This window comes from Bombus huntii, chromosome 3 (genome assembly GCF_024542735.1).
Source record: "Bombus huntii isolate Logan2020A chromosome 3, iyBomHunt1.1, whole genome shotgun sequence".
Lineage (NCBI taxonomy): Eukaryota > Metazoa > Arthropoda > Insecta > Hymenoptera > Apidae > Bombus > Bombus huntii.
In genome coordinates, this window is record NC_066240.1 from 16,361,511 (window position 1) to 17,514,943 (window position 1,153,433).

The 1,153,433-nt window shown below is 36.0% G+C and overlaps 32 protein-coding genes and 2 long non-coding RNA genes across 80 annotated transcripts in view; 16 read left to right on the plus strand and 18 right to left on the minus strand.

Annotated features, from left to right (window-relative positions):
- Positions 1-1,206: 1,206 nt before the first annotated feature.
- Positions 1,207-2,310, minus strand: LOC126863977 (rRNA methyltransferase 2, mitochondrial). The gene has a single exon (XM_050614791.1). The coding sequence runs from the start codon at positions 2,091-2,093 to the stop codon at positions 1,338-1,340; it is 756 nt and encodes a 251-aa protein (XP_050470748.1). The 5' UTR covers positions 2,094-2,310; the 3' UTR covers positions 1,207-1,337.
- A 42-nt stretch (positions 2,311-2,352) lies between these two features.
- On the plus strand, positions 2,353-5,493 carry LOC126863974 (WD repeat domain phosphoinositide-interacting protein 3). 5 transcript variants are annotated; one of them, XR_007689036.1, is made up of 8 exons: positions 2,353-2,553; positions 3,276-3,449; positions 3,530-3,787; positions 3,862-4,063; positions 4,142-4,365; positions 4,455-4,579; positions 4,659-4,699; positions 4,792-5,493. XR_007689036.1 is itself a non-coding variant. In XM_050614785.1 (8 exons), exons 2-7 carry the CDS (start codon positions 3,277-3,279, stop codon positions 4,559-4,561), a joined length of 900 nt encoding a protein of 299 aa, XP_050470742.1. In that variant the 5' UTR covers positions 2,387-2,553; position 3,276; the 3' UTR covers positions 4,562-4,579; positions 4,659-5,493. The 5 variants fall into 5 exon arrangements, 4 of the variants coding, with proteins under 4 accessions (XP_050470739.1, XP_050470742.1, XP_050470740.1 ...); XM_050614785.1 differs by having other exon boundaries at positions 2,387-2,553; positions 3,276-3,290; positions 3,355-3,449; positions 4,659-5,493; XM_050614784.1 differs by lacking the exon at positions 2,353-2,553 and adding an exon at positions 3,205-3,221 and having other exon boundaries at positions 3,276-3,290; positions 3,355-3,449; positions 4,659-5,493.
- On the minus strand, positions 5,271-8,780 carry LOC126863975 (uncharacterized). 3 transcript variants are annotated; one of them, XM_050614789.1, is made up of 6 exons: positions 8,506-8,775; positions 7,693-7,816; positions 7,418-7,592; positions 7,212-7,297; positions 7,008-7,143; positions 5,271-6,512 (listed from the first exon to the last, which is right to left on the minus strand). In XM_050614789.1, the coding sequence occupies exons 2-6, from the start codon at positions 7,771-7,773 to the stop codon at positions 6,322-6,324; spliced, it is 669 nt and encodes a 222-aa protein (XP_050470746.1). In that variant the 5' UTR covers positions 7,774-7,816; positions 8,506-8,775; the 3' UTR covers positions 5,271-6,321. The 3 variants fall into 3 exon arrangements, with proteins under 3 accessions (XP_050470746.1, XP_050470744.1, XP_050470745.1); XM_050614787.1 differs by having other exon boundaries at positions 7,212-7,592; positions 8,506-8,780; XM_050614788.1 differs by lacking the exon at positions 8,506-8,775 and adding an exon at positions 8,033-8,499 and having other exon boundaries at positions 7,212-7,592.
- A 76-nt stretch (positions 8,781-8,856) lies between these two features.
- LOC126863978 (UPF0193 protein EVG1 homolog) lies at positions 8,857-11,437 on the plus strand. Of its 3 annotated transcripts, none has more exons than XM_050614794.1 (6): positions 8,857-9,005; positions 9,737-9,844; positions 10,204-10,256; positions 10,323-10,419; positions 10,600-10,743; positions 10,810-11,437. In XM_050614794.1, exons 2-6 carry the CDS (start codon positions 9,748-9,750, stop codon positions 11,028-11,030), a joined length of 612 nt encoding a protein of 203 aa, XP_050470751.1. In that variant the 5' UTR covers positions 8,857-9,005; positions 9,737-9,747; the 3' UTR covers positions 11,031-11,437. The 3 variants fall into 3 exon arrangements, with proteins under 3 accessions (XP_050470751.1, XP_050470749.1, XP_050470750.1); XM_050614792.1 differs by having other exon boundaries at positions 8,970-9,421; positions 10,123-10,256; XM_050614793.1 differs by having other exon boundaries at positions 8,970-9,421.
- Positions 11,438-11,615: 178 nt separating this feature from the next.
- LOC126863973 (sorting nexin-8-like) lies at positions 11,616-29,975 on the plus strand. Of its 3 annotated transcripts, none has more exons than XM_050614779.1 (9): positions 11,616-11,959; positions 12,468-12,637; positions 25,409-25,541; positions 26,676-26,869; positions 27,181-27,298; positions 27,508-27,967; positions 28,103-28,319; positions 28,860-29,048; positions 29,294-29,975. In XM_050614779.1, the coding sequence occupies exons 2-9, from the start codon at positions 12,470-12,472 to the stop codon at positions 29,378-29,380; spliced, it is 1,566 nt and encodes a 521-aa protein (XP_050470736.1). In that variant the 5' UTR covers positions 11,616-11,959; positions 12,468-12,469; the 3' UTR covers positions 29,381-29,975. The 3 variants fall into 3 exon arrangements, with proteins under 3 accessions (XP_050470736.1, XP_050470737.1, XP_050470735.1); XM_050614780.1 differs by having other exon boundaries at positions 11,616-11,883; positions 12,510-12,637; XM_050614778.1 differs by having other exon boundaries at positions 11,616-12,637.
- Positions 29,976-30,099: 124 nt separating this feature from the next.
- Positions 30,100-31,792, minus strand: LOC126863976 (U6 snRNA phosphodiesterase 1). Its single transcript, XM_050614790.1, has 4 exons — positions 31,408-31,792; positions 30,936-31,078; positions 30,527-30,864; positions 30,100-30,378 (listed from the first exon to the last, which is right to left on the minus strand). The coding sequence occupies exons 1-4, from the start codon at positions 31,497-31,499 to the stop codon at positions 30,190-30,192; spliced, it is 762 nt and encodes a 253-aa protein (XP_050470747.1). The 5' UTR covers positions 31,500-31,792; the 3' UTR covers positions 30,100-30,189.
- Positions 31,793-31,917: 125 nt separating this feature from the next.
- LOC126863980 (zinc finger CCHC-type and RNA-binding motif-containing protein 1-like) lies at positions 31,918-34,846 on the minus strand. 3 transcript variants are annotated; one of them, XM_050614796.1, is made up of 5 exons: positions 34,702-34,846; positions 33,103-33,267; positions 32,655-32,766; positions 32,277-32,585; positions 31,918-32,211 (listed from the first exon to the last, which is right to left on the minus strand). In XM_050614796.1, exons 2-5 carry the CDS (start codon positions 33,213-33,215, stop codon positions 32,074-32,076), a joined length of 672 nt encoding a protein of 223 aa, XP_050470753.1. In that variant the 5' UTR covers positions 33,216-33,267; positions 34,702-34,846; the 3' UTR covers positions 31,918-32,073. The 3 variants fall into 3 exon arrangements, with proteins under 3 accessions (XP_050470753.1, XP_050470752.1, XP_050470754.1); XM_050614795.1 differs by lacking the exon at positions 34,702-34,846 and adding an exon at positions 33,634-33,775; XM_050614797.1 differs by lacking the exon at positions 34,702-34,846 and having other exon boundaries at positions 33,103-33,122; positions 33,194-33,617.
- LOC126863972 (D-glucuronyl C5-epimerase B) lies at positions 34,124-37,716 on the minus strand. The gene is made up of 8 exons (XM_050614777.1): positions 37,519-37,716; positions 37,014-37,229; positions 36,829-36,923; positions 36,582-36,729; positions 36,325-36,453; positions 35,545-36,258; positions 35,287-35,474; positions 34,124-35,210 (listed from the first exon to the last, which is right to left on the minus strand). The coding sequence occupies exons 4-8, from the start codon at positions 36,720-36,722 to the stop codon at positions 34,679-34,681; spliced, it is 1,704 nt and encodes a 567-aa protein (XP_050470734.1). The 5' UTR covers positions 36,723-36,729; positions 36,829-36,923; positions 37,014-37,229; positions 37,519-37,716; the 3' UTR covers positions 34,124-34,678.
- A 5-nt stretch (positions 37,717-37,721) lies between these two features.
- LOC126863969 (centrosome-associated zinc finger protein CP190) lies at positions 37,722-42,651 on the plus strand. Of its 5 annotated transcripts, none has more exons than XM_050614770.1 (7): positions 37,728-37,867; positions 37,987-38,176; positions 38,264-38,375; positions 38,980-39,151; positions 39,273-39,412; positions 39,478-39,738; positions 39,865-42,651. In XM_050614770.1, coding segments are annotated over exons 3-7 (2,574 nt in total). In that variant the 5' UTR covers positions 37,728-37,867; positions 37,987-38,176; positions 38,264-38,373; the 3' UTR covers positions 41,864-42,651. The 5 variants fall into 5 exon arrangements, with proteins under 5 accessions (XP_050470729.1, XP_050470727.1, XP_050470728.1 ...); XM_050614771.1 differs by lacking the exon at positions 37,728-37,867 and adding an exon at positions 38,618-38,682 and having other exon boundaries at positions 37,874-38,176; XM_050614773.1 differs by lacking the exon at positions 37,728-37,867 and adding an exon at positions 38,618-38,682 and having other exon boundaries at positions 37,874-38,176; positions 38,264-38,350.
- A 2,174-nt stretch (positions 42,652-44,825) lies between these two features.
- Positions 44,826-46,552, minus strand: LOC126863983 (uncharacterized). Its single transcript, XR_007689037.1, has 2 exons — positions 46,414-46,552; positions 44,826-46,323 (listed from the first exon to the last, which is right to left on the minus strand). It is a non-coding gene; the product is annotated as an uncharacterized LOC126863983 (long non-coding RNA).
- LOC126863982 (PAS domain-containing protein cky-1) lies at positions 46,511-54,702 on the plus strand. Its single transcript, XM_050614800.1, has 9 exons — positions 46,511-46,703; positions 47,245-47,426; positions 51,282-51,343; positions 51,435-51,524; positions 51,725-51,901; positions 52,129-52,313; positions 52,411-52,517; positions 52,707-52,860; positions 53,112-54,702. The coding sequence occupies exons 1-9, from the start codon at positions 46,693-46,695 to the stop codon at positions 54,028-54,030; spliced, it is 1,887 nt and encodes a 628-aa protein (XP_050470757.1). The 5' UTR covers positions 46,511-46,692; the 3' UTR covers positions 54,031-54,702.
- An 828-nt stretch (positions 54,703-55,530) lies between these two features.
- Positions 55,531-65,628, plus strand: LOC126864202 (mediator of RNA polymerase II transcription subunit 1-like). Of its 4 annotated transcripts, none has more exons than XM_050615270.1 (9): positions 55,535-55,819; positions 56,143-56,288; positions 56,359-56,492; positions 56,574-56,712; positions 56,794-57,013; positions 57,094-57,319; positions 57,398-57,629; positions 57,703-61,896; positions 62,056-65,628. In XM_050615270.1, the coding sequence occupies exons 1-9, from the start codon at positions 55,789-55,791 to the stop codon at positions 62,104-62,106; spliced, it is 5,373 nt and encodes a 1,790-aa protein (XP_050471227.1). In that variant the 5' UTR covers positions 55,535-55,788; the 3' UTR covers positions 62,107-65,628. The 4 variants fall into 4 exon arrangements, with proteins under 4 accessions (XP_050471224.1, XP_050471227.1, XP_050471225.1 ...); XM_050615268.1 differs by having other exon boundaries at positions 55,535-55,646; positions 55,732-55,819; positions 57,703-65,628; XM_050615267.1 differs by having other exon boundaries at positions 55,531-55,819; positions 57,703-65,628.
- Positions 65,629-66,813: 1,185 nt separating this feature from the next.
- LOC126864203 (sterol O-acyltransferase 1) lies at positions 66,814-74,067 on the minus strand. Of its 3 annotated transcripts, none has more exons than XM_050615272.1 (10): positions 73,903-74,067; positions 73,155-73,419; positions 72,884-72,957; positions 72,244-72,371; positions 70,998-71,168; positions 70,336-70,484; positions 70,116-70,255; positions 69,620-69,783; positions 68,694-68,967; positions 66,814-68,289 (listed from the first exon to the last, which is right to left on the minus strand). In XM_050615272.1, exons 2-10 carry the CDS (start codon positions 73,222-73,224, stop codon positions 67,870-67,872), a joined length of 1,590 nt encoding a protein of 529 aa, XP_050471229.1. In that variant the 5' UTR covers positions 73,225-73,419; positions 73,903-74,067; the 3' UTR covers positions 66,814-67,869. The 3 variants fall into 3 exon arrangements, with proteins under 3 accessions (XP_050471229.1, XP_050471231.1, XP_050471228.1); XM_050615274.1 differs by lacking the exon at positions 73,903-74,067 and adding an exon at positions 73,552-73,862; XM_050615271.1 differs by lacking the exon at positions 73,903-74,067 and having other exon boundaries at positions 73,155-73,862.
- Positions 74,068-92,291: 18,224 nt separating this feature from the next.
- Positions 92,292-112,943, plus strand: LOC126864105 (chitin synthase chs-2). Of its 5 annotated transcripts, XM_050615060.1 has the most exons (20): positions 92,316-92,428; positions 92,885-93,129; positions 95,431-95,724; positions 96,121-96,330; positions 96,657-97,001; positions 97,494-97,885; positions 99,384-99,651; positions 99,757-100,019; positions 100,554-100,764; positions 100,845-101,092; positions 101,249-101,441; positions 101,606-101,760; positions 102,254-102,559; positions 104,453-104,700; positions 105,271-105,583; positions 106,403-106,579; positions 110,383-110,550; positions 110,843-111,071; positions 111,630-111,990; positions 112,065-112,943. In XM_050615060.1, exons 1-19 carry the CDS (start codon positions 92,316-92,318, stop codon positions 111,947-111,949), a joined length of 4,698 nt encoding a protein of 1,565 aa, XP_050471017.1. In that variant the 3' UTR covers positions 111,950-111,990; positions 112,065-112,943. The 5 variants fall into 5 exon arrangements, with proteins under 5 accessions (XP_050471021.1, XP_050471017.1, XP_050471023.1 ...); XM_050615064.1 differs by having other exon boundaries at positions 92,292-92,428; positions 111,630-112,943; XM_050615066.1 differs by lacking the exon at positions 106,403-106,579 and adding an exon at positions 107,195-107,371 and having other exon boundaries at positions 111,630-112,943.
- Positions 112,944-113,064: 121 nt separating this feature from the next.
- Positions 113,065-114,923, minus strand: LOC126864122 (uncharacterized). The gene is made up of 4 exons (XM_050615104.1): positions 114,728-114,923; positions 114,443-114,654; positions 114,105-114,208; positions 113,065-114,006 (listed from the first exon to the last, which is right to left on the minus strand). The coding sequence occupies exons 1-4, from the start codon at positions 114,921-114,923 to the stop codon at positions 113,826-113,828; spliced, it is 693 nt and encodes a 230-aa protein (XP_050471061.1). The 3' UTR covers positions 113,065-113,825.
- Positions 114,924-115,531: 608 nt separating this feature from the next.
- LOC126863696 (uncharacterized) lies at positions 115,532-135,186 on the plus strand. The gene is made up of 5 exons (XM_050614107.1): positions 115,532-115,651; positions 115,861-125,680; positions 125,762-126,045; positions 126,207-134,463; positions 134,750-135,186. Exons 1-5 carry the CDS (start codon positions 115,532-115,534, stop codon positions 135,064-135,066), a joined length of 18,798 nt encoding a protein of 6,265 aa, XP_050470064.1. The 3' UTR covers positions 135,067-135,186.
- Positions 135,187-137,905: 2,719 nt separating this feature from the next.
- Positions 137,906-140,539, plus strand: LOC126863697 (protein spaetzle-like). Its single transcript, XM_050614108.1, has 6 exons — positions 137,906-137,962; positions 138,018-138,128; positions 139,314-139,475; positions 139,703-139,768; positions 139,826-139,929; positions 140,308-140,539. Exons 1-6 carry the CDS (start codon positions 137,906-137,908, stop codon positions 140,537-140,539), a joined length of 732 nt encoding a protein of 243 aa, XP_050470065.1.
- Positions 140,540-142,045: 1,506 nt separating this feature from the next.
- Positions 142,046-146,083, plus strand: LOC126864107 (uncharacterized transmembrane protein DDB_G0289901-like). Its single transcript, XM_050615080.1, has 2 exons — positions 142,046-144,626; positions 144,945-146,083. Exons 1-2 carry the CDS (start codon positions 142,853-142,855, stop codon positions 145,790-145,792), a joined length of 2,622 nt encoding a protein of 873 aa, XP_050471037.1. The 5' UTR covers positions 142,046-142,852; the 3' UTR covers positions 145,793-146,083.
- Positions 146,084-155,136: 9,053 nt separating this feature from the next.
- On the plus strand, positions 155,137-201,697 carry LOC126864112 (RYamide receptor-like). The gene is made up of 7 exons (XM_050615090.1): positions 155,137-155,343; positions 180,896-181,299; positions 185,593-185,843; positions 186,849-187,008; positions 200,071-200,139; positions 200,686-200,929; positions 201,422-201,697. The coding sequence occupies exons 2-7, from the start codon at positions 180,925-180,927 to the stop codon at positions 201,619-201,621; spliced, it is 1,299 nt and encodes a 432-aa protein (XP_050471047.1). The 5' UTR covers positions 155,137-155,343; positions 180,896-180,924; the 3' UTR covers positions 201,622-201,697.
- LOC126864116 (pancreatic triacylglycerol lipase-like) lies at positions 192,494-195,934 on the minus strand. The gene is made up of 8 exons (XM_050615093.1): positions 195,787-195,934; positions 195,163-195,250; positions 194,856-194,901; positions 194,526-194,674; positions 194,201-194,443; positions 193,924-194,124; positions 193,080-193,212; positions 192,494-192,728 (listed from the first exon to the last, which is right to left on the minus strand). The coding sequence occupies exons 2-8, from the start codon at positions 195,215-195,217 to the stop codon at positions 192,662-192,664; spliced, it is 894 nt and encodes a 297-aa protein (XP_050471050.1). The 5' UTR covers positions 195,218-195,250; positions 195,787-195,934; the 3' UTR covers positions 192,494-192,661.
- A 2,786-nt stretch (positions 201,698-204,483) lies between the features above and the next one.
- Positions 204,484-207,531, minus strand: LOC126864113 (inositol polyphosphate 1-phosphatase). Its single transcript, XM_050615091.1, has 6 exons — positions 207,381-207,531; positions 206,899-206,952; positions 206,556-206,801; positions 206,114-206,384; positions 205,550-205,718; positions 204,484-205,477 (listed from the first exon to the last, which is right to left on the minus strand). The coding sequence occupies exons 1-6, from the start codon at positions 207,420-207,422 to the stop codon at positions 205,033-205,035; spliced, it is 1,227 nt and encodes a 408-aa protein (XP_050471048.1). The 5' UTR covers positions 207,423-207,531; the 3' UTR covers positions 204,484-205,032.
- A 273-nt stretch (positions 207,532-207,804) lies between these two features.
- On the plus strand, positions 207,805-209,868 carry LOC126864110 (protoporphyrinogen oxidase). Its single transcript, XM_050615088.1, has 2 exons — positions 207,805-208,942; positions 209,120-209,868. The coding sequence occupies exons 1-2, from the start codon at positions 207,812-207,814 to the stop codon at positions 209,450-209,452; spliced, it is 1,464 nt and encodes a 487-aa protein (XP_050471045.1). The 5' UTR covers positions 207,805-207,811; the 3' UTR covers positions 209,453-209,868.
- On the minus strand, positions 208,948-211,467 carry LOC126864121 (transcription initiation factor TFIID subunit 13). Of its 2 annotated transcripts, XM_050615102.1 has the most exons (5): positions 211,267-211,463; positions 210,819-211,056; positions 210,613-210,714; positions 209,352-209,404; positions 208,948-209,266 (listed from the first exon to the last, which is right to left on the minus strand). In XM_050615102.1, the coding sequence occupies exons 1-4, from the start codon at positions 211,291-211,293 to the stop codon at positions 209,400-209,402; spliced, it is 372 nt and encodes a 123-aa protein (XP_050471059.1). In that variant the 5' UTR covers positions 211,294-211,463; the 3' UTR covers positions 208,948-209,266; positions 209,352-209,399. The 2 variants fall into 2 exon arrangements, 1 of the variants encoding a protein (XP_050471059.1); XR_007689073.1 differs by having other exon boundaries at positions 209,352-210,714; positions 211,267-211,467.
- LOC126864118 (ribulose-phosphate 3-epimerase) lies at positions 210,920-213,907 on the minus strand. Of its 2 annotated transcripts, XM_050615098.1 has the most exons (5): positions 213,519-213,907; positions 213,297-213,404; positions 212,995-213,216; positions 212,792-212,917; positions 210,920-211,056 (listed from the first exon to the last, which is right to left on the minus strand). In XM_050615098.1, exons 1-4 carry the CDS (start codon positions 213,753-213,755, stop codon positions 212,801-212,803), a joined length of 684 nt encoding a protein of 227 aa, XP_050471055.1. In that variant the 5' UTR covers positions 213,756-213,907; the 3' UTR covers positions 210,920-211,056; positions 212,792-212,800. The 2 variants fall into 2 exon arrangements, with proteins under 2 accessions (XP_050471055.1, XP_050471054.1); XM_050615097.1 differs by lacking the exon at positions 210,920-211,056 and having other exon boundaries at positions 212,673-212,917.
- LOC126864115 (putative methyltransferase C9orf114 homolog) lies at positions 211,499-212,771 on the plus strand. The gene has a single exon (XM_050615092.1). The coding sequence runs from the start codon at positions 211,499-211,501 to the stop codon at positions 212,633-212,635; it is 1,137 nt and encodes a 378-aa protein (XP_050471049.1). The 3' UTR covers positions 212,636-212,771.
- Positions 213,908-213,964: 57 nt separating the features above from the next.
- Positions 213,965-219,908, minus strand: LOC126864117 (neural/ectodermal development factor IMP-L2). 2 transcript variants are annotated; one of them, XM_050615094.1, is made up of 7 exons: positions 219,783-219,908; positions 216,303-216,503; positions 215,975-216,036; positions 215,822-215,906; positions 215,543-215,732; positions 214,820-215,133; positions 213,965-214,699 (listed from the first exon to the last, which is right to left on the minus strand). In XM_050615094.1, the coding sequence occupies exons 1-7, from the start codon at positions 219,783-219,785 to the stop codon at positions 214,667-214,669; spliced, it is 888 nt and encodes a 295-aa protein (XP_050471051.1). In that variant the 5' UTR covers positions 219,786-219,908; the 3' UTR covers positions 213,965-214,666. The 2 variants fall into 2 exon arrangements, with proteins under 2 accessions (XP_050471051.1, XP_050471053.1); XM_050615096.1 differs by lacking the exon at positions 219,783-219,908 and adding an exon at positions 218,842-219,009.
- A 2,600-nt stretch (positions 219,909-222,508) lies between these two features.
- LOC126864120 (transmembrane protein 170A) lies at positions 222,509-224,130 on the plus strand. Of its 2 annotated transcripts, none has more exons than XM_050615101.1 (4): positions 222,509-222,860; positions 223,099-223,282; positions 223,377-223,482; positions 223,685-224,130. In XM_050615101.1, exons 2-4 carry the CDS (start codon positions 223,183-223,185, stop codon positions 223,878-223,880), a joined length of 402 nt encoding a protein of 133 aa, XP_050471058.1. In that variant the 5' UTR covers positions 222,509-222,860; positions 223,099-223,182; the 3' UTR covers positions 223,881-224,130. The 2 variants fall into 2 exon arrangements, with proteins under 2 accessions (XP_050471058.1, XP_050471057.1); XM_050615100.1 differs by having other exon boundaries at positions 223,178-223,282.
- On the minus strand, positions 224,126-227,260 carry LOC126864108 (E3 UFM1-protein ligase 1 homolog). Its single transcript, XM_050615081.1, has 5 exons — positions 227,071-227,260; positions 226,229-226,806; positions 225,997-226,143; positions 224,551-225,909; positions 224,126-224,457 (listed from the first exon to the last, which is right to left on the minus strand). Exons 1-5 carry the CDS (start codon positions 227,148-227,150, stop codon positions 224,315-224,317), a joined length of 2,307 nt encoding a protein of 768 aa, XP_050471038.1. The 5' UTR covers positions 227,151-227,260; the 3' UTR covers positions 224,126-224,314.
- A 341-nt stretch (positions 227,261-227,601) lies between these two features.
- On the plus strand, positions 227,602-249,083 carry LOC126864109 (monocarboxylate transporter 10). 6 transcript variants are annotated; one of them, XR_007689072.1, is made up of 10 exons: positions 231,284-231,447; positions 236,617-237,105; positions 240,961-241,112; positions 241,688-241,961; positions 242,353-242,488; positions 242,888-243,053; positions 243,585-243,831; positions 244,162-244,302; positions 244,409-244,490; positions 246,503-246,651. XR_007689072.1 is itself a non-coding variant. In XM_050615084.1 (9 exons), the coding sequence occupies exons 2-9, from the start codon at positions 236,661-236,663 to the stop codon at positions 246,772-246,774; spliced, it is 1,833 nt and encodes a 610-aa protein (XP_050471041.1). In that variant the 5' UTR covers positions 227,602-227,815; positions 236,617-236,660; the 3' UTR covers positions 246,775-249,083. The 6 variants fall into 6 exon arrangements, 5 of the variants coding, with proteins under 5 accessions (XP_050471041.1, XP_050471042.1, XP_050471039.1 ...); XM_050615084.1 differs by lacking the exons at positions 231,284-231,447; positions 244,409-244,490 and adding an exon at positions 227,602-227,815 and having other exon boundaries at positions 246,503-249,083; XM_050615085.1 differs by lacking the exons at positions 231,284-231,447; positions 244,409-244,490 and adding an exon at positions 227,822-227,968 and having other exon boundaries at positions 246,503-249,083.
- LOC126864123 (uncharacterized) lies at positions 229,428-231,143 on the minus strand. The gene is made up of 2 exons (XR_007689074.1): positions 230,997-231,143; positions 229,428-230,891 (listed from the first exon to the last, which is right to left on the minus strand). It is a non-coding gene; the product is annotated as an uncharacterized LOC126864123 (long non-coding RNA).
- Positions 249,084-258,434: 9,351 nt separating the features above from the next.
- LOC126864111 (feline leukemia virus subgroup C receptor-related protein 2-like) lies at positions 258,435-267,420 on the minus strand. Its single transcript, XM_050615089.1, has 7 exons — positions 265,627-267,420; positions 264,743-264,974; positions 263,107-263,344; positions 262,665-262,876; positions 262,413-262,516; positions 261,491-261,601; positions 258,435-260,757 (listed from the first exon to the last, which is right to left on the minus strand). The coding sequence occupies exons 1-7, from the start codon at positions 265,836-265,838 to the stop codon at positions 260,430-260,432; spliced, it is 1,437 nt and encodes a 478-aa protein (XP_050471046.1). The 5' UTR covers positions 265,839-267,420; the 3' UTR covers positions 258,435-260,429.
- A 153-nt stretch (positions 267,421-267,573) lies between these two features.
- Positions 267,574-702,429, minus strand: LOC126864106 (hemicentin-1). Of its 12 annotated transcripts, XM_050615072.1 has the most exons (21): positions 701,493-702,429; positions 701,332-701,408; positions 401,568-401,757; positions 385,049-385,203; positions 371,320-371,490; positions 370,745-370,906; positions 356,473-356,657; positions 350,132-350,282; positions 345,084-345,195; positions 339,393-339,571; positions 332,625-332,969; positions 332,010-332,276; positions 329,721-330,077; positions 329,129-329,389; positions 327,659-327,916; positions 324,916-324,933; positions 323,323-323,463; positions 305,462-305,583; positions 284,174-284,920; positions 281,016-281,079; positions 274,833-277,676 (listed from the first exon to the last, which is right to left on the minus strand). In XM_050615072.1, the coding sequence occupies exons 1-19, from the start codon at positions 701,495-701,497 to the stop codon at positions 284,177-284,179; spliced, it is 3,900 nt and encodes a 1,299-aa protein (XP_050471029.1). In that variant the 5' UTR covers positions 701,498-702,429; the 3' UTR covers positions 274,833-277,676; positions 281,016-281,079; positions 284,174-284,176. The 12 variants fall into 12 exon arrangements, with proteins under 12 accessions (XP_050471032.1, XP_050471030.1, XP_050471033.1 ...); XM_050615068.1 differs by lacking the exon at positions 274,833-277,676 and adding an exon at positions 274,747-274,826 and having other exon boundaries at positions 701,332-702,428; XM_050615067.1 differs by having other exon boundaries at positions 701,332-702,429.
- On the minus strand, positions 287,179-292,010 carry LOC126864119 (uncharacterized). Its single transcript, XM_050615099.1, has one exon. It carries the CDS (start codon positions 289,232-289,234, stop codon positions 288,551-288,553), a length of 684 nt encoding a protein of 227 aa, XP_050471056.1. The 5' UTR covers positions 289,235-292,010; the 3' UTR covers positions 287,179-288,550.
- Positions 702,430-790,628: 88,199 nt separating the features above from the next.
- Positions 790,629-1,153,433, plus strand: part of LOC126863897 (uncharacterized) — a 537,956-nt gene continuing 175,151 nt past the window's right edge. The window contains exon 1 of one of the 2 annotated variants that reach the window (XM_050614604.1): positions 790,629-790,971. In XM_050614604.1, the coding sequence (XP_050470561.1) occupies positions 790,911-790,971 (61 nt within the window). In that variant the 5' untranslated portion in view covers positions 790,629-790,910. The remainder of the gene's footprint in view (positions 790,972-1,153,433) is intronic. The other variant, XM_050614603.1, reaches the window with a different exon arrangement.

Sequence of the window (1,153,433 nt, forward strand, 5' to 3'; positions counted from 1 at the left end):
GAGAGAGGGAGAGAGAGAGAAAGAAGAGAATTGTAGAACACGTGCTTTGGAATTTTGATATAGAACGTAAAGAAAAGATATTGTGATGTAAAAAAAAACGAATCTCTATCTTATCTTGACACAAATCTTTTTAAAATTTGTTTAGTTTAGGCGTATACGCGGTATTATTTCTTTTAGGATATTATAATTGAACAAAATTAATGAAAATTACTTTATGTACAAATTAGTGACAGTTTCACTATGAAAACGTATCTACTAGTAATGTGACATTTTCCTATAAGAATATTAATAAATAAGTAAAAAATTCGTTTCGCTTAAGAAACTTAAATATTTGTTACCTTCTTTTAATTTAATTTTTAAATTCCAAATTGCAACTGCGTGTATCAACCAAGATCGAATGTAGTGATATTTAATTTTCATCGAGATGTGATTGACCATAACTGAAGGAAATCGTCATATTAAATTCTATGAAGAACAATGAACACTTGCATCTGCAAAAATCGCAACACTCTATGTCTCTCCAGTGTAATTGAGTCGAAGCTTACACCTACATTGTATAGCGAAAATACGTATCTATGTAGTATGAATGTTTTCGGTATGCGATTTGATCATTGTTCTATGAAAGCACAGCGCTCCGAAGATAATGCTCGGAACAGTGTGAATCGGAATCACCTCGTCGTTTAGCTTTACGACCGTTGTTACGATAATTCTTTTCCACTTTTTACACGTACGATAACTTTTTTGTACGAAAATACGCGGTAGAATGCATGCAATTACGGAAAAAAAAAAATGCTTATTATCAGCATTCATCAGATACCATTCGAATTTTTGACGAAATGAAATTATATCTAATTACGTGTGATTATCACGTAGGTACGAAACGAAAGTTACGAATCTGACATCGCGGCCAGTAAATCTTTTTTACTGCTCTACGTATGCTTCGATGTGGTGTGTAATCTCTCTTTCTCATCTATTTGAATGTTGGTTCGTGTACATATTAATTTTATTAAGAGAAATTGTATATACAACGCATAATTAAGAAGCGTCATCGGCGTTTTAAATGTGTATTAATTGTAACTGTATAAAAATATTATTGTATTATTTATAGCTAAATATATCGATGTATATTACACATTGTCGTGTCGTGTCGTGTAGGAGTCGTTAGATCGCAGAATGGAAGAACTTATAAAAATCACTCGATGTTGGTCCTGTACCAAAATATCATGCTTCGTTATTATTTACAACCTTCCAGGCATGATAAGCGATTATGTTACAAATCATTTTATTCATTAAGCATTTTTTATTGTACATAACTTAATTGTTAAAGAAACTGCATGTTACGTTGTATTACTGGATGTACTTTTTATTCCTTTGAATCCCCTAGCTATGAAAAACTTCTCTGTAGACTCGTCTCTCGTTGCCTCCGGTCTTATGGATTTTACATATTTATAAAATTTTATCAAATCTTTCTCAAATTGTTGAGATTTTCCACCGTCCCATATTTTACAGACAAATGTTCCATTTCTTTCACTAACTTGTAAAGCAAATTTCAAAGCAATATATGCGAGTTGTATTATCATCTCATGATCTAAGTCTCTTATGCCAGACGCATTTGGTGCCATATCCGATAAAACTACATTAGGTTTTTTACCATTTAAATGTTTTAGAAGTAGATTTCGAGATGCTGGATCAGTAAAGTCCATGCCACTCAATAATGTTGCACCTTCGATCGGATATATAGGTTGCTTGTCTATTCCAAAAACAGTTCCAACATCGCCACCTTCCTTAGCATTTGCATTTGTTGCTTTAATAGCAACTTGTGTCCAACTGCCAGGAGCAGCCCCACAATCAATTACGATATGACCTGGCTGCAATATTTTAAATTTATCATTGATTTCTAACAGTTTGTATGCACTTCTACATCTATAGTTTTCTTTTCGAGCCATCTCCACGTAAGGATCTTTTAACTGTCTTACAAGCCATAATTGCGAGCTATGCTTCTTCCCTTTTAAATCTTTTGGTACTTCTCGAAATAATGTAGTACAACTATGCAAGTCCCTTAATATCAAAAAATTTCGAGAAAAACGCTTCATGATATAACCTAGCTAAATGCTGGCAATGTTTAAAAAAGAACTTCATATGCAAAATATATATACACAAATGAATCGTCTTCTTATTTTTATAATTCAGTTACTATTCGATCATTCATTACACAAAATTACTCATACAAATTAAACATCGTCTAAATAATATTGTAACACTTAATGTGGTCGAATATAATATCTTGTATAGTTGTAAACTACGATTCGGCTCAAGCACATATCAGCTGATTAATACAAATGAATACGCATGCGTAGAGATTCTATGATGGTGACGGAACTTCGTAGTTACAAAAAATATCTCATGTGCTTGCCGGCGAAGATGTGATAGAATTCCACGGGTAATGATCGTTTGAACGAATGTTGCGATTAAAATAGTGATTTACAATGAACCTAACCACAGGGAATCCTCACGGAAACGGTTTGCTTTACGCTGGTTTCAATCAGGATCAAGGTACGTGACCGAGTGTGCTACATTTGACAGTCCAGTCATGTACTGTCAAATTTATTTTTTTACTCCTAACCTTTGCATCTAACACCTGTCGAATAAATTTATCGTAATTTCACTTTTCTATACGATTAATATCAATTTAACCTGAAAAAATATGTTTCCATCAAACTCTGTTCGCTTAAAATGGCTAAAATGAAAGAATTTATTATCACTTTCTTCTTTTTAACCTCATTCGTGTACAATTATTCCAAATTTTTGATAATAGCTTTGCATTGAACATATTTTATAAAGTTATTTATAAATCATTCGTATGACCCATTATGTTTTAATTATTTAAATTTCTTTTTCAATTATATTATTAGAATTTCCTTTTAATTGTTTATAATGAATTGTTTTAAAACTCATTGGTTTTATTTGAATTATTAGAAAATCTATTTTTATATTTCATTTCTATCTCTCTTATACGTTTCTCACTCTTTTACATATATCGTATAATCGTACAATATGATATTATTCCATAAAGAGTACCATGATAATCATTCAACTGTGGTGGTTTATCTTCTTAGTGTTCTATGTGTCAAATAAGGAATATATATATATATATATACATATATATCGAATACCATATTGTGATTTTAAAGGGAAAAGACCGTGTAATGTAACTGTGTAATGTAAGAGAATAGATAACAATATCTTAATTGTTTGTATAATCTTTCCATTTGTAGGATGTTTCGCTTGTGGTATGGAAAATGGCTTCAGAGTATATAATTGTGATCCTTTAAAAGAAAAAGTACGTCATTTCAGTGATGGAGGCCTTGGTTATGTGGAAATGCTATTCAGATGTAACTATTTAGCATTAGTTGGTAGTGGAGCAAAACCTATGTATCCAACAAATAAAGGTAACATATTTTATATATTTTCTCTATCTTAAAATAAATAAAGCGGATTATTTGTGATTTATTTTATATAAATCTTGCAGTTATGATATGGGATGACCTTAAAAAATTACCAGCAATTACTTTAGAGTTCAATGCTCCTGTAAGGGGTGTTAAATTAAGAAGAGATAGGATAGTAGTAATTTTAGAAGGAGTTATAAAAGTATATACGTTTACGCAAAATCCTCAGCAACTTCACGTGTTTGAGACTAATCCAAATCCCAGAGGTCTATGTGTCTTATGTCCAAATAGTAGTAATTCCTTGCTTGCTTTTCCTGGTAGAAAAAATGGACACGTTCAAGGTAAATTTTAAGCAAGAAACTTTGGTCTTCTACATTCTTTCAATTTATAAAATAACTTGTTTTCATTATTACAGTGATAGATTTGGCTAATACAGAGAAGCAGCCATTAAATATTGAAGCGCATGAAACACCTTTATCATGTATAGCTTTAAACTTACAAGGTACTAGACTAGCTACAGCTTCAGAAAAAGGAACCTTAATAAGAGTATTCGAAACACAGACTGGAAATATGATTAACGAGTTAAGAAGGGGAGCTAATCATGCAAATATTTACTGGTAATTAAAACGAAATATTTTATAAACAGTTAAATATTACTAAAGTAATATTAATCATTTAAATTTATATTATTATAGCATTAATTTCAACCATGATTCAACTTGGTTGTGTGTAGCAAGTGATCATGGAACTGTACACGTTTTTGCTGTAGAAGATCAAAAATTAAATCGTCAGTCTAGTTTAGCATCTGCTACTTTCCTGCCAAAATACTTTAGTTCTAGCTGGAGCTTTTGTAAATTTCAAGTTCCAGGTGGTCCACAATGTATGTGTGCATTTGGAACTGATAACAATAGTATTATAGGTCAGTATTATAAAGTAATATATTCAGAAATGTACATATATAGCGTGGTAATGATTTCTTACATAACAATGGCTTTTTTGTTGTTACAGTAATATGTGCAGATGGTAGTTATTATAAATTTGTGTTTAACAATAAAGGTGAATGTACGAAAGATTTTTATGCACAGTTCCTCGAATTAACAGATGACAAAATGTGATTGGAAAATAAGGAAGAGGTAAACTATACACTGATTAGTATATACTGATTATGAAGTGATTAAATAAAAATGTATATCTTTAACATTATGTCTTCAGTATTCATTGGATGAGATCACATGGAATAGTTTATATGGAAAGTGAGTACTGTGTTGTTATTTGAAGTCGTATTATATGGTAGAGGACCAAATGAAAAGTACTATTGTTTGTTGGTGTTATGTCCACTGTGCAGAACTGTGCTAACTATATGATATAAAAAGAACTTTAAGGAGCGCTAGAAGGCCTATTTCTGAGATGTTTACTTATGGAACTATACGTTCTTAGATGTTACACGCAAAAAGAAGAACTCGATGTTTATGAGCTTTGCTTAATATATCAGTGTAAAAGGCAATTTTCTTACACATAAATTGAACAATCTTTTAACTAACGCTGATGCAAATATATAAAGAATATCATTCAGAAAGTAATTCAACAATTTTTAATTCGTTATGCTCGGCAATTAAATCATACGTATTTTTTTATATTTATTTTATAGAATTACAAATGTCTAATTTAACATAACAGAAAATATATGATGTTCAAATATATTCCGTATTTTTCGTATTTTGTATCATAAATGTTGACGAATTACCGTAAAACTATGAAATTTGGCTACTTGTCGATCGTATTCGATAATTAACCAACTAAAAAAATGAGACGTGTATAACGTAATCGAGTTTTATAAGCTTTATTTTTATTTTTATCATTTCATACATTTAATATACATATACACAAGAAATACCTACATTCAGTTATTGTTATTGAAATATTACCACAAAATGTGAAGTTTGTAGTGTCACAAAGAAGTTGGGATCGAATATAAAATAAAAATGATCATGAGACGAAACGCTGTATTTGTTTATAATAAAATATAAATAATATTGATCAGTTGCAAGCATGTATTTTATTTCTTTTTTTTTGTTTTGTAATATATATATATGTATATATACATATATGTATATATTATGCGAAATTTGATAAAAAGTCTTACGCAACATTAGTAATTAAAATTCAGTCTTACAGAAAGAGAATACACGTTGCTAAACCAAAGCTTTTTAACCTAGAGTCGTTGTTAAATTGAAAAATTTTTACAATTTGTTATGGTATCGGGTTTGAAATGAAAGAAAAAATATATATATATAATATATATATATATTATATTACGATATATGCGTCATCGCATTTCGATATGCAGTTTAGATTTACATTAGGAATATTGTAATTATTCATCTCTGTGCGTTGTTCGAAATTTCAAGATATCATTAAAAAACAACGCGAAGCTCTTAACAATTAATCATAACATATGAACAATAACACGTATAATAATACGAAGCAGGCTTTTTGTACTGCAGATTTATTTTGAGCTTTTGTAAAATGGAACATCTCCATCGTGTTATGTATAGAAATAAGATGCACAGTGTTTTTCTAACATAAATTTACCGCACCTTTCTCATTCGTCTTTCCTTCCTTTTGTTCAATTATCGTCAAAGACGGAACACGTTGACATTTTTGACTAGATTACAAAATTTTACATGACAAGATTGAATCCGTAGGCCTTGTTGGCAGACCGAGGGTGATCTTAAAATTTGTTTAAAAAACACTGTCATTTGAAAGGTACTTCCCGATAACGAGAGCTCTTGCCATCGAACGCAACCTTTCTCATTCATTGTAACGAATAAATCCGACTTTCTGTCGCTATCTCTATATCTTTGTTTAATAATCTTTAAACCTCGAAAGGTTTATTCGCGCCCGCCTTAACGGCTTTCGATTTTTTCACGACTGGAACTGCAGGCTTTTTCTTCACGCCATGAAGAACGTGGGTCAGTCCTTTCTTAGTCTCGAGACTCTTGTAAGCGCTGTACACGACGAGCCACACGTAAGAATTACTGATTGCGACGAGCAGAACGATTATGCCTGGAAAAGAAACAACTTTCGATAACGATATAAATCAGAAATTTCCGAAATGGTAGAAATTTTTGGTCGATGATAGATATGTCATGAATATACTAAATTGGTGCATATGAAATTTCGTCTTTCAAAAGTTTCATATTAACAAGTGAACGCATGTCTTAAAGTCTATATAGGAAATAATAAAATAAAATTTTGCCGTATCGCTCATATATAATTCTTATACATCCAATCTTGCACTTATGGATTATTTCGTTATCATTTCGTTAGATATTTAAATGAATTATTCCAGAATAAAGAAAGTATAAAAGTAGCATTGGAATAATTTTATAACCTAAAGTTGACAGTTCATACGAACACAGAATATTGAGATTAGGTAATTGGTAGAAAGATTATATACATACAATTACGTAGAAGTTATTTGAAGGTTTCATACGCACCGATATAACAATTTAGTATTTGTTATAATAATTTGCTCGCTTCGTTCGTTTATCAACTTACGTTCACAAATATCAGCATTGCCTCCGAGCGTAGCAATAAACGGGCAGCCTTGTTCTACCACGAACACAGAAATTGTCAACGCCGATATTATCGTCATCATGACCACCAACCAGGGCGCCATGAAGTGGCGATTGTTCTACGGAAAGAAACAACTTGTCTTACCACGAAATTATTCTCGAGAATGACTACGTAAACTGTAATTACCGCCAGCACACCGTACAACAGCAGGATAGTGGAAATAAAATGTATCACTGTGATCACCAGACCGCAATATATCGAGTACACCGTTTCTAAACACGTGTAAAAGATTTTGAAAATTGATGTATAATGAGCGAATAGCAGAGATAAACAGTTAAATGAATGCGAAAGTATTACAATATAAAATATTTGTAAGATTATATTGTAAGCACCAGTTGCATTATGGTGCGCCATATCCATTTTCTTAGTATTTAGATGATTAGACGATATATCTTCTAAGGCTTCTCTCTCGAGAGCATCCTCTGTGTCCCTTACTACCATTTCTTGAATTCCCATTGTGTGTACTAGTGCCAGCACGAAGAATGTCATATTGAATCCTGATATAAGCTGTGTTAAAAAATGAAGTAATTTAATATAATTTAATGCATGCTAATTTCTTATGTGTTTCTTACACAGTGGTAATAATTAAATGATAGATCATATTTACCAATTGAAATACTGCTATTAACACTGTACCCTCTTCCAGGTTAAAATAATGCACGAAATTCTTTAACAATCCCACCTTCATTTTGCCTATTTTTTTTTAACAGAACGCTGTACAATTATTATTCCTGAAAATATATAGAAATAATAAAAATTTACATCCAACGATTGAAGCGATTCCTGTGATAAAGAGACAGTTCCACTTTCCACAAATTTGAGAACATTCAAAGAAATCAGCACACAATCAATTAGAACCAAATCATTATTTGGAACGTGCCATCAATTCAGTGTCAACTAATATTCGTAGTAATAAATTTGTGTACTTTTGATTGTGAAATCTATACCTTTCTTTCTCTTCCAATAAATGCAATTTAAATATTGGAGCTGCCTTCTATCGCTGAAAATCTTTCAATCTTTATCAGATCCAAGCATCAATGAAGGAAAACAACAATAGAAACACCGTTCAAAATTTGTATACCGATTTGTGTACCGTGTGATGAAGGATTCACACCAAAGTCTCCAATTATCAAGCGGAGCATCAAATATATCGACTATCGTACAAAATACAAAAGTTCGCTGTAATGATCGCAGCAGTCCTTTGAATTAATATTCTAAATAAAAAATCGCAACCCCCGGAGGTTACAAACAAGGTCACTATTATGTACCGTGGTGTACATACAACGATAACAATAATACAAAAATAAAGAAGAAACAGAAAAAGGAAGTGTGAGGCTCGATGGAGAATGCAGTCGCGCTTCAGGTTGAAGATTCGTCGCTTTCGAATGGAAAGCGAGTGACGCGATATATCGTTACTCACCTCGCGGAAAAAGGAGCACGGAATATCACTGGAACGTAGTTCACAATGAGAATCAATAACTTTCACTGTCTCTCGCTTGGACGAAAGCGAAAGATGCGATTGTCAAATGAAATGGAATCACACGAAGAATAGAGAACTTGCCATGAAAATATGTTGCTCCAGTTTTGGTAGCCTCTTTAAGAGGCTATCGAGAGCGAACGATAATTCAGAGGGATGACCGTTTGTCTGCGTTCGACGCACAAAGCGCGAGTTTACCTCGTCCAAGGGATTGAAACGTAACCCCTAGCGGTAGATTAAACGACATGCGCACCACACACCGATCCTCTGCCGCATCCTTCAAGATGCATCCGTTCTCAATTGATCATTGATTGCTAGTTCCGCAAAATGATTAATTCTCGACCCGATAGATCTGAGTTATTCGAAAGCTTGTTTTCAGTTTTATTGATCCGCGATTAAGATTGAAAGTGTTTTAAATGGGGTGTGGTTTATCAGGGTTTGTGGTATGGTTTATTATTGATTTACTGATTATGTGGGTGTTCTGTGCAAAGAGATATTAATATATACATATATATTGCGCTTCATACAAAACAGATAAATTGATGTTAAATGTGGAGGATGTTTATTTTTTACCCAAATACAATTAGTTGGACATCTGTATTTTATTCTATACATTTATATATATTATGTTATATTATATAATTTATATTTTATTTCATCTATATTTTATAAGGAATTTGTTTATTATTTAGTCGGTTTTCCTTAAAATAGATTATTAAACCGATATTTTGAAACAATCGTATTTTAACAAATTATTATGCCTTACAACGTATTGTGCCTTAACTTTTGTTTTATCGCGTATAGTTATTTTAACTTCGATAAATCTCTTTGCATACGGTACAATTCCTATTATCGAAAGGTAGTATGATTGTTTTAAAATATCCATAAATGCTTCAATTTCGTTGAAATCGTTTATGTTCCATTACTACGTTGAAACGAATGCCATATGATTGTTTTATTGTCAACGTGTATCGTGGAAGTTTGAATCACAGTTCAAAAGTTGGTTCGATCGAGATTGAATCATTTTCAAAGTAGTCATAGAAACGCGACACGGACGCGGCCCTCCATACTCGTATCGTGGTTGTCTTTTGAACGTAACACGAATTGTGACAGTTCGTTCGTAGCTTTTAAACTATGTTAACGTGCTGATAGCCTCGATATACGATCTTTCCAGGAGGTTAAAAAATGGATCAGAAATATCAGAGAGTGGAGATGGGGGTGGGTGCGTTTCATCACCCACCGAGAGCAAAATACAGCGAGGAGACGAAGAATTTGATCAAACGTAAGCAAATTCACCGAAAACTTAATCAAACAGTTTTTAAATTCCTTACTTGAAATAATTTTTGTATTTCATTTTTCTTGTATTTATATCGAATTAAGAATACGATAGTGTTGCAACAAACAGGAACCCATTAAATATTTTCTTATTGTTTAATAGAATCATTAATGTCTTCGCAAGAACATATTAATAGGTTTAATTTTTCTCTTATAAAGTACTTAATATTGATTTACGTTATTTTTCTTGTCGAAATGAACATTTTGACAAATCTGTGATCTTAGTTCTAATGGAAGAATCCAAAGTGAGTATGATGAAAAGAAAATCTATTCAAGAAGCGATTAACAAAGGTGAATCCTTGCCAGCTGCTGTGGAAAGATCGGAAACAGGATCGAATAAGCATAATTTAGGATATCAGGTAGAATTAATAAGTTCAGATTAACGGGCAACAAGAAAATGAAATTAATAAAATCTATCTATGTAGGTTTTAATGCCTACCGTTTGGAAAAAACGATCGCAAGATACGATTATTAAAAGCGGCGCGTATGAGAGGGAACAATATAGAAGAACGTCTCCTTTACGTAAGTTTATATCGGTCTTTTACATAATGATTGGACTGTACAAATATTTATTGCAATAATAAAATACTTATTTGCATCAAATAAGATTAGAAGTTAATAGCTTCCTGATTTGAGACCAAGTTTTGTAATAGATTTTTATCTAAATTTACGTGTATTTATATTCTCATTATTAACATTCAGGTAATACAGAAAAGCAAAAGCGTCATTTAGCATGCATGATGGCGTATGGAAAGGACATGCCAGAAACTCCTCGTGGTCCAAGGATTCTTCATAAAGCGAGACGAGAACCACACTTTCCTGATACCAGTGATCCCATCGATGATTGTATATAACTAAAATAAATAGCTATATTATGTTCTTGTTCTAATATACTTTCTCTTATTTTTTTAGTGGTTCGTGGAATTCAAGAAAGAATGGAGTTTTTAAGCGACATGGAATGTCTTGGAATGGGGAAAAAATATCGTCTTACAATACAACAAGAAATAGCGCATAAATTACGATTGATCGAATCTGTAGACAAGCAGAGATCGAAGGAAATTCGAAAAGAGATCAGAGAACTTGAAAGACCATTGCCAAAACCATTTCCTTTAGGACAGCTAGATGACAATTAATAATTTTTATAATTCACGGCCTTTTATACTTAACCAATTTATATTTTTTATAAAGTTTACAGAACATATATTATACAGTATTTTAGATAAACCAAGCGATAGGTATAATAAAATAACAAAACGTCAATATATACAATATATTATTCTACTTATATAAAACTGTCAGAGGACAAGCAATTCGTATAACTAGAATTCACATTTTTTGTTCATATAATGGACAGTATGTTCATATAATTAGACACTAACTAAAATTTCACTTAAATAAATGGAGTTTTACGATGTTTTTACACAAGTTTTTCATATTTCGATAATTTACAATTTCAATTGATACGTATATACGTACATATTCGATACACAGAATATTTATATACGACGATGTAATAATAATGGCATAATAAATACAATTTATGCATATAACACATAACATTTATATATAATAGATTTTTAGTATTATATAATATTAAATAATTCTTTGGAACGCAAAACTTCAGAGTTACGAATTTGCCGCGCTCGAATCGTACACAATGGCTAGTGTAAGTAGGACGTGTGAGAGGGCGCATGCGCGGCGGGAGAAATAAGAACGGTCCTGCCGGAGAAATCGCGGTAGCTCGTCAGTTTTGCGCCACACGGCAATGGCGTATGTTGTTGGTGTTTTTGTGTTGTCGTTGGTATCTTGCCGACAGGTCATATTGTCATTCCATCAAAATAAGCAACGCGAGTGCTCATAAAACATCGTACGAAAAATAATCCGTGGAACGTGACTGTATTTTCGAAAAGCCGCGGCGCAACCATCTCGCAGGATCCCGGATGATCTACAAGTGATCCAATATGGCGTCGACCGATCTGTCGTTCGGTAAATGATAAACCCGTGTACCGTACGCACCTTTGACAAGGTCTTCCCGAGGTCGTCCGGTTTTTAAGATCAACGTGTATCCCTTTTAACGTTGTCGAGCGTCACTAACTCCATCTTTCTTTCTCTTCCCTTCTTTCCTTCTCTTAATAGCATCATATTTGCGCGTTGTGCTTTGTTTGTACAACTTTTTTTTTCACTGTTTGTGAATTAAACGTTTCATTATTTATATTCGATCGCGTCGTAAACACATTTTCAGATATTACACGTTGGATGTATTTTTAGAATATCAACAAAATATTCACGATTAACGCTCACATTCCATCGTAAAATACGTATTGATATTACGTATACGTTAAAGAAACGGTTAGGCAAAATTTAATCGGACGAATTTATTGAAACTCCAGTTTCGAAACATTGATCATCGATATACGCTATTGCATTCGCTATCTAAAGTTGGCACATGTTTACGCAATAATAATTCTCATTAACATCTCTGGGGTTTTTCCTAATTGGTAAATAACGCGTTTGTATCGGTCTCTACGTAATGCTAATTTTTCTGAAGAAAAGTGAGATTTCTCGTGAAGTGATGTCCTTTTATTTTGGTTCTCGTCGCGGCACCAAACCAGGCTGCATACCGGCGTTCTACAGAGAAGTCTACGAGAAGATCTGCTCTCCCACAAGTGGAAATGTAGAACGAGAGGTGTTTAAATCCCTTCTTGTCAAGTCTCAGCTGAGCAGCTCCGTTCTCAGCCAGGTATGTTTCCTTTTTGTCTCGTTCTTGTCTCTTTCTCCGTGTCGCTGAGCCTGTGCCTGTGCCAGCCACTGCCAGATAGAAAGAAGAGAGAGTACCGTGCCTTTAACTTTGTAATTTCTTCGCACGCCGCGCTTAGGTTAATGCCACCGTTAATGCTATAGCTGCGCGTTAACTCTTCTTCCGTATCGTATCACGGTTAAATCGTTCATGCATACTAGATGAGAAACGCGTTTTCAACTTATTACATTTGTCGCAATTAATAAAGTTATTAGATTTAATACATTCTTACGTATAATAAATAAAAAAATTATGATAATGAAAGTTAGTAAATTTAATATTAAATTCTTTGAATTAATTTTTAAGGTAAATCGTGTAACTAAATTTTTAAACTAATATTCCAAGCGATTTAAAAGGTTCGCTACCAGCGTCACATATGTGCGTTATTTTAATTTTAACTGCTAAACAAATGGATGTACTTATCACAGAAAGCATTTACATATACGTCGTAGATACACGACTGTCATAATTCAAATTACAAAGAAACAAAATATTTAGCAAATATATATTTAGTACAAATTAGAATTCTGCATAAATAGCGATCTGTAATATATAATGCGTATTAAAAATGATCTCATTGAATATTAAGGCTCATTAATAATACAAAGTATAACGTGTACAGTACGAGGATCAAAACATGAACTTTAATGGACATTTTGCGTCAATTTCCTGTGATAACGAACGTGGTAATTAATATCTTGAACTTCAATATTTGAAAAATATTTTGAGTATAATTTAGGATATTTTTTATTCATATTTTGCTTTTATCGCAATTAAATTTATCGCAACAAAATTATTATGATAAGTAGAGTTGTTAAAACGTTGTTTTAGTATTCTTTATTTTGATGCAAAGTATGCATGGTTGTTTTGTGTGCATACAGCATGGGATTATGCAATCTTTTACCGTTAGTGAATAGCAATGATTCAATGACGCATAATGAATATTATAGCAAATGCGCGTTTCTAATCAAGTTTTTGTAAAATTTATATTTTCCTGAGTAAATTAGAAACTGTATACATCTAAAGGACGATGACTCATTGGAAGTTGAGAGATCTTTCTTATTAGTAAGCAGCTACTTTTAAGTTTAAGAAACAGTTATTGTCAGATCGTCCGTATAAAAATCGACCATGCTTCGTTAATATTAAACAATAATCGTCCTTTGTCGGTAACAAGAACAGTTCAACGTCCTGATTTTGAAACACGAATATTTTAATATACTTAAACATATTATTCTTTGCATTGCAGATAATTTAATATAAAATATAATATTTTAAGATAACAAGATAAAACTACCACACGGAAATGGTAATTACCATCTTTATCTATTTCTCCTTTAATTTATTTGATGGTAACTATAGTGGATAATAAATATACCTTACATAGATATAATAGATTGTATCTAATATAATGAATTATTTCAGTATTTATTTTCAACATTTACATTAATAAAGTAAATCTTAAGAATTACACGGTTTATTATTACTCGAAAAGCTACGGCATATGGTCTGTATCGTGATTCGTTTAGCCACGATACTAGTCGAGTGCACGCGTACTCGGAGGAAATTCAAAGTCGATTTTCTCAAAAACAAAGCGTCAAATGAAAAAAATGTATTCCATATTTTCGACTTACTTTTTCACGTACGATCACCAGCTCCGAGTTACGTCGTCATCGACACTGGGACATTCTGTATATATTATACTACATATATTTCACGGAACAATGCGATTGTAAGTGGTAAAAATGACATTTTTTCTGTCAATGAAAATCTGGATTTAACGAGAAATATTTGCGTTGCTATCTGTTTACATTCTTCTTTAACACGAAAGCTTTGTATACTCAGGGTTCCTATATTTACATTTCTGGTTTATTCTGGACCGATTATCAAAATATTCGGTGCTTAGTTCGATAAAGATGTTATTGAACGTCTGGCTGGTGCAACGAAACGATCGTAATTCCATTCGAATCGAATTCGAAGACCGAAAGACCAACCGAAGCTGCCTTTCCCAATTAAATCTACTTTGACCAATTTGTAGTTCGTGCACAACGGTAAACGCGCTAAACGATCATTAATACGTCACTGTCAGCGCAAACGCATCGCATGACACGAATTACATATATACATCGACACGGTTAGATAACGAAATCGTACAACGGTATACGAACTACGTGCCCGAAACAGATAATACTGCGTGAATAAATTTCTCGAGTAGCGGTAGCGGTTTCCATTGTGGAAAACCCGTTTCAGAATTTCTTTTACGATTATTATTCGACGATTAAACGCCGGAGAACGTTCTTCTTGTCGATTCTACGTATTTGCGGTCTCGTGTTATCCTTCCGAATGGACGAAAACAGAAGAAAAACGAATGGCGGAAAAGAAGAGGATCAAATACATATTCAAGCCGTGCCATATGGTATTTGACTCGAGTCATACGGTATTTGGAACTAGTATTCGGTACTAGTATTCTGAACGGTGTGTCTGAATCACTGAGGTCACACGAAACATGCATATTTAATGATATGATTCAACGTTTCGCTTATACGTAATCCTATTTAGTTGTCTATCGAGGCAAAGATCGGTTTTAAAAGAAAAAATTGTACATTTTTCCTATCTACAGGGAGAGATTGTTTTTTTCTTTTAGAATTAATCGTAGAAACAAAGGAGACCTGTGTCATTATTTTCTACTTCGAAGATTCCCCTCTCCCCTCCTCAATAATTTCCTGAAACAACGTTGGACAAATGTTCTTTTTAATCCTATCTCTCATATTTATAGATATATTTTATATAAAATTAATTCTTTTCTTTTTGATATTAATAAGGATGGAGGAACATCTGTGCTAATTAAATTACACGCGTCGAATTTGCTTGTTTTAGAAGGATCGGTATTGTAACGTTTGTTTTATGCGATTATGCAATTTCAAGGCTATCGTCTATTATACCGTCGTAAGTTTCACAAATTTATCCTTGTTTGAAACTTCCTTTATCGTTGAGAGATATTATTTTACGTTGCAAAGCATGTGCCTGTGTATACAAAATGTCATTATCAGAAAAATAAGGATCTACGCGAAGTTCTAGTTACTTCTAGAATCCTCGAAATTATCATTCGTACAGGCAACTCGTGATCGTTGACAATCGCTTTGCGGTCGTTGAATAAAATTTCTTTCCATAACGATTATATTGTCCTGTGTCTGCTGTGACGGTATCATTATTTTATCATTAACACGCCCGCTCACGATAGTCTGCACGGGACGCCCCTTTATAATAGTGGAAGATTACGTAGCAGGGTCAGCTACAAACGCTTTACAATGAATGCATCTTACAAATCTCAGTGTTTTCATATTTACAACGAAGATCACAGGGAGAAAATAGTAATTATAAAATTGTAGATATCTTTGGACCTAACAAGTTATTTCTATTTCTGACTATGCTACGTTAATCTATTTTTTATTTTTTATTTTTTTTTTTTTTTAGCAGTGTTTTTTATTTTCTACGGAAGATCACTTGGACATTTTCACGACAAGGATACAAAAGTTAAAAATTTTAAGGTTTTACATCTGCTTATACTTGCGTATTCGTTCAAATAATCGCTGCATCGAAAGTCCACGTTGCGTCAATATATTGGATTGTGGCAACCATGTGATTGTGGATTTTGTCATTACCATCTAATGACGAAATAACTGACCAACCCAATAACTTTTCATTTTGAAATTTTCAAGTCGTTTACATCTTCGTGTCCCCGAGTCTTCTATGTTTAGGTTTTCAAATTTCCGAATTTTTCTAATCGTTCGATTCTGGAATTTCTTATTGCACAATAATTTTCCCCTTACTTTTACATTATTCCACACTTCTTTTCCGATAACATAAAAATCAGAAAATTTATCGAAATTGACTGCACGTTTCACAATTGCGGTTTTCGTACGTTATAATTTTCATCGTATTTATGTTCGGCAGATTACTCGTGTCAATCGAAAAATTAATTTCTATAAAACTATAAATATTTTCAATCGGTATGACGAGCTTTTTTCTCTGCAATGTACGTTGCAAAATCACTTATGTTCCATTCGTAATTACTAGATTACGTCAAGTATCTGCTTACAGTTGTGAAGCTTATATTTATGAATGAAAGCACTATTCGTGTAGGATAGTTTCTTGAACTACATTAAGACGATCATACAGCAGAAAGCAACTCGCTATTTTCATAATCGTGTGTGTAATACGATCATCTTATATCTGTGCGATATTACATTTTCCTAAATCGAACAAAAAGTTTCTCAAACTTATCGTTAAAATCTTGCGCGGTCTAAAAGTTGACAAAACGTTCGAAATTCGACGTGTTGCGAATCGACGTACCTGTTATGACTCTATTTGCAAGCAAACTTTCTTTCAACGATATTTAAATATAATCATTAACGTTCCGCTTGAAAACGTAGATTGAGTTTTATAATCTTCAGAGAAGATCACGTCCTTTTAAAAATTTGATCGCGTTGTTGTAACGTTCCAAATTTTCACGCTATACCTTAACACAGGACAAACAAAGAAAATGTAACTACGTTTCTATAAAAATGTTCCTTCGTTGATCTCGAAATTTCACAAAATACGATATAAAATTTATTTAAAAAAACATTCTACTACGCGCTACTTTGTCGCGTTAGATTATCATCGTTAGACGATCATCGGCACTTGTTTTTGAAAAATCTGCCGAGCACGATTGTTGGGGTAATTAGAAACGACAGGGCGACACGACATGACACAACACGTCGCGATAGGACGTAACAGGGATTGAACGTCGCGTCTCGTTCATTGACTAACGACACAATCAAAATAACGTTACGTGGGTCGCTGCTTTATCGCTAGTCATCGCGGGTCACTATAAATAGGCCGATTCAGAAGATGATGCAAAGTGCCAAAGTGTCCCTTTGCTTTCGTGCTTGTTTACACGTATATTCAACCCTTTACGGACATTCCACGAAACTTTTATAGACGATACTCTTTCAATATTCGTGCTCCTTTCATCTTATTTTCTACTTTTTCCATGATTATAGCCATCTCGTTAATTATCTAAATTCTGTGCTATCGTATACTAATCACGCAGCGAGTAACGGTAAAAAAGTCGTTGAATTATTGTTAACATTAATTTTGTTAATTATGATTCTTAATAGATATCTGCGAGTGAATAGTTTTAGAATTAAATAAATATGAGCGTAAGAGCTTTCATAACAGGATGGTGAAATCTTCGAGATGTGAAACGTGGAATAGTAAAATTTTCACTCACGGTGACGTAATGGCATATCTTTTGATGTGTAATTAACGAAAGTTGCACAGATTCGTGTTTACACGTATTGGCTTGGCAACTAAGTGATTGCGGATTTTGTCATTGCCACCTAATGACAAAGGCGGCAATCACTTAGTTGCCAAGCCAATACGTATAACAGCGGAGGAATCGAATAAAAAGAAAAAGATACTGTTCGATCGTCGGATCTTCCTAGTTGGCGAGTCGATCTAGTTTAATTATCGACATTTTACGCATTTCTCTTGAGAATACGCTTAAAATAAAGAATACGACAGATTTATATCCAAGTTGTTTAAAGAGCTCTGTTCCTTCTTTTCTTTTATGGAAATCGACAAATAGCTCGATTCTTTGTATTTAATTTTAGTCGAAAGTTGGAAACGAAGTACATTTATATTTCTACGCGAAGAACAAAGGACTCAAAACTCAAGGCTGTACGCTCTGAAACGGAGGGAAAATCCTATCAAGCATCGCAATAAGAGAAAACTATCGAACGTAGTGAAACATCGTGCGCTACATGTGCAATCCTCTTCGACGAAACAGGTTTTAAATGTTAATGCATTTAGTCTTCCTCGTAATATCGTACGAAAAGACGTGTTCCTCCTATTAATAATTAATAAAAACGTAATTTTCCCTCGCGGATTACGAAAGATTAAATTACTATTAATCGTAGTTGACACTGTACAAGTTTCGTTCAAAAAAAAAAAAAGTGAAATTTTCATTAAAATAATACGATAATCTGAAAATAATATAATAAAATAAATTTTAAATTAGAAAACAGAAGAACGATATTAACAGGAAGTTTAGTAGATCAGGTTATAGGATCCTCGCACGCGTACCATGCGACGATCGACACGAACGTAGTATGCACGTGAGATAAAGCCATCGTGATAGCCATAGTCATGAGTCGATCTCCCTTCCCTCTGATTTTCTTCCGTCGCGGACGAGACTAATTTTGTTTAATGACATTCCAGTTGTTTCGCGCTTTATACGATACACACGCGTTCGTCTTCCCTCTTCCTGCTTATCGATGCTTCTTTACTCCTATTTTCTTTTTTATTTCGTTTCGTTCGTTCGACTTGTATTTATTTCTCCTTTCTCGTTGCCAATAATTTCGTCTAATTTCTTTCTTTTTTTTTTTTTTTTTTTTACATATAAAACTTAATACGTCCTTGGTACGAGATTGACGTTGATCGAACGTTAGAAAGTTTTCCAACGTTCGGAGCTGGAAGATGTCGTATATCTACGCTCGTATCATTTCCTCTTCCTGTTTACCGCTATACACATACATGTACTACTATCTAGTGTTCCTGCCAACTTTTTCGTTTATTTTCTCCTTCGTTATTACGTCCACTTATATTATCATAGTATCAGGTACAGTTCTCGCTTTATTTCGTTTACTCTCGTTTAGTATTAGAAGAGAGCCTCGAAACATTAATCGATTAATTAAACGATATAAAGCTGCAGACGTAATATAAAGCCGCAAGAATTTTCAAATCAAACCTATGAACGATAGCTTGGATCTTGGATCTCCTTAAACAGTAAATACCTTGACCTTTCCTAAGACCAGGCTGATCATTTACGTTCTTTTATACACTCACATGCACTCTTCTTTCTCTATAAAAGGAAGACGTTTGATCGTCGGTCCGAATACCTAATCGATCGAGAATACAAGATAAACATAACGATGAACAAAAGCGTTTTAACACCGCACCGTGTACAATTCGCAACGTTCAACGCCGATTAAACTACCACACGAGTAACGCAACTTTCAAAAGAACGCACGAAATCGGTAACTTTCCTCTCGACGTTCGATGTTCCGTGAAAATCGTCTGAAAAGAAGATTTTAAGAGACTATTCGTGCAAATTGCGGTCGTCCATGCTTCGCAATGCCGTGTAAACGCAAACGGAGAATAAAATAGGAAAACGGTTGTTTCGTCGGGTCACGGGCAATCGTATTTCAGAGGAGAATTCCTCGGCGCGATTCGAATGCAGCGGAGGTAAAAAGGGAGAAAAAGAGAGAAACAGCGAAAGAGAGGGATTATTGAAATTGAAAAGACGAGCTGTCGTGACGCGCACACTGCCAGCTTTCGCGGCGATTGTTCAGCGACCAGGTTCGCACGTACCGCGAACAAGGGACTTATTTTCATTGTAGTTTCCTTTACCGGTGAACTTGATCAACGATTAAGGTTTAATAATGCTCGTGAAACCGACTAGAGAAGAAGGAGTGCGACGCTTTCCAGCAGCGAGAACAACCACCGGAACACACTGCACTCTCTGTCCACTTTTGTATTTGCCCGTATTTCACGTTCGAACGCACTCGCTTTTCCTTCTTTTTCCATTCTTCCGTCTCTGCCACGGCCCCATTCGCACGTTCTTTATTCGCTTCCTAAATCTTTCGTCGTTTCTTACAATGGAAATCGCCCAGATGTTAAATTAGTCTTGTAAAGAGAACACGTGGCTATCGCGGCCACTTTACAGGATTTGACTTGTTAAGGAACGAAATAACTGTTAGTGAAAATTGATCGTAGGTATTAGGTTGTCCGAAAAGTTTCTTTCGTTTCATAAGGTGATAATGGATGAACAACAATTTCTGTTTTATATTGTTTCATCGAATTAGCTATGATCCATTTCTATCGTTATGTTCGTGCATAATTCAATAAACTAATGTAAAACAAAAAAACATTGTGCTTCTATTATTTCCTTATAAAACGAAAGAAACTTTTCGGACAACCTGATAGCTCTGAGAATGCGTATAAATAATTTCCCCTTTACGATCTTGTAGTAATTTCTTAGATTTATCGGAGTATCCTTTTATTTCCTGAGTTTCGAAAGTTTGTATCGCTTTTGGATTGTTTTAGTTCATAATTTTCTAGTTTTCTTAACATAACATTGTATATAGATATAATATTAATGCATTGTAATAAGCAAAATCTTCCTTAAAAATAGCTTCGCTTTTCGCCTCCTTTTTTTCTCTCTCGTTCGACCCTGTTCTACGTTGAAATTCGTCTTTGCTCGTGTTACGTCGAAAACACGGGGAGTGGTGAAATTAAAAAAATCACTGGTCGTTTCCTAGCGTCGTTCGAATCATTTCGCGTAAGTTTAAACGTTTTACGAGCAAGGTAAAAAAGAGTCATACTGGCAGAATTTATTATGCGAATCCAACAGTGAGACAGTTAAAAATGTTAGAACAGAGAATGTCGAGAGCTGATTTTAGGAACGTTTATACAGGGTGGTTGGTAACTGGTGGTACAAGCGGAAAGGGGGTGATTCTAAAGAATCTAAAAATTAGAAAAATAGATTCTAAAAAAAGAAGTCGAAAATATAGAATAAAAATTTTTCGTTCGAGGCTTCGTTTTCGAGAAAATCGACTTTGAATTTTGGCTCGGTACGCGTGCACTTTATCGCGTCTCGTTATAACGGATCTCACTGTAGATCGTTGTCTCGATGGAAAGATTAAAAACAAAAATTTGTATTCTATATTTTCGACTTCTTTTTTCGCATAGAATCACCCCCTTTCCGCTCGTACCACCAGTTACCAACCACCCTGTATACTATGAGTTTGGCTCCTATGGAAGGGTTTCAGGTCAGAGATGGTCATACTCTTACCATTTTCTGACACTGGAACACCCTCTACGTTGTTGTTTCGATGGCTTGCGGCATGTTCGTTAGACCCTCTTGGTTTTTCTATCGCTAATTTATGGCTCTGTGACACTCGCAAATCAGCGACTGACATCTTTACGTCTTATCAGATGATCAGCGATGCGACGATGGATATGCCTGTGTCACACGCTCAAAAACGGTAATAGGATAGACTAAACATAACCAGATAGCAACAGAATAGCCGCGTCTGATATACACTCGACGATAAAACCCCTCCAGAGGGATCAAACCTTGGTATAACAACCCTCCGAAATCAGCTCTCAACATCTTTTTCGTTATAACGCTCTGAACCGTCACTCTGTTTGATTCGTACAATAAATTTTACTACCATATTTAACACTAGAACTACCGATAGTTAACACGAAGCTATTTCTACCAAAATCAGTGAAAATGACTGGTCTTTAAAAAATACGTAACAATAGAATATTTGTATATTCATTGATTTATTACTTTCTTATAGAAGAAATTCCATGTTATGTAGTATGTTTTTGGTATTATTAATCCATTTGGGACCATCATCCCTAAACGAGGGTCGACACATTTACAAGATTGTAGAACCAGTCGTTTCGACTGATGTGGTGTTTCTAGCGTTAGCATCTGACGATCTAGCGATCGACCCGCAATTGTCCTGATAACTGATATCGTCGTGTCGAATGATACGCGGTAAAAGTTTAACAAAGTTTTGTAGAAAACAAGGAAACTGGTTAATTGGGATTGGATAAACAGATTGCAGGATCCTTTTACACTTTGACAAGTACCGGTCGTTTCGACTGGCCTTGATACAAAATTATTTTCAGTTTGAATACATAAAAAACAACAAAATAAAATTCATTATATTATTCTTTTAGTTATCGTTGCAAAAGTGATTACATCGTCGCGGGAAAAAATATAACACGAAGTAGGAATTTGAAAATAAATTTGTAAAACCAGTCTATTCGACTGGTGCGGTAATTCTAGTGTTAAAGTACAATTTTTTAGCTTATTTATGAAACGTTCGGAAGTAGGACGCGAGGAGATCACCGGTGATCTGTCAATTTCGTGATTTCTTGTGTCTTCTACGTAACATCTACATTCTGACGAAAACACGGCAGAGAAGTAGGTAGGTTCGATACGTGACAATAAGTCGTTATTCTTGTAGAGACAAGTTTAATCGCATCCTGCTGTCGTATGCCAAGAAATTGTGATTTGAATACATTGCGTTGTTAAAGCTCGTCTTACAAAGAATCATTTGCATTCTACAGTCATTTGTATCTTGAATAGGAGATATGTTGAAGTTCATTCGTATTCTACTAACTTATTTCCCTACTACCGTCGTAACATTCAAAACTAACGCAACCTCTTGGAAACTACTTCTCTCCTCGAATCTATCCGTCGAATGTTCGATTAATGGAGAAACTTTTCGAAAAAAGCAACAGAGAATGTAACTTACGAGCGTCTTTCTCGTTCACGCTTAGGAAAATCTGCGTTATCACGTTTTGGTAAAAATGCTCGATTACAGAATGACACGGACGATGGGTTATCGTGAATGTCGGAGCAGAAATCTAGATGCGCGTAACGTGCGGTCTGCGCCTATTCTGCCAGATCGTGGAAAGACAGAGAGCCAGTGGGAATGATAGAAGGAGAGGTAAAATGGCAGAGCAAAGTTATAAAAATTCTTGGAATGCAGTTACTTTCATTTATGGCCTAATCCTTCGGACTCGTTCGCAGTGTTAACCGAGGTTGCACCGTTAGTCGAGTGTATCGCGCGAATTACGTGGAATTAAACCGTTTTTAAATAAAATCACGACTCTCGTCTGTTTCTCGTGTTGTAAATATGTACTCGGCTTGCTTTTAGTTCAATCCCATACAACTCGCTGCGTATACATATACACGCGATACATAGTGATAAAAATTAGGTATATTTGTAAGTTATAAGAAAGATTAGTTACTGGTATCTCATCCGGTTTCGATTAACCTCGCAAGTGAAAATAACGATGAAATGGCAAATGGAAATTAAGGATGAGACGAAACCAGTTACATTTGTTAACGAACATACCTTCTTTTAGTTTTCGATAAATACAAATTTGGTATAGAGTGGCAAATTCTAACTGCGACTGTTCACTGATTCGAGACGTACAAGTTTCGCGTTTTCGTTATTTAAGTAACGTTATTTATTAGTATTCTTCTTCGATTTCCGTTCGTACGGAAAATTAAATTGGTTCGTATAGAGATACGAAGCGGCGAATAAGTCGTTGCCAGGATTGTTTCGATAAAATTTTAGGTGACGATTTTGCGTTTGGGTTACTTGGTAACTCGAATCTCTTCGTCTTCTCCTCTTGAAATATGTCGGAATCGTTTTTGAATCTTTAAACGCGAGATTATTTTTCCTCTTCTCTTCTTTTCACGGCCACCTGTTTACACGACGCAAATCGTTTCGTGGTGTTTTTCCAAGCACTGTTGGATTTAGGCGATAAGAAACAAAGGGAGGAATTATTTCGTACAACCCTGAACTTTTATCGGTCACGCAGCGTCGAGAAAGTCGTCTCCGCACGGAATAAGGCTGATATTCTTCCTTCTTTCTCATGGTTTTCATCGCAAACCTGTTCCATAATTTTCCCGCGCGCGCCTTTTGCGCAACCGTGTTATTTTCTACTAGGCGTACCTTTCAAATTTCAGGTTGCGGTTATCGTGCTATTTTGAATAGAAAAAAAATCCAATGCATAGGCGTGAAAAGAATTTTTAAAGGACTGGGAATTGATGGAAAGGAACTGGCTGTGATATTTGAATAATCGAACACTTTTATGCACCGAAACTTTTTCTTCTTTTTTTCCTATCGATTACAAGATTCTCGAAAATCCATGATAGATAACAAAATGATAAATAATGAAAGATAATCGTAGAATCGATCTGTTCTTGAATACGTTAAAAATCTTTAACGGTTTAAGAAATAATAATTTCTTGAAGCTACAATTTCCACGCTTGTTTCAACCTATGCGAACTTCCGTAGAACCTGCTGCGTGAATAAAGATAATACATCTTCGTTACGTTCTTTACGAATTATATAACGAGAGAAAAAATACACGCTATTGTCAGATAGGAATGCAAAGGACAAGACTCAGCGATGAAAGATTCGTTGCTATTAAATTCGACCTTGATTGAATTTCGTCTCGGCAATGCCTCGTTGTGAGAATCGTATCGACGGTAAAAGAAAAAATCGTCGATGTGGGACTTTCCTGAGCCGGAATAACAGAACGATTACCAAATGGAGACGAAGTTCGAGAAAAAAATGTTTTATACGAAACTACGATCTTCTTTAATTTTCATAAAAATGCCGGATTCATTATACAACATTTCTACGAACGTTTCCATTAAAAATTAAAGCTACTGAACGAACGAATCTGACTATGCCCATCTACGAATTTACCAATATCGTTTAGTTGATAAAACGTGTAATTAAATAAGTGTAACAAATTAGTTTTACGCCGTGAACATAACGATTCTAATAAATCTGCTTTAATGCGTGCGATTAATTTTTTTAAGGATATAAGTATCTAGATCTCGTATTTGTTTAGTTAAATATTATTTTAATATAACTCGTAGGACGCGTGTAAAAATTCATCGCCGTAGCAGAATTAAATGCGTACATTGTGCGTGTATTCTGACGTTAATGTTACGTTAAAAGTCTATATTCCATCTTGGAAATTCTTGGGAAAAAGAAAGCACCGAACTTCCTCGTGGATATTGTTTTGGATTTTAGCAATTTTTTCTCTTTTCCTTGCAATTAGATATGGGAACTCGTGGACAGCAAGACGGGTTATCTGACCAGGAGCGGATTGTACAAGGGTCTTGCTCTAGTCGCGTTTGCTCAGCAAGGGAAACACCCGAGCGACAAACTTCTGGAGAATTCCGAATCTCAAGGTACGTTACTCGCTTTTTTCGTTCGAACGTAAACTTGACGCGATTAAGGATAATAGAAAAGTTTGTATAAATTGATTTTATCGTATATACATTTGCATATATAGAATCTTTTACTTGCTGTAAATTAACGAACCAAACGAACGACTTTCTTTTCCTTTTCGAAAGATTCTAAATCGACGTAAACACTCAAAAATACTCTGACGAAGAAGCAAGCATACTTTTGCTACTGTCCATTCGACGGATAACGGAGTGCACGCTACTAAAAGCAACGCTGTAATTAGCCGCTTAGCACACAGTGATTTCTGATAATAGAAAGAATAGTATCGTGATTAACATCCATGCAAAGAAACCTGGTTTTTATTGATGTCACTGACCAACACAATCAGTCGTTTCCCTTATCGCGAAGAAAACGTTGCTTCGTCACGAACGAAAGCTGTTCACCGGAAGTGCACCGTTCTTTCGATAATCTTTCCCGCTGTGACTCTGTCGTCCACAGTAAAAAATTCAAATCGAACAAAATAAATTGGTAGACGAGTTTCATTTTCAAATGAACAAATAACCGATTGCGCAACTCGTCCAATTTTTCGTACGATTAATTTTCCCAAGTTCTCACCGATTCATTCTCAAAGATCGCGTGTCGAAGGTCTTCTCTTTGCAATTGTTCTACGTTGTATTCTATACTATTCGACGTAACAAGAAGCGAAACGACGAACAAGCAATCAAGGATGAGCATCGGATCTTATCACGAACAGGCAACAAAGTGTCGTAGGTCTGAAAAGCCTTTTCCAGTATCGAGGTTGCGGCTACGACGATGATTACCTTTCACATTGGTGGAGCGACAATGCTTCAAGAAGTTACTTGCTTGTGACTATATAGGAGAATAATTATAATAAACTACACGCGATCTAACCGTACCGTAGATTTTATCGATACGATCCACGTTGTCGCCATAAATTATTCGTCACCTAAAACGAACAGACAAAGGAATAAAAAGCGAGCTAACGTGGTACGATATTATCGACTATATCCTTGCTGATTTTTCAGAGTCTTGTTAAATTATAGTCTTGTCGCGACTGGTCCGTTTCATTCCATCCAACGCTTTAAAATCTTTCTTAATGTTTGTTTTTTCCATAGAGTTACCTGTTCCTGTTCTGGGCGATCTCTCCGAGGTAACACTTTTGGCTCAAAGATTGCACAAAGGCAGCAATCCAGCCAAATTGAATCTCACTTATTCCGATATATGCAATCTGGATACGATAGAGGTGAACTTAGTGCCTGAGAAAAAAGGAATCTTTTTGAAACACGTGGAGTATCAAGTGACCAGCAAAGTACGTGTTCTTCTTTTTCTTTTTTTTTTTTTTTTAATTTTCTATACTTGCAAAAATACATTTTTAACGTTACTCTCAATTTTAGTTTTTGATATTTAATTTCGATTTCAATTCTTATTATAATAATATATTATAATCAACTTGTATAATAAGATAATAAATTCCTATTATATAAGTTTCAATTCTTATTATATAAGTTAGTCTCATTTTTTCGAAACGTAATGCATTCGCCTTGAGGCTGGAATTAATAAAATATCTATGATACGTGCGATTATGGAAGTATGGTTGAAAACAGTTTCCTCTATTTGCAGAGATTCAATTCCGTCGTTTATAGACGTTACAACGACTTCGTGTCGTTGCACGAACTTCTCTTGGCGAGATTTCCCTACAGGTTGATACCGAAATTACCACCGAAGAAAATCGTTGGAGGTAAAGTCTTGGTTTCTTCGTGTATTCTATAGTGGTAGATGCTATGAATGTCGATATCGAAGAAAATAAAAATAATACTAATAGACTATTAATAGACTATTAATTTACTACTTGAAATACTGCAAGATATATTATTCTGATTATAACAGATACGTTCTAATATACGATTAACGATACACGATTACTAACTGTAACATAAATATTTACAGCGGATTCTCAATTTCTCGAAGAAAGAAGACGATCTTTGCTAAGATTTCTCACCGTGATCGCTCGTCACCCTGTAGTGAGCAAAGACCACATTGTACAATTCTTCTTTACTTACACCGGTGAAGAAACGCAACACAAGATTCGAGAAGTATTTAGGCGAGTACCCGATGAGTTCGCGACGTCAGAATTATCGTCGAGGGCAAAGGAACTGGTGCCACCGGAAACATTAACCGAATTTGCAAACAGCCGCGACCAAATCAGAGTAATACTTCTTGGAATTTCTCGACTGAAGAATATCGCTGATTGTCTGGCAATCAGATCGCATAGTTACGCGGTAGATATGGCAGAACTGGGTACGCAACTAAGCAATTTGGCCTCAGAACCTCATGGCACTACGGCATGGGCCACCGGTGGTTCCACTATTTGGCAAGAGATGAAGAAGGGCTTCCACATAATTTCAAAGTAAGCGTCCACGCGAGATAACGCGAGACTTCGTTCGATATTGAATCTAATTTATCACCAAGCTACTAATTACTTTGTTATTTTACTATATATTTATTCTGTTCTAAAGGAATTCTCATGTATTCGTAATTTCAGAGAATTTAATCTACTTTCAACGAGAGCTCTACAACAAGCAGTCAGAGAGGAAACGAGAGTATGTGAAAGGCTGAATCTCCTGTTGGACGTGCTAGTGGCGCATAGAATCCTATGCGAAAGGCACGAGCGTGGTGTCAGCGCTGATCATCAGCGCGCTTTATCTACGATGTTGTCCTTAAAGAAGAGACAAATGCAGGGCGTTATACGCGGAACTGACGTAAGTGATCCTTCGAGATGGACGAACGGCAAACGATGATTTACAGCCTTAAGAAAAGTATATTTATCCAGTGACTTAACTCGACTCACTGTAACCGCGTGCGCCGTCATTACGTGATTATTCGGAAATTGCTCAAGGTCTTTTATGTTAATGTCAGAGGAAAAATGTGATAATATATAATCTCGAGCTTGTATCGTCTTACATAATTCGTCCCAATTGAAAACAGGCTGATGTGTGCAGCTGTTGCATTTCCACAAGTTCCCTTACTCCTTTGTATTGATTATTATACCATTCATGTTTCACTTCAAAAGTCTGTGACATATTATTACCTATAGCTTCAGAATGAGTTTGGATCGATACTAATAGCAAAAGCAAAATAATGTGCCATTTCCTCGTATTAGTATTATTAGATATTATGACTTTATTTTGTAATAGTGCTTAATATCGTGTAATAGTATATCTTATGACAGAGTATAAATTATCAAAAGTAAAACATTCTTATTAACTGCTTTAATGTCTCAAATTTCTTTTTATTTACAGAGTGACACCGTCGAATACCTGGAAAATAAGATGGTTGCTCAAGAATCGGTGATTGCAAACGTCGAGTTGCGAAATTGCTTTTCGTTACACTGTTTACACATGGAGACGCAGCTCGTTCACGCTCATTTGGAAATACTCGCCACGGTTCTACAAAGTCTTGTCAATGTTCAAATACGCGGCCATTCCGAGGTAAGATTCCTTCACGATACCTACATATTTTATGATATACTTTATTACGATAATTTTTACCGTGTTTATGCTATCAAAAATAAACAAAAGCAAAAAAAACTGAGAATTTGGTAAGTGTTATTCATAAATGTAAGAAAGAGAAAAATATTTTTATTGCAATCTTTCGTAAATATATCAGGATGAAAATGATCGAAGTAGTATTTTTACCAAATATTTAAATAAATAACATTTAAAATGCGCCATAGCTCGCTGAGGTGTGGAAGTTGATAGAGCCAACAATTATGAAGTGTTTACCAGAGAAATCAACCAGTGGGTCAAATGGAATTTCATAGCGAGGAACGAAAACCTAGGTAAAGGTAAGCCTTATTATTAAGGAAGAAAAATGTCGCGAAATAATTATAACCGTTATAAGATGCTCATATTAAAAACATTTAAAAGACAAATATATCTAATTGCGCCATATATCATTATTAGTAATAAACACTGATCATTTAAAAAGAAGAATCCAGATACATTACGTAATTAAACGTTTGCAATTAGATTTATAAAAATATGTACAATGCTATTATATTTTAAACATATACAATTCGAAGACTTTTGTAATACATTCCTTGTTGTGTACTTAATATATTTTATGAGGTAACCGATACTCGTTAGACGAGCATATAATATTGTATATACAATAAATGACGCTTTCTTTTGTAAAGATGAATAATTAGATAAAACTCCTGTATAAAAATACTAAAAACTTGTAAATAATTTGTTTACCGACATATTGTGTTTTTTATACGATTTAGAAGTCTGACGAGAATTAATGTAATTTCCGTACATCACGTTGATCGTGGATACGCGGTATATTTTACACACATTTATATACGATACCCGCCTTTGTATACTGGCAACAAAATATATATTGTTATTGAATAATCGCATTTATTTACTTTTATATTCCTATTAAACTACGAATTACTTGAATTCAATCTTAAATGTAAAGATTTTTAGGTATACTAACACAGGGAAAAAGAACACGTAAAGTAAAGTTTTAAAAAAGTAAAGTTTTCAAAAAATTGTCATTATATTATAGTGTAACTTTTTTATTATCAGTATTTTACATTTAATTCGTATCAATTATTATTATTTGTTACCTCAGTTTAAATACATATAACTTGTTTCCAATCTTAAGATATATTTTATTGACATTTATATATCTCGCCTCTGCATGTTCAATCAAAAATTGATTTAATTTAATAGTCAAAAAGCGTGCTTGATCGTCTAGAACTGACAGTTTGTTGCCAAGACACCATAAAAAACTTACATGATAAGAAGAATCCTAAATGTGGAAAATGATAATTTATTATCATTATTATCGTATTATAATTGCTTATGTTATAAAGCAATAAATATAAAACTTTCATCAAAAAGAACTTGTTGCACTTTTGTATAACATATATAATCATTGTTTAAAATACATTACTTACTTCATAAAAAGCTGGTAAATCATATTCGGCAAGCAACTTATTAACATTTTTCACAAAATGACCAAGGACTCCTTTACAATCGATACATTCTATCCCAAGAAAAGTTCGAGTTTTTTCCTCGTTAGTATATGCCCGTACGTTTAGAAGCTCCAAATTAAACTGATCTGTCTGCTCACATAACTTCTTGGTCTCCTCTACGAAGGATTCAATCCAATGAAACTTTAAAATTAAAGTTCTTGATAGACTAATATGAAATTGCTCAGAAAATATATTACATTTAACTGGCACTTCTCCCAAAACTGAAAACATCCATGAGAGCATGTCCTCGCTGGGTTCATCTGGAATTTAAAGTAGCTATAATGATTTTATTCTTGTAATTAAAATATATATACCTTTATTAAATACTAACAGTCAATATAAATTAACGTGGCCCAGTTACCACGTTCGTGTTTAAAACTTCTTACTCTTCCCTCATGTTGTAATGGATTATCATCTACTTCTTCATGATGAGGAACACCTTTCCATGCTGTAATGCTTCTAGGCAAAGGTAATCTATAAAATAAAAGTTATTTTCTACGATTTTTTTTAGTACAAATATTTACTTTACTAGAACTTTTTTTTAACTATTTATTTCGAATTTAAATCTGCCAAGTCTAAACATAGATAATGAACGCGCATGTGATACCTTCGTATAAATCGTTAAATCTGTTTATAAAAGTTAAAAAATAAATTTATCAAATATACATTTCTCAATACATGCATACTATAAAAATGAATAGTTATTCCAATTATAAACATACCTAACAATTTATTAAAATGTATTTGAATACTTAGAAGAAATCGTAAGTATAATAATTATAAAAACCAAAGAAGACAGATACCGTTTAGAATTTTCCTCAGATTTACTGTTATCATTAATTTCATCTTCTTCAGAATCAGAAGCGTACGTACTTAACAAATCTAAACCTGACATAGTATATAATATTTGTAATTAACTTAAATCTTTCATCCTTTGAGGTTATATTTTGAAATTATTTATAACTAATTGTTCGATTTTTTATTTTTTCAAAATACAGTCATGTTTCGGTAATATTTAATCTTTGTTGTTCGAAATACATTGAGTTTAAAGATTATAAATATAAAGAAAATAGTAATATTAAAATTTCTTTTAATGACTTTCGAATGGCATTTGTAAGGTTAAGTTTTCCAATCTACTAAGCTACAAATGCGAACAGAACATAACGCAAAATAAAATAACATGTATAGTATATACTATGTTAATATATACATACGTATATACACATGATTTATTGTAAAAATTAATTAAATAACTTTTGTTGCTTTTAATTACTGAATATAAAACAAAATAAAATTTCAATTAAAAACTGAAGTTGATGTTATAAATTTATTTCAATTTCTACACAAGTCAATGAGTTGTCAATTTACAAATCTATATACAAACAATATTTTACAAACTTAATATTAAACATTCTTTAAACTTTATTATATCATAATTTTTTATTCTTATATTATTTTATTACATTTACTTATTCACTAAAATCTTCTTCATCGCTAAAATATTGGTTCTTTTTATATCTTTTGCCAGATTTATGAACTGATTTACTTTCCTCCTCATATCCCTTATTCCCTAATCGGTGATTATTTTCTAATTCTTTTTGTCTTTGCTATAATGTACATATAAATAATAAATACAAATATTTATTACATTTGGATCACATTAATACATTACCTCTAACGCAATAGCAGCGCTTAATGTTTCTACTTCTTCATCCCAATTATCCTCTGCTGATTCATTGTCACTATTTTTATTAAAATCGCTTGTTTGGTGAGTATTAGCTTTATGTTTTTTTCTAATTCTAATCTTTTTTAATGGTGGATTTCTTGGTCCTAATGTATTGTTCCTACAATTGTATGATAAGTGTCCTTCTTCACCACATTCATAACATTGAGATTTATCTGGATAATCTCTGCGACGTATAAATTCAGTACTCCTTCCATTATCTACTGCTATGGAACTTTTTATTGTACGACCACCTATCTGTTAAAAAGTAATGTATGAAAAATAAGTTAGGATGAATATTATTACATAAGAAAAATTACAGTTTACCTCTGTGTTATTTAAGTTTTTCGCGCAACTAATAGCATCCTCTGGATTAAGAAACAATACAAATGCAACACCTCGACTTCTTCTTGTAATTCTGTTTTTCATTACTGTCACTCTAAAGATAAAAAAGGTTATACTTCAAATATGTATAAAATTATACTTTAAATTATTTGATGTACATGTAATGTAAAAAACTTCTTTTATTCTCTAAGTATTGAAAATTTTTATATTTTATAAAAATTAAGATATATAAGAAAATTTAATCTGAAAATATGTGAGGATTAAGAATGTAGTAAACAATAATTTTTATACAATTTTTGATGAAAGGATAAAGGTAGAATACCACGATAAATGAAATATATAAAATATTTAAATAATATATTTCTACAAATATATATTTAACAAACTAATAAAGAATTAAAAAGTTAGCTACCTAAATTTCATAACTTACTTTACAATTTTGCCATAACTCTGTAAAAGTTGATGTATATCATTATTTGTTAATGAAAAAGGTAAATTTGAAATATAAACTGTTGATTTACTTGGAACTACTCCACCGCTCATTTTTACATATTAAATTTCGATTATTATTTATGACGCTTATGTTTAATTTAACCTGAAATATAAGAATAGAAAAAATGATAATTATAAAGTTAAAATGTTATAAAATGTTTGTCATGCATTGCATTTCACTTATTTTCTCTTATAGAAATTTTTATATTCAGTGACGCATTCAATAATTATAATTTTATACTAATACTTATCTTCTTGCAAGTAAAACAGCTTTTTTGTTCCATTTAAAAAACTATTTATTATATTAGCAATTAAGTCATAAATGCAATTAACAATAATATAATACGTTTCGTAAATCGAATTTAAAAATCTTTTTCTGTAGTTCAAAACGTATATAATTCGATATGACATATTTCAGTAATATTTCAATTTTATATTAAACAACAATAACTACGTTAAAAATACTCACAAAAATCGTTATAATTACTTATACGCTATGTAATATTAATTCTTGCATACATATTGGAATAACTGTCTTGTAAACTATAAGAACATATACCATAAACTAAGCTATCAGTAGTACCAACATGTAACAGACCATACACATTCACAAGCATACATTCAAATTAAATGAAATAAGTTTCATTCTTTGTTAAATTATATATATTTAGGAGAAAATTAGGTAAAAAACTTATTTATCAACAGGTAAAAAAAATTTATAAATAAAATAATTTCATTTTATTTGTTAAATTGGTGTCACACATGTATAAGTTCTAATAAAATTTCATATAAAAGTAGTATAATATACAAAAAAAAACTTCAAAATGTATTACATTTTTACTCGAAACAACTTCTTATTTAATTTAAATAATTTGCATTAAAGGTATGAAATTTATCTTAATCTATACATTTGTTAAAAATAAAACGTTCAAATTCTCAAAGGAATGTAATACATAACATTGAAATTAAAAAATGTATATTTATAAAATAGTTTAAATGTTGAGTTTAATTCTTTAAGTACAAAATTTACATGTAACGCAATTACATATATCATTCCATTATATCTACAAATTAAGTTTCATAAGTCATGTTCAGGGATGGCTTTTTCTAAATATTAATTTAAAATATCTGAAATACTCTAAATAGGCATTTTATTTGTTATAATTAAATGGAATAAATTACTTCTAAATATAATAATACAATTGTCTTTTTAAATATATGTAGTTTTAACTATCAAATACTAAATTTGATATTTTGCTATGATGGGATAGCCAAGTACATACGCAGCATCCATTAATAACGAACAAATGTCACGAATTTGATTGTTACTGTTTCCATGTAACAACAATTACATAAAAAGATAAGTATAGTTTGGTCCACTTTATTCTGTGACTATTTTTTTTATTTACAAAATGTATGATACAAAATACAGCAGACGGAACGAAATATTAAATATCAATAAATTAAAAATAAAAATGAACGCAAAAATCAATTGATCGCTAAAGGATAGTATGTTAATTGTGTGCGGCTCTCTTACCATTCATGTAACCTATCCATCGTTCTGCTGTAGTAGTAAAAATCGGATCATTGTCAATTGAATTTAAAAGAAGAAGTTGATTAACATGAGTAGAATGATAATCCCACCTAGCTAAATTTGGAGCCGTTTTTAATGTAAAATGACGTAAATCATATGTAGTACCAGAACCTGTATCGTATAGCGTTAACATGTTTTTCAAGGATGTCATACCCTGATTAAAAAGACGAGATGCTTCTACCGCATCCTTACCTGTTGCTATGCTTTTTAGATCATACAAACCAATTAAAGAATAAATAAATCCATTAAGTATAAATGAAGAGGGTGTCGTAGGGTATTCTTCGTACCACACGTATTTGCTTAGAAATATTGCAGCTACGCCGCCTTTGCTAGAGGATACCTTAAAAGGTTGCAAACCTCTAATAGCAGCTTGCAAATATTTTTCTTCGCCCGAATGATAATATGCTCGTGCTAATACAGAAATTGCATGTCCTTGACCCATACTAGAATACCTGTGAAAGCATGCATTTAAATAAATATATCGTGATAACATATACATAAATTAAATAATTTATTAAAATAAAATACCATCCAGGTTCAAGAGTAGCCATTCCTGGGGCTACTTTTCTTCTGACAGGATTTGCCCATCCACCAGAACTAATGTTCTGGTTACTAACAAACCATCTAGCTGCATCATAGAATTGTTCCATGTGTTCACTTGTAGATAATGTTATATTATCAATCATCCCAGATCCATACAACGTCATTTTCACAATCTGTAAAATAGATCATTCTTAACATTTATTTTTTTATTATCTTATAGCAGTTGTTAAGTATATACATTACCTTTAATTTCGAGCGAGACATTTTCTTTTTATTTTTATCATTTAAGTATAAACCTTTTTGCAAATCTATTACTAGGTCTCTAGTGAATCTTCTCCATTGATGATTAATTTGACCAATTCCATAGTAAACGTGATTGTTATATATATGCAATACTATGTTACTAGTAACATAATGAAGGTAATACGTTTCTTTTCTTTCTCTAGATTGCAATGTGATCATAATGCTTCCATTATCTTTAATATTAAAATCCCATTTCAATACAAAATCAAGTACATGATCTAATTGTAAGGTAATACCAGATGTACTAGTTTCTGGTGTTGCAAATCTCATTACATGACTGTTAACATGTTTATCAAATATTCTAGATGCAATAGATCCTTGAGGTGTAATCCATTCTCTTTTAACTTTATCAGAGTCTTCTATCACTTTCCTGTGAGGTTCTGGTTCTGTCAAATTTTTGCTATAATGTGATAATCCAAATTGAGCAATTTGAGTAGGATAATAATATCCTTGACTCTCCCATTGAGTAGATATTGGTACTCCGTCATTTCCACTAATACATTTAACACGTTCTCGAACTTCAACATTATAATTTTCAAATGTCATAAACACTCCTCTGGGATCATATTTTCCTTTAGGATTAACGATTTTGGAATAACTGTGTAACCATTCAAATCTTTCTAAGCCATCATACGTGGCTAATTTTCCATAAATCTGACGTATTTTAAACATATTAGTATTTTCTTGTGATTAATCATTTACTTTACTTTTACTACTTACCTCAAAATATTTATGAATAAATGAAAATGGTATGTAAACTTCATCTCCTTCTTTACGACATCCAATAGAATAATCACCATTTATATGACAATCTATCTCCTGATATCCAGTTTCTAAGTTTACTCGATCCTTTATACATATAAAAAAAATAATAGTAAATAATAAATATTATTATTGTATAAAATTTCTATACCAAATAATTTTATAGAAATAGTAATGTATGTTAAATTTATATATTTGACTCAAATTATGCTTACTTTATGCTGAAATTTTGATTTCCAATCAGTGTTTTTAAAAAACGATGGGCTATCACAATTATTCCATGATGTCAATAGTGAACTTAATACTGCAACTATTAGTACAAGTAATAATGTTTTAAAGTTCAACCTCATCATCATATAAAACCTGTTTTTGAATGAAAATGATTTTTTATAAATAATATCAATACATAGGAAGATTAATTTTATAAAGTATAAATAATATTGCTATGCAATGCTTACTTACAAGATGTTATTAAAATTCTTGCCTTCCTATCTGTTAAAAACAGCTTCGATTAAAGGTAAATATTTTTTCCCCCATTTTTTTTAAATTGTACAATTCTGAAAGGAGATAAAATCATTTCTTCAAAAACAACAAGAAACAAATGGTAACAGCCGATGACAACTTTTAAAATGCATATATGTGTTCACCTTTTTATGGATATTCCCTTTACATTTTCCATCAAGGACTTTATACGTTTAATCACCGATGGTTATCGATGTTAGCTATTGTTTCATACATTCCATTCATAATATCGTCTGCAGTAACCAAAATGTTATATCTGTTCTCGTTAATCACATTGTCTATTTTATAAAGAAAGTTGCATGCATTCTTGATTATAGTGTCAGTAGCATTGCATAAATTCCCTAGAATTCGTTTGCGAAATATTAACTATGGGTAAAGTTTCAGTGGTTTTAAGAAATCTCGATTATATTGAAGAAATTTGAAGAACAGATTGTATATTTGCATGTGTATCAATTTTTAACATTTTGCATGAATTTTGTATATTATAATATACATTGTGAAGAAATATTTTTAAATACTCTAAATTTTAATGTGATATAAATAATAAAAATCTTTCGTTTACAAATTCAATTGATTATTGATAATATTTAAAACTATTAACAGCCATTCTTCGCCATAAGTTCGTATTACCCATTCTCGTAGTTCATTCGTTATCTTCCACCTAAATTTATAAAATTAATTATATTTTTTCCATGTAAATTCTCTTTGCTTTCATCGTATGAAATCATACACAATAACACAAAAATATCTTTTTTCTGCATTATGCAGATTACACAAAATATGAGCAATCATAGTTTATAGTAGCGATTCATAATTCTATGGTTGAAGGTTTCTTTATATCCTGTTACTGTGTGATCAGTTGATACGTATAACTCCATCTGTGAGTCGTGATATACAATGGAATGTTCAATATTACTTGTGTACTAAGGAAATTTATAAGAGATGGAGCTGAGAGGAATATTGAAATATTGTTAAATAGGTATGTGCAATACATCCACGGGGTATTTTGAATTTGTATATATTCGAAATAACCATTAATATGCTCGACTTTGATCGTGAAAGGAAGATGTGCATCATTATTAAACTTCCATTTTTCAGCGTTCCGCAAAGTATGCGCTGATACTTTCGTCAGAAGCCTCTTTTACTTCTTTTCGTTTGCATAGCATTCTTCTTTTTGCAATATTTTAGTCTAATTGAATTTCGAAGCGATCGCAGCAATGTATATATGGTGATATACATGCTAAAGAATTTTTACGTTAGCATACTTCGCTTGCTACTAGTCGCTACTGTAAGTCACACAACCATATTCCGATGTCAATGGACCCCGCTGATGCACTATTATTATAATGTTAGATATGAAACTTTTGATTTTTAGAAGCCAGTCAGGTTAAGTTACTACTAAGTAATTAGTTGGGGAATAATTTCCCTTTGTAACATGGATTATATGGCATTTGAGTCACAAGTACGAAGAGATTATTCTCAAGAATGTTAAGTAATATTTGTAGCCTTTGAAATAGCATGTGTGGTGTAAATAATTTCTTTTCATATGATACTATATAATCTTGTAATTAATAGTTAACTTCTAACATTTGTGAGTAATGTAATCGAAAAGATTTGAAATTTCTCTTCATATATTTTTTTTGTTAGAAAATAAACTCATAGTGTAGTATCTTATAATTTAATTTTAAAGATTAAGATCATGATATCTTTTATTCTTCTTTTATTACAGGATTTGGTCCATGTGGGTTGTCAGCATAAGTAGATATAATAAATAATTAAACTTTATAATATCAGGTAAAGAAATGTAATATAGTTTATCAGATTAATATAAAATATTAATCTAATAATTTAATTTTCTTATAAACAGCATATTGTAGTAAAAGAAATTATTTATTTTGTACTACAGTGTATATGTATTTTCTAATACTTAATTTTTATTACTAATTTTATTAATTTATCTTGAAGATAATATTGAACAGCTATATTTTAATTAATTTTTCCATAAAAAATATTAGTGGAAGATTTATTAAGTAGTGATGAATCTTTCAAAAAGAATCCTTCAAAAGCTTTTTTTTATCTAATAACATACAGGTGTACAATGGAAACAGCGAATCAGGAAAAACAACTTCCTTCACGGGGATTGAAGCAAGTGAAGGTAGATAACTGGGGGACTTTCTTTCTTCAAAGACTTCAACAGCTTTATTTTGAAGAAGAATTGCTTGATCTTACAATCAAGTTTCCCACCAGTGATATCACTGTTCAGGTATTAATCTTGTACATTCCTTATTTATATTTAAAAATTGTTATTAAATATTTAAAATTAAATATTTCTTCACTATTTATTGTTATATTTAGTTCAAAGAACTTCTTCATTAATATTTCAGGCTCATCGTTTAGTCATAACAACATGCACAGATTATTTTATGCAACTTGAACGTGAACAAAAAGAAAAAGATGAAAATTTTGATGGAGTAATTATCATGCCACCAGATATGCCATATGAATGTGTGAAGTCAATTATAAGGTAAATTTTAACACAGTTTGTATAGCAAATAAAGTTATCACACTTTTAATATAATACTTTTATAGTTTTATGTACACTGGACAATTAGAGTATTGGACTTCTGAGCAACATGCTTTGTATCGTACAGCACAGAAAATGAACATGACTGTTCTAACTAAATTACTTGATGCACAATTTAATACTGCTTCTCTGCAAAATGAACAAACAGTGAAATGCAATACCCGACCCATAATAGCAGTTTCAAAGCCTTCAACATCTAGCACAAAAGCAACAACTACTTCCACTTCATCTTCAGGGTTGTCAAATCAGCCATTACCAGGTAGAAAGTAAGTATGTTTGCACATAGATTAGAGATTCAAATACTCATTCTAGTTACAAATAATTTAGTTACGTATATAAATCTTACTCTTCAATTTTACATGTACAAAAAAATTTTCTTTTTATTATGTTAGACTCCCTATATGGAAAAGGAAATTAGATACACCACAAAGTATGCCATCGCTTAATTATGAAATGCGAACATTCCACGGGATGCCGTCGACAAATAGGCCTACAGAGGTAACTCCTGGACCTTCCCGATTTGATCTCCCCGAAGCGGAAGAGTTTGCGCTCGGGGTGTTCTCGTCATTCGATGACATTACGTACAATACAAAGCCTATCGTTCAAGCGCCAGACAAATATAAAAGAGATAATTCGCCTAGTGGTAAATGTTCCCCAGACAGAGATAGTAAAAATGATACAACCGAAGATGAGGAAGATGACTGTCATACAAACGAGAAGAGTCTGAAGGAAATGAATTCCGACGATGATTGGTCCGTGACTAGATGTTTCCAAAGGGGTCAAGATATGCAGCCATCGCCATCTAAGAGAGTGCGATTTGATCTCGAAGAAAAAGAAAATATGGAAAAGGGGAAACGAACGAACTCAGAAGACTCGATCAATAATCACGCAAAGATCATTCGAGAAGTATTGAAGAAATACCCTCATTTAGTGAAAAATAACAAGAACATACGTTTGAAAATCATGCAAAAAGAAGCAAAGTCTTCAGATAGTAATTCAGCATGCAAGACAAAAGTCTCTTACGTAGTTTTGAAGTCTGATCACTTGATGTCAAGCAATAACACCGATGAAACCGAGGCAAAGAGTAACGGAAGCGTAGATGGTGGCGAGACTGGACCTTGGAAATGTAACAAGTGTGATTTAGAAGAGGAGTATACAAACTACTATATGTACAGAAGACACATGCAAGATGTACACGATGAAAAATTTGATATGCGAGTTTGCGAACACTGTGGTTATAAAGCAATCAAACGAAACATCCTGATGTATCATCTTTATACAAAACACAATGTGCCTCCTCCGAAAAGCATGAGTTTTCCAAAATGTCAAGCATGTTCTTACGTGGCACTATCGGAAGCGTTTTTGGTGAGGCATCAAATCAACCATAATCATCGACCAACGTCGCGTCAACATTCGTCATCCATCGAAGAGATTCAGTGCATGCAATGTTCACAAACGTTTAAAGACGTTACCGAATTGACGACCCATGAAATTAATACGGGCCATGGAAACTTGCCGGATGGCAAAAAGAAGGGACATCGTTGCACTCATTGTGGTAAAGTTTTTGTACAAGCTACGAATTTGCAAGTTCATATCGATTGCGTACACAAGGATCTGCGGGATTCGGATGCAGCTTCAGTCTCTATGCCAACAATTTCTTTAGAACCTTCTTCAGAAGCGGAAGCCTTGAGTCACGTGGCTAGTGGTATAGCGGCATCCTTAGGTGTTGGAGATAGCGTTTCCTCGGAACCTCAGGATGGAGCTTCGAACGTATCGGGATATATTGTACCGGAGATGCAATTAAATAATATTTCTCACGAAATGACTTACAATGCGCACGAACTGGACGGGCAACATATGATAATGTTGATTGACAATGACAACTACCAACAGCAGGAAAATGATCAACAGCAGCAGCCACAACAGCTAAACATTACCGATAACGAACAAATTGTAATGCAAGGTACGGAGGATGGGATGATCGTTTACATTCATGGAAACGAAGATGTAGAACGACAAACATACGATAATTACCACTCGGAAGAACTTACCGAAGAAACTGAGGAGATAGTGGAGGAAGTGGTTGAAGAAGTTGAGGAAAAGGTGATGGAGGAGGAAATGCAAGTTGAACAGTCGGAAATATTGGAGGAATGCAGTTCTGATCAGGTAGAAGAAGTTATACAATACGTGGAAGAACAGACAGAAATAGTGGAATATGATGAACAATGCAGCGAACAGAGTAACAGTGTAGGCGAATCGCAGGAATCGGTTATGATCATTGAAGAGGAGCATCTTGAGGGAGAACAAGAGGTGGAAAAAAATGATAAGCAAACTAAAGCGAATAGCTTTACAGAATGGGATGATGATAGTAGAGAATTAGCTGATTCATAAATAATAATATTATTATTATATTAACTTTGTCACACCTTATGTTTGATCAATATCCGTGACTAACAAAACGGCATGTTTGAATTGCATTTCATTTTGCTTTTTTCTTCATTCTCTACATAGTAAATGATTGAAGATTACTATACAGGACATTTTCTACTTTTCTGGCAAGATTGTAGATTATGCTCCACAATCCTGCCGGAAAAGTAGGAAACACCTTGTATATACAGATACAAAAGAAGCAATGTAAATGAATTATTTCATTTTTAGAAGATATGTAGAGTCATAAGCTTCAATTAATTCGTGCAAATTGATTTTAACTTCAACATTTATCCTAAAACAAATGTTTGTATATACAGCTTAAAGCTGATATATATATATATATATATATATATCGTTAGAGATTTAATTTGATCACATCTGCAAAGGAACGGAAGAAGAAAAGTGGAAAAATTGTTTATGAACTTTTCTTAATTGCAATTTTCAATTCCTTTGAACATATAGTTGCACAAACGTGTGGCAGTGGGTGAATATGTAATGCAGAAAATGAAGGAACATGAATGTCGAATTTCTGATTAATTCCTGACTGCACATGTTCAATGCAAATATTTAAAAATAAAGAGATTAAAAGTAATACGTTTCTTTCAGAAATTCTTTCTTAGACTTTATAATGTTGAATTTGATGATTATTCATGATAATTGGTATATATCTTTCGTATTTATCGTTGCGTTCGGATAAACATGATACATCAAAATAAAAGATCGTAGTCAATTAAGCGTTAATGACAAAATGTTATTTTACATTTCTTTCATTATTTCAAGTCCATTAATAAAATTTTTTTGCCGGAATTGATATAATAAAAGAAATAAAATTCAATCACTTTTTCCTTACCAAATTATACATTTTATTATTTCTTTCATTACATGATTTGGAGAATTTTAAGACATATAGTTTCAAATATTTAAAATTTTATACAAACATTTGAATAAAGCAGATCGAATATAATTCATTAACTTATTTATATAAAAAAATATGCTTTGTATTGTCATATATTCTCTATTTTCCGGAAGGAATAATATGATTTTATCGAAGAGATATCAATAATTTAAAAAATTCTTGAAATCAAATCCCATTATACATCATTTGCAATTAAATACATGATGCCTGTTTCATATTAAAAAATAGAAAATAAAACATTCAAAAAATTGAATACAGAAGATAATATATTTTTAATAAAGTCGAACAGAATATCTTGTATATGTACAGCGTGAGTCACTTAACGCGTTTTATTTAGTCAATTCTCTTTCTCATAAGTAACCAGCACTTGTTTAGTTTTCGAGCATAATATTTTGAATTAGAGTAATATCATCGTAAATTCAGTAAAAGTTTCGAAGATGGTATTTAGAGTTAATACAATCTAAGCTATATATAGAAGAATATTTGAGTTAGTAAGGTTCAACGAATAATACATGTAAATGCAGATCACGATAAAGTAGATAAAATATGCTAGAAACATTTGTATTTTTAACACACGCGTTCAATTTTGCCGTAAATCAAACACATAAATTTAGTTTAGTTATTTTGCTCCGTCTAGTATATTTAACTTCAAATGTTTCTTTTTTGACTTATACATGTCTATGCATATGTATAAAATTGTTTCTATCGATCAAATGGATACAAGATTAAAATTGAAATTTTTGTACTTATAAGTAAATGGGAAATCATTTGATATGAAGAAAATTCAAATAGAGTAATGTGTCAAAGAATCATTTTATTTTTAACTTGGAAATGTGATGAATTCAATATATACGATAAATTTCTCTGTTTTAAAGAAAAATACTAATCACGGCGCGCGCGTATTAAGTGCCTCGTTTTATATATACATGCATTATGGAAAATACTGATTTACGTCAATATGTAATTTCTGAGTTCTCATTTACTACAACCTACGCACGATTAACAAATTATAACGTCGAAGAATTTTATCTGAAATATACATTAGTCAAATACTAACATAACTTCATCACTTGTTACTGGTCCAGTAACAATCTTTCGTTTCAGTATTTTCAGAGTTATAGAAATTGAAGAAAAAATTAAGATTAAAATTTTTCAAGATTCGTAGGAACTCTTGGATCAAAAGATATTTTATTTGTATATCTAATTTAGTATCATTTGCTAGATTGGAAAGGATTTATCTTGTCCATATCGTGCAATTTTGGTTAAGTGTACTTTGTATTAATTTTCATATTATTAATTGTATCATTTTTTTGTATTAATTTTTATATTATTAATGTATAATTGAAATGTATATTAATTTTTAGCAAATGTCTATTTTTTCCGCAAAATACGATATCTGCTTATCGTTAGTAAAGAAATAGTATGTTATAGATAAAGTTCGAAAACCGTTCTATATATTGTATCGACGATATTAATAATTTGAACAGCAATTAATTATATTAGGATATATCAAAGAGTTCGATCTTGTCGAACGTTCAATAGTAACGAAAATTTTATATGTAAAATCGACCAAAGTTTGATTTAAATTGTTTTGGGTTTGGATCTCTGATTATTGCAAATAAGGACAGAAAGACTGGAGGAACAAGAAAACTAGATTTAGAATGCATGCAAAATAGAAGGAAATTAACTGCGATAGTTCGGTTATGGCCATTATCAAATTATTAGTAACTACTTTATACAATATTTTTAAAAATAGTTGGCAGTGTTACATAAAAATCGTTACATTAGACTCGGTACGATACGATATCATTAAGTTACGCATACACACACCTACTTAAGCTTATCTTCTTGCATTGTATAAGATTCCTTTACCACTTTCTTCATAATTTAGTTATGCGACGTATGGAAACGTACAGGGTGCTTCCTTAGATTTTTTTAATTACTTAGACAATTAATTAGAAACGAGAAATTTCTGAGATAAAAATAATATGATTCTTAGTGCGATCATTTTTTAGTGCACATCGATTTTTTAATTTATTGAAAACCGACATAATAATTTTGTCAATCCTAGAGATGCATAATATTTTGTTTTCTTGATGTATCAATTTTACATGTCTGCAAAATTGTTTAATATTTTCGTCTTAAAATATTTTTAAAAATCTCGAAAAGCGACACATCATATCGTCTGTAATTTGGAAAATGGATAAACAAATGTTGGTAAAATCGATTAAAAAATTTCACAATTCGATATTTCGTTCTGAGTATAATTTTAAGCTAAACGAACGAACGTTGGCTGTCGAATCGATTAATATAAAAAGACCGATATCTGTAGTACTTTTACGTGTGCTGCTCAAAATAATTAAGAGATAATCTCCTAAATTATACAATTAAATAAATACATAAGCTTAATTAGTCCAATTATTTCGAGCAGCGTAATTTCTTACAAGAAATATGCTTATGAAGTAAGATAAATAAATGAAATTCGATGTACTGATTCAATTTATGTGCAGTAACGTGATTTACAGTAAAAGGAAAAAGAACAATGTCAAGAAATATCTCTATACGAATAAAATCGAGAAAATAGGTGATAATAAAATTATCCGATATTGAAGTGAAGATAATTTTAATGCAAATTAAGTATTAATATTGTAAGAAGGGGAGAAAATTCGTTCGATCAATAGTTTATCACAATGTAATCGTTAATGATTGACACAAAGCTGCCTCTGATGCCAATAATCTCGTAAAACGATATTTTAAATAGGAAATATGTATAAGATATTTGACGAAAAATGTGTAATAAAGTAACGAATATATAAATGAAAAAAGGAAATATCAAATAATTTCATTCTTCTCTTCATTTGATGATTAACAAGAGTAACATTAAAAAATATCACGTAAGAATATATCATAGGAAATAACGTAAAAAATAACAAGTCCTTCGTTCTTTCTACAAATTCGATAATACTTTGACTGCCTTTGTACGTTACATTGTTTCAACTCAAAGAACAAATTATTCAAAAGAATTTCCGAATATCTGCAAATTACGTAAAGAAAGTATAAATATTCTATAAATTCAGTAACATTTAACGCTACTGTATTTCACACTGTTTTAATTTAAAGATAATAAATTATTCGAAATAATTAAAAATTGTTAGCAAAGAACCAGAGAAAAGGTTAAAAAGAAAAAAAAAATTTTGAAATCGGAAATCTACAGGTTGTTTTACGAACATTTACCTTGTCTGAAAGATTGGCTCCGTTCGGAAAAATCCCAACCTTACCCGAGTACTGTGATGGTGTACCCCTGGCGCACGCTCTCAACCAGTACCGAAAAGTTCTCGAGGCGGGACTTTGCGCAAATGATTCGGACAAAACCGCATGTACAGGAAACGTAACCAGTAGCCGGTGGTAGTGGCGAGGATGGCGATGATGGCGGTGGTAGAGGGACACGATTGCCCGATCGTGACCGTAGTAGCAACATGGGGTAAAGGTGCGAGCGAGCGAAAAACTGGAGAAAGGGAATAAACGAGTGAGATAAATTGACGAGTGGGAGCGACCAAGAAATATAAACAGCGAAACAGGGAAGAAAATATCATACCATTTGCGTGTTGGAAGAGGATGGCCTGAGCTCGAGGTAGATGGAAAGGGAGGTAAAGGTGGGTGGCGGTGGTGGTGGCGGCAAAGGAGAAAAAGGGGGGCTGCGGAGGTGAGAAGGTAGGAGAACCAGCCTCTGCCAGTATCCACGTGTTCAGTGTAGTAGCGCGTTATGACCCGGATGTTAGATCGTAGCTGCAGTTTTGCGAGAACCTGCCGACCCGGATGTCTCGTTCGTCGTCTACAAGTGATCCGCTACTAATGTCCTCCTGGTTACCGAAATATGTTCAATCGGTAAGTAATGCTCGGTCACGTGATCGACGTGGCGAACGATACATTTAACGCATTCGCTTATCTCTCGACCATTGACCGTCGATTCTGATTCCTACCCCTTTAGCGCCTTCGACAGTGGCATTCGTCACACTGTAGATTGTATTCGATCAGTTCGCAGAAATTTAAATTTCGATGTACCTTTTTTTTTCGATCGAAACGATGGGGGATTAACTGTTATCCTTCTCTTATACAGTATTGTATTATATTTTATTTTATAATGGTTTAATTTTCCGTCAGTGATATAAAAACAGTCGCTCGAGCATATCTTTACATATCTTTAATAATTAATGTAAGTTTGTAGAGATTAATGTTAGTTTCCATTTGCATGAATGTAAACAATTCTTACATATATATATGTATGCATTGTGTGCGTATGTTCTGTTATCTGCAAGGAATCGGTTAGAAGTAGTAGAAATGTCCGTTGAACGCGCGTCAATTTCGTAAGTAGATTCAACCGTCCGGCAAAGTATAGCGTATCGGTAACATCTGAGTGTGCTTGAAGGATAGATGCGAGCAAATCAACGAAAGGTGCCAGCAAACTTCGAAGGGACCTGATAAATGCCGAAATCGCCAACTTACGTGATTTACTGCCATTACCGCCCTCGACTCGTCAGAGGCTTTCCCAGTTACAGCTTATGGCCTTGGTCTGCGTATTTCTTCGAAAAGCCAATTACTTTCAACAAGGTAAGCATCAAAGGATAAATTTAATTGAGTTGTTTAACTAAAGAGTCCGAAAAATTTGGAAACCGGAAGATTTTTAGGTATATACGTTAACGATATCCTTATCGTGATCGCGCGTTATGTTTGTTCTCATCGAGTCGATCATCTTGGTATTCGGTTAATGCGTAAAAGACCATGGTTATTACGCGAGTGACTATGTTTTTGTGGTATTCGAGTGATTTTTTTTTAAACGGTACTCGGCAACCGCCATGTTTGATTCCGGAAAACTCTATACCGCGAAAACAAATATTACTCGCTTACTTTAACATAATTTCGATATTTTGATTTTGTTACTATTATTTATATAAAATTCGATAGAAAAGGAGTCGTTTGATATAGATACAGTTACATTTTGCATAAATATTTCTGGATAGATACGAGTAAGCTATGTAATTACCATGCTTTAAAAAAATCTACGACCATCGGCACGAGAAAGTTGCGAAGTACAATTAGAAGTAGAAAGAAATGCTTTTCATAGACTGACTGGTTTGTTTAGTTTAATAATTTGTTGAATACACGCGATGCGAGTCGGAGAAGAGGCACATGGTTCGTTTCTGATTATCGCATACGTATGTTGTTTCATCGATTTTCAGCGGTTCTTGTATCCGAAAGCCTAAAATTAAATATTTAACTGGCCCACAGTCGCTTCCCTGATTCTATAACTTAGTAATTTATAAAGAAACGACTAATACTGTATTCTCGATCCTAAGTAATTACACTTTTACTTTATAATAATACATCGTAGAAAACTTTGTCGAAGAATTATCTATATCTATAACTTACGAAGTTAAAATCTAAATGTAAAATCAAAAGTGAGGATTTTATGGATCTTCGCTATGTATAACATTCTTAAATGCTTTATAAATCGTTATAAATCATCATCAGTTTACGAAGCATAGATTTCAGTGTACAATCTGCGTAAGAAAATACTGTATTGTTTTTCATAATTAAATGAATAAAGCGAAATTTGTAGAATATGACAAAGAAACACTAGATGTTGTAATAATTTTCATTGTGCATAGACAACGGTTGTTATTCATGAATATATAATATATTAATTGTTAATTTTCCTAATACTACAAAGAATTTCGTTGTGCATAAAATAACTGACTTTATAATAGATATGAAAAACTGTTGAGATGCAAAGATAAAAAATTGCGAATGCTTTTGCGCATACTTGCTGCACGGTGAACGCTATGCCTTTGTTTCATGGCGAGACGCTTGTCGTTTTAATTTTTACATTCTCCGTCTTCCAGTAGACTTGTACGTCACCGCAAAAACCAATATCAAAATATCAGTAACTGTATTAGTTATTTCAAGGTGGTAAGTGGTAGATAATCGTAGTGACCAAAATAGCATTATCGATTATTGCAGTTGTTTTTAAGAATATAAATATTATAGGAACAGCGATACTGATTATTTTCAACTTTTAATGCTCGAATAATAAATGTACGAATATGTTGATCTAATACCACGAAACAAACAAGTTAATGCAGTGGTATGTTATACATTAATGTCCATAACAAAATGATCTTTAAAATGAATTATTAACGACTCAGGCCACTAAATTATAACTACATTGTTCATAAAGTTACATCGTTCGACATGACATATAAGTAATTTCACGAGTCAAGTTCTGTATTATCTAAATAATTGTTCACCCTTTGCGTCTCCATAATTTCACAGCTATACCACTTTTTCATTACTTTTGAGACAATTCCTTGATAATGTACAGTGTTAAAAATAGAAGAAGTAAAAAACTATCGATATGTTATCAAGTTACAAAAGTGGATTAACATAGAAAGTTTTCGAGGTTCTCTGTTTGTTTGTCTAGACTTCGACTTTTCAAACTCGGATCGTACAAACTCTTGCACATTACCGAATCTTGCTTTTCGTCTATTATACTTTAAAAAATTCTGTTCTATTTGCAACTCTTGTTTCACTCATAATATCGTAAACATGTATGGTCCAACGATCTCTTGAACCGAAACAACAAAATTACATTATCGACAATTCAAACACATTTCAAACGGAAATTTAAAGATGCAAAAATATACAGAAGGCACATAATACGGAGAAGTATAGAAAATGTCCAACCTAAATATTCGTTCCAGACTGCGAATATTTATAGAAAAGTACATATCTCCATAGATACAATGAAGGAAGTAGAACATAAACGAGCTTTTTAATATTAATTCTTTGAGTATCACATAATTTTACATATTATATACATTCTGAACATTTTTGTACTTTCAAATTTTCCATAAACACGTAAAGATCCGCAGTCTAGCTACGATATCCACAGGGCGAAGCAAATCTCCGCTTAAATATCGTTTCAATGTATTCAGAAATACTTCAACGAACATTCTTGGTGAATAATGATAAGTATTTATAATTTCTAACAGGGAAGTTACTGGTATTTTAATAATCCTAATGTCGATCGAACGTTTCGTAGGAATAAGGATCGATCGTTTGACAAGAATATTAAACGGTCGTTCGAGCATCAAAAACTTCGGGCATCTCCGTTGTGCAAGCGTAGAGAGTAATATATAGGTAAAAGGTAGGGAGGTAGGTAAGGCAAGAAGGTAAGATCGGCGTACATTCAAACTCAGCGGAGTCTAAGCGCGAGTTCCGGGTGATCCGCTGACCTGTCGGCCTTTGCAACAACACTCTCACGCTCCTGTAACCCATACTCCCTCTGTATCGTCTCTCCACTCTCCGTCGTTCTTTCTTTCTCTCCTACATACTCATTGTTTCACAGTATTCGATACTATAGTCCCGTGTAGCGCCGTTTGTAAACGTACCCGTACTGCATTAGCATACGCTTCTTTCCCTCTCCTCTTTCTCGCTCCTTTTTTCTTTCCCTAGGTCTCTTTCCCCGGGACAATCATGGAAAATGCGCAGACCCAACGAATTTTCTGTCGTTACTCTTTGGTTTCCTTGCATTTCAATCGCTTATGCCCCTTTTTCATGGCGGACGAAGGAAGATTTCGATAGAGGGGAGGGGATTTGATTATATTTCCATCAAACTCGATGTGCTTTGAGAAATATCGCTTTGGTTATATCTTGGTTGAGCGATCCCGAGGAAAAGTAGCACATATGTATTCAATTTGAAGAAATTACGGATAGAGTTAAACTCTGAAAGCTTTCGGTACCGAAATCTTTTGGACAAAGGAATTTTGAAACAACGCGCTATTCTAATTACTTTAATCGAACTATTTATATCGACGACGTTATCGAAGCTTTATCACTTAATTTATATTTATTATTTTTCTCGTTATCCTATGTTTACATACGAGATGTTATCCATAAAGCTATTTTATAGTTATTGAGATAAACAGGATCTTATCTGGAAAAGTTTTAAGCTGGAATGTTTATGAATAATAAAAGCAACGGTAACGATAAGATCCTAGCAATACAGACGTTGCTTTCATACACCATTTTTGAACATCGTAATAACTTTATGTTATCATACGCGAAGCTTAAGTTTTATAACGTATTGTATAACAGTCATAAACGTTTCTAATCCATCAATTTTGATGATGTTACGCGAGTAACTTCAATTTTAATTCACGAACATGCATTTATGTACCATTAACATTTGTAGATTTATTACAGAGTGATCCATAACTGATATTAATTATAAAAATGTCAATAACGAAATGAAAACTGTTTTTATCTTAATCCTTGATCGATCTATTTTCCTAAATCTAACATTTCGTACGAAAATTAAAAAAATATATTGGATGAGACCATCCTCAGATCTTTAATTAATTACCGAACGTTGAATAATACATTGATTGTATTTTTTTGTTTCAGCCTTGAAAAACTGTCCGTCCGACTCTTCGAATATCCCGACCCCTAACATTGGATTTTCAAAAGTAATATTGTTTATCATGATATCGCATTGTATTTTTGACCGTTAGTTGCTGCGGTACAAATGTTGGCCATACAATGCATGCAATTTTTCAGGCCATGTCCGGATTTATAATGATGATGACCCAGCAAGGGAAACTGTTGTATATATCGGAAAATGCGGCAGAATATCTTGGACACTCTATGGTAAAGTAATTGCAAAGACACAACAATTATGGTAATCGAACATATTAAGAATTCACTAAGACAAACATAAAATAATTGCTTCTAAATGTTTCGTTGTTCATGACAAAACGAAAGATGTGATACTACATATAATATACGTACATAATTTGTCAGAGAAATTAAATTTAATTCAATGTTCTACATTGCACAATGTATTTTAGGAGGATTTGCTTATCCACGGGGATAGTGTTTACGACGTAATAGACAAGCAAGATCACATGGTTGTACAAAATCAATTATCTAGAAATAGTCCAATTCCAAGCGATAGAAGATTGTTTCTTTGTCGGATCAACGTATCCAGGAATTCTCGAAGGCAACTTCGTTTCGGTGATCAAAAAGTAAGTTTTGTATTTAGTCGAAATAATAATATTTTTTTTTTTTAAATTCAATAAACTTCTCTTTGTCCCTTCCTTAACGTCGAATAAGAAATTCTTGTTTTAATTTTATTTCACGTTATGCTTGCAATTATATATTCTGAATGTTTATTTTTTGTTTCCTAATGTTATCTTTTTGGCAGTGTATAGTATATTATTTGTGCGTTTAGTTTTATCGTTATTTTTTATAGGTGGTTTTAGTTGAAGGCCATTTTTTACCTTTCGTTCCTGTTTGTAATCGAAATGAGTTTGTTTTCCTTGCTTCCTGTACACCCGTTGTTTTGCCAGAAACTAGAGAAAGTATCGTGCAGGGCGCGACAAATATTTTCACCACCATTCACTCTATGGATATGAAATACCTTCATATCGATAAAACGTAACATTTTTATTTCTTTGTTTGAAAAATATAAAAGATTCCAATGATCTTGGAAAGTAGAATACATTTTTGTTGAATGATTTTGTTGAATTTTCAGTGCTGAAAGCCATTTGGAATACACCCGTAACGAATTAGTAAATATGTCATGGTATAATTTATTACACTGGGATTCGATACGAACAGCATATTGCAAACATCAGACTGGTACGTTCATAGAAATTTAAAATAGTTCAACTTTCCAGTTTATCTTTAATCGAAAACAAATGTAAATACATTTTACTATGTTTTTCTTCAATTTCAAAAATATGAAATAGAGACTCATTTAAAAATGAAACGATACGTCTTAATATTTAAAACATTTGAAAGTTTCGATATCATCCACGGTTGTTTCAGTTATTCAATCTGATCAAGAACGGTCAGCAACTGCATTGTTGAGACTGCAAAGCCGTTCCGGACGGTGGTTCTGGGTGCACTGCGTTTTACAAGTCAAAGATACTTCCGAAGAATGTCAACATCCTATCATTGTGTGCACGAATCAAGTTCTGAGGTGCGTTTCCATATATCTAATTTTCATTTCCGAATATTTCTCGCTTTCTTCTTTTCATATTGGAGAGTAATGAATTTCGTATCCGCTAAATAGAATGTTCAAGATCGTGTACAAAATATATCCATCCTTTTCTTATAAATTAAATAGATAATACGAGGGTAATTATTAATAATTATTTTAGTAATTATTAGTTAAATAAAGGTGGTAACGGTTATAACAAAAAGCGTGTTCGGTGTAATGCACTATTACAGTGACAGGGAGGCGGAAGTCATGCGTTCAAGTTCCTGGCTGTACCAGTATTCATCCCAAACTAAATTTACTTACACCATCTGCTCCGGGAGTCAGAACCGCGGTGTGCCATATGCTACCGGGAGCCAAAGTAATCAGCAACAAGATTACAGTCGTTCCTTATCCCACGCACATAACAACGACACGCAACATTCTCCTGATATACGAAATTCAGAGCAAGATCCGCACAATTCGTCGAAGACACAGTTAAAGGATTACGCAACTAGAAATCCACGAGAGGATGCAGAACCGGTTGATATGTCGATCAGTAGTAGCGAGCATGAGAATAGGAACGTACACATGAATATTCAACATGGTCACTATGCGCTTGGTCAATTCACCGATAGGTACAAAGCGCATCATAAAAATTCATTAAATTTGAGCGGTTATCGCGCAAAATTTATGCAATGTCACAGCCAATACAGTATGGACACGTTGTCGCCCAAGTACTATATCACGGACTTAGATAAGGAGTACTGTTGTAACGAGAGGAATAGCAGCCATAAACGACTTCCGGGTAAAGCGTTATCCACGACGACAGGATCGACAGCAGATCCATCGGAGTTACCCATGGAACATTGGAATTCGAGTCCAGTTTGGTCGGACACTTTGCAAAGGGTACCGGATGTCGTTCACCAGGAACTTAGCCCATACGTAGCGACGCCAACTACGCCGGTCGACACTCCAGACTCCGAGCTACATCCGGAAACTCCAATTTTTAATTTCGATTGGGCGGCCGAACAGCATGTGCCCAATTTAAAGATCACGTTTCGTAGCTCGAATCAGGGGCCCAGGAAAGTCCAGGATGTTCAACCCATCACGTTGCAGTTACCACGGAAAAAGGGCCAGTCCATGAATGATTCTAAAGACTTTCCTAAATAAGACTGTGCACTTGTTTAATTGGTGCTTTACAGTTAGATAGGCAAATATTTGTTTTTTCTTTAAGTAGGTATAACTTTGTAAGTTTGAGAGTTCGAGTCTGTGAGTAGGATGAAAGTTGGTATAGATCAGTTAAAGGTTACATTAGAAGAATTTGTAAAAAATTGAAAGAAGGAAAGATCAATTTTGAATTGGTGACAGTCGATCCATTAAATTAGTTCCTAATATAATAATATTGAGAGATTTAAGATTGACTGGTATCATACAAGATTGGAATTGATTTTTTAATCAGATTATTTTTCAATTAGAGTAAAAATGATGCATATAGTAATTTCGTAATTTTTATTAAAAAGAAACTTGTTTTCTCGTTGGATTGAAAGCTATCATCAGTATTAATTAAAATCTGCTTGCTGGTAACAGAGATTTATGGGTAAGATGCCATAAAGTATTAGGGTAATTAATAAAAGGTAGACGTGGAAATTTTGTCATATACGTAGAAATATCGATCGCAAGAGTACCTAATTTTTTTAGTGGTAAAAAAAGTACTTTAACTAGCGTTTAAAGGTTTTATAGAAGAAATTTTAGGAAAAATGTTGAAATACAGCTTTTTAGAATCAGTTTTAGCCGAAGTTCAAGAAGAAGGAATGTCCATTAATAAAGAATATTTTCAATGTTCATTGAAGTTATTAAACTGCAACCAATGTCCTTTCTCAGATTTCCTCCTTTCTTTTTCCTAACCTTCAAAAATAAATTAATATCTACGTAGCAGATTTTTGATTTAAATGTTATTAAACATTTACATACAATAAAGAGAAGACAAAATATGTTTTAGAAAGGACATTTTATTCAATTCATTATTTAATTTTAATTTTTAGTATTAACATTATTTTATATTGTACTTTCAATATATAATCCTACAGTAATTAGTATTCTCTGGTACTGATTTAAATTTGTAGAATTTAATAGAAATTTTATGGTAATTAGACTCAGTTTGTTTTAATTACTTGTCAATGCATATGTACATATTTCGAGTGTACATTTACATATCTACCTGCATTAACTAGGGATATTTTTTTTCTTTCTTAGATACACCAGAAGATGTCGCTTCGTTCAACGCTTCGATATCGTTCTCAAACGCATTAAAACGTTACAGTTTGAAAATACATATTATCTGCAATATCGTTTGAATTATAAATGAAATATTTTTCATTACTTGTCAATATATTTGTCTTGTTATGATTCTAGATATACATAATATTACATGAGTATAATAATTTATATAGAAATGTATTTCATTTTACGATGTTTTAACGTTTTAATTATACGATGTATTATTATATTACATTCATATCAAATTAGGAAACAAAATTTTTTCCAAAAACATAATTAATTATTTGTTATGAATAAAGTATGAAATATTTTAATGAACATTCATTTGCTAAATGTAACTAGAGAGGGCGTAAAAGAATGAAACTTAATAAACCGTTATAGTATTCCCCCTCTTGAGGCATACTGTGGATGAAAACCACGGTGTGTACGATCGTGATGAAAACGCCTATACGAAGAAACGTATGGCTTCTAAGTATAGTTAGTATATTGTGCGTGAAGGTTAGGAGCAGGTAAGCGATCAAACGTGGGTTAGGTGAAAATAACAGCTCCTATCACAATGTAGCGTATAATAATGTTTTTGTGATATTACAATAGTAAACGTATATCGATATACGCGTAGATAAAACGTCCGTGTGATTCACCACGGAATACATGGATGTTGCGAACGGACAAAAGCCCCTCAGTGAGTGTAATTTACAATTTATTCAATGTAATTTATGAAATTTTATTTTATTTCGAAATAAATTAAATATTTTAATCCGTCGAATAAAATATTTGTATAGAAATCATTTTTAAAAATTTGAACGTTTATTAAAGCGTCGTCTTGTATTTATTCATACATATACAAAAAGTTAATTACTCTTTCAATGATATAACTACATACGATTATGGAAATTTGTTCACCTTATTTATTGAAACTAGTTTTTTTTATTTGCTATTCATTTAATATTTATTTCGTATTTTATGACGAATTACACAATTTATTGGATAAATTTTATAATTTAGGTGGGCAACCTTCTGCCACTGGTGGTTCAGGGATGGATAAGGGAAAAGAGTGGCAGATGGAATTGCTTATGGAAAAATTACGTTCCAAAGCTTCTACATTCAAACCCTTGGTGGAAACCGCCAAAAATTTACGAATGGCTATGTTGGTAAGCGACTTGTAATATTTTGACAAATTGTATTTGGGTAAACATTAATATTTTTTATTATTTTTAATAGGACAAAAGGTTTGCAATTGATAGTGCAGAGAAAAGCCAACTACAAAAATGTTTGGATACTTTGCAACATTCCATTAAAGTAACGTCTTTACAATCCATGGTAGAACGTTTGGAGAGTTTAACTAGACAATTAGGGTAAATATTTGTGAACAATCTATTTTAAGAAAACTTAAATTAGATAATTTGGTCAACATTTGTATTGTAATTGCGTTACAGCTTAAAGTTTATGATGTCTGGTCCACCAGGCACAGAATTGTTTATCTCCTCTGATATGTTCTTTTTGGAAGTTCTTTTGGAGCCATCAGGTGTAGTTAAAGATGTTAAAATTCATCACGAAGGGAAAAACGAACAGCAAGTATGGATTATTAGTTTTTGTAAGAAAATAATGTTTTAAATATATTTTATTATATAATAATTCTTAATGAAATTTTTGCAGAGCTGTGATGTATTGGTGTCTTGTTTGTCAAGAGGAGATTTCCTTGATTTTACAGTACAATTAGAAGGTTTAGCTTCAATATATCAATTAAATGCTGATAAGAAGGTAAAATGTAAAGCATTTAGTGCTTTACAGTCACTGGAGGCTGATCTGGGTATCTTAGCTCAATTGCAAACATTTATAAAAGAACCTTTTAATCTTGTTCATAAAAGCCCAGTTGGTTAGTGTCAAATCATATTTATTTTTATAAGATTAAGGAGATACAAATTTCCATGGTAAGACAATGATTTTTTATTCCAGGAATCCTTGAACGAAGAAGAGGTGGTCATGCTATGAAGCTAACATACTTTGTTTCTCCTTACGATTTAATAGATCAGGAGAATCGTACCTGTGATGCATTGAATTCGGAGGTAGTTATCAAGCGAAAGATTGGTCATTCCGTTACTGTTTGTATGGAAGGTTCGACTGCTCACAAGTTGCCTACATCTAGTATCATAACTGTAAATAGAAGTCCTACAGGAAAAAGGTTTGTAGTTTTTTACGAAATACATACATTGCATTGGTCTTAATGATCAATTTCTAATTGATAACTAATATTTTGTAGTACTCCATCATATGCTCCGTTAACTGGTACAAATTCGTCGGTATTACCCGCTTGCTTTGTATTGAAGCTCGCCAAGAAAATGCCGATGTGCATGGAACTAGTGCGTAGGATACAGAAAGTAACAGAATTAGAATGTGGAGACATATCTGCTCCCCATCCATTACTTAGTTTAATTATTCAGCATGCCAGTGAGGGACAACAGGATTGTCGGAATAACAGAGGACTTTATGTTGTATGTGAAACATTTTATGTGATATTTGATAATTAAAATCTTATGATATTTTAAACGTTACTTTCTATTACAGACTTTACCGGATCAACAGCACTGTTATTTCATGACAGAGAACAAAAATATGGAAGGTGTGTTAGTGTGTAGTATTCCTTTCACTCATCCGGCGCATGTCCCACAAATCTTGGTATACTTGCGTCAACAAGCGCTCTTTAATACGTTAATCGCTAGTTGCGTTAGACCTATGGCTCGGCAAGATCCAGAACATGCAACTATATTCGAAGTAAGCGCTTTATCATGGCAACACATATCGGTAAGTTTGGAGCATCCTTTCGAGGAGACAATGGCAACAGCAGAATTGGATTTGACGGATATCTCTGCGCTCAAGTGCAAATTGTATGGCATAAGTATAACGAACACGGAACAAACGTCAGATCTGACGGGAAAAGTTTTGCAGAAGTGTTTAAGTATACCTCTGACAATGAGAATTCTCATGAAGTCGTGGGAGAGTCGTGACTCTTTAAATGCGATGAACAATCTGAATAGCGGAAATGGAAGCTATAATGTAAATCTCGGTTCCGGAAAAGATCAAAACAGTCAGAATGGTTCCGGGATGCCCGACTTCACTAATGGAGAAACGAAAATCAAACAGGAACCTGGGTTGAATAATGGAAATGGAACAATGGGGAGGCAACAGTTGTCGCAACAGCAGCAGCAACAACAGCAACAGCAACAACAGCAGTCTTTTTTAGATGCCGGAACGGAGAATAGTATCGGGTTTCCGTCGTATTCCGGCCAATCCGATACCGCGACTACTGCTATGTTAAATCCATTACAATTGGGAGCGTTACTTGGACAGGCAAAAAACTCTATGACCAATCCAATGAATGAACGTACAAAAAAAACACGTAAAAGAAAAACCGCGGATGGTATTTGGCGAAGTCCCAAAAGAAAGGGAGACGAGAGTGCTGAAATATTATTGGAAAGTTCTAGTTCAGATTCTACGCCCCTAGGTACACCAACCGGTGGTAGAGAAAATTTAAACGAGACAAGAACGTCTACGCCAACATCAGCTACGAGCTTAACCAGTGGTTTGGATTTTTCTAATTTGGATCCAACGGATATTTTAGGAACGGATAAGAGCTCCGATTATGATATTGACAACGAGAGCGAGATAACGGAAGTTCACGATTTACAAGATGTGGAAGAATTGATCAAACGCGATCGCAAATCGAGGAAGAGAGAGGAGAAAAAGAGTCCGATTATTTTTGAAGAGAACAAAAATCTGGTGCCGCCATCCGTAAGTATAACGCCAATTTCAAGCAGTAGTTTGGGTCAGACTACGAACTATAACTCTGTACTTACGGGGATGGGTTTGGAAAGGAGGCCAGGCATTGAAATAATACCAATAGCATCGTCACCGCAAACCACTTTACCGAGCTCTATTACTATAACCCCAATAGCTGGGCCGACACAGTCGAAAAGTTTGACGGATGAACGTAGAGAACGAAAAAGTTCCAAGGGCAAGTCGACAGAGGATAAGGGGAAGTTGGAAAAAAGACGTAAGCGTAAGAGGGAGGACAGCCCTATGGGACCGCCGCCGGATAAAATACCATCTAAACAAGATCCTTTGTCGAAACCAGTTTCAGTGAGCATAAAACCGACTGAATCGCCGCCAAATTTGAGTTCACGACCGTCATCACCTGCCGCGACATTGCGAAAATTTAGTCCGTCTCCGACGCACACCAGTCCACTTGCTCTCGTAGGTAAGTCCAGTCCTACATTGAAACAGTCAACAAACAAGCCAGTGCAAAGTCCAAAGCACTCTCCGGTCTACAGCAGTAGTCCCAAACATACGCCAGTACCTGCGAGTGTGAGTCCGAAACACGGCACTTCGTCACCAAAGCACGGCAGTTCAGCGAGCACTGGTAAACCGAGTATGTCTGCGCTGAAATCTGCGGCGAATTCACCATCCAGTAAAACCACTGATTCTGGTCAATCAAAAATAAAATCTTCGTCGTCGTCGAGCAAAGACTCCAATCGAGAGAAGGAGAGAAAAACATCGTCTTTAGCCTTCGGTGGATCGAGTGGTCATCAGAGTCCGAAGACAAAGTCTTCCAGTGGTAAGTTAAAACAACTGGAATTAATTCCTAGCGGGGAAACGCAATCTACTTTGCCTAGCAGTGGAGGCAGTACACCACCATCGGGCAATTCTGAACTTGGAAAGTCAGCCATCGCTCAACAAGCGAGAAATAGAAAGGGCTCGTTGAGTGCCGTTATCGATAAGCTGAAGAACGCTCAGCATTGTACGGATGATGGTGGCAACGGTGGGACGAAGTCAGCAACTAGTGGAAGTGGTAATTCAGGCGGTCAGAAAGAAAGAAATGTTGGAAGCTCCTCGAATAAGACCGCAGAAGGAAAGTGTATTAGTAAAAATTCATCTATGGATACGAAAAATCCTGCAGAGTATATGGTAAAGCATAGTTCCGATGGAATGAAGATAACAATTAATAAAACTCGCACGAAAGATTCCAAGTCTGGTACGAATCTTAAATTGTCTTCTTCCTCGACGTCTGTCGCTACTGGAACGTCTTCGAGTTCGTCCACATCGTCGACAGCCATATCAGGTAATGGTTCTCCGAAAACGCACACTGGTTTGAAGCCAGGGGTAAGTTCCGGTCCTGCATCAAAGAAACCACCGTCTCAAACATCCCCAAAGCTATCTGGATCCTCCTCTTCCGGTTCTGGCGGTAGTAGTGGAAACAAAGCAAATCTCATAGGACAAAAGATGTTGTCTGCCTTGAAGTCTATTTCTGGGTCGAATTCTGGAAGCGGTAACGGAGCTGGAGGAATCAGTGTTGGGAGTAGCGGTAGTAGTGGATTACTTTCTAAAAATGTGATGTCATCTAAATCTTCTTCGAGTTCTCCGAAAACAGCAAGTTCCGGTGTGACGGATCTCAGTCGAAATCGTGATAAATCCCGATTATCAAAGTCTAGCGACAAAAGTATATTTCCCTCAAAAGGAATCGGGGATACTAGAAAATCAAGTCCGTCGGGATTACGAGAGGAGAGTGAGAGCGAAAGAGCGTTCAAGCTGCTGGCTGCTCACGCTTCCATGTCGAATTTATCGAATTTACCCAATTTACCGCCGCAGTTAGTCGTCGAAGGTCTCATGAAACAGCTGGATACTAAATTTCAAATACCCAAATTGTCCGCTAGAGCTAACGCAGACTCTAGCGACAAGAAATCAGAGAAACTATCCATGCTTCCCGATAGTGGGAAAACGTTGGACAATCTTGCCACAAAACAGACGTCGGAACAGGGGAAACTACAAACTTTATCGAACACGTCGAGCACCGCTTCTAAGACAGCTTCAGAGGATCAATCGAGCCAGGGTAGAAGAGACCATGTACAAACGAAACCTGACAATCTTTCCATGACAAGCGCTGCCTCGGTAATAAATCTCGGTACGGACAGCACCAGTAACCTTCTACTTCCTAGTTTATCTAGTGGAAGCTCGCACGATTTGGACGTTCCTACGAATCTCTCGATGCAGTCAACCGAGAACGAATCCCGCGACAAGGAGCCACCGATGAGTAGGACTAGCACGCAATTTCTGAGTAGCAGTTTAAATTCCACTGTTGTTGGTAAAGACGATACTAGTGGTCCGGTAATGGCCGTTCTATCCAAAGCATCTGATTCACAGCCTAATAGTAAATCCGTCTACCCCACGATGATGACGACAGGCACGATAACTAGCGGAAACGGTACAGCTACAACGAGTTCCGGTAGCGGAACCTCAGAAAGCTTGAATCTAAGTATCAAGCCAGTGGACGTTACGATGACAAAGTACAAATCCGACGAGAAGAAGCAACAACCATCGCAGCAGTCTCAGCAGCAGCAACAGCCTCAGCCACCTCCGCCGCAACAGCAACAATCTCAACAACAAACGTCACAGTCACAACAGTCTCAGCAGCAACAAATACAAACACCGCAAGTTCCGTCTTCCGGAGGATCTTCCTCTTCGTCTTCGTTGGGAACAACGGTGTCTTCGGAGGGTTCCTCGAGTACGATGAAGCCTCCTGGCACCGAGATACCCACAACGACGTCTCAAGAAGCTGCTGAAATGCTTCTGGACTTTTCTACGCCGAAGGAGGTAGCTAAGAGCCTGAACTTCACCAGTATCCCCGAGCGGGCCATGACCCAGGCAGCTTCGGTTCGCAGGAATACGCCACCACCTCCACCGCCTGCCTTTCCAGCGAGTCCTTCCGTGAGTGTGCACATCGTGAAAAGTCCTGCACCCTCGCCGAGGGTCATCCCGCCCTCGCCTCACTCCGCTTCGCCGTGCATCACCGATGACGAGTTGATGGACGAGGCGCTGGTGGGAATGGGCAAATGAAGGTTACTGAAACTGTAGATTTAATTTTAGCCGCGACTGGTACAGGGTGTCCTGAAAGGCTGGCTGACTGGCTGCTGTTGAATTAGTCGGTCCTGCTCCGCTGTGCTCCACGTTTTCGACCGTTCTTTCTCAAATATGATATCGTGGTGCACAGCCTGGAATTGTCGTCGAGTTAATTGGCGCTCCTCGAGTTTTTGAAACATTGGGTGAAGGAATGTCTTTATGAGATGATCTTTAACAATTTGGTATCTTTGTTGTATCTACCTTTTAATTTCTTTTTGGTTGCTTGATCAGTAGAAAGTAGAGATAAAGAATGAAGCTCACAGGCGAAAAATATGGTAAGATATTTCTCGTTTTTTTTATAGAGGAGCAATTTTGAAATTCAATTTCTTGACATCTAATTCTACATCAAAGCTATCTTTGTGCATTTGACTTTGAGATTAAGTATATGGATTTCTCACCATCTTGAGTGTATAAAAGTATTAATAACGTTAGTTAGTTAGTTAGTATAGACTATTATTAATTAAATTAAATTAACATAGAGTTTATATCTCTTCGAATTTATCAGGTTACGCCCTTTTTTAGTTCGTCCATATCAAAAAATTTCTTTTTAGTTATCGACTGATAAAAAAATCAGGAAATCAATAAAAGTAAAGTCATATCTTTTTTGTGTAGTCTTCAAATGCCATGGAAATATAATTGTTTTATATGTTTGGTAGTTTTTGTTCAATCTTATCTTTCACGATTTTAAGCGAAAATGTATGCGTTTGTATTTGAGTGTTTATTACTGCATGTTATTTACAAAGATATGAAAGATTATTGTATCCAAATTTAGTATTCAACATCGTTTCGTATTAATTATTAGTATTGATCGATCCTGCCCAATCTACAGTTACGGTTCTTACACTTTCCTGATGATATCCAAATAAATTTATGAAACTGGCTAATCACAATAAAGAAAACATGCTGTTTTAAGAATCAGATGTGAACAAAGCAGATCGTTCGGATCTTAGATTATTTAAATCTTTTAAATAATTAATTTTATCTAATCTGTAGGCTACGAGAGATTGAAGAACAATTTGATTTGATCGAGCCTGTTATCAATTCCAGAATTGAGTACGTGTAAAAGAAAATATCTTTTTTTACCATATTTTGTTTTCTTTAACTAGACAAATATCTTTGTAAATTAATATTCATTTACACAAACATTTTCGCTCAAATTATGTACGTTTTGTAAATTATGGAAATATTATCTCAGATCTTACGAATGTTAGAAGAATTTGTATGTTCGAAGATATATCTTCCTACGAGTTATGCGTTAAGAATTCTCAGACGAGCGCATTACTTATGTTTCTCAAAGGTTAAGTAATTGATAAATGTCAGAAGGGGACACCCTGTATATAGCAGAGAATTTTCACTTCTCCTGAAATGTCCTGCCGAATATAAATATAGTTTACGTCCCCGTATGCGAATCTCGAGCAAGTTCAATTTTCTTATCCATATGTACATATATATATATAAATATATATATAATATAACTATATGAAAGAAAGCATACAGAAAAAAAAGAAGAAGGAGAAATGAAAAAGAGAAATTGGGAGAAAGAGAAAAACAAGCGGTCCCTTTGTAAAGATACTTTACAGATATAGAAACGAAGATTTAACCAGCGTGTATATCAAAGTGATTTATTATTATAAATAAAATTCATATGCCGTGATTGACTCTAGGCTAGCAATAAAACAATTGTTTATAGATTTCTAAGAGAGAGAAAGATAGCGTGTGTGAAAAAGAGTGAACGCCGTACTAAATGATTGCGACATACGAGGAATAATATAGACAAGGACATAACGAGTTATTTTCGATAGAAATCCATGTTGGACAATATTTATAAGGGCACCATAGAATGGGCATATGGTATTAAATATATTGACAGGATATTTCTCGATTGGCGTATTTCATATATCTGGAATTTTTACTAGTCACAAAATATAAACGTTTCAAAGATAATAATAATTTTACGGAAAATTTATTTATATTTGAAATTATGGAGATATTTGAAGAAACGGAAGAATGATTGATTATATCAAATACTATGTTGTTATGGACATAAATTTTGCCCGTTTTTCATCAGAAATTTCTCAAGTTATATGGAATACACTATTTTGAAAATATCATGGATACGGAGAAATTTTGTTCGACGAGGAGCCGTGAGAAAGGTAGATTATATAGCCAATTTATCGAGTCCTTTATCTTTACCTTCCTGTTCTTGTACTTGCTTCAATTGTCCTTCCTCGTAACGGTGTCCTTCGGCAGTTTACAACGAAGAAAAGTCAGTGCTTCGATATTGCAAAAGTTGTTTCCACAGTTCAAGCAATTCTCGTTTGACAAATTGTATGAATATTTATGAAGAAGAAAAAAGAGACAGAAAAGGAAAGAAAAATAAATCAACGTTTGTTAACGAAAAATGATCTTTGTCACGTATTAACGATAAAACTTTGTATCGACAGTGAGAATTAATCGCATAGTTTCGTTTAACACGATGTTTCGTTTTCACAAAAAAAAATAAAGATATTTCAGAACGAATGGGTTTCTGACGAAAGAAAGTCACGAAGCATCGAAGGACACGTCGCGATGATGAAAATTGAGCTTGTAAACAATTTTCTGTAAACGAGTTTACAAAATTTTTACGGAATATTATTGGAATCAATACGTTTTGATTAGAATATTTTTCAAGTGTCCTCAGTGTTTCAGCTGCGTGGTGGAAAATTGTGAATCGAAGAAATAAACGGAAGGGAAGAGATAGTAGGTACCAAGTGCCAAGTAGAGGTAAAAAAGAAGAAAGGAAGAACGACAATTTTTGAGGATGGAGTTTTAATCCTTTGTGCTTTGATGCTTCCTACTATCTTCGTTTCAATATGGAATTGATTATCTCACGAAATTAATGTTTCCAAATAAACTAATTTTTATTTAATTTCCAAATCGTCAGATTTGTTTCACTTAAATTTGGCTAATAATTAATATTATTTTTCAGGATATTGTGTTTTTCAAAGGATTGAAATTCTGATCTTAAGAAAATGACGTTGTCTTTGTACAAATTAGGCAAAAATGTTTCGGTTTAAAGATTGAATAAACGTCAGATGTATCAATCTGTGTTGCATTTATTCGATGTTTGAACCAAAGATTAAAACAAGAGAACAGACACAGAAGTTATATGAATAAAGTAAGCGAGTTATATGTCTGTTGCGGATAATTAAGAGATATTAGAGAAAAAGCGAGAGTAAGAGAGAGAAGATTAGAAGTGAATTAAAATAACGACGTACAGATCATTTTCCATGTGTAAATTTAATGAAAATTGTATTTTCGAGCGGGAGTACCGTACCGTAGACAATACTTTGCTCCGATGGATAAAAGAAAAAAAAAGAAGAAGATAAGATGAGAGGAATAAAGAAATTCTTGAAGAGGAAATTGTCCGGTGCTCCCGAGGGAAAAATATGGTTTATTTTTTCAATACTCACGATGGTGTACATAGACCTAGGAGGCGTTTGCGCCGCGTAAACGGTGCTGTAATAAAATAAAAAATATACAAATACGATAACTGATAAATATTGAATTTAATTAATTCAACGTGAACGAAAGGAAGAAAGATATGAGAATGTGAAAGATGCTCAGTTAGCGACCATTTGATTATTTCTATAATTATTTATTTGAACACAGGTACAAATAATGCAATTTTGTTTTTATTATTTATCCCTCTTCTCCGAGATATTCCGAATGAAATATATCCTGGCAAAACTTACCAAATTGTGCATCAGCTGTGAAGAAGAAAAAAGAGGAGTAAGAATGCAAGCGATATAAGTTCAATTTTGAAAGTTTGAAATCTTTTATCACCTGTTTCTTCAATCTTCCACCAAAGTGTTAAACCTAATTTCATTTCGCAACACTTGTTATTAAAGTTCTTTCGGTTTAAGAACTGCAACGTTTTCGCTTTCCTTGAAAGCGAACGAATTTTCTGTTAGAAAATTGAAGATGTTACGACTGTAAAATTTCAGATGTAATTTAACGTACCGTGAAAACGTCGCGTGAAACTTGGAAGAATTTTATGGAATGTACATATGGAATATGTTTATTTCTCTATGATACACGTGCGTGAAATATGTTCCTCTGGTTCAGAATGAGTATCGGTAATGCAGTGCCGGTTAGTTTATGCTGTATGGAATATTTCGTCAGGATCAATAGTCCTGTGGTTTCAGACGATTTCTGGATCGTCCTATTTCCAGAAGGACGTGTACCTTTAAGCGAGAAACTGTGAATGTTTCGAATTTGATTGATCGGATTATGGATACATGTACTTATGTTCTGGTATTGATAGTAATCGTTGTTGTGAATATGAATAACTGGTTTTTGTAAAGAGTTTTCATTAAGGAGTTTAAGTTTAGTTGAATTGTTGAAAGAGAAGAAAACGGAAATACAAATCTGTGAAGGAGCCTCTGTATAAATATAATTGTATTAGCGCGTGCATGTACATTTAAGCATCGACCTGTATAGAGAAAAAGAAGATATATACATACAATTATAAAGTATATATATATATATATAATTATCTTTATCGACGAGTGTCTTCGAATACACGCTGAATTCTCGGGACACGTATGTAAGCCTTGATAATAAAGACTATGTCTTTTTTGGAAATTCGCGCGTTTCTTCAACTTTGGTTCTATCAGAAGTTGCTAAAGAAAAAAAAAAAAAAAAAAAAGAGGAAAGGGGAAGGAGAAAAGAGTAAATATAACATGAGAAAACAAATAAGTCGTTTATTTCATTGCTTTATGCATATACGTATACACCTCTGTCCATAACTATTTGGACTTATAATAAAATTCATAAGTATTACGTGTTTGCAGATTTCGCATGAAAATTTTACAAAGGACAATTTAACGAATCTATCATGTTACTATAATCATGTTACTGTAATTATGATATTATTCTTAGATAGTATAAATAGTATCTGTTAACAACTAAATTCTATTAAAAATTAATTGATAAATTAATATAAAATGGTTGATACCATCTAAAGATATCTGAAGATATAGAAATACCGAATTTCACAAGAAATAAACATATCAAATAGATCGTATCGTGAAGAAACAGACGGAAGAGAAACTTGTGTGAAACTTTCTTTTATCATTTCGATAATTTCACGTTAACCGTGTATGTATGTCTTCTTTTAGCTATGTTTATAATAATTTTATCGATACTATATGTTAATAAATATTATTCAATTTCGCCTAGAAATAACATCAAGATTTTAGGATAACGCAATAAATCTGTAAAAGAAATAGAAATCTATGTGAAATCCGCAAATGTGTAAATGCTCGAAAGCTTATGGATGGGAGCATTACATCATACATCTATACATTGATATCTAGCATACAAACATTACCATTCAAACATTATTATTTTTATTTTTCTAATTAAAAGATTATGATTGCTTTCTTAGTTTCAATTCCCTGGCTTTTATTCCTGGGTCATCTCTCTAAAATTGAAGAGATGGTATTTTCATATTTTTATATTCATTTTTATATTCATAAGATACAACATCTTAGATGTATATATGTATATATATATATATATCTATTAATATAGCTTTACGCAATGCTTTGTGTTTAATTTCTTCTGCTTCAGATAATTCACGATTTATCTATACTAATTTATACTGCTTCTGTTATACCGTTCTTTTAAGTCATTGAATTCAAGTCTAGAATTCAATAACCACTGGCAAACATCCTTACACAAACACTTTCACAACATATTCAGAGTGTCTATTCGAATAAAACTTAAAAAATTTGCTCATTTAAAGATACACGTCCAACTTCTGGGGATGAAAACGTCCCAGAAATCGTCTCGAACCGGAGGACAATTGATCCTGGCGAAATATTCCATGCAGTATAAGCTAACCATTACTCCATTACCTACGCTCAAGCTGAACCATAGGAAGACGTTTCCAGCAGTCTTCAATACAAACACGACCGTAAGGCCAATAACACCGAAAAGAATCAACATAACTGGATAAAAGAAATGGGTGGTGAAGCTAAGGATGTATTCGTGAATGATCGCCGAGATAGCGAAGACCGCACAAGTAGATATAGTCCTGTTTCTTGGAGTCAGGATCTCGTACATGTCCTTGTAAATGTAAGTGTATAACCAATCGTGTACCACGATGTTCCAGGTTCGATAATAAGTGCTGAAGCAGATCGAGTTCCACCAATCCTGCAATTGAAATGGTATAACATAAATTTACTGGTATTTTGTCATTGTGTTATGCGTGTATAAATAATCTATAAAGGGAGAATCCATGAATCGATGAACGTCCCATAAGAAAGTTGCGATAGATCGGAAGGAGTAGATAGATTGGAAAGAACGATGACGAAGCATCCACATGAACACGATAGATTTGATGCAACGATCTCGATGACTCAGGTAGGCTGTTAGGAAATTCGAGATGCCAGAAGCATTTAGAGTATATTGTGTGGTTTTGTGAATGGAATTTGGAGGCTGTGATGATATTTTTCTTTTTTTTTTTTGCTGACTGTTCATTGGTTTCCAGGATGTATGTGTCATGCGCTGAGATAATCTTTCATTGAGCGTGACGTCGAAGATGTTTAGAAACTTACTTTATAAAACATCTTATCTGCGAATCGTAACAGTTCAGCGGTAGCATTCATCCAACAATGCAGGAGAAGATAAAAACCGCAAACGAACATTAAAATGCCAGGCAGCATCGAGCTGAGAATATTCAGCATCACTTTTCCCACCTCGACTGGATGTTTCCCAAAATCCCGATAGTTTGGATACAACAATCGCTCGTAGAGAAGCGCAACGAAAATGATGATCGTTATTACTTCGACGAAATTGGACAGAACGATGTTCCATCGAATGCGCTTCAACCTAAACAGTGGAATATTTCATATGTTACATGTAAATGTTTATTTCAAATAATATGTCGATCTTCTTCTATACGTACTTGTCTTATTTATACATGAGATTGAAATTTAAGATTGGAGTGTGTATTTTTGATATTCAAAATTTGTTTCTCGCACGATTCTTCCATTTCTTAACAAAGTACAAAATCTAAGATTGAAATATATTTATAGAAAAGTTTATTTTCGAGCGTATCTAAATTTTTGATCGTATCTTTCGATATTTGCAATTTTTATCTCTTGTAGAGGGATAAGAAGAATCAAAACACCGATTGTTCTTTTGATAGAATAATTATCAAGTGCTCGAAATCTCCATTGAAACTGGAAAAGATCATTCAGCGACGCAGATAGTCATTTTTAAAGACATAATAATACATTTTGAAAAGCTTTCTCATATCTTAAGGCGTAATATTTGCTCGTGTCGTTTCTTGAATTTCGATTTTGACACGGCAGGATGATAGATTTAAGGAATACTTTGATTCAATATACGTAAATTTTATTGTTATAGAAAGAGAAGAAAATATTCTAGATATTTTGGAGAACGTTAAATTTCAGCTCACGTATAACAACGTATAACGATAATCATTGAATTTAAGTATAATCCTAAGTTTTCGACTTACCTAGGATATCTGTCTTGGTAAATGAGAGTTGGCGCGAACAAGAAATAGAGATACTTGGAAAAATCAGGTGGCTGTGGTGTTGGTGTATCTGAATGAGGTTTAAAGGACAAAAATTTTGGTGCGACACTTCTTATGAATGCATGAATCTTCATGACTAACCGGACCTATGAAATGCATAAGAAGGTATATTTTTATCTTGCAATTTTACGATGTAATTTAACGAGTATTAATTTATCACTAATTTACATTACAAATACCTATTCTCAATTCTCAATTGTAAAAAGATTTTTCTCCGGGAATTATAAGTATAGGAATATATTCCTTACATAAATTTTACAAAAAAATAAATTAGGCAAATGTTAGTAAATAATTGCATGATATTTTCTTTCCACTATCGATAGAAATTATTCATTCGTAATTAAATAAGATTTCGGGAAAACGATTTAACCTCGCATGATTTGATTAGTCAATGACAATTGCTATAAAATATACTTACTTGCTCCATGAGAATGATCATACTAGATGCAAAGGGCAAATCGTTGTCAAGTAAAGCTTTGGTAGGAAATATAAATAAGAAAGTCAGATATAGAATGATGCTTGCTAGCCATACGTAATCCCAAACTTTTTTGGCGAAAGCTGCAAAAAAAAAAATTTGTAAGCATCAGTAGCTCGAAGTTGATTAAAATCTGAAGATAACTGAATCGAAATTAACTTACAATTTGGCTCGTATTTGAGGCGACGAGTGGCCCAACAACAGAAAGTAGGGTATACTCCTAGAACCGATAACTTCATAAGGGTCCAAATGAGCAATACTATTGGAAATTTGGCAAAACCAGCTCGCACTGTGTCGATGCCGAGATTAGGCCTGAAAGAATAAATTATGTGGACGATCGAAGATTTTTGCATGTATTATATTCCATAGTACTTTTCTATCTTATTATTCTCAAATACATTTTATTTTATTAAGATACTTCGTCGTAACTCTGTTATGTTTCTTGGGTCACTTATCGTCTAATCGTATTTTTCTATCGTTGCTAAGAAATTGCTTAAAGTTGTGGAAAACACGATAGATAATTCGATACGTCTCACTTCTTATTTCAATCTTATGGCAAAATTTTATCTAAAACGTCAAGGTATTTTTTGCCTCATCGAAAGAAAAGTGAAATTGAGACACAAAAATTCAAAGACTCTAATAGTATCAATTAATTTCAATTTAAAGATTTCTCTTTCTATTACTTCCAATACGACGATTTTTACTGTTTACATCGAGCTCGATTTTACATAACGATCGATTCGAGTAAATATTTTCTCGAGTGTTGATTCTTTTTGGTAAAGAAATATTAAGATAAATGAGTGCAAGGAGTACGCGTGTACTTACGAGCCTATGTGACGGATATCGTACGCAGCGGTGTGTATTAAGAGAATTATCAACATTGCTACGATGGCATTATAAAGGGTACGAATATGTTTAATCTCGTACAGGTCGGTCAATAGAGAATTTCTTTGAAGAAATTGTTTGGTAGGTAACATGTTCTCCTTTGTTGGTTTCCTATAGTAAAATGACAATGAAACGATCAGTATTTAACAAATTAGATTTAACATTCAATTACTTGCGACAAAAATATCAATTGATATCAATTGATAAATTAAATTTTTTTTTTTAACGTGGATCATGAAAAAAAAAAAGAAAAGAAATGGACTGAAATTGCGAAATTATCTAATTCGCGAAAACAGCTTTGGATATGTATGTACTTAAGTTCAATGTATCTTGCTTTATATTTTTATCATGTTTTTATAGCACGTATACAAAATTATGATAGCACGAAAGAATGTCATTTTATCGTTCATGTATTGGTTCCTTTGCTTATTAATCTTTACAAACACAGTATACAATTCTTTTCTTTCTTCTCTCTAATATAATGTAGCTTCGTTTTTAGCTTTCTGACCGCAATATTATTCTTTATAATTTTACTATTGTTATTAGTTTTTGAACGTTGTACATATACATATGTTGTGTACAAACAATAGAATACACTAAAGTTTGTCGAATCAGGTCAAAGCAGTCAAACGCGTGGTCAAATCTTTGTTTCACAGTTAAACGTTGGCGTGAATTATTTACTCGAAAATTGCCACCTATATCTTCCAAGAGAAAAATTGTTCTCCTTTCTTTGCCATTGTCAGTTGGCTACCATAGTGTTGTACTCGTATGAACCATGGACAAATAAATAATTTTGGATGCAATTTAAACGAAATATGAAATTGAAATTTTCGTTCCGAATCTAAAAAAACGGATATGAAATGAATCTTTTGACTTCAAGGGGTTAAATTCCTTTTTTCTACGTTCAAGAATTCTTTTTCGAAAAAATATTTGATATTTTCTTAATTTTGATTAAATACAGCGAAGCAATCGGTTTAATTAACTTGCGATAATGCACAGGAGCAATATAATTTGTCAATTTAAAAAATAATTGATATCGAATAGTTGCTCCTGAAGGATGGAAGTGAAGCATAAGGAAAAGTCGCATATATGTATAAAATCGGCAGCGAATGCAATAGTGTAAGTCGAAAGTAATGTGAGCATAGAAGAGTGTAATATCAAGGTTTAAGTGCGATTATGCAATTACGTTCTGTTAGAGTATTTCTCGGACTCCGTTAGATCTTTCAACTCCGTTGAATTGAATCTGCTCATTATTTCCGATATCATATCGTTCATTTGGCTGTTAATGATCTCCAAAATGTCTTGCCTAATTTCCTGTAGAAAAAAAGATAATTATATTTTATTACCGCCTTTAACAAGTTTATTTTATAAAGTCAATTTTAACTTTTAACAAGCCCATAGCGTCCAGTAATCGATCAATGCGCCCGTATAATAACGTTTCCAATTTATCCTTTAGTGCTTTTACAATCATCGTGTAATCGTACGCTTTCATTATTAATTAATTTCACTTAATCGAATCAAACGAATCAGTGGTAATGAACATACGCAAATTTACAATTTCCTGTATTTTACAATAGTTCCAAAAATTAATTAGATCGATCGTGTATGTGTTTGATCAATTACTTAAACAAAGAATTAATTATATTTATTAGATTCCTCTATTAAAATTAAACGAGTTTGTGAATTAGCAAGATACGAACATCTGGCGTTACCATCTGTTCTCGAATTTTATTGGATTCTATTAAGAAGACAACATTCAGATGAATTAATATAAATCGATTATACTATACGCGAATTATTATAAATTACAGTTTGATTTTTCACACCTGCATTTGTCCTTGCACTTCATTGATAATTATATCACGCACTGCACGTTGCTTGAATTTGATGGACTCCATGTCTGCAATAAAGTAATAAAAACATACAATGCTTGCAAGATATTCAAAACTTCGCTTTAATCGTACTCTCATCTGTCAATTGCAATTATTTGCCTGTCGTTTTAAAGAAATTTTCGAAAAGTACGTATCTGTATCGAGTACAATCTCCTCTTTAAAGGTAATAATGTCAATATCGCTATAAAATCAATTCAGCACGTACTTTGTGTCTTCGGATCCTCCTGCGTCTCACTGGTATTCTCACTGATATTCTTACTGGTAACGTGTTCCATTATAGTTCGTTATTCGTTTTCCCTTATCTGCGATTCAACGATTCATTATTTTATATTCAATGAACCTCGGAGGACCTCGATACCGGTCAGGTTTCACAAAAATGCCATATGGTTGGCAATTCACCCCGGAAATATTGAAATAATCTGCGCCAAGTATCCCGAGATCTGTACAGATATCGCTAAATCGTGACAAACCTGTGGACCAACCAAGTGAATATTACTGAAATCGTAGGCACTCGATCCGAAGGAAATAATATTTTGCTTGATGTTGTGAATTAATTTATTGTTCGTAGAGCTTCGAAGACGAGTTGATTCAAAAACACATACGACGATTCGAACAGCTAATATGCCTAATGGCCACTTCAACGGCAATGATGTTTAAAAAACAGATCGATTTCGAGATGTCGATGATAGAAAAAGAAATCGTTTCGGAAACGTCGACGATTTAAAATCAGTTCGAGCACTGTGATAATTCGAATCCATTCAATTTGCTCTCTTTAACCGATAACCGACTTAGCCGATTTTCACGACTGAAAAGGTTCGAAAACGAATCGACTGAACGACGTTAGAAGTTAGGGAAGCGTTTACACTATACGAGGCGCAAACCGCTACTGATTCATCGGCCGGATCGGGAAGAGCACAAGCATATAGAACGTACAAGAATACAGGCGACCGTACCAACGATTATCGAATTTTTCAGCTGATCGCGTGGCAGTAGAATCACCCGCGTTTCTTTCGTCTAGGCGTCGATATCGTCCTTTCATTCTTCGTCGAGTACACGCGCACTCGTCACTCGTTTCTATGTCCTCGTCTCTTCTGATTAAGTAATTGCAATAGCGGTTTGCGGCTTGCCTGGACGTTTACTGAATCTGTCGCGTTCACAGCGCGAAACAACGCCGAACCAAGAGATACGGACAATACGCAGTGTAAATTACAGGCTGAAAAATATTCGGAACTCGTTGCACGTTGTGCATACCCGAGAAATTTTATTGCTTCTTAGGATAGTTTCACGACCCGGTGCTTGTTTTCGCAAGTCTGTTTCTAGGAACGAAATAATAGGAATTAGGAGCGTTCTTGCTACAATAAGATCTTTTTCAATTTTTATTTCAATTCTTTATTCGTTGTTTTAGAAGAAAATTTGTTCGTTAATTATCTTTTCTAGATTTTATATCCTGTACTCTACAGTTTGCATTTTTATCCTAGATTCTATAATCTACGTTTTTTTATTGTAAATGTTAAATGTTAAAGTTAATCTAATTCGAAGTAATCGTTGCTTTGACTTTATACCGAAGAATAAATTCGTCTTACTGTTTCCCGTTTATATTTTACGAGGGGAAAGTTGTTCTTCCGCGAAACTCGAGAAACGTTAGTAAGATATCAAATAAAATATTCTTGTTACCATAAAGAGAAATCTTTAAACTGATTTTCTAAGAAGAATGAAAATTGTCTAAAATAAAGTATTTAACTCCGTGTTATTAGTAATTCGATATAATTGCAACAACTTATTTACGCGATTTAAGCTAGCCAACAAACAGATTGTATAATTGCAGAATTATTGACGAATAACGTCAATTATTAATTACGACTGTAAGCAAATTTCATTTTTTAATTATCCAGAACGAATTGTATTTGGTAGAATTTTTGATAAGATTGATTAATAGATTTAGCACAGTTTTGGGTTAGGCTAAAGATCATACGATAAGCCTGTGAGTGTTTATAAATATCATATACAATTTCGCGTTAGGGTCACTTTTATCATATTGAATGTTATGTTTTGACGTGTATCTACGTATTTTAATTTCAAAATATGGAAATAAGGTCAAATTATATAATTTCACTTACAGTGTCAGTCTCATTTTATTATTATTTACGGAATTTAATACACGTAACAAAAAATCTTTAATTTGCAAGCATTAATTAACTTAAGATTTGATACAGAAACTCTTATGCTTCCAATAATTAAACCACTTTACTATACGTAGCCATGAAACTTGGAAGTTCGTAACGAAACTCTCTTTGCATTTATATGCAGGACGGCGAATATTTATATTAAACGATAAAAGCAAAAAAGCAAGCAAATCACGGTGATTTGCGAAATTGCTCCTATCGATAATTTGACTTATTAATAGCTACAAAAGATTTACTCGAAAAACAAAAGAATTATACGTATCGTTGGACCAATTATTATTCTACTGATACGTAAAATGATATTTGTTATTCGCATCATATAGGAACGATTATTTATACAAATTACACAGTTTATTAAATGTTAGGGTGTCAAGAACCTCGTAGATCGAACGAATCCCTTAGCGATTACATTTCCTAACCAGTTTTATCTCGAAACCGATTACCTAACCCCAACCTAGACCTAACCTAACCACCATAACAAAAACTGATATTGACGTCGATCGTATAAAGATATACCAAATTTCCTTAAAATTTATTCTAAATTTCTCACAAATACATGAATATTCTCAGTTTAATTATAAAAAGAGAAAGAATATTTATTTTTCTTCCTTTAATATTATATTATATTTTATATTAGAAATTAGAAATTTTTCGTACTCGTAATGTATCACATCATGAAGACGTTAGTCCATTTTGCTCTTTGGTCGCCTCTCCTACTCGACTCGCATAGAAAAGATAACAGGCCAACAATGGGAATAATGGCCTTTATATCTGTTTTCCCTGTAATAAAAGCACACGGTGGTTGCAGTTATCGTATCCTTAGGAATAAGTATCAAGCAAATTCGTGTACAAGTTTTCGATGTTTTCATGTTATTTTAAGAATAAATCATCATTGATTCATGAAAGAAATAGCTGAAGCCAATGCCCAAGTTATCGCATCGTATTTTCCGTTCTCTTTATCACCCCTTCGATTTTCTCGTATCTTCCCTAAGATACTTTCGTTTACAATTTACTGATATTATAATATTTGTATAGTTTACTGTAGGTACCTGGGTTTCCTTTCGTTTCATTTCCTTCCTTCTTAGTCATCACAAATAAAACGTTGAGAGTTTCATTTTGAGATAGAGGACAGGAAAAATTACTGACTGTTATAAACCCAAATATATATTTTTCATTAGAACTTTTAGTAATCGAAACATATTTTTGTTTCTTTTTATTTTTACATCGTTTCATGCTTTATCGAGCATTGTGAAACAAGTATTTTATTATTAAATATCGAAATAACATATGCAGAGTAAATATATACGTACGAAATTAGAAAATTTGTTGATTCGGATGATTAAACGTTCCTTTAAAATTTTTATCCATATCGTTGGCAATTTTATTTTTCAAATTTCCAACGTGATTCGAAAATCTTTATTCTGGGAAAAATTGAATCGATGAGACACGGAATATCGAAGATACGTTGATGCAACGAAACTGAATGAATAATATTTTACATTGACCAAAGATACTAACAGACGATTATCAATAGTAACTTTCAATACTAGAAAAAGTAAATTGAAATTAATTCAATTGAAATAGAAGAAATGCTCAAAATTCGAAAGTGGCTATGATAGATACCGAGAAAATAGGATGACGTAATGATATTAAATAAAAAGATATGACATACGAATTCTGAAATTGTGAATTGAATAGCTACTTTAAAAAGAATGGAAGTATGAGGCAGTGATAGATAACGAAACAAAACATTTATGTATACTTACTTACTCACTGTTTACTTACTGAACTACCGTCATATCGATAATGTTCTGCCATCTGTTGGTAGATGTTGACATAATAAAGCTGCAGTTGCACAGAGGATATCATCGCAACTCCACGTTGGAGAACTTTGATTTTTGTGATCTTTGCTGCGATAATTTACAATATTGTTTTAACATTGTACATGTACTTTCTAAATCAACTAATAATCTGTTTATTTCTTTATTTAAGTAGGAAATTTTAGCTTTATTATCGAAATTTCATAAATCTATGTTAATTATCATATTTTTTCTCTATTAGGTATTTATATTTACGCACATATCGTTTCATATTAAATTCAAACTATCTTTCGATAATTTATCCGGTGCGCATTTATGTATTTGAATTTGGCAGTGTTTGGTAAAATTAAAAGCGTTATTATATTTGTAGAATTAGTACGAAAGATTATTTTTGGGGATGAAAATTAGAATTTAACGTTCATCTCAACCGCATACTGTGATCTTTTTCAAAATGTTGGAGACATCGATGCCTCGTAGAACGTGCGTCACGCCACGGATGTATTCAGTACACGTTTAAATTATCCCTTCTATCTTGCGATTAGTCGTTTAAAATGTGTGTAACAATTAGAAATGTAAATACGAAGAGGCATTTTCCTGTATATTCATCTTTCCATTCTTTTAGTATCTGTAAAGTTCGTTGAATTTACGCCAACTGAAAGGGAAATAATTTTACGTCTACGATAAATAAACACGAAGAGTTATTAAAAAGTCGTTAATGAGAGCTGCGAGTGAATGAAGCGCGCCTTTCCACAATAAACAGTATCCTCGGTTCTCATCATTGTAATCAATCTCGTGCTCGACACTATACTTATGACATCTTCGTATAATTTAAAGGAAACAAACAAACAGGCAATATACATAATTAATATTGAAAATTAAAAGTTCCAAGTCAGGAAAGACTATTCGCTGACTATATTATATCGTTTTCTTAAATATCTTCGATCAAGCCATCTATCCAGACAGAACGGATATCCGCGAATCTTCGCAAGATGTCCAAATACGACCTTCTGGATAAATGCAACGCTCGGAAACAGCGAAGGTGTTTAGTTCGGGTCGAGTGCAATTTAAGCGGACGCGTTCGTTGCACGCACAATTAATTACGCGGCCGTAACTGATATCGCAATATGCAAATTCATCGAGATTATTGCTAAACGTTCGATGGAACCGTTAAAGAAAAATTCATCGTAAAAGCGACGTATCTCAATCGGTTTACAGGGCATTTCCTTATCAAATAATTGGCTCGGAGGAGCCACTTTTTCAAATTTCAATCTTTCTTTGTTAACATAAATTAGAAATTTTCTATCGTTAGTTGGAACTAAATTAATCAATTCGAGCATACTAGAACGGATAAAGATATCAGAGATCGATCAAATATCTGATAACGATAACATCTTCAGGCGATGATAGTGAGTGACGTAAGCCCAAGGACGTTGATACAGCAATCGGATCGGCTATTCGAATCGTTTCAGTCATTTCGATATTCTATATGAACGCGTTTCTCGAACGTCATAGTCGCAATTTCGCAAGAACGTTCTCATGACACGAACCTCGACACCATGTGTTTCTAACTCTTTATAGAACAACCGAGCCAAGGTGAGAAGCAAAAGTACCGTCCTGATAAACTATCAAATTCTGGATCGAATCACCAAGCGTCATAACTCTCGATCGTACTTAGCAAAAATTTAAAAATATAGTTATCAGCAAGAAGTTACCGTAGGGAAGCTTCGTACTCGGAAAGAAATCCTCATTCTCGAGGATTCTCTTCCGGTTCTTCGGTATCTTCGATATATTTCTTGGTATCGTAAAATTTCGTAATGAGCCTGAATTCCAAGCGATAGATTGCCCGTTGTTGCACGTGTCCCCAAGCATCGGTCAACCGGGTTTGACATAAAAAATCGTCGAAGGGGCAGCGGGTCTGGGATTTGCGAGACGAAGAAGGGGCGACGGAGAGGAGGCTTTGAAAAATCGTGAGAGGAAGGAAAGAGAGAAAGAGAGACTCGCTCTCTAGCCTCGTGTATGCCGTGAAAGTTATAGCGAAGAGAGGCAAGCAAGGGGGGATTCTGAATCGCTTCTGGTACCTCTGGTAGATCGTGGCTAAGCCAGTCGCTCGCTCGCCGCTCACCTAAACGGCTTTCACCTGGGCGATTACGAAGATCCTTGGTCGTCGACCGCCTTCGAACGATCGTGTTCAACGGACAACCGTTCTCTCAATCTGCGCGGATGCACACGAAAATCCCGTGGTTCCGTGGCCGGTGATCGGTGATCGACCCAACAGTCGACATGTCTTCTGGATGGTGAATGGTGTATTTACTTGGTAGAAATAGTGTCTTTATACGATCAAGAGGAAACGAGGGATTTTGTTGTTCGCCAGGAAGTTAAAGAGCCTGTCAAAAGCATCGTTGACGATCGGTTGACGGCTTTGCTCCGCTGATCCCGTTGGACGAATCGGTCTGATCGGTTTCTGTTTCGACTGTAAGAGGAGATTTCACTTTCGTCTAGCAGGTACGTGGTGTTCTGTGCTTGTGTTTTCATCGACGATGCGACGCGGAGAAAGTGCGGTATCGCCGTGTTCTCGAGACGAATCGCGCGGTACAACGTGATCTTCGATGCGCGAATATTATTATTTTTATTTTTATCGTCGTATTTCGTTTTGTTGTATCGCTTATGCGGTTGAGTTTTGCTTCCATCGAACGCGCGGGACCAGGCGAATTCCAATCGGTTCGAAATCGTGGTCCCGTGGCCAGAGTACGTGACCCGTTTCTTTCTTTCTGGGGAACGTTTCTCTGGCGCGACTGTTGACTTTCTATTGTACATCGAAGCCATGAGGTTTCGTAATTTCGTGAATGATCCGATCGCTTCCGACCGTCTTGCCAACCGATGACAGCTGTTTTACTTGGAATCACGGGATTACTGAACCACTTGGCAATGCGTTTGACGCTTTATGGTCGTTGGTAGAAGGCGATGAACCCTGACGAACCGGATAAATTATGGAAATGCTTGTCATCTGCAGTGTCGACTTACATCGATTTCGTCGGGTTACATCAAATTACGTTTCGTTTGTTTAAAGTCTCTTCATGGAAGACGTATGATTCATCTATGAATATACATCTAAATTCTCTTTCATCTTTTCTTCCATTTCTATAATACTATCTATTTATAGTTTTACATAGTTTTATAACTCTTTCGCTTCTTCCATCAATCCACTGGTTTGATGGCATTAATTAATCGTTGCCTTTACTAAAGAGACGCAGAATGATGATTTTCTATAAAATATCCATAATATGAATTATGAATTTATTTATTATCATATCAGTTGTATTTAACGTTTAACGTTAGCTTCGTGGTAACAGATTTGTAATTCTATTTGTTTGTTAATTATTGTGTTATGATTATTCGTAGAATATTTGTTACGAACCTCTGTCGATATTTACCCCTGCCGTTAAATTTTGTCAGATTAAATTATATTTTTCATTACGTATGAGTTTAAACTTTAAATATGCAAATGTCACTTAAAAATTTTCAAATTTTTGTAGCCTAGAATTTCATAGAAAAATGATAGGAGAGTTTATTTCTGGGTAACAAAAATTCCTTCTTAGGAAATATGTGGTTTCTCCACTAACCATTTAGCATGTAACACCTGATTTGCAAGTTTGCAGCTTGTCGGAAGTTCGAGTTTCAATCGAATCGAGTCGAATTTCAATTTCAGCAGAGAAATGAGACTTAAATTTTAGCAGACGATCGATCTTGTCATTGTACCTAATACCAGTTCCTAGTCACTTGTCACGAAATTGTGATAAATGTGACAAGTGTCGCGCGTCTCGTTTGTCATCGCATTAGAAAACGCGGCAAAGTTTCTGATCATCGAGACAGAACGAAAAATATTCTGCGAAATATTGTAATTTTATTAAGTACGCGAATTTTTTGCCACTTATGGGAAATTTAAAAGTGTCATAGTACACAAAATACATAAGATATGCAAATATACATAACATAGAATGTTATATTTACAGTATTGGGTAATTGGGAAAAATCTTTGTTTAAATTCCATTTTCTCGATTGTACTTAGCAAGGTATTAATTTGTATAAATATTCATAGTCTATTTATAACTAAGCAGCAATTTGTATTGTAGCATTTCTATAAATGTACAATTTAATGTACAATGTAATAAACAATTTAATGTACAAGTTTCTAAATTGATAAATATAATTTAATAGTAATGTTAATAATTACTAAATTTAGGAAAATAAAGGAACAAGTTATTCGTGTCAGCCGTCGCGTACGGTACCGCTGTCTAATTATGAGAATGCATGATTTCCATATCAGTACTAGTGATTGAGATTTCATTGATCATTTTGCAAGACAACACGCTAACGTATAACGGTATTGCAAAAGAGCGACGAGGGCGTGAGGTGGAAATTAGATATTTATAGGACGGTCTGACGTGTTGCCGATGCCGTCTCTTTCTCTCTTTCTCTCTCTCTCTCCCTCTCTCTCTCTCTCTCTCTCTTTCCTACTGTTCTCACTTTCGTTGATTATTCTCCTTTTTTTCCTCGTTTCGAGATACTAATTTGTCGAGGATCGAAGCGATCGTCTAGAAAGTATGGTGCGCTTCTTGTTCGACTCTTTAATCGCGGTGCGTTGCGTGATCGATGTTATATGTTTTCGATTGCATGTTGCATAATTGGCAAGAAAGTGGTTCCCTTTGAGTTTCCGTTGATAGAATGGTTTAAATAGGAATACATACTTCTATGCAAATTATTTGTATCAAACAACAGTTTCTAATTTACTAATTTCTTTCCGATTTTTTTCTGTTTCCAATTCGTTTCAACTTATTTTTAATTTATTTACAAAGTAAGGTGTCTCCAAAGTTTCGTTACGTAGGATTTTCTGTGCTAAATTCGCATATCGATTAAGTGTCAAGTGTATAAGATGAATATCAACGAAGTCTGATAATACGTTGATATTGGATAAGGCGATATTATAATCGACATTAATCAAGATTCGAGTAATTATTAAATAATTTGAGAGGCTACTTTATCTTGATACGCCTCTTTGTATCTCAGGATGTTCTATAAAATGGTCGATCAAATAATGGATGACATATCCTGTAATGATACATCGTCGTCATAGGTGTCTTTGTCAACCTAATATCCATGTAATATCTAAATTTTTACATCGAGAACCTGAGAGTACTCTTTACACGCTTGTACAGTGTTCAATTAACGAGTTGTAATGTGTCGTTTGAACAGGTGAATCTTTGATTGTAAATATGTATTTTAAAGATAGATTGAAACAACAAAAAATGATATGAGAAGTAAATCAACGAAAGTATCAAGTCAATCCATAAATTCGTGTCACAAGTTAATTTTAATCCGTCCGTAAGTTATTTTTTACTTACAAAAAATTACATTTGCTTTCTATAATACTGTAGAATTTAGAAATGACATATCTCTATATCCATACCTTGAAAATTTTATTTTCTTTGTTTATTACTCAATGGTTGTACTTTATCAATATACCATTGTACTGCTACTAAACGATTCATTTGTAAGGTCTGTCAATCCGTAGATTTCTGACTGAAGCGAGAAACTATGGTCAACTATAACCTTTTCCTCTTATAGCCAAACAATATTTAAACAGATACTGTTTAATGAATCTGTTTAATAAACTGAATTCTTACTATCTCAACTATAGCGTTTTAATATCATCCTTGTACAATTTTCACCCATTACGTGTTTTTAAGAAGTTAAAGAAAAATTATTCCAGCACCTGTAGACTTACTAGATATTCCAAGTAATAACATTTCTGAACCGCGTGATGAAAAATGATTCAGTTCCTTGAATTTAGAAAAATGTCTTATCTTCCGATGAAAATCTTCCCTTTGTAATAAAATTCGCTATTATCTCTCTTGAATCATCGAGGAACAATAAGCCACGATGTTCTGAACTTTGAAGCTTCTAAATTGTAAATCGGCACGCAACTGTTTTTTGCTACAGTCATCGATTAAAAATGGGATCCGTCAAGGAGAAAAAAATCATGCGATTGCTATCGATATGTTCGCGATAGACGGGTTTAATTTTTACTTCTAATAAAAATGATTTTCCTTTTAATACTTTTCTAAGGTCGATCAACATAGACATTGACCCATATATGTGTAAATAGCATTATGATGATCGTTATCGGTTTTATTATCTTTTACATGTCCACTACATGTGGCAACTGAAATTGCGCAAACAGACCGGATTAAAGATTGAAAGAACGGTGATCGATAAAGATAATGCAGTTTGCAATTAAGTGCAATTGTAGAATCTATTTCAATTTTCATCGTTCTAGTTAAAATCTGTTGTAATTAATAGATTCGAAAAGATATGATATTACAGGTATGATAGAAATAAATTAATGACAGGAAGTAATTGAATAAATACACGTACAAATACTAGTTAATATTATCGATAGCCCAGCATATTTTAATTTTTAATTCCTGTCACAAAGTTTACGTTACAATTCCTTGAATGTCGTAGCAACGGAAGATAAAATACGACAAAGAAAATGATAATGATGCAACGTTATCGAGATTAAGAAATTATTGTTAAACTCATACATAGCAGATTTCAGTGTGACTTATATCTTAGAATCGCATTGTCTCTCGTCATTGAGGTTTATTAGTTCCTGAGCTATCAAGGTAATTATTTTCTTCAAATTATGTCGAATTACATCGAATCATTCGAAAGAAATACGATTCTTTTACACGTGCGTATCGATAATATTTTTCAAAAAGATTTCAATATTCACGCCATATCGATCGATACGATGTAACTTTGAAAGTTGCTTCGATCAAACGTTCACTGCAATATCATATATCAGGGGACATTATTATCTTTCTGTCACTCGTTCAAGAATCTTATTTTTCTTTTTCGTTATTCCAAGAAAATAAACTAGCTCGAATAAGTAGAAATAATCCGTGGTAATTGAACAGAGAAATCTAATTTAGATAAATATCAAATATTCGATCGTAATATACATTGACAAGTGTATTAGTACAAAAGTGCATTGATAAAATATATTTATTCCGTTATCTTACAATAATTTATAACACAATTTTACACGTTATTTGATCGTAAGAAAGCAATTCCAAATCTTACACTTTTATTTACTTAACGTTACATTACCATACGATTTGTCTTTAAAATATATTTTAATAGTACATATAAAGAAATGCATTTATATAGATACGATACATATAGGTGAAGAGAAGATCCTTTCTCACGATTAAACAACTAAGTACATACATAGTATTTGACGTGCAATCCAATAATAGATTACGCTGTTACTGGTGTTGCATCGAATTAGTATTCACTCATCTGGCTATCTTCTCATAGCGAGTTTCGAAATTGTTGCGACGCTGTTAATGTCAAAGACAGACGAACGTAAAATGCTTAAATTATTATTTTCAAAATGTTGAAATTTTGTCTAATTATATAACGATTTACAAGTTTAGAAAATGATGCCCATTCAAGAGATATTACATTATGAATATTATGGTAGAATTCCATCCGACATATATTAATCTATCATTATTTCAATATTCAAATATTAATTTAATTAATCAATTATATGCATATATACCTACTATTTAAACGGATATCCCTTCTATTATTTTAGTATGAAATTGATGTAATTCACAAACGAAACGATATGTAGTTAAAAAGCAAAGAAACAATACAGTTACAACAATGTGCAACTTTCAGAATGTTCTCGTTCTGAAGTATGTATGTACTTGCAGTACGAGGCAAAATACATTTATGGAGGCATTTACGTTCAGCCTAACGTATGAAAGAATTTAACGGTACGAAAGGTATACGATTACTCTTAGAATATTCAGTGAGACAAATCCCTATTTAGGATTCATTTCTCTAGTTATGCTCGTATAATTTATACATACAATATATCGTGGTTCGTCGTTAAAATAATCGTTCTAACATTTAGCGAACGAAACAAACTTTCGTTCAAGCTCTATTTCATTATTAACGTTGATAAAAATTTGTATTTTTACGCACAAACATCCGCAGTCTAATCATCACCTTTCTCTCTACTTCCCGGGCATCAAAGCGGCTACTAAGTGGCGCATTTTTCATTTTCCCTCGATTGTAAATCTCACCATTCATCAGAAACGTGCAATATCCACAGCGTAGTAATCATTATAATTTTTACTGAGTGAAACAAATCTTCGCTTAAGGTCCGTTGCCTTAACAATCTTTAAAAAAATTCCAATTTGCCTACGTATCTATACTTTCTACGTTTCTCCGTAATCTAATCGTCCAAATTCCACACCATCCATTATGAACACGCCACGACCTCGGCAGATTCACTCAGACACGATGTAATATTTCTCCCGCGTTGAGTTTTTCCTGCGGCAAACTTTCGAAGAACTCGCGTGTGGCATTAAGAAAGCGATCGAAGATGACAAAGTCAAGTGAATCACACGCGTCGCGTGGGAATCACACGTTGCGCCTAGAGACACAGTAACCCATCGGCGACACTAGGATATAAAAGAGGAAGCGGGTTACCGGATACGCGGGAAAACTGTTGATTCACAAAGAATTCACAGCGAGGGGAACTGGTTAATCGTCGCTCGCGTCTTTGTACGTGTACTATCCGTGTAATCGATTCGAAATATCCTCCATTGCAAGGTCATTCCTTTCTCCCTAGGCTCGCGTTCTTCTGCGAAAGTGTCTCCCTTTTCTTAATCCCGTGATTCATTCGCACGCGATACCGTTTTCGTAAATTCCTTCTCGATTCGAATCATCGATCGTTTCCCTTCGTCTTCTTTTCGTCATTCTGCGAAACGAAAGGGGCAAGATTGCGGGATCCGCTTGTTTGCTGAAAAATGAATCCGTGTGTCAGTTCTTTTGCCTTGTCTTTAGACAAGATGAATTTTAAAGTGATTTGTTTTAGGGTTATCCTGTTTCAGAGATAGTCATTAAGAGACCGTTTATTAAGGAAATCTTAGTTTTTAATGTAATTGTTGTTATATGTAAGTTAATCTATGGAGGTCAGTTTTTAAGTGTTCATTGTTTAAGATATGTTGTTTCTCTTGCACCATATGGTGGCATCTAGATAGGAGTTGTAGTTGAAAATGAAGCGCGATTATAGCGTAGAAGTTGTAAAATAGTATGGAGGAACATATGGGAAATTTATTAAAAATGAATATATATATATATTTATTTATTTATTTTATAAATTATTTTAAAATATAACGATAGCTTTATCAAATTTTTGTCGAAATTATCAACATCTTTGGGAAATAGTGTTTCTTCTGCAGGTATTAATTAAACGAAAAGAGTAGTCGAATCATTGTTATCAGGTCTAATCGCTAGAACGGGAATGGTGATCGAAATGTGTTTTATGGTAGCAATAAAATTTCTGTTGAATCAATAACTTCTTCGGTATAAGCCATTGAAATTTACTTTTGTCATTCGGTTGCAACTCGAGGATTAATACGTTAGCCACTATGATCACCGGATTTAACTCACAGATTTTTTATTGATTTATTATTTAAATCTAAATTATTCAAAAAATACGTATTCGTATTATGTATATTTCCATATTTTTTATAACAGTAACTCAAATGGCTTTGTTCAATTTTATGAAACATCCTGTAGTCTGTCACGCGTATGGAATCACGTTCCACGCAGTCGATTCGATCGGTAGATGTAGCGCGACATTTGAATCTCTGTCATCGGTGTCACGGCTACAAGGAAGCGTTACCGTTATCTCCTTCTGTCGAATAATCGAGTGACTCGTGTTAGTATGCGCGATTCAATCGACTGAAAATGTACGACGTCCAGTGAAGAAAGTTTTCCACTTAATCAAGCTTTTATTTACAAACGATCACGTCTAGTCGATTATGAAAGAGAAACTATTAGAGAAATTATTAGATGTTCTAGCAAAAGAAGAATTGGAGCAGAGAAGTAAAATGTATAATATTAAGTTGTTATATCGACGTTGGTATGGGATGAGAATGGAAACTAGGACGTTCGTGTTAACAGCAAAACGAAACAGTTAAGTGAACGTTTTTGGAGAAATCGCTGAAAATAGTAGCGTCCGACATTTAGAATTTTTTCATCGACGCGGTATGTAATCGGTAGAAAGTGGTACGTTTGATTTTGTACTTTTTTCATTTCCAAGGGAGATCGCAAATTGCATATTTCTACAAAGTTTCGATGTGTTCATTAAAAATTTAAACTTCAAAAACGCTTACTCGTCCTTAATATCTACAAGGAGACGAACAAGCTTTTGATCAGACATTTTGTACCAAAATATTTAAATCTCTAACAATACAGTCTTATAAATCTGTGAAACTTCTACGAAATAAAACTAAATATGACTTAAAACTAAAAAATAGACAAACTAAGTGGTAAAATAAATTAAACAAAAATCACAAATCGCTAATTTTGATGGTAATTCTAGTACCCGTTAAAGATCATATTAACTCAACTTCCATTTACCACTACTACCGCAATCATATCCGTACTGCTTGAACGCTTCCATAACGTTCCCTTCTACGCAACGCACACACATGTACGATCCAAAAAAGGAAATACCGTGACCGGATAGCATTCGAAGTTAACAGTCGAGAAAATGGAAAGTTCGCGCATATAAAAGTAATCGTAGGTATACGGTATACACGTTTGTTGAATTCCACGTTAAATGCAGGGACAAGTGGTCGCGAGAGCCAAGCGAGGTTGGCTGGACCGCGACAAGGGTTAAAGCATCGAGGGGAAGGCGAACAATTCCATGGTGGACAATGACTCATAGGACAACGGCCTTAAGACGACGAAAAGTGGTAGTCTAGGGAGTAGAGACACGCGCTATAACCGTGCATAACCTCACGATGTTTCTATGGTCGTGCTCGCTTGACGTTTATGCATGCGAGCATAACTTATGATCGGAATAAAATACAAGAAGAATAGACTATATACGAAGCCTGATAAGCTTCACGCAGACATTCCATCGTATTTTTTCATGTTTCCCGCGAGACCAACATCTCGTTGGTTCAAACACGATTTCTTCGATATCGAATCGAAGACACATTTTGCGAACATAAGGAAACTGTTAACTTCGATTGGGTATTTCGAAGTTTTTATTTTTAACGTCCGACTTGCTTCGTATGTTTGATAGATTCTTTGTCTCGTAAAATTGTTGCGCTCAAAATTGAGGGATCTGTACGTAACAAAGATGATCCGTGTCAAATTTTCAGGCTTCTCGAACAATGACGTATTGTAGCAGTTAGAAGATAGAACGACAACGTGATATCGATGTTATAGAAAATCTTCTATATCTTGTTTTATTGCCGAACGAAGATTCTTCCTATTTAAAAATTCTATAATAATTTTTAAAATTAAATATACCTACGAAATAGAATTTTTATTGAGAATGTTTGAGAATGTCAAGTTATTAAAAGATGTAATTTTAGTATACAGTATAGTAATAGAAAAATATCTGATATACTCGAGGAACTCTTGCCTTCGATATTGAACTGCTGGTGGATGAAGCCTCGGTGGAAATCTTCAGACTGAAGCTCTATTTTCTGCAAAGTAATTTCTATTTTCTATAGAGGACGTAGAATCGTTCTATTTTATTCGTTGTGTAACGATTTAGTTATTCAAGCACGCGAATTCAGTATTAACCGAGGCGTAATTGTTTCATTCGCGATGAAGATTAATCAACGATCAGCGGTTACTGCTGAGATTACTTAGGCAAGAAAGTAGAAGAAGACGGTTAGAAAGACGAGCATCGGTTAAACGGTGGATTGTTAGTCAAATGATAAATTAGAAGCGATTCTTCGGGATTGGACGCAACGAGTCCCTATTATTTATATATTACATGATTACGTTGTTAGTAATAAGCATGATTGATCATCGGTGTTAGCTAAATAGGAAATTTGAGATTTCTAGTAGCAAAAGGGAATTTGCGTGACTAATTATTTATTGTTTCTATGTTTGATAAATGTTTCTAAGATTACAATCGTTCTACTGTAATTTAGTGACTATAAAAAGATTTAGCACGCGGTTGTATTTATGATGGCAGTTATATACTAATCAATTAGGTTCAAGTATATTAAATTTCGTATTTAATATTTTCTTCTTTAATACTTTGTTATTGGCTACTTTACTCTCACCACTGTAGAATTATAGAGTATGATAGTATTAACAAAGAAAGAAAAAAAAAGAAAAAATCACATTTTTAATGACACTTTTTGAACTTTAACATTTCATTCTCTATCGCGAACAATATAAAACCTGAATCGTTTAATTATTCCGAATAGAGCACGAAATATTCAAAATTCCATAGCGAGTAGAGGCCTCGTCGAAGCCACAAAAATGACCTTCCACGAGAGCCAGAATAGAATAAAACCAGCATAAAAAGGAGCTCAGGTAATGTCGAAGACTGACGAAAGCACCGTAGCAACTTACAAAAAACTTTGAAAACCCGATCATATCGTATTGCCATTATAATTTCAAATCCTTGTCTGATCAGAACAAGACGAATCTCCTTTAACACATGTAACTTTCCTTCGAACTTAAATAACAACCGATCGAGTTGTTGATCGAACATCGATCGACATCCCTGAATCAAGAACCGCGAGAAACAAGCCAGGGAACAAAGGAGGGTGAGGTAGAAAAGAACGTCGAGTCGGTGAACAGAAGATACGTGGAGCCTGGTGAGCGGCGTCGAGGGGGTGAAACCGAGGAACGAACGAATCCGTGACGTGCCTCGAGGGCAGCAACCGACACGGCGAGTTGCAGTGGACGTCCTTGCTATGTTATCTTTCACGGTTCGTTCCCTTTCACTTTCAGTGTCCAGGAACCAGAAAGCCCAGACCTCCACGAACAAAGATACGCCTCCGCCTTCGCGTTGTCCGTGTGAGATTGAAACGCGCCACGAACGATCGCGAGGAGCACGAGCCAGATCTCGTTCTACTCCGCCTCCGACGTTCTACCTACCTTCTTTTCTTTATTCTGCCCTATTTCGCCACTTAATAGCAGTTGCCTCTTTTGGCAAAACCGATAATTAGATCTCGAGGAAACGGTACCAGGTAAGGTACACTTGGCAAATGACGTGTGACAGGACCACCGATTTTCCATGATTCTTCGAGAGTTTCGTAACATATGTCAGGCGATATCTCGATGATGGCGGAACTCAGAATGCAGAAAGAATAGTGTTTCTGTTTGGTGCAATGAATCGAGTGTGAATATGATCTTTGTTGATCGGCCAACGTTTATAATCCTACGACGATCGTACCCACTTGGGTCGTGTTCGATAAAATCGTATTTTGTCGTTCGTTGAGAGATTTCGTTTCAACTTTGAAGAAGATATAGGAGATTGTCATTAACCAGCAGGAAAGATGTTATAAGAAATATTATGTTAACTCTTAACTGTTACGTACTGTATTAGATTTTCCTTACGTCAATCTGAATCTCTAGGAATCCTGTGAAAAATACTTTCGTTTCTGTTAATAAAAGTCTTTTCATTCGTTCATTGAACGCTAGAACTTGCGACCAATACCGCTTGTATCGAAGAGAACGCGAGAAGGAAAGCCAACCTTGACCCATATATTTAATCCAAAAATTCATCGTTTTAAATCCGTAAGATTCGATAAAAAATTGGAAATTGGTCCTTTCGATAGAAATATACGTTATAAGACCAGGAAGATCGAAATTAGTACATCTTTGCAAGAGTTCAATCGCCTGTCTTTTTATGGTATACGTAACTACTTAATAACTAGCAGACAACGTATGAGTGATACACATTCCATCGAAGTAATAAAGCGGATAGTTGCAGAAACCAGCAACTTCTTATTCCGCTTTCGATGAATCACTAATTAGTTCAACGAGGAGGCCCTTTCGCGAGCGTGCTCGTGCATACAGTTCATACAGAGCGATTTTTCTCGCAAAAAACGCAGTTATAGTAGAATCGGTATGTAGAATAAAACTCATAAAACATGACGGGAAGTAAAGAAAGTCGGTTACCTACTGATCCGTTACACACCGTTTATTTCTTCGCCCATTTTTATTTCAATAATATTTGATATTTGATCGGTGAATTTATACGTCGATAAACTACAGAATACTGCGACAATTCGTCTCGTTTCACCGACAATTCCTACTTTTTCCATTTTCCAATCATTATGTGGTGCTTACAGCGGCGAGGTTCCTTTTCATCGACCAACTTTCTTTTTTAATACGCGTGTTCTACATGCTAGCTTTCTTTATCTTTCCTCTTCTTTATAAGCTTCTTTTCGATATATATTTTCAGAATTACTTCAAACACTATCAATATAATGTAATCTCGTACAATACGTATAATATATTTATAAAAGGTGTTATATTTTGTCTTTGATAATCTTACCGAGTTTCTACTACAGTCTAAAGAATGAAGCAAGACGATCGTTGCGAAATCTAGGAAATAGGGCCGTCGGTGTATTCGCTTGTTTTTTAATTAGTAGTAATATCGTGCGATGAATAATATCCCGAATATTTTCTTACGATCAAAATATTAAGTCATGCGGTTCAAAAAGTAGGATGTAACAGTTTGTTCAGTTGTTCGATATAATCGGTAAACATTTGTTCTGAAATGGTTAAGCTTTCTAACATGCAGAAACCAATTTTTGATGTACAGTTCGCGCTTCCTGGTTCACTTGTTATTATTCGAAACAATTCAGCGGTTCACGCTTCATGTGAAATTATTCATAGAGGCGGAGGCGTTCAAGATACCGAAGTTACGTTAGCTTAGAACTTCAACTGACCAGACGAATAATCATAAATTATATCTCTACTTTCTCTAAACGACAAATAACACTGGATGACAGATTAAATAATGCTTCAAATCTATCTTTTCTTTTTAAAATAAAAACATGTTATGAAATCATATATTTAATATCTTCGTTAGGACAAAGTTTTTGCTTCATAGCGTCTTGTAACGCGACAATTAAAATCGATAGCTTTCAATTACGTATACCTCAAATCGTATATCTTTGGTTTTATAATTTTGCTCTACAATGATGGATAATTTGTGTATTACGTTCCGCTAAATTTCCATCTTGAATTGTTATTTGTATATAAGAAATAAAATATATTTTTAGTTGGTGGTATTGAAATTTTTGAATTGTAATTTCAGTGGTTTGGCATTTACGAAATAGTTGAGAATCTATTTATAAGATGTCGACATTCTAAAACTTAAAATTCGTTGATCACAATTATTTAACTTGCAAAGTTACAGCTGCTACTTAAGCAAAGTTATATCGCCATTCTTCGTTTCTTTTAAAAAACATTTTGGTAAAAGAAACGTTTTTTTACAGAATGTCAAAAAGTCAGCAACAGAATGGAATGATAGGAGGCGGAGGACCGGTCGCTGACACTGACGATTTTTCGGATGGTGAGAGTACTCCATTGACTCAGGACTATGGCGACAGGTATGTGGCAAATGTGTCCTTAACCAAGCAGCTATGGTATTCGCAAACGTCGCTCGTTTTATTTTTAAACGGAGAGGGGAAAAAAGCAAACGAGATTTGCTTTTGTTCTTTGCGTCAGTCGAGCCATCTCGTTTTTCGAGAAAAATCGCAGTTATTGCCTCGATTTAATTTTCTTTTAATGGATATTTATATGAAATTTAGGAGTTAATCCAGCCGACTTTTTTAATTAAAGTTTAAAACTGTCACTGTATAATTGGAATAACTAAATCACGAATTTTTATGCGTTTATGGGAAATTTGAAGGTGAAAAGTTAGTTATGTTAATAACAATACGAAACTGCGTACGAAAATTTTATTGAGAAGACAGTCAGAATTAACGTATCGGCTCCATCTGTTTTAATTAAGAACTCGAGTGTAGCTGTATAATTTAATTACGTCTGTTTGTTTCGTTTTCTAGTCAAAGAACTGTCGTGGAAACGAAAGGATGGGACGTGTTTCGGAATCCACCGCCAAAGATCGATTCCGGTTCGATGGCGAATCAAAGATGCCTCGAGATGACGGTACAGATCACGAAGGTGATCGTCTACCTACTAGTATTTGTGATAGTATTAGGAAGCGGCGTAGTAGCCAAAGGAACAATTCTATTTATGACGTCGCAGTTAAGAGCTAATCGAACGATCGCTTACTGCAACAAGAAATTAGGTGAGTGATAGTCAAACTCCCGTACATATCATCGCTATCATCGGATATTATTAATTAATCCTAGGACTTTTGACGCCTCTTGTAGCTCTGGGCAATTCGATACTATTCGTATCTTGATTGACTTTATTCTATTCTTAAAACCTTTACATTGTTACGTTAGACTAATGACATAAATTATTGCTTAAATATTCTTTCTAGTAAAATCGATATTCACTGTCGTTTTATTATTTTCTTGATTTCACTTTCATTTTTACTTTGGTCACAGAACTATCTAGCATGTCCTCTGTCCAGTAATATCAGTCCAATGAAAATAACGCAATAAAGTAACTTAATATATAAAGCCATTAACCCAACACAAAACTAATAAAACTAAAATCTACACTATGAATTATATGAACTATGATTATAGTTTTAAAATCAAAGCATTCTATATATTTATTCGTGCAATAAATGGAATTAAAATAATAGTACTATAAAATGTACCGTTCATACGTTCAAATTCTCATTCGTATTTCCATGCAAATCGAACGTTCGATGACCGCTTTGCAAACTATAGTGCGTTTGTGTAGTGAATTTTCTACAAATTACGCCTATGTTGAATTCGGTGCTTGATGCAACACGTAATCCGTTCGATGCATGTAATCCAGATTCGTAGTACAATAACAATACGTTATCTGCGGTTCATTATTACGCGATTTTCCTTTCTTATATTTGATAAGCCAATTAACGTTTGCGAAATGATCGCTTTATAGGATTATACGCTAATCCACTTTGTGGGTCTGTAAGGATACTATAGTGGGGCACAACGTGAAATTAAGTGCCTGCAGGATATATCTTGGAGACGTTTATGAGCTTAATTCTTATTTGTTCTTTCTATATAAAATATAACACGTTTATTTTAACCGTTTGACAGTGTAATAAAACGACGAAGAATTTAAAATGAATGACTTGGGAGATAATCGAAAAGCTTGCTGGAATAAAGGTTCGTATGGTAAAATAACGAATCGATGAAATCGCGTTAGAAATTTTAATTATAATTTTTCAATATTAGCAACGTTTGAATAGGTAATCAGATTTTTACGTATTTATGGCAAAATTTGAAGATACGAAAATACACAAAATGTACATAATACGAAAAAAATATATAAAACGCGTCACTGATGCAAAATCCAAATCGCACTTCTTGAGTTTCAGAACGGTAAAACATTCATGGAAACCGTCGCGGAGTAACGTAAAAAGTGGATCGTGCTCGCAACATAGTTACAACGGAATTTTTTCGCTATGTATAACCGCGGTGCGAGCAAAGGAGAGAAAGTACGTGAAACCAGGTTGAAGCATTACATACGCGAGGCTACCTTCTACAAAATCGTTCGATTCTATATAATAAAAGTTAATTAAAAAAATCTTGTGAACCCAGTGGCCTGGTCGCTTTTCTATACGGTGGTTGATGGTTTCTTTTGACGCAAATTTCGCTGTCGTAGCATGGTATTCGAGGAATTATTCTGGAATGAACGACACGAAAGAACTGAGAGTAATTATATAAGCAAAAATAAGCCATTAAAGAAAGAATACAATTATTCTTTTCGAAGCTTTATTTTGGCGAAAATCAAGTTTGAAAATCTGTCGAATACAGGTGCACTTTTCTGGCTGGCTCCCGATCAAACGCGTTTACTGTTCGATGATAAAGAATGGCTCTCTGCTATAAACTTGCTTTTCCAAATAAGCATTTTTGGGCGGTATTAGAAAATTATATTTAACGAAAAAGAAGAACTGTATTAATCTTAATCACTGTTCCAATTTTCATTATTTGTAGTTATTTGTCGCTTTCCCAATCATTACGTGCAGATTTTTCTAGGCTTTCGATATATTTTTGTATTAAATCTTCAAAGTACAGAAAATAATTTTAATTCATCGATAACAAGTACTTCTTTATGTTGCGACATTTTGCACTTTTCGCTAATATTTCATTGGCGTAAACCTGCTTTACAAATTGAATATCGATTTTTCTTTTGAATCGAAACGAGTGCATGATTAGTATGTAATTGTGAAACAATGTCTGTCAAAGTATGTCATTTTTATTAAAAAATACCTAAAGAGGATACGATTTTCATGTTATTTTAAATCTTATTATTAGGTAGAAAACTAATTGTAGGCATGCTGATAACAGTTATACTGATAATTTATGTAATATGAAAAAGTGGGCTTTCTTCTTCCTGTTCTCTTTTCAGATAAGCTTTGAAAACATATTTGTTGTTTCGTGAATCCAATTTCAGAAGACGTATTTCTTTCTATCTGTTACAGGCCGGGACAGGCAATGGACAGTAACGTTACCAGAAGAGGAGAGAATAGCGTGGATCTGGTGCATCATAATCGCGTTCGCGGTGCCAGAATTCGGCACGTTAATCCGCAGCACTAGGATATGTATTTTCAAATCGTGGAAGAAACCACCGGCTTCTCACTTCCTGCTTGTCTTTCTCATGGAGACATTCCACGTGACCGGTCTGGCTCTGATGTTTATGGCAGTACTTCCTGAATTGGACGTGGTTAAAGGTGCGATGCTGACGAACTGCGTGTGCTTCGTACCTGGTTTACTAGGTAAGATACGCCATGTTTCACAACATGTTTTGAACTTCAATTTTTAACGCGTTTCTCTTATTTACGTCGAAACTGGTAAAACAGCATGTTTGTTACGTAATTAGCGGAACGAGGTCGATTTGACTGAAAGATGCAAGAGAAAGGTGAATTATGTATTTGGATTAATACTAGAAATAATCGTGATTTTACATAGAAATTTTATTTTACAACATTTTTGGGCGATTTGATAGTATTACGGAGCTTTAAGAATTATTTATGAGCCCTTGGGATTTTAAGAGGCTAACCTACTAGAGTTTCGAGAGTTCTTCGTTAAAAGAAGACATCACGAAGTTCGATTTATCGATAACGAGGGAACTTGTACTGGATTAAGACGAAGATTTCTTTCGATTGTTCAAGGACTGCTCTCTCGCAATAAGAACAAAGACGAGTCGAAGAGATTTGTTTTGGTGCTGATAGATATTGCCGCGCTCGCTGCTCAAGGAACAAGTTTCTTCCTCTGGCCTTTGCTGGATAGTTCTCGACCCTCGTTATGGCTCATACCACCATCTTTATTCCTGGTTTCGTGCGGCTGGTGGGAAAATTATGTTTCGATACAGAGTCCGATCGGTAAGTATTACGATATCGATGAGACACCATTAAGAAGAAACTGTTATCGGGAGTAAAAGAAAAGCAGAATTTATTCAATTTATTCAGGTATTCAATATGAAATTGAAATTTTCGGAAGAAGCTTCTTTTTTACTGTCGATTTTTTTTTATAATCGATATCGAGTCATTGATCTGAATCAACTCTTCCTGCTTAATTCTATCCAAATATTACTACAAATAATATATTTACTTTTAATATGATTATACTTTATTATTATAAATTATATATTACAATAATAAAAAGAAAATATTCCGATATTCAGGATAATTGTAATCTTCCTTGGTAGGATTTGTTCGAGCTCTGGGGAGGGTGAAGAAAGAAATGCGGTTGACGAGATACTTCACTTATATGTTCATCTCGGTTTGGAAGATCGTGGCATTTTTTATTAGCACCTTGCTGATACTCCACGTCAAAGGCGAAACAGTTGGCCATTTGTTCACGATGCTGAGTGACGCTTTCGGAAGCCATGACATTATGGCATGGACCCAACGGGCTGAAGCCACTGATAAAATCACTGATGTCGCTGATATCCTGGATATTGGCGACACAGTGCCTGTACCAGGAAGCGTAGATACCCCTATATACGTTCTACTGCTGCAAATATTTGGTGCTTACTTCACATACATATTTGGTAAGTATTTGTATTTCCTTTATTATATTTATATCTTCAATTAGATTAAGTAATTTTTTAAATACCAAACTAGAGTATGTATCTAGCCTATGGATCTTTATAAAACTTACAGTTTGGCAAAGGCAACGTTGGCAAAGGCAAAGTTTAATGTTGTTAAAAAAAATTGTTATTAAAGACAAGTTGTTTAAATTAGAAAATTTTATAGCAAAATCATGACATGGGACATGACATTATGACAGTCAATATTTCCCAAACATTCTTCAACATTGTGTGGTTAAAATACATATTTAATTTACAAATCGGACAAAGAGTCCGATATAAATTTTGACAATTTGATTTAATTGACACATCCACTTATTGGATTTTTAAACATTGGTCGCCTGAAAAAAGGAAAAACGAAAAATACAATTTATTACGTTTTTCCCTAGTCACATGTTGCAAAAAAAAGTATCAGAAGAGAACAGAAAATGAATGGTATTTCGCTTGTTTCAGGTAAATTCGCGTGCAAAATTCTGATACAAGGATTCAGTTATGCTTTCCCGGTAAATCTAACAATTCCAGTGTCAATCTCTTTATTAATTGCTGCTTGTGGCCTGAGGAACACCGATCCTTGCATATTTCAAGGAACGATTCCGGATTATCTGTTCTACGAGTCACCGCCAACCCATTTCATCAATGATTTCGTGTCGAAGCAATATGCTTGGGTATGGTTGTTGTGGTTGCTGTCACAAACTTGGATTACATTGCACGTTTGGACACCGAAATGCGAGCGTCTCGCCGCCACTGAGAAACTGTTCGTCGTTCCTATGTACAATTCTCTGTTAATCGATCAATCGATGGGTCTAAACAGAAAGAGGGACGACCAACCGGAAGTGAAAGTCGAGGTAATTTACTATAAAACAATTTCAAGCCATGGCAAAATTTTTACTTGTCTTCTTTAAGCAAAGCTTTATATTAATTTTTTACAAAGTTATGCTCTGAGCAGATACTAAATGTAGTTCCCAGTTAGGCGATTATGAAATTTTTATGCAGATTTAAGAAAACAGAGTTCTTTAAAGTATTAAAAGGCCATAATTAAAACTTCCAACGTAATTTTACTCGCCGCCATTCTATCTTATACACTTTTTTTCAATGAAAAACTCGGTAATTATTTCCTTATTTCTATTATTCTTTCTCTGGTAATACTAACTATAAAGCTGCATTTTTCTTTGAAAAAATTAATTTTAAATCTTATATAATCCCTTGTCTATAATTAAGGACGAAAAGATTTTTTGGCACTTGCAATGAGTGTATAGAAAACCATAAAAATCTTGTGTACAGTATTTCCAGTGCTTTTCGCGAGTTTCCATCACCATTAGATTCTATACTTGATTGGGTTTAATTTCTTAAAGGAAATCCCTTGTCTCAACGCTTAATGTCTCTTCATTCACAGAGAGAGCCACTAAGTAACTAGTATACTTTTATCTCCTTACTTTGTCTTTATCTGGAACAGTTTTTCGTCCGTCATAATCCTTAAAAGAATGTTCAACCCTTTTAAAATTAAAACCGTATGCTTCATTTTAGTCTCGTTAAAAATAAGAACGAAGTCAACGGAGTAAAAGTATCCTGGTATAAATACAATTTAACAATTTTTATAATTGTAAAATGAGAGGAAGCATAAATATCCGATATATTCGGCATCTTAAAATAGAGAACGCGCTAAACGAGATCTGTCTTCTTATTATTCATCGGTCGACTGTCAAGTTTTATCGCGAACAAGTGTTTCTTAATTAAAAAAATACCAAGAAAGATAGAAGGATACATTGACGTAAAAAGATTTGATAAGGAAAATCTATTTAATAAAAATAAAATTCGTACAAAAAATAGAATTCAAATAAATTCACACATAATAAAAATATTAATCGTAATAACAGTATTAGTTATAATGATAGTTTCGTATTCACCAAATCTCTTTCTTCGAACAAGAAAATATGTTAAGTGCTAAAACAAGATTCCAGTCTTGAAATTTACTTTCTGTCTTATGGGCTACATGTACAAACGACATAAAGCTGCACGGTACGACTTTATTTAGAAAGGAAAATTTCCACAGACGCTCTTAACATAGACAATTTCACTTTATTCGTTGTTTTGAATCATAATGCTGCTTTGAACAACATTTTGTGTTGTGTTGTTCGCGGAAATATTATGAGGAGATGCTTCTGTTACGAAATGTGCAGAATTAAATTAATTCGCTAAAAGTTTCTAGTGTAAGTCTTGTATTTAAAAAAAATATATATATATATATCTTTTTCACGCATAGCAAGACAAAGTTTTCTATAAGCTCGATTGTTATCGAAGGCACGGTCGTTTATATAAAAATATAAGAATTGTATTTTCGGGTAGGATCTGGCAGAGATAGAGAAAGAAAAGGGAGATGGAGATTATGAGACCATATACGAACAGACGGATGGCACGACTACACCTCCGTCGGCTGTAAAGAGCAGCGATCACGTAACAAGAATATACGCCTGCGCGACTATGTGGCATGAAAACAAGGAGGAAATGATGGAATTTTTGAAAAGTATCTTACGTTTGGACGAAGATCAGTGTGCTAGACGTGTAGCCCAAAAGTACTTGAAGGTTGTCGATCCGGACTACTATGAATTCGAAAGTAGGTATCCATATGCGCTTTCTGGTGTAGTCTGGTGGATTAGCATTGTAGTCTGCAAGATCTCGATCATTCAAGCACGTTGAGAGACGTTGTTTATTCTTTCAGCTCACATCTTTTTCGATGATGCGTTCGAGTTATCGGATCACGATGAGAACGAACAGCAAGTGAATAGATTCGTAAAATTGTTGGTGGGCACTCTAGATGAGGCAGCGTCGGACGTTCATCAAACTCGGATGCACGTCAGAGCACCGAAGAAGTATCCGACGCCATACGGTGGCCGATTAGTCTGGACTCTTCCTGGAAAAACGAAGATGATCGCACATTTGAAGGACAAGAGCAAGATTCGTCACCGAAAACGTTGGAGCCAGGTAGGAATTAAAGTCGAACGAAGTTGTAAACGAACCTCTTTGCTTTGAGATTCCCATACAACTTTGAAGATTTAATATTTTTCAAGAATTTATGACTAAAAATTTGTATAGCAGAAGATCCATTAATAATATGCAAAAATATGCATAGCTTTTAAAATGAGCGAAATTCCAGTAATTCTGATATTTTACAATCTATTAATATTTCTAGAAACGTATAGCATTGAGAAGGAGTAGGAAGCGAGTGATAGTTTTAATAATTATAAAGCAATCTGGCATCTTACGATTTGTTAATATTTTCAACCCTTAATCCGACTCTTGTGTCAATTTGACGCACTGGTATAGATGTAAAAGAATCAGCATTTTTTCAGCATTTGCAAATTTAAAGGGTTAAAAATATACACAGTACTCAATAGTAATTCAGAATACTCATAGCCATAGTAGTTCGTACTTATTACTCGTAGTAGTTCAAAATACATTTATATTTTTAAATTTTTCACAACATTGAATAATATTACTTCGAAACTTGCGTTCCAGGTTATGTACATGTATTATTTATTGGGACATCGATTAATGGAATTGCCAATTAGCGTAGATCGCAAGGAAGTGATCGCAGAAAATACTTACTTATTAACTCTTGACGGTGATATCGATTTTCAACCAGCCGCTGTGAAACTGCTCGTGGATTTGATGAAGAAGAACAAAAATCTTGGCGCAGCCTGTGGCCGTATTCATCCAGTCGGTTCAGGTAATCTTCGTCAAACAACTTTCAACCTGTGACAAATTTTAATAATAAAGTTTTATGTACAACTTTTTTTATGATATTAGGTCCTATGGTTTGGTATCAGATGTTCGAGTACGCTATCGGACATTGGCTGCAAAAAGCAACCGAGCATATGATCGGCTGTGTACTTTGTAGCCCTGGTTGCTTCTCGTTGTTCAGAGGAAAAGCTTTGATGGACGATAACGTGATGAAGAAGTACACAACGAGATCTGATGAGGCTAGACATTACGTTCAATACGATCAAGGAGAGGATCGATGGCTTTGTACGCTTCTTTTGCAACGTGGGTACAGGGTAAGTATCCAGAAAAGTTTCCGAAACTATTATTACTTGACCTAGATACTAAATTTATACAGGAGGACAGTGATCGAAGTCTTTATTCAAATTCAATATTTGATGAAATATTTTATGATGTCACTTATTCACATTCTTCACCGTTTAATCTTACAGGTAGAATATTCAGCAGCCAGCGATGCTTACACTCATGCACCCGAAGGTTTTAACGAGTTTTACAATCAGCGGCGTCGATGGGTACCATCTACCATTGCCAATATCATGGATCTTCTGATGGACGCAAAACGAACGATTAAAATCAACGATAACATTTCTCTTCCTTACATCTCTTATCAAATCTTACTCATGGGTCAGTCAAACTCTCGTTCTACTTTTATTTTTCTATTAATTAATTGCCTTTCTCGGCACTGAAACTTCCATGTAGTTTCTACAATCCCATTATATTAATTTCATTCTTCGTGCTTTGAGATTTATCAATTATGAATTAAAAAATCGTCTAAATCCTTCTTACAGGTGGAACCATTTTAGGACCAGGCACGATTTTCCTCATGTTGGTCGGTGCTTTCGTCGCAGCCTTTAAGATCGATAATTGGACCAGCTTCTACTATAATATTATTCCTATTCTGTTCTTCATGCTTGTATGTTTCACTTGTAAAGCGAGCATTCAGGTACATCCACTTATAATTAATACTTGTTATACGTGCTTATCGTAAACGAAGAACACAGGAAAAGGACATGATAAACAATTTGAAAATTCAACGTTACCAAAATTGTCTCTTTAATTCGTTATGAGATCACGTACAATGGCTGTAAATGTCATTTGTACACCTTGGTATTTATTATAGCATTTGCATGCTAGTTAATTACGTCCAAGTATATCAAATTTCGTATCATTTAGTAATACTTTCATATAACTACGAACGATCGATGGAGACAAACTAAACATGAAGACTACAAAAAGAAAACAATATATATAGAATCGGATAAACAAGTACTTCATTGAAAAATGAGGACGCATGTAAATATCTTTTATTGGTGATCTTGGTGAGATTAAGAGATCAGTGATAAAGTGATCTGTCATGTTCCTTTTACCTGCTCTTCAAATACTTGTCGCTTTGATTGTTCTTGCAATTCTTTTTTTTTCGTGTTGTTGTCTTTCAGCTTCTGTGCGCGCAGATATTGTCGACAGGATATGCGATGATAATGATGGCTGTGATCGTAGGTACGGCCCTCCAACTTGGGGAGGATGGTATCGGTTCACCTTCCGCGATATTCTTAATATCATTATCCAGCTCCTTTTTCATAGCCGCCTGTTTACATCCTCAAGAGTTTTGGTGTATTGTTCCTGGTATAATATACCTCCTTTCAATCCCCTCGATGTACCTTCTTTTGATCCTCTACTCGATTATAAACTTGAACGTCGTCTCGTGGGGAACTCGTGAGGTCCAAGTGAAAAAAACCAAGAAGGTTCGTTCCTTTGTATTGGCTTTACCCGACTCTTTCTTTTTTCTTTTTTCCCCTTGTTCAACTAACTGGACAGTATTTGGTTGGATCATGTTTGTCAATTTTGAGGGATTGTACATTTACCATTATTCTGTAAAACCATCGTAGGAAACATATGGTGGTGGTAAATCAAGATGGCAAGTGCTTTTGGACAATTTCACGCGAGCTGCAAGCATTTTTGTCTGCATGTGTACGTTCTAACTTGTTTATAATGACGCAGATACTGAGAGTGACATTATGCTGAGGATACGAGAATTTTAATTCAATAATTCGATATTTAACACTTCTAAAACTGAATGTTTCTTGGCCAGTTGGAAAAAGATTCGTTTATCAATTATTAGTAGCAATATATAAAAAACGAAAAAAAAAAATAGTATACGTACAAACGTATAGCGTAAAAAAATTATTATGCCTAAGATTAGTATGAATTAGATTCAGAAAGGTTAATTCAGTATCCTCAACGTATTACCACTATTTTATACAAGACCAAACAAAAATTGGTTTACACGCCTGAGCATCGATAACTGCTAATAATAACAACGGTGTGCCAGGTTTTCGTGGCGGCGATAATAAGTACTCTGTACGGCATGGTGATGATCGCCGTGATCGTTGGGACTGCGATTAACATCGTTCAGGACGGGATAATGTCGCCATCCGCGATGTTCCTATTTTTAGTAATATCTCAGATGATAATAACCGCACTATTGCACCCCGAAGAAATGTATTGCTTACTATACAGCATCATATACTTCATCACCGTCCCATCGATGTACGTGTTGCTTATTTTTTATTCGATCTGTAATCTGAACAACATCACATGGGGTACGAGAGAGGTGGCTACTAAGAAAACTGCTGCGGTAACTATCAGCTCAATCTTAATTGAATAATCGATTCTAATTTTAATCATGTCCTTCTTTTCTGTTATTTTATCAAGTATCATTAATAATTATGCACCTTGAAGCAAACAGCAGTTGGAGACATCTAACTTATCAAGCTTTAGCACAATCCATTTGAAAATTATTGGCTCATAATAGTGATTCCTATCACAAGAATTAAATTATTAAATTCAAATCCGCCACTATGTCAGCATGATTGACATCTATATTACGGCTAAATCTCACTATTCGACCTATGTATTTTACGTAGATATATACGGCAATAGAGTAAACTGAGCGAGTAAATCCACTTAATTCGACTAAACTATGTAAATGCACTACATTGGATGGATGCTCAGTATTGCTCAGGTGGGATTACAAAATTAGATTCTGCAAGAACAGTTCCTATCGAGAAACTATTTAAGAAGTTATATAGAAACAGCGAGGAAACAATTTAATTTGTACAACGTTCGAAACATTTTATCGACTTCGATTTTTCAAATGGATGACGTGAATGCTTCTTTCCTTTACTTAGAAAAATAGAATAATTTTAAATTTTAAAAAGATTTATTTGAAGCATATGTTTTTTAATTTGCGCGGACGTATAATACTATAAATCATTGTCTTCTTCAGAACTTATATCAAGCTCTCTGTCTCTCTCAATAATCTTTCTATTCATATATTAATAATTAGGGAGTGAGAAGCGACATGAGTGAAAAGTACTTGAATTTCCAATGAACGTTCGACTGAAAAATTTGTTTCAAGGTGTAATGCTTTTTAGTATTTGATATTACGTTTGTAGATATAACGATAATCACAACTAATAAATTAATAACACGCAATTAATAATTTTTTAATACGTTTCCTACTGTCTCATATATTTCTTTAGAAACAGTATTTACTATAATAGCATTTATGTACTTACCTTTTATGTATATGATCAAAATTAAAATATGTTACATATTTCTCGCTGAATCGGTAGGAACTTGAACAAGAGAAAAAGGAAGCCGAGGAAGCAAAACGGAAAGCGAAACAGAAATCTCTGTTAGGGTTTCTTCAAAGTGGCGTAGGCTCGAACGACGATGAAGAAGGATCGATAGAAATTTCTTTGTCGGGATTGTTCAAGTGCATGTTCTGCACTCATGGACAGACCTCGAATGAGAAACAGCAGTTGGTCGCTATTGCTGAATCTTTGGAGCAAGTTAGCAAACGCCTGGAAGTTATCGAAAGGTTTTTTGATTTTATATTATTCTAAAAATATCTTTTACTCTGCGCTTTATAAATGCAAATGTTTATTGACTTGGTCGATTATTTCAACACAAGGCTCTGCAAATCTGTTAATATTCGTTTATTTTTTATTGATTGCCTTGCTATAACCATAACAGTAGTAATTAAATTTCCATCATATCTATTAACATGCAAAACTAAACAATCAATTTCAATTTATACGACGAGTTGAAATGAATTTTTAATGAAATTCCAAATGAGACCTCTCGAATGATCTATGATTATGGCTTATTATGATTTATTTTACATAATCCTTGTCATCTGGTTATACCGGTTAAATATAATCTATTATACTAAACTAAATGTAATATCACTAGCATGATACTGAATTAGACGCAATAAAAGGTCGTACAAAATGCGTTTCTTTTTGCGTTTTCTGCATCGAAAATTTCAGAGCTCAAACCGGAAGTATCTTTTAACAAAGCAAAGCTTCTCTAATTCTAAATAATGAGATCTAAATAATGAGACCGACGATTATATTCAACTTGAATTTAATATAAATCCATTTATCAGAGCCGTGGATCCTCATGGGGTGACAAGTCGACGTCGTGCATCCTCCGTGGGTTCTCGAACAGCCGATCATTTAGGGGCCATTGGCGAAGATCCAGCAGAGGATCAGGATTGTCATAGTGAAGCTGAAACGGTGACTAGTCAGAATACGGAAGGGAATCGCGAAGCTAACAACTTCCTAAGCAGACCTTACTGGTTGAGCGACGAAGGACTTAAAAAAGGTGAAATCGATGTCCTGTCGCTGCAGGAGGAACTATTTTGGAAGGATCTCCTGGAGAAGTATCTGTATCCTATAGACGAAGACAAGGCAGAAAAGGTAAGAAGTTTTAATCAAGCTGTAGTCATTCGTAGTTTTTGTCTTTTTTTATTTCTTAAAATTTCTTAAAATTTGAGAAGAATTTTTGTCTATCTTTTCTTTCTTCTATACTCGAGTTAAATTTATATTTTTCGTAATTTTGAAAAACTTTTTATTCTAAAATTTTGTTCAATGTTTAGAGTAATTGTTTTGGATAAAAAATAAGGTTTCCGAAGTACTTATTGTGCGTAGAATTTACAGATTATTTATAAAATTTGTTATTTTATCATTTGTGTATATATATCGTTATCAGTCAAGTTTTTAGTACTATTTGTTAATTGAATATGTATAACTAGCGTCGAGGATGTTGCTCGATCGTAGAACTATTAATTCTATTTTATTTATTTCAGTATCTCTCGTGTAAAATTCAACGAATTCGAAATAGATTAAAAAAGATAGATATTATTTAGAAATTGCGAAGTATGAAACTAAAAAATTCCGTAAAATATTTGAATCAAATAACTTCGCGAATAACAGAATGAAAATAACTGTTTCAACATTTTTTTAAATTTCTTAATCGATTATTTTTACAGTATTTTTAATTGTTATTTCACATAGCTTATATAATAACGTTAAGATTTTCAAACATTTTGGAACTTTGCTCGATTAAGATAAAAAAAATGAAAAGTAGTTTGCAACAAAATCTAAAGAATCTAAAGAAATCTTACTGGAAAGAACTGAAAGAGTAAACGATTAATAATTGTATGTACGAAATAACGGTTGTTTAAATTTGTCAATAATCGAAGAATATAAATAATCGATCCATGCTACTTACGTCAGGCACGAATCGCCAAAGATCTAAAGGACCTACGTGACCAGAGCGTTTTCGCGTTTTTCATGATGAACGCCCTCTTCGTCCTGATCGTCTTTCTGCTGCAATTAAACAAAGATTTGTTGCACGTGAAGTGGCCCTTTGGTATCAAGACCAACATCACCTATGATGATCACTCCCAGGAGGTAAAGACCGCTCCGTCCACGTCGTGTTGTCCTGCTTCTTAAATCATATTCCCTTTCCCCTAAAACAGCAAACAAAAAAAAAAAAAAAATAATATAGATAATTAGTAGGATCTATCCCACGAGCCATATAGCCGTCTTATTAATTCTTTGTTTAGCTTGTTGTAGCAAAACATTTCAAATGCTAAAAGCGTATACTTTACCCAAAATACTAGATTCAAGCAATTAATGATATATCAGTTAAAAACACAAATGAAAGGAGTGTCATATATAATAATAAATATCATAATGGAAGAAAATATTTTCGTAAAACCACAGGAAAAAGTAAAAAAGGAAGGTAATTTAGAAGTATACAAAATTTATACACGATGATTCAAGTTAAGCATTCAAATTGTTTTGCAGCAAATACTCGTAGTAGCGATTTTTATATTTTTCCTTATCGCTTGTTAAGAAGCTTTTTAGAGGATGTGAGTTTGCTTGAAGACCTAAATGATCACGGAGAGGATCCTCCCTCGAAAGGAGCCGATGGATCAACGATTCGACCGGACGGAGCGTATTTTTTTTCATATCTTTGCTAATCTGTGCTTTTTCTTTTGTTTCTTCCCTGGTCCACGACAGACTCGCATTGCCGCCGACCTAATTGAGCTGCGGAACAAGAGCGTGTTCGCGTTTTTTATGTTCAATGCGTTGTTCGTTCTGATCGTATTCTTGCTCCAGCTGAACAAAGATCAGCTGCACGTTGTCTGGCCACTCGGCGTCAAGACGAATATCACCTTCATCGAAGAGACCTCGGAGGTATCTGGTAGTGTTCTAAACGAAAAACAGAGATGCTGTCTCACTGATGCCTCGGGAGACTAACACATCCGTGTGCTCCGTTGCTCGTATTTATATCTTTTCTGTTTTCTCTCAATTTTCTTTCTTCTCGTTTTATTCCTACGTCTTCACTTTTCTGACAATGACGTTTAAATTAGGGGCCACTATTTTAAATTATTATAATTAAATTATTTCCAATCCACGTAGTTTTTAATACGCACGTACCCATACAATTAATATTTTCCTGTTTTAATCTGTGTAGGTTTTAGTATACACGTACGCGTATATTAAAAATTATGCGAATTAAAACACGAATATATTAATTACACGTGTGACTTTGATACATGTTCAAAATCTTCAATCTACATTCGTCGTTATTTGTCGATTTGATAGCGGCAATGAGTCAGAATCGAACAATTTTGCGCGAGGACGGAGTCACGTAGAGGAAGAAGAGTAAGGGTCGATTGAATCGCCAGATTGAAATTCGAGCGTGGATCCTTCGTTTTTTCAAATGATTGTTTCATTCTCATTTCAGAGATATTTTTTTTTGTAATTTTAGATACGTTTAGAATGAAAGTTTAGAGCTTCTATTTAGTTCTAATAGAATCGAGCTTGCGGTTGCGATACTTTTAATATTTTCTCCTTTGCCTTTTCTAGTTTAGATTTCAGGCATAGAGTATTTACTTCGTGAACTGCTTCTTTTGTCAATTTAGATATTTAGCAATTTCTGGTTTTATTATTCACATGTGATCGATTTCATATTTTTCATTGCCCTAAAATTAAACACTTATTTAATGAAAAATTTGAATAAAACAAAATATTTGCATTCAGTATCTATAATTAAATTCAATTCCGGTCTAAAAATTCTTATATTTGGTTTCTTTTTAAAAATTACAATTTTCCTTCATCTGAATTCAACTCAGTCTAATCGAAATTCAAGCGGTGGAATTGCCTGAATAAATTCTGCGTTCAAGAAACATAGAAACAAACTTCGAATGAATTTTCATTTTTTCTCGAAGAGGAATAAAGAAATTGCTAAAAATCATGAGAAAGAACGACACAACTAGTATACAGAGAAAGGGATCGCAGTTCAATAGTGAGCATCGGAGCACGCTGGAAATGGTATACCCGGTGATAATGTTGCACTTGCTGGGACATGTCTGTGTTTTGTCAATAACGTGGATCATGAGCACGTGGCGAATTACCATTAACATGTTTGCACAGGTACTCCCGAAGCGTATGGAAAAGCTGGGGGCACTATCAATCAACTGACTCGAAACTAGTTAGCTAAGTCACAAATAACATCGATGCCTTGTTATTTCAAATCCCATTATCCTTCCTCGTTATGTGTACGTCTACTTTCTTTTAGTATCCGTAAAAAGTAAAACGATATGGTGGCCATCGAGCGTGATCACTCAGATCACTCGCACCATCAAGTTTCCACCTTGACTAACATCGATATACTTCTTGATTAACGTTATCGAAGTCCAGAGAACAAATGTAAAATCACACGTTACTTTTATTTTGGATATTAATAGATTACTGGATAGAATATTAATAGATTGGAAAATTAAATTGAAAAGAATTCTAATAAGTAACGTGTTGAATAGAAACAATATTTTTGAATTTAAGTAACATTCGAATATTATCTTTTATTCAGTTAAATAAAATTCCTATAATTTTCCTAATTATTTTTTCAATGTTCTCTTAGCTTCTGTACACCTTTTGGCTCTCTCGTGATTGTCTACTTTCTCAAGGCTCGAGTTAGAAGTTTTCTTTCCTGTCTTTCAATGGACAGTAGCACGTGCACGATTTGTGGGTCACGAAAGAGTCGAAAAAGCACCTTTGAACATGTCTCATTTTTTTCCGCTCACCTGGTTGAATATGAACGAGGGAGAAATTGTTAAGCAGATTTTCACGTTTTTTATGTGTCTAATTTTGATAACGCACTGCTAGGTATGGCAGCAGAGGAGCACCACTAACGAGTTACCGTCAATGTAACTAAACGGTGGCTTATATGTGTATACATATGTGTCTCGAAAAGTGATTTTTAAACTGTATTTCCCGCGGTGATCCTGATCGTACGAACGAATAGCTGACATAAAAATGATTGAAAAATGGAACGGTAGAAATTTTCCAATTAGTACCTTCACAAATTTTCCAATAAATATTTTTCAACGCTATTTAATAGAAATATTGAAATTAAGATTAAAAAATTGGAAAGCGTGACAGAGTTTTCATTAACACTTGCTTCCTAACAGCTATCGCTATGTACGTTCAGGAAATTAATAATTGTTATTTCATTACGAATTGCCAGTCGTAATTACATTTTGTATTTTACCGTATAAGTGACTGAAAAGTATATGAAGGCCTGAGAATCATAGAATTATACGTTAATTCCGCTATTTTGCATTAAAATAGTGTTCTGTGTTTATTGTTAGAAAAGATTCATTATGCTTCGTCGAGTCATGAAAACTTATCGCAGTAAAGAACAAAATTATAATCAGATTGTGAATGTTCGTGCACGTTTAAATTAACGTCGTTAAAAAAATAGAAATTAAATAGAAATTTCTTTCGTCCTTTCAATATTATAAACACACTTATGATATTATAAATAGCCTTATTTGGATACTTCGTGTATTCTTGGATATTATATCTATTCTGTACATTATTATTTATTTAAATTACCCGTAGATGCATAAAAATCCTCAATTTAAATGTAACTTAATTATTAAGAACCTAAATGGATGATATCCTTAAAAATCAGGAATATGTGATTAAATCCAAATTTCCAAAATCTTCACATACATCACTATGATTTTTAGTTCGCTATACATATATTCGTAATGAGGTAACAACGAAATACACGTTAATGAAAATTGTAACAATTGTGAATCGTTTTATGTGTTCTCTGTTTGCGATTTTATTTATATTTTGGCTTGTATTACGACTAATTTATTAATGTCTTCTCTAACAATGAACGTATTTCGTAGGTACACATTACGAAGGAGTATCTACAACTCGAGCCTATCGGTTTGGTGTTCGTGTTCTTCTTCGCATTGATATTAGTTATTCAATTCACCGCGATGCTGTTCCATCGATTTGGCACGTTCGCTCATATTCTAGCCAGCACCAGCTTAGATTGGTACTGTTGCAAGAAGGTTAGTGTTATCTACAATTGTTGGTGATAAAATTTTACTACAATTAGTTAGTATCAAAGATTTTCATTGTTCACATTATTCACGTCATTCTTTTCTATTAGTAATTAGTAATAGCTCCTATACAATTTTCCATTTTATCTTTTCTTTTTATTCTCATTTTCATAATGTTACAGTTAAATAGCGATTTGTTATAGTTATAGAATAATTATAGTCATTAATACAACCTTTAATACAATCTGTGTTTGTAATCGTAGTATAATCGTTTTTAAATCTTTTCTGTTTAATTCACCAGACCAAGGATCTATCGGAAGAAGCGTTATTATCAAAACACGCGGTAGAAATAGTCAGGGATTTACAGAGATTAGATGGCATGGAGGGTGATTACGAGGAAGGCAGTGGCAGCGGCCCAGGCAGAAGGAAAACCATAAGAAATCTTGAAAAAAGCCGAAGAAAAACGCAGGCAATCAATACGCTCGATGTCGCTTTTAGACAGCGATTCTTCAGTATGTCAGAGGGCAATGGTGTGTAAGATGTTTGTGCGAAATTTTTGCATTTATCATAAGAAGCTGATGGATTGGAAATTTAAATCGCGAAATACTTTACGACCTTCTCATAGATACAAAGATGCAAGAAATGAAATAGTAAACTAAGTACTTAATACTCGTTTGTGATCTGAAACCTCGTTTTATGAGTCCAAGGCCAAATTTAAATTAGAAAAAGAAATGAAGAAAAATGAAATTGTAATATAATTATTTATTTTAGTTTTTTTATTTTCTTTTTTTTTTGTTTCTTATTTCGAGTAAAACGTATCTAACTCTGGTCTTAAATGGAACAATGTCTCAGTTTATAATAGGTGGATGAATATTTTTCGATTATGCGTATACTTTTATTTACATACTTTTATATATACAAATATTTTAATATTTGTATATCTAATGTTATATATATATCTTAATATTTCCACATGTTTCCGTCTCTTCAGCAACTTTAAAATATGCCATGTAATATATTAAGGAAATTGTGCTGGTAATGTCTCGATTTTAGGATGAGAATATTCGTTGATTAATGTTTCAATTTAGGTCTGCCGAGGAACATGTCGACTAGAAGATCTGCGAAGGCTTTTAAGGCATTTGAAGGGCGCAGGAACAGCATAATGGCGATGAGGAGGAAGTCGCAGATGCAAACGTTGGGAGCCAATAACATTTACGGTGTGGCGGGCAATCCTTTAGGGATACAAGGTCGTCCCTCGAGAAGCAGTCAGATTTCTGTAAAAGACGTGTTCGAAGGACACGCTGGTCACACGAATTCAGCCTATGAACCTGACGAAAATACCGGAAGCAGCCTCAGACTTCATAATCTAGGTCAGAGCACGTGGAGAGATGCGAATACCAATATTTAATTGAAACGAATGAACGTAATTCGAACAAATTCTTCACGGACGTACGTAATTGTTGGAAAATATTAAAACTGACGAATTTTTTTACTTTATATCCTTATATAAAAATATTTGTTAGATGTTCAACGACGATAACCATCACATACGTTTCCCGAGAAACGAGAAATGGCTACGCCTCCTTTGCTAAACATTACAAGCAATAAAATCGATTCCCATTTAAATTATAATATCATCACGCATTTAAGCGCTTCGTCTAGCAATTGTCTGTTAATTATCTGACTCTATATGACGTAAGAGCGAATAGAAAAGTACGAAAAGACTGCCTTCGAGTAGACTAATTTATGATGAAGTGAAATGGAACAGGGCCGTCTTTAAACTCTTTATTTATTTATTCGAAGAAAAAAGTGAACAAAGTTCCCTTCTTCTCTGAACGATAAAGAACAACGAAGAACAAAAGAAAAAAAAGATTACATAAGAATAGAAACTAGAAATTTAAATATAATAAGTTAGGAACTTTAATAGAATTAGATATAAATATTTGTTAAACTTGAACGAGTTAAAGACAGTCCTGAGGAAGAAAACGTTTTTTGTCTTCATTTTTATTCTTTTTATTTTATTTCTCTTTTTTTTATTCGCGCTTAGATATTTAAGATAAACGAACTGACCGGCGAATAACGATATTTGTTAGTACAGCTACTGCCGTACGATGATTAAACGGTTTTAGAGAATAATTCTCTGTTTAGGTGTTAATTGAACGTAATAGCCTTGTTAGCTGATGTCGTATCAAACGAGTGTGACAGTAATCACAACGACGACAACGCTTACACTTCTTTCGTTCTTGTAAACGTGATATACCGCCGTTTATATAAATATACTTATTGTATTTAATAGATATACAATTCTTTTTGTACATATCGCGTGCGTACGTGTAACGTTAAGCCTGTAGAAAAATCGTGTTGGTATAAACATAAACGAAATAAAATTCGAACAATCAGCATTCAACTTCGAATTCATTTCATCCAATCGTTCTTCCATAGCATAATTCTACATTCTTTCCTGTACTTGAATAAATTACATGCTACATATACATGTATCTTTGGTTGGTGATTTAAAAGTAGAAGATGGATTATGGGATAAATGAAATCATAAAAGTATTCAAAATTATTGATCACATGACAAATTTTATTTCTTATAATAAAATAGATTTACCTTATACAGTTTGTTAGCGTTTATACATTTCTAAAGTTATTCTCCAACGGTTTAACAGTGATTTCTTATAAAACATGAGAAACGATTAGTCGGTTAGAATTTTGTATTCAAGTCAGATAACAATCTAAAACATACACAAAGTTCGTAGAGAATACTTTACAATGATTAACGATTATGTTGAAAATATGAATAAAAATTGTCTATTTTGAATTTCATTGAAAAAATACTATTGTGTGTTTTAAAGAAAAAAATACGCAATTTCAAAGGCATATACGGATAGTACGAGACAAATTTGGGACGAGTTTGGTGTCGCCTCGGGGCGAGCCCGATTTGTCGGTTTTTTTGGCAAGATTAAAGATGCTCACAGATTCTATCTCACTTGGTTTGGACGCATACTGAACAACTTTGTCGAAAACTTCCCCTCGCTTGCTCGCCTAGCGTACTTTATTCATGACGCAAGACAGCAGTCTCGCGGATAAATCTCGCGGGTTAGCTTCGTATTGTCTCTACATAACTTTGAAAAAATTATTAAGCAGAAAGAGAGAGGAATTATTAATTTCATATACAACGTAGCAACATTTTAAATAATTACAAGAAATGTATACGTTGCAATAAATGTATATGTAAATTAAGCAGATAGGAACAGAGAGGGAGAGAGAGAGAAACATTTTTATGACGTGCCAGCTTGTCGTAAAGCTTCCGTCATGCACATGACGTAAGTTGCCATCAAGTAATCGTTAATGGTACGTCGCATGGTCCATCCTTGATAAAATCCTTCCGGAGATAGCGCCCAATTCGCCAGGAGCAGAGGATAATTTGCTACTACAGCGTAATTATTACCTACCGTATACCTGAATATCATGTCGAGAACTATGAATTAATCGTCTATTTATATACACTGAACAGTGTAATAATATAATTTGCAATTAAAGAAAACTGCTGCACTTACGCGAAACTCCCACCAAGAATTACCCAATTGAATATGTTAAGCCTTGATTCGTAGGTTGCTTTTGTTTCACTTGAATTATCGTAGAAACGCGACATTTCCATTTCCTGGAATTAAAATTCCAACACACGGTTCAATCTTGAAATATACTTTATATATAACCTGCAATCTTTTATTTAAAAAAAGTGTCTTTAAGTTAAACGAAATTTGTCGAAATAAAAAATTAACACATTCAAATAATCCATCGTGGATCGACGGGATCCACGGGATCTTTCAAACGACGAGTTAACGCGAACCTTTAAATTGCCGAAGAAATTTCGTGTAATATTTTACGAAACTACCTCTGTCTGTTTCTTCTTTATTCTGTACAGTTTGAACAAGTCTAAAATTGATAAGCTGGTTACAACACAGGCGCCGAGCGCGTAATATCCATGACAGGAGTACAAAGAATAAATTAAGCCGGCCATGCTCAAGGTTCGAAAGATCTCGTCTATAATATTGAATCGTTCTTTGTTCCTTTCTTCCTCCAGCTGCATCATAAACGGATCAAACGCTGAAAGATACAAATTTATTGATTTTCGATTAATTGACTGTAAAACAATACACGAAATTGTTAAGCTACTTACTATAATCCTTAAAGAAAAGTTTGTACACAAGAACGATCAATGATCGAGAACCAATCATAGCGATACTGGCACAGGCACACGCAACGTGTGTTAATAATTTCGAATACTGAGCGTAAGAGTGTCTTATCAAGATGTAAATTGACGAACCGCATGTTAGCGTTAGATTCGTGCACGAAAAAATGGATTCCAATATCATAGCATAGCTTGCATAAAATAGAAGCAAGGATTAATTGATACATCTGTACATATGCTAATATATGGTGCGGTTAAATATTTAAAAAAGTTCAAACATATTGAACGATGAAAAGTAGCACAAATAATTGTCATTAACCGATGATATTCGTATTGACATCGAAACACGATTAAAGGTAAATGTCACTTTTGTTTTTTATTACATAAGCTCTCTGTTATTAACCTTAATTGCTCATTACTCGAATGAGAATAATTTAAACAGCAATAAAAAAGTATTCCCTATTATCTCACATACCATTCAATTTTTTATCGTTCGTTGAAAATCGCTACTACATTTCGTATCATGGACTGTGTATTATTTTTAAAAGAGTATCGATACATGCAACGAAACTAATTTATTCAGGAATCGAAAATAATCGATGGCACACGCGATCGAACTGTACCATGACGAAATTACTTACAATACTACGTTCGCGTGACAGTTCGTTTGACACGATGATACGCGACAGGATTGATAAGCATGCGTTAGAAAAGTGCGAGAATATCAATGAACGTGCGTGATATGACGCTATGCAAAATATATTTCTCATTGTGATTTGTAAGTTGATTGCGATGTACATGACAATAGCAGCAGAGAAAGTACGTGCAACTGTCAACATCACTGGAAATATTGATAACCATCCGGTTTACAGTAACAGTAACAATAGAGCTATTATAATGGAAGATAATACTGTAAGTACATGCAAAAAGTTTCGTCGAACAATTCAAAAGCGTTGCCATTAATATTTAACAAAATAAAACGTTATAATTTTTTATTTGGTAATTTCGAGAATACTTAATACGTCACGATCATAACCAATTGGCAACCGCTGTTAAAGATTACTGTCACGATCGAATCGCTACTGTCACTAAGAATATTAATTATAGAATGTTGATTATAGAACGTTAATTTTTATGCTACGGAAACAGTAAAAATATTGCAAGAAGATATTATAGTAAATAACGAACGAGTGACCTCGTATCATGCTGAGTGTACCGATTTATCAGCGATCCTCGAACAATGGCGGAGAAATATTAATTTACGGAACAATAGCAGTACAGTAGAAAAAAATTTCATTCGGATATCATCTAAGAACGATTTAGATTTAGTAAATATCGAAGAGACACGGTACAAATCGAAGTCTGTTCCTATGAAGGATCACGAAGTCAGTTATCCTTATCCTTTCACAGATTATATTCATCCCCGATTTTGCGCCGATTTTTCACCTATAAGTACTTATAGAAAGCCACACCATCGGCTTGTCAGGAATCTGAAATCAATTCCGGTCAATCATGAATCGAATTTAAGAGACGATCGTGAAAGAACAAAAAGGGCAAGAAGATGGTTAAACTCGTTCTTTCGTGGCAAGCGGAAAAAACTGAATCAGAGTTCTTCGATCGACGAATATTTTAAGTTAGAAGATCAATGGAATAAAACGCATTTATTGCCGAGATTGGTAGAAGCATCGCAGGCGCAACGAATTATCAATGAAACGACATCCGGCTCACCCACCACAAGTCAAAATTTAAATCTATATCAAATATTGAGATTACATTTGATCCCTAAGAAAACTACAGCTTTCGTTAAGAAAAGGAGAAAAAGGAATGTTAGGAATAGAAAAGACATAGGTGAGAAAACAACGGATATTTATGAAAAAGAAATCCATGCGTACTCGGATATTATGCAGCTGATACATACGACCAAATCGGATATTGAATCTCAGTTAACTTATAACACTGAACACCAAAGCGAAATAGATAGGTTACAGACAACTTTGAGCTGGTTAGATCAAATAGGAACTACAACTGTGTCTATTATAGATACGCATGGTGCGTATGAGAAAGAAAGTACTAAAGGGACTTCTATGTGGCACGGATATGATGATTATATTGGAACAATGGCAATAACGCCGAAAGAAACAATCAGCCTGTCCGAATCACAAATAACTACACGTACAACGACATATACGATAGGAAACATCCCCATTACCAACATGACTACGATGCCGTCGCCAGTGTTTGAAACAACTCCTACCAAGTCTATCATTACTCCAACGACAATGCCGCCATCGGCAACCGTGGAAACTACTATGCATGAAATTACTGATATTACAATACCATTACCAACGACAACCACAACCTTCCAACCAACAATTGCGAAAAAGGCTACAGAAAAAACTATAATTGCGATGACATCGACACTTGAAACAACAACTATCACTCACGTAACTGTTAAAATGTCGTTACCAACGTCAGTGGAAACCACTACAAAAGAACAAATTGTTACAACGACACTCTTACGCGACATAACAACTACCATTCCCCTATATACCACTGCCATAACGTTGCCAACAACAATGACTAAAACCACTGCGGAAGAAACAACTATTACTACGACGGTATCAACATCTATATTTCCCATCATTACGAAGTTTACAATGTCGGATTACACAACTGTGGAAGCCACCGTAAAAGACACTTCTATTACTACAAAACCAGTACCTGAAACAACATCTAGCTTTCCTATTACCACCATGTCTACAATGTTGCCACTAACATCTGTGGAAACGATTGTGGAAGAATCTGCTGATACTACTACAGCAACCAGGCCCGAAATAACTACTATGATCGATACAACTACAACTACACAGTCGCTACCAACAAGTGTGGAAACCACAGAGTCAGAAAGTACTGCGACTGCATCGCAGGCCTCTACGGCAACAATTATATCCTCAATTACAGCCATTACTACAATGTCCCCTTCACCGACTGTGGAAACAACTATTGAAGTAACTGCAGTTATTACAAAACCTAGGATTGAAACAACTACACTCACACTGTCGCCCCCAACAACTGCGGAAACCACCGAGACAGAGATTACAATGGTTATACAACCGGCACCTGAAACGACAACTATCTCCCCCACTACCATCACCACCACGACGTTCCCTCCAACAACTGTAGAAACAATTACGCAGGAAATACCTGCTACTACGACATCCAGAATTGCAACAACTACAACTCCAGCTGCGGTTACAACAACATTGTCGAGTCTGAAAGCTGCCGAAACAATTACCGAAAGAACACCTGCTACTACAACAACCAGCACTGCAACTCCCATTACGATTACAACCACACAGTCGCAACCAACACCTGCGAAAACAACCGAGAGAGAGACTGCAAGGACCACACAAACGGTTCCTGAAACGACAAATATCACACCCATTACTACAACCTCCACAAGAACTGAGGAAACAACAACGGAGAAAACTCCAGCCACTACAACACACAGGAGTGTAACAATTACAACTACCGCTACGACTATAACAGCACCGCCGCCTTCTACAACTGTGGAAACAAGAGTGGGAGGAACTACTGTTTCTATAATAGCCACACCTAAAACAACTACGACTGCTCTCACGACTATAGATACACCGAAGCAACCTACAACTCTGAAAACAACAACGGAGAAAACTGTCGTTACTACAACACCCTGGATTGAGACAGCTACCACTCCCGTCACGACGACAGCCGAACCGTCACCTCCTACAAAGGTGGAGGAAACTACTATTTCCGCAATAGCCACGCCTGAAACAACTAGCACATCTGTCACACCGTCGACGCCTACTACTGTGGAAACAACCATAGAGGAAACTGCGGTTACTATAACACCCTGGAAAGAGACAGCTACAACTCCCGCCACGACAACAGCCGCACCGTCGCCTCCTACAACTGTGGAAACAACTGTGGAAGAAACTACTATTTCTACAATAGCCAGGGCTGAAACAAAAACTACTGCCGTCACGACTACAGCCATACCGTCGCCTTCTACAACTCTGAAAACAACAATAGAGGAAACTGTCGTTACTACAATACCCTGGATAGAGACAGCTACTACTCCCGCCACGACTACAGCCACACCGTCACCACCTACAACTGCGGAGGAAACTACTATTACTACAATAGCCAGGCCTCAAACAATTAGCACTTCGGTCGTGACTACAGCCACACCGTCGTCTCCTACAACTGTGGAAACAACAATGGAGGCAACTGTCGTTACTACAACACCCTGGATTGAGACAGCTACTACTCCCGCCACGACTTCAGCCACACCGTCACCACCTACAACTACGGAGGAAACTACTATTTCCGCAATAGCCACGCCTGAAACAACTAGCACATCTGTCAAGACAACAGCCACACCGTCGTCGCCTATTACTGTGGCAACAACCATACTGGAAACTGTGGTTACTACAACACCCTGGATAGGGACAACTACCACACCCCTCACGACTGCAGTCACAACATCGCCTCCTACAACTGTGGAATCAACTGTGGCGGAAACTACTGTCTCTACAATAGCGACGCCTGAAACAACTACCACTGCCGTCACGACGATAGCCACACCGTCGCATCCTACAACTGTGGAAACAACCATAGATGAAACTGTGGTTACTACAACACCCTGGATAGAGACAACTACCACACCCATCACGACTGCAGTAACAACATCGCCTCCTACAACTGTGGAAACAACCATAGAGGAAACTGTGGTTACTACAACACCCGGGATAGAGACAACAACCACGCCCACCACGACTGCAGTCACAACTTCGCCTCCTTCAACTGTGGAATCAATTGTGAAGGAAACTACTGTTTCTACAACAGCCAAGCCTGAAACAACTACCACTGCCGTCACGACCATAGCCACGCCGTCGCCTCCTACAACTGTGGAAACAACCATAGAGGAAACTGTGGTTACTACAACACCCTGGATAGAGACAACTACCACACCCATCACGACTGCAGTCACAACATCGCCTCCTACAACTGTGGAATCAACTGTGGAGAAAACTACTGTTTCTACAATAGCCACGCTTGAAGCAACTACCACTGCCCTCACGACAATATCCACTCCGTCGCCACCTACAACTGTGGAAACAACCATAGAAGAAACTGTGGTTACTACAACACCCGGGATAGCGACAACAACCATACCCCCCACGACTGCAGTCACAACTTCGCCTCCTACAACTGTGGAATCAACTGTGAAGGAAACTACTGTTTCTACAACAGCCACGCCTGAAACAACTACCACTGCCGTCACGACCATAGCCACACCGTCGCCTCCTACAACTCTGGAAACAACCATAGAGGAAACTGTGGTTACTACAACACCCGGGATAGAGACAAAAACCACGCCCTCCACGACTGCAGTCACAACTTCGCCTCCTTCAACTGTGGAATCAATTGTGAAGGAAACTACTGTTTCTACAACAGCCAAGCCTGAAACAACTACCACTGCCGTCACGACCATAGCCACGCCGTCGCCACCTACAACTGTGGAAACAATCATAGAGGAAACTGTGGTTACTACAACACCCGGGATAGAGACAACAACCACGCCCTCCACGACTGCAGTCACAACTTCGCCTCCTTCAACTGTGGAATCAACTGTGAAGGAAACTACTGTTTCTACAACAGCCACACCTGAAACAACTACCACTGCCGTCACGACCATAGCCACGCCGTCGCCTCCTACAACTGTGAAAACAACCATAGAGGAAACTGTGGTTACTACAACACCCTGGATAGAGACAACTACCACACCCATCACGACTGCAGTCACAACATCGCCTCCTACAACTGAAGAATCAACTGTGGAGAAAACTACTGTTTCTACCATAGCCACGCCTGAGACAACTACCATTGCCGTCACGACCATAGCCACTCCGTCGCCTCCTACAACTGTGGAAACAACCATAGAGGAAACTGTGGTTACTACAACACCCTGGATAGAGACAACTATCACACCACTCACGACTGCAGTCACAACATGGCCTCCTACAACTGTGGAATCAACTGTGGAGGAAACTACTGTCTCTACAATAGCGACGCCTGAAACAACTGCCACTGCCGTCACGACAATAGCCACACCGTCGCCTCCTACAACTGTGGAAACAACCATAGAGGAAACTGTGGTTACTACAACACCCGGGATAGCGACAACAACCATACCCCCTACGACTGCAGTCACAACTTCGCCTCCTACAACTGTGGAATCAACTGTGAAGGAAACTACTGTTTCTACAACAGCCACGCCTGAAACAACTACCACTGCCGTCACGGCCATAGCCATACCGTCGCATCCTACAACTGTGGAAACAACCATAGAGGAAACTGTGGTTACTACAACACCCTGGATAGAGACAACTACCACACCCATCACCACTGCAGTAACAACATCGCCTCCTACAACTGTGGAAACAACCATAGAGGAAACTGTGGTTACTACAACACCCTGGATAGAGACAACTACCACACCCATCACGACTGCAGTCACAACATCGCCTCCTACAACTGAAGAATCAACTGTGGAGAAAACTACTGTTTCTACCATAGCCACGCCTGAGACAACTACCATTGCCGTCACGACCATAGCCACTCCGTCGCCTCCTACAACTGTGGAAACAACCATAGAGGAAACTGTGGTTACTACAACACCCTGGATAGAGACAACTACCACACCCATGACGACTGCAGTCACAACATCGCCTCCTACAACTCTGGAATCAACTGTGGAGGAAACTACTGTTTCTACAATAGCCACGCCTGAAACAACTGCCACTGCCGTCACGACAATAGCCACACCGTCGCCACCTACAACTGTGGAAACAACCATAGAGGAAACTGTCGTTACTACAACACCCTGGATAGAGACAACTACCACACCCATTACGACTGCAGTCACAACATCGCCTCCTACAACTGTGGAATCAACTGTGGAGGAAACTACTGTTTCTACAATAGCCACGCCTGAAACAACTACCACTGCCGTCACGACAATAGCCACACCGTCGCCTCCTACAACTGTGGAAACAACCATAGAGGAAACTGTGGTTACTACAACACCCGGGATAGCGACAACAACCATACCCCCCACGACTGCAGTCACAACTTCGCCTCCTACAACTGTGGAATCAACTGTGAAGGAAACTACTGTTTCTACAACAGCCACGCCTGAAACAACTACCACTGCCGTCACGACCATAGCCACACCGTCGCCTCCTACAACTCTGGAAACAACCATAGAGGAAACTGTGGTTACTACAACACCCGGGATAGAGACAACAACCACGCCCTCCACGACTGCAGTCACAACTTCGCCTCCTTCAACTGTGGAATCAACTGTGAAGGAAACTACTGTTTCTACAACAGCCAAGCCTGAAACAACTACCACTGCCGTCACGACCATAGCCACGCCGTCGCCTCCTACAACTGTGGAAACAACCATAGAGGAAACTGTGGTTACTACAACACCCTGGATAGAGACAACTACCACACCCATCACGACTGCAGTCACAACATCGCCTCCTACAACTGTGGAATCAACTGTGGAGGAAACTACTGTTTCTACAATAGCCACGCTTGAAGCAACTACCACTGCCCTCACGACAATATCCACTCCGTCGCCACCTACAACTGTGGAAACAACCATAGAGGAAACTGTGGTTACTACAACACCCGGGATAGAGACAACAACCACGCCCGCCACGACTGCAGTCACAACTTCGCCTCCTTCAACTGTGGAATCAACTGTGAAGGAAACTACTGTTTCTACAACAGCCACACCTGAAACAACTACCACTGCCGTCACGACCATAGCCACGCCGTCGCCTCCTACAACTGTGAAAACAACCATAGAGGAAACTGTGGTTACTACAACACCCTGGATAGAGACAACTACCATACCCATCACGACTGCAGTCACAACATCGCCTCCTACAACTGTGGAATCAACTGTGGAGGAAACTACTGTTTCTACAATAGCCACGCTTGAAGCAACTACCACTGCCCACACGACAATAGCAACATCGTCGCCACCTACAACTGTGGAAACAACCATAGAGGAAACTGTGGTTACTACAACACCCTGGATAGAGACAACTACCACACCCATCACGACTGCAGTCACAACATCGCCTCCTACAACTGTGGAATCAACTGTGGAGGAAACTACTGTTTCTACAATAGCCACGCTTGAAGCAACTACCACTGCCCTCACGACAATATCCACTCCGTCGCCACCTACAACTGTGGAAACAACCATAGAGGAAACTGTGGTTACTACAACACCCGGGATAGAGACAACAACCACGCCCTCCACGACTGCAGTCACAACTTCGCCTCCTTCAACTGTGGAATCAAGTGTGAAGAAAACTACTGTTTCTACAACAGCCACACCTGAAACAACTACCACTGCCGTCACGACCATAGCCACGCCGTCGCCTCCTACAACTGTGAAAACAACCATAGAGGAAACTGTGGTTACTACAACACCCTGGATAGAGACAACTACCATACCCATCACGACTGCAGTCACAACATCGCCTCCTACAACTGTGGAATCAACTGTGGAGGAAACTACTGTTTCTACAATAGCCACGCTTGAAGCAACTACCACTGCCCACACGACAATAGCAACATCGTCGCCACCTACAACTGTGGAAACAACCATAGAGGAAACTGTGGTTACTACAACACCCTGGATAGAGACAACTACCACACCCATCACGACTGCAGTCACAACATCGCCTCCTACAACTGAAGAATCAACTGTGGAGAAAACTACTGTTTCTACCATAGCCACGCCTGAGACAACTACCATTGCCGTCACGACCATAGCCACTCCGTCGCCTCCTACAACTGTGGAAACAACCATAGAGGAAACTGTGGTTACTACAACACCCTGGATAGAGACAACTACCACACCCATTACGACTGCAGTCACAACATCGCCTCCTACAACTGTGGAATCAACTGTGGAGGAAACTACTGTTTCTACAATAGCCACGCCTGAAACAACTACCACTGCCGTCACGACCATAGCCACTCCGTCGCCTCCTACAACTGTGGAAACAACCATAGAGGAAACTGTGGTTACTACAACACCCTGGATAGAGACAACTACCACACCCATGACGACTGCAGTCACAACATCGCCTCCTACAACTCTGGAATCAACTGTGGAGGAAACTACTGTTTCTACAATAGCCACGCCTGAAACAACTACCATTTCCGTCACGACCATAGCCACACCGTCGCCACCTACAACTGTGGAAACAACCATAGAGGAAACTGTCGTTACTACAACACCCTGGATAGAGACAACTACCACACCCATTACGACTGCAGTCACAACATCGCCTCCTACAACTGTGGAATCAACTGTGGAGGAAACTACTGTTTCTACAATAGCCACGCCTGAAACAACTACCACTGCCGTCACGACAATAGCCACACCGTCGCCTCCTACAACTGTGGAAACAACCATAGAGGAAACTGTGTTTACTACAACACCCTGGATAGAGACAACTACCACACCCATTACGACTGCAGTCACAACATCGCCTCCTACAACTGTGGAATCAACTGTGGAGGAAACTACTGTTTCTACAATAGCCACGCCTGAAACCACTACCATTGCCGTCATGACGATAGCCACACCGTCGCCTCCTACAACTGTGGAAACAACTATAGAGGAAACTGTGGTTACTGCAACACCCTGGATAGAGACAACTACCACACCCATTACGACTGCAGTCACAACATCGCCTCCTACAACTGTGGAATCAACTGTGGAGGAAACTACTGTTTCTACAATAGCCACGCTTGAAGCAACTACCACTGCCCTCACGACAATAGCAACACCGTCGACACCTACAACTGTGGAAACAGCCATTGAGGAAATTGTGGTTACTACAACACCCGGGATAGCGACAACAACCACACCCCCCACGACTGCAGTCACAACTTCGCCTCCTACAACTGTGGAATCAACTGTGAAGGAAACTACTGTTTCTACAACAGCCACGCCTGAAACAACTACCACTGCCGTCACGACCATAACCACAACGTCGCCTCCTACAACTCTGGAAACAACCATAGAGGAAATTGTGGTTACTACAACACCCTGGATAGAGACAACTACCACACCCATGACGACTGCAGTCACAACATCGCCTCCTACAACTCTGGAATCAACTGTGGAGGAAACTACTGTTTCTACAATAGCCACGCCTGAAACAACTACCATTTCCGTCACGACCATAGCCACACCGTCGCCACCTACAACTGTGGAAACAACCATAGAGGAAACTGTCGTTACTACAACACCCTGGATAGAGACAACTACCACACCCATTACGACTGCAGTCACAACATTGCCTCCTACAACTGTGGAATCAACTGTGGAGGAAACTACTGTTTCTACAATAGCCACGCCTGAAATCACTACCATTGCCGTCACGGCCATAGCCACACCGTCGCCTCCTACAACTGTGGAAACAACCATAGAGGAAACTGTGGTTACTACAACAGCCTGGATAGAGACAACTACCATACCCCTCACGACTGCAGTCACAACATCGCCTCCTACAACTGTGGAATCAGCTGTGGAGGAAACTACTGTTTCTACAATAGCCACGTCTGAAACAACTTCCACTGCCGTCACGACAGTACCCACACCGTCGCCTCCTGCAACTGTGGAAACAACCGTAGAGGAAACTGTGGTTACTACAACACCCTGGATAGAGACAACTACCACACCCCTCACGACTGCAGTCACATCATCGCCTCCTACAACTGTGGAAACAACTGTAGAAGAAACTGCTGTTACTACAACACTCGTTCCCGGAACATCTACTACTGTAATAGTTACTGGTATGTTAGTAATTAAATCTTTTAAGTTTGTACAACTTTCGAAAGGAGTGCTTCTAAATGAAATTCTAAATGAATTTTCAGTTTCTGCAACTGCGGAATTTATTAGTGGGATCTTAATTTCAGCGGTCCCAATAGTATTGACGACAATAACTGAACGAAAAATACCAATAACTGCAGAGTTTTCTACTGAAAGTGTTTCATCCGTTATGGAAATACCACTAACTGCGGAAACTTTGTTAGAATTTACCACAGAGCCTTATCCCGAGACTTCCGAGATTTATGTATTTTCTTCTACCACAATATTTACACTTCCTTCATTGCCGACCGCATCAGAAGTTATAACATTATTCACTACAACTGAAATAGTAAGTTGGAAATGAATTTTATTTTATTTCTAAGACATCCAATATCCGGTGTGATGGCATTAGACAGGCAATCGTATTTATATTTTTCTAATGAAACTTTTTGTGTGTGTTCTCTAACTACTAAAGTTAGTTTATGTAACGATTTTAAACTATCTATGTAGGCTACGCCAATGGAGACATTTGTACTTACAACACCATCTGAAGAGACATTGCCAGTAACTGAACTTGTTAGTATGTTCGAAACTTATCATGAATTAGAATATGAAGAGGAATATAAAGAAGAAGAAGAAAAAGAAGGAGAGAAGGAAACTGCAAAGCCGGAATGGTACGAGTACGAAGAGACCACGAAGTTACTAATTATAACATCATCTTCTCTGTCTTGGTATAAAATCACAACTGCACCAATTACAACAATTACAACAGCATTTACGACAGCAAGTACAACTGAAACAACTATGATAACTTCAGAATTTACCACGATATTAAAGGTTACAGCTACGAAATTACCTACAACTAAAATTACTCCTACTGAAAGTACAGTCATTACTACGGAAAGTGTACGGCTCACTACTGAGAGCTCTATCACCGAGAATACTACTACTGCGGTTGAGACCACTACCAGGGTACTTTTACCAGTTACTACGAAGAGTACTGCTACAGAAATTTTACCAATTACAACTAAGCGTATTGCTACAGAAATAGTTCCAACAGCGACTGAAAGTATCACCGCAATTTATGTAACCACGACATCAATAGAAACAACAACTATACCTATCACAACACTAAAAATGATTACAAGATCGTCCACTACTGAAACTGAAACGACATACCATGCTTTAGTTGAAATTACAACACCAATTACTAAAATTACAAATATTACAACCCCATACATTACTACGGAAAGTACTACAACGAAATCTACTATTGTAACAGTAGAGACAACGCCTGTCGTTGTAACAACTGTAATAACCGTTCCTCCATCAACTGTTACTACAATTACTTTGCCCACTACTCAAGTAACAAATATTACCACGGAAACACAATATATCACAACTGAAACTATCACAGTTGAAATTCCTGTAACAGCAACAACTGTACCAACCGTAACAAAGCTAATAACGGAAACCATCCCGTCTATTACGATACAATTTACGTTTCCTACGATTGAAGTTACCAAAATTACTACGAAAACACCATTCATCTCTACTGAAACACCATCGATAACAATAACAGAAATGACTCCAATTACTGTAACTACAAAGACAACTGAAACAACATTTCTTGTCCAAGTTGAAATTATTACGCCTACAGTCCGAGTCACAAATGTTACCAGAGAGTTCGTGCCCACTACCACAGAAACACCTGTGGTGACAACAACTGAAACGACTCCGATTTCTATTACTACCGAGACAACTGAAACAACATTTGCCCTTGAAGTTGAAATCACGTCGCCTACAATAAAAGTCACAAATGTCACCACAAAGGCCGTGCCCACTACCACTGAAACACCTGTGGTGACAACAACTGAAACGACTCGAATACCTATTACTACCGAAACAACTGAAACAACATTTACTGCTGAAGTTGAAATTTCCTCGCCTACAGTTGAAGTCACAAATGTCACCACAGAAGCCCTGCCCACTACCACTGAAACACCGGTGCCGACAACAACTGAAGCGATTCCAATTCCTGCCACTACAGAGACAACAGAAACGACATTTGCCCTTGAAGTTGAAATTACCTCGCCTACAATCCGAGTCACAAATGTTACCACAGAAGCCCTGCCCACTACCACTGAAACAACTGTGGTGACAACAACTGAAACGACTCCGATTTCTATTACTACCGAGACAACGGAAACAACACTTGTTGTTGAAGTTGAAATCACGTCGCCTACAATCGAAGTCACAAATGTCACCACAAAGGCCGTGTCCTCTACCACTGAAACACCTGTGGTGACAACAACTGAAACGACTCGAATACCTATTACTACCGAGACAACGGAAACAACACTTGTTGTTGAAGTTGAAATCACGTCGCCTACAATAAAAGTCACAAATATCACCACAGAGGCCGTGCCCACTACCACTGAAACAGCTGTGGTGACAACAACTGAAGCGATTCCAATTCCTGCCACTACAGAGACAACAGAAACGACATTTGCCCTTGAAGTTGAAATTACCTCGCCTACAATCCGAGTCACAAATGTTACCACAGAAGCCCTGCCCACTACCACTGAAACAACTGTGGTGACAACAACTGAAACGACTCGAATACCTATTACTACCGAGACAACTGAAACAACATTTACTGCTGAAGTTGAAATTTCCTCGCCTACAGTTGAAGTCACAAATGTCACCACAGAAGCCCTGCCCACTACCACTGAAACACCGGTGCCGACAACAACTGAAGCGATTCCAATTCCTGCCACTACAGAGACAACAGAAACGACATTTGCCCTTGAAGTTGAAATTACCTCGCCTACAATCCGAGTCACAAATGTTACCACAGAAGCCCTGCCCACTACCACTGAAACAACTGTGGTGACAACAACTGAAACGACTCCGATTTCTATTACTACCGAGACAACGGAAACAACACTTGTTGTTGAAGTTGAAATCACGTCGCCTACAATCGAAGTCACAAATGTCACCACAAAGGCCGTGTCCTCTACCACTGAAACACCTGTGGTGACGACAACTGAAACGACTCCAATTTCTATTACTACCGAGACAACGGAAACAACACTTGTTGTTGAAGTTGAAATCACGTCGCCTACAATAAAAGTCACAAATATCACCACAGAGGCCGTGCCCACTACCACTGAAACAGCTGTGGTGACAACAACTGAAACGACTCGAATACCTATTACTACCGAGACAACTGAAACAACATTTACTGCTGAAGTTGAAATTTCCTCGCCTACAGTTGAAGTCACAAATGTCACCACAGAAGCCCTGCCCACTACCACTGAAACAACTGTGGTGACAACAACTGAAACGACTCCGATTTCTATTACTACCGAGACAACGGAAACAACACTTGTTGTTGAAGTTGAAATCACGTCGCCTACAATCGAAGTCACAAATGTCACCACAAAGGCCGTGTCCTCTACCACTGAAACACCTGTGGTGACAACAACTGAAACGACTCGAATACCTATTACTACCGAGACAACGGAAACAACACTTGTTGTTGAAGTTGAAATCACGTCGCCTACAATAAAAGTCACAAATATCACCACAGAGGCCGTGCCCACTACCACTGAAACAGCTGTGGTGACAACAACTGAAGCGATTCCAATTCCTGCCACTACAGAGACAACAGAAACGACATTTGCCCTTGAAGTTGAAATTACCTCGCCTACAATCCGAGTCACAAATGTTACCACAGAAGCCCTGCCCACTACCACTGAAACAACTGTGGTGACAACAACTGAAACGACTCGAATACCTATTACTACCGAGACAACTGAAACAACATTTACTGCTGAAGTTGAAATTTCCTCGCCTACAGTTGAAGTCACAAATGTCACCACAAAAGCCCTGCCCACTACCACTGAAACACCGGTGCCGACAACAACTGAAGCGATTCCAATTCCTGCCACTACAGAGACAACAGAAACGACATTTGCCCTTGAAGTTGAAATTACCTCGCCTACAATCCGAGTCACAAATGTTACCACAGAAGCCCTGCCCACTACCACTGAAACAACTGTGGTGACAACAACTGAAACGACTCCGATTTCTATTACTACCGAGACAACGGAAACAACACTTGTTGTTGAAGTTGAAATCACGTCGCCTACAATCGAAGTCACAAATGTCACCACAAAGGCCGTGTCCTCTACCACTGAAACACCTGTGGTGACAACAACTGAAACGACTCCAATTTCTATTACTACCGAGACAACGGAAACAACACTTGTTGTTGAAGTTGAAATCACGTCGCCTACAATAAAAGTCACAAATATCACCACAGAGGCCGTGCCCACTACCACTGAAACAGCTGTGGTGACAACAACTGAAACGACTCGAATACCTATTACTACCGAGACAACTGAAACAACATTTACTGCTGAAGTTGAAATTTCCTCGCCTACAGTTGAAGTCACAAATGTCACCACAGAAGCCCTGCCCACTACCACTGAAACAACTGTGGTGACAACAACTGAAACGACTCCGATTTCTATTACTACCGAGACAACGGAAACAACACTTGTTGTTGAAGTTGAAATCACGTCGCCTACAATCGAAGTCACAAATGTCACCACAAAGGCCGTGTCCTCTACCACTGAAACACCTGTGGTGACAACAACTGAAACGACTCGAATACCTATTACTACCGAGACAACGGAAACAACACTTGTTGTTGAAGTTGAAATCACGTCGCCTACAATAAAAGTCACAAATATCACCACAGAGGCCGTGCCCACTACCACTGAAACAGCTGTGGTGACAACAACTGAAACGACTCGAATACCTATTACTATCGAGACAACTGAAACAACATTTACTGCTGAAGTTGAAATTTCCTCGCCTACAGTTGAAGTCACAAATGTCACCACAGAAGCCCTGCCCACTACCACTGAAACACCGGTGCCGACAACAACTGAAGCGATTCCAATTCCTGCCACTACAGAGACAACAGAAACGACATTTGCCCTTGAAGTTGAAATTACCTCGCCTACAATCCGAGTCACAAATGTTACCACAGAGTCCGTGCCCACTACCACTGAAACAACTGTGGTGACAACAACTGAAACGACTCCGATTTCTATTACTACCGAGACAACTGAAACAACATTTACTGCTGAAGTTGAAATTTCCACGCCTTCGGTCGAAATCACAAATGTAGCCACAGAGACCCTGCCTACTACCACTGAAACAATTCCTATCACCGTTACTACAGAGACAACTGAAACAACATTTGCTGTTGAAGTTGAAATTACGTCGCCTTCGGTCGAAATCACAAATGTCACCACGGAAACCTTGTCCATTACCACTGAAACGCCGATGCTGACTACAACTGAAACGATTCCAATTCCTGTCACTACAGAGACAACTGAAACAACATTTGGCGCTGAAGTTGAAATTACATCGCCTACAGTCGAAGTCACAAATGTCACCACAGAGGCCCTGCCTACTACCACTGAAACAATTCCAATTCCTGTCACTATAGAGACAACTGAAACAACATTTGCCGTTGAAGTTGAAATTACCTCGCCTTCCGTCGAAGTCACAAATGTCACCACAGCGACCCTGCCCACTACCACTGAAACAATTCCAATTCCTGTCACTACAGAGACAACTGAAACAACATTTGCCATTGAAGTTGAAATTACATCGCCTACAATCGAAGTCACAAATGTAACCACAGAGACCCTGCCCACTACCACTGAAACAATTCCAATTTCTGTCACTACAGAGACAACTGAAACAACATTTGCCGTTGAAGTTGAAATTACATCGCCTTCGGTCGAAGTCACAAATGTAACCACGAAGACCCTGCCCACTACCACTGAAACAATTCCAATTCCCGTTACTACAGAGACAACTGAAACAACATTTGCCGTTGAAGTTGAAATTACGTCACCTTCGGTCGAAATCACAAATGTCACCACAGCGACCCTGCCCACTACCACTGAAACAATTCCAATTCCTGTCACTACAGAGACAACTGAAACAACATTTGCCATTGAAGTTGAAATTACATCGCCTACAATCGAAGTCACAAATGTCACCACAGCGACCCTGCCCACTACCACTGAAACAATTCCAATTCCTGTCACTACAGAGACAACTGAAACAACATTTGCCGTTGAAGTTGAAATTACATCGCCTTCGGTCGAAGTCACAAATGTAACCACGAAGACCCTGCCCACTACCACTGAAACAATTCCAATTCCTGTTACTACAGAGACAACTGAAACAACATTTGCCGTTGAAGTTGAAATTACGTCGCCTTCGGTCGAAGTCACAAATGTAACCACGGAAACCTTGCCCATTACCACTGAAACGCCGATGCTGACTACAACTGAAACGATTCCAATTCCTGTCACTACAGAGACAACTATTACAGTAATATATCCTGTTACAACCGAGGCACCCACACTTGTGAAAGTAACAGAGGCCTTATCACCGATAACGGGTCATTGGGAAGTTAATATTACTAGCCCTTATGTAAATGAAACAATTGAAATTTTGACCACTGAGTTGACTGTAGAAACAGCTAAAACGACTGAATTTACTATAACATCAATCGTGTCCCCTATCGTTACTACGACCGAAGCAGAAGTATATGAAATATATGAGGAAACAGTTCCTAAAGAAGAATACGAAGAAAAGGATGAAGAGGCGGAGGAGGAGGAAGAAGAAGAGACATTCAGTCCACCTTGGTACGACTATGTAGAAGAGAATATAACGACGACGACGCCAAAAATTGAAACACCTACGAAAGAAATTATACGAATAGAAGTTACAATTATCAAAGAAGAACTAAATATTACAACTCCCTTTGTGACTATTCCTGAAATTGTATCTACTACTTTAACTCTATTATTTACTGAGGAAACAACATTGAAAAGTCCAGCTATTGAAACAACGACAGAGGAATCCATTGGGATAGAAATAACTAAAAAGTCTAATATCACTACTTTGAAGTATACGCTGCCTCCAACTTTGAAATTCACTACGGAATATTTGCCAATCGATTATTTGGAAGAAAATATTACGAGACCGGCGAAAGTTACAACACTCATACCCATAACTTCTACAAAGGTATCGAATATTACTAAAGAAAAAGTTAGCAAGCTACCTATTTCTCCTGCATCAACAACACCTATGGTGACACGTACGACGAATCAAGAACAAAAGAAACAACGCCAAGAGGAAAAGAAAGAAGAGTTGATAGAAGAACTGAAACAATTAGAACAAACTGCGGAAATAATTATAGATAGAGAGAAAAAGCTGGATACAGAAGAGAAAGAATGGGAAATGAATAAGGCAAGACGAATGCACGAAATCTTCCAAAAGCAAAAAGAAATGAAAAGCGCTTATGAAACCAAGTCTTCTTCAACAACAGGAACTGAACGTGTCAATGGAGAACCGCCAGTTTTACCCGAAGCAACACCTCCGGTTAATGCTACGGCCCTCCAAACTGATGTTGTTCCAATGAAACCAGAAATGACAATACATCCTGCAATGACGACAGAAGATGAACTCGAGGCAGAAGTTGAAGACCTGAAGAAGAAATATTCCGAAAAAGAGAAATGGCTGGAGGTACGAGAGAAGAAATTATTAGAAAGAGAAAAGAAGCTTCAGAAGGAGAAAGAAGAATTCGAGAAGAAAATAAAGGAAATGGAGGAGAAATTAGCGAGGGGGGAAGAAATTTCATTCACCACGGAACCCTATTATGAAGAACCAATGCGTACGACGCCATCTTTCTCGCAGGTACCACCTACAGAGAAAACGACAATTGAAATTCGAGAAACAACAGTAGCGGAACCTATAAAAGAGACTAGTGTGAGAAAAATCATCACACAGTCTCAGGAAGAAGAAGAGGAAGAAGAAGAACACGAAGAACGGGTGAAAGTAAAAGACACGACGAAGATGTGTTTGAATGTTTTAAAGTCAAAACCTTTGGAAGAACAAGCTGAAGGTTTAGTGACGGGAAAACTTTGCTTACCGTTCAGTCCAGATAAAGAGCAGAGAACAAAGATCAGTGGACTGCACCTTAAAGAACACGAATGGACTGAAAGTGCATTTACGAAGGGTCATGAAGAATCGCAGACAGAATTGGAGAAGCAGGAGAATCGATTTAAACGAAACATTCCTCAGAGAGAGAATGTTTGTCCTGAATTCCTGATTAATCAATTTACTAATGAAAATGAAGATATAAAGACGCAGATAGAGCAGCCATTTTCCAAATATGGAAATCGTAGCTTTCGGCTTACGAATATTTTCATGATCACCGAAGCGTCAAAGACTACTGAGAAGAGTTATTGGAAAATTAGTAGTAACAGATATAAGGTTAGATCTATGTTGCAAATTATTGAAGTTGAAGATAAAGAGAATGAGGAAGACGATGAAATAATTGTGAAAAGAGATGAAACAGGTGTTGAAAGTTGTTATTACGAGGATCAAGTCGAAAGAAATCCGAGACAAGACGAAAGCACTTCCCCAGGTACAACGGAAAGTACAGATGATGAAATCGAGGAGGAGACTGTAAAATCCGAGATTGAATCGAGCGAAGATAATTCGTTCAAGAATGATGCAGATAGAAAAACAGAATCTGTTCCGGAGAAGGAAACGTATAGTAAGGAAGATGAAGTGGAGGAAGTAACTGAAAGCCAACGTATTAAGGAAAAACCAAGTGAAAGAAAGTACAAAGATAAAGATAAAGAAAAAGACGGTAAAGGTGAGATAATTTAGCAGACCAAAAATGTAATAGACTAAGCAGTTTTAATATATTTCATTAAATTAAACGGAATATTTTCAAATTAAGTCACATAACAAATATATGTATTTAGGAAAAGAAGAATTTTTCTAAATATCCCTCTCCAAATTTTCGTTTTACATGCCAAGAAAACGCAAAACATTTACTTACTGATAATATCGTTATATTTCCATTATTATTTATAATAAGGCTAGTACGAGTTTGTGCACATTTATCTTGTTCAAACATTATTCACTCTGATTTTCAGGTAAAGAAAAATCGAGACAGACACCTGGTCCGGAATGGCCAACGGAAGCTTTAACCGCTTATCACGTAGGTGGTACTAAAATCTGGATGTTAGAGTATCCAGAACGCGAGTTTTCGGAATTGAAGGAAGGCGAGCAAGATGTGGAAAACGTCGGAGAACGACCACTCGAGGCAACGACTTGCTACTATGTTATTCTTGAGAACGAGGAGGGCAGTATCGAAAATCCCGAGAAAGATTACGATAAAGAAAATAGCTTTGAATCATCCTTGAAAGAGTATATTCCAAATGCAAACGACCAATATCCCAGGTACAGATAAATCCTGACGCAAAAAATCAGCAAGAAAGATACATAAATTTCACGATAAAAAAATCTGCTGTTAGGGAAGAAGTGAAGAATTACCATTTTTTTAACTACAATTCTCGATAAAATACATACAGTGACTCACAAAAATATTTGAGTATCGACATAATATGTTGAGAGCAAGTTTCTATAAGTTTTCAGATACTTTCATGTGCCACTGTACATAATATGTATTTATCAGAAGCACCAAAAAAGAATAACGAAAAAGCATAAATCAGTAAAATAGCAGTAAGATGTAGCACGTAATGCTAACAAGTTGTAAAATTTGTATATATGTATATATATGTAAAAGAGTATATTAATAAATTTAATTAGAAAATTCATTTTAAACAGATAGCAATTTCAATCGATTAATGACGGAATTTGCAATGGCACCATCGCTATTAATTCGTTAAGCAATCAGTTTGATTAATTTTTTGGTAGCAACCGCACTGGCCGCAGATCTCTAACCGGAAGTTCACAGTGGTTCGTAAATACTCGGACTGACAATGGAGTATCTTCGTCAAAAGTTTACCTTTGGATCGTTTCGTCGACCGTTTTATTTTTTAGTGGAATCAAAAAAAGATTTTATGAAATAACATTGTACAAATAACAAGTCTGACACTAACGTAATCTATTCTTTTTGCATTGGAAAGAAATTCCCCTAATATTAAATCGAATTTATAATTTATCGATATATTGTAAACGTGGAATTTATACTTATTTAAAGAAAGTTCTAATACGACGAAGAAGAATTAAGAAGCGTCAATGGCAAATTTATCTCTATTTGATAGTACCCCTACACTCCTATAATATTCCTACGATATTACGTACATTGTACATTCATCAGAGATCATTTTGATGCTACATGGTAAAGGTATCGCATTAAGTATTCGCGTGGCCATACAAGAAGTCTATTACTGAATTTAGATCTAGTTACTACAAATGAGGAAATTGGGGAATATATTGGGTTGGCAACTAAATAATTGCGGATTTTGTCAATACCATCTAATGACAAAATCCGCAATCACTTAGTTGCCAACCCAATAGTATTAATTTTACGAGAATGTAAAATCGGAGAATACCTTTTATTTTTGGATAATTGTTTTTAAGCTCAGAAACGATACGAATTCAATTTCCATCAATTTCTCTATTTCAATGTTCGATATTGGAAATGCGATCTCTTTTATTTGCGGACACATCGTTTCACTCAAAAATCTAAATTTTATTTTCAAATACATTTACAGCGTGTACTATACATATATTATAATATCGTATTGAAAATTATTTGTACAATTTTGTGATAAATAACTACAAAATTAAAAAGTGTCAAATTAATAGAATACTTCCTTTCAAAAATACGTGATATTGAAGTAAAACAGAAAACAAACACCGCGTTCAATCCTCGCTATCCATTTTTGACAGGAAACGATAGTTCAGGAAGGATTATCGAGGCTTTCTCGCGGTCGAATAATTAGATCCGCTGAAACTCAATCAATCTTTCGTTAGGCGTGCCTTGTAAGACGATTTCGTTAAATTCAATTTGCCAGCAGTAAGTATTGCCGATATTTCATCGGCAATGAAACGCCCATATATCGCTGATATCGCGATCAATAAAATTTATCGATAAAACTTGATGGAAAAAATCGGAATTGTCATATAAATACGAACGGCATGACGAAACTATCCAGAGTGCTTATACACGACGAATTTTTGTAGTTGTGCGTAACTTGTTTTTCAAAGTAAAATATTGATCGAAATTTATTTCCTATAATTTAGGTATGTATGGGACTAATTATCATATGTACAGTTTGACACAGAAATATCGCTATCGACCTGGAAAGTTCTTCATTAAAAATGTCAGAGAATGCTCGAATTGGGAACGAGAAATATTTTTTCACGATATGATCGTATAAAACCTCGGAATCAGTCATTAAGAAGTCGTTCGAGGTACTAGTTTCTTGACACTGACAATCACCAGACGTTGTTTACGCCAGAGTCTAGTGACTAGACTAAAAACACACCTTGTTGAGTGGTGCGCAAGTCGAATGTTTCATCCGAAAGAACAAAAAACGTGAGGATTTTCGTGAGTAATTTTATGACGTACTATTTCCACTACTTTTCAGAAGAATATTTTTCAATCGAAACACTAACATTTACAATGGCTTTCTTTCAGCGATAGTGGCGATGCTTTCATTTTACACGTTCATCGTGTTCTCAGTAACCGAGCGTATTATAAACGTCTGTTACTTCCGAAAGATCATTAGCCACTCGTATCGGTCGAGGACCGTCTAAAAGAATTTCCGCGATCTTTGCCTAATTGATTCGAAGCTTCACGTTCGTCCAGGTATCGCTCATCCTTTTCTCATTAAGCGTCTGCCGCGATTCACGCGCACGGAAGTGCATGAATAAACGAACAAGCATGCTGATGGACCTTTGGCCTTGTTAAACGCTCGATCAAGTCAAGATCGAGTCAAGAGTCAAGACCGTTCTCGTGCGAGTGCTATACGTATTCGTGAACCTTATCTCAATAGCCGGAAATTAGAAACTTTCGAAACCTTGTCATCGTTCGGAGAAAAACACCCCTTACATTAGTGGAGTTGACAATCATCGCTCGAACATCCACTACTCTCTCTCGTGAATAAGTTAGCCAAAATTAATTGCAAACATGAACCTGCAAACATACACAGTTGAACTTAGTGAAACAGTCATTGAAATTAAAATATCGTGTTCTAGCGAAAAGGGAAGAAAAGAAATCATTTAGGAAAAAGGAACAAGCTGTTATCGTAGTGTGGAACACTGATCACTGAAACACGATGAAGGAATCTCAAAGCATAATTTCTGTATTCAATGTTGCAATCGGTTTGTTACTGGTAAGTAATATGAAAAAGTCTTAATTATATTTTAATAAGTTACTATTTAACTTAGCATTGGACTCTTGATATCTTTTTTACAAAAGCATCCAATGAGTTTAAGAAATCCAATAATTTAAGAAATAATATTTATTCGGCTCTGAATGATAAGCCTTTCACGCTGCAAGTAATTAATTATTATATTTGTTCTCGATAAAACCATTCTCAAATTTTAGTGCATTGTCTCTTCTTTACAAAACCACCCGAAGAAAGTGTGTTTCTAGCATTAATAATTAATAAAAAACAATTTTTCTCAAAGACTAAAAATATTAGGTTCTGAATTTTATCAGTTGTAAATCTGATACTATCAGGTCTGATAGTTTGGATTTAATTGCAGTAATAATATTCATGGTAGTTTCGACTAAAAAGTGTTTCTCAGTTACTAATGAACTGTCTTAAGTTTGAAGAAAATACGAATGAATCGTTATTGACATGCATAAATTTTTGTTCCAATTTTTTGTTAATGTTTTTTTAAAATCTACGAAATGATAGTTCGTACATAAATAAAATACAAGTAAAATACATAACATATATTTCTAAGTCTTTTTGCTTGATAAAGCAAGAATGTAGAATGTAAAATAGTAGAATACCATAATTCAAGGACTGTAGCAAAGATAATACAGTAATCTTTGAGTTAACCATTTAACCATTTTCAAGCTTGAAGCCGAATAATCGCGTTAACCCAAATGAAGATTAAACGAAATTCATTTATCGGATAGTTTGATTACAAGGCCGTTGTTTGAAACAATACGCTGAAACGATAAACTACTCGTAGAACTTAAACCAACGACCGTCTTTGCAGTTGACTGATCGTGGTCCACAGACTTGTCAGAAGTCTCAAAGGGACAGTCAGCTTTTGATTACAGAGTAGTTCTGAGTCTCGGCGAAATTAGATGCCATTTGAATTAAAAATAATAATTATTTTACGTTCGTTTTCTTTATTTCTCGTGTATCTTATTAGAATCCCTCGCGTTGAAAGTTGAAAATATGTATTAACGCAATCTACCAACAACAAAGAAGACAATCTGTCAGCTTTTTTGAACGAAGTTGAGTATATTAGAAAGCTGATATATAAAAATAAGTATACAAGAAATTATTTGTCGAAGATTGGTACGTAGAAATTTTAATAAATTTCAAGGTATACATCCCAATGATTAATTCCGAATCAACCAAAGGTTTCATAATATTAAAAAGAATGAAAATTTGTAAGGAGTATCTCAATATTTTAAGACACACAATTAAATATATTTTTCTATTTTTGATTCAAAGTATCAGAAACATTAGGATCTTAACGAATCGTATCTTTTGAAAGGTCTTCAACAACGTCCACAGTGATTCTCAATGGCAAAATGAAACAATACCTTCTTGTAAAGGACAAACTTTCTGCGAGAATGTTGCGAATTATCCCTTTGATGTGGTGAAGAAAATAATTAGCAAACATTCACTTCTTAAAAATTATAGTAATCTCGATATGGTTAGTATTCATTTTTATAAAAGTATTTTCATTTCCTAATGAAAGAAATGCGACTTATCATGTTCTTCTCTTGATATCCAATCTTTTTTCTCTAATTTCTTATTTTTATTGATCAATTTATGGATTACTTCATTCTTTTACTTTTCTATGACATATTTATATATAATATCTGTAAATGATAGATATGTTGCATTTTATTTTTCAAATTTTGTTGATTTTACTTTTAGGTAGAACCACTTAAACCCACTCTACCGATGCACTCAGAATATGGAACGAAACTCTGTCAGTCAATCGTAAGTACGTATAATTTAGTACTTGATTTCTATCTATATCATTCAAAATAATTTCAGGAGAAAATTATCTTTCCAAAAACGGCGGAAAATATGAATAACGAGTGGTCGTACGTCCTTAACACTGATGATGTGGTACAGGGAGTACACATAGAGAAATGCGTGTATGTAAAATACATACATTGTCTATATAAAAGAAATTAATCCCTATCGTCTCTGTTTGTTTCGCGTCATAAAATACCAGCAGCTTTTTATATTTATATTACTGCTACCTATATACATAGGAAGAAGCAATAACTAATATATTATCGTTGTCAATTTTATCGTTAAATATCCTAGATCAGTGGTCCTCAACCTAAAGTTCGCGTATTCCTAATTGTAAGGATAAAGACTTATAAGAGTATGTCAGGATTTGTTATTAAAATTTTCATAATTTTATAAAATTTGTTAAATGTTTGTGTCATCTCTCCATATATATATAGTCTATATATGTATATGTTTTATTTTATTAAAACAATCTTAGAATCATTATTTTTTTATAGCAACGAAGGCAAACGTTGTAGCTCGATAAATGGGCTCGCAAGAGGTTACATAACCGTATGTAAACAAAGGTACGTTCATAATCAACTCCTAGGACTTCAGAAGGGTGGCTCGTATACCTATCAGCAATTCCGATTCCCATCCAATTGCTACTGTTACATTGAATACGTCGGCCCTGACATACGGCTCGTCGAAGTAGCAGACTTCCAAAACAAATCAAGCGATATCAATTGACCTTATTGAATTCATCTAAAACGGATGTCTATATTATATAGAAGAATGGAGTACTTAAGAGGAAATTCCATTACTCTGTGATTTTTCTTTTTTCATAACATTGTTATTGATTATCTATACGCGATATAGTCGCTATGTCAGATATAAAATTGTGCATATAAAGCTTCATAAAAGGATAAAGAGAAGTGTTTATTGCTGTAAGAAATTTTTGCAGGGCGTTATTAGGTAATAAATAACTGAACAATTATATTTTAATCTTTTTTATCTTTGTTAATATAGATGAATTTTTAAAGGAACGAATTGTGTTCTTTTATGTTTTTATCCTATTGTTTCATGTTTAATGTTTATCGTTTAATGATCAGACATTTATTATATTTCATTTATGCATGTAAGTACATATTCTTCGAATAAGAAAAGTGACAAAGTATATAGATATAAATATAATAAAATTTGAATATCACGAGAGGACGACGTAATAAAGTGTTACATATGTAAAGTGCAGTGAAATAAATAAAAGCAATAACTCTGCAAAAATATGTCTTCAATTTTTTCATTTCATCAGAAATTGTATGAATGACGGAATATTTCCAAGCATTAGACTTCCATTTTATTTCCCATTAAATTTTGTTAAATAAAAATAAAAATATAGTTAATTTTCTAAAATCCGACTTCTTTCGCTTACATAAGAAAAGATTGTAATTAACTGCAGTTTTTATTTTGATGCAAAATTTAAGAATTAATAATTGTTAACTATAAAAAGATAATTTGGTGGCGACGCAATCTGTATATTAAAAATGGTAACTAATAAAATACAGTAGCATAGTAGCAACGAAATAAAAAAATTTTTCTTGATATATTTATTTTATTTCACGTTTCGGTCGTTATTTTCAACAGCTGAACATATTGTGATTCAATAATACGTCACCATATCGTAACACCTGTTAAACTGATAAATATGATATCTGGAAAATAATATGGGAGACAAAGCTACATACAGAACGAAAAAAATTGGAATTTTTTGATTTCTTGGCAACATATTTCGATAATATTTTCAACGTTATTTTACAATAAAATTTATTTATATTTTATTACCTTCAATGGGATTTGTTCCAATTGTATATTTCTTGTTCAATAATCTTGCTTGCAACGTTTTAATCCTCTCAAAAAGTTTTACATTTATTACCAAATTAAAGATCATCTTCCTTTTTATAAAATCAATTTGTTTTAATTATATTTCTTTGGATTGTACATTAGAATTTCTATAATTTAAAGGCAATTCTTTATATATAACACCCTGAATACAAAAAAGTATTTAGATTAATAAATTGTTAACAAATTTTCTTAAGATATCAGTTGGTTTTAGAATAACTAAGGAACGGAAAAGCACGAATAATTAATAAAAAACGAATTAAAAAATTGAATTTCTGTTCTGCGGAACAATAAAAATTTCCATTTATTTATTTTTCTCAAGATGTAACCAACATTGCTTCCACTTGTCAAAGCACAATATTTGTCCTTTCATTTCTAAGCTGATATTTTATTTAATACTGTTTGAAACAAATAAATAAAATTTACAATAAATTGTCGTTAATTATGTATATCTAAAGTCATACATGTGTCTTCTTAATATGTCTTTAATACATTTTCTCAGAACAAGTTACTTGCGCGCAATAGTAACAATATTTAAACAAGTGACATTAATGATATTAGTATAACTCCGTCACTTATAATAAAAATAACTTGCATAATTTACATAAGTACTTTTATATCCGATATCTTCTTTTTATTTATTACCATGTTGCTCTGATATCTCGATGTTTCTTAACTGACTGTAACGTTCGAAAATGATAGAATAATAAGACGAAACTCTCGTATCTTGTTATAAAAATATTATAACAATAACATTAATGAATAATTATGTGAAAATAACCATAAATATCCAAAAATACAATACGATTAACGTTCTAGCTAAATGCGAAACGAACAAACACAATTTGTTATTACACGTAACTCGTCTACTTTGCGTTTCGTTATATGTAAATACGAAACATTTAAGTATTAAAATATCGTTTGCGCAGAATAACAATGCAAGTATAATTGGGATATTTTAAAATTCGAAATAACATCAACTTGAATAAAGCACAAAACTTTTGACAAGTTGTAAAAACACAGCAGGATACACTAATTACGAGAGCTTCCGCGAACGAATGTCAATACCTATGGCCACATTGGAAATTGACGACCATCATATCGCGCAAAGAAAATAAACGGAAATAAAAATATGTCTGCGGAAAGAAATATTCGCCGTTGCAGATGTCGATGTTTAATTTTCATTCAAGTATAAAAGCAACGACTCCGTCACCGTACTGCAGCAGTCCGAAAAGGAAACAGCTAACCATGAAGATCACGTTGTTGTTGTTGGCAGTATTCGTCTGCGTGCAGTTAGCGATCGCAGGCGTGAATATAGAAGCCAGAAAGGAAGCGGATGCGTCTGCAGAAAGCTCCGGATCGAAGAGTTCCCAAGTGGAGAAAAAGGAAGAAGCATCGCAAAGCTCTTCGGCTTCTAAATCGTCAAATGAAAAAGAAAGTTCGAAAAGCGGCGGAGGCATAGAAATCAGCGGAGGCGTAGAAAGCGGCGGAAATTGGAAAAACGGTGGAAGCTCGGGAAGCGGCGAGAAATGGAAAAACGGTGAAAGCTCGGAAAACGGCGGCAAATGGAATAACGGTGCAAACTCGGAAAGCGGCGAAAAATGGAATAACGGCGGAAATTCGGAAAACGGCGCAAAGTGGAATAACGGTGCAAGCTCGGAAAACGGAGAAAAATGGAAGAACGGTGGAAGCTCAGAAAGCGGCAAAAATTGGAAGAACGGCGGAAGCTCGGAAAGCGACAAAAATTGGAAGAACGGTGAAAGCTCCGAAAGTGGCAAAAATTGGAAGAACGGTGGAAGCTCGGGAAGCGGTGAGAAATGGAAAAACAGTGAAAGCTCGGAAAACGGCGGAAAATGGAATAACGGTGCAAGCTCGGAAAGCGGCGAAAAATGGAATAACGGCGGAAATTCGGAAAACGGCGCAAAGTGGAATAACGGTGCAAACTCGGAAAGCGGAGAAAAATGGAAGAACAATGGAAGCTCGGAAAACGGCAAAAAATGGAATAACGGTGGAAATTCCGAAAGTGGCGAAAATTGGAATAACGGTGGAAGCTCCGAAAGCGGCAAAGATTGGAAGAACGGTGGAAGTTCGGAAAGCGGCGAAAATTGGAAGAACGATGGAAGCTCGGAAAGCGGCAAAAATTGGAAGAACGATGGAAGCTCGGAAAGCGGAAAAAATTGGAAGAACGATGGAAGCTCGGAAAGCGGCAAAAATTGGAAGAACGATGGAAGCTCGGAAAGCGGCAAAAATTGGAAGAACGATGGAAGCTCGGAAAGCGGCAAAAATTGGAAGAACGATGGAAGCTCGGAAAGCGGCAAAAATTGGAAGAACGATGGAAGCTCGGAAAGCGGCAAAAATTGGAAGAACGATGGAAGCTCGGAAAGCGGCAAAAATTGGAAGAACGGTGGAAACTCGGAAAGCGGCAAAAATTGGAAGAACGGTGGGAACTCGGAAAGCGGCGGAAAATGGAATAAAGGTGGAAACTCGGGCAGCGGCGAAAATTCGAAGAACGGTGGAAGCTCCGAAAGCGGCAAAAATTGGAAGAACGACGGAAGCTCGGAAAGCGACAAAAATTGGAAGAACGGTGGAAGTTCGGAAAGCGGCAAAAATTGGAAGAACGACGGAAGCTCGGAAAGCGACAAAAATTGGAAGAACGGTGGAAGTTCGGAAAGCGGCGAAAATTGGAAGAACGATGGAAACTCGGAAAGCGGCAAAAATTGGAAGAACAGTGGAAACTCGGAAAGCGGCAAAAATTGGAAGAACAGCGGAAGCTCGGAGAGCGGCAAAAATTGGAAGAACGGCGGAAGCTCGGAGAGCAACGAGGGCTGGAAAAACAGTGAAAGCGGAAAGAAAGACGAAAACTCGAAAAACAGCGAAAGTTGGAAGAGCAACGAAAGCTCGAAGAACGATGGCAGCTGGAAGAGCAGTGGAGAATCAGGTAGGATTAATAAATTATCAAACGAATATACAGAAATTTACTACACTATAAAATTTAGAGAATTTAGCGAAATTAAACCCCTATGAATTATTTACTCTTGTTCAGTACGGAAGTAGTCAGTTTAAAGTACAGTTGTCAAATCTTTAAAGTCGATTTTCTTGAAAACGGAGCCTCAGATGGAAAAATGTTATAGTAAATTTTTTTCTTCTTTTTTTTTCACGTAGAATTATCCCGTATACGAATATAGATCTGTAAATACTAGAAACCATAAAACAAAAAGATTCCTTTAATCCATAAACCAATAAATTTATTTTACAGAGAAGTGGAAAGATGGTAAAGTAGTGGTGGAAGGCAGCGTTAGTATAAACTGGGCAGATATCAAAGAGCAGGTTAGCAACATTGCTACATCCTTAGAAGAGGGTGGTAACCTCAAGGCTGTATTGAAAATAAAGAAAGGAGAAAAGAAAATTTCAAGTTTGGAGGAAATCAAGGAGAAAATCCGTATATTACTGAAATGGATTGAAGAAGGCAAAGATACTAACAGCCTATTAGATTTGAAAGAGGGTAGCAAGGATATTGCGTCGTTGGAAAAAATCAAAGAAAAGATCCTTTTGATCGTTAAGTTAGTGAATGAAGGAAAAGACACTAGTGGTCTTTTAGATTTAGAAGCAAGTGGCAAAGTAATTCTAGAATTGCAAAGCGCCATAGAAGAGGTTCTCGCAAAGTCAGAAAAGATAACCAAAGTATCTGAAGCTCTTTCCGGTTTACTAAAAAGCAAAACTGTCTCGGACATAAAACCGCTTCAAGCAGTAATTCCTTTAATCCTTGAATTGCAAAAATCAGGCGTTAACCTTAGTACTTTAAACAAGTGGTCCGCCACTAGCGTAAGTGCTATAGACATAGAACGCGTCACGAAAACGGTTCCAGTGCTCCTTCAATCCATGAAAGGAGGCGTAGATGTTCAGAGCCTTTTGAGTGCGAAAGATGCAAAGAAACTTGGCATTAGTGCTTTGGACTTGCAGGCTGTTCAAGGAGCTCTCGGCGTGATTGGAAAACTAAGTTCAGGTGGTGCGTTGAACCTAAATGGCTTGTTGAACTTGAAAGGTGGCGCTAGTGTGTTAGGTGCAGGAAAGGTCGGAGGATTAATTTCTTTACCGAAACTTTAAGAGATAAACCGATAAAGGCAGATATATTCTCGGAATATTTTTTTTGGAAGTTGAATAGTCCATAAAACAATTATTTCTGATAATTATAATTTAGCCTAAAATATTAAATAAAATGGAGAAATATATGAGAAATAAGGTTCAAATATATAAATAATAAGTTTTAATTTATATGTAATGTGTTGGGAAGAAATTTCTCTAATAACAAGTTGAATTTATAATTTATCGATATATTGTAAACACGGAACTTGTACTTGTTCAAAGAAAGTTCTAATATAATACAGAAGAATTAAGCATCAGTAGTATATTTATTTCTATATAATAACATCCCTACGCCTCTATAATATTTCCACGATACTAAGTACATTATACATTCATCACGTAATTTTGATGCTACGTAGTAAAGGCAAAAAGTAAAGGTAAGTATTCACAGATGCATACAGGGGGTCGATTAATGAATTTAGATCTAGTTACTACAATATGACGAAGTCGAAGATTATAGTATTAATTTGAAGAAAATTTCAATTCTACGAATACTTTTTATTTTTGGATAATTTTTTTAAGCTCAGAAACGATACGAATTCAGTTTTCATTAACTTTTCTATTTCAATACTCTGCTAAAATGCACTTTTTCTTCTTTGTGGGCGAATAGTTTAATTAAAAAACCTGAACTTTATTTTCAAATTCATTTATAGCGTGCATTACACAGTACTATTATGATATGTTCGTCATTTGCATTGAAAACTACCGGTAAAACTTTGCGATAAATAATTATGAAATTAACGAGTGTTTGATTGATGGATCAGTTTCTTTAAAAAATACGTGATATTTCTATAATATAAATTTGAGGGAAATTTAGAGACAACTCAAAACGGAGGCCACATTCAAACCTCGCGATGCATTTTTAACGGTAAACAATGGTTCAGCAAGCAAACAAAAGGTAAGGGAATGCTCTAATGAATTTTCCAAAAGACTGTATTTATGTATGTAAATAAGTTGAATATGTGCATATAAGTAAATTTGTTACGCACGAGTCTTAATTTTTGAAACACTTACATTTTAGATATGGTTCAGGCTTGGATATTATTTAAATAAAAAATAATCAATCTGTCGAATACCTCCTACATCCTCGACGATTTCGATGCCCCTGAAATACGTTGTCATCAATTTTTACAACTTTTATCTGCACATATAATGAGTGCCCGATGCTAATTTTTGCAAATAATCATCTTAAGAACGATTATTTACATAACATGGTATCTTATTTGGCTCGCAATTATTCTGAAATAATTATGCATTAATGCATTTAAATGAGAAAATAATACTTCTTTAAATTATTTTATTACTTCGCCAGTATAAACGATTAGTTTGCAAGAACGTGACCTTCGTGTTATTACATAAGACAAAGTTATTGTTCTAAAATTATCTTGAAAAATCAAAGTAATAAATTATCTGAATATTTTTGTTTCAAATAAAGTGTATCCGCATCTGCTACTGTTTTGAAAAATATTCAACCTTATTACTAATTTTACAGATCGATAAAAGAGATTGGTGTTCCAAATTTCCGGCATGCTTTCCATCAATATTACGTAAATTGAATTTTTTAGCGATTAATAACAATTGATAAATTCTATCGAAATTTTTGTCACGAAAATGTTCGACCTCTATATTTGTTGGTTTTACACATATCCTATTAATTTAGAGATACTTGGAGAATATAACTTGAAATGAACAGATTATTGTTTCGCTATAATCACGTTGAACATTGTTGAACTCACTGAATAATTTCACTCTTAAAATTTGCAATGGAAATTCTCTTTTAACTTGCCTTCATATTTAACGATATTAACGACACATGTCATTCACGGTAATTAAAATGTTTCAAACTAATACGAAGCGACATAGTATTATTTAAAGAGGTTTCAGAACACGTCTTTAGAACATACCTAACAAAATATGTTTGCTTCATTATGGTGATTTGTTCGCGTGAAATTCCTTACTTATATCATTTTGAAGTTTTCAAAAACAGTTTCTATAAAGTCCTCTACGCCTTGCGTCTAGTTCGTAATTCTCATTAGCGTGAAACGAGACTTTAATTATTCAGCTCCCTTTCAACCATTATGTTAATGCATTTTCAAAAACTATTTACATAATTTGAAGAAACGAAAATTGTTACATGGACTTTAATAATCATTATAGAGTCAAATTTGTAATTGTTTGCAGAAAATATATACTCACATTGGAATCTTCCCAAGAATATGATTGTTTTATTGAAAGGATATATCAGACGTCGATATCCCGCTCTGTGACTTGACGATCCCGTACCTATATTGAAGTGAAGTCTATAGAGTCATATCGAAATTTAATCGATCCTTTGATACAGTAATTTTGTATTTTTTGAGACTTCTTTTTTCGCGTAGAATCACCCCCTTTCCGCTGTACCACCAGTTACCAACCACCCTGTATAATTAGTTAAAGAAGAAATAAATAAAACAATAGACAAATATTCTGTGAGGAAAGGAAGCTGGAAATGCCTTTCTGTTATATACTGAAGATTAGATTATTATGTACTGAAGACAAATAATAAGTTTAATGTCATTAATTAATCACGTTCGTTAAATTTTATTTTATTAATTCGTTTACGTGATCTTACTTTTCACGCAGCTTTTGTTAACTCTTTGTCTCTACTTCACCTATTTTCCTATATTTCTCGTAGCAGAAAATATGCAATAAGTAACTTAGTTTTATATTGTTTCTATCATACAAAAGTGACTCGAGAGAATCAATTAAAATTCTACCCATCATAAGTCTCGTGACTTAGAAACTAGGTTATACTCCAGGGAACGTGGCTAATTTAATCCAGAACATCAGTGAAAGGAGCGAGTCGAGGCTGAAAACAATTTTGAATTATTAACGCCGTGGATACGACTTCGTTTCTGCTTCCATTGACGCGAATACTTGTAAGAGTGTTAGCCGTATCACCTTCAAACCGACACGACGTCAGATTTGAAGTGGCAAATCTTGGAAGGCATAGATCTCAGAATATTCGCTCACGGCCAAGAATTTCATAGATAATGTATTCCACGAGAAAGCCAAACGTTTGTCTTCATCGCGTGCCATTCTCTCGAAGGATCAAATAATTTTGCACGGATAAAGCTTCGAATTTCAACGTGCTACATCTTTTACTCAGCCTTTCTTAACTTTTCGCTCTTTGCCAATAATTGAAGTTAAGTTAAATTAATTTAAAGGAATATACTCTGAATATATTAATTTAAATTAAAAATTACATTATATACTTTATTAAGTCTTATTTTAAATCACAAACATTACTAGAATGCACAGAAAACAACAGAAAATCTCGAAAAAATGTCTTTTATTAAATACAATCTTACTATATTACTAACAATATGCTAATTAGCATCTAATTCCACACAAGTAGAAAATTATTTACCATATTTAAATTCCATATCATTTTCTAGTATATTACAAAATTATTATTAGTTTACATATAAACGTTTCCTAAACGTAATATTCTATTGGATAAACCATCGTTTTATAACATATGTAACATTACCTCCATACAGCTACAAATCACACCGGAATCAATCTTAATACTTGAATATAGAGGTTCAATGTACCAACGTTAAAGCTTGCCAGTTTACCACCTTTGTCATCGATTCTGGTATTCTCTTTGCCGACGCTTTATTCATCAAAGCATTGATACCTCTGACAATTTTGACTGATATCACGAACATTATGATACTCCTAACCAGATCTTTGGGTTCTGTTCTAGGATGAATAATTTTCAATTGGATACCATTAAAGAGACAAACGTCAATTTTCTAATGTTGCTCCGTCTATGTCTGAAGCTGATTAGTATCCATTTTAGCTCTTGCTTTGTCGAGTTGACGTTGTATTATACTATTATCATTTTCCTGCGTATGATTATGAAATTTCATATTATATAAATTTTTATACCGTTTCGTAGGTTTGAAAAATTTAACAGACAATACCTTCATATAAAACTATTATTATGTTATACAAAACTACTACTATTATGACAATTTATAGACGAAAGTTTTCTATCTTTTTATGGTAATGAATAATCAATATCTCAAATTTTTTAACTTTCGCAAGACTTTAATGCACTCAATTCCTTGTTTTCTTTCATTTTATAAAAATCAAGCGCTAATGTTCTTTCGTAAAATTTTGTAAAGTTTCGTAAAGATTGAAGTAAACGATAATTGAACTGTACTAGTACAGATGGATAGGATAAGTGAACCAAAATCGACTTCAGTGATACGTAAAACTAACATTGTCTTGTTGCAAAACGTATCTTTTATTGATAAATTTTGAATGTTTCTTTTTCATCGTTGTATTTGAGTTGTTCATGTCAAATATTAAGAGTAGTACTCGTCCAGATTGAAATTCTGTTATATAAATAGCAGTTCTTTTCTACATCCATACTTAAATTACATGTAATTGTCTTATATCATCATTTAAGAAATATTCTTTTTATTTGACTTTTTACAGTTGCAATTACTATAATAAGTCATCAGTTAAAAATATCAAATATTGCTTTTATCGAGGATTCCAATAATCGATATTACCATTTTCTCAAAATATTTCTTAAAATTTATTTCAAAATATATCAATGGCAATTGAAAAAGCTACTAAACAACAAAATTTTACATAAAATTTACAGTTTTATTAGAAATAATCGATTAATCGTAAATAGACAGAAATCTGAAAGACGATAAAGGAACATTATTTATCAAAGTCAATCCACATTAATATCACGTGTCTGCTCCTTATAATCGCCCGCTTGGAACACAATTTACACGTAAATGAATTTATGCAAAAACCGAAGCAGGTTCTTAAAGCAAAAATTCCAGTAATGTAAAAGTAGATTGAAGGGGCAGTCAGTATTCTGTGTAATGTTTTAAATGCAAATTGTAGCCTTTTACAAAATCTACGTCCACATCTTTGTGTCCACATTTTGTCTACAAAACGTGTAACATTTTAACTTATACTTTAAAGCTTCAAAGAAATTCAAGTAATGAAATCTGGTCTCTCGAGACTTTTGAATTAAATTATTAGATTTTAACATGTACAAAGTTATTACATAAATTGGCCATTTAGTAAAACTCTCCTTTGATCTTTAAAAGGAGCTTCAAGTGTAGCTTCAACGTGAATGAAGCATGAAATATGTATGGCTAATTAAGAAGCAATTTTAATATAATAATTAGAGAACTACAAAACTTAAATAACAGCGACATATGGTGTATTTAACAATTATATACTTGATGCATCGATTCTTTGAGAATTTCGCGTATTAGGAGGATTTTAGAGATTTAAATTTTTCCTACCAGTTTCAATATTATTCTATATTTTATCTCGTTTAATAACTGTTCATTAATTGGTACTGCGAAAGATCTCGTAAAACAGGAAATCGAAATTAATAGAACTTAAATGAACTCAATGAGACCAATTTGATACGGAAATACCAAACTGTGACGTGGCAAATTCAAAACAAAGTATTCCTCCATTCTAAATTTTTCCATTCTTAAATTCTCGATATCGCGCAAAACAATTCTTAGTACTTCGAATTGCTAATTGCTTGACTGACGGAATTTTCTATCTTCTTACCAAATCTTCGTCCACCAGCGACCAACTTCTTCACTTCCATTCACAGTTTAATTATAATTTAGCTTAACTCATTGTCAGTCAAGTCAGTCACTCATCAACGCTTAGAGTTTAGCATCAACAACGAATCAGGTACAGTTTAACAATTAGTCAGATCAATCAAGATACAAGTGCTATATTTTGACATATATATCTTATACCAGATATATTGTGATTGTTAAGTCAAGTTCAGGACAGTTAACTCTCTCTCTCTCTCTCTCTTTCTTTCTCTCTTTTAATCTAACAAATACTATAAAACAGTATCCATATAAATCAGTTCCAATCATTCTTTCTCGTGCTAATGGGTGGACCTTCGGCAAGATTAGACGGCACCAAACGCAATATTCCAATATACTGGGTGAATAAGCATTCGGGTATTAAACATGAATAGTATTCTTGAAAGGGTGAAAACATCGAGAAAATATAAAAACTTTATCAGTAACACCACCAAGCATCTATCACCTTCGAAGTGAACCTCTAAATATAACGTCCAGGTCTGTACACGTGGCAAATAATAGTCCTCATGCATATCGTGTAAACCATTAGCATTATTCGACGTTCCCAATAGATCGTACAGAAGCTCGTAGATTCGTTCACGTGGCTCATCAGAACGCTATCTCTATCATTTGAACCAAATTAAACTGGTTCTTTCTTATAACAAACAACTTTGTCAATCAAACCGTTTTCTGTTTGAACAAAGGAGCTTTTGCCAGCGAAGTATACAAAGCTTCTGCATCAGCTTCTGCATGTTTATAGAATTCTTTACATTGTGACGTAAGGCACTGTGAGTTTTAATACATTTTCGTCGATAGGTGTTTGGGACGTCTTAAAAAATTATTCAAATTCCAACATAAAAGCAGCTCGATGATGAACCTGAAAAATATTACAGCGAACGTGATAAAATTTTTTAGCCGAGGAGTATAATATTCTACGTGAGATGTTTGATTATCAGTATGGGGTGGAATGAAGATCATTTTCTTATATGACATGCCTTTTTATGTCGATGTAGATATGTATTATGAATAAGTAATGCTTCGTAGATATTCGTAAATGATGTCATTCGATAATAACTAAGAGTTACTCCATTAATTTCACTTTTATTAAAGAACAAGTCTTTATATTAATTTTACTCTTTTCGTTTCTTACTTATAAATACGAATTTATCATCGTTAGGTTAATTATGATTTTTAACAGTTGATTTTCAAACTTATTAAAGTCAAACATGAGAAATAACATCAACTAATTTAAAATCATATTTGAAATTTCGATCTGTCGACTTATAGTCACCGAAAGATCCGAAAACCTTATCGAGAAATTTGTCAAATTATCAAAAGGGTAAAATAATGACAATCGAAAAAATGATCAGATTTAATTTTCTGTACACTGATAACATTTCTTTGTATTCTTTTTGTTCGCTAACAAATGGAACGGCTCCCCTGAAATTCCTCGACAAGACTAATTGTCTTATTCGAACCATTCAGGGTTCCTTTTTCCTTTCCGGATCGAACAAATGAGAAATCGCATGTAGGAAACAAGCAGAAATCCAGTGTCTAGTTTATTCCATTTGGATGTTAACCCTGACCGTAACATCTCTAGAACGGTCATCCTAAGAATAACGATCGCACTGATCTTCTGCCCGAGTCTTTTCGAAAGTGGAATCTCGCGTGATCAAATCTGTAGCCAGAGTCGTGTTCATAAGCTATTCAGTGTTTCGCTCAATATTCATCAATATCTCGCTCATAATAATGACTTGACGTTGGCACACGATATACAGTATGTTCAGACGGTTGTCTGACCACGAAAATGTCATAGGACGTCACGCAGACTGACATCATTTAACGCTTATCTATTCTACTTACTATTTATTACTTGTACTTATTTTTTCACGTAAAATCATTTTCTTAGAAGAAATCCGGGATAATTCATAAACAGCTACCAGTTATGGCATAATATAATAAGTATATTGCGGATTTTTATATATTTTTATATTTATATGAACATAACTAGAGATATAGATCCTAAATACAAATTTGTCATCTATCAAATATTACTAATCTACCAATATTATATAAATATTTTCTATGAAAAGCAATTTAAAATATAGAACTGTGTTTGATAACAATATTTTGTTGAGTAAATAGTTAAAGAAAACCAGAAGAATATTTGTTTTTTAAGTCGACAGTTTATTCATCGTCAAACTTTATTATATTACAACGAATACGTTTTCTTATTACTGGAAAGAAATTGTTCTCGTCGTACGAAACACCCTTCGTCTGATCGTTTTGTATCAGTTGAAATGACGTATCTTTTGTCATTTCTTTTAATACTTTGTAACAAGTCATACAAGTTCCCCTTGAAATCGTGTAGAGCGTCCGAGATCGATACCATTTACAGTAAAATGGTAAAACGTGTTTTTAAAAAAACGCATAATCGTAACCAAAACATGTTAAATAAACCGTGTAGCAATTAATAACGCGCGTTTAAAACGCGAATAAACCGTGTAACGAAATGACCATATAAAAATGAATTGCGTAGAAAGGCACCATGTAAAAAGAATTACAAGTGTATTCTGCTTTGAATATTTATATATTTTTGCATATTGTACGCATTGTGTGCAGTTTTGTACCTTCGAGTTTTCCATCAATACATAAAAATCCGCCGTTTAATAATAACTAAAATAGTTAAACAATAAGCGATCTTAAAAAGAAGAAATAATTAACTAACGAAAAGCGTTGCAAAATGTAATATTTGATTTGTACGAAAACCAGAGAACTGAACAAAGATATAAGATAGCAGTGAAATTTTAACCGATCCGTACCAATCTATATAATTTTATAGAGAAATCCAAATTACATGCATTTGAAAATTAACTATTCTCAACATGTTACAATAGGTCGAATAAATATTATCGCGAGAAAATGTATATGGAATATCGTGTTTACGATAGGGGTGCGCAGTAAGGGTGCGCGTTTTCTAGCCGCCGTCTGGTCCTTTGTGCAAAGTTCGCAGTCTGCCTGCGGCCGCGCTTGATGAAACTTTATTTCGCATCACCCTTACCTTAGAAAAAACAATTTTCTCCACGTATTTCGGATATTATTCTTCGGTGGTCCAACAAGCTGTCAATATATTTTTCTTTTCTATCTTCTCTTCCTTTTTTCCTTTTCTCATATAGTTGGTAGATGTCGGCGTGAAATTAATCAGTGATGTAAGATGGAACGGACAGGACTGGCGCGATGATCGAGGATCGATGACAACCGTTACGAAAAATATAAATGGAAAATTGTCTCGAACAATGCGTGGGTGAATTCTAATTGCAAATCGTTGATTTCTTATTAATATGAAACAGTTAAGGGGAGGTGATGATCGTACCTCGATGACGCTTAAATGGATGGTGTTAACGAAGAAAATGTATCCGAAACGTTTAGACTGTGATTTGCAAGTAATTGTGACGAATGAATATTTGTTGAGTAATAAAATTGAGTAATAAAATAAAATAAAAACTGACCGCTCAAGTTGTTTGTGTAAATGAGAATAATATAAAATAGAAGCTCTAATAAATGGAAGATTATTGAAATTCTTCGATACTAGTCCGAAAAATGAACTTTAAAACGACGATTTCAAAAGTTTCGTAAAATAGTGCTATACGTTGTCTTACTTACAAAGATAAAAAGAAATGGTGATAAAAACGAAAACTTATATGGAAGAATGAGGAACTGATGCATGGTGGAAATCGATCGAAAGTTTTTTGAAGAGTTTTTACGTGACACTATGAAACTTTAACCGGAAGATGAGGAAATGACAAGCGACAGATCGATTAGGAAATGATATGCTTGTGGACGGGGGTCGTGTAAGTTCATCGTCGTAGCAAGGTAGGATAACTCGACAACTTTTTCCCCATCTCGTCATATCTCCTGCAAACTTTTACTGTCCTTTGCGTTGAGATGCACAGAGGTGTACAAAATTTTGCTCGAGTAACACTGAATCAAACCATCTGGTAATAAATTCACCAACTTCAAAGAATAATCATACGAGATATTACATTTTCATTATTTTCAATTCAGTTCAATTCAATAAAAAAATATCAAATTATATATGTATATATAAAAACATGATATTTCTTTTTTTTAATATTAATTTGATTTATTTACAATCTTCAATTTATATTCGCAATATAATGATAATTAAGCCGCGAGTACAGAAGAACTTACTAAGAAATATTCAAATTTACGAAAATTCTATTCTTTCTAACAAAATAAAAACATCCTGCGTTAAATTATCAAGTGCTGATAATTCTGATAACAAAATGGATTTTCTAACATCATTTCGTATAAATTCATCGTCGGTATTTATCTCGTATTTGTCAGTTCTTCCATTAAATGAACGTAATCAAGATTAAATTGTATTACTCGAAGAAGTGCTGCGAACCATGGTGCAATTTTATATTAAAATTGAATTAAGTGAAGGCACAGTGTCATAATTACCGCACATAAGATAGAACCACGCTGTCGCAGTCGTGCTCATTTAAATACATCGAGCACGCATTCATGCCCTCAAGAAAATTCAACAATCTCGTGAACCATATCTACATTTTTTTTTAATCTGCATGTATGCAAAATACCTTAGGAATAAATCTCAATTTCGATACATCAACGTATTCTTTATATTACAGTTTTATGAAAATAATTGTATCAAATAATGAAATCAGGTATTTTATATTTAACGAAATATTTAATATTACGAGAAATTCAAATATTAAAGCTACATAGAAATCCAATTTATGGATATGTAAATGTAAATTACGTTGGAACTTTATAAAGTTCGGAACAGGAAATTCGGAATTCAGAATACGTGACGAAAGGGCCGTTATTATTAACTATAAACTTCTGGAATCTCTCCAATTGGAGAAAAAGAAATATAAAATTTGTTCTGAAAAGAATTAAATGATACAACATTCGTATAAAAATTATAATGGAATGCCGAGAAATATTTTCCAAGAGAAGTTTCGCTTATTACAGAAGACGTAAAAATATTTTTCACGTGCCACGAATAACGAAATATTCCTTCCTATTCCAACAGAGATACATTTAAGTCGAAATAATTATTTTATATAAAAATGTTTCGTACTAATTCACTTAACTTTTTTATCTTCAAATTCATATAATCTTCATTCTCAAAAGGGATCTGGCTTCGTCATTTTCCGAACTCGGACCGGATCATCTGAAAAGTCCACTTCATTACCGATTACTCATTCCAGAACCAGTCGCTTTATAAATCGAACATGAAAGTAGCTAAATGGAAAAAATGAAGGTACGCCTAAAGAACGAAAAGTAGGATTATACGAGAGAAATCTACAAAAGTGACGACAGCTAATTCTCCTTTTTCATACTTTTCTCCATTCTTTTATCGTCCTTTAACGTACACAATCGCAGTGATCGTATTCTAAAAATTTTCCGTACTGAAAATGGCACAAAAGGGAAGCTCGTAACTGTTTTATTGGCGTGCATTTAACGAACAATTCGCGAGATCGTTGTTTCAGCTCGGAAGATCTGTTAACGATATCGAGACTGTAGGATTCTTAGCATTATCGTTGAAATCATTTTCTTTATGATATTCGTAAAACCGGATTATTTTTTTCTGCCTGTGAATTGAATGACCACTGGATAGATTTTATACGAATACTAGAGGAAATTTTACGCTTTAAATGTTTTCTTATCGCGTTGCAACATAGATCACGATTTATTCTTGGATACTCAAGTTCATGCTTATAGAAGTTAAATATATAACTAAATCAACCTTCAAGGAGAACTGTATACTTTTGATTTTTGACTTATGGAATTTCATTTTTTACATTTTCGTCCTTACATTTGATTGACTTTCTAATGGTTGATAAAAGTAAGTTTGAAAATGATAAATTTCGTAACACTATAATTTGATTTCTATGTAAAGATATTTGGCTTAAGGAATCTTGTAGAAGATGAAAATGGATTAAATCTGACATAAATACATCATTGTGATAAACAAAACGTAAACAAGACATACATATACATAGGAATTGAGATAGAGTTATTAAGATTTAAGATAAGGAATTAAGATTAAGTTTAGAGATAGATAGATAGATAAGCTTCAAGATAAGTTAAATTAAAATTTAAGATTTAAAATATTGTTTTGTCAGGATACCAACCAACTACGCGTATCATAGACATAAACAAAATTTGTATGGTTCCAAAGAAATAGTTTAGTATAACTAAGATTGTAATATCTAGATGGAAGATGTAGTTACGAACACTAAGCTATTCCTTAAAATTCCCTTTCGTAATAATTTAATATGATAAACAAAATGTTGTAACATAAAACAAAACAATTACATAAGCCAAGCGAAAAAAGTTGCAAATAGCGTTGTACAAACGCAATGTTGAACTGTCATAATACTCAGGAAGAAAAAGAGGAAGAGAAAGAAGATGATCGAATAAAATTCCTTATTTATATAAAACAACAACCAAAAAAACGAACGACATGTCCAGTTTAATCGTATTCACGTCATTTTTATATTTCATCTGCAATGAAACATTCAACAGAAGTTAAATCTCTTTTGCCATTAAATCCAACCTTACGGATTACTTGAGATAAATGCTTCTGAAACGAAGATAAGACTTATTCTATTATTATAAAAGCGCCCTCGAGATAATACGTGGCATTTAACAGTTGCTAGGTTAATAGGTAAGAATAATGTTGTGATAGAAAATAAATGAATGCATATGGGATTCATATATCTATAGTACAAATTTATTTTTTAATATTTTAAAGATGGAGACAAATATTTTGTATTAGGTTGTCCGAAAAGTTTCTTTCGTTTTATAAGCAAATAATAGACGCACAATGTTCTTTGTTTTATATTAGTTTATTGAATTATGCACGAACATAATAATAGAAATAGAACGCAATGAATCATACCTAATTCAATAAAATAATCTAAAACACAAATTGTTGTTCATCTATTATCACCATTGAAACGAAGGAAACTTTTAGACAACCTAATAATTCTCTTTTATTGAGAAGGAAGAAACGTCACTATCACGAAAGATAATTCGTAAATGATTAGCAAATCTTAATCTTATCTGAAATAATTTTTAGCCAGATCCTGTGTTCGTGGCTGTAAACGACACGCAACTATAAGACTCAAAATAAAATAAAATTGTACATTAATCTTTCTATAGACTGTTCTCTCTCTCTCTCTCTCTCTCTCATTTTCTCTTTTTTCTTCATTATAAAATCAGTCAATCTTTAGAAAGCACCGAAGTAATTTCGTGGTTCTTTGTGTTCACGTATTGCCGAGATATCCGGTTTTTTCGATCGTGAATGCGTAAGCGATTAGCCGTGATAAAACAAAGAATTAGATGTACGATTCTGATAATGTAAAAACAAATAATAATTTTTCCGCAAGATTGCTCATTAATTATTGATCGTAACAAATTACGCAATAAAAGTGTCTTAAATGGGTTTATTTTATGAGGCGGAAATGAATTCTGTAAAATTGTAGATTCTTGTAGAAGACATGAATGAGATGAACGCTAAAATTTAGTGGAATATTTGCGGACTATTTCTAAAGAGAAATTTTTCCTAGAAATCATACGCGAAGACGATGAGTGTTAAAATGGAAGAAAAAAATGTCTGCGAAGTTGAATATCTCAGTTTTAAATGTAAATGGGGAAAAATTTGCAAAAAATAATGAAAATTTATTTTTGGCTAACTAATTTCGAAAAGTCAAGCTACACGCATACGTGTGTGTTGTGACAAAAAAGCACGCGAATTTTATGCGAAAATTTTGCAAGAGAATTAAGAATAAAAGTTTTGTAAAATTCCATTTTAGCTGACATTTTCTAAGGATGTTCTACTTTTGTAAACAAATTTTTTCCGTGCTTGTGTCGTGATAGACGAATTTTTTTTAAAGAATTTCATTTTATTTCTTTTAATTACGTCTTCATATATTACGTTCCAAATTACGTTCTCCTTGCTGACAACAAAAAGTACGATTAAAATTATTTTTTTAATTAATATAAGAGGAAAAGGAAGATTCAAAATTCTACATATACAGGTATGCAAAATATATATAATTTCAATGTTTTCGTTCTTAAATAAAATATCAAAAAATCTTCAGTAAATAAAATATTTATTCGCTTAAAAAAGTCATTGTCCTTTTTGAAATCCTGAAATATTTCAGAAATCAGAATCGATACATTTATTCAACACTTGAAAGGACAAAAAACTAAAATCGCGTATTTCGACAAATGTAGCTTAAACAGTTATTTTCATTGTAACTGTGTTAAAATTCCTGCACGGTATATCGCGTGCTAGGACATGAAATATCTACGGTGATTGCTTTGTACATACGTATATAACGAATGTACACCGGTTCTGATCGATTGATTTAAATCGCGTGTGTTTATTTTGGACTTGCTTTGATAAGTGGCGTACGGACACGCGCATCTTCGCCATATACCAAGTAATCAACAATGTTCCTAAAAAATAATACGTTTTCAACGTGGAATTTTGAATATTTTTAATTGTTACAATCATTGATTAATGAATTAGTATCGAAAAGAAAATAATTAAAAATTTTGTAAATAATTAAAATGGTTTCATAAGAATATTAAATCATGCAATTGATCCTTTTTTAGATGTATGTAATAAAAATAATGCAGCTTGTGTGTAAAGAATTTTAGTTTAGAATTTAAAGGTATGAGAACGGAGAAATTACGTGAATTCAGTTCACTGAATTCTATGCGAAGTTTCAAAATACACATATGGAACATTTCTCTGTCAACGTAGGAGGTATAATTATATAATTAAAATAATATCTTCAGTATTTAAGTTACGACACATGCATATCTGAAGGATACTTGTACTCAACTTCTGCACACTCAACTTTCCTATACTACATTTAACAAGGTAATTCACATGCAAAAAAGATAAAAATCCACTAGAGGGATGTACTATAAAACCGAGAAAAAGCATAAAAAATGAATCGTAGATTTATTAGGAAAATATCTTTCCTCGAAACCCTTTAAATCAACTCCAGCACATGCGACACATCTTCCAATTTATATTTCTCAAGCTCCATCTCTCGAGCTCTGAAAAAAAGGAATTAACGCTCTCTATCATCCTCTATCCTCATCAACACGCCATTCTCCTCAAACCACACGCTGTTATATGTGGTCGTATATAGAATCCTATATATGGTCAGACAAGTAATCTATATACCTTAAGATCCATCCCTCAAATTCTGAAAAAGATCAATTCTCTCCATCATAGTCTCTCCATTACATCCTATTACATACCACGCTACTCTCATACCTCATAAAGTTCAACACACTCATTACGCACGTCACGAATCCGAGTCAGAATCCTCAAAGAAATACAAACGTGCGCTGCTATAGCTAGCATATATAGTGATAATTTACTGATTTTTCTTCACTTTTTCTCCGTATTGATGAGTGAAATTTTGCTCCTTTTCTCGCATGTTTCAAACAAAGTTTGTATTCAAGTATTCGAGAGTATTTGATATTACACAATATTTTAGAGTCCTCTTGCACGACTGAATTAATATCGTTAGTGAAGTACAATTTACAAACTACAAATTATTAATATCAATTCAGATGCTGATAACAGAAAGTTATCATGAAGTCGGTTATCATGAAGTCCACAATTTCACGACTTAATTAAGTGCGATATTTTTGCGATATAATTACAGATATGCTCGCAACAGATCTATGACACGATGAATATTTTGCTGAAATTAAAGATGCTAGGGTGTTCTTTTGTTTTCTTGGAAAAGAACACGAATAAAACTTGTTTTTATTATCAGCGTTTGAAATGCCTTTCTTCTGCAAAAATTTCATAATGAAACGAAGAAAATGTTACAAGTGAATTTTACGACTTGCCATTTATAGATTCACGAATATTATAAATTATAATATAATAATATTATAATTATAAATTACAGCGCAAAAGGACCTAGATATGTAATGAAACTTGGATCCACAGCAATCGAATTTCACGCATATTCATCTATTTATCATCCATATATTTATTTATACATACATCTAGGTTTTCTTGCACAATAATTTACTAATTAATAAAGTAAGTGAATTGACGAATGGTAAACTGTAAGCCACAGACCTTTTTTTATATCAATTTACCACTCGTCAATTCACTTACTTTATTAATTAGTAAATTATTATGCAAGAAAACCTAGGTATTGAAACTTAATTGGCAGCAAACACGTTTCATACACACATACACGTACACACGCACATCTATTGGCAAAGAAACGTGCGTGTTACCAAAGTAGTATACTTACTAGTCAGAACACGCGTGATAGATCGAGGATGTTGCATATTCATCTAGATAAGACGGTTCCTCGTGATCTTCGAGCAGTTTACACGCTCTTCGAAAATATCTACTATCACCAGGGTAGCTCAGATTGCGTCAAGAATAATGTTACACTATGAGAAGCATTAGCAAATATCGATCGTTTATCCTGGTTAGCCATCCCCGGTGTAATTTAGCGGCACGCGATATCTCGAGTGTTATGGTTACGCGTTAATGCCTGTCACGTTGCCGAGGTTTATGCAGTAGGTGCACGGATAATGCGGCGTGTAAAATTCACGAACTACCTGAACACGCGTGGAATCGATCACGTGTTGCGTTCAGCATTGTCCCTGAACTTAGGGCGGGTTCCATTAATTTGCATTAACTAAATTTCCATTAACTAAAAGCAGCAAGAAGTCACTCGAACTATCACTATGAAAATCATAGTGGTGTAAGACGGGAAATTCGGAAAATTTGAATTTAGTCACGTACTTCAGACCTCATAAGTATCATCCCTTCAGTTTCATAATTAATTAAGTGCTAGCTTTATTCTTTACCGCGATACGTTTCCTTAACTTCAAAAAATAAATTTTTGTAACGATAAACACAGAACACTGTTTCATGAATTATAATGCTAGACTGTCTTACGTATTACATATGCTATGATTCTCTGACCTATATTTTTCATAAAAATCAATAGTTATTAAACAAAAAGAGACTTAATATTATATAAATTTAATGGACGGTTCTAAACAGAATATTAATTTGTAAATTGTCTCTACGAATCATGTCAAGTGTTGGATAAAGTTACATCAATGCATGTCTTTTCTTAATGCTTTAATTTATGATCATGCTATATCGTTTCCACCTACTATAAGTATGACGAGGATGATTTCGTCTCACGCAATGATTCTGAGTAAAATCCTAACGGGAAGTGAGGCAAAGAACGGCATCGTAGCTTGTATTGAAATTTTTTATTATATGAACATGGAATGTAAATGAACGAACGTAGGATGAAGAGACTTGCCGTAATAGAATGAAAAGCTCTGAGGTGCCGCCGCTAGTATGAAAGAAGCTGCGTTCTTTCTTAGATTTGAAAGTGTCTATATGGAAGTAGCGTGGCTGCACGAAGTGTATCTATTAAAGACTACTTCTTTACTTTCTGTCGATCATTGTTAAAGATACTGTTTTTTATGCAAAGTATAATGATCGGTGAAAATTTAGAAAAACTAGGGAAAGAATGTAGAACTTAGGTGTGACGCAAAGGTGATGTGACAAATGACACTTTGTGATGCAAAATCAGCATATAGTTATTTTTCATCCACGATAAAATTTAGTTATCAGTGTTATAAAGTGTAAAACATTATGTCCAGCGTTTGAAAAATGCATTAATCTCCCGTTTCAGCTCGTCGATATATTGTGAGACGTTTAAAACCTAAAAATTCTATCTCAGATACTGTACAGACGAGTAATCGATCTCGCTAGAAACTCAGTACATTTTATAATCTAATGATTTTTAAATGAAATAGAATGAAAAATTGTATTTTATGAATTAAATGTGAAATACACAGGCGATTGTACACTTTTATAAAAAAAAAATGGTAATTACTGAAATATTTTACATTTATTATTTGATGCAAATAATATACAAAATATTATGTGTAAGTATATGTATGTGGCATGTAATGTATCATGTTATCAGTTTTTAAAATGTATCTACGTAATGTATGACGTAATGATGCTAAAACATATTACATCCATAGAACTTTCCTTATATGTATACCAAAAGAGGATTACATCTTGCTTTTCATTATTAATAATTCCCATCGTTAAGGATACTTGCAACTTTCATCGTAGATTAAATTCGTACAAAGTTATGTAGGTAAATAGCTTCTGTAAATTCTGGTCTACGTTGCAGTATGTTTAAGTAGATCTAGCCATTCGTTAATAAACTAGTTAGACAAGTGTTCTCTGTTCTGGGAGATTTTAGTCTTTTAATTCACTTGTATTAAGAATTATTTGAAAAATATTACATTATTTTATACCTTTCTACAACAGAAGAAAATTAAAGGTTTGTTTAATTTCGTAACAAAATTCTGGAAATTCTGCAGTCTATCTGTCATTAACTGTTGTTGTGAAATTACTCATCGAAAATGTCACACTATCACATATCATAACACGTCGGCTTTGAAACGTCGGACAAAGCTATTGCTGATAGTTACATATCATCCAGTCGCAAAATTTCAGTTCAGTAAACGAAGTAAAATTATTTCGAAACTTCCCTTGCCATTTCTAATTATAAATTTCGTTGCAAGTAAATTAACCAAAATTCTTATTAAAAATACTTTGTCGTCTCTATGTATAAATTTCTGCAAACGAATAAAGATTATGTTAGAATAAAATCGTGTGACTGAGTGAAATGAAAATTTTGTCAAAATTTGTCTACTTTCCTCTGATTGCAAATTTTAACTGAATAAAGTGAAATTGTTAACATTGTTAAAAATAACCTTTCCATCTCTAACTGCGAATTTCAATACGAGTTGAAGCAAAGCTCTTGTTGAAAAATATCTTGCCATTTCTAACTACTACATACGCTTAGACAGATAATATATGTACTCTAGTAACCATTATTTTTTCTTTATTCTACTTCGGAATTCAGAAGTTGTAGTTCGGAGTCGGATTTACCTTAGATTTTGGTAGAGGCGGTAAGTGCGAGAAGTACAAGTGAAAATCACTCACTAAAGTAGACTGACCAAGACGAGACTTTGGAAACTTCCAAGCACTGAATAGAGAGAAGCGTCTAATCGACAGACGAAGACAGTTGAAGCAACTTTATATGACAATGTGAAATTTATATGGAGCACATTTATATGATAATATGAAATTTATATGGAGCAAATTTATATGACAATGTATTTTCAATGTGTTCTAGTTTCGTGATGGTACAAATAATCGCGCACGTTTTACAATCGTTCCGAAACAAAATATTAATTCATACGCTTGTCCTGACGATACAATAATTACGCTATCCTACAACTATAGCGATCTTGTGTCATACCCACGCTTTATAGTGATCTACGATAACCCTACATCTTCCTACTCGTATTTAAGGTGGAAGTTGCAATAAGTATAGGCACGAGCTAGGAATAGCACCTGATAAATAAAATAATACGGTGATTCGACGTTCGACCCCGCCGAAATCAATCCGAACGAAAACACACACAACGTCTTGGTCCATCGCAACATCTAAGAGTTTATGGCGAGGGTTTAGACCGAGAACTTGCCCCTGTATCGAATGTTAGATCTCAACAGTGTTCGGTTTCATCGCAAACGTTAAGTTACGAGCTCGTACCGTTTTTCTGAAAATCAAGCAACGAATGCTGATACTTTTTCCGATAAAATTTATATGATCCAGGACGTGGCCAGAAAATATGAACGGTCGACTACGTATTCGTGTCGTAAAATCGTTACAGACCAACCGATAATAACCTGCTATATATATGGGACGAGACATCAGATGCTGGACGATTCTGTAACATTCTACTTCACACATATATTAAGGATAGAGAAGACAGTAAGAGGCAATTCACACCCTTCAGTACGTGACCAGAGGATGGAACGAACGGCTGTCTGAGTTCCTCTCACAAAATGATTACGGAGAAGCCAGTGGTATCACGTCGCTTGTGCGGAACAGTATCCCAGATGCCGGAACCACTCGGTAAAATCCAAACGCAATTTACGATCAACGGTGTTCTACTAAAATAACCGCAACTTAATTTTAAACTTCTAACGTTAGGCGAAACTGTTATATAACGAAATTTTACGCTACAATAGACCGAAATTATACAAAAACTGATATGGTAGCTACCTCGAGCAAAGAAGCTACAAGAATATCGCATCGTGTCTTGTCTAAGATTTTGAACAGTTCTCCGCTTTAATTTTAACTTGAACTATTATACTATACCGTTCACTGTGCGCCATAGATATTCGCACGGCGCATGTGAAGATCTGGTCTTGACAGTGCCACGGTTTGTGCTTGTGACTCCTCGGTTCAAGGCGCGTACACAGCAAGCAGACGGAAGGCGTTTCGACTTCCGTACCACATCGATTGTAACTTCCCGTCTATGCACCGTATTTCCCCTGGCGGATTCTTGAACTAGTGCTCCTATCGAGATCGTTTCCAGCGTGTTCGCGTCAGGCTCGCATCGAACTCCTCGGAACGGTATAGCTAACCGCATCCTTCTCGTCACCTCTTCGATTCTTCTGAAGGATCGTGCGAATTATTATCGTGGTGAGGCAGCCGACATGAGTACGACACATTAACGATCGATGGATCTTTACCTGTAACTGGTACGATTATACGCTCTTAGGAAAAAAGACGAAAACGTAAATCAAAAATGTGAAATTACTCGAATCGCAGTTACAAAATCGACGGAGTTATCATACGATTGCTGAATTTACGATAAGAATTTACGAAACAATTTATGCAAAACTATTTTTTCGAATCGCATTATAGATATTTCCAGTCAAACTGTTATTTTATTCTTGGAAATAAAACGATACATAAATTTAGCATTCATTGTAATTTTTAAGTTCCTTGAATATTTAAAACAAACCGAAAATAATAATAAGTATAATAATAAGTTAAATTTGCAATTTTCTAGTCACTGATATATAATTTGCTATAATGTCTAGCATTATTCCGTTTGTTTCGCTTCATAGTTAATTCTACCACTTATCGTAATATATTCCAGCTGCTTGTAAAACTTGTGATAATGTGCAAGCTAATAAACATTCCATTCTGACCAATATACTAATGAAACCGATACATGCATAGTTGCTGATTTCTCTAGTTCAGGAATCCTTTGAACTACGTCTCGTTGAATGGTAAAAGCACGGCGCTTAATGCACAAAGCATTCTTGTTCCGAGCCAAAGATATAGAAACAAAGTATCTGGTAGACTTCTCGCGAATGTTGGTCCATAGCTGCCAAAAGTATCGGAAAGTTACCAGTTCGCCCGAGTTTCGAAGAGGATGTATAAACACGACGAGCAAGAAATACGCTTCAACGTGGAGAATGCGGAAATTTTTCAAGATCGTGTCAGCGAGACATGGACTCGTCCGCGAAGCTTTTGTTTTCTGGAAGGATATTTTAGCGATCGTTACTAAAAAAAAAAAAAATCGAGTCTAAAATAATGTCGAGTACAATATGCTGAAAAATTCACGTTTAACGCGAAGATAAATCGTCTTCGTTCTCGTGCCAGAGCTTCGGCCAAGAATTTGAAGATTAAATATATTGTAACAGTTTGTTGCTGGCGTTTCATAAAATAAAAAGGAAGAGAGGTTAAGTTAAAGCTTACATTTTCTTGATAAATTTATAATGCCTGTTCATTCGTGCTAACGTTGTTCAAGTAGAATGCAGCTTGTTGAGCACTCGTGTACGGTTTACAGATTAAAGTTCAGTATTTCAAATGAATGTTTTATCATTGAAGTTACAAAAAAACAAGTAAATATTTAGAAATAAGTTCCTATCAATTTCCCAGTTTTTAATTTATTTTATTAATTTAATACATAATGCTATAATGTTATACTACATAAATTGTAATATAAAATATGATTTCAGATATACAAAAATAAAATTTCATTAGTTAGTGGTAGTTTGGTTAAATAGAGTTTTAATATCTTTTCGACTTGTCTTTAATGAATAAACACAAAAAATTTAATAACATACTGTAAACTTTTAATAATCTCAGGATTATAATATCTATTCAATCATTAGCTAACGTCGAATACAAAAGCACAATGTATAAAGAAAGGCCATGAAACATTTTTGTGTAAATCTATTTGTTTTTCCTATATACTTCTTCGCAATTTCTTAAATAAAACCATCTATCCTAATTCACCAATAATAGTAATGTTTATCAAAATAACTAAACGAACCAATGTTACTAATGTTACTAATGTTATCAAACTTACTAATGTACTAGAAATCAATAGAAAGAGCCAGCATGGAAAGAAAACTTTACACGTGTCGAAAAATGACGAATCCCTTCTTTCTGGCTGGAAATGCAGGAAAACTGTGGGAATTATGTGAGGCGATATTTCGTCCGACATGTGGGGAATGAAAAGGACAAAAGTGTTAGGAAGAACAGCCCCTGTCTGCGTCTCATTAACTATGTAGATCTGTCGGCTGTTTAAACTACCATGGATTTCAGTATCGTTCTATAGAAACGGCACAAAAATATCCGAATTTCGTAGCACGTGGGATTAAAGCGTCGAGGGTGGTTAGCAGAGCTGTCACTGTCGCCCAGTTATACGTGTACCGTTATTTGAATTCAGCTTTTCTTTAGCTACTTCATTGTACAATGCTTTACATGAATAGAAAACACGATATGTATTTCAAAGTATTATCTCTTTTATTCCATTTGATGATACGTGTACCTTAAAAAATGATTAATAAATTCTCTACTATTGTATCGCTATCCTTTACATTTTATTAATTGCAAATATAACAGAAACACCCTTTGTCGTTATTTTTGTGACATCGTAATATTTTATCATCTATATTTATTATAGACATTTTAATCTCTTACCAGAAAGATCTTTGTTTTACATAGAAATTTTTTGCGACATTCCGATTACCGTTTTGTTTCTCTACTCTCTGACCTTTTTATCGAAACGCATAAATTCCGGAATAAAATAATTACGGCAGCAACGTTACTTCTAATTAGAATTAAGTCGATAATAACAGCTAAACGATAAATATATTTATTTTCGGTACAGCTGGACCTAAAATCTAATTTATTATGCCTTTGTTTCTCGAAAACATCGGAACAGAATCTACTTTCATTATTAATAATTAATAAAATAATACTTCCCTGTCAAAAATTTACAATTCGTTCCTAGAAGAATAATTTTTAGATAGAGAAGAAAATTTTTAAATAATTAGAAACTGAAAATTTTCTAACAATTTGATGTCTCTCTTTTCTCATTAATTTCATGTTTCTCGCGGTAAACAGGTCGGAAAATTACATTTCATTGGAATTTCAGAAATCCAAGAACGGTGAACTGGTAAAATACAATAAGTAGATGTAAATCCACTCAACGATTTAATACGACCACACCGGTGTACGTACCATTTTCTCGACCGGACTAATAGGCGCTAGTTCCGAATGAAAATTGAATTTATGTGGAAAGTTCCACCGCAACGAATGTAATTCGCGCACCTCGAGTCATCTTAACCGATCGTTTCCTCTGGAATTCAATAACACGCTACCCCGGATCGATATACATGAACAAAAGGGAAAAGTATTGTGTATAAAAATGTTAAAAATTCTTTACTGACACGATCAATTTTACGAAGAATAATTGATATTTGATTTACGAACGTGTAACCTAATTCTTATATCCATTGAAATAAGTTTAAAGGTAATAATAATTTTTAAGAAAGAAACGAAATGATATGGTTCAGTAAAAAAATGATACAAACCCACTTGTTCCAAAAATGAATGGTTATGATAATGTGCTTGTTAAAGTAATTACGTAATTGAACAGATATCGAAATATTGAAAAGTTTACAATATTTAAAAAGGAACAAGAAAAAGAGCAAAGGACGAACAAGAATGTATCTAATAGAAACGCAAAAATATAATTTCAGTAAGAAAGTACTTTAATCGTACGGTTTCTCTGCATTAATTTTAAAACGTCATTTGACTGGAAGACGTTGCAGGTAGAAAGAACTTTTGTCCCACTTCATCTCATTTTTAGTTCCATTTAATGGAATGTCATGTCAGACGACAAATAATTCCTCTGAAACAATAGAATAAATCTACTTGAGCACAATCTGAGAAAGAATTTGAATCACTTGTGGTAACTAGAACGACTTTGTCTAAAATTGGAACAACGTTATAGACACAGTGGAGATTAGTTTCTCTTATCTAAAATAGTATAATTATTCACATACTTATAAAAATTAATACTATTTCTTGCCTTTTATATTAATAAAAGTCATTGGAATTATTCTTATATAATTCTCAGACGTTGTCTGGTAAAATAATTACGCAATAATTATTTAATATAAAAAATTAGTAACTAATAAAAATGAGCTGATAATAATAGTTTGTAAATTTTCCAAAAGCTTAATTAAATTGTAAAGAAATTATACTTAAACGTGAAAAGATTCCCCTCGCATTTTCATACATGTCATGGAAAAGTGAAACTTGATAACATCTAAGTGAAACAATCAACCTTATAGTTGAGTTAAGTGTACACTTTTATAACGCAGTAGGAAATTGGCGAGATAGTTTCTTTGAACGAGATCGGTTTTCAAATTGCGAACATGTAATCCTCGAGAATTTGCGTTTCAAATACCAGGGAAAAAGAGATCGTTCTATATCCGTAGTGGAAAAGTTACAAAAGTATTCCCGTAACTACGAATACGTTGAGTTAGATCAGTCGAAATTGAAATTAAACTCTCACTTAACATTATTTCCGGTGGACGATGAAATTGTAATTTTGATCCGATAGCGAGCAAGTTCGAATTTGCGGTATCCATATCGGCCTATAATAAATCCCATTGAAACGTTCTATCATTTTCGAAGAGGGATTAATAAAGTTTGCGAGGATATTTCTTGACGGCGGAAACTTCTCTTTCTTCGTACAAATACGATCTTTCTTTCACCTTAGGAAATTACATTCACTTGATATTTCCTATATAAAATGAAAGATATATCGCTCTAGTTGATTATATTTATTTTTATATTCTAGCTAATTATGAATGCGTTAAGTAGTTGCATCCTTTTTTGTCTTTCCGTAATATCAAAAGTTATAATTGACGAGTATTCATGAGAAATAAAAAATAACGAGTAGTGCAAAACTTTTCTTTTGTACACCTTACGTTACACATCCGTACGATTAACAAGGGAATATAAGAGGCAAACTTTACCAAGAAAGCATACGTTTTATTGGAATATTATACGTAATGCGAAGTAGAAATTTCGCTTCTCCACGAGTTTAGCAACAGCTTACGAATTCTTTTTCCCCCTTAACAACTTTTTCCTACAAAATTTCTATCATCGAAGGATAATGAGCTTACATGTAACTATGTCAGACAACCACTGCCTGGATTTCGTTGCTTTCAAAGTTTCGCAGGAATTACATAGGATTAAATAACAAAATTCTTAAATTAATTAAGGAAGTAGTATTTATTCATAAATTAATACTGCACACAATAAATTAATTAAATTAATACGAACACAATAAATTAATATGAAATCGTTTATATTATAAGACAACAAGGGAAAAGTATCCATTGTTGCCATGTTGTTACCAAATATTTTGGATAATAATGATAAAATGATAGAAAGATGTTCCTATTATTGGACATTTACAATTATGCCAATTATTACGGCGAATATCGCTGAATGAACCTTTAGCTTGTCATTCACGTTATTCGGCTGAAAATCTTTGACGCAGAACTATTATTGAAATGTCTAAACGCAAACAGATGATTCTAAAAGCATGTTCAAACGTCTATCAGGAAATCGATATGACTGCTCCATCGAAATGTACTTTCGCGTTCGACATACTGTAGATGTGTATCACTGGAACTCTTTCCATTGATTTATCAAAGTGTATTTTACAAAGTGAACTATATATGTATCTACGGTAAAATATCTTATATGATGTTCTCGCATGGCTTATTTTTGACGAAATAAGTATTGTTTCAGACTCTCGTTTGCCCTTCTTTCTGACAGAATGAAAAGAATACTGAATATAGAGACGTTTAAATTTCTATTCATTTTTAGCGTGGAAATAAAAAGATTCGATATATTTAATTTATCCACTGCATTTGGAAACGAAGCGTTATCTATATTTAAATTCTGGCTTATTATTATTGAAAATTTATGGCTGGTATAAAAATAATTCTCTTAAAAACTTACCATTTCGAAATTTTCTTCTCGCGAAAAGAAAGAGAAATCTTTTTACTGAATTTCGTAAAATAATATTAAAAACTTGCAGATTATCGAAAATCCTGAAAATGGAAAAGAAAGTTTCGAGAGGAATGCGTTTAAAGTTTGCAGATTTAGCTTTCATTTCAAAGATTTCATTCACTTTATCAAGAAACTTTGCATGTACACTTGCAATTTTAATTATAACTTCATTAGTTTTCGGAATTTTCTGATGAAACCTATCGAGAATATTCTTCATACTGCAGAGATTACATTATACTATAGAATACTCTTTATATTATATTTAAACTAATCTTATGCTCTATATAATTAAATAAATAAAAAAAAATAAAAAAAATCAACTTTTCAGACTTTATAAAAAGACTAAGTAGAATCTATTACATATCTATTACAGTAGAAATATCGCTCCAAAAATACCATATAAATGGGGAGTAAAAAGAAATTCATATAATTTAAACTGACGCAATTGTATGATACAAATTCTGCGCAAATGCAGTTAAAGCGATAAAGGATGGTCCCATTAGTCGAATCTCGATGGAATTTGTTCGTCGGTACAGTACGAATGATGATACTTTCCAACTCATCGGTTGTACAAATATTTGCTAAATAAGTTTCCATGAATGCTAATCGAACCTGCCTCGTCCCGACGAAATCAAAATCGACTGCATGAAATTATATCAAGCAGAAGGTAAATTGACTAACTGGAGAAGTTTAAACGAATATTTTTCCACGATGAGAATACAATGAAGAAAAATCTATGATCGTTTTGAAGATCTCGTGAAAAAAGTCAGAGGGAAAAATTTGGCATTGCTACAAAAAGAAGATTTAGTGAAATGTTGCTTTCGTCTTATCTGCTTGTCGTTATAGGCAAGTTTTAAGCTTAGACAGTGATGGATTCGAAGGAGGTCGATTCAAGATTTGTTCACAGATCTGTCTTTTCCATGCTGTGATATTTCTTACGATATAAGGAAAAATTCGATCTTTTTACATGCTAATACCCGTGTTTCGATGATAAACGATATATTGCGCATATCGAGATCAGAAATGTCTGCTGGATTTTCCAATTAAATCATTCGGGTCAAATGTTGATATTTAGTGATTTATCGTGTACATACAAGTAACAAAAAGTATTTTTTACATACAAGGAACATACGTTACGTAACTATAGCGATTGATAAACGATAATTGATTTTTAATCTAGGTATAAGAAAATGCAATAAATTTTTCGAGAAGATATCAAATATTTCTGTATATAAGTATGTACATATAGATGATAATAATAAATGAGTAACATTAATAATAAAAAGAAGTTTGCAATAATAAATATAAAATATAATTGAATTTTTACTGATTTCATTTCATTGGAGAATTAATAATTTATGATAAAAATACAACTACTTTATTTAGATTCATAAAATTTGCACACGTTAGAAAAAGGATGCTTGATACTGATATTAAGCTATCGAATAGAATATTTTCAATCTTAACCATAAGCATAGAAATGGACAAGTCAAAAATTCAGAAAATTGCTGATACATATATCGGAAATAGTATTGGGTCGCCCGAAAAGTTCGTTCCGATTTACATTTCGATTCGATATACATTTACTGAATTATATATGTACCACTTTGTTCCACAACCACTCTCCATCCTTCGCGCAACTTAAATATTCCATTCCTCCAGAACCTTTTCCTTCGGAAGGATTTTTAACAAAAAACTTTTCAATACGATCTTTCGTGTCGACCAAATTCCTTAAAAATCGGAACGAACTTTCCAGGCAACCTAATATATGCAAAAATTCGCAGTAATTAAAGTGAGTGTCATAATGAAATTTACAAAATAATATGCACGCAAGTAAGTGGTACGCTCATTTTATACTCCGAATTAAGTCCGATAAAATCGAAATTGATATCAAAGAGAATATACAGGTGTAATATTTTTATATAATATTGTTTATCAGATAATATCATTTCTTTATTTATTGTTACGAAACGATACTTGAAAATATATAAGAGTTAGAAGTAAAAATTGCTCGTTTAAGATGTAAATTTATATTACATACGGGATGGAAAAATAGAGTAAAAAATTTAAAAGTTATTTTGCAAGCCAAATTTTGTCGGTTTTCACGGAGAATGAACTTTCACGTAGGAATAAAAACACCAGCGCTAGTGGCGCGGTTATAATAAATTCGATTGACGTGTAAAAATATTGAAAAATCCTAGAATAAAGCAAAAAGCCATAATAATCTAATGTCAAAAATTAATTTGATCGAACGAATTCGTAATGCTGACTTTAAAGCGTTTCATCCACGATATTACATTGATTCGGGATTGTAACGTTCAGAATATTTCAGAATGTTATGAAAGAAAGCGATTATTTTTACCGGTTTTAACTTGAATGTAAGTCACCGTGTAGATCGTTAGATGGTTTCCTCGTGTGATAAAGCGATAGAAGAAAAATTCTCAGGAGAAAGTTGTAATTGACTCCCCAGTCAATTTATCTGAACATAGCGTGAGTATGCGTACAAGCTTAAGAATCAACAAATGCTCAATATTTGCAAACTACATACATTTTAACAAAAAGTATACCGTCAACAAGACAGATTGAAATTGAAACGGCCCTACCTCCTAGTATCGTATATCTTCGGTGTATGTACGTAGAACATTTGACCTTTGATCCTTGACACCTCGAGATACATGCATTTAGCACGTTCATCGTTATCTACCATGTTTATGGAGCGATATTTTATCCTAAAATTGCGACAGTGAACACGTAACCTTCATCGATTCATTCGTAACAAGCTCATGAAATTCAGGGGTAGTTTTACATTCCGTCATATACAGGTTGCTCATTGCAACAATTATCACTGCACTACGGATGTTTAAGAAGTTAAACGTTTGACTAAATTTAATTCTCATTTGATAAAAAATTTCATTTCGATATAAATAAATTTCGCTTTAAATTTAATTGACAATTGATATCGTGATAGTTGTATCATGAATTCTATAAGAGAATTCCCAAGAGAAAAAGTGAGTAAGCAAGTAAGTAAATAATTTATTGCACCATTTGTATTAATTATATTTCATTGTTTTCGAATATAATGCATTAATCCCAAGATGAAATATAATGGTAAAATAAGATAACAAGAAACAGATATGTGTGACGATATAAAAGACATAGAACTGCGAAGAATAAGTAGGAAGACAAACGAATAAGAGAGTAATAAATAATGAACGAGTCTATGGAAGAAATGGAAATCGTATATGTGTAGAATTTCGAATAAATCGAGTGTCAACATAAAGAATGTACTATACTTTTATACTTTTACATTTTTAGGTGGCGATTTACCATATTCAATCATTCTCGTGTAAAACAAATCAAGCAGTCCCTGAAAATACCTTCGGTAGGTGGTACAGCACAAAAACGTAAATATCGCATGAAAATGTGTCATCGTTTCCATTTCCGGATCTCTCAGGAAAAAAATCCTCTGACCTATCGAATATAGCCATCGACGAGTTTGATCCAACTATCCAGGGCATTGACTAATTTTTGCTTCGTTAATTTTTCATAGCTATTCCTTCAAACTTAGCCCCTTTAACGAGAAATGGAAATTTCGATTTTACGTGAAGCACCTTCAACACCTTGCCTTACCTTCTTTTTAATAAGTGCTCGAGTAAACAATTAATTATTGCAATCTGTAACAGCGTATCTTTTTTAAAATATTCAAACCTTGACTTAATTCAAGGTAGAAATATTCGAAACTTGACTCGATATTACAAGATAAATGGTTAACCAAAGATGGAAATTTAGATTTTGGATAAATGTTGATACGATTGATCGTATTTCTATCTGTGTTTCGACTCATAGATTACTGGCTTATGAAAGATACATACTGACCCAACACCAATGAAACGAAAATTTGCACATCAAACGCAAGATTAACTGGTATTATCTCTTCGCACAGAGCCTGGTAGAATTTATAGAGTGGCGAAATGCATCAGGTGAATAATCCGAAACAAGATAACATTTATTCGATAAAATTAACCTTCAGCTGCCATAGTTGATATATCGATCACGTTACATTCTTCTGTAAATATTTTGACAAATTACTGTCGTGTGTTATATCGTTCGTCTTAATATAATTTTAAGAGTAATTTTAGAAATCGTAAGTGATGTTAACTGGTTATAAATTGATACACAGTGCGCATATGCGATCGATTATGCTAAAATTTCTGGAACGACAGAACTTCTTACCAAAAGATATCGTTTTTCACCGAATATGCAAAAAGAATGTACACCTGAATAAACACGAATGTAACTTGTAGAAGGTTTAGAAAACGAGGAAAAAGTACATGCCTGGTATTATTACGAACCGAAGGTGTATAATGTGGAAACGTAATCTACGATAGGACTGAAAACATGTTATTTAGAAATAACATTTTGTTAAATTGTACGTATATAACATGTAAGGCGATATGAGATAGTATGACACATACGGCGACGATTTTGTAATATTTATCGCGTTTACGACAAATTTGCATACAAATGTGATTATTCAACTTCGTATAGTATACAGAGGGTATCAGGGAATACTATATCAACTCGACATTTTTAGAGACAAGATACAATCATGATAAATGGATTGGTTTTTTAATCGAAAAAAGAAGAACTTGATAAGTACACGTCTTAGCAAAATATGAAAAAATTCTTACTCTAAATCTATTTTGATATGAAAATCCTAAAAGAAGATATCAGTACATCCTTGTTGATTTTTTATTTTAATGTCGTTTTATCAAAAGGAATATTTTAATATTCAGACCAAAAATGAATATTCTACTCTAAAATAACTAAAAACGGAAAAAAGCATAAAGTAAACAATATTTTAATATCTTCAATATTTTAACGAGTTTCGCTATTTTAATTTTAATATCATGACAAGCAATATTTTTTAAATTAGAAGAGAGTGGAAAAATATATGTTTTGCCTCAAAATTAAATAAAAGCATATTTTTTGTAACGAGATTAATTGACAATGTACTGAATTTTCAAACTATTGTCCTGTAAGAAAATAGAAAATGTAATTTATTTTCCCCTTGTAGTCTTGATATACAATAGATTATTTAGACATCTTTATTTCAGAAAATGCGAAGAAAATATATTTATATTTGAATACATGATTAAATACTTCTAAACTAGGAGGTCTCTGTTTTTAACCAAAAATATTTCTCTACAAAATATTAAATCTTAATCCTTCAATGCGACGGGTGCATGTACTTTAAAACCGTAATTTTTTATTGTTTTCATTTTTTTAATATCTGAAAATCCAGTTTCCAGCGATAGTCGCAACTAACGAAGGAAAATAAATCTTACGGATCAAACTATAGAACTCCAACATTCGTAATACTGGTAATCCTTTATTTTTCACTCTTCCATCAATTGATTTTTTTAACTTCGTAATGGCTTTCGGCTTACGCCTTCACGCATAAAGTTTTCACTTTTCCTTCTCATTTTAGCTTTTAGCGCCTGTCATATTTGTAAATAGATGATTCTTCACATTTTTATTCGGTACAAAATGCGTGTCGAGAGCTGACAACTTGACAAATGAGTGTTTTTTACCCAATAAGAATGGGAATAGGAAGAAAGTATGAAAATCATTTCAATTACGGTTGCTTTTGTTCGTAATGTTTCGATTGCAAATCACAGTTCATGAGAAATTACTTGACCCATCTAGCTTATGTATTCTTTAAACATCTTCATTTATCATAAATACGAATACTTTCTTTTTTATTATTAAGAACACGATGAAAAGAATTGAAAGTTGACTAAACTGCACAGAAATAGCAAAAACATGAGTTCTCCATAAATTTATATAGCTACAAATTTTTGATAAATTACGTATTTAATAATAATTATCAAGTAATTACTTTAATTATAATTTATTAATAAATTTAATTATAACTTAATTTAATTAAAAATTTTCATTTCAAAATAAATTCGAATATTATTAATAATGTTTATCCTGAAGCAACATCCATAATGAAATAATCTAATAATTACTATAACTTTACACGTGTTATTTTCAAACAATAAACGATGCATTTGATATTTTAATTACTCTCTAGTTTTTAACTTTTTTATTATTTTATTAACTTTATTATTTATATTATTGGTTGCCTTTTGACCCTCCCTTATAAATTTTGTGCAAATTAAAATATATCCACACGACGACTTCGCTATTGTTGCTTTTTTAACCTTTTCAAAATGCAAATCTGTAATATTCGTGGTGGCTTTTTAACAAACAAACGCTGAAATGAATTATCAAATCTCTCTCAATACTTTTTTAAAAATAATAAAAAATGCGGGTACTTTCTATTTTCGAACAATTATGTACGTTTTATAAAGTAAATATTTTTTCAATCTTCGATGGCGTTTTCGGTTCAATGTGATATTCAAGCCTTTGTTTCTCTCTCTCTCTCTCTCTCTCTCTCTTCTTCTTCTTCTTCTTCTTCTTCTTCTTCTCTCTCTCTCTCTCTCTTTCTGCTTGATTAATTCAAAATACACGGAATTACATATTTGACTAACAAACAGTTGCATTTCTTTGCAGAATTTTATTTGACGAACGAAACGGGACCGGAGACATGGAACAGATGGTTAAATCTACACGCTACACGCGAATGAAATTCCGGTATTAACGAAGAAGGTGAAATCACATTCGAATCGGATTCGTTAATTCCTGATATTTCGTATTTTTATTATTACGATGAATTACTCGTCCACAAAACGAGCGTTGGCTCGAGTTTCGCTCAATTAACTAAAACCTCGGTTAAACAGAAACAGAATCTGACCATTTTTTTCTGCAATATAATTGAATACCTAATTCACTGGTAAATGAGATTTTCCACCGATAAAGTCTTCTTCATCGAGTAGAATGCTGCATTGAATTTTTCACGTTTCGATAAAAAGGTAAGCAGGCGTGAAAGAGATAAGCTTTCTGGTGTTCACGCAACAAATACCTAAAAAGAAAAGCCGATTGGCTTTGACTAGAAAATAGTAAAATAATAGAAAATAGTCGTGTTCCATTTACAATCACGGAAGAGCGTGTAGGTTGTTCTGTTCGTCATGGAGAAACAGAAAATAAAGGTACTCTGCGGCCCAATTTAACTAACATTTAAACTTCTGTCCTTTGATATGTCAAACCCTTTGATGTCAAAGCTATGAAAGTACCTACAACATGTAGCGTTATCGGAGTTTTGTTTGTTCATTTCTCATTTTGTTTCTAGTTTAGTTACCATTCGTTGTGGTATTAATAAAATTTTTAATGCCAGATGTTAATGCAATTGCTGAATGCATGATATAAGTCTTTATATTGTTATATTGTATTTAACATAATAATTATGCAAACTGTAACATATATATATATATTTGGCAATAAAATAGTTTATAAATGAACGTAATTTTTTCAGTAAAAATGGCGATTTTTTCAGATATATCGAATTTTTTCTCCGATAATAGATAAATTCAGAAGAGTATTCGATGAATTCGTTTTCTTTTTCTTAATCCATCGATTGCCCATATATAACAGGGTTAAATCGAGAAAGAGTAAGAATATTCCTTCTTTCCAGAGAATGATGGATAAATTTTCATTTTTTTTCGACTCGTGAAAACATCCCTTAAATTTTTTGCTACATTATCTACCAAATAGCAAGAATAATGATCTGTGTCAGCTTCTATAGAAGCAAACAAACGAACGAAATAATTTCCACGTTGCTCTGGCTTGTTCGGAAGTTAACTTTAATTAATCTGCAACGGTGAAGTTTCTGATATTTCGTGGAATAGGCTAGTAGAAACTAGACAAATTAACCAAATAGTTTTCCGCGAAAGATATTCGGTAGAAACTGTGCCATTAGTTAACGTTTCTATAATATGCCTCGTAAACTAGAAATCCCATCAACCACATTCACATTGGTTTTGTGGTATATCGACTGCAACAACCTCAATACCTTGAGTTACGCCATTTAAATTTCGAAATGCGACGCAGCTAGAAATTCATGTCGTGTGGCAAGTTTTAACTGGTTGCACAGTTTCCTCCCTATCGATATTGGTTTTATCGAGTAAATTGTTGGAAAAGTAGTCAGTTAATTCATTCGTAATATCTGAATAATTTTCCAACGTTTATTCTTGAATTAATTGTCAACTCTTGGTCGATTTATATATTTTGGGATGATTAAACGTAGAGACGATTATAAACAACGAACGCGATGAAATAAAAGCATCGTAATCGAGAGAATTTGTAATTTGTACGAAAGCAACAGATGTCATACGATATAGATACAAGTTTACTAGGCACAATTCAATTTAATTTTCGAATATTTAACTCGGACAAATATCTAAATTGGGTCGAAAATGATGCAAAGGATTAAAGAACACTGTAACGATTGGCTACAATATTTGATAACCATACGTAACTAAACTGCGGATATTTATATACACTTATGGGAAATTTCAAGGTACAAAATGCATGGACGTGTAATATACAGGGTGGTTGGTAACTGGTGGTACAAGCGGAAAGGAGGTGATTCTAAGCGAAAAAAGAAGTGGAAAATATAGAATAAAAATTTTTCGTTCGAGGCTTTGTTTTCGAGAAAATCGACTTTGAATTTTCGCTCGGTACGCGTGCATTTTATCACGTCTCGTTATAACGGATCTCACTGTAGATTTTTATTCTATATTTTCGACTTCTTTTTTCGCGTAGAATCACCCCCTTTCCGCTTGTATCACCAGTTACCAACCACTCTGTATAAAAATATATAACACATTCCTAGTATCTGTGGTAATATTTGATAGATGAAAAAATCCTTTACCTTTTTTCCCTTTTCTCAATTATATTTATAAAAACGTGAATTTCCATGAATATTCACAGTCCACTCGTTAACGATAAACACATCAGCGTTGTTTATTTCCAACATTGTAGATACGTAATTCGAAAATTTTCGCATCAACGAACAGACAATCGAATGAAATCATTTATTTAAATCTACCCTGTGCCGAAATCGTTACCTAACTTGCCGAATAATCTTTTTCCAGGTCGGAATGTTCCACATAAACGGGTCACGATGAATACGGACTTACAAGTAAATCGTTCGCTAGAGAGACTTCAAGACTTCGAGGCGTGGAACGTAACGAATCCGGAGGATTGCAACTATTTCTCCGAATCGCAGAGCATATTTTCAACAAAATGGTTTCGTAGCATTATCTGCTTCCTGTATAGCACCGTTTTTGTGGTCGCGTTAACTGGAAACGGTCTGGTCTGCTACGTAGTACACAGCAGTCCCCGAATGAAAACTGTTACGAACTTCTTCATCGTGAACCTTGCTTTCGGGGATATTCTGATGGCACTCTTCTGTGTACCAACTAGCTCCATCAGCACCCTGATACTACAATATTGGCCATTCGGCCCAGAAGTTTGTCTCACCGTAATTTACTTGCAGGTGCGCTTGATAGTCTTTCTGTTCTTGTACCTAAGGTATGAATCGGTGAGAAAAGATCGTAAAATCGTCCTGCAGGATGGATTATTGCGGACGGTGGTACTAAAGTAGAAAAAAAGATCCAACAGATCTTTAATGATATAACGCCCGAATTTTCAAGAATAAAATAAAAATAGGAGCGTCATATTCCTTTCGGTTGCTGAAGCTTAAGAAAAACTTTATTTCGAAGTTCTAGCTTTTCGATATCATCTTGAAAACTATGGAAGATGTACAAAAGCTTCGCCGATGAACCTTCCACTTCGTGTTCTATTCGAAATAAATCTTCACACCGAGAGAATGAATCTTTAGTGAAAAGCGAATGTAAGACATTGAGATATTTCTTATAACATTTTAAAGGAATATTGCTTTGCTGACGTAAAACTAAGTAATCCACATTGTGAAAGGTTCCTCGAATTTTCAGTTAACCATCGATAAATACAAATCAGTGATTCCATCGCAATTGTCCTCTAATAACACTGGTCAACAAACTTTGCATAATAATTTACATTTATTATTGTTATTATTTACTACTGTTTTAAAAATACAATGATATTGAAGGACATTTCAAGCTTATTATAGCAGAGAAACAATATTCTCCAGTTCAATCAGCGAATAATAAACCTTCAGTCAACTGTTAACGAAATGAATATCCCTAATAATGGCACAATCCCTAAATCTGATTCTTCTATATTCAATGATCCTCGCGAATTAATAATATATCTATCATATTAACCACGTTATTTTCACCGTTACATCAAATTAACTGATGCTTTTACGTGAAAAATCGAAATCGACGAACAGCGAAACGATCCGTTGATTTTGATCGAATTAAGCAAAAGCATTTATTCGGTTGTCCAAGTCAGAGTAGCCACACGCGTGAACATGGAAATCCAGTTCCAGTTACGATGTCGACATTAACAAGTGTCGTTATTCACCATTCGGAGACGCGATGTTCAACCATCGAGAGGAACAATTTATTAGTCGACAAGCTTCGTGTAACTATGAAGAAATGACCGGACCTGTTCGCATATCAGTGCCGACCTAACCGTTTAATATCGATTTCTCATTAATCACACGCGAATTCCGCGCCGATTTTAATAAACTGCTCGTATGAAAAAATTATATTTTTCCCATTTTCATTCTTTTTCCTCTTGAAACTGTTCCACTGTTCGAATATACTCTTGCGCGAACGTTCTATTATTCAGACAGGTTACCAGCTCACATGTACCAGCTCCGTGCACAAGTAGTGGAACACTTACAGAAACCGAGGAAAAAAGAGAAAAAATCGCTAGGAATTTATAGAAAACTCTAGAGTTATTATTCCATTTAGAATCTCGAAATACGAAGAACACGTATGTTTCATCAGTTATAAATAATACAATGAATATTCTTCTTTCTTCAGGATCGATAAATAAACGTTTCGTTGTTCTTTCGTTCCATGCATTTCTCATGAATGACTTCATGAACTTGATTCAAACCAAACTTCTCTAAATTTCCTTAAAAATATCGTTGTCTGATATTTACAAACGGGGGTGTATAGCCATTTTATTGTCAGAGTCCACTTTGTTTGTCAAAAGGTCACTTGAAAATATTGATCTAGAGAGGCTAACGATCGCCTGTTGCTCGTATCTATCACTTGTTTGAGTAGAGTTTACTTAAATATTCTAGGAGTTCGATAACACCGTAAAAACCAATCTGGAAGAAGACATTCGACGAGAGAGAATAAATTTTGTTGTATGTTCGTAGGATTTTTATTATAAATTTCTGTGCCTTAAGTTCGTACAGATATTGTTCTTACAAATCGATTGGGTACAATGTTACGTCGCGCAAGATGATCCGTGCGACGTCCTTCATTGTCCTTAGGTTTATTAGACGTTCTTAAAAATTACGGAGACAGCGGGTAGTGACCTAACGGAAAAAGTGGATATTTATCTAACGGAAAATCCGGTTTTTCCTGTAAACAATGACACCCCCTGGCAAGGTTGGTAGGAGGTTTCCTTCCCCTCTCACCACTCATTAACATGACTAGAACCAATAGGCATCACATATCGTTACCCTCACCTTACTAACGAAAAATTTGAGCAACGAATCCGCTTTCTTCGTTCAAGAAAACACACCCACATCGAGCTTTCCTCTGTAATTATATAAGAGCGGAACATCAGTCTCCTCTATTGCTAGTTCAACTACAACAAGAAACTCAACTGTAAGGGCCTTGCTCTATCGCATCTTCATACGCCAAATCATCGTCTACGACATATATCATACGCAACGGCGTAAGTTCATTGTATCAATTTGTTGAAATTATATGGTTTATAACCCTGTTAATCGCAGCGTTATACCACTTCAACCACACCTATTATCTCAACGGAAATCAGGGGATCGATTTATTCGCGGCGTCGATTATTATAATAGTAACGAGAATTTACGACTCCCGTTGACGTGTTTCCTCGCGGTTGCGTCTCCCCGCGATTGGTCGAAAACACATACAATCTTTAGACAAAAATTTCGGACTTTGATCGAAATGAAATTTTATTTACCTCAGTCACTTGATGTTTACATAATTGTTTATCGTAATCCTTACAAAACAGTTTAATTAAAATTTAAACGATTTAATTTAAACAATAAATTGAGTATTATAGGAAACCCTAAAAATCCCTCAAAGGAATTCGTTACTAAAGAATTTTTAAAAGATACATTACCAAAGAAAACTTTCCGAAAATAGCTTCTCCGGTAAAATTGTGAATGCATAATACATCGGCATTAAATTTTTCTCAACTCTCATCACAAATTATCCTAACGATGTAATATTTCCTATGTGTATTCTTACCCTCTTGAAACTTTTATGAAATTTCACCTCATTATACGACAATACTAAACCTCCGTGAAAATTATTTCCATAATTCCAATAATGAGTTCCCAAGAAATTCATAAATTAAGAGACTCGATAAGCCATAAATAAAGTTTAATTAAAGATTAAACCAGTTTCATGAAAAGCTATGTATATGTAATCGACCAACGTACGTTTGTTGGTTTCAATCAACTCGATCGTATTCGATTACGCGTATCATTTCGTATTCAGCTATAATACGCATAAAATCTCATCCGTAATTCCAGTTCCCTTGGAATATTAGGATCATTAGGACCAGGTCGCCAGGTCAACCAAAAACCATGACTAAACTCGGCGTCCAAGTGCGAATGGGCTCATATAACCCAATGAATTCGGTGGTCGCGGGCGACTAGTGAACAGTGTGTAACCTTATACTCAACATACTCGAGAATATTCGTGTAACTACATTCAGGTAACACTGACAGAAATTTCCTTTGCTGAAAATAGAGCCTCGAAACTTGTCTATAACCATTGATTTCGCGAATCAGCGGATCGTAACATCGCTTCGCAGACAAAGCTGCCACTAAATGACAAAGGGATAGCTCGTTAGTAACAAGTTGTTACCTTCTGATAGACCTGTCCTTTCACGCGCTTTCGAAAATCAAATTCGAGATGTACTGAGATCTGTAGCATCGCAACTCCATCCACGTATAGAATTTCATTTTGTTTTGATAAAAGCTGCTTTTTATTGATCACGTGCGATGGGAATATTCATTTTCTCGGACGGTTTCGTAAAGATGATACGATACATTGAAATTTGAGATTGATCTTACTGAAAGGAGAACATTATTTATTGTTTAATTAATTAGTAACTTATGAAAGTAACGTGGAACGTGGAACGGTCCTCGACAGAAATCCTTCTTTTCACACTGAAAATACCAATGGCCAAAATGACAAATTCGTAGGTTTTAAGTAAATGAATAATTTTATAACTGTATGTTACAACCGTATGACGAAGGATTGAGCTTTGGAGCTAACAAAAAATGTTTGATGAAGTATAGACAAAAACTTGTTTTTTTTTTTAATTTATATACCTTTCTTATAGATTCTATTAAGGTAAATAATAATATAAATTGTATCTTCTATCAATATAAATTTTATACTTTTATCGTCGGTGGTTCTAGCGTTAAACTGTAGATCCAAGATGTGAAATACAAATAAAAACGACAGAAAAAAGATATTTCCGATTAATCTCGAGAAAGAATGTGAAAATTCTCAAGTGAGGATTAACTGTCTTCTTCTTGCACAATTTAGAAATTATGTAAATATTATGTGAATATTTTACCTAAAGAATGTCTTACCTAAAGTTTAAATTTCGAAGTAGTAATGGCAAAGAGATGATTCGTTAATACAGAAATATTTATTTTCAGGCGGTATCAGTATTGGTGAGCGCATACACACTTGTTGCGATTAGTATAGATCGCTATATTGCCATTATGTGGCCTCTGAAACCCAGATTGAGCAAACGTCAAGCTCAATTTCTGATTCTAACTGTTTGGATGCTTGCTATGATAATATCTCTTCCTATCGCTATTGTTTCAAAGCTATCTCAACCGTCGAAGAAATATGAAAGATGCAATCAATACATTTGCGCGGAAGTTTGGCCGTCGATGGAGAACAAGTAATTATCCCCATATTCATCCATATCTATTTACCTATATACTTGAACTATATGGAAGTCAAATTCATCAATTCCAACGTTAATAATCATTTGGACCTTAAAAACAGACGTCAGGTTAGACACTAATTACGTATCTTCGTCAATGACAAAGTTAAATATTTATTAGAAAAATAAAGTTGATTAGTTTGACTATTGCAAGGACAAAATTAAGCTTGAACATAAATAACTCAGGTTTACTACGAGTTATGAAAAATATATTTACATAACAGTCAAGGTTAAAGTATCCACCAGAACTTTAAAATTGGAGCAGTAAATTATCTCGAGGCATTTAACTATTGACAAAGAATAAGTGAAAGTTTTAATTTAGAAATAAGAGTGTCTTTATTTACTCAACGAAAGAATAAAAGAGAAAACTAAAAAGATAAAAGAAGCGAGATATATGTGTTTCACTTTAATCGTCATTGTAACCATTCTTTATCGATGTGGGTGACATTTTTAAGTACTGTTTGTTTGTAAATTCGAGAATTATATCGGTTACTTAAAGATATCTGAACATGTACCTCGTATTTCTGAGCGAAACATATACGTTTTGCTTTCTTTATTTTTCTGCGTAGTTGGATATAATATTTTTCAAATATTTATCTCTTGATAATAAGAAATATAAATTTAAATAAATATCCTTAATCTATCGATAATTCACGTAGCACGAAATGTGTTGAATTTGAAGAAATGAAATACCTAGACTCTCTTTTAAATACATCCCTTCGTGTTAATTTCTTCTTTAGAATTCCATATTTTTCCCCTTTAATCGGATAAACTTTCATCGAAAGTTTCACAACACGGAAAAAAGTGGGGAGCCGGAAACAAGAGTAACTGCTTCAGTTGCTCTTAAAATCTCCTCAGAGAACCATTAATGTCTAACCAGTCGAATTTATGGAAGCATAATAGCTTCTAATAACATTGTTGAATCGGATTTTTATTCAAGCCCGTGTTTGTGTGCTACAGGTATTATTACTCAATAGCGTTATTGGTTCTTCAGTACGTGATACCGATAACAGTTCTGGTGTTTACATACACCAGCATCGCTGTTATGGTATGGGGAAAGAGACCTCCAGGAGAAGCCGAAAATGTCAGAGACCAGAGAATGGCACGATCAAAAAGGAAGGTAAAGTATTAAAAAAGCATCGCATCGCATTAGACAAATTTCTCTGTGATATAACAGGGAGGTTATTGCTTACGACGCTTTCAATTAACATACCTTTTTTCTTCCCTTTTTCTTTCTTCCTTTAGAATCTCCTCTCAGAATGTTTGATTGTCTACTTAGACATAAAAAGAAGCACGCAGGGGGAACACGTAGACTAATCCACGTATTCTGACCTCTCCGTGATATTGTGCTTCTATACTTGGCTCGTGCAAACGTTTCAAAGCTTCAGGATAAATAATAATTGCCAAAACAAACAAGAGATATTAGGTAGCACGTGTTCTAGACGAAAGAAAAAATGGTTGTTTTTTTCTTTTTCCATTGAGTAGATTATTTTTGTTAAATTATTTGCTATTAAATAAATTATTATTAAATTTTATAAATGCGTCAGAAAAATATTTCTGTCCTCTTCGGTTAAAACGTCTGAAGAGTAGATATTTATTGTAAAGTCTTTTATATCTAAAGAATACTAACAATTTTCTATATTTCGATCGTGTCTCTTGCTTTGCAAAAGAACCTTTTTTCTTTTATTCAAATTTATTTTTCCTTATACGTATGATATGACTTGATATATGAAAACAATATATATTCTCATTATAGAAATCATTCGTCGAAGTAGCAAATAAAGATTGGTCAAGTATAACGAGATTCGTTTGAACAATTTCGATAGCACAAGGTAGTTTTATCGAACTCGATTTTAATCGAGTCATGAAACAAAGCGAGGCTAATTATATTTGCTAATTATATTTGTGAGAAGGTTGCTCGCTCTAACAAAATCAGCCAAAGTACAACACGTGCAATTTATCGTCTATATGATGAGACAGTTTTAATTAACATTGATTGCGTAAAGGCAATGAAGTGCTAGCAAAATCACTCTGCATCAAACGACTGTGTCAAACAACTGCTAACAAACAAAAAAATACATCTAAACAGCGTCGTATGATCTGCTTAGAACAACAGTGTATTTTGGATTTTTTATATGTATGTACTTACTTGAACGTATCCAGACTTTGATATTTCGAGTTATAAGAAAGGATCACGCACATATACATTGTTTATCTATGTTAAAACAAATATAATACATATTTAAATTGGAAATTAAAAAATATCGAATGTAACTTGACATAGCCGTAGCTGTAAACAAAATTGATATCGACTCACACTCGACAAAGAAATCCAAAGGGTTAATTAATAGTAATAATTAATTAATTATTCTCTATTATTACGAAACTAATAACTAAAATTTTATTACAACAGCTCAACTCTCTACTTGTAGCGAAGTGCGTTCGTATATTAATCTGCGTCTCTGCAATTAATGCTGGACGATTAACGATATATCACTAAAATAATCTATGTTTGTCAATAGCTTGGTTAATAACTGTTGATTATATGAGTTATAACCGTTCTATTGCATAAGTTCCTTTAATTGTTCAAGTGAAACGATATTACGAGGAAAACAAAGCAATTTGAAAGTATACAATTTCATTTAAAAATAAGTATATTAGAGATAGAGATGTTTATACCGCTGCAATTATCACACAATGTCACAGTAACGGAGTTTAATGCCATAGAAGTTAAACAATACTCGATAATTATCATAACGTTCCATAATCCACTAAAAGTAATGCAAACGAATGATCAAAATATTTATAATAATGTGACACAAGTAAACAAACTCTGCAAAAGTAAAGACTGTTCTAAACTCTCAATGATACGTGAAATATTTGTAGAATTTTTTTATTTGTTTAGGATGGATTAAACAGGGAACGATGGTTATTTAACGTGAACTAAATACACTAATGTGTTATAACTAAGATAACTAAATAGTTAATTTACAACTCTTGTCACCACGGTTTCAACGCTCTCTTCTGACAACACTCTCTGACGACGACTCTGACTGATCAACTAACTACTCACCGTTAATTCTTCTTTCTCCCTTAACACATTGACTGCCACGCGTGTTTTCAAAGAAATCTCCGTCAGGCCACGCGTACAACAGTACCAAGCGTTCTCTGCTCCCATCGATATTTTAGTAATGCGAGTCGCTCAAGCGGTGGTCTCAAAAATGATCTTTTGTTTTATTTGTACGCAACGTTAAAACCACTAGCTGTTGTTGAATATAACGAAGGAAAGTGTGGTATAGATTATTCCGACCAAATGGTTTCTTATGCCACCATAATTAGAAAAGAAGTCAAATGGTACGGAAAACTTGGCATTTAATCCTTTCTGGGAATTTCTGTTGTAAACGCTTTGACGGTTTACAAAATTGCAACAAGAAAAAATATAAATATCAGAATATTTAGACAATTATTAGTTGCAAAATTATTAGGGTTGTCTGAAAATACAAAAAATCCTTGTCTTCGACGGAGTCAGCGTAATATCGCCGTTCGGAAAAACGATTCCGGAAGAAGCATTAGACGCGTATGCTAACTATGTTATGCAAATAAAAGACGTCGAATGGACCGAACAAAGGCAGAAAAGAATTTGAAGAAAACAACAACTTATTGTCCAAATTGTCCCGACCAACCTCAGCTATGTATAGAATGCGTTAAAGTTTTACATTCTAAATAATTTTTTTAATAAACCATTTTCGTATTTTTATTTTATAACAATTCAACAGTTTTATTATTATGGAATATCTTTTCAAATACCTACGACGATTCTTCGCAAGTAGTCAAATAAGCGACACCCGAATATGGGTTAGACGGCCTGACCCATACTTTGCTTAAGAAACTTTGCTGACACCCGAATACGGGTGTTGTGTTAAACATCCCCTTGTTTTTTCTCATAGCCTCACCACATACGTGTTCCGCAACCGTCCGTGGCCATGGTCACGTAGACCTTTTTTTTGCGTAATTATTCGACTGAAGGATCGATGACACATTGACGGATCTGTCGGCACTTTCTCGCAACATTGTTTATGGTTCACCCGATATTTCTTAGGCAATCTGTCCATGATACTACATATTTTTTTCTTTAATATTTAATATTTTTATACAAATACAAATCCTTAGTTTATTACCCTTTCTCACATTTTGTGAATGAATATTTGACGATTGAATCACACCTTGGTTGTGATTCTATTTAAAAAGAAATGTTATAAGAAATGAATAATCTAAAGAAGACTACCTTTCCAAAGCCATATTTTAAATATTATATATTTTTTAATAACATTTTTAATTCAATATTACATACCTACATTGTTATCGTCAACCATTTACTAATATTCAAGTTTGAGATATCAATTCTTACTAATAGAGCACATAGATTCTATTAACCCTTTGCACTTGTCACACGCTCAGGAAGACCACCCGCTCAAAAACAGTAATAGGATAGGCTAGACATTCTGCATACCACAGCCATCGAAACAATAACCAAATAGTAACGGAATAGGTGCTTCTGAAATACACCGGACGACAACCCCTCCAGAGGGACTAAAACCTCAGTATAAAAACCCTCCAAAATAAACGCTCGCCCCAGTCTGTTAAAACATTTTGACCCAATCTCTCGTAATACTTTGAACCGTCACTCTGTTACATTTGCATAATAAATTCTATTGTCATATATAAAGTTCAATTTCTTCACCTTATTCGTGAAACGTTCGAACTGCGACGCGGGGAGATCACCGGCGATCTATCGATTTCGTGATTTCTTGTGTCCCCGATGTGACACACTCGAGGACTTTTTCGGTCGGGCGTAGCAGCTACTCCGGATGATTTAGTGTATATGTGTATATGTTACGACTTTATATAAAAATTAACTTAAAAAAAATATATTATAATAATTTATCTATATTTACATCTTTGAAAATATGGTTTTGTAATATTAATTTCTGTATTTTTTTATGATAATTTACATAGCATTTACCAGGATGCATTCTTGAATATAATTGATCTCATTTTTCAATAGCTTAAAATCAAGTTCATCTTCATTTAAGCTAATTTCACTTCCGAAAACCATATCTTCAGGATTTCTAAACTATAATACTTTTGCAACGATCGTCAAATCCGAACTAACGTTGGAGACGTTGTCAGAACCATAGTTTCGAAGGGATATGAGATTAAATATTTTATCTCCATTTTAAAGTCAAACACTTTACACTTCCTAACAAAGAACACAAAGAACTAAGGAATTAATTTACGAACCAATATTGCACTCTCATCAATTGAAGATGTCGAAATCTAACATAAACAGGGACTGTTGCCTCTTGCTCGCCACTGAAGTTGCAGCACGGAACGCCGTGGTGACTGAGAGTCGCGTCTCGAGTGCAAAGAGTTAAAAGCAGAATATGCGCCGAACGATGTTGCACACTTATCATTGGGATTCTAAACTATTTCTAATACGAACATGTATCGTACGACCATGAAAGAATGACTAAACATAATAAAAATACGGTGTATGTCTAAAGTGACAAATGATTTCCTTTGCAAAGTGTGTATTGTTATCAATGTACCGAAGACACGAACTTCATATCGATTCTTTCATATCAGAGAATTAATCGTTGAACTTAGTATAAATTACAAGTAACTGCGTAACGACAAAACTTGCAAGCTGATAGTTAGCCTATTTAACAAATTTTCAAAAACTATTTTTCGAAAAGAACTTTTCTCTTTATGTTCATAACATATTCCGCCCGAAGGAAAAAATATAACAAGTTTTTTAAATAATTCTATGACGCAAATTTTCGAAGATAAGAGGCTACTTTTAAGGAAATATTACCATTTAGACGAATTTTTTTCAGCAATGGTAACAATGCTTCTCATTTTTCATGCCTATCGTCTTATCAATAGCCGAACATGATTAATTAAGCCTTGAACATGATTAATTCTAGTAGAAGGTTACTTTTAATTCTTTTGCATTCGGTAACCAACTAATCAGCATGCACATTTTCCATCTTCCGCCTAGACTTTGCCCGAACTCTCGATCGAGTCCAAAAAGACAGAATCGCTCTGTCTTTCGAACAAAACATATCTCTGAATGTTTCACAAAGAATATAGAATCCCTTTCGAACAACACGCATCTCTGATTGTTCCGGAGAGAGATCAGAATCGCTTTATTTCATACCGAGAAGATCAAATTCGTTGATCACCAACGCTTATATTTTATTCAAGAACCACCTCGAGAAGCGAGCTTTTCGGGTTTCTGCTTCTTTTCTCGAACGGCCGAGCCACGAATATTTCGAAGCTTCGCGACGTAGTTTCTAGTTTTCATTTCGTAGTTTCGCACGTTTTGTACGTTTTTCTGTGGATAGACCATCATCGTTTCGGGGCTATGAGGCTATAATCAGCCTATAATCAGCCTATAATCAGCCTATAATCAGCCTATAATCAGCCTACAATCAGCCAACCAATATTAATTCGGAGGGTGACAAGCGTAGCGCATCGAGTAAAATTCACGAACACATGCATACGATAATGTTCATGTTAGGTAGGAGTTAATACGAGACAAATATTATAATGAAAAATTTATTTTCAAATGGATATCATATATATTATATATTTACATATTTCCAAATATATTTTCCAGATTAATTAACTGTTTATTGGTTGCATAACGCACGAATAAAACGTATGACTTTTATTTAAATTAAATCGCCTCATATATGGAAACCTTTTAACTACACTCCTTTCATACCTAGACCGAAAGGACTCTCCGCATTTGTTGTCAAAGAATATACACCCCTCCTAAAAGAAGAAGAATAATTAATTAGAGAATAGAAAAATTAATACAAATGTAAGAAGGAACAGCCAAAGAGATTTGCTTCTCTTCTTCGTGATGAAATGATAATTTGAAAATTTGCACGTTAAAAGTTAACAATCTGATATTTTGAAAATATGAGGCTTTAAAAAGCATAGAAATTTGAATGTTTGGTTGAATGTTTACACCAAAATAAAAGAAAATTTAAAGGTCTGGAAGTTTGAAGATTTAGGAGTGAAATGTTCGATTAACCTTCATCACTAGCGTAATAGATTAAAAATAGTAGAAAAAACAATCAAGTAACGAATTAAAAATAAATTACAGAAAATGATACTAACGTATTATTTGGCGTAATAAAACCCATTGGCACGAGATCGCTGCTACAGTCCTCTTGACATTTACCAATGAAAGCCTTATGATTTTTAACTGATTCTGAATAGAATATGTAGGACCTCTGGTGACTGCAGAAATCTGTAATGCAATGAATGGGAAGAGTTGAATGTTGGTTACGGAAAGAAGAAGAAACCTTTCCTTTTATCTGTATATAAAATATCATTTTCTACTTTCTCTCGGTAAATAAACGTCCGAGAGCATTCTTAATGTAGATATTGTGTATAATCTTCGTGGGTTTCTCGAAAATACCTGCGAATACCTGAACATTTGCTGAGACAGAAATTCCGATAACGATCGTTAATTACTCGAAAGATATTAACGAAACTATTATATCGCATGTTTGGCTATTGTTGTATAACCTACTTTTATGAAAGAATGAACCAGAAATTTTATATAAAAATTAATATCGAATATTAATCGTTTGATGTTTCGAATGTACAGTATTAAAAAGCACGTAATACAATACATAGTTTTCTGATCATAATGTTTTTTCTTAACTTGTATCACTTTGAATTTAAATTCGTTGAACATAGATCCTTCCAAACGTATTTTTCCTTTAATCTGCAAACAACTTCGAACTGAAATCTTGTTATCTTCGTAAGTCTGATCTCTTTTTAATTCTGATGTGTAAACAATCGATGATCAACGGGTAGAATCTAATAATTAAACTATAGACCACGCTCTTTCGTGTATCTTTGCCTCAGGGCGTATGCGAGTATTCGCGTATTATACTTGTCACCAAAATTGTCATTTTTTAAATAAAATATTTCAGAATAAAAAAATCCAAACCTGGTGCCGACAAAGGTATGTTGATTAAGGAGCAACCTGGTTGTGGCCTGTGACCACCGTTCGGATAGAAATCCACGTGACCACTGTTCAATGCTATTCCGTAAACGCCCGCGTCAGTGTGGATAATATCTACAAAGTCAGCATCCTCAGAGGTCAATCGATGATTTAAAACGTAGAATAAGGGACCGGCGGGATCCAAGCCTGTAAACAAAATACAAATTTCTTACACTGTCCTATTAATCTCAAAACTTAATCTCCTTAGCTTCCTAAACGACACCTGTTATCCTGGTAAGTCTAAAGTTTATGTTTTCTGGAAGAACTCCTGCTATCTGAGCACCCAGTGAATGTCCAATTACATGTAACGTTTTCGAATTCATACCAGAACTCGCTAAAATATTCAAAGCTCCGCCAACAGCTTTTGCGACTACCTCGATCATTGTCACGCCAGTTACGTACGGGAGTCCAGCAATTTGTTGATAATCGACTGCAAGGACATTATCATTCGTGGCCTGTAAATACGCTGCAATAATTTGCAAAGGGAAATTAATTTTCCATTGAAATTTATCTTTTACGGTATCGCGAAATTTCAAATCCTAACATACTATTCGTTACAATAACCACATCGTTGCTATTTATACTCTCTGTAAAGCCATGTATGAAGAATACCGTGTTCCTATTTCTTCGTAGATGCTTTCCCATTGTTACCAATTCAGTTCTATTTAATATATTTGCATCAAGATAAGAGCCATCCCTGAAATAAAAAAATCTTTTGAATTGAAAGTCAAGAAAAATAAACAAGCGGGCAAAAATACATGAAATTGAGCAGATAAATTACGGTAAATAAAGAAACGGTATTATATTTAAATAATAAATTGTAATTATAAAATACACAAGTCGGAATTAATTGATTTTGCATGCACATAAATGATTACCTTTTGAATAAACGTATGAAAATTGTACTAACATTGTCATCAGCACCTGTGAAAAAACAACAAACAGTCACAAATGTGTATTGCTACTTTTATGAATAACGAATTTATAATTTATTCTACAGCTGTTCTCATTTAAAAAAGAAAATATGAAGATATTCACGTATGTACTCTTAATAATAAGATGAGAAATGTTTTCAACGATTGGAGATAATATTCTTAAAGTTAATAATGCAACGAAAAATTCTCTCCTTATTCTGAATATTGCCCCTCCATTTCTGACTTAAATTAAAATCCTTAGAATACTCGCCTGCTATCAAAATGTTGAGTAAAACGAAGAAAATGTAAGAAGAAAGTTTCTTCATCGTGTAGAACGAATCCCCGGATGTTTTTGGCCGCTTATGAAGTTGAAAATTAATTTGAAAAAATTGAAATTATTTTGTTAGTAGGTCATACCATGTACGATCATGAGTTATATTCTATATGATCACTTGTACAAAACATGAAAAGATGAAATCTAACAATTTTTTAATCTTGCTCTTATATACTATATAGTTTTATACTATATACTAGATAGTTTGAGTGTTAACCCCTTAACCTACAACTTCGGGCATAGCCCGTAGTACGATGATCGGGCCAAATATAATATATAATATAATATAATATATAATAGCTTGTTTACGTTTTCAGCCCAAAATTCTCGAACGTAAATCGTAGGTTAAGGGATTAAGAAAACCCTTAATGCAGTGGAAGCGGCTTAAGACAAAACTTAAGGCTATAACAGAATTTATATGATATTAAAATGATGCTAACTTCTTTCGATATCAAATATATCGATTTTATTAATATTTTTTCGTATCTATGATAAAATCAAGAAGATATGTCTATCACACAGAATTATGGTTTGACAGTTTGAATGGTTCCCCTCGCTTACCAGAAACGTCGATAATTCCTCCGCTTCAGAAACAAACTATGGCGATTTCAACAATTTTCCTCTTTATATACCTACACGTTATCTAAATTCATTAGTTTTGTTTCCACTATTGATAGTTGAAAAATGTTGCTCTTAACAATAACCAACGATACTTGCAATCACACCTATAATTAACAACAATTGTAGTTACGCATATAATTAACAAAAATTATGGTTGAGCAAATAATTAAAATTTTAAATGTCAAAAAAAAACAGAAAACAATAAATAAGTTATATACTGTCGTAAGTATTTGACAAAATCGCATGAAAAGAGATTGTATATTTATTGTTAAATTTATAAATAATCTACGAAAATTTATAGTCTTATATTTTTATGAATATGATTAAAAATAGAAAATCAAAACAGAAATTTGTCTTACCTGTACTCTACATTCGATACTTCATATTACTTTTCATTTAAATTAAACAATTTGTATTTTGAAAATTTCTTCATCTTTAAATATCGCATGACTGCGCTAATATCCACAGTCTGCTTATAAATATCAAGCTATCAAATAATGTAAGTTGAAAATTTATGACACGGAATCGCATAAAATGAATAGCATATCAAGCGACGTAAAGCTTATATGGTAGCGTTACAACGTTATAAAATTTCTAATACGAAATCTATCTTTATTATCTATCAAAAATTGCAGAATAAACAAGCGAGTCGTTTTAGTACAACATCTTTGAAAAACCCGTAAATTCGACGCAAAATGAAAATATCCTAGTTGACACACGATTTACAGGTCGACCGTTAAGAGTCGAAGAACGGGGATGAATTTATGGAAATTTTGCTGCGCTATGTTACAGCCTATACATCTCACCAGTAACAGTGTCAAGATGGAGAAATTACTATTCGAATCTTTCTTCGAATACCTAAAATTTCCTTTCCTTTAAAAATCAAATTGAATGTGAAATACGCTCAAAAGTTTGGACAACTATGTGGTAAAATGAAAATGTAGGATATCTACTGTTACGTAATAAAAGCTTTTAAATTTCGAGCAAAATTAGTCACATCTTTCTAGAACTATTTAAATAAATTAAATTACAGTATTTTCTCTGTCGTGCAATGTAAATTCCTTTTCTGGAGTTAAAATTAAATCAGCTTAGATTTTCCGTTTCTGTTTCCTTTTTCTCATTGTCTTTCTTCGATGGCAGCCGCCTCTTGAGCATCGACTAACATATAGCGAGAATACATTTCGTGTGTTTCAAACATAGAGAGTCGTAATACTTCTTCCTATAAAATTCATGAATCGTGCTTTTCACTGAGGGAACGGTAGCAATGTTCTTTAGAGTCCCGGTAAACTCGGTTTATTGAAATCGTAGCGGATCTCGAGGTATCGTTTGGAAACAAGCGCACGAAGATCGATATGGAACAATTATTCCTTGAGTAGATTTTTTCCTCAAAAGGAAAAAGAAACTGTTCATCTAAGTTTCCTTCGTGAAATCGAATAACAAAGCGCATTGAAAGAAACCTCATTAGCTTACACGTAACACAGTCCAGTTTGTTAAACGCTGCGGCATTTGCAATGAAATATTCTAAACATAAATCTTTGTCTTGGAACGATGCCATATCTTTCAAGGGTAACATTTATGCAACTAGTTATTATGCTCGTTGTTTCGATTGTCAAATTTGCCTGTGAAATTTGCATCAAAACTATCTAAGCATTGCGCCATCGAATTCCATTCATCCGTAGAAGCACACTTTTTTCTAACTTTATCAAGATCTTTACAGACCATCGTAGAAACCTGGATACCTTTAATAAAATACAGTACTGCAAATTATAAATAACTTTTAAATCATCACCGCTGTTGTAGAAACAACATGTGCAGTAAAAAGTGTGATATTTCACAAATGGAGTACATAATGCTTTGTATCATACGCTTAACACGAATATTTCATACGTTTCAGTTATCTTGCTTGAGAAAGTCCTCAAGATCAATAAAATTCATTTCATTTCAAGAAGTTTCAATAAAACAAATACATAGAATCGAAAATACGATTCGCTGACTTGCAATATTAAATTAGATGAAATAAAATACAATTTTACCTGTATTAAGCGAAACAGGAAGATTTTCAATACAACTTAACAGAGGACTGTGATGATAAATCTGTAAAAGCAAACGAGTTGGGTAAATCTAAATACACTTACGTCACTAATCTTCTTACAAGAGTAACCTTTACTCAGATTTTTTTGTAGATCGTCACGTTAGAATACGAAAAGCGACGTGCAGGATTGCGCGAAATATCAGCAATAAACGCGATAACAGAAACGCTCGTATTTATCGAGAAAAGCAAAGACCTTATCTGAAAAGCGGGCAGCGAAGATTGGAATGTCAATGAGATAAACAGAAAAAGAACGAAGATGGAAATGAAGGGCAGGAAAAATCAGAAAAATAGTACATTCCCAGCTTGACAACTGAAACATTTGAGATTTTCAGTATGTATTGTTGCTAAATTCTTTGACAAATTATTATGCTCTTCAACCCTGTTTTGGGTCATTTTTCAATGAATCATATTTTTCTATAGAATTTGTACTAAATACAATCTATAAGATTTCTTCTTGTTTGGGGACAATATAAAATTATCAGTGATAGAATTGATATTAGTTTGAAGTATGTTTACAATACGATTAACACTTACGTTTTTATTCATACGAAATACAGTAGCCAACAACGAATATTCAAATAACGATATTACCACTTAGTAACCAGGGATGTTCGAAAAATGATGATGCTTTTATAATGGGAAGATTATATACTTAGTTATATACGTAATTTAACTCGTGTCTAAACAGTAACTTATTACGTAACAGAACAAAAATATTGAATAAATATTATATTTGAATCAGGAAGTGAAAACCCGTTATTCTTGTCAGTTTACCTTATACGCTTATTTTCGTATTTATAAAGCTAAATGTACCGAAAAAAGAAATACCTATGGACATACTTATGGTGGTATATGTAGATATGAAAATGAAAAAAAAACGAAAAAAAAAGAGGCAAAAGTAAAAATATAGAACGGATCTTTCGAAAATCCAGAAACCATAATATACACCTGCCAAATTCATAAATATTTATTATAAAAACACAACGACCAAAATTGAGTAAGAGTGCAAGATACATACTTATCAGCGAGATGAAGAAAATGCCTGCTTCTTAAGAATTTTATCTATAGAAATGAACAAGAGAAAAGAACATAATATCTCGTTTCATAATTCCGTTTCTAGGTGGAAAAATAGTGACAGCGATTTTGAACGTCTGTAACGTAGGAAAGAATCACATTATTGGAATTCGCTGGAAAATAGAAACTATATATATATCAGCTGACATTGAGTTTTATATGATACATACATATACTCGATGATACTAAAAAAAAGAACAACATAAAGTTCTCAGATTTTACGACTATACATACGAAAAAAAACATTTTTCATAACTTTGCGATTTGCAATATAGATGTACTAGAATAATAAAACTTTCTATAAAATAATTTGATTTCCTGTCAAATGGTAAATCTATAAATATTTTACTGATATAAAATTCTCTTCAGTTCTTGTCTTTTCCTTTCTCTTTTATTATTTCTTATTTCATTAAGTTTCTTAATCATCTATAAGGCTGGAAAATGAAGGTCCATTTTCAATTTCCAAAATAACATGGTTGTAAAAGAAATCAAAATAAATTGAATCGTAATTCACAGTTGCGATCATGATAGAGAAAACAATGTTGTTTATAATAATGTATAACGCCATTTGTATTTACTGGCTACAGCACATAAATAAAATAAACCAGCACTGGACAGACCATGAAAATTAACGATACTTCTAACCTAAGAAAAAATAATTGTCGTGTGTGATTTACGAGTGTGTCCTGATTAAATTCTGGCTAGCTACGTGTTTCTCCCATAATTTAACTAAATATCCACTGCCTATTAACACAAAAAATATCATAAAATTCACAGAAAAGACTACTGTGTAACAAGTGCGTTAACACTTCTATCTCTGTAAACCTTCTATTTTAATCGTTCCCTAAGTTCCTATCGTTTAATGAAATTTTTAAACGATATGTTTATCATAGATCTTTATAAAAAATATTTTTCTTAAATGAACGTCTATCGAAAAAAATAATAAATTTTATATTACTCAAGTACTATTTCGTTTCATACTCTTCGTTTGAGCAGAAACTTTTCTATTTTCTGTTATAAGAAAATAATCATAATTGTATATTTTACATTTGTTTTAGATGATTAAAATGATGGTAACGGTCGTAATAGTGTTCACTATTTGTTGGCTTCCACTCAATATATTAAACGTAAGTGATAAAGATCCAATAAACCTTAATAACTGAACCGGTAAATTTTTTTCTACAGCAGTATATACTGGAACTGCGTTTATATGAATTCCATTTATATGAAGTAGTACACGATTAACTGAACTTTTTAGCTCAGCTCTTATTATTATTTAAACTACTACCGAGCGTCGATCCACTTATATGAACGTCTAGCAGTAAGATGTAAATAGTAGAGGCACGCGTTACGTGACATACTCTCACGCTCCGCAGTGGTTACAAATTTGTAACATTATTACATACTTAAGAGAAAATGTTCCGTGGATTCCTCTTATATGAACGTGAACCCCTCTTAATTGAACGACAAATCATAGGTAGCAGAGAGAAATATGTGGATTCCTGTTATATGAACGACTTGGTTATATGAACCAACTTATCCCCCGACAGGTTCATATAAACGGAGTTTCTACTGTAGTAACGTGATATACACTATAGATTCATACTTAAGCGAAATAATTAAATTCTATTAAGAAAATATATTTAAGTAAAACGGTATTATCAAATTTTTAGCTACTAATGGATAATAACGAGACTCTGGAAAGTTGGGCTGGACTTCCGTTCGTATGGATGGTTCTCCATTGGCTAGCCATGTCACACTCCTGTTACAATCCAGTAATTTATTGCTGGATGAACGCGAGATTTCGAACTGGTTTCGTAACTGCGATCGGACGTTTGCCTGGTGCACATCGAATGCTTCGTAGAGAGAGACAACGTGATAACTATAATGCTAGTACGATGGGCATTCCCTTAACAGGTGCATATCGTAATATCAAACTTTACAAAAGGTCGGATAGAATATTTCGAATAGTATAAATTTTATGGAAGTGTAACATTCAACTAACGACTTTATCTAAGTAAGATACATTTTTAATAAGTGCATTTAGTTAGTTTACGCTTTAAAGATTCGATGAAAATTTTAAATAATTCCTTAGCTGTCTTAATTAATATAAAACGTTAGGAATAAAATATTCTTTAGTATGTAATGTGTAAGTAATCAATATTAGGCTTCTAATATTCACGGTTCATTCCATATCAAGTTGACAATTTTTTAATGTTGACACCAGAGATTCCTTTCGATGTGAAATATAATGAATTCGATGTAAAATTAGGGAGAGTTTAAGTTATCATTTTGCTGGTTTCGAGTTTATTTAAGAAATACGAAACTTCGAATTCTACGATTTTTACCACTAATGTAGGGAGACCAATGTATTTAACTATACTAAAAATATGGTTTTTTGAATTGCAGGTATCAATGATTCGGGCCATTCCGTTTTGCGACGTATGAACACATGCACAACCTACATCAGTGTCCGCCGCAAAACAAACGGAAACCATACTGCACCCGTACGAAGCGCTAGCATCCGGAATGACTCGTTTCGACCAGTGAATCAACCACTACAACGACAACTCGTTTATCTTGAATCCCACACAGAAGAACAACTGTAAAAGGACTTTTTAATCAAATTACATGTGATTCCGTGTTAAATAAATAAATATGGAAATAGAAAGTACAATACAAGAATACTTAAATGATGCAAATGTTTATAAGGAAAGAAGTACGTAATATGTATAAGAATAATGTATAAGAATATAAGAAATATTGGAAGAACTTCAACGAAAAAATTGAATAAGTTCTACAAAGAAATTTGTGACTATAAATATAATAACGATTTGCGAGAAATCATAAAATGAGCGTAACGTGGGTTTGGGTGGATTTAAGAGAAGAATATTTTCAATTAAGATACTATCATAGGTTTTGTCCTTTTCGTACTTAATATTCGTAGACCAAAAAATATTCGGCCAATCATGTTGCTAGACCCGAATTCGATCGAACACTTGCCGGACGGGTGCTTTCCCAATTAAACTGCTCAGGCCAATACCTGGCGAATACTTTCTCCCCAATTCTTAAGAAGTCACGATGGTTGCCACCTATAATTCTAAGCTTTTTTATACAAAGTATGTAAAAGAAAAATAATATAGGTAGATGAGAGTTCTATACATATATATATTTATGTTTTATTTAGTTACAATATTTCGTCCCTTTTGCAACAAAATTAGGTTTGTTCGATTGATGAGATAATGATATATTAAAAATTGAATAAAATATTAAGTAGAACTCGAAAACTAAAATACAATTTAACATATTTTGTCTATCTATTCGTGTAAATAGCAATATAACATTGATGAAGGTTCACTAATTTAGATTCAGAGTTGTACCATATTGTAAACAAAAACTGTTAAACAAAAAGAGATTTCTAACATATTACAAATATGTGAAACATCTTCTTCGTTTTTCCTTTTCTACTTCCTTAGAATTTTTTTTAAACCTTTTAAATCTGTATACTATCTATGCGCTATTTTTATTTAAGTATTGCACATTGTTACATTGCTTAAACATTAGTTCTTATTCTAGGTATGATTATATGTACATTTTTATATATGCTTATATACAACCGGTAGTATAAGAAAAAGGATATATACATATATATATAAACTATATAAAAATAAAGAAAAGAGATATTTGAGAAAAAAAAAACAAAAGTTATGTATATAATTTCAGTCTCTTAACTTCTAATCATTCTTTCATTTGTACCTCTGTTCCTTTATGTTGTTTCTTAAGAGATGGCTTGTTTATTAAGTTGTCAATGATCTTCAGTTCTTTAATTCTTGAACTCTTTAGCAGCTTGCTGGTGGAGTGTAGTAATTTGAGTGTTAGAAATATTGCCATAATACAGATCTTGATAGTTGTGCTCGCAGTTGCAAGACTTGCAAGCTGTATCCTGAATCAGATCAAGTCTGAACAGGCTGAATGTCAAGTTCTCCTTGGCCTGCTCTTCCTCTGTCGACCCATATTACCATTCGTTTGGAGGCTTACCAACAATCTGATCGAGAGACAGGAAGAAATTGCTTATTTGTACTTTCAACCGCTGCCTTCTATATTTCGTTATCTTCAATCCTCGTGTATGACGAGACATATATTTTTCATGTTTAAATTGTGTTGATTTATCGCAGCTTTAAGGGAGTAGATTTTTAGACTCTGTAAAATGTTCTGCGAATCTGCATAAATCAGATATAATTTGGTGAAGGCTGTGTTGATAAATCCTACGGCTAATTCGACCGCCGCGCATTCTACCATGAAGACTGAAGCTATTTTGAAGCATTTGTGGATAACTGATAAGATTACCTTGATTTTCTATAATTGTAGGCTATTCCACTGCAGTTGTGCATTCTGCAATGTTGCAGATTACGGCCACAGTCGCTGGGCTTTCATACGGAGTACCATGAGAATTTCCAGACTTATTACGCAGCGCGATCTTGTGTCTGCAACCTACGATATTATTGGATTATGTCGGTAAATCCATGCATATACGCTCGGTTAGTAAACTGCAGCGTGGCTGCGACGGCTTGCCTAAGAATCCCGCGAAAGAACAAAAGAAGTCGACTTGGAACGATGCTTTTTTTTAACAGAAAGAAGTTTTAATTTAAAGCGCAACGTGGTACGTTGATATCGCAACAATACAGCATAATTATAATTAAAACGAATATATTATAATCGTAATTGTAATGAAAAACGGGAATCTTCGTATATCTATTTACTTCGAAATAAATTGTGAAAAATTATGAAAAGTAAGAGTTACCCATAAAAAGTAGTTTTCAGCGTAGGATGGTGTTAAATGCAAAATCCTAACAAATACATTGAGACGTTATGACAGCGGCCAATTTAAAAATCTTACAGTCCCCACAGGAGTTTCCAGACCTGTGTATACGACCGTCATGCATCTAAACACAAGATACATATAATTCCTGCATCCGCCGTAGCAAATTGCAGAGGGCGTGAAAATTTTCAAATCTTCTTCGAGTGTGAATTGCAAATTTGAAAAAAATTTTGATTCATTAGACACAATGTAATTGAAAAAAATACGTATTTCTTTAATAACTCGTGAAATTAAAAAATTCAAGCTATAGATCGTAATTTTTTTATTAATAATTACGTAACAGTGCCTATTATAAAAATTCATAACGAATTTTGACCGATTTGTGTGAAGTTAGTTACGGATAAATATATACTGAAACTATCGAAGCAAGTAAAATGCGTTTAAACGTTTAAAATATTGAAATTTCCGATAAACGCGAATGAGTATATGAATATTGTCATATTGTATACGTTGTATAAAATATGTACTATGAATTAATTTTTTAAGTGCGTTATACATATATTTAATCGTTAGTGCTTAGTGTTATATTTGAAGAAATATGTGAAAGCTGGAATATAACAACGTAATAGAATGCAGGATAAAAAATCGTAAGTGAAACATAAACCATTTTTATTGTTTAGTTGTGATATTATATAACATTCTTTAACATTTTATATAATTTAACATTTATGATTTTAAATAACAACATTAGTCATATTTAAAAACGATAAATACTTAGTATGCAAAAAAATCAGATAGATTTAAAAATATTCCATATACTCGATGCAAATTCCAATTTCTAAAATTTTTGCTTAAAATTGTATTTATTAAATTTAAACTAAAATATATATTTGCATAAAATCAAAAACAGAACTTCTATTAGAGTTAGCCTACATACACACCATAGAGGCATGATTGATTTGTAGAAGTACTATTAAAAATTAAATTAAATTAAATTAATAATAAAATATATATCGAATACAATAAACATTTGTTACCGAATAATTAAAAAGTTAAAAAAATAAAATTAATATTAAATAAATAAAATTGCATTTAATAAATGCAGCATGAATTAAATCCTTTCTAAAGTACTTTCAAATATATATATGTAATACGTACCATTAGCACTCAATAAATAAAATAAGTACATAACATAATACCATTATTTGCATAAAATCGACTTTAATGTTTGCAAAGTTTCAATGTTTCGGTACGCTATCAAACCATTGCTATTTGACAAATTGGTAGACATCGGTAAATATTTTACATCCATATAGTCAGAATCAGGATTACTTATAAAACTTTGGAATTCAATAATACCACCATCTAAAGAACGTAGAAGAGCTTGTGGGCCACAAGTATCCCACTTGTATGTAGATCCTTTAGATAAAATATAAGCATCGACTTGTCCAAGGGCAACGCTTAATATTTTATAACCAGCCCCAGCTGCTTCCACTAAAGTGAAACCAGCGCCTAAGAGTTTAGATTTCACATTTTCATCCTCAACTCTACTCAGGACAATTATTTTTTTGTTGGTAGTTTCTTTCACTATAGAACATGTCCCAACATCTTTTTTCATAAATCCCCAGTAGCAATTGCCTTTCCATCTATGAAATGAAGTGTAAAACTCATTGACTATTGATATTGTACAAGTATAAATTAAATTTTGATCCATTTACCGTAAATCCACATTTGTATAAAAAGGCTGATTAATTACTCCCACAATTGGTATGCCTGTGCTTTTCAAGAATACTCCAATCAAGACAGTGACACATCGTAAACCACTCATATGTACGCCAGTGACTTCATCTATCTTTTCACTCCCATTTATATAATCAGCAGTTGAATCTACAAAAGTTCCATGAATTGCCCCTCGGGCATGCTTTATTAAACTAAAAAAAAAAATAAAAAAAATAGAGGATTTAACATACTCATACAACATGACAGAATACCATTAGTATGTATTATAATAAAGTAGAATGAAAATATACATAACAAAAAATAGAATAAAAAGAGAAATATATAGTAGATACAGAAAAATATGCAAAATTTGAAGCTACTTTGGATAATACTAGTACTTAAAACAATAAAGAATAAATTATATGAAAATGAAGATATTTACCATATAAATTTCCCAGACATCGTTTTAATAAAAATAGCAGTATTAATATTATTTTATATCTGTTACATATATAGTAAATCTTTATTTTAGAGCATTTAAATTATACTGTTATGTTTCTTACCAATTGGATCTATCCATATACCAAGATCATAAATATCAATATCAAAATCAAAAGGTAGTTCTACTACCATTGGAATATCTAAGAATTGGACATCCTTATGAACTTCAGTGGCTAATAATTCAGCAGTTGCAATATCACTACCCATCACTTTGGCTAATAGTTTAGTGGTTTCTTCAACAGTCGGACATACTTCAACCACTATAGATTCACCCATGGCATTGCTGAATGTATTAGTTTCCTCTCCTTGCACTACCTTAGCCAGTTCTGGAAACTAATTTTCTATAAATAACCTTTGTTTTATATTCTTCTTTTTGGGAAGATATATCTAATATAATATATTGATATAGTTGTTCTGAACCAATTATACATATGTTTTCTGTCATCGTTTATATGTGGGTGTTTATGAACAAAACAATGAACTAAATATATACTAGCAATTTACCTCTAATCCTATGTCATGTTTGATCGTTTCTTGAATAAGAACATCTGCTAAGGTTTTGAAATCTTGGAAGAAGCGTGGATTCTTTTCTTCCTCTGATTTTTCTTGTACAAGTAATTTAAATAGAGCGTCATTATGCCTGCAAGCTCTTGCAATATTTGCTGCTTTTTCTGAAGCTTTCAGAAGAATAGACAACAATCTGCTTCCGTCTTTCATTGCAACAGTTAATGATTTTCCAAATTTTAATAACTATAAAATTAATGATTTGTTAAAAAGTTGAATTTTTAAATAAGCACTAAGTATTAAAAATTTATAGACAATATTTTTCAAAACATGAAATACATACGTTTTCTTGCACCGAATCTGTTAAAGAATCGTTTGGCGGGAACCCGTGCAAATTCTATTATATAATCGCAGATTATTGATACAGCAGATGTAGCATGAAAACGTAACAAGTAATATAAATGCGTTTGCAATTCAAGCTCAGAATATCTGAATATTAAAATAGTCATTCATGCATTATAATTTCAATGACGCAAGCGGAAATTTCCATTTTTATCCTAATCAACTCAGTACAGTCTCATCAAAATAAGATAGTTAAAGATATAATTAAACGTGTTTAATAAAAATGATTATATGACAATTATTATATGATGATAGATAAATTTGTCACCATATTATTTGATTAAATTTTTAACTAATGTTAAATCGATATTTCTAAAATATTTGGTTATCTTATTGCTTATAATCATTCGAGCAATTAAAGAAATAGATATAAAACAATAATGTACAATTCAATAAAAATACAAAATTAAGAAATTTGTTTACATTGGTGTTTATTTCCAAATAGAAAGTGTCACTCTTACACATTGAATTTTTATTTCATGTGCATACATAACATGCAATGATTCAAACAATGTATATAACCTTTCCTAAGCATGAAATGCACTAATATAATTAGCTTGTGAAACAATAACATTGACAGTGCATTTGTAATTACTCAATTATTTGATTTTTTAAAAGTTTCTTTTTAAATTATTGACTTAATGAAAAGAAGTCTGAATTAGTGTAGTACATATAATGTAAAATTGCTATAGAATTTAACAAAGAATAATTCATTTTAATAGCAGAAAAGGAGAAACATAAGTATTATTTAATTTATTTTAAACAGGATAATACGAATATATTAATTTGTGTACATATTTTATCCAAAATAGATTTAATATTTATTAAACATTTGAATATTTATGTAATTGAACATGACAGCTATACTAGGTGGTGGTATATCAGGTTTATCAGCTGCATATTATGCTCTTGAAAATCCAAAACTGGCTCCACCAGTTATATTAGAAGTTTCAAATCGTGTAGGTGGTTGGATACGTTCTGTAAAACAACCTGATGGAACAATCTTTGAAACAGGTCCACGAGTTATTAGAGCTAACTCACATGATTTATTGAAATTAATAGAAGAATTGAAATTATCATCTAAAGTCATTCCAATTAAAGCTGAACATCCTGCTGCTAAAAACCGATATATTTATGCAGACAATGTATTGCATTGTTTACCTAATTCCCTAAAAGGAATTATAACAAAAAATACGCTGTTAAATCATTCTTTAGCTAGGCTTCTGTGGAATGATTTTAAAGCAGCAAAAGTTCTTAAAGATGACGAAAGCATATATAATTTCGTAGAAAGGAGATTTGGCAAAGATGTATCTGAAAAGATGGTTGCACCAATATTATGTGGAATTTGTGGTGGTGACATACATCAATTAAGTGCAAAATCTTTTATGACAAATATATTTGAAACAGAACAAAAATATGGTTCTGTATTTATGGGTCTTGTACAGAAAAAATTTTCAGATATATTAAATAAAAAAGAAAAAAAAGAAGTTACATTGGAAAACACAAATGAGACTCAAAAATTAGTAAAATCAAATAACATATCTTCACTTTTAGTACAGAAAGCTAAAAGAGAATTATGGAGTACATGGGGACTAGAAGGAGGTTTTGAACAATTGCCTCAAACACTGGCTGAAAATATTACTAAACGTGGAGTGAATATAAAAATGAAACATAACTGTGAACAAATAATATTTAACGAAGATTGTGTAGAATTAATTGTAAATGGAAAAGTTGAAAAATATTCTCATATCATATCAAGTTTACCTGCTAAAAATTTAGCTAATTTAATTCAAAAGCAACACCCAGAACTATCTAAAGAATTATATAGTATACCTACAGTAACGATAGCTGTAGTTAATCTCCAGTTTTCTGAAAATGTTTTACCAATAAATGCCTTTGGGGTTCTCATTCCACCAAAAGAAGAAATTCCAATTTTGGGTATAATATTTGATTCATGTGCCCTTCCTCAAAATTCCAAAATGACAGTATGTATAAATATAAATATTTATTACACCAGCTTAATGCTTTTTACAATAAATTTTTATAAAGTAACTTTGCGGTGACATAAAATGATTTTTGACTTTTAAATAATCTTTCACAAATATATAATGGACTAGAAACATTTCTTATTCAATATATACAATTTTTGTTTTCAAATCCAGGTACTGACAGTAATGATGGGTGGGGCATGGTTTGAAAAATACTTTGGTAGATGCTCATCTGAAGAACATTTAAAAATGGTAGCAGTTAAATATGCAAACAAACTTTTATGCATTAATGAAGATCCCAAGGCATGTAATGTTTCCATTCTGAAAGATTGTATTCCACAATATATAATAGGTCACGCACAACGCTTAACTCGCATCCACGATTACATCTCCACGCATAAAATACCTTTAGCATTGTGTGGCTCTTCATATCACGGTGTAGGAGTCTCTCATGTTATTCTGTCAGCAAAAGAAGCTGTTTCTAGTATCAATCAGTGTATGATATAGCTTTGTGAAATTTAATTAATCAATTTTCTTTGTTTTAAGAATGAAACAATATATATACATGCAAGAAATTAAGCCAAAATAATTTTTTAAAAACTAAACTGTAATTTAACTTGAACTAAAAACATGCATTGTTCATGCTGCTTAATGAAAATAAACAGAGCAATTTACACAATAAAATAGAAATAATACAAAAATTAAGAGAGATATCATAATATAAAAATTGAAGAATGAATGAAAGTATAAAAAGTAAATAGGACATAAAATAATTATTCCAAACCAGCATTTTATTATACTAGAGCTGTGAAAAGATTTTATAGCTATTAAAATAAAACATAGGTATAAAATATTTTTTATTATAAAAGTGTAAAATATATATATATTGTGCATGAAATAAAATATAGAACATTTAGTACAGATATAGATTTTTGTTTTATACTCTATTTTACATATACAATACTACTAACACTACATAAAAAAAGAAATAGCACTCATATGATAATTATCGTATTTTATAATAGATCTAAGTATTACTATTAGGTTGTCCGGAAAGTGTCTTTCCTTTACAGATATGTCTTTTACAACGATGCATCTTTATACAAACATAAAACCTAATCTGTCAAATGTTGTGATCTTTATTTTGATAGAACAAAATGGATCATACGTAATTCGATACAATAATACAAAACAGAAAATGTTGTGCATCCATTATTTCCTTATGAAGCGAAAGAAACTTTTTGGACGACCTATACTTACATAAACCCCCAAATATATATGTTTATGCATATTTTTTTTATGTAACAAAAACATTTAAGCAATCTTAAGTATACTATAATCTTCCAATTATGTAGATAAGCAAGCATGAAGTATCATAAAAATGCAGCACACAAGCATGTAGCATTCCGTTCTTGTAAAAACTGTGCAACTACTATAATGCAGTACTTAGATCATTTATGTTCAAACTCTATCTGAGCTTTCTCAAAATCATAAAAATAACTGTTTATACGAAAGAGCTTTTTATAAAAAAAAATATATGAATATAAATATATATATATATATATATATATATATGATTCTCTAATAAAATAATAAATTCAGGCAGAATAAAAGTATTTTGTTATATGCTTTGATATTGATAAATTAAATTTACTGACTAACAGTACCTGCATATTTAACTTCATCGAATGCTTTTCTAGCTTTCTTTAATTCTTCATTCATTGTTAGGAGATCTTTAACTCTTGCATATTTCCTTGGGTCTTTCCTAACTGTAAAAGAAAATTTTCAATTTAACAAGCCAATTTAAAATTTATGGAAAGATAATAATTTATAAGACATTATGCAGAAATCAATATACATATCTTATTACTACCTAAAAATACGATATCCTCTACTTGCACACGACCGGTACGACCAATTTCCATAGCTCTATGTGTCATTTCGGTAATAAATTCAATAACAAGATCTTCTAACAAATCTACACTTTCTGTATAAGGATTTTGATCATCACCAAAACCATACATCATACACCGTAATTCTTTCGAAAATAATCGTTTCCTACCACCGGGTAAAGTCCCGCCAATCGGAATTTCTGCCTCTTCATCTTCGAACTGTGAAAACACAATTTTTTTTATATAATTTTCATGAATAATCTTGTTTATTAATTTCAAAGACACATACTTATTAAACTAATTTTAAACATGTTTGAAATAAACATAATTAAGGTTAGACATTTTGCCTTAGAAGTAATATTAAATATCTCACTTTATTAAATTAACTATCATAAGACAAAATTTTATAAAATCAAATTTCATAAGAACCTGTTCGAAACCTTCTTCCGTGGCCATAATTTGATGTAATCGTACGAATTTAACAAAAGTTCGAGAATTCTCTTACTCAATGAAAAGATATGTACAAACAAAAACACTGCCTGTCACGTTCACACCAAATGTTCAACGGTTTTATTAATCTGTGAAATTTTCTGCAAGATTATTGTGGTAAATGATAAATATCTTAAAGTTTAAAGGAAGTGTTTGAAGAAATTAAAAAATTATGCCACCAGTAATTCCTACACCGAAAACTTGGAAAGAAACCAATCGTTTACACAAAGAACAGCGAAAGAAATGGAAGGAAGAGAGGTTAGCAAAAAAGCTTAAGAAAGGAGAAACTAAAAAAGAATTACAGAACGAAGTAGCTAAACCTGTTGAAAGTCATTTCGAAAAAAAAGACATTTCGACTTTGAGTATCGCAGTTCCTGGTTCAATTTTAGATAATGCTCAGTCACCAGAATTACGAACATATTTGGCAGGACAAATAGCACGTGCCGCATGTATTTATAAAATAAACGAAATCGTCGTTTTTGACGATAAAGGAGAGATAACTGAAAGTGAAAAGAAGAAAATAAGAAATGACGAATTCTTAGGTGAAAGACGAGTTGGATGTTTGCAATTAGCTAGAATATTGCAGTATCTTGAATGTCCACAATATTTAAGGAAGTATTTCTTTCCAATTCATAAAGATTTGCAGTATGCTGGAGTATTAAATCCTTTGGATGCTCCACACCACTTACGTCAGCAAGATATATCTTTGTATAGAGAAGGAGTAGTTACAAATAAGCCAGTTAAACCTGGCAAAGGTTCTCATGTGAATGTGGGATTATTAAATGATGTTTCTGTGGATAAAGTATTAACGGATGGATTAAGGGTTACAGTGAAGATACCCAAAGACCAACCAAATCCGAAAAAAATAAAAGGCTTCATTGTTCCACCTGATGTTCCCAGATCAGATACTGGAATATATTGGGGATATACTGTGAGATTAGCTAATAATCTTACAGAGGTGTTAACTCAATGTCCTTATAAGAATGGATATGATTTGACCATTGGTACTTCAGATAAAGGAAATTCTATTGATGATGTGGAATCAAAAAGTATTAAATACCATCATGCTTTAATAATATTTGGAGGATTGTGTGGATTGGAAGCAGCAGTAGACAGTGACCCTAATTTGAATGTGGATGATGCTTCTTTGGTGTTTGATCAATATTTAAATACTTGTCCTCAACAAGGATCAAGAACTATTAGGACAGAAGAAGCTATTCTAATCACTTTAGCAGAATTAAGAACAAAAATATTTCCTAAAGTCTCTTTGTTGCCAAATCCCCAGTTTGACAGTTTTACAAATATATAACTATCAGTGAATATAAGTGACTGTAATGACACCAAAATAGAAAATAATAATTTGCCTTCTTATTTTGGTAAAAAATTCTAAACAGAATTTTATATTTGCAAAATTTGTAACATATAAGTACAACATATCAATCTTATATGTAGAAAAGATACTTTCCTTTCCTTCTTATTTACAGTTATTTTGCAATGCACAATTTACTGTGTCTCTTAGAGTTTTGATAACTTTGGCTTGATCAGAAGAACCTATGACAGCTGTTCCAGAAACGATCATGTTTGCACCAGCCTAAAAAAGAATATATATAATGTTCTTTTTGTTATAATATATGTTAAAATATATATCTACTAAATTTAAATACATACCTTTGCACATGCACCAATAGTTTCTGGTCCAACACCTCCATCAACTTCTATATCCAATGTAGGATAATTTTTCCTAAGCCATGATACCTTTTTCATCATTGGTTCCATAAACTTTTGACCACCAAAACCTGGTTCTACAGTCATAATTAATACCATATCTGCTAATTCAACATAATCCTCGACTACATTTACTGGAGTCTGTGGTTTAAGTGCTACCCCAACCTTTCATTTAAAGAAATAACGTATTTAGTATAATTTTTAACCAAGCAGGTTTAATTTCATTGAAAATATGAGGTACGTACTTTCATTCCTGTTTCTCTTACTTTTCTGCAAACTAGTGGAACATCGTTTACTGCTTCAACATGAAATGTATATTGGTTGACACCAGCATCAGCCATTGGCTCTATCCACTAAGGTAAAGGAAAAGTGTTCAATTTATAGATAACATTTCTTCAAATAAAATGTAAATAGAAATGATATACAACTGAAAATTTAAATTAAAGAAAAAGCAAGGTAAAATATACCAGATTGGGATTAGAAACCATCATATGCGTTTCAAAAAAAGCATCTGTTACTTTATTTCGAAGACACTTTACTAATGGGTGACCAAAACTAAGGTTAGGTACAAAGTGTCCATCCATAACATCTAAATGTAAATAATCAGCACCACTATTAATTAATTTTTGTGATTCTTCTGAAAGTTGTGACAAATCGGCGTTTAGAATCGAAGGTCCAATCTTTGCAGTCAATTTTTTTGCCATTTTTTAATTAGATTGCTACGAACAAGTGACACGTGTCTTCAGTTATAACAATATAGCATTATCAACTGGACTAATGATCTTTCATACAAGGTCATTTTTTTCTTCTCCGATTCGTTGTATTAGTTAAGAAATGTAACGAATTGAACATACATTTAAAAATCTAACTCAATCGAGGAAAGTCAAGTGGGGAAAAATAAATATAACACGAATTTATAAACATTGTACGAAATGAAATACACTTATTTATACATAAAAATATAGCAGTTCACAATAGACAATAGATTATGATAATTTCGTACGAATAAGTGACTAAAATAATAAAAACAAGTAAAAATTACTAATTAATACTAATAAGTATGCAGTAAGCGAAATAAGAATCGATGTCAAATGATCGGCCATCGTTTCCTTTCCATCGAGTTTTCTAGAATTTAGCAATTGATCTTCGCTTTAACCAAAGTATCTTTCGTTATGCTTGCCTATTGACTCGACTTCCAATGTACATATATAATAAATAAATAATTCGTTTAAATACGAAACGTCGTCGCAGTATAAACAATAATTAAATATTGCAATAGCTTAAAAAAGATCGCTACTTTAAAATTGCTAACGTCATTATCATAATCAAATACAAAAACTCTTTGGCACCTTAAAATCTATTATAAAACTTTAAGTAAAATAGTGACTGCATTTTAATTAATATTAACTAAATGTAGCGTTGTTGATTCTTAAACGCATTGTCATGTCTTCAGTACCGTAATATGTATAATCTTATATATAGTGCTTATACTGAAAAAACAATACCATTTGAACGCTAACGAACACCGAAATTTAGCGCGAGAAGACTGTGGCATGTCATACAATACAATGATAGCCGGAGATCGGATTGATTGGGTTCGTTTTTCAATAATTGTTTAGTTGACTGTTCGAGCCACTTCCTTTTCGGGCTGAAAAATAAAGTCGAAATATATTTAAATTACTTTAAATAAATTTAGAGTACTTTTTCTATGTGATCAATCGAACCAAATACTAAATCATCAAATTTAGGTAAAATTATAGAAACTTACACGCAAAGGATAGAGGAACGTGCTGATGACTTGTTGACGATTTTTAGACTTGGCTTGGCAAGTGTAGCCACCCATGTCTTCCCATAAAAGTTCTTCTATTATTAGGTCACCGTTGTCCAATACTCTGTGTCGCAAGTTAGTTGACAGAGTTAGAGGTATGTTGTAGTTATCCACCCAAGTGATTTGTGGTGTTGGTTTTCCACTTGCTCTGCAAGGCAACACAACTGTTGCTCCAATAGTGGCTACCAGAGTAGGCGAGTAAAGAGTAATTACTGGGTCGCTTTCAGAACTGCAGTTACTGGCACCACCTTCGTCTGTAAAGAAATCGTTGAATGAGAAATTTTTATGTCTCGAACTGTTCGAGATTTCGTCAGTGTTGGAATGTTACAGCTGAGTCTTCTTATGAAAGAATCACGATTTATAATTAGAAATCTGGAAAATTAGTTGATGCGAGTAAATCGATGTTGGTACTTGACGAAAATCAAATAGTTTTATTATTATAATCATATAAAAAATGATAAACTATCTGATGTCGAATTCAATTGGCGAAATAATGCATGGGAAAGAGTGAAGAGAAAGAGCGAAGAGTTTCATGAATCACTCATTAGTGAAATATACGAATGTATTATGAAAGATAAGAGGCTTGCGTGACAGTTGGTCAAAGCTTCATGTTAATGTAGTTCCAGATGATTGACAGTTAATTGTTAATTGTATTCCACTTACTGTTAACCAGCAGCACCGTAGGAGTGGAGATCTTCACCTCTCTCGCAGAAACCGACGCACAGTAGATCAATCCAGCATCATCCGGAGTAACGCATTCTATCACGAGTTTCGAATTAATTCTGGCCACTCCTTTCCACTCTTCGGATGGATCGTACAAAGAATGCGTACTGGTTTTCACATATTCGATCAGCTATCACAAAGGACAATATCGGAAATTAATATTCTCTTCTTTCCTCTTGATCGTATGATATAAGAATCGTGTTTGATCGGACTACTTACTTGTTCGTTACTACCGCTTCCTGTAAACCAGAGAATTTCTGGTGGAGGACTGCCGCTAGCTTTGCATTCCAATTCCACTTTGCTTCTGTAATAACAGAAGAAATACAGTATTATCGGTTTACGCATCTATTCTCTTCGATGTGTGATATTTACCCCACAATGGTTTCGATGCCGTTTACTGGATTCTGTGTGATTTTAGTCCATGGCTCTACAGGCTGAAAATCGAAACGTTGAATGTTATCTTTTGGAATTTATTTGTACTGAGATTTTCCTAATCCCTAGGACAAAAAGTCCCATTTTTCGCAAATATATTTTCAAAGTTAAATTTTTAGAGAACAACGATTTAAATGCCATCTTATATTCATTACATTCAGCGTCCAGTGATCATACTTATTGCAAATTTTTTTTTTTTTTGCCTAGGTTTGGCCCATTTCCTAAATTCGTGAAAGTTTATTTAATTAATGAATTATGTTTACGTTACCTTCGATTCAGTTCGTGTCCCATATTCCGACAATGGTGTTAGGAAATTGGAATTGTGCTCTATCATTTGCCTGTTTATGCTTCTACGTTCGGCAGCTCGTTCAACGGCATGCCGCGGCAGGAATGAAAAAGGGTGTCCCGAAACCGTATACGATACGGTGATAACGCAAACGAGATTAATCAGTATTGAACAAGATCGCATCTGAAAGCATAAAATGAGGCCGTGAAAGGCAAAGTCGATATATCATTGGCAATTACGATCGGCAATGTTACCGGCTAACGATGTTACATGAAAGAAACTAATTTGATGAATGTGAAAGGACATTGTGCAATGATTGAATCAGAATGAACACTAACGTCATGCTCCTTTCGCAGAAATTGGACCGATTGAATATAACAATGCGGATTTAATTGCCGGGTTAGGTGCGCGATTTATAATATCGATTCATTCGACCTTCCTTCGAGGATACGAATAAACACAATTGGCAACAATGAAATTAAACTCTTGAGGACGCGACGATAATTAAATATCTCCGATAACAACCAGAATACACATTCCATTCTTTCTTTTTTCCTGCTTTCCTCTTTATAGCACCGTATTAATACTAGCTAGTTTCGTTTAATAATTTCGCTGAAAACGAGTTAATGATATTATGATTAATCCTTCATCGTTTTAACACACTTTCTCTTCCATAACGTTCTTTCTCAACTCATTCGATGTCCTTGCTATTGTAGTCGTACGAATAGATATCTCTAATAGTGGACGAAATTACGATCTACAGATAATGATGGATCACGTGGCGACAATTTTGAAACAATCTCGTGTTGAAACTAACATAAAATTTATGATACAGCCGGAGGAACCGTTCGCTCGGATCAGTCGCATGGCCTGCTTGTTAATGTGAGCATCGAAATCACCAAATTAAAGAGATTTCCTTATCTACCGTATTTTATTATCGTGATATAGACAAGACAAGACGCTCGATACCTTGGCCGCGTATCCTTCTGACGGTAGACTGACAACGTGTCGCACGAGGAATGCACGGTTTCCGAATGACATCTCTCGCTTCGACTTAAATCTGTATCTCTCACGGTTCCTCCACTTCGACACGTTCGGTTAGGATTTTAGAGGCGTGTACGTGCTGGCCGCGTCGTTTACCGTGACTTTCAGGCGTTCCCTCGGCGGAACGTTGTTCTCACGAAGTTCACGAACAAAATTTAGATGCTACCGCATCATTTTATCTTTGGTGTTCTCGTCCCGCGTTTCTCCCCTTTTTCTTCCTCTCAGTCACTCAGTCAGAGAGTCTTTGTGAGAGGAAGAAGGAAGGTCACGCGTACCGTTTAAAGAAGATTAAGTAACTCGGCTGTTAACAAGACAAGATGTTTGGAAATGAATTCGCGCGAGCGTTAATGAACACACATGCGGTGCAAAAAAATAAGGGAGAATCTGGAGACGATACGGTGCGACGTGGTGTGTGCGTGAGCGTGTGTGTCTCTCTTTTTTATTTTATTTTTTCTCCTTCTTCTTTTACTGGAAACACTTGCATGCAGCGTGTCCCGAGAACAGTTAAAAGTGGCTAAAACTTCCGAGGTTTACGACGGTTTTATAGTTTCGTAATGAGGATCGGTACTTAATTTCTTCGATGTTTCGATGGGCACCAGATCCATATACATTATATTTAACCGTTTATGGGAAGGACTATTTAACTTATCTAGACAATAATTAGTTACTTAGGCAGAAAATGTTACGAATATTATATAAACAATGTTGTTCGAAATATTTAATGAATACGCGTTAATTAAACGCGATTATATTGGAGCAAAGAAAAGAATATATCTTAAAATATGAATAATTGAACATTTCAATGTTTTATGTTTTTGAAACATGTTAAATGTATGTTAAAGTAATTTGAAATTGTGAAAAAAGTTGATAATAATCGAAAATTGTAAGTTGAATTTATATTTAGTTCAGACTCGATTGTATGATGAAAGCAATTAGTTACTTTGCGTTAGTGTAATTCTGCGGTCGAAAATTACGATGTATATATATAGGTAACGTTGTTGAAGTGTAATCAAAAACTGATATGACCACAGGTAGATGATGTTATCATCAGCTAGTATTTAGACATCTTTAAATTTCCTCGAGAACGTCATGATGAAATTAATCGAAAAGTGTCAAATAATTTGATGCGGAAAAAAGGATAAAATAGACTGTTCTATTAAAAATTGGGAAAATTGTTCGAAAATTTGCTTATTAAGATATATGTAACTAAAAATAGAATTCAGTTCTCCATGTGTTATCTACTTTCAAGGGACTGAGAAATATAAACTGTAAAATCTATATTTTAATCAGAAATCTTCCTTTCTATAAGAATTTGCCTTACAGTTATCTGTCCTATTTATATAAAGTTTATCTACATGTATCTCGTACTTCTCACTTTTTCACATAGAATCTATTTACACGTGGTTTAAACTCGGAAATTTTCAAATCGATATATATATGTGTATTCTGTTTAAAAAATTTCTTTCCTTTTTCTTACCTTGGAACTTATGAATCACGACGGATAATTGTCACAGGTAGATAAAGTCCGTAGGAATATCGAATCTGGTACTGCTATGAGATAGAACTTTTTATAAAGATACTCGCGCCGGAGATGCTTTCTAGGAGCGCACATCACGGGAGGAGGTTTCGAACCGAATGATGCAACTTCTTATACAATCTTCGCATCTTCCCTATCTCGCGCCCTCTTTCCGCGGAGCCCTTTAACGTATCGTAATCTAGATATGATATTAGCTAGCCCGTAAACTGCGATAAGGAAATATGCAGTGTGAAACACCAATCACGAAACGAATAAAAACTTTCGTCCTTTTCTCCTATTTTGTTCCTGTCTGTTTCTTTTTTTCTTTTTTTTTTTTAATTATATGTATAAGAGTATGTTACATACTTAGAAAAAAAGAAAATAAAATAAAATCAAATGAAAAAGAAAGAAATTCTTTTCTTCTAGTTCATTTCGTTTTTCTTTTTTCTTTTTCTATATGTTTGTAAAAATATATTATATTCTTGTCCAAAAAGTAAAAAAAGAAGAAACAGAAGGCAAAGAGAATTCCCTTTCACTCTGTTGCATTCTTTTGTCCTCTCTTCAAGATATATCGTGTTCATTCAAGTCATGTTCTTAAACGAAAAATCGAAAGAAATGAAAGAATAAGCCTAAATGATTATCAGATTTCACCAAAGAATTTCTCTTTCCTTTTCAAAAGAATAAGCAACGTACAAAGGAACTGGTGAAGATCAATTATTATAATCTGACAAAAAGTGTTAACATTAACTACGGTTCACTGACGGTCCAAGAAACTAGTCGATAATTTCTACTTTTATAGTAGTCTATCACTCGTGTAACGGCGCGAAACAGCGTAAAAGAGGGTAAAAAGGTGGCTATAAAACTAACCAATCGAGGATCCACGTTAGAAAAGTCAAACTTACCATTATTTCGTTAACTTTCTCTTGAAGTTCGAAAACGATTCAAGGTTTACTATTTAATCGACAGTTTGGCAGCGACGAATAAAAATACTGACTGAGCGTAGTCGAACAGATATTGACACATTTATATATTTCGAATATGGCAATGGACGCCCTCGCTTATACCTGATTGGACGAGACAGCGAAGAGTAGGGAGGGTACCAACATGTCAAACAATTGAATTCATTACCCGCGCGTCTCGTTTGTGCACGCGTAGGTAATAGTCGTACAATTTACTTCCACCCTCATCTATGCTCATCATCGATTTTTACTTCGAAACAGCCACTGCGATAATTACTTTTATTGAAACTGATCGTACCAAGAACGAGGCGTTCATAATTACCCCCAACTAGCTTCTTCTCGGTCGGATCCAAACGGTACGAAAGACTATCGAAACTTTTGTACGGGTACCCTTCAATTTGTCGGGATGTAGAGTTAATGTTAAAACACGTGAACTACTGTGAATGAGCTATGACGAATAATTGTATGGGTCTCTGATTAATTGATAGAATATCGTAAAACGAATTGATCTTATTGAATTGTCCACGCCAATGACTTATTAGCGATGGATTGTAAGCTCTAAATCATCTGCTTCTTTTCCAAGTCGTTAAGCGACTTCTGAACTTTTACTAATGGATTTACTTATTTGCATAAAAGAATAAGTTAATTTTTATTTAATGTGTTTGTTTTTGCTAATAATTAGCTTCGAAAATCTTTATTTTCTCATTTATTTTCCCATTTATAAGTTTATAAATTTATTTATAATTTTACAAGATTATATGATTTCAGTATGTAACCAGTGATTTTATTTATATGTGTTATATATATTTACCTATATGAAACCTAATGGTAAAAATGTATCACTTTGTATCCTTCGGTTCTTCGTAAACCGAATTCTTCGAACAGATAGCATGTCGGCATCTGATGAATAGGAGGGGGGTTAGTTAAAACATTTCTTATGGCGTGGTGTTATATCATGTTTATATACACATGTAATTTAGTACGTAATTTAAACAATTTAAAAGAAGATTGGAATTGAAAATTTTTGGGACTAAGCTATTACGAAAAATTTAAATATGTACACAAATATGTATAGAAATATGTATACAATCTTTGTTTACATAAGTGTACATTTAGTAGAATTTCGTTTGCTTCTTAATATGTTATATCTATCTATTATATATTGCAGGAAAAATGTAAATATACATAAATATATAGAACAAATTACTTGAAGCTGAAAAATAAAAAATTATCATAAATGTTATATATATATATATTTATTTGTATTTATATTTATACTTCTTATATTTTATACATCCTACGAAATTATGTATTAATTTAAACTTAAGTAAAAATATTGTGTATGAAAATATTATCCTCTTATAATATGAAAAGAAACGCATAGCACTACTTTAACTTAAAATAAATAGAAGAATAGAAGATAAGGAACGGTAAAAAAATATAATTTCTTTTACTGAAGAAAGTATAATTAATTTAATCGCAGAAAATTAAAAAATAAAATAAGATTATAATTTGTATTGGAAAAGATTTATTTTATAATATGTATCATATCTTTCTCAATTGATCATATATATTTCGATTTCCGGCCATTATTTTCATTAGTTCACGTTTGATCAATTTGATTACCTACTGCGATAATCTGAAATCGCGAATTACAATCAATGGATATTTTGTCGTCAAGGATGACCAAAAAGAAATGATAGTATCATCGAACTATTGCGTTGTGCTATTTTAAGAGAAATAATTTTAATTAGTCATATATATAAGATATTTAAATATTCATAAAAAAATTATTGCAATTAAATTTTTAGGAGAAAAAAATAGGTTTGGATATTTCATATATGTGTTATAGATGCATAGAAATTGTAATTATGTTGATTTATTTATTTTTACATTATTTAACATTGGAATAACTTTATTTATTTTTACATTATTTAACATTGGAATAAAATTACTTTTCATTTGACGTTGATTCTATTTCAATTGCGTTTAGTAATTTAGCCGTACTAACGATATCTTCTTCTATATTTTTCAAATTTGTATCAACTTCGTTTATTCCTTTCAATACATCTTGCAAAACCTGCAAATTAAAAAGAAAGAATTACTATATACCATATTGTAACACATTGCAGTTTGTTTAAAGAAAAATATTCCTAGTTATATTTTCTATGAAACTAAATAATAAACATTTATCTTATTCTACGAAAGGTATGATAAGAAATACGATAAAACAATTTCTATATACAAAATTTTATTTTTATTCATAAATATAACCTCTAACCATTCTTATGTTTTGATAAAGTAACGTAACGTCTTCTTCTTTATATTGAAAGGGAGGTTCATAAAAAGATGCTGAAGATACTGATCTATTGGTCATGTTCAGTTTATTATCCTATTATTACTTGAAACTTTTGTTACTTTTGTTATTTTTTAACTTAACTAACGCTGTCAAATTTTGTTTACATATATTAATTTTAAATTCCCTAGCGATCCTACTGAGGAGTATTTGTCATTTGTAGTTTGCATGGACATAGGAACGTGGAATAGGAATGATAATAAGAATAGGAATGTTCCCATGTCCATGGTAGTTTAATGTATCGTGTAGACGCATCATAAACATTTTAGATTCTATGGTGAGAAGGATTCTACAAGGAAACGAATTAATTGTTATATTTAAAATCGTCATAATTTGCATATTATATAAAAAGTAGTTCCATCTCTAGAATTTCTTACTTAATTTTTGTTGATCTATGATATTGATTTTATGATATTGGTTTCACATAAATTCAAAAGAGTGCGCTGATAGTTCTATATACTTTGTGTTTGCCTTTCTTTGTAAGATATAATAAGTTCAAACTGTTATTATGCTGACAATTATTAAAAAAATGTTAAAATAGATTACGCGAGAAATGACATTAAACGCGTATAACATTTGCTATTAAATGCAAAAGTAACTTAACAACATGGAAATGTATGTATTGATGTGACGTATAATGCACAAAAACAATTTATGATGAAGATGTAAGTTAAAATAGATTTCTCGATATTTTGTTTCTATTTCATAGTAAATTATACAATTTTTTAAGAAGGAATCTTGAATTTTAATGTATTTAAAAGTATAAAATAAAATTTTAAAAATTTATTTACATCATACAGAGTATTTTACACCATTGCGGAGTTTAAGAATATTTTTCTTAGATGTTGATTTGATTGTCATTATGTATAAAATGTTCTTTCATAAAAATGTGTTCAATTATAGTTACAAATGCATATTACTGAAGTTATAACTTTTCTTAATGCTGATATAAAAAGTATATCTTAAAATATTTCTAAAACAGTTACAATGGAAGCACAAACAGATAGTTCTGTTTTGCGACCACCAGTTAATTTAAGAAATATTAACACTGGCAATGTTTTTTATACACCTTTAACTTCATTTGCTGGTATGTAAATATTCATAAAAATAATTAGTTTTTCTAAATATTTTAAATTTCTTCTAAATTCAAATATCGTTTTTGGTCTTTATAACTTTTGCAGAAATGTGGTATCAAATATTCTTATGGGCTCTATTTTCTTCCGTTTTTGTTCACACTATAGCTGGTGCTATTTGTTTTGCTACATTAAGACAACATAAATATGGAAAGTAGGTATACATTTATTAATTATGTTTGAGTAATAAGAAATTTATAATGTAATGGATAATATATTATACTGATATTTATATCAGAAACCATATTAGTTAACAAATCAGATACTAAGTGCCAATTATAAAAAAATGTTAAATTTTTTTTATATGTATAATGCATTTAGAATAATAAAATAACTTAGTAAATTTTCATTTAAAGATTCTTCCCATTGCTGATTATAATAATGGGTGTATTATTGCCATTAACATCAGGAGTTCTTAGTTCTGCTGCCGTTGCTTTTGTATACAGAGCATCTCGATATCCACTGCCACCGTTATATGCATTATTTTGGGGTATTGGTCAGACTGTTGTAGCAGGATGTGTTGGATTTACAAGGATATTAGCAACTTTATAATGTGAATCAAAGTTTGTAAATGAATGGTGCACAAGACATTGTTATTCAGGAATGTTGGATAAAACATATAATAAGGAGTTTTAAGATTTGAAAACAAATGAATAGTATTCTATTAGTATTAGTAATAGTAATTATATAGTATTAGCAATAGATAATAGAGAAATAAAATTTGTACATATATAATTGTATAATATTGTACAGATGTATTAAAAACTAGGTTTAAAATAATTATAAGATTTTCAAAGTAAAATATTAAAGAATATTATTTATTACTTATATAAAAATGAACAATCGTTTTAATAAAATTCCAATTATTTTATATTTTTTTTACAATTTGTTGCAATTCAGTGCAAAACATAGTATAAAACTCTTGAATACATTTTTATACAAATTAATAATATTCATATTTACATACAATTATGTGTATTTATTCTCTATTCTTGTAGTTTATCACTTTTTAAATGTTGTTTATAATTATTTGCAATATTTTTAATTTCTACCAACCCAGCTTCTAATTCCTTCTGAGTATTAAGTTTTACTTCTTCATCTAAAGAAGTTAAATTTTTCAGCACCATATCTGTAATATAAATATAAGTATTGCACAAATAAATATACATTAATGGTGTAAATGTTAAAGATAAATTGATAAAAGTCATTAAATATTTCATACCATGGTATTTAAATAATATTTCCATCGTTGAAAGTTGCAATTGTTTTTGAAGAAATGAAAGAACTGTTGATACATGTCTTCCAGACATATGTAATACACTTTGTGTTGCTGCAATAAATAATATACTTGTGACTAAATGTAGTGCTAATGCAGGATCTTGTGTTGCATTAAGCTTTTCTAATAAAGCTTCTTTGTGGCCCAAGATAAATGGTCTTTCTTTCCTTTTATCATATTTTTTTAGCACTAAACAACAAATCGCCATTGCTGCATCTATAAAATTCAAAAAATCATCTATGGAATTTCCAGCAATAGATTTGTGTATATTAGTTAAGGGTTCATTCACATCCTCTGGCAAATCAAGTAGCAGTTTTTGCCTTGTTTCAGTGGTAATATTGTCAGGGAATCGGAGCATACTTTGCTGCGCAGCTAATTTAAATATCTCGTTGACAAAATCAGTACCAAGAGATTTTAGTAAGTACTTTGTTAAAGCAGCTTGATCCGCTTTATCTATATGCTTAATACCTTTGTCAAATATTTTAATGTTTGTTACTAGAACATTTAAACGTTCTTCAATTTCACTTAAATTTGTAGTTTTATTGTTTTGTGCTAACTGTTCTGCAATAGATATAGCATAATTGTTTACTTTTTGTTCTAAGCATGATGCTAATTCATCTACCAGGTCATCAATTATTACTAAATTATCATCTTTTGCAATTTCATTTTTAATATCTTCCAAAGATACTATTTTAAGTCCAGTTTTAGTCGATGGGACTTCTATATTTTCATCGTCGGATTCAGGATCGCGATTTTTTCCTTGTAGATACTTCCTTTTAGTAGATTTTGTTTTTGTTTCTCGCCCTTGCATACCACCACCTGCTTTGCCGGTTGTAGCTTTCTTCCGACGTTCTTCTTTTTTATTTCCTTTATTTTCAAATATTAAGTCCGCTGATTTAGATTTAATCCTATTCTCTGCTATCGTTTGGAACCATTGTCCACTAACTAATGCTTCTCTAGCCTTTGCATCTGCCATTGGCTCAAGAGACTTACTTAAAGATTGTAAGAATGCATCAGACATTACTACAGTTTTCGCAAATACGTACGTATTATACATATTTATTTTATTCTTCGCGATTTTAAGAAGCATTTCCATATCTTTATCAGAAAATACAGATGGTAAAAGAGGACTTATATCAACAAAAGATCCAGTTGCAATAGCTTCTTCAATATTTGCATCTATTTGATCTCTAATATTTGCACCTACTGCAACAGAATCTAAGAAGACTAAATCTTCATTTGGAAAATGGCGCTTTACAAAATTTGGTGGATCTGATATCCCAAAACGAGTAAGTGCATCATATTCTGAAAAATCATATTTGTATAAAACATTATATTTTATACTCGCTATTATTTTATCAACATTATTTCATAACAAAATATAATACAAACCTAAATAACCATTTTGTTTATAAAAATTATTTAACCATTCATTTTGACTTTTAGAATATATAGTTGGTATATATACACTATTTGTTCCTTGTTTTCCTGCTACTACACCAGGAATTTGTTTCATTTCCTGTAAGTTATCTAGGATTGCTATAAATTAGAAATATAGAGATATTAAATTATATCATACATTAGTATATTTCACTTACATTTCACTTATATTACATGTACTCACAAAAAAATATTCTTTCTGAAACAGAACACTGTCCTAAGATTCCTGATAGCGGTGTAGGCTTTGTGATTGCACATAAGGCTCCTCTTATTTTTGCTTTATTTCTAGCTATAAAACTTTCCGTATAAAAGACTTTAGAATCTTGGGGGTCTTGCTTACCATATATGTTTCTTCCTAATTCTTTTTCAATTACTGACTGTAAGAAATCAGCTGGTAAGTCATAATCTATTGTCAATTCTGACACATTGATAATCCCATGTTGGATTAATCTGTCATTGATTTCTTCTGCAATCTTCTTTATATAAGTTTTATCAATAAGCTGCCCAAGTATTATCTTTAATCCTTTGTTATGTTTTTCTAAATCATTTGCTACTTTGGATACTTGAGACAAATTAACATTGAGGATTTGTGATAAATCAACCATGTTGATTCTTCCACCATGAACGTACAATTCATCTTTAATTTCTTTGCCAAGATGTTGAGGTGTAACATATTCTTTACCATCGTTGGTGAATATTACTTCTAATAATTTACTCTCTATTAGCTTCGTTACAATTTCCACACAATTACGTTCTGATAATCTATGTAGAATATTAAAAGTATTATAGAGAGATATATACAAAATAAAAAATATGATAAAATAAATATATTAGTTCTAATCAATTTCTTGAAATAGATTAGATAGAATTAGATGTATGAAAGTTTACTATATTTCTGAGTTATATCAGAAATTCAATTCAATTGCATCCTACAGCTATTTAAAATTACTCTGTAGTAAATATTGCTAATAATGTATGAGTAGTGAAAAAATAGAGATATCCATGTTTCATAAAAATAAATCATACTTTTGTAGCGTAGAACTTAGTTGAGCTTTCTGAAAATCAGCTGCTAGTCTTTTAACTTCATCCCAGTCTACAGTACTCATTTTAAATACTTGTAATTAAATTGCCAGGTTGTACAATTAAACACTTGACACCCTTTAACGTTGATCATACAATTGATAGAAGTACTAATGTATGTCAATTTCATATTTTATTGTGACATCTAGTGTAAATTGAGAGAAGTACAGCGTAAGTTAAATTAATTTCAAAAATTTGAAATTTTTGTTATAAATTATTGCTACTATCTACTATCATGAATAGAAAAAAAATGTGTTTGAAGAATCGATTCAAAAAATTTTAAAGTATTAAGTATCAAATGTAAATATGGAAAGTAAAACTAGTGTATTAGCATATTCAAATAAAAATTCTTGTGTATTTTCTGTAATGCAAATTTTGTATAAGGTAAAGAAAATTTATTAACGTATTTATAAGAAATAATTTGACATTTAATGCTGTCTAATAAAAATATAGAGTAGAATCTCTTTATGTCTAGACAATATCAGGGATTTTTCGTGGAGGATGTCTTTAGGACAATTTTTAAGTTTTGGATATGCACGTGTATTTGAATATATTGCTACTTCCGGATCAGGTTCAAAAATATTTAAGTTAAATAGAATGAAATTTTTTACAACAAAAAATTTATTCTAAAGACTATTTTGTTAGAGACCATACTATGAGATAGGAATACGAAACTGTGACGAAATATAAGGTTAGACGGTGCATGTCATTTTATCGATTAGATTTCCTATTCTGTTTTGTTCATGTAATATCACTTGTCTCAAACATATTGTGTGATTAATAATGTGCAATCATTGAAATTAATTGAAAGTATTAATAACTTTCTATTACAAAATTCCTGAAGGTGTGTGGTTAGTGAATGAATTGTTCATATAATTGTTTGAAACTTTATTTATCAGTAATTTGTTGTATAACGTTATAGTGAAATTATAAAACAATAAATTGTATTAAAAAATAATTACATGTATGACTGAACAGTGTGGCCTCAATAAATGTGCTTTTTTGTTATTACTTGTCACATGTAACAAAAATAGTGAATCAATTATGTCTTTGATTTAACTATCATCTTTACATTGATCTTTTTGTGATGTTATATTTTATTATATTTCATAATTAAAGTTAATATAAGAAACCGTAATATAAAATCATAGAGGATTTAGGTCATTAATCACATATAATATATTCACAACTACTTATTTTTCTTGAACTCTCAGCGTTAACAATTATTGTATTATTGCAATATTTTTTATAATGCAACAATGTCACAAAATGAGTAATTTTTATATACGCATACATTTTATCTACTAAATTGATATAATAGTATATAAGTGAAAGTAATTAAAGTTAGATTATAGTTATTTTATAGTTATACATAAGACTTCTATAAGCATTAGTGTAGAAATAATATAAATACTTTTATAAGACTTATTTTGTTATCCTAGTTATAAGTAACAATAAAATCATGTTTAAATCATGTTGATATTAGTATAGTGTTTTTTTATAGATTTATATTATCGTATATTGTCACATATAAGGTTGTTATTATCATTAAGTAAAAATATTTAATGAAATTATGAAATTACAAATTTCATATTTAAGATATTATACACTAAGTAGGATTATAACTTTTCACTATTCAGTAAACTCATGTTATGAATTAAACTTGGGTTTTTCTTTCATTGATAATTGTCTTACCCTTTATGAATCATACATTATGTATTCATTGTGAATTCCTTTTTACTTACTTATTGAGGCCACTAAAGTTTTTTTTGTTATAGTTATTTACAGGAATCTAAAATGTATATATATATAACAATGTTATATTATCTGTTTAGAATTATTAATTAGATTATTGTATTATAAATTTGCAGTGAATTTTGTGTTATAATTATGAACTGTTATGTATGTTATAATTATAATTATGAAGCTGATGAAAATGAGATGAATGAAAATCAGGTATACAATAATTTTTAAATATATTAGTTTTGCATTTTTGAAGATATATTCTGCATTTTTAAAGAAAAAAGCTACATCAGTACTACAGGAATATTTTACTAAGCGTTAAATTAAAAAAATGATGCATAAAATTATAGTACAGTTTTCTTATTTTTAGATAAATTATTATTTATGTGTTTAAGAAATAAATTGCATGATTGGATCAAAATGCTGCATGAACTTTATTTGCAAAATGTAGGATTGAATTTTTTCATGACTCGAAAATTACCGGAATAAAATTTAAACGCTAAAATGCTACAGAGTAGAAATAAAAATAAGGTACAGGTAAAAGTAAGATGTTTCACAGCTTCTTAATAATAAATATATTATTAATTAAAGGTGTAAAGTAAAGTACATAGTCCATTCATATTTTCAAACTTTGCCTCATTGTGTTTAAAAATTGTACGAGATGCATCACTACTTGTGCTTGCTTTGAAAATCCAAAGATACTAACCGTACTTTTAATCAGCTTTTAAATTTCGCTTCTTGCATATTTATGTCAGCTGCTTTTCGTTTAGATTCTTGTAATTTGGAATATTTATCGAATTATAGTGGAAGTTAAAAAAAGTTGTAAGCTAAACTTTGTTTCAAACTGGATAATTATTGAATTTTATGTAAACATTTTGTTTTTACGGTGTCTGTTACAAAATGTAAATTATTGTTAGTCATTTTTTGTATTGTAAACTATAGTTTAATATTTCCTGAGATAATCGCATAATACGTGAAAGAACACTTTCAGAAAATTCTATGGTTGTGGCAAGATTGGAGATACGATCTTTTTATATTGGTATATATTTCTTCATGATATCATATAAAGTGAATAATCCCTAGTTCTTGCTGATGTATAACAGTATTTTTATATTTGCAGAAAAGGTCTTTCGGTGGTTTCCAAATATTTATAACTTTGGACAATTTAAGAATTTATAAAGATTTAAATCATATATTTCTTTTTAGTTACTCAGCAAAAAATGCAATTATTTCGAAGATAAAAATATTTACGATACAGTAACAGAAACAAATAATTTTTTTTTATCAATTATTTCTATGAAAATAATTGTACAAATTGTTTAGTCAGATTTATTTTATTATTAGATAATACATATAATAGGTGCATAAAATAAATTGCTTGATTCAAAATTGGAGAGACAGAGACGTTCTAGTTTTATGATGCAATATCGAACCATGTTGAGCTATGACTTTATGTATACATACATAGTTCTATCTATTCTATCTATCCGCAGTCTCGTTGTTGCTGTATGAGAAAGTTCACTACTTTAGAATGTTGTAACAAAATTTCTTTACATTTGGTTACAAATAAAATGAAAGATTGTAAAACATGTGAAACTTTGGGCACGCATAAAGAAAAATTTAAGTGTCTCCTTATTATACAATTAGTCTTTACAGTTTAATGTTTGTACTTTCAGAAGGATGCATCATCTGCTTATAAATCCAGTTTATCTTTTTTTAGTTTTCTAGAAAATAGTCCCTGATTTATTCAGCGCAATATATTTTATTTTATCATCATGTATAAGCAAAATTTTATAGTTATCTTTAAAATAGTACTTGTAATAATCGTTACTTATTTTGTGAATCACAATTTTCACAAAACACAAGTTAGAAATATCTTTCCTTGTTTCCTGTCCTACAGATACCTTAATATCCAATATTAACTACAATGTTTCGATCTTTCAATTTTCTTTCTACACAATTTTTCGTGTTTTAAAAATATTTAATTTCCCATTCGATCGATTGAAGCCAGATAGATTTCTTTCCTACAGAAACACAATTTCATATATTTTGTTAAATTATATATTTCTAGAATTTCTAGGGTTCGATTCATTGTCTCTTAAACAGTCAGTAGTGCCTAAAACTATTACCATATCGCGTAGCTATTCAATTCCATTGACTAGGCATCGAACGAGGCCGTGGATCTCGATCAGTCATACATATTCCCCTGGTATCCCGTTTAGACCGGAAGAAGTATCGAGGTGGACGCGTTTAGGGAACTATATAGAATCATTTGGTAATACACGTTATATCGGCATGTGAAATTATCAAGTCTACGCGCAGTTGAGATACATGTCTTCGTTCATCGTTTTCGCGTTCGCTCGCTAGTTACTAGCGCGTTAGTCCTCTCTTCTTAACACGGAACTTTCGACCACTCGTACGGTCGACGAATAACGCTGGTTACTTCAGTTTATGCTCGGCTCTGTCGTTGGTTGGATCGTGGAGAGAGAGTGGTCGTCGACAAAGAAGACGATCGACGCGACGAGACGCGCGCTCACGCGTTATCTTCGCCGGAAGCCCACTGAGCAAACGAAAAATTTGGTAAACTCAATCGACGCTACTTTCGAATTCCCTCCGTTTTCTATCTAGTTAACTGGCCCGTGTATTTTTCTTTCCTATGCTCTTTTGCCCGTTTGTTCTCTTGTCTCTCTTGTCGTTCTTTCCGGCTACCATCTAGCCTCCACTGGCCTTTTCTATTCTCAGTCGTTCGCTCTGTGTTACTTTCCAATCGTGCTACGTTCCGATTTACGAGGAACAAAATAGGGACTGACACACGTCCGTCAATCGTGAATTCAAGCTCGATGGAGGAGGCACTTTTCGGCGATGATTCATTGCATCGCGGTTGCGTCGTGTTGTGGTCTTAGTCCATGCGACCCATCAGAATCGTAGTGTTGACAGAAATTAGAAGCGAAGAGATTGGGAAGACGACCAGAGGCAACGTGTGTGATCCTGTGCAACATTCGGTGTCGTGCGTCGTGCTTTGTTGATTCAGAATTTGAAAACTCGTCGCTCTTCTTTCTTTTTCTTTCCTCGTATTTCCTTTCTTTATTTCCGTGTATGCACATTTTTGCTTATCGAGAATGCCACGCATGTACATGTCATATCGATAACGTTAAAATACTAGTATAGTATTAGTAATAATTTTCCATCGTTTCAATGTTGTGCAAAATAAGTTCTTTATGGTCATCTTAATTGATGGATGTTACAATTTGCGTTTTAGTTGCTCGTTTTTCGAAATTCAATATTGTAGGAAGATTAGCTGACGGCAGGGAAGTTAGTTTATTCGTCAGTAAATTTTTATTGGTGTTATTTTGTGTTTGTTGTAATTAGTTATTTAAGAGAGAATTTTCCTTTGTTGATTGAGTATCGAATTAGACAACTTGCATATCTGATTGTCTTCGCGCATTAATGTGATTATTTATAATTTGGTACTTGTAACATGTTCAGTTAAGACGAATTTTTTGGATAGTTAAATGGAGCTCATTATGGAGTTGATTAACGGAGGCTTCAAGTCGCCCAGCTTTCCTCAATTGACTGTCCTAACTACGTAGTGTAAAATATAATTAATTTTCATTTAGTAGTCAACTTTACTTAGTTTTTTTAATTTCATTGAGATAATTCCATTTATTTCGTTTATTACAATTTATGGTAATTGGTTTAGTAGATGTCAGCATAAAAGTGAACTCTAACAAATGTAGAAAAAGTTTGTCATTTTTAATTATAACTATTATTTTTTCTCCAGTCTTATTCTAAATTCTATTTTAATACTATTTTAACAAAAATTATTTGTTTTTACATTATCTTTCTGTTGCGATTTCTAGACTCATTTCTTATGTATATATATATATACTGTATATATGTATATATATACTACTCAGATTAGTAAAAATCATTGGTTTAGGCCTATTCTTTTTATACAAATAGTATTTGTTACCAATTATGTTCTGTGTGGAATGTGTGAGGAGGTTAATCGGCCAATAATTGACATGGGAGTCGAAGTATGATATACATACTTTACATGCTTGATCCACTCAATTCGAATGCAGATTAGCGTCAAGGTCAAAAGAAGCAGATTTGATGGTTTTCAGCAAGGAGTTCATGTATGTACATTATTGATAAAACAGTTGGGCATTTTAAGAAATAGCAGTTGTCATATGTAAATTTGTACAAATGATACGAAACATTTAATGTTATAATTTTTGCGAATATTACCCGTGGTAAAAAATAAAAAAATTTTTAATTAAAATTTTTACAACTTCAATAAGATGACATTTTAATTTCATCCTTTTTATATACACGATGAATAGCGCAATTTAATTTATGAACTTAATTATGAAGAAAATTACTTTGATTATTTAAAGCATCCGTGGGAATATTTTTTTTTATGTATCTTTTAGTCATATTAGAATCACCGAAGCAAAACGAATATAACGAATATTTTTTAATAAGAAAAAAATTTCACTTCTTCTTAAAGCTCTATTTATTATATTAAAAATTGTTCTGTTATAAACATACAAACTATATATTAAAGTTTTCATTAAATTCTACAGAATCGGTAAAGTAAGTTTCTTTTTGCATTTAAATAGTTTAAAAAGTAAAGTTTGAGACGAACGTTGGAAGAAAGTTTCTGCTTCGGTAACAAACAACGAAAAGAATTTAATGTTTTGTTGTTTATAAAACGCTGCTTGCCACGCGCTTGTACATGCGCTAAAATGTACACAGAAGTTTCTCCGCTATATAGATTTACTTTTCAAGTTCGAGTGAACGCGTAGAGTAATCTTCTCGAATTTACTAATTTTGAGTAACAAAGTGCACTGGTAGCATAAACGAGGACGTGGTTCGTTCTTCAGGTCGCATTATGCCGTGTCGGAAATTCGTAATTATGTTTTATACACTAAGCAAACTGAACTCGCCATCTTCTTCGAAGAACTTGGCGGAAGGTTCACCCGTTTCTTTGTATGCAATCGTTACTTTTCCCTTCCGACCAACAACTCTATTGTATTATCGTTGCTTCGAGGCTTCTCTTCAACTAGAATCGACCGTTTAATTTTAATTGGTTCGTGCTGTTTGACCCTTTCCTCTCTCTTTGTTATCGCAAGTGATTTTAATGTTATCCTTTGTCAGTGTAAATTCGATGATTAATTAACGTTCACGGAATAGTAATTATAGGATTATCTTTTATCTAGCGTTCGTACCACAGTTTCAGCGAACGTTCTTAGCCGTGAAAGAAAAAGTCTCTGGTAAAAAGTGGCTCCAGTTGTAGCAACAGACGATATTCCTCTTTTCGAAAGTTAACATTTTTTTAGCAAAACAAATTTTCCTCTCTCTTTAAACACGGCCATAATGGTGTACGCCTTCTACGTTTAGAATTAAACAGGCACACATATACGCGCCACTTTTGATCATTATAAATTAGAATACAAATACCAAGCAACTCCCGACCGTTTAATGTTCTTAGAAAGTAGTTTAACACTTTGTTACTACGATTACATGTGTCTCGTCTTGGTATGGTGTGCGTCATTCGAAATTTGTAACGTTTTCAACATGTTGTCCCTTGTACTTGGTAGCAGTTTTTATTGTATAAGAAAGACGCACATCAAGACAAATCGTATTCACACGAATTGGAGTGATCATGTTTTATTAAACCTTGGCGTAACGCGGAATGGAAACTGCGACTTTCTACCTTCACATTGTAGATCGCCTCTTCTTGACAACTCATTTTTATATCTTTTTTATCACGTTTCTTTCTCCCTTGTTATAAACTTTTTTTTATATATTTACGCGAATAAAAGGAATATATAGATTCGATAAAGTGGAATACTTTGTCAAAAACTATAATTTATAATAATTTAACACGTGTATTACACTATTGATAACGATAGGATTAAATCAAAATCAAACTAGTAATATTTAAACTTTGTCGGTAGATGAAATTCCATATCGGTAATAGATATATTTCTTGGTATCAAGTTGCACATTATTTGAGGACGGAAGAGTCCGTAGGATAAAAATCTTTTACCTATAACACATAATGATTCGCGTAAAACAATTATGAAATTTCTATGGATTATTTTAAATGTTTAGTTATTACTTTGAATTCTTTCGTCAGAATATTCTTTATTATTTTTTAATGTTTCAATAACGTAAAATATATATTTCACGATTTAGTCCATCGCTACTTACGCCATTGGTTTTGATATATAGACTGTTATCGTCGTATTAAATACACGTATGCATACGTTCAAGCTTGATGCACATTTATCAACACGTGATAAAGCGTGCGAATTGTTTAATACTATGTGTACACCGTTTTAAGATATAATTATTTTAATTTTTTCTTTGCTTTCCATATTATTCTTTTCTTCGATTTTGATGATTTAGTTTAAGTAAATCCATCAATAATTAGTGTTACTCGCAGACGAAGTTATAAATAATATAACGAATTTAGTTTGAATAATTTTTGAAAATCATCTTTACTGAAAACTAAAGTCAAATATATCCCCAGAAAATCTAATTACGCTAACTTTCTTTTAAGATTTCTGAATTTTCTTCAATTTAAAATATACGTTCTATTTTGCCTAATGTACATTGCCTAATGCATTACCGAAGTACGTGTGTAATAATTTTTATCAGACAAAGCAATATTTATTTATATACAATATTTTGCATAAACACTCTCACCAATCAGACAAAAGATTATTATGTTTTCCAGTATTTGCTACTAAATAGACTAAATTTTCAAGTTAATTCTAATAAACGATAAAATTGAATTCATTCTCAATCTGAGAAGATTTTTTGATTGTAGGTTTTTATATAATACGAATTGAAAGGTGTTTGAATTATGTAAGCAACGTTACAACGACATTTTTTAATTATGCGAGATCTAAATATAACGTTTAAAATTAAATTTCATGTTTTGTTTATACCAGGACGTATTTTTGACGTGACTTTTTGTAGTGGAGATGGTAATTCAACGACAACAAGAGTACGTTTGTAATGAATTACAGAAATATCAAGGTATACAAGAATTTGTGCAGAAAGTAATATTTTATAGTTGTTACTTTCGTACATAAATTGATTGCAGAAAGCATTTATCTGAATTCCTTTGTCAACGGTTTTTCGGTTTTTTTCAACGGAAATTATCTACAAAAGTCCGTGTCACAGAAGCATCGTAAAGAAAAATTTGCAAATTGTTTAAGTATTTCTTAAGTACAACTCTATCTTACTTATCTAGATATCTGTATTTATGATAACCTGCGAGACAAAAGTATATATATTATTTTTATAATGCCAAATATTTAGATTTTAATAAATATTTTCTTTATGTTGCACGAAATATGTTTAATAATAAAACTACCAATCTATAGTATAATACTATAGATGATTATAATTAATTTGGCATAATAAAAATGAATCAATAATGAATACAACCCTGCTTCTATCTTAATAGAAATGAAAATTCATTTTCCCAGAAATACTTCTATATTTTTAATAATTTTAATGCCGTAACAAAAATTCCTCCAGACGTCCACGACCAACAGCGATGCCCTATTCTTTTTTCTAATCTATGTCAAATTATTTTTCCATCATCTTATTCTTATTTAACTTTATAATCGCCTTACTAACTAAGAACGCCACGAATTAATCCCTCCGTTCGTTCATTCTTCTTCACGAAGTAGTTTTAACCTTTTTTTTTCTTTATTTTCCTAGAAATCATCGATATCCATCGGAAGAAGCGTACAAGAAGCTGAACAATGACGATCGCGGAGAATACAGAGTCGAAGCGGACGGATTCGACGAACGTTTCTAATATCAATAACGAGATCCTCGAACGAAGTTCTCTGAACGAGGATTCGCAACGACCGGAGGAGGCCTCGAATTCGAGCACCGAAGGCAACCCTCTTTTGGAAACCGACGGTAAGAACTTATCGGTGAAGATCGACGTGTCGATCGCGAAATCGAACAGGACGGATAAGGACGAGGATGATCGAGCGTCGATGAACGCCTCGAGGAAGGATGCTGATGACCGTAACGTGATCGTTCCACCGGATGGTGGTCTGCGAGCGTGGATGGTCATGATAGGCAGTTTCATCATCAACGGTGTTCTATTCAGCGTCATAAACACGTACTCGTCGATCTACCTCGAGTTACAGAGGAGACTGTTAGAGTCTGGAGAAACAGGAGCATCTTCGAAGGCAGGTAAGTTCTCTGATTGTTCATCACTGACTGTTTATCACTAGCGAGAATATGATAGATATGGGACGATGTAACTTGTAGTAGTTCTAATATATTATTTATCATTAGACCGTGAGCATTTATGCAAATACATATTTTTATGAATATCGTTAAAGAAATAGAACTTAAACAGAAATTTATTTCACTCGCTGATCATGCACTCTATTACGACGACTATACTATCGTGTTTTTACATTTTTAAATTTCCGATATATAAAAATCCACAGCCTATTTATCGTTAAAGATTTAGATTACGTAGAATATTGAAATTTGTGTGGAAGGCAGCAGAATACATGATCTGTGGGGAAGAATATACCGTGTACGTATAACATACATATGTCGACTGTGGTCGAGGAGAAGATAAATAGGAATATGTGAGTATACGCGGTTGCATAAATAAGGACATTCATATATTCAGTGTCTTCTGGTTCGCGTCATCCTTTTGCGTTATCTTTTTGATATACGCGATCGAAGACTGACAATATCGTTCATTAGTTCGAAGAAAAAATTAGTTTTACAGTGATCGTATGTCGTTTATTAATTACAAATAAAAACTTAGTTTTGTATTGATAGTTTAGTATCGATAGTGCTTTTACTTTATGGTTATTACTGGAAGCATGACATTGCGAATAAGGATGTTTATAATAAATAAAAAATGGATAAATTGTAAACATTTTCTATATATATATATATTACGAATATGCATGAGAAGTCGTTTAAGCAATCATTAACGTAGACAATTTTTAAAAAATGTTAAGATAATAAGCTTTTATCTCTTTATCTTCTTACCTTGAGTATAGTACAAGATATTTTCGATAAAATTATCTCTTTTTTATTTGTGATTGATGATTTCTAATAATGGGATATCTTTATCAATAAGTGCACTGCATATGCTCGTGTAAATGCATTTTTCCTTCGTTTCGGTGCATTAGTCACAAAGCAACGAACAGTGACATAAAATAACTGACATAGTAATAATTTTTGAGCACTTATAATATAAGATAAATAACGTGAAATCCTTCAGAGATCAATATTCCAGGTTTTGACTTCTTCAGTGATTGGTTAAATGATGATTAGATCATGTTTTATTGAAAAACTAGACTATGTTCAGTCTACTAATTAAAAGATGTAAATTGATTCATATTGAAAACTATTATTTTTATTAACGAGTATCATAAAGTGTAAAGACACTGATTCAAATGAAATTGAGTATATCGCATAGACTGTAACATTTGTAAATGTTATTGTACCGTGAATCGTTTTCTTTTTTACTTTATATTATTCGATAAAAGGAAAAGAAGTTAAGATTAGAGTTGTGAAAAAAAAAAACAGAAAATCGTGTTCTTTTATATCCACTGCGGTTAATCATTGTCCCAATCACTCGCTCAGTGCAGTCAATGAACTGCGCGTTATCTTACCATTTTTATTATTTACCAATTTTTATATTGATATCGCCATTTCTAATAGTTTCATTCGCGGATCAGTGAACTGCAAGCGATTATCATAATACTATAAGTTGATAATATATTTTTCCAATAATATTTTTCAGTAACTATCTTACTCGCGTCGCGTCTGATTCAGTTATTAGGTTATAACCCTTTACGAGGGTTAATCTATTATTAGCATATTATTATCAACTTTGTGCAAGAGATCATAAAAATAGGAAAATTAATGCTAGTTGAATCATAATGAAAATTAAGCTAATATATCGCAGTATGTATGTATTAGGTTGCCCGAAAAGTGTCTTTCCTTTACAGACACGTCTTTTACAACGATGCATCTTTATACAAACATGAAACCTAATCTGTCGAACGTTGTTATCTTTATTTTGATAGAACAAAATGGATCATACGTAATTCGGTAAAATAAGATAAGACGGAAAACGTTGTGCGTCCATTATTTTCTTATAAAACGAAAGAAACTTTTCGGACGACCTAATACGTATCTTTGGTATATGTATGAATGTGTGTCGATGTATGCAAATGTTTATACATATATAGGTACGATATATGAAGTAGATTTCAATAATCTCGTTTGTAATAGGCTGTGAGCCTGAAATACAAATAAACATACTATACTATACTACACTGTACTGCAGTATTAAGTTTATCTCAATAACTGTTTATGGAATTAATAAATTTTGAATTTTTCTTGTCAACTTTCACAAGTTGTTAACTTTTTACTGTTCTTTTTATTTTTTTTTCACAAATGAAAGGATTTGCAGCAATAAAAAGCTATAGTATTGAAATTCTGTTTATTAGAAGAAAAAGAAAGGTGTAGGTTTCACGCTCAAAAATTTAATATTTAATGTAAATGCTTATTACTACAAATATTAGTTGAGTATTTACAGTACTGGATCTTTCGTCGATCTCTGTCGGTTTACTCAAATTACCTTGGTTACAAAACGAAAGAAGCACCGCTACATCCCTCTCGTTTACTTTATGAACCTAATATGCATTTATAGCATGAATTTATAAATAATTGAAGTCAAGCAACAATCAATGAACATTCTAATAAGAATACGAAGGATACATGGCGTAATTGAACCGTTAATTGGTTCGTGGCCTAAATCCGACATTTCAAAAGTACTGATGCTTCCTAAGATTTAATCGTCGTTAAGTGAAGCATGGAATAATTAATTCGGGTAGCGTATCAATTAAACCGATCGATCAGGCTAATCATCCGCGGAGTCAATGCACTGGACAACCTGGATCTGAATTAATCGACAATTACATGGGTATTAATAGTAACGAGGGTCAAATAATATTAATCTGGGGGTAGTTACTCTTTAAAGTAGAACTAGGTCTTTACTAAACAATACGAACTTTAAACGACATCTAAGATCGTGGATAAATGGTCGTTCTTGTTTATTATTATTAATATCATACTTATTTGCGTTCATTTAGTCGATATTCTTGTGAATATATATATTTTCGTTTCGATCTAATTAAGCATATGTACTTTGACATATCCTAAATTTCGACAAACTTTACGTACTTTTTGATATTTTCTTTTTAAACGAATCATTTGTTATCACGATCGATTATATTATTTTTTATTTATTGTAATCTTGAGCTTTCGGTTTAGGATGGTTGCCGGCTTATCACCATGTTATATGCGACTCACTGGCAACTATGAATTAAGTTTTGTAATTTTTGGGCAATGATTTGCCTAATCTGAGAAAAATATTTTCTTTTAGCAATTGTAACGTTTCATTAACGTTTAATACGTTCTGTTGTACTTTATAGAATTTAGTGGCGAGTTACTGGAGCTTGAAGTTACTAACCGATATCAAGATCAAAGTAAACGTTTCGTTGTATATTGATAGCGTGATAGAACTTCTGTTATCAGAATTTCCATCGTTCCAATACTCTACGAATATCGGGACATTCTGCTATCTGAATATTCTATTATACATACAACGCCTTTTTGGTAACGTTTTGTATTCTGTTTCCTTTTCATACTATTCTCTACAAACAGAATTACAATACATAGCGTAATACATATGTACACTATTCCATGCAGAAAAAATAACTTCAAACAAGTATTAATTTAAAAATAAAGAGTATATGAAATCTAAGTTTCTGTATTGTTTTTAAAAAATATACGTCTAAAAAATAAATAGAAAAATTCGTTATCCTAAAAAATTGCGTTGAAATGGAATTTCTATCATATAGTTTGAGTAATGGAAGTTTCATCGGACGTTCAAACATTTTTACGCATATGCCCGCAGTAGATTAGACATATTGTCGCAGATAAATTGTCGAAATTGTCAAAAATTGTCAGAAATTGTGGAAAGCGGTCGTGCCTTTGTTCCAGCTTTGGTAGGGTCGTTAACCATTGGTACCACGTTCTTTTTATCGCCAATTTCTGGCATTCTCACCGATAAAATTGGGATTCAGATGACCACATTTTTGGGCGGTGCTATTGCGTCCAGCGGTATGCTTCTATCCTCGATATTTTCTAGCAAGGTAAATTATTTCTTTCTTTTTTTCATTTCATTTCCGTGTAATCATTTAACGAAACAACTTCCCTACATCGATCGCGTTAATTTCATTTTTATTTCGAGAATCAGTATCAATATAGAACGCATAGTGTAAAATTTCAGTTTGACAGGTGTTTACAACCGATTCTTACATTTTGCTCTTCTCCTTTGTTGTCATTATTATTCAATCCTAAATTATCTGTTTGTTAATTATAAATTACACTCACGTTCATCATTTTCGTTATATTTATAAAATTATCACACGTATCGTTTGAATGATTTATACCAAACTTTACGTTTCGAACAGCTAACCGATTTTTCTTGCACCATACTGAATGATCGAAATTTGTATTCCATCAACGCATATACAATTCATCTAAACGAGTCATTTAGACGAAATGAGTCATTAACTATATTTAATTGAAAAAGCTGATCACGATAAGAATAAAAAGATAACACCGTAAAACAATTTGCACGAAGATACGTTATCCACCGTGTTACATCCTCTTCTTCTCGTTGTCATAATCGACTCGAGTTATTTTTAGAATCGCTGTGCTTCAGGTGACATTATTATATTTGACTTATGGAGTGATGTACGGACTTGGTGCTAGTCTTGCCTATACACCGAGTCTAGCGATCTTGGGCCATTATTTTAAAAGATACTTGGGTGTGGTCAATGGTATCGTCACGGCTGGAAGCTCTGTATTTACCACGCTTATGCCATACTTAATCGAAGTCATACTTCTCCTTTTCGGTTTGGAAGGGACGTTAAGATTTTTAGCTATGCTCACTGCGATTGTCATGGCTTGCGCTATTCTCTTCAAACCGATTCCACGTAAGTCTTAATTCCTGCCATTCTTTATATTTTCGTCTTCGTATTTCATACTTGTATTACACTTGCGTTATACTTTTAACGTCTTCGGAATGGAAATTTTCTTATCGATTCTGCCATTCTTAGTTAAGATGTCCTGTCTAAAATTTTTCATTCTTTGAGATACGTTGAAATGTTTGAAGTTCTTCCACGCGTTCTTTCAATCTCTCAAGCAATGTTTTATCATAGAGGCTATTACGAAATAGCGAGTAGATATACTAAATCGAAGGAGAACAACGATGGCGCAAGGAGAATGATAACAAAATTTCAGTTTCCCTCGATTTCAAAAGTGGCGTAGCTAAATTAATCGAAAATCGAAGATCATCGTAACTCTTCCATATCACGATTCTTCCAGTTACCTCGGTGCCGCGGGATCAACTAAATTCCAAATCGGGCTTCAAAAACTGTCTGAAGCAAGTTGTGAACGTCTCGATTTGGAAGAGAAAACGATACGTGGTATGGGCTACTTCGATCCCTCTCGCTTTGTTCGGGTTAGTATATTAGATCAACGAGGAATTATTTGAATATGTACGAACACTTTCGCCGTAACGCAAGCAGCGATCCTTGATCGGCTTAGCTCGCGTGTCTTTTGTCGGCGGCTTCGTTCTTTTCCTCGTTGTTAAACCATTAGCTTTGATTATTGATACGCGACCACTCGTTAACATTGAGACGATCGAGGTTGTCAGTTAAATTGCAGCCGGCGCGGAAAACCGACGACAAGTTGGTTAACGAACGCGTTTGCGAAAGGAAACTTGTTTCCTGGCGACAGTCAAGTTACATGTGGCTTGTAATTCAAGCCATCGTCGAAAGAAACGACCACGGCGAAAGCGTATAAAGTGACGAGTATTAAGTGACACGAGTAGCCTGATCAATGAGAACGTTCCTTTCAGATATTTCGTCCCATATGTTCACATTGGGAAATTTGTCGAGACGGTGTTTAAGGGCTCGGATAAAAAGCTGCCGATTATGTGCATCGGTATTACTTCAGGTATAGGCCGACTTGTCTTCGGATATATCGCTGATTTGCCCAAGGTGAACAGAATATTGTTGCAACAGGTAAATCGTTCACTCCTTTTCAATTACTTGAACAAATGGTTTCTGGAGAAAAATTTTTATAAATGAAAATATATATATATACATACATAAATGAATTATTACATATATGTATAATATATCGCACATGTATTTGAACATAAAGGTGTGTGGAATTGAAACAATTCAGTTAAAAGAACATGAAAACAGTCAAAGAGGGATTTAAAGGACTAAAAATGGGAAATTATTTAGTATCTGTCTAAATGATTTTTCATGTAATTCTAAAGATAAAATTCTAAATAATGTCTTTGTAAGGTTTCAAATATTTTTCCCTTTTCTTGAAAAGATTTGTTCAAGTTGTGTCAGTTTTTAAATGCATGTGTACAAGTACAAATATATATATATATATACACCTAATGTTTTTCAGAATATTAAACTATCGAGTATCTTTTCATGTGAAGAAGTTTTACTTGAAGTTTTTATCGATTCGGGAATTAAAAAGCTTCATTCGTTTTATTTACTTTAATGTTTTTCATTTGTTTTGAATGATTTTAGATATCGTTCCTTAGTATCGGTGTTCTTACAATGCTTCTCCCCGTTACGAATTCGTACATGGTTTTACTAATTATCTCTTTGGCCATGGGATTATTCGATGGCTGCTTCATATCCCTTTTGGGTCCTATTGCATTTGATATATGCGGTCGAGAAGAAGCGACACAAGCCATTGGATTCCTATTAGGCATGTGTTCTATACCTTTGACTGTGGGACCGCCCATTGCTGGTCTTCTGTATGATCATACCGGTAATTAATTACGTCACATAATTAATTAAGATTTCATACTATCTGTTACTTTGTCGGAATTTCGAACTAGTGATTTAGAGTTCGTTTTGTTAACGAAATTCCAAATTAATATTTCAATCTGAAATCGATTTGATTTCTATTTTTGAGATTTTTGTATAGAAAGTAATTTAAGTCGACTTTAAAAATATAACGAAGGCTTGACAATAGAATAAATATTTCACAAAATAATTGTCGAGATGTTAAATTTTGTAATATAAATGTTTAAAAAATTCTTTTACTTATTTACTAAAAAATATATCTAATTTGCTTTTTATTTTTTGGTTTACGTAGGTAGCTATGACATACCCTTTTTCTTAGCGGGTATTCCACCAATAGTAGGGGCACTCACGATGTTCCTGATAAAATTCGTGAAAGACGAAGAGCAGACCACCATTAACGGAAACACAGGGGATAAAACCACTTGTCAAAATGGTCGGTAAACAGGTATTTGTGCATTATTCACATCTAACTAACAGAGTTTGTTTCTCCATGTGGTATCGAAACACGTGCGTGTCGGTTTGTAACTGTTTTCATCAAGACGATTGAAACTTTCCACGGAAAGCTTTTCGGATAATATAGAATACGAATCACGTCTGCTGTCGAGGGGGACAAAGCACTTGGTAAAATAAATTCAATATTTCGAGAAATTATGTCTGCACATTTTGCTCAGACTTTGTTGCTCTCTATTTACTTCATGCCATTTTCTTTACTTTAATCTCTATTTACTGATACTGCATCCTTTGCGAAAATTCATTGCATGCTTGTGTAACATAATACATAAATCATAAAATCGCACTGATCCTTTTTGCATGTCACATTTCTGCACCAATGGATTTAACAAAATTTGGGGCGTCACAGCGATCAATGGACGATGCTTGAAATTGTTGCTAAGATTTAAGAGTTTCTGACAAATCCTACAAACGAAGAGAAGCTATTATCGAACTATTCTTTCTTTAACAGAATCTTCTTTGCGAAACGTATATGAAAAGCAAATAATATTCTTCAACATTTTTCTGTATTTCTAATCTCCTTTTTGTGGATGGAATCTTTTGGTATTTTAGCATCGATAATGAATGCATTTTATGCAACACATGTTCTTGCTTTTTGTTTATTTATCTACGTATATGTAACGAGGGCTAATGCGGTAATTCGAATTAATCATGGTAATGCAGCCTTGCAACAATTAATTACTTATTGCACCCTGCGTTGACAGTTTAATTACGTGTCGGCTCGTTGCGATATGACAACAACTCTGTCATCCATTATGCGCTATTCATAGTCAGTGTTTACTTTCTCATAGAGGTAATCCTTCTACTTTTCCGCGAATATCTTATCTCCACGTATTAAAAGCGAAATTGGAGTCAATTACACTTCTTGGGAAGTGTAGTTAATTTTATCGTAAGAAAACCACACTTCTATGTGTAAGAAACTTTTGTTCGGGTATTAAGCTGAGAATAAAAATTCCATTTAAAATTTAATTTTCGTTTATATGATAAATACGCTATATCATATATATTATTGTCGTAAAATGGTTGAAAAATGATAATTATATAAATTGTATATTACGAGAACATCGTCCGTTTGAGAAACACTGACACAGATGAGTAGAACGTCTGCAGTAGTAATAACCAGTTTGGGTCAGACACTGGTTCCACTGACCCGAACGTTGTGCTTTCTATATGGAACGTGTTAATAAAAAGTAGCGATATTCTCTTTTTTTTTTTACAATCGATACTATACATCAAAACCATGAAAAAGGTTTCATATTTGCTTCTATTTACAGATTTAACATCATAGTTCAATCATTTTTACTTCATATTTATTTATCGCTCACAAATTTCCGGCGTCTATAGAATTTATTGTTATATTTTTTTCGCTGTATCTCGTATAATTAACAAATAAGTATTATCCTTGAATGATGATTTAAACATCGGAAATAGATCCTTTTACTTGTGGTTTTATTTTCTATATCCTAGCTCTTCAATCTCACCAAATTTTCTCTGTTCTCATTTTCCCTTCTATATTTTGTACATTTCATAAATTTAAAAAGGAAAAGCTATTGGCAATGAAAAAACAAAATTTTTTTACGCGCCAATCTATTTTCATTGTTCCGACGAATAGAATCGATTCTTCAAACAAGCATTTCTCCGCTTACTTCTATTTTTCGTTATTACTGTATAAAAATATGGCAGGATACGTGGTACGAGTACACAGTGTACATTCTACGATTAAAAATAAGTAAAAAATACAAAATACAATTTTTTCGTTTAAAAGCTGCCGCTTTGTGGAGTACATCGATTCGAGAAGTATCATTTGCTTGAAAATGAGGTTCCAAATGAAAGAAACCGAACTTCCTTCCATTATTTGTACCATGCGTTCTGCCATGCCTTCTATGAATGTCCCTTAAGTCTTCGTTAAAAAATCATTCGCATTTTTTAATTAGCATCAAAGTGAACGTACTTACCTTTATTATCAATTAACATCTTGCACATCCGCAACTCCTCACTTCGCCATACTTCAATTAGCATTCTTTCTTTTGTAAATACTTCCGCAAACTTGCTCCGAATTGTCGATCGCATTCAACCGTTAATTTCTTTTATGTTTGCAACAATTTCTCACTTACGATCCACAGGCAGCTCGGGCATCCGCTTTCTATCCCCGTATCTCGTGACAACTCTCAAACACGAGCAGTCAAGCTGGAAGATGACGCGTTCAGGCGTCCACAGCCATCGTTCGTCGGAGTGTTACGGATTTCACGAGGACACAGTGTGCCAGGATCACGAGATCGGATATCTCGGTCGTTACGAACGCTCAGAGAGTATGCCATTGCTCCACCGTGAGAATCGGCCAGCTTCCGGTCGCTTCCAAAGGATGCTGCAATCGTCGATTCTTATAACGTGTTAGCTTGCAGATAAACGTCGCTGTTTCGAGATTCTTCGCGTCGATTTCATCGTGATATTCTCGCATTACGATTCTTTTATCATTATCATTTTCTTTCGATAAATTGTCTTTTCATAGTTCTTTTAATAATTATTCGACGGTTAACGATTCGTAGTTTTAATATTGAGATGAAAAAATAAATTGCGAGATTTCATGTGCATAACTTGCTTCAAATAATCTTACATTTTCTAAGATACAACTAAACTTGATGTTACGTCTTTTCTTGATCAAGATTATTTGGAATATAAAATTTGCACTTTATAACACAGACAATAAAGAAAATAAAGGGTTGAGTATATTCGCGAAGCAGCGACGATCGATAGATGCGAAAATCATTGTGAATAATAATCTTTGACGCTTTGTTAACGTTTAAATGTCATATCATCGGTGTTTCTCGGTGAATACGAGCAACGAATGTTTCTAGTTTTTGTAGCGATTGAAGAATCATAGGAGTTAGAATTTTTAGCATATTCACGTCGAATAGAACAGGAAATTCAACTAGAGACGAGGTTTATTTTTTTTTTTTTAACTCGTTCTCTGTGGAGTTTTTAATCTCTGCTCAACAAGCAATACCGATCAAGTCAATATTTTTCGGACGACAGAGTAAGAAGAAATAAGAATCGCGTTTTTGAATCGAATCGAACGAAATAAGATAGTTGCCTCGGTATTTTTAGATCAACGTACTCTATCACGTATTCGAAATCAGATCGCGTGTGCTGCTTAAATTTATTAGATTCTGTTTCTTTTTTTATTTCTATGTTACGTGGCTCATGCAAATAGACCTACACAAAAGACACAGAGATAAAAGTTTAAACTGGTCTATCGATAGAAATGTTTTTAGGATCGATTGATCTAGAAAGAATCAAAACGTTCAACGTTTACTTTTACCTGCCAATTACGATATGCTGACGTTTCAAGTTAATGATCATTATCTTATTCTACACTAGGAATTTGACAATTTCTTTTTATTTTAAAATTTGACTTTATTAACGATCGATAAAACTACTGTGTATCATGTTTCTTCGCATGATACTATCTTTGCTTCATCTACAGTTCTTAATATTTTCCTTTTTCGTCGTAAGACGAGTAGATTTCCTTGAAAAGAAATTTCGTTTTATTTGTCGTTAATAAGTGTCGGTGACAAATGTTGTTATGAAAAGTATAGAAATATCATTGTTACACGAAAAGACGACAGTTTTAATAGTCTCTAAGTAAAAGTGTTTTTAAATGTTACCACGATTACGATTTTATATCAATTGAAAATTTTGCCATTTCTTTGTATCGTATCCGAGAAAAGATTTTAATACCGTGCGTAGTAAATTTTTCCTTATGAAACATGACTTTATGATTATGATTAATGACTTAGGCAATTAATGAATCGGTCAATGTTAGAGAATCTTACATGTTTTGTAATCTAATAGTTATTCTTGGCGTATACTTGAAAAATAGGCTCATTCTCTCTCTGTTCAACAATTACAACTAAACGTAATCTGTAAGGTTCCATTTAGTTTGTAGATTTCCTTTTGATACGTAGTAGTTTGCCGGCCATAATATAATTAACGATACAGAATACTCTATTTTCCTAGTGTTGACAGAGCAAGAATGTTATTTTTCTCGAAATGTTGTACATAAAATAGTTAGAATATTGTGAAATCGCGCAAGAATAAATGACAGAAATAAAGAAATAAGAATGTTATAAAGATACTAGTTTGGAATAATCGAACCTCTGTGAAATATTATTTAATTTATTAAGCGGATTATTGCTTAATTTCCAACGATTGATTTACTTAATTGTAATTATTTTTAACGATAGGAAAATTCCATAATCGTTAAGATTAGTAACAATTAGAGAATCGTAAATTTCAATATGACGTAATTTATTTTTGATAAACAAAGATCGATAGGTAAAAAAGTGGGAGATGTCTAAATAAAGAAATTATTAAGAGATTAATATTTAAAGAAATGGACAATCTGAAGCGTTAACTCGTGTTCCACGATTAACGAGTTAATTCGCTGTATCTTTTACGTTTATCTACAATTCTTTTTCTTTTCTTACCATGAAGAGATTTCGTTTTCACGAAGGATGTTGTTCCTTCAAATATACAGCAAAATGTTATAGCGTGTAGGAAGAGAATAGTGTACAGTACGTCGATTCTGCTACATTTTATATATACTCCTTGCTAAGAGGATATACGATGTGCTATTTCCGTCTTTTCAGAAAACTGTCAGATCATTGTATTCTTTCGCGTAAGAATAAATGTAACTGCCGCATGCCGGTCTGTTTTCCTGGAAATGTATTAGGTGGTTACTCCTTCAGGATGCATTTTCGATTTTTAGGTGTGACGTGGTTTTATGTCAGACTGATAAAGATTTAACGAAAAACGAGTGAAAGATATATCAAAGACTTTAATCATTCTTATTGCTTAATTTTTGTTAATCAATTCAAACTTATTTAATTTTTTTTTAATGTTTTTATACGATTTTTCTGTTTTTTCGCTCTGTCGTATTTTTTAAAAGAATTCCAAGGAAAATTCATTTATGAAACATTTTGTAGGAGATTTGAAATAAAAGATATTGATATATTCTTTAATAAGTGATATTTAATTTATTAATTAAGGACGATGAATTGAAACGTTCCACGAATTATCGATTAGGCGTTTCATTTTTACAGACTAGCTCTTAAAATGAACGTCAAAGTAAAGTCTTCGTTAACATTTTTCAATTTCGCGTTGACTTTTTTAATCCTTTTAACTTTGAGTCAAATTACTTATATTTCGATTAAATCATGTAGTTTCGGATAACAATAGTATACTATTCGAGTAGTGTCTAGTATATAGTAATAATATATTTGTTCGAATTTGAAAAAAATCTGTCTAAAATTATTGGCAAAGATTTCCGTTGCAATAAAACAAATTTTATTTCTGTCACATAAAGAGTATCACATTTTCCCATGTTTTGTTTCTCTTTGGTATTTGTTGTTCTTTCCAATACCTCTTTTAGCTTCGTACAGTTTTATCAGGTTTTTACAATCTTATTTAGTCTCCTGCTATCTTTTTTCCTTCAGCCGTTTCAAATCCTCCGTAGTATTTTTTGCTTATATTTAAGTTCCCTCAGTTTCTTTTAATATCCCGCAATTTTCTATATACGTTTCTTAACTTTCTTTAATCCTTTTTACCTTTTACAGATACTCTTTCGTGTCTTTTGGTCTATTTTTACTTTCCTTCATTTTTTTCATCTTTTCTTAATCTTTCCCAGATTTCACGACCTCTCATTTCCATTCACTTTCTTTTTATTCATCCCGGCCCTCTCTCTCGATGTTTCTGATCCTTTCGAAGCTTCCTTCGTTATTTTTGCTTATTATTGCCTATTATGCATACTCGAGAATTTTTCCAATAGAGAAAACAATTTTCATTGCTTCCAATTTCAAAATAATCGATAAATATAGTCCATGGTATTAGGCAAAAAAGAAAAAAAAATAATAATACGATATCAAAGATACTGAAGGTAAAAACACTTTAATTATATATTAATCAGATATAATCAGTTAACTTTACCTACTCTTTGTACTGTTGGATGCCACAAAATAAAACAGAAATATCTTCCCAATGAAAATCTCCGGGGGAATTAGTATTGAAATTAAAATCTGTACCGCGATGCCATTTAATTTGCATTCAAAGCTTCCTACGTTCTGTTTAAACGACACGACGTCGATTCTCTCTGTTTTCAACGCATCGTTGCCGTTTTTATTCGGCGTTGCTGTTATCGTCGATGCAACGTGAAACGAATCGTTATTCGTGTCACGGATTCGAGTCGTCTAAATTCCCAATTTAATTGCCTAAATTTACAGGGAGCGTGACGCATTAGGCGAAGTGAAAGTTTACTGCAACTACAGTTTAATCGCTGTTGATCCTTTTATCTCGCGTTCATACCTTTCAATTTCCTTTTGTATAGAGCAAGTGCGAAAGGGACAGAGTTTTCTGCATAGGATATCGACATACAGTTTATTCCCTTTTCTTCCTAGCTAATTTCTATTTGTATCGATCTTTTTCAGACACGCCGTCAGCCAGATACATTAAATTCGAAATTACACGCGCGACTATTTCTTCGGATAAACCACAATTCAGAACACTGGCGCTTTCGAGGTATATTTGGAACAACGATAAATCAGCACGCTCTAAATCCGCTCGCATTGTACGCTAGATACAATTTCGACCTGAATCAGAAAGTGATGTACATTGTGGTGACATATTAATGGTTTTATTTAAATCGACCATTATTGTGAGCTTATCATTTTTTTCTCTTTAGTTATATGAATATCGGAGAGTTTAGAGAATTAAGAATATTCAATTCCACGATCTTCTTTGGATTCATTGTGATTTCAACGTATCATACATGTTATACGCTATGTGTCTATTGTTTATGGTTGATGACTATACAAAACTCAGGAAAAGAGAACTTTAAGTTGGTGCATATAAAAAAAGATAAGAAACATGGTATGAAAAAAGAAAGGATCGAGTTTTCAAAAGTTCATTTAATCCTCCGTAGCCAGAACTTCGTCAATTTATAAAAAAAAAAGGTGTTGTAATTGGTTACAATTTTGTAATTTAATCTGAAATTTAGGAACCAATACCTAATCGTTAATGATAAGACGAACGAATAAAACAACATTTTTTAGATGTAAATATATTGGCAACTTGTTATTTATTTATTATTTTACTACTATCATCGATTCTGTATCATTGGATAATTATGATAATAGGATGAAAGAAACAAATCCAATATTTTAACGATATTAGTAGACGAAAGACGCATCTTGTGTTCCTTCTTTGAGCTAAAAATTAAAGTTCAAAACTAAAGTAATATTTCACGATTCTATCGCTTAAATTCTTATTTTGCCATCGATCTCGATACGCAGATCTCGTATACTAATGCCAAATATACCGTGTTTAAGGTAAAATCTGTATTATAGATAGCCTTAATCATGCATTTACTAAGTAGGGATCAAAGATCTTCATAATTTATTCATGTTAATCTCTGTCGTTCTTCTCTTTACTATTTATTCCCTTTGATATTCTACAATTCTTTTTATTCTTTTTTACTTCACTCTGTTTTCTTTTCTATCTTCGCCAGAGAAAGCATAAAAACGTGAAGCATAATAGCTTAGTTTAAATAATACACGTTAGTGATAGTCTGGAAGTTCCATTAGAACAAAAATTGTTTGATTATGAGCGTAGTAGCTTCAGGAAAGAGATATTCATTTTTTGTAGCTTTCTTTTGTCCTTGTTTCACCTTACATTTCGTTTTTTTTTAATTAGAGATTATTCAAGGATTTTTAATACGTGCTTAGTTTTACAATCATTCAAGGATGTGTATATAGAATTGATTAGCGAAAGTAGAACTATATTCTGATTAATTCTCTCTAGTAGACGTTTGCGTCAGACTGAACAACTCGCATAGTAAATAAGTAGAAATTAATCTTGTTGCATTGCGATAGACATTATAGATGTCAGAAGAATTATGAAAATCAAAATTTAATATTCCAGTCATCCGTACCTTGTGTAGTTAACATTTTGGTATTTTTTTTTTTATTATCTTACGCAAACTGTTCCTAAATGAACAGAGTCTATGAAGAAGGATAAGGAAACGATGTAATTGTCGGTTGATTAAAACAAAATATAATAAATCACTTTAATTAAAAACACGGTTTACTTTACCGAATAAAAAAAGCTTACATCCCATTTAACTTAAAATCCAGTATAAAAAAGGAATAATAGTTTATATGCACCAACCTACGTTTACTACTACGATCGCCCAAAACAATATTCTTATCTCTAACCATTAGGAATAACACTTCCCATAGTCTACGATCTACACCTTGTTTTAATTTTATTATTACCTACGATGTTTCACAACTATCTAATCATTTGATATGAAAAAAGCAAGCGGAATATTAATGTATACATATAAGATAATAATTCCTCGAATGTGTTCTTGTTGTGATCTTGCGATCGGTTCGTCAGAGGAGTCAAATTGCAAATTGAGATATCCGCAGAAATCGACTTTAAAAGTGAACCACTTATTAGGACAGTAGCGTCATAATCGTCCAATAAAAAACTACAAAGTCACGCTATTTTTAATAACAACGTCAGAGTTCTGAAAAATTGTTCGTTGCCTCTTTAAATGGTGGAAAACGAATACTTTCATTGTTGAATGATCGAGTAACTAATTATTAACAATAATTTTCCATTTCAAATCTATTGCCGGACAAATGTACGCTTCTCAACAGTGTTACTCTATTGTACTATACAGCGAACCAACAACTCGTACATTCGTCATTCTCGTTATCGTAGAACAATCCACTGATAAGTTACAAACGATGCTACGTAATCATTCATTTGACCAATACGTGCCCAGGTAAGAAGGGGAATGTATTGTAGATGTAAACAGGTCGATTAAAGGCGAAGGAATTAGCGATGGCCAGAGCTGGATTCGTATCGAAATCTTCCTCCGGAATGGTAGAGGGCGTCGTTGGCTCTCTGGTTCGCGGGGTCGTTGTGGTTTTCATCGTCGTCGTGGTTGTTGTCGGCGGTACGGTGGTGGTAGTGGTGGTGGTGGTGGTGAAAATTGGGGGGTGGCTTGTCGAGTACGGAGGTTCATAGGCTGGTAATCCAGGGGGCCCGTAATACGCATGCAATCGATTGTTGGTGGGATTAAAGCGTTGACCATTAGGACGCCATCCCCTTGGTTTATATGGCGATAAATCTGACGTTGCTAGTCCGATACAGAGAAGCACGAGGGTCAGCTGGAAAATGGAAAAGCAATTAATGGCTTAGCTGTCGCGTGCTTTTCCTGCTGTCCTTTCGGTGGCCGCGTTCTGAAATACGGAACGAAGGAAACGTTACTGGCAGACGGCCATTGTTATCACCAAACGAGTTTGGAACGATGGTTTCGTTCGATCGTGATTGTCTAAATTGATTGGGGTGCCTCCAGTGTTCCATGATTAGGAGAAATAAAAGGTTGCAGAGTCGGTAGATAGTTTTTCCTGGCCTGCGCGGATGTTTTAATGTTTGCGAAAATATTGCATCGAGCAATAAGTTTGTCCTTCTTTCGCTGATGTATGTATTTTCATAACATTTTGCAGAATGATAGAGCTTTTTTTTGTGAAATGTTAAGGTATATGTATCTGGATTTGTTTAGCGAATATAAAATGTGACACGAATTTATTATTCGATTCAACGGTTTCGATTAGTTTGTTCGTAACTATAAAAGCGAGAATGGAAGTGTGTGATTTATTGTGATATTTTTTTATATTAGTATAATAGATATTCGTTGCTTATTGAAAAAATTAATTTTAGTTTTACTTTGCACTTTCCATTCCTCTCAATAATCGTTACGACTTGTTAAAGCTTTAAACTATTATTTTTTTAACGAACAGTGTAATGTAAATTAATTAGGTCCTCTTTTCTCAATGATCTTAATAAGACGTTTTTATCGAGTTCCACCGAGTTCATATTTTATATTTCAATTTATAGGTTTTATAAATTTATGTATTCATACATTCAGTTTTCGAATCGAAGAGTACTATTGATTTATGTATGCGTATATAAAACAGCATATTTCAGTTTGCTCATAAATAAAGATCATCTTGTCCGTAAAAACTTTTGTATTGCTGTTAAGGCAGAGATTTAATGTTACAGCGTAAAAACCGGTGTGTTCTGAGAATTATAAAAATATTCAGAAGATTACTCTCTTCTTATCAGAATTACGTACGTTCTATCGAAAGTATAAAATTTATTTATTTTTTTATATTATTTATACTCGATTTCGATCAATATAATCGAATTGGAAAATTCGTCAGGGAAAATCTAAACGATCGTACTCTTCCATTTCTTTGGATCGAAATAAACCCACTGTTATATTGATTTTATTCTTTCAAAAGAAAAGAGAAATATTTAGCTGAATTATAAAAAATATTACAAAAGTGTTACTTTACCACCTCATAAAAATCGCTTCGTTCAATTAATTTCCTTTACAACTTGATTGTTTCTGTATTCACATGACAACAGATTACGATTTCCTACGCTTTTCCATCCCAATAAAAGTAATAATTCCGAAATTATTAATCACTGTCGACGAATAGATGGCACAATGACAAAGCTATAAATTATAAAAAAGAACTTCAAAAATACGTATATGGTTAATCGATATGCAAATGTCAAGTCACCGCGTTGTTGTAAAGGATTAATGACGCGAAGTGTAAATACGCGATCGGCTCGAACGTTCAATGAGATCAAAGTACGATTAATGGTTAATCGTTCCTCGCGTGCATAATAAATCCATTGTCTCGTTACCGTTCTCCACATTATTGCTGGCCAAAAACACTGTTAACTCCACTTGGAAAATTTTGACTGGCTTTTGCCCGTGTCTTTCATCCGTCTTTATATGCGACCACACGTTTATGAGATGGCGTCCAAGTACCGTGAATACGAAACGATTTCATTGGTTATTGCTCACCGTTTCGTAACTATACGCCAGACCTATATTACGTGTCATGAATGGTCATTCATTCGTAAGAAGTATCACGATGGCTACATGACTTTCTTGCGATGCTTTTTGCCAATTTCTTGTAGATTTCAACGAATTTACTTAGTCGACGATGGGTGATAGATATGTGTTTTAAACAATGACGATATTAACATGTTATTAGAAAGTTATGATTCTGGAATATTCTTGGAAAATAGATTAGAATCTCTTTAATTCTACTTAAATCTCCCCTAATTTTTATCTTATTCCTTTATATTCCGTTTCATTTTATTTTTACTCTGTACACAAACTAAAAGAAAAAAGAAGGTATTTTACTATCTCTACGCGTTTAAACTCAAAATGCAGAGTTAATAAAAAAAAAAAAAAGAAAGAAATGCAAAGTAAATCAAATAGATTAAAATTAATCCTCGTATGCATAGTTTTAATGATAACGTTGTAAGCATACTTATAGAGCGGAGTTTCAAATCTATTACAATATAATGAAGTAATATGAAAGTACTACTAAATGATATGAAATTTAATATACTTGAACCTAACTAATTAGTATGCAAGCGTCATGATAAATAATAGTATGCAAATACTTCTTTTAGTCATACTCAAAAACATTCTGTGGAAAGCGTTCAAATATTCTCACGGGACACTGTGTAAATCTTTGGAAACCAACGTTCCTCTCCCATCATAGAACTATTATATTCACAGAACACACTGTTATTTGTAAAACGGTTATCGCTATTCTGTACGAAGTTTCGGTACGAAGCGTGAGTATCTCAGCGATAGGTAATTTCCTCCTTGGTCCAGCCGGGATCGATTTAAAACGCACCGGCGAAAGCAGCCGTTGTAGTACATAATTTTGTCACGGCTTACGTGAGCGGTACACGTGCTCGGAATGCGGGATCCATTATGAATTCGCAAGATCAGGTCGGACGTCGTCCCGGTGCTCTTACGCGTACGAATTCGATCGGACTCGCCGCTCGAAAAACGTGGCATGCAAGTTAATTATCGGATTGACAGTGAAGCTCACCCGATTCCGATCTGGATTCCGGCTGCGGATCGCTTAGAACCTGCCGGCTGCCCGATGCCTGCGAAGAATCCTGTGTGCAACATCCAGAGAATAAGTTCGACTTTTCTATAGTAGCCAGACAGCAGGGTTTTCGCTAGCGTTCCGGTAATTCTTTCCAGTTAACTAGTCTCGAGGCTAGCGAGTCGCTTGCAGAACTGACGGATTTATTTTCTACTCTCTCTGGCTTTATATTTCTCGTATGTTTCGTATTTTTCGTGCGTTTTACCAAAGGATTTTGGAATATTTTTGTTAGGTCGATCGGGCAATTTTCGATAAGATTTTTTCTCGAGTTTCTCATCTTCCTTTCATTTCGCGACCAAGTACATTTCGATAAACTGCTCGCCAGTGGAAGAATTAAACATCAACAAATGAAAAGTAAAAATCACGTTCTAGTAGAAAGTAAATTTTTATCGTACACCTCGAAGAGATCTAGATATACGATGGTGGTTATTAGCCATGTTACGTGGAAGCAAATGAACGAGCCAATATTCACGAGCTGCTTCGTAGACTAGGATAGAATATTTATACGAAATTTTCCATTTATCTTCGTTGACGAAGCGCCGTGCTCAAATGAATTAAATGGAATCTATCGATCTACCTTCCAATCGCGTCCACTCGAGTCCATTTGTGGTGACCTGTCGTTTCCGCTTTTCATTCTCGCCCGTTATCGATAATCCATAAGTCCCTTTGTGATAATCGCAATCTCGACGGATACGGCGGAGGCCCGACTCTCCTATTTGAACGCGTTTGTGCTGTCAATAGATCAATATCTTTTTCAGCGGATGTGTTTGACATCGGCTGCCGTCTGCTTAGAAGAGAGCGAAAGACTTTACGACCTCTTCCTATAATATCCGATCATTTCGGAAAATTGTGTCTAATTGTCGAGACATAAAAAAATCAACATCGAGGATCAAACTTTTATAACGAACGATTAACAATTTTTTAACCCGTTAACAGGTTACCTTTGATAATTATTTAATATGATAGTGTCAGTTTCAGTACCGTGGATCTTGGCACATTAAACCGAACCAACATCTTAAATTTAACCTGCACCTTAAAGTTAACTGGATTGCGCACTTTTATTCGTTTACGGGAAATTTCAATGTATGAAAACGTAGAGAATGAACGTAACATACAAAATATGCAAGGCAAAGTATCCTATAAGTATCCTATAAGCTTTCATTCCAATTGTGAAACTATTTTTATTTTGTTCCGTCAGTTCTGTAAAAATGGAAGTTTTATTAATTTCCATGCGTTTGCTTTTATAGTATTTACATGAATCTGTTCGCGAATTTCCCTAGATTTATTAATGTTAATTCATGGGCGGTATATCGAAAAGTCGTGAAATTCAGTGCTATAATTAATTACTTTCATCAGCAGTTTAATTAAAAGGGAACCATATGTTACGTTAATGTGGAACAGTAAAAAGATATTTAAGGTACAACTTGTATTATTTATCACAATGTTCGTTACGTTAGGTTAGTCTTTTCGAATAGATTCGCAGAAAAAGTGTATGCAGGTTCTACTTCATTATACTAACGACGATATTTTATCTGCGTCGAATTAAATGGGAATGTTTCCTGTTTGAATGTTGCAACGATGATCTCAGTTTCCCTGTATGGAATTTTGCAATATTCACCTTTCGTCATTTTAACGAACACCGAAACTCGATTCCAACAGAATGTTGTTTCACCATCGTAATTAGAATTTATACAGAATGACGATCCGTTTATAGAAACTAATTTCGAAATCGTTGTTCGTCGTTTAAATAAATAAACCATAGTCACGTATCAAATATATCTCGATAAATTCTTCAAGTGAAATTTAAGTGTTTTCCATTTTCTATCGGAGGATAGCTCAATACGCTGTTAATCAGTTTTGTGTTATTAAATTGTCTTTTCATTTGGTTTTCGGATTAAATATACGTTTTTGTTACTGTTTTAAATATTTCAAAGATATCGATCGCCGTAATATTAGTACGAAATTTCGTCGATCTTCATAGAAGCCTATGAAACGCAATTGCGTACAACTGTAGTCGCTAACGATCCTCAGAGGTGGATTCAACTCCAAATAAATAAATTGAAAAAGAAGGAATATACTGTACTTGCAAGTTAAATATTTATTTATTCAATAATAAGTAAGTAAATATTCGTGAAAAATCTTATACATTTACTCGAAGGTAAATTGCATGGTATCGGTCGTAAAAATATTTTCGGAACGATAATATTGATTCGCGATAGAAGATGTCCTTCTTTTCTCGCTGGATCTCGATAATTCTTCGCGCGGCCATAGTAAAAATAAACGAAGAATGAATAATGTCTAGCCCGAGCGTCAAGATGAAATCTACGTAACGTTCTGCGCCCGACAGATAGAAGTGCCAGTTTGATCGAAAGCGCAAAATATAATACTCCGCATTGGGTACTTTTGTTCTCTGATCGAGTATATCAAGTATTCTGGTCGAGTAACAAGTGGTGCACGCGTCATGTCACTTGTCAGACGCAGTGCACACTACACACTCAGGCCTGGTCCCTGGTGCCTTTTACCTGAAAACAAGAATGAATATTCCTTGTCGATAAAAGTCCAGCCTCTTCGTACCTGTCTCTTCGCCAATCCATTCGTTTTCTTCCTTCGTATCGAGAAATTTCTTCTTTAAATTTCCACTTTTCTAATCCGTTGGTTGTTTGTTATTTATTATATTACTTGTTATTTACTCCGGAAAGTGTTTTGTGAACGATGCAGACTTTATCAGCGTATGATATATGTTTCCCCTGTGAGAATGGCTTATTCTATGTATTTTAGTTTATTATTTTCATAGAAGAATGATTGCAAAACAATATTTTATTCTGTGATTTTTAGCAACGTTCGCGGTTATCCTTTGGTTCGAACAGTTGGGTTGATAAATAAACGATAAACAGTAATACACGCAAATCTAATTAATACATTCAATGAAAATTCTAAATAGGAAGTGGATATAGCTGAGATTATTCGATACTTTTTCTATTTTTTCGTCCAGTTTATTCTAGAAGTTTTTCAATAGTACATATTAATATCGAACGACCTGGATTCATTCTTTTGTATTTTTATTTTTATTCTAAAAAGTCTGCTTTAATGAACTCGCTCGATATTGAACATATGTTTTTAAATGCACGTAATAGGATAAACAGGAATAAAGTTGTACGATTTAAACAATTTCTATCATACAATTAAAGTTTGCCAAAACAAGGAAGCATCCTAATCTTAAAGACATTCGCGCGGCAATGTAAATCCGCGGCGATGTAAATTTAAATTGAAAAATGTTTAGCGTTCTTCGGCAGACCAGCAGACGTTTATTAAATTTCAGTCCACTGCAAACGCTGTCTGCAGAAGATTAAACAATTTCATTTCTAGCACCGAGCGTCTTTTTGCGACGATTCACGGATCAATTAGAACGGATTCTCGTAGTATTTTTTTTAATCGTAGGTTTATCGTGTTTGTATTTCCTCCGATGAATATGGAGTATGGAATTAAAATTGAATTCAGAATATAAATCGAACAAATATTTGTGTTATCAGACCGCTCCGTTGTTTTTTATTATCAGGATCAATAATAAATTACTTTATAGTACAAATTATTTTAAATTAATATTCTATACACCCTAAATTTTGTTTATAATCGGAAGTTTATTTCGATACACGAATTAAATTAGATTAAGACCATCTACTACTGTAGTACATTCGTTCGTGTTTATTATTATTTATTTGAATTTTTATCTTCTTACTCACTGCTGCTTTCTTTCGATACAGTCACTTATAATTGCTAATTATAGTTTATTATCTTATCTCCTCTTCAAATTTCCGTACAATCACGCATTAATTCACAAAACATATCTCACTCGAGCATCTCTTGACACGTCTACGTCTCGGTGTTGTCTGTATATAGAAACGTAGGAAAACAGAACTATACATATTACACGAGAATAATCCAGGAAAGGATTAAATGTAAATTTACGTCGATATTAGAAATCATTACGATCCAATTATTGTTTCTCGCGTCCATTGCACTCGTTGTTTTTCTCACTTTGTTTAACTCCTACGTAATGCACGCCCTTTCTGGCATCCTGACGCCTTTGCACGTCCTTCGTCAACACGGTCATGATGAAACCGACGAGCAGCGCCGTACAAAGTCCCACGTGCACCGGAATATCCCCGTATACTTCCAGCAATCGGCCCATTATCAGAATGAGAACAATTCCGTAAACGTTATTAGCCACGTTCAAAATTCCCGCCGTTATCTCCTCGGACTCTGGGTACGTGTATTCCGCGCACATTTCGTATCCTAAGGCTACGTAACCGACTAGGAAGTACCTACAGAAAGTAGGTAATTGCACTTTAGAGTTGCACTAGAATCAATTTCGAGTGAATGAGTTGCACGGTGAATCGTGGAAGAAAATTTCGATGACGATCACTGTCACAATTTATGGTAATGCCGTAAAAGCCATAGTTCAAGTAAAGAAAGTGTGAAAAAGAATTTGATATTCCTGTCGTATATTTCGATGATGATCAGACAGATGACTGACGTATTCTGATTTTTACTCAATTCTGTCGTTATAGTCGATTTTTAATAAAAAAAAAAGAAATAGAGAAAGGTGAAAGAAAATTTGAACGATGGTCGGTGCTACGAATTTTGACGCGGTAACAACGATTCAGGAGTTATGGCAAAGTATGACAAAATTTTTCATTTCTGACAGACGTGAGATAATTTTTTGATAATCAGAGGGACGACATTTTATAACATCCTAGCATATTTTAATTCGAATTTATTTATTTTGCAAGTTGAGAAGCTTCAATACGATAAGCAAGAAACCGGTAATATCCTCCTGTAGTTAAATAAATCGAACGAGGTTGAACTATGCTTCATTTCATCGATTACGAGATAACTGAAAGATCGAAGGAACTTTGTATTTTTGCGTAAAGTAATTAACAAGGTAATTAACGACGCGATTAACGACGTAGTTTTCTATAGGTATTTGAACATGAAGTTGTTAATTGAAATGATCTGATGTTAATAAAACGTGGTGTGTGCACGTGTATACAGTACCCGAGAAAAATAGCCGATAGGTATACCATCCATTTCATTTCGAGCCACATGAACGTAGAAAAGAATAGCTGTCCACACAGTGCGAGAAAATACACGATTACGGTTGTTTCCCTGAAAGTACATATGTCCAGTTTTGTTATAAAATATTAAAAAAAGAGAGACACGCGTTGGCGAGGTACATGTTAAAAAATATGAACACCGACAGAAACGTACGATATATCAGGAATTTGATTTAACACTGTCCAGGTTGATCCATTTTTCACAAAATGAATACATTTAGAGTACTATGTTGGATTTAGAAATAGCGAATTCTGTTGGATACACATATACACACGCATTCAGGCACACTTATATTCTTCTATATGATACGCAGAATATTTTTTATATCTCGAAAAAAATCGTTTATAATCCGATATTGTATCTTGGCGATAGAGTTTCAATTAAGATAAATTATAGAAAATGCCATTGGATTAAAAAATTAAACGATCTCGAAGAATTTTCTTTGCTTTTATCGTTTTGTCTTTCAATGATCTTTCAGTTTATTATCTGAAATTTAACTTACTGGCATACTAATTTTTTCACGCTTACACGCTCCTGTGCATATTATCTTTTCCGAAAGAAAATTGCTATTTCTCGTTCTTAATAATCGATAACGAAATTCTCGCCAACAATCAAAATGTACTCAATCACGAAAGTGTTAGAGCTTGAACTGTTGAATTACTAAAAACTGAATTATAGCAGATGAGTTAAATGAAAAAGATGGATCATCTGACACGGTAATTTCTGTTTGCTAATAAGCGTCAAAGATAGAAACAATAGAATAAAATTCATGCAAAAGAAAATAGAGCTGCGAAGATAGAGGGAGAATTTACGTGATAATCTTCGAAAGATAGACGAAGAAATTTGAATAAAATTTTCTTACTTGTATTTATGTGTCTTATCGAGAATCACTCCAAAAGTGACAGCACCTATCATTCCTGTAATGATCATGGCCAAACCGATTTTACCCGCGTCTTCCTCACCGTGCTGCAAAATGTTCAACGTTTCATAATTAGACCTGTATAATCGACGTGTGTAACGTGAGCATATTCAGGTTCTCCCTAGAATTCGAATTTCCTGAAATCGAAAAATTAGAAATATCTATGGGAAATAATTTCTTTGTTGATCAGCTCACCTCGAAGTGTGCAAGATATATTTGATTTAGTAACGTTCCTACGACGTTCAACACACCGATGCTCAAACCGTACGAATTGCAGAGAATCAAGTAACTTTTGTTTCTGAACAATCTCTTAATGGGTTGCATAATATTTTCTTCAAGTTCCATTCGATTTAACTTTTGTAGAGCCCGTGTTTTGCTCGGCGGTAATTTTGGATCGTCCTCGAATACTGTATGAAGTAATATTTTTTTTTAGATATCAGATGTTCCAGACTGAACAATATAATATTTAGTAATTAAATTGTTAAATATAATTTTCGATTTTTTGCAATTTTCCTTTGTGTATATTACTTTCAACAATTTTTTCTGATTTAAAAAAAATTCTTTAATTCACGATATACTTAGGAATTGTTACTAAATTTTATTAATGTTCATTGAAAAGTGACAAGAAATTGCTTACACGTTATAACTAATATGAACGCAATCGTCATGATGATAGCTACGGTCCAGAAAAGGTGCGACAAGCTCGTGCCAATATCGTCGAGATTTTCATGATTCTTCACGATTATCGGTGTAATTAAGAAACTTAAGGCTATCCCCATCTGGGTACCAAAAATGCTTAATGACGTAGCTGTGGAAAGTTCATTGGCGGCAAACCATTGCGCTGCCAGACGTCCAGGTAATGTTAGAATTATCGTCTGATACGAAAAAAATGCGATATAAAATTATATTATATATTATTAAAGTACTACAAATTTTTAAGTTGTAGTTGAAAAATATTCAATTGTCAGATGTAGTTGTTACGTTGTATTCTATATTTTATATGGATTATTGTGAAATACTGTTATTTGTTTATTATATTTTTGTAAAAGAATCATTTCCCAGAAAACATTTTAAATTGTTAAAAGTAATTTTAATAATTATTTAAGTTTCATTTGAAAAACTGTTATTTCAGTAATATAATACGGGCCAGCAAAGTTTTAAAAGTCATAATTACAGCATAGACACACAGACAAAAATTCTTACGATACTTTTATAAACAAGTTTTGTTCTGTTCAAAATGATAAAATTGTAAGTTGTATTCTTCCATAGAATTTCGAAACTCGAACTGGATTTTCCTTTTCCATTTTGTTTTTTTTTTTTTTTTTTTTTTTTTGAACGAGAACAAGATTTCTGTAGACATTGAAATTACAATGTATTCCGAAACAGAAGTTACAAATTACAAAGGTTTCATTAAGCTTGAAATGCAGTCACTGAACGAGCATAAATCTTTCTACGAGATAGTGTTTCGGGGTTAAGGCCTGGTACATAAAGTTCGACTAGACTTGTAATGCCTTGCATTAGCAAAAATTTATGACACGTTTTCAGAATTTGCTTCACGTACCTGAGTTTATAACTCACGCGATTTTCACAAACGCAACGTCGTCAAATTTGTAAATATAATCTTCCGACAATGTGAAAACCTGTTTTTAATTATTTTGGTCGAAAATTACAGGTGTAGACAGATTATAGTGTGTGCGAAATAATAATAATTGCCGTAAGTATAATCGATCGCGTTCCAAGTTGTGTACTATGCCCGTTGATTAGGATTGATTTATTGCATCGCTTATTTTGTTTTATACAACTTTTAACTGGATCAGTCTGACACGAACCGTACCATACTACTTACAGCGACGCGTGAGCAAAGTTCTTAGCTTCGAACCTTTCGAATTCGAGGACGGCTTGAAAACATATTTTTGCAAACAAATTCAATATTAATAAATTTCTCATTGCTTTTATCAATCTTTATTGATTTTTATTTACTTGAAAAATTGAAAAATTCAATTCAGTTTCATAGTAGCAAACATTTAAATTCTGAATTGTGGCATCAATGAATTGGAATATTTTTGAAGTATCTCGTTTTATTTAGCGTTCTATATTTTACACAATGATTTATCTCCTATAAAGTATAGAATACTAAATAACACCGCCAATATTTTAAAATTAAGTATTTCAATCCACATTTTTATGAGCCTATTTTTATTCGTTGGCATGTCGATCGAGAATTAAATTACCATTAATGGAGACAAATAAAAAACGAGGAATTGATTTCTAACCTGTGTAGAAGCAACTAGAGACTGTCCAATGAAGGTGACGTAAAATCTGTCAGGACTGACGGACAAAACTTTGATCCACGAACCAAGACAGGTAGCACCGCAGCCTATAATGTTAGTCCATCTAAATCCGACTCGATCCACCATATATGTAGCAGGAAAAATGAAAATCACGTAATAGCCCATGAACGTCATTGCTGTCCAATCGACAGTCAATGAAGAAACGCCATAGTACCTGAGAAACGTGTTTATTCAAATGTCTAATATTCCTTCTCACGAGTATTACTTGTAATTATAGTTCATTGAATTCTAAAAAATTTTCAATTTTTCTCTTATTATATATTACTTATAATTCAATGAGTTTTTTAAAAATTCAACCGAAAAGTAATTTAAAATTATTATTATACCGATGATTTCAGAATGTAAATTCAACGATGATTCACAGATATTTTCACATGTTTTGGAATAATCAACGCAATTGTCGGAATTAATGTTATCTTTGTCTTCTGATTCGCAAAAAACAAGAAGTCATTCCACCGTGTTTGTATTTATATTTCTCGTATGTGGTCTGTTTGCATTTTTTGAGATTTTCAAATAAACAAGATTTGAGGCATTTACAAAATTGATTATCACTGTCTTTGAACGTACGTGTTGCTCGAAAAATTAGCAGCATTTATCAATAAATATCTCAATAAATGCTAATACAATATTTCAACGAGTAAATATATATTTCTGAGTGAATCTATTTATTCATATAAGTATTATTCGATATATCGAACATTATTACCAAACAAAGATTACCAGTAATGAAACAATTTACGGTATAAAATAACTAGTCACGTACAAATTGTCATAATTCGATTCCTGAATAACACAAGTTCAAATACCTGCTAACTATGTTGCTGATTATAGAATATTGAATCCACTGAAAGTTGCTCATTCCCGTGTACAGAATAAACAAACCCAACATCAGCCATCGTCTCTTGTACACTTTCGTTTCCAGTGGATTACTGTTGTGCTTTTCATTGCCATTTACTACCTTCACCAAATTATTCACGCACAATACTTCGTTCAGATCCTTTTCCTCTGTCATCCTCATATTATTCCTTCGACAATATTCCAATTTTCTTTCTAATTTAATCGAAACAACAGCTTATGCGACGACCCAACACCCGAACAAAATCTTCAACAACAAAATTCCGAATACTTTAACAAGGTGACTCTATCCGTTAAAATTGTTCCATATTCGTCTTCTGTAAATTTTTCTCCTGCAAATTCGCTTCACGACCAATACCTTCTATCCTCGTCAGTTGCGAAACCTATGGAACTTCGATTTTCTCCTTGCCATTAGCGAGGAACGTGCACTCTCTGTTTACGTTCGACGATCCTCCCTGGCCGATTCTTCTTTCTCAAACGAAGTTAGGAATTTAGTTAGAAAGTTAGTTAGGTTGCTGATCGCGCCAACTCTCCTTCTCTTCGACACTTGACAAACGAATTCTCTATACTGAAGGAATTCTCTGAACTCAAAACGATCATGTATCCCGCGTGATCGTCTTCATCGCGATCACGGACGAATTCCGTCTACAAAATGCCATTGCTTGACGTTTTATCTCGACTCACGATTAAACAATCGTATTTGCCACCAAGCTACCTTCCGTATTCGCTGTTATCGTGATTTTTATCGCGTTTGTTAGGTCTTAGGCCACCGTCGAATCTAATTGATCCTTTCTTTCGTTAGTGTTTTTCCATCTTGATCTAATCTCGATCTCTTATCCATCGTTGTCAATTTTTTTCTTTCCTATCTCTGTTAAATAACGTTTGTTGTAATCTTTAATCTCGATGAAAAAGCAGATTTTTCGTAAATCTTTGGAAGCTGTAACCGCAGCCAGGTTTCACAAGGTACACGACAAAGAATTAAGATACTTTTATGACTTCTATCAGGCGCATGATTTCGAAAGTAAACAGTTGATAGAATGCATAGTAATCTCGGTATTCGTGTTGAACGGCGAGATGTTTGTGAGGAGAAAACCTCTGGCGCCGTTCTGTAGTCTTTAGGGTTTAGTCAATGTTGCAATTTACAAGTATAAGCGACTATAGTCTTCCTGCTGCGACGCCAAATGGGAATAGGGCGTCTCTATGAATCAATTCAACGTCTCCTTTTCGAATAATTCCTAAAGATATTACGTTCGTAGGTATATTTCTTTCGTTTAAAGATTCCTTTGAAATAAATCTTCAAATAATTAACGAAAAAAGTATCAATTGTGATCAATCGTAAGATATACATTTGGTAAATATAACTTTGGTAAGAGAGAGATCGCTGAATTTCTTTTCTCTGTTTCTTTCTTTTTTAGTTTAAGTTTTATTCGTAGTTTCTTTCGAAACTGAAAAAGCTTAGTGACGTTTGGAATTTAAATTAAATAGTCGTATTTGTATTAACTAAATAGATATAGAATCTTATTGTAATTTTTATTAGGAGATATAGAACTTAACTTAAGAATTATATTCTTTTTTCTAAATTAAAAGTTTGAAAATTAATCTCGTTACGTTTTTTCTATTAATTGTATCCACATTTCTAATTGGTATTATATATAGAATTCCTGATACGCGTTATCTAACTTACTCATACTTATCGTCGATATCTAATTTAGGCTTTTGTTTTGTGTTTCATCATTATCTTCAAACCTTGAGGAAACTCATTCAGAAGTATAATAAATAATAACAAAATGCTAATTATATACTGTTCCGTGTAATTCAAAGTATTTTTAATTTAATTTTCGTTGGAAAATATAGAATATTTGAACGTTCGATCGTAACATAAGTAAAGAAATATCGTGTAATGAATATAACAGAAGTTTATTAGATATTACATTTTAACAATAAAGATAATGCAAATCTGAGGCTCTCTGAGTTACATAAGTTCATAATTTATTACAAAATTAAACATCTCCGACACAATTCTCTTCATAAACTCCGTGACACTCTTAAATGCATTAACATCAATGGTAACATTAAAAAACGTCGGAAAAACTATGACTGACTGAGTGGTGCACCCGGAAATTTTCTTCCATTTGTAAAAATATGTGACAATCGAGTATGGTACAGTACCAAAATTTCGTCCTGCAATTAGGTGAATCTTCCATAGGCGATTTATTGCCAAACAAACGCTTCGTTTGAGAAAATATTCGAATAATTATCAACGATTATTAAAAACGATTAAACGCTGGAAATTGTTACGGCGTTGAGTCTCGTAAGTAATAAATCAAAGAAATTATAACGATATAAATTTCCTATCTTATTAAACAATCGTTTTCGTATAATATCCTTATACGGGGAAATCTTTACAAAACAAAGTAAAACAAGTATTTCTATTTTTATCAGACTTCTAATAACGTTACGTTATTCTATTTATAATACTCTTTATAATATTTCAAATAAAGATCTTTTACTCTCATCTTTGCAATAATGTGAGTTCAATTTAATCTCGTTCGATCATACCGAAATCAAAATTTTCTTCAATTTATTATTTACTGTCGACATAAAACCACGAATGATGCACCTTCTTTCGCATAATCCATTAACAGCATTACAATCTCGCGTTTCGTTTGATTCTCTCTCGATTATTTACATAACTAACCGACTCAACAGTTCGCCATTAAGTCTCTAACTAATGTTTTACAAAAAAATATACTATCCACTGTAAGTATCGGTTTCACCTCTTTCATTGCACGCAAGAACACGGTATAATGAATACCAAACGAATCAGGCACGCAATGTCGGTACTTTACCACACCGTGACGCGGATACCTTACATTATACGCAACGTCATTTTCTTTTCTTTCTTTTTTTGTTTTTAAATCCTTGTCTCCCGAGAATCAGACGCACACACACGTGTCCCGGTTTGAAATCCTCGAAAAATCATCTGTCTCTCATTTGAAACGAGTCCTCGAAAATATATTACAAATGACGGATCGTTATCGTTACGAAGTTGAAAGAACAATTATCTTTATTTCTTTATTTCGTACGGATTAATATTAAAGTGTCTCGTTTTTATATTTATATTTATATTTGCATTTATATTTATATTTATATCTATACACATAGTCTAACGATTACTCGTATTGTATACAATTTATTGTTTAATAATTACTATGTAACGTTTTGGGACCGTAATCCGGTACAATTGATATTTAACGTGTTAACGTACTGTATACATTATGTATTACAAACTATTCAATTCACCGAGCAACAGTTCACACAGGGCGACTCTTTGAATGTAAAAACACGTGGAAAAGATTACTTTTTAATTACGTTTTCTTACTTCCTCCCTTTCTTCTATTTTTCTCTTTTTCTTTTTTCTTTGCTTTTGCTTGTTTTATTACAATGTTCTCGTTGAACACGCGAGCTACGTTCGCGATATCGCGTTATCTTTGACTAGCTAGCGTTCTTTTACGGTAGCTCGTATATTCTCATCCTAAATCGACCATCCTGACGAATATAGGTTCTTCTTGGTCGAGAACTCAACTTTCGTTCGAACTTCACACACACACACGCACGCACACACACACACACACACACACACACACACACACACACACACACACACACACACACACACACACACACACACACACACACACGCACACACGCATACAAATTTTTGTTCCACACTGGAGAATGAAAAATTACGGTTCCATTATGAAATGAAATATAAGTTTCAACGTGCAAGTTCACGGTGTTCGATAATCCTCCTACGTAACGTACGAAATGTCCAATGTTTTAACGATTTATACTTTACGATATAAGTTTTAGAAAGAGCATTTTTATATACGTAAACGAAAGAATAAGAGTAAACAACGAATTAAAGTGACGAAAGAAAAAGATTCCGACTTTTAAAATGGCACATCCTAGAAGGATAAAAAGACTGATTGACAGAAGAATTTAGAAAACTGATAGAACTAAAAACGGGGCATTTCGTATGTTACAAACTGATTAGTTTAACTGTACAATAGAGGCCAGGAATCGAACACCCACGTAACAATCACGCGATTACTGGTGCTCTCTTGCACAATTATTCACAAATTGATGATATTAGCGAATCGATGAGCGACAAATTGTAGATTATAAACCTCTGTCGCACGAACAATCTTTACAGTTTTTCGTCGAATAGGACAATCAATGTAGCCTTTCGAAATGTATCCTTCTAAGATTCACTTGTAAAATTTGATTCATTTCATTTTTATACAGAAGAATTTATTAAGCATTCATAACTCGTAGCTCGTGATTTTTTAAACTGTTTCGAATTTGCCCAATTGTGCAAGGAGGCCTCGAAAATATATAAATATTCATCACTTCGGAGGGTCTCAAAGTCTGTCGAAGAACGACGAAGAGGAAGAACGTGGAATGAAGTATGGTAACGCGTGTCATCACGCGGAAATCAAGTTCCGGTTTCCTCGACGAAAGCATCGAGAGTTGCGATTTCACGTCGAAAATGTTCTCATCGTTTCGATCACGATTAAAACTGATCGAACGAACAGACCAGATCGCCCTTCGTAATATAATTTGGCACGGTTCAACGTGTTTCTTGTGCATTCTCGTGATAATTCTTCCGCTCGAAGAAAGACAATACCAACGCAACACTCCATTTATCTGAACTCTTCGTGGGGCAATCACAGTTCATATAATAAGAGGACATCGGTTCTCCCTACGATTTATGATTTCTCATTCGTGTGCTGGATCGTTGAATAATCGATTTACAATGTGTACTTTCAAGAGGCTTATACTTTCGGGGTAATGATCTGTTTTCATTCTTCAATTTCAATTTCAATTTAGTTAAAACTCTACTTTCTATCTGTAAAGCGACATCAAACACAGAAAAATGTACTTATCCTTATTTCCTTTCGAATATCTTTAATTACGAACGAAACGCATGTTCTAACATCTCGTATTGTATATATGTTTTGTAAGGAAAAGATAACAACAATCGAACGATAAATTGAAGATATTATATCGTCCTATATCTGTACAAAATCATTGTAATCTATTGGACGAAATAAAATGTTTACCAATTCGAGGAGTATTTACAACCTCGAATATTCGAAAATCACATTGCAAGCGATATACCACGAACGAAATGGAAATAGTATGAAAGTTTGCAACACCTAAATAACGGAGAAAAATAAATATCACGAATATATTAAACGATTTAACAATAAGAACTCACATTCGGATAATAATGGATTTAATTGACAGGAGTTGAAATTAAAACACACACGGAGGTAAAACTAAAACGAATGAAATTCAAATAAATGGAGGTTGTAGACTATGTTCGTAAAACTTTGGTTCCGCGGCGTAATTTCTGTTTCTGTGAATTTTAACAATACCAAACACTATGTTTTGCCGTTACTGACGGGGCCAGCGGATATCTAGATAGTTACAGCGACACATTCCCGGTTTCCCAGACAACCAGAAGGGAATCAACGAATGGAAACTGTGTTGGTCGAAGGTGTCTCGAACTTGCTGAAATTCGACGCGATTTTCCATTAGAAAGTTGAGATGTCTCGACGAACGGATGGATGGACGATAAGTTCACGCGAGATACTTCCGACTAGACATCTATTCGATTTTGTAAATTTACCATCGGCGAAACTAGTTGAACGACGAAACCAGTACGGTTTCTCAAAGATCTACCGCAAGATTCATCATGGCTTCCGTGCTGAGTAATATTTGAATTTGTTCCGCGCACGTGAATGTTAGTTTTCTTTCTAGAAGAACGATTGAATCGTATGAAATGGTTTACTATGGTTTGTTGCGCGTATTCGATGAGAAATTGAAGGAAGCAAAGTTTTTTAACCTTTACCGATATCGTTTGATTATGGGTGGTGGTAACTGTGTGGATATTACTTTTAAGTTAGATGATTTGATCTTCTTTATTCTAATTTGTATTATATATTTTGCGAAATAGATAACATGGATGATATTTATCATATAAAATGCAGGATAAAATTAGAACAAAGTACTTTGAAATTAAGCAACTTGGTAACATTGTGTACGTATCGTACCAAAAACGTGAACGCAACATCGTGTACAACTATGGAAATTCACGTATGAATTATGGTATTTGGATCTATCCGTGAACCTCAGTAGCAAAGGTATCGATAAATTAGACGATTAATCTTTTTATTGATAATTTCTCCAATAAGAAACAACGGTATAAGTATACAAACGATAATATAACAATGTTCATTGAATCAATTCTCAGCATCTACAAAATTCGATTCTCATCCTCATTTAACCAAACTCTTCGCTTGATCAAATTCACGATACGATCAATTATAGAATGAACACGAGTTAATCTTTGTCCAACTATCGTCCAACTTCATATCGGTCGACAGTTAAATAGGAAGAAAAATGAGAAAAATTAATAACCGTGGCGCATGACGCAGCTTCCGGTAGAAGCACGTCAACGATTCGGCCAGAATTGTTTGGAGGATCCAATTTTTCCTCGAACGAATCCTGCGGCGAACCGTTGCGTCGCAGTTGGCGGGAGGTCGGTTTCCCTCGGCAAAAATACGATTTCACGGAGGTCCACCATCGATCTAACGATAAACCGCTGTTCCCTGGCTGTCTGGTTGCTTCCGTCTCGGTGTCACATGTTACCATACGCGACTCTGCCATGGCAGCACGAAGAAGACATTGTTACAAGAACGATATGTGAGACAGAGTTTCGTTCGTTAAGCGCCAGAAATCGGACGAAAACTTGCTCGAGACGATGACGATAGTTGCGTTCTCGACGTGTTCTTGTGTCATTTTCTTCTATTCTCTTTCCTATTTTTATCCTTTTCTTTTCTCTTTCTTATTTGTTCTTTTTTTTTTGGAGGGGATTTTCCTCGTGGATTTTTCTTGGAAACTTCGTTTCCTCGCATAATGTACAAACTTACAAACGGTGGGACATAGTTGGGGAGAGAATTTATGTTACAAAAAATTGAAAGGAGCAAGAAGCGAGGAGAATTACACTAATTATAGCCGGCAATCTCGCGAGGATCGCGGATTCGAGGAGACACGCGCGAGAGCTCGACAATGGCTGCGATATGTCTCAATTTTTCTTCTTCTTCTTCTTCTTTTAACATTTAACAAGATACTGTATATATATATATGTATATATACTATATGTATATATTTGTATATTTAATATTTAACGTTTATCGATCGTTCGCCCCTTTAGCCGCTTGTTAATTAGACAATTTGATCCCAGAACACATGGTAATAGCTTATAAACGTACCATTTATTTATAATTTCGCGTACGAATTCTTTTATGTATAAATTTACAGGTATCGTAACTCGCTAGTCCTTCTCGTGGATCGTACCGACTATCTAAATCGCGTCCTTCGGGCTATAGTTATCGATTGATCATATCGATTTTGTATAGATCGTTGGTCGTTTGTACGAAAGTCCCGCAACAAGGAAATCCAATTACCTTTCTTAAGATGTTAAGATGGAAGAGAGGTTATTTTAGGCGTATAAGATTATCGAGATAATTAGCTTTGTAAAAGGATGCAAAGGAAGACGCGATTTGGTGATCAGTTGATTTGGGAGGACGTTAGATCGGTTTAGTCCTTGGTGCAAGTCTTTCGAGACACGACTGAAGCAAGTAACTGTTTCTTTGGCTTTGAGATGTAGGCGCATCGATGAACTCGCTGTGAAATGTTTACTAAACTTTGCATTGGTAATGCAATGGTAACATATTTTTCATATGTTAAAAGAATCGACGAAAATAATTGTTTTTGAATATCTTTTGAATTATCAACATTTTAAAATAATGTTCGATTTTAAGATGCGAATGTTGGAATTTTTACTTAGTCTTCTGAAGATCGTAAGATTAAAAAAATCGAAGTACATGAAAATTTGGAAATTAAAAAATTTCGAAATACGAATAATTGAAAAGGTGGAGATTCGATGAATCAAGGACTAACGTTTAAAAATGAGAAAATTTCGAGGTTGGTAAATTTAAGACTTGAACGTTAATGAATCGATTCGAAACGAAAATATATTTCCATTCCAAGTGCACTCGCAGCGAGTTCGTCAAAACGACTGAACTATGATAGAAACGAGGTATACACTCATCCGTAATAACATTAAAGCTCGCAAGAGAAGCTTACGTAATCAACACTAAACGTTAATCACAATTCTTACACACGTTACGATATTATTATGGCCACAAGGTAATTTTCACGTAACATCGCGTTAAAAAAAGAGAAACTTAACTTTCAACCAATACAGTTGGATCATAGTTGAGCAGGAAAATTTGTATTAAATTTAAGCTTGGTTACGTAATTCTAGAAAGTTTAATTTTTATTTGTCTCTCTCTTTCTTTCTCTCTATTCGATATTTTACACGATAAATTAAGATTGACACGAAGTATTAACAGTCACACTATAATGAACTTATCAAGCACCAAGTAACGAAACGATTATGAATACAAGCTACGTTGATTCATCGTTATTGCAAAAGCTAGATAAATTAATATACTCCTCTGTGTAATAAATAAAACACATTACGAATAATGAGTATTTTAGATAATTTCACTAAACAAACAAAAACTTTCATTACTCGACATGCAATAGGTTTCATAGAATTGTAGGATATACAAAGGAAAAGTGTCAGCGAAGAGAAATGTGAAGCAAATATCTGTGAATTGCGAAAGACGGAATTCAATGATGCGAATTGACCTAAAAATAATCCCAAATGAGGTATACTGCATTCGTGCATAGTTTGCCCTTAACGAATTAAATAACCTGACTTAAATTCTTCTGAATTATCTACAATCCAATAATATCAATTAAGAGTTAAATGAACAAAAAGGAAGACAAATTGGAGATAACGAAAACGAAAAACAAATTAAAGAAGATCTTCGTTTTCGTCTGTGACACCATACATCTGCGGCCGTCGTCCTTGAAGCTGTTGCTGTTGCTTCTGTGCTTGTTGCTGTTTTTGGAGGAGCGCGATGCTGGCAGCTTTGTAGTTGATCGGCCCATAGGAGCGGTAGTCCACGTCCGCGTAGTCGAGATCCGAAAATTCCGGCTTGAAGGGCTGCGTAAACAGAACATTACAACGAACACCTTAGTCTAATGTTCTCTTCGGCTACGCAAACAGTGGAGCGTGTGTCGGCTCGCACGTTGCACGCTCGAATCCTCCTGCATTCGAGCTCGGAGGGATATTTCGAAGCCAATGTAAGTTTCATGGAAACAGCAGAGAGAAAAAAGTAAAAGCGTTCTTCGTTAGACTGTGTTTCTCGTCGAATGAATCGTTTTTATGTTATGCTGGGTGCGTTCGAAAGTTTTAAGGACCGTAGATACAAGCGAGCAATCGGTGATTTCTTATGTAAAAATAAACGAGAAGCGTGAAATGAAGTTTCTTCTGAAAGTTAAAATTAATTCATAGAAGTTGCAATATTTAATATTGGATCTAGCAGGAAAACATTGTCTTTTATTAAAATATTCCTTCTTTGTCTCTTTTGCCGTTTATCATTCGAACTTCCCAATTATAGCGTTTCTCAATTCCACGATAATGGGTTTATATTGAATTATTGAATCGAACTAGAAGAGAAATATTCTTGGTATTTTATTATTGTAACACTATGGTAGAATCTCGACTATGTTTCGTGTAATGACGAATGGCAGAAGTTGGAGTATCGCTAGCCGTATTGTTAGCGCGTTAGCGTAGATAATTGAAAGTACTTTGTGCAGATACAATCGCAAACGAACGAGAATCTCCTGGTTTGGTAGTATGCAAGAATATATATTTTTGCGTATCATGTGTATATTGTTACATATTTAAATTTCCTGTAAATGCATAAATAATCCAATTACCTGTCCATTAGTTAATTAGTTTAGATATTCGAGATTCTACTCTGTTCGCAATATCTCTTCCAGATATGGATTCGTCTTCCTCTGCATTACCAAGAGATAGAAATCGCAGGTGGTCGGCAAGTTATAATCACGATATTAGCTTTCTGACTAACGAAGCTGAATCTAATCCGAATCTAGTTTAGAATCTTGAACTTTGAACTTTAAAGTTTATACATCACCGATATATATTTTTCGTAGTTTTATGTTATTCGAAATGTTTTGCATTTAAAGAATCAATTGATTCATAACAGATTAATACAGCTTTAAACAATATCATATATCTTCATATATTTTTAAAGAACATACCTTTAATGCCATGCATATGTATTAAAATTTAAATCGCTTTACTTTGTAAGAGAGGTGTCCTAAAGAATATTTTATCTATGCCATATTATCTTTTCAAGTTTTAATCCCGAAACTTTACTCATCTCATTTCCTTATCCTTTTATTCATCATCTTTTTGCTTCTTCTTCATTTTCTACCACTAGCCTCTATGTGATTAAACATCAGGTATAAAATAGTTTCACAGTATGGTTGGAATGTGGTTCTTTGATATTCTTTCTAAAAGAAACACTTCTGTTAATTTTTTTTTTTACAAGATTTTGGTATCTCCTTTTTAGGACCTTCTTGGAAGATCTAATAAAAAAATAGAACTTACGTTACGTAAATTGGTAATATTCGAAAATATTTATTTTGTAGGTAAAATTTTCGTAAAATATCGAATCATTAATTAACTTTTGAAATAATAAATTATATGTCCTAGAGTATTATGTTGAATTCCATTAAAAAAAATGTTTTGCACTGTACTCATATTTAAAATAAATGTATCAAGATTTTTTAAATAGATCAAACGAGATATGATTACACAGTAAGAAATTTATCGCTATATTACCTTCTAATGTTCTCAAATAATAACGAAATTAAAATGTTAAAGATTTTTTAAATGATAAAAGATAAAATGTAATTATTATTTCAAAGGTACATTTTAAGGTACGTTTCATAATAACAACAATGTAGACACAATTTGCCAGATTCTTCATTACGTATAATGTTTCATATGCTATGGTTTATTTAGGCGTTCATAATCATCGTTATTATTCATTATACACGTTAATAACATTTATGCAGATGCGTGATTAATATTACATTGTAATATTTCACTGATTTATAACATGCGTCCATTCGATATTTAAAATTATTATGAAAGAAATTTTCCAAGTATATGAAAGAAGATCTGCCAAATTTTTTAATTTACATACAATTTTTCTCATTTACATACAATAGTAAATAAACTTCAAAATACTATCTGATTTCATTCTTCAATCGTCGTTTTTCGTACAACGAATAATATTTAATATATCAAGGTGTCTAATCGATATCGTTTCACTCTCCAGACTGTCTGACTATATACGTCCTGCTACTACTTTCGCTTTATTCCCTTTCCAACGTAAACATGCACGCTAAGATACGATGATTTGAATCAGTGAGATATTATACGTTTAAAAAACTAGAAAAAGAAGAACAAAGTAACTTTCAGAAATAAAGTAATATGTATAATATATGCGTTGTTACTGAACTATAACTGACAACGAGGTGATATAATTATAATCGACGATGAAAATATTGATATTAGACGAGCAAGCTTCTTTCCTGGTTCGAAACTATCGTCATCGAGAACACGCCACTGTAACGAATGAAGTATTTTATTTTCAAATGCAGATCGCTTAAAAATTGTTTATAATTGAATTTGACAGTGGCAAATTATAATACTCGACTTGACTCAAATAATCCTACCTTATGCTACATTTCTGTTGATTCTAAAAATTACTGCCTCGTAGTTGCTCTTCTTTATGTTATAATAAACCTTGTGTCTCGCGATAACCATTGTCAAAGGATTCTAAAGAATTGAATTATTTCGAAAGATGCATGTTTTCAGAGTTATTGACGTCAAAAGAAAGACTGATTTTTCTCCGATATTTTCGGTTCCGCGGGTTCTCCGTGAAACGTGGTACACGTGGAAAAAACCTGAAATCTTTCGACACAGTAAATGCATATTGTACGCCGATCGAATCGCGACGAAGGCCCACGCATCGATCGAGATAGCAGCATCGGACCACGATATATCAATATGCTGTCTACGTTATAAAAGCAGGCATCCAGCTAGCATGCTACAACGTGACTCGTCCACGAAGCCGTTGCTGCCGCGATCGTTCTAATCCTAGCATGCACAATCGAACACAGCCGGATAAAGCGATCATCGAGCGACGTTTCGACGATGAATCGACGCCGATTCCACCTCGAAACTTTCGACGCGCGCCTGCCACCCGAACAGCTTTATCGTTTCACGAACAAACCATGTGTTCATTGCTGTTAGAATTTTAATGATCAGTCAGATGTATACGTCGCTTCGTTTCGCGAACGTGACAACGCGGATCTCTGTTCTGTACGTCGCTAATACCTAACAAGGACGGCTAATTTCGTGAACTGACGCGAATACGGAATAAGAGTACTTTTAATGAAATGAAATATTAAAGATATTGTGAGACGTATCGTAAAGTACAGCGAGATATTAAAGTATCCGTAAGCAAATTTAAAAGTAAAATGTTAGGTATATTAGTTAAGCGTATGGTGCATACGAAATGTTGTTTCTTTCGAATTTGTATTTGCCGGGCTAAATCCATTCATTTCTGTACTATCGTAAATCATAAAAAATTTGGAAGAATTATTCTTATATGGAATCGTGTATTATTATATGGAGTCGTGTAAAGAGTTAAATGGCAAATCCCATAGTATTCTTTTCGTTGCTACCGCGCTGTATTTTTATCATGCTTTTCTTTCGCGTGGTAAAAAGTTCGTGTATTCGATTTCTATTTTTCGTTGCATGCTATGTATTGGTATATAGAACTTTGATACAATTTTCTTGTAAATGTAGCAGCCGAACCGGGAAAGCTATGGAAGTTGCACGGAGATTAGGACAAATTAATCCTTTGCACTTGTTAGTTGATTTTCTTCGTGAATGCTGCATTTGAAGATCGTTGAATTAATATCCTACTTTTGAAATATATCAATATTTTCAAATTTTGAGAGGAATGTTTCTTGAAAGTTTGTAAGTTAAGAATTCCTTACATGTGGAAATTTGAATTATGAGTCGTTGCTTCTTGAATCAACGATTTAATTTGGAACTATTAATCCTTGTATCATACGATATTAATATTAAGCAGAATCGACGTATAAAGAAAGGACTAAAGTATATCGAAAATAGAAATGAATTTTTTAACAAATAGATAGTTTGCTATGAAGTTTACGATATGATGGCAGTGTTTAATTTGAAGCATCGTTTCGATGAAATTCGGGTTACCAACGCCCATAAGTTTGGAATCAGTAGTTTGTTAAAGTTTGCGATTGGGATTGAGTTTATGACGCGAACGTGACCTATTCGCTGCTTTTCTGGCTTAGCTTCTTTCGCTTATATCTGGAAAAAGCTTCGAAACTCTGATTAAAAGTAGGAAGCCGATTTTGGTCGCTAGCAAAGTACCGTTCAAACTTGAAACATTTCAAATTTTTATCATAGAATTATAGTATTTTCTTGGTGTAGAATATCGGATTATCTTTTATTGCAACTCGTATTATTATTAAAACCTGAATTGTGACAAAGATATTTTCATTTTTCTTCCTTAACATTTCTTATTGCTATCTGTATCATTATGGTTCTTTCGATTTTATAAACCACTAAACCAGATTGTTTGAAAAATTTGTCCCATTTTTAGCTAGTGTTGATATTAAATCCTATGATTCATTTGCTGAGCGTAGAAGATATTTGTTGCTTGTAACGAACGGTAAGCTGCTTAATTTGAACAAATAATGCTTCCATTTGGACTAAATGCAACAATCTCAGAGGAACGTCTGGAATTTGTTAACAACGAAAGCATTCCTCAAGAAGATACTACTAGCATAAAACATACTATCATACACGTGACTTTTTATTAAATTTCTTTCATAACAAAAGATTGAATTTATTAGATAAATATCTATAAAAAATGGTCCGAAGAAGTTTATCGAGGAGGATGATGAAAAGTTGAGAGCAAATGGTAAAATATCGTTAGAGCAATAGACATGTGCATTAGTCGATAAATGTGAATTTTCAAACATCGCTGCAAGCCTTTTAAACGGTCATATATTATTCAATTATATCGGATTAGTAAATTATATTAAATTCAGAATTATTTATATTATTCAGAAAATTAGTTGAAAATTATTCGAGTTCGAAAACATCGAAAGTTACGATTTCTAGAGTATCTCGCTTTCCATCGAGATATAAATTCTGTTAAATAACTGGCGCCACTTATCTATAGTGAATTATCGATTCGACAAGTAACGTGACCGTGGAAAGGCAATTAAACGATTATGAATGAGCATAGTCTAATAAGACAACGCGCTTATCTTCGCGCTGTAGATTGAATTTTATAACGCACCGAAGAAAGTTTAAATCTCAAATGTACACGCTTTGTTATTCTTTTAGAAATTGTGTCATTCGTCGATAAGCGTAGATAAAACTGTTTCGAAATTTATTGGCGCAGTGTATAAAAATTTAGAAATTCCATCGATATCGGAAAGCAAATACAAATTTGACAATTTTCCTTATTAGTTCGTTATCTTCATTAACACGCTGCGAGTGTTTATGTATTTGTGTTACGACGAATAAGCAACAGTGGCAACAAATATATAAAATATCAAAGTAAAATACATATTACAATATACAGACGATAAGATTTTTATTTTAAGTTTTATTTCTTCATTCGTGTCTATGAAAATATAAATTTCTATAAACATTTCCCGTCTAATCATTAAGTTTCTATCCTGTTCTTGCGAGCTAATTAACTCTATTTTATCATAGCTAAGAAATTTTATAAGTTTCAGGAAAATACGAAAAAATAATTGTTAATACGTGTGACTTGGATCTTATGTCAGAACTCCTTTCAAAACATCGAATGTTTGTTTATTTGTTAAAATGAGGATAAGATCAGGGAATCGAGATTCGAGAGTGAAATGACGTTCAGCGCGTTGAATTCAAGAAATTATTCACCGAACGAACGAACGATAAATCTCCAACAACGATTATCTGTTATATAATCTCATCAAATATCTCCATGTTCGAGATATTAATGATTTTTAAGATATGTCTCTATATCAAAACATTATGTGATATACATTGTATCATCAAGTGCAAAGGATTAAATGCTACAATGTGAAAAGCTTTTTCTACAAACAGAGCCTCATTGTCCATATGCCGTAGCGCACATGTCGGATCGATCGCCATACCGATAACAAATCTAAGCAATACGACGTAATTCATAGAATACAATGTACCTACAAGGCATGTCGGACGCCAAAATGTCCTAGTAAATGTACGTATCGCTCTTTGTCTGCTGACCCTCCTACGAACAAACATTTGGAATACAATTGTTATGTATGACAACCCTGTATATCGTTATGAATACAAGCGACAAATCGTTTTAATCTTCATTTACAGGGTTCTCCCATAATCTGCTTGTTATACTTGAAGCGATTCACAAAACGACTTGAACATTTGTCATCTCTTTCAAATATATTATGCGTGTTATATAAAACATCTGAAATTTCATTAGCACTGTAAGGAGCGCTGCAATGAGAATTGTAAAATTTCATAAATATACATATAATCATGACAATCGTGTCTCTCATTGTGGTGCTAATAAAATGTCTAAACGTTTTGTATAACAGGCATACAATACGTATACACAGGGTGCTTGGTAATTGGTGGTACAAGCGGAAAGGGGGTGATTCTACGCGAGAAAAGAAGTCGAAAATATAGAATAAAAATAAAAAAAAAATTTTTTTTAAATTTTTCCATCGAGACAACGATCTACAGTGAGATCCGTTATAACGTACCGCACGCGTACCGAGCGAAAATTCAAAGTCGATTTTCTCGAAAACAAAGCCTCGAACGAAAAATTTGTATTCTATATTTTCGACTTCTTTTTTCGCGTAGAATCGCTCCCTTTCAGCTTGTACCACCAGTTACCAACCACCCTGTTATATAAAATTGTTGTGTGGTACGTGTTCAAATACTTCCGTGAACCGCTGTATATTATTCATTTAATCCTTTCTGTTAAGATACTTCCTTTATTCAACGTTTTAAACTGTTTTTCTGAATTTTAATTGTTTAATCGGTGACAATAAAAATTTTCGATAAAATTTATATATTAAGTATTTGAGTATCGATATTTAAATAAACGCAATTTTCGATACAGACATTTGCAAAACAATTTATTTAAGTTTCGACGTTTGTTACGCGAGGAAATGTATCATTGTTATTTTTAATATCGAACAATCGTTATTTCGATGAAATAACTGGAGGGAAATTTTCAGACGTTTGACATGGAATTTATAAACGAGATTTTTAATACAGTTACAAGCGTTTGTAATATTTAGGTAATCGCAATATCACCAAGCCTGTGATATTCAACAGAAAAATTCTTCTACGAAATTCGCTTTACGTATCGTCCAATTTACCTGTTTTCAATTCCACGCGGTTTAATCGACTTTTTCTCCGCTAGCTGGTTTCAATTTAAAAATACTTACCGACCAAGTTGATACGCGAACAAAGGAGGAAAAAAGAAATGCAAACCCGTTGTTGGTAATTATTAAAATTATAGAAATGGCAAGCTCGAAAGCATATTTAGAATGCAAGAAATGAAAGAGAAAAGAGGCAAACGAATGCAAGAAATCATACACGCAGAAACAAACGCAAACAAACAGACACAGTCGCAACGACGGAGTAATATTAAATTTCGAACAATAGAAAATTCATACGTAAAAACAACGAAACAATTTCCTAAGAAACAAAATGTTTAATTTTTCCATACCTGATATTCCGTTGCGAAATTAGGATGTAATCCAAACGATATGTAGTACCCAGCTTATAATTCGTTAGTTATAATTATAATGACCTTTTTATTACTTGTTATTATAATCTGTCGTTAATATATTATTATAAATTTGTTTAAATGATTTTTTAATGGATAATATTTTATTAATAATTAGTAGTCAATAATTTTAGTAGAAATTTCTAAACATTCAATCCCCTATCATTCTTCGATTATTTTGATTTCTTTCTGTCGAAGATGAACTGATTATCGAATTGATTTGTCAATAACGCTTTGATGGTAATATCGATTCAAGAATTTACGCTGTAGTTTATAAACACTTTTCAATGAAAAATTTTTCGGACCTGTCGTTTAGTATCAAAAAGATTGGTAATTTGTTATCATATGAATCATCTTCCCATCTTAAATATTCTTTAGAAAACCAATGTAAAAATTTCAATCGTTTGCACATTTTTTATATGCTATACTGTATTTTATAATAATACGTACTCATAATTTATAATTCATTAGTAAAATCAAAATACGTTATTTTATGATTCCATCGTATATACAAATCTTTATGTAAATATAAATGATTTCTCGGATATAATTATTTTTCATATAAGTATTTACGTATCAAACATATCCTTTTTCGAAAATCTCTTCATATTTATAAACGAGGAATATTACGATGCGATATTTCGAACGAAATATCTCGTATATTTGCTTTTCAATTTTCGCATGTAATGTGGTATAACATACGTTTATCGTTAATCCTTCCACACTTGTGAACAAGATATCTGTTAAACTAATTTTCATTTCAAATTTTCGCAGCAGATATATCTCACTCTGATAAAAGGTCACACGAGATCTTGTTGAGAGCGTCGCTCGAACAACGAGATATCTCATTAATGGATGCGAAAGATTCAAATTTCCTTCTACCATAATTCTAAATTCAAGCTTCTAATTACAGAATCTCTATATAAATTTCGTATGTTCTCCATAAAACACGTATGAACAATTTCATCTCTAATTTCCCATTTCCTTCCCTCACAAACTCAACATTCTCTATTTACTTTATCATTTACGTGATATTTATTATATTTACGATTACTATCGATCAAATTCAATCGTAAGATTAACAAATCCTGTGTTTTTGCGTAATAAAACAAAATTATCCACGTATCTATGTAATATAGAATTTTGTATTTAGAAAATATCGATTATCCGAATCATCGAACTTTCCAATAACAGAACATTATCAATTAGCATACCCTACCACCCTGGAATTCGATGAAAATTTTCCAATTTTTATATCACAAAAAAAAGGAAAGAGGAACATCTAGCACAAAATTTTATATTAACGGTATATAAATTATTTCAACCACCAAATAGCCTCAACGCGAAAAATCTATACGCGATATACACCGCAACTATAATTTGCAACGTGAGATCATCGAACTCGACTAAAATTTCTTTACTTTTATATGAATATTCGCGTATCGATTTACAAGATATTAATTATCTGAGACAAGACTTCTCATTGCGAAAACACGTATATCGTAACCAACGATCTACAGCGTAAATTCCCAAACAACCTGAAACCCGAACCCGCCCAACTGACCTTTTAGACATCGATCTCCTGACCGACGTCCCGGAAGTGTAGCTCGGCATACTGCATTATCGTGGGCGCGGACGGCGACCGCCCATCGCCAAGGTTCGACGACATCCTCTTTGACTTGTTCCGGTTCTTCGTGTCACCTGTGTCCGCGTAGTGCGTGCTCTCCGGTGGGCAACGATTCGACTGTCGTTCCCAGATCTGCTGACGAGAACTCGGGTTCGATCTGTGATAGTCGGGTGGACATTCCGCGATGTCATCTTCGTAGTAATGGGGATAGGAGATTTTGTAAGTCTCGGGTATACCGAGTTCTTGGACCTGGTGGAAGCTGGTCTCGCAGGAGGGCGCGCTCGCGTACGCGTCTGCTCTCCTGGAAGCTTCTGGCCGCCTTTGTTTTTGCTTCCGTTCGCTACGCTTGTGCTTCCTGTACTTTTGACTTCGGTCGCTTGACCGGTTGCCCGAATGGCGGCGCGGTTGCCTCGTAGAGTCGTGGTTCGCGTAGTTCTGTTGCTCCTCGTCGGGATGAGCCACCATGGGAAGATGATTCTCGTGCTGTGCCAAGGTCGGTGGTCGGCTGTTCGCGTGCACGTACGAGGTCTGCAAGGGGCTAACTATCGAGGAATGATAGAGGCTGCGCGTTAGTGGCAGTGTTAGTTGGCTGGAACTGTTGCTCGGTAACGGATAGCTGTACTGCTGCATCTCCTGCCGGTGTTGCTGCTGGTAGTGTTCTTTGTAGTTGTATAGGCTGTCGGTCTGCAACAGGCAGGGTTAGTCGCTGGGGATACGGCCGTCGGGGGAGGTGTCGTTAGTGGCGGATATCGCGATACCGAACCCGGAGGCGAAATGTTATTTCGTCTTTCGAAACAGCGCCAGTGGATTATTATCATCGGTCGGAGAGATGATTGGTCGCTTGTAGGTAGGTCTACTGGGATTTTCCTATGCATATACATTCTTTGTTATATGGATAATTTAGGCCGGAGAAATCGAAAATATTTTACAGGATATGTGATTATCATCGATGACAGATGAAATTTCAACTTTGAAAAGAAAAAAAAAGCAGAAAGAAAGAAGAAACGAAAGGCGATCGAAGGTTCGTTGTTTGACAATTTTTCAGAGGAAATGTTCGACAAATTAAACCAATTTCACTGACTCGATGGTACTTTAGAGAAATTATCCATGGATTTAGCGAACTATTATTTTATCCTTCGATCGTGCTAGTGGGTAATTACCGCGTGCGTGTTGAGACAAATGATTGGAAGATAGGTCCATTGGGATTTCAATATGGATTCTTTATTATACGAATGATTTTAACAATGGAATAATTGGAAGTATTGAGAGGGATGCGATTGTTCCGATGAATTTGAAATTTGAAATGATGCGAGATAAAATTTGTCGAAGGAAATGAAAGGCGATTGTAATTCCATTATTTGGATATCGATCTTTTGTTATATGAACGAATTAAACGATAAAATGATCGAAATACGCGGTGGTCTTTAGCGATGAAGCGAAAGTTGAAATTTCGACAAAGTTCTTGAGAGAAAGAGAATTTATCGGAGAGAACGTAGAGACACAATGGCTATTTCACTTTTTGCAAATCATTCGGAGGAAACATCTTAATTCAAACAATAGCATTCTATAATATTAATCGTATCTCAGAAATTGCTGTTGATAAGTCAGTGAAACGAGAAAAGCGAAACATTTTGTACCTTTTAATTTTTATTTCAATTCCGTTCCGGGAGAAAGAGATAGCTATTCGTCGAATTAAAGTTTAATATGCAAATATTGTTCAAACTGCTACGATATATTCGACGTCAATTGGCTATTTGATTCATTCACTGGCAAAGCGATTTGTTCCGAGAACGGAAATTTCATCGAAGTTATTGATCATATGACAGATAACGTTGAATGAAGCATTTTTTTCTGATATTACTATTTATTCCGTGTGTCATTCGCGTATGTCGTATATGATTTATAGCGTTGGCACGGCTCTATTGAAAACATCAATCGTACATGATCAACGTGAAAATCAACTTGTTAGGATTATCGAAGAGAAAAATGTATTATACAATTTAAACGCTTTATCGTATCACGTTCAATCTTTTCTATCTATTCCATATTCTTTTCGAAAAATAAAACCAGGTAGCTTCGTTTTTACAAACAAATTATGAATTTTACGACTCAGTTTCTTCTAAATTATTGAATTCCAATCGAGTTTTGTCTGGATACTCTACTGATTCTTTCAGATAAATTGAACATACGTTTTTTTTTCCTTTTCGTTAAATCTTCTAAAAGGAAAGTTATGTAATTGATAAGGAATAGTACAAAATTTCCTCTCTCCGATATCGGAATCATTTTCGAAATTCCTATGTCCGATATATTCAGTAATATTTTTAGTTGCTATATGCTATACTCTTACCCCGAGGAACGATTAATTTATTTAATAGTTTGCTAAATTTCTTTCTCTTATATTTCATTAGTGAAAGAGCCAGTACCCGCGATCGACATTTTCTCTTTTCTCCTTAACCGCGAAATATAAATCCTAGCTTATACACAGCAATCCCGGGAATGAGCATAACGTGGTTATCATGTACCTCTTGGCGAAAGTACTCGTTATAAGGAAGATCGTTTGAAGCTGGTGTCGCGTCTCAAAAAGATTTTCCTCGTCGGTCGACGAGAAGCGACTTGGCGAACCAGAGCATCCGTATCTCCTTTTCTCCGTTGCTTCGAATAGACCGAGCAAACATCTTTTTTACTATCTCTTCAAAACAATATCAACTCCGTGCAAAAGGGAATTTTTTTTCCTCCAAACACAAAGAAAAAAGGAAATGAGAAAGAGACCGCGCCACTGAGTCTTTAAAAGGCTTCGAAATAATATTTCACCTCCTTTTATGAATGAGGTTGAAAAGCTTTGTGGCAAGCAACGTGTACAGTTGTTATTTACGTGTGTATGTGTGTACTAGTATTTTTGTGTCGTGAGTGTGGAAACTTACTTGATACGCGGCCGACATACACAAGGACGGTCGCTACATAGGTGGCCAGATCCAGCTTAGCAGGGAAAATATGATTTCCGATTATAACTCGGCAACTCCGGCAACTCTACCTCCTATTTGCTCGAAGCTGCTGTTTTATATCTATTGCGGACACGTAAATCGTACTCATGCAGTAGGTGCGATGCTAATTATTAGAAACTGGTGCTTAAGGGATAGGATTTACTTTTGTATGCAATGTTCCAGAACATCGTTGCTGCTGCCTAAATCTTGGTCGCGATAAAATGGTAGAAAAAAATTCAATTGCAAAACATAAATTGTCATCTCAGAACTGTTGGGATTACATATATATATATATATTTTCTTTTTTCAAAATATACCACAAAAGTACTATAACTTATACCATAATCGAGCAATGCATAAATAACTATGCACAAAATACGTATAACGTAGCTTTTCTTCCAAATGTTATTCAACAGCGATATAAATAAAAGAGGATTGTTTAATTTAAAGTATTTAAACAAATGACTAATACTTATGAATTTTAAAATTCTTTCGCTTCTACTCTTGAATAAACGTCGTTGGTTCATTATACGACTTGAGCAGTGGGTAATTCAAGAAAATGGTCGAACCAAGCGTAGACTAATTACACGAGGTCGATGGGATGTGATCGAACGAGTGAGATCGTTGGCTGATATTGAACAATCGTTGAATATCGACCGAGTTGGTAATTAAGATGCATGAAAGAATGGAAATGGCGAAAATTTGATTTTTCGATCATAACATGTTTGTTAAACAAAGCCCTTGTCTTTTAATTTCTTAACGTTAATCATTTGTTTTTAAAATGTTGACTGATCGCGACATGAAAATCATACAGGCGCTGTATCTTAAATCAATAGGAAATTAATCGAATAGAAATCGCTGATTAGTGACATTATTATCTCGCGAATGGAAAATGATTTTATTCGGTGGAAAAATTGAATATCTAACCTTTTTCTGTAATTTTATTTAATAATCAAATCTTTCCTTCTACAGCTCTGTTCCGATTACGTGGCACATCCTGTTACCTAACAGTATTACGATATATTTCCTTTCAAAACTACATAACATTCCTTCAAAACGCATGATCAAACCAATCAAACAAATGTTCCACAAATCCTCTCCATTTTTCTCTCCCACTGTAAATAAACCCGTCCTTCAAAGAACATGCATCTTATCCAGCTCGAAAAACATGTTGTAAAAACAAGATAGATACGTAGATAGAACACAAGAACGAACGATTGGTCCGATCGATCGATCACCCTGCGGACGATCAATCCCAGTGTGTTCGTTTCAACAGCTTCGCAAGAAACGAGCGATCTCCTGGGGGGCGGCAGCAACGGTTCTTCACGAACTGCTACGAATACGGGTACTTAACGTACATAGGAAGGAACACGAGTAGTCGACAAACCTTGGTCCTCGGCAACGAGATGTTTTTCGGTGGAAAAACGGGAGGGGGGACGTTTTGATAGGTGTGCTTCGAGGGATCGGTCTTCTTCAACTTTCTTGGCGCTGGAATCGGCGGTGGCGGTGCCACTGTCGGATTCGACTGTTTCTCGTCCGATTGATCCTTGTTCGAACGACTTTCGTTCGAACTTTCATTAAAATTTTGATTCTGATCCGATTGGTTGGTGGATAAAGACGGTGTACCAGATCTGACGATAGTCGTGATCGTACTGGTACTTCCGTTCTTATGAGGGCACTTGTATATCGGAATAGCGTAAAGCTGATACTTCCTGTGCACGTTGTTCTCGTGCCTGCGACACATTCTCAGTGAATAGAATTGCGAACGTTTGTGCTTCCTTCGTCGTGGCTTTAGGCTGTTGTATTTCAACACAGGCGAATTATTCCTGGGCATGTTGTAGTCGCTATAGTGAGGGCCTAGGTGGCTCCTGGTCGATTCATAACCGGAACTAGCGTCGCAGAGAGACGCCGTTCTGCTAGGCGACCGCGAGGGACATGGCGAGCTCTGTACCGAACGATGATGATGACGATGGTGATGATGCAACGTGCCATGCAAAGCCGAAACTCGGGCAAACATAGGGGAAACCAACTAAAACAAAAGACAACCGGCCGCTACTTATGCTCGAGTTTCACTCTTTCCACTCCAATTCATCTTTGCTCGCATTTTACGATTTATAGACATTCATATAGAAATTTTGTCTAGATATTTGATATCGATAGGAGCTACTCCTTCCAATTAATGATATATCATTTTTAATTTTATGTGGATATCGTTGCGTGTTAAGTGAGAATTATTGGAACTTGGGGTATCTACTATACCGATACCGGGTGTTTCTAAGTTTTTTTTCTAGAATATATCGTCGAAATAATTTCTCAGTTATGCCATTTATCGATTATATTGTACAAAGTGTTTCGAAATTTACAGTATATCGTTTCGTGGGGCAATTGCGGTACACCCTGTATTGATTTGATACTTGATATCGACCGATGCACCTCATAAAGTTAGAGGGTACATTGCAATTATGAAGTATCGATTTTTGACTTGATATTGATATCTATAGAAAGTATTCCTACAAACTAGCAACATTAAGCTTCTCGAACAATGACGAATAAGTCTCTCCGAACGTATTAATTCAATTACTATCTTCAAGAATTTTAAACTTTCTTGAGGTAATGTGAATAATAAAGATTTTTACCTGAATTTTATGAATGTAATTTACAAATTGAATAATAAACTGTAATAAAAGGTAATTTAAGATTCTCACTTTCAATCGTTCTAATAGAATTGGAGTGCAAAGAATTAAAACCCTTCAGACAGTTCAGTGCGAAGAAAAATTGCAAACACTTGTCAGTTAATTAAATTCACTTATATGATAATAGAAACGCATAATTGAACAAGTCCACTTGGTATAAATAATATAAAGAACCAAATAATTTTATTCTAGCGAATTGGCCTGTGAACTGATCTTAATGAACGAGCTGATCTTCAATTTATCTGTGTTTTATCATAAATACTACGATATAAAATTTCAAGCAGGAAAATCGAAATAATTATGGAAAATATAATTCTTGCAGCTCGACCAGTCGTCGAACGCTCATATTTAAAGCCGACAAGGAAATTCCGCTGGAAATAAATAAACCGCGCGAAAAGCAGCCGCTATTATTAGTTTTCATTGTTTCAAGGTACTTCCGTATTTAATTTCGAATAATATCGGAACACGATCGAAGGTTTTTACGCGAAAAATACTCGAGAAGTTTATGCTCTCATCTGCCGAAAATCTATCTTCGTAGCCTTCCAACCAATTGTTTATATTAACGACGCTCCTATATACATGTTAAATATTTCGCGCGATATTTTTGCACTGAACAACCTCTGGGTTTCGTCAAAATCGTCTTCAAACTGCAACCAGTTTATTTCCTCGGGAAGTTGAATGTGGATTTAATCGTACGAATAATTCAAAGTCCCCTTCTTTCTGTTTCTTCAATGTAACATACCTTTTAAATAACTTTTATTTGTAAAATTGAAATTTTGTTTATAAAAGACAGAACGCGCGAGGATACTAATTGTACAGTATACACGTTTTAAATTTCTTCTCATTAATTTCAAATTGCATCTTTTCTCGTTTTCTCGTATAACACGAAAATCTACATTGAGAAATCATCTTTACTCTATCCGCATTACGAATTGTACTCGGGCCTCTTTGAAAGCTAAGATTACGAATCATACGAGTTTTCGACTATCGTTTGTTTGCGTCTCTTGTTATCGAGCAGGACAACACGCATTTGTAATCGGTCGTTTGTTCGAAAAATTCGTTCACCGAGCATAGGGCCAGTTATTGTCGCTCGAATAATGTCGCAGGCGTACCGTGCAAGCAAACAGGCCAAACGGACAAACTGGAATACTGGCTGCAGAATGAGATCCGGCCATCGAGACGGCTATTGTCACGTGTGCTTCATTTCAATCTGAGTGGACGAAATTGCTGTGCTAGGCGATTCCTCGGAACGATTTCAAGACCAGCGTCGAATAACAAGCAGAACAAATATAAAACAGGCTGCTTTCTAGCTGTTTCACGCTGTTGCTTTCAGACATTCCACTTACCTTGATACGTAGATACGATGGAAGAAGTCGATTGCCGTGAAAAGGTCGCATTAAACACGAATGTAAGTCTCGTTTAGGTTTGCCAAGTTACTTGAATTCCAACGACTTGACTAATCTGAACGAAGCTTTACACATATCCGTATCAGGTTACTTAAACTTAACCGACTTTAAATGAAATATGTAATTCGATTCGTACGAAGATAAGTTTGAAGTCAAGTTACCTCGAATCGATTTGAAGGAAGCTTTAAATACCCGTGTCGGATTACCACAGCTCGAACATAGGCTTAAAGTTACATAACTCAACTTGTACGGGCCCAAACTCGAAGCGAAGTTGAGTAAGTTAATCCGAACGAGACTTCATAAAGAGAAAATCGTGTTCAGCGAGTAAATTTGCCGGAACGAGCACGAACGGGTGCGTTCGACGGGTTTCGCGAGGCGATCGGAAAATTAATTTGTTATCTCTGTGTAATTTTGACACGGGTGCGGGGCGCAATATCGATCAATCCGCCGCGTCGATGACGATTTATGATGTGACCGCTCGCGACTCGTTTCCCATTCACCTACGGACACCGGCGTGACGGCCCGTGGTTTGCACGGATTCGCCTGAATATCCATTCATTAACCCTTCACGCTTCTGCTACATCGAGAGAGGCGACCGTTGCTTTATCGACGCCACGGCTTTCGCCTCCCGAACGAATTTTACGCTTTAAGGACACGTCGTAATTTTCATCCCTTTGCGACACGCCATGCATTTCGAATTTTAAAATTCGTTTAACCACGTATGACCACGAGCTTTGCTGTATTATTTAACGAATTAAGTGATACAAAAGATAGTACGGATCCTATATATAGATTCTTTTTCACGGATTACCTCTGTGATTTCTGTATAATCAATTCCTTTTTTGAAATTTCTCGTCAAATTAAATTCCTTCTTAACCTTCTACCCAATCTTGTTTAAGAGGAATCTGCGTAACAACCTGTCCTAATTTGTTCAAATAAACGAACTATTCAAGCGCGTTATACGATTTCAATTACAGTCTACTTCAGTGACAATTTCTATAATTCTCTTTCATTTCTATATTCCCTTAAAAGTCATTGTTAAGTCAAGCATCAGTTTTACTTTCTCCCCCAGTTTCTTTTCAAATTTTTCTCTATTATTAACCACATCATACAATTTCCATGTAAATTCCCACATACTTTTCCCTTTCTTCTAAATCTCGACGCGACTTTCGAACGTTCGAGAGGAATCTCAATTACCACGACCCTTCCTTCTCTCGTGACCTCGATATCCCTCTTTATCCCTCTTTATTTCACCCACCATTCGAACCTTGCTACACGCTAGTAATTTCATTCCCGATACACTCAATTATCGAATGTTAATCATCGATGCATAGCGGAGTTTGTTAATTATCCTCTTCGAAGGGAAACTCTGGTGGTGCGTGAAGCTGACAACCACAACAACAGGTACAAAAGGTTAAACACGAGACAAAGATAGACAAAGAGAGGGGCACAACAGGTACAGGGAAACGGTTAGCCGATCGTAAGACACGCAATTATTGAAATGGTGTCCAACAGAGGGATGAGGTCTCGTGTCGAAAGGGCTTTGAAGGCCACTCGATGCCGCGTTGCATCTTTAATCAGGCATCGTTGCAATTCCGTGGCGTAATCACAGGAGGGCCGGGCGCGCGTAACGTGAGATGCAAATTGGCGAACATTTATCGACTCGCTGATTATTTAGCGTCTCTAGGAAATTGATCCCCGGCCGAATGGTCTCGTTCAAAGCGTTCAAGATGGATGATAATGCCTGCCCGTCATCATCGCTATGGGGAATTTCAGTATACGTGCAGATTTTCCAGAATTTAGTCGACTGGAAGTGGTCCGATTCTCTTGTTTCGCTATGCACTGAGTTTGATACTAGAATTATCAAACCATGTTCATACGATCTAGATCTTTCGTTTTTTTTTTTTGTTTTCAATAACAACGACGTTTTTTGGAGGAAATAATTCTGACCTTTGTTGAGCCAGAAATCGAACAGCTATATGTGTCTTTACGACATACCTTGTACAACTTCCAAATTTGAGCGTATGATGCATACCATGATATTATTGCGTCCCCACATCAAAATAAAAACCTAGTTAAGAATAGAAGATGGACAAGCATCGATAGAAAATTCAAGGTACGCGAAGATGTACTTGGTCGATTGATGCGAGGAAGGGTCGAAACTCATTTAGAATGTCGTTGCACGGTGGTATCAGAGTGCCTGGAATCTGAGTTCGTCGAAAACTTCGTTCGACAGGCTAATTATTTCTCTTGTGACATTTTAGCCTCGTATCCCACTCCTGTCTCGTCCCTCAATCCGAACAATAATGCTTCCTTGACGTGATCACGGCAGAAGTTCCGCTCGTTTCCATTTCCGAAATTAGGAGCGTCCTAGGGGGAGGGGGCAGAACTTTTATTCATTGTTATCCGCTCTTTGATGTCGAAAGTGGACGACGGAGCGCGTTGCCAGTTTTTAGTTAAGCGTCCCCCTGGCAAAACACCGACAAAAACTGCGCCGAACGTTAGCCACCAGCACCGGTTTTTAGCAGAACTGCTTTGCAATTCCAATGGAGGAAAGCAATACTTTCGGCGAATTATTAGCTCGAAAGGTTCGGCCCCGCGCTTCTCTACGAGGCCTCTCGCTCTGAATAATGTTGTTGATTTTTGTTTCCAATGAACGCCGATCATCGTATGGATGGTGTTTCCATGTGAAATACGATGAACTCCGTCGGTAATCGGATGTATTATCGTTTTCAGATCTTGTTTAATCGTTTTCGAGTATTTGATCTCCGTTTTATCGTGAATAATACTGCTGATTTTTGCTCGGATAAACGCAACTTGTATGGCACTTTCCATTGAAATTCGATGAAGTATCTCGATAAGAGGATGTATTATCGTTTTTAAATTTTGCTTCACTGTTTGTAGAATGTGGGCTATATTTAATCAGCGCGCCACGTTTAAGCTCTCGTTTAATCGGTTCGAGAATCAATTAACGAATGGAAGTTTCTAAAATAATACGAAGTTAATGTTCTTTCTGTTAACTGATGAAAGCTGTACGATATTGTTTCTGATCTAGTCTATCACACTCATAAGTTATAACTTAATAAGCGATAACGAATCCTTTCAAATTTCTTATTATTCTTATTACCAACGTTCATATCGAAGCAGAAATATGTCCTACGTAAAACTTTGCTAACATTATATGCAAATTCTGAGGATCGAAAGGTACATCTAAAGGCAATTGCATTTAAATGCTTGAAAACTATCTAGATTCGTCTCTATATCGATATACATTTTATCGAGGCTATATTCTTTACTTCGGATTAAGATTCGACAAAAGTTTTCTTCAAGATTTACGTTCTTATATTTCTTGCTTCGTCCAAAATCGAAAGATAGTAATGACAAAAGAGAAAAAAGAGGAAAAATAATAGAAGAAAAGGAAAGGAAAGGAAAGGAAAGTATTGTCGAGTGAATATACGATAAATCACACTGTTTACGTAGTTGTAGAGCATCGGAGCCAACCCTTTTCTCGTTTGTTTTTCCCGCGGGCTATTTCCCTCCGGGGTGAAATAATTTTTAACGTTAATGGATTTTACGCATTAGGATAGAATGGGTAATACACAATTATACGTCACGGGCATTGTGTCGTGGACGAGATCAGAATAAAACGACGGATTGAAAAGGGAGGAAACGGAGGAAAAAGGGCGAGTGGGTTTTCCACTCAGGCCGGGTGAATTATTTCTTAATGAAGCAAAGGAGGTGCCATTACGAAGACCTTATCGGAGCCCTCGTTTCTAATTACCCTTTAATAATTTAGACGGTCTGCAGTCCTTTCTCTTTTATTCCACTCTTATTAGCGAATTCGGGTGAAACGTAAACAGCTTGCCAATTAAAACCGCTGGATCGTAACAATAAATTATTTCCTAATCGTCTAGAGCGGGTTTTTAGGCTTTCGAAATTAGTATTCTCTTTAATAATTATCCTACTATGTCAATGATTATGTCTTTTTTCCGTGTTTTATGGGTGTAATAAAATGCACTTGTTCACTGCAAACGACTTATGAAGAATAGTATAAGCGTTATTACGTTTCACAGTGGAAATGAATTTATTATACGGGCCACGATCGATCGAATTAATTGAAAAATAGCAAAAAGACAAAATGATACAAGTATTATTTATTTAAATGTATCGTGGAATTTGATGTTGTTCCATGCGAGTTCTTTGTAATAAATAAACTTGTACAAATAAATCGCCTACTTCTTGAGAATATTCACGTATTGGATGATGAAGTTGAGAAATTTACAAAAAGTGAAATTGTATGCGATCAGTTTAGTTTCTGACAGACTTATTTATGTATGTATGTTTCGTCGTTTTGCCATATATAATCTCGATTAAATATCATAAAGTGTAACTGAGCGAAAGATCAAGTAGCTTCATACTGCTTCTATAAATTTTATCTTGAAAGACGTGCACGGAACTATAAGTAGATAAGGTACGAATTTCTAATAGGCACTCGTAAATGTAAAAAATATTACGTTCCATCTCTAGAAAAATATACAATATCATTCTTTTCTTTCAACATCCTAACGTCTCCGCCAAGTTCGAATTTTCTCACGAATTTTACGCTTTCCGCATTCTCTTTCACTACATTAACGCGTATAGATATTTTACTATGAAATTTTAACACTATTTCTTATCATCGTCTAATATTCGTTTCGTATAAAAATTTTACATCGCCCTTTTACTTCTCGTTGTCGTAAACGCATCGTTGATAACGCGAGGAAACGTGTTGCATAAAAGAGAAACGTATTTAGAAACGGGTTCGAGAACGAAATAAAAAGGTGGCGAAGCAAAAGTGACGAGGGAATCTTCGCGGAAATACTAACAGTATGCTGTTATCGCGACTAAATACGATATACATTCAATTTCATTATACGCGATACTGCACTTCGATATTCAAATTAAGACAACAGTATTGCTCCGGGATTTTCCTGTTCAAGCGATCGTCGTACATTTCTCCTTATGACAGAAACTAAGATCGCGAGCTTAACATTTAACGAATAAATTCCTTTGGAGTCTCCTAAACCTTTATCTTAAGAGGTTGTTTACCAGAGCTCAGATCGTATCGTTCGTTTTATTGAAATGAAAACGTTTGCCCCGCCATCTTTTCCTATCGTAAGCCCTCGGATTCTCGAGTTCTATTTTTCTTTTTTTCTTTTTTTCTTTTTTTTTTTTTTTTTTTTTTTTTTTTTTAGATTTGCTTATGATACTTTGATTCTACGAGCCTTAATTGGAAATAAAGGACAAGGTAGAAAGTATCGTTTCTTTTTTAGTAATTTCTGCTCTCCGGATGGAACGGAGAGGGAAATTTAATTAAAAGAACACTCGATGTTCTGTTTAAGTTACAATTCAAGATCATGGTACATATCTGAAATTTCGTTAAATTAAAAATCTATCATACAGTTCAGAAATCTTGAGTTGCTAATTTGAAAATTCTTCTGGAAGAGATGTTATTGGATTTATTAATTTGTAAACATCCGATTAATTTAATTGTTTGTCTTATTATTTTTGTATAGAAACGGCAAGCCTTGTTTGACTCGCTGCTACTTTTTTTTTTAAATGTTTCAAACAAAACACGATTAGAAATGCCACTTCACTATGTATAAGTATTATAGTATATCATGTCATCTCTGAAAATACCAATCTACCGAAATATCGACGTTTCACCATTTTCTTCCAATTATTAAAATTCGCTCAGTTCGGCTGACTAGCTTTCGTGCAAATGACAATTTTCAAATTAATGTCAATCTCGATTAAGACTCGAGTAGAGTGACGAATAGTACTAAAACCGAGCAACGTGAAAAATATCGAACGTCATATGATATCACAGTTTTCAACATAAAATTTTGTTCGACACCGTATTGCACCTGTCTACATTTATTCACCACTAATTGACAAATTTTCACACCACTTGCACTATTCTTAATTGTTATCTATGCATGCTGTATAAATTGTATTATATTACGAATTGGTAATTTCACGGTTAAAACTGTAAAAAAATGAGAGCGAGCAAACATTGTTCACAAATTGACGAAAAAGCGTCAGTAAATATGGAAAATACATGTTCCCATTTACAACATATGACAGATAACCATGATCCTCGATACGAATCAGGTTTCTTTAACTGGCCAGTTTTCAAATGTAACAAAAAGTACAAAAGTAGACATTTCATAACGGAAATTATTTGTAAAATCCGTCGCCATTAGCGTTTCGACTAATAAACCCTTTTGACGTGACAACATTTTTCGAAAAAAAGAAAAAAAAAAGAAAGATCGAGCCCAACATTCGTTTATGTTATAAATTTGCAATCAAGCGCAATGTAAAACGCGATATATCCGAAAAATGTTTCCGAATGGAAAACGTAGCTATGGAATTACACTCTGCACGTTAAACACCAATCGAGCTTCCCAACGATGTTTATTATAGAAGTTTCATAAAGCATGACCGTGTTTCAGAGTTCTCGCGAAATTACGATACGATTTTAACCCGAACTGTTTCACCTGAGCAAACGGAACTGCAAGTATCGTCAATCTCGATATGTATTATTTCGACATACAATGGTTCACCAAAGTATTTGAACACCATTTATAGATACTCGATGTGTGTAATAAACCTCGAGTATCATCATCATTCCGGTAAAATTTGGAACACGTTTGAAAATTTATATAAAATTTACAAAATATTTAATACGAGTATAGATTTCCCAGAAATTGCAAATGTATTTAAATAATCAATTATCCATTATATTAACAAGCCTCGATATTTAGCGAAGCGGTCTTTAATAATTATTTTATGCCTCAAACGGCCGTGTTATGCCGTATATTTCAAATTATTATATATCAAATTTTACCAATATAATGTTGACAATTGTGTCTTGTTACGGTGCTAATGAAATTTTAATACATTTTATATAACACATTATACAGGGTGGTTGGTAACTGGTGGTACAAGTGGAAAGGGGGTGATTCTACGCGAAAAAAGAAGTCGAAAATATAGAATAAAAATTTTTCGTTCGAGGCTTTGTTTTCGAGAAAATCGACTTTGAATTTTCGCTCGGTACGCGTGCACTGTATCACGTCTCGTTATAACGGATCTCACTGTAGATCGTTGTCTCGATGGAAAAATTTAAAAAGAAAAAAAAATTTTTATTCCATATTTTCGACTTCTTTTTTCGCGTAGAATCACCCCCTTTCCGCTTGTACCTCCAGTTACCAACCACCCCGTATAACGCATGTACGTAGATATACGAGTTTCTCATAGTAAACGTTCAGGATACTTTAATGAGTTTATTATTATTTTTCTCCGATGGAATCGATCGAAATTTTCTGCTAATCGATGCACTATTCTTCGAACGAATTAGTCTCGAGACACGATTTGGCGACATCCTTTCGACAAGGGAGAAAAGTTCAGAAGCTATTCGCTTGGGAATTGTTGCGCGGCGCCATTTTCTTCGGTCCTCAGATTTCCTCTTTCGCTTTGAGGGCTGCTCGATATAACGAAAAATGAATTGAATAAGTCCGTCGGGGAGAATTCATACTCGAAATGATCAAAGTTATCAGCAGATAGAAACGAGCACAGACGTAATGCTTCCTTATAAATCATCTGTGAGTTTCGTGATGTGAAAGTCAACCTTCCACTAGACAAACTCCTCGTTTTCCCATTTTTTTCTTTTTTCTTTTTTCTCAAAGTAAGATATTTGTCTGTGTTTGAAAGTCACTGAGTTATTTTATATCCTTCGTAGCTTTCATCGGCGTTACAGCTTTCTGATTTCTTTTTAATTCAATTGAAATCCGAAAGTTTCGTAATTTGTTCGTAATTAGTCAAGTTACCTGAATTCAAGTAATTTGATATTTTTTCAGCGTATATTTGTTCTTCGTTTGATTTTAAAACGTTCAGTTGAACTACGCTTGTTCACGCTAGTTAAGTTACTTTACGTCGAGTTGCTTGCGTTCAAGTAGCTTGAAACTATTTTATTAACGTGAACTGGCCATTCAACTTTCAACCTTCAAGTGAAGTTGAAAGTATTTTAATTATTCCTTAACTTGAAAGGAACAGCAGTTGTTAGATGAAACAATGTTACTTATGTTTGAAACAAAGTTACTTAGATTCAAAGAACTTCAAGTAATCTTGACTTATTTTTATGAACGCAAAATTAAAGTCAAGTTATTTAAATTTGAACGATTTTAGGCTTAGTGAAAGTTCTACATTATTACACGTAACGTTCACTTGTTACTTTACGATTGAACGCTAATTAGTTTTATAATTTTATCGACCGTAAATGAATTCAGTTCTTCCTTTGTCTTTACATAATGTGGAATATCATTTAATATTACTGTAAATGATTAAAAGGAGATGTTTCAGCTCGATGTACTTCATACCGATTATAATTAAAACAGCTAATTGATGTGGTCAGGCTGAAAGATATTCAGGATTATCACACGCGAACGCATTATTTTAAATACGATAAATATAGATAGATACGAATAGATGTTCTGGTTGCAATTACAGAGTAGTAGTTTAAATACAATAAATTGTAACGATATTACGTTCCTGGTAATTAGTGTATGTTAATTTGCTTTGAAATTCATACTTTCTCCGTGTACGGTATATTCGTTTCACATCATCGATACACGTACGGTTCGGAATGTAAAAAAATCTTTATATTAAAGGATAATATAAACACGATATTTTAAATATGGCAAATATGCTACAGGCAATCTTTTCATGAATTTTGAATACACGAGCGTTCACGGTAATTTACATTGTTCGTTTAAAATAATTTTAACATAAAATCCCCTAAATTTTTCGAATCGCTCAGCTTTATCATTATCTTAATAACGATTATTGAATATACGCTGATCATTCTTATCACGTTATTCATAAGTATGTTTGTGCTTTTGTTATATATTGTATATATTATATAATATATTCTGCTCGAAACGGTACGCGTTTGAAATTATTGAAACATGTTTTGAATCACTGTGTTTAGGCAGTGTTTGACTTGCGATCAAGAATTCCATTGAACGTTCTTTGTTAAAAAAATATGAGGCCCAAAGATCTGGCACAAAGTAAAAGTATTGATCGTTTCAACGAAATCATCTTATTGCATTTTGTCATGACCAAATACGAATAATATAAACGAGCTGGAACCTATCCATTACATTTCGCGTATTCATCGACTGATTCATTTGAAACGAATTTTTACCTTTTCAAATACTCTTCAGCCCCTTTCATCTTCGTGAAACTAATAATTTCACTCCAATTTCATCAACGCGTGAATGGCAAATCGACAGGCAAATAATAATCAGCGATATTGTAGCAGGGTCTGGAAAAGTGGCCATTTCTCGTCATGATATCATTGGATTCAAATAAATAAACATTTGGACGCATGATATAACCATCGATCGATAATTTACGCGTTAATCTGTCGCGGATGGGCGAGTGGTTGCCACGATGAAATATGGATCTCCGACGAACGAGGCGAGGGTAAAAGCTTCCGGAACCAGAAGATACTCGACAAAGGGCCCCTTCTCTAATATCCACACTCTCCTCTGCCTCTTCGCGCTCTCCACTCTTGTCCATACTCAATTACTTCGGATACGAACCGTTCCTGCTTCCGATACGGCCATTACGGGGACACTTGGTTAAATAAGAGAGAATTAACCCCACTTCTGCCATGGCAGACGCTGTAAACTTAGTTCTGTCTGTCGAAGGGTCCCAACCCCTTATACGATTTTGTCCTCGTTCAAGCGCTGTCGCTGATGGGAATGTAGGAAAGCAAATTTTCCAGCCGAGTAATATCGTTATCTATTGAGTTACATTTGCATTAAATGATAAGTAGGCTGCGGATTTTCATACGAATTTATATTTTTGTGGACACAATGAAGAAATTAGAACTTAACTTCAATGGAAATTCCTATTGTTTGTTAAAAATTATAACGAGCACTGTACTCTCTTTGGATATTTGTTATATTTTTGTATTTTTCTGTACCGTATAATATTCGCGTGCTGTGCAATTTTTCTATCTCTAAATTTTGCACAAATGCATAAAAAGTTGCATGTTACATCTGTATGTTATAAATATTCGCGGTTCTTTCATCATGTACAGTAACGAGCACGTACATAAATAAATACAAGTACCTACTTTTGGCAATTTCTTGGTTGTGCATTTCAATTATGTTTTTACCTAAAACGGTATGTATTTTTTCAACGTTTATTATAGTTTCGTGAATAGTTCATTCCATAATAAAATGATACTAGTTTAAATACTTTACGCGAGCTACGAAAACAAAATATTCTTATGTATACACTTTCCACTGTATGTTTTAGCAATTTTATTTTATTTCTTTGTTATTGTACTGCTGTCCTAGGTTGGAAAGGAAAAGATTACTTATTTATGGGGTATCCCATGAAACTGGGTCAAGCCATAGCTTTAAAACGATAGAAGGTAGGAAGATAAAAATTTCACTAGGCAAAATGAAATGGTTTTGAATGATACATTGCGTGGTACATGTATTTGCTACGGAATTGGAAATGTTTTAAAGGTTCCTAGAACACACTTTTTTTAAATAGAATATGTTTCTGTCAAATGGAACAGTGTACCTTTTATACGTCATTTAATACGATACGTTTTACATAGAATTATTATTCTACACAAGAATGAATGTTATCGTTCATATTAGAGAACTGTTATATTAATTAAAATTTTATTCGGAATGTGAAGAATTAATAACGCTGTACTATTAAAAAAAGGTTACTAAATATAATTAACAACTGTTGCGTTAATTACACGATGAACGTAATCGTATTTTTGTCATTTACTTTTATTATGTTGAAATCAAACAATTTGTTTATAGTAGTTATTCTTGGATCTTAGATTAAAGAGAAAACATTATAATAAATTGTAATCTTTCTCTCTGATAAGCAAACAACGTTTTTTTTAGTGTCTTTAGCCTCTTAATAACTGTAATTTCACCGAGAAAGTATAGAAATATGTTGCGGAAGAGGCGATTACTCTTTGAGAACTCAAGCAATTGATATTAAATGTACAACGCCTACTATATGCTACTTTAAACAGTTATTTCTTGAAAAAGTTCTGATAGTATACTCACTTGTTATAGCAGTGATCACGAGTTTTGATTATTCAACAGTTATTCACCTGCGATTTACCATTCTTGATTATAGGTAGAGGCTTAATTCCGTATACTTTTGAAAATATCTGTCTATCATTTGCTATACGATAATGTTTATTACATACAATTTGCTACATGTGACATTATTATATCACTGAATGTTCCCTACTGTTCCACCAAATGCGTGCACTGGTGCAAGGTCGATTGCGCATATGCAGGCGTTTCAATGAAAGATTACATTCCCTACAATTCAGGAAGTAGACTGAAATCCATGTGTATATATACAGAATCAGTCGTATAAACAACATCCACATATTTATAAAAATCCCATGTAGTTTAATGCTGCTTCTTAAGTTCAGGTCGGACAACAACAACGTAAAACATGTCGTCAACTATGTAGCATCATCTCGTAAAAAGTTGATGGCTTCTTTCGTATCCTTTTACTTTTCTCACCCTGGGACACTGCATTAGCTGCATCGTTAGACCTTGCGCCCGGTTTGTTATTTAATGCGTGAAACCGATCGATGGTTCGCTCGTTCGTTAACCACATTGTGGGTAAGATAGGTGTGACTAGGTGTCGCGAGTTTGGCGGCTTTAAGTATTAACGTATGGGACAGCGCGTGGAATTTAAGGCTTCCGGGAGGGCCGAAAAAGGAGGTTAAAACGTTACAATATTAAATTGAGCTTCGCTAGCGACTAGGTACGTTGAATTATTCGCCGTTTAATCTTCCAGCTGGCTCGATCTATTTTAATGGCAGATATGCCCGCTATGCTCGATTTTTAATTATTGGTAATATCGGGCACGAGAGGAATTTTTTAATGTATGCGGTCTCGTCTTACGCTATTTATTTAAACGTGAGATATTAAGGCGATTCTGCTTGCTCCTGTTGTCAACGTGTACCTGCTGTTACGTTCTAATATTATACGAGTCTCTCAGGAACCAAACTAATCAACTACACGTTTCATAAATTTCTCAATTTTATTACCCGAGTATAATTTAATTTCTATTATATGTTTAAATATAGTTCGATACTTTCGTTTTATATTCTTCATTGGAAATCTAGCTGCAATTCAATATTCTACTTGGTAGCAATCCACTTCTATTTTAGTTTTAGATATAGTTTCCACTATCTTATATTCTTCACTAAAAACCTGTCTACAACGCACTATTTTGTTTCAAATCGGTCTATCTATACCCATCTATCTATGTTTGGGTTTCATTTACACAGCTGCAAATGGTCCAGTTCCATCTGTTTATTCTGCTATATTCAACCATTTCCTCTAGAATCCAGATCTCGCTCTGAAAGCGAAGTTCGATCAGCAGAAAAGCAGATTCGATCGCTTCTAATCGTCTCCGTGAAAAGGACCATCGTCGAACTAAGTAGAAGTTGAACGCCAGCGATGAGGAGGTAGAACGTTTTCCAACCTTGACTCTCCAATGCTTAAAGGCTCTCTTGCGGGCACAAAGTGCAGTACACCAGGTTCTCTTGTACGCCCAGTGTTTCTGACGTTCTTCGCGTTCCTATTCGGAAAGAGCCGAGGTTCAAACTATCGGTAATCCACCACTCTATATTCGTTATAATGCAATTATTTCACGCCGACTTTCCGGTGACGCGTTTCGCGGCCGAGGGGCTCGAACATCCGGCTGTTCTTGATATTTTCGAGCTTCCTTTTTTCTTTTTTTTTTTCATGAAATTATGCTCGTTTTTATTATCGACTTGGTCTTCTTCTCTCGCCTCGACCGTGCTAGTAAAAACATTTATCCTATTACTAGAACCCTTCCAATCGTCTTGTCACATTTTACTGCTCTATCATGGTGTTGGACAAAGTACTTCCTCGTTCTTTCATTATCGTATTTCTAACTTCACGCTGCTAATTGAGAGAAACGCGAGAGGTTAACTCGCTGTCTTTTCTTCCTCTCTGTTCTATTTCAAGTGGCCACGAGTGTACGATCAGGTTAATGTTCAACTGCTGTCAGAACGCTTTGCTTCCAATTAAATAACGACGGTCTAACGTTCGTCGACTATTGTTTAACGGTGAGAGGTTGGTAACGTGAGCTTTCGATCTTGATCAGTTGCTCGTTTCGGTTTCTCACGGTTTGTTTCAGTGGAGGAAAATTAATCAACATACATAGATTGATCAACTTTCATATCTCAATTCGCAGTAGAAAGTTAGAATCGAAACTTGAAATGATAGATTACGATTTGTAACAACGGCGCAGCGATTAAGAGTAACTACTTCCAGGGAAATTTCAGGCGAGTTATAGCGCGTACCACGGGCCTCGATAATAAACGTATAGTTGTCTATTCACGAAACCTATACTTACACGCATGATCCAAGTGTAACGAAATACCTACGGACAATTGACGCGACGTTCTTGTGATCTTGCAGCAACGAAAGCTGCGATTTGCCAAAGTTCTACATATTTCTAATAGCGAGATCGCATTCTCCTGTATGTTGCGTCTTTATTCGACAAGCACAAATCCGTCGTTGTATATCATCGTATTTATTAATCTACCCCTATCTTCCTCAAACTTCCTTACGTCATCAATGACATTTTGTGAATCGAAACACTTTCAATCCTTTCGCTTAAACAATATCGCGATTAGCTTTAATAAAATCAAAATTAGGTAACTCGAAAGCAAGTAACCCAACTTGATCGAAATTGTTACAATTACCTACGTTCCAACGATATTAGTCGAGGGTTAATTCGATCATGCAAGAGGGTGGTATGTGGTATCATCGCCTGTACTTTGCACTGTGCTTCACCACCAAACGAAAGATCACAAGAATTTCGCATCGTTTATCCATTTTGAATTTTTGAATCTCATATCTAAATTTGCATCTCACCGTTACCAACACGTGGCCGAGTGCAACGTGTATTAAGACAACGAAAGATGAAAAGAAAAAGAAAGGACGATGATCATGCTGAAACGGAAGGATGCTCGTGCACGGATCGATTCTCCATACTGACCTTGTTAGGCGGCGCTTGGATTCCATGGAAGGGTAGATTCTCATAAAACGTCTTCGCCCCGGACTCTGGAAGGCCCTCCGACACGCTGTTCACGTGATTGTTATTCGCAGCTTGATTGGGATCTGTAAGCGCAAACGAAACATGATCTTGCGTAATTAAACGGAGACACGTGACGTGTCGACTGTTCGTGAGAAATCTACGAGAGAAACAGTAGAGAGAGAAAGAGAGAGAGAGAGAGAAACTCGTGTGTGGTCCCTTCTCGAAGAAGGATTCTATAGTGGACTTGTACTTTCAGAGTGAAATAGAAATCTCCGGTGCACGAAGGTAAGAGGCAGAGAGCCAATAGACAGACAAAGGCAACGAGAAACAGAGAATTGATTTGATAAATATTCAGGTGTAATTGCAAATGCTAGAACAAGTGTGAGTGGCTATATCTAGAGCTAAGGAAATTATAACGGGGAATATATGGAGCATCTTGGTTAGTGTTTCCCCTCTTGTCATTGGATGGTGGAACTTCACCTTAACAGAGACCTAACTATGGTAGTCTGAATTTTGGTCGCAGGTTATTACGTTCTTTCTGCTCTATTGTCACTTTTGTAGTAATTAAATTTAACCCAGAATTCGTCTGTAATTAATATATTTGGTGGTTACTGTGTTTTTTCAAATATGTCGATTAACAAGTTTTCCGAGCAAATTTCTCGTGTGTTATAATCGTCACTGTAATGAACTGGTACTTGGAAGTGATATATCTCGAGTTTTATATTCTTTAAATTTCATTTTACTCGTTTCTTACTATGTATTAATAGTAAATATGTTATAATTTATTTAGTATTTATAGACACATTAACAATATGTCATACTCTAGTTTCAATGTTATCTTATTCGCTTATTATCATGCTAACATATTTTATTTATAATAATTGTTAGTTTGTAGATTTCAAATTAAGTCTACTGTTTTTAAATAGACAAACAAAACTCTAGTCATAGACGATTGATCTGTAACGTTTTGAACAGACTGATTGGAATTGTTCTATTAACATAAAAGAACTATCGATTGAAGAAAAATATTACTGTAACTATAATATACAATTTACAATTTCAACAACCATTGACGTATCTATCACGACGATCGTAATGTTTCAACGACCATCTCGTTGCCGATAACGATAAATTACATAACAATTTCCCGATATAACAAATTAGGACGCTTTACGCAAAGTACTTTCACGCCGCCCGGCACAGAGCTTTAATTACGCAAATAACAATCATCTCGTAGTTATGTATCGTACATAAATACGGTGTCTATGTGTATATACGTTGCGCGTTATTTGCACGCGAATGTTTATACGTACAGGATTTATAACGAATCAACAATGAGATTGAATCGCGTCGATTCCCCTGCAAATATTTTCTTTCTCAATTTCCATCGCAGCTCGAATCGCCGGTAAAAATGTCACGTTGCTCATTTACGTGCACCAAAGCGAGTCACCTCGTCACCCACATATTTTGAAAATACGCGAATCAGATTCGAGATCGTGGAGAAACCCGAGAAGCTGGTTTCATTACGCCGAAAGAGCGTATTGAAACAATAATTTCCACCCAGAGCTCGCTGTATCGGTTTGCTACGTTACAACGATTCCATTATCAAAATGAATCGTTTAATTAAACAGTATAGTGCGTATATACATACATACAGGATGATTCTGGGATCTGGAACGGACTATAAATTTTTTTCAACCGTAGGCGGGAAATATTCGCCGGATGAAAAATCATTTTCGATAGAACGTTAAATCGCAAAACTTGCAAAGGTGAAACGCAAACAACGAGGACTAATTATTTTTAAATATATTCCACGATTATTTTATTTTATACTACAAAATCTGAAAATTTTTACAAATATCGCAACCAATAGTTGTAATAATGATAATGTATTGTTTTGGTTAAATTTACGTATTCTATACGATATACGTTTAATAATTGTAAAGTTTATATGGTTTCACTGCTTCGAAATTTGTATAAACACTGTATTTGCTAATTGAAGTAATAACATATGACAGTACCTTTCTGCAGCTGAATTTAATTATATAAAATATATATATGGTTAATAATTATAATATATAATAAACAAGGTTGTTCTAAAATATGTATTCACGTCTGTATGTACAAATGTTTATATGTTGATTTAATGGACTTTGAAAGTTGTTCGAAGCGCGTTGAACTCAATGCCACTTTAATTACAGATCAGTTGAAAGCATTCTATAAATATGAAAGAGAAGGCGAGTCTTCACACGTTTCTTCTTTTCATGTTTTACATTGTGGTTGTTTACAAATTGTGCGCTTGCTTCGCAAGATTGCTGCCGTCAATGTTGAATTTATAACTCTAATCAATATCCGCAACCATGCTCGAAAATTATTGAGTCGATGCACGCAACAATATATTCCAAACGGAAAAGAAATATGTATTTTATGGCTCACCTGTTCTTTCCACATTTTTCTTTTCTGTTATGCTATTTTTTTAATCGTTACGAAGAAGCTGATACTAAAATTTCGTTTTCTGTTTTATTAATCTTTCCACATTTAATAAGCGATTTTTCAATCATTTTCACACGTTTTTAAGTCTCCTGTACGTAGAAACACTGCACCTTGGAAAAATATGCTTGGTCGCGAGAGAATAGGCCGAGGTCGATGGCAAAGGGAAGAAAACCGGTTACAGACTGTTGTTAGATCTCGAATCATGCACATTTCTACGAATTCTTGGTACGTACCTGCGCCTGGTTTCTTTCGCTTACGGGAGATGTTGCCTCGGTTCAATTCGCACGATGATTCTGCATGCAATATCCGCTGCCGCGGCGCTATTCTTTTGTAAGTCACAGCTAAGGGGACACACAAAACACATACAAGAAAGGAAAAAAAAAAAAGAAAAAACAAGCAACGATACCGAACGAGTGAAGCAATTTTTGTTTCATGCAGCTCGCTGGCGTGCACAACATTTATGAAAAGTAATTATATTATTCTGTAATCACAAATATATCAATTAAGTAATGTCGATTAATTGGATAAAATTTCGGTCTTCAAAATTTTTATAAATTGCATATTTTTAAAGGCTCGATGGAATAATGATACAAATGCGATTGAGAAACGAAAGATATAATGGCTTTAATAAATGAATTAAAGAAACAAGAACTTTAAACACGGATGAATTTTTAATTGTTTGCGAGAACGTATAGCAATCCATTTGAAAGCAAAAATTCGTAGACATTTAAAGAATTAAGATTCGTTCGTAGTATTTTGCCGCTAAACTTTCTCTTTCTAAATCGCATATTTTCTTTTTCGAGGATTGCAAACGTAATTCTATATAGATTCACATCATCGTGACAACATAATTTTGCAAGCAACCTTGCACATCGCGTTTGTTTTTCTTTGTCGAGTAATTAGAAAATTAGAATGAATGTTTAGCTAAATGAAGAGAAAACATGCGAAATAATGTTTCGCGAGAGAATAACATCGCGACACCAACACGTAACGACTAACTAAAAGAAGGTTACTATGAAAACGAAGAACGAAAAACGTAATTCCACTTGTGCCGTGAATTAAAAATGACAAAAATAAAACAGCAGTCTTTTAATTAAAATGTAATTCTTTCGCATCGGTATTTAATTGAAGACACGCAGACTGGAAATTTTTAATTTTTCCAGTACACGTTCCATTTCTGTAGCATTCGCATTTGATACACATGCTGATACAAACGACATTAAACATACTAATTACAGGTAGCAAGCGTTATTACCTTCTTTTACGCGACGTTTTAATCTAGAATTACGTTTTACGTGCCTCGTTTTTAGTAACACGCGAGCTTGAGTTACAGAAAAATGATATGATTGGTAAACGTACCTTCAAGAACGGATTCCATCCGTGGAATATTATGACGATTAAATTATATTTGATAATCGAGAAAAATTAATACTGCTTTTTAAGCTTCCATGTTTCTAACAGATATTCTATTAATTGGAAATTTCTTTTTAAAACACGCCTACATTTCTCTAGATTTTTATACAGATTTAATATTTAATGGGTGATTCAGTATAATTTTGGGTCATTGTAATTTTAATTTATATTCTATATTTTCCGCGATGAAAACCATCGACGACATTTATTACGTAAAACATAGAATGCAAATTATAATTAAGTAATGTAATTGAAGCATAATTTACATCGTGGTAATCTACATGAAAAATATTAGTGGACATTTTAAGTATTATTAATACATTATTTTAAATATAATTTTGGTACAAATGTGTCATTTTTCTTTCATTTTACTTTTATAACATTTTTTCAAGAAATCCATACTTTGACAGACGCATTTATAAAAAGACTTTCCAATTTTTTTATTTCCTATCGAAATTATCTAATTGCAATGGATAATAGATAAGAAAAAAATATACCTCTTCTATAAAAAAAAGAAAAATTATCTTGTATATGGATACGTCTTTTCCAACGATGGAAATATTCGACGAGCTCTGTAAAGGAAAATATCGTGACGATAAATTTATGGTATTGGTATTATTGAAATATTCAGTTGTAAGTAATTTATTTGCGTTTTGTAGGACATCGAGCAGCTAGAATTTTTCCATCGTTGAGCATTTAACGTTAATGAAACCGTAACGCTTAACAAGAAATATGATGTATTCAATGGTAGGTAGCCTATAGGAGATGTATCGACTGCGCAGTTTTTAATGTTGGCAAATCGGCACGCAAACGTTATACAACTTTTCGTTCGAACGAACATCGAGTCTGTTTAACATAGTCGATTCGTTTATCAAATATTCGATACACTTGGGCGAGCACCGCGAAATTGCAGCCCGTAGTTTTAATTAAGCATGGCTGGGTAATTTGCTTAATAAATCGGAATTTGTTGCAATTTCATTGCGAATCCGGATACCTTTAAACTTCTCGCGATTGAAACATTCTATCGCCGGAAACGTAAAGATACTTTCGCAAAAGAGATTTGATTACGGGTTTGAAGCGATTGAAATTCGGATTTTCACGACGATAAAACTTTAGCGATGCCATTGAGTCGTTACTTTCGAGATACGATCATTGAAATTTTTCACGATTGAATTTATTTTTTATTTCTGTACATAAGCTGATTTGTTATTTAATCGAGTACACGTGTATATGAATTGCTTTCGTCGTACGTTCTTTGTATCTGTACTGTCAATGATATTCTCGACACAATGTAACGCACAGTGATAACAGAATGGTGTAATCAAATGTCGGATTATTTATCAAGTATACGTGTACTCGGTGAAATTTTAACGTCACTTTTTAAGCAGCTTCTTTCCTTTATTAAGCATTTGAAACCTCGATGGAGGTTTAGCATGAACAAATCTAACAAGATCACGGTCCGATCTTCGACACGATTTAAAAAAATGAAACGGATAAAGTAATATCTGGGAGCATTAACGAAGTACGACAGCGCTTTTAAGAGTAATTAGCGGCACAAAGTTAACACACCGGCACAAAGAGAGCTTTATTTCTCGATCCACAGACCTTTAAGCTTCTTGCATTAAATTTACATTTTTACTTCCTAATTTTTCCGCCGTCCTTTACTTCCCAGATATGCTATCCGTCACGGAGCTCCTATCCTTTATAATCGAATTAAGCTTTTCCTCTGGCCACGAAACGGTTAAAACACAGCTGCGTCGTCACGATAAAATTCTCAACGAACCAGTGGCCAACTGATTACCGACCCGCGCAAAAGGATCCAGTGACTCAATAAAGTATTTGAATACTTTCCATAGAAACCTTTAATATATATATTCTATGTATTATATAAAACGTATTAAAACGTATCACACATTGTGCCTATATATTGTACATGTTATATGATAAAACATGTTTCCATTTCACTTACTACGATGAGACACGACTGTTATAATTATATCGATCAAATTTTGACATATTTAGCAGAAATACCAATATAAGCAACTACGAATAACCATCTTGGATTATACAGGGTGGTTGGTAACTGGTGGTACAAGCGGAAAGGGGGTGATTCTACGCGAAAAAAGAAGTCGAAAATATAGAATAAAAATTTTTCTTTTTTTAATTTTTTTTTTAATTTTTTTAAAAATCTACAGTGAGATCCTTTATAACGAGACGTGATACAGTGCACGCGTACCGAGCGAAAATTCAAAGTCGATTTTCTCCAAAACAAAGCCTCGAACGAAAAATTTTTCGTTCTATATTTTCGACTTCTTTTTTCGCGTAGAATCACCCCCTTTCCGCTTGTACCACCAGTTACCAACCACCCTGTATAATAAGTACGTATAATATACGAATAACGCATAAATTCATTACGATGCTAATAGGATTTCAGAATGTTTCGTACAACGCACATAATATATTTATGAAAGGTTTCTACAAGTGTTCGAATAGTTTTGTGAGTTATTGTACATTCGGGACCCGTTCATCGAAATTCCAAGCGTGCCAACACTAAAGCGACAGTCTCTACACAGTAGGTAACGCGTTTCTTGCGCGGACTCACCTGTTTTCTCTCTGGAAATGCCTGGTAAAGTGGCCTGCTCTTTAAGCTGCACTCCAAACATCGCCTTAATTTTATTAGCTCTGGCAAGCATACCCTCGTCATGCAGACCGGACACGGTCATGCTCCTCTGCGGGTGTTCCTTACGCCTTCGGAATACTTTGCCACCGGCGACTTTCGCGATCGTCGTCTCGACGATGAAACGATCGGCGATAGTTGGCTCGTCGTTACGTCTGTTCATCAGCTCGTTTCGTAGGGATTCGTTCGCGCGAACGCTCAGACCTGACCGTAGGCTGTGGCTTCGATTGATGTGCACCAATACCCCGGGTTTCAGCGGCCATCTTGGTGCGGCCGTTGGGTGCACCGTTGTTTGAGTTGAATGAGAGGACACCGTTGGACTCGGTGGCCCACCGTCTGGACTGTGTTCGCAACGATCACGTTTTTTTTTTCTCACGGTTTCAAAAGCTTGTGTTTATCGTCTAACTGGCTCGAGCTTTATAGTGTTGTGTCCTGATCGTTTCTGTTACCGTCGTAGAGACGAGAATCCTCTAGGAGTCTGATTTATTACAGGCTAAAGGGTCTAGAGGCAAATTGGTCGAAGGTTTTTCTTTGTTCGCGTGTTCTTTGAATCTTTTGCTTTGACTATCTCTCTCTCTTTCTCTTTCTCTCTTTCTCTCTCTCTCTCTCTCTTTCTAACATCAGTGAAAATGTTCTTCAATGGTATTTCAATACAGGCAATTTTTATTAGGGTTGATGAAGATCTAAATAGTTTGGTAATTATTGGATTAGCAACTAAGTCATTATCACCTAATGACAAAATCCGCAATCACTTTGTTGTCAATCTAATAGTAACTGTACAGGACATACGAAAAAAAAAAAAAAAATGATCCTATACTACAGAGATTGAGAATTTCTGAAACACTTAGATGTGGATGGTTTTGGTCAATTAAACACGTTCCTAGCATCTATTTCAATTTGTTGCTAGTATTTTTATTGCCAATTTTATTTCAATTTTTATGATCTAGTTTTTGCGAATACGTCTGAGAAACCCAGCTTGTTGTAACAACGAAATCGAAAGGTTAGAATGATATATTTTTTGATCATTGACAGGTTAGATATCATTGAGTTTATTGGTGATGAATTAGGTTAATTTGTTTAGGAATGAAGATTTATTATGTGCGCTTGAATAAGGTGGATGAAATGCATTGTTAGGATTATGGTGTTACATTATTCAGGTTACAGACAGGCAATCTATTACTGGGGTTATCAATTTCACTTGTATAGGATTCTATAGTAATTAATCATTTCAAAGCATCAATTTACCAAAATTAACCGAAATAAGGGCGGGGTATCGTGTAGATAAGGATCGTCGCGACGCATCTTGTTCATTATCTTAGTACGATAATCTCTATTTGCGTCATTATTATTAATTGTAAGAAAGTAATATATAGAAAATTGTTCGTTATTGACAATCGCAAATTGTCACGAATCAGTCTTCCGATTCTCAGAATTTTCAGTTCACTTTCTTCGTTATTTCAGTAGACTAATCTCTGTTTGCGTTGTCATTGTTAATTGCAACAAAATATCTTAAAAATTCTATTCGATCTAATTCAATCTAAGCGTTATTCGTTATCGATAACAGTTTTAATTTACATTGCAAATTATGCTGAATTAATCTGTGTCGTTTTCCTGCCTAGCTTTCACGCGATTTACGAGCTGTTACGCAAAAGTTTCAATTTATTCGAGCACAAAATTCTGGAAAGCGTAAAATGAGGACGAGATGTGCGAATAAAATGGAGAACCAAGAGAATCTCAAAGTATTATCGAACACGTTCACTGTCGCGAGACTAACAATAAGAAGAATTGCGCGTTTTATTGTTGCCTGTTCCGAAATAACACAGAAGGACGTTAACTCCTGCTTTTAATCAGATTTGTACGAGACTTTTCCTAAGATACCCGAATTACGCTGGTAACAGGGATAGCCTGGACACAACACCTTGAAAAGGTTAACTTTCTAAGATAACAATTAAATGGACGAAGAATCCTTTTGGTTGCCCCCTCTCTCTCTCTTTCTCTCTCTTTCTTTCTCTGCTTCGCACAAAGTCATCTATCGGACATTACGCGCCGTCTGCACACGTGTCTGCTCTTTCTAACTTTTTAATTAAATTTTCCACCGATCGTTCCACTCCGTTTCAAGCATTTCTCAAATATTTTTTTCACTCCTATCGTATTCGACGTCACGAAAGACATCGGCCACCGACGAATCATTCTGTTACGTGAGATCGCTTTTGATTCGTAATTTTCCCTGCCCTTAATTAACGGTACGTTCCATGAATTATGGATCTATGATCGACGATAATTTCGCGAAGATAACTTTGTATAAAAGTATCGAAAAGAAACATAGATTCTTGAAAATTAATTAATTAAGTAATTAATTAGTAATAATTTATCAATTATTGGTAATTTTTCCTATTATTTTATATGAGATTTTAATATCTAACCGATATCTTTCAGAAATCTAACAATCACGGTTTAACGATAAAACCTATAGTTTTCCTGCTTAATTAAATAAGGTGCAAATGTAGGTTCTCGTAACAGAAGAGTAGAAAAAACACAAGGATCGTAGATTAAACGCAAAATTTTTTCTAAGTAGAAATTCTAAAAGTTGCGGTATCGTGATGATGTCGATAATAAAATTCGACTTTTTCCCCTTCGTACTTGATGAATTGCATATGCATAGGATATGCGTGGACGCTGGCAATTCATCAAAAGCGTCGTGCCAGTGAAATGCCAGTCAATCTTTTTTAATTTGCCGCTGTTTCTACCGGAGATGTACGTCGAATATCGAATTCACCTCGATAGAAAGTGCAGTGGAAATAAAATGAAATTCTGACGATTGTATTGAGAATTTAAAGGAAGACATAATTGTTCCACTCATCTTCCATGAATGTTTCTACGAGCGTATAATAAAAAGTATCGTTTGCAAGGAATAACGTCTTTAATATACTTTATATTTTAAACGAGAAGACAATATTAGTATATCGAATTAATTAATATTATTAGCTAATAAATTATGGTGTAACGACAGTATTGTAGAAAGCGTGTCATAAACATAACAAAATAATTTTCCTACGGGGTTTCCCTTCGATAAATTCTTCTAGCGGAATAAAACGAAACCAGAAAAAATATAATTTCTTCGTATAATCGCGCAGACTCGTTAATTGAATGTACCTTAAAAAAGAAAAACAAAAAGGAAAGAAAGATCAACACCGTGGCACGTTAATTTGATCGCGTGTTTATATCGAAATATCGAGCCGGACGCGGCTATAGTACGCCGTTTAAATATTCACCGGGCGTGGAGTAGCATACGGGGCGTGCCGAAAAATTCGCTGCCGCCAAAAGGATTCTTCGTTTCAAGTCACGATTTGAACGACAGCCAACTCAATAAGAGAGTTTTCTACTCATCGAGCATGCAACCCTTCACCTACCTTTCACCTCCAAAAGTGTCTCCGCGAACCCGATAGAATAGAGGGCTATTGTAACAGAGCGTAATAGAGAGAAAGAAAGGGAGAAAGAGAAACAGAGGCGAAGTAGTAACGACGAAGAGACAGGAAAAGGGCCAGTCAGTATATCTAATCGTCTCTAAATTATGCAATACAACGGGCACAGTGCTACATTCGAATAACAAAGAACTTTGCCACCCTATTCATTTGCACGTGCGACCCTCACCTGACTTACCTCTATGCAGACTTCGACAGTAAACTATTATAAGCCGGAAGTGGTCACTAAATTATGCAACAGGACATGCATTCAGGCGTAGAGGAAGACAAGGGCGGGGGAAAGAGAGAGAGAGAGAGGGGGAGAGAGGGAGAAAGACGCAGAGGGTGAGAAGAGGATAGTGGAGGATGAGGAAGGGGCTGGAGAGGACCTTCCTGTGAGATTGGAGATCGGAGACAATCTCGTGCACACTACACATATCACAGTGGTTGCTGTTACATTAACGCACACTAATAAAGACGGTAAGTCATGGCGCTTATAATACGTGCACTCAGCACCACGATACGATTAATATAATATATATATATATATATATATATATATATGGCGATAGAGACTCCATTTACGTGATATACAGTCGTTTAAAGTACTGGAAAAATAGATTACCATGGTATTGAAGCTTTTGCAGATATGCTGGTGTGTGTGTGTGTGTGTGTGTGTGTGTATGTGTATAGTAAAAATATTTGGTGATGTACCGTGAAGATTTACAGAAGTGATTTGGTATGTTTGGTTAAGTGGAGGGTGAGTGCTGACGTGAAGATTAAGGTGGTTAATATTTGGTGTTTCACTAACAAGAGATCTGAGAATCCTTGCGAAGCTTTTAATATTCAACGAAACATATTTTAAGCTTTGCAGTTGAATTTCAGAGATTACTTGAAAGTTGATGCATTAAGTGGACGGTTCTGTATAAAGAGATCAAATGGAAGTACAAGATACGAGTTCTTTCCTTTTTTCTTTTTTTTACATAAGATTTCGTTTTTACGGTTTGATTAGATCTCAATTCTTTCAATACCTAAGACATTTTCTAGCAGAATTATATTTTATTCGGAGTATTTAATATATTTTCAAGCATGATCGTCAACCCCATTTTTGTTGACAGGAAACATTCATCATTTTTCTTTTAAAAGATACGACGTTCTAAATAAAACAAGATAACAACAACAATGTATTTCACAACTATCCTTAAAGACGATTTTCTCAATAAACAAAGCTTCGTCCAAAAATCCATTTTCAATTCCCAAATTTACTTCACCGCGTAAGTTTTTCTTTTTCACATAAACCGTACAAATTATGAAGAAGATATCCATTTCTCTAGCATCCTATCCATAATCCAAGCTATAAAAAGAGATCCTTCCACTTGATCTAAACGAGAGTTCACAGGATCTCGGTTCGGTATTGCGCGTCACCTGTTAAACCGACGATACGCGAAGCCGATAATTCCATCGATCAATCGTATAACGAGATTTACCTACGTCGGGTTGGTATCCCGGGTTAACAGCCGAGTCCTGGATACGTTAAAACATACGCACACACACCCGCACACACACACAGAAACCTACAATCTATGACGCACCAAACGTGTATACATTGGTTCTCGAAAGTATTTGAATATTTAACATAGAAAACTATCATATTCATATCGTACATGTGAAATAAAATGTTTTGAAATTCTAATTAGCGCTATAGCGAGACATGACTGGCACGATTATAATGGTCAAGTATGAAACCAATTGAAATATATACCGAAGTTACAAGATATTTATCGTAAGGACATATGTATATAGTAAAAGATCAATACACAGCACGTATAGTCATTTTAAGCGTATAATAAATATCACAAAGGATCGCACTGAATATTTTAATGCTTATTAATGTAACGTAATTTACTAATGATTAATGTAATTTAATTTTTGTAAATAAAATGTTTGAAATGAAATATATACTTGCACTGAATATCCCATAATTTTCATAAATATTTAAAGATTAGTTTCCAACGTACTTTACCAACGTAATCATGACAGTCGAGTCTCGTAACAGTACTAATTACAAGCTATGCAAATATAACATACGTAATACATATATTCATAAAATGTGTCTATCGGAATACTTTCGTGAGCTTGTGTATGCGTTGTGTTCGTGCAGTGTGCCGAATATTCTCCTGAATTATTAGCGTAGCGTTGCGCGTGCAGCCATTTCATAAAGCGAAAAATACATTTTCTTGCCGGTGGAAAGCGGAAGCGCACGTCCCGGCAATATCGCGGCCCTACCGAGGCGAGCATCAAGCGGCCGGAAATTAGGCTAACCTCTCGAAATAACAGGGATCGCTGTTATGCAACGGAAAGACAGCCAAGCCAGCGATTGCGAAACGCATATAACAACAACGAGAATAAGAAAGAAGAGCGATAAGAAAAGAAAAAGGAAGGAGAAAACAGTGAAGAGATAACGTAAGAGAAATTGAAACGGAAGATAGAAAAGAGAAGCGAGAAGTGTTAGGATGCTCTGCGTTTTCGTACTTACTGTTCACGTTCCTCCAGCTCGACCACCCGATTACTGTCTGTGTTTTGTTTAGCAAGTCCAAATTAAAAAAGTAGAGCAGAAAACGAATCAGTTTTTCTGTGTTAGTGAGATACTACCGAAGAACGAGACCCGTGCTGCGCCAACCGGAAATGATGCTTCGTGAGCGCCACCCTGTTTAATCAGAGACGTTCTTTCCGGTTCGAAGTTTACGACGCCGTGAATTTAATTAACGGCGGCTAACTTCCCGAAGAAGAAGATCGCGTTCGAACAGTCCCGAACGCTATTTCATGACCAGAGATTCTTGGCGAATGATTTTTTTTTTCTTTTTTTGTTTTTTGGTTGTTGTTCTTTGACCAGTGCAACTTCTAGGACATTTCCATCGGAGAATTTACCATCCATTTCGTTCGTTGTTGCGTGGCGAATTTTATTTGAGGTAGAATGGCGAGATCGAGTTAGATTGGCGAACTTTCAAAATTGGGATATTGGTAATTTCGTTGGTCGAGTTAAGAAAAATTTGCTTTAATGAGATTAGTAATTGTATGTTGGAATTTGGGGTTTTTGGTTGTATGCTGCGACTAATAGAAATTACATCCAGGAAATGATTTCTTCGCCGGACAAATGGTACACATTAGCAATGATAGCGAAATGGGTGTACTAATTCATGACGTAATATCGGGATATAATTCCCATTGGACATAGCTTACATTTGAAAGCCTCAAATTGTATCAATTATGCGAATCCGACGAAAGATTAAACTCGCTAAAATAATTCAGGGCTTTTCCGAAATTCATGGGTTTAAGCAAATGTTAAAGAAGATTTAAAGACACTGTACTTTAATTGTTTTTGCCACTTATTGAATAGTTTTACGGCCGTTTCTCGGAGTAATCTTCCATCTTTCTAGGCAAAATAAATTCTTTCGAATAATTTTTAAACAATGATGTGAAATATTCAGTTTCTCGTCATTAAAAAACTTTTCTTCTAACAATTAGAGTCAAATATAGAAAAGTTATATTATATTTATTAATTGAGCTGTTTGTACAAAATTCGACAATTTTTGTTTTATTGGCTTTTTATCAATAGGTAAAATCCAATTCGATTGCTTCGTTAAAAGATTAACATCCAATTACAATCAATGTTCATTGATAGTCAGTATTTTATCATTTAGCAGTGATTCGTAATAAATAATCCTCTTTCAATCTCACCAAATATGCGATAAAGAAGAACGACTGTTGCAAAATGTTGCACATTTTAAAATAACACTTTAATGGTGTAATGGAAGAAACGATTTTTCGATTTTCAGCATTTGTATTACTATTTTGTTTTCTTTCGTCCATAGAAAATATCTATCTGATTTTATGAACAACGACAGCCAATCCCAGTGATCGCGTATCGAATATAAGATGTATCATTGCATTTTAACGAAATATTATAACGTTGTTTCATCGTATAACGATAGATAATTATTATAAGACAATTTGATGGATCGCGACTATCAAAATGAAACTCGCAACGTGCATATTATTCAAAGCATTCTTCTCGTTGACGCATAAAAATTCAGCTGATTAAAATTCCCAGTAATTCGTTCGTTTTAATCGTCCAGCAAAATGAATATCCTTTTTTTCGAAAATATGATAATAAGATTGTAATAAATATGAGACGATGTGATAAATTATTCGTTTCAATATTTTTTATCGATGACATCGTTGACCGAATATATTTTTTGAAAAGCCATATATTTAAGAGAAAAATTTTGCTGTCTCTAAAGATGGTTCGTTCCATATTACACCTTCGTATTAATTAAATTTCTATACTCTTTCCATATATAAACAATACACATAATTAAGCGTATCTTGTGTGTAAGATTGGTTAAAATCAATTTACGTTAAAATTAGTTGGACGAACGAAAAGGATGTAAAAATTATCCACGAAGCAGTTGGTGAAACGCGATGTTTCTTCTTTCGTTAGAATGGCGCAGCACGAGTTCGTACACTTAATAATTTGTATACATGTATGTACTTGTCTTTGCATCCAAATGGGAAATTCGCATTGTCCATCTACCTTATATGATTACGTAACATAATAGACATGCTTTGTTTTCTGTAACTAGCATGAACTATGCGATAATAACAACGCAAAATAATGTATGCAGTGCATGATTTATGCAGGTCTAGTTGCGGTCATTCAATCGTACGAACATTAGTCCAAATCATATACCGTACTCAATAATAATTGTACAATAGAGAAAAGTGAAATTTCATCATTTGGAGCAGCAGATAATATTCGATTTTATATTACTGTATTGTCATCATATTGTAGAACTTGTTTCACTAAAAATCAATTACATATAGAAATATGTATATATATAATTATGACTGTAATTAGGTAAATCTAATTTACAGAATTTTAATAACAAAATTTCGTACATTTTGTGTAATTGGCGTCTTCTTGAGTTTCGAAAATTCTAGTATTCGTGTAATATTAATCGATTGAATATCTGCAACTAGGTCGGATGGATAGTAATGTAACTTTATACAGGTGAACAACGTCTCGACGTATCGTAAAAAAATACTCTCGACGAGCAAACAGAGTCTTGAATTTTTTGGGCCTAGGCCTTACACGACAACGCCACAACTTCAATTATACAAAATACAGAAGCTAAGAGAACAGAGAAAAAGATAATTTTCTGCTCGATCATCCTTTTTAGATCGGTCGGGCATCCTTACGTTATCTCCTGTTCTTTGCTTCTTTTCTTTCTTTTATTTTCAAACTCAACTCAAGCAAAACATGCAAACTTAGCACGTAGGATTAACTTTGTCAACTCCTGAGAGAAAATTCATACCGTGAAAAAAAGTCGTTGAGTGGTTTCGAAACAATGAAAACACAAGCATCGCGTTTTTAGCGTTCGAGCGTTGCCGATTCCCGATATATCGTGTATATCGTTGTGTGACGAACGCGATGCGTCGATCGTTATGAGCCTCCGTTGCTCTCTTTCCATTTTACTCTGGTTAGATTGAACAACGTTGTAAACAGCACGAGTAAAGCGAGCGAATGGATATCAGCGAAACGAGATCTCGTTGCACAAAGAGTAACGTATGGTCTGTTATGCGTACAGTGATTCACGAAAGTACGAGCATGGATTAGCTTTTCTTCTGAAATTCGTGGAAATTCGTGAAAAGTACCATTAATTACTTTTCTTTGTAAAATGTGATTTTTCAATATAAAATTTAAATGCGTCATAAGCAACGATTGAAAATTGCTACGATATTGATTTCGGTTTCTAAGACAGTCGCGTAGAATCTTCGTTTTAAATAATTCGTTATTTAATAATATTATCATGAAATAATAATTCGCACATTCGAAAATACAACGAAAATATATGATATAGTAGCCGACTGCAAAATTGTTGACGAATGTGTGTTTTCGACCGTATTTCGACGGTATTAAACGACGGTCATTTTCTACGAAACTGAACGTGTTTGGGAACCATAACGGATTCGCGGGTTTTAACATTGCGTGCCGTATCTAGCGTTTTTCTGCTCGACACGGCGTCGGATCTAGCGTTTTTGCTTTCGGTTCCGTCGCGCAGCGAACCCCGTCTCGCTTACTGCTCGTTTCGCCGGTGTTCGGCAACTTTCATGTCGTCACTCGCTCGACAGCCTTCCCATCGTTAACAACACCGAGATCGTAATCGCGCAAGCTGTAAACTACCGAAAAACGTCTTGTAAGCGCATAGTCGGCACAAGCTTTCCCGTTAATCGTCATTCTAGTTGGATTATCAAGATTTCGCGACACGATTCAAATGTATATAGAGTCATACAGCGAGTTAAAACTATTAAATAAAAAAAAAAAAAAAAAAGGAAAAGATATCTAGAAAAATTCAAAGTCAAAATCCACGAGGACGTCACACCATCAACGAGTTGACCGAAATTTTTGACGCATTTTTTTTCGCGAGAAACGACCCTTATTTTCGGCTTCAGCTACTTCAAAAGGCTGCAGAAGGTGTCGTTCTAACCGAATACTTTGCAGTCTGGATACCATACTAAAGCCAACGATACAAAGGTCTTTTTAATATCTACTTGTTATTTAGAAAAATATACGCGCGTAACGTTCCGATTACGACCGTGTTACGGTAATTTTTTCTATTTTCACATCAGGAGATTATAAGCAGCAATAATCGATTGCTTCTAATTGCAGATTTACACAGAATGTAACAGGAAAATTTAATCACTGTGACAATGATTCTGGTGATCACTGTATGCATACAGAGAACCGAATCGTGTTGGAAGAAAATTACCGCAACCTGTTATTATCGTTTCCTGCTTTTCTTCCTTTTCTCCAGTTTTTCTTTTTACTTTTTATCCCTATCCCGATAATAACTGTTCTAGAGACGTATGAATTGCACCCCTCGCGAGATGCCACGACGACAAATATGCATTACGTGCTCGCAGTTTTTCAATCCTGACAATGGAACAACGCTACCATGCCAGCGTTAATTACCAACGATTCGATGGTCATTATGAAATTGCATTGTTACCAGTAGCTTCGTAAATTCCCAGCGACGACGTGTACGACTAATTTCGTCGGAACATGTAACGGATAGGTTGTAAAATTGATCCGATAAGTTTGAATTTCGCGAATTATGTATATTATGCAAATTTCCGATGTTTTAGTAAATTTCGTTTATTATGGAAATTCTGTGGGAACAACGGTACGATATTTGTCTCAAAACATTGTCGCTGATGCAACTGCCAGATGATTTAAATAATGCTTATTTGTCGTAGAACAATCTGCAATGTAAATTATGTCATCATGTTTCAGGTGTGTGCTTGTGTTTATGTGTGCGTGCGTGTTTGTGTGTGTGAAGTGTTCGCCTATCGTGATGATCGCTTGATTTTGAAATGGATTTCTTCGAGATTTTATTGTTCAAATTTTAGGATAAGTTTCAACGGTTAATTTTATCCTGATATTATCACAAAGAATAACTAAATTAAAAGACTTGAAAATTTACCAATTTTAGTTATTAAATATTAATTAAGGAATCTCGATTCGACTAATTGCAAGTGTCGTAAATTTCTTTCAACAGCTATATTAATTTTGTATGACGTATATCTAATTTTTGAACGAGTTTTGTAACATTGTTAGAATCTCGAAGAAAGTCCATTCGATGGCCTACGTCATGCGAATCGTTGTGAACAACAAATCACAATGACAATCACATGGTTAGAAAGAAAGGGCAACTTACATTTCATCTGATTTCGTTTGCGTCGGCAAACGATGAAGATCACCACGCAAATGATGATTATCACAAGTATAAGGACAACTGCGGCAACGATGACTATCAGAAGAAGATTTCCTTCCAGTTGATGCCACCACGGTATATGACCTGAAAATGCGGATCGATTTATCGAAATTAATATTTCGTAGCTCGTGGTTATTCTTGAAATACTTAGAGAACAAAATAAGAAACTTTTTTTTATAACTTTTGACAAAAGTTTTCCTTCCAGAAAACATTGAGATTTTTAAATGGCAGTAGAAAGAACCTACTAGTAGCATCTATACTATAACGATTCTTCAAATGAAAAGATTCATATCGGGGCTTATAAATATTTGGAAGAGCAATTTTGAAACTCTGTGATTGAAAATACTAAAAATATCTATCAGAAGTAAAAGCTCTTGAAAGCAATTGAAAGTCTTTTAAAGATTATTATTTAAAAAAACAAACAAAATAAAAAGAAAATAATTTTCAGAAATCTTATTAAATTTTTAAATATCTACATTTCTAAAATTTTCATATTTTCAACTTCCTTAAAACTGGGAGGATCGACAATTTTTCTGCAGATCTTTTAAAAATTTTTCTGTGGGAATACGAGCAACGAGATTTCACGGTAGGCACCGTTTCCTGATTACGAAATAAAACAGTTGGCAGAACGGTTGCAATTCAAATTTCGGCGACAGCTGTGAAATATTATAAATACAGAAAGTAAGACGACCCGTCTCAAGAGAAGCTTTTCATATTTCTGCTTATATTTAATCCATTCCCTTGCTCTATAATATTTTACCAGAAGCTACCTTTATTACGAGAGTTTATGTGCTTATATAGGGTGCTCCATTTTAATCAAATAAACCCGATGAAATATTTTTAGGGCTAAGCAACGCATAAAATTTCTTTTTCTGCCTTGAGGAGAAAACAACATAATCTCGATCGTTTCTTATTCAGCTGATTATTTTCAAATTACATTTAATCTCTTTCTCGACACTTATCGTAACAAAAATGTGTTTAAAAAGTACTCCACGCGAAGAAATTGTCTCGTTAATAAATTAAGGAACAATACCGTTTTACAGCACAGGATTATATAGTTAATAAAACCGTTGAATAGAGAAAGAGATTAATACAGTAATTTCTAAGATCTTTTCACTAATTTAGGACAAAATTATTCTTTGTATGGTTTCGTCAATTTGAATTATTTTAGCCTTTCGTTATTTGAAACTTTGTTACAGTTATGGCAAATATACATACAGGAATGGAATATAATCGCGGCAAACGTGTTAAGCATCTTTGAGGAGTCCATACCGACTGTGTGTGTGTGTGTACGTGTGTGAAGAACGAACAGAAATGCTCAAAAAGAACAAACGCGTTGAGAATATTTCTTCCTGTTTTGTTACATTATTGCGAAATTCTTTTCTGCTCGTCTCTTTCTTGAGATCATTCCTGCATACATAACTTGTGACAATATAAAAGAAAAATTATATAAAAAAGAAATTAGCATTAATACAGTCTAATATTTAATGTTTTGAAACGTAATATATTTAATACAACAATTATGGTAGAACTTACTTCGATGTCCATGGTGAGCTAAGAAGAAACGAGAATGTACAATATTTCTTATTTATTTACTAATCATTCGTTGAAGGAAATATTATTAAATATTACCATAACTAAACATCGATATTGCGCAGAATATATGTATAGTTTTAATACTATTCATGGTTTTAAGTCAACGCTAGGTAATTTAGATCTTTGAGCTACTTTCTGTTAAGGGAGCCACATGTACCTCTTCGATATGCTAAATTACGAGCTACAACGAAGCTATTTCTATGAAAATTTTAACAACTATTCCGAAAAATGTTTATCGTAGATTTATTTAATCGCTTGGATATTCATATCCTCCAGGGTGATGTTGCATTTTCCTTCGAAGGAATGATAACAGTTTAAAAGTCGAAGAGTAAATGTCCCACTGGAAGAATTCCAAATTATTTTCCTACAAATACGAAGATTCTTATAAATACTGTTTGCATTGATTAAAATACTAATTACGAAAGAAATCGTTATATATTTTGCATTATATTTACCACGTTGTTTTTCCTAATCTGAGAACAGAAACATAATGTAAAGATCGAAATAAAGGAGGATTGGATTGAAACGAAACAGAAATTACGATGAACAAGATTTCTAATTTCTTGATTTATTTAAAGAACTTTTGAACTTACTCGTAATTTACTTTTAATCACATAACGATTACTTTAGTTATAGATCACTCGATATATTTCCATAAACTGATCCTTCCCTGCTGAAATTAAGTTATGCTACGTTAATATTTGAAAGAATTGAAATCAATTAACTTGAAATTCATCTATCTTTATTAACATTTAATTTCATAACTGCAGAAATATCTTGTTATGTAATGACCCTGTTAGATAGATCAATCTCGATTTACTTAGTTGGAAACTTCGAATTCGGGAGGCAACATAAATGAGTTCGTATCACGGAAAATGCTCGTTTAAATCTAGCCGCGCTTTCTCGAATCTCCGTCGTTTGTTGCTAAAAAAAAAAGACATTGAAAATTCGTGTCTACGATAATAAAATTAACATAACATTTAATAAAAGTATAATTTCCGTTTTTAATCGCGATCCTCGTCCAATTTTGTTTTTACATGCCATCTACATACTGTTAACAACACTTTTTCTCTGTTCAAAAGAAGCGCTACGGATTTCAGGTACGCCATCCACGCGAAAAATAATTACCATCGTTTTGACGTTTTTAAATAAACGAGAAAAATATATGAGGAATGCAAATTAAAAGAACAAATCCGATTTAACTTGGAATAAATCAAACTTTTGAATTTACCAAGTATTCAAGGGAATCTAATTCAGAATCTAATTTACGAACTTTCATTCGAATGTTCGCGTTGGAACCCCAGACATGGAAAAATGTGTCTCGCCTCGGGTTCGTTAAATCTTGCTGGTGGATCACGAAGTATAGCCAGAAATAAAAATATGCTTAATTGCAAGTACTTTGACCGCACAAATAGCTTCGTTCAAAATTATTCTACGTGAAAAGCGGCAGTTTATCCGGAATTTATTTAACTCTTAATGGAATTTACCTCGGACTGAAATTTTACACTATGTAAATTTTATTTCAACGTTACTGACCCGTAAGATATTTCTTGCAACTATCGTAAAAGAATAATTTCGTCTAATCTCGAATTGCTTCCTTTTTATCGCCTATTATCCATTCGTTTCTTAGCTTCAGCGTAATATTAATATAAGGTTCCATCCACAAAAGATCCGAGCAAACATGTAAAGCATCTCTTTATGAATATTTAGTGACACTGACAAGAAAGTAATTTCGTTTTTGTAACTTTCCAATATACGTGTACCTTTAGAATATGAAAACACTATAAGCTGATCAAAGGATCGTTCAAAATTTATCTACACATGCGTACTATCTCAAATAACTTTTTCGATCGAAAGTTTCATTCGTATAAACCGTTAATATAATTTAGTAAAAAATTTCATTATCCGTGAATAATTTATGAGAAATATGAAAGAAATTTATGAGAAAATCAAGTATAACATTGATGGTGAGGATTAGAAATCAAGAATAACACAAGTTTTATATTATAACGTATTTAAATGCAGAGGTAAATAAATGAAGTACTTGCTGGTATTCTGCTGTATTTCTAAGTGGTCAAGAGATGTTTCTAGACTTTCTTAATCTCTCACGCTTTCAGATCCTCGGTCTCGGGAATTTTTCTTTACACGTGAATTACAACCACACAATATAATGTAAGAGCCACGATGAGAATGTTGATATCGCGAGAGGAAAAATAACTCTGGCAAAGGAATCCGTTCTCCGTAAAAATTCGCAGCAGTTTCGGCTGGAATCTCGTTCCTAATTAAATTGCCAAGTTTTCAAAACCGAGCATCATCATCGTCTACCACATCTTCGTCATTAAAATTCTGTTATTTCAATTAAACGTGACCATTAAAAACCGTTCGTAAGTAATTGAGGTGCAAAAAAGAAAAAAAAAAAGAAAAATAGGTACAAAAAATATTTTAAAACCAACCTGCATGGCAAACCATTCTGCATAATAATAAATGAGTATAATATCAAACAATGTCATAAATATATGTCTGAGCTAAGGATCCGTTCGCCACATTAAACATAAGGTATTTAATTTATCCATAAGTTAGATTTCATTTTCTTTAATCCCTAGCACTTTTATCTCTATAATTTTACTAATTTATAGAAACACAAGTAATCATCAAGTACAACAGGAAGCAAATCAGAACGTACCTGGTACATCGCGGTCGCAAGGATTGGAATGGCCGATAGAGTTGTTAGCAACGCAAACGTACGTCCGGAAATTGGTTACCGACGCATCGAGGCGGATGTAGCTTTTCCCATTGCGCATCTCGGCGTTCTGCTCTAGCGTGTCATTGTCACTCTTCAACGACCAAACGAAATCAGTCTCTTTCGGATTGGCCGTCGCTGAGCACACGACGTAATCCTCCCCGTCTATTCGTTCCCTTTCCACGTGACATTCTGGCTTAACTACAAAGGAAGAAAATCACATTAACTTACTTTGGTTTTGCACGAATACGTCTGTGTCACTTGGACACGCGTCTTACTTGCTCCTTAAATCATTGTCTTGCGCTGCTTTGTTGAGATAGAACATATAGATAATGATGTAACAGCTACATCTATCAGAGACCGCTAGAACGAGTAATTTATGATTCTTCATAGGGATATGATAGATTTATTAACGTGATTTTAAGAATTAGAAGATGGAATTATCAGAGAATGTGTGGTACATTGGTTCTGACGTCACTGAAACCTTTTGGTTTCGATGCTTCTTTTCGTATCTTGGAAGAAAGTATGAATTTTTTAACCTCAAGTAATAGCAAGTTACAGCATTTGGTTACTTTCGGAAATATTTGAGATTGGAAATATAAGGCGAGAGGTATGAAACGTAGGAGAAACTGGAAATCGATGAAGGGATGAAACGTGCAATTGCGTGAAATATTTCAAGAACGATTCATCACGTTCTCACCGTTGATCGAAATTACGTTCCTCAAACCAAACGAATTTCGGCCGAATTCCTATCATTCTTCGGTTTATCGAACGTGAAACAGTCTTAAACAATTTAATCGATCTTTGTAATGCGAACGTGAGGAGTTTATTTGCTCTGATATTCCAAAACATGTTTCTTATTATACGTAACGTAATCAAAAATATTCAGGGGAACATTAGTATTCACGATAATGGCAAAAGTACTATTTTACTGTTATTTTGAAAATACAATTCTTTTCTTAAATTAATTTAAGTAAAACTTTATCCTCCTCCATGTATCTTTCTTTTTTCGTTATAAATTTAAGGAAGACACTAGTAAAAAGTAATCGTAAAATATAATCGAAGATTTTCTCGGATCGTTTACTCCAATTCTATGAAACACTTTGGCACTTTATTTTTAACAAGGCATTTTCTGCTTACGCATTTAAATTTCATCTCTACGTCTCTTCTACCTTAACGAACACTGGCATCTTTATCTTCTTAACGTAAACGGGAAATATGAAAAAGAAAAGAGAAAAATGAAAAAGAGAAATAGTCGAAGAAACAGAGAGAAAGAGAGAGAAATCGTTCTTTTAGTTCCTGCCATTTCTTTCTTGAAGAATACTCTGCCATGAGAACATAAATCTTTCTCAATATTTGAACGTCACTCGAGATGACTGAGGAACTTGCACGTCGGGATGTTTCTTTACTTACATTGAACATTCATGACCATGGAAATGTTCCGGCTTCCGTGGCGATTCGATGCCTCGCAGTAGTACGTCCCGTTGCTGCGTCTAGGCACCGCCACTTTCAGATCGAGGACACGGCCTTCGATGATAGTGTCTGTGGAACCTTCCCGAAACCAACGAAACGTTGGCTCCGGTTGTGCTCTCGCATTGCAGCTCACCGTTTCCGGTATCGTATCGACCGTCACGTTTATTATCTTCTTTGATATCGTCATATTTTCTGGCGGAACTGTTGCGAAGAAAAAGACGCGTATAAACTTTACGCTGTGTAAAGTGACTGTATTTGTGCATACTGTTCGAATGCAAACACGAATACAGCATTATATTAGTCCACCGAGGAGAATCGTAGCGAAATAATGCGTTAAAAAATATAAATGACAAATATAAAATATGGCATATTAAATAATATACCATAATTGTAATTATTTATAAATATTTAAGCTTTATACCGCGCGACGTTAAAAAAATGAATAGTCTATAAATATCGAAAAGTACGCGAGGATAACATTTTCAGTATTCGAGAAGTTAAGTTAACTTCGCTGAAAATCAAATAAACTCACATTCCACATGGAAGTGCGTGCTACTTTTCACTCCAGCACCAATACTGTTGCTGCTGCTCTCGCAGGTGAATCTGACGTTGTCTTCGACGCGATCGAGTTGGCCACTCGGCCAGGCAGTTAGATTCCACACCAGGGTCGATTGAATGCTTTCGAAGTCATTCGTTCGCGGATCAGGCGGATGATAAACGTTCGACAGGTAGTATCGGTTCGTTTTCGAGAAATCCATCGGCATGCCGTCCTTTAGCCAGGAAATATTGCACATCGGAGCGCACTCTACCCAGCACATGATGCTAACGTTCGGCGAATTGTACACGTAGCCGTGATAAGGGAGCAGCTTCTTGATAAACGTTGGCTCCGCTATTGACAATCAAAGAACAAGTTGAACTGGCCCTCGAAACGGAACGGGCATTGTTACGAATCGAGAATGAGATACGATATCGTTGCGTTACGATAAGCTCGAATCGACGCGGAATATTTTCTAAACTTTATTATACGATACGATTTTGCAGCTGTTTTAAGGTAGTTTTAAATGCAATAGAGTGGCGTGCGAATCAATTTGTTATCGTAGATAATTGAATCTTAGATGAAGTGGAAAATAAAATTTGACAAACATAATTAAATAAATCTTGTAACTGCATAGCATGACAGCGACGAAATTTTTGAACAATTTTTAAATTATTTAAATGTGTAATTATTTCAATTCGTTAAATTAAATAAACGAGCTACGAATTTGTACGTGATTTGTCTGGGAATTTCAAAAATGAGTGGACACATGGAGATGTTGAATTCAAACGTGAATATTCCTCGAGCGATAGTTGTTGCGCCTTCTCCTTTGAAACGCAGTGAAGCGTTATAATATTATTATCGTTTCTCTATTTTTATACGAAATACGAGTCGAATAAAGCCTCTATGACATCGGGGAAATATTATGCAAAAGTTGCTGGCAAACGTAACGTAATGTATGTTGCCGCTTATGCGAATTAAGTATACAAAGAAATGAGAAACAAATAAAAGAAGGAAAAATACAGGAAACAAGACAAGTTTACACAGGTCTCAAGATACGAATCATTAATTTAGATACAGCACGGAAACTGTGGAAACATTTGTGCTCTTTCACGTTACACAAGTTTATCTTTCTGTTGTACAGAAGTAACAAGTAATAAAGCGTTACGTATCATTTACAGCTTAATACATTTTTCAGCATATATACATATAACGAATATTGAAATTTAAAAAATGATATTTTTGTAACCGTTTTAAATATTGCGAGTTTCTTGCATTTTTCTCTTGTTTTATTACACGAAGGTGCTTTTCAAAGTTGTGTTTGTGGTACCAACGTAAGTTTCATACAACGAACTTTTAAACAATTTCATTCAAAAAATAATTTTCCAATTGTTGAGCCATTTTTACGTGTAGAAGCTTCCGAATAAAAAGAATTTCGGTCGACAAATCAAACACTGAACACTAAGAAAGAGGCGGAAAGGAATATCGTAGAACGAGGCAGAATGGTATTTTAAGTAGAAATGGTCGGCCTTATGTCAGGCATGTGCGTGCCGTAAGTAGCGTAAGTATTCTTTTGGAAATACAAATTTTATCAGAATTGCTCGCGAAACAAATTATGATTCATATATATATATATATATATATATATATATATATCGTCGTGTACCTTGTGCTCAGCGTACCATCAGCTATAAATTAATAGAGTGAAAAAATGTTGCAGTTTATAGAAAAGGAAATCATTGATTTCCTTAACATCTCTAGTTACGAATCGACTCAATATTAATTCCAACACACATGTGAAATTGAAAAGTGAATAAAAATAATTATATTCAATTGTCCGAGACACATATTTTTGTTAAACTTTGAAACATTCTAATAGATCCTACATAATCGAATCAAATTTTTAATTTATTTACAAACTTATACGTGTATATGAAATGAAAAATTTCACAAAAAGAATTGTATAAATTTATTAGAAAATTAAACAGATCTCTTTTCTTTCGATATAAAATATATTTTTACAAATTATAAATACCTTGGTAGATTAAACAGAATATCCTATATTTCTGAAATATCGAAGGAAAGAGGGGGAAAAAATACTGTAAAATAGAATTTAGTTTCATTCCCTTATTCCACCACATTTTCCAAATTCTGTAAGATTTAGCGCTTTATATCTCGGTCGGCCGTGCACGAATCTCGAACGCGAAATGAACGTCACGTGAAGGACGGACGACAGATTTATTCGACGAGGGATTAGAAAGTTTTTCGAGTAACTTTACAACTCACCAGACACGTCGATAAACGTGGTAGCCGGGTCGCCGTCGCCGGCTTCGTTGTAAGCCAGACAAGTAAAGTTCGCTTCGGTTTCCAAATTAACCGACTCGATGGTAAGGGTAGCGTTGTTTTCATCCGGAAGTCTATGAAGGCCTCGTAACCATTTGAAGCCAACTACCTTTGGCCGTCCTGGGTCCAGTACGAAGCACGTGATTGTCAATGGTCGTTTCTTTATTACCTGCTGGGGCTCGTACGAGATCGAAGCTGGCCCAGGTTTGTCTATCGACACGGCAAACAAGCAACTCGTTATTTATACCGGAAACTCCGACCAAACTTCATCTTCGTTTTTCTTTGTTATTAGCCAGCCGATCTTTTTGTGTATTTATAAGAAAATTAAAAATGCACCTTATTAGTAATTAGAAAAAAAAAGAATTGAAAAACGTTGACCTAAAACAGCATTTTGTTCTTTCGCCGGGCAAATAAATCTTGGCGGTATAAAAAAGAAAAGAACAAAAAGAAAAAGAAAAACAAATTCTCGCAAACAGGAGTCCCAGTAGTTGGTTCACATGGGGAGCGAACGAGCAAATGGATCGGATCGAGGAATTAAAAATTAAAAGGGGGACTCACAATGGACCATGACAGGTGCACTCGGTGAAAGTGGTCCCCAGCCAGCGTCGTTTCTACCCTCGCAAGAGTAGTTCCCGTGAAAGGAACGTCCCACCGCTTCCAACAGCAGCTTGCTCGGATCGATATCGCAGAAAATTAAAGATTCCTCGGTGGTCGTGGTGGTTGCGCTGCTATTTCTCGTGCAATCCGGAAGTTCTTTCAGCAGGTCCCCGTCCAAGTACCATCGGACGGCGGTCAAGCTTGCTGGATTTCCAGTAACAACCTCGCAGGTCAGCGAGACGTTCTGCCGGTCTGCTTCGTTCACTGGCGTTTCCGGGTCCATTATCACCTTGACCACTGGCTTGTCTGCGAGCAAATGAGAGTCGGAACAGTGAAACGATTGTTTATCATCGACTAGAGTATGTGGAAATACTGGTTGTTTTTTCTTTTTTATAATTTATTTTTAATATTACGATTCTCTCTTTTCAGAAACATTGTATTCGTATTTATTATTACCTGTTTTTCGGAATTTTCTGTTTCTCTTTCACGATACTAGAGTGTATTCGTTCGATTCGTTTTTATTTTGTGCGAGAAATATGGAGGATATAGTAGTAGTAAGTAATATTATTCGAGAGATTACATGGAGAAGTATTCTGGTTTGAAAATATTCTCATCTCATCTTTAGTAGTTATAAAGGTTAATAGAATTTTATGAAGTATGACGAAAACTGATCTTTTTATTATTTAAAGTAAGTTTGTTAGCAGATTAGATTTTGTTACTGTAATTTGACTGTTGTCTTCTTAAGTATAATATTTTAGAGAGAAGGATATGAAAAGGGGCATTATAATGAAATTCATCCACGATGTTTATATCAACCCAAATACTATCCTAACATCTCCTCTCTTCTAAAGTTAATGCTCGAACCGCAGTAAAAACTCCAATAACTTTGGCCAACCCACATAAGTTAACTAATTTAATGTCCTACGGAGAACGTGACTGTCCAGCTGGATCATCCACGTTACAAGTAATACTTCGCTCGAATAAACTTAATCAATATAGGTAAATAAATAAATAAATAACGAAAGAGAGGAAAAAAGAAGATTCATCTGTGAATCTGGTGTGCCGAACGATCACAAAGAGCGAAAAAAAAAAGAAGAAGAGGGAGCCGAAGGCTCATGTATTTTTTACGAGCTCGAGCATCGCATAAAGATTTACGTCCACGGCAAAACTATTCAAAATGAAGTGTATATATTATCCGGCATGGAACATACCAGAGAACGGGCCGTTTATGCTACATCCAGCCGAATAAACAGTAAAACGAGACAACCAGAGTTCAGAGAGCACCTGAAAGGAAACTTTCGTCGACGATCCAATCAGCAGATTGGCTGAAACAATTTTTCTTTTCCTTTTTTTATCTTCTTTCTTACCTTCGGCAAGGTAATCAAGATTTCAGCAAGTTCAAAACAAAAGAATCCGAAGAGAGGCAGCGTAGTCGGTGCTCGAAAGGAACGAAGAGGAGAAGAAGATGGAGCGGAGAAAGGAAAAAGAAAAGCGTAGGAAAGAAAGGAAAGGGGATTCGGCCCCGACGAAACTAATTTTCCGTGTTCGAATTCACGGCCCGTTTCCATGGATTGTTTGTAGAAAATACAACACCCTCGAGCGGTATTAAGACTGCAATTAGAATTTCATTGTATCGCGGCCGAGTTTACGTTAACGTGACGTTAACTTCTTGGAAACGCGGAGTGGCTGACCCAATAACCGGCACCCAGCTGGAGGGTGTGAGAGAGCAGCTTATTTAATCCATGCTGATATATTTACGGCTCCCTCCGCGGCACAACGAATCGTATCGTCTCGGTGATCCGTGGATTTGCTTCAACCTTTTCTCTTTTTTTACTTAACTATCCCGCCTTTGTAGACTATCGCGGCGAGAATATCCGCCTATTTTCTTCTTATTTTATTCAAGGCACTTTTTTAAAACTCAGTTGGTGGAATATCGAATACAAAAACTTGCGTAACCTTAATACAAAAGGGACGCTATTTATTTGCTTGTTTTACGAGACAGACGGAGGTGGAGAAATTGGAATTGGTTTTTTAAAACACGATAGATCTCTGTTTTATTGCTGGTTTAATGTCACGCATGAGAATAAAACGGAGGCAAATCGCGAGTGACAAGGTTAATACATTCCCGCCAGACACATAGAAGAATCTTTCTTTTATAATACAGTACAATTCCTGCACCTTCGACGTAAAATTATTTGAAATAAGTTTCGAATTTGAAGATTTAGAAAGGGTTTGTTGTTATTTCTATACTCAGAGGTAAGATCAGAATAGTTATTTTATTGAATGGATAAATCTATCACACCGATGTGAGCCAAAAAAAACCTTTATTGCACGCGCTTACAAAAACCAGGGATAAAAAACAAAAAAGCATCTTAAGCCTATCGATTAAATCTATCGATTGTAACTAGGATTATCTTCTAGTTACTATTTCTTATAACTAACGCATCTGCATATGGATGGCGAGCACGAACTCACGTTGTCATTTTCAACGGATCTGCTAATTGGTTTCTTGTCATTCGAAAGTTTCTTGTAAGAGAATTAATTAATTCGCATAATTGCGATACTCGTAATTTCATATTATTATGAATAGAAACCAATGTAATTGAAATACCGCGTTACAAAAGATCGTCGCGAACTTAGATTCAGTTAAACTTTTTCAGTTACAATTTTTGTATAACACGAGTTTGTCTATGAATTACTGTGTTCTTTATTCACGTGAAAAATATTGAAGTATTTTTACAACGTGCTCGCTTTCTTTAGACAGAAGTTTACTTGAAAGGAAATTTTCAGTTCCTCTTCAAAAGAATATTTTCCGTCATTTATCTTTTTAAATGCAGGATTAGAAGAAACTATGCAAGTTGCTATATTCAGTTATTCAGTCTCATAGAAAATATACAAATAATAAAAAATTAAATCCCCTTCCATTTAACGCAATCGCTGATACTGACACACACACGTTGCGCCGTCTTAATTACCCAAGATTTAATTATTACACGTTCGGTAATAACCAAAGATGCAATTGTTAGGTTTTTCTTTTCGTACGTTTTATCAAGACGATTTAAAGATACAAACAAAATAGTAAACAATGAGATTGAAACAAACATCGCTAGTCAAGCCATCCAACTTTTGAAACAGTCAATTTCAATAATAACTAACGCGTAAAATTTTTTTCGTCCAACAATTGCCCCCTAAAATTCTTTCGAGCAATTTAATGAAAAAAAAAAAATAGGGAATGAAATGAATATCTTTATTGTTTCTGAGAAAATTTCTTATAATACTTTATTTGGATCGCTTTATATTCACGCTTCAAAGTGAAAGGGTTAAAGTATAATACAAAATGGTAATCGTGTATTTTCCAATACTTCTCTTGTACGTTTTAAATTTATGTTTTGACGTTTTTCCCAAGTTGGTCATATTATATTCAGCCGACAGAAATGTAGAGCTATAAGTATCACAATACATCAATTGCGCTACCACTAGTTTAGATAACTTGAATTATATGAACATTTTCTCGTGTGACTTTTGTCGAAACCGCTTCATCCTGCGGCTTTTAGATATTCCACGGTATCGGAACACTGGTCGAATTCGAAACTCTGCTGGAGCTATTCTATTTCCATGGTTTCTATTCCGAAAGGAAGTTTGCGTCCTGTGTATTTCGCTCCGCAGCTTGATAGATGTTTAAAGTTGTTTAATTTTGTCGCTTTGTTCCTTTTTAATTGGTGTGTAGTTTATTTTTGAGGACAAAAGTATAATTCAGTGATAAAACTTCCAAATAATGTAGTTACACGAAGTTTTCAACTTTCTTGATGGCAATTGTAGGAAAAAGAATGTTCTGTTGCGGCAGGAACAAGTAATCAAATTGAAATTTAATCTTTTGCTTTTTATTTCCTTAATTTTTAACGAATATCAATTATCACTTATATTATTTTTAATCATCAATGAACAATTTTTAAATATTAATACTACGACGTTAAATTTAAACTACGATTAAATTTGTATTATATTAAAAATCTAATATTTTCATTTTAAAGAATTTATTAAATAAATAAATATGAATTATTCTGAAAGACAGATTTTTTTATGACATATTTGCACCTTGCAAAGGCTATAATAATACTTAAATCGTGCCTCCTGGCAATTTGATCAGTTTGATAAATGGAGCTGTCCACGATCTGGCATAAAGGAACCCGAAATTCTAAATGGCACACCGACGATACCTAAATCTTCTGATGGAAATTCGTTTCAAAAATTGTAGGCTGAGGGAGAATCAGCTCGTTTGATTCGGATCGAAATCATTCATTTTAATGGATTAACCTATCTACTTCACGCACACGTTCCTTTTCCACAGCCCTAATATCTGAAATTTCTACCATCCAAGACTTGGTTTAAGTTGATAAATGTAGTTATCCTTGAATATATTCGATTTCAAAATTCAATATGAGAAGCAAAGGTACGAGAATAAACATAAGAGAATTATTGAAAATTACGACGAAAACTATATTTTATTTGCGTAATATTCAAACGCGAGTCTCCGGTTTTGCTTTTAAACGTTGCGTTTTTGCGAAATTATTCAGGAATCCTGATAAATTATCCAGCAAATTAATCGTTTCCTACATTTCTATATTATATGTGCATATTTTCAGCTATAAGAGCGCTACGAAATAACAAAATATAAAGCAACAGTAATAAAAATATACAAGAAAAACGATTTTATCTTTTCCAATGATTTATGAATCGAGCTAATTACAATAACAAAGACAGAATCGATTTGATTCTCATAATGCGGTAGGCCGTAAAAACGCTAACTATCAGATTTCTGTGGAATCCTATTTCAGCAAATATTACGTTCAAAGTTAGCAATTCTATTGCAGACCAGACTAAATCTCGATTGGCTTTCGATAACGAGAATAAAACGATTTGATAAAACTTACGAACGTAAGTGTGCTTCTATTGAATTCTCGGAATTTCGTAATTGTAACGACCGAAGATAGAATCGATCGGTTTTTGATAACGAAATTAGTCATAAAACGATTAACGCCTGTGCCGATTTGACGATTCGATGAACCGTGTAATTGCTGGGCCATCGGCTAATTAAGATACCCGCTTCATTATTCATAGCGTGCACGGTTCGATTTTCATTTATCCGGTTAAATAAGTGACGATAACTACTGGCCTGTCAGTTCCTGCAATTAACTTCATATTTTCAAGTATCTCGCCTGATATTCAAAAACTTTGGCTTTAATCGGTCGACACGTTGTAAAATCGTGGTAATACGTATAGATACGCGACGATAATGTCAAACAAATAGCATTGGGCTGCGTCGCGTTCGACTATCCTTTTTACTCGCGTTGATTTACACTCGACGAATAAATAATTGCCGAACGATTTATCGTTGGTTCGAGTTGGCCGGGCAGCCAGAAGGAAATTAGTCCTTGTAATGAAGATAAGTGCAAAATGCATGGCCATGCCGAGAACGATAAAATGGCCGGACAAATCGATACCAGACCAGGATATTTCTTTCTCTCCACACGTTTCTTTTCTTCGTTATCGTTCACGTATTTTTTTTTTTTTTTTTTTTTTTAGAAAATCGAAAAAATTATTTGGCGACAAATGATCTTTCATTGGATTCGCGGTCGTTGTATTTATTTGCCATACGGTCTGGTAGATCCGGAAGATTTATAGAATAATAGGAATACAAGGTTTACGCGATATTGACAAAACATCTGTTACTTTAAAAACTCGAATATTTCAGTTAATCCTTTTAACGATACGATGTTTCTTAGGCTACATAAAGATTCCTTTTTTTTTATAAATTATTCACAATTTCTTATCTCCTCGCAAAGAAAATAGATAAAGAATTCTCTGAAGATAAACATATTTATCGAAGATATGGTTTATATAAAATTAATCGGATAGTGTACTTTTCAGAAAAATGTAGATTCTGTTGATCTTCCCTGTCTTCTTTGAAACTCTAATTAAGTAAGTTATCGTACGTAATTACGTCAATTATCACGTCAACGGAATTGTGTTGGCGGTTCCGGTATGAAATTATAAAACCTTAATAAACGTTTTTGTGTTTCACGATCGGATAGTGTGGCGTGAAGAAAAAGTTTACAAATAGAAAGCTGGACAGATTATGTTCGGAAATAAAAATGCAGGCATTACGTATGTCCTGGCATTGGTTTTAAGCGGCGTTCCAGAGAATTTATGGACGCATAAATATCGTTTACCGGAATAAAACGCGATAAATTGTCGTAATGTGAAACGGAACGGAACTGTTTCTCCGTGTATCTTTTCTTCCCATCGATGATATCGATTTTATTTTCTCCTGGACCTATCATATTTTTCTCTGGATTATTAAAAACAGATATTTTAATAGGGATTTGATCTTAGGTATGAATATGCATGGAATCTGTGTGGTTAAAAATTTGCAGATCTGGCTGCGCGATGATTCGAAAATTTACTATTAAATGAAAATTTATTAAATTGATATTTTTTAAATAACTTGTCGATAGACATTACCCTTTAGATTTAAGCATTAAATTCAACTAGAATCAAACACGCGATAAACACTTATTAAACGCGATATAGTACCACGCCAGAAAAATTTACTTATAATTCTCAATGAGAATTGGTTGTAAAATTCATGCAAATAAAAAAAAAAAAAAAAAGAAAAACAACGTCGATCATTCAGTGAAAATAGTATTCATTGATTTTCACGATACTTACATAGAACCGAGACCTGTACGATGTCCTCTGACGTTGATGAACCAATGTTATTTTCTAGTACACATTTGTAAGAGCCCATGTCACTGGGGGTCGCATTTTTCACGGTAAGAGCCGTTTGTTCCGTGATACCACCCTCGTAGTGGTCGTCGGTTAGAACCAGTTCCTTATCGTCTCGATACCTGAACAAGTAAATAAAACACGTTCTGTAAAGAAAGATACGTAAAAAGAAGGGAAAGGAAAGTAATTCTTTCTGCGATTGATTTCATATAAAATTTATAGTATTTCTTCTTGCACACTATTTTATATCATCTGCTTATTATTTTCCTCCGTTCTTAAAATCCAAATGAAAAACGAACGATTAAAAAGAACGTTCTCCATTTCTAACGTAAATACAACAATTTTGTTGAAAATTCCATGCGTTTTCCGATAATCGTTGGAACCGAAAACGCAAATAAAACAAAATTAAACATGAAAAAACGAATAAATTCGGAACAAATCTAAATTGGATCCTACAGCGACCAGAAATCAACCAACCGAAACGAGAGTCTCAGCAAATCAGATTTTCAATATTTTCGAAACATTACAACTACAGCAGAACCAGTTTGCAATGTGAAAAACATCACCCACGATGAAACCTGGAATGGTCTGCATTTCGAACGAACGCCAGTTTACAGTTACCGGAAAGTGTTAAACACGTGTTCCCTTTTATCCTATTCCACCGCGTACGCAACAGTTACGCTACGATTTTTTAATATCCAACATGTCAGTACGTTCGCAAGTATTTACACGATGAAAATTTCTCATAAAAATCGCTTTACAATCGTCGCGAAAATAATCCTCTCCCTTTTTGTCTCTTTTTTATCGCACCAGCAATTCGTACGCTGTTAACGAGCAATTTTTACCAGTGAAACTGTATCGTAGCCTGTCTCAATGATGACCGGGTATCCATGATCGATGTCGAGCGTAAAGTAGCCATCGAACAGATGACTCTTAATCAACGCTCGTCGTTCTCTCGTAATTATCGTGTTTTCGGTAGTAATCGCGTTTCATGTATTTTTATTGCGCCACACGGTAGCAATTTCTTACCGGAATATTTCTCTCGTATAGCCGACACCTGGAATTGAAACTCTCTCCCTCCCCTCTTTCTCTCTTTCTCTCTGTCTCTGTCTCGTGAACTCGTGCGCGTGCACACGCGCCATTACATGCATCAGCGTGAAATATGGTTTTTAGGTTGCGCCCACAGAAAAATATAATAAATCATCCCGATAAATTCGCGCCTTTTTATTTTGACGTTTCGAATGCCGCTGTCGAGCCTGCTACGCTGGATACTTTAAATCCTTTCAGTTCCGATACCTTCAGTGTTGCACACTATGCGTTATCGAACACGAGACGCGAAGCTCGAGTTTCTAAATATTTGATAGTCTGTGGAATTTTAGCGTATGTATATACGCCAGTAGCTGTTTTCCAGAAGAATCAATATGATTGCTTTTTATACATTGACGGTGTATTTCGTTTTTACACTGCATGGTCGTGCAAATTTTTCGGTAACCTTTTCTGCTGTATCTGCGAAAAATATTGGTAAAATATTGGTCGAAATTGAGAGACTGTTGAACATTGATTATGAAATGTCGTTTCCTCTAATGCAACTTTAACCATACGCGGTTGATTTTCTCGAAGACCAACGAATCTTTTCAATTTATTTCGTCATATATAGTGGCGAACAAAATAAAGTTTATAAATTAAGAAGCGTAAAAGGACAATATAATTTTGAAAAATGGATTCATATTAATTGGATGAGAGCAACGAATAAATATGATGTCTGTTACCAATACGGTAAAAAGAGTTTTTCGTACAGAAGGTATACAAATTCGTAGTGTATCAATCTTAAACTTTCTTTTATTCGCCACCATAAAATCACCCTGTACCCCATAACAAGTACCATGAATTACGGGCACTGTATCTATAGAACATTTCCTCGAAGTTTTCTTAAGTCCTCTTAGCAGGAAAATTCCACGGTATCGAGGCATTAATTGCTTGGCAATAACTTGGAAGATCGATGTGCCGCGGCGTTGCAAAAAATTTGCAATTCAGAATATTCATTTTCGATTCGCTAATTAACGCTCTGTGAGAAAATTGATCAGCACGATGGTCGTTCTCGAGGTGTTGGAAAACTACCATCGACCTGGGCAAAGTCTTCGTCGTTTTGTGCATTAACCCTTTGAAATCCAATATCGGTAGGTATACACGGTCGATAAACGGTTGTACGAGTTCGCCGCTTCGAGATCGGTAAAAGAATTTCACCACAGTACGCGAACTGAGTAACAATCGTGGCTCAAATGTTTATTTCAAGATCTTAATCCCTCTCTTTCGATTCGATAGTTTTTCGAAAGGATTCTATGTCTTATAGCTTTCGTAAAATTGTTATTCGAAATGCCACGAAAGAGAAGATTATTAGTTCGTCGTCCTGCAATATTTGACGAAATATAAGAATTATTAAAAGATTATGATAGTTTTTATAGCTTTATTGTTGGTAGAATTTATTTCGAACGTGTTTCGTCAATTACTATAATCACAGATACCTTCAGATACTGTAATAAATACAGAAGTTATTTACTTCTGTATTTATTAATAAACTTTAAGGTGTAAGAGTTTCTCGTAATAAACAATTTCACTCGAGAAATAAATCATTCGTGTTTATATGGTTTATACGGTATATTCCTTTTCTCGATTTTTAATAATAAATGTATATAGTAAGAGATACAGATTTATGCGACGAAATCTTTCTCATTAGAAATATAAACGACTGGAGATGTTAATAAATCAATTTGAAATATTATTTCGTCACCAGAAAATTTCTATTTCATACTATATATATATATATATCTTACTTTATTATAGTCTGTTATTTGAGCCACCCAGGAGCTATATTAAAAATTTGAAGGTAAATTGAAAAATTCATAAGAAGTAGAATAGCTTTCGACAAATTCATTTATCAATCTTATATCAAACAACGAGACAGAACAGTGAATAATTACGACAAAATTATAAAAATCCTACGAAAAGCTGTGACATCACCTGGGCCATCTTGCACGATAATTTACCAATTAATCCCATAAAATATCGTTTGTTTTATTATCAAAATTATTACTTCCGCAGCAAAGTATTTCTTACTACTGGTAGCTTGTAACTCGTCATTTCTATGATCTCGCGGATAATATAACATTTTTTTTTTAATTCAGTTGAGCAAAAGGACCTTAATTTCATTAAGAACACCAGTTACCATAACGATACGCAAACGAAATGATACAGCAAAGAAACCAGAAAGTAAAGTTTCACGACAAAGTACTCAAATAGCCCATACTAATCATATTTTTATGCAAACTAGATTTTACCCCTTTATTCCAACCCGAAGACAGAATTTTTGCCCGCGTCTAGATACTTCGATCATCTGTGTAGCACATCCACGGTATACCTTTCAAGGCAAAGCTTAAAACCGCGCCCATAAAACGGCTCTTGGCTGCTCTCTATAATATTACATTAAGTCGATAAAGAATCTGTATCGTCGCGGGCCAAGTTCAATCCAATCTTCGCCGTCCGAGGATTAACTTCCAGTTACTTCCGTCCTCTTTTATAACACAGTTAGCCGTGGTTGGGCGAAACGCTATAAACTCGCGCGAGCCGTCAATAAACTCTACAGAGCAGTTTTGTAGAGAAAACCGAGAACGCTGGATTCCCATGGAAGGAGAGAATGCTGCTCGATCGAGGTGCCTCTTAACGCTTCTTAGGATAACGCGTTTAACCATCGTTTAATGCGTTCCGTGGAACGCCATTATTGGCGACCGATGAGCAGAATATAGAACGATGGTGTTTTGGTGTTTCGTACGAAGAGAGGAAAGAACGAGCTTTTGATGAGCGGCAAGGGTTTCTGTGATAAAGGAAAAAGCAGAGACGGGACGTTATACGAGAGAAATTACACGATAAGAGATATATGTATTATAAAAGGAAGTATAAGTAGACAGGTAGCGGAAGTAGGTATCAATAAAGTCTAATGTCTCTTTGATCAATAATATTCTGCTGGCGTTAAGTACGTGTCGAATCGAACTGAGAATCGGACGTGTACGAATTATACCGCGAAATTGTTTTGTGAGAAAGGAAAATACGATTTTGTTGGAAGAGGAAAAATTACGGTGTCTTTGATTAAATTTGTTTCAATTTTGTCTTAGTTTGATTTAATTGAGAAACCAAAGAAATTAGTTAAACAGTAATATTGAAAAATGGAGGCAAAACAAATATAGAGAAATTTCATTGGTATCGGTAGTATTCAGTGCAACGATATTTAATCAAAAATAAAGGCATTTAATGTTTATAGGTAAAAGAGGAAAGGAATAATTACGAAAAAAGAAGGAAATTATTCTGTTACAACGAATCGATATATCGCATATTTGCGTGGAACTGATGTACTCTTGAACATATTGAGAATATTTGCGATGGCTTTTAAAAGGGAACGTACGGGTCAGAGTTGAAAAGTATTGCTTTTTGGGATACTTTCGCGATTTATGTTTCGCGTTTCATACGTAGAATTTTTTTATACTCGAATATGCTTTCCGCGACAAAGTAAGAACTAAATGTTCGTTAAACTATTTTTCAAACTTCGACAGTGAACAACTAACTAATAAATAAATAACACGCGAACAGAAAAGATAAAAATAAAAGCCTCGTCTTTTATAGGTAGGAACAATGAATTATAAAAAGTTAACAAAAGACAGTAGAGTAATAAAAAAATTTCAATATACTTCCGAGCCAATTACTCTATTCACGGCAGGAGTTACAGCGTAATTCAATACACGTTCAACGTCAAACAATTTACCTTACTTTTAACAACAGCATTCTATCATAATTTCTTGGTAAATTGCCTGTCCGCAATTTTCTCTCTCCTTTTTTTTCGGCGATTTATTTATCTATTTCCTTTTTCTACAAAGAACGCTAGATCGATCTTGTGAAAAGGTACTATAAAACGACTAAACTTCCCCGTGGTAGTTCGGAAGTAGGAAGCTTGATAAACGAGCAAAATCGTTCACGAGAAAGAGAGAACGTGTCAACATCTGAAGAATGAAAAACATAGATTTACGTGATTCAGAGAACCACGTGGTAAAGACAGGCAACATAAATTTCTGATTTTCTTCCTCTTTCCCCCCTATTTTTATTCAATTTACGTTTCAACGCGTTTTATCAATTCCTATTACGACTACGATAGTACACCATAAACCTCGTACAAGGCTATACACGGGCTATACAGGCTGCAAGTTGATTCGAGCGAAATAACGCGCGTTCAAACTAATTCGCGCGCTAAACGGCGGATTAAGAGCAATAAATGTATTCCTGTTTTCTTTTTAATAGCTCCCGCATTGGTAAATTCAACGGATTATACACACTCGCGTATATAAATGCGAGCAATCTATTATTCGAAAGCACCGAGATTTCTTTTGAACTTCATATATCGTCTTTATAGAACGCTGGAAATATCGACGTCGTTGTTTTGGACATTTTTAGAGACATAAATAAAATTAGAGGTTAATCGTTAATACTTAATAGGCATTAGTTATTAATTGTTAATGGTAGATTTAATAAAAGAAGAATTAATATTTTTAGCAAATATCGAGGAAAGTTAAAAATGAATTCCGATATATTTACCATGCTGTTTTTAACAGAGTGGCCGGGTTCGCTTCGTAGTCGCAGAATACTATAAAATCTTCAGTTTCGTTCACAGTGATGTTCTCTGGTTTAATTGTTACTATAGGTGGATCTGCAACAGACAAATTATTCTTTATGTTAAACGCGTACATATGCTAATTTATAAAATAAATATGGAGAAGAGCCCACTAACATTTTCACTGATAACGTTTGTATCTTACTTTTGAGTAGTCGTGGCTGTTTCGTTCACTTGTATCGTGCCGTTCTTTAATCAGAACACGGAGATAATTCAATTAAAAGCGTCCCTGTGAAAATGTGGAAACTCTCGTCACGAAGATGAAAGAGCGGCGTTGAGAGGATCTTATCTCGCCAAGGTTTTATGCCGAAGCACGTGTTCACGTAAAAAGAGAAAAGTGAAAAATATGACGTCACGGAACACGTAGCCAAATTGAAGGATATATAGCTGCAAAGGGAAAGGCGTGAATCGCGAAATTTACTATCCCGTTTATAACGGGTGCAACGAGAATATAATGATTCGATCGATTTTACACGCGTCCACTGCATTTTCGAGGAAACATCAAAGTAGAAATATATTTTCGAGGAGAGAAGGGAGTTTATTTGAAAATATCGAATCAATGCTAATAAAAGATCCAAAATTTCTCTAAGGTTCAAAATATCTAAAAAATTCAAGAATAATCTCGTAAAAAATTTTAACAAACAAACAGGTAAAAGACCTACAATTGCAAAATTTGTAAAATAAAATTAAATACTTTGGAGGTTGAAGCGAAAGAAAACTATCATAGAAAATTTGCAATAATTTCAATCGTCCTTTCGAAAAACCAATATCTGCGCTAAACACTTTTTACTCTTCTCGGTAAATGGATGTCATAAATCCACGAAATTTCCAACTCTTACTCTCATAGTACCTGCATGGTATTAAAATAACGCACTTTAGCAATGTACAGACACAAAGGTTATCGCAGAGTTGGTATCGTGCAGGCTGTAGAATTGGGAAATCCACGCGTCCGCCATCCGAGAATACGTAGCCGCGAGGCGTCTGGAATTAAAATAACGCGTGTGCCCGGAGAGAAGTCCTAGGAAGCGGAAGGTGCAGCCTCGTCCGCGTTCCGAGATATGTTTAAACGCGACGGCACAAAATGCCCGGCATAAAACAAAACCCCCGTAAGTATGTAGTCGCGAAAGTGGCCTGTCTAAAGGGGAAGAGAAGCTGGAAACGCGCCAGGGCCGCGCGAGTTTCACGTTTCCAATCCGTGGATAGTTTTCCTGCTGGCTACGAAAACGAAACTTTTCCCTTTCCACCTATTCCTCCAGTCCTAAATGGAAACACCAACCAGACGCTAGGCTATCCGTCTTGTCCTCCTCGTGTCGTTATGACGGAATCTTTTCGTCGTCTGGCTCGTGTAATCGAGAGATACTAAACGCTAGTCTGCTAGATGAAAACATCGTTCGAATAATTATTAGATTTCATATATAAACAGGATTAATCCTTTTACAGCGTAATAAAATGCCAGAGAACAGGGAATGAACGATTTGGAAAATAATTATTTCTTTATCCAGAAGTTTTTTTGCATTTCTGATATGACAAATAAAAAAATATATACGCCTCGTTTCTCTCATTGTGTCTAAGGTATAGGTCTGTTAGGTGAGCCTTACTGAAGAGTCCACACTAGCAAATCTTGGACGAGACACTCACTTTCTCTCTTCATATATACGCAAGTATTAGGCAAGTATTAGGAAAGTTACGAAAATTTTAGCGAACTTGAAGAATCATTAGGAAACTATCAAACGTTTCGAGAACTATTATTTCGAATTTTATATCGGACTCACGTATCGAATCTCGCTTAGTTAGGTATAACGAAAAACAATTCTCTTCTTGTCTATATCCGTTTTAAGGATAGAAACGTTGATCTGTAAATAGAGAGAGGTGGTAGAAAAGGAGGAAGATGCTTTTATAACGATACGTTAAACTCGATAGAAAAACAAATTTACTAGGCTTACGAAACGTTTTAATATACATATAAAAACATGTAAAGGCTTCGTAGAGAAGTTTCGAGCGTAACACTAGTTCGTTTTGCTTTTTCCCCTGTGAAATTACGAGACCGCCAGTCGAATGAGCATCGAACGATCTAATTCGATTTAATTGAATCTACGATTATACCCTTTGTGCGAGAGCGAAAAAGCAAATTGGAGATGGTGCGATAAAACAGGAATATATACATGAACAACCGTGACCTGTGAAGTGTAACTTAATTTCAGGCCGACTATATTGGACGTTGATCAAACACCGCGAAAAAGTCTACTTCAGCCGCCATTTTCACCCCCGAAAGAACGTCGGGATCATTCTGTGCCTTTATTCCTCCGGATCGGTACAGTTAAATTACGGGCGATTCTTTACGATCCTTTTTGCGAACTAACTGTTCTCCGACCGGTAAAATTTCGTTCTAATCGTGCTTTCAGCGTTTAGTACCTTTCCAGAGACAAACGTACGAGAATAGTAATTTTATCGATGGGCTCGGATGACAATGGCCACGAGGACTGTTTCGACGAGAAACGCGTACGATAGCGATTCTTTCTTTTTTTCTTTCTCAGTTTGCCTGATCTCGTGATCATCTCAATTCGGTTTAATTTCGTTTTAGCTTTTTAACTGACAGACTAATATCAGGCTATGAACTCTTATGCATTTAGGCGAAATTTTGAAGATGCAAGAATACATAGAACGCGTGTGTTACGTAAAACTATTGTAAACATCTACTAGTTTTAATTTTTAGTAGATAAAATAAAATTTTATCGAAGCTCTATTTCTTTAATTTCGTTCCGGAAAATATGAACTCGTCTAAAAATCCACACTCGTCGTTGTTCTGTAGCAACATATACTTATTTCATTATTTTTTTTATGTATTTTACATCTTACTTTTTATATTACACCGTAAACGTACGATGAAAATTAATTTTGATATTGACTTTCGTGTCTCATTGCGTGTTTAATTATTGTTTATTCATATTTTTGGAGATCAATGAATGTTAAGAATGTTTAGTGGATTGAACTGAATTTTTATCATTTTTATAATAAATTTCAGTTACTACGAGCCCTCAAATTCATTGTTTCGTACTTTTGCTACGCTCAGTAGACGTAGGATTCTGGAAACTATGCAAAATTGTTTTGCAGCGGCTACCTTTCCATCCCAGAAATAACGTTTGTTTGTTCAACAACAACAATCCTCTCCTTGGTCTTCCAACTTACTTTTTAGTTGTTTTAATATATACCACAGTTCCACAACTACGTAAGGTTATTTACCACGCTGTATTTCCATTCTAAAATTAACATTCCCTTGTTCAACATTTCTCGAACTTTATTCTCTAGTCGTTTTAATATCATATATGCTTCTCGTCTGTACGTAAAACTACTGTATCTGCATTTTAAAAATGATCTTTGTCTTTTTCCTATTATCATCAACAAATCCAACGTTAAATCCAATGTTGCTGATTATATTAAAAAATTTTTTTCAAAATTATTATCGAAAGAGTTTTTATGAAATAATTATATATGTAACTTTTTTCCTTATAATAAATTTATTGGATAAATATTTCAATAATTTTATAACACATAGAATAAGAATAAGAAGAGTTTTGTTAGATAATTCTATACATAATTTCAAAATGAAGAACTTTACGTAGAGCAATATTTTTGAAGTTATCCTGTGCTGAAATAATTTTAGTCGATAAATTTTACTAATAATATGCAACTTCAATATGCAAGTTAAAAAATCTCTTCCAATTCCTTTCCAAACAAAACATTCTAATTTCTTCAACTACGTAATTCCTATTATCGAACATAGCTGGAAGCCATTTCTCCTTGTTCCAAAAGCGCGACGATTCCGGATATAAATACTCGTCCGCGACATGGTGCAAATATCATAAATTCTGGACAAAAGGGAAGATGCATCGTTATCTTGCTCGCAGCTCGTTACTGCAATTTAATTGCGTTCAAAAGGGCGGGGAGCGGGTGAGATTAAACAGCAGGGGAATATTTTGCGACCGAAGACACATTTAGCTCTCTTGCAGAAGGCTTTCTTAACAGCTTGATGAGTCATAAAAATATTGAAATCAAATTTTGTTTTGAAAAACTACGCGATTATGTATTACTTTTTCTCAAATAGTTATTTGTCATGTAATGATTATCTTTTTTCGGATAGAATTTTTTTTAGAATATTTATTTCATCTGTCTTTTTTTCGTGACAAGCGGTGGTCATTTTAAGGCCAAAAAGAACCGAAAATGGGGAAAGAAGGTTATTAGATTTTAAATATATCGCAGCCCCTTGACTCCGGTAAGAGGTTCGGAGCTACGTATAATTCGATCATTCCTGTATTCGTTTATTATAATTACATATATCCGGTTTTAATAGCGCACTACGCGTGACCCATATTTTTCCGCTTCAGCCGTTAAAAGACTTAAACGTTTATTGCAATCTATAATCGCCTTTTAATGGCCACTAGCGTGCGTTAACTATTTGTGATTTCATTACTAATGGGGGTGACAGAGTGCTCGCCATTAAGTAATCTCTATCCCTGTGCACAGGCTTGCAATTTAACACGCGTAATTCACACCCATTTGGATATATATATACAAGATTTAGACGTATAAATGAGGACACCCTAAAACGAGCATTCGCATTGAAACATTCAAAAGGTAAAATAAGAAACAAATTACCGAAAGATTACATCGCAAACAATCTTAAGACGTTTCAAGTATTACGTTCTCAATTTTCTTCGTGTTCTCAAGAAACACGTAAAAACTTATAGAACACGCGTTAAAAAGAGGAATTTACACTTTTATACGGTGCCGTATCGCATTCCTTTTATAAATACTTAAACTGTTTCCTTCTTTGAGAGACTCGATAGAGAAAGGCGAAGCATAAAAATCGTTGGACGAGCACTTTATGCGTCCACGACGAGGCAAGCAAAGGGAAAGGAGAGTTCGTTATGGCGGTAAGCAGGGACGGATACGTCAAGAATTATGGTTCACTTACATAAAACTTCGATGGTTATCGATTCTATCATCGGTTTCATGTCTTCAGAACGTGTAACTGAGTTCTCAGCGTAACACTTGAACGTTCTTCCGTTGTCGTACACGGACGCCGTAAAAGCCAGAGAACTTGTGGTCTGCAGCGTGCCATCCTTCTGCGAACATAGAAAGCGAAAAAGATATATTAAGTCGTCGATAGCATCATCTGTTAACGGAAAAGCTGTCGACAGGGGCTCTGGATGTTATGCCGTAACTTGCAACTTTACTTTCGCTATTCAACGAGATCTTTCGCGAGCCGTAGTGAACAATGAGTCGATCGATTCTTTGAGCCACATTAACGATACACGTGCGGAAAATCGTATGAAAGAAATGGGACACGATAGAAGATCTATGGGAATAAAATTAAAGTCGTATTCGTTGCTGCACCATCGTACTGATGCAACACAATTTAATTTCACTGATTTCTCGTTGTCTTTGTATACCTATGCGTCGACGTACAATGCACAAATAATCGGATTTTTCATTATTCGATTGGAAATATAAGCAGATTTCATGGGAGAATATTTATGCTACTTTTTCTTTTCGAAAGCATTTGTTTTGATGTTCTTGAAGCGATAGAAAATATACTTCGTCTTAAGAATACTTATTATATACGTATGAGTAAAATAAAAAATTTGTCTTGTAGAGTATTTTCGAAATTATTTCGGCAATTAAGATCCAAAATTATCAACATTAACAAAATATCGTCAATTTCTAACCAGCAGGAAGAATATTTACTAAATTTTAAGTAAATGCCAAAGAATCGATTCTTTCAGCCGAAATATGTTGCTCTAAATCAATTTCAGTCACCAGAATCTTAAATATAACCAATTTAATAACCTTTGGCTATTCAAAAATTCAATAATGATATAACTTTGGTTCTCTCTCCTCCTTTTTTTATGAACAAGGAAAAACCCGAAAGAAAAGAGGATTAATACCACGTTTATACCTGTACCGTCCCACGAATTCATCAGCTTATAAAATTCCACGATCTATCGTAGAACGACAACGTTATTGAATTTTTCTTCCTGGCATCGTCGTTTAATTTAAATAGTGACATCCCCTGCGAGCGTTGAGCAAGGACAACGTCATTGAAAATCCTGCGACCATTTCCCCCGAACGTATTTTTCAGTGTGTTGTTCACGAGTCATCGTGTACATGTGTTCGTTCCTCCGCGATACGGAACCGTAATAACGAGAAAAATGGCAGAAAGTAAAAATAAGAAAAAGACCTGTCCTCCACGATTGCAGTGTGACGTTCGTAAAATTTCTCTTTGATATTTTGCACTGGTAATTATTTCGCGAACAATCGTGTTTGCTGTTCCAAGAGAATCGTGAAAACGATGAATATTGGATTTAGTGGAGACTTTTTGTGATAATCCTATATAAATTTTGATACAGTATCTTTTGCGAGAATAACGAAATCGATAGATTGCTATTGGAAATGTTTAGTCTGCTTGTTTTTGCAAGATTCGATAAATGTCTCGTAACTAGCTCATTCTGAAACAAATGATAATTTTTAATCGATCGTAAGGCGCGTTATATAAATATTGTGGAAGCTAAAATTATCATAAAATAAAAATCAGGAAATATTCAAGTTTAAAATAATTAGCCGCTAGAAATTGATAAATTTAAATATATTATCATTTTAGTATATAAAATCACTTTATAAAAATTGTTTCTATCTTCTAAGATACAATCATTTATGACAGAAAATAGTTTATAATAAACTAACTATAATTTTTAACTCGTTCATTTTTATTCATTCTGCAAACTCTTGAACTTTCTTTTGATAAATTAATTTTCTATTGTTAGACTCATTTTAAGAGCATTAAAAGTATACTAATGGCTATTGATTCACCCTATGTACGAGGAGTATTTATCCTAATCGATCGTAATGGAAGGCAGACCGAACGATCGAGTCTTATCGTTTCTTTGATAACATGTTGGTATGCTGATATCGTGAAAATGCAAGAACACAAAATAATAAAAGTAAAACATGGCGAACTGATACGAATGTTGTTACCTCGTAGAATCAATAATGCAAGTTTTCAAGTGGGTAGCGCCGTGATGTAGGTGCAGGCGCGGTTTAATTCAATTACCAGTTACAGTTAATTAAAATTTACTCTTAGTTCATAACAACGATCAAGAATCTCCCGTCGCAACTGTAACGCTCGTTATAAAGAAGCTTTTTGCTCTCGTTTCTTGACGATTTTTTTAAACACCAACAGCATCTTAGAGGGTTTTCTCTTTTTAGCAGAAGAACTGTTGCCTGAATTACTTAAAGAAGAATATTTCCGAGTCTGGCAACCGATTAATTACTCGAGCAAAACAAATACAAAGGAGAACTAACTAAAATAACAATGACGGTTTGTATAGAACGAATAAAGCAGAAATATGGTTTAATTAAATTTAATTTTAAATGGTCAAACTTTAACAAATATGAAATTCTTCAAAATCTTTAGCTCAGTATATGGAAGCAGAAAAAGATCTGCTATTTTATCAACGTGAAAAGAACGTTTTACTTTTCAACTTGGCAACTCAAAAGAACATAACACGATCTGTATAATGGTTTATCACGTTCTAATTCATGACACGACCTGTCATGCATCTTTCGAACTCATGAATCGCCGAAACTAACATTTCGTATTTCGAATCCATCATTTCTTTTCATAACATCAACGAAACTGTATCTCGATGAACCAACGGGGCCATTTGGTTGTCGATATTCCATGAATATTCCAGAGAATATAATTAAAAATGTAAAATCTCGATAAAAAAATTATATTACTCGCGATATTATAGAAAACTTTGTACTTCCCATTTTTTTATATATTTTTCTACATTATGTTGCTTCTGTGCAATCTTGCATTTTCAAACTTCCTATAAATGGATAAAAATTAATTATAATATTTTCGATTTAGAAATTTGCATTACCGAAACGCGAAGCAAAATGATTAGGTGAAAGTTGAAAAGGAGAAATATCTGCTACTTCTCCGCTGTTCAACGCGTTTATATTCACTGTAAGTTCGAGAAGACGAATTGCTCGCACCTTCTGTTCCATAAATTCAGATAGGTCGAAGACGGGAAGAAGGACGAAACGGATCGAAGCTGTCCAAGCGGATCCGCTTAATCTCGCATACACGTCGCGGCTCGTTTGCATCGGCGAGCATTTGCGGCATGTAATTGCTCGGCCCTATGTAAATTCTGTCTGTTGCCACGTATACCGCCGCCGTACGACTCGATCGTTACGTCACCGGTGCCATAATCAGCTACTCCGTAAACGATGCTAATTATGATACCACGACGCGACGCGACGCGTACGTGGCTGCACGCGAAACGATGACCGTTAGATATCTAAATCTATATAATTGCGATAACATAATCCCTAGCTCTCTATTGGGTCAACGATTAACGCTCGTTGCTTCTTAGTTCGAGCTAGATCATCTTCATCGTGCGAATGAAACATAAGAATAAAGTAGCCTTCAAATTCCAACTAAAAATAGTTTAGAAATAAATTCCAAATTACAAACGTTCAATAACAATTTGAATCTTACCGTTCTCCTCGGACTGACATAACCCGAAATGAAAATCGTATTTGTCAATAGATGTTATTAAAATATACAGGGTGGTTGGTAACTGGGGGTACAAGCGGAAAGGGGGTGATTCTACGCGAAAAAAGAAGTCGAAAATATAGAATAACAATTCTTTTTTATTTTATTTTTTTTTTAATTTTTTTAAAAATCTACAGTGAGATCCGTTATAACGAGACGTGATAAAGTGTACGCGTACCGAGCGAAAATTCAAAGTCGATTTTCTCGAAAACAAAGCCTCAAACGAGAAATTTTTATTCTGTATTTTCCACTTCTTTTTTCGCGTAGAATCATCTCCTTTCCGCTTGTACCACCAGTTACCAACCACCCTGTATATAGTTCGATGTATTTCGATTTTACTGCTTTTCGCGCGCTTCATATTTTTCGCAAAGAAAGTATTTGAAAATTTGAAAAGAAAATATAAGCGAGAATCAATGGGATTACATTTAAGAAGTAATTGTTCGTAATAAGAGTTTCGCGTATACCAGAGCCTATTTATTTGAAAAAGTAGAAACATGAGAAAGCAAATAGAAAATAAAGCGAAGCGAAGAAGGGAAAAGAAAAGGAAAAAGAAAGAGCTGGACGACTAAATAAGGTGATCCGATTTCTTATTCAGCCATCTAAAGTTGAAGCGACTTTATAGCCGCGGATATTGCCATAATGGATTTATGATGGTGGCGAGCCGTACAGATTCTCCTATAGGTACGTGAACGCGTTATTACAGTGACATGCTACACGAAATGACGTATAATGATTTTCCGATGCGACAAGCCAGCAACATCGTATTCATCTGTGAAATTACTTTTTCATACGCGTCAAGCGATACCTGATTTTGTATCGTCGTACGCTCGTATGAATAATCGTCAGCCGATTACCTGAAATTTCACGCGTACAACTTAAAATGAAAGTTGTATGATTTTAGTGCTATACAAGGTTTACAACCTGCCAATGGTTTACATTCTAGTGGTCATAGGTGTAGGATCGTTTGACTTAATGACGCTATGTGACGAGAACAATAATGAAGTTAAACCGATCGAATTTGCTACAATGAACCAGTGGCCGTGGTGAAAATGATGTTTATGTCATGATATCAAGTTACTCTGATGTATTAGTGATTGATCGATTAAATAACTCTATCGCGTGAAAGACCAGTTTCAACGCAAATATCACGTACGTGGATTATCTGTCTAGTATTTTGCTTTTGATCCTATTGTGTCGAGTGTTTCAAACGTCACAAAATAGTGCGAAGGTATTTGCTCTTGAAATTCGATATTTTTGATTAGTTCGCACACAAATTTTGCACGATTCAATTAAATTACATAGAAGCCAATTGATCGAGTTCGTTTAAAGTTGAGTATTTGATGATTGAAAAATTAGATAAAAATTACGTATTGTAATAATAAAAATTGCAAATTTGTATCTTTCTCAGTACGATTAATGAAATGGAATCTACGTAAATAATTATTACACCCCATAAAAGATACAATGAGTACTTTACTTTTAAAATACCTTTTATATTTTAGAGTATTAGTTTAAATATCTCGTAAATGTACAAGGTCTACTTTCATTTATAAATCAAGAAATCTTCCACTTCCAGAAATGTCGTGGTGAAGTGAAGTTATACTTTGCATATAAAGCGTGATGTTTCCAATTTTCACAGAGTAATGAAAATCTTGATCAGAAAATAAAAGGAATATGCCTCGGCGAACGACTGGAGCCTCGCGTCTAATCGAATTAATTCGAGTCGAACGGTTTGAAGGAATCGCGGGTTGAAATTCGCGCGAAATATACTACTGCATTTGAATAACTGCTTTCTCGCTTCAGGTAGCACCAACTGCGAATTCTGTTTATTCGTTGGCCGAAGTAGTTTATTGCTCGTGAACTCGTTGCAAGAGACATCAAGTCGGCTTACATAGCTGGTACGGCACTTTGTTACTTAAAATATGCGCTCGAGCTGACGTCCAGACGCGTTAACGCGACTTCGCCAATCGTCCATTCGATAAAAGAGAAAACTTCGTAGAAGAAACGCCATTAAGAAATTTTAGCTATGAAATACTAATGTAATTCAAAACTGATTTACGCGACGTGATTTAGCAAATAGGATCGACTCCTTTTTAGTATGGTGTTTACGAAAGGAAATATAATATAAGGCAATGTGAAATTGAAAATTTCTTTGATAAAGAACAATGATATAACGATATATCGAATCGCTAAAAAAGTATATTAATTTTAATAAAGGAGTTTTTAGTCGTTAAAAGATACATTTGCTTTTAACGAAAAACATTAAAGTATGTTAAAATTATTACCAACGATGCACAACATTTTTTAAATATTCGAAATCTAAGGAAAAGATTATTCTCTATTTTCTAATAACTTTCAATCGTATGCTAATAATTTCAATGTTTATTGATTCTATAATCATTAATCTATGTTAAATAATCTCAGCAACGGTAAAAGTAAAATGTAGTAGTACGTTTGTGAGTTCATCGCGGATTATCGAGCAATTCTATCTGGAATTTACTGTCAGCTTCTATCTATTATTCTATGTCTCTTCCTTGCTTTCTATTTGATTATAATGACTGAATTACGTCTTCCAGGGTAACAGTGCGGTTTCTTTTAAAGATTTGTATCTTGCACGTAAGCAGAACAAGGAATCAACAAAAGGGAATAGTTGCATCGCATAGTTGCATGTAAGTTTTCAAGTCAGTACTCACATTCTCCTTGACCTTCGCCTCTTGTATTTGAATTCTGTCGTTACTTTCGTTCAGAACCTCGGTACCGTTTTGCCAGGTGATGTTCGCGGCCGGCCTGGCTGCTAGCACAGTACATTCGAGCATAACTCTCGTCCCTTGCACCACATGGCCCACCACCCCGTTCAAATCCATCTTCAGTGGCCGGACTGGAAAAGATGTTTTATTGAGATATTTAAGAGTTTGCGGGAAGATAAAGGGAAGAAAATAGAGGAAAATGCGCTCTTAGAATGTAAAAATATCCAAAGGTAATCGAAGTTATTTAGAATTTTAGGAACATGAAGTTTAAGGAAAATTGATTTAATTAATGTTCAAACCTAAACATTTTCGTACAGTCGAACATTTAAGTTTTCGAATCTTCAAATATCAAAATATAGAAATTTTCACATTTTTACATCTCTTTGCTTCCAAGTTTTCAAATTTCGATACACCAAAACATTTAAATTTTCGAATTTTTATATTTTCAAATTGCCTTCTTTACGAATCTTCAAATGTTCGTATATTTGTGCCTTGCTACTTTTAATATTCTGTTCGTTTTCCTTCAATATTCAGGTTCGCGCGCCTTTTTACACATAAATTTTCACGAACCCCTTAAACTACCCCAAGAGAACCTTACTTACTATCAAATCAACGTATCATTCGACCCACAAACTTTCATAAGGTTGCCTGAAGGAAACCTTAATATAGACAAAAAGAGAAGCAAATTCGTTTGAAAATAAACGATGATCCCCGGGAAGGAACGTGTTATTCAGAAAATCCAATTATCGTGTTACGTCAACTTGGCGGTAATACACCTTTACCTCTCGCCCTTTTTCATATAACGCGAACTCGTGGCCGCAACTGATTCATGACACGTTCTCTATGCTTGTTACGTGTCAGTGTACGCAGCAACACGTGTACACATGTACACAGAGAAATACAGTGTCAGGCTGAGCTGTCTAGTATAGACGATCTAATGCAATATCCAAGCTGAGCCGCTGTCTGCATCTTGTATCTTCTATAAGAATAATATAAAGGTGGTGCAAGCTGCAAGGTGAGACAGCTGTAAGGTACGAAGAGGAGGGGTAAGATTGAGAAGCTGGGCGGTTGAATAAAGAGGAAAACTCGATGGGTGGACGAGGAGTGTTGGAAAATCAGAAAGTCAAGTTGCACGAAGAAATTCGAAGGAATTTCTATCTGAGATTTTCTTTCTTCACGCCAGACTTTATTCTTCCTGTCAAACTTTTGAGAAGCGCCTTTTTGAGAAGTATTAGTGATATGAGTTGAATTCCTTAGCTGAATTATTATCATTGATTTCTTAGTTTCTTACTTATAGTCAGTTCGAAATAGTTGTCATGTACAGAAACGAACATTTTCCAACGAGTTTTTATATTTTCCATGAATCGTTAAAACTTTTTCTACGAAATATTAGTTTCGGTCACGAATTTTATTGGATAATTTTGTGTTATTAGACTGAAAGATTTGGATCGTGAGAATTTCATTTCGTAACAAAATACTGGATCGCTGCAAAGGACCGGACAACAGTGTTATTTTTGCGAATTTCCATCCGTTTTCTCATTCTCAAATTTACATTTTCTACTCGACGAACAGGTTCAACCAGATGTTCTCTCTGAAATTTCCTCGGTGCTGGCTCTGCTTACTACGTTCACCAAAATTCCTCTCCGATGCATTAGCCATTCTTAAGAGCACTCGCCTCGACACATAGACTAAAATATTCACTCACCGTCATCATTCGACTCAATTTGCAAGTCTCTATGCATCTCTCCCATCTTTATAAACAATTTGGAATTTTAAAACATATCAGTGATTGTATGACGCGAGAAAGGAATCAATTCTTAAGTAAAGATGCAAAGTATTACAAATGTTCATTGAAGTACCAACGGAAAGTAATTGCATCAGTTTGATCGGAGATGAGATTAAAACGAAAATTAAACGCAAAATCAATCCTTCGGTTTCCCATAAATGTATAAAAATCCTAAATCTGTTGATAAGCAATATGAGAAGCTCTACTCGATTCCAAACTTTATTATCACCGAAAGTTTGAACTTAATTCTATTATGCGAGAATATTGCACATGGTTACTGAAAAAAATCCAACGTTTTATCGGTGTGGAACATTGAAAAAACAATTTTGAATTTATGAATGGGGGTTGTTCTAGCTAACAGAATTGTCCAAAGATACCGAATATCAGGATAGGGCGACATATTGGATAATTGGAGAAACCGAAGTCTGCGACAGACGGCTGTTCAATAAACGAATCAATCGACGTACGACCACGTTTTATTTCCACCTACGATACCAGTTACGTTTTCGTTACGTTTTTGCCTTCTTTCACCCTTTCCTTTCTCCCCCGTTGCGTTGGCTCGATTAAACGGTCTGCCGCTTTTCTGTTTGCATTTTATTCGGCCCTCTGATTTGACAGCGTCCCGTACCACGAAACTTCGATCGAGCAATTTCTGCTTGTAATTCCCTCAAAGCGGATACGTTTTTATAGCTGTGCCGGAATTATACGCGCATTTGAAACGGTCGACAAGGGATTGGCAGGTTCGAGAAATTTTCTTCCCCGGGATTATTGCCGATATTGTCGCGTTTATAGACACGTACGTCTTTTCTTTCGCCTTTGATGATAAATTCAGGACCGGGTTTTGTACATTTTTTGTTTTACAAAGTTTTATGCAACTTGATACGTTTGTTCGAAACTGTCAAGTCCTATGATCGATATTTCACGCATTTCTACTTGTCCCATTTTTAATTGTGAATTCATTTCGTTAATTTATTATCAAATAAATTGCGAATCTATTTATTTATCAGAGGTAAATTTTCGTTAGAAGATTCGATTTGTTATAGCTTTCATAGATATTACGTATCGTTTAAATTAACCAGAACAATTAATTTGCTATACTTGCATCAGAAACTAGAAAATATGAAAACTGATCAAGTCGATTACCACATTTATAGAACACACGAAATACAGTTACGACTTTCAAGAGTTAATTTAACCGACAAATATAATAGGTATAAGTGAACGGGAAATATATTCAAAATTCAACGCAATAATTTATTACGTTTCACCAGAAATTAACGTACACGTGGGAAACACATCTACAAGGCTTAGACGTCATCGTAATTAACGTTTCCAATTATCCATCCCTCAAAGCCAGCCACGCGAAGTAAGACGAGAAATGGTAAGCAAAAGACCAGAGTATATGGCGGCATAGCGTTCGGTGAGAGGATTTCCGCGCAAATTTCGCCAGTATGGCTCACGTTCGCGCGAGTTATAAAATTTCTAAGTGGCTGAGCAGCGTTTACTCTGTTATCGCTAGATAAATCGTAAAATCACGCTGTGAGGATTTTCGAAAAAGCCGTAAAAATAAAGTAGGCGAGCGAAAACGTTCGTTTCGTAGTGTTAGGCCCACAGGAAATGGAGAGAAGAAGTTGTAGATGGGAAGAGCTCGACTTTTGTCATCCGGCGGCCGTCTGTGTAATTGAACTGCGGCCGAAAACGTGTGGCAATTTGCGGATCACGTTGCATCCAGTCCCTGTAAACGTTGCGATCCAGGTAATAAAAGGCTTTCGATGGAGATAAGCCTGAAATCCGCTGGAAATTCCTCATCGTTTCCAATTCTGCCTGGATATCGAGTTGAAACAAAAGAAAAGAGAGAATTCTTTGGTCGTAAAAATTATTGTTGGCTATTCGTGTGAAGAGTAAATGAAGAAGGAAAACAAGAGGAAACGCGATAAGTTCGTTCTTGTTCGTTTTCATAAAAAGATGTTTGTCTTTCGATTTTATGTTAACATCTCTCTTATCGCGATACAAAAATTCGACGACAATAACACGATTTAACGATATTTCTCAAATGACGAAATGTACGAATTGGGCAATTATTGGGTTTTTGCAATACTACGTATCGAAACGATATAATGATATAACAGTAATGCTTTGTGTATCTGTTATTAAGGCTAATCCAATTATCAAGTAACAAACAAGCTACGATAATCTCATCTTGTCTCCCTATTGTTAACTACTACTTCGCTTTACCCCTGGCAGAAGATTGATGCCATGCAATCTTGCATGTCTAGCAATTTAATTTTAATGAAGTTTCTGATCACGTAAAGGAACGTAAACGAACGCAAGGTAAATATGAGCTGGAAAGTTTACATATGAAGACGAAGAAATATTTCTCTTTTATTATAGTAACATACTAAACCAGGCAAATAAATATTCTTCTTTAATAGACTTATATTTTGATAATTGGACCAACTTCTTTAGATAAGAGACTTTGGAAGCAATTAAAAATGAACTCTAATGTATAACTTGTCAGGCGTTTTAAAAACTGGATATTTGAATTAATCTGGTTAATAATTTCGAACTATATTAAAAATACTTAAGTTCAGCAACATTATTAAAACTTTATCGTAATACTGTCTATCGTAACATTCTTTTATTAAAGCACTTAATCTGAAGGATCCGAAGAAAATTACTTTGATTAAGTGTATGATAATTCAAGAACCTACATAGATCTTTATTTAGTCATTTATATTATAAAGTGGATATTATGAGAACAACGAGATAACTAAAATATAAATGCAATAAAAAGTATTCAATTTGTAGCAAAAATAACGATAGATGTCTATATAGATTTATAGCCGATAAGGTACGTGTTAAGATAAAGTTTTATTTGAAAAAAGCAATTAAAACACTCAAATCTAACATCACTTAATATCGTAAACAAACTGCTACATAAGAACAGTCCAGTTAATAAATCTCAATTAATATCATCGATTAATTATGACATAAGAATGGTCCAGCTAATAAATTTAATTTATCCATTTCTTCTGCACGATTATTTCTCTACCATCGAAACTGATAACGAAGAAGAATCCGTCTGTGGCGGTAATCACCGAAACGGTTACCGAAACGAACTATTTCTTAGTCCATTCGTCCTTTCTTCCTCGCAGGGCGCCGCGAGCTCAATTTCCGGGCAGCAGCCGTCGAGATACTTAGTCCAGGTACTCGGCATCGCTTCCTGTACCGCTGAAGAAACATTAAAAAGTTCACGTGCAAGTATCCTTCGGCACAGGTCTCCTTTCCTCTCTCCGCGAACTTTCTCTCCTTGCCCATTCTCTTCCGCTTTTTTCCTCTTCGTCCTTTATCCTCGTTTCTCTATCTCAGTGCGCTCTTCAGCGAGGGAAATACGGGGAAGTAAGTTTCCCGAGGCGGTTACAGGGGAGATAATTCTCGAGCGAGACCAGCGAACGGGCAATCAGCGAAACGACGCGCGGCAAGAACGTGAAAAGAAAGACCGGTCGATCCGGAATAGAGAGCGAACAGGGAATCTAATATCGAGGATTGCATTTGCCTTGAACCGCGTCCTCCACTTTTCCTCTTTTACCCCCTTCTCTTTTCCTTTTCACCTTTTCCTTTCGCCCCGCCCCTCCACTCCATCCCTCTTCAGCCACTTCTTTCGACAAACGCCGTAGCACGAGGAAAGCGGAAGAAAAAAATGACAAAGATCCGTTTCCCCTCTAGCCCTTTCCCTTCTCTTATATTTAACGAGCTGCGCCGCTCCGACGGTTTTACAGAAAGCAACTCTCCTCGCGGAACATTCACACTCGTATGCAAAGAGGTGTGCGTATACGTAGAATCGAGAAAACGGTTTATCGACTTTGGCTCGAGCGGTTTCGAAGAATAATAGAGAAATTTCTCCGCGGGAGGTAATACGATTTGCCCGGGACAATGGAGAAAAGCGAAAGTGATTTTCATAAAAAGGGAGAGTTAAACGAGGGTTGAAAGACAATTCTTCGTGATTGTTGAGTTACTCTTTTCGAGCTATTCTTTTCCTCGATTTTGCCCGTCAGATCGGTGGATTATGACGCTGGTTTTTGTAAGTGGATCCCGGTAATTGGTCGAATCTATCGGCTTTTGTAACCGACTTGTGGCTTTGCTGGCGTGTTCTATATAATTCTTTGATATTTTTGATATAATAATTCTATGATACAGAAAGTTTGTTCCTTAAGATGGATATTCGATATATTCATTAGTATTTTATCCACGCGAAAAGGAAAGGGAAATTTTCATGCTCTAATTTCAGCAGCATTAATTAATTCAAAACGAATATTTAATTACTGGATGTTTACTCGCAGATCGAGAGAAGATTGCTAAATTAAATAACATAACGTAATAAATATCCAAAATATCCAAAACGAAACGCTCGTTCTAATATTTAGAAGATGGAGCACATTTGTATTTGCGAATTTTACGTAAACATTTATAATGTACTCGTTACACGTTCTCACATTTATAAGATGAAACGCGTTCGTGTTTATGAATTTTACAGAAACCTCCACGATCTACTTATCGTTTATTCCTTCCTCTTCCAAGCCTTAAATCTATGCTCAGCAACAAGATTTTCCTCGCACCATCCTAATCGTCATTTATGATTCTCTTACACCGACCGTCAAAAACCACTTCTCCCTCAACTGACTATATTAACACCCCTAAATTCGGTGACTATACTGAACCACTCGAGCGTGGACAGATTTCTACCTCTCCCTATCAAGCTTTCTCCCTCTCTCTCTCTCTTTCCCCCCTCTCTTGTCCCCTCGATCGATCATTTCCTCCTCTCTCGAGCATTGTTTGCTCCCCAATCAATTATCCTCGGCGATTTTTTTTTGCTTTGGGGGCGAGAACGCGGTGGAAAATTTTTCCAACGACCGCGGCACCAGGCATCTGGGAGAGTTGGCAGACTGGCAAGCGGTTTCGTACCAGAGTTTTCCAAGTCCTGGGATGCGATTTCCGGCTCTTGTTTGCCCCTAAGAGGCGGCGTGTCTGCAAACTCCGCACTCTCTCATTCTCCTTCCGTGCAGGTGTGTGTCTTTCGAGTCGGCCTTCTCCGGAACCTGACTTCACCAGCTGTGCCGGCAGCTGAGACTTTCGCAGATACGTCGCTCGCGACCACTTGCAACGATTCGACTTTAAATCCACGGCAAGTCGTTAAAAGCGGCTTACTTAATCGATTTATTCGCACCACACCCATCCCCATTCCGCGACCTTTCCTCTCGATATTGGAAAAGCGGCAAGTTTCGAGGTGAGAACCCATCCGCTCGGTTGAACAGACTCTTTATCGGCTCCGTGGATCGCGGACACTCGGACCGATTGTTTTACGCTTCTGGATTCATTTACTTCGTCCGAGATAGAGATCTCTTTTCTCATCCTAAAAGTACGAGCTATGAATTTGTTGTATCTCTGATGATTGTATTACACGTTTGTTTGCTACGTCGTACGCTGATATATGAACCGTTCACACGGCAAAGTGATTAAGTCCACTTTTCGATATTTTAATTCCAAAGAATTTGAGCGATCCTCATCGTGTGAAATTTCATTCATTTTCTCTACGTTTTGTTTTGTGCAGTTAATCGATTTGGCGAGTAAGCCGCTCATATATAATGTATAGTATATTTATATACCGAATCAGTTGGTTGGATGGTTGCCCGATTCGTCAGATATGCGATTAGTAGAACTTTAGTGGAAAATGTAAAGTAAAGGCTTTAACGTGAAGGATGGATTCGCGAAACGTTAATAGCGAGTGGAAACGCAGAGTTTTGGTATTTTTTAGGTCACGTATCCTTTGGTTAAATAATGTCATTTGAATATAGACGAGATTTTAAGAGCAACTAGCGCTCAGCTTTCTTATTATGTCTATGATTGTATGGTAACGTAGATGCGCAGAATGTGCCGTATAACGTAGATAGAATGAAGTGAAAATGAAAAAGAATATCTCGATTCTCCTGTTATGTTTGTTATTCTCATAGTTTTTTAAAATAAATTTTTACCTATTTAGTTATAATATTTTAATACACCTTTTTTTCTCCGTACAAATCTCTGTTCTCCGAACAAACTAAGATCACTCGCTAATCTATTCGTTGGTTATTCTAAAAATTCTTCGTTAAAAATAAATAAGAAAAGAAAGAAGAAACTGGAAATCGAATTCATTATTATATCGAGTTAGCCATAATTAGCGACCAAAGACTCACTGGAAACATCACAAAAACAGCGGTGGTTATCGATGCGTCTGATAATGGCGACGCACGGGCCATTTCATTGAATTTCAGATAAAAATGATGATTATTCGTACGCGATTAAAGCTGTTGGTAGTCGATTCGTCTGGCACGCTGCTTAGTAATCTTGAGTAATTTATGGGCAATCGCTGGCTATATGAACACGACCACCATTGTCAGTCGTATGAAAACTGGCGCGTTGTTTGCATGGAAACAGCGTGTCACGATGCGGCCGGGCATGTTTCGCGAATACCAGTTACGTCTATCGAGAGCCTGTTAAATTCATAATAACCAGATTCACCTGGAACTATTTCGAACGTTCTCATCGATAGAAATCCTGCGACGTTACCAACGGGATACAATTTTTTCCCCGTGAAAGGCGAAACAAAAAAGCAGTTGGTGTTGCTCGTTTCGTCGGTTAAAACAGCCGCAAACTTTGTTGCATCCTATCAATAAAACGCGTAGGTTGAAAGTTTGGACATGGAAAGCTCGACGAACGCTAATTTTTATGGCTCGTTTTTGGGATCGTGAATAAAACGAAATATCATGTCGTTCGATAGAATTTTTGATGGAACTGTTGCGCTATATTTGTTAGTCTCTAGAGTGATATGAGATCAGGAAATTCTGTAGTTCGAGATTCGAATATAGGACACACTCAGCCACAAGTATGTACGTCGAATCTTTTATTTTCGTTTCGTTCTGCAAAGTGTCGTTCTGATTTTCAGTCGTTAGATTTGCAAAGAGGGAATTAGCCAATTTACGTTGATGTCTCGTGGAAATTGGGAACAGATATTTTAGAAGATTCGTAGTGCGTAGATTAGATGTAGCAATGAAATTAGTCATCTCCGATCGATATACGTATCATGAATTTTATAATATAATTACTTTTCGTTTCGCTCGAATTCTACTTAAACCAGTCTCCGGTCGACATCGGTTAATCTTACTTAGTCAATTCCTACTTACTCAAGATGGTTTCCAATCAAGTTCACTTCATCACAGTCAACTTCCTGCAAACTCACAAACCAAGTTTGAGCTCCCATCGACTGCAAGAAGTACTATCTTCGAAACAAGTTTCATTGTACAATTTGAATACGACCACCGTTATGTATATGTAAATGTATGTATACATTTGCACATAGTGACGAAAGACAAGTTGGCGAAGAATAAATTTAATTACTTAAGTATATGGTGAACTGAATATTTTCAACTTATATCTACTATTTTTTAAATAATTGTTTTAACTGTTAAAATTATTCTCTTCTCATAGCGAATAATAATAAATAGACGTAAAAGATTTTACTAAAGATCCTTAGATCCTAAAAATTATTAATTAAATCGTAAATGAATTGGATCATCTTATTGATAAACAGTTAAATAGCTCGCAAATTTCTATGTGAAACATCCTATTTCGTTGTAACACACGCTAATATATTTTGTACAAAAAAATAATATTGTCGTGTCCAAATTCTCCAATTTACATTTATTAAATCTTGCAATGAAAATAATCGATAATTTCATGTGACATTCGGTCAATTCCAATATGTATTAATAATAGTTTTTTGTATTACATATTTCGATTACAAACAGCATCGATTATGCATTCGTAAAGGCGATGGTATAAAAGTTAATTTTAAACACATAATTACGGATGAAAATGAAGAGAATGATAGGAAAAAAGAACAGCGGTTTATGTAACGCGAAGGCTTGCAGAAATCGTATGTTAAATTATGCGTCCGCCGGTTTTGTTAATTAAATTCGATATAATCTAAATATTACATCGTTAATTACACACGTCGTGCAATTTAATCGGAAACGATTATTAAACGGAATCAAGCATCCCTTTTACAACGAGTCACCTGCTGCAAAATTATTCCTTCATTAACGAATAAAATAAATAATCATTAACGCGATTATACCGAATTCGCTGTCGGCATAGTTCGACAATCGTACGATACTAATACACAATCTGTAAATTTAATATCCATACCGATTTAATATCCATCCTGCGAGCTTTCATTTAAATCTGTTTATATTTCGCCGATTATTCCGTTAAAAATACGTAATACGACAAACGTAATTTCAATTATATTTCATTGATTCTTGACTTGAAAGTGTAAAAATTATATAAATTAATTAATGTTAAAAAAAAAGTAGGATATACATATTTAAATATCCTCATTTCGATCAAATCGCATTCGATTGATAAATTCGTTAGCAACTGATACAACAACGGTACAAGACAGAGATCTTTGCTGGCGTGTCAAAGACAAGTGAAACGCGTTCGTCTCGTGACAATTTGTGATTTCCCTGAGTATTGGATACTTCGCGCCAAAGTCTCTCGTCCCTTCGTCCGTTCTTTCTTTCGGGATAATCCCACGACACTGTGTAAAAGGAAAATTGATTTGCCCGGCACACGACAAACTCTCCGGATCCCTCGACTCAAAGTTCCGATTTATTCGCCTTCAAGGCAAGCTTCGCGTCTGTCTCGCGTTTGCACAAGAACGAGCGTCGGCACGGAGTTCGTATGCGCCCGCCTATTCGAACACCATAATTATTCCTGTCAAATTATTTACTCGTTAAACCTATGTGGAACCTATCCGCGTCGGTAAGTTACACAGAATGTGACGTTTAGAATCGTAATTGGGTAGATCCGGATTTTCCTTGATATTCGTCTGTTCTTTCGAGACATTCTAGCATTTCGATAATTAGGGATTTTCCTTTCTATCGTGCATAATGGCCTTCGTTTAAATATCCCTTTGCCTTGTCAATTTAATAAAATACATAATATTAATATTTATATGATAAAAAGGAATTTTATATATAGAAGATTTCAAAGCTATCTATCTGTACTATAGATTGAAAAGAAAATGAATTCTACGTCAAAATCGTGGGAGAAAAACCTAACGAGTCGCATATTTTATGTTTTACAGAGTTGACCCGTTAAACAAATAGTTATTTAACCAGATTCGATTTCTTCACTTACGTTTATGTGGAACTATGAATTTACATAAAATTTCAGAATCTACTACATGTTACGGTAGTGCTATTAAAATCTATAATAATTATTATTCAAATCTCATCATCTACATGTTCCAAATTTTCTTCCAAGACCGTGTTATCGTACTACGAACAGGTAACAATAAAATACTGGAAACGTCAACAGAATTCCCCAAGAAACTGTCCTAATACTATCATAAATCAAAATTTTCTTTCCCCCTCGATAACGTTATTCGAGGCTGACGAGAAAACGATAGGACGCGAAAGCTGTTGGAGTACCAAGGCGAAACGAGGGCTGGAAGAGAGGGAAACGAGCCTCCCGGAACTTTAACTCTTAATCTAGTCGTCGTTATGGACGGTTTTGTGTTTCTCTCCGTCGTTCCACGGCCGGATATAACTCCGGAAAGTTCGCGCGGACATGGAAGGTTCGGCGGAAAAGTTTTTGGATCGGGAGGACTGCTAACTCGGTGTGTTCGTTCCGCAATAGCTGGCGGCACGATTTGTTTCGCGGCGAGGCACGCGAGAAACGTGTATCAGTGCCGCGATAAATTATTCTAATCTACGGTGCCGTCGCCGATTCTTCATTCTTTAATCTCGTGGCCGTGTTCGATCGTATCTACCTGTGATTTTCGAGGCGGCGAGGCAATTTTCGAACGATCGCCTCGATTTTACTTATTCAGCGTGTCGCAATTGCAGCGGGAGCTCCCTCTGAACACGTGGCGAGAATTTTATAATCGTTATTCGTTCTATAGAATATTATAGCGGTTCGAGGACATTTCTAGAATCGTATTTCCAGCTATGAGAAGAATTTTCGGATATTATGGACTCGGTGCAAAGGAAATCTCATTTCCTCGGATGAAACATTAATCAATCAGAAGATTCTGTTCGAAATATCATGCATATTACAAATATTGTTAGATATTACTAGATGTATAGATTATTAAATTATTACTAGAGGTACAAATATACAGGATACTACAAAACATATGGAAGATATGTATCAGGTTGATTGTAGATATAAAAAAAGAAAAAAATGACAAAATTTCATGTACATAAAACGTACAAAAAAGTGTCGTTTAGATCATTATTTTTTCAAATTATAAAAGACAGTATTCTGTGCTGGAAATATACTTGTACCGACGAACCATCCTCGCTAATTCACTCGCAATTCATCTTTTTTCTTCTAATGGTTGAGATCTTGTCTTTATTCTATCTCTATTTGATTCGATTCATGGATTTTTGTCCGGTTTGCTATAGAAAATACAAAATTTGTACTAAAAAATACAAAATACAGTACTCGTAAATTTCTGTGATTAGTGAAAATTAGCTAATACGTATTATAAATAATCGATTAACGCTTAAATCGATATCGTTAGCTACCAGGGGATATAAATTCCATTTGGTAATGTAATATATAGTAGCATTTCGTTTATATTACCATCGACAATTATCCTAAATCACAGTGCTACTACATATTGGGTAATCCTAGTCAGTAGTTATACTGAACCGATATAGATCAGACGTTCCTCGCCATTGCTACAGTGATCCATACTTAATATTAACCCTACAGCGTTGTATAGCAGGTACTAGGTACGATACACTATGTTGTCTCAATGGTATCTTCTATTTTCCCTGGATTCGAGATATATATCTTTGATGCAAATTTACGACGCCGTTAGAGCGATGATCGTGATGAAACAGCGTGATAAAGAAATTACGATTTACGAAACTACGATCTTTCTAAAATTATTGTCACATATAGTTGAGGAAGATATTGATCGAAGGAATGGATTAGGAGATTGAGATAGAACTATACGTAATGAATGAAGTAGCCGCTCTATTATCGTATTTGTAACCTTAGTTTACATAATGATTACGAAGGAGTGATAATTAGTCGACAGAGACGAATTAAAGGAAATTAAGGCAGAGAAAGCAGGCGAATTGAAAAGGATGAAATCAAGGAGAAGAGAACTGACAGAAATAAATTGGAGCGAATCGCATTAAGGGAAAATTGTCAGCAGTGATATTCGTTAGAAAGATGCGTCATTTCTCATGGACTGTGTTTAAAGAAAAAGAGAAGTCTCACGCGTTACATGAAAATGCTCGTATTTAATCGCGATGTTGACTGACGGAGAAAGAGAAGAAATTAAAAGGGAAAAGGAGGGAAAAGCCAGGAAGGAATTGAATGAGAATACGGAAGAGAAGGTTGCACACGGTTCACACGAATTTTAACGACCTTAGTTTTAGCGGACGACACAGCGAAAAAGACTTTTTAGCGGAATGATTTATGGCTAAAACTAGGTAAGATCATAATTTACCGACGGTCCATTCCCTTTCACTTCGTTTGTAATTCATAGATCATGCTTAACTTTCAAAACTTTCCGCTGAAAATTGATCGCACGTTGAAAACTTCTCGTATCACTGTATCCAAAAACATTAATCTTCGGTACATCTATCGTCGTTGGAAGTGGAGGAGTAGTAATTTATAATTTAATCTTATTATTCGAACCATCCGCGACCATTTTGAATTGCTTCTAATACTCGCGTTCGCCCATGTTCTAACAAAGGATGACAAATTACGAAACTGATCAAATAATGTAATATATAAACGTAACGATCCTACAAACACCTATTACTTAAATACTCTAAAACATAGTATGTATCTACGTAGAATGAAATATTCAAACGTTCGAAAACCCAAAAAACAAAACATTATTTTTCGTTACTTTCAAAAAAAAAGAAAAAAATGATGTTTTCAAGCGAAAACATCAAATTCCACACGCAAACAGCAGGAACTATACGGGAAAACTTTCGTAAAGCGATAAATTCAATTGCAAGATGTTTGAAAGGATTCTATCTTTCGTAAAAGGGATTCGATTTCACCGGAAACAATCGAACGTGCACGCACGAAAAGAAAGCCAAGGAAACACAGGGGGATCGTATTTCACACCCTTTCGAGACTTTGTCGTCCCAACTCGAAGGGGTTTCACAACGAGATGTCCAGATAAACGAATACGTACACGATTCAAGGAGTCAAGTTCGCTGGGATTATTTTCGGTCTCGTTTCTGTCGATCGAGACGTCGATAAAGAAACGTTTATCGACCTTGAGTGATTCACTTTTAGGAGACAGTGATGTTTGGTCGTAGGTTGGAAAGGTCACGCGTACACATGCATACTTACCATGGACATCCAGTTTGATATCGACGGTCAGGGGCTCGACCAGGGCTGTACTATTGACTTTACACGTGAAAGTTGAATTCAGCTCGTCGCGTGTAATTTGCATCTGCAACTGGCTGCTCGCGTTCCCTACTCCATTATCACCGATCATCGTCGAGCTGAGCGCTGTAACATATGCGTTCACAAACGCGTTTATATAGATATTTTTCTTTATAAATGAAATTTTTACGGTAAATACGACGGCTTTATCCTTTGTATTTATTTTAGTTTATAAAAAAAAATTATTTAAATATATCTCTAAACATTCCTAGATATAATAGTCTGAAGATATAAAAAAGATACGTACAACAAGATGAAAGCATTTTTTTATGAAAAATATAAATTCCAAGCTTTTACGATCTCGAATTAAAATTTCACACCAAAGAATGTGTTTAAATCCTATAAAGGAGAAAAGTACAACAATTTTGTCAGTAAAAACATTCTCATTCAAAAGTGACGACGAACTCGTGAAACGTTGCAAAAAAAAAAAAAAAAAAAGAAGAAGGAAACGGTATCTTATTAATATCGGTAAATTTTACCTTCCAATGGTTGTTCGTTTTTGAACCACTCGACCGTAGGCACCGGTTTCCCTTCGCCACTCTCGCAGTACAAGGAAATCGACGAACCTTCGTTTATAGGTCCTAAAGTGGCACCAGTGCTTAACGTGTTCTTCGTGTTCTCGTCGATGACACGTACGAATGCAGGTTGCACTGAAACAGGAACGGAAAGCGGTCAATTACACGGCTAAAAAGCGTCTTCGATTCGTCCTACTATTATTGCTCCTATTCAGCACACGCGGTGGCGCTTATGCAACAGAGTTTTTCACGTTGCTCGACACTTTGCTCATCGACTTCCTCGAGAAGCAAACCAAGCGATTCGATATTGATTACGGATACAAGTTGTCGGCATCTAACGACCATGGTCGATTTAATCCGCTGTTTGTATTAATCTTTTATCAGACTATCTATTTGAAAGCAATCGCATCTGTTCTAAACGTTTAATAGTAGAATCTAACGTGTATATGTATTAGGTTGTCCGAAAAGTTTCTTTCGTTTCATAAGGTGATAACAGATGAACAACAATTTCTGTTTTATATTATTTTATTGAATTACGTATGATCCACTTCGTTATATTTCTATTAATATGTTCGTGCACAATTCGATAAACTAGTATAAAACAACAAAACATTGCGCGTCTACTATTTTCTTATAAAACGAAAGAAGCTTTTCGGACAACCTAATATAAAACAATTGAAAGGGAAATACATTTAGGTTACTGTAAGCAGTAAAGTAAATTATATTAGTATAAAACTAATCTAAATATGCATTATTATAAAAAATTTCACAAGTACTCATATCTTTTAATTATTGCCAATTGTACGTTTTATTGAATTTTGTTTATGTGCGTGTCTGTTGGGATTTCTTCTATTAGAGAAGAGACAGTTTTGCAATGAAAATGACCCTGTAGGACCATTGTGTCTATTGTGTTATTATTTTGTTTTTTGTTTTCAAATATCCAAAGATTAGCTTCCTAGTTTTTAGATTTATTAGATTAACGTTCAATATCCGTTCATGGAATTAGACTTTTCATAATGAAATTTTCATAGAGACTCAATTTGATCCCTACAGATTTATCAGACTAAGCTGCATTTGACTGAAACAATTTTTAGAGTGTGACAGTGTGCGACTGTCACATTGACGTAATTTAGATAATTTCTAACGAAGGCTAGGCTGATGTTTTGAAAGTAAAAATCTTGGAAATTTGTGCGAAAGTCAGTGTGAAATGTGAAGATAGAAATGGCTTATGCGAATGCACACAGGTGTATGTATGAAAGAATAAATCTTCTTCTTAAGGGTGAACGCTGGGTGGTGAGAAAGTTTGGAAACTTTCGAGAGAAAGTTTAAAGAGAAAGAGGTGGAAAAAGGTTTGAAAGCATTAGTGGATCGAGTACTAGATATAGCGACTCTTAGTCTTATTTGTCGAGTTACGTGTATTTTACTTTATCGTCAATTCATATCGTTATTGATATGCAGTGGACATACAAAATATTTTCTTTTTATTATGTTTGTTATTTATAGCGTTTATATACTAATAGAATATTTGAAAGTATATTAAATTTTGTACCATTTAGTAATACTTTCAGGCGACTATAAAATTTTATAGTAACAATCGGATAAAAAAATGTTTCATTGGAAAATAAGAATACACGTAAATAATTTTTGTAGCTACTGTATAGTATAGTGCTTGGATACGTTATTATAGCTCTTTAATTATTTTCTATAGGATTAAAGGATGAAAATAAATTTGTTATTGTTATAATACGTTAACGAAATAATACTGTTGAAAAATTGATTGGTCTATCTCCGATATACAAATTGATTAAATTCTAGGAATTAATTATAAACTATCTGTTTCCAGGTTATACGTATCTATATATATCTGTATAGATATTGCACGCAGATATCGAATTAATTAAATAAACCAATATTATCAGCCATCCAATAGAAATCCACAAAAGTGTTTGATACATAGACGTAACTTTAACGATTTTATTTATGTAACTTTAAATATATAATGATAGTTCAATGGTAATATCGATATTTGTAAATTTCTGCTGAGATATTTTAAGTTATTCAATTTTCTATTTAAATTATTCAGATTCCTATCTAATCTTCTTTTTGCTCTTCTCGTCGAGTAATAGCTAATCGACACCATCGTGCTTGTAATCGTGAAAATTCTTTTTACGGTTTGTATTGCAACGTTTAGTTTTCAGTCTCTGTTCTATATTGAACTATCCTGTAGTAAAATATCTTTTCGTAAAACACAGTTCTCTCTACTTATACAGTTTAGATATAATTTGAAAAAGTAAATTAGAAAAACGAATACAATATTTTTCTATTTTCTATTTTAATTTTAATTTAAATTCTATTTTAATTTTATGCGCGGTTTATTCGAGAATTTGCAACCAATGAAAATTTTGTTTTTATTCTTGAAAGTATTATATTCTGTAAAACTCTACAATTTCTCCGTTATACTATCCCTATGTATTCCGTATCGCGTATAACGTGTAGCGCCGTCATGTTACACACCCTTATTACGTTTCCTTGATACGATTATACAGTTCCCTCAAACTTTAATCTTGCGTTTTACACTATCGTCAGATCTTCACACCCCTACGTAACTAACGGAGTATTATTTCATCTCCTCACATATCTCTTATTTATATTTGCAATAAACACTATAATTCCTACCGGCGTTACGTTCAATCCCCCAGACACTGTTTCTACTTTTAGTTATTTATTAACATTAAAGTAACTCCTATTATATTTTTCCTGATTACATTCATAATAAACACCGTAACTTTCTCCAACATCATCATCCTTATTCCCAATTCGACAACAAAGCCGTTTATCTTCCAGTATTTCATTCAATCCCTCCCACGCAGCTCCAATTTTAAGCATTTACGAAGGTCGACATAAATCTTGTTATATTTTTCTTGCCTACATTTATTACGTTTATACCGCACCAGTGGAATCTCTATTTCTATTGTCACGTATTAAATATAAATTTTTATTTTGTCATGTAAGCTATAAAGTATATCGTTCAATTATCTGAATTAAAGTACAGTTTCTTGGAGCAAATTAATATTATAAATTCACATAGGGGAAAAAGTATTTGTTTCGAGTGCCTCGATTATCTCCGACATTCCAATCTTCATTCTTACTGTCAATTCAAAGTCTTCTACGGCGTCTCATTCAACTATTCTGCCACAAATTCTACCAAAGCCTCTCCTCTTTGAAACGTCTGAAAGTCCAACACTTTCGCCAAAACAGCTCTCTAAACACAGAGAACTAAGCAAACCGCAAGTTATTATTCATTGTCATTCTCCAACACTGGCGCGAAGCCTGGTAGAAAGTCAGTCGCACGTAAATCGCTTGACGAAAGTTCTGAAGATGATAATACGAAAGACGTTCAGTGTCCACGTTTTGTCCCGGGTTCTTTCACCGCCCCCGTTTTATCTTTCGAACTCAATATCACTGTGAAAGGCTCGTCTGCGTCGTGCAGACGTTTGAATCCGGTTTTTAATTCGGCATTCCCTTGGACTCGCGGTGGTGCATTGTGCGACAGCAAAGGGAGAGGACAGCGGTGGGCCGGTTTGAAAACGCAGAAGCGGACCAGCTTTTCCTCGGGACGTAGGCCCGCTCTATGAATAAACTTTTCAACGCGTACAAGTGCCGCTTCCGGGATAGCAGCCCCGGCTGAATTCATCGCGAGCCACTGAATGTCAAGTAACTGTTTTCGCTGGAAATTCATCTTGCGAATTTACGTGCGCGCGGAGAGCGCCGTAACTTTTTATTGCGAAGCTGAACCGGAAATACCAGCCTGGTGGTCCGGTAGCCTCGGCGACGAGGATCGATTTCGTGGTACGCGATCCTCGACGGACTCGTGTTCTGGATGGTAGCTTTCAAGAGATTTGAGATTCCCCTTTTTATATTATACTTTTGCTACGACGGACCAGCTATAGGATGGATATATCATCTTGCGGAGGAAATTTGGAAAAAGATCAAACGAAATACGGGATCAGAGCCGTTCACGGTTAAAAGTCTTGATTGAATTATGGTAGGACGGATTTGGAGCGAAGGAACGGGTAAGAAGGAGATGGAAATTTTGGGTTAGATATACGATCGTTGGCTTATTTGTGTCCGAAACTTGGAATCAGAGAACTCGCTAGAGTTCCCTGATCTTCCCTTCGCTTAGCTTTTTCCCTTGTTCTCCTTTTCTGTTCGTTTCTCCTCTCTATCGTCTCTTTTCTTGTTTCTTCCTTCCAAATCCTTCTTGCCATTTCTTATCTTCTTCTTCTCCGTTTCCCCTCTCCTCATTTCTTCCTTTTGTTTCGTTTCTCTTCTTTCTTCTTCTTTTTTCTATTTTTCTCGCTTGCCATTTCTCCGTTCTTTCGTCACAGAATTATCCTTCGCTTCTCTCTGTTCATCGTCTACCTTTTAATTCCTCTCGTTTCTTTTTCCGATTTTATCTAATGAAAATTTTGGCACAAGAATGCGAAACGTACCTGTTCGCGAATAGTAACACGGTAAATCCCTGGGCAAGTTTATAGAAAAATTAATGTCAGGTACATCGTTGTGATCGTTGACGGTGGTTATTCCGTAACAGGAGAAGAACAGCTTGGAGATGCAGTTATATGAAAAGTGTACCACTTTCCTCGCCGGAGTTCCTCTAATCTAGCGAATCGCCGAGTCCCAGTGCAACGATTTCGTGATACGAGCTGGAATGAGCTTCGAGAGGATGAAAGTGGGTTGGTGGAGACTCGGAGGAATACGAGGCAGAGAATGAAAAATATTGTAAAATGACGTACGAATTCGTAAATTAAAATTAAACGTGATATTTTCAATTACTTACGTTTATAATAGAACACGATATAATGAAAAATTATTGCCCTCGATATCACTGACATCATTTTGCTCTCTTCTGTAAATAGTGAAATTTTTACTCGAATGCGTCGATCAATTTCATTTCCCCTTTTCTAATTATTCTGTTAATCTGAGCACATTGAAACTTTTTTCCTATTAAAGTTCTAATATATCGTTATAATTTTATAAAACAACGTTTATATTCGTTTGGTACTTTTATTGCTGAAGTTTGGTTTTGTAATATAAATAGCAGAAATATAGAAATAAAGGAGAAGGTATTAGATAGTATTACACGCGTAGCTTTATATAATAAGAAAAAGTTTAAAGCACGATTTTTGCAAATTTTATCTTTATCTACAGTAAGATTCAGTTAGACAAATTATCGCAGAAAAATTGTGACTGCAGGTTACTCGCGAAGATGGCAAGTTCATTGAATGCCGATCTCGCCAATAGTTTCCAGGCTCGACAATTTTTTAACATTTTCCCCTCTCGCGTAATTACTTTCGTTTAATGAACAATTCACCCCGTTCCCAGGTGAACTCTGGGCATCGCCACATTTCGATAAGCATTTATCGCGTAATTTACATTCAAATGAAGCGAAACCTCTATCAAGCCTTCCGATTCGCCTTCTTATTATTATGAAATTGAACATCTCACAGTTTTGATATTTCAACCAAAGAAAATCTCGCTAACCTCTAGTTGATATTGAAATATGGAATATTTAACTTCTCTATGTTCCTTTTTATAATTATTACAGTTCACAGCTATGGATGTGCATATTAATAGTGTTAATTATTCAAAACGATCACTCTGCAATTTTCCATAAAAATTTTATCAATTATTTTTATTTTTGAGAATAAGGGGTTAAGTACTTTTTCGGATTGTTTTCATTTTGGATTTCTTTGATGAAAATGTTATACGTTATGAAATGTTAATCATCGCTATATATTCTAGTGTCAAATACTTTGAAAATTTGGTGGAAAGTTTCATGATCTTTCGTACGTAATTAACAGGAACCCGTTTCTTTTTTTGCGTTTCGACCATTCTAATTATTCCATCATTGACACAAGAAATAAATTGTAACGAGACGTCACGCAACATGCGTTCCACTTTCGAACGAAGTTCAATTGCGTGAAATTTTCATTTTCCCAGGCCGGAAAGTGGAGAAAAGGGGTACCCGGAGTGCAGCACGCCGCACCACGACGATGCTAAGGCGCGGGAAAAAACATACGGCAACTGCAACTTTCATGAGCTGGGCGAATCCTAATTTCCCTGCAGAATTTCGTACTGAGCTTCAGTGTTCAGTCTGTGTTTTTGACAAAAATGTTGCTTCCTTTTTGGGGAAAATGTTACGTCTCTGTGCCGACGATGATGTATTGGGTCTGTTACGAAGATTGTACTTCTGCAACGTTATACTTCCATATCTGTGGACGATTCTATTTGTTTAAGACAAAGCCCAGATTTCGTTACTGCGAAAACGACGATGTACCCAATAAAAAACGAGAATTTACGTTATGATACGATAAATTAATTCAGAGAACCATTACATCTTCATGCAACTACTCTCGCGCAATTTTACTATTAAGTTGTCCAACAAGTTTATTTCGTTTCATAAGGTGATAATAGATGAACAACAATTCCTGTTTTATATTATTTTATTGAATTACGTATGATCCATTTCGTTATATTTCTATTATTATGTTCGTGCATAATTTAATAAACTGATATAAAACAACAAAACATTGTGCGTCTATTATTTCCTTATAAAACGAAAGAAATTTTTCGGACAACCTAATAAGTTCTATACAAAACAAATAATTTGACCAAATAATTCTTTCATATTCGATATATATATAATCTTAACAGAGATAATCTAGGGAAAATCGATTTGAGTCGATAGAAATGGTTTGAGCAGCGGAATCCTTTAGAATGGCTTTTAATAATACGAGGGGTAGTCGGAGGGGGGTCAGATCGATGTATTTGGGGTCCGAATTAGAAGGAGCAAGCGAGGGTGTCCAATCAGAAGTGCTGGCGAGTCGATAGAAACCCAATGACCTAGAGAGAGATAGAGAGAGAGAGGGAGAACTGCCTGAAATCCCATAATTTCCAGCAGCTAGAAGATCTAATTGGATTGGCCGCGAGACAAGTGGTCCTTCATATAATTTAAATAGAGGTCGATTGCCGCTCCTTTGCGCGGTTCGCGATCGTAACAGCTTTCCATCCGATAAATTGCTCTCTGAAATACGCGCGACGAATAGCGTCAACAGCCAACGAAATGGCTGTTACAATTACTTCGCGCGAATGATGTAGCTTAATCATAATATCGGTTCATCGGTGATACTACTGTATGATTTTTGAATTGAATTTGTGCCGATTCCAACGAGTATTCAAAAAGATTTCAACGCCTGGACGATCATATGGGCGAAAAAGATGTAGAATGGTTCATGAAAATATTTGAACACTTATCGTGGAAAATTTTAATGTCAATATTGTATGTGTTATACAAAACATTTTGGAGTTTCATTGACGCTGTAATGAGACACGATTATCGTCGCGATTATATTTATCAAAATTGAAACTAATTCGAAGATATACAGGGTGGTTGGTAACTGGTGGTACAAGCGGAAAGGGGGTGATTCGATCTACGATCTACAGTGAGATCCGTTATAACGAGACGTGATAAAGTGCACGCGTACCGAACGAAAATTCAAAGTCGATTTTCTCGAAAACAAAGCCTCGAACGAAAAATTTGTATTCTATATTTTCGACTTCTTTTTTCGCGTAGAATCACCCCCTTTCCGCTTGTACCACCAGTTACCAACCACCCTGTATATAGAAATTACAAGGCATTTATTGCAAACATAATTCTAGTAAAAATTATGCTGTCTTCGTTTTAGATATATCAATATCAGATTTAAAAACAAATTACGATAGACAAATTATGGACGGATTAGTTATTCTTGTTTCTTGTCAACGAGATCTTTTTCATCGTATCTTCATTATATTTATTCGAGTCATGAAAAGGTGAAAGCTGACAGCAGGTGAAAGAATCGCGGCGCGTATGCACCGAATGAGTTTCAAGTTTTCAAATTTCATTTCGGTCGTCGGAATCGCGCGCTTTCTTCGTCTATGCGTTTGCACGGTGGGAGTTATAGAAAACTTTCGGACAGGCATTAGGTCGATGTGAAAGTTTTGCCATACGTTTTCACCTAGCTTGCACATACATGCACCGGAAAGTCCTCGAAAAATAAAATCGAACTCGATTTCCCATCTTGTCATCTTCGTCTTTTTTTAAATTTTTTTCTCTTCTTAGAATATCGAAATTCTAGGGGTAGAAATATTTATTTACACTGCGTATTCATATCGAATTGAAGGAAAAATCTGAAAATCAATATAATTATATCGATATAAATATTAAACTTCTTGCTTTTATGTTCGTTTATTGTAAATATGTTTGCATCGAAATTAATCTTGTCAATATAGGCGAGTTTCTTTTACAATTTTTATTAAAATTCCTTTCTTCCTTAAAGGATGCTAACGAAGAAAGGATTTTTTCAAATTTAGCAAGTTCTTATAGAAAATAAGCGAAAATAATTCTGAAATTTGGAAATTGCAAGCATCCTAGAACTAGATCACGATATGCAGTTTGTTCTATGTAATTAAGACAAAGTTATATCTTCAATACGGACAGAATCGTCTATTTTCTTTTCTTTTCGTTTCTTCACTACATCTCGGTTAAAATCAAAGTCTAAAATTCTAATTAAAACGACACTTTAATCACAGAGAAATTTTAATCCGTTTTTTAAACCTTCGGTGTATTTACTAGAAATATACTACCTCTATTTCCAGGACTTCTTAAACTTTAAATAAATAATCTTCTAACATCGTGTTTACTCGTTGCCAGTTGCAACATCATGCTTATTCGTAATTTCATTTCTACCATAAAAAATTATTTTAGTATGTCCTCTTGAAAAAGAGGATTCTGTCGGAAAATCCAACCATTAATTATAAATATAATGATTATGTCATTTCTTCTGTTTTATCGAATTGGATTACGCGAGACTTACATTTCTATTATCTTGAAATCTCTAATCTCAAAAAGAAATTTATGCTTTTGCAACTACACAATGTAAATAGTAACAGAAATACTCTAACGAAATATGTTAATACGATAAAGAAATACGGAAGAAATGCAAAAGATTACGCAAGAATTACATTTTAATTAGCACTCTAATAAAAGCAATTCTTTTTCGCATGAAATAATGGCCCTCTTTTGTTATTTCATGCCCTTGTGTTTTCGACGCGTATAAATACACGAGAGGCAGTGGCAAAAGGCAACGTGTCGTTTTAAAAAAAGAAATGAGAACTGCGATCGCCCGCAGCCAGGTTTCTTCCCCGACAAGGACAACGAGTGATACTCCGACATGAAGCACGTAAGAAAGAAGAAGCAGTGTTTAATTTCGCCCCTTAACCGTGTCACTCAGCCGAAAAATTGTGCTGAGATCGAGCCTTCTCCCTCGGTCGCATTTGCTACCCTCGTGTGTGTGCTATTTCCAGTTGTTGCCTCGAGCCAAGTAAGAAACTTTTGCATTTTGGTCTTAATTTTTTCCTGTTCAAGGTGTTACTTCCAAGATTTAAGATTTATTTTAACGTTAAAATGCAATAATCTAAGTTCTGCAGGTACAGAATATATTATTTTATTTTATTATATACATATATGTTATGTACATATATGTATAATAATATAAACTGTGATTTTCTTCAACATTTAAAATCGTATTCCATTCACTTTTCATTTTACTTCGGATCTTTCCATTATCTTTATTTTGTAACGTATTAGGTCGTCCGGATGCACAACATTTTCCGTTTTATATTGTTTTATCGAATTACGTATGATCCATTTTGTTCTATCAAAATGAAGATCACAACGTTCGACGAATTAGGTTTCGTGTTTGTATAAAGATGCGTCGTTGTAAAAGACGTGTCTGTAAAGAAAGACAACCTAATACTAAGAAATAAATACAAAATTTTAAACGTGTTGTGGAATTCAAGCTTCAAAAATATCGAAGGAAAAACTCAACCACGTTTACGCGATTCTTTTGTTAATCTTCGACTAACATATTTGGAAACTCAGTTAGCTATATTTTTCTTCGCAGCTGACTTTCAATAAACGAGTACATGCGCGTAGTACTCGGTTTCTATCTGCTACCGAACCAACTCACGTTACGATTAAACACTGTTATTTTCTTAATTTGTGGCGAAAACAGGATACGCGCGATACCACGGTTTATAGACACACTCGAACCTTTTAATGTTTCGACCTACATAGCGTATATATTCCCAATAAAGATTCTACACTGCCATCAGAATTCCATAATTGTGAGTTTGAAAAATACAGCTGCTTATGAATTAGTTTGTAAGTTAGTATTTTTTTTTTTTTTTTTCGTCGTTTCATACGTATCGTTTGGTGCGATCAATTTTTCATCGGAAGTGCATACTCCACCAATTTTAAAATTCGGCGACAAAATATTAATCCCGTGTCAAAGTATTTACTTTTAATTTTCGACATGCTGCTGCACGAAAAATTCTGTTTTTTAGCGGATCGCAATAAAAATGAAACGATGGATGAAAATTATTTCTGGCGATCTTGAATTTGTTTAAAATTGACAATAAAGAACGAATTTGTCAACTGATTGACAAAAAAATAATTTCGCGTCACAATATTTCGTTTTTCATGTACTTCGCCTGTATAAAGATTCTTTGTTATCTCGATTGCGACGAAAATGAAATGTCCGAGGAAAATTATTTCTACCAACGCTGAATTTTTGACATGACGAGAGTCGTGTCAATGTAAAAAGAAATTCGCGTCGAACGCCATCGATCCCATCGAATAAATAAAACGTACGTTTATAATCGATATAACGTAAAAGAAATACGAAGATTCGCAAAAGAGTAAAACGCGATGTTAAACGAAAATTGTCTATTCCCGTGCTGGTCGATATTTTACGATATTTCGAAAACGACGAACACCGCGGGATCTTGGCCGTTAATTGTGTCGTTAGCCATAATAATTTATAACAACGGGCAAACGTGAAACGTATCATTAGTGCGGATGACGAGGCTCGGCTGAAAAGCGTTTGTTCTCACCTAAAATAATGTTGCCCATGGAAATGAGACACGGACACAACGATGCGATATTTTACGTGGCAAACCCGACCTCGGCACAAGTGTGCAATTTGCAACTTTTAATAGCAACGTCGTTCTAATTGTTTTTATTTGGTCGCATTCATTGTCGAGCTTCGGACCTTCGACCGTCTGAAACGTTGCTCGTTTTGTCGCGTTCTTTAAACCTCAACCCATCCACCTCGACTCTCCTTTGTACTTTCTTCTCGACTGTAACGCGATTGAAAATTTTAGATTGAAAGGAAACCACGTGCCAGGCCTTCCTCAACTTCCGCCCTAAAAATGTCGCCTTTGATCCATTCAAACGCGTCGCATTGCACGTACATTTCTACATTTGCTTTAAAACTAGAGTCGTGTAATCTATATAGTTAGGAATATTTAAATGTGACAAAAATATTTTATTTTAATTCCGACAATGTTTCAAGTATAGTCTGTCGAAGTAATAGGACGAAGTAGTATAGCGAAGCAAAAATGTACACAACGTACGTAATATCTAAAAATATGCGTATAAAATATTTAAATTATAATACTCCTTATAATATTTAATAAGTAAAACAATTTTCTATCCAAGTTCCAATTATTCATTATTAACGTGCAATTGACATGTTTTTCAGAATTTTCTATAAATACATAAAAATCCACGATTTATTCGTAATGTTCAGCTTTCGTCATAGATAATTTTCGACTTTCCACCATCAGATAAATCTTTGTACGTAAAATCATCAAACGTCCAGAAAGTCACACAAACGTAATACGTGTGATGCTTTTGAAAGCAAAGCCGCACGGTTCGGTCTATCCTCGAAAGATTTACAATTCGGAAAGTTGCACTTACGCGAGCAGAGAATTCTGAGAAAGGCTGGGAACGTGGGAAAACATGAATCCTGCGCGACATTTCGGCTTCCGCGTTACAACTTCCGACCATTCGCGAGTTTCGCTTCGCGACACGCTGGTTAATTACAATAAACCTTCAATGGATGAACAGATTCACCACGGTTGCACGAGTTCAGAACAAGTCTCGCGTTATTAGCACGGTCTGACTGTAATCAGACGACATTAAGAATCCACGTTAAGTTGGCGGCGGACTTACCGCGAAAATTTTTCCTGATGTTTCAAACTGCGGATAGTTTCGGCCTCGGAATATTCTTTAACAAACGCAACGTAAGAACCACGATGCCAACTTTCGTAATTCGAGCGATTCTTCGAAACTGCACCTTAAACATCGCATTGTACGGACGTATAAGGTGCAAGTAAAGGTACAGTTATCGGACTTGTTTGAGGAATTCTTGAAGTTTCTTATTAAGTATTATATTATCGGAGATGTCCACTTTAGGCAATTTCTCAGAATTATTTCTCTGGCTTGGAAAATGTTATTCTCAAAAATATTATGTAACGCCTTCTCTAACGGAAAATAAATTATACGCGCGTATCTTCATGCGCGACGTTTTCAGATATCAACCTGAGATTTTGGTTGCAGATTTTCTTCCTTTACTTTTCGGACAAAGGTGTCTTCAACCAAGCGTCGATCTTCCCCTACGAAAAATCGATTCTATCACAAAGATCTCGACTTTGTCCGAAAATATTAAAAAAAAGAGAGAAAAATAGGCAAAGTGAATGTTTTAGAATATCATTTACTGATTTCCAATATCACGGCTCGTATTTAAATCAATAGCACCTGGACTTTCATGTAATTCGGACACTTTTAAACGGCAAATTACGAGTGTCCGTTCAAATACACATATTTATCGCGGTTTAAGTTTGTTTCGCCGGTGACACCGTCGAGCGGTATCTCGGTTTCCAGCTAAAATTTCAAAGTAATTGGCATCCCTTTCATGTTCGTAAATTCAACCGCACTTTAATAGTATGACATGTTGCGTGTGTCAAGATAACCGGTTCAGTGGTTTAGTCGCTACCACTTCGGATTAGTACTGCGGCTTTCTCGTTTGTCGAATTACTGGGATTACCCAGATTACACGGATCGTACAAGTACGATACGTCTAATACGAGTTATTCCACGCATATCTTACTACTGGGGGATCGTCGACGTTTAATCGATTAATTAAATTATACGCCACCTCTGGCTCGTGCACCGTGAAAAGCATCCCTTCCGTAGGCTCCTCTATCTCGTAATCGTCCCCTACCCTCTTTTCGAGTTCATAGTTTGTTCAGTCGATTATACAGCAAATAATCACGACTCGATCATTTACTAATACTAAGTCCATTAAATTGAATAGTAAATTACCTAAACTAAACGGGAGTTTAAAACTTCAGCATATAAATGTTTATGAAGTCTGGTCTCTTTGCAGTGGAAAGTTAAACTCTACTAGCGGTTGAACTCTCGACAAGGAAGCGGAGCAAAGAGAAAGACCTGAATAAATAGCGATGATAAATTTCCTTTTGGTGTTTCCCTCTTATACGTCTTTCCGCGGTACCTCTGGATTTTTCTTTTTATTTACGTTATTTATAGAAGATGGTCTTAATTCGTTGCTGTACATTTCGTTTCGACGAGTTTGAGACAAGATACGGTGTGTCGAAGATGTTCAAAAATTTGAAGAATTTTAAAATGACGAATCTCAATCGTTGGATACTAGAGAAGTCTGGAAAATTCAGTGGCTTTCTTATTTTTCTATACTATCTGAAACAATATCGTTAGAAAACTTACCGGTGACGTTAAGTATGATATGCTGGACATTATTGCACTTTCGATTCACTGCCAGATATGTAGCTTCGCACTTATAGAGACCTTCGTCCTCCAATTTAACGTCCGGAATCTTCAAGAAAGTCTTCGACGAATTTGTCGTGTATTCTATATCCGACCTAAAACACGTGAAAGGCAGGAGAAATTATTTCATGCATTCATGACAAAATTGAAAGTGCAAAATTGTACGAAATACGCGTGATAAGTGAAGATATAAAGAATACTTGAAGCGAGGTAGTTGTTATTTTCTCCGGTGAAATAAATTTTTACGTAAGCTCCATTTTCTTAGTTACCTTGATAATATGAAATTGCACGAAACAAACGTAATCTAGTAATATTAATGATACTCCGATATCGCGAGCAGAACATACACAATTCATCGTAGAATCATCGTGTCAAAAATGATATTTCTAAATATAGCGTATGTTACATAGAAACTGAGTCAAGAGGATTATCAATCATACAAATCGGATAGAATAATGACAACAATATTCTTATTTGCAAACATATTCTAATGCGGTTCACTGTCATTCATATGACACATTTGCAATCCCATTAGCATGCGCTAATGAATGGAACAATGAAACGGATCAACCTGCACGCTATGCCGTTAAATCGATACCGCTTTACTTACGCCAGTAAGGAAACAATGGGATTAGGATGTATACCATACAATCGCATATTCTATTTGCCCGATACGATTGCAGTGGCGCATCCATCATTGTCGATAGAACCGATACAATACGCCTGACAGATCGTCAAAATCATTCAACTTCGTTACGATTCGAACAAATAATCTTTCGGCAAATCAATCATTTATTGAGAGAGAAATATGCGATTGACACGGATGACTAGTTGCAGTGAAAACAAAATTTTCATACGGTTAATGCAGCAACTACGGAGAATTTATACAGAAAATGAAACAATATTTCTATCTGACAATTTTTTATTACAGATATTTTTTAGTTCGTACAAATAAAGGTATTGAGTTTCTTTTTCAGAACGTATCTTGTTAAATAAACGGTGCAGAGTAACGGTGTAGAGTAACGACAATGGTGACTAACGAACACACTATTGGAAAAGGAAAATTCTAACATCTATGGAGTCGATTCTTTCTTGATCTCCATTCCAGATACTCTAAATATTCTACATCTTCTAAGAAGATATTTCACGGCCTTCATTCTGCTTCTTTCAAATGAGAAAACTGCAAGACTCTCTTCTATGGTAATTAACGTCTGTATCGTTTGCGATACACATTTTTAAATTTTCGCGTTATTTGTTCACGTTCATAGACAAACTTTAAAATCTAAAAATATAATTATCGAAAGAATCGAATACCTAAACTCGCAATAACTACGATTTATCGAAGAAATTAGATACAGAAGAAAAAAAGAAGAGATAATGCAACAGTTCATTGCACTCGCCCATCAAACTATCCAGACAAGCAATTGTTTAATCTTCTCCAATAGCTCTTACGATCGTTCTCAGCTCGCTACTCAACCCTTGTTGCAGTTTCGCTTCGTTAGCCAGAATGCTTAGAAGTTGTAGCCACGGCGTACACCCCGCGAGCGACGCAATATCCGAATACCAGCGATAATTGTTATTAACTAGTGCGTTTGTTCATTAATGCAATGCACTTCTGTTGATTGCTGGCGCAATGATACACGCACCAGCTGTACAAATACGCTCAACTGCATGTAAAACGGCCCTCCGACCGTCCTCTCCCCTGTGTAATCTATTTATTGTTACTAGTATAGTTACGTTGGCAGATTCGTGCAGTCGCACGACGTCGTTTGACATCGGATTGCTGCACGGAGTTCGACCTGTTCCGTTATTGCGGAAGGTGATTCCAAACTGGAATTATTGCTCTCGTGAAAACAGATTCAGTTAATGAATCTTCTGCGCATCAAGATGGAAAATATTACAGGATGGAAGGATGGCTTTCGACATACTTTTCTTTCTCACTTTTTACGAAAAAACAAGTTTTTGGTTACAAATTTACGGTCATTTTTCTATTCTTGTATTTGTATTCAATTTTTATTGTCGTTTAACTAATTTGTAATTAATCAATTTTAATGTAAAGATAGGTGACTGACGTCGTGACTGTGTTGTTTTTTCCCCTTTTTCCATTTTTTTTTTTTTTGTTTTTGAGAAATGAATTAAAATATATATAATATAGAAGGTACGTACTAACAACTCGTTTGAAATCATTTTTAGCTGTACTCCTACATGGAATCTTCCGCTAGTTGTGTTAATATTTTTAACTAGTTTGCAATGGACCAATTCCTACGTAAAATTAATGCCGTAGACATTAATGATAATTTCTTGTAACTTTGATGAGTTTTCCTACGTTAATAGAATTTCAAGTCGACTTAGTTGTAAAAATCTTTGGATCTATGAAACATTTTCATAGTATTGCATTTAAAAACACCTACAGTTCAAATTGATTTCTGTTATCGCTATGTATATTCGTTTGTGCTATGCAACTAATATGTAGGATCACTAATTGCTATTAATTTGCAATTGATATGTCGAATAATTGATTGTCATTAATTTACAATTGATATATTGCATAATTAATTATCATTAATTTACAGTTAATAATATCTTGAATATTATATTAGCAAGGATGAGATGAGATCTTTATTGAAATATCAAACTACGGCGGTTGTAAATACCATTAAATTCTTCGTTGAGAAAGTTCGACCAAAAAATTGTGCTTCGTCGAAAAAGCTTCCGCTTTTCGTTTTACGTTTACGCGAACTTTCTTAGAACGCACGGAATTTTTTAAACTCGTCAAAAGAAGCTTCGTTTTGCAAAGGAACTCGAAGGAACTTTCTGCCCCGTGTTTGGACGAATCGCGACCTTTCATTAAAGTTTTCACGACATTCTGTCGCGTCTTCGTTCGAGGAAGCTTCGCTTCTCTTTGATCTTTACTCGTCCTCGATAACTAAGTTTTATTACTCGGCGTCGCATTATATTTCTTACATTGCTGCTAAAATATTTGAGCAATGGAGTCGCATAGAAAATTTCGTCTATTATCCCTCAAATTATATTAAACAACACCTTAAATAACGAACATTTTTATTGATGCTTATAAAAAGCAATGCATCCTTAGAATAGTCAAAGTATTAGATTTGAAAGTAAAGAAATTAAATTTCAATCAGTAAAGTAAACAATTCATTGGATTAATATCGTAATTTGACGAACTATGTTATTTCATTATATCCGTAATATAATTTTAACCAAGAATATTCCACTTAGGGAAGCATGTGAGATATAATATCTGAATAAAATAGAAAAAAAGAAAAGAATATATGGAATATATCTTTCTAATAAACAAGAAATCAGTACAACATTTTTCACTACAATTCAAGAAACATTTACATTTCGCAAAATGTCAAGTTAAAGAAATATACGGTAAAAAAAATATCTAATCCCAAACTACTATCACTACACGATACAAATAGTAACAGAAATACTATAACGAACTAAGACACTCTAATACCATAAAGAAATACCGATATGTCAATTTTTTTTTATAAAGAATTAAGTATAATTTTCTGAAAGATCATACACCGATTAATACATTGTACAGAACATGTTATTGATAAAGATATCCCTAATACCAGATCTGTGTCATATTTCACACCTAACGTAACGCAAACCTCTAAACATAACTTTCGCATAATTTTCACAATGATTAAGAACTAGAACACAGTATTTTCCTTGATCTCCATGTAACACGCCAGTGAAACTAGATAATTGCTCCTATTTAAAGCGTTTCGAGCGAAACCGTACAATAAAACCATTCGCAAAGTACAATTACCAACGAGAAGAAAAAACCGGCGCGTTTTGCACGAAAACACAGGTCTCGATCGTCGAAATGAGCCGTCATCGGGTCGAGTTAGTTCGCTCAAATAAATTTTAAATCCGTCCCGTGGCCATCACCCAATACGTTCTAAATCGAAATGCACGTTTTCCATTACGCTCCCGTTCGAGATTTTCCGCTTCATCCAATCCTCTTTGCCGCGCAAAATCGGGCCGTACTAGCGCGTCTACTTGTGCGCTTAAGCACGGTTCCGTAATCAGAAGGAATTGGAATTTCGTGCGTGTGATCGGTGATCAAGTATCGATCGCATTTCGGACGCTCGTTGATCTTCGCTGGGAAGAATGTATTACGTCACGGGTGAATTAAGCGAATGGAACCGTTGTAACTGGCGCTTGAGAGAAGAGAAAAATAAATCGATCCGCTTCTATTACGTTTTACGTCTATGAAATTTTTTATTCCGTTCTATCGTTCACGTTGTATGGAAAATTGTATCGTTCACCTTCGTTTTGGAAGAAGCGAATATTTATGGAATATAGAATATCGTGAAAATATTCTATTATTTTTTATTATATTCTATTCTGATTATTATAATCTTCTTCTTTCGTTTCGAAGGGTAAAGAGGAGAAATCGAGGAATCTCGTCTTTTCTGATTATCAAATTACAATGATTTATAATATTCCAAATGTCTGTGTAAGGTAGTGTTAAAGATTTGACGCTGAAAGCAGGGGATGTCTATTGTGTATTGGAACAGAACACGGATAAAAGCGATGAATATTTTATTAATTATTCTTTTTTATGACGACCAAGTACGCTTCAGTCTACGAACGATACACTTGAATTCATCGAACATTGTTCTTTTTACAGTGAAGTAAAATTTAGTAGACTTAAAACTTTGCTTTCTAAGCAAATGAACAGGAATTATGTATCAACGTTCCTAATGATTTTAAATAATTAATTAACAATTTTAACGAATAAAGTTATGGTTATACAATATCAATATACTACGTTAAATCTGCAATGCACTTCGTTATTAATATTTTAAACTTGTTCATATAACGTAGCTGGAATCGCAAATATAATTGACCTGAAGCATAATTATAAAATTAATTAACTCGAACGGGAAGCTAAAAGAGAAATGTCTATATATTGACAGAAAATCAATGCTTCATATTCAATTTTTGATTCTGATATAACATTAAAACTTCAAAAAAAAAAAAGAGTAAAAATCTGCTGCAGATATCCTATATACAAAGGAGCTACCTATAACTGAATGTGAAACAATAATGAACAACATTCCTGCATACTCACACCAATGTACAGAAACATAAAATTAATTTCGATATCTGTGGATATTTGAAACTCTGAAATAATCTTTCGCGTTACACTGGCGTATAAAATGTTGTCTTTTAAAAAGTATTTATTTACTAAACAAACTCATCGAGATTCAATCATGTATATAAAATGCTTAAATATTCGTGACACAAATACGAAAAGACCTTCAATACCAAGAACATCGTAGCCATAAAGGATCAAAATACTAATTCAATTAAGAGAATTATATCAATTATAACATGGAATCAATAGATACAAACAGATCTTATACACGAAGATACAAGATTAATATAATTGCTAATTATGGACACAGTTAAGATTAACCCATTAGCGGTAGGAACGTGTAGAGGGACCAAGCATTAATCATGCATTCCATTTGTCAGATGGTCTGTCCTAGAGATTGACGTACGAATCGCCACGAGCGTTCCGTCAAATCCTTTGACCTCCCGATGACCAATATCACACCATTCAGCCGCAATATGTTTCTAACGTGCACCATCGATTGTGTCAAAACGTTCGCGTTCAAAATACGCCCACCGTATTCGCTGTCCAACCCTCGCGTCCACTCTATGAAATTCAAGCTAATAAATTTCTCCGGCTATCGGTAGCAAGATTAAATTTACAAAGGTGAACTCGAAATACGTTTGGTATTTGCGAATTATCCGATTCATCCGATTAATCGATTACGTCTAAAAATTTTGCTTAAGTTTGCTTCGTTCGATTCTTCGAGTCCTATGAAATTTTCGATATACAAAATGTAAATATCTGTTAGATTATGTTGGAGAAATTGAAAGAAACTAATTCTAAATAAATTTCGAACGAAGATCGAACTGGTCGAATCGTAAATGAATCTTCGCGTATCAAAATACACTACACCAAATTAAAAAATGTGAAAGGTATTACCTTTTTATGATAAACTTAAGAGAAGTATTCCCGAGCAGAAATTTCATTCGCGCAAGAACAAATCCGAATCTAATAAAACGACATATTTTCAACAGTATGTTTCTCCAGCTAATACAAAAGTTCTGCGCAAGGAATGGAAAGGGAAGATTACTTTGAAGCAGATGCAAATGGCGACACGGTAATCTTCGCATATCGCTTTTCTAACGAGCCCCTCTAAAGGGGAGTTTTCTTTTTTTTTCGAAACTTTTAAAGACACCGAGAGAACGTCGGGGACGTTAATTACTCGGTTCCGAGAAACTAGGCCGGAAATAGGTAGCACGGGGTCAGCTATTACGTAGATAGAACACGGAGCAAGAACGTTCGAAATTAGCGGCCAACGAATTAGTCCAAAGCAAGAGGGTGGAATTGCAGCTTACCACACCTTGGACCGTGACTGTCTCGTTAAAATATTAACCAATCCCACGGATTGGTTAATGTTATTATTTAACGTTATTCCAACAACATTAAGTCGCATCGATCTCGATTGGATTTCCCAGTTTCCAACGTTAATTTCCGTGCAGTGTTTGTTCGTTTGCGAAGAAAACAAACTTTGCATTCTGACCCCTGTTAATGAACCTAACACGCCACGTAATAACGTAGCCAACGTACAGGACGATGGAACGGAAAAAGTAATGGATTCGAGTTTGTTGTTATGCAAAATATAATTTACGATTCGTTGCGTCCTGCTCGGATATAAAGTGACTTCGTTCCATAATGTGGAATGAAGGTGCACGATGAATGGAAATTTACATTGATGAACGCTGATCTACATTCGCTCGTTCCGTTCGTTGAAATAAGTAAAACGAGCGACGAATTGAATTGTATAAACATTTGGTAACGTGTTTATGCATTAGACGAGTGGTAAAACGTGTATTACCAGTGCATTTCAGATGTTAAGCGTATTAAAAACGAATTTCATTGAAAGAAAGAAAATTCGAAATGTGACGAAGTAGAATTTTATTGGGAATTTCGATATGAAAGAAAAACTTTACAGCTGAAAGATTGGCAACAAGCGTCTTTATTTTAGCGAATTTTAATAAAAATTTCTTTCTTTTTATTTTTCCTCTAGAAAATTGTTTCAATAGAATTGTTTCAATATATTTCGGTAATCGTTCTTTCCCCTTCGATTTTGTATTTATTTTAAAGTATGTTTCAATTTACTTTCCCCTGAAACTTGCTCATATCTCATTAGGCTATGAATCACCAACTATCCCATGTACGTAATTCATTTATGTGTGATATCGTGTGACTGCAAGCGCGTGCAGCATGTGATCAAAGCTAGGCAGATCACGATCTGTTAACAGCATAACGTTAAGATAACATTCGTAGTAGCGACACGCATGAATTATCAATGGTAAACACGTGAATAGGAAAAGCATAATGAACGTACGTAAACTAATATTAACCATCCAGTGTGCTCATTGATTTAATGCTCGATTAAAAAATTCAAATAATAATTTTTCTTTATAAGATTCTGTATTTTTTCAAATTAAATTACTGATTACTTTTAGATAATTCATAGACTGGCATTAATAATTGGCATTACTTTCTCAAGAGACACGTACAACTGTATGGCCAAAAATTATTTTTCTCTCTACACATACTATGTCATTTTACTTCTGTTTTACTATATTATACCATTTGTTACTTCGTTATTTTACCTCGTTGAGTTTCGGATATTCGCGTCGCATGTTCTAAATAATAAACGCTTTCACCCAAATCCCCATTCTCTAAGTTTGGTCCGATAAAATTCAGATACATGAAATTAGAAGTCTCAAGCGTCGCTGTTAACCTATCCCCTTTAATTTTCCAATCGACCAAGCTTTACAACGGCAAAATGACTTCGAGAGATCTCTCAAACAAGAGACGTTATACATTTATTTTTCCACTGAACTCGAGCTCTATCGTGTGACTTAGCTTCGCATTCGGATAACGCATACATAGAAGTTCTTTGAAACTTATTTTTCCGCTTAAAACGACATCGTAAAACCCGGCAAAGTGGCCAGATTGCCATTCGAGGTCAGCTTTGGCACTGCTATCAAAGTTGCAATTGCGAAAATCTTTCTGCCCTTCGAGAAGAGACACGTTCTCTTCTTTTATCGCTTTCCCTATCATAGCTCGGTTCTGTAGAGAACGAGAGGCGAAATCCACGTTAAATACCCGCCACGCGTAAACCAAACTTACAATTTAATGAGCTCGAAATGGAGATAGAATAGGATAATACCGAGGGAAGCAGGAATTACATTGAAAATGAAACGACTTCTTAACGTCCTCGCAATTCGTGCTTCGGCTAAGCCGCACAGAAGCGAGATAATGCGTTGTCGATTTCACCCAAGAATCCTAGCCAACGATAGCATTTTAATTATTTCTAGATTCCAATCGAAGTAAATTTCGCTAATGTAGCGTAGAAGATCTTATCTGTAAATGCTTTTCATTTGAAGGATGTTTTCTTGATGTTTTAATAGAAATTTAGTCATAGTATGGACGAACATTCTGTATTCGATTGAACGACACGATAGTTTAAAAAAAAGGATAGCTTCTTTTTGAATAGAAGAGTGTTTAAGTTTTCTTGCAGAAACGTTTGAGAAATACGCTACATTTCGAAGATTATTGAAAATTTCGGAAAATCTTGAGTATCTGTGAGCTTAGTCTAAAACTGAAACTAGCACTCAAATTTTTTGTATTTATTTTCAATATTAATTTCACGAATTTGAAAATAATGTTGAGACTATCGACCTTCGACAAGACCTCGAAATCGATTGAAAATTTAATAAAAATCTCGAGTATTCGTTCTCATTCAAATGTCATATTTACTTTCGATCTCAAATTTTGCAATCTAGAAACAACTTTGTAACTACTGTAGTTCGATAAAATCCGAAACTAATCAACTTCGATAAAATCTAGAACACGTGAATCTAACCGAGGCGTTGCCGGCAATCGAATATCTTTACAAAGAAATTCTCTGTAATCTATGCGAAATTAAAGTTTCATACCGTCGAAGCATAAAACGTAGAGCCAATCGTTCGTATTCATATAGTGTCGCTCCTTTCTTTACCAGAGAATTCTTTCTCGAGAAGATTCATGTCGGAATTCATAAGAAATAGTGCAACGCTAGGCAAATACGTCTCGGAAAGTAGTCGTAAGTTTCAGGCAATTTTCTTCTTTTGCTGTAATCGTTTCCATCATCGCGTCTTTCAACGTGGAATGGTGGGGGACAACCGACGAAAGGGATAGAAAATAAGGGAAACAGACGGTGGAACAACGAAGATGGACATATAAAGAAACGAAATAATTGCTAGATATAGAGAAAAGAATACGATAAGCTTGACAGTAGGTAGATAAAAAGATACGGAATAAGATAAACAAATATGCTGTTGTATTTCAAGGTAAAGAAAGGAAAAACATGGGAATCGTGTCACGCGACAAGGAAAATTGTGCCATTTTTTGTAACGTTCAACGAGCATTTCGTATTAGACGAATTATTCTCCTATGTAATGTATATATATTATGTAAAAGTAGTTGATTTAACTTTTTATGTCTTCGGTTATGTTGTTTCTATTTTTGACCTGGTATCTTGATTTTAATCATTTCAAGATTGTTCTAATAATATATGAGCCTCTCGGGAAACCAAACTGAACAACTCCACTCTTTGCAAGCTTTTTAATTTTATTGTAGTATTGCACCTTTCAAGGAAACGAATTATTTAATCTCATAAGTTTAATTATTGCGAGAAGATGCTACACGTAAATAATCATAACATAAGATACATCGTGATTATGTAAAATTTTTGAAGATGCAATATGATTAAATTTATGGTCGATTTCTCGAGACTCGTATGTAAAAGGATCGAAAGATTCATCGTAGTCTCTGGCTCAACGTTCCTACATTATAAATTCGTTCTAATAATCCGAAAGAATACACCGTGTTATGAAAGGAAAATTGTTATGTTTTAATCGTAATCTCACATCTGAAATACAGAAAATATCAGAAGACTCGAAATGACGAAAAGAACGTGGCACACGATCGCTAACAAACTATCCAAAGCACGTTTATAAAATACGCTCTCGAGTGATATGAAAGGCGCATTCTACGATATAATACAACGATATAAATCTTTCGAGATGAAAGTTATCCGTGTCGCGACGACACACCGGAAAAACATGAAAGACTCGAAGAAGTCAATTTCCCATTTGACGTGAAGTGTACCTTAGACTTTCTTCCCGACCGCTTCAAAATATTCTCCGGCAGAATGTATCTTTCGAAGTATCTTAGCCGCAGAAAATTGTATTTTGAGAAAAAGGCTCTCACGGGGATTGCTCTGGATAAGAAACCGTGTTAATACACGGATAAAATCGTTTCGTGTGCACGTCCGTGTATCGAGGCAACGCATCCACGCAGCGACAAGGATAAAAATTTCTCGAACGAGCGCACGGTTTACTCTCGCTTCGATCCTTTAATCGTACATTTTAGTTTGTACTACGAAATTCCCCGGACGACTTTTATTTTATCTTCCTTTAATTTCTTTTTCTAGTCTGACGTTCCTTTTCAGTGAATTGTTTTTTTTTTCAATAGATTAATTTGTACAAAATGAGGAAACTGGAGAGGGGAGGAAATGATAGATTTCAAATGAAATAATAATAATCGAATAGATGAAAGCAACATTGATCACATCTCACCGTCAGCGTTATGTGTTGAAATTTAAAACATTTAAAAAAGTAAGAAAAAGTAAGAATGTTTTGTGTATTCGAAATAAATTAGAAGTTCTCATTTGTATTCTTGTCACAACCTTTTTCGGGAAGAAATTTTTTGTTCGTATCGTTTATATTCTTCTACGTGTAAATTTTTTCTTTTTTTCAATAACTGCTTTAAAGTCAATTTTTATTACAGCATATGAATAACGTGTCAATCTACCAAGTTTACATGACTCTTCTACTTCCGTTTGTTCGATCTGATGCGATAAAAGCGTTCGAAACAGCGATCCCCTAATTATTACACGTAAAACTATTTGTCTGAAGAATATCTACCTTAGATTTTCTATATTCCAGAATCTAGTAGAATTAAATTATATCAAAGAATCAAGCAAGAAAATGATGAACGACTTATTAACCGAACCATGTTCTGTTCTCGAGGTCAAAAAACACTTGAGAGTACCGAATGTTTTTTTGGATACCGATCTCGGAATTGAACCAATCGCACCCTACTTAAATCTTTGTCACGATCAGCTCGTTCTTATAAAATCGTTCGCGTTCCGTGATAGAAACTGATCTCATGGGAGGGGGGGGGGGACTGGAGGAGAAAAACAAGGCAACCGATTAAATCGGATGGCGGTAAATGAGAAAAGTTGGAGAAGAGACTGGATGTGGCGATAAAAGTTCCGAAATGTAAATGAACATAAAGCATCCCCGCTTTTCTTTCTTTTTTTTCTTCTTCTCATATATTTTTGTTTCTGTTTTATTTTAGACAATTCTGACCAGGCCAGCATCACGCGATAAGCGTTCATCCGATGGGCAAGCTGACGTTTTCAATTACATCGAACCCTCCATTATCGAGCCAGCGAGAAAATTTTTATCACGTTCTTACGATTCGGCGACAATCGACGAGGAACCGCGAGAAATTGTCGATGGTCGATGGGAAACCGGGCCAATAGGATAATAAAGTTCTCGCTAACTTTTCTCGATTCTTTCGACTTTTTCCCTCGTCGCCGGAAAAACTGGGTCGACTAAACGATTTTGCGAGTAACAACGACGTACAGGAATACATTTTTCCACGATATAAACGTATATCGCAGCAAGATAATCGATTTTGTTCAGACGTTGATCGTTGATCGCCTGGTTACTAGTTTAATATTTGAACTGCGGATATGTATGAATTTATAGGAAATTTGAAGACGTAAAAATATATGAAATTTTATTCAACCTACTCTGATGGATTATTTCATACAGTTAAATGACAAGGAATGCCAGATTATACGAAGCAATCATAAAACGACGAATAGCATAGATTATTTAACGTGTTTTAAAAATCGTGTTACACGGTGCGCTCTACGGTATAAATTTTCTATTTCTGTCACATATATTATCCTCTTTTTCTTTTCCAAGTTATATACTGTGTGTAAAATTGTCTTCATTTCTACGTATGCTTATGCTATTTTACTTAAGTTACCTTTTTTCTTAGTTTTTTACTTCAGCAGTCTGATTTATTCACCTCGCTTTTATTTCTGTCAGTCTTTATTTCTGTATAATAACGAAATTGACCAAACGTCTGATATGAATTTTACGAGCATACTAAATTTTCACACACATCACAATATATCACAAAGATTACAAGTGGTAGGCTAGTTATAAATGATAAAAATATTAACAACGTTTTTTGCATTGTATATTGATAAGATATAACAAATGTTTCCCTTTTTCCTACCTGGTTTCTTCGAAATGATTTTAATTAAAATAAATTAAAATTCCGCATCGGAATATTTCTTAAATATTCCTAACGTCTAATTCCATCTCCGATACATAGGATCTATGTAAAATAAAATATTTTTACGAAGAAAAATTCCGAATCTAAGGCTAGATTTACGTCTTGGAACCATTGTACCGGAAGAGCAGGATTACCTAGTATTGATTTGACCCATCATCCCACTATAGTACAAAGTAGTACTAAAATATAAAATTCGCTAGTAAGAGGATTTATTTTAGAAGTTACGAGTTGCGGAAAACCAATTTTTATATTCAGATGCGTTCTGAATTTTGACAAGCAGAATTTTTATAATATTGAAATATTAATACGTATTCGAAGACTACGATTAACCCATAAAAAAACCTGACTCCAAAAAGTAAGCAAAAATAATTTTTGATTTTGTGAGTTTATCTTAAAATTTCGTAAATCATATTTTCGTTAAAAATTTCGTCGCAATTATCAAGTTTCATTGTATCGCGTACGTTATTTGAAATAAATTATTTTTACGAAACCTAACAATTTACGCTTTTCAAGCTGTTCCTGACAGAAAAATGTGTACAATTACTTGTTCAACAACAGAAACGACCGAGCAATAAAAGGAAAACTCAAACGCAGATATTTTTTAATCTTTGTAGTGCTTGCATATGGAGATCCGTATTACTATGTCTACTACTTTGAAAATATGCTTCGCATTGCTGTGCAGTATATTACGAACCTTCGTGTTTCTATTCTTGATATATTTTTTAATTACGTTGAAATTATGCGTACGAAAGTTACGTTTTACTAAAACAGAAGAACATATACTTCATTATAATACGTTACATACTTGCTGTTAATTCTAACTGTAACATTAACTATTATAAATTCTATAAACACAGGATATTATACATTAGGAAATATTACAGTAATTGCTAACATTTTAAAATTGTATATTTTGTCATTAAAAAATAGATTAATGTAAAATACAATTTCCTGAAACTTTCGTATCATAAATCTCATTGGTCTCAACGAAGTGATATAACTTTCTCGTTTATTGTCAATTACCAATCATGCAGAAAATAAAATTAACGATCAACTACTATTACAGCTAAACTGCGTGTATTTATATAATTTCATATTTTTACGAGTATAACTAAGAAATTATATTTTAAATATACATTTTTATACCTTTAAATCTTTTACAAGTGCATGAACTCATCGTTCATCAACGAACTCGATAATATTTATCTTTTTCCTAATTTATCCACGATCATCGCTTTAATCAGAAATTTCGTGACAATACGCGCGAAACAACTCGACCAGAAAAATCTGCACGCTTTTCTTTTACCGCTACAACTGGATTATGCGGGCAAATCTCGCACGTAAGACGAGAAAACTTTGTTCACGAGTGTGTTTTCATCGTGATTCGCCAGGACGATCAAGAGGATGATTAACGCGAACGATCAACGTGATACTTTCACCGTAATATCAAAGTTAGAAATTCCTTCGAAACAACCGATTTATTCTCGCCTCGTCGAGACGAATATTCAGGAAAAATTAAGCGCATCGGAACAGATCGTTTGGTTGGCCTACTTTCTACGGCTAATCCTGGATTACCAGCTGTTCCATATTTTTGATACTATCCCCTCGTCAACGGAAGCTTTCACGGTGTCGCGTAAATGACGATAATAATTCTACCGTTTTAATCTCTTCGATGTAATATTCATTTTTCTGACGGTCCACGATCGAGTTTTCTCACCCCTCGCTCAGCCATCCGGAACCAGCGAATTCTTTGTGTTTAATGATCTACCATTTAAGTCGATTAAAAAGTCAATTTTTCTTCTGGAAATTGGTACATGCGTGATTCGAGGGAATATTTTAATCATTTTTATGGGACGAAGAAATTCGTTTCGAGAATATAAAATTATATTAGACGATACGCTTTATGTCTCGACTATTATGGAAATGTGTTTAATTTAAATCTGATGCAATCATTTTCAAATAAATCACTTTCTTGCCAAGTGCAATAATGTAATTGTTGAAAATGACAACGTGAGTTCGCGCTCGCCAACCATATGCAGATGCGCTAGTTACAATAAATAATAACTAGAAGATAGTTCTAGATATAATCGATAGATTTAAGCGATAGAATTAAGATATTCTTTTGCCTTTATCCCTGGTCCATATAAGAAAGTTTTTCGGCTCAGAACGGTATGACAGATTTATCCAAAGAACAAAATAATAGCTATTGTGATCCTATTTCTAAATAAAGAAATAACAACAGTAATAAGTACGGTCTATAATACAGACTTGAGAAGATAGGTGAAACGTAATGTTCGAAATAGTCTCTCTGGTTCTTCGTAATGAAATATTATGTGATAAAAAAATTAGAACAAGTCACAGAATCTCTATAAAAATTATCTTGAAGCATATCGTCCCGTCAGAGATGATTAAGAGTGTAATGCATTTTGTATAATAAAGTTTGCAATCGAATCTTTCTTACTTTTTCAAATATGACGTTTTTAACATTTCTCTTCTATGAGAAATGAAATTCTATTATACAGCTTTGAATCTCTGAAAAAATTGTTCTTAAGATTTTTGTTGTTATTTTTATACTCGGAGGTAGGATCACAATAGTTATTGTTTTATTGAATGGATAAATCTAGCACACCGTTCTGAGCCAAAAAACCTTTATTGCACGCGTTTACAAAAACCAGGGATAAAAACAAAAAAGCATCTTAAGCCTATCGATTAAATCTGTCGATCGTAACTAGGATTATCTTCTGGTTACTATCTCTTATAATTAACGCATCTGCATGTGGATGGCGATCACGAACTCACGTTGTCATTTTCAACAATTTTCAATATTCAGGAGATTATTTCTAACATCTACGACGTAACAGCAATAAAGTTGTTTCAATATGGAATTTGAAACGAGATTCGATCTACTTATAAATACGAGTAAGGTATTTCCACGCGACGAAGGAATTAATTTTGTACAGAAAACCTATACAATGTTACTCAAAGATATATATTTATATTCTTGATTAAGTGTATTTTGAATAACGATTTAATTATTGAACGTCATACACTGAACTGTATATGCTGTTATTTTCCGCTTAGAGTTTGCTTCATTTTGTGTTCACAGAAACTTGCTTCGAAGCGAATAGCGGCTTAATATCCACCAAACAAACCACGCAAACAAGATTATTAATTCTGCTTGAGCTTCATTGCGGTATTTCGGAAATGGGCTATAACAATGTCATAGAGGCGAGTATAAGACAACATTATAGCAAGTATTATCCAGCAAAAGCCTTAATAAATTTATTCCAAAATGTTTTGGAAATTTGCAAAAAATACGGACCCAAAAATCCAAATTAATACTAAATATTCTGCTAAAATTCATTTTGTAATTCCTCATATCGATTCAAATTTATATGATGCGAATATAAAAAAACTGATTATTAACTTCGAAATGAAGAACGCTTGATTATAAATACACATCTCGAGTATTCGACCACAGAATGTTAATTAAACCGTGAGTCACAAAAAATTGACTATAAATCTGAATTTCTGATCAAGTCGTATACAGTCGTACGTTAAATTTTACCTTGATTTCGACTGCATTTATATATTTATACTATATGGACACTTTTCGATATAGATTATTTTTCATCTCATACCCACAAGGAGATAGTAAATACTACTTTCTATCGTTTGCCACTACGTTTCATACGTTTTGTTAATATTAATATATCGTTAATATAAACCGAGCAAAGTGTGCACATACTCACGAACGACAATATACGTATGTATATTACGATTATCATAGCGAAACGTAGGGCCACGTCTTGTCGCCTGTTAATACGACAGGCTGTCGTCGCCTGTGTTATCTAGGAGACGCGAGAAAGCAACGATAAAGTTAAGATACGTGTGCTTTACCTGACGGCGATGTCGTTGTTCCCGCGCGTAATTCCGACGTCCTCGCTGAAAATGAAGATACGCGTCGCTCCGCGATACCATTTGATGCTGTGAAGCCCTTCGCACTGTGGCAATTTCAGCACGCACGGTAGTTGCACCTCTGTACCTAGTTCGGCGTGCTTTACGCTCTTCAGCCATGGCTCGCTGCTCCCTGAAACAACGTACGCAAACGCCGTGAATTGCGTGCAGTTCGTTCACTCGTTCGTTCGTTTGCCTGTTTGTTTGCCGGCTCGTTGTTTGCAAAAAGGATGAAGTTCTGTAGGAATGATTTCGCGTCGCGTGAACGTGACCGTTCTCCACCAGTTTACAGATCCGATCCTGTCGGAGACAGTTATTAAACCATCGTCACGTACCGTGATACGAGAAAACACGCCTTTGAATTTGCAGTTGGTTTAATCCTGAAGAAATAAGATAGCACCGATTGGATTTTTAAGTCAATTCCTATGTCGATGACGCGGTACTCATTTTCGCTACTTTTAAGAAATTTTTATTTTCTTATTAGAAGCCAGAATCGCGATAGGTTTCCAGGTCTTTGAACATGAAGAAGCTAATTTATATTTTAAGAAATTTCAAACATCAACATTTTACAGGACCGCGTGTAACCGTGTACGGCGAGTACATTCCTTTTTGTCAACGTAAAGATTGAAACTACTCGGAATTACGAGGATAGGAATTTTTGTCGGATTATTTATCGAACGTGGTTTATACTGCGGAGCGAAGGATACTGTAAAATAGAGAAAGAAAAATGTTATTAAAGTTCAACGATCTGAAGATTGTACGTTACGGTACGTTATGGTCGAAGAACATTTTTCATAAGTTGATTCGTAGTAAAACTAAAGGAATTTATGCTTGATAATGTCCAAGTGCATTATCAATCAAGATGTTGCTTGTAGAAAAGAAGTTCAATTTTTATTGTACAAAAAATTGATTAAATGATCGCAAAAAAAGGAATAATATTGTCCATTATTTAGTATTAAAGTAATAAATAGCTATGTATATTTGTAGGAAAATATAAATTTTTTCTAGCTAGCTACGATAATGGCAAAGTATCGTAGCTTGGCAATTTCCCAAACTAAAAATCCGAAGGCAAAATATCCTTAACTCTTTGTTACGACGTTCGGATAGGATACATGAATGTTTATGAAGCTTCATCGTAGAAAGTCAATCTTTTCTCGATGAACCAGAACGCATTTCGCGAAATGTCATAGTACGCGAACGTTTCAATATTTATCTGCTATTGTCGCTAAAGCTATAAATATAGCAAGCCCCGCGGAGAGATATGAAATGAAAAATCACAACGAAGAGTCGCGACGTAGCACAGAATGCGAAACAATTTTTTCCTACCGGTCCGCCAAAACCAGTAATACCAATTGCATTCATTAAATCATGCAATTCTACATATCGTTTTAATTGCACATATTGAAACGAAATAAAATATCATCGCATATGTATAAATGGAAAATATTTCAATTTTAACATCTACAACGATATTTTATTATCCGAATGGAATTTCAATATTTGCTTTGTTCCTCGTTACAAAAAAATTCCTTTAATAGATTCATTTATATTATTATAGAAAAAAATAATCGTTACATTTGTAACGTTAAATCAGAGTTAAAAAAACATCTTGGATGTTAAAAGCATTCTGATCTACGTGCACCCTCTGATATCACGTCGTGAAAGCCGTAGTAAATTTCGCAGTCACAACTTATGATAAACAAGAACATAATTCTTAGTTAATTCACGCGAAAACTCGGCACGACCGAGTGAGAAGAGCAGAAGAGGGCGAGAGAAGGTAGAGAAGTTGTGAAACTAGAAGCTCCTTGGAAATTGACGATTTAAGGTGATTTATTAGCGGTTTCTGTGACTCCAGGCCACAATTTCATACGACGTCTGGCGAACTTCCTTTAATTCCGTCTAACGAGATCGTTAGAAAAGTGTCCAACTTTCGATTAGTAAATTCGATAAATAATAAACAAAGATATTACAGAAAGAAAAGCGCGTATACGGTAAGTATTTCTCAGATCTTCTTTCAGAACTTTATCATTCGCTTTCAATCGATAAAATCAAATAAATGTAAATAAATTGAAGTTTTTTGATCGTAGCTTTCTACAAATATACTTTTCAACAAGCTGTCACGTATTGGCCAAAAAGCTTTGACTTTTTCTCAAATATACGTAAGTACAAAATCGCGTGAAGGTCTTAGATTATCTGTGAAAAGAAAATATTGTTTGTTTTGTTTGGATGCTTTGGATGCTTGTTACCATTTTAATTTTGTCATTATTTTTTTTTTTTTTTAATGAAATATTTAGTCTCTAGTTCAGTAATTGATTAAAAAGATATTGATCGTGTACGATATTTTAGATTTTAAGTTTTCACCATGTTATTGGATTTACAGGAGCAGTGTATGTTGTATCAACGTTTCGTAGACGTTGCAGTCTACTTCTGAAAAGTTTCTGGCTTGTCCTAAAGAAGTAGACCGCAACGTCTACGAAACGTTGATACAAAATACAACATACATAGGATTGCTCCCGCGAAATCAATAACATGCTGCATATAATATTCTTCCATTTTTTCAATGATGCAGTCTTTAAATGTAATTTCATACATACTAAAAATTACTTAATATAAATGTAATTTTAAATATAATCGATACAATTTTTAAATATATGTATAATTCGACATAACTGCGCTTCGTATTTTCTACCATTCTGTTTTCAGTCTTTTAAGAAAGTGAATTTTACATACGGTTGAGAAGGGTTGGGAAGTTAACATCAACTGAATAAAATAATCATAAACGGAACCTTCCTTTTAGCAGTCGACATTCTTAGTTCAGAAAAAAGAGAACAAAGAGAAAAAAGACAAAGAGCGACTCGTCTCTCGCATTGAAATATGTTATTTGGCATTCAATTTTTACGTCTCTCGGTTGTTTCCACGATTTTCCAAATGTTGCTGGCAAACGTTTGAGCAATATTCGTGGTTACGGAGCCGCATAAACATATCGGCCATAAAAATCCCGACCGCCATTGAATCGTAAAGCTGTCTCGGAGGAGACAATAATCAGACATCGGATTTCACGGATCATAACTTATTGAAGTATCGAAACCCGATAATATTTTCATGATAAACTACGCACCGACGAAATCCTACTAAAAGAAATACAATACACGCTCGACGAGCATCAAAGGGACGTTTTTCAGTGGTAGATATTGAATTACGCACACCATCATCTCTCCCCCCCCCTCTCTCTCTTCGTCTTTTTTTCTTTCTGTTCGAATGCTTATGACAGAAAATTGTGATTGATTTGAATTAGAAATACCAGTTTCTTCGCACGTTTTTATTTATTTTCGCTTTCCTGTCATCGTTGCTGTAACATTTATTTCATAATTATTCTCCGTATTTTTCCCCAATGTTAAAAAGTAATTTATTCGCGATAGCATCGATCTTAGAATTGAACAATTATTTCTTATACTTTTATTCAAGATCGTTGTTTTATATTTTATCAAAATTCTTCATGTTTTCTTCAACGAAACATCAAATTGTTGTTGGCTTCTCTTCGATTCTCTTTCAAACGACTCTTCCGTTTTAATCCTCGCGTACCAATGGCAATCTTAATTTTTATACAATCTTTCATATCTTCATCTTTTATATCTCACAACGAAACTCTCGTTTCACACGTTGATCCACACCGCTTTCCCCGTGTCTGACTCCAACATACCTTTTTACTTTATCACCGACTATCGAACCATCTTATTATCTCCGCACGATAGGCAGAAGAGAGAAGAGGAAAGTTACTTATGTTCCGGGGCCACGAGGGTGTAGACGAAGAAGACACGAGAATGTTAAAAGGGTAGGCGTTATCCAATACTATGGGAACGAAAATCTGTTAGAGTTCGGATGGGGCTCGCAGATGGCAAGTGCTAGAAGCAACGTCTGCTTATCTTCGCCCGGGATTGGATCCTGAAACCATATCACACCGCAAATATTACGTTCAAATGGTGAATAATGGAGTATGTCGAGAGCTCTCATATTACAACTTCATTCTTCGTCTCCAGTGACACGACTCGCCTGGATGTTTGACGGTTCTTAACCCTTAGGAAACTACCACCAAGTCTCTTAACTCGTTGCTTATTCTCGAAAATGTGTTCTCTATTATTCCTCTTTTCGGATTTTTTCCACCTTCTTCTTTTTTTCTTTTCGCTTAAACGCTTGACTGCACAAGGTACGAAAAATCAACGTGGTTATTATGCGATGTTTCGTTCGATTAACATATCATCTGTGTTCGTGTTTGATTTCAGTTTTATCGTACAAGAGTATTTCACTTATTTGTTTAAATTTCTCTACGGACGAATTTAATCGAGATCATGAAAGGGTATTTATTTTTTGGTCCTCGGTTATGAATAGAAAATATATTTAGAAATATTAAAGAGGATGGATAATGTTGGATAATCAAAACATGTATCGATATTTCGTGAAATCGTACTAAGTATGCTAATGGTATATATCAAAATAATTTTATGAAAAGGTATTTGTATGAAATTTCTTACTGTTCTATTTAGCTAAATAATTTTTGCCGCTAAGTACCTCGTACAATTGTAATATACAGATTTAAAGTCAGTATCACGTATAAGAGTAAATACTAGTCTAATTAATCTTTCATTAAATATATAATTAAGCAAAATAAACATAATTAATGTGCGCGTATTCTGCAAATAAATTATTCCATCGTTCCTATATAACAGAATTAGATACTCTGTCATATACAATAATCATTTACTTCGACATAATATCAAGTGAAATTATTCCTATCGTCGTGTCTAGTTTTTTCGTTATTAATTACGCTATTTAATATAAATTTGTAAATGTTTTTTAAAGTTTACGCCAGCTAAGCGACAACTACAGTTTCACGATATTTACATTGCTCACGCTGCAATCAGTTACGATATCGCGTAACAGTATCGCAAAAAGATTTTCTTTTTCTCATATAAAAGCAAGAGTGTGCCAGACACAATTTTATCTTGACGTAAAATTCTCTTTCATGCAGCAAGTTCTGCAATCAATTATTAAATAAAACTAGACATATATACGAGTATAAAAAAATTAAGCGAAGGTCAATTAAATAGATATATACGATATACGATACATTTAGTAACTACCGCATAATGTTGTAAAATAAAAAATTACCATTTTTCATTTTATTCGTGTCATTCGCAGAATCGAGATCGAACGGGATCGCACACGCTTAAGAGGGGGATTAAATGAATGAACTTCCAGCCGATTAACAGTTCAGTCGAAACACAGCTACCGTGATAAATATTTATCGTGTGAAATTGCACGCATATATAATGACAGAGGATTTACAGACGCGTCGAATACGCGCCTTGCCGAATTCAGGAAATTCTGTCGCCGCGAACAGTGCAGTTCCTTCGAATTTCTAATAGCCGTCTAGTGACACCGTTTCTGAGGAGCATCTGTGCTGTGTCTTCACCGTTTTATCGCACTATCACTCCCTTGAGCTGGTTACTTGAACACGGCATATTGTAGAAAATTCATTCGAAAGCAGAGCTAGAATTCGACATGGGGCAGAATTTCACTGGCATTCAGCATCCGATTTATTTGGCTCTTTCTATTTGAACCATCGTTCGTGAGATTTCTGCCATATGAGATACGAAATATCAAAAGAATACGATCAAAAGAATTTTATTCATTAAACATCGTAGCGTGTTTTATACTCCAGAATCGATGTTCCTAAAAATGTACTTGGAATCTCTGGACATCGAGTGAGATTGGATGTAAAACGCGATAAAAGCGTGTAACAAGTGTAATAAACGTTATAAGCGTAATGAAAAGTTCATTGTTACAGCTTGTACCCAACAATCAACAATGAAATTTATAATATCGATAATGAATGCATAATTGTATTTCATATCCGAATGAACATGAATGAAGTGTAATCAATAGTAACTTAACTCTGCTGTGGATTTTTAATTTTACCTAATAAATATATATATAGTAACCACGGAGGTAATAAAATATATCGATACGTGAAAAATAGAAGGACAATAATTTAAAGTTTAGAATACCGATTGTGTGTTTGTATCGTATTTTTTTTTTCTTTCTTCTTTCGTACGAAGTATATTCAGCTTGAAGTATCTTGAAATTTAAAATCGTATGAAAAAGCAGAAAGAATTTCATTTCATACGTAAATAATGAGCGTAATATATCTTTTAATTATGTTGTTCTTTGTAACGTTAGCGATTTAAGAATGAGCTTGTGCATTTCGTTAAAAACTATTGACACAACTTTATATTTTAACGCTCCTACCGCTCCAATTCTATTAGAATTTCGATAAGACACTATACTTACTATGCTGAAAGTGATGTATTATTCTACGTTTGATCGAAATTTCTTATATTTCTTTAAAACACTTTCAGAAATTTATCTTCAAGATACGATTCTAACACTGCTTCTTTTTTCTAACTAAATTGTAACAATCGTCTCTCTTTGTGCACTTTTTTTCAAATCCGACTAAACACAAGAATTTAATGTAACAAAAAAAAAAAAAAAAAAAAGAAAGAAAGACCGATTTCGTCAAATACAACGTAGTTTGCATCGAATGGAATTCTTCGTGGTACTATAGAGAATTCACGTTTACAAATCTGGGTCAAAGGGTAGCATGTTGATTTCATTGAATGCTACAATGCATGCAGAATTGCTGTTGGACTGGAAGCACTTGTAGATTCAGGGGCAATGGAGTAGACACCGTGTTTGTTTCTTTGCTGAGACATAGGAGATGAGGTTAATAATATCGATATATCACAGAGCTTTCCTTTTCTTGCTTTCTCAGCGACGAAGAAAGGCAATATTCCTTATACGCACGTAGATATATTTTCTAAATAATTAAAATCTGTACAATTTGACTTTTTATATATTTTAAGTAATCGTAATTAGTTATATTTCTATGAAACTTAGGGCTGTACAACTCACGCGATTCAATTTTATATGTTACGGACAGAAAAAAAGGAAAAAGGGAATTTAAATGAATTCCATTTGAATTCATAAGTCGAAAACCAAATTTTCTGATCCCATCGGATAATATTCAAATCGTATTTTTTTAGGTATGACTAATGAAAACGCGATTTGTCTTATTTCACATGTTTATCCGGACACGACGTATACGCAAATCTATGCAGAATTAATTAATTCGAATTAAATTCATAAACTAGGTTAATTCAAATTGGAATCAATTGAACCACAGAGTACACGATCGATAAAATTTCACATTACTAAGGCACATAGTGGAATGAAAGCTTAATATTTGCATTGAAAGACAAGCGTAATGTTTCGATTTTTTTCGACGCTTGATTGGATCCAGTTTTCTGAAAATCGCCAATATTCCGCAAAATTTTGCTGTTCTATTCTTTTCATATTATCGGCGGATCCTCCTTTTTATGAAAATTTTTATTAAAAAAAAGAAAGACAAAGAGTACATATCAGCTATCGGAAATTGGAGTTCACGCGCGAGATTTTTGCAGAATTTTTCTTCGAGCACGAAATTAAAAGAGGACAGACGATCTCGATAAATCGAACAAACTTTAATATTATTCGACAATTTCTTCGAGATCTCTCGTCCTTCTCGATTCGAAACGATTTCCATATTTTCTTCGCGTTTTGTGGATACCAAGAGAAGGAGAAAACCGTGCTGGAGGATCAAACCTGAAAATCCGCGCGATCTCATATAAGCGTTTCCCTCAGACTCGCAATGCAAAATCGACCGTGTTTCCATGTCATCTATGTGTGTGCTGTGACAAAACCACGGTAACAAGGTATAAGATATATAGACTATAAAAATTCGATACGATATAAACGAATTCCAACTAAAAATTAAATTTTACATTTTACCAATTACGTTACATAATTGTAAAAGTAACGATTCTCTTGACAGTCTTAGTATCAAAAAGAGCCAACAGTAATATATAAATACAAGTAAATAAGAAAATTTAGTCAAATGTGAGAACAAAGTTCGACAATGCGATCGAAGAAATAATTGATACAAGTCTAAAAATTTCGGAACCACCAAGTATAGCAGCGTAACGAAGGATTTAGAAATGTCTCTACAAATCAAAATAATCCAAGAATGGTTTTTCATCTTTCTTGAAAAGTGTCAAAGAATGTCTCAGTATCTTTAAAAACAAAAAGAAGTCAACCGATGAAACGATTCCGATGAAAGTTAAATAGACAGGGTTCGAAATAGACAGCGAACGAAGGAGAAAAATCAACGCGCTCCATTTTCTAATTGATAATAATTTTATCGACCGAATCATTCAAACAAACTGAGTCAGCCATTTAAATAGTTAACTGACCGTCGGCTAATCGATTAACTCCGCGTTTAACTAATTATGGAACGTGCAAGATGCAAATTCTGCGGGACGTTTGAGTCCGACGCAGCTGACCGATTTTCGCATATATTCCGATCGAATATTCGTCGCTTTCGTTTTGTAAACTGCATATGCGATGCCTGGCGCAAGAACAAGTCGCACGGGCTTTTGATAAATCTTTTTGCCCGTAAACGGGTTCGAAAATCCTTCGTCAATTTTTATTCATTTTCTTCGCTGTTGCCGCGAGAAAAATATCGTTGATGAATTCAGGAGAAAATTTCATCGCGTTATTTGGAATTTCGTTTAAATGCAACGTTAAATGCTTGTTGATTTCAATGAAGGTAAAAATGTTCTTCCGTATACTATGAAATTTTATGCCTTTTGAAAATCGATACGTCATAAAAATTTGCTATTAGCAAACTATCAGTAGATTATTATCTACTTTAAAAAATGTTACACTACGCTTTGTCCATTAATTTATGCTCGATCGTGTAGATTTAATGAAAAGAATACTTTTAGCAAGGCGAATTTAATTAAAAACAAATCTGAAAAGTTGACGCTATCGTAAACCAACTTTAACGCGCTATGTCTCAGTTCGAAGTTTGTATAACTTTAGTTGAAAGTTAGTTTTAAATTAGGGGATCTCTTTAATCGCACCTGGGTGTATGCATATGCTTATACGGGACGAAGAAGGGTATGCGTTTAAGAAAAGGGATCTGAAAGCATTTTCTCCGAGAGAAAAATTTAAGAAAACATAACCGCAAGCTGTGGAAAGGAAGTAGTGGAACAATGAACGAATTTCAGCAACATTTCACAATTTTAACTCTTTTCCTTACTGTCTTTTTATAGTAATAATTGGTACATATACGTCAGTTGTTTCATTATACCTTTGCCCATCCTTTATTGCACAATAATGTAATCATTAACGTTTAAGTAAGTAAATTTATTCTAATTCCTCTTGCATGCACGTAGCTTCATTGTATAATTCGTCTGTCACGTTGAACGAATTTTACAATGTATAATTAAACATTTTATGCTGCCCATTTCTCCCTCTTTTATTACAATGTAGTTTCTTCTCAGATTGTTTCCTTACAACGTTTCTATGTCCTCTTTGTGTTCTGCGGTCCACGGCTCCAGAGTTGCAGTTAAAGGTTCATTAAAATGAATCGAGTTTAATCTTCTGAGAAATTATTTAAAATACCGTTAACCCGCTGTTCGTGATTCTAGTAAAACAATAATTTCGAAGTAATTTCATATATTTGCTGGCAACGATGCGATAAATTATCTAGAATTTTCGTGTTTGTACATGCAATCTATTTGAGAAGTAAAAGTTGCGCGTGTAGGTAGATACATACATAGGTTCGCACAGTGATTTAACCGTACGAGGGATTATTACCCACGTGAAATAACGAACCTTTGAAACACAAGTGGTGCTATTCGAAAGTGCCACATAACAAGTGTCGACTTTCCGCATTTTCTATTCGAAAAAGCGTTCTTAATTTAAACCTTCCGCCATGGCTAGCGAGTTTTAAAAAACTTTCTTCTTGAAAAGTTTTAAGCACATCCACTGGCTATTCGAAATGCACTCAACTTTTGAAACTTCTAGCAAGTTAAACGCTTAATAACTACAACGATTTTTAATATCAGACAGGGTTTCGGCATTAAACTTTCGAATTTGTCCATGTTACGTTTAAAATTTCAGGAATCTCAATGACAGACGATGTATTTTCGATAATATTATATTTACGTTGCCTGAAAACGCTTAAGTTACTTAAGTTAAGTTAAGGGTTCCGATTTTCTAATGTTTCTCGTAAAATGTCATAACAAATGCTATACTCTGCATATTTCCTGTCTATATCTTTACGTATTATATCCATTCTTTGCATTTCCATACTTTTAAATTTCCCATAAGCGCGTAAGAGCGTGCGGATTTCTTCTATAGTCTTCGTATCACGATTGACCGATCGACGATTTAAAATGTCTTATAGACTCGTCGATTTTTCATTTCTTCGACTCTTAATTTTCGGAGACGTCACACTTACTCGATCAACAGTTCCATATTCAAGAAGACGTTGATTTACCGCGATCGATCGATCCTCGCCATTCGAGCTATATTCCCGTTAGAAACAACGATAGTTTCGATCTGGGTTAATCGGGCTCGAATTTATTAACGGAACGACCACGTTTATCATGATTCGCGTTTCATTTCTGGCGTGTCAGAATTACGTATTCCGGTGGCCACATGACTATCGAGATCTCGGGAATCGCGCGCGTAATCCGGAGCGGAGATGCACGCGCGCAGCGGGTTCACGCTCGGCCAGCGGAGAAGCAATTTTCGAGCGAAACTTTTTGCATCAACATGTAAATTGGCCACAGAAACGCGCTCGGCCTGGATAAAGACACCGGGAACGCTTGCCCGGATAATGGGAAATTAGACGATCCGTCATAGGTGGTTCCTCGCGTGGCTCCACGAATTTACATCGAGCAATGGAACGATTTTCGTTGGAAAACTCGACGACTCTCGAAAATTGAATCGAACTTCGTCGATGGAAATTTCGCCAAAGCCAGTTCGTTCGGCACGATCGATTTATGTTCTGCCATTTATTAGCGAGATGAAAAATATTCGTTCGCTGTTTCGCGTATCGACGTTCGTTGCTTGTTTGATTGGTAATTGATAGCATAACCGAGCAAGGGTTGATTCCTTTGAATGAAAAAGTAAATTGAAAATTTTTACATGTGTCTTCGTTCTTGAAAACAACATTTTTGAGGGTCTATAACACAAGACAATATCAGATTTCATGGATGAATAAAGGGGAAATAAAATATATTGGATGTAAGTTAGAATGTATGTATTATGCGATTCCATTTACTATATACAGGGTGGTTGGTAACCATGGTATCCAGGAGGGTGATTCTACGCGAAAAAAGAAGTCGAAAATATAGAATAAAAATTTTTCGTTTGAGGCTTTGTTTTCGAGAAAATCAACTTTGAATTTCCGCTCGGTACGCGTGCACTTTATCACGTCTCGTTATAATGGATCTCACTGTAGATGGTTATCTCGATGGAAAAATTAAAAAAAAAAATTTTTTTTTAAATTTTTATTCTATATTTTCGACTTCTTTTTTCGCGTAGAATCACCCCCTTTCCGCTTGTACCACCAGTTACCAACCACCCTGTATAACACAAGACAATATCAGATTTCATGGATGAATAAAGGGGAAATAAAACATATTGGATGTAAGTTAGAACGTATGTATTATGCTATTCCATTTACTATATATATATATATATTATTTACGCGAAACTTTATGAAACTTTTCTTCAATTGCAAGAAAGAAAGTACTTTATAATCCTGTAAGAACTACTTGAAACAGTTAATTGTTAAGGAAGACGAGAATTTCTTCGATGCACGTATTATTTAACAAAGTTATAATTTGAAAAAAATTCCTTGAATGTGAACTGTGAACTTCTCCAGCAACAAAATGCCAGCCAGCAAAACTGTCTGCGAATTTTAATATCGGCTAATACCAGACGCTATATTATTATGTCACGGATGCGTGCGTTCAGAGGTAAATTGCCACGGTCCATTCTGCGATAATTTCACTACTCGATCGTGAAATCTCGTGTCAGGCTTCATAGAGGGGTGAGAAATATGAGGAAGTCGTGAAAGGTAAACGAACGTGCAAATTCGCGCGATCGCGAATGTCTGGACGAAGCAAAACTGCGTCGAAGATAAACTCTGTCAGTAAGCAGCTTCTGTAACGACTTAGTCGGGGTTTTATGGATCTTCTGGAAGTATAAAATAGCATATGTAGCGGAAAGTTAGTTTATCGGATCCGTTTCTGACCGAAATTGTGCCTTTTATGGCGGATCGTGTTCGTGGGTTCGACCGATACAGCGTTTTCCGAAAATAGAAACGCTAACGCACCTTGCGCAACCAATGCCTGTACGCCACTAGTTTTGAATTTGTTCCACAAACTCGAATTTCACAAGGATATTCACTGATTTGCGCGAGGATGGATGTTGCGACATATTCGCGTAATAAATATCTATACGAAATTAAATTTTGCCTGGTTTTAGAGTCCACGAAGCTGCTATTAGGTTGGCAACTAAGTGATTACGGATTTTGTCATTAGGTGGAAATGATAAAATCCGCAATCACTTAGTTGCCAACTCAATATTTTGTCTTTGTGCTGACGATCTTTTACGGTTAATTGTATTACATTGAGTGACAAGGAAAGCATAGCGTTTTCGACAGTCGATGTATTATGCGTATATTTTATTGTAATGCTTGTCTAATAATTTTTCACAAGAAAAACAGGCAATAACTGTTTAACATTCGACAAGAGTTCATCTCATCTCATTTATATCCTAATTGTTACAACGCATATCTTTATCATAAGAAAGTGAGCAGTTCGCAAACGTGCAAAAGCCACAATTACTTGACAATGAAACTAATTTTTGTAGAAAAACAATCATGAAGCTATCCGATAAATGACGACAAATTGAAAAAAACGATGCATATATTGTTTAATAATTTATTAATTCTACTAAATGTTTCTAAATTATTCTTGAATTTCACTACTCCTGAACATCCCGATAAATGTTCTTTTTCTGAAACAATGGCTTCTGGTTATGTAATAAATGGATGCGATAAGGATAAAAGATAGAATGACAGAATGGTTAAGTTAAGCTTAGGTTTTGGATGAAGTATGTCACTGGGGTTTATGATACCCATGTTGGGGTTGGCAGAGGAAAAACTGGTTTCGATTGATGTGAGTGGTTTAACAAACGAGATCTACCATTCTTTGTTTTATTCCTACCATTTTGGGCATTTCAGAGGAACCATTAAGTACATCTTATAATTTTTCTCACAAATATTAATCATATTCTTGTCCCCTATGTTTCGCGTTATAGCAGGATTTAGGACAAAACTCATTGTTTCAGTGAATTGTGTCTCTTGAAGCAGAACAATAACGAAGGATAGAAAAGAAATTGATTGTTTTACTGATTCTAGGGCAGAGCACGACCATATCGAAACCTTATAAATCACTCAACCAGTTCTATCGTTAAGTGAGTTAAGATCGTGGAAATATATAACTATAGATGTCTAAAAAGGTGTAGATTCTGTTGTGTATCGATGCTTTTGCTATTTTACGCTACGCTAATCTATCTTTAAAATAGTTCTGACATCGAAATATCGCCGATAATAGTCGATAATACAATATGTTGTTACGTTAGAAATATTACATTATGATGTAATTAACGAGCAGTTTCATTTCCGGAATTTCATAAAAAATTTGATTTGACAAGTTAAAGATCGCTATAATATTGCCTTCGGATGAACGGTGGCAATTATAGTCGTGAAAAGCTTATATCTCGGGTATTAACTTATCATTTTCTTGTCGGAACTTTGGTCTTCGTAACTCTTCACTGATCCTTGCTGATCTTTTTATTGTTCATGCGATTTTTCTTGCCTCGGCAAACAAAGTTCGATCAAACCTGATTCCCGTCATTTACAAAAGTTTATATTGAACTCTTTATATTAAAATTTGGATTAATTAAAATTATATTTTTTTTATTCAATCTAGTATATCGTTTAAGTATTTAGATAGTGTTTATTCAGAAATGGAAATTATTGAACTACTTTTTAGATTAAAGTCGGAACATCTGAAACGTTTCAACGGAACGGATATAATTAATTTTCCTACCGTTTAATTATTCTAAAAAAAATTATACGATAACTACAAATAAAGATAAGTCCATTTTTACTGATCTTATGATACTTAAATTTGCATAGGAAGTAAAATCCTGTACAGAACAATAACATAAAAACGTAACTTAAAATGTAATAAACATAAAATATCTGCATAATTTCAGTACTTAACATGTTTCATAGTATTTTATGTGAGATTTACATTCCTACCTGCTAAAAAAAAATCTTGTTTTATTCTCTTCATCCTCGCGGCGTTTACGACTTCAACTGTACAATTTATAAATCGTTTTGCATGAAAGTGCGATATACCGAGTTTATTTTTATCATTTCCTGCGTTTATAAGGGTGTTGCGTGCAATGAATTTTTGAAACAAAGTAGATCTAACAGAAAAACGAAGAAGATATTTTCATGGTGCGTAGCAACCATTAGCAAGAATTATCTCTAGATCTAATCCAACGAATTAAAGCTCATCCAAATAAAGATTATACGGACAAAAAGTACGACAAATCCATTTCTGTTAATATCCTCATTATCAATATTTTCACTCCTATGCTATTTTATGGTTAAAAAAAATATTTTCTTATAAAACACGCGCACCTATATGTTGTTAAACACGTATTTAGTCGCAAAATCAAATGGAAACATAGTTTTGACGCGGAATTCGTTGACAAAATATCGAATCTTAAATTTGCCTTTTTACAAAATATGAGAAATGAGACTCGTCATGTTGGTCGTCTGTCGTCTTCAAATATCGTCGATAATACGAAGATGTCGATTAACGAGACATCGAAACGCTCGTTATCTATCTAAAACCTAATAAATTGACTAATTCAGCAGTTACGGCTATTTTTGGAACGCCCATAATCGCGATAATAACATCTCCATCGACTGGCAGGCATAACGCGTTCCTCCATGTTTCAGAACTACCATCATACAGAAAGATATTATCGCGTGGATAACGTGCATGTTTTCATTCTTGAAGAAGGAATTATGGAAATTCGCGATCGTAAAATCACGACTTACGAATTTATAGCATTGCCTCGTTTTCAGTATACGGTTCATCTTGAGAAAAAGAAGATGATTCATGCAGAGCTGCTCTATTCACGGTGTAATCAAAAGCTTGTCAACCGAACTTGCCTGTTCATCGAGTTCAATTTACATCGTACGTATCCATATGTGCGGAGCAAAGCAGAAAATAGAGGATTGAACGAGATATATTAAAGGTATGCCGATGTAATTACTAGGTTTGCAATAGCGAAACGAGTTTTCTAATCAAATCGCGCGTGACCAAACAGATGGCCGTTTGTTAACACGGAATTTCTTTGCCAATGTTTTTTTCACCACATGTAATTTGTATTGTGGGATTCGTTCGTTGCATGTCTCCTTTGAACGGACATACTCGGTGATATGTTTCATTGAATTGACACTGTTTGAAATACGAGTTTGAAATAAGGTTAATACGAGTTTATTCGTTGAATAGAATATAGAAAGGTAAAATATTATTAGTAAGTTAATTTTTATCGGACACAGGTCCTTATCGATTCCCGCAAGTATCGAAAAAATTGTAAAAATATTTTTTATACAAGCGGGCGAGAGTGTATCATTCGAAAAAACACGATAAATATGTGTTTCTTTACTTTTTTATTTTTTGTTTTCGATATCATCCAATTGTTGGGATGAAAACGAAGTTAATATGATAGTCGAAAATCGAAATAATCTGTCAAATCGAAAGATATACGTAACTCTTTAAAAAGGAAGAGAGAAAAAAAAAAAGAAAAATGCGTGACAGATGCATGAATTTTTTTAATTTTGCAAAACCAACAAGAGCATAACCAATCCTACGACGATCGAAATTTTTGAAATGTTCAAGAGGATGACAAAAAACACGAATTTCATCCAAAAATCAAATGAAAATACCAGTTTGGTGACACAGGTATTGGTTGGGAACGTTTTGAACTTTAAAATTGCTCTTCCATAGAACGCGAAAAATATGGTTTATCGTGTATTTCCCCTGTGGCCATCGTATATTATTATGTTCGTTTATTTTTCACGCAGCCATCGAGGTCGAAATTCGTAAGAACTTCATGATTTTATCCAACCACTTTCTCAGCAAGTTACGAAATGATGCGTTTTACTATCGAAGCGAAGATTGGAAACGCGATTGCACGGACTTTTGCTTCCTCAAACGGGATCCTTGTCCCCGGAAGACGTTGAAACGATCCACGGATATCCAGATTTTCGAAACTTTTCCATGCAATCTCGAGAGTGTCGATAACCCAAACACCGTGTTTTATCTAGGTACTTGGATTACTTCATTTTACAAGGGCTACACATTCCGAAAAAACGAGGAACGTTATCAACACCCTGCCCAACGTATTTATCCTTTCGACGTAATTTCTATCACTGTCGATTCAAGTGGCATTTACATAATTTACCATTTCGAATTCTTAGTTATCGTTTACTATTAAGAGGAAACAAAATTTAGTTGATTATCATCTCACTATCCATCCTCTAAAAATTATATCGCTTTCGAACTTTCTGTCGATAGTACATTAATAAAACATCGTCTATACTATCAAAGTGTACTTTACGGGCACAGGAGACAATATATCACGTACGACAGATTACAATCGCCTGACTTCTGAGTTGAAAACTCGTTCATCAGTTACTCGTCTAACGTAACATATACCTTTCTGGAACATGATAGACACATAACGATGCTTCTTATTAAAGCACGTCTTCCAAGTTTATCGCAAACCTACATTTTTTTTTAACTTTTTTCTTCTTTTCTTTTTTTGTTACCTTGCTTGCAGCTTTCAATGTTGGATATTCTCCTGTTTTATAGGTTGCAACTGTGGTCGCGGAGTTAATGGACTATGGTTAAAAACGTATTCGTTTTCAGCAGCGTCATTACAATGTTTTGTTATCGTCGAAACTTCGATAAATGACGGGGTTTCTTGCGCGCAAACTACAGCCTGGCATTCGCGGCTCATCAGATCGGATAAAATTGCAAGTACCGTAAAGAAAATCAGTGGAAATGATCACGCTGTAATATATATCGCGAATCCAGATAAAAACACAGCTAATTACGCCGGTATTAATTAACCCCCTAATGACAATGGCTGTTCGATTCAGAGCTGAAATTTTATGATACTTCTTTATCGACTTTCTTGTTGGTCTATACACAAACCTTCCTTCCACTGATTTTGATTTTATTGGAAATTCACGAGTTTATAATATTAACTGTTAATTAGTTAAATAATACTTTGATAAATTTCCTTCAAACAATATACCGAGGTTTCCAACTAATGGTTATCGAACTTTGTATATTATTCAATGTTTTTTCATACAGATATGTACTTTTTTGGTTTCGTCTTAATTGTAATCAACGAACGAACGATTTATAAAGGTGATCGGTAATGGTCGATAAAAGAAAATTTAGAAGACGAGCAATAGTAATAAAGCGGTAACGACAAAATTTTATCAAATATTTTTTCCTTATTTCCATTTGTGAATTATGCTCCTCTGTTTTCTATAGGAATTACTGGTCACTGTATAAAGGTATAAAAGTCACTGATAGTCATATACGCACATCCTTTTATTCAACTTTATTTTATCCTCTATACTAAATGATTTTTCTATAGAAAAATAAAAAGAAAAAAAAATGTTTCTATAGAAAAATTCATCGATGAGGGAAAATTGAAAAATTGGAATATTTCTATTTAGCACGATTAAATGTTGATAGACGTTAAATATTTTATATAAAAATAAGAAGACTGATACGACTTACCATGACGAAATATTTATAAAATATAACAAGGCTCAGGTGGATAATCACCGCTTACCTGAAACAAAAAATAAAAAGCAACGTCATTTCAGGATCATCGTATTAACTGAATTTCACTAAAACTTGGAGAAGATACAGGTATTCTAGTTTTGCATGAAATCGAGCAGTTTTCGAAAGACTAATTTTTCCACGGAAATGAAGACAAAACAGCGAGCGGCTGTTTTCAACAGCCGTGTAATAACCGCATGATTATACTTATGACTTTAGTTCACTTCGCGTTTGTATTCGGCGCGCTTCGCCGCTGAAAATAATAATAGTTCACAAACTGCATTGAACTATAGTCGTTCTCGCAAATTTTCGGCTTACCCTTGCTGCTTTGAACGACTTCGCGCACAAAGGGAACGATTCTATTGCAATTTCGGTTGGCAAATGGGGGTCGACGTTCGTTCTATTTAAAACTAGCCAGATGCAACAGAGAAAAATCAGTAAGAAGTGAATTATTTCAACGTATTTATAGAATTATTCGCTAATCTCGTGTGTTGTAAAGAAAGTCAAGTTATTCTATAAAATAACAAAGATTTTTAATAGTTTTGAAAAAATGTTTGACATAAATTCGAGATATTTTTCAACGTTAGAAAAATACAGTTGCGTGGAAAATGACAGAGAGGACGTAGCAGAGTTAAATTAACGAATGTCCTATGATTTATGGACGAGAATTAATTAACTACGAGCGGTGTGTACCTGTCTAAGAATAGTCTTTGACGTATTATACGGCTTCGACGTATGCTACGCCAGTATTGCTACGGCCTCAGCTGCGAATAGGTTAAACAGCAAAATGTTTCCTTGTCCCGTTTCTCTAGTTTAAATTAATATTTTATTTCGACGGGAAATATAGAAGCACGTCTTGCATGTTTACATTTAATTCGCAGCCACGCACAGCCACCGAGTTTGTATGTCCACTCGATATCTTTATACTTGTTCTCTGTCTTTCGATTCTGACGAGAGCGCATTGTTATCCTATACACAGAATATATTATTTCTCGCTTGTTTGAACGCTCCGGTTTACAGAGGAAATAGAGGTTCTGGCTTGAAATGGTAGTATACAATCTTTTATAAGATCAGCCGAACAAAATGGCACGGATAAACGTTTCTGGTTTAACGATCGACGTGTTCTTCGTTTTAATGGAAGAGCGTTTTCTCAATCTACTACGCGTATTTAAAATTCACTTTGCATCTTATTTTTTAAACGAGAAAAAATTACGCGAAGTACATTCAGTTCTACAAATACAAATACTCGTAACTTGTGTTCTTCAGATAACCTGGTTAACATCAGGCGGACAATGAATAAGATTGCGACAAGAGCGAGCAAGTAATCGCTCAAGAGATTAACCTACGACCAAAGATAAGCCAGAATGTAGAATAAGCCTTCCTTATTCGAAACGTTGTCTCTTTTGGTAAATCAAGCTTAAAAAATAAATCATTGACGAATATAGGAATGAAGTAGGATCGATCAATGAACGCGTCTAATTAGAAGTTAGCTGATAACGTGTATACGTGTATCCAACGAATATTCAATCTTTTTAGCGAATATCCGCTCGTCAATAGCAGCAACAGATCGAAATATGAAAGCTTTGATCATCTGTCTCGTTTCTAAAATAAAATCTATATTAAAATATGAAAATACAGGTAAAAGTTTAGTGAGAAATTATATCTGAGTACGCGTGTACTCGATGAATCCTCAATCACAATTTTCTCGAAGAGGAACGAGGCTTCGAGCGAATAAATTTTATTTCTTATATTATCGATTCATCTCTGCTTGCAGAATGATCTTTCGCCCAGTTGTGTCACCTGTCCTTAGACATCCTGTACAGAGGGAAAGCCCACAGCATTAGAAGCTTTTCGGAGGATCGTGGTGATCCGCGGTCGCACAGACATTAAAATGTAAAGTAAGCCTCGGCGGCGAGAAACGAGCTTCGCCCTGCACAGCACCTGCAGATAACGACGCCCTATCACGGAGCCAGAAAAACTTATCGACCTCGGATGCTGCGACGTCCTGTGTGCTTAACCCGTTTCGGAATTATACAAATTGCGAGCACATTAGCATACGAACCGATGGAGACGACGCGGCGCAATGTGGTGAACTGTACCGGAGACGTGGAATAAAACTAAAAAGCCAAGCGATAGATCTCAGAAAATGAATATTTGTACTCTATGGCTTGCGTCGCTAGCGACAAGAAATGGCGAGCGCGATGTTAGATGAAAATGTATGTTAAAATTTTTAGGATTCATGGTAACGCGGTACGAAGGGAAAAAAGAACAGAGAGAAACGAGCGGACGACGAAAATGATGGTTGCCGCTGTAAAAAGGCTTGGAAAAGATATGACTACATGCATGAGGATATTTAAGGAAGAATTAAGTAAATCTGGAAAATTATTAAGGTATTATTGAAATTATTATCGAAGAATTTTTATCAGACCAGGATCCTCTCGCATAAAAATTTGTCAATTAATAATATCGATGAATCTCTCTGAATCACAGGTTACAGACTTTTCTTTCGTAGGTTTACATCGAAGAGAATAATCAGGTGATTGATCGTTTGTAAGATTTGTTTGTAGAATTTGTATCTTTGTAAGTACTGTGTGTAATTTGCGTGTACAAATAGAAATCTCATTTATTATATTTGAATTGTGATACGTGGATATTCCAAGAATGACCAATATTACAAGAGGAATTAAGGGCCTAAAAGAATAGTCGAAAATTTTCCGGTATTCATTAACGTGAATGCTTGGTCGATATAAATGAATCGCACAAATGAATCCATTCAGAGTAAATGCGGATTTTCTGCTTGAATGTTAACTATTCATTTAGATTTCGCTGTTCGTATTTCTTCCATATTTCTGTGCTTCTTTTTGTATAAAACTGGAGGAAAAATTATTAACGTGATATTTTAATAATTCCCTTTCGATTGACACGTGACAAGCTCTACGTAAACTAATTAATTACTGTAAACGCTTCGTAACTTTGAGAAATAATTAAATAAGATCTGCCATATGATTGACAACTGTAAAACATTTTTTTTTATTCTAAATTAATCCTTTTTCCAACCCCTTGAATAAATAAGTAAAATAAATAATAAATAAACTAAATGTCCCGCGATTTATGAAATGTCCTGTTTTCTCCGATTCATCGAACCTTGTAAAAAAAAAGCATCCTATACAGATAAATATCCGATAGAGAATGAACATCGATGGAACGCGTAACTAATTTATAAAAGGAAAGTGAATAAAAAGTTATATTGTTCGAAAGCGTAAACGGATTTTATCTTGAACAATTAAGCGAAAGGAAATTGAGAATGGGGAATGGGTGAATTTGCTCGATCGATTTAAAACGAACAATAATCTATCTGGTGCATTAATAACTAGAAACGTTGTTACTTCGGCTCGTAGTTTTTGATTTTGCAAACGATTCGTAGTGGATCATATTCTGTTCCAGTTTGTCCACAGCGTAACGCTCGATACTAGCACGAGAATTGAACGATTCTGTTAGAATTATCTTTGAAAATACCGGCGTGTTTCGAGTTTTCTATACTTGATTGAACATTAAACAAACGAAAATTAATTTGGCCCGCTTGTTCTCACGAATTGGGTTAGCGTTCAGAGTGTAATCCTCGGACGGCGCGAGAAATTTTCAGTGAGAAATTTCCATGAACAGGATACAAGTAATTTCGTTTCTTCCGTGTAATTGGAATTTCAAAAAGGAATAGATTAATGACGAGAAAATGATTATTAAGAATTGTCGAAAAGACTACGAACTTTACAAACAAGATTCTTAACAGTTTCGTATTTATCCTTATGTCTCAAAAACTGACTTGAACAATGTGTTAAAATCAACATTCCTTAAAAATAGACACACTTTTAATGAACAATTTTAGAGCTGATATAGCTATATTTTTTTGACAACGAACGTATTAGCCCTTCAACACTGGAACAGTTTTTTAATTTTTCAAATTTTATAGTTTTAAAACCGAGCATCTCTAAAGATAAATCCTCGCAAAAATATGTGACAAATATATATCCATCAAATTGTCAAAAGCGCTTTGGCAAGAAAGTAAAACCTGAATTCTATCATAAAAAACTATCATAAAAATACGAATCAAAATAAAGTTTTCCAAATAAGCAAGTATATTGAATTGGGATCAAAGGTATTTTAATCTATCCACATTTCAAGCCATATTATCGAATCGTGTTTCGAATGTCCGTGAATTCATTGCAAGTATTCGAATGCCACCGAAATATGCGTAACTGTACTCATCCCTATCCTTCGATCGGTTCATCCCCGTGATTCGATACAACCGGCGTGCTCGTGATCGCGTTAAAATCGCATCAATGGCGGAGCACGAGATCATGTTCGCGGAACGAACGAAATTCGAGTGAAAAGCCGCCGATGAAAGTAATCGAAGCGCTATCATCGCGAGGCGCATTTGAGCCGTACCATTGAGAATCCGATGAATCGATGGCTGAGGGAGACGAAACATGGAAGAGAGAACGAACGAACGTGAATAAAATCGCCTCTGTTCGCATCTCCCTTCGATTCATCGCTCCGTAGTCACTCGATTACCCGTTGACACATATTCTGTTAACGAGTTTATCGATGTGTCTCCATACGCCAAGACGATTGGCGCAATTAAATGTTAATGGAGCGGGGAGCGCGCCACTTCAATCGTTCTTCATGCGCGTGTTTTCTCTCTTTTTCTCTCTCTCTCTCTCTCTCTCTTTCTCTCTCCTTTACTTAGAGTTTCTCTATTCGATCGAGCACGGCAATTGCACGCTGTAACGCGATTAAATAAGACGTTTCACGGTGGTGTTTCACGATAAAAGCGACTCTGGTGACGACTCTAACGAGGGGAGGAGTCGCCGAGTTCTCAGGATAGTAAAGCGATTCTTAAAGTTCGTGATGTTCTCGTCCAGTGTCTCACGGCTGGCTAACTTGCCGAGGATTTTGCATTTTCGTTTGAAATTCAAGTAATTGTGAGAGATAGGAAGCTTGCAAGAAGGAGAAACGTAGGAAAAATGCGGGAGAAAAGCGTGCTTGCTTTTTAGTTTTCTTCCTTCTCTTTTTTATTGTCTTTACTTTTTTTCAGCATTATTCTTGTAAGAGGAAATAATAGAGATAAATTGAGTTCAGCCGTTGTTATTTGAGCTCTTCGCGTTGATCAACTACATAAACTGAGAAGTAGAAAGAAAACGATAATGTTGCAAACGTAGCTTTCTAGACACCTTTTAAAATTTATAATTATTTATGTCATCTTCTTGCGATGAATAAATTTATGGAAATTAGTCATCCGTCTTATTTTTAATATTGGATATTATTCGTGTACTTAGAAAATTAATAAAAAATAAGGGACTGCATTAATTTAGGTTTTGAGAGGTTCGTTTACAGGACAGTCTGGTCGAGCTTTGTGAGTATATTCTATAGATTTATATAAGAGAAACATGCTTCAACTTCTCTTTAAAAAGTTCTAATTAAAATACAAAATGTAAAAGAAGCTATATTTTGATCCTCGATGTTGATTGATCTCGCGTCACTAAAACTTTATGTATAGAAAATTTCGAACGGAAATGTATACCACACAAGTATCGATATGTGAGTTGAAATGATGTGATGTTTTGATTAATCCATTGAGATGGAAAATCGAAATGAACTGTACAGAGCAATACATTCGACTTTTTACCTTTGATTATTCAGTCTTGTATTCGTGAGTATTGACAGTTAAGGATTACCATTTATAGTCAATATATCCTTACAGCCAAAAATCGTGCTCATGAAATGTATATTTTAACGTTACGATATTGATATATGCATACAGATATACAATTAGGACAAGAAAAAATATATGACAAGGCGAATGGGTTAACAGGAAGAATAAAAAGTTTTCGAGAGAACAATTATATTAAATTGTAAGTTCTGACTAATCGTAATACTTCTTTCTTACCATAATGCTGTTTGTTTCTTGACAATTTCTCGAAGTGGAATTTCGTGTTTCCATAAAAGGGAATTCAAAGGAGCTTAAAGTGATTCGTAGCAAGTAGTGTCCACGTGTTTGCAAAACTGTTTCAAGTATTAATTAGCAAAGTATCTTGAAAAGTAGAGAGAAGCACTCGAGAGGCTTATTGAGAATTTAAACACGAAGCCTTCTTAGGCACTAGGGGTAGCTGGACCACCCGCAGTCTTCTTAGACATAGTAATTTCTTACAGATATTTCATACTTCCCGTATACTTTTCGCGCACCAGGATCTACCATTCGCTCTTCCAGCATCTACCGAATAATTAAGGAAGCTACTTCACCGAGTTTTCTTCTACAAAAAAAAAAACATGATATCCTTGTCGCGATAACAAATTACTTTAGAATATTACTTCTCAAGAGCCCTTTCAAAGCTAACGTCGTTATAATCGTTAAACGATACAGGATGTTAACATCTTTTTAGTTTAACTCCGCCGATATGTTTTATAAATACAGATAAGAGTAACACGATACCTGAGCTTTCTCCATTTCGAGATGTTCTTATCTTATCTTCGAAAGGCTAATGGTTAGTTTAATATATCCTACCTCATAAACCAATTTATTCAAATACAATCCAGCAAACGTTTACACGGTCAAAGACCAACAACGAAATCCAACTCACGATTAAATATGTGTAACGTTTTCGCGATACGCCGGCAGCTACATAGGCTGAGAGGGATCTCGGTGGATGTTCCACGCGTTCAAACCGTATCTATCTAATTTATTAACACAAAAGCGAGATTATAATACACGGGAACGCGATAGAAAGATACGATGACCTGGTTAAGTATAGTAGCAAGGTTCGTGCGGGCTTCCTGGATGCACTGTTTTCAGCCTTGTGGTTGTTTGTTTGGAGTATTCCTGGATGCCTATGTTTCTTGAACGTATTATTCAAGAATATCGGGATGATACCGTACTTTCCTAGTTTTTTTCTTTTTTACTTTCTTATACTATCTGTTTAAATAAGCACAGCCGCACCAATCAGCGATGCGTAGAATCGAACGCAATGGTTTTACGATCTTGATTACTCGTTACGCTTCGTACGTGCAAGTGTGTCTACCGTGGAGCTTATTTTACCTATACTGTTACGCTATAGCATATTGCGCTATTTACACGTCTTCCTTACAAGATATACACACACGCTACAAATGAAATTTATTCGCGGGGATCAGGCGCAACGTGATTCATCCGAGGTATTACACGATCGATATCGTGTCTGGTGAATTTTGTAATAAGAAATAAACGATCGGGTAGGAGGTGTATTTACATTTCGATTTCGCGAGTTACGACTACAAAGAACGGTTAAGGTGGATGAAAATGATTAAACAGAGAAATATTGCGGCACCTGTTTATCTACGTTGTTGCGTGTTTCGATTCTAAAGAGAAAATAATCGCGTCTAAGCCGTTGCTGGCCACCGTAGTTGAGCAGTTTTTCAGACGGAGCTTAAATCTAAGCTCAAGGGAAATCCCCTGTGTCCATGGCGTTCGAATCGGATTCGTGAGTGTGCCGGTTAAAGCCTCCTCGTTTAAAGCCGGCTGAAATTGATCTTTATTCGCGAATCAGTAATGGTGGCTCGCGTAAATATTCCGGTTCGCGAATGCTGCACTTTTTTCCTAGCAGATACTGGCAACGATGGTGCACGATTATATTCGCTTCGCACTGGATTTCCCTTTCTTTATTTTGCTTCAACCATAATGTACAACTTCGCCGTTTGAATGTTACGTAATGTGACCAGCTTTTTCTTGATACTCGTTAACGTAATTTTAGGTTGACAGCGGTTTAAGTGGAAATTATCTTGATCTACACGATCTGGCTGAATAACTGTGTGTTCTCGTTTTTGCTTAACAAGTGCCTAATTAATTGTACACTCCGCTATGTGGAATATATAACACGCGCTTACTAAGGTACGACGTAAATTCGATGAACGTTTAAGTCTATTTTATGAAAGTGTTTTTTATAATATTCGATTTCTGTATAGTTAGCAGAGGAAATATGGTAGTCTCAGTTATTATTATTATTATTGTTTCGAAAATTAAAAGCGATTTTATTAAATAGAATTTCCGATTATTCGATTAATCAGTGGCTTTCCGATCTTGCAAAATTGTATATTTAGCATTAAAGTACGTTCCAACTAAATATTTCAATGTGTGTTTATTCTTATTTTTACTACTATTTGACCGATCATTCTTAAATCCTCATCACTGACAACACGCCAAGTAAATTAAATGAAACTTTTGAATCAATTTTCAATCTTCTATTTTCCAAGATCTGTCTCTATCCTCTATCAATCTCTCTAGGAAGAAAAACAGATTGAACGTTTTAAAAAAAGCACGCATAGGTAGGATTTTTCAATCCAAACATGAAAATGTAAAACCAAAATACGCTTCTTAAAAGAATTCCACCCCTGGTATACCGAAGGAAATATCATCACGTTTAATCAAACGATCTCGGATCTCTCGAATCTCCAAAAAGCTTTCTTCGAAGAGGGCGAAGGCACGATCGAAGCAGAGTACACGCGAGTTGGCCTGCAGCGGCCCAATAACGAGATTATTATTCGCGGTGGGGCGCGTTGAACAAAGGGAACCCGGAGAAGGGTGGATTCTTCGCGACGCGACGCGACGTCACCCGGCTCGACGATTCGATCGCTGATAAATCTCGTTCCTCCCCTTTGAAGAAACACATTTCCGTCATCAACTGCGTCTCCTTTCACGTTAGACGCCACGATTTCCGACGTGAAAGGACAATGCACACCGCTTTGCCTTGCTATTGATCGGCTGCATACTTTACAGTCATCCCTTTTGTGCTCCTTCATTTCGCTTTCGCGCGCTTCTTCACGACCCTATAAAAAGAGGATACACGCCCATACGTGTATGTGTATACAGGGTGATCCATAAGAAACTCGAATAACTTTATCGGTATGCTTGTTAGGTCACCGAAGAAGACCATACACGTTATAGATCTTCGTACATTTGTTTTGGATTTATTTCAAAACATAGATAGATAGAAAGAAAGATCGCTTGTTATTTCTTTCTTTTTGTACTCGTACATGTTAAAAGTGGTGTTCAAAATGTTCAAACCGGTCTTTTTTCCATAAATGTATTAAATTTTTTTACGATTGTTACCAATCGGTAGGAAATCTTCCTACCTAGAAAGAAGAATGAATTACTTGCAAAAATAGAAGCAAGACCCATATATTCAAGAAAAAAATGAATAATAAAGATTACGAAATACACTAGCGGACATACTGATAAAGTTCATCGGTTTCCTTCTGAGACACCCTGTATGTTAAACATACGTAGCTTTACTTATTGTTAGAGGGCAATAGGCGTATGCACCAGGTCGTGGAAAGAACTGAAATGATTCTGCCTTCCACCACTGACAGGATATTAGGCCGCAATGATGTAAACGTTGAAAGGCTGTTCGTTCGCGCCTCGCTCTAATTTCAACTCAACTTTTTCAAAGGTGCATTCACCACGTTAAAAGGATTAAGAAAAATGTGCTCGAATAGGATCGCGCCACAAAAACCGGAGGAAACCGGGACTTTTTTCATACGTCCTTTTGCCGAAAGGTTCTCTCTCTCTCTCTCTCTCTCTTTCTTTCTTTCTCTCTCTCTCTCTCTCTCCGTGATACAATAACATGGAAACGAGGAATATCACGGGATTTAAATGAATACGGCCGTTCGGATTTTAGCGAACGTGTGATGTTGATGAAGATAGGAATTTTGATAGAATTTTGTTAATTAATAATGGGCTTTAGATCAATATTTTGAAGTGACATTTCGATGATGTAATCAACTGTGTTTCCATGATTTTCACATTGGGATTATCATACTTCCCAAAATGATCGTTTTATGTGCTTCTCTTCTACAACGCTTTTAACGAAGGTAATGACTTTTATTGAGATTGAAATATTGTGATACAGTTTTAACGATAATTATTTTCGTAGAATGTATTTACGTTGGTTATTTTGGTATTAAGTCATTACCTCGTCATACTTTTTCAGCGCGGTTTTATCTTCTTAACGTTTCGATTTTTTACATTTTTTCCTAAATTTGCATCATACTAACTTATTATACATGTAAAGCATGTATAGTTCTCCTAATTATTTTCCGTTAATTTCTCCGAACGAAATTACCGGCAATTTTTCGAATTTATTCAGAAGCAGTTGTGGCAAATTCGCCATCTTCGATTTTATCCCTGCGCGCAGTCGGTTAGAGAAAAACATCGAAGGGAAATTCTTTTCATCAATAACGTTTCATGCCTTCATCCGGCACCAGAATCTAGAAATCCAAGGACGTTCCAATGGTAAGTCGTAAAAGCGTCGCGCGTTTTTCTTTCACGCGATCAAAGAAGGAAGAATTTTGAAGAGTTTGACCGAAAATGAAGGCACATTTCAGTAAAGTCTTACAACACACCGGTAACACGGAATATTTTCAGCAATGTTTAGCCGACCCAATAATCGATATATTAGAAATACATTTCTCTCAGAGATATTTACTAATATTTCTTTAAAAATACATCTCGCTACGACGTAAGAATATTCCTCTCCGTACAACATTTTGAAAAAAACTATAATAATATATTCTAATAAAACGCACACGGATAGGCAGCAGCCAAGTGTTCTTCCTTCACTTTTAACATATTCACGACACATTTTATGAACTCTCCGCGTCAGTCCTTAAAAACAAAAACGCGCAAATCTCCGGAGTAATCTACCAAGAAATACGGTTTACCTTTCACAAACACACGATTCTACGTCGCGATAAGGCCAGCCGTAGTTTGAAAGAAAGTCGACACGTGTTTTATTATTAATTTTAATCTGCTACTTCGTACACTTTCGCAGCTTATAAGACAACAAACGTGTTTTCTTTCTTCGGTTCCCTTAAGGGAACCACGAACTAATCGTTAGTATGGGGAATTTATGAAGTTTTATAGATTAATCAACGTTGGTGGCGCGGATATGCGTTTCAAGGACAGATTGGTGAGATCTCGAAAATTGTGAGATGAAGTTTTCAAGAATGCCAAACCCGGGAAATATCATAGAACGAAAGGTAAAAAAAAAAATGGATGAAAATAAAAGTGACGATCTAGGGAGAGGGCGGAGAATTATTACGACATACAAATACGTTATTTAAATGGTGATGCATCCTAGGAAATAATGCAGAAATACACAGGATGAAGGAAAGCATTTTTTTGCATCAAATTATCCGGCGAGTTATGACAAACAGAGCGTGTAAATACCATTCGAGATTGAAAGGCAAGGAGAAGATATATAATATACGATTTAATTATCATTCGACTGTGTAATAAAATAGCGAAGAATCTACAATGAATCGTTTGCAAACTGATCGTCTTTGCTCAAAATTCCTTGTATTTTTGGCATTAAATGTATAAATACAAAAAGTGCATACCTTTAATATATCACAAGCAATAAATATGGATAATGACGTTGCGTACGATGTATACGTTCTTCGAATCTTTATGCAAATTCATATCTCTATGAGCACAGTTGAAGAAACGCAATTTAAATTTTCTAACGAGTGATTTGCTTAATGTTATTCCGAGAAGAGAAAAGGGTACTCTTCGAACCGAGAATATTTTAAAAAATCAGCGAAAAAAAAAACGTAGCACGTAGAAATTTGTGTCTAAAATCAGAAAATATGCAAACGTATCGCAGTGAAAAATCGTACGGCTCTATTTACATTGGATTTTTGCGTCGCGTCGATGGCGCATGAATTATTGACGCGCGTGAATGCACGCGCGACTGTTCGAAATGTCATCAGACGGCAAGTAACGCGACAGGCTTTCTGGGGTGGAAAAACTTTATTAACTGTGTAATGGAAATTAATAGTAAAATTGCCGGTCAAAGAGAAAGCATTATAGTCGGCTCTCAAATAAATTGAACTGTGCACGTCGCGAAAAGGCCCCCGCATAAAAGCCTTATTAGCGTAATACTTGGGTATTAACAGGGGGATCGACCTGAAAATTTTATCACATGTATTTCCCTCGGCACGAAATCGATCGAAATTATTCCATGCCGTTTATGCGAAGCTCTTTACATATACCAAAATATATCGAACCAAATGTTGAATTTTTCATGATTTCTCTAATCGATATCGCAACAAGTTTCGTTTGTTCTTCCAACTTCCAAGAAAGGAGATTCAAAAATACGTAGAGAAGATAAACCACGATCTACGATATAAACGAACACGAAAATATTCGAACATTGGTCGATGCCTTCTATGAATATATTACGTGTGTTATATTAGGTTGTCCGAGAAGTTTCTTTCGTTTTACGAGGAAATAATAGATGCACAGCGTTTTTTGTTTTATATTATTTTGTCGAATTACGTACGATCCATTTTGTTCTATTGACATAAACACCGCGACATTTCACAGACTTGCTTTCACGTTTGTACGAAGGTGCAAAGAAAGACATTTTTCGGATAACCTAATACTTGGACATTTTGAAATTTCAGTGACAATGATACGAGACTCTTTTATCGTGATTATATTGGTAAAGTTTGAAACAAATCTCCATATGTATAGGGAACTTACAAGATATTTAATACAAGCACAAAATCTTGAATCTGTTTATGTATCCATTACATCGATAAACCTCGATATTCAGTGGAGTCGCATTTAACGCTTATTACGTACTTATTCGTGTCGTATATTAATGTTTTGTAATAAATATCCTGTAACTTCTATATGGATTATCAGATCGCTTTCGAATTTGATCGACATAATTATTATATTGCTGTTAAAATTACAAAATGTGTTACATAACACACGCGATATGGGACTAAAAGTTTTCTATGGTAAATGTTCAAATACTTCCGTAAGAAAATAACTTCTTAATTGAAATACTCTTCTCGTTTCATATTCATCACGAAACTTGAGATCTCGCATTGCACACGAGAAAGTCTCGACTGATTCTCTTGGTTGTCACTCCTCATCCAAAAATTGAAACAGTATCATATGCCGGGTCGTGTGTCCTTCTGCGTCGTGACTCCGTGGACAACTGCAAGAGCAGAAACGAATTCCGTTCCTGGAAGGGGATCGAGTCAGATTCAGAATACACGTAGCAGGGTCCGCTACTGGTAAAGAGAGCTGGTTACGGCTGAAAAATCTTGCCGGGCACGTTTCCTAACGTGAACGAATACCTTTCCCGATGTCTTCCGCCAACAATAAGTCACGCGTCGCGAGTGATAACTCGACGTCTAGTCTGTTTGCTTTGGGGACAGCGTTTTAGCGTGCCGCAAAAAGTCTTTGGTTCGCCGTTTATAAATTTCAGCTGACGCGCGAGAAATCCTCTGCGCAAGAGTAAAGAGACTTTGCACGTATTTTTCTTTTTCTCCTTTTTGTTTTTTTGTTTTTCTTTAATTTTCGCTTTTTCGTTTTCCTCGTATTATACGTGAATTTGAGAATAGAAAATGGAGAATATTGTACAAATTTGTATGAATGTTAGGAAATTTATAAATTTTATGTTCATAGTAGGTGGAATTAAAAGATTCAGAACGTTTAAATGGCTGTGTGTCTAGAACGCGAAAGATATTCGACTATTTTCAAATACCTGCGTGAAAAGGAGTTATTATGGATTTATTGTTAGTTTCGCTGCTAATATGTGCGAATTGTTACATTTTTCATTTCCACGTTAAACATTCAATGTTTCTCTTCGTATGTTTATAAAACCGTGTAGGCATACAGAGACAGTTATACGTATAAATATTTTTCAATTTGTAGCAGTATGGTTTTCATTGTTGCACATCACGATAGCTGCTGCGTTTGTTTGCAGGCGAACTAGTGGCGCGAGATTGTTAAACTTTCCAAACACGTAACATAGAGTACCTTTTATTAAACAAAATCCGTAGCACCAAATTGGGACGGATGCCCTTACATCGATAACGAGCATTTCTACAATTATTAAATTTACAAATTTATTCAGAAAGAATTTATTAGACAAAATACTTCAAGGAACACGCTTTGTTTCATATCGATATCTCGATTGATTCTGCAGATACAGTGCTCCCAGGTATTACGTTTGGTATCTAGGACACTACTGAATGATGGTCGAAATTCCTGGAAATACCGTGACCCACTTTTTTTTATGAAAATACGCACGTCGCGAGTAATAGTAATAGCAAAAAGGACGCTGACTCAGTTTCAGTCACAGACCACCGTGTGACCATCAGAAGTGAGCTAGGTCAGTGGAAGCGAACAAGCGAGAGGTCCGACCGAGCGAATAAGAGAAACGTATAGTCTCTCACGCTCTTCTTTCGAATATGATATCTCGGTAAGGAAAAGTCAAGTTGAGATGAGGCAGAGAGGCTTTTAAAATGGAAGATCTATCGCTTTTTAAGGTTATTAATCAAGATGTAGTAGCTTCGTTGCGTTAAGATGCATAATGATTGATAGCTGGTAAATTTTGAACGATGTTTTATTAAATTGTTTTATTGGCACTAGCGGTCGTATTGATTGTGCGTGATGTTATTGAACATAATTAGATCTGCATAGAATCATGTTTGCGAAGAAGAATGAAAATGATTAGTACTGAGCAGAAGCAAGTTGTATCTATTGCGATAAAATATAACTGATGAGATTAGAATACAATACAGAGCACACTATTATACAACTTTATTCTTTATCGAATATAAGCTCTTCTATTTTCTGACCTAATTGCAATTGGATGATACGAAGCAATGCAATTTCCAAGAAAGTCGGTGTTATCTGAAAATTTCTTTCGTATATCCGGTAGAACTATTTCTTCTTGTACGTTAGGTCAATTATATATTTTTTGTTATTCGTAACTGGCTTGATATTCAACAGAAGTCCAATTTTCATTAGTTGAGCAAGAACACGATTCGATATTATAAGGCGAGGCTCGGTGAAGTCGGAATGGATACATAAAATATTCTATCCGTAGCAATAGGATTTCTATATCAAAATGAACTTTTAGCGATTGTCATATATTCGCTATTAAATGGAAATACATCGAAAAAACGGGTCACGACAGTAGTCACGAATTATCGTTTCTATAAGTACGACCACGAACGAAACGTACTTTCCTTGTCATCTTTGACGCACATTGATTTTGCTATAAATCTTTGTAAAAACCCATCTCGCAACACAATCCCCCTTTCTTCCATACGTTTTTTATTTTTCCTGTCAGAGCGTCGCGCTTCTCACTGTACCTACCTTTACTTTTTATCTGTGTTAGAATTTAATCTCGAACTTAAGATTAATAATCTGTGGAAGACACAATGTTTGTGTTGAAATAATATTGTGTGATATTTATTAAACAAAAATTACAGGAAATATAAGTGACGGTCGTGGAATGTTGACATTTGGCTAGTTATTCTCAGACTGACTGACTTAGTGACCCATGGCCCCTGAAGAGATTTTGAACCCCACTCTCTATGCAGTAATGAGTGTGACCTGTGTAGACGTCTGTGTGGCGGCACGTGCCACGGAACCTTCCAGCAGCTTCGCGATACAAAACGCTACGCCGTCAAAGCGCGACACCGACGTGCCCAATGTGTCATCCATATCCTTACGCTTCTTCCGCCGAATTCTCGGAAGAGCATGCACGTGTAACGTCAATCCACATCAGAGACCAGGCCGCTGTCACGGCCGGCTCACTTTAAAATCGGGGATAAAGGTGTGGCGGCACTCGGCGACAATGTATATCGCCGAAGTGCCTAATGAGCCATCAATATCCCAACGATCCTTGAAGGCATGCGTGGCGGCGATCGCGGATGCCTAACAAACTCAAGGATAGTGGGGTATTGAGAGGTGACAAAAGACAAATAACCGAATCCGATCGGAAGTCGAGTTGTAAGAGTCAGTCTTAAAAAGTTACGCTTAGAGCTCGGAAGTAAAAATCGTGAATTGTGTTAGAAGAAAAATAAAGTTTCTTTTTTTCTATTTTTTTTTGTTGTTCTTTTGTGTTATTTTACGTGACACACGCGCCAGCCGCCGCGGTACATCTCACGAACGCACGCTAGTGGGGATATCGCTGAGCAACGAAGGGAAGAATCCGTTCGATCAATCACCTCATCTGTATGCGATTAATATCGTTGTATTCCAACAACCTGCAATATCCTTATAACGCAAGAAATTGTTAATCCATTTCTTTTCTTTGTTGATTAATCGGTTATTACTTATTTACGAACTATCTTACTCTAATCGCAGCAATTAAAATATAAATCCTGTCTTAACGACGATTCATTCAAATAAATCCTCAATATACAGCCATGAAAACCAGCGATGTTCATTCTACCAGTTGCATTCTATTTATCGTTACATCAATCGCAGGATAGCCATATGGATCCATTCCTAAATAGCAGAACTTGAAGCTGTATACACGAGTGTACTTATATAAGTACGATATCGGAGAACTTCTGACAGCTTCTCCGATAACGTAGTTCGTTTCGCGACGTTTCTCTTAGGACGCTGGAAACTCCGTTGAAATTACACTCATTACTTATTTCAGCTTATTAATTCTGCGCCAGACACGCGACCATCGATCCAATTGTTAACCGTAGAGACGAGGACAGGCAAATACCTGACTGTCTATCTTCTATTCGCGAGTTTTTCTCCTCTCTTGCTTTCTTTTCCTTGTTAGAACGAGAGAATCTCGGAGGAAGCTGGCGAATTATTGAAAGGTTAAATCCTCTGGCGGCCTGGTCCTTCGTTTCGAAGAAATTGCGGAACGCTCGTCGAACCGGTGAAATATTACGAGTCGAGATTAATGGCCGCAAATTTCTCTATAAGAATTTCATTCGACCGAGTCGCGATAACGAGAGAACGTTTCGAGTTTGATGTATTCTCCGCAGGCAAGAATTTCTCGTTATTACTGTAAAAACACAACAACCGCGAGGGAGGAAAAAAGTGGGGTGTCGTGTAGAAACGATTTCCTTATTCGCGATATGAGATTCTGAGAAATTATCGGTCGTTCGTTCATAGCGAACAAATTGTACAAAGCTTGGCGATATTGCTGGATTCATCGCAGAATTCTTAAAATAGATGCTTGAGGATCTTTTTTTTTTTTTGTTTTATTATCTCGAAGCGAAGATCGTCATAATATATGAAAAAAGTCTATTATTTATTATAAAAGCAAATGATATTTTACAATTGGTCAAAACAGTATTCGATTACGTTTGGTATTGAGTATAGTTCACGTGAAATTACAATATATACGAGTAAAAAAGGCAAAGCAATTCTACAGTGATAAATAATTGTACAATTGAAATGTACAATTTTTATTGTAATTTTTAATGTGTTGTTAAACAGAATGTACAGCGAGTAATGGTATTTTAAAAACTGAATATAAAATATTCAGGCAGTCAAGCACTTTTGGGTTTGAGTGTAGTTCTTTGCAAGAGATTTCAGAATTTGATAACTTGTTATACGTCTCTACTATGTTCAAGAATTTTATTCATTTCAATAATTCACAAATTCACGGTTTCATTCATTCCGCCAGTTCACACGTTCTCCACTAAATATTCCACAAGTATATCACCTAACTACTTTCACGTTCCCGTTTTCACCTACCTGCAACCGTTTAAATATATTTCGTGCCTTATCTAAACTAGCAAAAATACTTCCCCGCTCACGAATATTTCTTCTGTAGTACGAGTAAATAGTTGCGTAATCGCACCAAATGTTCTAACCTTCTAGAAACAAGAATTTCTAACTTGATTTCCAAATGAACACGTACACTTTTATTTTCTAAAATATATTCTCGTACCAGTATCAAATTATCTATTCGTAGCAACTGTTGATTCCTATATTTCAGATTACATTAAAAATCTCTGGTTAATTGTAAATTTTCGCTTCTGTAAGCAACCAAAATTCCGACCATAGTTCGTTTACAGGCCAAAGTGATTAATTCTACTTTTTGAAATTTTCAAAATTTTATTTGCAAAGCACTTGACCGATACGTGTTTTATATAATTTCATCAATTTTCTCTACCTTTTGTTTTATCCAGTTAATCGATTTAGCGATATCTGCGGCTCGTATACGAGACCGATGCTCGTCAATAATTTAGGAACTTGAATAGCAGATTCGATAACTCAAGCACGGTTGATGAAGTTTCGTTGCAGAAAATGGACCTCTAGAATACACGTGTCCTGCAAAATACACGTATTATACAGTGTCGTGTAACCCGGCGATATTTTTTCAGCGCGTTTCGGAAACTCAAATTACACGGAATAAATTCTTTCGCTCGTTGTTCTCAGATGGTACAACGTCCAGATAGCAGCGTACGAGGTTTATTATGGCGGAGTTTTAGGGCGTTTTCTAAGTAAAGAAAAACCAGTAAATATATATATATATGTATAAAGGCAAATTCATAAAAAGCTGAGCAGAGTTCTAAGCAACCGCGGTGCTGATACACAAAACTCGTCCTCAAGCAGTAGACAATGTTTTTCTAGTTTTCTGGCGACACGCTTTTATTGTTTTCCATTCCTCCCTGTTCCATTATCTTCCCTATCTCCGTTAGAAGGATTTTATTACAAGACGGGAGAGTTTCGTCGAAGCGTTAGGCGAGATTAGTGTCCCGATAAACGGAGCATCGGTTTTTGCAGAAAGCTGTTCCACCAAGCGTAATTAGGAAAATTTTATACGAACGACCAGCTAGTAAGAGTTTTAATTTCGATAAGGGGACGTTTAATTAAATGTAAAAGGAGCCTGATGCTGGCACGGTATCGGTAAATGTTGATAAACCTCATTTTCTACCAAGTTTTCGATGATAACAGTTTTGAGACAAATAGAGGAAAACGAGATTTTAATTTTTTTTTAGGTTTTGTGGAAAATTGGATATAACATCCTTTTTCGTTCGTGCTTCTCGTTGAATTTTTTTGTACGGTGAATAGTTATAGGATATTGAAACAGGATAATTGGATTGAATTAACCATCGTGCGCTGTGAATGGTAATTTTTAATATACTTGACTCGACCATTTGCACTATCAGTACCTGTTAAAAGTTGCGCAGAAGCTTCAATATTTTTTAACGTGATGAAATGACGTTCAATTAATAATTAGCAATTAGGATATATAAAGATGTTTATTTTAATATTCATCCATTTAAAAGTGATCGACTATTTGTAATCTTGTAAAATATACAGATAATAATCCTTAACCACAAATACAAGACATTTATTATTCTATTTTTAAATATAAAAAGTACGTAGTATGTAGTAAATATAAAAAGAGCAACCAATATTACACATTTCGCCTCGTATTATACGTTTGCTTCTTCGCCATATACGAGAATAAACACTATAACGATGTTAGTCTAATATCTTCGATAGATATGTCGTCTTTTCTCGTTCCTATTTTCTTCGATATTTTAATATCGACATCCAGCCTGGCTAATGATTCTCAGCGTTTCCTTGGTCTCGATCCAAAGAGTATCAGAAGCGCTCGATACTTTGTAAACTTTGTACGCTTTAAATTCCTTCGCGACGCGCGACGTTACGAATCTTTGACTTCCACCAGGGGCTTTAATATCGTTTAGACGATAGCTCTATTTTACTAGAATCGTTCAAGAATCGCTCTGCAATTCCGAGAATCACTCGCTTTGATCTCTCATCCGCGAGTAGAACACGCGCAAGTAGAAACAGCGCGTAATGATCGGACGCGTTTATGAATTTAGCTACTCAAGCGAAAGAAAGACAAGAGAGTGATGAATATATCACTTATGTCTCATTTCTATCTAATTTGTTAATTGACAAAGCGAAAATTATAGTGATTTCTCTCTCTCTCTTTGTCTAATATATATATTATCATGAAACGTTGCGATGATTTTAGCTCTGAAAACCATCATCCACGATACTTTCTGGTGATTTGAAAAAATACATCATAGCGTTTCATGCTAATAAATCGTATTTTGTAGAATACTATTTTATAAAATGGACTGATTTACACCACTATGATTCTCAGTTGACATTTAATTACGAATGTTGACTATTTGTTTAGTTGACATTTAATTATACATTCGTCTATTGTTCTGAGTAGATATAAATAATGTGAAAGGTTTTCTACAAAAGCCACAACATTTAATTATGAAGAACAAGCCAGAAAATTTAATTATGAAGAGCAAGCCACAAACGTGACAAATGCAGAGAATTTTGAATTAGCTATTTAAAAATGTCGATCGACAGTTTCAAGCTGAACATCGGACGAGTAAACACGTATCGATGAAATTAATTCCATCCCGAACCATCATGATATTAATTTCGCGGCGGAATTGGGTCGCTTTGATTGCTCCAGAATTTCTATCAGATTTTGCATTATAAAACTGAAACCAGTTGTGTCCTGATATAAATTCGATCACGCATCATTTTTCCAGTGAAAAAATGATCGGGAAATTATTATTACCGCCTTGCGTGTATTGAATAATATTGTGTAATATCAGCTCATAATATTTCATTGCAATAACATAATAATACAAAATATCCAAATTATAATACTTAGTGTATAATGATTAGAGCGTAATAAAAATCTCTATTTCCGAGTTTCATTTCTTTAATTAGCTTCTAGAAAACTATGAATTTGTATAAGAACACAAAATTTAGTAATAAGATTTTATTTAAAATTTGTGTATAAAATTTTGCGATACGCTGACATTAACAATTCCGAGAAAAAAAGGGTAGAAATTAAACTGAACAATCACTGACTAAAAAAAAAAAAAAAACAAATTACATCGTTTCGCGTAATTCACTGGCGTGTTTTATGTTTCAAACAAATTTAATTCCAGTATTTACGATTTCCTGCCGAGTTCCACAGCCGATTGCAGAATCGGGTTGTTTAAAATAAAATTAGATTACAATTTCCTAGCGTTTTTCAAGATCAAAAAGTAAATCCGTTCGAAGCCGATTTGCCAATGAATGTTTCGAAATTGTTTGTCGATAAAATTTTACCGTGCATCCACTGAAATTACAATTTAAACGTAAAATCTCCATTATTCGGAATTCGAGAAACGGTAAATAGTTCGACGATTCTTTCTCGATCCACGGTCGAGCTCCTTACAAATTAATATTATAAATAATATCAGTGACCAATATTTTTAAATATTTGATTAACTGCTAAATTTAAAAATCTCGTCGTTTCATTTCGTACTTTCTTGTAGTTGCGAACGTTTTGAAGATATCATTATGTTATTTATATCAATCGACATTTAAAATCAACAATCAAGACTTTTGTAATTCGTTGCAATATTTCGCTATAAAATTTGCGGAATATAAACGAGGATGAAAAGTTCCAACCGGAGAAATCATTTAGACACGAAACAAAGCCGATATAAAAGTTCCATAATTTGTTTCTGCAGAAACGAAACGACACGATAAGAAGGTGAATTCATCGCGACGTAAGTTTGGTCCTAAGTTTCGAAGGAATTCCGGTATTTGTAGCTTTATCTAAATCTCGAGAAACAAAAGAGAAAGTGGAGGAAAGAAATGTCAGAGCGTGAATGCCGCGACGTTTCCCTGGATTTCGTAGTTGCACGCAACACGAAGCTCGATAGCAAATATTCGTCCGATTTTATCTTTGTAACCACGTTTCTTCTTCGTACAAACTCTTCCAAATATTTCCTCTGTTTATTGTAATTTCTACAACTATTGGAAATATTTTCTATCAAAATCGAATTACTCGGTGTACGTATATTTATTGAACAATCTTAGTACATTGATCGCATTAAAAGAAAAAAACAGCGATAAAGTTGAAGGTTAAGTAAGGAATAACTCCGCGTGATTTTACTTGTAGTTTATGTTGCGAACATAAAAATTCATAAAAAACGATACATTATAAATATTTATATTAGAAGCTCTAATTTAGAACACGTGCAAATCTAGATAAACGTGATTATGAAGTTATTGCGAAAAGGCATGAAAAGGATATTCAGTGAAATTGAAGAAATGTAGCATGCGGATGTATTATACACAGAAAATAGTCATCACTGCTGGAAATGTACCGTTGTATATTCATAAACCCGTATTCAAGGATCTCGGTAATGGAATATCGTCGTCGACGAATATTTAATAGCTTTCTAATACATCGTTATTTTTCCCTTGTTACGGGAAGAAATAAGGGCCGATACATACGCATAATAACGATAATATGACAATAATACTCTTTTTCTATCTCTCTTCCATCCCATAATTACGATACAACGCTGTCATAAGAGAAAATTAACGCGAGTAATATATTCACGTTGTTAATACTCGTATGTTTCCCTCGTCGTATTCGAAAATTTCTCACGAAGAATAAAAACGCGAACGTGTCCAAATAATTCTGCAACAAAATGAAAACAGACTGTAGCCAACAAATTCGTTCGGCCGATGTCGCGGCTTAAATACCATGTCTACTGCTTTACTGCTTTTCGTTCGACCCATTCATTTCGTAACCGCGAAAATTGCTGGACAAGAGCTATCCAATTTAAATCACTTCCGCTGTTTTCACGACGAAAGATGAGGAAGAAAGAAAAAAGGAAAACGGGAATTAAAGAAAAAAAAGAAGAAATCCGCTTAAACGCTTCGCGAGCGTAACGCGCGAGATATTAAACGTTCAAGAAGCCGGTTAGAACGCGCCGATTATGATAACGAGGATAAATCCGGTAGAACATAAAGCTAAGACGATCGTGTCGGGCTACGAATTACCAATTCCCTCGTAATTTCATATCCAAAGCCCGTAAAAAGGTTTGTTTCAGCGTTTTACATTTCCTCCCTCGACAAATTCTCCCTCCTTTGCTTCGAATTGCGACGAGACTCGTTCGTAATTTTAAAATATTTGCGAGTTACAACTTCAGAAAGAAACGTTTCTTCTTTGATCGTTTGCGTGATTTATTTACCGTAATTACAAGTTATGGCTCTTCCCTCTGCAACATGTTTTCCTGAACAGTTACGAACATAAGCGAAACGTAGGAAAGCTAACGAGTAGCTTTCATACAGTTAGCTGAATTTTAAGCGGGCATCTTACATAGTTAAAAAGAGACATGTACATTTCGTAAGTGGTAATTATAATTTCCAGAAGTAGTTGAGTCGTTAGAGACATTCCGTACAACCGGAAATAATTGCGATACTAAATAATTAACGTTGACTTAAGTAGAAGCTAATCAAATCACAGGACTATCGATTAAACCGTTAAGGATCAAGTACAGAAATAATAACATAAAAATTTACATATATATCTACTAAACTAAATCATATAATTTTTATACACATTTATAAATTGGGTTCAAATTTTGTCAATATAATTATAATAGTCGTGTCTCATTCTAGTGGCAATGAAATTTCAAAAAGTTTCATTGTAACACACGCGATATATTCGGAAAAATTTTCTGTCATAAGTATAGAAATACTTTCGTAAGCCATTGTAAATATGCTAATATATCGACACATATTCGTATATCGAATCTGCGAATAAAAATTTGAACCACGAAATACGTGTCAATTGCGTAATCCGTCAACGATACGGACGATGCAACGACCCCTCCTACTTTTTGACCCAGACTATATATTTTGATTCTGTTTCTGGTGATTGAACGATCTTAATTGGCTTCGACCTCGTTCCATTCACGAGTCCAACGCCGCAATTCTATGCAGAGTATAAAGTGGTTTCCGATACCTCGGTATCGTTGACCATCGAACCTGCACACGGCGAATGAATGTTTTTCCTACGGATCACTTTCGAGCGGCGTTTCTATCGAATCGACTCCAAACCCCTGTCGATTGGTTCCTCGATTTTGAGGTTCGTCGACGGATTGTTCAATTTGGAAGCTCGTTCGTTCGGATTCCCGATAGAGATACATACTTATTTTTCCTATCGGAATTGAATCAAGGTACTCCGGAGGTGAAATTCCAAGAGGAGACGCGCAGGAAAAAGAATTTGTTTCGTTTCACAGATAAAATGTTTCTTATGGAATTTCTGTTAAAGAGAACGAAACGGATCAAGGAAATCGTTTTATTTGCTTCTGGAAATTTCTATAAATAATTTCAAGTAATCTTTTTCCACCCTTGAGTCTAGAAGTGTACTTTCGAGGTGAAATTTTTAAGCCGAAAATTTAATTCTACCGTCGTATAATTCCTTCAAAGGTTGCTTACGAATGAACGTTCATATACTTTTGGTTTCGTCCCAGCCGTGCACTTGTTTTAATCGCTTTCGCGAGTGTTTGAAATTTTATCGATAATTGATAAAGTTTGTGGAGCTCATGAATTTCTGTATAAAGTTGATTAAATTGGTGTGATTATGGCTTTTTCGATAATTACGTTACGAGCATTAAAAAATATTCGACTCATCGTTGTAACTAGCATGATGATATTTTGTACATTCTTGAACAGAGTCGATAACTGATTCTCGACGCAAATAATTAATTCTAAAATACTTTGTTAACGATCGGAGCAAAATTTCACGCATGCGTTTCTTCAAAAAGAATTCTCATTTTTATCGAAGATGATTTCAAATATCCAACTTTAGACGAACAATCGCAGACGTGGTAAAGACGTCGATGAACATCCCAAAATTTCCTCAGATTCGTTAAAAGCCTAAAACAACAAACGAATTGTTCTTAAACGTAAATGATTCAGTTTGCCTATAGACGAAGGAAAACTCGATGACACTGAATTTATTTCAGTAAAGGAGGTGAGACGCGTTCGATGGAAAATAATGCAGAATCAGTAAATCGAGGACTGCATTTAAGAGCACGTATCTCGACGGAAAACAGTAACAACGTTAGATTCAAGTTTCACTAAAGATTTCTTCTAGGCGACTTGCTGCTCTAAGGAAGCTTTGAAACATTATACAGCAGCTTTAGAAAGATGCTCCCCTTAAATAAAATTACGTCGAGAAAAATTTCTTTCCTATTACTATTATATCTTTCGCTCGCTACCAAGCACTACTGTAGCTTTAGAATACATAAACGTAAAGGAAAATGTACAATAGAAATTTCAAGCGGTACAAATTGTTACTTGAAATAAGAGTATGGTCTACTTCTTATACATAGAAATATAGAGATGTAAACGCTGTAATCGACTTATAATCGTTGGTTAATCTTTTTCTATATATTTATCGAGAGTTAAATATGCGTTGATTGTAATGATTTTGAGATTTTTAAGTTACTACTAATAATTATTTCGAAACATCGTTAAAAATGTATCTACATTCTACATCCATTTATATCTAATCGTAGCAGTAAAACCGTGTAATAAGTTAGCCCGAGGCTAGTAATTAAAATTCACAGTAGTATACGTCAACCATATTATCAGCAAAAATATTCAACCATCGTAATCGCCAAATGTAAAACTACTCGAAACATTTCTTCTCGTTTATCTCGTAACATTTTTCAAATGTATGCTCCCCAATAACGAACTTTGATCCGTCAATTTAATCTGTGTACTATAACATCCTAATATTCGTCTATATTATATCCATATAGATTTATTATAGAAAATATAATATTTATTTTGGAGTTTCGTTCAACGTTAAAGAAGCAGATTAGAAAAAATGAAATTTCACTCGGCGAACAAAGTCAATGAAGAGTAGATATTCGCACGCACGGTGATCGGATTAACAACTGTCGAAGAAAATTACGCGCTGGTGTCACAGTGGCTTTTGAGTACAAAGCTGACTGGCACTCGATCACATTTTATTCAACTTGAACATCCTGAAAATTCAAAGGAGCAGCGGGCGCATCACTGTGCACGCGGGGCTCGCGCTCTGGTACGAATTAATTGGATAAAAAAATCTTTTAGCTGCTACGGAAAAAGCTTTCCAACGATTGAGCGCTATTCTTTCGCGACAGTACAGAAAATGCATTCTCCCTCATCGAAAAATGCAATTAATGCGTCGCTTCGTCCAATGAAATCACGAAGAAAGACGCTCACTGTTAACTCTGTCCAACTTGTGTTTGTGTTAGTAGGTACCGTTTCTCTAAAAAGAAGGAAACACGAAGTAAAGAAAAAAGTTGCCATTCTCTAGGAATTCAATGCAATTTCTTTCTTTTTCGACTAATTGTTTCGTACAATTTTTTAATTACTATATTCTCTTTTTCTGTTTTCGTGAATTCTTTGTTTGGTAAGTTCGCGGTTGAAATTTTAATACAAAGGGGCTTAAGTTTTAGCATCTGGACCATTGGCTATCGGAATAATTTAATTACAAAAGATTTCCATGCAACGATTCAAACAGTTTTGTACGCTTATCGAACTTGCTACTAAATTGCCTGGATTTTTCCACGTTCTGGTGCAAAGATAATTGTAATCATCGATTTTAACGTTAGAATATAGATAAATCGTAATTTGATACGTCCCACTGTATCGTAATCTTCAATAAATCGGTGGATTCGATCGAAGACAGTGTTTACATTGGAACGAATGATTGATTTTGTCGATAAATTTTAACAAGTACATATACGGGCAATGAATGTTTTCAAATTATTTATGAAAAATTTCAAATATTACGATATTGAACAATGCGTTTTAAATCGCTCGTAGTAACACTGAAATCACGTAGTTGAACTTCAAATAACGTTACACGCATTTCCGAACTATATACGAATATCGATGTACCTACCAGTAGTATAAATCAATCATAAATCAGACGCGACCATTGTACCTATATTATTAATCACACATATTCAAGCATTTGTGAATTTTGTCAAAGTGTATTAACGAAACAGTATTTATTACGATGTCATGGGTCAGTAAATGGCAAATAAAATTGTTCTACAGACTAACGATCATATACTTTAATTCGCTGTATAAACAATAAAATTACTGTAAATCCTTCTATCTCGAAATTTTTACCTAATTGCATTACGAAATTTCGCAAACTTCCAGCCGATTGCATACCAATAAGACGACAAACCTTAACAAATTCGCGATTCTACACCAACATCGAACAAAACACAACGATCCACGTCTCGTATTCATCTGGTCGCAATTTAACCGGTTCGATTTCTTCGTAAGTAGGCGCTGAAAATCGCAGATTCGGATACACAGACACGATCGCGTTTCACCATCGGTATTTCGGTCGCTTATTAGTGCAAAAAGTAAGCTGGGTCTATAACGGCCCATAATAATAAACGTAACGCGGTTGCCAAGCTCGTATCTGCGACCGTAATTACATTGGAACCCGATTTTATCGATCCGTTAAAAAAAGAAGAAGAAAAAAGAAAGAAAGAAAGACAAAAAACCGGTCTACCTAGTCGGTGAATACTGTCGAGGTGAAATTCTATCCTGATAAAAAAGTTCCCAATGGCATGGTGTGATAAAGTTTGCGCGCGTATCTTCGGTTTCGAGCGGTCGCGCGAAAAGAAAACACGCGCGAAGAAACTGGATTTCCCATTACTCGTAAAATAGATGTAATACACATCCGTCCTATTGCCTTCCTCCATTTTCTTCCGGAGGAAACAGTCCGTATCGAGCATTGTTCGATCGTTCTCCACCCAAAGTCCCCCAAGCGCCGTTCGATCCTCCGATAACTTCGATACGCTGTCTCTCAATGGGAAAAGCTTCTTGGAACGTATCCATCTGAGATACGTTCTCCATGGAGAGAGGCTATGGTAACGTGGCCATCGAGAAACTGGCAACGTAAAGAGCTTCTTGGAACGCGAGGTGCTGTCGTTGCTTCAACCACGATTCGTGAATTTATTACCCTAAAACGTCTATCTAAGATGGTGGAACGGAACTAAAACGATCATCGAATATCGGTTGACGAGTGATGGAGAAAAAAGCTACTTCGTTTAATATTATTTTGTGGCTTGTTTAAATCATGTTCGAAGGATTGATTTTGAAGTTCCGATTAGAAATGAAGCTAAGAAGAAATATGGTAAAAATGAATATATAAATTAAAAACTGAAAAACAGCAGGGGAATCTCGTTCGCGTCATAAACTCGGCTTAAATCGATCGTTAATAGCACGAAGATGAAACGTACAACTTGATACAAAATTGCTTCATCGCAAAATCAGGACACTAGCAAATATTTTTCGTAGCTACTATATTGCTGGAATCACGAGATACACGGACATATTCTTCGAATTCGTATTGTTATTCGAATTAAATTAGGTTTCAAGAACACGGGTGTTGTTGAAACTGGGAAGCGAAGTCGATTGTACGATTATTAAAGAAGCGTCCCGACTCTCCGGTAAACGGCACTGTGAATAAATCGCCGCATTTCAACGTTTTTCAGCAGAATTTTCCGCTCGTCGACGAGACGAACCAGCAGAAAAATATCGTCAACTGTAAGACACTGTTATCATTCTTCTCGTCCCCCTTGAACGAACCTTGCTCCGTTTCTCACGATTTTTATTCGCGAACAAGAAGAAAAAAGAAGTCGTAAGATGGAACGATGAAGACGAATATCGTGGAAAGACTCGAGAACTCGAACGAATTATACGGTTTGAAACGCGGCAAACACTCGTAATTGTAACTTGCTATCGAAATAACTTTAAATCGAAAAGCTGGACCTCGGCTGTTGCATGCAAATAAACGCAGCTCGCGGAACGTAGCTGCGTTTATATTTACATGAACGACGGGAAATTTACAAACTCCATCGAATATCGCCATCAGCGAAATTTTAAGCGACGCTTTGCCCCGTAATATCGGATAAACGCGCAAACACCGAGACTGAATAATAACGCGGAGAACCGCTCGACGAACAGAACCCGCTTGCGATTATTCGTTTCCAAATGAGGCCACGTTATCTTTGCTTGACGATATTTCGAAGGAAATTTCGGGAACTTGGAACGTAAGTTAAGAGAAACGTTGCTTGCAATTTTTTAACACTTTCTAACGATACAGTTTATTTACTCTTGTTTATTTTCCAACGAGTTCACGTTATCTTATAGCTCGATGGTATTTTCAAGGAAATGTTACAAATCTGCGAATTTGTTCATCTACAATTTAAAACAATTTTTAAGGATATAAATCAAAGTGTGCAACGAAATTAATTAATTGAATATAGATTAGAAAATAAAAAGTGTGACAGCTCGGGGACGCACGAATACGATAAATATGGGTCGTTACTCGAAGCGATAATTCATGCGTAACGAAGCGGTGAAAATCGCGATGAAATGTAAATCAGAGCAATAAAATAGCGAAACGGAAGTAAAATTTGTTCTAAATACGTGGAATTATCGCAAATGTGATGTGCAATTTGTACACGCATGTGTAAGATCTTTCAGATACAGTAGATTTTCTCTTAACACGTTCGCAGTTACCAAACTATATTTACTCTAAAGTTGCATATTCACGAGCCAAAAATGAATCGAAGAATTTGAGTAACGACGTTTGTTTTAACGGTAATGCTTATTGAGTTACTTTCTTTTTAATTAAAATGAGAAAGAACTTACCAGCATTACTTAGAATTGGATAAGTGAATCAATGCACTACATGCTCCCGTAGAAATGAATTTGTTAGTCGGACCATGATAAATGTGTAAACCACAAATGTTTCCTTTTACTTTTTTGAATACTGTGAAATTGTGTAAGGTGAATAAGAGATTTAAGGATCGCGAGATGTATTCGTCGTTTCATGAATGAAAAATTTCGGTGTGCCTTTGCTCATTTATATCCAGAAAATTCTACTCAGAATTCAGAAATCTTCAAGTTTCAATGAACTGTCAACAGTAAGTGGCGTGTCTTCAATTCGTAAGAAATTGAATAGGCTTCTAAAGCTGATTTTATAATATTAAACATTCGTGAAGCCCTCGAAAATTTATTAAAGTCCAATAACGTATCTAACAATATAATTAATCGATTTCTAATTAATTCCTTCGCATTTGATCAACCAAACGATTGAATATACTTCTTCCTCGATGAACTAATCTTACTTTTAACGCAATGTTCGTTCCTTACAACACGACCAGATGAAGTACGTTTATCATCGATACTTGCGTAAAAGAATAAGAAACGTTCTATCTTGAAAGAAGTAAGAGTCATAATCTACCAATATCGCTATCTGCGTATGTAAATTACATATATGTTACGTATGTATATTATCTTTTAGAAATTATGATTCTACCAATTTCGTGAAAACCATCCACGCAAATATCCTTTTACACAGCCATCGAGCTGAACGATTATCGTTAATAATAGTAACACGGTGAACTCTCGATGATTAATTTTGTGGAAATGACGAAAATGTATTATAATGGTGGATAGAAGATCGTTGTTCGGCCTTGTTCTCGTCACTTTATAATTCTCCTTGTGCAGTCATGTTACGGGCCGCTTTGTGCAGGAAAATGAATCCCATCGGTATTGCTTTTGGCCCGGGGGTTGCAGATATACGATTACGTGGCTCTCAAAGGGTCGAGGAGGGAAGAAAGGACGAGTGGAAAAGCGGCGAACGAATCACGAGCAGGATATATTTCGAGAGTTTCGATAAATAGAAAAATTTCCCTTTGCCTGGGAATCGATCGCACGTGGGGTGAAAGTGAGCATGAAAAATCACGTTTTGATAGATGTTAATGAGATTGTTTGTAATCTCACTGCGAGTTTTCGTGGATATCGAACCGTGGACTGAAAGTTAACGTAATGTTGAAACTGAAATGTAAAACTTGCGTTTATCGTCATTCTTACTATAAACATTCGTTGTTAAAATTTCGTTTACTCGATCCTTTTAGTTTCTGGGCTTTCCGTTATATATTTTTGCGGATCAAAGTGATCATCTACGAAGTAAGTCGCTTGAAAAGCGGAATACCAATGGAGACGATTTTTGTGCTCCTTGAAGCGATGCTGGAGGTCTTTACCTTTTAGAATGTTCACTTTGTTGGTCATGGTCTTTCAAATGTTTTCCTTTGAAAATGACGGACTCTCGGGTGACTTATAGTTTTCAGGAAGAAAATACCGTGAAAATATACCAATTTCTTTTGTAGATAAAAATTTGACACGGGATCAGGATACGTCCGATCCAGAAAATAATATTATTGTATATTTCAGTTGATTACAATTTTCTATACATCTAATCAATATGAGATATAGAACGAACATTCTCGCTAATTTTGAAACAAACTCCTTACGTCACACGTGTGTATGAATTTTTGGATATCGAATTGGTCACTCGTATAGTCTGTAGAATTTTATAAAGGACGCGTTTTCTACTAATCCAAGTGCTTTCTTCGATATTGATAATAAAGCTTAATTGAGTGAACCTGTCAGAACTGAAAGACTCTACTTCAGATACGAACTTATACATGCATAGATGTTGCCGATTTGAAACATGCCTTAAACCCTCGTCAAATTCCGAGGAGACTGGCATAGAAACCTTCAGAGTTAATGCACGAGTAGATTGCCAAACCAAACCAGCACCAGCTCGAACAACCAGTCGCTCAGGGAAATCTCCATAAAGAAAAGATGTCATAAATCACGTCCACGGTGAACCGTGAGGAATTTCTACTATGACACTGCGAAATATCTCTAACTACTATCATCGTTTCGTTGGCTGGTTCAACCAAATTTTAAATCTTTCCCTGATCGAAAAATAATCGGTAGAAAATAGACCATGGAGAATAAACGTTATTGTGTGGTTTATTCGATTAGATGGAGCGTACCAGGAATCGAGAATCTCTTGAAAAATGAAAAGGATACACAAAGACCCTATCGAGAAACCAGGATCTCGTCAAAGGATGCACGATTTCTAACACGTCGCACAACATACAAAGCAGCGTTAAACATCATCGATAAACAGACGGGCGAAGCTTCGATGAGAGGGAAACGGTCTGTTTTAACCGGCTGTAACCGAGGAATCATCCCCTGGCAGCTCCCGTCAATATTTACTTGCGTCTTGTTACGAATAAAGCCGATGTTTACGAAGCGTCAACATAAAAGGAGATGCGCATGAATTCATCGCTCGAGATTTCATCCTGCTTCTTCTATCTCTTTCTCCTAACCCTCATTTGTGTACATCGAAGAATAAAACGAGGAAGATGAAAGTGCATGGAAAGGCTGTTCGTAAGTAGTAAGTGCATGAAAAACGCGACGCGTTTCGTCCAGAGACAGGACGAAACGAGAAAGAGCAACGAATGTTTACAAACAGGCGCACCTTGCCGTTAAAAACGCTTGGCGATCGATCGATAAAGGTGAATGAATAATTTAGTAGGTTTTATTAGTCGTTTATTAATTACTGCAAGAGACTGTTCCCGGGTTAAAATCGAGCGAAATAATAACGTAGCTTAGAGACGAAGGATAGGGTGATGGTGGAAATTTGATTAAAGCGTTAGCTTTCCGACGTGTATCCCTTTAAGTATTTAAAATCATTCTCAAAAAGTCTCTTCGACGTATTTGGTTCTTGGGAAGGTTGCTTTAGCTTTAAAGGGAATCTCATTAGAAGAAATCTCGCGGTTCAATTATTCATCGAAAGTGAAAGATTTGTATGTTTACAGGTCTAATTTTAATACAATGGTTCGAATATTAGTTGTAGAAAACACATAAAATATATATTTTATGTGTGATATATAATATATTTTAAAATTTCGTTAGCATTATCACGAGACAGATACATATACGCATTTAGTTAAAAAATTACTATACGAGATGAATAGTCCTCAAGCATATAAGTTGTTTGTAAGGCAGAAGTAATAAGCATCCCACTGAATATCGAGATTTATCGATATAATGGATGCTCGACTGTTGAAATACTTTAGCGATTTTTGCGAAACGTATCTGTAGTCTTCTTACGGTTCGTACGTTCGTATCGTAATATTGCTTTTTGCTTAGAGATACAATGACCGATTATTATTTTCTCTGTTCGGCAAACGAGATTTTCATCTTTCGAACTGCGGATGCGAGTTGCGCTGAAATTCTGAGATGCGTTCTTTCATACATAACAGCAGGATATTTCATATCTTCCCGTGCTTTCTACGAAACGTCAGATTTCCCTTTGTTGCACGAGATCTGCATTCGAAAAGGAACGTAATATAATACAAAAGCGTTACATTTTCACAGACAGGATATGGAAACAAGGATTTCCAGAGTGGAGGAGGATGTTCGCGTCTTTCATGACGCTTCGTAATTACTGCTGGAAAAAACACGGAGAAGCAAAGAACCGATTATTAAACCGACTCACGTTTCTCAACTTCTAAATTCGTTTTTAATAAAAGTAGATCGAGAGCCGACTTGCTCGCGAAACTTAATCTTCTCGAACTTTTTCTCTACGAAACTTTCATTTCGAAAATCAAATAATTTATCGGTGAAATCGTATCGATTGCGATGAATCTAAAACTGAAACGCAAACTCGTTATTTACGTGCGTTTCGAGAGTTTCAAATTACAATAACAGCACCGAGTCTCGAGTTTCAAAGAGTTTTAGAATTCGAAGCTCTCCAGTGTTTTGACCCTCATTTTTGAATAATCTTTCGATGCGCGTCGTAAGCTGACGATTTTCTAGTTTCTCCGCAACCATCGCAAAACTCTCGAAACAAATTTCTGCGAGGCGCCAGTCAAAAATTAGTAAGTCTCCGACAGCTGGCGCGAACTTAAGTGCAGATGCGGCGAATTGACACGAACACGTACGCGTATTGTGGCGCATTTGCAATTCCGAAAGTTCAGGCTGGTCTCGCGAGTTTATATATGCACACCTTGAGAACTCAACCGTCTTAAAAGCGAACTTCCCTTCGAGGTGCCTCCCTTCGTTCCCTCGACTTGCAGTTTAAAAGAAATTATATTGGCCAGCCCGATTTCTCGCAACGTGCTCCACTGATCTCGCTCTGTCTGATCTTACTGTATAAATTCTTCGGGTCTCGTCGTTTCGATCTTTTCTTTCGAAGAGCAGAGAGTGAAAAACAGAATAAATCATATTTCCTATCTTACTATAGGAGATCAATTTTAAACAATTCTTGTAAATCCATCGTTACATTCGCATCGTACGTATCTTATAATGTAACATATCAAAAAAAAAAAAAAAATTAAATTTACCAGACTTTTCCATATAATTACGCTAATGGCTGTATGTTCTAATCTTCTACCATTTTCTCGAGTCTTACGTCTATTTCGTTCGTAGCATACGTACCTTGTAATCTAAAATACCGAGTAAAATAAAATTGTGTCGCTTGTAATTAGTTTCTCTTGTAACGTGTAGTTACGATACAGCGTAAATGTATACGGTAATATAATAATAAATTACCATTTATATAGAATTTTGAAAATCACTGATTTTGGAATAGTTTTACGGATAATGTTATCTTAATTAATCTGATCTTAGATTAGATAACCTCTGCTTAAGGTAACCTTCTTACCTTAGGTAACGTTAAGTTGAGGAAGGTTATGGTAGAAGGCAAGGCAAGTTAGCTCGATGTAATACAGCAAGGTAATCGTTCTGCAGCAAGTTCGTCTTTCACTGCAACTCCATTCGTCTATTGTTACGTAATCTTCTGAAACGGCGGTTTAGATGAACAATCGCATCCCGTCGGTGGAACAATAAATATTGCCTCTTTGAACGTTTTTGTTCGCTATGTTTGCCGATCCCTTTAAGACAGCTACGAATAACGATCACGTGCAAACCGACGATTAAGGTCCTTACCTGGGTGAACCTCAATGTTTATCAAAATGCATTTTTCATGTCATTACATTTCCACTTGTCTCGAAAATAATTGCCAATGGAATTAAATCCGAACAAACGCTTTCAATTGGCGTAAGAGTTATCGGAGCTATCGTTACAATAAACTTTTCCCTTCGAAATAAAAATTATCACAGAGTTTACACTTTACAATCAATGAAATACAAGCTTATTTTATCGTAGCAAAGAAGAATAATTTTTTGAATAATTTTAGAAATGATAAATTCTTTGAATGGATACTTCATGCCATTACGTTTTCTATAAAAAAATAATTTCCACTGTAATTTACATGGAAAAAAAGAAACTGTTTTTAATTGAGATAAAGATTATCAAATTGCACGTATTATTATTAATAAGATATAAATTAGCATTATTTTAGGAACGATAAATTCTTCGGTGATATGCTTCGAGTAACTTGCTCGGTTGTCTGGCAGATTTTCTTTTCCAAGAACTTTTCAAGAACTTATCTACTGAAAAATAAGCTTGTTTTTATCATAGAAAAAGAGAGCAGAATACACCGCGTAACGAGCTGTTTTTGCTTTTCTGAGCTTCATCGAGTCAAGCATTCTTGTCGAGTTGTTATCTCTCTTCATTTTCTTCCAGATCACTAGACGCTACTCTATCACTTGTACAGTAGAAACTATTCTGTGCAAATTTTTCAACTATATATATTTACGGATATAGCAAACTCTCGTTTAAGATTTTACCAACCAATTGTTTGTTACAGCGTCTCTATATCTCGTTCACTTTACAGCATAATTCTCTTTATACCGTGACTCGAGTACAATTCAGAATATAACTATGTGACGAACTATAACTTTCCAGTGCTGTAATTCAAACAAGAAGTGTAAAGCTCAAGTTATGCCATAGTAGTAAAGTATATTTCGACAACAGTTTCGTGCTACAACAAGTAGCATATTGTTCCAAATTCCTAACTTGAAGTATGCGCTGTACAGGGCGAATTAATTATGGGTAAACTGACCAAATAAAAGAAATGTAATTCGTAAAAATAGATTGCATATTGCAACTTTGTCAGAAAGAGAAACATACGAACTTTTAATTACTAAATGAGAAGGAAATCGAATATCATATGAATTTGATCATGAAGTATTTCACTGATAATACGAAACAACGATCTTCTTGAAATAGCAATTTGCGTGTGCAACACAGTAAATGTTCCCTATTCGTCTAAGAATATTTCGAAAGTAAACAAATGACGAACAAATCCTAAACCTCACTTTTTTCCGCGTAAACAGTAAACAATAAACTCGTAAAAGTTTAGAAACTTTTAAGCATCCTTTTATACTATTAAAATTCTCAATTTTAATCTCTCAGTCGTTTCAAATACAAAGCTTCCTTAAACTTTTTTCTCTTAAAATTCAAATCCTAAAAATCCATCTTTCGATTCTTTGTCTTCTTCTTTAATGTTTGTAAATTCTAGTTTAAATTGCCATCTTGTAATCCTGCTGAATTTAAATCTACGAGCTTAAAGGCCTCTCCTCTTAAGATTCCAGTCTCTAGACCCTTAAAAGGTCGCTCGATTAATCCTAAATTCCAGATCCTGCGTGAATTTTATCAAGATTCAGCCGATGGAACTTACGAGGGACCGTTCGTTTCCACGCCACGCCAGTTTCGACTTTGATCTAACGACCGATCTTCTGATCGTGATACCAGCTTATCCAATTTCCTGCCGCAATTCGGATCAGTTGCCCATTATCATCAACTCCTGACACGTCCCGACTTCTACAGGATTTCGGTTACTTCTGCTTTTCAACGCGTCGTGGAATCCGAATGGCGTTCGTGGCTCGGCGCATTTGTTAGAACGCTGGGACGTTTCGATTCTGCGGATTGGATCATCGCCCACGTACACCGTGATTCATTAATATTTTCCCGATGCCAGGAAAATTGATGAAGCAGCCACGATTATCCGACGACAGCCGAGAAATGGTTCCGTGGATAATTTCGCTAGACGACAGAAACTTTCCAAGGTAATTTACAACAGACAAAATTTGTTACGTCCAATTCATATAATTTTCAATTTTTCATGCTTCGCTTTTCACACTGCCAATATCTTTTAACACCAGATCGACCAGTAAGTCTAATACATTTTCGTACGTTAAGTTTCTCGAAATTAAAAATCATATTTCACGAAGGTGCTCGATTTCTGGATATTAAGTGCTGACTGTCGAGAAAAATCGGCAATTATTATAGCTAAGTGTTCGAGAAGGCAGGTGGAGGGAGAAAAAGAAAGAGGGGGGGGGGGGGGGGGAGTAAGGAAATTGTATTTCGGGGACGAGGGTAGATGATCGGATTGGCGAACAGATATAATACGTTTTCTAATTTCACTGGATATCCGTCACTGAATTATTCTCAATTTAGGTTTTTGATAGCAAGAAAACAACGAATAATTTTCCAAAAATTTGGAGAAGTTTGAATTTCCAAACCATTTCAAACGTACGAAACAGATACGCATAAAGGGAAAAGGGAAAAAGAAAGGAATGGAAAATAATAGGAGAACAACGAAACAGCGAATCATAAGTGTAATTCGAGCAATCACGTTTTCTCGCTAGCATCGAAACGGTGAACGTTCACACGTGAAAAATCGCGAACGCGGCTTGGTTATCGTTCAGACGAGCTCGTCGCGAATTAATAACAGCAACGCTTTTAACCACAGATAAAAACTGCTTTCGATTCGGAGATTACACGCTGAAAATACGCGATTCACGTCCTCCTAGATACGATCTTTCCCCGTGAAATCCATTTCCAGATAAAGCCGCGTACAAAAGCTTCTCGTTCCGCTCTCATCCTGCTGGAGTCACCTGTATCGATGTGAAAAGCAAGAAAATCCAAAAATAAGCTCGTCTCTTGAAATGAACCGCGTTCTCAAAGGTAAATCGATACACACGCTGCGGCGGGAAATTAACGAAATTGAAACGAAGAGCAGATAGAACGAACGAATGCGTGGGATAACGTGATCTTGGTTATTTTATTGTCAGTAATTCATTGGAGGCTCGTAATTGACTATGAGATAGAAGATACTTTTCAAACTTTTTGGTATCGATGAAATACGTGTAATTAGAGAAGATTGGTTGATTTTTAATCGCCGTCCCAGTGGATGAATATTTTTCGACGATTGAAGGAAACGTGCATTTTGTTAATAACTTGTAATCAAAGCGTGAGGTCATATAATTATGTAAAGTAATCTAAATATCGGAATTTAAATTAACAAAATGAATCAAGAGAATGAACAGAATGTAAATAACGAATTTAGCTGACATCTCTCTCGATTCGATCCTCTTTTTAACTCCTGTTTAAAGAAATAATTTTTCTCCCTAGTTATTTCATTTTCTCTTTAACTTTAATTGAATTCCTCCATATTTTATTTGACACTTTACTTTCTCTAGTCATAAAAATGATTCTTTTATGTTTATTATATAAGTTTAGCTTTTATAATTCACTTTTTTTTTTACTTTACTCATTTATCTGAAACCTTTATTCCTTCGATCCTACGTCGTAAATTTTCATCTGAGAAGTTTAAGACGCATACCAAATTTCTATTCAGTCAGAGAATCTACATTTGCTACTAAAATCTACGTTCGAACGATCTAGAAACGCGATGTTATACTAAGCGAAATTTTCTTCATCCTTTTCTCTATTTTCTTTCTTCCTGTTCATGACATTAACCGTAACGTCGAGACGAGTTTCCAAAAGTGTCCGAACATAACTTCAACTTAACAATGCTTGGTTCCTGTGTTGAATTCTTTCGAGAGTTGGACATGGAACTGCGATGCCAGGATTGTAATTTCGATTGGAGTTCGAGGGAAGGAAAAATAGCGGCGAATTGAAAAATTATAGCAACAACTCAAACTTCTCGCATAGCGCCATGATGCAACAAAAGATTTGATAGTTCGCTTTGAAACCTTGGAAACGATCGGAAATGGCTAACTTCAGCTTAAAATGATACTCTTACGAAAGTGCAAATACCTAATAATATACTTTGAAAAAGAATCGAATAATTCTATTCTTTAAAAACGTTAAACAATTGCGTCGTAACGATCCTATCGAAAAAGTGGAAAATAGATAAAACAGGAAACATTAAAAAGTCTGCTCAAAATCTGAATCTGAATACAACGATGGAACTAACGTCAACATTGATTCAAGATTTATAGCAAATTTACTATATCAAATTGATGAAATTATTTCTCTTTATGGTCCAACGTTGCAAACGATGTAATAATTCTTAAACGTGTGAACAATTTCCTAATGATTTTTCAGGTTTATTCGAATCTTTTCAACTTCTTAATGAACGGGGTTTCAAAGAAAAACATAGAAAACATCGTCGCGATTGGTGTTGATATTCGTCAGATACGATGGTACAGATTTGCGAATTGATTTCGCATTAGCCGGATTATAGAGAATCGATGCAATTTCTGATATCAATCGGGCTATTTCCACCTTGTTTTGATTACCTCTGTCCAAGAGGCAGCCTGTGCAATTTTCCTGGCATCCTGTTGCTACGTGTTCTCCAATATTGACGAGCATGCAATTATCCGTATTGTCTGCTTAATTATAACTGTCTAAGCCGACGAAGCGGCATTATTAAAGATCGAATTTGCTCCTCGATATCCAGGGATAAAATGAATTTCCTATAAATATTATTTCTTCCTTTCTCGAAAGAAAAATTTCAACTTTTTATTCATTCCTAAATGAATTTGTTCCGCGAATAGTTACCATTAAAAGCTGCATAATTTACTATTGACAAGATTCTATGCAATTAAACAGTTTCTCGAAATCGTTTAATCGTTCTTTCTTTCACCGACAGTTCTTTCCACGCGTTTAAAGTGCAACATCTTCGTTCGTTCAAAGGGTTTAAACGCATAATAACATTTTTATACTTTCCTTTCTTCTTCGATTTCTTTCTCTCGTCGATTAGCGAAATATCTCGTGATGAAATCAAACGAGTATTTTAATTAACCCTTTCGCTACGACAGATGTATACGCATATAAAATAATTCACGCGACTAGAACTTGAAATTAGTTGAAAAAATCATGGAATTTATACAAGTCTTCAATCGAGAGTACTTAATGGAAAAATGAAGAAAAAAGAAACAGATGTTTTTTTTAAATTTTGCGACTAAATACCGCGGATCGTCGCTCAATCTTAGTTCAAATGATAAATATTGAAGTTTCTACTTTAAAAGTGTATGCTGGTAAAACTTTAAGTGGAACAAGCCATATTCGTAGCTATTTCGAAAGTCTCGGTGTTATTTGAGGTGAAATCAAAAGAGAATCGCAATGTCTGCACTGCAGGGAACAGGGAGGTGTCTACGATACTGCGATAATATAATTCCACTCGAAGTAAACTATACATACATATATGTCGGAAATAAATACACGAGAATTTATATAAATGGTGGAGACATCGATAATCGTAATTACCCCGAGATTTACACAAGTGAAATGTAACATATTCCGCGCAATTTAACTACGTACGTAGATAATCTTGTTAGTCATTGTTCGGAATCGCTACTGTGCGTTATAAATCATCGAGGTTTATTCAGACAATCGACAATTCTAAATTCAATTTCAGACAGTGTTTTCTAATCTGTTTACAAAAAAGGATAAATCGTGCTCAAAATTATTATCCGAAGCAAATCAACGAGGAGATCGATATCGTTAAATATCGATAATATCGAATCTTTATCCACTAAGCGATAAAAATCATTTTCATTCGACCGTTGACTTTAAAGTCGCTATAAAGTAAAACATTGAATATTCGTTGCGCGAGTCTTCCCCAAGGAAGTGTTATTCGATTCACACTCGTCGTCGTATAAATCGTTCGATCGATATTCTTTTAGCGCAAATCGTAGCATGTAAAATCATTCCAATGCTGGAAATTTAATCGTCGAATATTCGCTAATATCCACTTGTACGCGATCGAATATTCTATGAATATTCAAGATTGCGTTCCGTATTACGAAATCGTATAATTCCCTGACGAATCGAACGTCCCGAAACGAATCGTTCGAGATAAAACAAGAACCTTGGAAATCGAAAAATATCTGTATGTCGGAAGAAGAACGCGTTCGTAAATCGAAGAGAAGAATTCTTCGATCGGATATAAATTCCTTTTCGATCGAACCACGATTTTAAGTGGCTCGAAATGGGGCGAGTCCTCGAATAGCCAGGGACTTTACGGCTGGATTCGACCGTACGGCAACGACGGTGAATAGAAAACGGTGAAATTAATTGCGCGCGCATTGTGGCGGTTCCTTGGAAGCTCGTACGTACGTACGTACACATCCATAAATCCTTTCACGCGCGTGCTTCTACTTGTTCCTTCGTTCTCATTTTTCTCAAAAAACCCTTTTCTTTCCTTCGACTCCTCTCTCCTTTTTCTTGTCGACGGTTCGGATCTATACAATCACGATTCATCCGTCAATCTATCACTCTTATCGATCGACGCCTCCTTCCCTGCTCCTACTTTTTTTTCCAATGGTTGCCCCTTTTCTTTTCACAATTGTCACTGTCTGAGAGCGGCTGCATCTTCCTCTTGCCTTATGAAAGCGGCACAATTTCGAAAACGTGTTTCGAATATTACGTTTCTACTACATACGTGCCAGCTACTTTCGAATATTGGTATTTACATCGTTATGGGATAAACGTGGTTCTCGAAGTGAAAGACTTCGATAACCGTGATTTCTTTCCATATAAAAATGTTCTATTAAAGTAGAAATTATTTTAGTCGATGCAATATTCGTTAATCGTAATATAAAGTTGCTGGTTGGCGTTAAGAAGTAACAAATTTATTACCCGACAACTTAATAGAATAAAAATTTTCCCACGAACGTGTCCCATAAATCACTATTCCCAACGTTGTTACCTCTTACAAACTCTTTAAATAACAATATCGTCGCTCGTGTATAGCATGGTTCACGGGCCGCCGAATTAATTTTGATACTGGAATTATGGTACGGCCGAGTAATTGCAACAGAGATAAGAAGTTAAGTTACTTAGTAAGAAGGGTGTCGGATCAAAATGATTAATTCACTCGAAAAATTTAACGGTAGCTTAATTGACTTTAATCCATGTAAATGATATGCCATGAGCGTAATTGGTGTCTTTATACCCGACGCAGGAATAAATGGCAAACAAAAACGATTTCGCGTTATCTCGAAACTGACAAGCTATTAAAAAGACTGATGAACGTGAATAACGCGAGGTGTTTCACGCTTGCGTTTTCCACCCTCATCTTTGTTGCGGCTACTGCGAAGAATCTGCGAATACCCCCGTTTTCCCCGTTTAAACATTGCTTTCCTTCCTACCTCTCGCCTCTTCATCTCGCATTTTATCGTCCGCGTGGAACAGAACGTTTTCTATCCAGCTTTACAATTTTAACAGAACCGTGAATAATTTATCAATGTTTTATACAACGATCTTATTAAATTTAAAGCATTAGGGATTATTATTGTAATTTAAAACGAGATCGATAGAATAACAGGAGTTGAATCATTCGTATTGGGTTGGCAACTAAGCGTTTGAGGATTTAGTCAATAGGTGGTATTGACAAAATCCGCAATCGCTTACTTGCCAATCTAATAGAAACTTGTTGTTTCATCGTCAAAGAATTTTTATATTAAGTCGCTTGAAATAATTAGATAAATATCTTCCGTATGATCGATGGATGGATGGAGAGAATTTTTAAATTACGTTACTCCAAATAACAGGATGATCGTGCCCTGTGTGTCTTTGATTTTTATACTCGCGTTTTCGTCTTTTAGAAATTACCAAAGATATAAAACAAATTACTCTTCGTACGTAACCGAATATAAAGATCGAACTACGTAAAATCAATTGGCGTTTATTCTTTGTAAATATTGAAAAATTAAGCCGAGATACCAGAGAAGCCACTTAAATATTCCGATCTCTTTTCCAATTCCACGAGGAACTGGAAGATCCAAGAGGAAAAAAGCATTCCCGTCTATCAAACGGACGTCCCGATAAGTATCGTTTTCACGCAGTTACTCGAGAAGTATACTATCTAAGAACAGTTATCACCGTTTACCGAGCGTATTATGTCATCGTCGCTGAACAGAGACGTCTTGTAACGTAGAATATGCATTCGGAAGATCGCGGCAGAGCATTAACAATTCACGTAGAAGTATCATCGTTTCAGTCGACCGACAGGTAATAAATCATCCACGAATACGTTTCAATATTTGCCGCCAGTTGGGACGAGGATTCGTTACATCCAGCCGTTAACGGAACACCATTGCATTTATATAAACGGCCAACGAACAACGTCGATGAATTATACGCGTTCAATGCCGACATTTTTCCCAACGATGAAACACACGCGAACTGCTGCCGGTAAAGAACGATTTGATTAGCCACCTACGCTATAAATCGTGGCTACTTTAATCCGTGCGCTTCGTTCTCTATTCTTTATGGTATAGCTTTCTGCCATCAGCGTGACGATTTAACTTATTGAGTGACGAGAAGACCGATTAAAAGTCTGCAGGCAGATAAATTTAACGGTTTATTGTATTTTTACGGGCTTCATTATAAAAATCCGATAAAAATGTCTCGCGTCTCGTTATAAAATTTAAAGCACTCTTTCGAATATTAAATTCTTCGCGACTATTCAGTTTCTCGTTATTCTTTAAACGCATCGATTTTTAACTTTTAACGCAATGTTAAGAGAATCGTTGCTTTTCCTCGCTTCATGCAAATTATATTTATCTTCGAGTTTAAAGTTGCTGCTAAAGACGCAAAGTCTTCCAAGTGATCGAAGAACGAACGAAGATTAGGTTCTGCTAAATCTTTCAAATCAAATTTAATTGCGTGGAACTTGGCCTTGCAAGAACTTCTTACGATCCTGCAAAGTGCCTATTGATGCTATATAAAACCATTAGAAAGGTTTTAAATCGTTTTATTACTTTTTCTAAAATCCGCTAACATAAAAATGCGATACGTAAGAGGAAAACGAGCTGTAGACTGAGAAATATCTTTGTTCGTCTAATGGAAGCTTTTCACGAAATAACAGATCTTCCATGGTGAACAAAAATCATCAGCAATCGTATAGGCTTCGTAAGGATAATGCAAATATGTATGTGTCGTACGTATAAACGGATCGTGAAAATGAACGCATGGCTTACAAACTGTCAACCAAGGCACTGTGTAGAATAAAAGTGGCCGATATACGTGGTACTGTTCTCGATATCGAGCACTGGAATATCGTCTTTTGTAAAATGAAACAGAACAGGGAAAGGAACGTGCACGACTTCCTTTCGGGGACAATTGCATCGCGATTGTGAAATTCACTTATCTCGAGCTTCTTCTTTTTCTTCTCTAGGTCGAAAGCATAGATTGAGATTTCGAGGTATTCTCGTTGGAGAATATGGCTCCATCGTGTTTATTTCTAGACTATCTTTTAACTACATGCTTGTAAAATGCAAACTCAAGAAAATTATAGTTATAAGCGTAATTCTGAATTTATTTCAAATGTTCGTCCCAAGTTAAAAACTTAATCCAAACTATACGCGCTATCCGCACTTCTTGTTATTAAAATTTGTTACTTTTACGTATTAGGGAAGGAACATTTTTGCTAAAGTTTCCACTGCGTCTTTTTACCCACATATGCAACTTGTGATTAGCACGCGCCAAGTATAAAACTTTTATGTAAAAACTTCTTTTTGTTACTCTTATAGTTTCGAGAGAATGCGAAACGTCGGAAAACGTTTACTTGGAGTTTTTTTTTCTTTTTTCTAAAGATACAAAGTTGATACAGTTAATATGGTCATTATATATACGAAATTAGATTGTACTCGTCGTAAAAATCGTAACGAAATCAACAAGATTTTGTTTCTGAAACGACGAAAATGAAGTTTCACCTGGCCGCTTAATTTGGCAACGCGAGAAGTGCGAGTGAACAATTTTCCGGATGCAACTGTTCACGGAGAGCAACACGCTGGATTTATTTTATCGGATCCGAGCGTTTCTAGCTGTCGCATCGAAGCTGTAATCTCTGGACAAGTCGGCGTTGAAACGAGAATCTGTCGGAATTACTGCATTTCGGATAGCGATCGCGCTCACGAAAATTCGACCGGCTGAATTATGCGAAAACGTCGCACTAAATGCCGGCTGCTTCGAAAACGCGCGCGGTTGTGGTTTATTAAATTTACCGTTCGATTAATTAGGAAAATCAAACAATCTCGAACCTCGTTTCGCGTCAATTTCATTTTATTATAATATCGGTAAATTAATTCTCCGGAATCTGATCGTTCGAATGAAAAATACTCTTTTTTTTCTTTTTTTTTGATAAATCTTTTTTCGAATAAAGAATTCTAACGTTGATGAAAATATTCGTTTATTTTATTTCGAAAGAAAGAAACTTTTTGGTTAAACACGTCGTTGTTAGTTCAACAGTACACTAGATACGCGATAATAGCAAGAATAAACGGAATCATTGATCGATTTGTAATTCACACCTATTTCACTGTTGTTTCCTGTATAATCGTGTTACAATTATTGACCCCGCATCATTAAAATGTTACATTTGAATGGAACAACCGGCCGTTGCGCGGTCATGCGACAGTTGTAAAGAGCAATAACTAATGGAATTACTATCTTCGCCGACACCTATATACCGTTACTTGTATGCATAATTATTATTTATTAAATTTATTAAAATCCATCATCGGAATTATTTAAGACCGGCACGATCCTATTGTGCAATCGAACTAAGGAAAAGTGAAATTTTACAAACCGCAAATTATTTTATTTAACATAAAATTGCAAAACTAAAATTGTGAAGCAAAGACTATTCAGTAATGTTGTTTGACTTGTCATTTCGGTAATATTACTAGCTAATAAATTATTACGAGAATTCAGATGTCCTAAAGCGCACGAGAACGATAGTGTACATGTACCAAAGTTATTAAATCTTATCTGATGAAACATTTTTTTATTTTTACCGCTTTAGGGCTGCGACTCCTTCAGTTGTACGAAACAACGTGTGTAATTCGAACAGATATAACGTAGAAGAAGTTAGAAAATGTTTTGTGTCTATACTAACAGCGAACAAACGATGCGACAACAAGCGAAAAACGGTGGTGGATCGGGTTTACGCAACAATCGCAATAAATAATGGCGTTTCGTACGGACTGCAACATGCGAGCCGGACGCGATTCGTACGGTTTTCTGTTATTGGCTTACAAAATATCTGTGGGAACGTGGCCGGCATACGCGACCTGTTATTACGCGGATCGTTATCTGATTTTGCAACGATTCACGACAACACCGTCGAGCCCATCGAACATCCAGCGATTCTAATTATAAAAACGATTTTGAATTTAATTATTGGAACAGCGTGAAAGTGGTTGCGTCGCGTCGACTTTTGTTTAACTTTTCACGAGACGTTGATTTTCGTCGTGGTTTCGATGAAGTTTATGGTACGAGGGGTGAAATCGTGTTACTGAATTCGCTGTTGATTGCTGGAGTTGGCTAAGGCTCGATGAAACGAATATTCATGCGAGCAAATGAAATGTAGGAAATGTAGAAAATTTCTGCGAAATTATAATGCGATAATAACTCGCACAGTTCCAGAATATGTTTCGTTTCTTTTAAAAGATAGAGCAGCGATGGAAATTCGAATTTTATTATTTCTCTTATACCAGTATGATCGATCTCATTTTTTCGTTAATATTTTTAATTTCACTACGCAAACACACGATCGACGTACAGTTCCAAAGATATCGATTACCTGTTTCTGTAAGCTCATTTATCGCAACAAGATCACATAAATAATAGTAAATTTTTAGACAGATTTTAAAAAAACAGTGTGTACAATACCATCATTTTCCTTCTTTGTTCTTCTTCGTTTATGATGTTAATTATCGTGGCTTCTCGGCAACAACTCGTTTAATGCGCGACACGCGGATATTTTAATTAATATAACGCGTTCCAACGATCGGCTTTGCTAATTATAATTCGGGATTGCAATGAAAATTTCCTAAATACTAAGCTATTTCCGCGATTGTGCAACTGAAAGAAAGTTGCCAAGTCATCGATACTTTTTCAATAAGTGCAATTCTCGTAAGAATTCCATACTTTCTATTTTCTCCATTCAACTTTCTTTACGTTCCCTGTGTTTTTTCTTCTTCTTTCCTTTCTTTATCCCCTACCAATTTCCTTCTCATTTCTTTCTTTTCCTCTCTTATCCATCTCTTTCTTTCTTTTTATTTCTTACTCATTCCTTTTTTTCTATTCTTATCAATTTCTTCTCATTCACCTCTTATTCCTTTTCTTTTTCCCTAAATATTCCCTATAGTAACAGTAGATAGTACTCTAATCTTCGTCACTGCAAGGGATTCAGCCCATAATCTCTAGCAAGAACGCGCTTTTCCTTCCATTTGCAATTACACATCGTTCAACGTTGCAATATTTCACGATAAACCATGGCGACTTCGGCTCGTTAATTTCATTCTTTCCGCCGTGTTCACCAAGTTCGCTGGATAAATCATCAGCATCTATGTATCCCGATAAATTCGAAACAGGCCACGTTTCACAAAAATGGGAGGGGGGGACGGTCGTAACAGGCGAACGATAAAACGCGGCCTGGCGTCCATTGTGTTTCGTTACATGTCGGGTAAACGCGAATAACAGCGAACACGTTATCACAGGCCGGGTTTAATGAGCCGGAAGCAGTCGAAATCACGTTTGAGCGTGACGCCTGGCAAAAAGGGGACGACGAACGCGATCGACGGGAATACGTCGCTTGAAATAAGCCACCGCGAGCCTCGACTATTTGATGAACGTCTAAAAATACCTGGGGACGCCCAGTGCCGTACAAATCCTCCACTTTGCTCCTATCTCTATTGTCGTTTTACGCACCGGCGAGTTTTCTATTTTTTTCTCTCTTTCCCTTTCTTTTTTTTTTTTTTTTTTTGGAAACTTCATGTCTCTCGAGTTTCACGACATGGGAATTCTTGTTTGACTTTTTTCTCATCTCTCTGACCTTACCGAATCTAATGACGTTCGTTCTGCGCATGGTGAAATTTACCGCTTAGGAATTGAGGAAGCATAAATAATTAAAAGCTGGAAACAATTTTGTGTCACAGATGAAGTTCCAAACGTATTTTAGATTTAAATATCCAAGGTTTCGATCGATTTCTTTCTGATAGTTCTGATAGATAGGTAGATAGACAGTGTCGTCGTTGACGTAATTTTTATTTTCAATATGAGATAGAAATCGAAGCGTGTATTGTGAATGATAAAACTGCACATAGTGCGATTAAAAATTCAAAGAGACGTTCCTATAATTCTCCAGTGGTACAAAAAACGTTCCAACCGGCCGCGACGCATATTCGATATTCCACTTGGAAAGGATTAAAAGCCGTAACGTGGCACAACGACTTTTCGAGTGTTTAAAAACGAAGATTTCAAAGCCATTGCTATCGACGAATCAGGATATTCCTTCGACCGCAGACTACGCATTGTTATCATACGCGAGAGTTCTCCCTTTTGCCATTCTACTTCACATGAAAATCCCTCTATGATAAAAATTCTTTTATTATCCCATTCAACGAACTTTTTTATAATTTTCGGCAAAGAATCGGAATCAACTTTTTCGCAAAATCTCATTGAAAATAATGCCACGTAGAGATCTAATTAAAGTTATTAAAAATTAAATTCGTTATTTCTCTTGTTATTCTGATTATTGCCCTTCCTCCTATTTTTTATTCAAGGATTATGATTTTTCATACAAATAACAATTACTAAAAAGTTTGTTTCCCTGAGTCAAATTTTACAAGCACTCTTAACGTTATAATATAGAAAGTTACGTATACAAACGAAAATTCATTGCATAAGCAGCTTCTATCTAAACCGCCTGAAGGATATAAAAGCAATAGTTGGCCATGTAATGTTGGCATTGAATGTTCTGTATTCATGAAATTGAATCTACATTTTTACTTGGCACATAAAAATGGCATAAAACGAATATAAAAAGAGATTACGAGCGTAGATGACAAAAGATAAAAGGAATTTCATGTTGTCAAGCCAGATACGATAACAATTTAAGCCAGCGATCGTAAAACTATAATAATTAAAACGCGTGAGTCTGCATCTTTGGTTCTGCAATTGATTTTCGACATTTGCACCATTATTCTTCGTTTGACTTCATGAAACGCGATGGTTCGAGTTTACCGAGAGTCGAATTGAATTACACAGCTACCATCAATTACTTATTCCCTTGTTTTCATTTTCAGATGATATTACAATGCTATTCTTTGCTAAAGAAATTACTTCCAGAGAAGAGAATCGGCGAGAAGTTTTTTATTGGCCTCAATTTTTGCCAAAGAAGATTAGTTACAGAGAAGAAAAGCGAATGAAAAGTCCTCGACTCGACGCTTTTTCACCTTACTCATTCACGGTTCAGTTACCACGAATTTTTAGAAAATCACTGAAGCATCGGTGTTAAATCTTTTAAACCTTTTTGTTCGATGAGCTCTTCGAATGAAGTTTCAGATTATAAAATTCAGGTCAGGTTGGATAATTATATGATGCGAACTGATTGTTCCACGCTCGGATTAATATTAGTATAGTGATATCGTATACGTAACATTAAATCAACATAGTCAGATGAATTATCGAACACATAATTGCAGCAAGAAAATTTCAACGAGTTCGTACAAAATTAATTTACACCATATATATGATGTATAATTTAGAAATTGACTATCCTCTTGGTCGTTGATAGAACGATGTATTTCTTAAATTTTGACACATTAGAAAATGTAATTAAGAATAAATGAAAAATATCAATACGTGTAGATAAATAAAGAACATCATCTGGTACACTAATAATAAACAATCATGATGCTATAAGCCAATAATTTTGACGATATAATGTACTTTTCGTCATTAATTTAATTGCATATCTGATTAATCAAGTCATAATTTCGTTCTCTATTAAAATATGAAGTTACAGCATGAAACATGAAATTTGCATAACATCGAAAAGTACAATGGATCTGCCTGTATTAATAAACGCAAAATACCGTTTTGTGAAGAACGGTAGCGATTTGGCTTACGTCACTATGATTTCTCGCGTGTTATACATAATTAATAAAAAATAATTAATTAATTTCATAAATCACGAAATAGAAAATGACGATGAATGCTGACAACGAGTACATAAAAGCTTTTAGAGAATCGTGAATATTTAAGTGGAAAGCAAGAATTTCTTGCAACAATTACTCACAAGCGTACATGGTGTCCAAAATACTTCGGGATAATTTAGAGCTACTTAGAGGAGCTTCGGGACATGTAACGTGTGACTTGATTACTTCGGAACTTCGTAACGTTAATTAGGAACTTCATGAAGAAAGTTCGTAGACTTGTTCGGTTGAGCTTTTTTTGGAAATCTCTAATGTCGGTAAATCTGGAGAACGAAATTGCGCGACTATTTCGAACTCGAGTGGTAAAACGGTAAGTACACGAACGAAATGACACGATTACTTGACTGCGATTTATCACGCTACTACGATGCGGATTCTTAAGGACTTACATGAAATCTGAAAGCGCAAATAACACGAGAAAAATATAAAATATCTGAGGCATAGCGCTTTCTACAATACTTGGTGGGTAAAATAATTTTTCATCGAATCCGCAGTCTTTAGATTATTTTCTCAAAAATATAAACTTGCGTAAAAATCAATCAAAATCCAATTATGGCAAATCGCGATTATAAACAAAACTCTTGTCGCGTATGTCGTCCAAAAGGTACATCCTCCTCGCAAACGATATCAGCCTTGTTTCGCAACGAGATGAAATGAAATAATTCTTTAACTCATTATTTCAGACGATAACGTCCGAGTGTACGTGCCTTTATTTCGAAATAATTCTTTCTCTTGATGCTATTCAACGTTGCGTGTGGCATTTATTAGCGACGCGATAAAAACGAACTGAAACATTCCGATGTTTCGTCGCTCGCCTGGAAATTATGGTAATTCATCAAAGATTCATAAAACGATGTACGTTTCTATAATAATAATTCGCTGACCTATGTTTCGTTAATTTATTTGACGTCTTCGGTGTCGTCCATTAAGAATTTTGACAGGGTAAGATAAAAACCGAGAACGCTTTTCAGAAGTTTCAGACGACTGTCGAAGTATATGATAGAAACATTAAATATCAATTCTGTATGTATATTAGAATAAAAAAGTTAAATTGATTAAAGGGGTGGGTTCAATGTAATTCTATGATATTTGACGCAGAGATATATCGTGATTTCGACTGTCAAATCCAAAGTATGGACGTAGTCACGAATATTTTGACGCGCTCTCGTAATTATGGTGATGCAATAACGATCTACTGATTACTCGATAATATGGAATTCAGAGCAAATACGTCCATAACGCCAGTGATTATCAACATACGTTAAACTAAGTGCACGTTAGCAGATAAGCATTTCTGAATGCTACATTCCATAATAGTTTGCTTCACGAACTGAAATTTATATTTTAAAATATTTAAATATATGCAAATCTTTTGTAAAAACTCTTCACAGCTGTTATATATACAATACCAATTTAATCGACACCGATTTTACATAATTAAAATTTATTTCTTCCATTTGTTATAACGAATCGCGTTAATTCGCAACGGTTTATAATCGAAGCTTATAACAACATTTAAAAACTAGTGTTTTCCCAAACTTTTATCCTCTCATTGTCGAAATAAATTTAGAGGCGTGACAGAACCGTTAAAATAGTTAAACCGTTAAAACACATATGCTTTACCGATCCCCTTTCGTCTGCATGCACGCAATTTCAATTTCACCCACGCGTTCGATCATTAAATTCATCCGAAGAGAACAGGCGATATTTTTTTCTCGCGAGAGGAGAATAACGATTAAATAAAAGTCCCTTTACAACGGCATGTCGTTAAATATTGCAATCGTTGTAACACGATGGGCTTCAAAAAATTTAATAAAACTATAACCCGTGGCCCGATATCGATTTTAAATCCAATCGAGCACCAAGTTCAATAAAAACTTCCCTTTTGATCTTACCTCTCGATTATTAATACCGCGCCTCTTGTTTCACGCCACTTTGCAACGTTATTAATTCACCATTCGAGATCTCGCTCGTTTCGATCTTCAACCGAAACGAGAAATCGCCGCGTTATAACGTTCGAGACACTCGAGCGAAACTTGCAGCAAGACCCATCGGACGATGGAAAAGGAGCGAGATACTTCGTAATCGGATCGATTCGATCGTCGAAATAGGTATTTGTGCTCGGTTTACGCAAGCTGGAACAATGAACTTGTTGGAAATTTAACGATCGAAAGGACAGGATCGCTTTGCGAGTAATGCAATTCACATTTCCTCGAGCGACAACGTTCCTCGGGACTTTTGATGGTCGCGTTCCACCCTTGTAGCATTCGAGGAAAGCTTTACAACTTCCCATGGAAACGTTCCCTTTCTCGTCCCCGTAACACCGCAATTGGACTACTTCCAAACCATCTGCACTAATTCCGTCCGACTTACAAACTACCAACGTCGTCGGATTTGCAGAATTTCGGAAAACGTATCCACCGATCGACACATTGCACGACAGACAATCGCGGCGGCGATCGAAGCCAATTCGAATCTCGAAAACGTACTAACAAGACAATTTCTGTTTCTAACGCTGTGTCCGACGTGTTCCATCCTATGTCTTCGTGCAATCGAATCGAGAAGCTGCTAGAAAGTCAAATAATTTATCGCGGATAAATTGCTACCGTAATAAGGAACGAGAATACGATAGAGCTCTATTTATTTCAACGAAATTTTTTATGCACTTATAGTATACGCAAAGTTTTTAACACTGTCTATAATATTCACTGTTCTACCAAAATTTCATTTATTTAATTGTATTCGTGAAAATATGAATTTGAATATCTCTGTACCAAATTATTTTCAAGTTATATTGAAATCGGTAAATGTACAAGAATAATGAAAACTTATAATGAAAGATATAGAACTATAGCTACCAGTGATTGTTTGATAAATTAATCTAATTACACTGATTTATCGGGAAAATTTTCTATCATTAGGTAATATGTTTAGTATTCGATGTAGATGCGGTCATTAGTTTTGTTGCAAAATGTAATAGCGTCACGAAATATATTGCAATGATTGTTTCGACGATTGCGTTAGAAATTCGAGCGGAAACAGTACCACCAATGGGAAATCTCGATTATCCGAATGTGATTGAAGACACTTTCGAATATCGGTACTTGAATTAAGCGAACTTTCTATTATCAGCACGCGCAATAAAACGCTAACGATCGATTATCCGCAAATAAATTCACGCGTTAACGTCTATAATAGTATGCATCCACCCGGTTGATAAGTAATATCGGCACGCGAATTTTAATTGTTAATTACGTTCCTAATTAGTTCAACGTTTCGGTAGACAATGCCGACATTCATCTCGCGATAATTGCACTTAGTAATTGAGTGTCGACATACTTCAAACGACGTATCGATTGTTAGCGCGATAAGTGGGAAGAAGTGCACTATATTTGTGTTACCAACTGAAAATTTGTGTTACCAAAATTACCAACTGAAAATTTATCTTTATAATTGTTAAAGAAACAAGAAAGATTTCTTTCTTCAATATCTTTATGTTTACTTGAAGTAGAAGTTTTCTTGAGATATAAAAAAGAAACAAGTACATTGGCAAGAAAACGAAAACTTCTCGAGAACATTTGTAAACGTTTAAAATGTAAACTCTAAAAGTATCAACTTTTTGTTTCTAATTGATTCTTTTCCTCATATAGACTATAGTACAACTCAACTTCTTTAATCGTAAAATGAAAGATCAACAAAGGCGAATCAGTTCTAATCGAATTGCTTTCAGTTCTAGTAAACATAAATTTAAACGACAACATGTAGCAAATTTATTTTTAATCTAAACAAAATTGTACATACCGAAAATAAAAAATATCTAGATAATGGAATTATTAGCTCCAACATACTGATAATTCAAGCGACGTTTTAAGTCGTCTAAGTTAATAGGTTGGATATTTACATTACGGGAAGACACGTATATTTAAGTCAGATATACTTGCCACTATGGAAACTAATAGTCTACAACTATCTTCAGGGAGGATTTCCGAAAGATCAAAGATATCTGTAAGCTTGCTTCCCGAATTTGGATGGAGAACTATCAAGATATAACGGATGACTCAGGATAAATATACGTAGATTGGGATGCAAGAGAAGCCTCGAGGCATCTCGGAATTTTCTCTAACGAAAGAGGATCCTAAAACGCTGCATCGTCGCGTCGTTCTCAATCGTCGAATTGTAAAGAAAGAAATTGCACGGCACACGAAGACGATTAAAATTTCCAACTACTTCCATAAACTTGCCGCATTATTCATCACCGCTTCGACGGGTGCCTTGCCTCCCGTAAAAAGGAAAATTGAAGACACAAGACTGAAACCGTAAAAAAATAAGTACGAAAGCGTTGTAAAATGCTTCCTTTGCTACATATTATTCCTTTGCTGTCATAAAAGGGGCCCGACACGGGCTCGTAAAAAGGATCTTACAAAGGAGAATAATGAACTCGGATGCTATTGTAACCAAAAGAATGCTGTCGAGTATTTAATTTTTTGCTTGGTAAATGCACGTCTAGCGAGAACATCGCATCTTCTAGCTAGTAAATTTTAAGCAACTTCGAACAAGTGAGACTATCGAACTCAAAATGTAATCGAGACAATGAAACGGAATTAAGATTCGTTAGGATTATAGGTAAGATAGGAGATCTTCGCAGTTTTTCATTGCAATATTATTTATTAAATTTTGTGCTAACAGGAAATAACACGAACGAAGAAAAAAAGCATTCGACATTAAGAGGATCTATAATAAAATATATACTTGCACAAAATATCTTGTAATTTTTATATGGATTTTCAGATTTCTTTCAAACTTGATCAATGCATTATCACGATAGTCTCGCTGTAGTCAATGAAATTTCAAAAAGGTTTCCATAACGCACATAATATAATATCCATAAAAATTCCCTGTGATAAGGCTTCGAATACTACCGTGTGCTATTGTAGTAAGTTGTATTAAACTATACCCTTTCAACCGCTGTATAACATCAAAATCAGAAAATCGATAAAATTGTGATCTTCAAGGATGGTCGCCCCTCTAGAGAATGCATTAACAATTACATAGGTTGACAGAGACAACGTAAGACGACCCCTGGGTCCGTAAAGCAGACTAATCTAATAAATGTATAGCAGACCAGACGGGACAGTCAAACAGCCATAAATCGTAATGCGCAACCGAAAGACGTTCAAACGTTACTTCGTTGGTTAACAAGCGTCCACGCGACAATCGGCCACAACGACGAATTACACTCTGGCATTGGACAAAAGGTGTTCGTCATTTAAGGGATAGATAGTTAGCGCCCGTATGAAATAATTGTAGCCGGTAACGCACGACTCCCCGGTTAACCGTATAAGGGCAAGTAATTACCTAGTTCGCATCCACAACTCCATTAATCCGGGAAGGAGAAGCAATTACTAGGAGAGAAGGCAACTTCCAGCACTTTATGCCGCCCTACTAAACACCAACTTCGAATTACTTTCGTATTATTATGCCTTTGTGGCGCATGGTAATTAATCCTCTCCTCGGGGCCAAGTTCGACCCAGTCCGGTACTACGAGCTAAGAGACTACCAAGAACGAAAAATGTAAGTCCAAGAGGATGGAGATAGAGACTTCACGGGTTATGCGAAAGGGAAATATCTCGCACCGTGAAAAGAAGTTTCTTTTATGGGGCAGTTACACGTTCGTGGATTAAAGCCACGGAAAATTTCGGTAGAAAGGATTCTTGTGTTTCTTAAAAGTAACACGCAAAATGAAATGTTACGGTGCGATCGTAGCTGTTCCAAATAAAACAAGAATTAAGTATTTTTTAATTATTCGTTATAGTGTTTAATTATTAGTTACATTTAATTAATTAAACCGAACGTTTTTATTGATTTATGTTCATTATAAATATGGTAAAATAGATAAGATCGAACAGAAGCGTTACGATATATAAAATACTGGAATCGAGATAAAACCGTGTTACAACATTTACAATGTAAGAGATATTTTCGTTCAAATTTCACTTCTTTGTTAGTGTCTCGAAAGATGTGAATTTCCATACATATATACCTACAACTTGTTCATTAACTTTCTACGTAACCATCTACCTTCGAATTCTCCGTATTTTATTGCGATGATATTATAATTTTATTAGGTTGTGCATATATAATTTCAGTTCACGTTAGATGGTGATTGTAACCGGAGGACAAAGTGCTGAAGGTACAATTGGTAGTTCATTGTTCTTCGAGGTTTGAGAGTTTCCTGGTATTCTTATCTGGTTTGAGATTTCATTAACTTCCGATTAAAACGACGTCAAAGAGACTTTCCATTAAACCGCTGTTAATTTCAACTTAAAATCAGCTAAACGATCTACGAATACATAGCGACGATCTTCAAGTGTTTTCGATAATATCGCGAATAAACTTGTAAAAGTTTGATACTACGAACATACAGTTCGATGAAAACCGCAGCTAACTAAAGCATTTCTTTTTTACTATCTTGGACTTGAGTAAATTGAAAAGAATGAACCATTTAATCTACCAAATGACTTCATCCGAAACAGTTGTTCTTACGGAAAGATCTTCTCTACCTCGCGAAATTACTTATCCTCCTACAATTACACTTCACTCGCTAAAATGAAACTCTTCCGTCCCCTCCACATCCTCATTCTTTCCCCTTAATTCGTAATTTCGTTTGTAATTTCAATTATAGTGCGAAAACCTGATTTACCCCTGATAAACTACGTTCCTCTCTGTTTGAACCTCTGTTCGAACTCCTATGCAATCGCCGAATATCGCTTAATTTTAATTTCACTTTCTCTAAAATCAGTGTGTTAGATTCTTGTATCTCGGAAAATTAAAATATCGGATTAGGCCTCAAACTTTTTATCAGCATTAGAACACGTCCAACATCGCACAGGCATTCGTTCCTCTTTCAGCCTGGCCATTTCCTCTGCCTGGCCCCGTCAGTTGCATTACCCGCGATACGTAGCGTCTTTTGTTTCATTTTCACATCTGAATTTGGCGATTGTTTCTCGCGTTTCTCTCGTCTTCTTCGAGTACGCCGATCGACCTCATTCGATCCCGCTTTTAGCTCCCTTTACCTTGTTGCATTGTTCCGTTCTTTGTGCACGTGCGCCACTCTAGATTGCTTTCGATGCAGAATCATGCTCTTCACCTTTTCCCCTACTCCTGCATCCACATTCCGTTTTTCTCGCAGATTCGCTTCCATTGGCTATTTTCGATCGCGCATCTTCGCGATTTCAACGGATCCAATATCGAGAAGAGGATGCTGAAAATGCTGATCCATTGCGCATGCGTGAATCTTGTGTTCCTGTTTAACTTTCAACGCGTTCACTGCCACGCAAAATTCATATACTTCGTTTCGAGAGTCGCGATAGATTGAAATATATTACACGTTAACGTCAAATTTTTGTTCAATATTACAGTGTTACATTTACGTGCTATTTCTATGGCAATGTTATGTAAGCCATTCGCATTGTCAAATATTTTTTGATCGATGAAACTTGTGTAATTTTAATCGTTCTAAAAAATTTAGTTACACGAGCTGCTCCCGTCGCAAAAATTTTGTCAATACCTTTACGTCGATGTTTATGCAAAAGTTTTAAACATCGAAGCTGGAAATTCCTTTAAAATAAAATATGGTCTGCATCTGATGCGCACTTGGTCTAAAAATGCATTCTGAAATGCATCCTTCGAACAACGTTCTCCCCTTCTTTACTGCATCGAACTCAAAATAGAGATACGGAGAGGTTAATTAATTCTCGCGAGCGTAATGATCCCGTCGACCCAGAAACCTTGATTTTTAGAGGAATTTTAACGAAAGCGATCGCGTTCTATGAAAGCATTACGAACGAAAAATATCGTGGATAGTTGCCGATAAATTCCATGGTTATTCAAGATCGAGATTAAATAATAATCGAGAATAAATAATTTTTAGCGATTCATATTTCGTCATAAAGAATTGCAGCAAAGAACAAAATTCCAGAATCATCGAGTCAAATTTAGATTCGAAACATTCGTTATGTTCCGTGTTGCGGTAAGAATTGTTGTCACAGTCTACTTTATTGTTGCAATAAAAGTCAGTCCTTGCAGCACTTTACGAGCTTCCGTTTATGGATATTGACACACGGCGCAACGATATTTTGACTCGATTTTTATGAGCTTGAGTTGTACGGTCAGTGAATCAAAAACATCGTATGAACGCGGGAAAACTCATTAACATCGAAGACGGATGCGTTTATTAAAGTACGCTAATTATGTCCTGATATGTCATAAATTAAAATCGTCTGCATTAACGTTCGTCGATAATTCGTGAAAAGAAAACAGAAATACAAAAGCACACTGTCAAACATGAAATTCTTTTCAAAGAATTCCACTTTATCTCGAAGCTTTTAAATCTTTTAAAACTTTACGCTGTTCTTTAATATTCCTTGAAACAACGTTATATTTTGTTCCTCCCCTTAATTTCGTATCATCGTTCAACCATTAAAATTCGATCGCTCATCCATCGGAAATTTTTACGATTTTCACGAGATATTTATTCTATATCACGTATCACGTGGAAATTTAAATTAAAAAAATTAAGAGGAGGAAAATAAAAAAATAGAGATATATAAAGGGGAAAAAATGGAAATCGGTAGGAATACCGCAAAACAAACAATTCGTGTGACCGAATACTTCCCACCGGTTCCCCATAAAGGCCCGTTTCATTCGCTCGGCGTAGCTTTTTTGTTCATGCAAACGGGATTACGTGAAATTATGCCTCGTTTAACAGACTTTATTTGTTGCCTCTATATGCGTAAAAATGCCCGAGAACGCGAGAACAACCGCAACTGAAGCTTCAGTTTCTCTCTTCCACTCCCTTCGCCCTTTCAACGGTTGCTCTGTGCGCGAATTAGCACGTCGACCATTAGAGACTCGCGGCTCCATTATCGAAGTTGATTGTTATCACTTTTATAGCGTGATAAAACTCTTTTACGATTTTTCGACAACGAACGCTAATTTTTCCAACCGAGCCACGCGGGTGCTTTTGATCATCGCAATACGTTGCCATTTACGTCCGTTTCTATGAAATACAAATGCTATCCTTGAAACCTTAATCTCATAACTCAGCGTAGTTCTCGTTGTTGCATGTTTCCATTACTCGTTCCTGTTGCCGCTGAAAATTCACTTTTCATTCCTCACCTCGTCACGCTGTTCTTTTCTATTTTGTCCGTATAATTGGCACCGGTTTCGCTGTTTCGCTATACCGGCTAATAATTTCAAGCTGATTACGCGCCGACATATGAAATACGCTTGTTTACCAATGTTTCATGGTAGAACTATTATGGACTATAGCTTGGCCGGTTGATCAATTATTCGTTGTTTGTCTTTGGGAATATACATTCAATCAACAATGAATCCTAATTACGAGAGTAATATCGTAATTTTCAGCGAGTATGAAAGAGAAAATTAGCATGGAAGATTCGTGGCAAATTGAACAATGTTTATGCTGAGATAGCGAGTCGAGGATCGATTTGGTGAATGTACGCGTAGATCGAGACGAATGGTGTCACGTGAAAATTTGGTTGCATATAGCAAACGCGTTATGCGTGAGACCTCCTTAACCCTATCGCGGTTCTCGACTTCCTTTATCCCGATCTCGCTTTTCTTTCAACGAGCAAGAAAGCTTATAATATTAAAAGTATCTTGGCACAGAATTAAAACAATAATTCACGCGTATATTAACAACGATTCTTTAGTATTTTCTTCAAAATGAAGAAACTTGCTCGTAACTTTTTCTTTACAGCCAGCCACGTCCAAATGTTGTTCTTATATCTGTTCCAAGAGACAACCTACGAAAATATTCAATCGCTATTTCAGCTATTTTTACTATGAAAGAAGGATAAGGGAGAATCTATGTCTGATCCACGGTAAAGCTCTATTATTTTGTGGTCACTCGTACGTTCGAAGATTCTTGGGATTTCTTGCCGAGGTGAAAGTAACGTTCACTTTCACGGCAGACGCTAGCTCGCAGAGAAAGACAGAGAAATCCCAGGCCACGTTCATGGGTTACTGCCGAAAAATACTTGACCCGTGAGTAAGCAAAGACAATTGTACCGCAAGCTTGGCCGACCACCATCGCCGCTCAGCTCACAGACTTAAGCCATAGGGACAGTTTTATGGCGCGTCTCCGCCGGACCATGGGGACAAGAGCAAATATACCTTCTCTTTCGTCCACGTGCTCTCGCTTCAACCTAGGATACGTCTCTTGTAACTGAAACCTCACAGGAATCCTGATTCGCAACGGTGTTTGTTCGTCTAGCTTGCTTTACCAGTTTTCGGTACGTGAGAACCTTGTATTTGTTTCGCTATTTAATTGCCTTGTTTTCCTGTGCTAATTGGACAGAACGTGCTTTTAATTGATGACAGTCATCTAGCAGAGAAATTGCGAAGTATTATAAACGGACGGTATTTTTCCTCTCTCATTCTTCATATCCGTTTGGTATTACAGAGCGGGTAAACACGAGGTTACATTAAGTTTGGAAATCTTACTTAGAAACTATTAGAACGTTGCTGCTTTCCAAGATTTATAACCAAAAGTTTCTCTATTATTTATGTCGTACTGCGTTCCTTGAACTGTGTTATTAAGCTGTTATTATCGATCTTTGGAACTGAGAAACACGCGTGGATATGGAATTCGAGACGCACGCAATATGCGCTTGTTTCTAAATGCGTAAATTAAAATTACTTCTATAAATCAATCACTGGTATCGATTCGTTGGCGTAAAATTTATCTTACGATAAATCGTTGCATCGCTTTGCAACGAAATTTTCCCTTTCTAAATATCATCTCTATACGATCAACCAAGCCATCGATTCGATATCGAATCACAACCCATCCATTCCACAAACCTTCCTATCGCCATCGTAGTCCTTCTCGTAATCGTTCTTGTTATCACACGATCGAATTTACGCGTCTAATCCTTACACACGCATTCTCACGTCCCTTACGCAACCCATTCCTAAAACTCTGCGCATCGTTACCCACCCTCACTCAATCCCATCCAGAAACGACAGAATAAGGAATGGCCAACAAAATGCTCGAACGAGAAAACATATTCCTTCAATTATAATCCCTTCCCTAAATTCTCGACGATCGTGCTTGCCTGAAACCTAAACAATGTCTTCCACGTGTCAACCACGTCAGACCCTCTTCTAACCACCCGCACTCGTCTCCAAAAAACGGTTTTCTCGGCGAGTGTGCAAACACTCGGAGTATCTGTCGTCGGAGAGTTCTCTCGCTCGTCCCTGGAAACTGCCAAATACACGTCTCCGCGTCTTCTCAGCCAGACTCTCATGACCCTTCGACTCGTGTCTAATACCCAGGCGTCGTCTATTTCATGCAGATTATGCCTGTCTATAAAACGTACCCCGCGGAACGTTGTTTGGCATCGAGAAAGCCGATGCTCCCGCTCGAATTTCGCCGACACTTTACCGAATGGAATCGGGATGCTTTACAACTCGACCCTCGGTATTGTGGCAAAATATTAGCGCGAAATGGTATTGTAGCTAGCAGGTCGATGCACTTTTGGCACGCGGGCCTGCGTCGCGCAGCCTGGGATCGTTACCACCCACACACATATGTACATACAGGGTGTGCCGGTGTTTAACAGCCAAATTTTGTAGGCGAATTCTGTGGGCATAATCAAGGAAGGAATGTTATACGAATGTAGGTCATTTGAAGATTTATGAAAATGTCGTGACGGAAGAAGTACGTACAACATTGAGCTTATGGTTATTGAGTTATCTACTAAAAGTAGAATTTGTACAATTAACGTAATTACTAGTTGTGAATTACATATATACAGTGATCTATTTTACGATGTACAACGTGGTAAGGAACAACTTACTCATACGTGTGCTCGGTACAAATTTCCGGAGACGTCTCACGGTACGATCGTCTTGTATTCGATCGACATTCCGGATATCGTTGAAGTCCGATCGTCTTGTTGATTTCCGTCATCGCCAAGTGACTATACGACGGTGAACGTAGGCTTTAACAGTCTCACACTATGACCGTTAAATATTCGCTGTAAATAACCTACCTCTATATAATATTTTTTCCTCCATAATACCCGTAGAACACATTGACAAAATTTGGCTATTAAACCCTGGGACACCTTATATATCTAGTCAAGAGAAACACACACACATACACACGTGGCCTAGTCGAATAACAGAGCAAAGGCTGACAATGAATAAGTGCACACCCGGACAATGTTTACTGCACATTTGTCGCCTCGCGACATCGACACACCATCTTGCGGCTTGGGTAATCTCGACGAAACAGAGCGAGCGAGCGAGCGAGCGAGAGAAAGAGAGAGAGAAAGAGAGAGAGAGAGAGAGAGAGAGAGAGACCTGCGCAGGGGTTGGATTCCTTTTGAGTTTGATTTCTTGCGCGTGGGATTGTGAGTAGTTGCTTGTACGGGAGATTTTGTCGATGAAAGTTAGGTATTTTTTCTTCCTTAGTCGTTGAAAGAGATTGGAGGTGAACGTTCTGTGGGGTGGATTGGTGTTGAGTCATTGCAAGTGGGGAGTTTTTAGGGTTTTGGCGATAAGAAATTGTTGTGAAATAGACGCGATTACTTTTTATACGCGTAAGTTGTAAATTGACGAGAATAATAGCTAAAATAGTTTTGAAATTAAACGGAAGATCCAAGCGAAGTTTCAATTCCTATCAGAAAAAGGTTTAAATAGCTGACTGAACGATTGTAAAATACAGAAAGCCAGCTACTGTCTACGAAGACTTAAATGTGTTTGCTACTCAACGAGCGTTTGTAATATTTAACAACCGCAAATTCTAATCAAGATTTCCGACTTTCCAAGAGAAGACGATGGTATTGTAAGGCTACTATAACATCAGAATTCAGATAGAGACTATGGAATCGTAGATTAGTTTCCTGAATGAAAGGACGTGTACAATACCCCTGCATTGCATACGTGTACGTTCTACGTAGTACGTTTGCGCAGGACATATGCAAAATTCAAGAATTCTCTGTAAATGTCTACCTTCATCGGTGAAATCGCTCCCTTAACACAAACAAAACACTTTCTACAAAGCAGTCAAAAGTATAATGTAGTATTAGACCCATATTAATCCTTAATACAGAATTAAATTACTCAAATTCTTGCATTTAAACATCTCAGTTTTTTTTCTGAAAATTTGAGAAATTTCCCGAATTCTTCATTTCCCGAATCGACCATTAGCAGAGGATTCTGAATTATCAAAACTCTTGAATGTGGATACACTTCGACCTTTCTGAGGCATTTTACAAATTTTCTGAACCTTTCAAACTTTCATATATCTAAATTATTTCATAAATATCTTGATATATTGAAATTTTCATATTTCCAGCAACAAATTTAATATTTCGAAATCTACATTTTCCACAACGTTACCGAACGGAAAAGAAAAACTTTAATTTTTCAAGTTATCAAATTGTCGAATATTCGAAAATTTCTATAGAATATTCAAGTCCTCCGAAGAAATTCTTCTTCAAATTCATGGAATTGATTAAAAATATCTTAGCGCTAAAAAATCGCGTGTTTTTTCGTCTGATAAAGCTTTCGTAGACTCTTACAATAACACAAGCGAGGAATAACCATTTGTCGCGTAAATTGCCTTCGCCTTTTCGTTCGATCTTCGAGAAAATTGATCGAGAACCAAATATAAATATAGTAACATTTGTTACGTAAATAACTTTCTTTGTTCGAAAGACCGTGTATATGGAACATGGAACAGTGTCGAAGCTTTTAAGGAAATTAAGTATTTCTGTCGTGGCGAATGACTGCGAGCAAAGTCTGATGGAATGCTGATGGCACAGCCATCGATTAATTGCCAACATTATTAATTCAATTGGATAACAAAGATACGGTTTAATCGCTCGATTAATCTTACAATATTAACAGTCGACTAACCGCTACATCTACCTTAAAGATATATAAACAAACAAACAAATAAATAAATAAATAAATAAATATATTTCCCATCTAAGAACATTCTCAAATCCACATAAGAATCGCAACAAAGATGAAACGCCTTAGTGGAATCGCGCTCCTATCGTTAATCAAAACTAAAACGTTCTGTAGGGTAATTAATCTCCGGAAAAGCGAAACTCATCGAAAGCTCGATAACAGAGCACGACTAATCGAAACGTCATATGTTGGATTCGAAACATTTGGGCCATAGATGAACCCGGAGAGAAATGAAATACGAAATAAACCCACATATACGTATACACACGTACGTACAGGTATTTTTAACGGTCGGTCCTCTTCCTCGGCGGATAATTAGCAACGAAAAAGAAATTCGATGAAAAATTCGCGTGTACAAAGAGGGCCGCTGTCGATCGATCGAAAATTATACACGGTCGATGAACATTCGTTTCGATGAAAAATTTGAAGATATTCATAGACTTCGACGATCGCTGAGTAATGAACATTCTCGCGATTTTATCATCGCTCTGTCATCCGCCAGTCAAATCCATTATACGTACATATGTCACTGGTCGTCGACGATCCCCGTTAAAACATATCACGACGCGTTTTAATCGAATCTTCAGCTTCTCACCGTCGCAAAATTATAATATATCGAAACACTGTAACGCTTGGAATGGACTGGCGCCGACACACCATTACGTCGCTTTCGATGCAAAACGAATTTCAGTACCGAGCCGCTAATTTCATCGATCACGCGTACCACATGCTCCCACGATAAAGCTTCGTAATGATTTTTCGTTGGCCGGGGCACGCGGAGAATTGAAACCGTCCCCTTCGTTCCAATCGAAATTTCGATCTCGCGGATTAATCCCCGCGCGACGTTTACGCGTCACGAGTTCAGTGATCACGCGCGAATTTTCGCTCCTCTCGCGACGACGATCGAAAATCACGTTTGACGGGTTCAAAACGAAGGTTGTTCAAACGACAGAAATGATATTATCGGGTCATTATCGGTGACGAGATAAAAGTACAGTTTGTTGGAAATCGAGGAATTAATCGAGATGTTAATTTTTTGTCATGCAGGTACGTAATTCTCAACGATGGTTACGGACGAATTTTATTTTTTAAAGCGATTACGATTAAGCTTCTTTTTTTTTTAAACAAAGTAGAGAAAGTTTAAGACGAATCGAAATTTACATGCAAAAATTTACAAGTCTCTCGGAATACAATGATCCACTGCGTGAAAAAGGGAAGAGTATCGGAAGAGGGAACTTGGAAGTTGAACAGAATGGAATTTTAATTCGTCTCCTTCGTTTTAAAGAGAGCAGCTTTACGCTACTTACCAAAGAAAGCAAGCTCGTTTAATGCAAATTATTCCAACATCGATCGGTCCCTTTGCCAGTTGAATTCAATTTTAAAGACACTGCGAATTGGCGCAAGGAGGCGGACACATTCGCTTCTTCGATAGATTCGAACTTTCCATAAAATTATCAAACAATGCCGGTATAGTCTATCGTATTTATTAGAAGACATTCAAAGATAAAGGAAGATTATAAAATTGCACAAGCATTTATACGGTAAAGTTTCGTTTCCTATGATCAAAAACTTAAACAATGGTAGTTAGGTTCATCGCTAAGATTTTAAGATTCATTATTAATTTCAAATCTGTAGTTTTGAACAACCTTCTTCATTAAACCAAACCAATTAACAATCCTTTTTCCACATCCAAATCGATCGAACCAATCTTTCAGGATTAAATTCAAACGCGAGTCTTTTCTTCGGATCGTACTTCCTTGCAACAATGGCCACTTGCGACCATTTCGAGATCCGTTTCCTGACTCAAGTCAGACGACAATGACTCGTCGTCAAGACGATGTTTAGCAAACTTCATCCAATCGATGCTCTCAGTTATTTACCGAATTGTCGATCCATGAACTCTTTATTGGCAAATACACGTAGTTTCGCTGCAAATCTTTCTTAATGGATTACGTCAATTTACGAAGGCGCTACAGCCAATTACGCGATTTCCTGTTGAGACCGGATATTGGGACGTCTAACAAACCAGTACCGATGCAATTCTCCGCGGTTGAATATTAATTTATTAACGAATAGCGCGTGCGTTCCAGTTGGAGATTAAAATCGAGCAATTGCAACTGCCCGCGATGCGGAAATTCCTGTTCATATTCGTTTTTGCGTGACAGGGGAATTGTAATTCGAATATTCAACAGGGGCGCATGCAGTAGGCTCGGAATTATATAGATTCATACTGGGAACAATTTAATCGTCCGTTCGACTTTCTACGGACGGTGTTTCAAAGACTCGCGAGTTTTCCATTCTCGATTTTATTGGCGAAGAACAAATTAGTGTTTTTCATAGATTTTTTTTTTTAGTTGAAATTAGATCTGGTTACATATTTTGAAAGAAATTATTTTAATTCTACTCCCGTTTATGGTCCTTTAACACTTATTAATTTAAGTTAATTTAGTATTCTTGAGAATGTTACGATTAAACTTTTACCAAACAAACATCTATAACTTCTCATTTTTTTAACTCATCTGGAAAGTTCGTTTCTCCGAAAATGAAAGAGCATTAAGCGCTAACTCTAATTTTAAAGGAACTTCCGTATAAGAACTGATATTGTCAAATATTTCTAGTTATTTACTATGGATATTTGTATTAAAATATTAAAACGTGGAAACTGTCGGTAGTTCAATGGAATCTGTTTCGATTTATCTTTAAATACATACAACACGTGTGCGAAGCAATTTATTAGTTCATAGGATATTATTTATATAAAAAAGAACTTGTCGCACGATAGCATGCGAAATATTTGGCAAACTTCTTATGAAAATAAATTCAACGCTTCAATCCGGTTAAGTTGTATTTCACGTTTCTAACACTTGAAGAATTATCGCGTTGAGCATCGATGCGTTCCGCCGAAATTAAATTCATAAATCGGCACGGCAAACAATTCATTAATTCATTTGCTAGTAACACCGTTTCGGAGCAAGACTCCATAAAGTAATAATTATTCAATGCGAATCTTCCACTCGAAGTATATTGAATATTCGTTTCTGATTAAATTCTGATGCAAACACATACATTTCTGAGCCGGATATTTTTCTTTCATTTGATACATATCGTTTTAAGATTAAAAGCTGCAAAACAACTATGTACAGAGGGTATTTTACTGTCACATACGTTCAGCTCGAAATATGATCGGGAAATCGATTTCTCGTCTCTGACAGCTGCGCAACAAACAACATATCGTCTTTTAGATGCTACATGAGTCGGAAAATGTTTTTCCATTGATCGTAGAAGGCTATCGAGGATTTGGAGACAGTTGCCGTTTTATGAGATTTCTACGTTTCAAATTTTACAGTCGTTAAGCGTGGAAATTATAATCGAATAAAGGTAAGAATTGAAATAAAAGTTGTACTATAAATATTATATTCATTGATATGCCAATTTTAAAATGTCTAGTACGTTCTTAGATTTCTTCCAACTATTTATAACGAAATTCCTAGTCACGTATAGAGTACATTTTTTTATACAACTCGCAATTAATAAATCAAAAATTACTGTTTCCAAATATTTCGTTCTAAAATCCTTTTTCGAAATCCCGAAGATGTTAATAATTGTTTTACTCTATACTGCCCGAATTAAAGGGTTTTACAACAAAAATTACTCTGTCGGATTTTTAGATCTTTTAGATATTACGTCGTTCGAAAAGTTTCTTTCGTTTTGTAAGAAAATAATGGATGCACAACATTTTTCGTTTTATCTTATTTTATGGAATTACGTATGATCCATTTTCTTCTATCAAGATAAAGATCACAACGTTTGATAGATTAGGTTTCATGTTTGTATAAAGATGCATCGTTGTAAAAGACGAGTCTGTGAAAGAAAGACACTTTCCGGACGACCTAATAATAATATATTCTAGTATTAACAAACGCATTGTCGAATGAAAATAAAATTCTATAAAAATCCATATTTCTTCTCAGATATAGTTACAAATACGTTCATAAAAACTCTGTAATATAATGAATATTTTGTTTAAAAAGATTGAGATGTATTGAAGAGAAATGAAAAATGCCAGAGTAGTCTTTTTCCCTTTTTGCTTTCCTAGAGAACGATAAATGTGGACAAGGCTCGTTTACGTTACGAGCCCTCTTCAATTTTGCAAAATAATCGTTAATTTTACTCACAGGCAGTTTAGAAAAATCCTCACCAATTTGGATGGCACCTACACAACGTACGCGTGCATGGCTCACCACTTACCTGAAATAAAAAATTAAGATTTACTTAAAAATGTCAAACAGCTAATATCGCTGTGTCAATAAACGTTTAGCAATTCATGAAATAATTATACAGCGTTTGGTAGTAGTTATATCTAATCTGATAGCATTTCTGTCTAATTTGATAGCATTTCTGGTAGCAAATTTGAATAACGAATGTATGGATACTTGCAATTTGAATGATACACATGGAACATGTTTGATCAACTTGACTAATGAATAACGTCGAACAATCAATCATTTAATAGCGTTGCTGCGAAATTTCGAATCACTTGGCGTAAAACAGAACGGCAGTGCGATACAGTTGTTTCATTTTTATTCATTTTCATTCGTTAAAAAATAAGATTTCTTCTTATCGTTAGGTCAGCTTGAATTTCTGCTTTGAAATCTACTTGCTCACCCATACACTTACAACGACAGAAATTTCTTCACAAATACGTGTACGAGTCACGATCGAAGAGAGACGCAGTTTTCATTTGGGCAAAAATGGAAAAAAGCATCCTGAACGAGCGAAACGGTTATAGAAGACCTTTCGTAATCTTGTTTGCCACTTTACCATTACCCCTGTTTTCCTAAATGTAACGATATATGTAAATGTAAATGTAGCTTGCAATTGCAATTTTATTTCCACTTTCGAATTCCTGCCCGCCGTAAATTTCGCTATTACTGGAAAAAATTATAGGCAATCGTACACAATTGTAGAATACTAATATAAAATATTATACAACGTCTTGTTATTATTGGACGTTACACGTATATTCTAGATATTCAAAATATTCCGATGTTTTCTCAATGCACAATCAAATGCCTGTTTCAGAATATTTTATTATTCGACTACGAGTTTTTATTCGTTCATAGAAAATGTTTAGAAAACACGCAAGAATATATGAAATATTCAAAATATAATAATAGTTCTAATATTTAGTAGATAAAGAGATTTACTGCTTAGACTCTGTTTTTTGAATTATATTGTATTATATTTCACGCCAAGTAATATAATATATAGTTGTGAAAGCAGCAGAAAAAGGTAGTACAATATGATAAAGTAGAGGCACATAGATTTTTTGCCATGCTCTCAACTTTGACAAGGAGTTACTCAAAAAATAAAAAAAAAAAAAATGACGGTTATATATCACGTGGAAGCGTCGCAAATCGACTGATACAGATCTCGGCTATATCTGTGATTTAGAATGTCACACGTTTCTAGAAATACCGTGCAATGTACTACGGTCGACTGTCAATTACGCAGATGTACAGATATGTTCGTGTACATTATTTTCGTTTTATCTTGTAAATTCAACGCGCTATATTTCTGTTAGGAATTTGTCTCACTGAAAAATAATAGCGCAAGACGAAATTGCTTAGAATTAAAAATTATAAACTAAGAAAATGAAATTGAAATTGAAATTTCGAAATTACTTTATTAGGAAAAAATTGCACTTATTGATATTTGTTTAATGTTATAACAGCATAGTTTTACGTTCTTCTGTACATCTGTGTAAATTTTTTTGCATCTAATTCATGAAGATAATATTAGTTGCCATTTTTCCCTCTCCCTCCATAGTCCAAAGGAATAATTACAATTAATTCATGACCGAAGGGTGCACAAATAATTGTTAATGAAATTTGCATGTTTAACGAGAGTATTTGTAAATAAATAGTGAGATACCAGTGATATTAATCAAGCTACAGTCCATCACGAAAATATTCAGATACAAGTATAACTTTGCCTTCTGCGTTCTAATATGTGAAACACATCAACAAAAATGTTTTACAATATATCGAAATATAGCACATAGATGTCAGAAAATAAAAAAAATCTTTTGTCTTAAAGCAAACTGTTGTTTAATTATTAAAAGGTATATCGAAAAAAGTGAATTTTCATGTCACAAAAATATTTGGACACTTTATAAGTTGATGTCAAAGGAACTAAGGTAGCAATTTCTTAGTTTATCAGACAAAATATTACAAGTTTCATATTTACTGAATTTCGATATAATGAAAAACATTCTTGTTGCTTTATTTGTATTTACTTCATTTATTTCGTAAGGCATTAAACTTTTAATATTTTGCCCGATACTCCTTTCGTTCAATAACACGTTCTAAGCAGTTTAACATCTCCAAGATTACTCTTTGTTAGTAATCGATGCTGCAGTTTATTCCTCTGTTAAACGAGTTCATCATTTTTATTCGACGCTTGTTGTCGTATTTTACCAATTCCACGATCCGATTCATCCCACAGAGACGATCATAGTTCCGTGAAAAACTCGTTAAGAAGATCTCGTTAAAACTTGGTTGAAAAATCTAAGTTTTGAATAGTAGGTACTATACGTACATGATGACTGCACGAGTTTTCCTCTAACCATGTACATATTTCCACTGTTAAACGCTTGACAAACTACGTACTATCCGAATTTCACAAAAGTTTGTAACAGGGATAAAGAAAAAGACCGTTTCACGTTTTTGCACAACAAACGTTTCAAGAAACGAGTCAAAGGGAGGAAGAATAATGCGAGTAGCGTTGAAAAAAATGCGCCAAGGGATGAAGAGGAAGTGAAGGGTGAAGGGAGGAAACGAAATTAAAGGGCGCTATCATGCGAATCGACTATTCGCGAATCGAATTTTTCACTTAACCCCGGGCAAAGCCCGGTCGAAATCGAGTCACTTCCTGGCAACATCTCCAGCATTTATGAATTTTCTCGCGGAAGAAAACGTTCCGGCGGATTATAACGAAAGTTAGGAGAAGATTAGTTCTCCCCGTTTTCGCCGTGATTTCCCCGGTTCGGGACAGAAGACGGTGGAGTTATGAGGGGAAGCCTGTAACACAGACGATTCTACCCTTCTCCTGTTTCATGTGTCAATTAACGCGAACTTGTTAGCGCAACGTGCAATCTGGTTTCCTCGTGTCGTGCAACCACCGTTGCTCGCTCGACGAAACGTTACCGCGCTCGTACATCGTCACGAAAGACACGGAAGAACGAATGGGTCGCGTGGAATGGTAACAACTTCTTCGAAACGTGGAACACGAGGGAAGAAATGAAATTCGGTCGAGGAGGTAATTAGCGAGATTGGCAAGGAGAAGTACTCTGCTTACGTACTCTGATGAGGGTGATGATAGTAATACAAGTTACGATAACTTTTGTGTATCGCGTGTAAGAAACAAAGAAATTACGCGTTGATTTATATTTCAAGAGGTTGGAGAAATTTCGATCGGGGACAGATTTTCTGACAGTTGCGGATGTTGATCTATTAGATGGTTATATTACGCTATGCATGTACTCGATGCTTGTGCGTCGAGCAGAACTTTCTATATAGCTACTTGATCAAGTTGTATCTTCTATATTCCGTGAGATAATTATTATAATGAGCTATACGTAGTGCGATATATGCGATGACCTAGTAACAGTAACTGAACGAAGAAAGAACTTTTTCACAGGTAAATTACGATTTGCAAAATTGCAAAATCTACTGTTCTACAAAGTGTATACAGAGTGAACCATTTGATTCCGATATTTCGATAATAAATAAATTACGATTGGTTCAAGAATCGTTTTCCAGGATATGGCACAACGTCCGTACGAATCAAAGAAATTTTATTAATACCGAGGTCTTTCGTATCCCTGTAGGATACTGATTTTCGTTGCCTTATTGCAAAATAATCGCAAACGAGAAGATTTCTTAACACCTTTTGAATTTTATGATTACAAACGACATACATACCTACTGAAAAACATCGTCACGAATTTTGCAGAATATTTTACATATCCAAAATATGCAAAAATCACGTCAAAGCCGAAGGATTCGAGTATAACGCGTGATAATACGGAAAACAGCGTGCCATGTAAGAAATCCAATATGTCTAGACTAAATTAATCTAGCGATTTCGAATAGGATCTTAGCCGCTAATTCCACGTCTTGCCAGGTTGCGCCATCGACGCATCTGCATTGGCATCCAATCACACGCTCGATCACATAAACCGACGGTACCGGTTTAATTATGGTACGTGCGATGGAGTATTATGCTCGACGAAACGATAACGTCCCGTTCGAGTCCTTTGTATCTGCAACAGTTTCAGAAGTTCGGCCTTGGAGGACAGAGACTATCTTGCCACTCGGACGTTCCACTGATTTCGAGGCACGGGTTTGCGTTACGTCGGCCAAATCCCAAGCCAATTTGGAAAATCCCGCAAATCGGTGCACGTCCAGTACCACCGCCGGTATTCCAGATTCTCTGCGGATTCGAACGCCGGACGCTACACCGATAAACCCATTACGTCGACGCGTACCTCGTCTTCCAGTTAATGAACCGGGTTTCGTCTTACACCCATTGTGCCCTTTCGAGATAATTAATTAAATTTATTAAATGCTGACTTGATACGAGCCACTTCTTCAAGTTGCACTTCAAGAACGCTACGTAACAGCGTAACTCTTCGATTTTCTTTTCTTCTTTTCGATTCTTTTCTCTTTGTTTCTTTGAAGTTTAAGTGACTGTGACAAGGATCAGGTCTAACGAAGTGCATTGCGAGAATAGTTGAATTACCGAAGTGTAGAGAATTATCAGTATTAAGTTGTGACTTCTCGCAGGTAAACCGATTCATTGAAGATTGAAACGAGATTTCTGTATTTTTTTTTAATTAGTGTTTAACGTAACGTCAACTGCAAGATTACTAGCGACATTACGGAAGAATATATCGTAGTGGATGGAAAAAATATTTATACATACTCGGCTATGTATATTTTAGTAAATACGCAATTCCGCTTATCAGATGATCGAAGATGGAACAGATCGGTGTCAAAGGTACAATTTCACGTTGCTAGTCGTTCCCATATCGCGTAGATGTATTTTAATTTTACTTCAATTTCGCGTCCATCCGAATGTTTATACTAACACGGTAAACGATTCTACGTTTCTTTATTTTATTACAGTTTCACTTTGATACATCAAGCCTGCGGATGATTACGTATCGGTAAATTGTTTTTCATATTTTCCTATCATCTGCTTTGATAAAATATGGGCGCATATTACCGAAACGTCATTAAAAATAATTTACGGAATTTTAATGAAAATAGGTATGGCAGAAAGGAACTCGCGTAACTTCAAAGTGGTTGGAAAATATTAAAGAAGTATGCAAATAAATATAACGTGAAACATTTATATATAGTATTGGAAACTTTCCACTTTCGACGAATACCCACGAATGTCCCAAGCATTTTTGTACGCAACGTGACAGTCTTAATTATGCTAATACTTTCCCGTATCAATCAAGTTTTTCCGTTTGAACGATTGTATCGTATGAACGCAGATATCTTCAATACTTTCGTCTTATTGTTCACAAGCCACGAAAATAGTTTTGCATTGCAATACATTATAGGAGAATTATCATACATTTCAACGAAGTGCTAATATTCTATATTCGTTTTGTATATTCATATTTAAAGATGCATTGGAAATTGTACGTATCGACCAATTATAATTCACCACCGCCTGTTCCATTATTTTGGCGGAATTAAAGCGTTCAAACATTCTAGGCACATACTTTCCCCATCTCCATTACTGTCAATCACCCCTCCCACTTTCCAACAGTCAGTATTAACTCCGTATAGAATGTAGCCTCTGTCACTTCCGTGCAGAATAGGATTCTCGCGATCTGACGGATGTGCTCGAATGACATCACGAAATGGAGGTTCGTGGCAGAGGTCGTTCGCTCGTCTTCATAAAGGGGGATGACGCTCATAAAGGAAAAGAATTCCTGTACATGCCATTTTCCACGTAATTTTCATTAAGCCCGGATGCCGATAATAACTTCTTTCGCGTACGAACGACTTTACTCGCACATTGACACGCGCATGAAATCGCTAGGTGCATCGACCGATGTAATTAAAAAAAAAAAAGAACGGAAGAAAGAAAGAGGGGGACGAAAATAAAAGAATTAAAGTACAAAAAAGAAAGAAGGGAAGAAAAATGAAATAGGGAAGGGAAGCAAGAACGGAGCGACAACATAATTCCCCAAGGATCTTTGTTTCTTCGTTTCTATCTTCTTTTCCTTCCCTCTGTTTCTATTCTTTTCTATTTCGCTGTTCCGCGTGGAACGATCAAAAATTGAAGACTTTCGCGTTTGCAATGGTCCATGACAATATTGTTACTCGTTTTGACTGTCCCTGTGCGGCGCACGTTGTATCACGGCCAGTCAGCCAACCATTCGGCTCAAACGCCCCCTGTTCTTTGATCAGGAAAACTGTCACGCGTTGTCCCGTGATCGGGAAAGGAAGAATCAAATTTTCTGGCTTCTCTGACGTCGAGTTTCCAATCATTGGATAAACCCGCAGACCGTTGCACAAACGACCCTCCTTCGCTCTGCCGTCGTCGCTTTCTGTCTTCGTTTTCTGCCGCCGTAGTTACAGGAAGCTGCGCTGTTTCATCGAACGCAGCGTGTTACGCTCAAAGCAAGACTTCGATACTCGCGATAATGATCGCGTGATAAATGTATCTTGTCGGAAAATAATGTTCCCGAAAACGGAAACTTTGATTAACGAATCAGACCTGTTGTTTAGTTTTAGGAGGAATATGTTTGAGACCAACTTTTAACGAATGTTTCTACAGAAAAATGAAACATTTTTCCGTAATGAATTTTTAGAAATTCGCATATTTCCTATGCGATATGTTCGGTATAAAAGAAGTTAGATGAAATTTATTTTTATACTGTATCTCGTTTTCGCAAATTCAAATATTTTATCGCTCTTTAGTGAGTTTATAGCGATTAGAAATCTAACGTCGATAATATAAACTTCAAGAATAGTTGTGAACACAATCAACTGTATTAAGTATTAAGCATCTTTGCTTCTTGATTAAACAAACACACTGATGAAATTGTTCAAGTGATTTGTTCCACGCTTACTGACAATTCTATGATATTCATCGTATCTACGTCTCTTTCCCAACATAATTTTAAGAGTTTCTCATTCTATGTATACTGTTCTCGATTTGCTTAGTTTATTTAGAGTCTTGGATTAATCTACGCAGTTTATCCAGCAGAAATTTCCAAACTGGAGAAAATGAAAGGTTCAACGCCACCCATGAAGCTAAACGTTCGTGGGAAGGACGAAATAATTAACGCAAACTTCCCTAATTCCCGCAACGGCGACGAAATAAAACAATTAACGCAAACTTGTCCGAGTCTATTAATTACCAAGACATGGAACAACCGTCACGGATTTACTTGATTCTACGGACAGTAGATAACTCGAACCGAGTAAAGAGAAACAGAGAGAGAGAGAGAGAGAGAGAGAGAGAGAGAGCAGAGATTTGCTAAATACAAAATCGGAAAAGATATTAGAAACGAATTTTTCAAAGAGTTGGCCGAGAACGAGTTCGATGTGATCGATGAAAATTTATCGAGGCGCGAGTATTTTGTTTTTCGATGGAGGGAAGAGTTTTTTAATATTCGTAAGAGAAGTTGGTCGTTCTAAAGTATCCGTTTTACAACGTTGGCCACTTTCCCATCGAGTTACTGCAACCCCGTGCATCAATCATCGTAAAGTTTTGGTCAATTGTATTTATGCCTGGCTAAATTTATAAACTAGAATCACCTAAGGGTACATTTGCTATATATTTACTATATATCAGTATATATATTTAGATCCATGTTAGCAACTTGAATCAATGATTCGATTACTAATGAAATGAAATTTGCATCAGTACCCATTACGTATGAATTACTAATGCGTTTCGTGCAATAGGAAGATTAGAAATCTCGATGGAATATTGAAAATAAATAAAGAAAATATACTATTTAATGTGTTAAGGTGTATAATTATAGAAAGTTTAAAGTCCTACTCGATTGTTGGTATATCGATATTAAAAATTCAAAGTATATCAAATTTCAGAATGAATTCCCTTCGTATGATCTATTCGATAGCCACATTGGTCAGATTCGGTTCACTTTTGAAATAAATTCTCTGTAATACTCAGTTAAGAGCGGGATTTGTTCACATTTCGTAACAGCAAAATTATCCTCTTCCGATAATAGCAGAACCTAGTACGGAACATGTTAATCGTTAAAACGAATTTTCTAAATCTAACTTGATACCAATACACGATCTATAGCGATGATATTTCAAAAATAATATCAACCGTTTCAAGAAACAAAGCGAATGTGTCCGTTCTGGGTAGCTTACCCATCGCAAACATTCTTCAATGAATGTCGCTCGTTCGTGAAAGACAATGATGACAGAGAAACACGAAAGTGTAAGAATTCGATGCGTGTACGAGCTTGGAATTCCACGAGCATACGCACGTGCAAACACAACGGAAGTATATTCCCTTTAATCTCGTGGATCATAAATTTTCCATTAACAAAATCATGTCATAGAGTTCGGCTCGGTCCAACCAAACCTTCCAGACCTGTTTCGACCGGGGACGTATACATTTATATGTAATCGATCGTCTGCTTTATGCAGTAAGTGGTTAATAAATCATACCGTGGCTGAATGCAACGGCACCTGGCCATCCATATTGACTGGCTGGTTTCGTGCTTCTCTAATTCGTCTTCCATTCCCCGACAACGATATATGTATATATACACATATATATCTTTCTTTTTTTTTTTTAAATTCGCCTCTCTATTCCCTCAGCGTATTACGATACTAATGGTCTCCATTGTGGCGATGTTGCAACGCTCGTTGAAAAATATCGCGAGCTTTATTTATGATTTTCCACGGATGACTAAACCTACTGTGTAAACCGTCTCTCTCTCTCTCTCTCTCTTTTTGTTTAATCCTCTCTTCTTCGATTTTCTTCCGTTTTATTCGTCGACGAAGGAGTCGAACGAAAAGTCACGGATTTCGGATTAAGACGGAAAATCAAAAGAGCGTCCGTAGTTCCTAGCAATCTGGTGATCCTTGCACCTGTGCTCGCGGGAAATTACTCTTCAATGGAAGTGATTTTTGCGTTATTGGAATTTGCGCGAATTGGAAGAATGTCTGTGCGATTCGGTTATTTCGTCCAATTCGTACGATGCATATCGTGCAAATGGTTGACGCTTTTCGTTTGCAAAATTGATATTCTACGATAGCGATTGATTCAATTTTTCTTCTAAAATTTCTTGTAAGAGTGAATTTTGTTAGTATTTTGTTAGTGGTTATGATTTGGGAAATGAACGCCCTACTTTTGGAAAGTGTATGGAACATAAGTAACAGTTTTCCGAATTCTCCTTTCGCAAATTCCCCTTAATCGATTGTTATTTCGTAGTATACAGGCGCGCTTGCCCAATACATACGCACGTTTTTTTGAGGATTAACAACATCCTCTAAAGCCATCTAAAATTAATTAACGGTAGCGATGTTTTACATTGAAGAATGGTTTCAGCTAAACTTGCACGTACAAAATAGCCTATTCAACTCGGGGTAGATAAAATAATTGTTACCAAACTACTTGCATGAAATTAATTTGTTTGCTGATAGAAATAAGTAAAGTTAACTCGTCTGAATTAACATTAAATTACTGTTCTATGTAATACAGATAGACTGTTGAACACAAATTTGAAATTTTCGTCCTGCTAATTTTCACTTGAAATAATAATGTAGTTAACACAAGTATGGTTAACAGACTGCTATGCTTGTACATGTATAGAAAGATATTTTAAGTGATATAGGAGCATACATAGTCGGACATTACAAGATGTACCAGACGTTACATTGTATGTTACGCATATGTATCATTCTACGTATTATTATACAGCTTCAGATATCGATATCGATTTTTAATACTCAGTTTAAAACAAACTGTTCGTATTATTAAGATTTTTTAAACACTGACTAAAATTAACGCAAGAGTTCTCAATAAAGACGATATTAATTACTTCGTCTCTATCCTATCGACTTCAAGATTGAAATTTTATTTCACATATTTTGCTTTGAATTTCCACAACAGAATCGTGAAAAATAAACACTGTCCCGACAGAAAGTAATGGAATCTAAAATAAAACACGAATATTCTATAAAATAATAAACGAAAATTGAATTACGCCGCGTGTGATTCAAGCTTTCAAAATTAAAACAGGCCTTCCTCCAACCACCGTAAGCGGTTAGGACGCTGATCACTGTCAGTGTTACTGTCACACGTATCGAGCTAATTAAACGATAGCATCATCTGCGCGCATGGTTGCTCCCAAAACACGTTCAATTTCGCCATAACTTTTTCCCTTTACCCCGAGTTACCTTAAAATACGCGACGTAAAAAAGTTGTGAACAGCCACGAGGACGAAATTATATCGTTAAACGTACATAAACGTCAAAATATGTTTGGCGAGGCGCTGGAGTTGGTAAAGAATTCGAGCTGTACGATTCATTCTGCGCGCAGTTTGAATTTAAAACACGTCGAAGTGATGAGTTATACCGCGCCACGCCTTTTTATCGGCATTATTCGGCCTGAGTTAGTTAGCGAATTAATTACCTCGGATTTTCTTCGGGATGACTTTAGAAGGGGCCAACTTTTACGAGTCATTTCATTCCTTGCTTCCTTACTACTGACAAAGTAGCCATAAACTCTGTATTATCTGTCAACCGACAAACGAGATAAAGCTACATATGTCAAAGAGAGAAACACGGGAAGCACGTTATACCTTGAAACAAGAACAGGGTATAAAGCTCTTTTGTTTTTCAATCGTAACTTTTACGAGATTTCTGAGAAATTAAATAATGTTGTAGATTTGGGAGACACTGTAATGTTGCGAGACAATATAGTAGCAATTTTGGTAAGCGAAAGATTTGGAAACAAGAACTGCAAGACTTGAAAGTTTACATAATTGAGATAGTCGAAAATTTATTGCTTGAGTTGGACAATTAATCTTCGAGAGACTTAACTTTAAAAAGTATGCCCTTAAATCAACATAAGTATCGCGAACAAACTTCCAGATACCTTAAGTAACTAAAAACAATCTGGATTTGTAAGACAGCTATAATGCCGTAGTTACGATACATCTTATATTAGAAATTACACTGAAAATAATTAAAAATATTACAAATTACTGTAATGAAATATCACCTATACACACTGTATACTTATAAGTAAAAAAAAGAAGTTACTTTTTATAGCATCGTCGATCGAATTTACCTTATTGAGATAACAAAAGTATTGATATAATTTACAAAGCTTATAATTCATTACAAATTGTTGCAATAAAATTAACTTTCTCCTCGTTAATACGAGAGATTTTATAATACGTTTACTTTACGGATGATTTTACGGTATTTATCGCATTAATACGTGTTTCCGTATTTATACGCGTTTACATGTGTGGTGTAAAATAATTGATCGTTCAGGTTCTCAGTCGCGTGGTCGCAACAGACAGCGAATTATCGATGGAAATACAACTCCGCTACTTTCCTGAAATTATATTTTTATTCCAATTTACTTTGATAGAAACTTTCTTCTTGATCTAAAATCAAAATTTTAACTACGACAAAGCCAATACCAAAACCTTGTTTCTCTTTTAAACACCGACTAGATGGAAATAGCAAACTTTAGACAAGAGTTACGAATATATCTCTATCCCAAACCCATACATTTTTTAATTCTATTAAACATTCGTTTACGTAGATTCATATTTCTGTACGAATACAGCTGAAGTAATACGATGTACATAAAAATTTGTTTCACTTTACAATCGAAGAGCGGACGAGAAATACACGATCTCAAAAAGATATTTTACCTTATTATTAATTCGAGTACTATATCTGAATTTTTGAATTCTACTTTTGTTATACTTTGTTTCGTACTATCGTGGACGAGGGGCCTGTGGGGTGTCGTGCGAATCATAAACCAGCGGTTGCTGAGCATGTGCGTGGTGGGGCTAAGACAAAAGATACGACGAGGTTAAGACGAAAGACAAGGGGTTGCTATGGGACATAAACGAATTAACAGCAGTATGAGTTGAGAAGCCAGAGAGTGCGGATTGCTTTGTCGAGATAGTGTTGTTAGCGTTGTTGAGAGAGAGTTGAATCTGTGTTGACGAGAGTTGTTAATTAATTACCTAGTTGTCTTAATTATATACGTTGTTGCGATTAGTTCATGTTAAATAACCGTTGTTTTCTGTTTAATTAACATCTGTTTAATCCATTTATTATAAATAAACTAATCATAATAGTTGACGATACTACAGTTCCTTATGAAGGTACTTCATAAATACTATTCTCATTGCACGATTACGCAAATGAAAATGTTACGGACTTGGAACTTAAGTATACGATTTTGTACGGGTTTCCTATAGCCGATCAATTCGCAAATTCTTCCGAAGCTGGACTTTTGCTACGCCATTAATCATTCCCTATCCTTAGAAATTCCTCTGTTTCACTCACACGAGCGCTTCTAATAATACCAGGAGTAACAGTTTCCCGACATTCCTCGCAGCTCAATGTCCCATAACCTTCACAGTCGGACAGCAGAAGTTACCAAAGCCCCAAGTCCGGCCAATGGCTGACCTCTGTCAGGGCAAGTCACCGCAAGGATCGGCGAATTCACCGGAGCGAATCCCAGCCGATAACGGGAACCGCCGTATTTCCTCGAGCGGCGAGCATCCTCTGGACACCAGACCATTCGTTCTTCTTATCACATTCGACGATGGAGAGGTTGGGAATTGCTATTCGTCCTACGCTCCCCCGTTAAAACGCATGACGAAGCGCGCCGCCTATCATAAATATCGCGATGTACACACGACACACCATCGTTTACGGCTTGGAACGTTGTAACAACCGTGGTAGTCGTATACGAGAAGATACTGCTACGCAAGTACATGGTCTGTATCAAAAATAACTGAATTTCCTAAGAACTAAAAAAATAAAAAATAAAAAAAAAAACAAAATTGTGATCACATCTTTATGAAAGTTGCATCATCGAAAGGTACGTTCTTTTTCGTTGTGAAAAATTCTAATTTCATAGGAAAGGGCATATCTTAAAATCGATCTCGAGACGTTGTTAGGGTCAACTTTCTGAGTAATCTCGCTTCTGTATATAACCGTCGTTCGAATTCAGTTTTTGAGATATATATAAATGTATCTTTTAAGATTTGTCTAAAGATTGTATTAGGCTTTGGTTGGGTAGAAGATAAAAGGAAAATAGTTACAATGTACGTGAAATTTCGTAGTACTTTATTATGTAGCTACTCCGTTTACTCCGCTACTTGGTGACAGAGAGGATGGAAATCGACGAAGAATACAAATCGGTGTATTTATGTGAAGCAAAAGGAACGTATCTGGAACAAAATAGAAATATTTGCCAAAAGATCACCGCGTTTCGTTATTTTTTAAAAGCTCGATTATCCTTTTAGACAGACCTTTGATCCTTTAGATACTTCGTGAATAATACACGACACTTAGTAAATGCTCTATAAAGGTCATCGAAGAGCAAGGTGAACGCGAGGACGTGTCGAATAATATCGTTAAGAGTGTCACGTGTCGAATAATATCGTCAAGAGTGTCACGTGTCGAATAATATCGTCAAGAGTGTCACGTGTCGCAATGAACAACAACGCGGTCAAGGCTCGTTTCTTCTGAGAAAGTATGAGAAGTGAAATTGTCGCGAACGGGTGATTTCCATTGTTCCAAGGGAAGAGAAAGGAGAGACCTGAAAACACGCGACGCGCCACTGGATTCCTATAATTCTTTGTCCTTGCGGAGGCAGATGGATCGATCGTCCGCTGATTGATCGTCTAGCTGTCGAGGATATATGGGGTGCTAGGGAAAAAAGGGGTTACGAAATTGTAGGCTACGCGGATCTCGATTACGGGGATAGGGTGACTCGCGATGTAATTTACCGTGGACGATTGTTACTTAACTGCCGTTCGCGGAGGTAATTTTACGAGTTTCTACAGCAAAAGTGTGGTATTAGAACGTTTTAACGGGTTCATTTCGGAATACGTACAACGTTCTGTCTTTGTCAAAGGGTTGAGAAGGAAGTGCTTCTTGGAGATATTTTTAGATTGCGTTTTTAGGAATTATAACAAGATTAAGGAACGATCTTCTTAATTGGATACTTTCTTTTCTTGGTAAAGAAAATGTAAAAGGAATCGTTTCGCTCTCGATCGTTATCTCTAGATCGTATGAATCAAACATTTTCGATGAAATTTAAACATATATAAATATACAATTAAATACATATAAATATACCTTGTTTTATGGAATAAATAATGTCAGTGATAATTCATTAACTAATTCAAAAAATAATATCGTGTAAAATGGAAAACACGAAACGGAGTACTTTAAACTCATGTAAAATGAAATACTGCAGTCGTCGATTATCTTTGATCTAACAACACCGACATAGATTCCATTCGTTATTCATGAACATTCGTCATTGAGTATATTAGTTTGTCCCTTTACACGGAATATTTGAAAATTAACAAACAAGTACTTCTTTCTATTCAACAATGCGTTCAATCATATGTAGCGAAAGCTCAATCGACTCTAATCGATCCTCTCTCGTCATGATGACACGAGCAAATTCGAGCGGGCGACGTATCGTAGCGGGCAACAAGGCAAAAAATTGAACTAGACCGATCGGACCGGGATTTCCGACAATAAAGGATTTTCATTAATATTTCACCGGTCGGACGTTTCCTGAATACGCGATCCACCGGGGCTGATTAATTTCTCACGAATGAGTTATTGTGTTTGAACACGTAGATGTTTAAATCGGATCGGTCTGACAATGGGGTTACTTTAGCGATAAGCGGCTTAATATCGCGACCGGCCGAGAAGTTTGCCAAGTCCGCAATTTTTTGTCACTTTTATCTCTACTTTCCTGCCGCGTTCTCGCGAACCAAACTGGGTCAGCTTCTCTTCCGCTTTCGGATGCGCCAGAGAAGTCTCTACAGAGAGTGGTATCTCTTCCCTCTTTCTCTCTTCCTCACACATACACACTCTTGGTAAGTATACAATTCTTCCGCGTATATACCGCGAGAACTCATATCAGTTTGGCCAACTGTGTTGCACTGATTCAACGTTTATCGATACCGTCGCAATACCTCGGCAACGATGCGTTTCTGTAAGTAAATGGCTGTCCGTAAGTGCAACTCATAAAATCTACTTTCTACAGATAACTAACTGGGTTTCGGATGTTCGCGCATTTAAAAATATGCGAATGTAAAGATACACAGAATGCATATTTACTGTAGAAAAATGTGTACACGTACACATATATACTACACAAGTATATATAATAAAGTATATACAAGTAACATGTAACGACTTTATCTGAATGGTCTAAAGGAGGATCGCGCGGTAAACTCACCGATCTGAGAAAATTCATTTATTTACGAAGCTCCATTAAAACTGAAGGGCGAGAAAATCAGCGAAAGAAACCTTATTCCGTTGAAAACTTTCGACAAGTTATTTTTAGTATCTAATTAGTTTCACCGGAGAGAGTCAGTGAGTCGACTGGTTATAAAGACGTGACGTATTTAAATTCGTAGCCTGCTATTCGGTTAAAATATCATAGCCCCAGAGTGAGATAATATAAAATCCATGACTCTATCAAAATGCAATTGGACATTTACATAAATGCATAGGACATTTACGTACACATATAGGCGATTAACAAGCGAACAACCTCGTCCACGTATAAAATGGAACGGTGCACTGTACATGCACGCAAGATCGTTTCGTTCGTGGTGTGTTTAAGAAGCAGTTACAACATATTCAGATACGTATGAAAAGTTCGGCAATTTTACTGTCAATTGCGAGTAGAAACTAAAAAAAAAAAAAAAAAAAAAAAAAACAATAGCAATATTCTCGAGATAAAAAAGATCAAATAAAAAGTTACAATAACGCAGTGTTATCACGCAATTTCGAAAATTTTGTGAATTCTTCCGGCGTTCACGAGCACCAGGGATTAACGATATCCCTCGTGGATGGATTGCTTTTTCAAAAGCATCGAAGTTAGCGTGGCGCAAACATAATTACACTAGCGCAACGACGAAATTTGCCCACGCTCGTGTAACTGTAACGGTAGCAAAACTCGCGTCGGCGAATGCAATTAGGAAACTACCGAAATTTTCGTCAACTCGAACGATTTTCATTCGATCGTCGCACATCCATCGAAAACGCGATTACAATGTTGTTTCAATTTCCACGTCTCGTTTATCGTGTTTAAACGAAATCTAAGAGACGACTGACCCTCTATTTTTCTTGCTCTCGTTCGTATGAAATAGTCGTGGCTTCATAAATAGTACATTAACGTCGATTACCGTACGATAATGACGCGATTCGAACGCTTGGACGTTCAATTATTCAGTGTAATTGGAGACGATGAAGCCAATGCGTCAGACAGACCTTCGTCTGCCTAATCTCGATAGCCTGATAAATTTGTCGTAATAAGCTCGCAGCACTGAAATTATACCGCTAAACGTCGAGATGTTTTGTTCGATAGTATCATGAAGTATCTCATACTTCTGTCAGTTAATTACATATCATTCGTACAATTCATTTCTATTTATAGATAAACGTATTACTAGTATATGATTACGTATAGTATTTAAACATGCATAGAATCTTTTTATCCGGAATTGTAAAAAAGACACGTGATAAGTGATTATATTTACCCGCGATATAGTTGACCTTATTAGCTGACTAAAAAATTAATTTTGGTAGGTGACACGTTAATAATTGGAGGAATTAATATTAATATTATATATGTTAATAACTGAGGGAATCGTGTCGATAGCGGCGTCGATATTTTCATTGAAAGTAGAAGACCTCTCCTGCTCAAGTAACTATCAATATGCCAGCGGTAAATCCTTTGCTTTTCAACCACTAATTGGAGAAATGTATCGAGCCTTCGCAATTGGTCGGCCTCGTGAATACGTCGATTCCATTGTAATACCACGTATTTATTGCCAACCACTATAATAGTACTTCGCATGTCATCCATGGAAAATACGATGCAAAGAATTAGCAATTCACGATGCAAAGCACTGATCAGCTTTAATTTGAATTTAACCCAGATATCGAGCATATTTTCAATTTTTATAAATAGATAGTACCATCGTTTACGTCAATGTAGCCTATAATTCAGGTCTATATAGCCGATAAAGGACTAAGCAGCAATTAACAATTTAGTCGAAAGCTCTCTTTCGTTTATTGAGTATTTAATCAAACATAACTTAAAGAGAACTAGGTCTTTATACACGTTCGAATAAAGCTCGTGCAATAAACAATCATTCCTTGTTCGACTTAAGATAATTTAAGATAGTTTAGATCGTTTACAATTAAGGGTTCTGTTGAAGTGGTCACCATTTCTAAGAAAACTCTACATCTGGTCTTTTTAGTTTTCTCAAGCAGCAAAGCCATCGACAGCGTATAGACGAAAGACTGGGACGAAGGCAGACCATAAATAGTAGACAGGCGACGTTGGCTTTGGGGTTTTCAGTTATAGGGTAACACTGCTAGCGTGCGGATCTGGACCAGCTCAAATTTTATTCCTACTTGTACTTACACTTCCGTATTAAAATATATTTTCTACCTTACAATTTATCCACGCGTTTCTCTCTTTATACATCTAACAACCTCAACAGGTTCTAAGTCAAATAAGATTCATCGAAGAGTCCATCAAAGTAAACGTACTGCTACCAATAAATATCGATGCTATTGTTAAAATATCCATAGGTCGAATAGAACAATATATATCGCCTGACAGGCGCTTTACCTAAAGTGATCTAAAATTCGAAAACTCATCTAAATAACGAAACAATAATTATCTACTAATTTTCGAGATTTAAACGAACCAATGATACGATGGAACGCGACTTTTTCCAAAGTAATGATTACGTCAAGAGAACCATCAATGGACGAATGGACGAAGCAATACGAAAACCTGTTATCCAATGTTAAAGATATTTCAATCGCAGTTCGCCTCGATCTATTGGAACCGACTAAAATCTAAATTCGTTAACATCATAAGCGCGTTTTTAATAGCAAAGGTTTTACGAGGAGTAAGCGAGGAGAATCAGCACGAGTGTTCAATTCGATGTCCACACGATCGTTCGCTTCCGCCGACGCGTCGCTGGAATTCGAACGATTCGCCAAATCGACCGGATGTCGTGCCAACGAACGAGTTCCGTGGCGACGGAAAAATTCTCGTCTGGTCGCTGGCTGGACGTAGTTCGAGGGTCCCTGTTGAGGACAGAGGGCGAGAGTTTGCGGTGGAAACGGCGTCGAACCATCCGCGTAACCTTACACTCTGCTCGCGACGATAAAAATACGGTGGTCTGTTGCACAACCAAGTAGAATAAGAAGAATAAGAAAAATAAGCAGAATGAGAAGAGTGCTACGAAGCGTAGGACCAACCAGAGAGCGTTCTTCCGCAATGTATCAAATTTCTTTCGCGGATCGACCGAGCATACGATGCGTGAAGCCGTAACAGTGCTCGCCGTCTCGCGAACAGGACGCACGAGGATACACACGAGAGCACGAGCTCGTGGGAACGAGCCTTGTTCCACGGGTAGACGCTTCGTCCGACGGGAAAATATCGCTTTATTTCGGAACAGAGCCAACGGATATTGCGGACCGTTTACCGGCCGCCAAGCCGCCGTTAGCCTTTATCTTATTGGCTGTGAAGAAAAAACCGCCCGGGGAAACTGGAGGACTCTCCATCGGCGACCGGTGAAATATTCGTCGGCTTTGCGCCATCTCCGTTCCCGGCTAGAGATGTTGGATAGCATTTTTTCTCCTTCCTCTTCCTTTCCCTCTTCTCTTTTTCCTCTTTTTTTCTTTTTTTTTTTTTTTTGCTCGTTTGGTTCTGGTCGAAGGGGATTGTGGCAAGGGAGTGGGTTAATTGATTAAGATGCTGTCTAGATTGGTTTTGCGGAAAGGGCAAGTATTGTTTACGGAAACCTTAAATGGTCGGGGAGGATGTAGTAGTGTATATTTGAGAGTGCTTACGAAAGTAGCTGATATTTACAAGACTGAATATTCGACGAAGATTGGATTCTAAATGTTATCTTTAATTTAGTAAGCTAAATAAATAACAAGATACTCGAGCAAGTAACGTCGAAACGATATTGTCCGATATTTATTACAATTCAATATTAACTTATACAAATAAATTTTTAAGCAATTGCTTTTTCCTGTACGCATCGACATCGATGGATTTTTTAAAGCGATAAGACGCCGTTCGTCGTCTAAATACGTTTTTGGTCCCTGCGTAAACAAAATATTTATCGTTCGGTAGTGTAGTAGATGATAGAAATGTCGCAAATGGTTCAGGCATCTATTAGGAGAAAAATCCCCGTTGTATTGTAAACAAACGTACAATTCTCTTTTGCACGAAGGAAATGACTACAGACTTCTTTGAACGTTTATAAGCGATCATAAGTAGAGAGAATGGATTTTGTTTGACGTATATGTGCAGGATTTAAAGGGCTAACTAGATTCGATCTGTATGCAAATAGTCGATAATTTGTGTATACGTTTCCAACGATTAATCAACGTGATGCAACAGGGGTTCGAGTCAGCGTGACGCTTCCGGCGGAAACTCGTAAAGAAAAAATGCAAGGCGGGTGGTATTTAACTTTGGTTTAAGCTCGTACGGCTAACGAACAATAAATAACGGTCAACCACGCATAAAATGTCGTGCAAAAAATTGCAAGATGAAAACGCGTAAATTCGAGCGTGCCTCGAAGGGAAGGGTGCGGACGTAGATAAAAATGATAAACGCGTACGTGGACGCGTAATAAAAATGAAAATTGCAGGCATCGTGATGGTGACGTCAACGTGAAAACAAGAATCTTTGCGAGAGTATTCTGGCCAATCTTCCCTTTAATTCCGTGACCGATATTAATTACCAAGCAAATGTAGAAATAACAGGTGCTGCTTGTTCGTCAGATTATACCTTGCGAGCTCGCCATAGCGGATTAGAGCAACAGCCCTCTTCAAACTTGCTAAATTATTCTAAATATTTGGCTAAAGTGAACTTTGTTGTTCGCGTAATTCGAGAAAGCTTCTTTCGGATTTTCATCGGATTGTATCAAGTATTGGACGAAGAGAAAACAACGAGTAGATATAATTAATATTCAACATGCTGATGCCACGTGTTTATTAACGTTCCTCTCGAAATCTCCAAACATAAAATCACCCTTTGTTTGTTTTTGTTGACTGAAATAAAATGGTAGCATTTAAATCGAGCGAATGAGATTGCATAATTTGGCACGTACACGATGCCTGTATAAATTCCGATTTTTATCGTCTCTCTCGCGCAAACTATAGCTTTTATCGTAGATTGCATCCTCGAAAATTATTGCCAACAAAAGGATTTTGCGTTTGATTACTTTGAAGTTTCGTGATCCATAATAACTTTATGGCTCAAATATAATCCTATTTTTCCACCGTCCTTTGAACATTCGATTTACTAATTTCTATCTTTGAACACGCGTTTCTACTTTAATATTTAATAGTATCTTGTTACTTTTCAAACCATAAAAACATTTCATTTCTAAAGATGAATACTGCTACCCGAAATATAAAATTAAACCGATCGATATATACTCAAGCGATGTTTCTATCATCAACTGCTAAATGTACCAACTCTTGCCATTGTAATGACAATGAATCTAACTCGTGCAAACGTTTGCAACGTTACGACCTAATATAATTCAAACTAACGTAATTCTACGCTTCCTTCGTTTTCAAATCTTAAACCACAATGCTACACACGAGCCGTTTAAAAACCACGTTGATCAACTCCTCAAGTTGAAATGCAAAAAAGTGATTTTACTCGAAATACTATTTTTTCGAACTGACCTTAGAATTTACAATTAATTATGCCTTTTTCTTCCGACCAATGAACTTACGAAAACGAGTCATTTGTTCCCTAGAAATCAGACACACACACAGACACTGTATCTAGAATAACGAAATCTAAAACCACATAAAAAGTGGAGTTAATCAATTTGAAATTCTCGTGAGTAAAGCTGTCGATTCGATAACAGCGAAAGCGCATCGTTTGTCGTAGCAACGATCGCTCTCATCTGTCGGATTCGTTTCTTCTATGCAAAACAGAGAACCATATGTACGGTGGCGAAACGCAGCAGATTGTAAATTTCGTCGGAACGGCCGTAGCCACGGCCGATATTCATCGCCGGCCAGTGACATTGTAAATGTTCGAAATGCGCGGTACGTCAACGCAATTATGCGTATGGATCTCGTAACCGCAGTGACATCAGTAAACCATGCCAGCCTGGCGAGGGAAACAATCACGTTAAAACCCGACGCTTCGCGCCTCCACCGCCTCACCGATGTCAATTCGATGAAAAATAACCGTCACAGATGCGACCCTCGATATCAGCTACTCGAGCGATTCGTTGAAAAGTCGCCACTTATCGCTCTGGGAGTTCGATATAGAAAGAATAATAAATCGAGAACGCTAAATTATTTATCTAATAGGCGGAGGTAGATCATTTTGTCGATGAAAATTTATGACACGGCTCCTTTTGTTCTTGCGGTTTGCTTTGATAGGTTTGTAAATGTTCGTCGTTTAATGAATTATAAACAAGAGGAATAATCGAGATAATTAGATGGATACGTGTCAGTACTTCCAACACTGTAATTATCGTGCAAGTTGCATGACAAGAATGATGGAGCATAGTAGTTGGAGGTATTTTGAGTTTAATATTAATACACTCTGTTACTGACGCATATGTCGCGTCGCCTTAATTATGTAAAACTTAGCTGCTGAAATTTCAGTAACACGGAATATTCGATTATTGGATCTTTTTTATTTTTCCGGATTTAAAAAACATAATTTTTAAAGATATGCGAGGTTAAAAAGTTTTATTAGTTAAATTAGAAATTAGTTAAATCTCTGATACTCAGCTTCTGCGAGGGAACATGTATTAACGATCGAGAACACATTGGTGTTCTGGTAATGTTTGCTTGGTTGGTAATTAATTTGGAAAAATTTCAAATTTCCAGAAAATCATCTCGTATATTATTAAAGCTAAATACGAAACTTTTACTGCAAAAACTATTTTAATAGCAAATATACGTAAAATCTCCCTCAAGATTACACATGCAACTTTTGTATCAACGACCTTTTGAATCTGTTTCGTCGAACCATCGAGGCACTCTAAAAAATCTAAGCACGGGCTTAAAAATTTAAACAGTTCGCTTTGAAAAAATGCCTGCTCAAAGAATCGCGGCAAGATATTAAACGTCTATTAAAAGTAAACTTCCGCTAGCGTTTTCGGGGACGTTACGAAAGGAACAAGAAGCCCCGTAAAACTAAAATGCACTTGAACGCACACCTTTACTCTGAAAAATCAACCTCTTTCGAAAATAAACCTATCCTTCTGCCTACTAAATTACAATAGAGATTTACACAACCAACCTTTTTGTCTAATGAGCAACCCTATTGCACTTGGCTGCACATACCAGAAAGGAAAGAAAGAAAAATGAAAAAAAAGAAAACTAGGTTAAAAAAAAGAGAGAAAAAAATAAAAGGTGAAAGCAACTCCTAGATTCACCGGCCTTGTTTCCGACTGTCGTTCGAGTGCGCATTTAGGCCGAGAATGCGTCTCCAACGAAACAGAGTACATCGTGTGTGCAACGACACGCGCTCCAGTCGAATAATAGCGCAGTCGCTTCGAAATGATGCGATTACTATAGTACGTATCACGTACAATCAGCTCGACGTGGCTGTTGTTCATCGAGCACTTCGATTCACCCTGCACTGTATCGAGAATATTGACAATGCGCGGGAAACAATAACTTTATTATTGGTCAAGCTTCATGAGCGGAGTCGAGAGCGTGGAGGGCACGGCACACTGAACGTTTTTCTCCGCGATTCAGCGTGAAATTGCATGATGTTTCGTTCCTGTGATAAACTGTTTCCGAGTTTATGTTGATTTACAACGTTCGATTGTGAGAATGAGTGGATGAGGTATGAAAGTGGATTAATAGATGTAATGTAGTGTAAAGGCGGATTCACCGTTCAGTGGTGGAAATGTATTTGTTAGTTAGAAATTCTTTATCTTTTTGCTAACTTTGTGACAGTCGCATGTCGGTGATTTTTAAATTATTACGAAACAGATAAGTTGAAAGAATCACTTTTCTCAATTATAATTCAATTAGACGAAAAATAAACATTTAAAAATCAAGTTTCTTTGAAATATTACAAACTCATAAACAAATAGCGTTGGTAATAAATCTTTCTAGTGAATATTAATCATCTCTTTTTCTCTTGTAATAAATACGCTCTGAATATTAGATCTGTCCCTTCTTTACACCAAAGGGGGAAATATAGTAGCTATTTATTAATTAAAAAGACGTGACAAAATTTCTATAAACGATGATGTAATAATATAATGAAATAAAATTTTAAAGGACGAAATTATTTTTAAATTCGCCTTCAAAGTTATCCGAATTACCTAGCATTATCTAGTGTAGCAATTATATTTCAATTTTATACATTTATATTCTAATTTCAATTCATCGTAGAGCCACGGGTCTATACTGTATCTCAATGATTTCGATTACCACTTTTTAACAATATTTTCCATCGTGTTCATATAATCTGCGAGATAAATTTAATGATAAATTAAAGCGGAGTCGATACATATAACGCTTGTGTTTATTGATTACACGGTGTATAGGAAATATTGGTTGCGCATTCGGCATGAATTTGATAAATATATCGCTCAAACTTCACTCCATTGTATATTATATAGCATTCGTTGCCATTTTCGTTATAAAATACCCTATCTCGGCTGTATTCATGAATTTTCCGTATGAATATTAAAGTTTTCATTATTTACAAACCCACTGCGTAATTTCCGCTTGCTAACTGATTCACGCGTTTAACTGTTGCAATCGTAAATTGGAAAAATTCTCAGAAAATTTAATTTACAAAATTTTTTCAAACGCACCACCAACGCCTCGCATTATTTTCTCAACATTTTTAATTTATTCTTTACTACTCTACTAATATTCGTATGGATCATCAATATACATAATTAAAAAGTGTCCTTCATTTTAAAATTTATAATATATGTATAAACACGCATACGCAAACGTTTAATACCTTTAATTAGATTCGAGTCTGAGTCGATCGGACGTTGTTGTAACGAAATGGCAACACGATCGAATCGATTACTATGTAAAACCGAACGAAACTGATATAACGAACCTTTTTACACTTTTATCATGTTCGATAAAGTTCCGCTGGAAAATGTTCTTTTGAAACAATTACAAAAATCGTGGTACGTCGCTTGTTTGGAAAAATTCCCATTGGAAAATTAAATTTGAACGTTTGTTCGAACGTGTACGTGTTTACAAGTACCTGTTTAAACTGCATCCTGATCTTCCTCGTTCGTTTTCTTAATTCTCCACGTTTCATCCTTGCAAATAGCTTCGTTCGCCTTTATTTGAAAGTAAAATGGGGCTAAATCCATTCTCAAACTAGTTCGGCATTTTGAACCGCAATTCCATGCCCGTTGCCTCGACGTCTTCAAACTATTAACGGGAATACGTTTCCCGAATGCGCTAATTAACGGGGTTAAGCGTTTTCCGGTCAATACTGGATTCGCTTTCGAATATCATCGGGTTAATAGATAAGACAAAAAAGAAAGATCATTTTGTTCGTTGCAGTAGAAACGAGATTATAGAGGAGATTCGTTTAATTATTTTGCATATACATCGGCTGAACGAAATATTCGGACATTCACGGCCTATGCTACACTTTTTAAGATTTTCGTTTATTTTTATCTATTTTCACGATTCGTATATATACAGTAGCCTGTAACAGTAGCCTGGGTTTCTGAATATCATCAGAGAATTATGCAAACACGAGTATAGATACAAATGAGTAAAGTTAACGCCTTTATCGTCACTTTCTGTGATGATATTTTTGGCAGAACACGTTCCTTTACTGATCGACTGGTGGACAATGTATAACGCGATATCAAATGGCATTGAGTTTGACAATAGTCCTTTATCGAGACCTCGATACTTTCAGCGAATCGGCTCATTCGCCTGAATCACCTAAGAAGTTTCCTACCATCGTGTCGCCACGTAAATATTTCATGCCCGCTCGATCAACTGGAGACTTTCCTGATACCCGGCAAACACTTACTTAACATTCCACCCTCGCAGTTCTTTGTTACCTGCAGAAAAGGTTTCTTCGAACATTTTTATTCATGTAACTTTCTCTCTCTCTCTCTCTCTCTCTCTCTAGAAGCGAAATATTTTTAAAAAGATTCTAATCTACTCGTCGCATCGTGCGATCAAAGTACAAAGATACTACGAGTGGTGCATTCGAGGATACTCGATGTTCTTTCTAAAAGCGTAAAAGTCTGATATTCAGCCACATGTCTTCATCCTTGCACTTCTCTTAGATAATTTGCTCGTTTAAAGAGCGTTTAATTAATTTCCTGTTGTAAGTGATCAAATTTTACGGCCTGCGAGATTGCTTTACGCCCCTTAAAAACTTTATGACTGTACGACATCGAGAATAGGCTTTTCCACTACGAACACCTTTCTTAAAAACGGTTATCGCCTTCTGTTCTGTTCTACACAGCTGCTACACGTAATTTAATCTTAGATAAAATCTTACGGGAAAAGTAAATAGCGAACGTCTGTTTAAAAGACGCGAATCGAGGCCACATGGAACAACTTCTTCAAATAAAATACAGTATCATTACGATGAAATAAAAAAGCCAGAAACTTTCTCTTGTTAAATCTTCAATTATAACAACAGTTCGTTTCAAGCGTATGCTCGATTTTACTTTTGTTCAATTGACAAACGAATAAATGATAATTTCGGAGATATAATAATAATTTGATCGTTCGCTACAAATAAACGATCATTCAAAGCAAATGATTCAATAAATATTCCTCAAATAATATAATCGTTAATGTTTCGAAATAAATTCTAGTTCCATATACGTCGTAATGAATTGCAAAATGTACGTGCATCGATGTCATTAGCAAATAAACGAGCACAGAGAAGGACGACGACACGCGATCAAGCCCAAAAAGAAAGGTAGCTGTTTGGTAAGAGATAGATTTTCCACTGGTTTTAATCGCAACCCCTCTGAGCCAAGAAACAATTTACTCTTTCATTTTTGCATTCCCGCTGCGACCGAGCCGATACAGTAACGAAAGCATGTATGAGAACTGCAAATAAATCATAGGCCGCGTGATTTAAAGGACGCACTGTAAATTCGCCAATTTATCTATCGCAGATTTTTCGCCTGACGTGCACGCATTCGTTATACGAAAGCGTCAGCCGACTCCAGTCTGCGTGACTTTTAACTTCGTCTATTTTTACCACCTCCTTTCTCCGCCCTCCTGCATCGTTTTGCACACGAAGGACACGAATATAATGTACGTTTCGAATGAAAACCAGAAGGATCTCGAGTTTAATCTCTACGAAAAGAATGCCAAGGATCTCGTAATATTAACATTTTTATTCCATTTCCTATGTACCGTGGAGAAATAATTATTTCTCGTTCGGAAATACTTCAATGACTCTTTAATATGAAATTTTAATGACAGTGTTTGGAAACAGCAAGATGGAATAAAAATGGAAATAGATTTCAGAGAAAATATCGGTTTGCGGATAAATGAAGTTCGCTCTTTGTTGAAATAAAAACTATTATTTAGAAAAAGAAACTCATAGTACGAACTTTTTCCAGACACTATGATTCTATTTCTGGTAAATGTTATCTACATATGTTCTCCTACGTGGCAAGATTAGACTTTTTGAACGCGAATCTCGGTAAATATAGATGGAATACACTATGAATCGATTGGTTTAAATATTCACGTTAGAATAACGTAATATTGTATTTATCATTACTATCGTGAGTAATAATGTTTGAAATATTTTACGTATTTTCAAATTACTATAAAAACCAGAAAATTCTAAACGCATAAAAGCGCAGAGTCCATCCATCGTTATCGATATCAAAGCGGGATGGCAGAAGTATCACGAATTTGCACTTATGTTGGCAATCGTAAAAACGTCAAGCAAACTATTCCGTCCGGTAGAAGATTATTTCAAAGCAAAAGGGATTGTGGGTCGGAAAGAACCCTTCTCATTTTGCAAATAACCCGCTTGATTTTCCGGTTTCAAACGGCTACCCCTGGCAGCTCAAGAGCCGGTCCCGCAATTTTACGACGATGGATAACGAAGCTCAAAGGATTTTTGGCAATTCCACGACCAACCCGAATTCTCGCTCGTTCCCCTAGGAGACCGACGATGAAAACGGCCAAATGTTTGTGGCGTATTGTCCCACGTTCCAGCTCGGTTGGCTCGGCCTGCTGCTGCTTCGTGCATCATTAAAGAATCCACGAAAACGCACCAAACGACGAGATTTTCGTCGCGCCGAAAGATCGACAAAAGAAGACCTCGGGTGCTTTGCGTCCAAACCAAATCGTTTTCCTGGATGTTCGCGATCCCGCAGGAGACGACGAGTCACGCTGTTTCCAGCCGTCCATTCATTTACCAACCGCTGGTATTGAAACGCTCCTTCGATTGGAATCGAGCTGTTTATGCGTTTGACGGAGAGACTCGTTTGAATCTCCAGAGATTTCGGCACTTGCCGGATTACTTAGAAAGTGGATGGAATACTTACGATTAAGGTACAGGCTGTTTACAGGGAAGTTGTAAGAAGTTTGAGCTTTAGAATGTTTAAAATTTCGACTGGTAGATTGCTCCTGCTTCACGCTTGATTTCACGAATAGAGTGTTTTGTGAGAAAGCATAATTCAGTTTTAAGTAGATCTTCGTAACATAAAATTGAAGAAAGTGATTATGCATATCGATAAGGATTCTTTAATATTTTGTTGAAACTTGACTGGGGTTAGGAATGGAATAAAAATGGCTCGAAAAATATTTACAATTTTAATAATTACAACAAATATTTATGATCGTTTCTGGATATTTATAATCACATGTGTAGAAAATTATGAACGATACCGAAACGCAATTAATCGACAACGTCCTTTATTTCGTTTGCACAAATCCAAGAATCCAATTAATTCGGCCAGCTCCGTTATTAATTAACCATGCACATTTCACTTTATTCGTTCGAAACAAATAATGCATTCTATCCATTTCCTAGAACCAAGAGATCATGTTCTGACAAATTACTTAATCAAGTCACACGTTCCGGCAAAACATGTAATATATGGCCAGTAGTATAACCGACAATTAAGCCAGCCACTTAAAACTACGAGGCAATACGAATCCGAGTTTTGCGCTATTCGAAACAGCTCAGGATCGAAATTAAAAAAAGGGAATATCTCGAATAGGAGGCGTTATTAAAATTCGTTATGCGTTCTTTAATTACAAGGCAGAAGTTCGGCTGGCCAAATTCAATTAAGTTCGACATTCTGTAAAAATGGCCCTTGCGTGTGAAATCAAAGCCAAAGAAACGAAGCCTCGCCTCTTTAGTCTCGAACAGAACGGAAAATGGAGAAAAGAGAGGAAAATAGAAGTAAGTAAGTATGTTCTAATTAAAACAGAAAATTGCATTGTGTATCGGGCAAGTCTAGTCGGCCGAGGATGGTTCAGAAGCTTCCTTTAAAAGTTTCGATAACTTTGGTCGCGCGGCCCACAAATCCATTTCATCGTTGTAATTGAAATGGTAAGTTAGTTCGACCTCGAAACAGCCCTCTTGTATTTCCGTAACGAGCAAGTTTGCACTGCTATTAAGTAACGTTTTAACGATCGCTCATGACGCGAGTCTTCTTCTTTCGCTTCTTCCAAATTCTTCATTGCGCGCGACTCTGGTAAATTTTTGCCAGAGACGCAAACGTATTTCCAATGACTGATTTTGTCTTAGCTTGGAATTGAACTGTTTAACTACTTGATATTTTTTCTGATGCAATTAGACGAGGAAATAATGATGTTTTAAAAAGAAAAACTACAATGAAATATCGATCCTGGATATAATCTTTTATTAGTCGAGCTACGTAATGAAATGTACGTAATGTATGTTTGTTTTGAAAAATTGAAGAAATTTTAATACTTGAGATTCTTTCTCCCTATCTCTGTACTGTTTAAGTCTAATTAAAATCCTAACATTGTTACCATTTGTACATTAATTACTTTTGAAAAAATAATAACATATATAACGTGAGATTACTACGGAAACGAAATTTCACGAGAAGAGAAACGACATATTTTCTGAAAATTGGATCCGAAGAGGTAAGCTACTCTCGATAAATTCCTTTCCGCAGAGCCCCAGCTTCAGAAATAGCTATCGCCTGTGCTACAAACATTAATTTTAATATTACACTTGTATATGGAGAAGGTACATCGTACGTAATCGCGGAACGATTATTGAACATGCATGCAAGTGTAACATTACAAAATTTAATGAAATAAAATTCAACGAAAACTTGCGATCTTCTAGTTTACTTTATTCGAACAAATCTGTTACTTTACGATCTTCAATTTTTTCCTGTATTTTAATAAAATTCCAATGGATGTAAATTTACGAACATTTATTAAAATTTGGTTTTCAAACATGTCTAGAGCGAATCACGTGATAGTTTTTAGAAACGATTCACGTTTTATCAGCAAATTCCTATAATATGCTGACCATCTGATGGTATCGTGAAACAAACCAGACTATACGTACTATGTACGTTGTAAAATGTACATTACTGAGCGGGATATGTCATTGTCAGGAATGTTACAATGTAACAAAACGGAGCAAATGGCATCAGCTAGCTCGTGAAAATTTCAGACATTTAACGCACAACTGTCCCCTCCGAACTTTCATTTCTTCGAGCCTAATTTGATAAGATATTTACCTTTTTAGCTTGTTTAAAAATACTTCTTCGCGATAGACTATCGTCTAAAGCATCGCAAATTAAATTACTATATCTAATAAATAACAATTTTGAAGTTTTCCAGCAGACTAAAGAAAGTTGCTATTTCTTTCGATACTTTCACAGATGTGTGAATTGGAGACTTTGTTCCAATAAGAAGGCACTTCCAGCGGGTTAAGCCAACAAAAGTCAACTAAAAAAGCAATCAAATCACATGTTGAAACGTACTATAAATTCATGACCAACTGGTAACCTTAACGCATATATCTTTCCATCTCTTTCAACAAGTAGAATTTGAAAGAACCGTAATCAATCTCAATTTCATTAGGCAAAATTAAATGATTTTGAATAGTTTGGTACATGTACACTTCCACTCGTAAGTATTAAGAAAATTTACAGAGTTAATTTAGAGAAAATAAAATAAACCTGAAAGATCGTTAAAAATTTCTAAAAATCTTTATGATCATTGCTATCAGACTTTCTATTTAGAATAAGATTGAACAAGCGAGTATCTCGCGAGGATACACATTATCTTACCTGCGCAACGAAGAGAAACAGGCATCGACAAAACGATTCGATATGAAACCGATTTCGATCTGAATCGACGAAAGATTAATCAAACGAAATATCCTGGCACACGCAAAAAGCGGTAGAAATTCTTGCGAATTAAACTTCGATAAAGCATCGACCTTTTCCTCTTTGCCATTTGCCCATACTATCAAGAGAGGAAAGCAATCAAACGGACGTTGGCCATTTGCGTAACTCACGATCATTCTGTGCGTTGCAGCATCGACGTTTCATGGAAATCATGGCCGATCCACCGGTTTCGATCAGCGTTCGCGTGGCTCGTAGACACGCTGTATCTTCTTTTAGCTTTTAATAAAACGAAACATCGAATGACGGTAGCGCGATGGGATCGGTCGTAAAACCACGCAAAGCAAAACCGAGCTTTCTTTTGGCGCGCTCAACACACTGGTAACCAGTCGTGTAATCTGGCGACGGTTTTGATCGGAAAACTGATAGGGACCACGTGCTCGTTACAGATTGATAACAGGACGAAACGAATTACTGCAATTCTCGATCGTTTGGCCGCGATTAATATCCGATTCATAACAGAGCGCGGTGGCGGGGTCGCGTTGTTCACGGATTGCGGATTGCAGAAATCGTATCACGCCGAGTAACGTTCGAGAATTTCGCCAAAGCTATTCCCCAACCTATCGTAGAAACCGATTGCCGCTCGGTTTTCATTCGGCTCGGCGCGCGATTGCTCTCTGATTTCTCGGCGTTCGAGATTCCGCTATTTTTACGCTTGGAGATTAGCGCGACACCACGTTGTCTCCGACATAGGATTCACTCGCTGTTCTCCGCGTTTTGGTCAATGGAAGTTGTGTTTGAGATAAAAAGAGAAGAGAGAAAGATGGATGAAATCTAGCGACCACTCGCGAACGGTTGAAATTTTAGCTGTATGTGTAGAAAGGTGTGTAGTAAGGCTGAGATTTATGTTCCAGGTATGATACCATTGTGTTATCAGATTGTTAATGAAGAGAAGGATTATGGTTGGAAATTGTGGGAATGTTCCTAATGGAGGATCCAGTTGATGGATGCGAACCTCTGATAGTTTTGATCGTAAAATATGTAGATTGATTGTGGAGTCTCGTTTTCAAGGTACAAGCACTCGGTTTATATTGTATAGCTTTTCTCTTGTACAGTGTTGAATTGAATTCGTTATATTCCTTTTAAGGGTGCGAGGATTTTTTGAACGTTTTGTTCATCCTTTTCATTAATTCGTTCTTACTTTGCTTAAAGAATTTTTAAAATTATTCGTTGGCTAAATTCGAACGACATAAATATGAATTTTTTAAGAATCGCAGATCGTTAGAAATTGTACGCGTTATTCCTTGATAGATATTAAGAAAAGCGAAAATTTAAAAATCCTTTTATACTAAGTTGACCAGTACTATCAAACTGGGATTCTAAAGATATTCACGCTATTCTCTCGAGTACTATTTTCAAGAAGTTTCTGGGCATAAAACTTTGTTACCATCGTCCCTGAACCACAGCACCGTCTTCCAAAGTGAAACCTTATGCCATTTCCATATTCTGCGAACCTATACATCGAAGAGAATTCGTCTTCCCACGCGGCTGAATTAAAATTAACCAGATGTAAAACACGAAGAAGATTGTATAAACATTTATCAAAGTTTCAGTATATATGAATTTGAGATTGAATACGAACTTGAAACAAAATTAATTCATTCCGATCTTCGAAACTAAAGTAACAATAATAATCAAAAAATTTCGCTATTTCATACGAAATAATGTTATTTCGTGTGAAAGCCATCAAACGACAAAGCGAACAAAATTAGCGAAAAACGTGACTATAAAAAGTGAATTATTTGTCTTCACTGTGAGATCTAACTAATAAAAATATATCAATCTCAAATTTCAGTGAAAAAAATATGGCCACTACGTGTAACGGTACTACTATTGTAACGAAAAAGTCCATATCAGATTCGTCTAATCTGCAACAGACGTCAAACCGTGATCATTCCAAACAAAATTCACTTTTTGTTCGGTGAAACTACTATATAGTACATTCGCGTTTTCAAAGACCCCCTGTTACATTCTGATCCCTTCCAAGCTTTTGTGGCAAATGCTTTATTGTCGAACAAAGTGTGTTTGTGATACACTAAACCGATAGAGGGAATTCGCTCTCAGCGGAACCGCGTTGCAAAGAATTTGTAATTTTTTAGATGACAGCAAAAAAAAAAAAAAAGAAAAAAAAGGATAGAAACGCACACGGCACAAAATTTAAAAACTAGAAGAAGGTCAATTTGGATATTCGCCTCGCTCCCTAAAACGCTGATAAATGTAAAAAGAAAAAAAAAAGGGGGGAAAGAAAAACTTCACCTTTCACCTTTCACGACTACTTTAACACTTCGACCAGACGATCATTCGATTCGACGAGACTGGCTACCCTTTTCTAATCGATTCCAATTATATAATATGCTAAAAAAATTCAATTTTTGCCAACAAAATTCTTTCTATTTGTCAACGTTCTCAAGTTGGATTTTAAGGGACCGAACTTTCCGCAGCTGAAAATGTACGTATCTACTATCTTTGGCTGTTCCTCAAACCAGCAAAGTTTCATCCAAATCGGAGCCGAATATTCGCGGCTTCTCCTTGTTAGTTTCTAAGCATGTGCGCAGCTTCTTTGTACCGAAAGTGCGATATATTTATTCTCTAGACTTCGGTACATTTTCTCACTAAACTACGACCTGCTTACTTCCTAAAGTTCAACGTATTTCGTCTGTAAAGTACGGAACGCTTCCCTTCAGCGTGCCGCGCGTTCTCTTTTGAAAGTGCAGATCGCTTTTCTTTAAGAGTTGAACGCATCCCTTATCTAAATTTCATCACTTTTATTTGTGCCCTAAAATTTCAGGCTTTCCCTATAGAGTTTTCTACAGTTCTCCCTTTCTTTCATCTTAATACGTAAACATTTGATTGAAAGTAGAAAATCCTATATCGAAGCAAATTTTACTTAAACCTTTCGAAACTTTCTTATTTCAGGTTCGGTATATTGTCTCAGAATAACTTTGGATTTAAAAGTTTATCGAACGTTCTCGCCCGAATTTCATTTTATGAATTTTCGCTGTTTAGTTCAGTTCTTTAGCAAACGTTATGGTAGTTATTTTCTTCTTGCATTTTCTTCTTAAATTTCAACCAACTTCCTTTTTAAACTGCAATATACCACCCGCTTTAAAATTCATTTCCTCCCTTCAACCTTAAACTTTCTTGAAATTTTCAACCTTCGTTAAACACCTCTTCTTAAAATTCAGTAGCTGCTCCTCTCTTTTCAATATTCCCGTAGTCTACTCGTATGAAAAATCGATACGCTTCTTTCGTAAACTTCCATCATCTTTTTGCCACCGGACATTCAAAGCTTCTTCAAAAATCAACTCTTCCCTCTTTCACCAAACTTCTCGACATATCCGTTCCAAAATTTTCCACGATATACTCTTCGCAAAGTGGAAACTAAGAAACTCGTTGCCACTCGTGCCAGTGCCACTAAAGAAGCCTCTGTTGACCGAAGAATAATCGTTCATCGATTGAAATTTAAATAAATGCGCAACCATGATCCCGATAATCAGTAGAAACTGCTTCCGTGACGTAGTGTTCCGAGTGGAAATCACTATGGTCGACTTTCAGGTCGTGAACGATTGCAGTAAAAAAAAACAGAAAGCTACCACTTGATACGAGTACTGCACGAAACGCAGGAAAATACGCGTTTACTAATCGATTTGTAAAATAGCGCGGTTGCCTACGTCAGTTCATAAAAATTAATAATATCATATCGTAATTATTTGTTTCATTAGCACTAGAAACTTAACCGTAAATTTTATAATGCGACTTTTTAAAAAATTATTAAATCGTACATGTCCTTTTGACTTATGTGAAGTACAAAACATACGTAAGAAAATATTTCACTTGTATATTTTATTGAAATAAATTTTCTTTGCGACTAGTAATTCGCTAATGCGTTCGACTCAAAATAAAGCGCATTAACTATTCCATTGTTTAAAAATTATATTTATATTATATTCATATTATATAGAATGGCTAATTATTATTCATTAACAGCATCGTCAAAATATACGCAATGTCATACGCATTTCAACAGAAATGTCGAAAATTCGTTCAGTTAATTATCGAATTAATGAACAAAATTATTGAAAATACGAGAAACAACTGTACGGCCCTGTTTGGCAAGAATTTGCGCGAATTATACAATATCAATCAATAGCGAAATCCAAAGAAAAATAAGATCCTCAAGATTCTAGTATTATTCTAATTGGTGTCTCGACGTTTCGAATACTACAAGGATACTTGAAACTTATCATCGTCCATATCATAAATATGCATCTAGAACAACAGTGAATAATTGGTGAAGCGATAAAGGAAGGAAAAGGAACTCTATATCGATAAAATCTTTCTCCCATTTGAATTCCTTGAACGAGTAACGTTACTCGTTAGTTTAAAATTTGAAATTGTTAATCGATCAACATTTCGAATGCATCTCGCTTCGTTAAATCCACTCGCCATAGAAATGGGCTCGATGGCGCTCTTCGTTACAGGGTTAGACGTAACAGAGCGATCACGTAATCTTTCCATCGCATCGAGAGACAAGGTTCTGGTACTACAACAAGCTGCTTTTATCCGGGCACGTCTGTTGCGAATAAATCTTTGTTTCCTTCTCCTCGTGCATATGTATGTGTCTACGTGTAATGATAATGCAGATCCTTCGACGATCTTTAATATACCAGGTTAATGCACGCGAAACGTTGTTACGTGAAATAAAACTCTAACTGTACGTAGTTTTTTTTTCTTTTTAATATCATATATTTAATCAAAGTAATTTCCATATTATTCAATGTACTTCTAGGAATCATTGGCGATTCTTGAATTCAAAAGGTCTTGTTAGTATCCTAGTTTCTTTCCTAGCAGAGAAGCGTCTCTACAACTTTTTAATTTTAACTTTCTCAAGCATTAAATTCATAACAACTTCCATAATACGTTTTCCAAAAGCGAAGCTCGTATATAAAAATCGCACGAGCAATTATTCATCCAGCTAATCGAGATGCTCATATATTTGTGATTTATACCAACCACCATTGAACTTTCCGCGTTAGATTAAAATTCGAACAAAACGTAATTCGAGCGATACTTTACTAAAATGTTAAGATAAAATATGCACGGTGAATTAACTGTACGTTATTTAATGCATTCTTACAAAACGAGAATGGGACAAAACTAACTTTGTATTACACAACGTCAAGAATAATTAACTTCGCCATTAAAACCTTTCACGGTAAATAATAACCATCATAAAACACACCCAACAAGGCGGTACATTAAACATGGTTATTAGAAGATGTATATAACGTAACCAACATCAACGACTGCATTATAAACGACAACGTTAAGTACTCTCTCTCTCTCTCTCTCTCTCTCTCTCTCTCACGGAGAAAACCCCTAAAGAAAAAAAAAGGAAAAAGGAAGAGTAGAGAACTTTTTCTCTTGATTTTTGATTTACGCTTGATTTACGCTCTAATTATCAACGACAACAATAGAAGGTCTATTTTTCATTTTTTGACTTATTCCATGACCGAATTTTGCAATTGCAAGACAAATATTAGGTCGTCCGGAAAATTTCTTTCGTTTTATAAGGAAATAATAGAAGCGCAATATTTTGTTCTTTTATATCAGTTTATTGAATTATGCACGAACATAATAATAGAAGTAGAACGAAATAGATCATACCTAATTCAATAAAATGATATAAAATAGAAATTGTTGTTCATCTATTATCACCTTATGAAACGAAAACAACCTTTCGGATAATCTAATAGTACACTCAGCTTGTCTGAAATATTCTTCGAACTGAAATAATTTTACCTTATCAATACTGTACTTTTCTTATTCTATACAATTTTAGAGAACCTGAATGATAACGATATTTATCTATCAACGACAGCGGTATTTAAAGGGTTAATGTCCTGAATTCTATAAAAGCGTGTCGAATCGGGCAGCCGGAAATTCTTCGTCGTCATTATCTGTCGCGTAGACTTAAGAAACATTGCTTTATGGTTGTAGTTTGAAGAGTCACGTCGCCAGTATATGCGATGATTTACGAGGATGAACGCGATTATCGAAAGAGAAAAACTTGCTGAAAGGGTGGCGCACGAGGTCTGCGCATCGTCTGGAACGAAGATATCGAACTCGAGCGAGCAGAAATACCGATGTTTCTATCATCAAACACGTAACACGCGACGATACCATGATGGAACGAATGGGGGGAAAAAATGGTAGGACAAAACCGTATTGCATTTTGCAGTTGAACTACTGCAGAATGAAAGATGACAAGTGGTCGTAAATGTTCCAAGGGAACGTTCGGAATTTCAACTGTCCGATTACGACACGTTTCTTAGGAGCACGATGACGGAAAAAGAATTTTTATGCCCGCGAACGCCAAGGGACATATTTATATGCACATAGCGATACGAAGAATGTTGCGGAATCTAGAACGGCAAGTAAAACATAAATAGGAATTTTTAAGTGTTACGTTGGTATTTTAGGAGTGTCGAGATAAACTAGCAATTAAAGAAAAAGTTTAAGATTGAAAAGAAAAGGGAATCTAAGAGGCAATATTTTTAATTTGAAAATTAAATCTTACACGTTTCTATATTTTTTAAGTAGAAGGTGAACAAAATTTTTAGGGTGTTATATTAGTATTTTGTAAATGTCGATTATTACAAAAGAACGTTATGTAAAACTCTCGTAAACGAAGGTAAAATTCTTGCGAAGATGCCAACATTCGCGTGCATTCTCCAAACATTACCAAGTTGTTAAAATTAACTGGCTTTGCACTTCAATGAACGACCATTTCGAACGTATAATGGTCAATGAATTCAAAATATTAAATGTATTTAAATATTAGAATTTATTAAAATCATTGTATGCAGTTCTCTCGCAGTTAATATTTGTGCAACAAAATATTTATTATCTAGCAATGTATCTATTGTTAGAAAACATTCATGCCAAATTGTAACCAGAATAAAAGCTTTCAACGATACCGGAGCATGCTTATCGTTAATCCAGTATATATCATTCGATGAAAGTTCATAAAATATTCAATATAACAATAAAACAAGTTTCATTAAATTTCCATATCTCTGTCAAGACAAATTTGTAATACAGCGCGAGATCAATGCAACCTATTATTAGTTTTTATGAATATTTTACAATCATGCGAGTTCCAAAGTATTCATTCGTCAAAGATTCTATCGCAAAATAGACGAAATATGTCAGAAATAAATTCCGAACGAATAAAAGACACTTCTCGCAGATTTACAAATCGACTCGAGCACCGATGCAACTCCAATTCAGAACACGCAATTTTTCGATGCAACGCGAGATCAAAAAAAGTTTGCTCCTATCAATATTTTACAATAACGCATTTACAATTCCAAAACAAAATTTCTCCATGAAAAATACAAAATTTCAAAATACACCAAACGTGTACGTGTGTATCGTCTAGCTCCGATGAATAAAAGACGTTCTCTCATAAATTTAGGTATCAACTCTAACGATTTGGGTCACGTTTCTTAAAAAGGACACATTGCCCCATTAATTATTAACGAATTGCCAAACATCACGGTATAGGGTCCTTACCCTTGAACAGAGTTCAAAGAGAAGGAGACGAGAGGACGTTTAACGATCTTTCGCGAGAAAGAAGGGGCGCGTCCTCTTCTGAAGAAAGAATCCCAGTCGGTGCACTTCACTCTCCAAACGAGATTGGTTGCTCTCAACAGAAGCCACCTTCCTGTGGTCGTCTGCTTCGAACGAGATGAAGGGGCGAATGGAGGAGCATCTTGCCTAATTGCCCAATGCTGACATAAACCGCTTCCCTTCCCTCGTCCGCGAGTGCTACGAACCGCTTCCTCGATGTCTTGCGAGAGAAGCGCAGGCCACTTTCCCGATGTCACAGAAGGAAGTCAATCAAGAGCTATAGAGGACGAGTTATGAGCGAGGGTCGACCGCGACGATCGGTCCATTTCCCGCGTAAAATTCGCGGAACGTTTCACAGAACCGACAGAAACTTTACCACCGGGATTAGTTCCCGTCCCTTTTACTATGACGCAAATTTGCTGACACTAACAGTAAGCTACTTCAGCTTAAAACAGGATATTCTGTCGAGAGGTCGACGTTTGGCGTAAAATTAGTATCAAACTTTCAGAACCCTTACGAGACAATGTTTTTTCGAAATTTTGTAGTATACCATTTCATGCTAATATTATATATTCCTAGTAAGTAGACATTTGCTTAGTTTTTACAAGATGCGTCTTTATTTCCAAGATTACGTATAAATCAAAATCATTGGTTTTATTCTTTATAATCGTTACAGTTAGATACAACTGTATTTTATAACGCGATTGAATTGCTTTTCGAGAGACAAATCGTGAAACTTTGACAGAATTACTTTGTTACTTGACAAATTCTTTATCTTCAAATTCACACGCACGAACTTCATTTTTCAATTATAAGATAAATTAAAGATATCATTCAAATCCCTGAAAATACATCCTATCGTAAACTCACGAAGTTCTAGAAACTTACTCTGATAGTTCTAAAATGAATATAATAATACATGGATCGTAGGTATAATTACGAATAATATAAATACGAACGTACGATTTGAAAATGTTGGTTTGACGAGTGGGAGAAGCTACTGAAATTGGACGTCATAATTCTTTTAAAACGCGCAAACAAGAATTTCTGTACAGACAAGCTTCCAGGAACTCGTTGGAAGCTTTCATATCCGTCATACCAGCATCTGCGCTATATCAAATGTGATATTCATCCGGAGTATCGTTCGATCGCATCAAAACGCTGCGTAATCATTAACCACGAATCTCGCAACAATTCCGAGCTCTTCCGTTGCACGAAAAAAAAAAAAGGTTCAAATTCAAGGAATTCCCTTTCGAATCGAATTCGATCGAGCCGCTGTGAAACGATGAGAGGCGGTAGCGGAAAGAAAGCAACAACGAGGCGAAAAAAAGGAAAGAAGAGAAAAGGGAAAAGAGGAATGAAAGAAAAAACGAACTGAAGCACGTGCGCTCGATGAATTCCTGCCAGAGTGCAGGGCTCGGCAAGCTCTCCAGGAACCCATCCATTCACCGATCCGGGTATTATAATTCAAATCGTGCGCATAGCCCACGAGCGTCTAATTTAGACGCGCATTGTGAATCCAATAGAACGCGATTCACGTATCGTGGCTTCAATTAAACGCGCGGGGTGGCTCTCACGGCGAAACCAAGTCGGACGAGCGTGCAATAAAGTTACCTATAACCCGTTATGCCGTACTGGACAGGACGAAACGTGGGATACGCTCGATATCGTAAAAACTGCCATAGGGAGAGAAGAAATGGAATACGAGGGGCAAAAGCGAAGCAGAAAAAAAAGGGAAAAATGTAGAAAGGCGGAGAGAAAAAAAAGGAAAATCGAATTTTCGTGGTCGGTATTGCGCGTGTTACGTCATTCCATTTGGAAATTAGGGAAATGCCAGGCGTAGCGAGCGTACGAACAGATGCTCTCGCGCGCACGCTCGCGGCCACCGCGCCGCGAGAAGAGAAGCCTCGAATATGCAGATACGAATTAGCGGTGCCGGTGCTATTTTCACATCTGCGAAATGCAGATGCAGCGTCAGAGAGGCATTGGCGCCGCTCCAAATCTTCGCTGCGCCCGGCTGCATGCTTGTACACGCGTGCGCGCCACCTTCGAGCGACGTGCGTGTTGTTTTCGTGGCGTCTGCCGAGTAACCCGAAACGAGCCTCTATTCCCTCTTTCGAAAAAGAGCCCTGGAGAGCCCTTTTAACGCTGTTGAATCTCGCTCTGTGATCTCTCAAAGACCACGTGTTTCCAACTGATTTTTTTTTTTTACTTTTCGTTTCTGTTCTTCCTGTTTCGCTCTTCCTCGTCTTCTTCTTTTTGCCTTTTCATATTTCTGCTATTCGTGTTTGCACTGTGCGCTTCAGGTAGACAGGCGTGGGCGAGGATCAAGAAAGTGGGCAATTCTATGTTTCGGTTGCGTTCAATAAAATATATAGCTTACTTCAAACAACAATTGGCAAATAAAATAAAAATGTCGTATATGCTATATATGCTTCGTAGAATCATCGAAGCTGATCTTGAGAAATGAGTTTTACCGGGATGTAGTTGAAATTGAAACGATAGAGTGCAATTTGAAAAACAAATGGTACGATGAGTTTCTCTGAATTAAGGATGAGACACCTTGTTAGCAGAGATGACAGTATCTGTCTTGGAACATGTAATGAGATGACTTTACGGTACAGCACAGCTTCGTGTATTTTTCGTTCGCCATTCAGCAAATTTCCTTAGCAGGCCGACACTTGGTGAAAATTCGTTTGTTGAAGGTCGGCCATTGTTCATTTCCTTGCTGGTAAAGCACCACAAAGACATATTCCAAAGGATCTTCTGGAATTCAGATATCGGATCTAAAGACTCGCGATACTTTGTAATGCCCACTTTTGATCTGGCGGAGTTACCCTGTTGCCAAGCGCCGTCCAACAGCGACCAGTTCCTTTATCTCCGCTTAAGGGTATATCGCGCTACAGTCGCACTGAAAGGAGGTGACTAAGAGTTGGTCGGCCTTCAGAAATAAGTCGCTAGTTGCTGGTTGTCATCCTTAGTCGTTACTCATCACTCAGTTCTTGTCATACCTAGTCGTCACTTGTCATAGCTAAACTAAATTACTTGTGTCGTGTAGTTGGTTCTCGTCGTCGCTAGTTTACTTGACATCTTTAGACCTTAGCAATCGTTCCAATAATTATTTCCCATAGCAGTGGGTGGTCCCTCGAACTAGTTAGTTTGTATCAACCGGACGCATCGCGTACAAACGACCAACCAACCCCGAGCGATCACAACATTCGATCAACCACGGGGAATAAACGATCCTGAGACAAGGTTTCTTCTTTTAAGAAACAAAAAACTGAAAACAAAATTTTGTGATCTATAGAATAAAAGATATTGACCTTAAGGCACAAGAAGACTATTTCTACTATGTTGTAATTTTAGGAGACCCACTTTATGTTTTCTGAACGCTTCGTAACTAACTACATATGTGTATGTGTGTGTGTGTGTGTTTGTCTGAGTCAACAGATGCATAAATTGTCATCAACCTGAGTTATGAAAGACTTCGTTGTTAAGACGAAATCGCCAAACGATCACATCAGATGTATTCTGACTTTTGGCACGGGAAGACTATTATTCTCACAGTCTTCAAATTCTAGGAATTCGTTAAGAAAATCGTATCGTCGCTTTCAAGGTACAATATCCTCGAAACCCTTGAAAAGATTTTTTAAGTATCCCGTGTGATAAATGAGAACGAATTCCATACAATTAGGATTAATTTTACCCAACTATAATTATACATATATATGTAAGACATATAATTAATAAGAATTTCATAATCCACTAATCGAATATGTAATCCTCGTCGATCAAAGGCTTCGCTCATATCGTTCGATGACTTGTTTATTTCGAAATTGTTGGCACCGGTCAAGGCATATCTGTCGCGCGAGTTAAGAAATTTGGCACGAAAAAAACACAACAGCATTGTCTTACTCAAATTAGCAAGTTTGAGCGAAGCCGTGACTAAGAAATAAATATAAATCATTAGACACTATGCAAATTGCATAGATACATTCTAGTGAAATGGAATTTATCGTTGACTTTACCAACAAAATTTTTAAATAAACTTCGCAAATAGAAGCAAAATATTTCATACGTATTTTTTCGACTTGTATTTTATGCCTTGGCAATAAAAGGTTCTCTGTTCTAAGAAAACACATTGTAATTAACTCGATGAATACTAAAAAAGAAACTTTTTCGGATCTAAATCCCAAGTATAGAACTCTCGACGTTGTTTGAAAACAATGAAGTTTGAGCTGCATCTCTTATCCAACGACGTAGATTGACGTTGATCCCTTAACATTGCACGTTGATGCTCGGCGTTTTATGTTCACATCGTGCGCGCCTGGATCCGACAATGTTTTAAAACGCTTCGCAAGAAGCTTCTTCGTGTTTGAAAGCGAATCAATATCAAAATCGTTTCATCGAACGGTGAAATATTAAAGTCGAGCAACTGAAAAGTGCATACCAGTCCGATGAACGTGGAAATACTTTCCTATCAACGCGACGTTGATTGCGCAATAACGACAGAGTCGAAATTATACGAGTGATAATTCGATACTAACTATTCGGGCATTAGTATTTAAATATTCCGACTGTTTGTGTATTATTACCGAAATGCAGCTGCGTTTGCATATTTCCGGCGCTCGAATAAAATAAATATTACCATTGCAAATGTTATTGTTATCAGTTACATTTATAATAAATGTTCAGAGTGTTTTAATTCAATGTATGCGTTAATTGTTTCGCGCCGAGCTACCGAAATTAACTGACATTCTTAAATCAACACAGAGAACAATTTCATAGAATTTTAAGTTTAAACGCTAAAGCTTTTTCCTTTATTCCTAATAATGTTCAAGATACTTGTGAAATATTTTAATCGAATACGTTAACCCCTTTCATGTTTCATGTTACGTATACACAACATTGTACTTTGATAATTTATTAATTAAATGACAAATATATTTGTTTCTGGTAAAACTGGTTTCAAAGTTTAGTATTAGGTTGTCCGAAAAGTGTCTTTCTTTCACACACCCGTCTTTTACAACGACGCATACATGAAATCTAATCCGTCGAACGTTGTGATCTTTATTTTGATAGAACAAAATGAATCATATGTAATTCGACAAAATAATATAAAACGGAAAATATTGTGCATCCATTATTTCCTTATAAAACGAAAGAAATATTTCGGACGACCTAATATATTACGTATTCTTTACAAAAACAAGTATTTATAATAATTGACAAACAGAACTATTTTTCTCATAGACTAAAAAAAATTAGACCCTTGTAAGGTTAAATTAGATATCGAAATAAGTAAAAAATGTGTCAAATTATTTTTTCCACTTTTTTTTCTAGATTAGAAATACCTTTCGCACGACGTACGATAGATTCTTAATCAGGATAATTCCACCAAGGTTCTTATTATAAGAAACTCCACAATACTCGATAAGAAAGATAATCAGAAAATAATCGTTTCAATATCGTTTAACAGATCATCAAGCCAAACTTGAAAAATCTCGTATTTCCCTGTCTTTTCTATTAGCGTTTAAAACTCTCTTCGAGTTGATTTTGCATATAGATGTCTACGTTTGCTTTTGCTCCATTAGCTGGCTGCGTATATGCTGATATACACACGAGAAATAATCAAAGAGCTTATTTATACCACGCAACGATGACGGCAGCTACCTTTTCGAGTCTAACGAGGCTCAAGACGCGATTTACGAGAAAAGTAAATCCCGTGCTTTACACCTCCCACAATTTCGCTTGTTTCATGAGCTGATGTTCGTACAAAAAAAAAAAAAAAAAAAAAAAAAAAAGAGGAAAAAGAAACTCCGCTGATAAAAATGCAGGAAAATCTCGTTCGAATAACTGAGTAGTTTCGACAGTCTACTAGCATCTCTCTCAGCTCTTATTAATTCGGATATTGCTGAGACTAAGATTCATAATAAAATTAAGACATCCTACGCAATAATTTAGCAATTAGTAATATTAGTAAATTAACAAGTTACAATGTGTAGATCATAAACTTCTCCTTAACAATTTCATAATCTTTTAAATTTCCTTGTAGAATTATCGAACTTGTTGCCTCTGTGCAAGTATGTTTATTAATATCGGTAACTTGTAATTTGTAGCTTGTTAAGTTTCACTAATATCACGTAACTACATATATGTTTGTAATAAATATTTTGCGTCTATATAGATTTTCAGATTTGCTTCAAACTATACCATAAATCACGACAATCTTTTATAGTAAATGTTCAAATACTGTCGTAAGCCACTGTAACGAGAATACCAACTTTTCGATCGAAGCGAACCAGCTTTCAAAATATGTACTTATGGCATGTATCTGAGAATTAACTCAGTGCGAATAAATGAGATTCCACTGAACCCTAATGTCTTAAACCTTCGTCACACCGATTACCTTCCTTAACTTCCTTTGATTAAATGCTTTAGGGTAAGCACCCACGAAATTAGGGGTGTTAAGCGCTCCGGGGTTAATCGAACGCGGTTGCATATTGCTCAAGCTGGAATTACAAGCGACAATATCCAGCTTACGGGCAGACGTCGTAACCTCTCTTCGATGTCAGAGACGTTGGTCTCTAGTCGACGATATCCGAGGCAAATCCAACTATAAATATACGAATGTATGGCTCTTGAGCGGAATCGACTCTGCCGCCGTTATAGCGGATTCTTCAGGGACCAAGCACCCCGCTTACCATTCGATACCTAAGCCAAATACTCCCTGATTATGTCTGACGCTCGACTATGTTTCCATGAAAAAAGAAAAAATCCCCGTGTCGCGTTCCCATGACAATACGAGCCTCGATACCCGATCAAATCGAGAATATCGAAAGCGGAGTGCGTTCCATTTATGACGAAAATAAATAAAGCGAAATTTCCGTAGATCAAAACGTACTCTTTCTATTTAGAACGAAAACTCGAGAGTATCTTTCGAGACGTTAAGATGATTTTTAAAATCGGTTGGAAAAGTAGGTGAAATAGATATCTGGAAATATATCGTTTTACTTTCTGCGCTTTTGTTACTATCTAACGTAAAATCGCGCAGACTTTTCAGGGATTAACCTACATATTTTTGCGATATTTCTCAAAGCGTTTTATCTTGAGTATAGAAATCTGTCTTTATTTCTGTCTTTATTTATAAATTGAATGTATCAGTTTCCTAAAAACGATCAAGCAGACCAAAGAATATCGCGAGTAGTACGACGAATGTAACATTACTTTCTAATCGTTCTTTTCGGAACTATTACCATTTAATAGAGCTAACAGCAGTGATTTATAGAAGCGTACACCCTTGTAAATTAAACTTCCAGTGAAAAATTAAATTTGACCTATTTTAAAAAGAAGGACGCGTCGAGAAGAGAATAAGGGAAATGTACGAAATGTTTGCAGAAGATAAAGCCACAAATAGAGGAGGTTAAAAGTGATGTAACCAGTACAAAATGGCAAAGCATTTACCCGGTGGTATCCGATCAAGAGCAAGCTAGCTCGCCCGTATTTTCTCGGCAAGCAGATTTGTTTCGAATCGATAATGCTAATCGGTTATAGCTCCTGCAATATTTCTAACGCAAACACGATTTCGCGTAAGTATCAAAGGATGTAAACGTACGAGCGCTGTATAAATACATATTTCACGCAATGTTGATAACCTAAGCAAGTGCGTTCATCATGCTTCCAATGTTTTACGTAACGTAATCAGCTTACACCGATCAGTCTTCGTTCGATTTTAGGGCGTAGCCAGATTTTTAAGGGTATGAATCGATGGTGATTTTGAATATATGTGTAAGCTTCATATAAATGTACAGTAAAGCGAATATTAAATATTAAGTCGTCCGAAAAGTGTCTTTCTTTTACAAACATGAAACCTAATCTGTCGAACGTTGTAATCTTCATCTTGATAGAAGAAAATGGATCATACGTAATTCGATAAAATAATATAAAACTAAAAATGTTGTGCATCCGCTATTTCTTTATAAAACGAAAGAAACTTTTCGGACGACCTAATATAAATTTACGATCAAGTAAAATAAGAACTTCTACTAGTTGGATCTACAATTGAGTTCATCGACTAATAAGTTTTAATAACTTTGCTTACCAGAAAGAACGTCCAGAGTTTTAAGTATTCGCCGGGTAGACAAAATCTTAATTTTAGAAGCCTCTTACCTGCAACAGAAAGAATTTTAAATGTTAGAATGCGGTTCTAACTAAACAGATTCAAAATTATTCCAAACGTATAATTAAAATATAAATAAAATATAAATATAAATATAAAGTATAAATAAAACAAGGAACGATTAATTTCTCAGTCTTGGGTTGAAATATTATTATTTTTTAATCGGGTATAAATATTATTATTTACTGCTCAGGCACGTCAAGAATAATAAAAATCATAATTTCAGAAGAAGAGAAGATTTTCTTCTTTCAACGTAGGTTTGATGTTACTAAGCAAGCAGAATATTCAGCCCCTATAGATTCGTGCCTCCGAATGTTGATGTTGATGTTTGAAAAAGTCAAACTCTATATATATAATTAACAATAACGTGTATTCCCAAACAAGTCAGATACAGATACTCGCAATCGGTGACGATCGCAGTCGGGTCTGCGTCGAGAATTTTTACCTACGTTATTGTAGTATCGTGGACGAAAGGCCTAAGAGATACCGGGCGAACCATAAACAATGTCGCGAGAGAGCCAAAATGTCGACAGGCTGAACAATGTATGGTCGGTACTTCGATCGAATAGTTACGCGGGAAAGACCTACGTGACCCTGGCCACTAGCGGTTGCGGAACACGTGCGTGTTGGGGCTAAGAGAAAAAACAAAGGAATGCTAAGGGAGTCAATGTTAGTTGAGAAGTCAAAGAATGCGAACTGCGTTGTCGGGAGAGTGCGGTCCGCGTGAGAGAGAGCGTTGGAACCGTGGTGACGAGAGTTGCAAATTAACTATTTAGATGTCTTAATCATAGTACGTTATTGTATTTAGTACACGTTAAACAACAATAGTTTCCTGTTTAACCCCTTGACCTACAATTACGGGCACATCCCGTAGTACGATGATCGGGCCAAACGTAAATATTACGGGCACATCCCGTAGTACGATGATCGGGTCAAACGTAAATATTACGGGCACATCCCGTAGTACGATGATCGGGTCAAACGTAAATATTACGGGCATAGCCCGTAGTACGATGATCGGGCCAAATATAATATGTAATATAATATATAATAGCTTGTTTACGTTTTCGACCTAAAATTCTCGAACGTAAATCGTAGGTTAAGGACTTAACCAACACCTGTTTAATCTAAATTAAATAAACTAATAGTAGTACGATCCTACGTTATAATTAAACGCACGATTATGGTACGTCTTACTCTCGCTGATTTTCGCACGCTGTAATTCGAGAAACTGTACGCAACGTCTGTACGATTCGCAAGGTCGCAGCCAGAATTTCGCGGAATCACGGCATCTGAACTCACAGACGAGGACCAGGTAACCTGACTTTCGTCGCAACGCTCGGACTACTCGGACGAAAATCGGAAAAGCAAGTATTGTTCTAAGAGTTTGGCTCGTTGAAATACAGATGACCGATTCTTGGGAAGAAATACAACACTGGAGAACGAAGCATAGCGATCAACAAACTCCAATGTCGAATCTTATACGAAGAATTATTGGAACGCGCGAGAATTACGTAACGACGAGTTATCGGCAGCGTCATTCTTCGTATTCCACGAAGATTTGTTGTCCGTTGGGCGGCGAATATCTCGCTCTGTACATTATGGTACGCGTTTGATTTACTAATATCTAAAACACAGCGCAGTATCCATTATACAAATTCCCGAATAAATTCTACAATGCTAAGACGATGCACGATATTCAAAATATACCTTCAAGAAAACATATTTTACGATTCTTCGTTTATCATAAAATATTAGGTTGTCCGGAAAGTTTCTTTCGTTTTATAAGGAAATAATAGGCGCACATGTTTTTTGTTTTATATTAGTTTATCGAATTATGCACAAACATAATAATAGAAATAGGACGAAATGTACCTAATACAATAAAATAATATAAAACAACGGACAACCTAATATGTCTACGAATTCTAGTCTATTTACAATAAAAATTCGATATAATTTTGATTTTTCAATAATCCAAAATATAATATATAGTTCGTTTGACTATTTGACGTCGTGCCTCCGCGTTCCACAACGGTTTAACTCGCGTTAACATTACCTTCAACACCCGAATCACGGACAGAAGAGACGCTTCGCTGTAGAAACACGGAAGTAAGTCCTCGCGATGGAACGAACGTATCGGTTCATCCAATGGATTTTCACCTTCTGCTTGTGGCACGAAGAGCTGTCGATCGTAAAGTGTCGGATCGCCGGCTAGCATTGACCTTCTTCGCTTCGGATCGAGGGGAAATCGATGCGCGCGCATCGTCTCGAAGACTCGAGGGGCATGAACTATGCCCTTTTGTCACTTTCGCGGCCCAAAGAAGTCGTCGAGCAAATTCATGTTTATTGTGAATAATGAATTCACGTTTATTGTGAATAATGCACTTAAAAACTGTATTTCTGGACTCAATAAACTAATTTGTAAAAAAAAAAAAAAAAGAAGTCGTCGAGCATCGGTTTATAACGAGGCGACTCCCTAACTGACCTAATCCTTGCTAAGTGGCATGCTCACTGTCGCATGCGTGGTTACAGTGTTCGTTAAATTTTTTTTACGCCCGCAGATATTCAAATATTCGAGCTTTCAAAACGGTTATGTAGACTGTGATAATAAAATAAATATATCTAGATTCCTTTAAGAGACGTACAGTCTACCAAAAGATATTCAGTTACGGGTTAAACTATCGAAATACTTTCGAATCTAGTTATATATTTCTTGGATATTGTTTTTAATATTAAGCAGTATTATTGCGCGATTCTAGACCAGTAATATTCACCTGTATACTTAATGAAATGAAAGCCCTGATCTACTTTAGAGTACTATTTCGGTTCTGTAAAATATTCATATCCGCGATATCGTCCAACCTGGGGGCCGACTTTACGATATGTGTCCTGACCCAAATGCAACCTTTATACGACGTTATAAATTAGACCACATGCAAATGGACACTGATCTCAATTTTCTCTTCCCTGTGTATTGTGATCGGCATAGGAATTTCTGATAATAGGGACACGTAAGTGCAGTGAAAGATTCAAGGAAAAATTGAGAGATTAAAATACACTTTAAGTATTGAAGTAAAAAAAAAAAAAAAAAAAAGAAAAGAAGAAACGGAAAGTTCCGTTATATTCTGGAAAAATATCGAGTAACTTGATATACGCAATTATGTTCGTTCGTATCAATTCTACGCACGAAGTGAAATTTTATTACAATATTTCGGAAATGAAACTGCAGGAATTGTTAGGAATAATACTAGAACGTGAAATAACACATAGACTAATTACTAGAACAAACGAAACATTTCATTTATGACTTTCAAAGATTGCCAGTGATACACCGTACAGCTGTTATAATATCCAATTATTATAAATTTACGTTTAATATTATTCGGTCGCTCAGAGTTGTTTAGCTATTTTTCCTGTTGCGTGTGTTTAACTCGATACATTTCAAATAATCTCTAAAACACAACAATAATAGACCATTCTGACTAACAGCGTTACTATTGTTTTGAGAAGACAAAGACAAATCGTAGGTCTATTTTATTTCATTGCACCAGTTACAGCGATAAAGGAATAAAGCAACAGTTGATAATGTAAATGTCAGAATCGGTAGATTAAACTTAAAAACATGAAAATAGATAAACTAACAAAAATAGTTTCAGAAGTTTCAATCGAGAAATTTCGATGAAAAAATTTTAACGAAATTCTATATGCAAGATAATTCATGAATTAAGGATAGAGAAATTAGCCCCTAAATGGAAATGGGATAAAAAACGAAGGATAATACGTCGATAAAGTATATACGATGAGCAATAATACGCTTAGGAATAATACGTTCAGAGAAGCTCGTGAAACGACTTAATACATAAAATAACGCTGTATACCAACTGATTACGTAACTGTTATCCTTAACTCCAAAACAGAATTACACCCAGTCCTATACGCATTACAGTAGACGAATACCGAAAACTAATTCTTTCGAGTAGCTTAATAGCGTAAATTGCGTGGAATAACCGCCATTCTGTTCTCGTACAACGGCGATTATTGCTGTACAATTGGCAGAAGCCTTTCTGAATGGTAGGCAACTAGAACGTTACTCCGATTATATTAAATGCTAGCTGTTGCTACGTTTGCGAGTTGAAGCGTAAGCAGCCGGGCCAACCACAGGATTGCGGCAGCTTCTGATTATATTGACGGATTAGCATAATATACGTCCATAGTTGCCTCGCAAAGGATTTAACTTTCAACCCCGTAACCGATGAGACTGCCAAATTGCACCTTATTATCTTAATTTTCAAGTGAAAAGCATGCGAAAGTGTAATGGCAAGCCGCGATGCATCCACTACACGCCGCGGATAAACAACCGCTACACGGCTTATTTTGGCAAGCGTACGCAGCCTCGTTGTATCGTCCTGGCGATCCTCTCTTAAGATTCTACGCTGAATTTATGGCAGCTGTTAACACAACAACACGATATCCTGCCACCGTTTTTTTTTTACTCCTTCTCCTGGTTGTGTTACATAATTTGAACAAAAAGATGGATATGACGAGCAAGCTGATGCATGCAACGTTGATTTATTACACGTTAAGATTCATGCGTTTGTATATTTTACCTCGAGTTTGACAGAAAAACAAAAATTTCAGAGATGCTTGCTGCACGTTGTAGTTAATAAACTAGAGATCGTTTCTTTTCGCGAGAGACGCGAGTTATTCGGAAAATAAACTGATCGATGTTCGACCGATCGAATTTTTTGACTAGAATATAGAATTGATATTCAATTTTTCAAAATCAGTTTCTTAAATTTCACATATGCAGATCGTATAACGTGAGCTTGCAATGAGTTGCAGTTTAGAATTTTGCGATGACATATTTCATCATCCACGTTGCAACGCCACGAAATACGAATTTATTTTGTGAAAAAAGAAACATCATCGATGTGCAGAAATGAATGCATTGCGTGAGATTTGAAATTTCGTGGAACGTAATTTTGTAAGTGGTGGAGTATCGAATGTCTGGAAGTGGCAAGGATTTATGAGAATGAAACGTCTGAGAAGAGGACTTCGAATCGGATATATTGTTCGAATTTTTTAACCGCTGACAATTTCTAAAGAGACACGTATCAAGTAGAGGAAACTTGCAGAATATTTTGGAAAGAATTCTTTACAAGAAAACTTCTTATAAGAACGTTCTTTACCAGTTTTTCTTAGCGATAAATAAGTTCCGGAAAACATAATAAAAACTGAAAGATATGAAAGAGGTAGTGGACGAGCGAGCTCAAGAAAAGAGAGTTTAACTTCGAAAAAGGAATTTTGAAGATTGAAGCAGATGTAAACTTCAGTTAACTACGTTAGACTTTAAGTAAACTTACTTTTCTAAAACATAGTACTATCCGAAATACGTAAAAATCCAACAAAAGCCAACTTCTTAGCCGTTATCGCGTAAATCCATAAAGAAGAAGCTACTGTAAACATTAATTCCAAACAAGCACGGAACATTAACCACCTGTGTAAAATCGTTCCGATCCAGTCGAACCTTTTTTACGCGAGAATATTAAATTTGCAAAAAAGTTGACGAAATTGGGATACCGGGTAGAAACGAAAAATCCGCACGATCGGCAGAAAAATGATATTTGGACACGACCTCTTTTTCTCCAAGTATGAAACATGATTTTCAATCTGCAAAAGTGGCTCTCTATTTCCCCGAAATGGCAAACTCGCACCCTTCTTCCTATCAGTCAGAGATATTAGGCTAAAAGGGGTCGAGGTCTCTTACGAAACAGATGCTTTCGCAACACAACCATCGGACGAATTAGTTTCCAAAATCGCTATGTTTCAGGTACCATCAGGTATAATATAAAACATATTGTTCGAAATGTAAATTTACCATCGTTGCGAAGAAGACAATCGTTAATTCCATGTAACGGGGAAAAAATAACCGAGTACGATTTTACAGAAATTTGAAAAACCAACTGCCTGTTTAGTTGTTTCCATCGCAGAAACCTCACGAGACGAACGAACTGGACTCGGCTTGGTTCGTAATAATCGCTCTATTATGCGCATCCATTGTTGGCTGAATTGCAAAGCAACTTGGTTCCTGTCGGAATAAAACAATATGAATCGTAAAAGACAACGTTCTTGCGGTCATAACTCTAGCCGGAACTCAAGCTTTTCTGTATAGGATAATTTGATTATGACAATGCATCTGCTTAGTAGCAGCTTGTCAAATTACCGTGAAAGAAGCGTAGCAATTTCTTTTTTTTTTTTTTTGCTCGAGCAAACTAGATATGATTGGTGATCTTTTTGTATTCATATCCGGACTCTTTCGTACAATACACTGCTAACTAGTAATGTCGACGAATTTACAAATTACACGTTGTAAATTGTACACACGTAGACTTCAGTTGTACAAACAGCTTCTACAATTTCTGCCATGGCGATTTGTAATTTGTAAAATTCTCTTATAGAACTTATTTGTTACGTTATTTGTTTCCTGTTAAATTTCTTATCGATGATCGATCATCGACGTTGGTAACTCGTAATTTCTAGTTTGTGAAATTTTATTAATAATACAAGTTGGACCGTGCAAGAAGTGGAAATCCTGGTTATATCGAGTTACGCTACCGATCATCGTCTAATTTTTCCTCGCGTTACTTATAACCGCTCTTTTTCAAGTATATTAAATATTCGTTCACTAAAACCAAATACAATTCACTAATACAGTTTTCTAATACTAAAGAAAGAGCAAACGATAGAACGATCAGATCTAACGAAGCTAGTCGTATCTATGCGATGAAAATCGATCGTTCGAAGTGCATCGAGCACGAAGAAGTTGGAGGTTCAGCAACAATTGGTAGGAACACGATTGCGTTCTACTCGAAGACGGCTCGAGGAACAATGACCGGTTGACTGACTCCGTATCAACGTTCTGTGGCAAATGGATGTAACCTGCTCGAACAGTAGCTATTACATTATATGGGATTTCTGGGCTTTGAAAGGCAAAAACTAGAACCCAAGCAGCGGCACTATTGATTCCCGAATACAAATGGATCTTTCAAGAACACACTTCTGATCGACCTCCGCGTACAAATCGTCCAAATAAGAAAGTTAATGGGCTCAATCGTACAGTGTAATATTGTCCCTTCGGGGAGGCAATCGCTTTCCACGATGGAAACTAAGAACGCAATTCGTGAACGTCGCGTTTAGTAATGCGAAATATTTGCACTTGGAATCGGGTCCTAACTTTCCTGCTCCTTTCTTTTTGTACGTTATCCTCTTCAAGTACGTTATCATCTGCAAGAAACGGTCCAGCACTCGGTGCGACCGATTTAATTCACCAGTGCCGGGTCATTCCACTTCGTTTGAAATCCGTGATCCGCTGTTTTCCACTTCAACCCATCTCCATTGTCATTAATACAATTTGTACGAACGACGAGCTCGTGAACGGGAAATGAATAAAACTGTCTGTACTTTGCGCGGAGATACAATTATTTTATACTTGAAATTTTGAAAAGGAAAATCTCTAACTATGAAAATACGAAATATGTACCTGCGAAATCGGAGGGTTAGATGATGTAAACATGAGTTAAAAATGAATGTTTTTAAGGTATACAAAAATAGATACTAATTAATAGTATATTTTCCATGTTTCAATAGGGCACGGCTTTAGTTATATCGTCGTTATAATTATAAAGACTGAAAGAAAATAAATTACTCTAGCGTTTACAGAGTCTGGTACCATTTCAGAGTTTATTATCATTAGAAACTTAATTTTTCGTCGTTTCGTCATTTACGTTGATTAACACGTAAATTCTGCAATTACTCAAAACTGTCAGGTATGAATTTCTACTTCAACAACTTCAACTTTTATATTTGATTCGTATATTTACAGAAATTCGAGTAAACCGAACGACGATTTAAAGCTATTTTAGTAAAATAATAAATAAACTAGCAGAAAGCTATTTATAGCATGCAAATTAAAGACGTTGCACTTTGAGAAGAATATAAATCGTATTTAAAAACAGTTGAAATCGTTGCCAGCGTTTAACATTCTCTAAAAATAAATTTAATCGGCGAATCTGCGAGAATTGATTATACCATTAAGCTAATTAGAAAATAATAACCGGATCGCGTGTTATTAGTAAGCTTTTTGTTGAAGCTAATCACTGCCCTATTTTGGTAGTATGCATTTTGCGCCACTTCCAGAGTACTTACGCTAAGAACTTTGTTTAACATTGTATAGGGAGCTCTTGAGCCTCGATGGACGAACTTGACGTACCGAATACTAAACTCTGTGAATTTGATGGTCGAATTATCTTTCCAAAACCCGAAGGATTCCAAATTTTCATAATGCAGATATATTCCATACAATTCCCGAAAGTATTGTACTACAAGCTTTTCGTTGCTAAGCAACGCACTTACTACCACAAAAGTATAAATCTTCCATTTGAAAATATTTTATTCGTACGAAACAGCTATCTGGGATATGAAAATTTATCGAAATTTAAAGATTTACATTACGCGTACTCGCTAATAAATTAAGCTGTAAAATCCTTAAGACATCTTCTACCAACCAATCCTTTAGTCTCAAGAATCCTTTACTCTGTTGTGTACGTGTACTAGTTTGTGTTTGCCGGATACCTGGCACTTTTTTTTATACGAGTACACCGCACAATCTTTATGCTTTTGCCCTGAATGCGGAATTATTGCAAGTAAGCCGTGATCAGACGAAGGATTTCTCGCCCGTATAGCAGACGTTGTGCAACCACACACACATATCCACGACTTATCTTATCATATTCCTATTGTATCATGCTATATGCCGAGAAGATAGAAACGAACATGTATTATACGCAGGCTTACGAAAGTATTCCAACACTCGTAGACATTTTTTATGAATCTATCATACGCGTTATACGAAATACGAAATATTCTGAAATTTCATTAACGCTGTTACGAAATATTAGGTTGTCCGAAAAGTGTCTTTTTTTATAGGCGCGTCTTTTACAACGACGCATCTTTATACAAACATGAAACCTAATCTGTCGTACGCTGTGATCTTTATCTTGATAGAACAAAATGGATCATACGTAATTCGATAAAATAATATAAAACGGAAAATGTGCGTCCATTATTTCCTTACAAAACGAAAGAAACTTTTCGGGCGAGCTAATAATTGCACGACATTTAATTACAAGTATTTCGTAGAAATCACAAGCCACCGCGTTACTTGCAAATGTAACCAGAATCACAGCCGTGTTCTATAAAGTTCCAGGCATTCTAAATGTTCTATAAAGGTCCACTTAAAAGTAAAATAGGCACGAGAGCAGTTGTCGTCAAGATAGGAGTGGACATACAACAGCAAAGGGTTAATGTTCTCGTTATCAAGCTGTCGACGCGATACGTGCTATAGGAAGTATTAAAACTTCTTTATAAGGCACATTCAAAGTGATACGATTAATTATCACTGTCTAACGAACAATTAATTATTCCATCTGATATGGAACTCGATTCTCAAGACTTTGATTAATGATTCGAAAACGTGTTCATTTAGAACTTACTTTAACAGCTTATCCAAATATACGTTAAAAGGATTATTATCGAAATGTCTAGATTATCAGCGACAAAAATTAATACCATTGTACCGGTAGAAATAAGGGAATGGTGCTATCGTTATCAAGCATCACAACGCAAGCAGTAGGAAACATTAAAATTACTTTTAAAGCGATAACATCAACCGCTATTATTGGGCCTTGCATTCGTTTCATCTAATATCTATCTGATAGAGGAAATGAATTCTTATGTTCAAATAGAAGTTGCTAACAGTACGCGATTTACGTCGCGAACTAAGGAAAATCGTATCCGTAAAAATCTAGCGAAATTCTGCTCACGATTATGCTGCTCGTTAACTTTTGTAGTGTTATCGGATCCCTTGCTTCGAATTTATTTATTTCGGAGAATCCTCGCGTGACCAACGTTTTATCTTTCGTGTAATTCTTTCTAATTTATAATCGGTTGGATTTGGATGTATCAGGAATCAAGAGATAGCATAATGTCACCAGCCATCGTTAATAACTAACTGAAAGTGAATTATACAGAACTGCTAACTATCTCGACTAGTAACTATCTTGACGTTGAATAATTCCAACTTTCATAACTGTCCCTTCTCGAATCCTAATCTGTTACTCGTATCGTTTTTTGATCAGCAACTTTCACTGGCGTCTTTGGAACGATTACCGTCATCCTTAAGATGATTAAGTCAATAATAGCATCTTTCTGACTATTAATCGTTAATAGGCAGATGTTGACGCGCCGGTACAATGTTTAAAAATGTACAGAATATATGCGATATACAAAATGTACGAAATATCCGAAATAAAGTACACGAGAAAAGTATTACGAGTTTCATTTTTGTAGTTTTATCCATAAAATTACGAAACGATCAACCACATTCTCCTAATTATCTGAGAAAAATATTGCTCGATTTTAAAGACCAGTAACAGAAACGTTACACGGCACGCGGTATCAGACAGCGCAAAAGCGAACAGTTTTCTCGGGACTGGCGATATCTCGTTGCGAGAGAACAGTAGTAGACAACGTTGTTAAACATTCAAAACTAGCTTCCATCTTAATAAAGTAATTAAAACACCGCAACATAATTCTGTTACATCTTCAATGTTTCGAGTAAAATCCGACCGAACTTCCAAAACAATTTCAAGCTTCAAAACGTATCTCTACCGGCGCGTCAAGCGCAATCCACCGTGATAAACCAGAGTGCAGCATCTTCGAGTTACGCTCAACTTCATGACGCAGGTCCATCCTGGTGCAGACTGGTAAATTTCATAAACGTAGAAACGATCCAAGGTGAGTGGGGGTCACGGTTGCGAATTCGACGAAGCGAGGCAACGCTCTGGTATTTATAACCGGCGGTGGCACGTTTCTGAGAAACCGACACAAGGGACCACGTGATGTAATCGACGTAATCGTCGGCGGATGTCAGCCACGACGAGTTTGTCGGGCGATGACGGCCACAGTACGGATAGGCTGCAGCGTTGCGGCTGTGGCTTCATGCCAATTTCTTCCTCTACGAAAATAGGTGGAGGTCGCAGACCAGAGACGGTTTCCTGCCTCGTTGCCAACCTATAGTCAGTGTCATGAAACCGCACAAATGACCGATCGATGCACGCCACTCTCATCTCCACTTTGCCTGCCGCTCGCACATCGTCTCACTCTGGTCGTGTGTCGCGGATTTTCGTCGCCTAGATCGACCATTAATAATATACGTCGGAAAAACCCTTCGCCTACGGATCCAACGCTAGACATTGTCCGCGTTTAATTGTAACTGATAGGGTCGCGTTAAACAGATGAAAGGCGATGGGATTCGAGAAAATTGAAATTAATGAAGCCTCGATACGTCCGCGTTTTCGACTACGTTGGCGTTTTCCAAGTTTCAAATCGTAACGTAGGACGTAACGATGTTATTTCACGATATCGAGTTTAGATATTGCAAGTTCCTTGGAAGCTTCGAAAACTCTTTCTACGATAGAAAGTTTGGGAAATGTGGGAATGTATGGATATTAAGATCGTAGAATGTCTTTGACTTTGAAATAAAAATAGGAGAGCGTAGGAGAGTAGAATACATAGAGCGTGCGTGAAATTTGTAGCGAGTTGTGTAAATTTCGTGACACGATTTTTTGATAAGATGTATTTTATAGACACATTCGTTGTTTTTGACAAGATGTGTTTTAATCGCAAGATTGGGATGGCGAGACTTTGATGGTGAGAATGATGAGAATGGACGATGAGAATGGTTTTACTTTTTTGTACCTTGTTGCAGTATCAGAGAAATTTTAAAACTTTCCTTATAACATACATAACACGTTCGTAAGATGCGTGTAGAAGTATTCGAATACTTTCACGAACAATCGCGCATCTTTCTATAGTTTTATTATTCCACGATATAAAACGCGATTGAACCAGTACGATTTATACGATATTTCAATTTACGATAGGGTAAATTTTGTTATAGGATGGTTTACAGCATACGACGAATGTGAATATTTATCGTACGCCAATCGGTCTGAAATTTATATTAAACTGCCTCCCTGAAATTGCGGTGGATTTAAAATCTAGCTGCCCGTTACCGTTCCTCGGTGAAATTTGGAAGCTCGGCCATCGATCTCGTACAAATTTTTGCAAAATTCGTGCCGACGCGTTGTTCAAACGAACGTTAATAATTTTAACCGGTACCAGAAGCAAATGGAGAACCTTCGTGTAAAATGCAATAAGTTCTGCAAGAACGGTTCGAATTTGCCTGAAAAATGAGTAAGTCGAGCGCGTACACTGGAAATGAAACGAGTAAACCGCATTTTTTTTTTTTTTTACAAGTGTGTCGCGTATCGCGGAATAAAATAAAATCCAGCTACACGCAGGGATAGAGGAAGGTTAACAACGAAAAAGTGTGTCCATGTGGGATTATCAAACGTCAACGAAATCTAATTTCCATGACCGGTGATATTCGCGTAACACTATTTGGAAGTGCTCGATCCAGCCAACCAGATTTATTCCATTAAAGGGCATTCCCTGGTTCCTTTTTCATTTTATTCACAGCGAGTCGCTTCGAACCAGGGAAGCTGCGAATCATTTTTCCCGTTTTATCCCTGCAGAATTACTTTTCAGCTGGATTCCATCGAGAATGAATCCCGGCGGGAAATCAGCGCGTAAAAGCTGCTTTATTAACTTTATTCAGAAATATTGTATTAGCTTTATCCCGAATGTATTAGAAACACGAACTTAAATCGTTAAGAACCGTTAATAGATGGAAAATAACGCGATTACAATCGAAAATTGTAGCAGGATTCGTTTCGTTAGCAAACTGTAACGATGAAATTTAAAAAGTATCGCTAACGTAAAATTGTACGCGAAATTCAGTTTGGATTACAACGTGGAAAAGTAATAAAAAACGATTGCGATAGGTTCGTGCAAATAAATTGCATTTTCGAATGTCAACAAAAGTCAAAGGAAACAATGTCGCAAGTAACATTTGACATTCGAGGGTAGCTGGTAATTAATGAAAAACTGTAAAATGCTGTGTTACATCGCGTGTACAACACCACGTGTTTAATGAAAGACAAGCTTTAATCACTGTAAAACGACACTCCATGGAAAGTTCCGTTTATCAATGTTTCGTAAATTAGGCGAATTAAATTAATTCCAGTGGCATCGATCCAGTAAATCCGGTTCGCTGAAATTCAATTAATACGCGCAAATGTTGGCTCGATTTAAATTAGGATATTGTTATCGGTAAGAATCACGATTTACGATGAAAAAATGCTTGTTGCTCGAATAATTTCAAGCAAGCTGGAACGATTATTCGAGCCTTCGAACATAAACATCGATATCGAAATTCGATTACCGATTAAAACGAGCCACGTTTTCCGATCCAGTCTGCCAGCCAAGGAATCTAATAAATCGCAATCCTATCGAAAGACAATCTGTTTCATCATGCACGGTCGCAAGTTAACCAAAGTTATAGGAGTTCGAGAATCAATCGTATTCGTTGATACACATTGCTCGCGTATCGGTCTTTGACTGTGTCCGTCAGTGTGGGCCCATTACGAAAGCTGAGACGGTGTAACTCCTTAATCTCCGAAGATTAACTTGGACAACATTGATCTGACGGAACACCCTTGGACATTATGATCCTCCCGGATGACGTGTACAGATCAGGTTTCTTATCGATGGTCACCCATCAACCTCTAAATTGATTAGTCGTCCGAAGAATGGAAAATCGGATACGAAAATTTCAGTGCTCGAAGCAAGTAAAAAGTCGTACGATCTCGTTCATAAGTAATTAGGACACTTGCAAAAAGTACGATTAACCTGAGAAATGATCAACGATAGTAGTCTCTGATACCAAAAGAGATAACTAACGAAACTTTTAAAACTAGATGCATGAATAACGGATATACAGGGTGGTTGGTAACTGGTCGTACAAGCGGAAAGAGGGTGATTTTACGCGAAAAAAGAAGTCGAAAATATAGAATAAAAATTTTTCGTTCGAGGCTTTGTTTTCGAGAAAATCGACTTTGAATTTTCGCTCGGTACGCGTGCACTTTATCGCGTCTCGTTATAACGGATCTCACTGTAGATCGTTGTCTCGATGGAAAAATTAAAAAAAGAAACTAAAAAAGAAAAAAATTTTTAGTTACCAACTACTCTGTATAAGACGCAAATAAAAATTCCAATTTAAAATGTACAAACAACCAATAACATAAATTCGTCATTTAAAAGACAGCGATGAAGTTCGAGTTTCATCGATATCTGTGACACGTTTCAACGTGGACGGGCAACGTGGAAAAAAATTGAAGAAGACATGACGGCAAGCGTACATTATTAAAATTTCAACGGAACGCCCCATCGGTCAGAATTGTTTCTAACAGCAAACTCCACAGGCAGAAACCCAGGTTTACTTACCTTTGCCTTTGCAACTCGTGCAATAACACAGTACACCGTTCGGCCAGAATGCTGATAGGTATCGAGATTCGAACTCGCGAAGATTAGTTTCGGAATTGGAAATTCTGCATAGTGGTACGGGGGCTAGCCAGCGAAAAGATATACTACATTCGACGGACGAACGACGAATGTAGATGCATCGGACGGAGAACTCATGACGAAGAATTTAAACGAAGTCTTCGTTAAACTCTGTTGCCGATGGCGAACTCTTTCGATCTACCAGTCCGGCTCGCTGGCTTTATTTTCATTTAATTGGGAATTCGACGAAGAATCGGTACGGTGAAAGATCAACCTTTGGTCGAAGAAACCTCGAATATGTATGTAAAGCAAATGACAATCGCTGGCGAAGTCAGAACTACTAAAATAGAATTCGTTCTCAATTCGCAGTGCATGAATTGTTAAAATCAATAGTTAGATAATGAGTCGGAATTCTGGATTTTGAATTGCGATTAAATGACGATAATGTATATCGAGGACAGATAATAAAGTTTCAGAAGAAGTAATATATAACGCAGATTACTGAGAAAGTCTTGAAATAAATTTCACTTGCTACTTTCTGAACTTTTCAAACTTATCCGAATACGACGTATCGTGGCCTCCGCCTGTAGTCTTCGTATCGTAACAACGTGGCTATTTCGATTTTTCATTCGCAATATCAGATTAGTAGATTCGATTCTTCGTAATACAGGCCCTCTATCTTTGCTTTTCCAATTTTTCAATTATCACGCGTCGTCGTCGATCTATTTTCCCCTGTCAAAATCGTTGTCGTTGCAACGTTCAGACGACACGGCTCTCCATCCACGCGACTATTTATGGAACCATACTGTCGAAGATGGCGAGGATAGCGTGAAATGAAGCGACACTTTGATGGAACATCTCGCAATGTCACGCGCATTCGCCACGCGTCCTTTATACGAGGACGTCCGTTGTCATCGGAACCAATAGATATTCATGGGAAGTCAGACATGATGCCTGTCGGTGCATGCAATCAATATCTAACGCGTATCTTACGGGTTTATTCTCGCACGGAGCAGCAGCCCGTAATTGTACCCGTACTATCAAGAATTCTCGGTTGCGTAGCAAGAAAATTAAAGGCAAATGTTTTTCACAGGAAAACTGAAGAGACGAATCTAAACACTTCTGCAGATTCCAGAATATTGCACCGTCATTTTGAAAATATTAACACATTGCACAAGAATAAAAGAATTTGCATATTCTCTTCTTTATTAAGCGCTTGAAAATTGGATGCAATTTCATTTTCTAATCCTTTTTGCTGCTCTAACTGCATATTTTGAAAGTTCTATCGCGGTACTATCGTAGCGCGCAAGAGAGAAACAAAAACACATTTTTGTTCATTTTCTGATTTTCATGCAATTTTATGACGAAAGAATAGCATTTTAATACGATATCATTGAAAATGGAAACAATCTGTTAGGTTGGAAGACACAAGCTTCTTAAAAATAGCTTATACGCGAGTCGACAGAGTTTTGTAACGATCGTCGCAACCATTCTAAAAATAAGCAATGTTTCAATATTATGAGGAATATTTTAAAAATTATGAACAGAACAGAACAGTACGTATTAAGCTTCGATTTTGACAAGGTACTGAATTGTTAAATTAAAATACGTGAAATTGTTAAATTAAAATACGTGATTTATATCGCGTTCTTATTCTCGTAACCTTCATATTTTGCTACTTTATACTTGTATTAAATTCTAACAAATATTTATATGGCATATTACAGCTCTCTGCAATATGCTATGGTAAATTTCGCGCTTTACACAGTAATAAAATGACATTGCAATAAAATATTAAAAAAAAAAAATTTATCCGCTGCAGTTTTCGAAACGTTTGAAAATATGTATTTATACAAGGTGTCCTCGATTTGTTTCATATTTATTAAATGGAATTCAATAACGGCGATGCGCGAAATGCATTTTGTACCTATCGAAGCAATCGCGTCCCATTAATTAATTCATGGCAAACCGTTCCTTAAGAGAGAACAGAGGAAACAATAATTGCTATTCCGATAACGATTATCGGAGGCAAACACTGGGAACGGTGAAAATGCTGCAATCTTTCGCCGAATGGATCTCCTCGTAATCATCGAATCCAAACGTTTAAATCGATTCGTTACTGAATAGGGAATCGAGGCAATTTCAAGTTCTTAAACAAATATAATAGCTCTCTCGTAGAAGCAACAAAAATCTGGCAAGTTCGTCGCGAATGATTTCCGCCGATTGTTGCAAAACCTGATATCGATTCGACGTTCGTTTTCATTCAACGAAGCCATATCATATCGTTCAATTTTTACATTGAAAACGAAACACTTTCCTTGCACATTTAGTTAGGATAGTTTTATATAAGAAAACCCGAATCGCATAAATCGAAGATCACAAGGGAAACACACGATGAGCACGTTTTTGTTGATCTTTTGATTTAGTAAAAATTCAACAGCAAAATTACGTAGTAAATTTAGTAAAAATTAAATGTAAGATTTACAGAATAGATATAGCTGAGCTATAGATATAGCATGCTGATACAGACGTAACGCTAGACCTTTGAAATCACACGGAAAACACTTCGCGACGTTTACATTAGCTTATTTGGAGTGGAACGAAAGATAAATAAATTTAAATTCAAGCATCGAGTTAAACTTTTAGAATGCAGAGTTACACAAAATAGGTTAACACGATCAACGCAGTGTAAAATAGAAGATCTGCGTCAGAATTTTGAAACTGGGTTGAAAAATTACATTGAAATTCGTCGCTTTCTTTTTTCACCGGTATATTTTATAATTTATAACAACGATTAGTTCCTAAGTATCGAATTACAATAAAAGCATCTTAATTATTTCTCTCACGATTAAACAACATCTGCTTATTAAATTAATAGCTTCGAACGAACCTTAACCTGACTCAAATCAACAACAGTCGAATTATCGAATATAACACGCACGTTTATCTGAAAAAATGTCACCTTAAAGAATATCACTGTCCCAAACGTAAGCGTCAATTTTGTATTCCAAACAATTCGGCAGAACAAACCCACGGCGATACGAACTGATATTACGACGAATGTTTGCACCAGCAATAAAACGGACGCGCAACTGTATTTCTCCGGTTAAACAGCTTCGAACGCAATGCAGCAATTTACCATTTCCAAGTGGCTAAAGCAGACACCGTTTACCGGTGGCCATTAAACGGGATTCCGCCCAAAATGTTGGCGAATATGAGAATCTTGGCGAACAACCGGATGCTGGAAGAAGCCGAAACCAGTCTCGGGAACGATCCATTTGTCTTGGAATCACCTTACGTCGCGAATACCCGCGATCTAAGGTATTCCTCCCGTTTTCGTGTAAACCCCGGAATTGCGCTATCATAGGAGAAATCGAAATATCCGTCGAATCGAAATATCCTCCTTTGATCCGTTAACGGAATTCTCTGGAAATGTTTGCCGTAAGAACGCTTCTATCTATCTAACGACGCGACGCCGAATTTATGCGGCACGAGAATAAGACTTTAAACTGAATGACATCTACTTTTGTAGACGAGTCTTGCGGGAGAAGCGTAGCTTGATTCTCTTCCTCGAATCTATTTATTCGTACATTTACCACCTATCGTTCTTGCAAAATAAGCTTAATGCTACTTATTTAATCGGAACTTTGAATTTTTACTTTTAGATCAATAGGAAACGTCTTCTGAGATTTGAAAAACACACTGATGGTATCGTTAATCGATAAAATGTTCCGGAATCTTTGATTAAAAATTATAATTCTATTGCATATTCGCTATATACGCGACCCGGAAACCAAACTGATCGACTCTATTTCCTTAAAGTAAGAATTCCCTAAATTTCCCTAAATATTCCCTATATTTCCCTAAATTTGAATTTGACGAATTAAATTAATTTGATTGGTTACTTAAATTCGAATAGTATAATTTTTATAATATAATTGATATTTATTTGAATAATTTACACGAGAAGATTTTATTACGATTTTTTATTGATACTGATTAAAACTGATTTCAACATATAACAGATTCTTTGAAGAGGACTGCAGGTCTGAGAAAATTCTAGTTCGCGTAGATGACTTTTTTAAATCGTCGAAGATTGTTACTTTTCTTCAGATTCTATAAAAATCAGACCCGTCGTGAATGTTTAGAGGAATCTAAAGTATGTTATTTGCCCTGATCTGCCCTACGAATTGGCGAAGTTTCAAAAAGTTGGGAATTTTTGGGTCACCGAAGTTTTATCCGAACGAAAGAATGACATCTGGAATTTTGTTTCATGAATCTTCCAATGTTTTGGACTTCCCAATTCTTTCCTAAGCCTTGTTCACCTGATATTTTCTTCGTATGCACACGTTCGCAGCCTTCGAGTCTCAAAGTTTCGAAGAAATAAGTACGATTCACATTTTGGAACTCTCTTTCGTAATATTTCATCGCCGAAAGTGTTACGCTCGGCACAGTTCGTTACATTTTAATTACAAAGGTAGGATTGGATTAATTATTCGGCAGATGAAATATTTTTATTCAAATGTCATTTAAATTTCATTATCGCAGGGAAGTAGAAGTCGAAGGATATTTATTATTAAATTTATGAACATTTTTCATGTTATTACGACATTTATAAACTTATATAATAATATCTTTATCAATGGAATTCAACAATTAACCGCAGAGTTTTCAAATGTTAATTTTTCTCTATTATTCTCTAGCTTTTTCTTTCGCAAAAGTAAAAACTATTTCATGTAATATTTCATAATTAATATATCAAAGCTAGTATTATATCATGGCTAATGAAAAGTCGAGATCTTTCTAAAAATATTCCTTTTCTTCGCGTCAAATTTCACTCGTTCGTGGAAACTAACGTCACTATTACAGTGGCTCAAGTTTCTACTGCTAGTTAGTCAAAGAAGACCCTGAGGTTCGCTAAAGGAGTTTCTCTCGCAACAAGTAGCAACGCGTTAACTTTGGAATTTAAATCTTGTACTTGTATCACTTCGAAGGTTTCTTGGATACGATGCTTAGCACCCATGTTTTATCCTTAAGTAGTGAAACATTCTGTTCCGTACAATTAGTGATCAATTTCTTTTTATTTGTCTTCGTTGAAGCTAAAGAACGAACGTTATAAGCATACTACTAAAAAGCAATATCCTCGTACCTATGCATATCTTTATCATCGTTATCATTATCACAAAACTCTTTTTTCAAGGTTTCAATAGATTAATTTGGTTTCTCGTATGCTAGAAAAAGAGTACGTGGCAGATTGTTTAAACAAATTTCTAAATTGTTCTATATAATTAATTCATTGTCGTAATAGATCACTTTGAAAGTGGATTCTATTTAATTGAATTTTAGAATATTGGCTAAAACACGACTATGAGAGAAAAAAGAAAGGCAGATTTCTATATTTTGTAAATTTCACTAAAATGTTATATGTGTACATAACAGGAAGTTAACTGTATAACGTGGTCCTAGCGGTTTCCTCCGACCGCGAAAGGAACAAAAGAGATGGTTCATGGCCCTCGAATCTTCAAGATGCGCGTGCATCGATCTCGCTTCGAAGCCCAACAGTTGTTGGTCACTGCCCTTTGTTCTCGAACGTTGCGTTACGTTTCTGGGAATCGCGACGAAACCCACGATTGGAAAATAAACTCGCAGAGCCGTTTTAGCGTCGCGGGATGTCGATTACTGCGCTCTGAGACGTTTCAGCGCGTTACTGGCAATCGTTTTCACGATTCGGGTAAGTTACGCCATAAGCATCCGCTTGGTTGGGACAGCAGTGACAAGATTTAGCACAGTCAAAGTCAACTATCAACACCGGAGAGACGTTAGAGACCGCGTTCGTGCGTTTGTCTAACTTTCTAAGTGTCGTGGCCGACCAAGGCTCAGCGTGTGTCGACACGAGCTTTACTTCTCCGATCCTTCGGCCGATTATTCCAAATGTTGCGACGGACGTCAGGTTGCAGGGTCGTAGCTTATGGGTTTAGGTACCACGTTTCTCGCGCGTAGAGTTTCTGAAATCACATCGTGCGAGAACCAGCGAGCGTAAGATGTGATCGCGCGTTCCAATAGCCTTGATAAGATCTCCAACGCAGAGCCGACAGCGTTTATCGCTTAGTAACTGTACCTGATTCGTACACTTTGTACGTTCGTACATGAGAACATACTTTATTGTTAATCATGCACCCGTAGTCTCGCCTTTCCCAAACATCGACATTCACACTCCGCTATCCAACGGCTGGAAGCATCAATCTATGTGATCGTGGGGTATAAATAATTGACGCCCCGTTCGTTTCAACGGGGATTATTCTCCTAGCTATTCTGCCGGCTTAGTAACATCTAATCTACTCGACAAAGGAAAATCTCTTTTTGCTGCTTCCCATCATTTTACTACCAAATCAACATAGTTACAAGATGATACTTTGCGTAAAAATTTGTCGTTTCATCGAAGCATAAAATTCTAACAGAATGAAAACGTCAAAGGAATGGCCTGCCATTATAGACTACGTAAAATAACGTTATATACTATGTATGGAAGCAAAATTTGATGAAATATTTTGAAAATTGACAGAGTTATCGAACAAACAATCTCCAGCGGTACGAAACGCGTTTCAAATTTTCAGGCTTGTGGTAATATTTATTCGATTCGCTAACAAACTTGGGTACTGTAACTTCGTCGATTTTTTGAATTTTTTGCTAAAAGTTTTATACAATACTCTTCATATTGTATATGACTAAATAGGAAAATTGGAGAAAAGATTCTTTAACTTCGTATTTCAAATATTATTGTATGAAGTCTGCTTCGAAAGTATATTTTCAACGGGAAAATAAATGTTTTTAAATTTAGAGGAATTTTGTAAAAAGTATTTAAAGAATCTTGAAAATAGACGACAGAAAAGAGACTAGATTATTAGCTGCACGAAATATTTCGTTCAAGATTAGCCTCAAAATTCATTGAAACGTTCACACCTTATTGCACATCTCACTGCTCCTTTCACATTTTCAACTTTGCTCTTATCATGGAACAGCCTCGATTAGCTTCGAATATCGACGTAGGTGGAACGTTCTCAAACTCTGGAAATAATGTTACTTATGGGCCGTGCAAAGAACATGGAAGTGAAAGTTCGTGGAAAAGTCTGACGACAAAGAGCGACGCTATATTCGACATTGCTCGCACAGAGAATCGTCGTTCGTGCGGAAATCGCAATCAGTTGAATCACCAGGTCGCATATCTCATAATCAAACTGGTATCGCCAATTTAAGCGATCAAGCATATGATTGGGTGCGCTCCAATCACGATCACCTGTCATACACGATGGAAACGAGTAAACAGAGAGAAATGTCCGAGTTGTTCGAAGTTAATCACAATACCGGGGCGTGTTCCCCAATGCGATTACTCGATAAAGCATGGTTAGATATAGAAAGAACACATTGGTTTCAGTTCATGAACAGGTTTCATAGAATTCGATCCACTTGGAATGTAACGTATCGCCCGTGTTTTGCGAATTACCGCGATTTTTTATTACACTGGAAAGTGATTAGTCGATGCTTGTTAAACTGGGATTTTTGTCTGTGTTATTATTAGGTTGTCCGAGAAGTGTTTTTCTTTTACAGACCCTCTTTTACAACGATGCATCTTTATACAAACACGAAACCCAATCCGTCGAACGTTGTAATCTTTACCTTGATAGAACAAAATGGGTCATGCGTAATTCGATAAAATAGCATAAAACGAAAAATGTTGTGCATCCATTATTTCTTTATAACACGAAAGAAACTTTTCGGACGACCTGATAGAATATATCAGAAACAGAAATGCGTGTAGGAAATTTTTCCGTATAATAAAATGGATTCTAAACATCAAATGGACGAGAATGGTTCATATACAGAAATGTCGATTGAGATTTATTTCTTTAAGTTTCCATTTACCTTTATAAGAGTTTCAAAGCAGATAATAATTTTTAAATATTTTAACACCTTTTTAATCATTCGTGAAGGTAACCTCACATTCTACGAGTGTCGTAATAATAAATGGGAATTATACAAGTCAGAAATCTTCTGGCACGAACACGTTAGGTATAAAAATTTAACGAGTCTTTAATAATATTTGCATGGTTAAAAACGCGAAACGCACTTTCAAGTTCAACTCAACACGCGCGCTTTTTTTCTTCGCGGTAGAGAGCCTCGCTAAAATCCAGCTTTTAATCCGTTCTCCCGGAACGCAGCACGAAAATTGTTTTCCCCCAAATAAAATGAATGCTTCCATGTACTACGTACGTATGTACATCTACGTACTAATTATCCTCAGCTATGCGTAGGAATGCTTGCAAGCTCAAAGGGTTAAAGTTAAGCCATATGGTGCTCTTTGAAAACGCACTAGAAAATTATCGCTCTAGGAAACGCGAAAATAAACGAAAAGACTTGAAGCACCGGAATAAGTGCAGTATTGAACTACAAGCGACCGTGATGAAGTGCCACGAATATTGTTTACTTCGACGAAAGCTTTAGAATGATAATCGTATTAAACGTACTTTCGTTACTATCAACCTTCGGCTCTACCCTATTTCTTCATTATGACTAAATTTAATTTCGATGATCATGCTGACGCGTCACTTAAAAAGGTGCCTTCGCTTCTTTCCATCTTGTCTTTATGGTGTTTTATCAATTTTTAATCCGTTACCTTTCTCATGACTCGGTAAGAAGTCGGATGAACTGAAATTATTTTATTATCCAATTTAATGCTACATTAATGAACGTGTTACTCGATGTTTTTGAATAGAATTGGTGAATAGAATATAATAATTTTAATCCGACGAATAAACTCATATTCGACTGATTGAAAAAACTAGAACAAATAAGGAATTAATGTTTTTAAATCGCGATGTAAGATCACATCGCTTTGGGACGAAACATCGCCGATCAGTTCGTATGATACTGTTTAACATTCTTCAGGCTAACTTCTTTCACCAGATCGTTATGTAAATTACCAAGTTATCCAGTGTGAAAGTAAGCGAAGTCGTCTTTACGCTAAGTGGAATCTAATCGTCAGGAAAACACGTTACCTCCTTTTTCAAGCCAATAGTCGAATCGATTGGTTGCTTATTAATATCGCGATAGGGAAAACGTGCGAAAGGGGCGCGAGCGCGCCGAACTCGCCTTCAGCCATGCAGATTCATAAATCCAACAACTCAGGACGAAAATTTATGCCTGGAACGTGGCTCTGGTGCGCGATCAGCTTGCGAAACGGGGAAAAGCGTACTCGCGTGCAGATTTGCATAAGTCAGCCGATACGGAGCACCGGCAGATGACGGTTCCGTGACACGACCCGTCGTAACGCAGACAGAAACGATACCGACTTCTACGCGCACCGTGCAACCACCAACACTTCGGTGTCGTTCCAAGGATTGAATTGCAGATATTGGACGCGTAATAGACTAAACTTCTCGGAAGTCAAGGACTTCGGCATGTACCGTTCTGTAGTGGAAAGATCGTTCGGTATGGGAGAACTTTACTCATAAACCGTGCATTTGCTTCAGAAACTTTCTGTTTATGATTTTTATTTTAGTTTACGGGACTAACTTCGTAATCAATTTCATTTGAAAACTCTAGATACTTTCTAGAAAGGACTCATCTCTCTCACGATTGTTATTCCAAGTATTTAGAAGAGGATCACGTAGAGATTGCTACAAGTGTAAAATAAGTAGACCTGTTTCTATGCAGGGTTGATAATACGGATGTACAGATAGTAATTTCTTAGGCCGATGCGATTAGAAGATGTTAGATAGCGAAGAGGGTACTTCCTTTGGACGAGTGTATATTTTCTTCAGACGCAACGACACACGTCGGTACTTATTAGATACATACCTTTTTTAAGTGGAAATTTATATATGCGTATATTTTTGTATAGTAATCTGAAAGGAAAAATTATCTCGTATACTGGTTCTGCACAAATGAAATCTTGTCAATTTGCGTCGAAAGGCATTGGAATAAAGTTGTGGACAAATTATCAGAGTCTTCTGCTCGCTTCGTACGAAAGAAAGCGAGGAGCAAACCACGATTTATAACAGTTACATAGATATCTTGTATAGTGTATCTTTGTGCCTTTGTACGATCTTTAATCAAATATTATCAGTGAATTCGCAACGATTTGCATCCAAATCTCAGTAGATAACAACTCAGTCGATTCTTTATACTTCTCCCTTTCTTTCGTCAAAAAATTCCTTATCCGTATGATATTTATGTATCACGATAAAGATTGCCTAACCTGACATTGTACCTAAATTACAATTTCTGTAGATAACAAATGAAAAAAGCTTCATCGAAATTCCGATCAGGCCGTAAAGCTTACTCGATCATAACTCGACAAAGCCAAAATATTACGGCATAAAAGTCTCGCAGATCGGATCCAGGCGGCTGTCCCGAACACGGCAGCGTAGCTCTCGTAAATCGAGTCATCGAAGTCGACGTGGAACGAGCATGTCACTCGATCCACGCGGTAAAGTTACCGCCCGGAGCGCGCAACTGCACGTTGGTTATTACACCCATTGAGCCGCGCGTGTGTCCACGCTGAAGCACTCGAAACACGTCGAAAAAGCTTGTAACGATAGCGAACACCCGTCGACCCATTACTGGCCGTTCCGCTTTCTCGTTAAATCGAATTCGTACGCGAGCAAACAAAAGATCTCGGAACGGAAGGAACGGCAAATCGATACGGAACGCGAAAATTTCGTGGGTAACCTCTCGAATCGGTGTCGAATAATCGGCCAACGAACGTGAAATTGATACGCGCGAACGCGGATCGGTTCGCGCAAACAAGTTTCGTCGGGGATATCGCGCGACAAGCCGCGAACCCCGAATTATATTGAAATTGAACGTGAAGGATGACCTGAAAGCAGAGCGTGAAACCTGTCCACGCTCGTCCTGGCTCGTTAAGAATCCATACCAGACGATAAACTCGCTCGTTCGCTCAAAAGCGATGAGCGTCACCGGAAAATGGAAACAATGGAAAGACGCGAGGTTGATCGTGCCCGGGCGTTGTTGGGATTTTGTTGATCCTTGGAGTCGCACCTACCATCAAACGCTCGGCAAGTTTGCTTAATTTATGTTGTACGTGCACGTCATGCATATTCATGCATTACTAACGAGATATTATGGCGACCTTTCGGAGTTTACGCTTCGAGGCGTATTCTTGGACGTTTTGGGATAATTTGTTTGAACATGATGATATTTCATGGTGAAAAATACGAACGCAAGGGATAATTCGTCCCTCCGAACGGTGATATAGATAGTCAACTATTACGATTAATTATCTGTCAGCATTACTATTTAATAGTCATAATGCTTCAATGCATTAGTTATATATCGAATCAGTCATAGATATGGAAAATATACTTTTCTAATAAATTGCTAACAGCAAAAGCCATCGTATGTCTTTATCTAGAGCAGCGTAATTGTAATTTACGAAGATAAAGAGCCTCGAGAAGCTGGTTGATGAATGTCGTAAAATTCAGAAGACCGTCTGACGAACCGTATAATATTACCGATCTCTTCCGGTGTTTCCATCGTTCGACTTCCATCTCCTGGTTCGCATTACGATCCACGGCTGATTTACTTTGACCTTAAAGAAAACGTCGAGGAAAATTTTCCAGAGGAAGGAGAGAAAGCTTCGCGTCGCGGAAAGCCGGCAACTTCATAGGTTTCCACGCGGCTTCTCGCGCGCGTCGAATTTAATCCCCTTACCACTTTTTGCCGCAAGCATGCTTTCAAAGTCTTTGGTACGTCGTTCGGTGGCGAGTGAAGCGGCCTCCGTCAGCTTGTCTAACTTCCGAGCGTATAAACCGTGTTAATTTGATCTACAACGCCTGGAAATCTGATCAGGATTAACTTGCTTGTCGAATGTGTGGCCTGCGACTTCACGAAGGCGATCACCAAACAACTCGTCCGTCCCATTAATTCGCCTGTAGACTTATCAAACATGCGTGACAACGTTCCATCGATTTCCCAGGTCTCTCTATACGATCTCACCGATTCCGTGTAATATCGTGCCATTCTTGATTATTGATCGCGAACACCTCCTGCTGAATGGAAATTGAAGTTTTCGGAATGGTTGTAGCCGCGTGCTCGACATGGCTTTCGGCTTAACATTCGTGTTCGACATCGTGCTCCGAAGTAGTCATGCGAGTATCGAAATATCAAATTGTTTCGCAGTAATAAATTAGACAGCGGTTGTTTAGAAGCATTTTTACCAACGTCTATTAAAACATGTGATCTAATTTCACCGTTGCGTCGTCTATGTGATTGTGGTTATTATTGACGACGATACGGAATGAATTTATTCTGGAAAGTTAGATTTTGTCGTAGAGTGCTGAATCTTTTAAAACGATACCGAGAATACCTTTAATTATACTGTTCAGAAACCACATTGATAAACTTCATGCAATTACATATGCCGCGTAATAGGAAGATTTAGACGTTTTAGAGGCGAGATACGGATGCGTGAGTTTTGTAACAAACTTCTTTATAGTTTCTCACTATTTTTATAAAAGGTTAGAGTCTCTAATTTTATCGGCTAATATCGCTTTACATTCAAAGCAAAGCTTTCCCTATCCAAATAGATATAAAAGCTTTCCCACTAGAGCCCGAAAAAACTATTTACTTTATCTACTAACTCCAACTTTACACGCGTTATCTGCAATTCAATCTTCGTCCGGAACAAAAAAAGAGCGAGGAAAAAAAAGGAAGAAAAAAAAGCAAAGTAAATGGAAACAAAACGAATGAACAAAGGCAATATCAACACTAACGCTACGATGTAACATGGAACAAACTCGATAGAGAGAAAAAAAGCAGTTGCCGACGCGTAGCATGAACACGACTCGTGTGTTCCATCAATTTCCACGAAATACAGAAAGGAATTCGCTTCGATGGAATCGACGGGGCGAGCAACCAGACAAGTGGCAGAAAGCGAAGCTGCGAGAAAGAAGGCCAGTCAGATATCAGGGAGGCTAGAAAGCTGGAAGAAGATTCTTTGTTACGACGATTCGGACCTCGTTTCTACGGGATGGAATCTCAGTGGTGTTGGAAAGAAAGCTCGAGCATGAAACAGCCACACGAATCAAAAGTCTCCTGTTGCGATGAAAAATATTTAAACGTGCAAGTTGTGATACCCGATATAATTCCAGGTATTCCCAAAACGCGTCTTTGATGCTAGGCGTATTGTTATCCGCTACGGCGAAACATTACTGAAGGGAATTGGCACGGACGAACTGTAAAGAGAATGGAGTTTCTCCGCGCTTTGCCAACAACTCGCTTATACGCTTTGCGCTCCGGGTATCTGACGTCAATGCTTCTCCACACTGAGACAGCCTTGCCACGCAACGAATTTCTCGATTCTTTGAGCGATTCCTGCGCAAAGGCGTTCTCGTGACTTGACCACTGTCGAAAGCAGGAGCTTCTCGCTACTCAATGCTTCTCGTCCTCTCCATCCCTTTGCGTAGCTCTCTTTCCCTCTCTTTCTCTCTTTCGCTCTCTTTACACAATATCTCTGTAATTGTTACGTAATAAATTGATAAAAAGCGAATGATATATCAAACATTTTTCTACGAAGTTCTACGTCGTTGTTGAAAATTTGCTAAATAATCAATTCGTTGAAAGTTACAACAATTTCATTCGTAATTTTTTTTTAATCAACGTATATTATTGAATTTTACATTACTTTTAGTTTCCCTCTTTTCCCTAATCGTCCTACTATTTTTCCTTTTACTTTTCCTTTCCATCCTTTAATTTCTTTTTACTTTCCTTGCTTCCCTAACCGTCTTTTCAACCTTCTTTTCGTTCTCTTTTCCTCCCTTTCTACTTTATAATTTCCTTCTGGCTCTGCCAACCCTCTCTTACAATTTCTCTCTTTTCTTCTTACTTCTCTCTTCTTAATAGTACCACAAATACAAAGACATCCTGTCTTTGTCCCATTTCTTTCTCCTCTCCTTTCCTCCTTTTCTCTATATACCTGGTCTGTTTGCCTCTCTCGGCACGCTTTAAATTCGTAACAATGTTCGTCAAGGTGGATCGCGGTGCGCACAGGATTCCGTTCTTCGTCTTCTGTGCATCGCGTTCTGCGGCTGATATGGATAATTTAATGGCAGCCTGCCGCACGAAATATTTAATCCTCCTAGGCTGCTCGATTTCGCAACGCATCCAGCAACGGTCGGTTTTCCGAATGATTCATGTACACGGCCTGGCCTTATCTTTGAGCCGTTTCAAATGGGAGAGGTGAACGAGGAAAAGCGAATGCAACGTTCCAATGTATCTTTAATTCGCTTCGCTACGCTACAAGGTTTCCCTACGTTGATGGATGGAACGGCATTGTCGTTGCTTCTTATGGTACGCAATAAAATCTCACGACATTTGTAATTAGTACGATTGCGCATATTTAGTAGCGTAAACCTGGTACTTGTGTAGACTGCAAATATTTTTTCAAATATATATTTTTATGGACACAATTAAAAAAGTTGACTTAGGCAGAGGTTTGTTTCGATTATTAAATATAATAACGGGCATTGTACTTTAGAATGTTTATAGATTTTCCAGTGTTATCTTCATCTTATGCATTTGTACAATATTTAATTTCCCAGAAATGTGTAAACTGTGAGCTTCGAAGTTACAACTGAACGATGCAGTCGCACCTTTCTTGCACGTTAAAAAGCTTTGTGAAATTTCCATTAGAAACAAGATACTTTGATAAGCCTAATGTCATACTGGTTATAAATGTTCGTAATGTATAATATGCAAATGAGTAGGTATTTTTATCTCACCTCGTGAAAGAATATCAAATACGTTTAAAATTTAGGGGCTGTTGTATCGCGAATCAAATATTTATATAAGCTCCTTCGATGAATGGGTAATTTTAATCCTTGGAATACATAGAACGTAATATAAAGAGATATTAAATTCTTATAATATTAGGAAAATGAAATGAAAATAATATATAATAAACGAGCTACGAATAATGAAACTAATGAGATAATAAATCACAGTGTCATTCACTCTTTTGTTACATAGGAGACTGTCAAAAATAGAGATTTTATCATCAATGAAAAGCAGCATCAAAACTTTCCGACAGCTTTTAGTGAAGTCCTTCTAGTTTCGAACTACTTAGTCACGGGTGTCACTTATCGACGAAGTGACTTCGTAAGATGACGGAGCGCGTTTCTACTTGATGCCTATGTATCAATTTATGGTTTTTGAGATGGTGAAAAGTTCATAATGGGTTGAAATCCCTAAGTAAAAGCACACATACAGTGGCTTAGAAAAATATTTGCACGCTCACTATAGCAAAACTTTATGTCCATATTGTGTACGTATTGTATAAAACAGTTCAAACATTAGCACTGTAATGAAACACGACTGTCATGATTACATTGATCAAATTTGAAACCAATCTACAAATGCATTGCATATTTATTGCAAACATATATTCAGCAAAAATTAGTGTATAGCATGTCAAGCGTATAATAAGTGTTATATACTCCAAATATATTTTTTTGATCAATCATTAAATACTACCAAATACCGAAACCTGTTAATTTAATCTACCAAACATCTCGTAATCTCTATATGTATTTTCAGATTTGTTTCGAGCTTGTCCAATATGTAATCTTGTCCATGATAGTCGAATCTCGTAACGATGTAAATGAACTCTCAAAACACGCATAATATATTCATAAAATATCCTACTAAATTTGCAAATGTTCGAACACCTTCGTGAGCCTGTGTACATACGTAGGCGCTGTTGAAATCACTGTGCAAGCACGTATAACGTCCGAATAATTCAATGATCGTATTCATAGACTGTTTGAAACTACTAGGAAGTTCCTGAATGCTGAAACTTTTAAAATTATAATATTTATTCAATTTTGAAAATCGAAAAAGTTTGAAACTTTCAGCTATCTATTTCCATTATTCTATTCGAAATCTCCTCGTAGCACCGAAATTGAAATTGAAATCTCGTTCATTTAACAGAAAACGCACGTGACGAAATTTCGTTAGCTTCATAAATTTCCACCGAAATGATCTTTCGTCAAAGCTTAGCGATCTTTTCGCGCATTTAAGAGGCCGCGTTACATAACTTTTCAAGCATTCCACTTTGCTTCTCAATTTCGTGTCGACCGTGCTTCGAACTTATCACAATATAAAATTGCTACTTTAGAAAAAGCTTGTTTTCAGAATATTTACAACATCGACGTAAACTTTGTCCGGGGAAATAAATCCTCTGTTTATTCAAAAAGTTCATATATTTATTCAATTAGTATCTATTAATATTTTAACATAGATACAAATAAGAGACGATATTATTTTCGGAATGCCACTAACACCGACGCTACTAATTACTAAAGTACGAAACTTGTATCAAAAAATCGAAATGGGAGAAATACGAGAAAATACATCTTTACGTAATTACGTAATTTTCTAATAAATTTAAAATAAAGTATCTAATATTTAGAAAATAGAAGCCTAGTACGTTCAATTTCCGAGATTAACAACTATTCCAAGCAATGGAACACAGTTTTGTAAACGAACCGAGTTAGATTACACGAGTCTAAAATCGCAAGGTTTTCTGAGATGTTCTGTTTCTCATTTTACTACAAAAGTCTAAGAATCTTCTCTCGAGTGCACGGTAGAAAACAACTTCTTTCGTTCGACGAAACTCAAGAAGAAGGTAACAACGGCATTAGGAGCACGCTCATTGAAGTGTTCATGTAACAAAGAGAGCGAATTACTCGGTATGCAGAATGAAACAGAGAAACTGTAGTCGATCCTTTAATCGGCAAAACGTTCTACAGAGACATAAATTTTCTTGCAGTTTGCTTCTCGTACAAAAGGAGTTAAGTATCTGAAAGAAAATGACCGTAGCCCGTGAGATAGCGCATAGGAAGTTGATTTGCGATGCAGGCAGAGTTATACAAAGAGAAGCACAATCGAGAAGCGTCGTTTTCCATTCACCAAGCTAGCTTATCCTTTGTATTTGTTATATGGAAATAAATGCATGCCTGTGAAACGCCACTGAAACGGAAAATATTTTCTGTTCGAAGACACTTGCAGAATCGTGATCTACCTTCCACTTATCTTTCGTCTACGTTTGAGGATTCGAACGTCAATCCACGTTCTATTTCAATGAAAACAAAATATCAAAAAGGAGCGATAGTTTCGCTCGGTATTTTGCCCATGGGAAAGGATAATATAACCGAAACGAATTTTTGCAATAAATTTCCCATCAAAATTGCGGGTGAAAGTCTAGGAAAACATATATTCGCGGCAGCATTCTAGAAAATTGTCACAAGTTGCGGGTTTTCACATTCTGCTCTCTATCTGTTTCTTTCGCAGCGTTCTGCAATGGTAAAACCGTGCACAGATAGAACGAAAGAGAGATAGAGGAAGAAGAGGACAGCATAGAGAAGGCATACAATGCGCAAAAAGCCTACAGTAAGAGAGATACGGAGCAAGAATTTGAGAGACGTTGAGAAAGTTAGGATAGAAAAAAAACAGCGTATGAAACGCATCGAGAAAATTGGCTTTATATCGATATTAGGGAAACACGAGTGAAATATTCTTGCGAGCAGAAAAAAAGACAAAGAAAGGAAAACATAGACTCGTAATATTCTTTTCACGCTTTTTTGTAGACACTAGATTCTTACGAGTTTGGTATTACATCTAAACTGGCTCACGAAACTATTTGAACGCTTACCATGAAAAACTTTCGTGTTTTTATTGTATATGTTATATGTTGTTACGTATGCTGTTACGAAATTCGACGAATCACGATTATGTTGGTCAAGTGCAAAATAAATTTGAAAATGTACATTTCAAAATGTACAAGTGCATAACATAATATGTCTACAAATAAGCATTCGAGTACTTTCGTGAGCCTGAGCATGTACACTTTGCATGATGTTTGCTACTTCTGCGTTTGAATAGATGAATATTTCAACACTACCACTGATGTTTCTGCTGTAAACGTAAATTGACACGGAAATAAGCGATAGAATGATAGAGGATGACGAATCTATAAAACTCAATGAACATGGTCAAATTGATTTTCAGCGTTATCGACGATTGACGCTTCGAATATGCATCTTTCATTTAATTGAAATAAAAGCATCTGCCAGTGAAAATTTAACGTGCAACCCTTAGACATTTAATTAAGATAAAAACCGGAGCTTCTATAAAATTTAATGAAACTCACCGCTTTGAAAAAAGAAAACGATATCCCAGTTCCTCTGGTTCTCGATCGAAACATTTTCTCAAATACACATCGATTTCTCTTAAAATAACAAACAAAAAACTGAAAAATGTATAAAAGAGCTATATATCTGAAAAAAAACTATTTACACGAAAGCAAACACAAACGTGCAATCGCTCGAAATCCTGTTTCAGAAATACTGACTTGGCGAGATGCAAAAATAAACCAATTTACGTAGTCATTTGGTAAATTATATGAAGCTTCTGTTTTATACGATTCTAATTTATTATTCTCTATAGGCTTTCTGAATTATTAAAACCATTCCAATAATTTCCATTTATCTTCTTTATACAAGCAATTGATAATTCATAATTAGCTTATCGAGTTGAATTAAAACAAACTGAGAATCCCCTGATCTTTTATGAATTCTAATTAGTTATATCACGAGATTGAAAAGTTTTCGTGTCATTCTGTTACAAATATTTACATAAATTTCCTGTTGAGAGTCAAAGTAAACAACAGATTAATAGAAAAAAAGCCGAATAACAATTTCAATTGAAAAAGTATACCATATACGTATCTACATCTTAGTGTCCATGTTAATCCGTGTAAATATCTTTGGAAAAATCGAAAAAATGCAGCGATTTCAATTTATTCTAAATAATATTATTTATCCTGACAGAACTAAAAATCTACTTCTCCGTTACACCGATACGAATTAAGGGCGAACTTAAGGAAATCCACCGGGATCGCACATATTCGCATTAATAAAACGAATAAAAAAGGTAGGTGAGGTAAAATGGTTACGATCCAGCCACGATACGTACGATTCCTGTGATTCTAACATATGCAGTTGGAAACTCGCGAAGTAGCGCGCACCAGAAGCTGAGACAGCGACAAAGATTCGACAAAGCAGCGGCATCTCGGCGACACGCAACTCAGGTGTGCTTTAATAGAAACAATACGGGCACCATGTTCTACATAGTTTCACGCAGCTAGAAAGCACCGAGAGCCGACATAAATATTTCAAGCTGTCACAGTGTGGATATGATTCAACCGTGCGGCGCCTTACGACGGCTGGTGAACAGTTTCGCGTACCTCCGAATGTTCGTCCCAAAAACACGCATCCCACCAGTCGCGAATAAATCACAAAAAGCTGTTCCTCGATTTGCACCGGTGCCACTGATGCGAGAATGCGTCGCGGATCGCTTTTTCGCTATCCTGAACGCGGATACGGCAGCCGTCTGTTTTTGCAAGTTCGTAAATATAGCATACAGTGGCTCATTAAAGTATTTATTTGGACACTTTGCATAGAAAACTTCCGCGTGCGTATTGTACGTGTTATACATAGAAAAACGTTTTGAAATTTAATTATCATTATCATTAGACGCGACTGCCATTATATCGACAATATCTTCGAACAAATCTGTTGGGTATGTTTTAATTAACAAATATCATCTATTTGTCAGTATAATGAACGGATTAAATTCATTTTATGTATTGTATTTTCATGATTAATTACTTATTTCTGAAGTTGAAATTGATAAATGGGAAATGAGAAAGGAACGAACCATTAGCGTAGAGCATTTGCTTGTTGCTTCGATAAGTTTACAAATATTTTATATAGAACAAAACTAAGCTTTTTTAATAAAAAGTAAAAAAAAAAACAAGCGTTGATTCTCTTAACGCATGATGTTTTCTTGAATCTCCAATTTTAGTGAAATATATAGTCAATTGACTTAAGGAAACGTCATCATAAACTTAAGAAAAGACAAATTTGTTCGTGTGTTCGTAGAGATTTTACAAAGCTTTATTAGACGCTGATATAACAGTACGGGTACAGAGTGAGCAGATATTAAAATCGAGCTCTTATTCAATAACAAAATATAAGGTAGCGGTAGTTTTATTAATGTTAAATGTCTTCCCACTGTATCCGTGTTTGCCACGTATTTACGAATTCTTTGTATTCCTTCGTGTAGTTTAAGAAGCAGTATAATGAGAAAGTTCCGTTCGTACTTCCTTTTCTTCAAACTTTTCTCGTTTCAACAAGATAACTTTGTACCGCGGAATGGCACTTGAATATTATATCAGGAATATTTTTACTTTATGTATCGAAAATATCGTATGGGTCAGGACGAACGATCGCCAGTGAATCATGGCATCATATTTCATCCATTTATCGCTACATAAAAATTACCATATATAACAGAAACTGTCGTAAAGATGCGAAATCGAGCTTTAAGAAAATGTATCGTCGAAAATATGTTTCTAACAATATCTACTAACTTCTCATAATTCTAACATATTCAGGTAACATATTATATAACGTATTTAAATATTGTCTAAAAAATTAATTCGTTGGATCAATATCCAATCATCAATCATTAATATGCTCATCCAAAAGTATGTCAATTTATTTTTGACACTATCTGCTAGTCATAATTTACAGAATAATAAATTCAAATAAATTATACGTAAAATAAATCATACGCAAATTATGAAAAAATGATCTCAAAAGTTAATCGACTAAAATAACTGAGATTAATACTCTGAAACAAATCACTAACATTCCTAGCGGTATCAAATCATCTCTTCAAGCTGCACGCTAAAAAATGCGCACTGAAACTCAGCTGCTTTCTTTAACTTCATATTATGCAGCGTGACATTTACTTCATATGGCGCATCGCTTAAATAAACGATAAAAAGCACGTCATTATCGCATTCCTGGGAACACGAAAGCATCCCTTGGTTCATTGAAGCAGGTACAAGGCCAAAGGACGCGATTCATTTGCGCCGTGGCTTACACAGAGTCGCAGCCAAGAAACGCTCTTTGCGGCTGATCTTCTCTAAAACGAGTCGTAACGATGTCACCGATGTCACACCTCGACACTATATAGAAATACAGAAGAGAACTGTGTCAGCCGGTGATGGCGCTCCCTCGAGGGTAAACCGAGGTCCAATGAATAAATTCGTTTAAAGAAATTCCAGTTGGGTAGCAGCAGGCTCGTCCGGTTCCTGCGTGCTGAGAAACGATTAAGGAGGAAGCTCAGGAAACAAGCATCAGCGCAGGAACGCGCGAAATTAGTAGCACCAGCTTGAAAGCTGGTTTCCAAGCCAGTCGAGCTGGCCGCTGCGTACATTAATTTCGCGAAAGCTACCGTCTTTATGGAGCTTCTCGAGGATTTCATCCGACGTCGCTGCGCGATATTGCGCTCTCGAGACGCGTCAGAGCATCTAGCGTGCAAAGAGCGTGCACTTGCAGGCGCCGCTTGAAAGCTACGCGCGTTGTAGCACGCGTTGAGCAGAAAATTGACCGTGTCATCTGTATTATACACAGTGCGGCAGCTTTTTACACGCCGAGTCTCCTCTCCTTTCTCTCTCTCTCTCTCTCTCTCTCTATCTATCTATCTATCTATCTCTCTATTTCTCTTTGTCCTAGTTTCGTGTCGGAGAGAACGACTTTAATCAGCTGACTCCCAGAACTCGCGTTCGCTCTTCCGTAAGATCAGCCCCCGGAATCAGTCGAACTTCATATTCATTACTGTCTATTGTTCGCCACCGGCTGGTCCGATAAAAATTTATCTCCCTATGACCACGATCGATCACCACTACCGTTGCTACCTTTCGCCCACGGTTTCCCACCCCTTTCTCATCCCATTTCGCCAACAGGGTCCACCACCGCGCTCTCCCGTTATATAGGTCGGCCTAAGTTATTGGACAAGCTAAGTTATAGGCTTCGAGACATCGGAAATTGGAAAATTAGCACGCGCGCGAGCACCACCGGATCACCGTTGTCTCGAACGTGTCCAATTTAGAAACATGAGAACGGACCGGCTCATACTGAGCGCACCTTGTCCCAAGTATGACTAATGGCGACAGCTTTGAATCTGACACACACCAAATTTGATGATGACTTCGACAATCGACACGAAGGCACACGAACCAGGATAGAAGCTAGGAACGTAATTTCGTTCCACTCGTTCGATCGCGATTTAAGGGCGTGATTGTAATTGGCGACGGTGGAACGGTCCTTGGTAATGGCGAATAGTAGATTGCATGGCATCGTTGTCAGTATGAGAATGTATCTGCACGTGTGTGCGCGTGTGTCTGTACGTATTGGACAGCACGAAAGAAGAAACTTTCGGGGATGTATCACTTTAATGAGACTCAGGACCGCTTTATCTTCCGTTGTGACTTTTAATTCTGTGTTTCCAGGTAACTTTTCTATAAGAAAGTTTTCTGTTAAAGTGCTTTGCTTAAGCAGAGTTTTTGTAACATTTTCGATGAATGAAAAGTAAAGAAAATAAAACGACTTCGTGCACAACATAATGTTTCAAAAGACGAGCAAATAGAAATTTTATACGAACCTGTTTGATTAACAAGCGTTTACTAGAGCATCGATGCTGAAGAAATTTTCCAATTGAAAGAGAGATATAACGATACGAATATTGTGTTGCCACGAATCAAATCGGATAACATTAAAATGCAAAATTCCGCGAAGTAGAATATAAACGTACTTTGAGATAGCTATTCTGAATGTTTGCAAGTAATTACGACGCAAACTATGTTTCGGTTCATCTGTTCTCTCCTAAATCTGATAAATTACCAAGCATATCTAGATTTCTGTTTCATAAAAGCAAGACCAACTTGAGGAAACTATTTAATTAAAATGTCATTTAGTCCGAGGTATGACGTACTTACTTTGTGATCGTTTTGCTTGTTTCAAGTATTTCGTTCAACCTCAAGCATACACAAGCGGAACAAAGGAATGTAAGACTGGAAAGGAAGTAAGATAGTTTTTGCTGTGACATCGATGCAACACGGCTCTGCGGAAAGTGTTGCAGAGAATGCTTGCGAATGCCATTCGTTGGAAATGCGCCATACTTCGTATTATATGGTGCTTACCGCGATTTATAACGAGCTACACGTTAATTTTCCTTCCAAATAATTAATGCGCCGGCAAATATTTGAAATACGTTCATAATTTATCTGTAGAAATAAAATTAAAGACCATGAGTTTTTCGTATTGGCTTATATCGATCGAATAATTTGGAATAATCAAACTGGAACTGAACCTGTTTCGACCTATGATTCTATGAATATATTGTATGTGTTATATCAGATATTTTCAATTTTAATTTTACGACGCGACTGTCGTGATTATATCGATCAAATTTGAAATCAATTTGAAATGTGTATAGAAATTACAGGGCACTTGCTGCAAATATGTATTCCGTAAAAAATTAATTAACTTATCAATATAATAGATAAGCGATTATTTAAATACTTTTACTACATGTGTTTACGCTGGATATATTGCGGCTTTCCAAATTTGTTTCATTTCGTTCCATCGTTAATGAAGTTTCAAAATGTTCTGTATAAAATTCATGAAAGGTTTCCGCAAATCTTTAAATACTTTCGTGAGTCAGCGTAAATATGATGGGCGTTACTGTACAACAGTTACTAATAGATCTATGAAGTAAATGTTTCTAACTACTTTATTTCACGCTACTTTCGTAACAACGTAGATTAGTTCGTAATCGTACTAATGAAACGTAGTTTCGTATTTAGTAAATTTTGATGGTATTACACCAGCACGAAAATGAAGTGAAGCGCTCGGTTCAGCACCGAGCCAAGCTTCTGACGTATGTAATATAATCTTACATCAAACGGTTGTCACTTTGACACCAAGCTACACGTAATTAATCGAATTTATCTACTATCTAAACAATCATCGTTTATGCGCGCTGCAACATACTATATGATCTCTAGAAAGTACTTGGAAACGTTCGATAGACCTAAAATCACTGTCGTGTAAGTCAAGATTTCTAGAATTTCAATTTAGCCGTGTATTTCAACTTTTAACAGTATACCGACGTCTCTTTTGTTTCATGATTAAATCAAATATGACATTACTCTCGTATAAGCCATGAACAAGATCTTATTATGCAGACTATAATATACGCTTAATCTGTTTCAAATTGTGTTGTGGCGGCACTCGACGACGAAACTTTCCGACAGCTTCGCGATACAAAGCATATCACCGAAGCGTAAGGCCGATGTGCCTAATGAGCCATCGACATCCCTACGGTCCTTCCACCGAATATTTGGAAAAAAGCGTACGTGGCAAGGGTCGCGGACGCCTAACGAACGCGTGCGTACTGGGAATATCGAGGGGCGACGAAAGAAACGAATCGGTTCAAAGAGACATTCGAGTTTTAACAGCGAAGCGAGAATAGTCGAGAAGTGAGAAAGTCAGTGTTAATCCGAGAATTGTACGAAACGAATTGAAGGCGAAGATTGTTAAATAAATATATTGTTGGACACCGCCGGGTATTTCTTTAACACCTTACACCAAATACTACCTCAGTATGAAACTAAAAAAAAAAAGAAGAGTGACTTCTTTTCCCCAAATTCCAAGTAACGACAACTACCTATACACGGCATAGTTATGACAAGTAACCTCCGTTCTAATTCAACCAAAGGCACATCGGATATCACAAATGACCACACCATCCACGACATCGAAATTGCATACCTAAATGTTTGGTGAATAGTAGCAGCTCATCATTGGGAGCGCGCGAACGGCTAATCACCGGTTGGAATAATGCAAATTAGGCCGGTTCGATGTAGCTCGGGAATCTATTTTGTCCGCGCGAGCAATCGATTCTCGACCATGACGAATTAATCAATCAAGCCCTGTCAATGGCGAGCGAGAAAGTTGCAGGAAATTCAGAAAAGAGAGTTCCCTGCGCGAATTCCTTCGAGCGTGCCACGTAAACGTCGCTTAACTCGAGGGAAAGGAACAAAATGGTGAATCAATCGGTCGTGACGAGCGTCTCATGGGGATACAACGAGACGGGGACGCATTTCGCTGACAAATTGGTCCGCGACGAGCGACAAAGGAACAACGCGGCTGGATATGGTTTGACTGACGTACAGAGATCAACGATTTCAATCCTTCGACGTATTGGATACAAATACACGGTGTTAGCCAGATCTACCGCTATCGCCGCGCGACTTCGACCAATCGAGTAGAAGTTTTGGGAAAAATTGCGCTACATTCGCACGTTTGACGAGCTATTCGTCAGCCCGTCGACATCCATCGCGACGAGAATGGAAACAACGCGTGACATTTTCCTACGTTCCGTCGTTGCTAATGTTATTCCTTTTTGGATAGAGTGCTTCATTGTAGAGCGTCACCGTTTCAAATGGAAGAAACAGATGGAGAATGTGCGGCGAGATTGATTAAAGATTTAAAGGATGGGATAAAAGAAATGTCGAGAGATGTTTTATTTTAAATGTAGAATAGTACCGGTACTTGTCTTTCTAATATACTTTCTATGTTCCGAATTGACTATTAGTTAGGTAGAATTAAAAAGTACTTTAAGCTGCGGTCCGTTGAAAAGCGAATTAGCTTTATAGCGGTAATTTTGCGAATTCAAGCCTTTGTGTCTTCTTTTAAAATATTCAACTGAAGAACCATAGTACGCTGTGAAATACATAAAAATTTCTCACCGACCGTACCGACTTTAACTTCCATCGCGTTAGAATCGTCTACATACTTAATTATTGTACATGTGGCAAATTTCCCTCACTTGTTTCTTTCAACTTCCTCCGCTGTACGTTCTATCTTTAAGTACACGTACATAAATTTAGACGCTTATTGTTCTCGGTTCAACATCCTTAAAATACCCACGTTCAACGAATAATGTCCGTCAAGGTCTATCGCTGTATTCTTCCTTTTTTTTCTTCTCTTTTCTTTAATTTTTTTGTGCAAATAATTATATTTTGAAGGGCTTGTATAAAATCGTATACCAAGGTAAAGTATATATCATGACTGTCCGCATATTTCTAATACTTTTCGCTACATTGAAGTATTTGTCCATTGAAACGGACCAATATCGGATAGAAAAGAGGTTTTATTTGATTGTTAATTTATGTACATATCATGTTTAAACTTTTAAATTCTGCTTTTCTTATTCTATGTTATGTGTTATCTCATTATGAAGACACTTAAAAAATACAATTTCGATTATGCAATTTATTTCATGAATTAAAATGTTGCAGGCGTTTAACTTTAAGTATACGGTTTTAGTACGAGTTCGCCGCACAAAGTTCTGCAACATCAAAGTTAAACTTTCACATTTCCGCTTTTGAGAATCGAACAAAATGACAGAGGAAACCGCAAATCACCAGCAGTGAGATTCGAACCGATGTACGATCAAGCCGGAACGGAAAGCTATCGTAAAACTATATAGACCGCGGCAGCATGGCGTTTGCATCGCAATAAATGAAGGGAAACGTTGACGCGCGTCTGGGAACGCCGATTTTCACGGCACGGCCTCGAGACCAGTTGAGCTTGACAGGAAAGTATGAAATTGGATCAGTCGCAAACATCTACGCTGCGACAGGATATTAACTGGGATGCAGGCGGGAAACGAGTCCGGGAAAGGTTTTTTCTTGTCGCGACAAAACCGATATACATGGCCGTGGGAGATTGTAAATGAGTTGCCAACCTTTTATCGCTCGAACTTCTTTCTGCACATTTTTTTTCTCGCTGTTCGTTTCTCTCTCGTTCTATATCTTTTTCTCTTCTGCATGCAACACGCTCTGTATATTTTCGTGTCATTGAAGAATACCGAATTTCAATTCCCGTCGTATGACATTCAACCCTTTAACACGTTGTCAATTTCCGTGAAAAGATTCGAAACGCTTTACGCTCTCCAAGTTTCTACGAAACGGTTAGCAATTCCCCTCGGTTTTTTCTTCTTTTTCCTCTCTCTCTTTCTCTCCCTCTCTCTTCCTCTCTGTGCTCCCGCATGAAACGCTAAATTTCTGTGTTTTTAGCAGTTCAAGCGGTAATTCCGCGCTCCAACGGATTTTCATTAAACATCCGCAACTGTTTGTAAAACAGTGAATTCCAAATGTCGTTAGCTGTCGATTTTCGTATTTTTCACGTAATATGAAATTTTTATGTACAGCTGCTCCTTTCTATCGAGGATTTTTCACGAAATACTGCTTGATTTGCAATTGCAAATTTTCCGTTTAAAAATTCTTTTGGATGTTGTGTCAGCTTGTATCGTAAACGTTCCTCAGAGTAGTGCGTGATTAAAAATTCGACATGCATGGCTTTGCGCACGTAGTGTTGATATTTGAGGTATTCCTAGAACTTTCAAACGAATTTTAAATTCAAAATAACTGAAATCTGTGTCCGTAGCATTTTTCACTCTTTGAAGCCTTTTTATTTTACTTATCTATCGGGGCAAGTAGTGTAAAATATTTGCCAAATCGTACTGGCACTTATAACACTTATGGACATTGATATATAGCGTTAACATTATCCAAGATATGTTGGATAAAAGGATTGAAAATATCGATTTCACCGATTATACAATAAAGGGTTTAAACCCTTACAGAATAATCTATCTGAAGCTATTGGATTGAAGCTATTAAAGCGATGCTAGCAAGAGAATGGATGAACCATTCTAAATACACGAATAAAACAAACAGAGAAAATTGGAAAACTCATGCAACAAAAAATGAATTAAAAATTTTATCTAGAGAATACACTGAAGAAATTTGAGATAAGTATCAACATCATAAATTTCATTTAATATCTTTCTAGCTTTATAGGAGTAACAAAAGCGTCTAACATAAAGTTCCAAAAATTCTTGTCTTCGTAACAAACTTAGAACATAAACCGATGCATGACTATTTCATATCATTCACTGATGAAATTAACATTTAACCAAATGTGTATTCAAAATCTTATGAACTGAATAAGTATCTTCTTACTTTGGAAATTACTAGAAATAAAATTACTGGAACAAAAAAGAAATTGTAGAGAAAAATTGTCTATCAAGTAAAAAGGATTATTTTATACAAATGCCAATCACGATCGTCAAATGATCAAGCAACGTTCAGCAGCTGCTGTCGAACATATAACTTTTCAGTAATTGCGCTAATGCGAATCCCATGTAAATGCTCGTTTATCTTCCACAAAGGAACGAGATACCAGGTCAATCGTTGGGGGCCAATGTCTCGGGAGGATACTGGCGGAGACGATCTTGCAGTGACATATCGGGCCACTGCAGTGCGCTGCAGTGAACGCATAGATCAGTGTTGGAGTGCAATTCCGGAAGATTCCGGTTGCGAAGGACTGAAGACGCACCAATCTACGATCGTTACGAGCTTTACCCTCCATTTCCAGAAATCTCACGAATTTGTCAATTATAGACAGGTTAGTAAATACAGCTGAATAACTATAATAATAGATATAATATAACAGTAATTATTTAGTTTCAAATAATTTTGCAACGATTAAAAAATTGCCATATAAAGAACAATTAGGACATACATTTTTTTTTGTTTTGATAACGCTGTTTGCAAAATGTGTAAATCCACGTGTTAATCGTCTGCGATTCGTTGAATGTACGCGGACAGTTAACAAGTACGAGCAATTACACCGTAAAAACAGGGTAGTACGGGATTACATGAAAATGGAAGCTCATTTCGTATTGTACAATGCTAACATTTCGCATAACCGTAAAACCGTCGTTTAATTGTAAGTCTAAAACAGTTTAGCCTCATGAATATTTATACGGCACGTTGATGCGCGTTATTGTGTCAATGCTAATTAATGACTTTCCACTTACTGTCATGTTTGAAATAAAATTCGTAACTTGCTTTTCAATTTTATGAATTTTCATTCCTTGTATTTTATCTCTTGAACATTGTAGTAATTTTGGATATCTCGTGATATTCTTCACCTACACGTATAAATATCTGTAAAGTTAAATGTGCGACAAAAATGTTTAATACTGTGAATTATGTTATGTGTGCTTTTTCTTATAATTACTCTTACCTTTATGGCAGCATATTTTATTAGATTTTCATGCGTTGGACTTGCAACGGAGAAACTGGATAAGAAGAAGGGACACGTACCTACAAACAATGAAAATACCAATATTAAAAGTCTGTTGTATCTGTGGACATTATTTGAAAATCGGCTTAAATTCAACTTTAATAAAAATTGAAGGTCGAATTAAAAATTCAAAACTAGTACAGAAATGTTAAACTCCAATAAATAATTACTTCTATATTTCATTGAAACATGACGGTTAGAAAGCTGCAGCTAACAGCTCATATTAAATTGATCACTGTTAAATTGCAAATTTTTATCCACATGCATATTTCCATAGAAAATTTGTAATACCTTGAAATTCAGTTTTACCCTCGTTATTTATCTTGCATATATTTTTTCATTTAATGGTGTATTGCATATTTTATAAATGCCTCTCGTGTTTCCTTTAGTAAATTCTATTACACAGTGAACTCGTTAACCAATTTATTAGGATTGAAAACGTTCACAAATTGCGTACATTACCAAGTAATGTCTCGAAACTATTCGAAATAATTACTAATTGTAAGTAATTACGATCATTAATCAATTACATCCAACAGTTAATATTACTGCAATATGTATAAACTATACATTTTATATAACACACGTAATATATTCATGAAAGGTTTCTAGAAACGTCCAAACTTTCGTGAACCACTGTATATCCACGATTTAATTGCAATTATTTGTTCTCCAGAGTGGAGTACGATAATTATGTAACCTAGATAAGACGAGCTTGATGGTGCACGATTAGCCGATGGTTTTCGCAAATTCAATTAGGTTCTTATGAAATAGAGGCGAGGGCCATTTATTATGGAGAACGGAAGAGGCGGATTCTCGCGAAGTGGATCGCCCGGATGCGGACCAGTGCGGCGCCATTCGGTCTGGCTGAGTCTCAAATCTTTAAACGAGCGAAAAACTTTCCTGCCATATTGCATTAAAGCTGTGATTAATTTATTGGCGATAGTTATGCATTTCAATGAGGCGGAAAGCTGGTCTGCAACTTTTTTCCATCACCCTCATTTTTCCTGGGCAACTAACGGATATGCGGGTCGCGTAAACGATTGAAATTCCATCGAAGATTTGAAGGGTTTTAAGATTGGCTTAAATCGCCAAGATTCGACGCAACGGAATTGTGATGAAGAATATGTTTTCTGAGTGGGAAGAACGAAGTAGAAAAGGATGGAGAACTAACTGGTACAATTACAACTGATGTTCCTATGCTTTTGAATGTGAAAATTTGTATTTGGTATACAATACATATTATTTATAATAAATAACTAAATAACCAAATAAATAAATAACTAAATATACATACGTTTCTGGCATGCAACGTTACAATCGACATTAAATCGAATTCAATAACCTCAAAATTCTACTGTCTGAAGTAACATTAAACAATACGATATTGATTTTGAGCATAGAAATATTATTTCTCAATTTTTGGTTAAAACTAAATGCTTTGATATTAGTTTGTAACATAATACATACATATGTATTTATAGTAACATCTATAGTTTGTAACCAGTATCGAAATATCTCATAACGTAATAACGTGCATTGTTAGGTTAAAACGGTGAACTTTGATGTCAAGTTAACTGAATAGAAATTATAGAAATGTTTATAACATAAAAGTTCAATGTGTCATTACACGTAAAATTTAACCTCATGAAGTGTATGAAATATGTGATTTCTGAAATTATACTCTAATTTTTCTACATACATTTTGGTCGAGTACGGTAATTTTTATCACAATAGATACACAATATCTCAGTTCTGTACAAAATATCGTTTTAATCCAAGGAGTGTGCAAGGTTAAAGACGAGTGGAAAATGTCACGTAGTCACAATTTACTTACTTTTGTGATTCCTTGTCATAATGCTGTTCGACGCCTATAACTTGAAGCACTTTCGTTAATACATGTTAATGCTCGCACAATACCGTGAATAACATTTATTTTAACAAAAGCACGAACTTTACAAAGGAAACGTAACAGACACGACAAGAGACAGACGCCTCTTACCAACGTTGACGAATTCAAACTGCTTGCTAATTTCTTCGCGAATGTCCGTATAACTCCGTGCTTCTTCGGTTAAGGACACGAAATCAAATAGGGCGCTAGATTTTAAACGGGATATTACAAGGGGAAAGAATATCATTATTTAACATGAAATACGTTAAAATTACTTGATATTGTGCATATCTGTAAATCACATACATATTTAATTAACTTGCAGATCGCAAAATAATGAATTATATTATGGATTATCATGCTTATAGTCATTTACTTTATATAAATTATTTTCTTTTATTAAACAAAATATTGGTTTGTCCAAATCTAAAAAATTGCGACCAAATGAAAAATGAATGCAAACGAATACTTGATATGAATAATATTCCTATATTAATAATTAAGAATTATCAAGTAAAAAGGGATTGCATTAATAGTTACGAGAAAAGTTGTAGAATAATTTTAACGAAATCGTTTGAAATCTACGTGCAAAATGTTATTTGTGGACTACATCCGCGAACTCCGGCGCAAATGTAACCGTGTTTAAGGCACCTACACCGGTTGAACATTAAATCCGCTCGAAACAGACTAGCAAAGGTAAAGTACACTCCAAAAGCCACGATCAACAAAGGAAACAAGCGATCGACTCGAGACTAGGCTGAAATCCCTCCGATTTACTCGCAACGTCAAAACGCGACTGATCTCGCACAAAATCAACCGAGATTGTTCGAAAATCGATAGTTAACCGTCATGCCATGCCAAAACGATGGAAAAAATACTTAAATGTTCGCTGAAATTTCAGAAGGAGAGAATAGTTCGACGTCGAAGGGTTGTCATGCTTCGTCGTGATTTGCCTCAACCCTAAAACAAACGATCCCACCTTATCTTGATGAATAATTCATCAGCGTAACGCGTAAACTGCGTGACTTTCACGATTCAACTAATCTGTGACGCGTCTCAAAGCGTTTCGATAAATCCTTTCTCTTTTGTTTCCGCTTCCTTTCTTCCCTGAGTGCATGGTTTTACAAGAAGCAAACTTGTCGATAACAATCTACAACTGAAGTATTTTCTTCTTACTAGATTCCCATTTACGCAGCGACGATGAAAAATGAAGTAAGAAATGGAAAAAAAGTTATTTCTGTGACATTTATTGTATCCTTGAGTCTTTTCATGATTATTTCGTAAGTTTGCAAATATAAATAGATACGAAAAATTTCGCTTGTTTCGTGTTAACACAATTCATGCTTGCAATAATTCAAAGTCACTTGTTCTAACAATGTCGTATATGTCAACTAGAACTCCGTAGCGTATAAGTTGGAAATATTAAATTTCGATCAACGTCTATAAAATCATCATCGTCGATTTATTAATCACTTAAGAAAGCGCTAGTGTCAAAGGAGCAAACGTCTTGTCCATTAACGTCTCCGTGCAAATGCATCTTTGACTTATTCGATTCAAAGATGAAACGCTTCCTCTCATTACCATCCTTGCCGGGTATTAAACGTCAAACGTGTCCGGCCACTTTATGAAATACGATGAATTATATCCAGGACACGAGAGACTTATTGTTAGTTTCGATCCAGCGCAGTATGGCGATCGTCTTTCCATGAATTCTAATTTGCCGCTCGGTAAGAATTATCGGCGCAAGATTAATGCGCTGCCGCGCGCTCGACAGCAGCGGATAACGTTTTTCTCCTATGTGCCGATCAAATGCGCTGCATTAAGGGTAGAATGCGATGTTTTTTCGTTCGGTTTGCATATGGAAATTAAGCATCCGCGAGTTCTTCTTTGTCTGGCCACGAAGGTGTTTTTTCTTGCGAGTATCTCGTGATCGGCTGAGCGTGCACGCCTCTTGCTCTAAGAAACACTCAGAGGATCGTTTTGCTTAGAATCGTTTTACCGTCGATCGATCACGTTTATTGTTTTACTTGTTCAACGCGCCTGTGAGTTATGATGCGAGAACATTTAGAGAAATTAATGGGAATATTTATATTCCGAATTAGTCGATCGAGCGACGATAGAATGTTCAGAGGAAAGACGTCTATACAGACGCAGGAGGACGATAACAAAGCTTGTGCTTACTTAAAACGCGGCAGCTATGTTCTGGACAATCCTATAATTAAGTGAAAGATATTCTCAGTGGTAGTCTGGGGAAATTAATTAATTGAAATTGTCTCGGTACTCTCTTGGAATGATATTTCTACTTCGCTATTTCGCACACCGTATCTGTTGAATCTTGATATCTTCGCTTAGTTAATTATGTCACAAATAAAAATGAAATTCGCTGAAATAAATTATCAGTTTCTTATCATTAAGGAAAGAATCGTAATTAATCAGCTTATGGTATTTCTATAATTTAAAATATCTTGCAAACTTTGTGTCATTTATAAAGAAATTGTATTTATATTATGAAATTATTACTAGTATGTAAAATATTTCATCGAATAAGTAATGTTCAACGTCAAACATTCTTATTTTCTCCTACATTTTTTAACTTATTGTTCGAATGTTGTACAGATTTCTTTACTTTTAGCATTTTAGCATCTAGTATATGTTTCAAGTCTTTATACAGCCGCATAATTTCTGAAGATATTTTCTACTTAGTTTTGGTTACTGAAGGCCGTTTCACTAAGTTTATTAAGACAGAGTAGCGGTAACCCGGCCGAACGAAGGCGTGAACTCTTTAGAAAGCTGCCTCACTTTTAGGGCATTACTCTTAGAAGTGCATGAATAGGAAATCTCAGTCTGTAGGCGAGTTAGATATAAATAGCCTCTTATATACAGCCTTACAAAAACGTCTGACTTCTTTAGAAAAGCAGCTGTTGTATACACGTGTGCTTTTTTTGACAACTTCTTTTCATTTCCTAAGTCTGCAATCTATCTCTTTCCCCTGTCTGCTTTAAATTTGATTTTTACACGTAATAAGGTTACACCTACGAGTATTTCAGTTTCTATTATTTTTCGCTTGCGTTTCTTTTGCTCGTTTGAATATTTTTCAATTAAAGCTAGGAATATCGAAATAACGGATAGTTTAAATCGAGATATTTTTACAAATGTAATTTATTTTATAAGGAATTTTCATTCGTGCTATTTGACGATGTAAAGAAATATCTAAAACACCTTTCAGGTTTCTTTAGTTTGTCGCAAATCGTGAAAGGGATCCTATTGCAAATAATAAACCAGCGAAAATCCTGAAAATTCAGCTTTCATTCATTTCGTGCTCGTCTCTTACTTATAGGACAATCTGCAGCAATCCTGTGTTCTTCGTTCTCTTTTCGCAAGGATTATTTGTGATTGGCATAGTCTTTACCCTTTCGTTTTCCCGTATCTTGTTTCTCTCATAGAGGCAAATCTATGTCCATTACGGTAGATAGTGAAGTTACAGCCATCTTATGTAAGGCTAGAATTTCTTTATATATTTTGAATATAAACGATAATTTTGTACGTGTTAGAAGCTCTGAATTAATGTAAACATGTATTGGTATTTTCTAAACTCTATGGAAATTAAAGCACTACAAGAACACTTCATTCTCTTGATGTAGATGTTAAGTACATCTTGGCAATTTATTTTCCACCAGAGATTAATAAAAGGAATCTCATGAATACAGTTCAGGCATTGCTCCAATGCAATAACAGCAGGCTATAAAGTAGCAAAACGACGTTGGCAAAAATCTAGGAGTTAGAATGAGAAATTATACTTCGTTTACTTTTCCATTTACACTCTCTTTTGAAGAATCACTGGCCTATACAACGATCGCATGCTTATTCAAAGAGGAATTATTAATAATTCAATAATATTTAAACACGCGCCTTTAATATTCGATGCTTTCATAAAAGTTTCTAAATATAAATTAATAATAAGACAAATTCGAACAACGAATCCCTATAAAAGTTAGGTAAAACTTCAAGCTCGATATGAGCAAATAACACAACAAAGGCTCTCGACGCTTTTCATACGAAAGTTTTCCGCAAATTATCCCTTTCCTCTTTTCGAAAATTCCCCCGACATGTACTCCACTCGAAACAAAGAGGACTTAATGGAGCGAAAATAACTGTCCAAGTCTCAAGTAGAGTTAACGAACTACGCCGATCGATGCATTTCGATATGGATAGTTTCCGTTTTGTAATCTTCGCTTATCTTATTATGCCGTCCTCTGTTTAACTTTAATAAAAGAACCGACACTCGTATTAAGACGACCGAGCCGCGACAGAATCGAGTTACCCCAAAATTCTGGTGTAACAACGCGCGTTTCGCGGCTAAGGGCACGCAATCTCGTGTTCCCGGCACCGTTGTTTCAATTATTAAGTTTCATCGTCAGTTTAGCGGAGTTGCTGCGGATTAAAATGTAAACCACGTTATTACGCTCGCCGCGCGAACACGACCAACTACTGACACGCTAAATCCCCGAGTCAAAGGAACATAATTTTCGAGCCCCTGTTAACTGTGATCCACCGTTCTCAAACTTCTTCCTTCTCGACGCGTGTCTCACGTTAAAAAAGAATCCATCGGCACCGTTGGTGCAACGTTCGTGTTAGAGATTCGGATATTAGAGTACAGGGTACAACATGACGGAATCACTCGAGCATACACACGTTTGCAAAGTTCCGGAGTAAGTGCTGTTGCTCATAATCCTCTTATCAGAGGGTACTTTTGCCTCCCCTATTTCGTGGCTAGTTCTTCTAACAGCAACATTCCTGTGTTTTGAACACAACGCAACCAAGAGTTGCCTGCCATCCTTAAAATTTTCTCAACAATCCAACGATACTCTATAACTAATATGTGTTGGAGCAATTTTACTAGCCACAGGCAGTCTATGTATCTGCGATAAAATGTCCGAAAGCTGAATAGCGTCAGGCTACCTGGTGAAATACACTTTTATGACTAATATTCGTTTCATCATTAATGGAATATCTTCGAACAACAGAAATTGTCAGGATTCGATACAGTCAGACAGATTCACGACAGGCGAAGAGAACAAAAGCATCTTGCAAACCTTTTAGTAACGCTTGACATTTCCTAAATCTGGGTCAACGAAGAAACTAGTCTTGACAGGAGTTTGACCATCAGGGATTGCCGCGTTAGGATCATTTTGTGTACGTACACGCGTTTCCGGGACATCAAGTCCTGTCTCGCGTAATAAAAGTTTCCCCAGGCACAGGGGACTCAGAAATTGTGCATACGGTTGAAATACCGTAGGTGCTCGAGAACTCGTCGTCAGTTTGAACTTGAAGTAAAATGACGTTGTAGTGAGAAAGTTTGAAAGAACTGCGTTATATATTGGGTTATATATTAACTTCCGCGCTCGACGTTACATTCTTACACGGATATTTATGGCATATCGTTTATAGGATTCTAAAATCGCGGAGAAAATTTATTGGGAAAATTAAAATTGTTATTTTGAAAAATTCGAATTATTTTGCAAATATAAAGGATAGGAACAAACGTAAAGGTGTTATAGATATAATTTGTGTTCTCAACGCACGAGTTTCATCTATTTGGCTGCGATAAATTTTTTCAGATAAAAAACACGTAAGAGAAAATTTCATTCAGTTCTGTAGCGATTTGCTACAGTATGAAAGATCCGAAAATAAGAAACACGAACCTCTGCTATGGTAACCCGATTTTATTGAGATGAAACCATTCTTCGAAAATCGATTCTAAAAATGGGTACTTCAGACGCTCGAATTTCTCGATATAGTGGTCGGTGATTTTCCATTCCTATGCAAAGCTTGATAACCTGGATAACGAATGTAGCAAAACTCTCTGACGCGAGAAGCAATTTCTTTCGAAACCTTATTGGCCGTTTGGTGAAAAAGCATGCAATTCGTATATTGGGAATTTTTTCACATATGTATTTTCAACCTTTGACAAAAAAAAAAACATTGAGAATCGCCGAATTACTGAAAATAACTTTTGAGCCTTGACATAAAAAATCTTAATCAATTTAGATAGAAGTTTTATAAGTTTAATTATATCTTTTCAACAGAATTACAATTTCCGTAGTGGATTGCAACGTTATACGATGCGACAGAAATAATACTTCTGTGTTTGAGTTCTTTACAAATAAACTGTAGAATTTGTTTTCTCGAGGCAATAGCAAAAGCGAATTTTCTTTGTTGTTAAAGTACTGGTAGTTTAAATGTATCAATAAGCGATTGTATAAATTGTTTGTTGTACAAATTACAAATGCACTCGTCTGCGTGTCAATCAATTTGCGACCAGGACAAACCAAGATAATTTCGTCAGCATACGACGAGCCAGAGACCATTTTCCAACGATGTTTTCGTGCATCGTAACTTCGTTATTTCGGGCTCGTTCCAGCTTGATTTTCGTAAGTTAATAATACTTCGTGTAATTTATTTCATCGCGTTTATTCTATTGTTGCTACGATTTTATTTGTTTCGTGGCCTCAATAATGTTCTCTCGTATAATACATTCATTTAAATTACGTCGCACAGGATTAGATTTCGCGCGAGTGCATCCATTTTATGGCAATACAGTTTCGGTTGTTTCGAGAACAGATGAAATAACGTAATAGCATATTTCCCCACCTTTCCTCGTTTGGAAAAAACTGTCATCGAAATTATATTGTAAATTAAAAATATTGTTCGTCTCTTGTCTGAATGAAACGCTGTTTTTTTGTGTTAGAAGATATACTACGAATAAATTTAATTAGTTCTGAAATGTTTAATATAAAATATATAATTTCGCGGATTTTATGATACCGTATATCTTCTGGAAAATGATCTTTGCAAAACCATTTCGCTATGAAAAGGAACAATATTAAGTAATATTATGGAGAAATGTTTCTGGTTCACTTTATGTTACATAAAAATTTATAAATAACTTGCATACGTCACTTTATGTTAATGTAACTTTTAAAAATTCACGTGTGCTTCATTATGAAAAATATAAAACAAGAATACAAAATAAATCGAATAAACTGGTCATCTTTTAAAAAGGGACGTTATTGCAAATTAATATCAATTCGTTATTATGTCATTTTTGTTGTAATATCCGATGACAATTGCGTATGAATGGCACTATCAGTAGTAAATTTCAATTTCAATTCGTGCATTATAGTACCGTTTAATGAACATGCAGTGTTTAATGAACATCCGCGAAGGGAGTATCTCGAAAATCATTATTAACTGAATTTAGTTAATATTACGGGCTGACTCAATCATGATTGACTGAAACTTCTTTAAAATGTAACATTATACTTTTCTATTGTTCCTTTAGTTTCTTTATTAAACGTAATTAATGTGCGATAAATTAGATCCATGACAATTTCAATATTACAATAATAACTCCGACAATACATAGTATATCACATTTATAGATTTGCATTTGTTATTTGCAATTTGTATTTTCTCTTTATATCATATACAAAACGATTTGCGTTTTTTCTGTACAGTGATCATGCCTTTGTTGCACGATTTCAGGACAGCCGGGAGATATCAAAGAAAATCCGTGAAACCTTCCCATGACCCATAGTACGTATGTAAATAGCGATAGAAGTTTAACAAAACTCGCGTATCAGCGAATACTTTGCTTTCAAACCGCAATTAATTTTTCTTTTCATTTGCTTTCACCACTGAGTATGTTTAAACATCGCCGTCATAAAACTTACGTAACCCAATTTACGCAAACACTTCCAATTATTTTACACGAAAAAATCAATTTGAAACAAGTATATTTAATATTTGCCAACAAAATAAATTCCCTGGTAAAATCAATTTCAAGATATAGAATAATTTAAAAAATAAAACTCGAAATATTTTCTATTTTTATGTATCACTGGGAAATACATTCGGTAAAACAAATTTGCTGATACAATACAACCGTGGAATCACAATTTTATATTTACAAAAGTATCCACGCGAAAATTTTGCAACATACGAAACACGATTCCCGTTTGTTAAATATTATACAAATTCTCCGCACATATATCGTCCATTTTACTCTCGTCCCTATCCGTATTACCTCGCCGGAGTTCCATGCATAACATCTCGTACGATTTCCTGCCGAGATCCAAATCCACCTCAGCAATCTCACCTACAGCACACGTACTACTACTTTCGAGGTCAACAAAGACACTGAACCATCCCGAACGTCGAATCACTCCTAGCACTATACTCAATCCGCTTCCTTAATTAGCAATTCGTGCTTGCAAGGTCACTGATTTACAGGCAGTTATCTGTAGCACGGTTGAATTCGTCGCGACGATAAATGCGAATTCCTGCCAATCGTGGTCCTTCTGTAAAACTGTAGCCACGAGGCACGGTTACATCGTGGCGTAGTAATCACGCGAGATTAATTGCGTCGCTATCTTGCTTCTGGTTGGCTGCATCAGCCCGTGCAAAAGGAGGGCGACGAAGGTGTTGGAACGAGGGAGAAAAGCGAGAAAGGAGAATCCAGTGCTGGTTGCATAGGCTCCGGACTGAAAGTGTCTTTCAGAAGGGCCCACAGCACGCGGTGCAGCCAGCATACGTAAGCGAAGTATATCACGGAATTCAGAACAGGAGCCTGTCGCGAACCCATGGATACAAATCTCCTGGAAAATGGATAAAGAGAAACGAAGAGAGATACCGGAATGCCTGACAATGAGCACAGGATGCTCTCGAGTATCTGCCGGTACGCGGAGTTCCGCAAACAGCTCGTCGAGAGACGAGTTTTCGCGTATAACAGACACGAGAAAGATCGAGGAGGAAGGGTGGCAAAGCGAGCAAGAAAAGAATTGATTCCGCAGAACGTCACCAGTTTCTTGGCACTGGCCACTGGCAACGCGTACCGAAGGCAACGTGGAAGAAAAAGAGTCGCGCACGAGTCGGAGGTACAATCTAATTGGAAAACAAATAAGCTTTCGTGCAACCCTCAGCCGTCCAGCAAACTCTTGTCGCCGTTCCAACCCTCGTCCAACTCACGTAAATTCGTAAACGTACTGCTGCATCGATAGCGAATGCATGCTCGTTAATAGAGGGAGGATTGTGAAAGGAACGATGATTCTTCTATAAATGGTTGATTAGCTGGTGATTTTGTTTTTTCGCTGTCGGTCGGGTATAGCAATTACGGAGTCGAACGTGTGACTGTACATTATTCCAACTCATTTTTGCGATATCTGCTTCAGTAGTACAATGGATGAATTTAAAACTTAGATTCTTAAATTTGAAACATGTTCGTTCACTGCTGAAACAGAGTTATCGTATAATTTGTTTTTTTTTTTGTGATGACCTATTCGGTGTTACTTTATTTATGAGAAAGACGTCCGTTATTAATATTTTTGGATGAAGCCACGCATATTCATTACTGGGAACATAATTCCGCTCTTTGAAACAAAAGAGGGAAAAAGAGAACCTCAGGAGAGCGCGATACGAACTTTTAATCTACGAAAATCTCTAACAGTAGAGGGCGCATTCATCAGATAAAAGACCCTATTGTATTCAACACTATCCATATTTATATCACCAAATTTTTATCCGTTGCATCATCTTGCTACATTTTAATAAGTCCATTTTGCATTTTAATAGATTACTTTATATATGGTACGCTTCATTTTTAATTAAGTTTCGTTACAATGTCACAAAAATTTAATTTCTCCAACATTTATGCACGAATACGCTTATCTTTGATGAAAATATATGAAACTGCTTGTAAAAAAGATAGAGACAACATTAACTCGCTATCCTTTATTACTGACTTGTATTTTTCATCCCTTACACATTTATTTTACTTTCTTCGTTCTACGTAATTTTTAAGTTTTCGGATTAACGTTTCTCTTATTCAAATCCAGCAACTTACTTTTTTGATCCCTATATTTCTAAAACTTTAATGGGAAATGTTTTCTTCTTAACGTTTTGCATATTATTTCTACATATTCCGTGATATATAGATCACGACTGTAGATTAATTACTGCAAAACTGATAACACAGATAATATAAAAGATTTGCATTTTACAAAGCTATAGAATGCTCACAGTAGAAAATGACTATATTAATTTTACCAGTTACGTACACACGTCGCCGTATTAATTATCTTCACGTATTAATTTTCCTCCGATGTTGCAAAATCGATGTACAGCTCCATGAAACTAATAATTTAGCTTCGCGATGACTTCGCGACAGGCGTCGAAAATTATCTGCTCGTCGAAGCAATAGCGTGCAATTAATGCCATTATTACTAGGTAATTGGGAATTTGTTCCGGTAAATTTCTGTTCTATAAACCGTGAAGTAATATTGACGCCCGATAAATGACGACGATAACATCACATTCGGTTATATACGCTCGGATTTATGGAACGCTTTTGTTACCTGCAACTTTTCTTATCCTGAAACTACACTAATAATATGGTTCGAAAATCTAGATCCATTCGTCATACCGACAACTTAATTTGATATCAGTGGTATTGTAAAACCTTACCATGAAACATAAAATTTTACCTGACTATTATGATTTTATGATTATTATTGTAATAAAAGTCTTGTAATTTCTATGTACATGCATATTCGCGGATTGGTTCGAAATTTCCCCGATATAATCGTCTCAACTAATCTAATATAATCGAATGTCTCAGAAAAACAACAGAGGAGAGGATCTTTGTTGCGCGTTAACGCGTGTATCGCTCGTTACAAATTTTCAATGTTTCAATAGGACCGCGTATACTAGCGCAGTTAGCTTGAAAACAAGAGTAGCAGTGGAACACTGTATTCAACGTTTACGTGAAAAGAAAGAAAGAGAACTGTATGGCGTAGCTAGGGCAACGAATACGCGAGACAGCGTTGTTCGTAGTACACAAATGATAGCGCGACGACCAAGGAGAGTCGTAATTGTTTCGATGCTGTAATGGGGATCCTTAAGTAACTACGCTACGATGTTCCCACGTGCGGGTTTCCTGCGTGTTCTGTATATATTCGGGCGCAGTCAACGACACGTGAAGTCGCGTCTGGGGTCAGGTCGGCGCTCCCTCATGCGTGCTTCCTCCGCAAGGTTCCCACCCATTGACAAACCAGGAATACACCTTTCTCGCCGGACCTCGCTACGTGCAAGGAACTTCCGATGACCTCCAACGACTCTGCCGAAACTTGAAAAACTTCGGAACGAACAGTCAACCGGAACACCCGATCCCTTACACCTAAGCGTAGGTTGCTCGAGGGAAATCTTACCAGAGTCTTTTTACGGTTTTAACGATCGCAGGTGTTTCTCCGTAAACGGTCCTTTTCTCCACTTATCTCCCCCCTCAAACGATCGTACGTAGTTCGCGTGTACTTTGTCATATTGTCAAGTTTCGCTCAATTTAACACATTGCGGTGCCCAGATTTTTTAAACACATACGCTTTAAAATTGTAGGATATTCTAGTGAAAGTATCTTGATATCTATTGTTGATATCTGCTGCTTAAAAATTAGAGATATGGATGATTTTATTGTATTAATCAAACAAACAGAAATAAGGAGTTTTTATAGACTAGATACATCGATATGTTTTTTATATAATCCTATAATAAAAATTGGCTTCGAGATAATCATTAAGAGGAAGATATATAAACGCAAGGATTAGGTATAAAAATTAATGCGACACGGAAAACTATGAAATTCAACACACGATATATCCAATAACGGTATAATTCTTTATTGGTTTCTTATATAGAAATCTTGTCAATTGTAAAGAAATTTGTTGAAAGTTACTTCAAAAAAGCTATCGCTTTGTAATGCGTCGGGAAGTTTACCGTAGAAGTTGCTGAATCAAGAAGCGCGCTAACTTTGTGTAGATTGTAAAACTTGAAAAAGAAATTTGCTCGAGATTTCCTTGACTTCTAAATGCTTTGAATCTTTCAACTACATTGTGTAACTTCTATTCTTCCGATGTTTCTATTATATAAGTTTGATCCGGACGAAGTTCAGCGGTGTAGTATTTTATTACATTCTAGCTATTATTTCAATATTAAATTCTTCGACTAATAATCTGAAATTTAATTAAGTTAAACGATTCGATAACAACAGTTTACGTTTGATATAAAATATTTGCGCTCGATAATCACGAATTTCACGCGATATTTCTTCCTTGCTTTCACTTAATTTACTTCCGACTACATATTCTCGAGAATTCTAAAAAGCATTCAAATTAATTTCATTTCATTACCAGCTAACTTTATCATATATTTTTCGTATAAATTTTCGAAAGTTGTTCGATTATCGTAACTTCTATCGTAATTGGTTCTTTAAAATCCATCAGTGGGATGTTTTAATAACCATCACGTCCATTACCTTTACCAGCTCAATTATGTTCGCGCCGAATTACGTTCGATACGATTATATTTATACTGATCTAAATTCGATACGGAACTACGTTATTTACTCGCATTTAAATTATTTCCATTACATTTGTTAAACAGAAATGTTTCGGTCATAATTTCGGCTAAATTAATACATCAAAATGTAGTACCATAAACAGGATTGTCAATAGGTGTTCAAAATAAATGGATCCTCTGTTAAATGAAAAGATGAGAAGTACTTCGCATAATTGTAATCTCGTTAACTATTCGACATCACAGACGTAACAAACAATTCGATACGAAATACCAATGCACTGCAACACTATTTCAACACAACCAAGTACACATTACGCATCGATGTTCCACGAGGAACATCTGAGCGTTGCAAATGCTTATCGAGCAGACTGCGTCCTGTTACAGCAGTTATTAATCGAATCACTGGACCTGACGTTACGAAATTCGGAGCCAAACCAGGTACAAGAAGTAAATGACGCGACAAGCAACTTTCGACGACGGTGTCGTGAGATATAGAAATTATAAATGTGAAATAATAACGGAATTGCTGTGGACTCAGCGTTACCAGATTCGTAGGGGAATTAGTTACAAAATATAAATGATACAATAGGAAACGTTGGGTAACAATATGTACACGTTACTGAAACTTTGGAACTACCGTTGATTCTACACCGTATCACACTGACTAAAGGATGATAAAATATTTGCAGTAAGACGATAAAATTTCAAATCAATTTAATATCGCACACACGCGATACTAGATTTTACGCGAATTTACACGTGTTTAGAAAATAAACTAAGAAAAAGATAATAGGATACAGCAGTACGCTAGATATTATAAATAGTATTCAAGTAACAAGATATATATTACAATGAACGTTATTACAAAATTATGCAAATATTGCTGGATATTTATCCGTTATTATAGGTAATTTGTAGAAGTGCGTGCACAAGTTAGCGTTCTCTAACTAGATCACACTTAGCCAGCTTTCCACGAAATTCCCGTGCGCGCCGGTTCATTCTCCACGAGTATACAAACCTGTGAAGTTTCACGTATAATTAAGAAGATACTATAGCGTAATTAAAAACTAAAGTTAGAAGCACTCTCCTCGGATCGAGAGATACTCTAGACTTAGTTTGTCTGTATGAATTAGCACGCTTGAAATTCGATAACGACGGTACAGTTTATTGTCCTAGAAAATTAAGACAAACTATTAACTCGTGGATCATGAAGGTTAGAATATATAGTTGTTTAAATTGGAGCTCGTCACGAACAGGAATCATGGTTTGTCAAGGAAAATGTGTATCTGGTGGTATTCATTAAACCGTAGCTTGCTGATAAACTGTCGAACGATCGCATAAATAAGTAGGTCGCATAATGTGACACGAATCGATCCTCATTGAAAGAGAAACGTGGATGAAACTCCTAATATATCCATAAAAGATGTCTACAAGCGACCTAATACTTTCGAAAAATTGTGTATTTGAAGATATTGAAAAACGTTTACATTTCGATATTTATATCTAAGCTTAGTCCGATTTGTCCGTTTTCAAATAGCACAATCAATATTCACTAACGGAATATTTTCAAATGGCACATATAAAAATTCTGCAAATTTTTACAAAAATTGCACTTCAAAATCTTCTTGTTGTTTATTTTTTCAATTCAAGATCGAAGTATCCACTACGAAATTCCTATTTGATCATCATAAAAGCATTCGTACAAACGCGCTTTCACCTTCGAACTGCAATCCCAAAAAAGGTTATTGCAAACTTGACTAGTAAAAAATATCGAGGTTGAAACCTTTTTTACCCTTTGTGCCACGCTAGTTGCGAAGTATACGTTTGCAGATCGTTTTTCGAAACAACCGTCCATCGACCATATTCCAATAGTCGTGAATTCATTGGTCGCAGACTTTTTGTTTCGTTCGCACTCCTGAAACTATAGGTACGTCCTGCTTGTTTAACTTCTTATTTATATAAAGTGTGCAGATGAGTTTCAGCGAGCTTCTTTTGCCGTATTTGGGAAAGCTGTCGGATTCAATTAAAAGGATCCTGGAAATTAGGTCGAGAGAAGTTCCGCGATCCCCGTCAGTTTGTTGTAAATTGCACGAGATAAATTGGTGGAATGCAGCGCAGCAATTTGTTTTTCGGAAGTTCAAGACCGACCAAATAAACGGACGTTGGAAATAGCCCACTTAATTAAGTTTGTGGTTTCGCGATTCAAATTCAACGCTAATAAATATGCGGTTAGTTTCACGGATTCTTCGGGTTTAACTATATTCGAAGATTATAGGCGAAAGACATAACGAGTCGCGTGGCTTGTCTTTTTATGCGAAGACATTTTTCAATTCAATACGGCGTTGACCAATTCCACCGTAAAGCTATGTTCTCGTTTGATTTTGAAATTAAATATGCGTCATTGTCACCAAACATAATCAATGACATTTAAACGGTGAGAACGATCAACTGGTACATCGAACTGTTATAAAATAATTTCGTTAGTTTCGCCTTTGTGAAATCTCTCGTTAACCTATATCGATTTCCATTAGCTAAGAACCTTCGGTTTTAGTTGAACTTCTAACCAACGACGTCAAGAGCACACAGAGTTCTTAGACGATCACTCATCTAAGCGGAGCTTAAGTTCGGTGATCAGACAAGCACCCCGATGCTTTCTGTGCGGCAGCGCCGTTGACAAGTCGGTCTTACGCTGCGTCTAACCAACTAACTTCCTAAGTTTCGTCTAGCTTATCCAGGTTGGAATACCTGCAGCGTTTGGTCGCTGCGAAATACAAGCAGAGTAAACACGCCGGAATTTAGTTACTTTCTCTAAATCGCGGATTTGATTAAAGTAATCTCGCTTTACTGCCTCGTAAATGGCGATAATAATATTGTACGATCTTCGATAACGAATAGCTTAAATGAAATCTCATCAAAAATACTTGATTTCATCGAAGAAGAAAAAAGAACGTTTCCATGATATCGTAGAGTAACTTTGAGATACGGAAAATTTCCTTTGTCAGTTTTCTTAAATTTGTAAACTTATATTTTTCGGAATCTCGGTAACTTTGATAAGAATGGTAATTTTAAGGAAACCCTCGAAAAGGCTAAGAAATTGTCGTATTTTCTCACGTCAAGGTGTACTTTCACTGTGAATATTTCACGTTAATCCGTTGAGTCTCGGTTCTTTTGGGAATACCTATAGCATATTTATCAACAGATTAAGAAAAGACATTTTTATTGCTTATCTTAGACCCTCCTTTCGCATTTCCAATCTTCTAGATCAAATATTTATGAACAGAAGACAAACAGTTGTTCAATCAATCGATTATACAGAGAATATCTGCTTAAACCGACAAATGTATTAGAAAGCAATGGTTATTGTAGCACACGTGATCAACGATCAATCTTTCGGATGTCCAATTGCAATAGGTAGCAACTTTGAAATCGTGCATCACGATGACAGATTTCGGAGTCTTTTTGCAAGCAGTTCAATTTCTTCCAGGTTATCAGAAGCAACGTGGCTCGACCAGCCGATCACCGTTCCGCTTTTATTTCACAGAACGAAACAGTGTCTTGGGCTCCCCAAGGAAGACCAACCCCTTTTTTGCCCGAAGTTACATCCCCTGGGCGTGAAACGTTTCGTGGCGCACAAAGAACTCGACAGGAAGAAAGCTGTCCGCGCGCAGCAGTCGCTTTTTCATTCGCCGTGGAAACACGGTTCTAGCCGCGTCAATAGGAACACATCGTGCCTCGAGTAGAATAATTCGTGGGGAAACGTCGAAAACCGTGGAAAACGCGAAATTAACTGTCGACTTAAAAAAGCTGAGCCGGAGGAGAAGGTACGACCGCTGGCTCTCTATCTTTTCGTGGCAGCTGCGCGAAGCTACGAAGCTACCCGAGAGACAAATGCAGACAACCGACGGGGCGGGATGGAGGCGAGACAACATTTTTATTACACTCCAGGGGTGAGCTTCCTCGAGCAATGAAGCGACACATCACGACTGTACATAGATCAGCCGGGACGAAAGCGGGAGTACAAGCGACAAGAACAGATAGAAATGCGAATGGCGAGCCATTAAGGTTCGCGATGAAAGAGAGATAAGGCGTTCCTGGTAATGATAATGACGATGAAGACGCGTATGCTTTTGAAAATAGCCTCGTCGTTCAGTTTTACCACGAGTAGAGTAACAGATAGTGGCGACGTTTGAAACTGAGAAATATCGCGGTTATGGTATAAATTTTAAGTTCGCAGGATTTCTTATTTTTCTACGCTATACCTCTTGCTTTCTGCGGCTTTGGTAGTTTACGGTTGTTTTGGTTTAATAAAAAGTAAATAGGCGGGATACACAGAATGGTGGGCAAATAAAAGAATTGAAATTGTTGATGCAACGAACAGCATATTGCGAAGTGATACTTTCGTTTCATCTCTGTTTGATTTAATTTGATAAAAAATCAAATAGTTGGACAGAATATTAGGTAAATAGAGATGGCAAAATCTCACAAACGTAACGTTACGATTTAACACATTTTGCTGCTGGACTTGATTTCCGCTTTGTTTTCCCATGTATCTACATACCGAACAACGATATATGGCTTTTCAATCAATTGGTATTACGCTTTCTTTAACCAAATTACTTCGTCAATATAAAAAGAAACAACGCTGTCTCATAATCTGGTGATAAACTACGCTATTTTCGAGCTACGAAGACATATTACGTGACATCGCAGCAGCGCAAAATCGTGAAGTTTTTCACGCTGAAACCATTAAGTAAAAAGTGGAAAGAAAACGTGAAAAGCGGTTTAACGATGGCACCATGGTCAGATAAACATTATGCAAAGCCGAGAGTTATGCAACGAGGGAGTATCAAGTTGTGGTGGACGTGTTAAATGACACGGGGAGCCTTTCTCGTCGCGTGCGACACGACGGCCGGCGAATATCCAAGCGTCGCGTCGCATCGCGTCGTTAAGCGAAGCACCACGCCTAAAGGTGAATTCTCATTAGGGTTAGCGCAACATGTCGTTACCAGCAACACTGTCGATCTTCACAGTAGGTACGTCATGCACACACTCGAATTTCGGCTAATCCGACCTGAATCCATTACATCGGTCCTTACTCTTTCCAACAACTTTCGACCTGAAACGTTTCTGGAGCTCTGAACGTTTCCTGCAACGAAATTTTAGTCGCGAAAATGCTTGTAACGAAATAATGACAGTCCAAACGATCTCTGAAGCAGATATTTGTCTGTCGATGGTAGATGTTGCCCACGATTCCACACGAAATATGTACAACGTAGTCGTGTTAAACGTTGTTCTTAGATCTTGGTACGAAATACGTTTTACTAAAATTTGTTTCTAAGCAAAAGGGTACGTTCCGGATAGTATGGATAGTTTGGCGGATAGTTTCATGGTGCACGGAGTGTACTGGGTAGTTGCACGCAGTATTAGCTAGTTGTATAAACTTGTTCGTCTAGAGTTATTAGAGGAGCAATATATAGTCGTTAAGCAGGGGAATTAAAAGGCAGTAATTGATAACGTCATACATGAGAAGTGAGTTCGGGAATTCGTAGGAGCGTTTGATTTAGATCTAGGTTCGTAGGTATCTTAATTAGTATGAAATTAATATACGCTGTCGAGCATTTCGGAAAATTATAAAATTGGTAGCATGTAAGAAAAAGGGAAATAAAATAATAAATGGGATTAACGTAACAAAATTTCTGATTTATCGATTGTAACAGAGAAGTTGAAAATTTGTGAGTTTATTTCGTTCGCCGAATTTTGCTGTTAAAACTACAGTTTGCTTTTTCAACCATCACGCTGCCTGGAGGGAAACAGTTTCTCATAGTTATAGTTCAAAGAACAATGGTACACATATTCTTTTTAGTTATAACATTTTTTACACATTTCAAAACAGTTACAATTGGACCGTATAGGATTGACAGCGTGTAACGACCTGCAGTGTATCATCCTTTTTTGCGATTCAAAACTCCGGTACTTTTAAAAACCACCGATTTTACCGAGGAGAAAGCAAGGAACGTGTAAACGTTTCCGTTGTTCAAAAAACAAATTCGCGCAAAAAGAAAACACGATTTGGTTACATGTTCGTTCTACCGACAGCAAACGTGACAAATTCATAAACCAGGAGAAAAACACATGTTACATATACGTATGTTACGTATATTGTACGTACGTATATTACGTATATTAGAATTTTCGGTTGGCACTGTACATCAGGCGTGTTAAAATATATTTCTTTTCTGCACAAGATACAATACAGAGAATACGCGTTCCCTGTAAAAAAAACTTGGGGAAATTCATTTTTGAAGATAAAATTTGTCCCTTCTTTCAAACTATTCGAATTGTGTTTTGTATACACTGCTATATTCTGCGTATAAAACGAATTAATTTAATGCCAATTCATACGAAATACGCACATACTCGTTCTGACGGGTATCCCAACAACACAAGACATTATTTTTTACCTCTCAATTGGACACTTCATACGCCCTCTTAATCATCCAAATTCTGACACTATCCAAACCTCCTACATACCTAACAGAAGACTCAAACGAAATTATCCTTCAGATATACGCACCTAATAGACTGATAATCTCATTCAATACTCCTCTTTGCTATTTACTTAATACATTATTACACGTTAACTCGAACAAGGTAATTAAAGCTAAAAGGAAACTTAAGACAGGACATGTACAATTTTTATGTGAAAGTTTATTCCACATCTGCAAGAACAACGATTTAATATCGATGAAATATCAATAGAGACAAAATAACGAAAATTTTCAAACAACAGTAGAAAGATTAAAAATAAGAATTCAGTCAATTGTCATGTCGTCAATCATGACGCAAAGATGCGTATTATCAAAATGATGGCATCGAGCACAGTCCTAGTTAGAGTATCTGGTTACCTTTCAATCACGCTCAATCTACATCGCTATTCGTAAGTGGAATTATACTAAACTGTATATCGACACTATTAAATAGTATCGCGTGTCGTTGAAAAAATCCTCGGATCGTCTACAAAATAAATTCTCGACGATGACAGAAGGAAATAGAAAATCAAACGGAACAGCAACAATAAGAGGATCGTTCGTCTTAAAGCAATTGTTGTCATTGCAGGTCGTTCAAACAATTTCTACCTTGGAGCCGTACTTCCGTCGAGCACCCACAATTGCCTCGAAGATACCTGTAAACACTTATCATAGTTATAGTAAGAGGCGATTTTAGGGCAATTATGCGGTTAACAACTACGATCGCCGAAGTTGCAGGGCTTCGATTAAACGGGCGCTTAGATTATTGATCCTAGAAACGAACCTCTTGTACCTACGTACGTACATTCGCTGACTAATGACCGCGATTCTAACTCGCGAACAATTAAGACGAACGGTTTCGTACGTCGTACGGTCAAAGAGGATGGAATCTTGAAAATTGGAAATACGATCACGCGATGGTACACACGATTGTTGTTTGATTGGAAATAAAAGAAAAAAAAGAACATAACAATCGCGTTCAAAATCGTTTGTTATTGAGCTGAAAATCGTATGGAATTGATACGTTCGAGCCAAACAATATCAAGCGAACATAAATCTACGACGAAAACGGCGGCTGCGTTAAATAAAACGCACGGTTGACTGTTAGCAAATAAATTTTTTCGGTCAAATCCGATTTAGAGAAAAAATGGCTGTTGCTTGATTGTTCGAGTTTGACATGGAATAAATGTCTTCGTAAAGAAAAGAGAAAATATTTGAAAAAAATTTGTCGATAGAAAAATATTCATCAGAATTGTCGGCCGAGTAATAACTTTCGTTTCGGTGTTAATTCGTGGATGAGACAAAATCGATAGAAATAATGAAGTATCGGAGTAAAGCAGCTTACGAAGAAATTCCTGAAAATTGTAGCAACGGAATAAATTCTTATCAAAAAAACTTATGGTTTCTTGTTTTAATCAGCCACTCGATGTTCAGATTCGAAGAACCGTGAAAGAACTAAGATACTTACGGTATTATTCTTGTACTTTGTAACACTTTTATCCCGTGTTTTATTCTCTATACCTTCCGGAAATACTTCCAAAGTTATTAGCAACTTGTAAATTCATATTGCACGATATTATAAACTTTAAAATAGTAGGAAGTTATATCGCTAAGGATATTTTACTTTATATTTGAATCTTCGTATAATAGCTTGTAAATAATATCCATTTCTTTTTCAATACTTTGTATCTTTTTGATCATTTCGTGTATGCTATAGATTTTTATAGATTAAAAGTTTTCACAAATGCATAAATATCTGTAGTCTAATCACACCGACTACATCCTCTCACCAAGTATGTTTGAATATATTTAACGCGCCGATCAAGCTCGTACGATACCGAGAATTTTTTGGATAGATGTGTTTTCCCTCTTACAACTCTCTACCTGCTATTCTTGTTAAAATTACACGACAAAATAACGTACATGCTCTTACGAGATTACCGGAGAAATTTATATTTTCTGCCATTTTTTTCATTCTATTCGATGCTTTCAGAACTGAACATTTTAGAACTGATAGATTGCAGCGCTAACAAGAAAATAAGTCGTTCTTAATTTACCGCTCGAAATAGACTCAAAAGAATAAATTGCAAGATTGATTGATTCAAGATGGAAGAAACACGAGTCTTTGTAATATAATATATATTTCATATCGGCATCGCAATTTGTACGAGCTCGCTAACTCGAACCAAAAATGAAGCGTCGTGTTCTTAATAGTTTGTATCTTCATCAAGATAACCAAGTTGTCAGAACAGCATCTTGTACATGTAAACTTACCGAAGACACTACCTCTATGGAGTAAAACCAAGCACAAAGCATTTCTCAAGAGGGAAGTATCCAACTATAGTTGCAAGAAGAAAAACCCTGATCCGTGTTTGTTTCCCTTCCACTGACATTAAGGATCAACATCATTAAGAAACTTGAGGAAAATTGTTGGAAGTAACTTTCTCGTGGTTTCTAGATCGCGTATATGTATAGAAAATTGATCAAAGTTCTAATATACAGAATAAAAGTGATTCTATAGATTTTGTCGAATAAATGCGTACAACTTTACAATATAATTTACATAGATACATATGTAAAACAAAGAAGGAGTAATTTCTAATTGCCTCGTGAACTAATCTTTCAGAGAAGTTCAGAGTGTGAATATTTATGACAGAGAATAGTAGATATCAACGAAGGAGAATGCCTTGATAAAAACCAGGTTCTACTACGAGGACCGAGATTAAGTGGATTCAAGCAAATTAAGACAGACCACTCGTAAACTCCAGGTGCTACGCTGTCTGACTGTGAATCGCTCTACTGGGGGCTTCCTGCTGAAAACTCTACGAATCTACATACCAAGCAGTCAGTGTCTAATTATCCAGATACTTACTATGTTCGTTAATCTACAAATTACTGAACATGCTAAGCAACTGTAGACATTAAAACGATTCAAAGAGATACTGGCGTTTCTTGCAATTTTGATACTCGACTACATTAGGAGATTATTCATCAGGCACTTCTGTTAATTAGTAATATTAATGTTCAATCTTGGATACCGCGGGAGATCCAATACGATCGAACACACCGTCTAAACGATAGCTTATTAGACTCTATCCACAACTCGTCTACCACGTTACAGGAAAAACCAATTCTCCAGTAACTTTCGTGCGAATACCGATCAAGGACGTCATCCAAACGCATCTCCAAAGGTGCATAGACTATTAGCTAACTACAGTGTGTGGCTTTTAACTTCTCGTTATCTCAAACGATGGAAATTCAACACTGGTAACTATAAATTCCGCGATAAAGCGAAAAAGGGGGTCGAAAGATCGGTGTGTACTCGGCAAGAGCAAATGGAAGAAACGGATCACGGAGTTTGCTCGTTAGCAATTTCGCGGACGACGTGGTTGGCAACAGGAAATATGAAGCCGACCCAGGCGAATACACTCGGTCGTTGCTCGGCTCAGCCTCTGAATCGGCGAACAATCGTCGAGGAATACGACGAGAACGCGATATACATACGCGCGAATGCGATTGTCTGAGTGGTGGTCGAGCCGCGATCCTCGTCCAAAACCACCGCGACCAGCCTCAATTTCCCCCTTTGCTATTATTTCGTGAAACGGATAGCGATAAAGTGAACTTCGGTTAAACAAACTTACACCGGCCGGGACGTTTCCGTGGGCAAACATTTGTTCCGTGGCCGAATGTTTATTCACCGAGCTTCACCAGGGACGCTTAATGCGCACCACCGGTGATGCACGTGTTACGAAATCACCAAATTTTCTACGAAAATCGTATAGCACTTCTGGCTATGCTATAGCTACGGCTACACTGTTATAAAGTTAATTGATGGTTTGTCGCTCTTGCGATCATGTTGAATTATTTATGCGGCACCGCTACCGCTTAAACTGAGATCCACGTGACTCGACGACCGAGAAGTCGAGTGCACTCGCGGAACCTGATGGAAAAGTTAGCCACGGTTTGACGTTGTTTGGAGATACGCGTTTTCGCCGATTGTGTAGCTATACGAACTTTGGTTAATCGAGCACGTGTATCTTGAAATCCGTTTTTCAAGGCTTTCTTTGATAAAATATAGAAATTATTTGCTTCGTGATATTAAGATACGGTGATTAGAGATTTATTTTTCACGAGCTTTTACTAAAAAGTAGAAATTCCAGTAAGCGAGTGGTATGTACGAGAGCATTTTCGCTCGCGTATCTAGCCTTACTAAAAATCTATCAAAATCGTGTATTTTTCACGAGTTACATAGGTACAAATGAAATACAGATAAGCAAAGAAGCAAAATATTTAGCAGTGTCTTTTATCCAACCTCAGAATCTGTCCTTCTACATTATCAACCTCGTTCTTCCTGAGAATAACTTGCGAATAAACAAGACGATCCACGAAAAGCGAAACACAGTTGTAAATCGTAATTCGTAAAAAAGGTCAGTCAATCGAGAAACATCGGTAGGAACAATTATTTTTCGTTCGTTTTCGCGAAATAGATATTTAACAAGCATTATCGACTTTCGGAAAAGCGAAGTTGCATCGTCGAGTGGAAAACAGCGAGTGTTCGGACACGCGTGTAAAATTATTTCCGCGAGACAGATTTCAACCTTTACAATTGGTGTGCTCGTTGGATTTTGTTGTATCAGCGGCTCGTCTTTTTGCCATGAAACATTTTCATCGTTTAATGACGTGTACCGTGAAATCCAGTAACGAACCACTTTCGCGAGAGCGCGGTCTCGTTCGCGCTTTCAATATCCATAAGAGCGGGCAGGTTGGACATTTTTTTGTTCCGCTGAAAAACGGAAACTAATTACGCAAAACCGCGTCACGATGCAGTAAATTCGGATGCAGAGGCAAAATTACACGCTGGCTATTTGATCCGCGAACTCTGCAAACATTTAAGAACCACACCGTAGTCTGTATTCTTCTAGGGAAAAGTTCTTGTTGCGAGAAGTTCATTGCTTGATCCATTTCGTGTAAATCGAGTTTCCTCGTTGTTTCGAGTGTGACAATTTTAAATCTGCAATTTTAACGTACAAAGGTAATGTCGGTTATTTGAATTTGTCACTCGAATTACAATGTTTTTGATCATTTTGAAATACTCGATACTTTATGAGGATCATTCGAAAGATGGAAGAATTTTTTTTTATTATTATTTAGTTTGTGGTTTACAATTTGTCCAGCTGGACATTTGATAAATTTTTTTAACTTAATTGCTAACTAACATGTGGACTATTTTATTTCTTTAGTGAGGTCAATAGGGTATTTTTATTTTAGTCTTCTTTCAATGAGAGGAGATGTAAGAATGCGCAATCTTTTTACATTTCGAACGGTATCTTCCTATAACGGTTTATCGCGAAACGCAGAAGTCAAAGAATTGAGAGGCCTAGAAGTCGAAATTAGAGATTCGTGAATTTTCGTAATTTCCACAAAAATTATTCATCCTACTGCTAGAAATATTTCAATTTCTTCGATGTTTAGAAAACTAAATGAGTTTCATGATGAAATTTAACTCGATCCAACCAAATTGGAAAAAAAAATGCAAATAAAGATATTAAGAAGCATGAACCATGTAAATTATACAAGAAGAAGAATGCTAATGAAATGTTCGACATAAAAATCGAATTAGTGTTCTTCGTAAAGTTACACGTACGAGATATTACGTTTAATCTGTAACGTGTATAATCTGTCAAGTGACTTGAACTGTGTTATATATTGAGAATTTGTGCCTCTGCTCGTGACTCTTATATAAATTCATATATCCATTCGGCGTGTTCGGAGCAAGTGACTGTCGCGAGCAGACGCAACGATATACCGATCAAGAAGCTGTAGGAAACATCCATTCAAAATTCATATGATTTAAGAGGTTGAAATATCGTAAAAATGGAATTGACATTCTTAAGATTCATCGATAAAAGTACTAAAATAAAAATTGATAGGAACTGTAGGCATTTACGTCATTCGACTCTTTATTTTAACTGGCACTTTTAACAGAGAAGCTCGATGTATAAATACAAGTGGAAATTAGATATAATTGAACTCGGCACGATAGCCTCGTTGCTTAAACGGTATTCTTGTAAAACATCTATTCGTCATAAATTGCTCGCAATTTCGATTGGGTTAATAGCCTAACAAAGAATTCAATTATCACTGTCCAACGTGGTTAAAACGAGTCAAAGAGTCTGTCATAAGATAAAATCACGGAACGAGAACCGTGGATCGCACGCAATCAAAATTCACCGAATCGATGTCAATTAAAGTGAATTACCCGAGGCACGCGCGTGTACCAACTTCGCACGATCGCTCGTGAGAACGCAAACAAAACGATAGGGGAAAAGAGAGGAGGGAAAAACTAAACCTAGTCGAAAAAAATACCTGCCTATTTATGCATTTAATTATGCAGCCGCGATACACCGTCGAATAAACATCGCGTGTGCAAGTTAGCCCTTGATTAAATCCGGTCTCAACGTAGTGCCAAGAAGCTTTATGCGAGCAGCCTGTCTCGAGGAAAAAATGGCGGAAGACGGGGCTGAAAGGGTTGTCGACAAGCAGGCCGGGAGAGTGGAAAAAACCGCCCCTTTGGAGTTTCATAAAATGCATGCACATGCGTGAGCGCGGTGCATGACGAAAATTGTGAGACAACGGTACGACGTTCATGGAGGCGGGGTGGGGGACGTGTGAAAAATGCGAAGGTAGCCCCCTTGCCAAGAAAACAGAGAAAAAGAACCGCTGCCGTTATTGGAATATTAAGAAAAAAAATTTGATGTGTAAGGGAAAAGCTGTTTCGTAGTTAAAGTCGCAATTTTAGTTTCTATTATACCTCGTACGACGCAGAATATAAAAATATGAAAAATAGGCTTGAAATTTTATAAGATGAAGAATGGTACGTTGAAAATAGGCGAGTGATAAAAGATAGGTAATACGAGTGAAATATGGTTTCTTTAGGGTGGATGATATGAAAGTAGAATTGCAATTTTGAAAAAGAATTTCAGAATAAAAATATAAGTTCGTGTAGATGTACATACATATATATAGTGTTTCGCGTAAGTTCTTTTATTTGAACGCTTATCGTAGAAAACTTCTCTGTATTATACGAAAATATTGCTGTTGATAATTCATATTGCGGATACGATCTCTCAATGGGATTAATTAATGGAAAGTATATAAAAATGAAAAATACGTTTCGTTTCGAACGTGTATAATAAATACAAGGAACGTAATTTCTGCAGATTGCAGACATATCGCATAAAACGCAATCGAGACATTCGTTCGAACGAGCGTGTAAAGAAAGGATGCGTTCTACGGCAAATGATTGCTTCGACTCGTCGGGATGTCAACAGTAATTTATCGTAGCCCGGACAATTCTATGAATCCGCCTCTCTTGAATCTTCGAGACAGCCTCTGAAAGTATACAACTGACCGTTCTTAAAGCGCTTTGGTTAACCCGTTTCTTTTCAAATATCAAGCAACTCGACTTCAAGTTGTTGAGCTTTCTACTCGAGATGCGAACCTAAGGGAAGCGAATTTTTACACAATGGCAGAACTTTTTGCTTCGACCTTGGTCGATCATTCCGTAACAACTGAGAAAAGCTAGTTTCATCGGTGTGTTTTGCGAATTGCTCGTTCCACGCGTTTTCAGATGAATGTGTATATATTATTTAATAAAATAATATGATATATGGAAGGAGACATTCACGTACGATAAATTTGATCGCTTTAAGAATCGTTGAAAATGTTTTCCGTTCTATTAAATACACAATTCTGCTTTTCGTATTGAAATCGCTTATCAATGGCTTGCCAATGTATTCTGATACTTTATTCCTTAAAATGCAAACACAATTTTTTCTTTTAATATCGATCGTATTTGAAATTTTTTACAGGAAATTTTTTCATAAGCTTTCTTAAAAACAAACCCCCGCGGAAAAAAACATTATTCTATATTCTATCATGTTTTCAACCCACGTATTTTTATACACGATCATCCCTTGCCTCGCTGTACCATCAGTTACAGAATACACTGCCTATTAAATTTTCCTAGTTCTCTACGCCAGTGATAATTATTGGAAATACATTAGTAAGCAATCAAGTAAAAATATTTTATATGCAGAGGAAACAGCGATCGAATGCAGCCGAGACTAATCAACAGTTCCAGATGATCCACAGTTCCTCTATAAATTCCGTAGAAATCACACAGAAAACGGATGTAACTCTAACATTCTACATTTCTGACAAAAGAACTACCTTGCTCGTAGGTACACCATGACTTCCAGCAAGCTCCGTGTGCCCAGTGCGGTATAATTTAATTCCGTGAAAGTGATTAAAATTCTACGCCTGTTAAAATCCACTTGTGAAAGATTGCTCGACTCTTATTCCTCGCCCTAACTCTCCTTCCTTCTCTCTCTCTCTCTCTTTCTCTCTCTCTCTCTCTCTCTCTCTCGTTCTCTCTAACCTTCCTCCCTTATCTGTCGCTTAATTCCTTTCTTGGCTCGTATGATTTTCACCCTCCTCGTATCTAGCCGTCTATCTAGTTATCTCAGTTTCACAATCCTCCTTATTACTGCCGTTTTGCCAGAGAGACTTCCGATCATCGTCCTGATTGCACATAATTGAATTCTACAAACAAGCCGGAACGCCGAGAGAAAAATGATTAGATTCTCGCCAGGCGGTTTCATTCGCAAGGGACGAAGCCGAATTCCGTGCTGACGGATACGCAAACATTTGCATCGGACGACAATGGTACACGAACACGTATCCCGACACGTAAATTGCGATTCTGATCGAACGAGATTGAATCGTTGCTGCCCACTTCGTTTGGTCATTTATTTAGCTGTCTGGTTAATAAGATCGAGAAACGAGGAAGAACTTGGAACGAGCTTCCAGATTAATTTGAACTGTCGGAACGTCTCAAAGGCTCTCGGTAATTATAAATATTTATCGTGTTTTAAGAATCCGGTGCACTCGGAAGATTATATAAGTAAAAAAAAAAAAAAAAAAAAAAAAGAAAAGAAAAGAAAAAACGGGGTGGGAGCGGAGGATGAGGTTGTGGAAGATATCGTAAAGCATGAAGAATTTCGAGGCAAAGAAGATGTTCCGATTCGTTCGACAGCACCATAAATTACGTAGACTTTAGTAAGAGTTATTTACACAATCAAGGAACGAAAGAATCTACAGATTGCGTTTGCAACGTTTTCTATTTTTGTATGTTCTAACACTGGCAGGTTTCAAGTCGGACTCTCTATAATTAATCAATACTTCCAGTTGGTCGAGTTTTCTTATTTCCGCCCGAGGTTAAGCACTCTGTGAAATCTTCGCTCGATGTTTGTAACTGTGAGCTTAAAATCTCAACGTGTACATACAGAGTAGTTGTTGCTGCGTTTTATCTACATTCCTATTCGACAGTATATACGGTTCTACCTTTGCCTCATTGTTAGTTCGTCATGACTAACAAATAATAAATAATAATAGTAACAATAACAAATAACAAAACAAAAAGACAAATACAGTCATTTCGAAATTTATTTCCTGTGTAGTCTGGATCATTTGATACCAACTCATCTGGTTTCATTACATTATAGAATCACACGTCATTTTGGATGGTTTTGTGGATGATATACAAAATGACGTATGGTTTTATAATTTACGCAACAATTTATTTGTTTGTAACAATGTATTACTTTAATTGGCGGGAAAGTTGTACCAGTATCCCAAATGCAACAATGGTAGAATCTAATTTTAAGCGATACTCACAACAGCTAGTGTCTTTTATTTATTAAATTTTATTCTTTTGTATGTGTATTACTTTCCATTATATCAAATCGAAATTTTTTATTTAATTCTAACTTTCTGCTGTCTGGGTATAAAATATAGACTTGCTTTTTTATTCCCATAAATATTCCATTTTATAATAAATGAAAAATATACTAAATATCTAATGTAACCGGGTACTTGTGTAAACGGCTATGTACTCGACTAGGCGAATATTAACGTTCTTCTATTTTCGAATATTCCCGGCGGTCTATCCTCTGCAAACGGGCACATTAAACGCCGAAAAGCGCGCGCATGATTTTCCAGCTCAAACACGATCGAAAAAAAAAAAAAAAAAGAAAACAAAATGCGTTTCCTGCGTATTCAGTCCGTTGCGCCGAGGGAAATATCACTGTGTCTACACGCGCTTTAAAAATTTTCTAACCATCGTTGCGCATCCTTCGTTCATCGTTATACGCGTTATTTGCTCGGGATTCGTAAACATCGGCAACGCGTCCTCGCGACTAAATTAAATATCGGCGGAACGTGTCGTTATACGATAAAGGATTCGAGGCGACAAAATGGCCGTGTTTCCGACCGGGAAGAAATCACGCGTGGCCGGCTAGAGCGAACACCTAACATGCAAATTACTTGCGAGTTCTCGTTTCCGTCACATTCGAGGCTCCGCGTTTTACACGGTACGTTGTTTATCGATCGGTTCGGCACGTTGCTCGCCGATATACCACCTGACGATCGCTCATGAAAATTTCAGAAGGAAAGTTAGGAAAACGAAGCGGACACGGAGAAGCTAGTCCATCCGTGTCGTCGCGGAATCCCGTTAAAATGGCTGTTTTCAACCGGCAAGACAGACACCGCAGCGTCTCTTTTACTTTCAAATGTAATTTGCGATCGGCTACGCCTTTCGCTCCGTTTAATGGAACTCCTTGATTATTTAGTATCGTTCTAGATTAACGCTTACTCTCGCAATACCGGTACAGCCGTTTGCATGGCGAATAAACGAAGATTTCATTGAGAATGAAATTTCTAATAAGTAGAATAATACACGTTTTTTCCTGCGTGTAAACGTGTTATATTTTATGGTTCAATTTGACACGGAATAACAAGTTGCAGTGACGAAGTGGTTGAGTGACTAAGTAGTTGTGAATTTGCTCCGGTTTCTTGGTCTTTTTGCTTGAAAAGAGAAGATATTTGACAGGAACTTTTCCACGTACCGACTACGTTTCAAATATGAAAACGATACAACTCCAATGATCGACGTGTTTAAAGTACTCTTGGAATTACGATTGAGAGAAAATTCTTCCAGCTTCGTTACGATTATCAATCGAAAATAATAAAAACGTAAAGATAGGAAAGATTTATTCGTCGTGTTCTTTCGTCGCAAGATATATGTACACATTGGTTCAATGAACTTTGCCATTAACATAAATAACCCGGACGCTTAAGCCGGAATTTAGATCACATAGCAGCGAAGTTGACAAATACCTAGAACTCAATTAGAGTGATTAAAAAGTACAACAGGAAATTGTAAATACGTTAGGTAGGCAGCGCACGATGTTTAGAAAGTAAATTACCTCGTTTTTCGTCGTTTCGTGAAAAGACGGGAGAAAAAAAGAAGAGAGAAAAGGGTCGTGATAAAATTCGCTAGTCTGCGAGAATTAGCAAACGTTCGAATAATTCACGGTTTAGTAGTTTCTCCGCGCGTCGTTGCGGGACGTGTCCTCGAACGAACCCCGTCATTAAAAGTATCTCGCGTTACCTGCGCATTCGTACATAATTCGAGGCCTCATACCGGAACGCTAAATTATCATGCATTATTTACAAGCGGAGCATTTAACGATGTGGCCCCGTTTAGTCTATGGAATACGTCTCGCCGTGATCTTAATTACATACATAGCGAGCACGTGTTTAAAAAACGAAGAAGAAGAAGAAGAAAAAATCGAGAAAAGGTCAAATAAAGGAAAGAAATAAAATAAATAAATAACGAGGAAGAAACGACATTTTACGACTAGAATCTCGAGTGGTGGCAAGCGGTAAGAATGAAAAGGAAGGAGAACGAAGAGAAAAAGAGGGCGAATCGTGTGCTCGTGAGCCGATACGCGACGACGAAAGCTGCCACGCAAAAAATAAGAAAAGTGTAAAGCTCTCGCACTGAAAATGTCTGCCGCGGAAACCGGAGCACTTGTCGTTACGCTCGCTAATGAGGGCGAAGCACTCCATTAAGTCAACTGCGCGGTAACTACGATAGAAACGGGGAAAACTCAACGTCAAGGAGGACTACGCTCTCCTACGCTGTCCATCACATAGCTGTTCTCTTCCCGACCTCAACTTAGCCAAGCTTGAACGTGACACGATCACGAGACAGAGCACCTTTCATAACTAATTGCAAGTTGACGAAAATCATCGAACGTACAATGTACGTACATAACGCTGCAAGTTGCGCGTATATGTATATCCTTGTCTATACTTGTCTATAGTCTAAGAGTGGAGAGAAAAGTAGCTTGTAACTACGCGAACTAATAGTTTTCGGTATTTCAGAAAAACATTAACATTAATTAAACATTGTATAGGTACTGTCACGATCACGATGAGTTTCTGAATCTTTGCAAGGGTATCTTTGTCGATGGTAGCGAATTGTACCACTAAAAATCATCCTATCGATCTTCCATCTTGATTATTCTCATGAAGTAACAGCTTCCTCGATAACCCGTAGCGATTAATAGCACGTTTGTTACGATACCAATAGTTTTGCACATCACGTCGGTATCTTTTTCACTCGCGATTTTTTCCATCGAGTTGCAAAATAGTTACAACCGATGGTTTTACGTTTCGCTATCGACGTGAGATGGAAAATATCGTACATTTCAAAATTGTAATCTATCGAAACGAAACTAACAATAGAAACGACGAGAGCAAGTGCAAACTGTACCATTGCAGACGATGTGGAAGGAACATTCGAAACGGCGCATCGATATACATTTTGTTTCGATAAAAGTTTAAAAATAACTGGAAACAGAGTGATTACGGAGGTATAGCGTCTTTTTTTTTAACTTTTTGATATTTGTATATATTGAAAAATGGAAACAATATTTAACTATATCCAACGAAGTGAAAGTTAAAGCTCTGTAACGTCATGAAACTTCAAAATACCTATGTTCTTCAAATTTTTCTTCTACGCGATATCGATGCACTGAATAAATTTGTTGTATCTTACTAACGCGTCGTTAGAATCAACTTTTATCGCATTCAATCTCAAATTTTACAGCAATTTTTTTAGCAATTACCAAATAATTTCTTAAATTTCAGAATTAAAGTTACAATCTCCTTTCCAAAGAAGCGAGCAAAATTCTGACTGACAGGAGTTAACGACAACATAGCATTCGAATCAAACGTGAAGTTCATCCGTGATAGCTACTGTTATTGATCGTCTCTTGAAAAAATAATTTCGAAGAAACAAACCATGAGATCAGATTCCTGAACATCGAAGCAGAAACAAATAAATAACCTGTCCAAATAGGACAGGAATTGAATAAAATTTTAGGGGAGCGTCAAAGCGTATATCCGATAGAATAAATTATTATTATCATCGGCGCTATGGCGGTGAAACGTTCGCTCGTTTCCAAACAATAGAAATTAAACTTGGTTTCTGGCGAATATCACGGTATTTAAGCCGCGGCATAAATCGTGCTCGTTGGATCTTAAATAGCGCGCTGAGGGCTTCGAGGGTGTTGACTATAATACAGGACGACGTGTTAAAGTTTCTAGAATAAACGAAGCTGTGAATCGTTCCCCGAGAAACGCGCTATGCAAATTTCGAGATGGTCGATGATTCACGGCTGGCGTCACGCATCAAATAAAAATAATGATCTCGATCGTGGCTAATATTCCGTGTTCAGTCGGCCGTGTTTTCTTTCGATTGCTTATTCGACAGGCAAAAGCTTGCTGGAACGATCGTGAAACAGCCAATACCATTCGTCTACTTTCCTCTCAAACTCGTAACGAATCATATCAAATTGGCAATCTGCTCGATAGCTTTTCACGGACCAGACGAGTGGATTAACCGTGACTTTTCCTGTGCTCAACGCGACTAAAATAGGAGGATGTTTTAATGAGTCAGAAAAAGTTCCAGTTAACTGCCGGTTCGTTGTATCAGTTTGCGTTGCAAAAAAATTTTCTTTCACAAAAATCCAGAGTTTCCAGGCATTTTTTAATGTTTCTATTTTGTTTTTTTACGCGTGTTATTATGTTGATAAGAAAAATAGTAAGGAAAATGTGGAAAGTTACTATCTGTCAATTAATAAATGAGATGCATACATCGTAACAACAGATAATCTGCAAGCTTGATAAGAGACTGAACAGATAAACTTCTAGTCAGCTTTTAAAGCTCAAAGATGCATGGAGAATTTCTCACACTGCGTGTTTGCATATTGTATGTACGAAGCGTATACAGAATTCAGCAAGCTGTTCCGAACCCTCTCCACTAACATTTTTTGTATCTCCGCATCGTTTTACATTTTTACATCAATTTTTACATGAACAGAACACCGGAATCTTTCGTTTAGAGCTAACTTTTAGTATAATAACTAAATATCATTTACATCTTCATACAAATTACTCTTGTAAATGAAAATAGGTGTGCATTAAAAATATAATTATTTATAAAGATACAGAGGGTACTTTTATTATCCGACTCTTTTTTGCTTTTGGTGAACGAATAATTATTCATTTTTGCCCAATAATGCTCGCACAAATCCGTAGAATATAGTTTAAAAGGGAATTTAAAAAATCTCACTTACGTATATGTATCTACAAATTTTTATCGCCAAGTTTTTCCACCATGGAAACATCATGTATTTAATGCTAAGTTCATAATGGAATATCATAATGGATTTTATAATGGAATAAGGTAACGCGCACCTGTATTCGTGTATTATGGCGATTTAATTCCATCACATTTGCCACCGGCCACGAGCTTGCACATTTTATTTTCAGATAATATTAAAATCTTTCTCGGTCGATTTTCCAGCAAAAGAAATTTTATTCGAAGCATCGCGACGCGACGCGACGACGCCGCGCCGCTAAGTCATTCATCGAGCCATTATCCACGAGTGGTTTTCAGCTCGTCAGAGGTTACACGCGATTTACAACGATTTCCCAACCCCCACCCTCCCGACCGACCACTTAATTTTTCAATAATCGTAAAGTTGAGAAGATTTGGAATCGCTTAAATTTCATCCGTGCATAACGAATCAACGAAAATTCATTACGGTTCCGTGAGAAGATCACTCAGCAGATTAGTCGTATCTTTATTGCGCTGCAATTATAGAGATGCTATCCCGTAATACATACTTGGCGATCACTTATATGGCACACGCCAAGCGGTTCAAGCAGATTTTTAATGAGGCTCGTATAGAAAACTTCAGAAACTCTAAGCTCGTGGAAATTCCTGGCTGATGTGGCATTTCGCGCGCATAACGGCCGTAGCAAATTCGAATAAACATAGAAATTAGAGAAACGCGAGAGCTGGCTCGTATTACAAATTGTTCAAATTATTTCGTCCACTGTTTTCAGCCGCGGGTGGTGTACCATAAAACGCTTACGTTAATTCGCAATTAAAAATAATTATAGTATTTTAATGGGGAGAAAAAATTAATAAAAATGGAGGTTTTATACGGTGGGAGATACTGAAGTTTGAAATTTGCGAAATGCAGAATGAAGATATTATAATATTTTTGTTGAATCTCCTGGCTACGTTGTTCGCTAATAGATTGCAGATTTTTATTCGTATAAAATATCAAAAATATACCTATTCAACGTAGTATTTAACGAATGAAACCATCTGATTCCATCTGGCTTTCATTCCTTTAATTATATTCGTAAAAATATGAATTTGCATAAATGTCCGCGGATTATTCGTTAATTTCAAACCTCAGACAGTATAATGCGCATACAACGTAATGATATTCTGCAATATGTGATATCGTGAGACGTAACAAAGGCACGAATATCAACTGCGATATGAATTATGATGACGATAACCTTGAACGTCGCATGAATCGGTGCCGTTTAAATTGTTCGAAGTACCACGCAAGGCAGCTCAGAAGTTACGTTTGTCAACCAAATAATAGGTAACAGTCGCTTAACAATTATCAACTCTTGAAACTGTCTAAGTGAAACAAATTGCTCTATGATCTGGAAGAGAATGTAGGGCATCGCTTCGAATATGATATTTCGAATTCAATTCAGCGAGGATCCTACGAAATTCGATTGTTTCTATGACTGATCGTTTCACAAGTTCGATTACCTCGCGTTTCGCGATTTCGGTTGCATCGCGATTGATCTCCGGCGATTTCCTAAACATGAAAAGACGAAGAGTACAGAAGTTGTCTTTCCCTCGCAGTCAACGGAGAGACGTTTTTGGAAAAAATAAAAACCATACAAGGCATTTGTCCTTTTCAACGTTGAACTAAAGTTTGGCAACGATACAGAATTTCTTTCAGAACTGCCAGATTTGGTAAAAACTAATTTCTTTTCTCTACTTCTGAAATTACTGGATAAAAGCAAGTATACAAAGTAGGAGAGATGAAAAGGAACTCGATACAAAAGCTGATACGATCGTATATATTATGCTCTACACGACTGGGACAGATTATATCTGGAAATAAGACAGAAAAGAATGTTAGGAGTTAAAATGAAATAGTACAGAATAGATAAAGCACATACATATATTGTAGAATACATTTTTACGTTTTTCGTCCATAAAGCACAATTATCGATTAATTATATCTTTTCCTCCAGTCGAATTCCATACTTTTGACTATATCTGGCTGAACATCTAAAATTAATCGCAAAATATATTTCCTTCTTACACGTCTTATTTCATGTTGCCGAGGAAAGCATTTGAAATTTTTAAACGTTAAACTTGTGATACACAGCCCGCAATTAGAGCGCCGTATTTTAATTGAACAGGGTCGGACGTGTTCCAAATTTTATGCCAAATATCTCACTGAACAATTCCACCGCCATGCTTCTTCGCCTCGTCAGGCGTTTAATTTAATTTTTAATTCCAACGGTGAAAATTTCTTTCCCCGCCGTGTCCTCGATCCGCGCCGTTGGCTGATTACGCGAATTAGCGGTGACGTTTATTGGTAACCGGACAGTTTTTCATTTCGACCTGTCATGAAAACGCGCGATGGACAACGCGAGCCTCGTTATATAATACAACGATGGCAATGCACTCGCATGCCGTATTCGGATAATTGTGCTCACCGTAAACCTGGGAACGTTGCATCGGCTCGCGTGCAAACAGCTGCATTGATTGCGGAATACGCGAATATGTACCTTCGAGGAAATCACGCGTATCCATCAGAAAAAGTTGCAACCTCCGCCAGACTATGCGATTCGAGTCGCATTCTCTATTCTTTTGTTTTTGCGATTCCGTGAATTTCCGGATTCGCTCGAGGCAATTCGATATCGCGGAAGCATTTTGCTAATTAGAATGGCGTGACAGCGACTGACCAAGGAGTTTAAAAGACTCGATGCAGACGTGATATAGTAACTTCTGAGGAATTCGAAAGAAATTATTGCGTCAAAGGAACGTAAGCTTCTGCTGGTTTTATGGAATTTTTTAATAAATATGGGATATAACATTTAACTATATTCTGGAATTTAAAAGGAGTTAAAGTTAAAATTTTGCGTCGTCATAATAAATTCTTTCCCGAAAAATCTACTACATTGGACAAAATTGCTCTTGACATTTGAAACATTAATGTGGCATTAATAGAAATTAATAAAATTTAATAAAAGCTCCTGGCTAGTCGAGTATGTAATTGAAGCTAATTAACATATTCGCTATGACATAATCCACCAGTGATGTATCACGTACGTAATATTAATAATTATAAAGAATCAAAAACGCGAGAGAAATGATTAAAAGCACACGAGTAAAAGAGAGCGGAGCAAATCGATGCGTTTTTCAACTATATTTTGTGGTTCTGCTTAAAACGATGTAATATACCGTAAACCAAAGAACGTTAGAAAGAAGAAGAAATAATTAGAATCTTAGAAGTGTTTAAAATTCGAGCAATAGGTGGAACATTTGGTATGAAGCAAGTAAAGCGTAAAAGCTGTGAAGACGCTCCTAAACATACACGTAAATTCGAATAAAACTTGCAAATGTAAATTTAATTACAATCATACGATTTGCATGAAATTACAAATTTATACGGAATTTACGTAAAATTACTGTTCGTATCGTACTATACGCGTGACTTATTTGCGACACAAAACAATCACAAGTAGTTTCTTGTTTCGTAGTACGACATACAGTTGAGTTATTTCGGTAGAGGAGACAGTATCAGTAAAGTGTCGCAGAACGTCGCACTGCGCGAAATTATAAGCATGTTCCGGTCCGCAGGATCGAAGGAAAACTCACGCGGAACGAGGTCGTCGAACGAAAAGGGAGAAACAAGGGCCGCGAGGGAGCACAAGAGTCAGCAGAGTATTCCGAAAGCTTGAGTGCCACGCGAAAATCAACCACGACACGTAAGAAACGTTGGCGGTTTTACCGTGAGATCTTGGCGTGGGAAAATTCCGTCAGGCTTGAATTTAACGTAATTAATCACCCACAGCGAAGAGAAAAAACCGTGCGTCTGTAATTTACACGATCATTCGATTTATTAAACGTGAATCTGGTAAAAACTGTGTGCTTACGTCGTTTAATTGAATTTTACTTTATTCGAAGTTAAAAATGGATTTTTGAAAAATGTATCGATCATTTATTGCGCTTCGTTTCTTGTACATTGCTCCTTCGGACTTTTCATTGTTATAAATAAAATTGATAATAGCATTTTTTAAAAGATTACTCTTTCGTACGCTCTGAGACGTATGACTATTAAATATTCAGAGATAGATATATAAGATGTTGTTCGTTCCACTATCGTAACTTCAAATCAAAAGAAATTACGTTTGTATCTTTTAGAAGATGAGAACGATAACACAATATTCCTCGATTGGACAAAGATGAGAATTTGGATTTATTTATTAAGACTTTTTATAAATTTATCTCCGTAAAGCTGGACCAAGTAAATAAGAATGGAATTAATTTAGAACTTTTCTCAATTGCAGTAAATCCGATAATTTCACGAGAAAAAGGCGGACGCTTGCTTATAATGCGATAGATCTTAAAGCCAGTTTGTCAAAGAATACGAGCACTGGAAAGGATTCTGTACCCTTTTACAGTTTTACTAATTGTTTTTCCGCTCAAATTGTATTCCGAGTAATTTTCAAAGGCACCGTGAAAAATTGCTCGTAATCGTTGTTTAATCGATTCAATTTCTAGTCGAAATAAAACAAATGGTAATGAGATTAAACGAACTTCCGTAGTGTCGGATGTAAATGAATTGCGTCTGTTGCATCCGATGTAAGTGACAAGCGTTCGAAATAGGCGAAAGTGATCGAGCGGACGGTTTGAATGCGAAGGACCGTTCCAAATAGAGCGTTCCTAGCGTATACCAATGGATTTTAGGAATCCAATGAAGTTTCGGTTGAAAGGAGTTGCATGAAATCGGACAGCGAGTTTAGCTTACGGTCGTGGGTCAAAGGACGAAGAAGTACAGCCGCGGAAAGCACAAAGTAGGATTAGAGTCAAACAGTGATAGGGTTAAACGACAGAGGATTTGCGTGAATTCTAAAAAGGGATGGTTTTAGTTCTCGAAAGCGATATTTTAATAATATTCGTTCGCCTACTTTCTCGATCGTACGCGTTGAAATATTTGTAAGAGGATGAGGTAAACTGACAAATTATCAAGAAGTTATTAAAATCTTTCGAAATAATTATTATCTCGTCCAAGATGTCACATCGTGAGAATTTCTAACTGTAATAATTTTCGTATTGAAGTACTTTATTCTTACACAGATTAGCGTACGTACATGTATGAAATGGAAGATTTGTAAAAATTATTTAACTTCGTCGATTGGAAACTACGCGTCAACTTTATTCTCGATCGTACTACTTGTTATTGAGTACGGAGAACTGGCAATTAAGCGTTAAATATGAGAGTTCCCCTACGTTGAAGGTTCTGAAGGTAATAAATGCCGCGCACTTCGTCATGGTACTCTTATCAGAAAACATTATCTTATGCTCCATTTCATAACTCTTTCGACCTTAAATAGTTCTCATTTCGTAGTCGGGATCTAAGCAACACGATGTCGGATCATCAGTCATCTACGTTGAACTCCATCGATTCTGCTGTTTTTGATTCATTGAAGCAAGTGCACACTACTCGTCGTGAAACAAGTTGAGTGAAACAAGCGGCTATAAATAGAGGTGTCGATAGAATTATCTTGTTGCGAACGCGCTTAATGCCAAAATTCGTAATCGTAATAGCGTATTATACGTAAAATTCCTATGAAATGCTCGAATTAATTGCTCCGATCATGTATAATATCTTAGACAGGAGATTTTCGTCGCATTATGTCAGTTTTATCCCAGTGAACACGACGTTACCGAGAATTGAGTGACGTCTGTGCTCCTGAGGGACCATAGCAATCACGGGAGAGACACGCAAAGTGAATATTGTGATCCGGAAGATCTGAAAACCATGGGATTGCTGAATCTAGCTCAACACATAGTATTTCTATAAAAATGAATCGATATTTATACGATCATCGACTTCGCTATAAAGTTTCTAGATTTCACAATGTTTCATATAACACATACAATACACGCATAAAACTTTTCTACGGCGAATGTTTGACAGATACTTATGTGAACTTACTTACTGAATTACTTATGCGAACAGAGAATCTTGTCAAACATATTTTCACGTCGTAGTCAACTACGATTGAACTACAAGTCGAACGATTAGTCAAAATGGTTGTCCACGATGACGAAGATCGAGGAGCCAACAGTTTCCATAAAAACGAATACTGTTCGAGCTTAAAAAGAGTCTAATTGCCTCTAAAGCTGGACGACGCTAACGAACATTAACAAGAACCCCTGTGGAGCTCGTTACAATCGCGTCTGCTATTTATTTGCATAATTAGTACCCTGTAAAACCAATTATTCGAAATCGTTTTCAGGACACAGTGTGAAACGTGTTTCGTTCGGATTCATAACTCTTTATCCGAACCGCCATAAATTAGCGAATTCGTTCAGCGTCTAGCCGCGGCGATAAATTAGAAAGTTCCATTATAAAATACGTATGTTCCAGGAGAACGAGAACGAGATCGAGGGCACAGCTCTTTGCTACTACCGGTGACAGTTTTCAGGACAGTTTTTAACTGTCCCGAGAAGCGGACGCTGCGCGCCGTCCTGCGAAACTTTCGCTCAATTAATTACGCAAATGTAATTCTTGTCCCGTCCCTTATCTTCCGTTTCAATTTTTCCCGATGTCGCGCTCAAACGGGACTTACGCGCTCGTTAACTTCGATGCAATTCGTGCCTTACACTAACTTGTAAAAGAAATTGGTACATTTTGATTCAAGCGACGATAGAATTTTGCGGTTTAATTACAATTAGACTTTCGGTTAAGCAACGAGTTAAGTAACAAATGGAAACGAATAGGCGATAAATGAAATTGCAGGGAAACAACGTTCTCTGGAGTGCAGTTTTAATCTTCGCGCACTGTTCTTCGGGTCAATTTCACCTGCAACGCAAATTAGACATTAATAATTTTTTATCAAAATATTTCATGCATGTGAGACTTGTTTTTCGACGAACTTGTTTTAGGAACTTTTATTTACACGAAACTTTTGTGTTACTTTTGGTCGTGGAATACCGCTTGTACGAAAACCTTTGGGACATTCCCTGTACGATCAGAATTTACACCGTAAGGTATAATTAGAATTGTAGTTAATAAAAATTATCAAAAGATTTACATTATTATATGCTCTTAATTTATCACTCAGACGTATATGTATAAAAAATGAACATCTAACTAGCAAAAAAACTCGACGTGATGCGCATACGAACCTCTTTCGTCGTTTTTGTATCCCACATTCATCATTGAAGTGCATATCGCGTGTTACGGAACACCCTTTATAATTCAAGAATTCCCCTCCCAACACAAATGACAATATCGTACGGCGACACCAACCATAAATCTAGACAACCACCCATCAAAAATCCTAGTATCCATTCGAGGCTACGAATGGCTATACAAGGGGACATCATATAAAGCAACGCCAGCTCGTTATTCGCATTATTATTAGATGCTTCAATAAAAATATATCCATTTATTCGTAACAACACGTTCTATATGTCAGTACTTCTCTGTATCGTTTCGACGACATATATACGAGTTTGATAATCTTGTCTATTACACAAAGATGAGACATCGATCGTATGCTCCTTGTCTATTAGCAATACAATGACAATGTAATTGTAAATTAGTAGACTTTGTAACAAAAAATTGCGATAATTATTTTTACACGACATAAATCATACAAAATACATTACTAAATATATACGTATAAAAATATGTATAAATGTTACCAATATAAAACTCAAACTAGAGACACGCTTGAGATATTCAAGAAACAGCCTCGATTTATAAACGATCCGTCGTTACTGTAATATTCTCACCGATGCCGCACGACTATCGTAATTGATTAACAGCCTTAAGCGCGGCGAATCACGATATTCAAGATCGGACACCAGGATGTCGACGAAATTTTACAACTTCTGGTCACGCAGCGTGGAACAGTTTGGTGGATCACCATTGGATTTCAACACGACCGACGCGGCTTACAGAAACGAGAGTTAGAAACTTGGCGAGCGAAAGCATCGCCACCATTTTCCACGCGCACCTTTCTCGGCCAGGCCAAAATGTTTACGATCTATTATCGTAACTATATGCGAACATCCTGGCGACGTGCATGAGATATGCAACGGATATTACATTTCCGGGTCACTAGATTGATATTCGCCGATTCTACGCTCGGCTGTCCCTCTCTTTCTCGCGCTGACGTACACCTACACGGACATTTCATGAACCAACGGGTCTTGTGCACAGATTGAAAAGGAGGCGAGTGCCTACGTTTTCGATGCGGCCCGATATAACGCGCGCGCCTGTATATTTATTTATGACCGTGCAGCGTGATATACGACCTTTAATTCCGTGCAAAGACCCCGACTCCTCCGTCGTTCGAACAAAAATTCCAGTGATCCTGCGATTTTATGCGCTCACGTGACCAGAACGATCCCTCGCGAAAAAAACGCCAACATCCGATCGCAGGGGATTAACAAACTGCGACGGCCGCGTCGTTTAAATAAAGCTCGCGCTATTTATTCGCGTTTAAAGGCTCCGTCACGAGTTTGATCCTGTTGGAAAATTCACGAGCGTATCGTGTCGCCAACGAAGGCGAAATAACGAACGCTAGGCTTGTCGCGTGCGTTTCTTCGGTTCGCCGTGTTATCTAGATGTATCTCGAGTATTTTTCGCTGTAAACGGAATATTTTAATGCATCGTTGAAATGCGAATTTGACGATTTGAGTGCTTTATAAACGGAGTGAATTTTAAACGTTAGAATACAACGAAGATTTTGTCATGCGATTTTTAATTTAACTCCTTTTTTTCCATATCTTCCGTGGTTCCATAATTAATCACGATAATTTGTGTTAAACTTTCTAAAATCGTTTCATTGTTGCGGAATATGGTTTCGCCATGGAACGTGCCAATCGATGGCCTGTATAGAATAATCATACTGCTGCGATCAAATTTTCACGCAATTGTCTAGATTAATTGAAAAAGTACGATTTAAATACGTTCGTTATGTTGGTAAAGCGTTAGCGTCGTACGTATTACATTCCTGAAAAACCTCAAATAGTTTTGAATTTTCGTGTTGCCAAACGTTCGTGTTGAGAACGAAGCGAGATTCTATAGCCATCCAAGGTTTTGAATGGATGGGACGTAGGTAGTTCGTCTAGACCGAATGAAAGGAATTGTAAAATGGAGAAAAAGAAAATACGTAGATATAGATACATATATATTGTATAGAGGATGCCTGTACGAAGTATGTAGTGGTGGAATGGAGTTGAGTGTGTGTTTGTCGAGTCGTATTGTGTATGTACTTCTACTCTCTACTAGAGTTCTATACTAAGGCGCACACCTTTCCGCTATATTCGCTTGTATAACGTCGCGTAATTTTTTCTAAATACTCATTTAACGAATTTCCCAAACGCCTCGTATAATCAAAGTTCTTACTTAATGTTCGCGATAAAAAGGTTTACTCACGAAACAATGGTTTCCAACTAGTCCGGAATAACTTTTGAGCAAACGTTACGACTGGCGAAATTGTCATACGCGATACGATGTATAACAAAGTGTAGGAGATTGTCATAACGTAGCAAAATCGCATAGAAATTTTCATTGCAAACGTAGAACTAAGTTATATCCTATAGAAAATATATATGAGACGTATGCATAATTTAGACTGAATAACGAAGTAACGTACGAAGATAAGTATGGTAAGTAAAATTCCCGCAAAATTATTACGGAAAACTTCCCTCGAAAAAGAGAAAAGAAAACAGCAAAAGTGATACACGATATCTCTCTCTATCTTCAAATTTCAATTCGGCGATTATCCGATAGAAGTAATAGGAATATCTAGCTATTTTATTCTGCATGTTCGCCAATCCCTTCTTCTTTATTTATTCAAACGTGATATGCTCTGAAAACCCCCATCCCTTTCCGAAATGTAACCTGCAAGTAGAATTTTCACGGTGATTCGCTTAAGGATCGGGGCACGAGCTCGACGAGAGCACGTAATTTCGTTCAGATTAGTTATTTCAAAGTTTCTCCCCGGGTACACTCGGGATCTAGTCAGTTTTAAGCGTGTTCGTTCGCAGTAACACGGTTCGTTGGTACGCGCGTCCGTAAATAACCGCGATTACAGGGATTTCGAAATTTCCGCGTTTATTAGGAGGGGCCCACGTATAATACTTCAATGGCTCGAGACTGCCAGAAGAGCTCGACTCTTTAATGAATTCTTCAAACGCTTTTATGCGACCCGCGTGCGGAACAATTACGCGGCAATTCATTAAACGGCTGAAATGTCGTCCCGTGTTTTTATTTAATTAATTACTTGCGGTCGTTCTTTTTTTTTCTTCTTTTTTCTTTGTCTTTTCGTTCTTGTCCCTGTCCCCGTTCCCGACCTCCTGCCGTTGAAGTACCGCGACCTTTTTTGTGCTGCATGACTAGAGTGTTCTTTTCCAGCTTTTTCGCCCGACCGCTCCCCTCTAACCCGTTTCTACGTAGCGTGCACTCGGACGTAATTCTCCGGAAGTCGGTGGAAACAAGCGGTTTACAAAAATACATTCCCGCGAATATCAGCGGTCGCTGCGTCTTTTACCTAACGCTAGACGCGGTGGTACCTTGCATTCGTCGGAGAACGAGAACCCTCCCCTCCACCGAACGGGTAAAAACCTCTCCAACGGCTGAAATTTTAATGAAATTAATGGAAAAATGCCGAACATTTGCGTTTCTACGCTATTTTGTCGTTTTTTAAGCATATTTTTCTATGAATCGTTGAAGATTTCAAAAGACGTTTAAAGAAGAAACATCAATGGGGTTGGTGAAGCTTCAATCTGTTTTTAATGGAAGGTAAAGTAGCTTAGAATCAAGTTGGTTTACCGGTTGGTTTAATAGCAGCTTCGTTTTTAAGCGGAGGAAGTAAATTACGGTAATCTGTGTGTACAACAGAATTTTAATATACATCTGCAATTTTTATAATAGCACGTCGTCTTAACGCAACAAGATAAATCAAAATCTGAAAGAGGATTTTTTGTAAACCGATGATAAACGTTTTTCATTGTTTCAATATACGGTTCTAGTTGCATATATCTATCGATATTTTATGCACTTTTGCGCCACATGTTCTGTATGGTTTGCAAACAAAACTACACGTCATAGTTTAGACAAGAACTCCGACGCGTTGGATTAGTAATTGAAAAAACAATAACATTTTTCGTTTTATCAGCACCGCGTCCTTCGTCCATTATTCGTACAATTCTTGCGAATAAAAAAATTTATTTTTGTATTTTCTGTTGCAAAACATTACATTAAGATGATATTGAAATTTGTATTAAAAATGATATTTAATCGCTATATTTAGTCGATTAATAGTACCAGACGACTAAAATCTCTTAGGAATTTTGTTGAAATTCCACAATTCGAACGGTACTCGATAAATCCTCTGGCAAATACTGCTCCAATAATGATACAAGCTGTATTGAGAAAATATTTGCTAGGAAATAAGAGCTATTTGTTTGAACAATGATAACGAAGATCCCACTGGTTTATGCACGATTCTTATAACTTCCTCATATAGATAGAATTAGCTGCTTTACAATTGTGTCTTAAATCAATGTTTCAGTTTCCTATTTGTATATTCGCAGAAACTATCGTCTATGCACATATTTAATAGACAACGTGGTTGGTAACTGGTGGTACAAGCGGAAAGGGGGTGATTCTACGCGAAAAAAGAAGTCGAAAATATAGAATAAAAATTTTTCGTTCGAGGCTTTGTTTTCGAGAAAATCGACTTTGAATTTTCGCTCGGTACGCGTGCGCTTTATCATGTCTCGTTATAACGGATCTCACTGTAGATCGTTGTCTCGATGGAAAAATTAAAAAAAAAAATTTAAAAAAATTTTTATTCTATATTTTCGACTTCTTTTTTCGCGTAGAATCACCCCCTTTCCGCTTACACTACCAGTTACCAATCACCCTGTATATGAAATAAATACAGATCGGTGTAACCTATCGCTAGATTTTTTGCGATTTTAAATCTCCACTATTTAGTTTATCATTTATTGCGAAAAAAAACTGTGTTCATCAAATAAATAAAATTTATGTTTCCATAATTGAAATAAATGTTTTATAATATATTGAAAAAAATGTATTTTAATAACGCTACCGTTAATAATGGCCAAATATATAACGATATATAGCAATAATCTCTCAAACACCACAGTGTCTAAATATTGATAAGACTCGCTGTGCATCAAAATTCCACCAAAATAGCATGCGTTCTTAAAATCGATACGATGACGTCAAAACGATCAGGAAGATTTCGGATTATGTATGTGCTAAAAGAAAAAACTTTTCAAACGATTCACCTTGCGTCTGTCCCCGGCGAAGTCACTCGAAATCGTTCGCTCTCGAACATCGTCTTTCGCCTATCGAAATTCTATCACCGGGAATACGACGCAATAAAATATCGACTTTGTCCAGCTTACCTCTTCAAATAACCGAGTGCTATCGGTCAACCGATTATTACGAATTTCACTGTCACTGTTGACCTCGAACTCACTGTTTGACTGGCCAAGTAAAACTGTCTTATCCGTCGAATGCCAGCGGAATCGATAGTCTTGTTAGCGAGCATTTGCGGTCGAGTGGTTCGCTGGAAAGCTGTCAATGGATTTTCAACGGCTTACCGCGGAATTACAAATTACGGGATATTGCAGGGCGCCGCTTTGCCGCGTGCCACGTCTCCTGGCCAGCGATTCTCCAATGGAACGCGTCTCGAATATCCCGTGCCCTCTCATGTGCACCTGTACGTGTCTGCCTTTTCTAATCGAGTCATCGTGCTTTCGTCTGCTTCCTTTTTTTCCCCTTTTCTGTCTTTATTAACCCTTTAGCCGTGGGCGACGTCCAAATCATGTTGCACGTGTTCCGTTAATTTCAGCGGGACACGTTGTTTGTAAATTGTAAGTTGATAAACGAAAATATTTCCTTTTTCTTCGCTTATTTTCATTTTATTTCGTATCGTATCAAAAGTCTGTTGACGAGTCTCCTAATAATACTTAAACCTGAGAAATAGAGAGACAGTCGGACAAACAGAAACTCCGTCTCGTCGTCAAGACGAAAATTCAACGAGCTATGGCCAGATGCAACGAAGTTTACACTGCTAGCGATGCTTGATTTACCGGTTCAATTTAATTGGACGAGAGCAAGCTCGGTTCCACTGAAACACGCGTGTGCTACTCGAAATGACGACGACGATTCCAGGCCGAGTAGCCGAAACGATTCGTCGATTAATTAGGATATCGTGGGCGGAGAATTAACGTCTTTCTTTCGCGATATCGACCTGATGTTTCACCAAAGACGATTCGTTGCTTTGGCAAACACCGATCGACCAGAAAATCCGACAGACAGTGAATAATTTTTATGCTCGTAAAACAGGTAAAGCTTCTTGTAATTTCTTATTTTTTAAGACTTTCTAATTCTTTGATCTTGACTTTGGTTCGTGGAAATTTATATTCTCTGTGATACTTACGAATTGTCCTAAATTTCGAATTTCAATGCTTATCGTGTATTCTCCTCTGCTAACGTATAACTGCTAAAAGCATAAGTGTAATGTGTAAGTTGTAACTGCTAGAACTTACGAACAGGGGTGTAAACTTTGTCAGGAAAACCTAACCGAGGAGTCCATTAACATAAAATTGCTGTCTTCCTTTCCCCTAGTCATTCCCTTCATCTTTTGTTTCTTTTCTTCTTATTGCTACAGCGTGACGATACTTTTTCCTTAGAAGCATCTTCAATCTTCAAAAGATAATGCTTGATCCTGAAACAGTCCTCGACATAACTCTTTCCCGTCGTTAAACGACGCCACAGGGTGAAATCCTTGCGAGAAAGGACGTTCCTAGGAGGGCATCGAATATACGACTTTGAAATTTTAAACGGAAACAAACCTAAAGCCGGAATTTCAATGCGATCTTCGATGCAACCAGGGTCAAGCGAATAAAGAGATCTAGTTTCGCACCCCGATTTATCCACCCCGTGATTCTTATTTCTAAAGATGTCCTCGATAAAACGAATTGAAGCGGATTAAATTCTACGACGCGGGAAGCTCGTCGTGTATTCCACCTTCCGGCGATTGTTTCTTAAGAAATTTCACTACCTAGCGTCGTTCAAGAATTTTTATCCGAAATCGAGCGAAACGAACCGTTCTTCGAGTTTCACGATTTTCCAATTTATTTGCATTTCTGTCGTTCGCGTGAAACGAGCAAAATTGAAGGGAAAAATTCGGAAGAATTTGATTTCGACGCCAATTGTATTGGCAAGGAAATATCGTAGAGAAAAAGGTCGATACGTAAAAAAATTCATTAGTCAAAATTTTCAGCCATCGATACACGCGTAGTACTAAAATAAATCTCTTAAACGTTAATCTATAACCATCCATCCAACGCGAATTTTTATTTGAAAATTTCATTCAAAAATCTCCCACCGTATTTCAGACTTTTATACAACGAAACAGACAACGGATAGATCTTCGTCGTCAACTCGAAGAAATCAGAAACAGTTTCTCCGTATACCAGATCGATCCTCGTTAAATAAACGCAAGATATTCATCGACGAAATACGGTCGGAATTCTTCAATGGTATTTCAAAATGGTAAGAACCGTATCTGAAAAATAAGTCCCATATCGATGTCATATTTTACGCCATTTCCGGCAGATTGGCGAACAATTTGATCCTCGTGCTTTAATCAACATAAAAGAAGAGAGATCGAGTCCACGTAAAAACAACGTATCTCCGGTCCGTGCGCCAAAGGAAATACTCGATTTACGAGCAGCGCTTATCGAACTTCGATTTTCGGTTTTGATGGAACTCCTTTGGAGTACGCGCCAAAATGGACGAATCCTCTCTCCCTTTCCCCTTCCTTTTTTTCTCTCTTTTATCCCCTCTTCCTTTCTGTTCGCATGCTTTTTCCTTTCTTCGTCTCCTTTTTTTTTTCATCGCCTGTAATTCGATTCTAAAAGGGCGAACTACCGAGAAACCAAAGTTCCATCGTTTCCGAGTTACATCGGGCAACTATTCTCGGAAGCTGGATCGAACTCTTTTAAAATCGTACGCTCGATAAAGAGACGAGATCCGTTTCCGTTGGTTTATGCTCGTTAACGGATCGGTTTTGCCGCCGGTTCGCACCGTCACGTCGCGTTTCGCAGTTTCATCGTTAGAGAAGGCTGCGAAACAGCAATCGGATAATCGATAACGTCACGGAACATTTTCATAATAGCGTCGAGAGATATTAACGAGGTTACGGGACCGTGGAATAAATCTTCTTCGGTGGGTTCTCTCGCGGAAACCTGTTACCCACCTTCTGTCGGGCCATTTTTCACGCGAGATGCGAGACCAGTTCCTTGCCGAGAAATTATGTAAGACGAGTGACAATTTCATCGCGGCTGCCCCTATGTCGTATTCTCTAGCGAGAGCAACCAACGTACTGACTACCTTCTCACAGCCGTATTTTACGATTCTGCTACGTTTTTAAGTTCCCGGGGAGGCGTATTACCCGCGTGCAGAATTTTTATAGTCACCAGCGTGTAACGTATGGTGTCGTAGATAGCTGAGAATGGCAGCGGTGTTGTTTGGCGGGAATACGTGGAAACTATGAATGATCGTTGTAGAGTTACGCTTGTTTCATAGTCGCCTGTCGTTTACGGCTTCGCGAGAACTGCAATGAGATCTTCGAGAAAGATACAATAAGGTGATACAAGCAAGTGCAATTTTGACCCTTCTTGCCTTATAATAACGTGATAACGTAAGATTTATCGTATGAATTATGAACCGAATGTGAAAGACACGTATCATGGTCAGGTTATTTATTATACGACGAAGCTTAATCTCTGTAACATAATTTATCACTTACTCTGCTATGTATACTTAGAAATTAAATCATAAGACAGGGAATTAATCGCACCGAAGAGATTAGAATCATTTTAAGTTTGGTAGAAGAATTTTATTCGCTATGAGGTTTCTATTAGGTTGTCCGAAAAGTTTCTTTCGTTTCATAAGGTGATAATAGATGAATAACAATTTCTGTTTTATATTATTTTATTGAATTAGGTACAATCCATTTTGTTCTATTTCTATTATTATGTTCGTGCATAATTCAATAAACTAATATAAAACAGAAAACATCGTGCGTCTATTATTTCCTTCCAAAACGAAAGAAACATTTCGGACAACCTAATATATCACTGTTGTCACGTTGAAAATAAAAATGAAGGTATGTTTTGTTTGTAAAAGCATGTAGACTATAAAACTAAGAACATGGAAGCCTTTTATACGTATAATGTAATTCATGTTTCATTTTTTTCTACGATAAAGAAAGAATAATAATAACGATAAACTAGTTTCTCACACTTAATTTCAATTTATGTGGTGAATTTAGAACTTCTATGAATTTTAGAAGAAACAGTAGAAATTATTTTATGAATTTATGGACCGAAGAATTCAATTTAAGAAAATTATTTGTTTCCTGGTTGCATCTTGACGCTCTTAACGCAATGAATAATTTTCATAAAACTGTTTTCAATAAACAAAGTTTTAAGAACGAGTAAAGACTTAGCTGGTAACAATCTTAAGAAGAAGAACGAAAGAATCTCGTGAAATAGGAAACGCAAAGGTAACGCCATGCCTACTGTGAACCATTTTCTAACATTTTGTCTACTCGTTTATGACAGTCACGTTCTGGAGATGTTTCGTTAGTTTACCACTTTAGAGTTCTTGAATCGCATGTCCTTGGGAATGTACGTGCTTTGTGAGTTTATTACTTGCAAAATAACCGCTTTTTAGAGAAACGTGACATTTCCGTGGCTTCTCTATTTCCGTGATCCTACTCGAAATATCATTTCTCCATGTAATTCCGTTAATATACATGGAATATTGAATTTCGAAGTAAATTCATGCTCACACGGTTGCAAAAAGTACTTGTAACTTTTATCATTTTAATATTTGTATCGTTGCATTTATAACTTTTACATACCACTTCATTAGCTGCAAATATATTATACTTCGTCTAATTTAGTTTCATACGACTGGAAAAATATGATACTGTAAAAATGAAATGCATAGAATCCGATATAAAGGAAACGTTTTATCGGAAAATAAGGGTACGAGCAAATACTTTTTGCGGTCTCTTTCGCAGATAAGACAAAATTGGATTTTGTCGTATCGAATTAACGAGATCGTCGTTGCGGTGTTGATTATACTGATTCTTCATAGATTTGTGATTTTTCGATGGCGATGGTATTTAAATAGTTCTTAAAATACTACTTTTTAAAATACATTTTGCAGTCACCGTATGTCGTAGCAGCGATAACATATTTAATTACTGTTTGCAAAATATTAAACAGAGTTTTACGTTTAAAATATTCCGAGTCCCGTTTATTGTCTCTTTGAGGAAAGAAAGATCGAGCGAACGAGCAATTTCTCACGATACGAGGCAAAACAAATTCGGTATTACGCTTAACTCGCGTAATGAATAGGATTCCTCTGAGGAAATGCTGATCGCATTGAAACAACGAGCAATTTTCAGTGGAGTAGCACGAAATAGATTCTATATTATCCGAGCGGCGCGCTCCACAGACGAGCTTTTGAGAAAACGGTTGATTCCATTGAAACGACCGGCTATTTATAACGATACGCCTTGGAATAAATTGCATATTGCCTCAACTCGTCGAATAAATGAAATTTTCTCAAGAAAATCTTGATAATGTTTACTTTCGATCGTTCGCGCAGATATTGAGTTAGCATAGCGCGACTCAACAAGATCCGAAACCCAATAAACGATATTATTTGCAGAGAGGAAGCATCCAAGTAGTACGACTTAAAATATAGTTTCACTACTTCCCTTCCTTCTACCTCGACAGAATTCCAATACAATTTACTAGTGACCAACACTTTTATTACTTTGTTTTCCATTGCACCTACACTGGCTCGTGAAAGTACGTGCTCGAACATTTATCATAGAAAACTTGTACGTATTATATAAAATATTTTGAAATTTCATCGCCACTGTAACGAAACACGGCTGTCACGGTGTGTGTGTATATGTAGGAATTACAACATACTTTCATGTCCGGATTGTGTAAATACGCAAAGCTTTGGCGAAAAATGCTAACAGTAACCTACTCTCCTACAAACCATCCTCGCTGATGTTTCAGCTAGAAGGTAAAGGAACTAATTATAACTAATATTAGTGATCAAACGCTTCGCGATACCTTTACATTCGAGTCGAATATTCTCTAACGAGATGCCAGCTGTATGAATACACATACATACAGTTTCACTTGATTCCTAGAGCTGTATCTATATGTGCACTAATTATACAGAAGCTGCAGGATTGTATCTCTAACGTCATCGAAACGATCGATAAATTAATCAATATAATGTAACAATTAATAGATCGATCAGACAACAACATTTATATATTCCAGCAGCCCAACGACCCGATATAAACTCGAAAAGGTCAGAATCGCGTAAAGTATTTTTTAGTTTCCGTTCGATCTCTATGGGAGAAAGTAGAACGTTGAACAGAGCGCGACAAGATATTCTAACTTAAAACCTAGTTATACAAGTGAGGTTGAATCGATATGAACTCTTCCAGACTCTTTCTCTTTATCCCTGTACCGTTCCTCAATCCTGAAAAAGCTATATATTCTTTTGTCAAAATCGTGAAACAAGATTTCAGAGTCATTTTAGTTTCGTTTATTTTCGCGTTCCTTCGAGCACCGTGATCAGGGACACGTTAATCTTCAGAACGTTGAAGCAAGAGCGGAACACACAGAGGGAGAACGCACGAATACAGAGGAAAATGCTTGTTGCGTGTGTGTGCGCGTGTGTGAAAAGCTCAAACCAGCTTGGTCGTTTGTTCATCACGAATTTATGAATGCGGGGTATGATTTCCGTGGCCGCCCGGAATACAGATACGGTCCCGTTCTTTTTTAATTTCTAGATCCTTCATGAGATTTGCCCGCTCTTATCGTGTACATTGTCACGTGGTAGGACGAGTTACGTCAGAGGCAAAGCGCGACGTATCTGCTTTTGGCATAGAATCGCTGCTTTAATTTCCATCTTTCTGCCTCGCATTTGCGCTGCACCGAGTCGCATTGCATAAGCGAAAGGAAACAACGAGCGGCCTGAAGAATTTCCGGCTTGGCAAATGGATAAAATGGACGTGCAGTTAACGGGATGTAAAATGATAAAAAAAAAAAAGAAAAAGATACAGGATGGAGAGTTTTCTTGTTTAATGAAGAAGGGATATAGCATGTACACCGACTCACGAGCGTATTTGTACAGTTGTCACAGAAAGCTTCTTTATTCGTATCGCATGTGTTATACGAAACGTTGTGTCGATGGTTATTTCTATTACGTTTTGGAATTGTGTACTTGAAAATATTTTTAATACGTTCGACACAACGTATATTTAAGAAACGCGTATATACATATATTTAATTTGATTTTTATTTGATGTTGAAATCGTCTCATAATTTCATTTTCCCCGAGGACATTAAAATCCACAGACATTATATATAGCAGGATTCTCGTATTTAACCTGCATTTATCCGAACGGAATTTTATTTAATGCTTCTGGTTAATACCATTAACTGAACCTTCGGTCGTTATATTTATTTATGTGAACACGAACTCCCGTCATTTGAACGAAAAATAATAGACAATGGCGAATATCGACGATATGAATTCCAATTATACGAACTGTTTGCCCCTCGACAAATTCCGTTAAATGGAGATCTACTGTCGAAAACAACTTCGTTTATTTTTCCCCCGTATGAAGTAAATATTTGCACGAACAGCATCAGGTGGCAAGGTATCTCGTTGAACACGTTGCAGGAATAACATCGCAACATATCTCGTCGGTTAATTCCTATATCTTCAATTTCTAAGTTTTTCTGATCCGATGCTGGCAACTATGGTCTTGTGGTCTCAGTCTGGAAAATAATTCCTGGCGACTGTCTAACTAACCGTATGTGTACATTTGTAAGATTCTGCTCCCAATTACTTCCGTGCATGGTGTTCAACTCAGATCGGTTGTAGAAAATAATTTATCAGCCAAGGTCTTCCTTTCGGCAGCCTCATGCTAGACATACTCCGCCGTAATGAAATTGGGTCTTAGAAGAATTTCCACATTCAGGAAGGCAATCCTACCGCAAGGAAAATCCTAGGGGGAATTCTTGCAACGAAAGAACCTATCTTTCAAGGAAAGAGGGATTACAACAATAACAAGAAACATAAGGGTATCGGGAGAGGAATTCCAACAGTGGCACGAAACAGCGTGTAACATCGAAAAGGAATTCTAATGGTAAAAAAATCAACGAAAGACTCTGATATAGAAAATTCCGAAAGAATAAAAGAACCTGGGAAATAGGAAATGTAGTAAACAGTTTCGAGGCAATCGATTCTATTCGAAACGGAGCACGCTGCTTTTCTCGAAGATCGTTCGCCTTCGGAAACTCCATCCTTCAGCAGTACAACATTTTATATAACAAAAATCGAAGACAATATATGCGGTTAATTATACGATGAAACGAATCAAATTCGACGATGAAGAGCTAACCACAGTACGTTGTTTTCGTCGTAGATAAAAGATCAAATTAAAATATAATTTCTATTTATAATTTAAAATATAATTGATAATAATATAAATATAACTAAAAATAATTTATTATTATTTATAAAAATTAATAGGGATTTAAAGAGAACATACGAATTTTTAACGAAATACGATTGTAAATAATTTGAAAAATATAACGTAAAATAAATATATATCCTCTCCTCGTTCGGTGAAGATACGAAGTGGAAAACTTCGAATATAAATCATTTGAATTCCCTGAAATGTTCTGCATTTATCGAGCATTGTTTTTAAATTCGTCAGTGAATATAATATATTCCGTGATATTCTAACTGCTTAAACAACCGACAGAAATACCGCGCTGATCCCGATGCTTCTCCCGTGTCGCATATTAATCTATAATTATCCCCGTGTGTTTCTGCCTCTTCCCTCCACCTGATTCAGCGTTTCCTCACGTTAGAAACTTTGCAAATTACCTCCGCAATCTTCCTGTGAAACAACCCTGCGCTCCTCTGCGCAACTATTTTCTTTATCTACAAGCCTGAAGGAGCAGAATCGTAAACAAGGAGAGATTCACAGCAGGAAAGACGTTGCTAACATACTTAAGGGCAAATGAATCGCTTTGCACTAGGAACAATCCGATTCCAGGGAACAGTTCGGTTCACGTTCGGCTAAGAACCTTTGGAGGAACGTTACGGCAACTCGATTTCCGTTCAAATTGAACGATCCTTGCGATTCTACCTTCTTCGTCGATCGGTTTCACCCTGAGAGATCTCTAGAAGAATCTCTGTACTTTTCGAAATTGTGGCATTTAATTAATCACGATGGCTTTTACGGGAAACTTTGAAAATGCAAAAATATATTAAATGTACACAGTACGTAAGAATATTAATAAAAAAAAAATAAATTTTAAATATATCAATTAACATATAACGTATCTAAGATTGAAGTTAAGATAATACAAAGGTAATAGGTGAAACAAATCTTCATTTAGATTTCATTTCCTTAACTATATTCATAATAATAGACGAATAATTCTTTCGAGTATAATATCTAGTAAGACAATAAGGTTTAGCGAATACAAAGACGTATTCACGTATATAATGATTTAGGTGAACTTCGAGAATGTATTATTTTCAATGCTTGCCAGCAAAAAGTCAATTTGAACTGAATTTCAACTGAAGAGATTTCAAGATTCTGCGAATCGGTTTGTAAGAAGCTCGAATTTCGCAATTGGAACCGGACATAAAATATTGGCCCAAACTACCTTATACGCTGTACGCATTGTCAAAAATGTATTTCTTTCTTTCGAAATAATCTAATCTTGCTAGGATCTTTTGATTTACAGAGATCAATTTTACTTTCTCTTCAACGAGAAAGCTGTTAACGCTTTGGAAAAAATTGAAACGCGAAATCTATACTAACAACGATTCTCTCGAAGTTTCATAAAGTTTCATAAAGACTAAAGAAATTTCTTAATGGTGGAAAAATGTTATTGGACTGTAAAAAATCACAGGACGTAACAGGTTTAAACGCAAGAAATATTTCATGTTTATAGCGATCCCAAAATAACATCAAATTAATAACGAACCATTCAATTCCATCGGGCCGACTGAAAAGTCATCGACGACGATGAAAATTGTTTAAACGATGTAATAAATACCATCGCTTGCCATCTCGCAAACAAAAAAATTTGAATCGAGCAGTTAATTGTGGGACAAACCAGCCATTCGATTCTATCGGAACGAGCAACGAGTCGTGGACAACGATGAAATAAATACCATCATTTTCCATCGATCTAATTTTACCTCACAAAAACTCTTCCACGATCGTCGAAAAACGAATGCAGTTCGACTCAACTAGCACGCGCGTTTCAATTTCAAACTGTCACGGTATTAATTCGCAGGTGAACGGCACGCTGTAACTTCCACTAACTAATATGATTCAATCTAAATCGATCCGAAATCCAATTTATCGCGATGGCAGTTTGCACGTGTGGCAGTTCGGGAATGACGCGTTGCACGAGTATTAAAAAAAAGAAAAAAAAAATAGGGAAGAAAGAAAAAAAATATGGGTAAACGTAGCGTAGGCGCGCGCATTCTACGTATACGTAGGTATCGCTCGCTGTTATTTACACGGAACAGTTTTCACGACAATTGTAGCAATCGTGTCGTGCCACGAGACGCGTCATACGTCGAAACGAAACTCGTCTGTTTATTTACATATGGATGCACACGCTCGCCGCCACCATGTATGTATGCGGTATTTAAATTTGCGCGCGCCCACGCACGCACGGGGAATATAACATTTGCAGCCGAAATGGAACAACGTACGCGGGAAAAAAGAGAAGACTTCGTTGGGGAAAAACATACACGTATATACATGACGCGACTCCAGCCGACTGGATTCGCTGTTTCAAACCTGTACGTCCGAGCACACTCTCGAACCTTCCAAAATTCAACGCTCTGAAATACCGTCAAGACACTCGAATCTCGTCGACGAGAATATTCAACCGGGATAGAAAAACCCGGATCAGACATTTCCAACAACTGAAAACCTGTTATTTCGCGGAATAAATTTGCGAAAATTTACAGCAAACATCATTCGTTTTGAAAAATTCAACAGTGAATTATGTGTCGGTATACCGGCGCCCTAAAGGGACCACGGGACACTGAGTTTGCACTTTCTCATAAATAGAATGCAAGAAAGAAATTGAACAAAGTAAATGTGTAGAAATATGTCAAATAGACTAAAAATATCAATAAATAATTAGACAGATCAGGGATCTTACCTTTACCACCTTGTTTGTTAAAATAGAAAAATTGGTATCCTTTCTGAGGATCTAATCTCTAGCGCAACACTAGCAAGTAGCAAATTAGAAATTGCAACAAAATTGGACGTCGAAGATGTTTTTCATGTGGGACAACCACGCGATCGATAATTCCCTCCTCATTTTTCTCTCGTCTCAACGCGAATCAATTAACCACCCTCGTACCAACCCTTCCACCGCAACACGATAAATTACCAGCGACAGACTCGAATATATCGCGCTGGCGAGATTTGGCTATAACGAGCGAAACGACTGGCTTCGAAACTTGAAAGGCTGGATAACCGCTTCTGTCGGTGAAATGTGAAGATGAGTGGCCAGCCACCCTATTCCTACTACTACTGATTGCACCACCGTACCTCGTAGCTGGTCAATGTTCCCTACTGTTCTCGCTGGGGATACGGATAGGACGGAGGGCGTGGAACATAAATTCCTAACGTATTGATACTTGGAAGGGATTCGAGCATTTTCTTTCGTCGTCGCCTTCGTTCTCTCATTGTCCACCCACTCCCTTTATCGCGTGATCTTTGATCTTGGTCTTTCGAAAGGGATCTTTTTGTTAGCAGAGTTCTGTCGATTCTATCGGCTAGCCGACGCGTTAATTAGATGCTTTCATTGAATTTACTGCCAGTTCCGCGTGTATTTACCGATCAACAACCGGGTTTCAAGACAGTATCGGTCGATTGTTAGAAATGAAAGAGAATTGAAGCGGTAAAGGACGAGGCGCGTTAATGTAACATCACGTGAGATCACGTGCTATCGCGTAACGTGTGACGACGCGTCACGTTATAATTAGGAAACCTATCCGCATCGTGTTAAAATAGTGACAATTATTTTGTACTACGTCGTTTAGTAATTTTTCGCAGACGTAGAAAATCTTGCGTACATTTCGGTCTGAGAATAAAATTCCTGAATCAACTTTGGTACACGAAGTAAATTCAAAGAGAGAAGGTTTAGGGGTATGTAGTCATTTAGTAAAAGAATTACTCCTCGTTTATGTGTTTGAATCTAAAGAAAAATATTCCAACGTAATAATTAAATCTCAAGGCAGCGTAGAAGCTACGCGTACAACATCGATCTTTATTCGGACAGTATTATTCAAAGCTATTACGAAGGCAATTTTACCAATGGCGCGATGACCAAATTTGAAACTTATCATATTTTCTTATCGTTTATAATACGAACGAAAATGGTCCGCAGAAGCAATATGTATCGAATTTATTAAAAAACTTCTTGAAACTTCGACAACAAACTTTCTAGCCCAGTACATGTTGCATCTTCTTCGAACATAAAGAATGGCTTCTCGGACGATTTTTTGAGGCAACCACGTAAGGCAAGTGGCGAAAAGTTCTCTCTAAAAATCGTTTGGACGTCCATCAATCATCGCAACTTTCAATTAAGCCGAGTCTCTTCATTCTCTCGGTATAAAATAGAGGGAATCTTAAAGAACTAATTACTCAGCAGACTGAATACTCTCGTCTCGTAGAAACGACGAACGAGCGGTTCGTTTAATTTTAACCGAGATAAAACAAAAGGCTCCGAAAAAAAATAGGAAAGGCGGAAAAGAAAAAGGATGCGCGCGGTTTATTTTTAGCAGAATGCGACACCAGTGAATACTGTCTGCATTAATTGTATTAATGCCGCGTTCAACCTGAAATCTATATTCGCCGGTACGAACACGCGTGGAAAGTTAAAAATTTATAGTTCATTAAATCGTCAGCACCATTTAAAGTTTACTAATTAGCTGTGTGATATTCGAATGCGGTAATTAACGGGCGAGAGAAGTACGTTAATATGGAAATTAACGAGGAGATGGGACGCAATAAAGAACGATAAGAGTTACCGGTTCAACGAGTAACTAGAATTGAATAGAAAAACACGAACATTCCACTTTTATCCTATCGGGCTAATTGCGTCCGACTGATTCGCTCGTTCCTACGATATTTCGCTTATAACGAACTAAGATAAGGTAACTAACTTTTGCTATAAATTGAGCGATTATTTCTAATTTAGTACTAAAATATATTGGCAATGTATTGCGAATGTATTGGGTTATTCGGAAAATTTGTGGTCGAGTTTAGGATCGAAGGTATCGTATCTTTATGAAATTTGTACGCTATTGAGCAATATCTCCACTGTCTATTTCGATAATTTTCGTTATTTAGAAAGCAACTTCGTAATTGCTTCTTCGAAAAACTTGTCTTTCTTAACGATGAATTTCTCCATTTGAAATTTTCCGCAGCAGCTTCTCCAGGTTTCGGGGATATTCAGCTTTTAGTCATCGAAGAGGGGTTTATAAAAATTAGAAGATGAACTAAATGCGACATATTCTCGAGGATTAATCTTTCACTTCTTGCCGAAACTTAAGATCTACTTAGAGAATTATTCACTTGCTGAAAATCAACAACGCTAGGTTTTTCTCTTTACACGATGCATTTGGGAGGAATATTATTTGAGAACATAATAAATGATTTTAAGTCGACTGGCAAATACACCGAGAATTTTCCGAACGAGCAAATAGAATGTTCAATGGAGGAGTAGTTTGAATTTTCAAACAAAAACAGGAAATATGTAAACTATAGTAAATTGATAGGATAATAGTTTAGTACATTGTAATACTACGTATAAATCTAATTTTCAAGGATTAGAGTTCGAGTGTTTGAGTGTTTACAAGACTACCTTGTATAAAATAGATGAAACAGGTAGCTGAAGCGTAGATTGAAAAGGCACTACGCACGCTAAAAGACAATTAACGACTTTCTCTACGCTAATTGACCTACCACCCAGACAATAGCAGTTAATTACAAACTGTATGGTACTAAACTTTCGACTAATTGATTTAACAAGTTGCCTGGAAAGGTGGACAATCATCTAGACATTCCAACTCCGACAGAACTTCAAAATCAATGACTTTGAACTTTGCCATTCGCGTATCGTCAGGTACACGCAATGAGAACAGAATGTAATTTGTCTCTAAGGTACGCTAAATTTGCTCCGATAAAACGATAGAAATTATCTGACGCTAATATTTCAGATACTTTGGTTTGCAACGCTGAACAAGATATTACATCGAGCGTATCGTTGATTAATTTTATTCTTACAATTAACTTTATGAAATATAATTGAACATTCTTCTTAGACGTAATATATCATACCTGTCAATAACTGATTATAATTTGTTCTTGACGTTCAATTTTAACGTTTCCGCTCTTCTTTAATCATTGACCAAGGACAGGATGGACGTGACATTAAATGGCACTTCGTCTTTCACGTTCCGAAATACCAGCCTCGAAAAAGAATTTATAACATCGCGACGATTGTAATTAATCAGTTCGAACGCGCTCCATTTATTCAAACAAAACTTTAAGTAATGTTCGATTAAATAAACTTCTGGTCGTCGAATGTATTTATCTGAACGCGAACTACCTTTACATGAACGAAAAAGTAAGTAAGTAAAAGTAAGTACATACGTACTAAGGACGTAAATATTCGTCGCGCGACAGGCTCAAATAAGCAGGATTCTATCGTATATTAAATTTCAAATTACGTTATTAAACGCTATAATGTAATTAATTTATCGGAAAAAGTAAGATTTTGGTGATTTCTCCGCTCTTTTCGTTGGACGTAATTTGTCTGTTTGCGTTATCGATAAATTATATTACGAGTTTCTGAGTTACGCTGCTTGTACTTGATAATGTATAATTAATAATTGATTTGAGAATACCAAGATGAAAATTCGAAAAGATTCGAAAAGATATTTGAAATTGTAATATTATTTGAAACTAATTAAACGAATCGTTTAACTATCGTTATATGGTAATTTATCATTTTGATAATTGATAGTTGATAGTCGAAAGATATCATTGCAATGCTTACTGAAGTATTGTAGAAATATAGAATTCTATGCTTCGTTGCGATTATACGACATCCTGTTCGATATTTTATTCATAATTTCACAATACAAGGCTTTACTTTAAATTTAAATCAGTAAGTACTACATACTGAATCGATAAGGTCGCATGTGACACGAAAATTGTAAGAGGGTCAGGTGACCCTCAAAACGTGAGCACGAAACAGCATTGCGTGCCACGTCTATTCTGTACCTCGTCTCTGCTTTAATGTTAGGCATCGTAGGTAAGTAGAAGGAATATCTTACCTGAAACAGAACGACAAAAATATACTATTAATCGATTGATGCGTAATATCTACATACATATTAGGTTGTCCGGAAAGTGTCTTTCTTTTGCAAACGTGTATTTTACAACAGTGCACCTTCGTACAAACGTGTAACAAGTCAAACAAGTCATAACAAAATGAATCGTACGTAGTTCGACAAAATAATATAAAACAAAAAATATTGTGCATCTATTATTTCCTCATAAAACGAAAGAAACTTTTCGGACAACCTAATACTTTATAGAAACGACACGACGATTCTCAGTCTTCCAATTATATCACGATCGTGTCACGAAAACTAACGACAACGATTACATAAAAAAAATTACGCTTTACGAATTGCGCTTCAAAAATTACGAAAAAGAGAAGGAAAGGAAGAAGGCTGAGGTACAGGGGGAAGAGGGAAACTCTTAAGATTACCAAGTTGTATCCGAGAAACTTGGCCCGGTCCACGGGAAATCTTCCCTATCGAATTGCAGCCGTGCGTCCGCTGAACGCGGAAAAGGGAAAGACTTTGGTTTCATACCGGTTGGAGGCTGTTGCGGTGTTAAAATTTCAACGAGTCTCGCCCGTTTCCAGTCGTCCTAACACACACGTATACACATTGGGAAGCCCGTCAGCGAAAAAGTTCAGTTTCTATAAGCGAAAAGCAGCTAGTCGCGAGAATACGAACCAGAGCGAAGAGAAAGAAGCGAAGAAAAAAGAAGCGAGCAAAGAGGTTAAAGAAAATAGAAAGGGCGATGGAAAAGAGAGGGAATCACGCTAGAGCTCGAAAAAGGATACGCCGTTATAAGGGGTATCGGTGGAACTGAAGGTAACGACGTAACAAGTCTTCTACGTGGACCTAATTCGAACCACGCTAAACCGATAGCTTACACCGCGTTGAGGGTGGTGCGCACCCGCACCCATTTACCCCTATCCCTATCAACACACCCACAGAGGGGTCGAGAGGAAGCGAACAGGGTGAAGAGGGTAAGCGAGAAGCGGCGTTGTTCCTAAGTGGGCGGAGTGCCTCGAGCGATTCAGAATTGAGTTCGTGTCTTGAGTCTCAACCGACTAAGAATCTAGCTCGAGGCCCGAACTTCCCCGCGTAAAACGAGGGGTTACATATGTGGCTTCGATTCAGACGTAGCTTTCCAAACGAACGCAAGGATATTTAGATCTCCCGCTGTTCGACAACCGTTGATGATACAACCGATCTTCCATATATCGGGCGTTTAAATGCCATATTCATCGATTTCATAAATCAAGAGATACGAAAGAATGATCGTTTGCGATAGTGTGTCGTACTTTGCTTCGCGAACATTTTAATCCACTTCGATCCGGGCAGATCTAAAGATAATACAGGATATCTAGTAAAGATTAGAATTATTTAGTAAACATGGCGAAAGCTTCAAATTAAAAGAAGAAATTGCTTTTGAAAATTTTCCTTAGAATATATAATTACTTGTGTTTAGAGTGTATCATTATCGTCGTGGTAGTAACGCTTGGTATATCTCGTAGTATAATATGCATGGTGTAATGTAGTTATGTGTAAGTTTTCAAACTGAACAAAGAAGGAAGCTATACAGCTTTTCGCCTCTTTATTACTGCGTGCGTCTGCAACTTAATTAGTACGGATCTAAGGTAGAAAGGATAATTCTTTGTTTAAAATCCCCAACTACAGAGTCGTTAGGAGAAGGGTAACAAGCCTGTAAAGTAAGTAGCTTTAGTATGTGAATTAAATTAATGTATAAATTATGTGATGAATATTGTGTTTATAATATTAAGCGAGCAAGAGTCATGAATTATTAATTTAATGAGTGGAAAGCTTCGTAAGAAACCGACCTGTATTAAACAGGCTATTAAGCTTAAGATAAAGAACTTTCCCTGCAGGGATCTTACGACATTTAATATATTTTAATTTTGATCGTTACATTAATTATCGTCATCAATTATCGCATCTCGAAAGCCAAGCTGATCAACACTATTCAATTTAAAAATAAACAAATTATGTACTTAGTTTCATGATTTTATTTATTATAAAAAGATAAATAATAGCAAATTCCGAGGTAGATTGAAAAAATAATGTTCGCAACAGTATCGCTTAATTCTGCTTTCTAGTTTATAGTGTTGATTGGCTCAATTATCGTTCGAAAAATGATATTGGATTAAAATTATGCTGACGAGTCATGTACTCTGTAATTTCTGTTATGTATTTGTAATTTCCAACGTAACATTTCCATGATATCAAAATTCAAAACACAAAAATTGGATTTCACCGGGCGAGGTCTGCCAATTGGGGTCGAACTACTTGCAACTATAGATGGAATTTGCATCGTTTGCGGTCCAGTTGCAGACGAAGCAGTTACCACCTGCTGTCGCTGCCGGAATAAGTGCTGCTTGCGGTCGTACAGTACTCGTTCTCGTCTCACTTCTGTTTCAAATTACCAGAAATTATCCATAGCGAACTTCTGCAACAACCTAGGCTTTCCTCTATTCCTCCTGCCATTCCCTCAAAATCAACTATAATTCATTATTTTCATTTACGGAGACTTCGATATTGTTGAGATTTTATTTGTTAGTTACATATTGGTATATTATAAATCTTTTTCATTTAACACCTCACATTACAAAGTGAAATACATTCAACGTATACCAAATATCGATAGACATTCTAATACTTATGGTCCACTAATTCTTATATCATTTTCCGTGTCTACGTATCATGCACGAATATTCCTCCTCTTTCCGACTATCGATTTTCATTGAAATTGAGAATTCGGCGTAGCACAATTTATTTTTCGACTTGGACTTGAAACGATCGTCGTCTATCTGTACGAAAATTGCTGCAGGTTCGAAAGCTGGGCGTCCAATTTCCCGGTAAGTCAAGCCGGTGCGGCGCAGCGGGGTCATTTTTATCAACGTGGAAATTCCGCGGTCGAGAACGATCTTTCGAAGCTGATGAACGCTGTCTGCCGACTCGTCATGCTGAAGATCATCTGTGATATTGGAACGGTACCGATGGAATTACCGTGTCTCTGTTCGTGTGCCACGTTTTGATAGTCGCTTCGAGGCGAACGCTTCGACTTCAACCCTCGCCGACGAGCTCGGACAACGTGATGGATTCCGTTTCGATTTCGAATTCCGCCCGGAGAGAGACCGCTACGAGAATTGTTACTCCGCGAACCGTTCAACTTTCGGCGTGCTTTTATCAGAACCGGATCTCACGGCGGTCACAGAATTTTCATCCATATGTACGCGTGTTAGAATATCGTGACTTGATACGGTGAAAAGGCTACTCTGTAGAGATTCAATAGAGAAGACTGTATCGCCGATCTCGCTTATGTTCTCGTGTTAGATCGATTACTTAGAGTCGCGTCAATCGTCCTTATGGATTATTAGTTAAAATTAATAATAAAATTATTAATTCAGCTTTATCATTCTCGACAATAATTGGATCGTTTGACGAAATTTTAACAGTTGCGGTGTTCAACTTGAATCTTTGAAGTTATTTCGTATAAAGGAAGAATTAATATCAATTCGTAATTTTTCAAGCAAATTACTATTTTATTTCTATTTACCGCTTGATAATAGAATTTGTCCAACGAATTAATTTCGTCGAATATCTATTACATGTATTGATAATTACACAAAGACCACTTTAACGTCATTGCACACAGAAATACGTATCTTTCTTTTCGTAAAACACACAGAACCTTAATGCTCTTTCCTTTAATGTAACCTAAATCGATCTGAACCCTGTCAGAAAAGATCACGATGTCACTGGATTGGACAACGTATCGACATCGTGCGATATCACGTTAAAAGGAATCGAAAAGGAAACGTTCAACCCCTACAACTGTCTACCAACAATTCTTCCTTCAATCTTCCATCGTTCCTTTCGATTTTACGTCCTTCACGATTTTATCGTTTCTATACGTTTCGACCTAAAACTTTTATCGCTCATTTCCTTCGAACATCTTTCTTCTCCATAAAAAAAGAAAGCTTTCCACCAGACTAAGCTGGCACGAAAATTCGCGAGAATATGTCGCTTTATTACCAACCTCTCCCCCCATATCGTTACGGAGCGAAGTAACGATAAACCGAGTTTTAGCGACCTTTTTAAATTAATTAACACATTCGCAATTGGTAATTTTATGAAAAATTGTAAAATAGAAAATCACGTTAGTCTACGTTTAAGATAAGAATCTAAGTAATTCCGTATTTACTTCCAAACAATATGAATCTTCGTTAATTCAAATAGATACAAGTTAATTTCCAATTTCTCAGAGTCATACTCAAGCCACGAAGAAATATAATATCACGTCGTATTCATAAATATATTTTGCATAAATATTCATAGTTAACTGATTCTATTCTCTCCGTGCCGTGTCATTTGTGAATCCGTTTTCGATTCTATCGCATTTAGATTCTATCTTATATTGAAATTAACGACATTTATCGCTCAGCACCGATCAACATCGTCGGAAGGAAAAAACGAATCGTCGGGCGAAACGAAAATTTGTTAGAACGTGAACTGATCGAATTTCGCGCGACAGAATGGCAACGAATTTTTCCCTGGTTCAACGTCCGTACGTTTCGCTCAGCAATGTTCCCCGCGCTCGGACGCGCCAGTGACAACGTTAGTTTCATTTAAATCTTGAAATAATCGAATGACGGACGGCTACGAAGCGCGGAGCCGACAAACAAACGGGTCGGTCGAACGGGCTGCGCAACAACCGAAATTCGAAACGCGATGTTCCTGATCGAAAGCAGTTTTATTTCCCCCTGGAATTACAAGCCAAGTTTTTGCGTGGATCCAAAGAACAATGAGGAATCATTAAAAGCACGTTCGTTCCCACGGTTATTCAAACGATTTGATTCTGGAGTTTTGATCTCCTAGAAACTTGATTGGCTGGTCCCTTCGTTTCGAGAATATTAATTAGAATTTTTGTCGCACGAATTCGAGAATGATTTTATCGAGCGATCGATAGATACTAAATTTAGCTGGCAATCGATCTCTTGACACGCAAGTCCATTTTCCATTTGTCTTAGTGCACAAGGAAAATCCAAATTCGTAGGTCGCAGGGTGATTTGAGAGGGAGAGTTGGTAAATGGTCAATCGTTCAGAGAAATAAGTTGGAAAATATAAAAATTTCATAAATAACCGACTATTTTTGTTATATGTTTAAACGCATCTAATATCTTTCATCCTGTTATGGTAAATCGTAAGTTACTATTGTAAATTTCAACTTACACGGTCGAATCGTGTCTCTCCGAATCGATGCAGCGCTTTTGTAGTTTTATATTTTACTACAATTCCGGACTAAATACTTCATTTTTCTATTTAATATCATTCTTATTAAACTTGTTAAGAAGATTCACGATCGAATTGCCATATAAATGGAACCTTCTCGATGGTGATAAACGAGTTAACTATATTTAAACGTATATCTCCAAACTTTGCTTTTATATTCACGCGGCTCGTTTCACGAATTTCTTGAAACAGATTGCCCTGGTAACCTTTCCATCCCAATTTTACGAAACGATCAGTTTCTAAATTCACGTCTGATGAAATAATCACCGATTTCGATAACCGTCATAATTAGATCACCGATCATAATCACCGTTACTAAATATATCTAATTATCTATATACAGGGTGGTTGATAACTGGTGGTACAAGCGGAAAGGGGGTGATTTTATGCGAAAAAAGAAGTCGAAAATATAGAATAAAAATTTAAAAGATTAAAAATTTTTTAAATTAAAAAAATAACGTCAATCGAGACAACGATCTACAGTGAGATCCGTTATAACGAGACGTAATAAAGTGCACGCGTACCGAACGAAAATTTAAAGTCGATTTTCTCGAAAACAGAGCCTCGAACGAAAAATTTGTATTCTGTATTTTCGACTTCTTTTTTCGCGTAGAATCACCCCCTTTCCGCTCGTACCCAACCGTCAGTTACCAACCACCCTGTATAATATAAAGAGTCTTCTTTCTACTCAAATATTTTTACTATTTTTTTAACTAGCCTAATGATCTCCATCGTCCATCGATCTCGTCTTTGTTACGTTCATGAAACTCGAGACGACTTTCCATAAAAGACGATTATTAAACCTCAACAAATTCGCTGGCGAATCGAGTTTCCGTGTTTTGTCGGAGATCCGCGCTCTCTCATCGGTGTTCATCGATTTCCTATGTTCACCGAAAGTTATTGGCCATCGGCGACCATCACCGGTCATTCCAGTTGATAAGAACAAGACGGTGAGCCAGGAAAAACGGATATCGGTCTGATCTGCTCGATGATTCTTATCAACTTACTTTTATCGATGATGAAGAAGCTTATTCTGCGAGAACGGTTCAAATATAAACCAGAACCGTTTCCTCTCTTTTGTCACAAGCCGAATAGACCAGGATATCTCTCCTTTTTCGTGCTTTTTGCTCGCTCGAGGACAGCATCTGTATCTATTATCGCGTTTCGCTGCACTATTGCTCGGTTCTCGTTTGATTATAAAGCACGATACAACGACACCAGGGGACCATCGAGCAATTCTTCCAGAACCGAAATGCTTATTTGACAATTAGTTGGTTGGATAAACGAATTGTATTTGCTCGTGTAAGAGTAAAAATTAATTTGAAGAATTGGTATTAGTATCAGGTTGTCCGAAAAGTTTCTCTCGTTTTATGAGGAAATAATAGACACGCAACGTTTTTTATTTTATATCATTTTGTCGAATTACGTACAATTCATTTTGTTATGTTGAGATAAACACCGCGACATTTCGCAGACTTGTTACACGTTTGTACGAAGGTGCACTGTTGTAAAAAACACGTTTGCGAAAGAAAGACACTTTCCGGACAACCTAATATAATCGAAGAAGTTGTAATACAAAGTTTAATACTAATTTAGAGTCTAGTAATTTAAAAATTCTCCAAGAAATTATTATCAAAATGATCTCTATTAAAAAATTTGATACGTATTTTGGATATGATTATTTCTCTAATAGACTAACATCTGAAGATAACGAAACCTGAAACAGACAATCGAACGAATTGCAAGCACGATCGTATCTTTGCATTTAACTGAATATTCCTGGCAACTCTCCCGTTAATCAATTACCATCTAATTCCTTTTAAAATCGTGTAAAATTATACCGTGAAAGAATTTTTCTCCTTGGACATCGACCAAATTTCGTCCACTTCTCATTCTTTCCATTCTGCTTCGTAAAAGTAGCAGAAGCTATTAGACGCTATAATAAAATCTATAAAAAAAAATAGTAACGTAGGAAAAATAAGGTTTTACATAAAATAAAAATTCTGAATAAATTACCAACGATCTGGCCAGATCTAATAATCGATATAGTTATTTTATCGCCAAACGATTGTCAAAAAATAATAGAAGGATATCTAGGGCGAGCACGCACGTACTCGTGACACGGTTCGCAAAACAAATAACGCGTAAGTACTTCGTGGCAAGCTAATAAATTTCGAACGGGGCAACGTGACGAAAGCAATTTCATTTGAAGTTTCCAGCTATTTTAATAGGAATTCCAGGAATTTGTTCCTATCCCATACACCGAGTTCTGATCTACGCTACATTTAAGGTTGCGCTCCCGTCGTGCGACCCTGTCCTCGCCTAAAACAATATATCGTCCTGATGCACTTTAGAGATTATAAGGGGCAAGTGTGCGTGTACCGAATACATGCAAAATTGTAGTTAACCTCTGGCTAACACACGCGATACCTAGTCCTAGCCAGAGGAAAAATAAACTCGTTATTTTCTATTTAAAAATTTATTGCGAGCATGAATCATGATTGTAACAAATAAACATCGCTGTTGAGGGGCGAGGAGGAGAAGAGAGAAAATGAAAATTTACACAAATGAAAAACGACGTCGGTAGAGGATTTCACTCGATGCTTTTTCTAATCTGCAAGATATATTATATGTTAACGTGCATGCAAATTATCCTTTGTAAAGGGGAGAAATGAAAGAATAAAAATTATTGATATTGTGAATGACTCGCGAAAATGATTCAGTATACATTCTAATGCTTGATGGAATTATTTGTTAAGTAAGTCGATAGTTATTTCATGTGTTTTAAAAATTAGATGATAGCCAAAAGTAATATCGAATGTATAACTACTTAACGATTTGATGAGAAGGTTAATAATATTTTACGCGAGTATGTAATTTCGAACTTGTAATTATATATGCGTAGAATCTGCAGATATACCTACATACGAATTCTGATTTCTATTTTTAATACAATTCTATCCATAACTGTATTCGTAATATTGAAAATTCAACGCGATTGTATATTCTTGTATTATCGATATATTATTAAGTATTTATTAAGCTAATGTTTATTAACTTATTTCACCAATGAATCAAATAAACGATACATAAATCGAGAAGAGAAACCTCATCAGAAAATCGCAGAAGCCGTTCGTCTAAATTTGATTTTCCAGAATGAGCGATTCCGTTCCATCGATTGAACATGGAGCAACAAAACGCGCAGCGGAAGATCCACTTGTTGGTTCGTTACTGTTCCAGCAATTTTTCTATTTGCTTTCGATCCATCGCTATTAGCGCTTCGCTTAATAAATAAAAATCGATGTATCGCGAGTGGTGGAGCACGCGATGCGTGCACGCCACCATCAATAATTCGCGCTCGACATTAACAACGAATGATCCGGGGAGAGACATCGCGAATCTCTTTGCTTGGTTTAAAAGGTATCGTCAAGCGCAAGCGTAATTTCAAAGATGAAAATAGAGGAGAAGGAAAATTATTGGAATCTCAACGAACGAACGTGAATTGTTTCGAATATTATTATTTCACGATACTCTTTCGAAGTCGGCTGCGATGAAGTCGATGGAGCAAATAAATTAGTGCAAACAGAGTATCGAATCGAGCGTACTCGATCATTTCTGATACGCCTTGTCATGTTTATTTCGAAATCTAGACATTCAGACTGCGTTTCCCTCGATTCGCTCGATTCCCTATCTCTTTTCCTTTTCCTCTTCCCTGTTCCTCGCTTTGTTTCCTTCTTTCTCTCTCAGTCGCGTCATTCGCTGTGTCTGTTTTCTCGCGTAGAACGAACGTTGGCAAACTTTCCATAACGAAGTTTGGCTAGATCTAAACTAACGTAAGTTATTTGACCTCATATCGGTCACTATTGGAAACTCGGTTATACGTTCAACTTCGTCTGATTGGTCCTTCCCGCGTATGCCTCCAGAATAGTTAGCCTAGTCGCGATCGTACCATGGCTGCGATGGAAAACGTGCTTCGATCGAGAGACGATTCTTTTGGGATAAATAATAATCGAAGCGACTAGAGAATCGTTTTCTTCGAGTATTTTTAAGACATGGGAACGATATTGTACGCGAAGATATGTTCCAATAATTTGCCAAATTACATAATTCCCGGTTAAATAAATATACCAAAGCAAAGACTGCAGAGAAATTGTATTCTGAATCTCTTGAAAATCAATGTTTTTAAGATCAAAAAAAGGCGGTTTAGATTTTTGTTTAATTTTATGTTGATGAAAAATACGAAGCACGAGGAAGAAAGGAAAGCAACAACACTTTGGGAAAACATTTTTTCACGTAATAATTCCAGGTTTTCTTGGCAACAATGGCTCGTGACACAGGCAGAACGAGACATTTTCGTACCATTTCGTGTAAAATAGGACGGTTGACTGGAATAATTGCAGCAATTGTGCCACTTCGACACTGAAATTGCATTGTTGCTCGATGGTGTACGAAACATACGTTGCACGGCTTCCTTGCGGAAGTGTTCGCGCCGAGCTCGCATTACAGGGAAAGCGAAGGGAATTGCATTTAATACCTGCACGCGGTCCAAGTCATAATCGAGCTGGTAAACAGCCGCCATTGCGGACAACGATGAACAAACGAAAAGGGAAACCTCGCGAATAACAGAGATCTCCTCTTGATTTTTACTCGCGTATCAATTTCGTATATTCGCCTTCGTACTTTCGCAATGAGATCTGTTTCCGTGAAACACTCGTTTAGAGTAATTGAAATAACTGTGTCACTGGAGCTGTGTTTTTACGCGACCGTAAATGAGATATATGTTGCCCGTACGTATATATCTCTACGCGGAAGCTTTTGGTTATGTTTCTACGACGAGAAAAAGTAGAGAAAAATGTGCTCTATGAATGGAGGAAAATTCCTATCATCCTAGCTTTTAGATAGCGCGACGCAGTAAAACGATACGTAAGTACCTACTTGCATTGCTGTTTTGTAAACTATAGAAAATTCTCAAGGTATATGTATTTCCTGAATAATATTTTAACTCTCAACTATTAAATATACAGGCGATTTTTTATAGGAAACATTTCGAAACCGGAAACCTTGTAAATCTCGTACGCTGCGATCCATCCATGTTTTCGTGTTTTGCGACCACATAAATTCCACTAACGCGCCTTCGTGACAATGAACCGGGAACGCTGATTTATGTCAAATTAATTATAGCAAGCCTAGTTAAAACTGGCTATGAATAATTGATACGTAACGTAATTTTATCGATTTGTATTTTACAATTTTCTAGGTGCCATTTTGCGTGATGTACGAGTTGTTGTCGTGTTCTTGTTGAGAAATCTCTCTCGAATCACCGTGATCATGTTTCAGGTGGTTACTCTGTCGACTTTACATTTTTTTATTAGTCTACAGCGCTTAAGACAGAATAAATGAAACATTTTATCTAAATTCGAGAAAGATTGACTTTAAACTTCAAACATAATTTTAATCCAATTAAAACGAACAAAAAATAACGAAACAAAAATTATTAGATAAACGTTCTGTCGCTTTTTCCTAAAATACTGTAATACCTAAGACGTAAATCGTTCGGAGAGAAAGTAATTGCAGAGGAGCTGAGTTTTCGCGAATTTTGTAAAGGCCTTCGATCGCGCGACTCGTCCGGCGACAACGTAAAGGCGGAACAAAAGAGAAAAATTCACGACTCGATGCGAAATTACAGTCGCTCATCGTGGTACCCACGGCATTCGACATTCAAATACATCGATCCCAGATACCAAACTATTCGAAGAAATCGACCGTGTGACTGGAAATTCGGTGATCGAACTCCGCGTTGCTCGAGTTCTGGTTCATCGTCGAACGCCAATCACTTTTTATATTTTCGCGATACATCAAATTCCACAAACCTGACGTTGCAGTTCAATTTGCTGTTTTATATCTTTTTTTCCGCTACTGAATCGTTGCTTCGGTGATAATGTGGTTCGTTTAAATGCGACTGATCGACGTTCCTGACTGTCACTGATTTTTCTGTCCTCTCTTTATTGGAAATGTCATTTTACGTAGTAATTTCTCTTCCACCGGTTGTTTTATCGAAACGTATAAAAGTCGAGATGCGACTGGTTACATCGGCATCATTATATAAACATTTGAATCTATACAAAATAATATGTGTCAACAGAACGTGTCAAGCATAAGTCTTTCGAAACTAAATAATATATGAAAATGTACGCGATCCTGAAAAATACGCGATCAAAACGATTTAGTATCTACTACCATCTACTCAAATTTACAAACTCACGCGGAAAAACTATATCAAATTTATCTATGTTGTTTAAATTTCATTACATTTTCGTCCGGATATCTCAGTTACAGAGAATAAATCCGTGAGTTTATCGAACGACCAAGAACTTATTTAATTCCTGTCTATCTTAGTGACCCGATATACGAAGCAAGGTGTACGATAAAAGCATGTCCCATACGATATTTCCACAGTCAGGTTCCATACGGTTAGAAACAATCGCGGAAATGGATCCTTACTCCGTTAAACCAATATCGCTGCGATGTAACGTCCGCATAAACTACATTTTTACTGCTTCCTGTTCCGATCCATGGCTGAGACAATCATTTTCCAGTCATGATGTCTTTATGCCCGCGTAAGTTCGTTCATAGCTGCATGAACATGTGCCGATGGAAGCGAGTAACGTCGTATCGGATAACGGGGACTGGTGAAACCGATCGTCAGGTGTCTGCAGCTGCGCAACGTTAGAAGTGAAACAGCGTCGAGTCACTTGAAGCGCGAGAACATCGCGCTAATATGCGAACGGAATGAAAACCGTGTCCATAGCTCTGTTCGCATAATGCAAAATTTACGAGGGCAAGGATTTTAAGCAGAAATAATACGAGAGGAAATAGCCGAAAATATGTCGCGTGAGACATGGTTCTCCTGGTGACGCGCATAAAGCAAGTATTTCGTGGTTGGTGTCGAATAATTTGTCAGAGAACTGACAGAACTAGGAACAATTTTTCAGAAATTGCACTACAGAAAGCGCAAAGTAGAAAATTAATCCATTAAGAATTAATCTGGATTGATTAATTTGGAAATTAAAATATTTGAAAGTTTGAATGCTCAACAATTTATACGTTTGAAATTTTTCAAAATTGAATATTTGAAAATTGTTGAAATTTTCAATTATTCGATGGAAACTTTCTTTCTCTTGATTTAACTAATATCCTGTGGATGTTGTGGAGGGTATAAAGGAGGAAAAAATAAAACAGTCGTTGTTCTTCAAAAACAGAATCCTTTGGAGCGGCTATTATTTCTAGAAATCTATTTTAAACTTCATGCGACGGTCTTTTCTACTCACATGTGTACGTATAGAGGAAACCCATTATTTTGGCATGCATTGCTTGAATTTGTACAAGAATACACTGAGATAATCTGTGGTTTTATGACAGTTTTACGTCTTTTGAAATCCATCGAAAGTAAGATAAATTTATTTTACAGTCTGTGCTTGTATAGCTTGCACTTCGTATAATGCTTGACTCGTTCACTTAGCACGTTCAACCAGGCGTGACCCAGTGCTAGGTCACGAGCTGTATTTCCGAGAGGTGGCATGACCTATCGCTTGGCTATACTACCACGAATTTCTATGTACTTTAACGCGTAAGGAAAATAGTCGAGAGATTCAGAAAAATTTATTTAATGTCTAACGTCTTGTATTGAGATTACAACGATGCAAGAGATTTACACAATACTAAGGAACAAATTGATATTTCTAAAAATGATATAAAATTACCTATGTCTTTATCGTTCGATTATTAATTTGTAATTATTCGGAATATTTAATTTACGATATTTTCAAAATATAATTTGTACGTTTTGAATAATCGACGTGAAAGTGTTTATCGATGAAATTACCGAAACGACAGCGTTAAAACAGCAACGCTGTTTAATAATTCGGTGATAGCCACGACTTCCTTCCTCAATTGACAGCGAGACTATTATATTTCTGTGCTTGTAATGAGCTGGAGCAATTATAAATTTTCGTTAGCAGCTGTCGAACGAAGAAAGAAAAACAAAGTAGTATTATATAAACTTTTCGACTCCCATCGCGAGGGCACGAATAAGCGGAACACCGTAAATTCAATTTCGTTTTTGTTTTGTTTCTGTTACTCTGAATCCGAGTCACATGCCTGACCCAAATTCCAAATGTTTACAATTTTAACTTCGTCAGAATGCTGTACCTTTATCCTTTGTCCAACTTTGAATCCCGGCAACCGAGATTTCGGTTTTTATTCCGCTTTAACGTCTCAAATGTACGTGATACGAATTGTCACGACGTTCGTTGAATTTTAACAATCGGAATAAGAATGGCATACTCTCGCAAAGGAATTATATTCCAGAATATCTGCTCGACATGAAACAACTGCGAATGATTTAGGAGATCGATCTTGGAACCTCTACCCTTCATTTATATTTTAACTACGTTTTAATCGAATTTCTCTTCGGAATAGAAACAATTCGGTTTATTCTTTTCACAATTTTCTGCATATTCTGCGCGAATGTTGGCAACGGATTAAGCACAGAATCCAAGGATGGTAAATAATTCAAGGGATTAATTCTGTTACGACTGACCTACTAAACTACACCGTTCCGAATTAAAGATGTAATTTATCTGAGTTTCATCCTGCCTATCCCCATAAAAAGGAAAGCACACGTATAAAGATAAGTATAAAATATACTAGAGGAACAAAATATCCAAGAAAATTGAACGTTCTCAAAAAGGTAATTTCCAACTGGTATACCATCGATCTTTCTTCTAAATAAATCGTACGTCGGAAAATATGCTATTAGTTATACCACAACTACTACACGTTTGATTCTACACGATCCATCCGTCAAAATGATCTGTAAAAATCCATTTCAGCTCTGACAAGCACAAAGCGAACGAATCAGGTATTCACAATTTCCCCGGATATGCCATATTGTTCGTCTAAGCCCGCACGTCATCGTACGCGAGTAAAACGCAGAAATTCCTGCTCGGGGGGCTAGTGGAGTGCAATTCCGCGCGTCTGAATATTTTTAAATTCCAAACGGTGTATCCAGTTTCTTAGCGTCGGAGACGGCGAGGATTTTGTAAAAATATAATGAGCCGCTATGCAACGGGGCAGCGTATTAAATTTAATCCGTAACGGAAGACTCGCAAACGCCCTGCAAAGAATCGTCGTCGTCGCGACAAAGAAAAGAGGGTTGCAGGTACGAGGGGAAAAAAGAGACGCGATGAAAGCATCCCGCGCGTATGCAAATGGCTCGGTCGCGCAGCTGCGACGACGACCACGCCATTCTGATTCGCATAGAGCGGCGCGACGAAAGCTCGTAACGATTTTCGTCGTATAAAAACGAACCGAGAGGTATCAGCGCTGGTTTGCTTCTCTCTGCACGTGCACCACTCGCGAACGTTAAATTTGTGTGCGAGATTTGTAGGGTAGAGCTTTTCGCGGCCTCGAGGATTTCGGTGAATATGCACACCGTGCACCTCGCGTTTTTCGTACGTTCCTCTATGACACTTAACCCGTCACAGCGTTGAAACTCGCGCCGCCCAGCGTTACGCGCGCCCTTCCGCAAGGATTCAGCCTCGTTTGACGATCTCTTTTAAGATCGCTATAACCGCGAACGGCCAAGTAACCGCGTTTGACAAGCCGCGTTTGTAAGTCAGGAAGTGTTCTTTCTCGACTCGATGGTTGGAAACGAGAGTTGCGATCGAGAAGCTACCACATATCAACTCTGTAATAAAAAATCATACGAATCTTTGTGTAATTGTAATTAGGATTAATCGTGGTTGTTAATTGTAATAGGTTAATCATGGTGGATTGAGTATTATTTATAACGATTAGAATGTTAATAAGACCCAATAAACGAAATTGTAACATAGAAATTCGCTTGTAGTTTCAATAACATTTTTCTATACGTCTAAAGAACATTTTTGTCTGGAAATTCGTTCTGTCCGTAGGACAGCTACAAAAGAAACGTCGGAAGGTAAATCGTTGATAAGGAGGGGAGAAGTGACGTATCAAACGGCAAAAGGATGTTTTTTTCTTTTAGCTGCGATACTTATCATTGAAAGGAACTTCATCTTCTTCGTCGTCTTCCTCAGTTTATCGATCGTTCGACGCTTTCGTCCTATGTTTTTTATGATGTAAGAAATAGCGTATCAGAGTTGAACGTTTATTAGACTACTACATAAATTCCACCCGTTGACTTTTCGCCGGGTATAAAACGAGAATCTTATCTCTTTTTAAAACCAGCTTAAATATCTAGTACGTAGATGTAAAGAGAAACCCTAGTAAACTACGACTCTTTTAATTTTGAATTTATAGAACGAGTTTATTAGCGAATAAGAAAGTAGTTTCTTAGGACGAAAATTTATTTTCCCCTCGTTCCCCGGTATAATATAATAATTTTAATATTTCATATTTTATTTGCGTCTGTGTAATTTTTTATCTCTGTAATTTGTAATTTTGTAATATCCATAGACATTATGCTCCATTATACTTAACACGATTTCGATGCTCATATCTTTCAATGAACCTTTATACTGCCGTGCTTTAGCACCGCCCTCAGATATTTCGCGAAATTATTCCGAACTTTCACCTTACCAAATTACCTTTACCACAACATGACCATTCCTGGTTCGCACGATGTCCGCGCAGTGATAATATTTAAATAGAAATCGCCCTATTCCATATACGCATATATTATAAGTTGTCCGAAGAGTTTCTTTCGTTTCATAAGGTGATAATAGACGAACAACAATTTCTGTTTTATATTTTATTGAATCGGGTATGATCCATTTCGTTGTATTTCTATTATTACGTTCGTGTATAATTCAATAAATCAATATAAAACAAAAAACATTGTGCGTCTATTATTTCCTTATGAAACGAAAGAAACTTTTCGAACAACCTAATACAATCGATAAAATATACGTTGCTGCGAAATCTATTAATTTGCATGATCAGATCGAATAAAAGAAATAATAATATCTCGATATTGCTTGTATTAACTTGTTAAAGGATAATGTTGCGTTGATGCAAGATTTCATTTGCAATTTCTTTTCAATGGATGTAACTGCATATATCGTTAAATTCTATTTTTTAACATTGTAGTTACGAAAAGTAATTTCAAGAATTCGCTTAATACCTTTTGCGTTTCAATGCCACGTAAATTGTACAATTTTATGGGATTTCAAGAAATTGAAACACTTATAACATTATGCTAAATTATATCGCTTGGTACTTAATGGATTAAAAAAATGTATAGATTAAAATTTCCTAGAGACGAAGAACATTCTGAAAGGCCACTCTTCATTAACAGTGGTAAACTCAAAGTATTAATTGCAAATACATAATTCACAGAGTATAGCGTGTCAGCAGAAATATCAAAAGTGTCAAAAACTATTATCCACGAGAATTTATCCAACTTATGCTACTATATGGTTTCCTTTTACCAAAAAATCGTACTTTCAGTCGATACGTGGCCAATACGAAAAAAATCAGGGAAATATAAAAAACCTGCTTACTGTTCGAGCAAAAATTTCGACGCAATTGTAACATTGGCCAAAATAAAATGCGGCGAATGTACTCCCATTGCGTTGCAGATTTATCTAAAATCGATAAATCCGCTCTAAGGAATATTCCTACCGATACGTAATCTTCGACAATCGATATCGTAGAACACTCGAGTAATGAACTCGACATTTCTTTAATGAAATTTTCCAAGAGCCGATCTATGACCGATTCATCGATCCAGGAATCGCCGTAAAAGGTACGAGCAAAAATTGTATCGAGTCTGGATGACAGGACGATACATTTCCGGAATCGTTCCGACATTTAAAGCGGACATTCGCTCTGTGCAGTTTGCGAATTTATCGTGCCATAAAAGGGATCAAAAGTTCACGCGAAGTTTGGGTCGGCGTGGTTTAGCTGCAGATCTATGATCCTCGGGAAAACGTAAGTAGTCCAATTGGACGAGATCAATTAGGACAGATGGGACTAATGCGAACAGGGTCGTGGATAACTCGTAGGATCGTAGAGATGGTCGTAAGACCATATTGAAATTCACAGGACCAAATGAAGCTATCTGTCACAGAAAGAATGACGTACAGTGTGGTAGGTTATTTGAATCACCTAAGCTTCAAATCCAAAAATTCAATCTTGAACTTCGTATAGAATAATCAAACTGGTTGTGATATGTCGGTTATAAAAAGTATTTGCACATATTCTTATTTCGCAAGGAAGCGTTTTTTTATCAAGTATCACATTTCGTAATGTGATATTAAATTTTCGTATGGTACGAAAGCACTATAAAAATGATATGACGCCAATTATGCTTTGACTCGACTAATTAACGTTCAAACGCTTCAATAAATAAAGTGGTGTACAAATATTTTTTATGAAATTATATATTACGAGGCATCAATAGCCTTTTATGCATTAACGACAGAATTAAAAAATATCGTCTACTTTTAAAAATATCGTCTAACCAATCACGAGAAGATGACTTGAATAATTCTGTGATAAGATTATTTGGACCAGCGAGAAGGTATTGCATAAAAACTAATAAAACAAGGGGAAAAGTAGATTTGAAAAATAAAATAACATACACACATCGCTGAACGATGATAATTTTAACCGAAAATATTATCCGCTTGAACAAATTTTCCTCTTGGTTTTTGAAACTTTCATTACATTCTGATTTAACTTCTCTCCGAAACAAATTTATTACCATTCTCGATTTATTAATATTTTAATTATATAAATAATCGTACCTGTTCTTTTTTTCCTTTTGCGATTCTCTGCGTATTCCGTACAAATGTTATTCCGGATAATGTAAAATGTAAGTAGTCCAATTGAACGAGATAATTTAGGACAGGCGCGGCTAATGCAAGAGCAGGATCACGGATAACTCGCGTGGACTTGAAAATGCTGTATAAATCAGACTAGGCGAGTTTCGAATCACTTTGACCGACCGTAGTGCCATATGGAAATCCGCAGAGCCAAATGAAGCTGTCTGTTACAGAAATCGCATTAGCATGGAAATCCCCAGTTCACAGACAACTTCTGTTTGTGTGTAATACACATAGTATGCTTGCGTTTGGCTAAGTGTATACATACGCGTGCAAAGGGCATCGTACGCTGCATCGTTCGTCGAGATTATTGCTTTGATTATGCATCTTCGAGGCGAGGGAACAAAGATCGCGTTTCCATGCGAACACGACACGACGTCGCGGACCTTCGAATTCTGAAATTCGTTTCCATTCTCTGAGTCCCGGTTTAGCCACAAGGATTCCACCGATGTATGTGTTTGTATCCTGAATGACGTTGTTGCGCTAAATTACTGCTCGTTATGGGCGTAATTTGGCTGTCCTTACGACGTGGAAGCTGGGGCGCCGCATCGTATAGAAGTCTGCACGTACGTAACTGTGTTACTGTGTGTGTTTGAAAATGAATTAGCGGTTGTTCTCGTTAGAGGCATAACGGACACTGGGTATGTACAAAAGTTACATTTCGGAAACAAGATGAACAGAACAATTCTTTTCGTAGATTATTAAATATACACACAAAAGTATTCGAACGCCTGTAGATATTTTACGAATATTCACAATCGTAACATTTTCATGAATATATTATATATATACACTATAGTATATAGTATTAATTATATACTATATTTGTTATATACTAATTATAATATATAATACTAATAAATTATAGTATATAATATATATACACTATACTTATACTTATATCTTTATTTATTTCAATATACTTTTCTATTACAAATTCATCCACTCGTTCTTCTATCAGTCAACCTCGACAGAACAAGATGAACAGAACAATTCTTTTCGTAGATTATTAAATATAAAGTATTCGAACACCTGTAAATATTTTACGAATATCCATAATCATGACACTTTCATGAATATATTACGCGCGTTGTAAGAAACATTTTGTAATTTTTATAATTGAGCCACTCGAAAGAGCCAATCAACTGATAATCGTTGATGTTACCAGATACTGTCTTTCGAATTTACCTTAGAATTTACTTTTAGAAATAAGTAGTTTGTCTTTTGGCAATGGAATATTAATCGTGTACTTACGTGATGAAATTAAGAAATTAATAAAAACCGGAGATGATCATTTTTAAGAGGCTTAGTCGTTCCTTTACTATTCACAGAGTACGTGGCTTAATATTTAAATGACCGGCAGCGTATATCACTGCTTAGACGATCAAACATTTAATACAAGAGGTTTCCGCATTTCATTTGCATAGCCTAAAATGAAGCGTATAAAGATTACCAGACGCGTTTTCCTGACTGAATTAACGTCTCCGGTTAATGGCAGCTTGTGGGTTTAAGCATCCTCCAATTTCTCCTTCTCTCTGTTTCTCTATCTTCAATTCGCATCAACGTTTTACGACTGTAAAGGTTAATAATAGCAGCTTGATTGCCACGTTAAAATGTTTTCCACGCTGACTGTTTCTACGATAATAATTGTACTTTCTATTATCTCAGTTTCGTGTGTTCGTCGCGACAAAATTAACTGCGCTATTGTTGCGAAAAGGATCCCCGCGAATTTATCTGCTCATGGACTATAGTAGCTCGTCTAGCTTCGGCTAATTCAATTTCTTTCCTCCGACTTACGCCTTCAAGTTTTCTACCGTAGACACCAGCCCCAATTTCAGATCCACTCGTTTCGCGATAAAGGCTGACACGATCTTCAATTTGAACGTAGAGTGTTTTTACTTGTATATCGTAACTTACGCTAAGTTTTGAATGTAGTTTTAGTTTCTAAAAGCAAATGAGATAGGCGAGAGAACGATTATTTTAAAAGACGCTTTCAGTTTAATTTTGTACAATTCTACGTACTAGATACAAGGATTATATCAATACAATCGTGTTCTATATTTGAACGTGTATGAGAAATTTATGTACCCTGAGTATACTAATTTTATTTGTGCCTTTAGGCGGTGTTTTACACCTACCAATGGATAATTTTGATTATTTTATTTAATTGATTATTACACCTTTCAATTCAAATTGAAGAATGCTCATCGATGAGAAAACGATGTGTTCACAAATAGGAAAACAACGATTAATATTCCATTGCCAAAAGACAAACTACTTATTTCTAAAAGTAAATTCTAAGGTAAATTCGAAAGGCAGTATCTGGTAACATCAACGATTATCAGTTGATTGGCTCTTTCGAGTGGCTCAATCATAAAAATTTCAAAATGTTCCTTACAACGCGCGTAATATATTCATGAAAGTGTCATGATTATGGATATTCGTAAAATATCTACAGGTGTTCGAATACTTTATATTTAATAATCTACGAAAAGAATTGTTCTGTTCATCTTGTTCTGTCGAGGTTGACTGATAGAAGAACGAGTGGATGAATTTGTAATAGAAAAGTATATTGAAATAAATAAAGGTATAAGTATAAGTATAGTGTATGCTGATCCAAATTCTCACTCTTACAGTGTTACAATACAATAGAAAAAAGTGCTATGATAGGCAGCACGTTCATATATTTACAGCAAAGGACATTACCAAAAAGTTGATCTCGTAGCTCTAGCTGAAGGCTGCAAAAAACAGCGATAGAAATATACTTATAGCTCTTTTGTTTCTAGACCTTGTAAACCAAAACATAATTTATATTCAAGGCCACAATAATATAGACCTCTCCTTATTTCGAATTTCTCGTTTCACTAAATTCTATTCTCTTCGTAACAACAGTCTCCAGGTCACGGATATACGAAAGTAAAGATGTAGAGTTTTTCTTAAAGTAATTACTTCAACATTTTTCTATCTCCGGGTATATATAATATTTCGAGCACGAGTAAGATATCTCATCAAATCGATCGTGTCCTTTTCAAGCATCAGAGCTTTCACGTTTTATTATTTGCCGTCGATCTAATTATCCAAATAAACATAATTCTCTGGCTCTCGTAACATCAACATCATATAAGAGCTGGAAGAATTCGTTGAAATATTTACCAACGTTCTATGTTAATCCTATTTTCGATTCAGACGTCTCTGCACTTTATTTTTACGCTCGCCACGTCGATGTAATTAGAAGTCAGACGTTATACGACGAAATGCAAATGCAACGAGCGCAAACTACCCGCTTGGTTCTACGATATTTTTAATGGCCGCTATTTTCCACGCTACTGAACAATAGTCATCGCGATCATTTAGGTCAGCAAGGTATTAATATTTGCCGAAACCACGCGAATTTCGATGCAGAATCTTTTTAAGCTTTTTGTAGACATTAATGTTACTTATTATTTGCCGATGCTCTCTGTTTCGTTCTTTTAAACGCTGCGATCAAGAAAATTCTATCGAACATCGTGCTGAAACGTTCAGCGAAATTTGCACTGAAAATCGTTCTCGTTTCGCATTGTACGGCAAGAAAATGGTCTCCGATATAGGAAATCGTCTGTAATCGTCCATGAACATTTTATTCCAATTTTTCTTCTGTGTAGGAAGCTGAATTAAATTCTCTACAGTGGAGTTAGGAAGATTTAATATTAACTTGCAAATATTCATCTCATTATCAGTTTTTTATTCTTCCAAACGATAATTGGAACATTCAACCTACACAAATGTATGCAAGGACTGCAAAGTAAAGAAACATGTCACATAATGTCTCTTAAGAAAATTGAACGGATGATATAGAAAATTAAAATGTAAAATATGTAAATAATGTTAAAATATAAAGACGTAAAATATTTTCGAAGACTTTCAAACACTCGTCTTATTTTCTATTTCACGCAAACACTTTTTGGGAGGTGTGTAGGAGCAAATAGAAAATTGTCGCAAAAATCGAAACTCCAGTGAATCATCTATTTAATTTCGTACGTCAACTTCATAATCAAATTAAACTCGACAATTACGATTCGCCGGATACAGTGAGTTGTCTTTGCAATCATTGTCATTCGGCTAGCACGCTAATGGGTCAGGCGTCAATAACGTCACCGAAACTGCGACAATTTGTTGTAAACCCGGAAAACGTGAACGCGAACCACGCCAAACATCTGTTCCGCGATGAATGCTACTCGTATGCTAATTAAAATCGGTTCGATGAAATTAATAGTACCAGCAACTGTCATTGACCAGCCAACTAACATGAATTTTTACACGAAAAGTATTCTCATCTTTCTTTTAACCTCCTAAATGACAGTCTTTAAATTTAAACTGCATCAGCTTTTTCGCCGTTCCGGCCAACTCGCCTGCGCGTGAAAACGCGCTTCTAACTTTTCTAATTTATAGCGCGCCAATTACGAAACGCAATTTCATCGTGTTCCACCGTAATATGCCAGAATTCTCATTGCCAGTTCGTAAAGTAAGCTGCTTTTAAAAAGTCATTCTTATGATTCCGGCGTGAAAAACCGACAACTCTCGTTATCAACGGCTAAATTCTAATTAATCGTGGCCAGCATAGGTCGAATCACGCTTCTCGCTGCTTGGATAATCGCATCAGAACGTAGGTGGAAATTAGCCCTTCGCCGTTTCAATTCGGTGAGCCACGTTCGGTGAGTATTGTTAGAGAGAATCGTATATAAGGGTCCGAATTCGGATTCCTGTGGATATGGAGGAATGCTTATTTCAGTTATTGCAGCATTACGAACGACATGGAGAATTTGGTACTGAAATTTCATATCGTTTTTGATTATGTAGAGAGAGCCATTCGATAATCTTAAAAATTATACGCATTTCAATGAGAGATGAAATATTTACACGCCATTGTAATTATTACTGTATTTACATACTAATTATGATAAATTTTGGATTATTTAATAGTATAATTTCATATTTCGTATTAAATTACGTCATTGTTTATCATTTAATAGTAGGTATCGTTTCGTGTCATTTCATACGACTTTAAAAATTTGATAGAATCGGAGTAGATTTGCTAAAAAGACACACTGTATCTGTGTCGTAATTCTGAAATTCATAATATGCCGTTATGCGTCCATGCGAAATAAAGAATACAAGGAACGAAGAATGTGGAAAAACGAAAATTGTAACAAGTGATACGTCTGGATCTCTTAATTATTAGGAAGGATTGTTCGATAATCTTACAAGTTATTGCATTCGACATTATTTGCATGCTTCTAAAATTCATAATTTTATATCTACATGAAATTGTGAATGAGACAAATCAAATAGATTTTGAAAAAGCTTCGCAAAAGTACTGCAAACGTACGACACTTTAGAATTTCCAAGATATATCGATAATGTCTTATCTTGCATGGCATTAAAAATCATTGTGTGACGGATTACCTTGACATATATGACAAAAATAGAAGAAATAAAAAGTCCTTTGCCGTCGTTCTACAAGCAGAACGGATAATAAAAATTGATAGTGTGCTATGGTAGCGTAGTATCGATTATGAAACGCCATATTATATATAAAACGCATGAAAAAAGAAAACGCTTTATGAAAAAATATTAACTAATAACAACAGAGACAGTCTATAAACCTACAAATATGCCAAACGTCAACAAAAAATCAGCATCCTGCACTAAAAATATACTTATGCGATGAGATATTTATCTCATATGAATATTGCAAAACAACAACAACCCTTGACTCGTTTATCGATGGTTATCTTATTTTCCCACTGACATTGAGAAACACCGTGTTAGTCTCTGGTAACGCGTCAGTTTACTCTCTAATAAGCAGGCGCGACGCAAACGAAGGCGAAACGGAGACGAAGAGAAAGAGAACCGTCGAGGAAGGAAAAGAGAGAGAGAGAGAGAGAGAATGTAAATGAGGAAAGCTGCGAGCTTATCGTGAGCGCAAGACTCATACACGAAGCCTCCACCTATTCATTTAGGGTCGTTTTAAGTTATAATAACAGTCAGAATCACGTGTCACGCGTGAGCGAACTGGCGAGGCCACGCGCGCAAACTTCATCCGTGCCTGCTTGTAATTGTTAACAAATAGTAATGGCGGACCGTTATCAAACCCTTAATTACGGGTTCGTGAAAAATTGAAAGGGACGAAGGGGCGGCCATCAACTCAGGCTCGTTCCCAGCCATGTTTACGACGCTAAAGCGCGAAACTTTATTCGAGGTTCGCGTTTCAATTTTCCGGTTGCTTAAAAATTCATCTGGCTGACTGGATACGAGCAACGTGGATGTCAGAGAACGTTTGTTTGAATAATTCAACAGTTTCAACTCCGATATATACCCTTCAATTAGTTGATTGAGCTTACTCGTATTCGGTTTTGTTAATGAAAATAATTCTCCTTTTTCCAATTTTTGTTCTTTCGGTAATGAACTCTGGAAAATTGGTAATATTTCTGACAGTCGTTATTAAGTAAGTTCTACAGAGTATTTAATGAGATCGGATGGAAATTTATCATAAACTTTTATTACACGGATAATGAAATCGCGATCATAATTCACTGCATTATTACTTGCAGCTGAATGCAGCAACTGAAAAAAATATGGGAAATTATGTTACGAAAGAATGTCGTTTTGAAACTTATATTAGATCTGTCTTGTAAACGAAAGATTGTATTCGTGTATTGATAAGAAATCGATCAAATATTATTGAATACTCGGTTGGTCCTCGTTTGGAATAATAAAAAGATCGAACGGATTACTGCGACAATAATTAATAAACTGCTAATTGTGTAATAACACTTGCCCGAACAATCCAATATTATCCACATATTATCCATATGATTAAGATCAGTAATGCAGATACTTATTATCTCGAGTTCTTCTTAACGACTATAGAAAATAAAGTTATGCGAATAATTTCAAAGTAAACAGATGATAATTAATTAGAAGTGTGAACGGGAAATTCATTTCTCGTACGATCTTTTACCAACACACGTAGTTCAGATAAGATTTGATGTATTGCATAGAGTTAAACTACGTCAAGAATAAGATTAAATCACGTTTCGTGTAAATAAATCTGATATTAATCATTAACAGTCTCTCGTTATACAATTATCCTTAACCAATAATTATTTCAAAATCTAATCGTCTTTTTGCGTCTAACAAATTTTTGTTCTTTGCATATATTGGATCGCAAGCTTGCATGGAAATAAGGTTCTGCTTGATTAATCGACTTCTTGATATTTAAATTCATCGTCACGTTTTATATGAAAACAGTAGATGCCTTAATACTTAGGAACGACGTTATTAACAAATTATTGTGTAAATTTTCATTAAATTTTCATCGACATGGTCGGTAGAAACGTGTATTTAACCACTGTGTTCAGCAGAAACTGTATCGTAGCTCGTACGAGAATACTTCGAGCGCTACAGATACGAAGTTATAAAATTCCTGGCAAATACTGTGTCTAACCGCAGTATTCATGGGAATGTTGCATAAATGGTTCATTATAATAACCCACTTTATTTAGCCCAATAAATTCATCTCTGGAATAAGCGTCGTCTCTATTTTTACAAATAAATATTCGTCGTACTTTCTCGAAACGTATAACGCTATTCGCGGTGGAAACGACGACATATTTCTCTGGGTAACAAATCGATAGGAGGGAGAAGTCATCCTAATCAACGAGAATTCTCCAGTAGGAACAACTCCGTCACTTAAAACGGAAAAAGCGTTAGCACGTAGCGTTTCGTTTGTCTTGTTAGAGCTAAAATTTTCGCTACAGAATTTTCTACCGCGAGTTTTCGCTGTTGTTACGCTGCTCCAAACAGTTACAGAATCTCGTGTCCGGAAAATCAAGCGGGGATTAAGGTTCAGAATTTGAACCGAAGCACGGTCGACGAAAGGAGCGACGAAACACGACAGTCGTGTAAATTCTCGTGCTCTTATTAGCACATTTGTCGAGAGTAAGAAACTTGGCTACGATTGCTCGGTGAATGTTATTCGATAAACATTTCTGATCATTTCGCACTCAAGGCAGTAGAGCGTTGTTTGTGTATATTACTCTTGTTTTATTTTGAAGATAAATATGAGAGGTTGAAGTTACATATTCCTTCTCTGAAACCATAAATTATCGGTGTATTAATATTATTTTATGTACGCAGTTGATAAGAATTTCGTCGTTGTTATTGTTTTCGTTCGTTCGAAAGAAATTGCAGTTATTAAGAGACAAACAAAGTTTAAAATATGCAAAACTGCGAAATTTCATGCCATAGTTGAGCTTATATCATTGGATCAATTGTAATAAAATCTTCACTGAACACTCTGTAGCGGCACACGAGTCAGGACAATTCAAATCCTGTTGTTGTTTTGCCTCGGAGTCTCAAGACCGTTAGGTTACAAGTAATGTAAAAACGAATGAACTTCGAGCAAAACAATGTCGTCGCTACATACAACCGTCAAACGTAGACAAATTCAAATTTTCCGGTTCTCCTCCGACCAGTATAAATAAAGGGACGCGATCACGAGCGCGAGAATTGTCGAACAGTGTCGAAGAGTATCAACGTGTAAACAAGTATCGAAGTAATCTACAGAGTTTCTCCGAGTATTTATCGGGTGTTTATTCCGCAACTTATATTTGTACCAATGACTCACAATTCGTCTGTTATTTATATATTTATTCAAAAATATATTTGACGGATTGCGACAGCAGTTTCGCTCTCGTTACTTCGTTCAACCTAATAATTCTCCACATGGGTGACCCCGACGTGATCTTGAGATAGCGAAATTAGTATTGTGAGACTGTGCGCGTTAAAGATGTCGAAACAAAACGCTACGGTTACGACTTCGCAAACAATCCGCGTGCCACCACTGAAGCCGCAGAAGATCGTATTTTGGTTCTCTTTATTTGAGACACAGCTCGCGGTGACGGGAGTCAAGGATGACGAAGAGAAAGCCACCGCCCTGCTCGGGTGCCTCGAATCGAAATATTTAGAGCGAATTGAGGATATCGCGCTGGATCTCCCGACCGACGAACAGTATGATCGATTAAAGACGAACTAATACGGAGCCTGGCCGAGTCCGACAGCGAACGGGTAAAGAGGCTGGTAGAAAACGAAGTAATGGGCGACAGGAAGCCGTCCCAATTCTATCATGATCTGAAGAAACTCGCCAGTCCCTTCGCGTCGGAGCAGTTTATCCTCACTCTTTGGAAAAACCGGCTACCCAATCGCATACGGTATGTTTTGGCGGTGATCGACGACACAAAACCGGAAAGACTAATTCAGGCCGCGGATACAGTGGAGGAGGCCTGTACTGGAAATGACCAGCGCGCGTCCGGCATCTCAGCCGTTAGCAGTCGAGAGGTACAAAACGTCGGATCGGCCGATTTTATCAGCGCATTTCGCGAAGAAATGAAGCAACTTTATTCGAGAATTGACGCGTTGAGCTTTAATGGTTATTACCACGCGTTGTACCGCGAACGTGCGCGAAAGTGTAGATCCCCGTGCAGGTGGAAGCAGGGAAACGGGACCAGCGTTCGTAAACGCGGCGAACGTCGACGGCTTGGGAACCCGCAGCATTTTTATTCGGGACCAGCGAACAAATATCGCGTATCTAATAGACACTGGTACCGACACGTGCGTCTATCCGCGCAACAAGGTGCGTGGACCCGCGAACAAAAGCGATTACCAACTGTTCGCGGCGAATGGAACCCGTATCGCGATATATGGGACTATCACCTTGTCCCTCGATCTGTTCCTGCGTCGAGATTTTAAATAGCGTTTTGTGGTAGCCGACGTGAAAGCGCCCATCATCGGCGTCGATTTCCTGAGCCATTACGGGTTACTCGTCGACCCGCGAAACAAACGTCTACTAGACAAGACCACACAGCTGTCCACCAGAGGATTCGCTGCCTCGGCCGACGTAGGATCCATCAAGACCATCGACGAGGAATCACCGTACCACAGATTATTATCGGAATTCCCTGCTTTAACGCGACCGCTCGTCTTCCGGCGAAGTTCTGTAAGACATGGTGTGCAGCATCTTATCTGCACGACACCCGGAACTCCCGTCCATACCTCAAGCTGGCGAAGGCGGAATTCGAAGTCATGATCGAGCAAGGCGTGATGCAGCCATCTCGAAGCCCGTGGGCATCACCCTTACACATCGTACCCAAGAAGGACGGAGGAATTCGACCGTGTGGCAACTACCGGGCAATGAAAGCCCGTGCTATTCCAGATAGGAACACACCGCTGCACATGGAGGACTTCGCGCAGAATCTGTATGGTAAGCGCATCTTTTCCAAGATTTACCTCGTTCGCGCTTACCGTCAAATTTCGATCGCGCCGGGAGACGTACCGAAAACCGCGATTACTACACCTTTCGGTCTGTTCGAAGCGGCTAGCATGATGTTTGGGCTTCGAAACGCCGACCAAACGTGTCAAAGATTCGTGGACGAAATCACGAGAGGTCTCGATTTCGTCTACGCTTATATTGATGATTTTTTAATCGCGTCTGATACCGAAGAACGACACCGCGAACACTCGCGGATTTTGTTCAAACGCCTCGAATATGGGGTCGTTATAAATCTCGCAAAATGTGAATTTGGCGTTCGCGAAATTCAATTTCTCGGCTACACCGTCACTGCGGAGGGGATAAAACTTCTAGCTGAACGCGTTGACGCGATAATTAAAGTATCGTTACCCGTGACCGTTAAAGAACTGCGAAGGTACCTCGGTATGATCAACTTCTATCGACGTTTCATACCGGCGGCCGCGCAAATTCTTCAACCACTCAACGACTTACTGAAAGGCACAACGAAGTGCAACGCATCTATTGTATTTCAGTCGTTACATGGACTTTTCTATCCGGGAATACGTGCTACGCAAAAATTGGTGACATCGCGTTTCGTCTGGCCGTCCATTAATAAAGATTGTCGAACTTGGACGCGACAGTGTATACCGTGTCAACGCTGCAAAGTCACCAGGCACGTATTCTCGCAAGTCGCAACGTTCAAAACGTTAGCAGGCCGGTTCGAACACATACACGTGGACATTATCGTCATGCCATATTCACAAGGTTATCGATATTGTCTAACGTGTATCGATCGTTTCTCGCGTTGGCCCAAAACCATTCCCATCGTCGATATGGAAGCGCCAACCCTTGCTTCGGCTCTCCTTTCTACTTGGATAGCACGTTTTCCCGATTGGTTCCAGGCAGGTTTCGGTTAGGCGTCGTAGATCGTCGGATCGTGTGCATCGATAATAGAAAATAACGACGACGAGAGAAACTTTGTAGATATTTTAAAAGTTTAATAAAAACGTTATCATTGGAAGGGGGGATGGGGTGATGTAGCGGCACACGAGTCAGGATAATTCAAATCCTGTTGTTGTTTTGCCTGGGAGTATCAAGACCGTTAGGTTACAAGTAATGTAAGAACGAATGAACTCCGGGCAAAACAATGTCGCCGCTACATACAACCGTCAAACGTAGACGAATTCAAATTTTCCGGTTCTCCTCTGACTAGTATAAATAAACAGACGCGATCACGAGCGAGAGAGTTATCAAACAGTGTCGAAGAACATCAACGTGTAAACAAGTATCGAAGTGATCTACGGAGTTTCTTCGAGTATTTATCGGGTGTTTATTCCGCAACTTATATTTGTACCAATGACTCACAATTCGTCTGTTATTTATTTATTTATTCAAAAATATATTTGACGGATTGCGACAGCAATATTTCGCTCTCGTTATTCAGCTCAACTTAATAACGACTAATCCTCCACAACTTTACCAGTAACGCCAAATAGATCGAATACAGTCTTTTTATAAAAGTTTCAGAAAATCATTCGTTATTTTTTGTCTTTGAATCGTATAAAATATTTATGAAAAATTTTGTATGGAACTTTTTACGTACAGTATTTTCTATTCCATATATTATTCCACGTTTTAAGAAGTAAAGTTTCTTCCCTAAAGTCCATATCGATAACATTCTTTCGCGTCAATTTATGGCCACAGAGGGGTGCATTAGGAAACGGATTATCCTAAAAAATAAAAAGAAAAATTTCCTTCGACTTTGTCCTCGCGTGAATTGATCTAAGCAATATTATCGCGGAAAATTTCTGTCTCGCCACTGTCAAAGCCAGATATTTATGGATATGGTGTGCATAGCTCGCGGAAACCTTTTCATTGACGTTTCGCTGCCTCTCTCACGGAAATAAAGCATGTCGCGACACATATTTTGCGTTCTTTCAAAGCGTTCACACTTAGCGGCTGTAAAGTATAATATTATCGGTTAAAGCGAATGCGTTCGACAGTTTTATCGAATGAAACACAGTCGAATATACCAAAGCCTTGGAGAAATGCTTGCTGTTGCGGTAGGAAATATAAAATGGAAGCATGGAAGCCTTTAATAAGCATTTTTAGTATGAAGACTGTTGAGTTGATTGAAATATCACGTTTCCATATTGTACTTTTACATTTATAACTTTCTTTGCAGCCTTTAATTCAACTCTAAGGCTACTAAACCTAGCAAAATAATAAACTTTAGATTCTCTACTTTTACGATTATTAAGAATATTCAAGCACTTTTAGCAAAATTAATTTCGTCTTCTATTTAGATGCAAGTAAATATAATTATTTCCATAAAACACAAGAGAGTTAATTTGTTCAATCGAAAAACTATCATTAAAGGAAATCACGTTAGTGCTGTCATAGAAGAAATTTCATCCTGATGGATTCTTTTCGTTTTAAAAATTCATAGAAAGTCAAACGGTACAAGAATTACGAATATCGTCGAACGATAATGTCAAAATAAAATCTCCGTAAGATGAACTTTCACCGATAACAACCTTTAAGGACTAATATCGATGGGAAGATTCGTTGACGATGCGAAACATCTTTACCCGAGGTTCATAGAGCAGGAAACGTCGCGCGTGTCGAATAATGCGACTATTACTTTGAAAGTTGAACGCGATATCGGGGCCGGAGTCGCGTTCGATATTCGACGAACGTAAAGCCCATCGATATTCTCTCTACACGACCGACCGTGTATAATAACACATTACACGCCGGGGTCAATCACAGTTTCGGAAACTTCGAAATACAGGAATAAACTTGGCATCCAGCCAGCCAGTCGACCTCTCTCTACTCGATTCGCGCCGCGTAAAAATGAAAACTCCAGCAGCACCGTATCAGATAACCACGTCCTTATGTACCATCGTATCAATTTAGCCGCAATTGCAGGCCACTCGAATGTTTGTTCTGTAATCGTGCTCGTTTGCAGCACGTTCGCGCGTTCTGTATACGTACGTATAAGAGGAGTGCGCGCGCACCAACAAAATTTCACCTCGGCCCTATGTTATTCCCGCGTTCTCCAACCCAATTATTCGACCCAATTATTCGAACACCAGTAGCTACTCCGGTCGTGTTTTGTCCGGTTATTCGAGTATATTTGGTCCTTTGTTAAGTTTTATATTTAGCAAGCGGCGGAACATTCGGTCGGGGGATAATTAACGGCCACTCCGTTAGGATCGTTTCCCGATACTGGGTGCTGTAATCTTTGTTGCAAGCTTCTGGCGATGCTGCAGGATTTCTCTAATCGAACTGGTATTTGTTTCGATGCGACTCTTTTGTTCGGTCTCGTTCATGAAAAGAAAAAAAAAAAAAAGAAAAGAAGAAAGAATTGGCTACTTGCGAATTAAGGAATTATTGGATATTTGATGCGATACCTTTTCATCGTGAGCTTTGGCTTTTGGTCGGATTGAGTTTAGGAAATTATTATGTAGATGAATATATACACGGTGTAATAGTTTGTTCTATTATTTCGTATTTTATCTTCGTTTCATCTGTACATAATAGAGACAATGGATAGATTGTAGATCGTTTCACGGAGAATAGTAGTATTGGTATATTTTAAGGTATATATTCAGTGGATGATCTCGGATAGATTTAAAGAGCATAATTATTTTGTATTTTTCTGAAACAAGTAATATAGATACGTAGCCATTAAGGCTAGTTATTCATCAGAGGATTATATACGCTTAGGAATATTTATTCATAGCAATTTTCATTGTATCTTTCGACAATATACATCGATTGAGTAAAATTAAACGTGCATTTGTATTTCTCAAGGGGCTGAGCAAGGTGAATTTTGCTCTTTTGTACCAGATACTTTTAGTTTCAGGGAAGATCTTCTGTTTTTATTTCCACGATCGATAAGATTTATCTCCTTCAAACGATTTAAATTCGTGAAATTCGATTGTGCAGCAATTTCATAAAGAAGCGAGGATCATTTCCCACGCGAACTATTTAAGATCTTATATTCGGATGCTCACGCCGGAATAAGAAAAATGAGGAAAGATGCAGCCTGATGTTCGTGACAGCAAGAGCACGGAAACACTTTGGCACAATTAATTCTTCCGTCATTTCGTATCATAAATTATCCAGCAAATTTTTACCGAAACTCTTTTCTAAAAGAGTTTAATTCTTTGACCAAACAATGATAAATTCCTTCGTTGAATTGTTCGTCGATTCGTCGTTTACAGATTACAGATTAATGGAGGTGAATTAATCGAGAGATAAATATAATTCGAACGAATTCAATTGAATTGAATTTCAAATTGATTTTACTCCAAACTTTGTTGAAAAAATTGCAGCCACTTCTTCCAACACGTTCGCTGTTTTTTCTAAAGGACTCTCCTATTTGGCGGTACGGGACAAACAGATCCCGTGATGGACTTTCCTATTTGGCCGTACGGGTCAACAGTGTCCCGTAGCAATTTTGATTGAATGGCCGTATTGTATTTTGGTATTTGGCCATACGAGACTACCGTAACCCCATACTCATTTGCACTTTGCTATTCGGAAGATCTATGAAACATATTACAATATAATGAAGTATGTGACGTTTATTCGAATCTGCGTTTATTTCGATCCAATAATAAATATGATATAAAGTGATAAGAGTAGACAATATTTGACTTTTTCTTTTACAATGAGAATAATAAATCGATAACAAAAAAGACATTGAATCGCTCTTAGAGGTATGTGAACAAGCGCTGTACAACGAATAGTTACCTTCGTTGGCACTACGGAACGAATAAGCTCCCAAGGATTATTCACTATATTGTGTTACTTTACTCCGCGAAAGCACAATTAGTGTTCATTTCGTCGAGAAATATGAAAAAATGACGGAAATATAAAACAGAGGCCCCCGAGGAAGATGGTTTGTTACGAGGTGTACGTGTTCCGTATCGCAGTGAACGCGTTGAGGTACACAAATTGCTTTCCACTATTTGAAAATTTTCATGTTTATGTAATAATACATGTTGCATATAAATACACTATCAAATCTAGTAAATTCCATCGTATATATTCGTATTATATTTAAAACACGTTTCATCAATGTTTAATCATTTGAATAAGTACAGTGTCCCCGCTCAATTAAAACAAATAAACAATATAGCATGAAATACGCGTTATTGGATATGTATTAACAGACAACTAAATTCTATAAAAGAAATAAAATAAAAATATTATTATTTAAAAAACAATAATAAATACATTCCGTTTGATGTATATTTCAAAGCAATAAATATAAAATCCATCCACCTGTTGTTTTATTTTGGTCATAGTAAATAACCAAATTGCAAGAAATGAACTGTTTTCGAGCAAAACCATCGTTGAATTTAATTCAACTAAAATGGTTTCCCCCGAGCTGAGCAGCGACAGCCTAAAAGCATTATATGGGTTTCCGTGAGCCATGCCATGGCTGAATTATTAGTCACACGGGTAGCATTCGCGTTAATTGTTTCTTCCGTAGCCGAAAACCACGATGCGAATCGGACCAAAGCAAACTTTCAAGGACGATTCTCATCGCGACTAAATTAGAGACATCGCGGTTAAATCGACCAAACTGTTTCCAGTATGTTGAAAGTTTACGCTGTTTTAACGGGCAGCTGTTAATTGACGGCCACCTTTTAATTACTTTGCTGCAACGATCACGTGTATACGAAATAATTATAGAAGGAAATTGACACAAATTGAAAATTAATCGTTTACGACGTACGGACTGCAGATATTTATGCAAATTCGTATTCTTACGAATAAATAAATAATTTAAAAAATAATCTACAAATTTTCCATAAATTCATGAAAATCCGCAGTTTGGTCTTGCATATTTATAATAACAAAGTCATCGACGAATTTCTATAAGATGTTGATAATCACCAACATTTTTCTTTTTTTTTTTTCTTTTGTTGTTGATAATTTTGATATACGATACGATAATGTTGGTATATATCGATTTCTATTATCTGTAGGACAGAAGTGAAACGAATTATTCGTATCATTCGTGAGTCACCTAACTCACTTGGTCACTAGGACCAAGAATACTCCGCAGACTTGACATCACGGAAAATAGATCCAAGGGGGAGTTACTAAATATGTGGAATTTATGTTACCTCTGTTTTCTGAGAACAATTATGATTCATGCCGAATAAAAACTAAATATAAAAGTTAGCGAAGTTCGTGTTACGTACGCCGTGAGATAATATATGAAATAATACGTGTTTGTGAAAATATTTAATACCTTTCATTCCGAGTATTATGATCTAGAAACAATAATTTCACCGGAACAACAATTTATATACATACAAATTCCATCATTTTACTAAATCGTAGTATCAAGTTTGGCGGAATAAAAGACTAACAGAATAAAAGATTAACACAAACTATTTATTCAAGACAGCATTTGCAAGAAGAAAGAAAAATCCTCGTATTTCCGAGAAAAGAGAAAGACACGTGCAGGTTTCGAGTATTTCGTGTGATTTTAAGATTCGAGCCGGTCGACAGTGCTGAATCTAGAAAACAACGAGAGCCAGTGTCGGACGCGAAAAGTCCGTTCTTAATTATTATTATCGTGTGAACCCGTGGCAAGGGTAATTATTTCCGTCTGCAGTAAACGCTTCCTGCGAAACGAGCTGGGCCCACGGGGGATGGAGCCGAAGTTACATAAGGCACGCATTACTCTACCTAGCCAAAAACTTGTTTCATTTAAACTTCTCCGTTGACGGCATTGATAAGCTCGAAACAGCTGTGGTCCCGGTGTTTTTAATTGCCTCCATTCGAGTCGGTCGATTTCGTACGACCTCGATCTTAGACGAAATTCAGTTATTCCCCGATGCTAACGTGGGCTAAAAATTCAAACTATTGTACTTTTGCAATTTTCACTTTGCAGAAAAGTTACTTCAAACTCGTATTCCTTATGCAATTGGGATAGGATTACATCTTTGTGAGTTTAATGAAATTTCCAAGTAATGGTGTATCGGTGTTTCAACATCTAACTGAGGATTTAAAACGATACAATAATTAATCTCTTGTTTATGTCAGCAGTTGTGTACACTTTTTAATAATGTATAATTTTTATATGTGACAGGTACAAAGATCGAAATGCTCGGTGATATTTCTTTTATTTGTATATTTGTAGTGTATATATAGCGTATAATAATTGTATGTACGTAATATTAATACTTTATATACGTTTACAGAGCTATACTTTACAAGTTTTTCTATTTATACGCTGTTCTTACAATTTCAAGAAAGCATCGTCTCACTCCTCATCGAGGATTACCCATCGGCTAATTATTTCGTCTGCAAACGACGAGACATTGTACAATAAATTCCTTTGCTCCGCATTCGCTAAAACTCGATCCGTGCCCGGTGAGGATACGCGGGAATAAATTTTTAATTTGCCACCGCGCTAAGTCGACACAGTTTCGTGGCAACAGCTTAATACGTCCCGTTTGAAAACAGCGTTAAGTTCAAAAAGCTGTGCCGCGTTCAAAAACAACGCCAAAGAATGTCGCGCGGATGGAAACCACTGCCACTCGTTTGCTCATCGCAAAAATGAATTCCCTCTCTCCTTTTTTCATCTTCTTTTCTCTTCTCTCGCGCGAAATTAATTTTCATTTCGTAAATCTCCAGGCTTGGCCGCGCTTTCTCAACTACGCGAGGACACCGCAACCCAAATATCATTCAAAATTTCATACGTTGAAACGCGAGATCTCTATTGGATATACGTAAACGCCAATGGACAAATTAAATCGTTAGTCGATTCGATTCCATTAAACGCTGAGTTTAGACCAAGCGAATGCTCGCTCTTTTATTTTAACAAAAATTTAGTAACACGAAAGTACTCTAAGAATTCTGCAAAAACGCTTGTTCGATTCTTTCAGATGTTTGGTCTAATCTATACGAAGCTTCGCACGCGTTCTGCGAATTGCTCGTTTTTTATTCGACCAGCAATAGCCAAACGGCGAACGAGCTCTGGTTCAAACTATCGTTTGTAAATTTTACTGATATGGGGAAAGAGCGAGAGTTCTCTCGCTTGATCTGACCAAAACGTTCTATCGAACAGTCACGAGGAATTCGTGTTCTCTTGAATTTCAGATTAATACAATAACTCCATAGTTCGTTGCAAATCACCTAAGTTGCCGGTAACACGTACGTATTAGAAGTTGTACACGAATTGCATTGAAACGCGTAGCCGGCAGAAATTATTGACACCCGGTGTACACGCGGTAAGTTCTGTCTACGCAAACAAATGGCAGTCGCGGCGTGCTAACTCCGAGCCGGAAGTTGACCGCATCTGCATCTGCAGCTGGAGAAACTTTTCGGTCGGTGACCGTAGACGAACAGTTATAATTAAACAATTTGTCGCTATTGCCGCGGACAAGTTGATCCAGATACTGCGTTTTATTTAATTACGCTTGAAACGCAAACTCCTACCCGGTGTCATCCATTAAAACTTTATTTCCCTCGTAACGCGACACTTCCAATGTGTGTACGAACAGTCGCGTCACGTAAACGTCAACGAGATTCCGTTCATTTATCGCCCATTCGAAATTACCATTCGAGCTTTCGCGTGACTAATGTAATATAGAAGCTAGATTAGATTAGAATTGTTGATACAGATTAAAATAAAGAATTTTTTGATGCTGATCGTTCAAGACGATTTACAAAATTAGAACGAGTTACTTCGCTTGTTTGTTAGTCGTTTCTGCCACTCAAATGGTATTGTAGACATTTTTCATATTTTATTACATATGTTTAAGGAACGTTATTATAGCGTATGTATCTTTGTAACATAATATTATTACAGAAATTGTAGAAGTAATTGTAGAAAAAATAAGATATATTTATTACGTTAGTCAAGAGATTATATTTGATCTTAGTAAATAGAAAAATTGTGAAGATTTTAATATTTTTTTATCGCTGGCCGTCGTTATTCTTAATGACAAGCTATTTCCGCAAAAGTATCGTAGTATCTTTCCTTCGAAGATATTAAGCGATATACCTAATTATAGTCGATAATCGTGACAGACAAATTCGCAATTAACTGTGCATTAAACAAGCACCGTAGAATTAAGTCCAGGAACAGATATAAAAATCTTCTGCCTTGGAACTTCTTTTCACACGTGGAATTTTAAATTTCGCATAACGTTACTACGTGGTTTAATTGTCTCAACAAGGACGAGCAAAAAGAAAGAGACATATTTGTAGCAGTGCGGGCGAGTCTCTCTAACAGTACTATTTTACACGGATTATGTGCGCGCTAGAAGAAAATGCAATTTGTACTTCGACGCGAAAGAGTATTAAAAAGTTCAGAGAACGAAGCAACATTATACTTCTCACTGTGAATTCACAAGCAAGGATTTATACACCTGCTCAAAGTTACTCAGGAGATTCATTCTCCCCCCTAGTGCAATGATGATTACGTTAATTATTTAATAACGTAACGTATATACGTTAAATAGTAAAATATATTATTGCTAAGATTTTGTTAAGATTATTTAAACGTACAGGCTGCTGATTTTGTAAGAAATTTCGGAAGCGTTGTTCCTAATTGTTTCATATCTATTGTTAACAGTCACTGTACTATATAATTATAATTACACCGATAACATTATACTAATACCGTGCTTGTAAAATACTAAAAATTAACCGAATTTTCACGAACTATTATATTTACCATGTGGCCCATCATTAAACACAATGTGCCTAACGAAAACTCATCGAATCGTGAGCAAATTACATTATCGCGCTAATAGAGGTCGTGCCGTTTGTTTAAGAAATTATGCAAATGTCGCAAATTTTCCTTCGGACAACAGAAACCTGGCCCATTGAGAAAATTTAATAAGAACGCATAAGCGGAGAACTCTTTCCTTGCGAAGAAACTTTTCTCTCGTCTTTTCTCTCTTCGGACCGTTGCAATTACCTCCAATTATTCAGTCGACAACTCGGCTTTATGTATTCGTGCAATCTCGCGCTAATTCATTTACATTTTTAAATTCCATAGGATAGCGCAGGGCTCCTGGGTAATTTGTTACCGGCACAGTCGATGGAGGAACTTTTAAATCGTACTGAATGCAGTTCAAGGTACGACGGAATATAACGGAGCTTCGTGAACAGTTCTCTTTTTTCTCGCACCCGCGGAAACCCCTTTAAAATTGAAACTTTCTTAATACTACGGATATTAAAAATGTGCGAGAGTTACCATTCATGTCGACGGTTCTACAACTTTCTCTGCGTCTCTCTTGTCGCTCTTTTCCCTCGTGCGATTCACCAACGAATATTTACGAATATTTTCGAGCTTTCATATCTTGTTGCGCACAGATGCAGTTCGCTGTTGTAGAAGAACGACAGCTTCTTAGTAATTTAAAATTCTCACAATTTATTGCGTTAGTTTGTAAATCAAATTCGTTAAGAACCAAGCAGTGTTACCAGCATGGGCCGGCAACGTCACCGAAAATCTAAGTTTGTAGTATAAATTAAACGAAGTTGTTGCCTTTTATAATATTATAACGATGTAATTGGTCAAGGTACAAGAAATTTGTCAAAGCAATAGATATTTTATAAAAATCCACTGTACAATTTCGAGACACGAAAAAGAATAGTGTTCTTCTGTATTGTAAATTCTGTCGAATTATCAGATTTAGCTGGGAAAAGGAGTAATAACAGAAACAATATTGAGAAAGTCTTGAAGATTCCCTTAGCGCAATCCCACGTTAAACAAGAGAATATAACAACGTAAATTGACTGAAAATAAAAACTGCCAACGAAATGTTGCGTCAATGTTTACGTAATAAGTTTTGGAATATACTAAAACATCTAAGTAGCCCCAGCATCTAATTAATTCTAATCTACATCTTCTACCATTCTACGTAATTCTATAGATCCCAAGCAACTGTACAAGCATACCTATCAAACATAACTAAGTTAAAAAAAATAAGTATATGAAATAGATGGTGCGAAAATCATTGATTTCGTTTGTTCATAATCTTAAGAACGAAAGCAAATGTAAAAATACGGATGATGATCGCATTACACTTGAAAACATATTAGTTAATATTCTCGGAAGACGATACATTAAAATAACAGAAAAGACGAAGATTGATATATCGAATATAAAACATATCTTCCTGCTTTCGTATTAATAGTAGAATTTATTCTCTGTCGAATGAATAAATAAAAGATATCAATTTGTTCTGAAAATGTTTCAAATATTTAAATGCATCGCGCTGTGCACTACGTACTACGCTGAGATTGAAATTTACCGTTAAATGACTCGCAGAATCGATTTCTGTTTCGAAACTACGCTCCCCTCAAAAATACATTTACAACAACGCTAGCGTGAAACATTTCTAGAACGATACATCGCGTCTTCTGGAAAAGTGGGTCGGTGAACGGTTATTTTCAGAAAATAGGAAATTCTCGCTATTCTGTTCCAAGTGGTCACGATTTCCTCGTTACGCTATCGTGTGGCATCACGCGACAAACACGTGTGCCTTCTCAGTCAAGCACATTCGAAAACATTTCGATCATTCCAATTCTCATTAGAATCGATTCAACGAGAAATTTTAATTGAATGTATACATTACGGCTACGTTTACATCCCCACAAACTAATAGATTGGATTATAACTTGACTGTGGACGTTTATACGCTTATGCGCAATGTAAATATGCAGAGATGTATAGAACGTGTAACACGCGGAAACACAAAGTGTTCAAAGCAAAATATTTATTATAATATTTCGGGCGAAATAAATGTCTATCGAGATTCCATTATTTTAATTATATTCAGAGAGATACGAGTAAACATTATTAAATGCAAATATTTCGTTAAATTTCTTCCATGCAATCAGACAGCTTCCACGCGTACCACCTTTCTACATTTTCAAGGATTAGAAAAACTATGGCATATATAATTCGTAAACTAAATATTTCACGTATTAAAATAAATGGAATGTAACTTGTCTGCCAACAATGTCTGTAAAGATTTACTCAAGGAATATTACATATGCCTGACTGGTATTAAAGAACAGTGTCTGCAAACACGAGCAAACAGTTTCGTTCGAAATCGACCACGGATCAACGTCGTTTGATCTATTGCTGGAAATCCAACACATGGAACGTGAAAGAAACAAATCGTCTGGCAGAAAATCACGACGAGATGAACGGGATCAGGTTGAAAATCACGGCACGCGTTTCTTATACAAAGGCAATTTGAAATTATTGTCAGAACAAATTTCTTTTTGTTAAAGCATCACAGTAGATAACATTTAATATTTATCATCCGCCTTATTGGAAACCGTTAACGCAAACTGCGTTCGCCGATATTTCTTCTCGCCGCGCGAACTTCAGGATTTCCCAGAGAAATAATGGATGTTAAAAAATTGCAAAGCACGACCGAGCTCGCATTCAGATACTTCACTGTGTGAATTAAACATGAAATCAACATCGTGAATGTACTCGCTGCTATTAGTGCTCTTTGCTTCTTCCTCGCGGTTTATTTCCTTTTGTTTCTTTGCTTTCCAATCTCACAGCGATCGATGTTACATTATGCCTGGTATTTCTAAAACTTAAACAGTATACATTGAAAATATTTTTACGTTCTACGAACATACGAAAACTCTAGGGTTTAGTGTCCCAAAGCCTGTCAAATTAACACGGTACAATTATTCACCACATACATCGCCGCATCCAAATCTGTCAAACCATTGCGCTTTACCTACCATAGAACTCGTTCTTTACAAACAGATAGTTTACGGATTGCACGAGTCCTCTTTAATCTCTTAATTGCTTTCTCTGTTACTTTTAAATCTCGTTAAAATTCCGGTATTCAAACAATGCTGGGTTGTTCTCTACAAAAGCTTACTTTTTAATCTTCAATTTTAAGCAAACTTTGATTTCTATCGCTTTTTGCGTTACTTTTGAAACGCGGTACAAATCCAGATATTAGTTCAATACCGGACTGTTCCTTTCAAAATCTGAATTTTTCTTCTATCGCAACTCAACTTTGACTTCCATTGCTTTTTCCGTTCCTTCGATATCGGGCCATTCTCTCCAAAGATTTGACTTCACAGTTTCCTTCATTTCTATTGCTTCATCAACCATTTCCAAATCTCGCTAGAATTTTAGCGTTGGATCAGTATCGGACTAGTCTCTTGAAAACTTTAATTCTCGATCGTTAATCTCAACTAAACTTCGATTTTTATAGGTTTTAATTAAAACGCTGCAGCAGTGCAGAAGCGGACATGTAGCAAAAATTCTTCGCCAAGAAGGAAGCAACGTGGGTCGCTAAATCACTGGCGAAAGAAATCTTTAGAATGGAAAAAGCGTTTTGCTCAGGCGTCTCCTCAAAAACATTGTTGGAAAGAGAGGAAAGTGCACGGTGATACATTAGCGAACGGGATAAATTTGCATTGTCTCGTTATCGAGTGAAATTCGGGTAATTCGTTTCCGCAATTCGCACGTGCCACGAAGAAAACACTTAGTGTAATAGCCTGAATTTCAGACGTTCAATTCTCGAAAGTTTCGTCGATTAACCGTTGTGAATCGCAACGTGACGTTCCAAAGTTTCGCCGCTGGCCGCTTCTAAACGAATAATGAATTGAATAGGGCGTCATTGTATAATTTGAATTTGCGTCCTGTGGTCTGTGGTAAAATCGAATCTGTCCTTTACACGATCACCAAGTATCTTAGTGTTTCGTGCGTTGATATCTCGAATCGGTTCCAGTCGTCTGTGTTTATCGAATCTCGGAAATCGATTATCTTCAGGTTTGAGGAGCTCCGAGCGAAAACGGTGCATTCTATCCTCGGCAACGAAGGAACGTGAATTGATAGAAACGTTAGCCTTTGTCTTTTATTTGGCCTATTTTTAGTTTCCGAGAGAAACAATTTTAATTAAACTTCCAGGTCAAAAGATACCGATTGTGAATAACGATATCGTGAAAATGTTAAAAGATAAATGTACTTACATCTAATTAAATAAACGTCACTACACCTGTTGGTCTCATAGCAGACTGTAACATTTGACCCGAACTATTAGAGGAAACGATTAATCGATTATATATGTGGTAAATATGTATGAGAATGATTTTTAAGAATTAAAGAAATACGATGAATTAATACTTTTCTCTTCGTAATCCCTTAGGACTTCGTAGTAAAACGTTCCACTTAATCTTGCAATTTAAACCGCACGGTTCGCGATGTACATTTTATTTTTCGGTTTAAACGACTGAACAACTTTGGGTGAATGTTTTTATAGAATCACGAGAAAACATTGAACATTTTAACGATCGATCCGGCAACCGTTTAAAACACAATTAACAATAGGTAATTGTTTCATAAATAAAGCAAGGGACGGCCGAAATCATCAGAGGTTCATTCGTCCGAGTTTTACCGCACGATTAAATCCCCGAACACGTTTATTCGAAAACAATGAGGGTAGCTATCACGATCTCTGGCGCGCTCCGGCTCGGTAAATTAGATTTTCCTAAATTTCACGTCAAACCGTCGCATCGAATGTAGTTGCTAAGCTGCGAGCAGAAGCCAATTTTCCGTCCAGATTAGATCGTGCAAATGGTATCTCTATGCAGCTAAGGAATCACCGTGAATACGTGTCTTAGTTAGGCCCGTGTGTCACGTGAAAACGCCAATTACGGAGACGTAATTGCGCTTTCGACAATGCTCGTTTCGCCCCTCTTCCATCGTTACGTCCAATACTCACAAACTCACAATCGTATTTTCGATTTAATAATTCAAGCTCGTTTGCGATTTCCATATTGCGTTCGTTTCTCCGTCATCATCGAGGAATCGAAGCTACGATTTTCTAGATATACAGGTTGTCCAATTTCAATCTATAAACGCAAATTACTGGTAGATTGTTCTCCATATAAAAAAATAATTTCGACGGCAAGTGGATGGTTTCAAGGGGGACACAATCTGCAGTGTGTAATTCATTTTTCGCTAAATACGAGCTTAACGAACGAAACGTACTATCATACATTTTGTTTAACTGCATGTTCTCTGTAAATCTTAATTTTCGATACTTTTTCATCGAGATTCCATGATGCTTCTATACGTATAACGATCTAGTTTCGTTATTAGAAAGAAAAGGAATGCTTAAAGCAATAGGCTGGCAACATTAGCCAAACGTACAATTAGAATAATTGGCAGGAAAAAGGTAAGCTGCATGCAATTGCAGGCAAAATATTCTTTCACGCAACATTTCAATTAAATTAGCCTTTTCGCGCATAACGATCGATCGCAAGTACATTGTCCACGGGAAGCATTCGTTCGAATGAAATAATACAGGCGCGGCGATCGGTCGTTACCGTGGCCAAACATAACCGAAACGAAGCTCGAATGGACACGCGATGATCGGTGAAAAAGTGAAAAAACTCGATCAGTCCTCTGGCCCGTGTTTGGGTTCCCAGCATTTTCGCCACTTGACAATATCGCGCAACCAAATTCTCGTCGGTTTCGGTTTCACACGGCAATCAATAACCTTCGTGTTCACTAGCGTTCTACATTCAATAATTCGCACTTTCAATAACTTCGTGCTGGATATTTATCCTATTCGATCGTCGACCGACATGAAAGTGTGAGTAGATGGAATATCCGTTATTACTATATGCTTCGTTACATATATAGTATCGGGCATTGCTGGAAATTCCGCATTGATAAATGAATAATGTAGCGATCATCGATGGTGTAGCTGATCTATCGAAGCTTAGTTAGTTTCGACAAGGATGAAGAATATAGCGGTGAAATGTTCGGTGAATCGTAAATGTGACAAATAAAAAGGTTCTTCAATGGAATCGAAGAGCGTTATTTTCAATAGATCATTTTCTACGATAATTGTTTAAAATTCTGTAAAAGCTAGACGACGGATGAAAATGTATGACACAAGATTGGTTTTAGTACAAACAATTGCGTAAGGTATGGATTTAAAAAAGTGAAACAACCTATTAGAATACTTATCGCAAAGTAATACTTTTTAAATTATTAATTACTTATTGAGGTTTTTGAATAAAAATAATATGTGCCTATCTTGATTAAGACATAAATCAATATCAACGTAACAATCGAGAAAGGTAACCAGTTGCTATTAATTTGACCTAGTTATCTGACGTATTTCGAATATTCGCGGAATTACATTATATTGAGAAAATAATTAAAGTGGAACCATCATCAGTGCAGCGTTTAAATTTCCACGAATTGATCATCGATATTTTACTACTTGAAAACACAATTCATAAGTGAATTCCTGTGTAATAATATCGTAACAGAAAGTAAATATTCGTGCCAAGCTGTACTAAACATTAACGCGGTGACGTGATTCTGCGCAAGTTTTATTTGCCAAATTCTAGCTAATCCTACGCCAAGTTTTTGCTTCTCTCATACGTGTATTAGGTTGCCGGAAAAGATTCTTTCGTTTCATAAGGTGATAATAGATGAATAACAATTTCTGTTTTATATTATTTTATTGATTAGGTGTGATTTCTATTATTATGTTCGCGGATAATTCAATAAACTAATATAAAACAAAAAACATTGCGCGTTTATTATTTCCTTATAAAACGAAAGAAACATTTCGGACAACCTAATATACAGGGTGGTTGGTAACTGGTGGTACAAGCGGAAAGGGGGTGATTCTACGCGAAAAAAGAAGTTGAAGATATAGAATAAAAAATTTTCTTTTTTAATTTTTCCATCGAGACAACGATCTACAGTGAGATCCGTTATAACGAGACGCGATGAAGTGCACGCGTACCGAGCGAAAATTCAAAGTCGATTTTCTAGAAAACAAAGCCTCGAACGAAAAATTTTTATTATATATTTTCGACTTCTTTTTTCGCGTAGAATCACCCCCTTTCCGCTTGTACCACCAGTTACCAACCACTCTGTATAGGTAGGAAGTGCGTAATAGGAACGAACGTAAGGAAATTTGTTATCAAACAAGATCAATTTATGGAAATCGTCCGATATTAAGGGACGTATTCGATGACAGGTCAGTGAATAAAATTTTCAACTATCCCATATGCGTTCTTTCATATCGACGATTCACGCGTAACGTATTCACGGTTCACCGAATCTACTGAAAAGAGCAATTCTTTTCTCATCGTTATTCCTTTCGCCATTCAGTTAGATTTGTATCATCTTCCTGCATTTACGCGTTATTAAATCCTCTTTAATAACTTTCGTTACAAGACTTATCGTAACTTTAATCGGAGAAAAATAGCAAAATTAAACAATTTAACCCTGTCGCGTTAAATGTACAAACGTGTAATATCGTGATCGTACATTAACAAATTATTAAATAACCAAACTATAAACGTATTTATTTTCGGCAGAACTGGTCTTAATTTTTATTTCTTCTTTGCGGAAAATTAGAATTATACGACATTTATATGTTTCTAATATTAATAATTAATGGAAAAGAAGATATTTTTCTAGAATCCGAAACAGAGTCAGTTATGACGCAGTCGATATAAAGTTCCTATGATAGAAAAGTTTTATTTTGTAGAAACAGTGATTGAAACAGCGAATAAAATGTAAGATCACGTAATGTGTGCCGAAAACGTACAGACCATGTATCGTAAAAGTAGAAAATATGACAGGGAGAAAACAAATATTTGCAATATCAGCGTTTTTTCATACCATGAAAGAACCCCTTGGAACCATGTGCGACCAGCAGTAACAGTTTTTCCGGGACACCGAGCAGCACAGAGGAAGGGTGTCAACCCCTACCTACCTTCCTCTAAATTTCTCGTGACTCCTTATGTTAGACATGAGATACGAGTTTATACAACTTCTCGTAGCCTTGTTTTCTGTTTTCTAATTTGGAAGATGCTCCCTGTGTTTTGAACCTTCTACCGACTAATTCCAGTATGATACTGCGCGAAATTGTTTACCCTGCTCCTCCAATTCTGTTATTAAAATCCTTCTCCCTCGTCGAAGAACGTTGAGCTTGTTATTGAATATTTATACTTTCGATTTGTAAGAGAGTAAACGAATTACAATTTTATTCTATTATTTATTTTCAAAGATTATTTTATTCTTAAACGATGAAAAAGTTTCAGCGGTAGAATGAAAAAGATTTGTTCACTTATTTACGGAATCTAATTTTTAAGAATTACAATCTATATGTTAATATGTATAACTTTGATTTCAAATTTCGTTAGTAATATACAAAGGGAGCAAAGCGTAGGAAACAAATAGTTTTCTTAGCATTAAAAGTCCATTTTACGTACAGAAACGACCAAGTAATATAAGTATGACGAATCAAATGGTTCATAAGTAAATATTTGGAAGTATTCATATTTTCCAGCTTCGAAAAATACGATTCGTTTAGTTCACGGTGAATTAAAATCGTGAATAGTGCTCTGGTGAGACATGCTATCACAGCTTCAAAAAATATATTGACTTTTTTACAACAACAAACACACCAGCAAATTCCAATAGGATGACTAGTACTATTGTGTAAAAAAGCTTTTCAAAGCGGCAGCCAATAATTCACTCCAAAGTTTCTCAAAACACAGAAAAATATCGCCATTGGAACTATTAATATTCTAGAATTAAATCGCGACTGAAAAGCAGCTCTTGACAATCGGTATAAAAATTTCTTTCAATCGCGACATTCATCAGACGAAAATAAAGAAAAAATCTTCGTTTCATCGGTAGCACAATACCGATGGATTCGAGTTTATGTATAATTTTTATGAAATTTAATCGTAATTTAATCCATATCGGTAGAATTTCGTATCCTATCGAATCATTTCAGCCCTGAATCGATCTGAAAAACGCGTTTCACTCGCGCTGGACGAACGAACAACGACCGCGAGACAAAACGAACAAACACGGTGCCAACACCGCGCCTTTCTATGCTATATCTCTCCCTTTATTTTTATTTCTTCGTTGATCGAACGAAAAATTTCACCCTGATAACCGAGTTATCGGGGCTTTTTTTCGAAACGCGACCCGCACTCGTTATCTCGTTTCGCCATACCCCATCCCAGAGATAGTCGAAGGTTGATGCACGCGGTTCCGCGTTAAAAATGCGCCGTGTACCTCTATTATCGTCGCTAAGCTTCGGCCTCGCAATCTTCACGCGGTCCAACGATATTGGATTTTCGCGAATTTCCATTTGTTAGCCGCGGTCAAGCGTTTGGTTTGGTTATAGGTAAGCTGATGAACCGTTAAACCTTCATCTCCCACCACACGCAAGATTAACTACTTTCCATCTGATATTCCGACTGCGTATCTCACGAGCCCATCAATCACGCGCCTGTTAAATTAATAATTAAGCGAACTCAAACGCACAGCGGCGATCATATAATCCATTGATAAGCTGAACGATGGCTCGTCGAACCGGTTAATCCATGTATCATCGGCGTGGTAAAAGAGCGACGTGGTGGCTATGGAAAATAAATTTTTCAGGAATTCAATTTCAAATGGAAGGTTTAAAATAGAAAATTATTAATTACTGTACAGTACTTGGATTTTTTCTCTGATAGGACGAGGGAACGAGATAAATTACGGTTACACACTACGGATCATAGCTGTTAGTTAGGTTGTTGAGAAAATTTGTAACGTCAAGAGACGTTGAAAGAGAACGTATTTTTAGCGATATAGAAAGAGAACGTTTTAATGAGCGATGTATGGCGTCATTTGTTTTACCGACTCTTGCCGTTTGTAAGTTGACCGGTCTTTTCTTGAAAAACTCGAAAGGAATCGCGATCTATGCTGAAACATTCATTATAATGTAGTGAAAGTGCCGGAAGCAATGGAAAAAAGTTTTTTTTTCTAGTATTCCACTCTTTTAGATTCTTTCGAACGTAATTATGCGTTCATGAAGTAGAAAATTTTCTTTAATTAATCAACGACCAGGAAATTTTATTCTATTTTACATAATATCTTTCTGATTGAGAATATGAATGATAATGAAATGAAGTTTTTCTCTCCGTTATCGAGATTTTAATTAAAAAGATTTGTCTTTGTCAGAGGGAGAAACTTGTTTAATAATTTAAAAAAAGGTGTTCGATAAAATTTTCCTGAAAAAGCTGAGTGAAATCGCCTCTGTCAAGGGGAAAAAGGAGGAGATGAAACGAAGTTTAATCACAAGTAAAAATCGCGGACAGCGATCGGAGACGAAACTGAAACTGAAACAACCAACAGGACGCGTTAAACGAACTGTCAAAAATACAGAGTCGACGGAACTGTGTTGTCACGCTCCGTGCTGTGGTAAAACTAGAACGTGTTGCAGATCAACGTCGATCACGGCTCGAAGGTTTAACCGTTGGCAATTCCATTTTAAATTATCTGCCGGTGTCTTCCGTTAAAAGCAGATTCTAACTCGTAGAAAAATAGAGGTTGATTAAAAAATAAACCAATGGATTTGAAATAAATTTTAAATCAATTTTAAATAAAATTGATTTGAAATAAATTTTAAATCAATTTTAAGTAAAATTAGAAAGTCGAAACATTTAATTGCTACATTTTGATCCTCCTCTTCGACAATCTTTTCCGGCATACAAACGTTCGTTCGTAATGAAATCACGAAAAACATTGCATTATCGACAATTATAAGGACCAAATATTCGATCGTGGCGTTTTATTCTGGAAAATGACGCGTTTTACAGCGTATCATTAATTCTGTGCAATCGCGCGTTACGCCAGGCATCTTTAGCATAGGCGAAACGTTTATTTTTGTCGTTAGAATTTGCACGGCTCTAGCCACCGCTAGAATACGCCTATTTTAAGCGTGTTGCCTCTAGGAAAGTTTATAGAGAAATATCCCGTGATAAAACGTGCAAGGCCTACTGCTGGGGGAATCTAATTAAGGTGACTCAATTACAAACTAGAAACAAAGTGACTTTATCGTAAATCTCTCAAAAAACATTGCAACTTCTAATTTACATCGTATTTTCCTCTTCTTTGTCATTGTACTATCTCTTTCTTTCTTGTTCTTCCTTTCTTCCCCTCTTCTTTTCTATAGTTAGTTTATATAGAATAATATAGAATAAATTCATCGAAATCGTCGAATTGATATCATTGGAACCGATGTCTATCATTGTCATTAATTACTCTAATTTGTACTTTATCCGATAGAAAGTTTTGGGAATATTCTCTCAGTTAGCTATCGCGAAATAATATAATCTCAGACTTTTTGCTTCAACGCTGGTGGTTTTCAAGTTTCTGTTAAATCAACCGCAATCACGACGTTTTAATTTGAATTTCTATTTATTATTCCAAGCTGCGCGTTGATAAAATTGCCTCGTCTCGATCTACGAGATCCTATCTTTAATTTCCAGAATGTTATCTTTATTTCAAACACAATTGATCGAAGATCGTTCGCCGATAGAAAATGTTCCACTGAAACCTATCATAAATCTATAATAAACAATTTCACAGGTGAGATGACGAAAATTGAATAAATTAGGATTACGTTCTGGAAAATATTTCTCTTTCCACCGCACTGTACAAATTCGAAAAGAGGCAATTACTCGCAATCAGAGGAAGAACACTATGAAAATACAAATAACCAAGACAAGGAATTCGCGAACATAATTAACGATATCCCGGTATAATTACTATTTTCAAACGGATCAATTCGTATTAATTGCCGTGATCGATTATCGATATTCTCTTCGATAGAACGGTTTATATCCACGTGAAAGCGTGGCTTCTGGACGAAATCGTCACTTTTTAATGGTTTTTATTTAGCTTACCTTTTTGTCTGTCTGTCTGTCTGTCTGGGTGGAATTTTGTAAGCGAAGCTTTCCAACAACAAAAATACAATATAATTTTCAAAAAATTGACAACTTTTTTTTAATGGGTTTTATTTAGCTTATTTTTCTGCTTGTCTGGCTAGATAGGATTTTGTAAGCGAAATTTTACTCAATTTGCGAACGGATAGAAAGCTGACATTTTACAAACTAAAAGGTAAGAAATTAAATATATAAATTGAAACAATTAAAAGGAGGTGATTTTTATTTAAAAATATACTAAAAAGAAGAGAATAATTTTTAAATAATCAGGTATCGTTCCAATAAATATTTCTCTATTTTTATCTCGTTATCGTTAGAAGATTACCTTTTTTGATTTATTACAAATTTCTTTATCCAAAATGTTTATTCAAGAAAACGCAAGAGTTATTGACCGAATGGAGGATACATCGTTAAATTAATACAACGAATCACGTTTTTATTTTTATTAATATGAGTTCAACAACTGAATAATGTCTTATTATATGATTATCGCGTATGCTCGACATATACAGTTTCCCTGTTATTATTTCTTTCGTTTACTTAATGATACCTGACTGAGAAAATTATTTTCTATTTTTAGTCAATTTGTAAATAAAAACTATTCCTTTTTAATTTTTTAATTTACGTACTTTACTCCTGTTAGAACATGATTTCAAGAAACAATAGTTTACGAATTCTTCCTATTTTCACTCGCCTCAGGCATCAAGCCGTGCACACTGTATACGCGTGCTCGCTCAACCGTCGATTAGTGTTAAATGCATTCGCAGAGGGATTAAACGATTTCAGCTTTCCGAATAATTTTCTTTTTCTGTAAAAACACATTTTCTGTTTGACGAGCCATTTGAGCTTTCAATTGACTTTCTCGTCGATTCGCTTCCGATGATTTTTGAAATTTTTGGAACAACTTTTTTCCCGTTGTTTCAACAAAGCCATGCGTAACGGTCGGGTACATTAATCTTACTTTTAGAAATCCACTCGCCCATCTGTCCATGTTTTTCGTTAGAATTGCCGAGAAACATAGCGTGGAATTGGCTATCAGAAAATGGAACACAGTGTAATTAATTATGTTAAATAATTGTTATGTTGGGATCGTTTATTTTAGAAAGCAGAATCTACAAATCGAGAGCAGTAGAACGATGGGTTATTCAAATTCTATTTACGTTAAAATATCGAGCTTCGTAATGCGAATTGATGTTACGTTGCAATTAAAAGTACTAATTTTGTAATTACGATATACGGAATAACATTGTCCCGTAATCGTTTTCAGGGCTTGTCGTTAATTAATGCTAATTGTGATGTAATGGTAAATAGTGTATAAAATTACGTCCCAATTTGCAATTAACAAATTTTTTAAATGCTCTAATTCAACAGTTTACTTTCTCTATAAGCTTCCTGTTGTAAATTCCAAAAATTATTATCTATAAATGCAAATGTTCAGGAAGTCAACAATTTACCATCTATAGATTTAAATATTTATTTTACACAGATCGAATAATCAGATTCTATGTTTCTATGTTTATCTCGGCCAGTAATTAAGAGTTTCGGCCGGTTTCCTACGAAATTTCTAAAGATATCGAAAAGTTGGGAACAGCAGCGACAGTTTATTTGGGTCAAAGACGAAACAGAAAATTTGTGCGTGGAACTTAGAGCTTTTTTTAAGGCGCGAGCGGCTAACGGACCGCTTGAAACTCGATTTCGTGCAGCGGTTACGCGCGTCGATTCGAGTCAAGTCGTTAATCGTAAAACTGTCAAGAACTGAAAAACTCCTGTATAGCGGTCGACTGGCCAACCGTCGCAGAGTTGCTTTTCCAATATTTAAAAGTTCGCCAACTGCAACGAAAAATACATTCGCCGTGCCATCGGCTCGTTAAGGCGCGAGAATTTTCGAGTCGCGCTTTTTCGCCGTTGATCGCTGCAAATTATCTACCCGCGAAGCAATTCTCGTCGTTAAGGACGATGCTTCGAAAGAAAGTATTTTTCTTTTTTGAGCGTAGGAAAACTAATGGAATTTCGTCCCAAAAATGTAGCTTTTGTTTTTATTTTCTCTATAACCGCTAAGAAAAATGAAAGATCCCTGATTTTCGTATGCATATCGTCTATCGAAGGCTAAGTGGATTTTGCACGATGGTTTTGAAGATTTCCAGTGGAATGTTAATTTCTTCGAAGATACCGTCAAACTGTCATTTTACGAGAATACGATAATCACACGTGTGTTGTACGCGGAATTTCAACATCGCAATAATCGACAATTTGGCAGTCTCTGTAGATCCTCAGAATCGCCATGCAAAATGCGCTCGAAAGATTTCAAATTATTTGTGCGAGCAGAGACGACTAATTGACGAATATCGTTTTGCACGTTTAATTTCCAATCTTTAATGAATAAGATAGAAATAAAAAATGGGTGTTTTTTTTATTTTTCTCATAGGTTATTTAAAAACGAAAGAGACTAATTTTTGGAACATCCTGTATTGTACAGGACTATTTACACGTGATTCTTTAGTTAATTTTAACTGGTTAAAGATACTTGAATTTTTCGTGCATCTTATAGTTGCTGGAGAATGGAAACGAAATAAAGGCGCGAACTATGGAAAAGTTTAAAAGAGTATACTATGAAATTCCAATGAATGAAATTTTCTGGTTTTTTGAAGAAGTAAGTAGCTGTACAATTTTCACTTTGCAAAAGTAATTCTTTCCGCCCTGCGAACTTTTGCGTGGAAGGCAAGTAAAAAGTAGAAACGTAGGTAGAAAGTATTTATTGCTTTGAGAGAAGAATATTCATTTGATTTCTTTTCTCTTGTAATAAACGTAGCTGAGTTGCAAACTTTTTCAATTCGCCGTCTTTGTTACTTTCGTTACTTCTCAACTGTTTCAAACCAAATGGAAGCATAATTTACAATTTAAAAGAAATCTAACAACGTTAAATCAAACGATATTTTCCAGCACTTGTTTTATCATATCATATAAACTGCCCCTAATATCACGCGCACTGTGTCATATTTCATTTCGAAAAAAATGGCCATCATCGATGCGTGAATAAATCACGGATTTATTGGCATTGAACGATACAACGTATTAGTCTTGTCTTATAAAATCATTCGTAAGGGGAAAAAAAAAAAGGAAAAGATGATACATCATTTGTCACGCTGAAGAAACAAGGAACTAAGTCGCGATAGAGAAACGAGCAATCCATTTACTCGTGGTCGATGTTTATTTTTTCAAGTTTCATGCATAAGAAGGGGATACGTGAATGCGAATTAATGAATGTGTATAAAGAGAAGAAAAAGGTTGATCCGCTTAACTGCCGCGATATTCTCATTCATATCAAAACGAGCTTAACTTTAAAATAGTTGTCTTTCACGTAGCAAAAACAAACAACGGGCTACGAGTAAACGTTTTCCTACAAGTTTCTGTCCTGCAAACGACGAGAGCTGCGCCATTACGAGATTAAAATTCCTCGACCTCTTAATTCACCAAAAGTTTATGCACGAATTTGCTTGAATTTTCCTGGCACAACTGTCACCTTTGAATTTCACATCATTTCCTTCATTCTGTTTCGCAAGTTTCATTTTTCTCTCTTCTTTTCTACTGCCCCTGTTTCCATTTGTCGAGTTTAAGCTCGACATTGTTACAAAAATTTATCGACTACGCTCGATGAAACGTATCTTGGCTCGTAAAAGTATTCGAACGCTCTTGCAATTAGGGTGATTAACCCTTTGAACGAACGACTCTTTTGAGGAAAGGCAAATGGAATTATTTCACGGTGCCCGATGAGAATCGTGAATCTACGACTTTTTGTTTGAAATGAACTATTAGTCCGTTTGTAAGGTATAAAATTATATTAAAAGTCAAAGCGGTAAATGCTGTGATATCTCTGAGCTGAAAGTCGATAACTAAAGCGCTACCTTTGATTGTTGGAATTTTTTCCTATCTTCTGATTCCAATATTAAAATTTTTGATAATTTGTTACTACTTTTCTGAATATTACGCTTTAGTAGTTTCATCGATGGTCTGTAATTTTTCGCAAACTTCTGTTTTACCTTTCAAGTCGTAACATTATGAAACTGCAATTATCTGCACCTACTATAGAACTTTCCTAGTAATTAACACTTTAATTAATAATGGAGAATATCGATCAATAGCTCAACTTTTATATACGTTATCTGTAGATAAATGCCAGTTGGTATCCTACGTGAAACAATAATGTTTTAATACTTATATAAATATTAAAAGTACTTTAACTTTTGCAAAAAGTACACAAATGTAATATTTTTAAAAATATTTGGTGTTCTACTCAATATTTGCAGTTTACGAATCATTTTGTATTTAACAAAGAGTGCTATTGATAAAGTGTTAATGTAACTAGAAAAATATATATACAAATGATTCCTTCCATCAACCTTCACCGAATTAAATTTTATTTAACCGTCTCGATACTTTTTACGACAGAGCATTGCTAAATGTAGTGTAAAATAAATGCGAGAGTAAAAAATCAATACTAATGACATTTAAATAGAAATTCTACAGCAAGAACATCAGATTTTCCGGATCACTATTCGTCATATTACGAAGGAAAATCAAAAATCGAAAGTACTTCGGAAAAAGCAGCGCCCACACAATCAGACTGAAGCAGCTGAATCAGCCGAACCATTGTTCAAAAACTAAAGAAGAAGCTGCGTACTTCTGCTCCAAATCATGCAGCAATGGCTGCTAACTGTTCGAGAGGAGCTGTACGCCCTAAATTCTACCGTAGAATTTTACGTAGCTGCATTGCCAAGTAAATCTCCTTATACAAAAATACAATACGCTATAATACCCAAAATAATCCGAAGCATGAATTTCACATTGCTAATCGTCCTAAACGACGTTAGTTCGTAAGAAACGATAGAGTCGTTTTTAACACATTCAGTCTGATGAATTTCGAGCGAATAATTACCGAATTGCGAATGTTCAACTTCACGTTTCTATAAACATAACTAAAAAGATGGGGAAGCGATCAGTTAGAGATTCGTTTCACTCGCTAAATATCATAATGGCACGATATTATACTTTTGATATTTTATTTATATATTTTTCAATACCACGTGCATTCTTTCGATTTCTCAGGAATACATAAAAAGCCGCAATTTTATTACCTTCAACCTATTTCCCATGAACGCAAGAAACATTGTATAAAGCAATACAGTCATCAATTCTCTCGGAACATTTGTCATTTCAACGCATAAAGGCGCGTGGGAAGCTTTCAGCTTGAAAATAAAAACATTTCCTCGGACATGAAGTTAGTTGGCATCGCGAATGGAGTTGAAATTGCGGCAAGAATTCGACCAGCCCGGCGCAGCGGAACAATATTTGCATACAGTCGCCGGATATAAGAAAACGAGCGCGAAATCGAAACGAGGAAAGAATAAAGTTTCTCTGTTTGTGTATCCCGCGAGGGCATTGCGAGAAATTTATGGGGTGCACGTTGCCGTTGCGAAGATAGGCAACGCCACCGTGAATACTCGCCGCGTTTATTATCGAGTTCGCGACCGCGTGAGAAATTCCGGGATATCCTCTATAGCGACTGCTAAGAAGTTAATGAACTTTGAAGAATTTCACTCTTCTAGCGCGAGCCTTTGCCTCTGGTTACGCAGAAATCATCAGATTTGTTCACGCCAACATATTCGAATTATCTTTACACAGCACAGAACTATGCTGTGTGAGATATTTCGTTGGAATTAATTAACGCCATCGAAACGATGGTAACCAAAGTAACCCTCGACCATGCTTGTTTTTTCCAGAAAAGCAAAAGAACACTCTATCTACTTTAATTTCTGTTCTAAACGTTTCAATGCTCCGAGCAAAATATTTATCACGTTACATAATTCCTCCGAGTGTATCCGTAATTACATGATAAAATAATTATATCTAATTAAATCATGAGGTTCGGATCGTGAATTTCATAGTAAAACCTTTTATCGAACAGTTTATTTTCATTCGAAGATATATCGACCTATGCATGGATCATGTTCTATAACATCGACTCGATTGATTGCTATAACGCACTATTATCTAACGAATCGAAAAATTCAATAGGAGACGTTTTTATCACGAACATTTACAGCAATATAAAATTCCTGAAAGTCCTCGCTTAAAATACAAGTCGATGCAAATACGCTCTTTGACCTGACTTCCAGATTATAAGACACGGGCCTCCTAGGAAGCTTTCGCTTGCTTTACTTCTGTCTGGTAGTATGCCCAGGATGAAACGCAACCTTTCTTTCTCCTTCCTACCTTATAAACCATCTTTTTTCTCCTCTATTTCATCGTTACAGTTTTCAATAATAATTTATAAGTTATAAGTTTGACATATGTATGTGTAATTCTCAAAAATATGCGATTTTTTCAATGTCGATGTGAGTAAGGTCTTAAAACTAAAGGAATTTAATATCAAAAAATTGCGAAGTATATTAACTTCGTGCTGGTTTCATATCCTGCGTCACATATTTTATCTGGATATCAAGTCGAAGAATACTCACTGTCAAGTCAATGAAAACATTGCTCCGCATAGCAGAGAGAACGTATCTAATATTATGGGTAATAAATTATTGTTCATGTGTTCGAACGACGTGACAGTGAATTATTCGCAAAAATTATTGAAATATCCATGAAAAATTTCTGCAACGATAATTCATGCAAGGGAATGTTTCGACGAAAATAAATCCTTGTATTCTCTTGCTGTTACCTATATGAATTTATTAAATTACCATACTTATCGTTGCTCTGACCCGAACATTATTTACATCGTAGCGTAAATACGTGAAGAGCTTTCTTTTTTTAAACACGCCAGCGCTGCTAAATCCTCGGAAACTACGCTCCCCTCACTTGTTTATTCGGATGATTTTTAGTTAATATTCTGTACGAATTTTTTCTTTCACATTTTTGCTTGCGGAATTAATATGATTAATATCAAATATAAAAATATCGCGCAGTGATACAACTTTCACGTAAATTTTAGTTTTTGTAACAAGGATATTTCCAAAAATATTACTTTGATTTAACGTATGATATTATTCAATTTGAAGGAGAGGTTTGTCACAGAATTATCAAATATAAATTTAAATATTTCTCACACATACTGTGACTCGTGAAACACTCATGAAACACTCGCCATACGAAACTTTCAGATGTATATTACATGTATACACAAAACATTTTTAAATTGCATTAGCCACGGTGTACATTCATTTGCAAGGATAAAATATGACTGCACATTTTCAGATTTATTTCAAACTTTATCTATACAATTATGATAAATGAGTTTCCTTATGGTGTTAACGAAATTTCAAAAAATTTCACACATAATACACGTATAATACACATAATACACGTATTCGTAAAAGGATTTGAATACTTTCGTCAATGATTACACTGTACATCCGCTATATCTCTTCTTAATTAAACTAATTGCTTGTACTATACTGGGTGTTAAAAAAAAGGACCCAAGGGTTTAAGCAACTTTCGTACCCATTCATCAAGAGGAACAAAAAATACCCAATCTTGGAAAATCAGTCCTTTCGTAGAATCGATATTTATCATTTACGAACACTCGACGTCGTAAATGAGTTTCTTTTTTGAACGTAAACAAAGAGAATGATTCAAGGTTGTCGATACAAAATTCTTACTGGCACCAAAGTAAAGCGACATCAAGAAAGTAAAAATCTTGCGCGTTATACTAAATGTTCGATATGTTTCCCTTGCGTCGCAATGAAAAACTCATATCTATTTATCATAGTCATAACGTAGTCCTGAATCAATCTCTTTGTTTACTTTCAACGAAGAAACTTATTCGCTACATCGACTGTTCGTAAATGATAAAAATCGATTTTACGTCGAAAGGATTGATTGCAGGACCTATACCGATTGGACATTTTTCCTCCTCTTGGCGAATACTATAAGCCCTTAAAGTCTCCGACCCTGTATACCATAATCAAATTTTAGAGAGACGAAACGGAAAACAAATACTGGAACTGCTGACGCTTGAACTGAAACGCTTCGTTAAAAAGTTATAACGAAAGTACGAAATGACAATGGACTGACGTTTCGTCTATACAACATAAGAACACATTACCGATATCTATCTGATACGTTTACACAAACTGCAATGTTTACTCACCGAGGTCAAGTAGCCCGGCGATGGTTAAATGACCATTACCCTCAACGATGAGGTCGAGGAGGATCGCTTTCTTGACCCTCGAGATCATCAGATATCACGTCAATGGATTATTATTTTGTGCGAAACTGTGAAGGAGAAAATTTATCGAACAAAAATGAATACACGTTGGATGTTAATGCAAAGATTCGAGACCTATTTGACACAATTTGCTGTTGCAAAACCGGGACACACTGTATATTTTTTAATCCAGGAATTACGAAAAGCAGTTGTGAAATGTTTGCAATTACTCTATTTGTGGCACATGGAAATGTGAAAACGTCGCTTGGAAACGGCTCTTGGAAACGTTAAAACACTCTATAAAACAGCAGGTTCTTTTCTGCGTAACCAACCCCGTGGAAAACTAGAAAAATCGAGCAATAATGGTCAACGTTGAACAAGTTGAAAATAAACCCCTACGGGCTATTAATTGGTATCAAAAAAAAAAAAAAAAACGAAAGGTAAAAAAACTCTCAGTTCCCTGTCGTTAATCATAGCCGTGGAAAAAAGTTACAATTAGAACTATGACCAGGAAAAATTAAATAATATCAAATAAAACGATGCGTTGATTAATTTACACACAAAAGGGGCGATATAATCGTCAACGTGGAAAAATCATGGATGAAGAAAATTTTGGAAAAATATGGTGTTTCAAAAAATAGAGAGAATTCAAATGTGACAACTCGGTAGAAACAGAGGGTTCGTACGAAATTAACTGGTAGGTTTGTTTTTTCGAGACGAACTACGAACAGATATGACAAATGTGGAAAAATCTACTCTAAAACGACCTGAAACAATCCATCAGAGGCTCATTATACGAGCTCGAAATTGTGATCGAGCTGGGTTTCTGTCTCGCTCGAAGATTCTATGTCTATAAATATGCACCGTGCTTAAATTCGCCAGAATATCACATACTTGTCTCGTGTTATATAAGCAACGAATTAAAATTTTTATACAGTCGTTCACGTTTTATTATGACAATAATTTCTATATAACGCTTGACGAGTTCTTCCTCTGTTCAGTCGCTCGATGACGGAGGCGATACCTCCAAGCAAGTTTTACAGACGGAGCATCAATACTGTGCTCTGTGAATCTAATCCTGTGGATGCCAAGAATTTCCATTTCTACTAATTGTAACCAGTAAAATTAATTAATTAATCTTCGAAAAGAGAAAAGACTGTAAATTGTAACAAATTTGTCCGTACAGTAGCTTTAACGAATATCGCGTTATCAATGTTACTATAACAGAGCCAGATCAAGAAATCTTTCCATTTCGATAGAAAATATCTTAAATTAGAAAATTTATAGACAAAAGAAATAGTCTACTAAATATATAACGGAACGGGACAAAATTTCCGCACGTTCCGATAACTAATAGTCATCTTTACTTCTGCTTCAACTATTTATAACTATCGTATTCGTTATCCGAAAGTATTTGAATCGATACGATCGCTTGCATTGGCATAGTATTATAAACATTACTACGTATTGAATCACGTCTCGTTTCCATTTCTGTGATTCTGTATTTACAATAAAAATATTCGCATTAGTAGCACTTATGATTAAACAAATAAACCCAAAAGACACGATATTTATTTACTGAACGATCCACAATAAAATATAACGTTGTTATCTACATATATCTATACGTATACACCTCGTATCGCCTTAATTACGCAAAACATTCCACGATCCAACGTTACAAGCTACTCAACCCATTAACCCGGATCACCAATTGAAATTACACTTCGTGTCGCAGCCAATATTTCCCGGAGCGTCGTGTTTCTCGAGCAACAAACAATCGGGAGGGTTTGTTTATCGTTCGGGTCCAAGTAACTTGGTGACTCTGTCTCGGTTACAACCAGGGCGAGTTCCATGAATTTCGTAAAACACGTTCGTAGGGCGCGTGACACGATCGAACTTCGCTACCCGTTCTCGTTATACGGAAAGCAGAGCCGTACATTTTTTGTCCGCGCAATGCTGGTTGGGAAACTCTCAAAAACTTCCCACTCGGTTTTCACGCGTTTTCCGCTCGTAAATTCCTGCGCGTATCGCGGCCCATTTGTACACAGGCGCATTCCTGCCCTTTCTCTCGCCCCGTTTTCCTACGTACCAACGTTCTCTCTCGTCTCTCTTTCTCTTCTCCGATAACCTCTAAATATCTCCTCGAGAACGTGTAACTTTTTTCGAGTTCACGCACGAACCGTTTCCACGATCCTTCGACCTATCGTACATCGCGAATTCTCGTCGTATCGCGCGAGATAATTCTTCCCATTTTGCCTTTCCTTTCACGATTTCTTTTCGTGCTGGGCTATCCAAAACTACCGACGAAGAAAATGAAACAACGATAACTCACCTTTAACGCCTTGAGGAAGTTGAACAGAGCCGAGGAGCAGCAGCAGAATCGTCGCGATCATGTCCCAGCCGGTAATCCTGCAAAGTAAATCCAGTCCACAGCCCATCCTGAGAAATCAACAAGCCACGGCGAACGAAAAGGCGACTCAATAATTCACGCACCACATTCGTCAGGTCACTGTACCGTGATCTATCTTCTAGCTTGCCCGACCTTCACTCACGGCCAACACACAACTCACTGGCCAACAACGGACGGCCAATAATTCCCAAACAACAGGTCGTGCTCCGTACAGTTGCACACCAGAAATTTCAACCGGAATGGAGTTCTACGGTAACGTAGACTGTTCGTGATGTTTCAAATGAGCTCGAGAGCACCTGCAATCGTCGCCTCCAAGATACTCCCACGAATATCGATCTTTTTCGCGAAACATCCGATTCTCTGGATCCAGATGCAACGCACGCCCGTCAGATCACACTAAATTCATCGTTAGTCACGTATATGGCAAGGTATAGGTATATTCGACCGAACCAGATCCGAAGGAAGACTCTGTTCTGGTATAAACGAGATCCGTCGGGTTGCTAGAAACGTGTCAGCGGAGCGCGACAGGAGAGACGACACGGAGCACGTGCACGCTCGATAAACGGCGGGCTACTATGCAGCCAGCCACGGCGACTGGATGGGAAAGAACGAGAGAAACGACGGAAGAGACGGGGGCAGAGAGAGAGAGAGATAGAGGGAGAGAGAGTTGGGTCCAGGGCGTCGACAAGCTGCTGCTGCTACTGGAAAGGGTTTGGTATCCCTCAATGAAGTGGATATCGCGCGCGATCTGCGTTAAGGACGAAGACGATCTTTGGAGAACGATGATCGGTCGAGCCGAGCGCTGGTCGAGTGTTAAAAATCGCGTGATACCGCGTCAAACGTGTACCACGAGTGTTACGCGTTTGTCGTTTAAACGAGAGAGAAATTCGCGATGAACGACCGACTGATAGAGACAGAGAGGGAGGCCGCGACCGACTGACAGGCCGGGAGACGCGATGGCACGATGCGATACGACCGATTCGTACGCTCACCCGAAACTAAGCGGTTCGTAGCGGACGGCGCGCACCTGTCGTTCCGCTGGTCGCTGCGCATGTCCCTACGAAGGAAGCCGACTGCCTGCCACGGCTGCTCTCGTATATCCGTCCGGGATGGCTCGCAGGTGGGAGAAGCATGCCGTGTACTCATCGTGCACCACTGTCCAAAGGTGGTGGCAACGTCCTGCGATCTCGAATTAAGATTTTTTCATTGTAAACCTTGTCATTGTCATCTTGCAGAATGATTTATCGAACGTTATTCGTTTGGGTAATTTTTAATACTTTCGATTATTTAATTCGTTTCGTCGTATTGCGCATATGGCATGTTTGATGATTTATTGCGTACGATTGGAAAAACTGCTTGAGAAATGCTGTTTTTAGTTGGACGTTAAATGTATTTCTCATTACACGTATTGAGTTGCAATCTGACATTGTTCGATAGGAAGAGTATGGATTTCTAAGAAGAGGACAAGAACTTTCTATGGGAAACAGATAAATAATTTCTTTTATTACGCTGTATGTATATCGTGTGTTTGATATTCGATTGTTTCGATCGATTATATGATGTATAGGATATTATCGTATACGTATTAAAATATTATTAAAACAAAGATACTTTTGGTCTAGAGAAAATTTTCCTCTTTGCGATAAATATACCTATAAATATTGGAAATTATTTTCAATGATATTTCAAATATTCTTTGATAATCGGAATATTTTCGAAAAATGTATCGCATCGTACGGATTAAAGATAATAGAATATTTGGATTATACCTGTATCGAAAATTCACAACACGTAATACTCAACTGAACCATATAATCTAGCAATGAACCAATAACCTATTAATTCTCATTGTCAGATGGCCTTGACCAACCGTAACGCCCCATTATATTTCGCAACCTGTTTGTCAGAGATTTGGGGGAGCCAGGTATTATTAGTGTTGTTACCCTATCGTAGCTGAACATATGTTTCCTTTGGCGTCACGCTATGTGACTTGGCATCTTATGGGAACGCCTGGGAGACGCCACGTTTTCATAACACCTTAAATTACCTAGATTCAGAGAACGAAAAATAACTTGCAAAACTTTTTTATTCGCACTGAATTAGTTATAGAAAAATATAAAACGATAGAACTATGTTGAAAATGATTATCACATCTGTCAGAAATATATTTCGAATTATATCGAACACAAATAGAACTCATTTGCTGTACGGATTAATTCTTATCAATTTTCTAAATAATAACAAACAATCAAAAACAACGATCGATTCTTAACAACAATAGTACCGTACTCTCGAGATTAATGCATTTATCGGATATTCTTTTTTTCTCTCGTTGTATTTTTCTTTTATTATAAATCTGTATCTTTATTTCAGGGGATTGTGTTTACCAACTAATGATAGTTTTATCAATTTTTGTCGGAATGACAAACTCAACGGCATAGTAATCGTCTTAGTATAATAGTATTGTTTAGAATATAATTGTAAGATAGTAATTGAATGACGCGCCATATACGCAATTCATGTTCAATCTGTTAATATACAAACGAACCTATCTTCGTTCTAGAAATCGGAAAAATGTACTCTTTACTTCTGCGCTTTACTTGTTTACGACGGTTGGTCAGTTAGACGGAGTTGATCTAATTAATGACTACCTTTGTTTCCAATCAAGCAAACTAACTGTACAGAATTTTCCGGTTGCACGATGCCCTCGCTAATTACCGAGTCGCTGCTTATTATAAGAACACCTAATTGGGCCAGACAAAGGGGATAATGCATGTAACGTCAAATTAAAAATTTCCACGAGCCCAGTGCACGATAGAGCAACGAAGCTTCTGGTTTTTCACAAATGAGTCTCGACGCACGAAAATGCCTCGTCCTTTCGTTCCTCACGTGCCACGTTGCGTGGTTTTACAAATATTTCCCTCTGTTTCTCTTTTTCTATTGTCCCTTTCTTTTTTCTTTTTCACCTGGTCACGAACGTTGATCTTCGACCGGTGATTTTATCAGAATTCCACGAACCGACGATTCTTTTGCTCGGATCTATTCAACAGGAGATGAAGTTATCAACGTGATGAAATGTAAATTCTGGGAAATGGAAAGAAAATACCAGGCAACTGTGATTAGCCCAGCTTCCTGTCGCTATTCTGAAAACCATGAACGACATAAATTCCCAGTATTTATTGTAAATATTCAGTCGATGATTGTTACGTTATTGACCTTCCCAATTTTTAGTTTGTTTTCTCCTTTTTTTTTGTTTGGTTTTAATACGCAAATATATGTAGGTAAAAAATTACTATTTTATTTCAATTGACAGAAATATGTACCTATTGTCAGTTTGCAAAACTTTAATGCAACTCAAGGATGCCTATCTTTTAACTTAAATACGATTTCGTTAAGAATTGCTTAGAATGGAATTTTCTTTGAAACTTAAGTGTATCGTACTCTGTATAATTTAAACAATTTAAAGGGGTAAGCTTAGATAACCTTTTTGCTTAGCTTAGGTAACCTTTTTTGTTTCCGATGTAATATATATGTATGTACTTATGAAAGTAAGTAACTTGTTTCTTGACTTGAGTACTTACGTAACGATATTAAGAAATTTAGCAAAAACTAGAGTTGTGATAAAAATTCAATCAAGATAAAAAAATTATTTGACTCCCTGAAAGGCTCGTTTGTACGACATGTATAATATATTTTATATTTACCTCCCATTAAAAAAAAAACGAAAAGAACTTTCCGAACAACCTAATACGTTGCCGGTCATAAGTAACCGTTGCAATTATTACGAAAACTAACAAATTGTACGTTATTTAGTATTGTAAGCTATAAGGCACATATGATACGAACAATTAACGAATTTATAATAGAATAGCTAAAAAATAAGAACAGTGCAAATCATGCAATTTAGGTTGGCATCGCTATGTATCTAAATATTCATGGCTGTAATATACGTAAGAATATTTGACTGCTCTAACGAACTATTCCTCAAAACAGTTCGTCAAAACACGAATTCATTGCAACCGTGGCCTAACAAAAGATAGGAAACAACAGTTTACGAACCATTGTTTCGATGAACGATGAATAATAATAATGACTAAACCGCAATCTTGCGTCGGAAAACGCTACGAAAAATAATCTCGTTTTCTCTACGGTGCGGTATGGAGGAGAAGACAGAAGAAACAGTAGAAAAAGCGTGCAAAGCTCAGGGGCGAAAGAGGTATTCCGGAGCTCCTGGGTCGGTCTGTTTTATGAAACTAAATGTACAGCGCAACGTGTATTTTTCTTTCATTGTAAACGTCAGAAAATCGTTGACCCAACCCCGCACGCTCTCGCCTGACGAAAAATAAGAAAAAGAACGAATACGCTTTCGCCGCGTGGTTACGGTTTTCCACCGGATCGGGATGTTCGTAACTTCGCGTTACGGCGGTTCTTTCGGTTTCTTGGATTCTAGTTGCCTCCTGGAAGAAAATGGAATATCCAGTACTTTGTACCGTAATGTCTTGTAACGTCCCATAATCTTGTGGTTTCTACAGTTAAGCTGTTAATTCGTTGAAACGCTAGGTGCGTCGTTTAGAAGTTAGATGCCTCTTTACACTATTTTTTGAAAATAAACTGGGTCACGGAAGTATTTGAACACTTACAGAAACTTTTTCTAAACGTGTCTCGAGTGTTGCGCGAGAGATTTTGTATGACACACGACGTGATGTAACTATCAAGGCCACGCGAGGTCAAATTTGAAAGAAATTAAAAAATCTATGTAACAATTGTATATTTCAAATACAATTCGCAAAATTATTTAAACAAATTATATCGTACCATACGCTAATTTTTTAATATACGAATGTAGAAATAAGAAGTAGGCAAATAACAGATTTATCTTGGAAATTATGTTATGTAAGTAGAAATGTATACTCTTTAACGACGTGGCAATAATATTTAACAAGCACGTTACATTTTTCAATATCTACCTTGCCCTTAAAATTGTTCAATTTTGTTCTACATTTGTCCAACGTCAGTGAACCTTTCGTGAATTCCGTCTGTTGGATTTAACGATCTGGTCGGTTCATCCGTCGGTGAATTCGTTGTCAGAAAATTCGTGTGCAAGCATAATGAAACGGCGAGTGGATGTTTTCAAGTGGCTGACCTTGGCCTTCTACCACGACACTTTCTTGTCATTAATGACAAACTCTCGTTGGCTCGTTATCGACGAGAATAAGGAAATTCTTAAGGTTGAAAAGAAAAGGCTAGTTTATCGATGCTGGCCTCGAGAAGGGATTGAAGTAGAAAGTAAAGCTCGATTGCGTGCAGTCGGCTTCTTTGATTGCTCCCGTTCAAAGATCGAAAAGTATAATGAGGCGATTTCTTATGGAGTCGCTGAGCTCTATCGAAGTCTTCAAATGGAAACAATAATTTTGCAACTGTGTATTTAACTTAACTTAAATTTAGCTAAATGTAAAGACACGTGAAAAAGAAATGTATGAAAAATTTGATAGAACAGAATGGTTAAAAAATGTTTAAAAGGAGGATGGTGTTAAAAGAAATTTATTTCGAAACGAATTTCGAAAGAGATCTCGTGAAAGTAATTTATTTATTTTTAGAATCGAACATTAATCGTGTACTTAGGTAATGAGATTGAGAAATTAATTTAAAAAAGGAGAAACAGATAAACGGTGAAGTTAGTTTAACTTCAGAGAAATTTCTATATTATCCATGCGATAAATGTGCAAACTCTTTCTTAAATTACCGTATCTCGCCAGGTATTTCGTTTTCTGAAGACAAAGTCGATACATTTCACACGACTATTTCCATTATCGTGGATGCCGCGAGCTATAATTCAGGTAATGCCGGTCTCATTACAGTTTCAAATGAGAAATTACGGCCAAGTTGTATCGCGTACGCGACGTACGTGTGATGTTTTACTTACAATCGAACTCCGTAAACGTTTCACCGTCGATGTGAAATTTCGTCACGTCGTGGTGCATTACATTATAATGAAAACGAAAAGCGGCCGAATATCCGAACGTTAAGTAGCTTTTATCGAGAGTTCCTGAACAAATCCTTCGGAATGTTTGTTCCTCGTTGCTCTCGAAATATAAAACAAACGTTGCCTCGCTCGAAAATGTGAAAGACGATCCTCCAGAGGCATCATTTGCCTCCCCTCGAAGCGTAAAAATACATTTGTTCATATTCCTACGAAAATTTCTCCGTGGAAAAGTAGAAGGACTTTATATTCACGCACGGAAAGCAGAAGTTTGTGCCGATGTACCGCGATTCGGTGCGAAAATGTGTCGCTTTTGCTTGATTTTGAAATGTACCGTTATTACTTGCAATTTACAAGACTTTGTAGAAATACAATTTTCGACGAATCACGAGTAATGATGTCAATTATATAGCAACTTCGTTTTGAATCTGTGCTATTTTGATCATCTTTCGATAGTTTCGAAATTTATGAGACATATATATCTAACTTTGCTATGGTTTACTATGGTCGTAGAATTTTCATGTCCAAATATCGCTCTAGCTTCGACATTCATAAATATTTACAATATTAAAAAAAAGAAAAGAAAGTAACGAAAAAAGAAATGACGCATTCTTCCACGTTGTTCTCAAATGTAAGAAATAAAAAATCCACTGATTATAAAGAAGAAGACATTCCAAATGATATAGCAGACCTAAAGAAGGATAAAACAGACTTGATAGCTTAAAATGCATATAATTGTTTCAACTATGTTTGACCTCGTTTAGTTAAATGTAACAGTTATTATTGCTATTTTCTCCGACGACGAAACAGACGAGAATTTCTTAACAACCTAATCAGCCTAAGTATTTGCGTTTACATACTTCATGGATTCTAGAATTTTCTCGCAAACTTTTCACTCAAACCTTCGATATATCCAGCGAGTATCAGAATTTACAAGTCTGCTTGGTTTCAGTTTCTACTTTTCGCGATGTAGCGTAGCCGCGTTCGGCAACGTACGTGTAAAACGGTTTGATTTATCGTAATACCAAACATTGGCATAATATCGCGTTCATCATAAATATCGATACGATTTTTAATTAAAATGGGAGCGAAGAGAATACCCGTACAATTATTCCTGCATTTCGAATTGAATCGCAACTATCGTATTAACTTTCCTTTACCTCCGTGAAGAAATTTCTACTTCTTTTCACCTTCTTTTCTCCTCCTGTACTACGCTTCGCTCATCCCCGTTCTTTCCCGTGGCGAACACAAGTGAAATACACGTGAATGCCAAATAAACTTTCCTTGGAAAAACGACGTTCCTCTATCATGGCCCGTGAGAGCGGCTAGGTCGTTTACATTGGCTTACCAGAGGCAATAGAGTATTATTCCGTCCCAGTCAATGGCATAAAAAGAAAACGAGAAAACAGGGGGAAATGGTAAACAACGTCCACTCATTTATTCCACGGCTATCGGTCAATGAAATAGCGGAAAAATGTGACCAATTTTAAGGACGAATTGAGTTGCACGAATTAATTTCTTTCGTAGGATTTATGTGCACGTAGTAGTCTTCGTATGTTCCTAAATTGTTTCATCTCTCTTTTGTACGTATCGAGCGAGACGTTTCAGGATTCTGAAAATTATGTTTATCGATATTTGCGTTCGAAAGTATTCATGATATTGCTCAACGAACGACAAATTTAATTTCAACCTAGTGTTATATTCAAAATCAGTTCTATGAGAAAAATGTAAATATCGGATTTACTAGTTTATACACACGTGACTGAAATTATTATGATCAATTTAAGTAGCAATATCTAAGACACCGGTAATAGTATCCAATAATTTTGTAAACTTTGAATGTAAATTTTAACTTACAGCTAATAGTTTATTACTTAAATTTATTGGGTTGGCAACTAAGTGATTGCGGCTTTTGTCAATACCCACCTAATGACAAAATCCGTAATCACTTAGTTACCAACCCAATATAATCGGATTGTCATCATTGATTGTGATGGTGACTCGTCGTTGATAAATATTGGTTTTACTCGCTAGATTATACACATTGTTAAGAGGAGTACGTTTTATTAAAAAAAAATATTTTATATGCTTCGTAATACTTCATAATTTCACTCACTTGTATCTCTTGGATACATCGCGATCTGTGATACGATTATGTGGAGTACTATTTCCGTAGGGTGAACAACTGTTTCTTCACTTAATCTGTTAACAAAAATTTTCCAGAACAATCTGTTCAATGTTATAATTTGTTTAAAGTAAGATTTCTGTTATGTTCTGTTATGTTTGTGTTCTACTTGAAACGGTTTCTATCATTAATTCTTTTTATTTACAATAATATAATACACTATATTTTACTTGCTATATACGAGGATATAATATAATATAATATACTTCGTCCATGGCTTCGCTCGCACAGTATGCGCTTTTACGATAATTTATGTTTATTAGCCTCTGTTTGAAAACCTTTTAGGAACTAAATTTTGAAAAACACTCGAACACGTTTATCCTCATTTTTAATGAAGAGTTTGTTTGCCGGATCCCAGATCGTTAGCTTTAGTGGATATGGAAATGCGGCTATCTTTTGAGAAAACAGCTTACCCCCTTTTTATCCCTATATGGGTTGAATTTCAAACGCTCAAGCGCCTATTCGTTTATTTTTAACGAGGAGTTTATATGTCGAATTTCACGTCTCTAACTTTAGTGGATATAGAAGTACGGTCATCTTATAAAATTACATCTTATAAAATATTACTCCCGTTTTACCCTTTTAAGATCTGCATTTTCAAAAATCGTAAAGGGATTATAAGCATTATAAATTCGCAAAACAAATATACTGTCCAATTTTCGCGTTTCTATTTAGGTACAGGGGTGTGGTCCGGTTATTGATGAGTAGATTAGTCACTTTTGCGATATATATAGATAGGTTGATAATATGTAATTGAATTTCGAGTAAAATGGACTCGAATCGATCTGACTTTCAAGTATAACATTATTATCTTAATTACTCACACGTTTCGTTCAAATTATTACGAGGGTAATCTAATCGAAATGCCACACGCTTTCCTTCGTTTCGATTGCCAGAGTTATAAGTTACAGTTATAAATTAAAATTAATTTATAGCGCAACCCCGGCAATATAGTTACAGCACGCGATTGTCGTCTTGAAAATTCGAAACGCGCGATAATTTTGAAAAGCATCGGTGAACCAGACCGAATAATTGCTACGATTTAATGAACGCGGCGTGTACCGTTGCTCTGTCGAAGCTGCGAGGTCGTTTATATTTGCCCATCGAATCACGTCCACCAAGTTCCTCGCTTCGTATCCACTTCGCTGTTTTTAAGTTGCAACTCCACGATGAAGTTGCCTAGCTGTCAAGTGTCTACTAATTGGTGCAGCTGGCTGAAGTAGAAACGAACGCCGATCTTCGAATTGTCGACGATCGTTATAGCATCGAACTCCCTGTTACGAGTTCAAAAACGAGGCATGATTGTTCCGCTTTCTTTTTTTTCTCCCGTGATTACAGCAACGGACGATCAAGTTAATAAGTTCTTCTACGGATGTAAACGATTCTCTGAACTTTTTTATGATTTTCAGCGATGAATAAATATTAATAAACACGTTATATAAAATTTTCCCGTTATTTTTACTTTCGTGCGAAAGATTTTTCTATTATTTCTACTTAAAAGAATACACGTGCAATAGATATTCCATACGTTGTTATAATAAATATAAAAATAATGAGAAATAATAATTTTTAATTATTCCAATTTTTCCGCCAGGTTTTTGACGAAACATTGGTGCGTACCTCAGCCTTCTATTTTAATATCTTTGTGTTTCGGGGGAAATAAAATTTTGCAAAAACTACAAAGAACAAAGCTCTCGTTATCGAGTTAACAATGGAAGTTACATGATACTCGTTAACCAAAGTGTGAAGTGTTACACGTTATACGTATTATTTTGAGCAAGTTCTCAGATAGCAAAGAGGTAAACCGTAATCACTACACCGTTAGCTCCCTTTTGTGCTATGACGAATTGTAAGTCTATTTCTTTTTCCTCTCTTTGTCACTTCCTAAGCGTACAGTAACTTGATGAACTCATCCATTTACGATTATCGGGAACTGCGGAGTAATCGAAGAATCGAAGTCGCTTATCGTCTGTAGAAACGCAATCTGAATTGCTTGCTCTTCAATTTCCACTTGTCTCGTGTAATTGGGCTTTTACTTGCAGCTTCCCAGACTTCCATCGAACAAAGGTACGAAAATATGAATATTCTTCCCGAGCTTCGTTATTACCTTTAATTGTTACAGCGATTCTGGTTTGCATACAAAACTAATAAAACTATCTGTAGGTTCTGGCAAAGTCATCTTCATTGAGTGGCAAGTCAGTTTGTTACCTGAGTCATCAGAAATAAGATTCAAACTTGAGAAATTTTAAAAGTTCTTTAATTTAGTATATGGATTCGTTTAATTCAAAAGCAAATTAATTTCATAATTGAAAGATAAATTTGAATTTGAAGAGAGAGAGAGAGAGAGAGAGAGAGAGAGAGAGAGAGAAGATATTAGTCGATGAACTGCAGCCTTTTGCATTACGAATAAAGAGAATTTTATATTTTTTATTCCTGTAAATCTACATATATATATATATATATATATATATATTTGTTTGAGAAATAAATTATCATTGTTTTAATTTCTCGAACGTCTAAATATTTAAAAAATTCTTTCAAAATACATTAGCAATTTGAATGCTACAGAAAAATGCACGTCGATGATTGAAAATCGTTTAGCGTTGTCGTAAATTGAAAAAATAATTATGTTATCTGGGAAAAAATTACTCGCATTATAAAAGGATAAACCGTGTCTTTTTTATGTTTGCTTATTTTCTTACGATTGGTGCTCCAAGCGAGCTGAAATCCATCGAAGCTAAATATTCATAAAAAGCTAGCAAACTCTCACGATTTTGCTCTGTAAGATGCAACTTAAATTAATCACAATGTTCATTATGCAAACCTCGACTTTATTAAGTCCATAAAATATAACAAAATGCCAACAACTTTCAGAATAGCAATATTTAATAAATCAAGAACGATACTTCATTTAAGAGATTTTCGCGCCAAATGATCTTCTAACAAGCCAAGTTCAGAGCTTAATCAACTCATCCGTATAACACAGACATCTTATTACCTCGTTTAATACCACGTACTACCTCCGACTACTACATATGTACATTCAGCACACCCAACGTAAAATATGCTATCATAAAATCGACAAATTATTCCCTTCATCCTGGATATCACGCGTAAACTATACCTACACAATAGCGTCTGTTCCACCCCTGAATTTATTTTGCCACACTTCTCATACGATAGTATCTAAGAATAGAATCATAACTTTCTCAAGAAAAGGGGTTACTGCCATTAGGAATATAGACCAGTATATTTTTTCTGAAGAAAAACAACGAAAGACCGTTCTGATATTTTTCGTTATTCTTCTTCTTATTATTGATTAGAAAGAGGAAATCTCTTCTTCTCTGCTTTTTTTTCTCAAAAGAATTTTATCGTTATTATATATTAACATTTCCAGGTTTGACATTTTTTAGCACTCTGAAAACCATAGGAATTATTACCGACCTAAATATATTTTTTTTCGAATGATCTCGTAAAAGAGACACACGATATACTAAGGTTTGACGTCAATGTTGTAAATAAATAAATGAACCTGTCGTTTCGTCAGTAATTTGCTTGTTAAAATGCTAAGTTGCACGTGGTAGATCGTGAAAGGCTTAAAAATCAATTACGTCTTATAAGATACAAGTTTAATGATTCATCGCGACGTTTGAAGTTGAAGTATAGCGAGTCCAAATAAAAGCAACCATACTTTGTGAAAACAACAAGAAACCTTCGAATATGAAAATAACCAAGTATTTTCAAGTAATAAAAGAACTATATCGAGACCACAGCGATCTAGTTAACATTCGATAAATATACAATTTGTGCTTAAGATTTGCATTAAGAACTTGCACTTTGGTATTTCAAACGCGCTATTCAAACTGGACGAACTCGTCTAATAGTTGAGCGCTTGTGCTGTCGAAGCATATCGCAGCAAAGACTCATTGGCGCGCTGGTAACTCTGGGAACTCGCACGTTCGCGGCGAGGAAAAGGAACAAAAGCGAATTAGCGATTTCTATCGGTGCTATCGAAACGGGAACGTAGCGAAATCCAGGCCGCGGTTACGACAACCGGCCGTTCGCATGGTAGACATTACCTCCGCTTTTTCTATTGTTATCCCTCGAAACTTTGGATTCCTCCAAAGAGAGTTACATCGTCTCATTGATTCCGAACGAAAACCTAAATTGAACGTCACGCGAATCTCGTACTGTGACGTGATGCATTATCGCGGTGGCATTTCTCGTGATTTATAAAATTATCGTAATTATATAAATTTCACGTTTTCTGTCTAAATTTTCTGAAAAGATAGAAATTCGAACAGATATGATTACCTGATACGTTGAAAAAGTGGAGAAAAGTTATTAACGTATCAACACATGTTTAATCTCTCTATCCATCCACGTAATGAAACCATACACTCGCACAATAACGAGCGAATATTAATCTGGCTTGTGTTGCACATTGGCAAAATTCAAATTATTTTAAATCAAACTTAATTATACAGTACCTAATTATGCTACCATGGTTTCGTATATTTTCAGGTAAATCGATTTCAAAAAAAAAAAAATATTTCCCCCGGGAATAACTCAACGTTTTTGATGATTTATAAATATTTATATATTTTACGTAACTGGCAGATAGTTATTTTACTTTATAATTTACAATCTTAACGATTTAACTATGAAAATTAATAACTGAAATATGAAAATATATTTTGTCGTATATTGCAGTTATTTTGTAATACGGTATTCATGGTATAGTAAAAAAGTAATAAAATGAGAATAATACGTGCGTTAATAAATGTTAATATGTATAATAATAAATAAGAATATTATAACGCAAGTTGTACATTGTAACCTGAAAACCGTGTAAGAATTAATAAGACAAATTCGCTCGATCGACTCTACGTCATTATCATCGCCATTGTTCCTTCGAATAGAAACTCTGATTATAAAATTGCCAGGCTACTTTTAACCAAACTACAATGATCTATTTTATCAGAAAATTTCCCCGATTCACCATACTTTTTCTACTTCTTTTTATCATTCAATCCGTTCTTTCCACTTTCCCATCTTTTCTACCTTCTTGCATTCGAACATTTCGCTCTTGGATACTGTACGAAGCTCGACGAGGCAGGTTACTATGGTACAGCGTGCATGTCAAGCGTCACTTGACATTATTTTTTCGTTTTGCCGTATATTATACCGTTTAGACGCCAGCAGATATCCGTGAGGGAATACAGAATCAGTATATCTTTCTTTTTATTAGTCCCATTTCTTTTATTAATCTTTCTCGCGATACATAATAAACTAACGGCAAGGAACGAATTCTTCCTTTTAATGTCGCTGTATACATATTCACAACCTATCGTGATAGTTATACGACGATTATAAACGAGATAACGATTATCCTGCATACGTTATTCGCATTGGAGTTCGCACGAACGATTTTACTATTTTATGCCAAGTCTTGAATAATATTTGTCGTTATCCAACCGTATACTTTCTCTCGTTAATTTTCATCTTCGGGCACAATAATTAATCTGTTGTCCCACATTATACGATTCATTATAGACTGACGTGACTTTACTGCGTAGCATAGAATTATCTTTTTTTTTTTTTTTGTTCCCTCGCGATTTTGAAATCAATCGTTAAAGCACAACCGCCGATGAATATCGTAGAGAATACCGACTTGACACGTTCCCTCTTTCTTTCAGCTCAAAGATGCCTCGATTTCGAATTGCTTTTAATCGTCAGTTTTTACATTCTACACGAACAGATAAATAGATATCCTACGTGTTTGAACATAAATTATTACAAAGAATATTTGTTCAACTACGCCCAATACGCGGACAGAAATGTAAACTCGATCTAATTGCTTCCGATGATCAATAATCGGATATGTAAATAACCCAATAACGATATTATTATATATTTCTATATTATCATTAATTTATATTATCGTTCCGATAAACATCAAACAAACCACAGATACATGCTCAACGTACAAGTCGCGACATTTACATTAGAATTATGTTTAGTTTATGCCTTGATATGCTACACGTAAACGATCATAATTAAAGCGGTATAATCGTAATTCTATCTTAACCTTTGCGGTCCTTGCAACATTTGACATTTCATACCAACTGGTTCATGCTGGATAAACTACATTTGGAGTCATATATAATTTTCATAAATTTTCATATTTTCGTAATCGATATCCGTGTTAACATACTTTTACTGATTGTACGATAACTTTTAACAAAAATAGATTTATACGAAATTAACGCCTTCTTCTGGAAAGCTACTGCAACGAATTGCAACTTGGTTTATTCGTCTCTCAGAAAACTATAATCTTACAAACTGGAAATGCAGAGTGTAATATGAAACGATCTCTCGCCGAAGATTCAAATTAGGTCAACGAAGAAACAAATATAATAACATGGAATCTAATAAAAGCGAGAATTAATTTTGCCTAAAGTATCTGCACGTTTTCAATAACCGTGATAAAACAAAGGAAATCGTCATTTTGTTACCAAACGCTGACCTGGTGCAGCGTTGAACGTGAAGCTCAATGCCCAAAAATAGTGGCATAATGTAACGGACGGGTCGAACCGGGGGATAAGATCGTCTTTTTTCGGTCTGGCTCTGTTCGATTCCCTGAAAAGTAATGGCTGAAAATGAATAAGAGGGTACGTTGGACAATGAAGGGCCGAGGGTTGTCCCTTTCGCCGGCACCTATTTGCCGGATTGTGCAGCTTTTGTTCACTGAAATCAGTCGGCTAACAAGTTTCTGCTCCCTTATCCATTCTCGCGCCGTCGAATCGTTCAAGTTGCAAAAAAAGATTTAACGTCAGCTCTCGGTTGAAAGGTCGTTCTTCCTTTATCGATTACGAATAAACCAAAAAGAGCAGACCAGAAGGGAAGAGATAAGGTAAAAGGAAAGAAAGGAAGAACGAAGGAACGAAGAAAAAATAAAATTGGGAACGAAGAGGGGAAAACGGGAGAGAAGGAAGGAAGTCTTTCATGACCGATGGAATTCGTTAAGATAGCAGCAGCGGCATGAAAACGCGAGTTGAAAATATCGTGTCAATATTTGCGAGGCGCGTTCGCGAAAAAGTCCCCTTCCGGCGGAGATGACGACGGTCTTCTTGCCTCGCTACGAGAATTTAATATCGGACGTCCTAGTTCCTGCGAACCTAAGGCCGAGAAACCACCACGCCTCGTCGAGGGATTACTCAGCCGTATGCGTACAGATTTCTTTGTACCGGAAGTCAGCCGGCGACGATTTAGCGAAGGGCTTGACTCTCCGAAAGGAAGAACAGGGTTGAATCACGAAGGAAAACTGTTTCCGCGTGACCTGTGCAGCTCTGGCTACGGCACACTGCTCGCCTTCCTATTTCATTTCTTCCCTTTTTACTCGTGGCACGAGTACATTCGAGCTGGGCTAGAACAATTTTTTGATATTTTTACCCATGATGTTTAATTTCGTAACTTGGTCACGAATATTTTTTAATAGTTTAATATTGTTCCTGGGAGGCTTTGCTAAGATTTTACACACAGCCTTTTTTATACCTACTCTCTTGGAAATGGAGATCTCGAGGGATTTTATTTTTAATATGGAGAAAGGGAATGTTATAAAAATAAAATGCCGTTCGAGAGTAGCAATAAGAGTCTTTCCGGATGAACGTTTTTTTCTTTGCCAAGCATTTGAAATTTCAATTGAGGTTTACTTCAGCTGTACGCCAGTTCGTATATGCATACTTCGTTCATTGTATTATTCTTTATATAAATAGATGCAATTTGTACGACGCTGGATGTTGTATACTATATACTCGTAACATAAAATACGAAAACTTTATTATATCTACTAATTAGCACTTGGATCATTTTCTCAAAGAAAATTCATTTTTTCGTCCTGTTCGTTTAAATGTTTCTTACATATCGAAGAATAAATCGATTAGTCAGATTTGTTAGTACGTTTAGCTAGATTTACTAATGTATTTTAAAATATAAGTTTAAGGATCGGAGAATTTGAAGTCGAATAAATTGCATTTAAAGTGATCCTTGCGTGAAAGCGTCTGTATGTTTAGTTTTACAGGTTCTATTTAATTTTATAGGGAGATGAATCGATGAAGCACACTCGAAGCACGAAGTATGTAAATTAAACAATTTTTATGACGCTGAAACTTTATAGTTGGAGGATTATCGAACGCTACGAGCGATATTTCTTGTTGTTTTTAATTTGCTGCAAGCAGAATTACTAGCGACTTAATTAATATTTGATAATTGGAAAACGGTGAAATCTTATTATCCATAAAACAACGAGCATTTTAGAGGAATGTCTGAAATATTTGAAAACTTTTCTCGCCGGTTAGAAGAAGATCGTTAAAAATTTCAATAAAAATTAACAGGAAGTTATAAAACAAAGAAACTACCATAAACTATCTGACGAAATAAAAAATTGTTGAATCAATCGTCTGTAAGAAGCAACGTACCAGAAAATTCCAGAAGCGTGAAAATTTCATCTCGTTTTCTAAAATCGACTGCGAGCAGTTTCGTCTTCGACAGTCAGCTCAACTTTTCGAATCGTAAATTCCGCCAAATTTTACGGAGCTCAGCTACATTTATAGAATCATTAAATTCAGACTTTCAAAGAACCAGTCACATACGTAACTTTCAAGTTCGAACGAGTATACTTCCCCGTGAAATTGGTCACGCGTAAAAATAAATTAATAACAGCGGTAAAACTGCGACCAACTTATCCGTGAAAACTTGGATTTTCCGTACGTTAGAGAACGATGCAGGGTCCAAATTCCGCTGATTACGATGTTCGCGGAAAGTTTCGCGAAACAAATCGTCGAGACTGAAAACCCTTTGAAATTGAAGCACGAAACGCGGCAGTGTAAAAATACGAGAATAAATAGGATATTTGTATACGTATCTACATGCTCATTATAAATTCCTACTGGAACTTCTCCCTCCCCCCTCCCCCATTATTTTTAATTGCTTTCTCTCTGTTTGTTTCCTTGTTTCGCTTTTTATTTTATCCCTTCTTCTTTCTAGTGTAACTTCACGCAGACCTGAAAATCAAGTCTACACGAGCAATTAAAACGAATATAAACGAATTCCTATTAGAATGTAGTAATTAAAACAGCGTGGCAGAACAGCGAGGTACGTTCTTGTCAGCCGGCTAACGAGTTCCCTTACTTTTCTTATTACGCCACTATCTAATTTCCCCGCGTGCAATCTTCTCTCCCTTTGCGCGATTTTCTCACGTAACATAACGCCATGCATTCAGATCCGGCGACGAGTCAGCGAATCTCACCGTGGGAATTTGCGCTCGGACAGGTTTTGCGGTAATAAACGACGACGATTATTTCGGAAAACGGCACGGTACATGTAACGCGATATATTTTTCCAGCTTCTCTACGTCCCGGGCCACCCTATCACGCTTCAGATTTATATTTAAGGATTACCAACAATCCCCAGTTACGCTCGAAAACTTTCTTCTAGTTTCCTTTAACGTTCTTTCTTGAAAATAAATACCAACGTCTGATAGCAATACGTCACTACGTGTAGCTCGTCATAGGCCTCTGCAACGATTCTTTTTGAATTTGCACGAACTCGTGCGTGTATTCTTTCTTCAATGATCGCCAGAGTTGATGATGTACTTGGGAGCCGCGAAAAAACGACGAACATAGCATTCGTTTCATTCTTCGACATATTTTGGAATATTTGAAGTTCCTGTTGCTTTTTACTTACTTTCTAAGTATAGTTATGTCGTGCAGGCTGCCACGAAATAACGACTACGTATTCTAAATTGAACGAGAAAAAGAAAAAGAGATACGAAGAAAATAATGAAACTTTTGTTTTCTTCGATTTCGAAAAAAAAGAGCACAGATAATATCGAATAATTGCTTGTTGGTACTGGTACTTCATGATAGTTTAGAAACTCTCTGTAACGAAGAGCTAAATGTTATAGTTAAAATCAAGCTCCATTCGTAGAAAGTTTTTCCACCAGAGACATATATCTAAGTAGAATTAGTCAAGTCCCGTTGTTAGTCAGACGAAAGTACAAGTAATAGCATGGGCCGAGAAATAGAGAGAGAGAGAGAGAGAGGGAGAGAAACAGAGAGAGACAGAGAGAGAGACAGGCAGACAGATTGTACAACTCTATACGTGTAATTATTTCACTTTCGCTAGTATATTGTGTACAGTAAAATCTAAAAAGATGAAAATCTAGTAGGCACGTTTAAACATTTAACATTGCTGTTCTTTGTTTGCTTACTTCTTCACATTTGCATTTCTTCGGATATTTCCTTTTCAAAATTTGAAACGCGTTGTTCATGAAAAATGTAAAATACACAAAGAGTAGTACAATTTAACGATAAGTAGCAAAGTAGTGAAGTATAATGTTCATTTTCAGAAAAATAGCGAAATTAAACATTCTTTGCTTCTAAAAATCTTAATCATACACCAAAGATACAGCCCACGTATTGCGTACAGTTATTTTCTGTAAATTACGTAAAATTACCCAAACTACTGTTACAAAATCTACCGTTGCTAAAATACGAAAAGAAAAAGGACAAGAAGATAATGTCTTTTTAAACATAACAGAAAAAAGTTATATAGGATGTCAAAGAACTTTTAGTTAGCTTGGTACGCGGTTTTTTGTCGTCGACATGATTGCGGAGAAAAGAATCGAAAGAACGCAATAGCTACGTCCACAGAATAGCTACGTCATGGTGACGGTAATTGTGCCAATACCCTTTCATCGAATCCCTAAAGATCAGGCCAATTCGGAAGATTACCTCCGACATCTCGAACTACAATCCCTCGTGGAATCACTTTCTGCCTTGAAAAATGAGAACGTCGATAGGACAGTATTTGATTACGTGGGAACAGAACACATTGCGTGCGCCTTGTTCGTCTTGTTTCGTGCGATCAGCTTCGACGTTTCGACGTCGATGAAATCTTTCGCCAGATATAACGATTTAATGTCTATCATTGCCGAAGACTAATCACGGATCTGCACGAGAAGATTTCGACTTCTGTTCTATCATGTGACACAGGAACAGTATTAATATTCTAGTAACGTAGAATTAACGTAACGTGTATAGAATTATTGTAGAAATTATCTGTATAAACTTAAAAAAGAAAAAAAAAAGAGAAGAATTGCATCGGTTAAACAATGTTTAACCGAGAAGAATTTCTTCTTCAATTTCAATTACAAAAATTAATTTTTTCTTTTCATATTCTTGTCTTATTCTTCTCAAGAAAACTACATTTATAATGTTTCCATTCCTTATTTTGCCAATTGAAATTCGATATTTTAATACTAACAGAAATTATCAACTATTCGCCGAACTTGAAAGCTGCCGCCAATGGAATTGTTTAATCGACTCTTGGCCGAATCGAACATTATTCTCTCAGAATCGATTTAACAAGTTCCCCCGTTGAATCGTGTCTGTACACCCATTTATGTTTATCGCCGACCCTTTTAATCCTAGGAATTTAAGGATCAAGTTTGGCAGCTTGAAATGACGGTGGAGGTATCTATACAGCGTGTCTGTAAGCGATATGAAAGCTCGCCTACGTGCATGGTAAGTTACCGCGTTCTTCAAGTAGAGCGCGCTGTGTTACGGTAGTCGTTTTACGCGCGTCGGTACTTCAGTCCACAGATCGATGAAAAATTCTTCCACTAACGTTCATCGATTAAACCAGGAATCTGCATAGTCTTTTCTTAAAATTTGATTCGCGATGATTTATTTCGTGCGACAGTCATTTGATAACTGATTTGATAGGTAACCAAGTTCGTCTAGGGGAAATTCTTACGTACCAACCTGCAAAGGGCTGACGGTACCAAATGGGCGCATCAGATGGCGCTATCAGTCGCAATAGTCGTTTTCTGAAACAAAAATTCCCGATAATCTTACTGCATCTAAATGCAAATTTAGACGAGAGCAATACTTTTTCCAGCAAGTTCCATTTCGGTCTACGGTTACTGCTACGGTAAAATTAATGAACCGATCTGCTCTGTAGTGGAAAGACAACGGATAAAAGAGATGAGAAAGTTGCGATATTGATACACGTATGTTAAAGCTGTGATACTGATTTTGGACAGTATGGTTTGTGCCAGGAAGGTTTTCGATTTTACCTCATGAATGCGTAGATTCTGGTTAATTTTACGAGCATGATTACGCATAACCAACAATCTGCTTATTCTGCAGGAATTTGACGGGAGGTGACTTGCCGTAACAACGCTAGTTATGATAGTGTCAGTGCTAATTATGGCATACTGCGCGAGCCAAATTAATCCAATACTAACTGACTACACATGGTAAACAGTGGCGTTAAAGATTTGCAGTATTCCCCCTCTCGCTCGCTCTCTCTCTCTTCCCTCCCCCCCTCCCTCTCTATCTTTCACAGCTATGCATAAGGAAAGTAATTATAAAAATTATTGTTTGATAATGACACAATATATGAATATCGTATATAGTATGACAAATAATTGTAATTAAAATTGAAATGAATATCGTACAATTAGTACATTACATTTCTGATAAATAATTTTTATCGAACATTTCGGTGGATTTTCCTTCACCGTTTAATTTAACATTGTGTCCATTAAAATAGAAGTATGTTAGATATTCGAAATGGAAATTCGTCTGTCCGAACAGCTTAGAATTTGAATTAATAATGCTTCTATTTTATTTATTATCCCTCTGACGTATGTATATTCGGTTTGAATGGGAACTTCCTCTTCCCTAGACATACTTGTATCGCGGTATCTATTAGTGGGATTTGCAAATATTGAGTGCTTTAGCGCGCACCAAATCCCCTGAATTAAAGCAGTGGCTCTCAAAATTGGTGAAATAATAAGACTCGGATATTTAAAAGCAGAACTTTTGTTATATTTTTCGATCAAGGCAATCCTGTTATTTTTCGACTTTATTTGGAATATTTCATTTCATTTATACTTATTCTTTCCAAATCGAATTCTCCACCACTTACTTATTTATATTTGTGACGGCGATAGAAAACTTCCGATTCGACTAGCGCTGTTTATTCGTTAAAACTTTTTTATCTCGTGTATCCGAACATTCTGGCGATGCGGTCGACTCGCACGAAAACCCCTGTTTAAACGAATATTCCGCAGCATCGCCGGCAACCACGGATACCAGCAAAATATTGACTGTCGAAACTATTCCGGAATCCTTATCTAAGGACTCCGCGAACCACTGGTCCGGAACGTCATCAATCAGTGGGAAGAGTGGCATAGCATCGAATCCATGCATCCGTACCCGTTTCAGAAATCGAGGCGAACAGTTAGCGAGAAGTTACATGTAAAACCCGTAAACAGTGGCGGAACATCCGAGAACAAAGACGAAACTACAGTCGAGCAACTTCGAGGGGTAAAGTTCGAACGCCGAATAAACACGGAGCTTTCATATCTGAGTCTAACGATGAGATTCTTTTTTTCTTTTTCTTTTTTTTTGTGAATTCTGAAGCGAACAGACTGCATTGTAGCGAACGAAGAAATTTAGTTTCTCTGTAATCTCTTTCTGATGGTCCGTCCACTTTACGGAGCTACGAGGATTCACGATCCTGAAGACAAGGTTTTCGTTTAATTGCGAATATCTGTTTCGAGGAGTTATTATTGCAGGAAGTTTTGCGAGTCGCTCGACTGTTGGAATTTAGTGTAATCAGTAAACGTTTGGGTGGGGCAGGACAGGAATTATGAAGTAAAATATCTCGGGGATTCCTCGGGTTCTGCAGCTTTCTCCATTGTTGGAATGCAACGTCGATTAATGATAACGCTGATTATTCGGTCCAGTCAAACGACGAATCAGATAAAAGAACTGCAGATATCTTTTATATTCAATTCTGTTATTTTTGGAATTTCTCGTACCTGTGTGAGGAAATAGGGAGATTAGTATAGTAGAAACGATGATGGAAATTTTCTGACGAATAGCGAATCCTTCATACGGTAGTCACAGAAAGTATTTGCTCGCCACCCTTATTTTCCAACGAAGTGATTCTATTTTTATCAGGTTTTATACGTTTCATTTTCATAGTATCAAATTTTTGTAGCTTTATGTAAGTGTAAGCGACGTTGTATGATACGAAATTTAATATTCTCGGATTTACTTAGCTGGTATATAAATACTGTAATAAATATGACGTTACAATTGAGGACAATTAAAAATAAACATTTTTAAATAACGAAAGGAATCAGAAATAAGGAAATCTTATATCGGTTAATGTTTCACTCACAGAATAGAAATGCAAAATGATTTGAAATTTTTCAGGGCGATTATTACCCATCTTGTAATTTGCAGCGTCAACCCCTTAATACTTTGACTGCCAAGCCGAAATCACACGTTTCGCTGAGGACGCCACGAGAGTATTTTTATTATTCAAAGCATATAATGGCAAAATAATAACAAATTGACGATCTAAGACAACATTCTTGTCCACCGTGACCACCGTGGCGGTGACCACCGTGGTGCTTTGATAGCGACATATTATAGCAAGGCTTCGTTTATTTCAACAAACCATTCGCATTCGATACTTCGTCGTATGCAAAACGTGCAGAATATATCGTTGAAACGTGTAAAAGATATAAGTAAACGGTATTTGCTCATTCTATATATAATTATAACATATGTTCAAACTTCTAACTTCAATTATATGATTATAAACCAGCATTCACGATAATTTTCTAAGGTGTGTTTATAATAATATACGTAGATTACCCCACAAAGATATGGATGCAAGCATAGTGTACCGTTAGATGCAAGATTTGTTCTCATTTTTTTTTATTGACGTTCTAATACAAATGTTTAATCGTTCAATGGGGCACTTTTTATTTCAAAGTACCTTCTATTTATCGGTTATATTCAAAATGCCCTAACTGTCAATTTTCATACTATTTTTACAATTATAAGACGTTCAAGTGCTCCGGTCACCAATGACCACCGTGGCAGTCAAAGTTTATACATATATACGATTATACAGCGTAATATATCCCTTGAAGGTAATATTTCAACATAATATGTATCGCATAATAAAAAATTCATCGTGGCAGCACGGCCAAATCTTATCAAACTAACGTGGCATTCAACGTGTTAATATTATATTATGTTGGTCTACATCGAATGAAACTTGAAATCCATCTAGTTTCTTCGATACATAAGTATAAATAGAAAGTAATTTCCTTGTTATTTAATGTATTTTTTCGACCTTATTCACCGAGAGACGCGTTCACGATGTAATGACAGTCGTAATTTCTCGTCTCGATACGGTTATCGACGCCACGAATCAACCGATAGCCCATTTCGGTTAAAATAATAGGGGTGGTTTGAATGACATTCATACTGAGTTAACAATTAAAATATCACTATTTCTTTGCAACAATCTTTGAAGAATATTAATCTCTATGAATGTTATGTGTGATAAATGTAGAAATTGTTTTTAGCGAAGCGTTATTCGGTGACGATGATGTTGGGAAGGAAAACTAGTGATGGGTAGTAATTAAAGTAATAATTTCAAAACCATTGAAATAAATTATATAATTCTATCATTCACAGTAAATACGACAGATGACAACAAATAACGCTAAGTATTACACACTTAAGCACTATTTATTATTAGATAATATCGAGTACATACTTATACAAAGATTAATTAGAAAGGAGATACTTATTTTACACAACCATACTCTATGTAAATACATATGCTTATGTTTTGTTCCGACTGTATGCCATCATACATTCAAACCTATAGCTGCTTCGTTAACTTTTTTCTCCATGGTACCAGCAGTTTGGATCTATAACTGTACATTCGCCATTTGGCCACGGATACTCGCCATTGGAAAGTGGATCCTCGGCGTCCGACCATGGATTCTCGCCATTTATCGAAGATTGCTCGATATTTGAAAAAGATTCATCGTAGTTTATTGCAAAAGATTCGCCATTTATGCACGAATTCTGCAGATTTATCCACGAATTCCCGAAATTCGTGCCCAAATCCTCCCCACCTGACCACGATATGTATCCATTCGACCATACGTACTTGCCATTCATCGATGGATAATTTTCGTGGATGAATGGATGCTCGCGATTCATCCACCCATACTCGCCATTTTGCCACCTATTCTCGTCATTCGCTCGCGTATTCTCGCCGTGAATACTCGAATTCTCATCTTTGTTGAAGGAATTCTCGTTGTTCATCGATGATTTCTCCTCGCTCATCCGCGAATTCTCAGGCACGCCAGTTGTCCACGAATGAATTTCCGTCATCGAGGAATGAGGCTCTTCACCGCTGGTGTTTGAACGCCGTCTCATGGTGCCCCACCGCTTTGTTTTCGGTTTTTCCACCGGAGCTAAATGTGAACAAAAATTTCAGTGATTTTATTGTACATTATTTACGAACAGACATTTAAACGATGACGATTTAGTAGTGAACAAGGACTCCAATGAATTTATTATATGATAACATGTTAATGACGTGCATCATCGAATTGAAATGGAACAAAAATGCGCGACATGAATTTTATGAATGGTCTATTAAAAGACGTTACTTTTTTGTTAGAGAATGATAAACTCGTAGTTTGAACGACACGATGATTAACCCAAACTACTGATGGTTTGTGTCAACATATTGATAGCAAAAAATTTACATCTAAATACAAATAATCGCGAATAAACCGCGAATATTTATGCATTTATTCCGCATACATGCTTTTCTTATTGCAAAAATAAAAATGCCTAAACATTGCATACTAGTCGTAATATTAACATACCTGTCATGGGGTTTTCTTTGGCAAGAACACGCGCTCTTAGCTGCTCTGGGACCACCACGCTGTTCTCCACGAGTCTCGAGGTGCCATCAGGATATGAATCAGGTAGTGGAGCGCGAGGCATCATGTCCGAATGTTCTGACATGATTACTGTTCGTTTATTAAAATCTGGATCGTACTCCGCCAGCAAATCGACCACTAAGCGCGTTATGTTCAATAAACTCCACACGTTAGATTCGAAAACACGTCTATACAGGTCAGCAGATCGTGGCTTCTTGTTCTTGAAATCGTAGATATTTTCGTAACCAATAACCCTTTCGTCTTCTTAAAATGTCACTTAACACTGAGTCAGCAATTGAAATATCACTATTTCCAGCAGCTTTTGATTACTACAAGTGTCTACGAGTATTGCGAATGACAAATGTAAAAGTGTTCGTATTGAAGAGCGTCTAGCAGTTGTCGCCTCACCGAGGAATTCTTATTAAGAAATGTTCTCGTACACGATGTCAAACTACTTATAAGTGTTTTCTCCCACCATTGGTCGCATTTAGGGTGGAGCCCTGGAATACTGTACAGAGGGTACCGTTGGAGTATTGTTCACCTATTCCATGGTTTACTAAAATGTAAACTCTAGTTACTCATTGTGTAAATGAAGGACCTCTCTAATAAGAAAAATCTCTATTTCTTAGGGTTTATGACGTAAATGCGTTCCTTTGAAATAAAGTGGGACTGAGCAAACAGGATTAAACATTTCTTGACTACCTCTATCGAAGGATCGTTCGGATTGAATGATGCGGTGAAGGGACGTAATATTTTCATACTTGTATGCATTTTCAAGTATATTCTAAAACTTGTTTTTAATATGCAATATACAGGGTGGTTGGTAACTGGCGGTACAAGCGGAAAGGGGGTGATTCTACACGAAACAAGAAGTCGACAATATAGAATAAAAATCTTTTTTTTTTAATTTTTTTTTTAAATTTTTCCATCGAGACAAGGATCTACAGTGAGATCCGTTATAACGAGACGTGATAAAGTACGTGCACGCGCACCGAGCGAAAATTCAAAGTCGATTTTCTCGAAAACAAAGTCTCGAACGAAAAATTTTTATTCCATATTTTCGATTTCTTTTTTCGCGTAGAATCACCCCCTTTCCGCTTGTACCGCCAGTTACCAACCACTCCGTATATAAATATATCGGAGAGGAAAGGACACCGGAGCCTTCCCTCTGGAACTTCGGGAAAATCCGTAAAGTTGTAATTAAAGTTTACAGTTATAATTAAACAATTTGCCGTCATCCTGCCCAATTGTACTTGTTTACGATTCGCGATAATAAACTTGGGCTCAAGGCGACCACCAGCCGCCGAACGTAGCCGCGGTCAACGGGACGGGCGCTTCGTCTAACAAAGGTATAGAGCGATAGTATGACCCTCATTAAGAGAAATACCCATAGAGGTACCTGCCAGTAAACCATTCCAACGGGTCCTTCGGACAATGAATACTAGATGTTGAGGCACTTGCACGGCACAAGTACAGTTAGCCGCTATAAAACCTGGGGTTTTTGATTATTAAGATTTTCCAAACGGATATATTTAAACAATAACAGTTTATTAATGAACCAAGACTTCAATGAAATTATTATAGAATAACTTATTAATGACGTGCATCATCGAATTGAAATAAAACAAAAATGCGCGATATGAATTTTTTGTATGGTTTATTAAAAGCCACTACTTTCATGTTAGAGAATGATAAACTCGTAGTTCGAACGACACTATGATTGACCTAAACTACTAGTGGTTTGTCTCAACACGTTGATAGTAACAAATTTCACATCTACATAACCATAATCGTGAATAAAGTGTGAATATTTATGCATTTATTCCGCATACATGCTTCTCTTATTGCACGTATAAAAATAAAGATTCCTAAACATTACATACTAGTCGTAATACTAACGTACCTGTCGTGGGGCTGTCTATGTAACCAGGATAAATTGTGATAACAGGTATTGCTTGCGATGCGAGTCCTGTAGCTAAAGGGATCGTCAAGCCGAAAACCGCGGATTTCGTGGAGCCATAAGCAAATAAACCAGGTGGTGATTGATAAGTCATCGTGCTCGAAAGATTTATAATGACTCCTTTTTGTTGATTTGAATCTGGCTCGTCCTTCGCTATCTAACCTATCACTAAGCGCATTAGGTTAAATGAACCCCACAGGTTAGTTTCGAATACGCATCTGTACAGGTCAGCAGAATGTGGCTACTTGTTCTTGAAATCGTTGATATTTTCGTAGCCGACAACATCAGCAGCATTAATTAGTACGTTCACGCCACCGAATTTCGTCTTCGCACATTCGATGTTCTCTAATACGTCGTTTTCGAGCCTCGCCTACAAAGTATCATAGAGTTTCGATAAAATATGAAAATATTAGAATGTGAAATTTTTATCGGATTACTTCTATTTTGTTCCTTTTTTCATCTTGTTAATTAATATTTTATAGTGACTTTGGCACGGTTAATGCCATGACCGGCGCACCAAAATTAGTAGAAATACATAATTTGAACAAGGGTCAGTGGTTATAAAGTTTTTATTATTTCCATCGTTACCACAATAGCGTGACGAAACTAATGCAGTATAAAATATATAAAAATAGTTCTATTGTTGCATGAAATATCTATTATGTGCACCCCCGACCAATGGCTGTCGAAGTTGGGGAAATTCGCTTTTACCTTATTGAATAAGAACCGTAACGAACGTTTCAATTTGAAATGTATATGATGGCAATTAAGGGCCTTTAGAATTTTTCGGGGTCTAAATAAGTATGACCTAAGTAAAGATTGTCGTTTATGGTAGGACCTGGGATGTACAAACATAGAACAATTACTTAGAGCTAAATTGCACTATAGCATGATGGGAGCCACCGGTGCCCTCAGTGAGATTAACACTTTGACTGCCACGCCGAAATCGCATGTTTCGCTCAGGACGCCATTGGAGTATTTTTATTATTCAACGCATATAATGGCAAAATAATAATAAATTGTCGATGTAAGACTATCTTATTGGTGGTCACGGGTGACCACCGTGGCGCCTTGTTAACATTTGATAGCGACAAATTATAGCAAGACTTCGTTTATTTCAACAAACCATTCGCATTCGATATTTCGTCGTATGCAAAACGTGCAGAATATATCGTTGAAACGCGTAAAAGATATAAGTAAACGGTATTTGCTCATTCTATATATAATAGTAACGTATGTTCAAACTTCTAACTTTAATTATATGATTATAAAACAGCATTTACGATTATGTTCTAAGCTGTGTTTATTATAATATTCGTAGATTACTCCTCAAAGATATGGATGCAATCATAATGCGCCGTTAGATGCAAGATTTGTTCTCATTTTTTTTTTTATTGATGTCCTAATACAAATGTTTAATCGTTCAATGGGGCACTTTTTATTTCAAAGTACCTTCTATTTATCGGTTATATTCAAAATGCCCTAACTGTCAATTTTCATACTATTTTTACAATTATAAGACGTTCAAGTGCTCCGGTCACCAATGACCACCGTGGCAGTCAAAGTTTATACATATATACGATTATACAGCGTAATATATCCCTTGAAGGTAATATTTCAACATAATATGTATCGCATAATAAAAAATTCATCGTGGCAGCACGGCCAAATCTTATCAAACTAACGTGGCATTCAACGTATTAGTATTATATTAGGTTGGTCTACATTGAATGAAATTTGAAATCCACCTAGTTTCTTCCATATATAAGTATAAATAGCAAGTAATTTCTTTGTTATTTAATGTATTTTGTCGACCGTATGCGCGGAGAGACGCGTTCGCGATATAACGCGTCTATGACAGTCGTAATTTCTCGTCTCGATATGTTAATCGACGCCACGAATCAGCCGATCTCCTATTTCGGTTAAAATAATAGGGGTGGTTTGAATGACATTCACACCGAGTTAACAATTAAAATATTACTATTTCTTTCCAACAATCTTTGAAGAATATAAATGCTATGGATGTTATGTGTGATAAATGTAGAAATTGTTTTTAGCAAAGCGTTATTCGGTGACGATGTTGTCGGAAAGGAAAACTAGTGACGGATAGTAAATAAAGTAATAATTTCAAAACGATTAAAATAAATTATATAATTCTATCATTCACAGTAAATACGACAGATGACAACAAATAACGCTAAGTATTACTAACACTAAGTAACACACTTAAGCGCTATCTATTATTAGATAATATCGAATACATACTTATATAAAGATTAATTAAAAAGAGAGATAAAAAGATTTTACACGACTATCCTTACGCTTATGTTTTGTTCCTATTGTATGTCTTCATAAATTCAAAACTATTTTCTTTGAACCACAATTTCCCCTTATTTAATACCGAATTCTTGTCGTTTGTCAACGAATTCTCGTCTTTTTTCCACGAATTCTCGGAATGTGTCCACAAATTCATCCCATTTAACCACGAATTGTCCTCATTCTGGCACATATACTGGCTATACGACCACGCATACTGGCCATTCAATCACGCATACTGGCCATTCCACCATACATACTGGCCGTTCAACCACGCATACTGGCCATTCAACCACGCATACTGGCCATTCAACCACACATACTGGCCATTCCACCACAGATACTGGTCATTCGACCACGCACACTGGCCATTCGACCATAAATTCTCGCCGTTCACCCATAGATACTCGCTGCGCGTCCACGGAATCTCGTCGTGCACCCACGGTTTCCCGCCGTTCAACCACGGTGCATTCACGGATTCTAGATGTGCATTCACGGATTCTGGCCGTGCATCCACTGATTATGGCCGTGCATCCACTGATTTTGATCATGTATCCACTGACTCTGGTCGTTTCTCCACTGGTTCTGGTCGTGCATGCACGATATCTGGCTGTGCATGCACGGTATTTGACTGTGCATGTATGGATTCTGACCGTGCATCCAGTGATTCTGGCCGTACAACCACATATTGTGGCCGTGTATCCACAGATTCTCAACACTCGTGCAGGCATTCCCGCCAGTTGTCCACGCACTCACGTCGTCAGTTGTCGACGAATTTACGTCGCTTGTGCAGGAATTCTCGATGTCTGAAGGAGTCGAAGGAGTGACTTCCTCGTTGGTTTCGTAGTGTTTTAATGCTCTTATCACGACGCTCCAGCTCTCTGTTTCCTTTTCTTCTGTTGGAGCTAAATCTGAACAAAGATTTCAGTGATTTTATTGTACATTGTTTGCGAACAGACATTTAAACGATGACGGTTTATTAATGAACAAAGACTCCAATGAAATTATTATTGGATAACTAACATATTAATGTAGCGCATCGTCGAATTGAAATAAGACATAAATGCGCGATATGAATTTTAGGAATGGTTTATTAAAATCCGTTGCTCCCTTCTTAGAGAATGATAAACTTATGGTTAGGACATCTCAATGATTAACCGAAGCTACTGATGGTTCATGTGTCGGGGAACATATTGATAGTAACAAATTTACATCTATATGCACGTAATCGCGAATAAACTGTGAATTTTTATGCATTTATTCTGCATACATGCTTCTTTTATTGCACGTATAAAAATAAAAATTCCTAAACATTCGCAGTCTAGTCGTAATACTAATATAACTGTCACGGTTTTTTTTTAGGAAGAGAAAGAAGTGCAAGAATACCTGTTCTTTGATCCGTTGAAACTGTTGGGGTGACCATGGTGTAAACCACAGATTTCCAGGTGCCATAAGGATCTGAATCAAGTGACAGTGTGCCAGGCATCATGTCCGAAAGGTACGGCATAATTGGTGTCTTTTTATTAAAATCTGGATCGTACTCCGACATCAAATCAACCATTAAGCGCGTTATGTTAAATAAAGTCCACACGTTAGTTTCGAAAACGCGTCTATACAGGTCAGCAGATTGTGGCTTCTTGTTCTTGAAATCGTAAATATTTTGGCTAACAACCCTAGCGGAATTAATTAGCAAGCTCACGCCCTCAAATTTCGCCTTCGCAGATTCAATGGTTCCTAATACGTCCTTGTCGAACCTCACCTAAAAAGTTAAAAACTATCATACGATTATTCACTATGAAAACATTACATATCATTGTTAATACAGGGTTTCGTTAAAATATGAAAATTTTACAATGTGAGATTTCTATCGGATTACTTGTATTTTGATCGTTTTGTCATCATGTTAATTATTATCTTATTGAAACATTAATATTATATTAGGTTGATCTACATCAAATAAGATTTGAAATCCACCTAGTTTCTTCCATATATAAGTATAAATAGCAAGTAATTTCTTTGTTATTTAATGTATTTTGTCGACCTTATTCGCGGAGAGACGCGTTCGCGATGTAACGCGTCTATGACAGTCGTAATTTCTCGTCTCGATACGCTAATCGACGCCACGAATCAGCCGATCGCCTATTTCGGTTAAAATAATAGGGTGATTTGAATGACATTCATACTGAGTTAACAATTAAAATATCACTATTTCTTTCCAACAATCTTTGAAGAATATAAATCTCTATGAATGTTATGTGTGATAAATCTAGAAAGTGCTTTAGCGAAGCGTTATTCGGTGACGATGATGTCGGAAAGGAAAACTAGTGATGGGTAGTAAATAAAGTAATAATTTCAAAACGATTGAAATAAATTATATAATTCTATCATTCACAGTAAATATACGACAGGTAACAACAAATAGCACTAAGTATTACACATTTAAGCGCTATCTGTTATTAGATAATATCGAATACATACTTATATAAAGATTAATTAAAAAGAGAGATAAAAAGATTTTACACGACTATCCTTATGCTTATGTTTTGTTCCTATTGTATGTCTTCATAAATTCAAAACTATTTTCTTTGAACCACAATTTCCCCTTATTTAATACCGAATTCTTGTCGTTTTCCAACGAATTCTCGTCTTTTTTCCACGAATTCTCGGAATGTGTCCACAAATTCATCCCATTTAACCACGAATTGTCCTCATTCTGGCACACATACTGGCTATACGACCACGCATACTGGCCATTCAACCACGCATACGGGCCATTCCACCATACATACTGGCCATTCAACCACGTATACTGGCCATTCAACCACGCATACTGGCCATTCAACCACGCATACTGGCCATTAATCCATGTATACTGGTTATTTGTTCACGGATTCCCGCAGTGCATCCACGGATTGTAGTAGTTGATACACGAATTATTGTTGTGAGTACCCGAGTTCTGGTTCTTGATACACGAATTCTCGTTTTTCATACGCAAATTCTGGTTATCCTCGACATTTTTGCAAGAATCGTCGTAATTTATCTGATAATTCTCGTTATTCATAAATGAATTCTTGATGTTTGTGCACATATTTTCCCCAATTGACCACGAAATGTACCCATTCAACCACGCATACTGGCCATTCAACCACGCATACTGGCCATTAATCCATGTATACTGGTTATTCGTTCACGGATTCCCGCAGTGTATCCACGGATTGTAGTAGTTGATACACGAATTATTGTTGTTAGTACCCGAATTCTGGTTCTTGATACATGAATTCTCGTTGTTCATAAACAAATTCTGGTTGTTCTCGACATTTTTGCAAGAATCGTCGTAATTTATCTGATAATTCTCGTTATTCATAAATGAATTCTTGATGTTTGTGCACATATTTTCCCCAATTGACCACGAAATGTACCCATTCAACCACGCATACTGGCCATTCAACCACGCATACTGGCCATTCAACCACGCATACTGGCCATTAATCCATGTATACTGGTTATTTGTTCACGGATTCCCGCAGTGCATCTACGGATTGTAGTAGTTGATACACGTGTGGCGGATCGGTATCAACAGGACGCCGACAGGTCGAGGCATCAACGCGGCACAACACCTCCCGGGCGATCCGCGGGTACCAACCGCCAACACTAGAGGGCTACGACGACAACGAGTCTGTCTGTCTAACTCGCTAGCGGTCGAATATACGAGCGAATGATATAAATACCGCACCTAGCGAGAGTCCCTCTACGTCTAAGGCAGGGACTACCGGGCATAGCCTTACTGACGAGTCCACCGGTAGTCCCGGGACGAAACGCACGACTCTCTTTTCATGCGCCTCACACGAATTATTGTTGTGAGTACCCGAGTTCTGGTTCTTGATACACGAATTCTCGTTGTTCATAAACAAATTCTGGTTGTTCTCGACGATTTTTGCAAGAATCGTCGTAATTTATCTGATAATTCTCGTCATTCATAAATGAATTGTCGAAGTTTGTGCACATATTTTCCCCAATTGACCACGAAATGTACCCATTCAACCACGCATACTGGCCATTCAACCACGCATACTGGCCATTAATCCATGTATACTGGTTATTTGTTCACGGATTCCCGCAGTTCATCCACGGATTGTAATAGTTGATACACGAATTATTGTTGTGAGTACCCGAGTTCTGGTTCATGATACACGAATTCTCGTTGTTCATACACAAATTCTGGTTGTCCTCGACATTTTTGCAAGAATCGTCGTAATTTATCTGATGATTCTCGTCATTCATAAACGAATTCTCGAAGTTTGTGCACATACTTTCCCCAATTGACCACGAAATGTACCCATACACACACAGATACTGGCCATTCATCCACGCATACCGGCCATTAATCCATGTATACTGGTTATTCGTCCACGGATTCCCGCAGTGCATCCACGGATTATAGTAATTGATACACGAATTGTTGTTGTTCTCGTTGATGGTCATTTTAGTAGGTAATATTTCAACATTATATGTATCGCATAATAAAAAATTCATCGTGGCACCATCGCCAAATCTTGTCAAACTGACGTGGCATTCAACGAGTTAGTATTATATTAGGTTGGTCTACATCGAATGAAACTTGAAATCCACCTAGTTTCTTCGATACATAAGAATAAATAGAAAGTAATTCCTTTGTTATTTAATGTATTTTGTCGACCTTATTCGCCGAGAGACGCGTTCACGATGTAACGCGTCAATGACGGTCGTAATTTCTCGTCTCGATACGGTTATAGACGCCACGAATCAACCGATTGCCCATTTCGGTTAAAATAATACGGGTGGCTTGAATGACATTCATACTGAGTTAACAATTGAAATATCACTATTTCTTTCCAACAATCTTTGAAGTATATAAATGCTATGAATGTTATGTGTGATAAATCTAGAAAGTGCTTTAGCGAAGCGTTATTCGGTGACGATGATGTCGGGAAGGAAAACTAGTGATGGGTAGTAATAATTTCAATAATAGTAATAATTTCAAAACGATTGAAATAAATTATATATTTCTATTATTCACAGTAAATATACTACAGATAACAAATAACACTAAGTATTACACACTTAAGCACTACTTATTATTAGATAATATCGAGTACATACTTATACAAAGATTAATTGGAAAGGGAGATACTTATTTTACACGACCATACTTTATGTAAATACATGTGTTTATGTTTTGTTCCCACTGTATGCCATCATACACTCAAACCTATAGCTGCTTCGTGAACTTTTTTCTCGATTGTACCAGCAGCTTGTATCTATAACTGTACACTCGCCATTTGGCCACGGATACTCGCCATTTGAAAGTGGATCCTCGGCGTCCAACCATGGATTGTCGCCATATATCGAAGATTGCTCGACATTTGAAAAGGATTCTTCGTAGTTTATTGCAACAAATTCGCCATTTATGCACGAATTCTGCAGGTTTATCCACGAATTCCCGAAATTCGTGCCCAAATCCTCCCCACTTTTCCACGATATGTATCCATTCGACCATACGTACTTGCCATTCATCGATGGATAATTTTCGTGGATGAACGGATGCTCGCGATTCATCCACCCATACTCGCCATTTGGGCACGGATACTCGCTATTCGCCAGCATATTCTCGCCGTGAGTACTCGCATTCTCATCTTTGTTGCAGGAATTCTTGTTGTTATTCTCGTTCATCCACGAATTCTCACTCACGCCAGTTATCCACGAATGAATTTTCGCTATCGAGGAATGAGCCTCTTCGTCGCTGGTTTTTGGCCGCCGTCTCATGGTGCTGCACCGCTTTGTTTTCTGTTTTCCCTCCGGAGCTAAATGTGAACAAAAATTGATTTTATTGTACATTAGTTACGAACAGACATTTAAACGAAGACGATTTAGTAGTGAAGAAGGACTCCAATGAATTTATAATATGATAACATATTAATGACGTGCATCATCGAATTGAAATGGAACAAAAATGCGCGACATGAATTTTATGAATGGTTTATTAAAAGACGTTACTTTCTTGTTAGAGAATGATAAACTCGTAGTTTTAACGACACGATGATTAACCCAAACTACTGATGGTTTGTGTCAAAATATTGATAGCAACAAATTTACATCTAAATGCACATAACCGTGAATAAACTGTGAATATTTATGCATTTATTCCGCATACATGCTTTCTTTATTGCAAAAATAAAAATTCCTAAACATTGCATACTAGTCGTAATACTAACATACCTGTCGTGGGCTTTTCTTTGGCAAGAACACGCGCTCTTAGCTGCTCTGGATCTATAGGAACCACCACGCTGTTCTCCACGAGTCTGGAGGTGACATCAGGATCTGAATCAGGTAGTGGAGCGCGAGGCATCATGTCCGGATGTTCTGGCTTGATTACTGTTCGTTTATTAAAATCTGAATCGTACTCCACCAGCAAATCGACCACTAAACGCGTTATGTTCAATAAACTGCACACGTCTATACGGGTCAGCAGATTGTGGCTTCTTGCTCTTAAAATTGTAGATATTTTCGTAACCAATAACCCTTTCGTCTTCTTAAAATGTTACTTAACACTGAGTCAGCAATTGAAATATCACTATTTCCAACAGCTTTTGATTACTACAAGTGTCTACGAGTGTTGCGAATGACTAATGTAAAAGTGTTCGTACTGAAGAGCGTTTAGCAGTTGTGGCCTCAACGAGGAATTCTTATGAAGAGATGTTCTCGTAAACGATGTCAAACTATTTATAAGTGTTTTCTCCCATCATTGGTCGCATTTAGGGTGGAGCCTTGGAATACTGTACAGAGAAAAATTCATCTACCCCATGGTTTACTAAAATGTAAACTCTAGTTACTCATTGTGTAAATGAGGGACCTCTGTAATAAGGAAAATCTCTAATTCTTAGGGTTTATGACTTAAATGAGTACCTTTGAAATAAAGTGGGACTGAGCAAATGCGATTAAGCATTTGTTGACTACCTGTACCGAAGGATCGTTTGGATTGTATGGTGCGGCGAAGGGACGTAATATTTTCATTCTTCTATTCATTTTCAAGTATATTCTATCTCTTGTTTCAAATATGCAATATATACAGGGTGGTTGGTAACTAAAATCTCTTTTTTTTAATTTTTTTTTAATTTTTCGTTATTTCGTCGTAAACAAAATGTGCAGAATATATCGTTGAAACGTGTAAAAGATGTTAGTAAACGGTATTTGCTCATTCTATATATAATAGTAACGTATGTTCAAACTTCTAACTTCAATTATATGATTATAAAACAGCATTTACGATTATGTTCTAAGCTGTGTTTATCATAATATTCGTAGAATACTCCTCAAAGATATGGATGCAAACATAATGCGCTGTTAGATGCAAGATTTGTTCTCATTTTTCTTTTATTGATGTTCTAATACAAATGTTTAATCGTTCAATGGGGCACTTTTTGTTTCAAAGTATCTTCTATTCGTCGGTTATATTCAAAATGCCCTAACTGTCAATTTTCATACTATTTTGACGATTGTAAGAACTTCAAACGCTCCGGTCATCAATGACCACCGTGGCGTCACAGGAGAAACCGTGGCCGGTCTTATATGACCAACGTGGCAGTCAAAGTGTTAATGAATCCTGTATAGATCAAATACTATTTACTTCCCATCACACGATTGACATCTTCGTTTCCTTGAAACATTTTTTCCATTCAGTAGCTACAATATATTCGATCTTCTTCGAAAAAGGGGAAAACGACGAAAACCAATTTTCGACTCGACTGCAATACCTTGTAGGGTTCAGAAGAACATTGTTGGCTATTTTTTTGGATGGTACCATAAGAGAGCCAGGTTGTGTCTAGTGAGCGTCAAACGAGAACGTATCGTGACAGGAAGGGAACTGGTCCAACGTGATGCGAATATATGAATTTTTTATCTCATTTTAACAAAACCACCCCTGTAACCCAGTCCCGTGAACGTCATTGGCGCTGTATTGTTAAACTTTTCGGACTGTACGAATGTTATTGGTAACAAATGTCCTCGAAAATCGTCCTCGTAATGTCGAATTACTGATACCGAACATTGTCCTGAAATGTTACCCGATTTAGCATAATCGTGATTGAACTAATATATGGGAGCAATATAACTAATCGAATATCCCATCAATTATAAATATACTTTTACTGTTTATTTATTGCGAAAACTCGATTAAGTGGCGAGTATATCTGTTTGACACCGTTTGAATTATTACACTCGCTTTTATCGAATGCCTTTTCGAAACATATTTTCATATTTTCCTAATGATACGTTAATAAAATCTAACTCTAGTCTAGTCTAGTCTAGTCGTGAAACGATTGAGTGGTATTTATTATTTGTTTTGTCGATGTTGATTCCACTGTTTTCTTTAGTTTGATTTCATGTCAAATCGAACGAAATAGAATTGGAATTTCATTTAATCGCCGATTAATTGTCTCTCGATGATACAATACTTTCAGCGAAGGATTCATTCAGCGATCTCGTACGTAAGTGTAGCGTACAATAAATGCCATGAAAGTGATAGTTAGGATAAAAAATAAGAGAAATCGAAAGACGAGATTTTCGCGAGGGAACGCGGACGTTGAATTTTTATCTTCTTCGAGAATTATAAAACAATCTAGGCGCACGAGCGACGAGATAATAGCGCACAAAGCTGGCGTGGCCATTTTTTAAATTCATTAATTTTTTGTAAATTACGATGTTGTTTCTGCTAATTGTGACTTTAACCCGGAAAAATTATGTGTGCGGGCGCTCGCAACGAAAAGCCATTGTAACGTTTCGCAGGGTTCAACAGCGGAAAGAAGAATAAGGCCGCGTAAAGAACGCTTCTGAAAGGGAGGAAAAGGGGAATAGGAGGAGGAAAACAGTTAAAAACGGGACGGAGGGAAGAAGAATGAGCGGGCAAGTGAGGTTAAGTTAATTAATCCAATTAAAAACGTAAGTGTTGAAAACAGATACATAGAGATCTGCCCGTTTTTTTCCATCGTTTTCTCTCGTATCTGGTTCAGGGAAAATATTATCGAGCTTGAAGAATGAAATTTTAACGAATTCTTCGTACTGGAAAAAGAATTTCTTTCGATACCTCGTTTTTTGTTCATGCACTTCTAGACCGATGGTCTGCTAAACATATTGTTTACTCTAGTATCTTCTATCTAATTCTAAAACTACGATATTCATATCTACACCTTATCTTAAATATGAAAATATCGTTGCATTAAATTTTAAGGGAATTCGTTTGAAAATTTTACGACGATGTATAAATCTCCACGAATAAAAGTAGCTTTGTAGCTTAAAATTAAAACAATGGTTTTTCTTCTATCGAAAATATTATGGAATTAGAAAGTATTATGAAATAGGGACAAGCGAGAAGAGATAGCTGGGAAAGACAAAACTAAGGAACGACGAACACCATTAGCCAAATGGATAGTTAAGCAAAGGGAACAGGTAAAAGTAAGAGAAGATGATGTGTATAAAGTTTGGTATATAGATATAATAAGCATGTAAATAACGAGGCAAGAAAGAAATGGACGAAGAAAATGAAATGTACGGGGATATAATTTCGCAAAGACATTTTAAGGGCTGGTTAAAGAAAACTAATATCGTTTTGTGCCACCCTTTTTATAGTAGTTACAAGTATCAAGGCGAATATTAATTTTAATCTCAATAATAATTCCATTGAATAATCTGTAGATTGATTCGAATTTCGATTAAAACGTTATATGAATTGCATTATATACAAACACAGCCCATATGATATTTCCATAGAAATATCTATTTTGGATCATTAAAAAATCAGCTTCCATCCTGTAGCATCGCATCGACGCGTTTTAGAGTTTTAAACGACTGCAGTTTCAAACAGAATCGCGTCGGCACGCCCCGTTCCTCCGAAACGTAAGCGAAAGCCATTATCTCGATATTTGTTAGGAATGGCTTATGAAATATTATAAGTCACCGACAGCTGCAGATGCAACATTTGCATGGCGTGCATATGGACGACGGCCTCATTTGGAAATAGGCAAATGGCCGTTTAGTCGACCGGTTACGTTCGTCGAATTACTAGATTTTAACGCTCATCGATCTATCGCATTAATTGGAATTTAACGGACCTCGCGATTAAATGCTCGATGCCACTGGTTAAAATGTTCTTAACCACGGAATGTCTGCTGCCACGGGAAGATAAAAGCCACGATCAGGCCGAAAGATGATGAAAACAGCGATTCGGTGAAACGAGTTCCAGCCCGACTTCACAGTCCACGCGATTTCGTGCCATTTTTCACTCGCCGCGCATTAATCGAATTTTACGTTCCTATGGAATTTTGAATTATTACGTATGCCCGTAACATACGAAATTCTCTCCGATAATTAATGGTAGTTAATTGTTACGCTATTAAGGAAAAGATACATTGTCATTTGTCCCGATTTTTGGTAAACGTTAACTGCTCGATCTCGTCGTTATTATTCATTTCGCTTGAATTTTCAATCGAACGAGAATAATAAAAAATAACACATGGAATAACTGTTAAAGTGCTATATGAAAAAGTTTAATAATTGAACCTCTCACACCACTAAACCGATCAATCGCTTTATCAATTTCAAAGAAATGCACGATTTATCTATCGTGAATTCCTACTGAGATTCGAAATAATCTATTTTGTTCGTTCTATGTATCGCAATGGATAGCTAACAGAAGCGCAATGGAAGTCATAAAGTCGCGTACTCTTTGATAAAAAATTCTTAATATTTGACCGAGCCTTGGAAACGATTGATATTGATCTCAGCGCGTTCGTACGTTGATTCCTTCTTCGCTGTCTGTTTTAATATAGCAAACAGTCTTATTATTCGCGCACAGGACGGAAGACGTTCTTCGGCAAACATCGCTGACGAAATGCTACTTTGATCGGAACGTTTCTACACTTTTCTTCCGACGTTTTTCGTTTTTCTTTCAAATATAAATGAGATTCGGAGAGAAATATAAGCTTTTTAAAGCTTTTATATTAAATACAGTAACGTTACGGGAACGTTGTACAACACGTTCCGTTTATACGTAAAAGTAAATAAAAAAGAAAAAAGATGAAATTTTTTCGTTCGAAGTCTCGTTTTCAAGAAAATTAAATTTGAATATTTGTGAAATGCACGTATAGTTGACTAGCTGCTTATTAAATATTGTTGATAGAATAAATAGAACGTTATGCTACAAGCAATGAAGAAAATGTAAAATAATATTTTTTCGCTTGGGGTTTCGTTTTCGAGAAAATCGGATTTGAAATAGGAATCGTCGACAGCCACACTGTGAACGCGTTCGGTCGAAAGTTAGCTGACTGTATGCATACACGTGTACTCGATGAATTTTCAAACTCGATTTTCTCGAAAACTAAGCCTCAAAAAAAATTTTTTATTTCTTCTTTTTCTGATTCATTTTTGCTTGCAAAATAACCTGTTCGGTCGCACCACTCATAGCGCAGTGTACCTTACGACACTTTAATTTCAATTATTTGAAAAACAAGGTCTCAAATTAATAGAATTTCATATTCTCTATTTGTATTTATTTTTCTTGCGAACTTTAAAATTTAGTTTTTTCAATAACCACGCCACAAACTACAAACTTTTATTTCCTCTTTTTCTACTTTATTTTTATCTTTATTGACTTGTAAACATCCTATTCAATTTCAACACCTAATATAAAACATAATATAATATAATAAAATAAATTTTTTTTAACTGATGATGTCAAGGTAATCTTGGTAATTTGGAGTGACATTATTTCTCAGCCTTTGTTAGTAAACCAGCAATGCGTGTATTTCTTTTCGAATAGGACAGACTCTCACGTTCCTACTCAGTATAGTCTTCTATTTATCCCTTTATCTATGACTATTAATCCCTTATTAGTCATTCCATTAGTCGAATCTCACTTATTCATTTTCATCGTAATCTGCTTTAACGTTGTTTCAATAAAACAGCTTACTTTGATCAACCGTTTCAATATGTGGATTATTAGGGTTTGTACCATCTTATTTTATACCCGACGTACGGTGTATATACGGTCGATTGATATTTCCTTCGATTTTTCTCGATCGCTTTTCAATTATTTCAAACAATTCTCGACCTCCTTGTCACGGAAAATTCATTCTTTCGCAATATAATAATTCTTAGATTTTACGAGAAAATAATTTACAGTCTCGTCAATTTCGACTTTCATTTCACGTAATAGCACTTCTCACTTTTTTCTATTCCGAGGAGTCGCGATTTCACAAAATAAAAAAAAAATAATTTTCGTCTTCTCCACTCTGCTATCCCAGTTTGTAGCAAGAAGAAAAGCAAAGCTAGAACGTTGCCCCTTTAAAAACTGACAGACCTTCCTGAATGATCGCGCGAACAGGTTTATCTTGGGTTGCAACTGTTGCAAGTTTGAACAGAATTTTTTTCATTCGTCGCGCGGCCCAGCCTCTTTATTTCTATACGAACAAGCGGCAGCATCAGTATTCGACCTGTTATTGAGGTCACATGTAAATATGACTCCGAGATTGAAACCGAATATCTCCGGGTTTTTCCGCAGTACGCTCGCGCCGTTACGTGAATAATAAATTCAACCGCGGTAGCCAAGAAATTCTGGGCTTCTTTATTCCTCCAGATCCCCTGGCGTTCTTTGTTTAAACTGCAATTTTGTTCCGGCACAACAGTCGCTTCGGGCCAAAGAACGCAAAAGATTCCATCTTCGTTCCTGACATTCCTCGCACATTCGACGTATTACTATGTATCTTACCGAATGGTTTGTTAATGTTTTCCTACTCGTTGAGCTTCGATTGTCATTTGATTTCACGTGGAGACTTGCGACTCTTATTCTGCAAAATTTCCGAACAAATCAAGGAGAGGAAGTTTCGGAACGATTTATCTTGAGATTGAAACAAATTTAAATATGATGGAAATTTTAAAGATTAAAGATTTCGATACCAAAGAAGATCTCGATCGTATTGAAATTTGGGCAAATTTTTTCTATCTAAGCGAAGCGGGTCTTTCGCGTCTCGGTTTTCTATCAACAAATTCGATAAACCCCGAGACACTTGCGAGTGTCTCTACCGCGAAGGGATGAAATTGTCAAAGCTGAGATTTCGCCTCTGTCATCGCAAGTTTCTCTACGGAGTGTTCATTTGAAAAAGGCTGATTATAGAAGCTTTGTGAATCTTGAACCAACGTATCCTCAAACAGAATTACAGAAGTACGACATTTTTGAAATCCAGGGAAATTCCACGATGTTCAAACTTTGCTTTGCAATATTTGTGTAAAACTAGCTACTGTACGCGGCGTTGCTGGCGTAATATAATTATTCTATGTAGATGATAATAGCCCAGATTCATTTGTAAGTAAAGAAAACTTGTTTTTATATATATGATCGAAATATTAAAGTAATAAAATAAGTAACGCAAATGAGCAACGCCATTACACGTGACAGTAAATCAAAATAAATGAAATTAAACTAAAAGTCATCAATCATCGATGTTCGCTTGGTTGGAACCTGGAAACTATTACAGATATCCTGACTACGGTTTCGCTATTTACGTACCGATGGTCAAATGGAACATGCGCATTTAAAGTTTCTGGAGACTTGGAGATACAGATAGATAAGGACGCGAACGTACAGCATGAAAATATACCTATAAACAACGCTATCAATTTTTTAATAATACCAATGTGTGTTTAAGGAAAATAAATAGCCTATGTTCTAATCCGGCATTTGTATTATACTTATGCCAATTTTTAAGCAAATCTGGTCCATAGTTGAGGCCTGATCGAAGGACAGACACACGTTCCATTTTTATATATCAGCGTGATTATCAAATACAAATGTTTTGTGATACGAAATTACCAGTTTGTCTAACTATAGACTGAAATTATTATTCTCGTATAGAATTAACATATACCTTTAGCTTTTAGTTTTAATTTAGTTTTAGTTCGCGATATTTTATCACAGATGTACTTCGAACTGCGATACGAATGTTTTATGCTTTTTATGGTTCTATGTTTGCCTGTTATGTTTTTCCTTTGTCTTTCGCTACACTCTGTAATTTATGTAGACATTCGTGCATACTAGGAGCTGAATAGAGGACAGGAAAGTGAAAAGTAATAGGGCCGACGAGAGTATCGCGCGCAGTACAGACCAGAGGGTGATACGAGTACGATGTGTAGAGATGAGTGTTTATAAGTAAACCATAAATCCATTGTATAGTCTCTTGGGAACTGCAATTACAATATCTATTTATCTATCTATAGAATTAACATACGGTATCATTTTAGTTGCAATTGAATTACGAACCTTCCAACAGATTCGAGCAAAGTAATTCTAGAAATGTGTAATAAAGTGTTGAGAGTATTGAGTTAAATTCTTATTAGTCCTTTTAAGTATTCTTTTAAGCCTTCTTTAACTTTGCCTTGATTTCCCCAAAGATTTCCTTTCTACAAGCAGATATGACAGCGTGGAAAATTGATCGACGATTTGTCAGACGAAACGGTTGTTTAAAATCGCGCTCCAAGTTGTTCGACTAGAAAAGGAAACGGCTCTCCCTCTTAACGCTTGTGATTCCAAATAGGCTTTTCTTGATTTCAAAAATGGCGGAAGAAAGTCAGATTTCCCTCGAACAGGCACGCGTATTATAATTTACTGTGCTACGTGCTTTCGACGCCATTTCATTCGTTACAAAGTGGACGTACATTTTCATGAAAACGCTTGTTCAACGCTGCTAAACTTCACCTAATCTAGACGTAACTGGAACTCTCGGATATTTCTTGTCGAAAATGGCAACCTCTTAAAGGCAAAACGCGTGTCTTACATGGAATGGTATAATAAACGTGAAAGGAATAGCTCCTTTCTTTCTATTATATACGCCGACGAAATTGATCGAGCTTTCAGTTTCTTGTCTGTCTCTGTGATCGAAACAATTCGTCGTTCATTAACAATTTTAACAATTTTCAAGTATGACGTTCGATGTTCAATAACCAATTGATATTTTGGCACGTTGTACCAGGCTTCAAACAGAAGTATAATTATTTCGTAGTTAGCGTATAGAGCGATGTGCAAAAGTTTCCGATCTGAACCTTCGGTTTTCTTCAGTAGGACGTTTCAACTGAAGAAGAAAATATTCAATATCCTTACAAAAATCTGAAAGTCAGCTAAATTTTGATTATTTCGATAGGAAGAATGTCATATACAGGGTGGTTGGTAACTGGTGGTACAAGCGGAAATGGGGTGATTCTACGCGAAAAAAGAAGTCGAAAATATAGAATAAAAATTTTTTTTTTTTAATTCGAGATCTACAGTCAACGATCTACAGTGAGATCCGTTATAACGAGACGTGATAAAGTGCACGCGTACCGAGCGAAAATTCAAAGTCGATTTTCTCGAAAACAAAGTCACGAACGAAAAATTTTTATTCTATATTTTCGACTTCTTTTTTCGCGTAGAATCACCCCCTTTCCGCTTGTACCTTCAGTTACCAACCACCCTGTATAAGTAACTAAGCTAAAGGTAGTTCAATATATCATAACTAATACCATAATAATATCAAATACTAATAATATCAAAACTAAATGTCATCTTCAAATATCATCTAATTATCTTGGTAATTATTAAAAGTATGTCCATTAATCGGAGACAACAAAGTAATTTTCCAGTCTCACTATATTAGAATCGTGGCCAGTGACGTATACCTGCACACAGATACTTTACTGGTTTCCCAGCAATTCTTATTCTCGTAAATTCTCGCCCGGTTATCGATTCCAATGTCCAGATCCTTCGTCCCGACATCCCTTGGCCCCTCGTTCGTCACTTGATGGTCCACTAGCAGAACCAGAACAAAATGCACAGTCTACCACTTCTCTTCCTTCCTCCTGCTCTTATTACCATACTCCTTTGCAATTCTTTCGATCGTCAAAGTGGTAATCTCAATACGTTAAGAATATGTAATCGAAGGACTGAAAGTATATTTTATGCACATACAATTCACATAAGTTTTATGTTACTATTACTACAATTCTTTTTCTTCAACCACGCCTGTTCTTCGAACCTTACCACCCATCCCTTTCGTTTCTTCTTTTGTTTAATCTTGAGTGTAATTTATATTTACACAGTCACCCACGAAAATTTTTGTATACCTCGGAAAACGGCCACTTTTATTTAAATGGAACAGGTGTAAATAGTCGCGGACTCGCGGACTCGCGGATTTTTATGCAAATTTATATTTTCATGATCGCAATTAAAAAAATGGAACGTAAGCAGAGGTTCCGCTTACCCCGTAAATATCGTAACAAGTGTTTGCTTTACTTTGAATATTTCATATATTTCTGCATGTTATACGCATTCTGTACATGTTTGCATCCTTAAACTTTCCATAGGTGCATAAGAGTCTACTAACTAAATGAAATTGAGAAACCTGTAAAAACATACTCATAACCTCGTAGTAAAATTTCGTAGTATTTTATTCCGATAAAAATACTCTTTTTACAGGGTATGCCGAGTCTTTTATCGGTGGTTATATCTCCTTTCTCACTTAGAATTCTCTGATAACAATAATAAACAGAAACGGTCAAAGCGGCTATTGAATCGAAACGATACTAAATCTCGATAATAGCAGTGAAATAATTCCTCCCATTGTTCTGTCCTGACTTCGGGGGGTTCGATATATAAAAAAAAAGGGGGCCAGAACGAGAAACGCAACAGTTATTACCATCGTTACAGAGTCAGCGCGTACAGGGTTTAAACGTTGTTGGCCATTTAACAGATCCGGCACGTTTTCACCGTTCGTACAATATAGCCGGGGGTAGTTACACATTACGACCTTCTTAGCAGCTGAAGAAAGACCCTTTTGTCTGATGCGTCTTCATTCTTCGCTGTAATACATTTTGTCAGGAATTCCCTGGTGCAAGAAAATTCAACCTTTTGAATGGCGGTGGTCTAAAGCGACAAAACGACTGCCTTTATTCACGAACGTTCAGGGATTGTTCGAAATAAGAACGGAGATCCCGCACGAGCTTTTAAAATCGCGTGAATATTGTCCGTACAAAGTGGTCCATCGACTTTAATACCCGATGAAACCGCCTTCGACACTAATTATATGTTTAAAGCAACTATTAGTAATAATGTCGTATTAATCTTTTTTCTCGACCGTCTGCTTGCAACCAGCATCTTCTGACTTTTTCATACATTTTCTAATAACGATAATCGTGACATGTTATAACGCGAATGATATCTCAAAGAATTTCATATAATACACATAATATATTCATGAAAATTTTCTATGGCAAGTGTTCAAATACTTTTGTGAGTCACTGTATATGTACATACGGGATAGTATCTCTCAAGTGGTTAATAGATGGTCTATACATCATCGCACCGTGAAATGAAAATTTGCTCGTGTCCAAACTACGTGCTTTAGAACAAATTCTCTTAATAACGCCGCTGTTCCCGTTACGCGTTAAGGAATTGTAAAACAAAAAGAAAAAAAGAAGAGAAACTAATTTGACGAAAAGCTACATTATTTTAATCATTGAAAAACCATGGCCATTTGAATGAGAAGAGAGAAAGGAAGAAAAAAAAGGGGGAAAAACGAAGCATAAATCCCAGCAACGGCAATATAAGTAACAGCAATATTCCACAAGCTTGGTGTGAAACAGTGTGTTTCAATACGGCTGAAAAATTTCTAGCTCGTTGCGTGGCCGGTCGAACAGAGAAAACCGGTGGTGGATTAAACGAAGATGAAAAAATAATGCCGCCAGAGCGGAGTGTAATAAACGAATAACAGATGTCTCCTGCCTCTTCCCTCCGCGTTTCTCACCCCCTGATGATTTCCATTGCGAACGTTGTACTTATTACGCCGGCCGTCTAATGAAATTCTTCTCACTTGTCATTCTTGTATTAACATTTTTCCAACGAAAAGCCGGTGCCGTCGCTCGATTTCATTAAAACGCAGGCAACGCTCTCGCCTTCTAATATGAAGAATAAAAAGGAGAGCCAGAAGAAAAGGCGCGAGAAAGAAATAAAACAAGAAGGAAGGAAGGAATGGGGCAAGAAGCAAAGGAAGGAAGAGGGAGATAACGACGGAGAATAAATGGAAATACATATCCACAATAGTCGGACTAATACGTTTGATCATCGTGCGGCCACGCGTTACGCTCGATTTACATCGATTTAATTTGAACATGCTTTTCTTGCCAATATCTCGTAAGAATTTTCAGAAACGGTTATTGTTTCCGGTAAATAATACGCTGACTTGCATATTTATTTTTAGGTGTGGTATATTTGTACGAAATTTTAATGCTTGTGAGATCTTTGAGAAACGTGCGCCAGTCATAAAAATAAAATCGTGTATTATAATTGTAACTACGATTTGTTTGATGATACAGTGTGCAATATATTTACAATACACGTAAACGTGTGATATAATACTGCTGTTTATATAATCTCTTCTCAAAAGGATTTATATAATCTGTATTCTCAAAAGGAAAAGAAACTTATATTCTAATGATGATTAGCTTCATCCAATTATTAACTGGCTTGTTTTCACACTAATACTTTTGTCCACGAAAAGATTAACATTAAAGCTACTGATACTTCGTGTATACCTATTCCTACCACGTGCGGTCAAAATGACCGGTGATTAAGGAAGTAATAGTTTCTATGATTTAATTTAGATAATGGTTAATTTATAATTAAATGTGTATAAAACGATGAACCTTCATAAAATTTTGCGCAAATTTACCTTTGTTTAATTTCAATTATAGACTTAAATAGAATTACACTTTCATTTATATAGAGATATATCTTATTCGACTTTGTCGCATTTTTTACAAATTATCTGATTATCAAATGTACATTTGCCGCATAAATATTTCCCGCGTCTTAAACAAATTTTCGCAATTTTGTAACCATTACAATTTTTTACTTGACAAGATTTTTGTAGTAATGAATCTGAACTTGTCGATAGTTTTATTGCATGGCTTTTTTCCCGCGATTCTTTATGTAAAAGTAACGTATGCACTAGATTTATAACAATTTTGCGAATTCTCTGTAAATTGACCCCATACTGTGGATACCATTGCAAATTTATTGGTTCGTAAACGTTGGTTTCTTTCGCTCTTCTTATCAAATCGTATAAACCTCATAATTTCAGCAAAGTCATTCCTGCTCGTTGTTTTTGAAAAAAATGCATGTCTCCAAATTTTATTCCACAAATATGAGACATATGTAATCCCTTATACGGTGATCAATGATAAGATAAAATGCCGTCTTTACTTGTCCTTTCATTATATGCCGTTTAGCATTTCCCTAAAAATATTATGAACTGACGTCCTGTCAGATTTGGGACTTGCATCTATTTCTTTCCAAACTGTTCCATCGGACCCAGTTTCACTCTCTCCTGTCGACGATAACACTGAACAGTCTTCTTCTATGTCCGTCATTTTTTTTTATAATGTGGTGGATCGGTATCAACAGGACGCCGACAGGTCGAGGCATCAACGCGGCGCAACACCTCCCGGGCGATGCGCTGAAAATCCTCCGTGAATTCTTCAGCGATCAGGTCCGCCTGCCGCAATAACCTTTCTGGGTCCGAATCGTCGACTGCCGCGAGGATACGCCTGATGCGGGCGGGTAATCGGTTCCTCCACAGCGTGAGGGTAAAATCATCGGGCGTGGAGGGGCTGGAGAGTTTTTTTAAGTGTTGGTAAAACTGGGATGGCTTTCTATCTCCCATCTCCTCGCTTTCCACCAACTTCTTTATCCGGGTCGCGTCCGTATCGGATAATTTGCGAATGAGCGCATGTTTTAATTTCTCGTAGCGTCCGATGTCTGGAGGGTTCGTCATTAGGTCTTCGACGTCCTGGAGCTGTTGATCGTTGAGGCATTTTGCCAGCGTCACGTACTTAATGGTGTCTTCCGTAATTCGCGCTGCCTCGAATTGTCTCTCCAGAAAGGCAAACCATGCCGCCGTGTTCGTGGGCAGCAGTGGAGATATGCTGATCACCTGGCTGGCTGTGGTTCCCTGTGTATTACTTTCCATCGTCGCGGTGCACTCAAAATCGGTGGTTAAAAACGATAGCACTATCGCGGTCACCTCTTTCACTAAATGTCACGTTAAATCACGTCGGTAGTCACCAGTTTGAGGTGATATGGTGATAGTTGCGTAAGGAACTACTCTTGGTGTTTTTAACGAACAATAGTTTAATTAGAACTAATCAACAATCAGAGTTAACAATTAACAACTAACAATTACACTTAACAGACAACAGGTAACAACTAACAAATAACGATAGACACTGAGAGATCATTCGACGCGTTGCTATGCAAATAGTACCGAGGAGTTACACATTTAATGGCGTAAGTCGTTGTCGTCGTAGCCTTCTAGTGTTGGCGGTTGGTACCCGCGGATCGCCCGGGAGGTGTTGCGCCGCGTTGATGCCTCGACCTGTCGGCGTCCTGTTGATACCGATCCGCTACAATAATTTTTTTTTTTTTTTTTTTTGAAAAATCTTGATATTTCTAGGGTAAATATTTATCACAGAATAATACCATGTACGGAATACAAAAGTTATTGTCAAATTTGATATGCTTTATTTTTCTTTTTATAACAACTTTACACGAAACACTCTGAGATGCTCTCTGTTTGCGTTTTAGAGATAACAAACTTAGATGTCTAATTTAGAGATAACAAATTTAGATGTTTCTAAAGCGACTAATCGCCTTAGAAACCGAGATGTATTCTAGTCGAAAAGACAATAGCAGGTAAAAGTATAATCTGTGACGGCGATATTTATACGAAAATATTGATGAGTACTGACCGTTCTTCGCCAACGGTTACTCGAGGGTGGAGTTGGGAAAGCTTTTCCCGTGTTTTATAGCAATGAGCAATGGGTTAAGAAACTCGACTTTTAAAATGTTTGTAACAATAGGCTATACAAGATGCTAAATTTTGTGGCAGTTCCTTAGCATTATTATGGATCTGAGTTGTTACGTCTCGACTGCTGGTGGCTATTTTGTGTAACAGCGGTTGTGACAGCTGTTATTATTTGTTATTACTGATTTTGTTTGTCATCTGACCTTGAAATAGTCTTTTCTTTGTACTGATTGCATTTATTTTAAGAACAACCAACATATTTTGTCGGGCGGTCAAAATGACCGCTCACGGTAGGCAAGACAGAGTACAAATTTTTCTGCGAAAATAAAAGAGCAAACTAAAATTAATTAGCGAAAAATATACCGTGTGCATGTTTTAGGAAAAGTCAGAAATTACGAAGCGATATGATAAAGTTTAAATATGTTTAAATTTGTGTAGAAGTCTCGATAATACTCTGAATTAGAAAATACATGGTATTAAATACATTAGAAAATAATAGTTCGTAACGCAGATGGAATGAGAGCCGAGTGTCGAACAAGCCTGAAACGATCGTTCGTTTACGATACAGCTATTTGCTTTGCCGGTTACAACCGATTTCACGGAACGTGGTGGTGGAGGATTTTTGGAACTATCGATGGACATGGTCGATAGTATCGCGTGTGCATCGTAAAAGTCGAGACGATTGTTCACGAGCACGAAGTTTCGGTCACTCGACGATCGCACGATCAACTTTATTTGCGACAGTAAATTTCGCGAATTGGAAACAGATTGAATAGCCGTGCATCGATCATCCGTCCTTGTGACACGAAAAAGAAACGAAAGTTGGAGTTCTCGCTAAATTTTTCTGTGTATCGTACATAGTCGGTGATCATTGGATTTGTGAAACTTTCGTACGATGTATTAGAGAGGATAGAATACGGTTCAGAAAAGTTATCACGAATGTGTATTTTTCAGTGATATTCCAATATTGCGTATTAGCTTTTTATCGTATTTTGTTCATTAACTAAGAAAAGTTTGTTTCCAGGAACGTATATTAGGTAGTAGAATATTTTTCATTATTTTTCGAAACTACAACTTTATTTAAATAACATTTCAGTAGAACAACGAACTTGTGCAATACAGGAATAGAAAATAAGAGGAAATATAATTGAAATGTTTTGCACGTACGATTTTCAAAATCTGGCAATCATTTTGACGCGCACTCGAGTTAAAATCCTATTTCCCTGCAATTAGAGTTTGAAACAATACGGCGTTCGAAATATTCTAAAGTTTGATTATTTTATATATAATTTCCAGGTTTAAATTCGTAAACAAATTAATTTTCTCCAACGTGTACCAGTAATAAGGGATTATAAAGCATAAAGTATCTGTTTCTGTTGTACTTGCGCGAATCATCCGTACGCCATCCCTCATTGTCTGGCCATCAAAGGCCCAGGTACCTTTCTTCAGACCCTCAATAAACCTAATGATCCATCATAAAGTTAATCCTTTTGAGTAAACCTTTCAAGTCCTTTTAAGTAAGGAAAACTATTTTACTTGAAGAAATTTCTAATCCTGTTTGTTAGCAATGTTTTGTTTTATAAATATTTCTTAGAACAGTCCTTAAGTTTATTGTGCGCTCTTACAAATAAAGGAGGAGAAAGGAGGTTGGTAGGAAAGCACGTTGGCAGGAAGATTCCTCTACCTATTCTCATTTATTAACATTGACCATAACCAATGAGCATCGTGGATCGTTACCCTCACTTTCCTAACGAAAAGTATGATCAACGAATCCGCTTTCTTCGTACCTAAAACCCACCCACAACGAGCTTTCCTCCAATCGAAGTAGGAGATCGATCTATTCGTAGCGTCGATTATTCGAATTTACGATTCCCGTTGACGCGCTTCTTCGAGATCGCGTCTCTCCACGAACGGTCGAAACACGAGGTACATAATTTACCGAAAAGCTGCTCTGACATCGAAATGAAAAAAAAGGAAAAATGTACAAAAAACTCGGATGACAAAAAAAAAAGAAAAAAAGAAATGAAATATGTGGATAAACATAACAGCTTTAACATGATACACTGTTTACTGATTGGGGAAAAAACAACATGGAAAGAATGTTATTGACAATTTTGCGGTCGTATAAACCAGAACACAACGGATCTGGTTGGGCAGTAGTAAAAACAGAGACAGTAAATCAGACACAACACCAATATTTTATTGAGAATGTATGATGTTTGGAATTCACGGATTACTGTTCCCTGGAAACACTATTTTCCATTTCTAATGCAACATTCGTGCTGATGGTAACGAAAAAATGTTGCGCAATCCGATAAACCATGATCTAGTATCGACAATTTGTTTTCTACTCGGTATAGTTCTTTGTTTCTCGTTTGTTTGATTTTTAACCTAGAAGTATATCGTACGATTTAAAAATGAATTATTTGAAACTATGATAATTCACTATTTTTCTAACGAATATTTTTCTCATCGATGTGTATTGTCGCGAACATAAATGAAACTCAATATTCCGTGCATATAATAGAATTAATTAACGTGTATCATGTCTCGCGTCTCTTACAGAAATTATTTTCTATTTGAATTAATAAATATAAAAAATAAACAGAGAATTGAAATAATGCGTAAAGATATCAGAATAACGCTAGTACTCGTCGTAAATAATATTTAATAATCGGCTTAACGATCACCGCGTATCTCTCGTAGCCTTTAATTTCGATATGAACATAATACCCGTTAAAATATGTAAAACAAGGACGAGAAAATCTCTATTTACGTTCCATTCTTTCAATTAACTTCGTAAAAATATAAATTTACAAAAGCATGCGCAATTTAAGAGCAAGATTTCACTGTACGTGTATCGCGATCCCCAATTTCAATTTAAAAACGATCAAAAAAAAAATATCACAAAATTTCCCACTCATAACCACCTCGTGTATAACGCAGACCACGCCCTTTAAAACGCTTTTTGTTCTAATCCAATATCTGTAACGGTTGCCGAGATATAAGACTCGAAAGTATTACAGGAAATAGCGCCGAATTTCTGAATGTATCGTGACCTACTCTTTTTCCTGCGAGTGCGTACGTCGCGAGTAACGATAGTAAAAAGTCGCTGAGTCAGCGTTCGTTGCTGACCAGCGAACAGCTGCGAAGCTTGGGATAGGTCAACGCGAGCGAGTGAGACGTTGGCGCGTGCGAGCAAGAGAGCAAAGTAAAACGAGGAAAATTACAGTTCGCTTTAAACAACGATATCTCGGTAACGGGTAGTCGTATCGACTTCAGACGAAAACGATTATGAAGACGAAGCTTTCGCGTTTCTAACGACATCGAATTTAATTATCTATGACGATTTTCTGACGAATTACCGGGTCGGATATTTTTCTTATCTTTTATTCGATTTTACGGACAACCGTATCGAGTTTTTGTTGTTTTGTAACGATTGAGAATCATTTGTAAGCGTATGAAAGTTAATATTTGAGAAAGAGAGAGACGATGGTATCTATAAACAGTGACATTCATTCTTTAAATACGAACGAAAACTGGATATTTTTATTTTTCATTTGGTATTTGGTATGATCATATTGATTTTGATGTTAGCAGCGATTGGAACGTGTTTGCAAATGCATGGAAATTAATATTTGAAAAATAGGAAGATAACAGTACTGGCGGAAAGTGGAATTTGTTACTGAAATTTGGGAGAAAATTTCGGAGAATTATTGAAATTGGAATATAAAATAACGAGATTGAGCTTAAGTTTAATATAACGATTTTAACAGTTTAATTGACACAGCTTGTGAATGTTACACGTGCCCGTAATGTATACATAACATGACATTTGGTTTGTTAATGTCCAATATTGTTTTAATAATTAGTTATCGGGGCTTGATTGAAACGATTTGTCGACGGTAAATAGTTGACTAGCTTCGGTAATTTACTGTTCCATATATGTGTAATAATAACACACGCCATAATATCCCTCGATTCATCTACAACGACGCGAACGAAAATGTTCGCGATTAATTTCGCATTATTCGTTAATTATTGATTAATTAAAAATTCAACCTAAATTCGTAGTTGTTTCGGAGCCTCGCCGTCAAACGGGTTAACTCTTCTCTAATTCCGATGTTTTTTTCTTTTTCTGTCGCTCGTTCGAAATGTTTAAACTAGTGGCAAAAGAGCAGAACTTAACTCATGTAACAACAAAAAAAAAAAAAAAAGAAAAAGAAAAATTCGCAACACGGCGAGAACCGAACGGAAACCAAAAAAGAAACGGAAAAAGCGGTGGCAACGTAAACGAAGAAGCGAGGAAAAACGAAGAAACATCAAGTATAGAAATCGTTGATCAAAGCTGCCGCTGGTTTTCCGCTAACGACCGACTCGCGACTCCAAAAAGACTGTCGGCTCTAATAAACAGTGCCAAACGATGTTTCGAAATCTTGAATGATCCATAGGAAAAAAGAGAAAGAAAGAAGAAAAAAGAGAAGAGAAAAAAGAGAAAAGAAAAGTCAAACGTCTTCTCTCAATGGAGGGCAGGAGGAAAGGAACAAAGTTAGAAGCTCAATCTGTGGCCGGTAGCGCAAATTACGAACACTCAAATTGCATGTCGGAACTTCACTCGGGGAAACGATGGTATTTCTGAAACGATGAACAGAGAAAACGTGGCTCGACGCGAAAGAACGTCGGGGGTAGGGGTGGTTGTGTTGGCGTGTACGCGTCGCACTTTGAGCAACTTCAAAAGCACGTGTGAGTTTTATTAAAAAAAAAAAAAAAAAAAGAAAAAGAAAAAAAGAAAAAGGCAAAGGAAAAAGCAAAGGAAGGAGCTAAAAACGAAGGAAAGGAAAGTGGGAAGAGACGCGAAAAGAGGGGAAACAGAGAGAAGAAACGGATGAAGGGAAAGAAGAAGAAGAAGAAGAATCGCGGGAGGAAAGGAGATGGATAAAGAGTAAGAGAGAGTGTGTGCTGGGTTGAGAGCGTGTGTACAAGGGTGACGGTTGGAAAAAGGCCGTGAACGAGCGCACGCTAGCTGCGCCTCGTGTCACGATAGAAGCGCGAGAGCCAAGGGGTCGCCGCTTTGACTTTGACGTGCAATTAAAAGTGCATTTTCCGCTCAGCAGACATTTCGCGATATTCGAAGTACCGTTGGAAAACGTTTGCCCGAACGGCCACCGACCGTGCACCGACCTGAAGTCTTCAGCCCCGTGAAAAATTTTCAGACGCGGCGTTCGACGTGGCGCACACCTGTCGCGAGACTTCACAGGCTACGCGGTGCGAGAACGCGCGCCCACGCCTCAACCTACGCTTACGAATGGTGGAAAGAGTTGTCGGAAAGCCTGGCGCAGGACGGCGTAGAGAAAGAAAGAGGGTGTACAAGAGGGAGAGAGAAAAAGGGTAAAACGAGAAGGAAAAAGGAAGAGGGTGGAAACGAGGAGGCGTAGAAGTTGCCAGCAAAGGAAAAGGTGAAAAGGGCGTCGACGAGGAGGAAGAGGAGGTGGCGGTTGGAGTTGGAGGCAGGACGAAGAAACGCACTTGCCTTTGATATTTATTTTCGCGCGCGTGGCTGGCCTAAATAAGCACCTTTCCGCGGGAAACGTTCTTTCGCGCAAAGCACGAAAACCGACGGTGGGAAGAATTTTTATTTTGCGCTCTCCTTTTTTCGTTCTCTTTCTCGTTTCTCTCCTTCTTCGTTGACTCTTTTTCTTTCGCTCTCTCTCGCTCTCTCTCTTTTTGTCGACTTCTATCTTCCTTTTGCCAGTTTCCTTCTTTTTTCTCTATCTTTCCCTATTCCTTTCTTTCTAGTTTTTGTTCGAAAACGTAAAAGAGAGACCCGATACGCGTACGGTTCATTCGCGGCCCGTACACGGCACAACTTGTTTAACATTGCTCCTTTCCGCATCGCGCAATTTTTCAACCGCACTCCGTAGTCACGTTTTCCCAACGACCATCTTTCTCACGGATTCCTGGTAACGATCGTTTTGACGGGAAGCTCTCGCATGACTGCCTGTCTTTGTTTCTGACTGCCTCGTCGTGTTTTGCTCCGTTTTCGCGACGCCTTTTTGTCAGGCAATCCGACGTTGAACGCGTGTTTCATCAACGACCCGGGATTAAAGCTTTCAATGGTTTTTAGCGTCTTTTAGATTTTTTCTTTTCAACTTTTATTCCCGATATTGCGATGTGCTGAACATCGGACTCGGAATTGTGTAAAGTTATTACTGTTCGAAGGTAAGTTTAGCCGTTCGTCGAAGCGGAGATAAAACTTTCACCGGCGCGAGGATGATTTCATTTTCACAAGGCATTTTAGTAGGGAGTTCAGGTATTAATCTACTTTCTATGAGTTTCTATGAGTTCTTCGGGATTCGATGGATTTTCGGTATATTGGATTTTAGTGGTATAATTGTATCTGCGAGTTTAGTCGGGTAAATTTAATTTTCCAAGTGGAATATCATAAACATATTTCTGGCAAAAGTTTAAAACGAATGTATTCCAACATGCGGAATACAAGTGAAAGATAAAATTTGTAAATGAATACGAAAGCGTGGTCAACGATCGAAAGTAGGCGCGAATGATGTTTCGATGTTTAGAAAGCTGGATACAACAGACAGTCGAAACAGTGAGATAGCACGTATGCATGCATGAAAATGTTCACGAAATAAATGGAAGCCGATCGAAACGGTGCAGATAAGTTTCATAGAGCTCCGCGATTTAAAACACCAATTTGAAGCACGGAAAGTTGAAAAAAAAAGGAAAAAAGAGAAATGGTTATCGCGTGGAATATCGACGAATTGGTTTTCAGTCATTGGTTTTCAATGCTGAATTCATTCAAGATACGCTTTGATCGATCAACGACTTTCGTATGAAAGCCCTTTGCTTCGCTTTTTTTCCTTTGTGAAATGGTTTAGATGACAATTAACTTCCTTTTCGAACTGCGACAAACGGCTCGAGTTACATTCTGTCAAAATAATATCTCGCTAATTAATTCATTCAAAAGCTTCGTCTGCGACGATCGAGAAAGCGTTACCAGCAAAAGAAAAATTCAACGTTAATCTTTTCGCTCCATAGAAATTAACCGACCAATTTCGTTCAATAATTTGCTATAAAACAATGATGTCAATTTTCTTATTGGATCATATTTTTTTGTAAGCTGAACGATTGATGAACATCGTTGAAGTTTATTTGTCACTGAATAAAATCGTTAAGCATCGAATAAAATGACAATTCTTGCTGTAACATTTGTTTACTTTTCTTAATAATATTCCAATAATTTATTAAATAAACGATGAAAGATCGTAAAGAAAAATCACATTGATTGTTGCGAAACTAAAAATGTGAAAATAGAAGAAATCCACATTTATTGAATTATTTTGATTTTATTTAATTACTTTAATTATTTATTTAAACTTTTATATACATCTTTTCCTAGATTTCTTAAATTTTTAAATATACTACTACACTTCAACGATTATCTATCAAATTTCTAGGTATATATACTACGAAATTACTATATAAATACAAAATGTTTCCCGAAATTGGTTATCTCTACCAGGGAACAGAATTTTTCCAATCTAACAAAATCAAGCACCATTTAACACAACAGGAAATATATCGCTTTCTAACGAGACTGGAACACGTGGCGGTTTGATTTCATCCGTATTCTGTACGTTTGATTTGCTTGGAGTATGGACCGCAATTTTCCAACGATGCAGCAACGCGTGTTCGTATCCGACACTACTTATGAGACCAATCAGTGACCCACATCGGAGGATCGAAGTGTAAATTGCCGGCTATTTCGTATTACCGTCGGAGTCTGTAAACCCACGGGACTTCCCTTCTCTAATGACTCGCGGTGTGGTTCTGTGCTAGTGATTTAATAAGTAACCATCTCTAAATTTAACGTTAAAAGAGTATCATCGTAAATCTTTGATCAAGGGCACAGCGATCAATGAATTAAAGAGAATTTTTATGATTTTTATTTGAAACGTTCGACGAATTATGTAGGTGTATGTTTGCCAAAAAGAAGATAACTAGATAAGAAAAAAATATACGAGGTCTAACTAGAGATCTTTTAATAAATTTGATGTTTGATGTTATTTGTAACTTTTTCGAATTAGTCTTTTTGCATATATCTTGTCGCTGATGAAATATGCCAAGGAATACTTAAATATACAAAATAACTCTAATATTTAGAAAATTCATGTTGTTTCAAGTATTATTTTACACGATGTTGATTAACATTTATTTCCAAATAACGAATACTTGACTCACAGTATCGAAATTTTTTTATTGTATTAAGAATTATGTTATTTTGTCTATTGTTGGTTCAATCGGTAGAGATATTTCATATTTATGCACTCCTTCATATTATTAAAGAAGTACCAACTATTTATTTGTCCCGAAAACAAAGGAGTAAAGATAACCTAAGAGTTTCCCCGTAACGTGAATTTTCTTCGGGTTTGGCGAGTTTGAGAAGCGAGCACACGTTGCGTACCAAGTCGCGTGTCATTTCAAACACCTTGCCTTAATTAATTCACTTAGTTCCTGTGAGCAACATCAGTCGCCAGTAAATTTAATTATACTCAAATCAAATTCTTTTGTCGAATCTTCCTTCCTGTTCACAATAAAAGCCATAAAAGAACCGCGTAGAAAGATTTAATTGTATTTCTTCACATTAACATTTAAAACGATTTACTTAAATATCTATTTATAGCTGTTGCACTAATTATTACAGACAAAAAGCGAAAACTAGTTCCTCTACTTGTAAATGAAACACTCTTAGCCATTCCTTTTTTTTTTTTTTTTTTATTGAACAAAATTCTAAAACGATACTTTTCGATGGCTCGATTTACGACGAATTTTTCAATCTTTCAATATATTAACAATTTATAGAAACAATAACCTATTTTCACTAGACAGAAAAAGCAAATTTCGCTCTTCGAAATGTTCCTTACGCGATGCAAAAAATCATAAAGATGCAGCGGTATAGTAGCGTTGAAACTTCGTTGGGCTAATTTAAATTAATAAGGAATGCGGAAATAGGGTTTTTAGGGGTAACGCGGAGACACAAAAGCGTCGCCACGAGGCATCCTACTTTCAGGGTCCTTTCAAGAGGACGATAAACCTTATTTCGGAAACAACGTAGAAAAAGTTCGGATCGTAACTTTGTAACGAGCTTACGTGAGTTTTGACGCCTGCGTTCGACCGAGGACGACGAAACGCCTCCCCCCGGAGCGGGAAAGGTGCCGAAATTTGAATAACAACGTTTACGGAACTCCTTCGACGGTGTAAAGGCACCTTGGAGAGCAATGGATATTTGTGGTAACAGATACATTATACTTTCACGCAGTCCTAAGAAACTTTTCAAGATATTCCTGGCTTCCCTTCTTTTTCCCCTTATTTCTCCGCCTTCTCTCTCTCTCTTTCTTATTTGCACAGGTCCAACTTGGAAGCTACTGTTTGAAAGACGTTCGCAATAATTCATCTGGATGGGGTATCTATTGATTTTAGAGGACAAAGTCGATCGTCGACCGAGATTATGCGCGATTATATTATTAGTCAGCTGCTACTTTTAGTGCAGATTTGTACAAAGTAAATCGACTGAAATCAAAATTACTCTTTCGCGACAAGTGAGGTTCGATAATAAATAAGGGCGGTTAATTAAATTATTAATTGAATAACTAATTGAAGTTATTAACCGACAGCAATGGATTTATTATTCTGGCGTAAAAATTGAAAATTAAAAAGAAGGACTGATCATTCGTATAATCTAATTCATTTCTATCAATAGCTCTCTATCAATGTCTATTGTACTATATAAACTGTTGCGTTTATTATCGATGATCTACAACTTAATTCGTTTGTATTGATCTTGGAAAAAGAATGTTCGAAGAGAATATTTACAAAGGACAATTTTGAAAAATGTGTATCTTGAGGAGGTATATTTAGTTGGCTGACAACATAGATTCATTTAGATTGCAAGTATACGTATTAAGTAAGTATATTGCCGTCGTTATTATGGGAATCGATAAAACACACAAACCCTCGTCCAAAACGGAATGATTCCGTCCACGTAAAGCAGGAGACGAGAAAAATCGTAGTCATGGTGAATAAAAGGAACACGTTCATGGCAAGAAAGTTTTGATTTATTGGCGAAATTACTATTCTTCGGGCATTCGATTCTACACTGCACCCCTAGTGTATTCCCTTGTGCTGCTGAGATGTCGGGCATCATCCGAGCTTCTTTCAGTTAACTTCGCCATATGCGCGGAATAAAAAATAAGAACCCTTATGCTAATTGCGTGGAAAATACAAAAAAGTAAAATAAAATGGAATCTTTTAATTTCAAGTTCATTCAACTTGGTATCTAACGCAGCCCTTTTTACCTGCCCCCTTGTTATCAGTTACAATCCTATAAAAGTTTCCCAGCCCTGTTTTCCGTGGGTTAATACGATCGAATAATAGTTTAAATGTTTTCTTAATTTAATTACGTTAGTGTCGATCAACTTAGTGGCAACGAAGAAAGTGTGCGGTGTTAATTAACTTTTGTTCTGAATAGACAAGAATTTGATAGAATTCGCAGGTTCGTTGGTAATGAGTAAGAAAGGATGAAAAAAACTCTAAACATGGAACAAAAGCGAAAAAGAAGTAATCTATTGCTGGAATGTGTTTCTATATGAAGAATATATAGAAATTTTTGTACGAAAATTGTTAATAATATCAAAATTCCTACGTGATGACCGGTAAAATTTTTATTGGCGACAGTTCATTGTACCGAAACGATGAATGTGCATGACAGAATTTAATAACTCGCCTTTATTTCGCGACAATACGAAAAAGTATAAAATGTGTTGCCTGGTTGTTAATTTTTTAAAAAAATAAATCCAACAATGTGCAGCGCTTAATAAAAAGTAATGTGAAAATATGACGACCTAGGCGAAAAAACGGGTACTGCATCAAACATCCGCGTCTCTCCCACGGTGTATTCAATTATATCGCTCGATATATTATTCTGTTTCCAAGAATATTTAATTTTAGATACGTGTATTATATATTCAATTTTGTACACGCATTATTATGAAATATTTTATTGAAACGAAACGTTTGCCAACATCTTATCGAAATACGTTAAATACTTTTCACTTAAAGCATAAACTTAACTTTCTAAATATTTATTACACCTATTTATTTTATACCGTGTTGTAAATCAAGTTATATAGAAATTTTATTCTTTCTTCCCTTATTTATTTCAAAAGACCAGATCGCATACTTCAGAAAGTATCGACAATATATAGTATGCATATAATTCATTGTAATTCGAAATTTCTCTGTTTGCATACTTTTTACGAAGAAAAATTATTTTGGTAGTTAACTACCGCCCTCTTTTTTTATACATTCATGGTAATTTGCTAATTTTCGAGTTAATTGAAGCTTAATTCGCGAACCTATAGTTCACGGTAAAGCGTTCAGTATTTTTATGAAACATTATTACCAGCTTACTATCTTCGTAATCGCTGCTAATTAGGAAGTTCATAAGCTCCTCGGTGCTTAATTAATGAATTTCTGATACGCACAGCCTGCACGATGTCACTGATGGAAATTATTGTTAAAAATATTGTTGGTGTACGAACATATATTTCCTATTTAAAGACATAAAAATTTCATATTTTATAATTAATGGGTTTGCCGATAACGCGCAGGTGACATTTCTTTTACAAAGACAGATCTGCTGCACAAAACTTGTATCTCGTTCTGCCTGATTTAATAAATAACATTTTGCCACGTCTAGGTTATTTTATGAATTAGCGAGAAGATATGAAATGTCGGTGATGTGATCAGTTTTTAATTTGCTGGAAAGGATGATTTGCTCTAACCGTGGGTTGCACACGGGGACTGTATCGGAGATTCGATATCGCAGCTTCATGCAGTTTAATTGAAACAAGATTTAAAAGGATATTGCGTAAAGTGTGAATGAAATGTCATTAAGATTTCATCCATTGTGCTTCTGCATTATGAAATGGAATTCTCGTTTAATTATTTTCTATACTCTTAGAATTGTTTCTCACTTTCCTTTGACTTTTTCAAAAATAGCTGAATAAAGTTCTTAGATATTTAAAATATATAAAATATTTAAAACAAAAAAGTGATATCGTACGTATGTGTGTATTGCATCTGACGTGAAATACACAATTATTATCATTACTATACAAAATATAGAAAATTCTCTCAATCTTTATTCGTACAAAATAAAGTGATATTCATATTTTCGACGTTACTTGAGAACTGTATTAAATGAGTTAATATCTTTTATGCCTTCAAAATCGAAATGCGTTCATATAATTTTTTCCACCGATATTAGTCAACTATAGTTTTTGAGCCCTTGTTATCACAGTCTCGCTATCGGTTTAAGAAACAAAAAACACTTTCGATGTTTTAAACATGAGTTTATAGAAAAATTGAAAGAACGAATGATTGCTTCGTCTGTCTCTCAAACTTAAAGAGCCTTTTAATAGGAGAAAAAAGCGATTGTACCAAATATGATTCAAAGAAAGTATCAACGTCGATAGATATGCTGTCATTTTCATGCTGCCTTTCATCGTTCCAAAACTGCCGTTGTCAATAAATCACAAACATACCATTCGCTTGGATTTTTGACATTTTCAATTAAAAGTTAAAACCATACATTCAATTTTTTTATTTTTTCTCTTTCTTTTTTTTTTGTATTTGATCCTGTACCCTGTCAATATTATGACCCCGATCAAAAATATTCCTGCCAATTTTTCGCAAGCAGAAAGAAAAAGCACATGGTTATCGATACACTGTTTGTAAAATAACGTGCATCAAACATTTCGAGGAAACATGTTACGTTCAAATTCGTGTCGATTGAAACAATCCGCCGGGAATATTTTGTGAAATAAAATATGGGTTAACTGACGAGAAATAAGACAATGTTCGTAGATCACAAATTCAAGGTAAAAATTTCTGAATTTTATTCTTTGCAATTACGTGATGTCGTGTTCATTTAAATGCTTCAGGTAGTGTTGTATCTACTACACCTATACAGATACGTATGTATACAGAGTATAAAATAAAATGAAATAAAATTAAATAAAATAAAATGAAATGAAATAAAATAAAATTAAATTAAATTAAAGTTAAATGAAACGTCAAACACAATTTTTATATTTGTAATTTTGGACATGTAACAGTGTCCGTAATATCCATGATAATTGTGTCTGTTAAAATAGAGAAGTTAGATTTAACACATGTACAATGTACATTTTCTGCTTCCTTAAAATCTCTAATATCCAAATCTGAAATCGACAGATCTGGCACTTCATTAATTTAAATTAGTAGTTTGAGGCAGTAACAACTGCTTTATCATAATTCACCGGCACATCTGCGCACGAAATTAATGCTCTGAAATATTAATACGACATTAATACAATAATATTAATGCAATGTTAATCTAGTATACGAATATTAATATAATAACATTCAAATAATATCAATAATGTCACTGAAATAATGCGTCAAATAGATTTTCACTTAACAAACAAATTTCTTATATAACTCGGGCGATAATAAAATAAAATAAACAAGAACATCCATATAACTCGTATATCTGTACTTTACCTCGACAAAGTCTCACGTTGCAGATCCGTACGCGTTGTAAATCTCTTTTCATGATTCAGGACCATTGCGTTTGACTTTGTACAAACGTTTAACCGATCTTTTTCTCATTTTGGCCAACGAAACGTTAACTAATGTGGCGTATCGTGGACGGGTTAGACAAAGAAAAAAAAACGCCTCGGTTTAAAATATTCGAATCATTTTTCTTCGTTTTTTAATTGCGCCACCCCTATCGGAATGTCGGAGTTCAGTAAAAACTGTTCGTTCTTTTACCCTTTGCCGCATTGTTCACTGAACTTTAAACATCGAATTGATTGATTACTGCACTTTAAAAAGATTTTCTTTCGGCCCGATGCGTTTATACGGTGTATTTCACAGAAGCTCGGGTGCGATGGACAAAAATTCGGCCGATCCACTTGACCAAACGGCCACCCGTAATTATTCGTTTTCGTAATTTGATACAGAGAAATGATTTATCACTGGAAATGATTTATCGTACGCCGGCCGAACAACCGGGCGATGAGATAAAATATTGCAAAAAGCTCGTCCATTTCCCTATTAATGCAACATTGCGCGGCAAATGTTTCTTTTTAAATATTTGTCGATATTACGATGTTTCTGCCACTGCCAACCGCATTTCAGACACAAATGGTTTCTTCCTATTTTTTAGAATGTCAAATTGACTAACAACTTTGAAGAAATTTCCAGGAAATTAATTAAAGATATTTATGTAGGAAGTGTATATTAGGTATATTTGTCGTTATAGGATAAGTAACATGTATCTTAATGAAAGAGGAAGCTAATTAAATATATTTTAATCGAAGAAGTATCTGATCATTGAGAGTGAAAATAAAAAACCATATATATCGAAAATTGGATCTTCTGCTACCTGTAATTTCACGAGTCCTTTCTTGAAAAATTCTTCGTCTTTCTCAGTTAGAATTTCTTAGTCTACGAATAAAATTTTTACGAAAAAGAATTTTCAGACAACGAGTAGAACGAGACATTTATTTAGCCGACTCGGGCAAGTCAGTTTCATCCAGTCGATTCAAAAAACCACATTCTACGTCTATTTTCGACGTATAACGGCGTGACGAATCTCGACGAAAGATAGGACAAAGCAACAGACATTTTATCAACGTTACAACGCCGTTAGAAAAGTTGGCATCGAGTATCGCAAGTTGCTAGTTACGCCATTGTAACCGACCTCGCGTGACGTGGTACCCGGAAATTAAATCAACCTAGTTCAAACAAAGGTACACGGCGAAGTATCTTCGAAAGTTTCGCGCCGGAACTTTAAACGTCGCGGGACTCTGGCGGCGGTTCGAGCACTTCATAACCGGCGCGGATGAATGAAGCGTAAATAGGATTGGTGAAACGACTTCACACAGATTGCGCAACAATTTTCCTCGAAAGGATTAAGTTATCGTGAAAGTGTCGAAAATACTCAACATCAGAGCTTAATGTCATAATTTTATAATTTGTACCATTTGTATATTATAAAGTGATTTGCATATTTCGATATAACGTATATGCTGGATGCTCATCTAAAATAGGATTCGAAGTTGTTGAAGTTTACTCGGCATTATTAAATCAAGAATAATAATATAAAAATGTTTAAGAAGACGATAACTTGTAATGTAATAGCTGGTCGTGATATCCAATGTTATATGTGAATACGTTCTTATAGCACATTGAAATTATAAAAGTTTCAAAATGAAGATATAAAATAAAGAATATTCATTCGATTACGAGACAATATTTTCATCGATCTTAGGAAAGACATACTTAAGAATATGATATATCCATTAGCGTTTATCACGGAATGAATATTTCAAATATTATGCAAAAGATTTAACTAATTTGTAGAAACTATAGTATTACCAGATACCGTAAACATGTATATTTACAAATGAAGAGTGGTTTCGCGGAATTCAATCATCGCGAGATTGCGTTTCCTAATTTCCTCCTAAACTCCTTATTTTTCTGGCTCTTAGTTCACAGTTGTTCCGTGCACCTATCTTATCCCGATCCTCGCGACGTATCCTTCCTGTTGCGTGTCAGGTTATCATGTTCCTAGCCTTTAGAAAAGCCGAGATTGCTACGCTGACAGAGGCCTCCAGCCGATTATCCAGCGATGTATGTACGTTACCAGCGATCACGGCAACAACTCGGCACGGACGTTCGCGATTTCATCTATCCCTATTTTTACCAGGAACTGTGCCAACGAGTCGTCGAAATGATCACGTTGAAATCGTATCAACAAACATACTATCGCGACGTGTGTCGATTATGCAGACTATCAGATATCAAATCGGGCATTATCATAAAAATTAAATAGCAGTGACGTTTAAAGGATGTCTATCGCGTGTCTGATATTCAACGAGGACATTGATCAATTTCACAAAGGTATCCTTGTAGATTTAAAAAAATTTCACGATTTTTCATGTATAAATATACATACGTATCTTTTCACGTTTTTCACTATTTTCCATAGATGCGTATCGCTGTACAATAAGTATACCATCCATAAATTCTCCAAGAGTTCTTGTATATTTTCTTAACTTTTAAAGTAGGATAAACAACAGTGTTAAGAAGTTCTCAAGCACAAATATATGTACTTCGTTTTTTGTGGCCTTTCTTTTCGTTATTTTTTTATGCATACGTATTACTATGCAACGAATGCATTTTAATATCAATTCTATTTAACATCCAGTGACGCAATCGTTTCAGCGCGCAGTCTCTCGCAAAATCGGTATCGATTTTCCTAACTACGAACGAAACCTCGTAGATTCTGATTTTGCTGTTAGATAAAAGTCAGAACGGTATTCTCGATATGATTCGATCAGAAAGGCTGGTTATTTTAGGCAGAAGGCCGGATCAACAAAACTGTTTCGTGTCTCTGCTGAAAATTCTCTATCTTTCGCAACACGATACCATATTATGTCTATAATGTATCAGAGTTGTGGATTTGTCAACAATTTAAAAGTTAACTGAAAATGGCCGAAATATTTATTTTAATTCCGTATTATAAATCTAGTCACCGGCGTAGATATTTTTGTTTCATTATCGTGATTTTTGGAGGAATAATTTATAATTACCGACGTGAAGTATAACGTTATGAAATTGTGACACGCGGTATGTAGCAATTCTCGATATTTATTAATTTTTGTTTCATTTGTATTTTACAAAGTACGAAAATATTGAATTTGTTTTGTCCCAATGTCACTCTGCAATTCACAATATTTTTAACTGGAAAGAATTTGTTGTTATTTCTATACTCAGAGGCAGGATCAGAATAGTTATTATTTTATTGAATGGATAAATCTATCACACCGTCCTGAGCCAAAAAAAAACCTTTATTGCACGCGCTTACACAAACTACGGATAATAACAAAAAAGCATCTTAAGCCTATCGATTAAATCTATCGATTGTAACTAGGACTACCTTTTTTATTTACAATCTGTATTTACATGCAGGATAGTCGTGTAAAATAAATATCACTCTTTTACAAATATATATCCGACATTATTTACTATAAAGTAGTACTTAATTGTTGAATACTTAGAGTTATTTGTTGTTATTCAGGAGTCTATTTACTGTGAATGATCGAATTTTGAAATTATTACTATTTTGTAGGTTCAACAAGAATCAACTTAAAGTAATGCAATTTTTATTACGGAAGGCACCGTATCGTTTTTAACAATATAAAGAATATTGTGTATATATACATATATAATATACATATTTAAAACAAGTCTTAGAATATATTTGGAAATGCATACAACAATGAAAATATTACAAGTATTTAACCGTATTTGCTCGCACCTACATTATTTCAAAGGAACTCATTTAAGTCACAAACTAATTAATAACGCTAGGGTTGTTGGCTACGAAAATATCTACGATTTCAAGAACAAGAAGCCACATTCTGCAGACCTGTATAGACGCGTTTTCCAGATCCGCGATCCAGATTTTAATAAACAAAACGGTAATCATGCCAGATCTTTCGGACATGATGCTTGGCGCTCCACTACCTGATTCAGATCCTGATGGCACCTCGAGACTCGTGGAGAATAGCGTGGTGGTCCCTATAGATCCAGAACAGCTAAGAGCGCGCGTGCTTGCACTCTTTTTTCCCCAAAGAAAACCCCATGACAGGTATGTTAGTATTACGACTAGTATGCAATGTTTAGGAAATTCTATTTTTGTACGTGCAATAAAAAAAGCACGTATGTGGAATAAATGCATAAATATTCATACTTTATTCACGATTATGTGTATTTAGATGTAAATTTTTGAATTTAGAAGAATTTTTGAATTTAGATAGAAGTTGCTATCAATATGTTGACACAAACCATCAGTAGTTTGAGACAAACTACGAGTTTATCATATTCATAAAATTCATGTCGCGCATTTTTGTTCTATTTCAATTCGATGATGCACGTCATTAATATGTTATTAATTGAAATTTTTGTTCACATTTAGCTCCGGAGGGAAAACAGAAAACAAAGCGGCGGAGCACCATGAGACGGCGTTCAAAAACCAGCGGCGAAGAGGCTCATTCCTCGATAACGAAAGTTCATTCGTGGACAACTGGCGTGAGTGAGAATTCGTGGATGAGCGAGGAGAACAACAAGAATTCCTGTAACACAGACGAGAATGCGAGTACTCACGGCAAGAATACGCGGGCGAATAGCGAATATCCGTGCTCAAATGGCGAGTATGGGTGAATGAATCGCGAGCATCTATTCATCCACGAAAATTATCCATCGATGAATGGCAAGTACGTGTGGTCGAATGGATACATATCGTGGTCAAGTGGGGAGGATTTGGGCACGAATTTCGGGAATTCGTGGATAAACCTGCAGAATTCGTGCATAAATGGCGAATTTGTTGCAATAAACTACGAAGAATCCTTTTCAAATGTCGAGCAATCTTCGATATATGGCGAGAATTCATGGTCGGACGTCGAGGATCCATTTTCAAATGGCGAGTATCCGTGGCCAAATGGCGAGTGTACAGTTATAGATACAAGCTGCTGGTACAATCGAGAAAAAAGTTAACGAAGCAGCTATAGGTTTGAATGTATGATGGCACACAGTGGGAACAAAACATAAGCATATGTATTTACATAGAGTATGGTTGTGTAAAATAAGTATCTCCCTTTCCAATTAATCTTTGTATAAGTATGTACTCGATATTATCTAATAATAAATAGTGCTTAAGTGTGTAATACTTTGTGTTATTTATTGTTACCTGTCGTATATTTACTGTGAATGATAGAATTATATAATTTATTTCAATCGTTTTGAAATTGAAAAGAAATAGTGATATTTCAATTGTCAACTCAGTATGAATGTCATTCAAACCACCCCTATTATTTTAACCGAAATAGGCGATCGGCTGATTCGTGGCGTTGATTAGCGTATCGAGACGAGAAATTACGACTGTCATAGACGCGTTATATCGCGAACGCGTCTCTCCGCGAATACGGTCGAAAAAAATACATTAAATACGAAAGAAACTACTTTATATATATACTTATATATCGAATAAACTAGGTGGATTTCAAATTTCATTCAATGTAGACCAACCTAATATAATACTAACACGTTGAATGCTACGCCAGTTTGACAAGTTTTGGCGATGCTGCCACGATGAATTTTTTATTATGCGATGCATATAATGTTAAAATATTACTTACAAGAGATATATAACTAAATATAATCATCATTAACACTTTGACTGCCACGTTGGTCATATATGACCGGCTACGATATCTCCTGTGACGCCACGGTGGTCATTGGTGACCGGAGCGTTTGAAGTTCTTACAATTGTAAAAATAGTATGAAAATTGACAGTTAGGGCATTTTGAATATAACCGATGAATAGACGATACTTTGAAACAAAAAGTGCCCCATTGAACAATTAAAAATTCTTGTTAGAACACGTTTTGTTTACGACGAAATAACGAGTACGAATGGTTTGTAGAAATAAACGATGCCTTCTTGTAATATATCGCTATCAACTGCTAGCAAGGCGCCACGGTGGTCAACCGTGAAAACCAATAAGATAAACGGACCATTGGGGAAGAATTTTGTTTTACATCGTCAATTTATTATTATTTTGCCATTATATGCGTTGAATAATGGCTACCTGAGCGAAACATGCGATTTCGGCGTGGCAGTCAAAGTGTTAGTTAATCTCACTGAGGGCACCGGCGGCTCCCATTGTGCTATAGTGCAATTTCGCTCTAAGTAATTGTTCTATGTTTGTACATCCCAGGTACTACCATAAACGACAATCATTACTTAGGTCATACTTATTTAGACCCCGAAAAATTCTAAAGGCCCTTAATTGCCATCATATACATTTCAAATTGAAACGTTCGTTACGGTTCTTATTCAATAAGGTAAAAACGAATTTCCCCAACTTCGACAGCCATTGGTCGGGGGTGCACATAATAGATATTTCATGCAACAATAGAACTATTTTTATATATTTTATACTGCATTAGTTTCGTCACGCTATTGTGGTAACGATGGAAATAATAAAAACTTTATAACCACTGACCCTTGTTCAAATTATGTATTTCTCCTAATTTTGGTGCGCCGGTCATGGCATTAACCGTGTCAAAGTCTCTATAAAATATTAATTAACAAGATGAGAAAAAGGAACAAAATAGAAGTAATCCGATAAAAATTTCACATTCTAATATTTTCATATTTTATCGAAACTCTATGATACTTTGTAGGCGAGGCTCGAAAACGACGTATTAGAGAGCATCGAATGTGCGAAGGCGAAATTCGGTGGCGTAAACGTACTAATTAATCCTGCTGATGTTGTCGGCTACGAAAATATCAACGATTTCAAGAACAAGTAGCCACATTCTGCTGACCTGTACAGATGCGTATTCGAAACTAACCTGTGGGGTTCATTTAACCTAATGCGCTTAGTGATAGGTTAGATAGCGAAGGACGAGCCAGATTCATATCAACAAAAAGGAATCATTATAAATCTTTCGAGCACGATGACTTATGAATCATCAACTGGTTTAGTTACCTATGGCGCCACGAAATCCGCGGTTTTCGGCTTGACGATCCCTTTAGCTACAGGACTCGCATCGCAAGCAATACCTGTTATCACAATTTATCCTGGTTACATAGACAGCCCCACGACAGGTACGTTAGTATTACGACTAGTATGTAATGTTTAGGAATTTTTATTTTTATACGTGCAATAAGAGAAGCATGTATGCGGAATAAATGCATAAATATTCACACTTTATTCACGATTATGGTTATGTAGATGTGAAATTTGTTACTATCAACGTGTTGAGACAAACCACTAGTAGTTTAGGTCAATCATAGTGTCGTTCGAACTACGAGTTTATCATTCTCTAACATGAAAGTAGTGGCTTTTAATAAACCATACAAAAAATTCATATCGCGCATTTTTGTTTTATTTCAATTCGATGATGCACGTCATTAATAAGTTATTCTATAATAATTTCATTGAAGTCTTGGTTCATTAATAAACTGTTATTGTTTAAATATATCCGTTCGGAAAATCTTAATAACCAAAAACCCCAGGTTTTATAGCGGCTAACTGTACTTGTGCCGTGCAAGTGCCTCAACATCTAGTATTCATTGTCCGAAGGACCCGTTGGAATGGTTTACTGGCAGGTACCTCTATGGGTATTTCTCTTAATGAGGGTCATACTATCGCTCTATACCTTTGTTAGACGAAGCGCCCGTCCCGTTGACCGCGGCTACGTTCGGCGGCTGGTGGTCGCCTTGAGCCCAAGTTTATTATCGCGAATCGTAAACAAGTACAATTGGGCAGGATGACGGCAAATTGTTTAATTATAACTGTAAACTTTAATTACAACTTTACGGATTTTCCCGAAGTTCCAAAGGGAAGGCTCCGGTGTCCTTTCCTCTCCGATATATTTATATACGGAGTGGTTGGTAACTGGTGGTACAAGCGGAAAGGGGGTGATTCTACGCGAAAAAAGAAATCGAAAATATGGAATAAAAATTTTTCGTTCGAGACTTTGTTTTCGAGAAAATCGACTTTGAATTTTCGCTCGGTACGCGTGCACGTACTTTATCACGTCTCGTTATAACGGGTCTCACTGTAGATCCTTGTCTCGATGGAAAAATTTAAAAAAAAAATTAAAAAAAAAAGATTTTTATTCTATATTGTCGACTTCTTGTTTCGTGTAGAATCACCCCCTTTCCGCTTGTACCGCCAGTTACCAACCACCCTGTATATTGCATATTAAAAACAAGTTTTAGAATATACTTGAAAATGCATACAAGAATGAAAATATTACGTCCCTTCACCGCATCATACAATCCGAACGATCCTTCGATAGAGGTAGTCAAGAAATGTTTAATCCTATTTGCTCAGTCCCACTTTATTTCAAAGGAACGCATTTACGTCATAAACCCTAAGAAATAGAGATTTTTCTTATTAGAGAGGTCCTTCATTTACTCAATGAGTAACTAGAGTTTACATTTTAGTAAACCATGGAATAGGTGAACAATACTCCAACGGTACCCTCTGTACAGTATTCCAAGGCTCCACCCTAAATGCGACCAATGGTGGGAGAAAACACTTATAAGTAGTTTGACATCGTGTACGAGAACATTTCTTAATAAGAATTCCTCGGTGAGGCGACAACTGCTAGACGCTCTTCAATACGAACACTTTTATATTTGTCATTCGCAATACTCGTAGACACTTGTAGTAATCAAAAGCTGTTGGAAATAGTGATATTTCAATTGCTGACTCAGTGTTAAGTGACATTTTAAGAAGACGAAAGGGTTATTGGTTACGAAAATATCTACGATTTCAAGAACAAGAAGCCACGATCTGCTGACCTGTATAGACGTGTTTTCGAATCTAACGTGTGGAGTTTATTGAACATAACGCGCTTAGTGGTCGATTTGCTGGCGGAGTACGATCCAGATTTTAATAAACGAACAGTAATCATGTCAGAACATTCGGACATGATGCCTCGCGCTCCACTACCTGATTCATATCCTGATGGCACCTCGAGACTCGTGGAGAACAGCGTGGTGGTCCCAGAGCAGCTAAGAGCGCGTGTTCTTGCCAAAGAAAACCCCATGACAGGTATGTTAATATTACGACTAGTATGCAATGTTTAGGAATTTTTATTTTTGCAATAAGAAAAGCATGTATGCGGAATAAATGCATAAATATTCGCGGTTTATTCGCGATTATTTGTATTTAGATGTAAATTTTTTGCTATCAATATGTTGACACAAACCATCAGTAGTTTGGGTTAATCATCGTGTCGTTCAAACTACGAGTTTATCATTCTCTAACAAAAAAGTAACGTCTTTTAATAGACCATTCATAAAATTCATGTCGCGCATTTTTGTTCCATTTCAATTCGATGATGCACGTCATTAACATGTTATCATATAATAAATTCATTGGAGTCCTTGTTCACTACTAAATCGTCATCGTTTAAATGTCTGTTCGTAAATAATGTACAATAAAATCACTGAAATTTTTGTTCACATTTAGCTCCGGTGGAAAAACCGAAAACAAAGCGGTGGGGCACCATGAGACGGCGTTCAAACACCAGCGGTGAAGAGCCTCATTCCTCGATGACGGAAATTCATTCGTGGACAACTGGCGTGCCTGAGAATTCGCGGATGAGCGAGGAGAAATCATCGATGAACAACGAAAATTCCTTCAACAAAGATGAGAATTCGAGTATTCACGGCGAGAATACGCGAGCGAATGACGAGAATAGGTGGCAAAATGGCGAGTATGGGTGGATGAATCGCGAGCATCCATTCATCCACGAAAATTATCCATCGATGAATGGCAAGTACGTATGGTCGAATGGATACATATCGTGGTCAGGTGGGGAGGATTTGGGCACGAATTTCGGGAATTCGTGGATAAATCTGCAGAATTCGTGCATAAATGGCGAATCTTTTGCAATAAACTACGATGAATCTTTTTCAAATATCGAGCAATCTTCGATAAATGGCGAGAATCCATGGTCGGACGCCGAGGATCCACTTTCCAATGGCGAGTATCCGTGGCCAAATGGCGAATGTACAGTTATAGATCCAAACTGCTGGTACCATGGAGAAAAAAGTTAACGAAGCAGCTATAGGTTTGAATGTATGATGGCATACAGTCGGAACAAAACATAAGCATATGTATTTACATAGAATGTGGTTGTGTAAAATAAGTATCTGCTTTCCAATTAATCTTTGTATAAATATGTACTCGATATTATCTAATAATAAATAGTGCTTAAGTGTGTAATACTTTGTGTTATTTATTGTTACCTGTCGTATATTTACTGTGAATGATAGAATTATATAATTTATTTCAATCGTTTTGAAATTGAAAAGAAATAGTGATATTTCAATTGCCAACTGAGTATGACTGTCATTCAAACCACCCCTATTATTTTAACCGAAATAGGCGATCGGCTGATTCGTGGCGTTGATTAGCGTATCGAGACGAGAAACTACGACTGTCATAGACGGGTTATATCGCGAACGCGTCTCTCCGCGAATACGGTCGAAAAAAATACATTAAATACGAAAGAAATTACTTTATATTTATACTTATATATCGAATAAACTAGGTGGATTTCAAATTTCATTCAATGTAGACCAACCTAATATAATACTAACACGTTGAATGCTACGCCAGTTTGACAAGTTTTGGCGATGCTGCCACGATGAATTTTTTATTATGCGATGCATATAATGTTAAAATATTACTTACAAGAGATATATAACTATATATAATCATCATTAACACTTTGACTGCCACGTTGGTCATATATGACCGGCTACGATATCTCCTGTGACGCCACGGTGGTCATTGGTGACCGGAGCGTTTGAAGTTCTTACAATTGTAAAAATAGTATGAAAATTGACAGTTAGGGCATTTTGAATATAACCGATGAATAGACGATACTTTGAAACAAAAAGTGCCCCATTGAACAATTAAAAATTCTTGTTAGAACACGTTTTGTTTACGACGAGATAACGAGTACGAATGGTTTGTAGAAATAAACGATGCCTTCTTGTAATATATCGCTATCAACTGCTAGCAAGGCGCCACGGTGGTCAACCGTGAAAACCAACAAGATAAACGGACCATTGGGGAAGAATGTTGTCTTACATCGTCAATTTATTATTATTTTGCCATTATATGCGTTGAATAATGGCTACCTGAGCGAAACATGCGATTTCGGCGTGGCAGTCAAAGTGTTAGTTAATCTCACTGAGGGCACCGGCGGCTCCCATTGTGCTATAGTGCAATTTCGCTCTAAGTAATTGTTCTATGTTTGTACATCCCAGGTCCTACCATAAACGACAATCTACTTAGGTCATACTTATTTAGACCCCGAAAAATTCTAAAGGCCCTTAATTGCCTCATATACATTTCATATACATTTCAAATTGAAACGTTCGTTACGGTTCTTATTCAATAAGGTAAAAGCGAATTTCCCCAACTTCGACAGCCATTGGTCGGGGGTGCACATAATAGGTATCTCATGCAACAATAGAACTATTTTTACATATTTTATACTGCATTAGTTTCGTCACGCTATTGTGGTAACGATGGAAATAATAAAAACTTTATAACTATTGACACTTGTTCAAATTATGTATTTCTACTAATTTTGGTGCGCCGGTCATGGCATTAACCGTGCCAAAGTCACTATAAAATATTAATTAACAAGATGAAAAAAGGAACAAAATAGAAGTAATCCGATAAAAATTTCACATTCTAATATTTTCATATTTTATCGAAACTCTATGATACTTTGTAGGCGAGGCTCGAAAACGACGTATTAGAGAGCATCGAATGTGCGAAGACGAAATTCGGTGGCGTGAACGTACTAATTAATGCTGCTGATGTTGTCGGCTACGAAAATATCAACGATTTCAAGAACAAGTAGCCACATTCTGCTGACCTGTACAGATGCGTATTCGAAACTAACCTGTGGGGTTCATTTAACCTAATACGCTTAGTGATAGGTTAGATAGCGAAGGACGAGCCAGATTCAAATCAACAAAAAGGAGTCATTATAAATCTTTCGAGCACGATGACTTATCAATCACCACCTGGTTTATTTGCTTATGGCTCCACGAAATCCGCGGTTTTCGGCTTGACGATCCCTTTAGCTACAGGACTCGCATCGCAAGCAATTCCTGCTATCACAATTTATCCTGGTTACATAGACAGCCCCACGACAGGTACGTTAGTATTACGACTAGTATGTAATGTTTAGGAATTTTTATTTTTATACGTGCAATAAGAGAAGCATGTATGCGGAATAAATGCATAAATATTCACACTTTATTCACGATTATGGTTATGTAGATGTGAAATTTGTTACTATCAACGTGTTGAGACAAACCACTAGTAGTTTAGGTCAATCATAGTGTCGTTCGAACTACGAGTTTATCATTCTCTAACATGAAAGTAGTGGCTTTTAATAAACCATACAAAAAATTCATATCGCGCATTTTTGTTTTATTTCAATTCGATGATGCACGTCATTAATAAGTTATTCTATAATAATTTCATTGAAGTCTTGGTTCATTAATAAACTGTTATTGTTTAAATATATCCGTTTGGAAAATCTTAATAATCAAAAACCCCAGGTTTTATAGCGGCTAACTGTACTTGTGCCGTGCAAGTGCCTCAACATCTAGTATTCATTGTCCGAAGGACCCGTTGGAATGGTTTACTGGCAGGTACCTCTATGGGTATTTCTCTTAATGAGGGTCATACTATCGCTCTATACCTTTGTTAGACGAAGCGCCCGTCCCGTTGACCGCGGCTACGTTCGGCGGCTGGTGGTCGCCTTGAGCCCAAGTTTATTATCGCGAATCGTAAACAAGTACAATTGGGCAGGATGACGGCAAATTGTTTAATTATAACTGTAAACTTTAATTACAACTTTACGGATTTTCCCGAAGTTCCAGAGGGAAGGCTCCGGTGTCCTTTCCTCTCCGATATATTTATATACGGAGTGGTTGGTAACTGGCGGTACAAGCGGAAAGGGGGTGATTCTACGCGAAAAAAGAAATCGAAAATATGGAATAAAAATTTTTCGTTCGAGACTTTGTTTTCGAGAAAATCGACTTTGAATTTTCGCTCGGTGCGCTTGCACGTACTTTATCACGTCTCGTTATAACGGATCTCACTGTAGATCCTTGTCTCGATGGAAAAATTTAAAAAAAAAATTAAAAAAAAAAGATTTTTATTCTATATTGTCGACTTCTTGTTTCGTCTAGAATCACCCCCTTACCGCTTGTACCGCCAGTTACCAACCACCATGTATATATTGCATATTTAAAACAAGTTTTAGAATATACTTGAAAATGCATACAAGAATGAAAATATTACGTCCCTTCACCGCATCATTCAATCCGAACGATCCTTCGATAGAGGTAGTCAAGAAATGTTTAATCCTGTTTGCTCAGTCCCACTTTATTTCAAAGGAACGCATTTACGTCATAAACCCTAAGAAATAGAGATTTTTCTTATTAGAGAGGTCCTTCATTTACACAATGAGTAACTAGAGTTTACATTTTAGTAAACCATGGAATAGGTGAACAATACTCCAACGGTACCCTCTGTACAGTATTCCAGGGCTCCACCCTAAATGCGACCAATGGTGGGAGAAAACACTTATAAGTAGTTTGACATCGTGTACGAGAACATTTCTTAATAAGAATTCCTCGGTGAGGCGACAACTGCTAGACGCTCTTCAATACGAACACTTTTATATTTGTCATTCGCAATACTCGTAGACACTTGTAGTAATCAAAAGCTGCTGGAAATAGTGATATTTCAATTGCTGACTCAGTGTTAAGTGACATTTTAAGAAGACGAAAGGGTTATTGGTTACGAAAATATCTACGATTTCAAGAACAAGAAGCCACGATCTGCTGACCTGTATAAACGTGTTTTCGAATCTAACGTGTGGAGTTTATTGAACATAACGCGCTTAGTGGTCGATTTGCTGGCGGAGTACGATCCAGATTTTAATAAACGAACAGTAATCATGTCAGAACATTCGGACATGATGCCTCGCGCTCCACTACCTGATTCATATCCTGATGGCACCTCGAGACTCGTGGAGAACAGCGTGGTGGTCCCAGAGCAGCTAAGAGCGCGTGTTCTTGCCAAAGAAAACCCCATGACAGGTATGTTAATATTACGACTAGTATGCAATGTTTAGGAATTTTTATTTTTGCAATAAGAAAAGCATGTATGCGGAATAAATGCATAAATATTCGCGGTTTATTCGCGATTATTTGTATTTAGATGTAAATTTTTTGCTATCAATATGTTGACACAAACCATCAGTAGTTTGGGTTAATCATCGTGTCGTTCAAACTACGAGTTTATCATTCTCTAACAAAAAAGTAACGTCTTTTAATAGACCATTCATAAAATTCATGTCGCGCATTTTTGTTCCATTTCAATTCGATGATGCACGTCATTAACATGTTATCATATAATAAATTCATTGGAGTCCTTGTTCACTACTAAATCGTCATCGTTTAAATGTCTGTTCGTAAATAATGTACAATAAAATCACTGAAATTTTTGTTCACATTTAGCTCCGGTGGAAAAACCGAAAACAAAGCGGTGGGGCACCATGAGACGGCGTTCAAACACCAGCGGTGAAGAGCCTCATTCCTCGATGACGGAAATTCATTCGTGGACAACTGGCGTGCCTGAGAATTCGCGGATGAGCGAGGAGAAATCATCGATGAACAACGAGAATTCCTTCAACAAAGATGAGAATTCGAGTATTCACGGCGAGAATACGCGAGCGAATGACGAGAATAGGTGGCAAAATGGCGAGTATGGGTGGATGAATCGCGAGCATCCATTCATCCACGAAAATTATCCATCGATGAATGGCAAGTACGTATGGTCGAATGGATACATATCGTGGTCAGGTGGGGAGGATTTGGGCACGAATTTCGGGAATTCGTGGATAAATCTGCAGAATTCGTGCATAAATGGCGAATCTTTTGCAATAAACTACGATGAATCTTTTTCAAATATCGAGCAATCTTCGATAAATGGCGAGAATCCATGGTCGGACGCCGAGGATCCACTTTCCAATGGCGAGTATCCGTGGCCAAATGGCGAATGTACAGTTATAGATCCAAACTGCTGGTACCATGGAGAAAAAAGTTAACGAAGCAGCTATAGGTTTGAATGTATGATGGCATACAGTCGGAACAAAACATAAGCATATGTATTTACATAGAGTATGGTTGTGTAAAATAAGTATCTCCTTTCTAATTAATCTTTGTATAAGTATGTACTCGATATTATCTAATAATAAATAGTGCTTAAGTGTGTAATACTTAGTGTTATTTATTGTTATCTGTCGTTTATTTACTGTGAATGATAGAATTATATAATTTATTTCAATGGTTTTGAAATTATTACTTTAATTGCTACCCATCACTAGTTTTCCTTCCCAACATCATCGTCACCGAATAACGCTTCGCTAAAAACAATTTCTACATTTATCACACATAACATTCATAGAGATTAATATTCTTCAAAGATTAAGATGGCCCTTAATTGCCATCATGTATCTTTCAAGTTGAAACGTTCCTGTTGTTATTTCTATACTCAGAGGTAAGATCACAATAGTTATTATTTTATTGAACGGATAAATTTATCACACCGTTGTGAGCCAACGAAACCTGTATTGTACGCGCTCAGAAAAACTAGGGATAAAAACAAAAAAGCATCTTAAGCCTATCGATTAATTCTATCGATTGTAACTAGGACTATTTTCTAGTTACTATTTCTTATAACTAACGTATCTGCATATGGATGGGGAGCACGAACTCACGTTGTCAGTTTCAACAGAATTTGCATAACACAGAGATTAAAAATAATTTGGGAATTATTCAAATATTCCTAGCATAAAACGGGAGGAAATATTATGTAAATATGAAAGCATTTGATTATCGAAACATCTGAAAAAGGCAATGCAACGAAAAACAAAAGGAGACGATATTTTCAAAATATTTAACTATTTCAAATTATTTACCTTTTATTCGATCTACCATTATTACGAATCTTTTCGATATGTTACACGTCGGTTTTCGCTGGAACAACAGGCCAAGGAAATATACTACTCGAAAGTAAATGTTGTTAAGGGTTGTATTCGTCCCTTCTATTGTCTCGTGCCCTCGTCGAGGAAATACAGTTTTGTTCCAAAAGAACTCGATGCACTTACCTCTGAAAAGAAGAAATAAAGGATCTGACAATTCATTGAACAATTCTGTCCAAATCGTGTTATGCTTCTATACCAGCTTCTCCTTGTTTCTTATATTTTGATATAACTCAAAATGTGCATCAAATTATGTTCAAAAATGTAATAATAATTTCTCGTTAATATCGCAGAATTAATCCAGCGAATGTGAAATTCACGCTTTAATTATCATTTGTAAAAAGAAGACATCGATTGTTGTAATTGTGGCAAATAACATAGTCATTGATCTGTTACGAAACTTCATTTTATCGGCTACTTTTAAAAGATTTATATCTTTGACTTTAACACGTCCTCTCAATTGTATAAACACACACACACACACACACACACACACACACACACACATATATATATATATATTAAAATACTTCTATTTTGTCATCAAGTAGCACGGAAAGTAGGACATCAACAAAAATATACCTATCGCGTCTTTCTTCTTGCGGTTTGCGAATAATAAAATACAGTAATAAAAATAATGATAATACAATTTGAAATCATGAAACATTATTTAAAATCCAATGTGTCAGTTTCAATGGAAAAAGATTCGTCCAGCTGTATCCAACAGTTAAAGTGTTAAATAAGGTTTCGTCGTGTAACGGCGGCTCGTTGGTAGAACTCATACATAAAAGTAAATCCCGCGTAGAGCCAACGAGAAAACACAATGTTCCTGTACAACGACGCGACGTCCTTTCTGACACGCTACAATTAACAGATATTCAGAGATCTTTCCACCGGTGGAAAACTCACCGCGTCATTACCTAGACAGAGTAATTAGCATGACGGGAGTACGAACGTATAGACGGACTCTGTTCAAGCGATACCTGCCATACAGGTTGCATGTATATAGGTACAATCAGGTTGTACGTTGGCAGACATGGTTGCGTGCGGAAAACGCGGCGTTTAGGGAAAAGTTTCTTGAGGTATCGTTGAGCCGCGTTTTGACCATATTCTCAGTCGACCTGTTCGCGCTACGTAATTAAAAGCTTTCTTACATCAAAGGAAATTATTGCCCGCTCGAACGTGCGCGCAAGTCGTACGCGCGCGAGGTGCAAAGGAACTCGAGTGGTTGAATTCGACGAGACGGTCGCGGTGGTGCGAATTTAAATTAACATTAAACACGGACGCGGTGGGATGACAAGAAGCATGTGTGCACCCGCGAGTTTCATTCCGCCCGAGCTGATAGTGCGAGGGCTAATTGTAACGTCGAGCGGAGATTGCCGCTGGAATTTAATTTGTCCGGTGAATTACGCAAAAATGTTTGGTGCTTCGCTCCTGGAGTCCATTAATCTTTAAATTTCTTTTATTTCTAAACTGTCTAACATTATTCTGTTCATTACATATGGCAAATAACACGCGTCGACATGGAAAAATGTAAAGATTATTTTGCAGTGTGTGTGTAATTCTGTGATCAGTTTTTTTTTGAGATTAACATTCTATTTCATTCTATTCGTAGTATAATAAATATGCGGTCATACGACGAAATGATAGACGTACACACATGAAAATGAGAGGGGGTATTAAACTGCTTCTTACTTATCGTGAAGTTCTTTTTATCTTTTATCGATAGATTTCTTAATACTAGTTCGATAGAAAAATAGCCATATATATATATAAATACATGAGGTTTTTCTTTCAAAAACTGTTTTCTATTTAATATTCAACTTATTTTATTCTATGGATATAGTTCAATATTTAAGGTTCTTGTCAGAAATATTTTATACCGATCGTAATTATTCTTTCGATTTATAATCAGCGAAAACTAATTACGTAGTGAAAAAGTTCGTAACATTTCTTTGGTATGAATTTATTCCGAGAACAATTACGTATAAGCATTTTGCGCAGAAACTAAAGTGATAAAAGTAAAACTGCCCAACATCCAATGGCGAACTATCGTTTGAATTGGTAGAATTTGCAGGAAAGTTTTATTCAGCCGTGATTCGGTACTTTAATGCGCTGTTTAGTACGAATTTCGCAACAGGATAATTTGCCGATGCGAGTATCGAGAATCGTTATTGCACGAAGAAACCTTATTTGCGCCTCTAGTGAGTCTCTTATCTACCGGATATGACACACCTCGCAGCTTCCATCTCTTTCATAAACTTTTGATCGAAACGGCGCCCACTTGAGAGAAAATTGAAATAGGATCGAAACGAGAAATTTCTTATGCAGTTCGATAAAATTATTTCTTTCTTTTTTATTTTATACGAAAACTTCTTTAAAAAAAAAAACCACGAAATTGTATATGCTTCGAGATTACTGTTACAGTTATCTTTAAAAATATTAGATCCCTTGATTTTTGTAACTTATTGTAGCGTTATGATTGTAAATTTAAATGACTCGTGTTTCTGTATTAAGAAATACAAACTACAGAGATAACTCAATATTTGCCTTGTCGCGGAATTTATATCGATTTCCTATTGATCGATTATGATTTGTATTTTTAGTAGTTTCCAATAGTACAACCATGTATTACCAACGTTACGACACTGCTATTTTATTAGTGGTGCCTCGATATTGGTTCGTGCTCTGTTTTGCGATGTCGAAGGTTTTCTACCGGTCAACAATAATTTTGCTTAGATCGCAGTTGCTTGGCCACTATCTCCGACCTTATTCTCGAAATTAATCAAACGCAATTATGTTCTAACGCGAAGTTTATCGAGGAACGTCGGATAGAATGTTTTAGACATTTATTCTGCATATTGATTTTACGTAAAATTGTATAAAAAATCCAATAGGTACCGAATTCTTGTAAATTAAGATGCAATAAATATAGAGATAAATAATTAAAAAGTATATTGCAATATGAATCATATGAATTCAATACCTCATATTTCGAGCAATCAAATAGCTTAATTATACAAAGATGAATATTAATCCGAATAATTGTCGATATCTTTACGTAGAACGCGAAACAAGGTTTCGTGAATTTCATTTAATTATATCGAGCCCTATTATATAAATGGTCCGTGATTAAAAAAGTTTTGCAATATTGCAATCTATTCGATATCAAAGAGATCAGATCTTCGAAGCGTAGTATCTAGTTGAAAGGGGAAAAATTTCTATTTAAACGATTAAACCTTCGATAAAATCCACTTTTCATTTTGTATAAAAATAGAATTTATAACTTTAAAACTAGAAAATTCATTTCTCATAAAAGTATATAGAATCAAATTACAAGAGTTTAACAAATTAAAGAACATAATTCTCGAAAGTAACATTAAATACTCAATTACTTTGCCAAAGAAGATAGAACACGCGACTTTACTTCCTTCTTACTTTCTTCTCGATTTGCAACTATATCTTTTATTGTATGTATTATAATAACGAAAAGTCTGTTTTCTTAGAAATTCTAATCTTTCCACCGGTTCCTTTCCAACGATTCTCTCAAGACAAGAGACGAACACACTGATTCTATTGTCACAATGCTCTAAACTTTGCAGAAGTTCTTGCGCAACTTCCCAGCGAGCAAAAGATATCTATAATTCAGGAAGGAAGCATTTCTGAATCTCCACCCGCGAAAGCCAAGATTTCCTTCCCGTGTAACGAATCTTCACGGCTAACACCATTTTAGAAGCAACCTGTACAATCGAAAAGAATACAGCACCGAACAATTCTCGTCGTGCTGCGCGCTTAATATGAACGTTTACGGTGGTTTTGCGGTTAAACGTATCAGTTTGCCGAAACCATTAATAACATGATTCGCCAACGCCTGGAAATCAATAATACCGCAACCTCGTCGTACGTTCAACGCGAGGCAAAAGATTCGAGGATCGTTCCTCTGAATCTTTGTCGAAAGATTTCCTCTGTCTCGATTCCAAACTCCTCGAAGCGCGACGTTCTCGAACAAAAGTAACATTCTTTTTTTTCTCTTCCGCTATTCGACGATGTAAGTTATCGTTGGAAAACCCAGACGAAGTAGAAGGAGAAAACGTAGGTACTCGAAATTTGAAGAATATTTGAAGCGAACGTAGCGAAAGTTTCGATCGATCGACTTCGAGAGTGAACGTTCCGAAGCGAAATGCACAACAGTTGAATGTTCGTTACTGGACGCGTGGGCTCGAGACCTCCGTTGATTTGTTTCAGAAATATCGACACTGCGTATTTGCTAACGAACCTCCCCCGGCCGAACAATGAGCTGATTTCGTCAGCTATTGTGAGCTTAACTTCGGTAAAACACACTTCATTGTTTCGAGCATCGTTGAAATATCGACGCCGCGGACGGAAGCACGCGACACACGGGCTGTCCTAACAATTGATTTCATTACCAACGAATCGGCACGCGATCGTCATCCCTCGTTTCAACTGTTTACTCGTTATGCATTCAAAACATTTATTTTAATAGACGAAGTTTGGTCAGACAAGGTGCGCGCAAAAACGAAATCACACAACGCACGAAAAGCTCGAGACAGGGAAATCGTTATAGACGAAGATATCGATTCGTTGGATTCACGTTGTCGTTCTTCATGAAATTCTGACATTTAGGCAACCTTTAAATTTTAAAGATCGAGCCCCTGTTTAAATTACACCGTAATAGTACTTGACGTAAAAGGGAGGTCAAATAAAAGCGACAAGTTTGTACAAAGGTTTTTTAGAAGAATGGATGCCGGTGACAATTGTCAACATAGAGTTGAACTGCATTTGGTAAAATTATAAAGAGAACGCATAAAGTTTGCTTGGACCCCTGTTTACAAAGTTACTATTTCCTGTTTCTATTATGTTCATTCATATCTTTTCTGCAGCCTTCTATTCACATTTATTGAAACTTTAGTAGCGAAAAAGGGAAGAAAAATATATTATAAAATATAAAACCGCGCGGCAGAGCATTATTCTCGCGGAAGCACAGCCGGGACTCATGTAATACTATGATTACGGTTAGAAAGTTAAACTTTTAATTGTTCCAACTTTCCGTTAACCCACAAAACCCGCTTCTTGACGTTTTGGAAGAAAGGTAGCGAACAAATTGTCTCATTGAAACGTCGTAATTGCCTAAAGAAATCCGGAACTGTCGGTCATACGTTTCAACGTGCTGTAAAAACTCACTCCAATTCGCTGCTGTGAAAGACAGTTCGTCACAGAGACAGGATTTTCTTAAAAAATAACGCATGAATATCCATCGTGGATCAGGATCATTGTTTAAAATCAGACGGTACAAAACAACAGACCTGAAATTGGCTCTTCAACTTATCCACCAATGAAGTATTCGTCCCATCCGGATAAATTGTAATCATGTAACGAGCGACACGCGACTAGCCATTAGGATTGACACACGGACAAGTACGTTCCCGGCATGAAATTGACTTGGCACCGTGGAAAATGGAATCGACGTTCACGCGCCAGGGTTAATATAATGCAAATGAAAAGTATACTCTTATTTATCGACTTTTGTCAGTCGAACGCTATTGCGTCCCGAGTTCGCGAAGGCAATGGCTCACGATAAGACTCCACTAACAATGATCAACGGACGTGGCGCGGAAGTAAAATATCGTGCATACCGATCGTCTTCCCGTTTCGACCATTTGTAACCTTTACCGTAGATCAATTCGCCCGGGTGAATATCATTCCCGGGAGGTATAAAAGATAGTGAACGCGGGAGATCGGAAATAAATAGCCTTTAAAGGCGGCTATACTCTCAGACGTAGGGTATCAGCCAGCGTCAAAGCTTAAATGTCAAGCGGTCGAGCTTGTAGCCACCCCTCACCACTGTTTTCTTCAGCTTGGGGGGACATGTTTTGTAAATCTGCTTTATTCTTTTGCGACTGACTTTCTCTGAGAGTCATGTGATCTTTAGACGTCACAGTATATATATAGTTTTCGATATCATCTCGATATTATTTTTAAAACTCTGTATACGATCAGGTAAATAACGTTGTTTCAAGGAAACACGATTCGTACAAATTGGTTTTCGTTGAAAGTATTGGATTATCCGGAAAGCTTGTCGATTCACAATTCGATTTTTAAGTAAATAAAAAAGCTATACAACCGAGATTGATCGAATACTCGATGGACAGATAATACTTTTGATTCAATGTAATGATATAGATATTATGTATAAATTAAATTCTAGATGTCGATTCTCATATTGACTTATTAAATATACACGAACGAAGATCGGAAAGCTGGGTATTTTATGCTTGTTATGTCATTTATTGGTTTGTGGAAATCGTACAGAAAATTCAATAAATCTGACATAAGGAAAGACAGACTTGGGCTATATCTAGGAATAAAATGCTCCAAAAAGTAAACATTTTATTTAGAACGATGGGCATATATATTTTTCTCGATAAAAGACGATCTCATTCCCTTTGTAATCACTTGAAATAATTTAATATTTTCCTACATACCGCAGGGATAACGATTCAAAGTACCCAGGGACATAACGTATGCGGGATAATGTAAAGTAGCGACGCGAGGAAACAGAAGCACCGACACGATACGCGTGCCGCGATTTCGATTAAACGCGTTATGAAGTAGAAAGAATTCGGTGGGAGGCATGAAAGAAGCGGGATCGTTTTGATGAAAAGGAAAAATAAGCAAGAACGAGCGGGGACGAATCCGCGAGAAGCGGTAAAGAGCTGTCAGCGTCAGGATTCGCGTAGGAAATACCCCGAGCATTGAACGAGAATGACAAATTCGTCAATACCGTTCTTGCGTCGACAATCGGGTTCTCCAAATTCTTTATTTTTAAGTATTCCGCTTTTCATTCGAAGCGAGACGCTCTTGAAAGCTTGTCACCGAGAGGATCTTGAAATTTAAGCGGAATCGTCGTCGATCCCATCGTACATAGTGCACCGTCATTTTCCTATATAGAATAGAACGTTCCGACGTTACGTCTATAGACTGCCACGATTATTTCGATATTGTCAAACCGCATGAATAGAAACGAATGAAGATAAAAGAAGAATGTAACCTGCGCGCATTGACCCTGAATGGGACGAAAATACCGTTCGTAAATTGCAGAAAGTATCAACGAACCGGTAATGGATGCGCGCGAATGGTCTAACCGTGGAATTCGCTGGTTTTACAATCCCGAAATGGTCGTAGCGTGGGTTAAAATCGACGCTATATTAAAGACCCTTTAACAACGAAATAGTACTCGAACAAAATGACAGAGAAGTGGCTGCTCTGCAAAAATACAATGTGTCTAACTGGTACAAACTGTGAAGGATATCTATATTATTTTGTGCACTTCGTAGGTATCCTGTTTCTCTAGCGTGCGTCTGCTCTATAGCGGAGCGCGAATATATTTTAGAAACAATGGAGTTTCGTCGACATCGTCCCGATAAAAATCGAGGATAGTTTCGATGACTATAGGCCAATCAACAATTGTCTGGAGGTTAATTTCGAAAACATAATAGGCGTTATTTGGCGTGAACATTCAAAAGTATAATATATTTGCGCCTTTTTTTTATTAAAAAAGAAGAACACGAAGGCAAAGATGCAATGATGAATTTTGAAATTTTGAAATCGAACGAATATAAATATATTATAGTCGGAAAGTTATATACTGTTGAGGACAAGATAAGATTTTATAAAATATTTTTAATTTTGATTTATTTGTGTTCAGTTTTTAAATTCTCGTGCGAAATAGATCATACGTTGCGGAATTACCATTCTTCGTAGTTTACTTTTGGTGATAGCATTGGAAATAAATTAAACATTGAATACATTTGTGCATCAATAATCAGAAATTTATGGTATCTGAAGGGGTCGATCAGCTGACAAATTGGAATAACTGCTCTCCACACATTGTACTATTGATTACATCGTGAAAGCTTCGCGGATTGAATACAATTTTCGTGGAATTCAAACAATAAACTTTTCTTTCGCGGAAAAGAGAAACGTACTGCATATGTCTTAAATGAGTTTTTAACGCGTAACGTTAAATATGCTTTAACCATTATCGATTTTTATACCGAAAAGATTATAAAGAATAGATAAAAGCGAAAGACTGGAGGATAAATAAGACTTTACTTAAATGAAGCATCTTTTAAAGTAGAATATAATGAGCTTATAGAACACCCTTCATATCGATTATGGGTTAAATATTGACAACTAATCGATAATTAAAGATGAGCTTTGGAGAAGAGAAAGAACGTCAAAAAGAAAAGAAACATTTGCATCGTCTTATTTGGCAAAGTTAAAGGTATTAATAATCATATCCAGCATCATATAGAATCATATATGTCAAATAACGTTACGCTAAATAAATTACAATACAGCAATTACTAAGTAATAAAAACCACTGTCATCCTTCACCACTTTCACAAAAGCAGACAATTAGATACCCTCGTAAATTAGCGGAGACAATCGCAAGTAATCGCGAAACTGTGCGAATTCAACGGATCCATTATCGTCTGCCTTAACATAGTAATTATACCGTAAGGTATCGCGATCGAGTGTCGCGCAGTTCCTTTCATAAAATCGGAGAATTAGTGGAAACTCGGAGGTATCGATATGAAATTGCGCGATGCGCAACCTAGAACCGTTGGTATCGGCGGGCTAGCGCTACAAACAATCGTTTCCCGTGTATTAACCCAGTTCGAAGCGATGCGATGGAAGGTGGGCCCTTTCGCGGCAATGAGGCGACGGAGATAACTGGCACAGGCGCGACCTACGATAGAGAGAAGGACAGAGAATGAGGCAAACGAGAGAGTGATCCGCATAGCGCGATAATCTAAAAAGCGCGATAAATTGACACATAGGAATAAGCGGCCACGGGAAGGGGCTTATGACATCGGCCGGGCGCATCGGCGGTGCTCGATAAGGTCGGTTAAAAAAAGGGGTTGAGGGGTCGCAGGAAACAGAAAAGAGGTAGAACGATCGTACCCGATGGAAAAATGAGCGAGGAAGACGATGCAAACGGGTTGTCGGAAGCGTCAGGTGGGGTTTCGGGTGAGAGAGGGCCAAGAGAGGGTGAGAGTGTCGAGCGGGACTCGCGGAGGTGGAGGGGAGTGCCTCGGGTATATGGAGTGTCAGGAGGAGGGCGCTGGCGGCGGTCGCGGGCTGCAGGGAGGGAGTCCGGCGGATACGAACTCGGATAGGGAACAGTGGCTCAGTTTGCTTTCGTTCGTCCTTGCGGAAGGTACGTACCGGTACGCTTTGTCCCGTGAATCGTGTAGTTTTAACGCACGTTGCGTTTCCTTCCTTCCGATATATCCAAGTCTATATCGCGGCCAGTATCCCATTTCCGGCGGTAAGAGAATCGTGAACGCGAGTTGCCGTGTGCCGACAACAAGGTGTGTGAATGTGGTCGTGATACGAACGGAGATCAGTTAGTGACGAAGAGGTGTATCCTGCCGCGAGTAAAGTGTCAAGTGCCAGCGGACCATGAATACAATGATACGAATCTGGATCCTCTGCAGCCTCTTTCTGCTGGGATACGTTCAAGGTTAGTGTGCATAGTTATTATTCACTAAGTACGATCGGTAGACACGTGTATCGTACCGTTAATACCTCGAGTGCGTCCTTAAGCGGGGACCATTGTCGCGAGTCGTTCGATTCTCGGTAACCCTTTCATTAGACGAAGTATCGAAGAGTTTCGATGTCGAACTTGACCCGTCTATCCGAAAATAGTCATCAAGCTACACGTTTTTATTGTATCGATGGCGCAAGGACAGCGTCGAACTGTCGTCGAACTATGTTGTTCAATAACAACAATACCAACGCCGTTATTTATATACTATGTCCAATGTCACACTCCGCGCTATCTGGTAGAGCGATCGCAGGTGGCCAATGGGGTTGCACGATAAGAAATTGTTTCTGGTTGCGCCGCTAGTTTTTGCGGGGTCCCGCGAGAGACGTTCGCTGTCCCGTGCTCGATGTTTTTTTGTAAGTGTCTATGTATACGCGATGTGTGGCCACGTGCGCTATCTCGTCGAGCGGTTGGCACCGTACCACACAAACGGAATATCGCTGTTTCCTTCCCCCTAACATACCTACACACTCAGCCAACTGTTTCCGTTACGTTCGTTACGACAAGCGTTCGAAAAGGTACGTTATGCGTTACGATTCGCGCCTGTGTAAACGCGTCGGGCGTTCTAAAATAGCGTTTACTCCCACATTCACGAATTATATACTACGCGGTAAAATGCATTGAGATCGAGAGAAAATTCTGGCACTTCAAATTGCCCCGAGCGTATCCTTGGCACAGTTTATTCCGTGTTTCCTATTCGATCGCCATGTCATCGTTCCACAAAGTTTCACGACACGTCCCTTTTCGCAGCTATTTTTAAACGTTGCTGCAGTCTACCGGTCCGATTAGTTCTCTCTGTTCAGCATGTCGTGGTGGCGCTTTCGTTTCTCTGTTTCACGATGGAAACAGCGATGCTGTCACCGCTCTCGCGGCCTGATTCTACCAAGGCAATCTAATTTGATAGGTTTCGGAAATAGAACAAAAAACATGTTTGAAGTATGGCGAATATTAATTTCGTTTTATAGCAGTTTCGATTCACGTGCGCTATTTTGAGAGTTCTGTCGATTCTTGTTTCGTGTATCGAGGATTTTCGAGTAAATAGAATTTGCTAGTTACATTTGTCAATAGTGAGAATATGTATATGTATATATATATGCATACTTCGCTTGAATAGACAATAATGGTTTATATTGTGGCTCTGATTATGAAAATCCAGATTAAATTGAAATATAGTTGGTATTCGCGATATAAAAGTTAATGTATTGCAACGAAGGACATTTTGTAAAAGGAGGTTATTTTTATCGGCTTTTTCTTTGACTTTTAAGGCTCCTGTATCTTACATAGTTGAACTTTCCTAAACACACGCACATGATGTAGAAGAATATTTTCTCTACAGACTGATTTTCAAATCATTAGTAAAATGAAATCAGTTTAAGTGAATATAGTAAAAAGAATTTTCTAACCTCAAGAATTCAATAAGTTTATCACTCTATATTTTTTGAAGATTTGAAATAAACTAATTCTAAGTAATTTTTATTTCCTTAGTATTAGTATTTTGACAACCGTGAAGACAAAATTTACAGAATAATATGTTTCATTTTAGTAATGTTCATATTATAAATTACTATGTTTTAAATTTAAATGATATGAAATTCGAGTAGGATGATTTCCTTTCTGCCGTTGTTTTGTCTCAATACGTAACGAGAAATAGAAAAAGTGCAAAATTATAAACAACACAAATGATTCTGCAAAATTAATTTTCATATGTTTCCGTTTTCGACCTTCGTATCGTGTAGGAATTTTTTTTTCCCTCACTGGCAAAGGAAGTTGGATGATATCGGAACACGGTAATAGAACCCAACTTCGAAATTGATTTTCTATTCGGAGGAAGAAGCGGCCGTAACGAGTTCATTAATCCTGCCGCGTTAAACTGCAACGCGATATAATTAAAGAGATATCGACACAGAAACCGCGCGTAGAAGCCTCAAGTTTTCTGTTATAATTATAGAGCTCGTTTCAACGTTTCCTCTTCACGGTCAAGAAATTCGGTCGAAGAAAATTTGTCGGAATTCGCGAATTTTCGCTTCTTTGTCGACGAAGGAACCTCTACGGGAAATGCGTCTTTTCATTATGCAAACTTTTTCCCGCGTTTCTTTAACAGAAGGGCGCCGGGAAAAACGTTCGTGAAATAATCATGAAACCGCTCGTTTCACTAACACAGGATGGTCGATGCAGATTCTTGTTAACTCTCACTTTAGTTATTCAAAGCTCTCTCTTCCTCTTTCTTCTTTTCTTCGTTTCTCCCCCGTGTACGTCTATAGGTAACCTTATCATTGAACGATGCGAGGTGAGCACCGGGGCAGAGCAGTCGTGCGCATTTTTTCTTACGATCGTTTCCCTTTATGCGGGGTTTTCCATTCACTGTGCATCACGTGCTAATCGACACAGCTTGAGGGTTCATGCACAACGAAACACCGTTCTGGAACGATCCTCTTTAAACGGAACGCCGCGTATTTAAATTGCAGGGTAATTGTTACATACGCCAACACATGTATTTCCGTGTTCATTGTCGATTGTCGAGACTCCTCCCTATGGAATTTGTAAAGATCGGTGGTGACGTAATATATATTAGCTCTGAGGATATCTTTGTTAACGTACAGACGTAATTATTTCTTTAGTCACCTTTCGTGTATTTGTTACTGTGCATTAATTGCATTTGATATATTTTGTATGATATTTATCATTATGCATTAATGGGAAGGATTAATATAGTGCGATCATGAATCTTGTACATATTACATCTGAGTATTAACCTGCGAAATATTTTGAAGTTAAAGAAATACAAATCGACAAAAAGGTTGTAAGTATATTTGTAAATTTATCGATAAAAGTAACACAGGAAACAGTTTTCACGTAATCGTACTAATAGTTCAAACCGTATTTTTCGAAATAATACAGAGTCCAGTTAGCGACGCATTTTGTCATCGATGTAAATGAATAAATTGTTAAAGTGCATGGTTAAATTGACAGTGTATTATTTCGAAAAATACAGTTTGAACTATTAGTACGATAACGTGAAAATTGCTTCCTGTACCATCGATGTAAATGAATAAATAGTTAAAGAATGGTTAACGACAGACAGTATTTATCATACTATAGATAGTATGTAGCACTTATTGTCAGACATACTACATTAAACCAATCCTTTCAGCGCTCAATCTTAAAGCCACGTGCCATCTCTTAAATGGTTAGGTGGACCTCCGACAAATTACACTCGACAAAAGAAAATTGTACCTCGTACCTTGAATCTCGACAAAGAATCCGCCATAAAATGGAATTTAACACGATGACCCGAACTGATGGGCGAAGTCCCTTCTGTATATCCCGCGAGGCTTCCTCGTCTCGTTGGAATTTTTCGGCCCGTTATTTTTCGTTCTACGAACGGGAATTAACAATTTCGTTGGCCGTGTATCATTAACTATGCACGGCTCGTTTCGACCTCACGTTTGAGCTCTTCGTTTCGTTGAACTTCATTCCGTGTAATCGGTGCCAGTAACAAAGCGCGAAGCTCTGGAATCGAGTCTCGTCTCAAAACATTATGTTTCGTTCAGGTATTTCTCCTTTTTTTCAGTTGTATTTTTTCTCATTTTTCATTTTGGAAGGAAATCGTAGATTGATTTTTCCGAGAGTCAAACTTAGAATTCGATGGTCAGGGTAAATCGGTTCAAGATTTTTTAAGAGTTTTGTTCAAGGGAACACTGGTGGACATCGATTGTGGTCAATGGCCCTGGTGTTAATGCTTCACAACTGCGTGAAAAACCGCTGTGTTAGAACACATTCGCATCTCATTATATCATATTTCCGTTCTCCTATTCCACCTTTCTGTTTTGCGTAGGGTGCCGCGTAGGGTGCCGAGTGCGTGTCCCACAAAGGGTTACGGCGCGTTCCTTATATTGTACGTTAATGCGCTGATGAAATGTAGCTTCTTGTTCGACATTGTTTCAGGTGAAATTGTTTTTATTGTAGCAGGCATTGCTTCGCTATTTCCTTATTCCTTTGCTTACAGATTTCGCTTGTATTTCTCGTGAATGTAAACTTTCATACAGTTCTCCGTTTGTATTAGATTACCTTTAACCTACACTTCTATTTCGAAATATTAAACACTCATAGAATATGTAACAATTAACCAAAATCATTTGTACAGAAAGGACACTTGTAAAAGTATATTTTAGTCGCGAACTATAAAAAAATGTTATTTTACTGCATATCATACATTAAGAAAAAGAAAGAATCTCCTTGTAAGAAATGAGAAAATAATTGATAAGTACATGTAGCGAGAAAACCTCAAAATTTCAACGCGATTATACGTAAATCGCGAACTGGTGATTTGTGGCTAATTCATACTGTATAGTTAAGGCATAAATCCGTATCAGTTAAACAGTTTGTCAGAGAACGAGGCTGGTGGTCTTTTGAAAAATAAATATGGATCCCAAGGGGCGCCCATTGGAAACGATGTAGAAGTCAATTACTTAACTGATGCAAACGGAACTCGTTTACTTAGCCCGTTTAGCTTTATGACAATTCTCAATTGACGGTATTTAACTTTTGCTTGTCGAATATGTCTCGCATTGATTCGGTACGTGACCAAATACGTGACAAATACGTAACAAATACGTGACAGAAGCAGTTAATAGCATCAAGTAGACCACCTTATTTCTATTTTTAAAGACGTTCAGATGAAAAAGGGTCTACGTTGCAGTACTCATTACCTAAAATAGCACTTGTTGTCAAAGATAAACAGCTGATACTAGCATCAGTATACGGTGTACCTATAGCTGTAGTATAATCGTTCGAATTTACGTGATCTCGTCATGGAATTATTAAATGCTTCTTCATTAGCATTTACCTGGATTGGTAATCAACAAAGTGTACGTTCTCGTATTAAGGTGCATTTGATTCGAGGAAATACGCCTTTGTACATCGATATCGTTGACTGTTTTGCGATACAATGGGCAAGCAGGTAATTCGGTTGCTTATTGCTGATTGCTACTTACTGTCCCAGCACGAGACTTACTTAAGGGGACAGCAATTTTCTGAGAGTGGTTTAGAACGATTTTCAAAGGAAACCGAATGGAAATTTTATTTCAAACTCGAGAAAGCCGCGGGGAGAGTTTTTCCACGTGGAAAAAGGCTGGGAGATAGGGGTAAAGGAAGATAGATAAGGAAAATGAGACACGGGAAATGCCTAGAAAGATAAGAAATGTTCATGGAACGTCCTGCCTGTTCCCTCGTGGTCGTTTTAATGATAAAATTGTCGAACGTGAAAGTTCGCGAAATTATTGGCCGTTTAATCGAATGTATGTATCATAAAACTCCCGTGGGAATGAGATTATTCAGCGGGAAAGAGAGTGTACCGAATTGTTATGAAAAAACAAGCAACAGAGACAATTAAACTCGATTAATTATTACGGATTATTTTCGTGTTTTTCTATTCTTAACAAATTATTTTAGTTTGAAGAAAATATGAAAAAAGAATATCCTTCGATATGTACGATTTCTCGTTCCAATTTCATGCAAAAGCATATTCTTCAAATATTAAGTCCTCTTGTTATAGTAAATATTCGAAGACTGCAAAAAGATTAAAAGAGAAATTTATCAATGATGAAAAAAAATTTCGCTACCTTAATTGGTTTAAATACTTCTTATCACGAATTAAATTGTTCGTTAATATGAAAGCTCTGCCGTTGTTATCTAAAGCACGCTTATGAAATATCGTTCGCAAAAAATGGAAAGTAATTTTCAGTTAACAAAGATTCATGTAGTCTGTTGCCAGCGTTCCTCGAATTTCTATTTGCAGCGTGGATAAGTGAAAGTTTTATGATTGCACCAGGTATTAGGGAAAATCCACCAGCGCGTTAAGCTGTTTTTTCGCGATGTTTTCCCGCGACCGCATTAGCACTGGCAATGGTGGAAATAGCAGAATAAAATATTTGAAATTTGCCAATGGTAATAACGTTGTTTCAGTAGGATATTTGAAACAGTAGCAGTTTTATGGAAATTTTTATATTTTTTAGAATGAAAATTGAACGATTAAATTATGAAAATTGTATCGAAGAAAAAGGAACAATCTTTTATAGGTATATTTCATAATAAAACATTGAAATCTACAAAAATGCAAAATGGAAAATTATAAATCTATGATTTCGATTACTCTGTTAGTTTTAACATTAAAATCTATAAAAAAAGGAATTTTCTTCATTTCCAATGGATTCACTCGTTTCATAATAAAAAATATGAATGTTTTTTATTAATGGCGATTTAATGGCGATGGTTTTTCCTTACAATAATAGCCGGAGGCCAGCTATGATATTTCTGTTGTTATTAGAGAGAGCAAAAATGCTCCAAAATCTCGACGAAATTAGATTAAGGTCGCGCCAGTTGGACAACCCTTGTCCGGTGAATACAACTAGGTAACAAAAAAGTGCAAGCACGCGGTGACCTTAGGACGTTTTAATTAACTTTTTAGATGCGATGCCGTCATTTTACAGCACGGTAATACGCCTTGTTTTTTTGCGGGAAATATGCTTCTATATTTTCTGCCAGTCGTTAGGCATCTGGAGCGTAACTAACACGCTCCAAGGACAAACGTTATTCGAAAAAAATCTGACGATTTGAAGCTGCTTTCTAACAGAACCTGCAATTAAAGCTAGATTTTTATTTCCTACTGGTTGAAACAGACGTATTAACGATATTCAAATATTCTTCTTGAATTATTTCGAAAAGGGACGATGAAACGTAAAATGTAGAAAAGTGAAACGTGTAAAACATTTGAACCTTTTCTTTTTTCTCTGTTTTGGCACATTATAGGTGGCACGGGACAGAGCAAAAAGAGTTGGAATAATTGGAAGGACGGAAAATGCTGAACGCGAACGTTTCTAAAGAGGAAATTTAGATCGTAGGGAATTCTTGCAACGGGTCGTTGAAAATTTGCGTTCCTTTAAACAAGTGAAGCTGCTAGCAAAGTGAGGCAGCTTACTTTAATAGAATGTAATGTTCGAAACAGTCGTGATTGCCTTTCTAAGAAACACAACTTGGCAACGGAACAGAGAAGGGTTTTACATCCTTTGGGCATGCTGCCGCCTCGTTTAATAGTCAGTGTAATTCGTTGTAATATACTTTCGTAAGAATCGGTTGTTATTCCCGATTTCAGCCTTTCCGTTCTTCCGTTTCGCGTATTTTATTTAAAGAATGCCAAATTTTAGTAGACTTCGATTTTAGTTAGCGAAGATACTTCGTTTTAATCGTTCGGTGCTTCGATTCGCTCCATACGATGCACCGTATACTTTCCGCTTTTCCTCTTGCTTCAAACTTTTGTTGCACTGCCATAATGGAATATTCCTAAAAAGTTTTAAGTTCTACGCAGTTGGGAATTTTCTTGTAATTAAAATAGATCGACATCAAACAGAATTTCGTAAAAATTATATCTTCTGTTTAAACTACAGTTCATAATAATTCGCAAAAATTGTTTAACGCTATTCCAATATATTACGAACAAAGGATTATGTTAAACGTTGAAGTTGAATATTTAAAAATTAATTATTCATATAGATAGGTATAGACTTTGGCCATTAGAATTATAGAACCAACACACTCGATACAGTGGCGAAGAAATTGTCATTTATATCATTATCGTATGGTGCTACAGTAGTTAACCCTTGTAATGAAGATACATCGTCAGGGATAGTAGTTTACTAGTGGGAACTTTGCCCGACAAAGTTGTTAGGTTCAAGTCACTGTTGGTCGCTTTTGAAGTACGTGTCGCCATTGTTTTCCTAGGTGTGCGTAAACGCGTAATTAACACCGCTATTAATAGGAGCTAGATTAAGCGCTTCCCTGGAATGTAGATTAATCTATTGTTTAATAACGTACAAAATTTGTCGCGTTTGAAAAAGATATCGTCGAAGCAATTATTTGGTTGCTGAACGTGTATTAAACTTGGATGAATAGTGGTAAATCAGCAGGCATTGATCAAGTTCTCGGTACATTTTCGCTTGTGATATAGAATAAGCATAATATGTTTGCTCATGTAAGAAGGAATATAACGAAGTTCCTTTCAGCGAACTTGCAACAAATTAACGACCATATTTTGCTATTAACGCGTTAATTGATATTTCTTCATAATTTTTGTCGCGAATTAATCGTATAATTAATTATAATTAATTCCTTCTTACATCACGGAAGATATTATGCAGTTTACATAATATCGAAATATGGAAACCGTGCCAACTGGTATGTGTGCGTAATGTAGAGAGGAGGACTATATTCAGCAGCCAGACATTTTGCATAAACGAATGTTGTTAAGTTTCCCCTCGAGAATTCTCAGAACAACGTTTATCGATCAGTTAAAGTAGAATCGAAGCTTTTTAAAATAGTCCGGAAATTTTTAACACACTCAACATTTGGCTTTAAATAGATTTTATGAAGTATTTTGTTTTATTTTCCCTACGAACTATACAACCATAGTGTTTCTTAATTAATGCAACAAGTGTAATTTATTTAAAGCATAACCATCGTGTTGTACTCATAAAAATATAGTTCTCAATTGTTTACATGTTTTCACACTTTCATATCGTACAAAATTGTACAGAAAAATATATCAATATTTAGACTTTAGCTTCAATCATTTCTTCCGCGTATATTAAAATATTTGACTCATCCTATAAATATTATCATTTATCTTTCACTTCAATCGCCGAGTCAGTTGTACAGATTTTCTACTAAATAAAATTGTTTTACGATCACCTCATAATCTCAAATACGTCTAATTTATTTAACTTCAAATAAAACTCTTTAAACGTGCATCGTTTCATTCGAGTGATAAAGATTCGCACGTTATCGTTGAACTGTAAGTAGCAAGTATTTCATTGGCCCCTGTTTGAAGGATAAATTTCATTTCCTCGTTTGCGGATTCTCGTGACTTCCGTTGAGTTTTCGTTGCCTTAGGGCCTCTGCATTATGCACGCGTCGTTATTCGAGAAAAAAAATAGAGCACTCGGTGGTAGTACGAGCCTGTAGGCGGATGGGTAGATTGCATTGAGTTTGTAGGTTGCACTTGCAGCTATCTTAGACGCGGAAGCTCGCAGTCTTGCGTTAACCCTGTCATCCGGCTGCGGAGTGCATTCAACGGGCGCAAGCCGTACGCGATTCTCTGTTTCCTGAATCCTTCGTGTAAATCTGGCTTGTAACGTGGCGCTCGGGCCACTTTGTTCCCCCGGAAGTTTATTAGTTTTGTTATTTCCATCTGAAAGGGCGCGGTTCGCTAACGAAGCCGCGCACTTTGCTCTCGCCATAGCTAGCTCTCACTCCTCTGATGCGATTATCATTATCATGGAAATTGCAAAGAATCACTATGGACGATGTTATTCGGAATTAGGATTATTGCGAGAATTATGCCGGTATAATGGTTTGCACGTGAAACGTTGGAACGATCATTTGGAGAGGACGCGTTTATTTAACGAATCGTTTTACCATTTGTAAACTCTAATAAATTCTAATAAATGGCAGAATTATGTTACAAGCGCGAGCACTTTAACAAGTAGGTTATTTCGATAGATTCTGACGAAGCGGTGTCATGTTGTAGATATTCCTTCATAGAATTGAAAATATAAAAATATCAGGCGGTGATGCGATATGAATTCTCATTATTTGTCTTTTTTTTTATATTTAAGAGACTTGGAAAATTTCTGAGAAATAGAAAAAAATATTGATTTGTATCGGTTATTACATGTAAAACTTGTTAATAATATCAGTATTGATAAAGATATTTTGATTCGTTCGCATAATCAAAAAATTCTTATTGCTAATATTTGTTTGGAAAAGACCTTTCTTGTATATTTCTAAGGTATAATCGTTAATTTTTTCTTTTTTTTTTTACAACTGTTGCTCGAATCGAAGGTCAATTTAATTACCGCCACCCGTAATGAGATTAATTACTGCCACCACGAAATTCGCTCCCTATTTTACTGCGTTTACTCGTCGCTCGGCCTTGCTGTTTTATTACGTTTAATTAACATCGAGGTATAAAAGAGTTACGTTGCTTCCTGAGACTAGGTCAAAAATGGCCCTCCTTAGTTTGCTTCCTTCCTATTCACATCGGAGTAAACGATGCGCCTAATTAACCTCGTTTTCGTTGTTTTTACCGTTCAAGCTGCGAACCGCGGATTTAAAACCGGCTGGCAAACACAAATCCGGACAACAGTTATTCAAACTGAAACTGTCGGCCACTTCAGAATAGAAATTGTATTTTAAACGAAGCGCCGCCATTCAACGGCAGCTCGGGACATTATTAAATGTTCAATTTGTTGCACGAATAAAATACTGCCAGTCGGTGAAATCTAAAACTTTTAATATTCAACAACGCAGGAAGGTATTTGCAATTTGTTCAAAACATTTTTTTTTTCAATTCAAGCACACTTATACGGAAATATTTCTCTTCTGATTGACGTATTGGTGTTGTAAAACTAAAAATTGCGATGGCAAAAATTTATTTTTGGGCAAATGCACAACAGAAATGCCGAGAAGAAAGAAGAATGCCGAAAAAGTTTGGCTTTTAAATTTTCCTCTTTTATGATTTCTATTATTAATAAATTCGTAAAAATTACCGAAAGTTTCAGATCATTTAAATACGTACATTGTACAAACTCGATGAAATTCCATTCGATCGTTCTTTTAATCGCACTTGCAATCAACTTTATTTGTTATAATTAAACGGAGGATATTTGTTCGATTAAACGAATTCTCGAGGAAAATTCTTTCAATAAGAGGAATAAAGCCAGAAAAGTGAAAACAGAATAAGAGGACGGAAATCTAAGAATTGAGCCCTCGCAGAGATGATGTCAACTTTGAACGTAAAAATTAAAAAGCAACATTTTCTAGCATCTCAATGGAACGACGAAAATCAATTTGGAAATAAAATTTTCTACGCTCCGCGATATTTTTGTATTTCTGTACTTGCAGACTATATGTATTCGAACAAAACGAGTCTCAGTTGGCTCGATTGCTCTAACAATTATTACCCTTAATGGACTGTACGCGATGACGGCCATACTAATCGACAAATGCTGTTCACTTCGTCGACTGTTGTAATAATTGCGGCAAGGTGTAATTAGATTACACGGCGCAGCGTTGCAAACGATCGCCCGAGCGACAACGTTCCTCTTTACATTGTAATTTCACTCGTAACGGAGTGTATACGTTGACCCGCGCCGCAACTGACGTTTTGCGCGCGTTGCTCCTCTTATTAGAGATGATCGGCTTTAATAGATGCGCAGGAATTTTAATTATATCGTGGCCGTTATGTCGCAGCATTGAAACTGTTCTGTGTCATTGAATAATGGTACGGCTACCCTCGATTCTATTGAAATTTTTCGATCGAAAATTCTTTTTTCTTCCATGTAATAAGGTTCACGTTGAGGCACGGGGACATAGAAACGTCGATAAACGGTTGATAATGTTACTAATGTTCCGAATCAACTTTCTAACATTTTTACAATATTTTTTATTTCGACGAAATCTTCGTATTAATCTTCTCATTTCGTGTTACCGATCTGATTGATGAATGAGAAAATTTGAATTCGAACCTGCTTTGCGAATATTCTTCTAGCATTTGATTTGGAAGAAATTTTGATATTAATTTCTTTATTTTTCTTACTTCTGATTCCTGTAGTCGCGCTACAAATTCTCTTGCACACAGAATGATTTTACTGTACGTATAAAAGACTTGAAAAGCGGTAGCTCGTTATCGTTTTAGAGAAGGTAATTAAACCTCTCAGTTATACTTCGTTTGCTAGAAAACATTGGATATTCCAGCAAGATTCTGCCGACAAGGCCAAAGCGATGCAATGTTGACTGGAAGCGAATTTACCTGAATTCATCACTGCAGAAGATTGGCCATCAGGAAGTCCGGATCTTAATCCCCTCGATTATTGCCTGCGGAATATTTTAGAAGGCAGGGCATGCTATAAACCTTGTTGCAACGTCGAGGCCTGTTGTGTTGATGGCGTTTAATGCCTTTAAATGTTAAAAGCGTAACAATCGGTGAATGCTTAGAAGTTTTTTAAGTTTTTAAATGAAATACAAGGAAAATATAGTTGCATCGAACAATTCGATCAATTTTTCAAGGAATAAAGAACTAATATTTGTTCTAATTTAGCACAACATAAATGCACATGAATAAATTACATACCGCTATATAAATTAACAAATTTCTTTGCACTAGTGTAACATGATAAAATTTTTTTGAAGATTCGGAGAAGACAATTATCTTCTAATGAAAATAATTTATAAAATTTCGATAATTATTTAGGATCTAGTTGCAAATCTATGTTATTTAAGTTGATGCTGGAAGCGTAATATTTCATATTCAAGAGAAAACGGAACCATGTTGTAGTAAACTAGAAGCTGGTCCGAATAACCTCAGGGAGTAACATTTCACAACTGTCTACTCCAAACTACTCCTAATACCTATCTTTAAAACGCAAAAAGCATACGCGAACAATTCATCGCCGCGTATACATCTGACTCTCCCGTTGGAACCGTCAACTCGGAACGTTCCCTAAAAAAGTTCACCGAATCTCACGGTAACAATCTGTCACCCTGTGCTGCTCACTCTGGCGCCCCTTCTACTTCAGTCAGATACACGTTACCACGCAGAATGAAGCCATGAAGCTATCAGCCAGATAATTAATCACGGAACACGGGGGACCGTACGTAGAAACTCAACTGAAATTAATAGAGCGTTGCAGGAAAATAGTGTCGGTCGGTCCCCGCCTCGATCGATTTACTTACATCGTTATTCAAAGTGTCGGGAAAGTACGGTCAAAAGCACGGTCGAAAGAGGTGAAGGGGAGAAAATGAAGAAAAGAGCAAAAGAAGAAAAAAAAAGGAGAACGAAGAAGGCAGAGTAGAACATGACGAGGTTAACGTTTCGAAGTCAGCAGCATGCGCATACTTAATCACCTGTCGTTAACGAAAATTCCGTCGAAACCGTAGCTGTCCGTGTGTTGGATGTTGATTAAGAGCCTGCGCTGTTTAAGGCTCGAAAGAGCATTTTAACCGCGGCAAACGATAAATGGTGACGCGCGCATTGATGAACGGATGCGACGCTTACATACGTTTAACGCCTGTATCTACGTGTATTCGCCACGATGCGTCAAACGTATCGCGTAAACGTATCGCGCGTTATCAAATGAGAGAGCGGCCGCGCGCTAAAGAGCCGTAACTAAATTCGCGCGGATATTCATCCGTGATAACTCCGATTCTTGGGTCTGGTGACCGCTGTGAACGGTTCGTGAGCCGCGCGAGTCCCCTTCGACGATCGACCTCTCGTGCCCCTGTTTGCGGGAATTTTCCATCCAATTTAAAAGAGCAGATAATCAACCACCGCGCCGGTTCACAGCCCCGAAAATTAACGTAATGTCGCCTCGGAAAGAGTCGAGTCGACCAACAAAGGAAATACTTACGATCGACTATATCGCGTAATGTCTGATTAATCAGCTGCAAATGACCGCCAACGTAAAAGCTACCGCTTCCTTTTCTCCGGAATCTTGAGGCAGACGCGGCTTGACGAGTCGCGTGTTTTAATATCGATTGTAGAACGGGATGACGGTGGGAATTGCGCGGAATTGTTATCAACGCTTACTGGTACACGTAATTAATTTGCACGATAGACGATGCTCCGTTATGCTCGTTTTTTTTAACGTTTATAAATGATCTCTCAGCGCGTTTCATTTTGTTAATGTCGATCTCCTTTTTATGCATCTTTTTAAGCATTTCTCTGCTTCCTTTTTTCTACTCTGTTTCTCTTCTGCGTAGGTTGATATTGAGAAGGAAGTTTTAACGTAAGGGGAGATTTTATGTCCGTGTTACAGGTCTTATTTATTATCTACTTTATTAAAATTTCGAGAAGAAGGTTGATCTATATGAGAAAGTAAATGTATCGCAACAAGTGAAGCATTGTCTTGGAGGAAATTGATTTCGGAGTTCGTTAGTTAAGTTTACCTCAATTAATTCCCAAGTTCACTGAATTTTCCTGTAGGCTAAAATTTCTCTAGTATAATCAGTTCCCAACTTATTTCGCATCGGAAAATGTAGTTGGGTTTTAGCGTTATTTCAAACAAATGACTGAGAATAGCTGCATAATCAACGAGAGTTTGCAAATTAACAATGAACCAATTAAAAAATAATTTTCACCGAAACGAGGGACGTTACATAAAAGATCGATTTTCCTCTAGTTTATTTGAATTTAGATAGAAAGTCGCGGCTTCGTTCAAATTAAAAAATATTCAGTTGAAGTTAATACAAATAAAACGACCGTGAAAATCGAGAGTCAGAGGTGTCTTGGTCGCGTCGTTTCTCGTCGTTATTCTTCTCCTCTGTGAATTTTGCTTCCAGGGAGGAAATTCGTGAAATTTCATGATACTCGACAGAAAAGCGGGGAAAACACGATTACACCGGCTGCGATTTTATGCCGCGACGCTTTTGTAAAAATAAGCGTAACGGGCGGGTGTGCAAGCGCGGCGACGACGATACGCGATTAAATTAGAATGGACGATGCCTCGGTTTTCTTGTCACGCTTGGAAATTAGTGTAAGCTGATTTTCGGTCAAGGAAATTTGAAGCACGCTTGCACGAACAAAGCGCGCGTGCATCAGCTTTAACTTGCCCTCTCGTTCACAGCCTACCCTACCGAATATTTTCAAAATATTAATATAATATTCTACAAATATTTTTATTTAATAAACGCGTTTAATCAACTGTTACAAGGCGCCTCGAATTCTTTAAACCATTCAACGTACATTATATCGTTATATCTTTAAAGTAACGTGATCTTCCAAAGTGAAATCTAAAGCAAGCGATTTCACAATACGAAAACATTGTTGCAAATGATCCAAAGAATGTAGCAGGAAGAAAACATATGTAACTGAATTCTACTAGTCTTGAAAATTCTTATTTTAAGGAATTATGTGCATAATGGAGTTCCAACTATGATAGTAACTGTATGTCTAACTTAAAATTCAAAGTAAATTGATTATTTCCAAACTTGTAAATTATTTAGAATAAATAAGATTAAAAGAGAAACATTGACGAAGAAAAGAATTTTATTGTTTCCTTAGACTTGATAATACAATTATCGATCATTGTTCTGCAAATTTCCCAACAAACTTTTACCTATCGCACTGACTAAAAATCCTGGTACAAAAAGTATGCATTGTGCAAACCTTGAATAATTTCCCTCTTTTCCACTTTTCGTCAGAAACAAATGTGCAGTTGTAGGATAAAATTAATTTTTATGCGTCCACGTGTTGCGTTCGCCGCATTGTTATTGCGAAGGCAGTTGTGGACAATTCGACGGTTTCTATCGATACTTTCGATTGTTCGTATTTGTTCGTTGTTTATCATCCCATGTAGAACATGGCCTATGCTTTAGTTGAAATTGTTGCAGTGTAGGTTAAACTCGGGATCCGGTGAAGAAGTAAAATAGCTCTATTTCTGGTACTTTACAGCGGCGCAATCAGCCTGAGCACCTGCTTCCTTAAATATTTATGAGGTTGATAAAAATCAGGCGGTGAATGGTAATGACTTTCATTAGCCGCGTCTACCTGTATCTGGTTTGTATTGTTGTTCAGATGTAAAGAGTGTCATTTTGGTCAGAAGAAAAGTGTAAGCAATAATACTTGCGTTTAAACGTAACACGAAGTCAAATTATAATCGTATTATTTTCTTTTCATTACTCACTCGTTTATTTTAACTTACAACTTTCATCGCTGTCCTTTTTTTTGATGTTAGGTTTCTACCATTCGGAACATTTAAAGTTTGTTTGAATTTTACCAATAAATATTTCTAATTTAATTGATAAAAACAATGCAGTTATTGTTTCTTTAAATTCAAAGTTTGTAATATCTAAAATGATTCCGATTTATTCGGTTTATCGAGTCACTTTAATCGCTGTTTTCAAATTGAGAAAAGAAAAACGATTTTAATAAACTGAAATACTTTTTGATTTCTATATCATTTGATTCGAACGTATATGTACGAATAATTCCTATTTAGTCGTTGGTCTCCATCTATGATCATATGAAATTTGTTGTATGCCGATTTGGCGGATGTTCGTTAAAGCTACTAGTCAGAGAAGCTTTATTTGCTTCATTCATCACTGGTCCACTGCGGCCAGGTTTTTTTCGTCGCTCGAACCTTTCCGTCTGAAGCAAGCTTTTGACAGAAATTTATAGTCGTGCAACTCAACCATTTTTTTAAATATTTCACCTCTGTTTTGTGATTTTTATTAAAAAAAACGCAGGTCCATTGTATTGCTCTCTACAAGCATTTATCTATGAATATCCTTTATTTAGGAGTCTTTGTTGGGATATTTAAATAATCTTTGTAATAATTTCAGAGATTTTTATTAGTTTCACATCCAAATATATTCCCGTAGAGAACAACGAAGCAACGTGTTTTTAACAGCAATGCATCAACAGTTTATACGATCGTAGCTCCGTAATTCTACAATTCTTTTTTATGTTCGTTTTAAAACAGTCAGCAATCAAGCAAGAAATGAATTGCGAATTTCGTAATAGCTGGCAGCTATAGCACTACCCTAGAAACGGGTAATAAATTTATCAACCTGTGAATTGCCAAGTTCACAGACGTGTGAATTTATCAGGGCTGTTCGTAACAATACTTCATACCGGTTAAATCATTCGTATTTCTACGAAATTACTACGATAAAGCTCGTTCAAACGAATTTTTATTTTCCATTGTGTTCGACAGTTCTCTACTTTCTCCTTTTATTTTTCTTCACGACTACAAATTCAAGGATTGGACATTCTTCTTTCCCTTGTGAATGCAAAATTCGATCGAAGACGGCGCGCGGAATGAATAGAGAGGATGTTCCTCCGAAGAAAGTCGCGCTACGTTAAAAAATTCCGAACAGAAGCGACGGGAAACCTCGACTTGTAATTACTGCAAAATGGAAACTTCGGCCGAATGAGCCGAGAGTTAACAAATTATTGTACCGACCTGGGCCAGGAGATGAGTTCGCGTTATCAAACGTGCCTGAAATACACGACCAAGGGAACAAATTGACTTCGTTAAAATCCAGCCGCCACGAACCTTTGTGCTTGAGCTCCGAGTAAAGCTGAAAGCATCGAACAAACACGGATCTTCGTTGTCACGATGACTTCTACGCTGATGCTATATAGAAGCGAGTTGATCCAATGACCGTGACCCCTGAGTTACGATCTCGTTGGTAAATGTCGCGTTAAATTAGAAGTTCGTAGATTTGCTTGGTTCAGGTAATGCTTCGGCTGAAAGACTTACGCGAAGATAGCTATGTTAGTCTTATGCGGAGCTCTGCAGTGATTCTTGCTTTTTCTTAATCATAGTTCACTCGTGTTGCCTTTATATCTTGTTGCGATGATTTCGATCTACTCTATAGACATTACATTTCTACAATTCCTTAGATATTACAATCCTATGGATGTATAATTACAGAGACGATAGAATAGTATAATATTTTAGGTCTTTTATTACTGAGAAGTATAACGAATAATTCAAATACTTTGGCGATTTCTGTGATCTGTACATATTTCCAATAAGCGTCTTGTAATCTTTACATGCTTTTCCAGATTAGTTTGAAATTTTATGTGTAATAAACTTGATAACATAGTGAATAATCGATAATGAATAATCGTCTGTTGAAATACTTCGGCAATTTCTGTGAATTGTACATATTTGCAATAAACGTCTTGCAATCTTTACATGCTTTTCCAGATGAGTTTGAAAGTTTACGTGTAATACACTTGATAACATAATGAATAATCGGTAATGAATAATTGATTGTTCAGATACTCCGGCGATTTCTGTGAACTGTACATATTTGCAATAAGCGCCTTGTAATTTTTGCACGCTTTTTCAGATTGGTTTGAAATTTTACGTATAATGCACTCGATATATTCGTAGAATGTTCCTATAAGCGTTTAAATATTTACGTGAATTACTGTACGGCTGGGAAAACAGAACACGTAACTAAAAGAATATCACATTGAAACGAACGGGTGTTGTTTTTTCCGTACTTCTATGTACGTATGACACAAAGGTTACGACAGAGGCAGAGGAAAGAGATTGTAAGAAGCTGGCAGCTTTGTGCAGCCAAAACTCAGGAATCTTTGGTTCGATCGTGAGCAATTGAGCGTTCACGAATGACTCTCGCCACTAAATTCAACGTTGTTATACTATTCGTACGACAGTCCATAAAATCCCGATTGGACGGTAGCCGGACGGTTCGATCGTTCTGATGCGTCGATATCATGTCGGAGAGAACCATCGCGTAATAGAGCTGAGTATGTTTCGTGAAATAGATCGTGGATTCGCTCTGGAAATAGTTTCGATGACAAGTTGCCGGTATTGTGCCGTTACGAATGGCTCGTAAACTATTCATGTGTCGATTACAGATGCCATTGGCCTCTTCTCTCAGAGCTCTTGCCTGCAATTAGAGGATGAAGCGCGTTTAGTCATCGCGATAATCACAAAGCGAAATAAAGCGTAGCAAGGAAATGAAACGATACGCGACTGAGGTTTAACATGTTGCGTGTGATTGCGAAACGTGTGCTCTTATGATCTTTCGATTTGTTCTTTGATGTTTCATGAATTATACACTCATGCAATTTACCGGTATAAAGTTCTCCCCGCTTCATTTCACGTAGACATCTTGTCAGTTTTTCACTATAATTCGTAGAAAATACAGGGTGAGTCACCTGAGAGTTTAAACTGAAATGTCTTCCATATTAATAATTATATCGGAAAATGTTTCAGCTTAAAATCTTAAGTGACTCATCCTGTATGTCGCTGTACGAGTTTATTATGCGGTTTATCGTTTGAGTATATTCTTAACAGATGCATTTAAGTGAAGAGCAAAGGTTGCAAAAATGGTATAGTGAGCAGAGTTAAAAAAAAAAGAAGCAGAGATTTAACGAGTTAAATGCAATAGGTTTTGTTCGTTTGTATCTAATATTTCATTGACACGTCGAGTGTCGAGTCATAGTGATTAACGACGATTGGCACTAGAATGTTTAATAGGGATATCAATCTGGCGATGTCGGAGCTAATCGGAACATTGGAATTGAACGAACAAGTAGTTACATTTTTAATATTTTTAACGCTGCAGTCACGATTTAAGCTGTGAAGTATTATAAAGACGCGTTGAAACAATTTTATACATATATTATACACAAATATTAAATACAATATACCGTGTTCAAAATAAGCAACTGTTATTCAACATTGCGATCGAATCTGACGATGAATTTAATTTTTCTCTGTTCTTTTATTTAGACACAAATGTATAATATGTTGTCTGAAAGAGGACAAACTAGATTGTCTAAAAATATCGACACACCGTCATCGGACAAATTACAAACGACCGGATTATGCGTTTGACGCGCATATTTTACAATTTTATCGACAAATTCTTCGCGAAGGAAGAAAACGGTTCAACATTTAGAGAAATATGATAATTATCGGTGAAACACCACGGATGGAAGTAGAGCAATCGAGGCCACTGACGGTAGGTCGGATTTCAGTTTTGCTCTTCTTTTTTTATTCGAGAACACATCTAAAGATCTCTTTGGCGAGAATGAAACGTTTTCTTTCCGAGCGTTTATTCTTCTTTACTTTTCCTTTCTTTACCGGCTGTTGCTGTTCCATATCCGGCTTGAAACGAGAGAACGCCCGGAAGATTAATGAGTAAATATTGTAAAAAGACGTTTTCACGGATGTTGAACGAAAACGAAGAGAGAGTTATGCAAACGCGCTGTTGAATGTGGGTTAATAAAGATCCGTATTTGTTGAAGGCAGCCAGAAGAAGGATATTATGTTGCGAGGGATTACATTCCGTTTAATTCTCGTCGAGTGTTGCACGGATATGCAAAGGAGTATGGTTTACGTTTGGGCGAGGCGAGCCTGGTTTTACATTGTGTGTATCGTTAAACGAGAGAATTCGCTTCTTTCGTTTCCAGAATGCAGTGTTGCGCGAAGCTTCTGCAACGACGCCAAACGAGAAACAAACAGTCGCAATTGACCGTTTGCTCTTGCGCGAAAGCTGCGTTTAATCAGCGTCAAGATAATGTTCTGCCTAAAAAATTTAACGATCGACGAAGAAACAGTCTGCGCGAAATCAGTTTCAATTCTACCGTTCTTGCACCTTTATTAACTTACAGATCTCGTTCGCTTATTTATATTTTCTTACAGTATTACGATTGCATTATAATTCCTTCGTTATTATGTTAGGTTGGTCACGTTAGGTTCTTAGAAAGGTGATTCAGTGATGAGCATACAATTGCTTCGTGACATACATAAAAGTGTTTATCCGTTTCTTCGTGATGATAATATAAGAAAATAAATTATGTTTTCCCAATTCTGAATATAAAATTTGGCAAAAAAATTGCAGCTTTATATAGAGTGAATTTCACGAATCATATTTTAAACAGACAATGGAACTTTTTCGAAAAATATCGTGAATTTCAAAAATCCTTTTCCAACGTTCTACATAAGCCGTGAAATATCGAAACAATCGAGCATCTTTCATACCTTTTTTGTTTATCGTTCGTTTTATACTGCAACATGTAAAATAAGTATAGCGTCAAACAGCAAGAGTCAGAGCAATTATCGTGCAAATTGGGATCTCGTATCTGCACGGGGATAGAGACGAGCATTTAACAGGTGAGAGAATAGCGAGAGATATTAAATTTATAATAAACATACGAGGAGGAATGAAATAGCTTCGAATTCCGAACGAAAGTGGTTGGCTGTGCAGCAAGTAAAATGTGAACGGAAGCATAACGTCCCAGTAAAACGCGAATCGATCTAGAATCAAATAGTACAACGATTACACATTCTGTTGTCACTCTAAAATGTAATTACAATTTTATAAGAACAGAAATGCTCGTTTCACTCGAAATAATTTGTTTCCGCCAGTCGAATTCTTCTACGTGGATATTGTGAGATTTATGAACGTTTGTCTGATCGACGATTTCGACACGTAACGAATCGTACTTTGACGGAATACGCAATGCGTTTGGAGATGCGGCTGATCGTAATTTCGTCATTAATTTAATAGCGGTTCCCCCAATTCATCGCATTGCCCTTAAACTGGTTGCATATTGTAAATTCTACGCAATATACGTATTAATGTATCTTTCTGAATAATAATGTACCTTTCTGAGCAAGAATATTACCATAATTCGGAGATTTTTGTGCGTGTTCGATGAAGGTATTGTCTTAAACATTCCCCCGTTTGTAGAGTATTTTCTTTATTCCAGGCTTGAAATTTTTATTTTTATTTGGATTCGGAATTGAAAATTTTAACTTGAATTTAATTTGACGTAAAATCTCAATTGAAAATCCTGGCAACATGTAATACTTTAAAACCGAAGAATGTTTACAGAGAGAAACGATAAGCGTCGTGGCAAATGCATTTTTCAGGAGGCGAACATTATATTTCCTGCAATTTCCTTTGATAAAGTATGTACTTGTATATTAGATAGACGAAGATTTCCCGCCTTTCCATATGGACGTCCATTCTGTTTCGTATTCACAATACTACTACTACTATGTACTACTTTTTAACTGCTGTCGCCATGTATGAATAGCTACATACGTTCACGTGTCAAATCGCAGCGACATCGCAACGCCCGTCTGTGGGATCGCGCACCGACACCGCCGCGATATCGCTGTCGACATCGCAGCGACATCGCGTCGCTGCAAACGAGTCTAGATAAAAGTCTTCCCCACTTATCCTTTCGCGAAATTTCTAAAAATGATTCGCATTAGAATACTCTTCGTATATTTCGAAACTAGTTAAACTTAAAAACTATATCAACGACTTAAAAATCGATCGTTCCAAAGAGAAATTCATAGGAAAGTCTCGAAAGACCACGCTACAGCCAAAAGGAACTTGATTCAAATCGAATGAAAATAATTCCCGTCCTTTTAAGTTCACGGACAACTGGCAGTCCCATTGACGTTCGAGTTCTAACCGAGTTTCTTTCGTTACCACGCTAATCGGCTTAAACCACGTTCTATCCGGTATATAGCAGGCGGAGCGAGAGACTGTCGCGTCGTTGCCATTGTTAGTCGATCCTGCAAAAGTTACGTTTCAATTTTCTGAAAAATATGATTTCCGGAGTTGTACAACTGTGAGCGCTCGTCAATTTACCAGAGGAACGAGAGGCAATGGGAGGAGGTGGAAGGTAACTTACTCGGTAAATAAAAGTTAGGAAAAATGTTGCGCCCAGACGGAGGATTAAACTTGAAAGAGATAGAAGATAAGTCGTCTGACTGGCTGAGAGCACAGTAGTATATCTAAATGATACGTATCGACGACGTACCACGCGACGTTCTCGCCCTCTCTCTATTCTCATTCCCATTTTTCGTTCTGCACTCGTCTACTTTTTCCCTCTCTTTATTTCCCTCCTCTTCTCATTTTTCCTTCCCACCTTTTCTATTTCGAAATTGAACGAGACTCTTGAACTTTTGAATCGCGTGTTTATTCAGACCGGTCTCGCTTTGTGCACCGCCGCGACGTCAGAAACTGCCAAGCTGAGCAATGCATCACGGATAAAATATCGCGAATACGTGAACGTTCTTTTGTGTGTATACGCGCAGGCAGCCGGAGAATTCGTTTTGACAGCGTGCACCAGGAATTCGTAATACATACTTCTTTGGAGAATTAGAAAACAAACGGTCAAATTTCGAACGAGCGTTTGGATCACTCGTGTCAGGCCTGCGTTCTCACGGTGCATATTAAAACTAGACCATGTACGTCTTTTCACGCGCTTTCGATCCACCTCTTTATACAGGACCTTTTTATCGATATCAGTCGCAATAAATTTTGACGAATACGAAAAATTCCGCGAACATTGAAAATTCCTTTCTCTTAAGATGTTTCATGCTTTCTGATTACGGCGATTGTTACGATTTGTATTGTGACGGAAATTTTTATACGTATTTCTTGTTGTACACTAGACTTCGGTAATGTACCTATTTTCTGTAATAACACCAGTATACTTTTTATAAACTAATAAAACAATATGTAAATGGCTTCATTTACGTCTTTAGGTAAAATTATATTTGCACGTTATTTCGGTATTCGAACAGACGTTCGCAATTAAACAGAGGTTTATAGCTAGCCAATAAAAGAAACAAATATCTCGAAACGTAGGCTGTAATTAAAAATGATCGTTTCTATTCGCTTTCGTTTCGGAAATCGCCGTTTCGCGCGGTTGGCTCGGCATAAATAATAGCTAATTTACTTCCTGATGTATGTGGTTTTAAGTGGGAAACGATTGAAATAGTGGCTTTCACGCCGGTCTCAAATAGTTGGCCGCTATGGTTCCGGTACTTAGTTACCGGGGTTTGGAATTAGAAGTATAATCTTTTAACGCTGTTAGCACGCAACACACCTGACTTATCCCCTGAACGGAGGTTGAACTGGAGAGTGCTCGCATAATTACAGTCTCCGCGTGTATTTAATAAAGACAGGGGAATTTATATGCGAATGCATTTCAAGTATTCCGAGAAAAAATTGTTGGCCATAATAATAGGTTGGTGAAAATATGGACATACGCTCGGTGTTCGGTAGCACCTGTCGACACGAAAAATTTGTATGTCAAAGCTGCGACATATTGTGGGAAAGATTACGGCATAAATTCAAGTAGTTTCCTTTTAAAATCCTGTAATACTTTATGTTCCAAAGAATCACATTGTATTTTATTAGATCGGATTGCAAGTAAATTTGACTTTCTTCTTTCGTTAAATATAAAATGTATTCGTTATTGCGGTTAACGGGATTGTACGATTTTTATTTTGTAAATTATTAATGTCGTTTTCTTTGAAATTCTGACGATAGAAATCGCTGTATAAAGTACGACCATAATCTTAGGAATATATTCCGTGAATAGGGTCAATTAAGGAGAAAAAAAAATACAGAATGTCGGTTACAAATATCTGATCGTGAGCGAAATCAGTTTAGTTAACCGAGTTCTTACAGCGAGAAACCGAAAACCAGTTGCAACTGGGAAACAAGGTTGCACGGGGTAAATGTTTATAGAACTTGTTTTATTGCTTTCCTCTGTTGGATTAGTATGATGTAAAACTTCTCGCATATATTTCATAATCTGCGTTACGGAATATAAAGAATTATATACATATGCGCGTACATTTTTTCGTTAACAGTTCACGAGACCATATATTTCATTCAAAAATCTTCCACAACATTCTCTCCGCAGCTCTTCTTCATCTCCTGTTTCTTTTTTCTTTTTTTTTTTTTTTGCAAGATAAAAGATCTCCAATTAAAATTAAGAATTAGATAGCTAACAAGAATTACTTGCCGTTATCAAATGTCACCTCGTTTATTCGTCGACTTGACAGTATATTTCCGCGTTAGCCGTGAATGTCGCCGCGAATTTAATAGTCGATGTAAGACATCGCATTTAATTAGGCTAATTTACGAGTGGCGCGTGCAACGACAAGAAGACGAACGTTAAGCAAACAGAGACCGCATAATTCTAGTCTACGCATTACTAACGAGCATAATTAGATTTATGCGGAAGTATATTAGAAAGACGACTTCGAATGGAGGGGTGCAAGATACACGATAATGGCGCCATATGCATAAACGCCCCATAGTAAACTCTGTAGTGCACGTGTGCGTGTACAGAAAGATGCGATATCATAGTCAGCTGCGCTGCATAAACTTGCTCGACATACGTACAGTATACACTCTGGCGAGGGTAGTTTGAGGGTAGCGCGGTACCAGAGGATGCTCGTGAACAGCGACAACACGGTTGTACCTAGACATCACGAAACCTCGATTTTCCCGTGTAATTTTATCTCCTTTTTCTCCGACGTTACGTATGTCCCGTCTACTACCATGCTGTGCTCCTCTTGTTGCTTTCGATATGTATTTGTCGAACGGCGGATCGTTCTCCAGTCAATATCGAATTTCTATCGAACGACGGAACCGCAGAGATGACCATTGCTAGATTTTGAGCCACGCGATTAGATCCTCCGTTCCATTCGGCTGAAATGAGATTCGAACGGTGAATGCGCCTTTTTCCAGCTTTTTTGCCCATCTACTTCTCTCTCGGGCGAAAATATGGTTTTAATCCGATACGTTACTTGGTCGAAGAAGTTGCAGGATTGATATAGGAGGATTATCTAGGAGGATGAAGTAAACAGATTAGAGCGAGTCGAATAGAGGGATCGTATGCGAAGGTCAGAAGAGAAAACACATATGGTACGTAGTATATTCGGAAAAGGTTTCCGTAGGTGTCAAAAAATATTTTTACCAGCTTTCTTGATTTATCGATTTTAATGTAATTTCACGGTAAAACAAGAATATTTTAGTGTGTCTTCTTTAGAATTTCGAAATTTTCTATCAAATAAGATAATCGGATAAGCCGTAATTTTGAAAATTATATCGGTTCGTAATATTTCATTACTAGATGAAAGTACTTACGTCGTAGAAAATGTCGAAAATTGCAGTGAAATTTTCTACGTTTAAACGTGTCCTTGTTCGATCGAGCATACTCCATGGGGTGTCACTTTTCATTTTCTTTCTCTCTTTCTACTTTTTCCTATTACGTGAGATTGCTGCTTTGACGCGATTCCTCGCTCCGCTTTCGTTTAATAATAATTAACCCCTTCGTTGGGGGTAGAATTAAATACTATTCTCGAATCCGTACTTTGCCTCGCTTTAATTAAAAAATATCGAAGCTGGCAGCCGTGTACCGCATGAAATATTCCAAACCAAAGGCTTATCTATTCACGCTTTGCGAATCGTAATTAATGTAAGACACGAAACGCCAAAGATCGAGAAACGCGAACGGTGGCCGAATTAGATTAGCTTGTCGGTGCTTCAAAGATTCCTGTTTTATCTTTGCCGGCGTTATATAATATCACTGTTACATAATTAAATAACTTACTGATGAAGGGATATCGTGAAAGAGATGTTTTGCGTTTAATTAAGATCTAATTATCAAAATAATTTATTTCTGCAAATGTGAACGTTTTTCCATGGAAAAACATTACGTAATTGGGAAGAACAAGTTCCACCATGTAGTACCTCATTTTTCTCATATTATTCTCTGCCTAAAGTTCGTCGTTTCTTTATTTTCGTTTCAATGAATATCGATCCTCTTTAATCACCGAACGATATAACTAGACTTTAATTTTTAGAGTTGGGTAGCTTTCATCTTGTAAAACCGATGTGTACCAAATTTCCTATTCTTATTAGCATGGTAATTCGTATAATTTGTAAAATTTCGTTAATAATATTTGTTAAATCGTGAAAGAGAGTCTAGTTCTAAATGGTTTCGCGGACGACCTACTTGTTTCTCGTGCATTCCGCTTCTCTTATTGGGAATCCTAGCGACTCGATAATCTCGCGAATGTCCGATAACTTATTGTTAGGTAAGATAGCTGGAGTATTTCAACCCTGTCTTAGGTTAGCACGCGTCTGTTCTGGCGACCCGACTGTGTGCTGCTAACGTTTCATCCCCCAAGTGGGTTATTCGCCGTACAATTGTAGGTTAAACTAATGTCAACTAAGTTGTTATTACGTTGCCACGTCGTGATGCCGTAATATTGAGTGTTGGAGAAGGTAATGTAAAAGAAATTTCGCTCGGAAACTCATTTGGATATAGATCGAAGAAAATACCAATTACAAGCAAGAAGAAGAAGAAGAAGCAGACTATTCGAATAAGTTTATTTTAGATAAAATGTACGTTAATCGAAAAACTTGTAATCATTTCGTTGTTTACTAGTGCTATTTTTCTGTTCGTTGATTGTTTACGATCTTGTCGCAAATGCAATATAATGAATCTTTAATACGATGAAAATTGAAATTTACAGATAAAGAGAATTCTGTAGTACAAATTGCGTGCACAGAATTCAATGTGAATCTATAAAAGATAGATATACTGTACTTAATGACATCGAATTCAATCACGTTGCGTAATATTTCACGCTATTTACGTGTTCACAGCGAGAATTCGTGGCAATTTACGCGACTCGAGTTATGAAGCCATAACATTTGAAAAACGATGAGAAATAATGAAACCCTGTTTTCAGTCGATCGATGGAAACGATCTAAAGACCAAACTATAATTTTGTTAATTTCGTATAACGGAGAAAAAAGAATATACATGGAACGATTAATAATAAAAATATGTTTCGTCGGATTGTTTAAGATTGAAATTTACGATGATCAGAGTAGATTGGTTTAATTGCAACGAACGGGAATTAAATCGGTTTAAAGTTAACGAGATGTTCCTCTTTAAATCTTGGCAGGGCTAGTTTCGCGTGTGTACCAGCGCGAATTTCTCTTGCAAAAGAAATAAAGTAAAATCAGTGAAAATCGATATGTGGGCCGTGTAAATAGTTGTGCAGGATTTTTCGTGCGATGCGTCCTACAAATATTTGCAAAGTGATCCCGTGCGTTTCAGTCCGAACAATCGATAAAAAATTGATCCGAAATTCGGTTTTTTGTGAAAGCAGCTTTCCGTAAAAATTAATTTTCGTATTGGGAATCGCATTCTTTGTGGCTGTTCGTTGCGTTCGTCTTCGTGAGTCGTATTACCGATACGAATGTGAAAGAAGCGTAATAACTTTCTTTGAGCAAGATGCCTTATAGCTGATTCTTTCTTTAAATAGAAGAATGTGCGCGTTTTCATAATGCAATAGATTTATTTCGCAATTAGTGGTCGCGTCGTGCGCAATATATTTATTATTGTTAAACAAGACAGTCCAGTAATAAAATGGCTCGTCACTATACAACAGTACATTAAGTATATCATTTTCTTTTCGATTAATTACATAGCGCACGGTGTTTATTCACAATCCTTAAAAAGAATGTGACAATAAAAGCTTGAAAATCATACGTACAAAAAAGGTTTGATAACAGAATAATATCCACAGATAGGACTTCCCCATAAGTAGATTAAAATAGGAGCAACAAGTGTTAAAAAAAAATTCTGATGCTATCAATAAACCGACACAAAACAAGGAGAACGAATGGAGAATAAAAGCGAGAATGGAAAGATAGGAAACTATTATTAATCGCTGTAGCACGACTCAGCTATCAAAAGTTTCCCGTTATTAGAAGAAACATGTCCCTCGGAGGTTGTAAAATAGCCGCGTGATTTTTTTTTTTTTTATTTTAATTTTCTCCTTTTCATCTTTTTCCTCTGACTCGATCGGAGAGATAGTGTCAAAGTCACACAGGGCTCGAACACAGAGGATTAACCCAACCAGCAGCCGGCTGGCCGCCAGACGATCGGCTATTTTCGATGTAACTTTTCCCCTTTAAAAGCGTCCAGCGGCGCTTGTCAGAACTTTCCGATATAGCTTTGGTCCCGATGCTTGGTCCCGCTGGTTTATTGTGCCCCCGGTGCTTGTCTCCTTCCGTTTGTTCATTCCCGGATAAATGCAACGCCGGCCACCGGCCACGAGCAAATAAGTCAAGTGTACCGGCGACGGTTTTATGTACCTCCTCCTCGAGGAATCGGAAATTGCGGCCGGCAAAAGTATGGTCGCTGTACACGGAGAGAACCGTTTTTGGTCGAAGCAACACCATCGGAACCAACTTTTAGAAATTCGTGACACAGCGAGGTAAGGTTGTCGTGTCGCTTAAGCTTCGACAGTGTAAACTTCGATCTTCAATTTTGCACAGTATCATGAAATTTATTGCGAATGTTAGCGGCGATGCATCTTCCTGACGATACAATGGCAGACAGCTCGCCGTTGTTTAACCTTACCTTAATCTATGACTGGACCGAGGCTCGATAAAGACCTCGCCAAGGTGCTTGACGGTGAATGTTTGGAAAGTCGATAGCCAGCATCTTGAAGTTATCGAGCTACGAGGTGTCGATGATATGACTTAGAGCATCTTGAGATTGTTTACTAATGGCGAGTGAACCGACTCGACGTTGTATTGCCAAAGAACAGAGACTTTGTCTAAAGGATCTGGCTACGGAGTGGGGAAGGCAGTGACGCCTTTTTGATAAGCGGACTGCGAAGGATCGCACACGCCACTTGCGCCAGAACCATCGTGATATCGCGATCGTTGAAAAATTCTTCATATCTAACAGATATTATGAGACATCGTTAACGTTTATCGTATTAACGATTGAATGAGAAAATATGGTGAAAATATATTCGACTAATCTTATGGCAGACTTATTTGAACAACGAGGAGGTATTATGTTGAAATTAATAAAATAAATCTTGAGAATTGTGGATCTTAATTGTCGAAATAAATGTAAAGGAACACTAAGATTACACTTAGAATTTATAGTAAAATAGTTTTAGATTTATTTAATAAACGATTTCCAGGATCTTCGTCGATATACATTTACACGCGTCCCGACACTCTCTTTGTTTCATCGTCTTCCATACCAGACTGCCAACGGAACAGTTACATTCATGTTTTTCGAGACGCTGCGCACACACTTACTTCCACACACTCATATTCACGTACATGTGTCACTACTACGCGGCCAATCTAGTCTAACACACAAAATTATACATATTTCAATTATAAAAAATAAAATAAAATAAATAAAAAAAGAAAAGACAGATGACTTCCAGAAATAAGGTAGTATACGTGTAAATGTGATACTGAATTATCATAATTGCAATTGAGAATATTTACGTTAATCGAACGAATTTCTTTCATTTCGACGAAAAGAAGCGATATCCTCGCGGAAAGCTATGGCTGTCTCAAGCTATCGCATATTTCACTGTTCATCATGCTACTAATAACGAGTTAAATAGTCGGTTTTGAAATGTAGATCGCTTAGAAATTGCTCATAACCGAATTTGGTGAATTACAAGGCAAATTACCTCCACTCAAATATCCTTCTCGTTCAAATAATCCTACCTGTAGACACTTTAACCAACCACTGCCACGGAAACACGCTGGAAGATTCCCCAAATGAGCCGATATCGAAATCTCGCTGACCTACGATTACATAGCGTACAATGGCCCACATCGTAGACTGCATCGTAGATTGTTTGTTTCCGTGTGAAACTTGTGTCCGATTTGCAGTTTGAGGGAAAACTGTTTAAGTCCATCGTTTAACAGTTTTAGCGAAACGCTAACACGAGCACGCTGTCGAGGATGAGAGGAGAGCACTGTGTCGAGTTGGATGTAGTGCGAAGTGACGCGAGCTTTCCCTCGGAAATTGTGACCGTTCAAATAACTGGAAATTTTTTCGCTCGATACGATTGGACTTGAGCTTTGGGGTTTAAATCGAGCGTTAGAAAATTCAAATTGTACTTTTTAATGCCAAAGATTTATTAGGAAAAGTTTGAAGTCTTTCAAACGGTACAATAAAATATGTTTTCCGCGATAAAGTACGATAGGCGTAGATATTTCCGATTTTATTTAAGAAATAAGAAACTTCGATTCGGTCTCGCGTTTTAAATCGTGAAATGAACTTCAGTAGATATGTCATCGGAATTTTAGGGTTTTTGAGAAGGTATATCTACGGATGTAGAATGCACACATACACGTAGGTAAAAGTGTGCATGTACATTTACATACGTCTTCTACGAATCTAAACGACAATTTTTATACTGCAAGAAAACGTTGACCCTGTAAACATCCTTTTAACTTGTACACGTTTGAAACGATTACAAGCGTATACGTCATAGCGGTTTAAAAAGAACCTGTTTCGATCGATAGCTCTTTTTTTATTAGCGAACAATAGCTGCCGTGTTCCATGCAAGATTGAAATTATCGAGTCAAGGACGCGAGAAGTTGGTAAAAATGGTCCGAGTTTCGGCTCTCTCAAAAACGCTTCAGCAATTTTTATTCCTTAACGGCGATCAAGTTTCGGTACTTTCAATTAAGAACAAAGTACGTTCGACCGCGAACTTTGCCTTTCGAATCGAAATCTTTGCAAAAACCCGCGTCTCGCATCCCTTGGAGATGAAGAACAGCATATAAAAAAATTACTCGGTCTCTTGCTCGCTATGTTTGTTTCAGTTGCGTCATGTACGCGAGACAGCAACATAAACCGATGTATTATACGTGCGCAACTGTCTTTTTATGTAAGAACGTCGTGTTTCTTGTCGTGAATATGTTAGTTGTTTATATCTAGTAGGAAGAAACAGGTATCTGATATATGAGGTTGAGAACTATAACGAAAACGACGTGCTGAATATACAGGATATAACAGTAGGTGGTAGATGCTGTGACAGAAAAGTCTTGCAGAGATGAAAAAGTTTTTCAGATAGAAAACGACAGAATTATATCTAATCTTAGAGACTCTTATACCCCTATTGATAAATAACGCATCTATTATGTTTAATCCTGCTGTTCTTTAGATCATTTTCATTTGAATCGTATTTTTCTATGATCAGAAAATATCTCGGGTTCCAGGAAAATATGAAAGAATAGTTACTTATATACGTGATTTTTCCTTTAAATTGCACGCTGGAGATTTTCTTCGAAACATCTCTAAAGTCATCAATACGATTGAAACTAAAATGAGATTGGGACAAAAAACTCGAACACCGCGACAATGTTAACGTAGGTATTAAAAAATTGATCGTAGAATTTTTATCGTACGTGAAATTAATTTAAATTGACTTTTACTTGTTATATGAATTCTCGAAGTTTCTCTTAGATTCGAACATACATGTATAAGCGATAAATTCATGGAAAGATTTATATGTATTGTATATACCGAAGAAAGGAGAAGAACGTACGATCTACTCGTATCTTCAAAGTAATAATATCTCCGACAGAGTCATACTGACCATAAAGTTCTTCTCCGACACAAAGTAATTTAGTGTAAAATATTTCTTATGCCACGTGATGGAGTGAAATTGTGTCATCCTGAACATATTTCACGAAGCAATGTGCAAGATTATTTGTCTCTTAAATTATGATAAAACTACTCTATGTAATGGCAACGACAAATGGTATTACTCGAATATAATATATCGTAATACGTGTACCTAAAAGAAGCGACGATGTATCTCGACCAACACGACGATAAAAACTTTTTCATTGTTATTCCTAAAGAACAATGGATATCCTGTAGAAGAGTGATTGCTAGAAATTTCAGTTAAATCATTCGATTAAATCAATTAATTAAGTCAATCTTTTTTACCTACAAAGAAGAAAGGAAAAAGAAAGGAAAAGGAGGAAGACAGCAGAATTTTTCGATCAATATTATTTTTGCCTCGATAAATATGTACATTGGAGAGGAAATTTCTCGGTGATTATTTCACGGTTTTATTCATTTCGCGTGTTTCCTATTACAAGCTTTATCAATTCGGTTCGATCCGCGCTCACGTTCGAGCATCTATTGCAGCGTGCAATTTTCCGTTCATTGTTCCAGGCGATTTTTCTTGCGCAGCATTTTCCCCGGCCAAGCGAACGACACCATCTATACCGTGTACATTTTGTAAGGGTACACCCGCCGTGTAATGGGGCAAAATAACGAGAGTGGTTATTCCTTCTAAATTTCAATTCCGCTCGGCCCCAGGAATTGTAATAAAAGATGCCCGTATCAAATTTTATGGGGTTTCATCCGTTTCGTCCGATGGTTCGATGCACTCGTCGTTCGGGGCCATTGTTCGCAGTTACACGCATCTTTTAGTATCCGGACGAAAATTTGGTACCGGTGAAACGGAAAATGGATCGGAAATATCGATCGTTCCGTTGGATTTGCAATTTCTGAAAAGTCGTTCGTATATTTGTTTCCATGCTGGTTACAGTTCCTTGTGAAATCTTAAACTGCCGGTACGGAATTATATTTTATTTTCCGATTGACACGTTAGTTTCGTCTTTTGCCAAGCTTTTCTTTTCTTTTTATTTTCCTCCTGGTTTTATCGTCGTTACTTACTAAGGTATGGGGGTGTAATTTGCCGAATTGTATTGGTTTTATCAAAATGGATTTTAACGATCGTGGTTTATGTTACAAAGTTTGAAGATTTAAAAACGGCAAATTAAATGCAAAACCTTAGAAGATAAACATTCGTCACAGCGTCGGTTCTAAAATGTAACATGGAGCATTTAATTACTATTTTCGCGACTAATGAAAAAGTGTAGTCGCGCTTTATATCGCTTAAAGCTCGTGAACATAGAACAAGCTAAGAATCGCGCTTAACAATAATTACGGCAACGATTAATCGTTAAATCAATTTCGCCGATAGCCGGGATTCCTCTGGTTGGGAAATTACCATCGGGCAGCTTTATCAGGATACACAAAGAACGAAAATCCATTTCGTTAATTTTCTCTGGAACTTTTCTGGATTTTGCTGAAGGTATAAACTATCGTCGACTAGCAGGTAGTCAGTTTAATTAAAAGTTACGAGTCGTTTTTTCCAATTGCTTGAGAATCCTTTAACACAAGATCGACCTACTGCAGCGATAAACTTGGTCTTGTACATCTATTTGATGTTATCAATCTGTTGTTTGAATTAATAGTTTGTAGGACGAATCTCGCTTGATAACTTGTTACAATTAGCGTGAGGAAGGTAGCAGTTTTTCACGCTTCTTACGCTCGTTCCAGTGTAGATTTTTACGATTAAACGAAAATCGAATATAGTCGCTAAATAAATAATTATAGTCGATAATGTAATTCTCGTTAGCAATTTCTAGAACGACATTCGAACGAATGTTAACAGCACTAGTTTAGAAAATAAAAATATTAATTCGATGTTGTTCATAAAAATGGATAATGTGTCAGGAAAGTGGAAAGTTTTTCTAGAAAACAGCTTACCTACGTTATTGGAATACAATTTTCAATGTCCTCGTAGCCAGGTTTTAGTTGTTAGTTGTTCATTATCGAATGGAGATTATAATATTCTCCATTTTTACAAGCAAAACACTTCGTATAGCGTTAAAAAATTACGAACGTTAAAAAATTACGAGCGAAAAAATTACAAATTCCCTCAAACATCGATCGTACGTTTATTTCGTTTACATTCGTTTGCATCGATTTGCGCAAGCTATTAGGTTGTCCGAAAAGTGTCTTTCTTTTACAGACACGTCTTTTACAACGACGCATCTTTATACAAACATGAAACCTAATCTGTCGAACGTTGTGATCTTTAGTTTGATAGAACAAAATGGATCATACGTAATTCGATAAAATAATATAAAACGGAAAATGTTGTGCATCCATTATTTTCTTATAAAACGAAAGAAATTTTTCGGACGACCTAATATTTAACTTGCACGATAAAGTAAACCGCAGCTTTTGAAATCAGACGACCAATATGCATTCTCGGGACAGAAGCAATCGCGACACCGTCTCGAGAACGTATTATTGATAAGAAAGAGAATTGCAGGATTGTCGGAAGGTAGCTGACCGTTGCGGAACTTGCCGTATCCCGCTAACGATCCTTTCTTTCCGGCCGCATCGAGTCCGTGGAGACTATTGTGTTGCAGCGATAGATCGAATAAAAGCTGCTTCATAAAGCGGACCGTTGGTTCCGCACGTTCAGGATTTTCCTGGGGCTGAAAAACGACGTGCAATATGCACGATGCTCACGTGCAAGTTCGCTCGGACGTGTGCACGCAAAATCGTATACGTATGTAGTCTAGAAAATGTAAATTTCCCGTTACCACGAATGGTCTCGACAGTTAGGGATTAATGGTACGGAAATTATCCGATACCTAAAACAAATGAATTTCGTCCATTTTAATCCTTACGATATTTTATCTAGCTTACGTTATGTACGATAGAGAACGATTTTCTTTTATTTAATAATAAATTTGTTGCTTTTATGGCTCCGTGTATTGTATCTAACTTACACATACTTACGACGGAATACCTGGGTCTCTTTATCTTCACGATGAAAGTAAATAGGAAACAATTGAATTTGTGAAATTTTAGTACTTGAAGTAATCTAGAGTAATAGATCTAGATGAAATAATAGATCTAAAAGTTGGATCTATTTAATGATACGTAAATGATAAGAAGAATTTTTTCTTGATAATATTAAGTCAAAATTGTTTCTTTAAAATATAAATCGTTATAGACATGATTGGATTTATTTTATAAAGTAGTTATTAGCTCGCAATGTCATCTTTTGATACGACGAAAATATGTAATTCCTTTCTACGAAAATAGACGGGTCTTATTTCGCGTTAAGTCGTTTCGTGTCTTCGTTAATAAATCTTATTTCGAACAGTTGTGAATTTCGTATCCCCAATGTACATCCTTCTATTCCTGAAAATGTTTTACCAATCGGATGTCTGGATATAATTCAACAAATCTACGCGAACCGTAATAGACGTTCCACAGCTATTAGATTATAAATTAGAAGTTATAAATATATCGAGAATATTTTCTAATTGCGTTATAAGCGAGCACATGACCTTTTGGAACAAGCATAGACAGCCATTCGGAATGCTTTTTCGCTTAAGATCTGCATTACATCAGAATTGGATGCAAGTTGGTAACGCGTCGTAACGAGGGAAGATTATTTTCAGCTGACTAACAAGTTAGTATTAAAGCATATAAATATTCTCTACGGTCGAGTTCCGTTCTCCCTGTCTGCGGCGATGTCTTGAAATAACCATTGGCTTTGCTTCCTCCAACTTTCGAAAGCATTCCATTCGCGGAACAAATGTGGCACAAAATATCACGAAAGTAAGAGGAATATTCCTTACAACGAATCGAGCGAATTCGTTGCTTTACGTTTTCGAGAATTTACTTCCTCTCTGAATGGAGAAATAAAGGAAGAAGAAAAAAAAGAAGCACGGAAAAACGAGAAAACAGACAAAAAGGGGATAGAAGGGATGGAAAATCTCGTTCGAGTTCATCGTGAACGCGCACGCGAAATATTGCAATGATTTATGCGAGTTTCGAGCAGATTTATCGCTCAATGTCGACGCGTTGCTCGTTCCATTTTACGTAGGACGTGTTAAAAGTCAAAGGGTTTCCGAGCCAGGCATCCTCGACCAGCGAAAGAATCGCTTGGCAAAAAATTAATTGCATTATCGACGTGAATTTTGCGCTATTTGGCGGGCTGCGGCTTCTGGTCCCGGCGTTAATTAATTTTTTTCGCCTTGCTCGCCTCATACACAGAGGGAGAGTGTTCGCGCATTCTTTTGAACACAAAGCGCCGCCCTTACTTAACTTCACGAGTTAGCGCAGCCTTATTTACAGAAGCTTTGAGAATGGATGACGCGACAGAACACTACGTTCTTATTTTCACCGGCATAAAACGACCGATTAACAGCGAGTAACGACGACGAATGTTAATCGGCGATTTTTCGAGGAAAAGTCGTTGCACTATCGCGGGAAATTTAACGGAGATGTTATCTGAAAGCCGAGGATACGAAGCGACAGGAACAGTTGATGGTTAATAAAATTACGTTGTGGATGCTTGGTTTTTTTCTTTAAATAATGCGATCTTTTGTTCTTTTCAATTCTACACAAATGTTGGAATTTTAATTATTTTCTGGCAAAGTGTTCATCTCTTGTAAATAATGCGTTTAATTACCGATTTTAAAATAAGTAGTAGATCGAAAATCAGGGTGGGGCAAATCAATTTTTTCAAAATTTTAAATTCAATCTTTTTTATATTTTTTTTTTATATTCTAAAAATATCTATTTAATTTCATAGTTAACTATTGGTGGTTATTTCAATTTATCTGTTCTTTTTTTTCTTTTTCTTTCCTTGACGTAAACTATTTTCTCGTTGATGATGTTGTCGAGAGCGCAGCCAAGATAACGAGATAAAGTCTTAAAATTACGGCGTAACGTAATGATCAAAGATAGAGGCAAGGTAACCGTGACTATCGATTGGAACGTTGTTGCATGTTCAACGTGGCATATTATAATAATATACTTCTATATTCATAAACTTTATACAAGTCGATAATAGTTGGAAGGCAGTGAAAACAACGGCAAACAATTTTTTTTCAAAGCGTAAAAAGTAAATAAAAATTCTTAGGATATATCTTTTGAAACGTAGCAAGTAAAACGTTTCCTGTAATATTTTCAACCGAAACATTGGTTCTACGGGAAACACCAATTTTCTCCACAGAGACAAAACATGAAGCGATGAAACGCGACAAAGTTTGCCGGATCTTTCTGGAAAAGTATCATTCGGGGCGCAAAGCGTGAAATCGCCGTTATCGAGTTCCAGACGAATTTTCGACGATTTTTCGTCGATCGGCAAAAATCCACAGGCAACTGCGCAGGTCCCGATGAAAGGTGACCACAGATTGATGCATCGCACGATACCATCGGTGCACTTCTGAATGTTGCTGAACTCTCCTGCCTCTGTTTTTTTCCTTTTTCTTTCTCTCTCTCTTTTTTTTTTCCAGCCACCTATTGATAACAGCGTTATATTCGGTTATCTTCCTATGCTACGGTAGCGGCGTTTTCGATTTTTCGAAAAGGTATCCGAAAAAATGATCGTTTCTGCCGCGAAACGTGGTTATTCAACGCGTTAAATCTGTCTCGATCGTGTCATACCTTTTTCGCTCAGGAGAAAGAAGCGAAACGAGAAAGAAACGGCTCGAACGAGGTAAAAACACAGTGGTTCGGAGATTGCCTCGGGTGAAGCTGGAGAAAATAAAACTGCGTTAGAACGATAGATCGTTGGGTATCTTATGACCGTTTGGATATCGTAAATTCTTTATTTCCGTGACTATAGAAAGCTTATTTTTCTTGTCAGAGGAGAGCATCGAGGGATTTTTAGTTGGAAATTTGTTTGATGTCGAAAGCACTGAACAGGAAATGTATGTGGATAATATCTACGATATTTTCATAATGGTGCACGAGGATGGGAAGATTTTATCTGATACTTTTGTCGTATTAATTCTGGTATAAGATAATCGCACGTAATATACAGGGTGATTGGTAACTGGTGGTACAAGCGGAAAGGGGCTGATTCTACGCGAAAAAAGAAGTGGAAAATATAGAATAAAAATTTTTCGTTCGAGGCTTTGTTTTCGAGAAAATCGACTTTGAATTTTCGTTCGGTACGCGTGCACTTCATCGCGTCTCGTTATAACGGATCTCACTGTAGATCGTTGTCTCGATGGAAAAATTAAAAAAAAATTTTTTATTCTATATTTTCCACTTCTTTTTTCGCGTAGAATTACCCCCTTTCCGCTTGTACCACCAGTTACCAACCACCCTATAGATCGTCCGATTCCGAAGTCGGAAATGGAGAAATGTTCTTCCTCTTTTTGAACGAAACTTAAACGAAGTTTAAACGATTTTTAATGAATCGATCTAAAATTAACGAAAGTTTAGGAAAAGGAAATATGCAATACTTATACTGAACGATAAATTAGTTATGGCTATAAGAGGTATTTATTACAGCATTTACATTTTAATTAATTGATCAGTTAGTTTAGTACTTTTAGCGCAGTTTAGTACCTCGCGTGACTACTAAAATTTTTATGCTAATATTTTCTGTAACCATTGTCTATATGTCTACTATTCATCGCGTAATTTTTTACTCGATTCATTAAACAAGAACAATCGTATGATACTTACAACTGCATATTTCATTCGTCTGAATCTAATTAGGTTATATTTTTCGATATTTTTCTTCTCTACAAACTTCGAACACTACTAATTTCTTCACCAATCTATTTTCCCAGACGTCGAGAAAAATTAATAAACTACGATTATTTCCGATGTTGAATTCTTTACAATCGTTCGATTTTTATTTGTCTAAAAATCGCAATCGGCAGGAAGTAATTAAACGATATTCATCTGATTTCCACTCTTCAACCTCCTGCTAATTCATATGGAGACGAACAACGGAGAAAAGGACAAGTGCAATTTTGTATATTTCTTTACTTTCAGAATATTATAATTACATTATTAGGAAGAACAAGTTTTCTCAGTAATAATGCAATTAAAATATCCCATTATAAGGAAGAACAAACTTCCCCCCTAATAATGAAATTAAAATACTCCCTTCTAGCTATCAAGATAAGCAAGGCGTATGTTTAGTTTAGTGGACCTTCGTAATTATTCCTGGATTCTACAGCAGCGAGTCGATGATCGTACTCGCTACAGGCTTCCAACGAATAAATGCTTTTTGCTGTGCCCCTTCTGAACCCTTGAACTAAATTAGGAACGCACCGATCAGCGAAAGTTTACGGAAAGTATATACTTTGTGCTGCTTTGAAGCGACAGCTGTCGGATAGAAGTAGGCAAGTTAGGGGAAAGTTGCGCTTTTTGCATCGTTTAGGCTTGCTTTATATATTCGCGTTTCGCTGCACGAATTAATTAGAAAATAACAGAGATGTGATTTATCGTGATTTTTCCCTGTTGTCTTCTTATCCCAACGATGAGAGTCGATAGATTTACAAGATCGAAACGAATAAAGAGAGAGAGAGAGAGAGAGAGGGAGGGAGAAAGTACTCGCGACGTAGCCAGGCGTTTGATAATCTTATTCCAAATATCTGCGGGACGAAAAGTCGCCGGTTTCCAGGTATTATTTTTCTCGTGGAAAATATGCCCGCGAATAGTCATTAAATCGCACCGCCACGGAAATAATCCCTCCATGAATTTTCATGTCGTATCCGCCGTTGGAGGGAAAAGATAATATTCGCCTCACTTTGAAACCACGGACACGATGAAAAGAGAGAAATATTACACCTCCCTTGTTTACAAGGATTTCCCTGCCGGTCTCTAATTAATTCCGGGGGATTCAGCAGGGTTAAAAATCCACTCGGAGAATATCGAGAACCCTGGTGAAAGCGGTGGTGTTCGCTCGTTGTTACCGCGCTTCCAACTCGAACATCCGATGGAAACGACGTCGAGTCGCTTCTCAATATCAGTTTCTCTATATCGTACTATTATTTATCAAAAAAATCTCCGTTTGTCTGCATCTTATCATAACCCGGAATAAATTTATATTTGCCGATATCGAATCAAACCGAGAACGATGAATGAAAGATAGAGAGAGAGAGAGAGAGAGAGAGAGAGAGAGAAAGAGAGTGAAACGACGGAAACCGGACAAAAACTCGACGCTAGATTTATACTGCAGTTAATTGAGCTGGTCGCGTGGGCGGAATGCGAAAAACGCGTTGACTCGTTCCGTTGATCGTGAACGTTTCGTTTGTCTGTACGCGATTTCAGTTTCGGTATTCCGTGCGTCGATGTGCAAAAGCCTTTCGTCGGAGGAAAATGAGAGACGCGGTTACTCGTTCAAAGAGCGACAGAAATCCTCCTGCACAGATATAAACGAATAATAATTTCTGAGTAAGGGTTTCAAGTAACGTCAATTGTTATATAATAACTAACGTATTCGAATCGACGTTGTATCTTTTACTTGGTCGAGGAAATTCACTGATAGGCGAATAATCGCGATTTCCATATTTTGCACAGATTATCTTTTCATTCAGTGGCAGAATTCTAGGGGTTGCCCCAAGAGAAATCTCGGAATTCATTTTTGCCGACTGTGTAACTAAGATCTATGTTCCACGTTCCTCCCTGTTCCATCCTCGTTTTCTGAACCAAAATTTAAAAAAAGAAAGGAAAAAGAAAACTGGTAGTGTGTTCGTCGGTCTTATTTCTAAATTACGTTACACTGGAAATTTTCTTGAAGAACCGCGATAATAATCCATGGATGAAAAGATTAAGTGCACACGCGTAGGTCGAAGTACACGAGATACCTATTTTCTCATTATTTCTGCTTATTCTTGTGTTTTTTTTTTCCGTTAGATCCGGCGTGATGGATCGTAGATAAAAATATTTTCCCAACTTTTGGTTTTCAGCGAAAACGCGGAACAGGAAGGGATGAAAAAATGAGAGTGACGACACGCAGTGAACGAGTTTTCTCTATTTTCGAGTCGGGCTGAAGGTTTACAGGCATCTGGCTGTACCATGCCCGGCAATAAATCTCTTTCGAATGTTGTTTCGCGATGTCTCTCAATTGTAAAGTGTTGGGCCGCGTGACAGTTCGACGTGGATAGATCTTTAATTGCTCCTCTTATTTTCCGTCCGAAGCTCTATCGTGTTCGTGCTCGGAATATTAACGAAACGTGTTTCTAATTAAACATCGGCGATAAATCGAACAACGTGTTTCGAACGCAAGAAACGAAAGGATTATTGTAATTACTCGAAGAAATTACGTTGAATTTATTATGAATATTATTGAATATTATTGGATTAACATTTAATATGAGCGACGGGAGTGGTCGATTTATCGATATTCCAGTTGTATAACAATTTAACGAGACTTAAGAAGTTTCTATAAAATTTACTTCTAAATAATTTATACTCGATTGACTGATCGTCGGTTCGTCTTCGATCGATCAAACGGATTTTTACTATCGTTTAGTCGTATAATTTAATACCCGTAGCGTAATTTGCCAAGTTTCTAAATTTTACTCCTAATGTCGCATATATGAAAAAAGAAATAAATTAAGGAATAAAGGAAAAATTACAAATTACAAATATGTCATACTAATAATAATGAAAGAAAATCAATATAAATCGATTCGATTAAAGAAGAAAAAGCATTCGTTAATTGCCATCGATTAATGTAAATTAACTTCAATTTATCAATTTTGTATATATTATAAAAGCTAATATATTTTGAGCTGAAGCGATAAACTAAACGATTTCCGATTCTTCTGAACCATATATTTCGAGTAGCGCGTAACTACGTGATATCCTTACAAAGATCACACTTACTCGCGTCTTGTTTATATCAAAGCAGTTGCGCGATATTAGATCACCTTCGAGTCATACGAATATGTACGATTTTTCCTGGTAACAGTGTTTCACAAGATCGTATTATCGACCCGATACGATGCGCGATGTCGTGAAACTTATCCATGTGACGCGTGTTTTATTCCGTGGCAGATTTCGCTGAATATCTCGGTACTTGAACGCGAACGTTGAAGTAAAACTCGCACGGTTCTTCCTTTTATATGGAGGAAATTGGTTCTGGAATAGCAAATGATAGCGCTCGAGGACGCGATACAACTGGACGATATCGGTTATGAAATGTCTTCTAGCCGCTGGTTATATTAACTAAAACGATATGATCCATGGAGGAAACGAAACGCTCGGAATTCTATCATTCTTGGGCTCTGCACGTAATTACGTGATGTAAAATTACATAAATATATATTGTTGTGGATACAATTGTTGTTTCATGAATTATTTTATAATGAAAATTGTGTAATTAAATCACGAATTTAAATAGAGATTTATTTCAGTCTGAGAATTTCTTTATTTTTCGAATAATAATTCGAGTAATTTCGAATAAATGCATTGGGAATTATTTTCGTGGTGAAACTTTCAATTGGGAGACAGGTATAGTGAATTATTTACGGACAGTTTTGGAGAGAACGAATATTTTAATTGAAATATTTTGTCTAATTTAGAGCAAACGTGCACAGGTGCCTATAGTCTGCTCGTTTAATTGTTCCTTTTCTTTATGATCTTCTTTGTTCGTTGGTTGCGGAATTAAAATGAGAAGGAAGTGTTTTTAATAAATGTAATTTTCGTTCGTTACACCGCACCGTAGCGTTTAATAGTGAAACGTTGTAACTTATTACAGGGACTGTTGTGTTCTCGATTATGAAATGTCTTGCCTATCAAGGTTGTTTAAGGGAACCTTCAACGAGAATGAAAACACGATTCTGTACTTAAGCTTGACGCGAGATAATGGCGTAGTTAATTTACACAAGAAACAAGGTAATATTTAATGACTGTTTTTGTTGTAATTTAACTAGGAGTTAGAAAGTGAAACGTTATACGTTATAGCTGGTAGCGTAACTGCAACATCATCTTTATGTAAAGTGTAACGTTAGAGGCAGTGTAAAAGGTATTCGTAAGAAAAAGTTTCTTAAAAGGGAAAACTTTGTAAAAGCGGTCAATCAATCTCGACGATGTGTCTTTTATCGTTCCATCTCCTGGATCCCATCGGTGGATGTATAAAACAGCGGTATCGTACATTACAAACAGCAAATACATTTTCAGGTATCAAAATTTCTCGTATTCCCAGCGATATAAAGGGATATGTTTATCGAAAGATATTTGTAAAAATATTTTGCTTGAATCTGCCGGATCAAGCTGGTTCTCCGCGGAGTTAAACACGAACTTGTACAGTACGACGAATCCCATATCAATCCCAGTTGAGATCAAATTGAAATCGTTCTGCAAATTCCCAAAATGGTTCCCAAACGGAAATTTCCCATGCAACTTTCCAGCGGTCAGCGCACATCCCGAATCATTTTAATTCTCTTTGACTTCGACGCAAACAAAAGGTCGAACCCGACCCAATCGAAAAGCGATATCGTATTGACAAATGTCGGAGCCTCGATGGAAAAGGATGGAATTTGGGCCGCAAAAAGTTTGAATATTCCTGCCTGTGACTCGACGTACTGTATCTCGATGCGTAGTGGAAAGTGGCAAAGAAAAAAAGAAGCAATAAAAAGAAAAAAGAATACAAACGACTGAAAAAAAAGCTTTTTTTGGTCGGTGAGATATCGATCGCATTGTCGAACAAGGAAAATCGGCCAAAGCAATAATCTTCTTGCGGAAAAACGACGGTTTCTTCGGAATTTATTTCTCAGCTGCTTCGAACTGCTTTATTAAAAACCTGTGCAAATATCGAAGGTACTAAGAGAATACGTTCTCGATTCTATGGTGAACGAACGAAATGCTGGTCAATGGTATTTTCAAGCTGCTTGGTCAATTTTTCTTTTCATTTTTTTATCTTCTTCTCCCTTTCTTCTCTTTTCGTGGTTAGACATTTTTGCAAGCGAAGAGGCTCGTCCAGTGAATATTTGCATACTTCTCCTCTGGGTAATTGAAGAATTTTTGACGTCCCTTGCCGCCGCCGCACTGACGTTATGTTAAACAGTCGTGTGACCTTTGCCAGTGGCGAGATAACAGAAATTTATGCAGATAAGTGAATGAATTTTGCATGCGTGTCACGTGGCGGTGTACATACATCATGTGACAGTTTTTGCATAAGCTGCTCGTCTGATACCGGGGGATTTGTTAAATTTCAAACGACTTTTAATACCGAACTCCTCTTCTATATTATCTTCAATTCGAAAAGTATCGCTAATCGAACGATAGCGCGCTTTTGTTCGCGTAATCTCTCGACTGGATCACATTCTTTAGCTATCTGTTTCTATAATGACGAGATCAAAAATTGATAAAAGAATCAATGAATCTATTACGAAGCATAATTGATCTTCAAGAGAAATGAAACATTGCACTGAAAGTAACTCGTCTTATTTAATGATGCGTTGTATTTTAATAAAAAAGTTCTTCTGTGTGATGTTAGGAACGTAACAATCGAATAAGAGATTTCAGGATTATTTTAATATTTTGTGCTCAGATTGGATCGTTATATTTGCTATCAAAGCTACTCGATGAAAGAAAGAACCTGTGAGATAGTTCATTGTTAGAGAAAAAGAGCGGAATGTAGTGAAAATAAATTGATACGGATTAAAGATTACAAAGAATGTTGAACAGATTATCCGTTCTTGATCCACCAATTATTTCTTTATTCAGTCAGGATGAAATTAAAGAGAAGTATGCGTTGAATTTTTCGAATGATCTGTAATATTGTTACATACTACGTTACTCATTGTATTATCTATTAATTGATCAAATTCCCGAAGTATACCAATATATTTATGCATAAAGATATCGAAGTTATATTATTTATAAACGTCTTATCCGTAAAATCTTTTAGTTTTTATATACGTATAATCGTCTTTTCGAACATTTATTTCTACTATTCAGCTTTCAGTATATTGTACGTTATCGCGTACTGCGTTTCATGGCTGCTGTGATTTGTCAAATAATTTATTTTGGACGATAAGAAGATTTTATAGGAAGAAGAACAGTTAATAACTTTTCGTTCTATTTTGTGTTACAGGTGGGTGAGATAATTTCAATTCAGAAGACTACGAGTCTAAAATCGATAAGTTTAGCCTTAGAACGCGATTGGTAAGAAAACGGACTGGATAAATATTACTTCCAAATTTTAACAATATCTTCACTGCTATCTTAAACGCTATGACGGCGTTTGACATTTCTTAAAAGCAAAACTAATCCTTCGGTGTGCCTGTAATTTAAAAATTTCGGCCTATGAGAATCGACATTTCTTAGAAATGTAATATGCGTTACAATAAAAGAATGGATAGGTCGTGATAAAAAGATAATTATAACGCAGCCATAGACACTCATTTGATATATCAAAGTTGCATTTACTGTTAGTGGCACTTTTAATCAAGAGAGAGCAGAACATGTTCTATAAGATATTAATACGGTAATCCATTACCTTCCTTAATTCCCCTATAAAAACACTACTATATTCAAATTACGTTTCAATTAAATTTTACGTTCTCTGCGTTTCTTTTACTTGTTCGGAATTTAAAATATCCCTTTAACACCGAATCAACCGTATTTCGTTCTTTCATTATTTATAACTACTTTATTAATTCATTTGCAAAGCATAAAGTAGCCGGATATTATAACGAAGAGAATTATTCTTCAACAGCGCACATAATGAAATTACATAATTTACATTCCTAGTAAACGAGGATTATTCTTTAACGATTCTAAAGCCATTAAAATCATTAAACGTAGAACGCTGAAAGCTTGTTATCGATTCGAAAAGTAAATGGAACAATTTAGATCGTCGGACGATGTTGAAAAACTTAAAGTTGGCGTATCGCGATTCCATCTGTAACTTGGTAATTTGTGTTAATGTAATTCGTCTAGAATACTGAATATTATTCGTTTTTATAACGGCCACTACAGTTACACGTTGCACTCGTATTCCATAGGTAGAAAAGAAGTCTGATTATCTGACGTAATTGCAAGTAAGGGAGGTCCGGGGGTAATCGAAAAGTCGGCTAATTGGACGAGATAAAAGCGGCGAAACACCGACCCACGATTCCTTTCCAGCATTTTCTCTGAATTACACTCGATAATAAATTAATTGGAAGAAACGCAGAGAGAGAAAGAAAGAGAAAGAGAGAGAGAGAGAGAGAGGCGAAGAAAGGGTTATAAAGTTTGCCAGATAAAAGGGATAACTGCTGATCAAGTAGGCACGGCATTTAAATGGTACGAAAGGAATAATTCATCCTTTATAGGATTTCAACGATATCGAGACTTTATATTTGATGCATATTTTCTGGAGTTTATTTCTTTCAGAAGTGCCGTGCAACTTAAACTTGTGAAAAATAGACTGGCATATTTTTTTTATCGATCTTTCTTCCATTCGAATATCCGCTATTTTCGAACGAATAATTGTACTTTTATAAATTACACATTATTTTAGTTTTTATCTGAATTTTGTTGACGCACAGCGTGTAAAAAAAAGAGATAGAACGAAATTTCATTCTCCTGCTCGCGGATAATTTAATTTCCTATGATAAATAACTCGTACGCACCTGCGCTATTTTTGAAGTTCGCAATGTGTAATTGGTTTAGTCTGTTCGAAGATTAACACGGTTTAATTGAATATAAAATTGCGCCAGGAAGAAAGCAGCGCGACCATTTCCACGGCAGCAAACGAATCCTGTTAGTCGGACATTTTTTGGTTAAAGTTTTTCCCCTAATTATCCAGGGGAAAGGATTTACTGAAAAAGTTCGTCTGGCGTGGAATGCGTGTATCCTTTAATTCCCTTAATTTTAGTTCATTGTTTCTATTTTTAGTATTCCTCCGTTCGACGAAATACACCGTCCACCGTGCATAATTTGTTAACTCATTACCCGTTCCTCGCGTGCGAGAAACTTCTTCACATCCGCGTTGCAACTTCCCCAACACTTTTTTTTTCTTTTTATTAACCAGCTTCGTATCTACCGCGTTGTCAGAAGAAACGAAAAGTAAATTGGAGATCTTTTAATCATAGATTAAAAATTATATAAATATGTGTAGGGATGATAGAGCGGATGACTATTACGTCAGCAGGCAGGTTGAATTATTATTTTATCGTTAGGTAAAAAGAGACGTTTGCTCACACTCATTGGTCCGTCCGCTTACACTCGTTGACCGATTCTCTTGTCTTTGTAAAGATTTTTTTCTCTGCACCTTGCGCGTCCTTTTTGACTTAGGTTTACCTGCCTCGCAAGGACTGCATGCGATCAGCAGCCTGTCATCGCCTGCTGAACTTTAAATTAAACAGAAAACTATCGGCGTTCTGTTTTCATCAGCGATAGCTGTGTTCTCTTAAAGTATCTACAATGTAACACTAATTTATAACTTCTATAATAACACTATATATGCGAAGTATATTGAAGAATTTATGTGTCGGTTAATCTTATCGAACGAAGACAGTCTGTTTATTTAATTTCTCCAAGTATCTATTTTCGCTATTCTCGAACGTTTATAACATCTTAAAAGTTTCATTAATTTGTCTTGTAGATTTAAAAGATTTCTATCTTTGAATCTAGCAGTTTATACTACAATACTTCTTTCTACTTACCACCTGATAGTAAAATTAGAAAATATTCAGACAACAAATTTCGGTATAATTAGATTTCAGAAGAATATCTCTACGTTCTACTATAATAGAAAATCTCAATTTCGTTTTGATTATAATCCTCGCAAATTTGTTAATATACCTGGAGGGCTTCGCGTAATTTAACCCCGTTTAATCTAAAATCAGAGAAGAAAGTCTGAAACAGTTGTTCGAGTCAACATGACATTCGCTGGCAAAGCTGGACGAAAATCCAGATCTAATTCGAAAGATAGAAAATTCCAAGCTTTAACACAAAAGATAATGAACCGTGTTAATTGCAACTAGACTATGAATTTTTAAACGTTTCGTAAGAAATTACAAAGGTCAAAACTACGCTCAGAATGCACGTAGTACGAAGAAATCACGAATATTTGGTGGATAATTCTCTATCGAGGTTCTATTTTTTTAATTCTATTCTCAAAAATATAAATCTGCATAAAAATCTTTAAATCGATTGTCACAAACGTCTTAGTAAAAAAATAGTAGTTTGAAGTTTTATTCGCGGTTATTTATACTCGGGAAGAAATCTCGCCTAGAGAATGCAAATTTCATCCAAACTCTATAGACAGCTGGTCGCAAAGCGTCTTGTACGGTTTCAGAATACCTAGAGATCGTCGTGTGTGATACATCTGCACGGTGTTTAGTAGGAAGCATTTGAAAACCATGAAGCACGGTTTCCCCTGTGCAATTTCATATTCATGTCTGTTATCGTCCATAAACTATTTGCGGAACGTGTAGCACTGTCAATCTGCAACGTGCTGTGAAGTTTTTGACAACGTTCCCAACTGTCCATTGTTTGCCACTTACGCTGTGTAACCGTTCGAGCATATGTTTCACGCTGAATTCGATGTCAGCGTGGACGAATTTGTTGTCCTCTATAAATGGCAAATGTATCACGAAGACTGATTCTGAAATTAGAATTCTTTCACGACACATCACATTTTACAGGCATTTTTCAACGACTTGTCAATGTTAATTCGTTTACTGTCGCCGGAATCCATGCAATTTTCCCATCGAGGTAATTGGTTTCAAAAAATATTGTTCATTTTCAGGTATCGTGTATTTACTTTCAAGTATGACGTTGTTAAAAGAAAATTTAGAAGAGTTGTAGCATCCTTTTGAAGAACTGTAATACTGTTACGCGTAACTTCGACCGCGGAATGACTAAGAATAAGCTTCAATTTATAACTTAAAGAGAGAATGTATCGAATTTTCTGCGTATTCCTTGTACCATTACAAGAACATTATAGGAGAACTTCCGATATTATTTCAAACAAGAAACGTGTATACAAAACGAAATATTCGAAATCGACGAACGAGGCATTTTAAGTTTGACATTCAAATGAAATTACTTCGTTTAATTTATCTCGCGTAAAGAATTGTATATTTCATTAACGTAAATATTACATGAAAATTGTTAGCAATCGTAACCTTTGAGACGTGAAAATTTTATGATACAAAAGTACGTATAAGTCGGTCTTAAAACAAGCGAATGTTTATTTGATAATTAGCAAATGTTTGATCGTTGGATTGGAAAGAAGATAGTCGTGAAAAGGTACAGGGGGAATTAGCGTATCGTATACCGCTGCAAAATGAATTCCATAATAAATTCAACGTAATTGCGTGGTTGAATTTTTACGAGGCTGTCTCGCTGTGTTTCGCGACACGCGCAACTGTTCAAATAATTAGCGAGAATGCAAATGAATGTTTGTTATTATGACGTTTCAGTATTGCTCCCATAGATCATTCATTATTGTCCCATGTATCCTATCGGCGGTACATTTGTGGAATATAAAATTGCGTGCAATCGAGAGCAATTAACAGTACTTTGGTTAATTGACACGTTGAAAAATGGAAGTATTCACGAAGCGATTCGTTTAATCCGGTTTTTGTTTTCGCGAAACACAGAAACCAGTCATTTTCTGCGTCAACTACGCTCCTCTTTCTATGTAAACCGATTGTTTGTGAACTTTGAACGTGTAACAGGATCGTCGATTATGCTGAAATATTTCGTTACGTATCTGGTAGAATTTCCATTGAAATATAAAATGATTTTTTCTACGTAATGGTGGGTGTAAAGTAATATGAGAGATATGCACGCGATGTAGCCGTCTACAGAAGTTTTAAGCCGCGCTTCACATAATTTATTAATTAATTTTATGTGTAAATTCTTTTTATTAAAGTGTCCGAAGCGATTCGGAAGTTTTCTAAGCGAAAATTATGATTCTAATATAACTTTTAATGTGTTTGTAATTGAAATGAGGAAAGTTTGATAACGTCGCTTATTAATATCACTGATAGTTGTTGTTACTCGTATTTGCTTGTGTATTTAATTTGAAAAATCGATATCGTTTCGCTCCGAACAATATCTAACGCTTCGCGTGAACTACCTCGATCGCTTTATTTCATGGACAGAACTGTCCGTTTCATCTTCGCTCTTTCTTTCCTTTTTTGAGCAATGTAATATTTTTACTTTGTAACAGGATTTTTATACAATGAGATAGAAAAGTAAAACGGTTGAAAATTTCGCGCCGTCTGATGGAGAAGTTTCTTTGAAATTCCACGTGTTCTTTGCGAATTTTCGAATTAATCCAAACTCCGTGGTATGCTTGCCCGTTCGTGTTGGCGAACGTTCGAAGCTCTGATAAGTATGCGGGGATTTTGATGCACTTCCGGCTGCGTGACTTCACGGTATGGATTCCACGGTTCTTCGACCATTCCTTGAAGACACGAATTAGCGCAAATGGAAAGAAAGCCGCGCTAAAAGAACTCTCTTTGAAGGAAATCCTCGTGTGGTCTGAAACAAAACGAAAAACTCGGAGTTTCGTATATTCTAGTCGAATCTCGATGTGTTTCGAAAAAGATCTATTTAGTGTACATCCGATCGAAAGAAAAGACGAGTAGAAGTAAATGTTGAATCTTTGGATAGATTGTGCCAAATCTTTAAATATTTCATGTTGAATAATTAGCTTATATCTTGGAGCGGATAATCTTTATGATTATTTTACAACTATTATAATTTTTACGTGGCAACTTTTAAGTCTGCTTCTTCGATTATTGATTGTAATCTCTTTATTATAATCTTCCCAAATTACTTGACAAGAATTGTCCATTTGCAACATTTTAATTTTTTTATATTTTAAGTTTTAAGTATTTAAGAATACGAAATTCATCATTCTCTTTCAATTCATCATCGGTTTCCTTCTCACACAGTACGGGAAATTTGCAAATCAAAATTCGATATATGTGTTTGAAATTGAATCGACGATGGCATCTATTGCTATCTCGTAAGCTTTCAAAGATCCCTACAACTGCACACGAGATCACCAAACTGCACAACACAGAAACTGTAGATCGTGCAAAATACAAAACCCAAAGATCGCTAAAGACTCCACGACTCTTTGATTTATTTAACTGTAATTTGTAAACCACATACCTGAAGTCTCTTGCATGATTTATTCGTTTACATGTAACTATGGATTTACATAGACACTGTTGTGTGTGAATCTTTTATTTGAATTTTTAGATTTACATAGAGAAACAGCGACGTTGCAAAAAAAAAAAAAAAAAAAGAAATTCCCATAAAATTTCCATGTCCTTGACTTTTTTCATTATTTGCGCAATCGAACGTATTCGCTAATAAACGAATCGGGGAAAAAACTCATTTGCCGAAGTTCTCGTGGCGTTTTTAATTTTCATACGACCCGATAGGGATAGCCGCTCTTCGAATTTCGCCCCGTTTTATTATTCCTAACCGATGGCTGGTTCGGTTGTTTTCGATTAAGCTGGCCGCATATCACTCGTTGTAAGTGTAAACAACGTGGCTGGACGCGCGATCGCGTAATATAAAATGTATTTAACGCGTGAAAGCTTCAAATATCCGATTCGTACCTCTATTTTATTATTCTTCCTGACGCGTTCCTCTCTGTTATTTTTCGATGGAAATGGTGCACAGCGTTCAGTGAGAATTGATGCGCGATGAAATATTCTCGACGGTCGCGGTCATGTGCCGTCGAAACCAGAGGAGCACGATCCTTTTTGTAAAAATATGCCCAAATCGAGGCGCGACATTGCGTTCCTCGATAATTTGTTTCCGTCACACGGCGTTAACATTAGAAATATCACAGTGAAATATCACAATGACCGACGTATAATTTTTTATAGTAATTTTATGAACTCACGACGGTGCACGTGGATTGAGCATTCGATTGATCTTTGTTGAAATGTTCTTTTTTTTTGCGTTATATATTTTCTCATATTTTATGTATATTTTATCTTAATCTCTTCGATAGGTTTAAGAATATTGCATTATGCCGATAGAAATGGGTTTATCCTGATCTTCACGAATGCTTTGACGTTTCAATTTCTTTCCTTTTTTCTTTTCAACATCGATAACGTTGACTGGAATATTTGAAAAATTGGAAAAAGATGAATATGCTAAGTTTTTCTCTCATAAGCCACGTAGTTTTTGACAGCAGAGTATTAAATGGTACTTTTCGCGGGCATTTAGTGGTGCGCTGTTCATTTGTTTTATTTCAAATAACGGCCTACACGAAGAGTGCTTTATCAAGCGTTCCTTAGAGAACGAAACTTCACCTTGAGAAGATTTATCCCATTTATCAAGACTTTTAACTGTTTCGTACTAACTCCGTATAAAACGTACAAGTTTCGTTCATTGGTACATAAGACGTAGTATATACATCCATACGTAGATATTAAACAACAAGTGTCTCAACAAAATCGCATAAAGGACATGATCAAACAAATTCTTCCAACCACCTTTTTTGCATATTAATTTAATAATCCTCCGAAGAAATGCACTATAATAATGACTAGCACTTTTCTGTTAGAATACTTGTCGCAGAATGTGTCCTTATACCAAAGATTTGCTAAACACTTTGTCAATTCCCGTTTAGCCAAATACGTTTGAATTACACTTTCCTATTTCCATTACTCTGCTCTTCGTTGCTGTAAACGCAAATGAATTTATCTTTGTTTTACAAATTCTTGCAACAGAATAATACGATCATATAGTATTTTATCCGACTATTGTCACGAACACTCGGCGTAAAACGTAGAAATATATCACCGATACATCTAGAAATAGAGATCTTTTACCTTCCCCTGATCTTCTAACGAGGAATCATTTTTTATCCCCTTGTCACAACAAACTCTGGCGAACCAACATAACACAGGCCAATATCTTGGTCGCCTTTAATTTCGTTCGCCACATCCTCGCTATAGCATCGAACGCAATTTTCGATACAGAAACCTCTGCTCGGTCTCAATCCCGTAACTCGCTACTGTATCGCGATTCCGGCTCATCGATTGGGCGCGTCGCGCGACCTGCTACACTGCCAGCTCGACAAGCGATACGTAATTTTTATCGAAATTCGATTGGTTCCGTGGAGTCGGCTCGACCAGGTGAACAGAAGCGCCTAAAAAAGCCGCTGCTTTTCCCGACAAGCGTCTTTACGATAACCAACATCGCGATAAGTCAACGCCCCCAATGAGGTCACAGTACAGTTTACGATCGTTTGCACGAGTTTGTACAGAGATTGCTCGGAGCAGCGGCTGACTATGTCCGGGCTACCAAATTCGTCCGATAATTTTACGAAAAATGAAACGTTAGCGTTGCCAAGCGTTTGGTGTTTTGCGCGCGAAAGAACTTTGATTTACAGCCGTGTGTACTCGTATTTAGAGGCTTAATTAACGCAAGGGAAATTTTACGGCATTCGTTTTAAACGTAGCCACAAGTTTTGAATGTGTTGTCTGAAGTCGAGAGCCAGGATTCGGATACTGTGTTTTAACGATTGTTTCTTGTTCAGGTTAGTTTCGTTAGTTGAGATTTTATTTTATTATTTAATTTTTACTTTACAATTTGTCCAGCTGGACATTCGGCGCATTTAATTGAGATTTCAATAACAAACAATTTCAATAATAATCGTACACGTTATTTTAAATTATTATCATCGCGATAAGCATAACGTTAGAATTCAAAGGTATAAATTGTAAACGAAAGCTTTTTAAGGATGTTTACCACAGGTTTCGTATGTTTGAACAGATTTGTATGTCAGGCTTTGTTCAGACGATTAAATTAATTTACAGAGTTTCGCGAAGATTGCGAATTAATAGGTTTCTTTATGAAGTGAAGCTTCCGCGCGAAAATTAAGGCAACTGTAATATTTGCAAACATTGCTTTCTGGCTGGGTAAATCGACGAGTCCGGAGAACAAAGTAGAACCGAGTTTACGGCGAATCGTGTACGCCGTTCTTTTTGTATCTCCACTGCAAGCAATTTAAAAGATTCTCTGCCCTATCCCCCGTTTAATACAATTGCTTGTGCTGTCGAGCAGCTTTATAATTAAGGATAGCGGCCAAAGTGCGCGATCTTGCAATTAAGAACAGCAATTAAAATGTTCCCGGGAAAGGAAAAAGAATTCGGTCAAAGTCGCGCGCCGTCTAGTAGCCAAACGATCTTCAAACAAATTCTATTTAAATCATTGTTAATTATGAAAAAAACCAGGCTACCCTTTCTTTCGTTCTTTGTTTCTGCGATTTGCTTGCCATCGATAACGTTTAACGACCTATTGTTAGCTGTTCGTCGTCGGAAAATATTACGACCAATTAATAACGAAGCTCTCGGCGTAATATTTTTCATTCGTTGCGTCTGTCGAACGCCGCGATGAAAAATATCGAATTAAACACTACTGATCGCGAGTTATTTTACATAAAATTAGAGAATTATCTAGTTGTCGCAAAACTGCGAGATTCATTTATCTGTGAATGATCGTATAAGCGACTAAGTATTACATTGCTGACAAAGGATAAAGATAGCCCTAAGATTATCCGAAGCTTCTATAATTATAAAATTAATAACAAATAAAGATGAGTCAACGTTAGTTGCTATCGCTATCTCTCGCGCCAAAGTTATTTCTCCCATCTACAATAGATTTTACAATTTTTATAAAATTCAAAGAAATCAAAGTATTTGTAATATTACGATCAACTATCGTTCGATCCTCGATGGGTTCGTTACTCCAACGGAAAATCGTTTTTACGTCTGTCCACAAATCGATTATTTCGCCAACATCTCGACACGATGCTTATATTCCTGAAAACCAGAGGAAACGAAATCGCAGAAAAGTATATCTTTCGGTCACAAATTGGCCATTTTCCCTGCGAATACAAGCTGCGGGGCTATCCGCAATCATCGAAGATCCTTGGAACGTGTATCATCGAGTATGTAACAATCGCCGTTGCGGATCGTAACGGAGGAAAGAGGGCTCCCTAGACCGGCAGACTTTAACAAATGCGATTTTCGAAATGGTCGACGCGAATGGAACAGCCACCGACGCGACATCGTCGGTACGATCGATCGATCGGTTCGTGGCAAGGATTCGCGTATAGGCCCTCCCGGTTCAAGTTTCGTCGTTTCAGGATGAATTTGTCACCTGCAACGAGCACTTTCGAGACGCCGAAAGAAATTCTATTTCGTTGAAATCTATAGCCGATCAGCTGCGTCTGCATCTCTCTTTCGTTTTTCTCGCGAGTCGTTTCCGAGCCAACCGAAAAGCCAAAGTCGATCCTTACGGTTGCTGATCCTCGCCATGCCCTTTCGAATGGTACTCCATCTTCCTGGCTAAAAATTATATTTGAAGTTTCACCGGTCCGCGGAACGTTCCGCAAGCGAACGTGGGAAATCGGCTTCTTCGAAGTGCATCGAATTTTCGAAATCGGTAACACGAAAGCGAGTTGTTTCTAAAGAATTCCATGCAGCGAGCATATTGCTAGAGAGTCGTGTTATATTCGCGTTTACTGCTATCAAGAATTAGAATTTTATGAACACAATTTCGAAAATACAAGTTACGAAATTTCCTTCGTTCACTAAATACCATAAAAGTATTATATTTTGAATATCTCGTATACTTTGATGTATCGTGTGTAATTTTACATTTTTGAGTTTCCCCAAGGACTCGTAAACAGATGCTCGGTTTAATCGTTATGAGCGATGAAAGATACAAAGCTTTGCATAATTTACGAAATTCAAAACCTGGTTGAACCGTTGCTTTATTTCGAGTAAAGGATGCTGACGTTACGAAGTCTCGGGAATCGAGAGTCACGTTCCGTGCGTTTATTATCGTACGAAGAAGATACTGAAAAAACGTCAAGCTTTGCAAGATCCATAAAATTAGAAGATCCAGTATATTCGGATATTCGTTCGTTTTTGACGATAGATAATTTTTACGCGTGAAATAGAAGAGTCTGGGATCCGTGTTCGCATTTGATAGGATTAGTTCCTGTGTAGAACTCATATCAGACGGCTACAGCAGAAGTTGTGTCTCCTTCGCGAATAGCTCGAGCCAAGTTTCTAAACTTTCAACTTTATGAAAAAAGCTTATTTTATTTTAATTCGTTCAACGAGTTCAATGAGTTGTGAATTAAAAAATGGTAAGTGGAAAAACGGAAAGCGTAATATGTCCCATACTGTACCACTCCATCTTTTGAAAAGGTTTTCTTGAGAAACCACGTAATTAACATCGATGGATTTCATCGGTTTTGCTCCTTGTTGCGCTCATATTGGTCTTTATTTTAACTTTGAAATTTTGAAATTTAAATTTTCCTGCTTGAAGACACCTTACTGCTTCGTATTATAAAAATAGAAAAATTATTTCCATAGAATTGAGAAGAAAATAAAAAAAAAATTGCAATAGACATCGCGGGACTAGTTTACTAACGAAACGATTGTTCTGTTAATTAAGCAAAACATTTACTCATATTATAATACTTCTGCGCAATTTCTTTCCTCGTATTAATATTCTTTTTTGTCATTACGTTATATCGACTTTGATGATAGTTAAAGAAATCATACATCATGTAAATACATTATAGAACATGGAACGCAATCGTCGCGACGCTTTTTTTCAGAGCGAGAGAAACGCGAATTTCGCAAGCAACCCTCTCAGGGAATTGCTGTTCCCTTCGTAACTACCGGTAGAATTGGATTGCTCGGCATTGTACGCGCACTAAAAAGACGAATCGAATATTGTGATTCGGGGATCACAAGAAATTGTAGGAAACGTTCGTCGCGTCGGTAGTAGCGCTAACGTAATTTGTGTCTTTGAAAAAACGGTACTCGTGCTATCGTTCGACGGTTGGTTTGAAAAAGGCACGGTCCGATGTTTTTCGACCATCGCACAGTTTTACATTTTACGATTGAAAATCGCAAATTTTCCGATGCTCTTCCATCCTGACATTCGTTCTATGAAAGAATGATTTTAAGCTTTTCATTTATTTTCTCTACTTTTATAACTTGTTATATTATCACGTATAAATTATTTGTTTGTACTAATATGCAATATCGAGCGCATTGCGAATATGCCACCTGTATCGCAATATCGCAAAGGAGAGCTTTAATCCTTCTATTTATTTCCTGTACATCCATAAATTAATATCACAGAAGGTAGCATGTGTGCTTTTCGTTCCTTCAAGTATGATTAAATGCGCTATATAATACAAATGGATTTTTGTTTGTTCCATCTGAAGCTTTTCTTTAAGGTAGAAAGATGTACGAAACGATAAAAGGAACTGTGTCGATTTCCAACGATACATTGTATCTTTGACAAAGATAACTTTTATACAATTAAGCGAAAGCACGAAATGCATGGAATTTTTTCTTTTTATTTTTTTCCATCGAAATTCTACTGGCTCATTGGCAGACGCTCCAACTTAAGCCATATTAAAGCCAATATAAAGCCATATTAAAACCTGTTTGAACCTATGGGATCCAACTATGAGGAACAGCGAGTAATTCCAACGTAAAAATTCTTCAACGATTCCAATCAAAAACTCTAAGACCCTTAACCCCTTAACCTACAACTACGGGAATAGCCCGCAGTAGATGATCGGATCAAACGTAAATATTACAGGCATAGCCCGTAGTACGATGATCGGGCCAAATATAATATATAATATAATATATAATAGCTTGTTTACGTTTTCGGTCCAAAAATCGTAGGTTAAGGGGTTAATAGATGCACCTTGGTATGTTACAAACGAAACAATACATCGCGACCTCGAGATACCTACTGTTAAAGAAGAAATATCCAAATTCAGTAACAGATATGTGGCGGCACTCGACAGCAATTATTACTGGACGACGGCAGCGCAGTGGTTAGCGAAACAATATCGTATATAAGGTACTTATCGGTACCTTAGATCACGTATCGGTACTTTTGCCTAAACCACCCCACAAACGAAGTCCATTGTTTATTGTGAACAACATACAAATGTAATACTCATCTACTGGTCAATAAACGTTATATAAAAAGAAAAGCCCGTTCATAGTTTATTATGAATACTCAAATGTATTAAAATTGTATCTTGGTTTAAATAAACGTTATTGAAAAAAAAGCGCAGTGGTTAGCGCCTTTGGTTACGAACATTCGGGACTCGGGTTCAAATCCCGGCACCCATAGTCCCGATTTTTCTTCCACGACACAAAAATGAGAAGAAAAGCAGCTGTACCCCTGCAGCGATATCTACATCAGCTATAGCATTATCACCCACAACTATATCCACCTCAGATATAATATAAGAATTTAACAACCACCAAAAACCCATTAGTTACTCAATTACTTGACACGATGGATCAGATCCGCAGGCTAAAAAGGCATTACCCCTTTAGATTTAAACATTAGATTCAGCTAGAAACGATAATCATTTATTATTCACGTTATAGTACCACGTCAAAATAATTTACTTGTAATTCTCAATGAGAATCGATTGGAAACTACTTCCAAATAAAATAAAAATTAAAAAAGAAATATTTTTCTATCGAATAATACCCGCGTTTATTTCTCGATCAATTTTAAAAGAAACTCGATGGAACTCCAACGATGTATAATTTTTCTTTTCTGCCGATTTCTTGGAAACCGTTGCCTTCGCTAACTACACAAACGCGAGTTTTCTTACACGATCATGCAATGTTAAATCGTTGAGTTCTTTGTACTAAAACGAGGTTATGAATCGAATCGTGGAAAATTGTAAAAAAATTCGTGGTCATGGTTATCCACTAGAAATGAATGTTGCGTCGATCGGTGTTCGATTAAAACGGTCAACGAGTGAAAGATCGATACATTGATTTGATCGATGTTGTCTCAGTGGCGGTTTTCAGTGTAACGAATTGCTATCGAGAAACGGAACTGCATTGTTCGATTCGTTTTCACTAGCGTTTGTTTCAGCGATAGATTTCTGATAAAATAGCGGCCATGAGAATTGATTGATTAAAAAATATTTGTAGATTTCCGAGGTCTCATTTGAAGGCAAATAGATAATGAAACGTTTCCAGTTTCTGTGATTACATCTATGGGACGATCGTCCGTAAATTTGCGAAATATGTAACCACGTAGTTGAACTTTTTACGATTGAATTTTCTAAATACAAAGGTAGAGATTTTTTCTAAGAGATAGATTTTGATAAATATGATTCTTTGAATAGTTACGATAAAAGTAACGGTATAAGAAGCAAAGTTTAATTTTTACTTGTTTCTCAATTTTGGAATTGCTTAAAATATATTTTCTAATGTATTCAATTTCTCACTAACTTATTATTAAACTACGAATGTTTATCCTTCTATAGTTTATGTAGGAAAGTCAAAGGTGAAAAAGTATAGGGAATGCGCATAATGTAGAAAAATGTCTAAAACGTCTAAAGCAAAAAGCAATGGTCAACGAACGAAACAGATTCCGATTGAAATTTCATCTCTTCTCTCACGTTCGCGAGAATATGAATTTTTATCAACATTTATCCATTACTTCCACCTCTTTCGACCTCTGATTTGGTTTTTATAATAATTTTTTAATAATTACAACGACGGTACCGGATTTGTACACCACGCTTATCTTTCGATATAAAGTTCTCGAATCGACATGGTTCGACACACAATCGAATTATTAATCGAGAAATAGAAAAAAGTTAAACGACCGTTTCGTTACGTAACAGAGTTGCAATGAACTAGATATAAAATAGCGAACTCGAAACAGGAAGCGAGAGAGAGAGAGAGAGAGAGAGAGAGAGATAACAAAAGTTTCTGATACATTGAACAAGACAAAGTCATTAAGAGCCGGACGTATCTCGCCGGCCGTTCAAATTTCTAATTGTCTAATGTCATTGGACGGAAATTAAAATCGATAACGGTGTAACGAAGTCGAAAGACAGGCAGGGAATAGATGGAATGGGACGACAGCTCGAGCTGGAAACGAATTTTGTCGGGCGACGACGTTGTACGCGTCACCACGGCGAAATATTATTGAAAACACGCGGCGTGACGGGCAATTTTTGCTACATCGAATTTCGATAAATATCGAAGTCGCACTGGCAACGATGATTGAAGCAAGTGGAAGCCGCGTGCTCGTTTCCGCTATCGCGACTAGGTCGCGATACGAAACGACAGAAATTATATGATCGTTGTTCGACATCGCACCGCAGGAACTCGTGTTAAATGGTTCACCCGGTTGATGGATAATTTACTTATATCCACCAGGTGGAGGTGCAGGTACCCTGCATTGTACACGCGTATTCGTACAGGTAGAAAACTGCTCGAACAATTCGGAATCAATCTGTGATCGAGGATTTTCACTTGTACTCATGGAGGATGGTTGGTCGTGTGGTAGTTTAAACGACGAGATTGCTCGATGTTGAAACCGTCAAATATATTTTAAAATGATTATAAATACAGAGTCAACCGTAGATTGCTCGATACGGGCCGTTAAAAGAATGTTCGCTAAGACAAATTCCCGTTAAATTAAATTCCCGTTACGATTAGATAATCGACGCCACGAAATGATCGATCCCCTATTTCGATTAGGATAATAGAGGTAGTTAAATTGAATATGACACTGGTATAACGAGTTATAAATCACAGTTTATTCCAACAACTTTGCAAAGAAGATAGTTACGCTGCTGCATATATACAGGGTGGTTGGTAACTGGTGGTACAAGCGGAAAGAGGGTGATTCTAGGCGAAAAAAGAAGTCGAAAATATAGAATAAAAATTTTTCGTTCGAGGCTTTGTTTTCGAGAAAATCGACTTTGAATTTTCGCTCGGTACGCGTGCACTTTATCGCGTCTCGTTATAACGGATCTCACTGTAGATCGTTGTCTCGATTGACGTTATTTTTTTAATTTTTTTAAATTTTTATTCTATATCTTCGACTTCTTTTTTCGCGTAGAATCACCCCCTTTCCGCTTGTAGCACCAGTTACCAACCATCCTGTATAAGTTAAGTAAGTGACTGATCTAAGGGTGTAAACCCGGTCAAAAGGATGGGTGTGTCTAGCGCACGGGACCATCGGATTTGTTGATGACAATTTTGGCTAAGAGAGTGAGGGAAATAGGCTTCGTTGTTAATTGGTTATTTGCTATGGCGGTGGGTGAGGAAGGATGTTAACCGCCCTCGACATAAAGTTGCTAGTGAGTGGCCTCATACGCGAGAAAAGGCAACTTTGCCGTGTCAGCCCGTGGTGGACAATAAACTTTAGAAAACAATTCAGTGAAAGAATATTTGTTCGGTCTGAAGGACCTTAACTAGAAAATTCCTGAGATTTATGGAGAGTACTTGAGGCCACTGAGGGTACGCAGTAAGGATCCGAAGATATCTGGCTGCCATCTTGCCCGCGGTGTGTGGCCTGGTTTAGATAAAGTGTCGCCCGACGTAACGCTAACCGATTCGCTAAAGACTGTGTATTATTCGCTAATAAAATAGCTCGAGATCGAGACTGAAAAATTGGTCACCTTACGATCGTGTTCGTTTATTTATACTGGTCGAGGGTGTACCGGAAAGTTTACATTTGCCTTTGTTTGACGGTTACACGTAGCGGCGACATTGTTTTAGCCGAAGTTGGTTTATTATTACATTATGTATATCCTAACGATATTGATACTCCGAGGCAAAACAACAACGTGACTCGAATTGTCCTCTAGTTCATGTGCCGCCACATACTTTAGTTCGACTCTAATACGATCATCAAATCGTAGTATTACATTTAACGGCAGAACTGCTAAAGGTCAGAGCAGAAAACTCGTACCACAGGAGTCAAAGCGAAGAGTGTACGATAAAGATGAAAACAATCTTTTCTTCGTTTGTCCGAATGTAGTTCGAACGTGAAAAGATACACCGCATGAGAAAATATTTGGATATCTTTGGCCAAGAAGATCACCAGTTGCAGCTATCAGAAATTGAGGAATTGAGGAATTAACATATCACACGCGAGGATTGACAAACAGAAATTGGCAGATGAACATAATTTATGATTCATCTTATGAATTTCGTCTTTCGAATGTATAATGAAACGAGTACTTTGTACACGTTTATTGAATTCTCGTTTAGCAATTACCTAGCTTTCGTTGTCAAGGAGATGGCTGCATTCACAAAAGATGCTATGTTTCAATAAGTAAAATATAGCCTGCGAGTAGAAATGTCTAGATCCGTGAAACAGATACTTGGGGGGAATTTTCCTTGCAAATGGCTGAAAACTATTCTGTCTAAGGACAAAAGGGAAAGTAAAAGAGGTCGAGGGTTTATTAGAATTTCAAAGAGGAAGATTGATAAATAAAGGCATCAGGAACGTTCCATTTGCATTTCTTTAGACAGAATTTATTACTCTTCATCGTGGACGCGTATTGTACGGTTTTGATCCGACTATCGCGTGACTTTTCTCAAAATGCGATAGAACGCTATGAAATTAATCTGTGTTTAATCTATATCGTTAATCGTTCTATAATTGTTACGGCGTTTCTTTGATCTTAATTCATTAATAGATTTTCTTAAGGCAGATTACCAACTGGTGAAATTTTTCCCGTTGTCGACGAGCGATACGCTCGATGATGTTAAAACAGGAGTTTCGCTTGCTTTCCAGAATACTCCGAAATGCTTCAGGCTCTTTACGATAGTTCGGGACACATTTCATTAATCCGACGTTTGAACAGACTAAACAGTTATCAAATTTCGTTAACACAGGTTTTGAATATTAACCGAATTATTCTTAACTTTTTATCGAACCTTCGTAGCCAGAAGATATACGTTTCATTTAAAAGAAAATTGAAAGAATCGCAAATTACGCGCGAAATTTATTCGACTTCGGAAAAAACTCGATTCTTAACTGATATCCTTAGGTGATAATTGACCACGATAGTTTACATCAGGCTTGGATCGTATAATTTTAATTTGTAGCATATCTACTCTGCTAGTAGCATTGCTTCGCTATGGAGAACAATTATAAGACAAACATCAGTCCGTTAGTTTGCGATTGAGCTTAGAAAGGAAGACATCGATGACTGTCCTACAAATTCTTATTGTACCGTATCTTAGCCGATAAATATCGTCGCGATAGTTCCTTCGCTACGATACAACGAAAACAAATTAACCGTTAACTTGCGAAACTTGGTCCTTCGCACAAACCTTAAATTAATTAACTACTGCAATATCCTGTAACACATGGGGAAGGTAAAATTGATTAACTCGAGACGTTAGAGTACGTGTACATCGTAAACGGAAGGTACGTCGCTGAAAGGTATCATAGGTTGAAAATGTTTATCGAACACTGTATTAGTTTTCCTTTACAGTCCATCGACTTTATCACAGTTTAAACAATTCTCTGTTCCTAAGCACGAAGATTTCATTTCATAAGACCGCAAAGTAGGCGGCCAGGGCTTGTTACTCGGTCGGACGGCTGACAGTTCGATTACGAGCTGCTCGCCAGGTTGCATGGGAACGTTTAAAAGTTAAAAGCAAACTAGTTTCGTAAACGGAGCAAAATGACTCGTGCAAAGTAACATTGCGCAAGATCAACAGAATTATTTGCTTGATTCGACTGTGCGCCAGCCACGGAACTATGCAATTTCATTTGTACCGCAAACAACACCGGCCCGGTTGCAAGTAAATGTAAAATATATCGTGACCGATTCGTCAAAGAATTTCCATTTTCGAAACCACCTCGTCACAACGACCGTTAGTTTGGGTCCACCGAATCCAGGTTTTTTACATTTCTTTTCTTCTTTTTTTTTTTTCTTACGATCCTATCTCGGTTGAAGAAAGTTCTCTGCTGTGATAATGGTCACACGAAAAATAGTTAAATCCAAAGTTACGTTCATTTGATAGGGAAATTAGACATTTTGAGGAAAGATAGATGCAAGTTTCGTTCGAAATTTTGCAATTAATTCTGTCACGATCGAAACTTGTTATTTGTTAATTATTGATTATAGAAATATTTGCATTGTTTAAATGGTTCTGCAGAATAGATATAATACAGAAAAATTTGAGACCAGTTTCATCCAAAAACAAATATATTTATTGGCTAGTTAATTGATACCTTATTAAAATATAACGTTGCGTGTACGTAAGATAAATTTACTTATCTGCGATATAATTAGCGTTGTATATTTTTATTCTCGATACTCTATATCTTTAATACGTTACACTACCATCAATCCAATTGCAAAGAGCATGAAACGAGCTTTAGTCTTGTACGATAAACTAATTTCTGAGCTCGCTCGTATAACACGCGTCTGACAATTGACGTTCTATTCTACTTACGCTTCAATGTCGAACAGTATTTTTCTTTTACGTTCGTATTTCATCGTTTTTTTGTCTTTAACCATACGTTGTGGTCATAGTTATTAAAATACGGATGAAAAATGCACATAAATTACACATATTCAAAATATAGTATTCGTTATAAAATTTTGAAATATTTTCGGATAGTTGTCATTCCTTTAATTGTATTTAAAAGAGTACAAATCTGCATAAGCATCTGCAATTCAGTCATTTTAATATTTTCAACAATTTCGTAACATTCTCTAACGCGTATATCATATAAAAAATTGCGTGAAATACCCTTTTCGTGAAATATAGAAATGAAATGTTTTCAATTAACATCGCGACCGCGATTAAATTCGTGCCGACCGTTTGTAACGAGTTAATGAAGCGTTTTGTACGGTTCATAATTTCGACGAATATCAAGCTCATGCTTTACCCGGAAATCGATGAGCGGAAACGTGTCGTTTTTTGATTTCGTTTACGACTTGGGTGATTTGCAGTGAATACATTTTATCAGCGACACGGGGTTCGATTCTGTCCACCATTTGAATGGAATAAAACACTGTTTGACAACGATTTTACAATGTTATCTCAACCATGGCCTCGCAATTTGTTGCGCGCTCGTTTCCGGATGAATCGCGTTTAATGTTCGATTCGTTGATGGAAAAATCGCTTGGAACAGAGAGCGCATTGTGTCATCTTTTACATTATGCCCTTTCGCTCGAAATCCCGCGGTTCATTGTTTCCTCGGACAACGATTAATGCAACTTTACTATCAAAGACACGTTTTCATCTTTCGATAGAAATACTTTCGCAACGAACTTCAGCGAAAAACCGTTCGTCTCGTCCCCTTTTTTCTTCTTTTGTTTTACTGCCTCTGGAACTATAATTTTTCCTACTTACCTAGAGACAAATAATTCAACACGGTCGAAAGAATATAAGAATTTTTCTTCTTGTCAGATAAATTCCGATAATGTTCTTCGCATGATTGATGTTGATATTTAGATGAGATCGTAAAAGAAACAAGAATTTTTCTAGTGTAATGTATCATTCGTACAATATGAATCGATGACATTGATATGTACTTGCTACAGAGGCATACATCATAAAACTTAACAATAACTAACGTAATGCGTGCTGTATAGTTTACATTACTTTCATCAGATAAGTATATCTCTGTTGAGAATTGTGGATCGTTGAAGCCGAAATAATGTTATAGGAACACTAAATTTATACTTGGGATTAATATTAAAATAGTAATATATTTATTTTATGGACGATTTCTTATATATTCATCGATACACACTTTCACGCTTCTCAGCATTTTCTTCTATACCCGACTGTTAACCGACTGACTAGTTTACATTCATCTGTTTTCGAGACGCCGCACACACATACCTCCACGCACTGATATCCACATACAAGTATCTCTACCACGCATTTAACCCAGTCCAGCACAGAAAATTATACATATCTCAACAATGTCACGATATAATTTACTCGAAGTATGATTTGTCTCTTTGGTCCACCGTCTAATTGAAAAATGCAGGATCAAGGAGAATCGAACGTATCACGACAGTTTCACTTGCCTTAGATTAACTTCAAACCTGACGTGTATTGAAAGGAAGCTTGTCGACCTGCCGATAAAAGTTTGACGTTGGTCAATCGTCGGGGATTGTTCGAGTTCGCATTTATAAATAGTCGTGTCTCGTTGTCCGAAACAATGCACGCGTTAGCTTTTTCACGATTGATCGACCGTTCAAACAGTGGAAGCACGTTCGAACGCTATCGGGAAGCTTTCAAGATATTTGCAGGTGAAGGCAAACAGAGAGAATATCTCGCTCTTCCATTACGCAAATGATCGATGCCTTTGTCGCGAATGAACGCCGTTCCTACAATATTTCCTCCGCTATATTTCGTGACCTCCGATCGATTCTTTTCTCCCTATCTTAATGCGCAGTTCCGTCGAAGACGTAACTGATTTCTGTCATTTTTCTTTGTTTGTGTCTTAACTACGGCGACAGGTCGATGTAGCGAAAGACTCGATCGCCGTAACGTGACGTTTGCAACAGACACAGCAAGGAAGAAAGTTAATTTATGAAAGGAAAAAATTAATTTAATTTGATCGGGATTAGGTTGGAGTTAGATTAAGGAAAATGTTAATTTAACTAGATCATTGTTCTTTGTTTGAAGATAAGACGAATCTATGAAAAAGGAGTATATGGCTGCTGTAACCATAAAGCACGTGTTAACCGTACCAGCTATAATACTAAGTTATTTAAATAATAAATCTGTGGTTAGATTTGTTTGAATAGCGATTATAGAGAATTCTTCATTTGCATACTCGTATGATAGGAATATTGAAAGTTTCAATAACGTGCGTGAAATGAAATGTTGTATTCTATAGTTGGTAAATTAGAAATAAAAATTAGAAATAAATTAGTTATTAAAAGGAATAAAAGCTTTTCCTGTATAATTTATTATTATATACATAATTGGGATAATTCTATTTAGTATTTATTGATGCTCGTTAAACAGGTAAATTCACGACTTGGATAAAACACACGTTTTAATCCCATACCTTTGATAGAATTGCTCTTTGATGGTATTTGAAACATTCAAATATCTAAATAATTCATTCCAATAGTTACTTGGTTCCAGCCGCCGAATCTATTTTCCGTTAACATTACTTGATTCTATTTCATGACGTAGTTTCGTTTGTATTCCTATCCAATTTATTATATCGTTAGCAGCATTGTTGCAATTACGATGTTGTTTCCAATCCACCAGGCACATTACATATTCTAACGTATTAATAAATCTGTTTATCACTGAAATTTCGGTAATGATTTGCCTGCGGGTACCAATATTGTTCCCATTTGAAATGATAAACAACGATCCAATATTCTGAATATAAACAGAGAAGTAAAATCGCGAATAATTGCAGTTGCACATTTTCCAAAATAAGTCAAACATATAGCGTGAAAAAAATTGAGAATCGATAAACATTTGTCTGAATTTTTACAATACTTTGGATTGTTCTATTATTCCAATAAATGTATATTTTAATCTTACACGTATCTAGTGTAGTTTTATTAATTAAATTAATAAATTTTACGTTTAGTTCAGAAGTAAATCAATATCTTACTTTATCGGAAATTTCTATCAAAATTTGATAGTAGGAAAAATGTTTAATATTAAGAAATTAGTAGATTAACACGAAGGTTAAATTAAACTTCGCTATTGTAGATATAAATGATTGAATGTAAAATATATTTGGATCTCTACGTAGAGATTGACTTGACTGATTAACGAGTAAAGTAGAATATAGGAATTTTAAAAGCGAACTATTTATAATGAACCAGTACTCCGATAATTTACATCGTGAACACTTCACTCTGCCTGTATTCGTCAAATTCAGGAATATGATCATGACATATCCAGGATAACTAAAACGTTGCTAAAAACGTACAAAATGAAAGCTATCAGGTAACCGTGTATCGCTAACAATAAGAAGTCACGTGCTTGTGCAACGAAACGGAATTATTTGTTCCATTAGGATCTATCGTCGATTGGTTAAAGTACGCAGGTCACCGTGAAACCACAATTTTCCAAGCTTTTTATTCGTCACGATAAATTTACATAACCGCATTCAGGATAATAATTAATCCGTCACTGTCACATAGTAAATTTAAATAGACAGGAAGTGGGTCGTTTAATTTAAATGCTCGCACAGGTAACGAACGTGCCGACGTCCGAGTTACATTGTAATTAACATGGAGTCCACTTTTCGTGGACAGATTCGATCGCAAGGAACACGAACGTTCAGCCACGTATCGTTTTCTCAAGTCGAATTGCTCGTATAAAAGGTCTTCGAGAACTTTGCTTTTCATTACCTGTAATTGAATTAATCAACCTTCTGATTTGCTACGATTTAAAACAAGTTTCAATTTCTAACGAGAAATGAAATTAATCCATGATAATTTTACATTAAATTTAATAACCCGATAATTTGTTCATTGTTGCGTATCTTTTTATAATTTGCTATTAAAACGAGAACGTGTCTTCATATTTTTCATGGCTAATGTTTTAATATTTATCGCACAGACATTTCGATAGAAAGTTAGCAATTCGATAAACGCTCGATTAACTTTCCAAAGTATTTTCTAGATATTAGTAATTTCGATAGTGGCTACTGCTACTGAGTTATGATCGATCGACATTTAATTAGTTAAAATGCTCAGTTGCAAACGAACGAAATCAACTTTCAGTGATTAAAAATTGATTTATTAATTTTCGATAATCGACCGTTAACATTTGATAGTCGTATAATCGAATGTACAACATCGACGATTGAATTTAGATACTGTAACGAAGAAATAGCTCGATCGAATTGTACATACGTATGTTCCTAACAAAGAATAAACGAGAGATCAAACATAAATAATTCGACAAATACAGGATCTGAAACTTGTCATTTTGATGCATAAAGTTAGCTACTTCTAATATACAAGTCACGTTATTCTCCGTTATTCTCACATATTTTAATTTCTATATTCATTTCTAACTTATATATATTATTGTACGTTGTAAATCGTGACCAAACGCTCAATTAATTTCATCAACCAGAATGGTAGCTACAACTTCTGATAAACTCTTGAAAGCATTCCATCGCGGTAATATATTATCGGTGCTTGTAACGTAATTATGTGTTGTGCACTTGTTTATTAAACGATCTTCACGTCGAGCGTAAATTGGGCTGAAATATTTCACAATGCTGGCAGAAATTTCTTGAAAATTCATGCCAGCAAAATCCATAACATCAGAGTCCGTTGAATTACTTGTTAATATTACGTATGCATATCAACTTTCCAAAGCAATGTATTTGAAGGATAATATCTTCGAACATGTTTGTTCGTTATTAATTACCGGTCAATTAAATCTGGATACACAATATTTGCACGTAAATGTGATTGTAGTCTTGCAGTATATGTATTGGATTGGCAACTAAGTGATTGCGGATTTTGTCATTAGGTGATAATTAGTCGCCAATCCAGTAGGAATGGTTACCGTGGCAAAAGTCGACTTCGAAGCATCTTTAAGGTCGATGGTCACGACGGTCGAGTCAGATGAATGTGTGCCTACCGAAGCGTCCTGTTTTACGACCAAGTTTTTCAGGACAGAAAAAAAGAATAAAAAAAAAAGCTCCGCTCCCCAGACGCTTAAACCCAAAAACCGCATCATACAACAAAAAATGTAAAGCGCCGACACATAATACAGCATGGCTACCTCGTACCGCCGCGTATCGGTACATTTGTCTAACATACCATTACAAAAATTCATGTTTATTGTGAATAATGCACTTAAAAACTGTATTTCTGGACTCAATAAACTTCTTTGTAAAAAAAAAAAAGATGAATGTGTACCTGTGTGCGAATGAGATCGTGTGGCCAACGGAAAAACAAAAAGGCAGTCTTCGATTGGCAGGTAGGGAGAACAGACTTGTACAGTACCGAAGCATTCTTGTCATTATATCGTCTTTGAAATTTTCTCTGCTGGTTTGCTCCTGTGAAGCCCGATCCTTCCTACGTATATTTAAAATTGAATTAAACATTGGTACTGGTTTTCCTATAACAATGATTTAAAGCTCTTCTTATCCACGATATTTAAGTTTATAACCGTGATTTATGTTTAATGTGAGTCTTAAAATTTTAATACATTTTTTTTATTAACACACTTTGACTGCCAGGCGAATTTTATAAATTTTGCCTGAAACCCGCAAGATTGAAACGTACTACAACATGACGTTTAATTCTTGTTAAATATTATACTATATTAATGCACTTCTTTCTGACAATGTTATCCAGGTCATTCGTATTGCTGAATATTGCTGAAAATTCCATAGCCCATAAAATTAATTTTATCTTAAACGTATTTTAGTAACCGTAGATCACCGATGAGCGTGTGGCAGTCAATGTGTTAGAGGATTATTTTTATACAATATGGATGCCGAAGATAGTCGCGTTTTTCATCAGCTTTGTACTGTTGTTTAAAGTTCGGTCCACAGTTCGCGGCTATTTTTAATCAAACTGCCGCTTCGACGCACGGCTAGCGAATCACAGATTAAAGCGGAAAATTCGAATCCTTAGGCGCGGTCGGTGTTTGAACGGAAGGCGCGGCGAACTTCCTTTTGCCACAAGCAAATACACGCACCGAGCTTCGACCGGTGGTCAGCCAGTAACTTTCTCGCGATACCACTTCGCCTCTTTCTCTTCTACCCCTTTTGCCGTGTTCTATGGAAACATCGAGCTTTTTGCTGTCGATCGAGTCGACCCAACGAACAAACTAGAAAACGAAGAACCGAGCTCTTTGTAATTTAGTTGACGATGTTTGCTCGAAACAGTGCAACTTGCCCATTGTTCTAGATATTTGCGAGCAATTTCTTCGTCGGTCGTTAGTTCTTTTTCTTCTTTCTACATTTATGATTCGCGCGGTAATAGTTCTATCGCAGTGGAAAATAAAATTTTTTAGTAAACTTACAGTGGCGGACAAGAGAAAGTTTTTACACGAAGAAGCATAAGTAGACCATAATTTTCCAATTTACTTTTAATCATTTACTTCGGGTTTATGTTTAACGAGAGCAACGAGTAAATACAATATGTACGACAGAATAGATATGGTACAAACTTTTAGTACGAAAATTACTAAAGTTCGTAGTGTATCAATTGAAAATTTTAGGATTGAAAAGAACTTAATTAATTAATTAAGATTCAACAAAAATTTAGAGATGGTTGGATATACAGGGTGGTTGGTAACTGGTAGTACAAGCGGAAAGGGGGTGATTCTACGCGAAAAAAGAAGTCGAAAATATAGAATAAAAATTTTTCGTTTGAGGCTTTGTTTTCGAGGAAATCCACTTTGAATTTTCGCTCGGTACGCGTGCGGTACGTTATAACGGATCTCACTGTAGATCGTTGTCTCGATGGAAAAATTTTAAAAAAATTTTAAAAATTAAAAAAATTAAAAAGAAAATTTTTATTCTATATTTTCGACTTCTTTTTTCGCGTAGAATCACCCCCTTTCCGCTTGTACCACCAGTTATCAACCACCCTGTATAAAATTTATGAAAATATCTTACACGTTGTATAGAAGTATCTGATTGAAAGTGGTCTACCAAGCATTGAAATTACAAAAAGTAGCGTATGGAGTGCCGTTATTATACTTGCTAAAGCATACTGCCTTGCAGGGAAACACGAGGTGACTTGTTCAAAACTGTAATGTATTTTATTCCGAGGAACAAACAGTGAAAATTGAACAGAGAAAAAATGCGACTTCCGTATGCGGATCATGTGAAATGTGGTTTCCAAGATCTGCAAAATAAATGGAGGAACGGTGTATACGAGGACAGTGAATGCATGATGTAGTGGTGCAACATAGCTCGTAACGCGACAGGGAAGTTGATGATTCCTCGTAACAAAGTATTATACATCAGAAACGTAGAATGCAGCTTCTTCGAACGATCTTTCGTTCTACAAGAAAAATTACTTCAGAACCCGTTGTATACGGCCAGACTTTACAAACAAAGTTTAATAACGCGTACAAACTTTTATTATTATCATTTAATATTATTCGTTTCGAGCGTATGTCGTTGTTTGGTTTATCTAATTATTGTCAGATATTTATCTAATAATAATCCAGTTCTATGAATATGAGACAGTTCATCGTAACGTCAAAATGTATAAATCGATGGTATAAGCTTGGGAGATTCGCGTAATCGTTCGTAAATCATCCCGGACATCTTCGGTTTACGTTTTCCTCCTTAACTCAGGCTTTAATCTCGTGCTCTAGCTTATAACCAAAATTTATTTAACTTAGCAGAATGCCCTTGATACTCCGACTATATTCTCACGTGTTATTCTCCGAAAACTATATCGTCCCAAAATTATATTGTCATAAACCTACTTTCCATGAAATATTATAAATCGATCGTTTTCACTGCTCTCCAAGTTCTCGTGTTCTATTTTCGTCAGAATGAAACATTCTGTCTATCGTTTCGAAACATCCGAGGAACCTGAAGTTTTGTTACTTTTTGTCACGTTTTCGATCTTCTCCGTTCAATTAAAAATATTTAATCGTTATTTCATAACATTCTGCATAATGTAATTTTACTTAAACGGTAAAAGCGGGTAGGACATTTTGGTAATCAGATTACTACACACGATTCTTAGCCATCAAAATACCAAGAATACTTCGCTAGCGACGCTATATTAACCTAAAGAGTACCATATTATGCGAACCTACAGAATTTCAACGAAATATTAGAAATTGAATATTTCGATCACTTTCATATTTCCATCAATGTATAATTAACAGTAATAATATCGTTCTTATCACGAGCCCTCCGCCAGCATGTTCCTATATCGAAACGGTGTATCCCCACGTTGAAACTCGCAGCGCGCTCCTTTAATCTAAGTTCACGCGTCTTTATCGAGATTTGAAGTTCCGCGAGGCAACGTGGTTGGCCAATTAACGCGCATGGAACGCCATCAAACAGCCACTCGAATCGGCTGCCATGTTACTTCGCGAAGTGTTCTCGCGCGGCGGTTTGCGAATGGTATTTTCGGTGGACCGCCGCATCGCTTCGGTTTAATCTTCGTGGCGCGTTATGCGGCTATTTAAGGTCAGCCGGGCGCTCTGCTGTTATTTTTAATCAAACTCCTACGAAGCTCGTCTCGACGGTGGCCCTAAAGAGAGAGAGAGAGAGAGGGAGGAAAAGCGAGAGAGAGAAGAATAGAACGAAGAAGGGACAGGGACGCGGAGGACAGGGAAAGAGTTTTCTGGTGCAGTTCCCGAAGTTCGAATCCTTGGACGCACATATCGGTTTAACGAGAATCGCTCGACCAAACTATATACACACACGTGCACTTATAACGGTGTGCGTGTGTGTTTTCACAGGAAGAAGAAACTGGACCATCGTTGCTGCCCCTGCAAGGTTTAATTCCTCCACGTTGTTTTTTCGACGCGGAGGTCGTTAAATCGTAGATTAGTTTCTCCGCTGTCGAATGAATTATTAAGAACCGGTTAAGAGCGAGGCTCAGTGAAAATAGCGATGCTAGAGTCTCGGGGATGTTCATTTGGTTCCTGGTGAAATGTTAATTAGCTTGTTACGCCGTGTGCTGATCAGGATGGAAAGAAGTTTTTTGGTTCAGTAAACAGTTTCGTGTAATTGGATCGGTTTTAAGAAGTACGGTGGCTACAAAAAGTATTTCCACGTCATTGTATTTATCGTAGCATTTGCATATTAAGTAATTACGTGTCGTTTAGCAGTACATATTAGGTTGTCCGAAAAGTGTCTTTCTTTCGTAAACGTGTTTTTTACAGCAATGCACATTCGTACAAATGTGAAACTAAGTCTGTGAAATGTCGCGGTGTTTATCTCAACAGAACAAACTGGATCGTACGTAATTCGACAAAATAATATAAAGCGAGAAACGTTGCGTGTCTATTATTTCCTCATAAAACGAAAGAAACTTTTTGGACAAGCTAATACTTTCACACGAGTAGAAAAATTTGATATCGTGAAATGAGAAACGTAGACTCTGAACGAAATAAAGGCGCGTGCAAATATCTTTTGTAACCATTCTATGAGGTCTATTATGATAAACATTACAAATATGTAATTTTATCGTTGTTGATGGAAAAGAGGCAGAGGTTCAACGCACAGCTTTATTTTGTCTAACGCAATTGGATGAGGTTTAAGACGTTGTTATATAATTAGATTTATAGAAGATATTATAACAATAGCAGTTCAATTTCATTGATCTCTACTTAATCATTTTGGCATTTAAATATAGAGCAAGTAACGATGCTGCCACTCCGATATCAATTTTAGGATTCAATCGAAATATCTTATAACTGAAATAAAGGCTGAGACGACGGAGTTTATCGCATTCTTCAAACTAGTGGTTTATTTTTAGCGCAATTATCCGAAACTACTCGTTGTTTTATTAAATAAGAGAAATTACGTTTAACGGTATTTCGGAAACAACGCTGATATTTGGTGAATTTTTATTAAATTTGTCATAGAGACCTATCAACGTTGTTCGATGAATTTCCGGATCATGCAGAAATTTTGAATTGCTGCCAGCGAGCCAGCAAACCATCGATCAAACTAAATTTTATTACCGATGAACGTATAGATAGCCCTCGTGATCGTTACCAGCGTCTTTCAAGCATTTGAGGTCTTCATTTAAAAATTTTCCAATAAAAGTTCATAAAACTGCTCGTTTCTAAACTTCCGATATTGAAATATGGCGTAATTTGATAAGAATTCTCACAAGATGGTCGATTTGGAAAATTAGCATCTTCAATTTGGAATTACCCAAACAGGTCAAAGTGACGGAAGTATTCTTTTATGAACATATTTGCAAATTCCAGTAGCACTATGATGAGAAACTACCGTCAACATACTGATGAAATTTCCAACAAATCTTAAACGTTTAAATAACTGCTCACATTGTATATTAATTTTCTTCTAAATATATGTTTGCGGAAAATATCTGGTAACTTCCACGCATATTTTCAAATTGATTTCAAGTTTTGCCAGTACAATCGTGTCTCGTCACAGTGATAATGAGATTTCAAAATCTTGTACATAACACACACACACACACGGTATATACATAAAAGTTTTCTGCGGTAATCGTGCAAATATCTTCGTATTTTATCTTCAATTGTAAATAAATACCACACAATACAAATTTACGCGAAATTTGAACTCCTCAATTTCGTGACTCAAACGTCAATGATTATTAATGCGCGATATACGAACGAAAACATATCGCGAATAGGCTAATTTGAATATTTGAATCATCAATTTTTCCTCACTTTTTACCCACACAAATCCTGCGTTCGGTTATTTATCGAATATATACAACGTTTTGCGTGCATCCGCGATCGTCGAGATAATCTGTAATTACCGCAAACGAAGTCCAGCCAATTAACAGAGGTCGATTAAAATGGAATAAAAAAAAAAAGGGGAAAAAAGGGATAGTGACATTAGTGATATCCAGATGCTCGTGCTTACATATTCTTCCACGATTTATCATCGGTATTACCGATATATTTTCTTAATCATGATTTCGCGTGACTTCGTGTGTACACTACTGTACACGTGTGTCTCGTTACATCTTTCTGCCCACATGTCCAGCCAGCGTTTTAAATATTTGCGCATTCACATCGCGCTATCCCACACCCCACGCGATTCATTTTGATCGAAACCGACGATTCAAGCGTTTCAATGTTTGATTCCGACCGACGAGGGAAATGAAGTTTGAAGACGTTACCGTGACTAAGTACTCTTCGTAGTATAACGACATAGTATAATAATTATAAGCGACGAAATCATTGCTTTATACGTAATAATATGTAAGTTTTGATTTACTCTATAATTAAAATCTGGATATTTCTGATTGGTCCACGGATTTTTATATATTTTTATATACTTTGTTAAAACTGAACGTAATGCACGCATTATGAAAAATATTGCCTTGCTGTGTACTTATAAGCGGTAGCAGCGTATTTAATATTACAGTATGTCCCTTTCTCTCGGTCAGGCTTGCGGTACACTCGAGGTTCGCGAAAGGATTCTAGAGTTTCGGAATCGTAATCAAAGTAGCTTTAAAGCGTAGTTCCTCTTCCTGTTGCTTCGCGGGAACCGTGCCTCACATGACAATTGACGCTGCGCAAAGCGTTCCGGGGATCGTGCGGTTACCAGGCGATTCTTCTTGAAGCCTCTAACTTACTGTGGGAAACCAGCCTCTCTTTTCCGATGACTAAATTTCTTCCAACGGCATCTCCATTTAACCAGTTTATTTATCGTCGCAAACGATACGAATTACCTTTAGCTTTCGTTCTTTCATTAAACGAACAAAATCTTCTTTACGTTGTACGTGAGTGCTATAATCGAGGTTTTACCGAGATTTATTCTTTATATTGGAATTTTTATTCACAGTGTTGAATGTCGTTGATTGAATGGTTACGTTACAATGTACAGTAACGGAGTTTTAGTTGAGCGTGAGATTTTTTGTTTAGAGAGTTTTTCGCGTTTTTGTTTCTCGTGTTTTAACGAATCAAATAGAAATCCGGCATTTACAAGTGTTTTACAAGTCGTATTTTTCAAAAAAAATCGCAGGATAGACGTGGTTGTATATTTATATAATATCGACGTTATATCAAGGGGAATGTTATTGGTGAAATTTCAGGGGTGCTTCAAGTAATTAAAATCTATTGGCGTGGTTTCTCTATTGTGAAGTCAATTCCGAGAGGCGCCATGGTGCTTTGTGTTTCGAAGGCTGGAGAGTTTTGATCGGAGAATAACTGTGCAGGAATTTTTCGTTTGTTAGGACGTAACACGCAGTAAAACTTTCAGTTTAATGAATTACTGTCTTGTACTGGTTCGTGCATATACGTAATCAGAGTGAAAAAATTAGTATGGAGGAAAGAATGAAGTTGTAAAAGTTGCGTGTCGCCATTGATTCGAAGAAAAGGAGATTTTATTTTTTATTTTTTTTTTTCACTTTAAATTATCGTTCATATTCTGTCAACAATTTACATTGATCTGCATCTTTTTATATAATATATCAGGTTACAGTGACAAAATTAAATAACCTGTTTAGATTATATCTAAATTCAAAATATTAGATCAAGTTTGCAAAAATTAGTCTACGCTATACCAATACATAGATACTTGTAGAAATTGGAATACTCGGATAGGTTAAACAATTCTGTTGTCAAATTTCGTTATTAAACGAATCTGTTCGTTGAATCTGACAATTTTGTTCACAGAATCCATACGCCATATATTTAACGATCCAAAGGAGGCCACTGTCACCTTTGATTTCCCTTTGAAACTATTTCAGCCAGCATTAACTTTATCGAGGATTTCAGGATCTTAATAAGCTCTTGTATAAGATACATTTGGGACTTTAGACAAGTATAGCGAATCCAGGATAGTTGCGCTACGTACCTTTCGGTGTTAATTGCAGTTGACCTTCAATTAGTTCATAGCATGATTACTCCAGAGTATCTTAAACATTCAGAATAATATACCTCACAGTAAATCTATTTATTAGGTCGTTTCGTAATTTCTGTTCCTTTATCACCATCAATCCTCGATACGTATACTTCATAAAATATTACACGCTGATAAGGAAATTATTTCTTTTTTTCTACCACACCTCTTTCAACCTCTTTGTAGTATGTAAATTTTTTCAGAAATCAATAATAACTAATGGAGAGTTTGCGTGTATGTTTTATTACGGTGCAATTTTCGATACGATTAAAACGTATTTGGAACAGAGCAATAGAACTTGAACCGCGATTGAGAGACCTGAATTATCGTAAACAACAATGTAAGAACTTAATCTCTGAGTATATCTCACGATCTACATTCAGTTGAACTTCGTATTTCGTAATTCATATTTATCGCGTGTATTATCCGAAATTAAAATTACAACTTTCGATAATACCTGCAATAGTCTATGCATATTTCATTTCTAGTAACTAAAATCTTTCCAAATCCGTATCATACTGTCATTTATTTACGAAACTGATGATAATACGTTGTTCCTCGGAGTTCATACATTTCTTCTGATTCTTGCTTATTAAAATACGAAGAAGAAAAATCATTTAACCGCCCCTTATTTAAAATACATCCCCATAACCAATATCCGTATCCATGCTTTAAGCGAGATATATCGTGGCGTCTGCCTTTCAATATTTATAACCGATTGTCGTTTCGTGTAAAAGGAAGATAAAGCATCGTGTATATTTTTTTACACCGTGTCATATCCTACGTTTAGCATCGTTAACTCTTTCACATTTACAAACAAGGTACTTCGCAAACCGATCTTTACACCTAATCTTTGCACGAGATATCTCAGGTCGTAATGAAAAGACACGCGAGATATCTCGTGCAAAGTGTCGCACGACATCCAGAATATATCTCATCCATAGATGCAAAAGGGTCAAAAGAATATTATGCAACAGTCTACACGAATTCACTTAATGGAACCGCCTTCGATATCTACCTACGTACAAATTTTAATCAATCGCAATACAAACGTTTCACAAAGTTCTTTTTCTTTTTTTTTTTTTTCTTAATTCATAATTAACAAGGACTAATGACCGAAGAATTAAGAGCACTCGTATTCTCTACACGACGATATAATGACATTAGGGTCATAGCTCGTATTACATTAACTGTATTAAGTACTCGCAATATGTATATTCGTCATCGTATACAACACAAATGTATACACATATATATACGAAGGTTCTCTTGAAAGTCGATACATCGTCGTCGTACCGATTCATCGAACTCTGTTCGTATCCGCAGTGTCGTTGCATCGCATGCCTTGTGAAATCTGACGACGGTGGACAAAAGCATACTGGATTCGTCGATTACGCGAGGAACAATTTAAACGTTATCGAATTTATCGACTGATTTTAATTTACTTGAAAGGCTTGCCGCGATCGGTATATCGTCGATAGAACGCTCCTATTGGCCGCGATTTCAATCAAATTAGAGATCATCCGCGGCAAATATCGTGGCTCTCGCGTACGCGTATATTCCGTTGTCCACCGGTCGCCGTTGTTATTTTTCTGTTTCGTTCGTTTTCTTTAAGTAGAGCACGATCTGTGCACGCGAACGGATAATTTGCTTATTGCGCGCCTTCGCCAGACGAGCGAGTAATTTCCTCGAATCGGCGTTTATTAAACGATACCATTAACGGCCAGACAACCAATGACTTTTTATATTCATCTTGTAAAGTGACTCGGAGTGTGACGTAAGGGCTTTTAAGGCGAATGGTAATTTGGTTACCTTGTCGTTGGAAAATACAGGTTGATAGAAAATATTCTTGGAACCGTTGCATCGATTTCTTAACGCGAATTAGGATCTGGTTATTATTTAAAACGCTTGGTATCTTGTCGTTTGTCGTTAAGCTTGCGACTAGTGCCACAGGATCCTTATCCTAGTATCACTTGCACAGTGCAGTTAATACTGCAAGTGGTATTTTAGAAGTTACAAGTGTTTGAACACTCGTAATCTACATAGTCGTTCGTACTATATTTGCAATTATATTTAATATTAGATGTCAGGTGTTTCGCTATTGGTTGTCAGTGGACATTATTCTTTAAATGGACGCGTAATACGTGTCAAGATATAAGAATCAAATATCGAAGATGTAACCAACGACGTCTTACCAGCGCTGAGAAGCTTAGCTAAAACAGGTAACGTTGCGCAAGTGGATTGCGTTTAACATAAAACTCCAAAATTATAAAAGCTACACAGCAAAAATCTATAACCTACAACCTGTCGCTTCCTCGTTCATTCATTCATTCATTAACATCGTTAGTTAACGGATTATTGTACTTTGATCGCTTCTTATTGGCCGTCAATTTTGTCTAATTACGAAGAATATGTTACTCGCAGTTCGTTAATAGATTAGTATAGTATAATGTATTGTATAAAATGTTTGATAGAAAAGAATTATAGAAAAATTCTAGTCAAACGATATTGTAACGTCAAAGCAACTAAGTCCTGTACTTTTAACAAAATTTACTCTCATACGATATACCAGTCATTTTACACTCAATAATTTTACCAATTCGAGCGTAATCTGAAACCTTCGTCAAATCGAATCGATTGGTTTAAAGGCGTGGCGAATATCTCGTTTATCGCTTAATTAAGCAAATTAATTATAAAATAATAGTAGTGATAATAATAATATTTTCGTTTTCGATGCTATAGTCGTTTCTCTTGTCGCGTAAATTACACAGCGAATATTTACAAAACGGGCGGCTTTTATCGAGCTGGCCGAAGGACCGGTAAATCAATTAACCGGACGCCGATGTTGCATAAATCGATTTAACCGCGTTTGAGTAATAAAACTGCGCACGTAATCAGGCATCCGATATACAATCCTTAATGATGATAATCAGAATCTAGTAGCAGTAATTGCTGTTATTGTGCGTTTGTTTCGGACTCGACCTATGAATGTGAACAGAAATTAAACTCCCGCTGTTTTCGTTGATTGTACGCTCTTTTAATAACTCTGTTAGATCTTTTCTACTAATTATTCTGCTATTATATCAGTTCTTTTTTTACGGAAATTTCTGTTTTACAAACGAATGCGAGCTTTGTTTGTCATTACCATCTAATGACAAAATCAGCAATCACTCAGTTGCCAACCCAATATTATTCTATAATTAGCCTACGGATTTTTATGAATTCTGAATGAGAAATCCTGAGATATAGAAATGCATAGGATTCGTGTAATATGCAGATATATCTAAAATATCTGGAGTACTGTATCCTTTACAGTGTTTAATAGATAAAACATTTTTCTGAGTTGAACAGAAATGCATAGAATTCGTGTAATATGCAAAAATATCTGAAATATCCAAAGTACGTTATCCTTTACAGTGTTTAATAGATAAAACATTTTCCTGAGTTGGACAGAAATGCATAGGATGCGTGTAATATGTAGAAATATCTAAAATATTCAAAGTACGGTATCCTTTACAATATTTAATGAACGAAACATTTTCTCGAGTTTCATTTTGCAAAATATATTTTATTTCAAAATTATTATTTATCGTTCTTTGTGTAATATGAAACGTAAAAATTTGGTATTTTTAATATATATATGGCAACTACATAACGTTGCTAAATATTTATTTAAAAGGTTGAAATACGTTTCGTAAAATTTATAATTTTTTAAACAATGAAATAACGGCAAGAAAAATGAAGCGATAGTGAATCAGAAGCTTAATTCGCAAAATTGTGTATAGAGTTCGTTGTGATTTACAGATCTCGTATCTGTCTAACCTGTGTACAATAGCTAGACGAAGAAAAGCTATTACCTTCCTTCGTAAAGTTTTCAAGCGCAGCATTTGCTTTTAAAAGCTCGGCGATTCTCTTCATCGATCTCTCTGCCAGCTGTTTCTAGTATCGTTAAGCCGGCAATAGCGTAATTATAATCTTTATCGTTTCTTCTTTCTCGTCTTTAATTTCTGTATAATTTACAGGCGAGTTTACTTCGAAGCTAAATAAGACGTTTACAGGAAGCTTTACTTTGTAACGTTTAAGCTGTATTCTCTCATCTCTGTCTGGTTTACAGAGAGCACTTTCTTCTCTCGATTAAAATTGTATAACGTTTAAAATTTATTTCGAGAATTACGTTAATTTGATAAACGAAAGAAGGAATAACGATCTCATCCGTAGAGTTAATACGTCTTGAAATAGAACGGATAAGCAGAAATAATGTATTCGAGATATGTAAATGTATACTCATAAAGGAAGTAAATGTAATCTCGTACAAGGGGATACTATGACCCAGCGAAAGCTGGAAGGCAATTTCACTACAGATTACAGATAACTAGTACCATATCAGATGTTTATTAATCGCGATATAGAAAACAAGAACCAACAGTTTGCATAATCCCAGCTGCATCTTCAAACAAACTCCACGTCTCTTCTCGTCATTCCTTTCTCGATATTAATCCACTATACGTACGAACTTTCTACTTCTCATCTTGTTTGAATAACTACAAAAATGATATAACAGAATTTTTCTTCGATCCACAAATGAATTGTACAAACTTTACATATAGAAATACCAAAATATTGGAAATAAAAATCTTAACAGGTTGAAAATTCTAACAAATCTCAGCTTTCAGTCGAATTTGGATAATCGAGAAAGCGAACCCCTATAACTAGAACGTTTGTAAATGGTTTTTGCGTGTAGTGTCATCGTTTTATGATTTTCTAAATTCTTTCCAATTTGTTACGAGGAACGGAAACATACCTTCGATAGAAAAGAAATCAAAGTAACTTTGAATCTCTGAAAGAAAAATCTCCGGTGATCCCTCGAGAATATACAGTTTTTCGATATTTCGTTTCATTTAAGAGATGCTGACTCGTAGCAGATGTTGACTTACCCTGTATATATTGTATAGCTTACAGGTATTATTTATCATACAATAACGGAACGTGCCGCATTCTCACAGAAATGCTCGTACTTCATTGTATATCGTATCAAGAAAGGATCAAAAATTTATAAGTGAAGTTTCTCTTGCTTCGTTTTCCATTCGTTCAAACGAAAAGCAATTTTACGCGTCAAATCGGATTTCATAATAAATATTTTTCTGCGGACATTTTCGCCCATTTTTCCTTGCAAGAAATATAGTCGTTTGAAGGATAATCGAAATAACGTTGATTAAAAGTCCTGCATAAACCAGTGAATTAATTTACAGCTTTTTGAATTATCGGTAAAACGTAAACTGCTGTTCGGTGTATTTAATTCAAATACATGTGTTTTTCGCTCTGGATAATATCGCAGAAAAATGTCTATAAAAATTTAATCGAATTACGGTACTCTCTGTATGAAGGTGAAAAGCGATGTGAGATATAAGTATTCAGAATTAGATTTTCATAAAACTATTTTAAAAATGGATAGAGTAATTTAAAAATATCACCGATTCCTGCGCGTGATTCACGTTCTCTCGCCTTCCTCGATATTATATTAGATTGTGACACGTAAAATTTATGTTTGAACGTATATTAGATTTTTCACACAGATTATGTCTAGAAACGATGTCGCATACGTTTGCTCTGCGGTTGCATAAAATTAAATATTAGTTTATGTCCCTTTTTTATATGTAGATAAAAGTCTATGTTTGTTGCATGATACAATACATATATATTGTACTATATTAGTGGTCAAAAGTTTGAAGTCACTATGCGTTTCATAGAATCCAAGAATTGCAAGAATTAAAGTCTGAAACGACTTAAAGTTCTGTTATCGTGGAAAACTGCTTCTTCGAAGGTATAATCAAATGAAGAAAATTATTATTTATAATCGTAGTATTTCAGATGAAACTTGATAATTTATTACGATTTCAACATCGCGTGTTTACTTTAATCAATGAATATACGTGCATAGTAGGTGCTTAATATAATAATAATAATAATAATATGGAATAACAATATCAATAGCATAAATGTAATAACACAAGCACTTACATTACTCTTACGTAACGTTTGTGTGGACCTAGAGGAAGGTATATTTCACATGTTACAGCCTGGTATGTAGTTGCAGTATCGATAGTGAATGGGTCAAATCGGTACGGTTACTGTGTGCTGATTCGAATCTTTTCCGGCGGGTTCCACGCTTTGGAAAGTTAAGCCAAGCGGTTCACGTGGCCGTGGCCAACTTCTATACGAAGTTGCCCCGAGGACTTAAAAAGCTTTGTACGTTTCAGACGTTGCCGTTATCACGAATGACCAACCGTTCAAACGAGAACAAATCGTCCGAACCATTAAAGTTGCCGAGGGCGCAATTAATTCTTAAACGGGAAGCGTTAAATAACAACACCAGGGAAAGGCGAGGAGGCGCTGAATCGAAGAAGAAAGATTTTGAAAGAACGCGAGTGATCGTTCTTTGAAAAATGGGATTCTGATTAATCAAAGTAAAACCGCTAGGCGGAGAATTTTCGTCGATTTTAAATGATCGTCGAGTAAATTTATAGAAGACTTTGCCAATTATCAGACTAGAATTTCAACGACTCTGTGAAAATTCTTTTAAGAATGTAAGTTTATCTTGAAATTTTTAGTTATATTATAATCGATATCAGGCTGCGACAAAGTGGTATTTTCATAATTGCAAATTTAGTTTTCTTGTCTTTCTTTCAATAAAAGACTATTATCAGCTCTTTCAAACATCTTATATTCGAACGATCTGCATAGCTGAAATAAATATCGATGTTTTCCTGTCGTTTTGTTAAATTTCATTGCGCGCGTAAAGGGTTAATAGATATTTTCGAAAGTTGCACGATATACGTCTGATCGTAGAAAATGGTGGCGCAGTTGAAATCAAACAGTTGATGCTTCTTCCTTCTGTAATCAGGCCAGCGAGTAATTGAACTCCAGTTACCGTGATCGCACGATCGATAAGAACTTCAGCGATGCTTCAACTCGGGATTTCTAGTGGTCATTTTTCACGTAGCAGCTTCTTCGCCTCGCCGCAGATTTATTGGTCCCTTTGATTTCTCTCTTGTCCGCTCCTTAATTATCTATCTAATATTAAGAAGCGAGAAGATATTAACGATATCTTCTTTCACAATGTTTCCTTCTTACAAGTATACATATTTGTGTTACCGATTATAATGTAAATATTTTAATATTTGTTATGTCTAATAATATTATTATCTAATAATTTATATCCAATAATATCTTTCGTATCTCAATCTTGCTTCTATCTTAGCAGCAAAAACGATTCGTATCTACGATTTATGATGTTTAACATTTCTTAACGTTAGAGAAATACATTTCGGTCGAAAATGACCGGAGAAGACGCAACATCTGCAGAGTAGTTTGTACAGTACAAAATACGAAACATTTGCACAGTAGAGATTAACACAGTTAAGAACGCGTAATTAATCGAATAAGTCAAGCGTTCTGATGTTTAATATATAAAGTCAAATCGACGAACCAAGTTGCTAATTTTCGTATTCTATAAATTCTCAATAGCTGTATGTAATTTCCCATAAGAGAAGAAGATTCCACGATGAACTGAATATTTAAACAAATGCATCCCTTTCGTGCAAATATAGTCGTAGGTGATACGAATAAGTAACACAGTTGTCGATTATATTTTCATAACTGGCCAGGAATTAAAACACCGGAATAAAAATGATAAAAAGTTTAAACACAAGTTACTGTGATATCGTAGTTACTGATTAACGATGATATTATATGTATCTTACTCGTGTCTTAATAAAAATCTAAGGATACGGATAATTCTCTGTAGGCTTTTCTCGTTGCTTTCTACGAAATTGTAATTTAAAAAATTATCACGGAGATAATAAAGAATTGTATAACGTAACGACGAGTACGTACGTATATTAAAGTATAACTTCATCTCAAAATCTCCGAGTTTACTTTTCTATAATTAAAATAAATTTAATAATAAACATGATTTCATAATTAAAAAAAAAAGTCTTTCAAAGAGCTTCCTAAAACTCGCCGATTCACAGAAACTCCAAAATTCGAAACGAAGTACATTTCGCACGTTACGTGGTTGTATCGTCGTAGCTCGTTTCGTATTTTCGCGGTGAAAAGAGATCAACTTACTGCATAAATGAAAAAAATAACAAAATATTCTCTCAAAAACTTCTTTAAAGTCACTGATTCTTAAAAACCAAACGTTCAAGGAAAAGCGTATATTCGTATATTACTTGGTTAACGTTATCATTTTTTTCTTTTTTCTTTTTTTTTTTTTTGGTACTTGTATTGTCTCGCAGAAGCTCAGCAAAATATCTGCAATGCAAAAAGGGCACGACAAACGGCAAATAGAATGAATTATTTAACGCATTACTTACTTACGCTAGGAGCACGGATGGGGGAGGTGGAGAGGATTTAAAATGAGTTACGATTATGACTGAGCAAATAAAACGGGACAGTAATTAAGCTCGGAGACAAAGTGACTTCAGGGGTCGATTAATTTCGGATTCAAATAGCTCGGAGTTATTCTAATTGATTCTCAGTGGCACCCAATTACTCGTTGTATTGGTTGCCTCATCGGTAACCATTCAATATGGTCGGGCCGCGAGCCCTGTAGAAAGTGGTCCTTGGGCGTTAATTAATTAGGTGGAAGAGTAATTGATCCGTGCATTCTTTCGCTCGAGTGCTGATAACCGGATAATGCATGTGCCACCGAGCCCGCAAACGGTTCCTGTTCCTTTAATTCGATTGGTTTCGACGTTTTTATTTGAGAGCTGCTTGGAGACACGAGAAAATAAGGGAACGTCTCGTTGCTAATTCGACACAGTGGTTTCGAATGTTTCGGGTCTTTGAAGTTTACGATTCAGGACGAGGTAATAAATTGCTTGCGAAGTAACTCTAAACGATGTTGCGTGGTATAGCGAAGAAAGTATCGTTTGAAGGAATGTAATACGATTTGCAGTGCGCGGATATCTCATCTATCGGGGAAGGGAATAATTTAATAGATTTTCTCAAATGGTTGTTGATAGATGGCAGATATTTATCAAATTCATAGGAACGTAATTAGAAAAGTGGAATTTAGGTAATAAATTGCTTTATCTATGAAATATTACAAAAACTACTACACTTGGTTGCCAGTGGATGCTATTAAGTTGCGAGAATTAACAGTTTCGATGAACAGAGAAAGTCTACCATATTATTTCAAGAGTAAGAAAGTCTGCGCAGAAATCACGAAGCATTCGCGACAGAATATTTAATCTCGTTCCCCGAATCTACGGCAACTCGTGGCCTCGTTAATTTTCTGAATCCCCGTCGAAAACACAAAACAGGATTGGAAATCCTCTGATGTTCCTGTCCGCTAGATTTTCCCAGAACTCTTTACATTTCCCTCTTGTTTTCTACGGGACGCCGATGAATATCTACAGGAAAATCCAACAAACTACTTCATCTATACAGACATACCTACGCAGGTGAATAAACGGAAAGCAAAGACCAAAGGGGAAAGAATGCTTAATAGCGTTATTCAAGGAAATGGAGTCGGTTTCATTAAGCCGGGCAAAATTGCATCGCACCGACGAAATGTTAGCGTCCTGGTGAATTATGAATTTGTAAGTTCTACGTTTTGCATATTTCATGTTCTTTGATATATATATATATATATGTGTGTGTACACATAAACACGCTCAGACACACGAGTAGAAGAGCTGCACGGAGTGTCGATGGTTCCTCCGTTATTAAACATATCGATTTTCGACTTCCTCGGATGTTTAATTTGCATTTTGAACAGCTTCTTTTTTTTATTACCGAAAATAAGCCGCCGAGCTATGCAGCTGTGCGAGTTTCGCGGTAGGCGCGTGAGAGCGCGCGCATACGAAAGTAATTAGCACGATATCCTCGGCCAGTTTCGCACGAATTTATTTTCACCGGCGGAAAGGACCTTGTGGTGTATTCGGCGAAAATTCCTTCCGATTTTGTTATTCTTCTCGCTTTGATTCGGATATATCGCGTGAAATAATCACGAATGAGTTCATCGTTAAATTCAGTGATAGCTGCGTGGAAGATTGGCGCAGGGACTGTGTTAACCGGGTACAGTCTGTCTTCTGTTCGGTTTCGTTGTTTATCGAAATACTTCACGAATCATTCATTTTCTAGATGAACGATCAAACGTGGGTCACATATTTCTGGACTATCGTACATAGTCAGAAGTGCTCTTAGTAAACAAAGTGTATAAATTCCTTTGTAAATTTTTAATGAACTTTAGTATCGAGCTTCGGTTAATCGAGAAGCTTGCAGAAACTATTTTGTTAAGTCTGAAGTAATACTATTTAAGAATGATGAATATATCGATTTACCGTCGAATGAAATTGGATTGCTTCACAAAAATAATCTGTGTCAGATCTACTTCTTCTTAGAACAGTGTTTGACAAGTGACTGACACCCGTTTTTGCTCACATACAGAAATGTCAGTATGTCGGTCAGATAAAATTAGTGGCAAGGAAAAATATTCCTATTTGTTAGCTTTCTCTTTTGTTTTTTAAGCGATTAAAAATGTTCCATTCGAACGGATATAGATTGTTTACTATACTTTGTTTGCTATGTTAATTTGAAAATGTTTCACCGAACAACGAGGCTCAACTTCACAAAACAAAAACCTTCTGATGAATATTTTGTTAAATCGAATTGAAACGTAAAACCGTTCTTCGAAATTCTTCTAAAAGAAAAAAAGACAAGAATTAAAGATGAATCCTATGAAAATTCAGTATTTTTCCGAAATCATAAATTATTATGCCAATTTGAAACTTGTAATGATTAAAATCGGTGCTTGACAGAAAATTCATATTTTTCGTTGTTTCAAGTAATGCTAACGTAGCTCGACTGTTTAATTTTCCACATCCTAGTCATGTTAAAATGATCAGCAACATCTGCAGAGTATAAAGTCGGTGGAGGCTATTTCCAAACGTAACAGATGCGGTTCATTACGCTTTAACAGAGTCGGAATCTTCGCAAAGGAAGCACTATCTATATGTTTTTGGCTAGTCGCTGTAAAATAAATAGCTATAATTAATATTTATTTCAAAAATAAGCTGACGATGGGCATAAAAACTCACGGGAAATATTGTAACTATCACTTTTACAGATTTAGAGAAATTTCGGTGCAAAAGATTTTAAAGTCTTAATAATGTCGGCATTAATATAAATTAATTTAATAAATGTCTAAAAGTTTCATAAACTAATTACATTCGATATTTTTATCTGTTCTTAGTACTCGGTTTCTTTGTTGGTTTCTGGTTGGTCGTTTAAATATTTAACAGTATGATTGTTCAATGGTTGTAGTTTAACATCCGAGACCGTTGATCAAAGAAATTTTTTAAGCTAGAAAAACTTACCAAATGTCCAGCTGGACAAATTGTAAAGTACAAATTAAATAATAATAAAAGAAAAAGAAATTTCATATTTTTCGTGTCGTAAGTTTCGTGGTCACGTCGTTTATTCGATATCTCGTTTCAATTTCTTTTTAATTGATTGTTCACAATTGCATCGATCCCTATAATAGGTTATTAGCCGCTCGATTGAAATTATAGACTGAATTTCATAATTTTCGGAAAAGATTGGTAGAGAAGTGACATTAACGTTAAAGTAACAGCAGAAAACTTGCTATTTTACACATTTAATTCTTTTTTAACCATCAGATATAACAAAAATATGTCGGTTGGATAAAAGTCTAGGTTTTAGTATGCTGGTTTATACGCGTAAGCTTAAAATAATATCAAAAGGTGAAATTTTGGCGCGCAGTATGCGATTTATGTTAAAAAGGGGAATTCACTATCTTGCACCTCTTTCAATATGGTGAACAAGGGAGGAATCTTCTAGGTCCTTGTATCTCTTTCAAAGAGACACAAATATGAGAGGTATTAGTGTCGGAGAGGAAACTCATTGTATTGTGCATTTCTCAAAGGAATCCATAAGAAAGCGCGATAGTGAAAAAGGAACAGCCTGCATCGTGTCAATAGAGTAACTTTACCGAAGAGAGAATTACATATGTCTACACTGTATCTCCAACAACTTTAACCTTGGTTTTCACAGGATGAAATTATTTTCTACTTTGTTCTACTAACTTCTTTAGAAAAATACTATCTAATCGTTACCTTCTGCAATCTCAAATAAGATATATGTATGTAGCTTCTGTTCTTTGATACGTAATTCTTATGTGATGAAATGATGGCTCGACTTCTGTCTATGCAAGCAGATAGAAATAAAATTTAGAGATCAGATAACGGTGTAACTCGTTTCTTGATTTTGCTTGATCCGCCTATTACGTACTCGCAGAGATTTGATCCAGTTTGGCGAGCAAATGACCGACTCGAGTGACTCACGAACACCGAGATAAAAGTAAAACAGTGTATGGTTAACAACAGATGAAAATCGTTAAGAGAAGATGGAATCTTGGACTTTTCCATGTTCAATCAGCGTAGTTGGTTGATACTTGAATTTAAACACGCGTCGATCCTCCATCTACAACGGTCTACATTTAACAAAATGATTTGCAATAAAATCTTCTCCTCCTAACTTCTAATATCTCGATTTTTCCATCGTTTGATTCGATCGCGATTCTCTATACGATCTTACCGTTCTAAGAAAAAATTCTCCACCTTTCGTCTCTAGATTCTAAACTGTTAATCCATTTGGCTAACAACTGGCCACTTCAAATTCGATTGTCCATCCGTTGTCCGCTTGGTTACTTGAATCTCGGCGGTAATCGCGTCGATAAACGCGAGGAAATCTCGCCAGAAAACGGCGCGCCGACACTGCGAGAAAATGAAACGGCGGAACGTGTCCCCTGGAATCGATGAAGGATGGAGAAGTAGCGTTCTTTCGCTCGTCGCATTGTCAGGTGACGCCTTTGTATCGCAGACTTTACGGCTGATGTCGCGAAATTAAACAAGGTCGCGGCCAGAAGATCGGGGAGAAAATGGAGGAGTTTAGAACGACGCGTTGTCTCACGGATCGTGAACGAAGCTCACGGATTTAAGGGGCGCGACGATAAAACCTTGACTCGTCCGCGTTTCCCACTACCGAGAACAATAAGAGGGTTTCTGTATTTCGTGAATATTCCACGTGATCCTGAAAAACCGGAAAATGAGAACGAGTAGCTGGCTATATCTGTTTATTGGGGAATTTAGCGACGGTGTTTCTCATGCTTCTTTCAATCTCGACCTGCTTCCGTGGTATAGTCGAAAAAAAATTCATCCGTCTGTCAAGTATCAGCCACGGTAAATTTTGAGAATTTCTTTTCATTATAAAAAATTAACGTTGCAATTACGTACTACCAAGACATTAATTCCCTTCCAAATATACCTAATCTCGTGCAATAAACAACAGACGGAGATTTGTTTCGGCCATTAAATGTTACAACGAGAATGGTACTATGGATATTTTACGTACTTCTGCATATTGCATGCACTCCGTCTATTTTCGCAGATGAAATTTCTTTAAATTTTCTATAAGGGTATACAAATCTGCAATCTAGTAATATACTTTGAGGTCAGATTAGTTAATTAATTTATATCGACTTTCCGAGACATTGAACATGTACATGAAGTATCGTCTAGACAGTTAATTACCCTGAAATATGTTTTGAACGATTTCGCTACGTATAAAGTTGTTTTTTAATGCTAATCTCTCATTCCTTACAGCTAATCGAATGATCTTGACCTACTATGTATAACGTATTCTCTGTGCTTATTTTTCATAAAAGAATTTTGACAAAAAGTTGACCTAAGTAAAGGAAAATTGTACAATACTGATGTTCGTAAAAATAATGTGAAAACAATTTATAAGTCGCTTAAGGTCGCGTCTACAGTATCTAGTTATCGCAAGTTGCAACTCCCTTATCTAATTTTGTTCTGCTGGTTCCCAATTAATGTCGCGTATACCGATTGCAATTTACGTACTTCGTTTCGGTAGATTTTCATACCGTTGAGCTTATTAGATTAGTTTGCAATTATTATTATTTTTTAAAACAATACATAGTAGTTGTATAAAACGCATAAAGTATTTCTACAGTTTCAAATTCCCAGAAAGTGCACAGAATACGCACAATGCGCAAAATGTGTAGAATATCGTAAATAAAATACTGTTTATAATATTCAATTTACGAAATAGATGTCTACTTTGATTCCACTTTATTAATCATAACGTCTATTTATAATGTGCAACATTTTACCTAAATTTTAGTAAGATTATGGAAGATTCGCCGACCTTAATTCACGCGTGTTTGAACAGGATTAAAAAGGTGAAAAACGAGAATGTCAGCGGGGCATTTGCCAAAATAGTGTTCTGGCGAATGCGCAAACTTCGGCGTGCAAGCGGTGGCCACAAAGGACGGGTTATTCGTCTTGTACGGTTATGTGGTTAAACGTTGCCCGACCGAGCTCTGAATTGTATAGGAAACACGATAGAAAAGAATTTCTCTATTGCAAGTAGCGTAGCAGAATTGCACTTGTCTGTTTTACATTTCTATAAATATAAAGATCGAAATAGGAAGGACGAGAATTTCACTTGTCTAGTTTGCATTTCTATAAGTGTAAAGATTGAAATGGGAAATGCAAATGTCACTTGCACTTCTATTTTACACTTCTATAAATGTAGAAATTGAAATTAACTTCAGAAATTTGTAATAGAAATGTACGTATCTGTATGTATTCGCTAACTTACAATTAGCGAAAAAGATTGAAGTGGGAAATGAAAATTTAGCTTCTACCTCTACCTTGTCTGGCTATACGTTTTTCTCTTGTAGATTGAAATTGAAATTATGTAACTTAATGAAAGTTTTTAGTAGAAACGTACATTTGATATAATACGTAAAAGTTGCGTAATCGCAACATTACAACAAGATATAAAAAATGTATTAGAAAAATCCAAGCCAAAGACATCAAGAATATCGTCGTAATTTTAAAAACAAATACCGTATCGTAGTACCATAAATATTTTAATCTTTCCAAATTCCAAAAAAAAATAATGTCGAAGAAGAGAATACGAAGCCTTTGACATTTCCTTTGATAGAAATGATATTACGATAAATAGCAGAGTTTTGTAATATAATTCGACAGGAAAAGGTCACAGATATGAATTAATCGCTGCACATCTCTTTGACAATCGTGCGAAAGGATCAAAATTTTACAAAGAAAATGTAAATAGTCGCATTTTGCAATTAATAAAAGTTTCGTTACTTCCATACGAGTTTCTAAGAATAGAGTGACGTTAAACAGGCGAATCAGTCCAATTTGCGCAAATCAGATCAACGACTCGTCCGCTACCCCTGCCGCGTGACTGGAACGAGCTCACACAATCTGAATGTAATTCGATTAACGACAAACCTTAATTGGAATCCGACCGCTGGCTTGCATTTAGTAATTTTATTTCGAATCTGTGGAACCTCGATCGATCTTCTTTCGAATAAACGATTCGTATAAATGCAACGCGGCGAAGATGAAAGCAAGAAACTAGCGTTTCACTGGATCACCGAGCAACGTTTACAAATAACCAGTTGGAATCGGGAATCGATTTGCGTGGTCGCGATGAATGAACTTTTCATGAACATTCGAATCGTTAATTTTCCAACGGGGTAACGGTTTCCTCTTAACCGCGTGGAAAATCGTGAAATCCTGCGTCTCTTGATTTCAATGAGAGAAAAAAGCGAAACGTAAGGTCGTAACATATGAATCGTGCGTTTTCTTCGGTTCAAATAAATATGTTTCCCTTTCACATCGAAACAAATTTATTAACTTTTCCGAGACAGCATTTACTATTAACCAAGAATTTACATTTTTTAAGTCTACATGTTTCCCAGTTATTCCTCCGTTTTCTTTACTTCAAAAAATTAATATCACTCGTTAGCCTGGCGTATCCGTTCTCTGTAATAATTTTTCTGCTCGATTCTATTCCTCCGACTGCTTGTGCAATACCGATCGATGAGAAAGAGTAATTGTCGATCGATTGTTAAAAGATACGGTTAAAACAATACTGCGTGGTATACTATTCTCTTTGGTAATTAAAGATTCAAACACGCTTGCAATCCGGATTTTTTTTTTTTATTAAATCTCATATTTCTCGATAGAATCTAAAAATAATCATAGCGAAGGAAGAGAAAATATAAACGAAGAATTTAATAGAATTTAACAGAAACAGAAAGACTAACCAAATAAATGAAAGAAAAATTCAGAAATATAGGAAGGCGAGTATGAAACGATACAGGGTTTATCATTTTCCATCCTAGCCAAATTTGTTGGCCGCTAAAGTGCGGGGATTTCGTCGAACGGAATATGTTTACGCGATTACGGATGAAAGTTCCGTTTATTTCGTCTGGCAGCGGGAAAAACGCGGTTACCGATGACGAGTCGTAAGAGACGCGGAGTGGAAACTGGCTGCCGTGAATTTTATACAAAACTTTTGGATTCGTCGATGTCGCTAATATACATAGAAAATAAGTTTTTGGCGTGAAAAGCACGGCAACTCTCTTTCCTCGCGCTCTCAGTGAAATAGGCGCGCGTTCCATTTCCGCGCACGTCGATGCGTTCCGCTCCAGACATATTTCAGATGATCGAATTCAATTTGTTTTCAGACTTAAATTGCCGCTGGCAGTCAAGTCTTTCCTCCCTGCCTCTCTTTTTCTCCAGTTCGCTCATTTTTCCGAATTGACCGGAACGCGACTTCGTTACTCGAGGAATTTTATAGTCCGCGACGGGGCGAATCGAAGAGGCGTTAGAAGAATTGCCATAAGTAATGGTGATTTCTTCTGGAAACGTGTGGATGGTGTTCCAGCGTGAACGTGAATATGTACATTCGCGTGGTATTGATAGAATTTGCGCTTTGAATCCGGGTAATTTGAAAAGATGGCGGGGGAGACAAATTTTTAGGCTGCGTCACGTCGACAAGAGAAAAGATACCGAAGGGATGAAATTTGATTGGAATTATTCATTTCACGAGGAGTTCAATGGAGTATCGAATGGTGGATAAAATGTAAGGTAAATATCGAAAAGGGTATGATCGATTAGGGGAAAAGCGAATGGGTGTCTGTAAGTGATAATCAACTGTTATGGTCGAACGCGATGTTTGACTTGACGTACACCGTGTTACTTTCATTTGGAAAATAACAAATATATTGTGAACGTATTTCTACCTGAAATATTTTAAAGTATGGTAAAATTAGGAAACTTTTTCATATTACCAATATACTCGTATATATGTTAGTTTCTGTTTAATTTAAAGATAATTTCTGCAAAGATAGGAGAATACAATGTAACAAAGTATGTATTTCTATATATTATTCCTGTCAGATGGGTTAAGATATTTTTAGATATTATCTTTCTCGTTTAACATTCACAAATAGAAATCTATAATTCATCTATGCATATATCGACCCTGAGTAGAGAATAAATTAAAAATTGATTAGAAACTTATGAAATTCTTTTCCGTAAATATAATTTTTATTTTACTAGAAAAAGGCGTTGTATATTTATATAATATTTTGTATATTAAATTAATACGTGCAAACGTAGGATTATTTAATGAAACGAATATATACCATTCCATCAAGTTTAAAATAATTAAATTTCAGTTTAAGATTACCGCGTCGAGAAGTTAGCTACTAAATGTTGCATTAAGAAAGTTCAATTTCGAATAGAAATATTCAGTCACGGAGTGACCATTTCAATAATTTATAGCTTATTGTTAACCTACTTATTTAGATTTACTCAGAATTAGAAATGTATTTTAACAAACCGCTTGCTGGTACTATACTTTTTCACGTTGATTCCAGAGAGTTTTATGCTTCACAACTTTGCCGGATAAGTTATGTTCCTCGTGCCATATCAGAATAATTTCAATTAAGAGGATTAAGGTTTGATAAGGCCACGACTATTATAGTACCTCGAAAAGTTTCAAGAACCGAAGTTTGCCAGTTCCCCTTGAAAAATTATAGTATTCGCGCAGCGGTAACGCGGATTTAATCCCGATAAGAGATCGGAACGAACAGAAAATAGATGAAACATCTGTCCGTCTGTCCCTGAATATATATATATAAAAAAAAAGAATTAGCAGAAAAATTATTCGTGTCTTGTTTGCGTCCATTAAATTTCATCGAACGAAAAGATTAAACTGGGAGCCCATTTGAAAATTGAAAATGACATCGAATAAAGCTTCGCTATTGAACGTAGCTATATTTCATCGGAATCCGCTCTGTTTCTATCGAATACGTCCAGTTAAAAGTTGATCCTATTAAAAGAAAACCGCGATTTAATCACGAAGCTGGTCGAAAACTAATTTCATACATCCAGTCAGTGATATGATGGCTAAAACGCATAAAACGACTCACTTTGTCGATAACACATTCGGATTTCTACGATAGCTCTCGGTTACACGTATCAAGATTGTTGTCAGATTTCGTGAGTCTGAGTGATGCAAAAAAGAAGCAAATTGTTACGACATGTGTACGAAATGGGATCGACGGAATCGAGTCGTTGATCGAATCATTGATTTAACGTTAGAACTTTTGACAGCAGTGTCGTACATTTTGATTACGAGACTCCATTTACCTCTGTCTTGTCTTTTCCTATATATTTTTGGATTCACTTTGTATACAATGTGCAGACCACGTTCACAGCTTTGCCTCTGTTTCGTCCTCTTGATTTCTTTGTCACGAACGAAAAAGTTACGCGAAAATTAACAGTCAGCACACGCTCGTAGAGAGCTGTTAATTAAATAATGAAACTTCTATTTAGCGACGTGACGTCTTCTTTCACTCTGATTGTGACGTGCACGAGGGGATCCAGATTTCCAGTGCTTATTTCACAATAAGGAAAAAATACAGTTTCTCTGACCAATTTATTTTCCTTTTCAACGTTTCCAACAGATAATCAGTGGATATTAACTTTAATCCGAAAAGAAACGATAAATTATCATATCGAATACGTAGACTAACGGAGTGTATTGATATTGTACTTGGAAGTTTGTAGAAATTTGTGGTATTTGGAAGTCTGTATTTTTATAGAACTATGTCACCGAATAGCTTGACTTCTCCTACTCGAAATAATTTTTTATCGACTCAATTATATCCGTATCTTTTAGGCGTTTCTCTATCGATAAGAAGATTTTCGTCATCGTTGCTTTGTCCCGGCTAAACAAGGAATGGTATTTCAAGCGCGAATCTGTCTCGTACTATTGCATGTTAAAACACAGGAGAGACGCGAGAATGATTGTAACAATAGAATGAAATTATCTATACCGCGGAAACTTGCACATACGTGTACGCGTGTCGTTTATAGGCACCTGGAGATCTAACTGTGATAATTTTGAGATGTTATTAATTCCAAGCGTTTGGCGCGCGGTAGAAAGTTGGATGCGCGTTAACATCGTTCGTATTCGCTTCAATTAAATCGTTAATTAAATAGGAAAGCTTCAGTTCGCTATTTAACAAGTACCGCCGTATTTGTGCATTTGCATAGAAATTTGCATAGGATGTTTCGCAGGATGCCACGCTGCGTCGCGAAGATTTCACAGCGGAGATCTCCCTGTGGGCGCGGTTACGAAATTTCTTTAACGCTAGCTATCTCCACGAAACCTAATTAATCGTTTGCCCGATTACGTACAACTTTCCAACGAATTATATGAGATCGATGGAATTTATGTGGTGCGAGTTAAGAGTATTTTTGGACCAGATGCGATAGATGCGCCGATAAAGATGCGATAACCGAACGAATCTGAAATCCATAGCTATATTTTGCATGTGGTAGCAAGAAGTAATTATTTTCCAAGTCTTGTATTCTTCTTTGTTTTATTACGCTGTAAAAGGATCAAATTCCATATCGTTTCAAATAATAAAAAACTTGCTGTTGTTCGATATTCGTATAACAATGATATATCTTTTACGTATAGTAGTTTGTAGCCTCCGGTTGGATTTTTAACATCAAAATGATACGAGTTAATAGCGAGAATCGTGTTCATAGTAACAGTCGAAGCATAATATTGATAGTATTGATTGTTGACATAGGTGGGCTGTTATTACAATATAGCCCATATTACGCGCTGGTTCATTGTGCGGTGTGTGATTTAACCGCCCCTCCGCTTCATACCTGTTACTCCAATAAATATCGTTATTCTAAATTAAAAGAGATAGATAGGTCGTTTTAGAACGTACACGTGCTACGAAATTGCATTCTAGAATACGATCATAATAGCGTATTGCAGTGTTAATAAGTTTATTTTTTTAATGTCTTTTGAACCGAGTAAAATGTAAATTGAAATTAAAAATGGCAATAGTCTAATAACGAGAGGCAATTATTGAAAGATATATGTATGCTAGCTAACCGAGAATGTCTTACGAAAGAGTGAATTACTAGGAAAAACCAACGGAAAGTTTCCGTTGGAAGAATCAACTGCACTGAACTTTAAGAACCCGTAACGCGAGTCAACGTTAATCAGCTCTGAACTATTCCACTTACAAGGGAGAATTCTTGGATTCATTTCGAGAGCTTGTAGGATAGCTTGTTGAAGAGATACGATCTCGGTACTCTACCGTCTGGTTTTTTTTTGGTCAAAAAAGGAAGAAAATGGGGAAAAACTGAGGCAAAATAATTATATGGCGTTCTCGACATTTTTCAATCCACTTGAAATCCGAAGGAACATCCCATGTCAAGTATTGTATAAGAAGTTCTATTGTTACTGCCATTGGTAAATTAGCCTCGTGTTTTTGAAGTAATCTTAGAAGTATCAACGGCGATTTCTTATCACATAGATATTTAAATTAGATTAATTCCATATACACACGCAGAGGACAGTACTGATACATTTACCATAGAAAATATTTATGAATATATATCATTTGAGTTATATGAAACTTTCCGCGCTATAATTAACGCTGTATCGGAACTATGCCGCTTAAATTAAAATAAATTAGATCTGATTCTTCGTGCGATGTTGGAAGAAAATAAATGCAAATTGTATGTGTCTCGGCTGGATCTACATACAAATAAATTATCCGGTTGAATGTCGTTGGAATTCTATGTATTTGGACGGAAGAGCATGTTCGTTGGTCCGTGACTTCGAGAACCGAAAACTACACGAGCATACGGATGTTACACGGTTAAAATAACTTGTTAATTAAATTATGCACGGCGCAGTTAAGCTAGCGTAACAGCAGGTGGTTGGAAATAAAGAAAACACAGCGTGTCCCGCCGTTAAACTCCAGCCTCGCCATTTAATTAACAACTTAATTGAACCGTGTACTGACCGTGTTAATACGTGTCCAATTTTCTACCCGCAAAGGCGTACGAAATTGATAATACCCACGTTGTTATCATCAACAACGTCCGGGCTGTTCCCAGCGAAATGAAATGCGCATCGGTTTTTGGGATTTCAATGTCCCGATTAAAATTCAAATTCTTGCGAGCATTAAGTGATTTGCTTTCAACTTATTTCAGCTGATTATTAAGACCGCCTACTGGATATTTCATTTACATATGTTTATCATCCTTCTGGAAAGATCATTGCTCCGATTGGTAGGAATTTTCCTGCCAATAATTGAGGAGCTTTAAAAAAAAAAAAAAAAAAAAAAGAGGGGTGGGAGTCTATAAGATGAAACGAGAGAGAATCGAGTTAATATCGAGACGTCTGGTCGATATATAGAAAAATATATTTCGAAGAACTATCGCTTTAATTGGTGCGTGATCGTAGGGGTAGCGGTTGAAATTTCGAAATCGAACGAGGAGAGGAAAATTTATTTTGTGTTTCAATTTTCCCGAGATTGTCCGTTCGCCTTAAAACCGAGCAAGAGAAGCGTGAGCTCAGACGTTGCAACAGGATTCTCTTTTCCGCGAAACTTTTCCTCGAAAATTCCGTTGAAGGCAGGAGCAAAAATAATTAAAGTCGGACCAGTGACTCGACTGTTGACTGTTGACTAGAGCCTCGGCTTCACTTTTAATCATTGCATCGGTAGCTGTCGCGTGTAAAATACGGAGTAATTGAACTGCTCTAGCGCGTTTTAAAGGACCACGATCACTTTGTGTTTCTTTGTAGTTCGGGCTCACGGAATGAAACACGAAATAAATAACTCTTTGCGGAACTAGATGTGTCAATTCGAATACTTTATTGATCATATAAAAACCGTTATTGGTTCACTATGTTCTATCAAACTTGATTATAATCGAAATAAGTAAAGAAACCTATTATTCATATACTTATTTTATTTACGGTATCTTATAACACCAAGTGGGATTTTTGCCTGTTCAGAGATTATCATAAACTTTTTTCCAACTGGGGAAACATTTCTCAAATTTGTTATCTGTGCGTTCTCGAAAAAAGCTATGAACATTTATCGATTCTAAAGGTATAGAGAGTGAAAAATATTTGTAGGATCGTTTCTAGATAACAAAGCAAGGAAGTAGATTCATATATAGGAAAAAGTGGTTTGCGATGGAATTTTTAAACGTCGTATAACTTCAACGAAAACTTCAAGAGAAAAATTACAAAGAACGATAAAATTTCTTTTCGATTTTCAATAAACGAACATCGGACATTTTGTTCTCCTGCAAAAGAAAAACAATATACCTAACTTTTTAATTTCACTTTAACCAACTTTACCCAATTTCAAACTTTCTAGCAATATAACCATCGAAGAAGAGGTATCTATCCTCTGCAACTATTGTACTTTTCATCCTTTATCGCGGCTTTAATTCCCCAGAACCGGTAAAACGTTTACACCGGAGTATAATCTCGCTTCGCATCCGATCAAAAGTCGTCGCCCGCAGGAAACAACCGAAAAGTTTCTCTCAGCCGATAAAGCCGACCCGTAATCCTCAAATAACGATCTCGATTCCATAAAATTTATTTCCCGATTTCTCAAACCGCGACAGCCGAAACTTTTTCTAAGAACCGCGATAGAATTGCGTCTTGCTTGATGAATGTACGCGACGAACGATTCCTCTTTCTTTATTGTGCACCAACGACGAAACGAAACGTTACTATCCAAAGAAACTTGCATTGTAATTAGTCTCATTAACGGACTGTAGCGACCCAGAAAGCTATTCGCTTGGATGGTAATTAGCGCGCTATGCGCACTCGGCGAATGGCAAATGATTTGCTAGACGCTCTCGCAAGCGCAAGTAGTATCATCGTGTCACAATCGAGCTAAATATCGAACAATGACGTTTGAAAACATCTCGTTAGGTTCTTCAAGCTTCTTGAGCATCTTGGAACAATGGCGAGGAAATGCTGTAAACCACGGATGAAGTTTGAACGAATTCAAACGCTTCGGAGGCTGGTTGAATTAGTTCGATAATATACTTCGATGTACCGGTGAGCTTCGGTTTGCTGCACGGAATATTTTCCGGGGATTATACACGGACGTAGGTGGAATTTCAGTCATTCAAACGAAATTTTAACCTACGATCACTTGAACTTGTACCGATGGAATCTAATTATCCGAATGTTGAACTTCTTTTATCTGAGGGAGAAATCATAAATTAGAGAATTGTTAAACTTCCTATGGTGTTACCTGTACCAAATATGAACCGTTTGTTCTTTGACTGGTCGAGGTAAACGAGTTGTGTTACAGATAGGATGAAATTTCTTGAGAAAGTGACTGTTTAAGCCAATACTATAATAAACATCTCTCTAACTGTGTTGGTAATTTGTTTAGCAGTCTACAATGTATAATTTCCCAAAGATATTCTCTTCGCGCAAAATTTGGATCGCTTGCATAAAAAAGATATTCGAATTGACCAGCAAGAACCGACTGAAAATGAATCGAAATCAATTCACTTTTTCAAACGTGCTATGAATTTATACTTAATTTATATTCATAGTAATCGTCTACAATGTACAATTTCCCAAGGATAATCTCTTCGCGCAAAATTTGGATCGCTTACATAAAAAAGATATTCGAATAGACCAGCAAGAACCGACTGAAAATGAATCGAAATCAATTCACTTTTTCAAACGTGCTATGAATTTATACTTAATTTATATTCATAGTAATCGTCTACAATGTACAATTTCCCAAGGATAATCTCTTCGCGCAAAATTTGGATCGCTTACATAAAAAAGATATTCGAATTGACCAGCAAGAACCGACTGAAAATGAATCGAAATCAATTCACTTTTTCAAACGTGCTATAAATTTATACTTAATTTATATTCGTAGTAATAACTTTTAATCCTTTCAACGTGAAATCTTCACTTTCAGAATTTCACCCTTCTTGCACGTGTCTAATTTTTCCAAACCGAAATTTCCACCGCAACTTCGAACACATCGCTCCGTCAGAAAGGATCCTAATTTAGCCTTTACTTCTGACCGGTCAGATCCATAACTATAATCCCTGATAAACGCGAAATCGGTCCGACAAAGTCGAGTCTAGTAACGTTCGAAGTTTCTAGAAATTCGCCAACGCTTAATTCCTCGGTCAGATCGGCGAAGGAAAGTTTCGCGGTCTAGCAACTCACCTCGCGAAATCTCGATCGTCCATGCGAGCATTATTTCGCATTTGTAAAAGCGTACGGGAAAAATCTATTACTTGGTCGTTTGCCGGTCTCTGGTTGTCTCGGTGTAACGCGGATGTTAAACAGGACCAGGCTGCCTTAATGCTAAATGTCCCTAGAAAATGGGCTAACTCCGGGATAATTGTGGCGGTAGGGACGGTCGTGTTGTAACTCTAGTTTCACGCAGAAAATGGTGCCGCCTGCATGAAACTGGAACGGGGAACCGGTAATTGTTTTGTGAATTTCAAACAATCCAGCATCCAACTGCTGGCCGAAACGAGGAACGAGCGTCGCTGAACCGCGAGCTGGATACGCTCGCTGCTTGGAATGAACGCCGTGGCACGTTCGTGGATGGCTCTAGGGAAACAAGTATATGGGTGTTTCCCCATATGGGCGGAAAGAAACGATGTGTACTTAGGTTTCCTGTGGGAGAACCGACCGGAAAATAAGAGGTTGCCGCGTGGACTCGAGTGTGCGTAAAGAAATATGGAATTCGCGTGATTGTGTTTTTCCATATAACAGATAATATGAAACGAATGGTTACTGACTTTGACGATGTTTGAATGTTATCGATGTAGTTGAAGTATATTAAGACGTTGATCGTTGGGTGGAAGTCGCGCGACATTCCAACGTGATTCGGAATTACGAACTGGTATTATTGCTTTCGACAGAATTACAAATAAATGATCGCTAAACTTGCTAAATATCAACATGTTTGTACGAATTACATGTATATATCGCGTTCAACATTCAAACAGAAATTACAGGCGAATGTTCGTAGCTATTACATAACTTTGAGATAAACATAAAATTCATCGAGACTAGAATGAAACGAGTTACGTATAATAAATTGCCAAGGTAATGAATTTTAGTAATACTAAAGACAAAGTTTTTCAGATATATAGATAAAAAACGTTGTTTTCCTACCTTGACATACATATTTTCAAAGGTAACCTCCTTTCTATTATAAAATTGCAACATACATTAATTTAATTGCTCGATAGTGTGCTTGCTATTGTACGAGACAAAGATAAAGCTGCATTGAAACAGTTCCTTTTACATCCTTTTGAAAAGGTTAATGCTTGTTCTAACTGATAATGCGATTGTGCGGAAATTAGCTGAGAAAACAGGAACATCGACTTTCTTTTCACGCGACGTGTTAATTGAAAAAGTACAAAGCTATTTGTTCAGGTTTCTGCAGTTTTCCTTTTATCTGGATTTCGCTTTTACGTACCGGTCCGGCCATTCTACATGTGTCGAAACAAATGTCGTTCCATTTTCATATTAACATCGCTGGTAATTAACGATGGCCATTTAATTATCTCCTCAGTATTCTTATAATAATTCGGTCTTGTAAAACTTCGAATTACCTTTAGAATTCTTATTACATTATGAAATTCTTAATAATTTCGACGACTTTAAACATCTAAAGCTTTCAACAACACTCTGATACGAATTTGTTGAAATGTACAGATTAATGCAATTAATGATAACAAAGTGATCGGTAGAAACGGAACTCTCTATCCTCTTATGGAACAAGTCGACTATAAATTTAAATTGGGTATTTCAAGCTTACCCATGGAACCTTTTAGAATGAAACACAGAATTCGACAAGTTATACGAACATTATCAATCCCTTGAATGATCTTTACACAGACGCGTGCATTTAATTTTTCTTTAATTAAGCGTATTTTCTAAGCGTAAAATAAAGATTATTATATTAAATTGTAGTAAATAAATACCTTTCGGTGAAATCATTTTACGTGTAATTAGCCTTCATAATATTTAAAATAATAGAGAATAAATAATCTTGTTTCGTTTATAATAAATCCATTCCCACAGAAGGCAATTATTGATATTTACGGCTAACCACTCAATTATCGTTAAAACGCGCACAATTTCCACGAAACTAACAAATCGAATTGGACACAAAAATTTCATACGAACACGTAGATTCAAGATTCTACCCGTATCCGTTCTCTCTTCGATAATCTACGTTCTCTCTGAAGCGATCCAACGATTCGACGTGAGAGCCAGAATCGATATTCTTTGACAAAGAAATACGCGAGAGAAAAATAAGTAAACACGATTCACCATCTTTTACTACTCGGTTCGGTGAAGAGTATAGAAGCGAGGCTCGCGTCAAATCCATTCATTGTCGGTGCAGCGAAAGGCAACGTTGTTTCGGAAGCAGGCATCGAACGACGAAACAAACTGGAAGTGGAAGTCGATGGCGAGTCGAAGCCGATGGGGGCGATGGGACAAATCCGGCGCGGCGGTAAACAGGAACGTCCATTAAAGATGCCGTAGAAATCGCTTCCGTAGAACGAAACGAACGAGAAAACGAACGCCGTAAAGAAGAAAGGGATGAGTTTACAGCCCCTGTCTTTCTCGCCGTTCCGGTGCAATTTTCGCGTCTTTGCGGGCCACGCGTTCTCGGGGCTTCGTCTAATCTTTCCTTCTTTTCAAGCGGCGGCTTATTTATTACGTTCGAGACCGTGATCTTCTCGCGAGAGACAGCACCTCGGAATTTTCGTTAGTCCCTAGTCCCGACAAAGCTGAATGGCTTTACGCGATAAGATGGCTTTTTCTTTCGCTTTGCGGGCACGAGGCTTTTCTCCTTTGTCGCTATGTTAATTTGGTTTTGGTAATGGAGGTTAGAGGTCGGTAGATCGAACACGTTTGTACATTTATGGGATACAGAATGCGTATAATATGTAAAACTATATGGAATATTTAGTATGCTTAGTTATACATAGCTAAAGCGCAGACTTTTATGCAAATTGGTATTTTTACGAACGCAATAACGTTGCTATTTCTGTATTTAGAGTTAGGATCACAATAGGTATTATTTTATTCTTTGGATAAATCTATCACACCGTTCGGAGTCAAAAAACCTCTATTGCACTTTCTTACATGGAACAGGGATAAAAACAAAAGAATATCTACAACTATCTTCTAGTTACTATTTACTGTAACTAACGCATCTGCACATGGATGGCGAGCGCGAACTCACGTTGTCATTTTCAAGAAATAAGAATAGGACTTAGGTAGCGATTCGGTTTACCTACCAGAAATTATAACGAGCGTAGATGCATAAAAATCTGCAGTCTAGTCGTAACATTTGGCGAATGAAACAGATATTTGCTTAGGTTCCCTTTCTTATTTTCTTCTTCGCGTTCATAAAAATAGGAATTTGCATAGGAACGTCCACAATATATCGGGGACTTTTTCTAGTCTTTTTTAATATTATACGTAAAACTGGTAATTATTATACGGTTTGCATGAAATTTGTCAAATTTAACAGATGTTCAGTATATTGGAGTCTTGAGCCAATTGAGATTCTAACATTTACTTGTTGAGAAGAATCGATCAAAATAAAATAGATTTCTAAATATAGCAGAAAACTTTCGATGAGAGAATAATCTTCGTGAAATTCTATCTTTGTATTTTTCAAGATCGGACGATTAAAAATAATTAAGAATTAAACAAAATCGCGACGAAGACAATCAAAAACTCAGCGTTCGTCAAGAGATTAATGGTTAAAGAAGAATATAAAATAACTATGTAAGGGATTACTTAAAGCAGGGAAGAAACGGAGATCTCGAAGTTCCCAGGTCTCTCGACGTTAAATCAAGAAATCTGAATCTTCAAACTGAAATGTATACATAAGAATACTTTATCCGAAGCGTATCAACGAAGTCACGTTCTTATTGAATGTTTCATACTTCGATTTGCTCGGCTGCATGGTATTAAGTCTCTAAAAAAATTACATCCATTCGATTATGCGATTATGTTCATCGTCGTTATTCCTTCTTTCTTCGATCATCTGCTATTTATAATTTTACCGAAAATATTTCACAAAGCTACACGTGAAAAAGGGCATGTAACAAAAGTTCTATAGCCGATCTGTTTGTTTTTATTGAAGCAAAAATGCGTACGAATGCTGTTTTAATCAGGCTAATGACATTTTACAGAAAAAAAGTAAATTATAACGATATCTCGGGGCGATAATTATCTCTTTATTCACTTCGTGACGACGATGAAGTTCGTTTACTAAATGCGACATTTTAATCAGTGGAAAATGAATTTCCACTTCCTGTATCTGAATGTAAATGTTTGCAAAACCATACAGTTTCTTTTGCTATCCTTCGTGAAAGATTTCGGTTGATATTTTTTGTCTATCCATTTGATATTTTTCCTAATTTTTTTAATGTATCACATCAACATCCTAATATCACTATACATTTATCATTGACCTTATAAAAGTAACTCTTACGATGGGTATTATTTAATTAATTAATGCAATCACTTAAATGTAATATAGAAGAAAAGGTCATACATTTTCAGCGAATTTTTCTTAGTCCCAGGAAAATCGGACAAAAATTAATGCTTTCATGTATCGGGCAACGATGTCGAAATTTCTTATCATTTCTTATTACATGCGATTTCTCGTCATTTCTTCCCTACTTCCCTTCTTTTCTTTTTTATATTTTTAATAAAAAATATTTGTTATCGGGAATATTAGCGAGAAAGTAACGATTTCAGATATCCTGCAACGATCTCGAACTCGTTTCGACCATCGGACAATAGCCACGTATTCCCACTGGTAAACAGTTGAACAGTTTCACGTCAATAATAACGATATTAGCCGAAAGCGGACCAATATGTTGGCGGCATTGTTGATAATAATAACTAGCCGGTGATCTTGCGAGGGTGGATACCGAGTTCGATCATAGAATTCCGTGATTAATGGAAAAGCCAATAAACGATCCCGTCGCGACTCTGCATCGCTAAAAGGTGCCTGTAATTCCTACAGCCGGAGTAACTATACCCCATCACTTGTCGGATTAATCCGCAATTTATCTGAATGCTAGCATCGTTTCCAGATAACGATACGGCCGGACCTGGAGTTACAGCTGGCCAATAATAATGATGCTGTTAATCTTTGACTATTCACTATATCGATATAAATGTCTGTCGGTGCGTTAGAATCTACTCGTCGAAAGAAACTTTGTACATAATACGCTAGATGATAATTAGACTGTTGATTCGTACGTAAATTCATATTCTTGTGGAAACAGTCCGAATAATAGGGCTTGAGAGACGAACTCAATTATTTAATGTTACAACAGGTATATGTTGAATATTTTGTATATTTTCGGATGTTTATGTACATAGCAAAGAATTCTCATACAATATCTGTCTGTATATCGCGACGTTCGAGCCAGTTCCTTAAACACCAGCCAAAAATAGCGAGCGTGTTAGATCGTTGCTGTTTGATCACAATGAGAATAATTAAATCGAAGGCCTGCAACTATGACTCGATTCGATTAAACTCGACGATAAATATTCAAAGGAACGAAACTTTCGATGGACAGAAAATTGAAACGAGAATAAGAAAACAACGCGTTACGATCATTTCCAGCATGAGGAACCGTTCATGAAAGAAAAGAGGTGTCGGTTGAACGAGAAAAGAGAACTGAAAAGCCAATTAATTCCCGTGGTAAACAATGTGGCGAGGAAATAATAACTTTGAATATTTACTGCTTAATAACGCATTATTAAAAATAGCGTATGCTCGTAACGTAACGTTAACGAAAGTGGTGGACCGACCGGCAAACAAACGCCGACCGTAAATTGCGTTTAGCAACTTCTCGAAATTATTTTTATAACGAAACTCGGTCATTGGAAATTACAGTAAGGGAGATTTACATGGTACGAAGACCATCCCTCGGAACCATCGCCAACTATTAAACTCATTTTCACCGAAATCTGTAGTTAATGAGCTTCCGCGAAATAACGACGACCTATATATTACCGTTAGTGTTGCGATCGTGCCGGAACGGCGCACTCGCTTCCCTCGTTGTCCTTCCGTGTTGAAAAAAACGATGATTTAGAGAAAAAATTATTCCAGAGTATTCAACGTTCGATGCATTGTATCTGATCGTCTTTGGTCGATCGCGATTCTTTTGTTCGACGTAGAAAAACATGGATGGGAAATTTCGCCTTCTTCGTGCAACAGGGTTTTTAACGAGAGCGTAAAATATATTCATGTTCGATATTACTTTGAGGCTTTCGTGATCTCGATAGTGTATTCTATTGTTATCGAAGACGTGATTCGAGTATTTTATAGATGTTGCTGCAAATGATATGTCGAGTAAGTGTTATACAAATGTTCATCTTTCTTGATGTCACCGATTATTAATTATGATTTATTCGTTCAAAACTTGGAAACGTAATGCAAACCTGTGACTAATATGTCCATTTCGAACGATAGCCGACAACTAATTTTGCAATTTCACGGACATGAAATTTAACTTAGAAGTCAGGAAACTTTGAAAATATCGTTCTGCTTCATATTTATATGAACAATGTAAAATTAATAAGACGATGAGCCATAAAAGGAGAATAATAGATTTGCCTCGATACGATGAACGAATGATGGAAACATTCGTCAATTCGATGAGCTGTACATAGTTTAATCATTTTTTCACCGTCACATCCACAGATCGTCGGAGCGATCTGAGCATATCTCAAATACCGGGAGCTTTATCGGATCAATAGCATCTCACATGCATAATCTCATCGAACATTCATTAGAGCGTACGCTGCTAGCTAATTATCATAGGGGAAGCTATGACAACACTCTGTTAATGCACTGATCTGCAAATTGTACGTCACGTGCTTGCACTCCTGTGCGTGCTTATTGCGCCTTCGCCGACAAATTAATAACGAGGAAGATTATGAGGACTAATAGGAATTGAAGTTGCGAAACGTCCTTTGCTCTGTCGTCGCTGCGTATAAATTCAAATTATTAAGACAGGAGTTAGTCGTTATCTCAAAGAAAATATCGACGATTTAACAAGAGGAGCGTGAATTTTGAAAAAGTAGCAACTCAGAGTCAAGGGATCTTCAGACTTTCGACTTTTATATAATATCATTTACTAATAGTTTTTAATGTTCATTTCTACGTTTAATCGAGAAAAGAAAAAGCAATTGCTTTTCGTAAATTTTCCCTGAGAAAACATTCTTGTAATACGAAGAACCGTACTCAAACTACGAAGAGGAATTTTTTTATTTAAATCCTTTTTATTATTTACTGAACACTGGATAATTTGTATAAACCCGTTTGAAAATGTAACCAACAATTCTTAATATACAGTACAGCAGTTATTACGGTTGAATCTCATTAGACGAGATAAGATAGCATGATTCTTTGATATTAAAGATTCTAACGTAAATACAGTATAGTTCCAATATGAGTTCTTATTTCCCTCGTTTGGAGAACAATATTTTTTTTTTTTTTTTAGAAATATCTTCGTATTCGTATATCGAACTTCTTATTCGATGCTTTCGATATTCGACATTTCTTCGAACAGCTGCCTAACATTCGATAGGTAGTAGATAATTTGACAGTTACTGGCGATCGTTGTATAACAATGTCTGGTCGATTTATCCATGTGTCTTGCTTCAGGTTATCGATTCAATTCCTGAGAAAGCCATAAATTTCGCGGAAGCCAAACAGCATGAGCTATCTGCATTCATAGTGACCTTAAAGCGCGTTATATGCTAACGAACTGCCCTAACGACCTATCCGAATCCATCAACACAAACGGCTTACGGTACAAATAACATGCAACTAACCGATCCTTCGAAATAACACAACCCACTCGACTGTACGTTCTAGTAATACCACTGTTACTTGGAATCTTTGGAATTTCATGTATTTGTATTTAAATTTTACATCAAATTTCGATTTTGCGTAACAACGAAGAAGCAACAATTTTCACCTTTCTAATTGAAACATTCAATTCTGCCCATTCATTCGTTCATTAGTATATTTCTACTACTACCATTTAGTTGCAATTATTACAAAATTTATGGAATTCTAGGAGCTCGTGGAAACAAGAGGGTTGCCAATATCATTGGAAGCAATTAATAGAAAAAATGACGAATTTCGCGGTAAAAGACTCGTAATAAAATTATCTTCCTGAATTTATACGTGACGAAATGTTAGTTAATTTCATCGGTAAAATATATAATATAAATGATATTGAAAGTCTGTAGAGGACTTGCAGAGGATTGTTAGTTAGAATAACGAGAACTTGCTGTTGCAACTCGTCAAATATATTTGAATTAAATAAATAAATATAAATAATGTCGTTGAGACGCTCGTACAGCGTATAAGTCGCAAAATAAGATCGCTGATGAATACTCGATAAATCTCGATAGATACTCGTAAATACTGCTCGATAACTCGTCGATAACTCGTTGGATACTCGATAAGTCTAATAGGAATTTCTCTTCAATTTTGATATTCTCTGGACAATGTTCTCAGACAAATGTTCACTTTCCATCGTGCGTATTTCGAACTCTTCAAGCTTCGAATTTTCCCAACAACTCGTTTCTTCCCTTCATACTGTGTCCCTATATTTCTTTCCGTCCGACGGATAATAGCTGTTAATTACGAGTATACCATACTGTGTAGGTTGTGCCGCTCGTATTTATAGGACAGGTCGTAAAAAGAATGAAATATAAGGAACAGAAACGCGATAGATCGTCGTAAGATATCCGAGCATCTACATGGATTTGATCTCATCAGATTTCCATATCGGCTGATCGAACCACTTCACCGAGAATCTGGTAATAGGGAGTGAAACGGAATATCGGAGTCAGCTATTTAAATAATGCATGCTTGGTACACCAAACCCTCTTTCTACTAGCTTCCGTTTTATATGATTTCACCATGTTGGTTCGAAGAAAGGAAAAGTTACAAAGAGGAAGACTCTATCGTGGACATGAGCGGAAATCGAGCGAATAACTGTGTTTGCGAGCGAGCAAGTTTTACTATAAAATGTACGAAGATTTAATTTTGCATTGATTTCAGAATAATTTAATTTATAATCGACTCTTTTGTTATTTGCATTATCGAGGATTGTTAGTAGAACGGATAGTTGGAAATTTTTCTGTATTAGAAGAACGAGCTGCAAAGATGATAAATGTTTGAAATTCTATTTTAAGTTAGTTGTACTTTTCGATTCTTGAACATTCAATAGAATATTAGGTAAAATACATAATATACGTGGCGCATATAATATTATCTTAATATTAGTTGTTTATTCTGTATTTGTGGAACGTAGCTTTTAGAAAAGATAGAAACAAGTATAGTTTAGATAGTTTGCGATTAATGAAAAACTAGCACCGTGTGTGTGTAAATGGAAGAAACTAATGAATAGTTGTAGCATTATATCAAATAAAAGTAGTAACATACATAAATATTTAATATAGAAAAAGTGAAAATTGTACGGACATATTTTACGAAAGTTTAAAATAAAATTCACGTAAAATTTTTAGCACGAACTTCTTCAGCATGAAAGAATTTCACCCAAAAATGTATTGAGCGAATTTTGGTGCGTGGTTACGCTAGCAGAAAAAAAGGATGTTTCACGAGGTGTCTTCGAATGGAATTCTTAGTCTCATTTAACACTTTGCTCGCGGATTCTATCGATGCATTTTAAATATTGTTGCGGTATCGATTTTTCTTCGCGTCTTTTATCCTCCGGTGTAACCCATATCTGGAAAATTTTCGTTTATAAGCGATTGCTGTATATTTACAGTAATGGAGAAATTTTGGCGTCCGAACGAAGTTGGAAGCTCCAGCGATTGGTTTCACCAATGAAATTCGCGAACCAAATAAAACATTGCCAAAACTGATGCCAACGCAAACTAACAACCAAAAGTACGTCGAAATGACACCAGAAACGCGAGTTGCGAAACTGAAAATAAAATATTCCAAAGAGTTTGAATATTGAACAATAAGTCAACGAGAGTGTGGAAGATAAACGTCCGAAGAGAAATGTTATTCGGCAAAGAATATCTGTAGTTCGTTTATCAATACTTATACTTCTGTATTGATGTATCCTAATCATTTTAATCGCCAACTATAAAGTTTGGCACTTATCGATCGATTTTATCCAAAATACAAAATAAGAAGTACAACGTATAAAACGATCCAATACCGTGTGTATGTATCTGTAGCAAAGATGAAAATATATAGCATAATAATGTTCTTTGTTACTCGAGTGTATGTCGTTCGGTGTGCAATTCGTCGAAGCTAATCACGTGGGAACTTGGCGAGTGCGCGAGACGATTCGTGGCTTGCGAACGCCATAAAAGATTTGGTCTTCTAAATTGCTACCTCGAGATTGATTCATCAGAGCAAGTTTGATTGAAATCTCTCTCTCTCTCTCGATAGCCGATAGAGCAAAATAATAGTCCGGCCAGAGTTGCAAAATAGACGAGCAAAAAGGGAAAAGCAAGAATGCAATATCGAATACACGTCAGTTACTTGTTTCTTTTCTTTGAGCCACCGCTTCTGTTTCACGCTTATGAACCTCGCAATATTTTATCGTGCACGAACGAGAACGTACTGCCGCTTGCTTTGTCACCATGTTTATCTCTTGGTTTATAAATCGGTCCGTTTTATCGGTATATCGAAAGTTTCGCGTCATCAACGAGACGCGAATAATCGAAGTATTCGACGAATCGTAGTTGGGAAATATTTCTACGATCAGCGAGTTTTCGATTTTTACGGCAATTTTATTTAAACGCCGAAACATACGGCGAATCTCAAGAGGATGTTTGGGATATTCATCTTTATTTGAGCCAGAGTAATGGATAAGTATCGATTAAACCATTAAATCGTTTCTAATTAATTATAAGGCTTTCGTTGTATTTCTTTGTATTAGCGATTTTACTTTCTGTCTTTTTTTTTTTTTTTTTTTTTAATTTTAGGGAAATACTTTCTACTCAAAAAGTTGATGACTAAAAGAATCTGTCATAATATAATTCGTCGTAAATTAATTTTATTACGTTGTTTAATCCTGTTTTTAATTTCTTTCCATTCTGAAAATTACTAATTAATATAATTCATAATAACTTATTACGGACGCATGAAAAACTGTAAATATTAACCTATATCGCGAAATGTAACATATTACAACTGCAAACGGAGTAAATTTATATTAACGTGGAATTTCAAGTTAAATTTTTACGATGGCAAAGTACGGAAATTATTATTCACTCGCTGTGGCAAATTAAATTAAAATTCCGAATGTCGCGAATAGGAGAAAATCAGAAAGAATGATAAATGGGAAAAATACCACCAGCATTTACAAGTGTATTATCACTTTATTTTATAAATCTTTGAATATTTATTAATTGATCGGGGCGGGAACAGAGTTTCAAATATATTTCAATTACACGATTCAGTTACGAAAAAATTGTTTTAATAAAGATTTATTTAATTCGTTTTACATCGTCCGCGATACGAGTCACATTTTCTATTTGCGGTATAAATTACAAGAGTCTGTGCGCGCAGCTGTTACAAAAATTACAATTAAATTTTAATAACGTGGGCTTTATTGAGTTTAATGCTCGGACGTGTGAAAGAAATATCTTTCCTCGAAACTCGTATATACATAAATTTGTTCAACGAGGCAGGCAGGCAGATCCGGACGATCAAAAGGGGTCAAAAACTTTATTTAACTGGTTCTTACCTTAAAATTGATAATTCCATGTTTTAGGGGAAAGTTTTTCCATTACGCCCCTATAATCTTGCCTTTATTCGTTCGGAAACTAAAATATAACTTTGGGGAACTGGAACTAAAATCGAAATCCTAACTCGGCTTTAACAGTCTCTACCACGATCGAAAATATTATAAGGAAATTTTTCCTAAGTTCAAAGGAATATTTAACCAATTTCCAGCTTCCACCGCTATTGTTCAGAGTGGTGTGTACCATCAAAGTGATTTTAAATGGCTCGTAATGAAGCCTGTCTCTAAGCAAAAGTAGTTTCGATGCGATTATTGGACGTACTTGTATAAGATCGGTGAAAGAGTTTGCAGTTGTTCACATTCACATATGATAGGAATTTTATGGTCTTTTGGATTTGCTTAAGACAAAACCACGATCGATTCGCTAGGGATCTTGGAACGATTACATCATGGACGAATCGATCGGCGATAAAGAATGAAACCGGCATTATGAGAATAAAAATTAGTCGCGAATAAATAGTTATGAGAGAATTTTTGACTCTTGAAGAAAGAAGAAATTTTTACAATGATTTCGATTTTTCATTAGTTACTTCTTATTAATTCCTTCGATGTTTATCTCAGCAACAAACTCGAATAAAATAAAATGTAACCTAGCAAAAAAAAAAAATGAATTATAACTGCAACGATATTTTTATATTTAACTAAATTTTTCTTTCTATTTCTCTGTATTTCGCCCTACAAAAATGTCGTTCGGTTCTATAAAAACTCGTTGAATTACTTAAGTAGGTACATCGTACAAACAGCAACTTCTATCAATACTAAATCTATCAATAAATAAAATGTAAAAACGTATACGAAGGAAATAAAAAACGGACGATACATTTGACAAGAAATCATTCATATTCATCCACAACATTTCTATGAAATATGACGAATTAGTAGTTCTAGTGTTAAGGCTACACCGATCTATTTACGCGTAGCATCAAACGCTCAACTCACTTCCCATTTCATCAGACGTCATGACGAACTTTTTTATTATTTTTCCGGTGAATGATTATGGCCGTGATTGGTAAGACATAAACAGCAAAAGGGGACGGTTAATTGAATCAATCCCCTTGGAGAAGAAGCACGACTCGTCCCATCGATTCCACACAGAAATATCTCGCGTTACAACGCGATGTGCCCTGCCCTCGCTTCCAACCATTAACTCAATCCTCCTCTTTCTCTCTCATTCGGGGCGGTTAAAGTTTCTTCAGGGAACTTTGAGTATCATAAGGCCCCCATCCCTCTTGCTCGGTTGACTTTTGTTTGCAAGTTAATCAAAGATTTCCCAGCGTGCCTTTCATCAGCCTGTCTAACCCGAATTTCGTGTCCTGCCTCTGGCTCAACGATCTATCCTATCCAATGGAACACGCTCGAATCCGCTTAAATTTCATGCATAGATGCATGCATTTTTGTTTCTCATCGGTGACGGCTGAAATCGATGCTTGTTGTTTCTTACCGGTGACAGAGATCAAGTTTTTAGAAGCCAGACGTGAATGTAAACTATGGATTTTTATTTCTTCCTAGCCTAGTTCTCGGTTATTCTGAGCTATTCTGAGCATTTGAAAGTGTATATAGAAGCTGCGAAATATCCAGTGCAAGCAGAATTATATTGCAGAGATCAGAGAAGCGTTTAAACAGTTAATTAGCCATTACACTGATAAACCTCGATATTCAGTGAGACCACGTTTAATACTTGTTGTACGCTTCAAACTTAAGACAATTACTTAGGTTGTATGCTCATTGTTTATTAACGTTTTATGTTATTTAGTAATTAACGTTTGCAATAAATATCCGACGACAGCCGTGTTTCTCAGAATTTTCATCGTCTCTTCGTGACAACCGTACTCGCAGGGTTAACAAAATGAGGATTGACAAAATGTAAATAAACATCTTTTTTTAAGTTTCCTTAAGATATAACCACCCTTTACCATACTATATAAACAGTATAGACTATACCCTTTAATTCTTCCCAATTCTCTCTCTCTCTCTCTCTCTCTTAATATTATCACGCGAATAAAAATTTGATACAATCTTGAAATATCCTTTAATTGTCTTTAGCTCTGTTAAAATTAGCAACTACTAAGAACGATAAATAATAGTCAATTTCAGTGACTTCTGGTTCTCTACCACACGCCAAACCACCAACGCGTCTCCATAATCAATCTTCCATAAATCGAATACACACGGGCTTCGCTTTCCTCCGCCTGAAAATCCCCTCGTTCCTACCGGATCTCGGTCGCATTAACTCGCGACGCAAACAACGTATAATAGAACAGTGGCATAGATATTCGAAGCCGCAGCATGAGCTTCGACGTCAACGATCACGACCGCGACGAGTAGTTCCCCTCGCGATATACCAGTTCCTCGAAACTCGCTGTACGAGACAGGAAACGAACAAAAGGGAATTTTCATACGATCTTAGCTGCGATCGACAACGTGGATAGGTGAACCGATGAGCAACGGCGGTCACTTAAAACGTCTCTAACGACATTTCTATTTTCGTAGGAAAAAGTAATATCCCCGGTGTTCTATGATGGTGGTCCTTTCGTGCATGGCATAAAATAACAAGGAGAGGAAGAGAGAAGGAAAGAGAGAGAGAGAGAGAGAAAATATTTCTTGGTGGCTGTGAAACCGCAGAAACGAGGCAGCGTACGACACGCTATCCCGTATCGTCATGTTCTCATTTTGATCGCGTTTTCCATCTCGCGGACGTGAACGATCGTGTCTCTACGATCTTGAGAAGGAATCAGGCTTCGTTGGCTGGTTCAGTTACCTATGTATCCGGTCGATGGCCCATTTTCCGGAAAATAGCACGGTCGGTTTCGATACTCGTCGCAGTAGATTCCTTATCGTTTCATTTTCTCGAATCGTGGAACTACGTGGATGGCTGGGCAGATATTTTTTTGTTTACACGTACAGCGAAAGAAAGAAAAAGAAGGAGCCGGTGCACAGAGATGGAGTCCTCTTGATTAATGTTTGCGGCGCATTTGCGCGGAGATTTCGATGATAGAAACCGTTACAGACGATTCCTCGTTCTTCGATGGGTCGCGCGGGGAATTTCCAGGCGAATATTGCGGACAGGCGTTTCGTGGATCATTGCGGACAAGCACTTGGACGAGTTGCGCAGTGGCGAGGCGGTAAGATGAGAATGGAAAGCTGTTTAAGGTTTGAGTTGCGCGAGTTTCTCGGGATTTAACTTTCTGGGTATGCAAAGTGTTCTCATAATGTTTGTGCGCTACGGATGAGAATATGTTTCAGGGTGAAGGATTTACGGTAAATGTGAGTAGTACTACGTGTACATGGAATATTAAATTTTTACTTTGCCCGCGCAGTTGCTAATTGTATGGAGGGTTGCGCTACTGTAATTTGATATAGAGACAAAGTATTTACAGGTGCATTACGTTTTATGAGTGTGCAACGTTATACGCATACAAGTTTCGTAATATAAGAATGTTGTCTTTCGAACAATAATATATACATTATCAGTTTCAGATTTATTTCTTTCATACAATACAATTCCTATGCACGTTACAATGCTTGTCATTCTTACAAATTTTACATCTTTTTTAACTGTGCCTCGCTCGTACAGTATCATACATTTAGAAACTCGTTTCTTTCTTTTAAAACGAACTTCTCACCCAATATGTATACATGAAAAATTTTTCAAAGAGAAATATAACTGGAAGTACGACCTATCCCAGAGTGGAAGGTTTAAGGGAAATAAATGAATAAAGAATAATACATTAAAAAATGTTGTCTTTTACGCGTTACAATGTACTCGTAGGTATCAAAATATATTTTAAAACTTAATTATATACGTAAATTTTAATTATATAATCGAATGAAATTTTCTTCGTTCTTTAATTTTCTCGTTACGTTCAGCGTACTAATATTATCTTGCATATTAAAAGGGGAGATATATCGGCGAATTTTTAAAATTTTTCCCCTTTTACCGATGGCCGGCTATTTTATTATACTGACAGCGGTACCAATGGAATCGAGAAAAAAAAAACTCGAACGCCAGTAATTCGGTCTCGCTCTTAAACGTCGAACTACGTGCATTTAAATTAGCAGTTTAATCTCCTGCGACGGAAATTAATTACTCCCTCTTGCGTGACACTCTAATTTGCTTGATGTCGATTAATAATTGGATCGTTTGATTGGATAAGAATCGTACCGTTTTGTAACAAATGTCTTATTAGTTTGGATAGCCGTAAAGATACTGCAACACATTTATTATCGATATTTACGTCGAATTTCATTTCAATATATATAAGTACTTCTTTATTAATTTCCTATTTTTGATTACCACGTATTAATCGACCTATTAAATTTATCCTTTAAGAGGCACGTTAATTAAATCTCTTAATACAAAAATTAAAATATATTTCAATAGTACCCTCGTCATTCATATTTACATATATCAAATGTAACGCATAAATAATCTTCGATCGATTTCCTCTCTCCGGGTATCAATATTTTACAGCATTTTTAGTATTTTCATGACTATTACGTATCTCTTTTCGCTTTTGGCATGTGTGCAATTAAGCTTGTTAATTGACGAATTAAAATAGGATCATACAAAACAGGATGGAGGATTCGAGCTCCTGTAACTGTGTTCCATTCATTTCATTAGCATCGAATGTTCTCGTTTCTTTTAACACCATCCCTTTTATCATTTATTGCACAACTGTCACAGCTATAATTCGACTACAAATACATCAATCAAAGCATATTCTTTCGGATTGAACTGCATGAAAAAAGAAGTAAGAGAGAGAGAGAGAGAGAGAGAGAGAAACAGTAGAAGGGAAAGGAAAGGAAGTAACTTCGTTAGCTTCGGGAACGTTGTTTAAACGCTACTTTGTCAGACGGGGTTCAATTAAGTTTCTGGTTGTTTCAACGGAGGCCGGCTTTAATCCAACCCGTTGAATAATGTTCCTTCACTCGATAGAATATTATTTTCCCTTGTTGCTCTCGGTTAAGGAATCGTTGTAAAAGAAAGGACGTGTTTCGAATCCTTGCTCTCACAGTGGGCAATATTCTCAATGATCAAAGGACGCGAATTAATGAGAATAATTGCGAATAATCGCGGCCACTTTGCATCAAACAACGTAACCCCAGAGAAATATATACAGAATGTTCCATGGTTTAACGGTTACACTTTGCAATACGGTGTATTGTACGGGCAGATATAATTAAACAGAGAATATTATATGTATAATTGGTAAAAAGTGATAATAAAAATACATAATACGAGATGAGTGTGGTTATTAATTATTAAAACTCGAATAGCTTTACAATCGACGTAATAATTACCTGTTGTTGCTCCATTTTAACTCACAACGATAAAAGTCTTAAATATTCTATGAAGCCTATTTTCATCTTGCTATGTAACAACGAATGAATCAATTACTCGTATCAGTTCACTATGCTTACTAATACTTGTTTGACATATTTTTCTTCTTTAATGATATCCGTACAGGAAAACTAAACGGCGTGATTTAAAAAGTCAGAGTATTCGTCTCTTTGTATTTTATATATTTATCATAACTTTTTAGGGAAACTATTTTCAAATGATCTGTGTTTTTATAACATTTTTTTACTAGACTATACCCACAGTATATGTTTCATTGTTAAACTTTGGGACATACCGTATATACGTATGTACGTATATGGAGAAAAAGAGAGAGAAAGAGAGAATAGAGCTCTTTCATATCGTTTATGTCCGCAATTAACAGCATTTAACACGGTTTCCACGTCATTTTTATTGTTTCGTTGAAATTGGATCACAAATTCAATATTGAACGAAAGCACGTCACTATCGTTACGAGTGCGCTGCTTTCGCCTCTTGCGTGTTTAATTTCGATATTTATACAGTTTGTATATAATTGTTCCCTTGCAGTTAAGTGTTTCACACTTGTTTTCTTTCGTTCTGTGGTCGTTTCTCTTCAGCTCATTTCTAATTAGGAGTATTCGTTATCGCGTTTCGATCGACAATTTGAGAATAATACGCGTGGCGCGTGAGTGGGCGACTAAGTGGATTTTACATTTAGATGCGTGATAACGAACAATGTCGAGCTGATGCGTGGCGGAAATGAAACAACTACGCTCAATTAAAAACCGGATCTTATTTCAAACTTTACTTCGCGTACACAGAATGAACGTAAACGACGATGGAATGTATCGTCGCGATGTTGCCTTGTTCGTTAATTTCAAGAATTCTATCAGAACTGTTATTATTTTACTTTCTATTAAAATGTCAATTTTTATTCTCTTTGTAATTTGATCGAAAGTTTTGTCCGAGATAGATGATAGAATTTTCTGCAGTTTACAGGAAAAACAAGCAATTTTATACTTTATCGCAACGTATAGCGAAACAAAGATGAAAGATATATATTGGTATAAAAATCGAAGTTCTTTTAACCTTGCTATTGTGTTAGGGTTTATGACTCACGGTCAGTTGTATCTCTAAATCAATACAACTTTCTCGTTTCCAACGTTACTGGCCACGATTTTTTTTTTTTTCTTCCGTTTTAGCAATGAATTTTTTACCAAGTTGTTCAAAACGATATAAAATCGTAACCGATTCCTATAAACTACGAACGATTATTTTACTTCAGCTTGATTTTAATTATAAATCGGTACGAACAGGAAAATTCGATTCGAAACTTTCAATGAAATTAAAAAATTGTATATTTGGAGTATTTTTTTTCAACTCGCGTATATCACCACAAAAGCTGATTTTACATGGAACTATAACTCTGAACAGCGAGAGCTTTCAAAATACTAATTACCTCATTAGACTGTGATTTGCGTGGAAAATGTGGCGCATTGGCATGCAGCTTCCAAAGTATCGATCGATCGGGGTTCCGGTAAACGATTTTCCAATTATTTCAGGCGCGCGCGATTCTTCGGATTACCATACTGCAGACAAATGAATCTTCGTTTCCGTTCGTTCCCTCAAACAATAACCATAATTTCCAAGGCGTTCTGTATCTGTTGATCGCGATCTAAGACAAGATATGCAGAGGCGTATGTACGCGAGCCAGTGTTCTATTAATAGCAAACGTTGACTTCGTTTCTTGCATATATAAATCCGCGGTAGAAATGGTCGTACACCGATTTTAGAATCACGACATCAACTGGGCCGCGAATTTTCGCCATATTAAACGTTCGATTTCTGCTTGTTATATAGCGAGCGAAAATCATTCTGCAACTAATTTGCAATTAATCCAGTTTTCAATCGCCGCTCTGCTCGATCACACGTTGCCGTCTAGGTTTATTTATAATCGGCAGAAATACCCTGTTTGTGGTATAATTATTATCGTTCATATTTCAATTCCTCGTATTTGCCTTGACGCGGCTCTCGCTATTTTGATTATTATTGATAACGTTGTTACGCTTTCCAATTTTGACGGATATTAAACAACACCGATACACCAGTGTTTGATCGTTCAAATTATTCTCTTCAATGAAATACGTAACTTTGATATACAAGAGTATATGAAAGTTAATACTCATATTATGCGAGCAGAAGCCAATTAGTATCAGAGAAGCTAACTAGTATCCATATCGTGAGCCTCGAGATTTTAACGGAATTACAGACGAATAATAATCCTTCACTGTATGGCATTGTTATTTGGCAATAGTATCTATTTTTTCCAAAACAGCAGATACCTTCTAATTATAATTGTTATAATCGCAGACGTTTCTGCAATTTAGCGAATTTGAATAAATATTTGTTTCAGTAGATATATATTCTAAACGTTAAATATTCTATGCTTTCTGTATTTTTTTTTTATTTCTTTTTTATCTACAATATAATGCTTATTACATATACATACAAATAAGATACAAAGAAAGCAATGACAGTGTTTACGGAAATTATTTTCCTACTTTGTAACATAAAGCCAGTAATTTCAAAATATTTGTTTATATTTCACCATTAAAATTTAAAGTTATATACGTCGTACGTAATTCATTAAAAAATTCTACATATCGATACTAATGATATCCAAACACTAATCAGTAATAGAGGGAACACCAGCTATTTTACTACGACATGATCCATTCCCTCGTTCACAAACACAAAGCTCTTCACAAATTTTTCATTCGATCCCCCAAAGAAACAATGTTCTTTCGTCCCTAGCTCGCGAAAAGTGCCCCTCCGCGTTTCGATATTTCACCAGCGGAAAACTTGGCGAATTCTTAATTCGCCAACAGCGCAGTTGCACAAAGGCCTATTTATCATCTTCCTGTATCAATCTCCACACACGCCCACGTCATTTATACCGTACCAATCCCTGACGAGATCCAATATTGATTCTGTACGGGTCGAGGTGGAGACGGCACCGAAATCATTTCGAATTCCCCCGCGTGCAACGTTTTCGCGAAATCCGGAATCAGCTCGAGGAGATCCCAGTATACCAGCTTGAAACTCTCCCGGTCTTGTTCTTTTGTTTGCACAAGGGAAAAAGTCAAAAAATAAGCAAAACGGCGTGGAACATAGCGTCTTGAACCGAGCCACGGATCCTATAAGATGCTTTCCGCGCGACCGACTTCCGGTTCCCTCGCGAGGAGCAGGATTTTTCCAATGGCTCGTTCAAAGGGAGATTGAATGGAAATGGGCCAGGGAAATGTTTATACGAACACGGAAGAAGGATCGGATTAGCGGGTGCAAGGCAATTTCCATTGTCCGCGGCGACGTTTCACGGAGTGTCTCGTTGCTTTAATTAAAACCGCCCTTCCGTTTCACGCGACTCGAAGTCGATACTTTCGTTTCCATCGAGTTTCCAACGCGACTATTTTTTCTTGAATCGACTCATTTGCCCCGGCGTAGTTCAACAAACAAATAAGTGCGCCGCGAGGATTTTTAAAATACGCGATGTTTAACTATTTGGTCTTCGTTTGCTTTAAATTTCAAACGAGGAAACGACGTCAGCTGAACCAACAACACGATCCGAATGCTCCATATCTTGAACCAAATATGATACAATTTTGCGATGTACCATAGAAATTTAGCAATCGATCGATGTATTTCACGAGATGAAAAAGATCGAAAATGATAAAAATTTTCTATACAACATCTGTCTTTAAATTTAATTGCGTCGTAAATTTCCTATCGTGAAATATTTTTTGCATAATTTCGGAATTTTTAACTCACGTGCCGCTGTATAAGCTGATACCGTACATAACGTGTTGAGCGAGTTTTTCTCGTCCTACTGCTAAATTTTTGCTTTTCGATTAACAAATTTCCGCTCCGGCTGCTCCAAACGAGCATCCCGCGGAAACATTTGTCATTTCGTATGACCATTCGAGATTTGTCAGATCGAGGAAGTCTTTGGTCGGCGAAAGTGATTTATTGTTCGTTATTGTGCCATTGCTTGGAGCAGTTCCTCTTTCATGGATCACGAAACGGTGAATTTATCTTGGTATGACAAGGGGAGAGTCTTTTAAATGGCACTTTGCTCCGAGGCTGTGAAATTTTTATTGCGGCAATTATGTTGTGCTAGGATTATTTATGAAAATGGGAGGTCTTGTTGCGTAGATATTTAATTGGGTTGTTTGTCATTTGTCTCAATATATTGATTACTATTGTTGTTGTATCTTTTTTTTTATGCGGTTTGATATAGTGAAAATACTGGAAAGTTGAAGAAGATAGCTAGCCGTGATTTTAGAATAACTATGATTATGAAATAAAGTAAACATTAAAATACCAACAAATTAAAGTTATCTTGAATGAGAAAAATATCCAATTCCTTATATTATTAACACTCGCTGTGTCAAATTAAGTTAAATTAAATTAGGTTAAAAAATATTAGATTCTGTTAAAAAAATATTATGTTTCTGTACAACTGTATGTAATTACAGTGGTTAGTATACATTGATATACAAAATGAAAAAATTATTTGTGATTTAAGTATCTACTGAAATCTGTCTTTTTATCATTTATTATTCAATATTTGATATTTTGTTTATCTCGTATAGAAGGAGAATAGCCGGTATAACGGTCACAATTAAAACTTCATTGATACATAGTATATTTAAATAGACATATTCGTATAAATATACACACGGGCATTTACATAAATCGAAACTATGTTTTATTAAAACGAGCGTGCAAATAAAATGAAGCCAGCGCAGCGTATCAATATACTCTCTAGTTACTACAACCGTCTCGATAAACGTGTTTTAAATTTATTTTTATTCGGTCTGTTTTTGATCGGATATTTTTGAGAAAAAATGTATCGAATCGTTTATCCTAGGAACGTAGGTACGAAAAATAGCGGACAAATTGAAATATCGGTGTAAGTACTTTTTACGACCGATATCTACCACTTCGTTTGTTGACAAAATATTGCTACTATTATATCACACGAAGAAAAATAATCCATTTCAATTAATTGTAATATCGTGCTAAACTTTACTACTTTTAACAGTGAACTTCAATTAATCAGAAATAAATTTCCTCTAATAGCACAATAAGGAAATTTCGTATACATAAACGCTTTTCAAATAGAAAGATAATTCGTTTTACCTAATTTTAATATCGCTTTGAACTTTACTGTCTCTAACAATAAACTTCAATTAACAAGTTTCCCCTAGCAACGGAATAACAAATTTTCATATTTAAAAACGTTTCTCCGCAAAGAAAGATGACCCGTTTCAACTAATTTCAATATCAATTTACACTCTGCCGTTTCTAACGATAAACTCTAATTAACCGGAAACAAATTTGCTCGAGCAGCGCAACGACCAAGTTCTTCATTCAGAAACATTTTGCATGATCCGCCAGTAACATTCATTCACCTTCGTTCCTACGATATTATGTAGCGATTCTATCGTAGAATTACTCGTCGTGGAATTCCGGGGAGAGAAATTTACTCCAGTAACGGCAACTTTGTCCCCGAAACCATTAATCTGCGGGTATTAATAAATTCCTGAAACACCAGGTGTATTTTGCAAGAACTGTCCCGGTTCGCTTAGACTGGAAACGAAGATGAAACGCTGTCGTGTTCGCGGCTACACCGTAGCCACTCGTTTCAGCGGTCGAAGTTTGCAGTTTTATCGGGCGAAATTTGCCCACGGACACATTTCCGAGTCGCACGAGTCACGCTCGTTTAGCAAAGTGCGAGGCGAAAATTTGGATTTCTCTGTAAGAAGAATTCGCGATTCTCGTGGAATTTTTGGGAATTTATAATCTTCGTCTTTAGAGTTTTTAACCGTTTCAAAGGATCGATGGCTCTCCGTGCCATGGAATCTGTGTAGCTTTTGCTCTCGCGATACATCGATCAGTGGAGACGTGACTCTTTCGTAGCTCTTCTGTGAAAACGCGAATGACAATGATACGAGATTTTCTAGAAAATCATTGTAGACGACTGTCACGGTCGTACTGGTCAAAGAAACCAACCTGAAGACGTCTATACATTGTCGTATTAAAACTTATCATATATTAGGTGTTACATCCAATAATCAAGCGCATAAATCGTAAAAGTTCGAAGGCTCGGTAAAGAGGCTCTGATTGAACACGATGACATTTCATTTTATCAGGAAAACGGGTAAAAATTATCGTCGCCTAACGCGACTATCATTCACCCCCCATATTTTTCATCCGTTCGATCAATTTATTACTGGAAAACTTGCATGAAAGGCTATTAAGATCAGTTTATCCGTAAAACATCCGCCCTCATCCGTCATCGAAACGCGAAACATTAAAGAACCCAAGAGAGAACCTCTGTCTCTTTCGCTCCTTCTTTCTTCTTTTCTTCCCGGTGCACGTTTTCACAGAACGCAAGACACCACGAAGGAGAACTCGTTATTTTTTCCCGTCACTCAGGGAAGATTTAAACAGATCCTTCATCTTGTGAATATGCAATGGCGTTCCATTTAGTAAAGGGCGAACTGGGTCGCGCCAACGCAACCTTACGGCAGCCATTAGTTACAATAAAATATGAATATCACTCCCCCCATGATATTCGACATTGACACAATACGGGCCCGGTTTCGTTAATGCGGACCTTGCGTCCCGGTCGCGTTCTGTAATCCGCTCCATTAGTTGATTCGTTTAAGCCACTTAAAACGCGTCTAGATGTTACGCGGTCGTACGTGGTTAGCCGTTTTCTCACGCCGAAATTCGACGGACAAGCGTATCTAATGGGCCTAATTACACGGATGTTCCCCATGCAACGATAGTCGCGGAATTATCGCGAGACGACATGCCGGGAATTGGGGTTGAATGCGCTCTAAACGCCACTGAACCTGCATAGGAAACGTGTTACATACACGTGGTACTGCGAGCTTGCAGCTTGTGCTTAAAAATTATTACGCTTTCGTGTTTAACACGAGAACTACTGTAATATTTAATAATTAGACTGCGGATGTTCGCATTAGGTTGCGCGATGTGCTCATTTACATTACCTTAAAACAGTACGTCAAGTGCTATTTTCATATATAATCAAGCAGTAGCTTAATTATTCCATTTACCAAAAAATTCAAATACACCGATTTTTTAACATTTTCCCTTCTTTAAACAATTTTTACAACGTTCTTCGAAACCTTTAAACTAGCTAAAGGTGAGCCAAATTTACTATCTACTCGACCATGTGTATTGACACATTACATTGTATCGTTAGAAACGCAAAATTAAAGCGACATTTGTTTCACTGACTAAATATCATAGCGAGTATTATATTTTGAATGTTTGATATATTTTCGTGTACTTTTGTACCCTCGGATTTTCCATAAACGCGTAACAGTTCGTAGTCGAGTTCCTACGAATTAAACACATTTTTCTACGTTTCGATCGCAACCTGAGCCTCGTACGACTCGCTATCGTTCTAAAGATTCTATTATCACGCGAGTTTCAAGCAGAACACACGATCGTTCGTTCGTCTAACCAAAATTCGCCCAAGTTTATTAACAATTACGCGAGCTCGTTCGAGCGGAATCGCAACCACTCCCACGACAGTCCGCTGAATTTCGGGAGCGTATCCGGAAGAGAGTTAGCCGGTCGGTTATAATTCAAACCGGCGCGAAACAAAGTGGCGCGCTCGAGCCAAAATTCGAATGCCCGAGGGCAAACGACGCAACACCGTGACTCCTTTCTTGGGACAAGAATTGTCTGAACGGTGGTCGCATTGTCAGAGTGCCTTATTGTTTCGCCGTACAAGACCAACAACGAATGGAACGTATTCGCATTTTGCTAACCGCAGCGCAAGACAAAAATCATTGTACACTATTGAAGCTTGCCCGAGTATCATGGGACAGTTATTGTTTCAGCCGGCAATGTTCACGCGAACGTTGATATTCAGGCTAGACAAATGAACAGCCAGATCTGGCGTAGATGTTACTTTCGTCGTTAAAGGACTCTGCGGATATACGTCTCTTCCGTTGCGTATAAACAGATTCAGCTTGACGTTAAAGTCTCTCGCGATGGGTTTTAACGAGAGTCTTAATTCTCGTGTTATCTTCACGAGGAAGCATGAACTTCGGAGTTTAAAATATTTGACGATCTACTTAGAGCAGTCATTATCCAATTATCGTCGCTTCTAAATCGTTCTCAAACCAGGAAATAAAAAGAAGAAATTTGAAGATCACACCCAAGTGACGGAAAATCGAACTTCGTTTCATCAAGGAGATCGAAATCATTGTCAAACTCGCAGAATTCTTTCTATCTTACCCGACACCGTTCGTGTCTCGATTCGCGAGCTTCGATTTCTCAAACAATGTGAAACATTTCGTACTGCTCCTCGTCGATTTCCAAACTTTCTAAGCGTTAATTGAAACCATTCGAATACTCTCCGTTAGCCATCGTGAAAACGACAAAGAACGAAGTTCCTAAATTCGTAACTAGCGATACTAAGCTCGTTCCGATGCGATAATCTTCGCATAAGAATCGAAGTTCGTTTCTAGTAAATAATTGATGGACGAGGTTCCCCGTGGACGGTACAACTACGTTGATCTAAACTCTTTGAAGGACAAACAATTCCTGGAATTAGAATTCCAGCAATAGCAACAGCATGCTATCTTCGTAAAAGGTTTATACGTATAAATGCTGCAATCTATTCGTAAGCTACCCGAAATTGATTCGATCGGCAAGTTAATAAATGTAATAAGTTCCACCTATTCTCTGCATCTATATCGTTCTGTAGAATGGTTTTTCTTCGTCGTTATTTCGTTGTTTGTTGGTCGCTGTAACGTCAGTTTTTCGCCAGCAGAGCCTCCATAAACGGCGGAAAATAGCAAGGAAGCCAAGGTGAATTCAGTGGTTTAACGAAACTAGAATAATCCATTAATTTACATAAATTTACACATAATTCTGCTATCTCCGGCCGCCCTCCTCCGCGCACTACCTTTCGTCTTCTTCTTTCTCTCCTCTATTTCTTTCTTTTTTTTTTTTTTTTCTTTCACCAGCTTTCCTCCTCTGTCCTGTTCTCTTGTACGCGCGCGAAACTTTATGCAGTCGCCGTCACGGCCGACGTGCAGAAGGGGGAACTGTTAAAATTCATGATGCGGTTCCATGGTGACCGCGAGTTTTAACGTTCAGGCCGACACTGCCCGCTGGATTGCAGCCGCTGGCGACGCCATTACGTGTCATTTCCACCGACCGATGTAAGCATCAGCCCGATGAGCCCTTTAGTGTCTGCTGTTGGTCTCTGTAGGGCTCTTCCTTCAAATATTTCGCGTGAAACTGCTAATTTCTTTCATGTACCGAGTATTCTTTCGTAGATGGAGTATTAATATAGAAGGTTGCAAATTCTACGCTTTTTGTACTTACGATATGACCAGATTGGGTTAATACGTCGCACATAATATGCCATTTTATACCACACAATTGCTATATCGACCACTTTTTTAAGAATTATAAATCCTCATTTCTGTGGAATCGTCGGGAACGTACGTACGATATATTGAATGCAACAAGTCGATGTTAGAAGAAAATTAAGATCACAGTGTCTTCTTTTTATTTTTTCTTTTTTTTTCTTTTGAAGAAAATTGTAAAAGATGAGGAGCTTTCGATTCGTTAATATAATATCTGGTTGCATAGAATTTATATTATGAAATTGGAAGGGAAGTATTTTAAATAGAGCAAGTTGTGACACGTGTTAGAAATTTGAACGAAACTCTGAGAGATAGCAATCGTTCTTTTTTCGTCGTTCTTCTTTGTTAATTTGTCGGACGGAATGGAGCTTGTAATTTGCTGATTACTACGAAATTTGCAACGTCGATTCTGGTGAATCGTTTACGAAAAGAATGGATTCCAAAATTCTAATTAAAGTTTGAAGGACGTGGAATCTGTCACTGTCTCTCAGCAACGATTGACACCAGTTCTATGGGAGCGTCAGATTTCGAAAGGACGTGAACGAGGGATTTGCGGACTGGTTTTCCCAATTTAAGAGCATGTGCGATGCTCCTGCATGGTCCGTCTGCACACGTGTTTAACGATTCGATGTTGAATGTTTGCAAAGTCTAGGAATTATTCGTATTTAAACATCCACCGTTTGCATATTGAAACAGATAAACCCTGTGTTGAATTACGTTGCAGGTTGTTGAGTTTATTGAAATTACCAAACTGGTCAATTTACAATTTTTCATAGAAATTTTCTTTTACATTGATTTATTCTTATAAAGTTATTATTTATTTTAGGTTTACGGTCATACATTTTTCAGGATCTAAATACATATAGACAAAGTATATGGATGAAAAATTTGTTTTTCGTTACGTGATATATTTTCTTATATATTTTTCATTTTCGCTTCTTTGCCGCAACTTCTGTAATTTAATCATCGATGATTCTAATCCTAATCCGCTACCCAACTATTTATCATGGATGGAATAATATTTCTCTCGCGAATATTTGGAACAAGAGATCTTTCGTAAAAAAAAAAGTGCACGTTGCGTGCGTGACAATATTCTGACATTTTACACGGTGAAAAGCATTGTATCAGCGTTAAAGGGGAAACCGAGAGCCGTATAAGCAAAAGAATAAAAACGATTCAACGCCAAAACTCCTATTTAATAAACCTTTGATACAATAGTCCCGTTGTAGCGCGCATTTCTGCAAGCTCGTCTTGCTGACTTTTCTGCTTCTTCCGCTGAATTTTTTCGTTCCCCATTGGCTAGAAACTTTTTAAAAGGAAAAGAGCAAACCAACTAACGAAACGGTATGGTTGAACAAACTAGAGCGGCGGAGAACAAACGGCAAAGTAACGGTAAAAAAACAACATTAAAGCCTCTGTTGTGCAGCTGGTCTTCAAATGTATAATGATGTTGACTAGATGAGAGATTTATTGGAAAGTAAGTACAACACAGTATGGTGAAATAGTAAAAAGCGTAATAGGAAGAGACAAATATAGACGACAGGGTAATTATTTGATGAATTAATTTTCAATAAACGATATTTTTAAGTAAGAATCGAAATTTAATATAGATTTTATTTGATCGTCTTTTAGTAGCTTCTCGATCGAAATGTTTTTGAAATTTGAAGATACCTTAGCTAAAGCACGATTAACAAGGAAATAAATTTAACCTTTACATTTATATGTAATGTAATTCGTCGAATAATAAATAGAAATTTAATTAATCGATAATTTATTCTATAGGAATTTTCATTGAATTTCATATTATTTCCAGTTTGTTTTATTTTTAACAACTAATTACATTGTAATCTATTTCCCTATAATAGATAACTGTTTATGTCAGCCAGGTAGATTCATTTAAAATGTTCATCGATATATTAACATTTTACTAGTTGGAATTCCTGAATAAATTATGCGGTACTTTATCTTCGCGTAAATAGTGATATCTTAAACATTAAATTCTTGGAGAATGCTCGTAAATTAAGCCAACCCGAGCCGGACCCTTGTTTCCCTTAAGAGCTTCGTTGCACTTCAAACACGCATTATACATTGTATAATTCAGGATCCTATAATCGCCTGTTTGAGTAGGCTAAGCGAAGTGAGGAAAACGTAATCGTTGATGGAAATACTTCCAACTAAACAGAATGAGTATCTTTTAAAATATATTCTAAATTCGATAGCTCAGATCAATGCCCTGCATAAAAAAGCATTATATGGAGATTAAATTTTATTCTTTACTTTTTGTTTAAAAAACATCATAATATTTATTTGTATACAATTCCTTATATTATTTTATATATAAATTTATTATTGATCATATTATTATATGTCTGCATATATATGAAATATTTACGACCAACATTGATTAACAGGAAAATATATTGAAACGACAGATATTAAGAAAAAAATCATTGAGAATTTGCGTTGAGAGGAAAGACTTTTAATTACACGAAATGTAGAAGGAAACTTCGAACTAGGAAAGTATTAATATGCGCACAAACAGCTAATAAAAAACCTTAAAATATGTTTCCCTCGTATAAAGTAGTTTTCTAATTAGAAAAAATTGTATAATAAATAATGCGAATAAAAATATGTCTATAAAGCTAAATTCTTATTCAGGTAAAATGGAATCATAGCTGCGTGGTTCATTAAACTCCAGCAAGAGAAAACTTCTCTTTTCGTGATCTTGGCAAAAATATCTCTGTAAGAACTTTCGTCTTTCGATTCATTACGAGAGATTTTCCGCGATCCTTAAGGAAATCTTTTTGATATCTGCAACCTCCATTTCCTCGATCTTTAAATTTAGTTTTCAATTGTGCCTGCGCCTTTATCCATCACAGCTTCCTACGTCTAAGAGAAGTGTATTTAAAAGTCTGGAATAAATCCTGTTCCTTCTTACGCAATTGAACGAATATCGTTCGAACGAAATTTTATATTGCAGCGCCAATAAATTCTCCTGTAAATGTAACAGCAAGAAAATCGTTAGATCTCCTCAAGCGGAACGAATAAAATTCTTCGAATGAAATCGCAAGCGACTACAAAATAACAGAAAACTGTTCCTTTCCGATATTTCCAAAACTCCAAGCCACGAAGTGGTACGCTCAGCTTCCCGCGTCTCCCAATAATTTCAATTAACAAATCAACGACAATGGTTCAAAAATTGACTCTTTGCCATCTCTGAACCAATCGATCGGAATTTCCTAGACTATTAGCGGATCGTAAATAGACGCGATTGGAATCGCTAGCTTCCGGTCCGCCAGTTATTACTTCGATGAGTAACGCAAACGGAATTTCAGGAACACGGTGGTGTGTTCACTCGCTCGAGTATATCCGTATGTTAATTAGTCGAGAAACTAGTACTGCAAGTTTGGCTCTCGGCATAGTACCGCGATAGGCGATGGAAATGATCGAGCACGATGTCTTGAGTAGATGCTGTCTGTTATCGTCTTCCGCCGGGACTCTTTGGAAGTGCGAACGTCGCGTTTTACCGGAAATGGGGGTCCAGTCTCAATGGGGAAATTCGTTGTCACGGGAAAGTAACTGCAAATGGAAGTTTTTTCACGAGGCTGGTTGAACATCGATGTCATTCGTATCGGTCGACCGGATACATTTTCGCGTTATCGCGCCAGTTGCGCGTGTCTTTTCGTTGGAACGTCGAGCCAGCGAGACGAAAACGTTGCCTGTTATCGCGCTATAGGGCGTCAAACTGAGAACGTCCAGTTCAGCGCGAAGTTGCGAGTCCCAGGACGAAGAAAGAAGATCCCTGTGTTTAGGCTACGTGCTCGAGAAGGAGAAGTGGTCACGAGCTTTTTAGTTGCTTGAAAATATTGGAATGAAGACCAGAGACAGAGTGCTGTTTCATACTTTGCCGCTTCTTCTTCATAAAACTTTTTTCTATCTTCGTGCGCTATATATGTAATATATAAGATGGTATGTATGTATATAATAGCGGATGGTAACAGTTTCAAGTTGTTGCTCTTTCCTGAGTGCTATTGGAAGAAATTGTTGCAAGAAGAAGATGAATGGCTCGCGTAGTATCCCTGTTTACGGTTCTAGCTACTTTCGCGAGTGCAACGGCACACGTGCATTTAACGATTGCACTTTCTTTCAGATGGAAATGTATATTTTCATTTTCTTTCTACGTAGGGGAAATGACGAGCCCTTTTTGGGGAGGGGGGGTCTGTGTCAAAGAGTATAGAAGGAAATTGATCAAAAAGTAATTAATTTTCGAAATATTTTAATCTTAATTGTTTCAAACATTCATCTTCTTTTTCCAAATTCTTTCTTGAATTCTATCTGAGAAAAGATGGCTGATTTGTAGTAATAGCTACGCGTGCAATTTCCTGTATATACTCTGATGAGAAAGAGTTTATAAAGTGATTGGAAATAAGTACTCGTGTAGTAGACTGTAAACGAAGAAATGCTTTTAAACAATTTTGATAGTTCCAGCTGAAACTAATTTTAAACTATCTTCTAATTAAGAATTTTGTTCCTAAGATCTGAATCGGTATTGATAATATAAAAATCACCGTATTACGAGTGTAAAGGGTCAGTTGGAACTCTCGAAGAGTTTTCTATAAGATGAAGTTAAGAAATACGTAATTGATGAAAATCGCATGTTAACTTCGGGACGAATACATCTTCGTACGCAAATGTGACAGAGGACATAAAATTTTAATAAAGAAAAATGAAACACGAAGTATGAGAGGATACGGGCACATGAAACAAGTAAAATTCCTATATTTAGAGGAAAGAATGTTCCTTGGTGCGCCTGTCAAGACCTAACCCAGCCTTGTCAAGACGAGCAACCTGACAAGTGTAATAAGGCATTGGATGGGAACCAAGAACGTTTCAATGATTCTTTTTGTCTTCCTTGCCCGAAGCATAAAGTACAGAAACTCGTTCTTCCTATATAATGCGGAAATTTAACTTGAAGTCTTGACTTCTTCCCTTTTTTTCTCTCTCTCTCTCTCCCTTCCTCTTCAAGCGATACAGTGACAGATACGCTTAAGCTCTCTTCCGTCTTACGTCTGCAGAAACGGTTCTTGTAAAACGATGGCATATTATCTGGAAAATGTCTGTTCGTATTCTATAGCGATTTAAATTGCTGAAACTTCATTTAGAAGAAGCTGAACTTAAGTAGGTAGCATTGCTTCTTCGAAACAGAATAATTTTGTGCAGTTTCGTATTGATGAATTTTATTTTACACAATGAAAACAAGATATGGTATTTATTTTAGTATCTAGTAACTAAATTAATTGTCTATGATCTTAATAATAAATCATATTTATTGAAGTAATTACTTCAAAAAAAATTCTACACCTTTTCTTTTGTATATCCGTGACCTGGAGACCGCTGTTACGAAGAGAAATTAGTGAAACAAAAATATTCTAAATAAGGAGAGGTTCGTATTATTATGGCCTTGAATGTAAATTTTCTTTTGGATTACAAGGTCTAGAAACAAAAGAGCTATAAGTAGATCTCTGTTGCTGTTTCTTGTAACCTTCAGTTAGAGAACTACGAGATTAACTTTTTGGTAATGTCCTTTGCTATAAATATATGAACGTGCTGCCTATCATAGCACTTCTTTCTATTGTATCGTAACACCGTAAGAATGAGAATCTGCATCAGCATACGCTATACTTATACCTTTACTTATTTCAATATATTTTCCTATTACAAATTCATCCACTCGTTCCTCTATCAGTCAACACCTGAACGATATTAATTATATCATTATACGAATTTGCATAAAAATCCATGGTCTACCGATAAACCAAAATGAAACATCTTGCCGAGAAGGTATTTAAATTACTTAGCGAAAACTATTTATCACCATTACTGGTATATCAAGAGGAGCACCGAGGTAATTGCAACGCAATGTGAAATTCTGACGTGGGCAAAGATCGCCAGTTCGATTGCTTCGAATTCCACTTGTGACGAAGTAATGCTAGTCACCTTCGATTACACAAGTCACATCGAGAGAATAGTAATTAAGGAAATGACTGTGGGGACTTGAACTAAACAACGCTCGACTGTCAGCCACTGGTATCAGAATGATCGATTTCTATCGTATAAACGTGACCCACTTACTAGCAGCCCTTTAAACTCTCCCTTCCTCCAACTCCCTTAACATTCCTCAACGTCCACGAATATTTCTAATCCCCGAACGCGAAATTCCTCCCATTGGATACGCTTTCTCATTCCACGCTTGACCATTTCGACCGGTAACATTTCACCTTCAAACGCAGACGTTTCAAACGCTTCATCCTCGCCTTTAATGCTAAACTGCAAATAGAAAACGCGCCCATGGATTACGTTCTGTAGGGACCCTCCTCGACCTAATTCTTGTTTAAACTCTGCCGAAATTATCGTACGTATCGTCGTCACGTATTCTTCGTTAGAACAGATCCTGTAGTTCGATTTCCATTGGCATTAAGGGATCTGAAATGTTCAACTAGACCTATACATCCAAAGAATTAATCGTGTATGTAGGCTGTACCGCGTTTGCATATTTTTATAGAAATTTCAATGAAATTTTATTTAATCGAAATTTCGTTCATTAAAATGACATTTCAGTGGATTAAAGTAACTCTCGTTGTCAGTAGCTGAATCTGCTTATTTGAACGCGAATTGAATGACTTGGTCATTAGGGTGAGAAAGCAAAGGTAGGAAGGAAACTTGATCAACTTTTATTCTATTTAATTCCCATGGGTACAAGTAAATGGAATGTTACTGCATCGACAACCTTCTAACGCAATAAATACTACCTTTGGCATTGTGGATTGGGAATTATGAAATGTGAAATTAAGAAACTGAAATTTCCAATTCGTAAACTTCGAATTACTAAGTATAAAAGTATAAAATTGTGAACTTGCGAGTACGAAACTATAAACTCGACTACCTTGTCAAATTAAACTCTGGACCTGCACCGAAACGTCTTAAACATCCGGCTTTATTACAACAATTATATTAAACGTTGAAGTTTCTTTTTCCATTTCCAGCTAGAATTTATATTTTCTAATAAATAATTGAACTTAGCCCATATAAACATTGTCCATAAATTTGACAAAATCTCCAAGATGGTAACGATCAATCACGGGAATGATTTACGTAAAGGATCGATATTTAAAGGACGTTTCGCAGGAATACTCAGCATTCTGGCAATGCTCGTTGTTCGACAACGGGGATGCAACGAATAAAAAGCAAACGAAACGTCGTCCCGCGCTACAGCGGAGAGGGTGGTTTAATCCGGCTGCGGAGATCTATTTGCGGATAAATCGGAATGCCTGTATTTATGGGGGTTCAGTCATGCGCCGATATAACCCAGCCCGGTGATCGCTAAAATCTCATTTGTCTGTGCTAAAAATCAATTAATTACCCTGGATTAACGAGTTTTCGATTTTTCATTCGGCGCTGTATTCGGTTTATTCGTCACGATCTTTGGACTTCGTAAGCGAGAACGAGAAGGAGAAGCGATTCTAAAGTTCTGTGCGCTGTTTCTCTCAGGTTCAAAGCCAAATGGATTTTTTACGACCAGTTAGGTGAATCCCTATATCTGAACGAAATGTTTGCGGTCCATAGTAAATCGTCGACCCTCGAAGTCTCGAGATAAGGATGCGGCTAACAGTTTCCTCGCGCTTTCAGTAGTGTGGGTGCTCGGTTCTTTGTATCGAACGTGGTCATTTTCTGGCTTTTATGTCGGTATTAATAAAAAATGGCTCGTAAGATTATTTTTCTTGTTAGTAGTTTCTTACGACGAACGTTGAATTATTTGTTAAATATTTTCTGTATTCTTTGCGAACGTTACGACTGTCAGAATTGTGACTAGGATCGTGAGAATTTTTATATATATTTTAGTACATACATTGGACCCATATCAACGCCGTTTTGCGGAATATAATTTGAGGAATTTGTGTTTACAACACATAATTTGATTATTTAAGTGTAAAATTTAGACACAGAATTTGGTATTAGGATTGATAACAAATTGTTCGAGATCAATTACCGAGTGCAATTAATCAGGATCAATAATTGATAACGCAGAAATATCAATTAGTGTTAATGATCGCTGCTAAAATTCCCAATGCAAAACCACAGAATTATTTAGTTTTACTACTATGTGTTATCCCGTGTTAATGAATGTAAACCGATACTTAATTGGATTTGGACAAATTGCAATCAACCGTTATCAACAATTAGGGGAGAAAACAGTTGAATAATGTCCATCGGTTTGTATTTAAATTATAAAATTGACAGCTAATACAGTGATCGAACGATCTATCGGAAACTGTTACTTTATAATCTGTTTTATTTTTTTCCAGGTAAGATGCAACAAACTTCTTACAACTAGCTGTATAGAGGAAAAATGGAAGATAAAAAATAAAAGGGGCTATTCTAAATTTATGCTATAAATAGGTGAGTTTGCACTTATAATCGGACAAGAATTTTCATATGTACATTTCCTTCTTTATTTTTCATAAAGAATAACAAAAGTGTCTTGACATATTTCCTTATTGGGAAAAAACATTTTTTCACAACATGTACGCACAAATAAATATGATATAAAGTTCTCCAAATTGCGAACTTCGATTAAGAAATAATTCGAGAGAAATATATTCGAATAATTAGAAATTTAATTAACGTTGAAATTGAAAGAGGAAACGTGAAAAATCGCGTACGTTGTAATTACGTAGGTTTCCATCATTACCATCCGCCCCTCAAATCTCACACGTTTCGAACACGCTGCTCACTTTACTCAAAACGAAATCGAACGATTTATAAAGTGCAACAGTTGTTTGGCTTGACATTCTGGCTCTGTTCTGATTCTTAAAATTGCGTAAATCCAAGAGCTTATCTCTTATACTGCAATCTAAAAAAGAACGCAGAAAAAGAAGAGGAAAAGGAGGAGAGAGAAAAGAAAGAAGCTTGAAAAAAAAGCGGAACAAAAAGGTAGGGCATAAAAGGAAAATAGTACGGCGAGAGAAAAGGGGGCATTCATCATTTTCAAGCGGCTATATGGAACATCGTGCGTTCCTTAAATCGCGGACCAGCGTTATGGAACTTTCCTTGTTAGTGACCGGTCGTGGGACGGAAAAAAGAGCGCATTAATTAAAGAGCCGGCATTATGAATAATAGCAGTAATAAAAGGCGCGAAGAACGTTACGTTGAAGTCTTTCTACGTGACCAAGCTTAGACGGTCTTATTAAATTAAATGAAAATCGTTCTTATCCAAGCCTGGTAACGCTCTATCTAAACGGTATTGCGAATCTTTATGCGGTTTATGTTTTCACCGGACGAAGATTATTTTTGTATCGTTAAAGGGTCAGAATTGTCGAGTCGGATGTAATATTCGGGTAAATTTGGAACTTCGATGAATAAGAAATAGACCTGGAATAAAATTTCTTCAACAGGAAATATTTTGACGGATCGTGACGGAAGCTCATGCAGCATGTATTGCAATGAATTTGAAAATAGCCAATGAATGAATAGAGAAAGAGTTGGTTCATTGAGTCGGAAGATAGTCTGTAAAAATCTATACAAGCGTGCTTGGTCAAACGACAAAATTAACTCGAGAAATTAATTTTTTAGTCGCAATTTATATTTATCGAAATGTTGTTTGGCTCAAATGAGAATTCACCTATGCATGAAATGTGTAACAAGTACCGAAAAATGATCGAAACAATGATTCGAATGATGGTGAATACCTTCGTAATTAATTCCTATCGATATATCACGCGATTTTGAAATAAGTAAATTGTGTATTATGTATGCTGGTATACGGAAATTACATTAGAGAACGAACATTTTGCTATCGTATCCTTTTAAAAGTTCCATAACGAACAGCGAGTAAACGAAGTATGAATTTTCCTCGTGTACGATAGAAATGTAACTGTTTTTATAAACAAGATTTTCATCTAGCTAGAGAAAATAATTCATTGGCATTCGTTTCCTCTGAAGAAATCTTTCTCATTTCTCAGCGAACATTATTTCACCGTTTCGATGCAGATGTTTCAGGGAATTGAACGCGAAATTAATTCCATTCGAAAGGAATACGTCACAGTGCGGAATATTAAAGTGGCAAAGGATCTCTGAACTGTAATTCAAGCGGATATCACGTGAAAGTTTTTGTCGCAATTTCCCGCAAGTACTTTACTTTATAATGGTTCGCGGATTATTTAATATCTGGTCATTCGAATTCTTTTAAAAATGCAATAAAATAATATGCTTATTTACATTGAAATTATTGGAAAAATTCTATTACCAATGATACTAAATTCTCCTGTTCTTTATCACCATGTTAATGTTGAATTTACACCCATTAATGTCGATATATTCAAGAATTTTTATTAAAGATAATTTACGTAATTCGACAATTACATACAACATTTGTTACAATTTCAATCTGATTATTAGAAATATCGTAAATGTGACATTTTACCGTGAAATTTATTTCGCATATGAACAGTATGTTTCCTATCAAAATTCTTTACAAATATCATATACGTTAATTCTTCCTTGTCGCAATAAGAATTCAATGTTATTTTTTTTTCTTTGCAAAAGTAGGATATTTTAGAGGACAAGATGAAAAATAAAAGATTACCTAACGAATGTAACATTGCGATATTTTTTCCTACTTTCTAGAAATCTTTATGCACGAATTCTCTTGAGAACCCATGAAAGCAGGAAAGTTTCGGTATAGTAATCAGCGTGGCGTTGCGCGATATTACGACATGTAAGAAAGCCGCGTGCTCCATTTTTACAACGATAGCGCAAGACTCGTGACATCACAAAGCAACTATACAACGCGCGTTCAGTCAAACAAGCCAGAACGGATGTGCATCACGGCGAACAAGCTAATGCAAACATCGCGTCCTTCGAAACGCGACGAAAACCGCGTTCTCTGCTTTCATTCTTCAATGCTTATATTTACGGCACTGCAAAGTATTCCATCGCCTGCCATGACCTCCACGTACAGGCTCTTTCACACACCATGATCGTTTCCAGTGTCTTCGCTCACTCCGAGCATCGCTCGCAGAAACAGAAACGTCGTGGCTGAATCTCAAATCACTGATCTTATATTTTCTTGAATTTTTACGTATCGATGATCGTACGTGTTTGTACGCAGTTCGTTACAACGAATATTCGAGCATACATGAGTCGAACGTGTAGATTAAATAGGTTAAAACAACTAAATTAACAACAAACAATGTAACTCTTCGTATCTTGCTGGGTTTTTGTTTATGGCTGTACGATTACTTTTTCTTTCTTCCCTTGTCTAAGATAATGTAACGATAAAAATGGAATGTAATTCAACGTAAATTATACTTTTATTAGCAATGACTTTTTCAACAATACAGTAACATTGTTTGGGACGAGTTTTATTGCTCTCCTCTCCAGGGAAACAGAGAACACCTATAAAAACTGGAACAGAATATTTATATATTTTATTGCTCAGTGCACCATACGTTGCAATTTGTAGTATTTATATGAAACATTTCTGTGCTTAACAATGCGTAGTTTCGTACGTAGATGTGCTTTTAAAAGAAGTAATTAAATATCGCAGCGTAATTCGGGCTACCTCTACGTTCCTCCGTGGACGGTAAAAAGAAACCCACAAGGTTACGTGGTATCTAGCCCATTAAACATCGACCCCGACACCGAATTAACGAACTACTTCAACCTTCCCCTTTATTTCCTAAAAAAAAAAAAAAAAAAAGGAGAAGAAGAAGAAGAAGTAGAAAAAGAGGGAACAGCGAGAAAAGGAAAAACAGAGGAAGAAAGAAGGGCTTGGACGTCAATATTTGCCTCTCGAAAAGGGGATCATCGTTCCCCGGTCGGTCTCTCGAGCGGAGACGGTGAAGTTAAGTGAAACGCCCTGTACGAGAGCCCGCTGGTAGAAGAAATACGTTACCGTGGTATATTTCAAAAGCTACTAAGTCGGAAAGAGGAAAGATATTGGACGAGTTCATAATTTATCACCGCCACAAGCAAACGCCGCTGCTTCTAGCCAAGTCTTTCGGCGAGCACACGGGCACAAAGACATTTTGAATGTGCCGCGCAGATATATGAAACGATTATGTTTGCTGAAAGATAATGTCTCGCGGAAGGCTCATGCCACAGACCGTTTCCGAACTGTTTTTCCATGGGATTTTCTGGCGTATACGCGACAACAGCAACACGGATTTTAAAAGGTAACAACGAGAGGATGTACGGTTCATCCTTTTAAATATCCGGAAACGTGACATTTTTTCCTCTTTTCGAAAGCTGCTTCGTTGTTTCGAGTCAGTTGTTAACGAGTCGTGCATGATATTTCTTATTTTTACATCTCGTTGCTTTCCGAAGTCTCCGTGAAAATGTTGAAAGTATGTTAGTGCAATATAGATTCGAAATTAGAATTTGAAGTGACGTTCGCCTTTTAATTTAAAATTAAGAAAATGGTAGAAAATGGGAACGCAAACTGCTAATAAAAATATGCGAAGACTTTGGAACACTAAGGTTATCGAGTAGAAAAATGAAGTCTTGGAAACTCGTTTGGCAAAATTGACGAATACGAGCTTGAATTAAAACTTTCTTTTAGATTCGAATTTAGAAAAAAAATGCTAAAGATAAGAATACACAAGTAACAAGCGTAGCAAGTTCTGGTACGTCAGAACGAAGTTTTGAAGGAAGCGAAGGAGTTAGATTTTCGCCAGGCGTACAAATTATCCTACGCTCGTGAAATCGTTGATGATTAGCATGCGTAAACCGAGCGCGATATTTCTTCCACTTTTGACACATTGAAAATGAAAAATCTCTCTTTATCCTGCTATCGGCGCACGTTTACCACCGTAAACATATTAACGTGACAGAAATTTCGTTGTTGCCTTTATAATATTCGTTAATTAACGACCGATGCACGTATTACCATTCGCTTCTGTGCCGCTTAATTGCGCGGATTTAATGCAGACGCGCGTAAATTGATTATCGCTGACAATTATGAAGCGGCGTGCAATCGTGGACAATTAACAAACTCGAAGCCGCATGAAATTTCAAAGAAATACAACCTTCGAAGTGCGTCCTCCTTTTTTCGACGTATTCTTTTTTTTTCGACATGGGGTGGCTGTCGAAGCTTTTGCGTCGTTTCCGCATGGACACGCCTTGATTGACGGCAAACATGATACGTGTAAAGAGATACCTACGCAACGGTGGGTGGTGACAAAATTTCCACTTCGCGACGCAACGTTTTTCGCGAGCGATTTCCTGCATTTTCGCGATATTGCTCGCGTATCGGAGAAGATAACGCTTTGAATTTCCATCGGGGAATCTTTTTACCAGCTCGCTGGGTATTTTATAACGCGGAGAATGGTTCTTTGTCGATCCTCTTTTCAATTTGTCGAAATTGAAGAAACGATAGCGGCGCGCGAACGAGTAATATCGCAATAATTACGTTCGCCCGAGAACGAAACGTAATTCGAAATTACCTCCTTCGAGGAAATCATTCAAAATTAACTCGAGAAAGCTTGATCGTCTATTTAATCAAGGAAGAAAGTGTAAGTCGAGTAATGAATCAAGCATTACGAGGGATATACCTGCATTAATTTCTCTGCGTCATTAAACGTGCCTCCCTTTCCTTCGATGCTTCTCTTCGAATAAAAGAGACCGAAGGCTAACATTTAATTACGCGAACTTCTCTCATCTTCCTCTCTCACTTTCCAATCTTCTAACGTTCCTAAAAATTCCACGAAAGGTAATCCATTCGATAACTACGAAACAGAGGGAAAAATTGGAAAAGTTACGTTTATATCTTTGTAAATTCGATCGTTGCCATCCTCATAACCGATATACGGCTTTATTTACCATCTACAACTTGTAACGTTATCGATGATTTGTCAAAAGCTCGATACGTACCGATTCTCGTTGATCGTTGCGAGACCCTATTTAGCCTGAGCTTAAGGTTAGCTCGAAATGCTTTTAACGCCCTCGTCTAAGGCGAGAAAAGGAAAAATGCACTATGAAAGGCGTACAGATTAAACGTATATAGACTCGTACGCTTCGCTCTTCTTTCTCTATCCAATCCTACGAACGATTTCACGGCGGATAGTACATATAGAACGGTTCGACGATGTTGGTTTTAATCTGCTGAAACCCATATTTTTCTAGTACTGTGTTTTACGCGGCGAGAACGCACGCGTCCGCATGCACGGTTCGTTGAAATATTGGCTTTCCATCGTACCTCATATCGTATGCACGTTCATGAAATTCACTTAACAACGAGAAAACCGAGTAACATTTCTCCGCGGTCGACGATATCGGTAACCTCTTCACCGCACTGGTTAAGCTCGAGTAAATAAAACTGCGATTCTATAATTTCGTTTGATTCGCTGAATTTTCATCGAGCTCTTTTTCCCCGTGTTAGTTCTTCCGACCGAGATTAAGAGGATTCTGTGTCAACGGTGTTTTTTTTTCTCTTGTGAAACACGGTCCGAGTATCGAGACCGTTGTTGAATGAGAAAGCAGCTGGGAATCCTTTGAACGCAGCCGTACGCGAAGAAACCGATTCCGATCCCGGGCTATTGGTCGAAGAAATTCCGGTGATTCTTTTACACGGAAACCAGATAAAACGATAGACCGACCGCAGTAAGGATTTTTTTATGGTAACCAGCTCGAAAGGAACTGTTTTCAGTTGCGTGTGTTTTGTCTCTTTTCGAGAGCGCTATGACCAGACCGCGAATGTTTATAGAAATTTATATTTTTATGAATATAAATAAAAGAGCAGAATCCAGATCGAGCTTTGTTTCGTCTTTTACAGCTATCCGCGTTACATTGCGTTGTAAATGAAACGACGAATAATAATTATCGTAACAACGAATGAAAGGTCGATTGGTTCTAAGCTTCCCAAAAATGTAGAAAAATTGTATAATACTTATCGATATTTCTGCTACCTGTATGAATATAATGAATCGCATACGTTTGATAAAAATGTAATTGAGAAACTCGAGGAAAGTCACTTTCGAAGAAAATATTCATTTACTCTGATAGAAAGTGGAAAGAGAGTGGAAACTTTTTTTTTTTACCGAATTGAAACGATAGTAAACCGGATAGTGGATTTATTAAAAACTGTAAAGTTCCATCGTATATGTATACGTCGTCGTAGATTGGTGTTCGTAGGTCGCATATATCCGCACTTCGTGTCCTGTATCGTCTCTCGGGAATTAAAAAGACGGCCGGTCGGACTACCGTGCTGAAGGTAACGAAAAGAAAACATTTACGACGGTTTCCAATTACCACGATGTGCTTTTAAGAAATACAGAGAGACCGTATGGAGACAGCAACGCGTCTAACTTCACGCGTCTTCTCGCTGCATCTCCTGTCGTCGCGTTAATCTCGGCCGCGTACAGGGGAGAAGCAGACACCGGTCGATCTCTCAAATGCGCGCTCTTTCATTTTTGCATTCTCATTTACGCGGGAAGTAATCAATTTTTTTCTCCCCAAAAAGAAGGAATTTCATTTATGGCTCTGTTTGCTTAATCTAGATTTTTAATCGAAATTTCATGGCATTTGCACGCTACGTTTTTTACAATATGAATATTTGCGGCTTTCCCTGCGATATAAAGTGATTTTTGTTTACTTTGTTATACTATCCCGATTTTATGTACGCGTGCGTGTTTGCATGACGCGAATGATTTCAGGATATTTGCGGCATTCAGCGGAAAACTGAAACCGGAATATTTCTTCCAAAAATGAGAACACAGAAAATGATACATTATACGAATTGTTCGTATTTATCAAGGTATTTAGCGATACAAGAATTCAATGCATCCGAATTTTTATGCTATTGAAGCATCTGAATTTTTATATAAAAGTGCCTTTATTATTCATCGAAGACAGTAACATTTATATTACTTTTTTCCCAACATTTGAATATTTTGTTGAGATATGTATAATTTTATGTGCTAGACTAGATTGACTGCGTAGTAGTGATACATGTATGTGAATATAAGTGCGTCGAAGTATGTGTGTGCGCGGCGTCGAAAAACAGATGAATGTAACTGTCCTGTTAACGGCCTGGCATGGAAAAAGGTGAGACGCGTGCAAGTGTGTATCGACGAATATCTGTGAAATCGTTTATCAAATAAATATACAACTATTTTAATATAAATTCTAAGTGTAAACTTAGTGCTCCTATAGGATTATTTCGGCAATTAAGATCCAAAATTCTGAACATATTTAAAGCAGTAATTTGCTAATAACTAAACTGCGGATTTCTATGCATTTATGGGAAATTTGAAGATACCAGAATCCACAGAATGCACGTAATATGCAGAAATATAATATTGAATGTATCAGTACTCTTCGCAATCCATTTGATGGATAAAACATTCTTCTACCTGTTTCATTTTGAAATTATATTTACAAAAATGCGAGTTTAGAATATCCGCGGACTATTAATAACCTTCGACAATTCTTCGTACAACACAATTGTTTTAACATCGACGTCACAAGCCGAATATATCAATTTTCGATTAAAACGTCGAATTTAATATTCGATTCATCCGTCGAAAAACGCAACGTGGCGAGGGGATAAGAGGAGAAATAGTCGCGGTCTTTAATAGCAAAGGACAGTTGGAAACGGCGAACATAAGAAGCAGATCGGCGAAAAGAATCGCAGGAAGCGCGTAACATCTGTTAAGCATGCGGTTACGGTGACCTTAACTCTTTGGAACCGCAAGTGCTGCCATATGGCATTTCTTTCGCCAGCCAGTGGCCCTTCATTTGGCACTGTTATTTATCGCCACGTTATACGCCGCAATGTGTCATTTCCTTGGCTGGAATACGACAGTTATATCTGTCGTTGATTCGCTTTTATGGCAGCTTTCGACATCGTCTCGCCAATATTTTGCCTCGGTACACACTTGTATCGCGTATGAAAATCTCGGATTGGAGAACATTTTGAAGCGTTTGAAAGGTAAATAGAAGGGAAAATCATAATTGAGAAGCTTTTACGAGAATAGGATCCGTAAGACAGAAATAAGAAGAATGGAAGATCGATTTATCTCGCGGTAGATATAAACGAGACTAAATGAAATATTTATGTGAATTTAAACGTCATCGTACGAGGATCGGATCAAGAGCGGTCGATGACAATCGTATGCAATTTGAAAGCGGCTCGATACGATTAAGAGGTCTCTATTGTGACGGTGAAATAGATGGTTCGTTATTCGAAACGGGTCATGTAAAAATTCAGTTTTGAATTTCGATTCGACCGCCCTGGGCGGTATCCTGAATGGCCGCCGGTCACGTCGAATAATTTTACAATGAGCACTTTGACCGCGTGTCGAACGCTTGTTGATCGAACAACGAGCCCTTTGTCGATCTCGAAAAACACAGGATAAAAGGAAAAGAAAAAAGATATGTAACTGGTCGATATCGAAGCGCTATCGTGCGAATAGAAAAATGAAAGAAAAGCGTATCTATTCGTGCAGAGATCGCAATAACCAATCGTCGAATAATTATAAGAAAATATGATACCTCTAATCGTTTATTTCTTAGAATTATGCTGTGCGACGATGAAATCGGTTTCTTAATCCATTAAAAACCAAAAATGTGTTAACGCTACACTTCACTCGTCATTTCTTTTTAGCCGAACCCAATTTCCATCGAATTCGTATTACAATTACGAAAAGAATCTTTTGCTACTTTTCTTCTTTCGTGCTGGTCCTACAATTTCATTATGAATATAGTAATATTTATTATTGTATTACAATAGTATCATTATTAAATATCCCATTCGTTACTACTGTGAGATTTTAAGAAATTGAAGAACTTTATGTCAATACGATAAACGAGTCCTTTTCAACTTGTACAAATCTTTTCGTCGTACCTTCGATTTCTGCAATGAATTTCTCTTATGTCTGTTAGTCCACATTTTTTGTATATTTTCTGATAAAAGAGTAATAACTTTAATAACGTCGCGTTTTTGCAACTCCACTATTTGGCTCTAAACAAGGTAAACTCTCTTCTTGTTTTATCTCGTGATAAGGCAACGTCTTCGTTACACTAAGATTGCTTATTATCGACGTTCGTTTACGTTCGAGATCGCTGGTTTTGTCGCTTGTCGAAGGTAATCTTACAACTTGCAGCGTGACAGGGCTGGAGATTGACGCGTGTAACACCAAGCAGCTGTTTCAGATTATTGGGATACTATGTGTTACGGAAGTTCTAAAATCGTGTTAGTTCTTGAGGTAATTGATCGTTCTGTTGTAATATTTCTATAGCGAAATATTTCAATTAAAAATCCGGGTTTTTTCAATTTCTAAACCGCGAAAACGATTACCAACCCCAAGAGGATGACGAGCTGTTGTCTGAGTGAACACTATGATTATTTTTGATCGAAGATTGTTAGCATTTATTTATTTTGTTACCAATATATATCGAATAAATATAAATTGCTATATCTTACTATTATAAAAAGTCGCAATAAAAAAGAAAATTGAGAAACACTGAATGAAAAGTAATATTTGAAAAATTAGCATCGTCATTCTGATTCTGTTTAGGTATCGATATTCCTCCCCAAATAATTCGTAGCATTGTTGAATTTTTACATATCGGTTTCAATTTCGTTCAATCAAACATCGCAACGACGAACATTGTAATTCTATCGTCGGTTTTCCATCGTTAACGAACATCGAAACTCGTGCGCTGAATTTGAAATTTTGACAGACAACGTGCAATTGATTAGAAGCTTCGGTTAGTTGCTTTCGGTTGGGCATTGTTTTAGCTAGGCTTACTTTTGCTTCGCATTCGACCGAGACACCATCTGAACCTTCTATAGTATCCAAACTAGACCTTGAGCAGTGTCTAAACGAGATTTCAAACTTGAACCAAACTGATCCGCTGTTTGATGTTCGAGATAATTGGATTCGTCTTTTTGGAATTGGCTAACTATGCGCGCAACTTGAAAGCTGGCGTTTTAAGCAGCAACTAAGACTGACAAATATAAGAATTTAAATGTCGAACGAAAATTCTATCACATATTTCGTAATGGAAATGCTTCTTGCGTGACCAACTAAATTTTAAAAATCATCCAGTCCATCCATTATATCTTTTCCCTGTAAATTAATTAATTAAAACATTTGAAAATAAGAGAAGTATGTAATTTCTATTCCATTTGTCGAAGTAACTACTTCGAGAAAAACTTTACATCTTTATTTATGTAGAACCGCGACCTTTTTGGAGACCGCTATTACGCAGAAAATAGAATTTAATGAAACAAAAATATTCTGAATAAGGAGAGGTTGATATTATTGTGCCCTTGAATATACATTATGTTTTGGGTTGCAAGGTCTAAAAACGAAGGAATTAATAAACAGATTTCTATTTGTGTTCCTTGTAACCTCTAGCTAAAGCTATAAGATTAACTCTTTTTGGTAATGTCTTTTTGCTATAAATATACGAACGTGCTCCCTATCGATTCCATTGTTTTGTAACACTAAAAGAGTAAGGATCTGGATCAGCATAAGCTTATACTTATACTTATATCTCTATTTAGTTCAATATATTTTTCTATTACAAATTCATCCACTCGTTCTTCTATCAGTCAACCTCAACACTATTCTATCTTATCAGATAGCGTAATTTTATTGAAACATGACAAATACGTGTTTAAAGTTACTTCTGTACGAACACAGGAAGAAAGAAAAATGTTCGTTTCGTATTTAGTAGAAACCACTACGTGTACCAGCTTTTCATTTACGTCTACACCTGTAGATCATGAACATTCTTCGCTTTATAAATTAACCCAGAGAGTCTTTCATACAGGTCACGAAACGTTCGATTGTTTGACACAACGACAAAGCATAGCTTCCACTCGAGCAATTTATAATTTGCATCCGAGCGTTCATCAATTTTGCCAGATCGTTCGACTCAAGTCAAAACGATCGATCGTTAAACACGTGGAAGTTGGACGAACGAAAAATGAACGTCGTACAGTCGCGGTGAAGAGTCAACCGCCGCGGAGACAATTAAAAGTTAATAGCTTAATAACAATCCCCGAGAGAACGTAAGCAATTTAAGCGAAACGATGGCCGTTTTCGCGAGTAGAAGAGAAGAACGTAACCGCAGCGCAGCAGGACAAGCGACCGGCGGATTGGCCCGTTTCGCATATCGTCGAACATGTTTCTATTAACGCGAGGATAGGGCCGGGCTAAAACCGAGCTAATTTCGAACTTAAACTTCAAATTGGTTTTCATCCTGTTTCTGAAGAGCTGACCCCGTTCTCAAAAATCATCGTTGAAAATGTCGTTGGAAATGTATGAACTTAATAGCGTGCTCACTTTATATTTGATTTAATATTAATTTGGATTACTTTTTTTAATTTCATTTCGATTACATTTTTCATGGATTCTCGATTTTCTGGAATTAATCGATCGAACAAGGATAAAATACGACTTGTTGGAAATTCGTCGAGAAAATGTCAATTTTTTAACCGTACTTTTCTTCGGTTCGTCGACATCTTAGTCTTCGCTGAAATCCGACATTGCACCGTTTTGTAGTACACGGGAAACTCGATCGGAACCCTAATCGAGTTCAAGCCAGGTTGAGTTTTAATCCACTTTTGTCACATTTGCAGCCATGGAAACGGTCTGATCCACCAGATCTTTGTTCAGCATTAAAGATGAAGCCTTTTGTTCGCCATTACGTTTCTCGCCTGTTTTCGGATTCAGCATTTTGCTGCGTTTTCGTTTATCGATATTGTTAATCGATATTGAATACCACACGATCGTACATCGAAGACATTTGAGTCATCGATCTCGTCTGTTTGCAACTTGTAGTCCTTTTCGTAATTGACGATCGATCATTCGACCGTGAGATGCAAGTTCGAGACCTTCTCAAAATTGTCAATCTATCATCTCCCGTTTGCTGATACGTGGACATTCGATGCTGAAGTAATTTTGAATCCTAGACGACAGAAGTTTGCTCGATAAATAAAGAATAATCGAAAAACTGTAATTAAGGAGCGTTTTTGGGAAAAAGTGACCCACAGAATAAAATAATAAATTGAATAAATCACGTGGAGAGTTTTAAATTTAGTCTTCCGATATTAGCTACGTTCGAATTGATCGGTACGTTTCAAAGATTTACGAATCGATGTTCCTTAAATATAAAACTCCTTTTATATATTTGCAGTAAAAGAATTGATAATTTAATAACGTGACTAAAAGAAAGTGCACTCGTCACTTACACATATATTTACCATAAACGTGTTTTGAAAACACGCTCTAACTTTTAACTACTCGAAATTAAATTATGTGACAGGTTATTCCTTAAGAACGCTAATAGAATTATAAATTGGATAAGAAACCCGCGAACTAAATCGCCATCTAAAATGTAAATTCAAGATGGCCAGTGGTTAATTAAATAAGAAAAGATATACGCCGGAGGAACGATGTCAGACAGGCTTAATTAGTAGCGAGATAATAGCATGTCATAATAAATTCGCAACGAAGTTAAATAGGATTTAGTTTTTATTAAAGGCAGCACTTTTCAGCTTGTTTCATTAAAGGATGATCCTGTAAGGTGACGAAGATCGTTTCCGGTATATTTTATGTTACCGTGGAATCTTGTTAAAAGCTTATCAGCTTCACCTAATTCTTCTCTTAATATACATGATCGATCGAAGTAGTTATTCCTCGTACAGGATAACTAATTTACGTCCAACTTTCAAAAACGTCCGATGTTCGATATTCCTGGCGCATCATCTTTTATTTTTTTTAATAACATTATCGTCTATTATCTGTAATTTGAACTTGTGCTACGTTTAAGAGGGTTATAGGAATATTCAAATATAAATATAAGCTTATTAATTCAAATATCTCTCGCATAGTTTAAACATTATAAATACACGAATAAAAAACCGTGTATCGGTTTTCAATAAACGATAACTTCAGTAATTTTGTGATCGATTTGCAGTATTTACCTACGTATTACGAAGTAATTACTTGCTTATTTTGGTACATTTTGACTAAAAATATTTCCATGGAATTGAAAACATGGAGTGTAGAACAGTTTTTTCTTGTTTCAAATTCGTGAGTTTTACGAAGCACGTAGGGACAGCACATTTTGCTCAAAATGCAATTAACTGGTTTACGTAAACAATCTGTTCCATCTAAAATATCGATCATCATATTCGTCATAACAAAGGTACATAGCGAATATCTTGATGTAAATTTCAACTCGACAACAATCAATTTACAGCTAAAATGTTTCGAAACCACTTCAACTAGCATTACTCGCCATTCCACACCAAGCTAATTTATAGCTGAGCATATTACCCGACAACCGAACAATATTCCAAACTCATCGTCCATCAACCCTCGTCCGGTTAACCAAACTCATGAATTAAAATCACTAAGCGACTCAACTTATCATACTCAACATTTTCAACTAACATCTAGCCGAGAGATTCTGCTGCGGCAGAAGCACAACTATCCGAACAAAGCAACACCTTCGCATTTTTCGATTCGATCATAGCGATCCTCCGTAGCGATACGATCGGATCACATGCCCAAAACTCATCTCATAAACTTCGGATGCTACGCGTAAGATATAACGTGGTTCATTCGTCGTACTTGCGAAATATTCTCTTTTTGCGAACTGTTTCCGCGCCTCAGAATAAGTACTTGCAAGTTTCGGAAAAGCTACTCACAGGTACTTCGATATCGAAGCGAATCGACACTTTAACAAGTATTAATCTAGTCAGGAGAGTCAGAAAATCACTATGTATCGTATGCATTTTATTTGATTACTTGCGTTTACAACTATTTCGGAATGGTATTCGATGCAAAATATTTTCTACAAAATTACGATAATGGATTTCAACGATAACAAAGAAAAGCGATTTCAAGGGACCGTATTCGACCAATATTCGATTTTACTTGCGAGTGCTTTTCTCGTATCTCAAGCTATTCATAGAGGGTTCAAATCTGTCGCGTTTAAGTTCGAATTTGCTTGAAAGTGCTGCCTCCTGTTTTGTTCAAAGTATTTATAGAGAGTTCGAGTTTAGCCGGCCAATGATCGAACCTGCTTGCGACGTACTTGAGTCTGTCGCTATCCTCAAGAACGAACCTGAAATCTCGCTCAAAGGTTGAAGAAAAGAGAGACGACAAGAGGATGCATCCGAAAGAGAGTGCATCGGAGATCTCTTCGTCAAAAGCAGAGTGTAACTGGCAGAAAATCACCAGTTCGTCCCTCGGACAGCACGAAAATACGGGAAGTAGGAATAATCGAGAGGAAGGTAAACGAACCGGTCAGGCATTGCGTTTTCGGTACTGTGATTTTCGTTCGAGCGTCGCTTTAATAGCAACCGCGTACTTGGTGGCAGCTCCTGAAGCTTAAGATTCGATCGCCACTGTGAACTCTCGCTCTATCTTCTTCCTGTCCATCTATCAAAGCGTTAGCAATACTCACTTTGGTAGCTATAATAGCTACAAAAAGTATTGGTGCACAGCCTTATTTCCCAATGAAGCGTTCTTTTCTGTTTATTAGGCTCTAGGCGTTTCATTTTCAGAGTATGGAATTTTTGCAGTCGTGTAAAGATATTACCGAATGATACGAAATTTACATAACGTGCATGGATCTAATTAATTAATATGCAAATGGTATAATTAAACTGCGGATTTTTACGCGTTTATCGGAAGTTTAAAGCTGTTGAAATATACCAAATTATATAGAATATTCAAAGTACAATATCCGCTTAAATATTTAATGGGTGCGACAAAAATTTGTCCAGCCTCCATCTTTTTAATTTCATGCATAGGAATATGAATTTGCATGAACATACATAATCCAGCTATAATAAATACGATGACGCGCCAATACTATTCGTAGCCACTGTATATAGAAAAGTACCCCAGCGATTTCATGTATCTTGATATATACAAAGTTTTCAAGAGTCATAGCATAATTTACCTTAGAATTTGCAACTTTTTCTGCCACCGTATTACGACGAATAAATTCATGTAAATACGTCTCTTATTGTAGGTACAATACGTATAAATCAAAATCAACACAAGCTACACCTCCACGATATTTTCATGTTATATATTCAGTTCGCTTCGCTATTTAAAATACTAGCACGAGGATCCACGGCGTAACGGCCTCGATTATCTTCGTTTCTCCCGTGTTTTCGTCTTTCTCTGCCTGTTTGCTAGTCCCGGTTCGATCAGGGGACACGCGAAGGGTTTCGCCAAGGTGAAAAGGGGCCAAAAGGTTTATACGTAGCTAAGAACGATACTCTTTCCCTCTCTTTCTGTAACCCCAGCTCTATCTTTGCTGCTGTAATGCTCGTGTTAACGCGTGCCACGACCGCGCCAGATTTTCAAGACGTTGTCGGGGCTTCACCCCTCTCGGGTTACCAGATTAAAATGATTGCCCCGGATATATGGTACACGCGGTAAGAGGATTTACGGATCATTCTGTTGAATAAACTTCAGGCCAGAAACCCGTTACCGGTAAACACGAGCAGGTAACCCCATAACAGCCAGGGGATGCGCTCGGTTCTTCTCTTCTTCCTTCGCGTAGTCTCTTTCGCTCTGCTTCCGCTTTGTACTGTGCCGGGGCATCTGCTTCCGTAGAGATGCGCCACGTCGTGAACTTAATATCGCCGCCGGGTATTGGCTGTGTCGTTTTCGAGCATGTTAATACGGCCAACTCGACCAGTCTACCGGCTGCGGCCTGGAATTAATAGGTGCGTAATGTCCCGTTAATTACTATGTCGAGTCGCGGAGAATTGTTAATTTTGACAGGCACGAGCGCACGAATGGCGAGAGATACGCAAAGCTCTCGGGCTACGCGGGATTCTCGTTATTGGCTGCGTGAAAGGTGAGATAATATACGCGCCTGTAAATCTACAGTGTGATTGCTTCTGGGAATAACATTGAATATCGATGTAGTATAGATTTTTGTGCGTTTATGGAAGATTTGAGAATGCACAAATACACGTAATAGTAATATGAAACACGCGAAATATAATACTCGTTATAATTAGATCGCGGCTTTTATGGAAATTCGTATTTTTGACAATATATTACTATCGAGCAAGTGGAAACCAAGGAGAAAATTTTTAGTTTTATACATTGCATAGTATCTAGCATATATTTCTTCGCGTTACACATTCTGAGTAATCATGTAGTAGGTTGTCCGGAGAGTGTCTTTCTTTTACAGACGCGTCTCCTACAACGACGCATCTTTATACGAACATGAAACCTAATCTGTCAAACGTTGTGATTTTTATCCGGATAAAACAAAATGTATCGTGCGATAAAATAATATAAAACGGAAAATGTTGCGCATCCATTGTTTCCTTATAAAACGAAAGAAACTTTTCGGACGACCTGATACTTTGAAATTTGCTATAAATGCGTAAAAAGCCGCGGCAGAAATATTATAAGAATCTATATTCATGAATTTGCATGAATATCCATAGTCTGGATATCGATTACCAAGATTTGAATAATAGCACTTTTGATATAAATTTGATAGGACTTGCGGCGTGGTAAACAAAAGATTGTTCTTTAGAGTTCTTTGGACTGTTGCCCACGCTTATGCAACTTAACGCAAGCGGTAATTAAAAAGCGAATGTTGAAGAAGTTTAAGGGAATTTGTTGAAGTAAAGTTGCAAAATATTTTGCTGGGAAATTACGAAACTTCGTTCGTTCGCATTTTTCGTTAAATATGCATTCTTCGTTCGAGCGTCTTTTAAAAGCGCATTAAGCTTAAACGTCTCGACTCACAGATATTAAACTACCAGTGAAAAATAAGGATTGCAATGCGCGTGTACTTACGGCATCGAAATGTTAATATCACGGTACGTTATCGTTTGGCATCTTCTCATCCGCTTGCCTGCAATGAGTCGAGTACCGTAGGATTTTATTTGTACACACGCGGAGCACGTCGGCTGTATCATATCTTCCTTTCAAATCGTATTACACGAAATTCTCTCTCAAAATACGATTTCCTCTGATCGAAGGTGCTTCTCAAACAAACACGAAAATATCAAGAGAGGGAACGATTTACGTGCAACAGTCTGCTGCGTAACCGAATTGCGAGAAGTGTTTTGCGATGGAAATGGACACCAACGATAAATTCACGCAGGTTACAAATTCACGCGGACCCATGTTTTCCCTGTATATGTATAAACTTTTACTATGCCCGGAACTTCGAATGAAACCGTCAAATTGGCAAAATATAATCTGACGGATTTTTGAAGCTTTCACTATCTGTATTGTTATCAGAATTTGGTAAAGTTACTTAATATCTATCGCTGGTGATAAAAATAATGTAGCATACCTTTTGATTACGTTTAACGAAAAACTGTTGCAAATTCTTATCATAATGTTATGCAGTATCAAATATCGTCACAGCGGTAATGAAGTTTCAAAGTGTTTCACATAACACAGATATCGATAAAAGACGTCTACGGGTGTGTGGACATATTTACGAACAATCACACGATAAAAAAAAATTTTGTTTGAAAGTTAGCTTTCTTAGAAAGTTCTAATATCGTGAAAAATACCTACTGAACGTTCTTTTTATTTGTATTTCTCCGAGGCAAAAGACGATTCAGGAAACATCCACGCCACGTACTTACGGCATCACCGTGTCCTCCATCACGCTTCGGCAAATAAAATATTTTTACGAGCGTTTAATGTCTTCCGCGTGTTTCCCGTGCAATTTTATTGTTTCCCTGCGACGTAACGTTACCAGAAAGTATCATCAATCAATGGTTCCTTAAGCGATCTAGCAACATTTAACAACCGAGTACCATTGGTCGTACGTAAATATTTGAAATTTCGTTTAAACGTTAGGTTTCCTCGATGGCGATTCTGTTTGCGCTTTCTTCTCCTATGTTTGCGTTATCAAAAATTCGTTATTTCTCTTAACTCTTTTGGCAAATCACGTGCCACCGCTTTCAATTACCACGGGCATCGAACCGTTTTACGTAACCAGTCGGCCATTTTATGTACCGGCGAACGTGGCGTCCGACATATTTCTAACTGAACGCGCATAAACCTTCCTACCCTCTACGTATGGCGCTCGACGCGCGAAAGAAAACATTATTACATTTTTCCCTCACTTGTTGCCAAAGGAAAATATTTGCGATTCCGCGCGTCGGATAAAATCCAGCGAACCACCCAAGGAAAATTTCATTCTCCACAGTGAATAAACGTTTGGATTATTCCACGTCCAATTATTAGCCAACGATCGAAATGCTTTTACTCGTCGTTGAATCAATATTACATCCTGTATTTCCCTTTTTTCTCGAGCAGCAGACGCGTAATATGAATTTTATACGGTGAATAGCTCACGATGGAAATTAATACTTACAAATATAATACGATCAGTTTTGTCACGTCTACCGTGTATATCGAAATTGTTGTTTCTATTTTACAAATATTCGCGCGACACACCGACTGAACCCAGTTATTTATCAACCGGAGAGTTTTCAACCGTTTTTAAGCTTGCGTGTGCTGGTCAATTTTAATTAAATTAATCGCTGCCTGTATTCGTTAATAGCCATCGACCGATTTACAAAATCCAAGAGATACGGGCTGGCTCTTTGTGACGCGCACCTGGTACGTGGTGCAGTTTTCCCTTTGAAAAGTCATTTCGATAAAAATTCACGTGATATCGAGGTCACCGAGGGTCGAAGCAAATAAAAGGGTAAACCTTAAACCACGGGAGGGTTGACAAACGTTTATCCAGAAGAACCTTCGATTCAGGCAGAAACAGCGACCTCGGCCGTGTTTTCCGATCAGCTCGGTCAACCACGGTAATTAAAAGTCAACCGTGAAAAGTGAAATCGAGTTGCGCAAGCTGTGTGCGAGCGTGGAACCGCGTTGGCGATGAAACTCGTCCACGATTGCCTTGTAATTAGTCGAACAATAAGAGTGCCTTGTTCGTTTCCATAAGATTAATAGATACTTTAAATAATTGCGAGCGTTCGCGGTCGGGGGAAACTCGATAAACCGAACCGTGGATATCCTGGATAAGGGGTCACGAAATTAAACGCGTCAAAACCATTTGAACCGTTGATTGATTAACTCGACGAGATATCGAGGACAGAATTTCGATAACGACGAAGAGACCGCGAATCACCGGCCGAACAAACTGCTGCAGCCCATAATATTCCCGGTGATTCAGGGCTGTAGAAAGGGTGTGGTTCTCCGTTGATGTCCTTTCTCAAAACGAAGAAGCTTTTTCAGTGGCTACGAATTAAATTGCTCTTTGTTTCGGCTAATGGTTGCATGAAACGAAGCTGCGAACAAATAAGGGGATAAACGCTGTAATTTTATATCCCATTACGTTCTCTTCATTTACGTACAACCGCTGTTTGTTGCTTTTGTTGAGGCACGCAAAGGTGTTGTCTCTTTTGTACGCGTTTACCGCTTGTTTCACGGCACAAAATGCCGGGGATGTTGATAGAAAGAGGGAAAGAATTCGATGCTTGAGGTATATAGCTGTAGAGACCGGTAAATGGGGTGAAATACTTTCGAGCGGCTCAAGTTGGCAAGTTACGTCTGTCGGGTTTTATAGCACCATGAATTTATGCGATTACAGCATTGTTATCGTTTTATTTTCTTAGGTTACGGGTAATATTTTCAAGTATATGGAATATTTTTTCATTTTTCCGGCTTTTATTGGTTTCTTTTTTCTTCATTCCACGCGTCGAGCAAGATTATTAAAAGAAGTCGTGTTTTAACTTCGACTAATGTTAACAGAATGTTTTAGCGAATTTTGTAAACAGTACGCTGGATCGTATTTCCTTTTCTTTTTCCCTCCTAAACACTTTCGTTTCACCGCAATCATTTATTTCAGAAATAAAGAGTTATTTACGTAGGTTCCTCTACATTTCACAAATACAATTTCCATAACGAATAGGAATTTTAAAAACATTGAAATAACATTGTTGTTATTTCTTATTCTTTGGATAAATCTATCACACCGTTCTCAAACGAAAAACCTTTATTGCACTTTCTTACATGGGCCAGGGATAAAAACGAAAGAATATCTTAAACCTATCGATTAAATCTATCGATTATGTCTAGAACTATCTTCTAGTTACTATTTACTGTAACTAGCGCACCTAGACATGAATGGCGAGCGCGAACTCACGTTGTCATTTTCAACGAATATGTATAATCGATCGTCTCTCGAATTATAATTCCGTTTGTCCATCCGCAAGAATCGCGCGGCGATGATATTCCGGTAAGAAGGAATACAAAAATCTTTCGTCCTTTCTGTTTCCTCCTCGACAATATCCATAGCTCGCTCGCGAAGGACAGCAGCGAATTAGCGGGACAATTTACGCCCCGTTCACGTTGCAACGAATATTTTCCCAACGAAAAATATTCTTGAAGCCATTAAGCGATTCATTGTCGCAGAAATAAAAAAGAGTCAGGTAACACGCGGGAAAAATGAATTTTCTCCGCAGCAGCTGCTGCTTCCGAAACAAACGACACTCGGAGTCGAATATTTTTCGTTGGTACACACATCGGCGTTGAATAAATTTTCGATCTCGCGTCGAACCCCTTTTGTTCTGGTCAGTGGCCGCCTGTGATCGAAGTTACACCGGTGCGTGTTATCGATAAAAAAAACCGCTTGACTATTTGTTCATACATTTGTTTACGGTAATGCATCGACGGACAAAAATCGAAAATTGGAAAGCTAGCCACCGTTTAATAAAAAATTGATCCACATTCTGAGATAGCTTATTCGACCGATGAACAATCACCGTGAATCGTCCATTTTGCTAGTTTGTTCCCAGCTGGGAACATTCTCGCCGATGGAATTCCAGAAAATATAGAGAATTTAATGAAACGTTTGGTAAATTAATTTACATCGAGCAAGGCGAACTTCTCGCTTGTTGCGCGAAGTAAAATTCATTACAATCGAAAAAATTATATGTCAGAAAATCATTCCAGATGTAATATATATTGTTGGATGATCTGTTTCGTTTTTAATATCTTTTCTTCTCAAATCTAAAATACAGATATCTTGTCATTCTTTCGTTGTTGTATTAAAAACTAACAGTGTCAAATTTGATATATCAAGATCGATTTTTAAGATGAATTTTCCACAAAAAGTAATGTTAAATTACTCGCAGCAAGAATCGTTCATTTATCGATATATTTATTTAGGTACATTATTTTTAATATTACGTGGTTTTTCAATGTTCTTTATAAAAGATTGAAAAAGTTAACATACTTATCGTTATAAAGTTATCGTGCCAAGACAGTGAAACATTGGTTGGCCGAGAAGCGCGAAAGAAACATATTTTTCGAGACGTGGTTCGCGAAGGAAACATTATCGTCTCCCTTAAAAGTTGCATCCAGGTTACCGTGTTAATCTCGGCCGCACGGAATTTTCCAGTAATTTATTTAACAAGGAATTACGTCGCGGCGTGCTGGCGTTATAATTAAACGCTGCACGAAACAAAAAAATCCCCTTCTACCACGAATTATCCATCATATACCGTAGTGGCGCTCATTTAACGAAACCAATCCCTTTAAGCCCTCGATTCCAAAAGTGTGGTTTCTCCTTACAAGTTTTCATGATACAAAAACAAATCTCTTACAAATGAGCTCATAATTCCTGGTTTTTACAGTAGAGTATCGTTCAACAGCAGCTTATCCTCTTTAAAAAAAAAAAAAAACAAAATAAAAGGTAATTAAAAACAATTTCAATCTCTTAATGAGTCTGTCAAGAGGATCAAGTTTGGTTAAGAATTATTTAATATAAAACCTTCCGCAAAATAAAACCAATTTCAGTTCAGTCAAAGGCAATCTTCGATCTACCAGATGGAAGAATAATTTTTTGTAATATAAACGTTTTAACGTTTCAAATACAAATGCAATAACGCAGTATCGGAAAGCAAACTTAGATAACATTTATTTAAATAACAATGGGAAATTATAAGAGGAAACGAGAAATGTGTGGTATGAGAGACGCGAACGAAGACTTTCAATACGATCGTGTTCGTGATCGCATACACTTCGTGTTTTCTATGTACCGAACCTTTCTGTATCATTAAAGCAATTTAAATCTGCATAGCGAGATTGTTTCGCAATGTATAATCGGACGAATTGCAATTTTATTACGATCGATTTTATTGTCTAATGTATATATCCTAAAAGTATTTGACGATTCAGACGTCATACGTGAACGTGTTAAAGCTTCTTCCTCCTAGTGTCAACTTGAACCATCAATTTTAAATCTTAGTTCAATGTCTCTATCTATTCAAGCAAAGAAAGATTGCCACGCTTAAAACTTTCTCGTTTAATTATTATATCAACCAAAAACAAAATATCAATGGAGCCGAAATTCTCGAGCTCCACGGCTGGCATTCCACTATCAATCGCCATCGAAACAATCCGCTACTGTTAAAGGAAACCTAAACCAATAAACTCGGCGTCGAAACCACCTCTCTTTTTTACATACCACCAAACGTATTTTTAACCGCGCGCAATTGTCTCCTGTTCGTAGTGGCGCGCAATTTGCTCGCCAATTTGGCCGGTGGCGATTACGAAAATCACGGTAGAAGAAAAAGCGAAAAGCACGAGTGGAATAGGCAAATTGGTCGGCCGACTTAATTAGCGTGCGAAAAGGGTTGGTTGCGTCGGAGATCGCGAATGACGCCGAATGATAACGTGGCTCGTTAATGACGATGCATGTACACGGGCGTGCAAGTCTTTTTTGTATTTTTTAAAATCACGATAATTGGATTATTTCTTGTAGAAACGTTCAACTGTAACGATAATGTTTTCATTCGTTAAATATAAAACAAGATAAGTAGAAACACCATATTTGGCGGTAAAATAAAACAAATAGTATAAAACAATAGTAACGATTAGACCGCGAATTTTTGCGAAAATTCGTATTTTTACAAATTTAATCGAACGAATGGAATTTACGTAGAAATTTATATGATCCACAGAACATTAGCATAATTACTGTACTTTGCGTATTTTCTGTTCTTTTGCATGTGGCGTGCACTTTTGCAGTTTTAAATTTCCTATAGACGCACATCTGCGATCCGGTGTTGGTAGAGTAGCTTTTAATTCTCTTAAAATAGACATCAACGTCTCTTAAAATAGACATCATCGTTTGAACCACTTAAAAGACAAATTCGGATCGATAATTCGAAAGTATAATACTTGAAATAATTGGAAGGTACTTGCGCGCAAAGATTTTGTTACGATCTGCGTAACTATTCGCCATAGGGCATTACGTGGTTATAATGTCTAGATGAAGAAGCATATTGTAACGAATAGTATGTGCAGAACCGAGAGTTGCGGATGGAGTTTAAAGTACAATTGTAGATCATAGACGCAGCCGAGCATCGATTTCCGATCTTCTTTCGCCTTTGACAAACTTGTCGCCGGTGCTTTTATCGGACGACAACAATACGATGCATGTTAACGCGTTTCCTGCGATTCCTTGTTGCTTTAGAACCTTGTACCAACACAAAGGTGTTTATATAATGACGTTAACTCATGCGGAGTATTTTCTTAGTGCGGTGCACTCGGCACGGAATTCAATATTTTCTTAACATCTGCTTCAACGTGCAATTTATTAGCTGGACAAATTTTGTGCAATATTTTTAACAGCTTGAAGCTTTGGCAGATATCCTGGCTTACAACGCTGTGTTGTAAATGTATTGGACGTTTATTGACATTAGATACCGCATGACACTTATGAGAAATTCTTCTTGAAAAGAACATGTGGTTTATTTGAAAGGAAAAAATGAAAAGAAACAAAGATCTTGATTAGGACGAAGGTATCTGTGTCGCGAATAAGAATTTAAAAAAGATCACCGAAGCTTCGAAGTGCTGCTCTTTTTAGAGTTTTTAAATAATGTATATATATTGAAGAAAGATATAAGAAATATATATGCCTTTGTAAGAAAATCTGAATTTTTAGAGAAAACCTGAAAAGTATGTAAAACGTGGTATTCCAAACTACAATGTGCCCTTAAGGTAAAACAGATTTAAAGATAAGTTAACATTTGTTGTCCTTTAAGTATGCGCGTCTCCTTCGTTGAACTTTGGCCAAAGATTCTAGTTTTAAACTCCTTGTTAGTTGCTAGTTAACTCCTGTTAAAAACTTTTCCTCCAAACTCGTACGCGTACGTAGACAAGTTCATAGTCGACTCAACCGTATTTCGCATGCGTTCTCTACGTCCCTGTTATTCGCTACGAGTTAGATACGCAACGTTCGTGCTTCGTCTAAAAGATTTCTTACGTTTTTATGTATCGAATAAAATATAAATAATGAAATCTGGATTGGAATATTTTTGTATAAAATTCTTCGTTCGACTCCAGCGGTGATCCAACTCACGTTTCTTCTTTAATTTGCTCTTTGATCGAAGATATTTTTGCTTTTTTTGAATTTACTTTTATTTTTTCGAAGAAACAAGTATTTCAAGTATGTTTTAGATACGATTCTTAAGAAACGCAGAATCGATATACACACTCTTTTAAATTCATCCCGAATAAATGCATATTAAACAGCTGTGCATGTCCAGGTTAAATACGATGGTAAAGAAATATGCGATCGGATCATGAAAACCGGTGCATGCATCTATTAATTTAGAAATCTTGGATACTAACAAAAGGAGCTTACATTTACCTACCACAGATATACGCATTACTTTTCCGATACGTATCGATACGTCACACACTAATTCGTAGTTCGAGTATTTCAACTTTTCATAAACAAGATCGCTTCACTTCGTTAGTTTATTTGCGAAAAGATGCATAGATAATTCCAAGGACAGTTTTAAAAAATGTGTGTAATATCGTCATTTTTTCTGTTTTGCGCTATATATTGGGTTGGCAACTAAATGATTGCGGATTATGTCAATACCACCTAATGACAAAATCCGCAATCACTTAGTTGCCAACCCAATATAATAGAAAATCTTTACAGTACCGGAAAAATGTAACACAAACATGGTACAGGCCTCTACTACAAGTAACACAAAAGTAACAAAAATAATATGTAATTAATTTACTTAACTTTTGTGTATCGTACGCGTTAAACCAAGAACCACCTTTCTTTAATCAGACGCATAAGCAATTCGATCTTTGTCATTTGCTGTCGTTGTAGCACTTTGATTCTATTTAACAAAATATTCGTTATAATATTTATTCGTTGTAACGTCGTTGTAGCATATCATATGTATTTTCTATCCAAGAATCACAAGCCAACAAGCAACTCTCCTTCTACTAAAAACAGATACTTGAACACCTACGTCATAAGCAGCCAATAAGTATCACAAACTTTACGACCCTCCATCAGAAAGTAACTCAATTATCGTGACCAAAGCAAAGCGATTCCACGAAACGTCGAATCAATCATACTCCCTTTCAGAACTTGGTGTACCCCTATTCGGAAGAAGGGGAGCTACGCAACAGAATCGCAACGCACGAAACCACCCGTCCATTGCGGCGCGCCAAGCTAACTCTCTCTATCCTAATCGTTACTATCCCTGATCGACGTCATTTAATTTTCCGTCTACTGACTTGTACACATATATACGTATACATATGTATGTTCACATCTGCGTGTAACCAGCTCTTCATCTTCATGAACTGGTTTCGCTGGATCGACAGAGGGTTGCATGTTGATTTAGTCGACGTTCGCTGAAACAAATCGAACAAATCAGCGATCAATGATCCGTAACTTTAGGTCGGTTCTAAATATTGCGATGAAAATTTTGGAAATTAATCCGTAGTATTACGGTTTGTAGATTTTGTTTCAACCAATTGATACAACATCTTAGTATTTATTCGTTAGATAAATACGTTGTAATTCCCAAGATGAGAGTAGGGAAATTGGTAGTTACTTACGACTTTACTTATCGATCAAGTACGTGGTATAATTGAGACGCGCGGTAGTATGAAAGTATCGAAAGAGTTTAGATATTCGAGAGTCAAAATGAAAGAAATGAAGAGAAACGCTACTGAAAGTACCTCGCTTCTGTCATTTATATGGTTCTCCATTTCGATATCTCAGTTGACCCTGAAACGTTTCGCAGCAGAAAAGCGAGCAATCGTACACGCGTCGACGAGATATTAAAAATCAAACCGGCTATCCGTTCGCTGTCATCTTCAACCGCAATCGTCCGCGAAATACCTGTCGCTTCAGAGTGCACTAAACTAAGCGAGGGTGGCGCGCTAAGCGACCAGTTTGCGTGCTGTGCGTCGTATTTCGCGAGAACACGGTCATACAGCTTTTATTCAATCGCGATTCAAACCTCTCGACTTTACGTATACACGTTTAAACGAGCACGAAAGCGTTTCTATCAGCATCGCGGCAAGAATAGTAATAGAACCGCGTTGCGATTCTGCGAAACACAATAACGCGTTAATGGACGTTGCCTTCGGGCTGGAGGGTTTCGCGCGGGATCGTGAAAAATTCAATGGAATTCCTTCAATCGCGCGAACGAATTTACGAGGTCCGGCGATTCACTACATGGAAAAAATGCCAATTCAATTCCTCTTGCCCTCCATATTCTGTTTTGTTTTCTCGTTTCGTACCTCATTCTACCTCTTTCTCTCTCTCTCTCTTTCTCTCTCTCTGTCTCTCTCTCTCATTCTGTCAGCCTCTTTCTCCGCTTTTGTTCAGGCTGGGTTTGTTTGCGAATATTCGTTATCGTGTCACAGTAATTCGGGTTAACGCGGTGACGCGTTCCATCCGTTCTGTTCATCCAGCCTTGGCTCGTGATTGAAATCGCAACTTTGACCGAGACTGCTCGTTTCTACGGGCGAAAGTTACCCGACACGGAAATTTTCATTTATCCCGCCCCGACGGAAGTTCCCTCTGCCAACCAGACGCTGATTATTATTCGCTTCGGGATTTTCGCTTCTCTTACAGCCCCGTTTGCTTGCGTGTTTTCTTTTAATAATGATTCTTCTTTCTTCTTTTTTTTTTTCTGTTTTTTAAATTCTCAAGATTATAGAACGTAATCACGTTCTTTTGTAATCCTGGAGCTTTATGAAGAAAGTTGGCCGGTAAGTAGAATGGCAACTTGATAAATAATATAAGGAATAATTTATCTTTCATTTTTAATCTCGTAAAATACACTTTCACGGAATTCTATTAGTACTATATTAGAGAAACGACTACTGCGACCATGAAATTAATAAATGAAAAGCGAGCGAAGTAACTATCCGTCTGTAGTATTTCAGGATTAAAGGATGAAAGAGCATATTATTTATTATTTTACGTGCTTTACATTCGTAACGAAAGTTTCTGCGTTAATTATAATAATACCTAAACTCAGCAAAGACAAAGTTTTTAACGACACGTGGAAATGTTCGGCGATATTCGTCGATGTATAGAGCGTCGGATGAAAATGTTCGAGCTAAACACGAGGAACACGAGAGTTCTCGAGATTATGAAACATCTACTGTAGAAAGCCGCTTTAGCATTCTTCCCTTAACGAACAAATTTTTGGAGAAGAATTCCACCCAGGTACCTTCCTTTCGAGATATTCGTCCGTATCCTAAAATAAATTAAGAAGAACGACCTCCTTGGCTACTCGTAAAACTCGAACATTCTCCTTTATACCTTTCGTTCCAAGAATCGAGCAATTCGACGGGTATGTCGTTACAGATATCAATTTCTAGTCACGGTTTTAGCGGTTTTAACAGTGTAAACTGTTATGGAATCATATTCATCTGCATTACGTTCGTGGTTATTGAATTTTATCGAGTTAAAAAAATGTTGATCTTTAATTCGTTTTTTCTTATACATTTGCAGAGTTGAACAATTGGAATTGTATGATTCGCAGAAATTTCGAAAACGCGAGTATCTTTAAATTTGCGATTACGTAAATAGCTCAAGAAATATAGATAACGTTAATTATACAGTCGAATGGTAATCAAGTTACGACAACTAAATGACAAACGACAAAGTAAATGAAACTACTGTTATCCGTATCTTACGAAATCATCGTTTATTTTCCTATTTTCAAAAGGTTTATATCTTCGAGTCTATCGAGTTATTCTCTTCTCCAATACCGATACTTCACGTTTAAGCGCTTCTTTTTAGTCGCTAACTGACATAAAAGAAATCAACGAAAATAGACTTGCCGTATGTTTTCCGCGCGCTCTTCGCTTAAAACCTCGAAACAATGACGATGTTCCGTGTAAAAACAACATTAAAAACACATTGCTTCTCTCCGTAATAAACGATGCAATTATCAAGACATTACTTTACGGAAAAGAAATTTATCTCGGTGAAAAATCCACGGATAACGTAGAAAGCAGAAAGCAAGAAGTCGAAGAGAAATAAGATACGCGCGGTTAAAAATTTTCGCTTCTCTCGAGACCTTTCCTTTCTCTATCTGCTTCCGGCGTTGGTTACCGTGGTCTAGTGGTTGCCTCATGGACGATGCTCGCGCGAAGAGGTTTTTCTTATTTTTCATTGCTTCGCCGTATATATCCCGGCAAACAATTCCTCCGGGTCCAGAAGTGTTGTAATTTACGGCGTGACTGGCGAAGTATGATTTCGAGCAGAAATACTGCAGCAGGATCACGTCGCGGTGTACAGTTTCATCTCGAGTTTAGTAAAGCTTTGACTGTCAAACTACCCTGCCTAGGAAGATTTCAAGGAAATGAATTTTCGTTCCGGCTGCGTCGTCATGGGGCTCCCGAAATTTATACGTAGGTACCAACCAACCGTGTTCGTTGGAACTGTGTACGTTCGGGTTTTATCAACCCCTTTCCTCGTTTAACATTCTTATTTCGACGGGCAAACTGAAAACGCTGAATTTTCTAAGATTTGGATATCGCAAATTTCTTCAAACTATTTTTTTTTTTTTAATTTATCGAGTTTATTCTATTTTTGACATTCTTCATTATCTTTTCGAGGTACGTACGTACTATACATATTAGGTTGTCCGGAAAGTTTCTTTCGTTTTAGGAAAAAATAATAAACGCACCACCTATTTTTTTGTTTTATATTATTTTGTCGAATTACGTACGATACATTTTGTTCTGTTGAGATAAACACCGCGACATTTCAGACACTTGGTTTCACGTTTGTATAAAGGTGCACTGTTGTACAGAACACGTTTGCGAGAGAAAGATACTTTTAATGATATATATCACGCTTACATTTTCAAGTATGTATACGTTTAATGAACAAAGATCAAAGATAGAAATTTGCAATGAATAAGGGTTGGAAACCTAATTATTACGAGGTTTTATATACATTTCCTGAATTTTATTTCCTGCTTTACAGATACTTTACAGGTACAATCGGATCAATATTTGTTCATCCTTCTTTACATTTCCCCGAATGCTTAGTAAAATAAAATATAAATGAAATATAAATTTATGTTTTTAATTAAACTGAAACGAGAATCGAAAACCAAAGAACTGTCCACTTGTCCTGCTCTCTATTAAAATAATTCGTTACATTGTACACATTGAATCGCTGAAATGTACTGTTTTCAATGGGACACGTGTCCCAATTCTTCTTTTCCCTTCCATAAATCGAATTATTCTCCCAGATTTTCAGTTTTCATCGAGAAAATTTTGCAAATTCGCGATGCAACGACCAACTTCACGCGATACGTGCTTCAACGATACACGTATAAAACATTCAATGAAATCGTCCGTTCGAGAGGATTAATTATTCAATGGAACGGTTGACACTCGAATAAAAATTTATTCTCATCGAAGTTTCATCCTCGAGCGAAAGCACACGTCCTGTGTCACGTGTAATCGACACCTGCGATTTCAGTAGCTGGAAAACAATCTCTTCACACTTTTACGTTCTCCCACGAACAAATTATCTTCGCGCGATAAATCGACCATGTACAAATAAAATCTTCGCGGATCTTCTCGATCAGCGAAGCACGTCGTTGATCGGTTCTTATTTGAAATGTTTCTGAATGAGATACAGCTGCGCCTTATTTGGCTCGAAGCTATTCTCTAACAAAGTATCGCCATGTCACACTCTGCACACGCGTATTTTTCTTTCGTGGAGGAATCGAAGATGTGTGACTGCTGTGATCGATACGTTCGCTAGTGTCGATACTGCGTTATTGCAATTATCTCGTTGTATGCGATGCTACAGACGTAGCTGTTGCATTTTTGCTTTTTATCTGTTTCAACAAAATTCATTGGAAATAAAAGTAAACGCGTTTCTGACGAATGTAACGCGCAATACCAGCAAGTCGTACTTTCCATTCTTAAGACTTCGTCTTTAATAAGTAGTATTAACCCATTACGTTGAAATTTCAGAAAGATATTTCATCTAGCAACGATAGAAAACCTACGCGTGTACGCAGAAACGTACAAATTTTATTCATCCTATTAAATTCACGACAATTATATCCGTATAAAAGATCGATATTTAAGAAGCCAATTGTCACAAATTCTGGATAATAACTTTAATGCAGACTATGCTTACCTGCGAACCAATCAGCCGAACACCGACGATGTAGATAATTAACTACGCTTGGAATTTATTATTATTTCCCACAGGTCGGTTTTGAAATGCGGCGCTCATAAAAATTGACAAATGCGTTAAACCGGGCCCGATCATCTGATTGCCAATAAGCCGTGCACCGTTTTCATTTCCTCTCTCTTTCTCTCTGTCTCTCTACACTATACGTGCACAGACGATATCGACATGTTCGACATCGCTCGAAAACGAGCCCCGTTTGACGGTCCTGTAAAATTGACAGGCGTTATCGAGCATCCTCCGTGGCACGAAAAAGTTTGCCTCTCGTCATTAATGCTGCACTTTCGCGCGATCCTACCACGCTAATCAGCTTCAACTCTCGCCGCGTTATCGCATGCTGTCGTCCGCTTCTTCCTTCGTTCACCTTGCCTCCGTTTAAAACCCTACGGGACGAAACAATGGAAGAGCTCTGGATTGCTGCGTCCACAGGAATTTTCAAACTTTGCGGTTCTGCGTTTTTAAATGAAACATTTTTAGTCGAATTTTTCCGACCAACGCGAAGAAAGAAGATGGTAAAAGGAGCAAAATATTTACTTGTACCATGCTCGTTGTCTTTTCTTTGTCTTCTCTTTGTTTGCGATAACGTACTTTATATAAAAATGTATCTCTTTCTAAAGTCTGATTTTATATAATAATAATAATCGAATTTAGAAGTTACATCATTTGGTCGTCTGCCATATTTTTCAATTTTTTTTTTTACTTGTTTTATTATTTTTTTTTTTTATTTAATTCTATCCAACGACAATGTTAAGAGTTGCGGTTTTCTCCAACACATTGTACCTTGCTTCCTTAATTGGTTAATCGATGCTACTCATCTATTTCTCATTTCATCTTGGCCGAAATGAAAATCCAATATCTCCTTATCTCGTCGTTACTCATTAACCTAATTCTGGAATATTTTTACGTGTCTATCTACGCTATCAGCTTCCTTATAATGAAATTCCATTTTCGTTATATTTTTAATGGAATATTAGCCGTAACATTTTCATTCTTATCAATCTATTTTGTAATTTGCTCTAAGTATTTTAGTATTACATACGTGTACATATGCATGCATATTTATTTACATACATGTTCAACGAGGTGTGAATGATTTTATTGAAAATGACAACGTGAGTTCGTGCTCGCCATCCATATGCAGATGCGTTAGTTATAAGAAATTGTAACTGGAGGATGATCCTAGCTACAATCGATAAATTTAATCGATAGGCTTAAGATGTTTTTTTTTTTATCCCTAGTTTTTCTGAGCGCGTGCAATAAAGGTTTTTTTTTGGCTCAGAACGGCGTGATAGATTTATCCATTCAATAAAATAATAAACTATCCTGATCTTACCTCTGAGTATAGAAATAACAACAGATTTCCCTCGTGAAAGCTTTATTATTCGAAGTTTCTACAGTCTTCAATTACTTTCAATTACATTCGATTACATTCAAGTGTCCTAAGTGACAAAATATAGTCAGTGACATCTTTAATGGGCAATAAAATCGTAAGTTGATTTAAACGCGCCTATACGAATCGGGAGAACTGGAAGAAAGAACGAGATAAAGATTTATTACGAGCAACGATGTTTCGCGCAAAAACCACAAAAATTGCCTCTTCACTATTTTTCTACCAGCGACCATTTCCATGCACTTTCCACGATCGTTCGATGCTCGTTTCATTCTTTCGTCGGCAGCCGCCGATGAATCGATTTGCCAATTTCGAGATAACTCGTCCTCGCCACTCAACTTGACGATATTTTCTAACTCGTAGCTACTCACTTTTAAATATTGCGTGAGTGGTCGAGCCGCAAAAAACAGCATTCGCTAAATTGCGCTATCTTTTTCATGGTGCAACGTGAAATGTTTCGCTGGATACGTCATTCCGTAGAATTTCTCGCTTCGAAAAACGTTTCAAAGGATAAAAGCTGAAGTTATGAAAGAAGTTTAGTGTAACACGTCGATTTTGATAAAATTTTGTAGATTCACAGGTTAGTTGACAATATTCCATATATCTTTTTTTCTCGCCAATAATCGTATTTTATATTCGTATTTGAGAGATAAAAACTGGCTTCAAAATTGCTCCGCGAAACACATTTCTCGGGATATTTCGAGAATTATTAGACAATCTCAGCGGTTCTGCAGCAAATATTAAAAGTATTCTTCTGTCATTTCTGCGTTTGTGTACTTGATACGACATTAAAACTTACTGTAAAGGGAAAAAAGGCATAGTATTTTAAGCAAAATAATTTTATTTCTGGATGGAACACACTCGTTTTATTTTTCGTCGAAGGAAATTTGCGAGAAAGGCAATGTAATCTCCGCGGATTCTACTTTATGTGTGACTTTTAATTCCAAAGTTGAAGATATACTGGTCGCTCTACCTTTACAGTAGATTAAATTAGTTTTGCCTTGAGGATCTGTTCGAACGTTCCTGATGAAATACCGCATCTTCCCATGTAACTAATTTTCGATGTTTTCTTAAAATCTTGCCGAGAATTAGCGAACAGTGCACCAATTCTTTAAAAACTTATTTCCGATCAAGCTTGTTTTCATTTTTATCGACAACAATGCAATACTCTTTTATTTAAATATTCAAATCTGTAAGAAATATATTTCTATTTTTATTCGCATGTATGGATACATTTAAAAAGAAGTAGTTTATACCTATGAACATAAAGATCGAACTTATGAGAACATTTCTATCAATCTCTATATTTCAGAATGATTATTCTGTTTCAGATATTTTTTATACTTTTCCATATCGCGTGCATCCAGAGCAATTTCGTGTTTCTAAATTTCACCTGAATCCGCATAAAAATCCGCAATCTAATTGGCGTCTTTGAACGAACACATCTCGCAACAACCTTATTCTTCCTACCATGATAGATATGATTGATAGTTACCCGATAAGTTGTCTCATAGTATCAATTTCGAATCCCAACTTCATGCCGATAGGCACCAAAAATCTCTCGACATAATTAGCTTAACGATATACTTGAAACGACTCGAATTTCACGAGTGACTTTTACGTGCTCGGTTTAAATCCCTGGTTGCACGTTCGCGTTTCGCGAGGATCGATGGAAATCGCATTTGTAATGGACCGGACGCAATCAAACGAGCTGGAGAAGTTGAAAATACGCGAGAAGGATAGAAACAAACGTAGGTATCCATTGAATTTTTGAACGTCCATTCGATGCGTTTCCCTCCTCGTGTCGGCCGATCGATTGCTCGCGGTACTGGCACTTTTCCACGAACTTGGAAGCCTCGAAACAGTCGGCTCGCCAGCCATTTGACACCAAACATGTCGGCGCAGTGAACTGAAATCCCGTTCAAACAGAAAAGTAGTTAGCCCCCCGGGCGAGTGGTTCCGACCAGAAACCGTTTGCCCCGGCTAGGATATATGTACTACTGAGCCACCTTTATTAACTGTCAACCGGGAAACGTCTCGAGCACTCTCTTTTTTTTCGCTGAGAACGAATGACACCCTCGTACGTGAACTTTCGCTCAGAACTCTCCTATGGTATCACGAGACTTTACACGCGGCTTAGCCTAACGTTCGTTCAACTTTTATCCGATTTCGGTCTAACGGATGAAATACTTATGCCATTTTACCTTGTAAGCGAAAGAAAGCAAGAACATATGGATATGGTAGTTAAAAGTAATAATATGCTTCGGGTACTTATCTTTTGTGAAAGGGGCGAGAAATTATTTTTTAGTTCTTTACTCGCTACACTTTGCCTCTTTTGTTGTTTCCTTGATCTTTTGATTTTACGTTGATCAAAGAAATTTATTGTCTTGGTCTATGAACGTATACAAAATCTTTTATCTAGCGATATAAGATAATATAATAAATAGCCAAAGCGATTATAGTCTTGATTATAGCCTTATAGTCTTTTGTTAAAGAATAGAGAATGATCGTTGCGAATTTTTTGAATCTTTACTCGCCTCGACGCGCACTTACTTGTTTTATTTTCTTCTTATTTCGTGAAGGTTAACACTTTGACTGCCACATTTTGAATATAACCGATAAATAGAAGATACTTTGAAATAAAAAGTGCCCCATTGAACGATTAAACATTTTTATTAAAACATCGATAAAAAGAAATAAGAACAAATCTTGCATCTAACATATCTTACATATCTTTGAGGGGTAAGCTACGAATATTATTATAAACACAGCATAGAAAATAATCGTAAATGCTGCTTTATAATCGTATAATTGAAGTTAGAAGTGTGAACGTACCTTACTATTATATATAGAATGAGCAAATACCGTTTACTAATATCTTCTACACGTTTCAACGATATATTCTGCACGTTTTGCTTACGACGAAACGACGAATGCGAATGGCTTGTTGAAATAAACGAAGCCTCGTTATAATATGTCGCTATCAACTGTTACCAAGGTGTCACGGTAGTCACCCGTGACCACCAATGAGATAAACGGTCCATTGGGGAAGAATGTTGTCTTACATCGTCAATTTATTATTATTTTGCCATTATATGCTTTGAATAATAAAGATACTCCCGTGGCGTCGTCAGCGAAACGTGTGATTTCGGCGTGGCAGTCAAAGTGTTAATACGAGTCAAGGTAAACGTATTTTTCTTCATTCGGAATATAATCTACGACAAACGCCGGTATCTTTATGCGGTGGGTATATTTTTATAATAATTAGCGTGCATCTTTAGTTGGCATTTTAACGTAGCGGCTCAATTTTATCAGAAATATTATCATTAAAGAGCACGATAGTTTGCATGAAACGCCACGCGATCGTTGGTAACGCGAACGTTTCACGTGTGCATACGGTTTTATCAACGAGCTGGTGTTTTGCGAAATGAGAATATCGGTAGCGGCAAGCTGTCAGCTATCGAAAAACGCGGATACGATTTACAGTAACGATAATGAAAACTAAATTCTGTTCCGATAGCGATTATTCGCGTTCAATATTCGATTCACCGACGTCGTGCAAAACCATTACAAAATCTACGAACAACATTGCGGGTAATAAAAATACGAGACTGGTCGTCAAACGACCAACTCTCCGATCATCGAAAGTGATGTGATCATTGGTTTGTTACGAAAACGTAGAAACAGAATGTTGCTGTAATATTAACTCGTAATGCGATCGGATAATCGATCGTTATACGTAATACAAACCGAAAGATATCTTTTCTCTTCTACGTTTATTTAAACTTTATTATAATGAACATTATTTTACGTAGAGTATCACCCCTGGGGAAAGCGTAATTTTAAAAGTCATTTTAGCCTGTAATGTGATCCGATAATCGATAATTGATTATCACACGTAATACAATCTTCGCTACGCAATATACGTAATTCTTTCTCTGCTCTGATTTAAATTTTATTATAATTATTATCATTTTATGGGAATTGTTTACTTGAGACTACGCGTATAACACGCAACGATCATTATGTCGAACATAAGTATCAGAGAACGCACTGAACGTGAAAATCATGAGAACGGAAACAGAAAATCCAAAAACAAGGTGTATCGCAAGGTGTCGTATTTTAAGACTATCATTCTCGTACGATGGATTTTCTCATAAAATGGTGAATTCTCGTTAAACCTGAATTACAAAGTTCTAAATTACCATCGATATGGGAATTATTACGCAAAAACACTGTCCAAATTCTACGACGAAGATCAATGTTCGCGTGTAAAACTCTGATCAATCGTATTAGGTGGAAATTTGATAAACAACATCACATCGATACTACGTTTTTATTCGTACCGCATCATGAACCATTCGATGCCCATTTATCAAGAACTCCGTTCCCGCAGCTAGTAAACCAGTACTATCATCATAAAAGGACTATGAAACGATCATTCTCGGCGTAGAAACAACCTTTTATCAACCCCCGTCTTAATCTTCCATCTTCCTCTTCATAAAAACCGGCAATATACCGAGCCATCCAGATTCCACGTCTCGATAATACACACCGACGAACCACCCTCGCGATAAACACGGGAAAAAAAGTTTCTCGGCGCGTCGCGACGTGTACAACGTAATCCAAGCAGTCACCTAATTTCCCCGTTCAAACGAGCCACCTACAATTATCTCTGGCGAAGGTTCGTATCACGAGGCCAGTTAACACCATCGTATTTCCCTCGACGTGGTTGATACATCGATCACGATCGAGCAACGTTGGATAACGATCTGACCAGGTCTAGGCCCGTGTTTCTGGCCGGTGCTAATAAGGGGGTGGCACGAAAGAAGCCAGAAGTAGCCACTTTACGAGACTAATACGGTTCAGTCGAGAGCATACCTCAGGTATATGCATTAGGCGTAATTTAAGTCGGCTAGCCGGAGGCCGATTTAATATGCATTGCATAGAACGATAGCTGGTAGATAGACGATGAGAAGAGAAACCAGTGTTAAGTTCACGCCATCCTACTCGCCCCTCTCTTCTCTCTCTCTCTCTCTCTCTCTCTCTCTCTGCTGCTGCTGCTGCTACAGCTACTTCGCTATAGGAAGAAGGGTGAAAGGGGGTTATAAGGAGGGGAAGGTGGGAGAGAACGTGTTGCTCTGTTCGTTCGAGAGAAAGCTAGAACAAGAAGAACGTGTGGTGGTTGCCGTTTGAGACTTGATGGAGAACGCTGCTGCAACGACAGGGACTTGAAAGCGATGGAGTGAGAGAGCGAAGGGAGAGAAAGAGAGAGAGAGAGAGGGAGATTTCTAGCGTATCCGTTGGTAGAACGACAAGAGGAGCCGGCAGGGAATAGGCCACGCGCCATGTGGCGGGCACAGAGCAGGTCGGAGCACCCTTAATCCGTAACTTAATTAATGTCATCGGTACAGGAGCGTGGGGTTCGAGGTAGCGGTGATAGAGGCTCGTTGCCTAAGTTGCTTTTCACGGTGACGCTTCGCTATAGACGGGTACTGGTAATCTTACTGCGCAGCTACGGAATTGCGTGAGAACCGCCTGCACAGGCCTCATAATTCGCGAATGGTTACCTCTGATAATGGCGGAATTATGGGACGGTAGAAGGTCTTTCTCGACCAACTGGATTCGGTTTAGATTTCGGGAAATTTTAAGTTCGTCCTGGTGGTTTACGCTTGACAAACGCAGTCGAGTCAATTTTCTGCTTCTTCGCGTTTCCTTCATAGGATTTTCACCTTTCCGTGTTTTCTAATTTCAGTCCACGTTTTGTTCATCCAAAAAATTTTAGACAGGAAATTTATTTACATGCGATTATACGTATAATCTGTGTAATTTTTAATTTACCAGATTTTCTACTCTTTCGTCAACGCTTCATTGCCTGCGTGTTCTTTAATTTAATTCTGTTCTACAAAGTGGTTTGATATTGTTTATTAAAGAAACTTGAGGAAGAAATTTATCTGCGTACGATCGATATAATTATAATTATAATTTTGATTTCGCGCTTAGTCGGAATTGCTAATGCTATTTAAGGTGTATTGAGACTCGCTGCCAGAGACCTGCACACAGGCTGCATACATTGTCCAGGGATATTGCACGCGGACTGTTGTATCATGCGGATCGTATTATATTATGTGTCCATATCTTGCAGAACTCATGTCAGTTCTAGACTGGCCGCGAATAACCACAAAGCTGGTACGGGAACTCATGCCTGCAGACACATGTCTACAGATATTGCGTGTAAGTCTGTACACACCTTAAGACAGCAGTTATAAAGGAGCACATAATCGAATGCTTGTCTATCCATATTCTATTCAATTGACCAAACAATAGGAAATCGTTCAAAATTAAGTTACCATCTTTTTTTTCACCTAACTGACAGGTATTTTACTGGAAGCAAATTTTTTTCAAAATGCTACAACAGTCGATACAATGTCTCTTGAACCTAAAACACTCTGAATTCATGATGTCCAGTACATTCGTTCGAAACTTCCACTGCGATGAAAGCCCAATCACGAGTCACTTGGAACAAGCGAAGCGGAGATAGCGTTTGTGATAATTTCCGACGCACCTTCGATATCGAACAACAGCCCATGTGTGGCGACGTTTCGGGTCACTAGTTATCCTCGGCTGCATCGATTCGTCGCAATGCGTTCGGTACTCCAGTAATTACTACAGAGTGAACACAAGCTTAATATTCGTCCAACCGAGGAATAAACAATTGTCAATGGAACGTAAGAAACCAATTTCGATATCGCGCTCTAAAATCGCATGTAATCTTCGTATTTTACTTTTCATCGATGCTTATTCCTGGTCGGGTTCGTTACATCGTTCCACTGCCCGTATCATTGGCTTTTGCTTCGAACGACGGTATATAAGTGAGCGATATAACTATTCGAAGTAATTTATCTCGAAATTATTGCAAATATGTAAAATATTCTTCGAATAACTCTACCGTAGGTTTACTCGAATCGTTTTCTCGTTTTTAATACTTTGTCTTGTTTAAGCTAAGGTATATAAAATTTTCTCATCTTTTCGTTACAGTAAAATGGGGTCTCATAATTAGACTACAGATTTTTATGCAAATTTACATTTTTGCCAACGCAATTACAGAAATGGAAATTAAGCAGAGACCGGCTTCATCCACTGAATGTTATAACGAACGGTATACTTTGCAGATTTTAGATATTTTTAAAAGTTACGTGCGTAAATCTCGCGCAAATGTATAGAAATCCAACGTTTAATACGTACGAGTATTTCATTCGAATTATTTACACGTTTATACGTTTAATACGTAATACGTACAAGTTTGATCATTCCACGCAATGTTGAAGATTAAATTTTAAGATGTTGAAATTTAGGTGACTCGAATAACCTAACTACCTTTACTATAGTTATCGACGATAGCGTACATCGACTTACATGCCATTACGCAATTCCCTTTTCCCCCGGGTAATCAAATATTCTTCCACGTTAGGATACATCTAGGTGCAGAGTAGCACAGCGCACGTAGTGGGGTGCGCTGTCGCACACGGTTGTCCTTTGTTCCCGTTTCGCATTGTAGCTATTGTCGTGCATCGCGAATGGACACTTGAGTCGAGGTATTTGTTCTGTTGCATTGAAGCCACAGTTCCCTTTCCGCGACGGGATCCGCTTTCCTCCCGGAAATTCGACGAGGATCTTGTTCGGTATACCAGGTCTGGGTTTGCGTCCCACGAGCTACTTAACTGTTTCGCGGGGCGCCCGTGCATTCGGTTTATGTTGCGCGATAGTTCGATGTTTCCCAGATTTAACCGCGTCTAACTATGCCTCAGATAAAGAGGGATACACGAGATTAAGGCGAGAACTGTTTCTGCGAGGAATTTTATTCTTCACGATGGTAACGCGAGTGCTAGCGCGCTTAGGTTCTCGACACGAGAGGTTTGGATTATGCTCCAATCTAAATTACAAGATTCGAATATATAAAATGAGATAAATTGGTTAATTCGTATATTCGAAATCTTCTACGTCTACGGTATAAGAATCTAGACGAACTTCTTTTCAGTTTAGTTTTAGCTATTTTAATCATTTCTTTGCGATAATTTAAAAAATAATTTGACGATTCGTAAAAATTGTATTATTTCGCGAACATGTTTGAGAAAAATATACAGGTTACGTAGATCCTTTCTGTACAAAATACGTTACTTTCTTTTTCTTTCTTTTTATTAACGTATTTTTGAAATTAAAAAGGGAGGTATTAAATTTTTTAGATAAATATTTCGTCCTTTTCGTATCTTAAATTATATTTCTGAATATTAGGTAAATAATAAGAAATAATATGTTATTAAATAACAATGTTCACTATATTTCTGTTTTTGAGCTAAATGGATCTTAATGGATAATTTCGAAATAACTTCATAGAAATATACTTCATTTTGTGATACTTAAATTTTTGTATTATACATATTTTTGGCACTATCGCCTTTTCTGTATTCCACAGAGCAATCATTATTTTTTTCTGAACAGATTGATCTGGAGATATTTGATACTTGGAAATTCTTATGATTTTGTTCAACTTCTTATTCAATTTATATAATGATCATGCTGAATATATCTTTATCACTCTGTAGTTAGCAAAGTTGTGCATGTATGTAGTAAACTTCTGTATATAGCTAGTATAATCCTGAATTTCAAACTAATAAAGCTACCTGAATTATAATAGAAATTATCTGCCTAATCTTTAAGTTCAGGTCAATAAAACCGAGGCACATAATTGTGTGATATAGCTGAAACACTGAATTGTAGAATCAGAACACATCTTTATCGTATTTAGACAAGACAAACTGGACGATCACGTCAGTTAAAATCCAGGTTGAAACACGAGTGTGCGTCTGACATGTGCGAGTTAAATGAAGGCGTTGCTGTGTAACAGCAAAGTCGTAAAGCCAACGGATGTAGGTGTTCACAAGCTAGAATTTCGCTGCGTGAAACACCCCAGCACAGAGATGGTTTATTAAACAGTTATTTTATAATTACAGCTGCTCGTTAATATCGTAGTATGAAAATAACGCAAACGCAGATGCAAGCATTATTTCAAATTAATATAGATATATATTTCGTATGTGTGTGGAAAACGAAGGACGAGACAAAAAGTGGTACCATTTCTAAAATCTCTTGTAAATTGTAGGTTTACAGTAAGTTGGAGTAACTTTATGGTAACGTGACTTCGAGTATGTGTTGCATAGTAGCAACGTAGTAAGTTCGCTTCCAAGTTAATTTTAAGTTTCCTCGAAGCAGGTAAATACTTATCTAAAATTGCGCAGAAGCAGTTGGTTGTCGAAATTTTGTTAATGACGAATGAAATTGTGAATGAATTATAAAAAATGTAAAGAGACAAAATGGAAAAGAAAATTCTACTATTTCTATGACGATATATCTTCTTCTTTGTCAACCCTTTCACACGACAGTCGCAGGTTTGATAATAATGAAAATGAAATTTTACGAGTAAACTTACAAATTACAACTCGCCTATCTACCTTATTTAATCGTAAAAGAGAAGTGTATAATCTTTAGAATTAAAAATGTGTCAGTTCACTGATATTATTATGATTATAAATTGTTCTGAAACTTTAGAAGATCCTTCGAATGAAATAGCTAACGAGTTCGCATCGACGGAACAATGCCGAGTTACTTAAAGCCAAGCGACTCGAAGGTAAAAGAAAACAGAAGGAAAAAACACAAAAGTCATAATAAAAGAGCCACAATAGCAGAGTAAACGGAAGATAGAAGCTGAAGCGCAGTAAGCATTAGTCACGAACGTAATCTGGCAATCCAGGTTCGAGCATCAGTTTAGCCAGATCCAGCGGCGTCGGGACGCTCGGTTTTCATCAGGCCACGCGACGCCGTGTAATTGAAATGTACATTGGCGTTACGGCGTAATGAAGCGGCAGTCTCCCTCCACCGACATAGAACGAAACGTATTCCCGGAAAGTATGTAGCTTTCATTTGTGCGAAATTGAAACTGTAATTTATCGGCGTCGTCCGCTTCGGCTGCGCCAAGACGGCGACTCCAACGTTGCAGCTTTCAGTGACTCCGTGGCATAGGTTCGCGTGTTTCTCGTCACGACAACGATTCATGGGATTTAGCGGTTGATATCGTTTCGCAAAATGTTCGGCAAAACTATCTGGATTCGACGTGTCGCTTCTTGGAAAAGTGGAAATTCCGCGAGCTGGTTGAATTCTCGCGCGCAATTGTACTTCCAAACCAGAGACAGTACGCAGTTATTCGATACGAATTGATCGAAACTGAGATATTAATGTAGTATCGCGAGTACTTAGAGGTTGTAGATGTCGCTGCTCGGTACGACCGCTTTTCTTCTCACTTTTGTATCGTGGAAGAAAAATCGGACTCCGGATTAAGAAAATAGAATAGCCCAGAATTGGAAATTGGAGGAAGTAATTCGAAAAATGGATGAATTCTCGTTGGTTTGGTGATTTGATGGATAACAGGTGACGGATACGTTAATGTAATTGTCCAAATGTAAGCCAATCATATCCGTCGTACTTGCAAAGGTATTGTGAGGCATTTAATTTTATCTGGAATTGGAAAAGACATTTGGAAAGACGAGCTAAAAGTAGCCAAATTGTGCGTTTAATTGCTTGGTAATCGAGTTATTTCTTCGTCGAAGACTTCTGGAAGAAATCGCAGAATTGGAACTTAATAAGAACGAATAAATCTGACGAGTTCAATTTTACTCGTGATATTCTTACCATTATATTTTTAATATAAATGAAACGACACACCAGATAGAGATATTGTGCAATTTAATAAAACAATTAACTCATCCTGTCCAGTGAACAGAACAATACAGGCACATTCGATTTATAGCTTAAGTAAAGAAAAAATTATATTGGATATTTCGACAATTTTGACATATATCACAAAGAGTTTCGAAAATGTTTAAGTTAGTTTCTGACTAGAATCGTTCGATATCCTGAGTAGATACCGATACCGATAGTGACACGGTGCAGCGTGGTCCGTATCGATATAAACGACGTTCATTGCTCGATATATTTTTCATGTGTAAAAAGATACACGTAGGAATTAAAGTACCGATGAGACTATATATATATTCTACGTTATATGAGATACATAGGATACATTTACTGGCAATCCTTTAGCCTTTGCGAGACAGGTATCGGAATACATTACGGTCCACTTTAACCGAGTTTGATCCTCTTGGCCAGTCACCTTGCAATTCCACTTACAGTGTAACTTTCTGACAATTTTACGCTCTTCAACCTGAAGAACATCCGAAACTTTCGAGTAAGTAGGTTTCGAATTTTTCTAATCCGCGCCAAGAATTAAGAATTAACTTTCGAAAAGTAATCACGTTCTAAAAATCACTCGAACAATAATTAATACATAGGTATTTTCATTCGTATAAAATACGAATTAATATAACGTGCATTAAGCGTAACATGTGTGTTGCTGATTCCAATTACGACAAATACATTGTGAAATACAAAAATATATTTTTTTAAATCTCGTAAGACACTGAGACGAGGATCGAGTTTTCAAACTAAAGACGTTTTTTTAACATTTCTGTATTGGAAGAACCACTTTGTACGAATGATATGAAAAATTAATGCAATATTGAAGAAAAAACACATTGTTTAATTTATTTAATTCGTATACAGACAAAAATTCTATCGTAGAGATACTTTTCGTAAAAAGTCGTCAAACACTGATAACTTCCAAGATCTGTATTTTCAAAATAATTTTCCGATCAGCATAAATCACAATCCATTTAAACCTCCTCTAGTTTCACGTAAATTACACGGTCGAATTTGAACAAAATCCTAGACACGAAGTAAAAAAAATGACCGATTCGAAATGATTTACATACATCGAAGAAATATGAAAAGGTATAATCAACTCGTGTGAAATTCGCTACGTGGCACGTCGAGGTACGACTCGTAGCCAATCGAACATCGGCCGACAAAGGGGTGGTATAGTTATTCAAAAAAATCGGCGATCGAACGAAACGCTTGGTCTTTTTCGAAGCTCGACACGTAGCGGCGAGGTGGGCGCCGAGGTAAGCAGTTTGACACGTTGAATACGAAATAAGGCGTTCTGAATACGTTAAATAGGCGAAAGTTAACATCCAGCCACCGACGATCCGAGTTTGTATCTCGTTAAAGCTTTCCACATCGAGCCTCTCTTCTCGCGTTTCTGCTTCACAGCCGCCACGCCGTTTTGGTGACACAAAGCATTGTTACGAACGGTACATCCTGCCACAATGCATTTTCACTTGGAAGTGCGGAATCAGCTGCATTTTAACGATAAGCCCCTGCCGCCTGACGAACCTCGTTATCTTAAAATCCTTCGTTTTGGTCGTTCATCTTGTAACGAGTTGTTAGGTATATGGACCATCCAGCGACCAACGATTTTCATATTTTTCCGTACAAAATCCCAGACAAAATTCATATCTTATATGATCGTAATATAAAGAGGTTCTTAATACAATGAAAAAATTACGTTATCTATTCATTGGTGTTTTGTATACCACAGTGCAAATGCTTATTGCTAGGATCATTAGTTTATTATGGATTTATATTAGGTGGTCCGAAAAGTTTCTTTCGTTTTATAAGGAAATAATGGATGCACAATATTTTCCGTTTTACGTTATTTTATCGAGTTACGTGTGATCCATTTTGGTGTATCAAGATAAAGATCACAACGTTCGTCAGATTAGATTTCACGTTTGTATAAAGATACGTCGTTGTAAAAGAAAGACACTTTTCGGACAACCTAATAGTACGTTCGAAAATGTACTTGAGTTTTAGTCGGGTTTCGTTAGTTTATTCATATTTCTCAATGCATCAAAGTATAACGAGTACGCAAATTTCTGTCAAGTTGAATATCAATACTTTTAGAATATTTATAGCCGGTCGTAGTTATCCGCTTCGAATGCAAACAGAAATTAAACGATTTTATAGAAATTTCACGCTTGTATTCTGCTTTACCATGAAAAGGATTGAAACAGACACAGAATGTAAGCATAGGAAAGCACATAGCACGTTCCACGTATTTGAATATCAATAAAATATAAATAAAGCGATCAATAAAATATAAAGAGCGACAAAGTCGGTGGCATTTTTAAATATTCGTGTATCTATTTTACAAATTTAAGAACGAAGACTTCACTTTATGGAAATTTCGTGCGGCGTAGAGATTCTCCTCCGAGCATTCTCTAGCAAAGAATTACGCGTGCATTTTCAAGTATGTGGACTCGACTTTGAATCGACAAACACAGCTAGGTGAAATCATGAAACGGTACCATTATGTACGTAGATTTGTAGAGGTCTTCCCGGCGCAGTTTAATTAAGACAAACGCGTGCATGGGTATGAAATGTGGTAGCCTCTAGAAATAATTAACTTGGCCGAATGAGAGTCTAAAGCAGCGTATAGATGATCTCCGAGGAAATTTCCAGCCTGTATAGTAACATTTACAAACGTGCTAAATTACAATCGCGCCGCTAACCAAAAATCGTGCTCAACGATAACTTTTTCGGTTTACTCTATCGTGATAAAATTGAAACTTAATACGATTGTACGCAGCATCGTTACGAAACAGACGGATCGTCGCATGGGGCTCATTAACGCTAGAACTACCGATAATTAACACGAAGCTATTTCTACCAAAACCAGTGAAAATGACTGGTCCTTAAAAAATACGTGATAATAGAATATTTTTATATTCATTGATTTATTACTTTCTTACAGAAGCATGGTATTATTAGTCCATTTGGGACCATCGTCCCCCTAAACAAGGGTTGACACATTTATAAAATTGTAGAACCAGTCGTTTTGACTTCTGTGGTATATCTAATGTTAGCATCTAGCGATCTAGCGATCGATCCGGAATTTTCCTGATAGCTGATATCATCGTACCGGATGATACGCAGTAAAAATTTTAAAAACTTGTGGAAAGTTGTACAAAACGAGTAAACTGGTTAATTGAGATTCGATAAACAGATCGCAGGACCCTTTTACACTTTGACTAGTACCAGTCATTTTGACTGGTATCGGTATAAGTAGCCTTGATACAAAATTATTTTCAATTTGAATTCATAAAGAACAAAATAAAGTTCGTTATATTATTCTTTTAGTTATCGTTGCGAAAGTCATTACATCATTGTGGGAAAAAATATGATACGAAGTAGGAAATTTAAAATAAAATTGTAAAACCAGTCGATTTGACTGGCGTGATAGTTCTAGTTTTAATGAAAATTTTAATAATAGAGGAATCCGTCTATTATTGTCTAAAGAACAAAGGAATTTCAGAAATGAGGAAGGACACTGGAAATAAAATTCCAATAATAAAACGATGAAAGGGAAATTAGTTGTAGGAACCTAGGGACAAATAACAGCAAAGAAAAAATTTATTTTGAAGAATAAACGAATAATTCGAGAAAACCAAAAACAGAAATTATTTAAGATATGAACAATAGACAATATGACGAGAAGAGAAGAAAACACGAAGAAGCCTTCCATGAGTGAGAATATAAAAGACAGTTTTACTGAAATACCTTAGGACAGAAATATCCTTCAAATTCATAGCATACGGGAAGAGTGACAAATTTAAACAGGATCGTACTGAACCATAAAGATGCCGATACGGAAATGTGAGACGGTACACGTACATTGTGCACGATATATAACAAACCAATGGTGTAATGGGAGGATAATGTGTAGACTATCGATTGATATCGATGGAAATACGAATATTGCTAGAATTATGAATCGTCGATGAATGACGTATGAATTACGATGAAATAGTTTTAAAAAATATGTTTCTCTTCTAAATTCCTTCTGAATCAATTTTGGCAAGTTGTTAACAAAAACATCGTTTACCTAATTAGCTAGTTAGCAACACTGTTTCCAATAAATAGAGCAAAAAGATGCCAATATTAACCTCGTTAGCGAATTACGCAAAAAAGTTCTTCGAACACGACAAGCCCAAGTTCACGATGCGAAAACTATATTCTTTTCTCTCCAAATTTTTCTCAAAAAATCGTTGTCAAACCATCGCGTTACCACGAAAAAGATACGAATACGAAAATATGTCCACTCGCAAAGAACAAAAATCCACGATGAAAATGGATCGAGGTGCGCGTGTAATCTGCATTTCCGAATTAAGATGGGAAAGGATTTTCATCGGCAGACTTGCAATGCTAATTCCATGAAAATCTTCGTAATATATGTATCCACGTTTCGCAGTTACCGCGTTATGGGAAACGTCGATAAACGATTTGGCCATTGCAATTTCGCGATCTATCCAATTTCGTGTATTTCTTATTGCGAAAGTACCTGCATAATCAGGGCTTCGATCTCTTCATTTTACTTTATAATCAATTCAATTTAATTCATATACTTCGTTACATTTTAATCTGCTTTCCTCTATCTCTTTGTTTTCTTTTCCCTTTCTATTTTAACTCTTAAATGCATAATTCTACTGTTTAACAACAAAATTTTTATTTTTCAATGTAACGTTGACTTGTAATGCGTTTAAATATATTTGTATCTCTAAAATATGAAGTATCACATACCTTGTATCAACGTAAAAGAGACAATAGATGGACTGCCTGTTCTTAGATAAATTACTTTTTATCCAACAATTGACTTTAAATGTAACTTTCGTTTAACTTATCTTTTGCTTTACAATTTTTACGTATTATAGCTCAACTGTACCGGTATCATTCAGAAATGCTATCTCTCCGTCATTATGCTAAAACACTTTAGAAATTGTGCTATACAGTCAATCATAAGTATTTTCACGATAATTAGTCTTTATTTGCATAAAAGTACCTATTTACACACTGCGCGATAATTTAACAAGATATTCGTTCCAGAGCAAAGGAAAAAATATAGATTTTTAGAATTATTTCCCTACGGTTTGTAAATTGACAATTTCAGAAAAGTATTTTATTGGATTTAGAAAAATTGTGCATTTAAGGGGTGACCTGATCTATTCAATTTGGTTTAATTCGCGGTTGGCCAATGTCGGGCACGATTGCACGAAAATATCGGCACGAAACGACTTTTCGCAATATCTCATGTAACAAGATACCGCTTTACCTAACATGTTCGTTTCGTTTACATTTCACTGTTGGGTACAGACAGTTCTGTTATAAATAAGAAATGTTAGCTATCGGATTGTCCATCTGGTACCCGCGGCGTTGGAGTAAAATTCTATCCGAAGAGATTTCGCGTTTCGTGTCTTTCTGCAGAAATTGCTCCTGCTACGTGCGTAGATTTACTAACAGCTACATGCATTCGCTATATAATTTTTCAAAGAATAACTGTACTATGCATCGTGCTTTCTATCATCGGTAATTTCATATCGAATGGAAGAAAACTTTCAATTAATATAACAATGATAACTGGGTTACTGTTTCTTATATCTTCTAACTTAATCAACTTCTTACAATCTATTGTACTATCTCTCGATATCTACGTATCGTAAAGGATTCTATAAAGCAGGAATCGTTAAAAATCAAGCATTTCCTATCTTTCAACCTAACGCGATAGTCACGAAAGTTATTTCGTAAGGAATTTTTGCAATTCTCCTTTTTCTGCTATCATTTAGTATTAGGTCATCCTAGGAAAAGTTTATTTCGTTTTATAAGGAAATAATAGATGCACAACATTTTTCGTTTTATATTATTTTATCGAATTAAGTACGATCCATTTTTTTCTATCAAAATAAAGATCACAACGTTCGACATGAATAGCAACGCACCAGAACCGGCTGGCAGCGGAAACGATCAACACAACCATAGAAAGAAGACTAAAAAGGAAACACCCAGCAGATCTCACAAAGGATATATCTTGACAAACACGAAGATGGTACCCCATTGGGGGTAGCCACCCACGTGATAATCAAACAGATAAAAAATTCTACCAAATGTCCAAATTGGACAAATTGTGAATGTGAAATTTTAATTAAAAAAAAAAAAAACAACGTTCGACAGATTAGATTCGTTTCACGTTTGCATAAAGATGCGTTGTTGTAAAAGACGTATCTGTACAAGAAAGGCACTTTTCGGACAACATAATATTTTTAATCCCTCAACGATTAGTCGTGGCAGTCTGGAAAAAGAACGACGTTTCAACGAACTAAGTTACTCTTTCACGAAACATATGTCCCGATCAAAATTGGCCAGTCTCAGAGATCGTCGGCTTTATGACTTCGTAACGCTTTAGACGTTCTTACGTGTATTCTGCCCGACTTAAACATCGCTGGCGTATCTAATAAACAGAACCGTACTATATTCAGACAAACGCGAAGAATTTTTCATGCGGTTCGTACACGCTGGCAACGTGTATGACGAAACGAGATTTTTAATGTTTTGTAACCTCGTAACAGGAACGCGCAGGCAGTCTACCTGAACGACGCGAACGAAACAACCACGAATCCCCTTTACGTAAAGAATTATACGAGAACGGCCAGTTTTATTTACGCTTTTCCCTTTGATGCACAGTTCCAGACGGCGTTCTAATGTTTATTCAGAATTCAGCTTGAATTATTTCGTACGTTGCGAGTAACAAGACGACGACGTGAATGCCAGATATCGTCGGCAACTGGTACAAAAATTGTCATAATTTCTCCTTAGTTTCCTGGCTATTATTGTTTACAGATTTTTGATAGAATCGAAAGTATAATCGCGAATTTCAATAGAGACAGAAAATTGACGAACTTCAGTTTTGTTATAAATGAAATGCTCCTAAAAATGTTCTTAGTTGCAATATCTAGACAAGGTACGATTACCGTTCCGATTTTCAGAAGACAGGTAATTACGTACTCTCGAGAGAGTTCATGCTGTGTGATTCGCATGCTATGTATTCGTAACAAACTCCTAAGTCCCATTGTGTTAAATTCATAAAGAACAAACACGATCTTCAGCGCTAAAAATTCCTATTGAATTTACAAATGTGTATCAACTTCCGAATACCATGCGTCACTTTCTTCTGCTATTTATAATTTTCTAGATTTATCACGCCCAAAGAAGTACTCGCAGCAGCAAAAATCGCCATATATATCGCGATAAACAAATTTTATAAAACAAAGCATAAAATTCCCATTAGCCACAGATCCCCAATTGCTATTTTTTATCCAAACCAGCATGTTATAGAACGCCATTGACTGTCAAACCTGTCTGCTGCCGTCGCGTATCCGCAACGGACACCCCACGAAGATAGTCACGTGGCCTGACCAGTGTCAATAGCAGTACCTAAATGACAATTTTCGTGACAATCTTCGTCCGAGAACCGGACGATCTCTGTATTTAGCCACGTTTCTCGCTATTCAACCGTGGCGTCACGTCGCGCATCGCGTCGCGTCGCGTCGATCCACAGAGACGAGACACAGTTAAAGAGAAATTACAGAATCGAGGAGGACGCGGCACGATGCGTCCGTTCTGACTCGAATGTTTCTATGAAATGCTACGCTGCCGTATCGATTGCAGAGTAGTTTCTGTTTCTCTTGGAGATGAAACGACGAGATCTTCCTCTGGGAACAGGGTCGCGTCTGGATTCGAAGAAGAATCGAGTTAACAGTATAGGAGAATGACACGAAATCCAAGTTCGAATTTGGTGCCTTCCGCTTGCGGAGGAACGCGCGAGGAAATTCGATGCCGAGGAATTTTCGATTTTCGCTCCTTTACTTCTTTCACTCCCTTACGAAAAGCGCGTGCACCGCGGTTCGCTTGCTGTTTCGCGAGGCATCCTGCGGATACGTATACGATGATGATGTCTGATTTGTATTTATCGTGCGTGCCGATCGATCCGTGGCGAAGCGATTGACTGGTTCGAAGAGTTCGTGGCGTTTTTAATTCCACTACGTTTTCTAACGTTAAAAAGCAGCTTCAGTTTGAATATAAAATACGAAGAATGTTTTATCGATATGCATGATCTCTCGTTTCAATTCTATGTCAAGTATATTCATAAAACGTTACACATTCTTTTTGTTCGTAAAATGAGAACACGACTAAAGAAATAGAAACTCGTGAATTTTTGCACGATAAACAGTCGATATATACAGTTATAATCTTGTATAAATGTTTGTATAAATGCTGCTTAGCAAATGTTTCTAACTGAACGTCAAGTGCATCAATTAAAGAGAAAAATTTGGAATTTGTCAACGAGAAGGATAGATTCCGATGAAACATAACGATAGATAGAGGACACTGAATAATAAACTTTCACTGAATAATAAATAGAATAAACTTCTTTATGTATTCGACAAGATTAAGCAAGATGTTTCTTCATACATGAGATCAATCTGCAAGTAGTGCGATAAGTAGGAAAATGGCATCACCAAGCGACTTTAATGATAAAAATTAGATGGAACGAGGACAATTTCAATTCTGTTTATCGCCTGTGAATTCATAATAAATCATTAATCGTTGCATAAATAAATTAAATGATTAAATTAAATCGTTATCTTCGAAAGTAACATTTAAACGTTTCAAACAAAACTTGCACCATAATGAGAAACTATTTTTCGATTCTGTTTGCAATTTTAATATTTCACATTTGAATCCGTTCGAATACGTTGAACGTAGAAAGATAAAGATATATAGAATCCGAAATTACCAAAGTATTGGGATACTCATGGGGGGAAATTTAACGGTTGAACGGTTTATTCTCGCTTAGAAACGAGAGTTTCTTTTCAGTTTCGCCGGTCGAAGAAAACTTGAGCACGAAACTCGCTCGCAAAGGCCAGAATCTTGACAAATCGGTTATTCCTGACGAAGGCACGAATCCTTAAGAGTACCTTCCCACGTTTATGCCGCGAGAGGAAGTTCATGAATAGAAAAGTGTGACTGTAGTCTACAGTCTGTCACAGACATTTGCGTCGCCACGTATACAGTATAGTACGTAGTATACCACGCTCCAGGAAAAATCTATTTTTTCCCCATTTTACCTTATCTTTCTAAAAATCTGCTTTTTATACTTATGTGTTAACTCTTCTCGATTCACTGACCCACTGAGAATTTTTAATAGAATCTTTTCTTCAGTTCTATAGAAACGTAATAGAATTTCCCGAGGAATTATTGTCTAATAAACGTATGATATGTGCAAAGAAGCAACTACGCATCAACAGTATAATTACATTAGTTTTGTTCAAAGTTGTTATCGATACGAATAAGACATGTTTTAGTGCATACTCGTTTTATATTTATTCCGCTCAGGTTCTACACAATTTCGAATTATCTTGCGTTAATTCTCGATATATATTAATTGTATAATATATATTCATATCCTATCATACCACATTCATTATCAACCGTTTACCAATTCATCCATTTAAATATTTCACAATTAAAAAATTATATATTCTCGCGACAAAATAATAAATCTCGTATAAATACACGCGATAGACAAATAAACAAAGTATAAATACGAATCGCGTACATAAATCTTGTACATATCTTCGTTTGTAAAATACAAGTTACACGATATCTCTAAATTATATATCATAGAAATTTTTGAAATCTTTGTCTCTCTGTGTCTCTTCTTTCTCTAAATGTACAACTTGTAAACCTGTTAGATCATCGATCCAAGACGATGTCAAACCCACGCGTCCCTACGTAAGCTATCCAACCACTCAAACGTCAACTAACTTGAAATTCCGCGGAATTCCGCCCATTTCGTTCCCTGCGTAGAACGATTCTTTACAGTGGCCTCCTCTCCCATTCGTTTGCTCCAGTCAGCAAGGAGTTAATACATTTTTAATTGTCTTCAAGTGCGTGTAGTGCCCACGTTCTACCGGCTTTACGAGCAGTTGGCCATCATCTCTCTCTTCCCTTCCATTCCCTTTCTCTCTTTGTATACCTGCCGGTTGCACTTGGCCCGTGTACTAAATTCTTGATGTTAATGGACGCACCGTGGCATTTAAATTGCTGCATTCCGGCGAAAGGTTACGGGCACCTAATTAATTCATATCCGAATCCGTCAACGAGATTTGCATATTTAACACCCTTTACGGCATTTAAACGAGCTGGCTGCAGCGTTTCACGTGCACCAGACAAAGAAAAACCCCCGCGAGCCACCCTACTTCCGCTCACTTTTCCGGCCTAGCTAATTTTTAAACTTTCAAACTTGCCCCTAGCACATATGTGTACAATGGTCCGCGCAGAGCACTGTGAAGTTGTCACTGCGAAGTGCAAATTTTCATCAGATACAAACAGTTTCGTTTGTTCGCATTTGTCCAACTAAAATTTTCGCTTGCTCATTTTTCAGAAGGAAAAGTTACGACTGACCTAGAATTAAAAAACCATTTGATACCAACACCCCTATGAATATTTTTCGTCGATTTGTAAGTTTTATACAATCGTCCGCGATTTCCACGCATTTATCCACACACACGATCTTCGTTTGACCATTCAGTGGAACTCGACAAATTCGAATAAACGCAATTTTTATTACTGTGTTTATATTCGATATTAGACAAAAATTTTAAAAGCTGTAGTTTGCAACGCTTGTAAATAGTATTGCAATAGTATTATCGTTAAAACAGAATATTAGATGCTGGAGAAAATAACGATTGTGCTTCCATTATGCGTTCATTCAGAGCTCATGAGCAATTCGTCCATCGGATACAACATCGTTTGATTTCATTCGTCTGGAACCACTAAAGGATATTGCGTAGTGGTAAAAGCCAACAATGCCGGAACATATAAAGCAAAGAACTATCGCAGTATGTGGTACGATCAATCTGGAAGTGGTAAAAAGCGTACTAGCTTCGGCAATCGGACGATTGCAATGTTATATCGACGCAAACAGATATCAAGCGTTTCTTACGGCGCCTTTATTCCTTTATTTAATATCGAATAACTATGCATTATGGTTCCGTAAAATAGTTAAAAATCTATTATTTAAAATATTTTCTATTTAGTCCCTGTATTTCACAGAAGCGTCCTAAATACAATTTTTCCATATCTCCAAAAACAAATAAGAAATTCCTGATGCTCCTCGAACTTTATTAATATTGTTCCATTGAATTAAAGTCCGAGCATAAAATAATACGTTCCTTTTCGTAAGTACAACAATAAAAGATAGAATTCGATATGTGAATTGTCTGGGAGAGATTGCAAACGAAATATTGCGTTAACGCAAACGTGGCTTTTCATCGGTTAATGCTTCTCTCCGTTGAATCTCTCTTTCTCATTGAGAAATATGAACCTAACCCAAAAGATGTATATTTTCCTCAATTAAAAATTATTTCATTTAAATAGCGTACAACCGTATAAATATGGAAACGTCAGCAAACAATTTTTTAATAGGTCATTTCATCCAAAAAATACTCGCTCGTATTTTAGATCTTCGACTTTCACGATGGTCGATGGATTTTATGCGTTGCACTTTCAAGTTCAGGTTTGCCTTGAAGAAGCAAACTCTAGTGCTCAGGAAACGTCGATGCAAAAATGCAGCGCGTAACACGATTGACCCCGAGAAACCAAAAGCAGGATAATCTCTTCTAGTTCGTATAGCTCGTGTATAGATCATGTACAACGCAAACTTTGCACACTACACGCAAACACACGAATGCAGGACACGGAATGTAGGTGGTTGCCGCGGTTCACATTGCCGTTTGGCTGGTCGATGAATCATCCATATGCAGTGTCCTCGCAAAGAGCGTGGTTCGTATTTAAAAAATCCGTAATTGACCGAATTCTTGTTGTTAACTAGGAGATCGTTGGGAATCGTCGCTTCGCCATTGTAAATAAGCGACGAATTCACGGTTTTAAACGGAAGAATGCGCGGCCTCTGTCGTCTGCATCCGCTGGCTGTAATTCCTGGTTTTATGAAATTCTTGTTTAATTTTGTTTAATTGATATTTGCACGGATAGGTGGCTTGTCTGATATTTTTGGAATGTTGATTCACTGACAGAACAAACGTCAAAATTTCGGCAAATTAAAATCCGTCATGCGAATTCGGCTCTGGCACGCTGCAACTGACTGTATTTAATTGAACGAAGAAATTGCTGGTAATTATATGGAAAATTTGATGAATTTCTAAGAGGTAATAATCCGTAATTATGAATTGAATTTGGTAATTATCTTTGAGTGAAAATATTAATAATTGTACAATTAAAAGTTTCATTAAAAGTAAATTTTAATATATCGACTGTTTATTTCGACTCTTTACGATCTGCAATGTCGCGACTATGGAGACTAAATTATCTACTTAACGAGACGAAAAATGTTCATCGCCGGATTACGAGACTTAACGTTCAGTCGCTTTGATCGAGTTCCCTGAGGAAACGGAAGGAAGTCTCATATCGGCGAGTTCTAAAACGATAGTTTCACCGACGACTTACAAGATCGTGAAAGATATCTTCGCTTTACTTGGTTCGCAGAATTTTAGACTCTCTGAGAATTTCTTGCGAACGATACCAGCAAGTTATCCACACGAACATAATTCAATAATTTCCAGAGTAATCTTACGCGATCTCGGTACATAACGTACTTCGTTCGCTCAGAAAATCCGATTTTCATACGTATCTGTTTTCCACTGGCAGTTGGCTGGATACTCTGTGTGTGTGTGCGTGTGCGTGTGCGTGTGCGTGTGTGCGCGCGCGCGCGCGTGTGTGTGTGTGTGTGTGTGTGTGTGTGTGTGTGTGTGTGTGTGTGTGTGTGTGTGTGTGTGTGTGTGTGTGTGTGTGTGTGTGTGTGTGTGTGTGTGTGATCGAGCGCGCGTGCTCTGCATACGCTGTATACATTGTGTACGTTGTAAACTGTCAATCAAACAATTTTACCATTGATCCAATTTCCGTTTAACGAAATATCGGCGTGAAAGCGAAGTATCGTTCTTACAATATTTAGAGATCCATCGCGGTGACGATAATTGACAACCTATGCCATAATTAGTCGATAAGGAGATAAATCACATCTGTATCAATTTGTTTGTGAAATCCACTTTCTGCAAAATGTCAATCGCATTACCGTGATGCGCAATTAGCATCCAATTTCCAACAAGTAAGTGACTTAATCCTACAATTTTATTTTCTATAAGGACGCAACTTTCGAAATGAGATTCGCAGGAAACGCAGTGTCGGTATTTTGAGCTTTCCATTGCCGTTTTTTCACCACTGTCGATCGTCCCGAAACTAATCCTCGTTAAAAATAACTAAGAAAATAAACGTCCAATAAACGGTATAACTTTGACAAATAGGACATAATTGTTCGTCGAAACTATATAATGAAAACCACGAAAACCTATAAAACAACCCAACACTGCTACGTATTGAAAATTCATATCGCTGTTCTCAACTTTCTCGTGGCACAAAACGCATGGAACACGTTTTCGAACAGAAACAACTAAACCAATACCTTAGGCACACGCTGACAATCATTGAACACGGTGGTGCATTGAGGCCTTTCGCATAATCCTTAGCCGTGACAGGCGTATCGCGCGTGTTTCCATTCCGCAAAGACCTGTCAAACCATTCGGCTGTCTTTTGGAAGCCGCCACGGCTCTCTTTGTGGCCCTTTTGTCATCGAACCGGTGGACAGCTTGCGAGGGAATTGGAATGCCGTCACTGATAACGCTAGCAGGATTTGCCACTCGTTGTATCGAAGGAACTTTCATTCCTCCAGTCACTCGACTACCTTCGCTTCGCTTCCACTCAACCTTTCGTATCAACGATTCGCGTTCACGTTCCACGTAATTGCCAGGGATTTAGAGAAGCTTCAGATCGATTCGCCACCGAATATATATTCAATGTGGCAATTCATTGTCGTGGTGAATCGAAATTAACTACTGGCTAAAAGAAATACGATGGAATTCGAAGGAGCTTTGGTACGCGAAGGCTTGCTGGGAAGTTACGATATTAGAGAAAATGCGTGAAGATAGTTTGTATAAAATTTGAAGGTTGTCGTTGGATAGGAAATTCTTTGAAAGTTTTTGGAATTTAATATTCCAATATTCTCTGTTGAGAATTGTACATCTTAATCGCCGAAATAAAAGTATAGGAACATTTAGATTACACTTAGAATTGATATCAAAATAGTTTCAGATTTATTTAATATGTGATTTACAAGATCTTCTTGGATATACATTTGCACGGGTCTCGGCACTCTCTTTGCCTCACCATCTCCTATACCACACTGCTAACGGAACAATTGCATTCATCTGTTTTAAGAGACGCTGTGTCACTACTACGCGGCTAATCTAATCTAGCACACAAAAATTACACATATTTCAATATTCTCATTAATACAAGATTTAATAGCGCATATCATAAAAGCGCACAGAGTTTCGATCAAAGTTCTGGAAAGTATTTCAGATGTAGCCTTGTGACGTAGTCTTATTCTTTATCCAAGACTTTGCGTTCTATCCTACCTGAAAACGATCGTTGAATTTTCTCAGTCGTGGAGTAATTTCATCGAATGGATCATGTCCATGAAATGTTCGAGATATTCCATTATTAATCGTGGACGAAACGGGGAATTCGGGTCACCGGGAATTTATTTGCAAAACATTTATTCATCGTATTATCAGGATAGGGCTACCTGCCGCGGTGGTTTATGTCGCCGTTCGTCTATTTACATAATTCATCGTCGAATTGCTCGACATGAAACGAGAATGGATACAATCCAAAGAGCTTTAGCGCTCGTGTATCGAAGATGCCTATGAATTATTCACCAGGGTCCCCCTCGTGCAAAATGCACGTGATAATGTAGAATAATTAGCTGGAAAGCACGCGGACGGCCGATTTACAGAGTAGAAACCCTCGAAAAAGAACAGGACCACGTTAGAGGCCTAGACGGTTCTCTTGCTGCTATCTCTTCTAGCTTCTAACATATTCAACCGATCCATTTAAATAGAACGCGAACGAGATACTGTCGTTGGACACGGAAACTCGAAAATGATGACGATCAATCGAAGCTTGCACGCAAAGCCCTCGTACTTACGCGAATCAGTCACTGGCACACGACTCCCGGATCTCACCAAGAAGTCGAAGCACATTTGCAACGAATGCATTTTGCTCTTTTAAAGAATCCAACCCGCGAGGAAACGTGTTTCCTAGCTACGATCGAGAGATTTATGAGCTCGCTCGAAAGAAGATATTCCTCTACGAAAATCAACGATTCTACCTAGAAAGAACCCCTGTATACCAATGAAATGTCTGTTTCTGACGCGAAGTTCTCGGTCGTTGCATCTAATGATGTGAATTTTGATTGATTTGATACGTTTTCTTGGCGATGTAGAGAATATTAAAGGACACGAAAATGAGCGCTACTTGCAAGCGGTCATCCTAGACGTCGCACGTGTATATTTGTCATTTATTATTATTATACGATATATTTATAGCGTAAAGTAAAATAGTTCATAATTTGGAAAATATTTGGTCATTCTATATTTCTGTGTAGAAAGTTTCATCAGTGATTGATATTTAGAATCGTCTGTAAATAGCGTGCATATAGTTCTTCACTCCTTAATGCCCGTAATATTTACGTTTGGTTCGATCATCGTACTACGGGCTATGTCCGTAGTTGTAGGTTAAGGGGTTAACGTCACTATAGAATGATCTATAGCGTGATCTGGGAAGGGTTTCATTGACTATATTATTAACCCACTAAACATTGTCGAACCATGTTTGGTATCAGATTTTTATTTTTCTGATTGTTTAAGATATGTGATGATAAAATGTTTACTTTTATTCAGATATAAATACAAGTACATACGTCTATAATTGCTTTTTCATCTATTTCTATAAAATATTTCTATAAAATTCATTTCAAGTATCGATGCTGTATCAACAATGTATTTTTATTCTATTCGATGAGCACTAATCCTTAAAATTCTTAATCCCTCTTCCTTAACATTCTGTGTGTACAAGTTTTTCTTTGATCTCGCTTATTAATTGTTTATTGTCTGAAGCAATTTCTCCATCAATATTTTAACTACGCAATTAACCAGTTCCTACAAAGATCCAATTATATTACGGAATGAAAGCTCTTCTATATCCTCAACCGCTGACGATTCAGTAAACAATTGCTATTACAATCAACACGAATGAATTACACAAAGAAACAATTTCACAAAGTTCATCCTTGCGTTCTATCTATAAAACAAGTTACAGTATCATCGCCATCGTTTTCAAGAAGATCCTTAATTACTCCTCGGCGACGTTTCAAAGCTTTTGCTCGGTCGTTTCTGTTTCTCAATAATCGTTCGCTGGCGTTGAAATCTCGAGGCAAGGTGGCAAGAGGTAAAGCGAAGCCTGATGAGAAATTTCAATTACCGTTTTACCGGAGTTAAACTGGAGACGAAGAAGCGAGTGCCTTCTTCCTAGCCAAACTGATCGAGTTCAGAGTCAATCTTGTCCCGTCGTCTCGATTGGCGTAAGATTGTTTAATATTTAGGGAGCGATCTAGTTTTCTGTCTTTCTTCCTCCCTCTATCTCTTTTTCTTTCTCTCTCTCCCTCTCTCTCTCTCTCTGTCTCTTCCTCTGTCTCGTTCTCTTGTTCATCCTCCTATATTCGGTTTAGTCGAGCTAATTTCGCCTGCTCGTCCCAACGAGGACCAATAGAAAGACAAAATTACGCGACGTTTAAGATAGTTCAAATTGAACTCCACCCTGGAGTATGTACTACAATGTACAGTGTAGGGTGTCTAAATCTTGAAAGATTCGCTGCTACTGACGCATACATTGCGCTGATTTAATTATCTCATTATATCAACGTTCCACTGTTTGTTAAATTTAATCGACTACTTTACGTTAACAGAATGACTTACTGTAAAACGCATATAAAGATGAAATAGAATTTTAAGTAAATTTTAATTAAAAACTAGTAATTGATAATTGCTTAATATGGACATATTAGCTAATATGAATAATTTCTAACGACATCGTACCTTACATATGCGCGTCTCGATATCGATAATTTTAATCCAAATGCTATTAATTAAGGATTAATTTTATCAATCGGTAAATGTAATCAATCCCAGTTTCAAAGAATTAATCGCTGAATCGAATTAAAAATTTCAATCGCCCGATGCTTAAATACCGATGAATATATTAATCTTCCACGATTTCAAATATCGGGTAAATCGCATCGATAGTTTGCAGAGAGATGTTGGTCATTTTTCATGAAATCGGAGAACTAGGAGCGAGGAGAAAATCCCCCCCATCCTCACCATTCGAGAATAAGGAAACTTTGAACAAATATGCCAAAGAAAATACGTACGTTTTGCTACGTTAGTCGTGGACAAACGTGGAAACGTTGGAGGATTATATGAACTTAACTTCATAGCGCAGTTGATCGTTGGGAGGTACAAGATCGCACTGGGTAAACTACTTAATGCACACGTACGCACGATCAAAGTAAATTGACCCTATTCCGAGATGTTGTTCAATGGCTACGTTTCTGTAACTTTTGCTGCTTGTTTAACTTGAAACTATTGGCTCGTGGCGAACTATTATACAACTCGCAGTTCGCTCGTTGAATTGCAATTAACTTCAATGTAAAAATGCACATTAATGAGGTTACAGTTATAGTAAGTTATGGAATTTACTTCGTTCAGTTTTGGATATCAAACGCGATCTAGATATTCCGAAATAAATGAAAAATTAAAGATTATAATTAGACGGCGGGTTTCTATGCATTTTTGCGAAATTTAAAGATACAGAAAATGCACGTATTATGGACAATGTGTAAAATATTGAAAATGGTATATTCGTTATAATTCATAATAGTTGAAACGAATTTCTATTTAAGTTATATCATTTTGAGTACGTGCATAATATTAATCATGATATTTAAGACTCGATGAAGCTCACCAGAGAATGCCACTTTATTAGAATCGTTCGATTGGAAATAATATTTCGAACGTTATTAACAAATTAATGATTTCTATGTGAAATACAAATCTACGTTCCATATCAACCTCAATTGTTGAATTACTTCAATGTTATTAGTTACGACGCGTTCAATTACCTTCCGATATCTCTTTTCAACTTTCCAGGCATTAAGTTGCTCATAAATATTCAGCGATTCAAGAAATCGAGGCATTCAAACTCGGTTGCATCAGAAGCCATCGATAACGCAAACTTGCTCCGTGAACTTTTAACTTTGATATGCATAGATTTATTGATCAATGACAATTTCCCATTTTCTTCGCATTCTATACTTATACGACAATTACAATTCCTTCGGATTTCTTGATTTCAAAGGAAATAAAAGAACAGAAACACGAATAGAATAATCTGAACAGATAAATAAATAAATAAATGCAAAATTTAATAAATTAAAAAATAGAGATGTATGCATTGCAATCTTCGAATCGTTGGTTCGTCGGAATACGCATTAGTTGGTCCAAATGTTCATTCGCTGTAATTATGACCTAACTCTCCATAAACTCATTATAATTTTAAAAAGGAACAGATGTCTGCGAGCAGCTCGTAAACGGCAGTGACAATCGGAGATCTCGCGCGAATGGAAGGAAACAGTGACGCGATGAGGATTTCCGGTTATCCGACACTGACGTCCACGTCAGCGGAAACCGATCGAACGATCGTAAAATGCATTGGGTCTTGGTTTTCAACGGGACTCCCAGTCGGATTGGTCGAGGCTCATTATTAAACCACTTGGTGGCGCGTGAAGAGTGGGGGAGGGTTCATCTTTGCGATGGAAATCGAGATCGTTCCCGTATGCAAACCACATTGAAACGTGTTGCCCGAGGAAATGGCCAGGATCGTGCTGCTTGGTACGCCTGGCGTCGTGTGCGACACATGTGTCGATTTCTCGACATGGTCTATGTATCAGGTCGGGCCTCGGCACGTGACCGATCACCGAAAAACGTGCATCCCCCGGACTTCGAACACCTCCACCGGTTTTCGGTTACGCCCGGAATTGTGAAATCGCTCGCTCGATGTCGATAGTATGCCAGAAACGAGTTGTCAGGTAATTTTAATACCTTCGCGTTCGATAAATCTCTCTCGCGAAGTTCTTTCGTACGTTAAGATTTTGTTTGCCTTGTGTATGTATGACGGCTACGCTAATTAGTTCGGTATATTCGAGTCACTTAATGGAAAAGTGGTGTGAATCAAAGAAGTTGATTATTAAAGGATAATGAAGGATAAAGGAAAAATTCTACGAGCACCCGAATGGACGATTCTCTCTTATTCCGCTATTCACCAAGAAACTAACGAAGATATACTTGCGTCACTTCTGCACAAACAGAATGAATGTCAGGCTTTCAAGATACGGCGTTGAACCAAATAGGCAAAAAATTGACTTACACCGCTTTTGCATTAAACGACTCATTTAGTTTCGTTATCATTTGGCAGTACTTTTATATGGCTTCAAGTATTTAATGCGTGCTATAAAAATGAAACGTAGAAGCAGATAAAAAGAAAAAAGCTTTTTGGAAAATAATGTATGTACAAATACTTTGTAGTGTTTATATACGTGAACGTAGAATATTAAAGGATTTTAAACTTCAGATGTATAAATTAATTCGGAACATTGCTAGTAAAGCCACATTCCACGAAGTACAATATTGTAATATTATATATCGTTATTTTGGATGCAGATTACCTTAAAGTCAATCTTCGTAGCAATATCACGCGTATAACAGATACGTTTAATCTATCAAAGCTATAGCATAGACATCTCTCCTGTCCACTTGCTTGGTGCAGTAGAACGGTTCTATTATTCTATTAGCTGTCTCTAATTGCTCCGTATAATGTGTCCCATGTATAATTTGTATCTGTCAAACTTAGGTCTGAAACTATGTGTTTAATTGTTAATTAAATTTTTATCATATGACGATTGAAGTATCGGTAGTAGGAGTATCGATAAGAACGCTATACGACTCATGAGTCGTCTTTGTTAAGATTTTCGAAACATTTTAATATCGCTAGAATTTAACAGATCGCAAATTCCATGTATGAATTTTCATCGGAGGAAAAATGTTGGTAATCAAAGACTGAAATTTCTATTTTGGTATTACAAGTATCATAAATAGATATCTTAGAATATGTTAAAATGACTTTCGTATTTTCTTCTACGTTTTCTTTAATATTACAGCAAAGATTGAAGTTCAGACTGTTCTGCTTGTAGAATGCGTCAGAGTAAAGGATCGTGTAGGGGAAGAAACGAGAAGTTGAAGGATACGCGTTTCATCCTGCCCGTGCTGGAGAGCTCATCAATAAAACCACTCGCATAGTAGAGTGTGCTTTAGACACTGGGATATTCGCTATTAGGGATGAAGGATCTACACGAAAGGATTGATGGTTAGACGAGAATTTGCGAGGACATAGAATTCGCATTTGCTAAATCTGCGATAACAATCACGAAATGATTGCCTCTTCAGCCTTGATTGACTTTAAACTTACGTTGCTCGTCATGAGTGTTAACTAGAAACACTTGCTATAATTTAACGCGAATTAAACGCTTCTCGGCGCTTTCAAATTCTTGTTATTTTATTCTGGATTTGATCTTTCATCCGTGTTACGTCGCCTATGCGTTTCAAAAATGTCACAATTCAGAATATGTTCAGAATATTCAGTTGTATGTTAGAAGAACGTCAAACCTATGAAATGGCGATTTTACAGGCTAAATTATAACGTAACGCGTTAAATAAAGTAAAATTAACGAATGGATGTGTCCTACTATTTATGCTCGACGATATAAATCGTCGTTTTCCTTCTATTTAATAATAAATTATCCTACTTTTCCATCGGTTGTCAGAGTCATCGCTAACGCTAGAAGTTTATACGTTTATTTCTTTTGAAAATCTGGCGACCAACTGTGCGAATTTGCGGTCATTAGCTACGAAGAAAGATCGATAGAGAAGGAGAGAGGTGATTTCAGGCATTTAGAGCTGAAAGAGAGGCCAGGAGGAAGATTAAGCCAGGAACGTGAAATCGAATCTTCCTCTGAGAGAGTTGTATGATATATTAAGGGTAATAAATTTTATCCAGCCTTCGCGGTATAATGATTTATTCGCCTGACTACGTGCACACATACAGTGTCGAATCCTTCTTATTGCATTCCATCGAATATCTTACGCGTAAATACCTTCATACCTTATTGATAGGAATAACATAATTTCTGGCAAGTTCGATAGCACGAGGATTAAGGAAGAAACGTGTTTGTTATCGGACTGCGAATGTCTCTGTATCTGTGATAAATGTAAATATTGCAACAGTGTGAAAAATGTCGAATATAAAATACATTTTATAACACTGAAAATTAAAATATTTAACATATTTTCTATCCAATATTATCGACGTGTCTAAAAATATTAATTTGCATAAACATTTGCGATCTAATAGTTATATTTGTTCCTTGTTGGTTGTTGAATTTAATTGATCGTTACTGAAATTTATTAATTAAACGTGGACGACAAGTATAATACGATTACGAAGACATCGAATCTTTAGACATAGTTTAAGGAAACGACAATGACGCAGGATTTTTTGGAATTAGCATATTTTTTTTCCTTAGAGTCTGTCGCTATCTCGTGTGACCGGTACATAGGGGTTGAGCTTTCTCCATTCTTGAAACATGCACTCGGCAATTGCTTCTTCTCTCCAGCACCTGCATCTCGAGAAAATGCCAAATCAGGAAATTCGAGTGTCTACCCTAGCAACTTACCCAACTTCAAACATCGTTTCTATCATCAGTCTACAATAGAATTTCATCGAGTAGACGTGCATTTCTTCTACGAGTCTACGCGCCTATCCTACTTTTTTTTTCGAATTGTCCTATACGTTTTAAGCAGATTCAACTAGCCTAAATCGCCCTTCGAGGCAGTCGAGTAAAAGTTCGTACGCGTCATCTCTCGTATTGCAACAGCGTTCCGTTTAATTATTCAGAAAGAAATCGAATGAACCGAGTGAACTAGCAAATTAACGTTGGGAAGAGATTAAACGAATATCGCGCGTATTTCGCGACCAATTTATTCGAATAAACAGAGACCATAAAAAAGTGTTACCACATAGAAAGTAAAAAGTGAGATGAATCACGCGAAACGAAAATTATTTTCGCAATACATAAATATTTTCACGTATCCATGAAATGTTTCTGAGCTAAAAATAAAGAAAAAATCTTGACAGAGGAGTACATAAACGATGACAAGAATCGCGTCGATTTCACTGGCCGTTTAACTGGCAACGGTAATTATAGAGCGATCCATTCGATTCGCTGATTAACTTTCCATTTCATCGAGCAAAGCCGTGGCCAGTATTTTGGCCAGGAAAATGAAAGAATTCCTATTAAAATGGGAGCCGCGTCCCGACAATGAAAGATTTACACTATACGACGAACGATCTGCCTGCCCCTTTCAGAAAAATCCAGCCCGAAGATGTGATTTCACGACGAATAATTGCCACTTCGTTTGAAATGAAAAGGAATAAAGCACTTGGCAGGATAATCTAATGCGATTATTGCGAGCTTCCAGAGAAAAGTAAGTCCGACCACTGCAGTCGTTCTTCTCTGCAACGCTGTTATATAGTAATTAGTCGTGCCCTGTTTGCAACAGAGACACACCGATCGTTACTTGATAATCGTGAATTTCATAATCGCAATTTTTTTATGATAACAAACTAAATTTTCTGTTAGAAATAATAAAGAAATTTTTGCCTAGTAGCAGTTCTATTTTCATCGGTCAGTTTTAAGCTTCAACGGTGATATTATACAATTCTCCTACTTATCATTTTATCGCTATAGACACCTGAACCAAGAAGCGTTTCAATTTATCAAACCACGTACTCTCATTCGAAAGGAAATTTGCATATCTTTATCAATAGACGTACACGGCCACTCAGCACATCACCTTTTGCGATTCGTGACTAGCGTTAGAAATCAACGTTTCATATCCAACATAACATAAAAATTATTCCACGTCAATGTGAAATAAAAATCCTAAATAACCGAAAAGGCAAAAAACATGATAAGCAGTTTTAAGAATCGATAATCAATTCCATGTACCACAATTGTCCATATATTTGTTTGCAGCGATAAATACGTATTTATTCGTTCTGTCGAATATTTCAAAAATGTTTCTTTGCTGGATCGTTTATAAAATTTTATAGATTTATCAACTGTTTTCAGAAAACTGATATCTGAAACTAATAAGTCGTTCGAATGACATCGAAATCAAAGAATTAGTAAAAATCGACTCGTTTTTTCTTCCAAAAAATATATTTTTGTTAATCTACTACGTGATACGAAGATCAAGGAATCAGCAAACATGAATTTATTATATTTTACCGTCGCGCCGTTCGATTATTATCGAGCTGGAAATTTATTACTGGAAATTTTTATGTATCTACGCGAAATTTAATATGCACACAATGCACGTGATATATTAGGTTGTCCAAAAAGTTTTTTCCGTTTTATAAGGAAATAATAGACGCACAATATTTGTTGTTTTATATTAGTTCATTGAATTATGCACGAACATAATAATAGAAATATAAACGAAATGGACCATACTTAATTCAATAAATAAAGTAGTATAAAACAGAAATTGTTGTTCATCTATTATCACCTTATGGAATATTTATTATAACTTCTAGCAAGTGGAATCTCTATTTAGTTGTATTTCAGTTAAAAATATCAGTATGCATAGGAATACTCGTTCCAAATATCGTAAACTACGATGCTGTTTAGTGTACCATCTACGCGTTTCAAAGACAAATGCGCCGAAACGCATAGACCTTTTTTTAGCGCGTGCCTCGTTGCGAAATTATTCAAAGTTGATGGGTTGACTGACGAAGTGTTATGGGGTTAGTGGAGTTAGAGCAACGGAACGAAGAAGAAACGCGAATTAATTCAGATAGAGTGGGCCGATATAGCGAGGCTGCTGGGATGACAGCGCGTGAGCCGGGACGGAAAGACCAGGTGGGTGAGCAGCCGAGTGGACTTCCGGTTCCGGCGGAGATAATAGCGCGTGTCTAGAATCTACTAGCGTACACGTTCCGGGGAGAACTTCACGTACACGTAGCAGTGTGTATCGTCGTTTGCAAATAGCCATATTTTGGACTAATTATTCCTTTCATCGGTGCATTGTCTAATTTCGCTTCGCCACATCTACCTTACCTTACCTTTGCTCGGTTCGCGCTCGATAAAACGAACGATGGGAAAAAACGATATCGTCGATCGATTATTTCTCAATCGCATCTTATGGGACGAAACGGGAGACGAGAAGAGGATTATTGGAAATTTTGTATATTAGACGATTTGAGAAACCGTATATCTCTGAAAGATGTGGGTCGTTTCTCGATACCAGAAAATAAATTCTGCGTCTGACGAAATAAATAATTTGTTGATTTTTATTACGTTTATTAGCATAGACGATACTGTTAATAGGATGATTCGATCTTGTTCCAGTTTTTACACCGAATTTATTGAAGATATAATTCATTTTACGATTCTCGGAGAAGGCGTATATGGGATTTTTATAGTTATTAAATTGGTTTGTTAACTTCAAGGTATTTCAATCATCTCTGCAAAAGTTTCATGTTTATTGTGATAATATAACTGTTTAAAATAACCGAGGAATCACGTTGCTCAAAGAATTTTTATAACAGATTAATCGCCTTAAATTGCTAAATAAACTTTAACGTGTGTACAGGAAACTCTAATTATTTCAAGGGGTAGAGAATTAAAACAATTTTTCATTTTTTCTACGATATTTTGCTATGGACGTACAGGGTTGGATAGGTGTGTGTATGTTCATCAATCTCTAGATATAACATATAAAATGGAAAGTTAACGGCGTTCTAAACTAAAACGATAATAACCGTAAACAGCCGCCGTGATCTTGCTCGAACACACCGATCTACTTGAAAATTCATCAGGATGATCTATTACGCTCTCCGGTTTACCCAGAAACGCGCCGATACACTTTTCCGGAAATTAGCGCTTGGCTAATTGATATTAAATTCCCGAGCGAGCTGCAGGATTATCGTCGTAACAGAAACGATTATTCGCGCTGAAGGGGGAGGTAGAGAACCGGTGGGAGGACGCTATAAATTCTTACGTGTAGCTAGCTACCGCGAAAGGGAGCATTCCGCCGCAGACCGCATACCGAATTCCGCGATGTCTGCGATTTTGATGCAATTTAGGTATGTTGTTATATCGGTAGGTCGAAAACAGAGTCTGGTCCCGTGCGTTTTCCCGATCTTTCTTATGGTTAAACCGACCGTGACCGTCGACGGTGAATATTTTCACCGAATAACTGACGTCGTCGAAGAAAAACGCGTCCACCAACCGCCATCGTCGAATTCCAGCGAGCAGCAGGCGAAGTCGCGAGCGGAACGCGTGCTCCAGACTCGTTGCTTTAAAATGAAAAGACGAGTATACGCGAAGCCTTTGTATCTGTGCTTGCGTTAGGTGTTACCTCTGGTTTCTGTGTTTGTGTTCCTGGCTAAGATGTATAAAATGATAGTGCAGCGGAGTTATAGCATCCGCTCGTTCTGCCATATGGTAGAACATATATGTACACACGCTGGCGAAAGTCTTGGTCCAAGAAACTGCTTCGCTTTGTATGTAAACTATTTTTCTTTGGTCAAACCACACAAGTATAATATAAAATAACATGTTCATTTTTTTTAATACGTAGAAAGCATATAATTCGCTAATATTACTAAGCTATTATCGATAATTTATTAAATTGATAGCAGCGAAATATTTTATCTACGGCTGAAAATATCATTCGGATAATTTTATCAATTTTTCACATGAAATGGCTCGTTAGTCGGCAGTTTTCTGCACTTGCGTATGTACATAATTGGCGATGGTATTAATGGAAATGTATCAACGTGACACGCTTACATTTCTATCAACGGCGTGGAAATCATGGCGAAAAATTGATTTCAAATGAAATGCAAATGTCTCTTAAAGCGTGGCCTATCAAACAGGAAATCGTTTATAAGAAATAAACGATCAATGGCCACGTCGCTTCATTGACGCGTTTACGTTCAATAAACCTATTTATGCGCCTATTGTTAAGCGTCGTGGCTATCGAACAATCTCTATTTAGACGGCCATGCTGTACGAATTTTAACGATCTTCCAGCGTATTCGATTATTTCGGCGAAAAGCTATTGGCGACCCCGACCATTGTTAATCCCGTTTATTCGTTCCGCTTTCGTTTCGATAATTATTTCATTTGTTGTATCTGGAAATGATTCGATTATGGCGGCAACGTTAAACTACGACACGATTAAAGCGTTCCAATGAAGATAATTCAATTTCGCCGATGGAGAGGCTAGAGAATGGTAATTGGCGTTTGACAGTTTCGAGCATGCTATAGGACTCGCGAGCGAGTTTTTAATTGTTCAGTGGAGGAGGACCGGTGGAGTGGCGATCATCGAGCTCGAGAGGGTGGTATCGTCGAAAACGATCGAGAGGTATTTATAAAATTTCATAAACGTTGTTACCCGATCCGATTTATTCGTTGTGATATTCGTGCTTGAATTATCACACCCGTGTTAATGTTTCGGTTAGAAAAATATACGATACTTTGGAAACGCGGTTTGAAGAGCGGCGATGAAAAATCCTTCGTTAAGCGATCTCATCGAACGAACGATTATTCAAAAATTCAGGATTAAAAATTGTTCTGTAGAAAGAGAGACAAGTTCGTTTATTAATATCGATTCTCCTTTTCTTTTTTGTTATTCCACGGTATATCATAATATCAGACGATATTTCGCTGGTGGTATAAAATGCAACGGTTTTGATAGTTTGATAGAGTTGTTTCAGTTTTTCCCTGCCTCTCATTGAGAATTCTCGGCGTGTCACTGGTTTGTCATCGTCGTTTCAAGACAGGGGTTCCCACTTCTCCCGTCGTCACAACCTTCCCATTTTTCCTCGTAGAATTTCACGCGTTATCTCCGTTTTCTATTACGGTTCTATCTCAGAGGGGAACTGTCGCGTGAATCCATTGGAAAGAAGGCATTTAGAGTGCTTTGTGAATTCTGTATTCCGTAAAAAATTGAGTCGGAAATCATTTTAGTTAAATATAGAATTCTTTCGCTCCTATTATCCTTTTCTACAAAATTGTCAAATATTATTTTAACATTTCAATTTATTTTTCTTCCTCCAAGTATATCATTTTCTTAAAACAATCTCAACCATCTTCGGATTTAATGATACACGGCTTTGTATGATTCAAATGAATTGTAATAATTTATAACTCCAAAATGTCGTTTATATATATATATTTTTTTTTTTTTGCCTCTTAACAATTTTTTACTCTTCTTATCGATGAGCTCCACTCCTGAGAGTACTTTAATTTCCTTGAAAAATTCATCGACTAGAAACTTTCTTGCATTCCTACCTTTTCTCCCTAGCAGCAAGTACTTTCTTTTTGCCGAAGAAGAATCACACGTCCTTGTCTGTCATCCTCAAAACTACCACCTTCTTCTCCTCGAACGAAGCTCGAAGGAAATAACCAATTTATTCAAGAAATTTTTCGCTTCAGAAGCTTCCTAATCAATAAAACCTTTACTACCGCTATCCCTGGAACTTTTTAATTACAACTTCACACTGGTTCACGCGTATAATCTTTTCTCAGAAAATTTATGAATTATCTATCTTGAATTCTCTTTAGCATCGTGCTTCGTAGCACCGATGAAATATTCATAGAAAATGCATACATAGCGTTGTGTTTTTTTTAATTAAATAATCGCGTCCTTACGGAAACTAATTCCCTTTTATAATTTTTAATTTTACGAATTTTATATATATTTTTTTTTAATTCGATATACTCGGTTTACTTGATAATTATTGAGAAATGTAAACGTAAATCGTTAGATTTAATTAGAAATTTTATATTTGTATAATTTAAAGTGAAGAAAGGAAGAATATAGTAAAATTCCATTTATTTCAATTGTTCAGGCGATTAACATTTCACGAAGTAGAATTTCGTTGATTCCGAATTCATTGAATCCATTTCCTACGATTTTTCATACGGTAGAACTCTTCTTGTATGAACCCTTTCGAGAATGAATAGTTTATAATAATTGAATCTCTGCAATACCTTCTACCATCTACGATGATTCGTCCAATTATTGAACATTCGTGTTCAGAACTCTCTTTCACAATTGAACTAATATCGTTTACTAAACTTACAAGTCACAAATTGTACTAGTCAGTTTTTTTACAACGACAGCAACCAGTGTAACGATAAATTAAATAAAACTTCATTTTATTTTATTTGAAAGTGGCTTTTGTAAAACTTGTTCGTCGTAAATTCTTGTTGATGCTTAGACTGCGGATGTTCATGCATTTAGGAAAAATTGAAAATTGAAAACCCAGTAATCATTGTACCATTCATTGAATGAAACGAATCTCCCATATAAGTTCTATTCCTTTAGTCTATTGATATAATTATTCCAATTGTGCAGCAGCATTTTGCTTATCTTGTTTCATAAAATTGCAAAATTATATATTATAATTATCTAAATTAAAATTATATATAATTGTAACCGTAAAATTGTAAAATTACTAGAAGAATTCCTTTAGTTTATTAATAAAATTATTTCCAACCTAACAGCAACATTTTGCTTATCTTGTTTCACAAAATCGCAAAATTATATATTATAATTATCTAAATTAAAATGACATATAATTGTAACCGTAAAATTGTAAAATTACTAGAAGAATTCCTTTAGTTTATTAATAAAATTATTCCCAACCTAACAGCAACATTTTGCTTATCTTGTTTCACAAAATTGCAAAATTATATATTATAATTATCTAAATTAAAATGACATATAATTGTAACCGTAAAATTGTAAAATTACTAGAAGAATTCCTTTAGTTTATTAATAAAATTATTCCAATTGTACAGCAGCATTTTGCTTATCTTGTTGCACAAAATTGCAAAATTATATATTATAATTATCTAAATTAAAATTACATATGATTGTAACCGTAAAATTGTAAAATTACTAGAAGACTGTGACCCACGATCTACTAAAACTTGTTAATTCGCTGATATAATTAGGTAGGAAAAAAATATGGTAAAAAGATCTGTGTAGTTCACGAAAGCTTGCGTATTCGTAGTTCCACCATAGAAGAATGAAAACAAGGAGCTGCACGATTCGAAAAGGAAAAACAACCACCGAGATTCCATCAATTCTTCTCTGAAATTCTACCACCATCCAAACAATACAGTTTTCTATACTGGGGTACAGTTTGCGAACCTCTGTCGTGAAACGAAAGGCAGAGAGGTGCGTAGTGAGTACGATTCACAGTTGCACGAGCCCGTATCAGGCGAGCCACGTGCAAATTCGATGAACCGTTTGTTTCCGTATGAAGCACGCACTTTCTGCATATTCAATGAATGCGTTGTACGCGTGCAAACAGTTCTCGCTCTTTCCTCGTTTCGTGCCGAACCTCGATGCGTATTTTCAATCGTTTCGCTATTCGAGACACGTAGCGGCATTATCGACGACAGATCAACCCTCGTACCAACCTTCCTCGTTTTTCTCATTTCTTTCAGTTTCTATCGTTCTCTTCTATTGTCGTTGCTCTTAGTTTAATGGATGCGAGAAAGAGTCGGTTGGACGAACGACAAATTATCGTTGCAATTTAGATCGGCAATCCACGTATTTATCGTTAATTAAAGCTTCGAGCTTTTGTGACGGAATTGGTATCGAGTCAATTTTGACAGATGCAACATGATGATTAGACTGCGGATTCTGATGTATTTATAGGAAACTGAAAGAAACAAAAATACATAGAACACGTGTAATAACATTTATAATATTTATATAACATTTATTAGACGAAACAAATCTCTCGCTAAATTTTTTAATCGTATACAATTAATCACTACGAATATGCGAATTGATCATCGGTCTTGTATTTTTGCATCTAACTAATCGCTTCAATTTTTCAACTTGTGTCATAGCAAAGTGCTTCTTTCTTGCCATCGAGTTACATGAAAATTGGAAAATCCGTAAAGACGTGTCTATCTATTTCCTTTTCATTCGCTTCGATTACTATATATGTCATATTTTCCGAAATTTCGCGCACGAAATATCGAAAAAGATAATCAAACTTATCGGCTAGAGATATTTCGCTATCAGCATTCCCATCGTCCTTTTTATTAAATAATAACTAGCAAGATACTATTTTTGAGGAAAGAAATTGAAGCAAGGGTATTCTCAATAGAGTTAGCGAACGACCGGGAAAATTTTCGTTCAGGGATTCCGTGACTTACACTGAAAATCGAACGTGACGTAACAACTAGCCAGACAAGTCTTCTTTATCGTTGGACATTTAACAAAATGAGATGTCATTGAACGCGTATTTTCCAACAAAACTGGCAACAAGGACATTACGACGTTTATCTCAGCGTCACACCTATCGTTTACAGCTAATCACTAAACATCATTAACGAAATTTTATAGCATTAATCAATTCTTCCTCATAAGACGATAACGAATTCCACGATAGAACAGATGGAGACCGAGTTATCTTCCATTTGATATGAAATCTCTTTTTTTATAATTCCATGAAGATATAACAGACGCTATCGCCGAAGCGTATTTTGCATTATTTTCCAAACGTACGTTTGATTTTAATTAATTGAAAATTTGATGCCTAATATATTGCCACGTCAAACTAAATCTTGTCTATAATATTTCACATTTAAGATCTGCACATATAGCTCTATGACTGTACAATATCTAAAGCATCGTGCGTCTTCAGGTGTACGTCTAGCCATGGTCAAACGAAGATGCGAAACTTTCGAACTTCCCTTTCCTTCGAACAGCTTCTAATTACTTTGCGCAAGTTTCACTTCTGCCAGCTGTTGCCATGCCCTTTTTTCTTCAGTTTCTCCTCTTTACCACGTTTGTAAAATCATTTTCTTTTCACTTTCTCTTCTTGAACTTTATTTTAAAGAAAGAAGAAATCCTGGCTCGAGACCATCCTCAAGTGTTCTACACCAGTCACCGAAAAAGAGAGAGAGAGAGAGACAGAGAGAGAGAGAGAGAGAGAGAGAGAGAGAGACAGAGAGAGAAGAGCTTAGCGTTCATAAGTAGGAGTATTGAGATATAATCCTCTTTCTTTCTTTTTCACTGCCCGCCTTACTTTTCCCTTTCCTCTTGACCGAATAAAAGCTTGGAAACCCGCCGTTTTCAGTTTGAACTCTCTCTCACACTCGTGTCACTTTCGCGCGCATTAAAACTTATCCTATTGCTGAGTCCACGAATTGAAGCTTTTTATACGTGCAACAAGTGCACAGGAACGTCTATTAATAACGTCCAGGTTCGTTCAACCTGCATATAAAAGGTCGCAGGTCTATTCGAACTGTTTAATATTTTGTGAGATTTCATGTGAAATTTTTATCGGTTTATTCATTTTATCATTCTGCTAGAATTTGACGATAGATGCGAGATAATGGATAAATTTCAGGATCAGGATTTTTATATAATTTCATACTTTTGTTAATAGAATCAACGAAATGGAACCTGTATAAAAATTTATTTCTTCCATTAAATATTATGACAAATATTTCGCTTCGAGTATTTTTTATATTTTTACATATCGCGTATATTTTCTACACTTTTGTACCTTTAAATTTTCCATAAATGCGTGAAAAGCCATACTCTAAATCAGTCATGTTCTAGGTAATATTCAAGTGTATTAGTAACTTCGTTCACTCAATTTCCATTTCGTCGAAATTTTATGATTGTCGACGTGATTCCGATAGAATTCATTTAACATTTAACACGAGCGTACTTTCGTTATTAATAAGATGCATATGAATCGTAGAAAGTTTTTATGTACCATTGGTGCATGTTCTAATGGACATTTTTTCTCATATTACTTCTTGGCGTATAGTAATTTTTACTTTGGATTTAAAGAATACAATCTGCAATGGTAGAGTTCAATTTAAAACCTAGAATCGAATTTTGTTGTGGAATCTTATAACTTATCTCCTCGTTACATAAAAATTATTACGGTATCAAATTATAATTTTCGTTCCATATATCTCTTAAATCTTCAATTTTTCTAATTTTTCGATATCGACTATCTTCGTAATATACGGAGATAAAACGCGCTCTGTGCTTTCCGAACGAGAAAAACGTTTGGAATTGGATCACAATGCAGGCATTGTGTGGTCTTTTCCTCAAAACCTGTACTACATCTTCATGCACGTTGTTGAAAAACGAACACCGTCGTTATAAGCTGTTGGAATTTTCTATTGGAAAATGGTTTGCGGTATCCGACACAGAATCGCAAAACAAGATTAGGAGCCTCAAAAATACCGTGAAATTATCGATTTTGGATATCCTCCAACATCGTAGAAATTTAACGAAATTACATAAGCTTTTGCAGTTTCGAATCCTATAACAAACGAACGCTAATAATAAAACAACGAAAACACGAACATCATGTTATAATCACTCAGCGAGTCTCAGCGAGTATATTCGGACATTTTGAATTTTGTCCTTCCACTTAATTTTCCTTAAATTTCCTTCTTTTATTCTCTCTTATTCCGAATTCCACGTTGAGATGCAATTCGATACTCGTTTCATTTTCACGTTCTCAAAAGTCATTGTCGCAAAGACGCTGTCCTTTGACGATGTCTTATTCAAGGATCGCGGAAGACAAAAAAACAAATAATAAAGAAAGGGAGAAGAGCGATCGATGTTATCCCGAAAATACGTCTATGAAAGAATTGGCAGGAATGACTTTTCGGTACGCGAGACAACAATTCGTCGTATCACAATGCTGAAGACTTGAAAGAACGATGAAATTTCTGAAGAAAAGCAGATTGCTTGGTTCTCTTATCGGCTTTCACGAGAAAAGAAACAATGCTTTTTGATTACTCGTTTATTCATACTCTTCCGTTTTTCTTTCACGTTCAGTCCCTTCGTTTTCAGCGCATAAAGTATAAAAGATTATCTTACACAAATTTCGATTAATTGTTTTCCATCTGGACATTCGATATTCTCTGTACTGTATATAGATACGTCGTTTAAAGATATCGGATTTCAATATAGAATTTCTAGGTTGATAGTTAGCTCTATCGATTGTTCGACACAAGGAAATGGGTGTAGTAACCATGAAATAAGCGATCGAACGAGTTTTACTTGGGAAATTGGAATAAATGTCTTGAATTGAAAATATGCGGGGTAAAATGTGTTGAAATTGAAGAGTTTCGAATTGAATTTAAATATCCGAGACTTCAAGTTTCTTCATTCAAACATGCAAAATTATTTCGAATCCTCTCGATCAAACGCTTAAGGATCTCGATGTTTTTAGGTTGAAACAATCGAAGTGTCGATTTTTTCGATTGAAACAGACGAAATTTCGAAAGTCTTAAGTCGAAGCGTACGATTCTTTTAATTCTTAAGTTGAAACGTTCAAATTTTCAATTTTTCGAATTCGAACGGTAACAATTTTAATCTTCGAGAGTTGAAAATGAAAAATTCCGTCGAGAGAATTTGCAATTCCCTAAAGAATTATTCGTTGCAAAAATCACAGAAGGTCGACATAATCCCATTTCCAAATATCCATTTTCCGCAAAACTGGAATATCCCTTCAATCGATTCGATGACAAAACGTACGTACGTGTTCCGCAACGCAAATGAAAATTCCTTTTTTCAATTTCCATCGCGTTTCCGCAAACGTGAATCATCGAATAGCCTATTTTTCCACCTCTTTCATCATTATTCTATATATTCCCTGTCGTGTTCTCTGTCTTTCATCAAAATTCCAACCCATTTTCCATTTAATGATACTCTTTGTTCATGTGCGTACGCCAACTGTCAGAACGTTCCGTATTCCGATTTCGTATCGCGTTTCCACGGGACACGTTTAAAAGTTTTACGGATTATGATGTGTTTCAGGTACGTATACATATTGGAGCATCAGCTGTGTGACAAGCGTGGACTGACACGAACTGAATTTCCCACGTGGCCGTCAGACTCCGGCGCAATTTTATCACCATTCATCGTATGTATGACAATGTCATTGATACGCGACACGCAACATTGTTGTTTACGCGAAAAAATCGCAGTACAATGCGCACAATGAATATTACATAGATCATTCCATAGGTTTGAATCGTTCTGACAGCTTCGACGTTGTCATACGGAGTTTTATTGCTTGTAACTGCTTTTATAAAGTTAAAAATACAACCTTCCGGAGTAGGCACATATCTGTAGGAATTATAATATAATGTTAGATTTTGAAAATAAAAAGCGTAACATATGTAGCGCGAGTCTTTGTCAACTCGCAAGCTAATCTTTTATATGTACAAGCTACATGTAGAATCCGAGAACCGATCGACTCCACTTTTCGTTCAATTTCGTTATATAAATACGCGATTAATTTGTAATTGTTGAGAAAGAAAACACTTCCGTTTGTAAGCTTCTTTCTTGCGAGAAGATAACTTGCTAATAATAATAATTCTTTAAGTAAATTTAAGAACTAACGTTTGTAATGCGACAAAATTATCCAAAATATTTAATGTTGGTCTTCGATATTATTCTACTACTTTTCGTATATTTCGTACTTTTAACGAATGAATTAATCCGAAAGAAGAAGACATCTGTAGCGATACTAACGCGTAGAAAAAGCGAGAACAATCAACGGACTTAAATCATCGCAAATTGACAATCGGGACAAAGTGAACATCCTGTGTTTAAATAAATAAGTCGATAACAACTGAAGCAATTCGAGCCACAGAGAGGCTTCTTGCGGACGAGACACGCATGCCCCTTTTTTAATGTGTCTTGCAACGAGCGATTTCGAGGCAGACTACTGTGAACTATAACTTCCGGTTGGCCAAGTATTATCCAAGCTATCATCGCATGCAGCCAGGTGTAAAGGCACGGGCCATGGCGATCCGTTGGAACGAAGGAAACTGTTGCACCGAAGCAAAGAAAACTTCACAGTTCGGTGCATATTCAGTCCCCCTAGACACGTGCTGTACGCCATACGTTCCATCGCTTGATAGATGATGCTTTGACTTATAATCGATGACCTGCTTAACGCAACGCTGCCAACGGGACCGATTCAATAATCGTCCCTGCTCGATCAACGAACGCATCTGCTTGTCCATTATTAAACACCACTCGATAATACCATACACACGCTGCCTGGAAACTTTCACACCAGTTACATTATATATTTAAATCAATCGTGATTTAATATTTTTACATGAAACATACGACGAAATATGTAACTTTCTACTGGAGGTTCTGTGTTTCGTGTATATAGATATATGTATATCAGGTTGTCTGAAAAGTTTCTTTCGTTTCATAAGGTGACAATAGATGAACAAGGATTTCTATTTTATATTATTTTATTGAATTACATATGTCTGTTTCGTTCTATTTCTATTATTATGTTCGTGCATAGTTAATATAGATAATAATAATAATATAGATATGAGCCACGTAAATAATGCAAAATTAGTAATTTATAAAATAAATATATAAAGATACAAGAATAAAAAGAACAGTGTTTGTAACATTGCCATTCTTCTGTAATTCTTAGTTTACTGAGTTGAGCAATGTTACGTTGATCACATAGGCGTATACGTACATGTGCTTTCATTAAGAAGAACCAAAGTATTTAAAAAAAAAAAACTTTTTTGAAATATTTTCAAAAGCATAGTAACCAGTTCTAACGTTACTATTCCCATCGTTAACCAGAGACACGAGGTTCTTCATAGACAGTAATTTCCGGTTCTTTGCATCTCTCGAATCACACGTTCGACCGAACTTGCGAGTTAGAGAAGCGTGGAATCGCGGTGAAATCGAGATCATTTCTGTGTCATTTTCGTTTGTTTCTTCTTATCGTGTGTCGCAACGGGGATCCACCGTGAAGGGAGAGTAATTTTACGACTGATAAGGAAAGGGTAATTCCTGAGAGGTGGGTTTGCAAGCGAGGCAATTTAGGCTCGTGAGTTTGAGAAAATGGGCCAAGTTTGCAGGAGAGGATTGTATTTTGTCTGTGGATGGTACAACTGGTAGCTCGAGTATGAGTGAATCTCATGCGGTATTCATATACTATTCTGCGTGTTACGAACAGCAATGGAACATTCGTTGCAAAGAAACTAATGCGCTTCTTAGGAAATATTTTGCAAATTTTTCAAACACATCGAAGCAATGATAATAAAAATGCTACGACGAATTGAAACCTTTAGAAATTGTAATATTTAAATTTAATAGCAAACTTGTTTCCCCAATTAAGATCATCGACGTGTAGTAACACTTCCGATTTGAAATTGCCTCGATATTAGTATTAACACTAGAACTAACACACCAGTCAAATTGACTGGTTTTACAATTTTATTTGAAAATTCCTACTTCATGTCATATCTTTTTCCGCAATGATGTAGTGAGTTTTTACTTGCCTTCTTCCTCTTCTTTCATCCTATTTCTTTTCAACCTTTTCGATACAAATGCCGTATATCGAGTAATCGTTACGCTTCCTGCATTTAAATGTTAAAAATAAGATAACTATTTAACATTAGAACTATCATGTCAGTCAAATCGACTGGTTTTACAATTTTATTTTAAATTATAAATAAATAAAATAAAGATGTAATGTCTTTCGCAACGATAACTAAAAGAATAATATAATGAATTTTATTTTGTTTTTTATGTATTCGAACTGAAAATAATTTTGTATCAAGGTTACTTATACCAATATCAGTCAAAATGACCGGTACTCGTCAAGATGTAAAAGGATCCTGCGATCTGTTTATCGAACCCCAATTAACCAGTTTCCTCGTTTTCTACAACTTCCGGTACGATGATATCAGTTATCAGGAAAATTCTGGATCGATCGCTAGATCGCTAGATGCTAACATTAGATATACCACGGAAGTCGAAACGACTGGTTCTACAATTTTATAAATGTGTCAACCCTCGTTTAGGGACGATGATCCCAGATAGATTAATAATACCAAAAATGTACTACATAACATGGAATTCCTTCTGTAAGAGAGTAATAAATCAATAAATATTTTGAAGACCAGTCATTTTTACTGGTTTTGGTAGAAATAGCTTCGTGTTAACTATCGGTAGTTCTAGTGTTAATCCAGCGTTAATACATCGCAAATCCATTCAGATTCACGCTAAACCTGACTCTCGTACGTACAGATATACAATAATAGATTAAAACAACTAATAAAATGGAGACCCTCTTCACTGGCCAAAATTAAAATATTCACACTTATTGGGTTGGTAACTAAATGATTGCGAATTTTGTCATTACCACCTAGTGACAAAATCCGCAATCACTTAGTTGCCAACCCAATAAAATTAACGCACGGTGAAAAATTGTTTAGAAATTCGAAATTCAAAAAAACAAAAGTCAGAATTAACAAATCACTGATTGTATATTAATCAAGAAAAATAGTTTCCGCGGAAACGTACTGTAATAAACACATTACCTGTTACACGGCCATTCATATTCTCACAATTCTCACCTTATCTTTCATCATAAGAAATTCATTAGCTGTTGAAGTTTCCAAGAAACGAAAGAACGTATTTCCACCTATCCAACACGTTTTATCGAACAAGTGGCAGGGAAAAAATATATCGCGTTCATCGGTCGCCGTGCAACATGATTCGCGTGTCAGCCGTTCGACTACGACGACAAGTAATTCATCATCGAATGGGATATTCCATCCGGAAAGAAAATTACAGGTTTCGCTGATCGTGTCTAGCCAACTCGAACACTTTCCTACTCGACGTAGCATTTTTCTACAATATCGCTGTATTCTTGCCAGGCCATCAATCCTTTAATTATTATTGCACCAACGTAATACGCAATTGAACAACCTTTGGTTTTTTAGTTTTTGATTTCGATCAAATCGATGATGATAAAACCGATCGATTGTTTGATTCGTTATATTGGAATATGTTGGAATAAAATTTATTTACTAAAGGGAGAACTTCGATAAACGATAATTATGTAGCGGCACGTGAGATAGAGGACAATTTCAATCATGTTGTCGTTTTGCATCGGAGTATCAATATCGTTAGGACATACACAATGTAATAGTAAATAAACTCTGGGCAAAACAATGTCGCCATGTCGCTTATAATAGTCGTGTGTATTCTTATTAATTTTGGTAATTTGTCTTTGTTGAAAATGGCAACGTGAGTTCGTGCTCGCCATCCATATGCAGATGCGTTAGTTATAAGAAGATAATCCTAGTTACAATCGATAGATTTAATCGATAGGCTTAAGATGCTTTTTTGTTTTTATCCCTAGTTTTGTAAGCGTGTGCAATAAAGATTTTTTTTTTGGCTCAGAACGGTGTGATGGATTTATCCATTCAATAAAATAATAACAATAATAATTGTGATCCTACTTTTGAGTAGAGAAATAACAACAGTCTTTTTCTAGAAGTTAAGCTTCAAGACTTGGACAATTACAAGTCGATACTTTGTTAAATTAGGATATATCTTACTTTTATTTCCGGAAATTTCGATCTTTCGGAAATTCATCGAAAAATTGATAAGCATTTACATTCGTTAGAGGAATGTCTGTAATGAGATTGAGAATATTTATATTCAGATTAGAGGAATATTTACAAGATGAAGAGAAAATACTAATAGCACGAAACAAAAGAAAACTGATCGCAAATCACAGGAATCCTAACAGCTAATACTTTACAACTTCGGCATCAAGAATTTTTCTCTGATCTTTGCGCAGGTTATCTGTTTCCTGTTTCAACGATGTCCGTTTTCCCGGGAACTCGCAGAGAAGTTAAGGAACTGATAGTAAAACGAAGAAAGAAAAAAAAAAAAGATTAGGGAAAGAGTCTCGCGTAAAAAGGCTACGTTAAAGGCTATGTTGACTGGACCTGGCGGTGGTCGGAAAGTTTGCTTTCGGCTCGATAATAAACTCGGCTGTTCTCGTTCAACTTCATTCCCGATAATTTAGCTGACCAAGTATCTGCGGTACTTAATTACACGTTGCCGAACTTGCCGGCGAACTTGAAGTAATTATCAAAAAGTTCAAGAGTACGAGCTGATAGCGTGGCCCACGATCGCCGCAAATCAATAAATTCTTCGACAGAATTTACGAACAACGTGGAACACGCCGGTATGATCAAGTTATTCGGATATTTTCTAGACGATCCTGCGCTCGATAATTGCCTGACCGATGTCTTTCCAATACCGGTGGTTTTTAATACAATTTTTATGCATATTGCGTGTGTCATCTAAAAAAAAAAGTCCATCGTGTTGTTTTACTCATCGTCTTTCAATTTCTTTTATCCGCTCTCTTCCTTCGGAGATTTTCTTCCGCTTTCCTTTAAATTTCGATCTTTACGAAATAAAGTAAGCAAAATTACTTCGATACTTTTGAACGAATTATAGGCTTGATGGCGATTAACGAATTTTATTTTAAATTACACTTTGACCAGATAAAATTTCATTGTTTTTCGACACCGAAGAATTATCAGATATTATAAATTCCCAATTTAAAAGCAACAAGCATCGTCCCGATAAATTTTAATACGAAACACCACACAGTTAAAGATAATAATAAAACGCTATTGAACGATACAGAAATCACGTACACGTTATAGAAAATAAATATTAGAAAAATACTAGGGGGAAGCTAAAAAATAAATATAATAAAGTATATTGCACTGCTTACGAAAGCAACGAGTAATCACAGACTCGTGACTCTCAACAATCTGAAAGAACGAAGGAAAGTCAAAGGATACGATCGCAGTTAATTGCGTTTCGTTCGTCGCGGAGTTAGTTTTCGAGAGGGATAAAATTTTACACAGAGAACCCTGCGCAAAGTTTCACGAACGTAATAAACATGGCGACGTTTAATAAATGATAGGTAAGGGAGGAGAAGAGCTGGAATTGAAATAGTTGCGGCTGGCAAGAAACGCCGTTCGATAATTACGCTTCTCCTTTCGCGAAACTATTTACGCGAAGAATAGAATTCCGTGGCCGGTTCTAGCTTTGAATTTCACCGGCCAAGTCTCTTAGTTGGCGGCCAGGCGCAAAATCTCGAATCGGTCAACTGGTTAACAAAGTTGACGCATTAATCAGCACACGACATAATCGTTGCTCCGAGCCAACTTGCGCACCACATCACAGTTAGTCGGTATAATTATCGTACGCCACCGCATGCCACCAATTAAAATTTATCCTTTGGACAAGCCGAACAATTCCCCTGACTGTGGTGTTCCTGGTTCGTGAAGGATCTAATGAAAAATTATTCAAATCGCTAAGTAATTTTCCAACGGAATAAAAAATAGAAAAAGTAACGTGTGATAAAATGTTCAGTTGTTCCTTTCGTTTCGCTTTCTTTATTCGAATTAATTAAGTCATTTTTTTGGAGATTACCAAGATTTTTCGTGTCACTGTCGATGTTTATTAGCAATAAACTTTATGTACGAGGGTAATGCAATAATACACATCTTAATCATGAAAACACAGATTGGTCTGTTTTATACAAAACGCGATAAGTATTTTAAGCGAGTTTTTGTGATTTCACTTTTAAGAAGAATTTTCACTTTACGACTTTCGATAGATTTTATTCATTCATTGGATGCTATGTTTGTTCAATCCTTCGTTCTGTTTGATCATTCAAGTCCATCATCTTTATTCAAAAGTGTAAATTTTATGATCGAATATCTTCAGCTAGTCGATTTTCACTGCCAAGCTTGATCTAGTTTCGGATATTTGCAGCAACTCGGAATTGTTTATTCGTATTAAGTTCGATATAATTGTGAATTACATTCACTCCTCAATTTTTGTTATTATTAAAAACGTTCATACGAAGCTAATCAAATTTATCACGTCACTTACTTTATCGTTAACCTTTTTATTTAATAATTCAATACAATTGAGAACATTGCTCGAAAATCTCATTACTTGATCGATAATTTAACTTTCGCAACCTTTAAACGTTTTCACACCAGAAAATGTCAAGGGACGTTCACTTCCATTTCTCCAATCTTTACACGCTATTCATCGACAATCTCGCAATTCTTTTCATTTCTTCCAAGCCATTTCATCAACGTCACAGTTACAAATACACGTCTCGCCACCAAGTTGTTTCCCAGTTTTACACCGTTTTGCTTCCCAACTTTTCGTCCAGCTCCATTAGAACCGTCGATAAGAAAAATGCGATCCAACCAACTGTTTTTAACCCTTGCTTTGCGGTTCAAGGGACACCTTATGATTCGTCCAACACCTGTTAAAAGCTCGATTATTTCCTGTCGATGCGATTACCCTCGAAGAAAGAATGACACCGCCTTGGGATCTCGAATGCCGGATCTACAGTTTGGCACAAAAATAAGCGGCCAGATAGTAAGTGGTTAATGAAATTAGTATTGCACAGTGTTAGACGCGCGAGTTTTGTCGTTATTAATATTTATATAAAAATTATAGAAGACAAACACCAATGATGCGCGTTGCCACTAAAATACCAAACATTTAAAAATATGAAATTAATTATTTTGGTACGTAAACGACTCCTTATAGCAGCGCTGTATCCTTGTAGACCGTTCGATTATTCAGTGAACAATCGAACGAAACATTTACAATATTTACATTTCTGCATGAACAAACCGTGTTTTTATTATATTTGAACAAGTCCACTTATTTTTCCCTCTGACTGTATTTCCTGCGCGCAAAGAGCGCAAACTCTGTTACATTGTCGGGCTCCTTCGCTCTCTGGCGTTTTAACTTTACGAGAAATTTTCTCTGCACGCGAGAGACTCGAGTTCTTCGTTACAAAATCTATGATACCATTTTAATTTGTAACGCAGCCTGTCGGTTCGAATATAATCGTGAATCCAACTTTACGATCCTATTAATTCAATTATATGGAATCTGGATGTTTATGGCGAGAGATTATTCTCGAATGGGTCTAGTCTGGTGAATCAGAAGCTGGAATTTCACTGAATCTTCTCGGGCAAGCAAGTAGTAACGGTAGGATGAACGTTTTCAGATTAATATGCGGATTCTTTCTGAAAATACTTCCGAGATTATCAAAAGTTCTACAAGTTTGTCTTTATATTGTCGAATGTTCTTTAGAGTGTTAGCAACGTTTCTTTGAAACAACGATTCTTCCCAACTATTCTATGCGTCGTCGTCAACTGCTTTAATTGGTCGATATCAAACACAAGAAATTGCAATCTGGAAATTAAAGTAACCGCAGTGGTCGAACGTACTAACGCGACAGACAGAAAATCTGAAAATGGAAAAACACGAAGTCTCTAGCTTCGACAATATAATGTCCACGCTCGTCAACTTCGCTGATATTTCCATACAGAATTATCCGATCGCGTAGCTTAGGCTGCGTTACAACGACGCGTTCCGACAATGTTAAGGAAAAACCGAGTATCCTGTGATACGTATGGGAAAAGTTTCCAACGATTCATCACGCGGGGCATCGTTAAGTGCACGCGAAACGGTGGAATCGTTCGAGTAAATTGAACTCAAGGGGGTAGGAAGTAAAATGTCATTAAGGAGCGCGAGGAATAAGAGTGTTCAACGTCCTTCCATAAAACTCGACTCAACCTTCTCCTAATTCGTCCGGACCTGGCACAAATCATGTCCTTAATAGAAATTTAAACGGCGAGAGGGGCGCGAGCACGTTCTCGTCCAAACGTCGGACACGATCTTTCGGTGTAAATAATATTAATGGACTGTCACGATGAATCGTTGAATTTTCCACGTCCTTCCTTGTCGTTCCCTTTCTTTTATGAACGTTGGTCGTTGAGCACAGGACCGTACAAACTTAGGAAAAACTCGTTCACTGCACGGTTAACTCATTTTGCGAATAAAACGAATGTAAATGAAGGGATAATTTTTCAATATGGTGAACTTCTTTTCGATTCATTTCTGTAGAATCGGATATTTAACTGGACGAATAAACTGATCGATTGATCTATATAAACATAGGACTGGTTGATCTTTCGCCAAATTAATGTTATTTATAAATTGTAAATGAGATAAAAATACATAAATACAGAAGCTTGGATTCGCTACGTGTTTCGCAAAAATTTTAGAATAAAAAAAAAGGTCTGAATTGAAGGAAAAGAAAGTCATGAATTGAACGTGTAATTATCTTCGTTACGCGTACGATTGAATCGCAGAAATAAATTTGATATATCGTAATTAATGGATCCGTAAATATTTACATATTTATTCAGTGATCGAAAGATCTACATTGTCCTTATATGTGAATGAATGTAACAGATAAATTTAAAAATTTGCTATAAATACAGAACAACTAATTCTACACCTGGCAATCCGATAAACCGCTTCTGAATTAAAAAGAAATTATTCTACGCTGGAAGTCGCGTAACTTTTAAACGTTTTAATAACAACATAAAAGCACAGGATTACGCCGTGTCAAATATTTTACTTTCGAACACAGACAGTAGTCCGCGTCAGAATATTCTTCACGCACATATGTATCTATGCAAAACGTCGAATAATATTCCAAACAATACTCAGCGCACGTTATAACGAGTTCGCACACTTCATATATCGTAACAATACTATTTCGTATTCGCAGATCATCCCTGCAGAAACAAAAAAAAAAAAAAAAAGAAAAAAGAAGGGAAAGAAAGGGAAAGAGAAAGAAAAGAGGAGTAAAGGCAAAAGAAGAACGCATAATGCGAATCTGCGTTAGACATTATTATTACTTGCCAGAGGCAGCTAGAATTGCAAAATTTCCATAAAGATGTACAGAGGGATGTACTTGGAGAACGCCATAGATAGTATCCAGCGAAAAACTAGAGAAAACCGCGTACATTACGCAGGGAATAAAAAGTGGCGAGGCAAATTTTGCGTTTCTACCGCAATTTCGCCCGAATGAAGTTAATAGATAGACGCGTTTGAAACGCACGCGACTCACCGACAAAGGAAATTAAAATTTCCGCGTTCGAATGCCTCGAAAGGATACGGCATGTTCCTTCGTTTGCGTTTAAAACGCTCACGCGGTTACTCGCCGCGAGATATTTGAGTGGCTGTTGTCTCGAATTCTCGTTCAAAGCCACTTATTGCATCCTTGTCCCAGCAACATTCCTCCCTACTTGAAGTTTCAGTAGTCTTCTCTACAGAAAAGAGAGAGAAAGAGAGAGAGAACGAATGCGTCAAAGAACATCGAATGAAAAGATGTACCTACGCTCGTATGAGAGTTATTTAACTAGAAAAGTTTCAGTCTACCTTTTTGTTTCTAGAAGCGTTTTACGTATCGAGTAAAAGAGATGGTTCAGTCGTAAATACTAAAACTCTATAGGTTCGAGGTTTGAGTATTTCAGCTCGAAGATCCAATCTACCTAAATTGCTCTTTAATAAATTTGTATAATAGTTCTAAACGAAATACGGTTTGGAAAATGCACGCGAAGATTTAATTAGACGTAAGAGGAAAATTAACTAATTATCGTTGCATGGGATATTATTCCACGGGAGAAAATGTAAAAAACAAAGTGTAAGTCGAAGAGAGAAATAAAGACAAATGAACGCGTTGCTTCGAAATGTTTCACGCGAACGATCATTTTGAAAATTCGCTAACTTAAATTACAGAAAGAGAAAAAAGGAAGAAATCTAAGAAGAAGTCGATAAGAAATTTAAGGTTCTGTGTCTTTAAACGGAATTAGGAAATTATCAAGATACATTACACGATTATCGTTCGTTTTCTTATGTAAATTTTAAGTTGATTTTTAAGTCGAGAACTTGAGTCTTGAAATGTCAATCTTAAAGTTCCGAAAGTTTTCAGCATTCTGTAATGTAACCCTTGAAAATTCAACCTTTAAAGCTCAATTTTGAAGCTTGAAAAAACTTGAGCTTTATATAGTGTTAATCGTAAAAGTTTGAAACCTTTGAAGCTTGGAAAAGCCAAGCTTTATACGCCACTATCTCAACTAGTCAAAGGATTAGACTCTTTCTTCATCGATACGATTTTTTGCCGATCTGAACGCTTCCTTTCAGCTTTCCTCCTCGATCTATCTATCTACTTATCTCTCTTTCTCTGCAATTAACAACTCGTGACTGTGTTCGAAGAACGGTCGGATAGTGCGTGTTAACGCGATTGGAGCTTAACTGGGCTCGTGCAAGTGCTCGGTGAATTTTATTAAGATTACGATGTAGTCGGGGTGAAAATTAATGGTACCTTTGGCTTTCCATGCTTCTGCAGGCAATCAGCCGCTTTAAAGTCTGTATCGTTCGTTTAAAAATTCTACTCGATTAATTGAAGCGATTTTGAGAATCACTAGGTTGCTGCGCGTTACATCTTAGATCTAGTTCAGATCCAAAATCGAATAAAGGGACAACTTTAATAACACGGAATTAATCGACGACGTAATTTTATTTTATCTTATTGCGCCATCGCAAAAAATTAAAAAATATAATTCCCCGTGTTCTCCTCTCGTATTCGTCAAATAAAATTCGAACTCGTATACGAGTATTAGTAACATCGTGACAGATATCTTTTCATTCATTGCTCTCGTAAAATAGAATTCTTTTTTTTTATTTAGTTGTTTACATTCACAATTTGTCCGATTTGGACATTTGGTAGAATTTTTTGGCTGTTTGATTATCATGTGGGTGGCTATCCCCAGCGGGGTACCATCTTCGTGTTCTTTTTTTTTATTTATTTATTTATTTAAATATTACAATTTATCCAGTAGGACATTTAGTAAAATATTATAGCGGTATACTAATATAACATGTGGGTGGCTACCCCCAGCGGGGTACCATCTTCGTGTTTGTTAGGTTATATCCTTTATGAGATCTGTTAGGTGTTTCCTTTTTAGTCTTCTTTCTATGCTTGCTATGCTTTCTATGCTATTTAAAACTACGATCAAGTAATACCATTCGAACATTCTTTCGACTCTTCACATTACATTGTGTATGTTCTATTCCATTTCATCAAATTATTTGCCGAGTCTGCATAAACTTGCATATTTCCAAGCAACAATTTTCAAACTCGTTAACCAAATTAAAACGTCTCTTACGTACGTGCAAGCGCCATATATCTGCGTGATATATCTTACTGAGAAACCAAAGAAACTTCCTTCTTACCGCAACATCGCCATAGCGAACAACCCGGGAACAAGTTGGCTGACTATGGAGCTTGAAATTCATTTCCTTCTCTGTTCTCAACCTGTCAACACGTTCCATCGTGTTGCAGATCAGTGAGAAAAATAAACTGTCGACGGTGGATCGTGGACTGTAACGAAATTTTCCAGTTTGTAATTCGTTGGATCGTCATTATCGGGCGGAATAATACGGTTTGCGGATTGACAACTGAAAACAGTTCATTGCCAGGTGTCGGCCGGACGTAGTATCGTTATCGTCGTCAAATTACGCTCAGTGCCTATGCATATCCATATCCATGCGCGGGCCACTCTGCGTGTGTACCCAACTGAAAATTTAATATAGCAGCGCGGATCGGGAAAATGGATTGCCAGCGTTGTAACGTGACATGGTGAACGCTTTAATGCGATTCGCGAATGCTTATTGTTCGCTCTCGATACGTTCTACAAACGTTGAGAAGAGCGATGTTGTTTCCATCACTTGACGATTAGGATTGCGTCGTTTCATGTACAATAATTTAACGATGTTCCAGTTTATGTTACAAGTTCGTTTGAATTAGTTACGAGACGCTCGATTGTAATTAAACTACGGATTTTTACGCGATTTGACTCTACGAACATCGTGAGAATGAACTGTGACTGATTGAGAAATCCCGTTTGATGAAATATTTTTGTCTCGGCAATTTATAACAAAGATGTTCCTGGTTTAATGATCAGGCATTTATATTACGGATTTGTAGAGGTTTATGTGAAGAGGATGTAGGTGTGTGAGAATTATTATTATTGTATAATTAGACTTGTTATTGTATCCGTCGAATATACAGGGTGGTTGGTAACTGGTGGTACAAGCGGAAAGGGGCTGATTCTACGCGAAAAAAGAAGTCGAAAATATAGAATAAACATTTTTCGTTCGAGGCTTTGTTTTCGAGAAAATCCACTTTGAATTTTCGCTCGGTACGCGTGCACTTTATCACGTCTCGTTATTATGGATCTCACTGTAGATCTTTAAAAAAATTTAAAAAAAAAATAAAAGAAAAAATTTTTCGACTTCTTTTTTCGCGCAGAATCAACTCCTTTCCGCTTGTACCACCAGTTACCAACCACCCTGTATTTAAATCAATAAATTAATACACGGTCGTAGACGCGAGTCGTTGGTACGAAGTATAAGTCGCAAAATAGAATCGCGAAATAAATACTCGTAAAAGCTTGTCGCGTAACTTAATAAACGCTCGTAAGATACTCAGAAAATACTCGGAAGATACACGATATCTACCCGATATGTACTGTCTTTCGCGATCGTGTTCGTTTATTTATACTGGTCGGGGAAGAATCGAAAAATTGAAATTCGTCTTGATTCGACGGTTCGCTCGAGGTCTCGCGTCGTCCTTTGACCCTTGTGCCACTACAGATTTATAAAAAATATGTTGTTCGTTTGGTGAAATTGGTCGAAGTATACAAGCATGATAGGCTTCGCTCATCTATATATATCTATCTTCTCGATGCACCTGCGAGGATATAGGACAGTGATAAATAAAAATAAATAGGACTTGTAGAAATATAACAAGAATATTCGAAAATGAGATACGTTACAAAAAATTTAACGATTGCGTGTAATTTACATGTAATGGAAAATACTATCGCTATAAAATAGCAGCCTGCGAAATAAAAAAGATAGAATTTCATTCGGTATATTACATACTACAAAACGATCTTCCCAAATATGAAGCGATAACCTTCATTTACTCTAAAAATATTATATTTCACGCAAGCCCAATCATCCCCTTCCAATTAATGAAACAACGATATTTCACCAATCCCCAATTCTCCCCTTCGCTCAAAACCTAATTGCATTGCACCTAACCGAATCAATTACACCGAAACGAAATAATGGAAACAATTATCTTAAACGACCCGAGCAAGAAGCACAATAATCATTCCGCGACGATTGTTCGCCAACTTTCCTACCATCGTAGGATTCCATCTCGCTCGATGATCAATGAACTCATTACCGCGATGTTCAGTAATTACTCGCCGGTGAAACCTGTTACCACATCGAGCAGGAAAGCGGAGCTTTTAAACTCGTCCGCGTATCCTAGTCTGCATGGAATTACGCTGGAACAGGAAGGTTGATGCATTTTTCACGGAAAAACGTTTCTTAACGTAATTACACGAACATTAGCAAACGTTCGAAAAGAGCGGCTGGAGATGACGCGAGTGGCGGATATCTGAAAATAGTAGCAGATCGCGTGGCATTAATCCTCTTTGTTTGACGGCCGCGTAGTATAATCGTTGCAATTTTCCGGCGTTGTTCATCGTACGATTGCATTTTCCGCACCGTTAGGATTAACGTCGTCCGAATACGAATATTTATCTTGAAATAATTTAAATCGGCCGAAGCTTGCGCCATTTTAAAAATGAATTTACATCTGCGATGTAATTACGTTGCGATATTGCTCTCCCTCATTTCAGATCGTTAGGTTTTTTTTCCACGATATGGAAGAACGTAAATATATATTTTTGAAAACTGGATTTATTGGTACGTTGCGTTCCGATTAAATGTCCTATGAATGATTGTAATTAATGTGTCACGATAAAAAATAGTTAAGTAGAATCGTTTTTCTATCTCGATAGCAATCAGAATTCATTTCGTTAAAAGCACTTTCGTGTTTTTGGTAATTGCGGAAAGAAAACATCGCTATATATTTATAATGGGCCACGAAAGTATTCGAAAAGTACTAGAAACTTTTTACGTATGTATTATATGAAACAGTTTGAAATTTTGTTAACAGTTTGTATTGCTAATATTTGCAACAAACCTGAAAACGTATATAGAAGTTTACGAGATATTTATTGCAAGCATACACTTCGCGAAGACCATTAAAGCACACGAAGAGTTCAATCATTCGCTATATTAATAATCCACAATGTTTAACGTGTCTCGATACTGTGGCAAATTTCAAAAGTTTCATATAATGCACGTAATACGTCCATCAAAAAAGTTCTACGTTAAATGTTTGAATATTTGTAGACAACTTTTACTCAAAATGTTTTATGTAACGCGTACGGTATGATCATCAAAGATCCTTTACGAACACTCAAGTTGAGAAACACTTTTTTATTCCAAACCCTGAAATTCCATATCAACCCTGAAATTTCTATTTTTCTCTCTACATAGTCCCCTTCTTCGTCCGATGTAGCTAATTCACCATGCACAAGTTGTTCGATAAACCCAAAATCTTGAATCAGTCGTTCGCGAAATAATCTCAAGCACAGTGCTCAAACAATATTCGAACCTTTATTTTCGCATCGGTTCTTTCGACGCAAAGATTCCTAAGAAATTCTATCGAACGAAAAGCTTCGCAAATCTCCAACCCTAAAATAGCCTGCATCCACGAAAACCAAACTTGGACGATTATAAAATGTACTTTTACAAACACGAACTGATCCGGTTCTGCCTCCATTTGAACGTTCTAGTTCTTCTTCGACGTTATACTCCCATTCAAGATACCAGAAAGCTCTCACCGTGCTGGAGCGAAGGTATGCAGAATTCACACGCGTGTACATGATAATTAACGTTGTCGTACGAAGTGTTGGCGGCGTGATAGCGTTTAGAAGTGAGTACCTACAGCAGTATCGCGGTGGTCACACGAGAACGACGCCGCTGGAACGATAATGGCCCAGGCATTACACAGACCGAGACTCGGTTATCGTCGCCCTGACATTAAGGCACTGACAATCAAGAAAATGTCGCGGCTACGCATCGCTATCCTCCTTTCGTTCGACCGTAAATTCACCAGAAAGAACATTAAAAAATCCTCGTCCCTTAGTCGACGAATCGTTGTATACCTTCTGTATGAAACGTTCACGCCGAGACGAAAGCATTTCACGATTTCTTACGACGTGAATGGAGTTTGATGCTTATTCCAGGAATTTCGTAAACGTGCAAGAATGCGAATGGAGTGCGGTGTAAAATGTGCTGGAACGAACGCGTTATATTTGCTCAGGTTTTCGTAGTATTTACTTGAACTACGCGAGCGATGTGGCTGTTGGAATATTTTGGAATTTGTCTACATTTTTCTTTTCTACGATTTTGGGAGATTTTCTTCTTTTTTTTTTTTTTGTTGCAAGCTGTATATGTACAATTTATTACACGCTAATGATCAATTTAGCGCTGTTACGATATTACAGTTAGTTTAAATTATGGCAAGAAGCTGGGATAATTCTGCTTTTTATAAGCAGAGAAAATTCTAGTTACGAGAAATCAAGCGCTATTTATAAAATATATAGTAGATTCTAAATGGTATATTATAATTATCGTAAATATATCGCAAAGTACATACTATACCGATGGCAATAAGACGTTAAACGTTTACTGGAATAAAACACATTCCTAAATCTCTTTGTTCGTAAATCTGATAATATTAATCAATCTGACAAAATATCTGATAAAATATTAAGCGGCATGAAGCCTAATAAATTAACAGGAAAGTTCGATTCTCGATATTCATACTTCCTCTATTTACGATCCAATCTTTAGCTGCGTAAGAAGCTTTGTATAAATACACCCCAGAGGGTAATCCGTCAAAGGAAAATACCTTAAACCTCATATACCTCAATACCTTAAATATTCATTTTTTCGATTTCTAATTTGTATCATTATGCGCGATTGAATTTTAATATACATGACGAAACATAAAGTAAAACACATAGTCGTAAAACTTTGCATTAAACTCATACAAAACAGAATATTAAATTCTTCATAGAATTCTGTGACAAAATAAGAGTTTGCACCGATCCGAGGAAAATTCAAGTTTCATCGCGATTCTTCGTTCAATCCCACAAACCCACGTCGAGAATCGTTTTAAATGTAAGACATCTACTTAGATTCGATAGCTCCTTTCCACGAGATTTTTCCGCGGTTACCAACTGTTGGCATATTTTTTATCAAAGATCGACTCGAACACTTGCGCAATACCTGGCGGCATTTTAAATTAACGCGGCCTCTCGCAAGGCCGTCGATTTTATAACGACCTCCAATTTCAGAGAAATCTACTGCTAATGAAAAAAAAAAAAAAAAAGGAAATAAACGAAAAATACAGGGGAGAAAAGGAAACGAGGAAATGAATGCAAGGCAAGGGGTAAAACAGGTCGCGTATAATTTTACTTAATTAATGCCTCCTTCGACTATTAAATTCTTTTCGACTAATAAACCTATTACTTTCCGCGTGTCTCCTTGGTTCGTGTCTACGCGTTTCGAGCACAGTTTTATGAAAACTCGAAGAACTATGTGCGATCGAACCGAGTAAACGAGGGAAATGCATCGAAGTTTCTTGCACGTTGCACACACGTGTCGTTTGTTTTATAATTTACCTGATATGTGCGATCAAATCTTTCGAGCTAAGGAAGGAAAAATGTGGAAAATAGGATAGAAAATAAAAGAATAACGAGTATGGTATAGATAATTAAACAAATTATATTTATGGCCATGTATTTGATGATTCTAAAATTTACGAGCGTAATAGTGACATGCATAATAAAAAGAAGCACAAAATTCAATGAAAATACAAAATCATATGTCGTACATAATTTTAACTGAATGGTTTGTAATTTCAGTTTGCATTCATTCGGGCTCCTGACAACGATGTCCGACGATGGGATTATAATTATAATTAGAAGTAATAAAAGAACGATAAGAACTGTTCTTGGACCATTTTGATGTTCGATTTTCGATTCAGCGAACGATCGCCAGACGACGAAAAAATGCTCGTTTACAGTTCAATTTTACTAAAGTGGGGAAAGAACGAGCGTTCGATCGTTTAGTCTAAACGTTTCTTTACAAATTATAAATTCATATTGATCCCATGATCTCACTTTTGAGATGCGTTCAATATACGATTCCTTTCACGACTATCAGATACTGTGAAAATTACAAATTAAACCGAAACGACTGTCATACACAAGTGACATACACCTGCGTATATTCATCGAGAACCGACAGACGATGTCATTCTCTTTCCCTCTCCTTCTCTCTCTCTCTCTCTCTCTCTCTCTTCATTTATGCGTTTCATATTATTAAAAATCTCTTTAACGTAGTCTATCCAAATACGATACTTGGAGTACAGTCGCAGCTCTCAAAGCGAGTAGCATTAGTAACGTTAATTTTCTTGTTTATTGTAAATCGAGCGCGGTACGTTTCGCTATTGGTATTCAATAGATTTCGATCCGGCGAATGGCGTTAATTGCTAACGGAAATGCATTACATGGGAGCGCCAGCTCGATGAATTGCACGGTTCGAACTGGAAGCCACGTGCCCCTGATGATAATAAGGCTGCAACATAAACACATTTACGTCAGGAAGCTATAAATCTGTTGCGTTTTAGTGGAACGAAAAATAACGCGGCTTACACGTTCGTTGAATATACGCACATATTTAAAGTTCTTATTTCGAAGGATATTATACAAATAAATCGTGGTACGTAAAGCTACGCGTATCTGAATCTTATGGCAAAAAACATACATGTAGATGTATTAACGGAGAAATGGGATAAACAAATTATAATACGAAATTAACATGAAAGAATATAAGAATAAGAATATCGTAAAATTATGATTGGTTGCTATAAATGATCGCATGAGCGTAGATCGCGTTATGAATTTCCGATGCATTAAAAATGATTTTAATTATCTATAACGAATGATTTCCACGATTTGAAAGTATCGTTTGAAAACGATTGCAGATGGAGTGATCTAAGTTAGAAGAAACCACGAAGCTGAATGTTCGGTACAGAAAGTATTTTGTAATTAAATATATCCTGATTGAATTAGTTTCATTGCAAAAGTTGCCACGTTTTTTTAACAAGTTTAGTTAATTTATCATCCAAGTTATTCTTACGAAGTTTATCAATAAGATTACGTATAAGAGTACGAGCATAAGGTTTTGCTTAAAATCACAGTCGAATCAATGTTTATTTATTTGTGGAACTACGTTGATATTTGAATAACATGAATTATATTAAAATAAGATATTAACACTTTGAGGGATGAAATCGCACGTACTTCTTACGAGTGCTGTAAGTGATTCTTCACTTCTAAATGGATCGTTTTTGTAAAAAGAATTTCATCATAAAGCTAGTCGTTTCTTTGTTACGCGCCCCCAATTTTACCTACTGTAGCCACACTGTCGGTCGATATTTGCCTTACGTTGTAAACTGGATTAAAGAAAAGGGTCCTTAAATCTTTTAAGTTTCTTTCCTTGTTTTTACATAAAATAGCGAAAAATCTTTGGAGCAACTAAATTATTTATATTACATAATTTATATATTTTTAGCTTCATACAAGAGTAACATGCATTTTTCTATCTATTCTTTTCATATACAGGGTGGTTGGTAACTGGTGGTACGAACGGAAAGGGGGTGATTCTACGCGAAAAAAGAAGTCGAAAATATAGAATAAAAATTTTTCGTTCGCGGCTTTGTTTTCGAGAAAATCGACTTTGAATTTTCGCTCGGTACGCGTGCACTTTATCGCGTCTCGTTATAACGGATCTCACTGTAGATCGTTATCTCGATGGATATTATCGCAGTTTAAGTTTGTTTTTGCCGTAACGGAAAATTAGGAATACATAATGAAATAGTATGAAGTAATCATAAAGTTTATTATTACAAAAATTGCTGAAAATGTTGCCCATTCTGCCGAACACATACTTCTGCTCTTCTAATTAAATTTCTATGAACACTTTCTAACGTATTCGATTGTTTTAAAGTATGAAAGGCTACAATAATCTTTTCTTTCGAATGCTCGCAACTTGCGATTTCTTCAGAATAGACAATTAATTTAATATGGCTCCATAATTAAAAGTCAAGCGGAGTTAAGTCAGGGGAGCGTGGTGGCCAAGCTATTGTTCCAGCACGACCAATCCAGCCTTGGTAATGTTGGTTTAAAAAATCTCTCACATGACGACTAAAATGTGGCGGTGCATCGTCTTGTTGAAAAACTAAACTTCCTCTAATTCTCAACCACCAGTATATAAATATATGGGACTATAAAATTCGAAATATTTAAATTCTGTCTCGTCTGAGATTTCCAAATGAGAGCTTCAATCCTTTGAAAGAGTATTTTGGTATTCACATTTGCAGTGAAGCTAAGCCGTGTTCATTAGGGGTGTAATGACGGGTTAATGATGATATTTCGAATATGAATACCAATACACACAGGAGGCTCAGGTAGCATTAGCTGCTTATTAGCTTCGAATTAAATTCTTTGTAATTTTTTCTCCAATTTGTAAAGATAAATAACATAATTGACAGTTCAATCCGAATAACATTCTCCAAAAGAGACGTAAAACACGTTTGAAAAAATTAAAAATAATGAAATTTACCGTGTTAATTAATCGTATGTACGCACCTTTTCTATTCGAGATTTTTTAATGGAATATTTATAATTTCACTTTCTATATTCAATGCACCGATATGTACAATATGATTAGATATGAAATGAATATGAGTAGCGATAGAAAAATGTAAAATATGTTCTAGAAGTGCTTGAAATGTTTTCGAGCATTCGAGCAAAAACGTCCTATCGAAATTAATAGCAATTAAAATATTTCACGTCCACGAACGAAAGAATCTCGAGACATATCAAACACCTTGGTATCAGGCGTATCTCGATGAGAATAAAATGCGCGCAAAATCACGGGTCGAAAGTGTTCTCAGCACGCAAGGTGGTTTCCGTTTCCATTTGATTCCCCGTCTTCCAATCTTAATTGTACCAGTTATGATAATATAAAATTAAAATGTTTGTCGTTAGAAACTGCACGGTTATTCCATCGACACTTTTTTTTTTTATAAATAAAGGTAGACTCCGATTTCGGAATTGTCATATTTCGTTAGATAAACGACGCATGAAAGAAACCCGTCGTAAAGTAATTTGATGATTGAAAGAATAGAGAAAGTTATAAATTCGAAATTTTTGAATGTATTAGGTTGTCCAAAAATGTTTCTTTCGTTTTATAAGGAAATAATAGACTCACAATGTTTTTTTGTTTTATATTAGTTTATTGAATTATGCACGAATATAATAATAAAAATAGAACGAAATGGATCACACATAATTAAATAAAATAATATAAAACAGAAATTGTTGTTTATCTATTATCACCTTACGAAACGAAAGAAACCTAATAAGTAAATATATTTAAAATCTATTTTATTCGACGAGCCGATCAATGAAACGTACTTGTCAATGATAAACGAATTAATACGAGTATTTAATTACGTATACCCGGACGAGCGAAACTTCTCGTTTGATCGCTCTAATTATTGCATAAACGACGCGGTGGCACAAAAAATGGGAAGTTTTTAATAAAAACCAGACCATCTGATTTTCTCCGCTGCACCGTTGCATCGAGTTTTACTTCAAAGGCATTCAGATTAGAGACGATGGTGCCCTTTCATATTTGGGGCGTGCAAACGAGCTGCATGCCCTTATGTCCCGTGAACCGAGTATTTCTTTGCCACGTTTTGAGAACGATCCGACGGAAATCGAAGAAGCTCACGTTAATGACTCTAGATAATGAATAGAAGTATGGGCGGTTGCTTAAAGCGCGCCTGCCGAATGAGAGACTTCTTTTTCGAGCAAATAGTCGGCCAACTTTTCCGAGTCGAACTTTAAAGAGTCCGCCGTTTCTTTTCAATAAGATTCGAATCTATAATCGAAACAGTGAAATATTACAAATTATTTCTAACGAAAAATTTCAAAAAGTATTTCGCAAAAGTGGAGTTTCAACATTGCGGCAAGCCAATAATTTCTATGAACGTGTCAACTGATAGAATCCCTAGGTAGGACGCGTGTTTCACTCATAAGCATCGTAACAAATACTTTGCTTTGGATATTCTGTATATTTTTCTGTATTATACGCAGCGTGAGCATCTTTGCGCCTTCAAATTTTCCATAAATGCATAAAAAATCCACAGTTTACATGTATTGTATTATACGTATATTATGATATGTACATTCTATACATTTTTGTATCCTTAAGTTGTCTGTAATCGTATAAATTAACGGTCTAATAATTATTTGCACGATATCAATGGCCACTTATTGGTAGACATTTCACAGTATGACATTCCCTTCCGGTCGCTGAGGTCACGTAAATGAAGCAAGAGGCACGCGGAATATGTCGGTTGAGTACGTACAAGGAGTCCTAACGCAACGACAAACGTATCGCCGCAGCCTCTGAAAGCCTCGCAGAGAGCGGCAAACGGATTCGTCGAGCCCCAAAAGCGTCCGTAGCGGCGAAAAGCTTAACAGCTGTGTTCCTTGTGATTAAGTTCACTCGAGAAACCCGCAGACTGCAATTTTCAAGGAACGTCGAGCGGTTAGACCGCGACGCGGTTTCTCTCGATCCTGGACTACCCGACTATCGCAAAAGAGATTCGAAAGTCTGAAACGTCTAGGGGATGAACCGAACGATTGGAAAATTTCTTTGACGATCGACAAGAAGCACGTTTAACGCGAATAAAGGAGGAATAAAGAAGAGGTAGCAACAGCGAACGAACATCTGAATGCGAAGTTTCAAATCTAGAAACTACGAACGATTCCTTTCACAATCCTATCGAGATGTTATTAGAGAATTTTGCTATTTCACGTCTTATTTAATCTTATCTGAAAAACGATATTATAACATAGAGAAGATATATCTTATAGAGAAAAGTGTATAGATCTTTCTGAATCGTTAGTCATTTTTAATAATCAATTAAGCAAACACAAACGATAGTCTGCTAATAACGCTTGCACAGTGGAATGTGACGTTCTTGTCGGACAGTTTTGACCAGCGAATGAGATCTGTAATCGAGGATAATATTACAACGATCTGATATTTGTAAAAATGCTTTTCAATGTTTTATTAGAATTAGCTTCGAGACAGAGTTCAACAACTTTTTTACCCGCGTGACAGTGAATTAGCGAAAAGCGATTCGACTCTCGAAGGCGATCTTTTAATGGGTTTTGTGTGGCTCCTTGATTCTAACATTGAATGTCTTTGAGTCCATTAAGTGGTTTTACTGGCAGTGGAATCCATTAGAAGTTCTAGAACAAAACGTATACTTTTTCGTCTTCTCATTCTATTCCCAACATGATCCTCCCCTTCGTATCATGCTTCGCTTCGATCATTCAGCCACTAATTGCCTTGCCATTTTCCAAAAGATTCATGACGCAAAAACGAATAAAATACTTATTCTTCGCTCTTCTTGCTGTAACAAGTTTTCTTCAAACGGTTAAGTTTCTCCATTCCGGATGAACCATGGACATTTATGCAAATTTATTTTCTCGGATTTCTTTAAAGAGTACAGCGAGAAGAGATTTGTCGAAATAACGACAGAGGATGATAGAAACAGAAAAGGCGAGTCAATTATTTATACCACATCGTATTTGAATGATTGAGAAACTGAACGATAACTCGACTAAAAGAAACAACACGCTCGCGATTAGCGATATTTAGAAAGGTTTCCATGTACATATTTGAGAACATCGTACGCGTGTAATACGACAGAAGATAAGGGGAATAGGAGCTTTCAGACAGAGCTTAGTGTTGTGAGAATCGTCTTAGAATCGTGGAAATCGTCTCGGTCTTCTAACACGAGGTCTTACAATTAGAGTCGTTAGAATTTCCTTGAATGTTGCTAGTGGTGCCAAACAGCCGTTGATTTACATTGTAAGTTATATTACATTTACACTAAGAAAACGGGAACCAGCAAATATCCAATTGAATGACACGCACATAACATAAACAAGGCAAGGTAAATACTTAAGACTCCACTTAGACACACAACTTACTTGGAAGCAACATACTAAATCAATTATAGACAAATGTAGACGGATAAACAAATTATAATTATAATAATTAAATTATAGACGGATAAAAAGAAGACAAATGTACTGGTTAACTAGTCGAAGTTCTAAACTCACTATAGAAAATAAACGAAAAATCTACAAAACGATAATAAAACCAATTTGGACTTACGGAATACCATTATGGTGGACAGCAGCAATTAATAAGCCAGATTAATAAGAAGGTACTGAGAACAATAGTCAACGCCCCGTGGTATATCAGAAACGAGGATATACGCAAAGACTTAAAAATGCCAACGCTCAAAGAAGAAATCGACAGATACGCAGAAAAATACAAGCTGCTGAAGCGAACGAAACTCTCATAGAAAGAAGACCAACAAGAAAACACCCCACTGACCTCATTAAAAAAATAAAATAGTCAAACTCGAAGATGGTATTCCACTGGAGGTAGCCATCCACGTGTTATTTAACAATTAAGCTAGAAAAATTTACCGAATGTCCAGCTGGGCAAATTCTAAAGTACAAATTAAATAATAAAAAAAAAATATTTTACGTTATTTCTACGTTGCGTTAAATTATCACTAGATACTTATCTGTTTGTAATCGGTTGTAATAAACCGTTACACGCACGATCGAGCATCGAAGAAAATGTACGTATAATATAACATACGCATATTATATACAGGGTCATTGGTAACTGGTGGTACAAGCGGAAAGGGGGTGATTCTACGCGAAAAAAGAAGTCGAAAATATAGAATAAAAAATTTTTTTTTTAATTTTTCCATCGAGACAACGATCTACAGTGAGATCCGTTATAACGAGACGCGATAAAGTGCACGCATACCGAGCGAAAATTCAAAGCCGATTTTCTCGAAAACAAAGCCTCGAACGAAAAATTTTTATTCTATATTTTCGACTTCTTTTTTCACGTAGAATCGCCCCCTTTCCGCTTGTACTAGCAGTTACCGCCCACTCTGTATATAACAATAATAATAATAGTAATAATAATAATATAAGAGCTAAAGATAGTAGCATAAGCAATTGCACGTTGCTGTTGATCAGATAAAGCATGAAATAGTAATTCAAATTACGCAATAACGAAGAAGACCAATTCCATTAAACAACGCGGAAAAATTAGCGAATTCGAATTGACGTACGCGTATGAAAACAACACAAAGCTTTCGATAGGTCCTGACGTTTATTCCCAGGAGCCCGCAGAACTTTCCCCCTCGACAACTCAAAAGTTTTAGGATTGCCACGTAAAGCTTGAGGGGCTGTAAAAGACCAGGATATAAGTTTGTCGCTGGCAAAACGGAACCATCGACGTTACTGTCGAACGAGATCTCGCGCTACTATAAATCCTCGAGTCCAACGATGCGAGCAACGCCTTTCGAACTAGCCGCGCGCGGGAACTATGAAACGGAAAGGGACGATGGAAAAATTCTCACCACGTCGGCGAATTTTGCCACGTGGATCAATTTCTTCCTGTCATAAGTCGCAATTTGCCAACTTACGAACAAAATTCCGCGTCCAACACAGAAAAGATCGATAGAATAAAATATTTAAGAACGAAGAATCGCCTCATCGTACGGATGCTATTACGTTCACGAACTTAGCGTCTTTATTTTCAATAAATCAGAATAGAACAATTAACATAATTTATGCCCTTGTCACGCTTTCTTCCTTACATTTACTTTTATTGCTCCTGTTCCTTTACTAGAATTTTTAGTGGTTAGTTGCGACGGTGATTAAATTAGAACTGATTGTGGATTTTAATTCAATGTTTTTTATAAATCTCCTTTACTCGTGTACCTGTCTTACCGCATATGTATCTGTAGACTTCTTAATTTACAAGGTGATTTATATTTCATATTATTTACTATTTGTTTCCTTCAGTTTCTCTAGGCATTCGTTTGTATTCGTCCTTCGTAATTAATTGGAAACCTACGGAGAATTAATTGCTATAAAAAATCGTCTATTTTTAATATAATATCATATCGGCAAATAAACAGGATTTCAGCTAATCCAGTTTTTCCTTAGTACGCAATTTTATAAAAATTATAAGTTATTGATACCACCATGGTGAACTGAAAAAAGACGCATAATTCATACGAAAAAGTACTTACTTGGACGATATCGTTAATTATAAAGATTATAACTCCTTGAAACTTAGATCCCAATTTTCTCGTGTATCCGATTTTTTTCCGAATCTTCGACTAATTTCTATCTAAGTAACTTCCAAGCAAATAATATAATAAATAATTGGTCGTTAGGAGGAAAGAACGAAGTAATAGCAAAACTATTCTAGCAAAGAAACATCAAGAAAAAGTGGTAGCAAGGATGAGTTCAACATGCAGTTCGCGCAACTAGCTAGACGGATCAGAATCCTGTTCGTTGGAGCAACTTAAAAATGGCTAAGCTTGCATGTGAAGCGGAGAAAAGTGCTGGGAAAGACGCGAAAACGAGATGCAAACGATCTGCCGGAACAGAATCACCAAAGTTTGAAAGTGGTCGTAGAGACGTGCTTCATACGGGTCATGTTGAAGCTGAAAGTTTTGCGGAGTAGCAGTATCAGCAGAGCGATAGTTAAATACGAGTCGTTTTGCTCGATTAGTATCACAAGGATCGGAGTTAGGGGTGCGCAGATTTCCGCAGATGAAATATGTCCTTCTGTTCTAGCTGCCTCATCCTGCAGCAATCGGAAAATTTTATTGGATCATCGATTCGTTAATTGAATGGAAACCACGAATAGAGGTCTAAAGTACATTTAGCACGTTTTGAGAGAAAGCGGATTTTAAGTTATATTACAGAGTTCCATAACTTTCAGACATCTAACAACGTGCTTCTTGTGTTTAAACGTTACATTTCCTTCTGACGAAATATTTGCATCCTGTGTCTATTAAAATGATAGATAGAAACTGTAGAAATATAATTTACTGCTAATTCAATTCTGACCAACGTGCGCTATAGATCCTTATTCGAGGTTTTCCTACGATTATTCGATCGCAACGATGTCCTTTCAAAATTCACGATCGTCGAGTATAGTTAACCAACGGAAACAAATATTTTTCAACTGATTGAATGACTATAATATTACTAACAGCTCGCTTGATATCATCGATCGAGCTTCATAGTTTTTTCAGGAAGATTTGTTTGTTTGACAAAATTGTCGAAAATGACAACGTGAGTTCGTGCTCGCCATCCATATGCAGATGCGTTAGTTATAAGTGTTGAAATTGTGGATCTTTGAAGCCGAAATAATATTATAGGAACACTAAATTTATACTTGGGATTAATATTAGAATAGTAATATATTTATTTTATGGCCGATGTCTTATATATTCATCGATACACATTTGCACGCGTCTCAGCATTTTCTTCTATACCCGACTGTTAACCGACTGACTAGTTTACATTCATCTGTTTTCGAGACAGTATGTGTGCGCGCACACACATACCTCCACACACTGATACCCACGTACAAGTATCTATACTACGCATTTAACCCAGTCCAGCACAGAAAATTATACATATCTCAACAATAAGAAGTAGTAACTAGAAGATAATCCTAGTTACAATCGATAGATTTAATCGATAGGCTTAAGATGCTTGTTACGACCGTTCGCGGAGAGACGCGGTCGCTAGGAAAACGCGACAGCGAGAGGCGTAAATTCTCGCTACGATTATGTTAATCGACGCCGCGAAATAGTCGTTCCTCTGTTTCGGTTAAGATAACAGAGGTGGTTTAATGAATGTAACACTGTATTAACAGGTTAACATAGAATAATATATTTTACAATAATATGATGAAGATGTTACAGAAATTTGACTCGACTTTGCGATATCTCTAGATAAATTCGTTTGCTCGTCAGATTTGTCAAAGTGTCACGTTTGACTCGTCAGAAGGAACTGAACGCCCTTCGATTATTCCTTTGTCTCATTTGGAAGACGACCTCCACTATGCTCGGGTCACGCCACCGCTCGCGCCTATGATCACGTATGCCTCTTCTAGTGTGAAAAACGTAACGGTCAAAAATCGACGTTTCTAGAGCTCGCTGCTTGGCGACAACTATGCTCTCGTCCATACATTGTATATGATCCGGCGGGCAGATAAGACGGTTTGTCTGCGACGTTGTAGGACCGCGAGCGACGATTAGAAAATACAGCCTGTGGTAAGCCTCGTGGCGTAACAATGCTTTTTTGTTTTTATTCCTAGTTTTTGTAAGCGCGTGCAACAAAGGTTTTCTTGGCTCACAACGGTGTGATAGATTTATCCATTCAATAAAATAATAACTATTGTGATCCTACCTCTGAGTATAGAAATAACAACAAAAATTTTGACAGTTATAATTCCTGATTTGGATATTTCGAATCATCTCTGATAAGAAAAGAATGAATATTAGAATATGATGTTTCGACGATATTTCTTGCGGTGTAAAATAAGATGATCGGTGGTAATTTCTATAGTGCAAACAACACACAACGAAATGTCGTTTCTCTTTAAAAAGCACGCTTGTGTTGATATCGCCTATCTATTCCGAGTTGACCCATTCTTGAAACAACGAGCTGATCTTGCTTTGAAAGGAAGTTGACTTGTTTTCATAAAAATTATCTCTGGCAGTTGGTAAACGTGAAGTGACTTTAGATCTCCATTTCTTGCCCCAATAACTCTGTGTTTCCTCTCTTATCTGCGAAATGAAGACGTTCGCCATTAAAAATGCAGACTCTGAGATGTTACTGTAAGATTAGCTACTTCCTTCACCATTTTATCTGTCAACCCATTTTCTCGATATTAGCGTAGAATGACATTTTAAATAACATTCGCTTCTCAAGTACCTCCGCGTTCATTTCCTAACATTAAAAAATTCTCAACATTTTAACATTTTGAAATAATATTTTTGTTGTTTGATATAATTTCAATGGATTGAATTCCACGTCTGAAATTACAAATCAGCCGTATACTTTGAACCGCTAGAAATTTTTCGCGAAATCCATCATGTTGAACAAGTTAGTGTTGCACGAGGTAATTCATTTCCACGTTGCATTTTCTAATTTATCGCGGTCTCCTCGCGAATTTACAATAATTTAATTTCAGCGAATTTTACGCGCGGTCACTGCGTTCCGCGTTTTAAACGAGAACCGCGGGCAGCTTTAATTCACCAGTGTTTTTGATAAACTCGTTATCGAGTAAACGATATACTTGATTTTGGTTATAACGTTAGACCGATGGGATTTGCTTTTATTGATAAAACGAACGTTGTTATCGTATTTTCTGAAAAATGTAACGCCATAAACTTTCGGTTAAAGGAAAGATAACCCACATTCGCTACATACAGGTAATCAACTGTACTATCTACGTTCATTACATTACGTTTTTATCTCTTTATTCGCTGTACGTACACACGTACATACACTGTACGATTGAGATGAGAACTAAAGATTTTGAGTAGTTGATATCGAACGTGGAAAATTATATACAGGGTGGTTGGTAATTGGTGGTACAAGCGAAAACGGAGTGATTCTACGCGAAAAAAGAAGTCGAAAATATAGAATAAAAATTTTTCGTTCGAGGCTCTGTTCTCGAGAAAATCGACTTTGAATTTTCGCTCGGTACGCGTGCACTTTATCACGTCTCGTTATAACGGATCTCACTGTAGATCGTTGTCTCGATGGAAAAATTAAAAAAAAGAAAAAAAAATTAAGAATCACCCCCTTTATACCAGAACAAAATTAAACATTTCTTAAATATTGAAATAATTGATTCGTCGAAAGAAATATACAACAAATTTCAAAGGTACAAGAGAAGAATCTGTGAAACGGAGTCGAACTTTTCTGAACTCGCGACCCTCGCAATGTTAAACACCAATTCACCAACCCCGAATATCCCCAGCCACGAAGTCAAACAAGCTCAAACGTGTCAAAATTCCGTTAAAAATCCCCAAACGGTTCAAGTCCCCGTCCACACTCGGCCCATTCCACGGTTCCAACCCTTGCACCTTCGCCCCCTTCCAAATAAAGAAGGAGTTAGCCCATTCCCACTGGAAACAATCTCATTCATCAGCTCCACTCATACCTCTCGCACGCGATACCACGTTATTCAGTGTTCTGCACCGCGATAATAAAGAGAGCGAGAAGGAAAAAGCTAAAAGAAAGAAGAGAAACGCGGTTGCCTTAAGCGCGAGTAGCATACGAGAATAAAGCGTGGACGATGCAGGGAATTGTGATTCGCCGGCGTGAAACGATTCGACCGAGGGATCGTGGCCGAGTAAAAAATGCAACGAGCCGCGGCGTACGTGTAAGAACGTGATAGCCGAGGGTGGAGTGAAATAGCGAGGGTGGGTTGCAGCGGCTAGAAAGCCGGATGAGAAAGGTGGACCGCCGCTAAAGGATCGAGGGAGTCGGCTGATAAAAGGGCTTGCTTGGAGGTGATAGTTGATGAGAAGAGGCCGAGCGAGAAGAGAAGCAGAAAAGAGGGAACTGCCGGTCGAGGTTACATCACGGAGGGTGAAGAGGTAGAGATGTAGCAGTTACGAGGGGAAAAGAGAAAGCGGAAACGAAGTCGAAGATCCAACAGGGTGGAAGAGAGAGAGTGGAGCGAGCGAAGAATTTGCAGTTTTAATTGTTCGCGCCTTCTTTACGCGTGTCGCACTCTTAGCGATGTGCCTCGACGTGGCTAATTATTTCGAGCGCCCGAAAGTCCGAGGACCCGCCTTTCTCGCCCGGGGACGCGCTGTTTGCATTGCTCGTGTGCAGGGGCTGATTCTGAAAACTGGGGCGGGCTACTTTGCGGACAGAGATAGGGGAATTTGAATAATGTGACACGGGGACGGCGGTTTCGGGGCTGCAAGTTTTTTCCTTTAAAACAGCGTGTACGAGAATTGTTTTCTTTCTCTCTTGTCCTTTTTTCCTGCTTTTTGTTCGGCTTCGTGTTATTGCTGTCGTTTGTATGTGCACGCGTCGTGGATGTATTGCGGTGGAGCCTGTGAGTCACTGAATTCACTGCGGATGTTTGCGTGGTTATGGGAGAGACGCGAAAGTGTAGAATGCGCATGATGTAGAAAAATATACACAGGACTTTTAAAGCAGTAGCATTCAGATAGAATATTCGGTAAAAACAAATTTCTATTTACGTTCCATTTATTTGATGCGAATTCGCATGAACATCTGCAGTTTAATTATGAACGAGCAAACTACGTCAAGAATCGCGTTATATAGCGAAACATTTATTGAAATTCCCATTAAAATAACGATAACACGAAATTATTTAGCGTAAAATCTCGTTTATTTACCAAAGTCTTAAACGAATAAATTTCATTCTACGTTTCATTTTTCTTTTTCGTAACTTTTTTATTCTTTACTTTCGTTCTACTTTCAGTCACGAGATCTCCATGATTCTAATTACATCATAAATATGGATCCACAGTGTATCTTTGTGTCTATCGTTGATCTCCGATTAAACTCCATGGAACGAGAGGTGAACGTACTCGAATGTTCTTATTCTGAACCATCTCATTCGACGAAACTACACCGATTGCCACAAATTACTGTCGCAAAACACAGTTTCGCCGCTAATTGCTAAAAGATAAGCGCGACAAGAGTTTTCTTGATATCAACATTGCATCTCCGGTTTATAAGGGTGGGCGTACTAATTATCATGGGAAAGTGGTTTCGTAATTGTCTCTGCAATTGTCTCCGCGGCCCACCCTTAACCGTAGCGCGCCTTTGGATCGTCAAAGAAGAAACGCGACTGAACCTTCGTCGAGTGTTCACGGGCTCGTTTCGTTCGCGAGTCGACTGAATTGCGACCACTTTCTTTCGTTTCTCTGAATGGCGACGTTACGAACGATCTCTCGGGGCACGAAGGGGACGTTGCGTTTCCGGCTGACGTAAAAACTGCAATTTATCGCGTTGCGTTTCTTCGTTCGTTAAAGAAGTAAATCGAAAGATTTAAGGATAACGGAGAAACGAAGCAGGATAAACATATCGAAGGGATACGCAAGAGTTCTGTTTCGAATTTATCGTAATGGGAAGATCGAAGGGAACGTCTTGTTGGGAATAAGGGGAGCCAAACTTTTACGTACGAGATTGTGCAGGTAGAATTTTAACGTAATAGGGATGGAATCTTACGAATAGAATGGACTAGGAATATAGTTATCGATTCCTTATTTTTGTTCCTTTTTTCGGCTCTTTTCTTCTACGATGGAAAATATTTTATGAGGATTTTAATGCCAGAGCATATTGATAGTACGATAATTAATAAATCATAGGTTATTGACTTCCGTAGATTTTGCAAATTAGGTTAATCGATAGCTCTATACGATTCGTTTGTACAACTTTGCACGTTTTATTATCAAGTTTGTTAGTATTATTTTCTGGTCGATGGTAACTTGTTATTTTTTCGAATTTCAATAATGGTAGTAGCTCGATTATTATATTCATATTTATCATCGTTATTTGGCCAACTGATGTAGAAGAATAAGGGGTTTATCAGTGATCGAATTTATAAAATTTAGAACGTTGTTAGTGTAGAAGATATCTTTATTCAATTACACAAGAGGATCGAAGTTGAATATATTGTATTATATTTTCCAGAACGGAATCAGGTGGCGTACAAGGATAACAGATTCAACGAGCCCTTTATAGAAATAATCGAGCATGTCGCTGGAATACGATATCTTATCTCGCATTCAAATAATCTTCCAATGTTATGAGAAAGAAGAAGTACATTCCCCAAACGATTCTTAAGTTTATTAAAAATTACTTTCGACCAGAGAATAGAAACGAAAACTCTAAAATTGAATGTTTTATCGTTCACGCTCGCAGTATGTAATTCTATTATGCAATGAAATTTTCTTCCATGCTCTTGTTCCTAAAATAAGCAAAGTCTAATTTCATGTGCCTTTCTATATTCTAAAAATTGTACCAATCGATATAAAACATTACTAATATTAATACGCGTAAAATAGAAATATTTAATGTATTAAAGTACTAAGATTAACTACAGGATAACTATAAATGACTCATTAATTAACTATAAATAGAAGAACAACGTTAATAAAATTGGAAACAAATATCGTTCGATATCATTTCGTTGTCCATACCAAAGAAAAATTTCGATCTTTTATTCCTTCGTAAGTACATTTTCGATACGTTTCTCTAGCAAAGTAATCGCTTAAGAGAATTAAAATACAGCGTGGAACGTTTTCTTAGGTCGTGCGCGTGTCAGCGTGTAAAGATTATAAATAACGACGGTATATAAACGGGTTTCTTAGGGAGAGGATTGCCATGCATGCCAACGTAATCCACGTTGAACCGCTGCTTTCGTAATTACACTTTGACTTCTAATTATCATGCACCGTCAACCTCTTCATTCTTCGTGGCCTCGTTGCGTTCATTTGCACGGACGAAGCGTGTTGCGACCACTTTTTTTTCGTGTTCACCACGAACAGCACAGACCCGTCGCTGTTTGATATCCATTCTTTACTGTCTTTTTTTTTTCCTACTTCGTCTTGTCGTTTTGTTCTCTGGCCGCTTGTCGTTTTGCTCTCTGACCGCTTGTACGACCTCGCCACTCGAACAACTCGCTTACGTTCACCGGACAAAAGAAAACTTCGTTGCGACACGACGTGCACCCGAGTGCAAGCTCATTAACTCTTCGTTTCGATCGATAGCTCGATAAATTAAATCCTACTGTTGTCTATTATTGAGTTTTGATATGTTTTAATAGAAAAATCTATTTTAGGAATTCTAAGCTTGAAAAAAACTATAAAATAGGAATTCTGAGCTTGAAAGATACAAAGATACGTAGAATCTACTATAAAATACGTAATATCGACAGTTTCTTCTTACTCGAATCAAGATTAACCATATTCGGAATAAGAATTATGTGAATATCAAGGCAACTTCTTTCTACAATATTTATTACGAAATACTTCGATAATTGTCATTTAGAAGATTCAACAGTATCTACCTTCGTCTGCTTCTATTGTTTTACCTTATTTTAACAAATGTCAGGAAATTTTCACTTTATTCGTACGTATAAAATTGTCTTAGTTCGGTCTACAAATTCGCGCGTATACTAAAAAAATGTTATAAGAAAAGAACAGAAAAATACGAAGTAAAAGTTCATTTGGATCTGCTATGTGTTCGTTATTTTACACAATTGGTTGTTTTCTTCACGATACCATTTCAATGTTATTTTCATAAAATGATTTCCCTGAATTATCTGTACGTAGCAAACACGTAAAAGCGCGCTTGAACTTGTCAATATAATACTTTAAACTGTTTCCCAAATGTAATAACAATATTTAATTTTTCAAAGTGAACGATATTCGCGTCAAGGTCCTGTCATATTCAATAATAGATATAACATAAGAGTTAACAACCACCAAAACCCACTAGTTACTCAATTTTCTGACACATCGGATCAGATCCACAGGCTAAAAAGACACTGCCCTTTAGATTTAAGCACTAGAATCAAACATACGATAAACAATTTTTAATCACGACATTGTACCACGCCAGAAAAATTTACTTACAATTCTCAATGAAAATTGATTGTAAAATTCATCAAAATAAACAAAAATTCCTATTACTCTATATTCTAGTTAATATTCACAAATCTCTAGGAAAAGATCGCAAAAACATCTCGCCAATAACGTTCTTTTATTTTCTAAAACTAGAACGCAAAATTTCACCTCGTGTCCAGAAGCCAAAACGTATAACGTTTCGTTTATTTCGAAAAAAGAGAAACAATTAACATCGAAATACTAATGTCGTCGCAGTGTAAAGGATTCACGACGTAACAACAGCAAAATTTAGAATATGCGTGGGCTTGTAGGCGTGAAATTTTTCGTCCGAAAGCGTGATACATCAAACAGAAACGCGCAGACACGGAAACTGCTCGCTTAAATCACTTCTTTGCTCGCCATACTGTTGCATCGCGTCCGACCGGCATAGTATTTATTATTTATCCATATGCGGTTGGAATAATGCAACGTCGATACCACGGCGAGCTGTTGGGTCGCGTTATTTATGGATTCACGCTACTTTCGTGAATCAACTCCAGCCACGCCTGAATCGCGTACACCCGTTTCTCCAGGACGAATCATCGCGATACATTTTTAATCGTCCACAAGAGAGAAACGAATCTTATCCGAACGTGAATGTTACGAACTATCCGACGACTTTGAAAAAATGTCGTTCAAATTCGATGTATCTTCTTCGCTATTATTGAATTTAGGGGAATTCCTGCGAGAATTCGTAAATTTTGCGGTATATTTCTATGATTATTTATTCGAATAAATAAATTATCACACGATATTATGTGCATATTATACGATTATGTTATACATTTATAGGATTATCTATCAATTATATATTTATATAATTATGTGTATCGTTAAACAAATCATTATATTATATTATAAATTACTATATTAATGCTTTATAAATTACGCAGTTATTCGCTATACGTTACGTCAGTTTTCGGTTTTCTGTTAATTTCTATTGAAGCGTGTAGTCGATAGGGTTCGAAAGATTATTCGAAGAAAATAAATTTCATCGAATATTTTTTAAATATATTCTTTTACTCGGTATAACGTAGCTTTGTCGTACTAAACATTTGTTTTTCTTCATAATGGCAATAAACAGAAGGAAATTTGAAATTTTATTAAGTAACCGCGCTTTATTCCGCAGCCAAATTACTCGTGAAACTTGGCTTTGTCTTTAAATTTGTCAGCGAAAGTTTCGGAGAAACTTTACTAACAGTAGAGTTTGCGGATAAAATAACGGAAACGAAAAAGAACAGCAGCGGCACAGCAACACCTGAATAATGTCGGAATCAAATAGCCTGCGCATGGACGATTAATTAAAACGACCAAGAGAAAAAATGGGGGCCATTACATGGTGCAGCGCTGTCGCGAAGTAGTATATGACTGTCACGTTTTAGACGGATCGCACACTTTTAATCGCTGCGTATAGTTCGTTCGTTCAAGAATGTTCTCCGATATTAACCGATATCAGAAATAGCTTCGAGCTTTGTGCTTTCTTAATATACTTGCACATTTTTATTTATTGCGTACCAAGGAAGATTTATTCAGAGACATCGATATATATTTCCCGGAAGAAAATTTTATAAATTGTTAGTACGACGTGTTTGCATATGTTTCACAGTTCCATGTAGAAGAAAATAAGACAAGAATTCATTAATTAAATACTTTGTAGCAGTTCCGGCGAATTGTATATCAGCTGCACGTATTTGTAATTTTGACGAGGATATTGAGATAGAAATAAGAAGCTTAACGCCAAGTAAACAGCGTTAGCAAGTAAAAGTCACAACTTAATTTTATTAAATTCAATGAAGATATTATTATAGCAGAAACATAGTAATATACAAACTAACGCGATGCTACGAGAAAGTTCTTTAAGTACACTCTCTTGATAAAGAACGCTTTTGACAAATAAAACGAAGAAGCGAGTAACAAGACATAATAAAAGAAGAACAAGAAGCATTAACAGAGAAACTAGATTGTATAACATCACGAACAGATTTATCCTCTTTAAAGTGAACGACATAAAGCAAACGAGATAGAAAAAGAAATCTTAAAGAGACGTAGCAGTAACAAAATATCTAAATATTATCACATTCATTCAAATATAATACAATGTCGGTATAGAAAAAAAGTATTATAATAATTCGTTGTACTTGTATCATTTATTTTCATTGACTCGAATACGATTCGAACGGGCGCGTAGCTATTGCTGCAAGCGCGAAACTAATAATATTTGCTTTTATTTATTAAACAGCGTCGACACGGATCGAAACGATTCATGTTTACACGTACGTTCTCGTTCGAACCAACCCTTTTCATTATAAACGGTTGTCGAGCGTGTCTCGTAAATATTAATCAAATAACTCTCGATTGCTGGCGGTGTCACTATGTGCTGGACGATTCGGCAATTGGACGATATTTGTTTCGTCGACTTGCAGCTAGCCGGCTCGGTAATTTTATTACAGGCATTTCGACACGGCCCCGACAAATGTAATGGCCGTTAATCTGTCAAATACAGTTAAACACGCGGTGTTTGTCGTACTCGACTGGAACGGTTTTCGAAACCCGGCCGATTCCACCGATTTATTTCGAAAACGCGATTACGAGAGAAGTACGTCATAGGTTTTTAATCGGAGCACACTTTAAAACGGTAGCCGTTGGTTTCAACAGTGGAACCGTTACGAGCAAAATCACGATTCCCTTTTCATTCCTCTTGCTAACTTCCTCTTTCTCTCTCTCTCTCTCTCTCTCATGATAGCAATTAAACGATATAATGAAGTGTAAAGCGCAGGAAGATTTAATGAAACTCGGCTATTTTCGAATTTAAATGAAGTGCGTGTGGAAACGCTGATTTTTCACGACTGATTTCATGGTTTGATGTTACTTCGTTTAACGGGCCGGTGGTTTATTTTTATTTCCAAGATGAGTGTATCGTGTGTTTAAATACGATAAACGAGGTTTTATTAAGATCGAGGTAATCGGTTAAACGCAAACTTCTGTCCTTTCTTCCTTTTTCGTTGTACGATTGTCTGTCTTTGTTGTCGAGGTATTCTACATGCAGTAACTCCATTATCCAGTTTTCAATATTATATGTTTGCCGTTGAAACATTTTATAAGCATTCGAATGAATTGTTAAACTATTGGAAAAATAACTGTCCATTGCAGCTTTTCCATAAGAAATTTATATAAAATGCAATATCTAAAATTCACATAGTTGGCTACGAAACATCTATTGGTAAATTGTGCAATATTTCAGAAATGAAAAAATATGTGCAAATATGAAATTTGATTAACTGCGATTTATAGAAATCTTCATATAAAATTCTAAATAACGCGACAGAATGAAATTCAGGCTGATTACTTCCAAGCTGAAATTTTCAGAAATTTCTCTCCTATATAATGAATGTACGGGAATGAATGAATTAAAAAAATATTTCAATACCAATTCTACCTTTCTATTGAAACATTTTTTAATTCGAACACTGACAATTCTATCTTTTAAAATAGAGCTTTCGTAACAAACAGAACAGAAAGTGTCTCACTTGGCGTGCATAGAGGAAGAAATTTCTTCAACTAACAATAGCATCTTTTAACAATTCATTTAGATACGATTTGAAAGAGACTGGTTGAAAGAAAACTCTCTATGTAATTCGTCGTGTTCTCCAGGTATACGGTAACTAAGTACACGATTACCTCACGGAGCGTGTAACGAGATTCTGGTTCCATTGGTGGGCGAGAACAAATGATGTCAGCTGCCGTCATTGAAAATGCAATCGCTCTGTTTCCTGCTGGCGTGCTGAATCTCATAACGTTCGATTTCACTCTTCGCTTCGAACGAAATGTTACAAATTTCAAATCCGATTCGAGGTAATAATTCAGACCAGAGACTTCTTGGTAGACTCGAAATCGGAAGAACCATAAATATCGTGGGAAACATCTGACAAATCCAACGTTTCAGCATAGGAATACGAGCGTAATTAGAATTTTCGTTTTCACGTTTACATTTATGTAACGTTCCATTTTGTTTCTCTTTTTATAGTATTCTCATAATGGAATATTCCTATGTCTGTTTCGAATTTTCGTGTTTTAATCTTTTCAAAAAAATTAACTGACAGACTTTTACGACACATGATTTTTCATATTTTGCTTAAACTCGAGAGATTCTTTAGCAATAAAAAAAACACGATTAAAATTATTATAACTCGAGAAGCATATTACAGTTAAAATGATATATAAACGCAGAGGATTTTCATAAATTCTCCATAAATTGGACAAGCTCGGATCATTAAACGTTCTTAAAATTGAAGAGATTACGAATCTATCGAGTTATATCTATATCGAGTTATATTTATTTCGCCGCAAAACGAACAGCAATTATTGAAAAGCGAAAGCACTTTAAAAATAAAAATTCACTTGCGACCGATCTTTTTATCCGGTGTTCGCTTATTGGTAGGTCGGGCAAACTCTATGCATTCAGCCCTCGAGCTTAATTGCATTAACGATTTCAAATGAATCGATACGAAGCCGGGCGAGACGTCTCGCGATTAAGCGAGTCTCGTAGATTGCTTCTTTGAAGTTTAATATCGTTTTTGGACAAAGTCAAATGTACTTGTCTCCATTTAAGTCTTCAGAGAGCTGGTTAAGCAAGCTTCGTGATAGAGCAGCTTTCGCTTTAAGACCAGGCCCGGTTCTAATCGAGAACGATCGATCACGAGCTTACAAAGCGGCTAGCAGAACTAAAACTTCGCCGCACGGCGGTGTCGGCTGATGCAGTCGGATAACGCGAAAGACCGTACCTCCATTCGTCATCGAAGTCAACCAACAATAAGGAAATTCGAATCGAGAGTCAAGACGAAAGCTCGTGTTGTTTCATTATTTTGCAATTGCGCGTGCAAACGCGAGTCGCCTGGTAAGTTCGTGAAACTTGAAGTTAGATTTAGGTAGAAGGAACATCGGAGAAGAAATCACAAGTGAAACGAATATTAATGTAAAATAGAAATTTTAACGTAATTTTGACAGAAAGGTTTGACATCAATTTTAACCTATCTCACCGAAAGAAAAATCTTTAAATTTTGCAGCAGGAATTCTCTTAACAATAAATTTAATCCTTTAACCTACAACTAGGGGCGTAGCCCGTAGTACGATGGTCGGGCCAAACGTAAACATTATAGGCATATCCCGTAGTAGATGATCAGACCAAACGTAAATATTACAGGCATAGCCCGCAGTACGATGATCGGGAAAATACAATATATAATATAATATATAATAGCTTGTTTACGTTTTCGGCCCAAAATTCTCGAACGTAAATCGTAGGTTAAGGGCTTAATGATACAATATTGATATTATTGTAATATACTGAGGTTTGAAAAAAATGTTATAGTTTGAACTTTTAAAATAAATATTTTCAACGTGGAATGCTATGCAGCTCTACTTAGAATGAAATTACACGTCTCGATCGATCTCGGTGGTGTGAGAAAAATGATAAAAATTCAATCAGCAGGGTAATTTTGACAGAGGGGTAGGAGAATAATCTGATTTCCTTTGGGAAATTAATTTTCATGTATAGAATTATAGTTAAGTCGAACGGAAACGAAGTGTATTTGTGTCTCTTCGTAAAAGGAGAAAAAAAAATACCAAGACTTTATGTTTCACAATGGCGTTCGTCTAGCGAATGAAACATCATACAGTTCTGATTTATTACACGGTTTGTCGTTCCATATCGTCGTGTAAAATATCGAAATTTATAAACTCGGTGACTTCACTGTCGCGCGGTGAAAGTTTTCGGAAGCGAGGAGTTTGATAAACACGCTATCGGGAGGCTCCTAAGAGCAGAAAAGATTGGAGAGACTATTATAAATCCAGTAGAGTTGTCTGAGTGGAAAGTACGAATGCTCGGCAGATTCGTCACCATCTGATCATAGTACGAGCAGGGGTACAAATTTTCGCAAGTGTTTGAAGACCATACTTTTATAAAGTTTCGAAAGTTTTGTCCGTCTATTCTTCGAAAAGGGGGAACTTGGCAGGCTAAGTTTTAGACAGGACGAACAGTCGCTTCTTCCCTGTCTGAGCCAAGAATAATCCATGTATCTTCACCCCTTGGTTTTTCTTAGCAAGTTGACGCATGAATTAATCAGACTTTTTGTTTCTTAATGCTTATTCCACGATTCCTGTACAAATCTTACGACAAAATACTCTTGTTTTGTCCGTAACTTCCTTTGACCTTCCTTTCCTTTCGTAATCTGTCTTTTATGTAAGTTTGAAAGTTAATAATTAACGACAGAATTATCAAGCGGAGATTAGCCGGAAGTTTGAACAGGTTTTGTTTAAGCTAACGAGCGACTGAATATTTTATTCGTTATTCTATTCGTATAAAAGCAATTTCGTAAATTAATAAATCTTCCGAAAAAAGATAGCAAACTGAAGAAACTTTATATTGGACGCATAAATCACGGACTGGTGAACGGAATAGACTTTATATCGTTTTTAGGTGACACTTGAACTTAGGATCGCCTATTATACTAGGTGTTAAAAAATAAAGGTGTTAAAAATAATACCAAGGTATTAATGGCTTACAACTGAGAGTTAGAAAAGCCAACGAGGAGAGTAGAAAATATGTGACATAAAACCTGGTCGAAATGTAATTTTGTATTCTCGAATAGTTTAAAGATTTTTTTTTTTTGGAAACACGTTGAATGCAAACAAGCATATTAAAATGAAAATATATCAAGCGAAGCGAGCAAAATTTTCTCTTTTTTAGAAAATGTTTCGTATGTCTTCTTCGTATTTCGATGTAACATTTATAATCATGTATGAATGGACACATGTATACAATTAAACGTTTCGTTTCCTCGAGTTTCTTTTGTTACATACTACTCGTTCTTCTAATTCAATTTTTTATTGTTGTATATATTGGGTTGTTGCATATATTGGGAGCCAACCCAATAAATCAATTTTGATTATTTCAATTTCTAATTTCTAATTCAAAAATCTAATTCAAAAATCTAATTCAAATTTCTAATTTAATTTTCATTCTACGCTTTGAGCTTCTTCCTACATGCCACGAAACTGTTAAAAATTTCTCCTCCTTCTCAGATACTCTGTGCAATTTCGTAATTTCGCAATAAACTCATTTAGCCCCGACAAAAAGAAAATTCCATCGAATCGGAGGGTTCATAAATTAGATTTTCACACGAAAACTCCAGCATTCTTGGAGTCTGGCAAATCGACGGCGGAAAAACTCGTCAAGCTCATTCAGGAAACGAAATAGTTGCGAGCATCGTGAAGCTGATTCTTCGGATGCTTCGGTACAACGCGACGCAAGGCTCCAGCACGGAATACCTCTCCATTCCCAAAATTAAGTTCACCCCGTGGTTGCCATTATCCTTCCCGCTCCCCTCTCATTTAAAACGACAGCGAAAAAGTTCGTTGGCTCGTGTAATTCGTCTAAATTTCCTGGAACCGTGTAATTTGTTTAGATAGCGCCAGCTTAAAGAAGAGATACACGTGCGCGTTGCAAACGCCCACGCATACCAGTTAATAGATCTAATTCCATTTCTTCATTCGACTGGCGAAGAATGTTCCGCCTTACTTTTCCCATAATTCGTACGTTCCGTGTCTTGGTACATTGAACATCGACGAGATTTGAAACGTTCTATGTATTTATGTTCAATAGAACCACACTCTAGAAAGCGCAAGTAAATACGCACAGATCTGTTCATTAGCAATAAAATACTTTTGAACACTTAGCTAAATTCAAACAATCATTTGGAAATTATCAGAAATGTTAGTTTACAAAGGATATTCAATATTATAGTAATAATCTTATCAGTTTGATCAGTATACTCATCAACTTTGATATTTATATTATTATTCGTACTATATTTATTTTATCGTATATTACATTATTCGTATTATAGACGTTGTTATCTCCTTTGCATGCTATAGATGATTTTACGATAGAGATTCAGATTTTGAATAGAGTTCACGGAATTTCCTATTTAATCCACTCTCAATTCTTTCAATAGATTCAAGCCAGGTCAACGCGTAATTATTTTAATTCGTTATATTACTATAATTATTTGGAACAATATTAACAAATTTAAGAATATTTCTCTTGGACAAATAGAGAATAAAACCATAGAGAATAAAATTGTAACCGCGTTAGGCGAGGCTTCGTTTCGTGAATTTAAATAAACGTCTCGAACAAAAGATTTTTGTTACATATTGTCCTCTTTGACTGTTATCAGTTGACGAGTATTAGATTAGATAGATTAGATAACACGAGGCAAAGACTTCGTCACAGAGAATTCCTCCGTAAATTCTCTTACTTTAGAGGTCGAGAGAATACGAGCATCGTTGCGTGATATAAAATGAAAATTTAGAGCGCTGGCATTCACCATGATAATCTTTTCAACGTTGCAGAACGCCTATGCAGCTCGTTCTTTCCTGTCGTGCTCGTTTCAATAATCGCGCTAACATATCCTAATTATGTCATCGGAACTTTCCTTTTGCTCCGATGTAACGTTGATTAGCTTTCGCTTAATTGCCCTCCTTGGTTAACCTTTCTTTCAAGTATAAACATTCGCAACCAGTGCAATGCATAAAATTAAATATTAGTTGCAATAAATTCGCCGACGATTTAAGTAATAGTCGAACGAATTTATAACTAAATGTAATTCCTGGAAATATTTAAAGAAAGAAAAGGAAGATTTGCCGATAAATGTGGAGGTCTGTGACGATTTAAATCAGAACATCGCTTCTTCGATTCCTCCATCGCAAGCGTTTTGCATTTTACAAATGTAAACGATAGTGATAAATCGAAGATACTTCCGGCGTATTTGCAAATGTTGTTAGCCGACGATTTATCCGAAGCGAAGGATATAACTTCGCAAGATTATTTTCGTTATAGGAACGACTGCTGGAGTATAGGATTATTAAGTTTGTATTATTATTGAAATATCTGCGTCACGATATAAATCGTATCAGTCATCTGCCAGTGAACCTTCATTCGTATCAAGTATCTGATTACGTACTAATTCTCATGTCAGGTTCGATTTATGCGCTTACGCATCGTAGTGATCTCTTTTTTTAATTTAGATCCAAATTCGGATGAGTATTGCAATGATCGATGTTGTACGTAACGTGTACAATGGCTGACGATAATATTTAAAACACTTGTAGAATCCTTTTACGAATATGTAGGATTTTATTTATTAGCTATTTAAAGTGGATTGAACAGGAAACGGTGGTTATTTAACGTGAACTATAATAAATGCAATAATGTGCTATAACTAAGACAACTAAATAGTTAATTTACAACTCTCGTCTCTCTCACTTCTCAATTCACACTGACTGCTAATTCGTCTTTCTCCCTTAATCCTTTCGCTTCGAGCGCCGCTTATAGGCGGCACTCGCGGGATAACCTGTGGGTACGAGTGCCGCTTATAGGCGACGACCACGCGCCGACTCCCGAGTCCGGCACCCCAAATATCCGGCATCCAAATGATGCATATACAAGTGCTATCTGTAGTGAATAATATATTTTTTCGTTATCGGCAGAACATTTTCTGTTGATTTTATTGACATATCGGATTAAACGCTTCTTAAAGTTACCCATTGTTGAAACAACGTCGAATCGTTTCACGCAATATACAGGGTGGTTGGTAACTGGTGGTACAAGCGGAAAGGGGGTGATTCTACGCGAAAAAAAAGTCGAAAATGTAGAATAAAAAAATTTTTTTTTTTTTATTTTCCATCGAGACAACGATCTACAATGAGATCCGTTATAACGAGACGCGATAAAGTGCACGCGTACCGAGCGAAAATTCAAAGCCGATTTTCTCGAAAACAAAGCCTCGAACGAAAAATTTTTATTCTATATTTTCGACTTCTTTTTTCGCGTAGAATCACCCCCTTTCCGCTTGTACCACCAGTTACCAACCACCCTGTATTTCAAATATCCAAACGATCGTATACTGTTTCATGTTAAAAAATCTATTAAATCCGTTGACAGTGAAACGATATTTCATATACGGTTCTTACAAGAATTATTGTTATTTAAGACTTAGGAAAACGTATATACAGCAACCACGCACACTGTGCGTATTTCTGGCGCGCGTTTCCGTTCAGTGACAGTACTTCGGCGGACTGGACTGCCGAAGTGAAACAGTTAACATCTCTTTATTTTTTCTCATAGCCTCACCAGGTACGTGTTTCGCAAACGTTCGTGGCCACGGTCACATAGGCCCTTTTTCCGCGTAATTATTCGACCGAAGAACCGACGACACATTGATAGGCCTGTCGGCACGTAGGCGACATTGTTTATGGTTCACCCGAGATTTCCTAGGCCATTCGTCCACGATACTACAAATATATTATTCCTACGTTTTATGAATATATTACGTACTATATTTCGTTTAAAAAAATGCGTTTGTACCATATTTTCACCAAGTTGTCCAAATAAACTCAGCAACACCGATTGAACATCGAGTAGAAATCTTTCGATTTGCATAGCAACTGTTCGATAGATCTCCAAGATAAATATTTCGTCAGGTTTCTCTGAGACTGTTCCCGATCACGTAAGACGTGTTTCCATCGAGTATGAAAATGTATCCCTGTTGAATCAACGTCAAAGTTAATTTAATCGCTCGCCAACAGGGATGACAGTTCCACTAGGTGGAAAAAAAAAACGCGAGTACGACGTCAAATTTTGCCCTCGTTCTTGGCACGTTGCCCGAGAGCTTCGTTCTATACAGTGGATCGACCGTTTCGAGTAAAATATCTGTCGTATTCGATACATCAAAAAAATCGTCTCCTCCGATTCGCTTCTATCCGACCAATTCTTCATCTTCAAATCCATGTACACTCTATCGTGCGGTAATTACGCACTGTAAAACAACTCCATCGTACAATAGCAAATCTAGGAAGCACAGAATTGATCGTTGTTCCTGTTCGTCAAACGAAAGGCAACGTACGAATTGGGCGTTCATTTACGCGTTAATCCCATTTTCACGAGTAGCAATGGCAGCAGGAAGAACGTGAATGGCTCGGTTGGAGCAAGTGGCACGAATATTTATCACGTAATCCCTGGACATTATGCCTGGCTACTCGTGATCATAAATTATAACTTATGGAACGGAACGAGTACACATTTCGGGTAGAAGCGGCGCGCGCAGTTTGTCCTTTGCGTATTCACCTCCGCGGTGGGAGAGCTCGTGACGTTGAGTAATCGTTCGGGATTCGCCGAGGGTCCCATGAAAAAAAAAAAAAAAATACTCGTACGCGAAACGATCGGTAGCTCTCTTTTGCTGATGGCGGAATCTCGATTTCGAATGGGAAGGATGCCGCGTCGAAGTTTTGTCGCGAGGATTCGAACGGTTTCGCTACGGCGTAAGCGAAAGACGACGAGCGATTTTAGAATTCGAGAAGGATGATTGGGAATTCTGATTCGTGGCTGGTTCCGAGGAACTTGTAGGGGATTAAGGATCGTTCGAAACGTCGAGCAACTTTCGTGAAAGAAGCTTCGCGAAGACTGAAAATTGGAACGGAACCGTCGACGAGTAATCCTCGAAAGTCGGAAACTTTTTCGAACCTGCTAGCAACGACCTTACCCATCAAGACTTCGACTTTCAAGCTCATCTGGACGATATAATAACACTTGGACAGTTTTCGCGTTACGTTTCTCAGAAGCGTTTTTGACTTGGATCGTTTCAACTCGTGAGAATATACGAAGACTTTCGTATCGTTTCTATACCGAAATAAAATACGCTGCGCTGGTTCGACGATTGTGTACCGCCGACTCAAGCGTTAGAAACTTTCTTGCAAAATATTCAAAGCGTAACTGCTCCTTATAATTCGTAATAGGTAAAACGAATCTCTGCTTAAATTTCTTTAAAGTTTCTTTCGTTTCATAAGTGAAATAATAGATGTGTTACGATCGTTCGCGAACAGACGCGATCGCGAGGAAAACGCGTCAGCGAGAGGCGTAAATTCCCGCTGCGATTCTGATGATCGACGCCGCGAATCAGTCGTTCCCCTGTTTCGATTAGAATAACAGAGGTAGTTCAAATGATTGTAACACTGAATTAAAAGGGTCAGTATAAACTTGTATATTTAAAATTATAATGAACACGTCACAAATGATTTAACGATGATACCATTAGTTCGTTACTGTAACTCGACTCGACTTTATGATATTTCTCGATGTATCCGTTTGACTAAGCGACCTCGATTTTATTACTCTCAACCTCTCGATGCGTTCGGTTTGAATCCTCAAATAATACTGACTGCCCTTCGACTTTCTCCTTTGTCTTCTCTGGGAGACGACCCCCACCACGCTCGTGTCACGTAAAATTGATACTTGGATTGTAAGAGAAAAGAAAGCCGAGTCGTAACCCAATTATTAATTTTCTTTTATCGAACTTTATTATAATTTTGGCACTTACAATAACAGAATAACCGTAAAAGGCTGTTGTACAAGAACAGCAACTAGAACAAGAACTGCCCGAGCTGGGTGAAGTCTCGGTTTATATACGTTCGGGTTTGAGGATGTTAAGGGGCTCTGTGTAGGTTATGTTGATAAGGTGGTGATGTGTCCAAAGGAGTCCGAAAGTCGGAGGTCGATGTCATCTCTGATGTAGGTTGAGAAGTGACTGATGTCACACTCGAGTCTCGCAACTGTTCGCGCCTATGATCAAGTATGCTACCTTCTTTGTGTAAAATAGCGAACTGAAGGCGAATCGATGTTTCTAGAACTCGCTGCTTGACGACAGCTATGCGCTTATCGCTACTTTGGGTATATTTCGCCGGTCATGTAAGACGATCTGGCTACGACACTGTAGTACCAAGGAAGACGGTTAGGAACACGGCCTATAGTAAGCCCCGGGACGTAACAAGATACGCAACATTTTTTATTTTATATTATTTTATGGATTTATGTATGATCCATTTTGTAGTGATAAAATAAAACGAATCAAATATAATTCAATAAAACAATATAAAAGAAAAAATGTTGTGCATCTACTACTTGTTTATAAAACGAAAGCAACTTCTCGAACAATCTAATAATAAAATATAGATTCACGTTCTATTCGTTAGACTTCGAGCTTTTTGCCGGTTGTCAAACGTGGATTATTAAGAGAAGTTTTATTTAAATCCACTTGATTAAATCCGCTTGATCGCGAGACAGCGCACGTGTGTTTCGGTTTATCTGAAATTGGTCAAAGTTACAGCAGTGGGTGCGACTATGCGAAAGTTGTAGCAGCCGTGCAAAGTAAAATAATGACACGCAAGAGGTGATACGTTAATGTTACGCGGATCTTGAAACGACGGAAAGTTTTCGAAAGCGAACGAATTTCCACGCCTCGAAAGTTTTACTCCGGTTGGTCGGTATTTCGGTAATGTCTACATTATCCGAACTTTTGCACGGCCCGGCTCGGCTTGCGAGCAATTTTCACCGCGTTCAAATTGTTTCGACTTTTACGCTGTTTTCGCATTTATGGAAAGTAGGCCTTGCCGCTGTCAGTTTCGAAACCACGCGCCGCTTTTTCAATGTCGGATTAAAGACCTGTCAATGGGAAATCCAGTTACTCGGTTCGGATATTCTGAGATAGGTCTTCTCATGGAAAAATCACAAAATTTGAAACAAAACGGTTTAAATAAACCGAGATGATTGAAATCGTTTATTCCGAGACTTTATCCTGATATTGATGGAAGAACGTATTATTCAAATTGTTGAAAATGACAACGTGCACCATACCATATGCGGATAACCATATAACGACAACCATATATTACAATAAAAAGTAACTAGAAAATAGTTCTAGATATAATCGATAGGTTTAAGATATTCTTTTGTTTTTATCCCTAGTCCATGTAAGAAAGCGCAATAAAGGTTTTTCAGCTCAGAACGGTGTGATAGATTTATCCAAAGAATAAAATAACAGCTATTGTGAACCTACCTTTAAATACAGAAATAACAACACAAATTGAACAAAATATATAGATATACTGTTACACGTACAGGTGTACAGAAATATAGTTGAACTTCTTAAAACTTCATTTCGAAAACATGGATATGTTGACTGAAAAATGTCGAGAGAATTGCGAGACTCGACTTTTGCGGAAAGTTTGAAACAATTTTGAAAATGTACATAGTAATCGTACGTGTTTGATGCGTGCAAATATTTATTCGATTTCCAGTTTTATCAATGTAATCGTGTGAGTCGTGTTTCGTTACAACGCTAATGAGAATTTTTAATCTTCTACATAACACACACGGTCGATACGTAAAATTTTTGTGTAATAACTAGGTCACTGTATACGTATACTGTCGTCGGTGTTTCTTTATTTTATTAGTTCTAAATAAAGAAGCTTTAGTGGCATCTATTTAAGTATTTTATTTTATGTTTAATGTTGTCTTAAAGTAGGACAGTGGTAAATTCTGCTGTTTCTCGAGAACAATTTTATTCCAAACGAACGATAACATCGAAAGAATGGTTTTGGTTTCTGGATTTTCAGATCACATTCTTAAAATATCGTAGAAGAATTATCAACATAGCGGAACAGAATGTATCGACGAGACTCGGTGTTTCGTCGAGGACTCGACTTCCGCGCCGTTAAACTCGGCCGAAATTTCGCGTCTTTGCCTGCGCGTTTGTTTATTATCGGGTACAGAAGTTGGATTGCGCGCAGACGATTTCTATTAAAGTAAATTCCAAAGTTTACTTAACCCCTGCTTCATTTGTAACTATTCCCGTGGCGCAACGACGACAAACAATTCGCGTCCGTTTGCCTGAAAGCGAACCACTCGTTGACATTTTCAAAATGAAACATCTTCCTTTTTTCACGGCGAGACAAAACAAATAAACCGGCTAATATCGCTTCGGCTTTTGCTTCGAAACGTTCACATTTCTCGAAAGTCGCTAGTTGCTGCATGAAAATAAATTACATCGCTCTTTTTTCGAGAAGGAATCGAGAGAAACCGAATGCAGAAGGGATACTTAGTTAGGGGCCAGAAAAAAAAGGTACGACCGGTTTATTTTTCCGATTTTGAACGTGGTATACAACGAGATTGGAAACTATGCGTCTGGCAAGCGGGAGAATCGATGTGTTTATAAGCGAATTGTTCGAAATATTTACAGGGGATTAGCAAGCACAGCATCGATTTCGATTGAACGTTGAAGCTGCGTGTTTTGGTCCAGATTGTACCTGTATACCAAACACACTGAATATATTGTTATAACAATAGAGGCACATATTATACGATGCTTCGAGCAAATACTGGCGCAGTAAATATCGTATACTTGTTACTCGAATAACGAGTCTTACTCACTGTAATATCATCTTTTTGTCGACATATCTATGTTGTTTCTGATCTGTACGTACACGTTTTGTTTTTTTTTTTTTAATTGCTATTTTTGGTTACGAAAAGTTGCGATACGGAACGTATGATTTTGTAAGTATCATTGTTCAAAATTTTGTCCAATTTGCGACTGTCCCTTTGCAGTAAATAAACATATGGAACTAAGTCTTTCACTTTTGATTAGTCAGTCTCGCTTCTACTATTGTCAGCCACTGTATACTAATATATTAGGTCGTCGGAAAAGTTTCTTTCGTTTTATAAGGATATAATGGATGCACGATATTTTCCGTTTTATATTATTTCGTCGAATTACGTATGATCCATTTTGTTCTATCAAAATAAAGATCATAACGTTCGACGGATTAGGTTTCATTTTTGTATAAAGATTCATCGTCGTAAAAGACGTGTCTGTAAAAGAAAGACACTTTTCGGACAACCTAATACTAAACGGTTAACGTGATTCTTCGAAATTACCATTCATAATAAATCATATTGCACGGGAAACAGGGTTATTATTCGACAAACAGCGAGTCAGAAGGACGTGGACGAGCGTCTAGTACGAGTTTTTCATCTTGAGCTGGGCACGGCCGATAAGCCGTGTTCTGACAAGTACAAAGGACGCCGAGCTCATCAGCGGTTCGCGCGCTGCCGTCCGCCAAGACGCGCGAGAGTGCTCTTTTGAAATTTAAATTCTTGCTAATGAAGTGTTCGCAATTTACGGTGGGCCGTTTCGTTACGTCTACGCCGGACGAAAATTCGCACGATGCGGAATTTCTCATTGGCACGCGTTGGCCCTGCCAGAAAACGTGTCTCCTTTTTTCATTTTCACCTCTCTCGTATTCTTCTCTCTTTTCCGCTATCTTTCTCTCGCTCTTGATTTTCCGCCGGCTTTTTTTCCACCGGTATAACACAAAGTTTCCCTTAATTTCAAACCCAGTTCCGTGTTCCACACTACGCTGGTTCCGTGTCTTCTTGCATATCAGAAGCGTTGGATATTAATTATTTAATCATTTTCCTCGAAGCCGGAAACTCGTTCTTTGTGGTATTAGTTCTGTGAATTTGAATGTGCTCTGAGTGGTAGGATAAGTGACGGCGTAATTGATAGAAGTAACGTGTAATGAAGCTGCAGATGGAGAGATTTATTGATTATTGAAGAACGAACTTTGGACACTTCGTGGAGCACGTGTGATCGTCGGGTGTTTCCCGGGTTTCAAAGTTGTATGATTAGCAAGGTTTTCAGTAATTGCCAAACAGTTCTTGCATCGTACGTGAAAAGCGAATTTATTTGAAACGTAGATTAATAAGTGGATCGTCTGCGACGGTATAAACTTCGCGGTTTCGTGAGAGACTTGAGTAAAAATAGCGAACCTGCACCTCGTTTGCAATAACAACGAAGCCTTTAATATTATACATCGCGAATGATAAGTGGATTACTTGAGAGGATAAGAACTGTGGGAACAGTTAGATAAAAGTAATACAAAAATTATGATCGTTGGTTTCTCGTTAAGAATTTTTAGATCGATGAAGTTTTTCAAGAGCGAGACAATCGTCGTTTAAAATATCAACTGCAATGTTAATAAGAGCAGATATTTTTTTTTAAATAACTCGATTAGCTGTCTTGATCATTTGAAAAGAATGAAATGTGACTTCGTAAAAGATATTGAATAAAAATGTTAAATATGTGTTTGGTCAAAGTTTCTAAAATTGATAGACCTTTTTTTACATCTAAAGTTTTCTCCAATACGTCGTTCTTGTAATTTTTTCTCGGCTCGCTACGTATCAAAAAATCAAATCAGACAAAGGAACGAACATTTGCAAGCCTCTCATGGAATGCATTTCTTCGTACCGTTGCATCGAAATTCATAAAAAAATGATATTCTATTCATCCGGTTCTGGTAGGATTCATTTTTACATGATTCATTTGAAAAATTCTACACATTTTCCCGTATACTTCATTTTTCTACGATACCACTGTGGCAAAGAGGAAAACGAGGATAATTCCGTTGGTTTTACCACGCAGTTTGAACAATGGAAATCACAGACAAATTCAGGGTTGGATGAAGTCAGAATTAGAAGCTCGTTTCTGGAACAACAGGACGAATATCAAACAATTTCACCGTGCATTAACCGATTGGACCTTGTTAAGAATACAAAGGGCTGGCGTTTGTTCCGCGAAGTACATATTTGCCGTTCGTTTAATACTTGTTTCAGCTTTTACCATCTTTCCGTTATGTAGCTGAACGAGGTACATTTTCTGGCGAACATAATTAAACTACATTTTGTAATTCCTTAATAATCTTCGTAGATTCTGTTACAAAAAAAAAAAAAAAAGGAAAAACCGTGGAAAGTTAATTACATTTTGTTGATTTATTTCTAACACGCTAGTTCGTATTTATTTTCTTTTTATTTGTTGCTATATAACACTGTAAAATAGGTCAATCTTTTAAATAACAGTAAATTCCAGTTTCTAGTTACGCCACTATTTGTTATTTATATACAAAGAAAATTGTAGTTATAGAGATTTTGAATTAGGTTTCCATTTCGTTTGGATTATGTTAGTTGGCTGTCGTTTCTTTCAGAATTTCAGTTTTTAAAGTGTATTTGTTAAATGAATAAAATTTGCTATTTTAGAAAAAGCTATTTCTCCCGTGAAAAAATACAAAATATCGAGTGAAAGAATAAAATTTTGGAGAATGTTCCTGTTCTCAAACAAATTACGTATGTAATCTCAGAAAAATACTCGTCGCGCGAACGATGCTATCTTCGCATCTTTCGCGAATAAATCGAAGTCGATGCAATGGAACAAATGGCGTTCTGAAAGTATGAGTATTCAATGAGAGGAAACGCGACTCTGATTTTCAAGCGACGCGATTTCTAAACTGTTACAAATTGAATAGAGTCGCGTAAAAGGTAATTTGAAGGTAGATAGCAATCACATGTACACAATTTCCTTTGGAGACAGTCGTTTGGACGAATACGATGCTCACTCGTGAATAATAGTCAATTGAAATTCACTTACGAATATGTACTTTGCATTTTCTTGGAACGAGGACTTGCCACGCGGTCTCTTCTTCGTTTTCATGTAAACTCGTTTCGCGTAAAACACATTCTTATTCGAAAGATTTTATTTTTACTCGATATTTTTAGAAAAGAAAAATACATTTCCTCTATCAACAAATGCCATCGGCATGACGCTAAAACACGCCCCTGTGTAACATTTTTCGAAATATGAATATAAATTCATACACGCGGGAACATTTTAACAATACGAGTTTGATACCGTTAAAATGTATTTATATGTGAAAATTCTATTTTAACAACATGCGTATAATATCGTTTACGATTCGAACCCATAGAACAAACGACATTTCCCATCCACGTTATTAATACTTTGACTGCCACGCCAAAATCACATGTTGCGCTCAGGACGCCACGAGAGTATTTTTATTATTCAAAGCATATAATGGCAAAATAATAATAAATTAACGATGTAAGACAACATTCCTCCCAAATGGACCGTTTATCTTATTGGTGGTCACGGGTGACCACCGTGGCGCCTTGCTAACAGTCGATAGCGACATATTGTAACAAGGCTTCGTTTATTTCAACAAACCATTCGCATTCGTCGTATCGTCGTAAGCAAAACGTGCAGAATATATCGTTGAAACGTGTAGAAGATATTAGTAAACGGTATTTGCTTGTTCTATATATAATAGTAAGGTACGTTCACACTTCTAACTTCAATTATACGATTATAAAGCAGCATTTACGATTATTTTCTAAGCTGTGTTTATAATAATATTCGTAGATTACCCCTCAAAGTTATGGATGCAAACACAGTGCACCGTTAGATGCGAGATTTGTTCTCATTTTTTTTTATCGATGTTCTAATAAAAATATTTAATCGTTCAATGGGGCACTTTTTGTTTCAAAGTATCTTCTATTTATCGGTTATATTCAAAATGCCCTAACTGTCAATTTTCATACAATTTTTACGACTGTAAGAAGTTGAAGCACTCCGGTCACCAATGACCACCGTGGCTGGTCGTATATAACCGACGTGGCAGTCAAAATGTTAACAAATAAAAGGACAATGGAAATTCACGATAATTTTCGCTACTTACCTCGCAAGTCGTATTATATACGCAAATCGTAATTACGTACGTGGAAGTTCAGACTTTCTTCAAGTTTCTACGACATTTTTATAGTACGTTCCGATGCTCGCTTGCCAAAGACAAGATCCAAATTTTCCAATAATGATTTCTGGGGATCGTCGTTTCTGGACGCGCGATAGTCGGAAGTTAAAGGAAAGATTCGAGCAAATCTATCGTTGGAAACGGCGTAAAGTAAAGTACGGCCGAGAGTGAAGAAGCCAATATAACGTAAGGAAACGCGAGATTATCTCCGTCTCCTCTCTCGGGGATGAAACTTTATGAGCACCATTTGCGGAGTTGTAGAAGTCGGAAGTTTTTGAGGGCTCTTGGCATACATAATCTTTGGGAAGTCAAGTGGAGAAGGGATGCGCGTCCTCCGGGCTAGAAAGACGGATCCTTCCCTTATAGTCTGTGAAAACTTATGCTCGAAACGAGTGTCGCACGGTTGTACTTCGATCGTCCGTGTCCTGTCTTCTTCCCTTAAATTCCATGTCCGATCGAAACTTGTAGTTCGAAAGTCGACGTCGTTTCCGGTTAAATTCATCCACGATGTCTACGACTGATGTGGATATTACTGGTTACTCAGTTGTCTTGCATATGGCCGCATAAAGAACCGCATTCTGCTTTTCTCAATACAAAGGTTATTGCCTGTAGTAAAAGTGAAATTTAATGGAAATTAATTTTTCGTTGTTTGTATTCGATTTAAAGACTGAGCAAATAAGTCGTCAAGTCCTTATTCGTCTCTTCGTCGCATTTATTATTTGAAATGTATGTTACGTTTATAAAGATTATTTACGAAATGAATATAAAATTGTCGGTCTAAATTATAAAAATGTACAACGTCAATCAGGATTTCTATTCTTCCTTCGCAACTGATGGACACAAGTCTTCTTTCTATTAAAATATCTCCAGTAAAGTATTATACTATTAGAATCTCGATCTTTCGCGGCTCTACGTTAACGTCGCATTGTATTTCATTCTTTTTACTTTCACTTGGTTTCGATAAATGTTACAAAAAGTTGACAACTACGACTTTCATTCGTTTTCTATCGAAACACGAGATAAATTACAAAAATACAAAAATGCCTTACGAACACTGTTCTTTAAATTTATCTTAAAATTGTCCAGCATTTGTATCATCTTCTTGCTATAAACGAACGTACAAAAGTAAATCGTTGGTTTCTTGAAAGTTCAATGTTAATCGTTTACTTAGGTAATCAACCGAAACAATTGATAAAATGGATAAAAATGAATAAAAGATGTTCGATTTGGCGTCTGACAGGCTCGTATCTGTCTCACAGATATTAACAGAAAAACGGTACATCGGTTTCAATCGCTTCAATTTCACAACAGGATATCTCGCTACGTTCCCTAGGGGAGAACAGAATAATTTTACTTGTAACCCGAGATAACTCATTCCGCGCAGTTCGCCATAAATTAACACACTGTCTTTCCGCGCTGGGAACTGTTCGCCGTTCCCTTATATTTCAACAGATGCAGCTGTACCTGTCACTGCGGCCTGCATGCCGCGCGAGGTGAATAGAACAGAGGCAAGCTAGTTACCTTTTCCCTTGAAAAGCGGTTCGGTTATCGGAGTGCTAAATTCATTAGAGCAGCTCAGCCGGCGATATCGGCACACTGCCAGCCGGCTCGCGGCTGATCGGCTCGAATTTGAATTTACTGAAACGCCCCCGCCAACCAACTTTACGACTAGTTCGGATGCGCCAAAACGGGTCATACGAACGCTGTTCCAGAGCTTGTCTTTTCGCGTATACGCTGGATTACAGACCGGCAATCGATTAAACGGATGGCATTGTCGCTTCCTTGTTCCCTCGAACGGAGCAATTTGACGGACAACGGTTAGACGATTAGGTGAGAAATGCCAGGGAGACGCTGCAAGGAACGGATCGATCATGGACTTGTTAGGAATCCTTCTTTAACCCTAAGTGTTCTCGATTACATTGAACGCTTTGTCGTAATTAGTTCATTATACCGCATTATAGTAAGCTTCGTACGTTTCGTCTATTTTTATTTATTCCACTCATCCCGCTATCTCCGATAACCATTTTTGCAGCTCGATAGTCATAGCATTAAAAAGTTTCTTCTTCATAGAGTTTTTAAGAAACAATTTTCCAAATCCATCTGTTCCAAGTTATGGCTTGTTTAGGATAATACTGGTATTTAGAAAAGCAGCAGGATTTAGACGATAATCGAGTCTCGCATGGCTGCTGCTGAAATCTCAAAATCTTTCGTGTAATACACGTATACACATATATAATATGTTCATTAAAAGTGTATACATGTGTTGGAATTTTTCGCGAGCCTGTGAATAAAATCTTCTACTCCAGTCTTCTGTGCCGGTAAATCTATTCATTGCAAAATCAAACTCAGTTTGAGGTGAATTAATAGCAAACATTCGAGGGAATAAAGTGATACAGTTCTGTCAGCCGTGGCACGCCATTCGCTATGATAGTCCGCATCGTAGGAACCGCGCGAAGGGATCCGTCCGTACAGAGGCTCGGGAATGCCAGGATTTCCGGCGGTCCAGAGGCCGGCAGAGGTTCACCTGGCCTACGGCTCCTAGAAGAGCTATGCGGCAAGTGCAAACGCACTATGCAACGCGGCTATGTGACACTTGCGATACGCGTGAATAGCAGTGAACACGCCGCATTAACGCTAACGTCTCTACGTTGCCGGTTCCCGCTTTTCAACGAACCGCTGATTCATTGAGCGCCACTACTGTTTCACCCATAGCGAAACGAACGAGGCCCGCTGTCAGCTTCCTGAAACACAGGAACACTCTGTGCTCGGCTTTTACCTCGTTGAATCATCGAATTTAAAATAAATCAACGATACTTTCTCCGTCATTAGTTGAATCGCTTGTTTCGAATGTAACAGTCGACAAGTAACGAGAGATGTTTTTTCTTCGATCGCAGGAAGATGTATGAGAGTTTCGTTTTTACTGGTTTTAGGAGTTGGTGGCGTTTTTGATAGTCGAGTTATTTGTCGTATCGTTTATTAGTATGTTATAGTTGTTTTATAAGATTTCAAGATAATTATCTATTACGTGTCTTCGCAAGATACTGTTTGCGTGACAAATCCACTTCCCAACTGGATGTCAAATGCGTTAATCGAAGAGGAAATTTTGCCATTGATCGATGGGAATAGTGTCGTTTTCCAATCAGAAAGTACTTCGATGGAGTACAGCTAAGTAACGTTCAATATTCATCGAGAACGTATCGCCGGTTTCAAATTAAATAAATAATGCTGTGACCACGTGGAATGAAATTTAACAGTGTCTGAATATTCGTGTCTTCGAAACATTAGAATTAAAAATTCTGGCGTTCTTAATAAATTTTTACGCCACAGAATATCGTAGGACGAAACAAAGGTGTCTCAAGGAAGTTAAATATCAGTAAAATTACGTCACATTAATCCAACATGAATGCTCTTTTCATACGCAAGTGAACCGTTCTTTCTGACTTACAATTAACTTATGCACCATCTTTCCACGTTGTTCGTAGCAGAATACAGTGCACGTTAATAGTGCAAATTCTCGATGAAAATAACTTTTTCCACTTTTTATTTCTTCTTTCTATCTTTTTCTTTTTTTTCTTTTTTAAAGCTCACACGAATAACCGTGTATCAACCAGTGTGCTTTATACCAATGTTTAACCCTCGTAAAGAAGGCAACGGTATCAGTGCAATTTGTTGCAGGTCGTGCAATTATTCTTGCACACGTAACGCCAGCTCTTATCACACGCACACGTGTTTCGCTCATTACGCATTTTAAAGCAGCCTCCGGTTTCTTCCCCTCTTTCTCTCTCTCTCTTTCTCTCTCCCTCTCTTTCGTCCTTTGTTTTATTTTCCAGAGCTTCCCTTTCTCGTTTCGCATCCCGCAAACGACGTATCCGTAAAAAGGTGGCATTTTATCGAGTCTCTTTTAAACTGTTTTTTCTTCCTTTTTTTTTTGTTTCATCCTCGCTGCTTTTGTGACGCTACACGATAGTTGATAAGTTTCTATCGCGTTGACTGTAGAACAATTTGATTCTCACTTTTTGCGTAATATCGTTTATGAAATTCTATCTACTTCTTTGATTTTCTCTTCGTCGCAGCTACGAAACGTTCGCATAATTATAATTTTATTATCCCTATTTGCCGCTTATTATTGACAATTACAAAATCATCCATCATTCCAAATATCACTTTTACGGAAAGAAGACTAAAAAGAAAACAACCCACTGATCTCACTAAAGAAATAAAATAGTCAAACTCGAAGATGGTAGCCCGCTGAGAGTAGCCATCCACGTGTTAATTAAGTTAGCAATTAAGTTAGAAAAATTCGCCAAATGTCCAACTGAACAAATTGTAAAGTACAAATTAAATAATAATAATAAAGAAAAATCTCAAATAACCAAGAAATCTTTTCTCTGTTGCAGGTAAGCAGAAGAAACACTCTATGGAACCACGATCATGGCCATAAATCGTCATAGAGGTGAAAGTGCGAGTAAGTCAAAGATTTTACTGAAAGTTATCCGATGGAAAGAACCGAAACCCGATCACGAGGTTCCAAGAACGATGAAAGAACGATGTCAGGCTAAGAAAATCGAAACACGCGGTGGCCTGTCCACTCGCCGTCGAAACAGCATCCGCTTTTCAATTCAGCGCTCGTCGTCGGTCGTGCTTGCATACAAACGCTCGCATTTGACCGCGTAGCTCGCGGCGCTGTTTCATACCGTAGCAGCCGGCTTAGAACGCGGCCGCACGATAGAAAGTTACCTCGCAGAGAACGTGCACCCGTTTTCCCGCCTTCGTGTAACTGCACGAGACTGATGCAATGTCCAACATTGCATATTCGAAGGCTGATGTCGTGAACAGAAGTCAACATCGTGCCTTTTGCGACGTTACGTTCGCCTGACTCCGTAGCAACGAACAGTTTCTTCGTCTCGCGGAAAGAAGATCGATTATTAAAATGGTTATAATACATAGAAGGTTTCTTGTATCGTGTGCTTCAAGGCGTTGCCTCGCGTTATTTCAGATGCGACTGTTGTTGTTGCGTGCTCTTCGACACGGATGACCTAACTTAAGGAACACGCGTTATGTTACCCAGGTTGCACCAAGCTTGTTGGTGAAATTTATGTGGTAACTTATATGGGTCTTAGAGCAAGGACAAGTACTGATGTTTTATTTGGAGTTAAGTTTAGTTTAACAAGCAATACTCGGTACAAAAAACTGATTACAATATCGTCGTACGTCTTATTATCATACTCGGCTCTCAACTTCCCGATTCATACTATCCGGTTCCTCCACTCACACTCTGCGGCTTCTTCACTGACTCACTGCCGCTTCTCAACTGACCCTGCTGCTTCTAAACTCACATTCTGGCTGTTCTAGCATCTCGTTGCCAGGGTCACGTAGGCCTTTTCTACAAAACTATGCAATTGAAAAGACCGACGACACATTGATGGACCCGACGGCGCCTCGGTTCTCGCGACATTGTTCATGGTTAACTTGATATTTCTTATGCCCTTTTCCACGATACTACATTTATACGCGAGTTCGGTCTTTCGTTTGCTTGTTTCCTTATTCTACTTTGAATACGAATTATAATTTTTAGCGAATACCGTCTACTCTGATGTTAAATCTGAACATTTACTCGAGGATTGATCGAGAATCGGGTTAAAAGTAAGTTACAAGTAGATTGCGAATTTGTATTCTTTCGTGAGAAACTCGAAGATACAAATATGCACGATATGCAAAAATATGTAAAATACTTAAGGTATTCTATCTGACGCTATTTTACACTTTTTTATTATAGTACACTTCTTTAATTGTATTCATAAAAATATGAATTTGTATAAATACACGCAACCTAGTTACGAGGATGATTAAACCACGGATTTTATCTATGAAATATGTAAAGATTATATTACCGAAGTAGTAATGCCAAAGTGGTTAAAATAAAATATCGACAAGTAAATTCGTCGTACGCAACGTGGATTTGATCACGTGCAAAATAACCCTATTAAATAATCCTAGCGTAAATATTAGCGATTAATCCCGTTCTATTCACAGTCGTAACACAAATCTAGATCCCATTATCTAGATTACACGTATGTACATTCTAAACAAGTTCAATTAGGTATTTCAATTTCATTTAAGGGGATTAAATCAATTTCTCCGTCTTGCTTTGTCAAGCAAAATACAAGACAAACCAAGTACTGAAAACGGTGCAGAGTCGTTATTGTTTAATACAGTTTTATTACTGCTTATCGACAGTTTAACGATAAATTAGTAATTTAACATCGAATATGAAATATAGAATATATTCTAGCGTTGACCGTGTCCCTTTTCAGTCTGTCGATGAAGCGACGCATTTCCTGCTTCATGAATATCATTCCAGCGTAACAGATTAAACAGAATTAAATGCGTTGCATGCATACGTAGGAATAAACATTTCGTTGGCCGTCCAATTTCTCTCTATCTGTCTGTCTATCTGTCTGTCTGTCTGTCTGTCTCTCTCTCTCTCTCTCTCTCTCTCTCTTCGAATTCTGGTTACATGGTTTCATTAAATCATTCGTAATTGGAGAAAAGAGATCGATGCGACCTTCGTCCTCTATCGCTCGACAACGATGGTCGTCGCTGTTTAATCTCTAATTTTTTATAAAACCTTCCTCTCCATGGATCGCTGTTTCAATCCCCGCGGATAGCTGTCGCTCGTGATTCCCTCGGTGCATGCCGCGGAATTTATTAGTTGTTATTTCAACGAACACACTGAGCACACAAGTCCTCCGTCACCTGGAAGAGAAAAAATCCAGCAATTTGGAATTTTGTTGCACAATATGTGCAACATTGCACGCTGGTTTCTAACATTTAAAACGTGGAATGGTGCAGTAGTTTCCAGCGAATTAATCGAACGTTGATCGAACATGTTTGCAGTCTGATCAATAATTGATCAATAAAATGAAGTAGCGCGGCGAGAAAGAAATCCAGCAACTACGTGATTTCCATTAATCTATCAATTTGACAAATACTTGACAAGAGTGTTTCTTAAGAGGCATTCAAATTCTGACGACGATCGATCTCATTCTCGATATTATCGTCGATATTTAAAGTTTCCCAGCATCGTATTCGCGATATACGTAGATATATCGATCGTCTAGAGGATCTCTCGCGTACGACAATGTTGAGAACCTTAAATATCGCCAATAATTGATCATCTGAACAGACCGAAGAATTTTAAATTCAGTCTCTTGCAAACTCTTCGATTTTATACGACACGTGAAGTTTTTTTTATATATATAATCTTTAGAATAAACGCGACGATTTCTATTTCAGAAAGCAATCTATATCGATGTAACTGTTCCTCGCCGCAAATACATCTTTCTAAGCTGAGAGTATAATATATCGGCGAATGGTCCATTGGAACAAACAAAGCGACAGAGCAGAGCGTACACGTGATGTAGATGACCCGCTTCTCCGCATGAATTCAGAAATAATCGCGTTGGTCAGAGGGTCGCGATATTTCAACCGCGGATGGATAAATAATAAATAATCGGCGTGGGTGGTGGCGAGCGAGGGCAAACAAAGACATGATTCATGCCGGTGGTTCTGGGATCCGCGAATTTGCGTGCTACGCGACGTCATATTTGTCGGGGGCCTAGACCCTGTGTGTATGTTACGTATATACGTGTGTAGACATAAACGCCACAGTAACCAGCTCTCGTGTACCGTGCTCGATGTATAAAAGCTGTGCAAGGGTGCGTGTGTTCGATCAAAAGCATGTTTCGTTAATCTCGACGCGCGTAAACCGGCGACCACGTGCTCGTGTTTAGGCCGCGTGATAACGCGTACGCGATACAGGCCATGTCGTTTGATATTGTTCCTACATTTGTTTCCTCGCTGACAAAGGGCTGAGATCCGATCGAGACAGACCCTTTCTTTTCGTCAATGCGCCGCCTCTTATCTTGCACGTGTAAGTTGACGATTAGAAAACTTTATAAGAAGTTGTTCGTGTGTATAAGTTTCTGTGCAGATAGGAAATTGTATAGCGTGGTCATAAATTAAAACTTTAAATGGCGACATGCGCCGATGTAGTTGTAACCCAGACGCTTTATTGACGTACGTGCTTTATAGAAATATGTTTAACGTCTAGAAAACAAAGGGAATATGCGGTCTACCTTATTATAGAAGCATCGTTGCCAGTCTTTCCTTGTCTCTCGTATGTTAAATATGACACATTCTTTTTTTATATCATTCTCTTTTATCCGTCATGCGTTACTACTAACTGATCGTTCTCCGATACTATGCGAAAAATGTGTGTCTACATTTTTCAGCTGCGTTCTTGTAATACCAGAATGTGGATTTTTATGCGTTCGTGACAAATTTAGGCACGCAAAAATCTACGGAATGTATCTAATATACGGGAACGTATAAAATATTCAAAGCGGTGTACTCGTTATAATTCTTAGTAGACGAAACGATGTTTACGCGTGTAGATCTATCGTTTCTTTAATTCTATACATAAGAATATGAATATTTACATAAAAATACGCAGATTAATTATCACACATATGAAAAAATAAAATCGTAAGAAACGAATTGGTTCATACAGACGTTGTTCTCTAACTTTAATAGAACAAGAAATATGACTTATTGAAATTATCGAACCGCCCTATCACGTGTATATTTTCATCTGGTATAGAATTCGTGTTATGTCAAGATAGTCTTTCTTCTGATTACTGTACAGTAATCAGTGGCTAATACACTTTCGTATCGTAGTCGGTCGAATGAAGTTAGAAAAATAGTCGACAGGAGAGAAAAACCGTCTCTTTCCTCGAGGGACCGTGGATTGATGTTGAATTGCCTTGGAACAGTTTCACAACACGAAACATGTCGATTCGTTAAGAGAGAAGGCGCTGCACGATAAAGGATGAAGACGTGGACGCGGTACGCGAAGGAATGGTGAACTATGGCGCGTTGGCGTGCTCGTCACGAGTTTACCGAACGCTGAGATTTTATCGAGACGTTATCGGCCAACGATTACATCAGTATGCAGGGATATACCGAAGAATTTAGAGAATTGTGTTTATTGATCGGTCATTGGTATTCTTTTGTTGTGTAAAAAAGGCAGATTCTAGTACGAATTTAATATTTCAGATATCAGAGGTAAATTCGTTGTCTCGGTAGACTCTTAGATAAAGAATTTTCCAACACAAGAGGATTCCAAGTAATACGTTTTTAAATTGTTGGGATTTATGAAACGCTTAAGCGATGATTTCAATTTTCTGTTCATAATCTACCGAGCAGAATACTTGATAACTCGAGGTAAACCGTTTATTAAGTTTATTTTACAGATACATATAACACCATTTATCAACGTACCCAACTTGCTGACTGTCGAATGACTTGCAAATAAAAATTCAATAAATTTCAATATTATAGGAAAAGAAATCAGTTGATAAAATTGATAAACGTTATCAACGAACACTTTCTTCTTATCCTAACTTAATTTCCTAAATATGAAAAATAACAAAAAGTAATATTAAATTATTAGATAGTAGATAATATTATTTAGAAACGTATTCGCATAGGAAAACGTAATATGTTACAAAGTTAGAAAATTACCATTTATTTTCACTTTGCAAGATCAACATACCGAGTTACGTAGATAGTTGCGGTTCCGTGTTTGTAAGATTCTCGCGTAGGAAGCCCTCGTAATTTTCTTGATCGCGTTCCCTTCCTGTTTTGATCAAGAACAGAACATCCAACTGCAAGCAAAGTATTCTCGAGTGACGCAAGTCTTATTTTTAACTGCTATCGTTATTATACATCAGGAATTACCATTATAAACAATATGACGTTTGTTTCACGTTAATCTAATTCTCTCAATGACCACTATTTCGAGGATTATGCAAATGGACCGTGTGCTTTTAACTTGTTTATCGATCACGCGAGTTTAACGTTCAAGCTTGTATTTCGTTGTATTCCATGTATGCATTGAATGATCACTTTGGGCCATGGTAATTAACCTTTAACTGTATTGTTGGCCATGCAGACTACGACATTTGGATAAGTTATTTAACTTTCCTATAATCTAACTTCAATTTATATCTTATATTTTGTTCGACAAAAGCGATTTATCGATCGTCGACTTATTCTATACAGTATGGAATCTATATATGTATATATATATTGTGGAAAATACAATAGAACAATAGTTTAGTAATAGATTAATAGCTTAATGAGGAAGGTTATTAGTTGTAACTATAGCGTAAATATGATTCAGCACATATCGTAAGCGGGTAGAATATAAATCGGAAGCCATCGTAAGCCGCAATGGATTAAGGATTAATTAATACATAAATAATATGTTATAGAAAATACATAAAATAAAGTTATATTTCTTTGAAATTAATTATTAGGTTTCTTTCGTTTTATAAGGAAATAATGGATGCACAACATTTTTCGTTTTATATCATTTTATCGAATTACGTATGATCCATTCTGTCTTATCAGATAGCGATCATAACGTTCGACAAATTAGGTTTCATGTTTGTGCAAAGATGCGTTGTTGCAAAAGACGTGTCTGTAAAAGAAAGACACTTTGCGGACAATCTAATAACTTGACCTAAACTATGTTGCGATCATTTGCAATTCAACGATAGCAATTAAGTGTTATTGTTACAGGATTGACAGCTTGTTGAATTTATTCTTGAGTTAAATGGACAATAAATTAACTATTGCTTAATGAATTCTTTTTTTTAAGTTGCGGATCACTTTGAAGCTCGATTATATACTTTATATTACCTTAAATAAATTTCTTTGTATTCCAATAGAATATTTGGGATACTATTATATGCATATAATTGAATATTACTATGCTGAACAGAGATTTTCTCTTTTCGTTATAATGGCTCTCCATGAAATGTTCCGAAAGATTGAATTATTTAAAATTCGGGTCGTTCTCGTCAAAGGATCGACCAACTCAGTTAACAAAGTTTCAAACTCCTAAGTTCATTAATTATTTTTGTGGTCGTGCAATGATAGCCTAACGATTCTCACAATTTTCAATTTCCCTTTAACAATCGTTAAACACGAATCTATGCTAATTAATAGAACAATTGCGTATAATTATTACGGTTAAATTCAGATTAATCTCTGCGAAAACAAAGTGCATAATTACAAAATATTCCTAATCCAGTCTATAGTTATCCTCATCGAAATTCAACGTACAATCTGATTTTAGAGAATCAATTGTCCCGATGTTTTTCAATCGATTCACATTGGTACGAGGTAAATTTACCATGTTATATCGTTAATAACACTGCGAAGGAATATTAATTACGCGAAAAAAGGACCTGGTCGCAAAGCGACTTTGAAACCGGTTCTCTGCGCGATTTTACGTCGATGCAAATACCTTTGTTGATACCGTTTCGTCATCGTTAAAACTACGATTAAAATGTTAATCGACGAGGAGGCAAAGAACCGAGATTCAAAAGCCCATTTAAAACACGTCGTGCAAAATACACCGAAAACAGGGCAAATGTCGAGCGACGCAAGTTGTCCTGAAAAACATACCTTTTAAAATGTAATTTCGCTTCTGCTTTCTGTTTGTTCATCTTTCGTATAACGTATTACGCATACACAGTTGAAAACGAAGTTCGAAAAGTTGCGCGATGAGGATTCGTCGGAAGATAGGATAAAGACGGAATTATTGCGAAGCTCGCAATAACCTACGTGTTACACGGCAACTTAATCTTGTGTGACTAGCGAATAAGACGTATACACGGTGAAACCTTAGCTGACGACCCTAGGCTGTTTAGATAGCGCAATTGCTGTCTGTCTACCTCGTTACAAGAGCTATCTTGAAGCGATTCTTGCTTACCGTTTTCTTGCTCTATAGAAACTCGCTCTTTGTTACATTTAATCCAACAATTTTTCATTAATTACCAAGCAATACATTCGCAACAAATATTGCAGAATTTCTCATTTCTTGAACTTGTTCTATTAGTTTGTCCGGAAAGTGTCTTTCTTTCGTAAACGTGTTTTTTTATAACAGTGCACATTCGTACAAACGTGAAAGCAAGTGTGTGAAATGTCGCGGTGTTTATGTCAACAAAAGAAAACGGATCGTACGTAATTCGACGAAATAATACAAAACAAAAAATTGTTGCGCTTCTATTATTTCCTGATAAAACGAAAGAAACTTTTCGGACAACCTAATAATAATTTAGATTCGCTTTATTTTTCACTGCAACACCTTGTGACTTGAAGATTACAAATGTACATGTGTCCTATATGTCCTGCGTATATTTAATCTTATTTTAATTGCCTATCACTATGTTATCACAATTATCGATCCTTAGACTTTCCATTCAAAACATTGTTACAGTATAATCAAAATGTTTCATACAAACTTACTATCGCCTGCTATTCGGCAAGAAATATTATATTTCGCAAATACTTAATAAGCAAAATTTTATTTAAAAAATCTTGCGTCTCTTCAACGAAAGATTTCTTTAATTTTTAGAAAACCTAAAATTTTCCTCGAGTAGAATGCTTGTTGTGAGACGATAACAGCGAAGAATAATGGGAATTAATCTATATCGTATCGTGGAGACGCGGTATTGCGAACGAACGATATTTCATTCTATGCGGTCAGTTTTTTCATCGCGAAAGTTCGCGGCGGTAGAAGTCGAGATAAAACGTCTGCCCTGGCCGGTCGAAACTGCTCTACAACTATTCGGCCTTAGAGGGCGACCGAACCGCAATCCAAAACCGCATTTTAGTCCGCCACTAGTAAATAGAGAAGGGCAATTTTAGTTGAAATGAAACGCTGATCTAGATAAAACTTAAAGCGTCAAATGAGCTCGTCGAACGTCGAACACGTGTAATCGTAGCTACACATTGAATGCACGATGTTTGTTTCGATTGCTGATAGGCTCGAGTACGTCAAGTAACAGAACATTAAGCGACTACATTCGAATACTGTAGAAGCAGTTTAAAAAAGAAAAGAAGAAGCGGTACTTTCAAATAGATTCAAACTTAAACGCGATAGATTCGATCTCTCTATAAATGTGTCGAGAAACGAAAAAGGTACTTTTAAGTAGAACCGAATATCGGTCGAATAGATTCGAAACTTTATGAGCATCTTATCAGAAAAATTCTCCATTCCCTTAAAATCATTTTTCTTCGTCTAATCTTATATTTATAACCGACCAGATCCATCTCGTAAGGCCATAAATAGAATATAAAACGCTTTTCCGACTCTCATGACTGATTTAGTGATTAGTATTTGTAAGAATAGGTAGATTGAAATGGCGCATGATAAAATTCTATAATTAAAATATACAGGAAATTGATCCAACAGTGAACGTGCAAATCTGCTACAGTGGAAAAGGAATGATACAGTCAGACATAGTCTTCCTAGCATTCTTAAAACATAGTTATCTTCTCAAGATAGAATGACAGTTGTATGTCGAGCTGAATTGTAAAATGAAAATAATATTTGCTATGTTTCTCACGGGGAAAATATTTATTAAATAAGTATCGTAATATACAAAATATTAAAAGATACTTTTAACGTGCGATCGATTTTTGAACAAGTAAATGTTACTAAACAAAACAAAAAAAAAAAAAAAAAGGAAAAGAAAGAATATCACGTACATGCATCATCATGTTGCTTATTTTTCAAAATAATATATCCTCCGTTTTTTCGACTGGACGACGTGCTCCAAAAAACCAATTGTTGCCAGTCAGCGATCGATTAATTAAAAACGAAGCTGGGTCAACGCTTTTCGTGTTGAAATCGAATCAACGAAACATTCGAAACTGAGATAAAAAGAGGAATGAAAAAATAAATGATAACTACAAAAGGAAGAGGAAAAAAGGATAGTGGATCGCATAGGCACGGAACAATTGCTATTGGAGCGTTGGTATTTCGAGGACAGTGGCCATCGAAACTAGACAACATTATAATGAAACTTTGCCAGTTTGTTGAATTAAAGGGATTACGCTAATCCATCGCGTCAAATTCGAATAATCCGGCCATTTCCAACAACCAACCAAAACAGATTATCCGGAGTCGAAATAAGAACAAAGCGAGCTCCCGAGGCGACGATCGGATTACGTTGACATTAACAGTGATCTATGTAGTTTGATAGAAATGATCATTGTGGAATTCCCTTTAATCGATAGACCTTCTAAAGTTTGCGTGTTGTGTTTAAATTGATTTTACGTCTGAATTAATTTACCGAGTAGAAATTACGTTACGAAGAAAATATGAATTAAAATTCTCTTGCAGAGAGAGAACGAAATTGTGAAAAATTAAAAGAACGGAGGTTTGATAAAACGTTATAGAGTTCGTTGAAGATATCGTGCATTTTCTTACTATAGTAATCACGAACAATTGCAACTGAGTAGCAGGTAGCAAAATTCAAAAGTTGAGTGACCGTTTATTCCGTAAATTGATTTTACAAACAGACTAAATACGAAGAGTAACAACAAAGTTAACGATAGCACAGAAATATTTCCAGAAGATATATCGTAAATACCTACAATAATAATTGAAACATAGACACTTGCGAGGACGACTATAATCAGCGAACGATTTTTCAAATAATATTGATTATACTATTAGGTTGTCCGAAAAGTTCCTTTTGTTTTTGTTGAGAATTGTGAGTCTTAATTGCCAAAATAAAAGTAAACGAACACTAAGGCTACACTTAGAATTCATATTAAAATAGTTGTATATTTATTTGATAAACGATTTCAAAGATATTCATCGACACACACTTGCACGCGTCTTACCTTTTTCCTTTTACCATCTGTTTCTCGAGACATACTTCCTGATACTCATATTCACATACGTGTGTCACTACTACGCGGCCAATCTAGTCTAACACACAAAATTATACTTATCTCGACAGTTTTATAAGGAAATAATAGACGCACAATGTTTTTTGTTTTATATTAGTTTACTGAATTATGCACAAACATAATAATAGAAATATAACGAAATGGATCATGCATAATTCAATAAAATAATATAAAACAGAAATTGTTGTTCATCTATTATTACCTTATGAAACGAAAGAAATTTTCCGGACAACCTAATATATAACTGCAGATCGTAGAAGATAAGAAACACGTGACATAAAATTATTTCTTGAAATTCTGCATCATATTCATTTTATATCACCTCGATTTATCATGACAATGATTGCGAACTATGGACGAAGCTCGAGTAATTTAAAAATATTTCATACATGAAAATCCAGCTGTCACAAGCCTTACAAGTCAACGTTCGCAAAATGAATTACACATTTTAGAATACGGATTAACGAACCAAGATAGTGAAAATCAAAAAATCTTATAATAACCGGAATAAATTAACCCGACGAATTAACAGCACACGTGAACCTATTCGGAAACGTAACTAATTAACTTTATCGCTACGAATGCAACTCCCTGTATTCCAGAGCAGAAACTGCGATTGATTCATCAAGCAGAGAAGTGCTGCATACTTGAAATAGAAATACGGCTGAATGGTTCGATGTTCAAAGTGCGGCTGATTCCACGATATCGAAACAGAAGCGTAGAACATGGTAAGTTTATTATCAGTTAGAAACGTATGGTATTTAAGCTGACAAATACTCGGAGCGACTGTACCAAACGATAAGAGGATAATTGAAAAGCTGCGCAAGATGATTGAAAACGCCGAAAGAGAGTGTTCGTAACAAAGCTGCGTACAGTTTGGTTAATTAAATTTTGGCTACTATCGACGGAAGTTTATAGCTCTTTATTAGCGAAGAAAGGGCGCTTAAGAGTGACGGATCAAAGCGGAAGGTACTCAGTGATCGATAACCACGTTAGAGTATCGTTTTGGCCGAGTTTCCGAATATTGCGAGGTCCAGACCACTTTACGGCATTAGAGTATGCAACGCGAAGACGTTGCACGTGTCACAAGCAATTTCGAAAGGTGACCTGTGGTTTCATGTACCAACGTTCGAACACGTCAATGGCTATTGAAAGTCCAACAGGCAAACGTTTCACAGGCCAACGTGTTGTATCCAAACTTCGAACTGCCAATAATAAAGTTTCCCGAATTCTTACATCAACGCGATACCATTTCGCGAATCATCGTATTCTATGCTGAATCTTCAGCATGTTACGAGGTGTATAACGAATAGATCGAGAAATTTTGTGAAACAGTGGCGTGCTTTGAAATTCGTAGAAGCGTCCTTTTGAATTGCCCGATGGAAATGAATGATATTCGCGATTTTACGTGTATCTAAACATACAGAAATTGAATGTAACTTTAGAATTTATAAATAAGATAACTGTACAACAATCCTATTCTACTTACATTAATCTTACATTCTGCGTGGATGTATCATACGTATCTCGCGTGTGAATGCTCAATTTATAAATGATTAGAAAATTAAGTATCGATTTCATTTAGTAAATAACAGAGGAGGAATAAAGTTCGATGCTTTTTAAATAGAAAACGATAGTGTATGAAAATTTTATATCACAACATGATCGTAAAATATTTACTGGTATTAAAGATCCGTGGAAATTACAATGCCGAAGTTTGATTAAAAATAGAGAAAGAAGCCACGAGCTGTTAAAGATTTAACAGAGAGAGGGAAAGAGAGGGAGAGAGAAATAAGTAAGAATCATGACCGTCTCCCATGGGAGCAATAAGATACCTTTAACTTTCGAAACGGGTGACTTTCAATTCTTTCTCATGTCTATAATTCTTTCATGCGTACAAGACAAGGGCCTGATCATGTTTATCTTTATTATAAAGCACAAAAAATACAAGAAATTCTATATGCCATTGAGAATATATAAATCGATAGTTATCGTACAAAAAATTATTCGTTCGTTGTTAACGACGTATATAAAGACGATCGTTAGGAATTATATCGATCGATATGTGTTACGTACTTAGCAAAATAAATATCGCGATTCTATAAAATTTCGTGAACAAAAATAAGAGGAGAAACGGAAAAGTAGACATGTAAAAAATAAACGTAGCATATTTTTTCAGCAAGACTAGTCCTTTACAAGTCTAACGTGTTGATCGACAACGCGAATCAACGATAACGATAGTATTTTTGCAACAACTCAATGTCTCAATATTACTATCGGGTTGGCAACTAAGTGATTGCGGATTTTATCATTAGGTGGTATTGACAAAGTCCGCAATCACTTAGTTGCCAACCCAATAATACTGGTTCTTCTACAAATATTCCTAAAATTCTAGACTTTTCATTCGCGATATACCATCTACGAACCAAATACCGAATGAAGCTTAATTATTCTTCAAATGGTTAGTAAATCGAATAGAATAACGTTGTTTCATCAAATTATATCGTACACATCATGATTTAGCTATTAAATAAACAGCAAGATTTTCTAAAAAAAATAAAAGATATTCAGTTTTACTGCTATCACTGTTGCTAGGTATTATTTATCCAAGATCCACAATCTTGTTACTAATCTCAGCCAGTATTATTTAACTCGAATAATATGCACGATATATTCGTTATATTTAGATAACAAAGTAAACGTAATCGTTATAATATTTTCTTTATTATTATACCATCTGTCGCCACAATTATCGATCGATTTTATTTTATTTAATAAAATATAAAACACAACCAAGCAACAGATGTTATCCACTATGGAAAATCAGTAAATAACGAACGTGTTAATAATATTATTGTTTGTAGAATTGAATAATATAAACGACAGAGCAATGCTGGATATAAATGTTCGTGAAGTAAACTGCGAGATTTCTCGTTTTCACCCTTTCAGCTCGTTTAAACAACGACTCTATGGAAGAAGGTACGTTAGGCAAAGGGATAAGGGTAGAATGAATAAATCTGCATAGCTTAAATATTAAGGAGTCGCGCGTTCTTTGCTATTCCGTCGAAAACAGTCTTTGAGGATAAATAAGAGCTTGGTAAAATTCCACTAAGCGCCAAAAGAGAGAAAAAGAGAGAAAAAGAGAGAGTGCGAGGGTGGCGAAAAATGGAAGATCGATGAGGCGACGAGTGGTTATTATCGAAACGACGATATATATATATACAATACATATATAGCATCTGTGGGAAAATTACGATTCTCCCAGATTCTTATAAATTTTCTTTAATATGCATCCTTTTGGGAAGAAGATGATGAAACGATATTTGGCATACGTTACAACAAATTTTATCACTCTTTCTTTCCATAGTTTACCTTGAGGTGAATTTTTCGAGCACTTCTGAAATTCTGAAAATAATATATTACCCATACAGGAAATATTAAAAGATGATACTTTATCCCGAAATATGTAATATTTTTCGAGCTTTTGGCACGTGATACGTTTCTGAAATTTTGGAAATAACGTAATAAAATGTGTAAAAAAAAAAAAAAAATAATGAAAAGTGGTATTTCATCTTGAAGCGTACTTCTCGAATTTTGATCGCGATTCGTTTTCAAAATGCTGGAAATAATTTGATAAAATTTAATTTGCACGTACGTATCTATATCGTTTCAAATATTCTTTTTCTTCCTTTGAATCATTATACCGAACACTATAGATTTGGTCGTGTCAATCTTCTTAGCGTAACGATCATTTGTGCAGCCAATCATGGATTTTAGATTTCAATGTTCTATGATATGATTTTCTACGAGTATCTAAATTTACACATATACGATGTAAAAAAGTGTTGGAATTATGTCAGGCAGGGGACGTCAATTTCTAAAATTTGCTGCCTATTTCTCGCCATTTGTGTTCTCAGAAATAGAGTTTTCAAATCAATTTTCTACTATTCTTGAAAAGTGGCCATTGGAATCAATGGCCCTCGGGTTAAGAAACAAAAACATAGAAGTGCCGGAATTTTTCAACCTCCTTTGCAGCCTTGTGCTATGGCCGAAAAAGCCCGGTGGCACCGTCGCCGACATCGAAATCAATAGTCCAGAAACGAAAATAAATTAGCCGCGTTATCTGAAGCTCGGCATCGCATCGCCGGGAGCGCGAGCGGACCGGTTTAATTCGAGTTTATCGGTCACAGCGATTTCGCGGATCGATTCGTGCAGAGGCGGTGCACTACGACGAGATCCAGCGTGTTACCGACGTTGACTCAATGGAACGCGAGAGAAAACGATATTCTCGTTTGACCCTCGTCCATTTAGACAATGGCTTCCACGATGAAAAGAAGAAATCAACTACATATTATTGGCAATTTATATGTCAATTATTTTATGTTCCAGTAATTGGAGAGTTCATAAGAAACAAGACTCTCCCTGTCACTGTTCACCTTTTTCCAGTAAAACAGACATATACATCGACTTGTTCGATTCTTACTTAATAGATTTCATGATGTAACACGATGTATTTCTTTTCTTACAAGACGTTCGTCATATTATGCAACTGTTTTACGCTCGAAGAAATTGTGCAATAATTATACAATTGCTAAGAACCGTCTGTATAATTGTGTCGTCAAAGATGTGTATTGAGTGAAATCATCACGTTACTTTTTACGGTAGTACCAGTCACTTATTATTCTATAATTATTTTACTGTGTATAAGTGTATTGTACATTGAAGTACAATTATCATTCCATTTCTCTTATTAATAAATAATCATCAACTTCGTCAAAATTCGTTTTGTCAAAATACAAAGCCTTCTGTTCATTCTATCAGCAATTGTTGGCAACTGCTGAATGCTTGTAACGCGATGGCTGACAGGGTAGCAAAGCTGCCTGTCAGAGATGATGGAAAAGCAGGGAAGCAGAGAAACGTGTGGTAAAAAACATCATCATTCGACCCTCTTCTATATCTTTCTCCAAATTGTGTTTCTTAATTACTTCATGTTTGTGATTCCAGTTTCTTATCTATTATTTCTTATCGATATTATATATATAATATTAATTCTACGATTAAGTTAATTTTGTTTTTCAACGCGAGTTAAATTGGTTTAGATTGAGGCTATCAGAAGGTTTAATTGGGTTCTGAATTTCGTAGAATTTATTCCTAGTACGTAGGTAATTGGTTTGAAGTATCGTTTAAAAGTAATTAAAATTGCAGCTTGTTCGACACAAAATGGGAATTTAAGGTTAAAATTGTTTCGAGTCCTTTTACTTCCCTCTTTTCAATCTTTTTCCTTTTTATGTATGACAAGTTTCGTTGCTTATTATTATTATTATATTTGTAGAACAAGTACTCGATCGTGCGAAGAAAGATAAAAAGAAGGCGTGTGTAGAACCGATGCCATGGTTCGTCGAAATTTCTACAGATTGTTCTACCGCTAGTTCTCTTATTATGCGGCACGTGCAGCGTCTCCATGAGAAAGGTACGCCAAAAAGAGAAGCACTGAACCCGGAAAAAGAAGAAAACTTAAAAGAGTAGTGTAATCCTCAAATCGCAGCTTTAGCGGGATTTCACGTAAGAATATAATAATGTTCACGTTGTGGTCGATGCGTTTTCTCTAGCCGCGAATACGAGTGTCGTCCAGTTACTGGACAGAACGGTACGTTCACGAAAATTAAGTCAAAATGTAAATATCAGTACGCTGTGATCGAGATATTTAAGAAATGAACAAATTTGTTTAATTGTCAGAGGTGCGAGAACAATTTCATACGATAACAATGAAAATTTGTATGGAATATAGTTTTTTTTTTTTTTTATAGAAATAATAAGAATAGATGGGGAGATATTTTTTGGTTCCAAAAAAAAAAAATATTTTAGTTTCTCGTATTTCTAGCTTTTAAATCTACCGAGCTTCGGGTACGTAAATTCGGTCACGTTGTTTAATTATTCAGAGAAGAAGGTCTAACTTTGTATAAATAAATAAAACGTCCAAGCGGTGCGGGGAGGGGACAGTATGAATTCTTAACATTTTACATATATATTTTTCAGCTGTAACGTACATTTGAAAATTCTATTACCACGAGATAAGTTACATCGAAAATTGCGTGGTTAAAAAAGTATGAAAAATTTGAAGAATATCACGTTGTAAAGCCTCCATATTATTTGTTTAAAAATGGAGCAGGTCGAAATATAGAATATCAAAGCTAGAATATACTGGAATAACCGTGGTACTTCGTAAAATTTCAAATAACAGTGAAATAAAGGAATGAATATCCAAAACAACTAGAAATTTAGGAACCTGTCCGATACAGCTTTTTTTATTGCGCTATGAAGATAACGTGCCGTAAAAATTTCACTCGCCAAATATTACGAAACTTTACGTGCAACCGTTTCATGCGTCAAACTGTTGTGTTTCTAATATATTCACGTGTCTTCTCGTACTTTACGATATGAATAAATGTACAGTTGAATAATTAAATTCAACCTTTTGTCTACCTGGCCTGCAATATGGTAAATGCCGAGTAACCTAAAAAGAAAATAGAAGAATATATTTTACATATTGCCACTGTAAGGACGAATAGAAGGAAACGATTATACAGGGTGGTTGGTAACTGGCGGTACAAGCGGAAAGGGGGTGATTCTACGCGAAAAAGGAAGTCGAAAATATAAAATAAAAATTTTTCGTTCGAGGCTTTGTTTTCGAGAAAATCGGCTTTGAATTTTCGCTCGGTACGCGTGCACTTTATCGCGTCTCGTTATAACGGATCTCATTGTAGATCGTTGTCTCGATGGAAAAATTAAAAAAAAAAGTTTTTATTCTATATTTTCGACTTCTTTTTTCGCCTAGAATCACCCCCTTTCCGCTTGTACCACTAGTTACCAACCACCCTGTATAATCAGATCGTATTTAGATCCATTCGTGATTAGTAACTCGATCGCGTAGAATAAAATTGATTAGCCTATAAGATTACACTGAGATCGTTACGGGCATCCATGACCTACAATATAAATCGAAACTTGAACTCCTTTTAATATATCTTAGAAATATTCTGCCTTTAAACTCCGATCTTCCATCTGCAATATCATAAAGTTCATCGCAATTGTACATGTCCAATTAAAAGCAAATACAGCGCAAATTAAAATAAAATACTCCGTAAAATTAGGTAACTGAATCAACGATATCATGGCTATTTATGCGTGTCTAGAATGCCGACGTTTATGTATTTATAAGAAATTTAAAGATGCAAAAGTTTGCAGAACGTAGTTAGCATGCAAAAATACATAACATATATAAAACAAATTACAAATTACAATATGTAACAAAGTGGGAAGAATTTTCTATTCAAGTTTCATTCTCTCAGTCGTCTTCGTGAAAATATGAATTTGCATAAACATCCGCGGTCTACTTACGACTCGCAACAGTATCAGTAGAAGGCGAACTATCTTTTAGTATCGAACCCCTAAAATCCGATCTTTCGTTCGCAAGCCAACACCGCAAAGCAACTATCTGCAAAAATATGCCTCTTTAAAATCGCGAAAGGAAAGCGTAATTATGATTTTCGGATATTTAAAGCATGTCAGGCGGGAATTCGTTCGGTAGCCCGCGTGCTCCTGTTCAAACACAAAGGGAAATACACGAAATATTTAAGATGCGCCTGGCGAAAGTTACGCAAACGGGTCGTGGTGGCTGGCAAGAGAAGTCGAACGGGATTTTTGAAGAAATAACCTCGCGCTAGGAGTAACACGATCCCGTGTCGACTACAATACGGACGGATACCTATTGATCCGCAGTCTGAAATATCAGGAACAGTTTGCAGCGCGCGTGGAATACAAATAACCAAAAGGATCCACGGACTGCGTCGCGTTGTACGTGTCATGACCACGTTATTTCGCATGTCCCTTCTTTCGCTGTATGGCACGGCCATGTCCATAGAGCCTGCTGACGTCGCGAAATAAAGTCCAGCTTAAATCACTGTGCCGCGTCGTTAGCGCTTTTGCTAATATATCGTTTCTCTGTGCACTGCAGTGTTTCAGCCTTGTGATTTTTCTCCGCAATGGACGTGCATACGTAGGACTAGTTTTTCGTTTATTTTCCACGGCACATCCAGCTTGATCTCGTTTTTACTTGCCTTCTTCTTCTTCTTTCATCCCATTTCTTTTTAACCTTTTCGATACAAATGCCGTGTATCGAGTAATCGTTACGTTTCCTGCATTTAAATGTTGAAAATAAGATAACTATTTAACACTAGAACTACCACGCCAGTCAAATCGACTGGTTTTACGATTTTATTTTAAAATTCCTACTTCATGTTATATTTTTTTCGCAATGATGTAATGACTTTCGCAACGATAACTAAAAGAATAATATAATGAATTTTATCTTGTTTTTTTTTATGTATTCGAGCTGAAAATAATTTTGTATCAAGGTTAGTACAAGTCAAAATGACTGGTACTTGTCAAAGTGTAAAAGGGTCCTGCAATCTGTTTATCGAACCCCAGTTAACCAGTTTCCTCGTTTTGTACAACTTGCCATACGTTTTAAAAATTTTTACTGCGTATCATTCGATACGATGATATCAGTTATGAGGAAATCGCTGGATCGCTAGGTGCTAACACCAGAAATATCACACCAGTCAAAACGACTGGTTCTACAATTTCATAAATGTGTCAACCCTCGTTTAGGGACGATGGTCCCAGATGGATTAATAATATCAAAAATGTACTACATAACATGGAATTGCTTCTGTAAGAAAGTAATAAATCAATAAATATGAAAATATTCTATTATTTTTTAAAAACCAGTCATTTTCACTGGTTTTGGTAGAAATAACTTCGTGTTAATCATCGGTAGTTCTAGTGTTAAATGTGCACGTGTATGTGTCTTTTTTGATAAGAAAAGTTACCCCATTCTTAGTTGTAACTTGCACGATAAATTTTTAATGTATCGTTAAGAATCCGCGAAAACTTTCATTTTACATTTTATCGACATTTCACCTGAAGATAGTTAATTCTGAACTGTAGTTGATAGTCATAAATAAACGATCGTTAGCAGCTATCGAATTTGAAGGTGTATTATGGCCTGCAGGCGGTGTTACAAGCTTCTTCAAACAAGTCGGAAGTTGAAATGGAATTTTAAATGTTAGACGACGCGTTGGCTTTTTATTACGATCGTGGTGGTGGGTCGTTTTAAGAGGTTCAGTCTCTCGAATTTAAGGTATACCTTGTTCTTCTCTTTCTGGTTTAGTTAAGAGTACAATCTTTTTACGAACTGGCCAAGTCAGTAGGTATTAATAACGATTGCCCATTTTCATTACTCGAAAAACTTTCTCAATCCTCGACTCTCCACAGAACTAGGTGTAAATGTTCTGCGGTTTATTGGTAAAAAGACGATCAAAGTTTTCGGAATAAAAAATCAAGTAGTGCAGCACATTTCGTACATGTAGAATGTTTCGCATACATTGAACATCTAAATGATATCTATCGTTTATGAAAGCATAAGTATAATTAGCAATGTATGGTTTTCGAAGACATTTTAATCTGAAACGAGGTTGGCTCGAAGATTACTCGAAAATTAACAAAATTATTTAATTATATCTCGATATCTGTTCCTTGTAACGCGGTGTTATTATTGAAATAAATGTCAGCATCGGAATAAATTTGTCGATTTATGATAACGTAATCTGACACGATCTTGAAGAAAATATGAATTTAAATTGGAAGACCGTAGAAGTAATGGAACGAGAGAAATTTTGTGACAGAATTCTACAATTTATAATTGATCGTAACGTTAAACTGCACCTGTATGTACGTCTAGCCTCTCCTTTTTCGCGATATTTTTATTTTCTCGAACGAAAAGAACATACTCTCGATGAATTTCTGCGATTCAAACTATCGTAATATAGTCGTTAAAACAAATACTAAAAGGCGAATTACTGGAAACGTTACGAATAACATTCAACTGTCGCGCATTGATTTAATTTGTCAAACAAAACGTTTAAACGAGGTACTCTCGACATTTTATTATCGCATCTGATACATTGCAGGCGTACGCATTAAACGATTAATAAATACCACTAATCTCATCAATCTTTGCCAACGCTCCATTCACATGCTGTAATTTTGTTGTTCCATTACTCTACCAATTATAAATTTCAACGATCCTCGCACCATCGTCATTCTCTGTTTCTGCCTTCAAATATCTCTAGTGAAATTCTCCAATTGCATTGATTCGTTAAATGACGCACGGTACATTAGCTCCGCCGATAGCTAGAAACGAAATTGACAAATTCGACGAAATTTCGCTGTTCGAACTAACACTGTCGGTGGAAACATCGCAATAGCGTCAACAAGCGCAAAGAATCGACCAATAATTTAATCGCGATCGTCACCAAAAAATGGAAACGCAACGAAACGGCACAGCGGCCACGAGGGCGCGCCGTTTAATGCAAATCGAATGAAGTGTTCTGGTTTTGCGGCCAACTAAATTTATCGGTCGCGGTGTTTCGTTATTCCTGACACATTTTCCAGCGACGAAAGGGGCACCGTTGAATATCGATAGAAATAATCGTTCTCTCTACCAGCGAAAACATTCGCGTATTGTCACGCACGCCAGAACCATCTGCGTGATATTGGTTATCGCGAGGTCTCGATATAAATTCACGCGAAAATATTTCGGCCTTCTTGTTGGATCGCTAATGATTTATCGTCTGTCGTCATAAATTATCCTATGAGATATTATATTTTCTATTCAGCTTCTATGTACTCTGAGATTGATGAATATTAAATTTCCTTTCTTATCGTAAATTATATGAATTATAGACCATAGTATTTGTGTACTTTGCTTATGAGTTTGCACGTAGGGAAAGTAAAACGACAGGGAAATCGTTGAATCCAGAGCGAGGTGAGAGCATCCTTAAAAGGAAGTTCCCCAGGACGAGTCATTCGATTAGGACTGGGACGTGAATTTAATTGTTATTTAATCGTTATTTAATTTCATTGTTGAACACGAGGTGCCCTTCCACTTTCTCTGAACGAACAAATACTCTGAATACTTTGAATACTTTAAATTCTTAAAAGGAATACGTATAATAACAGAGAATATGTTATTATATTCGATTGAGAGAAAAAACGTAGAGAATAAGACACTTAACTAAAAGTTGTTTAAACGTAAAATAAAATAATTGCCTGTGGTTGATTAGAATATTGAATCAATGTTGGTTTAAACGACAGATATTTGTTTTTCTTTTTTGTTGTTTTATTAGAAGAATAATTATGTCCAACTTTGTTCTAAATTGCTTGTTCCAAATTACAAATTTGAGAGTTTCATTTTTAAAATATCTAAGTATTACTTCGATATCTCTCGATTATCCACTGGAAACAACATTCTTTACGAAAAATACGATATTCTGATCAAAGTCATTACCTGTACACACGTCTCTCGCAACTATTCAGAATACGCTATAACCCACCTAATAATTAGACAATGCAGCCGTTGTAATACAATTTATAACACAATATTTGGAACAATTAGACATAATCCTGCGCGCTTTAATTAAACGCAGCTCTGGAAATGCAACCGAAACGTAATCGCAATTTTCGTTCGAGACATTAATTTTCCGCGAAGTTCCTAACCGCAGTTACTCGCGGAAAATTATACAATGCTTGTCGACGACGTTCCTATATCCGCCAATGAACACTATCATTGCTAAATATTAATTTATCCCATGAGTAAAGTTATTTCTCTCTCTATCGTAAACAAATAGCCATATATCTCTTATTAAAAAGCTCCTGATACGAATGAAATTTGATTATATTTACAAGATGAAACATTTTTTCCAGACTTGCACGTATTAACTCATAGAAACTATCGCGAGATAAAAATTAGAAAAATAATATTTCTAACCACTGGGAAAAATAATTTTTCTACTCTTCCAATTATATTCCAAGTTAATTTAAAATATAGATGAAAGCAGAAAAAAATATCATTCGCGATATCGTTAATTAATTCAACAACCCCTTTTCGATTCCATGATAATTCTAGCATCGCTTGAACGATATTCAACTCGTTTCATTGTCAGATCCATATTTGCCAGAATTTAGCAGCATTAGAATTTTAACGATCGACGATAATGAATTTTCAATGTCCGGCGGCCTTACATAGAACTATTAGCACACAATACAAACATATTCATCAACCATGCGCGAATTACATTAGCCGTGCAGATGAATGAACGATCACGCCTATGCATGGGTGCCGCACCTGTCAGAATTTCCGATCAAATATAATCGTCCGCGATTGGATTGGCCGAAAGATTCGAATTGCTGGTACTTGGTTGTACATTGAAACAGAGATATTCGGTTTTAACTGGATATCATCGAGGGATCAATGATTGTTAACTCAATACAATTGCCAAACGAGTTTTCTAAATATCCGGTTTTTTCGTAAAATTCCGTTGATCAATGATTTAAGTAGATAAGATAAGATTTGGTTAATTTGAAATTGAAAAGAACTACATATAAATCGTGAAATTCGAATTGAAAGCTCGAAGACCGCAAGTGTAACGATGTGGTGATTTTGGAAAATGAAATATAATACACGTTTTAGATACGAATTTTTAACGCCAATGGAAATAAAATATGAGTTTGCTAAGTTGTTTTGAAGTTAAGTCTTTGAGATTGTTTCGTAATAAATGATCTCTTTCGCAATAAAAACGTGAAAGTATCTCTCATCGATAAGTAGCGTAAATTTGACTTAAACTTGATGGCTCAATTTCTCAGAAATTTCTTACGAATAAGTTTCCTTATTAATTGATTTTCCTGGAAATAGAATTGAGAGAACATCGTCGATCAACTTTTCTAAGAGAAACCTTGAACTTCTCTGTTCTTTGTAAATATTCGATATGATATTCGATCTAATTAAATAGAGGAAGATGATAAAATATCCATCCTTTGGACGTGAAAACATCCGAAAATACTCGACTAAAAAGTAAATCCGAGCAGAAAGCCAGCTTGGCAAACGTTTGCCCGGTGACATACAAATTTCAAGCTGTCTAACTCGAGACGAAGTATCCACTGTCCTGTATTTCTGTGACAGTTTTTATCCTTTCAATTAGACAGAACATGCAAACACGCGAACTTTGGGCAAACATTTCAGGGAATGGTCTATGTGAAGTTGTAATTCCGGATGCCTTGGTTTCATGTAGCTGCGCTACTCCTCTGGTCAAAGTTTTACATCGCTCGCATAACTTGAACTGCTCTCTTTAGCTAATAGTTAGTTAATCATAACAGTTATGCGCCTCTATTTAATAACGATTAAATTTGGCTTTACTAAAGCTGTTAATTCCTCGTTATTCGATACCTCGTGTATCAATACGAAGCGAATACAAATTTATAGAAATTATAAAATAATATTGGATTGGCAATATTATTTTATGCAATTAGATGGTAATGACAGAATCCGCAATCGCTTAGTTGCCAATCCAATAGAACTGTAATTTTATAAATCGAAGAGCTTTTCGACAAAAATGGGTTTGGAAAATAAATTGGAAGTTTCAAGTGCAACTTTTTGTAGCCTTTAAAGTTTGTTATACAAGAAATTTCATCGATACGTGTATTTTCTAAAATAAATAATTCACAAAGATAGACAAATAGTATTAAATATTTTATTACTACTGAATACTAAACGAAGAACAGAAAAGATATTGCTTGCGGTATGGGTTACAAATAATAACATTGCGATGGTATTATTACAGGGTGATGATATTAAAAGAAAATTTGCATGAAATGAAATTTTATGAAATTTCAAATAGCTGTTTTAAGGTAGCTACCTCTGAATTGGTAATTGTAACGATTCTCAAAGAACTTCGTTTCCTTTATATGTATTTATAAAACGAATAAAAATTTCATCGTAAAATGAATAATATTTTTATTTTCCTTCGACATGACCAATAATTTTTTATTCAATATTTAAATAAATACGTTCTGCATCGATATACTTACCATAAAACCTGTGGATCTTTTCTCAGAATGTTTCTCGATTGTTATATTTCCGTTCTAAAATACAAAACAAACATTGTTTCGTGCATAAATATAAAATATTTACTATTCGTGTCAAAGTATAATTGTTTCGGCAACGAGTTTGCGTAATAATTCTTGCTGATTTTCCACAAGAATTATGCAGCGAATAGTACATAAATTTTGCAGATGAAATCTTTAAAAAATTGGTTCTTTATTACGACCCAAAGAATCGTATATAATCGAGTCGTTATTTGTCGCGGAAGTATGCTCTATAATTCACTATTATTGAAGGCACAATCGTGAAAATATATTAGAAGACGAAAAAATATTAATACGTTTGACAGAAAATAAATACTCGCTATTTTTGTGTCGTTTCATAAATCTCAACGGGCAAAAGGAAGGCAAAAATTATTCGTACCAATTTCGCATTTTCGTTAAGACAATTACTTTGCAATCTTTCTCATTTCCTTCCAGATACAGAAATAGATGAACAAAATCTCTCTTACGTTTTTTCACCTTTCGAATTAAACCGGAAAAAGATGTCACGTAAAATAAGAAATAAATTTACCACGTTGTACTTAAAAAGGTTTCGACACGATCTTCAAAGTATCTTATCAACATTAAAATTCCCCTATTAGCCATCTTGAAACAAACCAAAGGTAAACATTCGGTTCGTTATATCCATTTAATCCTCGTCCGACTATCGATATTTCGAAGAAAAATTTGTATTAACAACAATTTTGATTTTCTGTCTATCATCGTCGATTAACATGTTTTTAATAATTTTACATAACTTGCTGTAATTTCATTCGAAAATCGCAACAAGCGCCACTGACACGAAATGTTTAAAAAAATGTCAACTTTAAGTATTGCTTTCTTAACAAATTCTTTGGTGAAAAATTATCGAAGCAAAAAGAGAATATTGCCATTGATTCTTGTAGCATTAGCTTCGAATTATTAACAAAAATTGCTAGATAATAATCGATATAGTTAGACTAGGAAATATGATTTGTTTGTGAACTTTTAACCCGTAGCATATATATCACAGATATTATATATAGAGTAAACGATTGATAACCATTTATATTATGCATAAATTAAAAAGAACAAGAGGATAGACATTCACAAGACTATTTGGTTCTAATATCGCGCTCGAAAGATCCAGTGATCGGTACTTCGACTGCCCTCCTCTTTTTCTCTCTCTCTCTTTCTCTCTCTATCCCTAGAAGAAAGTCTCAAAAATCTATAGAAACTCCTCCAAGTTATTCCAGTCTATACCATGCCAGCATTCGAGCTATCGAATGTTCACGCCGCTATCGCTGGCTGATTGCGAGTGCACGAAGAATGAGTCGAGTTCAAGTGGATCATTAAAGGAGCAAGCGAACGACAGGTAGGAAGTGTCGCGAGGAAAAGCAAGGAAGTGAGAACGGAAAATAGCAAGGTAACTGAACGAGCAGCAAATGAGTGAAATGGGAAGACAGAGAGAGAGAAAGAGAGAAGAGGACAGGGTACATAAGGAACAGGGTATGTACCGTGAAGAGGAGAAGAAGAGACAGTCGAACATAACTTTCACATTGCTATCTAACGATTGATGTCTCTACACCAGCGGTTCCTATTTCTTTTGTGCACGAACGAGATTCCCAGCGAAGCAATTTCTCTTGTTTTTCCCCCGCTTTCCTCTCTCCTTTTTCCTTTTTCGCCCTATTCCTTTTCTTTTTTTTCAAACGATTGCTGATGGAAATAAAAGTACACGTCCTTTGTTTGAGGAAGAGCTAAGTGGTGTCTACGAGGCATGGGAAAATAATTGAAAACGAACGAGAGGATACATCGGCGCCGAGATGCCACTAAATGTTTCTTTGAACTATCTTATAAGATACTTTAACTCTATTTTTGTGGAAATGGCGGAGAAAAAGGTTGAACGAGAAGCTCGGACTGTCGAGTGTAATGAAAAATAATCGTGTTACGCGATGAATATGATTATTAAACACGATTTACGATCTATTATGATTTGCTATTATTTCCAATCAGACGGGAAAGATGGAACTCGTCGAGTTTTTCTTATCGATTGCCATAGCTAGTATTGTGAATTTCTAAACAGATACGCACAGATGATTAAAGCGTGCGAAATATACAAAATATCTAAAATAAAATACTTAATTAGTTGAAATATTTCTGTTTAATTTTGTGCAATTTTGTAGATTTGTTATCTATCTTCTGAAGGCTTTATATCTTTGAATCTGGCAGGTTTTTTTTCCTTATCTTGTTTTTAACTGGGTCACATTAAAATACGCTATATCTCTTTCAACCATCAAAAAACATCAAACTCACAAAGTCGACAGAGATGAGTATCGTGTTTTTTTCTCGTGAAAAATATTTCTTCGTATGGTACAAATATGACCAATACGAATAAAAATTCGAAGATTAAAAAATTCTCCCGTTTTCTTCCAAAACTGTGCACTTTCCAAGAATAACCGGAGAAATTAATTACGCAGCGTGAGATTTAATCAAGGCACAGTTATGAATAATCGGTCTTGAAGTTGCCACTAGCGTAATTCAAGTAATGAAACAAAAACCTTATTCGTTTCAATTGATACACAGCTCGTGATACGTAAAATGAATTAACGTTCGAGCGGAGTGTACGAAACGAATATCGATTTGTTACGGTCCTCCGTGAAAAACAAGCCTACAGGAATTAAAAGAGTCGCGACCAATCCGAATAATCGTGGAACAAATAATATCAGCGCGACGACGCGCAGAAATGCAAACCGTTTTCATTGGCTGTCGAACGGCGAAGAATTATCCGCAAGACCTGCCTCCTCTGATTAAATTCTTAATCGGTGCGAACCAACAAAAATAAATCCACGGTAAATTCGCGGATATTATTGATCGATTATTGATCCACTGTGTCGGCTGATATTCTACAGACGTTAAAAATATCATTTTCGTTAACCAACTGCGAATTCTTTTATTCGCTTTAATTTCGTTAGCTTTTAGTCTCGAACGTTGATGTTTTGAAAATTTTTATTTTTCTATCTTCTAAAGTCCAGTAAATAATTATCTTTCGCCTATCTTGTATACGAAAGCGACAAGTGTACAAGATACAAGATATATAAAATTTATCGATACAAATATAAGCTGCTATTACTAAAAAAGCAAACGCTATTACTTTTCAATCTCGAACGATATTTAGTGCACGATGTCAATTTTGAAAAGTTCTGCACGCAAGAAAATATACGCTATGTTTTAGAGAAAACTTGGAACAATTCAACGATATATTCGTAGGTTTTTTTTAAACGATATTTCACCTGTAAAATACTGGATAAAATAGAGGTTTAAATAAAGCTGATAAAAAAGAATAGTCTTTGTGTAACTAACGGTTCGATAAACAAACATTCCTTTGCAATTATTCGAAATATTTTTCGCAACGTTGATCAATGATATCTCTCTATTTATAACATCTCGATCATCCATCGAACCGAGGGAACAAATTTTTCTGCGAAACGAGCTTCAATTAATTTTCAAACCAACCCCCTGTTTCTCTTCGCTTAAATTGCAGCGAGCATCAAGTACCGTCGAATTAACGGCTCGAGTTTATCTTCTGCTTCGCAAAAAGCGAATCGACCTCCGCGGAGAGGCGGATTTTTTATCGCGAACTCCTTCTGTCGTGCAACTGCGTTGCTGTTTAAAGCGTCGTCTTAAATCTTCCAACCAGAAGGATCCACTGTCGCGGGAGTAATTCGCAACAATCTATCGTTTTAATCTAGCAACGTAGAATTACGAGCGGCGCGATCTGTTGCACGTCGTTACGCAATCTTCTATGAATTTGCGACACATCACTTTGCATGATATTCCATCTTCGATAAATTTTATTTTATGCTTTGTAATCGACGTTTCGTTAGCTCGCGATAAATATTATTTGATCGTTTGGTAAATTGTATTTCATATCGTCGTTTCTTTAAATTAGAAGATTGATACGAAGTTATAGAAACGCATGATACACGTTAATAACACGAACTTAATTATTCGTGCGTTCTTTCTCGTTTTCTATTATTCCTTTCTATCTGGAAGCTAACATCCCGCTACTAACTTGTAAGATCTCTGTGATTTAGAATTTGGTCGAATTACTTTCCTATTTTAGTTACAATTGCCGGCGAGCATCTTACAATTTTACAATTTTTCTATCGAACTGAATCAGGTGAGTTCACTTGTAATTTGTAAGATTCGCTCGTAGAAATTTATTTGTATTACTCGCTAGCTTGTTGCTTTATACGAGAGAAATTGTCATTATCGTTGGATTTAATCAAATTTTATTCCTAACGTTATCAATAAATATTCAATTGTGCGAGCGAACTTTGGAACACACGGTAGACGCGTTCGCATATTACATTATTTGGGACATCTTTTTTAATTTATTCGAATTTCTCGATTGCGTTCACCGTTTCGTCGCAAGATGCTGTTTCGTGTAACCGTTGTAATACGGCGTGTACAACAGTCTCCAAGGAAGGATAACGAGGGTTGCATTCCTATGCGGTCTCCATAAACTTCGTATACTGGCCATTAAATGCTGGTACTCTTAAGTTTCGCAGTGATAATTTAATGACAGTATAATAAATTTACGAGGGGCGAAAGTATAAAAGACACAGTTGGACATAAATTTTTAATAAAAGCCAAATTAGAGACCGCAAATTGTAAAAATATCGTTGCAATGAATGTTTCGTAACTTTTACAAATGTTATCGAATTCATTCCGAATTTTACATTTGGAGTACAATCTTGATATTTGTATCTTATAGTATCTATAATATTATTTTCAAATTTTAAGTTTAACATGCATATTTTAATTGTTTAACATTTTGTAATAGCGACCGTACGTACATACTTTTGTAAATCCCTGTATCTTTGAGTAGCGGTTCAAGTGATTCCAATAGCATTATACCATTTGAAAATCATGCGACTGTTTAAAATACGTATTAAATTATACTTCGACATCGAAACGGTGTTCCATAATTACGGAAGAACTATTTTGTACGCGTAGGCGTACGTTAATGATAATGTGTTGGCAACTAAGTGATTGCGGCTTTTGTCAATACCAGCTAATGACAAAATCCGCAATCACTTAGTTGTCGATAATTTTTAAAGCACGTAACAGTTGGAGCAACCGTAACTGTCGCAAGAAAAAAAAAAAGACATTGGATCGTTTGCTCACACCAGTAACGAACTTCTCACAAATCCACTCTCTATTCTTCTCAAACTTTTTCCATTTCGCATACTGTGAATTAAAGCTGTTATCAAGCAAAGTTGACCACTCCCCGGAGGCGTACAATACGCAAGTTTAACCAGGCATCACGAACACAGTCGAAAAGCAGGATGAAATTACTAGAAAATCCTTTGTACCGAACGAAAGAAGTTAAAGTTACCGTTGCAGTCTCTAGTTCGCCGATAATTTTATTACAATGAAACCGGTAATAAAATAAAACGGAAAAATCACTTAACGGCGAGCGAGCAAACATCACCAACGAAACTGTTGGAAAACAAGCGGCTAAAGAGAAACGGAATTAAATTATCAAGAAGCGAACGTAACTTCGTTACAGCCGGTCGCATTAAGTGTCCACAAAAAAATGGCCGCGTTACGATGAAATAAAAAGCGAAACGTTATTAGCGAAACGTTGCGTCGTAGTGAAAAGGTTCGCCCGCTCGGTTTGTCCCTGTAATTCCTCGCCAAGATATTTCGCTGCGTTTTTATTAAACTCGGATACGGTATTTCTGTTTCCATTTGTACGTGTACACATCCTCTGTTTCCCGTCTTCCTATCTTATCCTTTCGTCCACTAAAAACCCTATCGTCCCTCGTTCTCCCCCCTCTCCTTTCTTCTTTCTTCACCAAGAAACCTTTTTGCTCTACTTTTCCCCCCATCTTTTCGACTTCGTCCGCGTTTCCGCACATTCGTTTCCTTGTATTATACCGGCAACGTATTATACGAATACACGTCGAAAAAGACGCGGTTTCGATGCGAGTTTGCTTGTTTATACGGGTTCTCGAATTGTCCTAAGAACCCGGCCTGAAATACGTCCACGTCGAGCCATGTACCATTTGATCGATTCGAAGCTCCACTGTAACTGTATCCAACCATTGTCTCGCCTCTTGTATTCATCCCCTTCCTAGCTTCTCAGTTGTCTTTTCTTCTACTCGTCGCAGTTGGATCAATCTTTTCCACCTTCTCCCTTCCCCCGACGAATGGGGTCCTGGAGTTTGGCTACCGAGTTAGATTAACCTTTCGAATCTGGGTTCGAACGGACGTTCAATTTTCGTGAAATATTACCACGCCTACGATAAGATTTCTTCTTGTTCGATTTTATTTCGTCGTATCTGGGATTTCATTCGAATCTCCTTGAGAATGTTCTTCCTTTCGAACTATTAGACGGCGATTTTCTTTTGTACATTTGTGGGAAATTTGGCAATTTTGCAGCAGAACGCGCACGACGCGTGAAGATGTACGAAATATCCAAAGCGCAGTATGTGTTGCGACATTTAGCGGGTAAAACATAAATGTAGTATCGTAAATGCTTAGGGTGTAGTAGAAGATGTGCTGGGTACGGTCGCTTTTCTTCTCATTTCTTGTATCGTGGAAGAAAAATCGGACTCCGGTCGCCGGGATTCGAACCCGGGTTCCGAACGTTCGTAACTTAAGGCGCTAACCAGTGCGCTATCGTCATCCGACACTAATTAGTGTCGCGTGGTGGTATTTGCTATCGAGTGCCGCCACAGGCCTTTTTTTCCACGATACTACATAAATTTCTTTTTAGATTCCACTTGAATAGGAAGCGTCTTGGGCCCAGTATTATACACATTATACACGACCGACATACCAACATCTACCAAAATACTGACATTCGTGGACGACACGGTTGTACTAGCCAGGCACAGTAATCCAGAAACAGCAGCCACATTACTACAAGAGCATATCACAAAAATAGATAAATGGTTACAAGATAAACAACTGAAAGCAAACACCAGTAGATGTAACCATATTACATTTACGTTAAGAAAACGGAAACCACCAAATATCCAATTGAATGGCATGCACATAACACAAACAAGACAAGTTAAATGCTTAGGACTCGACTTAGACACACAACTTACATGGAAGCAACATACTAAATCAATTACAAACAAAATACGGATAAAAAGAAGACAAATGTTCTAAACATAATAGAAAATAAATTAAAAATCTACAAAACGATAATAAAACCAATTTGGACTTACGGAATACCACTATGGGTGACAGCAGCAATGAATCAGCCACGTGAATAAATTACAGTCGCTACAACCAAAGATACTGAGAACAATAGTCCACGCCCCACGGTATGTCAGAAACGTGGATATACGCAAAGACTTAAAAATACCAGCGGTCAAAGAAGAAATTGGCAGGTACGCAGAAAAATACAAGGTGCTGAAGCGAACAGAACTCTCATAGAAAGAAGACTAAAAAGAAAACACCCCACTGACCTCATTAAAAAAATAAAATAGTCAAACTCGAAGATGGTATCCCGTTGGGGGTAGCCATCCACGTGTTATTTTGCAAATAAGCTAGAAAAATTTACCGAATGTCCAGCTGGACAAATTGTAAAGTACAGATTAAATAATAATAATAAAAAAACTCGTTAAATTATATTCATACAGATATGGATTTGCACGAATATCTATGCACTCTACCGACAGTGTTCAAGGAAATTCATGGTAGACAGACCATTGATCGATCGAACAATTTTTCCAAGCTAAATGAATATTACATAAACGTTATATCTGGTCTTTTTGGCACGCTATTTTATCATAATTCGCTGTAAGAAGAGAGAAAGAACCAGGGAAAAATAATAGACAAACTGTCTTGGCCAATGACCCATATGTCGGAAACTTTCTCGATGCTCTGCTTACTTAAATACCGTTATCTGGCTGCCTAAAGTAATTCACAACGATAGTTATCCTGTTTTAAGGAAGCTACCTCCGCTTGGAAAGGAATCTACTCCGGAATCGACGAAAGAATAGACGAGAAGACAATGGTAAGAACGTATCGACGCAACGGTTCTTTAAATACTTTCGTGAAATTCCTCGTCTATTTGTGAAAACTTGTTGCGAAAAACGAGCAAGTCGGTTTTTTTTTGCACCGAAACGCCACTAACAGGATTAAAAGATTTAACTTATCGTCGACGTCTGAAATTCGTTTTGGGCACGGTGCCGAGGTTCCTCGAAAACTTCGCATTCTTGTTGCCAAATTATGCTTCTTTTAAGGCGACGACATTAAACTTGTAGCACTGTGCTCGCAGGCATTTTGCTAAATTTTCATTACGATCGTGCACACCTTGGAACGCTTCGAAGATGGTATCCCACTGGGGGTAGCCATCCACATGTTATATTACTATATCACTAAGCTATAATATTTTACCAAATGTTCTACTGGACAAATTGTAAAATGTAAATAAATAAATAAAAAAAAACCTTGGAACGCTGATCCTTGAAATAAATCAGATTCCTGCAGAGTATAATTTAGCTGTCAAAGGATTCTTTAGTCAAATGAGGTTAAGAACTACGATCGAAGCGATACAAGAGCATTTTTTTATTAGAAGAAAATAAATGGAAGAAATGATAACATCTACACGTATATTTACCTGGAGAAATTAAAATCAAATTTCCTCTTGAAACTGTGTTTTTTGCTTTGAACAAATATAAACTTTCGCCTATAAAGCCTATAATAAAGTTTCGCCTTGAATATCCGTCCATGCGGATTTTATTCTTTCTTTAAGTTCAACGATATTTTCTATGGATAGGTAACTTCTCCTGATCATAAACTTTTCTTGCTAGAATTTCCCGCAGGTCGTCGATAGGATTCAGATCAGAACTGAATACTGGCCATGGTAATAATTCCATTCCGAAATCTTGAATCCACTTTTTCGTAGTGGCGGCTGTATGAATAGCAGCATTGTCTTGTTGAAAAATTGTCCTTTTGTCTTCTATTTCAGCAATGAAAGGCAATCATTCGCCATGTAATATCTTCTGGTATCCTATAGCGTTTCATTTACCCTCTGCAAAAAACAATTTCACTTAACGTATCAGGGAACGATCAATGTTTTCTTGGAAATATCGAAGAGATAACGTGGAAAATGCGTTTGAGTCTATAATTATCCACAGCGCTGTATATAGCCACAAATTTTAATATCCAAAGTTGTATATTAGAAAATTATATAATATATTAAAATTATATAATATATTATTAAAATTATATAATTATTAATATTAAATTTGCATATTGCAGTTGAACTCTATACACGTTTTACTTTACCATTGAAATAAATAAATATTTCATCCATTGTATTATCTTTTTCTTTATGTTTCTTCTCTGATATTGACAGGATCTTATCTTTTATTGTAGATACAGTGTTATGAATTATTAGAACTATGACATGTAGAAGTCAAATAAAAATTATTGTGATTTGCGATAGCTAGCGGTATAATTAGTATGAAATGAGCGTAGTAGAAGGGCATATTTAAAATATAACGGTATATTTATAAAAAGAAAGGAATATAAACGAGATAGATGTTGCGTGTGCTAACATCACAGCTCGGCTATCCACCGACGATCCGCGTCGCAATTGATAACCGTCTCTCACGTATTTAACATTTCCACTCGATGAATATCTTTTGAAAACATAACGCGATCAAACAATTTATTTACATACACATATCTACATCTTTGTAATATTATTCTAAAAGAACAAACTGTAAATTTTTTGCTCTGGTAAGACTTTTACGATCAAATCGATTAATTGTTCTTCCTTTTTTTCACACTTAACATCTATTTCTACCGCCCTATATTTCTCACAAATAACACGATACTGTGTATCTGTAGGTTTAGATCTTTCGGTTTCTTTACCAGAATAATTGCAGCCTGGTCGTCACAATAAATCGGCGTTGGTAAATTTCGAACGCAATTCAGTTTCGCAAGAATTCCTCTCAACCATATTACTTACCAGCTGGCTGCTGAAATGAGCAAAACTCTCATAGAAGGAAGACTGAAAAGAAAACACCCCACTGACCTCGCTAAAGAAATAAAATAGTCAAACTCGAAGATGGTAGCCCGCTGGGGGTAGCCATCTACGTGTTATTTAACAATTAAGTTAGAGAAATTTACCAAATGTCCAGCTAGACAAATTGTAAAGTACAAATTAAGTAATAAAAATAAACAGTATTTGTAACACGTGTTAGATCGTGCGTAATTACTTTGAACAATTTAACGAACGTAAAAACACACGTGTCGGAATTTCTTTATAAAAGAACAAGAAACGTAAATTTAAATATCTGATCTATTTACAAAGTATTAGACCCATGGTTAGATATGTAAATCTTCTTTAAAAGTAACAATCTTTAATACTCTTTAACAAAAGAAAAAAGAAAACATAAAACGTTAAATATCTTTGCATTTCCTTGGAAAGACGATGGAGAAACACGGAGGAACGAATAATCGCAGCACGCGGTAAGATTCTGCACGATTGAAGGTTGAGTTTGAAACTTGATATACTTTGACACGATATTTATACTAAAATGAAAACACCCCATTGACCTCGCCAAAGAAATAAAATAGTCAAACTCGAAGATGATATCCCATTGGGGGTAGCCATCCACATGTTATTTAGTAAATAAGCTAGAAAAATTTACCAAATGTCCAGCTGGACAAATTGTAAAGTACAAATTAAATAATAAAAAGAAAACCATATTACTTCTTTCGTTGCTGGCAAGGCAACAACTTCTGTCTTCGTTGCTGAGATGGCAACAGTCGATTGTTTACGTGATACGTTTAACGACGCCACGGGACTGCCACTCAAGTGACAAATCCAACCAGCGGTGCTCTTTCTAGTATCTAAGTCCCTCGTTCAATCAGAGTCGCAATATGCGGTCTAAATTGAATCCTTTGACGCTTGATAACACACTAGACCGTAATTCGCAGTTGCTTTTTCCGCGAACTCACTTAAAACAGTTGAAATAAACGCCAGATCGGGTCTCGTAGACGCCATTAAGAAATACGAGTACACCGATAATTTGCCTGTGTGTAAATGATTCCAGTCGTACGCCGCTAGACTCGACGTTCTCTTCGTTTATTTCAGCTTTGTAATCTTAACATTAATGCCTGCGACCACTGTAACCGAGAAACAGTCTGCACGATTAAATTTCGCTAGCATCTTCGCCGTATAAGCTTTTTAAACCACTTTCACAGTTCCAAATTTTCCATTTCTCTGTATTTACGTTCCAACGAAATATTCAGCGGCAGAATATTTCACTTTAACGACATATTGGGTCGGTAACTAAGTGATTGCGGATTTTGTCATTAGATGGTTATTAGTTGCCAACCCAACACATCGCTACATACACGATTAAAGTAATACGTAAGTAATACATGAATCTGAAGTTAAGTAATACATACATGCGTCAGCCGTACATCGAGTCAGACTGTACTCACGCATAAATTCACCGAATCTTCTATCCCATCGTCTCGGTGAATTTTTTCACGACAAACAGACGCGATGATTTAACCCGAGATCGGCTGATTCTTCCGTAAGATCCATCCTGCAGGAATGTAGTTTTGGCGTCGAATTGCATCATCTCCAGGTTCTTTATAGCAGCGACCGATAGCACAAATTTGACAGTATCGTATTTCACGACCGGAAACAACGTTCCTTTCTAATTAAAGCCATCCTTTTGTGCATAGTCTCCTGGGACCAGTTTCGCCTCGTATTTGCAAATTGTGCCATCCGACTCCTATGGTATTATATAGTTCTTTTTTTAGAATCCAGCGATTAGAAATAAGGTTAATATCGCTTGGTCTAGAAATCAGAACCCACGCTTTGTTTTCTTCAGGGAACTCAAGCTCTTCGTTTGTCCTTTTCACCCAGTTACACGAATCTTCCGTTTGCAGCGCTTCTCCAACAGTTTGTGGCTCGCAAGCAGCAAGCAATGTTTCTGTCCTTTCGAAGTGAGCTTCAGTCGACATCCGAGCACTTTCCACGCAACAGATAGACATCTCTTTGAGTCGGCTGCCAAGGATGTTTCTTTTTATTCCAGGGCCACGATGATCCATCCTCATCGATTTCATTGTCCTTCTTCTGAGCGCTTGTTTCGTCATTGTCAATCAAGCTCGACTATTTCCACAGGCTTAGAATTGGATTTTCCATTGAAAGTTATGTTAGATGTATCGCTTTAATCGAAAATTATATGTAAATAAAGTTTGCTCACTGATCGTAGCAAGTTTATAGACTGGCAACTGACAAGCAGCAACAGTAGCACGACGATCAACCGATATTGGCATAAACTAGCGATGCGGAGAGGAAAAGGCAGCTTGTTGGGCTTTCGCGAAGTCTCGGAAAAATTGCTCACCAGGCAATCCCGTGCTAGCTCGAGCTAAATGGGCCTTCGGGGCACTTGAACTTGGCTTCGGTGGAGACGGTTCCATATATTTCTACAGAATCGATTTTTCAAGTGGCTGGTCCAGATTAGCTTGCCAATGGAAACAGTTCCATATAAATACATCGAAGGAAATGCCCTTGGATTGGATTAGCTTGCCAGTGAATCTCCAGCTTAAATCTTCTTATGCTGTGTCCACCCGCTTGTACATCGGTATAAAGCTGTTTCAGATACTTAAGGACATCGAGTTTTCTCCTTTAAGAAATAAAGCGGGGTAGCTGTACCCCGAGTAGCTGTCCTTCGATAAAAAAAGAAATAATACGATCCCTCGATCGAAGGCCGGCTCTATTTTCCACACGGATTCGCGTGACATTTTTCTAGATATTTTGCTCTGGTAAATACTCCTTCCGGAAACGGTGTTCGATGCTCAGCGTAAACACACCCTTCGCGATAGATGTTACCATTTATTACGTTATCCATCTTTAAATCTACGATATCTAATCTGTAAAAAGTCTACGTGTCCTAGTCTTCCATGTCGCTGTTCTGGAATTACACTCGTCAGCGCATTTGCTTCTGTCACGAACATCGGCCTGAAATCTAATTTACACCGTCTATTATCAAGTTTTTTCCCCTTAACTATCAATATGTTGTTCTTAAGAAAAATAAAAAAGAAAAATACTCGATTTGTCCACTATTTTTGAAGATAACCCAGGTGCCTTTCTCGGAAGCACATACAATCGAGTAATAAATTTGTATTCATTTCGACCCGTATAATACGCCACAGATTCGCGTGTGGATTCCATCAGCATTTTGCACTTCGACGTGAACGTCGTCTCTTCCTTTAACACTCGGCGTATAACCGCTACCCACGCGCAGCGTATATTTTTTTTGCACCTATCCTTTCATATTTGATTGAACCGCTTCTTCCTGAAGCACCTGTGTTCCGTAGCATCGTAGCACCGGAATCGACAAACCACAAGGCTTCGTTTTTCATGCCTGTTAACTGATCCGCGTTAAACAATTCAGCGAAGGCAAAAGGTTTTGTATCTCTGTTTCCATATCCGCTCTTTCCAACAATCGAGGATTCACTGTTTTCACGTGACTCTTTCAACGCTCTCGAGAATCGTTTTTGCCTCTCCAGAATTGCAACACTTTGGTCCCGAATTTTTGACAATTATCTGAGCTGATTTTGGTGTAGGACGTGTAGGGTGCCAAAGAGATACTCGCCAGTGTTCAACAGTATATTTATTAACACTTTACCGACCTATTGATCGCCGACAAATTTTCTCATTATTTGGGCAGTAATTTGTTGTTTAGTACTAAGGTACTGTTGCGTATTATCGACTAAAGAGTAACCGGTCAGGTCAACCGATCGGTCGATATCGCGTACCTCGAATGACTTAACGTTCAAGGTGGAGGAGATGAAATAACTCGAGTGTTAGATTTAGACGGCACTTTATTTGTATTAGTTGTAGCACTTAACCGAACTAAGTTGGGACTTTGTCGTCCTGGGTCTGTAGTCAAGCAACGCTTGTAGTTGAACGAAGTTGGGACTTTGTCGTCCTATGTCTGTACTGTCCGATGGTTGAAGCTGAACTCCCTTTCCCAGTGCCCTTCCGGCTGGTCCTTACCTAGGTTTTTCCTAGCCTCGAGTCATTACGTTTACTGCCCTGGGAGAACCGGTAATTCGGAATTTCCTAATGAGGGAAATGGGCCTGTCCGTGCCATAAACGGACGGCCAACTAAAATTCCGGACAGGTACTTTGCTCAGTTGCGTTAGTTGCGTTAGTTGCGTTGCTTTGTGAGCTGCCACAGTTCTGTACCAATTTGAGAAACGTACCGTTCGCGATGGACAGAAAGAATGGTATTGGAGAGTCAAAACCGAAACAGAGCTGCCGGTCTGACGTGCGTATGCTGTTGAATCGCTAGCGGTCGGTAAAGTGTTGACGATCCTCGCTTTCGACTCTTTACGTAAAACTCTCGATTCTAACTGACGATTCTCACTTCTCGGTTAGAATTTTTCTTCTCGGTTTTCTCGATCCCATTCGTTTGTTTTTGTCGTCCCTCAATATTCCCACTACGCACGCGTTCGTTAGGCGTCCGCAACCGCTGCCACGTACGCCTTCTTACGAATATTCAGCTGAAGGACCGTAAGAAAATCGATGGCTCATTAGGCCTGTCGATCTTACGCTTCGGTGATATACTTTGTACCAACAAAAGTTAGAAAGTTTTGTTGTCGCGTGAAGCTACATATCGAATATTTCTCAAAATTTGTATCCTTGCGCTAAGGCATCGCGCGTTAAATTACCGCAGCTTGAAATCCACTCGATAAACGAAGCTGCACGCAAGAAAACCTCGCTCGATACCTTCCGTCTCGTTCTTTCGTCATTGAATCGTTCCGCGTGGAGTCGTATCAACAGTTGAGCGAGACCACGACGTAATACGCGGCTGGCAGTTAGTTGGCTGGGTTTCTTATTGCACATAGAAAGACGTAGGAAATCTTCGAACGACATAAATACGTCGAGCGAGCTACATTAACAACTAGACGAACCTTTTAACGAACTCGGCGAACGAGAAAATTCTCTAATGGTTTTTCGCAGTTCGTCGGTAGCTCTTAACGACCAAGCAATTTTTCAAACCTCGCGACATTCGAATTGACGTTGGAAATTGGGCAGAGTGCAAACAAATTTCGAAACTGGAAAGATTAGGCGAGTAATTGCAACACGTGGATGAGTATTCTCTCTCTCTCTCTCTCTCTCTCTCTCTCTTTTCTTTTACTAGAAACTCGAGGACAAACCGAGGCAAAAGAGAAGTAGAGCAAAACCTGGTCCAAAAGCGTGTCCGCAACGGTAGAAAATCGACTGCAGGCAGAAACGGAGGTCGTAATTGCGAGAAATAACGAAGCGAAAGCTAAGATTCTCGTTTCGAGTGGAGGCTAGCACGGTGTGTAAAGTTAAGGATGACAAGTAGAACAATGTTTCGAGAGGGTCTACACTTGATGCACGTACTTTGGCGAACAAGTAGGGCGAAATACGGGCCGGTCGTTCGCTGTGCTTCAGTATGGGGCGAAGTATCTAAAAACTCTTTATATTGTTGTGCGGCAAACTTTTTCGCAAAGCCATCGCTGGTCGACAACTTTCTTGACCATACTACGACGATGTTTAAACAGATGGCGTTAAATACATGGACCGGCCGAATAAGATGTACGGCCATAAGGTAGATAACTCGTTATGTAAAAATAAAAAGAAACTCTAGAGTAGAATTTCTTGGTGCGTGGCTTAGTTGGCGAGAAAATTGAGTTTGAAAATTTGTCAGGTATGCCTGAACTTGGTTAATTATCGACTGTCAGTACGAGTAAATAATTACAATGTTATTCTATATCAAACTACATTATTCCGAGGAAAATTGTGTTCCAGTAAATATCATTTTTAAGCGTCACGATTATTCTATCACGTTATACAGCAGCGAGTTTACTACCTCTTTCTATACTAAAAAAAAAAAAAAAAAAAAAAAAAGAATTGTTTCACTAAAAAAATTATTCTTTATCTCTCTTTTTTTGCTTATATCGTTTAGCAATAAAATTCGACAATACTTATCAGGATATATGCATAAACCGAGCCCCATCTGTGTCTACCACTTAAGCTCCGCCTGGCCACTACAGAAACTGCAATCTTTCCAACAACCATTACCATACTTTACCTTCTACATCACAAAAAAGAGGATAAAGGAAACGAACCAATGATACTCGTAGGTCGATGTATCACAACCAGGAATTAACCATTCGACTTAACCAAGGAATAATAATATGTAATTCTATTCGCTATGTACGTAAAAACGCCGAGGAAATGTTACGTGGTGGCTAGTAGAAAGCTCTAAAAAAAAAAAAAAAAAAAAAATGAATAAAACAGAAAAAGAAGGAAAGAGAGCAGTAAGAAAAACAAGGGGAAGGAAAAAAGTAGAAAAAGAGGAGAGAACGGGAGAAGAGAGAAGTTAGACACCGCGTGACGCGGGTTAAAAGCGAGACGTGCGGTCATCCTGGCTTAATTACGTATGCGAGCAACGCTAGTATCGTATGTGACAGGTAGCCTGACGGGACCTCGGCCAGCGGTCAGGGTCATAAAAGGAAAGATTCTAATTGAATTCGTGCTTTGTGTTTGCTGTCTCGGTGTAGCAAGTATTTTAAGTGAAAGAAATATTTTCGCGGCAGCTGCTGCCACGGCCTCGCCTCCACCTTCCTCTCGTTTCCTCTCCTTCCTTCTTCTCCACGACGCTGCTGAAACGACGTAATTACGTCGCGGTGTTTTCAAGAGAGACCCGGTTAGAAAAATTTAACGCAATTTTTTACGCCAATGAAATCGCCTTCGACGGCCATTTAATGACTCTGAACGTGAACTAGGGTGAAGTGATATTTTTGAATTATCTTCTTCGTTAAGGCTAGGATATTATGTATTTTTGAAATTTATTTTTCATTTCGGTTAACGTGTTCGATGGGTTATTGTTCTTACTACTACTACGGTCGCTGAAAAAATATTTGCACGTCATTGTGCTTATTACAGCAATCGCGTACTAATTAATTAAGTGCGAGCATATCGAATTTCGTATCACTTGGTAATACTTTCATATACAGTTACAACAATTTGATATGAAATGATTATTTTCAGCAGAAAATTATAGTGTTGCAATTTTTTGTTTGATAATCAAGAATTATGAAAAATTGTACCTTTCATGTAATACGTTGTTACGGTGACTACGGACCAGATTCTAGCAATGATCTTTTTATTGCGAAGTTTGTCTGGTTCGTGCCACGAGAGAACAATTTGGCTAAGGTTGAATAATGAACACCCCACGAGAGAACAATAAAGTTGAGAATCGATGGTGACCACACTATGTTTTTTACGAATCTTCTCAATTTTCTTGTTCAATAACAAATGTACCTTCTATTTTATTTATTCCCGTATATATTAGGTTGTTCAAAAAGTTTCTCTCGCTTTACAATCATATATATTCTTTTTCTTTCAATACGTTAACTTTATTATTTCGTTCTATCGTAACAATCATACATAATTCAATAAAACAATATAGAAAATGTTGTGCATCTATTATTTCCTTTAAAACGAGAGAATCTTTTGAGACAACCTAATACATTTGCTCCATAAAATAATCTCATAAAAGCGTTCGAACGATACTCCAAACCTTTTACGTATTTTTTATTTTTTATTTATTCGGAAGTAACTTGCAATTAATTCTCATTGAGAATTATAAATAAATTAATCTGGCGTGGTACTATGACGCGAATAATAAATGATTATCGTATGTTTGGTTCTAGCTGAATCTAATGTTTAAATCTAGAGGGTAGTTTTATGTATTTATCGTATAAAACATTTTGACATCTCACGAGCACCGTAACAAGCTTCGATTATCGCGATTCCGTTGGTAAAATTCGAAATGGATGAAATTTCATAAAAAGAATTCTACGACAAGTATTGGAATAATTTTCTGACCCACTGTATATCCCATATTCTCCTTTTTCTTCGGTGAAGAACATAGTACACCACTCGGTACGAAAAGTATCGCGATTTCTTTGTCCCGATACGCTGGCAAAGGAAATTTTTCATTCTCGAGAAAAGGCGCGTATACGATCCCGAAAGGAAAGCTGAAAGTCCGACCGTGTGTATGAAAGTTGCTCGTTGCCTCGAAACAGCCACAAAACAGGAATATGATCTTCACCGTGAGTCTCTTCTCAGCTCGCTGATCGACACGAAACTCGAATACGGAGCTCAAACCGAGCGACTTCCGACGTAGCGGAGGGCGCGCGACCAGAATATCGAAAGTGTGTCGCTCGAGCGACGCGCGTTTCGTATCGAAAGCTGCGGAAACGCGATTGTGTTGCGAGATTCCCGCGATCAATCGAATTCTTCGCGTAAAACGTACGTAAAACCGGAATCGTCTGTGAAAATGGGGTCACCACTTACGAGATTAGAGTCTACGTATCTAAAGCCGTGCCTGTTCTTTATGGGATTCATCTGTCGTCTGTTTTCGTCCGTCTCATAAAATTAATCCCATAACAAGTTGTATCTAACCCTTGTGTGGGCAGTGTAGTAAAATGATTACGAATTCCGTACGAACGATATAGAAAATGATTAATTATCTTTGTATGCTTCTGAGTTTCTGGTACCAGTTTCGGCGAATACTCGGCGAATATTATCGAAATATGAAAATTCGATGGCTGTAACAGATTTAAAGTTAAACGATACGGGTGGAGTTTCTTGTCTCGTTCGTCGTGAAAGAGATATCACCGGTGAAGTGAAAGATATAATAAACGAATTTACATATGGTTTGTATCACGCTGCTGATCAGATATGGAAACTAGAAATAAATGAAACTATTCATACAATTTTCTGCGTACGAATTTTAGGAAATTCTGCTTTCAATATGGCGAAAACGTGCGATGTAAAACATTATACACGATAGAATTCATGGAATGAGACGCAAAGGTAACAAATAAATTGTTCGTTCCGGTGAACAGTTGAAATTTTGATACCAACCGTGCTTTTAGCAGACGCGGGCCAAATCGGTTGATGAAATATTCGAGCTTCCGCCTGACCATTTAACTCTATCCCCCCTACCTAACTTAAAACACCGCGCCGCTGCGAAAGTGTTTATTCGTTTTTTAAGCCGTACCGACCATTCTTTAAGAGCACAACCGTACTCACTGCCGTAAATTCTCTTTCTACGAGTTCACTGACGTTTTTACTGCGAGGAAGTTAAGTTCGCGTCTTCACCCATCTTATTCTTTATGGAAAGTTATTTGCGTGACTCGCGTACTGAACGCAGCTTGAATGGATGACTCGATCGAGTATAGTTTCTTCTACGCTATCCTTGACTTTTTAATATTCAATTCATATACTTTCCCTCTTTCGATAAAATATCGGGCGAATATAATATTTAATTGCATAGAGCCAACGATGTAACGTTTTAATTCGGAATTTTCAGAGAGAAAGAAAGGCGCCAATTATCCTTTGATATAACGTAGAATCGACGGTCGAAAAATCAAACATTTTGGCGTATTTTTTGTATTTTACACGACTGTAATTTACGCACGTATAAATATTTTATTGTGCAGACGCGAAAAAAAAATTATTTATATGAAAGTTAGAAGGTGGAAGTTTCTCTGTTTTTATGTTTTTTATCCCGTTGTGATAAAAAACATTTGGAATTATTTTCTCGATCGAATCTGTATTGAATATTCTACACGTTTTTATTAATGTTAAGAATATTATTAGGAATTTCCTGTAGTTTCGTAGATTTTTTCGCGAAAGAATTTCCTAACACAAAATTCCAAGCTAACTTTTAATTTCTTGAATTTCATGGAACACGTAGCATAGTTGAAATAACTCTCCATTGAGGTTTCGAATGCTCCATGGGAAGAAGAAGATAATATTACATTTTGCAACCATAAATTTTATTAAAATTACCGGAGCTATTCTTTATAATGGAGTTCTTCCGCTTGACTAACGTTAGAGAAAATTTATTATTATAACCATTATACTTTCCTCGAATAAAACGTATTTCTCTCATTATTGGAAGAACAAAAAGTAGGACACCGTATAGAATTTTAATGAAATTTTAAACAGAAGATAATCGATATTTTTTCAAGTAGAAATTCTTTAGAACATTCCTATATTCGAGAAAAGAAAAGAAAAGCGGCCAGAAATACCGAGTTCAATTCTGAGGAAATCTTGAGATGAGAAAATATCAAGGAGAGGAATAATAATTGTCAGCATATTTTTCTCAGCGGACGAAAATGTGCGTAAAATATTATTAATCTATAAAAAGAGACGTCGGAATACTTTGACAACGCTTTTGTTCGTAATACCGACAAAAGTTCAATGAATTGACATTGATAAATTTTAATTCTGGTTCGTGCAATCGCTCGAGTTATTTCCCACGTATAGTCTATGTCAGTCTGGTTTCTATCTCGTTAAAGAATATTTTATATTCATGAAAAATACGAAAGAATCTTTAGCTGCGTGCTATTTTTATGTTTTTCATGAACGTAAGTTTTTCAAGGATATAAGAAACACGATTGTAACAAACAATTTTCTCAACGTTATGAATAATTTTACTAAAGAAAAAGATTTTCAACGGTTTAAGAAACAATTTAATATGCAAATAGCGACTAAGTTTTTCTTACGACACTCAAAGCTTTGTTTATTAAAATCGGTACAACGTAAAAGATCAAGAACAGCGACAGTATTGTGTGTATCGATTAATACGAGAGAAATCGTTTTCTAATTTTCGTGGGAACAAAGATTATAAGATCGTTCGTTATAAGCGATCAGAGAGTTTCAGGAAGCCACAGACGAATTGCAGCTGGACCGATTGAGTGACAAACAGTGCTGGGTGCGATTTGAAAGCTGAATGATCATACATATGAAATTCGTAGAATTATGCATTCGATGTTCGTCCTTGATTCGAACCTATTCCACGATCGTCGTGTCCAGATTTTAATGATAGAACCAGGCCCCAAAGGTTCATCGATCGCTGTGGCTAATCTACCATTCATTACGTCATACACTGACAGAGAATTAATTGTTCGATGTTCATCAAGTAATTTCTATCGCCGCTTTGTAGCCAGCCAAGAGGCGGCTGATAAGAACCGATAAGGATGAACGAACTAATTGTAAATCACATCGATTATATTATATTATGAAACACAAATGGAAATGAGAAGAGAAGATACGGTTTTATTGCGAGAAGAAAATTAATAGGTAATGTTATCGTCGTTCGAACGATCATGATTAATCGTTGTAAAGTTCACGGAATAGTTTACGAAATAGTTATAAATTAGTTTTTAATTGGTTGTTTACAATTGCATCGACCATTATAATGGGTTAGCAGCGATTCGATTGAAATCTTTAAATTATCTTAATTATATTAAGAGAAATTAATATTGATCTAGCAAACCGAGATTATAAGTTCCTTTCAGCCTTTTTGCCTTTCTTCTCGAAAAAAACATTAAAGTAAACCTTTAACTTTAGAAGGTTATTTTATATGTTAAGTCTTCTGATTTTCCCGATATTTACGATATCGCATAGGATATGGGGAATTCGTGTAACCTAAATACGAGGAAAATGTAAAAGGGGACAAACAGGGTATCCGTAATGTTCTGCCCGTAATAAAGTAGGCCTGGGTTCAAGTCTGGAAAACAGTTTTCGCTGCTCCATAATTTTCTTCCTCCTAACTCCAACGCTACGCATATTTCAAGGGAGAAAAATTGCAAGATTTTATATTTGAATATATTAGAAATCATATTTTTAATACAACTGCATAGCTCAACTATACAAACCTGTGTTAATCGACACACACATTTCGTCGGAAGATTAACATTTTTTAACAGTAACAACAATTATACATATAAAATGAAATACACGCAAGTATCGTCTATCTCTACAATAAACGCCACTAATTTCAGTTAAATATTATCCGATTTAATTCCACCCCAAGATCGCGTCTGTTTTTATCTTCCAATCACAATTAGCATCCGTTATATCAAAAAAGGACTGGAACATCGACCGGGAATACCTTCGTGAACGTAAACCAAAGCCTGACAGATTGCACGTGGAAAAATTTCAAGCGTGCCATTCTCGTGCACACGTTCACGAATGCTTACGAGCACGTCGTTGGTTAATACGATCAATGCTGGACTGACAAATCGATCGAAGGAAGCACATCCATTCTCGTTTAACGGGGCAAGACGATTCCACGTACTGAAACAAAGATTGTCGTACCACATTGTCCGGCCAACAATTATTGCGAAAGTGAATTTAGTGCTAGTTACAAGTAACATTAGCTACAAGTAAAATTTAAGGGGTTAAAGTAAAAATTAAAATAAAGTTAAAAGGTTAAAGTTAAAAGTAAAATAAAGGGGTAAAATTGAAGTTTCTTTTACAACGACGCCTCTTTATACAAAAATGAAACCTAATCTGTCGAACGTTGTGATCTTTATTTTGATAGAAAAAAATGGATCATACGTAATTCGACAAAATAATATAAAACGAAAAATGTTGTTTGTCCATTATTTCCTTATAAAACGAAAGAAACTTTTCGGACTATCTAATATATTCGTATACAGTGGCTGACAGTAGTAGAATCGAGACTGACCCGTCAAAAGTGAAAGACTTAGTTCCATATGTTTATTTACTGCAAAAGGATAGTCGTAAATTGGAAGAAATTTTGAAAAATAATACTTACAAAATCATTCGTTTCGTTTCGCAACTTTTCGTAACCAAAAATAATAACCCCCCCCCCCCCAAAAAAAAACAAAACATATACGTACAGATCAGAAACAACATAGATATGTCGACAAATATGCAGAAATATGTAAAATGTGCAAAGCAGGGTGTTTATTATGATATTTAGCGGATGAAATAAATTTCCATTTATATGGCATTTCTCTAGCTGTGTTCATGAATACGTAAAAATGTCTAGTTGCAAGTAAGTAACAAGAACCGCTAGATTTAACGATATTATAGCTCAGTCGTTGCGTTCGCAACACTTGTCGCTCACTTTCGATGACTTTCTATTTAACACGATTCTTTTTATAAAATAACACGATGTGATTTTGTAAAAACTTTGGGCAACGAACGCATAAAAAAAGAAAGAGACCGCGCGATTTGAATGCGATATGTCGCGATGAGAGAAAGACGAAAGTTTGCACGAGCCGACAAGAACAAGTCGTTTTCGCGGAACGACGAGCACGCAGTAAAATGCTGGCGGTTTTAAGCGGTCGCTTTACTCCCAACCAACTCGTAAACTCGCGATTGTGCATCCTTTACGGCTAGTTCTGCGTTACTTGTTGCGATGGAATTAATAACGCGGCTGAAAATTGTGGCTGGAACGCGCATCTTTTTTTCATGTTTGTATTTCCGTTGTAAAACGGAGAGAACAAGTGGTTCTCCTCTACTTTGGTTGAAAAATTGGATGGATGCTTCCGATAGTAGAACGCAATGGAACTTCTTTTTTTTTTTCAAGGAATCGAGAGTCAACAAAGCGAAAGATGAAAAGCTGTGTAATTGCAGAGAAAGTTACATTTGATGTTTATCGATTTCATTAAACAGCCTGTACTTGGTAAATCGGATAACAAGTCAGAGATGTGTAACAAAATATGGTCTTTGTTCTCGTCAGAATTATATTAAACCCGTGTACGATGTGTTCACACGTTCGCTGTGACACAGATGTTCAACAAACAATTTCTATAAAACGTCTGTCTTTATATCGTAAAAATTTGCGTATGCGTTTAATATGAATAATTTAATACAGTTTCTTGCAATTTCGTGCTTTCTGGTTCGTATTCTCCGCTCAAATCGGCACAACGTAGCGTAAACTCGCGTTATTCACTTTCTAACGCGTTGATGAATTTCATTGTCGTCTGATACTATTTCTGTAAAAAATTAATTAACTGCTAAAAATTCTAAAAATCACGTTATATCGAACGCGTTAGTACAGTTCAGAAAATCTTCTTCGAATTCAAATTCCTTTATCCCGCTCTTAGACAAACACGGCAATATCGTAGGAGCAGGCAATGGACGTACGATGAAGCTCGGAATATCATCAACTCGCAGCTGGTGCGCAGAATATCTTCCGTTGCAGTAGTTTTAAAAGGTATCTAAAATACGCGTGCTGAATCCAATGCAATCCTTGGCGAGGTCAGAAAAATCCGAGATACGATCAATAATTCGAACGATAAAGATTCGTCGACAGACTCGATTGGAAAGTTACAAGAGACACCGTTGAATGGCTGTCAGCAGATACGATCAGTCATTCGGCCAGGGTGCAAGCGGTACCGGCACGTGTAGCTTAAGGGGTGCGACGCCATTGTTCGCTAATAGCTGCAAGTAAGGTTGTCCGACATCGAAAATTCATTAGCGATGCTTGACAGCGGCCCTGATACTGATATATCTTGCTTAATACCCGTGACAGATTCCATTGTTGGTAGCGGAAGTCTTACATGCAAACGTGGCCATGCGTGCGTGACACGAGCCGCGGATTCCTTTCCAAGGGGATTGCTTTCCGTCCAACGAAATTGTCGCGATTCAATTTTCCCACTGATTCGATCGAGTCGAGCGGGACACGTTTCTAGAATTCGGAAGAATCGACTCGAAGGATTGTCGCTGAGAGACGGTATGAGCGACAAGATCCGAAATAAAGAAATTTTTCAACAACTCTCGAAGTGACGTGTCTTGTATTGTTTGTTTGTTATCAAACTACGCATCTTCGTGCGTTTATCGAAGATGCGAAAACATACAAAATGCGTACAATATACGAAATTGAGCGACAAGATCCGAAATAAAAAAAATTTTTAAACAACTTCTCTCGAAATGACGTGTCTTGTATTGTTTGTTTGTTATCAAACTAAGTATCTTCGTGCGTTTATCGAAGATGCGAAAACATACAAAATGCGTACAATATACGAAATTGAGCGACAAGACCCGAAATAAGGAAATTTTTCAACAACTCCTCTCGAAGTGACGCGTCAAGTATTGTTTGTTATTGAATTACGCATCTTCGTGCGTCTATCGAAGATGCGAAAACATACAAAATACGTACAATATACGGAATTATAGAGAACACGCGTGGGATAGTGTGACATCAGGGAAGGACGTGGCGTGAGGGGTAATTGATTATTAGCGTTGTCAAGATATGTCGACGTTGTGAGAGAGTGTTGTGAGCGTTACCAAGGTATGTTTAGGAAAGAAAGTGAGCATGGAAAAGATTGTAACGAGAGTTGAGAGAGTCAGAGTTGAATTTATCGTTGTCGTGTGAAGATCGTTGTGTCGTTGTGTCGTAGAAGATTTCGTGTGAGTGCAAAGGATATTGTATTAATCATGCTGTTACCTACAAACTAATAATATAACATTCCTACACACGCAAAATAGAATACTCGTTTTTAAACGAAGGTAAACGAATAAAACGCGTATAAAAATGTAAATTTGCATAAAACTTCGCAGCCTATTTATTACAGCGAAACTGTCTTGTAGAATGATTCTTGGAATAGTTGAATTTCTATATCTGATAGATAATTTTTGTATCGAAGTTTCGGGAAAGACTATTGCATGAAAGAGTATCTCTGTCCTTTCTTTATTTGCTACAAGTATAATTTTTAAGTATCCTGAAAAGAATAAAGTGCTATTAAAGATATTTATAAACTCCCGTATTTTACATAATTTTTATGTGAAGAGAAACGATGTATGAAATATCGAAATTTACAGAAGAACGTAAGAAACGAACAAGATATGGCAAATGGAGTGAAAACACGGAGTAAAGAATGGGATAAGAACGGAGCTCAAGGGGAAGTGGATTGTATGTAGTCAGACGTATATTGAAGTCGATATTACTGTGCCGTTGCGTCCATACTTTATTTCCAATCTTATTTCGACCGTGTACCAACATTCCGAAAAAACCAACCATAACAGAATCTACGCAAATATCTTTTTCATAAAACAAACAATCGTTTAAATGAATAAAATCTGCGCCAAATTTTACCGAATATTGCCATAAAATATTAAATATCGACAGAAAAGACGTCTTACAAATTCTACAGTCGATTGGAATTTCATTTCTCATTTATATCGTACGAATGCTACGAATTATTCATTAACGAACGCGCAAGATACGTTCTAATAAGAGAAAAAAAATTGGGAAGAAAGAAAGAATGATTAGGAACTCAACGTTTGCATGAAATCCATTGATTGCCAAGCAGTCTTTGACTGTCGCAATTTGCATTTTCCATGGGTACACCCGATGTAACTGGAAATTGAACAAAAATAGAGTTGCTGGCGTTCGTCTGCGGACCCTTCAATTAGCAATCGAATCGCGCTATTGAAGTCGCTGATTAATCAGCGAGAAGTTTCATTAAAATCACCGCGGTACGTTTCCCGGTAACCCAGAATACGAACTCGTCGATTACTAAATTTCGCTGCGCGCACCATTCCCTCGTTCTCGTTCTATTTCGACCGGACATGGTTCGATCCCATCACGACTTTGGATCCAGGGGAATCGATTTCTCGTGAAAACCAGTGTCAAGTTCAGGACGCACGACCGCGGTTGCTCTTTCGAATTAAATCTGATAATTCGCTGATTTAGACATCCCGATGTAACGTGAAAAACAAGACGTCCGACTGTGGATGAATCGATAGAAGACCGGATAGAAACAAATAGACTACGCTTACTTTTTACACTGACGGCTTAAATATTTACTAAATAGCAGAGTTTCTGGTTTCTGAAAGTTAGTTGATTGTTCTTTATTCCGAAATGCTATTCGTTGTTCGTAACAAGCGAAATTCGTGAAAACTATGGCAATAGTTTCATATTATTGAAGTATATAGTTTTATTTTATTAAAGCACAGAGACAATTAAGTATAAGATAGAATAGACATTTTTGTAGGGAGTAGCGTTTGAGATTACATTTGGAGTAATTGAAAAAATGATTAAAATATTTCTCAAAAGCGAAACACGTGATTATACCAAAGTACAATACAACTTTGCGATTATCGACTGCCATTCCTAGAAGAGGAAACATTCGTGAAACTTGTCGATGCTTTGTTTTATTATTTTTTCCACGCCTGCATCCTATGATCCTTATTTCATATGATAAAATCACAAATTTGAAGACCGCGTATCGGCACGCTTGATTAAAGCGAAGCTATCAGAATGGGAAAATAAAGGGATTAATTTTCAATCAGACAGACTCGAAATCTACTTCAAATTCTACATGTACATGAAATTGGCATGTCATCTGTATTATCGCTGTTACGTATAGCTCCTTTAACTATCTTAAAACTGTACACTTACGGAAAGAACAGCGTTAGAAGATTATTTCAATGTTTTCGCCGGTGTCCGACCGCTCGTTGACTTGTACTACTAGATTTATTACAACTCACAACGTTTATCGTTTTATTTCACCGATGTATCGATCCAGATCCTAATCGTAACCATCACATTCTCATCCTTAGTATCTTCCAATAATATGTTTTATTTGCATAAAGAATAATAAAAAAATAAAAAAATAAAAAAATTACTCAAGAAGAAAAGAACATACAAGTACACGAATTGATGATATAATTTTGAATCTCACTCGGACTATCGTTCGAAACTTTTTGAAAACGCGATAAATACCAACGAAATACGTTTCTATCGAGTGAAATCTGTTTTATTATTCGCGTGTAATTTCGCTATAGCCGAAGCACAGTCCCGAAGGAAACGGTCGAGAGAACATCGCGAAATGAATCTTCTGGTCGTTGTGTACGCACCTGAATCTATAGTTCCCGTCTAGTTCGTGTCCAAGTTTCATTTCGTCAACAATTTGCCGGCGGATCTCCGGTCCTCGTTTCCCATAAAACACGAAAACAGTCGAAACCCAAATTTACCGAACGTGACTATTTCAAGGAACACGACAGCCACCGCATCGGACAAAACTTAATTGCACCTACTTGTTTACGTAACAGTTACACATAACACTTGGAAAACGATTTCACGGAATCGAATAACAGCATACCGTGTGTACGTGTACGCGAACCAGCTCACATGCAGCTGTCGATCTATTTTCAGGGAATAGGTACATCCTCTGTTTCGACGTGACTACATGTCTTTTCCGCCTCTCCATAAATAAACCCACCAATTTTTCACAAAAATTCCGAGATATACTCTACGCTCTCTTTATTTTCATTCGTGTCCATTTTGTTCTGTTTTCATGATTTATGATTTATCTCTGTCAGGCATCGAGCCACTAAGCATCAAACAGCTAAACATAAAATTACTTAAGTTCCTAACGTTATTAGAAAACTCGAATGGCCTATATATATTACATCGTTGAGCTATAAAAATATACTGGAAAATAAAATTACACAATTAAGATTCCCGTAATTCGGAAGAAAAGATTATTCTATCAGCGCTGTAAATATTCCAATTCCTTCGAATTTCGTATAATTATAGTGTCTTTTCATCTATGTAACTCCTCTATGACGATCTATAGTCGACACATTTAAACGATAATAAAACTGAGAAGGAAACATACGGAAAACTTTGCAGTGGAGAATAACCGCAAGGATACTACAGCTACTAGTTTCACTTATTAACACCTACAGCCAGCTTCCGCCAACTGTTAAATACCATTGCAACGGAATACTAGTCGTTATTCTACCAAACGAGCCACTTTTAACGCGAAGCTTGGTATTATAATAAAACCGAGTTACACATCTGGCATAAAGTTTCCCTATGTTTGCAACTGCTGGCCATAGATAACCGTGAATGGTCTTCTGTAATCTGACTATTAAACAAATAAAAAATCTCATTTTATATCGTTTTATCTTCTATTCAGTTTTGCTGGCGCAAGAGAGACAGCAGATAATGTGATAATTTTACATTTGGACTTTTTCAATTGTGTCAGGTGTTCTGTATTCTCCCTTGGAGGATCTGTTAGGTATGCAGGACAGAATCGTACCAAGGGATTCTAATTAATCAACCTGCTAATCCAAGGATCCGGCATGGCTGTGTGCATGTCTGTTCAACGGTATTGAACATGTCGTTATGATACGTCAATCCGTTATTGAACAGATGGTACTGTCGAAAAAGCAAGTAACGAATGTTTATTAGATTTTTGCGATAGCTGCGAACAGCGCGAAAGATGGTGTACAATGTTGGATAATTCCTAAAATCGTGATGAATAATGTCAATCTCGTATTCCTGACAAAATAATAGGATAAAAAAAAAAAAAAAAAGAAGAAGAACAATGTAAAAGTTCGTTTTCCCAGGATTGTCAAGTTAGAAGGAAGTTTTTAAATGATAAAAAAGAAAAACAGTTGAATATTTCCAAAATTAAGAAAGTGTTGGTGTTCGTGTCATTGGTCATTACACGAGTTTCATTTAACATAACTTTGAACATGTTTCCCGTGGCCGCACGATACACAAAGATCGCGTGAAAACAAAGTTACGATGTAAAGTATAAGCGAACGAATTGTTCGAAATTGCGCAATTTTTCTTGTATCGTAAAGCCTATCCAGGTTGCCACAAACGATCAGTGGGTGGGTTTGCCACGCGAAATGTTATTAAGAACTGGATTCAACAGCTGCAACTCGATTAGGGTCACTAATTGCGCGTGTTACGTCGTGACTTTGTAACACGTAAACTTGCAACAAAAACAAAAAGGAAGAAACTGTAAAAAAATTAGATCTTAGGCCTTCTTACAAATTTCTCGTTAAACTCTTAATTTAGATATAAATCTGGTTAGAAACTAGTTAACTCGTTTTATCCTTTAATTGATACTTTTTCGAAATAATTACTATACCTTTAGTTTAGTCGTAAACTTAACTTAAACTTGATGGAAAAGGATATTCTTATTAATAGTATTAATTTCTTAGCTGCTTCTATGCTTCAATATTAAATTTAACTTATAATATACGTATCACATAGATTTAAGGATTATTCTAATTTCACAATTAATATTATATTTTCTGTTATATTATTAACATAACTATAACTGCTATATGTGTATAATATAAAATGATAAATTTCAATTTTCTAAAAATCAGAAAATTCTCAATGTATTTTTAAACATTGCCTATGATACATGAAAATTAGTTGTTACAAGGATTAAAGTATTAGGTTGTGGGAAAAGTTTCTTTCGTTTTATAAGGAAATAATAGACGCACAATGTTTTTTGTTTTATATTAGTTTATTGAATTATGCACGAACATAATAATAGAAATATAACGAAATATATCATACCTAATTCAATAAAATAATATAAAACAGAAATTGTTGTTCATCTATTATCACCTTATGAAACGAAAGAAACTTTTCGGACAACCTAATACAAAATCGAGCTTCTATTAATAACAATTTTTAAACAATTCGATAAAAACGGTCTAGAGGAAATTCTGCAAATTCTATAATCCCCGCATTTCCATTTAACAGAATGCACAAACGAATGCCGGGCCGTGTACGTTAATTTCGATATTTGAGCACGTTGTATCATCGACGTTCGTATATTCAGAACGATAATTAACTGTACTTTTAATCTCATGTTATTATGGTTCATGGTGAATCCACTTAAACTTTACGTAAGCACCCCAACCATTGAACTCGTTGAACATCGTAATTAAATTGGATGGTTATTGATGGGTACTCTATACTTTTGAATCTCTGATTAATCGATGTTCGCAAACTTCGGAAACGATCGGAACAGATCATGGACATCGGTAATCCTGAAACTTCGCAAGCTTCGTTAAATAACAATCTCGTTGAAATAAGATTTTATAAGTTAGATAAATTAACGTGCCGAGAACATTTGTTCGTTTGTAATTTCTAAACTTCTAAATTATCCAAATATCGATGCAATATTTTGTGAAACTTTACATTCTCGTGTCACGGCAACAAGTTTCCTATTGTAATAATTAAGTTTCCATGCGCGTGTGTGTCGTAGTCATATTAAAGCAAATATACGTAGGAAAAAATTAGCGATTTCATGCAAGTAAAAGATTAATTGTGACGATCTTCAGAAAATGTAGAAGATCATATAAAAACATATGTTTAACGATTTTTTAGAAATAATAAGTAATACATTTATTTCTTTGTATTTCTTAAAATTGCAAATATTGTTCATGCGGTAGAAATCTACAATTTACAACATTGCTGATTTTTTAGAAATAATAAGTAATACATTTATTTCTTTGTATTTCTTAAAATTGCAAATATTGTTCATGCGGTAGAAATCTACAATTTACAACATTGTTGATTTTTAGAAATAATAAGTAATACATTTATTTCTTTGTATTTCTTAAAATTGCAAATATTGTTCATGTGGTAGAAATCTACAATTTACAACATTGCTGATTTTTTAGAAATAATAAGTAATACATTTATTTCTTTGTATTTCTTAAAATTGCAAATATTGTTCATGCGGTAAAAATCTACAATCTACAACATTGTTGGTTTTTATAAATAATAAGTTACATTTATTTATTCGTATTTTTTAAAATTGCAAACATTGTTCATGCGATAGAAATCTACAATCTACAACATTGTTGGTTTTTATAAATAATAAGTTACATTTATTTATTCGTATTTTTTAAAATTGCAAACATTGTTCATGCGATAGAAATCTACAATCTACAACATTATTGATTTTTAGAAATAATAAGTTACATTTATTTCTTTATATTTTTTAAAATTGCAAATATTGTTCATGTGGTAGAAATCTACAATCTACAATTTGAACCTTATCAACTCGCTAGATATTAATGTTATCGTGCAAGATGTTATCCGATAATGAAATATAAAATACGAAATAAAACGTGGAATAATTATTTCTCCGAAAAAGATTTTCTCTGTTATTCGCATCATTGTCTTTTATGCAGGATGCTTTCGGTATCCGGGTTCGTTAACTTTGCCATAAATCTCGCTTCATCTTCTTCAGTTACAATATTAACAGGCCCTAATTGACCCGTGATTAACTGACGTCGGGATTAATTAAAATTTTACTCCTTTGTCGCAAGACCTTCCGAGAGCTTAGATTCGCGCCCTAGTTTGGCTGGTATTGTCCCTGTTAATTGGCATTTTGTTTCAACAAAAGTTTACGCTCGAGAATCGTCCTGTCCACGATTTTGATCGCAACTTCGTAAAAGACATCCATCGACGATCCAGTTCTGTTATTACTCGCCGAAGGTGTCGGAATATTCCAGGAATTTCAGCCACTTCATTTACAAATCGTTCGAGTTTTCCGAGAACTCGTCGAATTCGTCGCATTCTGACAATTTCACAATTTTCGAATAATTCCAAGCATAGGTAGTTAAACGTAATCAGAATTCGAAGCTAGCGAAAAGAATACAGTGATTTCGCGTCTTCTCCTCGGAAATTGTAATTTTTATAACACCTACCTTTTTAAGTGGTTTTTCCAATTTTGTGAATTTTCGTCTCACCACTGATACGTTTATATATCAACTGTGCTAATCAGAACCGGAGAAGCCAATGTTGAAAATGACAACGTGAGTTGGCACTCGCCAACCGTATGCAAATGCGCTAATTACAACAAATGGTAACTAGAAGATAGTTCTAGATTTAATTGACTGGTTTAAGATATTCTTTTGTTCTTACCCCTAGTCCATATAAGAAAGTGTATTTTCGGATCAGAACGTTGTGATAGATTTATCCAAAGAATAAAATAATAGCTATAGTGATCCTACCTTTAAATACAGAAATAACAACAGTCAAATTCCTTGAACATCGATTAAAATTCCTAAAACGTGAAACTGAACGAGTAGAATGACTCTAAATCTCGAGCTGGTACAAATTATATTATCAAAGAGGAAGCGATATAGTACTATATACATGAATTAGGTTGTCCAAAAAGTTTCTTTCGTTTCATAAGTGAAATAATAGATGCACGACATTTTTTATTTTATATTATTTTATGGATTTATCTATGATCCATTTTGTAGTAATAGAATAAAATGGATCAAACGTAATTCAATAAAATAACACAAAAGAAATAAATATTGTACATCTACTATTTCCTTATAAAACGAAAGGAACTTTTCGGACTACCTGATACATTTTGCTTCATAAGACTATTTATGTGATGCTATCAGTTATTCATTCTTTACACGTATTTCATTGTCAATTATTGAAAGTAGTTTAATTTGGTTCGCATGGATGTGATCAAGTTGATCGGAATTTAACACGTTGATCAATACTATCGTTAAAAAGTGAACGCAGAATAATTTGAGAGAACGAAGAGCAACGACAGCTAAACAAATTTGCGATGTTGTAGTATGATATTATGGTAATTTCTTTTTCTTGTATAAAAATGTACAAATTACACCTTCCACGTTCAAAAATATTCTATTCGATCAATTCGAATGAAATCTGAAAGTTGATTTTTATAGTAAAAGGGAAATTACTCAACGATGTTTAGCACCACATGGTAAATCGTGACACAGCCATTCATTTTTAAACAACGATGCGAAACAAGATCGCTGAGTGCTGGAATGAAAATAACTGTCGGGTGCATTAATTCGTGTACCATGTTGTTACAGAATGGCGGATTCGTATTGAAGCAATCAAGACAGTTTACGGAAGACAAGGGGGAAACGCGTCAGTTTTAGTCTGTCAAACAGTGGCTACAACTGCGGTCAAACTTTTTGATTAAACCGGTGGTCCAAAACAAATATGATTATACACCGCACACGTATGTCTGTCGCGGATGAACGTAGTTTTGCTGGCTGGCTTGTCGAAGCAACGTGTTTTAATAATCCGGCCACGTGAATCAGTGAAAATCGTCGCGAAACGCCGTCATTTCTTCCGACTCGTTCGCAACAGGACAATGACAAACTAACTTTCTAGCGTAAAACTTGTGGAAGACGTCAATTTCTTTCGTATCAGCCAATTGTGGCTGATCGTTTGGCTGAAATTATTGAAAAATAAATTTTTATCATATTTCACAAGTAAGCGAAAAGTATCGTCCATACGTTGAAACTCGAGAGTCGGAAAATTGATTTCTCTAGTTTGTATTTAGAATGTCTTAACCCGTTGCACCGGGAATTTTATTTCAATTTCGTTAGCAGCAGCTCCCAACGCTTTCAAGTGCTTTATTTGAAATTTACTTGAACTAGAAAATAAGACAATTTGAATAAATAAAGGAAGAAAGAAATTCACTTAAATAGCAGTTTTATTCACAGTATTGTTGTATTTTGTAATTTTTAAATGTATGTTATATCTTGAAACAATTTCGAAGTAAGAAGCTCCTGAGATATAAATCGACATAGGAGTGCAAACGGTTAATAATTAGCAATTTATTTTTTAAATTCCGAAATGCACGGTAATATGCCAGGGTGAATGCGTTTGAAGGCGGAAACGTGGAAATCGCAGTGTTGTTTGAGAATTAAGATCGCTAGAGTAATGGAGAAAAGTGAATTTTATTATCGTTGTAAAATTGTTATATGTTCGATGAATTTAATTTTACAATAGACTTATAACATTGCCAGAAATCGACTCTACGATAAACGTGGATGCGAAAGGTTACGCAAGGGGCTTTTATAGCGCAATAACGTTTAATGCTTAAACGAAGGCATTGTGCTCGAAAGCATTGTGGCATTCCTATTGAATTCGTAAATATACATTTGGTAAATATTTTATAGAAGTTATATTGAATCCGAGGAATTCGTTGACTTTTCAACGAATTAGAACGTACAATTTTTATTGTATAATAAAAAAGGCGATTTCTTTCGACAAGGAGAAACGTTGACTGCAATTTACGATGAAATAAAAACGTACACAATTTTCAGAACGACAAATAGTCGAGGTACTCAACAAGAAAATAAATAATTACATATACTTGCACATGTAACAAGAAAGAACGAGCATCAAACAATTTTTCACCGATATAATATCGCAATTCTAATTTCTTAACACGTTCGAAAAAGGAAAGATGAAACCTATGTTCGCAATTTTCGAATCTAACATCCACGTAAATAGAAATTACGACACTTTCCCTAAGAAAAATCTACTCTCCATTACCCGCGTAACTTTGCGAAGTAATTTAAGCAGCGTCAACATTCGTTCTTAAGAACCAAAGAAAGAAGAATGGCGGACCTAGAAACGTCACTCACCTGAGAAATCAATTTTTCCAAGTTTCGTAAGCCGGAAATCGCTCTGCCGGATGATAATCCGTTCGAAAGGAGTATGCGAAGGCAAATCTATCGGCCTGCGTCGCGCTAATTACGGGATTCTTGAGTCCTCTATCCGATAGATCGACGCCAACCTTCTCCGTCTCGGGCATCGATCCCGATCGAATCGTTTCATCGGCAATTTTCGAGCGACGTGCTCCGCCTGTATCCCCGAGGCGGAGAAGGTTAGCGGCGCGAGCCGGCAGAAAAATCGCTCGCGACTTAAACGCATTACTCACGTAACCCGCGTTTCACCCCCTTTCCCTTTTGCACCGACGGACATTAGTCTGGGCTTAAATGTAGTTAGAAATCGCTCGAAATCACGTTATCCCTTAAATCGTAGAGAGCGTCGAGCAATGGACGCTTAACTGGAGTCTCTGACCGATGCAGTGGGGTGAGAGCACAGAGAGTGAAAAAGAGAAGGAAAGAGGGTGGTTAGGAGGACAAGCAGACGCTCGAAGACGGGGTTGAAACGGAAGAGTTTGTTGGTGGAAAATAGGGGAAAAGCGGGGGCATAGAACACGAGCAAGAAAAGGGTTAACGATTAATGGGTAACATTGTTTTTCGTATTTATTTACTCTTTAGCATGTCTGTTCTAAAAGAAATCTAAGCTGAGAGATCGCAGGGTGGAATATTTTTTAAATCACGTAAAAACTACTTGTTGGTTAAATTCATTAATCCGAATGAATTTTAATTGATCGTGTTTTGGTGTTTAATTACGAAACACTTAGAAGATTCCTAATGAAGAATGATCACTGTGCTGATAAATTTGAATTTCTCTCTCTCTCTCTCTCTCTCTCTCTCTCTCTCTTTCGCTATATATATATATATATATAAATATTAAGAAAGAATATGTTTGTTGGATCGATGAACAGTTTACTTTGCAAACATTATCGATCGTGGTTTGGTCCAGAGATTTTATTGCGATAATTAATGGAACGTTAAAAGAGAAACCCATTGTGTTTGATACCGGCGAATATTTTATAATGCTATTTAAAAAATCTGTTTTATCGGGAAACACATTTTTTCGAATAAAAATTGATTTTAGAGCAGCAGAAGCAATTAATCAACTGAAAAAAGGATCCCATTTTAATTTTAATCTACTTTGCTGTTATCAGTAGTTGAGCGACGAGGAGAAAAATGGAATCACATGCCTATTCCTGTCGTTATTTTGAAATCGTTAAATAGAAAGAGAGTACCGGTGCAAATTTCATATTCTGTCGAAGAAAATTAAATTTGCAACGCAAAATTTCACATGATATCATTTATATTCTGAAACGAAGACAAAGGACAAAACAAAATAAAATTGGTTCGTCCACGTTTTCCATTTCTCTCTCTTCTTGTTTTTTTTTTTTTTTTTTTTGTAACTGCGCTGGTATGATTTTATGTCTGTATGTATATCGAAGAATTTAATCTTTGACAGAGATTAGTGCCTTTTATGTAAATATAGATGTTTTGTATGTAATATTTTTCTTTTTCCATTTCTTTGACAATTTTTTTCATTTCTTCTCATTCTTGTCTTCGGGTACGAAATATTCTGACACGATAAACGATCGATTGCTATAGTTTTTCTCTGTTACAAGTTCATTCGTAATTAATTTCATTGATAATTGAAAATTATTTCGAACAATTATTGCCATCGCGTTTCCAACGGCAGGTTATTCAATTTTGTATTATTTGTTCTTTTCATAAATTAAAAGTTCGTAATTTACAAAATGTGTAAATTATCACATTAAAGTTTAGTGTACTTCATTAGTTTAATCTTATTTGCGAATCTCTGGAATATCATCTGTTAAGGACTGCGATAAGGCAGTGCTTTATAACACGAACGTGACTTACCCGCAATTTTTGAGATTTAAAATTTGTGTGCTCTTTTGCCTCGGCACTCTTCAATTTAGTTATTCATGGAGAGGAAACTTTGACCCGAACCGACCGAAATTTGGCGCACTAACTTCGTAACGAACTTCGAGAAAATTTCAAACGTTTGCAAACCAGTGGCAAAATCACGCTAACTTTTGAAACAATATGCGTAGCTTCAATTTTATCATGCAAGATTCTGGCGTAATATAAGAGATGGACGATCCATAGAGAAATTCTAGTACGTAAAATTACCGTACCATAAATATCAACAAATATCGTCGTGTTATCGAAGAATGACTCGCTGTTTACAACTACGCGATGCCACGTAAGCAGCACAGCAACACTGCAAAATTTATAAACAGCAACAGTCGAAGTGAAAATTATCGTTGTGATTGGTACGAGAATTAACAAATCTGACCAAGTCACTGAATTTGGATTATTGTCTGTACAATTACGGATATAGATGTCCTTTTACCTCGATTTATATTGATTTTTATTGCAACGGTGTTAAGTAGATGATACATTTGTACTGTACGTGTGAAAGTGTATGTGAGCGTTGAAGAACGTCCAGGTCTCAGTCGAGACAAAAGCGATTAAAAGCGGTTAGAAGTTATTTAAAAGCCGTTGGAAGCGATTAGAATAATCAGGAGAAAACAAACAATCAAGCGAATAGCTTATCGAATCCTTCAGAGACTAACGTACACGTAGAGTGGAATAATTTGTAAATAAATTTTAAACTATTTGTTTTTCTAAATCCTCTCTGTACCTTGACAAACAGAGACGTCGCTAAATTTATCATTCATCGTGGATTAATCATTTATCCGTTGGTACAGGACGAAAAACAACGACTTTCGAACTGGCGCTTAATTCGGCTGCGTTAACTTGCTGAAAAGCTATTCTCACGTGTAACCCAAAGGTTTAGGCAAATAAGTAACAAGTTCTCGCGCGCATCGTGAAATTTCATTTGCACGTTGAAAAGTTAGCGAGAGTTTAGGTGAGAGGGTCTTAATTCAATATCATACGCAAGGTTTTAACATATTCTCAGCTACCCTAATAACAGCTGGCAAGGTTGCAGCTTTGCCCTGTTGTATTTCAGACACGATCGAGTTTTATTCTTCTACCTTTCACCGTCGACTCTCTTTCTCCGTTCTACTGGTTCCGTGTTTCTCGCGTTTCCTTTACCTGTCTCGCTGCCTGACAAAAATTGCTGGTTGCACGAAAGAAAAGGATGCATGGCAGCGAGCACATCGTGAATTTATATTTATAAGAAACGAGCTTCAACGCTACTTTACGCACGCTTGAGTTTATAAACTAATAAAAACTTTTTGCCACGCTCCTTTCAAGCAGCAAGATGAGGCAAGAACAGGGCAAAAGAGAGAGTTGAAAGATGAAGGAAGAAAGGAACGTGGGATAAAGCGTTGGAGCAATGAGAGACGATCGTGGCTGTTATTAAAAATTATAATTAAGCCGGCGATAAAACACGTAATTTGCTTTCCCTGCGATCGTTCGTTCCAGATTAACGTTTGATGAATTTTACGCTCTCAACCATCGCCAGCCGCCAATATCGAACTCTGATTTCGGTTTTGCATTTAATTATCAGGTATCTCGGTCTAAACTTGTCTTTCTCGTTAAGAAGAAACGATATTACGTATAATCTTCTTTCGAAATTTTCCACTTACAATTACCATTACCTGTAATTTTATTCAAATGTACAAATTAATCGTAAATTAATTATCAGAAGCATTGCTTGACTTTGCGACAGACAAGAACAGAAATACTTACTTAACGATAAAGTAAATCTATTTTAATTAATATTCTCCCTCTTTTTTTAAAGATAAAAATTATTCACGAAGCGTCGACCAAGTGTTTCGTTTCCAAAACAAAGTAAACGAAACTACCTGCATTGTAAATTTCATCGCACGATATTATCAAAATTATCAAACATCCTTCGTTCGTTACACAGCGTAGATTTCAATGATGGAAAAAGCCAGTGAACTCAAAATTCATAGACCATTAAAGATAGGAAGCAGGGGTTGGTAGAGAGGACCAATTATTCACCGTTTGCCGCTCCATCTCCGCAGCATCGCTTACGTTCCTAATAACCCGAGCCTCCGACATAACTTAAGGACTCACACGCTTCGTTAAACTTCCATTTTCCAACCTTCACTCGTTCCAGTTTCTCGCACGCACTGATTCGCCCGCGTTTAATAACTCGTCGTCTCATCGGTTGCACTAACTCCTTCTTCCTTCTGCCTTCTATACAGGATGTCCTAGGCAACTGGGACAAACTACGACACTGACACGGTAAAAGATGGAAAAGAATTTCGTTGGACAAAATTAGACAGTGTCGTGTAACGTACGATCTCTAGTATCAACTTTGTCGTCCAGATCGAAAACGATGCTGTTTCGAATATTTTAAAGTCGTCTTTACTTTTTCAGATGGAACGACAAACTCTTTTTCGGATCTTTGTATTGCCTACAATAAAAAAAAAAGAAAAAGGAATGTTAAGGAATTTTAGGTCGGAAATTGACTGATTAGAAAAGATAAGAAAAATCGCAACGTTGTATTTTCCAGTTAACGTTACGCTTGCCATCCATAGACTAAATTTCATGAAACTAAATTCGAAATATCTTTTAGACAAAGTATTTTCAGGCATAATATTATATTACAGGGATATTTTTCTACAGGGTGTCAAAGAATGTGTCGATCGATGTACAGGGTAACGCGTAGTTCTATAATTCTATCTAACAAAATTAAAGGTGGCCCTAAAATTCTTAAAACGCCATCGCTTCCAGAGTAGACATCGGGTCGTACGTTATTCGAAATTTCATTTTATCCCATGAAACTTTCCAACTTTTACCGTTTCAGAGCTACGGTTTGTCCCAGTCGCGCGCAACAGCCTATATTATAATGTTCGAACTTCAAGCGATGAAAGAAAGAAGACGAATAAAAAAAAAAAGAGAAAGAATATAGGGCGAGGGATTACAGATGAAACTGAAAGGGGAGAATAGGGCGATTAGAGGAGCGAGTTATTGTCTGATGTTTAGCGTAGCGAGACATCTGGTCGTCAACAATCTCTGGAGGAAATAGCAAGGGCGATTTAATAGCTCGAGCGATCCATTTGCGTCACCTCGTGGCACAAGAATCGATACGGTTGTTTGCCGAGGGTGAAGGCGAAACGGATAAGAGGAGGGAGGTTGGTTGAAGGCATCACGGTTCTCGAGGTTCTGTCCGCCTCTCTGGAGCATCGATTTCTCGCGGACGTTGACATAAATCGTCTGTTGGGTGCGGAAAAGTAAAGTCGGGCCATCCTGTGAAACGCGATCGCCTGGCCTAACCAATAGTCCGACGTTTGTGAAGTTTCGCGATCGCGCGATTCTACCACTCTACAAATTTTAGTTTAGCTCGCGAAGAGCTAGTGGAACGTGAAAACATCCTTCGGGATCTACTCTCTATCCGCATCTGCTCTCCTCTTATTCTCTCGCTGGCGCTATTTCCGCCTACGTTCCGATAATTTCGAAGGTTTGAAAAGCGAAGGTCTTTGAATAGGATCGGGAAAATTGTAATTGAAATTTGTCTTAAAGGCGGTGGCAAACAATGGCCCGGCTCGTACTTTTCAGAAGGCTGAAGTTTCTTCGGTGTTTGCTGTTAGGGGATTAGAAGCACGGATCTGTCAGGATCCTAAGGATCGTCTCGTCGTATTTGAAGATAGCATTATATGTATATACTCGATTTCAGAGTGGATTACTAGAAATTTTTTCGTTCATCTCTTCAGCATCGAATTTTCTTTCACTTGTGTGGTAAAGCTCTTCTATTTATCGGTCATTAATAATGGAGAGACACCTTTATCGATATTTTTGAGAACAACGCGTTAGAATTTCGACAAATTTCAAGTTTCCGACGAAGCAAGCATCGTTTTCGTTTAATTGATCGATAATTACAGAAATGTGTTAAGTCGGTAAATAAAACTGTAACCATTCATAGATAGTTCGTTGAAAATGTATTTAATGAAAATGACGTCCATATGATTCAACGTAGTCTCCTAGTTTCGTTATTCAAGGTTCATGAAAATTGTCATTTATTTATTTCGAATTATTTCAAATTCATAAATTCTTGAAATTCTTCGTTGAGACTGACAAATTATTTATATGTTAAAAATTCCGTAAGTAGAAAGGGCTACTTTCGAACGTTAAAGACATTAAGTTTTTAATTTAAGCTCTAACACGTTCCATTCTCCATGAAAATCTTGGAAAAACTGACGGGAATACCAACGACTTGATTTTATTTGAAACGCGATGGGAACAGAAATTTCATTAAAGAGATAAAAGGTCGCTTATGACTTTGAGTAAAATATCAATCTATTAACTGAAGATTTTAACCGAAGAGCATAAGTTTGACTGATTTTTAAACATGTTAAGCTCGCCAACGATACGATGAGACGACTTGCAGCACAACTTATTGCCTATAAAGTGAACGAAGTTTCGCCCCATCGATATTTTACGGCTTCGATATCTCCAAAATAGAACGGGCTGGACATTATGCACTGTAACGTGTTTTGTATTTTTAATACGAAGTCGTGAAAAGTGTAATCGATCGTTTCTAAATAGACGTTGATCGACTGGTGCGATTAAAATTATTAAACACACTAAAATTCAGAAAAAGAACTATCTTTCTACCTTCAAATAGAAGAGAGTATTTAGTATTGTATTAGGTCGTCCGAAGAGTTTCTTTCGTTTTATAAAGAAATAATGGATGCACAACATTTTCCATTTTATATTATTTTATCGAATTACATATGATCCATTTTATTTTATCAAGATAAATTCGACAGATTAGGTTCCATGTTTGTATAAAGATGCTTTGTTGTAAAAGACGTGTCTGTAAAAGAAAGACACTTCTCGGACAACCTAATACAAAGAACAGAATGATAAGTATAAAGCAATAAAATACATAAAATATCGAATAGCTTTTAATTTTTCTATCTTCTTCAACGGCAAATGTAAAGAATGTTCATCGGGCTAATTTTCATCTACGGATATCAAAATTCTACGTACAGTATGTCAAAGATATTTTTTAAACAGACGGTAATCTTCGAGTAATCGTTCGTTAAGTAATCCTCGTTAAGTAATTGAAGGTGATTCAACATTGTCCTGCTTAAACACGATGATAATATCCAACGATATCGAATAGCGTTAATTTAAAAATGCGATATTATATGCAATTACCTAAAGGAAGTCTAAAATATTAAATATACATCATTATGATGTCAAATAATTGTTGGATTAATTTCTATGTTTAATATGTTTCTTCAAATGTTTCGTCGTATTTTACCAAATACTTTATGGAATAAAAACTGATTTACAGCAGCTGGCGCACTTTATTTACGATTGTTCCATGTAAATTTTTGCAAATAAAGAAAGCGAGATATGACGTATTTACAGCGTACGAATAAATATTCAGAAAGTATCGTTTTCATTTTTTCGTGTCTCGTGCAAAATCCATACGCGCTTCCATTTGAAAATAAAATCTTTTCGCAATTGTAGTAAATAATTCGATGATATGTAATATTCTAAGTAATGCATCGCATAAAAGGATTGAATCAAAACAATTTTCAGCCATACTATTAATATACATGTTCACGAAACGCTGTTCACGGTATATCCATCCAAACCATTCCATCTCTTTTTCTCAAAAACGACCGGTCCTTCGACATTTAATTAATTAAATTAAAGTCGCAAAGAGAATGGGACAAATTTTGGGATACTGCGCAACGGAGGAACAACTGTGAATCCTCGTTGCGCGCACTGCGTGAAGCTTCTTCTTCAGCGTAGTCTGCGTTGTTAACGAAGTTATTATACGCGTCAATCAGGCGCAGACGTTAAGATTCTCGAAATATTTTCCAGTTGTCATTGTCGCCTGCGTCAACATCTCGCCGAATATCGCAGACTTTCTTCGCGATTGTAAATCTAATTGTCCAACGGATATCTCCGTTTATAGAGTTGCAAAATTAAATATAGAGTCGACAGAGAAACAATGTTAACTCCTATTTTTATACACAATTATCGTACATTTGATTATTCGTATTACTCCTCATTTTCTTCTTTATTGTCGTTGATAAATAAGTTACTATGAGAAAGTATAATTTTACATGTAAGCTAAATATAAATATTTAAATACTCTGGTTCCTTTTATGAATGTAGATACAAAATAAAAGGAAACAATATCAACCTCTACTATAATCCGCCTCTATTTTACGACAAATATTTACGTTATTCTTACATCAAGTTGTAATATTTTGTAATATTACATTTTTATAATTTACGTTTTATCTGTTTGCGAGTAAAAGTAGAAACAGAACGAGTACGTATATTCGTCCAATATCTTGTCATTAATATCATTAGGAACAGGACTAACACAAGAACATGTCATTTCACGAACCAGAAGTTCAACTTCCTTTGACCACAGGACTACGTTATTTAAATACATTGAAATGGACATCGTTGGAAGCAGGAGACCTCTGCCTTCACAACGCTTTTCCACTCATATCGATAGCACTTTCCGTTCCAGAGAAATCGTCGTTTAAAGAGAACCCGCAATTTTTAATGTTTCCATATGGAAATGTCTCTCTCGCAGACCTTTCTATCGTGCGCATTCACTGACCTATCCCACTCTACAGACGCTACGCTGGTCAGCGACAGACGCTGAGTCAGCCGCTTTTTTTTACCATTACTCGCAGCGTACGCATTTCCAGGAAAAAAGATGGGTCACAATATTTTCAGTGACCTGCAGAATTTCGGTCATCAATCGCCACGCTGTGTACATTTTAAACAGCGAGCTTCGAAGTCCAATATGTCGATAACCGACCAATGAGCTATTCGACTCGAAATCAGACACGCTTTCAAGAACACATTCCCGACTGATCTTCATCGAGATCACTTCAAATTTTCACTATTTTTCCCACCGCGTGTATTTGGAAGTGTAAGTCGATAAAGAAATGCCGAATTGCCGAATCTGTGGAAAAGCAAGACATCAACCGGTGTGGATGATTTTTTTTCAGATTTATTGTAAAATTCGACATTTTGAACAATTTTTTTCCTATACGTATTACGTACGGATTCGTCCCGTTTACGAGATATTCGCTAAAAACTGCCGGTACCAGCAAATTATAATAAATCGTGCGTATGCGTGAGTATCGGTTGCCAGGTTGTTGGCAATTTATCTTCTGCTTATAAACGAAAGGTGGACGAGCTTAAATGCCACGTGTCCCATCGAAATGGCAAGGTAGTTAGGTACTTTCTACAATTTCACCATCAATCGCGACAATTTCTCTAGTGTTCCTCTAATGTATTAGGTTGCCTGAAAAGTTTCGTTTTATAAGGAAATAGTAGATGCACAACATTTTTTCTTTGATGTTATTTTATTGAATTACGTTTGATACATTTTATTCTATTACTACATAATAGATCATACATAGATCCATAAAATAATATGAAATAAAAAATGTTGTGCATCTATTGTTTCACTTATGAAACGAAAGAAACTTTCCCGACAACCTAATACGTTGAATCGTTGGGGGAAAAATCATCCGAGAAAGGAAACGTCAGCGAGGTATCGATCGCTAGAACGATTTTTTTACGATAAAATTCGTTTGTTTAAAAAATGTCCACGGTTGTAATATTTCGTTTGAATTTCTCGAGAGACAATTATCCTTTATATGGGGAAAATCAATATTGGAGTATAATTTAACAGCGAAAAATTCATCGTGACGTAAAACCAGATGTTTAGCGATAATTTCATCTAATTTTGTAAAGACAGGTAAGCACGAATAACGTGGAATTTATCTTGTGTTTCAGGTAACTGTTTGAATCTTCGATTCACGTAACACGGAGCTGACATCAAGTTTCGAAAATTAGTATGAAAACCAGGTAAAATTATCGGTTCGTGTGAATTTTCATAGAAAAGACCGACACATTTTTAATGAACCTTTTCTTCGAAAAATTCCGCTATATATACTACATACATAGATTTCGACACAAACAGGAGCACATTCGAACGAACTATTCGACGAGTTTTGAAACTATCGAAATCGATGTAATAAATAGGATGCAGAGTCGTAAAGTCGTCAAAAGAAACAAGTAACATTGCACTGTATGGATTCTAACAGCCTCATACTTTTATTACACATCCATACAAAATCATTTCCTCGACATGAAAGTTCGCGAAGTAGTTTGCATTTTGTATTCGTTTTACGACTAGTAAAATCGATACATAAAACGTACCATCAAATATCTATCATCCGGATTAAATTAATTACAAATTGCAAGCAAAACTGTGAAACAAAACAAACTTCACGTTCCTACTTCAAACTTTTCGTTTTAAACCGATTTTCTAAAAAGATTCCCTTTTATTGCTTATTACGTTTTCGTTTCAAACCAACGGTATACGAGGACTCGCTAAAAGAACACTAAAAATTACACTTCCCATTTTTTTACAGAGAAACAGTTTCAAAATTTAATACGTCGTCGATCGTCTTTTGTTTTTTAATTTAATCTCCAAGCACGCCACAAACGTGCGTTTATTTCATTGCAGAACTAAACAACGTGTCTTTCACTTTCTACGAAATTGAAAAAACAACGAACATATTGGCTTGGCAACTAAGTGATTGCGGATTTTGTCATTAGATGATATTGACAAAATCCGCAATCGCTTAATTGCCAAGCCAATACTAAACTACTGTTTGCCTTATTAACGCAATACCGTTGTCCTCTACAAATCCTGTAATTTTATATCAATAAAGCTCTTTCCTGTCTCTTCTACGTCGTTTCAGAGTTAATAGCTTGTCCCAGTTGCGTACAACACTCTGTATACCTATAGCTATATACAGTATATTGGCGAACGCAATCTGCGTCAAATCAGATCGAATCGGTTCCGAATCGATTCGGATCGATCTAGGAGTAAAAATCCGCGAAACGATCAATCTCGTAGCCCGAGTTGGAACGCCATGGCTAGAATAGGAGATCGATGAACGCGATTAAAGGCATCGGCGTTGACGTTTCTCCTCCATCAGCAGAATCCTGGTGATCGAAGGGAACATCATTGGGTCTATTCAGCGCGAAACAGTCGCGATAATGGAGACGTTCGTAATGGCCGTCGGCGTTTCGCGTAACTAAATCATCTCTGGGATTCGGTTCTTAAGCAAAGCCGAAATCGGCATCTGTAACGTCTCCGTGCTTCTTGCTGTCTGCTCGATCGAGTTCTCTGCCGATTATCGGAGCGTTGAATTTCAACAACTCGGAACTGGGAAACTTGGCGTCGTTTGTTCGGTGGGAAAACGCTTCATAAGCCGTTCCATGTGAAATCGCATGCCGTGAAACGTTCCTTTGGCCTAGAATCTCGTTGGCGCCAGGGATAATTAAGCGTCTTCAAGGAGAAATTAATATTTTACTTGGGACGAGAAAGAGACGATAGACAAATAGTGGATACTTGTTTATTCGCGAAAAGTGAATATTAACACTTAGCCCACCGAATAGGCATAGATCTCCCCTCTGTGAAGAATATCGTTGTGTGACCAAACGGGGAGATCTCCCTTCTTGATTTTAGCAACACGTTTTCTTTCTTTTCTTTTTTTTCTGTTGTTGTTATCAGTTATTGTTTACCTGGAATTATTCCCAATTAATTGCGCCACTTTCTCTGCTTTTATAAAGTACAGTATATAATAAAATACACCAATTTAGCGGTGTTAAAATTAATTCAGTTACGACTCGGTAATTAATCAGTTACGACTAAATAAAGTTATAATCGAACGATACCACACCGTAAAAAGATATTAAAATGCATCATGAATTTTTCATTTCACGTTCAAGTACTGTTATTTATTTTTGGTTATCTTTAATGTTTTTAATTTTACCTATATTTTTTTATACTTTTAACGTATACTTTTAATTCGATGTTTTATATAAACAATATGCGAAATCGTTGTATAAAATCATTACCGCAAAATATAATTTACCGCTGAAATAATTTTTAGACTTCTTTGATTTTTTAAGTCGTGAATATTAGTCCTCGATATTTGGAAAAATACGCCATGGGCAGCGTATAGGTTGGCTTGTTCGAACACGATGGAAACCTACAGCTCGCTGTACTGTGCACTGTTGGTTAAATGTTAAAACATATATATTTACAAGGACGTGCATAAGTACAGAAATTTATAAAATATCGTGTGAGCAAAGTACGGCAGAGCTATAGCATTTATTTAAATTTTACTTATCGAAACGAGATTCTATTTAATGTCCGATTAACTGAACTTTTGATGGTCGAATTCACTTGCCTGCACGTGAGCTTCTATTCCTTTTAACAGAAATCACATGCGAGAACATCCATTTACTTTCGCTAAATAATATGTATTACAACGATGTTCTAGGATACAATTTGAATATGATTTTGCTTAGGAAATTTACAGCGAAAGATAGCTTTTGTTATTCGTTGGAAAACAGGTTTCGTGTAATATTCACCGCGTATATAACGATTACTATAAATATCCGCGGTATGTCTAATTATCATCGGTCCGAAAAATTCACTGTACATTTGGGTTACACATTCGTTTATTCCATAATAATAATAAATTTATCGTGAACTAATTAACGTGTAATAACTAGCAATTACGATATTTCGTCATCGGCCAGATTGTAATCAGAAACACGTACGAAATGAAGTTTCGAACAAACATTTTATTATTCGTTCGTTATAAAATGATTAACTCATTAAACTGTTGTGGCAATAATTGAAATTATGATAATACGATATAGTTCATCTGCTCGTTAGTATTATAACGATATCGTACGATAATACATCTACGAAATATCTCCTTCTTTAAATATCTACAAATTAACGAATATAATAATGAAGCGGTAATAAAATATGGTAAATAATTTAAGAGCAAAGTAGAATCATCGATTTCGCGTATTTTTATTACCGTCATAAATAAAGAATAAACGATAAAAGCGATGTAAAAAATAGGTATAGCTTGTCGTTGATCGATCTGTAACGGTACGAGCATTTCCACTTTAACCCGTTTACGATGAAAATTGAATTAATAGTATCAATTAATCGTCATGAGGTGTACTCATTATGGGGCACAAATATCTCGGTGAAGTGCAAATTCGAGTACGCTTAATTACAAAAGGCCAACGTTCCGTTTTTAATTAACGACGGGTTAATCATCTCACTGACGTCACGTCAAAAATGTCGATCAACGCGATCGGACGTAACTTGGGTAATCGAATCCCTTCGGAAAAAAGTGAAAACGTTATTCGTCGACGTGCAACCGTTCTCGTTCTAGGCGAAAATTGCAAAATACATATATATATATATTTCTATTTCCCGCCAATGATTAATGCGCTTTTGCCTGGACAACGTTATTGGCAATTAAATGCTCGAGCATTTTCCATTTTATTTAGTATGTATAACTTATAAGTCCCTCCACCCCCAGTGAATAAAAAGAATATAAAATAGCTTAAAATTTGAGAATTGCTTCAAAACTTAAAATTATTGAAAGCCAAAATTTATCTCGTTGTATATATTTTCAAATTTTAAATTCATTGAAATTTACAGCTTTCTGACGAGCATCTGAAATCACTCGAAGAAGATTTATTTCACGAATGTACTTATATTACACAAACGTACGCATCTTGCGAATTGGAAACATACTGATAACTTGTTGGTATTTATTCGAATCGGAGATAAAAGGGCAAATGATACAGCGTTGCAAATGATATCTATATCAAAGGTTTGCAGTAACTGAGAACAATATAACAACTGGTATAACAACTGGTATTGGTTGGTAACAATATAATATTTGCAAGGAAACATTTACATAATCTATAAATTACGCAAGTTTTTTCAATCTGTCTACTAAAATCCGCAATCTTTTCTGTTTCGTAAGATCGTATCACGAACAAAGAAAAAGGAAAGTTCTAAACGTCAACATTTCCGCGCTCTATTTCGTAAATTTCTATCTTGAAAACTTCGCTTCAAACTTTTCCCTTTAAATTCGTCGTGGTTCCTATCGGCGAAAGCATTTTTTTTCAACCCAAATTAACACGTAATCAAAGTTCTTTCCAATCTTTAAAAGAGGGCACAACCGAATCGATATCGAATCACGGTTCAAGTTACACACTGAACAAAAAATACGTATTCCAGTTACGAGTTAAGAATGGACAGTGGACAACCAAACGAGGAGGAGGAGGAATATCGGGTATCCGATGCTGAATCAACAGCAACGAGCAATTACGCGAAAACAAATTAAAGGGCGCTTGGACCAGGTCGAAAACCGCTGTATCTCGGTGAAAGAGAAGTACAGAGAACTTACGTTTGCACGTTCTTGTTAACGTTTACCGTACGAAATGCCAGACACACCAAGTGAAATACAGTTGCTTGCGACACTATTCGAACACCTGTGCGGATCTGATTAGAAAAGATGGAAAAAATGGTGAAAAATATTTTTACCTACTAAATATCGTAACCGGTAATGTGTCTTGAATATTCGCGATATTTTTCCACGTTGCGTACGTTCTGTGCATTTTTACATCTCCAAATTGTATAACGAGCATCGTATAATGTTTTATGTATATTTGCATAAATGCCCCTAAGTGCATAAATATCCGGAATCTGGTTGCGCGTGTTATTTTGAAATTTCATTAGCGCTGTGATAAAATTTGACTATCACCGCGTATCTAACCAATGATATATTCTATATGTTCGTTACTGTACAATCTTTATCATCCTACATATTTCGTAAAATATTCACGCTACCGAATATAAACATGTTATTAGAAAACAACGCGCTTCAGAGCTTTTAAACCACCGTGTATATATTTGTTGGTACAGTTTAAAACAAATACCTATTGTATCGTTTAATTATTACATAAGCTTGTTCACGAGCAATATTAATTTGTTACTAAATGCACGTTTTTGAAGAATATCTTCCGACTTTTTATGTAGATTTTCAGTTTGGTTTGAAATAACCACGATAGTCGTGTCTCATTATAATTCTGATGAAGTTTGAAAATGTTTGATGTAGCACACACACACACACACACACACACTAACACACACAATGTATGCATAGAAATTTTCTATGATAAGCGTTCAAATACTTTCGCGAGCTACTGTACCTACGAACGAATCCAGTTCCACGTTTTGCAACACCGTCGAATTTCGTTTTCATTCAATTTGGAAACGATAAAATAACGCGAAATGGGAATTTCCAAACGTTACAGGTTCTCGCGCGTAAACACGCTTCCATCACGATTTATAGCGTATCCATAGGACCGGTCGTAATGGAGTTTGCGAAAACGGGATAGGATTTTGTTTACTCGCTGAAACTAACGTCCCAAAACTTTTCTAACTCTCTCTGTATAATCAAACAGACGAATTAAACGAAAAATGAATTCGCGCGACGAGTCAGCGAAAACTTTTTAACTGATCGATTCGTAATTGCTCTTAATACGTACAACCCGAGATATCTTGTTAAAACACGATAGAATGCTAGTTACGACAGTAGAATACTAGATACTTCTTCGTTTATGCATAACGTGTTGGCAGTAAAAAAATCACAGTTCTCCGGTTAATTCGTCATACTCTGTTCCCTTTGGTAATCGCGAAATTAAATCATAGGAAATTCAAACGCGAAGAAAAGTTGTCCCTTTCGATTTCTCTAAAAATTTGCCATCAACGTAGGATGTTCCTTACTCAAACGAAAAATCAAAAAGTAAAGAAGATACGAGAGAGGAACGAACGTATGGGATTCGCAAAGTAAACGAAAAGTCGCAGCTTGTTAAACAGTGGGGAGCGATCAGTCGCGAGAGGAGCGAGCAGTTCATCAAACGTTCGATCGATCCGCGTCGAATGTAAAAGGTGTGGATTTTTATTCGTCTGCGACGTCGTTCGATCATATCGACACGTTCGTTAAACCAGGCCGTGTCAAAGTACGTAACCAACTTTTAATGAACATATCGTAGCAATGAACGACGTGACGGTTGTCGAGCAGCAAGTGACTTCGAGCCGACTAAACCCGACTTTATATCGCTAAATCCAATTACAGCGCCATTATGGCTCGTTCCGTGCGATTCTACGTCTTCGTGGTAGACTAAAGTTCGCTCGTACACGAAGCTCGTTCTGTAAGATCGTGTGCATCGGCGCTCGTAAGTACTGTCTGCGAAGAAACACTTGCCACTCGCTATTACTACTAGACATCGGAAAACGGTGAAACATGACTACCGAATGGGACATTGTTCGCAAGTGAAATGACGAAGGCGAAGTTTTCCTACGTACTTTGGCGATAGGAGCGTTTCATTGACGTTCTACTTAATTCATCGGAAACCTTATCGATCGATAAAAGAATAAATCTATTTACATATATACATATACAGGGTGGTTGGTAACTGGTGGTACAAGCGGAAAGGGGGTGATTCTACGCGAAAAAAGAGGTCGAAAATATAGAATACAAATTTTTCGTTCGAGGCTTTGTTTTCGAGAAAATCGACTTTGAATTTTCGTTCGGTACGCGTGCTGTACGTTATAACGAGACGCGATAAAGTGCACGCGTACCGAGCGAAAATTCAAAGTCGATTTTCTCGAAAACAAAGTCTCGAACGAAAAATTTTTATTCTATATTTTCTACTTCTTTTTTCGCGTAGAATTACTCCCTTTCCGCTTGTACCACCAGTTACCAACCACTCTATATATATATAATTAGCATTATTTAATTTTTAATTCTATAATTTTTGGAAGTAGCTTCTAGAAACTTTTAATGTGTGTTCTTTTACAGGAATATAAAATTATAGCCGATTAATCGTTTCTCTGATAATTTATTGACAAACTAAGTGTTTGCGGATTTTGTCATTAGGTGGTAATTTTAATTGCCAATCCAATAGATCAAATGGCGTTAGTATTCTGACGAGACTGACAGATGCCTTGATACTTATAAATATGACGTATATTTCTTACACGTGTCTGTTATATTCGTTAACAGCTCGCGATTTATTCGGAAAATAGAGAAATAAATGTAATAAAAGGAAATTTAGAGAAACTGCAAAATACCGTTCTAAACGCTTGTTTCGACGTATATTCGCGCGGGAAGCGTCGCAAAAAGACGTAATATTTCAGTTGGATCAATTTAAATATCTTTGCACGGAGAAATCGTAACGCTTCTCGAAGCAAGCCACGTTTCTTTTCCGAGGAAATGAAATTCAATCGCAGTCATTCGCTGTCGAGAGCGGCTTAGCGGGAACATTATTGCCACTTTAATTAAAAACTCCTATCGATTTCTTCAACATGCGCCCACGGTTCGGCCGACTTTCGTATTTCCATAATAAATCGTCGTTAGTCCCATTGTGCCGGTTCAGCCGGTGTCGTTACCTTCGTATTTACCTTTTCGTTTAATTGACTCGGAGCGATCAAGCCTCGTATAGTCTTTCAGCCGCTGCTCACAACCACCATAAATTTACTTAACGCTGTCTAACGCTGCCTAGCAGCGACTGCAACCCTCGAAGTCTCGTTAAACCGCGCGAATCGTTTTCACGACGACGCTTCAGAGTCGCGCAGCAGCCGCCGCCTGCGGTTTTCCACCACGTTCAAGATCCTTGTTGGGATTGCGCTTCCGCAAGTTACGTACACCTACGTATGTATGTATATGTACACGTAGTCGCGCTATATCTAATCGATGAGTTTTCATTGAACGTTACACGGGCTTCGTGGAAACCTCACAGGGGTTACGTAACGCGAGTAGGATTTTTCAATCATGCGCTATGGGAGAATTTATAAGGAAGGCGATACAGCTATAGTTTGTTGTTGGAAACCTTAAGTGTAATTTTTCTAATTCGTTATGTAACCGAGTATAGTGAAAATTCTACCAACGACAGGAACGCTATTTATTCATATGACAAGTTACCAATGTCTGGCGTATCAAGGATAACAATGAAATTAGGCTTGCACTTTATTAATTATCATGCTGTATGTGTGTACATACGAAGATGTTATAAATAATCGTAGATTCCAATATATTTTATTGATTTAAAATATAATGTTTGTAGCGAATAAAAATATAATATTATCATTTTACTATGCTCCTCGATTTACCAAACATACGGTTAATTATGCAACAAATCAAATCTCAAGCAGGAATAACAAAATTTTAACGTCGTGAATATCGAGCGATAATTACTTCTATCGACAATATCCAACGATAAAATCGAAAGGGAAGCTATTTCCAATTATCTATTAATATCAATCAGACGTGTCCAAGACACCTTCCTCAGATCGTTTAACTTGGTTGGAAAACAACTGGTTCGAAACAATTGAAGTTAAAGCGAGGTAGGAAAAGACGAAACGTTTCAACGAAGTTCGATCGATCGTGCGGGAAGAAACGCCGAAGAGAAAATTGATCTGACTCGCTCATTATCTCGTGAGAAATTGTTAAGATTGCTTTTATTCGGCGTAGCCGAGAAATTCGTCCGCGTTTCAATCGCGCAACCGACCGATGCTGTACTTAAACCAGCTGCTCGAGATGCTGCATTCACGAAATTTATCGTGTCACGCCATTAAGGGAATCTCTCGGGCGCATCCTTTGTCCTGGATAGAAATTAAATCTCTTGTAAAACATCCTGCTAGCAGTTTACAGTATCGCTTGATCAGAACGATTCATTAAGCGAACGCGATATTTTCGCTAACGTTACGACCTGTGAGTCCAGCAATTTTCAGCTCCAACGTGTTTTGCAAAATTGTCTTCTTTATTTTTTTTTCTTTTTTATTTTTTAGCTGAAATTGTAATCGCGCGAAAGGAACAGAATATTTGAAATTGAAAATGAACAATTTTTACATCCGAAGCTGGAAACTCACAAATCTTCATTGATCAATTACTTCCACGTTTATTTCGAAATGATATTTTTCAGGGAAATATAACATGGAATATTGACATTATTACACGTGATAGATTTTAATGGCATTTAACGTTTGATCAATATTTTTATAAATACGTCAAATGGAGATTGAACGCAAACACCTGATATTTGAAAGGATTTTAAGGACACATCGGGGAAATATGCGATTCTTCGTGCACTTGAGGTGCCTTGGCAATTATCGGTTTTAACGACTCCTAAAATTCGATCACGACGAATTTAAAAGCTGATCCTTCAATTAATCCCCGACATCCGCCAGGGTTTTACTTATTGCTTATTAGGTTAGGATCCTTGTCGTGAAGGAGTTCGCTGGAATATCGCTGTTCATTACTGTCTATCGATATCTTCCTATCCACCTCTTGAAAATCGTATGTTCTGCGTATTCCGAATCGTATCCAATACTTCTGCAATAATTCGTGTATATAAATTTAATTGGAACTCTTGGCGCTCTCGCTAAACTTTACCAAATTCATTACCTTTGGAATTACAGTAACGAAGAAAAGAAAACGTATAAAACAAGAGATATAAAAGGACACGATAATTGTACCGCAAGTATGCCGCAAAATAGAATCGTCCTATTGGATTGGCAACTAAGTGATTGCAGGATTTTGTCAATATCATCTAACGACAAAATCCGCAATCACTTAGAGTTGTCAACTCAATAGATGTAACTAAATCTTTCTAATTAGATATATTTCGCGTTATTAAATATTGGATCGTAACGTAAATTCGTCCTGTTGTGGTATTTATTACACGAATGAGTAGATTTATCATGTGATATTTTCTCAATTCGTAAAGCTAGTTTTTCAATTCTCAGTAATACGCAGTGATACTCAGTAATAATAGTAATAAAATAACAAATTCTCAGTACGCATAGAAAATTAGACAATCGCTTTGGATAGACACAGTTTGCCAATTTTCTCCGCTAGTATCGTAGCCAAGGTCTCGATCGGAAGTAGTAAAATACGCGGATGCGTCGGTGAAAGGAGGAAAAAAAGGAAGAAAGAGAACAGGAAAATAAATACGCGCGACAGCCCGTTTTAAAAATCGCGCAATTTTCTAGGTAATTGCGGAGGATCGTGGGAGAATGAATTTTTCTTTAAGCCAACGGTAAACGACGAGGCGTTAGGAAGAGAGAAGAGAAAGATGGAGAGAAAAGAGGAAACGAAAGAGGTTTCAAAGTCGTTGGACGCTGCATTACGTGGCGCATTTGGTTTTGTCGGTTTTCTGCCGGTCTCGGCGTAAAGATGTCGAGAAAGTGAAGCGGCACGCGGAATGCGCCACCAGGAAAACCGAAATAATACCGCGGACTTACGGCCGCATAATGGAAAATCATTTTAGAAAATGTATAAAACGGACTTTTTCCATGAACGATAATGGAAATCGTTGCAGCGTGACGGCGGTTCTCGGATAATGAATTCTGGATTAATCGCTGGAAAGAAATCGTCAAGTTTCGGAACGATTTCAAAGATGAACCGGGAGTGCCGTGCGATATTTCTCTCGCTGTCTCGGTAATTTTCTCTTTGTGTTTCTTTCCACAGCGTGTCGGCCTATTTTTCTTTGCATGTCGCCGTATCTCAAAATGACCAGAGGAAATTAGATTTTAACGATCGTCCCGATAATCGATTTAGCAAATCGATTTAGTAAGATCCAACGAAAATATATTTTTGTATGCGATATTATTATAATATATAATACTAAAAGGTATCGTTTCATAAATTCTCACACAATTAAAATATACGTAGTATAATTATTGTAGGAAAGAAAAGGTTTCACGATTTCTTATTATCTACGTGTTAAAGAATACATTAAATACTACTTTTAATTAATTTAATACCAATGTTGTAAGTTTTGTTCGACACGTTGACTCTAACCAATGTACCGTAACTTCATAAGTGAACAAAGTAACAAATTTCCAGCTTCTCTTAATTATAAAAAGATTACAAATCGATATTCCATAAATATCATCGAATATAGATGATGGAAATTATGACCGAATGTATTATGATTGAATACGTTACATAATTATTTAATTTGATGTTAATCAATTAACGCGGCAGTCATATATTCTTGTTCGAAACTTACGTAACGTCACTTCTCCACGTTACTGTTTTCCATTCACGTGCGTTTCTAAAACTCGATCCGTGCGTCCGCGTGACAGAGGTTCACGTGACAAGAAGTACGACTTGGTTACGTAAATGGCAGGCAAACGACCTTAATTCGAACGGTTTCCTAAATTGGAACGGCGTTCTTGGTTTTAGAGTAACGAGATACCGTGCAATTTGAAGCACGAGCTAAGTATCCGCAATCAGGTACGCTGCCTGAATCTGCTATTATTTTCAATCCGAAATTATATAATCACGATCGATCTCGTCCGGACAAGGAACTCGCTATTTTCGTCCCGCTTCTGTTATTCGCAACTTGGCGAAAATGTCTCATTCTTATATACCACAGAATCGTAACGTCTACCGTCATTTGCCTTAACTGCTTTGGAATTGTCGTTCAACTCTCGATTGCATCAAAGTAGATTCTCCATGAATTTTTCTATTCATTTTAGTTCTATCTTCTTGCGAGTAATCAGTTTAATTTTCCAGCAATTTGACTAAATAAAACAGAAAGGAATTAAAAAGAGCTCAAGCCTCTTTACTAAACGCGCTATAAATTCGTAATTAACGAACAATATTAATAAAATGCATCATAACTGCTATTCATGGGTAACGTGACGCTGCCCTTTTATTCCTTCGATTCTTTCAATTTATTGCCAATTTAAACACGATACTAATCGTTTCCTCGGACGAATGAAAAATTCTTTTTCGCTCGAATATTTCCCTATTTTAGTTCGTTTCATATCTGATAAAGGTCCCGTTTCGTGTAAAATTCGCCTAAATCGAACACTAACATCCACTTGAAAATTATTGGTACGACGGTAAATCCTCCATTCCAGTAATAAAATCATCAATTTCGCTGAAACGAGTCAGTCATGAATCTTGCCAACTTCTCTCAACTATTTTAATACCATTGTTCGTAGCTCGTGAAACTATTCTCTTGTTAGACGTATACATATACAGAGAATCTTCAGTGAAGGTGAATCTGCTATCCGTTTTAGTCGACGAGTTTAGTACAGTAACGCATGAAACCTAATAGAGAACGTAGCAACCGATTATCCTGTAATCAAGACCTCCTGTTGCTTTCTACCGCCATAAATGTAGACTAATTGGCGCGACAAGGACGACGCGACAGTCTGTGTGCCGGATTAGTTGAGAAGAGCGAGCATCCTCGCGTGAACATAATTGATCGCGATTCGTGGCTTGATATACGGCCTGACAGGTCCAGTCTGAAAGTTCAGAAAGTCCGCGTAACGAGAACTGTTATTGGCAGCGGCTTTTAGTAGGATAACGTCGCTGTATTTGGTCGCCGTCTGCTACAATTTTTATGATTTTTCTTTCCACCTCCATGTTCGCGATTCGTCGTCGTTTCCTTCGAAGAGAACCGCAACGACACTCTGTTCGTCTGATAGAAACAATTCTCGAACACGTCTTTAAAATTATAAAGAACGATAGAAGGAGTAGTTCTTTATTTAAATATGCTATTTGTCGAATCTCTTACGAAAAGCAGAAGAACGACGATTAGTCGATGTTTGATCAATACGTTCGATTAAAATGTCAAACGGAAAAGGAATAAAATTATGTTTAAAAGTATCATAAAAGATGGTGAAAAATTGTGAACGATTTCTGAAGCTAATTTATTGAATATGAATCGGTAGAAACAAGATGTCGTATGCTACTCGGACCGCAGAGACTCAATGGGTCCTCGTGAGATGCGAAGATACAGAACAGGAATCAGAACTCAAGGCTGAGTTTAAACTATTCTTCCTTGGTTCACACGAATTGTACGTTAAGTGCACTTTGACGATCGTATCGTCCGATTTACAGTATCTCGAAAATTTGAAACTACTTACACTTCCTCGAACAATTGAACGGAACTGTTCGATTTTTCCAACAAAGTCTTCATAAAACGTATCGTAACGCTATACTCGCCACAGCCAATTATCAAAAGAAAAAAAAGAGACAATTATTAGTTCGTAAAACCCACTTAACATTGATCAATTCCGCGTCTCTCCGCATCGCTGGCTCCATCGACGCGACAATCAATTTACTTTCCAACTCATCGAAGCCTCACCCAGACTCTTCCAAACTCATCAAACCGCGAGGCTCAAACGAAGTCCTTAGCCTTACTAGGACCGTCTGTCTGGACGTTTCAAGAATTACTCTCCCCTCTCTGTTTGAGATAAAACCAGACTGACCAGCCTCAAGTTGCCAGCTTAACAATTGGTCTGGCACTCGGGTGTTCAACTTGTGGATTGCGACCATCTGGGGGACCACGAGATATTCTCTGCAGAGTCCCTAAAATTTTTTGCTGAAGACTTTTAGATTTTTCTATTTTAACGTGCGTTATAGTATCGCGTGAACATAAATCGCTATATTTTAGGAAAAATGTCTGTTTCATACAGAGGGAGTTGCACGGGACAAATTATTCCTCATCCTTCGGTTCTTATCGAATTGCTCCTTTGAGAGGATTCTCCGAAGAATCACCCGACAATATCGCATAATTTTTGAAAACAAATTAGCTCCACCCGCTAAGGAACCCCACTGAGGTTCCTCTGCACCGTCCAGAAAGAACTATTCAGATGTATGTAATTTTGAGTGTTACACCGGATTAGTCGCGTAGTAGCGTTACACATATATGAGTATAGGTGTGTGTAGGAGTACGTGTGTCTCGTAAAACAGAAGAATGCAACTGTTCCGTACGTATAGTGGTGAGAAGATGGTGAGACAAAAAGAGTGCTGAGACACGTGCAATGTGTATCTACGAATATCTTGTAAATCACATATCAAATAAATATGTAACTATTTTAATATCATTCCTACGCGTAATATGACTTATTTCGGCGACTAACTGCGAAAGTTCAAGTAGACCGCGGTTAATCGAATGAAGGAAGATTCGCTGAAAATTCCTGCAAGTTGCTGAACGACGATAATGCACGCACGCTTCGAATATCATTTTCAAGTGTACGATTGATACACACTGTGAGGAACGTGACTTATCCCGCAGCTTCAGAATCGTACGATCGCCCAAACGACTCAACCAGTTGACAATTTCCAACAATTTTACAATTCGACAAATGGTCGTGGCCGAATGCAAATTGTTTAGGCGATGCCTGTTAAATACGTGACCGGATAATAGCGAAACGCGAGAAGCCGGGGCTAGCGGCAAATAATGGAGGGGACACGGATCGATGATTAATTTAATTTTCAAAGGATGAAATTACGGACAAGCCAGCTGCCCCCGAGATATGAGTTAGCCGGTATTAAATCCCAGGCGGCGCGGCGCGGAGCGGAGCGGCGCTGCACGGTCTACGTGTGTTGGGTGGGGGTTTGGGAACGGATGGTGTCACGGCATGTGGAACGTCTGCTAGCATGTAGTCTAATTACGTCAATACCGAATTTCCCTCTGAACAGACAGTGTACTGTACATTCCAGTTCCTCTGAAGCTTGCCTCTATTATCAGAGTTCCTTGTCAGCAGCCGGCACGTCCAATCCGTCTCCAATTGCGCGACCAAAGCTTGAATAAGCTGACCACAGAATCGGATTCGAGCTGTAGGGGGGCCGCGGGGCTCCACTCGCCGTGCTTGAAATTATGCACACCCCTTGCCCGTGTATCGACAGCGTGCATGTTGCAGGATACCTGAAGACGGATTCGCAATCGGCCATCGGCATAACTAAGCCGACGCGACGAAAGGCAGCGTCCCAGCGATTTCGTGAATCTGTCACCTGTCATGGATCAGGTTTGTGGTTAGATATACGGGACATACGTATGAGGATAAAAATATGTGAACAGGTGGTGGAGGTAGGTAAGACAGTATTACAAAGAAACTCGTAGTTGATACATATTTCCACTATTTTTCCATTTATTTTTCTCACTGACTATATATCCGTAGCGGCACTCGATAGCAAAACTTTCCAACGGTTTCTGTCCCGTGGCTTGCTACACAAAGACCCTATCCTCGACCGGATGACGGTAGAGCTGTGGTTAGCGCAGTTGGTTGGTTACGAACGTTCAAGACCAGGTTCGAATCCCGGCACTCAGAGTCCGGTTTTTTATACAATTCCTAACTGAGAAGAAGGCAACTCGGATGAGGACAAAAATCGTATACACCAGCAGTACCCATCACCGATCTATCCACCTCATATCGTAAGAAGTACACGTGTCTAAGGTTCTCTCAAATCTTTGCCATACGATTTAAGTTGCAATAGCGCGTGCCATAAGCAACAAGTCGTGCCATTTCACGGTTTGGCTAAACGTTCGAAGTTGTTCAAATCGCACGTGTCTTTTGATGTATAAGTGTGAGGTAGGACTAATTTTATTTTGCAACGTGTTTGATAAATAATTGCTATCAAATGATCATTGAACAGGAAAGATTTATCATCTTGAAGTAAATAATAAATCAATGATATCGCACGATACTGTAGGTTAAGGACTTAATTACTTTTATTAGGATAGTGGAACCTTGGTGCTCGAACGATACTTGAAAAATATTTAATCCGTTATCCAATCGATTTAATCATCGATATTACAATATAATTATACTAAATTCAATAGCACCTTGTGTATCGTTTATGGATTCTAATTTCATTAATAATAAAATTATTTAATAAATAAAACGTAATGAAATTATTTAATAATTAGAGCAACCCTTTCGACGCTTCTCCCCTTCAAGTTCGACGATTGAATTTAATTTTGTAATAGTAATTCGATGGAATCGGTTTAATCCGGCACCAGCTTTACACATAATAAAAGCGCGCAGTAACGATTTCAAAGTTTCCATGTAATAAAGATTCAACGATTTTTAAGGATCCCGTGAGAAACAACGGAGGGTCGGTCAATTTGCAGGCAATCTACTAATAGGCGGCGGATGCAATTCGCGTAATGTAATTGAAGGGCCCCGGGAAAAAGAAATACATAAGTGGCTTTAGAACGCCGTTACTAAGATTGCTTTTCCAATTTCGCCCTCTTCTTGTTTGTCACACGCGAAACGTTGCTTTTTCATTTGTACGAGAGAAAAACGTTCCGAGTCGGACAGAGACTGTACGAACGAAAATACATTTTACGAAAGTGAAAAAGGAAAAGAAAAAAAAAAAAGAAAACGTGTAAAAAAGAAGGAAACAAGCGGGGCGAAGAATATACACGAGAGAGAAGAAGTACATATTAAAACGGTGAACACGAATAGAGGAATTTGGAATTAAAATATACAGTATCCATTAGTGCGGCGTAGAAGATGATGGAAAAGTATAGGAATATTTTCTTGAAAATACATTGTGTATATTAAAAATTCGACAATTTTAACAAACACGTCTTTTCTTGCGACACTTTGCGTGTTCAAGATCTTGATTCTCCTTTCGCTTCTGTTTAACGCGTTTGTCTTTTAACGAGATTAACGAAGAATCATTTTTTACTACGCATAGAGATGTAATTGTATTTTTAACAAACATTTTTGTAACGACCAGTTGTATAATAAATCGAATTATATTGCGTCCAACGTCGAGTGAATTTTACATGGAATTATTTAAAAAAAAATGCTTGTAAAAATAATATTTGCAAAAATAAAATAAAATGTTCAACATACCGAATTGAGAAAATATATCTGGAAATGTGTGCAATTTATCGCTGAAAATTTTACAACCATTTATTCTGCTTTTCCATTAAACATTCACTATGATATGAAGAGAATGACGTTGCTATTAGAATTAATAATAAAACGGTAGTCTAAGGTGAAAGTTTACTCGAGTTTATCGGTCACTTGCATCGCACGCAACGTGTCAAACAAAGTGATGTATAAAGCCAGCCTGATCCTAATTGCGATGTTCCTTCGTTAAAAATCAACGATGCAGTCTATAGATCCGCCTGCAAGTTTAGTTCGCATTTCATTGTCTAGAAAATATAATATATTCATCGTTCTCTACAACTTATTCTATGGTCTTTGTCAAAACTCAAACTTCTATCTGTTTACTATTACTTATAAGCTATACTTGTTTGTATTTTCGAGGAAAAATTAATTGAAAGAATAAGCTTAACCAATGCAATCCATCCTAAATTAACATACTCGAAGCCGGTGTTACGATCTACCCCGATAATAACAAAATTCTTAAATAGCTCTAACCGTTTGCACTCCTCTGTCGAGTGTGACTCGACGTCAATTTTTATCACAGGAGCTCCTTTGTCGAGTTCCACTCGACATTCTTTCATGTCCACTTTTTTTTGTGGAACGTGCGAAAGAAAAGCAGGATTGCATCTTGGAAATAGTTTCAAGATATATCATAGACTTAAAAATTACAAAATACAAAAATAGTGTGAATAAAACTGCTATTTAAGTGAATTTCTTTCTCCCTTTATTTATTTAAATTGTCTTATGTTTTAGTTCAAGTAAATTTCAAATAAAACACTTGAAAGCTTTGGGAGCTGCTGCTAACGAAATTGAAATAAAATTCCAAGTGCAAAGGGTTAATACAGCGCAAAGTAAAAAGCCCCAAGCTCGGACGTTTCTCCTTTTCTCGTTGACGTATCATCGAACGTTGATTACCATCGTCGAAGAAATTTAATCGACGTAAAGCGATACGACCAAACGTCTTCGTTCATTTATTCTCCGTTGCTTCGCACCTCGCTCCAAAACAGTTCCACGTCCCTTCTGAACTCATCAAAAACTCGAAACTAATTCACCGAGATCAATCTTCTCTTGCTCGCGACAAATTTCCACGACAGAACCATGAAAGTTGCCAATGAAGCACGTAACAATGTTCTTCCGGCGGAACCTGGCCCCGTACGTACAGTCGTTCCGTGCTCCGCTTGTCGTCGCCAATTCCAAAGTACGTGTTTTGTTGAAATTCCCGGGGAAAGATCGGGTTTAATAAGCCGGTCGTTCCATCGCGCAGAAGACGAACAAAGCTACGGGGTTGAGTCGCGGCAAATTACAAATGAAAACGTGTGCGGCATACGCCAAAACTCGCAGGAAATGGCGCGGACAAGTTTTGGATAAGTGGATCCGAGCTTTAGCGATCCAACGATACGACGCGTGGCTACGTGGCATTATGAAACTAGCCGAGCTGCTCCTCTCTTAGTTGCAATCTTCCATCTACCGTTTCTTTATTTCGCCAGGCAAACAGTAGTTGACAAAAGTGTTTCAACACTCGTAAAAACAACTTTCATGAATATGTGTCGCGCGTGCTATAAGCAACATTTCGAGATAATCAGTAGCGCAGTAATACGTAAGACTCGGCGTGTCTGATCGTTAATCGATTATACTACTTGATTGATTGACTCTGTACTCTTGAAATATACAGACGCATTTTTATGATAAATATTCGAATGCTCGCATTTGCTCAATTTTCATCCGTCTTTGATCATTGCTCGTTTATTCGTACTAATCGATATTATCTATAATTTTCAATCGATATTATCTACCAACTGTACATTAAAGTAAGAGTTTCATTTATAGTGTTTTATATATCTCCACAACTTTTTTATTTATCTTCTTCATCCAAGACATCCTTCTTACTAGCTGTATGCTGTTGCGTGTAAAATCAAAAGCACGCATTCCGTACGCGATAGTTTACGATGAATAAAACTCTTGATCGCCAACAGCGTAACGCCATATCGTAACGTCCATTCGAAATACGACGTTATACAGATGCTACTTGTTTCTTTTTTTTTTTTTTCTTGCGGACATATACGTTTTACTGATGTTTCGAAGGATGTTTTATTATATTCGGCGAGCGTCCAGAGTCCAGATCGATCGTGTTTCGTCGTAATACCAAAGGGAATGCGTCTAGGTGCTCCAAATCTTTCACGAAACCGCCCGCTGGGAGTGCAAGAACCGCATTCTTCGACGCAGTGCTTCTCAAGCTTTGTAATTTCGCGGCTCGGTGTAATAACGCGAAAATTCCGGCGGGCCCCACACTGATTAAAACTATTAATCCCGTAAACGCGTAAAATATGAATAGCACGGAGAATTCTGCTCGATCGAGAGAAGCAGAAAAAGCCGGTTACAACGAGTCGCAAATTCTCTTGGCTAAAGAAACGGATTAAACGGACAACGTTCCATTTACTGTTGTAAATTCATCGATTAATATTTTTTGCCAAAACAAATGTGTCTTGCGCGCGTTGATTCAATTTATTTGAAAAATCTATTATTTTTTTGTTGTCGCTTGAAATTTCTTATTTAAGATCAAGACGTATCTCGAATTAGGATACTTAAGGTTCTAATTGAAATTTCTTCTGTTCTAAGATATTTAGAAATATCTTTCGCTTGCAACAATGAATTGAGACAAAATCGGATGAAAATTTTGATATCGGTAACAATGACGAAGTAAAAAGGAAAGAAACGGAATTGTTCGGTTTACCGATTCTATGTAGAATTTTCTGCAAATTTGTTCGAAAGACAAAATATTGCATCTTGGCAAAGTTTCGATATAAAAATTCCCATAAATCGATCCAAATAATCCAATATGACGTTTGCTCGTTCAAAGCAGCTTCGCAAATTTCAACTTCCCTTTTTGCTCTTTTAACGTCATTGCTAGCTTCGTTATCGCTAAAATCTCATATTCGTTCAATTTCACCACTTCTACTAAAAACCGAAGAAACTTCGGTTAACGATGAAACATTGTAAACCAGATAACGTTTCAGTTTTTCGAACGATAGCGTGTAAACGAACACACACGAAACAACCGCAGTAAAACGTTAGAAGGTTGAATTATTCTTTTTTTTCGGAACGAACCTGTTCGTCATCTCGAGGAAGAAAAGAAAAGAAAAGAAAGGAAAATCAATAACATTATGATGTGAGTCTCGAGGGGCGATCCGGTTCGTGCTTCGCTTCTTTTAGGAGCACTTCCGCCGGGTCTTACGAGTCCTCGATTCGAGTTACTGGCGACTTATCGAGGCTCGCACGCCGCTTGCTTTGAGAATCCATGGTTCAGCGCGTTCCACGGAATACGTAGCGCGACACAAGTCCGGAATACAACAGGCAAAAATAATTCTTGGACCAACTGGCCGTAAATTCCAACTTGATTTCTAGTAGAAACTTCGAGGTGAGATAGAACCGATTGTATGTAGGGCGGAATGCGTGCTCGCAAGGTGGGAGAGCTCATAAATGAAAACTGTGAGCGCAGCTTTATTTTTAAGCATTCCTTGAAATGGTATAAAGATAGAATCGATGTAAAGCCCGAGTTTCGTGCATGAACCATCGAATGTGAATTCGGTCGAGCGATTCTTGCCACTGTTGGCAATTTAATGCACATAATATGCGACGTATGCGCTATCGTTCAGAAATCATTCGTAATATTTACGGTTCATGAACGAAAGTAACAATCAGTTCGCCGTTTC

Coding starts and splice junctions, on each gene's coding strand:
- LOC126864105 (XM_050615064.1), top strand. CDS start 92,316: ATGTCAAAAAGTCAGCAACAGAATGGAATGATAGGAGGCGGAGGACCG. Junction 92,429..92,884: donor ACTCAGGACTATGGCGACAG/GTATGTGGCAAA, acceptor TTCGTTTTCTAG/TCAAAGAACTGTCGTGGAAA. Junction 110,551..110,842: donor ATTGGTACTGTTGCAAGAAG/GTTAGTGTTATC, acceptor TTAATTCACCAG/ACCAAGGATCTATCGGAAGA.
- LOC126863976 (XM_050614790.1), bottom strand. CDS start 31,499: ATGTCAGGTTTAGATTTGTTAAGTACGTACGCTTCTGATTCTGAAGAA. Junction 30,865..30,935: donor CACGTTAATTTATATTGACT/GTTAGTATTTAA, acceptor TTTAAATTCCAG/ATGAACCCAGCGAGGACATG. Junction 30,379..30,526: donor ATTTACCAGCTTTTTATGAA/GTAAGTAATGTA, acceptor TTCCACATTTAG/GATTCTTCTTATCATGTAAG.
- LOC126864111 (XM_050615089.1), bottom strand. CDS start 265,838: ATGAGGATGACAGAGGAAAAGGATCTGAACGAAGTATTGTGCGTGAAT. Junction 262,877..263,106: donor GTTCATATTAGTTATAACGT/GTAAGCAATTTC, acceptor TACTTCATACAG/TATTCGAGGACGATCCAAAA. Junction 262,517..262,664: donor TATATCTTGCACACTTCGAG/GTGAGCTGATCA, acceptor AACATTTTGCAG/CACGGTGAGGAAGACGCGGG.
- LOC126863973 (XM_050614778.1), top strand. CDS start 12,428: ATGCTAATTTTTCTGAAGAAAAGTGAGATTTCTCGTGAAGTGATGTCC. Junction 27,968..28,102: donor GGCTTCCACATAATTTCAAA/GTAAGCGTCCAC, acceptor TCGTAATTTCAG/AGAATTTAATCTACTTTCAA. Junction 29,049..29,293: donor AAATACGCGGCCATTCCGAG/GTAAGATTCCTT, acceptor AATGCGCCATAG/CTCGCTGAGGTGTGGAAGTT.
- LOC126864110 (XM_050615088.1), top strand. CDS start 207,812: ATGACAGCTATACTAGGTGGTGGTATATCAGGTTTATCAGCTGCATAT. Junction 208,943..209,119: donor CTCAAAATTCCAAAATGACA/GTATGTATAAAT, acceptor TTTCAAATCCAG/GTACTGACAGTAATGATGGG.
- LOC126864120 (XM_050615101.1), top strand. CDS start 223,183: ATGGAAGCACAAACAGATAGTTCTGTTTTGCGACCACCAGTTAATTTA. Junction 223,283..223,376: donor ACCTTTAACTTCATTTGCTG/GTATGTAAATAT, acceptor TAACTTTTGCAG/AAATGTGGTATCAAATATTC. Junction 223,483..223,684: donor AGACAACATAAATATGGAAA/GTAGGTATACAT, acceptor TTTCATTTAAAG/ATTCTTCCCATTGCTGATTA.
- LOC126864203 (XM_050615272.1), bottom strand. CDS start 73,224: ATGGAACACGTTACCAGTAAGAATATCAGTGAGAATACCAGTGAGACG. Junction 71,169..72,243: donor GAGAAATACTCTAACAGAAC/GTAATTGCATAA, acceptor ATTTTACTATAG/GAAACCAACAAAGGAGAACA. Junction 68,290..68,693: donor CAGATAAGATGTTTTATAAA/GTAAGTTTCTAA, acceptor TTTCAATTGCAG/GATTGGTGGAACTCGATCTG.
- LOC126864115 (XM_050615092.1), top strand. CDS start 211,499: ATGCCACCAGTAATTCCTACACCGAAAACTTGGAAAGAAACCAATCGT.
- LOC126864107 (XM_050615080.1), top strand. CDS start 142,853: ATGTCGATGTTTAATTTTCATTCAAGTATAAAAGCAACGACTCCGTCA. Junction 144,627..144,944: donor GAAGAGCAGTGGAGAATCAG/GTAGGATTAATA, acceptor TTTATTTTACAG/AGAAGTGGAAAGATGGTAAA.
- LOC126864108 (XM_050615081.1), bottom strand. CDS start 227,150: ATGAGTACTGTAGACTGGGATGAAGTTAAAAGACTAGCAGCTGATTTT. Junction 226,144..226,228: donor TTCAGAAAGAATATTTTTTT/GTGAGTACATGT, acceptor TCTAATTTATAG/CAATCCTAGATAACTTACAG. Junction 224,458..224,550: donor AATATTATTTAAATACCATG/GTATGAAATATT, acceptor TTTATATTACAG/ATATGGTGCTGAAAAATTTA.
- LOC126863975 (XM_050614787.1), bottom strand. CDS start 7,773: ATGAAGGTGGGATTGTTAAAGAATTTCGTGCATTATTTTAACCTGGAA. Junction 7,593..7,692: donor TAATAGCAGTATTTCAATTG/GTAAATATGATC, acceptor TTTTTAACACAG/CTTATATCAGGATTCAATAT. Junction 7,144..7,211: donor TGTTGTACGGTGTGCTGGCG/GTAATTACAGTT, acceptor TTCTTTCCGTAG/AACAATCGCCACTTCATGGC.
- LOC126863977 (XM_050614791.1), bottom strand. CDS start 2,093: ATGAAGCGTTTTTCTCGAAATTTTTTGATATTAAGGGACTTGCATAGT.
- LOC126863980 (XM_050614796.1), bottom strand. CDS start 33,215: ATGAGCGGTGGAGTAGTTCCAAGTAAATCAACAGTTTATATTTCAAAT. Junction 32,586..32,654: donor AAAACTTAAATAACACAGAG/GTAAACTGTAAT, acceptor ACTTTTTAACAG/ATAGGTGGTCGTACAATAAA. Junction 32,212..32,276: donor GCGCTGCTATTGCGTTAGAG/GTAATGTATTAA, acceptor TGTACATTATAG/CAAAGACAAAAAGAATTAGA.
- LOC126863969 (XM_050614770.1), top strand. Junction 39,152..39,272: donor CCAGTGATATCACTGTTCAG/GTATTAATCTTG, acceptor TTAATATTTCAG/GCTCATCGTTTAGTCATAAC. Junction 39,413..39,477: donor TGTGTGAAGTCAATTATAAG/GTAAATTTTAAC, acceptor ATACTTTTATAG/TTTTATGTACACTGGACAAT.
- LOC126863972 (XM_050614777.1), bottom strand. CDS start 36,722: ATGATGATGAGGTTGAACTTTAAAACATTATTACTTGTACTAATAGTT. Junction 36,454..36,581: donor AATCAAAATTTCAGCATAAA/GTAAGCATAATT, acceptor ATATGTATAAAG/GATCGAGTAAACTTAGAAAC. Junction 35,211..35,286: donor GCTACTCTTGAACCTGGATG/GTATTTTATTTT, acceptor ATGCTTTCACAG/GTATTCTAGTATGGGTCAAG.
- LOC126864118 (XM_050615098.1), bottom strand. CDS start 213,755: ATGGCAAAAAAATTGACTGCAAAGATTGGACCTTCGATTCTAAACGCC. Junction 213,405..213,518: donor TGGTTTCTAATCCCAATCTG/GTATATTTTACC, acceptor CCTTTACCTTAG/TGGATAGAGCCAATGGCTGA. Junction 212,918..212,994: donor CTATTGGTGCATGTGCAAAG/GTATGTATTTAA, acceptor ATTCTTTTTTAG/GCTGGTGCAAACATGATCGT.
- LOC126864106 (XM_050615070.1), bottom strand. CDS start 701,437: ATGGGCTGTGGACTGGATTTACTTTGCAGGATTACCGGCTGGGACATG. Junction 350,283..356,472: donor AGGCGAAGGTCAAGGAGAAT/GTGAGTACTGAC, acceptor CTATGTTCGCAG/AAGGATGGCACGCTGCAGAC. Junction 345,196..350,131: donor GATAACCATCGAAGTTTTAT/GTAAGTGAACCA, acceptor TGTCTGTTGCAG/ATCCACCTATAGTAACAATT.
- LOC126864117 (XM_050615094.1), bottom strand. Junction 215,733..215,821: donor GAAGCGGTAGTAACGAACAA/GTAAGTAGTCCG, acceptor CCTTTGTGATAG/CTGATCGAATATGTGAAAAC. Junction 214,700..214,819: donor CGTTCCTCTATCCTTTGCGT/GTAAGTTTCTAT, acceptor TTTATTTTTCAG/CCCGAAAAGGAAGTGGCTCG.
- LOC126864121 (XM_050615102.1), bottom strand. CDS start 211,293: ATGGCCACGGAAGAAGGTTTCGAACAG. Junction 211,057..211,266: donor CGGAAGAAGGTTTCGAACAG/GTTCTTATGAAA, acceptor GTGTTTTCACAG/TTCGAAGATGAAGAGGCAGA. Junction 210,715..210,818: donor AGAGGATATCGTATTTTTAG/GTAGTAATAAGA, acceptor TTTCTTTTACAG/TTAGGAAAGACCCAAGGAAA.
- LOC126864119 (XM_050615099.1), bottom strand. CDS start 289,234: ATGTTTGCCCGAGTTTCGGCTTTGCATGGCACGTTGCATCATCACCAT.
- LOC126864122 (XM_050615104.1), bottom strand. CDS start 114,923: ATGATATTGGAATCCATTTTTTCGTGCACGAATCTAACGCTAACATGC. Junction 114,655..114,727: donor ACTTTTCTTTAAGGATTATA/GTAAGTAGCTTA, acceptor TGTATCTTTCAG/CGTTTGATCCGTTTATGATG. Junction 114,209..114,442: donor TAAAGAAGAAACAGACAGAG/GTAGTTTCGTAA, acceptor TTTTAATTCCAG/GAAATGGAAATGTCGCGTTT.
- LOC126864116 (XM_050615093.1), bottom strand. CDS start 195,217: ATGAAGAAACTTTCTTCTTACATTTTCTTCGTTTTACTCAACATTTTG. Junction 194,902..195,162: donor ACTCAACATTTTGATAGCAG/GCGAGTATTCTA, acceptor GTTTTTTCACAG/GTGCTGATGACAATGTTAGT. Junction 193,213..193,923: donor CATACCTTTGTCGGCACCAG/GTTTGGATTTTT, acceptor ATTGCATTACAG/ATTTCTGCAGTCACCAGAGG.
- LOC126863696 (XM_050614107.1), top strand. CDS start 115,532: ATGTACATGACAATAGCAGCAGAGAAAGTACGTGCAACTGTCAACATC. Junction 115,652..115,860: donor TTATAATGGAAGATAATACT/GTAAGTACATGC, acceptor TGTTGATTATAG/AACGTTAATTTTTATGCTAC. Junction 126,046..126,206: donor TATTCACTACAACTGAAATA/GTAAGTTGGAAA, acceptor CTATCTATGTAG/GCTACGCCAATGGAGACATT.
- LOC126863697 (XM_050614108.1), top strand. CDS start 137,906: ATGAAGGAATCTCAAAGCATAATTTCTGTATTCAATGTTGCAATCGGT. Junction 137,963..138,017: donor TTGCAATCGGTTTGTTACTG/GTAAGTAATATG, acceptor TATTTAACTTAG/CATTGGACTCTTGATATCTT. Junction 139,476..139,702: donor ATTATAGTAATCTCGATATG/GTTAGTATTCAT, acceptor TTTTACTTTTAG/GTAGAACCACTTAAACCCAC.
- LOC126864202 (XM_050615267.1), top strand. CDS start 55,789: ATGGATGTTGCGAACGGACAAAAGCCCCTCA. Junction 57,014..57,093: donor TGTTCATAAAAGCCCAGTTG/GTTAGTGTCAAA, acceptor TTTTTATTCCAG/GAATCCTTGAACGAAGAAGA. Junction 57,320..57,397: donor AGAAGTCCTACAGGAAAAAG/GTTTGTAGTTTT, acceptor AATATTTTGTAG/TACTCCATCATATGCTCCGT.
- LOC126863974 (XM_050614782.1), top strand. CDS start 2,487: ATGAACCTAACCACAGGGAATCCTCACGGAAACGGTTTGCTTTACGCT. Junction 2,554..3,275: donor TGGTTTCAATCAGGATCAAG/GTACGTGACCGA, acceptor TTCCATTTGTAG/GATGTTTCGCTTGTGGTATG. Junction 4,064..4,141: donor AATCATGCAAATATTTACTG/GTAATTAAAACG, acceptor ATATTATTATAG/CATTAATTTCAACCATGATT.
- LOC126864113 (XM_050615091.1), bottom strand. CDS start 207,422: ATGTGTAAGAGTGACACTTTCTATTTGGAAATAAACACCAAT. Junction 206,802..206,898: donor CAGATTCGGTGCAAGAAAAC/GTATGTATTTCA, acceptor TTAATTTTATAG/TTATTAAAATTTGGAAAATC. Junction 205,478..205,549: donor TATACAAATGTGGATTTACG/GTAAATGGATCA, acceptor TTCATTTCATAG/ATGGAAAGGCAATTGCTACT.
- LOC126864112 (XM_050615090.1), top strand. CDS start 180,925: ATGAATACGGACTTACAAGTAAATCGTTCGCTAGAGAGACTTCAAGAC. Junction 181,300..185,592: donor TCACCGTAATTTACTTGCAG/GTGCGCTTGATA, acceptor ATTTATTTTCAG/GCGGTATCAGTATTGGTGAG. Junction 185,844..186,848: donor TGGCCGTCGATGGAGAACAA/GTAATTATCCCC, acceptor TGTGTGCTACAG/GTATTATTACTCAATAGCGT.
- LOC126863978 (XM_050614792.1), top strand. CDS start 9,748: ATGGATCAGAAATATCAGAGAGTGGAGATGGGGGTGGGTGCGTTTCAT. Junction 9,845..10,122: donor GACGAAGAATTTGATCAAAC/GTAAGCAAATTC, acceptor CTGTGATCTTAG/TTCTAATGGAAGAATCCAAA. Junction 10,257..10,322: donor AGCATAATTTAGGATATCAG/GTAGAATTAATA, acceptor CTATCTATGTAG/GTTTTAATGCCTACCGTTTG.
- LOC126864109 (XM_050615084.1), top strand. CDS start 236,661: ATGACGATCGCGGAGAATACAGAGTCGAAGCGGACGGATTCGACGAAC. Junction 243,054..243,584: donor ACAGAATATTGTTGCAACAG/GTAAATCGTTCA, acceptor GAATGATTTTAG/ATATCGTTCCTTAGTATCGG. Junction 243,832..244,161: donor TCTTCTGTATGATCATACCG/GTAATTAATTAC, acceptor TGGTTTACGTAG/GTAGCTATGACATACCCTTT.
- LOC126863982 (XM_050614800.1), top strand. Junction 47,427..51,281: donor AGCCAATTACTTTCAACAAG/GTAAGCATCAAA, acceptor TTTTTGTTTCAG/CCTTGAAAAACTGTCCGTCC. Junction 51,525..51,724: donor AATATCTTGGACACTCTATG/GTAAAGTAATTG, acceptor AATGTATTTTAG/GAGGATTTGCTTATCCACGG.